At 38.5% G+C, this 1,153,433-nt stretch overlaps 3 protein-coding genes and 5 pseudogenes across 10 annotated transcripts; 6 read left to right on the plus strand and 2 right to left on the minus strand.

Annotated features, from left to right (window-relative positions):
* Positions 1 to 278: 278 nt before the first annotated feature.
* LOC139452219 (hydroxylysine kinase-like) lies at positions 279 to 185,042 on the plus strand. 5 transcript variants are annotated; one of them, XR_011652353.1, is made up of 7 exons: positions 20,134 to 20,201; positions 43,415 to 43,735; positions 90,962 to 91,081; positions 110,091 to 110,221; positions 159,029 to 159,203; positions 173,137 to 176,116; positions 184,710 to 185,042. XR_011652353.1 is itself a non-coding variant. In XM_071233608.1 (6 exons), exons 2-6 carry the CDS (start codon positions 43,438 to 43,440, stop codon positions 173,583 to 173,585), a joined length of 1,173 nt encoding a protein of 390 aa, XP_071089709.1. In that variant the 5' UTR covers positions 279 to 303; positions 43,415 to 43,437; the 3' UTR covers positions 173,586 to 176,418. The 5 variants fall into 5 exon arrangements, 3 of the variants coding, with proteins under 3 accessions (XP_071089709.1, XP_071089710.1, XP_071089707.1); XR_011652354.1 differs by lacking the exon at positions 184,710 to 185,042 and having other exon boundaries at positions 173,137 to 175,210; positions 176,017 to 176,418; XM_071233608.1 differs by lacking the exons at positions 20,134 to 20,201; positions 184,710 to 185,042 and adding an exon at positions 279 to 303 and having other exon boundaries at positions 173,137 to 176,418.
* On the minus strand, positions 28,813 to 33,557 carry LOC139451803 (uncharacterized; annotated as a pseudogene).
* On the plus strand, positions 131,494 to 133,566 carry LOC139452218 (uncharacterized; annotated as a pseudogene).
* Positions 185,043 to 256,778: 71,736 nt separating the features above from the next.
* Positions 256,779 to 262,022, plus strand: LOC139451804 (uncharacterized). The gene is made up of 4 exons (XM_071233105.1): positions 256,779 to 256,977; positions 261,088 to 261,270; positions 261,376 to 261,615; positions 261,700 to 262,022. The coding sequence occupies exons 1-4, from the start codon at positions 256,779 to 256,781 to the stop codon at positions 262,020 to 262,022; spliced, it is 945 nt and encodes a 314-aa protein (XP_071089206.1).
* A 3,618-nt stretch (positions 262,023 to 265,640) lies between these two features.
* Positions 265,641 to 773,834, plus strand: LOC139452190 (prominin-1-like). 4 transcript variants are annotated; one of them, XM_071233561.1, is made up of 26 exons: positions 265,641 to 265,914; positions 283,245 to 283,297; positions 288,057 to 288,262; positions 309,724 to 309,844; positions 316,884 to 316,950; positions 323,670 to 323,765; positions 362,268 to 362,455; positions 409,245 to 409,313; positions 428,011 to 428,074; positions 444,984 to 445,060; positions 460,243 to 460,325; positions 464,141 to 464,293; positions 466,857 to 466,989; positions 476,564 to 476,670; positions 490,491 to 490,581; positions 508,288 to 508,425; positions 526,216 to 526,281; positions 564,006 to 564,080; positions 584,008 to 584,061; positions 618,316 to 618,396; positions 671,546 to 671,614; positions 671,729 to 671,821; positions 693,053 to 693,177; positions 724,314 to 724,331; positions 755,819 to 755,851; positions 767,383 to 773,834. In XM_071233561.1, exons 1-26 carry the CDS (start codon positions 265,641 to 265,643, stop codon positions 767,411 to 767,413), a joined length of 2,565 nt encoding a protein of 854 aa, XP_071089662.1. In that variant the 3' UTR covers positions 767,414 to 773,834. The 4 variants fall into 4 exon arrangements, 3 of the variants coding, with proteins under 3 accessions (XP_071089662.1, XP_071089660.1, XP_071089661.1); XR_011652352.1 differs by lacking the exons at positions 265,641 to 265,914; positions 283,245 to 283,297; positions 288,057 to 288,262; ... (2 more) ...; positions 323,670 to 323,765; positions 767,383 to 773,834 and adding exons at positions 355,519 to 356,104; positions 729,789 to 729,898 and having other exon boundaries at positions 755,819 to 755,839; XM_071233559.1 differs by lacking the exons at positions 265,641 to 265,914; positions 283,245 to 283,297; positions 288,057 to 288,262; ... (1 more) ...; positions 316,884 to 316,950; positions 323,670 to 323,765 and adding an exon at positions 355,519 to 356,104.
* Positions 341,314 to 345,573, plus strand: LOC139452912 (uncharacterized; annotated as a pseudogene).
* LOC139452191 (nuclear apoptosis-inducing factor 1-like) lies at positions 508,432 to 509,603 on the plus strand (annotated as a pseudogene).
* LOC139452913 (uncharacterized) lies at positions 517,495 to 519,439 on the minus strand (annotated as a pseudogene).
* Positions 773,835 to 1,153,433: the final 379,599 nt, after the last annotated feature.

Consider the following 1,153,433-nt stretch of genomic DNA (forward strand, 5'->3'; position numbering starts at 1 on the left):
AACAATGTCGAATTTCAGATTTTTATTGATCCCCGGACAATTATGACTTCTGTAAAAGAGGTCGAGCTGCAAACTCCTACGACATGTTAACAAAAATAAACATTAGAACTAAAAATGCTTATAATCTCAATGCAAGTACCCCCAGTCCTCCATGGGACACACAACTTAAAAGTAAAATGTGAGAAATAGACCACGTGGAATAAAATCTACAGGTCAGCGGTGAAAGGTGTTAGCTTTCTGTAGAGATTGTTGATTCAAGGGAGAGAATCCATTGGCATTTGATTTTTCTTCGCAAGGTTCAGGGTAGGTGTAAAACGATGACGAATCTATTGCAGATGCAGAATTTGTAGAAAAGTTTCTTGGTTTTCACAAATAATTCATATTGGCATATTTTCAATATCTATAGGTATGTCCAGGTGAAATGACACGTATCCCAATTCACTTCTCTGACTGAGAAAATATATCTAGGTCACAAAGATCACATGCAAGAGGGAGAACCATTGGGCCGACCCAATTTACAGATTTCGCTTTCATTCGTGGCATAAGTTAAAAGTTGGTAGCGGAGACTATATTCATGTACCTGATATGTATATATGGTCACTGAAAAACGTAAAATATATATACATTTATTTTTGGGTGTAGATCTAGTTAAACAGTTAAAGTAATACAGGCAAATTGTGGGAAGGGGTGTGTGGCGCGGGTGGGGGGGAGGTGTGTGTGTGTGTGTGTGGGGGGGGGGGGGGGGGGGGGGGGGGTGTCAGGTAATTTTGATGCACCAATACTGTAAAAATAATGATTAGACATTTCATTATAATTTGGAGACATATGGGTGTCCCAGTCGTCTAAGGCACCACAATTCCCTTTGCAGAATTGTGTCCCCTGGGGCACACCAGAAACCTATGATCGTGGCTTTGAATCCTGGTTTGCCCTGATTATGTTTCTAGGTTGTTAGCACCATAGGCGGTGCACCCATAGGTTTCACGAAAATGGTAAATGTCTGAGCCCAGCATCACTTCAGGCTTTCCTCCCACAATTAGCTGACAAGCCATGATGTAACAGGAATACTGTTCTAAGCATAGTAACCCGTGTAGATCCGGGAAATAGCTCTTCAGCAACCCTTGCTTGCTGTAAAATGCGACTATGCTTGTTTGTAAGAGGTGACTAACGTGATCGGGTGGTCAGGCGCAGTGACGTGGTTGATGCATATCTTCATATGCCAATTGTGTGGATCTATGCTGATAATAACAATCACTGGATTGTCTGGTCCAGACACGATTATTTACAGACCGCCCTTATATAGCTGGAATATGGCTGAGTTAGGCGTTAAACTACAAACAAACAAAATCAGAGCAGCGTAAAACCCAACTCATTCACTCTCTCATTTATACTTTGTGTGATGTACAGTTTTCAGTCACGATGAACTGTAAATTCATATAAGACCCTTGAAGATCCGGGGTAGAACAGGTCTAAACGCAATACTGTATTAAACCTAAAAAATATCCCACTAATATAGAAAAAGCATATGTTCCAAATGTATATATTAATACATTGATATTGTTTATGGCTATATCCTCTTAGGGGGTTGAAGTAGTTGAGAATTATTGTCCTGTGGAAAGGGTATGTACAATCTCATTATAATCAGATCTTAGTTCTCGCTACCGCTAAACAAAGATCTGAGGACATCCCATTACGGGTCACGTCAGACCGACCTTGCGAGAAGTTTGACCGACCAATGGAATGACCAATCAGAAGGCAGCTTTCTCGTGTTTAACGCCACAAATTTCAAATTGGTGACTACGCTTCGAAACATATTTTGACAAATTCTCGATTACAAATTTGAAAACTGAACAAAAAAAACATTCTGGAATGGCTAATCGATGGTTTAGATTGTACGGATTCAGTCGTTAAACCCGTAACTATCGTTCAGAATACCCCATGTTAAAGTTTTCGAGATTGCATGATTAGAAATCACATTCCGACTGTCACTTTCATAATCGAGTAAACGACGCACTGATTGTTCGGATGAAAGGTTGTTCTGACGTGACCCTTAATGGGATGTCTTCAGATCTTTGTTAAGCGGTAGCGAGAACTAAGCTCTGATTTTAATGAGGTGAGGTGAAATGGGGTTTAACGTCGCGTCCAAGATTATTGCACTTATATAGCGACGTGCACGTACGTGTGTGTGTGTGTGTGTGTGTGTGTGTGTGTGTGTGTGGCTGCTTGTACTAGTCCGGACTGATGCCGATTTATAGTTCTAGCTCACTGAGACACCATGCCACAGTTTAACATGAATACCCCACTCAGACACAGTATACTGATTCCGAGCCGACCAGTTCTTGTTTTAGCCCCTTAATGCCGAGCGCCATACAGGGTAACAACAAATACGATCTTTTAATGTCTTTTGGTATGATGCGGCCGGGGATCGAACCCCGGACCTTCCGCTCTCCGGGCGAACGCTCGACCACTAGACCAAGGAGGCGGTCTTGATTTTAATGAGATTGGGGTATGTAAGACCACATCATTCAACATAGTTTTATCACCGCCACATTTTTAATTGTGGAATATGTGTTATTTTAACATTTGTCTACACTTGTCAAGACCATGCAGGTAGCAGAGGTACCATACAACCCCCCGGTCCCAAGTATGATTGCCTAACTGTGGTTGCTGGTGATCTGAAGCTCGTTTTTATGTTGTTATATAGAGTCATATCTTTTTATGTTTGATGTATTAGTTTTAAATACAACACAGTGATAATCTAGTTGTTTTACTGTCCTTTGTCAATAGATATTATATATTCTAAATGTATTTATTATCCCCCGCCCAACAAAGTTGGCAGGGGATATAGAAATGGGCTCCGTCCGTCCGTCACATTTCGTTTCCGGAGCATAACTCAGAAACCATTCAAGATTTTGTCATGAAACTTTGCAGGCCTGTCAAGTACATGCTGAACTGGTGCCTTTTGCTATTTAGAAATTTTAGAAATTTTTATTTTTTACGTTTTCATGGTAACAAGATGGACTTAGGTTCTGTGAGGGTAGGGTTCGTTTCCGGAGCATAACTCATAAACCGTTTAATATTTTTTCATCAAACATTGCAGGTCTGACAGGTACATGCTGAACGGGTGCCATTTGCTATTTAGAAATTTTAGAAATTTTTATTTTTTACGTTTACATGGCAACAAGATGCACTTAGGTTCCAAACTCTTCTTTTTTTTACAATTTCCATGACAAGTTCCACCTCGGTTAAAAAAGGTTAGGGTTTGTTTAGATTTAATTATGTCATAAATTCTGCAAGAGGGGCAGGAGATATAGCCACGCTAGTGGCAAACTCTTGTTATTATTGTTTCATTGCTATATGTCTGCAATATTGCTGGTGCGATGTAAAACTTAAACTCACTTGTTCAATCAATCATTAATGCATCGTTAGCATGGTGAGAACAGTATCAGGCATTAGGTGTCATTGTGTTTGAAGCTGTTATAACCCATTGTCATAATCAACTGATCAAATATTATCATGTTATTGTATTGTACATTTATATGCCGCACTTATCCAGGTCCTAATATCTGTTCAAATATGGGTTAAGGGCGGTCGGGTAGCCTTGTGGTTAAAGCGTTCACTTGTCACACCGAAGACCCGGGTTCGATTCCTGACATGGGTACAATGTGTGAAGCCCATTTCTGGTGTCCACCGCCGTGATATTGCTGAAATATTGCTTAAAGCGCTATAAAACCATATTCACTCACTCACTCAAATATGGGTTATTTGTTCCCCTGACCAGTGGATCCATAGGCATTCCAGTTATCATTCTCAACTTTTTGGGGAGCATACAACCCAAGTTGCCTGTTGGCGCTGTAGGGTTTTTACATCCACCTCACATATCGGGGACCCATTTCCCTGCTGGGTGAACAGAGGCACATTTGAAATAAGTCATTTGTCATTCGGGTGGCACCACATGTTCTGACACTTGTGTTTCCGGTGTATGAATGTATTTGTGTTTCCACCATCTTGTCATCTACCATTGAATGAGTGGGTTCTTTTGAGTGCACAGGATGTATGTACCATACACTTGTGGTAGTGACAACACTGTAAAGACCTGCAAATATTGCAAATACTGTCACTAACGGGATCTCAGTACCTGGCACTTTAGACCACTTGCCCACTCTGCCCCAGTATTTACAGCAGCATCTGTTTATACCAGACTTCTGTAGGACCAAAGTAAGTCAGTTTTGGACAGAGGTCTGGATTAGTGAGAATGTTATTATATTATTTTATTATGAATTTGTATTTCAAATATATAACTGCTTAATTCTGCTTAAACCATAAAAGATCATATAATTACCCAAATCATTGGATCACAGTGCAATCTATTTTCCTTCTCAGTTGCCTGAGGAGTGTACAGCCCAAACGACCTGTGAAGATCTGGGTTAGAATAGCAGCAACCCATGCTTGCTGTAAGAGTTGACTATGCTTGTCGTAAGAGGTGATTAACAGGATCGGGTGGTCAGGCTCGCTGACTAGGTTGATGCATTTCACCGTATCCCAATTACATGGATTGATGCTCATGATGTCAATCACTGGATTGCCTGGTCCAGACTTGATTATTTACAGACCGCCTTCATATAGCTAGAATATCGCTGTGTGCGGTGTTAAACAAAAAAAGCCTGCTACTTGATTTTCATTTTCTGCTGGAGATAATAAGAAATAGCAAACAGAGAAGAAAGCTGAGTAAGCTCTGCGGTTATCAGCTATTGTTTTCAAACAAAGCTTCAGAACGGTCAATGTCCTGATCCTTTAACTGCATCCTTCAGATCCATGTACATGCAGTCAGTCATGCATGTTCGTTTTATGCTTTTCTCGGCTGACAAGCTACCATCATGGATTTACCTTATTTTCTTCAAGCATTTTGAAATCACCCCCAATGGGCTAACAAACCTAGGTATGTCAGTTACCTCAACAATATTACCAAGCTCAAGTTCTATGAGCAGCTGCTCCTCTGCCTAGTCCCTATTGTCAATTGCTAACCTGTTGTTGTCCGTTAACACGTTTGAGGCCCCGATCAGTGTTTCATTGTCCAGAAACCATGCTGAACATCATCTAAGATATATGACCGGTCATTGTCAGTTTCATGAAGCAACATTTCACAGTTCTCAAGGATAAGGTCTGCTACTACCTTTTCACTTAAAAATCAATGATAAAATTGCGACAAATTTCCTTGCTGTCTGGCATGGACGTCCCCATTCTTGTGATGAGTTTGGCCTAGTCCACCCCGTTGTTTAGGATCCTGCCACTGCCGTTTAGCACTGTTGTCAGTCAGTTGTCGCTTAGTCACTAGACTGTCACTTGAACTGCTAAGGTATCCACTGGAAATCCCTCAATTTTTTTCTGGGTATGGTGTTCACCATGGCCACTTGCTTGCTAATCTGAACAGTCATCAGTCACGTACTGCATGTAGTGATTCACCTCATTGTTGTTCAGTTAATCTTTTACTCTGATTTCTTGTAAGATTTTTTTATATATGGTAGTCATTCAATGGTAGTTTCTGAGAACTCCTTTTCTGATATCAGTATTTGGCCATGGCCATTATGAACATCAAGAGGTATGATCCAGACGTAATCGTTGATTTTTCTTTCTTTAGGATTTTTTTTCTCACTTGCTGTATCATGCAACTGTGATTCTGATGATTGTGGAATGGTCCTGCAACTACGCATACTCTGCAATTCCTGTCGCAACCTTTGATTTCCTCTTCTAGGTTGAGTTTCTCAAGCTCCATTTCAGGTTTTACAGACTCATCTTTCATCCCTAAAACAGAAGTCCCCTGAGACGAGTCACCATCTTTTATCGTTGTACGTTGCATGCATAGTTCACCTATGCATTTTACACCTTGCTACTCTGTCGGTGTCACTGGTGATAAATCAACCATAATTATGTTGTTTTGATGATAGGTAGAATTACTTCCCTTGTCTATCGCTTACCCTTATTGAATAAGAGTTACTCCCCTTGTTCAGAGTGCACGGTATATGCTTATTTGCGTGAGAATAGGCAGCAGTCTTGCTAGCCCAACACTTCACGTAATCATCTTTACGATGTCATCATATAATCCAGACATTCCCCCTGAACGAAAATCAGCGGGGAGTAGGATCATCTTCCCAAGGCAAGGGAGTTAACTGACTAAAGAAGTCCAATTTCCACCCTTGCCGAACTAGGCTGGAATTATGGAGTTATGTTTTGGCTGGACTAATGAGTCTATGCATAGTCCCATTAATATCACGTAACAAATCAATATCAGGTTCGTAACTGCCATGAAGATTTCGGTTGATTGAAGGATTTGCAAAACGTGTGTCGTAAACTTAACACCAACAGAATTTTTCCAAATCTTCTCATGTTTTTCATCAAGGTGCTCACGTGATTTGATGAACTTCACGAGGTAAGATCTGTTTTATTACAATATAGATCTTGATTATCGATCAGATCATCTTCAATGGGCACCACCATTATGTTTGAAGCAAATGCAAGGGATATGAGAGCTGACATCTGATTGGTAAAGAGGAGCAACATAGAAGGGACATAACTTGTAATAGCTTTAGGTGGCGCTATGATCCAGCCCAGTTCGGCAAAGGTGAAAACTAGACTTTCACTGTCAGTAAACCCCCTTTCCTCGGGAAGATTGGCATTTTAGAAGCTCTTCAATTGTTGACGACAAGGAGTTTTTGTCGGGAAAAGTGACGGACGGTAAGTTATTCATGACAGCCCATCACTTGGGCTGGGACAAAGTTTACGATAGTGAACTCTTGAGATGTTCTGAAAGTGAATTGCAAAGGTTATAAATTGGAACGTAACCTTCATAGACTGAAGTTAGAGAAGAAAAAGGAATATAAAGTGATCGCACTTCTCATGAATTGAACAGTTCAAGCAATAATGTGACTTGAGACCAAGGGGAGCCAGTGGCAGAGCGTCAAGGACGGTAAGATGGTGGTGCCCTTGCATCAGATAAACTGAGAAACTGATTTTGAAGGGAATAAGGGAAGGTTTCAAGTTATTACTATTCAGGAATGTATCACTGTGACATCTTGTTTATTGAGGAATCATAGGTCGGCATACGAGTATAAGTTTTTAGCAGAAAAGCAAATTAAGGAAGATCTTGGTAGTTATGTATTAACAAAGGAAAAACATGACATTGTGACCCCACTTGATGTGATTCCAAAGTCCGAAGATAAACTACGACTCATTTGAGATAGGAGCCTTCGTTTAAATAGTGGAATGAACAGTTTCATGGAATATTGTGACTGTTCTTACATGAATATTAAACATGCAATTAAACATATTAGGAAAGGGAGTTTTTAGCAAAGGTTGACCTGAAAAGTGCATATACATGTGCAAATTCATTTCAGTAGTCACAAGTTTACAGGACTTTTATGGTTCTTCGGAAGGGACTCTGACTGCACTTATATGTATGACACCAAATTGCCTTTTGGTGCCTCCAAGAGTCCTCGTATTTTTCAGACTTGAGTAGTGCTGTTTGTTGCATTATGAAACAGCACTATAATTCCAACTGTCATTGCATATTTAGATGATTTCTTGATTATTTGTGACTCAGCTGAAGTCTGTGCAAAAGGACTTGTGAAATTGTTGGAAGTGCTTCGTTTTCTGGGATTGATTACAAAAAATGGAACAAGGTGGATGGTGCTAGCCAGAATATTGTTTTCTTAGGAATTGTGATTGATACCACAAAATGTGTGCTTTCCCTTCTTTCAGACAAAGTGAGAGATGTCAAACAAGTGCTGTTGGAATTCAAAAATAGGAAACACGCAACAAAAAAGCAGTTGGGAAGTTCAATTGGAAAGCTCAATTAGGAAAGTATGGTTATGAAAGGAGGAAGAACATTTTTTAGAAGAATTATCAATCTAAAAAATACTCTGTAGTCGAAGAAAGATATGGTACATTTGAATGATGACTTCCATGAAGATCTTTCCTACCTTCGTTCAATGGCATGATTCATCTTGACTCTAGACCCATTAGGACTTTACAATGATGCATGTCTAAAGGGTGGAGGTGCTCATTATGAGGGAGACTTTATGTATGTCAATTGGGACACAGATATGCCATCTGTGTGTGATCAGCACATTAACTGAAATGAAGCCTTGATTATTATATTATCAGTTATGAGATGGTGTCAGCACTTCACTGATAAGTGGTTTTTATCATTACCGATAACGTAAATGATAATTATCAAATATGCAGATGTCCAAATCTCCCTTCTTATGTATGTAAGATACGTGTTCTGGCATCTTGTAACTGTGTATTGCAAGCTGAATATATTCCAGGACATCAAAATGTTGTTGCCGATTCTATTTCAAGAATTCATGAATTCAGTTATTTTATTAGCGTCAGATTGGGACGAGCATGGCAAGTGACAGAGGAAGCTAAGAAGCTGGGTAGTTCGCATTTGTGATTTTATTAGCGTCAGATTGGGACGAGCATGGCAAGTGACAGAGGAGGCTAAGGAGCTGGGTTGTTCGATGTTATGTGATTTTATTAGCGTCAGATTGGGACGACCATGGCAAGTGACAGAGGAGGCTAAGGAGCTGGGTTGTTTGATATTATGTGATTTTATTAGCGTCAGATTGGGACGACCATGGCAAGGAGGCTAAGGAGCTCGGTTGTTCGATGTTTTATGATTTTATTAGCGTCAGATTGGGACGAGCATGGCAAGTGACAGAGGAGGCTAAGGAGCTCGGTTGTTCGATGTTATGTGATTTTATTAGCGTCAGATTGGGAGGAGCATGGCAAGTGACAGAGAAGGCTAAGGAGCTTGGTTGTTCGATGTTATGTGATTTTATTAGCGTCAGATTGGGACGAGCATGGCAAGTGACAGAGGAGGCTAAGGAGCTCGCTTCTTCGATGTTATGTGATTTTATTAGCGTCAGATTGGGAGGAGTATGGCAAGTGACAGAGAAGGCTAAGGAGCTTGGTTGTTCGATGTTATGTGATTTTATTAGCTTCAGATTGGGACGAGCATGGCATGTGACAGAGAAGGCTCAGGAGCTTGGTTGTTCGATGATATGTGATTTTATTAGCGTCAGATTGGGAGGAGCATGGCAAGTGACAGAGGAGGCTAAGGAGCTCGGGTGTCCGATGTTATGTGATTTTTTTAGCGTCAGATTGGGAGGAGCATGGCAAGTGACAGAGAAGGCTAAGGAGCTTGGTTGTTCGATGTTATGTGATTTTATTAGCGTCAGATTGGGAGGAGCATGGCAAGTGACAGAGAAGGCTAAGGAGCTCGGTTGTTCGATGTTATGTGATTTTATTAGCGTCAGATTGGGAGGAGCATGGCAAGTGACAGAGGAGGCTAAGAGGCCTGGTTGTTCGATGTTATGTGATTTTATTAGCGTCAGATTGGGACGAGCATGGCAAGTGACAGAGGAGGCTAAGGAGCTCGCTTGTTCGATGATATGTGATTTTATTAGTGTCAGATTGGGACGAGCATGGCAAGTGACAGAGGAGGCTAAGGAGCTTGGTTGTCCGATGTTATGTGATTTATTAGCGTCAGATTGGGAGGAGCATGGCAAGTGACAGAGAAGGCTAAGGAGCTTGCTTGTTCGATGTTATGTGATTTTATTAGCGTCAGATTGGGAGGAGCATGGCAAGTGACAGAGGAGGCTAAGGAGCTCGGTTGTCCGATGTTATGTGATTTTATTAGCGTCAGATTGGGAGGAGCATGGCAAGTGACAGAGAAGGCTAAGGAGCTTGGTTGTTCGATGTTATGTGATTTTATTAGCGTCAGATTGGGACGAGCATGGCAAGTGACAGAGAAGGCTAAGGAGCTCGGTTGTTCGATGTTATGTGATTTTATTAGCGTCAGATTGGGAGGAGCATGGCAAGTGACAGAGGAGGCTAAGAGGCCTGGTTGTTCGATGTTATGTGATTTTATTAGCGTCAGATTGGGACGAGCATGGCAAGTGACAGAGAAGGCTAAGGAGCTTGGTTGTTCGATGTTATGTGATTTTATTAGCGTCAGATTGGGACGAGCATGGCAAGTGACAGAGAAGGCTAAGGAGCTTGGTTGTTCGATGTTATGTGATTTTATTAGCGTCAGATTGGGACGAGCATGGCAAGTGACAGAGGAGGCTAAGAGGCCTGGTTGTTCGATGTTATGTGATTTTATTAGCGTCAGATTGGGACGAGCATGGCAAGTGACAGAGGAGGCTAAGAAGCCTGGTTGTTCGATGTTATGTGATTTTATTAGCGTCAGGTAGCCATATAAAAATAGTAGGCTATTATTCATCCATTTCTAAATCATGTTTCATTATGAAAGTGATCTGTGGAATAGCACATAATTCTTTTGTTGTTTTTGACCCAGCTACAAGCCAGCTACTCTTGTAACCCTGTGTATTATTTCTTTTGTTTATCTTTGTTTATACTTGTATGGCCTTTTTGATCCAATATTCTACCATGAATTTGGAAAATACTCAATTTTGATTGGTCAGAGATTATCAAAACACAATAAACCCCCTCTGATTGAACAGACGATTTGATGGCCGCATTACCACAAAAGCTATTATTTTTAGAACAGTTGTTCTTTTGCAGTCATTTTTGGTAGGCCTATTTAAATAATCACATGTACAATTATAGGTTACAAAATGCAAAAATGTGACTACTACAATACTCAAAAGATGTGTGGCAATACATTTTGTGCACAAAACACAATAGATATCTACAAAGCAAATTTATTTCAAGTTTTGAGGACAACAGAAAGCTTGCTATTTGGCGCTTTTATGTATACAAGTGTGACATCATGTCTTTTGCATCACAGTGATGGATATGACGTCATAATAGTTAGTGATGTGCGGTGTAGAACAAAACATTTGCAAGGCTTTCTTAGTTTTCTTTAGGGGTGCCCACCTCATGGTTATGAAGTTGCCATGCTTACATGCTTGTTGTGCAGTGGAACTAAATATATTTTTTAGCATAGTTTAACTTAAATGAAAACTAATCTAAATTTGAATGACTTACAGTTTAAAATGAACAAGAAACTAAACTTGATAACTTATTAAAAACTGTGGAAAATCTACAAGGAACTATGTGACAAAATGATGCATAAACTTGAAATGAAAGAAATTAAAAATCTAATGCTAATTCTAATGCTAATGCTAATTCTAATTCTAATTCTAATTCTAATTCTAATTCTAATTTCTAATGCTAATGCTAATGCTAATGCTAATGCTGATGCTATTGTTGACTGGCTGAGAGTATGTGTACCGTATGTCATCCCTGTGGTAGTCCAAAGCTAACTGACGCAACTGGCTGATTGATACCCGCTACCTCATTATACCTCTGCACAACCCTCGCATTTCACGTGCAGTCACAGCCATACGTTGGTGTGTTCTTGCGATGCGATCTGAATTCATCGGGTGCGTTTTGCAGAACACTTCTATATTTAAAACTGACATGTCTTCAAAATAGTTTATGACTGCACATGAAGCACGATCTATAGGCTCTGAGTGTGTTTTGGAGAACCTTTCTTATTAACCAACATGTCTTCAGAAGAATGCTTTCAGTGCCTGTCATATGTTCGAGTGAAGTATTATGCTTGAGCATATAGAGCACAATATTCAGTGTAAAGGCTGTTGTCGGTGATTCCGTAACTTCTGATCGACAACCCACTCAAAATACTGGACTCAGCTCATTAGTTCGCGTTGTTTAGTCATGGTAGAATGGAGATAAACGTACTGTGTTTTTAACATAAAGCTAGGTTACCCTTAGATTTGACCTTGCTAAATTTAACATTTGAAACCTCACACTGTTCCAAATTCAATTATAGCATGGTTAAATGTACAGGTAAGATAGCTCTTCATTGAAAACAGACCCATGACGATCCGGGTTAGAATAGATCTTTAGTAACCCATGCTTGCATCTTTCAAGAATATTTAACAATAATGCTATGGGATGGTCTTATGACAAAGGATGTATGGTACACCCTTAACAGTTTGCTTGTACAAAGTACAATATTTTCCATGATTACAGGCTGAATTTGAACCAAATTCACACCCAGGCATCATATTTCTGCAGGGCTCAAAGAAACTAGGTATTCTCTGAAAATGGTCAAAATTGGCTACCATGCTGTTATCAAGTATCTCCTCCAGCTGCTTTCCATGTGACATGACATCAACTTTAGGGGATGATGCTTCTTCCTTTGCACCTGTTAAGAGGTTGATAGCAGAGTTCAAAAGGGAAACAGAGAGCTTTGAAGATGATCCAAGATTAGGGAGACCACTAAGGAAAATGTTGATAAAGTACATGATATGATTTTTAGTGATGTCGTGATTCACTGTACACCGATGTATTGCCAGCAAACTTTGCATGATACGATATCTGATACACTTAATTTGGCATCAATTCACATTTAACTTCATCTTGATTGTCCATGTTGATCTTGCATCGATATCAATAAAGTATTTTCTTAATTCCTAATGGTCGTCTTTCGGATGCGAAACCCTTATTTTCTCTTACAGTATATGTTGATGGTTTTTAGTCAGTTGTCAGTTGTCCTTCTTGACCTTTATGAGCGAGTCTTTTCTCAGCCTAATGACTGGGCTTTTCTTGACAAAATGTTCTTTATGCAGTATCAAGATACGTAGTGAGGCTTCTATATAGAGAATACTACACTCATTCTCGCTAGATACCATTTTTACTAAACGAGTGAACCTTTTATGGTATCTGACCGAGCGAAAGCGAGGTCAGATATCATAGAAAGTTCACGAGTTTCGTAAAAATGGTATCTAACGAGAATGAGTGTGGTATTTTATTTATTACCCACGTTAAATATGTATGCAAGTGTAAATAAATATTTAACTCTACGGATATGTTCACTGTGTGGGTGAGCAGTGTTAGTGTATTCACCATGGCCGCTGTAACTCTACAGATATGTTCTCTGTGTGGGTGAGCAGTGTTAGTGTATTCACCATGGCCGCTGTAACTCTACGGACATGTTCTCTGTGTGGGTGAGCAGTGTTGTGTATTCACCATGGCCGCTGTAACTCTATGGATATGTTCTCTGTGTGGGTGAGCAGTGTTGTGTATTCACCATGGCCGCTGTAACTCTACAGATATGTTCTCTGTGTGGGTGAGCAGTGTTGTGTATTCACCATGGCTGCTGTAACTCTATGGATATGTTCTCTGTGTGGGTGAGCAGTGTTGTGTATTCACCATGGCTGCTGTAACTCTACAGATATGTTCTCTGTGTGGGTGAGCAGTGTTGTGTATTCACCACGGCCGCTGTAACTCTATGGATATGTTCTCTGTGTGGGTGAGCAGTGTTGTGTATTCACCATGGCTGCTGTAACTCTATGGATATGTTCTCTGTGTGGGTGAGCAGTTTGTGTATTCACCATGGCCGCTGTAACTCTACAGATATGTTCTCTGTGTGGGTGAGCAGTGTTGTGTATTCACCATGGCTGCTGTAACTCTACAGATATGTTCTCTGTGTGGGTGTGCAGTGTAATGTATTCACCATGGCTGCTGTAACTCTATGGATATGTTCACTGTGTGGGTGAGCAGTGTTGTGTATTCACCATGGCCGCTGTAACTCTACAGATATGTTCTCTGTGTGGGTGAGCAGTGTTGTGTATTCACCATGGCTGCTGTAACTCTATGGATATGTTCTCTGTGTGGGTGAGCAGTGTTGTGTATTCACCATGGCTGCTGTAACTCTATGGATATGTTCTCTGTGTGGGTGAGCAGTGTTGTGTATTCACCATGGCTGCTGTAACTCTATGGATATGTTCTCTGTGTGGGTGAGCAGTGTTGTGTATTCACCATGGCTGCTGTAACTCTATGGATATGTTCTCTGTGTGGGTGAGCAGTGTTGTGTATTCACCATGGCTGCTGTAACTCTATGGATATGTTCTCTGTGTGGGTGAGCAGTGTTGTGTATTCACCATGGCTGCTGTAACTCTATGGATATGTTCTCTGTGTGGGTGAGCAGTGTTGTGTATTCACCATGGCCGCTGTAACTCTATGGATATGTTCACTGTGTGGGTGAGCAGTGTTGTGTATTCACCATGGCCGCTGTAACTCTATGGATATGTTCTCTGTGTGGGTGAGCAGTGTTGTGTATTCACCATGGCTTCTGTAACTCTATGGATATGTTCTCTGTGTGGGTGAGCAGTGTTGTGTATTCACCATGGCCGCTGTAACTCTACAGATATGTTCTCTGTGTGGGTGAGCAGTGTTGTGTATTCACCACGGCCGCTGTAACTCTATGGATATGTTCTCTGTGTGGGTGAGCAGTGTTGTGTATTCACCATGGCTGCTGTAACTCTATGGATATGTTCTCTGTGTGGGTGAGCAGTTTGTGTATTCACCATGGCCGCTGTAACTCTACAGATATGTTCTCTGTGTGGGTGAGCAGTGTTGTGTATTCACCATGGCTGCTGTAACTCTACAGATATGTTCTCTGTGTGGGTGAGCAGTGTTGTGTATTCACCATGGCCGCTGTAACTCTATGGATATGTTCTCTGTGTGGGTGAGCAGTGTTGTGTATTCACCATGGCTGCTGTAACTCTACAGATATGTTCTCTGTGTGGGTGAGCAGTGTTAGTGTATTCACCATGGCCGCTGTAACTCTACAGATATGTTCACTGTGTGGGTGAGCAGTGTTGTGTATTCACCATGGCTGCTGTAACTCTACGGATATGTTCTCTGTGTGGGTGTGCAGTGTAATGTATTCACCATGGCCGCTGTAACTCTATGGATATGTTCACTGTGTGGGTGAGCAGTGTTGTGTATTCACCATGGCCGCTGTAACTCTATGGATATGTTCTCTGTGTGGGTGTGCAGTGTAATGTATTCACCATGGCCGCTGTAACTCTATGGATATGTTCTCTGTGTGGGTGAGCAGTGTTGTGTATTCACCATGGCTGCTGTAACTCTATGGATATGTTCTCTGTGTGGGTGAGCAGTGTTGTGTATTCACCATGGCTGCTGTAACTCTATGGATATGTTCTCTGTGTGGGTGAGCAGTGTTGTGTATTCACCATGGCCGCTGTAACTCTATGGATATGTTCTCTGTGTGGGTGAGCAGTGTTGTGTATTCACCATGGCCGCTGTAACTCTATGGATATGTTCTCTGTGTGGGTGTGCAGTGTAATGTATTCACCATGGCCGCTGTAACTCTATGGATATGTTCTCTGTGTGGGTGAGCAGTGTTGTGTATTCACCATGGCTGCTGTAACTCTATGGATATGTTCTCTGTGTGGGTGAGCAGTGTTGTGTATTCACCATGGCTGCTGTAACTCTATGGATATGTTCTCTGTGTGGGTGAGCAGTGTTGTGTATTCACCATGGCCGCTGTAACTCTATGGATATGTTCTCTGTGTGGGTGAGCAGTGTTGTGTATTCACCATGGCCGCTGTAACTCTATGGATATGTTCTCTGTGTGGGTGTGCAGTGTAATGTATTCACCATGGCCGCTGTAACTCTATGGATATGTTCTCTGTGTGGGTGAGCAGTGTTGTGTATTCACCATGGCTGCTGTAACTCTATGGATATGTTCTCTGTGTGGGTGAGCAGTGTTGTGTATTCACCATGGCTGCTGTAACTCTATGGATATGTTCTCTGTGTGGGTGAGCAGTGTTGTGTATTCACCATGGCCGCTGTAACTCTATGGATATGTTCTCTGTGTGGGTGAGCAGTGTTGTGTATTCACCATGGCTGCTGTAACTCTATGGATATGTTCTCTGTGTGGGTGAGCAGTGTTGTGTATTCACCATGGCTGCTGTAACTCTATGGATATGTTCTCTGTGTGGGTGAGCAGTGTTGTGTATTCACCATGGCTGCTGTAACTCTATGGATATGTTCTCTGTGTGGGTGAGCAGTGTTGTGTATTCACCATGGCTGCTGTAACTCTATGGATATGTTCTCTGTGTGGGTGAGCAGTGTTGTGTATTCACCACGGCCGCTGTAACTCTACGGATATGTTCTCTGTGTGGGTGAGCAGTGTTGTGTATTCACCATTGCCGCTGTAACTCTACGGATATGTTCTCTGTGTGGGTGAGCAGTGTTGTGTTTTCACCATGGCTGCTTTAACTCTACGGACATGTTCTCTGTGTGGGTGAGCAGTGTTGTGTATTCACCATGGCTGCTGTAACTCTATGGATATGTTCTCTGTGTGGGTGAGCAGTGTTGTGTATTCACCATGGCTGCTGTAACTCTATGGACATGTTCTCTGTGTGGGTGAGCAGTGTTGTGTATTCACCATGGCTGCTGTAACTCTATGGATATGTTCTCTGTGTGGGTGAGCAGTGTTGTGTATTCACCATGGCTGCTGTAACTCTATGGATATGTTCTCTGTGTGGGTGAGCAGTGTTGTGTATTCACCATGGCTGCTGTAACTCTATGGATATGTTCTCTGTGTGGGTGAGCAGTGTTGTGTATTCACCATGGCTGCTGTAACTCTATGGATATGTTCTCTGTGTGGGTGAGCAGTGTTGTGTATTCACCATGGCTGCTGTAACTCTATGGATATGTTCTCTGTGTGGGTGAGCAGTGTTGTGTATTCACCATGGCCGCTGTAACTCTATGGATGTGTTCTCTGTGTGGGTGAGCAGTGTTGTGTATTCACCATGGCTGCTGTAACTCTACAGATATGTTCTCTGTGTGGGTGAGCAGTGTTGTGTATTCACCATGGCCGCTGTAACTCTATGGATATGTTCTCTGTGTGGGTGAGCAGTGTTGTGTATTCACCATGGCTGCTGTAACTCTATGGATATGTTCTCTGTGTGGGTGAGCAGTGTTGTGTATTCACCATGGCTGCTGTAACTCTATGGATATGTTCTCTGTGTGGGTGAGCAGTGTTGTGTATTCACCATGGCCGCTGTAACTCAATGGATATGTTCTCTGTGTGGGTGAGCAGTGTTGTGTATTCACCATGGCCGCTGTAACTCTATGGATATGTTCTCTGTGTGGGTGAGCAGTGTTGTGTATTCACCATGGCTGCTGTAACTCTATGGATATGTTCTCTGTGTGGGTGAGCAGTGTTGTGTATTCACCATGGCTGCTGTAACTCTATGGATATGTTCTCTGTGTGGGTGAGCAGTGTTGTGTATTCACCACGGCCGCTGTAACTCTACGGATATGTTCTCTGTGTGGGTGAGCAGTGTTGTGTATTCACCATTGCCGCTGTAACTCTACGGATATGTTCTCTGTGTGGGTGAGCAGTGTTGTGTTTTCACCATGGCTGCTTTAACTCTACGGACATGTTCTCTGTGTGGGTGAGCAGTGTTGTGTATTCACCATGGCTGCTGTAACTCTATGGATATGTTCTCTGTGTGGGTGAGCAGTGTTGTGTATTCACCATGGCTGCTGTAACTCTATGGACATGTTCTCTGTGTGGGTGAGCAGTGTTGTGTATTCACCATGGCTGCTGTAACTCTATGGATATGTTCTCTGTGTGGGTGAGCAGTGTTGTGTATTCACCATGGCTGCTGTAACTCTATGGATATGTTCTCTGTGTGGGTGAGCAGTGTTGTGTATTCACCATGGCTGCTGTAACTCTATGGATATGTTCTCTGTGTGGGTGAGCAGTGTTGTGTATTCACCATGGCTGCTGTAACTCTATGGATATGTTCTCTGTGTGGGTGAGCAGTGTTGTGTATTCACCATGGCTGCTGTAACTCTATGGATATGTTCTCTGTGTGGGTGAGCAGTGTTGTGTATTCACCATGGCCGCTGTAACTCTATGGATGTGTTCTCTGTGTGGGTGAGCAGTGTTGTGTATTCACCATGGCTGCTGTAACTCTACAGATATGTTCTCTGTGTGGGTGAGCAGTGTTGTGTATTCACCATGGCCGCTGTAACTCTATGGATATGTTCTCTGTGTGGGTGAGCAGTGTTGTGTATTCACCATGGCTGCTGTAACTCTATGGATATGTTCTCTGTGTGGGTGAGCAGTGTTGTGTATTCACCATGGCTGCTGTAACTCTATGGATATGTTCTCTGTGTGGGTGAGCAGTGTTGTGTATTCACCATGGCCGCTGTAACTCAATGGATATGTTCTCTGTGTGGGTGAGCAGTGTTGTGTATTCACCATGGCCGCTGTAACTCTATGGATATGTTCTCTGTGTGGGTGAGCAGTGTTGTGTATTCACCATGGCTGCTGTAACTCTATGGATATGTTCTCTGTGTGGGTGAGCAGTGTTGTGTATTCACCATGGCTGCTGTAACTCTATGGATATGTTCACTGTGTGGGTGAGCAGTGTTGTGTATTCACCATGGCTGCTGTAACTCTATGGATATGTTCTCTGTGTGGGTGAGCAGTGTTGTGTATTCACCATGGCTGCTGTAACTCTACAGATATGTTCTCTGTGTGGGTGAGCAGTGTTGTGTATTCACCATGGCCGCTGTAACTCTATGGATATGTTCTCTGTGTGGGTGAGCAGTGTTGTGTATTCACCATGGCTGCTGTAACTCTATGGATATGTTCTCTGTGTGGGTGAGCAGTGTTGTGTATTCACCATGGCTGCTGTAACTCTATGGATATGTTCTCTGTGTGGGTGAGCAGTGTTGTGTATTCACCATGGCTGCTGTAACTCTACAGATATGTTCTCTGTGTGGGTGAGCAGTGTTGTGTATTCACCATGGCTGCTGTAACTCTATGGATATGTTCTCTGTGTGGGTGAGCAGTGTTGTGTATTCATCATGGCCACTGTAACTCTATGGATATGTTCTCTGTGTGGGTGAGCAGTGTTGTGTATTCACCATGGCTGCTGTAACTCTATGGATATGTTCTCTGTGTGGGTGAGCAGTGTTGTGTATTCACCATGGCTGCTGTAACTCTACAGATATGTTCTCTGTGTGGGTGAGCAGTGTTGTGTATTCACCATGGCCGCTGTAACTCTATGGATATGTTCTCTGTGTGGGTGAGCAGTGTTGTGTATTCACCATGGCTGCTGTAACTCTACAGATATGTTCTCTGTGTGGGTGAGCAGTGTTGTGTATTCACCATGGCTGCTGTAACTCTATGGATATGTTCTCTGTGTGGGTGAGCAGTGTTGTGTATTCACCATGGCCGCTGTAACTCTATGGATGTGTTCTCTGTGTGGGTGAGCAGTGTTGTGTTTTCACCATGGCTGCTGTTACTGTACTGTACATGTTCACTATATGACTGGGCAGGCTTTTTTGTTATCATAGTAACATTATTTGTCAAGGTTTCCAAGAACAAACACTCAGACTTACACAGTTGGCAACTGCTATCACTGCATGATCCGATTGTGTAAACAAACTGAGCACACTTGACATAGTACTTGTGTGAAGCAATAAATCTAGCAGTCAATTACATTGTTTATTGTGAGCAGTGTGTATCTAAGTCTAGATAATAATGTGTAACTTTATGAATGCAAGCAAGCGACACTCGCATAGTATGTGTTAATTTTATGCTCACATCATTGTCATAACTGACAGCATGGCTGTGTCTTACTGTGACAGAGGTATCCTATCAGTGCCAAATGGATAGAAGAACCAGCTCTATACATGGAACAAATGCTCTATGTACTCCAAATATGTGAGTTTTAAGTTCACATCCTGTTACAGTGACAATCCTAATGTGAACAGTAAGGCTGGGACGAGTCTAAATTTACTACCCGGGTACCCGACCCCCTATTACCCGACCCGATGTGGGTACCCACTGTAGGTCTGTCTCAAGCTGGGTACAAAATGTTCAGTTCAGAATTGTTTTACTGGAGCCCAGGCAAAAAGTATTTCGATATAGTATAAAACAATCTGATTGTGCATACACTGAAGTTTACTGAAGCTTTGTCTTTGCTCAAACATATAAATCAGAAGGAATGTGTGCATGGTCAGAAAGAAATGTGACCATTGACGACTTGTACTTTAAAGTGAAACCATGGAATTTTATTTTATTGTAATTAAACAATATGTCATTTGACTAACCACGGGCACGGGTAGTACTATTGACCCGGCCGACTCAAGTACCCAAGTACTCGAGTTACCCGTCCCAACCCTTGAACACAGACATATTCAACTTGAGTATAACAAGTTTGGTTATTGTCCATTAATCCTGACTTTAGTAAGTAGCTACTTTGTGACACAAATGTCAAACATACAACTGTGGTTTGTATATTAAGGTCAGGCTATATCCTGTCATGCTCTTTCTCATGTGACTGTTTCAACACCATACAACCTCAGTGGTAAGTCCTTTTGTTCCAGTTATATTACCACTGTATTCTTGTATTTTAGATGTCTTTGTCTACAGCAGATGATTTGTCTGCTCCTGACATGAACAACTAACTGATTACTGCTGCTTGACCAATGATGGAGATTTTGTTGTAGCCAAGTGTACTAAAGTACTATTGGAATAGAAATAGATTCACTTTGGTCTATTATTCAAGACACACTTACTTTCTGTTGTCGTTGACCAATATAGATGTCATGGTAAGAGAATCATGTTTAGTTCTCCATAGATGTCAAGATAAGAGAATCATGTTTGGTTCTATATATATATATATGTCATAAGAGAATCATGTTTAGTTCTCCATATATGTCATGATAAGAGAATCATGTTTAGTTCCCCATATATGTCATAAGAGAATCATGTTTAGTTCTCCATATATGTCATGATAAGAGAATCATGTTTAGTTCTCCATAGATGTCAGGATAAGAGAATCATGTTTAGTTCTCCATAGATGTCATGATAAGAGAAGTATGTTTAGTTCTCCATATATGTCATCATAAGAGAATCATGTTTAGTTCTCCATAGATGTCATGATAAGAGAATCATGTTTAGTTCCCCATATATGTCATCCTATGAGAACCATGTTTAGTTCTCCATATATGTCATCATAAGAGAATCATGTTTAGTTCTCCATAGATGTCATGATAAGAGAATTATGTTTAGTTCTCCATATATGTCATCATAAGAGAATCATGTTTAGTTCTCCATAGATGTCATGATAAGAGAATCATGTTTAGTTCTCCATATATGTCAGGATAAGAGAACCATGTTTAGTTCTCCATAGATGTCATGATAAGAGAATCATGTTTAGTTCTCCATATATGTCATCATAAAAGATCACGTTTAGCTCACCATTAATAGCATAATTTCAAGTGGAGTTATGACAGAAAGTAGACACTCTGATCGTCGCCTACCACTGCGTAACAGTCATTCATATACACACAGAATAGTTTCTGTACGACAAGCATAGTCACCTTTTACGGCAAGCATGAGTTGCTGAGAACCTATTCTACCCCGGATCTTCACGGGTCCACATTCCTCATGATAATCATCTTGTCCCTGTTAATATAACAAACATTACCAGTGATAATCGTCATGTCCCTTTAATAATACAGACATTACCAATGATAATCGTCATGTCCCTTTAAATTTTCAGACATTCCTCATGATAATCATCATGTCCCTTTAATAATACAGACATTCCTCATGATAATCGTCATGTCCCTTTAATAATACAGACATTCCTCATGATACTCGTCATGTCCCTTTAATAATACAGACATTCCTCATGATAATCGTCATGTCCCTGTTAATAATACAGACATTCCTCATGATAATCGTCATGTCCCTTTAATAATACAGACATTCCTCATGATAATCGTCATGTCCCTTTAATAATACAGACATTCCTCATGATACTCGTCATGTCCCTTTAATAATACACACATTCCTCATGATAATCGTCATGTCCCTGTTAATAATACAGACATTCCTCATGATAATCGTCATGTCCCTTTAATAATACACACATTCCTCATGATAATCGTCATGTCCCTGTTAATATTACATTCCCAATGATAATTGTCGTGTCTAAAATATTATTACAGACGTTCCTAATGATAATCGTCAGCAGAGCTTATTGAGTAAAGACATCCAGGGGCGCCTACTAATGAGGTATAATACATTGTTTTTGTTGTTTTTTAACCTTCATGTTGATCACTTCCAAGTCCATTTGTACATGTATTTGAAACCACCAAGCCTATGAAGGTGAGGTGCAGTGTATATGATAATATATCATTAATGGCATCTCTGAAAAATGCTCACAAAATTCCAATTTAGTTTATTCCAAATGCTTTAGTGTAATCTAAACCCACCATTCAGGCAGTTGTTACTGTACCAGTATCAATACATTAATTTACACACAGTAAGTTAGTCTTGGGGTTTTTTTTGCGTTCTTTACTTTTCACCTTTCTTGTTTTAAATAATTTATGACACTGATTTGTTTTACTCGTCCAAACTAAATATTCAAGTGAGCTTATCTTTCTGTCCATTGTTTGTCTGTCTGTCCATATATTGGAACATTTTACATTTTAGATATCTCCTTTATCAAAACCTGTCTTGAGCTTTCATCCCCGATTCCTCCTGTGTCCTCTCTGTGATGTGTTCACTGAGGTCTGAATTGATTTTAAACATAGAAACTTTTGCAACCAACTATGAATTTCAAATTTGCCCTCAGCCATTTCGGCATGTATAAGTATGAAATCTTATTTTTTGTAAATGACTTAATTTGTTGTATGCAGAAACATGGATTTCACTTTTTGCCATATTTTGATATTTAGCTCACCTTATTCAGGGATGTGAAATCTCTACGGAAACGCAGAAAATCATGATTTTTTAAACGGTAGTCCTCCGAAAAAATCATCTTCCGCGTAAAAATTTTATCAAAGATTAAAAGAAAACATTCTGAAAAATATTATCAAAAACCAGACAACCGTCGCGTATTGTCCTGTTTTCGGTCAGAGCTTTCAGCATCATAGGTTTTCGGACGAATTTCTATCACGAATACTTGCACTATGTAGGGTGTGGCGTCACACAGAAATTGTAAATACTAAGATGATGGCTTGTTTTTTAAGATAAAGGTGTATTTTATCCTAATAAGTGAATGAGATGTTTTACAGTTGTTCATGTGATTAGCAAGAAAACTATGAATGTTTCTTCAGCGTCCAAAAACCAATAACATGGGGATATATGTTGTATTAATGTCTTATGTTTGCAATTGAGTATTGTTTGTTTTTTTCAACAAAAGGTAAATAAGTACAAGGTAATTTTTTTCAATATGCTTCCACATGGGGAAAGGCTCAGACATTGCACACTTGTGACAGTTGTCCTTGTGTCTTTGGGATGGGGGGTGAAGTTTATGGCACTATTGCTCCCTGACCTGGCAGTTGCCAGGTGCTCAGAAGCTATGCCGATTTTTTAAAAGTTGTGATTTAACTTCGAAATTTTTCTGCATCTGCAATCTTTGTTTATTTGACTTATTGACTTTTGCCATTAACTTATTACATTTCTTGGTGTGAATGCTGTCCAAACTGCATGAAATTGCTTAAAACTTTTCCTCTTTTTTTTCAAACCTGATCACATCCCTGCTTATTGAAAGTCAAAATGTCTTTAGCTATTTGTAAGTTGCCTAATCTCCTTCTACGAAACTAATAGACCAATGAAGTTAAAACTTACATACTTGTGCAAATCAAAGATATATTTCCAACAGCTTTGAAACTGATTTTCAACATGGCCCCTGATACTGCAAATCTTATTTTCTTGTTAAGAAAAATGTTTATGCACCTTAAAAAATCACATTAAAATAAAATTGCCATCGACTTTTCAGAATCATGCATGATAATCACATGTGCAAACACTTTGCCATGATTACCCATGATGAAGCTGAAGTTGCATGAGCATCCTGGTCTCTTCTTGAAGTGTTTTTGCTGTGAAAAGCAACTTTGTTTATGGCCCATCCTCATAAATGAGAGGTTGCATGCAATTGGAATTCTTGAAACTGGAATTGCACAAAATGTTGCCCGGTGTATTGGTGTTCATCGTAACACCTCACATTCTCACTGGGGTAGGTATCAACAGACTGGCAACACCAGGGACACACTGTTCTTGACGTCCAGAAACGTCATGTCAGCATGATAATCATACCCACCTGCTGGTATGTTAAGCTGACACATATGTTCAACGTTCTGCATTCAGTGTTGGGAGAGTGATTAGGTGAGAAGGCATTATTGCATATCACAGGACCCGTTTAGTGGTCATCAATGGCTATTTGACTGGTGTGCAGGTTATCCATCCTCCCTTTCCTTCAGACATTTGGACGTCACATCACATTACAACCGGACAATGCATGCCCTCACATTGCACATGTGGTCGCAGACTTCATTTGACAAAAGAACAACCCCCACTCCCTTTGACCCGCTGTTTTGCCAGGTCTGTCATCCATCGAACGTGAGGGATGAATGAAACATTGTTTACGCGACTCCTCAACCAACCATTAACGTTGGTCCAGCTGCAACAGGTCTTGGTCCAGGTCTGGAATGACATCCCACAACCCTTCCTCAACAGTCTCTTGATGTCAGTGAACAGTTGTTGTCAAGCTTTTGTCACTGCTAATAGTGGTCTTACCCAACACTGACTTGTGAACTGACAGTTGACCCCACACCACTTTCAGCCTGAGAGGACATATGTACATGCTGTCATGATGAATTCATGTTCCATGGACATTGATATGTTGCTCTGTTGCAAAATCAGTCTTTCTTTGTGTTTATATATTTATTATTTACTATGGTAGTCAGTGATGCACAGGAACTTTTTTCTGCTAGTGTATTATGAAATTTGGCAGTTAGTGTAGTTAGTATTGTGGCATGTTCTGTTTTCAGGGTATTATGTTTTTCACCTCACTTGACATTTTGCATTATTTTCATCACAAAATTACATTTCCTTATATTGTTAGCAGACAATACTGGAGCCACGAAGCTGAAAATTCACATGCATTTTCCTACCAATGATAGCAATATATTCTAGGGGTTCAGTCAAATAAACATCCATTTTGAGAAAGCTATAATTCCTTCAAAAATCCTACCTCTACTACATCATAACAAATATTCTTGAAATTTGGTTAACATCACTCTAAAAATCACTATCCCCCATCCTAATCAGTTGTTAGGAATAACCTCATATTGTGCAAAATGTGCATGCGGGATATGCTTCACTTCTTTCTTTTGTGTGCTCACTTGAATTTTTTCAGGTACACATATTTGTGTTAAAATTCTGTACTTAAGTATCTTAGGCTACCAACTGAAGACAACTATATACATTGTTCTTTAACAGTGTATAATTCTTACGAAACTTCTACCTCTATTTCATCTCTGCCATAAATCCCATATTTTGGCTTCAGTCACACTAACTAAACTTTTCAGATTTTCAACAGATGTCCGCTTCACTGTCAATTACACACACACAACTAGTTGTTGCCAAGTAGCATCATAACCACCCAAGCCATGACGGAAGCAAAGGCAGCAACCTCACTTTTTTCCTGCGTGTGCTGAGTCAAAACCTATTGTAATAATAGTAAGTCACATTAATCTAAGATTATTCTAATAGTTTTCAAAATAATAACAGACAATAAGTACATATTAATAGCTCGTCACGATATGGCTGAAATATTGCCGATGTGACGTAAAGCAGTACCTCACTCACTCACTCACATATTAATAGCTGCTGGAGTGACGATCGTACGCACTTAAGTACAGCTGGTGCTTGTGTTTGTGAGGTCAGAATGGAGTCTCCATCTACTCCCAGGTGCAAGAAGTGTGGTCATTTCATGATCACGAGAGATCCTCATGATAACTGCACTAAGTGCAGAGGCACTTCCTGCAATGAAGACAAGAGCTAGAGAAGTGCGCCAACACATCTAAAAAGACCTTCACTAAGATAGCCAAGACATTGACCAAGTCTACGAGGCGCGAGGCCGCCAAGAAAAAGGTGGAAAACATCACAGTCAAGAAATTGGCTTCCACCCCAGCTTTTTCCACTCCAGTTGATCAACCATCTCCTGCACTCTCTATGAATGGTCTCCTGGTGTTGTAAAATTGGAATAGCCAGGAACATGTACCACACAAAAGAGTTTTGTGCACAACACTGACAAAACCACAAGGTCTCTGTACTTCCAGAACAGTTCTTAGGAAACTAAGGTATCAAACAATCATATCACAATGCCTTTTGTTAAATAAATATGGTTTTGAGTGAGCATAATACTAGCTAGTATTCAAACAGGGCTAAATACTAGTGAAGACAAGTACATCCTGATGAACCTAATGACCCCTGCGGGTTGACAGTAGAGAACACAAATTATTTCGGAAGCCAGCATAAATTGGTGAAAGACTTAGCATAAGCTCACATTGGGCTGACTTTAGAATTAGATTTAGGTAATATGGTAATAAAACATAATCATGGCATTAAGATATACTGGCATTTAGTCAAATATTTTGTTAAATAAAAGTTATGTGCATATTTTCCTCCCATTATTTCCATGATTCTACTGAAGAAATAATTAAGATCCTGAATGGTTTTTCATATATTGAGCAATGGTAAATGGACCCCACAAAGGTATCTATGATATCGATACAGACTGTGTTAAATATGCAGTTTGCAATTTCCTTCCTTCAGTCTGTGATATCTTTAATAGATATATAGATAATAAATCAGAATACTGAACAAGTACCAGGTGTTTTGACTTGTTTGCTCGCCAGTCAATACCGTGTGTGCTTCCAACTCAGGAATTCTTTCAGCCTCACAACAGCCATGGCCCTCCATTTAGAACAGGCCATTGGATACTTTGGACAAGACACTGATCAAATTTCACATCTGGTTTGCAGCATTACCTGCTCTGTCAACAGGTCGTGGATGGTGTCAGGAAGTCAGCTACAACAACTTTGTCGGCTGTCTCCTGTGCACCTGTTTTCTGTCTGTGCCTGGATATCACCCATGTCACCTTTGATAGGAATAATGCAGACAAAGTACACATGGGTAAACTGGTTTTCTTTTCATTGTCAAAACCAAAATCCTGTTTGAAGGCCAAAGGTTATAATTTCTTTTATCTTTGGACACAAGGATGAATAAGATCTGTCCCTATGTTCTATCAGGACATAAAAGGAATACCTGAAGATGACATATCCTTTCTTTCGAAGGGAGTGCAAAGACTTTACCAGCAAGACGAAGATTTCCAAAACACCCTATCCTTCTGTCTGAGGATAATGGAAGCTGATCAGCATGTGACATTGGAGCCTCCATGAGAGAACAATCCATATGAGATCAGGGCACTGGCAGCTTCACTGGAGTTGCACACCGACAGCTCTATCAAGGGCTGTGTTTCCACTTTCGCCAACTATTGCTTCCAAGATGTGTTGGTTGAAGATATTGATGATCTTTATAAACTGTGTCCTATTCATCAACCCCAGAAAATGTCAATAACATCTCCTCAAGCCACAATAATTTACTTGTAATCTACAGAGACACCACAGGATATGACTTTTATCTGAGAGAAAAAGCTTAGATAATGGTAAAGAAATATGTGCCGTGCATTCTGACATCAGTAAAGCATTTATTGAGGTTAGGCTCAAAATCATATTACCGTATTCGACGTAATAAGCGCCCACAGCGGTATTTGCTAATATATTGGCTAGTGAACAATCCCAATTAGCACCCCTTCTGATTGATCAATGTTCACAAGACTTATTTATTCGCGTACAATACTCACTCGTGTGTTATATGCACCCTTAATTATGGGCAATTAAATTCTAGAAAAATATATCTCACGTACTTAAACATTTCAGGCTGTCAGCATAAACCACCAAAAATTTATCTTTCAACTCTGTTTTTTTCACCAAAGTAATATTCTAATAAGATCCTCCTTTTTCTAATTTTGTGAGCGCCCTGGGCGCTTATTACATCAAATACGGTACATCAACTCATGTCATGCACAATTAAATGGTTAATTATTATCCCCCCCAGTTTGAAAAAGGGGGGATAAAGTGATCAGCATATACATCCGTCTGTCCGCCGTCTGTTTTCTGTTACCGGATCAGAAGTCCAAAAAATGTTAAATATTTCTTGTTGAAACTTGCTATATAAATCAGTCTGGTGGTGAACTGGTGCCTTTTGATGATTTGGGATTATTTATTGTTTTTATTATTTTTTTTTACTTGACAAGTTGGACTTATACTGAAAATAAGGGTAGAGCTCATTTCTGGAGCAGAACTCCATAACCGTTGAATATTTCTTGTTGAAACATGCAATATACATCAGTTTATGGGGAACTGGCGCCTTTCGATGATTTGGTATTTATATTTAAAAAAAACAGAAGCATTTTCCATGAGTACATGTTTGACTTGTACTGAAAATGAGGGTAGTGATCAAAATATCATGGAACTGTTCTGTGAGAACAATACCTTCCAAATGGCGTGCTGGTTTTCTTGGGGAATTAGTCAGCAAAGAGCCGGAGTCACAGGAGACTAATCACAATTTTATTTACAAGAGCAATTAACAATTTACAATATACTTAGAAAAATAGCTGAGGGTACCACAGAGAGTCGGTACAACCCTCTGCGCCAGCTTGGACCCTCGCAATTCACAACCCAACACAGGTATTCCAATATACTTGTAGCTTTACTTCTCAGTAATGGCCAAACAACATGTAAAGAGAAAACGAAACAAGCCAAGGGAGGTAACTCTCCCACTACCTAGGCAGTCTGCCGCTAAATATAAACAACGGTCGCCAACCACACTGGCGCAACCTCCTTTTTTCTTTGTAAACCATTACCTGATATGGGTTACTATTAAAGTCTCATACTGTCATAAACAATACCCAAAATAACTGGTCACAATACAACTTAAAACCTGATGTAAATATCCTTGACATCACGTGATATAAGCTGATACGACACCATAACTATAGCCTAAATGCGAAAAGGTATCCAGACACAGTTGATGGACAGAGCAACATAAACATGTTAGAAATCGGTTACATAGTCATTGAGGTGTGGTCGCCGTGCTCGGATTGACCTCCTTTGTGCACTGACTGGAGTTGAATACACGGTATCATCAGTGTCATCTGTATTCACAATGTCATTGTCACTAACATTTTCAAGCAAGGAGTCCTGATTATCCAGAGGAGGATGTTCTGGTGGGTTGACTAAAATGTCTTGGTCATGGTATGGTTCATTTAGCACTAGGGGAACGATGGGAAGGGTAGGTGGTTCAGTCCTTTGGGGAACAGTATCTATCTCACCATCCGAAGACTCATCGCACACATATTGCTGAGGAAGTCCACTTGACCGTTCATGTTGACATGGTAATCTGAAGCACTCTGATTTTTTTACTCTATATGACGTGCTTCGCAGTTGGGAACCCACAAACTTCTGAATGTTGCACCATTCACCATCGTTAACAACCACAAGGTATCGATCTCGTGACGGTGATTTATTACGATTGGCATGTAGATATACCAGGTCACCAATGCTGATGTTAGGGGTGGGCAGGCTAGGGATATGGGCTTTAGACATCTCACTGTGTAGATGATTGGTAGTTCGCTGGTGATGTTGGTCTAGGATCAATTTTCTGTCTCCGACGGGTATTTGGTGGTTGTTAAATTGATCTCTTTGTGTCCACATTTTCCTGGCGGATAACCCTCTGGATCTGATGCGAGAATTTAGTTGAGCAGTGGCTATAGCTAGGGTTATAGGTGTGACCGACCCCCCCAAAGGATCAATTTTTAACAATTCCAACTCCAGCTCTTGAAAAGCTCGCTCGGCTACGGGATTCTTGTTCTTGTTCTTTATTCGACCAATTTCAATGCAAAGTCGTTGACTTCGGAGAAGGTCATCTTGAACTAAGGCCTTAAACCCTGGAGCTGGGTCAGTTCTGATGACCGCCGGGGGTCCATCTAATGGTCTTATCTCAACACTTAGGCGAATCAAAGCCTCACGTAGGGTTCCCTTTTGCTCATTTTCAATGGCACATGTACAGGTGAAAGATGTGACACATTCTCTCAAAACAAGTATGCGTTGCCGTTCTCTTTTTATTACATCTGCAGCAAACGCGGCTCCAATGATCTCTGGGGGATCAGTAGATGACTGAGCCACAACTGTGTGGGGAACCTGTTGAAGAGATGTACAGTGATAACATCCGCTTGAAACTTTAGTTATTGCTTGATCCATGTCCAAAGCATAGAAGTAGCGGTTCACAACAAGTTTCAACTGGTGGGCAGAAGGATGATTTAACTGGATGTGCATTGCAGTCAACAATCCATCCAAGACTTGTCGTGGAATGACGATGCACTCTCTGATGGTAACAAGGGGCTCATTTCTTTGAATCACCAACACACCATCTTTGGCGATGGTCACAGACTGTAGATAACGTTTTACGTCTTTAACATCAGTTTGTTTCTTGGATGGGCGAGTGCCCTGTATGAGATGAGCATGTGTGCGTCTGAGATCAGAACACTCTGACTGGATGGCGAGCCATGCATTCCTGTTGGCGTATGGAAGTTTAGATTTCCCTGACATGATGTCCTGAACAGAAGTACCACGTACCGTACAGTCCTCAGTTTGACGAATGAATGAGCAAATCTGACACAGGCGCTCGTCACACTTGGATGCATTTCTACTGGCAAAATCAGATGGAATATTTGCAGAACCACTGAGATGGCGAACAGAGGCCTGGTATCTACTCACTGTCGACAAAAAGGTAGACACTCTTGGGCTTGCTGAAAACTCTCCTCGACACAACTTTTCATATGCTTGAACGCATGGTTTACTGTCAGTCAGGATACATGCTTGTAGGCTTGACTGTACTAGGTAAGGACTAAAGTGCTTGGTGGCAACAGCTATAGATAGTGCTTCTATTTTCACACGGTAGCCATGTCATTTGACGCTGGCGCAGTTTGGCACTGAAGAAACCAGCGAGAAGAGTACTGTTGTTCCTTGCAATGTAGAGAGTAGCACCTATGCCATGGTTTTTCACTGCTCCATCTGTAACGAGCCATAGCTGGTCATCCCTCCGAGGAAGAACAATGGTTTTATGTGAGGATAGTGCAGATTGAGCATTTCCAAAGGCACAGATAAGTACCTCTGACCAAACTATTCTCTCTGCTGAAGGACGTCCAGATTGAAGAGTGTCCAATGGACCCAATAGTCCAGCACAACCTGGTATTACCCGGGCTAACACTTTGTAGGTTCCAATAAACGACCTCAACCCTTGGCTGTAGATGGACGGGTGCAACTAGAGAGGGTGGAAATTCTGTGAGGACTTGCTTGAATTGAGCCATTTTTCCAAATCTATCCTAAGATGGTCACACTAGAAGGGCCGACAGTAGTCTTGGCAGCTGAAAGCTTTAATCAATTATATTGCAAGGCCTGTAGAACACGTCGCCAGTTGTTCAGAAGCTCGTCTACGGTATTACCTCCACAATATAAGTCATCTGCCAACTTGGCCACTGATCCTTCCTTGGGCAAGTGCCCAAGCACACGACACATCAATTCTTCTAAAGCAGTTTCAGAGCCCGGCATGCCCATGGCTGATCGGGCATAAACACGGACTCCACGGAAGGGAGTGGCCACACCACAATATTTCATTGATCCACGTGACAGGGGTATTTGGTAAAAAGCATTTGTCAAATCTGTGGATATGATGTACTTCCATGCAGCTATCTGGCGTAATGTAGAATCAACATCAGGCATGAGTGATGGTTGTGGTTTACTATACCGCCCCACATCTGTGAATGCTGTAACCAGACGAAATCCACCATTTGACTTCTTGACAAGGAAGGATGGATTTAAATATTCCACTGATATCCCCACATCTTCAGGCTTGACGAAGACACCAATGTTCTCAAGCTCATTGAATTTGTCTTGCAGCTCTACAAGTTTGTCACGTGAGTATTGTGGGACTCGTCCCTTGCGTTGAGTGGGTTGGACAGGACCCATGTTGACAACTGCCTTGAACGGGCCAGATTTGCCATTATATCCATGGACATGTGGATTAAACACATCATCGTACTCCTTTATGAGGGCGTGGAAACTGTTGCGAGTGTCTGGTGAGAACTGGTTATCTGGGTCAATGCGTACCTGTTCTGAACAATTGACCTTGCATGTAGTAGTGGACTGTCTGAGAGGAATGCTTTCTGATTGACTATCGACGATCTCGGTCTCAGAGTTTGGGATGGTGAATACTTGTTGAACTTGGCAAAAGTGCTCATGCTTCTTGAGGACAAGAGGCTCTTTGGTGTCATTAGGAATTCTAATCTTCCCTGAAACGCTGGACACTATATCTGGTGCTGGCCATTCTTTGTGGTCTTTGAATAAATCACCTGTTAGACGTGGTTCCACTGCGAATGTGTCATCTGAGTGGATCAGGTCATCCAGGAGTGATAACTCTATGAAATAGCCAGGCCAGATTGTTGTAGGGGACTTAGGCGCTCGTAAGACATGTGCACGTCTTACTGTATGATGTGACGAGTGGGTTTCTTGGTTGCCGTACTGGAAGGTGGTTCCATCTCCAAGTGTAATTTGGCGCTTAGCTGGGCGAACGGCAACATCATTTATTTCCATGAACGGTGTTCCTGCAAGCAATTCGACAGCAAGGTTCTCCACAACAAGGCCCTCGAAAATAAAATCCTTATTGTCACGGCTGAGAGTTACTCGTGTTTCACCAACAATATGGAGTGGGGATGAACCATCAGCCTGATGGGCAGATTGTGAACTTTTGGTGACTTCAATGCCGAGTCTCCTGGTAGTAGTCTGACTGATCATATTACCTGTAGCTCCACTGTCGAGGGTAAGACATATGACATTATGACCATAAAATGCGTTCATATATCGAGACTGACGTACACTGACTCTATTGACTGAAGCATTGTTTACACTTGAGGCAGTAACGGGAGGTGTTGATACTGTGTCTGTATGAGGGGACTGTCCATCTTCATCCTCTGACTCATCCAGGATGCTAGCTATTTGACGTGCCTTGGCCATGTATTTTCTGTCTTGATCAGGTAAGTATGAACATTCACTGAGAAAGTGATTGTCACTAGGACGACCAGCTGTGTGACAGAGGGGACACGTTTTTAAGGTTGACTGGTAACGACGTTTATTGGATGTCTGTTGTATGCGAGGTCTAAAATTAGATCTTTGACTGAAGTTGTTTGCTCTAGATGTAGCAGTCCTCATGACCTTGGCATCCTCAGATGAATGTATTTCATCTAACAGGGAATTGAGTGCCTGTGATATCTCAGGTTTAATTGACGCTAGAGTACGGGATCTCAGTTCCGTTCCATATCGTTGCTTCACCAGCTTGGGCAAATCAGGATGGATAAGGCGCAACCAAGTCAGGATAATAATGTTCTCTAACGTAGGTGTTAATTCCTCATCCTCGCCAATCGCCTCTCCATGATGAGTGATTCCACCATTTTGTCTGAGCAGATTATCTTCCACAAATGCAGACAGGCGCTGGTAAAGATCCTCTGGTCGCTCCTCAGGTTGGAGATGTATGTCACACAAATCAAGAAAATGTGCACCAGATGACTGGAAGCCGTAGTGTAGTCTGATAGTCTGCCAGATACTTGAAATCGAAACTGAACTTTTCACAATGGTGTTCCTGGCAATTACAGGACAATAATTGGCGATTTGGCCCAACATTAACTCGAGTGATGTTACCTTTTGCGCTGCTGTCTTGCGTTGAGCTCTAGCAACGTCTTCCCCATCATTTTCAAATCCTCGTAACGGGGTTGCACGTGTAAGTTTTCCCCACGTGGCGCCGTCAGCAAGAAATGTTGCAAAATTCGTGTCCCGTGATAACGTATATAGTAGGTTTTGTTTCCAATTCTCAAACGAATTAACAGTTTCATGTTTCGTGAGAGACCACTGTTTCGGTGCTCTGTGAGTGTTTGCCATGATGTTATGCTAGTAGGCCTACTTGAAATACCCGCGCTATCGTGGCAATGTTGACCAGGTAGATTGCACACTTATTCGTGTAGTAACTGCGAAAGTCAGGTTAATTGCCATGTTCAGAGATGCGGATGATCGTTTCCGCTGCCACCACGCCAGCTTGGACCCTCGCAATTCACAACCCAACACAGGTATTCCAATATACTTGTAGCTTTACTTCTCAGTAATGGCCAAACAACATGTGAAGAGAAAACGAAACAAGCCAAGGGAGGTAACTCTCCCACTACCTAGGCAGTCTGCCGCTAAACATAAACAACGGTCGCCAACCACACTGGTGCTGGGCTGTGGGAGAGAGGTCTGCTTGGTAAGAGAGTCAAACCCCTTCTCTCTCTGCCCTAACGAGAGGTATCTGTCTGTATTTAACAAAATAAGAACAATAAAAAGGAATGTGATTGGATGATACACGATTGGTTTTGTCCTATGCTAAATGGATGGCTAGACAGAGGGGAATACTAAATCCTGTTAATCCTGTTGGACTGGCACTAATCTTGTTGACATATTTACTGGATGCTTTGAAAGAGATTATGGTGACACTATAGACAAGCTTGTGTTGGGGCTAATCCTTAATGCCCTATAGACGAGCTTGTATGGGGGCTAATCCTTAATGAGTCTTATTCCTGAATGTTATTCTAATATAGGTGATGACAGATTTACTTAAATAAAATAGTTCAAGGGAATCTTTTATCTGGGAGATGGGATCTTGACACCTTAGGCTAGCATTTATCTAAAAGCGTCAAATTTATTAAACTATGTAGATGCAACTCTTGTCTTATTGAATAATATGTCCAGAAGATGCGTACCATTACCTTAGCCTAGCATCTATCTAAAAAGCTATAACTGAAACTACTGATATTTTATATATGCATTTTTACCTGATGATAAGTATTACTTGCTTAACTATAATTATATGAAATGATGTATAAATATTACATCATAATAACTCATAAAAGCACTTGATGTAGATCTAATTATTATAGGATAACTTAGTATAAATGGTATACCATGATAACTTCCCCTCCGTCTGAAAAAGTTTGGACCCCAAACGTGTAAAAATTAAAATAATGGATGGACAATGTATTAAGTTAAACTGGTAGTATAATAAATAAACATTTTTATAGAGTCTCTTTGATATAAGGAAACATAATGTAAAAGTTCTTTCTGCTGTCATCAGGGAATCTGGATGTGGAGCTGGCTTGTGTTGGCACTCTGTACTGGTGGTTTATGGGTGATGTAAGAGGCCTTGAGGTCCACATCCTGGTTTGAGGTTTAGTATATAGTTGGCTGTGTCCATGGAGATTTTACATGGAAACAAAGAAAAGAGAGTTAGAATGTTCAAATAATATGTCATATATAAATACTTCCTCCGTTTGTCTGTAATAACTAGAAAATAAAACAAATATGATAATTATGATGTAAAAGATCAGTACATAATTATTACTAAATGGTGTCATGACCAGGAAGAATGTATTGGCGGCAAATTACAAAAGTATATCATGAAAAAAAAAAAAAATTAATAAAATATCCTTCTATTTTTGGATACAATCATTAGACGCATTATATATACATATATGTGCATGTGCATATAACAAGTGCATTGATTTATTACACTAATAAGGTATACAAAAGGTGCTAGAACTTACGTATATCCTTTTTTTTAATTATTTGTTAATTTTCGTAACTATTTGGTTTGCGTTTTCTTTGTTTTGGTTCATTTCAGTTGTTAGGTTTGCTTTATTTCAATTTGGTTTGTTTCGCTTCGTTCATTTCGCTTCGATTTTCGTTCGGTTCAATGCGATACGGCTCGGTTTCATTCGGTTCGCTATTTAGTTTGATTTGCTTCGGTATGGTTTTGGTTCAATTCGCAGTATGGTTTGCTTTGGTTTGGTTCATTTCATTTCGATTTGCGATATGGTTCGGTTCAATGGGATAGTGTTTGGTTTATTTTGCTTCGGTATGGTTTGCTTCACTTCGGTACGGTACGGTTTCGGTTCGATTCGCAGTATGGTTTGCTTCGCTTCGGTACGGTTTCGGTTCGAATTCGCAGTATGGTTTGCTTCGCTTCGGTACGGTTTCGGTTTGCTTTGGTTTGAGTCATTTCGATTTGTTTTGGTTCACTTTGATTCGTTATGGTTTGGTTTGTGTCATTTCACTTCGCTTTTGAGATTGGTTGATCAGGTCAATGCTCAAAATTTGTTGTGATACAAATAACTCAGATGATCAGGCTGATGCCATTTGTTCTCAACTGGCGACCCATAGTGACTGGACACAAGTAAACATAACAAGATACAGCTAATAGCTGTTTAGTGATTTGCACCGTTTATTCAGGAGATTTTGTATTTTGGTCAAGAATATGTTCAATTAGCAGCTATCGACATATATAGGGATTTGATCCTGAAACGGTAGACTGCGTCTATAGTGTATGTTTGTAGCACGGTAGTAAAACGTGTTGATGTTTCCCCAGTCCCCATGTGGAAAAATACCCCTTTTGGATTTATAGATTGGTAGTTGAGCCGGATCATATGGAGGATTATCTTCTTTACAGGACCACTTAGAGAGATCCTTCCAGCTATCATCAAGGTAGCGCTGTATGAGGTGGGGAGGAACACTTTCAAAATAGCGTGTTTGGTAATCATGATCATCTTTATATGAGACCTTGACATAGCAGTCTCCTTGAATAATTTCAATGCCCATAACTCTCTTTATTGAATTATCTACTTGTCGTAGGTGTTTTGGACAAACCAGATATGGTTTGACGTCTAATTCTACGCATGGTTTGGTGTTCTCTTGCTGGACATTCCCTGACATTGAATTACCTGACAGAACATTGACTGATTTATTGTCTTGTGCTGATTCCTTTTGGTCGAAAAACTTATGATTCTTCAGTGAACGTTTTCGTCGTTTCCCTGACATACTTCTTTTGAGGTGAAATTCTCTCTGAATGGAGTCTGGAATGCTGCTGCCATACTCCCATGTGTTTCCTCTTTCTGGATCCTTCCATTTCACTCTGTAGTAGATTTTGCCATTTGCTCTCTTGGAACTAACAATTGAGTGGATGTCCTCTGGATTGAAAACCTGAGGGATATCCTTGGTTTGATTACCTGATGTTGGACTTGGAGGTTGTACCTGGCTGTCGTCAGGTTGTTTTCTGGATTTGGGCTGGTGATGCTTACTATTCACTCCTCTTTTCCCTTTGTTTACCTTTTCATTTACCTTGGTTGGAGCACTAGGACCTGGTGTGGCATGATTTTCCTTCATTGTCGCCGTGGGACTGGTAGGTTTTTCTGTTGTACTTGGAGGCAGGGTTTTTCTTCTTTGTTGTGGTCATTTGCTTCAAATTCTTGTTGTTTGAAGTACCTGTCTTTGTTTTGGAATTGACCTTCTTACCTTTCTGTTGTGGAGGTGATTGATCAGTAGCCTGGTAAGTTGAACTTGTTGATGGGGAATTGTTGCTGTCAAGCTGAGTATCATTGACTGGTTCCTCGTTGTCATTCATGACTCCTGAATCTATGTTACTTGTGTCATTGAGGTATGGTTCTGGAGGATACTGTGGACGATCAGCAGGATCAAAATATGGCTTCAGACGGTTGGCATGGACCAGTGGTTTGTGTATTTTGTTGTCAGCACTTTGGCGTAGTTTGTAGGTATAATTTGGACCTGTATGGATGATATAATAGGTACCATACCACTTTTTGGTTAATTTGTTGGAAAGGCCTTTTTCAACTTTTTGACAGTAAAGCCAAACTCTTTGACCTGGGGCAAATTCTGGTTCTTTAGCCTTTCTATTATATTGCTCTGAATACACCTCCTTAGCCCGAGCCTTGTTTTCAGCTGCGATTGTTCTAGTGATTTCAAGCTCCTCAAGCAAATTTGAAAGATAACTTTTGTTATTGTAGCCTAAATTCTCTTTTGGAATTAATGCTACATCTTGTGAAGCTCTCATTTCTCGGCCAAAAAGCATAACATATGGGGATTTTTGAGTTGATGAATTTTGGGCCATCCGATAAGCCATCATGATGCCAGGAATGAAACGGGGCCAATCATTTTGAGACTTGTTACAGTAGGCTCTTAGTGATTGATTGATATAAGAGTTGAGCCTTTCTACACAGCTGTTAGTTCAAGGATGGTATGGGCTGGTATGGGTAAATTTAATTGCCAAAAGTTCACAAATTGCTTTGATAAGTTTGGACATGAAGTTCTGACCTCTGTCTGAAATTAAGGTCCTTGGAGCACCATACCGACAAAATATTTCTCTAACGAGAACATCTGCTACTTCTTTGGCTTCTTGGGTCCGAAGTGGAAAGGCTTCACACCATCTGGATGATGCATCTGTGATGACCAAAATGTACTTGTACTTGTCTGGTGTTGTTGGCAGAGGACCGAGATTGTCAACGTGCCATCGGGTGAAGACCTCTTCTACAGGAAGTGGACGAAGTGGTGCCTTCTTGCCATGGTAGTGCCTCTTGGTCTGTTGACATACCTCACATGTCTGGACATAAGTAGCAATATCGCTGTACATTTTGGGCCAGTAGTACTTAGGTCTCATGGTGTTGTGCATTCTTTCTTTCTCATTGTGGCAACCGCCAAACTCTGAGTCATGATAGGATTGCAGGACTTGATTTCTGAGGGTTCTTGGGACTGCCAGCTGTTTAATGAATTTGTCCGCATGGCCTTTCTGTCTTTGTGGAACGAATCTGTATAGGATACCTTCATCAATTTCAAAAGTATTGGCTTCAATAAGAATCTTTTGACGATCCTTTTCATTTTGTGGAAGAACATCATCCTCTTTGTAGTCAAAGATTTGGATGAAATCTGGACAAATCCTTTGTAGGTGACGTAAATTTGGATGTTCTTTTATACTTACTTCAACCAATGTGTCTTGAGTAACATCAGCATTTGTAGCATGTAATGCTGCGACAACATTAACTGGTACTGACTGATAATCCTCTTCATATTCAAAGGTGACTGACCAATGTGTTGTCTGTGTGTCTGATTCTAAGTGATTGAGAATAGGTGTGCAAATATCCTCAGTCTGAGTTGTCTGTGTGACCTGTGTGGATGAATGGGTGTTTGGCAAGATTGTACTGCTAGTTGAATTGCTTTGCTGAGTTGAAGTTACTGAGAAAACTGTTTTCTCAGCATCTTCTTCTGTCTGATCATTACAGTTAATATTTTCCTCATATTCCCTACGTGAGAGAGCATCAGCATTCCCATTGGCTTTGCCCCTGCGGTGAACAATGTCAAAAGTGTAGGTAGAAAGTTCCAAAGACCATCGCCCTAACCTACCTGTGGCATCCTTGATGGATTTCAGCCATTTCAATGCTATATGATCAGTGTAGACTGTGAATTTGGAATTTGCAAGGTATGGACGAAAGGATCTAATGGCTTCAACTAGGGCTAAGCCTTCCTTTTCTGTAATGCTCCAGTTCTTTTCGCTGCCATGAAGAGCTCTACCACCAAAAGCTATTGGATGTTCATTATTTTTCTCATCTTTTTGACTCAAAACAAAACCTATGGTCATATCACTGGCATCAGTTGCAAGAAGAAATTCTTTGTCAAAATTTGGATACGCCAGAACAGGTGTATTACTCATAGCATGTTTGAGTGTGTTGAATGCCTGATCACACTCAAGTGACCATTGGAACTTTGGTTTCTTTCCTACTTCTGCCTCCAAATGCTTCTTTAGCAAGGCATTCAGTGGAAGCTCTATGTGAGCGTAATTTTGCATTGCATTTGGATGGCTTTAGTGTTAATTTTGCCAGTTTCAGATGGTAGAATGTTGGAGATGTTCTTCAAAGTTTTTGCTGTAAATTATCAAATCATCAATGTAAATCAGCGCAACCTTAAAAAGCAATTTTCTTAGCACTTTGCTCATGTGCGGTTGAAAACAAAGTGGTGAATTTGTCAAACCTTGTGGTAAACGTTTGAACTGATAAAGGCCTTGATGGGTGACGAAAGCAGTTTTATGCTTTGAATCTTCATGTAATGGCACTTGGAAGAAGCCATTAGCAAGGTCTAAAGTTGAGAAGATCTTAGCTTGGGCATTGGCGATGTGATCAACAACATCATCAAAAACAGGAAGAGGCCAAGACATTGGTAAAGTGACAGAATTCAACTTTCTGTAGTCACAAACAAATCTATATGAGCCATCACGTTTTTTGACTAGGATAATAGGAGCTGAATACATAGAAGTAGACTCCTCAATCAAATCATACTTCAGAAAATCATCTATAAGTTCTTCGGTGACTTTTTGGAGATGAGGAGATTGGCGATATGGTCTACTCTTAAAGGGTGGGTGGTTGCCAGTGTCAATGATATGTTGGTGCATGTCAGTCTTTCCTAAATCTGCAAGACTCGTTGAAAACATGTTTCTATTTTGTCCCCAAAATCTAAGTAGTCTGTGTCGTTGGTCTGGAGTCAGTTGTGTATTGGTCAAATCAAATCCTAACTCTTGTGCAATTTTAACATAATCCCTGGTGTCATTGTCTCTCTTCTCATTGTCAGTGTTAACGGTACTTATGAATGGTTGGTCAGAGTCAATTTCAAAAACAGAGTCTTTGTCAATGTAACTAACAACTGTACCCTTGTCAAGAACCTTTTCTTCTTGGGAGGGATTCATAAGCCTAAATGTAGCAGTTTTGCTTTTCACTTTGGAAAGAGTTCTACCACCTGCTACTTCAGAATGAGCAGTGAGGGAAGCAATGGGTTCAATGAGGATGAGGGAATCCTCTTTGGTCTCTGATAGTCTAACCTTGAAATGAATTTCATTCTGAGGGGGGATGTAAATCTGATCTATTGTTTTTGCTAATCCACTAATCTCTTGCACTGAATTGGCTATGAAATTGATATATTGCCTATCTGATGTGCTGTTGTTAAGTATCAAGGAATGACAGCTATAATCTAAGACTGCATCATTGTCATCAAGGAAGTTTTCACCTAGTATCACTGCCTCTGGAAGTGTAGGCAGAATATGGAATCTTTGAGAAAATTCCTGACCCTCAATGACAAAATCTAACACAACTGAACCTAACACTTTATGCAATTCGCCGCCAACACCTTTAACCTGTGGAAAGGGTGAGTTTCCAAGAGTAAGGTTTTCAAAAGCTGTGCTCAGAAAAGCAGACGAAATACAAGAAATGGATGCCCTTGTATCTACTAAACAATTTGTTGTTTTTGTGCCAAATTTTGCCTGAATTACACTGTTGGCAAGGGGCGTAACTAAAGACACTGTTGGAATTTCACTTTCAAAGTTACTTTCCATACCAGACTCCATATTTGCCATGACACCTATTAGTATGTACCATACTAAATTAAAGAAAGACAAGTAATCAACAATGTTGTACTTACAATATTTGAAGACTTTTTCTTCCTTTGTTGGTGTCTTTGCAGGAGTTGGTTGTCTTTAATCCAGTGTTGAGGTCAGAGGTAGATGCAGCTTGCTTGTTATTCCATCAGAAGATCACGGTTGGACATGTCCTCCAATGGGTTCTTGTAGCTGGTTGTAGTTAGTTCCTGGACTCTGTGGTTCCGAAAACGATGATTCTCCGCCAAATTATCATGGAACTGTTCTGTGAGAACAATACCTTCCAAATGGCGTGCTGGTTTTCTTGGGGAATTTGTCAGCAAAGAGACGGAGTCACAGGAGACCAATCACAATTTTATTTACAAGAACAATTTACAATATACTGAGGGTGCCACAGAGAGTCGGTACAACCCTCTGGGCTGTGGGAGAGAGGTCTGCTTGGTAAGAGAGTCAAACCCCTTCTCTCTCTGCCCTAACAAGAGGTATCTGTCTGTATTTAACAAAATTAGAACAATAAAAAGGAATGTGATTGGATGATACACGATTGGTTTTGTCCTATGCTAAATGGATGGCTAGACAGAGGGGAATACTAAATCCTGTTAATCCTGTTGGACTGGCACTAATCTTGTTGACATATTTACTGGATGCTTTGAAAGAGATTATGGTGACACTATAGACGAGATTGTGTTGGTGCTAATCCTTAATGCCCTATAGACGAGCTTGTATGGGGGCTAATCCTTAATGAGTCCTATTCCTGAATGTTATTCTAATATAGGTGATGACAGATTTACTTAAATAAAATAGTTCAAGGTAATCTTTAAATAATTAATTAATTAATTAAGGTAATCTTTTATCTGGGAGATGGGATCTTGACATCTTAGGCTAGCATTTATCTAAAAGCTTCAAATCTATTAAACTATGTAGACGTAACCCTTGTCTTATTGAATAGTATGTCTAGAAGATGCGCTCCCATTACCTTAGGCTAGCATCTATCTAAAAAGCTATAACTGAAACTACTGATATTTTATATATGCATTTTTACCTGATGATAAGTATTACTTGCTTAACTATAATTATATGAAATGATGTACAAATATTACATCATGATAACTCATAAAAGCACTTGATGTAGATCTAATTATTATAGGATAACTTAGTATAAATGGTATACCATGATAAAAAACTGCTGAATGTTTCTAGATGAAACTGGCTTTACAGATCAGTCTGATGGTGAACTTGGTCCTTTTGATGATTCAGAATTTTTATTTATTTATTCTTTTCATGGTTTCATGATGACAAGTTGGACTTTACTGAAAATTAGTGTAATGCTGGTATCTGGAGCAGAATTCCCACACCGACGAATGTTTCTAGATGAAACGTGCTATGTCAGATCAGTATAGTGGTAACGCTTGATGAATGGGGATTTTGAAAACTGCATTTTTGAATTGCACCAAACTGGGGGATATGTCATCTTATGATGTCTATTGATCTTATTGTAATGGTTTGAAACTTATTTTTTAACAGAAGTCAAATTTTTATAAACAGCATGCCACACGGCTGAGAGTTAGGGGCCCATATCTATTCAGTTATATTTATAAATGATATATGTGACAATGCTTTCAGTTAACAGTCACAATTTTGATAATGTTAGATTTCCCAACATTTCAGAAATAACACTCAAAATACTAATAACTAGTGAGTAACTCTTCAAATGATAAATATTTAGGGCTAAACTGGGATTTAAGTTTTCTTACTGTATGTAGGTAGAGGTAGTAATACCTGTAAGGACTGAGCTGGAATAGAATCTCTCAAAGGAAATGTGATCATGCAAACATAGATGCAAGAAGAATTGATACGATGTACTTCAAAAACTGAACAAAAAAAGTTCGGGATCATGAATATCTGGGGGATAGTTTTATAAAATTGTGTCCTCAGTCGACAAAGAAATATTCCCAAATATTCTTATCCCTAAATTTATTTATATATTTAGTGCCTGTTGCAAACATTGATCAAATGTAATAAGGAAGTGATATGATTTACTTTATTTGTTGTGTACATTGATAAATGTATAAGGAAGCGTTATGTTACAGTAACCTCATGTTACCAACCTCCTCACAAAGCTTATCCCAGTTGCTCCATGAGCCTGATACTTGCCCTTTTGTTATAAGATTTGCTCTTACCAACATTTGGCACTGAGAGCGATGGCAAAGTCAGTTTGAATTTCATTAAGAAGATATTTTAATGTCCAGATTTAGCATGTCAAAGTTGAAAGATTGTGAAATAAGACTAACTGTGCTCCAACTTCTATTTCAGATTGAAGTTTCAAAGTTGGAAAAATGGATTGTAAAGAGGCAACATCTGATGCTAATGATGAAAAATACACTACCTGTAGTGTCCAACAGCCCGGTGAAGTTATTCGCCCAGTGGTCTCCAAGGGAATGGTTGAAGAAATTATCCACAAAATGTATGGGCTTACAGTCACAGAAGTAAAAGAACTTGATAGTTATGATGATAGGAACTACTTCGTGAGAGTTGAGGAACAGCATTCTAATCCATTCATTCAAGAACTATACCCAGAGGGTTACCTCCTAAAAGTAATTAACAGCAAAGACTCCATGAATTCTCAAGGCCTTGGTATGTTGAAAATTGTTCAAATGATTAGTTCAAGACTTTTAAAATAATTGGTTCGAATGAGTCTGTCACAAATTTGACAGGCCTCACACAAGACACTGTGTGTGTTTGTTTTCGAATTCAATTTAGCTCTGTCCATTCTATAGTAACCTTGATTATCCAGTATATTATATATCCATTCTGTTGTGACTCATTCATCACCACCGCTTGCTTCACTATCACCATGATACTTTTTCACAAATTTTGTGCAGAATTTCTCTCAACCATGAACTCAACATCAAATCAAAATAACTCTTCTGAACAAGAGTTTGTCATTGATATAGATTCAAACTACAACGGAATGTCCAATATATATATTCAAGTAAAGGAGTTTAATGAAAATCAGAATAGTGACATAAATGAGCTTTCAGGTCAATCTCATTACAATCAGATCTTACCGGTAGTTCTCGCTGCCGCTAAACAAAGATCTGAGGACATCCCATTACGGGCCACGTCAGAAGGACCTTTCGAGAATTTTGACTGACAACTCAAACAACTTATCAGAAGTCGACATCAGCCAATATTAGAAAGCAGCTTTCGCAAGCTTTACGGCACTCTTTTCACTCTGGCGACTTCCATATCAGACTATGCTTGAAAAATATGTTGACACAGTTCTTGAATAAATTGTGAAACAGAACAAACGAACATTCCGGAATATCTAATATATGGTTGCGATTGTATGGCAGTGCTTCCAATGTACTGTGCATCGCCTGCTTTGTTCAAATGTTTATCCCACGGAAGCGTGAGACAGATGATAATTTTGACGGAATCAGTCGTACGGGCCATAACTGTCGTTCGGAATACCCCATGTTAACCACAAGACCAAGGGGTTTTAGGGGTTTGTTATATAGTAATTTTGAAATTTTGAGATTTGGAAAGAATGCCAAGAGTGGGTGGGGGACGAACTAAAGGAGCTGTGTGTGTTGGGGGCTTGTTAGATAAGGTAGTTTTGGTTTTATTATTTTATTTGGCGTTTAAATGCGACTAATTAGTCCTGTTTTAATTAGGTATAAACCTAAGGCTTTGAAATTTTCTAATTCATTTTGCGGATTTAGGATTGATTCTAGTGTAAGTCCGGTTTTAAGATTTAGGGGGGTCTGTAGTGTTGTTCGGTGTGTTTGGTAGTGTGTGCAGTAAATGAGTACGTGTTCTGGTGTTTCTTGTTGTTTGCAATGTGGGCAGTTTCCTGTTGTGTGTAGATTAGCTATTTTACGGTGATTATTTAGTTTGGTGTGGCCTATTTGTAGTTTATTAATTATTCTGTCGATTTTTTTGGATGGGTGTAGTATTTTGGGTTTATTTAGGTTTTTTTTGAGTACTTTCCTGATTTGGCTATTTATATTTTGCCTTTTTTGTTGATTTTTTGTTTAGTGAGATTTTTTATTTCTGATTTTGAGCTGGGTAAGTTTAAGCTTATTTCTGGGAGTTAAAGGGATAATTTTGCTGCTTTATCTGCCTTTTCATTTCCAAAGATTCCTACTTGGGCGGGGGTCCAAATGAACTCTATTTGTTTATCTGCCCTAGTTAAGTTGTTTGAGCCATTGAGTATTTGATTTATTAGTTTGGGGTGGTTTTTAGTGTTTTTAATTTTGAGGGCTTGTAGTCCACTGAGGGAGTCGGTTAGGATGAGGATTTTTTGGTGTTTTTTAGATTGCTGATTGTGTAGTGCTGAGACAACTAACAGGTCTCAAGATTAAGTATTCGGCTGGATGGCAGCTGCCATTTAATTACAAAACAGACAGTCGTCTAGACGGCTCACACGTAAGTGCGCCGACATGTGCCTAAGATTATAAAATGGACAATCTTTGGTAACATCTAATTTATTGTTGTCTCATGCCAGATCTGTGAATAATTCTGTTCATTGAACAATTGGAATTCAGGAAGTTATCAATAATTGTTTTACTTAACATAAGATAAGATAAGTTGTTTACAACATAATATTATGATGTCAGAACGTACTACAGTCAAAACCATATATTTTAAAATCAATTTAATGACAGACTATGATTTCCAAGTCCCGATTAGCAAATCAATGAGGTATCAGTTTCACCACATGTGCACAGACCACATACATTTATTGCCATGCTTCATTCATCACGAAGTAGATTTACATACATTTGTGAATAGCACTTAAACTGTGATAATGAATTTTACCATTGTCCATATTATATTATAGATATCAACCATAATATGGATTTCCGAATATATAAACGACTCCAACGTTGATATTTCAGACAAATCAAAGTCAGTTGTCTTTTAATGTTCAGGGGAAAAGGGTTTGAACATTTGTTTTCACCAAAGGACAATCAAATTAAGCCAAAAACACGAAAAATTCACATATATGCTTAGCGACTGTCATTATACAGCGAGGGGTGAAATTCATCTGCTCTAACTGCCTTCACAAAAACATTCCAGCCCTTAATTACCGAGGCAGCTGTGACGTAGTAGCATTACATTCGCTGTGTTTGCAGCATATAAGATTTGTAATCTGTGGAATGACTAAAGTAATATTACGGCTGAAATCTTACTTGCATGGTTGTTTTGATAGAAAACTTACGGTTTAAAAACACAATTGTTCTTATATAATGTTTTTAGGTTTGGTTTATAAATACAAGAGAAGATTTTTTATACATATAAAACTGGTCGAAAATACAGCCGAACAACAGAAAAAGAAAAATAGGAGTTGTGAATAGTGACAAAGTTTAATTACATCACCGTGTCAATAATTATTGATTGATTCCGTCAAACAACTGTCAAACCATTTATTTCCATGTACGTACATGTACACAGGAAGTCGGCGCTGTCGGAGGCTCCAGGTAAATAAACATCGTGGTTTTATGACGGGAGATCAGACGAACCGTGAACCAGGGGCATGCGACGTAATTACACCTAAAGGTGGTAGAACCAGGGTATTGTCTCTTGGACTGGCTAATTGACCATACGTATAATTGGTAAATATATTCATTTTGACACCCATGTTTCATGCGCATCCCGGCTCTTAAGCAGAATACAGACAAATGAGGCCCCGTGATCAGCGGAGCGTGAACAACATGGATGCTGCCTTTCGGCTGTACCCAACAGTCAAGCTGCTATCTCGGAACTGAATCCAATTGCAAGCGGAAACAAGATTACTTCCCTTACCCAAACATGATCGTTGCTCAGAAATGTTCAAATCTATCTTCAGTAAATCATAAAATAAATGCGAGCATGACATTTATGCGAAAAATGCGATCGTCAGTCCCTCTGATTATTTTAATATGTTTCATTTCATCATGATAAAAAAGTTAGTCACTTATAAGGTTACCAAGTTGAAAATGGAAACGATCGTTAACAAAAACTAACAAAATGTATTCTCTCATCACTCAGCCTAACAGTGATATAACTGCATATTAAACAATCAAGTACGCTAAAGTATTACACGTGCGGAGGACCAGGGGCACTTTGAGTTTGACAGGTGTCATCAACTGGTCAAGTAACATCACGGTTTGTATATTGAACAGTCTAGACTGGCGCCAACTAATCATGACGGCGTCTTCAGAACAGAACAGAACTTTATTTCTCCCTGGTTTAGGCTTACGTGGATAACGGAAAATTTTGTTTAAGTGATAGCACATTTGTAATTCAATCTTATATACTTTCCTTGATTGATTATATGGCTGCGGTCGTAGATCTGGATGTATCTAAATATGCTCAGTATATACACAGGGTTTATTGTTATACTATTAGGATTAATAGATACAATTGAGTATTTATACCCTTGATCATACTACTTTCACATTTTGATTTGTATGATTTGGGTTATGATTAAATTGACAAAATAAGAACTCATTCCGTGTATATGTGTATTATATGTTGTACCCCAATACGTAATTATATTGTGTATAAATAAGGACACTAGGTTAATTACTGTAATTGATTATTTGATAAACATATTCACATTTAGTTGCGTGATATGTCACAGAGGTAAAGCTAATTCATAACAACTAATTGTCCCATTTATTTGGCTTCTATCTTTTATATGAAACAAATGCTATAACATGGGTTGATAAACTTCATTGGCAATAGACGTAGCATATAATTGTCCGCATGAACAGTCTACTCTGTTCCAGATATGTTTATTCATTTTGTCAGCATTTAAATTGTTGCATTCCTTGCTCAATGATTCATTTGACGAAATCTTGTTCCCTGTTTTGAATTACCATCAGATAGTTCCAGAACAATTATAAAATTTCCAGCCCTATGTGTTGCGCATAATTCCGAGATAATTCGAAGTTCATATTCTTGTATGAAAACTTATCAAAATTCATTTATACCTAGTACTATTATCTACATATGTATATTAGTTCAAATTATAATAATGAGGCCCTCTATATTCTCGAAACGGTCTTTGTTCTACGACAACCGTAAGTCGGTATGGGAAAACAAAATATTTGTTTAATTGTTCAAAGTTCAAAGTCAATGTCATATGATTATAGACAAGGAAGATAAGAAATTAAATATAAAGAGTAGCCACTTTAAATGACAGAAATTCTTTTAGCTAAATTTGCTCATGATTTGGTCTTTTCGTGGTACATAGTGCCAAAATACTCTTAATTATTTACTTTCATGTCGTTACTAATCTCACATAAGGTCAAAAGTTGTACAACTTTTAACAGATATGATTATCACATGTTGTATCCAAACATTGCCAAACAAATCCAAACATTTCCAAACAAATCCAAACATTTCCAAACAAATCCAAGCTTGGAAATATGACCTTGCCAAATATTGGAATGGTGGTATTTCCAAGTTTTGGATTTTTTGGAATGGATGATATTTTGTCCAGTGAACGTTTTCTAGGTTGCAAGATTAGAAAACACATTCCGACTGACACTTTCATGATCTGGTAAGCGACGCTTTGATTGGTTGGATGAAAGGTCATTCTGACGTGACCCATAATGGATGTCCTCAGATCTTTGTTTAGTGGTAGCAAGATCTAAGATCTGATTGTAATGAGATTGCTTTCAGGTGGAACAGATATTTGTTAACTGGACTCAAAATGAAGCAGTATATTGGCACTAGATAGAAAAATGCACAATATTATTAAAAAATATCCCGATATTTTCAAACAAGCAGAGGTTAAGTTAACATAAAATTTGTAAATTTTCTTGATCTTACCTGAATTATGCTATTGAAAGTTGAATACAACTTTCATGATAGGAGTCTGATTAAATTGTTAAATTTTTGTGGAAATTTAATTCACATTTTGTTATCGGCAAACAACAGAACAATGTTTAATTACTGACCACTTCTGTAAATGTATTGTGCAAACATTAGACTGAATAAAAACTTAATTTTCGAGGTCATCATGTTAATTCATGTGTTTGTTTGTGCAACAGCTACATTCTTGTCAGCACTCCCATTCGTCAGTATAAATATATCTTAGATCTGTATTACATCGGCAGTTTCAGCTATTTATATTCCCTTGTCAATACTTACTACCATTTATTCAATTCTGCAGGTTCCCCGATGTTTTTGTGCCATTTTTTACTTCAAGTATTCATCTCTTGAGCATCCGATTAGTTTGACAATGCTATTTTTAGTCTGTCGGAAGTGTACATACACGGTCTGTGTTTTTCCATGTATATTAAAAGCAGGTCACACGGCCACTTCCTTCCTCTGTTTATCTTATGACTGTATTTTAACTCCCACCTTCCCTTCCCTTGAATAAGGGCTGAGTGTGTTGCTTAGGGGGGATTTACAGTCCTTTCCATATCAGTATAAAGGGAATGGACTATAGGTCCCCCCCTTCCCCTTCCTGAGTAGTGGTAGGACACCACAGCTGGGATGATCCAGGACAAAACAACATATCCCACGAGACTGGGTCGATGCTTTGGGTCCTACTACTGCTTCATGGTTCACGACCTCTGCACTGTCCATGACTGCTGCATCATTATGCAACAGAGTCAGCCCCCAAACACCAGTATATTTCCTTTAATAAATATTTACTTACTTGTATTACTGTGTTATGTAGTTGCGGCTCAAAATGTTAATCTAATGTGTCAAGTTATAAAATTTGCATGATACAATGAACAACATATAAATATTCACCAGTCCTAATTTCAAGTTTTTCTCGTTGAATAATTTCAATAAACAAACATTAAGATCCCATCTCGTAATGCTAGCAGAGACCTCAGTCATCTTCCTGAGACAAGAGAGTTAACTGACTATAAAAGTCCAGTTTCCACCCTTGCCGAACTAGGCTGGTATTATGGAGTTACATGAATTCCAGCCAAGTTCGGCAAGCATGGAAACTGGACTTTCAAAGTCTGAGTTAACTCCTTTGCCTCAGGAAGATGGACCTCAGCATCAGTTATTGCTATTTTAACATAAACAAAGTTTACACTTCTTTCATTTAACCTTCGCGAAAGTTGACGATCTTCTTTATCGAAGGGGGCGGTCGGGTTGCCTAGTGGTTAAAGCGTTCGCTCATCATGCCGAAGACCTGGGTTCGATTTCCGACATGGGCACATTGTGTGATGCCCATTTCTGGTGTCCCCCGCCGTGATATTGCTGGAATATTGCTAAAAGCAGCTTAAAACCATACTCACTCACTCACTCACTCTTTATCGAGGAGTGTTCATTTGTCATTTTTAGTATAACATAATGAGAGAAAACAAAATAAAGACCACAAAATCTGACAGCAATGTTTCAGAAAGCGCAAAGGTCACTGTATGTGATGTCACAGTCAGGGTATGTCTCTTTGTAATCCAACAGTAAATTTGGAATATTTGGTCAATCACACCTAGAATGAACACAATTCCCCACATAGTAGTATCAGTAACCATCACTCATATGAAATAACAATGTGACTTTGAAGATACATTGGGCATATTATTATCAAACCTTGCATGCTACTGTGCCCTGGAAACAATAGTATATGTCAACATGCCACCTGCAAGTTTCTCAATATCTTTTATTTGAAGTTTTGTTGATATAAGGATATTCTGTTACGTTTAATAGGAACATATTATACATATAAATGTGGGGTATGCTGATGATTTGTTTGTTCCACAATCAGAATTATGTCCTACACAATAGATGTCTTTTGATATATTGTCTATCAGCAATTATCAGCCTCCACAACAGGTGCGCGAAACCGGGCATAACAAAAAGTGTTTCAGGATAAGATGCATGCTTTGCAGAATATGAAAATTAACCCTTAGGCCCCTGTGCCCCTTGCTAAGCTGTTTCGTGAATCGAATGTTAACAGTATCGGAAATCCCGTTTAGGGTTCGCTTATTTCAGTTTCATTAGGGTACTGAGATATTTCCATTTATAGTTATCGATAAAAGTTTTATGTTTCTTTAAACCATGTTCCCCAGTTTGTCAACTGATTTGATCTTAGGTAGTAGTATAGGTAATGGGGATTCTGCCGCAACTCCACTGGAGCCGGATTTATATACCTATACCACCACTACAGAGGGAATTTTTTTGGCAAAAATGACTATGCGATTCAACAATAGTCATAAGATTGACTCCAGCTCACCAATACCTGGGGCCAATCAATGTTGTCATTAGTTCAGATGAGCCTAAATGGTAATGAAAATATTCTTTATTATTTTTATCAATAAAGCGATATTCAACATTTTAATTAAGTTCTTCGTTCATTTTACTAGGAGACCAGACTATATAACTACACCTTTCTTGTAAATTGATAAGAAACAATTGATAACCGTATTTGGTTGGTTTGACATCACTGATGTAATAAAAACCTTGTGGTAATTCTCTCCATTTAATAGCTTTTTCGATTGTTGGGTTGTAATTCTCCATTATTATATATTTATGTAAGCATTTGTCTAAATGTGATCTATCGATAGTAAGCAATCTCCAACCAGTTCTTTGGTTTTGGCACGGACTAATTGACGCGCTTGTTGCCTCCCCTGTTCTATGAACTTTTTTTTCCTCGTCTTCGCTAATACCACCGGTCTTATGAGATTTTGATCTAATCTCCTGCTTCATTACGTTGTATTTGGTGAGTTCTGACAACACTAAACGAAACTCCTCCTCGGATATCTTACAATCAGCCATTGCTGTCGAAATATGATCCTCAATGCTGTTCAACTTTGCTTCGGCGAGTATCTGAATCTTATCGTGTTTTAATGCTTTCTTTTGCAACCTACGAGAAATTAATTTTATCGTTATTCCTGCCAGTCCCGACACTCCAGTGGCTATTTCCATGCCGAGCACGATAGGTGCGGCGATTATAGTTGATAATAAACTAACACCTGCTACACCGAGTCCCATGCCAGCTGCTACAAGCGCGGTGTCAACTCCGTCCAGAGCATTCACGGCTCTGCGATACTTTTTATACAATCCAAGTCTAAACTCCCTCTCCTTCTCTATTCGATGTTTTATATCGCTTATTTGATGTAATCGAAATCCATCAACAGTATCCATCTTTTCAAATGCTTCATCGAGCGCTGGATATAAACCCATAGTGTATATTACGATCATATTATAGTCTTTAATTGGTCTTGCTTAAATGTTTTGAGAGTATACATCAACCTTATCAAATGTATATTATACAGAAAGAATATCTTAGAAAGAGAAATGCTGTCACTTTTAATAATTTGGACCACCTCAAGGGTTGCAACGGGTGATGCTCGAATATGAATAATACTGCAACGTCGATGCTCGTGTTTCTTTAGCCATTTAATCGATAGACCTGGTAATATTTCGAAGGCATCTTCAGGTGCATCTCCGAACAAGACTTCAATAATAAGCGTAGAAATATTAGGTATTGCACTCAAATTAACTTTAATATCATCAAATTCAGTAACCAAATTTAAACTAACATCTTTTAAGGCCGGACGACTATATAACATGACCTGGGTTTTCTGGCAGGGGAGAGAATAACACACTTCTTCGTTTTGATGGGATATAAGCCGCGAGTACGATGCCACTATTTATTATCTTAGTTAAATTATGTGCCTTACACATCATCACATACGGTGGGGTAATGACGATATTCAGTAGCCACTTGATGTTTGCTTCGACCATAGTCCATTTTTATCGTCGTTGCGAGTAAGATTGTATGAAGTGTTTTTAATGAGTCTACTAACGTCGACATCGTTCAAATCTTCTAGATTACCCGTGAATGTAACTTCTTTCCGCTTGTATACATTATCTTGTAAGTGTAAAGCGTATAACTTACCATAGGTACAGGGTTTATTGAATCCTTCTGTGTCTCCGAGATCGGAAAGAGCAATTGTATTACATTGTCTGAGCGTTCCAGGGCCTGATGAATCAACCATTATTTATAATATGGAGTGTTACACTTAAGTATCCTATATGTACAGGTTGGTGTTTTACATCTAATACAGAAATTTTAAGGTCTGAAATAATACCCCACTTTAATTTTTTATATTGTAATGTTGAGAAAGATTCCGTTCTACCGCTATTGTATTTTTCATTTTTCACTGGAATAGATCTGAGCAGAGTTGAAGGACTTTCGAGTTGAATATTATCCGTCGTGCTTATTTGATCAAGATGGATGCACAACGCTTTATAGGGAACTAAATCGGGTAATGTATCTCCATGTATTGTTATGTTGGTTTGTATATATCCGGGGAGTGTAAATCCAAGTGTAAATGATAAGTTATCATAAAAAGTTACACCTTTTTCTCCAGCGGTGAAATTCACTGTCCCATTCGACTCATTTTGTGTGATACTATTTCCATGAGGCTTAAAAATTTCATCATTGAGTGAGCATATACTGTAATACCCATCAGGTATAATAATGGATTTTTTTTCACTTGATATATATATCATGGAATTGTTCTAGGTGAACAATACCTTCCAAATGACGTGCTGGTTTTCTTGGGGAATTAGTCAGCAAAGAGCCAGAGTCACAGGAGACTAATCACAATTTTATTTACAAGAACAATTAACAATTTACAATTTATGCTTAGATAATAACTGAGGGTGCCACAGAGAGTCGGTACACACTCTGGGCTGTGGGAGAGAGGTCTGCTTTGTAAGAGAGTCAAACCCCTTCTCTGCTAGAACTTGGCTACAGTATGTATTTAATGAAAGTTTGAACAATAGAAAGGAATTTGATTGGTTGATACACGATTGGTTGTGTCCTATGCTAAATGGATGGCTAGACAGAGGGGAATACTAAATCCTGTTTATCCTGTTGGACTGGCACTAATCTTGTTGACATATTTACTGGATGCTTTGAAAGAGATTAGGGTGTCACTATAGATGAGCTTGTGTGGGAGCTAATCCTTAATGCCCTATAGACGAGCTTGTATGGGGGCTAATCCTTAATGCACTATAGACGAGCTTGTATGGGGGCTAATCCTTAATGAGTCTTAATTGAAGTAATGTTATTCTACTATACCCCGGTAGGTGATGACAGATATACTTAAATAAATATCCTTTGTCTGGGAGATGGGATCTTGATACCTTAGGCTAGCAACCATCTAAAAAGCTATAACTGAAACTACTGATATTTTATATATGCATTTTACCTGATGATGATTATTACTTGCTAAACTATAATTATATGAAATGGTGTATAAATATTACACCATGATAACTCATAAAAGCACTTGATGTAGATCTAATTATTATAAGATAACTTAGTATAAATGTTAACCATGATAACTTCCCCTCCGTCTGAAAAAGTTTGGACCCCAAACGTGTAAAAATAAAAATAATGAAGGCTTAGATGGACAATGTATAAAGTTAAACTGGTAGTAGTGAATAATAATTATTATAGAGTCTCTTTGATATAAGGAAAACATAATATAAAAATGCTGTCATCAGGGAATCTGGATGTGGAGCTGGCTTGTCTTGGCACTCTGTACTGGTGGTTTTATGGGTGATGTAGGAGGCCTTGAGTTCCACATCCTGGATTGGGGTTGTAAGATAGTAAGCTGTGTCCATGGAGGTTTTACATGGAAACAAAGAAAAGAGAGTTAGCGTGTTCAAATAATATGTCATATATAAATACTTCCTCAGTTTGTCTGTAATAACTAGAAAATAAAACAAATATGATAATTATGATGTAAAAGATCAGTACATAATTATTACTAAACGGTGTCATGGCCAGGAAGAATGTATTGGCGGCAAATTACAAAAGTATATCATGAGAAAAATAGTAATATCCTTCTATTTTTTTGGATACAATCATTAGACGAATTATATATACATATATGTGCATGTGCATATAACAAGTGCATCGATTTATTACACTAATACGGTATACAAAAGGTGTTAGAAAGGTGTATATCCTTTTTAGAATTCTTTGTTAGTTTTCGTAACTATTTGGTTTTTTTCGCTTTGATTTTCGTTCAGTTCAATGTGATAGGGTTTGGTTTATTTTGCTTCGGTACGGTTTGCTTCGCTTCGGTATGGTTTGCATTCGATTCGCAGTATGGTTTGCTTCGCTTCGGTACGGTTTGGGTTCGATTCGCAGTATGGTTTGCTTCGCTTCGGTGCGGTTTGGGTTTTGATTCGCAGTACGGTTTGCTTCGCTTCGGTGCGGTTTGGGTTTTGATTCGCAGTACGGTTTGCTTCGCTTCGGTGCGGTTTGGGTTTCGATTCGCAGTATGGTTTGCTTCGCTTCGGTGCGGTTTGGGTTTCGATTCGCAGTATGGTTTGGTTTGTGTCATTTCACTTCGCTTTTGAGATTGGTTGATCAGGTCAATGCTCAAAATTTGTTGTGATACAAATAACTCAGATGATCAGGCTGATGCCATTTGTTCTCAACTGGCGACCCATAGTGAAAGGACTGGACACAAGAAAACATAACAAGATACAGCTAATAGCTGTTTCGTGATTTGCACCGTTTATTCAGGAGATTTTGTATTTTGATCAAGAATATGTTCAATTGGCAGATATCGGCATATATAGGGAGTAGATCACCGTATGGTTGAGTGGTACCACATTCTGTGTAATTCAGATATGATTCACGGTAGAAAAAGGTGTTGATATTTCCAAAGTCTTTATGTGGAAAAATACCCCTTTTGGATTTATAAATTGGTGCTTCCTCTGGATCATATGGAGGATTATCTTCTAGACAGGACCACTTACGGAGATCCTTCCAGCTATCATCAAGGTAGCGCTGTATGAGGTGGGGAGGAACACTCTCAAAATAGCATGTGAATTGATCAGGATTTTCTTTATATGAGACCTTGACATAGCAGTCTCCTTGAATAATTTCAATGCCCAGAACTCTTTCTATTTTATGATCGACTTTTCGTAGGTGTTTTGGAAAAAATGGATATGGTTTGACATCTAATTCTATGCATGGTTTGGTGGACATGGTTTGCTGGACATTCCCTGACATTGAATTACCTGACAGAACATTGACTGATTTATTGTCTTGTGCTGAATCCTTTTTGTCGAAAAACTTATGATTCTTCAGTGGACGTTTTCGTCGTTTTCCTGACATACTTCTTTTGAGGTGAAATTCTCTCCTAATGGAGTCTGGAATGCTGCTGCCATACTCCCATGTGTTTCCTCTTTCTGGATCCTTCCATTTCACTCTGTAGTAGATTTTGCTATTTGCTCTCTTAGAACTAACAATTGAGTGGATGTCCTCTGGATTGAAAACCTGAGGGATATCCTTGGTTTGATTACCTGATGTTGGACTTGGAGGTTGTACCTGGCTGTCGTCGGGTTGTTTTCTGGATTTGGGCTGGTGATGCTTACTATTCACTCCTCTTTTCCCTTTGTTTACCTTTTCATTTACCTTGGTTGGAGCACTAGGACCTGGTGTGGCATGATATTCCTTCATTGTTGCCGTGGGACTGGTAGGTTTTTCTGTTGTACAGGGTTTTTCTTCTTTGTTGGGGTCTTTTGCTTCGGACTCTTGTTGCTGGAAGTACCTGCCTTTGTTTTGGAATTGACCTTCTTACCTTTCTGTTGTGGAGGTGATTGATCAGTAGCCTGGTTAGTTGAACTTGTTGATGGGGAATTGTTGCTGTCAGGCTGTGAATCACTGACTGGTTCCTCATTGTCATCCATGACTCCTGAATCTATGTTACTGGTGTCATTGAGGTATGGTTCTGGAGGATACTGTGGACGATCAGCAGGATCAAAATATGGCTTCAGACGGTTGGCATGGACCAGTGGTTTGTGTATTTTGTCGTCAGAACTTCGGCGTAGTTTGTAGGTATAATTTGGACCTGTATGGACGATATAATAGCTACCATACCACTTTTTGGTTAATTTGTTGGAAAGGCCTTTTTCAACTTTTTGACAGTAAAGCCAAACTCTTTGACCTGGGGCGAATTCTGGTTCTTTAGCCTTTCTATTATATTGTTCTGAATACACCTCCTTAGCCCGAACAGTGTTTTCAGCTGCGATTGTTCTAGTGATTTCAAGCTCCTCAAGCAAATTGGAAAGATAACTTTTGTTATTGTGGCCTAAATTTTCTTTTGGAATTAATGCTACATCTTGTGAAGCTCTCATTTCTCGGCCGAAAAGCATAACATATGGGGATTTTTGTGTTGATGAATTTGGAGCCATCCGATAGGCCATCATGATGCCAGGAATGAAATGGGGCCAATCATTTTGAGACTTGTTACAATAGGCTCTTAGTGACTGATTGATATAGGAATTGAGCCTTTCTACACAGCTGTTTGTTTGAGGATGGTATGGGCTGGTATGGGTAAATTTAATTGCCAAAAGTTCACAAATTGCTTTGATAAGTTTGGACATGAAGTTCTGACCTCTGTCTGAAATTAAGGTCCGTGGTGCGCCATACCGACAAAATATTTCTCTGACGAGAACATCTGCTACTTCTTTGGCTTCTTGGGTCCGAAGTGGAAAAGCTTCACACCATCTAGATGATGCATCTGTGATGACCAAAATGTACTTGTACTTATCTGGTGTTGTTGGCAGGGGACCGAGAATGTCAACGTGCCATCGGGTGAAGACCTCTTCTACAGGTAGTGGACGAAGTGGTGCCTTCTTGCCATGGTAGTGCCTCTTGGTCTGTTGACATACCTCACATGTCTGGACATAAGTGGCAATATCGCTGTACATTTTGGGCCAGTAGTACTTAGGTCTCATGGTGTTGTGCATCCTTTCTTTCCCATGGTGGCAACCGCCAAACTCTGAGTCATGATAGGATTGCAGGACTTGATTTCTGAGGGTTCTTGGGACTGCCAGCTGTTTAATGAACTTGTCTGCATGGCCTTTCTGTCTTTGTGGAACAAATCTGTATAGGATGCCTTCATCAATTTCAAAAGTATTGGCTTCAATAAGAATCTTTTGACGATCCTTTTCATTTTGTGGAAGGACATCATCCTCTTTGTAGTCAAAGATTTGGATGAAATCTGGACAAATCCTTTGTAGATGACGTAAATTTGGATGTTCTTTTATACTTACTTCAACCAATGTGTCTTGGGTAACATCAGCATTTGTAGCATGTAATGCTGCAACAACATTAACTGGTACTGACTGATAATCCTCTTCATATTCAAAGGTGACTGACCAATGTGTTGTCTGTGTGTCTGATTCTAAGTGATTGACAATAGGTGTGCAAATATCCTCAGTCTGAGTTGTCTGTGTGACCCGTGTGGATGAATGGGTGTTTGGCAAGATTGTGGTATTGCTAGTTGATTTGCTTTGCTGAGTTGAAGTTACTGAGAAGACTGTTTTCTCAGCATCTTCTTCTGTCTGATCATTACAGTTAATATTTTCCTCATATTCCCTACGTGAGAGAGCATCGGCATTCCCATTGGCTTTGCCGCTGTGATGAACAATGTCAAAAGTGTAGGTAGAAAGTTCCAAAGACCATCGCCCTAACCTACCTGTGGCATCCTTGATGGATTTCAGCCATTTCAATGCTATATGATCAGTGTAGACTGTGAATTTGGAATTTGCAAGGTATGGACGAAAGGATCTAATGGCTTCAACTAGAGCTAAGCCTTCCTTTTCTGTAATGCTCCAGTTCTTTTCGCTGCCATGAAGAGCTCTACCACCAAAAGCTATTGGATGTTCATTATTTTTCTCATCTTTTTGACTCAAAACAAAACCTATGCTCATATCACTGGCATCAGTTGCGAGAAGAAATTCTTTGTCAAAATTTGGATAAGCCAGAACAGGTGTATTACTCATAGCATGTTTGAGGGTGTTGAATGCCTGATCACACTCAAGTGACCATTGGAACTTTGGTTTCTTTCCTACTTCTGCCTCCGAATGCTTCTTTAGCAAGGCATTCAGTGGAAGCGCTATGTGAGCGTAATTTTTCACATACTTCCTGTAGAAGTTCGTGAGACCTAAGAAGGAGCGGATCTGCTTTTGTGATTTGGGCACTGGAAAGGTTCTAATTGCTTCAATCTTTTTGTCATCAACTTGAACACCTCCACATGATAAAACATGACCCAGAAAAGAAACTTTGTCCGTTGCAAAATTGCATTTGGATGGCTTTAGTGTCAATTTTGCCTGTTTCAGATAGTAAAATACTGCTCCAAATGTTGGAGATGCTCTTCAAAGTTTTTGCTGTAAATTATCAAATCATCAATGTAAATCAGCGCAACCTTAAAAAGCAATTTTCTTAGCACCTTGCTCATGAGCTGTTGAAAACAAAGTGGAGAATTTGTCAAACCTTGGGGTAAACGTTTGAACTGATAAAGGCCTTGATGGGTGACGAAAGCAGTTTTATGCTTTGAATCTTCATGTAATGGCACTTGGAAGAAGCCATTAGCAAGGTCTAAAGTAGAGAAGATCTTAGCTTGTGCATTGGCGATGTTATCAACAACATCATCAAAAACAGGAAGAGGCCATGACATTGGTAAAGTGACAGAATTCAACTTTCTGTAGTCACAAACAAATCTATATGAGCCATCGCGTTTCTTGACTAGGATAATGGGAGCTGAATACATAGAAGTAGACTCCTCGATTAAATCATACTTCAGGAAATCATCTATAAGCTCTTCAGTGACTTTTTGGAGATGAGGGGATTGGCGATATGGTCTACACTTAACGGGTGGGTGGTCGCCAGTGTCAATGATATGCTGGTGCATGTAAGTCTTTCCTAAATCTGCAAGACTCGTTGAAAACATGTCTCTATTTTGTCCCAAGAATCTAAGTAGTCTGTGTCGTTGGTCAGGAGTCAGTTGTGTATTGGTCAAATCAAATCCTAATTTTTGTGCAATTTTAACATAATCCCTGGTGTCATTGTCTCTGTTCTCATTGTCGGTGTTAACGGCACTGATGAATGGTTGGTCAGAGCCGATTTCAAAAACAGAGTCTTGGTCAATGTAACTAAATTTGCCTACAACTGTACCCTTGTCAAGAACTTTTTCTTCTTGGGAGGGATTCATAAGCCTAAATGTAGCAGTTTTGCATTTCACTTTGGAAAGAGTTCTACCACCTGCTACTTCAGAATGAGCAGTGAGGGAAGCAATGGGTTCAATGAGGATGAGGGAATCCGCTTTGACCTCTGATAGTCTAACCTTGAAATGAATTTCACTCTGAGGGGGGATGTAAATCTGATCTATTGTTTTTGCTAATCCACTAATCTCTTGCACTGAATTGGCTATGAAATTGATATATTGCCTATCTGAGGTGCTGTTGTTAAGTATCAAGGAATGACAGCTATAATCTAAGACTGCATCATTGTCATCAAGGAAGTTCTCACCTAGTATCACTGCTTCTGGTAGTGTAGGCAGAACATAGAATCTTTGAGAAAATTCCTGATCCTCAATGACAAAATCTAACACAACTGAACCTAACACTTTATGCAATTCGCCGCCAACACCTTTAACCTGTGGAAAGGGTGAGTTTCCAAGAGTAAGGTTTTCAAAAGCTGTGCTCAGAAAAGCAGACGAAATACAACAAATGGATGCCCCTGTATCTACTAAACAATTTGTTGTTTTTGTGCCAAATTTTGCCTGAATTACACTTTTGTCAAGGGGCGTAACTAAAGACACTGTTGGAATTTCACTTTCAAAGTTACTTTCCATACCAGACTCCATATTTGCCATGACACCTATTAGTATGTACCGTACTAAATTAAAGAAAGACAAGTAATCAACAATGTAGTACTTACAATATTTGAAGACTTTTTCTTTCGTTGTTGGTGTCTTTGCAGGAGTTGGTTGTCTTTAATCCAGTGTTGAGGTCAGAGGTAGATGCAGCTTGCTTGTTATTCCATCAGATGATCACGGTTGGACATGTCCTCCAATGGGTTCTTGTAGCTGGTTGTAGTTAGTTCCTGGACTCCGTGGTTCCGAAAACGATGATTCTCCGCCAAATTATCATGGAACTGTTCTAGGTGAACAATACCTTCCAAATGACGTGCTGGTTTTCTTGGGGAATTAGTCAGCAAAGAGCCAGAGTCACAGGAGACTAATCACAATTTTATTTACAAGAACAATTAACAATTTACAATTTATGCTTAGATAATAACTGAGGGTGCCACAGAGAGTCGGTACACACTCTGGGCTGTGGGAGAGAGGTCTGCTTTGTAAGAGAGTCAAACCCCTTCTCTGCTAGAACTTGGCTACAGTATGTATTTAATGAAAGTTTGAACAATAGAAAGGAATTTGATTGGTTGATACACGATTGGTTGTGTCCTATGCTAAATGGATGGCTAGACAGAGGGGAATACTAAATCCTGTTTATCCTGTTGGACTGGCACTAATCTTGTTGACATATTTACTGGATGCTTTGAAAGAGATTAGGGTGTCACTATAGATGAGCTTGTGTGGGAGCTAATCCTTAATGCCCTATAGACGAGCTTGTATGGGGGCTAATCCTTAATGCACTATAGACGAGCTTGTATGGGGGCTAATCCTTAATGAGTCTTAATTGAAGTAATGTTATTCTACTATACCCCGGTAGGTGATGACAGATATACTTAAATAAATATCCTTTGTCTGGGAGATGGGATCTTGATACCTTAGGCTAGCAACCATCTAAAAAGCTATAACTGAAACTACTGATATTTTATATATGCATTTTACCTGATGATGATTATTACTTGCTAAACTATAATTATATGAAATGGTGTATAAATATTACACCATGATAACTCATAAAAGCACTTGATGTAGATCTAATTATTATAAGATAACTTAGTATAAATGTTAACCATGATATATACATCTTATTATTTCTTCTCACAGCATTTATATTGGTCCACCTCGGGTAATACGTTACATCACATAGAGCGACTTCGAGCTGACCAGCCGAGTTATCGATAGTATGAAGCAGTTGAATAGACTGACCATTTGTTATTCCCGGGAGTGTAACATACATATTAAATATACAGTGATACTATATCATAACTTAAATATGAAATCAAGATACATTACTAATCAGTCGATTATAGTAACTGCCTCTGGTGCTGAATTTTTTGTTAAATTCCCTGATATCTTTGAAAAGTACAGGGTCACGGCAACTAGCGATAAAATGGTGCACGATTGGTTTCACAATCCGATGCAATTTTGGCAGAATCAGTTAAACTTTGCCATATGGTGTGCCACAACGGGATGTGGCGTATCTCTTTATTCTCCAGGATTTGAACTAAATAAGTCTGTTGTAACATTTCACGTGTACTATCAGATTAGATGTATACTTAAAGAAATTAATGCCCCATTACTGCAGGATCGAGCATGGAATTCCACAAATAATCCGTACAAAAGGTTCGCGTATGAGCGTATTTGTCAGGAATTTAATATTTCTACGAGTAAAGATTGGCGTATTAAAGGAGCAAACCATGGTCTAGGTGTTCCTTACACAGGGGAAATAACCGTCAAAGAAGAAAGCGATGATTTAGTTAAAGAAGTTAATAAAAAAGGTCCATTTAATGCGTTTATGTTGTTACAACTTTACTCAAGAATGTTTGATAATTTTAAAAAACACCATCATTGGTATCATGGCTGGGAACTTTCGAGTAATGATTGGAGAGGGGATATTATGAGTTTTAAGAGTGGTTTAATTTATATTATTACAAAATTTGTACAAATGAACGATACCGCAGACGCTTGGAATGAATTTCTTAATGATAAAACGGAAAATAATTTTACTAACCCAGGAGTTGTAAGATTTAATGAATCGATAAGAACTTATGTATGGGCAATTCTCGGTGCACAATCGCAAACACGAAAGGGAATAATCGGTTCTGGGACAGCGCTCGTTGCGCAAAAACAGTTTGTCACAAACGTGGAGGACGCCATTAATTCACCAGTTGACATACCATCGTCTATAAAGCGTTATCAAGATGTATTACAGTACGCTCAATCCAAAGTGGACTACGTTTATGCGCCGGGACATGTCTCCGAGTAATATGGAACTTAAGATCGGTCAAGTAATAGGTTATAATAATAAAATTGTTATGGCTACCGATCAACAAAAACCAGGTATAAACTCAGATATTAACGTTGAATTAATAACTCAAACAATCACAGGCGAAACGGGAATAGTCAAGCCACAGACATTATATGTTTCACAACCATCTACTGACGCACAAGTGTCACCGCATATTGCGGCTACAAATCAACAACATATCGATGAAAAAACAGCGCTTGTATTAGGTGGAGTCGCGGCTGGTTTACTCATGATTTGGATAAATAGTTCTTAGCGGATACGTACAACAGCCCTGCAATTGCTATGATCAGTGCCCACAAGTTTTGACTAAGCCAAGTGGTGGTCTTAGCTAATAAATTCAATAGCCAGGAAACTATACTCCCTATTATACCGGGAAGTGCGGCCGCGGCTTTCTCAGCGAGCTTTCCCAGTGCTGAACCTAATGCTTTTAAATGCTTTTTTATCCACTCTTTTATACCATCCGACGTAGGCGGTGATCCGCCGCTACCACCTGTACCACCTGTGTCACCGGTTAACGCAAGAGTCAAAGTCGATATAATAAATCCCAACGCGGTTAAAATACTGGCAATTGTTATTCTTTGTTCTCAGAACAATGTTTTAATTTTTTCGGCCAGTGTAGTGTCATCGTTGAGGACTTGATCGATAGTTTCTCGAATTCGACTGATTTGTGAACGAAGTGCCTTTCTATTAGTGGAAGCTGCTTCGAGGCGGGCCGATCTTTCGTCTTCTAAGTTACGCAATCTTTCCGCTATGCGACGTCTACTGAACTCATCGTCCGCCTGTTCAAGTTTTGTTTCTCTTAAGCTATATGCTTGTCGATTTCGGATAGCTTGGCTATATTATTGATGAGTTCTCCCCGTAGTGTTCGTAATGCCTTGTCAAGAGCTCGTAATTCCCTATCACTGAACTCCAAGGATGGTACCTGCACAGTGGAATTATCGTAGTAGGTACCCAAGATTTCTTCGAGTCCATCTGAGGCCACCTTCGAGGAAGCTTCCAAATTATCTTTATCTACGTTACTGAGTTTATTACTCACAGTCCTAAGAACCTTAGTAGTCTTCTCGGAAAGTTTTGCTCCTCGTGAGTAGTCCACAAAACCTAATTCATCACGAACAGTGCCGATGCCGTGTTTACCGACTATCATAGACAAGGCTAGGGGCTTACGAGTGCGAGAATTCATAAGATCAATATCCAGAGCGCCACGCAGTCGCAATATTCCTTTACTATCTATCTCAAACTTTGAATAGTCACGAACAATAGGACTAACATCTTTAAAGGTATCATAATAATCATTGACGGTTGATCGTAAAAGTTCATCGCTAAGATTCATGCCACTAAAGCTGGTTTCATCAGTACCCTCTTTGATTGGATTCGGGTTATCGAATTCATCTCGATCAAATTCAGTCATTTTTATATTAAACATATGGTTATATAATTTCACTATAAAAATGTCTTCTCAATACGGACGCAAGTTAAACCCACAACGTAGACTTCGAGATCCATTAGAGGTCAAAGCAATTCGTCAGTCTGTAACTATAACTATTAAGCCTAGTACCATCGATCAGAATCAAACACTTCTGGTTCGCTTTCCTAATCTCGGCGCACACGATGTGTTAGTTCCGGGAACTGTCCGACTAGCATTTACGATTATTTTGACTTCTACCGCCATTAACAGGGAGCCCGTTCAGAACATAGGTCGTGCTATCGTTAAGAAAATTGCGATTAAAATTAGCGATATTGAGGTTTTGAGTATCGACGATAGCGATGTATAATATTGTTACATGGATCTCTGGAGAACGGATAAAGAATGGGAAAACTTACAATACCAAGGTATTTGTAATCGGAACACATTGAGACTGCACGTAGATGCTACTAGTGGTGATAGTACCGTTGTAAAAGATCAGGCCGTTGCCGACGCATTAGGTAACCGATTCTATATTCCCCTAGACTTTGAATTACTAGATTCCCACATGCCCTTTTATCAAGCATCCCTAGGCGATAGGTTAGAATACGAACTCACTTTTAATGACTACGGCAGAGTAATCAAAACCGGTGGTGAAGATGCTAGCTATTCCATTGACAATATCTCGCTGGAGTACGATATCCCGAAGTAGCCAGACAAATTCGTAACCAGTATACAGGAAGTTTAGCCATTTTGTACGATCGCGTGCTGCGACACCGAAAGATCACGAGGGACAAAAAAGATACGAAGTGGAATATCAATCTAAACGTCCCCACGAGGTCGTTGAAGGGTATTTTAATGTTGTTCGAGGACCCCTCCGATGCATTTAAAAGAAATACCGAGAAGTTGTACAATCCCAAGATTACAAAAGTAGAATTGACTATCAAGGGTGTCCTAATCAACTATATAGCCAAGGAATGCTAGCGTATCACCAGTGGCATGAGATTATAAAAGTTCCTTCTATAAAACGAAGCCCAGAAGTTAACGCGGTCGTGAAAGATCTGTCTCTCGGGGGTGTATCGATAGGTGAATACCTCACCACGAAGTACTCGCTATGGCTCGACATGCGAAAAATGGACGATGACCAACTACACGGCAGTGGGAGGAGAATAGAAAAGGCTAGCGAGGGTATCACTATACAGATAACGAAGCTCCAGGAAACGGCTGGTAAATTAAACATATATTTGTACGTAATTATGGATGCGCAACTTAATATACAGAATGGACGATTCGTGCAAGCAATCTATTAATAATCTTTTATCTAAAGATCCGCACTGCGCCATCATATGCGGGCAAACGGGCTGCGGAAAAACAGCTTTTATTCTAGATATTTTACAAAGTCATTATAGGGACGTTTTCGATCATATTATTATTCTGTGTCATACTATAAGCGTTAATAAAACAAACCTATCGAGAGATCGGGTAATGAATGACGACGGGGAACACAGAGTCGATCCGGGCGATCGTTTACAAGACTGTTTACGAGTATGTCACGAGAAATACAAAGGAGAATCAACTCTTTTCGTAATAGACGTCTGCAGCTCGAGTAAAGAACTCGCAAAAAGAAAGATATGCTTTTGTATTTAGCATTCTCCGGACGGCATACTCAACATAGCGTTTGGGTACTTACTCAAAAATTCAACTCTGTCCTGAAAGATCTCAGAGAGCAGACCAAATGGGTAGCACTGTTTCATTGCAAAGATCGCGATTCATTCGAGGAATGTTTACCCGAAAATGATGTCATTTATACCAAGCTCGAACGAGATAAAGTCAGGAAACTGTTAGCGGCAACGAAGCACTGTAAGCTCGTATTAAAAACTGATCAACCAGCTGCTTATGCAATTGCTTAGCAAAATGTAGCAAAATGTGGCAACATTATAGCAAAATGTAGCAAAAATGTAGTAAAAATGTAGCAAAATTATAGCAAATGTAGCAAAATTATAGTAAAATTTAGATAAATTGAACATTAGCGGTTAATATGACATAATGTGGTTTGAAATCCTCATTCTTTCGCAACAGTTCATTATTACGGGATGTATTGGATATGTCATATTATGTTATGTCAGACTTAAATATCTCCTTAGGTATTACATTATGGAATGCGACGAACTCATCGAACAAATGCTCAAAGATGAGCCTGATCAACATGTAGATAAATCTTTAGATAAACATAGAGAAAGACTCGCGGCTTTGGTAGCCGGTGGAAAATGTTCCCAATATTTGAGGGAAAATTATACCATCGAAAAAATTGATAACATGACTAAAGAAGAAATTAGAAAACTGTACGCGCGTTACGAGTCTAGACTGGGAGCTACCATGACTAAAACGATAGGGACGGCTATATTACAACTATACACAGTCGTAGCTAGTACGTTTCTCCCTATCCCGGCAGAACATCGGATGTATTTATGCGAATCTCTAGAGAAAGATCCATTCATCGAACACGCTATAAGCTCAGTGAGCTGTGAGTTTTATCATAGATATGGAATGTTCTTAGCTCCACTCACCACAGCTTTAATAACGGCTAGGTATTGTCAATTTAAACATATGTGCCCACTTAATAATAATGGAGACTCAACAGGTGACACCACAACAGATTGTGAAAGAGGAAATAACTGCACAACCACAACAAATTGCGGAACAACGAGTGAATGAGGAACCACCACCAGCGACTGTGAATGAGGAAATACTAAAAGCCAGAGTGACAAAGAATCCTTTGAAAATCGCAGCTGGGAGAAAGGGTGGGCTCACGAGGAAAGCGAAATTAATAAATAATTCAAATATTAAAACATGGGCACTAGTAGGAGTTGCTGGTATAGCGACTGTATGATGGTTTTATAAGACAAGAGAAGAGAAAACGTCACCCCTGAAGCCACAACAACAAGTTCAATTAGAGGTTAGCCCCCATATAATGCTATAAGAAGCATCACTACGCCAGTTACAGACGGTAAAATGTTACTAAAGCCACACCTCCCAAGCTAGATTTTAATGGATATGATATCGGTATGATGATTCTGGATATTGGATTATCAATGGCAACAAAAGATATGCTCATCAAACAAGGGCTTATCCCGGAAGACATAATGAAGTAATTAATTAAACATTTGAATATTTTATATTATTAAACATGGCAACAATTGCGATGATGGTCGGTGGAGCTATTGTTGATGCTCTAGCTTTTTCGGGGAGTAATTTTTTATTTTCTAGTATGAGGGAATCAAACGCTAAAGAAGTTGAAGAGGAGCGTAAATGACATAACAAAGCTTTAGAACAACTCGAAAAAGCTCAGTCACAATGGGCCAGAAATAGGTCATTAAGATTAGACTTTATTCATGAAGAACTGCGTAAGGAAGGACATTCAATTCAAACGTTTAAGGATGTCGAATCTGCCATGCACGAATACTTCCTCGTTTATGGAAAAAAACATGACCCAATACCGACGAGACCAACAATGAGTCAGTTTTATACACCGTCAGAGGCTCAGAAAAACCGCGAGGTCATATTTGTGATAATCGGGATATCAGCTGTTGCAATTTTCAGCTATACAATAATTACGCATAAACCATGACCTAGTTAGAGCGACAGCTAATCTATAAATAGCGTTGGCTGACTGCCTCTCACTAGTGTAGATGTGATTTGCATTTAGACAAATGATATCATAGAGTATAAACCATGAATCAGTGCAGATTTACACTCATGGGGAAAAAAACTGACACTGTGTTGATATTTACTGCGGCATACACAATTATTACATCAGGCGCGGAAACATTAACTATACATGTTCTGTATGCGGGATAGGGGTCAAAGGTCATTATTGTTTATGTAAGAAACACGGTGCTGATAGGGTCAGGAACCAGATTATTTATGCTAGGAAGAGAGGTTACATCAATGAGAGAAATAGGTTGGGGAGAATACGTATTTAGATATATGAAAAACAACCAATTAGACATTTGACTCATTTTGCATATACCATTCAACCACAATTTTTTTTGTCAGAGAGTTGAAGGCTATGGCAAAGCAACATTGTCTACTAGGATATTCTCGAATGAGAAAAGCTGAATTGATCGATTTACTAGGTTTGGAAAACAACAAACCCCAGACTGTTAGAGAACTCAAAGCTCAAGCAAAAAACAGTGGGCTGAGAGGTTATTCTCGAATGAGAAAAGCTGAATTGATCGCTTTACTAGATAATAATGATGTTCAACATAATGATGATGATGATGATAAACAACAACAACAAGAATTCATATTTGTACCCACATACGCCAGTGTTGGTAAATATCTAAGAGGTTGGAAGATGGATAGTAATTCCAACATGGATGTTAACGATATTAAGCCCATCATATCGAGTAAAATTAATGAGGAGTTAGATGATTTACATAGTATAAAATGCCAGCTGACGATTAAAATGTTATTGAGTAAAAGTAGCGCAGACGATAGCACCGAATATACAGAACCATATTTCTGTAGCAAGAAGTTGTTACCGAATCCGATACTATAAACGCATCATTAGATACATCAATTCAGAGAATACAGGAACTTTAGAACGTTGGACTAATAGAGGTTCGGGTTGGGGTGTGGATAAAATCGATAGTTTATATTTAGATATAGCAAATTATATGCCCTTCAAAGGTGGATCTTATAAAGATTTACCCTCGTATTATAAGAAGAAAAAAGCCGTAATTAACGTAAAAAATAAATTCGATGACTGTTTAAAAATGATGATAAGATCTGCATTGTTCCCCGTAGATTCTAAAATTGCAAATAGACCTTCTAGCTATCCCCAAAACGATGGACTCAACTTCGATGGTATAGACGAACCTACACCAATATCAAAAATTGATAAGGTGGAAAAGCAAAATAATTTAGCTATAAATGTTTTCGGACATTCTAAAGGAATTGTTGTACACAGGATAAGCTCCGCTCAGGAACATATCCCCAGAATCAATTCATTTCTGATTGAAAAAGATGGAAAATATCATTATACATGGATAAAGAGTTTAAACATGCTATTATATGATCAAACAAAACATAAAGAAAAGAAATATTTCTTCGAAAGATGCCTACATGGGTACAGCAGACAAGATCTATTAGAAGCACATAAAGAAGACTGTAGAGGTGTTGGACAGACCACTATCAGGATCGATATGCCTAAAGAGGGAAAAAATATATTAAAATTTGAACATTATTGTAATCAAATGCCAGTACCGTACGTAATTTACGCTGACTTCGAAGCGCTTATCAAACCCATAAAAAATACTGAACGCAATACTGATAGTAGTTTTACGTACAATACTCAAGAACATATTCCTTGTGGGTTTGGATATATAGTTGTAAGGTATGATGGGAAAACAAACACGCCCATGATTTACAGAGGTCCCGATGCAGCGGGAAAGTTCCTAGAATACCTACAAAACGAAGAGATAAAAATCAGGAAAAAATTATCATGTAAGAAACCCATGTGTATGATAAGGGATAATTGGAGGGCCCATAAGAAGTCAACGAGTTGTCATGTTTGTAACAAACCCCTGAATGGGGATTCCGTAAGAGATCATTGCCACGTCACAGGTAATTATCGGGGATCCGCTCATAACGAGTGTAACTTGAAACTAAAAATGAATTCTCAAACAATACCCATCCCCGTTGTGTTTCACAACCTTAGGGGATACGATTTACATCTCATCATGCAAGCTATCTCAAAGACCGACGGCGGTTTAACATGCATTCCTAATAATATGGAATAATACATATCGTTCTCGTTGACTAAACCTATACATTATAGGGACAAGGATGGGAAATCTAGAATAAAGCAAAGTAATGGGCTTAGATTCATAGACTCCGTACAGTTTCTGTTATCTTCCCTGGACAATTTAGCTAATGCGAACAATCCCGATGACTTTGCGATAACAAATCAATATACCGATAAGATAACTCAACATTTGTTGCTGAGAAAAGGTGTATATCCTTATGAATATATGGATGATTGGTCAAGAATCCAGGAAACTAAATTACCACACCTTGAATCATTCTATAGTAACTTAACAGAATCTAAAATAACCGATGTCAATTATGAACATGCTCTGACGGTGTGGGATAAATTAGGTTGTAAGAATTTAGGCGATTATCACGATCTGTACTTAAAAACCGTTGTACTGTTACTCACCGATATATTCGAGATATTTAGAAAGACATGTTTAAAACAATACGTCTTGGATCCGGCATGGTACTATTCCAGTCCCTGACTATCGTGGGATGCATTGTTGAAGAAGACCGTCGTAGAACTAAAACTACTCACAGATTACGATATGCACTTGTTTATTGAGAAAGGATTAAGAGGGGGTATATCGATGGCAGCGAAAAGGTATTCTAAGGCTAATAATAAATTATATCCATAATATCAATGTGAATGATGCGAATAAAGGGTACATACTAGAAATTGACTTGGAATATCCAAGTTCGTTACATAAAGATCATAACAGTTATCCGCTAGCTCCCGAAAGATTAATGGTTAATAAAGATTGGATGTCGGAATATCAACGCTCCTTGATGGGTAATAGGAGGTTAGCTAACGTAGAAAAACTCGTACCAAATTTGATGGATAAGACAAAATATATAGTTCACTACAGAAATCTCCAGTTGTATCTATCGTTAGGTATGAAACTTAAGAAAATACACAGAGTTCTAAAGTTTGATCAAAGCCCTTGGGTGGAGCCCTATATAAGGTTGAACACAGATTTAAGAAAGATAGCTACCAGCGATTTCGAAAAGAATCCGTATAAGCTCATGAATAAGTCAGTATTTGGTAAAACTATGGAGAATCTAAGGAAGCGTGTTGATGTTAAATTAGTCAGATCTAATGAGGAAGAAAGACTCAGGAAACTTATAGCCAGTCCGGCTTTTAACAGAAGCAACATATTCGATAACCACTTAGCCGCGTTGCATATGCAGAAGAGTAATATAAAATTCAACAGACCGGTGTATGTCGGTATGAGTATTCTCGACTTGTCAAAACACTTAATGTATGACTTTTATTACAACGAACTTAAGAAGCAATACTGCGATAGATGCGAGGTGTTATATACCGACACAGATTCTTTGTTGATGGAAATACAAACCGAGGATGTGTATAAAGATATGGCAGATAAAATAGATATGTACGACACGAGCGATTACCCAAAAGATAATCCACTGCACAGTGTAGTAAATAAAAAGGTGTTAGGTAAGATGAAGGATGAATGTGCTGGGACCCCTATAGCGGAGTATGTCGCATTCAGACCAAAGATGTATTCTATAAAGAAGTCCGATAATGGAGAGATAAGAAAAGCTAAGGGCGTTAAGAAGTATGTTGTAAAAAAGCATATCAAACACGAACAGTATAAAGAATCATTATTCAACGGTAGAACGTTCAAACACGAGATGAACTCTTTAAGAAGTTACAATCATAGGATATATGGATTAAGAATGAACAAGACATCATTATCCCGGCCCCTTAGATACAAAGAGATGGATTGATAATGATTGGTGTAACTACCTATGCTTATGGTTATGGTGGTTATGGTTGGGAACTATGAACAACTCTTCTCGTACAAATGCCCTACCCGGTCCATCTTGAAGATAATAAAGAATAGGCTCTCCTTCTTTCATAACCAATCGACTAATGTTAAATGTCTTAAGGGACCATATGGGATCGGTTGCGCGACGTAGGCCTCCTTCGAGTTCACCGGGCTGGTATAAATATCTTACCCTTACTCTATCCGGAAGTTTTCGTTCTTTGCCTCTCCTCGGTGCTGAAGATTCGGAAGTCACGGATTTCATTTTAATAGCATCGGATGGTTTCTTCCCTATTAATCTCGTAACTTCATTATTCAGCGCTGATACAACGGCTGATAATTGTGTCACCCATTCGGTTGATCTCAATCGCTCGGATTTCATTTCGATCCCATACTGATAGCCAAACAAACGTTCCGCTGATGTCCTGTTAAATCTTTCGATGATAGCTTGACTGCGGTGGGCCTCTCTTTCACCATGCCTGATTTCGACATCGTGCTTTGTTAACAGTTTAGTTACTGATCCCATAAACTCGCAACCGGGTTCTACTTGAAATAGCTTAGGTCATTTTAGTGGCCCGCGTTTATATATGCAACTCAGTGCATTAGCTACTTCTGTTGAATGTTTCGAGGTTAATGGCTCAGCCTCTTTGTATCGACTAGCCACATCCACTACTGTTAAAGCGTATTTATACGTTTTGCGTCTTACCTTATCGTGGGGAAGAAACAAAAGGTCAGCCTGATGAACTTCATTCATTGTAAAAATATCAAACTTCTTCCTCGGTATATAACGAGGTGCCGGTAAATATATTTGCCACATCGCTTGATTCTTTAACCAATCCTTGGCCACATCTTTAGATACCTTAGCCGCGGTGGCTAATTTTTTTATTGCTACTACACCTTTCCAATATCCTCGTGGGCTATAGTAAATTTTATTCATTATTAATTAATATTGATGTTTCTTATAATACGACTCATGACTATCGTTGAATCGCATAGTCATTTTTGCATAAAAAATTCCCTCTGTAGTGGTGGTATAGGTATATAAATCCGGCTCCAGTGGAGTTGCGGCAGAACCCCCATTACCTATACTACTTAGGTTTTTATTACAATGTAGGCATCAGTGGGTTTTCTTAAAAAATCTGTGTGACCCAAAGGTTTGTTTATGTTTTGCAACCAACTTGAAGTTCTAAAAATTGTGAAATAATCGGCAGGTTGTCTTTGTAGTTATTCAAGGAGTACACTGTTATCAATAAATGAAATCTTTTAAAAATTAAACGCTGAATTATAGATCAATTCTGAAGGAACCAATGTACTTTACATTCCTGTTCAAGCAACTTTGCAGCAATGTTTAATTGACAGAATGATGATAGTGTGTGTTGCCACTTCTTTGAATGCAAATCTCCGTGCTAAATATACAGTTAAATGTTAATGACAAATTCTCTCCAAATCCAGGTTTTGACTTGATTTCTCCTCCTTCTCCCCCTTAACACAACAAAATACACTACTACAACATATTGGGATACTGTATGGTGCACTGACTGACCGCAGTGTATTCTTCAACACATATCCACATTATCATCAACATCGTCCGCATCACGAACATCAACAGCATCATGACCATCAACCCACTGTAATTTACATGAATATGCCAGCGCATACTCACCAGAGTATATTCCAAATACATACTCACACAACTGGAGTGTTCGAGATTTAAACTATGGATACCGATCCATATCACAACGTATTATTATGGCTCGCCAACACAACTTGCAAACAACGCATAACATCCTGATCATCATATGCTGTCCTTAATAGTCATCTTTGGCACTCTCACTCCTAGAGCGACCATGTCTTTTAACCATTCTATCAGGAATGCCTCTGTTGGCTGCCACTTTGGCTCCACCTGACCTCACACCATTTTATATCAGGTACGAGGCTTAAAGACTTCAATCAATAACTCCCTCAACTGAGTATAAGACATCGGTTTGTTTTTCAGCTCTAAATATATAGCAGTTACTGGTCTTGGTCAGATTTCTGAAAAGATAAGTTTCAGAATTAGTTTCTTCCTTTAATCGACATTTTTCCAAGAAACATTCGATACACTTCACTCAACACCTCTTTGTCCCAGTTCTACCAATAATTAACCAAGCTTCATCTCTGTATACATCGGTTTTGGACCTTTCTATAAATACAGTCATGTGAGAATTAAAAAAACCCAAATCACCATGCTTATTATAAGCAACTCAGCAGACCGCATAAAACCTGCGAATGCAAGCAAACACATAGACACAGTTCTCAAATTATATACATTTTTGGTTTTGCAATTTGCAGTCAAACATTCTTTCAAGTACTTCAACCGTAATAGGCTCTTTCTTCTTAACGGGTTTGACCAACTTCTGTTTGGCTGCCTCCAACAAATGTATCACCAATGTGTTGCTGGGGACATATGCATCTTTGTAAGTAGGCAGTAAACTACTTCCTTCACCTGTGAAACAAACTCTCTCCCAGGGCACATCTTTGGCCAAAAAGTAGCTGAATACCAAACAGGAACTATCAACGTAGCCCTTCCATGACAAATGCTTAAAGGGGCACTGATCTAAAGCAATTCCCCGGGACTGGTTGTTGCCTTTGTTATTGTTTTTTTCCCATGAGCACCCGGATGATATAGCAGAAACAAAGACTATTTCGCGACCTGTGCTGCGCAATTCGTAAGTGCATTTGTCACATTGATTGATAGTATAAGTGCATCACATCTATCAACAAAATAAAATACAGTTTTGGAAATGATAAGGAAAAGTAGGTATATATTCGTGGGTAGCATCGGTAATGGTGACGAAGTTTTGATAAGTCACTTGCTTGGTAATTGTGCGATTTTCGTTTGCACTATTTTGACTTGCAACACAAATTAAATATTTCTCTTGAGCATTGCTTATTTTATCGTGTTTATATTTTTTACAGTCAAAATGTGCAAAATTTTCACTTCGGAAAATTATTAAAAGCCTGAATATTCAGTTATTTTACAAATTGACTGAAAAATATGTCCATCTGTATTATTATGAGAATGAATTCCAAACATTTTTATATTTAATATCATCACCAAGAGACTGAAAATGTTACAATGAAAAGTACATTTCTATATTGTTTGGCTTCTAATCCTACATAATAATCTATTGTTATGTTTATAGGCCCTTTTGATCATCTTAATCAATTTTAGTCAATCTGTTAAACGGACAGATTTTTCACTCAAAATGACTGAAATATTTACACATTTTATAAATTGCCTGAGAGAATCACATTTTACAAACTGACTGTAATATATACACACTTACAAAGGAAAAGACTTGTGAAAACAACATCTATCGCGCATCGAAGAATTTCCCAACCAAGACGTAGAGGAACAGGAATGAATCTGTCCAATGCTACAGCAAATGAAGGAAAACAAAATGCAAATATCATAACTACAACCTACCAAATTTATGTGTATAATTTTAGGCAGCTTCCTTGTTCGAGGAATGTATCCGTGAATATCCACACAAAGGAACAATATCCCACATGTCTGCAGCTGTACAAAGAAACTTATTTGATGTCACGTGTCTCTGTAACAATCAAATATTTTAAAATAGATATATCGTTTCCGGATATTATAACCCGTGTTCATTTCTCAACTGATCACTTAGATTGTTTCAGGTGTTTCACATAGGTGTCATGTCTCAAAGGTCGGCTGAGAAAGCCCACGTGACAACTATTTTCATAACATCCATGGTTCCTAAAAAATCCATTGAGTTAGATAACAATGAGCAATCAATCAACATATTATCGGTTAACCCTTTGAACAAAGTATGTTGTTTTTACATCGGCACTTCACGCAAGGATATGAGTGTATTCCCTTTGTTTTAGTAAACCTAGACATGTAAACACTCACTTTTGACATATCCACTGTGCAAGATAACAGTGATTAATCAATGTATTTTCTGTTAATCCTTTGATGACTAGGAATGATCCGTTGATTTACAAAAAAGTAAATCAACTGATCATTCATCTCTTGCTGGGATGCCACGTGCATATTACCCGGTACATAACACACATTTCAGCTCACTTGAAACCTGGATTTAGATTGAATAATTACCCCAGACACAATGAATGCCAAATGGGAACCTTTGTCGGGTATTCTGAGCGGTGCTACCACTAATTATACCTGTAATAAATTCATTAACTGACCATCAAGTGAATGACAACAAATACACACAAGTTTAGGGTTATACCAGAAAACATGGCTGACAACAAGGGAGTAGTAATCATATTATCGACGCAATCCGAAATCCAAAAATGCTTTCACTGCATGGACACTCTTTTATTATTAAACTATAACAATCATATAACTATTTCCAAATGACGGCGTCAGATGAGCTTCTTTTTGTCTGTTTGTTTAGGCTGAAGAAATTAATTAACATGCGCCCTTTGTCGAAATCTTTATAGAGCACGATAAACCAATCAGTGTTCAAAAATGAGTTAAACAAATATTGCCTCCAAGTTTATTCAGTTGTCCTTGCAGACGGTAGCCCAGTCTCTTGTCAGGGAGAAAACTCTGCAGAACCATGTCCACTGCCTTTAATTCCCTCTGTGTAGAATTCAACGCAGCTTCTTCCACTGACCACTTCCCATGAGACTGTTCCTCACCAAACTATGCACAATACCCTCCTGATCTCCTCTTAGTTTCTACTTGTAGTACCTCTATTGAAGTACCTGTTGCTGCACTTGTGGCCAGCATTAGGGCTTTGTATTTTATTCTGTTGAAGCGGCTCAAGATAGCTTTTGATGCTGAATGAAAGACCTCACAACCATAGTCTATTTTTGATCTGAAAAGTGATTTGAAGAAGTCCAGCTGAGTGTCCCTTGAGGTGCCCCAAGATGTGCCTGAAATTGCCCGTAATACATTCAGATATTTTTTACATCTGTTTTCGACATATTCTATGTTTGCTCGAAGTGAAGTGTTGATCTAGGATCATCCCAAGAAATGTTGCAGAATTTTTTCATCCGATTGGTTTGCCTTTTTGGGAGAGACTTAAGGGGTATCATAGCATCTTTCCCCCTGTGTTTGAATAGAACTCTCACAGTTTTTTAACTTGAAAGGGTGAACCCCCATTTATATTGCACCATTGATCTATTCCGTCCAAGACTGACTGGAGTTTTTTTCAGATTTCTGAAATATCTCTGTGCTTTACCCATATTGCTCCATCATCAGTGAATTTTGAATTTTGGGTCGGAGAGTTCATAAAATCAAATACATGTAGATCACTGATCATGATTTTAAACAGAGTTGGGCTTACAATGCTGCCTTGTGGCATGCCCAGTGACATAGTATCAGATTGCTTGTTCCCTATTTTAACTGACAGCAACCTGTCTTGCAGGAAGCTAGCTGTCTATGAAGTTTGCCATGAATCCTTTTACTCCATTTTGTGCTAGTTTTGTGAGGAGTGCATCATGCCATACCATGTCGAAGGTTTGCTGAAGTCCAGATATACGGTAGCTAGGTATTGTCTGTTTAACTGAGCTTTTTTTATTTCATTTTCCTGTCTTAGTATATGATCTAGGCATGGGTGACCCTTCCTGAAGCCGCTTTGATCAGGTTTGATGTGGTTGCCAGTTTCAAGATGCTGCATGAGTCTTTTTGTAACCATGGCTTCCATTGCTTTGCACATGTTTGAAGTGAATGAGATTGGTCGACCATAAGATCTGCCATGACCCCTTTTTAGAATCGTCAATGAGTTGTCTTACTTTTGTCCTGGCTTTTGAAGGCTGATTTATCCCTTTTTGACCTATTGAGGCTTTCTTTCTCACTCTCCTTGCTTTTGTTATTTCCCTGTTCCACCATAGTACCGGAGTTTTGCTAGTTTTGTGGGGTTTTTTTTTAAGGGAATTGCTTTTTCAGCTGTCGGAATAATTGCTGAAGTGAGATTTCTGCAAAAAAGATCAGGATTATCTGAGGCAATTTCTGAGGATTTGAATGATATTCCTTCCTTCCTGAATTTAGGCCAATCAGCCTTTGCATAGTCCCATGTGTGCTGAATATTTGGCTGTTTCTCTAATTGTGGTGGGCTGCCTATGTCGGTGAATATAGGTAGGTGATCGCTCCCCAAAGTGTCATCAAGGACTTTCTATTGGCAATGTGAGGCGAGGTTGTTGGTGACAATTGTGAGGTCGCTTGAACTCCACATGTTGGGAGTGCCGTTGTTTAAAATTATGAGATTGTGGTCTTCAACCCATTTCTCTACAATTTTGCCATATTTGCATGAATCATTCCATAAAGGATTGTGGGCATTAAAGCCTATGGTATGCTTTAGCTATGCATAATTCATTGCCATTTGCCAGTTTTAAGGAGATTACTTGAGTTTAAGGGTTCCAACATTTCATTTGATATTTTTGAAAGTACAGTTGTCGAGGACAAGGATGATTAGTCCTCCTCCCTTGTTGCCAGGCATAAGTCTTTTTCTGCCTTTTTTATGATAAAGGAGCTTCAAGATGAGTTCAGCTGAAAATTGCAGATGTTCACACAACAGTGAATATCATCAACTCCGAGCTTTGTGAAAAACTTCAAGCTGTGTGAATTGTAACATTCAGACAAGAGGATATTCTCATATGCATCAGACTCTCCTCTCAATGTGCAAGGTAAAATTAAGACTGTTGTCTCATGTGGTGGTAGGTCTGTTGGTACTGAGTTTGTTGTTGTTTTCTAGGACTAGTTAACTTCTGTGGAAGGTTTATTCCTAATTTGGCTGCTATTTCAGAACCTCTTAGAAAGTTGACTCGTAAGAGCAATCAGTGGACATGGGGCAAAGAGCAGGAGAATTCTTCTGTCAGGTTGAAAAGTGAACCTGCTAGTGCACATGTTATATGGCATATTTCAGTACATCTGCCAAGACTAGGATTATTGTAATTGTTGATGCAGGACGGTTGGATTAGGGGCTATACTCACCCAGGAGCAGGGTGATGGTAGATTTAGGCCAGTGATCTCGCAGGACTCTTTCTGATACAGAGAGGCATTATTGTCAGACAGAGAAGGAAACTTTAGCAGTAGTTTGGGGTTGTGAAAGGTTAAAGTTGTAACTCTATGGGTCTAAGGTTCAGCTCATTACTGACCACAAACCACTACAGATTATCTAGTCACCAAAATCCGAGCACCAGCCAAAATAGAAAGATTTGTGCTGCAGCTACAACCATATGAATTCAACATGATCTATCAATCAGGGCCAACAAATGCAGCTGAAGCACTTTCAACACTCACCTAGACAATTAGAGAATAGAAGATAAATGTGGCAGAAGAATACATTAGGTTTGTCACTCAACATGCTGTACCCAAAGCTACGTCGGAGGTTGCGACGACGTTCATGCAATGTTTGGCCCTCACTCTATGAAGGTTCATACTCCAATGAACTCACACAAAGTGAAGGTCAATTCTTATAATTTTTTTATCACAATTTCTTACCTCAAAAGATGTAGGCCTAGATCTAAACACAATTTTATTTAGTACATGTGACTTCATGTTTACACTGACAGCCACTCAACAACCAGCTATATTGCGGAGTAAAATAGTTCCTCAAAAAGAGAGGTGACATGGGCGTATGGATGCACAACTTGCTCTCCAGAAACATCTTACGCAGCACAAGTGTTCAAATCATATCCTCATTAGATGAGAAAGGTCTGTAAAGAACTACCCCAGTAAGTCAGTCACAATGACAGCACGTCATAATACATTTACATCAATTACAAGACGTCAAAATGGCCGACACGATAAACGTGATGGGAGAGATTTCCGAAGTTGTTGATGAACCTTTGGCGGTTACATGTGTTAGTCATCATTGATCAACTGGCCGATCATTGAAAGGTGAATAAAGATGCGTCAAACAGACACAAAGGTAAATTCATAGATTGCTGGAGGCGGTCAATGTCAGCCTAGGCACGGATCGAGTCGATACTACGATAGTTTAGATGTGCATTTCTTCGTTTGTTCATTAGGATGGGCCGTAGCGAGGATATTTGTGAACAATCATGCAGTCACGCTCTCTGACATTTCTCAAAGTATACTGAAACGCTGAGACCAAGAATAAAGGTTCTAAATGATCAGAAAGAACGCTTATTCATGTTTTCGTGCTAGGGAATTCCCAGGGGTTTCCCCCGGAATGTGGAAGTAGTCCGTCAGTGTTTACGTCAGTTCAAGAACACAGCCTCTTGAAAAACTTATGAACTTCAAATTGTGTCGTTCATACACTTATGAACGTCAATTTCGCGGTCATGTGACCGACCTCTCGTCCAATGGAAAAGCCGTATATCGTGTAAACTTCAAATAAAAAAATTATAGAATGTTATCATAGCACTAAGGTTATCAATAACTTCCATATACCTAGGCGTACAAGTGTTGTGGCACTACGATCGCCTTGTGGAATGGGGTCCTGCACAACAAAGTTTACAATTACGTCACAATGGTGATCTCTTCACAGGCAAGTAATAAAACTGCAAACATGAACAAGAAATACTGGAAAAAAGAACTTCCCAAGTTTTTACTTGCATATAGAAGTATTAGAACAACGCCTCATGCCACAACAAACAAGACTCCTGCAGAAATGTTAATGAACAGAAGATTGAAGACTAAAATTCCAGATTCTAACATGTCAACTGAAGTAAAAGATAAAGAGGTAAGAGACAGAGAGAGTAAAATGACAATCACTCTGGTGATCAAGTGTTCGTAAAACAACAACCTACAAACAAGCTCTCCGCAACATTTGACCCTACACCTTACACAGTTATCGAGGAGGTTGGTAGTGCGATTACAGTCAAAAACAACGAACAAATTATGAGAAGAAATTCATCACTGACACTCTTAACACCAGTCAGGGAAAGTGAGATGTGTGATCAAGGGGAGGTAACTCCTGAAGTACCAGAGACTAATCATCAGGAACAGGCTCCAGTGAGAAGGTCAACAAGAGCAGTTGTGATTCCTAAGAAGTTCAAAGATTATAATCTGTATTAATTTAACTGTTAGGACACATAGCATCTATCATATATCTCAAAGACTTTAAAAGTGCTAATATTTACTATTTAGTGTTTCCAAGCTTTGAAGAGATGAACTTTAATGTGTTCAGGTTTACAGTTAATGTGTTGACTGTTATGATTTCAGTGAAGTGAACACTGACAGTGAAGTGTCAATGCAGAGACTTCAATAATCATCAGCATAAAGTGAAATATCACCATATTTCATGAACTCTAAAATCTATCCTTTCATCGAGGGTGATATCTGTTTTAGTGTTCTTAAAATCATTTAGTATCTATAGAGATAACTACACGAGTGTTTGTCAGATACCATTGATCTTACAACGAGTTGTTTCTAAACGTTTCAAAGCTCGTTAGATACGCTTTGTAACAACGAGTTGTAAGATTAATGGTATCTGACAGGCACGAGTGCAGTAATCTGTTTCTAAAACACCCTAAAATTGCAACTTTTTAGCATTGGATCTATGCATTTTGTCTATTCTCATGATCGCAGTAGCGCATTAATACATAACACCACAGTCAAAAGTGACGTCATCCTATTTACTGCTTACTATCCATAAATAATGTGACCCTACACAAACAGGTCTTCGCCATATCTGTGGATTATCAAGGCGATGATGATAATGCAAACTAGACAAAAACAAAGAACACGCTTGATGCCGTGTTAAAAGTTAACACCTCAAAGAAATTACCAAATATGTACAACAATGTTAACATCCGTATGACATCACTACCAGTGACCGACTTTTACAAAGTGGCGTGTTCACTGACAACAGTATGCGGGTTTTCCAGGGGAGGGTTTTCGTTGATTGAGGGATCGTATATACATAAATATGTCACGTAAGTAATCAGAAACATACTGACAATCTTCGTACTGTTATTGATTTGTCATGTTTTCCAATGTAACTAAGAGAATTAGTCAGAAATGCAGAAAACTACCATCGTCGTTGTGCGTGAATTAGTGTCAGTCATGGCGTCACACAGGATGAAAACTTTTACGGTTTCCGTTGAATTGAGTTTTTACAACATCATTGTAATGTACATATTTGAAATTCCATAGTTAGTGCAACGGTACTTTTCCCATGAATATTCTCAAACACGTGATCGAGCCAATGTATTCAACAATTAGTTGAAAGTACCTCTAAAAATGCTACACAGTGTAAAATCTGAAGTTTGCTTTGTTTACATATCAGCAAGTACAGTTTTCCGAGCACAGAGTTCGTTTCGCCACCTAATTTATTTCACATGATTTCATCTAGATAACTTGTATTGGTGACAAAGACCATTTGTCATTTCTTTCTAAAATGTTTTGAGGAATTCAGGGATGCATGTCTAGCAGTTGAGTTTGAAATGTACCTGATCGAATAGGAGTCTCATAAACGTCATTTTTAAACACAATCCAGTAAGGCAGAACGCACACTTCGGCGTTCGTGTATGCGTATTTTCCAAAACATTCTCAATGGTTCTAGGCTATCAGCGACATTTCAGAATTATTATTAATGATTTGATACCCGTCATTACTAATATGTTATTTTTCCACTTTAATTTTTCGAGTAAATATCCGATATTTAGATTTCTAAACACACAGTTAATAATGAATTGTGATTATGCGAGATTTACGATGTACCTAAATTTCAGAAGTCACTTACGTAAATTTGCTTGGCCTAAAATGACAGTAAATGATTAATAGAAGTGGGAATTCAAAACTGTGCTGTGAATTAGTTTGCGTGATGTATTTTCAATTTTATTCGACTTCGAAGTGAGTGTTGAAGAAAGGGGACATATGTGTCACTGTGGCATCTAGCGGGTTTACACTCTAAAAAACGATAACGCGTACGTTGACATAACAACAGTTAATGTAAATGATGATAATAAAAAACAAACTCACAGACGAGGACGAGTTTTGTTTCTTTTTCTTCCTCTTCTTCTTCCTCTTCTTCTTCTTCTTCTAATTATTATTATTAATAACACAGTCCTGTGGTTCAATACAGACGTAGGTGAATATTCGACTGAAGCACGAGCAGCTTATGAATGACTTACACTCAAGAAAGTAGTCCGTCATCATCTGATCTCAGGTCATCACCATGGATTAGCCAATCACGGGCCTGGAATTTGATCTCACACAAATGTTTGATACCAGTTATCTCAAATTGGTGTCTCACCCACATTTGTGTAAGAAATACTTGATACTATTACAAGCCAGAATGTAATAGTGTTACTCTGAAGAGGAAGGTCTTCAATGTTTGACTTTATTATAATTGAGTTTTTTGTGAATTCAGAAAATAATCCAATTGGATGGAAGTTATTTCACTTTAGTAATCTACAGCTTAGACAGTTTATGAAAATAATTAAATCTGATTAGTGTATACAGTATTAATCCTTTCAGAAGAAAAGGAGGGATGTTTTGTCTGAGTCACATATCCACCGATGCTGGGAAAGATTAGTTTACGATGCCCGAAAAGGCTGAAAATTGGCACAATTGAGAGATACCTGACAGGGTGCCAGATAATCATCTGTGAGCATTGGCCATGTTTTTGACATTCGGAAGACCCCGGTGGACACATCGTCAGAAAATAAATCTGAGTTATTATCTTGGGGTGACTGATGGTCCACACACCCTACGGTAATGGATCTGTGACACAACTTCCGGCAGCCTACCAGTGCGAGGGAATCGGACAAATTTTGCAGTGTGCAGGTGTGGTATGGTCATCGTGGGATAGCCGAAAGGTCATCTGCCAGGAATCGGTCAATACTCGGAATGTCCCTCTCCGGTTACCGGACGATTAAGCCAAGTTGTAAGGTGACCAACCGGAGTCCGGGCAAGCATTGAGCAGTCACCAAGCGGGTATCATTCATCGGACACCGGAAATATTGAGGTGCTTGTTCCGGAGTGTATATAATGGGCTGAATGGGATAAGCAGCGTAGACTGTCTTCAGGACGCCTGTCCCTCCACACACACTGAGACTGGCCTGGCTCTGTATGTAGTACGCTAGAGCCCGAAGCTCCCTTTGCCTTTCCACTCTTTATCTCTGAAGTTTCAGACTCCACAAATTTACAAAATCAACTGAAATGTGATACAGTTCTTGCAGCAATTTCGATGGTGAACACGAACTATGATAGGCCGGGTACTGAGCGGCCTCCTTTTATAGTGAGCAGGAAATGGGCGGTGTTCATCCAATCATCGTCCGGTGCCCATTCGATTTGGTTTACATCAGACGGGCGCTGTCCAGGTATCGGGAGATTACTGGCCGATTCCCGCCAGATGACCGGTCAGTCACTGGGCGGTATAAGCCTTCCATTTTTTCCAAAATCCTTCGGACACTCTGCAACCACGGGCCGATCATCTTTGGTTTCATGACTACTGCACCGATGTGTCACTGATGCAAAACCCACCGATGCCCCCACATCGTCCAGCGAACGTTGTATATGTGACTGAGGCATTAATGTAAAGATCGCTTGACACTGTGACTCGGTCATCTGGAGACGTCACTGATGACGTCACATGTGAGCACATGCTCGTGGCTTTTGAGGGTAAATGATCTGGCTGGCAAGACGTGTGTTTTAGGTTTATACAGTTTATGTAGTGTGTGCTTAAAATGCAGTGCTTCGATGCAGTCTAGTTGCTTTAGAAATTTCTAGGGGTGACTTTTGTGGTGTTGTGGGACAATCCCTATACAAATGCCATTATCTATGTGATTATCCGGAGACCTATGATTGTGACATTATGATTAGGCGTAAGATTCTTAAAACTTCATAAGGCAAATTGAAGTTGCATAAACAGAAAACTTACAACTGTTCTCGCATACAAATTGCTGACAAGGTCACTGTACCTGAAGGTTCGGAAAAGTTCATTGAATGTAGGCTAATGGGTCCCTTTTCTTCAGAGTATGGTTTGATTGAGCCAAATGACCAGTTACCCACTAGAGGCATTTTCGTGGCTAAAAGTTTAGTCAAGCCTAAAGATGACAAGGTCATAGTGTCAGTCTTAAACCTTAGTAATAAGGTAGTTTCTTTGAACAGTTCATCACTAATAGGTACTGTTAGTAGTGTCAGTCAGGTAGTTGAGTGTTGTGGAGATCAGCAGCAGAACTCTGTCAAAAAGGAGTTACCTCTTCATTTGCAGCCTTTGGTAGACAGTAGTTCTAATGAGCTTACCGCTGAGCAGAAACTAGCATTGACTCAGTTAGTGTAAGAGTATGAGGATGTTTTTGTAGGAGAAGATGGATCTTTAGGACAAACAAATGTGGTTACCCACACAATAGATACATCTGGGGCGATTCCCATCAAACTTCCAGCTAGAAGGGTACCTTTAAGTAGGAAACAAGTGATTGAAGAGGAAGTTGATAAGATGATAGCTCATGGTGTCATAGAGGCTAACGACAGTCCAGTCCAGTTTGTTTAGTGACCAAGAAAGATGGTTCCTGTAGATTTTGTGTTGACTTTAGGAAACTGAACTCTGTCAGTAAGAGGGATGCTCGTATTGATGAAACATTGGAAACTTTAGGGGGTGCTAAGTGGTTCAGCACTTTGGATTTAGCAAGCGGATATTGGCAGGTAAAGATGGATCCTAGAGATAAACACAAAACTGCTTTTGCTACACATGTAGGATTATACCATTTCAGTGTCATGCCTTTTGGGTTAACAAATGCACCGGCTACATTTGAAAGGCTTATGGATAGAGTGTTAGGAAAATTAAGGTTGAAGAAATGTCTTTGCTATCTGGATGACGTGATCATCTTTGGCCCAGATTTTAGTAGTGCATTGGGAAATCTAAAGATGGTATTTACGCAGTTACGGCTTGCAAATTTGAAACTCAAACCCAAGAAGTGTACACTCTTCCAAACTGAAGTTTCATATTTGGGACATATAGTTTCAGCAGAAGGGATAAGATGTAATCCTTAAAAAACTAGTTCTGTCAATACCTGGCCAAAACCTGAAAACCGAACAGAGGTCCGTAGCTTTCTAGGACTCGTTGGTTATTATCGACACTTTGTACCAAAGTTCTCGGAGATAGCTTTTCCTTTGAATAGATTAACACGGAAGGGTGTTCCTTTCATTTGGACTGAGGAATGTGATAGTGCTTTTTGTCAGTTGAAACAATGTTTATTAGATGCTCCAGTACTGGCATTTCCTCAGGATGAAGGTCTGTTTATAGTAGATACGGATGCTAGTGCATACGGTATGGGAGCTGTTCCCTCACAAGTGCAGAATGGGAAAGAAAACGTCTTAGCTTATGCTAGTAAAACTCTTGGTCCGGCACAAAGAAATTATTGCACCACCAAGCGAGAATTGTTAGCAGTAGTCACTTTTCTGAAATCATTTCGACACTACTTGTATGGTCGAAAATTCCTGATACGAACAGATCATGCTCCACTGATATGGTTGAAAAACTTCAAGGATCCTGAAGGAATTCTAGCAAGATGGTTAAGTATCATTGAGACATATAGTTTTGAAATCCAGTATCGAGCGGGCACTAAACATCAAAATGCTGATAGCTTATCACGTAAACCAGTTAGAAAGTGTGGGTTTGAGTAATGTTTGGAATGTGCTTCATGCTCTTCAAATGACTGTCATCAGTCATCAGTTAAAACTAGTACATGTCAGGTGTTACACACTGGGATGGTGGACAGTATTTCATAAAAATGATGGTTCCCACTCTCAGGTCATGGACTCCGCCAGAATTTCTCCACTTTCCGTTAGCGATAGTGCAACGGCTACCTGTAGTGATCGTTCCGCAGAAGGTGGGCATATCCCATCGCATACCTCTGTGGAAAACTCTGCTAGTGTTCCTAATTGGTTACCAATCTGGACGAGAGATGAGTTATTAGGACAGAAAGCTGACAAGGGTACAGGTCCAATTTTAGAGTTACTGAAAACGAGTACAGATAGACCCTCCAGAGCAGAAATAGTAGATTTGTCTGCAGAGGCTAAATGTCTTTGGGGTCAGTGGGATAGCCTAGTTATTGAAAATGGACTGTTGTACCGCAAAATAGAATCTGACTTCTTTGGTCCCCGGGTACAGTTGGTTGCTCCAGCCATGGTTAGGGATAACATATTTCAACATCTGCATAGTAATAGGTCAGCAGGTCATTTTGGCAGAGACAAAACACTGCAATCTATCAAGTCCAGGTTTTATTGGCCAGACATGTCAAAGGACATCAAATTGTGGTGTAAAGCGTGCCTATTTGCGCTAGATGCAAACCTGGTCCTGGGAAGGGCAAATCTCGATTGAGACAGTTTCAAGTTCGCTCTCCCGTTGAATGCATTGCCATCAATATTATGGGTCCTTTACCAATCAGTCGACAGGGCAATGAATATATTATGGTTGTTGGGGATTATTTCACAAAGTGGAAAGAGGCTTTTGCAATCCCAAACCATACTGCCATTACTGTTGCTGATAAGCTGGTCTCAGAAGTATTCTGTCGTATTGGCTGCCCTTTACAGGTGCATACCGATCAGGGAATGGAGTTTGAGTCCAATCTATTTGCAGAAATCTGTGCATTGTTGGGAATAGAGAAGACCAGAACTACACCGTACTGACCCGAATCTGATGGGATGATAGAAGGTTTTAATCGTACGCTTAAGCAAATGCTATCCATTTATGTCCAACAAGAACCTTTGGATTGGGATGATCACCTTCCATATCTTCTCATGGCATACCGTTGCAGCGAACTTAAAAGCACAAATTGTTCTCCAAATCTAATGATGTTAGGTCGTGAGATAAGGGTACCGATAGATGTCATGGTGGAGAATCCACCTGGAGTTCAGGTTTAACAATGTTCAGTTGCTTATGTCAAGTGGTTACAGGAAACCATGCAGAAAGTCTTCCAATTTTCCTCTGAATGGTTCCAGCTCAAAAACGGAATTATGAACAGGGCTTAAAGACTAGGTCTTTTGAAATTTGGGAGTTTGTCTGGCGGTGGTATCCACCAAAGGCAAATCAAAAGTTGGGATTAGGTTGGGATGGTCCTTATCTTGTAGTTAGTTACGTTTCAGACTTAACCTACCAAATTCAGAAAAGCAGTAGTAGTCGTATTGTCAATGTGCATGTGGATCATCTTAAACCTTTACAGGGTACTGATACACCCCAGAATTGGTTACATTCTGATAGGCCAAGGACAGAGTTATCTCTGTCTACTGAATCTGCTCCAGAGTCAACAGATGAATCTATTGTGCAGGAAGAGGGGGATGGTGTTGAGTGTAGTCTATCTCCATCACTAGTTAGAACTAGAGTAGGGAGGGCTGTAAAGCCATAGTGCTAGGAGATTTGTAACCGATTATCGCGTCCGATTTTAATAAGTTTCGTCGTTATGCTTCGTTATTTTCCAAAATAAATTATATCTCTTAATTTATGGTGTATTTGTTGTTTTTTGTAAGTTGGGTGTTGGTTTTAAGCATAAGAAATAAAAAGAATGTTTGTAGGGCGACATCGATTCCTTGGAAGTTATCTTCCACTTGTTTTAGGATGGACACATTCGAAGTCAATGTCAACCCAGAGGAGTTATTTATCTGTAAGAATGAAAGCATTGTTAAGAAAGCAGTATTTTGGGGACAAAATTGGGTAATTTTTATTTTAAGGGGGGAGGTATGTGGTAGTTGGGCTAAAAATAGATCGTTATTGATCGGGTAGTATGGCGGCAAGTTTAATTTTCATGTACGGTAAGGGTTGTAAATTATAGGGCTTTGTAGTGCTTCAGCAGGGCTGGTGGAAGTCTTTATCTTGTAGTCAATTAATCTATTTATTACTCACGTTTGGCAGTAAAATTCCATTGGAATTTCCTATGACGGTTGCGAGGTCCACATGTCTTCCTGCCGCAGCGTGTTTCCGGATCTAGGTGGCGCCGAGCACGCTATGTTAGGAATTATCATTTGACCAATGGGAAGTTTAGAAGATTGTATGACCCGTGACCTATGAATATGGTTAGCTCCGTGGGTATAAAAGGCTGATAAGTCCACAACACCTCCCCGGGATTAGTCCATGGATCTCTGTCGACATGACGATCACCTTCAACCCTCTACTTCATGTCGAGGCTCATCTTCCGGCTCATGTTCAGATCAACATTCTCTCAGTAGATCCTCATTGCAGTCTCCTTCTGCAGACATAGGGTCGCTCCTGCAGGCCATGACTTCTGCCCTACAGCACCATTCTGGTCTGCTGATAGTGCCTCCTCATGTAGTCTTTAAACAGGTTAGGTATCCACGCCTGACCGTCTACCTGCAGGATAAATGTGAGATATAGGATAAGTTTAAAAATTTGTAAATTCTTCAAAAAATTGTATATTTATATGCTTATCCTATCTCACACATTATGTGCCATCCCGACCATACCCACAGCACAGCTCCTCTGGCCTGTCAGCTCTAAGGAAGAGAATGATGTGGCAGGGATAGTCATGTGATCATATCATGTAGGTCCCTATACACAGGGTTATATGCCTGTGACCCATTTGTTTGGATGGTGACCATGGTAACACTGGGATTTGTTCGTGTGAATTGTGTTTTAGAAGCTTGAAACTTTGTTCAAGCCATTTCACAGAAAGCTCAAAAGAAGAAGGAAGAAATGCATAGTATTAAATAGGATAATTATATAAATATATAGTTTATTGTAAAGTTTACAAGATTGACTCTGGAACTTGGTGAGAAGCACTGAAGCACTTAATTCCATTATTTATTGTGAGCTTTTTTATGTAGGTCATTGTTTCCATCCATGTGCAGTGAACCTGACATGACAATATGCTCCAATATGTCCACATACAAATGAGTCATTTTATTAATGCAAGCAAGGGACACTTGCATAGCAAGTGGTCATGTGACCTAGTGATAGACATTGAGTTGGCACAAAGTAGCAATATTGCAATATTAGTCAATAGTGGGAAATGATTTATGACCATTTCACCTGATGAAGGTGTAAGCATATACTCCGAAACATTGTGTTCCTCATAATAAAGAAGTTGACATCCATATCTTCTCTTCCTTATGTGTAACACTTCTAAATGCCTTTCAAAGACCTGATATTATCAAATTACCGGTATCTAACGGCAATTACTTATAATTACATAATCATGATAAATCATTTTCCCCATGTTGACTTTCCTCATATATTGTTTTCCTCATAATAAAGAAGTTGACATCCATATATTCTCTTCCTTATGATAATATCAGTTTGCATACAAACACATTCAGCGTGTTTATTCAACAATCCCATATACACACCGTCTCTAACTGTTGTTAATACAACTGTAAAAACAGCGGGAATTGTATTCAGCTTCACTGGTTATCACATGTTAGGTCATGTGTGCAATATGCAAATGCTTACCAGTACTTCCGGCTCTCTACTCAAAGATGTTGATTGTTTTACCGTGTCAGCTGGCTTGACAATCTGGGTCATTTCAACTTTATTTTCAGAAAATAGTCAACTTCATTCAAAGAGAACAGATACAAATCATGTTTATGTAAGGAAATAGTTATTGGAACAGTTATTTAGGATGAAATACAGAGTTATATTGTCAAATGCTTGGCTGGCTATCGAACGCCGGTTGACATTGCCAGTGGAAGCTGAAAGTGAAACAACTGGAAAAAAATGTGAGATCTTCGACTCCGTGTATAAGACAACCCCCCTTCTTAACCCCCTCATTCTATGACGGTAATATGATAATATCAGTTTGCATACAAATAGTCATCCCTGCAAGTAATGACAAGTAGACATATTATTGTCCAGCAGCCCCATAGGTGCAAATGTCTTTAGATAATAATATTTGCAGTCAAATGTTTTCCCCTTACTCATGTTTCTCTTCCAGAAGCACAACATGCATTCATGAACTGTCTGTTAAAGAATGGCATTCAAACCCAGATGATAGTACTGAATATAAACAGAGAGGAACAGTCATTGGAAATCACTTCTCATACAGATGAACAAGGTAAGTTTATTGTGTATACAAAAGCTTCCATTATTATCTCAACTAAATGAAAAGTTCTTGTCTCTTTCTAATTTGTCTACTTATGCAAGAAGTGCTTATGTAAAAGGCACGCCTAACAGCAGAGTTTGGAGTATCATTTTGAACCTAATGCTGACTTGTGGCCCTTTGCATAGTATTTTATTTGGTATTGTGTGATTTAAGACTTGAATCAGCCAGCTGAAACACCCCTGTGAGAGCCTATGGTTTGGTTCATGCATTAGACATCGGATGAATGACATACATGTGATACCTCCTGATCTATCCGGGAGGCTCTCCGATTAGCATCCTTGATCACGGTCACCCGCCAGGGGGCCCGTTTGACCCAGATGGGCCTTTTTCTAGTAATCAACTGGTAATTAAATCCATATAATTAATGTAATAATGAAAAGGAAAACTTGGATAGTTGTAACAACTAGGTGCCTGAAGGGCATTTGAAATAAGTAACCAGCCGAGTACTTATCACTTCTTCTCAGCATGTTTTTTCCTGCATAATTTAATACAAATCTCGATACATATGACTGGCCCAGTTATACATGACTCTATTATGTTATCAGAATTTTCTGAAAATATGCTTTAATGTCAATATACCTCAAAGTTACGCTATTAGACTCTTTGAATAAAAACAAAGTATGACCAGCAAGCGCAGTCTTGTCTGCACAGAAATATCAACTCATCGAACTTTGTCAAATTTCACAAGAATGTATCATGTAGGGCTGCCTATCGATACAGATCATAGAGATCAATAACCGTTAACTAATTATCGATCAATTATCGATGAGTATCGAAGATGTATCTTTGAGCTATTACGCAAATTAAAATCCTAAAGAAATCAACAGATTTCACTCCACTGGTGAGTGGTGGCACATTTATTCAGGGATTACTTCGTGGACATTTGAGATACAATGTAGAGCAAAAACAGTTACTTTCTATCTTAAGCAATTAGCATTATTGACAATAATAAGTCTGTTTTGGTAAATCTTAACTTCATTTTATCACAATAGTTTATCAAGATAGACACAATTTTTGTATGGATAACAACTTCTTTAATACTGTAAAAGGCGACGTTTCGGTATAGATCCTTATACTGTTGTCAAGCAAGACTGAATGAGGGACATAGTGCAGAATATATATAGCAAGTGGATGATAACAATAGAGGATTAACAGTAACAACAAGGGCATACATGAGTGGGATAACATAGGTAGGTGTGACAACAAAGGGATTATGCTATCACAACACGATGGGCAGAAAACACATAGCTAGAAGCCAATAGGGGCATGAAGCCAATAAACAGGTGATTATTGGTTGATGAGTTCATAGTAGGCGGATGGGATGAAATAGCCTTGATCTCTGTTGATTGATGGCTTGTGGCGGCGAATATGGACTGCTTCTGATATACCGAAACGTCGCCTTTTACAGTATTAAAGAAGTTGTTATCCATACAAAAATTGTGTCTATCTTGTCATCAGTCAACTTCTAAGTAATGCCTATCAAACAACAATAGTTTATGTAAGGCATTATCGATGACACAATTGTCATATCGATAATCGTTAATATTGCTTCCCTTTGATGATAATTCTGATTATCGATCGTTCTTGCCAGCCCTAATATCATGTGATTATTTTTGATTGGCTAATGCTTAGCTACCATCCTAGATCGGCAGTCTGATTTGCACACAACGGTATTAGTCAACCTATGAGATTAATACATGTCTAGGTCAGAAAGGTTGAGCCACGAGGCACTTTCTTTCCCAAATCATAGAAAAACGTAATGGCACTTCCAAATATGGTATACATTTCTTGGAAATTGAATGACTCAAACATTTCTAGGAAATTCATGAAGTGAAATAGTCAGACTATGTAAAATAGATTATCACAGACAGAAAAAACCACTTTGTTTTCTTTAAATTAGGGGCAATGATGTTTCGTCAGATAAACACACTTGATACTTCTTAGGCATATTTTTACCAATATCTCACCAAGACTGCATCTACCTGGAAGATTGGTCATATTGAACACGTCGCTAAGCTACCGATCATTTGTTTTCAATATGTCTGCGTTTATCCGAGATGACCTTTTACCAAAAGTGATATGGGTAGATTGTCTATCTTTTTATTATTATTGCCCTATGTATCTTTCAAGGTCGAAACATGCATGGGTCAATAAACATACTTTGTGTGTACAGCTACATATTCCTGTAGGTCAATCAAGTTATTCTTTAAATTAACTGACATTATTAACTGACAATATGATTTTAAATCGATAAACAGTAATTATTATCCTTTTAAGAAAAATAAATAAATTTAATTTTAATTGTTATTCTCTCAAATTTTTTGTGTGTTCCATAAATGAAGGCCCAGAAAGCATGCTAACTGAGTATGGCTCAGGAGAACTGACCTTTGTGGTACTAAGCCATTGTAAATTGACAGATTGTGATGACTGTTTAACATTTTAATTTAAATGTTGCTATTTTATCATTCTCCATGTTAGAAGCAAATATCTTCCTGATATCGAAGGCTTTATGTCCCTGACACCCACTGACAATTTGTCACATGTATGGAATGATGACAGACTTGTGGAAAATATGATAAAATTAAGCTTAAAAAAATGAAAGTATTTTGTTCTCAGGTAATGGCTATTGGACAATATTGTGCGGGTGGGCCTCTTTTTTCTTTTTTTGTTGTTGTTCAAACTAGTTTGTAACCATGCAAATAAACAGCTGCATACCTGGAAATACAGTTGCGTACCTGGCAATTGGCCTCCCTACATAAATGTATTCCTAGAGGAGTAAAATACAGTAATTGAATACCGTGGACTACCAGTGCAAAATACACCCATACAATGGGCTTTGATTTTATTTCACGAGAAAATGTTATTGTGAGCACACAACATCGGAAGAAGCATCATGCAGTGTGCGAGCTCAGCCTATGTTACCGCTTATAGATGAAAACCAAGCCTCGCTTTCAGACAGGTTATAAATAGATTCAATGCTTAAGGTCCCATTGTGACGTCACAGCCCGTCACAGGAAGTGAAAAATCCTGGGCTCTACACCTACCTCATATAAACCTTTTATTACAAATCCTGTAAGAACATGTTATGTTTTCATATATTTCCCATTTCCACATATGTCAATTTATCAAAATAATACCAAAATATAACCCTTCCATGCACTGTAGAGGCTGTGAGAACATGTTTATTAAAGTCACGTGACCTCAAAATATTCTCTCACAGGGTAGAAGTCATTCACAAAAATATGGGTTCCATCTATCTTAAGGGGAGGAAGGGCCAATTCCTATGCAATCACTGATCAATAAGCTTCCCATATCCAACTTAAAATAGGAGGAGCTACAACTGTAAACATGTTTTTAATTGGATAAAAGACAGTCCCCAGTTTCCCCCTCGAAGTGACCAAGGAGTCCCACACAGAGCGGCCAGAAACATAAATAAATCTGGCACCTTACTGATAGCATCACATTCTAGTGATAGATATGTTACTTTAGGGCAGTTTAACAACGTTTGCTTTAATTTGTATTGACTGATATGTCATTGAGGGTCTAATTGAGGGTCTAGACCCCTGTTTGTCAGGGGTCTAAACTGATGGTTTACAGGTTGTGGTGTTTGACATTTGGTTCTTTCTGTCTTAAGCTGTCAGGACATAGTTTGTCAGTGAAATCACACTGAACAGACATTTGTGCTTAAACAGAACTTAAATCTCATGTATTGGTTTGTTAGTTTTAATTAGGAATAGTAACCCTTCACAGCGCTGGAAATAGTCAAGAGTTTTAGTCACGAAGACCTCTATCAGTAAAATGATTGGCTCAAACCTATCGTCTGCTGTAGCAGTATACTACTGTTACTGTTGTGGTTGACGATTACTTTTGGATTATACCTTGGCTGTTGCATTCTTATGCTAAATCATGGTTAAATTGTGTGTTTCAACTGTTATTTTCTTGGCACTCTCTTGGAATACCAGTCTCTTACTAACTATTTATCATGATGCAACTTCCAACTGACACCACTGGAGATTTGTCAAGAAAGGTATGAACATATTGAAATTCTGACACCTCTAAAACTAATGAATTTTCAAGTGGAAAATATCAAGAGTACATTTGTACCAATAAGGCTTGTGTATGCATTGATATTATGTAGAATAAAAACCGCTCGTAGAATTTTGCATCTTGTGAATGTATGTGCATTTATGCCATCCAAAAAGTCAGAAAGAAAATAGAAACAAAAGGTAGAATGATGGTATTCCTCCTGAGAGAAAATGTAAGATATCGTATAATTATGGTAGCCCATGTAGTCCCTGTCAGGTATGCATAAGGTTGGGAAAAGATTTTCAAAGATGGTCCTCATCATGAAATGAATAAACCTTATAATCCAGGTGAAAAGCATTAGTATTCAGTGAATATATTTCGTAACATGGAAAACTAATAAAAGAACAAAAACACAGTTGTTTTATTAGAAACCTCTGTTTATCCAGTTGACAGAGACTAGAGAGTGAATAGGCTAGGCCATCTGCAAGCAAATTGTGTTTACTGTTTGTAGCTCTTGAGAACGAGGCTTGGTTTTTACGGGATAAGATATCAGTTACAAAATTGAGGCTAAGCTCGCACACTGCATGTCAACAAATCCATACTGAAGTATGCAAGTTAGTCCTGTTATTACACCATCTAGCTGCAAAAGTCACATAAACTAAATCACCCATAGATAGGAGAGAATATGTGTGAACAATTGATGGCTATTTCCCGGCTTATTTCATGAGACAAATACATAGGTAACCTTAATCTCTGTGTATGAAACATTGTCCTGCATACAGTACACAATTTGTAAATCATCATGTCTAGTGATGTTTTATCGTAAATTTCATGTTTTCATTGACCAAATTTGCAGACAAGCACACAAACAGCTATTGCCGCCATGACCATAACAGGAGATGGTTAGTAAAGCATGTAAGGGGAGGCAACTGCACGCTTTTTTAAAATATTGTAGCATTTCCCAGCCAGGGTCCTGTGTTCGAGATGTAGATTTTTAATGGGAATAAAAACAGAATGTGAGGCGGACTTTATGATGATGTGGGCGATGCCTGGGGACCAAGACTTTTATTTTTTTAGCCTTAATAAACAAACAATGTAAAATGTTTACAAATTCCAACAATCATCATGAAGAAATCACCTTTTCTCAACTTCCTGTCAACTATAACCTATCCCTAAAGCTTCTTATTTCTATTCCTGCTCCTTCTCCCCCAAGTAAACTTTAAACAAACTATATTAATGAAAACCCTACATATATATATTCCCTTCTTTCTACATCCTAATCTCTCCCAACATAATTAACTACATAATAAAATATTTTAAAACTACCGGTAAATAAGAGAGGGACGTCTTGTTGGTCAAAAGTCTGTAAAATACTCTGCACTAGTAGAGTGGACTTGCATGTTGGGAAATCCAAACTTATAAACCACTGAATGTTGCAATACCCATTGGTCCCCTCTTTTCGTCGACAATACGATGATCATTCAGACTCATCGACAAGCTCAGTTGGCATATCCCTTGAGTCAACTGCGTTGGAGTGAGACATGCACTTGGGTCTTATAAAAGGGCCGGATTGGATGGCGGACCGGTTGGTCTCAGTCGCTCCCTCCCCGGGTCCGAATGTTGAGAAAAGGGAAACAATTTGGGTCTTCCCCTACATCCATTCCACTGGATCCCATGCTCACAGATTTAATATTGGTGTTGGATGATGATTTCTCCAAACTGTCCCTCACTCCAACCAACAGCGCCTCCAGGATTCTATTACCCAGTCTTCCTGATGCCCAAGAAAAACTCATCCAAATTTCGTCTTCAACAAGCGTAACCTGGAATGTCCTCCCGACTTTTAACAACGTTGAAACTACTCAGTACCAGAATCAATCAGTCTTGACCTCCAGGACGCTTATCTTCTTGTGTTCTTTTTCCAGGGTATCCACTACCAGGGGGCTGTCCTCCTTTTCGGCATTTCCATGTCCCCGTGGTCGTTTACCCAGATTATCAAGCCTACAACATCTTACATCAACGACTGCCTACTGAATCAGCAGGACACAGAAACCCTTCTACTTTATAGGGATTCGTCTACTTACACATTTGGGATGGATCGTCAACAAGCTCAAGCTCAAGTTGGAACTCCCTCTGTCATTCAAGCTCAAAATACAGGACCATCTGTTTCCTGCCCTTCACCCAGCTTGCACTCTGCGTCAGCTTAGGACCTGGCAGCCAGAGGCCGACTACAGCTATGTCTGTTTATCCGTCGGCAGAACCCATGGCCCCCCCATAGCGATACCAACTCACCTCGGCCCATGTCTTTGTTGGTGGACAGTGAGATGGAATGTCTGCGACAGTGTCTCCTTGACAGCGCTCAAGCTTTCCCTCCACCTGTTCGTCGACGCATCACAACAAGGCTGGGGGAGCGCATTTGGAGATTCATACTGCCTCCAGGTTGTGGTCAAACGATCAACTCCAATGACACGAAAACATTCTAGGATTAGAAGCACTCATCCTGGCCGTGTCTCATTGGCAGTCTTGTCTGGGCAAAGTACTCGCCATAGCCACAGACAACATCACAGTTGTCTGGTGTCTGCGCAACCAGGGGACTTCTCACTTGTCAGCCTTTTTGCTGAATTCATTCTCCACTTCCACAAAAAGTGTCACCTCAAGGGTAGTACCATAACTACATATCTGGTAGCCATCATTTCGGTGTTGGCAGTTCCTACAGATCGCAAAATGACTAAGATCCCAGAGCTGCAGTCACTTTCGCAGTCATTTTGTCTGGAGGATCAAAGTGCCAAATTTCGTCGCCCAGCTTGGAATTTCAATAGGGTATTGAAGTCTCTCCATTTGAACCAATCCAATCGGTATCCGGCTTCAATCTTATCCAAATCACAGTGTTTCTCTTGGTTTTAGCTACAGCAACTCAAGTCAGCTAATTACACGCCCTTGACGTCTCCCTTGTGTGATTCGAGCACAGAGCAGGTATGGCCCTGCCTGTAGCCAGCAACCCCCATAAGATTCGAGCTGTCGCCTCGACCAGTGCTCTCCATGGCAATTATTCAATCAAATCCATCATGGGGTGTTGCTTTTGGCGCTCGGATACTTTCTTTGCAAGTCATTATCTCTGAGACTTGGCTCTTGAGCATGTCATAGTTTCGTTCCACTGGTGGTAGCGCAGCAGGTTACTTAACCCAGACAATCTTGATTCTTACACCTCGGAACTGATCTGTGACCTCTCTGGTAGTAATTACCGCAGACTATTGGGTTTCAGTTTTCCACATATTCCAGCAACAGGAATCGGAATTTAGAACTTGGCCGATGCCTTTTCTACTTTTCCAGTCTCCATGACTGGATTTCACACCTCCTACTCTTCGTGTGGCTCTATCTGACAGGAAGGATGCTATCTGGTTACCCAGACTGGTTGGAAGGTCTATCCTATCCATAATTCTGTTTGAAAGGTATGTCCCTCTCCGTTCCATCTGATAAAGAGCGTTAAGGTAGCAATGGAGGATAAGATAAAAACAAATTGGATTCTTATCTTGCTTTACTATGTCTAAAGTGCCCTCCCATCGTTTTGCTACCTGCCTGTGAAGTTCTTTATTAGCAGTGATGTGGTTATACGTGACCTCTTCTGGTCACATGGTAGCTGTGAAAGGCAGGAGCCAAATAACTAGTAGTGGGTACAACAACTTCTGTACTCTGACCTATCACAGCTATGTCTCCTAAGTGAAAAAACACCAGTAGAAGCATTCAGGTAGTAATGCAGTATAAGTATCCAAAGGTAAAATAAATTCAGATTTTACTAATATTGCATTTCCTGTCTGAGAATGTTAAATTAATTGCATATATAAAGAATGGTTTTAAAAACAGACTGTGCTAATGAAGTGTTGTCTGAGATTTTGTTATGTCTGAAAAAAATAGCAAATTTCACCTCTTTTTTCATAGACAGCTAAAAGAATTATGCGATCATATTTTTTATCGGACAGATTTAGGTAAACTGTGATCAAACAAACTTCAACGGAATGATATATCAAGTGAATTGTATGCCTTTGTATAAAAATGCACATTTGACGCCAAAAATAGCTTGTCATCATGAAAGATGAAAATTTAATAATTCTTGCGAATCCTCTACCTCTATTACATCTTTGCCATAAATCCTGTATTATGGCTTTAATCATACTAACTAAAATGTTCAGATTTTCAACAGACTTCCTCTTCACTGTCAATTAAACAATTAGTTGTTCCCAATATAGCACAAAAGCAACCCAAGCTATGACATGCGTAATGGTGGGAAACCTCACTTCTTTCCTGTGTGTGCTAAAGTCAACACAAAAATGTTATAGCTGTAACTATCAAGCACTTGGTATAAGTCACATTTATTAAAGATTGTTCTATAAGTTTTCTTAAAATATAAGAAAATATTAAGTCTATATTAATACCTGCTAATTGTAGTGACAATCATACTCACGTAAGTATAAGGCTGGTTTGAGGTGTTTGTGAGGTTGCAATGGAGTCTCACACTTCTTTTGCTTGTAAGAAGTATGGCCATTTTAAGGTCACGGAAGATCCTCATAACTACTGCTGTGCTACTACCAGTGCTCCTCTCTATCTAAGAAGGCCTTCACCAAGCTCCCTGAAGCTTTGAACAAAACAAGAAGACGAGAAGCAGCCCAGCAGAAAGTCGATGTCATGTGGGCTATCTAGCCTCTGACTCTATCCCAGCGCTACCATTTACTCCGGCAAATGTATCATCTCCTCGTTCTCTATGGACTTCTCTAAAAAGTCTTCAAACAACAGAAGGAGATGATGGAGGCTATGTTTGAGTCACGCTTCTCAGCTATAACTAAGGACATGAAGATGATTAAGAAGAAGCAGACAGTATTGGCTAAGAGTCCTCCGGCCAAGAGACCGCATGGGGGATAACCATCTGTTTCTGCCACAGCCACAGCTGTACCGCCTACCCCAGCCGACCAGCCATACCACACCGACCAGCCGGGTAGAAGCTTTCAAGCTTTACCCTCCCATGATACATGGGCATCTAATATACATCTCAGCTTGGGTCTCGTCAGGGTACCTCAAGGCCAAACTCCCCAGCTATGACACTGTACAGTCACTGTACACGGACTCCAAGGTAACCCAGCAGACCGTTATGGTAGCGTTGCTTCAACTGTATGGTAGCCATCAACCGACAGTATCCAAGCAGACCATTCAGACCGCACGGGACCGTCCAACCGACCGACGGACCTTACTCATAGCGGAAGCATGGACACCAGCGGATGATGAACCGCACAAGGAACACGTTGAGTGTATGGATTATGACGAACATCAACCCCTTGCGGGAGTTACCCACGATCATTCTGAGGTGGAATCACACCTATATGAAGAGGTTAATCAGTCTGACGATTCACCCCAACAGGATTATACAGAAGGATACAGCTTTGTGGAATTCATTGAAGAATTGTATCATCCAACCACCAATGACCAAAAATTCACCAATAAGATATACGGAGGATGTCATGCTCCTATATCATCTCAACACATACACCAGACATTGCTGTGGCTGAGTTATGCAGACAGGGTGGTAGATCAGGTGTCTGTAAATCTACTCAAGCTCAGACATGATGACCAGCTACCCTTACCTCCATTGAAGCGGAAGTTCTAAAAAACACATGATTCCCCACTTCCGGATCATCAAGTTTTGGATGAAGACTTTTCAAAGCTAGTACGCAACCTTAATACTAATGTCACATTACCTTCACAGATCAAGGACCTGTCCATGTCATCCAGACATTCAATGGACATTGGCGCTTATATCAACTGGTTTGTCGCCAGAATCAGGCACAGCATTCCACCGTTGCAGGAATCTTATGAAAGCATATCTGGAGAGACAACTATGAATATTAGGACGGATCAAGTTGGACTCATTCACAGCCTGCTAGACACCATAGTCATAATGCAGGAAGACTTACTCTCCACCCAAGTCTGGATGTCTTCATAGCTACTCTGGTTTCACCGTCAAGAACTACTAGCACAGATACGTTAAAGAGCAGTTTCCAACCAAACGAAGAGGTTGATAATGTCACAACCAATATCTGCTCCCAAGACATTCAATGGCAAATTGGGACATGTCATAGACGAGGTCAGACAAAATACAACTGAATGATTTCAAGCATCAACTATCAACCTAGCTGCCAAGGCACATGGTGGGATCAGAATGACTTGTCATTTAAACAACCAGCTAAGAAGATGTTTGTCCACTCCAGGAAGGATTCATTCCAACCGAGTTGGGGGTACGACAAGCGTCTTCTCAAGAGTCTTTTCATCAGTCCAATTACAAGAAACGAGGATCCTATCGCCGGGGCAGATCCGGGGGCAGAGGTGAAAGCCGGTTCTGTCTTCCTTGCCACCCATTCTGCCATTATAGACCCTTTTATCATGGCTTCATGAAGATGATCATCAACTTACAGATCCTCAACAAGAAATTCCTGGTACCTCCTCCAAAGTTTCAGATGGAATCTGTACGTGGTCGACTTTGAGGAAAGGATTGGCTCATCAGCCTCGACCTACAAGACGTCTATCTTCATGTCCAGGAAATACCTGCGCTTCGCAGTTCAAGATCTTCCCTTTCGGGATATCAGTAGCCCCTTGGCTATTCACCAGGATTCCAGCGCCAGTCATCAGGTTTGCCCACCTCCAGCTAGTACGAATCCATGGCTACCTGGACAATTTCCTAGTGGCAGACCAAGAGAAAGCTCAACTGCATCAGAACATGATATACTCGGACCAACTAATGACCTACCTAGGCTTCCTCGTCAATCCTTCCAAGTCCGAGACTACTCTGGTTCAAGACATCATATGCATTGGAGCAAGATTCCAGCTAGACAGGTGATACCTATGCCCACCAGAGGATCTATTCAGCAAGACTATCAAGATGATTCAATCACTCTCCAAGTCAACCCAGCAAGTCGCTGTGGTGGTGCATGTGTCTTCTAGGCAACTCAACGTCTCTACAGGATATGACTCTTCAGAGGAAGGCTGATGCTACATTCTATACAGACATGGATCCACTCTATACAATCTCACGGCCTAGAGTTCCAGACTCAGTTACCTCCCAGATTACTACGAGACCTCCATTGGTGGAATCACAGAGACCATGTGATGAGCGGCATCCCTCTGACATAGTCGACGCCCGAACACCATCTATTCAAAGATGTGTCAGATTCGGGATGGGGAGCCCATATGGACGACCTCACAGTACAGGGGTTGTGGAACACAGAAGACAGAGACCGCACGATTGTTTGCCTTGGCAGACTCCTTCAGTTGCCGGATGGAAGCGAGTCATATACCTGGGAAACAAAATAGAGAGTACTTAACCTGACAATTGGTATCCATCACGGATAAGTCAGAAGGGGTCTGCACCTGCGGCTTTATTCTATGCAAGGGAATCCAAACCATTTGAACAGAAACCTGGATTTTCTTACAAGTCTGCAAGGAGTCATGTGACCAACCCTTTCTGTCCATACTGTAACAACAATAAACACTTCCTGAATATATGTCCAGGACTGAAGAAACTAACAGTGAACCAAGTACATCACTGGTTACATAAAGGCAAGTGATGTTGGAAATGTGGGCAAACACATCAGCCAGAGGTGTGCACACTCAAGAAAGCATGTCACATATGTAAGGAAGTGACTGTATTGCATGTGGCTATAGCAGACAGCAGACAGCAGACAGCCTCCAAAGTGTAATCTGTGAAAGTCAGTACAGGCAAAGTGTACACTGATCAACCCTCATATCCACCTGATATCATGCTAAAGGTGGTCAAAGTGTTGTTGAGAACTATGGTGTTACAATCAACCGTGCATAATGCTTCAGACAAAGCTGGGCAGTATGTTGCTGACCACAATCAACAAGGAGCAATTCAGGTGTAATGGACACTCAGCTGACCTGCAAATATCTCCTATTGGCAAACCTAACATCAGGTACACCATAAAGGGTGCCTTCACTTCACATTACTAGTGTATGTCCGAGTACACATATCCAGTTAGAGCCCTTTAAATGCGTTGGCCACATTTGCACAAGTTACCAATACCTAAAATTGATGGAGCTCAGCCAACCACCATTCTCATTGGATCGGACAATGCCCATCTCATACTTCCCATCAGTTTGGACCCATAAATGCTCCTATAGCGGTGTCTATCAAACTTGGTTGGTCCCTCCAGGGATTATCCAATGAATCTGGACCAGAGAACACCCACAGCACCAATAATTCAGATCTTGTTGTGAGCAATGAGCGATTGTGGTATATCAACACTTTGCCTTTCACCGAGAAACATGTGACAAGCTCCAAGCAAGATAAACAATTGAGACTCTAGAATCTGAAACTGTCAGGATAGATGTTGATGGTGTTAGTCTCCATGCAACCCCACTGTTACACACACAGGATGGAACCTTCTTCAAAAGACATCGACAAATGGTTATGCCTACACTCAGGAGTACTGAAAGGCGACTTAGAGATCGTCTGGATCTTTCCATAATCAACAATGACCAAATCAAGAAGCTCGTTGAGGCAGGCTATGTAAAGAAACTCACCTAGGAGGAAGTGGAGAAATCAGAAGAATCCTGGTACTTTCCTCACAACTGTTGATCGTTGAACACAACGGGAAGTTTCACCTAGTATTTATCTACTCCTTTGAGCACAACTGCCAAACTTGAACAAGCACCTTCTGCCTGGGCCAACAGTCAGATCATCACTGCTGAGGGTCTTTCTTCGTTTCCGCCAACATGTGGTTGCAATATCGGGAGACATAAAAGCCATGTTCCATCAAGTAAGACTGCTTTCTCGTGACAAACCTCTTCTGCGTTTCATTTGGCGAAACATGGAACATGATCGCACTCCAGATGTGTAAAAATGGCAAGTCCTACCATTCAGCACCACCTGCTTGTCATGTTGTGCCAGTTATGCTTTATGGAAACATGTCTCAGATCATAAATATGGCAATGTGGAAGTACTCAAATCTATAGAGAAGTCATTCTATACACAAAGAAAAACGTTAAGCGAACCCTGATCTATTTCATTATTTTTTGGTCCCAATATTTGTAACAGTCATGAAAGATATAATTACAGGAAGAATTATGTATTCTCGAGATGATGTAACCAGTCATGCATGACGAAAGCTCACATGCCATGCATGGTATGCCTGTGCAGCATGCAGCCCTCAAGTATCTCTAAAAGTAGTATATTTCTTAAGCTCGGTTTTAAACAGTTATTCCATAACATTGTGTGACCATGGCACAAAGGCGATTATCAAATGCCACAAGATGGCAAATAATTGGCATGCAGGAATGTATTGTAATGCCATTGTTCTGAATTTGGGGTATCATCACACTGTTTAAGGCGTTTATTCGAGAAACATACTCAGACCAGTGATGTACAGGACCGTGCCAGACCCGGAAGACCTCCTGTGGCGACACATCGCGAAGACAGGGACCTTCTTCGCCGAGAACCCGAACAAGTACTCGTCTTAAACAGCTGTGGTTGCCCAATCGTCTTTTCAGCACCAGAACCATCAGGAACTGACTGAAAGCAGCGGGAAAGAGGGCTAGATGAGTCATAAAGCGTCCCTTGTTGAGAGATCACCACAAAGCTGCTCATTTAGCATGGTGTATTGCACTACAGAACTGGAATCTGAGAACTTGGAGACAGATCCATTGGTCAGACGAAAGTCGCTTTCTGCTCCACGTCACTGATGGAAGAATGAGAGTTTGGAGGCACCGGAACATGGCCTACACCCCCAGGAACATTAAACCGACTGTTGCATCCGGCGGGTGCTCGGTAATGGTTTGGTGGTGTATCTCTCATGATTGCACGTTGGATTTGGACACCATAATGGGCAACTTAACAGGGGCTCAGTACATCTGGTATGTTTTGAGGCCAGTCGTCGTCCCTCATTTTTGACAACCAAACTCTTGCTACTCGACCTCAGTACATGGATGACAATGCCAGGCCTCATCGTTCGCATGCAGTCGTGGATTACATGAGGGCCAATGCAATAACGACTCTACCCTGGCCAGCAATGAGCCCAGATTTGAAACCCCTTGAACATGTTTGGGATATTCTGGGGCAGCGCATACAGGCATGAGATCATCCTTACAAGATTTACGCCAATCGGAAGCAGTATTGCATTAGGAGTGGTTGTTGTTGACCCAATAACAGATCCAACGTCTGACTGGAGGCATGAGACATAGGTTGGAATGCGTCATCCGGGCACGTGGCGGTTATACTGATCTGTTTCACGTGTCATGTCAAGTAGAGACTTTAAGGTACATTTTCACATGAAACATCAAACATAACTCGTTTACTTAATCCTGCAGCTCCATACCTTTTTTTAGGTATTGTCTAAGGTCAAAAACAGTACCTGTGTTACCATGATGTTTTTGTCAGTAAATTTCAATCACAACTCACCAATATCTTCTTTATTTGTTGTCAAATGTTTGTTCTATCCGATGACATTGGTATCGCCCAGCTCCTGTGGTCAGCCATGATTTTTGCCATTTGTCATGGTTCAGAAATAGGGGTGTGCTTAACCTTTTTCTTTGTGTATATGTTGACAACTGCTTGCATAGCCTACCAACACCACCAGAAGCCAAGGAACTTGTACGGAAAATGAGAGACTTGCTTGCACAAGGTGGTTTCAACATTAGGCATATTTCATCTCTTGTGGCAAACCTTCCGTCCGATGCTAGATCGGAAACTACAGAACTTTGGCTTACCTTCGGCCAGGGTGACTCACTAGAGTGAGCCCTTGGCTTGGGTTGGAACTGTGAATCTGATGCTCTCACCTACAAACACAGAACCGTAGAGTGTAACGAGATTACCATGTGAGTGATCTACAGGGTTCTTGCCAGTCAGTATGATCCCATCGGCTATTTGGCACCATTCCTTGCCAAAATCATAGTACAGAAACTGGAATGACCCTATAGAAAAGGGGAGATCAGTGGAAGATAGCGGACCTGGGAAAAGGAACTAGAAGAAATCCCAATGGTCACTGTACCAAGGTGTTACACATCCCATAGTGTAGATTCTGGAAGTGCAGACCGACAACTACACGTCTTTTGTGATGCTTCTGAAAGAGTGTATTGTTCAGTAGCATACATGTGTACAACAGACAAAGGAGTAAACATTTATGTCGGCTTCCTTGATGTGTTGTGCAAGGAATTAACTTTACCAATCCAGATAGTGATATTGTGGAGTGGCTCTACTACTGTATTTGCTTGGCTGAAGTCAAAATCATGCAGGTACAAGGTATTCATTGGAACAAGAGTGTCAGAAATCCAGAATGTTCCAGACATACAGAACTGGCGATATGTTGACACACAGAGAAATCCTGCCGATGACATTACTCGAGGCAAATTGCTTAGAGAACTCAGCAAGGAATCACAGTGGAATCACAGTGGAATCACAGTCCTTTGATGGGGCGGCCTTGCCTAAAAATGCTTAATCCTAGACTGCTGAATGGTATGAATGAATAGAGAACCATCTCGATCAACTAGTGCAAATAGAGTCATTCCCCCAGGAATTCACAGCACTAAAATCAGGTAAACGATTGCCTCCAGACAGCAGACTCCTCCAGCTTGTCCCTATTTACGATGCAGAATCAGATCTGATCAGAGTAGGAGGACACTTACAGAGAACCTAATCTCTAAATACAGGCATCAAAAATCCAATTCTTCTTGACCAACAACATTTTATAACAAAGTTGATTATCCGGGATCAAGATGAGAAGTTCTTACACTATGGGCTGGAGTGTATACTCGCAGAGATAAGACGCAGATTTTGGATATTGCGGGGACGAGAAGCGATGCGTCGCAATCTGCATCAGTGTGCCACATTTTACAAATGGCGCTCAAACCCGACTGACTTGCCACCACCATGTCTGCAACTTTTCAAACCACCATTCTTCTCAACGGGAGTTGATTGCTTTGGACTAATGCATGTGAAGGTCAGTTGTCACTCGGAGAAACGATTGGGTTTGATATTTAAATATATGACAACCCGTACAGTTCATTTAGACCTACACAGAAGCATGGACTCTGATGCATTCCTCATGGCATTTCGCCGCTTCGCTTCATTGAGGGGCAAACCTCACAAACTCATCTCAGACCAAGGTTCCAATTTCTGAGGGGCTAAAACAGAGTTGCAGGAGGCATGTGCAAGTATGGAACCTGACCTTGCTGCACAGCTGGCTAGCCATAAGGTCAGATTTGTGTTCAATCCTCCCCATGCACCACACTTGGGAGTTGTTTGGAAAAGAGAAATTAAATCTGTGAAATATGGTCTCCAAATGGCACTAGGAGAGCATACAGTGTAAGAACCTGTGTTTCGTACCATACTAGTGGAGGTGGCAGGGATTTTGAATTCTAAGCTGTTTGCCTAGGTTTTATCAGAAGTCAGAGATGTAGACCCAGTTTCACCAAACATCCTGCTGATTGGCTACCATGATGCTTCTCTTCCACAAGTCATCTATCCAGCCGATGAACTATTAAGCAGACGCAGATGGCATCACAGTCATGTTCTGGGTGACCACTTCTGGGTACACTTTATCAAATATTACCTTCCTGATCTGCAGCTGTGCACAAAGTGTCAGAAAGAAAGACGAAACACCAGACCAATCACAAGACTCATCCCACTACCTTAATGTGCTGATGATGATAATTGACTCTAGTTCCAGTGTGGAAAGACTTTCTTCAAAGTCTAATAACAAATTTAGTGCCTAAATTTTGGGGCGGCCATGTAAGAAAGCTTTTTGTGCCCAAATGTCTATTATTTTGTTTCCTTGTTTAGTTTCCCTTTTGTTATATTCGATTTTGTTTCTTTTACCATTTTCTAATTTCCATATGTACCAAAATGGCAGCCTCCAGCCAGGAGTTTTGACCATGTGCTTGACCAACAGAAATACAGTCTGTTGTGTTTAAGACTGCCTTGACATCCTATATCAATCACGAACTGCCATCCCTCATCCGTTCATCCAAGCACCGTGTTTTCAGCAACAGACCAGACCTTACATCCACAGATCTTCGCCTGGATAACCAAGTTATGGGACACACCACATCTGGATCTATTTGCCACCTGCCAAAACAACCAACGTTCGGTTAATGTCAGTCTGGTTCCCAACCCAAGATCACCAGATCGACGCACTATGGATGGATTGGACGAATCTATCTGCTTACGCATTCCCACTATGGTCTGTCCTAGACAAAAGTCATCCACAAGGTGGAGGAGACGGATTGTGTAATGATCCTCATAGCTCCAAAATGGCCCAGCAGGGAATGGTTCCCCAGACTACTAAGACGACTAATGGAGGAACCTATCCAGTTACCTCTTCGTCGAGATCTGCTGCCACAACCCAAGTCCAGCATTTTCCACGACAATCTACCCAGCCTACATCTAACTGCTTGGAAGTTATCACGCAGAAGATGCAGACATTCGGATACTCTGAGCTTGCCTCAGAAGCTGTGGCAAGATCATGGAGACATTCATCCTCCCTTGTATATGACAACAGATGGGATAGGTTCGTCCAGTTGAGAAGACGACAAGGGATTATAATTAATTCTATAACCATCCCTATGGTACAGGATTTTCTACTAGAACAAATTCTGACACGGGACAATAGAAGATCAGCCCTTTATTTTGTACTTGAACTTGACAGATTATCAATCGGAAACCATCCCATTCTAACAGACTAATGAGATCCTTTCTACCTGAAGATGTTCGAACACCTCGTATCTTTCCCAAGTGGAATCTATCTCTGGTACTATCGGCATTGTTAACGGAACCTAACAAGCCCATGGCTAAAGCTGGTAACCCTACTCCAAAGAGCCAGGAAAGCGTCTTTTCTTCTAGCCAGGCTACAGCAGCAAGAGTTTCAGAACTTCATGCCTCAGTCTATTCTAGTCTCACCCATGATCAACATTGGACCTCAATCACTCTAAGATCGCTCCCAGATTTCATAGCCAAGAATCAGTATTCCTGCCTTGGGGTCGACAATTGATCACCAAGACAGACTCTTATGTCCCATCAGAGCTCTCAAATTCTATCTCTCGGCTACAGACCCACATAGACGCCATCGAAGGAGACAATTCATATTCTGCAAGCCTCATTCCAACATCACCAAGGCTAAGATAGCAGGCTGGCTTAAGGGTACCGTTGCAGCCAGTTATACGCAGGCACAGAATTCCACTCTCCGTCTTGGATTCTGCCCAGCTCACGAAATCAGAGCCCTAGCCATGAGTCTCGCTTCATGGACATCCATTTCGGTTGAACAAGTAGTGTCTAGCTGTCAGTGGGCCTCACACCTTCACCAGCAAGACCTAGAGGGCGTATATTCCCTTGGGCCAATGGATGGGGGGGACAAACTATCATCCACAAAATAGGTTCCTCCTTCTATCGATAAAAAAGGGGGAGGAGGTGGCAAGAATCCGACACCAGAGGGTGAGTAAACCCATGATTATCCTGTCTATTAGGTGTAGGATGGATTAGAAGCACCTTGAGTATCAACGGCTTCTAGTACTAAGTGCAAATGACCGGAAGTGACGTCAGCACACAAAGTCAGCGTTCTAACCCACTCAGCCACAGAGACTTTCACAAAATGAAAGGGCGACAACTGGTAGTAGAGATGGCATACTTTGTGTACCCCTCACTGACATTGTGTGCTGGCTATTAGGTGCCTCACTCTGGCAGTGTGGGTTCGAATCCCACATGGGACTCGACCCAAAAAAGTACGAGAATCTGCACTTTACTCAGAAAGTGTTATCCCAAATATTACATTTGTTACATTTGACCACTTTCTAAATGGCATTGTGTGTTCAGAGATGAGCTTGTCTGAGCTATGTTCTGTTTTATTGATTTTAAATTGTATCTAAATATTAGTTGTTTTTATATGTTCAGGTGAACTCCGGAAACATCTGGTTGATCTTCGTACATTTGTACCTGGGCAAATAATACAGAACGTCCCCTACACCCCTCAATTATTGATGCAAGATGGAGTACTTATAGCAAGGATGGCATATGCTTTGAAGGTTTGTGCTTATGTATTTCTTAAACCCACATATAGTAATGTAACAATGTCATGGAAATCTATCTGTTAATATATTACTCCACTTTTGATATAGATTATAGAGATATATCTAACCTTATCTTGAAAACTGATTTTCATGATGTGTCAAGTGTATATTTTTATAGAATGACATATCTCATTGTCATTATCAAAAATTGAAGAGGATAATTAAACAGGATTCCTCTCTAAAGTCTTAGTATTGTTCCCCAAGCAATCAAGCTCCATGTACAAATAACGTGGCAGGTCATTTCTGCTTTCCTCCTCCACCTATTTAGTTCTCAGAAAGGTTGTGTTGGTTATGTTGGGTGAAATGGGGTTTAACAACTAATTCAAGATTGTTGCACTTATACAGCGACCTGTGTGCATGCACTGATGCCGATTTTATAATGCCAGCCCACTGAGATACCAGGCAGCAGGTTTAACATGAGTACCCCATTCAGACGCAGTATACTAACGCCAAGCCAACCAGTCCTTGTTGGCCCCTGAATTCCAAGTGCCAGGCAGGGTAAAAGCAAGTACCATCTTTTAAAGTTTTTTGGCATGACCATCCAGGGATTGAACCCACAACCTTTGACGCTCAGGGCAGGTGGCCCGGCAGTGATGGATGTCACTGGAGCTGATAGCTCCTTGTTGGCCAGCTCAGCTTTGGTTTCTGTTGCTAGACTTGCTTGTAGTACTTGAAGCTAAAGGTACTAAAGTACTGTCGAAAATGCTAGAAAACTGCTTTTCTGGCTTCATTTAATAAATACCAGTCATAGGACTATAAAAAGAGCACATATCAAAATAACGCGAATTGCCCTAAACTAATCTGTCCAAACCTGACCTATAACCTGAGGTAATTACCCAACACCTGTCCCGGCCGAGGTGATGACCTCACACAGTCCCGTGCATTCTCCCAGGTGCAGATGTCACCGAGTTGGGGGTTGTCTCAAAATATTGCTGTTATTGTACTTAATTGACATGCGTTGATGAGATAGCAATTTAGGATATGTACTGCATTATATTTGCTTGGAAACATGATGGACTAGTTAAGAGCTATGAAACGGGATAGGTATTGGAAGGTTGCGGTTTTGGAATCCAGAAGTATTTGTTCTACAGATGGTTTGGCAGCATTTATCTCCGCTGATGACGTATGTGAATCTGTACTTTTGAATGTTGTGTTATGTCTTGCCACGAAGCCTGTACATTTAGCCAAGATTGACACAACAGGGTTGAGCTCACAATGTCTGACTGGCATATGTAAGACAACGTAACCGTGTTGTGCCGCCAGCACATATGTCTTGTACATTAATACTGGTTTCTTATTCAGTGGAACTTTCGTTTCATATGGTCTGTAGTCGACCAATGTCATATATTCCTGTATGGTCGCCTTCAGACTACTCATGGTTTGGGCGACAGCATCTGATTCCCGGACATTATATTAACTGGCGTTATCCATGACAATCACACTGATGTTGTTTAAAATGGTCAATAGCTGAAGTTCCAACCAGTCTATGAACACATCACCTCCTATAATTTCCCTAATGAAAATCACCAGTTTTCTTTTTTGCCTCGAAAACATCCATCAATAAGCCCCATATCATGGGTTGCAGTGTGCAAAACAATGACACGATTACCTTTACCTGATGGTACCATGGGTGCTTTTTGTCCATCTGCCAATAGCCACATGTAGTCAGTGGAATGATTCACCAAAGTAAATTATCTGGACGCCCTGACTGTGATAGTTATGAATGGTTTGGAGATAATGTGACCTCATAGACAGGATGGAATATTTTCCCGTGAAAAGTGCTCGGTCATCGCCACGCGCAGTGTATCGAAATCCCGACTCTTGTAGTGCAAAAGTGCAGTTCGGAAAACATTAATTGTATTTTTAATTCCTCCCAAATTCTACTACAAGTCGGGGTTAGCTTCTGCTCATAAAGCTTGTACACTATCACCCTGTATCAAAGCTGTCTAATATCCATATTGCCCCACTTTTGTTTCTGAGACCACCCCTATAGTCCGGCAGAGAGGACAAAATCCAAGAATTGGGGGATAAAGTTTTTTTTATTGCTGGATTTGTTTAAGTACACATTCTAGGTTATGAAATTGACATTTGGGCATTTTAAAATATTCAAGATGGCTGCCAAGATGGCCGCTAACACATGAAAATATCTCTTCCATGCTAATTGTATGGAATAAGGGACTACTTTTGGTGCATATCACTATTGTTTTGCCTTCAACATATTAGAATATGTTATTCTTAATGAAATAGTTTCATTTGGAAATGTAATTAATCAAAATAATAGGCAATATTGTCTATGAAAACCCCCAAATCAGTATATATCGTTATATATACATTTGTTATTATATTATTCAGTGTCAACTGGGATGCTTGTGGATTTTCTAACGATTGTTAATGTTCTATAGTTACAAAATAAGATAAATTCCCACTGTATTTTGAAATCAAATTATAAAAAACAATAAAGATAAAAAAAAATAATAGTTACCTCAAAAGAGGTGCAAATAAAGCAAAACCTATTATATCTGTTATACACATGGTTATATTAAATTGTGTTAAATACTTTTAAGAAATTCATGCCAAAACAAACTGGACCAAAAAAGATTGGGCCAATTTTTTGGAAAAAAAGAATGGAACAATTAATGACTGGTCCCTTTCAATGGCTGCCTCCAAGCTTGAACTTGACATCTCAGCAGTGGGACCAATTGTGTAAGTATTTTTCACAGTTTTCTTCAATTCAATTTATCAAAGGTATATGAAATGATGTATGACTTCACAAAGAATTATATAAAGTGTGTTAAATGCAAGTAGAGCATCTGATTGTAGTACATATTGCTTTACACATAGTCATAATGAGTCGTCTGCTATTCAAGGGAGACAACTCTCATATTACTATATTTTGGGGAGCAGTCATTTTTTCGAAATGAAATGTAAGGTACATATTTTCTGTTGTCAAATGGGTCAGAAATGCACAAATTTTAAATTTATACTAATTTTTCCACTTTTACAGATGGACGTGTATATTTAGTAGCAATGAGTTGCTATTTTGAGTGGAAATATGGATGTAAGGGCAAGTCAGAGAAACTTTCTACTGCAGGACCTAAGAGAATACAGACTATTATCAGCTACAGCAAACACTATGCTGATGGAAAGCATTTAGAGCTACAAAGGAACTTGGACAATGATGATGAGTGGGCTTCTGAAGTAAGGATACGGATTGAAGGGGCTGTGAGTGATCTACATGCTGCCGATGCAATGTATCACGTTGACTGTCGTTGTAGATTTATGGGACAAAGGTGGGACCTTGATGAACCATACAAGAAACTTGTTGATTCTGTTGTGTCAGATGAAACACGTATTTGGAACTCAGTAGAGTTGCATAAACTATATGCAGACAATGGAGGTAGCAAAATGTGTCGAAAAACTTTGATTCAGAAACTAGCCCAGCAATTCAGTCGAGAACTCCTAGTGTTGTCCTCTCCTGGATATGCCAATGTTATTGCATTTCAAACGGCAGCTTCCTCTGTTCTACGATTGGCACAGGATGAAGATGATGATCTTCAAAATTCTATTACCAAGTTGTCAAAGCAGATTAAGCAGGAGACCAAACAAATTGCAACAGACAGAGGGCATTATAAAACACGACTCACATTATCAGATGCAGAGCAGGCAACTAGCAAAACCTTAATGGAACTCTTTGCCTCCTTATCATCAAACCTTGATCACACCCCTTCAGCTCTATTGATGGGTAATATGGTAACTGGAATCTTGAAGCACACCCCTACTGACTTACAGATTGGACTTGGCATGAAGTTGCGCCATTCCAAAGGTATGATCCAGTTAATGCACAACTTTCAAGTAGTTTGTTCCCATGTTGAAGTTCTCAGGTTCAAGAAATCAGCTGCCCACGCTGCTGCACATGCTTGTGAATTATCAGGGATCATCAATGGTGATACATGTTTCACTCAAGTTGTTGTTGACAACTTTGATGCAGATATTTCATCACAAAATGGAAAGCAATCAACACACTCCCTAGCAATGCTCGTAGCACAGACAGGAACAACTGACAATGGATCTGTTAACTCCTCTGACATCAAAGCTCTGATCACGCGAATTAGAAAGGAAGATATGGCAGTGCCTATTGATCATGAGCCTGTCATTACTCGCTATCATGGTCCTGAGAAGCCAGCAATGCCTGAAACTGCAAGACTGAAGTCACCACTGCTTTTGAAGGTATTGTGCCAACGTGTTGTGTCATCAAATGAAGCTAAGGAGAAGGATTTTCTCTTCTTAAAGGATGCAGTAACAACAGACGAGTGGCCAGAATTGAATGGATACAACACCCGATTCTCTCTGGAAAATGGTGGAACCTTGAAACCAAGCACCTCTGCTTCATACCAACCACTCATAGACATGACACCATCACACCCTGATACCATGATGACTTCCTTAGTTGAGGCTCAGCGTCTGACTCAATTGACAGGTCAAGAGATTACCGTATTCACCTGTGATCAACAACTTTACAGAGTTGCCCTTCATGTGATCATGTGGGTGTATCCAGACAGATTCTCAAATGTTGTTCTACGGCTAGGAGGTATGCACCTACTGATGAGCTTTGTAGGATCAGTAGGATCACTCATGGCAAATAGTGGTCTGGAAGAGGTAATGGGAAATGTGTTTGCTGGTGTGCCAAAGATGCTGTCAGGCAAGAAATTTCCACAGAAAGTCAGAGCTCTTCGTATGGTGGCAGAAGAGATTTTGAGAAGTGTGCTTGCACCTGGCAGTATCAGCAGTGGCAATCAACTTCAGCTTAAACTGCAAACTCTCTCTTCAGTAAGCAAGACCACAAAGCTGTGGGTTGACGTTCTCATCAAGCCTGTTTTCATTATGATGATGTATGTGAGGGCAGAGAGGGAAGGTGACTGGTCGTTGCACCTTGAAGTAGTTAAACAAATGATGCCGTACTTCTTTGCTGCAGGCCATACACATTATGCCAGATATGGTCTGTTCTATCTTAGGTCCACTGAAGCTATGCCCATCAAAATCCAAGAACACTTTCTTGCGGGTGATCATGTAATGAGACACATACCTGGCTACTGGAACGGTATCTGGAGTGACATGTGGATCGAAACAACATTTATGAGATATGGTCATGGGCAAGGGGGAATAATTGGAGTTACCCTGAGGCCTGAAATGCTAAAGACATGGGCATTAAGTCTCCACATTTGCACACAGTTAGAGGAAGATGTGTTAAAGATCAGTCAACGCAATGTGGAAACGCGACAGGAGAAACACAAAGAAGAAAACAAATCAAGAATAGACTCGGATGCCAAGGACAGGGAGAACATTCGACAGCAGCTTCAACTTTTCATTGATCCAATGAAGCCAGAAACTCATCCTGAAGATCTTGTGAACATCGTTTCCAGCAGGGTTTCTTCTTCTGCAGTTAACATTCACGATGCAGTATATATTGGAACAAAGCAGATGGAAAGCTTTGAGAGTGGATGGCCAAACAGCTTTCATGAAACAATTCCAAAAAAGATTGTTACAATGGATACAGCAAAGAAGCATATCAATATTGGATCAATTAAAGTTTTCGACACAAGTTTGATCTACTCTCGTGTTATTGGTCTGCAGGCCAGCTCTCGTGATGTTGACATTAAGCATGTATTTTCTCATGAATTGGCACCAGTTCCTACTTCCATGTTCAGCGATGCTGGAGAAATGAGAGTTTGCAAGGCAAAGTCCACGATGAAACGTATTTTACAAGTACCAGTATCTTCTCGTCAAACAGATAATCAGACAACAGCCTTGATTATTGATGGATCAGCATTGCTGTGGGTCATTCGCTGGCCAGAATGGGGAACAGTCCTAGTTTTTTTGCTAGGTTTCAAAGCTAACATTATATCAAAATTGAAAGTTGGAGATGTGTTCTTGGTATTTGACCGCTACAAGGAGTACAGCACTAAGGATGTCACAAGGCAGGGAAGAACAACAAATGCCAGCAGTAGAGTTCATCACATGAAGGTGTCAACAATCTTACCTCCCCAGAAGGTTACCCTCACAGTCAAAGAAAACAAACATGCGTTGATAAACTTGATTTCCCATGACTTCCTTAATGACGATGATCTGCTTCATGTTCACACCAAAGAACACAAACTTGTCATTACAGGAGAGAATAATGTCCCACATGAAGTGTTCAATGGCATCATATCCATCAGACATGACATTGCCACAACGCATGAAGAAGCTGACAACATAATTGTCCAACAAGCAATTAAAGTAGCATCAGATGGAATCCATCCAGTGACTGTTCTGTCAGATGATACCGACGTATTCCTCCTGCTGTTACATTTCTACTACTTACAGAATATCAAGGTGCATGTATTCATGGAGTCACCTGTTCAGGAGCGCACTGTCATTGACATTGGAGCTTCTGTTTCCAAAAACAAACCTATCGTTCTTGACCTACATGCAGCACATGCATTGAGTGGTTGTGATACAACAGCATCATGTTTTGGGATTGGTAAAGGAAAAGTGGTCAAGGCATTAAAGGACGGTCACTCTCTCTCACTTCTTGGAGATCCGACAGCAGGTTTACCCGCAATCACTTTACAAGCAACTCAATTCATTGCAATGTGCTATGGCAAACCAAACTGCACATCTATTACAGAAGCTCGCTTTGGGCAACCAAAACTGGAAGAGGCTGTACTCAAATTCCCAAGCTCTCAACTTTACCGCCAACAGATGAAGCCTTTTTGGAAAATGTGAAGCGGGCACATCTCCAAACCAGTGTGTGGAAGGCTGCGTTACAGCCAGACCCGCCTGCGATGGATCCAACCCAGTTTGGGTTCCATAGACATTACATCCAAGTGCCTTCTTCCAGTTACTGTACCTGAAAGTGTTGCACTAGCACCACAATATATTTTGAAACTTGTGAAGTGCACTTGTGGCAGTGATACACCGTGTAGGACAAATCGATGTGGTTGCAGTCACGCCCAGTTACCTTGCACAGTATTCTGCTCCTGTAGCTCCAGTGTCTGCTTCAACCCACTCACAAGCCGTGTTATTGATGATGAGGAAGAAACTTAAACTGATTGTATATATGTGAAGAAAACCTTGAGCCAATATTCATTTTTGAAAGTTCAGAATAATCAATTATCCTTAAAAAGAGTCCGTGCTTGTTGACTTTTATAATGTTTCAACAGGCATTTTGCCAGTTATCTTGCTTATTTAAGAATCAAATTATGTTTTAAATGATACCAGTTCATTTAGAATACCATATTCTAATTAGTTGAAAGTAAAATATTTGTGATTTGCTCCAAAAGTGGTATCATATTCCATACTATTAGCAAGGAAGCGATATTTTCATGTTTTGGCGGTCATCTTGTCGGCCATCTTGAATATTTCAAAATGCCCAAAGATGACAGAGTGTCATCAGTCAGTTTCATAATCTAGAGTACATCATTAAACAAATCCAGCAATAAAAAAAACTTTATCCCCTAATTCTGGGTTGGGGGAAAATATTCATTTCTCTGCCGGACTACTATACCTGTTTTGTTTTCTTATCATACCGTATGATGGTATGAATTGAAAACACCATAGCTTGGGCAGTTCGGTAAATCACCCTTTCTGAATTAATATGGTAAATGGTTTCCCTCTATCTCTCTAAAGTGTAAAGAACTTGTATGCATTTCCTAGTACAGATTCCATATCATGTACCTTGGTTATGGCTATGCAAGTGTAATGTAACATGCATCATGAAAGCAATGTTAACAAAAAAAACGAAGCGTCATTTTGTCATTTTAGAAGATGCACATCTAGAATTTTCTCAAAATGATTTTTATGTGTGGAGTAGATGTTTTATGAAGTCTACATTATTATCATTGTAACAGAGTCATGTGCACATATTTCTATAGCCCGTTTCAGACTGCCATCATTGGACTTAGAATAAATGTGAACTTCCAGTTTTCGTTCGAATTTGTCGCCTGTAAACTTGTCGATAGGACTCCTTGTGACTGAAAAACTTCAAACCACAGGTAGGGCGATCGGTAGTTACTCAATATTTCAATAACAACAGTCTGTTAAAATTATATCCCTTTTTAACAGGCAAGAAGCAGTTTTCTAGCATTTCTGACAGTACTTTAGACCTTTATGTCCCACAAAGCACAGTGCTTTTCCATGAGACATATTTCGATTGAGTGAGTGAGTATGGTTTTACACTGCTTTTAGCAACATTCAAGTAATGTCACGGCAGGGGACACCAAAATTGGCCGTTACACTATTTCTATTCAAGCTGGATTAAGTCATGGTAGGGGAATCCTCTGCAAACACTGGTGAAGGAATTGATGGAATTGCTCTTCACACTTCAAGTGATGCATAATCCGATGTTCATACCATAAGGTGTTTAAGCTATGGAGCAGTGGAATGTTGTAATCTCTTAACCAGCTCCTAGTGGATTTGTTTAGATTTTTGTCCACACCAAATACATCAGTTAGTTTCATATACAGGTCCAAATACATTTTAGAGTTTTGTCATCAATGTTTATAGACCAACAAGGTGAGAGACATAGCATATTGGACACTTTCTCAGTATTACATACAAATATTATGTATATGAATCACCATCGACTTTGATTAAGTACATCATTTCTTCTGTGTTTGAATCCAAGCAGGCCTCCATAACTGCATTTTTAGCTTCATTGTTGAGACTGCAATCGATCTCTACTTAGATAAGATGTCAGATACTATAACTACATTGCAGCAAATGAAATGAGCATTCCAATTGTGAAGTTCAAGGATTTGGAGACAGTCAACCATCGTATAATGGATAGAAGCACCTGCATAAATGGGTTTGACACAGGGGTCTATCTCAAGATACGCCACTCACTACGATGTTGGATTTTAAAGATGCAGGAGTATCTTCTCTCCATACAGGTGTGAAATTCGAACCATCTGCAACTCACCCAGATATGTCACCTACTTTTTCAGATCTGCTCATGGATCTCTGAGCCTGTCAAAAAGAATGTGTTCTCTCATCCTGTCATGGCACCAGTTCTGTTCAATCAGAAATTGCTGTGAATCACAGATGACATCCATCAAGACAATACAATTTCCAAATGTTGACAATAAACATGGCTGCATCAGCTGGCACAAAACCAACTGACAATCCTCATCGCTGCTCCGGGATTAGATTCTTTTCATCCTTCCCCTTATGGCCCCATTGATTCCATTGCTAATCAATGGGGGGAAAGCAGGCCCGTCACCAGAGGCAGAGGTTATCACTACATAATTGATGAATTACCCCAAGCCAATCCTATCAACCCTGCTTTGTCTATGTCCATTGACTATCAACCTACCATCAACTTGATGCCAACCCCGGTGTAAATCTGATATACTCTGGGAGTTCCCAGAATCTACCCCGGGGTATAACTATAATCTAAGAGCTCCAGAATCTACTCAAGCCCTGTTTGATTTAAACAATATTATCTCAGTCTATATCTCTTCTGGTCAATTGCTGTAACAATATTGTCATCTGATTAAGTTTACATAAATGCCTATTCAGTACACAATGAGTTTTAAAACATGCATATCCTGTTATTTAAATTGAGAAGACAAAGGTGGGAGCACCAGTTTTTCCAAACAGTAATCATAATTAAAGAAATTTGATATGTCAGAGGAGAATGTACATGAATGTCCAGTGACATTGAAATAATTCATTGAATCATTGGATATTGTTTTTTCAGAATAAAATTGCACTCATATTTTATGTTAGTTTTCACTATTTGTTATTGATGATAATATAATCAACAACAAAAGTTCCCGTGACACCAATATTTTAGTGTATTTTTCAAACAAGTAAAGTTTGATTTTCAATATTGTTGTACATGTATGAAATCAAGTCACAAAAATGCAGCTGCTACAGAAAAGCATGCATTCCATGCAAAAGTTGACTTTTATGCAAGCCCCATGCATTTCACTACCCAAGGATGGGTATAAAAACGTGCGTTAACGGGATTCCATATGCATTGTTTAGCATCGTGATGACAACAACCACTCAGAAAAACAAAAAAATTACGCAATGCCACGCCTATCCGAAAATGAGCATCTGTGAGCCATTGGTATGCATGAAGCAGGATCGAGTCAACGTGATGTTGCAAGACAATTTAACGTCCACAGAAACACCATTTGGTGTTTATGGCAATGTTGGCAACAGACAAATGCAGTCAGAGACCATCCTCGGAGTGGCAGGCCACGCGTAACCAATAATCTACAAGACAACTGGATTCGAACAACACACCTACGAAATCGATTCCAGCCAGCAACAGTGACTGCAAGAAGCATCCCTGGCCTTGGACGAATATCTACACAAACCGTACATTGTCACCTCAGATATGCGGGGATTGTCGCGAGAAGACCGTCCAGACGTCCCATTTTGACAGGAAACCACCATCAAGCACGTCTACAGTGGTGCAGACAGCGTCTACCGTGGACGGCCATACAATGGGGACAAGTTCTATTCACTGATGAGTCTCGTTTTCACCTCAGCCACGGATTCCAGTGTACCGACGTCGAGGTGAACGTTACGTCAATCATTGTGTCATGGAAGAAGATCTGTTTGGGGGCAGCAAGGTTATGGTATGGGGTGGGATTACAGCAAGACAGAGGACCCGTTTGATAGTGGTAGAGGGAAATCTCAATGGACAGTGCTAGGGCGACGAGATTATCGGCCCTGTTGTTCTGTCGTCATGGCCCAGGCATTACCTTTCAACATGACAATGCCCGGCCTCATATTGCTAGACTTGTTCAGGATTCTCTTCAACAAAACAATGTGAATGTCATCCCCTGCGCGACTCGCTCCCCTGATCTCTCACCAATCGAGCACATGTGGGATGAGATGGATTGGCGCCTTCGACGTCAACCACGTGTTCCACAGACACTCCATGAGTAGTATACACAATGATGGTTCTGGACCACTTCCACTGTAGCCCGCGTTATATCCCAAGGAAGAAGTTTGATATTTTTACAATGAATGAAGTTCATCAAGCTGACCTCTTGTTTCTTGCCCATGATAAGGTAAGACGCAAAACGTATTAATACACTTTAACTGTAGTGGATGTGGCTAGTCGCTACAAGGAGGCTGAGCCATTAACCTCAAAAGATTCAACAGAAGTAGCTAGTGCACAGAGTCGCATATATAAACGCAGACCACTAAAATGGCCTAAGCTATTTCAAGTAGATCCCGGTCGCGGGTTTATGGGATCAGTAACTAAACTGTTAACAAAGCACGATGTTGAAATCAGGCGTGGTGAAAAAGAGGCCCACCGCAGTCAAACTATTGTCGAAAGATTTAACCAGACATTAGCGGAACGTTTGTTTGGATATCAGTATAGGATTGAAATGAAATCGGAACGATTGAGATCAACCGAATGGGTGACAGGATTATCAGCTGTTGTATCAGCGCTGAATAATGAAGCAACGAGATGAATCGGGAAGAAACCATCCGATGCGATTAAAATGAAATCCGTGACTTCCGAATCTTCAGCGCCGCGGAGAGGCAAAGAAAAATAACTTCTATATCTATACCAGCCCGGTGAACTTGAAGGAGGCCAACGTCGTGCAACCAATCCAATTTGGTCCCTTAAGATATATAACATTAGTCGGTTGGTTATGAAAGAAGGAGAGCCTATCCTTTACTATCTTAAAGATGGACCGGGCAGGGCATTTGTACGAGAAGAGTGCTCATAGTTCCCAACGATACAGTATTACTACCATAACCATAAGCATAGGTAGTTACACCAATCATTATCAATCCATCTCTTTGTCTCTAAGGGGGATAATGATGTCTTGTTCATTCTTAATCCATATATCCTGTGATTGTAACTTCTTAAAGAGTTCATCTCGTGTTTGAATGTTCTACCATTGAATAATGTTTCTTTATATACTGTTCGTGTTTGATATGCTTTTTTACCACATACTTCTAAACACCCTTAGCTTTTCTTATCTCTCCATTATCGGGCTTCTTTATAGAATACATCTTAGGTCTTAATCCAACATACTCCGCTATAGGGGTCCCAGCACATTCATCCTTCATCTTACCTAACACCTTTTTATTTACTACACTGTGCAGTGGATTATCTTTTGGGTAATCGCTCGTGTCGTACATATCTATTTTTTCTGCCATATCTTTATACACATCCTCGGTTTGTATTTCCATCAACAAAGAATCTGTGTCGGTATATAACACCTCGCATCTATCGCCGTATTGCTTCTTAAGTTCGTTGTAATAAAAGTCATACGTTAAGTGTTTTGACAAGTCAAGAATACTCAAACCATAGTACACCGGTCTGTTGAATTTTATATCACTCTTCTGCATATGTAGTGCGGCTAAGTCGTTATCAAATATCTTGCTTCTGTTAAAAGACGGACTGGCTATAAGTTTCCTGAGTCTTTCTTCCTCATTAGATCTGACCAATTTAACATCAACACGCTTCCTTAGATTCTCCATTGTTGTACCAAATACTGAGTTATTCATGAGCTTATATAGATTCTTTTCGAAATCGCTGGTAGCTATCTTTCTTAAATCTGTGTTCAACCTTATGTAGGGCTCCATCCAAGGGCTTTAATCAAACTTTAGAACTCTGTGTATTTTCTTTAGTTTCATACCTAACGATAGATATAACTGGAGATTTCTGAAGTGAACTATATATTTTGTCTTATCCATCAAATTTGGTACGAGTTTATTCTACGTTAGCTAACCTACTATTACCCATCAAGGAGTGTTGATATTCCGACATCCAATCTTTATTCACCATTAATCTTTCAGGAGCTAGCGGATAAGTGTTATGATCTTTATGTAACGAATTTGGATATTCCAAGTCAACTTCTAGTATGTACCCTTTATCAGAATCTGAGGGAATATCATTCACTTCGATCTCATTCACATCGACCCACTCAAAACCACCCGTGGGTAAAGGTTGACTCATAGCCCATCCGTACAAATTGTTGGCGTCGAGATATAATATATGCGTGTCGGGTTTACTCGGATCGTATCCTTCCACTAATTTATGATTAGCCTTAGAATACCTTTTCACTACCATCGATATACCACCTCTTAATCCTTTCTCAATAAACAAGTGCATATCGTAATCTGTGAGTAATTTTAGTTCTACACCAGTCTTCTTCAACAATGCATCCCACGATAGTCCGGGACTGGAATAGTACCACTCCGGATCCAAGCCGTATTGTTTTGAACATGTCTTTCTAAATATCTCGAAAATATAGGCGAGTAAAAGTACATCGGTTTTTGAGTACAGATCGTGATAATCGCCTAAATTCTTACAACCTAATTTATCCTAGACCGTCAGAGCGTGTTCATAATCGGCATCGGTTATTTTAGATTCTGTTAAGTTACTATAGAATGATTCAAGGGGTGGTAATTTAGTTTCGTTGAATCTAGACCAATCATCCATATATTCGTAAGGTTGTATACACCTTTTCTCAACAACAAATGACGACACCGATCAGTATAATGATTTGTTATCGCAAAGTCATTGGGATTGTTCGCATTAGCTAAATTGTCCAGGGAAGATAACAGAAACTGTACGGAGTCTGTGAATCTAAGCCCATTACTTTGCTTTAATCTGGCTTTCCCATCCTTGTCCCTATAATGTATAGTTTTAGTCAACGAGAATGATATATATTTTTCCATATTATTAGGAATACACGTTAAACCGCCGTCAGTCTTTGAGATAGCTTGCATAATGAGATAAGAATCATATCCTTTAAGGTTATGAAACACAACGGGGATGGGTATTGTTTGAGAATTCATTTTTTGTTTCAAGTTACACGTTATGCGCGGCTCCCCCATAATTACCCATGACGTGGCAATGATCTCTTACAGAATCCCCATTCAGAGGTTTATTACAAACATGACAACTAGTCAACTTCTTATAGGCCCTCCAATCATCCCTCGTCATACACATGGGTTTCTTACGCGATAAATTTTATACTATTTAAATCATCTTACTCCTTGTTAATTCTGCTTGATACGATGGGCTAAACATCATTAACATCCATGTTGGAATTAATATCCATCTTCCAAACTCTTAGATATTTACCAACGCTGGCTGTGGGTACAAATTTTAACTCATCAAGTGGTTGATTATTTTTATCAACATCATCGGATTGATTATTATTATCTAGTAAAGCTATCAATTCAGCTTTTCTCATTCAAGAATAACCTCTCAGCCAACTGTTTTTCGCTTGAGCTTTGTTCTCTAACAGTCTGGGGTTTGTTGTATTCCAAACCGAGTAAATCAATCAATTCAGCAATTCTCAATCGAGAATATCCATGTAGACCACGTTGTTTTGCTAAAGCCTTCAACTCTCTGACAAAAACCATTGTGATTTAATGGTACATGCAAAATGAGTCAAATCTCTAAATGGTTGTTTTTCATATATCTACGTATTCTCCCCAACCTATTCCTCTCGTTGATGTAATATCTCTTCAAGGAAGTATTCGTTCATGGCAGATTCAACATCCTTAAATGTTTGAATTGAATGTCCTTGCTTACGCAGTCCATCATTAATAAAATCTAATCTTAATATCCTCTGTCTGGTCCATTGTGACTGGGCTGCTTCAAGTTGTTCTAATGCTTTATTATGTCGTTTATGCTTCTCTTCAACTTCTTCAGCGTTTGATTCCCTCAGAGCAGAAAATGAATAATTACTCCCCGAAAAAGCTCAAGCATTAACAATAGCTCCACCAACCATCATCGCAAATGTTGCCATATTTATATGAATATAAAATATTCAAATTTTCAATAATATAAAATATTCAAATGTTTAATTACTTCATTATGTCTTTTGGGATAAGTCCTTGTTTGATGAGCATATCTTTTGTTGCCATTGCCAATCCAATATCAAGAACCGTCATATCGATATCATAACCATTGAAATCTAGCTTGGGTGGTGTGGCTTTAGTAATCATTTTAGCCATACGGGCATAGCCAATGGCCAAGCCGCTGACCACCGCTGAATGATACGTTGGGTTTACCAACATTTTACCGTCTGTAACTGGAGTAGTCATGCTTTTTATAACATTATATGGGGGCTTACCTCTAATTGAATTTGTTGTTGTGTAATCGGGGGTGACGTTTTCTCTTCTCCTCACTAACACACACTTTTTACCAGCGGTGACTTTTCTGGGGTTCTTAGTCACTCTGGCTTGTGATTTCGCAATCGCTGGTATTTCCTCATTCACTTGTTGTGATTGTGTCTCCACAATCTGTTGTGGTGTCACTTGAGTCTCCATTATTAGTAAGTGGGCACTTATGTTTTTATTGACAATACCTAGTCGTTATTAAAGCGGTGGTTACTGGAGCTAAGAACATTCCGTATCTATGATAAAACTCACAGCTCACTGCGCTTATAGTGTGTTCGATGAATCGGTCTTTCTCGAGAGATTCGCATAAATACGGGCGATGTTCTGCCGGGATAGGAAGAAATGTATGAGCTCTGACTGTGTATAGTTGTAACATAGCCGAACCTATTGTTTTAGTCATGGTAGTCTAGACTCGTAACGCGCGTACAGTTTTTTAATTTCTTCATCGGTCATGTTATCAATTTTTTCGATGGTATAATTTTCCCCAAAATATTGGGAACATTTTCAACTGGCCACCAAAGCCGCGAGTCTTTCTCTATGTTTATCTAAAGATTTATCTGTATGTTCTTCTGCATGTTGATCTGGTTCTTTGAGCATTTGTTCGATGAGTTCATCACATTCCTTAATGTAATACCTAAGGAGATATTTAAGTCTACCATAATAAAATATGGCATATCCAATACAGCCCGTAATGATAAATTGTTGCGAAAGAATGAGGATTTCAAACCACATTATTACATAATAACCGGTAATGTTCAATTTATCGTATTTTGAGAGATTAACTTAACAAGTAACAGGAAAAGCTATTCAAACCTGTATGTACAAAGCTATACAAATGTAGTTTACAAATTGAAGCCAGATAAATGTGCATGAAGCCAGTTTAAAATACGAACAGGTATATAAAACATGGTCGACTCACCATGGTCGACTGGTATGTAAACAAGAAAGCATGGATGACTTCATTAATATTCAAAGCCTGGCTACTGATCTTGGATCGGCAAATGCGATTGGAGCAACGCCACGTGGTATTGCTGTTGGACAACGCCCCATCCCATGCTACTGTCAATATAACTAATGTGAAATGTCACTTTTTGCCACCAAACACCACATCGCACATTCAGCCACTAGATGCCGGGATTTTATTACAAGGTACACACGGTTATTATCTATCGTGAATATGTCCGATTTTCTATCATAAATCACATAATTTCGTTAATCCGACATACTCGTTAATCCGACACAATCATGTGCAACCAACGATGTCAGATTAACCAGACTTGACTGTATTTCCTATATTTTGGCTATATTTGCTATATTTTGGCTAAAATTTTGCTATTTTTGCTATATTTTTCCTTAGCAGTTGCTATAATTTTGCTTAGCAGTTGCTATAATTTTGCTCAGCAGTTGCTACATTTGCCATATTTTTGCTATATTTTTGCTTAGCAGTTGCTATTTTTGCTATATTTTTGCTATAATTTTGCTATTTTTGCTAAGCAATTGCATAAGCAGCTGGTTGATCGGTTTTTAATACAAGTTTACAATGCTTCGTTTCTGCTAACAGTTTTCTGACTTTATCTCGCTCAAGCTTGGTATAAATAACATCATTTTCACGTAGACATTCCTCAAATGAATCTCCGTCTTTGCAATGAAACAGGGCTACCCATTTAGTCTGCTCTCTAAGATCTTTCAGGACAGAGTTGTATTTTTGAGTAAGTACCCAAACGCTATGCTGAGTATGCCGTCCGGAGAATGCTAAATATGACAGCATATCTTTCTTTTTGTTAAGTTCTTTACTGGCACTGCAGTCGTCTATTATGAAAAGAGTTGATTTTCCTTTGTATTTTTCGTGACATACTCGTAAACAGTCTTGTAAACGATCGCCCGGATCAACTTTGTACACCCCGGGATCATTCATTACCCAATCTCTCGATAGGTACGTTTTATTAATGCTTATAGTCAGGCACAGAATAATAATATGGTCGGAAACGTCCCGATAATGACTTTGTAAAATATCTAGAATAAAAGCTGTTTTTCCGCAACCCATTTGCCCAAGGATGATAGCGCAGTGCGGTTCTTTAGGTAAAAGATTATTAATAGATCGCTTGCACAAATCTTCCATTCTGTATACAGTCAAGTCTCGTTAATCGACATGTCGGATTAACGAGTAAGTCGGATTAACGAAATTAAGTGATTTGTGATCGAAAATCGGACGTCTTCACGATAGATAATAACCGTGTGTACCTTGTAATAAAATCATTAAAAACGAAATATTAATATTGTTATGTTGTTTATTCATTCATTCCTTAATTTATAATTAATGACTTTGCAATAATAATAATAATTTTCCCATTTATACATAACAATAGAGACATTACTCACTGAATTTATCACATGATCAACGACACACGTTTCCTCCTGTAAATGCAAGTGCTACTGTCTTAACAACTTGCTTCATCTACTTAAAATAGTCTGTCAGTGTTTTCTGTTTCTAACATTTTGAAGGCACAGGTGTAATTTCATTTGCTGTTTCTTATAATAAAGCTTGAAATTCTTTATGATCCCGGCATCTAGTGGCTGAATGTGCGATGTGTTGTTTGGTGGCAAAAAGTGACATTTCACATTAGTTATGTCGACAGTAGCATGGGATGGGGCGTTGTCCAACAGCAATACCATGTGGCGTTGCTCCAATCGCATTTGCCGATCCAAGATCAGTAGCCAGGCTTTGAATATTAATGAAGTCATCCATGCTTTCTTGTTTACATACCAGTCGACCATGGTGAGTCGACCATGTTTTATATACCTGTTCGTATTTTAAACTGGCTTCATGCACATTTATCTGGCTTCAATTTGTAAACTACATTTGTATAGCTTTGTACATACAGGTTTGAATAGCTTTTCCTGTTAATTGCTAAGTTAATCTCTGCAGCCAGTGCGTGTCAAAACACGGGGTTGTGTACTCGCGGTCAGATGACCACGGAGTACGCTGATCACTGTGTCGGATTAACGAGACTGATTAATGAGTGATTTCGGCAATTCGTTGCAAATTAGGTGTGTCGGAGTCGGAGTGCGAGAATGTCGGATTAACGGGACTAAATAGCACTGAATCAATCGGTTCCCATCATTTGTGTCGGATTAACGAGTGTCGGATTAACGAGACTTGACTGTATTAAGTTGCGCGTCCATAATCACGTACAAATATCTGTTTAATTTACTAGCCGCTTCCTGGAGCCTCATTATCTGCATAGTAATACCCTCGCTAGCATTTTCTATTCTCCGCCCACTGCCGTGTAGTTGGTCATCGTGGTTTGCATGTCAAGCAATAGCGCATACTTCGTGGTAAGGAATTCAGCCAGCGATATATCCCCGAGAGCAGATCTTTCACGACCTCGTTAACTTCTGGGCTTCGTTTTATAGAAGGGAGTTTTTTAATCTCATCCCACTGTTGATATGCTCGCATGCCTTGACTATATAGTTGATTAGGCACGCCCTCAATAGTCAATTCTATTTTTGTAATCTTGGGATTGTAGAACTTCTCGGTAACTCTTGCAAATGCATCAGAGGGGTCCTCGAACAACATTAAAATACCCTTCAACGATCTAGCGGGAAGATTTAGGTTGATATTCCCCGTCGTATCTCTTTTGTTCCTGGTGATCTTTCGGTGTCAAGGCACGCGATCGTACAAAATGGCTAAACTTCCGGTATACTGGTTACGAATTTGTCTGGCTAATTCAGGATCTGTTATCATATCATACTCCAGTGAGATATTTTCAATTGAATAGCTAGTACCATCTTCAGCGGCTTTGATTACTCTGCTGTTGTCATTAAAAGTGAATTCTAACCTATCGCCTAGGGATGCTTGATAGAAGGGCATGTGACTATCAAGTAATTCAAAGTCTAGCGGAATATAGAATCGGTTAACTAATGCATCAGCAACAACCTTATCTCCTACGACGGTATTATCACCACTATCAGCATCCACACGCAGTCTCAATGTGTTCTGATTACAAATACCTTGGTAATGTAAGTTTTCCCGTTCTTTAGCCGTTCTCCAGAGATCCATGTAACAGAAATAAACATCGCTGTCATCAATACTCACTACTTCATAAACGGCTGATTATTATCGCGATTTTCTTAACAATCGCACCACCTATGTTCTGAACGAGCTCTCTGCTAGCGTTGGTAGAATTCAAACTAATTGTAAATGATAGTAGTGCAGTTCCTGGAACTAACACACCGTGTACGCAGAGATTAGGAAAGCGAACCAGAAGTGTTTGATTCTTATCAATGGTACTCGGGTTATTAGTTATAGTTACAGACTGGCGAATTGCCTTGACCCCTAATGGATCCCGAAGTCTACGTTGTGGGTTTAACTTGCGTCCGTATTGCGAAGACATTGTTATATTGAAATTATGTAACCTTATGTTTAATATAAAAATGGATGATTTTAATCTAGATAACTTTGATAATCTGTGTACAATCAAAGAGGGAACTGATGAAACCAGTTTTATGAATCTTAACGATGAACTTTTACAATCAACCGTAAATGATTATTACGATGCCTTAAAAGAAACTCCTATAGGTCGTGACTATTCAAAGTTTATGATAGATAGTAAAGGAATATTAAAACTGCGTGGCTCTCCGGATATTGATCTTATGAATTCTCGTACTCATAAGCCCCTAGCCTTGTCTACGATAGCCAGTAAACATGGCATCAACACTGTTCGTAATGAATTAGGTTTTGTGGACTACTCACGAGCAAAACTTCCAGCGAAGACTATTAAGGTTCTTCGGACTGTGCGTGCTGAACTCGGTAACATAGATAAAGATAATTTGGAAGAAAGCTCGAAGCTGGCCTCGGAAGGACTCGGAGAAATCTTGGATACCTACTACGATAATTCCACGTTACAGATACCATCCTCAGAGTTCAGTATTAGGGAATTACGAGGTCTTGACAAGGCAATGCAAACAATGCGGGGAGAACTCATCAATAATATAGCTAAGCTATCCGAACTCAACAAGCATATAGCTTATGAGAAAACAAAACTTGAACAGGTGGGCGATGAATTCAGTAGACGCCACGTTGCTGAAAGATTGCGTAACTTAGAAGACGAAAGATAGGCCCGCCCCGAAGCGGCTTCGAGTAATAGAAAGGCACTTCTTTCCAAAATCAGTCGAATTCGAGAAACTATTGATCAAGTCCTCAACGATGATACTACACTGGCCGATAACATTAAAACATTGTTCAGAGAACAGGCGATAACCATTGCCAATATTTTAACCTCATTAGGATTTATTATATCAACTTTGACTCTCACGTTAACCGGTGGAGATGGGCCACCAACACCACCTAGTGATAAGGATGGTGTAAAAGAGTGGATAAAAAAGCATTTATAAGCATAAGGAGAAGCACTGGGAAAGCTCGCTGGGAAAGCCGCATCTGCACTTCCCGGTATAATAGGGAGTATTGTTTCCTGGCTCTTGAATTTATTAGCAAAGACCACCACTTGACTTAGTCAAAACTTGTGGGCACTGATCGTAGCAATTGCCGGTGGTTGTACATATCCATTAAAGACTATTTATCCAAATCAGTTCATTAAGAACTATTTAACCAAATCATGAGTAAACCAGCCGCGACTCCACCTACAATAAGCCCTTTTTTTTCATCGATATGTTGTTGATTTTTAGCTTCAATATGTTGTGACACTTGTGGTTGTGTGTTAGAAGGAGCGTCAGTAGATATCTGTGGCTTGACTATTCCCATTTCCCCTGTGTTTGTTGTCGTTATTAATTCGGTATTAATATCTGAATTTATACCTGTTTTTCGTTGATTGGTAGCAATAAAAAATTTATTATTATAACAATCACTTGACCGATCTTAATTTCCATATTACTTGGAGACATGTATAGTCCCGGTGCATAAACGTAGTCTACTTTGGATTGAGCGTACTGTAATACATCTTGATAACGTTTTCTAGAAGATGGTATGTCAACTGGTGAATGGCAAACACCGGTACAAAACAGCGGTCCAGGGGCCGCTGCGGAATTTCCGTCCTTGTTGCTAGCTCCGTATGCTATTGTTTACATACAAAATGCCTTCGCGCTGTTGCGTACCGCAATGTGACAGTCGTTCTGACGGCCACGGTTTTCCTCAAGATCCGGATATTTGCATAAAATGGCGTGTGGCGATTAGAAGAGAGGATCCGGCATCCAAGAAATTATGGAAACCAAGTCCATACTCAGTGGTTTGTCGTAATCACTTCCTAGACAGCGACTACAAGCTATCGGACACCGGTAAGCGTCATTAGCAACGAAGTTAGTAACCGAATGAACGGACTGATGTTATTATTGTCCTGTACCTCAGAATCTGGTATTGGTGACCCACCAAATGCAATACAATATTCAGTAATTTTGATATGTACATCAATCATGAATATAGTGTATTAGTCACGGTATATTTTTTTTTATCTGGGTGCACAATATTGGGCTCACCCAAATATTGGCAGAAAAAAATATGCCGGTCGTCCTCTGTGCCACATTTTACTGAAATAAATATTTTTTGTCCTAATATTAATTATATGTATTGCGATGAATGACTTTCAGTCAATTCTTTTTTACGTGTTAAGTTAAAATTGACATAATTAGAATCTATTTAAATTATTCCCACCCTGAAGTTATGCCAGTCTTGAGTAGGCTTATAATATATGCAAAAAACTGTTGAATTTGATGTTCGATCTATTTAGGAGTAGACCAAATATAGTTCTATTACTATTATAGAGTTCTATACTATTAAATGAAGTTATCTTAATAATAATAGATGTTCTAGCTTAGATTTCATTCCCATAAATTTGTCCCAACTAAAATAAACACCTTTTTTAAAATTTTGCTCAATTTTTTTGAATAATTTGCTTTTGTCCTCATTGATAATATTTGTTCATGAATTTACCATGTTTATTGTTATTATGTGAACAATAACTAAATTCCTTATTCCGATAAAACCTTAACTGATGATATTTTGAAATAATTCTATATATTTTATTTTCAGGAAAGAAAAGACGACTGAAGAGGGGTGCAATACCAACAGTGTTCTCCTTTAAGAAAGTGAATGAACCAAGGAAACCTAGACACTATGTTATAGATGTGGAAGATGGGAAGTTAGGTTGAAATTTGTTCACCAGGATGCGATGAAATTATTTGTCAGTCAGATGCTGTTGATCATACAGAAGATGTGGCCATACAGTGCAGCTTGTTGTCGGAATCGAGCTCCAGATTCATCACATAACTGATAATGACAAAGCAGTTTTGTATTACACTGGTTTTGACAATTATGATCATTTTATATATTTCTTTCATGTACTTGGCCCCTCTGTCAATCATCTTTCATATCAGTGTTCTTTAATACCACCAGAAGATCAGCTTTTTATGACTTTGTTAAAATTCAGACAGGCAAGAGATGATTTTGACCTTTCCATGTTGTTTCATATCAGTGAAAGTACTGTATCAACATTAATTCTCACCTGGACAAACTTTTTGTACTTCCAACTGACTGAGCTAAACATATGGGCATCACATGACACCGTTCAAGATACAATGCCAGAAAATTTCAAGGAGCGCTTCCCATCAACAAGGGTCATTCTAGATGCAACTGAGACCCCGATTTGTAAGCCAGGCAATGTAGATTACCAGAGGGCCACTTTCTCAAGGTACAAGAACAGGAACACTCTGAAAACTATGATTGGTTGTTCTCCTCGAGGTCTTGTTACCTATGTCAGTGACAGTTATGGTGGATCAACAAGTGACAGGCAGATTATTGAGAGGTCACATTTGTGCAAGCCAGGTGTGTTTTGTGTATTATGGCGGACAGAGGCATTATGGTGCAGGACATATTTTCATCTTCAGATGTAAAAGTCAACACTCCAACAATGCTCAAAGGTCGAAGTCAGCTTGAACCCCAAGAGGTAGTCCACGACCGCAGAGTATCATCCAAGAGAATTCATATTGAGCGTGTTATTGGACTTGGCAAAACTTACAAAATTCTTAAGAGGGAGCTTCATCCATCAAAAGTTCCACTAGGCACTAGAATTGTTCGAATTTTCTATATGTTGTCAAACTTTCGCCCAAGCATTGTAAACCGACTTGCATGAATAAATGTCCATTCTAAACATACTTCACACATTCATGTATGTTTGTATGACCTAGTGTTGTCTGTTCATAGCATTGAAAGTACAACAGTTTACTGCTAGTAGACAGGTGTGATTGTCTACAGTGACTGTATGGTGGGTATTAGACACGGCTCACTGCTGTATGATTACTGTTTACTCTGTTTCTTAATGATCTTGTTCAACTAATACAATCCGGAAACTGCAAAGGTATGTTTGTGAATGCGTTAGTTGATAAAATTATCACATTGATGTTTGCTGATGGCATTTTGAATGCAAGTGACACTATTGTCAAATTGCAGAAATCAGATGTAGCAAGCTTTTGTGGCAAATAGGTTATGAATGTAAATTTAGATGAAACAATTATGATTGTATTTTGCAGAGGAGGACTTTTCAAACAAATCAAAAAAATAGTGGTTCAAAGGTGAAATACTTTAAATTGTATCTGCATACAAGTGCTTGTGGATATTTGACACCCCAAAGTCTTCATGGGGTTTGGTTAGAAATACATTAGCACAACAACCTGAAAACTGAGAGAGTGAAAAGCCATGAATATTTTGCTCACATTTATATATAATGGAAACATATCTTTAAGAGTTGTGTTTATTGTTGACAGAATGATTGTGCCAGTCATTGGTTATGGACCAGGTATGTGGGGTTATTCACAAGTTCAGACAGTTTAAAGTGTACACATGAGAACATTGTCTGTTAACACAAGTACAAATAAAGCGGTTGTTATAGTACAAGGATGTTTGTGGATTATGCACACAAAGTAAGCATATTTATGTAGAAATGTTTATAGATTGTGGATCAATATTTAGCGACAAACGTGTAACCGTACTTTGGGCTGAATTCTGAATACAAACTTGAACTTGAAAGTACAACTGGAATGTGTGAGAAATGTTCAAATATAACAACTTTATTGTGTTTTAACTATTGAAATGATGAATATATGTACATAACAGTGTACCCATGATATTACATAATGAAAAAATACCATTGAATGCCTCACATTTGTTTGTTGATCTGTGCTTAGGATCTCTCTCTCTTACCACTTTAACAATGAATGCAATAGTACAACACCATCACACGGTTGTCAGACAGACATTCAGTCAGTCATGTAATTTCATTGCAAAGGAGCTCCACCACATTCCCAAGGTCAGCGTTCGAAATAGATATCGGTCCGTATACCCATAGAAATCTCCAGTCTGAAAGCAAATAATTTCATTTTGCTAATTTCAGTATCTCATTTATTGAAAAGATTTCTCATGTATTTTTCACAGGATATGTATTATCAAACCTATGAAGCTGACCTATGCATTGGATTACTATTAATAAAAATATTTTGTGCAACCAGACCCTTGGAACAGAAGTCATGTAAGAAGGTATTTCTATTTTCAAAGTACTGCAATTATATCTTAGATTTAGAATGAAAATGTCACAGGTCATGTCAAACCCCAGAAATAAGAACATTAGACAATGCCCAAAATAACTTGAATGAGGGTTATTTTGCCAGGACTGTAGATTGTAAAAAAAACTTTACCCATGCAGTCTCATATGGTACTTGTGATACCTTAGCTGTGCTAGGAATCCTAACTAAAGCTTTCTTCTCATTTTTTTCACTCGAGATATTAATTAAAATATCAAAAGGTTAATATATACGGTACTATTTATTTTGATATATTTTTGTCTGATGCATTGAGTCAATGCATACACCATTGGCTTTGCCAGAGACTATATGCCGGTATATGGTCTTTGCTTTTGCATACATGTAGTCATTATAGCCCCAGTTCATGCTCTGTAGACGACTGACATAGCATAATGGATAAAATATATTTACGCATGCTTTATTTAAGATTTCACCAACATGCACGGGTTTTCATTCAATAAAATGAAATTTGCACACCCCTGACGTTTCGTTTATCGATAACAACAATTTTCATTTAGTTCGGATTTCCCGCGGTAATCTCGAGTCGTAGTGGAACAAAACAAAGACTGTTCGAAGATTCAAAGCAAACTGACACAGAATTGGCAAGTCTCTTGTACAATTACATACCTTTCAATCAAATCGATCTTCTTCCTGCGTGTAGTTGCTCCACGGCATCGCAGCTCTGTCTTCAGCTTCTCAACTGTCAAACCGCTGTAGTGCGACATGTTTACATTAGCAACACTTCCGGGACGGAAATTCCGACGTGCCACCTGGCGGATTAGTGTACCGGTGTTTGCCATTAATAGCATCCTCCACATTTGTGACAAACTGTTTTTGTGCATCGAGCGCCATCCCAGAACGGATTATTCCCGTTCGTGTTTGTGATTGTGCACCAAAAATTGCCCATACATAAGTTCTTATTGACTCATTAACTCTTACAACTCCTGTGTTAGTAAAATTATTTTCTGTTTTTTTCATAAAGAAATTCATTCCAAGCATTTCCATGGGGTTGCTCAACCTTTTCGACGGTGAAAGCAAACCACCCTTAAAGTTCATACGATTGTCTCTCCACTCGTTACTTGAGAGAGCAAAGCTCTGAAGAAGCCGACCTCTTTTCAGTAAATCATCGCTGACTTCTTTAACAGAGTGTGCACCAGCATACAGAATACCTAGACCATGTTAAACTCCACTCAGACGCCAATCTTTACTCAAAAAAACATTAAATTCCTGACAAATACGTTCGGATGCCCACCTAATTATTTGATGCATTCCATGCTTGATCCTGCGGTAATGGAGCACTAATTTCTTTAAGTTTACGTCTAATCTGATAGTACACGTGAAATGATAAAACAGACTTATTTAGTTCAAATCCTGGGGCATAAAGAGATACACCACATCCTGTTGTGGCACACCATATGGCAAAGTTTAACTGGTTCTGCCAAAATTGCATTGGATTGTAAAACCAATCGTGCACCATTTTATCGCTAGTTGCCGTGACTCTGTATTTTTCAAAGATATCAGGGAATTTAACAAAACACTTAACACCAGAGGCACTTACTAAAATCGACTGATTAGTAATATAAGTTGATTTCATATTTAAGTTATGATATAGTATCATTGTGTATTTAATATGTATGTCACACTCCCGGGAATAACAAATGGTCAATCTATTCAACTGCTTCATACTATCGATAACTCGACTGGACAACTTGAAGTCGCTCTATGTGATGTAATGTATTACCCGCGGTGGACCAATATAAATGATGTGAGAGAAAATAATTGGTTTTTAATAGGTGAAATAGGTATTGATCACACTCACATTGTTATACCTGATGGGTATTACAGCGTATGCTCACTCAATGATGAAATTTTTAAACCTTTGGGAGCTAGTCTCACGCAAAATGAGTCGAATGGGATGCTGAAATTAAGCGCTGGAGAAGAGAATTTACTTCTTGTCGCGATCTTAGCAGAAACACTTGGACTTGAAGGCAAAACGGGAATAATACCACCCAACGATATAGTGCATGGAATTAAATTACCCGATTTAGTTCCCTATAAAGGGTTGTGCATCCATCTTGATCAGATCAGTACAACGGATAATATTTAACTCGAAAGTCCTTCAACTCTACAAAGAGCTATTCCAGTCAAAGATGAAAAATATAATAGTGGTAGAACGGAATCTTTCTCATCATTACAATATAAAATTTTAAATTAGGGTATTATTTCAGACCTCAAAATTTCTGTATTAGATTTAAAACACCAACCTGTACATATAGGATACTTGAGTGTAACACCCCATATTATAAATAATGGTTGATTCATCAGGCCCTGGAACACTCAGACAATGTAATACAATTGCGCTTTCCGATCTCGGAGACACAGAAGGATTCGGTAAACCCTGTACCGATGGTAAGTTATATGCTTTACACTTACAAGATAATGTATACAAGCGGACTGAAGTTACATTCACAGGTAATCTTGGAGATTTAAGTGATGTCGACGTTAGTAGACTCAATAAAAACACTTCGTACAATCCTACTCGCAACGATGATAATAAATGGACTATGATCGAAGCAAAAATCGAGTGGCTACTGAATATCGTCATTACCCCGCCATATGTGATGACGGGTAAGTGACATAATTTAACTAAGATAATAAATAGTGTGATCATACTCGGGGCTTCCATCAAAACGAAAAAGTGTGTTAGTCTCTCCCCTGCCAGAAAACCCAGGTCATATGTTAATGAGTCGTCCGGCATCAAAAAATGTCTGTTTAAATTTGGTTACTGAATTCAATGATATTAAAGATAACTTGAGTGCAATTACTTGATCTTTCTACGCTTATTATTGAAGTCTTGTTTGAAGATGCACCAGAAGATGCCTTCGAAATATTACCAGGTCTATCAATTAAAAGGCTTAAGAAACACCACTGTCAACGTTGCAGTATTATTTATATGGGAGCATTACCCATTGCAACCCTTGAGGGGGTCCAAATTATTAAAAGTGACAGTATTTCTTTTACTAAGATATTCATGCCGTATAATATACATTTAATAAGGTTGATGTATACTCTCAAAACATTGAAGCAAGTCCAATTATTATATGATGTAATAATATACACTATGGGTTTATATCCGGCGCTCGATGAAGCATCTGAAAAGATGGATACTGTTGATGGATTTCGATTACATCAAATAAGCCACATAAAACATCAAATAGAGAAGGAGAGGGAGTTGAGACTTGGATTGTATAAAAAGTATCGCAGAGCTGTGAATGTTCTCGGCGGAGTTGACACCGTGCTTGTAACAGATGGCATGGGATTTGGTGTAGCCGGTGTTGGTTTATTATCAACTGTAATCGTCGCGCCTATTGTACTTGGCATGGAAATAGCGGCCGGAGTCTCAGGACTGGCAGGAATAGCAATAAAATTTATTTCTCGTAAGTTGCAAAAGAAAGCATTAAAAAATGATAATATTTGGATACTCGCATTAAGGATCATATTTCAACAGCACTGGAGTTTCGTTTAGTGTTGTCAGAACTAACCAAATACAACGCAATGAAGCAGGAGATTCGATCAAATTCTCGTAAGACCAGTGGTATTAGCGAAGACGAGAGAAAAAAGTTCATAGAACAGGGCAGACAACAAGCGAGTCAATTATTCCATGCCAAAACCAAAGAACTGGTTGGAGATTCAATATAGATTGTTTACTATCGTTGGATCACATTTAAATGAATGCTTACATTTGTAAAAATGTTGAATATCACTTTGTTCAAAATAATGGTATGTGTATGAGAAATAATAGAGAATATTTTCATTACAATTTATTATAGTCTCATGATGATTGTTGAATGGCATTATCATTTTGACATAACAAATTCCCTCTGTAGTGGTGGTATAGGTATATAAATCAGGCTCCAGTGGAAGTGGTCCAGAACCATCATTGTCTATACTGCTCCATGAACTTCAAAACATGCTCCAGCAGATATGGACAGATATCCCACAGGACTTTGTGCAACGCCTGGTCCATTCCATGAGACGAAGATGTGTTGCTTGCATCACAACCAGAGGTGGACACACACGCTATTGATTTGTAAATTGACATTTTGGCATGTTCATGTTTTTTTATGAAATAACATATTTTCTGAAGTCAGTATGGCAAATGAAACCATTTGAACACTTACTGGAGTATTTTATCTGTTGCAAAACCGAAATTCTTTCAGATTTGGTAAAAAACATAACTTTGCAATAAATCTTTTCAATTTCACAGGAGCTTTCAGTATATAAAAACTCTGACTAAGACAATGACAATTGATTCGTGAAATTTATTACACCTATCTGACGTTATTTAGAAGAGCTCCCAGAATCTACCCGGGTAAACTCTGAATGGGGGTAGATTTTGGCAGTTTAACTGTTAGCTTAAGCTGCCAAAATCTACCCCCTTTCAGAGTATACCCGGGGAGATTTGGGGGACTTCCCAGAATCTACCCCCCTTTCCCAGAATCTACACCCAGGGGGTATAATCTCCCAGTTCCCAAAATCTACACTGGTGTTGATAATGATAAATTGTTATCTAATGCAAAAATTGTAAATGTTGTTTTATACATGCAAAGAAGAAACAAGAGGCCCATAGGGCCTGTATCGCTCACCAGGATATTTATGCAATCATGACAAAATATACATTTGCATTGTACATGTATATAATACTGCAAATATTTTGTAATTTTGACTCTGTCAGAATTTAAAATGGGTGGAAGGCAAATCTGACAGCATGAACGTGTTCTTCTCTAGATACAAATGTGACATAAAGATTTAACCGTTCCCATGTTATGATCCAGGATCTAAGTTTCCAGAGGCAAGGCTGGACCCCAGGGCGAATCCTATTGGCATAAATGTATTATTCTCTTCATAACAAACAAATGTAAACAATGTATCTGTTTATTATAGGATGGGGATAATATCGGTTTGCATGTTATGGTCAGGGTTCTAACTCCTTTGGACGTGACAGACAGATGAACAGAAGGGCCAGTCCTGGTAGCATATGTGCATTCCTCTCATTATACTCAGCAATTGTACATATGGTTATACGGTGGGGATCTTAACTGTGTCCAAGTTGTAAACTCTTTCTGGCCACTCCCCCAGCCCCTGGAATGCTTCCAACCAAATATGATTGATATCTGTCTCTTAGTTCCAGAGAAGAAGTCGTTTATAGCAATAACGCCAAATAACTCCTGTTTCGCCCCTCCCCTCAGTCCTTTTGGGGATGATCAGCCCTTCCATTTGTACAATTTTGAATTTAGTCTCCGGAAAATGCTTTCAACCATATATGGTTGACACCTATCTCTTAGTTCCAGAGAAGAAGTCGTTTAAAGCAATAAAGCCAAATTACCCCTCTTAGGCCATGCCACTCAGCCCCACCATTTGTACAATTTTGAATCCTCACCAATGGAGAATGCTTCCAATCAAATATGTTAGATATCTATCTCTTAGTTCTAGAGAAGAAGTCGTTTAACGCAATAGCGCCAAATTACTCCTTTTTTGCCCCGCCCCTCAGCCCCTTTCGAGGTAATCAGCCCTTCCATTTGTACAGTTTTCGTCACCAGAAAATGCTTCCAACCATATATGGTTGACACCTATCTCTTAGTTCCAGAGAAGAAGTTGTTTAAAGCAATATAGCAAAATTACCCCTCCTTGGCCCAGCCCCACCATTTGTACAATTTTGAATCCTGACCAATGGAGAATGCTTCCAATCAAATATGGTTGATATCTATCTCTTAGTTCCAGAGAAGATGTCGTTTAGCCAAATTACCCCTATTTGGCCCCGCCCCTCAGCCCCACCATTTGTACAATATTGAATCCTGACCAATGGAGAATGCTTCGAATCAAATATGGTTGATATCTATCTCTTAGTTCCAGAGAAGATGTCGTTTAAAGCAGTATAGCCAAATTATCCCTATTCAGCCCCTTGGGGGGGTCAGCCCCACCACTTGTACAATTTTGAATCCCCACCACCATGGGATGCTTCCAGTCAAATTTCATTTCCAATTAGTGGTTCAGAAGAAGAAGTCATTGTTGAAGAAATTGTTGATGTATGGACGACGGACAGCACGGTACGGCATAAGCTCACCTTGGTCCATCGGACCAAGTAAGTACCTCTGTTTGGGGAGACATGTATCACAGTATCAAGAATATATTATTACTATAGAAGACATCGCATCTAATCTTTTGTCCATTTACATTCTTAGTCTTCTAAATATAGTCAGGTGGGTGTAATAAATACTGTGCTCCCACCTTTGCCTTTTCAATTTAAATAACAGGCTATGATTGTTTTAAAACTAATTAGATGTGTACTGAATAGGCATTTATGTAAACTTAATCAGATGACAATGTTGTTACAGCAGTTGACCAGGAGAGATCAAGACTGAGTTAGATGCTTCCCAAAAAAGAAAACTTCATGTACATTCATGTACATTCTCATCTCAAATGTGAGATTTCTTTAATTATGATTACTGTATGGAAAAACTGGTGCTCCCACCTTTGTCTTCTCAATTTAAATAATAGGAAATGAATGTCTTAAAAGTTAAAACTCATTGTGTACTAAATAGGCATTTATGTAATCTTAATCAGATGACAATGTTGTTACAGCAATTGACCAGAAGAGATCAATCAAGACTGAGTTACCCCGGGATAGATTCTGACAGGCCCCAGAATCTACTCAGGTATACTTTCGGGGGGGTATACTTTCAGACATTACAAGTGTGGTGACCACCCCATGGTCTAGCGGATATCGAGCATCTGCCCGGAGAACTGAAGGTTCGATCCCCAGCTGCATCATGCCAAAAGATGTTAAAAGATGGTACTTGTTTTTGCTCTGCCTGGTGCTCGATATTTAGGGTTTAAAACAAGGACTGGTGGGCTCTGAGTCAGTATACAGTGTCTGAATTGGGTATTCATGTCAAACTGCAGCATGATAGCTCATTGGGCTAGGTCTATATAAAATGGACATCAGTATGAACTAGCACACAAACACACATTAACGACATTAACGTCACACCAACCAGAAGGTTTTTACGTCCTACTATTGCATACTTGAGGTTGTTTGAAAAGAATAGGCCCAGCCTCTTCATCAGCATCTGGCACTTCTATCCAGACCTACTGGTCAGCGTTTCCACCAAGTTGGCAGCTGCAGACATTACCGTTCGAAATGTTGTAGACAAGGGAGATATTCGCGCACTGGTCAACTTGGATGGAGTGTGAGTTTTGACTCGTCTGTCTTCCTAGTTGCACATCTCTGTCTTGACAGATTGAGCAGCTATGTTAATGATTTTCTCTCAGTCAAACTTGACAAACTACAGCTACTTCTGAAAACGATCTTGATACAGCTGCTGTCCTTAGTAACCTAGGGTTTCTTGTTCATCCAACCAAGTCCGATTCAGCCTGTACAGGACAATGTTTTTAAATATCAACTGTCAGGAGATCTCAGTGATTTACCGCGCAATACACACCTGGACAGTCGGCTTGCATTGGTCATTGGCACTGATTGCCATGGACAACACCACAGTAGTAGTGATAGGGGGCCATGAAGTAACAACGTTTGTTGAAGGAGACATTACGTTTATTCAACATAGGCAGTCTCAAACAGATTTGAAGCACATCACATTCCTGGGAAACTATATGTCTTAGCCGACTGATTATCCTGAAAGAACAAAATCAAGAGTGGTCTCTACATCGCCAAGTCCTTATGTAAGAAACGACTTGGGACACTCCCCCCATCTTGACTTGTTCATGACGTGTCTCAACCACAAGCTTCCCGTATATTTCTGTCCAGTACCAGACACGCAAGCCCTCCTTGTGGATGCCCTGTCAGTGAGTTGGGAGGAGATGGTCGCTTAAACATTTTCTCCTTGGCCTATGCTGGATTCCTGAGAAATATGGAGGGCTTGGACTGTGTCGTCATCCTCACAGCTCTGGCTCAGCCAAACAGATTTGGTTTCCTAAACTGTTCCCACTTTTAATGGCAATGCCACTCCAGTTCAGATCTGCTCTGTCAGCCATGAGCGGACATATTCCTTGGAAAATCTCTGCCCACAAGTCTGGTGAAAACTATCACAGAGAAAATGCAGGCATCTGGTTTCTCCAAGGTTCCTCCAAGGTTCCTCCAATGCTGTGGCATGGTCTTGCCCTGCTCCTCCACCAACTACGACAACCTGATGCCCCAAGTTCAGACAGTGGCAGAGAGAAAGAAGTTAGGAGCACATGGATGTTACTATTCTCATGGTAGTAGATCTTTTGCTACATCACTTCCAGTAGGTTAATACTGGTTTTGCAGTGGAATATCTGGAGGTGATCTTTGATTCAGTAGAAGTCACAACAGAATAAGCAGTCATCAATGAAACTGGTAGTTAAGTAAAAGCAACTGAAAGTCATGTCATAGAAGGAAGTGATGTCAGGTTACCAGAAGTGGAAGGTCACCCCAAGAAATAAAAGTTAGGTCATCTGAACCAGAAGTGCTATTTCCCTCCAAACCCTCTGCTGTATTAATCATTCACCACACACAAGTGCGTATTATACACGAATAAATAAGTCTTGTGTACATTGATCAATCAGAAGGGGTGCTAATTGGGATTGTTCACTTGCCAATATATAAGCAAATATCGCCATGGGGGCTCATTGGAGCGGGGCGCTTATTACGTTGAATACGGTAATAGAGGTTGGGTATTCAAAGGAATTATCCAACAATAGCTATCAATGTGTATCATTCTTAAAATACTACCTCTATTACATCATAAAAAAGTCCCTCAAACCTCAGCAATCTATATGCACATGTACTGATTGGAAAGAAGTGACGTTTTCCTCTGTGTGCATAGATATTTTGCTTAATGTACAGTTTGCCTAACAATGATGGCTGACATCAGTTGAAAATCTAAGGATTTTTTTAGTGTAGAGTGCTCCAGAAATAGGAATATTGGATATGATGTAATAGAGGTAGTATATTTAAAGAAATTATACGTAATGATAACTATTGTTTGATTTTACAAACACATTGTTAGAAACCACATGTATGAAAGACTTGTAGACCATTCAAGAATTATTCTTGTTAGCTTGTACAGGCTTATTTAATATAACAATTAATCATTCAAGATTGACGTTTATTGTAGGGATTTTTAAGTTTCCCCTGCACACATCCTTAACATGTGCCTGCTCTGTTTTGTCTGTCCTTGGTTATATATTTTGTTAAATTAATAGCAGATGACTAGAAACATTGAGTGTTGACAATTGTTTTATGGAAACTGAATGGGCAGGAAGTTTAATTATCAAAATCAAAGGTTGTTGCCTTTGTTACTGTTTTTTCCCCGTGAGTACCCGAATGATACGCAACGCAACTGAGCGTGACAAGAGACTGGGCTACTGTCTGCAAGGACAGCTAAATAAACTTGGAGGCAATATTTGTTTTACTCATTTTTGAACACTGATTGGTTAACCGTGATCTATAAAGATTTCGACAAAGGGCGCATGTTAATTAATTTCTTCAGCCTAAAGACAAAAAGAACGGCGGAGCTCATCGGATGTCGTCATTTGGAAATACCCCTGATTGTTATAGTTCAATAATTAAAAAAAAGTATCCATGCAGTGGAAGCATTTTCGGATTTCGGATTGCGTCGATAATACGATTACTACTCCCTTGTTGTCATCCACGTTTTATGCTATAACCCTACACTTGTGTATTTGTCGTCATTCACTTGATGCTCAGTTAATGAATTTATTACAGGTATAATTAGTGGTAGCACCACTCAGATTACCTGACAAAGGTTCCCTTTTGGCATTTATTGTATCTGGGGTGATTATTCAATCTAAATTCAGGTTTGAAGTAGGTGAAATGTGTGTTACGTAATATACACGTGGCAGCCCAGCAAGAGATGAATGGTCAGTTGATTTACTTTTTTGTAAATCAACGGATCGTTTCTAGTCATCAAAGGATTAACAGAAAATACACTGATTGATTAATCACTGTTATCTTGCACAGTGAATATGTCAAAAGTGAGTGTTTACATGTCTAGGTTAACTAAAACAAAGGGAATACACTCATAACATACTTTGTTCAAAGGGTTAACCGATAAAAGTTGGATTGATTGCTGATTGTTATCTAACTCAATGGATTTTTTTAGGAACCGGGGACGTTATGAAAATAGTTGTCACGTGGGCTTTCTCAGCCACCTTTGAAACTTGACACCTATGTGAAACACTTGAAACAATCTAAGTGATCAGTTGAGAAACGAACAAGGGTTATGATATCCCGAAAGATATATATATATATTTTTAAATATTTGATTGCTACAGAGACACGCGACATGGAATAAGTGTCTTTGTACAGCTGCAGACGTGTGGGATATTTTTCCTTTGTGTGGATATTCACGGATACATTCTTCGAACAAGGAAGCTGCCTAAAATTATACACATAAATTTGGTAGGTTGTAATAATGATATTTGCATTTTGATTTCCTTCATTTTCCATAGCATTGGACAGATTCATCCTGTTCCTCTAATCTTGGTTGGGAAATTCTTCGATGCACGATAGACGTTGTTTTCACAAGTCTTTTCCTTTGTAAGTGTGTATATATTACAGTCAATTTGTAAAATGTGATTCTCTCAGGCAATTTATAAAATGTGTAAATATTTCAGTCATTTAGACTAAAAAATCTGTCCATTTCTTTAACAGATTGACTAAAATTGATTAAGACGACCAAAAAGGCCTAAAAACATCAAATAGATTATTATGTAGGATTAGAAGACAAACAATATAGAAATGTACTTTTCATCGTAACATTTTCAGTCCCTTGGTGATGATATTGAACATAAAAATGTTTGGAATTCGTTGTCATAATAATACAGATGGACATATTTTTCAGTCAATTTGTAAAATAATTGAATATTCAGGCATTTAATAAATTTCCTAAGTGAAAATTGTGCACATTTTGACTAAACATATAAACACGATAAGATAAGCAATGCTCAGGTGAGATATTTACTTTGTGTTGGGAGTCAAAATAGTGATAACGAAAATCGCACAATTACCAAGCAAGTGACTTACCAAAACTTCGTCACCATTACCGATGCTACCCACAAAGATACCTACATTTCCTTATTATTTCCAAAACTGTATTTCATTTTGTTGATCAATGTGACCATACGCCCTTATACTATCAATAAAAGTGACAAATGCGCTTACGAATTGCGCAGCACAGGTCGCGAACTAGTCTAGGTTTCTGCTATACCATCCAGGTACTCACAGGAAAAAACAATAACAAAGGCAACAACCAGTCCCGGGGAATTGCTTTAGATCAGTGCCCCTTTAATTATACATTCAAGCAAAACTGTGATTCCTAAACAATGAAATTAGGAGGAAATACATTCAAATGGATCTTCAATGGTATACTCAAAACATCCACAGAACAAAGTCATAACGGCCACATCCCATAGTCAAAATGGCCACAACAAAAAAGTCATAACAGCCACACAGAAAATAAAGAAGACAAACTCATGTATTGTGCCACATTAATTGTATTATATACATTGTATAACCCTTCATAACACCTATATAATAATATAATCCTAATTAAAAAATCCGAGACTAGTTTTGGCAACTAACTGAGCCTCAGCCTTAACCAGCCAGATGCCGAGTTTCTTTTCTGACACACATTTTCCTAAGATCTGAAAAGTGAAGGTTACACTGGATCTACCTCTGGCTGTAAAATTAAGAGGAGATGAAGAATATTAAATTTCCTATCTGATGGTGTAAATTTAACTGCAAGTATTAAGCTGGTTTGAAAAAAAGACACTGCTTAGTGTTGTCCGAGAATATATTCTCCGTTGAAAAACAGCAAAATTAACAGCTTTTTATTTACACCAATAACAGTACTGTGATGTTTTTCATTATTTAGCAGCTTTACAGAAACTGTGAGCGAACATAATTCTGCCTAATATCTGAACAACATAAATATATAACAAATGGAGTTATATGCTTATGTATAACAATAAACATTCAATGCCTGTTGTAAATGACTAAAACTGATTTTCCTCTATGATGTCAAAAGGTGACAGAGAGGGTACAAGGAAAAGGGGGTATAACTAGTTTATTGTAACTCAGGTCACTTGGTGAGAATTAGCTGTGGATTAGGACAATATATTTTTTGTGGTGTTTTGTTCACAGGGAACCAAACTATTCCAGCCCAATATTGATATTGAAACTGTATACATATAGGTTAAAAAACAACATAAGAAATGATAAAATCATACTTCATGAAAACAAGTAGTAGCGAAATGGATGGCCCCATCTAACCTATAAATAAGTCCTTAGATTCCAACATTCTCCTGATTGTGCAAGTGTAATTTGACTGATGTTGCACCATTATTAATGGATCACTAGCCTTTTCATCAAATGTAATGAATTACTAAAATAATGACACAATTCTATTTGACGTTATGGTTTTATGTCTTTGTCAACTTCGGAGAAAGACAACACTGGAATTTTGATTACCGGGTAATATATATTTCTCCTAATTTTCGTTCATCGTGTGGAAAATGTCAATTTGTAAAACCAAATTTGATACTTTTTCGACACAACATACACAACACAACTTTTACCATGTAAATAATGTCTTCAATAGATAAACAAGTAGATAGTTTACCGTGTATCTTATTTGGACTATTTTTGTGATCGTTTTGAATTTTGAGTTTTGGCTTTGGGTGTGGCTGAGTGTAGAAGTGAGATTCATGCCACCAAGGTGATTCACTGGTCAGAAGACACAGATCATCTGAAGTCCAAGATGGAATAATATAAGGGTGTGGCTGACCCTAACTATGATCAACTGTATTGATGGAGTTTTTTGTTAATCTGCCAACAATGTTGGAGTGCCTGAACTCCACTGGTGTAGAAGGCATTCTCCTGATGGTGTAAAAAGTCTTCCACGGCAAAATTAATGTCATTATCATTTGCATAATGTTTGACAGGCAGTTCTTTCTACAAGTTTGGTAAGAGATGGAAATCTGATGGTGAATAAGAATGATATTTAATGAGTTCAAAAGCCACAGATATAAATTCATTGCAATGCATTTCCTCTCCAGCTAATGGCACAAACATTGCCTTCTTCATCAGAGGAAACATTAGATGTTTAAAATGTTTTGATTGTTGTTTAGTCTCTTGCCCATGGTGGTGATCCCATGACTCATCTGTGGTTAAAAATCGCTGAACAAATTCAGTGTGTCTGATTCAAAACAATGTTATTCTCATGGGATATAACGGACCTATATTGTTTCTGATCAGGAGCTTTTGAACCCTCCATGCTGAAACCTTTGTCATGGCAAGTTCATTTCTCAGATTGTTCTCAATTCTCTTTTGTGAAATTCCCTTCTGTATTGGCTGTCAACTGGGTCAGCCCAAATTTTGAGAGATGATGAATATGGGAGTGTTTCTGATCAGGAGTCAGAAGCCTTGGAACCCAGGGTGCTGAAGCCTTTGCATGTCCAGTTCATTTCTCAGAATGTTCTCCCACATGAGAGATGCCTTCTGTATTGGCCATGTGGCGTGTCGCTGATCATCCATGATGATATCGTATATTTTGTCAACATTTTCCTTAGCAGTTATGATATGATAGTTATGGTAAGGGTGCTAGACAATGCGTAAAAACTCAAAAGATATACCAGTGATGTCCCTGTCAATCAAGTATATAGAACAGTTACTCGCTTACCTTGTGGCAATCAACTGCCTTGGCTGTTACAGCTGGGGCTACCACTGCGCCATTCCCACATTCCTTCTGTATTGACCATGTGATATGTGGTGAGATGTCGATCATCCATAAGCAGAACATTGCTACTGTGGATTGCAACAATTGAATGCCTTTATGCCTCTTCACAACGTAAAAGATGTCGTTTGATGACCAAAGAATTAGTCTGATGCATAGTTATGCTTGAAACTAGGTCAACACAATGGAGTGGCCAACCAAGGTCACAAGACCTCAACCCTATCGAACATGGATCACATACATGCTACTGAGAGTTTTCTTGTTGTTTTTTTATACTGAACAACAAAAGTTCCTGAGACATTGAATAAGATTTAATGCAAAGTTATGTTTTTTACCAAATCTGAAACAATTTCGGTTTGCAACAGATAAAAGACTCCTGTAAGTTTTCAAATGGTTTAATTTGCCATACTGATTTCAGAAAAAGACATGGAAGCATTCCAGGGGCTGGGGGCGGGGCCAGAAAGAGTTTACAACTTGGACACAGTTAAGATCCCCACCGTATAACCATATGTACAATTGCTGAGTATAATGAGAGGAATGCACATATGCTACCAGGACTGGCCCTTCTGTTCATCTGTCTGTCACGTCCAAAGGAGTTAGAACCTTGACCATAACATGCAAACCGATATTATCCCCATCCTATAATAAACAGATACATTGTTTACATTTGTTTGTTATGAAGAGAATAATACATTTATGCCAATAGGATTCGCCCTGGGGTCCAGCCTTGCCTCTGGAAACTTAGATCCTGGATCATAACATGGGAACAGTTAAATCTTTATGTCACATTTGTATCTAGAGAAGAACACGTTCATGCTGTCAGATTTGCCTTCCACCCATTTTAAATTCTGACAGAGTCAAAATTACAAAATATTTGCAGTATTATATACATGTACAATGCAAATGTATATTTTGTCATGATTGCATAAATATCCTGGTGAGCGATACAGGCCCTATGGGCCTCTTGTTTCTTCTTTGCATGTATAAAACAACATTTACAATTTTTGCATTAGATAACAATTTATCATTATCAACACCAGTGTAGATTTTGGGAACTGGGAGATTATACCCCCTGGGTGTAGATTCTGGGAAAGGGGGTTAGATTCTGGGAAGTCCCCAATATCTCCACGGGTATACTCTGAAAGGGGGTAGATTTTGACAGCTTAAGCTCACAGTGAAACTGCCTAAATCTACCCCCATTCAGAGTTTACCCGGGTAGATTCTGGGAGCTCTTCTAAATAACGTCAGATAGGTGTAATAAATTTCACGAATCAATTGTCATTGACTTAGTCAGAGTTTTTATATACTGAACAACAAAAGCTTCTGTGACATTGAAAAGATTTATTGCAAAGTTATGTTTTTTACCAAATCTGAAACAATTTTGGTTTGCAACAGATAAAAGACTCCTGTAAGTGTTCAAATGGTTCCATTTGCCATACTGACTTCAGAAAATATGTGATTTCATAAAAAAAATGTCAATTTACGAATCAATAGCATGTGTGTCCACCTCTGGTTGCAATGCAAGCAACACATCTTCGTCTCATGGAATGGACCAGGCGTCGCACAAAGTCCTGTGGGATATCTGTCCATATCTCCTGGAGTGCCTGTGGAACATATGGTTGACTTGGAACCTGATCCATCACATCCCACATGTGCTCGATTGGTGAGAGATCAGGGGAGTGAGCCGGTCAGGGGATGACATTCACTTTGTTTTGTTGAAGTGAATCCTGAAGAAGTCGAGCAATATGAGGCTGCGCATTGTCATGTTGAAAGGTAATGCCTGGGCCATGACGACGCAAAAACGGTAGAACAACAGGGCCGATGATCTCGTTGCGGTAGCGCTGTCCATTGAGATTTCCCTCTACCACTATCAAACTGGTCCTCTGTCTTGCTGTCCCTCCCCATACCATAACGCTGCCGCCCCCGAACCGATTTTCTTCCATGACACAATGATTGACGTTCACCTCGACGTCGGTACACTCGAATCCGTCCTTCACTGTGGCTGAGGTGAAAACGAGACCCGTCAGTGAATAGAACTTGTCCCTACTGCATGGCTGTCAAGCGTAGACGCTGTCTGCACCACTGTTGACGTGCTTGACGGTGGTTTCCTGTCAAAATGGGACGTCTGGACGGTCTTCTGGCGACAATCCCTGCACGTCTTAGTCGACGACATGCGGTTTGTGAAGATATTCGTCGAAGGCCAGGGATGCTTCTTGCAGTCACTGTTGCTGGCTGGAATCGATTTCGTAGGTGTCTCGTTCGAATCCAGTTGACTTGTCGATTATTGGTTACGCGTGGCCTGCCACTCCGAGGATGGTTTTTCTGACTGCATTTGTCTGTTGCCAACATTGCCAAAAACACCAAAAATTTCTATGGACGTTAAATTGTCTTGCAACATCATGTTGACTCGATCCTGCTTCAAGCATACCAATGGCTCACAGACAACCATTTTCGGACAGGCGTGGCATTTCGTAGTGTTGAATAAACAATGCATATGGAATCCCGTTAACGCACATGTTTATATACCCATTCTTGGATAGTGAAATGCATGGGGCTTGCATAAAAGTCAACTTTTGCATGGAATACATGCTTTACTGTAGCAGTTGTGTTTTTGTGACTTGATTCCATACATGTACTACAATATTGAAAACCAAACTTTACTTGTTTGAAAAATACACTAAGATATTGGTGTCACAGGAACTTTTGTTGTTGAGTATATGTTATGATTGTGTCAAGTGTCAGGTCATTTTGAAGGTTATTCACTCTTACAAATCCAGGGACGTGAGCAGGTTTTCCCCAAAAAAGAGGAAAATTCTGTAGCCTATAGTACATTGTCTGGGGCGTGTTACAAATTCATACATTTTCTTATTCTTATTCAAATTCATGTAGTTTCATATCATGATAAACGAAAACTGATAAATTTCTAATAGTTTCTGTACAATCACAAGTCTTTAATTTTCCAAATTTGTTACTGTTTGGGTTGCGGTTGAAATAGTTATTTAGATAATTTGCTCTTAAATCTTTATACACTGGACATACACATAAAAAGTGATATTCATCCTCAATACAATCAGTTTTACAAATCCTACAAAGTCCATGTTCTCTTGCAATACCTTCATATCTGCCTGTTTCAATATATAGATCATGTGAGCCACAACGAAATCGAGAAAGAGCTGTTCTAAACTTATGTAAATTTACACTTAATAGATAAGGTTCTCGTATAATATTAGTCTTAAATGTAGTGTAGTAATTTGCTTTTCTTGAACTGGACAAAGAACCTTGCCATTTTTGGATGTACATATCTCTTAAGGTCTGTGTCAAATGGCAGAAGAAATGCTGTGGCATATCTACATGTTGCTGTAACCAAATATATAACCATATCCACATTCGTATAACATGTTTTTAACTTTTGATGCCCAATTTTGTTTCCCATGGCTGTCATAGAGAAGCATCATATTATAACATTTTCTTGGGTATCTTGAAGATGGCATATTTAATAGCTTGACCCAGTATTTAATAACCTTTACATAACTATTGATATACATGGGAAACCGTCCGCATTCACCATATACCCTTGCATTTTCTGTGCTAGATTTTACACCCAAGAACTCTCAATAACATTCAAATGTTTTAGGCCCCAAATTTCTGATCCATACAATAGAATCGGGCTTATTTTTGTATCAAATATTTTAAAATAAACATCATATGTAATATTGTCCAGAACTCTAAGACTTTTTAATATGCCTACAAAAAATTTCTTGGCTTGCAATGTAATGTTATGTGCATTCCTTGACCAAGTTAATCTACTTGTAAAACACACGCCTAATTATAAGTATTTATAAACTGGAACAACTTCTACAGGCTTCCCTCTCTAGAGCCATTTTTCTTTTCTGGATATGTTACCACCATTTTTAAAAACTACAACTTTGGTTTTATCCATATTTACAGTAAGTTTTGACTCGTCACAATAACTCTCTAATACATGTATTTGCTTTTGCAAGCCAGGTATTGTGCTCGAGAACATGACTATATCATCAGCGAAAAGAAGCAGAAATAATTTAATAGTTTTGGGGTGTAGTTGTATTCCATCAGTGCAATTATTTTGGATTTGATATGCTAATTCATTTATGAAAAAGGAAAATAAGAAGGGACTCAATATACACCCTCGTCAGACACCCATGCTACAAAATTATCCGATATAGCGCCATTGTTCCAGACACACACCTTCACATTTTTAGATAGAGAGCACTATAACTTTCCAGTTTTGCTACTCAGCCCATGTCTTTGAAAGACTATAAGTTAACCCTTTTCACAGAGTCAAAAGCTTTTGCAAAATCTACGAATACAACATATAGCTTCCCTCGTTTCACTGATAGATATCGCTGTATTATAGAATTGTCAGTGGTGGAGTATCCCTTTCTAAAACCTGCTTGTGACTCACTTATTTTATCATAAGAATCCGCCCAGAAAACAAGTCTTTTATTAATAATTGAAGTAAATATTTTTCTGAATGTACTTAGGAGAGTTATGCCTCTATAATTATTAACATCGCTGGTTGCGCCCTGTTTGTGAAGAGGAACAATAATGCCAACTGTCCAATTGTCTGGAAAATATTATGTCTCTAAAAGGATATTAAAAAATTAGTTCCAAATATGGTATTAAAATATCTGAGGAATGTTTAAAAAACTCTGCTATCTCATTATCATTTCCAGATGCCTTATTATCTTTAAGGTTGGATATGCTGTCAATAATTTCCTCTTTAGATATTGGACATTCAAGAATATCAGCTGTAATACTGTCAACTTTATCTTCATTGAATTCCATGTCAAATAGATTGTTATCGTTATGGCTAAATGGAACTGAAAACAATTCCTGGAAATGCTCAAATTTAGGCTTGAATATCAATGTCATTTTTGCAATATCTATTTGGTTTAATTGCTTTTAGCGATGACCAAAATGTTTTAGAATTATCTATGCTTGATTCCAACAGTTTCTGTTTTTGTTCGAGATATTCTGTCTTTTTTTTCTTACAAAAATTGTTGTACTGATTTCTTACTCTATTATAGTCGGTTAGTGATCCTCTGTCCTTATTCTCTCTAAAGTTATTTAAACATCTACATCGTTTCTTTTTAAGAAGCTGGCATTCGCTATCAAACCATTGATGATCATATTTACAGCCCTTATTCATTTTCTTCATATCAGATGCAGCAATAATAACAGCTTCAGTAATATACCCAATACTTTCTTCAACGTTAACAAATGCTACATTTACAGCCTTCTCCAGTAAATCATGCGCATTCCCAGAAGTAAGGTTTATTCTAAACTGTTCAGGCTTCTCTTCAACCCACACAAATTTGAAGGAAGCATTGTTACGTGTATTGCGTGGCATAGGGTCACATACTAGAAGCTTATGTAAACTAGTCGTGACAGGAAGGTGTGATGACTCGACTCGAGACAGTATGTCAAAGCTATGGCACATATCAAACAGCTCGGATGGGGCAATAACATAATCCACCACACTCGCACCCTGGTTTCCTATAAAAGTAAAATCTCCCACCCCGGCGTCTGACCCACATCTTTCATTCATAATATGTATATTTAGAATACTCCATAAATCTAGTATTTCTTACCAAAGTTATTCAAAGATATATCCATAGAAAATCTTTTTAAGCTGAAATTGTCTAACAGAAATCCCCATACACTGTTATCATATCCCTCGAGATGTTCAAGGATATCATCTTCTACTAAATCAGATTCAGTGCCAGTTCTGGCACTCAAGTCTCCCCCAAATCATCAAATAAACATCATCACAATGTGCTAGTATATCAAGTAAGTCATTTTGATATATATGTGTGCCATTTTTGCATTGCCTCAAAGGGTTTGTGTACCAAGTAGTACTTTCAGGGTGAACATAAATACATGAATATAGCAAATCTTTTTTAAATACATATATGGTTTTATCTAACAGCATGAAAATGCCACTGTCGTAAACTTTAGATCATTTTACTAATATGGCAATACCACCAGAAAGTCTACCAAAGTTGGAAATATTTTCAGCTTCTTTGATCCATAGCTTGAATCCTGGAAATATCAAACTTATGTCTATATCTCTTTCATCCATGTTTCTGTTATGCCATTGAAGTCAAATGAAGTCAAATAATCGGTAAAGTCCTCATCAGTTAATTTAGAATTAAGTCCTGATACATTCCAGAAAACAAATGTTCTATTCTCAAATTTACAATCATCGATATCATCTGTCCTATCAACGTGAGGTTGTCCTACAATCTCGTCACACCCCTAGTGGGCTGCTGTCCTGTCCCAGGCCTTAGAGCAAGAACTCAGAAGTCGTGGTCCTCTATGTGATTGGGTGTCAAAAAGCCTGAGTTCAAGATTACTTGAATAATAATGGAATTTGACGAATCTTACTATACATGTTCTCTAAGTCCCTCCTTGGGGTTAAGGATGCATTAGCTTTAAGGCGATCTTCAGGTCAATTTTGAGATGAATAGAAATGGGGTTTATTGCACTTGTATAGCAGTGAGCATGCACACCTGTGTGGGTGGGTGCATGTGTGCATGCATGGGTGCAGTTTGAAATGAATACCCCATTCAGACACAGTACATCAACTCCAAGCCGACCAGTCGTTTTTTTAGCCCTTTAATGCCAAGCACCAGGCAAGGTAACAACAAGTACCATATTCTAACATCTTTTGGTATGACGCAGCCAGGTATCGAACCCCCAACCTTCCGCTCTCCAGGCAGACATTCTAGCCACTAGACCATCGAGGCAATACATCATATTAAATATGGTACAAATGTCATGAAATTTCAGATTAATTCATGAAAAATCATGGATTTTTGCAATAAGTAACATGAACTCACAGTGATGAGCTCAACACATATCACATGTTATGATTGTTTCAAATGACAAGGTTGTTTTGGAGGTCATACACATGAAATGGCTGGTAAATAGTTTCATTTCATTCAGGAAGTACTGTATTGTTAGTATGGTATGGACATTTCATATTTGTAACATAACCATAGTTTGCAACAAGTAATGCTCTCGCAAGTTTTTTGTTTGTTTGTTGTTTAAAGGGGCACTGATCTAACGCAATTCCCCGGGACTGGTTGTTGCCTTTGTTATTGTTTTTTCCCAGTGAGTACCCGGATGTATAGCAGAAATCTAGACTAGTTCGCGACCTCTGCTGCGCCATTCGTAAGCGCATTAGTCACTTTATGGGTAGTAATAAGGGCGTATGGTCACATTGATCAACAAAATGAAATACTGTTTTCGAGATAATAAGGAAATGTAGGAATCTTTGTGGGTAGCATCGGTAATGGTGACGAAGTTTTGATAAGTCACTTGCTTGGCAATTTTGCGATTTTCGTTTACACTATTTTGACTTGCAGCACAAAGTAAATATTTCACTTGAGCATTGTTTTTTTTATAGTATGTATATTTTTTTACTGTCAAAATGTGTAACATTTTCAAAATTATTAAACGTCTAAATATTCAGTTATTTTTCAAAGTGACTGAAAAAAACCATTTCCATCTGTATTATTATAATAACGAACTCCAAACATTTTGATGTTTAATATCATCACCAAGAGACTGAAAATGTTACGTTGAAAAGTACATGTCTATGTTGTTTGGCTTCTAATCCTACATAATAATCTGTTGTGATGTTTGTAGGCCCTTTGATCGTCTTAATCAATCTGGGCAGATTTTTTTAGTCAAAATGACTGAAATATTTGCACATTTTATAAATTGCCTTAGAGAATCACATTTTACAAACTGACGGTAATATATACACGCTTACAAAGGAAAAGACCTGTGAAAACAACGTCTATCGCGCATTGAAGAATTTCTCAACCAAGACGTAGAGAAACAAGAACGAATCGGTTCAAAAGAAGGAAAACAAAATGCAAATACTATAATTACAACCTACCAAAGTTATGTGTATAAATTTTAGGCAGCTTACTTGTTCGTGAATGTATCCATGAATATCCACACAAAGGAACAATATCCCACTCGTCTGCAGCTGTACAAAGAAACGTATTCGATGTCACGTGTCTCTGTGACAATCAAATATTTTAAAAGATATATATCGTTTCGGGATATTATAACCCGTGTTCGTTTCTCAACTGATCACTTGGATTGTTTCAGGTGTTTTACATAGGTGTCAAGTCTCAATGGTCGGCTGAGAAAGCCCACGTGACAACTATTTTCATAACGTCCACAGTTCCTAAAACATCCATTGAGTGAGAGATAACAATGATCAATCAATCAACGTATTATCAGTTAACCCTTTGAACAAAGTATGTTGTTTTTACATCGGCACTTCACGCCATGGTATGAGTGTATTCCCTTTGTTTTAGTAAACCTAGACATGTAAACACTCACTTTTGACATATCAACTGTGCAAGATAACAGTAATTAATCAATCAACGTATTTTCTGTTAATCCTTTGATGACTAGGAACGATCCGTTGATTTACAAAAAAAAGTAAATCAACTGATCATTCACCTCTTGCTGGTCTGCCACGTGCATATTACATAACACACATTTCACCTCACTTCAAACCTGGATTTAGATTGAATAATTACCCCAGACACAATAAATGCCAAATGGGAACCTTTGTCAGGTAATCTAAGTGGTGCTACCACTAATTGTACCTGTAATAAATTCATTAACTGAGCATCAAGTGATTGACGACAAATACACAAGTGTAGGGTTATACGAGAAAACGTGGATGACAACAAGGGAGTAGTAATCGTATTATTGACGCAATCCGAAATCCGAAAATGCTTTCACTGCAGGGATACTTTTTTTAGTATTAAACTATAACCATCTGGGGTATTTCCAAATGACGACATCCGATGAGCTCCGCCGTTCTTTTTCTCTGTTTGTTTAGGCTGAAGAAATTAATTAACATGCGCCCTTTGTCGAAATCTTTATAGATCACAGTTAACCAATCAGTGTTTATGAAAAAATGCATAAAACAAATATTGCCTCCAGCCTCCAAGTTTATTTAGCTGTCCTTGCAGACGGTAGCCCAGTCTTTGGTCACGCTCAGTTGCGTTACGTATCATCCGGGTACTCACGGTGGAAAAAACAATAACAAAGGCAACAACCAGTCCGGGGAATTGCGTTAGATCAGTGCCCCTTTAATGCTGCACACAGCAATATTCCAGCTATATGACAGCATTAATTCACAGGCAATGAAGCCATATATATAATAAGGATCATAAAGGTTGGACAAGCAGATTGGATACTAATTAAGATAGTTGAACAAGCTGATTGAACATTAATTCAAATTGCTTGATTAGCTCCTCATATGATCACTGTTGAGCAAAGGTTTATTATGGTAGATTTCTATGGCTTCTGAGCATTTTCTTTTTGTGAAGTCCTCATGTTTGGGAAAGAGGATTTGGACACCTGATGTTTGGTAGAGAAGATTTGGACGTGTTCAATCAACTTGATAACGGTGTAAGAATCTACATTGAAATATCACTAAATGCAATAAACCAGAAGTTGTTATCCATAAAGTTATATCTTTCCTTTTTTAATCAAAAACTTCTAGAATGCCAATCAAACAGTCAGAGAGAAGTAGACGTCACAAAACACTTGTGTATACACATTACCTTGGGCAGTTATTATTGGAACTTGATATACATGATCTCTCTCCAGTTCATGGTTGTTTGAAGGTTTCATGATTTCTTATTAAGATAATCAGTTGAAATGGTATACCATGCTAAACCATGCTAAAAAGTGGTCACTTTCATTTCTTACCATGGTCAATGGAAACCATGGTAGACCATGGTCCTTGAAGATTTTGCCATGGTCATCTTAGACAAATCCATGGAAGACCATGGTCATCTAAGACATTGCCATGGTAGACCATGGTCATCTTATACATATAAGGCCATTCTCTTTAAAAAATGTACTGCTTTGGCAACATTTTTCCCTAACCCCAAAGAAATGTTATTAAACCAGGATTGCTCATAACTTTGTCATTGAGACATAGGCTTTTCTCTTTCAAAAGTTGTAATTCATTTGGTCAACTGTCACCTGATGTGGCTCATGATACATTCAGAATGAAAAGTGTTTGAGGTTTAGAAAAAAAATGAGGAGAAGCTGCTTCTGTGTATACATGTAATGCTAACACTTTTCCAGTTTACAGTTAGAAACAGCTTTATCAACTAAACCATTACTGTTGTAGGAATTTGACCACAGCTTCTACAGAGATCGTGACATACTTTGGTCTATGACGAATGTCCCACTGTTGACAAGGTACACATTTAGTCTTCAAAATAAAGCTGAAAGAGACATCATCGAAGATGTAGTTTCTGCCTTCAACACAGAAGTAGTAAGCAAGTATGAGCAACTGCCAAAGGGTATGTATGTTAGTTCTGAAATAATTATATAGTCTTTTCATTGAAATGATATTGTTACACAGTGGAAGGCGACAATCACGTGTCTACCTTCTGTCCTTCTAACTCCACATGAAATCATACAATTAATGAGGAATAAACGTGATTCTTTTATGATGACATAGATGTGGAACTAAAAGTCATTCTCTTATGATGACATACATGGAGAACTAAACATGATTCTCTTATCACAACATCTATTGAGAACTAAACATGATTCTCTTATCATGACATATATGAAGAACTAAACATGATTCTCTTATCATGACATACCGTATTTTCTTGAGTATAGTGCGCACTTTTTTTCAAAAATACACAGCTGTGTAGAAGGGGGTGCGCATTATACACGAATTATGAGTTTAGATGTTTTTTCCCCCCCTTGGAAAGACATTACCGTGAGCACGAAACACCGGAAATGCCATGTCAACAAATCCATACTGAACTACGCAAAATAATCATGTAATTACACTGTCTGGCTATAAAAAGTGTTCTTTGTATATCTGGACTTATGTTTGTAACTTATTTCATTAATTTTATTCAAAATTCCTTATAATATTGTTTTTATTAATTTCGGCAAAATCGTGTGTGAAGTGATCGGAAGATCGCACAACTCACCGTTATTAACAGCAACCACGGTCAGAATACCGCTATTGACGCCTTGAAACGAACTTTAGTTGACAGAGAATGGATACATTTATCATAAATGACATACTTTGACTCGTTAAAAGTCATATTTGTTTTTGTTTGACGATTCTATGTCAACATGAAATTCTCGCGATCACGTGCGCGTGAGCCTTGACGGTGACTGGTCAGACTTGTTCCATGTAAAAAATAATACCCGGAAATAGCGATCAGCTGCTTCGCTTAGGGTTATTATTATTTTAAATATGTTTAGTAAAGGCTGCATATAATTAAGAAAATAATGGAATATATTATTCCTGATAAAAAAAATAGTTTCAGGTATAATTGTTGCCGATCCTTGCATTAAAAATCCTATAAAGTTATATCATTGGGTGTGTCTTGACCGAATCACCGGTTGATTCCAAGAAAACGTGTGTACAGCTGATTGCTGTTTCCGGCTTAGTTTATGAGAAAATACACAAGGTAATCTTAATCCCTAGATATAAAACAATGCCTAGCAGGACAATAAATACTATTTAAACGGTAAATAAACATGTCTGGTGATTTTTTATCTCAAATTTCGAATTTGTACTGACGAAGTTTCTCAGCACCCGCTCGTTTGCCGGACTTCGCTGAAAGGGTACGGTGTAAATTTTTTCTGCGCATAATATTCAAATTTCTTTTTTTCCAAAATATTGAACCCGCTAGAGGGGGGTGCGCATTATACATGGGTGCGCATTATACATGGGTGCGCATTATACTCAAGAAAATACGGTATATGAAGAACAAAACGTGATTTTCTTATCACATCTATGGAGAACTAAACGTGATTCTCTTATCATGACATCTATGGAGAACTAAACATGATTCTCCTATCATGACATCTATGGGGAACTAAACATGATTCTCTTACCATGACATATATGGAGAAATACACTTGATTCTCTAATGACATCTATGGAGAACTAAACATGATTCTCGTATCATGACATCTATGGAGAACTAAACATGATTCTCTTATCATGACATCTATTGAGAACTTAACATGATTCTCTTATGACATATATGAGTGAGTGAGTGAGTTTGGTTTAACGCCGCTTTTAACAGTATTCCAGTTATATCACGGCGTGTCAGCTTAATGTGGGAGGAAAGCCCGAAGTGATGCAGGTCTCAGACGTTTACCACTTCGGTGAAACCAACGAGCACGGGTATGGTGCTGACAAACCTAGAAACATAATTGGGCGAACCGGGATTCAAACCCACTATCATAGGTTTCTGGCGGGCCCAAGGGATGCAACTCTGCACAGCGAATCGCGGCGCCTTAGACGACTGGGCCACCCGTGCCCCCATGACATATATGAAGAACTAAACATGATTCTCTTATGACATATATGAAGAACTAAACATGATTCTCTTATCATGACATATATGAAGAACTAAACGTGATTTTCTTATCATGACATCTATGGGGAACTAAACATGATTCTCTTACCATGACATATATGGAGAAATACACTTGATTCTCTAATGACATCTATTGAGAACTAAACATGATTCTCTTATCATGACATATATGGAGAACTAAACATGATTCTCATATCATGACATATATGGAGAAATACACTTGATTCTCTTATGACATCTATGAAGAACTAAACATGATTCTCTTATCATGACATCTATTGAGAACTATACATGATTCTCTTATCATGACATCTATGGAGAACTAAACATGATTCTCTTACCATGGCATATATGGAGAACTAAACATGATTCTCTTATCATGACATCTATGGAGAACTACTCATGATTCTCTCATGACATCAATAAAGAACTAAACATGATTCTCTAATCATGAAATATATGAAGAACTAAACATGATTCTCTTATGACATCTATGGAGAACTAAACATGATTCTCTTATCACGACATCTATGGAGAACTAAACATGATTCTCTTATGACATATATGAAGAATGAATCCAGGTCTCATCCATGGTTACAAATCGGGCCAAAAAATCAACAGGATCTGCTTCAAAACGGCATAAATTGTCATGGGACGTTAGGAATCTGACACGTTTCTGATCCGCTGTCAAGAGCTTTGGCACCCATCTTGCAGAAACTTTTGTCATTCCCAACTCATTGGTGATAATGTGCTCAACCCTCTTATGAGAGATGTGCACAACACTGGCAATATGTTGAGTGGTCAATCGTCGATCAGCCATCACCATGTCATGCACCCGGGTAATGTTTTCCGGAATGGTTGCTGTTGAAGGCCTTCCTGGATGCGGGTCATCGTCAAGGCTCTCTCTGCCACGCTTGAATTCCGCAGCCCTCCTCTTTACACTGGAAAAGGAAGGGGCATCATCCCCTTAAGTGGTAACCATGTCAACATGTATCTGTGTTGGAGTTAGCCCTTTCAGTTGCAGGTACTTGATGACTGCCCTATAGCCAGTTTTGTCCATTTCTGGTGATTTCAATGGGTAGGTTCACAAGATGGTCTGGTACAAAGACAATAATAACACTACAGTTGCAGTTCTTATGTCTATGATTCATTAAATGATTGTACTTGTTGGTGGCAAAAGTTTGTTTCAGATATCCCACTTAGGCTTAGAACTTTTCAGCCAGCTCTTGTATATGGAGAACTAAACAGGATTCTCTTATCATGACATCTATGGAGAACTACACATGATTCTCTTATGACATCTATGGAGAACAACTCATGATTCTCTTATCATGACATCTATGGAGAACTAAACATGATTCTCTTATCATGACATCTATGGAGAACTAAACATGATTCTCTCATGGAATAGATGAAAATAAAGAAACTATGGTAGGTACATGATCACAAATGTTGGAATGAACCACTAACTACAGGAGCATGTACACACTTTACATTGATAAGAACCACCAAGATGGGTCCACGTAATATCTATAAAGACCATGAATATTGGTCAACGACAACGGAAAGTAAGTGTGTCTTGCTCCATTGAACGAAAAGCCTACACTGACTATTTTAATGCATCAAGCGTAGAAATCAAATGTAGCAAGTGCAACGAAAGCCACGATCTGTTTTCCATGGTGTTTGTAGGAATTGTTCATGTTACATGAACCGAAACCAATGCTCACACATTACATATTTCAGATGGTAATTTTTAGCTCACCTAATTGTTTGTGGGTCATTCGGTGTGCATTATATGTCATGCATAATAAATGTCTTCTCCTCATGAACCACTCATCTCATGAGGCTGAAATTTCACTTACTTGTTCCAACAAATGATGACATTCAAATTTTTTCAAAAGGTCTATTTGTGTCCATTACTTGGTCATTTTTGTACAACATGTCTTGAAAATTGGTACATGTGTAGTTAGTGGTGGGGTTCAATATATACTCCTCGAAAAAGTAGGGATCGTGAAATATATATGCTAAACCAGAAGTTGTTATCCATAAAGTTGACGTTATTATCACCAACCTCTAGAATGCCAATCAAACAGTTGATACCAAGTATTGGAACAAAGATAAGTGTCGATGCCCAAACATTATATGCAAGAACATATTAAATAGAACGTAATTAATTAGACATATATTATATTAGTTAATCAAATATCATTTAATTGAAGAAATTATTTTAGATTATCATTATTAGTACCTTACAAAAACTGTCCAAATTGTTCCCATTGCGAAATCAAAGAAACATTCTTGTCTAGACCTATATTTTGATTATTGTCCATTAAATTATGATTTCCTTTACATATATTGCATGTGCGTGCGTACGTGCATGCATGCATGTCATGTAAGTTATCAAATGACATGTTATACAACCTGATTACTATAAAAGTTCTGTTTCCAGAAGATTATGAATGTGTTATTTAAATTGGCAATATAGCAGTACAGAAAACACTGTGGTCATTCAGAAACAAAGTATAACAAAGTGATGGGTTAAACTAAGAACTCAAAAGAAAAAATATCAACGTTCAAATGTTGGTGGGTATATCCTGCTAGAACAGAGTACTACAACCAGCCACACTCATGTATGTAGTGAAATAAGCTTTAATGTTGACATTAAACCCCATTTCACCTCACCTTGTACCTGTGGTTAGTATGTAGACTAGTAGAGCTTATGACTGCCTGACTTTTTTGAAGCAGCCTCATGTAAATGAAAATGCCAGGCCTGTTTTTCAAATCTTTTTGAAACTATGTTGTGCTTGGATATCTTAGGTATACCATATCAAGTATGTCACCTCACATTGATGTATCATGTCATTGTCATGCTGAAGGGCACAGCAAGATGTTTCTTTACTGCAAACTATTACTGCAGGTCAATGAAGACTGGTACATGTCTTCCTTCAGATGGAACTGAGATTGGAATGGTCATTAATGACCTATGCATAAAATCAGGTCATGGTAAAGGTCATTCACAAAGCATGTTTGCAACTGCCACTAAAAGGCCTGCAGGTATTGTTTTAGCCTCGTGCATACATGTATTGTGTTTTGTTTTATGAACAGTCCATAACAGATGAGGTTTCATAACCAGACTAGCCGTCTACTGCAAGTTCAAATGACATTGACAAAACTTGCCTATTTTTCATTTGCATATAAGCAAGAAAGTTTCTTGTTAATGTGCCTAGTGCCATTGGACATTCTGTTTAAAAGTCACACTGCAAATGGCATATCTAAGACTGGAAGTTCCTAAGTTCCTAAGGCAGTTAGAGGCAAAGAACTTTCTGTTTTAAACCTGTTTGACATGTGTTTTCACAAACCAGAAGTGATGTCAATACATGAGAAGTACTTATGACTTATTCATTACGGTAGTATCATGGAACTGTTCTGGGTGAACAATACCTTCCAAATGACGTGCTGGTTTTCTTGGGGAATTAGTCAGCAAAGAGCCAGAGTCACAGGAGACTAATCACAATTTTATTTACAAGAACAATTAACAATTTACAATTTATGCTTAGATAATAACTGAGGGTGCCACAGAGAGTCGGTACACACTCTGGGCTGTGGGAGAGAGGTCTGCTTTGTAAGAGAGTCAAACCCCTTCTCTGCTAGAACTTGGCTACAGTATGTATTTAATGAAAGTTTGAACAATAGAAAGGAATGTGATTGGTTGATACACGATTGGTTGTGTCCTAAGCTAAATGGATGGCTAGACAGAGGGGAATACTAAATCCTGTTTATCCTGTTGGACTGGCACTAATCTTGTTGACATATTTACTGGATGCTTTGAAAGAGATTAGGGTGTCACTATAGATGAGCTTGTATGGGGGGGCTAATCCTTAATGCACTATAGACGAGCTTGTATGGGGGCTAATCCTTAATGAGTCTTAATTGAAGTAATGTTATTCTAATATACCCCGGTAGGTGATGACAGATATACTTAAATAAATATCCTTTGTCTGGGAGATGGGATCTTGATACCTTAGGCTAGCAGCCATCTAAAAAGCTATAACTGAAACTACTGATATTTTATATATGCATTTTACCTGATGATAATTATTACTTGCTAAACTATAATTATATGAAATGGTGTATAAATATTACACCATGATAACTCATAAAAGCACTTGATGTAGATCTAATTATTATAAGATAACTTAGTATAAATGTTGTACCATGATAACTTCCCCTCCGTCTGAAAAAGTTTGGACCCCAAACGTGTAAAAATTAAAATAATTATGGCTTAGATGGACAATGTATTAAGTTAAACTGGTAGTATAGTAAATAACAATTATTATAGCGTTTCTTTGATATAAGGAAACATGATATAAAAATGCTGTCATCAGGGAATCTGGATGTGGAGCTGGCTTGTCTTGGCACTCTGTACTGGTAGTTTTATGGGTAATGTAGGAGGCCTTGAGTTCCACATCCTGGATTGGGGTTGTAAGATAGTAGGCTGTGTCCATGGAGGTTTTACATGGAAACAAAGAAAAGAGAGTTAGCATGTTCAAATAATATGTCATATATAAATACTTCCTCAGTTTGTCTGTATTAACTAGAAAATAAAAAAAATATGATAATTATGATGTAAAAGATCAGTACATAATTATTACTAAACGGTGTCATGGCCAGGAAGAATGTATTGGCGGCAAATTGCAAAAGTATATCATGAGAAAAATAGTAATATCCTTCTATTTTTGGATACAATCATTAGACGAATTATATATACATATATGTGCATGTGCATATAACAAGTGCATTGATTTATTACACTAATAAGGTATACAAAAGGTGTTAGAACTTATGTATATCCTTTTTAGAATTATTTGTTAGTTTTCGTAACTATTTGGTTTGCCTTTTCTTTGATTTTTGTTCAGTACAATGCGATAGGGTTTGGTTTATTTTGCTTCGCTTCGGTATGGTTTGGGTTCGATTCGCAGTAAGGTTTGCTTCGCTTCGGTGCGGTTTGGGTTTCGATTCGCAGTATGGTTTGCTTCGCTTCGGTGCGGTTTGGGTTTCGATTCGCAGTACGGTTTGCTTCGCTTCGGTGCGGTTTGGGTTTCGATTCGCAGTAAGGTTTGCTTCGCTTCGGTGCGGTTTGGGTTTCGATTCGCAGTATGGTTTGGTTTGTGTCATTTCACTTCGCTTTTGAGATTGGTTGATCAGGTCAATGCTCAAAATTTGCTGTGATACAAATAACTCAGATGATCAGGCTGATGCCATTTGTTCTCAACTGGCAACCCATAGTGAAAAGACTGGACACAAGTAAACATAACAAGATACAGCGAATAGTTGTTTCGTGATTTGCACCGTTTATTCAGGAGATTTTGTATTTTGATCAAGAATATGTTCAATTGGCACTGTTCGGTATGTACGGCGAGTTGATCCTGGTATGGTCCATGGGGACTAATGTCTGTGAGTGAAATACGGTAGTAAAAGGTGTTGATGTTTCCAAAGTCTTCATGTGGAAAAATAACCCTTTTGGATTTATAAATTGGTGCTTCCTCTGGATCATATCGAGGATTATCTTCTAGACAGGACCAATTACGGAGATCCTCCCAGCTATCATCAAGGTAGCGCTGTATGAGGTGGGGAGGAACACTTTCAAAATAGCATGTGAAGTCAGTATCAGGAAATCCTTTATATAAGACCTTGACATAGCAGTCTCCTTGAATAATTTCAATGCCCAGAACTCTTTCTATTTTATGATCTATTTTTCGTAGGTGTTTTGGAAAAAACAGATATGGTTTGACATCTAATTCTATGCATGGTTTGGTGTTGACTTGCTGGACATTCCCTGACATTGAATTACCTGACAGAACATTGACTGATTTATTGTCTTGTGCTGTTTCCTTTTGGTCGAAAAACTTATGATTCTTCAGTGGACGTTTTCGTCGTTTTCCTGACATACTTCTTTTGAGGTGAAATTCTCTCCGAATGGAGTCTGGAATGCTGCTGCCATACTCCCATGTGTTTCCTCTTTCTGGATCCTTCCATTTTACTCTGTAGTACATTTTGCCATTTGCTCTCTTGGAACTAACAATTGAGTGGATGTCCTCTGGATTGAAGACTTGAGGGATATCCTTGGTTTGATTACCTGATGTTGGACTTGGAGGTTGTACCTGGCTGTCGTCGGGTTGTTTTCTGGATTTGGGCTGGTGATGCTTACTATTCACTCCTCTTTTCCCTTTGTTTACCTTTTCATTTACCTTGGTTGGAGCACTAGGACCTGGTGTGGCATGATTTTTCTTCATTGTTGCCGTGGGACTGGTAGGTTTTTCTGTTGTACTTGAAGCAGGGTTTTTCTTCTTTGTTGGGGTCTTTTGCTTCGGACTCTTGTTGCTGGAAGTACCTGCCTTTGTTTTGGAATTGACCTTCTTACCTTTCTGTTGTGGAGGTGATTGATCAGTAGCCTGGTAAGTTGAACTTGTTGATGGGGAATTGTTGCTGTCAGGCTGTGAATCACTGACTGGTTCCTCATTGTCATCCATGACTCCTGAATCTATGTTACTGGTGTCATTGAGGTATGGTTCTGGAGGATACTGTGGACGATCAGCAGGATCAAAATATGGCTTCAGACGGTTGGCATGGACCAGTGGTTTGTGTATTTTGTCGTCAGAACTTCGGCGTAGTTTGTAGGTATAATTTGGACCTGTATGGACGATATAATAGCTACCATACCACTTTTTGGTTAATTTGTTGGAAAGGCCTTTTTCAACTTTTTGACAGTAAAGCCAAACTCTTTGACCTGGGGCGAATTCTGGTTCTTTAGCCTTTCTATTATATTGTTCTGAATACACCTCCTTAGCCCGAGCAGTGTTTTCAGCTGCGATTGTTCTAGTGATTTCAAGCTCCTCAAGCAAATTGGAAAGATAACTTTTGTTATTGTGGCCTAAATTTTCTTTTGGAATTAATGCTACATCTTGTGGAGCTCTCATTTCTCGGCCGAAAAGCATAACATATGGGGATTTTTGAGTTGATGAATTTGGAGCCATCCGATAGGCCATCATGATGCCAGGAATGAAACGGGGCCAATCATTTTGAGACTTGTTACAATAGGCTCTTAGTGACTGATTGATATAGGAATTGAGCCTTTCTACACAGCTGTTTGTTTGAGGATGGTATGGGCTGGTATGGGTAAATTTAATTGCCAAAAGTTCACAAATTGCTTTGATAAGTTTGGACATGAAGTTCTGACCTCTGTCTGAAATTAAGGTCCGTGGTGCGCCATACCGACAAATTATTTCTCTGACGAGAACATCTGCTACTTCTTTGGCTTCTTGGGTCCGAAGTGGAAAAGCTTCACACCATCTAGATGATGCATCTGTGATGACCAAAATGTACTTGTACTTATCTGGTGTTGTTGGCAGGGGACCGAGAATGTCAACGTGCCATCGGGTGAAGACCTCTTCTACAGGTAGTGGACGAAGTGGTGCCTTCTTGCCATGGTAGTGCCTCTTGGTCTGTTGACATACCTCACATGTCTGGACATAAGTGGCAATATCGCTGTACATTTTGGGCCAGTAGTACTTAGGTCTCATGGTGTTGTGCATCCTTTCTTTCCCATGGTGGCAACCGCCAAACTCTGAGTCATGATAGGATTGCAGGACTTGATTTCTGAGGGTTCTTGGGACTGCCAGCTGTTTAATGAACTTGTCTGCATGGCCTTTCTGTCTTTGTGGAACGAATCTGTATAGGATGCCTTCATCAATTTCAAAAGTATTGGCTTCGATAAGAATCTTTTGACGATCCTTTTCATTTTGTGGAAGGACATCATCCTCTTTGTAGTCAAAGATTTGGATGAAATCTGGACAAATCCTTTGTAGGTGACGTAAATTTGGATGTTCTTTTACACTTACTTCAACCAATGCGTCTTGGGTAACATCAGCATTTGTAGCATGTAATGCTGCGACAACATTAACTGGTACTGACTGATAATCCTCTTCATATTCAAAGGTGACTGACCAATGTGTTGTCTGTGTGTCTGATTCTAAGTGATTGACAATAGGTGTGCAAATATCCTCAGTCTGAGTTGTCTGTGTGACTTGTGTGGATGAATGGATGTTTGGCAAGATTGTGGTACTGCTAGTTGATTTGCTTTTCTGAGTTGAAGTTACTGAGAAGACTGTTTTCTCAGCATCTTCTTCTGTCTGATCATTACAGTTAATATTTTCCTCATATTCCCTACGTGAGAGAGCATCGGCATTCCCATTGGCTTTGCCGCTGCGGTGAACAATGTCAAAAGTGTAGGTAGAAAGTTCCAAAGACCATCGCCCTAACCTACCTGTGGCATCCTTGATGGATTTCAGCCATTTCAATGCTATATGATCAGTGTAGACTGTGAATTTTGAATTTGCAAGGTATGGACGAAAGGATCTAATGGCTTCAACTAGAGCTAAGCCTTCCTTTTCTGTAATGCTCCAGTTCTTTTCGCTGCCATGAAGAGCTCTACCACCAAAAGCTATTGGATGTTCATTATTTTTCTCGTCTTTTTGACTCAAAACAAAACCTATGCTCATATCACTGGCATCAGTTGCGAGAAGAAATTCTTTGTCAAAATTTGGATAAGCCAGAACAGGTGTATTACTCATAGCATGTTTGAGGGTGTTGAATGCCTGATCACACTCAAGTGACCATTGGAACTTTGGTTTCTTTCCTACTTCTGCCTCCGAATGCTTCTTTAGCAAGGCATTCAGTGGAAGCGCTATGTGAGCGTAATTTTTCACATACTTCCTGTAGAAGTTTGTGAGACCTAAGAAGGAGCGGATCTGCTTTTGTGATTTGGGCACTGGAAAGGTTCTAATTGCTTCAATCTTTTTGTCATCAACTTGAACACCTCCACATGATAAAACATGACCCAGAAAAGAAACTTTGTCCGTTGCAAAATTGCATTTGGATGGCTTTAGTGTTAAATTTGCCTGTTTGAGATAGTAAAATACTTGCTCCAAATGTTGGAGATGCTCTTCAAAGTTTTTGCTGTAAATTATCAAATCATCAATGTAAATCAGCGCAACCTTAAAAAGCAATTTTCTTAGCACCTTGCTCATGAGCTGTTGAAAACAAAGTGGAGAATTTGTCAAACCTTGGGGTAAACGTTTGAACTGATAAAGGCCTTGATGGGTGACGAAAGCAGTTTTATGCTTTGAATCTTCATGTAATGGCACTTGGAAGAAGCCATTAGCAAGGTCTAAAGTTGAGAAGATCTTAGCTTGTGCATTGGCGATGTTATCAACAACATCATCAAAAACAGGAAGAGGCCATGACATTGGTAAAGTGACAGAATTCAACTTTCTGTAGTCACAAACAAATCTGTATGAGCCATCGCGTTTTTTGACTAGGATAATGGGAGCTGAATACATAGAAGTAGACTCCTCGATCAAATCATACTTCAGAAAATCATCTATAAGCTCTTCAGTGACTTTTTGGAGATGAGGGGATTGGCGATATGGTCTACACTTAACGGGTGGGTGGTCGCCAGTGTCAATGATATGCTGGTGCATGTCAGTCTTTCCTAAATCTGCAAGACTCGTTGAAAACATGTCTCTATTTTGTCCCAAGAATCTAAGTAGTCTGTGTCGTTGGTCAGGAGTCAGTTGTGTATTGGTCAAATCAAATCCTAATTTTTGTGCAATTTTAACATAATCCCTGGTGTCATTGTCTCTGTTCTCATTGTCGGTGTTAACGGTACTGATGAATGGTTGGTCAGAGCCGATTTCAAAAACAGAGTCTTGGTCAATGTAACTAAATTTGCCTACAACTGTACCCTTGTCAAGAACTTTTTCTTCTTGGGAGGGATTCATAAGCCTAAAGGTAGCAGTTTTGCTTTTCACTTTGGAAAGAGTTCTACCACCTGCTACTTCAGAATGAGCAGTGAGGGAAGCAATGGGTTCAATCAGGATGAGGGAATCCTCTTTGACCTCTGATAGTCTAACCTTGAAATGAATTTCACTCTGAGGGGGGATGTAAATCTGATCTATTGTTTTTGCTAATCCACTAATCTCTTGCACTGAATTGGCTATGAAATTGATATATTGCCTATCTGAGGTGCTGTTGTTAAGTATCAAGGAATGACAGCTATAATCTAAGACTGCATCATTGCCATCAAGGAAGTTCTCACCTAGTATCACTGCTTCTGGTAGTGTAGGCAGAACATAGAATCTTTGAGAAAATTCCTGATCCTCAATGACAAAATCTAACACAACTGAACCTAACACTTTATGCAATTCGCCGCCAACACCTTTAACCTGTGGAAAGGGTGAGTTTCCAAGAGTAAGGTTTTCAAAAGCTGTGCTCAGAAAAGCAGACGAAATACAAGAAATGGATGCCCCTGTATCTACTAAACAATTTGTTGTTTTTGTGCCAAATTTTGCCTGAATTACACTTTTGGCAAGGGGCGTAACTAAAGACACTGTTGGAATTTCACTTTCAAAGTTACTTTCCATACCAGACTCCATATTTGCCATGACACCTATTAGTATGTACCGTACTAAATTAAAGAAAGACAAGTAATCAACAATGTAGTACTTACAATATTTGAAGACTTTTTCTTTCGTTGTTGGTGTCTTTGCAGGAGTTGGTTGTCTTTAATCCAGTGTTGAGGTCAGAGGTAGATGCAGCTTGCTTGTTATTCCATCAGATGATCACGGTTGGACATGTCCTCCGATGGGTTCCTGTAGTTGGTTGTAGTTAGTTCCTGGACTCCGTGGTTCCGAAAACGATGATTCTCCGCCAAATTATCATGGAACTGTTCTGGGTGAACAATACCTTCCAAATGACGTGCTGGTTTTCTTGGGGAATTAGTCAGCAAAGAGCCAGAGTCACAGGAGACTAATCACAATTTTATTTACAAGAACAATTAACAATTTACAATTTATGCTTAGATAATAACTGAGGGTGCCACAGAGAGTCGGTACACACTCTGGGCTGTGGGAGAGAGGTCTGCTTTGTAAGAGAGTCAAACCCCTTCTCTGCTAGAACTTGGCTACAGTATGTATTTAATGAAAGTTTGAACAATAGAAAGGAATGTGATTGGTTGATACACGATTGGTTGTGTCCTAAGCTAAATGGATGGCTAGACAGAGGGGAATACTAAATCCTGTTTATCCTGTTGGACTGGCACTAATCTTGTTGACATATTTACTGGATGCTTTGAAAGAGATTAGGGTGTCACTATAGATGAGCTTGTATGGGGGGCTAATCCTTAATGCACTATAGACGAGCTTGTATGGGGGCTAATCCTTAATGAGTCTTAATTGAAGTAATGTTATTCTAATATACCCCGGTAGGTGATGACAGATATACTTAAATAAATATCCTTTGTCTGGGAGATGGGATCTTGATACCTTAGGCTAGCAGCCATCTAAAAAGCTATAACTGAAACTACTGATATTTTATATATGCATTTTACCTGATGATAATTATTACTTGCTAAACTATAATTATATGAAATGGTGTATAAATATTACACCATGATAACTCATAAAAGCACTTGATGTAGATCTAATTATTATAAGATAACTTAGTATAAATGTTGTACCATGATAGTAGAAACAGGCAAAAGACTTTCTGTTACAAGGTTGTACTGCATTGAGCATATGTTTTCCTGAACCAGAACTGGTGGTATTGAACCGGGAGTGCACAAAACTTAATTATCTAGGAAGCTAAGTTGTTCCCCATTAGGCATTAAACTAGAAGTGTTTGTTATTAATGTAGCTCAAGCCACAGCTTTTATGCCTTCAGGGAAAGGTGGGGATGGGGCTACTTCTGTAGTGCATGTAATATAAACACCATTCTAGTTCCCAAAGGTTGAATATTCATTTTCATTTGTCAACAGGTTACATCCATGGAGATCCAAATGAACAAAATATCCTTGTGACAAAAAGCCATGGAGGTGGAGACTATGAGATCAGTGGAATTTTGGACTTTTCTGATGTTGCAAACAGTTACTTAGTGCTGGATCTGGCAATGAATATTGCATACCTTATGATAGACTCTGAAGTTGTTGACCAGCTAGATACTCCAGGCTATATTTTAGCTGGCTATGAGAGTATACGGCAGCTCACTCCAGTAGAATGGGATGTCATCTTTGTATGTATAGCAGGAAGACTGGCACAGTCTCTTACTTTAGGAGCTCATGCTAACTATCTTGAACCAGAAAATATTTATGTTTTGACCACTTCGAAGAAAGGATGGCCTCTTTTGCAGAAGTTTTGGTCACAACCGAAGGACAGCATAATCACAAGGTGGAAAAAAATTATTGCTTCTTGCAAAGTCAATCAGTGACTAAATTACTATTTCAAAGTGTCAGGATGCCCCAGTCAAGTATCAAGAACATAATCATATTAATTGATTTGATATATGAAATTATATATTTACTGAGTTATTTTATGCCATATATTTCACATGTGTATTGCCACTTCTAAGAGGATGGATTGACAGATTTATGTTTATCACAATTCTTAATAATTGATTGGACACTTTTTTATGGACAAGCAGTTTTGGCATTGTTTATATCAACAATTTGTTGATAATTATTCTGTATGTCAAATATGACTGGGCCTATTTGAAACTTGCCAATTGGATGTTATGTTACATAACTAGCCTATGCACTGATTATATTAGCCATGTAGATTTGTTTGCTCTATGTTCTCTAGTTAGTGATAACACACCAGGGAAGAAAGTGCATTTTATTATTGCACCCATGTATATAGATTCACTCAAATTTGATTATTTTTCTTGTGATATAGTAAACTTGTCCTGGCTAGTACATTGTCTAATAACTGTCACATGCTACATGAATTTGAACCCTCACTTTATTTCTTCCGCTAAGTCTTTTCAGCTCTAATTTGGCATACATTTCTATTACATACCAAGCCAATACATTGCATAAGGGTAAACATATTGTGATGAACACAAGAAGTTGAAAGTAGGAGGTGGACTGCTCAATCACAACTTATGTCTATTTGATGAACACAAGAAGTTGAAAGTAGGAGGTGGTCTGCTCAATCACAACTTATGTCTATTTGATGAACACAAGAAGTTGAAAGTAGGAGGTGGACTGCTGTATCACATCTTATGTCTATTTGATGAACACAAGAAGTTGAAAGTAGAAGGTGGACTGCTCTATCACAACTTATGTCTATTTGATGAACACAAGAAGTTGAAAGTAGGAGGTGGACTGCTCAATCACAACTTATGTCTATTTGATGAAGACAAGAAGTTGAAAGTAGGAGGTGGACTGCTCTATCACAACTTATGTCTATTTGATGAACACAAGAAGTTGAAAGTAGGAGGTGGACTGCTCAATCACAACTTATGTCTATTTGATGAACACAAGAAGTTGAAAGTAGGAGGTGGACTGCTCAATCACAACTTATGTCTATTTGATGAACACAAGAAGTTGAAAGTAGAAGGTGGACTGCTCAATCACAACTTATGTCTATTTGATGAACACAAGAAGTTGAAAGTAGGAGGTGGACTGCTCAATCACAACTTATGAAAGTCATCAACTTTACATTTCCATTATGGCTTAAGATATTTCTTAAACTTCTTCTTATGTAAATACATTTCACTTGCTTCTGTTAGACTCTGGACTATCTGATCACTATAGGTGTCTTTATCATTATGTGCACATCCAACCTTGGGACAAGGATTAGGCCAGAGAAGATGTGAAACTGCATATGTATAGTCCTGGATAGATCCATCTTCTAGTGCTTTATCCCATGAATATTTTGTCATAATCTGTCGGAATTTTGTCACATGAAATTGTCCAGGGAACCGGATGGTGATCAGAGACGTTGAATGGATTATCCTCTCTTACACAAGCAGTAGCTACTAGTCCTTTAAGATCTCCTGAGATCATTATGTAATCGACAGCAGAGACTGGACCTCCACTATAAGCTTGAAAGGTAAATATCGGACCAACACAATTAGATTGCATGTTTACAGGAGACAAATTTGAACTGATCAGGAATTTTGACAGAATTCCATCACGAATGCTCAGAGCAGGATTGTACCTAGGTCCAAAGGCAGTGGCATTAAAATCTCCCATCACTATTACACTGCCTTTCAGGGAATATGCATCACAAATGTCTTTTAGATTATCCACACAAAAAGAATAAAGTTCTTCAGGGAGATTTGATGGAGGCAAGTAAACACAGAAGAGGTACAGGGTGTGATCCTGTTTAAAGGACAGTTCTATTGCAGAGATTCTATCACAGTCTAAGTTGATTTCTTTGGTAAAAGTTTTCATAGATGTCTCTTACAAAGTAACATTGTACCACCACTAGGAAAGCCTTGTCGAGTACAATGCTCTGGTTCTGCAGATACTTGGGCAAGATAGAAGTAGTCATTGTTAATAGTATCCATAAAACACAGATTATCTTCATGAAGCTGGTGATCAGCTATTGCACAGATATCCACAGTTATCATTTAGGCAATCATTCAAATAAGGAACACTGGACATAATGCCTTTTGCATTCCAATACATTAATGAAAGACAGTTATTGTCCACGGGCATTATCAACATAATTGTTTCTGAGTCGGGGAAATCATCTGATTGTTCTTTCTTAATAAATATATTTTCGGGCCAAAAGCCTTTGCTTTCAAGTGTATCTTTATCTTTAGCTAGGACATTTACCTGGGCTGATGCTGTCCTCTTCTCCTCATCATTAAAAATTCTCACGTAGGTAACAGTAACACCTTTCTTTTCCAGGTAACGCCTCACAGATTTTGCTGTGTTGTTCTTGTGTATTCCACCCATATAGAACCTTGCAGTCCTCACCTTGGCAGAAGCTGCACGGAGCTCTTCCTGTGTATGTTTTACCCTCTGTGTACATAACAGACTTCTCCACTCCTGTGTAACTGCATCTTAAACCCATTCAATTGTACAAACACTGCCTCCTATCCTGTATATATACTTGTCAACCATGCTCTGTACACCAACCCTCCTGGGTTGCACAAATCCCTTCCTTCATATTTTTTTGGCAAATACATTAAATGGCCTGGCGGGCCCGTGTGCGACATACGCTTGCAGTCGGAAAGCTCACGTAATATCCCCAACCTCAGTCAGTCAGACTAGTACTCTATACATCACTTGCTTGACAGCAGTGTTTGAACCTACGACGAAACGTCGCTCCTGTTGTAATAAAGAAGTTGTTCGTCCACATATTTTACCTTTACTCATTTTGGTATATATGAATTCTTAGAACTCTAACATTAAGTGAGTTATAGGTCACTACTGATTGACATTATTTCGCACCAAAGTTCACATTTTCTGACCAACCTCAGTTTTAATCCCTTGAGTGAGTGAGTATGGTTTTACGCCGCTTTTAGCAATATTCCAGCAATATCATGGTGGAGACACCAGAAATGAGCTTCAAACAGTACCCATGTAGGGAATCAAAACCGGGTCTTCGGCGTGGCTTTAATCCCTTGAAACAACGCAGTAAAAACAACATGACAGATTTTCACAGGGCGACGTCCCGGGAATACCTTGGCTGAAATGGTGTCGTCCCGAAGTGTCAAAAATCTAACAGTTCGGTGCTGGTCATAGGTTTGTCAGAGCCACCGATTTTGGACTTCCTTTGAAAGAACAAGGGCTTATTACTCTGTAGCCATGACATGTATATGTCTTGAATCACTTAACTGCCGTTATATATAAGATGCTAATCTCAATTGTTTGTCCCTTTTGTATTGTACAATGACTGCCTGAGGGATGTGCAACTATGTCACTGATTGATTAATGTTGTTTATGTTTATGACTTAATCCATGTCAGAAGACCTTGGCTATATAAGCCTTAGTCCAGAGATGAAAAGTAAGCGCAATCCGAGGCATTAAACGAACCAACAAAACACCAAACATAAGTAACTCGACAAACCCTACACAAAAAGCAAATAACCTCGCAGACCACTTCTCACCCATTAGTAGTAATAGTTACTTCACTGAAGAATTCCAAAAGCAAAAGAATTAAAAAATCAAAATAAATTCTTCAAATTACCCAAAGATGATAACCTAGAAATTAACCAACAATATACACTACTCCATGTACTAAATAATAGAAAAAAAAGGAACAGCCCCAGGACTAGACCTTACCCCATACCAAATATTTAAACAGCTACCCTAAAATCTTCTGGAATCACTACTTAAACTATACAATCTCATCTACCAAAACGGTCAGGTTCCTACTTCATGGAAAGAGGCATTGGTCATCCCAATACCAAAGCCGAACAAACCAGCAAACGAGGCAAACTATTACAGGCCAATCTCCCTAACCTCAAACTTATGTAAAATCATGAAGGCAATGATCAAAAATAGACTCCAACACTATCTAGACCAAAACAATATAATAAACCAAGATCAAAGTGGATTCACCCCAGGCCGATCAACTTTAGACAACCTCGCCCGATTAGAACAAGACATCAAAACGGGCCAACTAAACCGACAATACACAGTAGGCATATTTCTAGACTTCTCTAAAGCTTTCGATATGGTATGGCATAACGGGCTGATACAAAAACTAAAAAAGAGGGACTTAAAGGCCAAATAATAAACTATATCCAAGACTTCCTAACTGATCGCAAAAAAACCGTGGGTGTCGACCAAACGCTATCGGACCAGTGTCCCTTAGAAAATGGCACACCCCAAGGTAGTGTCATAGTTCCAAATTATATCATCGCGGACTGAGATAGACTTTTAGTACACAAATTATTGAGTAATATGCACAAAATATGTCGTTTAGTCTTATTTTATAAAGTCAAAATTGTTTGTGAAAAATAGAAGGAAATATGACATATTTTCTTCTATTTTTCATGGGGCGGTCGGGTAGCCTAGTGGTTAAAGCGTTCGCTCGTCACGCCAAAGACCCGGGTTCGATTCCCGAAATGGGTACAATTTGTGAAGCCCATTTCTGGTGTCCCCCGCCGTGATGTTGCTGGAATATTGCTAAAAGCGGCGTAAAACCATACTCACCACTCTATTTTTCATAAATAATTTTGACTTTATAAAAAAAAGACTAAACAACATATTTTGTATATATTACTCAATAATTTGTGTACTAAAAGTCTATCTCAGTCCGCGATGTTATACGCCGGCCTTCATTCATAAGTTTTGGTTGATAAGCATTATGTATTAAGCGTTAATACTACATACGTGTAGTTGATAAGCATTATGTATTAAGCGTTAATACTACATGCGTGTAGTTGATAAGCATTATGTATTAAGCGTTAATACTACATGCGTGTAGTTGATAAGCATTATGTGTTAAGCGTTAATACTACATGCGTGTAGTTGATAAGCATTATGTATTAAGCGTTAATACTACATGCGTGTAGTTGATAAGCATTATGTATTAAGCGTTAATACTACATGCGTGTAGTTGATAAGCATTATGTATTAAGCGTTAATACTACATGCGTGTAGTTGATAAACATTATGTATAATTAAGCGTTAAGACTACATGCATGTACCGTCCGAAGTCTATTTATTATCAGTCGGTGTTGATAGACGCCTGCATTCATTTCCAAGATTTAGTCTATAAGCGTTATGTGCTAAAGTACTCACGGAAATGAAAAAAACCTGTTTTTTCGACCTCAGATCTTAAATAAATGCAGTTAATATACAAAATATGTAAATATTCAAACAACTAAATTAGTACTAATTGGGCCGTGGCACAAATACAGCGTATCAAATGTTTTTATGCCTTTTTAAAAGTAAAAGTGTGTATAAATGTGAATAAAACAGACTATTGTGAAACAGGGCGTAACCAGGTGTAAGTAGATCAAGGTGACCTATGACACCTTGACGACAGGTGAGAACAGGTGCATAATGCCTATAGTCTGTTTCTGCTATGTCAATTTGGACTTGGTTTTATTTTTGAATGTTGAAAGTGCCGACAAATTACCTCCTGTAAAGTACATTTTGTATTGTTCACTGAGATCAAACTAGCAAATCCAGACTAGTTCTTTTCGAGTTGTTTTGGTATTTCGTATTTACAGCTATGTAACACTTTGTGTCGATTTTTAAATTGAGAAAAACAGGTTTTTTTCATTTCCGTGAGTACTTTAATCGTTAAGACTACAGGTCCGGCGAGTGAAATAAACATTACTCTATGATAAAGCTTATGTAATTTTAGTCACTTCTTCATACTCATGCCCTTCAAAACTGCGAGGTAATTTCTAAAATTCAGAAAGTCAGTACGTTAGATTAGCAACATTGTGTAGGTATTGTAAAGGTATTGTTTAAGTAAGTGATAATCGAAAATGCGACCATATCATGACCTAAGAGCATCGGTGGTATAAATAACGGCCTTTATTCAGGGTACCTCAGTGCGAAATAGCCAGAGGTTGAAGCGCTCGTTAAATCTCCCAACTATTGATTGGATACCTCAGGTGTGGCGCAAAATTCACGCCATCAGAGGCATCAAACGGCACCAAAAAAGCCCCAATACAAACAACTCAACTAACCCCACCCAAAAGGCCAACAACCTAGCCAAACACTTCTCAAAAGTTAGTAGCAACAGTAACTTCCGTAAGAAATTCCAAGATAAACTAAAAAAAAGAAACCAAATTCTCCGAAGAAAACAGACAAGACAACCTAGAAATAAACCAACCTTACACCATAGAACTAAATCACGTACTAAACAATATAAAATAAGGAACAGCCCCTGGCCTAGACCTCACCTCTTACCAAATAATCAAACACTTACCTACCAAACTACCCCAAACTTTACTTAAACTATACAACCTAGTCTACCTAAACGGACAGGTCCCATCCTCATGGAAGGAAGCTCTAGTAATCCCAATACATAAACCAAATAAACCAGCAGATCAGGCTAAGTCCTATAGGCCCATCTCCCTAACCTCAAATCTCTGCAAAATAATGGAACTTATGACTAAAAATAGGCTACAGCACTACCTAGACCAAAACAACATCATAAACCCCGACCAAAGCGGCTTCACTCCTAGCCGATCAACTCTCGATAACCTCGCCCGACTAGAACAGGATATAAAAACAGGACAACTAAACAAGCAATACACAATAGGCATATTCCTCGACTTCTCTAAAGCTTTCGACATGGTATGGCACCACGGGCTAATACAAAACTAACAAAAACAGGACTAAAAGGCCAAATAATAAACTTCATCCAAGATTTTCTAAACAATCGCAAAATAACCGTGGGTATAGACCATACGCTATCGGACCAGTGTCCCTTAGAAAATAGCACTCCCCAGGGCAGCATCCTCATCCCAACCCTCTTCAATATAAAGATAAACGATCTATTCGAGGGCTTATCCCCTAAACTAAACACTTCAAAATTCGCGGGGGACGGAGCCCTATGGATCCGCACTAAAAGCATTAAAACGGCAGAAAACTTAATCCAAAAATCTCTAAATAAAATACAACAATGGGCAGACAAATGGGGCTTCTCCCTTTACTCAGTTAAAACAACAGGAGTAGTATTCAAACATAAAAACATGAAACCTGCCTCCCCAATCCTCCAGCTAAACAACCAAACAATCAAATTCCAAAAACAAACCAAATTCTTAGGACTCATTTTCGATCAACACCTCACCTGGGAGGCTCACGTCCAAAACTTAAAAACTAGATGCAGCAAAGACCTTCACACACTAAGATGTCTCACCGGCTCTAGCTGGGGAGCCTCCAAAGATACCCTCCTCTCACTCTATACAGCACTTATTAGATCAAAACTAGACTACGGCTGCGCCATATACAATACCCTAAACAACTCTCTATCTAAAAAACTTGACTCAGTACAATACCAAGCCCTTACACTAATTACACGCACCCAACTTGGCACCTCCTACACCTCACTTCAGGCCCCCACAGGGGAAATGCCACTAAATCTACGCAGGGAACATCTAAGCCTTAATTTCTGGGCCGCGTCCGAAACAAACCCTCTCATCCAAAACTTAATTAACCAAAACATTAGCCCAAGAAACCAAGCTCTAGCTCGCAAACACCCCTTACTCACCCCAATATCCCAAAGAATAACTAACTACCTCAATGAACACCAAACTCAAAAGCTTAAACAAAACTGCAAAAAATCAAATATCTTCACCCCTGAACTCAAAATACCCAATATAGACACAACGCTAGCTAACCAAAAAAATAAACAAACCGACCCAAACATAGCTAAAACCACCACACTTGCATACATACACGAAAATTGGCCAAATTGGTGTCACATATACACGGACGGATCTTCAGACCTGATCTCCAACCACACAGGCTTCGGAGTCCATACCACACAACCAGTTAAATCCACACAATCTTACCGACTCCCTAACAACCAATCTATATTCTCGGCCGAACTTATGGGCATGGCCTCAGCCCTGCATAACCAACAATCTAAAAACAACAATAAAATCCTAATTCTCACCGACTCCCTTAGTGGACTACAAGCCCTCCAAAACAAAAATACCCCAAACCGACCTAAATTTATAAACCAAATACTTAAAAGCTCCAACGACCTAACAAAAGCAGGCAAACAAATAACCTTCTTGTGGATCCCCGCCCACGTAGGAATTTACGGCAACTAAAAACGCCGATAAAGCAGCTAAATTATCTCAAAAAATACCAGAAATAAGCCTAAACCTACCCATCTCAAAATCAGAAATTAAAAGTGTAAACAAACAAAAAATAACCAAAAAATGGCATAATCAATATCAAAACTCAAATAGCCAAATCAAAAAAGTACTCAGAAAACCACTAGCCAAACCTAAAATCCTACACCCCTCTAAAAAAATGACAGATTAATTACAAAACTCCAAACAGGACACACGAACCTAAATAACCACCTTAAAAAACTTAAAAGACACACCACAGAAAACTGCCCCCACTGCGAACAACCCGAAACCACAGAACACACACTCATCCACTGCACCCACTACTAAACACACAGAACCACACTACAAACCACCCTCAATCTAAATAAGGCTCCTACTCTAGATGAAATACTAAACCCTCAAAATAAACTAGAAAACTTCAAGGTCCTAGACGTATTCCTAATAAAAACAGATCTAATTAAGCGCATCTAAAAAGTCAATAATCTACCAATCCAAAATTCAATAAACATACAAACACCCACCTCACCCTTAGTTCCCTCCTCCACCCACTTCGGCATTTATTCCAAATAAAAAAAATCCAAAAATTCAATATAGGCAACCCATAAAAGCCCCCTCTTGGGTTGCTCACACCACTTTCGCCCCTTTCGGAAACACATTAAATGGCCTGGCCGGGCCCGTGTGCGAAATACGCATCAGTCGGAAAAGGCACGTTAAATCTCCAAAGTAAGTAAGTAAGTAAGGGGTACCTCACTGATGAGATACACGGAATAAAGACTGGCCTCTAATAGATGCTTCTCTTGGTTGTTTTAAGGTAAGATATGTTCACTTCATATATATATTGTATGTTCTTAAACTATATTCCTATTTTTCCTGTTTTCTATCGCATTCTGTGTTCTTAGTTGCTTTGAATATAATCAACATTTTAAATTAGGCATAAGTGATTAAGGTAACCAGTAAAGTTAATATTATAGTTAGGTTAGTTCAAGTAGCACAAGAAACAATCTAACAATATAACAATTAAAATAGTACAAAATATAATATAATAACGTTTAGACATTGGTTCAGCAGATTAAAATTACACATAATCGGGCTCGTGGAAGCAAAGTAATTTCTGTGCATCTGTTGTCAATTGTATATTTTATTGAATGTTTGCAATTTAAGTATATGTAAATGATTACTGTGTGTGTTTCAAATGATTCAAACTACCCTTGATGTAATTAATGTTTAAACAATGTACTTATTAAGCGAGGCAACTATACTGTACATGCAAAACCCGTGAGCGCACATAACACTTGTTGTTTTATTCAGTTGCTCATGTATTGCAATATTTTCAGTATTATTAAGCTCTATTTATGTCTACATTGTACGCATTCAATGACATACCGTCGGGCATAGGACTTTGGTTATTAACGGTAGTTTACATATAAAACACGCGGCCATATTATTTAATTAGCAGACTGAAATTTTATATTCTACCATGAATTTAAAATTTACTCGATTCTGATTGGTCAATCAGAGGCTATTAAATCACAATAAACCCCCTCTGATTCAAACAACTGGTTTGACGACCGCATGACCGCGCGCGCGGAATAACAGGATACACGGCTTTCCCTTTGGACGAAAGGTTGGATCACATGGTCTTTGAGAATTTTGCGTTAATGAATATGCTAGCAGTGTATAATATTACCTTATGGAAAAACTCACTGGTCTTCCAGCTTCCGGACACTTTAATGTTTTCGTTATAATTGGACATACGTGTACACAATTTCTTTTGTTAAATTATGCTGAGCATGTTGAGGATTTTAATTTAAAGTACATACGAAGTTGTAACAGCGGCAGAGAACACTACTTAGGGCTTTGTGTATGTAAATTACATAGCATTTTCAAACTCAAGTCATAATTTTTCTAGGGGCGGTCGGGTAGCCTTGTGGTTAAAGCGTTCGCTCGTCACGTCGAAGACCCGGGTTCGAATCCCGACATGGGTACAATGTGTGAAGCCCATTTCTGGTGTTCCCCGCCGTGATATTGCTGGAATATTGCTAAAAGCGGCGTAAAACCATACTCACTCACTCACTCACTCATAATTTTGCTAAATGCTGCTTGGATCATGAAAGAAGCATGACCACAGGACTACGAATGTGCGCATGTGCCTTGACCTTTTGATATTACGCCTGAGCACGGACAGAGTCGCGAGTGTCCCTTACAGTTTTCCATACATGTAATTACAAGCGTTAGTCATCACTGATCAATTGGCCGATCATTGAAAGGTGATTATAAATTTAGATGGGTCAGTAGATACTCGGCTATATTAATAGATTGTTGTAGACTGTCACTGTAGTCTAGACACGGATCGACTCGATATTAAGATAGTTTGGATGTGCTTTTCTTTGTATGGGTTAGAAATGAAATTTGTGGAACCCAGGCGAGCGCAAAACAACGGTTAGGGTCGAGCGAGCCTGCATGTTTGCTGTTTCATTGGCAACATCCCGCCTTACATTATTCTTTTGCCTTAAAGTTCCTAGAAATAGACATATCGCTAATATGTGTGTTCCTACTTTCTTTACTTGATTAAATAATTCACACGCGTAGCCCTACTGAAAACGCATGATGCATATGAACCCACCCTTCAACAGTTATTGTACACAAATGTCTTAAATAGCTCGATTGGAAAAAATAATATGTAAACAGTAAAATGCCTCCCACTCTAACTATTAATTTACTGCGGTCGGGGGGAAATGTACACAAATATACAGCTTGGATGGCTCTGAATAAGTGAGTGAGCTTGGCTTAACACCGCTTTGAACAGAATTTATATTTCAGATCAATAACGACGAAATCCACCATCACAGGTTTCTGGCACGCCCAAGGGACGCAACTGTACAGAGCGAATTTCGACGCCTCGGACGACTGAACCACGGGGGACTGTGTAGGTAATTGGCAGAAAAACGGGACTGCCTAAACGTCGGGCCGGGAAAACACTGTCCGGGCCAGCGGGTAATACTCAAAATGGATTGCAGGATAATCAAACGAAACGTGCATATCTAGGCAAATCTCAAATGTCCACAAACATACAGTTTTGCTCATTTAATTATTTTTTACGGCTACAAACCGAATGTCTTGACTCTGTGTTTTCTTTGATGAGAAGCTTCCTCACCGACCTTAGCATGCAGGGGTGTGATGTCCTGGAAATTACAGTGTTTTGACTACTTTTCTTTTATTATTTAACGTGTTGGCCCTCCCTGATTAACCTTTACTTATTCATGTTTAGCAAAAACAGGATGTTTTCTGGGAGTGGGTTTTCGCGAATGTCAAAGGGCTGACACGACACGTGTTAATAACTGTTAAAACATTTCTAAAGTTAATAAAAATACTTTACATATATAGACTAGAATTACATCTACCTATATACCACTTTATAATGTCTCAGATCGCGGTATTTAAAGAAAACACGGTGCTTAAAGTGAAGCCCTTTCCCTCCACATTCTCAAGATAATTGCTTGGCTTGTGTTCGGTCCGACTTTTCCCGGGCTGTCAAAATCAACTTTAAACTCACAGAAGTATCATCAAATGTGTTTTCATCTATAGACCAGTATTATATCTACCTATATATCACTTTATAGTGTCTCAGATCACGGTATAGAAAGCAAACACGGTGCTCAAAGTGAAGCCCTTTTTCCCTCTACATTCTCAATGTTCTTTAGCAGAAGTACTTCTTTGATAGGCATTTAGAAGTTGGAGTAGTAAGTAAGGATACGAATTTATGGATGAACAACTTCTTTATTACAATTATGAGCGACGTTCCGGTGTAGGATGTCTACTCTACTGCTTCCTACCTGTATAAATACTTGTCAACCATTCTCTTGATATCACTTAAAATTGTTTGATAACGATGTTAGAACCTACACCAAAACGTCGCCCATAATCGTAATAAAGAAGTTGTTCATCCATAAATTCTTATCCTTATTTTATCAGAAGTGTTTGGTCGGTATCTTCCCATTAGTTACACGTCCCATTTGTCACACACCTTAAAACAACATAGGTCATGGCTGAAGGCACCAACTGGTCTACCCTATGGTACCAAAGAATTAGAATGGAGTGATCCAAGAAAAGTAGAAAAAGTAATCTTGTACTTTATGTACTTATATAAAGATATATATAAAATACTGCAAAAAAGTAAACTTGGTACTTTATTTATGGGAAGATTATGCACACCAAGACAGATGTTATAAATATATTAATTAAAATTATTTATTAGCATTGGTAGTAGCACTGATTAATTGAATTGAATGGCTCTGAATAGTCACAGTTCATCACCATATAGTCATTGAAGCCCTCAGCACGTGGAACTTCAGGTGTTTCATCAATGGTGTCCAACCAGGTGTCTTGTACTTGTCCAAGAAGGACACCTCTGACCCTCTTCCTCATGTTGCTCACAAGGGTGGGGGTGGTCTGTGATATTCCGTACATTGTCTCCGACTGTTGTACATTTTCCTTTGGATGCTTTATAGATGCCTCTCCAGTGTTGGCTGTCGAGTGGTGCTCTTGTTGTACAAGTAACCTTAAAAAAGATCCTGTTGTTTGCCTCAATGCGATGTGAAATACTCTTCTATGGTTATGACCCAAGCTACTGAAACAAACCCTGTATACCCAGGTAACATAATTCAATAATTAGATTAAAACAGGAGTCCAGACCTGACTCTAGCTAAAACTCCAGCTTGGCAATCAGCATGTATACCTTGGTCTCTGTGGTAATGTTATGTACACCAGTTAGGACTGGTCCATTACTCGGTAGGCGTTTTCTTAATTAATCCCCTCCTGGCCTCCTCCCAAACTGTGTAACAACTGCGAATATAAAGGTGTGTGACAAATTGGACGTGTAACTAATGGGATATAACCGTTCTTCCGCCAGCCTTGCATAACAGTTCATTCCAATAAGACACGTACTTTCCCATGCACACCTACAACTACACTTTTCACGCTAACATTCTCAGAAATATTCAGATCCCATTGTTCAGCTTTGCCCTCACACGAAAATTCCAGTTTTCCACGCGACCACCAGCATACCGTTCAGACCACATAAAAAGATACTTATTTAATCTTAGGGACATTTTAGTAAAACGACAATACTGCCTGACAATACACACCCACTGTCTATCTATCGGAGGAATCCATCCCGTATCTCCATTAACAGCAACATTTGGAGCGTATTTATCCAACAGTAGAAATGTCACGATGACCCTAAATAGATGCCCCATAAGTCAAGACTGGCCAAACCATCGTATCATACAATTTGGAATAAGTAGTCTAGCTATGATGTCATATGCTTTATGACGTCAAAAGCATAATGTTGGCTGTCGCCTAGGACTACGTTTTACTTCTGCCTCTATTGTCACCGTTACATCAAAGGCATTATGACGCCACAAATACTACTGTTATGCGGCGCCTTGGACAACAACTCGTAAGATCAATGGTATCTGACAGGCACTAGTGTAGTAATCTCTATTTCCACACAGTGATTCGGTCGCTTGCTTCTGGGAATTCAAATAATATTTTCACCCTTTGACATTTGGTCATGTGACCCAAATTAGCCAATCACAACACAGAACACACTTTCTATAGGTTTACAATTAAGAATTGACCTTCACTTTGTGTGAGTTCATTGGAGTATGAACCTTCAGAGAGTGAGGGCCAAACTGTATGAACGTCGGAGCTTGCGACTCCAATGAACTCACACAAAGTGGAAGTCAATTCTTATAAAAAAAATATCACAGTTTCTTACTTCAAAGGATGTAGGCCAAGATCTAAACACAATTTTATTTAGTACGTGTGACTTCATGTTTACACTGACAGCCATACAACAACCAGCTATATCGCGGAATAAAATAGTTCCTCAAAAAGAGAGGTGACATGGGCGTATGGATGCACAACTTGCTCTTCAGAAACAACTTACGCAACACATGTGTTCAAATAATAACACCATTAGATGAGAAAGGTCTGTAATGAACCTGTGGCGGTTACATGTGATATTCATCATTGATCAACCGACCGATTATTGAAAGGTGATTAAAGATGCGTCAAACAGACACCAAGGTAAATTCGTAGATTGCTGGAGACGGTCACTGTCAGCCTAGACACAGATCGAGTCGACACTGACGATAGTTTGGATGTGCATTTTTTCGTTTGTTCATATTAGGATGGGCCGTAGCAAGGAAATACGTGAACAATCATGCAGTCAAGCTCTCTTACGTTTCTCAATGTATACTGAAATGCTGAGACCAAGATAAAAGGTTCTAAATGATCAGAAATAATGTTTATGTATGTTTTCGTGCTAGGGAAATCCCAGGGGTTTCCCCAGGAATGTGGAAGTAGTCCGTCAGTGTTTACGTCATTTCAAGAACACGGTCCCGTGAAAAACGTATGAACGTCATATTGTGTCGTTCATACACTTATGAACGTCAATTTCGCGGTCATGTGGCCGACCTCTCGTCCAATGTAAAAGAAGTATATCGTGTAAACTTCAAATTACAAAAATATTGTAAGTTAAAGTTTTCGATACACCTGAAGAGCCGTAAGCTGGGCCCCGTCTCTAATATCACAATATACGAGCCGGTACAGGCCAATGAGACGATGGCTGTGAACGCCTTCGAAATATTAGACGTACTCTATGTAAGGTAATTTTTCATTGGTCGGTATTTTTAGATGAAGCGCTACTCTTCTACAAAAGCCTCCACTGAGAAGCGTCACATAATCATATCAATATAAGAAAATAGAAATCATTTCAATACAAAAACAGAAATTATATGAACACCAAACTCACAATAGCTATGTTTACCCTACTCACACACAGGAGTCCCAAAGAGGGACAGGTCAGCCGAAATTGCTTAGGCAGAAGGCGACCTCTTAAACACTTAATGCAACAACAACGCGTCACATAGATATTCATGGAAATGAAATGCAGACTCACTGGCGAAGCTAGCTCTAGACAAAGCGGATATACAGCCTTTTCCCTTTAGTAAACTAGAGATAAAAAGCAAAATCAAAGCCTCCATAGCAGAAAGATGGCAAGCCCAATGGGACGCAAGTAAGATCGGCAGATGGCTATACAAAATTCAACCCAAGGTCCAACAGAAGCTGAACTCATACTCAAATGAAAGGGAAATTGAAATTGCTATCTCACGCCTCAGACTCGGTCACAAAAAGCACTATGACAAGGTTTGGTCATCTTGCAATCAGGCTGAAACCATTGCTCACGTGTTACTAGAATGTCAAAACCATGCCGCAGCCCGGGCTAGGTTAAAACAAGAATTGCAGTTAGATCCGCTATCTGTCATAGATCTCCTAAGGCCAAGAGATGCAATAGCGAAGGCCAAATTAACTCTATTTCTGAGAAATGGACAGCTACTCGAACGTATATAAACAGAGCAGCCAAGGATAAAAATGAAATCATATCAATATTAGAAAATAGAAATCATATTAATACAAAAAAAGAAATTATGTGAACACCAAACTCACAATAGATATGTGTACCCTACTCACACACAAAGAGGGACAGGTCAGCTGAAATTGCTTAGGAAGAAGGCGACCTCTAAAACACTTAATGCAACAACAACAACAGCGTCACAAACTTCTTTAACCCTCTGGATGACGAGTTTTTTTTCTGACGCACATTTTCCTGAGATCGGAGAAAAGAAGGTTGTGCGAGAATTGCGCTCACGCGACACTGGGTCTACCTCTGGCTATACAATTACGCAGAGGTGGAGAATATTAAATATCCTATTTGATGGTGTAAAGTCAGCTGCAAATATTAAACCGGTTTAAAAAAATACACTTCTAAGTGTTGTTCGAGAATTTATTCTGCGTTGAAAAACAGTAAATTTCTCCGCTTTTTATCGTACACTGATTAAAGTACTGTGCGACGATTTTTTTTATTTATTATCTTTATGTAAACTGGGAGCGAACAAAATACTGCCTAATATCTGAACGACATAACTATATATCAAATGGAGTTATATGCGTATGTATAACGACATATATTCAATGCCAAAAATAGCATGCCGTAAATGACGAAAACTGATTTTTCTCTATGACGTCAAAAGGCGACAGAGAGGTTACACACGTACAAAGAAAAGGAAGCATAACTCCGCTATGCTTAGCACTAGTTTATTGTAACTCAGGTCACTTGGTGAGAATAAGCTGTGGGGCAGGATAATATATTTTCGTGGTGTTTTGTTCACGAGGATCCAAACTATTCCAACACAAATATCGATAAAGAAACTGTATACGTTTAGTTATAAAAACAACAACATAAGAAATGATGAAATCGTACTTCATAAAAAGAGGTAATAGAGAAATGGATGGCCCTGTCTTACCTATAACTTAGTCCTCAGATTCCAACATTCTCCTGAATGTGTAAATGTAATTTGACTAATGTTACACCATTATTAATGGAGCACTAGCCTTATCATCGAATGTGATGAAATACCAAAAAATAACACCATTCTATTTGACGTCATGGCTGGTTTTATGTCTTTGATAACGTCGGCGAAAGACGACACTAGTATTTTGATTAATATATATCTCCCCTAATTTTATGTGTAAAACGGAATTTGACGCTTTTTCGACACAACATAAAATGACTGCTTTCACCAAGTAAATAATGTCTTGAATATGTAAACAATTAGATAGTTTACCGTGTATCTTAATTGGACAAGACACGCACCTGTTTGGCATCAATGTTCGTAATGAAAAACCCAAAAGAATATTTCAAAACAACCCAAATTATATTCAGTATTCGACATATATTTGTTCATTACTATGTTAATATTTCTCTTCATCTCATCTCAGTAAATTACACAATAAAAGATGCGAAGAAAGCTCTATTGGTATAGAATTATCAGGATAATCGTTTAAGGTTGAACCAACGGGGTACCTGGCATGGATTTTATTTTTATACATTTTACAATCCCTGGAGAAATAAAGTGAACAGTTTAACATCCTGTGATCACAATATTGAAAAAAGAATGAACCCATTGATTATATAATGCAAAACGAGAGGAATAATTCGGAAATTGTTTATGACTAACGCGCACCTGGCGAATCGTTAGATATCAGAGTTCTGTGCATTAAACGACATAAAAAACAATTCCAAGAACAAGACAATTCTTTCAGAAATGTGTGCATATATTTTAACGAAAAATATTATCCATTTTGTTAAAGTAATAAACTGATGTCCAAAAGAAACTTTACCAGTGTTTGAAATCACTCTTGCTCAAAAACAACAAAACATACATGCATGAAGTAAAGTGTATTGAGAAGATCAATATATCAACATAATCAACACTGAAAGTGACAATCATACCGCGACCGAGAATGACGTCAGAGCCCCCCAAAGTTGGGTGTGGTACAAAACTCGAGCTTTCAGAATCATGGACAATAGGCTGAGTACATAAACAATCGCTCACGTTTAATAACAAGTCATTAGTGGCGTGTGTGACAACCAAATTCCTCAATACACGCAAAAACTATTCAACGCACAGAAAAAGTCAGTCGTCTGATGAGGTCACGTGGGATTTGACGCCATTCTTCTTGGAGGGCCAAGATCAGTTCTTGCCTGTTGGCTTGAGTGTGTGGTCGTTGTCGAACACGACGATCCATCAAGTCCCAGAGGTGTTCTATGGGGGACATGTCGGGTGAGCGTGCAGGCCACGGCTGGACGTTGACGTTGTTGGCGGCGAGGAAGTGACAATTCTGACTGTATGGGCTCTAGCGTTGTCATGCTGATAAATGACACCACGTGGCTGCTAGCTGTTGGAGAAATGGTAGGACAACTGGACGAAGAATGTTATCCATGTAACGCTGAGCTGTCAAGTTTCCGTCAACGATGACCAGCGGTGTGCTCTCCTGCCCACAGATCCCTCCCCACACCATGACACTCCCTCCACCATATGGTACGACCTCCTGCACGCAACACGCCGCCGTTCGTTCACCCCTTCGGCGGTAAACACGTTGTCTTCCATCATCCCTAAACATACAGAATCGACTTTCGTCAGTGAAGACAACCCTCTGCCAGTCACGTCGTTGCCAACGTCGTACAGTCCGGGCCCATCTCAATCGCAGACGCCGATGTTGCGCTGTCAATAGCTGTCCTCTGTATGGTCTAAAAGCCCTGATTCCATGAGCCCTGAGTCTCCTGGCCACTGTCTGTCGACTAACCATGTGACCTAAGGCATTTGTCGCCGATGACGTCACTGTCAGGAAGCGATTTCGGAGGTGCAAGGTACGCAAGTACCGGTCATCATGGGGCGTGGTCACCCTGGGTCTGCCTGTTCTTGGCCTGTCGGCGTTGCATCAAGTTGGTAACGGCAACACGGGAGCAACCGAAGGTTCGTGCAATATGGGCGTGGGTGGCTCTCATCTGTACCATACCCAAGGCTCGTTCACGTTGTTCGACTGTGAGTCGTGGCATTTCTTTTGTGTTTTTTTATCACTGTGGATGTCTGACTTGCCGTTGCAATCGTTTTATACCCTTACCCGCACGTGTTTTTCACTTTTTCGCGTGTTATCTCGCAAACATGTAACAGACGATTAACATTTTCTGCATACACTATTGTTGTATTTAGGTTATGTGTTTTAGATAGACTTCGTCGAAAAAAAAATACTTTGTCTGATATTTATATTTTCAGTTGGTAAAGTTTCTTTTGGACGTCAGTGTTTTTTCAGTTTTAGTTACAAAATAAAATGAAACGGCTATTCATGGACATTGGTTATGTGAACTTATAATATTGACTATTACACATCCCAAGAAATACGTACATGCTGCAGTTACATTTACAATTCATCTTGTAACACTTGTCCAAAGGAAAGAAATATCGTATTCGACACTAAAAACCTATCAACTGTTATGTAAACAATGTTCAAACAAACAGGAGATTATCAAAGGTTCTTTCATACACGTTGTGGCCTATATTTACGTATGGTATCATTTTGAACATTGACAAATATTCAAAGTGAAATTAATTGCGTGAAAAAATGTATAAAAGATATGCAAAATCTACATCATAACTGAAACTGTAAACAACATGATACAATGATCATTTGCACTCTCATTCAAGGGCCTTCACCTCAAAGAAATTACCAAATATGTAGAACATTGTTGACCTATGACATCACTACCTGTGATCGCTTTTACAAAATGGCGTGTTCAATGTCAACAGTACGCAGGATTTTACGATGGGACTTTCGTTGATTCAGGGATCGTATATACATAAATGTGACATGTGGTAACTACAAACTGGCTGTTGAAATTGGGCGGTGGGGAGGAGTTGCTAGAGAGGATAGAGTATGTAAATATTGTTTTGATAATCTGAGTGTATCAATTGTGGAGGATGAAGTTCATTTTATTACATCTTGTTACTTGTATAACAAATTCAGAAATATGCTTTTGCCAAGTATTTGCACCAGTAATCTTTGTACTCTCGAAAAAATTGAGAAGGTTATGGCAGATAATTTTTGGTCAGAATCTTTAGCACTGTATATTGTTAAATGCACACAGGCAAGGCAGGTTTATCTCAAAGGTTAAAGTGAGACAACTTTATATATAGTTTACGAGTGCTGCACTTACTTTTGATGATTATAGTAGATCTTTTCTTAATGATTGTAATTGTTGTTTGTAATTTAAAATTGTTGTGACTTGATTATATACACATGTACTCTGGGCTGGAGGCCTTTATTAAAGAATAAAAGAGTCTTGAAGTCTTGAAATGTGACATGTAAGTAATCAGAAGCATTCTGACGATCTATGTACCGCTATTTCTTGTTATCATTTTCATTGAAACAAGCCGAAATAGTCAGAAATTCCGATAAATACCGTTGTCGTTGTGCGTGATTTTGCGTCAGTCATGGCGTCACACAGGACGATAGCTTTGACAATTTCTGTTGAAAATATCAAATTATTGCAATGTATCCATTTTAAATTCCCCAATTCTTCCTACGATTCTTTTCCCATGCATATTCTGAAAATGTTGAGCCAATATCTTGAACGAATAGACGAATGGATAGCTCAAAAAAGGGGAAAATGCTACACTGTGTAAAATCTGTATTTTGCTTGGTTTATATTTCAAACAAGTGCAGTTTTTCCAGCACAGCGTTCGTTTTCACACCTAACTTATTTTGATAGATTTCATCCAGCCACTTTGTATTGGTGACAAAGACCATTGGTCATTTGATTCTAAAATGTATGAGGAATTCAAGGATGTATGTATCGCAGCTCAGTTTTAAATATACGTGATGTTACAGGCGTCTCATAACCGGTGTACCTGAAACGTGATTTTGTAAATACTATCCAATATGGCGGAAAGTTCACTTCGGCGTTCGTGTTTGGGTATTTTCAAAAATATTCGAAACGATTCTAGGGTTATCGGAGACGTTTTGGAATGATCATTGGTGATTTGATAAAAGACAGATAGATACCCGTGATTACTAATATGCTATTTTTAAAATTTATTTCTCTGAGTAAATATCCAAAATTATTATTTCAAAACATGCTTTAAATAACGCAATGTGTCAACAATGGCGACATTTACTATGTACCTAATTTTCAGAGGTCATTTTCAGTAATTTTGCTTGGCCCCAAATTGCAAAGGATGATAATAGTACATGGGCCAGAGCACATATCGGTACCACCTGGGGTGGCAAAACCTAAGTGGTACTAACGTGTATATAGGGTCAATACAAGTACAAAATGATATGATAACCTTTCCGCAGAAGTAGCTTATTACTACATTTCCACATACCTCGGATTTCACACTTTGCACTATAGCGTCAGTTCTTAAACATAAGACACAAACTACTTTTATTTCAGATAGCAGCTGGAATTGATCTAAATCAGTGTAAGAAAGGCTGTAGGAATTTTGCAATGAATAAAAAATGGCAAATACATTATGTCCGTCTTCATTTCGTTGAATTTAATGTTTAATAATATGAAATAATGTATGATATCCCTTTCAGCTTCAGGTGCGCCTTCAATAAATGACAGGTAGATGTAAGAGTTTTTTGCAGCTGGCCAAGTCATAATGACAGGTAGATGTAAGAGTTTTTTTCAGCTGGCCAGGTCATAATGACCGGTAGATTGAAGATGCATGAAATATGTAAGTTATTTAAGTTATTACCATTGCAGATGTATTGCTTAGTTGCGCCGATGTTAATTTTGTTTTTGCAAATAGAATATTGTGCCACTTTGAAGATAGCAGTTTCTGCTTGTGCAGGTGGCAGAACTAGAATGAAACCATGATGGATTCAACACAAGATGGAAATACCACACAACCAAAGAAGCGAGCACACACAGACTGTCTCATCCATTGTTCTGATGATGACTCGTACTCCCTGGTGACACTGAAAGACCATGATTCTTGGAAGACTTTGCTCAGGGCTGCTGAGATCAGACAGCATGCCCCAGTTCTCGACTTGGCAAACAACCTTGATGAAGGTGAAGTGCCACAGATACAGTACAATCGGAAATGCCGTAGTATTTTTACAATGAAGAAGCTTCTGGACTCGATCCTTTCCAAAGGTGCCACTTCCAGCGGTGAATCAGCAGAGGGCACTTCCAGAAGATCAAGCAGAGGGGCACCAAGTACTTCTAGGGTGTATGACAAGGTCTGCATTTTCTGCCAGAAGTCAAGCAAGTATCTCAAAGGAGCAAAAACAAGGGAACCTCTTCTCCAATGTCTTGAGATGCGTGCAGATGAGACCGTTCGCAAAGCAGCAATAGATAAGGACGACGGCAGAATCCTTGCTTTGTTGAGCAGAGAACTTGTTGCTGCAGAGGGGCATTACCACAGGTCCTGCTATAGAGTGTTCACAAAGGTGGATTCCTCTGCTTGTCCCTACAAGAAGAGGACACAAGGTGATGAGGAAATGGAGTATGCAACAAGATGTCCATCCTGGGGTATTCACCACCTTAGACTGGGACAACATCGACCGTTGGGAAGAAACATTGAGCGGGGAAGGTACCTCACACAGGGCCAAGGGCATTGCTGTCCATGCCAAAGTGGCTGGGCCAATGCCACAGGGTACCCTGCCTGAAGTCAACAAGAAGTCCAAGAAGAGGAGCATTAGCCCTGCCCCTCTGATGCTGCCAGCATACAATTCTAGGAAGCGAGCAGGTCCACCAAAGACTGAGACTCTGGATGTTAACACTAGAGAAGCCCGCGGCGCCTAGGTGAAGAATCAAATTTGGCTCCTGACTCGCATAGCAGACCCCATGAGCCAGACAGTCAGCAGCTGGACCAGATTCAACATCCTGACCCGCAATGATCTCATTGTTGCTCAAGATACTGTGAGCTACCTGCCCACCATCAATGCTCCTGCAACAAACATGTCCACTGTGAATGAAGTTCTGGAGCAAACTCTTCACATCACGCAAGTCCTGCAGCTGAATGAGATTGTGTGTGTGTTCGACCAAGCACTCTATGCCAAGGCTGCAGAGATAGTGTGGAAACACGAAAAGTTCAAGAACATAATCATCAGGATGGGGGTCTTCCACACAATCTGCAACCTCCTCTCCATCATAGGGAAGAGATTTCAAGGCGTTCTCCCATGGTTGCATAACAACCATATCCACAATCCTCACCACCTAGACGAAACCCTGCAGAGGATTGTCGACTTCCGAAGTAATGTATGCCAAGCTTCACTCCTGAACCTACTTGAAGACCACTCCTGCAAGAGGATCTTGGAGCTGTTCCAATCTTACCTGAACTCCCTCAGAGAACACAGCCTCTCAGCCTTCTGGATGTCTTATGTAGACATGGTCGAAATCATGCTGGGCTTCAATCGGTCTTCTCGAGAGGGTGACTGGATGCTTCATGTGGCAGCCATCCGACAGATGATTCCCTGGTGCTTCTCCTATGACAAGCTCAACTATGCCCGCTTCCTGACCTACTACTATGCCACCATGTCTCGGCTGCCCATCGAACACCCTGAAGTCCACAAGCACTTCATGCAGGGCGGGTTTTCAGTTCAGATTGGTCGTCCAAACCCCTTCGGGCGTATCCCTGTTGATCAGACAATTGAGGATACCATCAACAAGGACACACAGACACCTGGAGGCACCAAAGGTTTCAGTCTGAAACCTGGCGCGTTTGCAAGACACTACCTGACATCAGAGTACCGGAGCACCTACCTGAAGCAGCTGAGGGGTATGGTCCATATAGGGCAAAATGACTGCCTGAGTCATCCTGATCTGCAGCTCCACGAGACGAAGCTGACATCCAATCCCTCGCTCAGCTGATTGAGGCGAGCTGGTTGAATCTTTTCAACACTGTCTGTCAGTGTCAGTCTTGTCAGTCTGTCGACTGCTACTGCTGCGCCGGAAAAAGTGGCCAAAGGCAGGATGCAAAAGAAGAACCTGAAAACTTTCTCAGACATCAGGAAGAAGTCACGCAGCAAAGGCCGTGCCAAAGAAGTGGTCCTGAAAGCTGACAGGAAATTATTTGGTCAGATGATCCTTGTAGCTGAGAGTTGAAAACTGCACATGTGTGTGGTACTGGCTCATCCTCTGGGGCCTCTGCCATGGGCCCTCGCCAACGGAGATGGGTCCCTCCGCAAGACGAACAAAGCAGCCCTGGCCAGGGAACTGGAGAAGACAGTTTCTCCAGCAGAAGATTTCCCAGATCCATCCGGTAATAGATGGAATGAGCCTCATCCAGAAGTTGAAAAGTAATGAGAAAACCTTCGAACAGCTGGCAGAATCAGCCTTGTCCCTTGTTCTGCATGAAGGCAAGAAGAGCCAACGCATCGATGTCGTCTTTGAAGTGTACAAGGAGACGTCCATTAAAGACGCAGAACGGTGTAACAGGGGGTCAGACACAGGAATCCAATTCAGAAACATTGCACCTGGTCACAATATTCAGCAATGGTGAAAGTTACTGAGCAGCTCGTCTAACAAGACAAGACTGATCAAGTTCCTGGTGGAAGAATGGAAGAAAGCAAGACAAAGAGAGAAACTCGAGAACAAGGTACTGTATGTTACCTGCGAAGACATCTGCTATAAGATGACCAAAGAAGAGTGGGAGGAGACTGGAGAGCTGAAGTCTTCTCAAGAAGAAGCCGACACCCGCCTCCTGCTCCATGCTCTGCATGCAGCGAAACATGGCTACAAGAGTGTAGTCATCACTGCTGATGATACTGATGTCTTGGTCTTGACCCTCGGCGTCAGCAACAGTATCACATGCCCAATATTCCAGAAATGTGGGACGAAGAGCCGCACAAGGTACATAGACATCCGGAAGCTACACCAGGAACTGGCAGATGATGTCTGTAATGCACTCGTCGGCATGCACGCGTTCACGGGCTGTGAAACAGTCAGTGACTTTGCTGGCCGGGGGAAGATGGCAACGTTGAAGAGGATTAAGTCAGACAAGACCTACCAGGACGCCTTCAGTGAACTTGGTCCTTCATGGGAGGTATCAACAGAATTGTTCCAGGGGCTGCAGGAGATCACCAGCCAAAAGTACTTGCCTTCTGCCCAGACAACCGAGGTGGACAGACTCAGACACCAACTCTTCTGTGCCAGACGAGGGGAAGTGGAGTCAAGCCAACTGACACCTTGTGAAGACTGCCTGTTCATGCATGCTCTCCGTGCCAACTACCAGGCTGCCATCTGGAGGAGATGTCTGCAGACCCAGCCCATTGTCCGAAGCCCCAAGGAGTGTGGTTGGACAACAGATGAGGATGGCAAGTTGACAATTCAGTGGATGCGTGGCTCACCTGCACCAGATGCCGTTCTCCAGCTGCTCTCCTGCAAATATGTCCGCTCATGCAAACTGCCAGATTGTTCTTGCCTCACCAATGGCTTGAAGTGCACAGACATGTGTAAGCTACAAACCTGCACCAACCAAGCCAAGGAAGATGAACCACAGTTAGAGCAATCAGATTTGTCAGACTCTGATGATGAGCTTGACGGTGATTAGGCCCAGTTACTCAACTATGGACACATATAATTCAACTTTCAAAGCCACTAGTGTTCTGATTGTGTGCCCAAGAGATTAATCATGGTCTCTATGATGTTTCTATTCCGTATGTACTCGTTTTAGTGTCAGAGTAAATTACATTAACAAAATACGTGTTTATGGCTGTTTTTCCTAGGGTATGCTGATTTAATGCGTTAAAACTACTAATAAGCTACCGATCTGCGATGGTTATCATATCAAAACATAAACTAGACATATATAGCATGTGAAAAATTGCAACTAGAATTTGCCACTCTGTGTGGTACCGATAAGTGAAATTTTCGGTCTTGGCTCATGGACTATGGGGAGCCGGGAACCAGCTTAGAAGAGCCGTTGAACGGCGAAAGATCTTGTGTGGATAAAGGAGTTTTGACAAGCACGAATATCTGGAATCTGTTTTTTTTTTCTATATTTAATACTTATAGACCTGATGAAATCATTTGTTTATAGATAGATAGAAATCACTTGTCGGGCCACGCCCACCGAGGCGCACTATTTTTATTACTGCAGAATGTCGGGGAATCCCAAAATTACAGTCGAGGGAATTCCCTTTCTGCTCACGTGTATCGTCATGCACAGGACATTTAGCGACTTTCATGCATATTCATTGTCCAAACTACCATTTGAAACCGAATGCCGAGAATGAATGAAACAGCAAAAGTGCAGGATCGCTCGCCTGTTTTTTTTTCCCGCTCGCCTCGGTTCAACTTTCATGTCTTCGGGTTTCATTTCTAACTAGCATTTTTTCCAACTGTGTCTTCCCGTTCTCAGGGAAGAAACGTTTGAATCTGATGGTAACTGACCATGCATTCTCCCGGACATATTTCTTCCGGTTCGTTACAGTCTGACTTGCAGTTCTTTTCGCCTCTTGCCTGAACCCTCTGGATGCTGAGGGTTTTTTCTGACGCATATCTTCCTGAGATCGGAAATGTGAAGGTAATGCGAGAATTGCGCTCACGCGGCACTGGATCTACCTCTGGCTATTAAATTACGCAGAGGTGGAGAATATTAAATTTCCTATTTGATGGTGTAAAGTTAACTGCAAATATTAAACCGGTTTTTAAAAAATACACTTCTAAGTGTTGTCCGAAAATTTATTCTGCGTTGAAAAACAGTAAATTTCTCCGCTTTTTATCGTACACCGATAAGAGTACGGTGCGACGATTTATTTTTTTTAGAAATTTTACGGAAACTGTGAACGAACAAAATACTGCCTAATATCTGAACGACATAACTATACTAGCCACATAAAGAAACTGTGCACGGAGAAAATATATTCTGGATTGAAATACAACACAGCAAGAACAAAATGATGCAGACGCTGTAGCAGCTGAATGATCGGACCATAAGAAAATGTCAACGGGACCTGAACAACATCTGTTACGATGACGTCAGAAGATCAAAATGGAGTAGGGGTCAAACGACAAAGTCACAAAGTCAATAACGGGTATGACCACCCTGTGCCTGAATCACAGCAGTGCATCGGCGACGCATGGAGTCCACCAAATGTGCATGGAAACTCTGGGGAATGGCCTGCCATATCCTCGTCAAATCCTGTGCCAAGTCACGGACGTTATCTGGAGGATGTGGAAGATGCTCTATTGGGGCGAGATCTGGAGAATTTGCAGGCAATGGCAGTAACATGACATTGTTATGGTGAAGGAAATCCATTGCGACCCTAGCCGTGTGAGGACGACCGTTGTCCTGTTGAAATGTCAATCCCGTTGCAGGAAAGGAATGACCACAGGCCTCAGAATCTGATCTCTGTAGCCAACACCGGTGAGATTGCCCTGAACAACCACCAAAGAGGTTCGGTGCCGTGCTGTTATCCCACCCCAAATCATCACAGAGCCACCTCCAAAACGATTCCTCTCCACAATACAGTTGCGTGCATAACGTTCTCCCAAACGCCGGTAGACACGTTGGCGCCCGTCACTGTGGGAATTGTTGAACCTCAGTTCATCTGTAAAGACAACATTTCTCCACCATATTCGAGGTTGGCGAACATGATTTCGACACCATTTTAGACGGTTGACTCGATGACGGTGTGTCAGGATGGGACGTATGGCAGGGCGTCGTGGTCGAATCCCGTACTGACGTAAACGATTCCTGACGGTGTTGGGATGGATACGGCGCAGTCCAGGAATTGTCTGGGACTTCGTTACTGCCGTTTGGAACCTGTGTCGGAGATGTGCAACTCGAATCCATCTGTCCTGTCTTGGCGTCGTTACTCGGGGACGTCCTGAACGTGGGTGGTCGGCAACGTCATTTGTGTTCTCACCAATGCCGATATCGTGTTACGATGGCATTGGAAATGTGTTGCCACCTGTTGTTGCCTCATTCCCGCGGCTTCATGACGCTGTGCAGCTGTCAATCTTGGCATGATTTGCTTCTGAAATGCTTGTGTCTGCGCCTGAGAAGTTTTGAATTTTTGAATGACCACAGATCATGCTTTCCAAAGTGGTAGCGAATTTTGAGTTGCACATGCTGTGTACAGCTGCACAGGATGCACGTGCAGTAACACATTGCACGTCCATAGGCCCCCATCAATGACCTCATATCGCATGGCACGTGCATGAGCGTTTGAATGTCTCCAATAATTGCTGTGTTCGAACCTATATTTCATATATGGACGGTGTGCCCTTATCTCTATATATTTTCCGTGCACAGTTTCTCTATGTGGCTAGTATATATAGCAAATGGAGTTATATGCGTATGTATAACGACATACATTCAATGCCAAAAATAGCATGCCGTAAATGACGAACAAAGAAAAGGGGCTATAACTGAGCTATGCTTAGCACTAGTTTATTGTAACTCGGGTCACTTGGTGAGATCCCCGTGGGGACCCGGGGAAGATAAACAAGAATGTGTCCTCAGCACCCAAATGCTGGTCGTAAAAGGCGACCAAAGTGGGCAGCCTTTTTGCCGTGGGCCGCGACCCTGTGTCGGCAGAGGAAGGGATTCTGGTGGTTGAGGGCGACGGAGCCGGTGTCAGAGAGTGGAATTTTCCCCCTAGCCTAATTTCCCCCGGAAAAAGGGCTATATAGCCAAATTTCCCCCCGGAAAGGGCCTCTTAAACCAAAGTCGTGTAAATCTTTTAAAATACCATGTTTCCATGTTGTATCATAAGCTTTTTCAAGATCGAAAAAGATAGATACAGCATGCTGGTTATTGACAATGGAATTTTTAATAAATGATTCTAAACGAACCAGATGGTCAATAGTACTGCGATTTTTGCGGAAACCACATTGACAAGTATTTGTCACAAAGTGACGAAATGTCCCCCGCCGCCTTATGCGATATGTGTTTTTTTTCCTAATATTTTATTCCTTTTGAATAAAATTATTTTCTGTGTTAGATACCTCCATGGAACTATTTGTCGTATCATTAGAAATAATTACCCAAATTCCTGCAAATCAAATCGGCTCATGGCTGCTCATATAGAGACATGTCTGTCATATTTGAATAACAACATGACACAGAAAAAAAAGAAAAAGGCAGAATTCTCTTATTGTTTTTCATAGGACACCTGGTGTCCCCCGCCGTGATATTGCTGAAAAAGGGCGTAAAACCATACTCATTCATTCATAGGACACAATAAACATCAAATTAGTTACAAAACCATAATCATACTCCAAAACAAGTTCATGCACACCAAACTGTTACATCTTCACCCACACCAGAAAGTGGTCTGTGAAGTATACTGGTACTTGGTCTGTAGGTTCCAAACAGGTGCTGTTTGTGAATATCAGATCTAACTGACCGCCCTGAATGTGAGTTCTTCTATGAGTTCCTTGAACTTGAGTTCCTTGATGAGCATGTCACACAGCTTAGTATGATTGTTCATATTGAAGTCTCAAGTCAAAACAGTAACATTATCTCTCCATGGAAGTTGACAAAGAGCTTCTTCCAGCAGATGGAGAAAGTTTCTCATTGCACCTGGGTCCAACTCCAAAAGCCAATATCATCAAACATGAAGGAATCCAGAAATTAGTTCTTGAGATATCGCAGCAACACTGTTTTCCATCTCGAATAACAGATTTCCCTGCTGTTATCTTGAAAATTAAGTTAAGGTCACCAAATCCGACTGGTGTCTGCGGTGTCTGTATATACATCATAGTTCCAAACATGAAGACAATCCAGCGATTAGTTCTTGAGATATCTGGCAACACCGTTTTCCAACCCCAAAAGCAGATTTGCCTGCTGTGACCTTGAAAATGGGGTCAAGGTCACCAAAACCGACTGGTGTCTGCGGAGTCTGTATATACACCATAGTTCCAAATATGAAGACAATCCAGTGTTTAGTTCTTGAGATATCGCGGCAACACCGTTTTCCAACTCCAAATGGGGTCAAGGTCACCAAAACGGACTGGTGTCTGCGGAGTCTGTATATACACCATAGTTCCAAATATGAAGACAATACAGCGATTAGTTCTTGAGATATCGCGGCAACAAACAGGTGGGACGTACGGACGGTCGTGAATACTATGTCCCCCGCTCCGCGCTTTCGCGCGGCGGGGGACAAATATTGGTAATAAGATTAATGGTTTCTAAAAACCATACTAGTCGGTTATTGACTATGCGTTCCATGGTTTTACAAACGCAGCTAGTTAACGAAATAGGTCGATAGTTAGGTATGATCCCGGCCAGGTTTTAGTATAGGAATAACGATGGCATTGTGCCACGAAGGAGGAAAGTGTCCTGATGTCCAAATATTATCAAAAATATTTAAAAGCGTTTCGAGACATGGATTGGGTGGGTAAATGTTTAAGGAGCTTTAAATGTATATTATCAGCCCCAGTTGCGGTATCATGAGCTTGCGCTAGGGCAGTATTGAGCTCATGTAGTGAAAATACTTCATTATAGTCTTCACCATTATCCGAATTAAAGTTAATAGTTTTCTTTTCTTATTGATATTTATATTTCTGAAATTTGGGATTATAATTGGGTGATGAAGAATGTTTTGCTAAAGTTTCACCAAACTTATTTGCGATGTCTACTTTGTCAGTTAGTAGACTATGATCATCTTTAAGATGATTAACACCAGAATGTGAACCTTTCCCTTTGATTTTTTGCACCATGTTCCACACCTTTGTCATAGGCGTACGGGAATTAATCTTTGATACAAAGTTCTTCAAAGACTGTCGCCGATTTTGTTTAAACGTACGTCGGGCCCTGGCACTATTTATCTTCACATTATTTAAATTATGAACTGTAGAATGACGGCGAAAGTATTTTTCAGCCTTTTTCCTACACTTCCTTGCCTGTTTGCAATCATCAGTTAACCATGGTTTACGAATATGTGGGTTAACAGAGGACTTAGGATTAGTTATATCAGCAATATTATTCAGTTTGTCCGTGAACAACTGAATAGGGTCAGGGACATTGATAACAATGTCAGATTTTAATTTGTCGGTACAAAGTGTTGAAATAATGGCCAATTGGCCTTAGTAAAATTCCACCTTGTCGCAGGTGGATCATCAGTTGGGTAAATAGCTGAAAGAATTGTGGGGAAATGGTCACTGCCACATAGGTCATCATGGCCACCCAATCAAATTCGTTATAAATGTTTGAATCTAAAGTTCATGTGGCGGGATGTAAATATGTGGCGGAACCATCATTAAAGATGCATAAATTATTATTTGAAATGAACTCTTCAAGAAGTTTCCCTTTAACATTAGAGTCTGTACTTCCCCACAGAGGGTTATGCCCATTCAGTTCGCCCATAATGATACATGGTTTAGGGAGTTGGTCAAACAAATTTTGAAGGTCAGACTGCTGAAAGGAGGAACGCCGCTTTTAACAGTATTCCAGTTTTATCATGGCGTGCCAGCCTGATGTGGGAGGAAAGCCCGAAGTGATGCAGGTCTTAGACGTTTCGTCGAAACCCACGAGCACGGGTATGGTGCTGACAAACCTAGAAACATAATTTGGGCGAACCGGGATTCGAACCCACAATCATAGGTTTCTGGCGTGCCTGTGTCAACCAGTTGAAGGTATTTCCTGGGAACATACAACTCGGATGAGGTTTGGAGTTCAAGCTGGTCTATTGCGCCAGAAACACAGGACAAAACTTTGTCCAGAAATTCTAAAATATAACTGTCTTCCACTGTTTTGCTGTTTGTTGATTCCAACACACCCTTAATCACTGCATTGTAGAAAATCACTGACGTGAAGTATTTGCTAGTATCCAGCAACAGTTCATAAATAAGTTCTCTGGCATGAATAACAAGTGGCAAGTCGGAATCGTCTATGTTTTCAACACTAAACTTGTTATACAGGATTCGTAAAAGCTTGTTTTCAATTGAGACACGTTTAACTCCAATTTCTCTGTCAAATAGGGCATGCAAGAAGTTCGCTTTTGCCATTGTGCTGTTTGATCAATGTTTGTTAAATGGTGCAGTAGGTTATGTTTTTTAATACTGCATTGAAAAATCTGAGGGATATAGGGGAAATTCTGATTCTGATTGACGGATAGTTGAGGAAGGTGGAAGATACAATGAAAATAATGTAAACACTATGTTCAAAGTAACACGGATAGCAACGGCTTGTAGAGTAGTATTGAGTGGAACAGGGCTACAGGAGGTTCTTCTATCCTGGTGAAGCAGGGCATTATCCATAGCCCTGTTCCACTCAATAATACTCTACAAGCCGTTGCTGTCCGTGTTACTTTGAACATAGTGTTTACATTATGTTCATTGTATCTTCCACCTTCCTCATATCTGTCAATCAGATCTTCAGACTTTGTACAATCAGCTCCCGAAGCCCTGTATCATCATGGGCGATTTGAACGGTCATAATCCCCTATGGGGAAACAATGATTTATGCATCTTCAATGATGGTAATACCACATATCTTCATCCCGCCACTGGCACATACTCTGCCCTTGACCTTTCACTGACAGATTCAACTATTTTAAATGAATTTGAATGGTCAGTCCATGATGACCTTTGTGGAAGCGACCATTTTCCAACGAGACTTACAACTATTAATCCGTCTGACGAACCACCGTCAACAAGGTGGAACTTTACAAAGACCAATTGGTCATTATTCCAAACACTTTGTTCTGAAAAACTAATACCCGAGAGTTTCAGGAATGTTCCTGATCCTATACAACTTTTTCAGATATATTGAATGCTACTGGAGACGAAAGCATTCCTAAGTCCTCTGCAAACCCTCATATAATAATTGTAAACAGGCTAGGAAAAATAGGAAGAAAGCTGAAAAATATTTCCGACGACATCCAACTGTCCACAATTTGAATAGCGTTAAAATCACAGGTGCTAAAGCGAGACGTACCTTTAAACAGAATAAACGTGAATCCTGGAGGAACTATGTTTCAAAAATTAATTCCCGCACACCTATGTCCAAGGTGTGGAACATGATTCAAAAGATTAAGGGCAAAGGATCCAAATCTGGAGTTCACCATCTCAAAGATGGTAATACACTTTTAACTACTAAATCCGAAATTGCCAACAAACTTGGTGACACTTTAGCAAACCATTCCTCATCATCAAACTATAATCCTCAATTTCAGAGGTTTAAAAAACAACAGGAAAAGAAAAAAGTCAATTTTAACTCTGATAATGGTGAGGACTATAACGAAACATTTTCACTCTATGAATTATATACTGCCCTAGGGAGCCGACAGCAGGAGCCGACAACATCCACTATCAGCTCCTGAAACACTTGTCCGATTCATGTTTGGAAATGTTACTTAGTATATTTGATGAAATATGGACAACCTGAAATTTCCCTTCTTCGTGGCACAATGCTATCATTATTCCTATTCCAAAGCCAGATACAGATCCATCCAACTACCGTCTAATGGCATTAACTAGCTGTGTTTGTAAAACCATGGAGCGAATGGTCAACAATCGATTAGTCTGGTACCTGGAGACCAATAACCTCCTGAGTGACATCCAGTGTGGTTTCCGAAAAAACAGAAGTTCCATTGACCATTTGGTGCGTTTAGAATCGTTTATTAAAATTTCCATTGTCAACAAACAACATACTGTATCAATCTTTTTCGATCTAGAGAAAGCATATGATACAACGTGGAAACATGGTATTTTAAAAGATTTGCATGAATTTGGATTGAGGGGCAGATTACCTCAGTTCATATCTCAATTTTTAAACAACAGACAATTTCAAGTACGTGTGGGATCTAACCTGTCTGATCGTTTCGATCAAGATCAGGGCGTCCCTCAAGGCAGCATACTATCAGTCACCCTTTTCAGCATCAAAATTAATAGTCTCACTAAAGTATTAAACAATAGCGTTGATGGTTCACTTTTTGTGGACGATTTCAACATTTCTTGTCGTGGTAAGAATATGAATACAATAGAAAGACAGCTACAGTTCTGTCTTAACAAAATTCAAAAATGGGCAAACGAAAACGGCTTCAAATTTTCTTAATCCAAAACAAACTGCATTCACTTTTGTCGCAAATACAAACCTCACAAGGATCCAGATTTATTTTTAGATGGTACTCCTATCAAGGTGGTAGAGGAGGCCAAATTCCTGGGCCTCATATTTGACCGTCATCTCACATTCTTACCACACATTAAATATCTCAAGGCAAAGTGCCTGAAGGCTCTCGACTTGTTAAAAGTCGTTTCAAATTCCGAGTGGCGAGGGGATCAGACCACCCTCCTTCACTTGTACAGATCGTTAATACGCTCCACACTAGACTATGGTTCCATTGTCTATGGTGGAGCCTGCAAAAGCAATTTAGAAAAATTGGACACTATACATCATCAAGGCCTAAGAGCTTTTAGGACCTCTCCCGTGGACAGTTTGCATGTTGAGGCAGATGAACCTTCACTCGAACTGCGCCGCATTAAACTTTCACTGCAATATATCACTAAATTGCACTCAAATAAATCTAATCCAGCATACAATTGTGTATTCCACCCTCAATATGAAAACCTGTTTCAAAATCTATCAAAACTGGTCCCACCACTTGGAATCAGAATTCAACCACACATCATTGCAGCGAAAATAGATTTAAATATCATATCACCTCACCATCTTCTGTCTTCCCCTCCCTGGCAGATGGTGAAGCCAGAAGTAGACCTCACTCTAACCAATCTAAAAAAGTACCAATCCTTTGGTATATCAACAATCATATAACCAATTACGCTCCAAATATAATTCTCACAGGTCCATTTTTACAGACGGGTCCAAGCATGGTGGCAAAGTTGCAAGTGCCACCATCATTGGATCCAGAACTGTCTCCTCAAGAATCCCAGATTTTAGTTCAATTTTTACTGCTGAGGCCAAAGCTATCCTAACAGCTTTGACCTATATTAAACAACAAAACCAATCTAAAAATTTCATCATCTTCTCTGATTCGTTATCTTGCCTTTAGGCACTTAAAAGTGTCTCACCATATCACCCTATTATCCTTGATATTTTAGAACTCTATAATGATCTTTCTACTGGCCAATGTGACATCGTCTTTTGCTGGTTACCAAGTCATGTAGGCATAACAGGTAACTCAAAAGCCGATGCTGCAGCTAAAGCAGCTCTTGACAAACCGTTATCTCCACTACTGATCCCGTACAGTGATTTCAAACCAACTATCAAATCTTATACTCGGGATCTCATGCAAAAGAGGTGGGATACCCAAGTAGGAAGCAATAAACTACACGAATTGAAACCAACAATCGGTCATACCTACTTGGGTTGTCAGTCAAGACATGACGAGGTCGTTTTACGACGATGTCGTATTGGCCACAGTCGGTTTACACACGAATATCTGCTTAAGACAGATGTATCCCTTGTGATGAAAAGTTCACCGTCAAGCATATATTGCTTGACTGTGTAGACTTTGCAATCGCAAGGGATTCACATTATCAAAGTGTAAATCTAAAAGATCTCTTTTCCCGTGTCAGCGGGCATCTCATCATCCATTACTTGAAAGAGAAATTGGTCGGTATAATAAATTTTAAATATGTATGTGAATAATTAAATGCTTGTTTTTAACTTTGGTGTGATGCTACTATTAACAGACATTATTGAAGGCTCTGTCCAGGAGGTTTAAGTACCGTAAAAATATTGCCCCCCTGTGTGACACTTAATCCTATCATAATCAATGTAACTATAATGAACCAGTGTTTTTAAGCCAACTCATTAATGAGTATTTTTTAATATTGGCTAGCATTGTGCACAACCACCAGTGGCTAAAGTGATGACGTAAATCCTGCTGGGGTATCACGCAGGAAGCAGAGGTACAGGGTCCCCATGATCACCAGCGAGGTGGCCTAGCTTTGGTAACTGGTGGCCTATAGCCCGTGTTTTAAAACTGTATATATCATATTGTTATGCTCGAATATGTTTCATGAATTGTTTCTAAATATAGCATGCTCAAATATGTTTTACAACTTGTTTTTAAACAAAACTTTGCATAAATGACAAAATTGTAAATATATTAACTTGGTCTCGTCGCTATATGGCTGCGATAATGACGATGCGACGATAAATTTTAACTCACTCACTTGGTGAGAATTAGCTGTGGGTAAGGATATTAAACACGTCCCATTTTAATTCTGGAAACCCAAAAGTCCAGAAACTCTACGGTCTTTGCCCAGTCTCCGTCAAAAGTATTTACAAAATTAAACATGCTGCTTTCATGGGAACATACCAAGGAAGAAAAAATGAGAAAAAAAATTGTTAAAAAACTCAATATTTACACTATGTCGCCCATGGGCGAGAATATTTTCCTTTACTTAAAACTCATGGTTTTGTTTCGCAAATACATACAGATGTTCTTACAAGAATCTTGACGCAAAATTAAACTCATTTTAACTTAATTCAACGATTTTATAGCGTTATTGAAATATTTCGCCCATGGGGAAAAAAAAGGTTTGGCCCATGGGTAATACTTGCAGCAAATTGTAATAATTTTGACGTAAATTGTTATAACAACGTAAATTGTAATAATATTTGACGTAAATTGTAATACGCACATTGTAATAAAAATTGACGTAAATTGTAATAATCTCTACTTTGCGGCAAAATGTAATAAATTCTTACGTAAATTGTAATAACCTCACTACCGTAGTGTCCAAGACGCCAATTGACTAGAAATGATCTTTTTCAGTTGAGCTTGCGTTTCACATGTACAATTCGAGAAATACTGTGTATGATGACACACGTACAAAACTGTTAAGTTAGGGATGGTTGGTATAGGCTTTATCGTATAATCGTCATTAAAGGGTGGTGTCAACATCGATAAATTTAAATGACTGAAAGATCCATCCTCGGGTTCAAAATGATGGGTTACACAACCGTATATTGGACAAATAACTTAATTGTGACATATTGTTTAATACTCTTATAAGGCTATTCAATATGTTTTTTGCATGACTTGATTCAACAGTACGTTGACCAGTTCGACACGACTGAACGAGTGATGAAAGGGTACAAACACAGGCTGGTCAACCACTGTGTCGATTTGCAGTGGAAACGCTATACGAGTTGATAAGGAGTACATGGTCCTTTTCTTGAAACAAACGAGGGAATTTAATCATATTTATACAATTCATTTTATTTTGACGAAGACTTCAAATACAACAAATGAGTTGACAGATCCCGTGCATACACAAATAACATCCGGTATCTTCGGATAACTCTTGTACAGTTTCAAAGCGATGGACCAGAGGAAGCAGAAGAAAACACAAACCCGAATGAGACATGCTCAAATCAGCATTTTTGTGGGACCTCTCACAAAGTAGTGTCATTCATCTTTCACTTGGAACTATATGTAGAAGTACAGTCATAGATCTGATACCAATGACATATAGAGGTCGTATTATTGACACACACACACACACACACACACATACATACATGCATAAACACACACAAACATACAAACCTATGTGTGTGTGTGTGTTTTTGTATGTATGTGTGTGTGTTGGTGTGATTATGTGTGTATGTGTGTATGTATGTGTGTGTGTATACTAATGGGGGCATAGTATCGGAGATAAATATACTTTGGTTTCTTAGTTAGTCACTATTCTTTTCATTGGAATGTTAAGAAGGTATGCTATAATTTCAAGATTTTATTACAGTGCTTGATGTTAGCTGGAATTATTTTCATCCTCTTAAACCCCCAGAGAAGATTATCCTGAGAGGTAATTTCTGTCCGTATATATGTCACAAATTAGTGATAACTTATGAAAAACGTAATTATCTTTACCGCATTATACGTGAGGTGCCAAATTTGGTATCAAGGTTGCTTGGCGCAATCCACCAACGATTGCCGAGTTTAATGATCTTAGAATACTCCTCGTATAAGGTCAAAGAGAATATTTACGTTAGTGACAAAACCCTTTTCATTATAGATTTTCCATCCTTTCAATTTTGATCAAAACAGATATATTTCAGCAATAATTGATTGCAACAAAATTATTATACATTCTGATGCTCTTTGAAACTCAACAAGACATGCCCGAAGATACCGGATATTATTTGTGTATGCTATGAATTATGATTTCGTGCCGTTATCATGATGGATTCTGTTTTTGTTGTTGGGGCAAGGAGTAATTATCGCAGCAAAAGTTGTCAGTAAGTTGTTGGTAGTTCTTCATGACATATGAAAGGAATCCAGATAGTTACATTTATTCATTTATTTCATTAAATATACTTCTTCCTCTGAAAGGAAATATATTATGTTATATTAATGATCCATATGTTAATCATACATTGCTACAAATATTGCATAAGTTAACATGGTTTGCATTTATTTATTAATATTTCTTTATTTGTGAGAAGTTCACAGAGATCGAGAATACACAATATCTAATAGTATATGCAATGTAGGTAAAGAATATCCACGCCCCTCTTTTGATATTAATAAAAACATTGTATATAATGTTATGTATTAAGTATTCTCCTTTCCCATGCATGGGAAATCTATGCTGCACTTGCTGACGACTGTTATTTTCTCCTTTGACATTGCACAGGAGATCTGTCACTCATTTGTTGTATTTGAATTCTTCGTCAAAATATAATGTATAAATACGATTGTATTGTCTCGTTTGTTTCAAGGAAACGGTCATGCGCTGCTTATCAAATTAAGTAAACCTCCAATGCAAATCGACATAATTTAAGGGTCCTGTTGCACAGAGCTCTCTTCGGTAACTCGTCACTCAATGTTATTGCAATGGACTCCTAGCTAAGCTGCTATTGGATGATAAATCAATTAACCTATTTGTCGATAAGACGTACCTAATGTAATCCATCATTCTTAACCCGAGGATGGATCTTTCAGTCATAAATTTCGATGTGTACATTTGCTAGAGCATCATTCTAACAATACAGACATGACACAAGCTGCAAGTAAAATAATTGAGTCCTTGTGGGTTCACATACCTACATGTACATCGCCCAGGACATTGTCATTATTTGCTTTACATCCTCCGAGCAACGTTAAAAAAATTGAAACTAGAATAATAATAAATTGATATTATGTATATGAACATGTATAAATCAGTTTGCACACAGACTACTGCAGAATGACATGTCATCCATTTGCTAGTTTATTTTAGTTTAAACATATTTTATTCACAGAACAAAATGAGAATTGTATTGGGGACAAGTTCTTGCAACTTAGTAAACCCCTCTCCGCATAAAATATGTACTAATATACAGTTGCAAAATAAATAAATTTGCTTCAGTCAGTAAAAGTTCGACTTTCCACATTTACACATCAATATATTTGTGTAAGTTTGTTACGTTATAATTATTCCATTGTGTATATTACTACCTACTTTACCAAATGAAATATGATTCCATTATGATGAAAATCGTCAATAGGATATATTACAATTAAGTACAAAACACACAGAGTATTTCTCAAATAAATAAGAAAACTAAATTCATTCTAGTAATTAATCCTCTTCTGGACAACCATAGAAATGAAATTCCAATGCGTTTAATTATACATATAATTATACAACAATGTACGATAACGACCTCAATCCCCCCCCCCCCCCCACACACACACACACACCCATACTTTAATGACGATTGTACGATAAACCCTTTACCAACCCTGACAAGGATAGGTTCTAGACAATTAACGCCTTTGACACTAAACGTATAAGGTTATTACAAATTATGTAAAGAGTTGTTACATTTTACCGCAAGTTGAGATTATTACAATTTACGTCAATTTTTATTACAATTTGCGTATTACAATTTACGTCAAATTTTATTACAATTTATGTTGTTATTACAATTTACGTCAAAATTATTACAATTTGCTACAAGTATTACAATTTACCTTTTTATTACAATTTACGTCGTAACAAGCTGGTTAGGTAAAGAGGGTTGCGTTTGTTGTAACAAGTGGAAATGCAGGTAATAAATACATTTTATCATTTAACAAAAGCATGTATCCATGACATAAGCTAATGACATAAAAACATGAATGTTATACCCTACAACACAATCCATTTCGGGCTAAGAGGTGTCAATGATCACTACAACATGTGTTGATGGAGACATCACGAATATCTTGAACTGTCCATTAGACAAGAAAAGAATAGGTCCGGTGAGAATCCTCGTGATTGTCGCGACGTAAGGCCCATAATGTGGTCTAATATTGGTGATCCCTCTCGGTGCCCTGTGGAGGTGTATAAGTTGTATGCCTGCACGCGTCCACTCGACTTGTCGAGATGACGATCCCTTTTACATCGGCACACACACTTTAGGTATGCTCAAACCTGGCGATCAGTTGTTTATCAGCTACATGTATCGTGATTGGGTATCGCTATCCGTACATGAAAAAAAAATTCGATGCAAACATCGAAACGATTCACAAATCACTCTGCCGCAAACACCTTGTGCAAAAGTTAAATGACAATAATGTCCCACCAAATCAAATAATGCAAATAACTGGACACAAAAACATCCACTCTGAACAATTACTGCCATATTAATCCTGACCAGCACAAGCAAATATCCGACATCATTTCACGAAACACTCCATCCCACACTGTGACATCCCAGCTTGTTGATGAAACTCCCGTCATGCAGAGCGGCCCCTCGCGTAATGTCCAAATCGACAGTAGACAACACAGTCAGCGATCTCAAATAATAAATGTTTCTGGTGGTGGTGTCAACACTATGTTTGCTGGCAACATTACTGGTGGAAACATAACGATTAATCTGGTTAAACTTTCAAGCCCGGTCCCAGTCAAAAGACGCCGGATTGTCATCGAAAGTGATGGTGACCCTGACAAATGCATCTACTCTGACCTCTTCTCCTCGAGACATATGTATACTATATATAATAAGTGAAGTTACACTTGAGATGTCAACAGATTACACAGAATCGTTGTTGTTACCGTTATCAAAGTTTCAATTATTCTGCAAAAGTGTGTTCAAGTATTTTATTTAAAATAATCCGAGGAACCTTTTTTCTCAGCGAAGGAATATGCCATAAAGGAGTTAAGAGATTGTTTATTTTGGTTTGCAGTAACTTCACACGGCTATGGAAAACATGTATCACTACGTACGATCTATACGACAGATTTCGACAAGTTGCTGATGTTAATGTTAATGCAATTATTCCTTGAAAGGGAAGCAAACATGTGAAAATGATAAATAGAATTCATCACTCGCGTTTTGTTTAATATGGGAAATATCAACCTCGTCCCGTTAATCGGTATTTGCCTCGCCAAAGGCTCGGCAAATACCGATTAAATAAGACTCGCTTGATATTTCCCATATTTAAAGTAACACTTACTTACTTATATCGGAGATTTAACGTGCGCTTTCCGACTGCAAGCGTATGTCGCACAGGCCATTTAATGTGTCTCCGAAAAGCGGAAAAGTGAATTTGTGCCACCCAGGAGGGGGGCTGTAGGGGTTGCTTATATAGTAATTTTGAAATTTTGAGTTTTGGAATGAATGCCAAGAGGGGGCGGAGGACGAACTAAGGGAGCTGTGTGTGTTGGGTGGTTGTTAGATAAGGTAGTTTTGGTTTTAATATTTTATTTGGTGTTTAAATGCGACTAATTGGTCCTGTTTTAATTAGGTATATGCCTAAGGCTTTGAATTTTTCTAATTTGTTTTGTGGATTCAGGATTGATTCTAGTGTAAGTGCGGTTTTAAGATTTAGGGTGGTCTGTAGTGTTGTTCGGTGTGTTTGGTAGTGTGTGCAGTAAATGAGTACGTGTTCTGGTGTTTCTTATTGTTTGCAATGACGGCAGTTTCCTGTTGTGTGTAGATTAGCTCTTTTACGGTGATTATTTAGTTTGGTGTGGCCTGTTTGTAGTTTAGTAATTATTCTGTCGATTTGTTTGGATGGGTGTAGTATTTTTGGTTTAGTTCGGCCGTGAATATGGATTGGTTGTTTGGGAGTCGGTAAGATTGGGTGTTTTTGGTTGGTTGTGCGATGTGGACTCCGAAACCTGTGTGTTTTGAGATCGGATCTGAGGACACCATATGTAACACCAATTTGGCCAATTTTCGTGTATGTATGCTAGTGTGGAGGTTTTAGCGATGTTAGGATCGGTCTGTTTATTTAGTGTATCGGCTAGTGTTTTGTCTATTTTTGGTATTTTAAGTTTTGGAGTGAAGATATTGGATGATTTATAGTTTTGTTTAAGATTTTTTATTTTGTGTTCATTTAGGTAATTGGTTATTCTTTGGGAAATTGGAGTAAGGAGTGGATTTTTCCAGGCTAGGGCTTGGTTTCTAGGGCTAATATTGTTTTTTGTTAAGTTTTCGATTAGAGGGTTTGATTGGGAGGCGGCCCAGAAGTTTAGGGTAAGTTGTTCCCTACGTAGTTTAGGTGGCATTTCTCCTGTTAAAGGCCTGGAGTGAGGTGGAGGAGGTGCCATGTTGAGTTCGTGTGATTAGTTTTAGGGCCTGATACTGGATTGAGTCTAGTTTTTTAATGAGAGAGTTGTTTAGGGTGTCGTAAATGGCACTGCCATAGTCTAGTTTGGATCTAATTAGTGATATATAGAGTGAAAGGAGGGTGGTTTTAGAGGCCCCCAAGTTGGAGCCGGTTAGGCATCTTAACGTGTTTAGGTCTTTGCTGCATCTGGTTTCTAGGTTTTTAATGTGAGCATCCCAGGTGAGATGTTCATCGAAGATTAATCCTAAGAATTTGGTTTGTTTTTTAAATTTGATTGCTTTGTGAAACCGCTTTGGTCTGGATTGATTATGTTGTTTTGTTCTAAGTAGTGTTGTAGCCTGTTTTTAGCCATTGATTCCATTACTTTGCATAAGTTAGAAGTTATGGAGATTGGTCTGTATGAATTAGCCTGGTCAGCTGGTCTATTGGGTTTTGGGATTGGTATGACCAGGGCTTGTTTCCAAGGTGATGACCTCTCCGTTTAGACATATGAGGTTATAGAGTTGTAGAAGAGTGTGGAGTAGTTTGGGTGGTAGTTGTTTAATTATCTGGTATGAAGTAAGGTCTAAGCCTAGGGCTGTGCCCTTTTTCCTATTTTGTAGGACGTGGAGTAGTTCTTCCTTTGTGTAATGGAGATTAATTTCTAGGTTATTATCTTTTGGCTCTTTGGTAAATTTGGTTTCTGATTTTAATTGTTCCTGGAATTTTTGGTTGAAATTGCTGTTGCTACTGACGGCCGAGAAGTGATTTGCTAGATTATTAGCTTTTTGAGTGGGGTTTGTTGAATTTTTTATGTTGGGAGTTTTTTTTAAGACGTTTAATGCCCCGAATGGCGTGGATTTTGCGCCAAACTGTTCTGGCGTCTGGATGATGGTTAATTTCTTCGCAAATTTTTTCCAGTCTCTAGTTTTAGCTGTTTTAACTAAGCTTTATACTTTGTGATTTAGTTCGTGTGCTATTTTTAGGTGTTTGAAGCCACGTTTGGCTTTATTGAATGCGGATTTGCGTTTACGTCTAGTTTGTTCTATCTCATCGTGCCACCAAGGAACCTAGGGTTTGCCTATGTTAGTTGTTTTAAAAGGAATGGAGTTTTTAGGTGCGTTTATTTAGTCAGTGAGGTTTTTACAGTAGATTTCGGGGTCATTACTTTCTAGGTCAGCTAGGTTAGCCTGGTTGCAAATTTCCTGAAATTTGTCCCTGTCGGCTTTGTTGTAGTGAAATTTAGGTTCCTGGTTTTGGGTTGGTGTTGGGATGTTTACGTCTCCTATTCCCCTGCTAACAGCTTCAGTAGCAGAGACATCTGGATGAGAAAGATGGTTGTTGTCTGGCTGTCAGTGTAAACATGAAGTCACACGTACTAAATCTAATTGTGTAAAGATCTACATGTAGTTCTACATCTTTGGAAGTAGAAAATGGTGATATAAAAAAGTAAGCTTCGGGACCAAATACTTTGGCCCTCAATCTATGAAAGTTCATACTCCAAAGCACTCACACAAAGTAAAAAATCACTTCTTAAGAGATGTATTTCACGGCTCCTTTCTGGTTTGTGTGGCGCTGACGTCAGTGTTATGGTCTTGTCTCTCTGGCATGGTGTCCAGACCTGAAGTGTTTTAATCTACCGCCATTCAATATATACCCCCCCACCCCCATCACCGCCCCCCCCCCCCCCCCCCCCCCCCCCCCCCACCACCACCAGGCAGTCAACAGACGACATTTTTCAGTATGACTTATGATCCAGTTCACCTCGGCTCTTGTCAAAACCCCACCCAATCTGTGGATGCTTTTGTAATGTGATGGGAATTTCCCTAGGAGTTGAACTGTAAAGATGTTGTACCTTCATAAATGTATTATTTACCCAAATTTTGATATTCACCATTTTGACTGTTTTATCAACCGACAACCATAACACTATAATAAAAAAAATAAAAAATTCTGGAGTATGAACAGGCTTTCATATCATACCAAGATTGTTCATATTGGACGCCGTGGCTCGGGTTGAGGTTTACAACATAAATAGTACGCAAGTCTAATTGAACAAACAACACACACAGGTCTATCCACCCACCTACCCGAAAGCATACACATGCAGGAGCACGGGTTCACATACAAACAGCTGAACTCACACAAGCCTAGTTTTTACAATGGCCATTGTCATCCCCGACACCTGGTTTTCCCATATATTTTATTCAACTGATGAGGTTTTACAATGACTGACTGATATTTTCTACACAAGGATTAGTTATTAACGCAGGACGTTACATTGATTAAACATTTCTTGTTTTCGGAATGTATACAAATCAATCAGGTGCACGGATCGTTGATTTAGCATGCACACTCTACCGTTAGGCTACGAAGCATTTTACATGTACTAGCTTTAAATGATATATTTTATGAACGTTTCATCTAATTGTTAAATATTTGCTTTGTGAAAAAAATTATCAAGTACTATGTGGATGGTTTATAGGTTCGATAAAACACCTCTCCTCGGGTAGGTTTAACGGCACTCGTGATTTTTCCCTTCCTATATTGCGTAGAATATCATTTGTTTTAGAAATATTTATTAACGAAGATCAGAAAGGTTTCATGGCTTGGCGATACATGTACATCGGGGAATTAACAAGCAGATATGTGATATTATGCAATGTATGGAAAATTATCAAATTCCTGTACAATATGCAGACGATATAACCTGGTCACTTGATGGTTTTGAACGAGGCCCCTAACGCTGTTTTGCATGCATTGACATGCTTCGCCAAATTTTCAGGTTTAAAATGACAGATAAGACATAATTGAAATGGATAGAATCAAAGAAAATATCGAAATTGAAACTCTACCCGAAATAGAATTTAGGTTGGAAAGAGGAATCTTTCGAATTATTGAGCATACCATTCTGTCTTGACCTGGATGATATGGCGGATATTAACAACGAAACAGGTTCAAGAAATGTGAAACGCTGATGACAATATGGTCAATGAGACACCTAACACTTTTTGGCGGAAATCCTATTCTTAATCACTTCTTCTGCCCAAACTTAACGTCCTATTATCATCTAATACTCCACCTCAAACATTAATTGATAGATTATGTGTCACAAATGATATGTGATACTAGATGGAAGGATTAAATTCCCTAAACTAAGAGAAATCATGCAGTCTCCAAAGATTTCGGTAATAAGACGAGCTTTAATAACCCATTCTAATTTTCTTTCTATTGTTCTTAAATACCGCTATAACAGGAACATATGCAATATATATTATCTAGAGTAAACAATAAGCTCTAAGAAGATTTACATATGTCTTGGTGGGCTTCCATGGACGACCTAGACAATATTTATATTCCAGCCGTTGGCATTCTTTCACAAAATGTCCGTTTAAATGATACCATACACGTGGGGAAGGAAACGGTTGTCTAACAATCATGGTCTACAAAAGGCATCAGATTTATTTATGATTTTATTGATGAAAAGGGACACTTTCTCTCATGTGTACATTTCACGGAGAAATACAACTTTATAATTAATCATCTTTGCTATATATATAAGGCTTACCCAGTCTTATTAAACAATGATTTCGGCAGCAGCGCTTCAGAAGCTGAAGAAACTTAGTTACCCAATTTTACAATTGCATTTATTCCTTTTGTTAAAAAAAAGGAAAGGACAAACAAATTACCAAGATTCAACACTTTCAAAAATGGGAATCCCTGCTTAGAAGTGAAATTTGTGAAGCAGATCGTAAACAAGATAATGTTACACTGTTTGTGTCTCATGTACATGTCAGTGGTATCAGCATGGAATATGACATAGAGATTACTACACGAGTGTCTGTCAGATACCATTTATCTTACAACTCGTTGTTTCAAAACGTATCTAACTCGCTTTCGCTCGTTAGATACGTTTTGAAACAACTCGTTGTAAGATAAATGGTATCTGACAGACACTCGTGTAGTAAACTGTTTCTTACATACCCTAAAATAGCACCAATTTAGGGTCAAATCGATGCGTATTTCGTCTATTCTCTTCTCTGCAGCGCATTAATACATAACACAACGTTATGAATGAATGACGTCACTCGGCCTACTGTTTACAGCTCATACCTAGTGTGACCCTCCACTAAAATGTTTCAGCTATATCTGTGCATAATCAAGGCCATAATGATAATGCAAACTAAATAACACCAAAGAATATTTATTAAACATTCTAAAACCCTGAAGTTGCAACGCAAATGTAGATGAATCTACGTCTCGCAAGTGAAACAAATATAAAAGTGTGACGTCATATTAGTCTCGTTCTGGACATGTGCTGGTGCCGCTCATTCAATGTGGATGGAGTCATCGTCATCGGAGGATTGTTTGGATTTCTTTGCACATGGAGGATCTGAACTTGTGTAAAAGTTAATGTTAAATGTGCCCCCATAGACTGGAGCCGAAAATATTGAGGAGAGTTTGTCATTGAGTGTAACCCGTGTGCTGGAATGTGACATTGCGGAGGTGACGTTCACTGTCGAAGGGGGACTACTCTTAGTCGCCTCAGCCTGCTTGTGTTCCCGCAGCCCGACACCGCCGCTAAGGATGTTACTGATGTTTCGGTGTTGTGAGGATGAAATGTGACTGTAGTTGTTGACACTCTGCATGTTACGATGACCTGAAATTTGCATAATATGCGTGGGAGGAATATTTTCATCAGAAAGTTTTTGGACAAGGAATTTTCTTGCTGAATGGTTAGTGAGTTTCCTGTTTTTGAAGCCGGCATTTTGGGACATTCGTCTCATGATAGAACTGAGTTTATTTACACCAACTGGCTGCCGCTTAAACCAGGGGAATATGCTTGATGGTTCCTTGGTATTGGTAGCAATATAGAAAGGTGTGTCTGGGCCGGTGTACCCTGCAGGACGCAAGCTTGAGTCCAGCTTGTAGATGGATACCGGGCAACGCTCATCATTTGTCGCCCAAGCTTTGGGGTGAATGTTTCGGAAAGCCAATGGATTATCCCCTTGACATGTTTTAGACTGCCTCTCTGTGAATTCAAGAAATTCCCTACCTAAGTGCAACATCGCCCCATTTCATGTCATTGTGGGGTTTGACACTACGGATCCCAAAATGAGTGGTGTTGTTCCACCACATGGTGTTTAGAATGGATTCAGGATCGTGAGGACCAAGTTGGTTGGTTTCATAGAGTTTGTTAATATCATCGTCAGTGAGGGATTCAGCTCGGCGAGGTAAGTTACCCATACCTTCACTCTTTAGAACTTTTTGTTTTGTTTTGATGACAGTGTTAAGCTTGTCGAATTCGCGATCATTAATCAGCGATGAACGGTAGTGCTTTGATTTAAGATGTCTGTCAAAACTTGACAACATTCCGCGAACTGTAGATGGTTCGTAATTGCTACCATCTTCCTTCCTGAGACTGATAAAAAATGTACATAAAATGTCACAAAGCTCTGCTGGTGGGATGGATTCGATAGGGCGTGTGTCGCCCTTTGCACTCATGAACCCCTGCAGACGTTTCATGTTGTACATTGTTTTACGAAGTGTGTTTTGGTTCTGATTGTCATGAACAAATTTGTCAATATCCGAATGATCATACAGTTGCTCAGGGGCTGGGGATGGATCTTTGTCTGTAGAATCATCATGTTCATGAGTGAAAAAGTCATCCTTCATCAGATCATCAATCAAATCACTAGGCAAATCGATCTCACCGTGGACAGGCACTGACGTTACCGTGTCAGGTAATTTGGCAAGCCGATACCTTGAAACTTGTCGCATCTCTCCAGTATAAGTGCGAATGTTGTACATCTTGTATGTCCCAAGGGGAGCCACAATGGATATAACCCGCCCTTTGTCTTTACCGTCGATCTTCACATAATCGTTTACACAGATACTCGTATTACTGATTGTTGCAGCCATTTTGAAGTCGTGACTACAGGCCTAGCGGCAGCAATTACAATATCAGACGATAAACGGTATAAGAAAAGAAAAATAGATAAATGTTTTTATTTATTCTATGTTTGTTTTATTGCATAAATACTTGCTTTCCATACAATCGCGAAAATAACAAGTAGGTAACAGGTAGGTATCAAGGGGCCTGGCATGAGTAACAGGTCTGCATTCGACTGAAGCACGAGAAACTTATCAATGAATTACTATAAGGAAAGTAGTCCGTCATCATCTGACCTCAGGTCATCACCATGGAGTAGCCAATCACGGGCCTGGAATTCGATCTCACACATATGTTTGATACCAGTTATCTCAAATGGGTTTCTCACCCACGGGTGTGTAAGAAATCATATTCTACCTACAAATTCGCTTCTTTATAAAATTGGCTAGGTTGACAGTGATAAAGAAACTATTTTCACCTAGTTTGGGAATGTCAAAAGGTACGCCCCATAAGGCCCAATTTTGAAAAACGGCTTCTCAATAAAGGGAATATAAACATTCTTATTTCAAAAGGAAACATTTTACTCGGGAATACTTTACAAAACAATAATCCTGTAAACACCATAATATTAGTGCCGAAAAAACTCATATTTGACAAAAGAATTCAACAAAAAATGCCAACTTTCAAGGAAACTAAGGGATCCTACTCAATACTAGTATCTAACAAAATATATTTGCAGCAATGTACGGCAACTATATGTACAATACTCGCAGCTGTAAGGTGAAAATGGAACAGAATAAAAGGTTTTGACAAAATAAATCTCAAATATTTATGATAAAAGTTATCAATTCCCGAATTGTTTTGAAGCCAATTGCTATATATCTGAAGCATGTGCCGGGCATATATGGCTTTAAGACGTCAATGGATGAAAATGGTATTCTGCATTCACGGGCGTACGATTGAAAAATACATTCATTCATTCATTCATTCATTCATCAATATGCTTGTTTACCAAACAAAATATCAATAGGTACATATAGTTTTCTACCAGATGCGATATGGAGGATGGTTAATGTTTTCGAAAGAAATTCGCGCGATATTTATGTGAGAATCACCAAGGATGGTAGAGTTGGTAGGAAGGGGCGAATTTGTTTTGAGAGAAAGGTTATATCATGGGAAGGGGAGCGAGGGGGGTTTGTACCGGAACAGATTATTTCGACACGAATATATTTCGTGACGACGGACGTTTTACACAACGTATATATGTTTGGAGATGTCTGTTTCTATGGATGTTCACAACTATTTCGCATACTTATATGTTTTTTAATAATCATGTTTATTGAGAAGTTACATTTTTCGTTCTCTGGAATGGTACTTGCAAAACGCATATGAAACAACAGTTATTAGGGGTGAGTGCACCACTATTCTCAAACCTATCCATCAGTCATAGTAATGGTATCTTCCAGTTTTAGTGAAAAGACAACAAATAAGGAATTAAGTTTGTGTTTTTATACATGTATTATATATTCTTTCTCCACTACAATTTTAAAACAATATTTCATTTGACATTTACTGAACTTCTGAAATTCAAGCAATGCACTATTGCACTAAAACAGTCGTCTTAACGCAATATTTTGAACAAATACACTGAACAAAAATCTCAGCACAAGTTCTAAGTTTATAGTTCTGCAGTTTTCATTCTTCAGCATCAGATGTCGACGGCATCCACGTGGTAAAGGACAGTCATCCTTCAGTCGGTTTTCTTCCTCCTTGTAGACAGCCTTCCTGGCTGGTTGGGCTGCTCGGAAATATATATTCCCCCTCCCAAGCGTTAGGTATAAAACCAGATGTACGCTTCGTGATACTGCTACATCTTATATTATTTTCCTCACACTCTTTCTTGGACAAATTATTTTTTTCGCTAAAACTGTTTTCGGTGGTATATGTCAAGGTCGAGTGGTCAATATGCCAGGGATCGGGGAATGATTGTAGGAAAGGTATCTATGGACGACCACCAGTATAATGACTTGCAGTCATTGTAGTATTACGAGCAGTATAAGATTTATACAATAAATATGAAAGTATTACAATCAGTTCTTCTAATTTACATTACAACGGGATAGAACAGGTCTTCAGCAACCCATGCTTGCCGTAACAGGCGACTATGCTTGACATGTGTAAGAGGCGACTAACGGAAAGGGGTGGTCAGACTCGATGCATTGTATCCCAATTGCGTGGATCAATGCTCATGATGTCAATCACTGGATTGTCTGGTCAAGACTCGATTATTTACAGATCGCCGTCATAATAGATGGAATATTGCACGGCGTTAAACAACAAACAAACAGAGAAATTTAACATGAACCTCACACTATTGTATGTTGTCATTTGTACATAAGCCTGCATGAATGTTCTGATGCAGGTTAAACCCATTGCTTTTTTCTGGGACTATCACATTTCCCTTTCTCATGCTCAACGGGAAACCACTACTAGCTATTCTTGGCGGCCCTGCTTTGTGTACATAATTTATAGACATCGATTCCATGTCATTTTACCTCTGGAATTCAAAGTAATCAATGCCCACCCCACCCCACCCCCACCCCCCAATTTAACCTCCACCCTCCCTGTTTCTTGTATGTCTGTCTGTCTGTCTGTCTGTCTCTCTCTCTCTCTCTCGAACACACACACACACACACACACACACACACACACACACACACACACACAGAGTCTGCCCAAACCTCTTTAGTTGCCTTTTCAATTCGTCGGACAGCAACTGAGCACGCATAACGTGTCAGTACCTTTTGATAATGTCTTTTGAAGCTTTAATCCGTTGTAATCACGCAACAAACTAAGACTGTGTTCAGACATAATGGCGAATACCACTATCTGCTTGTGCATATTGAATGCGACAGGGGAATTGTGGCTCGCCTGATTGTAATTTGGGCTTAACAAAACAGGTTTTATTTGGGACGGGTACAGTCAGTATGATGGTTGTGATATATGTTCTGTGCAAATAATGACTATTGTGTGTACTTGACCTTACACTGAAGTGTCCATTCTATATTGTTGTGGCTGTAGTAGCCTTTATCGTTACACATGTATTGATCCTACCTGTGTGACGCACGTACTCGTCCAATCAATGACATCAACACAATCACGTGACTTCACCTGTTAGACGTGTCGTGTTGAAGGTAAGGCATGTTGTAATGCTTTTAGTGGTAGAAAAATTTATGTTTAACTCATATGATGACTACAATATGTTTGTTGTCTTATATTATCAGTATAACTCGAGGACCAACCCTTTACTTTGCTGTTGGTTACTATGGTTAAAGTGTGATTTCACAGTGCGTGATCGACTGCCAGCGGGACATATTCAATCACTACTGTTATTTTATGACTGGCGCCTAAAACAAACAATTTCTGAAACGTAAATGGAGGATAGCTATGTAAGAAAATGATATTTTTTCAGGCGATTGATGTGTCAGCAGGCAGGATCATGTGTTCCCGTGTTGTTTTTATTCAGGTGAACACCTGACTTTGTATTTTTGTATGAGGGACAGGCTCACATTTTCACCAACACCTGGTATCGTCAATATTTGGTAGTGATTCATAAAATACATGTCTATGATATAGTCGGAATATTACTATGGACTCTGCTTTTATCAGAGATTTCTTATAATTATGTACATGTGTTTTCTTGCTTGTATTCATATCATTAAGTTGATGTACGCTCTGACAACCCTCGCCGAAGATGTGCCATGTATGGATATATGCTTCGCGTAAAATTTTTTAAACAAAACAGTTTCTTTGTAGATAACCACAAACAAAAACCCATCAAAACGTACATTTCGGTATGTTGTTGCAGATGTAAACTTGCGTTGATGTTGTTACTTTTTGACGCCCCCCTCTTCAATACATTTGTATTCCACAAAATACACGTTGTTTAATTATAACGAGAACTGGATATTCAAATTGTGAATATCTGTAACCCGACACGGGCTTAGGCGTGATTGTGGCCGTTTAAAAAACTCTAATGTTGCACTCCGTTGATATATGATCGACCCCCGCGAAGAGATTTGCCCATTTACTTTGTTTATCATGACAACGGTAGTCGCAGCAAGATAAAGACGTACTTTGTTGAGATCTGAAGGGTTCAGTGCGGACGGCTATAGTATTGCACGGAATCTTATCAAAAGTGCATTACGAAATCGTGAGAACTTCCAAGTTACCACAGTCAAGGGGTTAACAAATATGTCCTGGGTTTGTGAGGTATTACCTAAAGATATCCGGTTGTTCCACGAAGCTAACGTTTCAATTGCTACAATAGAGTGGCAGACGCTTCCTATTACCGTCGAGTCCACTCACTATTTCAACAACAACAACATTGAACTAGCTCAGTCTGAGCGCTCAAAAGGGTATTCTTCCATGCGGACCATATTCTGCGAACATATGTGGTGCCTTTACATGTTACTGATATTTTTTGTAGCACCCCTTTCTTGACAAATTACTCCCAGAGCCTGTAACAATGACACATCACCATTTAGCGGCGTTTTGATGGGTTTTGTTTGATTCAGATGCAATATATACATCAATAGTATATTTTCAAAAATATTAATTGTGTGCTGATTTGTTACAATTTGCTAACCTTTTTTGGTCCAGTGTATGTTAAATATGATTGTTTAGCTCAACAAAGGTAGAAACACGTAATTTAAGCACAACGTATTTTTTTATGTTTGTGGTGTAAAACATGTAAGATTTATAAGCTACAATGGCAATTTGTTTGGGTAGATTAATCTTGGACAGATTCAATCTTTGAATTTAATACATCTGGCAAATCTGAATTACCGAACAATATATATACTCAACAACAAAAGTTCCTGTGACACCAATATTTTAGTGGATTTTTCAAACAAGTAAAGTTTGATTTTCAATATTGTAGTACATGTATGGAATCAAGTCACAAAAACGCAGTTGCTACAGAAAAGCATGCATTCCATGCAAAAGTTGACTTTTATGCAAGCCCCATGCATTTCACTAGCCAAGAATGGATATAAAACCATGTGCGTTAACGGGATGCCATATGCATTATTTAGCATTGTGCTGACAACAACCACTCAGAAAAACAACAAAATTACGCAATTATTCAACATTACGAAACGCCATGCCTGTCCGAAAATGAGCGTTTGCGAGCCATTGGTATGCCTGAAGCAGGATCGAGTCAACGTGATGTTGCAAGACAATTTAACGTCCACAGAAACACCATTTGGTGTTTATGGCAACGTTGGCAACAGACGAATGCAGTCAGAGACCATCCTCGGAGTGGCAGGCCACGCGTAACCAATAATCGACAAGACAACTGGATTTAAACAACACACCTACGAAATCGATTCCAGCCAGCAACAGTGACTGCAAGAAGCATCCCTGGCCTTCGACGAATATCTTCACAAACCGTACATCGTCGCCTCAGATGTGCAGGGAGCGTCGCCAGAAGACCCGCCAGACGTCCCATTTTGACAGGAAACCACCGTAAAGCACGTCTACAGTGGTTCAGACAGCTTCACGCTTGACGGCCATGCAGTAGGGACAAGTTCTATTCACTGACGAGTCTCGTTTTCACCTCAGCCACTGCGAATAACGGATTCGAGTGTACCGACGTCGAGGTGAACGTTACGTCAATCATTGTGTCATGGAAGAAGATCGGTTCGGGGGCGACAGCGTTATGGTATGGGGTGGGGTTACAGCAAGACAGAGGACCCGTTTGATAGTGGTAGAGGGAAATCTCAATGGACAGCGCTACCGCGACGAGATCATCTGCCCTGTTGTTCTACTGTTTTTGCGTCGTCATGGCCCAGGCATTGCCTTTCAACATGATCACGCCCGGCCTCATATTGTTCGACTTGTTCAGGATTCTCTTCAACAAAACAACGTGAATGTCATCCCCTGGCCGGCTCGCTCCCCTAATCTCTCACCAATCGAGCACATGTGGGATGAGATGGATCGGCGCCTTCGACGTCAACTACGTGTTCCAAAGACACTCCAGGAACTTCGAAACATGCTCCAGTAGATATGGACAGATATCCCACAGGACTTTGTGCGACGCCTGGTCCATTCCATGAGATTAAGATGTGTTGCTTGCCACGCAACCACAGGTGGACACACACGCTATTGATTTGTAAATTGACATTTTGACATGTTCATGTTCACGTGTGTGTTTTTTTAATGAAATCACGCATTTTCAGAAGTCAGTATGGCAAATTAAACCATTTGAACACTTACGGGAGTCTTTTATCTGTTGCAAACCGAAATTGTTTCAGATTTGGTAAAAAATATAACTTTGCAATAAATCTTATTCAATGTCACACGAACTTTTGTTGTTCAGTATATGTACCTCATCATTAATTAAGCACCACCCACCTTTTTCGGGTATATACTTTATTTAAGACTGACTGGAGTGAATCAATGTGGGAAACACGACAAAAAGTAGTAATTGACAAACAAAACGCCACAAACTATGAAGCTGACACTAGCAATCAGTACCGATGTATTGGCGAAACACCCTAAAACAACGTTGAAAGACATCAGACAGCACCCAGCCCACACCACGAATCGAGCTATAACATTAGGCAGTGAAAATCGATGATTGTCAACCTAGAAATCACCACTGACTACCATCAGTATCTGGAGTGTCCACCCCTCTCACAGATGACATTCGCGAGACTGCCCATGCTGCTGATCAGACGTCTGATATTTATGATTTGGATCCTCTGCCATTCTTTGTACAGTGCCTGGGTCAGTTCCTTCAGATTCTGTTCAGGGCCTGGTCATTATATTTCGGAATTGGATTTCACATAATGAATACCATGTGCATTCTCAAAAACTCAAATGATTTGCTTGACTTTTTACAATCTTAGAAACGAACCATGTTTAGTTCCGTCAAAACTTTTGATTTTTCAACTTTCTATACCACTATCCCACATGACAAACTTGAGGGGAAAATTCATTCCTTCATCGGTTAAACCTTTGTTACAAAACGTGGTGACCATAGATACAGTAACATATCTACCAACAGAGGTTCAGGGCAATTTGTCAAAAATGAAAGCAAATGCCTCCTGAAGCATACTGAGAAAACAACATGTGAAATGCTGGACTTTCTCATTGATAAAAGTCTATATATAGGTTTGGGGAAAGACATTAAAGCAAGCAGTAGGTGTGCACCAAGAAGTTTAACTCAAGCTTTAGGTATATCTATGATCTGAAATCGTTCAATAACCATCATATAGCTCAGCCCCTTGCACTGATTTACGCACCTGAACTGGAGGTAAGTAAGGAGACAAGTGAGACTGCCTCAACTGTTTCATATTTCGATCTATGCATATATATAAACATAAATGCCAAACAGGTAAAGTCAGATTATTCATGTCCATTCAAATGCAATTATATAATATTCATGGCATATATTGTCCAATCATAATGTAGTATCTACTTCAGTAAATGCATTCACTATCATATCATAACAGGATATACTTGTACTAATGGAAAGGCAGTGAGACACGGCCAGATTGGCTGTCGACGCACGGGCCTCGGGACACACGGTTCCGGTGTCACGAAATATATTCGCCCCCAGAATAAAATCTCCCCCCGGCGAATTTATACCGGTACAGTTCCGCCCCTCTCGAAATAAACTCTCCCCCACCCTACGAAATAAAATCTCCCCCAGAATATTTCCTCCCCCAGTCGTTTTATAAATACTTGCCATGCAGTTCAATAGTTGATGTTACTTTGGGTTAGGTAATGTGGTAATCTATTTTTAGCTATTGATTCCATTACTTTGCATAAGTTTGAAGTTAGGGATATTGGTCTATATGAGTTAGCTTGATTAGCTGGTTTATTAGGTTTAGGGATTGGTATGACTAGGGCCTGTTTCCAGGGAGTAGGAATCTGTCCGTTTAGGTAGATGAGATTGTATAGTTTGAGTAGTGCCTGGAGTAGTTTTAGCCGGAGATTTTTGATTATTTGGTAAGAAGTTAGGTCAAATCCTGGGGCTGTGCCTTTTTTCCTTTTTTGGATTACGTAGAGGAGCTCCTCCATTGTGAAGGGTTGGTTTATTTCTAGATTGTTATTGTTTGGTTCTTTTGTGGGTTTGTTTTTTGTTATCCCCCGCCGCGCGAAAGCGCGAAGCGGGGGATATAGTATTCACGACCGTCCGTACGTCCGTCCGTCCGTCCGTACGTCCCACCTGTTTGTTGCCGCGATATCTCAAGAACTAAACACTGGATTGTCTTCATATTTGGAACAATGGTGTATATACAGACTCCACAGACACCAGTCGGTTTTGGTGACCTTGACCCCATTTTCAAGGTCACAGCAGGCATATCTGCTTTTGGAGTTGGAAAACGGTGTTGCCGCAATATCTCAAGAACTAATCTCTGGAATGTGTTCATATTTGGAACTATGGTGTATATACAGACTCCGCAGACACCAGTCGGTTTTGGTCACCTTGACCCCATTTTCAAGGTCACAGCAGGCATATCTGCTTTTGGAGTTGGAAAACGGTGTTGCCGCAATATCTCAAGAACTAATCTCTGGATTGTCTTCATATTTGGAACTATGGTGTATATACAGACTCCGCAGACACCAGTTGGTTTTAGTGACCTTGACCCCATTTTCAAGGTCACAGCAGGCATATCTGCTTTTGGAGTTGGAAAACGGTGTTGCCGCAATATCTCAAGAACTAATCTCTGGAATGTCTTCATATTTGGAAATATGGTGTATATACAGACTCCGCAGACACCAGTCGGTTTTGGTGACCTTGACCCCATTTTCAAGGTCACAGCAGGCATATCTGCTTTTGGAGTTGGAAAACGGTGTTGCCGCAATATCTCAAGAACTAATCTCTGGATTGTCTTCATATTTGGAACTATGGTGTATATACAGACTCCGCAGACACCAGTCAGTTTTGGTGACCTTAACCCCATTTTCAAGGTCACAGCAGGCAAATCTGCTTTTGGAGTTGGAAAACAGTGTTGCCGCGATATCTCAAGAACTAATCTCTGGATTGTCTTCATATTTGGTACTATGGTGTATATACAGACTCTGCAGACACCAGTCGGTTTTCGTGACCTTAAATTAATTTTCAAGGTAACATTAACTTAATTTTCAAGGTAACAGACTCCGCAGACACCAGTCGGTTTTGGTGACCTTGATCCCATTTTCAAGGTCACAGCAGACAAATCTGCTTTTAGAGTTGGAAAACGGTGTTGCCGCAATATCTCAAGAACTAAACACTGGATTGTCTTCATATTTGGAACTATGGTGTATATACAGACTCCGCAGACACCAGTCGGTTTTGGTCACCTTGATCCCATTTTCAAGGTCACAGCAGGCAAATCTGCTTTTGGAGTTAGAAAACAGTGTTGCCGCGATATCTCAAGAACTAATCGCTGGATTGTCTTCATATTTGGAACTATAGTGTATATACAGACACCGCATACACCTGTCAGATTTGGTGACCTTGACCCCATTTTCAAGGTCACAGCAGGCAAATCTGTTTTTGGAGTTGGAAAACGGTGTTGCCACAATATCTCAAGAACTAATCGCTGGATTGTCTTCATATTTGGTACTATGGTGTACAGGCGGGGGATATTTCGTCACTCTGTGACAAATACTTGTTTTAAGTTTATCTTGGAATTTTTGGCTGAAGTTGGTGTTACTGCTAACGGCTGAAAAGTGGTTGGCGAGATTATTTGATTTTTGGGCGGAGTTGGTTGAGTTGTTAATGTTAGGGTTTTTCTTTAAGACAAAGTAGATTTTATCAGCGCTGAATTAGATAGTTATGATGTTTGATGTTTAACAGAAACCTGCTTGCACCATGATATTCTAGCCACTGATATTACACTGATACCATTTTCATATCGTAGCCTGTATTAAGGAATATATTTTAGATCTAAAATCAGAGTATAACGGACAGCCTGAGCTGGAGGCGCGCGTGGATATATTGACAGTTTTTACGTAGTTAGTGATAAAACCGAATGTTTGCGAGGATTAATAAGATTTCTGTATTTGTTACATTAAGTCATTTCATTCAAATTTGTTTGGTATGATTATGTCTTATAATTATTTTAGGATGGAAGGTACAGTTACCAAATAAAATATGCTGAAATATCAATTCATTATGACCATATTTCATAATCTATTTTTTAAAGTAACCCTCCTTACATTAAAGATAACTATTTAAAGAATATAGTACTTAAAGACATTGAAACAAACCGAATAATCAGGGGGGGGGGGGGGGGGGGGGGGGAGACTGAGGGGGGCGCGAAACATATCCGCCCGGGGGAGATTTTATTTCAGAACAGATTTTCCGGGGGAGAATCTGTACCGCTATAAAATCTCCGGGGAGATAATTTGTACGGGGGAGAGTTTATACCGGCGTCATACCCAAAGGCGTTCTTGTTGTTATATTGTCTGGCATTAAGGGGCTAAAACAAGGACTGTTTGGCTAGGAGTCAGTATACTGTGTCTGAGTGGGGTATTCATTTAAAAGTGTATACTTTCTTTTGCCCATGAGTTTAGTAATATCAAATAAGTGGGGTAAGATTGAACACAGTTTTAATTGGCTTGCGCTTTCAACTCGTACCGGGTGCGAGTCTCATCACGCCGTAACTGAATAACGGACATAAATGTTACAACTTCATGTATATGTAGTAGGTACAGTTATCTAAATTCATTATTTTATTACAACTGGCTCTTATAAATTCTTCAATGACCTTGTAGAGAGAGGTGTTCAAATAGGCTTTGCCTGTTCACCTGTCCCATTCCTTTGGGGAAAATAACTGTCCGAAAAAAAGACTTTACACAGAAAATGGCAATGTCAAGGTCATAAGAACTCAATATTTGGTGTGTCCACAATTAGCCTCAAGTAATGCCTGACACTCCTGTCTATGGATGAAATGAGAGTACAGATCACAAGTTTGGGAATGTTAGCCTACTCACCCTGTACTACCTGTGCATACTGGTCATAGAGGTTCCATCTACGAACACTGCTGCGTGTATGTTGTCTAACATGGTCGTGTTAAAAGATCACGCCAGCATTGCTCTTCATAGGAACATGTGTCTGTAGTGTAGGATTTCATCCCAATAGCAATGGGTTGTTGCCTGATGCTTTGTTCGCTCTGTCCCTTGCACTTCCCGTGCACTTTATAAAGCTGCCAGCGTCAACTCTGTTGACCCTCAGGTACAACTCTGGCTCTCCCATAAATATGACGCAGCATAAATCACACAAAACCGTTTCACAAAACAGCCGTATCTCTTATATGCCAAAAGCTAAAGTTGCAACTGTAAGGCTACACAACATTGCCTCATGAAACTATTACTCGACATACTGTTATGTAACGTAACTGCATTGCCAATGTTTTAGATCGATTTATATAACGGTAAAATGTAATGTAATTGACAATCCATGTGCACGAAAAGCCAAGTTTGCAATATTCTTCAGATTGGCAGAAAACTGGTCAGCTTGACATGTTTGTACTCACAGTTGCTCAAGAAAAGAAATTCAATTACTAAGATTGTGGATGATGGACATCAATAGCATAAGTTTTGATGTAACCTGAGGACACGTTGGGTCCAAACCCCGAATACTGTTACAAAACTGTTGAGAATCAATCGACCAAACACAACCAAAACAATTTGCTGAGTAATGAAAGTTTGTTTGTGGTGAATCTGTGGCTGCACGTACAGCTTGTCAAACTACAAGGACATTGATATAGGAACGATTTACTGTTCATTCACACCAAAACCGTTGGCCAGTAGCATGCAAAGATTAACCCTACAACAGAAAGAGCCGGTTGTTGGTATGACAGATCTAGGAGCAACGCATGTTCACGTTGCAAGGAGTTTTGTTTGTGGACGAATGATAGTCACCAGGCACATGGCATGATCCAGGCAGACTCATACTTTACATGCGTATCCTCCATCTGAGGACCGATATTATCACTGTGACATCATCAGATGGGGCTGTTTTCAGTCGCCGTCGGTTCAATATTAGAGCTGACAGACTGCTACAAAACGTAACACTGACACTGCAACGCTTGTTGAACAGGAACTGGCAAAGAGTCCTGTTCACAGGAGAGAGCAGATTCAATTGTTTCCTGGCAGATTGAAGAATTTGTTTTAACCTCCGACAAGGAGATCATTGCTGCATTCAAGATGTCGAACCGTTTGAAGGTGTCAGCATCTGCATCCTAGTCAATGTGGCATCATTTGTCCCGCAATACGGCATCATTAGTCCTGTAATGCAGCATCTGTAGCTCTGTCAATGCGGCATCACTTGTTCCGCAATACGGCATCATTAGTCCTGTAATGCAGCATCTGTAGCTCTGTCAATGCGGCATCATTAGTCCTGTAATGCAGCATCTGTAGCTCTGTCAATGCGGCATCACTTGTCCCGCAATACGGCATCATTAGTCCTGTAATGCAGCATCTGTAGCACTGTCAATGCGGCATCACTTGTCCCGCAATGCGGCATCATTAGTCCTGTAATGCAGCATCTGTAGCTCTGTCAATGCGGCATCATTAGTCCTGTAATGCAGCATCTGTAGCTCTGTCAATGCGGCATCATTAGTCCTGTAATGCAGCATCTGTAGCTCTGTCAATGCGGCATCATTAATCCTGTAATACAGCATATGTCGCAGGTGATTTTGGAATGAAATATCACTTGACAGCATTACAATGACCAATCTCTCTACCCGTTTGTACAAGAATAGAACGGGACAGACCATGTTTCAACAAGATAACACAAGACCCCATACAACATCTTGCCTTTGTCAGCACAATCACCAGATTTACCACCTATAGAACTCTTGCGGGATAACCTTGACTATCAAATTAGTGGCCCAGGCCCTCTTAGAAGAATGGCGTTGAATCGCATATTTTGTGATCAGACGTATCACATCTTATTCTCAAGGTCGAGTTCAGGCGTGCATTGATTTCCATGTCGAGCATACACAATGATGACTGGCATTTGTGACATTCTGAAGGATTAAAGGGAGTTTCATGTGCTGATTTCAGTCTTGATGGTTGATTGAAAACTGAACAACTGACCCCATTCTCCAAACTCACAATACCTTCCTTTATTTTCTTCTTATTCATGGCACAATTTGTAATGATGAGGATACACAAGATAAATCTGATCCAGAGAATCAACACGATGCAAAGAAATTTTGTAGCGTACCTACCTATCGAAAATAGTAACTACTCTGTCATAAAGCGCAATGTGTTTCCCGGAAGATTAAACAAATTGTGTTTTGCATGTGGTACCTTCAGAATCAGGAATGAGAATATGGCATATTTCAGTTTAAACATTTATAAAATATGAAAGTAGAAAGCAAACATATTATGAAAACAAACTAGTAATATGTTTTCACAACAATGAAATCCTGAACATTTGTTATTGTTATCAAGAAACATTGGGTATAAAGTTGACACAATCATACTGGTATACATGATACCATTGACATTAATATATCTACAGTGATAAAGTTATTAATATTTTTCAGAATTAGTTTGTAGTAATAGCTCCAATGTTGTACTATTATTTTATAATCAAAGTGGATATGCACAGGGAGACATGCAGATATTGTTAAAATGGAAACCCACAATGTGAGTGGGTTTGTTATTTTAAATTGTGAACCATACTTCTCTATGTGTGTGGCCTCCCTAATGGTAATATGTTTACTCATGCAGCCTGACACGTTAATAATTCACACTGTCAAAAAGTGCTAACATCTCGCTTAATGGAAACTGGATCAACGTTTCCTGCATAGCAATCAGCCTGTTCCGGAAGCTCTCGACAGGCAGACCTCGCTACACGGAAATGGGTCAATTTTTTAGCATATCAATATGATTTAGGCCTGTCCCCATCCCCCTCGACAGTCATCCCGCTTCAAGGAAATTGCGCAACGTTTCACTGCAGAGAAATATTGTATGGGGGAAAAGGTCGTGGTTTTGGTCAAAATAACCTCATGCCAGTACGGTCTCAAAAGTCAAGACGACCACAAAAACGTCAAAAGTCAGTTGTGAAAACATGAATAAACTTTTATCCTAATTATGAAACCTTTCATTGTTTTTATTGTGACACAATAATTTAGTTTGCAGTCTTTATTTTACTGTGTGTCCATTTTGACTTTTTCGGGCTGTGGCCGTCATTACTTTTTTTCACTGCCGTTTTGGCTTTAAGTTGTGTCCGTTTTGACTTTTCCTTGGGCTATTTTGACTATGCTCTTTGAGGCTGTTCTAATATGAGGCCGTTTTGACCTGCACCAAAAGGTTGGAGAGTGCTCGATTGGTACCATGCCTTTCGCCTCCCAGCACCAGTAGGCGAGGAACGCAAGCGCTCTAGGGCATGCCGTGGACGTTATATATTTCATATACATGTACGCAAAGCATTAAACAAATATGTGAGACAAGACAAGTAGAGATTGCTGCAGAGCATCAATAGCTCCCCGCAATATAATGTTATGTGCAGAGGAAAGGAAGTGTAAGAGGAGAGAATTTGTGTTAAGTACAAATTGGTTGTTATTAATGTACTTATCTTTGGAAAGCCCAATAAAAGAAACAGTGTCTTTAATCCGAACAAGCAGTGAAAGACGGCCTGAGAGAGAGTCACTTGTAGGCGTGACTTCCTGTCGATGGTTTACAGATGTCTGCATGTTACACCAAAAAAAACGTCTCTACACACTTCCTTTGTGATTATATAAACAAATATACGTAGTTGACTGTTAGGTGCTTGTTATCGAACGATATAAAAAGTAGAAAAATACATTAAAGGAGTCAAATTTGGAGAGAAATGTACGAAATTGGAGCCAAATTTGGGGATTTTGGACAGCAATTTTCTCCTATGTGCATATTTTTCAGAAACCTAATTTCAGTATTTTCTTAAAGCTTATTCGTCGTAGTGTAACAACATATATATACTTTTTCGGGCACACGAACGCACACCTATGTGCCAGCGTGTTGAAACATATCTTCTTTCCTCAAACTGCTCGCAACTGGTAAACAAGTCGTCCCACAGCCCCGTTACGCATACGAGAGACGGCTCTCCGAACAAGCAGTGAAAGACGGCCTGAGAGAGAGTCACTTGTAGGCGTGACTGCCTGGTCAACATCCATAGATTACAGATGTCCATAAAAACAAACATAAGTAGTTATTGACTGTTGTAATGTAATGTCGAAAAATTTAAAATCAAAACAAACGAATAATTGGCGTCACTTTGGATGGTGTTTAAACATGGTAAAAACACCTCACTGTCGCAGTTTAATTAGCATCTCTATATGATTGTGTAAAACAATATTTGAAGCGGTCCGAAAGGCATGCATTAGGCACCTCTGTTTAAAATGTAAACATATGAACTTGGTCTCGTCGCCATATGGCTGAAATAATACCGATGTGTCGTTAAAAATTAACTCGCTCACTCTTATTTCAGAATACTTACTTACTTACTTTGGAGATTTAACGTGCGCTTTCCGACTGATGCGTATTTCGCACACGGGCCCGGCCAGGCCATTTAATGTGTTTCCGAAAGGGGCGAGGGTGGTCTGTGCAACCCAAGAGGGGGCTTTAGGGGTTGCTTATATAGAATTTGGGAATTTTGAGATTTGGAATAGATGCCGATGGGGTTGGGGAGGAGAACTAAGGGAGCTGGGTATGGTGGATGATTGTTTGTTTATGTGATTTTGATTTGGTAGGTTATTATGGTTTTAGATGCGTTTTATTAGTTCCGTTTTGATTAAGAATACGCCTAAGGCCTTGAAGTTTTCTAGTTTATTTTGTGGGTTTAGTATAGCTTCTAGAGTGAGAGCCTTGTTTAGATTGAGGGTGGTTTGTAATGCGGTTCGATGTGTTAGGTAGTGTGTGCAGTGGATGAGTGCGTGTTCTGGGGTTTCTGGTTGTTTGCAGTGTGGGCAGTTACCTGTAGTGTGTTTTTTAAATTTTTTTAGGTGGTTATTTAGGTTGGTGTGTCCTGTTTGGAGTTTATTGATTACTCTGTCGATTTTTTTTGATGGATGGAGAATTTTTGGTTTGGTTAGTGGTTTGCTGAGCACTCTTTTGATTTGGCTATTTGAGTTTAGATATAGGTTATGCCATTTTTTTGTGATTTTTTGTTTGTTTACACTTTTAATTTCTGATTTTGAGATGGGTAAGTTTAAGCTTATTTCTGGGATTTTGAGGGATAGTTTAGCTGCTTTATCGGCGTTTTCATTACCGTATATTCCTACGTGGGCGGGTATCCACAAGAAGGTTATTTGTTTGCCTGCCTTAGTTAGGTCGTTGGAGCTTTTAAGTATTTGATTTATTAATTTAGGTCGTTTTTTGGTATTTTTGTTTTGTAGGGCTTGTAGTCCACTTAGGGAGTCAGTAAGTATTAGGATTTTTTGGTGGTTTTTGGATTCTTGATTGTGGAGGGCTGAGGCCATGCCCATTAGTTCTGCCGTGAATATTGATTGGTTATTTGGGAGTCGGAAGGATTGTGTGGTTTTAGTTGGTTGTGTGGTATGGACTCCGAAACCCGTGTGTTTGGAGGTCGGATCTGAGGATCCGTCCGTGTAAATGTGACACCAATTTGGCCAATTTTTGTGTATGTATGCTACTGTGGTAGTTTTAGCTATGTTTGGGTCGGTTTGTTTATTTATTTGGCTAGCTAGTGTTGTGTCTATTTGGGGTATTTTAAGTTTAGGGGTGAAGATATTTGATTGTTTGCAGTTTTGTTTAAGATTTTTAATTTGGTGTTGATTTAGGTAGTTTGTTATTCTTTGGGATATTGGGGTAAGTAAGGGGTGTTTACGAGCTAGAGCTTGGTTTTTAGGGCTGATGTTTTGGTTTATTAAGTTTTGGATGAGAGGGTTTGATTGGGACGCGGCCCAGAAATTTAAGCTTAGCTGTTCCCTGCGTAGACTTAGTGGCATTTCTCCTGTTAAGGCCTGAAGTGAGGTGTAGGAGGTGCCATGTTGGGTGCGTGTAATGAGTTTGAGAGCCTGATATTGTATTGAGTCAAGTTTTTTAGATAGAGAGTTGTTTAGGGTGTTGTATATGGCGCAGCCGTAGTCTAGTTTTGATCTAATTAGGGATATGTAGAGAGAGAGGAGAGTATCTTTGGAGGCTCCCCAGTTAGAGCCAGTTAGGCATCTTAGGGTGTTTAGGTCTTTACTGCATTTAGTTGTTAGGTTTTGGATGTGAGCATCCCAGGTGAGATGTTCATCGAAAATAAGTCCTAAGAATTTGGTTTGTTTTTGAAATTTGATTGTTTGATTGTTTAGCTGGAGGATTGGGGAGGCAGGTTTCATGTTTTTATGTTTGAATACTATTTCTGTTGTTTTTTCTGAGTTAAGGGAGAAGCCCCATTTGTCAGCCCATTGTTGTATTTTATTAAGAGATTTTTGGAGTAGATTTTTGGCCATTTTCATGCTTTTAGTGCGGATCCAGATGGCTCCATCATCCGCGAATTTTGATGTGTTTACTTTAGGGGATAGACCCTCGAATAGATCGTTTATCATTATATTGAAGAGGGTGGGGCTGAGGATACTGCCCTGTGGAGTGCTATTTTCTAGGGGACATTGGTCCGATAGAGTTTGGTCTATACCCACGGTTATTTTACGATTGTTTAGGAAGTCCTGGATGTAGTTTATTATCTGACCTTTGAGTCCTATTTTTTTAAGTTTTTGTATTAGCCCATCGTGCCATACCATGTCGAAAGCTTTAGAGAAGTCTAAGAAGATGCCTGTGGTATATTGTTTATTTAGTTGTCCTGTCTTAATATCTTGTTCTAGTCGGGCGAGGTTATCTAGGGTTGAGCGGCCAGGAGTGAAACCGCTTTGATCTGGGTTTATGGTGTTATTTTGGGTTAAGTAATGTTGTAATCTATTTTTAGCCATTGATTCCATTACTTTACATAAGTTTGAAGTTAGGGATATTGGTCTGTATGAGTTAGCTTGATTAGCTGGTTTATTAGGTTTAGGGATTGGTATGACTAGGGCCTGTTTCCAGGGAGTAGGAACCTGTCCGTTTAGGTAGATGAGATTGTATAGTTTGAGTAGTGCCTGGAGTAGTTTTAGGGGGAGTTTTTTAATTATTTGGTAAGAGGTTAGGTCTAATCCTGGGGCTGTGCCCTTTTTCCTGTTTTGGATTACGTAGAGGAGCTCCTCCATTGTGTAGGGTTGATTTATTTCTAGATTGTTATTGTTTGGTTCTTTTGTGGGTTTGTTTTCTGTTTTAAGTTTATCTTGGAATTTTTGGCTGAAGTTGCTGTTACTGCTAACGGCCGAAAAGTGGTTGGCGAGATTATTTGCTTTTTGGGCGGGGTTGGTTGAGTTTTTAATGTTAGTTTTTTTTTATGTCGTTTTAAGCCTCTAATGGCGTGGATTTTGCGCCAGACCGTTCTGGCATCTGTACGGTTATTTATACCTTCGCAGAATTTTTTCCAGTCTCTACTTTTGGCTATTTGGACTAGTTTTTGAACCTGGTGGTTTAGTTCGTGGGCTATGTTTAAATATTTGTAGTCGCGTTTTGCTTTATTGAAGGCTGATTTACGTTTTCGTCTAGTCTGTTCTATTTCCTCATTCCACCATGGTACCGTCGGTTTGCCTGTCTTAGATGTTTTGAAGGGGATGGAGGTTTTGGCTGCGTTTATTATATAGTCTGTTAGGTTTTTACAATATGTTTCTGGATCATTATTTTCTATTTCGTTTAAGTTAGCTTCGTTGCAGATATCTTGGAATTGGTCCCAGTTAGCTTTATTGTAATGGAATTTTGGTTCTTGGTTTTCTGTTTGGATTGGTACGTTTGTATTTCCTATGGTTATGTTTATGGGGAAGTGGTCACTACCTAGCGGGACGTCGTACACTTCCCATTGAGTGCTTTGGGCTAGATCTGCGGTGCATATGGTTAGGTCGATAGCCGACATTTTTTGGTTTATCTTATCGTACCTCGTGGGTTGGTTGCTATTAAGGAGTACTATAAGGAGAATATAGTAGATTTATCGCTTATTTTGAGTAGTTTGTTTAGATCCTCAGGTTTGACTTTTTGTTCCGTCCAGTGGTAAATATTTATGATGTTTATGTTTCGGTTATTTAATGTGATCTTAATGCCGTTGGCTTCTAGGTTTGGCGTGTCTATTTTTATTTCTTCGTAATTTATATCTTCCCTGATAAATATGATTAGTCCTCCTGCGGCTCTTCTTGTTTTCGGTTTAGCTCTGTCAGTTCTAACTGAGTTGTAGTTAGGTAGTGTGAATTTCGATTTTTTTGAGAATTTGGTTTCCTGTATACAAGCAATGTGAGGGCCTTTATTTAGTTTAAATTTAGTTTTTAGTTCATGCCCGTGGGAGGTGAGTCCGTTGGCGTTCCACTGAAAAATATTTAGTCCTTCCATTATTGGTTTCGGGTGATTGGTGATTTAGTTTTTATTTTTTATTTTATTCGGTGAGTTCTTTTAGATGGAGGTTAAAGAGGAAGAAGGGAAGATCGGTTAATTTTAGATTGAAAGCTACTTTGTGGAAGGATTCCATACTAGCTTTTGGTGAGTTTTGACTATGCATGTATGCTAGGAGTAAGGTGAGGTTATTTAGGTTTGGGGTGTTGGCTGGTTGGGAAGTTTGGTTTGTTTTAGTTGGAGTAGTGTCTATTGTTTCCTCAGTAGTGGAGAAATCTTCGTCATGGGTTGGATTAGGTTTAGCTGGTTGAGTTTCCATGGGGGAGGCATGTGATGTGGAGGGTTGTGAAGGTGTTGGCGGGATGGGTGTAGCTGATGTTTTCTTAGTGTTTGTGTTTTGTTGTTGTGCTTGCTTGTGGGAGAGTGTTGTTGCCATATGGGCTGTAGGGTGCTTGGATGAGGGTCGTGTTGTGGTGGTCATTTTGAGGTTTGTTTTGCATGCGGGGGTTGATGTTTTGGCTATGTGAGATGTGGGAGGGTTCGTGGTTGGTTGAGTGGCTGCTTGTGTGTGTGAGGTGGGTGCGGTTTCTCGGAAGGGGTCCCAGACAGAGCTGTCGGTTATGGGTGTGGTGTTTGTTTGTGGGATGGTGTTTGGGTGTGGTGTAGGGAGGAGTGGTTTAGATGCAGGTGTAGCAAATTTTCGTGTTTGGATTTTAGCCGTTTCTATGTTTATGTGTTTGTTGGCCTGCTGGGTGAGTGTGTGTCTGTGTGGGCATTGGTTTGAAAGTGAGATGTGTTGGGTGGATTTGCAGTGGATGCACCAGGGTGTGCATGTGCCTGGGCAGTCTGTTTGTGCGCATTTTTTACATTTAGTTTTAGGGTATGTGCATCGGGAAGCAGTGTGGTTGTATTTGAGGCACTTTGAACATTGCTTAACCTGCTTTATATAGGGTTTGACTTCTAAGTTGGTGTGGGCTCCGAAGGATATGTGTTTGGGGGCTTCAGGGAATTTAGCGGTTTTTTTAAAGTTAATTATGACAATGGAGGTTGGGACCGTTTTTCCGTTTCTAGTTGAGGTTATTCTGCGCGTGCTGGTGATTAGGGGTTGAGGGTTTTGGTCTTGGTTTATGTTAGCTTCTAGAGAGTATAATTGTAAGTCCTCAGTTGTTTCCCTTGGGTTAACCCTAATTACGCCTCGTGTATATTGTTGCCAATTAGGTGTTTGTTTGATTACCGTGACGTGGAATATTGGAGTTATTTTATTTGCTGCGTTGTAAGATTCTCGGTTAGGAAAGATTATCTGGTATCCTTTGTTGGCTTTTTTAATATTGTTGTAATTTATTTTTTGTCTTTTGAACCAAAGTCCTATTTTGTCTGCCGAAAGTTCTAGTGAGAGAGTGGTGCCTGAGCCTGCTGAGAAGAAGTAGAGGGCGAATGTGGTGAGGAAGGCGGCCGGGGAGGGTGTTGGCGATGGAGGTGGAGTGGATGTGTCGAGTTTGCGTTTTTTTGTGTTTTGTGGTGGCGAGTTAGCTGGTTTGGTTGGGGTGGTGTATGTCGTGTTTTCGCCATACTCGGTCGGGACGATGTTTTCGAGTGACCTCCCAGAAGTGTTGTGCGCTTCCGCAGGCGTGGGTGAGTAAGGAGCTGGAATGTCTGCGAGTGTGGCGTTGCGGGTGTCAGTCATATTGTTTGGGTGTTGTGTTGGAGAGCGTGTGTTGTGGTGAGTGGTGGTGGAGTGTTTTGGGGAGGTGAGTTGGTTTGTTGTTTTTACTTGGTGAGTTGTGTTTAGGAGGCGGAGGAGGTTGCGGTGGTTATTTGTTGTTGGTTTTAGTAGGAGGGTTTGGGAAATGGATTATTTATTGAAGATTAAGTTTGATTCTGGAAGGCTGGGATAAGATGAGACAAGTGGAAAGCGGGGATTAAGAGATATTTAGTCGAAGGAGTGGAGGTATGTGAGTGGTGGGCGTGGGTGGTGAGTAGGAAAGAGCGAGCGTTGTGTTTAGGAGAAGGAGGGATTAGGTGTTTTTGTTTTTAGGAGTTGGGTCAAAGGGTGTGTTTGAGTGGTGGGCGTGGGTAGTGAGTAGAAATGAGTGCGAGCTGTGTTAGGGAGATTGGGTAGGATAAGGTGTTGGTTATTTAGTGTTGTTGTTTTTTAAGGATTTAGGGGTTTTATGATTAATTCGGTGAGAGTGATTTTAAGAGTATGTGAATAAGGATAACGTGATAATTACCGATGATGGAGTTTCCTTGGCTGGCTATCAGGCAATGCTCTGTGCTGGCTTGGGAAGTGTTGTTCGCTGGGAGTACAAACTGCAACTGATTGTCTGGCCAAGACTCGTTTATTTACAAACCGCTGTCCTGTAGCTGGAACACTGCTAGGTTCGGCGTTAAACAACAAACAAACAAACGGTGAGAATGATTGTAAGAGTATGTGAATAAGGCTGAAAGGATGACGTGATAATTACCGATGTTGGAGTTCTCCTTGGCTGGCTATCAGGCAATGCTCTGTGCTGGCTTGGGAGGTGTTGCTCGCTTGGGGTACAAACTGCAACTGTACCCCAAATGAATGAATTTCAGAATAGGTGCGTTAGTTTACTAACAAGAGAAAGGTTCGATCACGTGATACCCTGCACACCCGCAGTGGGGGGTGAAAATAAGGCGAGCATGGCCGAGTGAGCTCGGGGGTTATCGGCAATTGTTTGTCAATCTTGCTTCGCGAACGATCAACGTATCGGCACTTTTAATGACTGTCAGATCAATATTCCGGACAGAATATACATTAATTTGTGAGATGATGTCTTGGAACATGTATGACACGATAAACTTTCTTTATACACAAAATATACCCGAGCACAGGTGGACAGGAAATTATATAATCTGGTCCAAACGGCCTATCACGCACGCAGAATACACTACTATATAGAAAATACTATTGCATCGCACCTGTTTTACCTAATTGCCGAGACTACCTGTATATTCAGTGCAATTTGAGGTGGTCATAAATCCTACAGGTCCCTCACCGTACCTATACATCGCCCTTTGGCCCTGAAGGACTGGCCGTGTGTGCGCGCATACAATGTATATTTCCAAATACAATATACAATTCCAAATATTTATTTTTTTCATTACGAACACCATACCCCATAGATGCGGTAAAGTAAATATAAAATTGGATTTGCTTGTAGGTTTGTACCCCCCAACCTCCTCCCCACCAGGGATTGATTTATTTATACTTTATTAGGTCATTTATGCTAAAGCGATGTAAACCATTATATATGCCTATCAAAGACTTCGCAGAAACCGTGCTTGTATACATTTCGCTGGCTTCCTTTGGATATGGCTGACAGCCTACATGTTTGCGTAATATATGAAAACCTACATATACTGAAGGAATATGTTTTAGAATATATTTTACTACAATGGACAGCACACATGTGTGATTCGAGTTGCTAAGCGAAATCAGTACACGTCCCTGATATGCTGCCGATTGATGCGAGTAGTGATTCAACTTGGATTGGAATTGACACGTATTGAGGTTAACTAATCTGTATAAGCACCGGTTAAGTGTTCTTTCATAATGGGATTATCAGAGGATAGTAATTGACACAACTGTTACCAAGACTTATTTATTCATAAAAATATACAATGACAAAAATATCATGATAATATACATGTGTGTCTGTCTCAACAGTACAAGTCATCTTCTGGAATCATGACAGTTTTCGTTTTTTTGCTCAAGCATGTGCCTGTTGGAGACTTAAAAGGGATTAACTTTGGACCACTGCCGTGGTGTATTTACTGCACTAAATTTATCGTGAAAGAACGGAATAGCTTTCTGCAGAGATCCATCATTCATCGCTGACGTGATGACGCCAGGTCTTTGGGACCCTACCCACACATTGTCCATCTGGTAGAAGCAGTTGATGGCTGAGGTGTCGAATTGGTTGCCCGGTTCTTGGTGAATCTTCATCATGTTCAACGGCAAGGGCATTGGTGGTTATACCCGGAAAGCATGATATCTGCAGAATAAAAAAGACGTGTCGATTTCATCCAATTGATGAATACCTGTTTTTCAGTTATTTCGAATACATCGAATGCTGTGTGTATAGCTATTTGTAGACAATTTATGAAAATTTATGATATCTTTGAACGGTTGCATGTTTCACAAGTGTGGGTTTCATCTTTACTTCACAAGCCTCAGTAACCATTAGGGTAAGTCGAGTTTTTTCGGCATATGTTATATTCCCAAATCCCGTAGAATCAGTGACATCAACTATTATCAGTAGTATATTTGTTGTAGCATAACACGTCATCCGTCTGTGGTTACACGCATGCGCTTTTAAAATAAAGTTTGGTAGCGGAATAGAAATTGAACTAGTACGCTGCTACAGCTCCTTACTTACCCATAAATTGTGGAAAATACCACTACAGGATACACCGACGCGTGTGTAGTGACTGGAAAAACTTCGGATCCCCATCCAGTAGGTCCACGGAAAGAATGCACATATACATACATACTAAGGACGAAAACCTTTTCGTCAGCAGATCCATAACTTAAGTCTAGTGTGTGGATGAATAAACGGTTATGCTCACGCTTCAGTATGGAGCGCAATGAGGTTTATTGATTTAATACAAAACCACCCAGCTAAAGCAGACCTACCAACAGATACGATAATCATAAATACGACCCAATGTGAGCAGTCTATGTACATTGTAAAGAGCATCTCTTCTTCTCAGGGGAAGTATAATCATTGACACCTGTGTAATGTGAGTATATTCGATGGAGTTGACAATTCTAAATATGACGAATGAATTAACAATTGTTGAACAGTTGCATTAGTTTACATGACATCAACCACTACGTCGTGCATGGATATTTGTTCATAAAATAGTAATTGCTAAACATATATTCAATATGAAACAGCACGGACCTACTTGTGATGCAGGTGATTAAAACCGCTTAGTTGTGGGCATAGTCTGACCACCGACTGGCTCGAACAGGCTAATCCCCTTCTGATCGATCAATATACAACTGTACCGTGTTAAAATATGCACTCATCCATATTTATATTATTTCCGACATTGTCATGTTACTTAAAATACGTGATTAAATACGAAATGCTATACATTATCATTGCCTGTTTTCACTTGTGTTCATACACGAACATAATTTAATTTCGTCTGCTGTCAATACACCACCAGATAAAAAATATATAAGGGAGGGGGCAACAATTGGTGCGGGAATCGTATATAGGTCACGTTCAGGTCTCTCGAGGGGATACGTATAAATAGTAATCCTCCAGACTTTTACTTACTTACTTACTTACTTTGTAGATTTAACGTGCGCTTTCCGACTGATGCGTATTTCGCACACGGGCCCGACCAGGCCATTTAATGTGTTTCCGAAAGGGGCGAAAGTGGTGTGTGCAACCCAAGAGGGGGCTTTAGGGGTTGCTTATATAGAATTTGGGAATTTTGAGATTTGGAATAGATGCCGATGGGGTAAGGGAGGAGAACTAAGGGAGCTGGGTATGGTGGATTTTTGTGTGTTTATGTAATTTTGATTTGGTGGATTATAGTGTTTTTAGATGCGTTTTATTAGTTCCGTTTTGATTAAGAATACGCCTAAGGCCTTGAAGTTTTCTAGTTTATTTTGTGGGTTTAGTATTGCTTCTAGAGTGAGAGCCTGGTTTAGATTGAGGGTGGTTTGTAATGCGGTTCGATGTGTTAGGTAGTGTGTGCAGTAGATGAGTGCGTGTTCTGGGGTTTCTAGTTGTTTGCAGTGTGGGCAGTTACCTGTAGTATGTTTTTTTATTTTTTTTAGGTGGTTATTTAGGTTGGTGTGTCCTGTTTGGAGTTTAGTGATTACTCTGTCGATTTTTTTTGATGGATGGTGAATTTTTGGTTTGGTTAGTGGTTTGCTGAGTACTTTTTTGATTTGGCTATTTCCAGACTTTTACAAACGAAATATATTTTATACTGTTAGCACCTTCTTTGTTTTTAACGAGCCTATTATCAAATTTCTTGCAGCAAATACTATGCTATAGTTAATCACTGTCACTGTCCCTGTGTAATTGAGGCTGTAATTTGAGAACACGGTACCAGCACCAATTGCCTTCAGTTGTATATTGTCGTTTAACAACGCGCATTTTGATAGGCAGACTGTTGACACGTGAGCAGCCAAGCTCAGGTATTAACTGTTCGCTATCGTAAACATTGTCGTTGACAATACACACGGCTTCTCTCTATACCCATTATTTCGTTATAAGCGCTTTCATCATTGTAGTATTCTATGCTCATCACTTTATTATGAGGACAACAAAACGCGGGTCAGTCGTCTCGCCGGCGCCTCTTCAATTAGATCGCGTAATCACAAGATGCAAATTAGCATAACACCGGAAATCCTGTTATTACACGATTGAATATTCCATTCAATACTTTTCAGATATACGAATCGTACATCAATGAACGGATTTATTTCCAGAAACACCGCTGACGAACAGGTAGATGTGAGCTGATTGCTATTTCCGGCCTATAATTTACGAGAAAATACATGCTGTAATTTTATTATCTGCATATAAAACAATGCCAAGCAGAACAGAAAATATAGGATACTGCGCATAATATGATAATGATCGTGCATACACTAATCGACAACAAAAACACGTCAATGTGGCTGCTGCTCAGATAGGTGTCGTTTGGCGCAGCAAGAATAGAGCGGAACCGCAATCAGACGCATTTAATTTACGAGAAAATACATGCTGTAATTTTATTATCTGCATATAAAACAATGCCAAGCAGAACAGAAAATATAGGATACTGCGCATAATATGATAATGATCGTGCATACACTAATCGACAACAAAAACACGTCAATGTGGCTGCTGCTCAGATAGGTGTCGTTTGGCGCAGCAAGAATAGAGCGGAACCGCAATCAGACGCATTTATCATGATGACTAAGCGTTTCTCCACTGCCACAAAAGGCTAAAATGTATATCACATGATCGGACATTTTGATAGTTTTTCTTGTTATATCGCCGAGGAACAATTATCGCCGACCGTTATAGCGCGCACATGGTGGCATCTCATTTTAGTTTTGAGTCTTAGTTTTCATAAGAGGAGAGAAATATTTATCCGAAAACAATGATCAAAAGAACCCATGTGCGGAAATATTTTTCAAAACCCGCCATAATCACCTTGCTCAATACAACTTTAGAAAAGACACGTCTGTGGTGTCACGTGACTAATTCACGCGACAGTATCTGATTCCCTTTCAGTTCTGTTATCGCTTCCTATCTTCCTCAAAATACAATTCTGAAATCTATTTGAGGTACACATAGGGATAAGCAAGATCGAATTTGGGGAATATTGTCAGTTTGCAAAGAACAAAATGATAATAGCATTTCTTATTAATTTTGGTGAATTAAAATAATATTGAGCGCGATAACTGAAATATCCCCAAAATGTAATTTGTAAACTGGAACTGTGGGCGTGATCACGTGCTGTAAGGCGATGGCGAGAGCTGGTACAATAAGTCACCGGTAAAGTTTACACTGTTCCCTATCGTAGCACGGACAGACATCGTAACGCTATAACCGAAATCAACTGAATCTTATTCAAGAAAGCGCATATGCTCACAGTTTCACAAAAATTCAAGTTGTTGGTACATTCAACTTTCTAGCCTGCAGCCTCGGGTTTCGCGGTACTTGTCATAAACGGAACAAATTGCACTTACTAACATTTATGATTATTCGTGTTCTAAGTATGGTGATGTCAGACTTCAGTGATTTGTCCAAAGACAACACAAGTCAAATTCTGAATGTGTTATCATTAATACATATTCAAAGCATATTTCCTGAAAAGTAACTGAAAAGTTAGAACAAAATATTGAAAACTAATAAAATATCAGAGCGCGGGAAAATGTGCGGGCTACGTAACTTCCGTTACCTTAATAGTCGCCATGAATATGTAGATGAGCTAGTTCAGGTCGAGAGAGAGAAAGTTTATTTGGGAAACTGCCGGTCATATCGCTGTCCATTGACAGATAGGGGTAAGGCAGTAATAAAAAAATAAAAAGATACCAGAAGTAAGTATCAATGCGATAATGAGGTTACAGGCCGGCAAAGCCACATTTCGAAAATAGATAGCCCAAATTGATGTGGCTCTCGCGGCAATGGTTATGGTTGCGTGAGTGTATAATGTGGCTCTCGCAATGCTGTCAAAATATGCTTTGTGATTCTAACAGGTTACCGTATATAACAAAACAAGTCTTGTTTTCTCATTTTCTATTCAACAAGGATAACATATTCATCAAAACTTTACATTGATGAATATGAATAGCATATGAATATCATAATGCAGATGAAGGAGGTCGCCCACAAGGTCAGCATATTCCATCTCACTCAGGTGTGGGTTCAGGAGCTGGATCTTGAGGGACGCAATACGTGAATCGATTGCCTTGTACTTCTTTCTTCGTGAAGGTTCTGATCACTGGTGTGAGAGTCTCGGGACTGCAACCTCCTTGAGTGACTGCTCTCGCTGAAATAGCTTCACTACCTCGTAGATGTTCGGGTGGCACTTCTTGGCAAGTTTCTTTATCTTGTTGTGCAACACTTCCAGGTGATTGTTGGTACGGTGGCCTTGGTTTTCGAAATGGTTCCAAATCTCTGGCATGAAGGCCCCTCCTTGAACCCAACAGGTTGTCACGTACATGTAGTCCATGAAGGCAGTCACTTTAGGGCAAGCAGGAGAGTCAGCAATGGCATCAAGCCACACATCATCCACTTTGTCACGAGGTACTAGAGGGAGGGCAGCAGCTCTTGTCACCAGCTTCTTCACCTCCTCATCTTCCTTGTAGTCCAACACCAGACCTTCCATCTGCACCCTCCTCCAGATACATTGGGTGAAGTGAAAGTAACACCCTCTAACTAATGTCCCAGGAAATACCTCAGTCACGGCATTGTGAGCTGCACGTTCAAAGTCCAACTGAATTGTAAGTGGGGCAAACTCTAGACCTCCTCTACTAACAAAATCGCATAGGTACTGAAACATGTTGACATATAACTTTTGTTCGATTGGGCAACAAACAGTAAACTAATGGAAACATATGGCCAAACACCTCAGCATGTAAACAATAAATCTGATCAAACAACTTGGGACAGGCATAAAATGTACCATCACAAAATACAATGTCTGCAGTACACAAATGTTCAATGTCCTTGTCTGTAGTGAAGATGATGATGTCGTCACTAACACGGTGTAGGAACTGGTCGCCTCTCTCAGTCTGGGAGTACCGCGCTTAGTAATTTAAATGTGGGACACTCATATAAAGGTATCGGTAATCGGATTAATTAATTACCCGCTAGAATAGGCGAAATGCACTCAGCTGAAAATGTGGCTTTACCGGCAATAGCCATTTCTGAAATGTGGCTCTCCCGGCTAGACACCGATAATGACCCCTAACTTGCAGCAGACGGAACATTCCGAGGAAATTGAAATTGTTTACGGAGCGGGCACTTCCTGGTTACTGATTGTCATTAACAGACACCCGCTAAAAGGCGTGTCCCGCGTGAGCGACCGGAAATCACAAATGCCGCGATGCGATGAATGTCGCGGTACCACGAGGTCAGAGTATACACGGAATATTCCAGAAATAACATGAAAAAATGGCGATAACTGGTCGCTAGCTTCGACGTGTACACCTCTAAGTGTATCCAGTCCAGAATGACATGTTGACATGTTTTAACTGTTCGAAAATAGGGTATGTGAAAATAGGAAGACGGATGCCCCGATGCACACGCGACCCGCCAGTCACGACCTTTGGTGGATTGTTGTTGTCCCTCTCGGCAGTGGGTGATGACTGACTGATATAGAAGATTTAACGTGCGCTTTCCGACTACAGCGTATTTCGCACACGGGCCTGGCCGGACCATTTAGTGTATTCCGAGAAGGGTGAAAGTGGTGTGTGCAACCCAAGAGGGGGCTTTTAGGGGTTGCTTATATTGATTTTTTGAAATTTTTAAATTTGGAATAAATGCCGAGGTGGGTGGAGGAGGGAACTAAGGGAGCCGGGTGAGGTGGGTGTTTGTATGTTTATTGGATTTTGGATTGGTAGATTAATTAATTTTTAGATGCGCTTAATTAGGTCTGTTTTGATTAGGAATACGCCTAGGGCCTTGAAGTTTTCTAGTTTATTTTGAGGGTTTAGTATTTCATCTAGAGTAGGAACCTTATTTAGATTGAGGGTGGTCTGTAGTGTGGTTCTGTGTGTTTGATAGTGGGTGCAGTGAATGAGTGCGTGTTCTGTGGTTTCGGGTTGTTTGCAGTGGGGGCAGTTGCCTGTGGTGTGTCTTTTAAGTTGTTTTAGGTGGTTATTTAGGTTAGTGTGTCCTGTTTGGAGTTTTGTAATTAATCTGTCAATTTTTTTAGAGGGGTGTAGGATTTTAGGTTTGGCTAGTGGTTTTCTGAGCACTTTTTTGATTTGGCTATTTGAGTTTTGATATTGATTATGCCATTTTTTGGTTATTTTTTGTTTGTTTACACTTTTAATTTCTGATTTTGAGATGGGTAGGTTTAGGCTTATTTCTGGTATTTTGAGAGATAATTTAGCTGCTTTATCGGCGCTTTCGTTGCCGTAAATTCCTACGTGGGCGGGGATCCACAAGAAGGTTATTTGTTTGCCTGCTTTTGTTAGGTCGTTGGAGCTTTTAAGTATTTGGTTTATTAATTTAGGTCGTTTTTTGGTATTTTTGTTTTGGAGGGCTTGTAGTCCGCTAAGGGAGTCAGTGAGAATTAGGATTTTTTTTTTTTTTTTTTTTTTTTTTTTACATAGCGCTTTAATTACTGTCGCGGAGGTCGCGGGTGACAGCACAGCCACGGTGATTGAATTAATTAGTATCAAGCGCTTCACTGAGTACTGCGGACAGCACCCGTCTCGCGTACAAGAGACGGCAGAGCCGTCACGCGTACACGTTACGTCTGCGACTGTTAATTGGTCAGCACAAAGAAACCCCACGCAAGAAAACTGGGCCTGTCAGGCAAATCTTGATATATACCCACTATTAGTACCAATTAATAAAATCCTATATAGATAACACAACAAATGTCATTCTAAAGCATGCTTTTGCAGCAAATATCAATATTTCTGGTCAAAATGTTGGTTGGGTTAAATAAAGCAAACTTTTAAAATAGTAAACACAAAAAATGTAATGATTCCACTCTAAATATACTTCAGTTCAAATGTAAAAATTCACGAAATCATTAATGGATTCCCATTTATCTAGCTGCAGGTTAGGAACATACAGTTTGGTCACGTTATCTATAAATATTGAGAATTATCTTACATATTGTAAAAACAAAGGCCATAGGTCACTTTTCTCAATACTTCGTTTAAGTAATCACAAACTAAAAATTGAAAAAAATGTAGATATACAAAAACACCAACCCCATTTGCACAACGTCTCTGTGAAACATTTGATGTCTCAGAAGATGAACAACATTACGCACTGTCTTACATAATACAACCAAGAAAGAGAATCACAAATAATCCCCAATCATGATAAAGAATTTGGTACACTCTGTTTTTAACAGATTCTTAATAAGTTTACCAACAGTTATCCAGAAACAACTTCCAAGATCTGCTAACATATCAACAATTACAAACAAATTCCTTGTACATGTATGTACAACATTACCATAGTTTTGCTCAATTCTCATATTGTTTCCATATCATTATAAAACACTTTAAAAAAATTTTTTTTGTTATAATGTACCTCCTTTGAATGTTCCTGTGTTTTTTAATTGTCGTTTATTGTGCGTGTATTTTGTAGTTTATGATGTGTAATATTGCCACTGTTTCTTCATGGAATGTTCCGCAATACAAATCTCATCTAAAACATCTTTGTTGTATAATAGTTTCTTACAGTTGTTTACGGGGGCATGGTTGGCCCAGTCGCCGAAGGCGCTGCGATTCGCTATGCAGAGTTGTGTCCCTTGGGCACGCCAGAAACCTATGACAGTGTGTTTGAATCTCGGTTCGCCCCGATATTGTTGTCAGAACAAAACCCTTGCTCTTTGGTTTCACCAAAGTTGTGAACGTCTAAGACCTGCATCACTTCAGACTTTCCTCCCACATCAAGCTGACATGGAATTCTATTCAAGACGGCGTTAAACCCAACTACCTCTCACTCTTGTGTATGGTTCCGTTTGGTTAACTGGGTTTGTGTTGTGATTGCTTTCGGCTTAGATTAGAAATTTGTATAGAAGAATGTTACTATGTTCAACCCAAACATCGTGAAGATATCATGCAACCGTATTATCTTTTTGGAAAATAATTGCAAACTACAGACCAACCTGTTGATTTCCTATGTATCCAGAAGCAAAGAACATATAATTTTTTTTTGTCAAAGCAATAAACCATGCAGAAACGTAAACCGCCGCATGAAACGGTATGTAACATACATTACATACAGTGAAGTATTTAAAACTATGCACAGCAAGCGCCATACATGTGATTATGAAGACAACTAATAAAAAAATTCTAATATCAAACCCGTTGTTTTACATGTGTTGTTTATTGAAAAAAGTCATACTTTATAGAAGCCTGTTATTTAATCGTGTTGAACAATATGTTGCAATAGCAGTGAGAAAATTGAGTGCGCGTGACAGGCTTGGCCTAATTCCTTCCTGGGACGTTTCTCGATGGCTGCCTGAATAACATACAATACATTGCAAAGGTAATGCGCAAATGAGGGAGATAATCACTCACTCTCAGTGATACAGCTTGAACAAGATGCGATGTACAGCAATGCAAGGTCAGTGCGTGATTTATCACTTCTATACTACGCCTATAGCTAAAGGAGATAATCGCTCAATGCGCAATAGTTTATTCTTACAAAATATTGACCGGTTAACTTTAGCGAAATGGGATCATTTTTAGCTCTTTTAAAAACAAAATGAACAAATTTCATGGGTTATCAGCATTACGAAAAGTGACTAAGTCTCTGAATAGCAAGACGATTTTGAAGTATCTCTTATTGCTGGTAAAGATAAACATAAACATTTCACGCACATTTCACATGATTTGTATGTTTCGTTTCGGTAACTGTGTGTCTTGAAATTTCAAAGAAACCAACATGTCGACTTACATACTATAAAATTAACCTCTCCCGTATACTTCCCCGCCTTAAGGGCGGGGAAGAATAAAGTTTCTTTTAAAAGTTTGGTTCCATCTTTCCTGTCGCTGTGCAATAATTCAAGTCCTTAAAACAATACAAGTATGATTACGTATTTGGTTTTTTTATTATGTTTTTTTAAGTAAGGATAAAGGAAGCTTAATGAGCATTTCACATCTAAGTCAACAACTGTTTCATCACGTCATGCAGCGGTACAAGTGGAGTCCAAGAATACGACACAGTGACTTGCATGATATGGCATCTTGAAATTAAAGATTTGAAATGATAATTAATAGATAAGTGTTACATGCATACTGTCTATTATGACTTTGCTCCCGAAATACTCTGTATTGATAGGGATGGCAATACTGCGGTCGAGACCTTTTTTAGGATGACATTATTTTTTTCAAGCAGGTGGAGGTTTTTTTGTTTACACAAAATAGTGAGCTGTGGGTTAATTGCATGTCTATTCGTTGTTGGATATCACTGTATACATATGATGTATCAGATAAGGGGTGACAATTCTCAAACACCGTTAGTATTGCCTTGGTAGTCCGTAATAAACACATTTACAATGCCATCTACAATGGTGAAGGTTACATCAGTAATTATATAGTAAAAAATCTCTTAGAATAAGTAATATTGACCCATTGCATTCAGATTCTGCTCACAAGTTTGAAATTGTATTGACTATCAGCATCCAAAAGGAATAGTAAGATTCCATTAATTAATTAAGTGTAGGTAATAGTGGTAGAAGTATTATTACGCTTCTGGATGAGGTCGTATTACATATTTCTGCAAATTATGTTCAGAGACTTAGGATAATAACCATCAATGCATAGCAGTTAATATGTCAATATTACTTTCTTTTGGATATGGAAAAGGTTTTGCTTTATTTATTTCATACACAAGACTTACAGAGTTAACATTTGATATCATTATATTCTTTACCCAGTACTCGTCACGATATGGCTGAAATATTGCCGATGTGACGTAAAGCATTAACTCACTCACTCACTTTACCCAGTAACATGGCACATAGCATGATACATTAGATACATGTTATGACATCATCAGGATCAACATATGTTCATCAATTAGTATATATACATATTCAAATATACTTTAGTGAAACAAAACACTTTATGTCTTAACAATTGCTGTCTAATGTGAATATCGCTCTTCACGTTTGCTTTACAGTTACTCGACAAAGTTATTAAAAGGTTATTAATGAAGAAAAAACAATTCTACTCCGGATATGCCCATATGTTTTACCTGAAACTATATATCTATACTTTGATATCATAATAAAAAGTAAAAGTAAGTCACATGAAAAATGAAGTAACATTGTTCACCACTCCTCAATTTACGGTTTCCAGATAAAAAGGGTTTGAAATCAACACAAGTCCTCTTGCACCCTTCTGCTCCTCTGACTCAAAACTGAACCAAGTCACAAAACACTTGGGATGTGACACCATGTCTGAATATTCTTGTCTAGATATTTGTAATCCAGATTAGTGAATTTCTCCATTAGAAAAAGGCACGCCTGTTTCACAGCCACATAAAAATGTAGTGTGTTGTTGTCACAATACCCTATGACATAATACATAGTATTTTGTTGTCAGTTACACCCGAAAAACAATGCCGTGACATTAGGGGGCACGGTGATCTATCATCTCTTTTGTGCAATGTCATTGAATAAGCCAAGCAATGTTGAGAGTTTTGAATATTTTGTTAACTAAATATACCCTGGGCGGCACATTTTATAGAAAGCGCTAGTTTATGAAAGCACTTTTATTTTTAATATATACACATCAATAAAAGTTAAGCACTCCCTTACATTATGTATGATAATACACTACTATAATACTTAATGTTGATGGCAATACTAATTATGGTATTAATGTTGTTTTGTCCGAATAATGTGACCGTTCATGCGTGATTGTGACGTCCCATATCCCCGTGTTTTGCACGTGGATCATGCCCCCCTAGCACTCAGCAAAAAACGGTATGTTGGAAACTGATGTGTCATCGTCAAGTCTGAAAATGGCAAGAAGGAGATTATGTGAAGCACTAAGATGGAAAATCATTGGTATGCATGCCGCAGAGATATCTTTCAAGGCGATTGGACGTCAATTGGGTTACCATTACTCAGTAATCAGCCGACTAGAGCGAAAACACGCCCAAACCAATTCAGTAAAGTACCTGCCATGATGACCGAACGAGAGTGTGGAGGCACCAAGGTACAGCATACACCCCCGAGAACATTAAACCAACTGTTCCGTTTGGTGATGACTCCTTGATGATATAGGGTTGCATATTCCACGATTGCAAGCTAGACCTTGTGACTATACGGGGCAATCTCATTGTTGAACGTTACATCCTGGAAGTTCTGGAACCAGTTGTTGTTCCCCCATTTTGAAAACCATCTTCTGGTATCAAGACCCATGTTCATTTACGATAACGCTAGACCCCAGCGTTGAAGAGTTGTGACTGCATATTTGTCAATCAACTCTACCTTGGCCTACAATGAGTCCTGATCTTAACCCCCTAGAGCACATTTGGGACATTCTTGGGCGTAGAGTGCAGGCAATGGACCCTCTTCCACACAATCCGGATGAATTGACAGCAGCTTTGCATCATGAATGGGCGCTATTTCCCCTTGAGATGATCCGACGTCTGACTGGAGGGATGAGGAGAAGGATCGAGGCTGTCATCCGGGCACGCGGTGGCCCCGCCCGTTATTAAACTTTTTGACACGCGAATGTCATTAATGGACGTTAATACACATTCTTATTCATTATGTGCAATAATTTATCGTTGTTCCAGATTAGCGGTTCTATACTTATAGAAGGTGTTGTAGTAAAAACAGTACCGGTGTTTGGGTAACCATATCTCAATTAAAATTTCATTCTGGCTCAAAATTGTTTTGTTTTGTTTGTTCTCAGATGATTGCTCTTTACGAACATAATGTCTTCTCCAACTTTGTCCATTTTATCATGTTCGTGATTCTTATTTACTGTACAGAAAATGTCTGGGGGGTGCTTAACTTTTTTTATGTGTATATTTTTTTTCATTTGGTTTTCTTTCTTAATTCAAGGTGCTAAAATGAATTTGAATGGAAACTAATATACATACTAGTATATTATGTTTTCGATTAATTAATTTTCATTATTTTTGCAGAGGAATGTATTTTATTAGGTATGTTATATTGGCGCTAAACACATCCAAATGTCACCCCGAACTCTATCCTTAACCCCTGGATCCCCTTTACGATCAATCAACCCTTTACGATCATTAGGGTTAGGAACCATGCCTACCCGTAACCTTCGTAAGTGTCCGTCGCCTTTTCGGCCCTGTTCGTTTAGTTCCATAACGTCGAAGGCATGACTAGGTAAATTCGCACTTAGTTTCACAGCGTCGATGTAGCTCAGTCGGTCAGCTGTCGGGCTAACAACCCGAAGGTCGCGGATTCCGAAGATAGTCACACAAAATGGTCGCATGTCTTTGAGACACGTGACCGACTGCAGAGATCATCCTCACGAGAAGTATTCGTCACCACTCGCATGTTTCCGTGACCTACAATGGCACACGTTTGTCACGAATGGCACGAGAATTTGTGGTACTGTATTCTAAAAGTGCTCCCTCATGTTAAGGAACCCAATGCAGTAACTTCTGCCCTGCATCAACCGCTGCCTGCAACCACAGTTGCCAAGCAACCCATGTTACCAATACCGTGTCAGATACCCTGCAACTGCCGTTGCCAAGCATCCCCTGTTGCTATGCAGCTAGCGCTGCCAGTAAGGTACCATTGCCAAATATTGAGCGAGGGCAAATATTGTTGCCAAGTTGACCATCTGCTGTAAAGCAGAATGGATCAGTTGGTTTCTGTTGTAAAGCGGACAACCCTACAGATGATTGGGGTGTTGGACCACCTCGCCTGGACCAGGTCCAGGCCCTGACAATACTTACATGGGGGTCTTTAGTTTTATTACTTATGTGATAAAGATCCAATGATAGTCATGTGTCAAGATGCCATCATTTGTGTCATCATTTTTACTTATACACATTTGACCGTGCTTGGCATCCACATAAGATGTATGCCTTGCGGTAATTCTTGCCATTTGATAAATCTGGTGCGGCACATAAATGCCCCGTCAGCTTTCCCAAGTTCTTTTGCTTGATTGTAATCGTTCATTGTTATACACTTACAATTATCTAAATGGCAATTTTCCATTGTATTAAAGGAACATTAATATGAATTAATAATTAATAACATTTACTATAGCCCAAGGGGATACTGGACAGGTAAAGAAGCAATACAAAATCTAAAGATGTTGTCAAGGATTGGTTAAAGAAACATGCAATATGGCAAATATGCTTGCCACGATATATACCGAGGAATAAAATTCATACTTAATGAAGTTCATCAGGCTGACCTTTTGTTTCTTCCGCGTGATAAGGTAAGACGCAAAATATATAAATATGCTTTAACTGTAGTAGATGTAGCTAGTCAGTAAAGGAAGCTGAACCATTAACCTCAAAAGATTCAACTGAATATGCGGGTCGCATATATAAACGTAAACACTTAAAAAGTAGATCCTGGACGCGAGCTTATGGGATCAGTAACTAAACTAATAACAAAGCGCGGCGTTATAATCAGGCGTGGCAAAAGCGAGGCCCATCATAGCCAAGTTTTTGTTGAAAGATTTAACCAAACATTAGCAGAATGCTTGTTTGGACGTCACTATGCTCAGGATATGCTGATGACTGATAAAATATCAATGGAATGTGTAACTTGATTATTAGCCGTTGTATCAGCACTAAATAATGAAGTATTTGGTAAGAACTCATCCGATGCTATTTAAAGCAGATAGAGAAAGTATAACATATTTTGTACCAGCCTGGTGAACTCCGAGGGGGCCAACGCGGTGCAACTGATCCAGTTTGTTATCTTAAGATATATAACATTAGTCGATTGGTTATGAAAGAAGGTGAGCCTTGTTTATATTATCTTAAAGATGGGCAAGGTAGAGGTTTTGTGGGAGAAGAATTGCTCATAGTTCCAAGGATAAAGTATTACCTCCCTAAGTAGCCAGACGCATAGGTAGTTATACCATCCTTTTCAATCCAAATCTTTGTATCTAAGGGGGATAATGATGTCATATTCATTCTTAATCCATATATCCTGTGTTTATCACATCTAATAGTATGCATGTCACGTTTGAATGTCCTATCGGTGACTAATGCCGCATTATACTGTTCACGTTTTATATGCGTTTTTACAACATACTTCTTAACACCTTGAGCTTTTCTTATCTTGTCGTTGTCAGATTGCTTTATAGAATACATCTTCGGTCTTAATCCAACATACTCAGCAATAGGAGTTTAAGCACTCTCGTCCTTCCTCTTACCTAATACCTTTTATTTGATATGCTGTGCAATGGATTATCTTTTGGGTAATTGCTTGTATGATACATATCTATTTTCAGTGCCATATCTTTATACGCATCATTGCTTGTATTTCAATTTACAAAGTATCTGTATTGGTATATATAACACCTCGCATCTATCAGCATATTGTCTCTTAAGCTCATTGTAATAAAAGTCATACATTTAGTGTTTTTACAAGTCTAGAATATTCATACCAACGTATATTGGTTTGTTGAATTTTATATTATTCTTCCTCATATGTAATGCTGGGGAGTCATTATCAAATATCTTACGTCTATTAAAAGCTAGACTAACTCTTTCTTCCTCACGAGAATTAGCCAATTTAACATCAACACGCTTCATTAGATTCTCCATAGTTTTACCAAATACTGAGTTATTCATGAGCTTGTATAGGTTCTTTTCAAAATCTCTAGTAGCCATCTTTCTTAAATCTGTGTCTCAGCCTTATATAGGGCTCTATCGATTTCGTTTGCTCAAACTTAATAACTCTGTATTTTTTTCATAGTTTCATACCTAATGATATTATATAACTGGAGATTTCTATAGTGGACTACATCTTTTGTCTTATCCATCAGGGGTGGTCGGGTAGCCTAGTGGTTAAAGCGTTCGCTCGTCACGTCGAAGCCCATTGCTGGTGCCCCCCACTGTGATATTGCTGGAATATTGCTATAAGTCGGCGTAAAACCATACTCACTCACTCTTATCCATAAAATTGTTATCCATAAAATGAGTTTTTCTACATTAGCTAACTCAGTATTGCCCATCAAGTTATGTTGATATTCAAACATCCAATCTCTATTGACCATGATGAGTCTTTCAGGAGCTAGGGGATAACTATTTTAATGTTTATGCAAGTTTGTTGGGTATTCTATGTCAACTTCTCGTATCTACCCTTTATCAGAATCTTTGGGAATATTATTCACATCAACATTGTCTACCCACTCAAAACCACCTGAGGGTAAAGGTTGACTTACAGCCCATTCACACAAATTGTTGGCGTCGAGATATAATAGGTGTGTAGTAGGTTTACTCGAATCTGTTATCATGTCCTTCCACTAATTTATCATTGACCTTAGAATATCTTTTCGCTGTAATTGATATACCACCTCTTAATCTTTTCTCAATAAACAAGTGCTTCTCATAATCAGTACGTTGTTTTAGTTCTACACCAGTATGCTTGAACAATGCATCCGACGAGAGCCTGGGACTGGAATAGTATCCAGCTAGCACTGCCCGGCCCTGGTAGCATATTTAATTATAAGAAACGCTACCGTTGCTTGGCAACTGCCACACTGCCAAAAGCAGCTGCCGCTGCTGGCCTAAGGCAGCTACCACCGCCTGGCCCCAGATAGCATAAATGACAACTACCACTGCCTGGCCTAAGATAGCATAGATGACAACTACCGCTGCCTGGCCCCAGATAGCATAGATGACAACTACGGCTCCCTGGCCACAGATAGCATAGATGACAACTACCGCTGCCTGGCCCCAGATAGCATAGATGACAACTACCGCTGCCTGGCCCCAGATAGCATAGATGACAACTACCGCTGCCTGGCCCCAGATAGCATAGATGACAACTACCGCTGCCTGGCCCCAGATAGCCTAAATGACAACTACCACTACCTGGCCTAAGATAGCATAGATGACAACTATCGCTGCCTGGCCCCAGATATCATAGATGACAACTACCGCTCCCTGGCCCCAGATAGCATAGATGACAACTACCGCTGCCTGGCCCCAGATAGCATAGATGACAACTACCGCTGCCTGGCCCCAGATAGCATAGATGACAACTACCGCTGCCTGGCCCCAGATAGCATAGATGACAACTACCGCTCCCTGGCCCCAGATAGCATAGATGACAACTACCGCTGCCTGGCCCCAGATAACATAGATGACAACTACCGCTGCCTGGCCCCAGATAGCCTAAATGACAACTACCACTGCCTGGCCTAAGATAGCATAGATGACAACTACCGCTGCCTGGCTCCAGATAGCCTAAATGACAACTACCGCTGCCTGGCCCCAGAAAGCATAGATGACAACTACCGCTGCCTGGCCCCAGATAGCATAGATGACAACTACGGCTCCCTGGCCCCAGATAGCATAGATGACAACTACCGCTGCCTGGCCCCAGATAGCATAGATGACAACTACCGCTCCCTGGCCCCAGATAGCATAGATGACAACTACCGCTGCCTGGCCCCAGATAGCATAGATGACAACTACCGCTGCCTGGCCCCAGATAACATAGATGACAACTACTGCTGCCTGGCCCCAGATAGCCTAAATGACAACTACCACTACCTGGCCTAAGATAGCATAGATGACAACTATCGCTCCCTGGCCACAGATAGCATAGATGACAACTACCGCTGCCTGGCCCCAGATAGCATAGATGACAACTACCGCTGCCTGGCCCCAGATAGCCTAAATGACAACTACCGCTGCCTGGCCTAAGATGGAGTTTTTTGCTCTGACTTTAATTTATTGTCTTCCCTTCCTCTCCTGAAGCTGCTGCTTGGTGTTGCAACAAGTTTGCGACATGGAACTGGGGATAAACAGCATTGTCTGTTCCTTGATGCCCTTGAAGTTGTTGTGTTAGTGATCCCACATTCTCAAGAGATTCAACATCTGTAAATTCAGATTAAGAGACATTATCAACAGAGGTAGTGGAGGTGGAATGACTGGAACTGGTAGAGGGTTGAGGTGGCTCTGGGTCACCAGTAGCAGTAGAGCTATCATGACTAGAGCTGGTTGATGGATGAGCTGGTTTTAGTTGTCTTGCACCAGTGGAGGTGGCATGTCTGGAAGTGGAAGGAAACACATCATGATTGGAGCTCATAGAAGAATCTGTGTTTCAAAATCTTCATCAGCAAATACTTCAGTGTTATAAGGTCATATGCCAGTGTACTTGAAACCATTAACTGCAGAAAAGAATTCATAAGAAAACAAAAGTAAAGGGTTATGAATAGAGCTATGTGTATAGCGTGCTGCCCTGAAGTACCCGTCAGCCCAGTTTGAATTGAGCGCGCTTGACAACTCACGTGGCCTCGTTTCAAATAACCCGCGCTCGCTAGAGCGTGCGACCTGGTTTCATGAATACAGGGTGTGTGTTGAAAGTACAATCATACCACAATAGAGGGGTTGTGTCAACATGATATACGCCGGGTAATGTAGGGGGGGGGGGATGTACGTCTAGCTGGATCACATCCATCTTATACGGTCTACACGTTGTACATCATGAACGTTAGACAACCTGTATGGAAAAAAAGTATAGAAGAAATAGATAAGACTACACAATCAGCAAGCTAGCAGTGTCGTTTAATTACATTTAGCGTGCAAGAACGAGGTAGTCATGTCACCCTGCATTGACTATAACGCTGAAGGCAGCCGGATTTCGAATCACCCGCGCTGCGTACTATTGTGAACCATTTGTAAAGAATTATTAAGCCCTGTCCCGACTTGCATAGTTGATGTTTCAATGCTAGCTTTTCCATTTAACGCGATGACAAATAAGCCCTACGGTTTGAGTTTTAACCGTGTAACATGATGTGCACAGTTTTACTGTTTTACCATTTATATGTCTTGTACTTGATGTAAATGTACTGTGACTGACTTACTGAGGTAGTTTTAATGATGATACTATTTGAATACATGTGTCGGATGTTCCTGAAGAGCAAGTTGAGCATACATGCACTGATGTCACCTCTCTTTTTGATGAACAATTTTATTCCACGATACAGCTAATTGTTGTATGGCTGTCAGCGTCAACATAAATTAACTCATACGAAATAAAGTTGTGCATAGATCTAAGTCTACATCCTTCGAGGTAAAAAATAGTGATAATTCTCTTTTTAAAAGAATTGACTTTCACTTTGTGTGAGTTCACTGGAGTATGAACCTTCATAGTGTGAATAATTTCATCATAAGTGAGCTACAGAGCCTTGTCTACTGTGTAAAGTTTGTGGTCTGGTACTAATAAACTCACACGCAAAAGAAACGCAAGTCGAGTATGCAGTATACATGTTATGTATTTTCAACAGTAAAGAGAAGAAATACTAATAGGGCAAGATTGACCAAAATTTGACTGAAGACAGTTTATTGGATTAAAAGGCAGATGACATAATTGTTTTTTTCCAAATGTTAAGGACTTACACAGTTTCGGGTCAATACCCAAAATGTCAGTCAATACCTGGTGTGACCACCATTAGCATTGATCACTGCCACACATCTCCTGTACATTGAGTGGATCAGACGATTTGTGAAGGCCTTGGTAGCTCAGGCAACATGGGGATGAGCGTTGTCCTGCTGGAAAATGTGTTGTTGATGTTGTGCAAAAAATGGAACAACGTGGGGTCTGATCATTTGGTCGATATACCGCTGAGCAGTGACGCCGCGTCCCCGACCTTGACCAACATTCAGAAAGCACATGGGTCCAAGTCTCGCATTAAGTCCAATCCCTGCCCATATCATGATGCTAGGTCCACCCCATGGATCCCTTTCCACAACGTTTCTGTAAGCGAAACGATCATCCAACGCCGCCAAATTCTGACTCTTCCGTCTGCATGGGAGACACAAAAGCGACTTTCATCAGAGAAGATGACACACCTCCACTCACGATGACGCCAATTGTGATGACCATGTGCCCACTGAAGTCGTGCTTGTCGATGCCGTGGTTGGAGAACAGGACGACGTTCTTGTCGGCGACATCTGAGGTTGTTGGAACTGAGACGTCGGATCACAGTATCCTGGCTAATGTGTCGATTATGTGTTCCTATGGTCTGTCGAGCACTTTCACTTGCAGTTAGTAACGGATGTCGCTTGTGTTGACGGGTAATCTGCCGATCTTGTCGAGGTGTGGTGACCCTAGGACGACTGCTCCGAGGAAGGTCATCTGTGGTCTTTGTAGCATTGTATCGATGCAGGAGACGGTAAATTGTGGTTATGTTAACGTTGAAATGACGGGCAACATCTTGGACAGACTCTCCAGCTTCCAAACGTCTGATAGCCTGGTTTCTCTGAATTTGAGTTAGGCGTGGTATGGTTGACCAAGAAGTGGTAGATCCAAGAATCGGCCACAGTTTTATACCCACTACAGTTCGTGCATGTTCGATTTCGCGAGAAATGGGTGCATGATACCCACATATTCATTGAAATGTAGTGTTTTGGCGATTCGTTTTTTATGTTGCGTTTTTACTCGGGGCTTCCAAAATGCAAAACACCATCAGGCTTCACTACATGCTAAAACTCGTATCAATTTATGGTTCCGTGTTTGTTAGCTATTTGCTTAAAACCACTTGCGTTTCTTTTGCGTGTGAGTATACTTTGAAATGTCACATTTAAATTTGAAATATTGTGGCAGAATAGCCTGGATCACTTGCCACAATATTTCAGTTTGGGGAAATGGCAATATGAATAGCCACATATTTTGACAAATTATAAGAATGTTTTGTCTTGAACTGAATTATGAACATGATGCACTGCCATGTGGAGTGTCTATTCCACCCTTCAGCAGGCATCTTTAGTTTTAATGCTTATTGTGTATACATGGTAAATGTCTGTTTATCATGACATCTAAATGAGCCAATGTCTTTAATACTACCCTTTATCAGCTGACGAATGTCAACAAGTACACATCAATGATGTCCTTAATTGTGTTTGATATTGTTATGTTAATTATTACAGTAAGGTTTCACTGGGCCATTCATTATACTTTGGGATAATGAAAGATTCTGTAACATATGTGTTTACATCTCATAAATGATACAAGCAATGATGTCCTCTGGAAGTAGAATGTCATATGATCTTCTGTAAGTCATTATATGATCTTTAACCTTGAAGTTCAATTAAGCAGTAGAGCCTTACAGATTGATCTATTTTTTTCAGGATGCATCGCAGTTGAAATAGCACTGAAAGAAGGTAGTCATCTGCATGATGAAAACAACAAAGAAATCATTTGTGGTGCTGTTAACCTATGTATCACTGTTGACACCAGCTGCAAGTATGGACCCTGTCCTCGCACATATCCAGTCTCCTGACTCAGTAGGAAACTCTATTGATGACCATGGTAATATAACATGGGCTGACATTCCACAAGGAGAACCATATAAGGCTGATGCTGAATACAGTGATGGAGGAATGGGTCCACTATTTGACTTTTCCAGGAGTTTTATCAATACATGCCTTCAAAAGGGATTTCCTTACGGTAAGTCTTGTTTGAGATTTGATTTGCAGAATCAGGGAACATATTGATACGTGGAGTCTCTTTTTTCAGGGCCTTACCAGGACCTCAGTCGTTTTGCCAAGACTTAGCTGCAGGTCTCCAGAGCTCCAGATAAGCTTTTGGTGTTGTGGGTATTTTACCCATACATTTTAAAATCATTGGGTATCAGTAATTCTATCTGGGTATTCAAATTTCTGTTACCCACTAGTTTTTACACATGTGGGTATTTAAGTTAAATATTCAAAAACACTATTCATCTAGTCCCTGCAAACTGGTGTCGTGTGGGTTCGAGAGCTTTATAGGACTCAAAAGTACTACGATACTTCCACAAGAAAGTGTGAGGGCAAATGATCATGATGTGACTGTCATCGTGGAGTTTGGCAAGGTTGACGGAATGCCCGTTTATAATTTCAAAATAAGTTGCTGATTTGCTAATCGAATACGCAGGGTTACTTCACAATATTTTGATGATACGCACAAGTTTTATTTTTGTAGCGTATCTCTAATGTTCCTTGCGTATTTGATACGCTTGGATTATATTTTACTGCGTTTTTCTGCATTTCTGATGCGTATTTCACGCAGATACGCAGCTTATCTGGAGCTCTGGGTCTCTGTCAGATGATTTACAAGGTTCGGATAGACTGCAAAGGCATTGAACTAGGCCATCTGGCAGTTTTTTTGGTCATGCTTGAGCTATCAGTATGATCATGCAATCAGTGTCCTCTATTTTCCTCAGAACTCTGTCCAGGAGACACCTAGGGTGGAATGCGTAGGCAAACATTCCTTCCCAGCTCATGGATAGTGCATTGACCTTGATGGCTAATGGGTCTGGTACTGGGCTGACATACACAAGAAGCCTGTTTTTGGAGGCGAATAGATCGAGATATGGGAGATTATCCACTTGAATATCTACGGATGGAGGACCTTTGTTCTTCCAGGACAGGCAATCTGTAAGTGTGTGACGTGCTTCCATCCTGCAACTCATCGAGTCTGCCAAGGCAAACCAAATAAATTTGTAACTTACTTCAACAAAAGCTGAGAGTGAGACCTTGTGCCCCCTTGATGCAGTATGTATGCTACCACTGTGGTTTTGTCGATCGTGATCAGCACTGAAGAATGAAGTAGCCAAACTTGCCATATTTTGAAATAGCTTGAAATATCGCTCTATTTTCCAGACAGTTTAAATGCATCTTCCTGTCTTATGTAGACATTTCTCCTGTACTCTGACGTCATGCTAAGGAGCGTCCCTTCCTCCGACTGATGTGTCCATGTAAAAGTGATGTAGAGGGACGGGGAATATGAGAGGTATACCTGGCATGACATTGTTGTTCTAACAGCTGAGCTAGTGGGAGTTGAGTTAGTTCGTCTAAACCGAGCTCTTTAATTGTGTTCATCCTGCAGCCTGCCTCTTTTGGTTAGATCTTGGAGGGATGTAAGGCTGCCTGGCATCACATCCACCAATGATGGGATGATCGTGTACAGTTAAAGGGACACTGATCTACCTCATTTCCCTGGGTTTGGTTGTTGCCTTTGTTATTGTTTTTTCCCTGTGAGTACCAGAAATCTGTACTATTTTTGCGATAAACTAAATGAAATACTGGTTTGCCTTGGAAATAATAATGAGGTAATGAAGGTATATTTGGAAATGGCATCAGTTATGGTGACGAAGTTTTGATAGTCACTTGCTTGTATTGTTTGTTATTCGTTTACCATATTTTTACTTGTAACACAAACTAAATATATCACCTGAACATTGTTTATTTTTCATGAGTATATGTTATAGTCACTGTGTAAAATGTAAGAAATATATAATTTTCACTTAGGCAATGTAAAAAATGCCTAAATATTCAGTTATTGTACAAATTAACATGATGGATGGAGACAATTCTCAGAAAGTTTGGAAGCATTTCATGCAGTGGACCTGGTGTTTTTTGCGTTTGAAGACAGGTGCCCAAAAGACATTGTGAAAACTTTGAATCCAATATGGCTGCAACTAAAAAAGATATCCAAAATCGGCTATTAACATGTGATGTGTTATGTATGGAGACAATTATCAGAAAGTTTGAAAGCATTTCATGCAGTGGACTCGGAGTTGTTTGCGTTTGAAGACAGGCACCCCAAAAACACTGTGAAAACCTTGAATCCAATATGGCTGCCAAACCATGTGACCAATGTCCAAAGTCAAACAACAAAAAATAAGGTACATATGGCACACTAACTTCATGTAAACTATCAAAAATCGGCTATTAAAGTTTGATGTGTTATGTATGGAGACAATTATCAGAAAGTTTGAAAGGATTCCATGCAGTGGACTCAAAGTTGTTTGCCATGGAGACAGGTACCCCAAAGACACTGTGAAATCCTTGAATCCAATATGGCTTCCAAACCAGGGTGACCAATGACCAAAGTCAAAGAACAAAAAAATTACAAGCAGCTCACGCAGCAGATACATGCAAGCTTTCAAAGTAATTGGGTAAGCGGTTGCGGAGCAATAGGGCGGAATACATCTTCGAAAAATTCTTGTATTTTAGTTATCTGCCCTTAGCCTTTGGGCCTACGGCTTCGGGATTTTGGCGGAATCTAGTTTTCACCGGTTTTCACACACATACAAAATTTGAACCAAATCGAGCGAGTGGTTATTTTGCTAGCTCGGGTACAAAAATCGGCGGAATAATAATAATATTAAATCAAACGATTACCCTGGGGCTCTTCAGTCTTTCGGCTTTGTGACTCTTTAACAGGCTGTAACTTCTTCGTCAGTTGGGCTCCAGTCAACCAGATTAGCGTTCTGGCCCGGGTTACGGTCGCATTGCTGAGATAAACTGCTAAACCTGTTTCCGACCTCGTTCATATTCAAATCCTCAAAGGGTTTACCTGTGCCAACGCCGTCAAATGTAAGGAACCTCTTGTGAGACATCACCACTACTAAATTGACATGTGCCTAGGTGTCCCATGATGTTTTAACCAAATTCCAACTTCGACCCTGTTCGAATCCTCAAATGGTTTGCTTGTACCAATGCCATCAACTGTAAGGAACCGCTTGCGAGACATCACCACATGTGTCCAAGTGTCTTTTTAACCCATGTTAGACTTCGACCATGTTCGAATCCGCATATGGTTTGCTTGTACCAATGCCACCAAATGTAATGAACCGCTTTTGAGACATCACCTCATGTGTCCCAGTGTGTTCTTAACCCATGTTTGACTTCGACCATGTTCAAATCCCCAAATGGTTTAGTTGTACCAACGCCGTCAAATGTAATAAACAGCTTGTGAGACATCACCACATGTCCCAGTGTGTTCTTAACCCATGTTTGACTTCGACCATGTTCGAATCCACATATGGTTTGCTTGTACCAACTCCTTCAAAAGATAGTCACCGTTTGCAGGACATCACCGCTACAAAATTGGCGTGTTCCAGAGTTAACCAGAGTGTTCTAAACCCATTTACCACCCAGACAATGTTCGAATCCTGATAATCGGCTATTAAGACAAGCATGGGTTGCTGAAGACCAAATCTCACCCTCATCTTCAAGGGTAGTAGGGGGCACGGGTGACCCAGTCGTCTAAGGCGCCGCGATTCGCTGAGCAGAGTTGCGTCCCTTGGGCACGCCAGAAACCTATGATTGTGGGTTCGAATCACGGTTCGCTCCGATTACGTGTCTAGGTTTGACAGCACCATACCGGTGCTCGTGGGTTTCACCGAAGTGGTAAACGTCTGAGACCTGCATCACTTCGGGCCTTCCTCCCACATTAAGCTGACACGCCGTGATATAACTGGAATACTGTTAAAAGCGGCGTTAAACCCAACTCACTCACTCATGGGTAGTATACATACTGCAAAAGACACTTGACAGTGAAAGGGAGATATTCCTAGGTTTTCTGATCAATGTATTCGGTATTTTGTCAATACTACCACTAAGCAGTGTTACATTTAGCATGCAACCAAGAAAAAAAGATGAGGTACATGTGGCACACTAACTTCATGTAAACTTTCAATAGTTTCTGTGGAGAACCTTACAAGATATGATCTTTAAAGTAAAATGACGGTGAAAAAAAAGGATCAAATCAAAATCCAATATGGCCGCAACTAAAAAAGATATCAAAAATCGGCTGTTACAATTTGTTGTGTTCTGTATGGAGACAATTCAGTTTCTCAGAAAGTTTGGAAGCATTTCATGCAGTGGCCCTGTATTTTTTTGCGTTTGAAGACAGGTGCCCAAAAGACATTGTGAAAACTTTGAATCCAATATGTCCGCAACTAAAAAGATATCCAAAATCGGCTATTACAGTTTGATGTGTTATGTATGGAGACAATTATCAGAAAGTTTGAAAGCATTTCATGCAGTGGACTCAAAGTTGTTTGCGTTTGAAGACAGGTACTCAAAAAACACTGTGAAAACCTTGAATCCAATGTGGCTACCAAACCACGTGACCAATGACCAAAATCAAGAAAGAGAAATGAGGTACATATGGCACACTAACTTCATGTAAACTATCAATAGTTTCTGTGGAGAACCTTACAAGATATGATCTTGACTTAGCAAGTTTGCACTTCACATCATAGAGGATGGTCTTAACAGGCGGGTCAGAATGTGTCGTGTGGTATATTGCGCGGCTCTTCTCTTGTGGTTGTGACATGTTAGCATGAAACCCTTTATAACCAGGCACTTGCTGTTCTTCTGGCTTTTGTCTTGAGAGGTCATCTTGGGCCCTGGCCAGGGCATGAGTAGATGTGTCCAAAAGAATACTGTTGTTTTCTGTCTCTGCCCTGATGGGTGGCTCTCCACGCTTAACTGTTTTGTATGGATCATTATTACCCATACGGGCAGGAAGAACTCGTGTAATAACTTTTGGATATTTGCACATGTGCATTTTGGTGATTCTCGGTGTTCATTGGCTGGTTAAATGTCTACGCTATTTCATTGGCTGACACTGACTGCCGGATCTACTTTTGAGCTTTCACCTTTCATTCATGAATTATATGCTGATGTCGTTCTCGCAAATGCGTGACTTTGACTAGAACAATATACAGTATCTTTTTCCAAATAAAAACAAAGTACCAATATTGTATTACTTTAACATCTCTTTAATGCACAATCATTTAACAATCGATCAAATTTCCATGCACAACTTTGATACGTCTGCTTTGTTTGTAAACAAACATGGCTGCCCACTTGACACCGATAAAGGTCAGTGACCTGGTCAAAGTTGATGGCGATCTCACTGGACGTGTAATACAGATAGTTCAACCACTTAATACCTTCAATGTCTATGTGGTGAAGACTATGTTTGGCGAAATGCAAGTTCCCCGATTCCGAATGAGATTACTATCCGAAACTGTGTCAAATGCACCACCGTCACGTCCGTCCTTTGGCCTACCCCAAGCAGTCGTGGATGGCTTAATGAGTGATGACTTTTTCGATCCCCCCCCCCCCCCCCCCCCCCCCAAAACAATTCTACAAACTTTGCAATAAAGGAAATTCTACCATGAATTTGGAATTTACTCGATTCTGATTGGTCAATCTGAGGCTATTAAGTCACAATAAACCCTCTCTGATTGAAACAGCTGGTTTGACGGCCGCATCACCACGGAAGCTAATATTCATAGAATAGTACTTTTTTCAGTCATTGTCGGTAGGCATATTTAAATAATTATATCTACAATTACAGGTTACAAAATGCACAGATGCGGTTACTACAATATTCAAAGGATGTGTGGCAATACATTTCGTGCAGAAAAACACGACAGAAATCAACAAAGGGAATGTATTTACATTTTGGAGACAACAGAGAGCTTGGAATTTTGGCGCGTTTCTATATACGACTGTGACGTCATATCTTTTGCGTCACAATGAGCGATATGACGTCATAATGGTGACGCGCGATGTAGAGAGAAAGCCTTGCAAAGCTTGCTTTGTTTTCTTTAGGGATGCCCACCTCGTGTTAGCTTACCAAGTTGCCGTGCTTATATGCTTTCAATGTCTGTCATATGTTCGAGTGAAATATTACGGTGTAAACAAACTGCTTGAGTATATACAGCGCCATATTTTGTTCGGTGATTCCGTAATTCAGATCGATAACCCACTCAAAACACTGAACTCAATCAATGCCGCTTCACTCAGTATATTTGCTAACACCAAAGAGTTCGCGTTTGGTTTAGTCATGGTAGAATGGAGATTAACCGCGCTAAATTTAACATTTGAAACCTCACGCTGCGCGTTCAGTTCCAAATTCAATTTAGCGGGGTTAAATCTACAGGTAACCTAGCTCTACATTGAAAACACAGCATGTTTATCTCCTAATTGATATTGATGACTTTTTGGAAAGTAATGAAAATGAAAATACCAGGAAGAAAACAAAACTTGACATGAAGTTTGTTCACAGCTTTTTTTAGCAAAGTTTTCAAGAAACAAGGAAAGTTGAAGAAATCCCACCCAGTGAACTCAATATTCTCTTGTGCAGGTTTTTCATATCCACCAAAAAGTCGGATGGAACAGAATACAAACCATCGACATTAAAAGGGATAAAGGCCAGTGTTGAAGTGTCTGAAGAGACATGACTATAAACACTCGTTGTCAGACTCCGTGCATTTCATTAAACTTCGAGAAGTTTTAAAATCTAAACAAAAATCCCTGAAAAAGCAAGGTAAAGGCAACTTACCCCAGCGGGCCGATCCCGTGTCTTGAACTAAATAAACTCCGTGAATCTGGACAACTTGGCACAAGTACACCTGATGCAATCTTAAACACGTTATGGTGGAACAACACAATTTACTTTGGTCTGCGTTCTGCCACCCCTCACAGGCGCATGCAATGGGGCGATGTCATTCTAAAAAAAGATACTGAAAACAATGAGTATCTGCAGTATATTGAGAGACAATCGAAAACAGGTCAGGCTGAGGGGGCACGTGACGTTGCCCCTAAGGCATGGGCACAGCCTGGTGATTTGTGCTGTCTGGTAGCTGTCTATAAACAGTACCGTGATCTGAGACCCGCAAATTACTGTGATGATTATCACCCCTTTTACCTTGCAACCAACACACAATTTGGGGTCAAATCTGGAGACACATGGTTTAAACGCCAGCCTGTTGGTCGTAATAAATTGGGGTCCATAATGAAAAGGATGGCCGTCAGGGCAGGGTTGTCAGCTGACAAACGTTTAACAAATCACAGGGCAAGGAAAAGGATGATTCAAACTCTCTCTGACAATGGCGTTCCCGCACATCAGATCATTCAGTTGTCTGGTCACAAAAACATCCAGTCCATCAATCATTACTCCAAAATATATGAGCACCAGCATCACAATATTAACAACATCCTTGCACATTCCAGCACCTCAAACTCCACTGTAGCCATGAGAAATCCCCAGGTTCTTGAATCACATGTTGATAGATCTCACGACATGCCGCAAGCCCACCATGTGTCACTAAGTACATCACAACAGAACCGAGTTTCACATGACACGAAATGTGAAGCAGTTCACACACTTTTCCCTGGGCCGATCTATGGTGGGGTATTTAACATTACAATTTCCCCAAATGACACTGGGGCTACGGTCAGACAACCGAGTCACAAACGACGAAGAATTAACGTCATTCATTCCGATTCTGATTCCGATTAGTCCCAGGTTATCATACATCCAGATAGATTCTGCATAGAATCGATGATAGATGTAAACATCCTGCTCCCAGTTCAGCCATGCGCGCTTTGAAACTTCGGTCGAGATCTAGGTCAAACATCTCGCACTGCGACTGACTTGATTCTTCTTGTATGACATTCCCATCTGATTTCGTGACACACATGTTCTTTAACTACTGACTTTGTGACTTTGTTTAGCCAGTTTTCATTGTTGTTGAAGATGACAGTTTACAATACTGACATATTGAGCGAAATTCGTCGGTAACAGCATCGGTGCATTTCTCGGCACCTCTTGCTTCCGGGACTGTTTGCAACGGTCTGACCTAGCTTTGACTGTTTTGTAAATTTATTTGTCTCTGATAACTAAAAGTTTTATCAGTAACATGTATTATCAATTGTTATAAATTGTTGTTAAACAAAGTCGTGAGTTTGCAGTATTTAATGAGAATTCTCCAATTTTTTTTCTGGTACTACATAGCATATCGTTTGAATTTTACTTGGTAAGAGTGAAGCGGCTAGCAGTAAAAAGCCGCTTGTTTTCCTGCGGATGAATACATTGGAGATAGCCGGGTGGAGCTCGCTTAAATAGCAACACGATGCAGCACATTTTAAGAAACCAAATTCTCCAAAGAAAACAGACAAGACAACCTAGAAATAAACCAGCCTTACACCATAGAAGAACTAAATCATGTTCTAAACAATAGAAAAAAAGGAACAGCCCCTGGCCTAGACCTCACCTCTTACCAAATAATCAAACACTTACCTACCAAACTACTCCAAACTTTACTTAAACTATACAACCTAGTCTACCTAAACGGACAGGTCCCATCCCCATGGAAGGAAGCTCTAGTAATCCCAATACCTAAACCAAATAAACCACCAGACCAGGCTAACTCCTATAGCCCCATCTCCCTAACCTCAAATCTCTGCAAAATAATGGAACTTATGACTAAAAATAGGCTACAGCACTACCTAGACCAAAACAACATCATAAACCCTGACCAAAGTGGCTTCACTCCTGGCCGATCAACTCTCGATAACCTCGCCCGACTTGAACAGGATATAAAAACAACACAGCTAAACAAGCAATACACCATAGGCATATTCCTCGACTTCTCTAAAGCTTTCCATATGGTATGGCACCACGGGCTAATACAAAAACTTAAAAAAAATAGGACTAAAAGGCCAAATAATAAACTTCATCCAAGATTTCCTAAACAATCGCAAAATAAGCGTGGGTATAGACCATACGCTATCGGACCAGTGTCCCCTAGAAAATGGCACTCCCCAGGGCAGCATCCTCAGCCCAACCCTCTTCAATATAATGATAAACGATCTATTCGAGGGATTATCCCCTAAACTAAACACTTCAAAATTCGCGGATGACGGAGCCCTATGAATACGCACTAAAAGCATTAAAATGGCAGAAAACTTAATAAAAAAATCTCTAAATAAGATTTTGGGCAGACAAATGGGGCTTCTCCCTTAACTCAGATAAAACAACAGGAGTAGTATTCAAACATAAAAACATGAAACCTGCCTTCCCAATCCTCCAGCTAAACAACCAAACAATCAAATTCCAAAAACAAACCAAATTCTTAGGACTCATTTTCGATCAACACCTCACCTGGGAGGCTCACGTCCAAAACCTAAAAACTAGATGCAGCAAAGACCTTAACACACTAAGATGTCTCACCGGCTCTAACTGGGGAGCCTCCAAAGATACCCTCCTCTCACTCTATACAGCACTACTTAGATCAAAACTAGACTACGGCTGCGCCATATACAATACCCTAAACAACTCTCTATCTAAAAAACTTGACTCAATACAATACCAAGCCCTTAAACTAATTACACGCACCCAACATGGCACCTCCTACACCTCACTTTAGGCACTTACAGGGGAAATGCCACTAAATCTACGCAGGGAACATCTAAGCCTTAATTTCTGGGGCGCGTCCCAAACAAACCCTCTCATCCAAAACTTAATTAACCAAAACATTAGCCCAAGAAACCAAGCTCTAGCTCGCAAACACCCCTTACTCACCCCAATATCCCAAAGAATAACTAACTACCTCAATGAACACCAAACTCAAAATCTTAAACAAAACTGCAAAAAATCAAATATCTTCACCCCTAAACTCAAAATACCCAAAATAGACACAACGCTAGCAAACCAAATAAATAAACACACCGACCCAAACATAGCTAAAACCACCACACTCGCATACATATACGAAAATTGGCCAAATTGGTGTCACATATACACTGACGAATCTTCAGACCCGATCTCCAACCACACAGGCTTCGGAGTCCATACCACACAACCAGTTATATCCACACAATCTTACCGACTCCCTAACAACCAATCTATATTCACGGCCGAACTTATGGGCATGGCCTCAGCCCTACATAACCAAGAATCTAAAAACAACAATAAAATCCTAATTCTCACCGACTCCCTTAGTGGACTAAAAGCCCTCCAAAACAAAAATACCAAAAAACGACCTAAATTAATAAACCAAATACTTAAAAGCTCCAACGACCTAACAAAAGCAGGCAAACAAATAACCTTCTTGTGGATTCCCGCCCACGTAGGAATTTACGGCAACGAAAGCGCCGATAAAGCAGCTAAATTATCTCTCAAAATACCAGAGTGAGTGAGTGAGTTAATGTTTATAGTCACATCGGCAATATTTCAGCCATATCGTGACTAAATCAAGTTGGACATGAATCATATATAAATAAAGACAGTTAAATCTGTCGACGAAGGACAGTAAAAACACTAGACTATCACAGATGTAGATTTAAAACTAGCAGATCATCATAAAATTGGAACAATTCAAAACAGTACACAATAAAAAAAAGACTATAGATCACCAATAACCAAAGGTAGGTCACCATACTAGGTACCATGGGGACTTACGATACTTCTGCTACCTACATGGTAACCCAGCAGGATTTACACCATCGCTCTGGCTACTGGTGATTGTCAGTGATTTTTAGCCACATCAGTTAAAAACAACAAGAATTCTACGATTAAAAGCATGGAAAATGAAAAAATACTTTGAATGAAATGGGACTGACATACCAAAATACCAGAAATAAGCCTAAACCTACCCATCTCAAAATCAGAAATTAAAAGTGTAAACAAACAAAAAATAACCAAAAAAAAGGCATAATCAATATCAAAAACTCAAATAGCCAAATCAAAAAAGTGCTCACAAAACCGCTAGCCAAACCTAAAATCCTACACCCCTCAAAAAATTAAGCAACCCCTAAAAAGCCCCCTCTTGGGTTGCACACACCACTTTCACCCTTTTCGGAATACACTAAATGGTCTGGCCAGGCCCGTGTGCGAAATACGCTACAGTCGGAAAGCGCACGTTAAATCTTCTATATCAGTCAGTCAGTCAGTCAGCAGATTTTAACGAATTCAATTTCAAATTTGAGTATGGGTAATAATTAGAATAACCCACTCGATACGGGTGATTTTAGCGAGGACCTGAGAAGGTTAATTTCACGAGGGTTATCCTCTAAATCTTCTGCATTTCACTTCCAAGTTCCTTGAGAGAGGCAGAGAGATGAGGCCAGTTTTGCACTGGGAACTGGACCAGTTTCATGACTCTCCAACGGTTCCGAATCAAAAGATTCTGGTTGAACAAACATCATGTTAGTGTGGTGAGGTTGATCAGCACCAGTGGGTGTCACTCTTGAAGTCATCATTGTCTACAGCAGGTTTGCCTTCAGCAAGCTCGAAAGAACGATTCAATGAATGCTCTAGGTCAGTCGCTACCCAGAAATCCCGCAGCATAAGAACATCATTGTAGCTGATGCCCAAACCATCTTTGTGCAAAACATCAATGATCTCCCTACTTTTTGTCAGTCCATGTAGCATGACTGACATATTCGTCTCTAATGCAGTGTGTTTTCCGGTGATGTACGTTCTGATGACAGAAGCAATTGAACAGACAGTTGGACAATCATCAATGACAGCCATCTTTGAAAGCTTCATCCAGGTGATAAGCTTCAATAGAAGTTCACTCAGTTCCTTCTTTTCTCTCCAGTTCATGGATGTATGGAGGCCAGGGCACAGTCTTAATGCTTATGACTTGCTCCTTGAGTCGTGCTGCAACATTCATAGCTAGCTGATCATTGCTGACACCAAGTGAATATATTGCATCCTCAACATATGTTCCTCCTGCTGTGGTATCACAGACTAGTTCACTCTGATTCTTCTGATTGCGTTCATGAACTCCAATGCTTTCACCAAATTCTTTGATCAGAAGTTCTTTTAAGCAGCTTGATTTAACTTTTGCATTATGCCCAAAATTTGAGATGATGCGCTTGTAATCATTTAGGAGACTTTGTACGGTATGGAATTCATGATCTTTGGAAATTACTTGATGAACATGATTGAAGAAAATACTCTGTGCTTCTCGAAGGTTCACCTACTGAAGATGCTGACCACTTTCATCAGTGATATCCTCATGGTCACTGTGATACTTTCGCCAGCATCCACAATGATACCGTATATCAATTCCAAATGCTGTTTCAGAATCTGGGATAGAATCTATTAAAGTGTACAGACTGCTACAGAAAAGCATGCATTCCATGCAAAAGTTGACTTTTATGCAAGCCCCATCCATTTCACTACCCAAGAATGGGTATAAGAACATGTGAGTTAAGGGGATTCCATATGCATTGTTTAGCATCGTGCTGACAACAACCACTCAGAAAAACAACAAAATTATGCAATTATTCAACATTACTAAATGCCACGCCTGTCCGAAAAAGAGCGTCTGCAAGCCATTGAAGTTGCAAGACAATTGGACGGATTCAAGTGTACCGACGTAGAGGTGAACGTTACGTCAATCACTGTGTCATGGAAGAAGATCGGTTTGGGGGTGGCAGCGTTATGGTATGGGGTGGGATTACAGCGAGACAGAGGACCCGTTTGATAGTGGTAGAGGGAAATCTCAATGGACAGCGCTACCGCGGCAAGATCATTGGCCCTGTTGTTCTACTGTTTTTGCGTCGTCATGGCCCAGGCATTTCCTTTCAACATGACAATGCACGGCCTCATATGGCTCGACTTGTTCAGGATTCTCTTCAACAAAACAATGTGAATGTCATCCCCTGGCCGGCTCGCTCACCTGATCTCTCACCAATCGAGCACATGTAGGATGAGATGGATCGACGCCTTCGACGTCAACCACGTGTTCCACAGACATTCCAGGAATATCGAAATATGCTTCAGCAGATATGGACAGATATCCCACAGGACTTTGTGCGACGCCTGGTCCATTCTATGAGACTAAGAGGTGGACACACACGCTATTGATATGTAAATTGACATTTTGGCATGTTCATGTTCTTTTTATGAAATCACGCATTTTCTGAAGTCAGTATGGCAAATTAAACCATTTGAACACTTACAGGAGTCTTTTATCTGTTGCAAACCGAAATTGTTTCAGATTTGGTAAAAAACATAATTTTGCATTTAATCTTATTCAGTGTCGCAGGAACTTTTGTTGTTCAGTATATTTGGGGTTGGCCTCTTTCATGCACCGAAATGCAGCGTTCCTTGTTATGAAGGCAACCAATACTAGAACGGTTTTTTTTTGGTGCCTGTGGGACTAGATCATCTGAGTCTTCCACTCTGCACATGCTTTGTTAAGATTTTGACAAGCGGTTCTGAGATTGCAAGAGCTTGCTGCCACTGGAGTATGTCACATAACAAGAATTATGCATGTCTACTGGTCCACCAACATTTCCAAATTTTTCCAGTCCTTCCCATTTTGTGGCCTTTTCTTTCATGGTATTCCATTTAGCAGGAGTCATATTGTCAATATTGTCACCTTCAGCATACAGAAGAATGATTTTTGTTTCCGCTTTAATGGAGCACAATCATAACTTCTGCTCATTTAATGAATATGGAAGAGGAGGATCTACGGGATCACTATTACCACTACAAAAGCTTTATTTAGATCTATTACTACAATGCATTGACTAATAGGCACTTGATACTGAATCAAATATAGCTAAATGTTTTACTTGGCATCTGAAAATAATATATTCTTTGCAGAATTTATAATAACTACCTTAGCATTAAGTTATTTGCTTCAACATTCAAAATCAGTTTTAGGTTGTTGAGGTCAAACAGACAATTTTCCCCTCAATCCTTAGATATTGACCAATATCAAATTACACTGGCATTGGATGAAGATGACAGTTAGGTAGGGCATATACAACTATGTACATTAAAAATCATACCAAGATCATTACATTTCTTAAGGTATGACAATACTATACCCAACTGCTAAAGAAACGCATAACTCAAAGAAAAGCAAAATTAATGTTTAATACTTTAGCATGATCAATTTTGGTCGTTACTAATAGATTTGTTAAATTCAACAATATAGCTTTAATCCCCTACAAAAATATCTTTCTAGCTCATATAGTTTCCACGATATAACCCTTCAAACTTATCTGGCATGTATGTTTCTTTTGTAGTTGAGTATACCTTATATCCTACATTGTTGGCGACCATTTTGAATATTTACTATTTAGATGAATATGATCCCAAGGATAAAATGAACCATTCCAATAATTTTATCATGTTAGAATTAGTTAGATAAGACACCTCATTTGTTCTCGTAGCCCATCTAGTATTCGAGATATGATATGTTCTGTTTTTCAAGATGACAGCCGGCGGCCATCTTGGAATTCAAGGTCAGAATTGCTTCTAATGTGAAAAATAATGATTCCAATGGATTTGCCATGTTCAAATTAGTGGAATTACACCTTATGTGTCTGTGGCTGATATTCTTCCAGAGATAAACTATTTCATGCTATTCAAAATGGTGTCGACGGCCATTTTGAATTTTACTTTCTGGCAGAGTTAACCATCATTTTCCAGAGGGTCATGGGGGCTAAGTTTTTAGTTTAACGTGTCAGTTAAAAAATCCATCATAAAAAAAAGGTAGGAATAAAGTGGTCGCGGATTCCAGGGATATGACTCCACTGCTGTGTGTCCCCATACCAACAAAACATGTGCTCTTTTTGCATTTTGCACAAGTCTTACCCCATGCCGGACATTCTTTCTTTTGAAACTCATGCCTCTTTCCACAGAACTTACTAGGGCTGCAACGATACAGGAAGGTCACGATACGATACGCATCTCGATATTCTGGTCACGATACGTTACGTATCTCGATACGCAATGATAAAAAAACAACATTTTAAAGCATGTCAAGTTTGAACCTTTCATGATTTTGGAACAGTCAAAATTATTTTATAATAACAAGACTACTGAAGTTGTTCAGCTTCAAAGTGGAACTTTCTCTAACTTTCCTTAAAAACAATTCAAAGTTCCAACACCAGAAAATAATTAATGTGCTCCACCAGTGATACAACGTCAAAGAATTTTGATGCAATGGTCGAAGAAATTGTATCTGAATTTTTTGTTTTATCAGGAATAATAAATTCAATATCGTGTTACCTTAGTTGCAGCTTTTACTATATATATATTTAAAATTATAAGAACCACAAGTGTAGCATTTTGGTACTGGTGATTGCTGTTGCAGGATATTTTTACGTATGTAACAATTTGACCAGTCACCCTAGGGACTTCCCGTGCTACATGTATTTCGATTGCGAAAACGTTATGTTGACATATATTAGCCAAATTGCCACAAATATGACTTTTGACGAGTCAAAGTAGGGCCTTTTTTCATATATGTATCCATTCTCTAGCAACTAAAGTTCGTTTCAATGCGTCAAAAGCGGTAATCTGACCGTGGTTGCTGTATCTCTTCACACACGATTTCACCTAACTTAATGAAAACATTAAATGAAATTTTGAGTAAAATTAATAAAATATACTACAAACACAAGTCCAGATATATAATGAACATGTTTTAATAACAAGATAATATGATAATGGTATTGAATTGCGTACTTCAGTTCGGACTTGCAGACTTGTATTTCCATTGTTGTGTGCTTGCGGGGATCAGCTGATAATGTTTAATGAGATGGGGAAAAACATCTGTCGTTGTAAAACCTGAGCTTATTAAAAATGTAAGTACGTTTTTGGGAGCCATGCGTTACCGCGCGCTATAACCAAGTTTGCGGTTTATTGAAAGGCACAGTAGCGAGGAAACGCTGTACTTGAGATTTGCGTTCCATATCGTGGCGTATCGATAAATGGGCCCACGTTTATTGTATATCATATCGTGGGTCAAGTATCGCGATTCATCGGAATATCGGTGTATCGTTTCACCCTTAGAACTTACATTTGAGCAGTTCAGATGTTTTGATCTGTTGCTTAGCATTAGGTTTATGTGACTTGTTGGGTTTCCTTTGACTCACAAACTGAACATCTTCAGCTTGCGATAGTGATTTCAGACGTCTCGTCGCACTTTCATGTGACCTACAAATATCTATGCAGTCCTTTAAAGACAGTTTTGATGCTTGTAACAATCTCTTTCTTGTTGCATTATCGCCTTTGCCCATTACCATCCTGTCATGGGTCAATGACTCTGCTAAATCCCCATAGTTGCAACTGTTTGCAAGATTTCTTAATACTGCAACATAAGAATCAATGGACTCGGATTGTTCCTGGTCCCTTCTGTTGAAATTGTATCTTTCCCAAGTTTCATTTGTTTCCCCTATACAATAATTTTCAAGTTTTTCCAGTATTTTGTCCACCTTCTGTCTATCTGCTTCATTTTCAAATTCTAATCCATCTACAATGTCTAAGACATCTGGACCAATACATGTCAATAGGGTGGCCGATCGACATTCCTCACTATCAGTCCTAGTGCGAGAAGCAAGCTCATAATTTTCCCATATTCGTTTGAATTTCTTGAAATTTCTAGACAGATCACCTTTCAGATCTAATCTAGTAGGCAGTGGAATGTTAACTGGTATGTGAACAACTTGGGGTGCAGCCTGATTACCTTCTGCCATGATCAGTCAAAAACAGTAATCAAGCAATATGGCGTAATGGCTTTCCGTAGATTCAATTACACGCAGAATAGTATTCAGTCAGTTCAGATAGAAAACACCGTTGTTCTCATAGATCATACCAGAAACAGTTTAGATTACTGGTTGAAATCCCTTACAGTCAGAGTATATATCAAATTTCACAACGAAATATGACACAGTTCAGTAGATTTACCACGCAGTATCGGTATCACGAAAATAGGTGACATGCATCAGAAACGCACGCGGTCAGTCAGACAGGGAACAGAAACAGTCAGAATAGGGAATTTCAACACAGTTCAACGTTATGATAGCAATCTAAGTTTTACTTCTTACACCATGTTAAGTGTTTGATGCTACCAGACTTCATAACTACCAAGTTATGACAGATAGAAGTGGTTGGTCATTGGATTTACTTCTCAGCTTCCAGAACGCCATCAGACGACGTCATATATGCGTACTGTAAGGGAGGTAACTCTCAAGCCATCAATACGTAACACTTGGGACCATATATTTTTCTAATCCTGAAATCCAATTCATTCAAGTTTCATGGCAAATGAATTCTAAATTGGGTCAATGAACAAATATGACAAAAATCGGTCATGTGCTGTTTTAAAATGTTCAGAAAACATTTTTGACAGAAGTTTGACAATCCAAAACCATGTAGAGTGTTTCTTTTTCCAGATTTGATTGAAAAGATCCAGAATGGACATTTTGATATGGCTGAAGCACAAGGGGTGAGTATATAGTCCTGATTGAGTGAGTGGGTGAGTGAGTGAGTGGGTGGGTGGGTGAATGAGTGAGTGAGAGTGAGTGAATGGTCACTTTGAACAGTATTCAAGTATTGATAAGATGTCAGTCCTAACCACATTTGTGTGGTATATTTACGTTCGAGTGTACTGGAAGTGACCTCTGAACTTGACTACGTGAGCGGAAGCTGGGAGAGAGATGGGAAGCAGCGTGTTTACGAATGGCGGGGATTTGACATGAACTGTCAGTGGTGTGTTGAGTGAGAGATGGACTAACCAGGGCCAACAGTGGAAAGGGCCATAAAGGTAATTAACATTGGTAGCAGAGCGTGGTTGCGGGAAAACGGGACTAGCAATATGGCACATGGTTACAAGAATCCCCCGACTTTGACAAATGAGATGGAATATGAGACGTGGAAAAACGAACTTGAAATATGGTGTCACATGACCGAGGTTGTAGAGGAAAAACAGGCACTCGCAGTCTCACTGGGATCACTTACCGGACAAGAAAGTGCAAAAGCAATGGCAATTGATGTGAAAGACTTGAATTCCAAACGGGGTTTGAAAATTCTTGTCCAAGCACTTGATGAACTTTATAAGAGGGACACTGTTGATTTAGCATACACGGCATACAGGGATTTTGATAGTTTCATAAAGGCTTAAGAAATGACAATGTCAGAATTTATCATTGAAAATGAACGGCGATATACCCAGTGTAAGAAATATCAGATGGTTTTGCCAGATTCAGTACTCGCATTCAAGTTGCTTGATTCATCAGGATTGACTCAGAAAGAAAGACAGTTAGTTTTGACCAAAACTAACGATAGAAACTTTGAATCTATGAAATCAGCATTGAAGAGAATATTTGGTGATGTTAAAAGTCAGGATTCTGACGGCGCCATATACGTGAAACAGGAATCAGCATATTACACAAGAAATAGCCAGAGTGGTTATAGAGGACGTGAACAAGGGCAGAGATACTCGGGTCCAAGGTACAGGAATGAGCCACATGACAGATACAGTTCAGCTTACAGTGGTAATAGAAATGATGCGCATGAAAGGGGAACGAATCCAATTAACAGGTTTGGAAAGCGCAGCCGATGTGTAATTTGTCAGTCAACTTTCCATTGGGCTAAAGATTACCCTCACCAAGAGAAACCAAGAAACAATGAGGAAGTGAAAATGATAGAAACAGAAGAACAGACAGAGCAATGTAACTTGACACTGTTTACAAAGGAGCAAAGTACGGAGAACAAAATTCTACTAACAGAAGCATTGGGATGTGCAGTATTAGACACTGCCTGTACAAGTACAGTATGTGGACAACAATGGTGTGACCAATACATAGAGACACTCACTAGTCAGGAAAGGGGTGAAATTATTTCAAATCCTAGCAATAAGAGCTTTAGATTTGGAGATGGAGTGAAAGTTTTCTCATCATCCAATGTTATGCAATACCAGCAGTAATTGGTGACACTCGGTGCACTATAAACACAGAAGTTGTAGAATCGGACATTCCTCTTTTGCTTGGAAAACCATCACTGAAGAAAGCTGGATTAATTCTTGATTTACCAAATGACACAGCTATCATGTTTCATAAACCAGTGAACTTAGAACTGACATCAACTGGACATTATTGTATTGATCTAGTTGGACAAAGAGATTTTCCTGCTGAACAAACTTCAGATCGTGGCCTGGAGCAGTGTACAGTTGAACAGTTAGATTCAGAAGCACTCTTTATAAAAGAAAATATTGGTGAAAAGGATCAAAAGAAAGCGCTGGAGAAGCTTCACAAGCAGTTTGGACATGCCACAGCGGAAAGATTACAGAGGCTTATTCAAAATGCAGGGAATAAAGATCCCGACATCTTGAAGACACTAACTGAAATAGTTGAGAAATATGAAACATGTGAAAGGTATAGGAAACAACCAACTAAGCCAGAAGTTGGATTTCCTAAGGCTACAGATTTTAATGAGACAATGGAGGAGAATTCAACAATGCTGAAGTGAGAGACATGTGTGAGAATTTTAACATTGAAGTAAAGACCACAGCAGCTGAGAGTCCATGGAGCAATGGGTTGCTTGAACGCCACGATCAGACTTTGACAAATATCATGAGAAAGGTGAAATCTGAGAAGAACTGTGACTGGGAAATGACACTTAGTTGGGCATTAATTGCCAAGAACAGCCTCAGTAACATTTCTGGATACACCGCATACCAGTTGGTTTTTGGACGAAACCCAAATCTACCATCAGTTCTGACTGACAAGGCACCATCGCTTGAGGGTACCACAACAAGTGCAACTGTGGGAAAACATATTAATACAATGTTTGCATCAAGACAGGCTTTCACAGAAGCTGAATGTTCTGGAAGATTGAGAAGAGCCCTCAGAAAGCAGATTCGTCTGGTTGCTGGAAATTTTGAGACCGGTGACAAGGTTTACTTCAAGAGGTCAGATGATCCAAATTGAAGGGTCGAGGAACTGTAATAGGATAAGACGGTACTGTGGTTTTCGTGAGAAATGGAGGAATTGTTGTGAGGGTTCATAGAAGTAGAATAAGGCGTTGTGTAGAAAAAGAAATTCTTCAAAATAACAATGAACATAATGAGAGGCAAGTAGAACTAGGGGAAACTGTGTAAAGACATGATAGTGTCGAGGAAGACGGTGACCTAGAGATACAAACAAAAGGAACATTAGAACCACAGATAGGAGAAGTTTCTGATGAACTTACTTTACCTGTGAACAATCTACAGGAACGATTATCACAAATAAAGTCTGGGCAGACAATTTCATATGGTGACACCTTTATGTTGGAACTCAAAGAAGATTTGTCGGGTGGTGCGAAGCACACTGGTTGGTGAAACTTTGGCGATGGCCGATGGTATTGATACAGGAGTGTACCTATCAATGTTGTTTGGAGAACTGAGTGGTGAGAAATGAGAATGAGAATGGAAATAAGTGGGATCAAGGAGTTAGTGGAATCTGGACAGATAGGAGATGTGACATGGGTGGACACCAATAGCCAGTTGGCAGACTGTCTGACCAAAGAGGGCGCTTCACCTATGAAGTTACTACGGGTCCTTGAAGAAGGAACTCTGTGAAGATATTGTTATAAACTGCATCATCTTTTAACCTGTTTTTATGAAGATCTTAAAGAAGAAGAAAAAATATGTTTGTTGGAACAGTCTGCATCCTTCTTTTACATAAAACTATTTTATACAAATAAAAAATATTTTGAGGTTATATCATGTGAAGAAACTGTTCTTGGGATATACTGTACAGAGACTGGAAACTGTTCTTGGGATATACTGTACAGAGACTGGAAACTGTTCTTGGGATATATTGTACAGAGACTGGAAACTGTTCTTGGGATATACTGTACAGAGACTGGAAACTGTTCTTGGGATATACTTTACAGAGACTGGTTTTAAGAAATTTATGTTTACTTTTACCGAGAAAGTCTGAGGGAAGGCTTTACGTATTAGGGAAAGGGCCATAAAGGTAATTAACATTCAAGTTGTGGCAAGGCGTGGTGAAACCCACTTGTGTGTGCATGTATGGTACTGACAATACCTAGATACATAATCGGGGCGAACCAGGATTCGAACTAACGATCATAAGTTTCTGGCTTACGCAAGGGATGCAACTCTTCACAATGAAATGCTGCGCACCAGACGACTGGGCCTCCCATGCCCTCGTGTATTCATAAAAATTGTTAAGTCCAAGTCATATGGGCACTCCTAGCTCTGCTCCAATGTGAGGAAGAGGAATAACAACTGACTCAACATTTTAACCACTAGGTTACCCCATTGCTCCTCATGTTTTCTGAAATATTACTTGATACTTATGTCGCTCCTATTAATCAATTTCAGTTTGTCAATGAAGGTTCAATTAAGGCTTTGTACAAGACTACTCATCTTTATGTAGCCACTTTACTAATGTAGTATTCAGACTTTAATGAACCCTAAGGGTTTAATGAACCAGTTTGTTGATAAAGGTTTGGTACAACTTGGTCCACAATTACATATCCTTGGTGGTATTCATGAGGACTGTTTAGAGTCTGTTTAATTCATGATTGCTGAAGGATCTTAAATTTAACTCCACCTCTCAATTATTTGTACATATTACCATTGTTGAGGTAGTAAAATATTACCAATAGCTGGCTTCACTGATTTAAGATCATCTTCTTAGGCGGTACCCCTTGTAACTGGGCATCTCTGATCATGTGACATTGTCAGGCAAGTAACATTTGTGAGATTTGGGGACATTTAATGTCATCAGAGTGCAAGGTTTGTCACACGTTATGTATGTCTGCAACTGTAAACTGCACAAGACAAACATGTAAATTTACTGTTCAGTTTAGGGTCCAAACTTTTCACTTTGAGGGGCGACTTGCAAAGACTATTAGTTGTGCCATTGACAACAAAGCCACACCCAAATCCTTCAAACAGTACGCAGATCTAATTAAGCCTTTTGTGTTAATGCAAAAAATATTTGGCAAACAATATTGGCAGCAACTTTTAAGCATCTGTATGTTCACATTGTCAGTTGTTGACTACACATCCATATTGGGCTAAAGTTCTGTGGCACTATTTGTAAATGACATATTCTTATTGGTTTAGATTTCACAAATCTCACAACATATGAAGTTAACATTTTGATCAAAGGTGCCATTTCATTCTCCACCTGCCGTTAAACTGAGGGTCCTGTGTATTTATTTTTCATGTTTTTGTTTTCATTTGACAGGTAGCATTGGACTATTTAGGCTATGGGCTAGCCATTGTAGTTGGATTGCTATTTATTGTCATCTTCCCCTTAATTGGTTGCTGCTTCTGCTGTTGTCGCTGCTGTGGCAACTGTGGTGGAAAACGGATCCATAAAGATGACCCAAGCGCTTCATGTAAGAGGAAGATTTTTGGTGTTGTTCTTCTGCTGCTGGTGGTAATGACAAGGTCAGTTTTTCATAAGAAACAATTAAGACAGCGTTAAGACTTGGCACTGGGCCAATAGTTTTTGCAAAACTGCCCAATAGTTAAGGTATCATAAGGACCAGTTGAAATTTGCTGTTTGTTAAGGGTTTTGCTACTTCATTATATCATTATATAGACTAGTGGACTTTGGAGGCCCATAGGGCTTTATTAATAGCAGTGAAATGATGTCCCTTGTCCCTTGTTAAAATCAAAGATTTGTATAAAACCACCATGGAACTTGTTTATGAATAAACACTAGTTCAGTCCAAGAGCCATCAACTAGGCCATTGGGTGTCAAGGGTCTTTTGCAACATTTTAAAAAAAATATGCAAAGCCAGCTTTCAATCACTCTTTGTGACCGATGTTACCCTTACCATATTTATTACTATTATTACTCAGCCATTTTCTTCAAAATGTAATGAAATTTGGTTCATGATTAGTTTGTAGTTGGACTCAACTTAATACACTCTCTCAAAAAAGAAACGCAACCCCAGTCTGAAAATGTTAGAAAGCCCCAAAAAGAAAAATGTTGATTGTAAATACAGTTTTTCTGATATGCAGGGATACCATGTACACTGTTTATTAACGTAAGCGCCCAAACACATTAATTTTCGTGCACAAGGGCATTTTATTGTTACTTTTATCATAGTGAGCAAAATTTTCACGTGGCCCATGCCAAAAGCCTCATGCACGTGCAATTCATGGAAAGAGCAGTAGAAGTATGGGTTTATAAAAGCATGTGTTGATTAGCAATTCACTCTATCATTTTCACCGAAAGACAAGGTCGAATATGCCACGGTTGAGTGCTGCAGATCGAAATATCGCAATTTGTCGTATTGAGGCCGGACAAAGTTTTGGAAACGTTGCCTGGCACCTCAATATTCATAAAACAACGATTCCCTACTTTGGAGCCAATACACCCAGTGTCATGCAACTGAAGATCGCCCCAGAAGTGGTAGGCCAAGTGTTACCACACCACCTCAGGATCGATTCATCCGGGTCACCCACCTACGTAATCGGCTAGCCACACCTACCGTCACTGCAACATAGGTGCCAGGTTTGAGAAGAGTGTCCGCACAAACAATTAGGAACCGTCTACGAGAGGCCGGTCTACGTGCAAGAAGACCACTTATTGGACCTGTTTTACGCCACGAACATCGACGCCAACGACTCAGGTGGTGCACCAACGTTCGGATATGGACCCTCAGAAACTGGAGGCGCGTCTGGTTTAGTGACGAATCACGTTTTCGCTCACAACGCCGTGACAGAAGACAGCGTGACTATAGAAGAGGAAACTAACGTTTTGCCCCGAAATGTGTTCGGCCGGTCGACAGATTTGGTGGAGGGAGCGTCATGGTGTGGGGAGCCATGTCTTACAACCAAAGATCAGACTTGGTGATCATTTGTGGCAATAGCCCAGCGCTAAATCAATGACGTTTTACAGCCTCATCTTCTGCCGATTATCGACCAACAGAGGGAGCTCTATCAACACGACAACGCCCAGCCGCACACTGTTCATGCAACAGTGAATTTTCTCCAGAATTCTAACGTCAACATGTTACCATGGCCCTCCCGATCACCAGACATCAACCCAATTGAACATCTTTGGGATTATCTGGATTGACGAGTACGTGCACATACACCGCCGCCCGAGACGTTGGATGCACTAGCCGTTGCACTGCAGGAGGAGTGGAGAGCAATCCCTCAGGAAAGAATCCGGCGTCTAATCCGTTCTGTTCCAAGGAGGTGCAATGCTGTGATCGCAGCTCATGGCGCTCATACGAGGTACTGAGAAAGACGCCCCCTTGCGTCAAGTCAATCTTAGTGAGAGAACAGTCGAAGCCTGGACTTAAACTTGCATAACTGTACTGCCACCATGCCAAATTTCATGTTGTTGTCTTCAATAATAAATGTGTTATAATAACTTGAATATTGAGATAAACATCTTGAAAATATAGGGGTTGCGTTTCTTTTTTGAGAGAGTGTAATATATATTCAATTTTTAAACTTATCCTATTTCACACTATGCATGTCTCTTTCTTCAATCCTAATTGGAAAACATGCTTCAACAAAGGTTTCCAGCTTCTGAAAAGCAATTCACCCGAACATAACTCATATCACCATGGTCCCCCCCCGCCCAACAATCTGGGTCACATACATTCTGTATGCTAACTGACCCGCCCAGGCTCAACATGTTATTCCCCAGCCTGCTTATTCTCTTTCCAAGCTGTAAGGGCGTGTATGTGCTTACAGGTTAAACGACCTGATTTTTCTAATGTATTTACCTGCAAAATTTTCAGCTATCTTTCGGTGAATTTCCTCGTGAACGTACTATAATGGACCATGGATGATCAAGCAGTGTGTAGTCTCGCTTGCTTCACTTGCAGAATAGTGTTTTTGCTGTCCGAACCTGCCTTTGGATATGTCCGTTTGTAAAGTGCTTGCAACTAGATGGGATCCCTCCGAAAGTAATCGCTTTAACATTGGCCTCTGTCACCTTGCTTTCGATGAACCACGCCACGCCACGCCACGCCACATGGGCCACACCGTCTGTTAAAAACTCGAAGCTTATGTCATAAGAGAGTGTTAATACAATCCTGTCTCCCATTGGACCCCTCTACGGGCATTTTGGCTTCTCTTGATCACTAATCTGACTTGTCGACCTCGTATTCCAATGACGGTTATAATGAAGATCGGCAATCCTCCGAACAGGTTTGATCAACGAAACAGCATTCGACAGGAAAGCTCTACAGTGCATGTTTTGTAGTTGTATCAAGCTTCAGAGGTTAGGCATGGGCATTCCACAATTTAGAGAACCTCCCAGATTCATGCTTCAAAGAGTCTTCATTCATCATTGGACCCACACACTTCTAAGGTTTGTCGAACCTCTTGGGATCAGCGACATCTGCAGATTGACACGTATCAAGCACTTAATCTTCGCAGCCCTCTAAGTGGCGGCCATTTTAGTCGCCAATGCGACCTTATTTTATGATTGGCGCCCTAAATTGATCTACCAGTCGCCACATGGCTACCTTATCTTAAACCCAGTTGGCGACTATTTTGGAAATTTACGTAGATCCATGTTTTTCGTACATGTTGTCATCGCACGCCTAAAATAAAAATGGCACGGCTAAATCATGATCTTTGTGCCTCGATGGCACGCTTTGAAAATAGAAATTAATAATCTACCTTTGCCATATAAGGCATATTTAAATGATAAATATCAATCTCGTCAGCAATTACTTAAGTCTTTCAACACCTTAGGCCGGTTTTCCGGCCAAGAAGCATCGAGTCCCCAGACACCGTATGCCGGTTAACCGGCCAAGCAGTAGTCACGTCAAAATAGTATAGAGTCTATATATTTTTTGGGACCTACCTGTAATATCATTCATTTATTAAATCTGTCACATTTCACAATGTCTGAAATACGTATTCCATTTCAATTTATCATTTTTTATCGATAAATTAAAAAATGATTCACTATTTCCCGCGATGTTATTGAAAATAAAATTCTCGGACACACATTTCGACAACGGGTCCACATCGAACATGTCAAAGATGAAAATTAAAGACGTTTTCAACAAATCTTTAAATATATTATACAAAGTAATAAATAAAATCAACAAAAATATATCTAAAAGCAATCAAACTTACATCTAAGTTATTATTTCCATCTTTTCGTGCGATCGCGTGTAATGTAAGTCAAATGACATCTCGGCTTTCGTCGCCTTGAATTCTCGGCTCGGACACGATGTTTAATGTAAAAATATATGCATGAAAAATCTTTGTCACAGCTCGTAACCTAGCAGGATACATTCATGAAGTTCCATATTTTTTACATATATCGTGATCTCCTGCTTAAAACGTTAAGAATAACACGATTTAACACAAATCTTTCGCCAACTTCTGAAATTTATCAAACACGAGCTTGGTATCACAACTGTAATTTGATTGGCTGCCTTATGTCACGTGCTTAAAATTGACCTATCTTGAAACTTGTAGCAGATTTCTGCAAGAAAGCGTCATTAGAAATCAATTTTAATCCAATGATATGGCTTGTTATAACTACGGGAAAAAAAACCAGGCGATGTTACGAGCGTGTAGATGAAGGAATAAGCTTTCCAGCCATTCTTCAATGAACGTGTTATTCATACGAAGCCTCAAAAACGGGGGTATTTGTTCATGTTACTGACCGGACAGCTGCTGTTATCGGGAAATGGATGATGACAGAAAATATTTATAATTCTTTTTAAAATGATTTTCCAATTAGCGTAAACAATGAAAATAAAACAGAAATAGGTAAGTGGATTTTACTTCAGATGGGGCGCCTGTTATGATGGGAAGAAAGGGGGTGTGGCAGCTAAACTGAAACGTGATGTACCTCATGTTATAGCTATACCTTGTATTGAGCTAGATGTACAGTTGCATTGAGAAAGATGTACACTTCTGATGGACAGTCAGTGTTTGAGAAAGTAAACCAGTTTCAGTTGTCATTTGTGGCATTATTATTGGAAATTTAAGTGAGTTTTGGTAACGTAACGGTATTACGTGTTGTGTTGTGCAGTGAGATTAATCGCTTAATCTGAACAATATTGTTTCAGCTGTCTTTTGCAGCAATTTAACACCAAGATACTGAATCTTGAGTTAAACATGATATTAAAAGTCTGGAGAAAAACTTGCTTTTGCTGTTTTTTGTTGTAAATATTTGGCTCCTTGAAAAATACCCTTGGCTCCTAAAGATGTAGGTTTGGCTCCCATATATTTTACCTTAGGAGCCACCTGGCACCCCGGCAAAAAAACGAACTTAGAGGGCTGCTTCGACCAAGGTTCAGCCAACCTCTCTGGATCCTCGAAGTTTTGATGAATGTCTAAGGATTGGCAAACATCCCAAAAGCGACTTTCACAGGATTGGCATGATTCTAAGGACGTATGTTGCCTATGGTTTGTCAAACCTGCACCATAGGATACTCATCTTAAGATTGCCATCGGGAACTTGATCATCTACTCATCATTCCTCACCCAACGACATTTCGGAATCTTCTCTTGATTCTGAGGATGGACACTATGAGTTGATCATAGGGTAGATCATCTCATTTGGCTCCTTCTTCCTCCTCCATTTATCCGGACTCTCACTTACGGGATCGATCGCGTTCTTACGACTATTATTATCTGCACCGTGATTTATCTTGGAACCTGGCTTTGTTTCCTGCTTATGTTCATACTACTCACAATTGGGATCGCTATCCTTGGCAAGGATACTCTCATGATCCTTCCTTTCCGGACTACCGTTCTCAACCACTGTCGCTGCTCTACCACTGTCAGCAGATGTCCCTTGCCTAAAGACATGCCTGACGACTGCACCACAATGACTTTACAGCATTCTCCATCTTCAATTCCTACTTCGTTGAATCCTATCCATGTAACTACACAGTTTCAGTCGCTTTTTCAAGCGATAATGTCAGCGGTCTTCCCCAGATGACTCACCCACCAGATATTATGGCTACTACTCCGGAACATGCACCCTACCATGACATCGACAGCTACTTCGGTTTCGTTTCCCGAACCAGTACAGCATGAAGATCTTCTCGATTGCCATTCTTTACCCGCCTCTTCTTCCTGTAGCTTTTTGATACAGAGGATCAGACTATGGTTCTCAACAGGGTTGCAGATAAGCTCCAGCTCCAGAAAAGTACTTGTACTGAGACACTTTGCCGTCCTTGGTTGTACCTTCAGTAATATGACCGAATATTACCGTCTTGTGTGTCCGCCATGTGCATTGATGACTGCTGTGCAATAGGCACTTCAGCCCAAACTCTGAGGAACGCCTGACGCAGTTCAACTACAGTTATCTGCCTTGGTTGGACGTCATTCAGCCATCTTTGAATCTCGTCCCACAGGTGCTCAATGGGATATAAATCGGGACTGAGGGCAGGCCACTGCATTTTTCTGATGCCATTCTGCTGGAGGAAGTCTCTTGTTGCTCGCTCATTGTGGGCACGGGCGTTATCATGCTGAAACTCATGGTTGCGGTGACGTGCCAAATGAGGTATGACGTGTGGTCTCAAGACTTGATCAATGTACCAAGCTGCTGTGACACCATTGCCTCTCCCTGGACCCATGTTCTGGAAGACCACAGGGCCGACCCTCTGTGCAAGACCAATTCCACCCCACACCATGATGCTCGGACCACCCCACAAGTCTGTCTCAACAACATAAGCATCCGAATAACAATCCCCACGGTGTTGCAGGACTCTCTCTGCCATTTGCAGTAACGGCTCTTGTCTGAGAAGAGGACTCTTCTCCGGTGCTATGTTGCCCTCTGAGTACGGAAGACGACGACGACGTGGTGTCAGAATGGGTTCTCGGTGTGGCCTGTGACAGTGGAGGTGTCTTCTCGTCAATTGTCGACGTACAGTGTCTGCACTAATAAGTCCCTGGTGTGTCCCAATGGTCTGTCCAGCAGTTTCCGCAGCAGTAACAAGGCGATCTTAAAGATGCTGTCGCACAATCTGACGATCCTGACGTTGGGTGGTGACCCTTGGTCTTCCACTACGTGGTCGGTCATCTGTAGTGTTGATGGTCTGGTACCGTTACTGGAACCTGTATATGGTCCTTATGTGGACTTGAAATACATTGGCTACTTGCCAGGCGGTTTGTCCAGCTTGCATTTGTAAAAGGGCTTGGTTTCGCTGATTTCTTGTCAATCTTTGCATGTGGTAGCATGGCCAATGGCGATTCGCAGCTAGCCTGAGACTGCTGCCGCTGTCCGGCCCCCACGGTAGCATATTTAAACGCTACCATTGCTTGGCAACTACCATGCTGCTGGCCTAAGTCAGACTACCGCTGCCCAGCCCCAGGTAGCCGGCCAAAGCAGATCCCACTGCCTGGCCCCATTAGCAAAACCATTGTGTGACTACCGCCGCGGACCCGACTGTCAGCTACCGCTTGACAGGACGACTTCCGCCACCGGGCCCATATACGTGGCAATTGTTTGCCCCAACGTATGTTATTTTACGATTCCCCGGATGAAAAGTCGGGAAAGACAAGGTTCCCACTGAGAAGCAGGTAACCCTGGAATTTTCCCGCTGAAAAGCAGGTAGCCTTAAGCATGAGTATTAATTTGGAAGCAAGTTAATTTGTTACTAGCAGTGTAGCCCACAAGAACCCTGCCACAAAGCACCAGAGTGCTACCCCACACCCACGGCCACGCGATAAGCGGAGATAGCATTGTTGCCCAGCTTGCCTATGTACTGAAAAGAAACACTAACCTGTGGAGATAACATCCTTACTGGTGCAAAACAAGCGCCAGGGCATGCAATAAATTGTCCGTAAACACACACAGTCCTTTGTCACTGAGGTGGACACCCTCCCAGGCGTACCATGTCTTGTCTGATGCCAGGATCTGGGGATGTGGCACTATTGTACCACCGAGCTCTTTGACTCGGTTGGCCAGTCGGCGGTTGATATTCTTCCGCATCCCCTCAATCTTCAGTGGATCCCTGGCATCGTGCCAGTAGCGCCAGGGCAGCATTGAGGATACGATGATCTTGGTGTCAGGAAGCTGGAGTTGTATCCGAAGGATTGATGCCACCATGTCAAGGGAGAGTTGGCTGCCCTTGACCGAGCACAGGTCGTTGGAACCCAGGTGAATGATAAGGGCTCTGGGGCTGCGCTGTGTCGCCTTGATCTGTGCATCTAGAATGGTGTCCAGCTCCTTCCACCTCATCCCCCCTCGTGCCAGCCATAGCATCCTCGGTTGGTTCGGACTGGTGCCCTTCAGGAACAAGTACTGCCGTGCCCTGGCCATGTAGCTGGATCCCACCATCCAAACTCTAAACAATAAGAAGTGTAGTAAGTACCATGAAAGACTATTTGAATTAATTGTGCAACTTTAAATTTGTTGGTAAGCGTATGTAAGCATTGTAGCAATCTGATTTCCACCTGCCGTATTGTTGAATGAGGTGTTCTGGCACCCCGTTCATGGCTGCTGATGTGGCTGCCCCAATGCGGAAGGAGTGTGAAGGATAGCAAGCCATGTTTATGTTGCTGTGTGCTAAGGCCTTTTTCAGGAGTGCCTGGAATTGGTACCTTGTAACGGGGGAATGGTCGAAATGAACAAATGCATGTTGTGGGCCGGAGGGGCGTGCCTCCAGGTAGTGCTTGATGGCGACTACCGGACAGCGGATTACCTGGTATAGATGACATTGTAACTGTTGTCCCCATCCTGTACTGATCAGACTGAGTGTGGTAGATGGATTGAAAGCTGCCGGGGGTTGCCCGAGAAGCTTAAATTCTGGATGGTCCAGTTTGGACCAGCTCGCTAACCCTAAAGAAACCGAAGAAGGCTGTGCAGTAGACTGCCTTGAACAGCCTGGCTTCATATGCTGATGAGCATACGTGTGGCAGATTGTTGGTTACTACCTGCAGCAGATCTGCAGTGATCGGTTTTCTGGTGTCTGGTCGGCCCGCTGATTTGTGTAAGCCTGTTAAAATCTTGCCCACCAGGAAATGGTTTGTACAGTCGGTGCGCCCGTGGAATTTGTGCTGTGAAGACAGCGCTGCAATGTAAGTCTTGACTGTGTTAGGGGAGTGGTGAGTGACTGACAGATAAGCAATAAAGTTTACAACCTGATCCAGCGGGACTGGCCACGCCTCTTGTAGCTGGTGTGTGGACCGGAACTGGTGGAAGGCATTGATGCCTGTTTGGTAAGTGGCCCAGGTATTTGTAGACAGAGATTGTTGTAGGAGTCTGCCGGCTTCCTGCCTCAGATCAGCCATATGTTGCACGAGATAGGTGTGGGGTTTTGGTCCGCGGCTGGTGCTGCCTCTCGGAAGCGTTTGAGCTGAAACCTCGAGAGAGCATCGGCAATAGCGTTAGCAGTGGAACATACATACTTTGCCTTAAACATAATATTATATCAGAGGCACTGCAGGATTAGGCAACGGAGTAGGGTCATCACTCTGGGGGCCTTGGTAGACTGTTTGTTGATTATTGCTACGACGGCTTGGTTGTCGCAGTAAAAGAGGACCTTTTTGTTTGCGAGTTGCTTGCCCCAAAGTTGGATGGCCAGTGTGATGGGGAACAGCTCCAGGAGCGTCAAGTCCCGTGTAGTTCCATCCGCCACCCACTGGGTTGGCCATGCGCCGTTAAACCATTTGCCCTGCATGTAGGCCCCAAAGCCAGCACCACCCACTGCGTCTGAAAACAGCTGGAGGAAATCACCATCTACCCATAGTTGGTCCTGAAACACTGAAATGCTGTTATAACTCATAAGAAATGTTAACCACATTTGAAGGTCTTCCTTGACCCAGCTGGTAATCCTAATGTGGTAAAATGGTTGTTTACCTTTGCTAAGCAGATCGATTAGCCTTCGGCTGAATGCCCTTGCCATTGGTATAGCCCTGCACATAAAGTTAAGCTTGCCTTTGAGGGACTGAAGTGCCCTTTTTGTGACCTTTATGTTACCTGTTGACAGGATGTCTTGGATTTCCCTTGTCGCCTCCTTGTTCTTGGACTCTGGGATTCTGATCTGCATTGCATTGGTGTCGATTTCCAGCCCTAAAAATGTCAGTTTGGTCGTGGGGCCCACCGTCTTGTCGTGCGCAATAGTAACCCCAAGCTGTTCTAGTGTATTCACGCATCCGTTGAGGTTGTCTGAGCAGTGGCTGGTGCCTGCTGTGCCCCCTGTTAGGAAGTCATCCAGGTAATGCATGATCTGACACGTTGGAAGATGTGATTGCATGCACCATTGCAAGAAGGTAGCACAGAACTCACACAAAACTCAAGTTTCCGTTTCCGGAAAAGGTAATGTTAAATTTGATAAACTTTGACAAAAATTACCCAGATATTTAAACGACAACTTTTCATGCAATGTTACTTTGGGTGACGTTTCTTTTGCGGTTATGTATATAATGTACAAGCCACCATCTCACCAATTTTGTTACTAAAAAAAGCGCTACTAACATTGCTGACAAAGAACACCATCGATTGCCTGGGCAAGGCTACGACCACTCCAGGCTTCTATACTGAACAACAAAAGTTCCTGTGACATTGAATAAGATTTAATGCAAAGTTATGTTTCTTACCAAATCTGAAACAATTTCGGTTTGCAAGAGATAAAAGACTCCTGTAAGTGTTCAAATGGATTAATTTGCCATTCTGGGGATATCTGTCCATATCTGCTGGAGCATATTTCGAAGTTCCTGGAGTGTCTGTGGAACACGTGGTTGGCGTCAAAGACGCTGATCCATCTCATCCTACATGTGCTCGATTGGTGAGAGATCAGGTGAGCGAGCCTTCCAGGGGATGACATTCATGTTGTTTTGTTGAAGAGAATCCTGAACAAGTCGAGCAAATTGAGGCCGGGCGTTGTCATGTTGAAAGGTAATGCCTGGGCCATGATGACGCAAAAACAGTAGAACAACAGGGCTGATGATCTCGTCACGGTAGCGCTGTCCATTGAGATTTCCCTCTACCACTATCAAACGGGTCCTCTGTCTCGCTGTAATCCCACCCCATACCATGACGCTGCTGCCCCCAAACTGATCTTCTTCCATGACACAATGATTGACGTAATGTTCACCTCTACGTCGGTACACTCGAATCCGAATGGTGTTTCTGTGGACGTTAAATTGTCTTGCAACATCAGGTTGACTCGATCCTGCTTCAAGCATACTAATGGCTTGCAGTCACTTATTTTCGGACAGGCATGACTTTCATAATGTTGAATAATTGCGTAATTTTGTTGTTTTTCTGAGTGGTTGTTGTCAGCACGCTGCTAAACAATGCATATGGAAACGCGATAACGCACATGTTTTTATACCCATTCTTGGCTAGTGAAATGAATGGGGCTTGCATAAAAGTCAACTTTTGCATGGAATGCATGCTCTTCTGTAGCAGTTGCGTTTTTGTGACTTGATTCCATACATGTACTACAATATTGAAAACCAAACTTTACTTGTTTGAAAAATACACTAAAATATTGGTGTCACAGGAACTTTTGTTGTTGAGTATATTTGCCGATCTTTCTAGTTCCAATGAAATACAGTCTTCAACAATATTTTATCTTCAACACGAAATTGTTCAACAAGCCTCCTCACTTCCAGATGACCATCATGATACACACAATTCTTTGTCCTCGTGAATTCATGATCAGTTTAGATTTACAGGACACGTCCCCATCCATCGGGAGCCCAGACATTTCGCCGGTTCTTTTTCCTCGACCGCCATTATCAATGGAAGGTGCGCTGTTACAGCGTAACAGTTTCCCGCAATGTATGCTCCCTGGCTGTTGGAGCTCTCCTGTGCGCGAGTCAAATTTGTCGCTGTGTAAAGGTAAGCGAGACAAACCACACCGTTCGCTCTCGCAATCAGGAAAATTAGGTTTTGACCACTTGTGACACACCACAGTGTGAGTATTGGCAGTATATTTATGATAGTATGGTTAAGATTGTTTGTGTACAGTTTAATTGGGCTGTCATAGGATGATATGTCGGGAATTCGCTTTGACAAGCCTTGTAATGTGACTAAGTTTTCGCACGGTTTTTGAATATGCTGACGCATTCAATTTATGTGTATGATTTACCCTTATAATTTATTGTCGCATAAGGTTATATGTAAATGGATATTTCTTACATTGTTTAGGTGTGTCTTTAAAGTCTGTTTTAGGGCATTGTGGACTAAAAGTTGTTATTTTTGTTGAATAGCAAATTACGGTAATGATTTTAAAATGTGGACACTTTTTGTTAAACACATGATATTATATGCTAGCGACCAGGTTAAGTAATCATTTGTGTTTGTATTTCTTACAGCCTTTTACCCTTTATGAGAACCTCCATTTACAGAATAAACACCTTCAAATATGATGACACTTGTACCATCATTTCTTGAATGGAAGAGGTTGGGGGTTATCTGACTTGTAGCTCGCAAGGGTGATGCAAGTACAGTAAAAGGACTAGTATAAGACTGCTGCAAGCTGGTTAACAGGAAAATGCAACCACCACAGGGATTTGTGTATATCTACACTATGCAATAGGACAGGAACCCTCTTCAGGCAACAACAGGAGTTAGAAGCTGATTACAACATACAGTAATAACTACTGTGAGAAAATTCATCATGTCTGACATAGACAAAACAGAAGCAGAAAGGTCTGAGGAGTTTATGATTTTGAAGCAGATGGAAACTATTAAAAAAGAGGAACTCACTGGAACTTCATACAGATTAAGAACTCTAACAGAAAAAGGAAGTGGAATGTATAAGGAGACCAAGGATGCACACTGCGCTAAACTAGCTAAAGCCCAACAGGAACTTAAGGGAATTCTTAAAAGCTTGTAGTCAATACCAAGGCGACCTCAAGTCATTACGACTTACTGAACGGAGCTTGGCTCAAGTGCATACACATTACTGTGAACTGTCATCGGGATATATAGACTTCTTACGTCGTACAAACACTCTTGATAGCAACAATGACCTAGATCTACATCTGCAGAACTACCAGGTACTGAAAAGTGAAATTGAAATCACGGGCAAACTTTTAGATCATCACGTCGGGGAACTCATTGATTCATCATCCTATCATTCAAAGTCAATTATGCACACCAGCAAATCTGGGTTAAGCAACACCAGTTCGTCGCTTGCTAGGAAGCGTGCTAAGGCAGAGGCAGCACGTGCAAGGGCAGAATATGCTGTCAAGGAAGCAGAGATTCTTAAGCAGCGTGCACTTCTGGAGGAGCAGCAACAACTTGCTGCTGCTCATGCCTCTCGTAAGAAGGCAGACATGGATGCTGACCTCAAACTTCTCAAAGAACAGAAAGAAGTGGCTGGGGCTGAAGCAGAAGTAAGGGCCTTGCAGTTAGAGGAAGCTTCTCAGGGATCAAGCAGTCATCTCTCATTACCAGTTGAAGGTGCCAAGGATCGCAAAAGCGATTACGTAGCGAGGCACTCACAAAACCAAACGAATAACATATCTGTGCCTCGGCACAACTTCCAACAAGAAGCCAACAGGCATCTGACTTCACCTTCTCCGCCAAAGGCTCAACAGGGACCAGTTAATGTATTGCCGGACACTAATATTCCATGTGCAGAGGCAGATTTAGTGTACTCAGTGGCACATCAAGGAGATGGAATTGAGAACATTCATAGGGATGAGGGCAATAACATGTTTGTTGCTACTGAACTGTCACGCTTCCTGCTGAAGAAAGAGTTACTGCTCACAAGGCTTACAAGTTTTAACGATCGGCCTGAATCATATGCTATTTGGAAGTTAAGCTTTCTCAGGATCATTGCCGAACTGCAGGCTACAGACGTTGAAGAGTTCGACTTATTGGTGAAGTGGTTAGGCCCTGCATCCTCGAAATACGCCAACAGTTTGAGAGCTGCTAATGTGCAAAACCCTTCAAGAGGCCTTGAAAGAATATGGGCAAGGCTGGATGAAAGATATGGATGCCCAGAGATGGTTGAGGCTGCGCTGAAGAATAAACTGGCTGCTTTCCCAAGGTTGACTTACAAGAATAGTGAATTGTTATACGAGCTTTCAGATCTCCTCTCGGAAGTTGAATCCATCAAGGGTCAGGATGAATACAAGGCACTTCTATCTTATTTTGATTCCTCAGCTGGGGTGATACCAATTGTCAACAAACTGCCTTACGGTCTCCAGGAGAGATGGACATCTCATGCCACCAGATACAAAAGAACTAACAAAGTGTCGTTCCCCCCATTTTCAATTTTTGTGGATTTCGTAAGAGACATAAGCAAGGAGAAAAATGATCCAAGTTTTGCACATGAAACTTACACAGCTTCCCCTAGGAAAGTCCTGTTCAAAAACTGTTCTTGTGAAAGTTTATCCAGAGGGAAGACCTGATATGGCTACAAGAATGTACGCTATGTTTGATGATCAGAGCAATGCATCTTTAGTGAAGTCTGAATTCTTTACGATCATGGAGGCAGATGGTGAAGTAATCCCATACACACTATCATCTTGTGCTGGACGCAAAGATACTTCTGGCCGGAGGGCCAAAGGCTACATCGTAGAGTCATTTGATGGACATTCCAGGTTACAGCTTCCCACACTGATAGAATGTAATCAGATTCCGGATCACCGAGGTTGCAATGCACTATAATCACCTGAAGGACATTGCTAACTGCATACCCCCTCTGGACAATGACGCACAAATTCTCCTTCTGATTGGTAGGGACCTAATAGAGGCCCACCATGTTTTGGACCAACGGATTGGCCCAAACAAGACTCCCTATGGACAAAAACTCTCTCTTGGGTGGATGATTGTAGGTGAAACTTGCCTTGGCAAAGTTCATCAGCCCAAGCAAGTCACGGTAAATAAGACTTACATTCTGTCAGATGGACGCCCATCCATATTTAAGCCTTGTGACAATCACTTTCAAGTGAAGGAAGGCTGGTCATCAGGAAATGAGAAAAACAAGGTTATCTTCACAGCACATGAAAGAAATGGACAAAATGAGGACAAGCTATTTGTTACCACTCAAGAGGATGACAAATTAGGATTATCTGTGGAGGACAGAGAGTTCCTTAAAATCATGGATAATGAAATGGTCAAAACATCAGAAGGTAACTGGATTGCCCCACTTCCTTTCCGAAATGGCAGAAGGCGGCTCCCAAACAATAGGAGCCAAGCTTTGAATAGGGCCAAAACTCTAGATTGCTGCTTGAAACGAGAAACCATCAAAAGACAACAATTCCTGGAATTCATGCAGAGAATTCTAGACAATGATCATGCAGAGTTGGCTCCACCATTGACGGAAAATGAGGAACGTTGGTATTTACCTTTGTTTGGGGTTTACCACCCAAAGAAGCCGGACCAGTTAAGAGCAGTGTTCGACTCTTCAGCAAATCATGAGGGGACATCACTTAATGATGTGCTGCTGAAAGGACCAGACTTAGCAAACAGTCTTGTAGGTGTGCTTCTACGCTTTCGAAGAGAGTCGACAGCTGTAATGGCAGATATTCAGCAAATGTTCTATTGTTTCCTCGTAAAAGAGGAACACAGGAATTTCCTACGATTTCTATGGTATAAGGATAATGACATAAACCAAGAGTTGGTGGAATACAGGATGAAAGTTCATGTCTTTGGAAACAGCCCTTCACCAGCTGTTGCCACTTACGGACTGAGGAGATCTGCCAAAGGACAGGCTTCATTCTTGGCAAGGCAAAGGTTGCTCCTACGCATGGGCACACCATACCAAGGTTGGAACTTTGTGCTGCAGTACTTGCAGTTGAAATTGCCGATCTGGTTTGTGAACATCTCGGACTTCCTCTTGATGTTGTTCAGTATTACACAGACAGCAAGATAGTCCTAGGCTACATCTACAATCAAACAAGAAGGTTTTATGTATATGTATCTAACAGGATTGACCGTATCAGGAAATATTCTCAACCAGAACAATGGCATTATGTCCATTCGGATAAGTACCCGGCTGATATTGGTACCAGATCCATCCAAGTTGAATTCATCAAGTTGGCTCTCAGGTCCAACGCCAATTTCCCAAGATTCCTGTGCTCATACCATCATCCTTACTGATGAGGAAAACGACAAGGAACTGAGACCTGCACCTTCATCCATGAAGACAAAGGTATGCGACACTAATGGATCTTTGGACACACGCTACCTTTAAAATATTTCTTCATGGGAAAGTCTTGTACGCGCTTTCACTCTACTCAAGTGCATGACTCGCAAAATCCAAAACAAAGATCCATTGGGAATCAATTCGGACACCTTGAAAGAGACTGAACGCTTTCTAATGAAGACGGTACAGTTCAGAACCTTTTGAGCAGAGATTGACTGTCTGCTGGCAAATTCGCCCATCCCAAGGAATAGCACTATATTGAGCTTGGATCCAAAGCTGGATGAACATGGTATTCTGTGTGTTGGCGGACGCCTAAACAAAGCAGATTTTGATGCTCGCCTAAAAAACCTGACCATTATTCCTGGTGACTCTCAACTTGCGAGGCTCCTGGTGCGTCACCATCACTCAAGGGTCAACCATCAGGGTCGTACGTTCACAGAAGGAGCAGTTAAGTCGGCTGGTTTATGGATCACTGGAGCTAAGAGGGTGATCTCCTTGCTCATATACAAGTGTGTTTCATGTCGGAAGCTCCGTGGAAGACAACAATACCAGAAGATGGCTGATCTCCCTAGTGACCGTCTAATGCCAAGTCCTCCCTTCACTTACGTTGGATTAGACACCTTTGGACCATGGTTTGTTGTTACACGTCGCACTAGAGGGGGTCAGGCTAATAACAAGCGGTGGGCTGTTTTATTCACATGTCTTACCACAAGGGCTATCCATATCGAAGTTGTTGAAGAATTATCTTCTTCTTCATTCATCAACGCTCTCAGAAGATTCATTTCAATAAGGGGACCAGTGAAGGAACTGAGGTCGGATCGCGGAACAAACTTTGTTGGAGCAACAGATGCCCTCAAGATAAATGTTGTGAATGTTGAGGACAATTCTATCAAGCCTTTCCTAGATGATGAAAGGACCAAATGGATTTTCAATCCGCCACAATCCTCACACATGGGCAGCGTCTGGGAAAGGATGATAGGAGTCACACGAAGAATTCTGGACTCTATGTTGGCAGAAACCAGCCATAGGCATTTAACTCATGAAGTTCTATCGACATTCATGGCTGAAGTATCGGCGATTGTGAATGCGCGACCTATCGTCCCAATTTCCTCGGATCCTCAGTCGCCAGAAATTCTTACCCCTGCCATTCTCTTGACTCAGAAGACTAATCATGAAGTGGAACCAATGGAACTTTGTGACTCCAAGGACTTGCTTCGATCGCAATGGCAGAGAGTTCAATCCCTCGCAAATACGTTCTGGAATCGTTGGAGACAGGAATATCTCCACACTCTACAGCCAAGACGGAAGTGGTTTCAGGACCAGCGAAATGTGCTACAGGGTGATCTTGTTCTACTGAATGAGAAGAACAGTGCTAGAAGTGATTGGCCAATGGCAGTTGTCGAGAGAGCCTTCCCAAGCAGTGATGGGAAAGTACAAAAGGTTGAACTTCGAATAATGAGAGGAGGAAAGATTACGAGGTACATTCGTCCAGTTACAGAGTTGGTAACACTGCTATCTCCAAACTCTGAAACTTCATAAACTGTCCAGTTCAAGATGAACTCTCAAGTGCCAAAGTACTTTTTCATGTGTTATATTAGTTATATTAGATGTAGAATTGATTTATTAGATTTAGTTGCTAAACTTGAGGTGATATCTCGGTGAGATATCAGGCGGGGAGTGTGCTGTTACAGTGTAACAGTTTCCCGCAATGTATGCTCCCTGGCTGTTGGAGCTCTCCTGTGCGCGAGTCAAATTTGTCGTTGCGTAAAGGTAAGCGAGACAAACCACGCCGTTCGCTCTCGCAATCAGGAAAATTAGGTTTTGACCACTTGTGACACACCACAGTGTGAGTATTGGCAGTATATTTATGATAGTATGGTTAAGATTGTTTGTGTACAGTTTAATTGGGCTGTCATAGGATGATATGTCGGGAATTCGCTTTGACAAGCCTTGTAATGTGACTAAGTTTTCGCGCGGTTTTTGAATATGCTGACGCATTCAATTTATGTGTATGATTTACCCTTATAATTTATTGTCGCATAAGGTTATATGTAAATGGATATTTCTTACATTGTTTAGGTGTGTCTTTAAAGTCTGTTTTAGGGCATTGTGGACTAAAAGTTGTTATTTTTGTTGAATAGCAAATTACGGTAATGATTTTAAAATGTGGACACTTTTTGTTAAACACATGATATTATATGCTAGCGACCAGGTTAAGTAATCATTTGTGTTTGTATTTCTTACAGCCTTTTACCCTTTATGAGAACCTCCATTTACAGAATAAACACCTTCAAATATGATGACACTTGTACCATCATTTCTTGAATGGAAGAGGTTCGGGGTTATCTGACTTGTAGCTCGCAAGGGTGATGCAAGTACAGTGCTCCCGTGTGGAATTTTTTCGGCCCCGTGGCTATTGACCCTCCTCTCCAAGCTCATCGTCAAATTTCTACCTGCTTGCAGCATCATCTTCAAAGCGTACACAGATGATCTGAACTCTTCTACATCTCAATTTCATGCAGCATCTACTTCGCAACTTGGTTGGCTCATCAAAACAAAACAATCCCTGTCCAAAGTCTCCAGTACATCAGGGCTCTATTCCAAACACCCTTTGGCAAGATGTTCCTGTGCCAGTATCACATGGTTGAAGATACATATAGAATACTAAACGAGCTCTCGTGTAATAGCAATTTTATGAAACGAGTGAATAGTTGTGGTATCTTACGAGCAACAAGGTTGCTGGGGTCATCGAGTGTGCATAAGCTCCTCTCAGTGATCTATTATCTCCACACGCAATGCCGTTGAATATGCCAAGTGATGTTAAGAGCTTTCAATATTTGTTCTAGAAACGTGTTCCGAGAGTACATAAGCACGCATTTTGTTATTACACAATGTGTAATACAGCTGTATGTTTATTAAACGGGTGATCTCTTCAGGGGCAAGTAATGAAAGGCCTTGTTCCACTGGCACTCAGACAATCTCTCGCCTTTCGCCAGTGGCAACTCCTTGGTCCACAGGCTCTCACCAGGAGCGGTCAACTACACCTGTGACCAATTCCGCGCTTTCTCAAGCCACTTCGCCAGAACAACAATTGTCAGGTTCTAATCTTCCTGCCAAACCATCTATGGCCACACCTACAATGTTGGCTGATTCTGTGGACTGTTTGTGAAGTCTCCTTGCGGCTGTTTATCCTGACCCTACATGTCTTCGTTGACGCCTCAAACGTGGGATGGAGAGAACTACAGCCGGCAGAGCTGTGGTCTCACCAACAAAGCAGTGATCCTGGCGGTGTCACAATGGGCAACACTCCTTCAATAATCTAGTCTGATGATCTAGTAGGTCAACCTTTCCGTTTGGTACATAAACAAGATAGGCTCCACCAAGTTGACATTTCAACTGATTGTTTCACTCAACATTCTCCAACGTCAGAGCTGATTCCCTGTCCCGACCTGACCCGACAAACCATCTCCCACAGGATGGCATCTACATCCAATGATTTTCAAGTGGATCTGCCAGTTATATCCATACCCAGTTGTGGATCTCTTTGCAACTCGTTCTCCACACTCATCCAACTAGTAGACAGAAGCTTTTACTGTCTACCTCTCAGTCTCGATCTTCTACTTCATCCGCACTCCTAGTTGCTTCACCTTTTGCTCGACACTCTCAATCTGTGCGTTTGGCGCATTTACAAAAATCCCTTGTGAAGGGTTACTCTAGATGGGTAACCAATTCAATCTTTGATTCTCACTATTCATCAACCAAGTCCACAACTGGAAGGCCTTTGAGGCCTACTTTCACAAGTGTATTTCTTCAAACGCTACTGCTTCAAAACAACAGCCTGCTGATTATCTTTGCCATCACCATCGTCCCATAAGCTGAAAGGTTCTACCTTAGCTACATACTTGGCTGCGATTAATTCCGTTGTGCAACTACTACAGGTGCAAAGGTCTCCTTAGTGGCTACATTGCTATCCTTGATTCGGTCATACAAGTGGGCTCTCTGGTCTTCTCAAAATTTGTCCCTCAACCTGGGACCTGAACATCATATACTCTTCAAAAAAAGAAAATTGATGCCGTCTTTCAAAATTTAATAGAAAAACAGTGTTTGAAAATAGGACACAGAAACCATAAGTGACACAGTTTGAGGATCAACCTACACAATGTTCAAAACATTAATTGTGTTGCATAGACAGACACACGTACACAATAGGGTATATGTCAGTATCGGTTGTGACCACCACGTGCATCAATTACCGCTTGACACCGACGAACCAAAGATGCAGTCAAGTTGTGAATAACATGCTGTGGAATGCGCTGCCACTCATGCTGAAGTGCAACAAGAAGGGTCGGAAGTGTTTGGGGTGGTGGAGTCATTCTGCGCATACGTCGATCCAACTCGTCCCACAGATGCTCAATCGGGGACAAATCTGGTGACCGCGCTGGCCAAGGTAATGTCTGGATGTTGTTGCGCTGTAGAAAGTCCTGTCAAACACGTGCAATATGCGTTGTCAAGCATTGTCTTGCAGGAATTCCCCACCGTGAAATTTGAATTGAGGCTGTAGGATCATGTCTCTGTAACGCACGCCTGTCAGTGTACCTGCCACATGCACAAGAGGCGTCCTACCAACGTGATGAATTCTGGTCCTTACCATGACACTCCCGCCGCCAAATGGGATAACCTGCTGCACACAGTTCGGGGCGTAATGTTCACCCCGACGTCAGTAAACACCAATGCAGACGGTCTGCCAGATGACGTGGGGTCAATACATGACGTCAAACAGGACTTCGTGCAAAAAGTCCGGCCTACCTCAATCTGTTGCATACTGTTTGATCTGAAATTCTGCATAGCCCAGGGATCTGTGTGGTTGTAGACGTTGCTGTGGTAGTGCGTTCTCGTAGGTGTCACAGCGATGTCGATGTATTGATCTTGTGCTGGCGTCGTCACCCTTGGTCTCCCTGACCTTGGTCTGTCGTCAACTCTGTTGGTGTTGTTGTACCGGGTCCATAATGCGGAGATTGTCTGTCGGGATACGCCAAGGTGCCTGGCCACATCTTGCTGAGTTGCTCCAGCTTGTAATCTGCCAAGGCATTGTGACACTGTTTTCAGTCATGGCATTCTGTCACCGTATCTACTGTATGAACGCCCGTTGATGTGTTTTTTTATACCCCTTTAGCAGGGGTGCATGCATGCATAAATGCAGGGTCCTGTGCTGCAAGTTTTTACAGCAGGTTGCGTTTGGATGAATCTGGAAAATTGATCCCCAAACACTACGTTTATGTGGTTGGGATGTGTTTCCGCGAATTATGGAAACATCAATCTTCTGTTTGACTAATTCTAGTCACATTTCATTTAATGATTTTGGATATTTTGAGAAAAGTGGTTTCAACATTGCTAGGATTTTTTAAAATTTAGTTATTTTTGGAAAGACAATCAAATTAAGCTGAATGTTATACAGTTTGGTTACACTGGGTGCAGAAAAAAGTTATTTGTTCCACTTATACCGTGAGGGTTAACTATCCAGGGTATTTGTAGATGTCCGAACCCTCGGGTGTATTCTGATGCTGATGTAATAGAGGTTTATGTATTCGTAAGAATTATCAAACAATAATTATCATTCTTTAATTATTTACAATGATAACTTTTGTTTGATATTTCCATGTGTATTTGAAAAGTTATGTTTATAGAGCTTTGAGGAAAAGTTGATGTAGAGGGTGCTTCTGTTCTTGCAAATACCTCTAGTTATTAGTTGTCACATATCATATAGAACACATGTTAAAATGTACTTAGAACCTCACAGCTCTCTAAAGCAATTGGTAATTAGTTTGCACTTTGTTTTTGTTTCAGTGCTGGTATGGTGTGTGTGTTTGTTTCCAATGATCGTATGACAACAGCACTTAACAAGTTTGGTGATACAGCTGCAGATAACATTGATGACATTTCCACATTTCTTGACAACACAATTGAGGTAATTAACAAGAAGCCTGTACTTAGAGGTGATCTACTTACTGGTTTTAAGGTTTGTATATTTTAGGTCTAGGTTTTGATATGTAGCAACTGCATTGTGTGTCTTTTATTTACCACAATCATTAACAGTTAGATTGCTTTACTTCATATAATTTAAAGTGGCAGACAAGAGAGTCGTGTTTGAATGTGTTTAAACCCATTATCTCTGCAGAATACATATACATAACTCACCTGACTTTCAATCAATACACAATTTTTAACACTATTCAAGCCCCTCTCGAAATATAGAAACTTTTAACCAGAGCTCCAGATAACTTTTGAGCAATTGAGTTTTTACTCTAGGGTTTCTATTTTAATTACATTTGTCATTGGGTAACCAATATTTTGTCACTCATCTATTCTTGACTCTATTGGGTTTTATTTCCCCAAAATGAGTCAAGATTTTAAGATTTAAAACAAATATGAAATTATGCTTGTGTTTTAGAAAAAGGCCTCTTTCAACTGTATTTCAGTATACCAAGTAGACCAGTACCCTGTACACTAGCAGCATAAATGTTCTGTATTTATGTGGTAATTATATTGCATTAAAAGTTGTAGGCGCTGACAAGCAATTTAAAAAAAAAAATGTTCTGCCTAGCAACTCCAACCACGCCAACTGCATTATTTTAATCAGAAGGTGATTCATCTTATTACCCACTGATATTATAGTATAATCTAACTTAAAATAACAAAGTCCTTGCTTCGTACATTTACTTCAAAACTGTTGGAACACAACAAAACTATGCATTCCTCCTGCCCTAATACTGGACGCCATGAGGTAACTGAAACATTGTTTGAAGAGGCGTAAATCCCAAACTTACTTATGTTGTGGGGGTACTAAATTGTCAAAGCAACCCTTTCCCGATCAGTCAACACTTGAACATGTTGAGGAGGCAACTTTTCTCATTTTTCCTGGTTTTGGTTTGTAGTCAGCATTTCTCCTCCTTTTTCCTGCCATCCAGCACGTGAACAATCATATGCATCAATCTGGGAACTCAAAATTTGCTGTCACTTTGGAAAGCATGATCTGTGGTCATTCAAAAATTCAAAACTTCTCAGGCGCAGACACAAGCATATCACAAGCAAATCATGCCAAGATTGACAGCGGCACAGCGTCATGAAGCCATTGGAATGATCCGAGCGGGAATGAGGCAACAACAGGTGGCAACACATTTCCAATGCCATCATAACACGATGTCGGCATTGGTGAGGTGTTATCAGAACACAAATGATGTTGCCGACCACCCACGTTCAGGACGTCCCCGAGTAATGACGCCCCAGAGTAACGACGCCAAGACAGGACAGATGGATTCGAGTTACACATCTCCAACACAGGTTCCAAACGGCAGTAACGACGTCCCAGACAATTCCTGGACTGCGCAGTATCCATCCCAACACTGTCAGGAATCGTTTACGTCAGTACGGGATTCTACCATGAAGCCCTGCCATATGTCCCATCCTGACACACCGTCATCGAGTCAACCGTCTAAGATGGTGTCGAAATCATGTTCGCCAACCTCGAATATGGTGGAGAAATGTTGTCTTTACAGATGAATAGAGGTTCAACATTTCCCACAGTGACGGGCACCAATGTGTCTACCGGCGTTTGGAAGAACGTTATGCACGCAACTGTATTGTGGAGAGGAATCGTTTTGGAGGTGGCTCTGTGATGATTTGGGGTGGGATAACAGCACGGCACCGAACCCTTTTGGTGGTTGTTCAGGGCAATCTCGCCGGTGTTGGCTACAGAGATCAGATTCTGAGGCCTGTGGTCATTCCTTTCCTGCAACGTCATGGCCCGGGATTGACATTTCAACAGGACAACGGTCGTCCTCACACGGCTAGGGTCGCAATGGATTTCCTTCACCATAACAATGTCATGTTACTGCCATGGCCTGCAATTTCTCCAGATCTCTCCCCAATAGAGCATGTGTGGAATGAAATGGAGCGCCGTCTGCGTCGTCTTCCACATCCTCCAGATAACGTCTGTGACTTGGCACAGGATTTGAGGAGGATATGGCAGGCCATTCCCCAGCCCTTCCATGCCCATTTGGTGGACTCCATGCGTCGCCGATGCACTGCTGTGATTCAGGCACAGGGTGGTCATACCCGTTATTGACTTTGTGACTTTGTCGTATGACCCCCTACTCCATTTTGATCTTCTGACGTCATCGTAACAGATGTTGTTCAGGTCCCATGGGCATTTTCTTATGGTCCCATCATTCAGTTGCTACAGCGTCTGCATCATTTTGTTCTTGCTGTGTTGTATGTCAATCCAGAATATATTTTCTCCGTGCACAGTTTCTTTATGTGGCTAGTAAATTTATTCTAGAATAAATCGAATTGAACTACAAACCTGAGTATCATTTGAGTGAGCTCCATCACCCCCGGGACTAGAGAGTGGTAAAAGCAAATTACTTAGGTAGAAGGCTATCACAAACCCGACATCTAATGTGAAAGCAGCACCATTATGACATGCTTGGTGGCCCTTAATTCAGCGTGGCAATTGTTGGAGGACCGCAACATGACCAAAGTTCCAGTACTACAGACCCTCCGGAGCTCATTCAGGCTTGAGGATCAGAAGACCAAATTTTGAACTCCCGCTTGGGCTTTTAATGTGGCACTTTCAAGCCTCTCCACACAACATCGTTTTATAACCTCATCAAGAAGACAATCTTCCTCTTGGCACCAGCCACAGCAGAAAGAGTTAGCAAGTTACATGCACTTGATATCACACCTGTACGCTTTGAGTGTGGTACGCATAGAGGGGTTCACCTCAGGCTGTGTTGGGATTTTATAGCTAAGAATCAACTCCTATCTCCAGGATTGTGGATGCTGAAGAGGAGGAAGAACCCTGTGCACGCACAATGAGTTTTCATCCGCCGTTCCAAGACTGAGTGGCACCTGGAAATGGTTGTTTATTCCTACGACTACGACTGCGACTGAAGTCAGCCGTATCACCATATCTCTATTGTTACTCGCCATCATCCTTCAGGCATACAAGATATTCAACCTTGATCCCCTGAGCACAAACAATGCTCACGAGATCAGGGCAGGCACCTCTACCATAGCCGTGCATAGCAACTGTTCTATGAGACCAATCATGAAAGGATGTCTTTGGAGGTCCGACAAGGTCTTCTCAAGCCATTATCTGAGAGTCGTGCTCTAGAAGAAGTCGAAGGTGTTTTGGCTCTCTGGTTGTAGCCCAGCAGGTTACCAACCCCTGATGCCAACAATGAACTCCTCCTGGCCAGAGTCAGTCTTAACCGACTCGCATAGTGCTTACATAGTTGGGGGGATTATCAGACTATAAGCCTTGGCTTGGTAATTCAGTTTCTAGACTTTAGCACAGGCTAATTTCTTTTACTGTTTTTTACCTGGATGTCCTGAACTCTCATTATCTTGTGCATGGACAGGATTGAGCGAGAAGTACTGATCTGCGCAGATGAGGCACCATTGACCTTTGAGGACTACATGTGGAGGTATGCCATCCGCTGTACCGTCTGATACAGAGGTATTAAGGAGTAATGCAGGATAAGTTAAAAGATTAAGTAAAATCTCAATATTTTGTACTTTTGTGCACTTGTATCCTGCATTACTATGTCTGAGTACCCACATGTGGCAGACCTGTCTCACCGCTATATCTTTAGAGGAATTACGTGTGACAAGAAGTAATATGAAGATTCCGTGATGTCATCACTTCTGTTTGGTCATGTGGCAGCTGTGTAAGGGTCAGGCTTCAGACTAGATCGGAACAACTTTTTTCTTCAGCCTAGACTTTGCACAGCTTTGTTTATAGATAAGCAGTACATTCATTAATGAGTAATGCAGGAAAAGTATGCAAATGTAAGAAATATTTCGATTTTGCTTTTATAATAGTGGTTATTTTCAAAGCAGTAGCGTTGCAATTGGCAATAGCTGATGAATTAATTGCCAATAGTATTGGCAATATTTATGGGTTTTGTCAGCACTCTAGAAAGATTAGTTCAGATGCAAGTTTGACCCATACCATCATGATTATCATCAAAGATTTTGAAAATTTGTAAATGTCAATATGTATGTTCATGATTTGTTTGAATGAACAAATCTTCATATCCAGTGGACATATTTCCACAATTGCAATCATACTAATTTTCAACTGTGTGATATATTTTCAAAAAAGCTTTTTCTGGTAATCAAAAGAGTGGTCACAGATAAATAATAGTGTCTTTAAAATACATTTTTGCTCACCTTACTGAAAGTCATCGGTTTCAGCAGCATCTGTTTTGAAAAAAATGTTTTCGTTTTTTTTCTGATTGGCTGTTTAGCAAACAACCAGAAAACAACTGAAATTATTTAATTTTCTACAATGTTGTAAATTGTTTTTTTCATTGTTTTGTGTGGTCTTACTTGAAAAAAACCCCAAGAACTCTAAAACAGTCCCCGAAAAGACAACTGTTAAACAGTTCAGTTGATGTCATGTCACTGCATTGTTTTCTAATTGTTAGTAATTGTTTTGAAGTTGTCTTTCTCAGGTGGAAAGAAAAGTGAAAACAAACCTAATGGTGAAATTTCCAGCATTTTGTCTGCCCACCAATAGAGATGTAAATTATCTTTTTCGCCTAAAGAAAGACAACAATGATACAATTGAAATTATTATGTTTTCAGCATTCTAATCGTCTTTTATGGTTTGAAAGGAAATCCTAGAATGTAATGCTTAGCTTAGGCTAAAAGGACAATTAGAAATCAAGGTCAATTTCACATCTATGTTTTGACAATTAGAAACATGTTAGGAAACAATTTTTGTTCTTTTACTCAGAATCCACATGATGACACCTGAATTTTTCTAAGAGGTTTAAACCCAATTTCTTTTGTTTCAAAATGTAATTAAATTTTCTTTACATGTGAAGTTGGTGGGGCTCAGCATATTCATATTGTTCTTTTTTTTAAAATGTCGTAGATTTGTATCTTGATTTGACCTTTGCACATTGACCACACTGAAAGTTGAAACTTATCATCAACTATTTTGTTTCAAAATGTAATGGAATGTGGTGCATGTATACTAGCCACATAAAGAAACTGTGCACGGAGAAAATATATTCTGGATTGACATACAACACAGCAAGAACAAAATGATGCAGACGCTGTAGCAACTGAATGATGGGACCATAAGAAAATGCCCATGGGACCTGAACAACATCTGTTACGATGACGTCAGAAGATCAAAATGGAGTAGGGGGTCATACGACAAAGTCACAAAGTCAATAACGGGTATGACCACCCTGTGCCTGAATCACAGCAGTGCATCGGCGACGCATGGAGTCCACCAAATGGGCATGGAAGGGCTGGGGAATGGCCTGCCATATCCTCCTCAAATCCTGTGCCAAGTCACAGACGTTATCTGGAGGATGTGGAAGACGACGCAGACGGCGCTCCATTTCATTCCACACATGCTCTATTGGGGAGAGATCTGGAGAAATTGCAGGCCATGGCAGTAACATGACATTGTTATGGTGAAGGAAATCCATTGCGACCCTAGCCGTGTGAGGACGACCGTTGTCCTGTTGAAATGTCAATCCCGGGCCATGACGTTGCAGGAAAGGAATGACCACAGGCCTCAGAATCTGATCTCTGTAGCCAACACCGGCGAGATTGCCCTGAACAACCACCAAAAGGGTTCGGTGCCGTGCTGTTATCCCACCCCAAATCATCACAGAGCCACCTCCAAAACGATTCCTCTCCACAATACAGTTGCGTGCATAACGTTCTTCCAAACGCCGGTAGACACATTGGTGCCCGTCACTGTGGGAAATGTTGAACCTCTATTCATCTGTAAAGACAACATTTCTCCACCATATTCGAGGTTGGCGAACATGATTTCGACACCATCTTAGACGGTTGACTCGATGACGGTGTGTCAGGATGGGACATATGGCAGGGCTTCATGGTAGAATCCCGTACTGACGTAAACGATTCCTGACAGTGTTGGGATGGATACTGCGCAGTCCAGGAATTGTCTGGGACGTCGTTACTGCCGTTTGGAACCTGTGTTGGAGATGTGTAACTCGAATCCATCTGTCCTGTCTTGGCGTCGTTACTCTGGGGCGTCATTACTCGGGGACGTCCTGAACGTGGGTGGTCGGCAACATCATTTGTGTTCTGATAACACCTCACCAATGCCGACATCGTGTTATGATGGCATTGGAAATGTGTTGCCACCTGTTGTTGCCTCATTCCCGCTCGGATCATTCCAATGGCTTCATGACGCTGTGCCGCTGTCAATCTTGGCATGATTTGCTTGTGATATGCTTGTGTCTGCGCCTGAGAAGTTTTGAATTTTTGAATGACCACAGATCATGCTTTCCAAAGTGACAGCGAATTTTGAGTTGCACATGCTGTGTACAGCTGCACAGGATGCACGTGCAGTAACACACTGCAGGTCCATAGGCCCCCATCAGTGACATCATATTGCATGGCATGTGCATGAGCGTTTGAATGTCTCCAATAATTGCTGTGTTCAAACCTATATTTCATATATGGACGGTGGGCCCTTATATCTATATTTTCTCCGTGCACAGTTTCTTAATGTGGCTAGTATAGTTAGTAGTGGGGCACAAGACATACTTTTTTATTTTGAATTTTGACATTTATTTAAACTTTGCCTATTGACCATGCATTGTAATATTTTCTCAAAATCTATACTTGGCTCTGCAAACTCTTGTTGAAACACTAGTTTCAAGGTTTGAATCTGATATGGACAGGTAGATCATTTTTTGTGTGTAATAATGTAATGAAACATTTGATATATACCGTATGTGTAGTTGGTAGTGGGACTCAACATATATGTTCTGTCTTTAGACCACTTGGCCTAAAAGGTTTTCGTTTTTATCCATTAATGTTTTACATTTAAACTTGTTCTCAAGAATGGCTGGAAAGATTTTAGTGGCTGTCTTTGTTGAGAGTGTCAAATGGATGACATGATGTCTTGATAATGACCTTATACATGTTTTATGTTTTGATAGCAAGTTAAACATGTTGCGGGAGACAACTTCAACTTCACAAAAAAAGCCATCTTCCGTGACTTAGACAGTAAGTTTGGCATTTTTATGTGAATTCCTATGAAATTAAATCGAGCTTAATTGTGTTTTAAGAGCACCTTCATATCATCAGACTGAACTTCCCTTTATTAGCGCTTTATTACAAATACAAATTCTCTATTACTTCAGTGTTGGAAATTCTGTAATCATGTGTCATCACACCATAATAATCTTTAGATTTTCAACAGAATCCCCATTTACAGTGGAGTAAGATTCAGATTTTGAAAAATTTGAAATTGTTGTCATGGTGCTTCTTAGAAATCAATATTTGTGTATAATTCTAAGAAGATTACCTCTATTACATCATAGGCAATATTCCTGCAATTTGGCTAACATCACACTAAAAAATCCTAAAATTTTCAACAGACATCCTCTCAAATGTCAGCCATCCCAAGCAGTTTTTAGGCAAGTGGTACCTCATTTTAAAGCCTTTGCACATGGTGGGAAATGTCCCATCCAGTCAATGCAGATAGATTGGGGAGTTGGGAAAGATTACTTCCTGATGGAATAGGCGTATTGTTCTCAGAATTATACACATTGATAAGTACTGTTTGATAATTCCTTTGAATACCCTACCTCTATTACATCATTAACCATAATATACCTGAGGAACAGGTGGGATTTAGCACATAGTAATCCAGGATAGCTGACAGAAATGATGATATTAATATGTCGAAAATGCACAATACCTTGACATTTTCACTGTAAATATTGTGATATTTGGCGTCTTCATGACATGCGCAAAAAAATTTTGACTAAAAAGATTCAAATGTTGCACACTCATTAAAGAAGTGACGTTTTCCATCGTGTGCAAAGGCTTTTGACAAGGTACGGCTTGCCAAACAACTGGTTGGGATGGCTGACAGTGAAGCAATCTCCTAAAAATCAGATCTTTGTTCTCACTACTGCTCAACAAAGATCTGAGGACTTCCCGTCACGTCAGAATGATCTTTCAACTGATCAATCAGAGCGTTACTTACCAGATCATGAAAGTGACAGTGGGAATGTGTTTTTCAATCATGTAATCTCGAAAAAGGTTAACAAAGGGTATTCTGAATGACAGTTACAGCCTGGACGACTTAGTCCGTCAAGATCATCGCCTACCTCTTGCTTCAATGAGATAAACACGGAAGAGACGTTGCACAGCATGTTGGAAGTACTACCACACAATCACAACCTTATATACTGAACCGTAAAAGAAACGTCACCATTGATAGATGGATATGAGAAAGTTGATATAGAGTGGTAACATAGCTGATAGCGGTTGCTGAAGGCCATAGATACTTGAGCCCACACCCTGAGGAAAGCCTGATGCAGTTCAGCTGCAGTTGTTGGCCTTGGCCGGTCGTCATTCAGCCATCTTTGAATCTCGTCCCACTGGTGCTCAAACGATTTAAGTTGTGACTAAAGGCAGGCCACTGCATTTTTCTGATGCCATTCTGCTGGAGGAAGTCTCTTGTTGCTCGCTCATTGTGGGCACGGGCGTTATCATGCTGAAACTCATGGTTGCGGTGACGTGCCAAATGAGGTATGACGTGTGGTCTCAAGACTTGATCAATGTACCAAGCTGCTGCGACACCATTGCCTCTCCCTGGACCGATGTTCTGGAAGACCACAGGGCCGACCCTCTGTGCAAGACCAATTCCACCCAACACCATGATGCTCGGACCACCCCACGAGTCTCTCTCAACAACATAAGCATCCGAATAACGTTCATCCCGGCGACGACATGGTGTCAGAATGGGTTCTCGGTGTGGCCTGTGATAGTGGAGGTGTCTTCTCGTCAATTGTCGACGTACAGTGTCTGCACTAATGTGTCGCTGGTGTGTCCCCATGGTCTGTCGAGCAGTTTCCGCAGCAGTAACAAAGCGATCTTGAAGATGCTGTCGCACAATCTTGGTCCTCCACTAGGTGGTCGGTCATCTGTAGTGTTGGTGGTCTGGTACCGTTGCTGGAACCTGTATATGGTCCTTACATGGACTTTTATTGCATTGGCTACTTGCCAGGCAGTTTGTCCAGCTTGCAATCGTCCAAGAGCTGGTTTCGCTGATTTCTTGTCCATCTTGGCATGTGGAAGCAATTCTATAATGAATGAATGTTATCCGATCTGGGTGGACATTTATAGGGCAAGAAATGGGGTAACGCATGTGCATTTCAATATGCACGGAACTCATGTGCATCGGGTTACCATGGTCTTTGCTGTGATGCGTTTGGGCAGTCGGTTTTATTGTCATCTGCTTTGTTTTTTTATCATGAAATTTCATTTTTCCGGACAAAGTAATGTTAAATTTTAGAAACTTTGACAAAAATTCCCCAGATATTTAAACAACAATTTTTCATACAATGTTACTTCGGGTGACGTTTCTTTTGTGGTTCAGTATATTAGACATTCCAGAATGTTCTTTTGTCAATTTTTTATCAAGAACTTTATCAACATATTTTTCAAGCATAGTCTGAAATGGAAGTCCCCATTATTAATCTAGTGTCATAAAGCTTGAAAAAGCTACTTTCTGATTGGCAAATGTCGACTTTTCATTGGATATTCCAAATGTGCAAAAGGTTGTTCTAGCGTGACCCGCAATAGAATGTCTTCAGATCTTTATTTAGTGGTAGCGAGAACTAAGATCTGATTTTAATGAGATTGACAGTGATGAGGATAGCCAGATTTCAGGAATATTGGCCATGATATAATAGAGGTAGGGTATTAAAAGGAATTATAGGGTTCTTGGTATGTCTACTCATGTATGCTTACTGTACTTATGTATGCTTAGCTATATATTTTAATGTGTCTGTTCTGGGACATGAATGAATGAATGAATGAAGGTCAGCTATGTGACCACTCTATCAGCTATGTGACCACTCTATCAGCTATGTTGTCACTCTATCAGCTATGTTACCACTCTATCAGCTATGTGACCTCTCTATCAACTATGTTACCACTCTATCAGCTATGTTGTCACTCTATCAGCTATGTTGTCACTCTATCAACTATGTGACCACTCTATCAGCTATGTTACCACTCTATCAACTATGTTACAACTCTATCAGCTATGTTGTCACTCTATCAGCTATGTGACCACTCTATCAGCTATGTGACCACTCTATCAACTATGTGACCACTCTATCAGCTATGTGACCACTCAATCAGCTATGTTACCACTCTATCAGCTATGTTGTCACTCTATCAACTATGTGACCACTTTATCAGCTATGTTGTCACTCTATCAACTATGTGACCATTCTATCAGCTGTGTGACCACTCTATCAGCTATGTTGTCACTCTATCAGCTATGTTGTCACTCTATCAACTATGTGACCACTCTATCAGCTATGTTACCACTCTATCAGCTATGTTACCACTCTATCAGCTATGTTGTCACTCTATCAGCTATGTTACCACTCTATCAGCTATGTGACCACTCTATCAGCTATGTTGTCACACTATCAGCTATGTGACCACTCTATCAGCTATGTGACCACTCTATCGGCTATGTTGTCACTCTATCAGCTATGTTACCACTCTATCAGCTATGTTACCACTCTATCAGCTATGTGACCACTCTATCAGCTATGTTGTCACGCTATCAGCTATGTGACCACTCTATCAGCTATGTGACCACTCTATCGGCTATGTTGTCACTCTATCAGCTATGTTGTCACTCTGTCAACTATGTGACCACTCTATCAGCTATGTTACCACTCTATCAACTATGTTACAACTCTATCAGCTATGTTGTCACTCTATCAGCTATGTGACCACTCTATCAGCTATGTGACCACTCTATCAACTATGTGATCACTCTATCAGCTATGTGACCACTCTATCAGCTATGTTGTCACTCTATCAACTATGTGACCACTCTATCAGCTATGTTGTCACTCTATCAGCTATGTGACCACTCTATCAGCTATGTGACCACTCTATCAGCTATGTTGTCACTCTATCAGCTATGTTGTCACTCTATCAACTATGTGACCACTCTATCAGCTATGTTACCACTCTATCAGCTATGTTACCACTCTATCAGCTATGTTACCACTCTATCAACTATGTGACCACTCTATCAGCTATGTAAACACTCTCTTAGATATGTTATCTGCATTGAAGCTATGAAACCGCTCATTCAGCTATGTAACCACACTCAGCTATGTTACCACTCTATCAGCTATGTACCCCCTCTATCCGCTAAGTTGCCACTCTATCAGCTATGTTACCACTCTATCAGCTATGTACCCCCTCTATCCGCTAAGTTGCCACTCTATCAGCAATGTAACCACTCTATCAACTATGTACCCCCTCTATCCGCTAAGTTGCCACTCTATCAGCAATGTAACCACTCTATCAACTATGTACCCCCTCTATCCGCTAAGTTGCCACTCTATCAGCTATGTTACCACTCTATCAGCTATGTACCCCCTCTATCCGCTAAGTTGCCACTCTATCAGCTATGTTACCACTCTATCAGCTATGTACCCCCTCTATCCGCTAAGTTGCCACTCTATCAGCAATGTAACCACTCTATCAACTATGTACCCCCTCTATCCGCTAAGTTGCCACTCTATCAGCTATGTTACCACTCTATCAGCTATGTACCCCCTCTATCCGCTAAGTTGCCACTCTATCAGCAATGTAACCACTCTATCAGCTATGTACCCCCTCTATCCGCTAAGTTGCCACTCTATCAGCAATGTAACCACTCTATCAGCTATGTACCCCCTCTATCCGCTAAGTTGCCACTCTATCAGCTATGTTACCACTCTATCAGCTATGTACCCCCTCTATCCGCTAAGTTGCCACTCTATCAGCTATGTTACCACTCTATCAGCTATGTACCCCCTCTATCCGCTAAGTTGCCACTCTATCAGCAATGTTACCACTCTATCAGCTATGTACCCCCTCTATCCGCTAAGTTGCCACTCTATCAGCTATGTTACCACTCTATCAGCAATGTAACCACTCTATCAGCTATGTTACCACTCTATCAGCTATGTTACCACTCTATCAGCTATGTACCCCCTCTATCCGCTAAGTTGCCACTCTATCAGCTATGTTACCACTCTATCAGCAATGTAACCACTCTATCAGCTATGTTACCACTCTATCAGCTATGTTACCACTCTATCAGCAATGTAACCACTCTATCCGCTAAGTTGCCACTCTATCAGCAATGTAACCACTCTATCAGCTATGTTACCACTCTATCAGCAATGTAACCACTCTATCCGCTAAGTTGCCACTCTATCAGCAATGTAACCACTCTATCAGCTATGTTACCACTCTATCAGCTATGTTACCACTCTATCAGCAATGTAACCACTCTATCCGCTAAGTTACCACTCTATCAGCTATGTAACCACTCTATCAGCTATGTTACCACTCTATCAGCAATGTAACCACTCTATCAGCAATGTAACCACTCTATCAGCAATGTAACCACTCTATCCGCTAAGTTGCCACTCTATCCGCTAAGTTGCCACTCTATCAGCAAAATGAGTTGTTGTTGTTTGTTGCACTCAGCAATATTCCAGCCATATGACGGTGGTCTGTAAATAATCGAGTCTGGACCAGACAATCCAGTGATGGACATCATGAGCATTGCTCCACACATTTGACATCGATGACATGCATCAACCAAGTCAGCGAGCCTGACCACCAGATCCCGTTGGTCGCCTCTTACGACAAGCATAGTCACCTTTTTGTGGCAAGCATGGGTTGCTGAAGACCTATTCTCCCCTGTTCTTCGCGGGTCATCATCAAAATGAGGGGGATACTATGTCATCAGCAAAATGAGGGGATACCATGTAAATTAGTAAGGCATGCAACAATTGTGTCTAAATGGAACCCTGCCCTTCATGCTTATTATGTGGATAGTCTTCAAGAAAGGTTTTGAGTTTACATTTGTGTTATGAAACCTTTACTTCAGACACCAAACTTGAAAAACAAGCATATTTGAACTGTTATCTTACAATTGCATCTTAATATCATGATTCCATGTTAATATTGTTATGTCTTCATCATTTAAGTATGAGATATTATTTTATATTTAAACCTTGTTTTCCATGATTTGATTTTGGAAATGTTTCCTTACTCTGTTTGCAATCATTCTGAGTATAATTTTATCTGATGAAGTAGAATATGGTGTAGAATTTATATTTTTATTATTTGACAGTTGTGTACTTTATCTACCATTTGTACCAGAATGTGATCATAAACAACTTGAGGTGAATCTGAATTTGTAAAATGCTGACAAATCAGTTACTTTGAAGACAGTTCTTCTTTATCAAGTATGTCATAAACTATCAGTATCTAGCAACATTGTCAGTAACAATAGAAATAGTTCTGATTGTTTACATGGATTTGACTGGAATCATAGATATCAGGGAAAAAGGACTAAGTGGTCATTTTAATCATACAACAAAATATGAGATCATTCAAAACAGGTATCACTAAATGTTCTGAGTACTTAAAAGATTAAAAACAACAACCTTTGTAGCCATTCATATTGTTTTATCTTTAATTCAAAACAACTGGTCGAGCCAACCACACCCCTACAAATGTTATATCACTGAATCAAGAATAGCTTCAGGACCATTATTTCTTTCACTTTACATCATGATAAAGTTCAAATTGAACACTTTGATACAGAGGTGCACATCATGTCGCATCTAAAATAACTTGTTTTTCTTTATTCTTGTTTTCAATTAATACAGGTTTAGGACATCTTGTGGGTATACCAGTGCGAGAATCACTTGGTATCTCTGGAGGTGTCAATGCAGCTTTCAGTAGTGCCCTAGCTCTTCAAGGAGGTGAGTTCTTGAAAAGAAAATTATAAGACATTTCACTGTTCGGAATAAGACAGTAGATGCTTGGTTCATAATGAAAGGGACATTTTCTTATTTATGAAAAAGACAGCAGATGCTTTGCTGAGTAGATCGTATTCCAGTAAAAATGTTTTGTTGATTGATCCAAAGAGAGACCTTTCCAAAGATAAGGCAAGAATAGCTGAGGTTGAATAAATTCAGTGGTCACAAACAGTGACACCCTATCATCTAGCAGCTCTGGTTCTAATCTTACTGCCCTTAGGTTTAAGTTTAGTTGATGGGACATATGTTCCACATTGTCTCCATAGGGGTTAAAAGCTTTGGTAGAGTGGCATGAAAGTCATGCCTGCCCTCTGTATTTGTCCAGCAGTTTCTAGTAAAGAGGGAATTTTAGGCCCATCCCCAACACATTCAGTGTCCCAGAATTTGCATAACCTGATGATTCTTCAAGCATTGAGCACTTTTTAAAACTCTTTTTGAACTTATCACAGCCCAACTTATGTGAAGGCTTTTGATTGGCGCAGTTGCTGATATGGTCATTTGGTGAGGGTAGAGATGATGCCAGTCTTTGTTCTACAGGGGTGGTTGGAGAATCAAAGAGCACAAAACTTCAACCATCAAATCAGACAGTAAATCAACATATCAGCAACTCTACCTATCACAAATCAACTTAAACCTCATATATGGATCATGACATGGATTCAAATCTATAGATTAGTGTTATCTCTACTTATATGCCACTTCAAAGTGTCACAGATCGCGGTATGTAAAGAAAACAAGGTGCTCAAAGTGAAGCCTTGTTACCTCTTCATTCTCAACATAGTCGCAATCAAAAGTGTTTGGCTTGTGTTGGGTCCGACTTGGCCCGGGCTGTCCATGTCAACTTTAAACACACAGATGTATCATCAAATGTGTTTACATGTATAGGCTTGTATTATATCTACCTGTATATCGCTTTATAATGTCACAGTATATCGAATTTAAAGAAAACTGGTCCATTAAAGTCATGCACTTTTACTGTATTTTCTTACGAAAGCAATCTCTATCAGAAGTGTTTGGTCCGACTTGGCCCGGGCTGTCAAAATCAATTCAAACCTCACAGATGTAACATCAAATGGATTTACATGTATAGGCTAGTATAATATCTACCCATGTATCACTTTATAATGTCACAGATCGCGGTATTTAAAGAAAACAAGGTGCTCAAAGTGAAGCCCTGTTCTTTCTTTATTCTCAACATAGTCGCTATCAAAAGTGTTTGGTCCGACTTGGACTGGGCTGTCAAAATCAACTTAAACCTCACAGATGTATCATCAAATGTGTTTACATCTATAGATAAGTATTATATCTACCTGTATATCACTTTATAATGTCACAGTATATATCGAATTTAAAGAAAACTGGTCCATTAAAGTAATGCACTTGTATATTTTCTTACGAAAGCAATCTCTATCAGAAGTGTTTGGTCCGACTTGGCCCGGGCTGTCAAAATCAACTTAAACCTCAGAGATGTAACATCAAATATCTTAACTAGTATAATATATACCTATATACCACTTTATAGTGTCTCAAATGTATCATCAAATGTATTCGGAGTAAATCGCTTGAAAACCAGAAAGTTGGGCTGTGTGTCGCTGATCTAGGTAACATTTAAAAGAGGAATCGTTAAACGAAATAGGAATTGAAACGTATCAAATACTTCTAGCTATCGTGATACAAATTTCCATCTGTCGGCATAGCATTTACATTTATAGCATAGTACAATATCTAAGTAAATACCACATTATAATGTCACTGTTCATCGTATTTAAAGCAGACACGTTGGTTAAAGTAGACCTCTTCTCCACATACCCTCAACAGTCTCACATGTGTTCGGTCCGACTTGGCCCGGGGTGTCAACTTTAAACACACAGATGTATCATCAAATGTATTCACTTATAGATTAGTATTATATCTACCTATATACCACCTCATAGTGTCTCAGATCGCAGTATTTAAAGAACAAAAGGTGCTCATAGTGAAGGAAGCCCTTTTCCCTCTACATTCTTAACATAGTCTCAATCAGAAGTGTTTGGTCCGACTTGGCCCGTGCTGTCAAAATCAACTTAAACCTCACAGATGTATCTTCAAACGTGTTTGCATCTATAAACTAGTATTAAATCTACCTATATACCACTTGTCACAGTACATCACATTTAAAGTAAACTGGTCTGTTAAAGTCAAGCACTTTCATTCTTTATATTTTCTTAAGAAAATCTCTGTCAGAAGTGTTGGGTCCGACTTGGCCCGGGCTGTTAGAAAGAGCACGGATCAGGTCTGATGCCAGCTGTTTTTTACCTGCTGGTCGTAGATGTAGCCCATCATGTGAGATAAAGTCCTTTCACACTGTGCCGGTTGACATGAATTCAGGGTGTCCAACATAAGTTTGTCGATCAGCTTCAGAAAGGTGTTCTTGACCTTCATTTAGGGCGTACACCTTCTTGTTCAGGGCATCAAGGTTTGAAATGCCCTGGCCATTGCGCCACCGGTTTCGATCTCTCAGGGTGACTCCACAACTCTGTACAAACATAAATATCTTAGACATTATTTACACCCAAAACAGTACTCTTCCGGTCAAGTCAAAGAAATCGGATGAACCTATTATAATATATTGTCTTCTGACAACGTTATGAACTATGCGTGACGATCCATTGCAAAGTCACCTTAAGAGCCAGTAATTTACATGCAAATATTGGATTGTGTATGACAGGAGATATCACAAACTGGGATTTCGTTCCCTTAAAAGCCGAGCAGTTTGGTGAAGTGGTCCAAGACTTGTCTCGGCGTCATTGGTATGTAAGCCAGGTCATTGACATAGACAATGACGAACTGAAAACAATGTTAAAATAATGGTCACTTGAGATGTATCTTTTACTGAAACCCAAACGTAAGGTACGTTTTTGGAAATATGTTTTATCAGACAGTGTCAGTATCTACCATCAAAACCGGTTTCTATTATCATTGTGGTGAGTTTATTATGACTGAGTATTCATTACTAAGTGTGTGGAACAGTCCTTCCTTTAACTGATATGATATGAAGATTTCTCCTACCTTAAACCTCTCAATGTCCCAGAGGAGATCGGGAACGTCAGCCACTTTGGCTCCTGAAAGAGATCTCATTACTATGCCTTCTTTCCCCGTGTACTGTCCAAGATATTTAGGTGCGGTTGGGTAGCCAAGTGGTTAAAGCGTTCGCTCGTCACACCGAAGACGATTTCTGACGTGGGTACAATGTGTGAAGCCCATTTCTGGTGTCCCCCGCCCTGATATTGCTGGAATATTGCTAAAAGCGGCATACATCCATACTTACTCACTCCCTCACTCACTCCAAGATATTTGACCAAAGAGTCGCCAACAAGTACTGCAGTCATTGTCAGATCGTGATATTTGGAATAGGATGTCAGTGCGCTACCTCGTCACTTTTATAGGTTAGCTGGAGAAGGACATGTACACTTGGAGAAGGTTGGGGAGACACTTTGGATTTCAGGATACACTTCTCCCTCAACCCTGCTTAAAGCTTCTATTATCTATGTGTGTGTTTAGGAAAACAGGATTATCTGAGAGAGTTGAATCTGCCATACCGCGAGAATACATGCTGCATCTCTGAGCAGCCATTTCCGACAAAACTCGTACTGTGAAAGCACACTTCTCCTGAAAATGACTTGGACCACTCAGTATTATTGTCATGATGGGGTGAGTGAGTTAATATTTAACGTCACATCGGCAGTATTTCAGCCTTAAAGTGACGAGAAGTTATAGATTTATAATACTAAATATAGAGCTGTCAACAATGGACAGTACACTCACTAGAATATCACAGATTTGATTTTATAACTAGCTGAGAATATTAAAAGTTAATAAGTATTAGAGAACAACACAATATAAAAATGGGCTAGAGATCGTCAGTCACTGAAGGGTGATCACCATACTAGGGACCAGGGGACTTACAGTACCTTTGCTTCCTGCATGGACTCCGGCAGGATTTATATCAGCCTACAGTCACTGGCGATAATTGACCAGTTAAGCCTAAGATTAAAATTGTGGCAGTGTTGTATATTTATTTTCTGTATTTTATATATTTTTATACATATAATGTTTTGTAATGAAATGGTGTTTTAACCTTTAATTATGTTGAATTAAATTAAATAAACCTGTATGGCTGCTGTATTCTACAGCTCTGCATAACGACTTGTTCTCTGCGTGCAGTTTTCTTTTCTTTTAACTTCTACTGGTTGTGGGGTAGAGTAGGTAGCTTGGGTCGGTCCTTTGTTTAGTACAGCTCGCGCCTGATTGGCCTTGTTTCAAATACTAACACCCAGCATTTAACCAGCACACCAGCCACTACACCTTGCCATGCGGACAACAAATATCTGCTCTGTGTAGTATTTTCATCTGAGACCGTCCAAATAGGTTAGTAATGTTTCTGTACGTATTGTTATAATGTACTTGCATCTATTTGTGTAATCAGCTGTAGTGTTGCACAGTGTTAATACATATTTAGATAGGTCATTACATGTAGTCATATAATTGCAGCCATGTAAATGTTTTAACTAGGTTAGCACTGTATATCTTCACCTTTCCTAAATGTTTCATTTGAGAATGAATGAGCGAGTGGGTATGTATTTATGATGTATGTGTTTGCTTATGACGATGTTATTTATGTATAATGTAAAGCATTCATTGGTATGTTATGTGTAACACATAATTCATGTTTTCTATGGTAACCCGTTTTACCTAAGTAAGTATATTTGTCTTTGTATTAGATGCAGGCACCATAAGTCCTGTCAGTTGCGTTGGTGAGCGCAGTTCCCGCCCCAGTTTCACCTACAGGGTATGCTTGTATTTTCTTGTGTATTAATGAAATAAATTAATTGTATTTATCATATTATTACACATGTATAGGGATACAAATGTATATATAGTTATTGTAAGTTATAACACATCCTTCTATGTATTTGTTGAGAGCAAGAGTTCTATCTATTCCTATGATGTCGTCGGTGTGACGATGTGAATGAATATAATGTGATGTGCTCTTATATACCTGTGTTTGTGTATATTAACATACATATATATTTACGTGTATATATATCTTTACATTTAATATGTTTCAGGGCGTTTGTTTGTTCTGATAATAAATCCTCACGACAAATAACGACCTGTGTTATCCATGAACACCCCCGGAGTAGTATAGGTAATGATGGTTCTGCCGCAACCCCACTGGAGCTTGATTTATTTACCTATACCGCTACTACAGGTGGCATTTTTTATGCAAAAATGATTATGCGATTCAATGATAGTCATGAGATGTATTAAACTAAACATCAATATTAATTAATAATGAATAAAATTTACCATAGCCCACGAGGATATTGGAAAGGTATAGGAGCAATAAAAAAATTAGCCACCGCGGCTAAGGTATCTAAAGATGTAGCCAAGGATTGGTTAAAGAAACAAGCGATGTGGCAAATATACTTACCGGCACCGCGTTATATGCCGAGGAAGAAGTTTGATATTTTTACAACGAATGAAGTTCATCAGGCTGACCTCTTGTTTCTTCCCCACGATAAGGTAAGACGCAAAACGTATAAATACGCTTTAACAGTAGTGGATGTGGCTAGTCGATACAAAGAGGCTGAGCCATTAACCTCGAAAGATTCAACAGAAGTAGCTAATGCACTGAGTCGCATATATAAACGCGGACCGCTAAAATGGCCTAAGCTATTTCAAGTAGATCCTGGTCGCGAGTTTATGGGATCGATAACAAAACTGTTAACAAAGCACGATGTCAAAATCGTCCGTGGTGAAAGAGAGGCCCACCATAGTCAAGCTATCGTCGAAAGATTTAACCGGACATTAGCGGAACGTTTGTTTGGATATCAGTATGGGATCGAAATGATTTCGGAACGATTTAGATCAACAGAATGGGTGACACGATTATCAGCTGTTGTATCAGCGCTGAATAATGAAGTAACGAGATTAATAGGGAAGAAGCCATCCGATGCTATTAAAATGAAATCCGTGACTCCGAATCTTCAGCCCAGAGGAGAGGCAAAGAACGAAAACTTCCGGATAGAGTAAGGGTAAGATATTTATACCAGCCCGGTGAACTCGAGGGAGGACTACGTCGCGCAACCGATCCCATATGGTCCCTTAAGACGTATAACATTAGTCGATTGGTTACGAAAGAAAGAGAGCCTATTCTTTATTATCTTCAAGATGGACCAGGTAGGGCATTTGTACGAGAAGAGTTGTTCATAGTTCCCGACGGTACGGTATTACCACCATAACCATATGCGTAGGTAGTTACACCATCATTATCAATCCATCTCTTTGTATCTAAGGGGGATAATGATGTCTTGTTCATTCTTAATCCATATATCCTATGATTGTAGCTTCTTAAAGAGTTCATCTCGTGTTTGAACATTCTACCATTGAATAATGCTTCTTTATACTGTTCGTGTTTGATATGCTTTTTTACCACATACTTTTTAACACCCTTAGCTTTTCTTATCTCTCCATTATCAGACTTTTTTATAGAATACATCTTAGGTCTTAATCCTACATACTCCGCTATAGGGGTCCCAGCACATTCATCCTTCATCTTACCTAACACCTTTTTATTTACTACACTGTGACAAGTCGAGAATACTCATACCGACGTACACCGGTCTGTTGAATTTTATATTACTCTTCTGCATATGCAACGCGGCTAAGTCGTTATCGAATATCTTGCTTCTGTTAAAAGACGGACTGGCTATAAGTTTCCTGAGTCTTTCTTCCTCATTAGATCTGACTAATTTAACATCAACACGCTTCCTTAGATTCTCCATAGGTTTACCAAATACTGAGTTATTCATGAGCTTATATAGATTCTTTTCGAAATCGCTGGTAGCTATCTTTCTTAAATCTGTGTTCAACCTTATATAGGACTCCATCCAAGGACTTTGATCAAACTTTAGAACTCTGTGTATTTTCTTAAGTTTCATACCTAACGATAGATATAACTGGAGATTTCTGTAGTGAACTATATATTTTGTCTTATCCATCAAATTTGGTACGAGTTTTTCTACGTTAGCTAACCTACTATTACCCATCAAGGAGCGTTGATATTCCGACACCCAATCTTTATTAACCATTAATCTTTCGGGAGCTAGCGGATAACTGTTATGGTCTTTATGTAACGAACTTGGATATTCCAAGTCAACTTCTAGTATGTACCCTTCATTCGCATCATTCACATTGATATTATGGATATCATTCACATTGACATCATCGACCCACTCAAAACCACCCGTGGGTAAAGGTTGACTCATAGCCAATCCGTACAAATTGTTAGCGTCGAGATATAATATGTGCGTGTCGGGTTTACTCGGATCGTATCCTTCCACTAATTTATTATTAGCCTTAGAATACCTTTTCGCTGCCATCGATATACCCCCTCTTAATCCTTTCTCAATAAACAAGTGCATATCGTAATCTGTGAGTAGTTTTAGTTCTACGCCGGTCTTCTTCAACAATGCATCCCACGATAGTCCGGGACTGGAATAGTACCATGCCGGGTCCAAGCCGTTTTAAATTGTTTTAAACATGTCTTTCTAAATATCTCGAATATATCGGCGAGTAACAGTACATCGTTTTTTAAGTACAGATCGTGATAATCGCCTAAATTCTTACAACCTAATTTATCCCAGACCGTCAGAGCGTGTTCATAATCGGCATCTGTTATTTTAGATTCTGTTAAGTTAGTAAAGAATGATTCGAGGGGTGGTAATTCAGTTTCTTCGAATCTTGACCAATCATCCATATATTCGTAAGGATATACACCTTTTCTCAGCAACAAATGACGAGTTATCTTATCGGTATATTGATTTGTTATCGCAAAGTCATCGGGATTGTTCGCATTAGCTAAATTGTCCAGGGAAGATAACAGAATCTGTACGGAGTCTATGAATCTAAGCCCATTACTTTGCTTTATTCTAGATTTCCCATCCTTGTCCCTATAATGTATAGGTTTAGTCAACGAGAACGATATGTATTTTTCCATATTGTTGGGAATGCACGTTAAACTGCCGTCGGTCTTTGAGATAGCTTGCATAATGAGATGTGAATCGTATCCCCTAAGGTTATGAAACACAACTGGGATGGGTATTGTTTGAGAATTCATTTTTAGTTTCAAGTTACAATCGTTATGCGCGGTTCCCCGATTAATTACCCGTGACGTGGCAATGATCTCTTACGGAATCCCCATCCAGGGGTTTGTTACAAACATGACAACTTGATGACTTCTTATAGGCCCTCCAATCATCCCTCGTCATACACATGGGTTTCTTACGCGATAAATTTTCCCTGATTATTCTCTCTTCGTTTTGTAGATATACTAGGAACTTTCCCGCTGCATCGGGACCTCTGTAAATCACGGGAGTGTTTGTTTTCCCATCATACCTTACAACTATATATCCAAACCCACAAGGAATATGTTCTTGAGTCTTGTACATAAAACTACTATCTTGATTGCTATGGTTGGTATTTTCTATGGGTTTGATAAGCGCTTCGAAGTCGGCATAAATTACGTACGGTACTGGCATTTGATTACAGTAATGTTCAAATTTTAATATATTTTTTCCCTCTTTAGGCAAATCGATCCCAGATAGCGGTCAGTCCAACACCTTTACAGTCTTCTTTATGCGCTTCTAGTAGTTCTTGTCTGCTGTACCCATGTAGGCATCTTTCGCAGAAATATTTCTTTCTAGCATGTTTTGTTTGATCGTATAATAGCCTGTTTAAACTCTTTATCCACATGTAATGATATTTTCCATCTTTTTCGATCAGAAATGAATTGATTCTGGGGATATGTTCTGGAGCGGAGCTTATCCTGTGTACAACAATTCCTTTAGAATGTCCGAAAACATTTATAGCTAAATTATTTTGCTTTTCCACCTTATCAATTTGTGATATTGGTGTAGGTTCGTCTATACCATCGAAGTTGAGTCCATCGTTTTGGGGATAGCTAGAAGGTCTATTTGCAATTTTAGAATCTACGGGGAACAATGCAGATCTTATCATCATTTTTAAACAGTCATCGGATTTATTTTTTACGTTAATTATGGCTTTTTTCTTCTTATAATACGGGGGTAAATCTATATAAGAACCACCTTTGAAGGGCATATAATTTGCTATATCTAAATATAAACTATCGATTTTATCCACACCCCAACCCGAACCTCTATTAGTCCAGCATTCTAAAGTTTCCTGTATCCTCTGAATTGATGTATCTAATGATGCGTTTATAGTATCGGATTCGGTTATAACTTCTTGATTGCTACGGAAATATGGTTCGGTATATTAGGTGCTATCGTCTGCGTGACTTTAACTCAATAACATTTTAATCGTCAGCTGGTATTTTATACTATGTAAATCATCTAACTCCTCGTTAATTTTACTCGATATGATTGGCTTAATATCGTTAACATCCATGTTGGAATTAATATCCATCTTCCAACCTCTTAGATATTTACCAACACCGGCGGATATGGATACAAATATTAATTCTTGTTGTTTATTCTCAATATCATCATTATCATTATCATTATCATTATTATCAATATCTAGTAAAGCGATCAATTCAGCTCTTCTCATTCGAGAATAACCTCTGAGCCCCCTCTTTCTCGCTTGAGCTTTGAGTTCTCTAACAGTCTGGGGTTTGTTGTATTCCAAACCGAGTAAGGTAATCAATTCAGCTTTTCTCATTCGAGAATATCCATGTAGACCACGTTGCTTTGCCATAGTCTTCAACTCTCTGACAAAAACCATTGTGGTTGAATGGTATATGCAAAATGAGACAAATGTCTAATTGGTTGTTTTTCATATATTTAAATACGTATTCTCCCCAACCTATTCCTCTCATTGATGTAATCTCTCTTCCTAGCATAAATAATCTGGTTCCTGACCCTATCAGCACCGTGTTCCTTACATAAACAATAACGACCTTTGACCCCTATCCCGCATACAGAACATGTATAGTTTATGTTTCCGCGCCTTATGTAATAATTGTGTATGCCACAGTAAATTTCAACACAGCGTCGGTTACATAGAGTCTTACCCATGAGTGTAAATTTGCAATTATTCATGGTTTATACATCTATCATATCATTTGTCTAAATGCAAATCACATCTACACTGGTGAGATATTGATTAGGCAGTCAGCCAACGCTATTTATAGATTAGCTAACTAGGTCATGGTTTATGTATAGCCACAGCTGTCACTCTGACTTATGCGTAATTGTATAGCTGAAAATCAATACAGCAGTCAATCCCATAATCACAAATGTGACCTCGCTGTTCTTTTGAGCCTCTGACGGTGTATAAAACTGACTCATTGTTGGTCTCGGTATTGGGTCGAGTTTTTTCCCATAAACGAGGAAGTATTCGTGCATGGCAGATTCAACATCCTTAAAAGTTTAAATTGAATGTCCTTCCTTAAGCAGTTTTTCATGAATAAAGTCTAATCTCTTCATTCTCTGCCGCGTATATTGTGAGGGAGCTGCTTGGAGTTGTTCCATTGCTTCGTTATGTCGTTTACGCTCCTCTTCAACTTCTTTAGCGTTTGATTCCCTCATACTAGAAAATAAAAAATTACTCCCCAAAAAAGCTAGAGCATTAACAATAGCTCCACCGACCATCATCGCAATTGTTGCCATGGTTTATATGACTATAATATATTCAAATTTTTAATTACTTCATTATGTCTTCCGGGATAAGCCCTTGTTTGATGAGCATATCCTTCATTGCCATAGCCAATCCAATATCCAGAACCATCATACCGATGTCAAAACTATCAAAATCTAGCTTGGGAGGTGTGGCTTTAGTAATCATTTTAGCCATACGAGCATAGCCAATGGCCAAGCCGGTGACCACCCCTGAATGATACGTTGCGTTTACCAACATTTTACCGTCTGTAACTGGAGTAGTCATGCTTCTTATAGCATTATATGGGGGCTTACCTCTAATTGAACTTGTTGTTGCATTGGGGGTGACGTTTTCTCTTCTCCGGTCTTATAAAAGAACCATACAGCCGCTATACCAGCAACTCCTACTAGTGCCCATGTTTTAATCGGATTAATATTTGAATTATTTATTAATTTCGCCTTGCGTGCCAGTCCTCCCTTCCTCCCAGCTGCTATTTTCAAAGGATTCTTTGTCACTCTGTGTTGTTTTTGTGTTTGTGGTGCAATCGCTGGTTTCTCATTCACTAGTTGTTCTTCGTTCACATGTTGTTGCGTTTCCACAATCTGTTGTGCAGTTTCGTTCACAATCTGTGGTGTCACCTGTCACCATTTGAACTTCGTTCTTTATATTATTAAGTGGGCACGTATGTTTAAATTGACAATACCTAGCCATTATTAAAGCTGTGGTGAACGGAGCTAAGAACATTCCGTATCTATGATAAAACTCACAGCTCACTGCGCTTATAGCGTGTTCGATGAATGTGTCTTTCTCTAGAGATTTGCATAATACATGCGATGTTCTGCCGGGATAGGGAGAAACGTACTAGCTACGACTGTGTATAGTTGTAACATAGCCGACCCTATTGTTTTAGTCATGGTAGCTCCCAGTCTAGACTCGTAACGCACGTATTTTTTTTTAATTTCTTCGTCGGACATGTTATCAATTTTTTCGATGGTATAATTTTCTCCCCAATATTGGGAACATTTTCCACCGGCTACCAAAGCCGTGAGTCTTTCTCTATGTTTATCTAATGATTTATCTGCGTGTTGATCAGGCTCATCTTTGAGCATTTGTTCGATGAGTTAGTCGCATTCCATAATGTAATACCTAAGGAGATATTTAAGTCTAACGTTATATAGTATTGCATATCCAATACATCCCCTAATAATGAACTGTTGCGAAAGAATGATGATTTCGAACCACATTATGTCATATTAACCGCTAATGTTCAATTTGCTACATTTTGCTATAATTTTGCTACATTTTGCTACATTTCGCTACATTTTGCTAAGCAATTGCATAAGTAGCTGGTTGATCGGTTTTTAATACGAGTTTACAGTGCTTCGTTGCCGCTAACAGTTTTCTGACGTTATCTCGTTCGGGCTTGGTATAAATAACATCATTTTCGCGTAAACATTCCTCGAATGAATCTCGATCTTTGCAATGAAACAGGGCTACCCATTTGGTCTGCTCTCTGAGATCTTTCAGGACAGAGTTGTATTTTTGAGTAAGTACCCAAACGCTATGCTGAGTATGCCAACCGGAGAATGCTAAATACGAAAGCATATCTTTCTTTTTTGTGAGTTCTTTACTCGCGCTGCAGTTGTCTATTACGAAAAGAGTTGATTCTCCTTTGTATTTTTCGTGACATACTCAGAGACAGTCTCGTAAACGATCGCCTGGATCGACTCTGTGTATCCCGTCGTCATTCATTACCCAATCTCTTGATAAGTATGTTTTATTAACGCTTATAGTCGGACACAGAATAATAATATGATCGAAAACGTCCCTATAATGACTTTGTAAAATATCTAGAATAAAAGCTGTTTTTCCGCAGCCCGTTTGCCCGCATATGATAGCGCAGTGCGGATCTTTAGATAAAAGATTATTAATAGATTGCTTGCACGAATCTTCCATTCTGTATATTAAGTTGCGCATCCATAATCACGTACAAATATATGTTTAATTTACCACCCGTTTCCCGGAGCTTCGTTATCTGTATGGTGACACCCTCGCTAGCATTTTCTATTCTCCTCCCACTGCCGTGTAGTTGGTCATCGTCCGTTGTTCGCATGTCGAGCCATAGCGCGTACTTCGTGGTGAGGTATTCACCCATTGATACACTCCCGAGAGTCAGATCTTTCACGACCGTGTTAACTTCCGGGGAACGTTTTATAGAAGGAAGTTTTTTAATCTCATCCCACTGGTGATACGCTAGCATTCCTTGGCTATATAGTTGATTAGGAACGCCCTCGATAGTCAATTCTACTTTTGTAATCTTGGGATTGTAGAACTTCTCGGTATTTCTTTTAAACGCATCGGAGGGGTCCTCGAACAACATAAAAATACCCTTCAACGACCTCGTGGGGACGTTTAGATTGATATTCCACATCGTATCTTTTCTGTCCCTCGTGATCTTTCGGTGTCGCAGCACGCGATTGTACAAAATGGCTAAACTTCCTGTATAATGGTTACGAATTTGTCTGGCTAATTCGGGATCTGTTATCATATCGTACTCCAGCGAGATATTGTCAATGGAATAGCTAGTATCTTCACTGGATCTGATTGCTCTACCGTAGTCATTAAAAGTGAGTTCGTATTCTAACCTATCGCCTAGGGATGCTTGATAAAAGGGCATGTTGGAATCTAGTAATTCAAAGTCTAGGGGAACATAGAATCGGTTACCTAATGCGTCGGCAACGGTCTTATCTTCTTCGTCGGTATCATCACCATTTTCAGCGCCCACGCGCAGTCTCAATGTGTTCTTATTACAAATACCTTGGTACTGTAAGTTTTCCCGCTCATTATCCGTTCTCCAGAGATCCATGTAACAATAGTATACATCGCTATCGTCGATACTCGATACCGCTAATTTTAATGGCGATTTTCTTAACGATAGCACGACCTATGTTCTGAACAGGCTCCCTGTTAACGTCGGTAGAAGTCAGACTAATAGTAAATGCTAGTCGGACAGTTCCTGGAACTAACACATCGTGTACGTCGAGATTAGGAAAGCGAACCAGAAGCGTTTGATTCTGATCGATGGTACTAGGGTTATTAGTCTACGTTGTGGGTTTAACTTGCGTCCGTATTGCGAAGACATTGTTATATTGAAATTATATAACCATATGTTTAATATAAAAATGACTGATTTTGATCTAGATAACATAACTGATACTAGTACAATTGAAGAGGGTACTGATGAAACCAACTTTGGTGGCATGAATCTTATGGATGAACTTTTACAATCAACTGTTGATGATTATTACAATTGGTTTAAACATGATAGTCCGATTGGTCGTGACTATTCAATGTTTATGATAGATAGTGATGGGGTATTGCGACTGCGTGACTCTCCGCATATTAATCTTATTAATTCTCGTACTCGTAAGCCCCTAGCCTTGACTACGATATACAGTCGTGCCCCGCTTATACGGACTTCAGATATCCGGAAACCTCGGTTCCCGGACGATTTTCATTCATAACGAAATAATTACTATATAAATTTACCCGTATATCCGGAAATTCAGTTTCCGGAACCGGACGGTCATTTTCATACACAAAACACTGAAATGCACTGAAAATTGTCTCACTTATCCGGACAGTACACTTCCGCTGGTGGTAATATCTTTGATTCGTGAGAAGTCAATTAACCAGTGACACTGAGTTACGTTTGAGACGAGCTTGTTTATTGTACATGTACATGTTGAACTTCATTACGTATTACGAGAACATTACGAGGCATTGTTTTATATCTAGGGATTAAGATTACCTTGTGTATTTTCTCGTAAACTAAGCCGGAAACAGCAGTCAGCTGTACACATGTTTTCTTAGAATCGACCGGTGATTCGGTAAAGACACACCCAATGATATAACTTTATAGGATTTTTAATGCAAGGATCGACAACAATTGCATCTGAAACTATTTTTTTTTATCAGGAATAATATATTCCATTATTTTCTTAATTAAATGCAGCCTTTACTAAACATATTTAAAATAATAATAACCCTAAGCGAAGCAGCTGATCGCTATTCTCGGGTATTTTTTTTACATGGAACCAGTCTGACCAGTCACCGTCAAGGCTCACGCGCATGTGATCGCGTGATCGCGAGAATTTCATGTTGACATAGAATCGTCAAACAAAAACAAATATGACTTTTAACGAGTCAAAGTATGTCATCTATGATATATGTATCCATTCTCTGTCAACTAAAGTTCGTTTCAAGGCGTCAATAGCGGTATTCTGACCGTGGTTGCTGTTAATAACGGTGAGTTGTGCGATCTTCCGATCGCTTCACACACGATTTCGCCGAAATTAATAAAAACAATATGTATAAGGAATTTTGTCATGAGTTGCATAATTGAAGGGAAGTAACTCTTCCAGTAAGAAGCTGGTTTCAGTTATACGGAAATTCGTTTATACGGACGAATTGTGAAATGACGCTAGTGTCCGTATAAACGAGGCACGACTGTACACTAAACACGGCATCAACACTGTTTGTGATAAATTAGGTTTTGTGAACTACCAAGGAAAACTTCCCGCGAAGACTGCTAAGTTCTTAGGACTGCCGGAAGAACTCAATAATACAGATAATTTGGAGGCTTCCTCGATGGTGGTCTCGAATGGACTCGGAAAAATCTTAGATACCTATTACGATAATTCCACGGCCAGTGTACCATTCTCGGAGTTTAGTATTAGGGAATTACGAGGTCTTGACAAGGCAATGCGAACAATGGGGGAGAACTGATAAATAATATGGCCAAGCTATCCGAACTCGACAAACATATAGCTCAAGAGAAAACAAAACTTGAACAGGCGGGCGATGAGTTCAGTAGACGCCGCGTAGCGGAAAGATTGCGTAACTTAGAAGACGAAAGATCAGCCCGCCTCGAAGCAGCTTCCAGTAATAGAAAGGCACTTCGTTCGCAAATCAGTCGAATTCGAGAAACTATCGATCAAGTCCTCAACAATGACACTACACTGGCCGATAAAATTAAAACAGTGTTCAGAGAACAGGGAATAACCATTGCCAGTATTTTAACCGCGTTGGGATTTATTATATCGACTTTGACTCTCGCGTTAACCGGTGGTACAGGTGGTAGTACACCGCCTAGTGATAAAAACGGTATAAAAGAGTGGATAAAAAAGCATTTAAAAGCATTAGGTTCAGCACTGGGAAAGCTCGCTGAGAAAGCCGCGGCCACACTTCCCGGTATAATAGGGAGTGTTGTTTCCTGGCTATTGAATTTATTAGCTAAGACCACCACTTGGCTTAGTCATAACTTGTGGGGGCTGATGGTAGCAATCGCGGGGCTGTTGTACGTATTCGCTAAGAACTATTTAACCAAATCAGTTCGCTAACCAAATCATGAGTAAACCAGCCGCGACTCCACCTACTACAAGCGCTATTTTTTCATCGATATGTGGTTGATTTTTAGCCGCAATATGCGGTGGCACTTGTGCATTGACTATTCCCTTTTCGCCCGTGATCGTTTGTGTTATTAATTCGACATTCATATCTGAATTTATACCTGTTTTTTTTTTTGTATCGGTAGCGATAACAATTTTATCATGATAACCTATCACTTGACCGATCTTAAGTTCTATATTACTCGGAGACATGTATAATCCCGGCGCATAAACGAAGTCCACTTTGGATTGAGCGTACTGTAATACATCTTGAAAATGCTTTATAGACGATGGTATGTCAACTGGTGAATTAATGGCGTCCTCCACGTTTGAGAAAAACTGTTTTTGCGCATCGAGCGCCGTCCCAGAACCGATAATGGACGTTCGTGTTTGCGATTGTGCTCCGAGAATTGCCCATACATAAGTTCTTATTGATTCATTAACTCTTACAAATCTTGGGTTAGTAAAATTATTTTCCGTTTTATCATTAAGAAATTCATTCCAAGCGTTTGCAGTATCGTTCATTTGTATAAATTTTGTAACAGTATAAATTAAACCACTCTTAAAACTCATAATATCCCCTCTCCAATCGTTACTATAAAGTTCCCACCCTTTATACCAATCACCTGTTTTTAGATGATGATCATACATTCTTGCGTAAAGTTTGCTGGTACTCTCCAACTTACCAAAATTAACATGAAGTTTATTAAGTTCTTTATATACATAATCGCTTTCTTCTTTGATGGATTTTTTTTCCTCTGTGTAAGGAACACCTAGACCATGGTTTGCTCCTTTAATACGCCAATCTTTACTCGTAGAAACATTAAATTCCTGACAAATACGCTCATACGCGGACCTATCATAATTATTATTTGTGGAATTACACACTCGATCCTGCAGTAATGGAGCACTAATTTCTTTAAGTATACGTCTAATCTGATAGTACACGTGAAATGTTATAACAGACTTATTCAGTTCAAATCCTTGAGCATAAAGAGATACGCCACATCCCGTTGTGGCACACCATATGGCAAAGTTTAACTGATTCTGCCAAAATTGCATCGGATTGTGAAACCAATCGTGCACCATTTTATCGCTAGTTGCCGTGACCCTGTACTCTTCAAAGATATCGGGGAATTTAACGAAAAATTCAGCACCAGAGGCAGTTACTATAATCGATTGATTAGTAATGTATATCGATTTCATATTTAAGTTATGATATAGTATCATTGTATATTTAATATGTATGTTACACTCCCGGGAATAACAAATGGTCAGTCTATTGAACTGCTTCATACTATCGATAACTCTGATGGACAACTCGAAGTCGCCCTCTGTGACGTAACGCATTACCCACGATGGACCAATATAAGTGCTGCAAGAGGTAATAATGGGGTAAATTTATTAGGTGAACACTATGAAATTACTAGCGAAATTTTTATACCTGATGGGTATTACAGCATATGCTCACTCAATGATGAATTTTTTAAGCCTAATGGAGCTAGTCTCACACAAAATGAGTCGAATGGGACAGTGAAAATAGAAACTGGAGAATTTTTTTTATTTCTTTTCGGTGACTTATCAATTACACTTGGAATTACACCACTCCAAGAACATATAGAACTCAACATAACAATACATGGAGATACATTGCCCGATTTAGTTCCCTATGAAGAGTTGTGCATCCATCTTGATCAAATAAGCACGACGGATAATATTCAACTCGAAAATCCTTCAACTCTGCTCAGATCTGTTCCAGTGAAAAATGTAAAATACAATAGTGGCAGAACGGAATCTTTCTCGTTATTACAATATAAAAAATTGAAGCAGACCTCAAAGTTTCTGTATTAGATGTAAAACACCAATCTGTACATATAGGATACTTGAGTGTAACACTCCATATTATAAATAATGGTTGATTCATCAGGCCCTGGAACGCTCAGACAATGTAATACAATTGCGCTTTCCGATCTCAGTGACACAGAAGGATTCGGTAAACCCGGTACCAATGGTAAGTTATACGCTTTACACTTACACGATAATGTATACAAGCGGAAAGAAGTTTCATTCCCGGAATGTCGACGTTAGTAGACTCCTTATTATTCGCAACGGTGAGAATAAATGGACTATGGTCGAAGCAAACATCGAGTGGCTACTGAATATCGTCATTACCCCACCTTATGTGATGATGGGTAAGGGACATAATTTAGCTAAGATAATAAATAGTGGTATCGTACTCGCGGCCTATATCCCGTCAAAACGAAAAAGTGTGTTAGTCACTCCCCTGCCAGAAAACCCAGGTCATATGTTATATAGTCGTCCAGCAGTAAAAAATGTAAGTTTAAATTTGGTTGACACCGCGCTTGTAGCAACTGGCATGGGACTCGGTGTAGCTGGTGTCGGTTTACTATCAACTATAATCGCCGCGCCTATCGTGCTCGGCATGGAAATAGCCGCTGGAGTCTCGGGACTGGCAGGAATAGCGATAAAATTCATTTCTCGTAGGTTACAAAAGAAAGCATTAAAACACGATAGTATTCGGATACTTGCCGAAGCAAAGTTGAACAGCATTGAGGATCATATTTCGACAGCAATGGTCGATTGTAAGATATCCGAGGATGAGTTTCGTTTAGTGCTGTCGGAACTCACCAAATACAATGAAATGAAGCAGGAGATTCGATCAAAATCTCATAAGACCAGTGGTATTAGCGAGGATGAGAAAAAAAAGTGCATAGAACAGGGGAGGCAACAAGCACGTCAATTATTTTGTGCCAAAACCAAAGAACTGGTTGGAGATTAAAAATAGATTGCTTACTATCGTTTGATCACATTTAGACAAATGCTTACATAAATATATATAATAATGGAGATCAAAAAAGCAATTAAATGGAGAGAATTACCACAAGGTTTTTATTATATCAGTGATGTCAAACCAACCAAATACGGTTATCAATTGTTTCTTATCAATTTACAAGAAGAGTGTAGTTATATAGTCTGGTCTCCTAGTAAAATGAATGAAGAACTTAATAAAAATATTGAATATCGCTTTATTGATAAAAATAATGAAGAATATTTTTATTACCATTTAGGCTCATCTAAAGAAATGATTGGCCCCAGGTATTGGTGAGCTAGAGCCAATTTAACTTAATCTCATGACTATCATTGAATCGCATAATCATTTTGGCATAAAAAATGCCACCTGTAGTAGCGGTATAGGTAAATAAATCCAGCTCCAGTGGGGTTGCGGCAGAACCATCATTACCTATACTACTCCCGGTTACAAATGGAGCCCCCAGTGAGGATTTATCAGTGACGTTCCACCAACATTGGATAGAGGACGCACCTCAGATGTGATTCTACAGACCTGGGGCCACTTGCACAAAGCGATCTTAGCGCTAAGACTATTGTAAGCCTATGTTAAAGTATGGGAGTTACGTTCCTCTTAGCGCTAAGATCGCTTTGTGCAAGTGGGCCCAGGTCTACAGTGTGCAGTACACAGACAAGACCACATGAACTGTTGTTTGGTGTATAGACTTTGACTTCCTCTGCTGTCACAAGTGATTGACAAATCTGTAAATATTGATTTACGTAAAGGCCTATATAGTGGAGAAATGCATATGCCAGCTTGTTTTTTTCCATGTTAGGTTAGTTTAGTTTAGTTAAGTTCAGCTCAGCTCAGCTTTGTTAAGTTTAGTTAAGTTTAGTTTAGTTTAGCTCAGTTTATATTTTGCGGGTACCCGTTCAAGGATAACATCAGCGCTCATCCCAATAAACATGTATTAAGTTAATGTTTATATATTTCAACATGTTGGTGTGAATATGTGATTAACATTTGTACCTTTGGTTAGATTGTTTAATAAATTAATAGGTTGTTCATATATTTTTTAGTTTGAAAGATTTGTGTGAATCAATGATGATTGTGAATCCTTCCCCATTTGCTTAAAGCACCCCTTACCTAAAACAAACTAAAACCTTAAATGGTTAAGGCTATAAATCAATTAGCCGACAGTTAACTTAACATATTTAACCATTAAACACACTTGGTTACCCCATTGAACCAAGTATTCTTCCAGGTCCTATTTGGTTATACCATTGCCAAATACAGTTGTTACTTGTCATGTAGATAAAGTAGGATACATTTGCGTGTTCTTGTAAGTTTATGACGAACTAGACGAGCACTTCACTTTGGCACCTACCATTGCATAATCCCCCTCATACTTACCAGATAACCATTTACCATTGACCCATTGCAGCGTAGCGTACCAAAGATACTTAGTCATTGTTGGGGAATAGTACAATTATCAGGTTGCTCATGTTTGTTTGTTTTTTCTTCGTGTCTGCATTCACGCGTCCGTTACACATGTACACTGACATCCATGGCCGAAGAACGAGTAGTTGTCAGTATTTCTGTTGCATAACGTGCAAAGTTATTTGTCTATAGCCTCAATTTTTCCACGCAATTTTTTTCTGAATCGACATTTCTACCTTTCCCACACAAGACAATTCGTCTTCGTGGGTTCACCCATCTGCATATTTTTTTTGGGACTTTATTTACTTTGCTACTCGTGGTTCCTGTTCTCTGTGATCATGGAATTTAAGGAGGATGAATTGGAGCCTGTGGCTAATCTGTTCAGGAAGCTTGGTATGGAGCCCAAGGACCAATCACCTCAGGACCTGAAGGCATGGATCCAAGGAATGGCACAGCAAGCGGGGCCCTTGATAAAGGAAGAGCCAAGTCTATATGGACAGTCAGTGCCACCTCCAGGAGTGGAAGGCAAAGCCCAAGCTGTGGCTTATCACCAATTCCCAAAGTTACCTCTATTTAGTGGAGGAGACACAGGAAAGGATGCTCCTTTTGACCTCTGGACCTATGAAGTTGATTGTTTACTTCAGTCAAAGTGCTATACCACAGATGTTATAGATCAGGCTGTCCGCAGATCTCTCAAAGGGGAGGCTGCTAGAGTTGGGATGAGACATGGATCTACAGCTTCTACCAAGGATTTACTTTCGAAGCTCAAAGTATTTATGGCACAGTTAGGCGCAGGGAAACCCTCATGGCACAGTTCTATAGTGCAACCCAGACGGAGGATGAAGATGATGCTAGTTGGGCCTGCCGCCTGGAACACCTCCTATCACAGATCACTGAGCACCATACAATTCCCATGAAGGAACAGGATGAGATGCTTAGAAACATGTCCTGGAGTGTTCTGAAACCAACAATGAAGGCTATATCTGGACACAAGTTTGACTCACTAGCTAGTTTTGATGAGCTACAAATCTCCTTACGGGAATTGGAGTACGACATGAAGCGGGGACTATCCAAGTCGGAAACAAAGAAGTGCAATGTTTCAGCTAAAATGGCTATCCCAGTTGAACCAGTTTCAAAGAATGACCTTGAGACCCTGACATCCGCCATAGATCAATTACGAGTGGAAGTGTCTGACATCAGGAAACGACAGGACACAGCCCAGTTATATCAACACCAGATATTCAAAGCAAGGCAAGATATGTCTTTTGGGAGCCACAGAAGAGGGAAGGGCCATGCCCGGGAGTACCCACCTCACCCAGCTCCATCTGGTAACACCGTCCATACCAGAAACACTTATGCAGGAAATTAACAACGGGATGACTCCACGAGTGCTGCTTACCATTCTGGAAGCTATGGAGACAGAAGATTTCAAACAAAGTATGAGGATAGAAGAAGTTCATCCAGAGTTTACCCAAGCTATGCCAAGGATACATGCATCGGCCAAGGAAGGACTAAGTCTACTGGAGCCTATTCTACACCACCATATTGGGATCAGGAGGACTACCAAGAACCGATATGCTATAGATGTGGGTACCCTGGCCACATAGCATTGGGATGTAGGCCTTGATGGTGAATATGATCTAGAATTTTTTAATTGCTTTTACAAGCTCCACCATAAATGATGGAGCCATAATCTAATTTGGAGCGGATATGTGCTCTGTATAGTTGAAGGAGGGTTTTCTGATCTCCTCCCCACTTAGAATTTGAGACAATTTTCAGTAAATCCAGGGCCTTCAGACATTTATTCTTCAAATATTTAATGTGAGGCAGAAAAGTCAAATGGCGATCGAAAATTATACCCAGAAACTTAGCTTCTTTTACAACTTTAATAGGAGTTATATCTAAAATAAGTTCCGGATTTTTGTGCGGTTTATATTTCAAAAATGAATGCAGTTTGATTTAGATTTTGAGGATTTAAATCCATTTTCCAAAGACTATTTCTGGATTTTATTTAAATATAGCTGCAGTTGCCTTTCGATTGTATGCATGTTTTTGCCACGACAGGAAATATTAAAATCATCCACAAAAAGTGATCCATCAATTGAATCCTTCGATAAACTATTGATCTATATGCTGAATAATGTGACAGACAAAATACTGCCCTGTGGGACGCCCTTATCCTGATTAAAATGATCAGACCGGGTAGTACCCACACGGACTTGAAATTGTCTGTCTGTTAAAAAGTTGGATATAAACTGAGGCAAACAGCCTCGTAATCCAAAATCATGTAAATCTTTTAAAATACCGTGTTTCCATGCAGTGTCATATGCTTTTTCTAGATCGAAAAAGATAGACGCTGCATGTTGTTTATTTGTTATTGCATTTTTAACAAATGATTCTAAGCGAACCAAATGGTCGATGGTACTTCTGTTTTTCCGGAAACCACATTGTATATTAGTAATTAGATTATTGCATTCCAGGTACCAAACAAGACGATTGTTTATCATGTGTTCCATGGTTTTGCAAAGGCAGCTTGTCAATGATATTGACAATTTGATGGGTCCATATGATCTTGACTGGGCTTGGGTATCGGGAAAACTATAGCATCACGCCACGAAGGAGGGAACTTCCCTGAGGTCCAAATGACATAAAAAATATTCAATATTGTTTCTAAGGATGATTCTGGTAAGTGCTTCAGGAGTGGGTAATGTATGTTATCAGCTCCTGTAGCAGTATCGTGAGCTTGTCCAAGGGCAGTGTGAAGTTCATGAATAGAGAATAGTTCGTTATAATCTTCCCCATTATCTGAATTAAAATTAATAGGTTTCTTTTCTTGCTGTTTTTGATACTTTTGAAATTGAGGTACATAGTTAGATGAGGAAGAGTGTTTTGCCAAAGTTTCAGCAAGTTTATTAGCCATATCTGATTTATGAGTTAGTAGTTCGTCCCCATTTTTAAGATGGTGAATACTAGATTTAATGCCCTTACCTTTTGTGGACAGACCACTCAAATTCATTCAGCAGGCTGGAATCGGTAACAGACAAATCCAAAGAAGAGTATGTGATTGTACCAGGATGTAAATATGTTTTTGAATTATCGTTAAAAAGGCATAAAGTATTGTTGGAAATAAAATCCTCTAGGAGCTTGCCTTTACTCCTTGTATGATCACTACCCCAAAGTGGATTATGACCGTTCATGTCGCCCATTATAATACAGGGCTTAGGAAGCTGGTCATAGTGAGCTTGATAATCGGTTTGCTGAAGAGATGTAGATTGAGGAATGTAAAGAGAGCACAGAGTAAAAACAATGTGCATGGTGATACGAACTGCGATAGCTTGTAGAGGGGTAGAGAGGAACAGGGCTATGAATAACACCCTGCCTCACCAAGATTGAAGAACCTCCAGTGGCTTTAGCCCCTGGAGGTGAAAAGAAATGATAGGAATCGTATTGTCTAATGTTTAGTTGATCTGTAGTTTTAAAGTACGTTTCCTGCAAACAAAAGGCTGATGGCTTGAAATCTTGTGTTAATAGCTGTAAATCATTAAAATTGTTTTTTAGTCCTCTGCAATTCCATTGTATTATAGGGTTAGAACAGGTCATGATGGTTCTACAGGGGATCTTGATCGGGAGGGAGGTCAACTCCCATGGGCCGTTGGAGATGGAGTGACCTCAATCGCCAAAGGTTCAAACTGATTTTGAACCTTAACAGGTGTTGGCTGAGAAGAAGGCACCTCCAAGTGTTGGAGGGCCCTGGCCGTTTTTTTCAGTTTCTTTTTTCCCGTTTTAGTTAAATGTTTGTCTCTATGAATTTGAGATGATTCTGGTTCTGTTGTTTTTTATTCCACTAGCTCCGTCTGTGAAGCTGATGTTGCTTGTGTTGTTTCACTTGGAGATGTTTTAGCTGTAGTGTCTTGTAGCATCTGCTGATTACCAACCCAAGTGATGGTTGTTTGGCATCCTACAGATACTGTGGCAGTTTTGACAACAGGAGTGACAGTTACTGCTGCTGAGTATGATTTTGTTGAATTATTGGGAGATTGTGACTGAACTAGCTTCTTAGCATAAGGAAAAGAGATATTGTTGGTGTGTATAATGACGGGGGGATATAGCCATCAGTATGTCCGTCTGTCGGTCCGTCCGTCCGTCCGTCTGTAATCATTGTTTGTCCGGAGCATATTTCCTAAACCGTACAACTTAGCTTCTCAAAACTTGGTACACTTACCAATCAGGCTCAGTAGTAGTGGCCTTTTGCTATTTAGAGATTTTTAGAATTTTTTATTTTTGTCGTTTCCATGGAAATATGATGAACTTAGGAAATTTGAGGGTACTGCTCTTGTCCGGAGCATATTTCCTAAACCGTACAACCTAGCTTCCCAAAACTTGGTACACTTACCAATCAGGCTCAGTAGTAGTGCATTGTTAATATTTGAGATTGAAGGATAAAGTGTGGACAAAGTTTGGATGAGGCCAAGTGGTCCCCATCGCAATTTGCACATTTTATGGCATCAGTGCACTCACAGACAGTTCTGAGAGTACAGGTCTTGGCACCATGGCCAAAATGTTGACATTAATGACATCGGAGTGGGTTTGGTACATAAACTTTCACTCCGATATTAAAGTACCCAGCTTTGATAGATTTAGGAACTGTTGAAAGGGAAAAGGTAAAGAGATAGGTGTTTGTCTTGATGATGTTATTTTCCTGTTTTCTGGTGAAACGCTTGACAGCTGTAACACCTTGTTTGGTGAGTTCTCTCACAATCTCATCTTCACTCATGTCAGCTAAAAATCTGGCTCTGTCTCTCACAATGCCTAGACACAAGTTCAATGTCCTATGTGCTGAGACAGCAACCTCTACATTTGCAAACTGGCTGATGGACAAAAGTTTAGAGATTGCTGTTTCCTGCCACATTCCACAAGTATGGAGCCATTACGGAGGCGGGTAACATTTTCAACTGTACCACAACAACCATTGATGGCCTTAGAAATAGCAAATGGGTTCAATTTCAAAGGCTGATGATCAGAAGCCTTGATTACTATGAATCGAGCCCAGGAATCTAATTGCAGATCAGTTTCATCATCAGATGAGCTAGCAACTAGATGTTTACTTTTCGAACCAGATTGTTTTTTTGACATGATGAAAGGAAGTGGTTCTGCACCCCTGCTCCCCAACTGCCATCGAGTGTCAACAAGGATGGTACTTCATTGCATTGGATATCCAAAATGCCAAACACCGGGGCTACAGGGGTGTTACACTCCAGCAAATAAGACTTGAATAACTATATTTGTCTACTAAAGTTACTGTCAAGCTGGTTCTGCCAATAACAATAATTTAGAGACATACAGAATTCAGCGGTCAACATTACCAGATTGGCCCATGAGCCACCGCCTTCTGGCATAGGACTCTAGGCAATATATTTTACAACAGTTGTGTTATACATACCAAGCAATACATTTGTGAAAAGCAAAATACATGTAAATGTAAAAAAATAGAATTGTTACGCACAGGGCTTGCATGACCAACCGATTGATAGAACCAGGCCCATTCTACCACCCGTCTAGGTGAAGTTAGGGTCAAAGTAGTGTGTTGGGCAAAGGAACACAGTTCCAGGAACCAGTGCCCCCAACCACCAGACTCCCTTCCTCCACCGACGGGGCGCAACCCATGGCAAACAGGTTGCCCAATTCGGTCGCCTTTACGACCAGCAATGGGGTGCTGTGGACACATTCTGCCCCGGTTCCACACGGTTGAAGAGCTATAAGGGTTACACAGCACTCACCAGAGGGAGGTTGTTCTTCACGATCACGAGTGCCTTGTCGTGATGGTCAAAAGACACAGTCAATTAAAGGTCTCTATATATCCAGCAACTTTGTTTTACATTCGTGATGTTTAAGATGTTTTTAACCACCCAGGCCAAGTTGATCCGACAGATAGAATGATATGCAGGATGCAAAACGAGGTACTGCTCGTAAAAAACCCAAGTACAGTACAGAAACTGGAGTAAGTTGTGCAGGTTTACCTATCTAGGTTTTTCTGTATGCTTACACATCATCACGTCATACTGTATTTGATTATTTTTTTCTTATTCTAATACTGCTAATGTTTGTCGGTGCCTAGTGATAGTATGTTTTTATGGAATAGTATTTTTCATACCAATATTGATGATATGTTATGACTTCATTTCGTATTTGTGATGGACACGACACTATCATGGCTTACAAAAGTATACTGGAAGCATTTTACGACTGACATGTTAACGGAAGTTAAATAGACAATATTTTGGTACTGTTAAAGGGCCTAACTAATGCATAACTTATCGATGAAACGGTAGGCTATTAACTACCACTAAAAGCTCGGGACAGCTAATTAAGGACAAATGGTTGATTGATTACGCAACACCTACTTGATTGCAATTATACAAGGGGCAATTATGCAAGCTGAGTACAGGTGTAATTTGGATTAATTCCACACTTAACGTGCATATACGGACACTATGAGAAGGATTGATGAGACACTTGTACTTAAGCTAAAATGTAATTCAGTGTAATCGAATAATCAAATCAGAGTATTATAAGACGATGCCTGAACTGTGAAACCAAACATTAATGGTATCAACTCAAGTTTGGGTGCAGGAAGATTTTTTTTCTTGCAAAAACATGTACATGTGCTTAGTTAAGCTTAAGGAGTGAGTAAGTGAGTAAGTTTTGCTTAACGCCGCATCAGCAGCTTAGTTAAGGTACGAAGACCTAAGTGGTACCTCAGATGTAAGTACAAGTGCTTTTTGAGTAACAGTTCTGCGACTGATCTAATGTTCAACATTGAAATATAATATTAACATGTGTTAACCAGTAGTATGTTATGAATAATTCTCAATTGGAAATATTATGTGTTTGTTCTATGAGTACATGTGAATCATTTTGGTAAATGCATTCTCAACTCTCATAGGTAAATTCCTAATCACATTTTAGTTACCTTCTGAGATTATGATTTGCGTTCGGCAAAGAAAACCGCAATGTTGTGTTTCCGATAGACAAGGGTCTGCATCTGACGTTAGTATAAATATTGTGTAAAATGTCAAAACATAATTGTGAAAGTTTTATAACACATGTTTAAAATTCTCATTACAATAAATATGAACATATATGTGAGTCTTGAAATAATTTTGTTTTACATTTCTTACAAATTCAAAAAACGTTCGACTAAAGATCATAGCTTATGACGCCATATGAACATGCCAAAACTTCAACACACTTTACCTGTTGTTGGAATAGACAGTTTACGTAACAATTTATTCAGCAAAATAGCTACAAAACGTACACTACGAGATCAAACAAGGTACACAAGCTTATATTAATCTCATGAATGGGTAAGTCAAAAGCATTTACTCACTTAATTTGTGATTATGAATATAGTAATAACTAATAACTGCTGGTTGGGTAAAGAGGGTTGCGTTTGTTGTAACACAGGAAGTGGAATGGCATGTAGTAAATACATTGTACTAACAGTGTCACAATAAGAAGCCAACAACTTTTATGTTTTGCCCCGTCTACGCAACCTGCCGGTATCTAATTATTTGGAATAATCCTTTCCTGCGTTTCTTTTAATTAAAAACGACTAATTTCATATGAAGGGGTCTGTGATCTAAAAAGACAATTATTATGTTTTCATAGACACAGACACACTTGGTGTGGTCTGGTCTGGTCAGTAACTGACCACCTGCTGATGACAAATGTCAATATACCGGGTCAGTTAACTGACCATTACAATGATCGAAGGATGTGTGACGTCTACTATTCATCTAACAGTTGTATTCGTTTTCCACCAAAGATTTAAGATTGGGAGGCCTCTAAACGTGTAATGTTTTTTTAACAGAAGAATTCGATCTAAAGGTTACAGTTAAAATGACAAATACAACGTTCAATCACATTTATATCTATAAGGTTATGGTGAATTTTGGCCATGGCGAAACAACCACTACTTTGAGAGTGGATATTGAGCATATGTGAAAAAGGGCTTCACTTTGTATAGATATAAACACATCTGTGTGTTTAAAGTTGACTTTGACAGCCCAAGCCAAGTCGGACCCAACAGAAGCCAAACACTTTTGATATCGAGACTATATTGAGAATGAAGAGGTAACAGGGCTTCACTTTGAGCACCTTGTTTTCTTTAAATACCGCGATCTGTGACATTATAAAGTGATTTATAGGTAGATATTATACTAGCCTATACATGTAAATATATTTGATGTTACATCTGTGAGGTTTAAGTTGATTTTGACAGCCCTGGCCAAGTCGGACTGAACACTTCTGACAAAGATTTTTCTTAAAATACAGTAAAAGTGTTTGACTCCAACGGATCAGTTATCTTTCAATGCAATGTACTGTGACATGATAAAGTAGTATGTAGGTAGATATAATACTAGTCTATAGATGTAAACTCATTTGATGATACATCTGTGTGTTTCAAGTTGATTTGACAGCCCAAACACTTTTGATAGAGATTATGTTGAGAAGGTAGAGGGAAAAGGGCTTCACTTTGAGCACCTTGTTTTCTTTAAATACCGTGATCTGAGACACTATGAAGTGGTATATAGGTAAATATAAGACTAATCAATAGATGTGAATACATTTGAACACTTCTGACAGAGATTTTCTTAAGAAAATACAGTAAAAGTGTTTTGACTTTAACGGATCAGTTTTCTTTCACTGCGATGTACTGTGACATTATAAAGTGGTATATAGGTAGATATAATACCAATCAATAGATGTGAATACATTTGATGATACATCTGTATGTTTAAAGTTGATTTTGACAGCCCAGGCCAAGTCGGACCGAACACATGTGAGACTGTTGAGAGTATATGTGGAGAAGAGGTCTACTTTAACCAATGTGTCTGCTTTAAATACGATGAACAGTGACATTTTAAAGTGGTATTTACTTAGATATTGTACTATCCTATAAATGCAAACGCTATGCCCACAGATGGAAATTTGTATCACGATAGCAGAGACCATATAATAGAGAGAATATGGTCTCTGACGATAGCTAGCAGTATTTGATACGTTTCAATTCCTATTTCGTTTAACGATTCCTCTTTTACATGTCACCTAGATCAGCGACACACAGCTCCACTTTCTGTTTTTCATGCGATTTACTCCGAATCACCTAATAATGTTGCACGTTTTTGGTTGGTGATTGTTCATCAATGTCGTGTGTATGTTGCATCAATAAATTGTAGGCATGGCCGCCAATAATGGAGTAATTAGCCAATAAAACTTTGGCCCGGCCAGGGCCGACTTTTAGGCAATCCCTTAAAATGTAATGATTTTGGTATATGTGTAGTTGCATTTCTAGCAATCTTTTTAATTTTGACTTGTATTTGAATGTGCTCCTAAATTCTCTGAAATTGCATTTCTTCACACTGTAAACATCATCTCCACTGGAACCACTGAAACTGAAACTTCACATACTTGTTTCCTAATTTATGTATAGTGACACCAGAATCTTTTCAAGGTTTCAAATCTGATTTTCAATATGGCCACTACAGCAGTCATATTGAAAAGGCTATTTATGGCCATTTAATATGAACAAATATGTAATGAAATTTGGTAGTTATTCAGGTGAACTCTTGGATGTATGTTTCTCTTTATGATGACATCACATTTTGTTCAGATCATTGGGCTTTAGTTGTTAGTCTTCCGTATTTATGCAGAAAATATTTGAACATCAATGCAAACCGCAGCTTCTGTTAAATGGCTTTGTTGACGTTTCAAATTGTGACTACATATACAGATGAGATACACTGCCACTGCAATATTTTCATTCCATATGCAAATAATACTCACATGAGTAAGAGTTAGCATGCGATTGGAGCTTTTGTTTATGTTTTGAACTGTTGAGTACATAATAAGGTGAGCTACAGTGATGTGGCAATACTTTTACAAGCTGCAGTAACCATATCTCTATGCTGCTCAGTATAAATGATTTTGATATTGATATGTCACTTCACGGAGCTTCAAATTTGCATCGCACTGTACATATGCTTCAGCAAAGTTCATGCAGCGTGATCTAACAAGAAATGCAACATGATTCATTTTCTGAGACCATGCCTTCAAATATGAAGACGCATATTTTAGATCATGCAACAATATATTTACTTAGAGTTGGAAACTGGAATCCACCAATGCCCTCTGCGATGGCGGCCAAAAATCCATACACTTGATGATTCCAACCTGATAAGTACACAGAAAGCTGCTTGATCAAAAATATATGAATACGTTATAGAAGGCAAGTGTTCTAGGATGCGAATTGTGATGTAGATTTTAGGGATTACGATTCATGTACATTATGGCAGGGTTGTTAGTGCTGTATGTTCTGAATCAGGAGTCTATTTGGATAACACTATGAAACAGTAAGCAGAGAGACACTGCAGCTATACTTTTAGGTCACATTTCTTTTTTACTTGCTTTACGGATCTGCCGACTGTAAATTTTTTGTTGATAGTGGAAAAACAACTAGTTCAGAAACTGCTCTTTTGTTAAGTCTGCTGATAAGTTATAGCTCTTTGGTACTATGAGCACATTTATGATGACAATTAATAAAACAACCATGTATTGTTCTTGCTACTTACATGTTTTACTTTACTTATGTTTAATTTCGTTGGTATATGTGTGCTATGCGGCGGTTAGCAGCAGTTTGCCCATCACACATTGTTTACACTAAGTCATGACAAAGGTGCTGCTACGTACATATTTATGCAGGTCATGCTGGCCTAGCTTGTACCAGCTATTTAATTCCCTTCGCTAAATGCACTCTTAACTTTTACAGGTTATTGCTTAGACAACGGCTTGTGCCATCGACAGACACATCTGTCGTGTCTTAACTATTTGTTTTGACAGGAAGGAAGTTTGACAGGAGCATGCGCAGATACGCGTTTCCTCTCAGGAAGCTTACAAGCCTTCCTCCCACGCATGCGCAGTCCGTACATGTCCGCAGCATTGTTATCAGTTGTAAACAATGAAAAGCAGTTTTTAATCGAAGCCATCTTGCCTCCCCGGGCTTGTTACTTGAGTTGGAATTAGCGTAGTCGTGCTTCACAGTAATAATGCCACCTGTGAGACGAAAAATGACGCCCAAAGCACCTAGGAAGTCAGCCACTCCAGAGCGATCGGGTAACGCTGAATCTCATGTCGATTTCAGAATGCTGACACAGGAGAAATTCTTCACGTGGAGAATGTAAACTTCTCAGGGTCTTACACAGCATTCCAATCTTCAGCCCATGTTCATGCTTCAGGGAGGCCGGCTACAGTAAGAAGCAATGTCAGAAGAGATCAACGTCCATATCAGACATTCCCTTGGAACTGGTCACTGCCCCATATCTGCAGCTATATCAAACACACACTCAATATCAGGCCTGACCCGGCAAGAGTACCAGCAGTTTTATACTGACAATCTCCACCTTCTTCACAACCAACTGTCAGTGAGTGAAAACTTTCAGAAAGTGACATAAACACTCAAGTGTTCCTTCCGGACGTCCCACCTCATTCCAGTGTTAACTTGTCAGACATTATGACTGTGTTTCAGTCACTAAAACAGACAGTGGAAGACCTACAAACACAAGTTCAACGTCAGCAGAGTCCACAACTGTCACAACCTCAACTACCACAACAACCCCAATATAGGCCACAACCAAATTCCACAGTGCCTGAACATTTCTTCATGGATGCTCCGTCCGGTACTAGTCAAGGTTACGCCTTGTACACTGCCAGATTTGCCAAGGACAACCCCTTCGCAGTGGAGCCGGAAGGTAACCTCCCAGCAATACCACAACAAATCATGGATGGTACTACACCTGAGGTGGAAGTGGTCTCGGCTACACTTCGTCGCCAAATATGTGAAGGTAGAGACATTAACTTAGCTCTTCTTCTTATGCCAGATGATCTTTCAACTCCGTCCAAAACAATACATGTCGATAACATGGAGTTACTTCTTAAGGGGTCTAACAATGGTGATTCCAGATTGCGGCAGTCATTAACAATTGGCAACTTCATTTTTGCATTCGGCTGCTATAAGGACATCATGATAAGTCGCTGGCCGCAACGCAGGAAAGAAATGTACAAGTATCAGCGCACCATCATTGAAATGCATGCGCAATATCAAGATTTAACTTACTACCAGTACCACAAGCGTTTCTCGGCAAAGGCGGCAGCAAAACTGGAAAGTCAACTGGGGAAAAGTGGATGCCGAGTTATACAGGACAATATTCACTGGACGACAACTCAATGCCTGTCAACTTTGTCACGACGTCGGACATTCTACACAGTTCTGCTCACTGGTTTCTACCTCTCAAGCTACCAAAGCACAGCCATCACACAATGACGCCCAAGATCAACGGTGGCAGTCAGACAAAAGAGCAGATCGCCATGGACGAGCAATCATTATCCACCACGGCATTCCAATTTGTAATAATTATAATGCCGACAAGTGCATCCATGTCAGCTGCAAATACAGACTTCTGTGTTCATTTTGTCGTAAACCCCACTCTGCCCTGAAGTGCCGAAGTCTAGACACAGAAGAAAGTACCAGCAAAAGGAAAGATAAAACCTCTTCAAAAAAGAACTGACTAGGTGCAACTCCCTCCCCTGTATCCGTCCAACTCCTAGCTGCCTACCTGCTCATCCATCCAGACAACGAGTTTGTGACAAGACTAATAACAGGGCTGACAAACTGATTCTTTACGGGTATTCAAAACCCTCCTGCTCAGTCAAAATTCTGTAAGAATCTACTCTCTGCCAATAGAGATCCAAATGCTACTAATACTGTATAGGAATTTAATGCGACATGAAAATAATGCGAGCTCTTGATTTTAGACATAAATGCGCATTTTAAAAATGTGAGTGCCCATACCCTTTCCTAAATTATCATGCGCTGGATTTATGATCTATGTTATTTTAATTAATGTAACCTACGTAAATAAAAGCCTTACCTGAAAACGCTTCGTTTGTTTCAAATGACATTTAGAGCAGGAACTGTGAGTAGACAGAGATAAATAAAATAACTGTGCACATTAAATCCCCTGTCCATGTTTTTTCAGTGTGAGATTCCTTCCTTATTTTAATATTATTTAAGCTAATTGCCTGTATGTTTGATGGCCAAGCGCGAGAATGGTTTCCTTGCAGCTATCATTGTGTTAGTGTTGTTTTAGTTGACAGTCTGTCAGTACTAGTATAAACGTTGGGCCCTTTGATGCAAAGAAGTAGAAAACAGATCAGTGTATCAAATCTTCGATCAGGTGACAATCCTCGCACGCCTGTTGACCTGCAGATTAGTGTCATGAAACCCATTCATGTGCGTTGGCTCGTGTCTGCTCTTGACAAGCTTGTAAAGGACACTGATGGGATAATTCGTGGCTGGCGCCAATCTGCGCTGCTTGACAGGATACGAACTGACCACAACTCAACTTAACTTTGTGTAGGTGTCTTTGTTATTTGAAAAATTAATGCGCATAAAATTAATGCGACCTTCCGTCACTCGCATTTTCGCATTAATATTCTGCTCGCATTAATTTCCTGTTTTACAGTAACTTATTACAAACTGAGCTAAACAAGGGCTACCTCATTGGTCCTTTCACAGAAACCCCTTTTCCCTGTCATTGCATCAATCCCATAGGGATCGTCGAAGGCAAGTACTCTCGGAAACAACGCATGATTGTTGATTTATTATCACCGCATAACGACCGTGACAATCCAAGTTTAACCTCGCTCATCGACAAAGAACAGTACTCCCTGGTGTATGTCAAGCTGGATGACGCCATACAAATCATCAAACATCTTGGACGACACGCCTATCTGTGCAAAGCTGATATTGTGGATGCTTTCAAACTGAAACCCATACATCACTCTCTCTGGCATCTACATGGTATCCATTGAGACAATTGCTTGTACTACTTTACCAGACTGGTCTTTGGATGCAGATCCAGCCCTAAAATTTTTGACATGTTATCTCAAGCCATCTGTTGCATAGCAACTCCGGTGTACCTCATTCCTCATATTCTTCATCTTCTGGATGATTTTCTCACAATAGACGCAAATGATGACGATGGCAATGCAACCATGAGTAAATTGCGACATCTCTTCAATGATCTCAAGATTCCTTTGTCTCCAAGGAAAACAATTGGCCCTATGACATGTAGGTACTCTAAGTACCTGGGTATCATCCTAGACACTGACAAGATGGAAGCGCGACTCCCAGTTGATAAAGTAGCTCGAATCATTGCTATCGTCAATTCAGTCCAAGAGAGAAGAAAGGTCACCAAACGACAACTGTTGAGTGTATTAGGACATTTAAATTTCGCAATGCAGGTAATTAAACCTGGTAGAGAATTTGTTAGCTACCTGCTCAAGCTTGCGCATTCCGTCCCCCAACTACATCACCATGTCAGTCTTACCCAGGAGTGGAAACTAGACTTCTCGATGTGGCATTCATTTTTAACAGACTGGAATGGCAAATCATTCTTCTACGAAGACGAGATCGCAGCACCAGAGATAGAACTCTACACAGACGCTGCAGCATCCATCAGTTATGGTGCTTATTTTCAGGGTAAATGGTTCGCGCAGCAGTGGCCAACAGACTTGCTCGATGTCCTGAATGGTGACCTGTCAATAGCACTACTTGAACTGTATCCAATTGTCATGGCTGCTGCAATTTGGGGAAATCACTGGTCAAGGAAAACCATTAAGTACCACTGTGAACACACTAGCACTGTAGAGATCATCAATAAGTGTAGATCAAAATCACCTTTCATCATGAGACTTGTCAGGAAGCTTGTAATGACCGCTGCTTGTGGTAATTTCCATTTTGTTGCTGTGAATGTACCAGGTAAAGACAATTGCATAGCTGATTCTTTATCTCGCTTACAGATGGACAGATTCAAGAAGCTAGCTCCCATGGCAGACAGTGCGCCTACCCCATGTCTTCAAATCACAGCAATCCCCATTCCACCTGCTCAGATCTCAACAAACTCTGGTCACAAGCACTCTCAAAGAAAACGCAGGCGGTTTATAAATCAGGACTTCATACTTTCCTGACCTTCATGGCCATGTGTAGTGTACGCTGGTCACCTGCTGCTTTGCCTCCAATCACAGAACAAACCCTATTGTGTTTTGTAGCACACTGCTTCTACAAACTATATTATAAGTGTACAACAATCAAGAGTCATCTCGCGGCTGTGAGATTTGCTTATCTAAGACATGGAATTGAGAATCCATGGTTGGCTGGTAACACTCTGAGGCTAGAGACCATCATGAAAGCAATCAACGAATACAGAGTGTGCCGACAGCAGAGCGTTTACCTATATCTATTCATGTTTTGCGCAATTTGTGTTTCCAACTGGACAAGCGTTTGTTCAATCATTATACCAACATGTTATTGCAGGCTGTATTTAGTCAAGCTTTCTATGCCTTTTTGAGATGCGATGAATTCACTTGTGCCAAATATGTGTATCAAAAACATTTATTCATGAGTTCGATTACCTTTGACAAGAATTACGCCTGCTTTGATCTGTATCTCAAGCAGTCGAAGACTGATCAGCTTGGGAAAGGTGTGACAATTACTGTACTTGCAGTGCCCGGACCAACTTGTCCCGTCCAGGCAATGAAAGACTATGTTAACTTGTGCAATCAGTCTCAGGCACTTGCCTCGGATCCATTGTTTCTCACCGACTGTGGTATACATCTCCACCGTGACTATTTCATTCATAAACTACATCAGATCAGACTCTGGCGGCAGCAGGATATGACTATAAGAAATTCAATGGACATTCCTTTAGAATCGGAGCAGCCACTTCTGCAGCTGCATCTCATGTACCAGACCATGTGATTAAAGCCTTAGGACGCTGGAAATCAGACTGCTACGCTAGGTATATCAGAGTTGACAAGGGCTCCATAGCTTCAGCTCAGCGCAATATTGCTCATACTTAGCATGCTCAGTGGCAAATCTTATGGTTGATTCTTGCTTTGTCTGACCTTGTCAAACAATCTTCCTATGCAGTGTCACAATGGTGTCATGTTTTAGAGTAAGCCTTGGTGTTAACGTCCACTTCCACTTGTTGTTCAGGTATATACCTTACCATCCTGTACGTAATTACTTGGTATAATTTTCCTTATGGGGTATTCTCAGCCAGCTGTATCATTGTATTTTTTTTTTTCCACATCTGACTCTCAAATTGTGGCCTTACTATCCTCAGCTTGCTTGCATAGTTTCCCCCTAAAAGTTCAATAATCCACATCCAACTTGTATGCTACTTGTATCCTCATTTAATGCATCATTTTGTACTGTTATGTGTAGTCACTCGCTGTGCTCTGATGCACAGAAATATAGCCAGCGTTTGTTCCCAATGCTTGGGCATGATGCTCGATCATGTACACACTTAATCTTGTGCCAATGATTTGGCCGTCCAGCTTCGCTTCGTCATGTTAGTAATTGGAAGTGGTCAAATCGTTTCCAATGCTTGGCATAATTGATGCTCAATCATGGGCACCCTTAGTCATACCTGAGAATTCCCCATATGGCAAACTTATAATTTGTATTTTATCATAATAAATGTCATTATAAACTGATTGCACATTGTACCCAAAAAATATTTTCTAAACTAGGACCCACTGAAGTTGACATATATTTATATTATACATGGGAATAAAAATAAAGTATTCCTGCTTGTTTCAACAGGCTTCCAATCTTGAAAGCAACAGCAGGGTTGCAGGCTCTCCTTCCACATTAAAGCATTTTATTATACCCCCGTTTATGAAGTAAATCGGGGGGTATAAAGCGTTCCGTCCGTCCGTCCTCCCGTCCGAGCTTTTGTACGGCCGATAACTTTTTAACCATGCACCCTAGCTTCACCAAACTTGCTACACACATTTACCACAATGAGTACTTGTGCCTTTTGCTAGTTTGAAGATTCTGAACTTTTTAATTTTTGCCGTTTCCATGGAAACATTAAGAAACTTAAACTTTTAGGGTGGGTGTTTTGTACGACCTATATCTTTTTAACTATGCACCCTAGCTTCACTAAACTTTCTACACACATTAACAACAATGAGTACTTGTGCCTTTTGCTAGTTTGAAGATTCTGACTAGATTCAATTTTTGCCGTTTCCATGGAATCATGGTGAAACATAAATTTTGGGTAGAGTTTTTGTACGATCTATGTTTACAATATTATGTATCCTAGCTTCAGCAAACTTGCTACATTAACCGCTTGATTGTTTTTTATCTTTTATAAGATTCTGAAAGTTTTGTATTTTGCTGTTTTGATGGAAACATGATGGAATTTAGAAATTTTGATGACTGGTTTTGTATAGCTAATATATTTTCCAAAATTGTTTCCACACATGTAGATCATCATAAGTATCTGTGCTTTGTGATAGTTTGAATTTATGAATTCTTTACCATATCTGTTAAGGCTAGATGGAAATTATTAATTTATTGATTTTCTTATATGATATTGTTCCATTTTTTATGTGTTTTTTATATCAACAATTTTGGGTCCTTTTGATAATTCTTCTTATGTAACTCCTCAATCAAATTTTTATTCAAAGGTGTCCATGGCGATCTACTCCCTCGTAGTGAACACTGGTAACATGGGAGATGTGGGGGGGGGGGGGGGGGGGCAATTGTCACTGGAACTCAATCTTAGTTTTTAAAACATAGAAGTTAAAATCAGTTAGAAATATGTAATATTTCATTAATTAACAATTTATTTACATTAATTTACTATTTGTTGTTGACCAGCGGGGATAACGGGGGTATGTGAGCTTTGCTCACTTCTTTCTTGTTATACCTGCTGACCGGTAGTTAAACTGAAAGCTAATGAAGAATTGAATTGCTTTGTGTATATTTTCCCACCTACCGACTGGTATTTTCATGTAAAAAATATGTTAAGCAAGTTTAAAAAAAGTGTGGCCCTACAGTAGAGACTTTTCTAAATGGAGCAGTTAAAAAATGTCATAAAGTGCATGCTTAATATTGATAAATGAGATGGGTGTTTGTTCATTGTATTTCAGATTTGGACAATGCCACTACTCACTTGAGCTCAGTGTTAGACCAAATTCAGTATTTGAATGGCAGTGCAACACAACTGAAGACCGATCTTGCAGCAGTGAAAAGCCAAATAGACACAGCCTGTAGTGGTGGACCCTGTACTGGTGCTCCAGATACATCTGGCCTTAGGATGGGTTTTGACGAGAGTCAGGTAAGGCTAATGTTTAGCTCATCTGGCTTATTTTGTCACATGTCATCTGTTGCGTCGTCTATGTACTTTGTGGATGTTTGTTTGGGGGGTATTTTGGATATGGCTGCTAGGTAACCATCTTTGATTTTGAGATTAAATATCTGTTTCTCAAAATGATAATGAGGCAACATGATCCTGAAACTTTGTCTGATGGTCATCTTGTGTTGTACGAAATTTTACATTTATTTTATCTCTCACTATGCATTCGATCCTAAGTGGAAATGTGTTTGAAATTCCAGCTTCTGAAGTTAATTCGGCCGTACATTCCTCACATTGCCATGGTCACCTCTCAGATCCAGATCCCAACATGCTCAGATCATGTGTCTATCCCAGCCAACTCATTTCTCTTTCAAATCGCCACACAGTGGTGACATTGAAATCCATTTTTGTCTTTTTCAATGCAAATTGTTCTTCTTTTTCATCTTCTTGCCTGCATCGTCTATACCATGAGCCATGCGTTTTTTTCTTTGAGTGCTAACCTCAGTTTATTGGCCAGATCTTCACTTATATCCTTTTTTTGGTTAGTTTGTTTCTTCATCATGGACAAGCAGCCCTGATGGCGACCAGTATGTATGATGTGCCGACGTGTCTTTTCTCCTTCAGACCCTCACTCCAAGTGTTTGGATCGTTGTAGAATGTGCAGTATTTAAGAGCGCTGTCAGCTCACTGTCGGGACTGTGTATCAGATTGTTTATCCAACATTACAGAAAATACGACAAAGTCCAAGAAGACACCTGACAAGGAAGCTAGATCATCGGACCGATTCTCCTTGCCAGAGGGCCAGGATACTATGTATGAACCCTACCAGTTCTATATTTTCTCTGGTTGAGGATGGAGTTTCCGAACCCTTTCTCAATGAAGACACCTTGAGCGTCTGCACAAACCTACCATCGAAGTCAACTCTACCCATGACAGCTCTCAGACTCGGACGTTTGCTAAGTTGAGACCAACCTTATTACGTCATCTTAACTTCACGAGAACTCCCGGCTGCATCAAATCCTACCGAGGACCGTACTCTTGCTTCGTCATTCTCTATTATTGTTATGGAGCTTGTAATCCCAGAGAGTACACACACGATTGGTACCTTGCCCGATCTCACATGTTCTTTCTGTTGATCGAGATCTCCCATTCGACGCTCTTCTAAGGATCGATCTTCACAGGACCACCATACGCTGTCGTCTGACGACTTGTCTGACCAATGTTTGCGGACTTCCCGCACTCGAAAGGTATCGGAAGAGGGTTGTCATTCGTCATATGAGGATTGACACACAACAACTTGTCGATCAAATAATCATCTAGCATCTACAGTCACCTCAATCTTTCCGGAACAACCATCGTAGGATCAGCACCCCCAGATTGGGATCGGCAGTCAGAGGTTTGCCAAATTTGGGCCCGAAGAACCTTTCACTCTTGGCACAAAACATTGAGACCACTCACAGGATCATCAACCATCAAAGGTTTGTCGAATCTCGGAGATTTGACAGTCTTCAGATCGAACACCTTCAGGGGATCATCCTGCACCTGAACCTCGTCGAAACTCTGAGGTTGGACGAACATCACTGAACCTCTTCGGGAACACATACATGGAATGATACTGTAAATCTGGAAATTAATGCGTCTCCAAATTAATACCCCTAACCAAAAATGTGACTCAATATCAATGCGACTCCTCCAACCCCATCCCCAGTGGAATGATACGCATATTCTTACCTTAATCCAATCAACAATAAACAGGGTTTTCCTTTAAACAACACACAGTTTACCGGGTATATGTTTATTCTGTAGACTGGCATTAAGGAAGTTCAAAGGCAATAAAATAATTGAACCAACGACAGTTCACTGATTGCTATGCGGAGAACGTGTCAAGAAGCTTGACACAAGTGGGTAGAACTTGTGACCCCAGCAGTAATACCTCACCGGATGCCCATTGTGTAGATCCTATCCTAAGAATCACATTGTTATATACTTGTTACAAATGCTGCTCAATAAACCGTGTTTGTGTTTATTTTCAAGTTGGTATTTCCACTATCCAAAGTGTGCAGTGATCCCGTCTTATTGATAGTCATTTTGGAGACATAAATACGAAGTTAATTAATGTGAGAAAAGAACACTTGCATTTATTGCATTTATTTCAAGCTCGCATTAATTTCAAAATTTAAGTAAACAGACCTCTAAGGATGGACATACTTAGGTTCGTTGAACCTCCAAGGATCAGGAGGGCGGTCATGTAGCCTAGTGGTTAAAGCGTTTGCTCGTCATGCCGAAGACCCAGGTTCGATTCCCCACATGGGTACATGTGTGTGAAGCCCATTTCTGGTGTCCCCCACCGTGATATTGCTGGAATATTGCTAAAAGCGGCGTTAAACCATACTCACTCACTCACTCCAAGGATCAGGGATGTTCGATAGACTGATTCTCTCCTAAGACTCGACGAACCCCTATGGATTGAATTTGTCCTGTGGATCGTTACTCATCTTATGACAGATGATCAAGGAATCGTTCACCTACTCATCATGTTTCACGTAGAGACTATTCAGATTTGTCACGCTTGGGTTCAGAGGATGAACGCTACATTGATTCTCTTGGACATACATCCTATATGACTTCTTCTTCTACTCATCTAGATATCTGATTTTCACCAACGTTCGGATTATCCTTGGATTCCAACTTCAATCAACACTTATGCAAATAAATGAGAACGTTACCCACATTATGGAGATTCTTTTCCTTCATGGCATGGATACGACCAAACTTTTCGGCCAAGTCATTTTTCCTCTTCGCGCCAAGATGTTTCTCCCCATCAACTTTGGGATAAACCACACCTGTTGCCTACTTTTAGAAGATGTCCTACGCCTAAAGATAGGCATCATTCAACGTCGGCTATTAATTGTTTGGGTTCACCCCCTCCACCCTGATTCGATGACCTCCTGCTGTGACTGAACCATAGGTCCCGACAACATCAAAGGCTCTACCCCAAGTTATCCTATGTCGTTAAATCCTGGTAATCTTCCTGCCATCCCAGCACAACAGATCAGCTCTTTGTTACAAGCGAGAACAGTGGAATACCTCCTCAGTCAACAATCAAACTACCGACCTCGGTATCTCATTCCACGTAGACAGCTGCTACATCTTCTTTAGTGGATCCAACACCAGAAATAGTCACCGGATCACTATACCTCCCCGGCTTCATCCTCGGGGAGTTTTGACATAGCCAACCCAGTTACCCTTCTCATCCGGTTTGCAGATAAACTGCATCTTACCAAAAGAGTCTCGACAGAGGACACCCATTCTTTTTTTGTTTCCACTTCTGCCTCTTTTCCTAACATCACACTTCCTCCTAGGCAAGTCTTACAGGACATGGCCACCAACTCAGATAAAGCCTTTGATTCTTTTCACCGACTACGTGTTCCTATCCAGTCTCCAGGCTTTGTTTTGGCTGATGCAAGTACTCATGAATGAGCAACAGTTGCTCCTGAGTTGGACGGTGACATTGCAATTTCAGGTCCTAAGCATCTCTTTCCTTGCTCTTCGGTGAACGATAGGGATCTCATGCACCTCGACACTAGAGTTTGGAGGACACTTGATTTCCACCATTCTGTTGGCGACAGAAGAGCTCTCGTCTGGCCTTGGTTCATGCCTCTGTCATAGCGACTGATTTACAACACCCATTGTCTGAAGAACATTAAATTGCAAAGGCTCATTACCCTGGAGCCAAGACATCTATATGCCTTGAAACACCTCATTGCTGTTATTTATAAGATGCTCATCCTAATTGTTAATCCCCATTTTTGTGTACATCGACCGTCTGCCATCCTGAACAAGATGTGCAAGTATGTCACTGATGAATTACTGTTTATATATATATTTATATTTATTACTTACTAAAAATGTCAGGTGACCTTGGCTATATAACCCTTGGTCCAGAGAGAGGGAAGGAGAACAGAAAGGTCTTACCCTTAGCCTAGCTAGGGTTAGGCTGGGGGCTCTGGGGCACCTAGACAACAACCACTACCACTATGGGCTGACCTGGCACAAAGTGTCTTTTGTATGTATATATCTACATGTATAAAGTAAAACTGTATATACCGCAAGCCATCATCTCCAAGTTGTCACTTCCTACTGAGAACCGTACGTCGGCTCCTTGCATATACGAGTATGCAAATTATTCATTAATCAATGTCAGACCAACGCGTTGTTACGTCTTCCCCAGGAGAATCGTATATCACAAGTGCCGTAACCCTCATTCAATACAAGACAACAGATGTCTTAGATCTCTTGGCTCACCGTGCAGGTTCAATCATCACTCTTCGCGGACATGGTGTTTTGCAACATTGTTCTGGGATGACCAATTTAATAACCGGTTATATCAACAACCATTGTCTACAGCTTCGGAGGCCTCCGGGAGGTTGCACATAAAGTCGAGAGGGACACTTCTTTTCAAGTCACTGTTGTCTAACTCGTCTCCAGCAGAACAGAGAAAAGATCGAAATGACCGAAATGACCGACCTTCACTCCCTTTCATCCTTATCCCAAAGGCATTCTGAGTTATCATCTGCTCCCCTCGTGGCTGCGGTCGAGGACGCCAAAGTCAATGAGGAGGTAAATTGAACAGACGTAATGTCTCCTTCTTAGGACCCACTTGCTCTCCGAAGTCGGGAGACACAACCTCGAAATGACATCTAGACATCCAAGTGACTGGATTCTTCTGCCTCCAGGCAGATCTACAAGACATGTATTTACACGTGCCAATACTTCCAGAGCACCGCCCTTTACTTCGGTTCATGTTCCTAGACCAATGGCGTGTGCTCCCATTTGGCTATTTAGTTGCCTCACAAGACCCATTGTCAAGTTCCTACACATTTGAGGTATCACCAAATCATACATAGACAACTGCATTCAAGCCAATAAAGATTCAAACACTCTTCACTCTTTCCCCAACACCTCGTTTTCACACGACAATCATCAACACCAAAAATTCAGAAATGATTGCTACACAGAATCTTCAGTTCATAGGAGCCCTCTTCTACACACACTGTGGCAAGACATTCAGGATCGTTGGGAGAAAAGTCAACGCCTCATTCCATTGGCACTCAAACAGCCAATTCCTATGCGTCAATCGCAACAACTTATCGGGCTCCTGATGTCAGCATGAGAGCCATGAGAGGTCAACTTCATTCATTGCTTTTGCAAACCATACCTTCAGGACAATGATTGTCAGGTTCTATTCCCTCTACTGAACCACTTACATCCACATCTCCAATGGTGGCTAGTTCCATTGAATTTCTGCGAAGGAGTCTTCTTGCGGTCGTTCAGCCAGACCCTTCATCCCGTAGGTTATGGAGCTCATTGTCAGGAACTTCAAGTGGCAAGGCGGTGGCCAACACGAAGTTAGTTCCCAAGGCTCATCCAACACACAGAAGATTTTACCATCTACTTCTTCAACCTCACTCTGAGTTGCTCCATCCATCGCCAGGAATTTTCAATCTGTGCATCCGGCGCATATATAGCCAAGGGTTACGCTACATGAGTGGCCAAGACAATCGCTGATACTCACAGATCATCAACAAAAGCACTTTACGATTATAAATGGAAGGCTTTTGAGGCTTACTGTCATTTGCATGACATTTTACTCCTGCTATGGCCTCTCTGCAGAAAATTGCTGAATACCTTCATCATCTCCAATTGTCTCATAAGCTCAAGGTTTCCACCTGGGCTTCGTACCTGCATGCAATCAATTCCGTCTTTGCGACTACATCGGCGCAAAGATTTCTACAGTTGCTGAACTGTGATTGTTAATCAGGTCTAACAAGTTTGTGTGCCAGTCAGACCTGGGATCTTAACATCACATCGCTGTGTCCGGTACATGCCCTTCGCACCTACCTGGATGTGGTGAAACCTCTTCGACGATTACGGAAGAGACTATTCATTGGCTTTCCACAACAGCTGTTACGGAAGTATCACACACTACGATCTTGTTTTGGATTCGTTTGGTCATTCTTCGAGATTCTACTTTCGGTGGTCTACCTGCTCCAGTCGCATCCAACCCTTCCAAGACCTGCACTGTTGACTCTACTTTGGCTCTTTTCAGTATTTGCTCCTTGACTTCAGTTTTCGAGGGATTGATCAGAAGTCAAATATGAATACAAGTGACCATATTGGAAAATACGAAAAGTCATTCATCATGATGAGTTGTCAATATCTTCTCCCCAAAAACCTAAAATACGTTGGATCAATGAAGCTGAAACTTGCATGCTTCTTCCCACAATATAGCTGCTACAGAAGCCATAAGGAAAAAGCTATTTATTGGCCATTACACAGTGATGTTTGTTCAATACTGTAAATCGTAAAATTAATGCGTCTCCAAAAGAATACGACCACTGGTCCCTAGCCAAAAATGCGACTCAATATGAATGCGACACCCCCCTCCTCTCAAGCATCAGTGGATTTATATCTAAAGAAAACGTTATCTGTCATGTTTACAGGAAAATTCTCACAGAATCCAACCTTACATTTATCCAATCACACAATAAATAGCACCGCTTATTCGGGCGAAGTAGAGTACTTCCGCAAAACAGTACATGCCCGCTGGCTTGTGTCGACCTTTGACACAGTCCCAAAGAACAAAGACACTGTGTTGCGTGGCCGGCGTCTGTCTGGACATGCAGGTGTGATTAGAGATGACATAAGTGAGTAGAACTCTTGTCTTGACCCAAGCAGTGACAATTCACAGGATGTGATTAGTGTTTGAATGACATTGTTTATATACTTGTTACAAGTGCTGCTTAATAAACAGTGATGTGGAATACAAAGTTTGTCGTTTTCAGCGTATGTCTAAGTTTGTATTTCTGCTGTCCAAAATGTCTTATTGTTGATGGAATTTGTTGCATGTGTAGTTATTAGTGGGATTCAACGTATGTGTTTAGTTTTGTTAAACATTTTACATTTTTACCTTGATTTGATCTATGCACTTCAGCTTTTCTGTAATGGGAAACTTTTTATGGCCCTTACTCAGACATTTTTTTTAAAATGTCATGGAATTTTGAACTTGTGTAGTTATGGGGCTCAACACATGTTCTGTTTCCCTGATAGATTACACCTTTGACATTTATTGGCACTTCCTCTCAATGTAAACATCCTCTCCTTTGGAAAATATTAAACCAATGGAACAAATACTTCACACTAAACTTAATCTACACCATTGCTGAGACCTGAATTCGTTCAAGATGTTCTAATCTGATTTTCAACATGGCTGCTATAGTAGCCACATTGAAGAGTCTATGTTCATTGCTCTGACAAAATGTTATGGAATTGGTGCCTTTTCAGTTAATAGTGGGATTCAATACATACAGTAAAACATGTGTATTATAACTGTTATATAGATAACTGTTTCAAAAGTCCCAACTACTGTACTATAATTATGGTATCATGAAATAATCATGTGTTGAACGAATTATCGGCTAAAGCAAACTGATTTTTCACCCGAAAAAGACATAAAAATCAATATATTCTTTTGTGAGTAAAAACCTCAATTAGTGTCAGGGAACATGTCATAATCCTAATATCACTACTGAACAAAGACAGATGAATCTTCAGTGTTGGTCAGACATCCTGAAACTGCTCTGCAACTGTATCAGTTTCATTATTACTGTTGTTTATTTTTATGACTTAATCTGTATCAGATGGCCTTGGACATAAAAGAGTTGGTCCAGAGATTAAAACATATGAAGTCCTACCCTTAACCAACCTAGGGTTAGGCCAGGTACTGCGGAGCACCACAAGCCACCCAGTAGTATAGGTAATTCTGCCGCAACCCCCACTTGAGCCAGATTTATATACCTATACTGCTACTACAGATGGAATTTTTTATGTCAAAACGATAATGCGATTCAATGATCGTCATGATTCGTATTAAAAGAATCATCAATATTAATTAAAAATGAATAAAATTTACTATAGCCCACGAGGATATTGGAAAGGTATAGGAGCAATACAAAATTAGCCACTACGGCTAAGGTATCTAAAGATGTGGCCAAGGATTGGCTAAAGAAACAAGCGATGTGGCAAATATACTTACCAGCACCACGTTATATCCCGAGGAAGAAGTTTGATATTTGATATTGATAAATACGCTTTAACCGTAGTGGATGTGGCTAGTCGCTACAAGGAGGTTGAACCATTAACCTCAAGAGATTCAACAGAAGTAACTAATGCACTGAGTTGCATATATATATAAACGCGGACCACTAAAATGGCCTAAATTATTTCAAGTAAATCCTGGTCTCGAGTTTATGGGATCAGTAACTAAACTGTTAACAAAGCACGATGTCGAAATCAGCTAAGGTGAAAAAGAGGCCCACCGTAGTCAAGCTATTGTTGAAAGATTTAACCAGACATTAGCTGAACGTTTGTTTGGATATCAGTATGGGATTGAAATGAAATCAGAACGATTAAGATCAACCGAATGGGTGACACGATTATCAGCTGTTGTATCAGCGCTGAATAATGAAGTAACGAGATTAATCGGGAAGAAACCATCCGATGCGATTAAAATGAAATCTTTGACTTCGGAATCTTCAGCACCAAGGAGAGGCAAAGAACAAAAACTTCCGGATAGAGTAAGCGTAAGATATTTATACCAGCCCGGTGAACTCAAAAGGAGGCCAACGTCGCGCAACAGATCCGATTTGGTCCCTTAAGATATATAACATTAGTCGGTTGGTTATGAAAGAAGGAGAGCCTATTCTTTATTATCTTAAAGATGAACCAGGCAGGGCATTTGTACGAGAAGAGTTGCTCATAGTTCCTAACGATACAGTATTACCACCATAACCATAAGCATAAGTAGTTTTACCATCCGTATCAATCCATCTCTTTGTATCTAAGGGGGATAATGATGTCTTGTTCATTCTTAATCCATATATCCTGTGATTGACACTTCTTAATGTGTTCATCTCGTGTTTGAATGTTCTACCATTGAATAATGCTTCTTTATACTGTTCGTGTTTGATATGCTTTTTTACCACATACTTCTTAACACCCTTAGCTTTTCTTATCTCTCCATTATCAGACTTCTTTATAGAATACATCTTAGGTCTTAATCCGACATACTCCGCAGTAGGGGTGCCAGCGCATTCATCCTCACCTAACAGCTTTTTATTTACTACGCTGTGCAGTGCATTATCTTTTGGGTAATCGCTCGTGTCGTACATATCTATTTTTTCTGCCATATCTTTATACACATCCTCGGTTTGTATTTCCATCAACAAAGAATCTGTATCGGTATATAACACCTCACATCTATCGCCGTATTGCTTCTTAAGTTCATTGTAATAAAAGTCATACATTAAGTGTTTTGACAATTCAAGAATATTCATACCAACGTACACCGGTCTGTTGAATTTTATATTACTTTCTGCTTATGTAGTGCGGCTAAGTCGTTATCAAATATCTTGCTTCTGTTAAAAGCCGGACTGGCTATAAGTTTCCTGAGTCTTTCTTCCTCATTAGACCTGACTAATTTAACATCAACACGCTTCCTTAGATTCTCCATAGTTTTACCAAATACTGAGTTATTCATGAGCTTATATAGGTTCTTTTCGAAATCGCTGGTAGCCATCTGTCTTAAATCTGTGTTCAGCCTTATATAGGGCTCAATCCAAGGGCTTTGATCAAACTTTAGAACTCTGTGTATTTTCTTTAGTTTCATACCTAACGATAGATATAACTGGAGATTTCTGTAATGAACTATATATTTTGTCTTATCCATCAAATTTGGTACGTTAGCTCACCTAGTATTACCCATCAAGGAGTGTTGATATTCCGACATCCAATCTTTATTAACCATTAATCTTTCGGGAGCTAGCGGATAACTGTTATGGTCTTTATGTTACTCTGTTACCAAGTCAACTTCCAGTATGTACCCTTTATTCACATCAACCTTGTAAATATCATTCACATTGACCCACTCAAAACCACCCATGGGTAAAGGTTGACTCAAAGCCAATCCATACAAATTGTTGGCGTCGAGATATGATATGTGGGTATCGGGTTTACTCGGATCATATCCTTTCACTAATTTATTATTAGCCTTAGAATATCTTTTAGCCGCCATTGATATACACCCTCTTAATCCTTTCTCAATAAACAAGTTCATACCATAATCGGTGAGTAATTTTAGTTCTACACCGGTCTTCTTCAACAATGCATCCCACGATAGATCGGGACTGGAATAGTACCATGTCGGGTCCAAGCCATATTGTTTTAAACATGTCTTTCTAAATATCTCAAATATATCGGCGAGTAACAGTACATCGGTTTTTCAAGTGCAGACCATGATAATCACCTAAATTCTTACAACCTTATTTATCCCAGACCATCAGAGCGTGTTCGTGATCGGCATCGTTTTTTTTAGATTCTGTTAAGTTACTATAGAATGATTCAAGGGGTGGTAATTTAGTTTCATCAAATCTAGACCAATCATCCATATATTCGTAAAGATATACACCTTTTCTCAACAACAAATGATGAGTTAACCGATCAGTATATTGATTTGTTATTGCAAAGTCATCGGGATTGTTCGCATTAGCTAAATTGTCCAGGGAAGATAACAGAAACTGTACGGAGTCTATGAATCTAAGCCCATTACTTTGCTTTATTATGTTGAAACACCGAAGGCCGGTTATCCGGCCAAGAAGCATCGAGTCCCCAGACACCGCAGGCCGATTATCCGTCCAAGCCGTAGTCACGTCAAAATAGTTCTATATTTTTATGGACCTACCTGTAATATCATTCATTTATTAAATCTATCACATTTCACAATGTCTGAAATACATATTCCATTTCAATTTAACATTTTTTATCGTTAAATTAAAAAATTATTCACTATTTCCCGCGATGATATTGAAAATAAAATTCTCGGACACACATTTCGACAACGAGTCCACATCGAACACGTCAAAGAGGAAAATAAAGACGTTTTAAACAAATCTTTAAATATATTATACAAAGTAATATATAAAATCAACAAAAATATATCTAAAAGTAATCAAACTTACATCTAAGTTATTATTTCCATCTTTTCGTGCGATCGCGTGTAATGTAAGTCAAATGACATCTCGGCTTTCGTCGCCTTGAATTGTCGGCTTGGACACGATGTTTAATGCAAAAATATATGCATGAAAAATCTTTGTCACAGCTCGTAACCTAGCAAGATACATTCACGTATTCCATATTTTTAATATATATTGTGATTACCTGCTCAAAACGTTCAGAATAACACGATTTAACAAAATTCTTTCGCAAACTTCTGTAATTTATCGAACACGAGCTTGGTATCACAGCTGTAATTTGATTGGCTGCCTTAGGTCAAGTGCTCAAAATTGACCAATCACGAAACTTGTAGCAGATTTCAGCAAGAAAGCGTCATTAGAAACCAATTTTAATCCAATGAAATCGCTTGTTATAACTACGGAAAAAAACCAGTCGATGTTACGAGCGTGTAGATGAAGGAATAAGTTTTCCAGCGATGTGTCGTATGCCATTCTTCGACGAACGTGTTATTCATACAAAACCTCGAAAACGGGGGTATTTCTTCATTTTACTGAGCGGACAGTCGTCGTTATCGGAAAATGGGTGATGACAGAAACTATTTATAATTCTTTTTAAAATGATTTTCCACTAACGCAAACAATGAAAATTAAACAGAAATAGGTACGTGAATATTATAAAATCATATATTTGCCGAAAATCGTCAAGTTTTCGCTAACAAAGTGTTAGCGTACATTTTTTATTTACAACGAATTTAATTAAGTTGTAGATGCATCATTTTAAATAATATGAAAAACATAACTTTCATATTTATAAACCATAGGATCAGACCTTTCAAATGGTGTATAACATGTAGTAGCAAGTATATTTTACAAGAAGGTATTTTCTTTGATAAATGTTGGCTTCATCTATCACACAAGAGTCTCTGGGAACTCGGTGTCCCAGCAGTAAACACTTCTGGTTGACTGGTGTTGAAAGAGTTAAATGATCTAATTCCTCGTTAATTTTGCTAGATACGATGGGCTTAACATCATTAACATCCATGTTGTAATTAATATCTTCCTTCCAACCTCTTAGATATTTACCAACGCCGGCTGTGGGTACAAATCTTAACTCATCAACTGATTGATTTTTATTATCGCCTACTGATTTATTATTATCTAGTAAATCAATCAATTCAGCTTTTCTCATTCGAGAATAACCTCTAAGCCCACTTTTTTGTTGCTTGAGCTTTGAGTTCTATAACAGTCTGAGGTTTGTTGTATTCTAAACCGAGTAAATCAATCAATTCAGCTTTTCTCATTCCAGAATAACCATGTAGACCACGTTGTTTTGCCAAAGCCTTCAACTCTCTGACAAAAACCATTGTGATTTAATCGTATATACAAAATGAGTCAAATGTCTAAATGGTTATATTTCCATATCTAAATACGTAATCTCCCCAACCTATTCCTCTCGTTGATGTAATATCTCTTCCTGGCGTAAATAATCTGCTTCCTAACCCTATCAGCACCGTGACTCTTACATAAACAGTAGCTACCTTTGACCCCAATCCCACATACAGAACAAACGTAATTTTTATTTCCTTGCCTGATGTAATAAGAATGGTTACCTCAATATATACCAACGCATGGTTTCTGACATTGAATTGGCTCTCCCATGAGTTTATATCTGCACAGATTCATGGTTATACACCTGTCATTTCATTTGTCTAAAAGGCAAATCACATCTCCACTGGTGAGTCATAGCTGTCATCGCTATTTATAGATTAGCAGTCAGGGTTAATAGTTGATACGCAATAGATCATGGCTTATGCGTAGTAATTGTCAAGCTGAAAATTGCAACTACTGATAACCCAAACATTATAAACACTATCTCGTGGTCTTTCTGAGCCTCTGACGGTGTATAAAACTGACTTATTGTTGGCCTCGGTATTGGGTCAAGTTTCTTTCCATAAACAAGGAAGTATTCGTGCATGGCAGATTCAACATCCTTAAATGTTTGAATTGAATGCCCCTTACGCAGTTCATCATTAATAAAATCTTATCGCTAATATCCTATTTCGGGCCCATTGTGACTGGGCTGTTTCGAGTTGTTCTAATGCTTTATTATGTCTTTTCTGCTCCTCTCCTCTCATACTAGAAAATAAAAAAATTACTCCCCGAAAAAAAGCTAGAGCATTAACAATACCTCCATCGACCATCATCGCAATTGATGCCATGCTATGTTTATAAAATATTCAAATGTTTAATTACTTCATTATGTCTTCTGGGATAAGCCCTTGTTTGATGAGCATATCTTTTGTTGCCATTGCCAATCCAATATCAAGAATCATCATACCAATATCATAACCATTTAAATCTAGCTTGGGTGGTGTGGCTTTAGTAATCATTTTAGCTATACGGGCATAGCCAATGGCCAAGCCGCTGACCACCGCTGAATGATACGTTGCGTTCACCAACATTTTACTGTCTGTAACTGGAGTAGTCATGCTTTTATAACATTACATGAGGGCTCAACTCTAATTGAACAATCGCTTGTTGTGATTGTGCAGCTATAGCAACAACCCCTAGTACATAGGGAGCCCAAGTTTTAATCGGACTATGTCCAATATTGTGTATTAGTTTTGCCTTCCTCGCTAGCGCACCCTTCCTACCTGCTGCGACTTTTTGAGGAATCTTAGTCACTTATTGTTGTGGTTGTGCAATCGGGGCTTGTGGTGCAATCGCTTATGTTTCCTCGTTCACTTGTGGTGTTTTCACAATCGCTTGTTGTGCAATCAGGGTTTGTATCTGTCTCCATTATTAGTAAGTGGGCACGTATGTTTAAATTGACAATACCCAGCCGTTATTAAAGCGGTGGTCACCGGCCCTAAGATCATTCCCTATCTATCATAAAAGTCACAGCTTACTGCGCTTATAGCCTGTTAGATGAATGGGTCTTTCTCGAGAGATTCGCATAAATACGGGCGATGTTCTACCAGGATAGGAAGAAATGTACTAGCTACGACTGTGTATAGTTGTAACATAACCGAACCTATTGTTTTAGTCATGGTAGCTCCCAGTCTAGACTCGTAATGTGCGTACAGTTTTTTAATTTCTTCATCGGTCATGTTATCAACTTATTCAGTGGTATAATTTTCCACCAAATATTGGAAACATTTTCCACCAGCTACCAAAGCCTCGAGTCTTTCTCTATGATTTATAAAGATTTATCTACATGTTGATCTGCATGTTAATCAGGTTCTTTGAGCATTTGTTCAATAAGTTCATCGCATTCCATAATGTAATACCGGAGGAGATATTTAAGTTTAACATAATAAAATATGACATATCCAATACAGCCCGAAATAATAAGCTGGTGTGAAAGAATGAGGATTTCAAACCACATTATTACATATTAACCGCTAATGTTCAATTTATCGTATTTTTGCTATATTTTTGCTATATTTTTGCTATATTTGCTATTTTTGCTATATTTTTGCTCAGCAATTCCTATATTTGCTAAAATTTGCTATAATTTTGCTTAGCAGTTGCTATAATTTTGCTCACCTTACTGAGTTTACAGTGCTTCGTTTTTGCTGACACTTTTCTGACTTTATCTCGCTCGAGCTTGGTATAAATAACATCATTTTCGCGTAGACAATAATCACGTACAAATATATGTTTAATTTACCAGCCGCTTCGAAGAGATTTGTTATCTGTATAGTAACACCCTCACTGGCATTTTCTATTCTCCGCCCACTGCCTTGTTGTTGGTCATCCTATGTGGTTCGCATGTCGAGCCATAGCGCATACTTCGTGGTAAGGAATTCAGCCAGCGATACATCCCCGAGAGACTTTCATGACGGCGTTAACTTCTGGGCTTTGTCTTATAGAAGGGAGTTTTTTAATCTCATCCCACTTTTGAAATGCTCGCATGCCTTGAGTATATACTGTATGTCCTCTATTAAACGCTGGCCTCTAATAGAAGCCGGGTCAGTTGTTCAGTGCAAAAAATAGATGCCAGGCCTCTAATAGACGACAGGTCGATCAATTGATACAATTAATGATGCCTTTTTGGGACCTAAATTTGTGGTCATAGTGAAATGGTGGTATTAATAGACTCCAATAGACGCCGGGTCAAAGGCTTGTCCAAAATAAATAGAAGCCTGGGCGTCTAACAGAGGAATACGGTAGTTGATTAGGCATACCCTCGATAGTCAATTCTACTTTTGTAATCTTGGGGTTGTAGAACTTCTCGGTATCTCTTGCAAATGCTTCAGAGGGGTCCTCAAACAACATCAAAATACCCTTCAACGATCTCCCTGGGACGTTTAGATTGATATTCTACGTCGTATCTCTTTTGTTCCTGGTGATCTTTCGTTGTTGAAGCACGCGATCGTACAAAATAGCTAAACTTCCGGTGTACTGGTTAGGAATTTGTCTTGCTAATTAGGATCTGTTATCATATCATACTCCAGTGAGATATTGTCAATAGAATAGCTACCATCTTCAGTAGCTTTGATTACTCTGCTGTAGTCATTAAAAGTGAGTTCGTATTCTAACCCATAGCCTAGGTATGCTTGATAAAAGGGCATGTGAATATCTAGTAATTCAAAGTCTAGCAAAATATAGAATCGGTTAACTAATGCATCAGCAACAGCCTTATCGGTATTATCACCACTATCAAGCATCCACACGCGTGTTCTGATTGCAAATATCTTGGTACTGTAAGTTATCCCGTTCTTTAGCCGTTCGCCAGAGATCCATGTAACAGAAGTATACATCACTGTCATCAATACTCAAAACCTCATTACCACTAATTTTAATCGCGATTTTCTTAACAATCGCACGACCTTTGTTCTGAACGAGCTCTCTGCTAGCGTCGGTAGAATTCAAACTAATTGTAAATGATAGGCGGGCATCGTGTGTGCCGAGATTAGGAAAGCGAATCAGAAGTGGTTGATTCTGATCAATGGTACTCATGTTATTAGTTATAGTTACAGACTGGCGAAATGCTTTGACCCCTAATGGATCCCGAAGTCTACGTTGTGGGTTTAACTTGTATCCGTAATGCGAAGACATTGTTATATTGAAATTATGTAACCTTATGTTTAATATAAAAATGGATGATTTTAGTCTGAGATAACTTTGATAACCCGAGTACAATCGAAGAGGGTACTGATGAAACCAGCTTTATGAATCTTAATGATGAACTTTTGAAACCAGCCGTTAATGATTATTACAATGCCTTAAAAGAAACTCCAATAGGTCGTGACTATTCAAAGTTTACGATAGATAGTAAAGTGAGTGAGTTAAAATTTTAAGTCACATTGGCAATATTGCAGCCATATCGTGACTATCAATAGTTAATAGGTAATCATAATACATATATTGAAACTTATATAAAAACCTGTCAACGAAGGACAGTAAAGTAACTAGACTTATCACAGAAAAAGATATGAAACTAGTACGGAATCATAAAAGAGAATAACCATAGCTCCAGGTAAGCTTTTGGTGTTGTCGGTATTTTACCCATGCATTTTAAAATCATTGGGTATCAGTAATTCTATCTGGGTATTCAAATTTCTGTTACCCACCAATTTTTACACATGTGGGTATTTAAGTTAAATATTTAAAAACACTATTCATCTAGTCCCTGCAAACTGGTGTCGTGTGGGTTCGAGAGCTTTATAGGGCTCAAAAATACCATGATACTTCCACAAGAAAGTGTGATGGCAAATGATCATGATGTAACTGTCATCGTGGAGTTTGGCAAGGTTGACGGAATGCCCGTTTATAATTTCAAAATAAGTTGCTGATTTGCTAATCGAATACACAGGGTTACTTCACAATATTTTGATGATACGCGCAAGTTTTATTTTTGTAGCGTATCTGTAATGTTTGTTGCATATTTGATACGCTTGGATTTATTTTACTGCGTATTTCTGCGTATTTTACTGAGATGCGCAGCTTATCTGGAGCTCTGATAGCAATATACATAACAATACAAGATAAAAACGGGCTAGAGATCGTCAGCAACAGGTAGACCACCATACTGGGGACCATTGCAGTACCTTTGCTACCTGCATGGACATCATCCCTTCAGCAACTGGCGATTGTATGCAAAGTTAGCCACAAGTAAAAATACTAATATTCTACGTTTAAAATAGTAGTAGGCAGAAATATTCTTTGAATGACATGGACTTACGATATCCTATCAGGGGGACAATCATTTTACACTACGTCAACCCCCTTTGAGGATACGGCCAGCAACAAACTCAGAAATAATTTCATTTTACCAATTTTATAAAGTCATTCATTTTATACAATAAATATTATCAAAATTTATTGAACAATTCTATCTCTTTTAAAAACCCAATAACTAAATGAGAATTAATATTATAAAAAAGATCCTTGAGAGATGATGATTTGAAATATTTATCCCTTGTGATGGCAAAATCAATACAGTCAAGCAGGACATGCTTGACCGTGATTCTCTCATCACAAGGAATACAAAATGGAGGATCTTCACCTTTCAACAAATATTCATGAGTATATCTACTATGGCCAATACGACATCATTTTAAAATGGCCTCTTCAAATCTGGACTGACAACCCAAGTAGGTGTAACCAATATTTGGTTTAATTTCATGTAATTTATTGATACCTACATGGGTGTCCCACTTCTTTTGCATCAGATCATGGATGTAAGATGTAATTATAGGTTTATAATCACTGTATGGGATAAGAAGTGGTGTCACAGATTTGGTGAGTGCTGTTTTAGCAGCAGCATCGTCCATTGTGTTACCAGTGATACCATAATGGCTTGGTAACCAACAAAAGACGATGTCGTACTGGCCAGTAGCAAGATCATTATGTAGTTCTTTAATTTCACGCAAAAGTAGATGTTCACAAGATATATTTTTAATTGTCTGAAGACAAGAAAGTGAATCAGAAAAGATAATGAACCGTTTATGTTTAGATTGAGTATTTATATATTTTAGAGCAGTTAATATTGCCTGTGATTCTGCTGAGAAAATGGAACTGTCATTTGGTAATCTAGATGATGTGGTTCTGTATCCAATGACAGTGGTGCTGGCAACAGCGTCACCATCCTTGGATCCATCTGTAAATATGGACTTGTAAGTATTAAAGTGTTCCTTAATTCATTATATTGTTGTTGATAAATTAGTTGATTTGTTTCAGATTTTTTTTAATTTGGTTAATGTGAGATCGACCTCTGGCCTTACCATTTGCCAAGGAGGTGAAGAAAACAGTTGAAAGGGAGCTATATCTTGCAGTTTAATATTAGCGGCAGACATGGCAGACTGGATTCTGATTCCAAGTGGTGGAACAAGAGACGATTTTTTATTATAAATATCTTGGTCAAGAGGATTAAAGACGCAATTAAAAGCTGGATTTCACTGATTAGAATATGATTTAGTGACATATTGTAAAGATAATTTCAGACGGCGTTGTTTAAGAGAAGGTTCATCTGCTTCTACATACAGACTGTGAATTGGAGACGTCCTAAAGGCTCCAAGGCAAAGCCTCAGGCCCTGATGATGGATAGTATCCAGTTTTTTAAAGTTACTTTTGCAGGCTCCACCATAGACGATGGAGCCATAATCAAGTTTTGAACGGATCAATGACCTGTGCAAGTGTAAGAGGGTTGTTTGATCCCCTCCACACTTAGAATTAGAAACTACTTTCAACACATTGAGCGCCTTCAGGCATTTGGCATTTAGGTAATTAATATGCGGAAGGAAAGTTAAATGACTAACAAAAATAAGTCCGAAGAACTTTGCCTCTTTTACAACTTTGATAAGGGTGCCATCTAAAAATAGTTCAGGGTCCTTATGCGCCTATATTTTCTGCAGAAATGTATACAGTTAGTTTTTGATTTGGAAAATTTAAACCCGTTTTCAAGGGACCATTTATGAATTTTATTGAGACAGATTTGTAACTGCCTCTCTATTGTATGCATATTTTTTCAACGACAAGAAACATTAAAATCATCCACGAAAAGTGATCCATCTACTGAATCACTTAAAACCTTTCAAAGACTATTTATTTTTATACTAAATAAAATGACAGATGATCAGATAATGATCAGACAGGGTAGAACCCACGCGGACCTGAAATTGTCTGTCAGTTAAGAACTTGGATATAAATTCAGGCAAACGGGCTCTCAATCCAAAATCATGTAAATCCTTTAAAATTCCGTGTTTCCACGTTGTGTCATATGCTTTTTCTAAATCAAAAAAGATAGACACTGTATGCTGGTTATTTACAATTGCATTTTTGACAAATGATTCTAACCATGCTAAATGGTCAACAGTACTTCGATTCTTTCGTGAATATATGTAATTAAATTATTTGATTCCAAGTACCATGTTAATCTATTGTTGACCATGCGTTCCATGGTTTTGCAAACGCAACTGGTCAATGAAATTGGTCTATAATTTGAGGGATCACTGTGATCCTGTCCAGGTTTCGGTATGGGTATAACTTACCTGATGTCCATACGAGGGGTGTTCATTAAAGATTTCCCCTGACCCACTTCCGATGGACCTAGTGGAATGAAACTTGGCATAGGTATTAGTCTTTCTCCACATAGGAACCACCAAGAGTTACACACTTCTCCCATCGTTTTATGCAACTATGGAGACCTCGCTTGTAAAAGCCCTCATTTTGCGTCTCAAACCAGGACTTGACTTCAGAAATCAGTGTTTCATCATCTGTGAAACGTTTTCCCTTCAAAAATGACTTCATGGTTGGAAAGAGGTGGAAGTGAGATGGTGCAAGGTCAGGAGAGTAAGGAGGATGTGGAAGGATTTCATAGCCACAGGACCGTGCTTCTGTCTGGGCAACATGAGAGTTGTGTACTGGAGCATTGTCTTGCAGGAGACGGACACCCTTGGTCAGCATGTCACGCCTCTTAAGCTTGATAGCGTCCCGCAATTTCCGCAGCAGTGAAGCATAATAAGCTCCTGTAATTGTGGTACCCTTTGCCAAGAAATCCATCATCACTACTCGGTGCTGTTCCCAAAACACCGTGAGCATGACCTTGCCTGCAGAGGGTTGGACACGTGCCTTCTTTGGGGGTGGTGACTCCACATGCTTCCATTGCATTGACTGAACTTTAGTCTCAGGATCCATGTTTCATCCTGTGTGATAAGTCTGTCAAAAAAGTTTGCCTGGTTTTTTGGGCACATGTCCAAAAGATCCTTTGAGCAATTGACTCAGTCCTGCTTTTGGAAAGGTGTGAGCAACCTGGGAATCCATCGTGCAGACACCTTATGCATGTTCAAATTGTCATGGATGATTTTTTCCACAGACCCTACACTGATCTTGACATCTTGTGCAAACTGGCGAACAGTTATACGTCAAGCCAAAATGGCGGTCTCCACGTGATGGATAGTGTCCTCATCAATGGCTGAATGGGGGTGACCAGGAATGGCAGCTGTTTCCACAGATGTCCGACCACACTTGAACTGGCGATGCCAGTGTTTAACAACGTCATATGATGGGGCATCTTCCCCAAAAGTTGCTTTCATTTCATCGAAATTTTCTTTTTGTGTGCGACCTTTCAAATATAAAAACCTAATCACTGCTCGGTATTCTACTGGCTCCATTGTCACACCCTACTCGATCATAACACCTGTAGATTAATAGTTCGGTGCTGCAAATTCAAATATAACCCATAGATACATGTATCATTACACATGTGAAATTTCAACCAAATATGATAACCCTAAGTGGTTAAGGGGAAATCTTTAATGAACACCCCTCGTATATCATCAAAAGTTAACAAAAGGGTTTCCAAACACATTTCTGGTAAGTGCTTCAGGAGTTGATAGTGTACATTATCTGCTCCTGTAACAGTATCATGAGCTTGTCCAAGAGCTGTATGAAGTTCATGGATCGAAAATAATTCATTATAATCTTCCCCATTATCTGATTTAAAATTTATAGTTTTCTTTTCCTGCTGTTTTTTAAATTTTTGGAATTGAGGGACATAATTTGAGGAAGAAGAATGTTTTGCTGACGTTTCACTGAGTTTATTTGTAATATCAAATTTATTACTTAATAGGTCATCCCCATTCTTAAGAATGCGGATGCTACATTTAGAACCCTTACCTTTAATTTTCTGTATCATGTTCCATACCTTTGACATGGGCGTTCCTGAGTTTATTTTGGAAACATAATGTTGCCAAGATTGGCGTTTATTTTGTATAAACGTACGCCTGGCTTTAGCATTTAAGATTTTATATTTATTCAAATTATGGACCATGGGATGGCGATGGAAATAGTGTTCAGCCTTCGGATGTGTGGAATTGTAGAGGACTTAGGAATACATTCATCTGCTATTTTGTTTAATTCATCAGAAAATAATTGCACAGGATCAGTCGCGTCAATAAACAAATCAGGTTTTAATTTTTTGGATGCAAGAAATTCAAACAGAGGCCAGTTGTCCTTGGTGAAGTTCCATCTTGTTGAAAGAGGAACATCTGAAGGTAAGACAGGTTTTTAAATGGTTGGGAAATAATCACTGCCACAGAGGTCTTCGTGGACGGACCATTCAAATTTGTTTAATAAATCAGAATCTGTAACTACTAAATCCAGAGCATAGTAGGTACCTGTACCGGGATGTAGATATGACAATGTGTTTGAACAATCGTTATAGACACATAAGTCATTGTTGGAAATGAAATCTTCCAAAAGTTTCCCCTTATTATTAAGTTTGATGAGTGAGTCATGGTGGCTAAATTGGTGATCTCTCACGTGAATGTGAGGAAGAAGAACTCCTACCCCTACTGTCTGACGATGGAGTCACCTCCATGTCTAAAGCACTTAAGGAGTTGTTGAGAGACACTTCTGAAGAAGAAGAGTGCTGGGTGAAAGATTTCTATTTAACTTTTTTCTTTATTTTTTTGATAATGTTCGGTCCAGAACATCTGGTTCTTTAGGAGAAGTCTGAGACGTAGTCTGTGTCTCTGTCTGAACACTAATGGGTGGAGATGCGGATTGACTGTCAGATATTTTAATGTTAGTGAAAGACGCAGTTTCAACTGGTTGAAGAGAAGTGACCCATGTCAAATCGGTCTGACATTGAACAGATGATGAGGTTGTAATAGGCTTTGCCACAGCAGCAGAGTAATGCAGAGTTGAAGAAGATCTTGACTGATTGACAAGCTTCCTAGTATCTGCAAAAGATATGTTTTTTTCAAACTTCATTTTCAGAATTTGGGTTTTGGTCTGATAAATAGGGCAGGATTTGGAAGAGGCCATGTGTTGGCCATCACAGTTGGAGCACTTCAGGTCTAGACTACAGTCCGTATTCTCATGGTTGCCACCACAACGATGACAAACGATGGGGCGAGTACAAGTTTTGACAAACTTTTGACACTTGTATCATTGGAGCGGATTGGGGACATACACCTCCACTCCGATGTTGACATAACCAGCTTTAATCAAATTTGGAATCGATGGATGGTTAAAAGTGAACAGATATATGTTCGTTTGAACAATATTTGATTTTTCATCCTTTTGGGTGAAACACTTGACTTATTGAACTCTGATTTGAAGTTCTGAAACAATGTTGGCTTCTGACATATCCGACAGTGAATGTGTCCTGTCACGGACAATGCCACGACAAGAGTTCAGAGTCCGGTGAGCAGAAACAACGACCTTCACATTAGCAAACTGGGTAATTGATAATTAATTGATAGATTGCTGCTTTCTCACACATGCTACCAAAAGAGATCCACTGTGCACATGTGTCACGTTTTTTACATCCCCGCAATAGCCATGAACAGCTTTAGATATAGAGAAAGGGTTCAGTTTGATTGGTTCATGATCTGCAGCTTAAATCACAAGGAATCAAGCCCAGGAATCAACGTGTGTATCAGTCTCAGACGAACTTGTATCTAAATGTCTTCGTTTAGAACCAGAATGATTTTGAGCCATGATGAAAGAAAATGATTCAGCAGCCCTGCTCCCCACCCACCATGGAGTGTCAACAAGGACAGTGTGAAATTGCATCGGGTCTCAAGGATGCAAACACCAGGGATACAGGGCTGTTTTACGCCAGCGAATATAACACAAATAGCAATATTTGTATACCAAATTAAATGCCAGGCTGGTTCTGCCCATGACAAGAAAGCATTGGGTTGCTGTGAAACATTCTGCCCCGGTTCCACACGGTTGAAGAGCTATTAGCGTTACCCAGCACTCACCACGGGGAGGTTGCTCTTCACGAGTGCCTAGATAGTAAAGGAATATTGGTATTGATCTTATGAATTCTCGTACTCGTAAGCCCCTAGATTTGTCTACGATAGCCAGTAAACATGGCATCAACATTATTCGTAATGAATTAGGTTTTGTAGACTACTCACAAGAAAAATCTTTCTGCGAAGACTACTAAGGTTCTTAAGACTGTGCGTGCTGAACTCGGTGTCATAGATAAAGATAATTTGGAAGAAAGCTCGAGGCTGGCCTCAGACGGACTCTGAGAAATCTTGGATACTTACTACGATAATTCCACGTTACAGGTATCAGGCCTTGACAAGGCAATGCAAACAATGCGGGTAGAACTCATCAATAATATAGCCAAGCTATCTGAACTCGACAAGCATATAGCTTATGAGAAAACAAAACTTGAACAGGTGGGTGATGAATTCAGTAGACGCCGCGTTGCAGAAAGATTGCGTAACTTAGAAGACGAAAGATCAGCCCTCCTTGAAGTTGCTTCGAGTAATAGAAAGGCACTTCGTTCACAAATCAGTCCTATCGATCAAGTCCTCAACGATGATACCATACTGGCCGATAAAATTAATTTATTAGGTAAGACCGCCACTTGGCTTAGTCAAAACTTGTGGGCACTGATTGTAGCAATTGCTTGGCTGTTGTACTTATCTGTTAAAGACTATTTATCCAAATCAGTTCATTAAGAACTATTTATCCAAATCATGAGTAAACCAGCCGTGACTCCACCTACTATAAGCTCTGTTTTTTCATCGATATGTTGTTGATTTTTGTCTGTAATATGTGGTGGCACTTGTGGTTGTGCGTCTGTAGATGCGTCAGAAGATATCTGTGGCTTGACTATTCCTGTTTCGCCTGTGTTTGTTTGCGTTATTAATTCGGTATTAATATCCTAATTTATACCTGGTTTTTGTTGATCGGAAGCAAAAACAATTTTATTATTATAGCCGATCACTTGACCGATCTTAAGTTCCATATTACTCGGAGACATGTATAGTTCCGGCGCACAAACGTAAGTCTACTTTGGATTGAGCATACTGTAATACATCTTGATAACGCTTTATAGAAGATGGTATGTCAGCTGGTGAATTAATAGCATCCACCACATTTGCGACAAACTGTTTTTGCGCATCAAGTGCCACCCCAGAACCAATTATTCCCGTTCGTGTTTGCGTCTGTGCACCAAGAATTGCCTATACATAAGTTCTTATTGATTCATTAACTCTTACAACTCCTGGGCTATTAAAATCATTTTCTGTTTTATCATTGAGAAATTTATTCCAAGCGTTTGCGGTATCATTTAGTTGCACAAATTTTGTAACAATATAAGCTAAACCTATCTTAAAGCTCATAAGATCTCCCCACCAATCGTTACTCGAAAGTTCCCAGCCATGATTAAGATTATGCAATCTTACAAAAAGATTGTTTTTCTGTAACAACTTAAATGGATCGAATGGTTGATGAGTTTTTTAACTGAATCATCGCTTTTTTCTTTAACAGTTTTTTGTCCACTGAACGGAACACCTAGACCATGGTTAATTCCTTTAATACGCCAATCTTTACTCGTAGAAATATTAAATTCCGGACAAATACGCTCATACACGAACCTGTTGTACTCATTATTTGTGGAATTCCATTCTCGATCCTGCGGTAATGGGGCACTAATTTCTTTAGGTATACGTCTTATCTGATAGTATACGTGAAATAATAAAACAGACTTATTTAGTTCAAATCCTGGGGCATTAAGAGATACACCATATCCTATTGTGGCTCATCATATGGCAAAGTTTAACTGGTTCTGCCAAAATTGCATTGGATTGGGAACCAATCATGCACCATTTTATCGCTAGTTGCCGTGACCCTGTATTTTTCAAAGATATCAGGGAATTTAACAAAAATATTAGCGCCAGAGACCCTAACTTAAATCGACTGATTCGTAATGTAAGTTGAATTCATATTTGTGCAACCACAACAAAACACAAATATATAAGATAAATGATTTATTATACATGTATTGGCACAGAAACGGGGGGTGGCTAGGTCGCAGGCATGGAATGACTGGGTCGATGACCCTATGTTAGAAGAGAAGGAGGAACTATGTTATAAATGGATGTCCTGAGGTCATGCCGATCTGGACTGAGGGATCTGTCGGTCCTGGGGTCTCGTGACCTGGACTATCCCATGTTTTTGGTGTCCTGGGGTCATGCCGACCCGAACTGAGGGATGTGCCGGTCCTGGGGTCTCGTGACCGGGACTTTCCCGTGATATGGTGTCCTCCCCTATGAATTGGGGGCAGTGGAGGCCGACAAGTGTAATAAATGATAAGTCAAGGCGACAGAACCAGCCCCAAGGTGATGGTCGGGGATGGAGGGTGGCAACTTTGACAACCAGCATGAAAACAAGGCAGAGAATGAGGTAGAGACATGCACAGAATAAAGTAAATCATGATGCATGATGGGATATGTTTACCACGAATATGGGGTACGGCATGGAAAATGCAGTAAGGCAATGACATGCATTATGGTAGAATAAGGTATGGATGGCATAATGTTAAGAATATGTGTAGAGATCTGGACAGTAACATTGCAGTGAGAACATGCATGTAATATGTAGAGAGTACCTGTTATGGCTGCACAAACAAAAATACTAAATTTACATTTTGTGCAACCACAAAAAAACACAAATATATAAGATAAATGATTTATTATATTGGCACAGAAACGGGGGCTGGCTCGGTCGCAGGCATGGAATGACTGGGTCGATGACCCTTATCTTAGAAGAGGAGAAACCATGTTATACATGGATGTCCTGAGGTCATGCCGATCTGGACTGAGGGATCTGTCGGTCCTGGGGTCTCGTGACCCGGACTATCCCATGTTTTTGGTGTCCTGGGGTCATGCCGACCCGGACTTAGGGATGTGCCGGTCCTGAGGTCTCGTGACTGGGACTGTCCCGTGATATGGTGTCCTCTCCTATGAATTGGGGGCAGTAAAGCCAAATGAGGTTGAGAATCGACCAAGAGCCACCAAGAATAAGAAATATAAGTATGTTTTAATATATAAGGTACATGAAGACATAGCTTAAGTGAAATATGATCAGTTAGTATATCACATTATATGAGACTAGACAAAGCGTTGTGACTGTAAGCAAGCCATCCCTGATGGTGAACAAAGTATACACAGCCGTCACAAGTCTAACATAACATCATGAGCGTGGTTATAAGTATGTTTAAATATATACAGGTACATGAAGACATAGCATAAATGAAATATGATCCGTTAGTCTATCACATTATATGAGACTAGACAAAGCATTGTGACTGTAAGCAAGCCATCCCTGATGGTGAACAAAGTATACTCAGCCGTCACAAGTCTAACATAACATCATGAGCGTGGTTATAAGTATGTTTAAATATATACAGGTACATGAAGATGTAAGCATAAATGAAAATAATCAGTTAGTATATCACATTATATGAGACTAGACAAAGCGTTGTGACTGTAAGCAAGTCGTCCCTGATGGTGAACGAAGTATACACGTCTGCCACGATTGTAACACTACATCATGAGCATGGGGTTCAATTACTATGTTATACACATGGCTAGTTGTGCTCTTTGTAGGGCTATTTCAGGTGTCAGTATATGTAGCGATTGTAACAATCCGAGTTCCATCTGCCGAGTGTTTTAAACAGATGGTCCTCCACTTTAGCGCTAGCTGCGGATGTGGCGGCCCCGATCCGGAAAGAGTGGCCAGAGTAGTCAGTGGAGCGCAGACCTGCGTGTCTAAGTATTATGGTAAGCCAGGACAAGAACTGTGCCCTAGATACAGGACGTCCTGCAGCATCGACGAACAAAGCTTTAGCATAGACTTATAGGGGCAGACATAATTCTTAGTAGCGTGAATAGGTATGTCTATCCCATGTCTGAAAGGGTCTGTTTTAGATGCTTTTAGGTGTAAGATGAACCTTTGTCGATCCGTGTCTACTGAGATATTCCTTATGCACAAGTTCGTTTCTTGATCAAAATCAGTACTACACGTAAATTCTCCACAACGTAGGAATCCGAAGAAAGCCATAGAACACATACATTCCATAAGCATGTCGTGGTAAGGACCCAGAATATTAGCGCGTAATTGGCACACAAGTTTAGTGAGAAGGGAGAGGGTGATGGGCAGTCTCTTATTGCTGCTGTCAGGACCCTGCAGTTTTTTGTAGCCTCGCAGGAGAGTTTGTAATTAGTCATGGATCCTGAGGCAGAGCTGTCGAAAACACTGGGAACTCCTGCTTCAAGGAAGGCAAATCTAAGGCCTGCAAGATATGTTTTGACTGTCGCATATCTGAGGTGAAGATGGGACTGATGAAAGTTTGGGGTCAAATCCTTGACGAAGGCCCATATTGACAAACTCTGTGAACACTGAATCTGGATGCCTTGCTAGCTCATGAGCCATAACATTAACATCGATTGGGGTGAGAGTTGCGAGTCACTGGTGAGAAATGTTGAAGTTTGAGCAATGTTGTTGGCTGTTTCCCCTTACATTGAAGACACAAGTGAAGGAATGGGCAATTTGACTTTGAACAGCGAAACTCGTTAAAATTGTTACAAAGTTCACGACCCTGATGACGAACACATGGCCATCAGATGATGGGATATTCTTGGGTGTGTTTTGATTGTGGGGTTGTCTGTGGGCAGGATAATCTCAGTCGGCAACGTTTGGACAATTGTCAGTGGCATGAGCGACGCTGTGGCAGAGGGAACATGCTCAAGCCCGCAGTCCGGATGTGCAAATGCTTAACAATCTCAAATCTCGTTCCCCCCAATCAACTGGTGTACCTGCCTCTGCATAGGCTGCGATTCTACGAGGAAACATGACATGATAGTTGTAAAAAGCAGACCTATTGCTGTAAAGCTTGGCGAGATACATTAATTTTGTTGATGTTTATCCAGTTGTACTCTGAGGGTGTAATTTGAACCACACAGTATATTTCTATAAATGTCAAACGCCTCCATGAATTCCCTCAGGTTTAACTGCCGGTTGAGACGAGAGGAGGATGAACCATTGCGAGGTTCACCTATGTCTTGATCTTGAAGCAAGAGTGCAAGATTTATATATTCACCTTTTGGAATTTTCTTCACCAGACAAAAACTCGATGTAGATACGGTAGTGGTAAGGTTAACAGGTTGACTACCGGGCTGTGCCATTCGCTGAAGGCATGAATGCACTGAATCATGTCAAGGGACACTGGCGGAAGGGGAAGTCACATTTGTTGGTGCATTGCGCATGTCCATCACCCCAACAGTGGGAATGGTGTCGTAATTGGGATCACTGTCACATTCCCTGTCTGGGGCAGAAATCGTACTCCTGGTAACCGTATCCAACGATTGGGAAATGTTAGGTTGATCTTGAATCTGTGGGACACCAGTGTCTGGCTGTATCATGACCGTTTCCTGTGAGATTTGGTCTGGTGACGTCACGGTGGCTGACACTCGTCTCGTGTGGATTCCCCGTCTGTTATTCAAATTCTCCTGGTAGAGTTGGTAGATTGTTTTACGAGACCATGAGTTGGGCACGACCATTCCAAAGTCCGCGAACTTCTGCCGAAGTTGAGCAACTGTCAAATAAGGAGTTGTGTTGTCGAGTCGTGACCTGACCTGGCTGTGTTGGCAACATGGCGGCTGGGGTTAGAGGTTGAGGTCAAAGTTAAAGATTTGCCATGGCTACGCGTAATCTGACCGCTGGATGTTGCATCTGGCTGTTGATCCATAGTTCAAAGGTAGCACGGCGGCGTGGAAGAATTTAGGATGCAGGATGGCGCATTTTGTGCAAAGATTTTTTATGGAAGTTACGATGGTCTCTCAACTTTGACAACCAGCATGAAAACAAGGCAGAGAATGAGGTAGAGACATGCACAGAATAAAGTAAATCATGATGCATGATGGAATATGTTTACCACGAATATGGGGTACGGCAAGGTAAATGCAGTAAGGCAATGACATGCATTATGGTAGAATAAGGTATGGATGGCATAATGTGAAGAATATGTGTAGAGATCTGGACAGTAACATTGCAGTGAGTACATGTAATATGTAGAGAGTACCTGTTATGGCTGCACAAACAAATATATTAAATTTACATTATAAGTTGTGATATACAGTCATGCCCCGCTTATACGGACTTCAGATATCCGGAAACCTCGGTTCCCGGACGATTTTCATTCAAAACGAAATAATTACTATATAAACTTACCCGTATATCCAGAAATTCAGTTTCCGGAACCGGGCGGTCATTTTCATACACAAAACACTGAAATGCACACAAAATTGTCTCACTTATCTGGACAATACACTTCCGCTGGCGGTAATCCTTCCGCTGGTGGTAATCCTTTGATTGTGAGAAGTCAATTAACCAAGTGACACTGAGTTACGTTTGAGACGAGCTTGTTTATTGTACATGTAATCCCCTTCGATAAATATGGCGTCTGTGTAGGTCAGAGGTCAAAGTTGTGTAAGTATGGCCTGTCAACCAGCGAAATATAAGCGACACGCAGTTACAGCACGCGAAAAAAAGGGAAATTTGTCTGTTTAAAGAAAAACACCCGTCAGCAAGTTTAGAAACCAACAGTAAGCATTATGGCACTAATTTTGGACATACCATAGGAAAATCGACAATTGGTGACAGTTCAAACTTCCATTACAAACTTTTTGAAACGTGTATGAATAAAGATTGAGTTGATGTATCTGTTTGCTCTGTCATCTGTCATGAGTTGCATAATTGAAGGGAAGTGACTCTTCCAGTAAGAAGCTGGTTTCAGTTATACGGAAATTCGTTTATACGGATGAATTGTGAAATGATGCAAGTGTCCGTATAAGCGAGGCACAACTGTAGTATCTTTGTATATTTAATATGTATGTTACACTCCTGGGAATAACAAATGATCTGTCTATTCAACTGCTTCATACTATAGATAACTCGGCTGGTCAACTTGAAGTTGCTATCTGCGATGTAACATATTACCCGTGGTGGACCAATATAAGTGCTGCGAGAAGAAATAATCATGTTTATAAATAGAAAACAATACATTATACCTGATGGGTATTACAGCGTATGCTCATTCAATGATGAAATTTTTAAGCCTAATGAAGTTAGTCTCACACAAAATGAGTTGAATGGGATGCTGATTTTTAACGCTGGAGATGAAGTACTTCTTGCCGCTGAACAAAGCAGAAACACTTGGACTTAATATTGGAGGAGTAATAATATTATCACCCAACGAAACAGTGCAGGGAATTAAATTGCCCGATTTAGTTCCTTATAAAGAGTTGTGCATGCATCCATCTTGATCAGATCAGTACAACGGATAATACTGTAAACAGGGAATTTTTTGCGACCGTTTTATTATTGCGAGTTTTGCGAACGAGACACAATCGCAAAAATTAAAAACGCAAAAATAAGTATAAATAATACATACATACTTTATTCATAGCAACACGTCATCAAATGTTGATGAAATCATCAACCAGAACCACAAGTTACTCAATAAGTTAAAAACAAAAATGAATGCAGAATGGTCACACGATACATCACAAATGACAGTGTAAACAGACCAATTAGTGTCACTGTTACCTCACAGTAATCCTGCCTTCTTCCAACCTCGCTTGATTGCGTCAGTGTCCTTTGCAATTTTGTCCACACAGGAAACTTTCATTAAAATCCTTCTTATATAGTTTGCATTCAAACTCACAGTCGTGAGACTGAGTTGAGTCAATTATCGTATTTGATAATTGGTCACAATCCCTTCCGGTCAACTTTCCGGCCAACTCAGATTAACTAGCTTCGGAGAGAAGCTGTCTATTGTTTGGTAATAGAGGGGTCATCTCAACACGGCAACTTGCAAAAATATCTCATCGCAGTATTGTCTTTGGTGTGGTATTCCCAATATTTTAACGGCGCAGAAATAAAGCTGTTTACAGTATTCAACTCTGTTTAGAGCTATTCCAGTCAAAGATGAAAAATACAATAGCGGTAGAACGGAATCTTTCTAATCATTACAATATTAAAAAGTAAAGCGGGGTATTATTTCAGATCTCAAAATTTCTGTATTAGATGTAACACACCAACCTGTACATATAGGTTACTTGAGTGTAACACTCCATATTATAAATAATGGTTGATTCATTAGGCCCTGGATCGCATAACCTTAGACAATGTAATACAATTGCGCTTTCTGATCTTGGCGACACAGAAGGATTCGGTAAACCCGGTACCGATGGCAAGTTATACGCTTTACACTTACAAGATAATGTATACAAGCGGAAAGAAGTTACATTCACAGGTAATCTAGGAGACTTAAATGATGTCGACGTTAGTAGACTCAATAAAAACACTTCATACAATCTTACTCGCAACGATGATAATAAATGGACTATGGTCGAAGCAAAAATCGAGTGGCTACTGAACATCGTCATTACCCCACCATATGCGATGATGGGTAAGGCACATAATTTCACTAAGATAATAAATAGTGGAATCGTACTCGGGACTTATATCCCATCAAAACGAAAAAGTGTGTTAGTCTCTCCCCTGCCAGAAAACCCAGCTCATATGTTATTGAGTCATCCAGCAGTAAAGAAATGTTAGTTTAGATTTGGTTACTGAATTCAATTATATAAAATATAACTTGAATGCTATACCTGATCTTTCTACAATTATTATTGAAGTCTTGTTTGGAGATGCATCGGTAGATGCTTTTGAAATATTACCAGGTCTATCAATTAAGTGGCTTAAGAAACACAAGCGTCGACGTTGCAGTATTATTATCCCCCGCCATGAAGTGGAAGGGGGATATAGGAATGGGTGCCGTCTGTCCGTCCTTCTGTCCTTCCGTCACATTTCGTTTCCGGAGCAGATCTTGAAAACAGTACCATATTTCTTCACCAAACTTGGCACATAGATAGATCTAGTGGTGAACTGGTGCCTTTTGATAGTTTGGGATTTTAAAAAAAGTTATTTTTCGAGTTTCCATGGCAACAACTTTGATTTAGACTGAAAATGGCGGTAGTCCTCGTTTCTGGAGCAGATCTTGAAAACCGTACCATATTTCTTCACCCAACTTGGCACATAGATAGATCTAGTGGTGATCTGGTGCCTTCTGATAGTTTGGGATTTTTAAAAAAGTTATTTTTCGAGTTTCCATGGCAACAACTTTGATTTAGACTGAAAATGGCAGTAGTCCTCGTTTCCAGAGCAGATCTTGAAAACAGTACCATATTTCTGCGTCATACTTGGCACTTCGATAAATCTAGTGGTGAACTGGTGCCTTTTGATAGTTTGGGATTTTAAATTTTTTTATTTTTTCGAGTTTTCATGGCACCGACTTTGATTTAGACTGAAACTGGCAGAGTCCTCGTTTCCGGAGCAGATCTTGATAACCGTACCATATTTCTTCATCATACTTGGCACATAGATAGGTCTAGTGGTGAACTGGTGCCTTTTGATAGTTTGGCATTTTTAAAAACAATATTTTTTTAATTTCCATGGCAACGACTTTGATTTAGACTGAAAATGGAGGTAGTCCTCGTTTCCGGAGCAGATCTTGAAAAACGTATTATATTTCTTTACAAAAAGGCCTAGTGAACATAGTTCACAGGCGCTAATGCATTTCACACCCCTTACATGTCATATTGGCAGGGGATGTGAGTATTTCATGCTTGTTTATATGGGAGTATCACCCGTTGCAACTTGAGGGGGTCCAAGTTAATAAAGGTGATAGCATTTCTCATCTAAGATATTTATGCTGTATAATATACATTTAATAAGGTTGATGTATACTCTCAAAACATTGAAGCAAGACCAATTAAAGACTATCATATGATATGATAATATACACTATGGGTTTATATCCGGTGCTCGATGAAGCATCTGAAAAGATGGATACTGTTGATGGATTTCAATTACATCAAATATGCGACATAAAACATCGAATAAAGAAGGAGAGGGAGTTGAGACTTGGATTGTATAAAAAGTATCGCAGAGCTGTGAATGCTCTCGACAGAGTTGACACTGCGCTTGTAACAGCTGACATGGGACTCGGTGTAGCCGGTGTTGGTTTATTATCAACTATAATTGCTACGCCTATCGTACTTGGCATGGAAGTAGCCGCCGGAGTCTCAGGACTGGCAGGAATACCGTATTTTCTTGAGTATAGTGCCCACCCGTGTATAATGGCCACCCTCTAGCGGGTTCAATATTTTGGAAAAAAAGAAATTTGAATATTATGTGCAGAAATTTTTACACCTGAGCGAAGTCCGGCAAACGAACAGGTGATGACAAACTTTGTCAGTACAAATTCGAAATTTGAGATAAAAAACACCAGACATGTTGATTTACCGTTTACATTGTATTTTTTGTTCAGCTAGGCATTGTTTTATATCCAGGGATTAAGATTACCTTGTGTATTTTCTCGTAAACTAAGCCGGACACAGCAATCAGCTGTACACACGTTTTCTTGGAATCTACCGGTGATTCAGTCAAGACACACCCAATGATATAACTTTACAGTATTTTAATGCAAGGATTGGCAAAAGTTGTATCTGAAACTATTTTTTTATCAGGAATAATATATTCCAATTTATTGTTAATTTAGATGCAGCTTTTACTAAACATATTTAAAATGATAAGAACCCAAAGCGAAGCAGCTGATCGTTATTGCCCGAATTTTTTTTTTGGAACCAGTCTGACCAGTCACCGTCAAGGGTCCCGTGCACGTGATCACGTGATCGCGAGAATAACGTGTTACCATAGAATCGTCCAACAAAAACAAATATGGCTTTTAACGAATCAAAGTATGGCATTTATGATATATGTATCCATTCTCTGTCAACTAAAGTTCGTTTCAAGGCGTCAATAGCGGTAATCTGACCGTGGTTGCTGTTAATAACGGTGAGTTGTGTGATCTTCCAATCGCTTCACACACGATTTCGTCGAAATTAATTAAAACAATATTAAAAGGAATTTTGAATAAAATTAATGAAATAAGTTACAAACATAAGTCCAGATATGCAAAGAACACTTTTTATAGCCAGACAGTGTAATAACATGAATAATTTGCGGACTTCAGTATGGATTTGTTGACATGGTATTTCCGGTGTTACGTGCTCACGATAATGTCTTTCCATGGGGAAAAAACATCAAAACTCATTAATTCGTGTATAATGCGCACCCCCTTCTACACAGCTGTGTTTTTTGGAAAAGAAGTGCACACTATACTCAAGAAAATACGGTAGCGATAAAATTTATTTCTCGTAAGTTGCAAAAGAAAGCATTAAAACATGATAATATTCGGATACTCGCCGAAGCAAAGTTGTACAGCATTAAGGATCATATTTCAACAGCACTGGCTGATTGTAAGATATCCGAGGAGGAGTTTCGTTTAGTGTTGTCAGAACTCACCAAATACAAAACAATGAAGCAGGAGATTTGTTCAAATTATCGTAAGACCAGTGGTATGAGGGAAGACGAAAAAAAAAGTTCATAGAACAAGGGAGACAACAAGCTCGTCAATTATTCCATATCAAAACCAAGGGACTGGTTGGACATTAAAAATAGATTGTTTCCTATCGTTGTATCACATTTAAATGAATGCCTACGTAAGTATATAATAATGGAGAATTGCAAGCCAATCAAATGGCCAGAATTACCACAGGGTATATATTATATTAGTGATGTCAAACCAACCAAATACGGTCATCAATTGTTTCTTTCAAATTTCGAAAAAGAGTATATAGTCTGGTCTCCTAGTAATATGAATGAAGAACCTAGTAAAAATGTTGAATATCACTTTGTTCAAAATAATGGTATGTGTATGAGTAAAAATAATAGAGAATATTTTCATTACAATATAGTTTAATCTCATGACGATCATTGAATCACATCATCGTTTTGACATAAACAATTCCATCTGTAGTAGCAGTATAGGTATATAAATCTGGCTCCAGTGGGGGTTGCGGCAGAATCACCATTACCTATACTACTCATCCACTCGATGTTCTCACTTTCTAATGAGCCCCATACACTGACCCCTTGCATATACAGGAACATGCAGTTAATCATAATCAATGTTATATGTGTCTATAACCCATGCAGCATGCACTTACCGGTAGTTAGTTTGGTGGAGCTGTCTTATGTGAAAGGCTTCTTAGTCTGTCCTTTCCTAAACCTGTTGCAGCAATGTGTATGGTTCCACAATACAGTAGGAAGTGCCAGTCTGTTGTTAAAAGCATTTGCTAACACAGCATTAGAAACTGGCACTTAGTAGTCCTTGCCAAACTGCTTAAGGTATCATAAGGACTAGTAGAAATTTCGTCCTCTCTGACGGTTTGTCTATATGTTGTCATTATAAGGACTAGTGGACTAAATCTGTTATTTTCTATTACCACCTGGAAGGCCAGTCATCAACTCAAGGCACAAAAATGACAAAACTGGTGAAACAATAAGAACATCTCAGAACTAGATCTTGAACAAGTCCTCCGATGCTGTCCTAGTTACCGATTTGGCACAACTTTTGTCTGATTGAACATTTAATTCCAAAGGCTACTTTAGCCATGACATGTATATGTCTAGAATCACCATCACTACCACTTTATGCTGACCTGGCACATAGTGCTTCTTGTAGAAATCTAGTTGTGTGGTAAAGACTTGTATTTCTCGCCTTCCAAGGAACATGCTCAGTCCCAGCAAAGTCATGTATATTCACCATGTTGTATATATTTGTTAGGTTCTTTTATATATATATATATATATATGTTTGATGTTCATGTTGATAAATCTGTGTATATTGTACTAGTCATCTCTTGTTCTACCTGGCAAAACTACCCCCTTTTGTCAGAACATGATGGTACTATGGTACATGTAATAGTAATTTCATTCAACGTAATAGTGGAGTAGTTTTTCCTACTTTAGTAAACTGAACACCAAGTAGCATGAGTAGGTTCAAGCTGGTCAAAGAAAATGAAGCTATTTAGTTTTATCTTGAAATTATTATGACAAGACATTTTATTTGATTGTTTTTTAACGCCACACTCAGCAATATTCCAGCTATATGGTGCCGGTCTGTAAATACTTGAGTCTGGACTAGACAATCCAGTTATTGACATCATGAGCATTGTTCTATGCAGTTGAGATACGATGACATGCATCAACCATATCAGTGAGTCTGACAACCCGATCCCAGGCCTCTTACAAGCATGGGTTGCTGAAGATAAACTCCAACCTGCATTTGATATTACCATAATAACTTGAGTTATATACTGGTAATCATCTAGTCAGCATATATGCTGTAAATTGTGTACGTATTTAACAGTATTTAGTTTCATAGAATGATGTCTGGATATACCTCACAGCAGGTTTAGGTTGTGTTACCACTGAAGTCAGTGATGAAATATAGTATCACATTCAACATGTAGACCAAGCCAAGGACTGTCACATATTTTTAAATGTATACTCATAATCATTAATACAATCATTTTCAAAAGATATATACAATATGTACACTTTATTTATGTGATCAACAGATAACCTAACATGAAATTAATACATCTTGTGAACATATAGTTCTTAAAAATAGCACAATACCACACGGTTGTCAGTGTCCTTTTCTGTTTGTCATAACCATCTGATTGTTAATGAAGTGGTAAGTGCATATTCATTTCTTCTATTTTTTTTATCAAAAACACTTTTATTTTCAAAACATGTATATATGAGAATTCATATATTTTTGTATGTGCAGAGACATTAATATTCCTGCATGCAATTCTATTAGCTTCCCTGCTAATTCCACAATTAATATTATGCTTTATGTATGTTGCTATTTTTATTTGTCAAAATTCCATTTTCTATTCCTGTACATTCCAAATTTACATAATACTTATGTTTGCCATTTCTGAATACTTTCCAATTCCATTTTCATTTCCTGTATGTTCGAAATTTTTGGAAAACTTTACATGCGTTTGCACCCTTTTTATTATTGCTTTGTATCTATGTATTTCACGCATATATAACCTGTAGATTCTCATCACTGCCTTGTGTTTTAAATGTACTAAACATCATATTTCATATTTTTAGTTTTGCTGTTATAAACAATCCCATAATTCTCTCTGTATTTCATGCATGGGCAGTCATGCGGAAGTGATTTTCTTTTCATCAACCACTTCAGTACGTGTTAATGAATCAAAGTACTTGACAGATACAAATATGGCATCCAAATCTTCTGCCTCACCTCGAGGTGCCAAGAAAGGCAGCAAAAGGTCTGCACATACAACTTCGACCTCTAACCAAGACAGTTATGGCAGCCAACCAAATTCGAGTTTTGACTTTGCCACAACTATGTTCGTCACCCTACCTCACTGCTGCCGATTGGAGAAGGAAATTAGCCGACCTAGGCTTTCGAATTCCATCTTCATGGGTTAGGAAGGCTCTGTTACAAATATATCAAAAGAACGTGTTACAACTCACAACCAGCTCGTCTACAGTGACGTCATCAACATCAGCTCAAACCAGTGCCTTAACTGAGACAAGACAGCAAAGCAACCTTGTCCCAGTTACTTCTGATGACATTACATTGGCTACATCCACATCCACATCATGGCCATCTACAGAAGAAAGTGCTTTACCAGTTCTGAATGACGTAATTTTGACAAGAGACACTGCTGCCAGCCTAGACATGCACACAGGTCATGTTACCACAGAATTTCCACCACTGCGACGTGAAGTTAGAGAGCTGAAAGACATCGTGTTGATGTGTGGATGCACATGAAACTACGGTCATGGCGGTGCTCTTTGACGGATTCTGCCACTATGAGTACCATAAGATGTGTGCTGCTAGAGTTGCAGCGCATGCAGCCCGAGGTCAACCTGTTGACTGGGGCAAGCGAGATCGGGATATCTATAGTTTGTGTACTGCTGGCAAGCGCTGCAGGACCTGTTCTATTTGTGATAGTGTGACACATGATGCTCGAATGTGCCCAATTTGTCTCATGAACAAAGTTGTGGATATTCTGGCTGACGTCCTATGCAACAAGGTCTAACAGCATGGACAGACAGGACACAAAACACAGATGACTCTAGGGGGAGATTACGAGTTCAATTAGATGGCCAAGAGGTGTGTAACAACTTCAATGAGGATGGCTGCACTAGAGTGAGATGTCAGTACCTTCATGTCTGCTTGACATGCCTATCTTCAAGCCATTCCAACAGAGGGGTAAGAATGCTTCCCAATGACTTCCAGAGCCTCCTGTGATGCCTTGCATGACTGATATGGAGCCTCTCATTCGTAGTGGACGACTCATTCCCATAAATGTGGACATTCTTGAGCAAGAACTGACTTTTCATCCTTACCACCAGTTCTGCGACTACCTTATCAACAGAGTTCGCTATGGCTTTCATCCCTAAATGTCCACAGTCAGTACCTGACACTACAGTTGAATGTAAGAACAATTTAAGTGCCCGATCCGAACCGCAAGTTGTCATGGAAGCAGTTTTGAAAGAAGTGGCCTCTGATTATGTGATAGGACCTTTTGCAACCCCACCTTATGAAACCTACAGGATAAGTCCATTAGGCGTGGCAGAAGGCAAATACAGTCATAATAAACGACTCATACTTGAGTTATCGGCTCTCCATGATATACCAGATATAGACAGCATCAGTGACTTGATTGACAAGGAATATTGCTCCCTCTCTTATGCATCAATCAATGATGCTATTGCAGAGATCGTCAGGGTCAGAGTGTCTGCCAAGATGTGTAAAGCTGACATTAAGGGCCCTTTCAAGTAAGTACCTATTAATTAAGTTTTGGCCTTTCTTTGGGTTTAAGTGGGAAGCACCTAGCGCCTAGCTTTTTGTTGCTGTTCCAGTCCGAAAATCTTCAACACTTTATCTCAGGCCATCTGTTGGATCCTTGAACACAATTACAACATACAGTTCACACTCCACCTGTTGGACGACTTCCTTACAATTGACCACTGAAATTACCCAGCAGAACTTACCTTGGCAACCCTCACCTTGGCAACCCTCAAGCAGGTTTTTGAAGAGCTCAGCATTCCCCTATCACCACTTAAGACTATTGGCCAGAACTAGAATACCTCGGCATCATATTGAACTTTGACACAATGACAGCCAGACTGCCTGCCGACAAAGTGCTGCGCATTGGTTCATTATTGTCAACTTTTCCAAGTCGGAAGAAAGTCACCAAAAGGGAGCTACTGTGACTCCTAGGACATTTGAATTAAGCTGGCAGAGTGATTCTTCCAGGTTGTTCTTTCATTTGGTACCTGATCGAGCTATCAAAATCTGTGACAAAGCTGCATCACCATATATCCCTTTCCAAAGACTGTAGCCTAGACCTCAACATGTGGTTCTTGTTCATTCACAACTGAATGGGGTATCATTCTTCCATGACATGTCCAATTCAGCAATTGACATGGAACTTTATACTGACACTGCAGCTTGTATAGAATTTGGGGGTTACTGTAAAGGACAGTGGTTTCGTGAGAAATGATCAGCCGATCTGTCTCTCGGACTAACTAGCAAACATTCTATTCCTTCATGGAACTCTACCCCATTGTAATCGCAGCCTACCAGTGGGGACACCTTTGGGCATGGAAGCGCATCATGTTTCACTGTGACAACCAAGCAACTGTGTGTATATTAGGAAGGGTCGATCAAAGTGCCACCATATAATGGCGCTGATGCCTAAATTAACCTGGTTAGCTGCTAAAGGAAATTACATCATACTTGCTCAACATATACTTGGGATGTATAATAACATTGCCAATGCTCTTTCTCGTTCACAGATGGACCGATTCAGAGCACTGGCACCAGATGCAGCATCGAGCCCCACACCTTGCCCCCCAGCCTCTCCGGTGATGTGGTACTAAACAAGCATCTTGACACCCTGTGTCTGCCATCGCACAGCATACCAGATCCATGGGTTTGCAGTGCTACTTTAACTTTCTCATTCAGGACCACATGTTGAATACCACAAGTGCGCCACATCTCCCACCAGTGTTGGAATATCTTTCGTATATGTCATACTTTCTCGCATATTGTTTTGGCATCCCTCATCTTCGATACGATACAGTGAAAACTTTCTTGGCAGGCATTTTCGATTTTCATACATGGAGAAGGGAATTGCTACTTTTTTTCGATGACATGCAAGCAGGTGGTTCTAAAAGGCTCCAAACATTTGAGGCTACAACTACAAGAAGATTCAATCACCACCACAGAAGAAGAGAATGTCCATCACCTATACTATACTGACATAAACGGTAGCACAGCTGCGGCAAGGAATATTCGGCCCATTTAATGATTTAGTGATGGACAGTGTTTTTTGGTTTCCTCAGATGTGGGGAGTATACTGTAACCACAACTTTGACTCGTCTGTGCACATAGGCCAAAGAGACCTTTACATGGACACTGAGAGGAACAGATGTGTACTTACTTGTAAATAAAGGCTTCTAAGACAGATCCTTTCTGGCTAGGAGTTGTGGTCTCCATCTATTATACCAAGAAAGTGTTCTGTCCTCACCAAAATCTGTGTTGACTTGTTGGTGTAAGGTGCCAGTGTGGAGCACTTGACCAGGATCCTCTGTTTACCAACTCGGACTTGCATCCTATATCTAGAACTACCTTTTTGTCCTGGCTAAACATTGTCCTTGATAGAGCTGGACTCACCTCCAGTCAGTACTCAGGACACTCCTTTCGGATTGACACTGCCACTACTGCTGCTCATGTGATAATAGAGAACCACTTAATCAAGACTCTGGGTTGCTGGAGCTCAGATTGCTTCACTAGATACATTCGGACACCAGAAACTGTTATCCAACAAGCTCAAAGGTCCCTGTGCCAGATGTAACTGACAAGGCAGGTTGTTCGATCCCACATTCAAATGCATGGTGTATACGGATATTGTGGTGGTCATAGACTGTGTTAATTTATGTGGGAAATCCAGAATACCTACTAGACGTATAGGACTACCCATCCTTGTGTGTGATCTGCATCACTTAGTCAGTCACATTTAATTCAATGCTTTTCTTGTGACAGATTTCACCCAAAAAATTAGTTTATTATACATTGTGTGAAGTCGCTTAATGAACCCAGTGGTGACGATTGTTATATCACTCCATGACATGCTTTTCTATACTTCTATGACTTCACAACCCATTAGCCATCGGGTCACATGTCAAGAGGAGACTCGTGCTTCATGTTTTGAGACAGATATTATGTAAGAAATTATAGTGTCGTCGTATAATAACCTAGTGCTCCTCACATGTCATACCAGATGGATCCACATCAAGTCCAGGTGATGATCTGGATATCCAGCATGTAGTGAGGGACCATACCTGTAACCCGCTATGTCTTTTGACACAGCAGATGTGACTGTGTGCATTTATTGCCAATGAACATTCACTAATTTCACAAGCAAGAACTTACTCTGTGCAGTCACTTTCTTGAGCTCTATTCACCACTCTGACTTTATCTCCATCTTGCATTGACCTCGGTGATTACCAATCCTGCTTATTTCTGAAGAATCATGCTGTAACCTTGGTGCAATGTTTTTTATACCTTTATCTGTTGTATGTTTTTGTTACATAATTACTATCCAGTCACTGTTATTTCACTTGTGCTGTAGTTTTGCTTCCCATTATGCACGTTGTGAGATGTCTCATGTGCATCATGTATTACTATCGTCAACATGTATCTGGTAGTTACTTCTTCTGGTTTTGTGGTCATTTACGACAATGCTGCTGTCTGTTACTCAATTTTTTCAGGTTTCTTTTCATGTTGCAAAATATTATCATGGGGACTTCTTCCCTTTATTGAACTCTCCTGCCTTGTTTTATACCAGTGGTATCCTTACCTCCAAGCAGCCAATTCTCACATCCATTTGTATATATTTGTGAGGCATCTGTCTATACACAATGTGATGTATTACATTCTATTTTCTGTCTGCAGTGTCATGTATTACATTCTTCATTCTATCTGCAGTGTAGACATTCTGTAGGTATGGTTTCCTCACACCTGGTTGTACGGCTTGTTTTCATGCATAATAATGTCATTATACCTATAATAATATCTTATTATCACCTGACTATTATTTGGGGGCTCTCAGTTGTTCCAACCTCACTTTGGCCCCCAATTCACCGACATAATCCTGCTGGCTTCGATTCTTCACCCTTGGATATTGGGTTAGATTCTTCACCCATAGGTGACCCGTGCTGATTAAGTAATAATTATGTTAAGTATTAGAGTTATGACGATTAATCGTTATGTATTCAAATCACGATCTCTAGGTATCCGATATGATATATCGATATGGTTTCTATGTATCGATACAATAACGATACATTTCATTGAATAAATTAATCTGTTCTGAAACAAAATATTTACTCGTAATACAACCGGAAACGCTGTCTCGTGGACGCCGCCATGTTTGAGTTTGCTATGCAAGGTTTAATCTTGTCTAGTCTCGCTAGTTAAAATGGCGGCTCTTGGCGAGGCAAGCGATGTGTCAGAGTTTATAAAGCCTCCGGCATCGTTTAAAAGTGCTGTGTGGAAGCATTTCCTTCTGTCGAGAGACAAAACAAAGGTGTCGTGCATGATTTGCAATACCATTTCAACATATAATGGCAACATGTTCAAATTCACAAGAGGTCAAAACCTGATCCTCAAACTTCCAACTCGTCGTCGAAGAATTCTGCTTGTGAGGATATCATGAACATGTTTCGTCGTAAAGAGAAACTGCCTCCTAATAGTGAACGATCTAAGGCTATCACTATAAGGCTCTTGCTCAGTTTATTGTCAAAGATCTCCAGCCATTTTCAATCGTTGAAAGTGAAGGATTTGTGAATTTAATTGAAACTCTGGAGCCGAGGTACAAACTTCCAAACAGAAAAACTTTATCAAAGAAAACAATTCCAGAAATGTATGAGGAGACAAAGCAAGAAGTCATAGATAAACTCAGATAAAAGCAGTTTCGTTAACCACTGATGGGTGGACCAGCCAATCCACTGAGGGATACATTACAATCACAAGCCAACACAGTGAACTTTTGCAATCATTACTGAATATTTCTAGTAACAGTATTGTCAGTTGTGACACTTTGAGTGTTCTAAAGTTCAAGTTCTGTAAACTGAGGGTATAAAAATTGAGTTTCAGTTCCTCCACATGTCCATTCCAAACTGTTCGATATAAGCTTGATTATATTTCTTGCTCAGGGACAAGCAAACTCAGCATAAATAGAAAATATGCTGATTTCAGTGTGATGAAAATTATTTGTGTTTTACCCAATCATGGTTTAATGGCCAAGAAATATTTATTTTCATATGTGTGCCAAATTACACTGTGTGCCAAATTGATTTTTATTTTGTATTTTCCTAATTAAAAGTTTCAAATAAAAAGTTTTTGAGATCTTTCTTTCATCTAACTTCTTGAATTTAAGAACAAAATTACATGGATTACACAAAACAAAACTGCAGAATTTAGTTTAAAGTTTTTATTTTCTTAAAAACAGGCATGTTCAGCAGTAAATTGTGTATCGTGATACATATGGAATCGAAATGAATCGTAAAGCAAATATCGCGATACGTATCGTAATGGTTTCAATGTGCATCGTCACAACTCTATTAAGTATTGCTATTATTGCTTATTCAGATTGTTTATTTGTCGGATAAATATGTATTTAAGTGCAAATACATGACAACTTTCTTTCGTCAACAAACCAATGTGAAACCGGTTGCAAATCTAGTTGCTCATGAATATTGATATATGCCCAAATATGGGCATTGCTTACATTTCTATGCATACGCAAAGACACTATGTTCCTGCAATTGCGTGTGCAAATATGACAGCACCTACGCACAAGATTCTTTTTTAAAGAATTTCTTCAAATTATGGCTATTGAAGCAGATAGTTGTTAGTATAAAAGACGACTGTAAGAAAACTATAAAACTCAATTTTAGCGCCGCGCTAAGTCTCTGACCAATGCTCGGTCACTTCCACCGACGGGGTCTGACTGTGCAATCAAAATGGTTCGGTTCCCTTGATCTATCAGCTGAATTTATATCATGTCCGTACCATGTTGGAAGAGGAAGATCAGAGTGTTCGCCAAAGACGTTTTTGGTAACTGTTTGACCCTATGGTGAAGATGTGGAAATCAACGAACTCAAGTATGCATGCATTCAGTGACGGCTTCGAACGAAGGGCAAGGTCACCATCGAAATTAGAAAAGACAACCGTGATGTACTCACAGCCTTTCATGCTAGAGATCAATTTGGGATGTTTTGGGCCACAAAAACAGAAGTCAGGCACACTTCCATGAATTTGAGTTTTTGAATGATTTGTATCAGAACTGTTCACTTAGAGCGATCTGGTTGTGCAATCGTGTATGTTCATTCATGAACAAACATCTTCAATGTCACAAAATACGTTTTGAAGGGGACACTGATGGCACAACCGGAGAATCCAACGTAAGCCTAGATTTCTGTCCAGATAGTTTAAACTGACTTCTTTTCACCACACTTAACCGTGTATATTAGATAAAATTGAAAGTCGTGAAAGTGGTCGGGTACGTCACACCAATATGGACCCTCAATTTATTGGTAGTCGTACATTGCAAATGGATATAGCTCGATTATATGTCTGTAGCCACTCTACACATAACTAATATAGAATGCAAAGCGAATTTGATGCAGGTGACTATCTTGTTTGGTTCAATGATGTTTTTCTAGCTTTCATGAGATCTTTTAGTTCTGTCTTGAAGTTGCGAAAGTGAATTATGTCTTGCGATTTTTTTTATCAATGAAAAAAGTAGTACCGGTGTGACAAAGGTTACGGTTATCCAATCAAAAAGAATAAAATGAGGTCAACCTTGTATGCCACAGGTGATGTACGGATTTAGTATCTAACCACCTGTATCTTCACCGGGTGGGTAATGACACCCAATACTTCCATCATATCTCAATGACAACAAAGACAACCCGAACACATTGGGTAATTTCAGATAGTGGCATTTAATGGATGAATCTTCCTGACCAGACACTGAAACACATTGGGTAATTTCAGATAGTGGCATTTAATAGATGAATCTTCCCGACCAGACACCAGTAAACAAATTGAATAATACCTGTACGTTGAACGGAAAGTGCAAGGGGTCATTTTGAAAAGTCACATGCCATTACACAGTCAATAATGGGTGTGGCCACCCTGGCTCCTGAAGCACACTTCACATCGAGCTCTCATTGACCTGACAGGTGTCCGTAATGTTGCCAGAGGCATTGCCTCCCATGCTTGCTGAACAAATTCCACGAGCTGATGCAGGTTTGCAAGTGGAAGATGGTTCTCGCGAACAAGTCGTCCCAAAATGTCCCAAACATGCTTATTGAGGGGAAGGTCAGGGGAATATGCTGGCTACTGCATTCTCTGAATGCCTCTGAGAAAGTCAGTGACAACACATGCACAATGTGGCCTGGCATTATCTTCCTAAAAAATGGCATTGGTTCCAATGGCGTTGAGAGACGTAAAGACAAAGGGCCCAACAACCTCATCCCTGTTTTGGATACCGGTCAGATTGCCATGAATATGATAAAGGAGGGTTCTGTGATGCAAACTGATGCCCCCACACCATGACTCACCCTCCGCCAAACCTGTCACGTTCACAGACCGTCACATCATGGAAACGTTCACCTCGCCTTCTGAACACACGGATACAGCCATCTTGACACTGCAAACTGAATCGAGACTCATCCGAAAACAATACCTGTGACCAGTCCTGAGGATTCCAACGAAGATGGGCACGACACGATGCAAGACAGGCTGCTATGTGGTGTTGAAGAAGCATAGGAGGCTAACAGCACGATGTCCTGAAGCCATGCAATCGGACGTCCACGGTCAACAGCACTTTGGGATCTTCTCACCATGACGTCTCCGAAACATTGAACATTGACCAATTTCTGCTGCCTCAGCTCCTAAACCCTTGTGTGCAGTGGCTGCATAAGAATCATGTTGCGCACATGGATGGTTTTGTTTGGGTGGCAGGCACCATCATGTGACAATGGACATGTTTTTATTTGATAACATTTCTCTGTCACGTTTCTCTCTTATTTTGACTGTCTCCAAAACGCAACAAATTTTGGTTCCTACATGTCTTCAACTGCATACCTTACCACTGCAGTGTTGACTCTTGGACTGCATGACTGCCATGGAATGAAACCCAAAGACAAAAAGTCCTGAAGAAATGTTACCTGAATATGTAGGGAATACAAGGGAACACTTTAACCACTCAGCTATCCCACCGCCCTAATAGGGTTAATAAACTTAATGGTAAATTTTGAGGGTAAAATTTTCAAGTACGTTCCCAATTTATATCACTGATTTTTATGATCCAATTTTTTTTTTTTTTCAGCTACCAGACTTCAACACTGAGAAATCTCGACTAGATGGACTTCAGAACCTGACCATGACAATACTGAAGGTAAATAGCTGTGCATTACATATGTAATTATTAAACTGATCCTATCTCACACTTTGCATTTCTTCTTCTTCGATCCTATGTGGAAACATGCTTGAACCATGTTTCCAGCTTCTAAAATAAAAACATTTACCCGAATACACCTCAGCATCTCCATGGTTACATCCAGCAGCCAGGCCAATCACGTGCCCTGTGCACGTCAAGCCATTCTCTTTCTCATTGCCACTGTGTGTTAACGTGTTTGACATGTAAGAGTTGTTTTGTCCTGTTGCCAAGTTCTGTGATTAAATACACAGTCTACAAACAGCGGCCGGCATTCAAAGAATGCCGATGCACATATTCAACATCGGACCCTCAACTTCTTTTGTTGTTATTGTCGCGGGCAGTGTTTGTTTAACTCATGTTGTGCAGAGTGCCATGCTTTGCCAAATTCTGCCTTGCACATCTATACACAAAGAAAAAAGGTTAAGCACACCCCTATTTCTGAACAATGACAAATGGCAAAAAGCATATGGCATTGGATGACTGACCACAGGAGCTGGGTGATACCATTGTCATCGGATAGAACAAACATATGACAACAAATAAAGAAGATATTGGTGAGTTGTGATTGAAATTTACTAACAAAAACACAATGGTAACACAGGTACTGTTTTTAACCTTAGACAATACCTAAAAAAAAGTATGGAGCTGCAGGATTAAGTAAACGAGTTAGGTTTGATGTTTCATGTTAAAATGTTCCTTAAAGTCTCTACATGACATGACACGTGAAACAGATCAGTAGCGGGTATAACCATCACGTGCCTGGTTGACGCATTCCACCCTGCGTGTCATGCCTTCAGTCAGACGTTGGATCTGTTGATGGGTCAACAGCAACCACTCCTGATGCAATGCTGCTTCCAATTGGCGTAAATCTTGTACAGGAGGATCTCATGCCTGTATGCGCTGCCCCAGAATATCCCAAACATGTTCAAGGGGTTTCAAATATCATGGGATAACATTTATACTAAGTTATCCTATAATAATTAGATCCACATCAAGTGCTTTTATGAGTTATCATGGTGTAATATTTATACATCATTTCATATAATTATAGTTTAGCAAGTAATATTTATCATCAGGTAAAATATATATATAAAATATCAGTAGTTTCAGTTATAGCTTTTTAGATAGATGCTAGCCTAAGGTAATGGGAGCGCATCTAGACATACTATTCAATACGACAGTGTTACGTCTACATAGTTTAATAGATTAGAAGCTTTTAGATAAATGCTAGCCTAAGGTATCAAGATCCCATCTCCCAGACAAAGGATATTTATTTAAGTATATCTGTCATCACCTACCGGGGTGTATTAGAATAACATTACTTCAATTAAGACTCATTAAGGATTAGCCCCCATACAAGCTCGTCTATAGTGCATTAAGGATTAGCCCCCATACAAGCTCATCTATAGTGACACCCTAATCTCTTTCAAAGCATCCAGTAAATATGTCAACAAGATTAGTGCCAGTCCAACAGGATTAACAGGATTTAGTATTCCCCTCTGTCCAGCCATCCATTTAGCATAGGACACAACCAATCGTGTATCAACCAATCACATTCCTTTCTATTGTTCAAACTTTCATTAAATACATACTGTAGCCAAGTTCTAGCAGAGAAGGGGTTTGACTCTCTTACCAAGCAGACCTCTCTCCCACAGCCCAGAGTGTGTACCGACTCTCTGTGGCACCCTCAGTTATTATCTAAGCATAAATTGTAAATTGTTAATTGTTCTTGTAAATAAAATTGTGATTAGTCTCCTGTGACTCTGGCTCTTTGCTGACTAATTCCCCAAGAAAACCAGCACGTCATTTGGAAGGTATTGTTCACCCAGAACAGTTCCATGATAAATATCTGGGCTCATTGCTGGCCAGGGTAGAGTCGTTATTGTATTGGCCCTCATGTAATCCATGACTGCATGCGAACGATGAGGCCTAGCATTGTTGTCAAGTAGCAAGAGGGTGGTTGTCAAAATGAAGAACAATGACTGCATGGCCTCAAAACGTCCCGGATGTACTGAGCCCCTTTTAAGTTACCCCTTATGGTGACAAAATCCAGCCTGCAATCATGAGAGATACACCCCCATACCATTACTGAGCCCTTGCCGTATGCAACAGTTGGTTTAATGTTCCTGGGGATGTAGGCTGTGTTCTGGTGCCTCCAAACTCTCTTCTTCCATCAGTGTCGTGGAGCAGAAAGTGACTTTCGTCTGACCAATGGATCCGTCTACAAATTCGCAGATTCAAGTTCTGTCGCGCAATACACCATGCTAAACAAGCAGATTTGTGGTGATCACTCAACAAGGGATGCTTTATAACTCGTCTAGCCCACATTCCTGTTGTTTTCAGCCGGTTCTTGACGGTTCTGGTGCTGAAACAACGATTGGGCAACCACACCTGTTTCGGACGAGTACTTGTTAAAAAGGGTTCCGTGTCTTCGCAATGAGATGTCACAGGAGGTCTTCCCAATCTGGCACTGTCCTGTACATCACCGGTCTGAGCATGTATCTCGACTAAACAGCTTACGACAGCGAGATGATACCCCTAATTCCGACCAATGGCATTACAACACATTCCTGCGTTATGCATGCCAATTATTTGCCATCTTCTTGCGTTTGATAATCGCCTTCGTGCCATGGTCACTAGGGCTGCACGGTATTACCGGTATACCGGTATACTGCAATATGTAAATGAAACAATTACATATTGCGATACGTTTGTTATGTACCGGTATAATGACAATGATTTTGTGTTTTCAAATTTAACTTGCTTAGGCCTAATTATTATTACTCTTTCAACACTGTAGGCCCGTATACCGGCCAAGAAGCATCAAGTCCCCAGACACCGTAGGTAGACCGGCCAAGCCGTAGTCACATCAAAATAGTATATAATTTTTTAAACCTGCCAGTCATATCATTCATTTATTAAATCTATCGCATATTCACATTGTCTGAAATACGTATTCCATTTCAATTTATAATTTTTTGTCAATAGATTAAGAAATTATTCACTATTTCCAGTAATGTTATTGAAAATAAAATTCTCAGACAAACACTTTGAGAACGGGTCCACATCGAACATGTCAAAGAGCAAAATAAAGACATTTTAGGCAAATCTTTAAATATAGTATACAAATTAATAAATTAAATCAACAAAAATATTTCTAAAAGTTGTCAAACTTACAGCTAAGTTATTATTTCCATCTTTTCGTGTGATCGCTTGTAATGTAAATCAAATGACATCTCGTCATTCGTCGCCTCAAATTCTCAGCCCGGACAAGATGTTTTAATGCCAAAATATATGCATGAAAAATCTTTGTCACAGCTCGTAATGTAGCAGGATACATCCACGAAGCCCCTTATTTTTAATATCAATGGCGATTTCCTGCTTAAGATATTCCTAAATCTTTCGTCAAAATCTGAAATTCATACCACTGTAATATGATTCGCTGCTTAGGTCACGTGCTCAAATTTGACCAATCACGAACCATGTAGCAAATTTCGGCAAGAAAGCGTCAATAGAAACCAATTTTTATCCAATGAAATAGCTTGTTATAACTATGAAAGACTCCTCAAAAGACTCCAGGCAATGTTACGAGCGTGTAGATGAAAGAATAAGCTTTCTAGGGATGTGTCATATGCCAGTCTTCGACGAACGAGTTATTCATATGAAGCCTCGAAAACAGGGGTATTTCTTCATGTTACTGAGCGAACAGGCGCTGTTATCGGGAAATGGGGGGTGATGACAGATACTATTTATGATTCTTTTGAAAATGCTTTTCCAATTACTTAAACAAAAAAATTATTAAAAAAATAGGTACCGTATTCGACGTAGTAAGCGCCCAGGGTGCTCTCAAAATTAGAAACAGGGGCTCTTATTAGAAGATTATATTAGTAAAAAAAACAGAGTTAAAGATAAATTTCATGGTTTATGCTGACAGCTTGAAATGTTTATGTACGACAGATATATTTTTCCAGAATTTAATTGCCCATAATTAAGTGTGCATATAACACATGAGTGCATATTGTACGCGAATAAATAAGTCTTGTGTACATTGATCAATCGGAAGAGGTGCTACTTAGGATTGTTCACTGGCCAATATATTAGCAAATATCGCTGTGGGCGCTTATTAGAGCGGGGCGCTTATTATGTCGAATACGGTAAGTGTATTTTATTAAATCTTATATTTGCCGAAAATCGTCAAATTTTCGCTTCCTTGGTCCTTAATCTGGACGTTATGAATGTGTTAGCTTACATCTATTTATTTACAATGAACATAATTAAGTTGTAAATGCATTATTTAAATAATGTGATAAACATAACTTTCATATTTATAAACAATAGGATCAGACCTTTCAAATGGTGTATAACATACAGTAGCAAAGATGTTTTACCAGCAGATATTTTCTTTGATAAATGTTGGCTTCATCTATCACACAAGAGTCTCTGGGAACTCGGTGTCACAGCAGAAAACGCTTCTGGTTGACTGATGTTGAAAGAGTTAAAACAACTGATATTGTCCATCTTTTTACCTGCGATGTCATTGTGATGAAAGCGCGCGAACAGCTCTTGATAAGCTAACATTATCACAAACACTGGACCCATATGATACATAAATACCTCAAACATTTCTTCCTGAACCTATGAGCTAAACGCATCCATGATATCACTGAGTCTAGAGCAATGATACCATTAATTATTTACTGCATGTTGGACTTTACCATTATGGTGCCTTAAACAGCTATTCTTGAGTCAAATAGCACAGCCAGTCAGACACAAATACAATTGTGAGGTTTGTCTGAACGTTCTGGTTTTTCCCTTCTTTTTTTATCCCCCCGACATATAATGACGGGGGGATATAGCCATCAGTATGTCAGTCCGTCAGTCCGTCTGTCTGTCTGTCTGTCTGTCTGTAATCATTGTTTGTCCGGAGCATATTTCCTAAACCGTACAACCTAGCTTCACAAAACTTGGTACACTTACCAATCAGACTCAGTAGAAGTGCCTTTTGCTATTTAGAGATTTTTAGAACTTTATATTTTTGTCGTTTCCATGGAAATATTATGAACTTAGGAAATTTGAGGGTAGTGCTCTTGTCCGGAGCATATCTCCCGAACCATACAACATAGCTTCTCAAAAGTTTTTATGCCTATCAAGCAGGTTATGTAGTGGTGCCGTTGCTATTAACAGATTTTTTCTTTTTTTTTCTTTTTTCAATTTTAATTGAAAATCGATGAACTTAGGGTAATGTCCTCGTCTGGAGCATATATTCTAAACCATGTGACAGAGATTCACCAAACTTTATGCACATATCAATCATGTTCACTAGTAGTGCAGTTTGTTATTTATAGATTTTAATCTTTTTAATTTGTAGCCCCTGACATATAATTCTAAGGTGTACTATTTACCGATATCATATACTATATATGATGTGAGCTACATAACCTAGTACATTCTCTTTATGCCTTTGTGTCATCAGGCTACTACAGAGTTATTCATATGCGAATCTGTGAAGTTATTGTTATTACAATTTCATGAGATCATCAGAAAGTGAGCTACATGAACCAATATTTAATAACCTTCATTATATTTCTAGTTTTGTCATCAAGGAAAAAGATTTCCTTGCCAATCTAAATACATTTGAAGGTACACACAGTTTACCGACATGCCACGTCGGGGGGATATGTCTTCTTCGGATGACTCTTGTTTTATTTTGAATAAAGCTAAACATTGTATCATTGCACTGTGATTCAATTTGGAGGTAAAAGAATCTTAAACAGTGGACAGAACTCAGTAAATTTTCTTCCACAATATATTGCAGTACGTATTGCAATACAGAGGAATGTATCGCAGTATATCGCAATACAAAATTTGGGGCAATACACAGCCCTAATGGTCACAAAATGTCATGGAATAACTGTTTAAAACCTAGCTTAAGAAAGCAATTTTAACGTTTAGAGATACTCAAGGGTACCATGCATGGCACGTGAGCTTTCGTCACGTATGACTGATTACATCATCTTGAGAAAACATAATTCTTCCAGTAATTATATCTTTCATGACTGTTACAAATATTGGGACCAAACAATAATAAAATATATTAGGATGTGCTTAACTTTTTCTTTGTGGATATCTTCAGTGATGTCGCCAATCATCCAAGATGCTTTCTATCACAGCTTCCTCACGGATGGTATTTCCAATTCCGACCTTTCGGACGCTCCACGATCTATTGACTGATCCTGCTTTCTTTTACGCTCCTGTTCAAGCAACCAAATAGTGCTCCTTCTTTTAAGATATTACGCTTGGAATCTATGTGTTCTGTTCCTACAGCTGATCGTGCTACTGACCGTGCCTCAACTACCTCCTGGGACGATCCTGATCATTATGCTCAGGTTTGTAGGAACAAGATGACGCAGGATCGACGATCGGATTCTAATGACCAGGTTTGTCATTCTAGATCAGGCCACTGCTCTCGCTCTCCCACTCTGCTACAAACATTTGCACCGTTCCTACGGTCGGTGCTCCCCTGAACGACGAACATCCTCTAGGGCGATCATCGAGACTCATGATCCTGTTCCACTTTGTATGACTACTCCTCGGCTCTCTTACCCACAGGAAGCTCTACCTATGGCAGGGATTAGTCCTCCACTGTCACTTATGTGACGACAACCCTCGACCCTCTTCTAAACCTAAGGATCTTATTCAGTTCACAGATCACCGGATCGCATTCCCACCAGGTCGGCTCCTTGGGAACCTTGTCCACATATTCTCCCCACGAGTTGGGATCACCATGATCAACAGCATAGTACAGAACCCTCGTTCAACTCAATTACTATGGTCTTTCTTCAGCATTCGGGCATCTCTTTGACCTCTCAGCCTACAGATAGGGCTCAAGTTCTGGTTACCTCCCGGTTGGCCCCTCCCTCCCAGGTTGGGTGGTTTGATTTCTGTGTCAGGTGACCCTACTCTACTAGATCCAACAGCTGACAGTCAACACCCACCTGGTGGGCTTAACCAACACTTGTCGCCATCCTCCTTGATCGAACCAGCAGACCCTGAATCAGTCCTTCATTGCACCACTGACAAGTTATAGCTACATCGTATGACTTCAGCTGCGGATCAATTCACAGGGTTCGCAGTACCATCAGCTAGCTTATCCATTATCCAGCTCCCACCTAGAAAAGTATTATTGGACATCAACTCTAACCTGGATACGGCCTTTGCATCATTCCGTTGCTACGTAATTGACTCGCTACACCCTTGAAGATACCGACACTCATTGAATGTCAGACATGGTGACTTCCCCAGAGTTTGACAGCGATGTATATACACTTTCACAGAAGTGCTCAGTTTCATCCTTCCTGGTTGAAGATCGAGACGTCAAACACTTTGATACCAAGGTACACCATACACTACCACTCATGTCTATGATTCTGTCAGCAACAGATGCTCTCTTCTCCCCTTCTTTCTACACTCACTCTCACAAGGATGCCTTCATTCGAGGAGTGGTGCTCCTTATGCAAGAAAAGCTCATTTCACCATTCTGGTTCCATATAACAGCTCTTCGTCACTGGAATGATCCTTGGTCCCTGTTTGCAGATGCAATCCGGCAGGTTGATCAAGATGTACAGAGAGACTCTAGCCTCCAAGTCAATGTGGATCTTTAGCAACACCCGAAGTGACAATTGGAAGATCAGGATCAGAAAGAGTGGAACTATCCACACTTTTCCCTGCCAAATGTGATCTTCGAGATTTTCACTCCTCTCGGCCTATTCCCTCTCGCGGATGCACTTGAGTATGAACGGGAAAGCGAGGTTTGAGGTTACAGACATGCCTGTTGGCGGAAAACTGGGGCTATTTGCAGGCAATTGGAGTATCCTAGCAGACCCCTTTATGACTCAGTTACTACAGCAAGGATATCTACTACCACTGACCTCTCCACCACCTACAACATTCCAGGCTCTCCAGAGAGCGTATCCGGCAACCAACTACCAACGCTTATGGATGCTGTAGGTACATTGTTGGTAAAAGACGCCATTGAATGTCTCGGCCCACTTCCCATGAACCCAGGGTTTTCTTCACCCATTGTCCTTGTCCCCAAAAAGGACAGTTGAAAATTCCTGCTCATTTTCAACATAAAGGTATTCAACGTGACGTACTTAGAAGTTCCGCCGCATTTTCGCATGACATTGATCTTGCTCCTTTGCATGCTCATTCATCCCGTCGATTTTATGATCAGTCTCGATCTCCAAGATGCTTATCTGCATGTTCCCATCCACTGTTTTATTTTACCCGTTGAAGGGGCTCCTGTTGGAATTTCCTTGGCCTGGTGGCTTTTCACCCGTCTTACCTGGCTTGTTACATAATTCATACATGTTTGCGGGATTGTGTTCGATTCTTTTCTCACAAACAACCGCTCCGACTCCATCAATGGCAACAACTCCTGTTTGAGGTCAACTGGGTCTGTGACCACTCCAATCCTTCCCTAAGCTGATCTCCGTAATAGTCAGTTGACCACAAGCGGAAAAGAGGCTTAGTTTAGATTTTCGTTCCCTCATTATCCGGTATACCTTAAACCTTTTCTATTGCATTCCAATGACCCAGGAACGAATGCCAGCACTGTGTCTGGAATTGCTCACCTGTAAATCAGCATTAGAAACTAACAGTTTTAGACCACTAGTCCTTATAATGATAACATATACTATATATATGAACAGTAGACACCTTACACTTAGGCAGAAAACTCACATTGTTTCATCAATGCCTTTGTCATCAAGGAACGGAAGCCTATGGCCTATGAACATTGTCAAATTGGCAATATGGACGAAACACCGTTGAACTTCGATATGCCAGGCTCCAGAACAGTTGACCACAAGGGTGCCAAGACCATATCCGTGAAGACAACGGGGAACGGGAAATAACATTTTACTGTTTTTTTAACTTGTTTGGCTGATGGGACGAAACTAAAACCCATGGTTGTGTTCAAGAGAAAGACAATGCCAAAAGACAAGTTTCCGGCTGGAGTTGTTGTCGCGGTACACCCCAAAGGATGGATGGATGAAGACTTAGTTAACCGAAATAATAATAACTTTTTCTATATGATTAGAACGTTTTTCATCTTATATTATTGAATATCTGCGAGTAGGGGGCACGTCTTGCAGTCCGACTTCGCAGTGTTTTTTGCCTTGCACTTCCTGGTTAGGCTCATCTTTTTCAGCAATTTTCTTTCGTATTTCAATTGTCAAGTTAACACCTCGGCTTATCTACGGGGTCGGCTTATCTGCGGTCATATGGTAGCAAAACCCTTACAAAGGGCAAATTTCTACTAGTTCTTATGATACCTTAACTATTGGGCAGTTTGGCAAGGACTATAGGACTAGTGCCAATTTCTAACGCTGTAAATGCACAACAGGCAGATGCTCCTCATCCAGGTGTAGCTGCGCCAAGAACATCATGGGATTTTCCCTTGGATGCAGTTGTCCTATGTCATGCCTAAACAGAAACAACTTACATAATTTTCCAGAAGAGATGGAGTCTGACCGTGACTAGAGGTGACATTGTTTCACAGCCTTGACTCTGTGATGTAATTTTTAATACTTCATAATGCTACAAGTATTCACATGTTTGTTTCTTCAATCAAATGATAAACTAGTGAAATGCTTAGACAAAAGTGCAGAATATCAACAATTGTGAGTAGTATCATTTGTTCTATTGTTGGGGATCATGCAGTTTACCACAGAAGTCAGTGAATAAGGTACATCATTGAAAAGACAATGTAAAAAGCTTTCATATGATATATTACATGACCATGTTGAAGAACTATATTAGATCCTGATTTTGAAAACAGGTCAAAATGGTGGCCATCTTGAAATTCAAGATGGCCACCGTAAATGTTCACAGGAAAACTTGAAACATCATTTTTCTTTATGAGTTTACTATTTGGTGTTTTTAAGAATTGTTGCAATTATCCCACTTATCCACTACAACAACATAATCTACCACCATATCTCAATAAGCAATTTTCGTCAAAATTGTTTTTTGGGGGGTGGGGTAACAATGTATACAATATCTCAGCCCCTATGTAACATATTTTCATTTTGTTTTCTGTATAGGATAGTACAATGGTTCAGGCAGATTAATACCCAGTTATAGTGGTTTTATTGTCACAATTCAATGGAATTAGTGTTTTATCTACTCACACGAAAATGAAGTAAAAAAACATTATTTTTATCAATGTTTCCATTGAGAATTAGAATAACAGTTAAATGAAACAAAATGTTTGCCAAATACAGATAACCGAACATATTAACTAATCAAAGACATAATTTGGATAGTTTAATGACTAAATAAAAATGTTACAGCCAATTTTGTCAAATTATGCATTTTTTTTTCAATTTATGCAATTTGGTCCCCTTGAAAATTCATGCTCACACTTGCAAGCCTACTAGCCAATGAAAATTGTGTACACATACCTCCTTTATGCAATAGAAAAGGTTTAAGGTATATAGGAAAATGTGGGAACGAAAATATTGTTTTTCACCCCTGGCCAACTGACTATAACACTCCATCTGCACCCTCACCTTTGGTGTCTAATCGCATTGAACGTTTGCGGCGGGGTCTCTTTGGGGCCATTTATCTTGTCCCTCCATCTGTTTGTTGCTGCTTCAACCAGAGTTTGGGGAGCGCACTTTCAAGATCTTCAAGTGGCAGAGCGGTGACAATTGTTACCTCCACATCAACAATCTGGAATATATGGCAGTCATTCCAGCAGCCTCGCATTGGTTAGAACTCCTACGCTCCTCCTCCCTCATGACAACGACAACACTGTAGTTGTGTGGTACATCAACAGAATGGGATCCACAAAATTGATGTCCTACCTCTCGCTATTTCTCGAGTTCTTTCAACTCATGGACTCCCTCAACATCCATATCTGTTCTCGGCATATTCCAGGGATCTCCAACGACAAAGCAGACTCCCTGTCCCGACCTGATAGACCATCACTGATTGACTCTCCACCCAACACCGTTCCAATGGATTTGCCAACTTTATCGGGCCCCAGAAGAAGACCTCATCGCCACCCGCTTCAACACTCATATCCCCGATCCACTGGCTTGGGATCACGATGTGTTTTCATGGGAATGTCTCAACGCATACACTTTTCCGCCAACATGGATTGTCCTCCGGGTCCTGCAGAAAGTAGCAGCCACCAGTCACCTGTCGGTGACTTTGGATGTGTGCTATTGACCAACGTGCAATTGGTTTCCCACCTTGCTAAGGCGAGCTGACGAACGATGGAATAGTTCGCTCACTCCGCGACAACCTAATCCTTCAGCCTCACACTTGAGAGATCCACCATAGCCACCTACCTCGTGGCTATTAACTCTGTCATTGCTACGACTTCAGAGGCAAAGGTTTCCATGATACAATCCCCCATCCACTCCTACAAACAAGCAGGCCAAGTCGCCCGTTTGGGTCACCTTTGTAGGACCTGAATGTTATTCTTCAACATCTGGTTTCCTGTGATTATGAGCCACTGGCTGAGGACTTTGATCTGTCACACTGAAAACCATAATCCTGTTAGCTCTGGTTACTGCAGCCCGCATTTGCAAAATTCATACTTTGGATGTCAACAGCGTCCAGTTTAAGAGATCCGGAAGTATTGAGGTGTTTCTTGGCCTTTGTTCCTGGCCATTCCGATCGGTTATTTATGATTACCCTGCTTTCGTCTATCTTGGGATCGAATGACCAAGAAGACTTCTCAGTTCGAGCACTTCAACTGAATCTGGATATGTTTCGCCAGCACAGACGCTCTTGGAAGAGACTTTTCACCCCGCTGCCAATTTCACCTACATCGGAAATTTCTCGTACTATGCTTTCTTTCTGGCTTTAGACCTGTCGAGATCCGGGGTAGTATAGGTCTTCAGCAACCCATGCTTGCTGTAACAGGCAACTAACGGGATCGGGTGGTGAGGCTCGCTGACGTGGTTGATGCATGTCATCGATCCAAATTGCGTGAATGGATCTTCATGATTGAAATCACTGGAATGTCTGGTTCAGACTCAATTATTTACAGACTGCCGTCATATAGCTGATATTTTGTTGAGTGCGGCGTAAAACAACAAACAAAACCAAAAACCTTCTGGCTTCACTTCATCATCTTTTGGGTGTATACCTTCTCTGGGCTGCCTGCAATAACTACGTCCAACCCTCACAAGACTCAAGCGGATGCTTCTACCTTGGCTCTACACAGTAGCTGCAACCTCTCTACGATCATGAAAGGGTGCTTCTGGAAGTCTGATACAGTTTCCGCCTCTCAACCTTCAAGACATCTCATTCTCGGACATCCAAGTGCTCCACAAGTTCGGTACGTTGGTGTAGGCACAACAATTGTCTTTCCACAGTTCATTCAGTTAAACTGTATACACACGTAATCCTTGTGTGTTTATGATTGTATTTACAGAATAAATCATTGAACATTTACTTTGGACTCATGTGTCTTTTGATTGTTCAGGTTTTCCCAGTTTAGCTCACCTGAAGAGACTCACACATGTAATGCCCACCCAACCATCCCCACATCTCAATTCCTCTTGCCTGATAGCTCTGCAAAAGAGAATGAGTTGGCAGAGGTATCCATGTGGTCACCTCAAGCAGGCTTGCTGTGTACGGGAGCATGTGATTGGCCTGCCTGCTGGATGTAACCATGGTAATGCTGGGGTGTGTTCGGGTAAATGTTTATATTTTAGAAGCTGGAAACATGGTTCAAGAACCTTTCCACATAGGATCATAGAGTAAAAGGACATGCAAAGTGTGAGAGATAAGTACAGTGATCCCTCGCCACAATGCTACCTTCGGGGTCCAAATGATTAATGAGCGTTATAGATGATCAGCGGTTTAACGAAGGTCAAATCGTAGTTGGTAGATGACCGACAAAACAGTAAACATGCTCTGCCTACCTAACACGATCTACGTTGCACGTTTCAGAGTTTCAAAAAAGATTAGAATAGAAGTTATTTATGATTCATAGTGTAAAAAATATTTATCGAGTATTAATATGCGCTTTAAAAAACCCACATCGTATCCATAAAGCGAATTCAGGGGAATAAACAGATATAACGAACTTGGACAATAAAAGTATGAAATTTGATATAAAACATCATTAGACAAGATGAGTTATCATTTAAAATGTATTTCCTGCTTTCCAAAGCATTGTTATATATGCAGAGATTAAGATTACTGTGTTTATTTTTATCCTCCCGGCATATAATGCGGGGGGATATAGCGATCAGCCAGTCTGTCTGTCCGTCTGACCATCTGTCCGTCTGTAATCATTTCCTTTTCCGGGGCAGAATTCGAAAACCATTCAGTGTATTTGATCGAAACTTGGCAAATCTATCAGGCACATACTGAAGTGGTGCCTTTTGATATTTTGGGATTTTTCTAATTTTTATTTTTTTCAATTTTTATGGAATGAAGTTGGACATAGACTCAATTGGGGATGGGGTTCGTTTCCGGGGCAGAATTCGAAAACCATTCAGTGTATTTGATCGAAACTTGGCAAATCTATCAGGCACATACTGAAGTGGTGCCTTTTGATATTTTGGGATTTTTCTAATTTTTATTTTCTTACATTTTTATGGAATGAAGTTGGACATAGACTCAATTGGGGATGGGGTTCGTTTCCGGGGCAGAATTCAAAAACCATTCAGTGTATTTGATCGAAACTTGGCAAATCTATCAGGCACATACTGAAGTGGTGCCTTTTGATATTTTGGGATTTTTCTAATTTTTATTTTCTTACATTTTTATGGAATAAAGTTGGACATAGACTCAATTGGGGATGGGGTTCGTTTCCAGGGCAGAATTCGAAAACCATTCAGTGTATTTGATCGAAACTTGGCAAATCTATCAGGCACATACTGAAGTGGTTGCCTTTTGATATTTTGGGATTTTTCTAATTTTTATTTTCTTACATTTTTATGGAATGAAGTTGGACATAGACTCAATTGGGGATGGGGTTCGTTTCCGGGGCAGAATTCAAAAACCATTCAGTGTATTTGATCGAAACTTGGCAAATCTATCAGGCACATACTGAAGTGGTGCCTTTTGATATTTTGGGATTTTTCTAATTTTTATTTTCTTACATTTTTATGGAATAAAGTTGGACATAGACTCAATTGGGGATGGGGTTCGTTTCCGGGGCAGAATTCGAAAACCATTCAGTGTATTTGATCGAAACTTGGCAAATCTATCAGGCACATGCTGAAGTGGTGCCTTTTGATATTTTGGGATTTTTCTAATTTTTATTTTCTTACATTTTTATGGAATGAAGTTGGACATAGACTCAATTGGGGATGGGGTTCGTTTCCGGGGCAGAATTCGAAAACCATTCAGTGTATTTGATCGAAACTTGGCAAATCTATCAGGCACATACTGATGTGGTGCCTTTTGATATTTTGGGATTTTTCTAATTTTTATTTTCTTACATTTTTATGGAATGAAGTTGGACATAGACTCAATTGGGAATGGGGTTCGTTTCCAGGGCAGAATTCGAAAACCATTCAGTGTATTTGATCGAAACTTGGCAAATCTATCAGGCACATACTGAAGTGGTGCCTTTTGATATTTTGGGATTTTTCTAATTTTTATTTTCTTACATTTTTATGGAATGAAGTTGGACATAGACTCAATTGGGGATGGGGTTCGTTTCCGGGGCAGAATTCAAAAACCATTCAGTGTATTTGATCGAAACTTGGCAAAGCTATCAGGCACATACTGATGTGGTGCCTTTTGATATTTTGGGATTTTTCTAATTTTTATTTTCTTACATTTTTATGGAATGAAGTTGGACATAGACTCAATTGGGAATGGGGTTCGTTTCCGGGGCAGAATTCGAAAACCATTCAGTGTATTTGATCGAAACTTGGCAAATCTATCAGGCACATACTGAAGTGGTGCCTTTTGATATTTTGGGATTTTTCTAATTTTTATTTTCTTACATTTTTATGGAATGAAGTTGGACATAGACTCAATTGGGAATGGGGTTCGTTTCCGGGGCAGAATTCGAAAACCATTCAGTGTATTTGATCGAAACTTGGCAAATCTATCAGGCACATACTGAAGTGGTGCCTTTTGATATTTTGGGATTTTTCTCATTTTTATTTTTTTCAATTTTTATGGAATGAAGTTCGAAAACCATTCAGTAGGTTAAACAATGTATGCTTCTAAAAGAACATTCAACTGTTGACTCATTACATACAGAATTGCACATTTACTAGTGGTTACTTTACAGACAGCTGCCGGGGGGATAATGTCATCCTTCTGATGACTCTTGTCTCATAAACTAAGCCGGAAATAGCAATCAGCTTAGCAAATGTTTCCTCCCAATCTGGTTCCTGTAAATAATGGTGAGTTGTGCGATCTAGCCTACCTATCACTTCACATACGATTTCGCCAAAATTATTTTAAACATTATTATAATTATTGAATGAAATTTTGAATAAAAATTAATAAAATATATAGCAAACATTAGTCCAGATAAACAATGAACAATTTTTTTATTACTAGATATTATAATAATAGGATTAAATTGCATACTTCAGTTTGGATTTGTTGACTGGTATTTCCGGTGTCACGTGATTGCGGTGATCAGCTGATAATGTTTTCTGAGATGGGGGAAAACAACGTGTCATTGGAAAACTTGAGTTTATTGAAAATGTTAGTAAATTTTGGGAGCCATACATTACCTCGCGCTATAACCGAGTTAGTGATATATCGAAGAGCGCAATAACGAGGGACCACTGTATATGAATATACAATTCATACTAAAATTTCCAATTCTCTGCAAACAAAGAAATCAAAAAGTGATTTCATATTTAGATTTTATGTATCATATAAATAATCAACAGATAGTAATTAATTGTTCAAAATTGGATAACATCATTGTCATTGACCCAGGTTCCATATGGCACACATGGAACAGTAGAATTTCAAGGTGAAGGTCATCTGTTCTCCATATCTTTGCATGGCCACCATTAGAGCCCAAAACTGACTGGTATTGTCATCCTTTGGAAGCAATCAGATCTCGAATTGTGGCCTGGGGAATGTTCACCCACTCTGCCTGCAGTGCTTGTGGTTGTAGCTGACATGCTTGTAGTCCAGTACATCCCTTAAATGTTCGATTAGGTTTAAATCTGGAGACCTGGAGGGCCATGGCAGTATCTACATGATGTGATTCAAACTACCACCACCAAAACTGTCTGTCCACTTCCTGTATGCAGTGTCATGCATACGGGTCCCCACAATGCCAACAAACACGTCTACCATCCGAAGCAAAACATAAAACATGACTCATCACTAAACCAAACTCAACTCCATCGAAGTTGTAGCCATATTCTGTGACCTTGACATCATGGATGTCGCAGCCGATAATGCAGGTCTGTCAAAACATGTCTGATAATGTAATCTTGTAATGTCTTGTAGCCTGGTGCTTCATGGAAATTTCTTGCAACAGCTGAAGATGATTCTCCTGTTTGCAGTAGGCCCTTGGTATTGTTACGTTGGGCTTCAGTTGGTCGTGGCATGTTTTCGCAGTTCAATCCCTGTAAGATTAAAATGGCATGCAAATGAAAATCCAATGCTTTTATTGTCCAACAAGTGATGCTGTACTTGCATGTCATTTGGGTGTGTTTCGGTGCCAGACTCTCACATGGTTGTGCTTTTGCAATCTTTCACCAAATTTTTGCAATACCTCATTGTTTCTTCACAAATCAATCATTTTTCATACATGAATCCCCAATTCATTTTAGGCATTAATTTTGTATGGATGTTGGCAACACCCTGTCAGATATGATTTTACTATTTTTGCGTGTGTTTTTTTGCAGAGTATTTATATAACAGTCCATTCTGAAGAGATTACATTTTCTGATCCCAAGTAATATAGTCAAATATTGGGATGCATATTTCTGCAATAATGATAACCAGATATTTGTGAGTCTGGTGATTCATAAATGTTTGAAGATTGAGAAATCCCTGAGTTGTAACACAATATCTGCTAAACATTTACGATGGTTTGATCAAAATTCTTATATTATAGGAAATTTGTGTTGTTGATAGGGGTATTATAATGCTCTACTATGTACTGCTACTTATTAGTTGCCTTTAAATAAGTACACTGTTCCTCAATTTTAGTAACTTTATTCAAAGGTTAGATACAATGCAGACAAGCAACAGATCAATGGCATGTTACTTTGTAAATTGTAATATATTTAAAAGGGGGGTTTACCAACATTAAGCTATGAAAAGAATTCTATAAGTGTCATAAATTTGAGCTTTGTATCCAGAAGTGATCATTTCATGTTTTAAGAACAATTAGATAACTGGGGGTTGGGGGAGACTATGATATTTTTTTGAAAGAAAATAAAATGTTCCAGAAAATGCTTGAGAAACAGTTTGTTCCTGAAAACAAATATTGTTCACTGGATGGCATGAAAAGAAATGTGTTGTGGTTCTGAAAAATATTGTTCATCTACTTCTGAGTAAAATATGTATGGTTGAAAGCACTGACTGCAAAAAATCTAGATTTGACAAAAGATACAGCCCCAGTAGGTGTCACTGCTGCCACTCTGCTTGTACAGGTGGGGAGAAAAGTTAAACAAGGAGAGAGAAACTATCAGGGGTAATCTGGTTAGAGTGCTTAATTTGGATTTAATATTACTTGACTGGTTTCTTCCACTTTATGTGTATTTTGCCAAAATACCTTCACAAGGACCATACCGTACCATATTGAACATCCTAAGAGTGTCAGAAGGTCATTTGTTACGCCAACAAGCCATTGGAGGAGTCACTTTTTTAGGGCTTCATTGGTGAACAGTACTAGATGCCATAGATGTTGCTCATGCAATCAGAATTGTATGTTTTCATTTCTGTTATCCTAGGATGTCCAGACAATGGCAGAACAAGTTAAGGGCTATGCTAAGAAGCAGAAGTTGACATGACCGAACTATAGCTGACATTTTTTGCCACCTCAGTTGATGTTGATAGTGCAAGCCTCAATGCAAAGGGAGTTTCTCTCAAACCCCCCTTCCATTCATCACACCTGCAACCCCAAGGGGTCTCAGGTGATGAATCCTGTTCCAATCATAGCCTCCACAATTACTGCTACACTCAAGTGTGCTTAACAGGCCGTAGGGCGGTTTAACAGTTGGGCAAGTCCCTCTATGCTACTTCTCACTTATTATAGCCTGACCGGACCTAGTTTTCTCTCACCCACCTCGAACCACCACATGTATTCCCAGTCCTTGGGAGGCAGAGAACTCTTATCAGCTTTGAAAACTTGGACCCCAATGAAATGCAAGCCTTACCTCTGTTGACTACAAAATGTTGATGGCCTTATCCAATTTCATTGAAGATTGATGAAAGTTTGTTTGGAAAACTTGATTCACCCCTCATTAGGGATATGCACTTTTTCAAAGTGGTAAGGAGTTCGAAGGAGATTGTGTTTTTCTCCCTCTGCAAGGTATATTTCTTTTTAAGTTGAGACTGTTCACTGGTGTTATCCTAAATATGTCAAACAAAAAGGAATTTCAAGTATACAAGGAACATGAACTGACTTGTGTAATACAATTTGAAAATCCAAAATATTTTTTACTCGTATTTCTTTCAGGCAAAAGCTGAATTTGATTCTGTTCCTGAGCGTGTGCAAAATGAAACCACCTCTACAGTTGCAAGTAAGTTATAAACACAATTACATATATTTATAAGCTGAAACTTAACATGCTTGTTCCCACAAAGAACTATTTGAGACTGACTTTCAATATCACATTGGAGAATCAATCCTCCCTTTCTCTCTGTATCTCAGTGTATCTGGTTCCTACATTTGGAACTACTGTTCTCAGAAAAGTGGAAGATGAGCTCATGTGTGTCATACAACATGTCTGATGAGCAAATTGCCAGGTATTTGCCACTCTCCTACCCAGAGTTTCATGCGGCCGGCAGCCAGCCAGCATAGTACCTCTGCCACAGGCCAGCGCTATGTGATGATTTGTCACATCTTTAACAGTCCATTCAAGATATTGAATAAGCTTTTCACCCATTTCTTGTTTGACAAATCTACACATTTTCATAAACAAATGTCAAAGAATGGTTACGGTTCATAAAGAAAGTATCCTGATATGTGAAAAATCTTCTTGTTTTTGTGTAGTTATCCTTTGTTTACACTGGTTGTACGGCTCCAAGTGCTGTCATCGAAGCCCAACGGAGAGCTAGCGATACGGTCACTTTGATGAATAATTATATATTGTCATGAAATTCACTGTTGCAGTTGTAGTAGCATGTATAATTATGCAAAACAATATGTTAAGCGCCCCCAAATACTTGCATTAGTCCGTTCTATACTGATTTATGAAAAAGCGCGTTTGTTTACAAACAAGAGAAAAGTCCAGTCACATGATATGCAAATGAGCCTGTGGCAGTGGTGTTATGCTGAGTCACCACTGCGCCGGAGTGTGGGTATTTGCATGTTTGCTATATATTTATCTGTTGGGTTTATCATCTTTGTCTCATGTTTAGTTCTTACATTGCATGAATTACACTGGGCATGCACGACTCTGACATCTAGGTGGCGTTTTCTGTAAATATGTCTTAAACTTTAATTATAACCAATCATAGCCTTTCATAGTCTCTTGTGTACAATATATATATCTTTGAAAGGGACCCAAAATCTGTTTATCCCTCTCGGCACAATCGAAATAACAACTTTATTTCTATAAAAATGTCCTTTTCTCTATTACAAATTCTGGCAAATAGAGATGATTGTTTCATTTGTCAGATTGTGGCAGGAAGATAATAACCATACCTATTGATTATTGTGTCAAGGAGTGTAAAGAATTCGGCTAAATCCTAATACAAATAATTGAACAATCCAAATAAAGCTGTATTGTTTTGGACATTTATAGTGTTCAACATGTAACTTTGTATGTTTAAAGATAACAGTCATAATTGAATTTTATAGCATAGTTGTATTTTCGATAATGTATGTAACCAGTCAGGAATAATCTTAACATTAATTATGGGGAGGTTATGTCTTATTACGGAAGAGAGGTTATTCCTTGTACCAGATTAGAAAACCGAAACATACATAGCCATAAGAAAATGAGACAGATGTCATATGCAACACATAGATTTACCGACATGTTACCTTAAAAAGCACACTTGGGGTATACCCCTGTTGGAATTGTGGTAGTTGGGCTAAAAATAGTTTGTAATTTATTGGGTAGTATGGCGGTAAGTTTAATTTCCATGTATATTAAGGGTTGTAAATTATATGGCTTTGCAGTGCTTCAGCAGGGCTGGTGGAAGTCGTTATCTTGTAGTCAATTTATCCATTTATTACTCACCTTTGGCAGTAAAATTCCATTGGAATTTCCTATGACGGTTGCGAGGTCCACATGTCTTCCTGCTGTAGCGTGTTTCCGGATCTTTAGGTGTTGCCGAACACGCTATGTTAAGAATTATCATTTGACCAATGGGAAGCTTAGAAGATTGTATGACCCCGTGACCTATGAATATGGTTAGCTCCGTGGGTATAAAAGCCTGATACGACTGAGATCAGTCGTCTGAAGTTTCGGGTATCCCGACAAGTAAGTCCACTGCAGCCACTACGGGGAACATCCCTCTAGGCGATAAGGTTTTCTTTACCACTAGTTTTAAGTGTAGGTTTATTATGTGGTAGTCGGGTGGGGGAAAATTAGTTGTAGGAAAAATATGTAGAAATAAGGATTTAGGTAGTTTGGAAAGTAAGAAATAAGTTAAAATGTAGGTTTTGTAAGGTATTTATTATCCCCCGCCACAAAGTGGAAGGGGGATATAGGAATAGGTCCCGTCCGTCCTTCCGTCCGTCCGTAATAATTTCATTTCCGGAGCAGATCTTGAAAACCGTACCATATTTCTTCACCAAACTTGGCACATAGATAGATCTAGTGGTGAACTGGTGCCTTTTGATAGTTTGGGATTTAAAAAAAAAATGTTTTTCAAGTTTCCATGGCAACGACTTTGATTTAGACTGAAAATGGCGGTAGTCCTCGTTTCCAGAGCAGATCTTGAAAACCGTACCATATTTCTTCACCAAATTTGGCACATAGATAGATCTAGTGGTGACCTGGTGCCTTTTGATAGTTTGGGATTATTAAAAAAATGATTTTTCGTGTTACCATGGCAACGACTTTGATTTAGACTGAAAATGGCGGTAGTCCTCGTTTCCGGAGCAGATCTTGAAAACCATACCATATTTCTTCACCAAACTTGGCATATAGATAGATCTAGTGGTGAACTGGTGCCTTTTGATAGTTTGAGATGTTCAAAAAAAGTTGATTTCGAGTTTCCATGGCAACGACTTTGATTTAGACTGAAAATGGCAGTAGTCCTCGTTTCTGGAGCAGATCTTGAAAACCGTACCATATTTCTTCACCAAACTTGGCACATATATAGATCTAGTGGTGAACTGGTGCCTTTTGATAGTTTGAGATTTTAAAAAAAAATGTTTTTCAAGTTTCCATGGCAACGACTTTGATTTAGACTGAAAATGGCGGTAGTCCTCGTTTCCAGAGCAGATCTTGAAAACCGTACCATATTTCTTCACCAAATTTGGCACATAGATAGATCTAGTGGTGACCTGGTGCCTTTTGATAGTTTGGGATTATTAAAAAAATGATTTTTCGTGTTACCATGGCAACGACTTTGATTTAGACTGAAAATGGCGGTAGTCCTCGTTTCCGGAGCAGATCTTGAAAACCATACCATATTTCTTCACCAAACTTGGCATATAGATAGATCTAGTGGTGAACTGGTGCCTTTTGATAGTTTGAGATGTTCAAAAAAAGTTGATTTCGAGTTTCCATGGCAACGACTTTGATTTAGACTGAAAATGGCAGTAGTCCTCGTTTCTGGAGCAGATCTTGAAAACCATACCATATTTCTTCACCAAACTTGGCACATATATAGATCTAGTGGTGAACTGGTGCCTTTTGATAGTTTGAGATTTTAAAAAAAGTTATTTTTCGAGTTTCCATGGCAACGACTTTGATTTAGACTGAAAATGGCGATAGTCCTCGTTTCCGGAGCAATTCTTGAAAACTGTACCATATTTCTTCACCAAACTTGGCACATAGATAGATCTAGTGGTGAACTGGTGCCTTTTGATAGTTTGAGATTTTAAAAAAAGTTATTTTTCGAGTTTCCATGGCAACGACTTTGATTTAGACTGAAAATGGCGATAGTCCTCGTTTCCGGAGCAATTCTTGAAAACTGTACCATATTTCTTCACCAAACTTGGCACATAGATAGATCTAGTGGTGAACTGATGCCTTTTGATAGTTTGGGATTTAAAAAAAATAAATGTTTTTTTTGGGTTTCCATGGCAACGACTTTGATTTAGACTGAAATAGAGGTAGTCCTCGTTTCCGGAGCAGATCTTGAAAACCGTACCATATTTCTTCACCAAATTTGGCACATAGATAGATCTAGTGGTGAACTGGTGCCTTTTGATAGTATGGGATTTTAAAAAAAAAAGTTATTTTTCGAGTTTCCATGGCAACGACTTTGATTTAGACTGAAAATGGCGGTAGTCCTTGTTTCTGGAGCAGATCTTGAAAACCATACCATATTTCTTCACCAAACATGGCACATAGATAGATCTAGTGGTGACCTGGTGCCTTTTGATAGTTTGGGATTATTAAAAAAATGATTTTTCGTGTTTCCATGGCAACGACTTTGATTTAGACTGAAAATGGCGGTAGTCCTCGTTTCCGGAGCAGATCTTGAAAACCATACCATATTTCTTCACCAAACTTGGCACATAGATAGATCTAGTGGTGAACTGGTGCCTTTTGATAGTTTGAGATGTTAAAAAAAAGTTGATTTCGAGTTTCCATGGCAACGACTTTGATTTAGACTGAAAATGGCAGTAGTCCTCGTTTCTGGAGCAGATCTTGAAAACCATTCCATATTTCTTCACCAAACTTGGCACATAGATAGATCTAGTGGTGAACTGGTGCCTTTTGATAGTTTGGGATTTAAAAAACAAGTTGTTTTTCGAGTTTCCATGGCAACGACTTTGATTTAGACTCAAAATGGCGGTAGTCCTCGTTTCCGGAGCAGATCTTGAAAACCGTACCATATTTCTTCACCAAACTTGGAACATAGATAGATCTAGTGGTGAACTGGTGCCTTTTGATAGTTTGGGATTTAAAAAAAAGTTATTTTTCGAGTTTCCATGGCAACGACTTTGATTTAGACTCAAAATGGCAGTAGTCCTCGATCTTGAAAAATGTACTATATTTCTTCACTAAAAGGCTCAGTGAACATAGTTCACAGGAGCTAATGCATTGCACACACCCGACATGTCATATTGGCGGGAGATGTTAGTATTTCATGCTTGTTTAGTATAGTTATTGGATTAGTGGTGTGGGGGAGAAGTAGGTATAGGAGAAAATAGGATAAATTAGGCAGTTAAGGATAAGGAAATTTAGGCCAACAGTAAAGGTTTAATTGTGTGTGAGTGGTTTCTTTTTGTATTTTTCTGATTTATTGTTAATTTGTACATTTTGTTAGGTTTAATAAATCATCTAATTATGATTTTGTCTTAGTTTTGTTTTGGCAAAGTTGACAACCTGACAAGCCATAGAACCTCAAGAGAGTACATTGTTCATGACTGATCACAGTAGAACACAACGCAAAGTCCGAAATTATATGAACAGGGTTCAAACTTAGTACTCTCCGATTGCAATCTTGTCACTGGGCAGCCCGCCAGAGGGCACCTATTACAGAATGTATGGAATGCATATGCGTGTGATCAATGAGATACAAATGCTAAACCTTTGTCACATACTTTACATGTGCTTGTGAAGATCAGAATGTGTTGGTATGTGTCAAATCCAAGTTTGGTTCTAAAACCTTAAAGGGCAAGTTCACACTGAAATGAACCTTTTTTTCTTGTACTTTTTCCACATTAAAAGTGTTAACATAGAAGTGTCATAGACAAAAATATAAAAACATAATATTTAATTAACATATTTTTTGCACTAAAACGATTTATATTTTTCACATTTACCAAGTGTTCTATTTCCATAACAAAAACACCATGGCTTATGTCCCTTGCAATATGACGTCATTGGTGCCAATTGATAAACATTATGACGTCATCATGCTTTGTTAGAGCCGCTTCACGTGGTGTAGGTACAGTTTTGTGATTCTAGCATCTCAGATGCCAGCCAGAATTGTGTTATGCTGAGTCACCACTGCGCCGGAGTGTGTCGTAGACCATGTTGTTTTACCGCAAACTGGTCCTTGATATCTTTTGCGTTGAGAATAGACAAAAGTTGAATTGGCACCAATTACGTCATAATCTAAGGGGGATAACTCAGGCCTATTTCGCTCGTAAAACGAAGGCCTCATAACGGCATATCACTTTCACACTATTGTGAGCTTCCTACTTTCACTGTGAAAAAAAATGAGTGAATATTTTCAAACACAGATACTAACTAATTCTAAAATTGCGTTTTGTTTAGAAAAAGAAAGAAAGTGATTTTTGCGTGTACACTTCCCCTTTAATCACAATGAGTGCAGTTCGATGTCAGGCGTTGATGAGCTGATTGTGGGTGTTGTTATTGTTACAGTTACTATTATGCTACTGTAATAAATTTAGTGGATCCATCAGAGAATGGATGGCAACACACATCTTGAAATGAGGACAAAACAGAGCTATTGGTCATCTGCTCAAAAGCCTTGCAACTTTGCTTTCTTCTCCCCGACATGTCATCATGGATCCTATCTACAGTTTGGATAAGCATATCATGGCTATATGCAAATGTACATATTGTAATATTCACAACATTGGACAAATCAGGAGATATGTCAACACAAGAACTCTTCACTGTCAACTATACAACAATGAGCCAAAATCGCTTTCATGCGTAAAGGCGGGAAAATCCTCACTTCTTTCCAAACATCCATCATCTAGTGACAGATAATTAGGGACGTGGTACGGAGTACTGCTGATGTAATATGAGATAGTATTCTTAGAATTATTAACATTGGTAACTATTGTTTGATAATCTCACGAATCTTCTACCTCTATTACATCATTGCCAGAATATACAAGAGGGAAGGCAGGTTCTGCCTCTAGTACACTTCCTGTATTGATGATGGAAATTCCCACAAACCTCCTGTAATTCCATCATATAAATATGCTTCAAATCCCCAAGACTTGACATCCATTGAATCATTAGAAAATCGTGCAGTGGAATAATTAGTCAATATGCAATACCTTCTCTAGAACTATCGTTATATTGCTGATATTCCTTTAAGTGAGTATCCTTGTACTCTCTTGGATATCATTATGTTTAATTTTTGTGCCATTTCCAGTCTTTTACTACCAGTATTGATGTCTGGTTTAAATGACGTCATTTCAGTCCTAACAGACACCACGCACCCTTTTTTTTCCCAAAGAAGGGAAGAAGACTATTGCCTGGTAATTGCCTGCGCAGCAACAACAGTTCCTAGAGAGTAGATCCCCTAAAGATCAGGCTGTATGCCACGTAAATAAAAGCTAGTAAAGGTGTTCTACGATCCCCATTGACAGCCATCTTCTCGAGGCAAGAGAGTTAACTGACTATAAAAGTCCAGTTTCCACCCTTACCGAACTATGCTGGTATTATGGAGTTACATTTTGGCTGGACTAATGAGTCTATGCATAGTCCAATCAAAATCATGCACCGAAATCAAAATCCGGTGTGTAAACTGTCGTGCAGATTTCGGTCGATTGCAGGATTTCCAAAGCATGAGAACCGCCAACTCATTGTCAGCAGATATTTTCCAAATCTCTTCATGTTTTTAATCAAGGTGCTCATGTGATTTGATGCATTTCGCGATGTAAGACCTGTTTTATCACAATATATACTCACACGCAAAAGAAACGCAAGTCGAATATGCAGTATACATGTTATTTATTTTCAACAGTAAAGACAAGAAATACTTATAGGGCAAGATTAATTTGACTGAAGACAGTTTAATGGATTAAAAGGCAGATGACATAATTGTTTTTTTCAAATGTTAAGGGCTTACACAGTTTCGGGTCAATACCCAAAATGTCAGTCAATACCTGGTGTGACCACCATTAACATTGATCACTGCCACACATCTCCTGTACATTGAGTGGATCAGACGATTTGTGAGTGAGTGAGTGAGTTGGGTTTAACGCCGCTTTTAACATTATTCCAGTTATATCACGGCGTGTCAGCTTAATGTGGGAGGAAAGCCCGAAGTGATGCAGGTCTCAGACGTTTACCACTTCGGTGAAACCCACGAGCACGGGTATGGTGCTGACAAACCTAGAAACATAATTGCGGCGAACCGGGATTCGAACCCACAATCATAGGTTTCTGGCGTGCCCAAGGGACACAACTCTGCACAGCGAATCGCGGCGCCTTAGACGACTGGGCCACCCATGCCCCCAGACGATTTGTGAAGGCCTTAGGGATCCTCCTGCACACATCCGGAGCAGCTGTGCGTAGTTCATCGACAGTTGTAGGGACTGGGCGCTCATTGTGCAGACACCTTTGAACCTCATCCCACAAGTGTTTGATGGGGTTCAGATCAGGGCTGAGGTCTGGCCACGGTAGAACATGGATGTTGTGTTGTTGCAGAAAGGCCATGGTAGCTCTGGCAACATGGGGACGAGCGTTGTCCTGCTGGAAAATGTGTTGTTGATGTTGTGCAAAAAATGGAAGAACGTGGGGTCTGATCACTTGGTCGATATACCGCTGAGCAGTGACGCCGTGTTCCCGACCTTGACCAACATTCAGAAAGCACATGGGTTAAAGTCTCGCATTAAGTCCAATCCCTGTCCATATCATGACGCTAGGTCCACCCCATGAATCCCTTTCCACAATGTTTCTGTCAGCGAAACGATCACCTCGCCGCCGCCAAATTCTGACTCTTCTGTCTGCATGGGAGACACAAAAGCGACTTTCATCAGAGAAGATGACACGCCTCCACTAACGATGACGCCAATTGTGATGACCCTGTGCCCACTGAAGTCGTTCTTGTCTATGCGGTGGTTGGAGAACAGGACGGCGTGCTGGTCGGCTACATCTGAGGTTGTTGGAACTGAGACGTCGATGACATTGACCCGGCTAATGTGTCGATTATGTGTTCCTATGGTCTGTCGAACACTTTCACTTGCAGTTAGGAACGGATGTCGCTGGTGTTGACGGGTAATCTGCCGATCTTGTAGAGGTGTGGTGACCCTAGGACGACCGCTCCAAGGAAGGTCATCTGTGGTCTTTGTAGCATTGTAGCGATGTAGGAGACGGTAAATTGTGGTTATGTTAACGTTGAAATGACGGGAAACATCTTGGACAGACTATTCAGCTTCCAAACGTCTGATAGCCTGGTTTCTCTGAATTTGAGTTAGGCGTGGCATTGTTGACCAAGGAGTGGTAGATCCAAGATTCGGCCACAGTTTTATACCCAATACAGTTCGTGACAGTTCGTGTATTTTTGATCTCGCAAAAAAATGGGTGCATGATACCCACATATTCATTGAAATGGTGCGTTTTTACTCGGGGCTTCCAAAATGCAACCAAAAATATTGATAACACCATCAGTCTTCACTACATGCTAAAACTCGTATCAATTTATGGTTCCGTGTTTGTTACATATTTGCTTAAAACCACTTGCGTTTCTTTTGCATGTGAGTATAGATCTAGATTATCAATCAGATCTTCCTGACCGGGTGCCAACGCAAGTGATACCAGAGGTGGAATCTGATTGGTCCATAGGAGAGGCGTAGAAGGGACATAATAGCCACTGGTGGCGCTACGATCGAGCCCAGTAATCCCAGCCTACTTCGGCAAGTGTGGCAACTTGACTTTTAAAGTCAGTTAACTCTCTTGCCTTGGGAAGATGCCCTGAACAAACTACTGTAGATTCTTGGATCGATGAGCTTGATGAATATTCAGAGACTAAGTTGAGTGGACCTTTAAATAAAGAGATGAGCATTGCACAGGCTTTGTACAGATTGGAGTGAGTGAGTGAGTATGGTTTTACGCCGCTTTTAGCAATATTCCAGCAATATCACGGCGGGGGACACCAGAAATGGCACACATTGTACCCATGTTGGGAATCGAACCCGGGTCTTCGGCGTGACGAGCGAACGCTTTAACCACTAGGCTACCCGACTGCCCCTGTACAGATTGGAAGCAAGCAGGGACACACCATCCTTACAGTCAAAGCAGTTAGATAGAAATGCCTTACACTATGTAGAGTTTATTAAAAACTTCAAAATTCCTATACATATGAAACCCAATCTTACGGATGATCTCAGAATGGCACAGTTGAAAATGCATTTGAGCAGTGAAGCTGAACGATCAATCTCAGGTTTAGGATCAAGAGGGCTAATGTACGCAACAGCTTTAAAAACTCTGAAAGAGCAGTTTGGACATTTAAGCAGGATCCCTAGAACATTTATTGAGCACCTTTCCTAAGGGGAGAAGATACGAACAAATGATTGTAACAGTTTGCGTGACTTTTCTGTTGATGTCATAAACTGTTTTGCAACTCTGAAAAGGATCAACTACCTTTGTGATGTCAACACTGTAGAGACATTGCGACAAATCATTTTATGCCTTCCTGACTACTTAATCTTGAGGTTGAAATCTTCGGTCACTGAGATTACAGAAAAGGGGTGCATTCTGGACAGAAATCAGCAGTTTTCCTTACAAGATCGAAAAATCCGAGTTTGATCCAGATTTTGGAGACCTTGAAAGAAGCCCAAGATTTGACACAAGAAATAACAGATCAGAATCCATAAACAAGTGAGGCATTTATGCTGCAATGTTCTTATTGATGGTGGAGCTGGAACAACGATTGTTTGCAGTTTTCCAAGGCCCTTGGGTTACAAGGCAAGAGAGAGCGCATTGAGCTGTTGGTTGTCGGTGGCAAGCAAGTAACTCAGAAGAACAGTCGGCGTTTCAACTTTTGGATATCACCAATTAAGGACGATCAAGAATTTCATATCAAAGCTTAAGAAATTGATGAAACTGTTTGTAGCGTTGGTCCACTGAATCGAGAATGGATTTCATCATTCAAACATCTTGAAGGTCTGGAATGTTCATACAAGGAAGGTCCTATTGATGTGGTGTTTGGTGTTCAATATAGTCAAGTTCGTGCTGAACAGGAAGTTAGAGAAGGGAAGCTTACAAGACTTGGTTGGTGTGTGATTGGAAGCAAAAGAGTCAAGAAATCTCATCAACTTTGTTCAGAAGATTGACATGGAAAAAATGTATGATCTTGAATCTATTGGAATTCAAACTCCAAATTGGTCTTGTCCCAAAACCGTGATGTCATTGGATGACAGAATAGCAATGGAACTTCTAAAATCAACATGCCAGAAAGAAGATGATCGTTTTATCATCAGTTTACCATGGAAAAGAGATGAGAGAGAACTGCCTGGCAGTGACCAGATGGTAGAGAAGAGACTGATGATTTTGGAGAGAAATCTACTGAAAAATCCAAGGAAAGCTGAACTGTATTGTAAGGCTATGCGATAGTATGTAACTAATGGCAGTAATGGGTGGTCAGAAGAAATACAAGAGGAGAAACTGATGTGACCTATTATCTACCGCACCATGGAGTTTACAAACGAGAAAAGGTGAGCACTCAGCTCAGAGTGGTCTCTGATCCAGCATCATCTTGTCAAGGGTTGTCGCTGAATTCCTTCTATACAAGGTCCCATCCCTACTTGGAAATCTCTTTTCAACACTATTGAGATTCTGAAAGGAACTGGTGGCTTTCGTTGGAGACATCTCAAAGATGTATCCACAAATATGTCTGCTTGACAGTGACACTCAGGTACACAGATATTTATGGAAGAATTTGGACATTTCAAAGGAGCCTACCATTTATCGGATAATGAGAGTTACTTTTGGGGATAAATCGTCACCAGACATGGTGAACTGTGTTATGTTGAAGATGGCCAATGAACATCAAGAGAAAAACCCCAATGCTGACTGATACATGGACGACATTCGACGCTTCTGATGAAAAGGCTACCAACTTGATGTCAAACTTGGATAAAATTTTATCTTCTGTGAGTTTCAAGATAAAATGTGAGGTGAGGTGAAATGGGGTTTAACGTCGCGTCCAAGATTATTGCACTTATATAGCGACGTGCATGCACGTGTATGTGTGTGTGTGGCTGCTTGTACTAGTCCGGACTGATGCCGATTTATAGTGCTAGCTCACTGAGATACCATGCCGCAGTTTAACATGAATACCCCACTCAGACACAGTATACTGACTCCGAGCCGACCAGTCCTTGTTTTAGCCCCTTAATGCCGAGCGCCAGACAGGGTAACAACAAGTACAATCTTTTAACGTCTTTTTGTATGACGCGGCCCGGAATCGAACCCTGGACCTTCCGCTCTCCGGGCGGACGCTCTACCACAAGACCACGGAGGCGGTCCTTCAAGATAAAAGAATGGATCTCATCAACAGATAAATTATGACATCAGGTGAAAAGGGATACATAACTTCAGTCTTTAAATCTACCAGATTCCAGTAAGGAGGTGCACGAAAGTGTAAAAACTCAAAGAATGTTGTGGAACTTTTACAGTGACACTTTTCACTTTAGAGTGAAATAAATAATTCTGGAAGAGTTTACAAGAAGGACAGTTCTTTCCCAGTTAGCCCAGTTATACGATCCCCTTGGACTGGCAGCAGTTGTTTCAGTCCTCTCAAGATTTGGTTGGGATGACAGATTACCTCTAGACTTATGTCAACTATGGAAAGAGATTTTCAGAGACTTGGCAAATCTGAATGATGTTCATTACAACCGTTGTCTGTAGCCAGAGAATGCATGTGGTTCATCTGAGCTGCATGTCTTTGCTGATGCCAGTAATAAGGCTTATGGATCTTGTGCATACCTTCTATGGCATACAGCAGATGCTCCCAGCGTGAGATTAGTGGTAGCCAAAGCAAGAGTTGCACCACTTCGTCAATCAACAATTCCTCGCCTTGAACTCATGGCAGCTTTGATCGCTTCAAGACTAGCAAGAACAATTACCAGCAGTCTTAGGTATGACCCTGAAGTATTTCTTTGGTCCGATTCTGGAATTGTTCTTCACTGTTTGCAGTCTGAGTCTACAACATTAAAACTCTTTGTGGGAGTAAGAGTTGCAGAAATACATTCAGAATGGCCTGTGAAATTGTGGAAATATGTTCCAACCATGCTAAACCCAGCTGATGATTTGAGCAGGGATGTCAAGGTGGGAAAAATTAAGGAAAGTTGGTTCAATGGTCCGGAATTGCTAAAGAGCCCAAGTCACAATTTTGGAGAAGATTTATAAGAGAGTATGTCCCTACACTGATGCACAGTGTGAAATGGCATACAAATTTTAAGACCAGACAGCTGAGAGTGGGTGATATTGTTCTACTCATTGACTACAACTTGCCACGAGGACAGTGGCAACTTGCCCGAGGTGTTGACATTTACCCTGGAGGTGATGGTGTTGTGCGAAACATTGCAGTTAAAACTCAACATGGACAGTACAAGATATCCGTGCAGAAGTGCATTGTTGTGCTTGAAAAAAAAAAAAATGCGCCTGTCATTTGGTATATTTGGGGTGCATTTTCATAGTTTAGCATAAGAAATGTGTTATTATTATTTCAAATTGAAGTGTTTGGTGGCCAGCCATACAATAATGAAAGGAAATGTTTTTAGAGTATTTAATCTTCCATTTGGTAGAGTCTAATTTTTGAAGGGGCATTTTGTAAGTCCATGTGAGAGAATGCCTTTAATTTCCTTAGATAATGTGGAATGCAGATAACCACAAATGTATGTTTGAAGCATCATTTATTAGTTCTGAGTTTTGTTTATAACAGAATATTCCCTTTGTAAAGCTAGCACCGCCAGGTGCACTTGCCAACTTAAATCAAATTACATCAATAAAGGGATATGAGAAGACATCCTCTGCTGTCATTGTCCATTCAAAACAATTGTCATAACTGCGTTTCGGGGTTAATTGAACCCTACTTCAGTCACCTATAATATTGTCATTCCGTCCTGTTGTGGGCAAGGGGAGACATGCTGCCACCACTTGCCTGGTCAGCGAATGGTCAAGGAAGTCATGGAGTAATTGATCTATCAACTCTTGCTCCAAACTATCGCTCTCAGCATTCATGTACCGGCCCTTGCACTCACCAGGAATACACACAACTCATAGGTTATACTCATATACTTTTAATAACGCTCCAGCCCATCTTCAAATACAACTTCTACATAAGACAGGCTAGACTTGTCATGGACATCGAGTCCCCAGACGCCGTAGGCTGGTAGACCGGCCAAGCCGTAGTCTCGTCAAAATAGTATATGATTTTATAAACCTTCATGTCCTATCATTTATTTATTAAGTCTATCACATTTCACAATGTCTAAAATACGTATTCCATTTCAATTAATCATTTTTTTATCGATATATAGCAATATTTGGTTGGAAGCATCCCTAGAAGGTGGGGATTCGAAATTGTACAAATGGTGGGGCTGACCACAAGGAGCTGATGGGCGGGGCCAAATAGGGGTAATTTGGCTATTTTACTTTAAACGTCCCCTTCTCTGGAACTAAGAGATAGATATCAACCATGTTGGGTTGGAAGCATTCTCTGGTGGTGAGGATTCAAAATTGTACAAATGGAGGGGATGACAACCCCCAAGGGGCTGAGGGGCAGGGCCAAATAGGGGTAATTTGGCGGTATTGCTTTAAGCAACTTCTTCTCTGGAACTAAGAGATCAATATCAACCATATTTGGTTGGAAGCATTCTCCGTTGGTGAGAATTCAAAATTGTACAAATGGAGGGGCTGACCCCCCAAGGGGCTGAGCGGCGGGGCCAAATAGGAGTAATTTGGGGTTATTGTTTTAAACAACTTCTTCTGTGGAACTAAGAGATAGTTATCAACCATATTTGGTTGGAAGCATTGTCCAATGGTGGGGATTCCAATTGGAGAAATGGAGGGTCTGAGCCCTACCCCTACATCCGCGGACTAAGGGGCTGGGCTAAAGAGAGTTTATAACTTAGACACAGTTAAGATCCCCACTGTATAACCATATGTACAATTGAGAGTATAATGAGAGGAATGCACATATGCTACCAGGACTGGCCCTTCTATTCATCTGTTCGGCAATCCCAAAGAAGTTAGAACCTTGACCATAACATGTAAACTGATATTATCCACACCCTAAAATGAAGAGATACATTGTATACATTTGTTTGTTTTGAAGAGAATAATACCTTTAATATGATTTATCCTGGATCATAACATGGAAACGGTTCAGATCTTTATGCTACATTTGTATCTAGAGAAATACATGTTCATGCTGAATGCAAATGTATATTTTGTCATGATTGCATTAATATCCTGGTGAGAGATACAGGCCCTATGAGCCTCTTGTTTAGTTTCCACCTTTGTTATTTACTTACTTTTATTGTTTTTACAGATACATATATGTGATCTCTGCTTCATAACATTTATTCACTTGATAAAGGAGTAAGTATATACTCCGAAACGTTGTGTTCCTCAAAATAAAGACACCAGCGAAGATCCGGGTTAGAATAGGGCTTCAGCAGCCCATGCCTGCCGTGAAAGGCAACTTTGCTTGTCGTTAGTGGTGACAAATGGGATCAGGATCTGACTTGGTTGATGCATGTCATCGTATCCCAAATGCTCATGATGTTAGTCACTGGATTGTCTGATCCAAACTTGATTATTTACAGACAGCCATCATTTAACTGGAATATTGCTGAGTGTGGTATTAACTCTTTCAACACCAGTCAACCAGAAGCGTTTACTGCTGTGACGCTGAGTTCCAAGTGACTCTTGTGTGATAGATGAAGCAACCATTTATCAAAGAAAATATCTGCTTGAAAAACATCTTTGCAACTACTTGTTATACACCATTTGAAAGGTCTGATCCTATTGTTTATAGATATGAAAGTTATATTTTTCACATTATTTAAATAAGGCATTTACATCTTAATTACGCCCTTATGCTGTCAATAAAAGTGACAAATGTGCTTACGACTGGTGCGGCACAGATCGCGAACTAGTCTAGATTTCTGCCTTATCATCCGGGTACTCAGGGGGGGAAAAACAATAGCAAAGGCAACAACCAGTCCCAGGGAATTACTTTTGATCAGTGGCCCTGTAAACATTGTGTACAAGACAAAAATTTGAGGCGACGAAAGCTGAGATGTCATTTGACTAACATTACACACGATCGAACGAAAAGATGGAATTAATAACTTAGATGTATTGTACGTTTGACAACTTTTAGATAAATTTTTGTTGATTTTATTTACCGCTTTGTATATTATATTTAAAGATTTGCTTGAAACGTCTTTATTTTGCTCTTTGACATGTTCGATGTGGACCCGTTGTCGAAGTGTGTGTCAAAGAATTTTATTTTCAGTAACATTGCGGGAAATAGTAAATAATTTTTAACCGATTGATAAAAAATGATAAATTGAAATGGAATACGTATCTCAGACATTAGGAAATGTGATAGATTTAATAAATGAATGGTATGACAGGTAGGTTCTTTTTTAATATAAGCTATTTTGACGTGACTACGGCATGAACGGTTAACCGGCCTACGGTGTTGAAAGAGTTAAAAAAGCAAACAAATCATTGTAAAGAAGTTGACATCCATTAATTCTCTGAGATAATATGTTAAATCTTTTTGTACATACTTAACAAGTCACACACTTGCCATTTTGTTTGTATAGACATATACCACTGCCTCCAAATTAGCTGGAACTGAATATTAATTTTTCATTGAGATTGATTTTGGAAAATTAGAATGATGGAGGCATTGCAGCATTTATTTTTGAATTGTAAACCTTTTCCTGCATTTTTATGCAATTTAACCAAATTCAGTAATAACGTTTATGGGATATTTTGCATGGTGTACTGTTGTATGAAATGTGCACCACACAGCTTGATACTGAGCAGGGCACACTCTAAAACTTACATGATATCTCTGTTATCCATATTTCACAGTGACGTTATATCAGTATTAGCTTCTGTTGTTCACTTGTTTAGTACCCGTATTATTAAATCAAGGACATAACTGCAGGGCAGCAACTGCATGAGAATGTATGCAGGGTTTCACCTTGACTTACAGAACTGGGGGTGGAGGGGACCCCCAGTAATTACTTTTAAGGTTCTTTGCGATATATGTGGCAATATGAGGGACCTGTAAATTAATGAAATGGTGTAGTGTACTGTATGTTTAGATAATTACTTTTGAGCCTGTAATGAATCAATGATCATGTGGACAGTGGTCATGATTGATGGTTGAAATAACAAACACAACTGCTCTTGATGTGCTGTTCTCTACATTTGTGCGTACATCATGCACATTTGTGTGTTGCGTAAAACCCTGATCTTTGTATTCCTGAAGCAATTCATTTTCTGTAAAATATTAACATCGGCCAGCAGCTTTGTGAAATATCATTCCTATTAAATGGAATCACTATACATATATATATGTACTATTAGACTCCAATATCTTTATCATTTTCAGCTCTCAAGACACAGGTGGACAAATATTCAGAATCAGTTGATCCCATGATAAAAATGACCACAAACTTGAAGTCACAGGTAGGCATTGTTCTTAACAAATCCATACACAGTTAACAGTGCTGTATTTACTAAGCTGCTGCCATTGCCATACTTGTTTTGAAACCACATGAAATTTTACACTGATGCGCCTGGTCATGATTTAAAATGAGTTCATTTTTTACAGAGTTATTGCCTTTGTACCATGCTTTTCAACTTAAATTGGTCTCGTCAGTTTTTTTTGTTTTTTTTTACAGTTTACGGCCCTTGATCCATTTTATTTTACTTGGTGTAAAGTGTGTGCAATGAGGACATGTTTTCTCAGAAACTACCTAAGTTAGCTTATCTAGGAGATATCAAGGTCCAAGTGCCTGCCTCTTCTTAAAGCTATGAAGCCTATAAAGGACTATAAAGGACTTTTTTATCGTTAATATTCGCTCCTTTTTGAAGAAATAAAATTCCAATGTGCCTCATGGCGGGGGATAGTGATAACACTTTTTTCTTGTTAGTTGTGGGAAATTGTTTTGACACATTGAACAGTCAAGCGAAGGTCAGGCTTATGTTTGAAGTATTTTATGCATTATTAGTGGTTATATTGTTTCACTACTTATATGTATGACAAGTGATGACAAGCTTATGTCAGTGGTACTGTGACCAACTTTCAATGAAGAGCATATGCTATGTTTTCGTTGTTACTTTTATTCTATCAAGGCCCATCATATTTGGTTTATATGTTTGTCACCCCTTGTTATTTAAATGCTTTTCACAGATATTTAAGGTGAAATACTCAAGGTCATGAACTGAAAAATGTATTATGTCAGTGAAAACTCAACATGTTCCCTCTAGTAGCATGAAATGGGTTGGACATGGAATTTCTAGGATTTGAGTGACCTCCATTGAAGGTAGAGTAAAATGGTCCTTTTGGTCATTATAAAAATTGGTCCTTTTTATGGTAAGTTGAGTAAGTCTCAGAAAATGACAATTTTGGATGGAATTTGATCACTAAATAGATTCATTTATCTATGTAAACAAGATTAATCACCTTTAATGTAATTTAATCATGTTATAACTTCTTGAAATAATTCCAAATACAGTAAACTGTCTTGTCAGTGGACTGTGACATCACTTTGAGCTTGCACTTTTTCCTGTAAAATAAAAATTGTTGTGACCAATTTCAAAATTTTGAACTTATCTTGCATTACTCCTTACTGCATTTACTGCTTGTTCTTGACACAGAAAGAGCTGTGTAAGGTCTTGCTGAAGAAGCAGTTGTTCCAACTGGTTGAGTGGCTAACCATATCACATAGCTCGTCACTGATCAGCACAATACTGACGTCACCTGTTTGAGGTGTCAGCAATAATGCATTGAATCCTTTGCATGTTGTTGTTATTGTTTCTTGTGATTTATATTCTGCTTACGGTTTTTGTCTTCATATATATCTTTTGATTTCAAACATAGCATTAATATATAACGCTTGGTGGTGGCATTTGCCACAGTAATTATCAGGCTCTTTTTGTTCCGATTAGCTGATGTTACCGTTATTAAAGTGATGTTTTTTTGCGTTTTTTGCATAAGTTTATTCAGAAACCCATGTGGCTGGGATTGAGATTATAGCATACATAATTGGGTGGGAAGGTATTTTGATTACACTCAGCTATCATTGCAAAAACATGCCACATTGTAACAAGTGCACGGATCTGAGTGTGAGTTGGACCCTCATCACTTGTGTCTCAGTTGAACTACCCTGTGCTCCTAGGCTACTAAGTGTAGAGATTGTCTGCCACTTTCCCCTACAGCTTTCTCGAAATACCCAGCTGTCCCGGAAACACAGATTAAAGAAGATGTCAGCTCCATCCGAGCCTACTAGACCCCCACCAGCCATGACCATCTCTCGCTCAGGCGGGAACCCTCCAGCGACCACTACACTACATATGTCTTTGTCAGGGATAACATCCTCCATATCATCGCCTGTACAGATCATGCCCTCCATCGTTGATATGATGCTGATGCTGATATCTTTCTTCCCTTCAGCGTTGATTTACTCTGCCTCATCCTCTTAGGTGACGCCTGGCGTGGTGCCGACGACCCTGAATCTTCCCTCTCACATGCTATCTACAGCTCCAGTGGTGCCAGCGCTTCAGTCACCTACAGGACATGCAGCACCTGCCCAGACGCTTATGGTGCCTTACCATCCATGATTTATCTGATGCAGACGATGATCTAGCAGGTGATGGCTCCGTTTCAAGCTCCTCTGGCGCCTTTCGCTTCTACGACGCTCTTGGAGCCTCCGGTGCCAGTGGCGCCTATTGCCTCAGTGATGCTCCCGGCACCTCCGACGGCACCTCCTGTGGATCTCAGTGGCGCCTCTACAGTTCACTCTTCCCTATCATGTGCCTCTGTCTCTCCTGGTTCTTCATCAAGGCATAGCGGAAGCAGGTTGTCCCGTTCCAGATGCTGCTCCCGGAGCCGCGCTCTGGTTCCGTGCTCTAGAGACTACCACTCTGACTCGTCCGAGGACTCTTTCGTCCCTGCATATGATGGCTTTTTCTTGGATAAGTATTTCAGTATCGTCCTTAACCAGGTTCCTGATTGTTTAATGGATTGCTCTGTCTCCAGGACCTGACGTGGATAAAAAGGACACTGTAGGGTCAATCCCAAGTCCATCCCTCCGGATCCGTTGATCAAAGATATGATCACAGCATTAGATGAGGATTTCTCTAAGTTTACTTACTCCCTCCTTCAAGGCGCCCAAGTACAGGGAATTGGCACCAGATGACGGGGTCCAACCGCTCTACGACTATCCGTGTACCGGACACCAGAAAACGTCAGTTATGTTTGGTCACGCTAACTTTATTTGTTGTATATTTTTGCTGGAATATGATATGACATGATGTTGTTTAAAGATGAGATGTTTGAGATTAAATAAAATAGGACTATCAAAAAGGCTCACTACAAAATGGTTTCCAATCAATGTGTAAATACTTGTTTTCTGAAAGGAGATAAGCAAGATGAGATCTCAATTAATAAAGGATTAAAATATTTCTGAATAAAGATCAAGGTAATTTAATTGAAGCCATATAAAATGCGAAGTATATATAAACTCCGAAATTCAATATAGAATCATTCTTCACTATGAGACCTCTAAGTGTTCAGAGTATGTGTCAGGAGATACCTTCGTCAGCAGTAGATCTCTTGTGATGTCTGTGATGAATGGGCACACAGATATTGTACTGACATATCAGACGGCTTCGTCTGTTCTAAATGTAGCAATCAGCCCATTTACGAGAGCACTATCATAGAAACATCTCAAGTTGCTGAAGCCATCACTTTTGATATGGCTTTAGATAGCACAACAGTAGAGGTCTCTGCAACTGAAACTGTGCCAGACATATCCCAGTTCCCTTTGAAGATGTTGAAGATGCAGAAGAAAGGTATAAAATAATAGTATTTTGAATTTAAACATCGATTTAAACATCAATTAACAAATGTATGACCATATTTAGAATACAATAAATAATAATATTTCTGAATGAATAATGAAATTTCTCTCTAATTGACCAGTGGCTGTTTTCGCGGGCTGACGTTTTCTCTATAACCCGATACAAGTGGTGGAATCTGATTGGTCAATAGGAGAGGCATAGAAGGGACACAATTCATAATAACCACTGGTGGCACTATGATCAAGCCCAGAAATTCCAGCCAAGTTCAGCAAGGTGGAAACAGACGTCTACCCCCTACACAACAGCAGATCCTTCTCTCAAACATCCACATGTTGCTGGCAAAAGAAGCCATAGAGATTGTCCACTCCCCGTCCCTAACACCAGGCTTCTATTCGTCAACATTGAATCCTTGTCCCTGAGAATGACTCACAATGATCTAAAAACTGGCCACCTTCAACAAGCGCCACCTGGAGCATCCACCATATTTCAGGATGTTCACACTTAGGCTGTTCAGGTCAAAGATCCAGGACAACTACTCAATGATCAGCCTAGATATCCAGGATGCCTACCTGCATGTGCCGATCCATCCAAGCGACAAGGAAATTCCTCTGTTTCATCTCAAATGGAATTCATTATCAATGGGTGGTGTTCCCATTTGGAATTTTCTTGGCCCCTTGGCTATTGGCAAACATCACCAAGCTGATAGACACTTCCCTCCATCTGAGGAATGTCAAATTCAATCCTAACATCAACAACTGCCTTCTGAACTATCAGGACATGGCCACACAAGGCCTCCTCCATCACCTGGGATGGATCATCAATGAGTGCAAATCAGAGCTCACACCTTCGTTCAACCTCCAATTCATAGGCAGCCTCTTCCAGATCAACCAAGACCTCCTCTCTGTACCAAGGACTACCACCTACTCCCAGCAACCTTGTACCCTTCGCAAGTGGCAGGCGCTTCTGGGTCAACTCACATCAGCGCAATACTTGACCTCCAGAGGAAGGCTTGAACGTCATAGATGGCGTTTCCCTGACAGAGCCCACGACCTCATTACTCCCGTACGTTGACCCCTCTGTTCAAGGCTGGGGAGCACATGTGGAGGGCCAGGTCACCTCGGAGCTGTCTTCTGCTGCTCAGCGCCAACACATTCCAGGTCACCGCAACATCCTTGCTGGCACCCTCTCCAGACCAGACAAGGTGGCTCCCACAAAGTGGAAACTCCACCCAGATGCTTTCAATCTTGTCTGTCGACACCTAGACTAACCCAACATGGATAACTTTGCCACCAGCCAAAACTTCCAGGTTTGAACCTTCATATCTCCGGTACCGGATCCGCAAGCCTGGGCGGTTGACGCCCTCAGCATCCCCTGGGAAGGATTAAAAGTGTACGCTTTTCCGCCTCCAGTACTACTTCTCAGGGTCCTTCAAAAGATCAGGTTGACCTGGAGCCTCACTCTGACTTTGATAGTGCCTTGGTGGCATGTGAGGGGCTGGTTCAAGGATCTCAAGATGTCCGCCATCAACCCGGTAGAACTGCCAGATTGACCAACCAGGTGATCCACCCTTACAGCAACCAGGCCCAACCTGTCTCCAGACAGGTTACATTTTCATGCCTGGGTCATCTACAAAGAGCCCTCAGCGCTAAGGGATACTCGGCAAGGGAGTCGAAGGCAATCATCTTGCTGCACCGGCTTTCTACCAGGGACCTCTATGACGACAAGTGGCTCCTTTGAGAGTTTCTGAAAAGGCGAAACACCAGGATCCCACCTCCGCGTCACCCCAATTCAAGGCCAAATTCCTTTTTTTCTGTGCCACTAGTGTCATCTAAAGGGCAGCCCAATCACGACCTACCTTGTGGCCCTTAACTCAGTCTTGGCTGTTCTGGAAGATCGAAAGATGACCAAGTTTCCAGAACTCTGGATTCCGGATGTTATGCTCTTTTCGTCCAGGAGACCAGGAGGCCAAGTTCAGTTCCCCGGCGTTTGATCTGAACGTGGTGCTTACCCTGCTGAGAGGCGAGCTCTTTGCGCCACTCCACTTGGCATATTACTACAACCTTACCAAGAAGACGGTCTTCCCCTTGGATCTGGCTACAGCGGAAAGTTTGAGCGAACTACATGATTTGGGTCATCACCCATGTTAGATTAGAGCGCAGAGCACATGGATCCTTTCATCTCTGGCTGTGCTGTGACTTCATTGCCAATAACTCCCAGAAGAGCTGGACAGATCCTTCACCATCTCTACCCTCTCTTTGATAGTGGGTGTTGATAGTGGGGGTTGAACAGGAACTTCTACAATGTCCAGTGAGTGTGTTGTGATGTTTCATTCGAGGCTCCAAGGATCCTCGAGTACAATGAGGCCACCTTTTCATCCGGTATCTTTGACATCGCGGGTGGAAGTCAACCGCAACACAATCGCCCTATGGTCTCGAGCCATCAGTCTTCTGGCTAATGAGGTCGCTGACCTGGACCCTCTTAGAGCCAACAACCTGCATGAGATCCGGGTGGTCACCTCTACCACAGCCCTTCACAGCAACTGCTCCATCTTGGAAGACGAGGAAGGTGTCCACAGCTTTGTCCCTTTGGTGGTTGCCCAACAAAGCAATGATACCTGGACATCACGCATACATTTTCGCTGTAAGTGATTGGTTGGAGTCTGAGTCTATGGAGTCATGCAGGATAATTTTTAAAAATCCAGTAAAATCTAGATAATTTTTATATTCATATACTTATCCTGCATTACTTTGTGGCCCACATGTCAGAGCTGCTTCTCCCGTGATGTCTTCAGATGCCCTGTTTTTGGCAGTTATGTGATGATACGTGATATCATTGCTTCTGTGGTCACATGAGAGCTGTGTGATAGGGTTAGCCACACAACCAGTCGGAACAACTTCCTCATCAGCAAGACCTCACACAGCTCTCTCTTAAAAGAACAAGCAGTAAATGCATTAAGGAGTAATGCAGGATAAGCATACAAATATAAAAAATATCTAGATTTTTCTAGATTCATATTGCTCATTTATAATATTTTCATTATACCTTGTGAATCACCTAGTGTTACAGTCTATTAAAGGCACAAAAATACCACTGTCAGTGGTGTAACAAATCATTAATACCTGACATAAAAGTAATCACCCTTTGAAAATTGAGAGGAAACTGATTTGTCCCTTCTCCTGGTCACCTCCTGTGCATGAGGCAAAGCAGCAGACAACATGAAAAGCAGACAGCAGATCAGTTGAGAAGAATTTGTAAGCTTGACATGCACCATATTTTTTTCTGTTGTCATTTATGTAACATTGTTATCTATCATATGTGCACTGATTCAACAGATTTTGTTTGTTAGTTGCATAGAGATAGTTTACTTGTTTTCTACACGCTTCTTTGCAGAGGGAGTAGTTGTTAGTATAAAATGCAACAGTATTCACTTTTTTCATTGATTTCCTTTTTGAATAATCTGTGCACTGGATTCACAAGGATTTTAAGTCATGAGTAAAGTTGGTAAACAGGATCAATGTTGATAATGACCCTCATAAGGCCATTCTTCTGTTTGAACTGAATCAACCTCCTGTGTTTTAAAGAGCAAAAACCCTTGTTTTCAACATGAAGTAATTTAGCATGTGATTGGCTGGAATTGAGGGTCAAGATCATTAAACAGTAAGTACATATAACTCTTTGTTGATAAAGTAACTATTGACCTTTTTCACACTATCACCATCTTCAATAAAAAATGAGTCTTGGAGAGCATAGCTCCATGCGGAATGAGTCGCATCAGCTGATATGGAGCAGAGAGCATGTGATGAGGACTTTGTGTCCCCGCATTTCACTGAAAGACATAATAAGCTTTTAATGCACTGGAATTCACATTTTGCTGTCAGGACCCCGGAAATGAATCGAAAGGTGCATTTGGACAGACATAATTCCGAAAATGTTTTATCAAAACCTTGTTGGCATATGTATACAATGTGACAGTGCACGTTTTGCCATGACTCCAGTTGACATAAGACACTTTTTCTGCTGTGATTTTCATCCAAACATATTACGATGAAAATAACTTTCAAAATAACTAGTATGTCAAAATAAATATATAAAATATATAAAAGGAAGCTACTTATACAATTATCCTGAATAGTATGGAAATAACTTGATCAGATATGGGTACAGATAAAATAAAATAACAAACGATAAAAAGGAATATACTTCAATTGGTAAACAAACCAACATAAAATAAAAGTAATGATACTAATTATGTTGTTGGAATGAGACAAAATATAAAAAAAAATGATCAGTAAATATCAATCCCTGTAAAAAAAATAAAATTTGTGTCATTGTAATATGATTTCAGTTATAAAATGTTTGAGATATCTCTCAAAAAGTTCAGCATGCTTAGAACATATCCTTTGTGTTCATGTTGTTTACATTGTTCATATATTACCAAAATCTATTAATATTATCTGCCAGCAAACATGTAAATGGTGTTTTATATTACCTGGGTCTATAAACATACCAACCTCAAATTGTACCTCAAAAATGGAATATAATATAATCTTGGAGAATTATTAATGTTCCCACAATCTGTCCTGTCAGTAATAAAATATAAAGTGACATACCATCCCCAAACATTGCTATTTTTCCTATGTTTCCAAAACATAACAATACACTAAGAAAACACTATTATTCTAATTTGAACAACCTGTAAACAAAATAATTAAAATTGATTCTCATATCTAGAACAGGCAAATATAATGTGTGTTGGTTCAAATATGATCCTGATTCATCTTATGGTTGAATATTAGTGAGTGCCTGATATGCAGCTATCTAAAATCATCCGGATTCCTCCTATTTAACAATCCATAAACATTTGAACAATCTTGAAGGTATCAATTGATCTGATATGTCTTAAAGTCAAACAGTATATTCACAACACAACATATGCATAAATTTACTGACATTGTGTACTACAGTTCTTTATATCAATGTCACACAGAAATTCACTCTTGTTTACATGAAAAAGGTTTTGATATTTGTATTATGTATTTAATCATGATATAGTTTGTTTAGTCTGAAGATGCTGAAAACATGCTTTCGCTGAAGTGAAATAAGTAACATTATTAAAATTAGGAACTTAAATATTATGCTTTGTCACGCTGAGAGTCAGTCTGCTTCATTGGCACTATGGTTTTCTGTGTAAGGTATGAAGATCTAAAAGAAAATATGAATAAGACTTGTACCGGTATTTGTTTTGTCAAATAAAATGTTTATCTTAGCTTGTGGTTTACAAAAGTTGATACTTTGATATTAACTTTTGAGAGATCACAAGATGACATAAATACATGCTATCATGGTTATTTGACAAGGAAGACAAGTTTCCTCCATGTATTTTTATTTTTTCATTTCTCAAAATATTATGAAAATGATCACACCACTTAACTTGATTTAAAAAAAACCCTACAGTTCTAATGATTGTTAACAATAGCCAAATATTACATCATAACAATATGTTATTGCCCACTCACATAGTAATCTCAACTACCATCCAATGAGTGAGTGAGTATGCTTTTATGCCGCTTTTAGCAATATTCCAGCAATATCAGGGCGGGTACTACCATCCAAAATATGAATTAATATGATTAATAATCAAGAAAACATTACATGGTATTTGCTTGCACAAAAGAAATTATTTTGTTTTAAAAGTTTCAAAACATGTTAGTGTACATAAAACCAGATGGATTTCACAATTAAACAAACAAACAAACGGAATAAATGAGTTATGATTGTAATACCCATGGGGGTCTCCTCCCATTAGTAAGACAGCCCAGTTGTGAGACACCTTAAAACAACAATGTCATACCTGGTTGCACATGTTAATCAGGTAATTAACCCCTATCATGAAAAAATGGACTTGTCTTATTATAGATAAAAGAAATGACTCAAGATGCTTTATACCCTCTTTTACTTTATTTCATTCAATATTTTAATTCATCCATCCCTTAAATCCATTGTTTTAACATATTCGCCACTTAGAGTTCAGTTAAAGTTAATATCATAGACACAACCTTAATCCATCTTCAGAAGTTTGCCAACAGCATCCAAGAACTGGAGTAGTGTCTTGACACCCTGGGATAGCTGATCCTTCAGTCTGTAAAGTTGACTGTCAATCTCCTTGTACACACGCTTTCTTGCTAGTGGGGGGGGCGGTCGGGTAGCCTTGTGGTTAAAGCGTTCGCTGGTCATGCCGAAGACCCGGGTTCGATTCCCGACATGGGTACAATGTGTAAAGCCCATTTCTGGTGTCACCCGCCGTGATATTGCTGGAATATTGCTAAAAACGGCGTAAAACCAAACTCACTCACTCACTCACTCATTTCTGATGATGGTCCCACAGTATAAGAGGGAATCTGGCTTCATAATCCACCCAGTTTGTGACTATGTAGTCGTTGAATTATGGGAATTACACAATAAATTTTTGTTTTGTTTTCAATAATCTCAATCTCTGTTTATGAATTTGAAATATCTTTATAGACTGTTAAAGATTTATCTGTTTCTGTATGTTACATAAAGACCACACGTAGAGTGAACATATACTGGCCATTAATAAGTTGGGGTTTTGTTCATTTCAAGACATTATTATTTTGGTACAGAAAAGTAAGTATTATTTTGGTAAAAATATTGTTTACAAAATTGTAGATAAAAGAGTATTTCACCTTAGATATTTCGACACTCTTAATGTAATGATTCAGTTGAAATAGTAAGCCTCATGATATCTAATCTGTCAACATTGACAACTTAAATAACTACTGTTCACAATCACAGCAGCACTGGTAGATCTAGAGATCTAATATTTTATTGGAATGTATTTGAGTCATTACAGTTTACATCAAATACACAACTAATGCAAAATTCTGATTGGTTTATGATTGGAAATTCTTAATAGGTTTTACAATAAGATCAATAAATATTTCAAGTGGTTTCTGACATCTATCTACACATGGTCAAAGGTCAATATTTTCTACTTGACAAAAACCCAGCTGCCTTCAAATACAACTCGCAAAGTTATTCAGACTCATTGACTAAAACATATAAATAAATAGTTTGGGTTAATGGTGTGTAAACAATGAATTATTAGTTCCCCGGGTCCGAAGGCATCCCTAGGTAGTGGGGATTCAAAATTGTACAAATGGAGGTGCTGACCTCCCCAGGGGCGGGGCCAAATAGGGGTAATTTGGCTATATTGCTTTAAACAACTTCTTCTCTAGAACTATGTTATAGATATCAACCATATTTGGTTGGAAGCATTCTCCGGTGGTGAGGGTTCAAAATCAACAAATGTTGGGGCTGACCCCTCCAGGGGCTGAGGGGCGGGCCAAATAGGGGTAATTTGGCGGTATTGCTTTAAACGACTTCTTCTCTGGAACTAAGAGATAGATATCAACCATATTTGGTTGGAAGCATTCTCCGGGGGTAAGGATTCAAAATTGTACAAATGGTGGGTCTGACCGAGCTGAGGGGCGGGACCAAATAGGAGCAATTTGGGGTTATTGTTTTAAACGACTTCTCTGGAACTAAGAGATAGTTATCAACCATATTTGGTTGGAAGCATTGTCCAATGGTGGGGATTCCAATTGGAGAAATGGAGGGTCTGAGCCCTACCCCTACATCCGCGGACTAAGGGGCTGGGCTAAAGAGAGTTTATAACTTAGACACAGTTAAGATCCCCACCGTATAACCATATGTACAATTGAGAGTATAATGAGAGGAATGCACATATGCTACCAGGACTGGCCCTTCTTTTCATCTGTCCGACACTCCTAAAGGAGTTAGAACCTTCACCATAACATGCACACCGATATTATCCACACCCAATAATGAAGAGATACATTGTATACATTTGTTTGTTATGAAGAGAATAATACCTTTAATCTTCAGATCTTTATGCTGCATTTGTATCTAGAGAAATACCTGTTCATGCTGTCAGATTTGCCATCCACCCATTTTAAATGCTGACAGTCAAAATTACGAAATATTTGCAGTATTATATACATGTACAGTGCAAATGTATATTTTGTCATGATTGCGTAAATATCCAGGTGAGCGATTCAGGCCCTATGGGCCTCTTGTTATTTACACGAATCCTGTTGGATTTGTATTAAGTCTGTGTTCAGCTATTATAAACTGCACTGGGAGTTACCAGGATGTTTGAAATTGATATCACATCAAAACAGCCAGACTCACTTGATAAATTTGTATCCGTAAGGAGGCCAGATAATAGTAGAATATTTTGTCAATGATAAGAACAAGAATAATGTTCAATACTTACGATAAATGTTGGAATGGTCAAATTGTCACAGTTTATCCCAATCGCGTGCCTGTTGACATCACCATATGTATCATGTGCTATCCAGCCTCGCTTTGAAGAAGAGAATTGTGAAAAAGGTCAATTGGCATAGGATTTTTTGTTTCAAACTGTACTATGTTGGACTTTTGTTTTCTCCAATGGAAGTTATGTCATTGACCTGGATGTTATTGGTTTGTTTTTAACGTAGCTGGAGGCATGTGACTTTGTTTTTAACGTAGCTGGAGGCATGTGACTTTGTTTTTAACGTAGCTGGAGGCATGTGACTTTGTTTTACTTCACTGGGCATGTGTTTTACTGAACCAGAAGTGGTGCCATAAAATTAGAGCTAAACTGGAAACTATAAGCTAGAGGCATACGACTAATTTCTTCTGCATTTGACAACATTAGGGATCAAAGATGAAAAAAGTTAGATATTGTTGAGGTCAGCTGTCACGTGATTTGGTAAAGCCAAAATAGTATTAATGCATGTGCCACGGGTCTAATCCTATTATTCTCCCCTGCCATTTGCCCCCGGGTCAATTCCCCCCTCCACCAAAAAGAACATTGGAAAAGTAAGGTAAACATTTTCACATGTTCATATTTGATATGTTAATAATGTAACAATTGATGCTTTATCAATGATACCTGATTTCATAATTTAATATTTCACACTTTTTTCTAGACTTCATATTTTAAAACGACAGATTATGAACAATTGCCCTCAAGAAATCTAAAATGTGCACATACTCAAAATCTTCTTCAACATGGGCAAACCATTTGGAGGAGTCTCACAAGAATTTCCTGTTGGGAGGGGCAGTTTGACCAGAAATCATCTGCACCATCGGCACTTCGTTGAGGGCCTTCTGAATGACACCAATGAAGGTCCAGATATTTGAGTGACAAGCCTGGACATTTGACTGCATTGTTTATTCTTGGTAGGACTAACTGGACCATTTTTTTGTATGGGATAATTATTAGTACGGAGTGAGAAGCCTGTGCATTGCTATATACTGGTCCTAATCCAATTTCAGCCTATAATTTGTTTGTTGTTTGTAGTAAACCATGTTAATTTATACTAATGAGAAGCCAATGCCTTATCTACTGGTCCATATCCAATCCAAGACTATTCACAAGTAAATTAATTTCAAGGTAGACACAATTTGTGACACTTGCTTGACAAAGGGGTATAAGGATCTATAGCTAAACATTGCCTTTACAGTATATATAGAAGTTAATCCATAAATTACGTCTACTTTATCTTCCATCAACTTCTAAGTATGCCTATCAAACAAATTAATTTCAGCCTATTATTGGTTTGTTGTTTTTAGTAAACCCTTCCTTTGTGGTTCTTTTGGGTGGAGGGGGGAAATGACCAAGGGGGAATTGACCCGTTGGGGGTGGGGAGGGTGGTGGGGAGGGGATAGACCTGATGCCATGTTCAGGGTTTACTCTAGGAATTTTCTGACATTGGTCCTTTATGTGAAAATAAAGGTACACCCACACTTGCCCATACAGCACAATGTTAAAATGCCTCATTTTATTTTTTTATTTGTGGGCCTTTTTTCTGATTTAGGGGCTAAAAACATAAGGCCCCCCCCCCCCCCCCACACACACACACACACACATTCACCTATCCCTTCATGTTTCACATGTTTTGGGGATTTCATGAAAAGGTAAAGATGCCTGTGCTTTTTTACTTGTAATGCAAATGTAGCCGGGTGTGGTGTCATGTGTCCAGCCACTGGGCTGCTAGTCAAAACATGAGGCAGTTCTTGAAGATGATGATGATATTTATTCTTTGGTAGTAGATGGTGGGAGGGAAGCTGTAAACAAGAGTCCTCCCTCCATAAAGAGTTCATGCAGAATATGTTATAATTTAATTTAAGCCAAAAGGAAACAGATTAATTTATAGGGATATGTTGGGGAGCACATGGTTGAAGACCATGTGCTCAATTAATGTAACACAAAAGGTGTGAGCTGGCAAACATTTAGATATAACAAATTAAATAATAATGCAATGAAATATATTTTACTTTAATGAAAAGCTATGATACCCTTTCTATGAATATAATTGTTTCTAAAGCAGGATGGAAAGAGATAAGAATATTGAAATGTTTCTCACCTGTTAACAAGAGTCCTCCCTCCATAAAGAGTTCATGCAGAATGCATGAGGAGGGCAGGTGAGAAAGGAAGTTAAAGAAGTGGACCAAAGGGCCAATCAAAAGAAAGGTAGCATCTGACAGGTATTTAAAGGAAGTCAAGATGCTTCAGTCACATAAAGTGGTGGACATATCTAAAAATAGATAGGGGGAAGTCCAGGTGAAGCTGGAGAAATTACAGAGGCTGCAAAAGGGTATCAGGTTGGTGTTAGTTGGCTGACATTCAACTGCAGACAAGGACAACATATAATGAACATATAATGAACACAGAATGAAGTGATGGTGATAATAGATGAACATGTATGTATATATGTATAGAATGAATCTAAGGGGGGTATAATAATTGGGTGGTACTTATGTGGCTATAACTCATTCAGAGTTAGCACCACCACCCGGCTACACAAACACCTGTCTGGTTTGATAAGGCAGACTGGCGTTTAATTCCAAAATATATAGAGGTTATGACGCAAGTATATTTGGGGATGGTAAATATCCTGCATTAGGAATAAACATTGTATTTAGCGAGCCAATGTAGTTCCAACTTATATCTGTTTCTTATATAGTGGCGAAGCAACATATACGCAAAGCAACAATTGTTTTTACTTGCATTTTGTGGCAATCCATCGTTCTGTCCGCTTGAGTAACTGCCCTTTGTCAGGGAAAAAAGGAAGCTACTTTAACCCTAATCTATGAGACGTCAAGGCCACGTTGAGACGTTGTTGACAGTCGGCCTGTCCTGTCATAATGTTAAGAAGTGCAATCAGATGTACACACAGCGACAAAACGAAACAAGGTAACAATTCAAACATATTTTGGACAAATCCAACTATTTTAATTTGTGGAAAAGGTTTCAAGCCGCAGAGGTCGACAAGCACAGATATGGCTACTGATCCCGCTTGGCTAGGCCTAGTGCCCTCGCAAAATTGTTTCGAAATTCATATCTCCAAAGTTGCCAAAGCCTATAAAATGCCTTAGCCTCATCACAGTTAGACACTGATTTTCAGTATATTAGACTGTCCTTTTGATAATGATAGCAATTATCCCTGTAGTTTATCCAGATTCCCGATGGTTAATTCTGACTCTATTGCTGAATGACAAGGGCGACGCCATGTTTGTTTATAAACACGGAAAGTAGTCCCTACTTGACCTTTGATATTTGCACCCCCTTCCGCCTATGACCCCAACGGATATCGTTTTTATCTGTTGGCTTTATCCTGCCGAGAAGCCTACCCATTATATGATAAAATTTTACATCAGATATACCTTCATTTTCTCTCAATTTTTTTAAGGCCCTTGGTTCTTTTGATTTGAATTCCATGCGGTCACAGATTGAGAGCTACACTGGAGATGTTGCAGTGTATGACAGATACAGGTAAATATTATGGTTATTTATCTATCTCTTTCATGTTCTGAATGCACGATTTAAAGATTAAGCTTTAATTTTGTTATTCTTAATAGCAGAATGTTGATAGATATGAATAAGGTCGACAAATACTGCCAATATGGCAAGGAGTCAGCAGCTTTGAAGTTTGTAATAAGGTTTCTTATTAGTTTATTTACAGATTTTTTTGTTGGTGGATGAAAAAACCCAATCCAAAACACTTTCCAAATTCTTTTGTCTTTTGTGAAAACAATTAGTTGGTTGGTATCGAACTGTGACAACAGAAACTGGAATTACCACTCTTGGGAAGAAGAGCATATCCAATAACCTCCCGTGTCTCGGTATAAAAAATGTTATGGTTGGGGTTCACTTCCCTGTGGGACAGATAAAAAATAGACACAGTATACTGACTCCGAGCTGACAGTCATTATTTTAGCCCCTAGATGCCCAGCGCCAGACGGGAACAACAAGTACCATTTATTAACGTCTTTTGGTATGTCACGGCAAGGGTTCAAACCCAGTACCGGTACCTTCCGCTCTCTGGTTTTGTGATGAAATGATGGGTGAGAGCTGTGGCGGGGGGTTCAAAAGAATTGATTTTCTGCAACCAAAATGATATTATTCAACCAAAAGTGCATATTACTTTTTCACTGAGGCATAGGACTGTCTGTTTAAGTGACCATTGTTTATCTTCAGTTGCATTTATAATATTCTTCACACAATAACATCAAGAGAGCAAAATAAATTATAACTTAAGTATTGAATTGATTTTATAATGGCAATAGCAATGGTTATGTCATACCATTGAACGTTATTCATTAACATGCACCATACCATACAATAATTTTCTATTAAGACTTTTGTTAATTATCCTCCGCCCCAACGAAGTTGGCGGGGGATATTGAAATGGGTTCCGTCCCTGTGCGTCGGTGCATCCGTGTGTGCATGTGTCCCAAAATCGGTTCCGGAGCATAACTCAGAAACCGTTAAATATTTCTCTATGAAACTTTGCATGTCTATCAGACTCATGAACTGGTGCCTTTTGCTATTTAGGAATGTTAGAAATTTTTATTTTTTACGTTTCCATGGCAACAAATTGGACTTAGGTTCTATAAGGGTGGTGTTCATTTCCAGAGCATAACTCAAAAACTGTTAAATACTTTCTTACAAAACTTTGCATGTCTACCAGGCACATACTGAACTGGTGCCTTTTGCTATTTAGGAATTTTACAAATTTTCATTCTTTATGTTTCCATGATAACAAGTTGGACTTAGGTTCTATAAGGGTGGTGTTTGTTTCCGGAGCGTAACTCAAAAACCGTTAAATACTTTCTTACAAAACATTTTTTACTTAGTGATAAGTGTCTTCAATGGGGACAAGTTTTTTCAAAATCTACTGATGTTATATGAATGAAACTTTGCAAGCTTATCTAAGACAATCTTAACATATCAAGAGTTCGAAAATTGGTGCCATGATTTATTTATTCCAGCGAAGGGACCTTTCATTCGTATTAATTTCTAATCTGAACAGATTTTCTAAAATTTTCAGATAACATATGAAGCTATCCTTGTGCTTATGACTTCTTAAGGCTTTATGGGATGCCAAGTTCTGTCCCTTCAGCACATCTGAAATCTATGATCGTCGGGTTCAAACCCACATCACTCTGATTTTCTTTCTAGGTTTCTCAGCACCATACCCGTGCTCATGGATTGCATCACATTAAGGTTACAACAAGGTGGTATAACGGGAATATTGTTCAAAGAGGTGTTAAACCAAACTCACTCATTCCGGGAGGATAGTGATGATGCTGTTTTCTTGTTTAAAGATTGGGTTTAACTTGCTAACATGGCAATGCATACATATTCTGTTAATAATCAGGTGTATTTTCTCCAAATTTGAGTTTATTTGAAATTAATTCAACCTTGAATACTTGGGTAATTCACAATCATATTCCATTTCTCTTACATGCCCCAACATAATTATGTGACAGTCATCCAATAGGATTAGCACAAAATTTGATATTGCAATATTTCATCGTGTTAACCTATTTTATCTCTTCTTGGTCCTAATTGTTTTTTTGGATTCTCATAATTCTTATCATAAATAATAATTAATAATAATCTTTCTGCTCTATCAGCTGGTAATTCAGGCGGATACTATTCCCCCTGCAAGAAATTTCATCTTCAGTCATTCTTGAGAGCTGTGGTGGGGGTCTACTAGAACCCCAAATTGCATTTATTTTCTTTATTTTCTCCAACCGAAAGTGATATTATTCAACCAAGAGTCTGAGTGCATATTACTTTCTTATCAAAGCCCCACCCTGACTATAAATAGCCTGCAAGGTGGCAGTGTTTCAGTTTCTTTCAGTTCAATCCGAAATTGACATATATTTGAGTAGTTTATATCCAAGCTCTACACTTTATATTGAAGTCTTGTTTGGGGATGAACCAGTAGATGCCCTTGGCATCTTACCAGGTTTAAGTCTTAATTGGCTTGAAAACATGAACGTCAACATTATAGTATTTTTATACAGTCAGGAAGAGTGCACTTTTATTTTAAAAGCCTTGAAGGGTCCGAGTTATAGCCAGGATCATTTCGCTTACTAAGATATTTATGCCATATAATATACATCTGATGAGGTTGATGTATAGTCTCAAGACATTGTCAATCAATCATTTAAAGACTTGTATGATATAATATTTTTTATTTTCGGTTAATATCTGATGAAGCATCTGAAAAGATGGATACTGTTGATGGATTTCGATTACATAAAATAAGTGAAATAAAACATCAAATAGAGAAAGAACGTGATTCTAGAATTGGATCATATAAAAAGTACCGCAGAGCTGTGAATGCTCTTGACAGAGTTGACACTACACTTATAGCAGCTAGCATGGGGCTTGGTGCGGCTGTTGTTGGTTTATTATCAACTATAATCGCTTCACGTATCGTACTTGGTATGGAAATAGCAGATGGAACTCTGGACTGGGAGGAATAGCTCTTAAATTTATTCTCATAAGATGCAAAAGAAAGCACTAAAACATGATAGTATTTGTGTGTAGGCTGGAGCAAAGTTAAATAGCCTTAGAGGATCATACCTCAACAGCACTTGCTGATTACAAGATATCTGATGAGTTTTGTTTCGTGTTGTCAGAACTCACCATTGGCACCATACATGACAAACTAATGATCCTCATCACATAATTCGCATAAACTTAAGACCCCCATAGAAGCATTGTCAGGGTCTTTGCCTGGTCCAGTGGGAGTTGCGGCGGTACCCCCATACTACTACAATAGCATAGAACTGGCCTAGGTTACATAGGTCCTGCCCCTGTCGCAAAGTATGTGCACATTTTGTGTCATGAACAATTTATTGTTGGGACAGGCATGAAAACAATTTTTGATATATTTCATTGCTAAATGGTGTTTTCAGACTGCGGTAATAAAAAAAACCTGAGAATTTTAAGTTTTTTTCTACTTTCTTCATTTCTATAAACCAATTTAAAAAATGAATAATGAAACACCTTATGATGCTTAGCTTGATTATGATTGATTACCTGACTGGAAATGTGTGTTACCCACATTTTTCAAGTTGATGGATAACACGACCCACTGAATGTCTTTGCCAACTCATCAGCAGAAGGGGAAAAGTCTAAAAACTGAGTGGACACACAATTATTGGTGTGGGGTCAGCAGTCTCTGTCTCTGTGTCTCAAAAGGTGGTATGTTTGCCACAACATACTTCCAGTTGAGCCTTTGTTCGTCTTGTGGATGGTTGTAGGTATATGTGATGACTGTTTTTCAGGTGGTATGCAGGAATTGGTCTGACTTCAGTCATACTGCTCATAGTGTTACTCTTATTCCTTGGCCTAACTTGTGGTGTATGTGGCAGCAGTGCATCCAACCTTCCCACAGAACGAGGTTGTCTCTCTAATTGTGGAGGAAATCTGCTAATGGGGTAAGCAAGAAAACCTTTTTATTAACATTTTGGTGTAATAATATACGTAATATTTTGCCTGATTCAAGGTGGGCACCTGTTGTAGAGAATAAGTACTGCCTTAAAAAAAACCTATTACAAACAAATATTTTGTGAATTTCAAATATGTTTCCTGATTCTAAATTAGATGTTAAAAGGGCACTAATCTCTGGCTTCTTCTTGGCTTTCTAACACCACCCGCTAGGGCTCACTTGCTGCCATGCTCGCTGACCGTGACAAGAGACTGGGCTACAGTCTGCAAGGACAGCTAAATAAACTTGGAGGCAATATTTGTTTGACCCATTTTTGAACACTGATTGATTACCCGTGATCTATGAAGATTTCGACAAAGGGCGCATGTTAATTAATTTTTTCATCCTAAACAAACAGAAAAAAAGAACGATGGAAGCTCATCAGATGTTGTTATTTGGAAATACCCCTGATGGTTATAGTTTAATAATTAAAAAAATAGAATCCATGCAGTGAAAACATTTTCAGATTTTGGATTGCGAGGATAATACGATTGTTATCTCTTGTTGTCATCCATGTTTCCTGGTATAACAGCGTTAGAAATTGGTACTAGTCCTGTAGTCCTTGCCAAACTGCCCAATACCGGGTAGTTGAGGTATCATAAGGACTAGTAAAAATTTATCATTTCTTAGGGCTTTGCTACATGTTATCATTGTAAGGACTAGTGGACTGAACATGTTAGTTTCTACTGCTGTATAATCATACACCTGTGTATTTTTTGTCATTCACTTGATGCTCAGTTAATGAATTCATTACAGGTATAATTAGTGGTAGTACCACTCAGATTACCTGACAAAGTTCCCATTTGGCATTTCTTGTGTCTAGGGTAATTATCTAATCTGAATCCAGGTTTGAAGTGAGGTGAAATGTGTGTATATGCACGTGGCAACCTAGCAAGAGGAGTGATCAGTTGATTTACTTTTTTGCGAATCAACGGATCATTCCTCGCCATCAAAGGATCAACAGAAATTATATTGATTGATTAATCACTGTTATTTTGCACAGTGGATATGTCAAAAGTAAGTGTTTGTATGCGTAGGTTTACGAAGGCAGGAGTACACTCATATGGGCATGAAGTGCCAATGTAAAAACAACATACTTTGTTGAAAAGATTAACCAATAATACATACAGGTAATGCGTTGATTGATTGCTCATTGTTATCTAACTCAATGAATATATTTCAAGAACTGTGGACATCATGAAAATAGTTATCACGTATGGTATTTTAGCTGACCAATGAGACTTGACACCTATGTGAAACACCTGAAACAAACTAAGTGATCAGTTGAGAAACGAACACGGGTTATAATATCCCGAAACTATATATATATCTTAAAATATTAGATTGTTACAAAGACACGTGACATCAAACAGGTTTCAAACTCCTTGCCGCCTGATACCTCCGATGAATCAGAATGGTGGTCATGCGCTCTCCTCGAAGGTTAACGACTTCTACTTTGGTGTGTAGCTCTTACTCTAGAAGCTAGACGCTGCCCTCGGTGCAAGCCCTTGTGATGAAATGCCCGTAGGATGAGACGGGATTGTGGCTTGAGCTGGCACCAACCCGTGCGTGTGCAGGCGTTGCTGGGACTGTCACTGTGGAGGCCATTGACACTTGAAAAATAGACAGGTGCAATACGCACAATCGAGTCAAAAGCCGTAGTAAGCGAATGTAAATGAACGTCAGCAGTCATGAGAACCATCGCAAACGCTCCACAAGATGACAAAGGTTGAGTGGTGATAACTGGGGAATGGTGTCTGGAAGCGTCATGTGACTCGCAACATGATGGGACTGCTGTAGAATATTTTTGTGCGTGACTTGTCTATAAATGGAGAAACTTGGCTGAGAGAGGGGCGAGCAAAAATTGCATATAAGATTTGGAGTGCATACTTGAATTCAGTCCAAGTAACATAGTTGAGGATCTTTAGTAGATTTTTGCCATGACAATAAGTGCATCGCGCAAGCATACTTAAAAGTGTATTTAAAGTATACTAGTACAAACCGATGATAAACACAAAGTTTTTAATCAGCTACATTTTAAAATGCGAAAATTCAAATGTGAAACTCTAATGAAACTAAAGGTATTTAAACACACATAAGAAAATATTAATACCAAGCCAAGAATTGTAAACAATAATGACTACCTCACAAGGAGGTAAATAAAATAATGCAAATTCAAATGGAGGAAACAAGCAGGAATGTGAATTGGTTGTGACGTCATGATCTGTCGCATTACAGTGGGTCCTGCAAAGGTGAACTAGAGATGGAAACAGCTCTTTTTTTCTCGCCCAGGAACATTGTGAGGCGCTGTCTTCTTTGTCGTAAGGAGTAATGCATGATAAGTAGAACTTTAATTTGTATCTTACATGTGTAAACAAAGCACAGATCGTACATAACCAGTCAGGAAAAAGATAGTCCAAGGTAGCTTTCATGACTTCACTTGCTGCAGCACATACAAACAGATGCCACAGTTATGAACACATTCCAAAGTATTTCTTGTCTATTGTCCTCAGGTCTGTTGGCTTAATCTTCATGTTTTCCTGGCTGTTGATGCTGCTAACAACCCTAACCTTCACAATAGGAGCACCATTAGAGCGATTTGTGTGTCAGCCTCTTTCGGATCCTGAGCTTACCATCTTCACCAAGGTTTGTGTACAGTTACAAAACTTTATGTTGCTGAAGGGCAGTAATAATGGGCTATAATATTTCATGATATTGATAATAATTATTATCTCTGGCCATGAAGTTACGAGTGTTATTGTAAATATATTTCTTTTGTATGTTCTGCTGCCACCAGCAGTATGTACAAAACTGTATCTCGCTTAATTCACACAAAGATCACATACTAGTTTAAATCCATATACCTATACCACATGTCCACCTGACAACACTCTTCATGGCTCTAGCATCAACAGAAAAGATACAAATAGGGGTTAATCGTATATTTATGAGACACTTCTTTTAGTATTTTTACTGCATGAGAGTAATAACAAACAACTGAAACTCAAAGAATAAAAACAATGTGCAACAAACAATGTTGATACATATAGCCAACTTAGTGTGTTCTATGCATATGACTGCTGTCTGAGTGACGTGATGTTTTTCAGATTTCCTGTATGTTTGTGATGAAAAAGTTGATATCTTTATATTGCCTAACATACTGACTATCCAAAAACGTACTGGTTATGATTAATGACCACAACTGTAGATTCAAACAGCCCTTGCACTCATACAATTTTAATGGTAGCCGACTCCATATCTTGTAATGATGCGCACACACTCTAGATTTCTATAGTCCGCTCCTACAGACATAATCCACTAGGATTATGCAGTACTGTCTCTCGGCCACAACTGAAAGCAGTAATCTCTAGCATGGCGGGAAAATCGAACACGTAGTTCTCCAGAGAACAAGAGACAGACGTCATGGGGTATGCTACTAAATCTAGAAGTATCTATTGAAAAAAGCTTTCCAGACAACAAGCTCCATAACTCCAGCTTTGACAAAAAGACAGCAAACGGGGCTTATTTGTACCTGAGACGCTTCTTTCAGTATCTTTACAGTATGAATGTTAAGATGTAACTGAAAGGCAAGCGGCTTTAGTTTTCACATGCACCCAAGAACAAAACATGTGCACCAAACACTATTGATATGTAATACCAAGTGTGAATGTTTTCTATAAAGAACAGTTGAAAGTAAGAGTTGAAAAGTAAGTTTCTGAAGACATTGAAGCGGTGTAAAATCTCTTTGTCTTACCACAAAGTGACATTTTCAAACCATGTCAGATCACAGTTTGGTGTGTGTAGGACATATGGAAATCAAACATAGGAGTTGGGGATGTGACATTTTCAAACCATGTCAGATCACAGTTTGGTGTGTGTAGGACATATGGAAATCAAACATAGGAGTTGGGGATGTGACATTTTCAAACCATGTCAGATCACAGTTTGGTGTGTGTAGGACATATTGAAATCAAACATAGGAGTTGGGGATGTGACATTTTCAAACCATGTCAGATCACAGTTTGGTGTGTGTAGGACATATGGAAATCAAACATAGGAGTTGGGGATGTGACATTTTCAAACCATGTCAGATCACAGTTTGGTGTGTGTAGGACATATGGAAATCAAACATAGGAGTTGGGGATGTGACATTTTCAAACCATGTCAGATCACAGTTTGGTGTGTGTAGGACATATTGAAATCAAACATAGGAGTTAGGGATGTGACATTTTCAAACCATGTTAGATCACAGTTTGGTGTGTGTAGGACATATGGAAATCAAACATAGGAGTAGGGGATGTGACATTTTCAAACCATGTCAGATCACAGTTTGGTGTGTGTAGGACATATGGAAATCAAACATAGGAGTTGGGGATGTGACATTTTCAAACCATGTTAGATCACATTTTGGTGTGTGTAGGATGTTTGGAAATCAAACATAGGAGTTGTGGATGCGACATTTTCAAACCAAGTTAGATCACAATTTGGTGTGTGTAGGACATATGGAAATCAAATACGTAGGAGTTGCAAATGCATTTGATTATCTATTTGGATATGAAATTACTAAAAAGTGCCAAGTCTGACAGTTATTGGATGATCTGCTGAGGAACAATAGGTTGTTAAAAGATGTTGTTATACATGAGTTATGTTTTATTTTGTCTCTCCGTAGTCTCCAAAGCTATGTGGCTACAATTAGACATGACAATCAACAATCAAAGTCGAGTTACAGGTGTTTAAAATACAGTGTATTTGAGATCAAGAAACACTGAACAGATTCTAGAAACAGAGCAAGCAAGAACATATTTTTGACCCTAGAGCGGATCAGTAATACACAGCAGAGGTCGCATTGTCATTGTCTCAATAGTTGAAAGGATAAGTGTTCTGGGTTTGCCAGGACCCGGGCTATTGGTTGCATTGCTATGATATTTTCACATATGACCAAGAACAGAGATTCTTCAGCAACCAAAGCAACATATGATAGAGGTTCTTCAAGTCCTTTACCTGAAAAACACTGGAATAATAAAAAATAATGAATATAGCTGCGAGCAATGATGTCGGGCACCATCATTTCTTATACTACAATTCAAAGTCATTTAGTTCCAGCCTACTTTACTCCACTTTATAAATACACTGCACATGAGTACGATATAGTGTAATTAATCATTTGATTTTTCACTGATCCATTTTGACGAATGAGTATGATATAGTGTAATTAATCATTTGATATTTCACTGGTCCATTTTGACAAATGAGTATGATATAGTGTAATTAATCATTTGATATTTCACTGGTCCATTTTGACGAATGAGTATGATATAGTGTAATTAATCATTTGATATTTCACTGGTCCATTTTGACGAATGAGTATGATATAGTGTAATTAATCATTTGATATTTCACTGGTCCATTTTGACGAATGAGTATGATATAGTGTAATTAATCATTTGATATTTCACTGGTCCATTTTGACGAATGAGTATGATATAGTGTAATTAATCATTTGATATTTCACTGGTCCATTTTGACGAAATTGGTGTGTGCCAGAACATCTTTGGGTGTTCTTAACCCATTTCAGTCCTCGTCCATTGCTGTCAAAAGTAAGGCACTGCTTGCGGTATATCGCCGCTACATAATTGACGTGTGCAGGTTTGTCCCTGTGTGCTAAACCCATTTCCGGGGTAGAATAGGTCTTCAGCAACCCATGCTTTCTGTAAAAGACGACTAATGGGATCTGGTGGTCAGGCTCCCTGACTTGGTTGAGGCATGTCATCCTATCCCAATTGTGTGGAACAATGCTCATGATGTTAATCACTTGATTGTCTGGACGAGACTGGATTATTTACAGACTGCGGTCATATAGCTGGAATATTGCTGTGGCGTTAAACAACAAACAAACAAATCAGACCTCAACCAACAAGTTTGAATTCTGGAAGGGTTTACTTGTACCAACGTCGTCAAAGTTACGCACTTATGTCCCAGGATGTTCTAAACCCATTTCCGACCTTGACCATGTTCAAATCCTCATATGGTTTGCTTTTAACAATGTTGTCAAAAGTAAGGTACCGTAGCTATTAGTAATTGGGAAATGAAGAACCAAGTCAGCGAGCCTGACAACACAATCCCGTTAGTAGCCTCTTACAACAAGCATAGTCAACATGGGTTGCTGAAGACTAATTCTAACCCTGATCTTCAAGCATAGTATACATTATGCTCATAATGCCGAAGACATGTGCAACAAGACTGGCTATTGCTGTTGGGTCTCTGGAGAGCCAGTGAATTGGGGTAAATTGTATATTTCTGGGGTGCTTCCTTCAGTATTTGTACTCAAATCTGGTTTCTGAGTATATCAAATATAACCACCAAGCAGTGTTACTTTTAGATTGCAACAAAGTACTAAAAATTAGGTCCATATTACACAATAACTTGATATAAACTTTCAATACTTTCAGTTCATTTTGTGGATTCAAGAGATTATGTATTTGAAGACATTTGAAAAACACTCTGTGAAAACCTTAATTCAATATTGCTGCCAAACAACGTGAAAAACACATAAAGCAGCAGACACATGCACAGTTCGAAAGTAATCAGACAAGCAGTTGCAGAGCAATAAGGCAAAATTACTCTTCAAAAATTACTTGTCTTTTACTTATCTGCCCTTTGTCATTGGGCATACGGCCTTAGGATTTTGTCATAAACTAGAGCTCAACGGTCTATACATACTGTAAATCTGGAAATTATTGCGTCTCCAAATTAATACGACTGCTGACCCTGAGCCAAAAGTGCAACTCAATATCAATGCGACTCCCACCACCCCATCCCCGGTGGAATGATACATATCCTTATCTTAATCCAACCTTACCTTAATCCAATCAAACAGCAAATAGCACCGCTTATTAGCACTGAATAGAGCACTTCTGTCAGAACAATAAACAGTATTTTCCAAAAAGCAACACAATGTTTATATGTTCAGGGTTAGAAATTAACAGTTTTTGTCCACAAGTCCTTATAATGATAACATATAGCAAAATCCTTAAAATGGGCCAATTTCTTCAGTCCTTAGGATATCTTTACTATTTGGTAAGGACTAGAGGACTAGCACCAGTTTCTAACGCTGATATTACTCTGTTGACTGGCATTAAGAAAGTTGAAAGACAATAAAATAATTGAACCAACAACAATTCACTGATGGGTTTGCGGAGAATGTGTCAACAAGTTTGACACAGGTGGGTAGAACACTTGACCCCAGCAGTGATAACTCACAGGAGAATACGAATACGAATGCAACTCCGAGGAAGACATAAACGAAAGAACTCTCTCAACCCCCCCAAAAAATCTTTAAACGCAGGCCTCAGCAAATGTCAAACAACAAACTAAACAACTTAACCATCCTTCTCGCATACATGCTAAAGGAAATAAACCCAAACGCTAGCACTAAAGCTTTCTACACCGTAGCAAATAAGCTTAAACTGACAACCCTTACCTACGAATTCTTCAGCATAGGCCTTGAATTAGTTAGCCCTACCTCAACCAAGTAAAAACCCCTAGCCTAAATCAAACCTAACCTCCAAACACTAAAAGCCCAAATAATGGAAGGCCTAAACATATTTCAGTGGAATGCCAATGGACTTAATTCCCACGGCCACGAACTAAAAGCAAAATTTAAACAAGATAAGGGTCCGCACATTGCCTGCATCCAAGAAACCAAATTCTCAAAAAAATCTAAATTTACTCTACCAAACTACACCTCAGTTAGAACAGACCGAGCCAAACCTAAAACTGCTAGAGCCGCAGGAGGATTAATAATACTAATCAGAGAAGACATTAACTATGAAGAAATCAAAATAAACACACCAAACCTAGAAGCAAACGGCATCCAAATAACTCTCAAAAACCAAAAAATAAACATCATTAACATAAACCACTGGGCAGAACAAAAAATTCAAGCTGAGGACCTAAACAAATTACTCCAAATAAGCAATAAATCAACTATATTCCTAGGAGACTTTAACGCTCACCACCCCACCTGGAGCATAGATGAAAAAATAGATAATCATGGCAAACTAATCTCTGAATGGATAGAAACAAATAACCTTGTACTCCTAAACAATGACCAACCAACTAGATACGATAAGAAAAATCATAAAATGTCGGCTATCGACCTAACCATATGCACCCCAGATCTGGCCCAAAGTACTCAATGGGAAGTTCACGACGCCCCACTAGGTAGTGACCACTTCCCTATAAACATTACCATAGGCAATACAAACGTTCCTACCCAAACAGAAAACCTAGAACCAAAATTCAACTATATCCAAGCTAACTGGGACAAATTTCAGGATATCTGCAACCAAGCCAACCTAACCAAACTAGAAAATAAGGACCCAGAAATCTACTGCAAAAACCTAACAGACTACATAATCAACGCAGCCAAAGCATCAATACCTTATAAAACAAATAACGTAGGCAAACCCTTGGTACCATGGTGGAACGAGGAAATAGAACAAACTAGACACAAACGTAAAACAGCCTTCAATAGAGCCAAACGCGACCATAACCATATAATGGTAGCTCACGAACTAAACCACAAGGTCCAAAAACTAGTCAAAATAGCTAAAACTAAAGATTGGAAATTATTTTGTGAAGGAGTAAATAATCGCACAGATGCCAGAACAGTCTGGCGAAAAATCCACGCCATTAGAGGCTTAAAACGTCACAAAAAACCACCCAACATAAACAATTCAACCAACCCTACCGAAAAGGCAAATAACCTAGCAAACCACTTCTCGGCCATAAGCAGCAACAATAACTTCAGCGAAAAATTCCAGCAAAAACTTAAAGCAGAAGCCAAACCTACTAAAGAACCAAATAATGATAACCTCGAAATAAACCAACCTTACTCAATGGAAGAACTCCAGTACATACTCCAAAATAGGAAAAAGGGAACTGCCCCAGGACTAGACCTAACATCCTACCAAATAATCAAAAAACTCCCCCCCAACCTACTCCAAGCACTACTTAAACTATATAACCTTATCTATCAAAACGGACAGGTACCTACTCCCTGGAAACAGGCACTAGTCATCCCTATCATTAAACCCGATAAACCAACTAACCAGGCAAATTCTTATAGACCAATATCCCTAACCTCAAACCTATGTAAAGTAATGGAATCTGTGGCCAAAAATAGACTACAACACTACTTAACTCAAAATAACATCATAAACACAGATCAAAGCGGTTTCACTCCTGGCCGCTCAACCTTAGATAATCTCGCCCGACTAGAACAGGACATCAAGACAGGACAACTCAACAAACAATACACAACAGGCATCTTTCTGGATTTCTCCAAAACATTTGACATGGTTTGGCACAACGGGCTAATACATAAACTTAAAAAAATAGGACGAAAAGGACAAATAATAAACTACATTCAGGACTTTCTAAACGAACGTAAAATAACAGTGGGGATAGACCATACTCTATCGGACCAGTGTCCCCTAGAAAATGGCACTCCCCAGGGCAGTATCCTCAGCCCCACACTATTTAATATAATGATAAACGATCTCTTCGAGGGCCTATCCCCTAAAATAAACACATCCAAATTAGCGGATGATGGAGCCCTCTGGATCCGCACTAAAAGCATTAAAATGGCCCAAAATTTACTCCAAAAATCTCTTAATAAAATACAACAATGGGCTGACAAATGGGGCTTCTCCCTTAACTCAGAAAAAAACACAGGAATAGTATTCAAACATAAAAACATGAAACCCGCCTCCCCAATCCTCCAGCTAAACAACCAAACAATCAAATTTCAAAAACAAACCAAATTCTTAGGACTTATTTTCGATGAACATCTCACCTGGGATGCTCACATCCAAAACCTAACAACTAAATGCAGTAAAGACCTAAACACCCTAAGATGCCTAACTGGCTCAAACTGGGGAGCCTCCAAAGATACCCTCCTCTCACTCTACATATCACTAATTAGATCAAAACTAGACTTTGGCTGCGCCATATACAACACCCTAAACAACTCTCTCTCTAAAAAACTTGACTCAATACAATATCAGGCTCTCAAAGTAATTACACGCACCCAACATGGCACCTCCTACACTTCACTTCAGGCCTTAACAGGAGAAATGCCACTAAGTCTATGCAGGGAACAGCTAAGCTTAAATTTCTGGGCCACGTCCCAATCAAACCCTCTAATCCAAAACTTAATAAACCAAAATATCAGCCGCAAAAACCAAGCTCTAGCTCGTAAACACCCCTTACTTAACCCAATATCCCAAAGAATAACAAACTACCTAAATGAACACCAAATTAAAATCTGAAACAAAACTGCAAACAATCAAATATCTTCACCCCTAAACTTAAAATACCCAAAATAGACACAACACTAGCTGGCCAAATAAATAAACAAACTGACCCAAACATAGCTAAAACCACCACACTAGCATACATACACGAAAATTGGCCAAATTGGTGTCACATTTACACGGACGGATCTTCAGATCAGACCTCCAAACACACTGGTTTCGGAGTCCATACCACACAACCAACTAAAACCACACAATCCTTCCAACTCCCAAACAACCAATCAATATTCACGGCAGAACTAATGGGCATGGCCTCAGCCCTCCATAGTCAAGAATCCAAAAACCACAATAAAATCCAAATACTTACCGCTCCTTAAGTGGACTGCAAGCCCTCCAAAACAAAAATACCAAAAAACGACCTAAATTAATAAATCTAATACTTAAAAGCTCCAACGACCTAACTAATGCAGGCAAACAAATAACCTTCTTGTGGATACCCGCCCATGTAGGAATATACGGTAATGAAAACGCCGATAAGGCAGCCAAACTATCCCTCAAAATCCCAGAAATAAGCTTAAACTTACCCATCTTAAAATCAGAAATTAAAAGCGTAAATAAGCAAAAAATCACCAAAAAATGGCATAACCTATATCTAAACTCAAATAGCCAAATAAAAAAAGTACTCAGCAAACCACTAACCAAACCAAAAATTCTCCATCCATCAAAAACAATCGACAGAGTAATCACTAAACTCCAAACAGGACACACCAACCTAAATAACCACTTAAAAAAAATAGAAAAACATACTACAGGTAACTGCCCACACTGCAAACAACTAGAAACCCCAGAACACGCACTCATCTACTGCACACACTACCTGACACATCGAACCGCATTACAAACCACCCTCAATCTAAACAAGGCTCTCACTCTAGAAGCAATACTAAACCCACAAAATAAACTAGAAAACTTCAAGGCCTTAGGCGTATTCTTAATCAAAACGAAACTAATAAAACGCATCTAAAAACACTATAATCCACCAAATCAAAATTACATAAACACACAAACATCCACCATACCCAGCTCCCTTAGTTCTCCTCCCCTACCCCATCGGCATCTATTCCAAATCTCAAAATTCCCAAATTCTATATAAGCAACCCCTAAAGCCTCTCTTGGGTTGCACACACCACTTTCGCCCCTTTCGGAAACACATTAAATGGCCTGGCCAGGCCCGTGTGTGAAATACGCATCAGTCGGAAAGCGCACGTTAAATCTCCAAAGTAAGTAAGTTAGTAACTCACAGGATGCCCATTGTGTAGTTCTTATTCTTAGAATGACATTGTTATATACTTGTTACAACTGCCACTCAATAGGCTGTGTTTGTGTTTATATTCAAGTTGGTATTTCTGCTATCCAATGTGTGCAGTGAAGCCGTCTTATAGTCATTTTGGAGACAAAAATGCGAAGTTAATTAATGCGAGCAAAGACCATTCACATTTTCGCATTTAATTCACGCTGGCGTTAATTTCAAGATTTACAGGGTACAAAATTTGGACAAAATCGAGCCAGTGCATGAAACTGAGCTTTTCGATAGTTTGGTACTGAACATAACAATTTCGCCATTCAATAGCTCGGACCAACTATATAAAATATTTTCAACACTTCGGCCAAGAACGATTTAGTGCTGGATGCTTATAAAGATTACTTTCAGTTTGAGCTAAATGTTGGCCAGGTGTTTAGTATTTTAAAATCTAAAAGCTTTGAGGGAATGGCATGGATGGAACTGCTTCTGTTAATATCAGAACTGTGTATTCTGTACCAACCAGGACAGATGAGCAACTTGGCCCTGTAGTGATTATAATTGATGGAGATATTATGATTTTGACTTTTATATTTTTCAGCTGTTTGATGAGATGCACCTTCTTGGAGGAAGTGACAATGGCTCTTTCCTTGGACAAATGCTATTTCAAGATCCGTCCATTGATCTTACAGTTGCAAGTATTTTGAAGTAAGTTGAAGATACAGCTTGAAATATGTATAAGATAAGCTATATAAAACTAGTATTGTGTTGAAAATGCCATTTTTAGTTCCGAAGTTTAATACTTTGTAACGCTTTTATGACATATGACATATGACATAGAATACTGAAATACATAAAAAATACACAGGATCATTCTTACAAGTGTTTGATGAACCTGCACCTGCTTCTTTGTCTGTAAAAATCGACTAAGTAATTCTTTACCCAAATCACTTGATTTTATTTTGATGGAATTTTGTGTTTGAGTTTGTTCAAGGCATCAAAACTGCAGTTTCAATATATTAGTCAGGTAGCCATCTTTAATCTGAAAATAGAACTTGCAAAAGCTTCTTCCCCAAAACCTAATGGGTTAGAAGTCTGAAAGTTTATTTGGTGAGATGGTCATTATATGTAGTTTTAATTGAGTGATCATGATCAGAAAGTAAATGTGACTGCCAGCATATGTTGATGTAAGCCATCATAAACATTTCTTCAGAAACAGCTGGAACAGTTAAGCTAAATCTTCACCTTTTGAAACCTCTGTGGTGCAATATGAAATATGGTGCACTACTAAAACTATATAGCAATATGTAACAAATATTTAGTACAACTAAAAGATTGCTGATGCGATGTAAAACTTATATTTATAATGACAATAACGACACTACAACAGATAAAGAACAACATTTATTAGTTTGGGGCATATGGGGATTCTCAGTATTTACATATATAAATGAACATGAAAATAGTATATGGATACCATGAAAAGTCCCTAAATAGGAGACACACACTCAAAACTTATTTGAGGGGAAAGAGACTTGGCGGAGTATGTGAATGTGGACAGTAGAGATTATACCTGATCGCCAGGCCGTACCTCTGCCAAGTAATCCAAGTAGGAGTTGCGCACCTCATTACTTGCTCCCGAGCGCCAGGAGTACTTGGCAGAGTAGACAAGTGATGAAGAATCAGATAGTTTGACGTTGGTCTATCAAAAAGAAATCTGTATGAATTTAAAAAAAAAATAATTGACACTGAAAATATCAAGCACTTAACCAAAGAGTATTCAAAGAATGACAAATCCTAGATATTTTTTATATTTGTATACTTATCCTGCATTACTCCTTAATGCATATTACTGCTTGTTCTTGACAAAGAGCTGTGTGAAGATCTTTGCTTGAAGAAGTTGTTCCAACAAGCTGAGACGCCAACCCTTTCACACAGCTCCAAGATGACCAGGGGAAGTGATGTCATGGATTCTCACATTACTCTGGAATCCCGAACATCAGAAGGCATCATGGTTAGGCAGCTCTGCGACGGGCGGGTCTCTTTAGACCGAATAATGCAGGATAAGTATACAAATATAAAAAATATCAAGGATTTTACTAGATTTTTTACTTATCCTGCATTACTCCTTAATGCATCTTTATCTGATGGAATTGGTAGAGGGTATACCTTCAGATGTGGCTTTGTAGGCCGGGAGAATGATTGCTAGCAGCCAGATGGCGATCATGTTGTGGCTGACTTCCGCCCGCGAGGTTGCAGATTCTTGTACAAAGAGGCGGTTTCATTGTCTACGGCGTTCCTTTGAATGATGGATGTAACAACGGAGCGCTCTTACCGGGCACAGAAGCAGCTCTTCTTCATCTTCCACGCCCACAATCAAAGATAGGGTAGGGATGAGAAACGATTTATCGGGCTGTCATGGGAGCTAGTTCTTTGCAATGAAGTCCCAACACTGTGCAAGCACACCATACGCAAAGTTGATGGGTGACGTCCAGGGGCTGTAGCTCACTGATACTGACTGCTGTAGGAGCGCAAGGAGGAAGACCGTCTCTTTCATCAGATGGTAGAACGCCGCTGCATCAAGGGACTCGAAGGGCGGGTCTCTCAGCAAGGTGAGAATGACATTCAAATCCCAAGCTGGTTTCGCCTTCTGGTCTTCCAACCTGAATGAGCGAGCAGATCCTGTAGTTCCATGATTCACATCATGTGCTGATCTTCCAGAACTGCCAGGATGGAGTTGAGTGCCACAAGGTAGGTTGTATTGGCACTACCTTTGAGTCTACGCTTGTGGTGATGATAGAGCAGGAATTCAGCCAGGAATTGAGGTGATGCAGGAAATGGAAAGCCAGGTGTGTCTGAGGTCCTGCTTCCAATGAGCTGGGGCCAAGATAAGCGCCTCCAATTCTATGTTGTTGATGCACTATAGGCACTGATCGGTGGACCACAGCCCCAAGGCGACCTGTCCCTCTAGATGCGTGCACCATCCCTGCAGGGAGGCGTTTACAAATAGGCGTAAGGTCGTAAGCCCTGTCAAGGAGACGCCGCCTGATGTAGGAAGCCAGGGACATCTGAAAAAGGGCGCAGTTGAAGCCTTCCTCTGTATGTCCTATGCTGAGGTTAGGAGGCCCAGGAGGACTTGCCACAGACTCAGAGTGCGTGGCTGGTGGAGGGCTGGAACCAGGTGTCATTGTATGCGCTCCCACTGGTCCCTGGGTACAGAGAGGAGGTCGAGGTTTGTCTATTAAAGACCCCATACGAACTGAAGGCAGAATGAAGGCATCAACTCTGACTTCTTGAGGTTGATGTAACTGGTATAGGAGACAGGGGGTGAAGTCGCTGTGGCGAAGTAGAGTGACCGTGTCCCAATGATTCAAGTGTCAGTCGTCGATGTAGGCCTCAAACTGAATGTCCCGGAGATGTAGATATGAGGCTATCGGCTTGGAAAGCTGTGTGAACAGCCACGGGGCCGAGGAAATTGGTGGACTGCCCGTCGGTAATGGACTCTCAGGAAGATGAAGCATAGGAATTTCCGGTCGTCGGTATGGATTGGGACATGTAGATATGCGTCCCCGATATGCGGGCTGATGAGCACATCGTGTGCCTGGATCCGAGTTTGCAGCCGCCTGAGTGTGGTCCTTTTGTGGGGGACAAGGAAGATGGGTGAGTAGAAGCCCTGTGTTATGGCTGGGGCATGTACAACATCCTTGGCCTCCTTGGCCAGCAGCAACGAGATGTTCTGCCATAGCAGCTCCTGTTGAGTAAGGAGGTAGGCGTCCGCTGTGTGGGAGGCAGGTCATCTAAAAGCGTCAGCTTGTGCCCCTGCCTGATGTTGTTGGTGACGTATGGATCCCCCAGGATCTCCCAATTTTTCCAGAATCAAGCCAGTGTCCCACATACTGGAGAGTCGACATCTGGGACGGTTGGGGGTGGAAGGTCCTTGCGGTCACCACTTCCTCCCTTGGAGTGGCCGCCGTGGGACTGGTACGAGCACGAGGACTTGCCTTTGCCTCGCCTCTACCACAAAAGGTTGAGGTGGAGCCCCGCCCCCGGGGTGTTGCGTCACGGCTGGTAGGAGCCAGACTGGGATGACTTAAAGAGGCTGACTATGCTACCCTAGCCAGGGCCTTGATAGCAATCTCGTCTCAAGCGAAGCCTGAAACTCGGGAGTGGGTTTTAAATGGGTCAGAGGAAGACCAGGGTTGACAAAAAGAGGTCCCTCTTGAATTCTGGGTCCCTATCTGACAGAGCAAGTTAGCCAAGGCGCCGTGTGGTTGTGAGTTCAATCAGAGCGACTTGCATATGGGACCGCATATGCTCGACCAGTCTTTGGAGATAGGATAAGATGGTGGTAAGGTGGTCTATCCGGTGGGGATTATCCTCCGACAGGTCCTGGAGAGTGGCTCTGCAGCTCGACGCCATAAGTGGCTTGAGAAAATGATGAATCTCAGTTTCCATATAAGTGAGAATGTTGTCTGAAACTCATACCCAGGTGGGACAGTTGGACACGGTCATGCGGTGAAGATCCTCGTCTAACTCATGGGTGCAGTCCGCAATCTGGAGAGAGTTTATCAGATAATGGCTCCATCTGTAGCATGGGACTCTAAAGGACGAAGTCAGTGAGAGCTTGCTAAAGTCCTCGTCATGGGCCAAGATCATGTCCTTGATCAAAAGATCCGGTGGGAGGGAGGCAGGGTCCGATCTAATGGCGGTCTTACTATTGATCTCTAGGCCAGGGGAAGGAGCGACTGCCTCAAGTCTGTCCACCAACCAGTCTGCTACCTGGTCTAGCCCAAGGTGGGACTCGCCGTCAGTGGGAGTGTCATTATAACATGGGACGAAGTCACCCTCTGAGGAGTGCAAGCAGTAACCACTAGAGTGTCTGTGGACAGGAGAGCGGCTCCTAGAAGCTTACAAAGGAAAAACAGGTTTGCAGCAGTACATGTATGTGCATACAGGTGACATAAAGTCTTTTGGTGTTGGTGACAGGATAAAATACATCTGACAACAGTAATCATGTATACAGGGACTTTTCTTTTCCCTCCACCCAGAAGACTGAGACATATGGAACATGATATGGACCTATACTGACTGGATGTTCAGATACCCATGAAATAATCAAGGATGTTAGATGCAAGGCTGGTGATGATCAGCATTTATTTTGAATTTTTGTACATCACATTGACTGATGGACAAAAACATGTTGACTACAGTTCACAATGGTTTGTGTTCCTTAAGGGACATGCATGAGCGTCACTCACATAACTGAGCATACTGCAACAAACCCGGAAAGTCCTGCCAGAATAATTATACATTATTTCATTGGTGAGAACCCATAAAAAAAAATGCATAAGGTAGGATCTTTTCCATGTACTTTTCTCTAACAGAACAGAACTGCAAGAATTGTCATTGTGCCCTATTCCTTATTCAAAAGATAACATTCTCTTATAAATATATGTCAAACTCACCAGTTTAAGTGCCACCCTGGTTCTTGTGATTAAACAAACACAAATTTCATGTACTGTTGCAAGAAATTAATGATTCATATTCATATTACAATTATATTTTAGAATTGTTTTGTTTGGAAACAAACCACTTAATGCACAAGAATAATGTCCATATGAGTTTAATATGTACATGTTAAGGATCTTATCTATTTATTTCTTATTCATGGAGTACTAAAATTAAATAATGACACCAGGTAGTTACTAATTCATATAATTGATTTTCAGGAGGAAAGATTATACTTGTTAAATTTATAAAAGTTACAGTAAATCCTATCTCACGCTATGCATTTCATCCTTCTTCTTCAGATCCATGTGTGGAAACGTCCCCAATCAAAGTTTCCAGCTTCTAAGCTCCTTTCGCCCACACACCCCTTGCATCACCATGACGACCAACTCTTACAATCAGGTGACACCAGAATCTCGTGCAGCCTGCTGTACATGATTTGGTCACCTGACACCCTTTGCCTCATCATTCTCTTTCTTGGAGCTGACAGGCTAGAGTAACTGGGATGCGGGGTCGGATGGGCGGGCATAGATTGTGTGAGATAGGACAAGTATACTATTATAAATATTTAATTAACTGTAAAATTTAGAAAGTTTTAAATTTATCATACCTCACTCTATGAATATATCCCATGGTTGGATGGTGGGTCGCAGATTACCCTAGCCTGTATTCATCTTATAACAGTTAGATGTACATGAGGAAGCTGTTGCTGAACATGCTTCAACCATAAGATTGTCACACATTTGCGTCTGTACACAATGACTCGTGATTTTATGGGTGGATCACCGCACTTGAGTGAGAATACCCCTTTATGATACAATTACTCAACGTCATGCCATTGGGTATAACATATGCTGTGTGTCTTCGCATAGGACATCAATCAATCAATCTTTATTTCAAGTACTGAAAAGGGCTTAGGCCTATGGTACATATGCAAATGTGACGGATTTGGTACAAGGAAACCCTTTGAGGATTTGAACATGGACGTTTGTGCACAGTGTAACTTGGAGCCCGCCATTGCTGCTTTGCAGCTATATTTAAAGTTTATTTCTATTCTTTATTTTTTTCTATGTGTTGAATTTCAGATTGTAAAACTTCCTTTTCATTGTCAGTCTTCCTGTACTCACTGCCGAACTCGATCTGATGTCTTGTTTAATATTGCAGTTAAAGTGAATCTTGTTACCTTTTCTAGACCAGGCATAATCTTTCTCATCCTTCAATGTTTAAAGTTGTTGCAAGGTGATTTCCACATTGAAACCCAGAGCGTATCCCAGAAATCAATATGTACACAACTAAAATCTGAAGTCAGTAAATGACCACCACTGGACAAAATATCATCCATACCAAAAAATCCAAAACTTGGAAATACCACCATTCCAATTGGAAATATGACCATTCCAATATTTGGAAAGGTCATATTTCCAAGCTTGGATTTGTTTGGATTTGTTTGGAAATGTTTGGATACAACATGTCATAATCATATCTGTTAAAAGTTGTACAACTTTTGACCTTATGTGAGATTAGTAATGGCATGAAAGTAAATGATTAAGAGTATTTTGGCACTATGTACCACGAAAAGACCAAATCATGAGCAAATTTAACTAAAAGAATTTCTGTCATATAAAGTGGCTACTCTTTATATTTAATTTCTTATCTTCCTTGTCTATAATCATATGACATTGACTTTGAACTTTTAACAATTAAACAAATATTTTGTTTTCCCATACCTACTTACGGTTGTCGTAGAACAAAGACCGTTTCGAGAATAGCGGGCCTCATTATTATAATTTGAACTAATATACATATGTACATAATAGTACTAGGTATAAATGAATTTTGATAAGTGTTTGTACAAGAATATGAACTTCGAATTATCTCGGAATTATGCGCAACACATAGGGCTGAAAATTTTATAATTGTTCTGGAACTATCTGACGGTAATTCAAAACAGGGAACAAGATTTCGTCAAATGAATCCTTGAGCCAGAAATGCAATGATTTAAATGCTGACAAAATGAATAAACATATCTGGAAGGAGTAGACTGTTCATGTGTACAATTATATGCTACGTCTATTGCCAATGAAGTTTATCACCCCATGTTATAGCATTTGTTTCATATAAAAGATAGAAACCAAATAAATGGGACAATTAGTTGTTATGAATTAGCTTTACCTCTGTGACATATCACACAACTAAATGTGAATATGTTTATCAAATAATCAATTACAGTAATTAACCTAGTGTCCTTATTTATACACAATTTAATTACGTATTGGGGTACAATATATAATACACATATACACGGAATGATTTCTTATTTTGTCAATTTAATCATAACCCAAATCATACAAATCAAAGTGTGAAAGTAGTGACTAACTTTATGATCAAGGGTATAAATACTCAATTGTATCTATTAATCTTAATAGTATAACAATAAACCCTGTGTATATACTGAGCATATTTAGATACATCCGGATCTACGACCGCAGCCATATAATCAATCAAGGAAAGTATATTAGATTGAATTATAAATGTGCTATCACTTAAACAAAATTTTCCATTATCCATGTAAGCCTAAACCTGGGAGAAATAAAGTTCTGTTCTGTTCTGAAGACGCCGTCATGATTAGTTGGCGCCGGTCTAGACTGTCCAGTCAACGTGAATATACAAACCGTGATGTTACTTGACCAGTTGATGACACCTGTCAAACTCAAAGTGCCCCTGGTCCTCCACCCACCATGTGTAATACTTTAGTGTACTTGATTGTTTAATTTGCAGTTATATCACTGTCAGGCTGAGTGATGAGAGAATACATTTTGTTGTTTTTGTTAACGATCGTTTCCATTTTCAACGTGGTAACCTTATAAGTGACTAACTTTTTTATCATGATGAAATGAAACATATTAAAATAATCAGAGGGACTGACGATCGCATTTTTCGCATAAATGTCATGCTCGCATTAATTTCATGATTTACTGAAGATAGATTTGAACATTTCTGAGCAACGATCATGTTTGGGTAAGGGAAGTAATCTTGTCTCCGCTTGCAATTGAATTCAGTTCCGAGATCGCAGCTTGACTGTTCGGTACGTCCGAAAGGCGGCATCCATGTTGTTCACGCTCCGCTGATCACGGGGCCTCATTTGTCTGTATTCTGCTTATGAGCCGGGATGCGCATGAAACACGGGTGTCAAAACGAATATATTTACCAATTATACGTACGGTCAATTAGCCAGTCCAAGAGACAATACCCTGGTTCTACCACCTTTAGGTGTAATTACGTCGCATGCCCCTGGTTCACGGTTCGCCTGATCTCCCGCGATAAAACCACGATGTTTATTTACATCAAGCCTCCGACAGCGCCGACTTCCTGTGTACATGTACGTACATGGCAATAAATGGTTTGACAGTTGTTTGACGGAATCAATCAATAATTATTGACACAGTGATGTAATTAAAATTTGTCACTATTCACAACTCCTATTTTTATTTTTCTATTGTTCAGCTGTATTTTCAACCAGTTCTATATGTATAAAAAATCTTCTCTTGTATTTATAAACCAAACCTAAAAACATTATATAAGAACAATTGTGTTTTAAAACCGTACGTTTTCTATTAAAACAACCATGCAAGTAAGATTTCAGACGTAATACTACTTTAGTCACTCCACAAATTACACATCTTATATGCTGCAATCGCAGCGAATGTAATGCTACTACGTCATAGCTGCCTCGGTAATTAAGGGCTGGAATGTTTTTGTGAGGGCAGTTAGAGCAGACGAATTTCCCCCCTCGCTGTATAATGACGGTCGCTAACCGTATGTGTATTTTTACTGTTTTTGGCTTGATTTGATTGTCCTTTGGTGAAAACAAATGTTCAATTGTGAAAGCAAACCCTTTTCCCCTGAACGTTAAAAGACAACTGACTTTGTTTTTGTCTGAAATATCATCGTTTGGAGTCGTTTATATATTCGGAAATCCATATTATGGTCAATATTTATAATATAATATGGACAATGGTAAAATTCATTATCACAGTTTAAGTGCTATTCACAAATGTATGTAAATCTACTTCGTGATGAAATAAGCATGGCAATAAATGTATGCATCTGATTCTTCATTTGTTCTGTATTCTGTGACGAGAATGAGTTTCGTTAATGATGATCACTCTCACAGATTTTTTGATAAGAGGATAGGACTTTAACTGGAGAATAGTTATGAAAAATATACTAGCCACTTAAAGAAACTGTGCACGGAGAAAATATAGATATAAGGGCACACCGTCCACATATGAAATATAGGTTTGAACACAGCAATTATTGGAGACATTCAAACGCCCATGCACGTGCCATGCAATATGACGTCACTGATGGGGGCCTATGGACGTGCAATGTGTTACTGCACGTGCATCCTGTGCAGCTGTACACAGCATGTGCAACTCAAAATTCGCTGTCACTGTGGAAAGCATGATCTGTGGTCATTCAAAAATTTAAAACTTCTCAGGCGCAGACACAAGCATATCACAAGCAAATCATGCCAAGATTGACAGCTGCACAGCGTCATGAAGCCACCGGAATGATCCGAGCGGGAATGAGGCAACAACAGGTGGCAACACATTTCCAATGCCATCGTAACACGATATCGGTATTGGTGAGGCGTTATGAGAACACAAATGACGTTGCCGACCACGCACGTTCAGGAGGTCCCCGAGTAACGACGCCAAGACAGGACTGATGGATTCGAGTTACACATCTCTGACACAGGTTCCAAACGGCAGTAACGACGTCCCAGACAATTCCTGGACTGCGCCGTATCCATCCCAACACTGTCAGGAATCGTTTACGTCAGTACGGGATTCTACCACGACGCCCTGCCATACGTCCCATCCTGACACACCGTCATCGCGTCAACCGTCTAATATGGTGGAGAAATGTCTTTACAGCTGAATCGAGGTTCAACATTTCCCACAGTGACGGGCGCCAACGTGTCTACCGACGTTTGGGAGAACGTTATGCACGCAACTGTATTGTGGAGAGGAATCGTTTTGGAGGTGGCTCTGTGATGATTTGGGGTGGGATAACAGCACGGCACCGAACCCCTTTGGTGGTTGTTCAGGGCAATCTTAACGGTGTTGGCTACAGAGATCAGATTTTGAGGCCTGTGGTCATTCCTTTCCTGCAACGTCATGGCCCGGGATTGACATTTCAACAGGACAACGCTCGTCCTCACACGGCTAGGGTCGCAATGGATTTCCTTCACCATAACAATGTCATGTTACTGCCATGGCCTGCAAATTCTCCAGATCTCTCCCCAATAGACCATGTGTGGGATGAAATGGAGCGCCGTCTGCGTCGTCTTCCACATCCTCCAGATAACGTCTGTGACTTGGCACAGGATTTGAGGAGGATATGGCAGGCCATTGCCCAGGCCTTCCATGCCCATTTGGTGGACTCCACGCGTCGCCGATGCACTGCTGTGATTGACACACAGGGTGGTCATACCCATTATTGACTTTGTGACTTTGTCGTATGACCCCCTACTCCATTTTGATTTTCTGACGTCATCGTAACAGATTTTGTTCAAGTCCCGTTGACATTTTCTAATAGTCCGATCATTCAGCTGCTACAGCATCTGCATTATTTTGTTCTTGCTGTGTTGTATTTCAATCCAGATTATATTTTCTCTGTGCACAGATTCTTTATGTGGCTAGTATATATATATAAGTATAGGCGGTCTGTGCACATGTGGTGAAACTGATACCTCATTGATTTGCTAATCGGGACTTGGAAATCATAGTCTGTCCTTAAACTGATTTTAAAATATATGGTTTTGACTGTAGTACGTCCTGACATCATAATATTATGTTGTAAACAACTTATCTTATCTTATGTTAAGTAAAACAATTATTGATAACTTCCTGAATTCCAATTGTTCAATGAACAGAATTATTCACAGATCTGGCGTGAGACAACAATAAATTAGATGTTACCAAAGATTCTCCATTTTATGATCTTAGGCACATGTTGGCGCACTTACATGTGAGCCGTCTAGATGACTGTCTGTTTTGTAATTAAATGGCAGCTGCCATCCAGCCGAATACTTAATCTTGAGACCTATTAGTTGTCTCATAATTAACCAAAACATTAGCCCAAGAAACCAAACTCTAGCTTACTCACCCCAATATCCCAAAGAATAACTAACTACCTCAATGAACACCAAACTCAAAATCTTAAACAAAACTGCAAAAAATCAAATATCTTCACCACTAAACTCAAAATACCCAAAATAGACACAACGCTAGCTAACCAAATAATTAAACAAACGGACCCAAACATAGCTAAAACCACCACACTTGCATACATACACGAAAATTGGCCAAATGGGTGTCACATATACACTGACGGATCTTCAGACCCGATCTCCAACCACACAGGCTTCGGAGTCCATACCACACAACCAGTTATATCCACACAATCTTACCGACTCCCTAACAACCAATCTATATTCACGGCAGAACTAATGGGCATGGCCTCAGCCCTGCATAAACAAAAATCTAAAAACAACAATAAAATCCTAATTCTCACCAACTCCCTTAGTGGACTACAAGCCCGCAAAAACAAAAATACCAAAAAACGACCTAAATTAATAAACCAAATACTTAAAAGCTCCAACGACCTAACGAAAGCAGGCAAACAAATAACCTTCTTGTGGATCCCCGCCCACGTAGGAATTTATGGCAACGAAAGCGCCGACAAAGCAGCTAAATTATCTCTCAAAATACCAGAAATAAGCCTAAACCTACCCATCTCAAAATCAGAAATTAAAAGTGTAAACAAACAAAAAATAACCAAAAAATGGCATAATCAATATCAAAACTCAAATAGCCAAATCAAAAAATGCTCAGAAAACCACTAGCCAAACCTAAAATCCTACACCCCTCTAAAAAAATTGACAGATTAATTACAAAACTGCAAACAGGACACACGAACCTAAATAACCACCTAAAAAAACTTCAAAGACACACCACAGGAAACTGCCCCCACTGCGAACAACCCGAAACCATAGAACACACACTCATCCACTGCACCCACTACCAAACACACAGAACCACACTTCAAACCACCCTCAATCTAAATAAGGTTCCTACTCTAGATGAAATACTAAACCCTCAAAATAAACTAGAAAACTTCAAGGCCCTTGGCGGATTCCTAATCAAAACAGACCTAATTAAGCGCATCTAAAAACTAATTAATCTACCAATCCAAAATCCAATAAACATACAAACACCCACCTCACCTGGCTCCCTTAGTTCCCTCCTCCACTCCCTCTTGGGTTGCACACACCACTTTCACCCTTTTCGGAATACACTAAATGGTCCGCCCAGGCCCGTGTGCGAAACACGCTGCAGTCGGAAAGCGCACGTTAAATCTTCTATATCAGTTAGTAGTAGTCTCAGCCTTACACAATCAGCAATCTAAAAAAACAACAAAAAATCCTCATCCTAACCGACTCCCTCAGCGGAGTACAAGCCCTCAAAAATAAAAACACTAAAAACCACTCCAAACTAATAAATCAAATACTCAATGGCTCAAACAACTTAACTAGGGCAGGTAAATAAATAGAGTTCATTTGGACCCCCGCCCATGTAGGAATCTTTGGAAATGAAAAGGCAGATAAAGCAGCAAAATTGTCCCTTTAACTCCCAGAAATAAGCTTAAACTTACCCAGCTCAAAATCAGAAATCAAAAGTCTCACTGAACAAAAAATCAACAAAAAATGGCAAAATATACCAAAACTTAAATAGCCAAATCAGGAAAGTACTAAAAAAACACCTAAATAAACCAAAAATACTACACCCATCCAAAAAATTCGACAGAATAATTACTAAACTACAAACAGGAAACACCAGAACACGTACTCATTCACTGCACACACTACCAAACAACACTACAGACCACCCTAAATCTTTAAACCGGACTTACACTAGAATCAATCCTAAATCCACAAAATAAATTAGAAAAAATCAAAGCCTTAGGTTTATACCTAATTAGTCGCATTTAAACCCCAAATAAAATAATAAAACCAAAACAACCTTATCTAACAACCACCCAACACACACAGCTCCCTTAGTTCGCCCCCCACCCACTCTTGGCATTCTTTCCAAATCTCAAAATTTCAAAATTACTTTATAAGCAACCCCTAAAGCCACTAATTCATAGTCAAATTACTGATAAAACATATTTTAACTTGTTCCTTCTAACCATATTTCCAAACAATTCCATACCATTCCAAACCATTCCAAGTCATTGCAAACATTTCCAGTGTTGGAAATATGTTTGGAAATGTTGCCATTCCAATTTTGGATTTTCTAAATGGATGACGGCAGTCTGTAGATAATGCAGCCTGGACCAGACAATTCAGTGTGGTGTTAAACAACAAAGAAACAAACAAATCATGTTTTAAAATTTTTTAAAATTTGTTTTCTTTCCATGGACACAATTTGGACTTAGTCTCGAACAAGTAGCATTTGTTTCCAACCACAACTCTGCCTGAAACCATTATCTTTCAAGGCTATAATTTGCTGGTATTTTTCGACGCACATTTACAGAAACAACTTGAACTAATGTATCAAAGAAAAAGAGAGGGGAGGTATATGTTTTTGAGTAAAAACACAGTCTAGTCTGAAATTTGAGTAATATTTAATGTGACTTACGTGCTGCTGAATCGTGTTGATTCCATGTTCAGCAAATATTAGTTTCATATCAAATGCACACCATTACATTACATATGAAGGGCACCCAAACTTTAATGTGATTGAGACAACTCCCTAAAGATTTGATACAACTGTGACATGCAACGTGTATGAGTTCGTAACTTAGAGTCTATGGTAACTGATCCTTGATGAAAGTTGAACAAAGGTTATTGCGATTGAGACTCCCCTGGCAATCATGTATACCATATTCATCAACTACAGATCAGAACAATCACTCCAAACATTAAAACTTGCTGTTTATTGTTTCAGAGACTGCAAGTCAGGTAAAGCTGCATACTCAGCCTTCAGACTGGACAATTTCAAAGACTTCAATATCACAGCTCTGGTTGATTACAAGAGTGTAAGTGTACTGATGGTCCATGTTTATATATAAAGAAGCATATATTATGCATGTTATAAAATGTAAGACTTAATTCAACAATCATAATTCTTACGAATCCTCTACCACATAATTGCCATAAATCCCATATTTCGAGTTTCGATAGAGCTCCTCTCCACTGTCAACTACACATGATTAGTTGTTCTCCTAACAGCACATACCGCTCTCTTGTGTGCAAGGCAGGAAGACATCTCTTCTTTCCAGTGTGTGCCGGAGTACATATCTCCTTCACATGACCATCTCTACCACCGGTTGTAGTTACACTTACAGTAGTATAGATGATAGGGATCCTGGCCCACTTCGACTGGAGCCAGATTTATATACCTATACTGCTACTACAGAGGGAATTTTTATGCAAAAATAATGATGTGCACAAACAATCGTCATGATCTGTATTAAAAGAATCATCAATATTAATTAATAATGGATCAAATTTAATATAGCCCACGAGGATATTGGAAAGGTGTAGGAGCAATAAAACAATTAGCCACCGCGGCTAAGGTATCTAAAGATGTGGCCAAGGATTGGCTAAAGAAACAAGCGATGTGGCGAATATACTTACCAGCCCCGCATTATATCTCGAGGAAGAAGTTTGATATTTTTACAAGGAATGAAGTTCATCAGGGTGACCTCTTGTTTCTTCCCCATGATAAGGTAAGACGCAAAACATATAAATCTGCTTTAACCGTAGTGGATGTGGCTAGTCGCTACAAGGAGGCTGAACCATTAACCTTGAAAGATTCAACAGAAGTAGTTAATGCACAGAGTCACATATATAAATGCGGCACACTAAAATGGCCTAAGTTATTTCAAGTGGATCCTAGTCGCGAGTTTATGGGATCAGTAACTAAACTGTTAACAAAGCACGAAGTCGAAATCAGGCGTGGTGAAAAAGAGGCCCACCATAGTCAAGCTATCGTTGAAAGATTTAACCGTACATTAGCGGAACGTTGGCTATCAGTATGGGATTGAAATGAAATCGGAACAATTGAGATCAACCGAATGGGTGACACGATTATCAGCTGTTGTATCAGCGCTGAATAATTAAGTAACAAGATTAATCGGGAAGAAACCATCCGATGCGATTAAAATGTGAGTTCAGAATCTTCAGCACCGAGGAGAGGCAAAGAACAAAAACATCCGGATAGAGTAAGCGTAAGATATTTATACCAGCCCGGTGAACTCGAAGGAGGCCTATGTCGTGCAACCGATCCAATTTGGTCTCTTAAGATATATAACATTAGTCGGTTGGTTATGAAAGTAGGAGAGCCCATTCTTTATTATCTGAAAGATGGACCGAGCAGGGCATTTGTATGAGAAGAGTTGCTCATAGTTCCCAATGATACCGTATTACCACCATAACCATAAGCATAGGTAGTTACACCATCCTTATCAATCCATCTCTTTGTATCTAAGGGGGATAATGATGTCTTGTGCATTCTAATCCATATATCCTGTGATTGACACTTCTTAAAGAGTTCATATTCTTTTTTACCACATACTTCTTAACACCCTTAGCTTTTCTTATCTCTCCATTATCAGACTTCTTTATAGAATACTAAGATTTAGGTCTTAATCTGACATGCTCCGCTATAGGAGTCCCAGCACATTCATCCTTCATTTACCTAACACCTTTTTATTTACTACACTGTGCAGTGGATTATCTTTTGGGTAATCGCTTGTGTCGTACAGATCTATTTTTTCTGCCGTATCTTTATACACATCCTCGGTTTGTATTTCCATCAACAAAGAATCTGTGTCGGTATATAACACCTCGCATCTATCGCCGTATTGCTTCTTAAGTTCGTTGTAATAAAAGTCATACATTAAGTGTTTTGACAAGTCGAGAATACTCATACCAACATACACCGGTCTGTTGAATTTTATATTACTCTTCTGCATATGTAGTGTGGCTAAGTCGTTATCGAATATCTTGCTTCTGTTAAAAGCCGGACTGGCTATAAGTTTCCTTAGTCTTTCTTCCTCATTAGATCTGACTAATTTAACATCAACACGCTTCCGTAGATTCTCCATAGTTTTACCAAATACTGAGTTATTCATGAGCTTATATAGATTCTTTTCGAAATCGCTGGTAGCTATCTTTCGTAAATCTGTGTTCAGCCTTATGTAGGGCTCCATCCAAGGGCTTTGATCAAACTTTAGAACTCTGTGTATTTTCTTTAGTTTCATACCTAACGATAGATATAACTGGAGATTTCTGTAGTGAACTATATAATTTGTCTTATCCATCAAATTTGGTACGAGTTTTTCTACGTTAGCTAACCTAGTATTACCCATCAAGGAGTGTTGATATTCCGACATCCAATCTTTATTAACCATTAATATTTAGGGAGCTAGCAGATAACTGTTAACTTTGTGTAACTCTGTTGGATATTCCAAGTCAACTTCTAGTATGTACCCTTTATTCACATCGACCTCATGGATATAATTCACATCGATATCATTCACATCGATCCACTCAAAACCACCTGTGGGTAAAGGTTGACTCATAGCCCATCCGTACAAATTATTGGCGTCGAGATATGATATATGCATGTCGTGTTTACTCGGATCATATCTTTCCACTAATTTATTATTAGCCTTAAAATACATTTTCGCTACCATCGATATACCACCTCTTAATCCTTTCTCAATAAACAAGTGCATATCGTAATCTGTGAGTAATTTTAGTTCTACACTGGTCTTCTTCAACAATGCATCCCACGATAGTCCAGGACTGGAATAGTACAATGCCGGGTCCAAGCCGTATTGTTTTTAAACATGTCTTTCTTAATATCTTGAATATATCGGCGAGTAACTGTACATCGGTTTTTAAGTACAGATCGTGATAATCACCTAAATTCTTACAACCTAATTTATCCCACACCGTCAGAGCGTGTTCATAATCGGCATCAGTTATTTTAGATTCTGTTAAGTTACTATAGAATGATTCAAGGGGTGGTAATTTAGTTTTGTCGAATCTAGACCAATCATCCATATATTCGTAAGGATATACACCTTTTCTCAGCAACAAATGCCGTGTTAACTGATCAGTATATTGATTTGTTATGGCAAAGTCATCGGAATTGTTCGCATTAGCTAAATTGTCCAGGGAAGATAACAGAAACAGAGTCTATGAATCTAAGCCCATTACTTTGCTTTATTCTGGCTTTCCCATCCTTGTCCGTATAATGTATAGTTTTAGTCAACGAGAATGATATATTGTTAGGAATACACGTTAAGCCACCGTCGGTCTTTGAGATAGCTTGCATAATGAGATGAGAATCATATCCTCTAAGGTTATGAAACACAACGGGGATGGGTATTGTTTGAGAATTCATTTTTAGTTTCAAGTTACTATCATGGTTAACATTTATACTAAGTTATTTTATAATAATTAGATCTACATCAAGTGCTTTTATGAGTTATCATGGTGTAATATTTATACACCATTTCATATAATTATAGTTTAGCAAGTAATAATTATCATCAGGTAAAATGCATATATAAAATATCAGTAGTTTCAGTTATAGCTTTTTAGATGGTTGCTAGCCTAAGGTATCAAGATCCCATCTCCCAGACAAAGGATATTTATTTAAGTATATCTGTCATCACCTACCGGGGTATATTAGAATAACATTACTTCAATGAAGACTCATTAAGGATTAGCCCCCATACAAGCTCGTCTATAGTGCGTTAAGGATTAGCCCCCATACAAGCTCGTCTATAGGGCATTAAGGATTAGCCCCACACAAGCTCATCTATAGTGACACCCTAATCTCTTTCAAGCATCCAGTAAATATGTCAACAAAATTAGTGCCAGTCCAACAGGATTAACAGGATTTAGTATTCCCCTCTGTCCAGCCATCCATTTAGCATAGGACACAACCAATCGTGTATCAACCAATCACATTCCTTTCTATTGTTCAAACTTTCATTAAATACATACTGTAGCCAAGTTCTAGGAGAGAAGGGGTTTGACTCTCTTACCAAGCAGACCTCTCTCCCACAGCCCAGAGTGTGTACCGACTCTCTGTGGCACCCTCAGTTATCTAAGCATATATTGTAAATTGTTAATTGTTCTTGTAAATAAAATTGTGATTAGTCTCCTGTGACTCTGGCTCTTTGCTGACTAATTCCCCAAGAAAACCAGCACGTCATTTGGAAGGTATTGTTCACCTAGAACAGTTCCATGATAATTTGGCGGAGAATCATCGTTTTCGGAACCACGGAGTCCAGGAACTAACTACAACCAACTACAAGAACCCATTGGAGGACATGTCCAACCGTGATCATCTGATGGAATAACAAGCAAGCTGCATCTACCTCTGACCTCAACACTGGATTAAAGACAACCAACTCCTCCAAAGACACCAACAAAGGAAGAAAAAGTCTTCAAATATTGTAAGTACTACATTGTTGATTACTTGTCTTCCTTTAATTTAGTACGGTACATACTAATAGGTGTCATGGCAAATATGGAGTCTGGTATGGAAAGTAACTTCGAAAGTGAAATTCCAACAGTGTCTTTAGTTACGCCCCTTGCCAAAAGTGTAATTCAGGCAAAATTTGGCACAAAAACAACAAATTGTTTAGTAGATACAGGGGCATCCATTTCTTGTATTTCGTCTGCTTTTCTGAGCACAGCTTTTGAAAACCTTACTCTTGGAAACTCACCCTTTCCACAGGTTAAAGGTGTTGGCGGCGAATTGCACAAAGTGTTAGGTTCAGTTGTGTTAGATTTTGTCATTGAGGATCAGGAATTTTCTCAAAGATTCCATATTCTGCCTACACTTCCAGAGGCAGTGATACTAGGTGAAAACTTCCTTGATGACAATGATGCAGTCTTAGATTATAGCTGTCATTCCTTGATACTTAACAACAGCACCTCAGATAGGCAATATATCAATTTCCTAGCCAATTCAGTACAAGAGATTAGAGGATTAGCAAAAACAATAGATCAAATTTACATCCCCCCTCAGAGTGAAATTCATTTCAAGGTCAGACTATCAGAGACCAAAGAGGATTCCCTCATCCTCATTGAACCCATTGCTTCCCTCACTGCTCATACTGAAGTAGCAGGTGGTAGAACTCTTTCCAAAGTGAAAAGCAAAACTGCTACATTTAGGCTTATGAATCCCTCCCAAGAAGAAAAAGTTCTTGACAAGGGAACAGTTGTAGGCAAATTTAGTTACATTGACCAAGACTCTGTTTATGCAATCGACTGTGACCAACCATTCATCAGTACCGTTAACACTGACAATGAGAAGAGAGACAATGACACCAGGGATTATGTTAAAATTGCACAAGAATTAGGATTTGGTTTGACCAATACACAACTGACTCCAGACCAACGACACAGACTACTTAGATTCTTGGGACTAAATAGAGACATGTTTTCAACGAGTCTTGCAGATTTAGGAAAGACTGACATGCACCAACATATCATTGACACTGGCGACCACCCACCCGTTAAGAGTAGACCATATCGCCAATCTCCTCATCTCCAAAAAGTCACTGAAGAACTTATAGATGATTTTCTGAAGTATGATTTAATCGAGGAGTCTACTTCTATGTATTCAGCTCCCATTATCCTAGTCAAGAAACGCGATGGCTCATATAGATTTGTTTGTGACTACAGAAAGTTGAATTCTGTCACTTTACCAATGTCATGGCCTCTTCCTGTTTTTGATGATGTTGTTGATAACATCGCCAATACACGAGCTAAGATCTTCTCTACTTTAGACCTTGCTAATGGCTTCTTCCAAGTGCCATTACATGAAGATTCAAAGCATAAAACTGCTTTCGTCACCCATCAAGGCCTTTATCAGTTCAAACGTTTACCCCAAGGTTTGACAAATTCTCCACTTTGTTTTCAACAGCTCATGAGCAAGGTGCTAAGAAAATTGCTTTTTAAGGTTGCGCTGATTTACATTGATGATTTGATAATTTACAGCAAAAACTTTGAAGAGCATCTCCAACATTTGGAGCAAGTATTTTACTATCTGAAACAGGCAAAATTGACACTAAAGCCATCCAAATGCAATTTTGCAACGGACAAAGTTTCTTTTCTGGGTCATGTTTTATCATGTGGAGGTGTTCAAGTTGATGACAAAAAGATTGAAGCAATTAGAACCTTTCCAGTGCCCAAATCACAAAAGCAGATCCGCTCCTTCTTAGGTCTCACGAACTTCTACAGGAAGTATGTGAAAAATTACGCTCACATAGCGCTTCCACTGAATGCCTTGCTAAAGAAGCATTCAGAGGCAGAAGTAGGAAAGAAACCAAAGTTCCAATGGTCACTTGAGTGTGATCAGGCATTCAACACCCTCAAACATGCTATGAGTAATACACCTGTTCTGGCGTATCCAAATTTTGACAAAGAATTTCTTCTTGCAACTGATGCCAGTGATATGAGCATAGGTTTTGTTTTGAGTCAAAAAGACGAGAAAAATAATGAACATCCAATAGCTTTTGGTGGTAGAGCTCTTCATGGCAGCGAAAAGAACTGGAGCATTACAGAAAAGGAAGGCTTAGCTCTAGTTGAAGCCATTAGATCCTTTCGTCCATACCTTGCAAATTCCAAATTCACAGTCTACACTGATCATATAGCATTGAAATGGCTGAAATCCATCAAGGATGCCACAGGTAGGTTAGGGCGATGGTCTTTGGAACTTTCTACCTACACTTTTGACATTGTTCACCGCAGCGGCAAAGCCAATGGGAATGCCGATGCTCTCTCACGTAGGGAATATGAGGAAAATATTAACTGTAATGATCAGACAGAAGAAGATGCTGAGAAAACAGTCTTCTCAGTAACTTCAACTCAGCAAAGCAAATCAACTAGCAGTACCACAATCTTGCCAAACACCAATTTATCCACACAAGTCACACAGACAACTCAAACTGAGGATATTTGCACACCTATTGTCAATCACTTAGAATCAGACACACAGACAACACATTGGTCAGTCACCTTTGAATATGAAGAGGATTATCAGTCAGTACCAGTTAATGTTGTCGCAGCATTACATGCTACAAATGCTGATGTTACCCAAGACACATTGGTTGAAGTAAGTATAAAAGAACATCCAAATTTACGTCACCTACAAAGGATTTGTCCAGATTTCATCCAAATCTTTGACTACAAAGAGGATGATGTCCTTCCACTAAATGAAAAGGATCGTCAAAAGATTCTTATCGAAGCCAATACTTTTGAAATTGATGAAGGCATCCTATACAGATTCGTTCCACAAAGACAGAAAGGCCATGCAGACAAGTTCATTAAACAGCTGGCAGTCCCAAGAACCCTCAGAAATCAAGTCCTGCAATCCTATCATGACTCAGAGTTTGGCGGTTGCCACCATGGGAAAGAAAGGATGCACAACACCATGAGACCTAAGTACTACTGGCCCAAAATGTACAGCGATATTGCTACTTATGTCCAGACATGTGAGGTATGTCAACAGACCAAGAGGCACTACCATGGCAAGAAGGCACCACTTCGTCCACTACCTGTAGAAGAGGTCTTCACCCGATGGCACGTTGACATTCTCGGTCCCCTGCCAACAACACCAGATAAGTACAAGTACATTTTGGTCATCACAGATGCATCATCTAGATGGTGTGAAGCTTTTCCACTTCGGACCCAAGAAGCCAAAGAAGTAGCAGATGTTCTCGTTAGAGAAATATTTTGTCGGTATGGCGCACCACGGACCTTAATTTCAGACAGAGGTCAGAACTTCATGTCCAAACTCATCAAAGCAATTTGTGAACTTTTGGCAATTAAATTTACCCATACCAGCCCATACCATCCTCAAACAAACAGCTGTGTAGAAAGGCTCAATTCATATATCAATCAGTCACTAAGAGCCTATTGTAACAAGTCTCAAAATGATTGGCCCCGTTTTATTCCTGGCATCATGATGGCCTATCGGATGGCTCCAAATTCATCAACTCAAAAATCCCCATATGTTATGCTTTTCGGACGAGAAATGAGAGCTCCACAAGATGTAGCATTAATTCCAAAAGAAAATTTAGGCCACAATAACAAAAGTTATCTTTCCAATTTGCTTGAGGAGCTTGAAATCACTAGAACAATCGCAGCTGAAAACACTGCTCGGGCTAAGGAGGTGTATTCAGAACAATATAATAGAAAGGCTAAAGAACCAGAATTCGCCCCAGGTCAAAGAGTTTGGCTTTACTGTCAAAAAGTTGAAAAAGGTCTTTCCAACAAATTAACCAGAAAGTGGTATGGTAGCTATTATATCGTCCATACAGGTCCAAATTATACCTACAAACTACGCCGAAGTTCTGACGACAAAATACACAAACCACTGGTCCATGCCAACCGTCTGAAGCCATATTTTGATCCTGCTGATCGTCCACAGTATCCTCCAGAACCATACCTCAATGACACCAGTAACATAGATTCAGGAGTCATGGATGACAATGAGGAACCAGTCAGTGATTCACAGCCTGACAGCAACAATTCCCCATCAACAAGTTCAACTAACCAGGCTACTGATCAATCACCTCCACAACAGAAAGGTAAGAAGGTCAATTCCAAAACAAAGGCAGGTACTTCCAGCAACAAGAGTCCGAAGCAAAAGACCCCAACAAAGAAGAAAAACCCTGTTCCAAGTACAACAGAAAAACCTACCAGTCCCACGGCAACAATGAAGGAAAATCATGCCACACCAGGTCCTAGTGCTCCAACCAAGGTAAATGAAAAGGTAAACAAAGGGAAAAGAGGAGTGAATAGTAAGCATCACCAGCCCGAATCCAGAAAACAACCCGACGACAGCCAGGTACAACCTCCAAGTCCAACATCAGGTAATCAAACCAAGGATATCCCTCAGGTTTTCAATCCAGAGGACATCCACTCAATTGTTAGTTCTAAGAGAGCAAATAGCAAAATCTACTACAGAGTGAAATGGAAGGATCCAGAAAGAGGAAACACATGGGAGTATTGCAGCAGCATTCCAGACTCCATTAGGAGAGAATTTCACCTCAAAAGAAGTATGTCAGGAAAACGACGAAAACGTCCACTGAAGAATCATAAGTTTTTCGACAAAAAGGATTCAGCACAAGACAATAAATCAGTCAATGTTCTGTCAGGTAATTCAATGTCAGGGAATGTCCAGCAAACCATGTCCACCAAACCATGCATAGAATTAGATGTCAAACCATATCCGTTTTTTCCAAAACACCTACGAAAAGTCGATCATAAAATAGAAAGAGTTCTGGGCATTGAAATTATTCAAGGAGACTGCTATGTCAAGGTCTCATATAAAGAAAATCCTGATCAATTCACATGCTATTTTGAAAGTGTTCCTCCCCACCTCATACAGCGCTACCTTGATGATAGCTGGAAGGATCTCCGTAAGTGGTCCTGTCTAGAAGATAATCCTCCATATGATCCAGAGGAAGCACCAATTTATAAATCCAAAAGGGGTATTTTTCCACATAAAGACTTTGGAAATATCAACACCTTTTTCTACCGTGAATCATATCTGAATTACACAGAATGTGGTACCACTCAACCATACGGTGATCTACTCCCTATATATGCCGATATCTGCCAATTGAACATATTCTTGATCAAAATACAAAATCTCCTGAACAAACGGTGCAAATCACGAAACAGCTATTAGCTGTATCTTGTTATGTTTTCTTGTGTCCAGTCCTTTCACTATGGGTCGCCAGTTGAGAACAAATGGCATCAGCCTGATCATCTGAGTTATTTGTATCACAACAAATTTTGAGCATTGACCTGATCAACCAATCTCAAAAGCAAAGTGAAATGACACAAAGCAAACCATACGGCGAATCGAAACACAAACCGCACCGAAGCGAAGCAAACCGTACTGCGAATCGAAACCCAAACCGCACCGAAGCGAAGCAAACCGTACTGCGAATCGAAACCCAAACCGCACCGAAGCGAAGCAAACCGTACTGCGAATCGAAACCCAAACCGCACCGAAGCGAAGCAAACCGTACTGCGAATCGAAACCCAAACCGCACCGAAGCGAAGAAAACCATACTGCGAATCAAACCCAAACCGTACTGAAGCGAAGCAAACCGTACTGCGAATCGAAACCCAAACCGCACCGAAGCGAAGCAAACCGTACTGCGAATCAAAACCCAAACCGCACCGAAGCGAAGCAAACCGTACTGCGAATCAAAACCCAAACTGCACCGAAGCGAAGAAAACCATACTGCGAATCAAACCCAAACCGTACTGAAGCGAAGCAAACCGTACCGAAGCGCAACAAACCGTACCAAAACAAAATAAACCAAACCCTATCGCATTGAACCGAACGAAAATCAAAACGAAACAAACCAAATTGAATTAAAGCAAACTTAACAACCGAAATGAACCAAAACAAAGAAAAGGCAAACCAAATAGTTACGAAAACTAACAAAGAATTCTAAAAAGGATATACACCTTTCTAACACCTTTTGTATACCGTATTTGTGTAATAAATCAATACACTTGTTATATGCACATGCACATATATGTATATATAATTCGTCTAATGATTGTATCCAAAAAAATAGAAGGATATTACTATTTTTCTCATGATATACTTTTGTAATTTGCCGCCAATACATTCTTCCTGGCCATGACACCGTTTAGTAATAATTATGTACTGATCTTTTACATCATAATTATCATATTTGTTTTATTTTCTAGTTATTACAGACAAACTGAGGAAGTATTTATATATGACATATTATTTGAACATGCTAACTCTCTTTTCTTTGTTTCCATGTAATACCTCCATGGACACAGCTTACTATCTTACAACCCCAATCCAGGATGTGGAACTCAAGGCCTCCTACATCACCCATAAAACCACCAGTACAGAGTGCCAAGACAAGCCAGCTCCACATCCAGATTCCCTGATGACAGCATTTTTATATTATGTTTTCCTTATATCAAAGAGACTCTATGATAATTATTATTCACTACTACCAGTTTAACTTTATACATTGTCCATCTAAGCCTTCATTATTTTTATTTTTACACGTTTGGGGTCCAAACTTTTTCAGACGGAGGGGAAGTTATCATGGTTAACATTTATACTAAGTTATTTTATAATAATTAGATCTACATCAAGTGCTTTTATGAGTTATCATGGTGTAATATTTATACACCATTTCATATAATTATAGTTTAGCAAGTAATAATTATCATCAGGTAAAATGCATATATAAAATATCAGTAGTTTCAGTTATAGCTTTTTAGATGGTTGCTAGCCTAAGGTATCAAGATCCCATCTCCCAGACAAAGGATATTTATTTAAGTATATCTGTCATCACCTACCGGGGTATATTAGAATAACATTACTTCAATGAAGACTCATTAAGGATTAGCCCCCATACAAGCTCGTCTATAGTGCGTTAAGGATTAGCCCCCATACAAGCTCGTCTATAGGGCATTAAGGATTAGCCCCACACAAGCTCATCTATAGTGACACCCTAATCTCTTTCAAGCATCCAGTAAATATGTCAACAAAATTAGTGCCAGTCCAACAGGATTAACAGGATTTAGTATTCCCCTCTGTCCAGCCATCCATTTAGCATAGGACACAACCAATCGTGTATCAACCAATCACATTCCTTTCTATTGTTCAAACTTTCATTAAATACATACTGTAGCCAAGTTCTAGGAGAGAAGGGGTTTGACTCTCTTACCAAGCAGACCTCTCTCCCACAGCCCAGAGTGTGTACCGACTCTCTGTGGCACCCTCAGTTATCTAAGCATATATTGTAAATTGTTAATTGTTCTTGTAAATAAAATTGTGATTAGTCTCCTGTGACTCTGGCTCTTTGCTGACTAATTCCCCAAGAAAACCAGCACGTCATTTGGAAGGTATTGTTCACCTAGAACAGTTCCATGATATTACACTCACTATGCGCGGCTCACCGATAATTACCCGTGACATGGCAATGATCTCTTACGGAATCCCCATTCAGGGGTTTAACTCGTTGACTTCTTATAGGCCCTCCAATCATGCCTCGTCATACACATGGGTTTCCTACACGATAAATTTTCCCTGATTATTCTCTCTTTGTTTTGTAGGTATTCTAGGAACTTTCCCGCTGCATCGGGACCTCTTTAAATCACAGGCAGATTTGTTTTCCCATCATACCTTACAACTATATATCCAAACCCACAAGGAATATGTTCTTGAGTTTTGTTGTTGAGACATGTGGCGAATAAATCTAGGTTTGGAGTATCCCATAGGTGGGTTATCCACTTGAATACTTCGGGATGTAGTGAGCGTTCCGTGGGTACTATCTTGTTTTTCGGTATATGTCTTGCTTCGATCCTGCATTCTCACTGAGTCTACCAAGGCATATGAACGTGTAACCTCCTTCAATAAAGGTTGAGACTTTGTGCCCCCTTGGTGCTGTATGTAAGGGACCACGGTCGAGTTGTCTGTAGCGATCTTTACTGACGAGTCTTGTAGACGATCTTGCCATGCTTCTAAGGCTTGATATATCGCTCTCATTTCTAGACAATTGATGTGTAATTCCTTTTCTTGGGAGGACAATTTTCCCTGTAACATCGTCCATACGGGCACCCCAAACCTCTCCTGATACATCTGTGTAGAGTTGATGTGGGGGGAGGGGGGGGGTATTTGAGTGGAATACCTGGCATGACATTTTGACGAGTCAGCCACCAATGAAGTTCTGAGATTCGAACTTGTGGAGGTTGGATTAAGGCTTCCAGCTCTAGGTCTTTGGTGGTATTTATCCAATTCTGCATGGGCCGTAATTGTAGTCTGCCTCTGTAGGTTAGGTCTTGGATAGATGTGAGCGTGCCGAGGCAAGACATCCACCAGCGTCTCGATTTGATGGGCTGATCGAGTGTGCTTGTTATCATGTGCTCTACTCTTGCATATATCTGTCCTCTGCAGGTGCTACTATGCCCTTGATGAGTAGAAATCTTGCACCTATGTAGGTGATGTCCTGTGTGGGTACTAGCTCTGATTTTTTATTGTGAACCAGGAATCCTAAGTGTGTTAGTAGTTGAATGAGGCACACTGTATTTGATCTGATTTGCGATTTGTCCTGATAGGCCGATAGGAAATCGGCTTTATATCCATGTAGCCTTATGAGCTTTATATGGGTGAATCCGATGATGGGATTGGTGATCCTGGTGAATAACCATGGGGCGATGGATATGCCGAATGGGAGTACCCTGAACTGGTATCTCTGACCGTTGACTGCAAAGGAGAGGTAACGACGATGACTTGGATGGATAGGGACGTGAAGATAGGCTTCTTGGAGGTCTATGCTTATCATCCAATCTGCTTGTCTTAAGGCTTTCTTCAACTTCTTGATAAATTCCATCTGAAAACTGGGTGTTTTTTCCAGATAATCTTTGTTCAGGACTTTTAGGTCTATGACTAATCGCATCTCTGAAGAATTCTTCTTCGGTACCAGGAATACTTGGGAGTAGAATACATGAGTGGTGTCTGACTCCTTTAAGATGCTGATAGCTCCTTTTGCAAATAGTTTTTGTATGGCCACTTATGCTGCAATTAACTTCGGTCCTGACAGCTGGAATCGGGTCCGGTAGGGTGGATGACTAGTCTTGGTCGTTTTGAGAAGTGAAGTTTGTATCCTCTTCTTACTTCTTCGAGCAGCCATGAGTCGTGTGTGATGGTCTTCCAGTTGTCTGCGTACTGCATAAGACGACCTCCGACTGGTCCCGTGATCGGATGAATGCTGAACTGTGAGACCAGCTAGTTCGACTGGATTCGATGTGGTTTTATCTTTGATCTTCTGTGGTTCTAAATTGTTGTCCATTGGGCAGGCGATGTTGGTAGGATCTGAAGGGGTCTGCAGGTTTCTGGTTGAGTCATTTCCGGCGGTATCCCCTTCGGAGACTGCTTCTGCCTCTGCTTCGTCCTCTCTGCAAAGTGGTATGATCATCTTTGGAGTTCCTATACTTGGGTTGAAACGATCTGTCCTTCCATGTAGAGGCTCGAAAAGAATCCCGGCCAGGATTCACATGACGGGATCTAGGATTCTGTTGTTGATGCTGAATATCTGCAGGCCGTCTCTGTATCCTGGATGCCAATGAGATCGTGGATTCTTGAAACTTCTGGCTAGTTGACGATGCAATGGCTTCCTTCACTGACTTCAGTCTTCCGTTGAATATCTGTGACGCTGTAATAGGCTGTGACAGCATGGATCTTCTTAATGGCTCTGGAATCATATGATGAACTTGCTGTAGTAGATGTTTTCTTTGCATGAGCAGGAACTGTGCTGACATCCAAACTTGTGCTGATTGAAGATCTTCCTTCATCTTCAGTATGTGGTCCAGTGAGCTGTGAATGAATTCGGTCTGCTGTAGTGTCATCTCAGTGGGGGTGTCTAAGGGTAGACCTTCGCTCTGGTTGTTCAGGGGTATGACGTGGCGAACTCCAGCTGCAATCCAGTTAATGTATGAACTGATATTAATCATCTGTTTGTTGACAAACCCAGTCTAACATTATGTGCTGATGAAGCGTTCAATGAATATGGAGAGTATGGAATTCTTCAGTCTTACTGACAGGTTCTTCATACCCAGCACTTACTAACAAGGGTTTAACGGGTGTTTTATCCTTCTTATCTGGTTTTAAGGCGGGCATTAGATTATAAAGTTCTGCAATGATATCTTTAATGGAATAATTATTTGGTCTATAATTATCCTCTGTAGTAGAGTCCCCATTGCATGAAGAACCAGTGTTAGCTATAGATCCGCACCCCCTACTCAGGCTGCGCTGGGAGTGCGTCATATGGCCTACGGTAGCGTAATCCCGGTCGTCTGCTGTATGTGGGTGTTCTGCCACATTCAGCCTTAGATCTCTTTTGAATCTCGTGATCAATCCCTGTTTGGCCATGCTGGGGTTGTGTGACGGATTCTTTTAGATATGAGATTTCCTGAGACATTGATTGCATACATTTGTGAATCATAACAGACATTGAATTTGTTATTTTCTCCGTGAACTCCTTAACTATATTGGGAGAGTGGGATGAGCTACGAGATCTCTTCTCCTCATGGGGGGAGACGTCGTCCCCACGCGACACTCGCTTGTTACCCACGTGATTATCTTTTGTAGTCACAGCGGACTTAATCACTTTTTTACATGAAGCAGAAGAATATTTAGCTGATGCTCTAGTACTCTTTTTGTAATCAGGATTGTTGAGCCATGCCTTGGAAACTTCTCCTTCGACAAAGGTTCGCAATAACTGCATCTTGATTTGTGCGTGCAATTGCTTTTCTTGCATGATAGTCATCTAGGGTGAGGGTCACCAGGGATTTGATGTTGCCCACAGCCTGAACAGACGGTGTCTGTTTTTGAGATGAAGATCTCATCCCACAACACGTTCTCTAACTAGTTACTTACTAGATCTTTCAGCCTTCTTATACCCCTGTTCTCTGCTTGTAGAACTGCTCAATGCTTGTCTTTAGTGAAGCTTGAGAAGATCTAGTGTGCTTGTAAGTGTGGAACAGCAATCACGTGTACAGATGTATGCAACAAAATATTTCCTTGTTGTCATCTAGACACAGGAAAGAAGTGTAAAGATTCCCGCCTTGCGCATGCGCAGTGGCGCCCCTGGCGAGGGATAGGGTTTCCCTCACAACTATTAGATATGTTGGCAGTGAAGAGGACGTCTGTTGAAAATTTATATAAAAAATTTTAGTGTGGTTCTCAGCATAAACAGGAATTTATGGCAATGATGTAATAGAGGTAGGGTATTCACAAGAATTAAATAAAATTCTAAAAATCTCTAAATAGCAAAAGGCACTTCTACTGAGCCTGATTGTTAAGTGTACCAAGTTTTGGGAAGCTAGGTTGTACGGTTTAGGAAATATGCTTCGGACAAGAGCACTACCCTCAAATTTCCTAAGTTCATCATATTTCCATGGAAACAACAAAAATAAAAAATTCTAAAAATCTCTAAATAGCAAAAGGCACTACTACTGAGCCTGATTGGGAAGTGTACCAAGGTTTGTGAAGGTTTAAGAAATATGCTCCGGACGAACAATGATTACAGACGGACAGACGGGACGGAAAGACGGACAGACAGACGGACATACTGATGGCTATATCCCCCTGCCATTATACATCGGGGGGATAAAAAGGGGGCGCTTATAGAGTCCTGGTGTAAAAGTAATGACAAATCATCATTGACCATTTGACATTGAATGGTAACTGCAAAATTTAAATATGAACCTGACATTTTTGGTTACAATGCGTCCCCAAAGACAAACTAATGTAATACTTTGGGTATGTTAGATATGTTGGTATTTTGTGATGTATATATACGTTCTGTCACAATAGTATGTTATAAATGTACCTGTGTAAAACTTGCTGATTTGTTGTTTCTGATGTTATACATGGTTAACTTTTTAAAAAACGTCTTGGGGTTCTGCAGCATGTCATCTATGTACATGCTGATGTCATCTTGATAGGCTCAGATATACTTGATCAAACTTGAGCCAGCAAATGGCATCTTAGTTGGAGCTGGGTAGACATCCAAACTTGTGCAGAGAGAGATCTGCCTCCATCCATTGGATGCTCTCCAAGGTGGAATGAGCAAAGCAAACATGATCAAGTGTCATTGTCAGTGGCGTTTTGCTGGGAGACCCTGCATGATTCTTGGAGAGGGGTAAGAACATGACAGACCCCTGCAGCACTTAGAAAGGGGAAACACCACTATCAACAAATCACATCAACTTGACTTTGTCTACCAGATTTCAACTTGACACAAACCTTGGGACTTGTAAGGGACGTCTATGAGCCCAACAATTTGCAGCACATCATATCTGACCATTGGATACTCAAGGTTGTTTGCGTGGGATACAAGTTGCACTTTCACCAGCATAAGGCACATGCATCCAGACCCATGGATTGTCGTTTCCGTGTGGAAGGGACCAAGTTGGTGGCTGAGAACTTAGCCATTCAGACCTTACTTGAGAAAAAAGCAATTCATGCACGGCCAACTCGGCAACTGGCAGAGGTTTTTGTTCTCAGGTATTCCAAGTGCCAAAAAAAGAACACTTTGGAAATGTATGATCATCACCTCTTAAACTGAATTCACTTCTTGCAAACAGAAGCCATCGTCGGAGACGCCATCTTAATCCAACAACATGTCTAGCTTCTTACCACTTTTGTAAATAAGTTTAATTTATTAGAACTTCTGCAAACAAATTACTCATTAATAAGGTATGTAATAATATATATATAACAGTGACGCATGACCACATTTCTGACATAATGTTCACTTTTCAGAACTTATAAAAATGTGAATCAGGAAACTCTGTATCCATGGGGTAAGACAACTTAAAAAAAATGGAATCAAAAAGAACAGTTTTGGCATACAAGAAAACTTGACTTTAGATTACTGTTCGAGGCAACTAACTGGATTGGGTGGTCAAGGCTTGCTGACTAAGTTGATGATTGTCATCTTATCCCAGTTGTGTAAATTGATGCTCATAATGCCAATCAGTTGTTATAATCAGATTATTTACAGTTCAGATACAGATTCTTCACTCATCTTGATGTATCAAGAACAGATCTGAAGGAAAACATATGTTGATACCAGTTATTATCACAGCAATCCAGCTAAATTAAACAATGTGTTTGCTATTTGCAGAGTTTGGACATAGATGGACAACTTAATGGAATCAATGTGGACCTGTCCAGTCTCACCATACTCACACCAGATATGCAGACACAACTTAAGGATTTCTCCTCGGTGGTCTCTGGAATTGATTTTACAAAGTTTGATATGGTATGTCACTATGATAATGAGCATACTTACTTTAAAAGTGCACTTTCCGACATATGCGTATTTTGTGCACATGCCCGCAAGGCCATTTAGTGATGTGTTTGAGCAGTGTCCGAAAGGTAAGGCACCCTGGAGGGGCTTTATGGTCGCTTAACTAATTTTGGCGGAAATTTGGAAACATGCCATGCTAATAAGGTGGTGGAGCTAAAGGAGTTTGTGAGATTGTGCGTTTTTATAGATTTATGATTTATGCTTTATTGGTAGCTTGTTTGTTGTGTTTTTTGTAGTTTTTTGTTTGTTTGTTTTTTGTTTAAGTGTGGCCGAGTAGGCCTGTTTTGATTAGATAAATGCTTAGTATTTATAGGTTTGTAAGTCATTTAAGGGGTTTAGTAGAGTTGCTAGTGTCATTTGGTTGTTTAGGAGATAAACCTACTGTGTTTTGAAATTTGATGTAGTCCCACTGTAGAATAGATACGTCTTTATTTTAATTTTGAACCGCGCACTTTAGTTCTAGAACTCCTAGTTAACTCCTAACCAACCGTTAAATATTTAACCACACGTTAGTTAACCAGTCGTTAAATTACTGTTGCAGGATCAATAGATAACCATTAGGTTAAATTTAACATCTTGGTTTAAGCACCGATTAGGTTAAATATTATCCCAGAATTCCTAGCGTTAGTACTTCTGTCACTGTGTCAAATCGTATAATGGCGGAAACAGCGTCAATGACTGAGGAAACTCCAAGGAAAATAAGAAAGAAAAGAAAAAGGAATTTTTCTGTGGATGAAGAAAATATCATCCAGTCATTGGTGGAGAGTAATTCACAAATACTTCATGAAAAACTGAGCAGTGAAGTTACCAATAAGAAAAAGTCTGCTAGTTTGATGGCTATCACCAAGGCAGTGAACATGAAGGGCGTAGCGCTTCGATCTGTTGATGAGGTGAAGGAGAAATGGAGCGAAATGGAGAGAAAACTTCACGGACAACAGGCTGCAACAGAGGAAGACCGGAGGGGACCCCAACAATCCGAACCGAGTCAGGCTACTTTTCGAATTATTGAGATAATGCAAAATTCAGCAAGTTTCAGCGGGATATCAAGGGGCTTAGAATCAGAAATTCTTCCAAGTAAGTGCTTTCATAGTAACATATTTTATAAAAGCTGACAATATGTGCTGAAATAAGTGTATATCTATGGTATTTTACGAAGCCGCCTACTCACTTTCAAACGTTTGAAAGTCGTCTGTTTATGTTGACACGGAATATCCCTTTTCTATATTTAGAAATGACCTCAAACTTTTTCGAAAGAATGTGTTTGTCTTCCACCTCTTCAATATCTGAAGAATGCAGCCAACATTGTATGAACTTTTACTATTCACGATGCTGTAAACTGGAGAAATGAATATAAGATTGTTGAAAACCTCCATCAGGCGACGGAATCTGGCGCAATTTCTCTTCTGTAGTGTCAACATCGAGCCCAAAGCCTGTTGATTTAGCAAGAGCCGATATCTGCTGTAACAGTGAATACGTAAAGTAATGCTATTCCAAAACTGACTTGTTCACGTTTATATTTCACAAATTCATCTGTAAACAAAGATAATTTATGAGCACGCTTCCGCTCCTCCATATGTAGAGGTCAAGGTCAGTAAGGTAAATTATTGTGAAGCAGTAGTAAAATGATTTTAATGAAAATAGAATAAAATGAATAATTCAGTTACACACATTAAGACGAAACGAATAGTCAGAGACATAAAGACACAGTCAAGATAATTTCAGTCTCCTGAATTTGCAATGAAGTGAATATTCTGTTGATGTTAGTCAACACATTAATAGCCAATAACATTCATAGTATATTGTCTTTCTCTGAATCATAAATGATTAAAACAAGAGTAGATAAGTTTTCTTAAGCCATAATCCCTAATAGAAACACGTACAAAACCATAAATATTTATATTGATAATTATTTATTCCTCCAGGTTGTGCTGAACTTTCATCAGTGGCTGATCCTGGGCTGCCAACTAGTGCCACAGATCCTACTTCAGCAGCTACTACCTCAACCCCAACATCACAAAATCCTGAAGTCAGGTTGGTTGGTTGGTTTGTTGTTTAACACCGCACTCAGCAAAATTACAGCTATATGACGGCGGTCTGTAAATAATCGAGTCTGGACCAGACAATCCAGTGATTGATATCATGAGCATCAATCCACACAATTGAGATCGATGACATGCATCAACCAAGTCAGCGAGCCTGACCACCCGATCCCGTTAGTCGCCTTTTACAACAAGCATAGTCACCTTTTACAGCAAGCATGGATTGCTGAAGACCTATTATACCCCGTTCTGAAGTCAGGGACTCCCAGGAAACAGAGCACAGTGAAGCAGCACCAAGAAACTTAAGCTACAAATTCAACTCCTTGAGCAAATACTGCAACGTGATGATATTGACAATTTCAATCCATCTCAACTGTTACTTTCTATGATGCAATAAACCTGCAGTTTCATTATCACTATATTTAATTCTTGTGTCCTCTATGTGTAGTTTTTTAGCTGGAGAAGAACGTATTGGCAATATGATCTCTAATGCCTCGTCCATCATGCCTTCCGCCATGTGTCCACTGTTGGCTGTTCATCTGGGTTGTCGTTGTCATCTTGTAATGACTCATTCAGTAATATGGATACATTGTGGAGGACAGCACAGGCAAGGACAATCTGACACCCACGGCGTGGACTCATCCTTATCTGTTGAATAAACAAGAAATGTTTGTGTCAAATACATAAATACAGAATGTCACATTAAAATCTACATTTTAGAAGCAACTTGTTTGCTTCTTTGAATTATCAATATTACTAATAATTGGGTACATTAGTTAGGATTCTTGTAATATTATTTGTTTGTGCTATGTGATCAATGTAAAACGTGAAGCATTGGAACACACAACACCATGACTCCAAACCTTAAAGTGATGAAAAAAATCAAGATTAGATGTAGAAAAGTAAAACATTGGTCAAATTAAGTACACAAATATACTATGCATATTTACCTCAGAATGAAGTACGTGAAACCGTCTTTTCCATCGACCAAATGTTCTTTTTATTTTAACTCTTGTAGCACACAAGCTGTCATTGCATCTCTGCTGAACATTGCCTTGTGGGGGTATGGGGTTTGGAGGAAAGGCCTGCAAGGATATCCACTGTCGCTCAATAGAAAGCCATCTGATATTGAAGTGTGCGATCTCTCTAAGTATTCACACAAAGTGGAAGTTCTAAATATGTGGCTATCATGAGTTGATCCCGGCCATTCAGCACACACATTCGTAAATTTACCTACAAATTAGACAATTAATTTTTTTTAAAAGCAATCTTCGTAATGGATTAATTGAACTTCTATTATAGGCATATATATTATATATTACAAACTTCTTTCAGCTATATTTTCAGCTTAGAGCTGAAAAGAACTTTAAAAACATCCCTTGTTCGCTGACTAGAATATCTCATTTGTATTAAGAGCAATGAGAGCATTATGCAAACCTTTCATTATTTATTTAATTCCAAATCTTTTTAATGCAGAATTTTATACTGTGGTATCCTTTCCGAATTTTGTAAGCTGGTTCATCTTTGGTCGGTGCCTGAATACATATGTGAGTACCATCAATGCAACCTAGGACACTGGGAAAACCACAAGCACCAAGGGCGAAAAAATCCATCTTGAACCTGACGTATGTAGCATTCATGTGTTGGCCATTTTATGAATTTGTTCTTTCTTTTAACAAAGGTCACATCAGTCACATCTACTATGACACGTGAAACTGTACTTTTGTCCACCCCCATCGTATCACCAATCACTTGAAGGAAACTACCATGTGTAAAAACGGAAAGCTATCATCAGTTGTTGATCAACGTTAAGAGCATGGCTACGTTGTGTAGGGCACTCCAAATCTTCCCTCAGTATATTGGCGATGTAGTTGATAGATTCCCGCCAAAATCTGTACCTATCACGAAGTTCACTGTCTGTGTAGTTCATTAATGCAAAATTAACAGCTCAGAATCGCTTCTTTTGCCTCGCATTAACCTCTGGAACCATGAAAGCTGCGCTAGGCCTAACCATGAACGCCATTTTGTTTCAAAGATAACCAAGGTGTTAAGTATTTAACGGAGGTCGGGAGGTGTGTTAACTTTAACGGGTGTTTAACCAGTCGATAAAGATAACCATGCTTTGGGAAACAACATAACCATTTGGTTAATTTCAACGGAGAGTTAACACTGACTTAACGGCTGGTTAACAGTTAACAGGATTTTAAACAACCGGGCCCTGACTGGAATGTTAATCCCAAATGTTTATGATTTTGTACTTCTTTTATAACAATTCATTTCTTTTAAGACTAGGTTTTGCACTTTGGCAGAGTTTACGTGAGAATTAAATAGTTTGTTTTCTCGGGGTTAAATTTTATTTGCTATTCATCTGCCCAATTGGTAATTTTCTCTAAATCGGCATTAATATTATATGTAGTAGTGTCTGGATCTTCTTCATTTATCATATAATGGGTAGGTTTCTCGGCAAGATAAAGCCAACGGATAAAAACGATATCCGTTGGGGTCATATGCGGATAGAGATGCAAATATCAAAGGTCAAGTAGGACTACTTTCCGTGTTTATAAACAAACATGGCGTCGCCCTCGTCATTCGGCGATCGAGTCAGAATTAACCATCGGGAATCTGGATAAACTACAGGGATAATTGCTATCATTATCAAAAGAACAGTCTAATATACTGAAAATCAGTGTCTATCTGTGACGTAGCTAAGGCATTTTATAAGTTTTGGCAACTTTGGAGATATAAATTTCGAAATAATTTTGCGAGGGCACGAGGCCTAGCCAAGCGGGATCAGTAGCCATATCTGTGCTTGTAGAGTACTAGACCTCGTCTTGAAACCTTCTCCACAAATTAAAATAGTTGGATTTTGCTGAAATATGTTTGAATTGTTACCTTGTTTCGTTTTGACGCTGTGTGTACATCTGACTACATTTCTTAATGTTATGACAGGACAGACCGACTGTCAACAACGTCTGACCGTGGCCTTGACGTCTCATAGACTAGGGTTAGAGTAGCTTCCCTTTGACAAAGAGCAGTTACTCTAGCGGACAGACCGATGGGTTGCCACGAAAGGCTGTTAAAAACAACTGTTGTTTAGCGTATATGTTGTTTCGCCACTGTACAAAGAACAGATTTCAGTTGGAACTATATTGGCCACTGTCATTGTCCGACTGACACATCACTTACCCTGTGACATAATAAATATTAATGCGCGCATTCCAGGAAAACTCGCAATGTTGCAGTTATGTTTGTGAGACAGGGAACGCGATTTTAAAGCACGGAATTAAAGAATGGCATTATATGATAAAGAGGTTATCACGCTTGTGTGTTAAGGGATGGTAAATATCCTGTATTAGGAATAAACACTATGTATTTGTATCCCCAAACACACTCGCGTGATAACCTCTATTTACATATACAGACGTACCATCCACAAACAGTCAAATATTAATATCAATGCCATCAACGATATCATTAATGTATACAAGGAATAGCAGTGGCCCCAAAACTGACCCCTGTGGGACTCCAGCCATTACAGGTTTCAAGTTAGATTTGCTATCTTGAATAACAACTCTCTATAGTCTGTCTTCATGGTAACTATTAAAGCATTTTATTCCACAAGCTTTAAGTTTACACAAAATACCCTTATGCCATAACTTATGGAAAACTTCTTTACCATTATCAAGTGTTTTTGCTATATGATCCTAAAGATACGTTAACTGAAAAGTAATTTCATCACCAGGCATAAATCCTGATTGCAAATTAATGACAATATTGTTATCTCTAAAGAAATTAAATACAGTCATGCCTCATTATTCCGACACTCGTTAATCCGACAGTCGGCTTTATCCGACACAAATGATGGGAACCAATTAAATCAGTGCTATTTAGACTCGTTAATCCAATATTCTCGCACTCTGACTCTGACACACCTAATTTGCAACGAATTACCGAAATCACTCATTAATCAGTCTCATTAATCCGACACAGTGAACAGCGTACTCCGTGGTCATCTGCCCACGAGTACACAGTCTGTGTCTTGATGCGAGACGAGTCGGCTGGTAGCTGCATATTACAACGGCTGCAGAAATAAACTTGCTTAACAATAAACAATTAATGCTTTAAATAAACAGGATTAATCACATGCTCAATCTTATTAAAATAAGATACAAGTTCTAGCTATCGCCGAGGACATCCCATTAGAGGTCACATCAGAACAACCTTTCACGAACTATGACCGACCAATGAAATGACTACCAGGAAGTCAACTTTAGCCACTAAGAAAACAGCTTTCTAAGCTTTGCGGTACCAGTTTCAAACTGGTGGCTTCCATTGCAGACTATGCTTTAGTATTTTGAATAAGTCATACAGTCAGTAACAGTTGTTTTGAGTTAAGCTTTAAGGTTGCATGATTAGAAAACATATTCTGCAAACAATGTAACATAACAATGTGAATATTTCATTTTTCATTTTTTTGTTACGTGTCTGTATAATAATCTATCGCGTAGTTGTCCGATTTTTTATCACAAACGTTGATACTACTTAATTTTGTTTACTCGTTAATCAGACATAAACATATGCAACCAACCATGTCGGTTTAACGGGACTTGACTGTTCATATTAAAATACATATTTTTCAAATACTTTTGCTAAGCAACATATAAGAGCAACTAGTCTGTAATTTGAACATTCGTTCACACTGCCCTTTTAATGAATAGGTATGACTGAAGCCTCTTTCCATATGAATGGAAAAACAGAGGTACTTAAAGTCAAATTGTAAAATTTGGTAAGAGGATCAAATATGGAAAGTGCCATGAATTTTGAAAGTTTATTACTAATCCCATCAGGCCCTGTAGCTTTTGTTGTGTCAACTGATGATAGGACATCCTGGACCTCATTTCTAGTCAAATTTGTGTCAGTTAAAAAATTATTACCCTGTCACGTGTGCAATATGCAAATGCTTACAAGTGCTTCCGGCTCTCTACTCACGGATGTTGATTGTTTTACCGTGTCAGCTGGTTTGACAATCTGCATCAAGGCGAGGGTCATTTCAACTTTATTTGCAGAAATTATTAAACTTTATTCAAGGAAAAGAGATATAAATCATGTTTATGTATGGAAATAGTTATTGGAACAGTTATTTAGGACGAAATGCGAAGTTTTATTGTAAAATGCTGGGCTGGCTATCAGACGCCGGTTGACATCGCCAGTGGAAAAAAATGTGAGATCTTCGACTCCGTGTATAAGACGACCCCCTTTCTTAACCCCCTCATTTTAGGTTAGAAAAACTCGCCTTATACACAGCGATATACGGTACTAAGTCCAAGGACTGGTAGCTGTTTATCTGGGATATCTACATTTTATTGCTCAACGAAGAAATCAGTAAGTACGTCAACAATTGATTCAACATCATCATATATTATACGAGAGCTGGCTGAAAAGTTCTAAGCCTAACTGTGAAAGACCGGTACCAAGTCAATGGTTTTCATTTATTTCTCCACATAGTCCCCTTCCATGTTTACACACTTTTGCCAGCGATGCTGCAAGGCCTGGATGCCTGTCAAGAAGAAATGTTCTTCAGCCACCCTAAAAAAGTCATTCACAGCGGAAATGACGTCATCATTACTAGGAAAATGGCGACTGGCTAGTTCCTTTTTCATTTTGGGAAACAGGTGGAAGTCTGACGGGACCAAATCGGGTGAATAAGGGGGCCAGTCAATGAGTTCGAAGCCACAATCATGGATCGCTGACATGGCAACCACCAATTTGTGAACAGGAGCATTGTCTTGGTGGAACAGGACTCCTCTAGTGAGCATTCCCCGTCGCTTAGCTTTGATAGCTCCACGCAACTGTCTCAGTAGGTCAGCATAATGTCGTCCGTTGATAGTCTGGCCTTTTTCAAGATAGTCAATCAGAAGAATACCCTTGGAATCCCAAAAGACTGAAGCCATCACCTTTCCAGCAGAAGGAACCGACTTGGCTTTTTGGGGGGCTGGTGATTCCGGAGGCTTCCATTGTTTGACTGAATTTTGGTGTCTGGTTGAAAGTGATGAATCCAGGTCTCATCCATGGTTACACATCGAGTCAAAAAATCATCGGGACCTGCTTCAAAACAGCATAAATTGTCACGGGACGTCAGGAATCTGACACGTTTCTGATCCGCTGTCAAGAGCTTTGACACCCATCTTGCAGAAACTTTTGCCATTCCCAACTCGTTGGTGATAATGTGCTCAAGCCTCTCATGAGAGATGCCCACAACACTGGCAATATGTCGAGTGGTCAATCGTCGATCGACCATCACCATGTCATACATGTAATGTTTTAAGGAATGGTTGCTGTTGAAGGCCTTCCTGGATGCGGGTCATCGTCAAGGCTCTCTCTGCCACGCTTGAATTCAGCAGCCCACTTCTTTACAGTGGAAAAGGAAGGGGCATCATCCCCTAAAGTGGAGACCATATCAGCATGTATCTGTGTTGAAGTTAGCCCTTTCAGTTGCAGGTACTTGATGACTGCCCTATAGCCAGTTTTGTCCATTTCTGGTGATTTCAATGGGTAGGTTCACAAGATGGTCTGGTACAAAGACAATAATAACACTACAGTTGCAGTTCTTATGTCTATGATTCATTAAATGATTGTACTTGTTGGTGGTAAAAGTTTGTTTCAATCCGATTGAGATATCCCACTTAGGCTTAGAACCTTTCAGCCAGCCCTCGTATCTCTATAATAAATTGGAGGAAAAGTACTGCTTTTGTTTTGATTTGTTTTTAAATAGGATTTAACTAAGCGCCACCAGGTTTTAGAATTGCAACTATCATTGATTTGTTTATCAATCTTTGAGGAATAATCCTTCTTTGCCTTTCGTAACTCCAAAGTGACTTTATTCCTTAATAATCTATAATTAATCCAGTCTTTATCTAAGTTTCTCTTCTTAGCCCTCTTAGCGATTTCTCTTACGAATGAGTCTACAGTGTACGTTAGCTATTTATCCAAGGGGGATCTTATAAGTGCCTGCTGCTCCAGGTGTGCTTGCTGAAAGGAGTTCTTCCTGCATCCTTTTGCCCTTGAATACAAAATATGTAGGTATAGAACTACCAGAGGCATTGCCGCATCCTATAACAGTTGTAGTACTTGATCTTGATGTTGTCACTGCAGCTGGAGTACTCTGACTCGATGTGACTACTGATGGTGGGTTATGATTCTCCACAAGTCCCTTTTCATCAACATTATAAATTTGATGAGGGCATGTCTTCAGGTTGTACTTATCCATGATGTGTCCAAGCTCATAAAGATAATGAGTGACGGTCATTGGGGTTGTTCATCCTTTGACTTCTTTCCAAGGTGAATGGCTAGGTCTGTGGCAATAGTAGTAACCTCAGGCCTAGTATAGCCATACTCAAAATTTGCCATGGCATCAATATGTTTGTGCAGCAAACCAATACAAACAATGGAATATAATATCATAATTTATTTACATTGGAGACAATGGGGGGGCTACCTAGGTTGCTGGTGCTAGTGGGGCGTAAACCCGAGTGATAGGAATAGAGAAAGAGTACCCCGAGGATCGTGGATCCTGGGTTGATAACTTGTTAGTGGGTCGTCAACCAGAGTATTGTTGTGGATTAATCTGGGATCTAGGATCCCAGTATTAGTAAAGATGTACCCTTTGAGGTCGTGAAGCCTCGGGTGTTAGGTTAGGGAGAGGTATATGGTATGACTTGGGGGATACAGACGCCCAAAGAGAGGTTGTGTAGCAACCGAGTGCCCCCAATAATACATTTGACATTGAAACAAGTCCCTGTTCTTCTATGGACAATAGTGGTTCTCTACCAGTGGTGGTGCATTCAATAGAATCCCACTAATCCTGTCATAAAGTGTAGCAAATGGAACAGCAAAGGTAGTGGCAGCTTTCCCAATTGCTATTCCATCCAATACATCATTATGTGCCTTGTCTTGGGCTGCAGACAAATATTGCTATTGTGGCCTCTTCTAGATGTTTCACCATTGGTCAAAACCTGTTTAAATGAAGCTTTATTTTTAATATCATCAAAACTACAGAGAAAGAAGTTCTTAAAAAGCATTAAGTTTTCAATAAGAAATGACCCTTACTTGTTTGCATAGTTTTAAATTTTGACGAGGAAATCATGTGTCTGGTCATGTGACATTTACACCAAGTTCGAAAGGTGTGCCATCAATTTATGAGTAAATTTATTACCATTGACATTTTATTGGAGCTGATAAAGTTACATTAGTGATCTAGGGTTAAAAAGGAGTTGTTTGCTGAATATGAGCTATAACTTACATTTGGTAACTTGACATGTCCAAGCAAATGAAAGCGGTGTTGTAAGAAGATCAGAGCTGCTGGTACCGTAATTTCTCGTTACATATCACAAGAATTATCATTCTAAATGGCCAATCAAAGTTACCTGTTGATCAAACTTGTGTGACTTGACGATATAGCTGGAATATTTCTGAGCGGGACGTTAAACAACAAAACAAACAAAACCACTTCTCAAACTTCGCTTCTTTATTATTTTGTCCGAATTTGTATTTCCATCCTCAGAATCCTAGAGAACACAGTCCTCGGGTAATTCGAAGTTCAGATTTATACAGAAGAGCTTGGTCTCTGAGAGTTAAAAACACTACCCGATCATAGTGGAGTGCTGTATTAGTAAAAGCAACTGAATAACAGTCAAAAATACATAGCAGACACCCGGTAGTTTCTCTGCGCATGATGCTTCAATCCAATGTATATCACAGCATCATAAAACATTTAGGACAAGCAAAAATATATAATCTGTTGAGGGCACTTTCAAATGTTTGTCGCCACTGAGGCGCTCCATCTACATAAACTAATTTTGTTTGGAGATGTTGATAAAGACAGTACAAACATTTGTTAATATTTCACCTTGGGTCACAGATTTACTCATAGTTAGATTTTTATTTGGAACTTAATAAATTGTGCCTTTTTTACACATTTTAACCATACTTAAGTACTTAGTCATGTCAGAAGTTAAGAACTTGCAAAGAAACAAAGCTGATGTATCGTGGCATATGTATCGTTGAGAAATAAGTACACACTGAAATGGCATATTTAATCAAATATTTGTAAATTTAATAAATTTAGACGAGGTACAAGTTACAGTCTACTAGCAACTCAATAAAATTTTATAACTGAGCTAATTTTCATTTAAGTCGTTCAAGTATACACTTTCTCATTGTGTTACTTTTGTGCTTTTCATTGTACCTGGTCTCCTTCTTTTACCTCCTTAGGTCATTTTAGTCTTGTTGTTCTTAATTATTGACTTATAATGATATCAATCCTTAACAAATGTGCTAAGTTCTTTAAAAAAAGCTCTGAAATGTACATCTGCACTTGATAGTTAGTAGCTTGTGTCATCTACCGCTTAATTGCCATATATATATGATATTTATAAAACAACTTTGTACATGGGCCGATGGCTTACAAAACAGAAATAAACTTACTACAAAGCTGGTCATTCATAAGAACATATCCAAAAGTGTTCACAACTGTATTTCTAAATTATCCATAACTTAAAACTTTGCGATTTCCAGGATTACCATACCACATGCTTTGAATGCAAAGACAATATAAATACTTTCCTGTTCCAAAAGTTATTTGTGCAGCAAAGTATCATGTTCTGACTAAAGGGGGGTAGCTTATATTTTGCCAGGTAGAACAACAGATGACAAGTACAATACAGATTTATTTACATGAACATCATATATATAAGTAGCTAACAAATATATACAACAGTGGTGAGCTTACATAGACTTCCCAGGGACCGAGCATGTTCCTAGGAAGGCGAGAGCAAGTCTATAGACACTTCTTCCGGACCTTACTTACTTACTTATGTTGGAGATTTTACGTGTGCTTTCTGACTGCAAGCGTATGTCGCACACAGGTCGCCAGGCCATTTAGTGTAGTTTGCAAAAAGAGGAGGTGCAACCCAGGAGCGGGGTTTGGGGGTTGCTTATATAATAAGTTTGAGTTTTTGAGATTTGGAATGGATGCTAAGGGGAGGAGTGAACTAAGGGAACTGTGTGTGATGGATGGTTGTTGGTTTATGTAGTATCTATTTTATAAGTATATTCCTAATTTTAGATGCGGTTAATTAGGTCTGTTTTAATTAGAAATACGCCCAGGGCTTTGAAGTTTTGTGAGTTATTTAGTGGGTTTAGGATTGACTCTAGAGTCAGTCCCGTATTTGGGTTTAGAGTGGTTTGTAGTGTTGTTCTATGTATTTGTAGTGTGTGCAGGGGATGAGTGCTTGTTCTGGGGTTTCTTGTTGGGTGCAGTGTGGGTATGTTCCTGTTGCGTGTAGTTTGGCTATTTTTCGGTGATTGTCTAATTTGGTATGTCCAGTCTGTAGCTTAGTTATGATTCTGTCAATTTTTTGGGATGGGTGTAGTATTTTTGGTTTGGTAAGGGGCTTTTTGATGATTTTCCTAACTTGACAGTTTGAATTTTGATAGTTTGTTTGCCAATTTTTGGAGATCTTTTGTTTAGCGATGCTTTTGATTTCTGATTTGGAGAGTGGAAGGTTTAGGCTTTTGTCTGGGAGTTTTAGGGACAATTTGGCTGCTTTATCTGCATGTTCGTTGCCGAAGATTCCTACATATGCGGGTATATAGGTACATTCTATTTGTTTGCCTGCCTTTGTTAGTTCGTTTCAGCTTTTTAGTATTTGATTTATTAGTTTGGGGCAGTTTTTAGTGATTTTATTTTTGAGTGACTGGAGTGCACTGAGGGAGTCAGTGAGGATAAGGATTTTTTGGTGTTTATTTTTTATTGTTGGTTGTGCAGGGCTGAGGCCATGCCCATAAATTCGGCTGTAAATATGGATTGGTTGTTTGGGAGTTGGTAGGATTAGGTTTGTTTAGTTGGTTGTGCGATGTGGACCCCGAAACCTGTGTGTTTGGAGATCGGATCTGAAGATCCGTCTGTGTATATGTGGCACCAATTTGGCCATTTCTTGTGTATGTATGCTAGTGTGGTGGTTTTAGCGATGTTGGGGTCGGTTTGTTTCTATTTTCGGTGTTTGAAGTTTTGGGGTGAAGATATTGGAAGGTTTTGTGTTTTATCTAAGAGTATTTAGTTTGTGTTCATTTAGATAGTTTGTTATACTTTGTGATATTGGGGTGAATAGTGGTTTTTTTCAGGCTTGTATTTTTTGGCTTATGTTGTTTTTTAACATGTTTTGGATTAGGTTTGATTGGGACGCAGCCCAGAAGTTTAGGGTTAGTTGTTCCCTACGTTGTTCTCCTGTTAAGGCCTGGAATGAGGTGCTAGAGGTGCCATGTTGAGTTCGGGTGATTAGTTTTAAGGCCTGACACTGGATTGAGTCTAGTTTCTTATTTAGAGAGTTGTTTAAGGTGTTGTATATGGTGCTGCCGTAGTCTAATTTGGATCGAATTTGTGATATGTATAGTGATAGTAGGGTATTTTTAGAGGCTCCCCAGTTAGAGCCTGTGAGGAAGGTGAGAGCAAGTCTATAGACACTTACTTACTTACTTACTTACTTTTTATTTACTTACTTACTTACTTTGGGAATTTAAGGTGCGCTTTCCGACATATGTGTATTTCGTGCACGGGCGCATTGGCAGCTTGTTTGTTGTACATTTTTAAATGTGGCCAAGTAGGCCTATTTTGATTAGATATATGCCTAGTGCTTTAAAGGTTTGTAAGTCATTTGGGGGGTTTAGTACCGTTGCTAGTGTCATTTGATTGTTGCAATTAAGTGTGGATTGGAGTGTTGTTTTGTGTTGCTGGTAATGTGTGCAATATAGTATTACGTGTTCAGGCGTTTCCTTTAAGTTGCAGTGGGGGCATTTACCGGTTTGGTGTTTTTTAATTTGGTGCAGGTAGGAGTTAAACTTAGTGTGGCCTGTTTGTAGTTTAGTTATTACTCTGTCAATTTTTTGGGTTTTATGATGGATTTTTGTTTTTTTTAGTGGCTTTTGTAGCAGGTATTTTAGTTTACAATCAGATTTCTGATAGTTATTTTGCCACTTTTGGAAGATGCTTACTTCTCCTAATTTTAGTTCTGATTTGGCTGCTTTGTCTGCGTGTTCGTTGCTAAACACTCCAACGTGGGCAGGGATCCAAACTATTTCTATGTCTTTACCTAGTTTACGTAGATTGTTGGCGCTTTTAATTATCTGTTGTATTAGTTTTGGGCGCTTTTTGTGTTTTAGTTTTTTATGGCCTGGAGCCCACTTAATGCGTCTGAAAGGATTAGGGTTTTTCGGTGTCTATTTATTTGATCGCTGTGCAGGGCTGTTACTATCCCCATTAATTCGGGTGTGAAAATTGATTGATTATTTGGGGGCCTATATGATTGTGTTTCTTTTAGGGGTTTGTTGATATGGATGCTGAATCCTGTGCGTTTTGAGCCCGGGTCAAAGGACACCAATTTTGCCTTTTTTTTGTGAATGTATGCTAATGTGATGGTTTTAGCGGTATTTGGATCAGTTTCTTTATTTAGTCTGGTGGAGAGAGATATGTCGATTTTTGGGGTTTGGAGTTTGGGTGTGAAGGTGTTATTTGGGGCTGTGTTTAACTGTAAATTATTTAGGGTGTGTATTTAGGTAATTTATTATGCGTTGAGAGATTGGTGTTAATTAAGGGTTTTTGCAAGCTGGAGCTTGGAGTCTGGGGCTTATGTTACTTTTAAGGATCTGTTGGATTTGTTGGTTTTGTTGGTTTGAGGCCTAGTAATTTATTGTTAGATGTTCTCGGCGTAGATCCAGGGGTATTTCGCCTGTTAGTGCCTGTAGCAATATGTGCGCCGTGCCATGCTGAGTGCGTGTGATTATCTTGAGAGCTTGATATTGAATTGAGTTTAGTTTATCCCTTAATGAGGAGTTTAAGGTGTTGTATATTTGGCATCCATAGTCTATTTTTGATCTAATTAGTGATTTGTAAAGTGACAGTAGGTTCTCCTTGGAGGCCCCTCAGTTGGAACCTGTTAGACAGCGGAGTGATTGACCTATATTTATACTAACTTATATGTGGTATACTATGGGTTTGGGTAAGTTGACCAATCACAGCAAGGTTAGGTTCTGTGGACCAACCATATAAGGGATTAACATTTATGTGAATGTTATTATAAGGTTTGGAACTATATGGAACCTTAAGATGTGATAAGAATTGAACGTCAGTTTGGATGGGTTCATTGAAGTGTGAACGATTTAAAAGCGCTTGTTCAACTGTGTGAACCTCCGAGCTTGCGACCCATCCAAATTGCCGTTCAATTCTTATAATTTCATACTTTGTAGTTTACTGGTCTGGCTGAATAATATCGTTACATTGTTTGCTTAAATTTGAAGTCCTCTGGTTTTGCCGAAGAACATTGCAACAATGTTATTTTGTCGGTATTTGCCGGCTCTCGGTCATATACGTTTCCCCACTCATACTCAGTTACGTAAAAACAAATAGTTCTTCGAATATATACAACATAATCTAGAAATATGTCAACATAATTTCATTCTCTGAACAAATTTACAAACAATATTTGGGATAAATCAAATCTTAAAAATAGGTTACAGGAAATTGAACAAAAATATAAACATGACCTCGATGCACCGAGGCAAGGTCAACCTTCAAGCGCGGATTTATATATGACGTCACATAAGTTTGTAAAGAGGTGTATTTCGAGTCGAACGGGAGCATGAGGATGAAATTTATACTTACTGCTGTTGTAAATGACGTTTATGGAGCAGTTATGGAAAACACCCCAACGCGTGAACCCTCTCATGGCACTAGCACATTGGGAATATCACCGATTTATGAATGTGTTGCTTGTTTTTGGATAATAGCAAACCAATTTGGACGATGCGGAATGGACTGGTGGGGATTGAACCAAGTGCTCTGTAACTTGTGTGTTGTGTTAATTGTCAACGTCAGGGTGTATTATATTTGGAGTTTTGGATTTGTCGTGTGTGCTGTAATACTTTGCTTAGCTGGTGTTTCTGGTCACCTGAGATGGACCTACTGTATGACCTGGTGCCAGCTTCATTACTGTGCCCCGTCACTCCTCATGTGCCGCCGCTTCTCGGCCTAGAATGCACGTAGAAGGTCGGCCAACTCAGAAACCGGAATAGTAGATTTCTAATTCCGTCTACGGATATTTTCTCGTCTCCGATGACCAATCGATAAAACAGGTAGGCAAGTTTTTGGGGGTTTTAAATTTAAGTTTGTTTCCTTACCTTTTTATGTTTTCTCAAAATCTTAGATTTTTTCCCCGATGCGATAGTAAATCAGCGGCCACATCTGAGCAGGGTATGAAATTGTTTTCATTGGTGCTAGATTCCTGTCATTTCCGAAAACAAGGCATCAAAGTCAGTATCGCACAATAAATCAATTTCATTCACCTCAGTAATTTTACAGAATTAATTTTCTTCACTTACGTTATTAGTATTGAAAGATAGCCATTCCATATCCAAATCACCACAAGGACAATCCATTTTGTTTCATGTAGCAGTTAGACGACATCAATCACCAGAACCAAAGCATTTATTTATCTATAAGTCAGATGAAGACCAGGCAAAAATACTTAATTAATTTTATTGCTGATAAATGCAGGTATTAAAAAGAAAATAGAAAAAAGTTAGAGAGTTAATCGTAAACACCGATCGACAATTCACGGAAACCCCGGAAAGTAGTTCCGGCAAAAGTTCACACTATCAATTTCACAAACAATTGATCACATCGTGTGAACTTTTTTAGTCCGTTAACAGGTCTGTGAACTTTAAATATCAGATCACGTGACTACCCATTCAGCCAATCAGCATGAAAGAAACAGTGTAAACTTCAAAGTATCAAATTATTGTCCTTTGACTCTAACTAGCGGGCAGGTGACATCTATTGTTTTAGATGATTAGCACTAGGTACTTAGGGTGCTGTCTAGACTTATTGAATACAGATTTAATTAAGTGGTGGAGACAATGTTATTTTAGGGTTATGTTTATATAGTTGGCTTATGGGGATTAAGGTTTGTTTACATTGATACTTAGACACCCAAATTAAGTCTTAGTTTACATGCCATTTAGATTAACATTATTTCAGTAGAGATAATTATTGAATGTTTTCATCATAACTGGATGCCTGAGTTTAGTTTAAGCGTCAGTTTAGGCATGACAACAAATTATTATCATTTCTGTAAGAACATCCAATTCGGGTGTCTATCAACATATGGTAACATAATATCTACTGTGGCTCAGTTCGACTGCAAGTTCTCCCATGCCTGTCTGATCTCCACAGGGTATTGGCAGTACTCACTGGGTCCACATCAGAGTTCTTTTTCTTGCTTTGAGTTTTACAAATTTTCTGTATCTTGTATCCTGGTTTTCCAAGCTGGGCATCTATAATGAAAGACTACAAGACAATTTACAACCAATAAATGGAACAGAAAGATAAAGATCACAAATATTTATTCATTGATTTCTATTATAAACCGAACAGTTATACATTGGGAATGGAAGTGACTGAGAGAAGCAGAATCTGAAAGCATATATGTTTAGAAGGCTTTGGAAGCTTGAGTTCGGCATGTTTGAATGCAGGCAACTTGAGAGACAGTCATACCTGTACTTTAATGAGGTGTGTTATGTCATTGAAATTAGCTAATGTGATTGGCTTTATAGTTCGTCATGAGGGGGATTTAAGTCTGTGTCTGTGTTTCAGCTCAGCAATGATACTGTTGGAACAAACTTGAGTCTTTTGGCTGAAGACTTAAGGAATGTCGGTCAGGTAATGTATGATTCTATTTGTAATAGTTTTCTGAAAAGTCTATAGGACTAAACAGTACATAAAATATACACAGGACATACAGTGCCTCCAGCCATTAATTGGCTTTTCCTACACTAGAAATTGTACACATATAGGATACATTGAGAGAGAGAGAGAATATTGTTTATTAAAGTGTCACATGTTATATACACTTTGTGATAAGATATATACAAAACAGTAAAATATAACATCCGGCCAAATATGACCTACGAGACACTATAAAACATATCAATCATAAAACTATTCAGTTGAAACAGAATAAAAAGATGTTGCACACGGACACATACCTACGTGAAGCTACTTTTCAGCCACACGGAGGCGCGTACTCATACTAAACATACACCGCACATATACATACATCCATAGACACATATACATAAATACATACCTCATGATGCAGGCGCGGAGCACGGCCGTGAGTGGTTTCAGTGAGGAGCGCACCAGTATGCCAGGATACAGGGCAACTGACTTCGAAAGTCCTAAGTTAAACAGTGCATTATAATAGTATTTGTCAATATATGGTTGAGATTCAATAAATTCTGCCCTGCTTTTCCTGACTAACCTTTCTACCATCATCCTTCTGGTAAATCTTGCATACAAAGAGCATCAGTAATATTGTGGACTTGTTGGTGCCCAAAAGATATTAAAAAAAGTATCACTAGTTCGCTACCAATTAATGGCAGACCATCCCCTGTCTCATCTGGTGAGTATTTTCACTAAACCCCAAACAGATTGGAATAGAATTATTCATTAGCATTACTCAGAGGTCCTTGCTTCACCAGTATACTGGTGTACTTTGATTACACATCCAATAATGAAATACTATCTGAATTTCTGAGTTACAGAAGTTCATACAATGTTTGTATTCCAAATGTATGTATGAAAATGTTTATATCAAAATGCCCTTCTTGTAATTTACTATTCATAATTCATTTGAATGAAATACAGATCTATGATTGTATCCAAATTATTTGTACCCTTACAGTTAATGAACTCACCATTTTGTTTCCACCAGGATTTAATTATGTATGAATGTCCCAATCGCACATGTTTGGTTATTACAAATAATAGGTACCTGGATGATTTATTCTAAAACAACGCTATGCCATTTCAAACTTCTTCAGATAAGTGTAACAAGTAAGTATGTACTGTTGTCAAATATTTTTTGGGTGGGGGGGCAGGATTTACATGTATCTATTATATCCCGACCCATGTCCCTTGTGTGTACTCATAATTATAGACCAGCAAATTTGCTATTGAACCAGATTATTATGCTCATACGCAAAACAAACACGATCAATTTTACACAACAGATGAAAATTGTTCAGTGTATTATAAATTCACGTACTGTTGTCAAGCCATGCAGCTATATCAAAATTAAAAATTTCCATGTGGCTTTAGTTGATTCATTAAAACAAATTTCACGCACAGATACAACCTCATTGTTCAAATCTGCCATCTGCCATCAATTACCGGCAATATCCACCTGAAAGCATAGAAAAAGCTTATGAAGCCGTCATTATTGGCAAAGGGCTCAAAAGTGCAGTGAGACAGTTTTCCATGCCCTATTCGTCTCTTCGCGATTGATTTTGTTAAATGTGTGAGATCGGGCACTAAATGCGTTATTATCCCAAGAGGAGGAACAAAGCTTTGTATCTCATGTAGAAATGATGTCTACTCTTGGGTATGGGTATTCTCGTTCAGAAGTCACAGCCTTAGCTACTGATCTTGTGGTTGGCTTTGGGAAGAAACCAAAAGATGACAAGCCTCTTTCACTTCAGTGGTTTTACTGTTTTCTTTAGAGATGGACAGAGCTTAGAGTGCAGAAGCCCTGCTATTTTGAGATCATGAGAACAAAAGCCACATCAGAAAAGACGATAATTCATTATGTAATGATAATTGATGAATTGGGAAAGATCCTGGACAAGTACAACCCAAAAGGCAGACCTCAGTTTGTTTGTAACATTGACAAGAAAGGGATAGTTCAGAGCCACATTCCTCCCCATGTAGTTTTCACACGTTCTGAAGTCCAGGTTGCTGTCACAATGTCCAGGTCCAACACAACGACTGTATGGAAGCACAACTGGGTTAGCAGTACCTCCCTACTTCATGTTTAAGGGTCAGCGAATGAGGGATGAACTTTTGACAGGATGTACTCCCAGTACTTCACGCACTGTCAGTGAAACATGTGGGTCTAAGATAGAGATCTTTCAGAAATGTCTTGAGAATCACTTCAGCAAGTACTATGTTGAGACTACTATCATGGAACTGTTCTGGGTGAACAATACCTTCCCAATGACGTGCTGGTTTTCTTGGGGAATTAATCAGCAAAGAGCCGGAGTCACAGGAGACTAATCCCAATTTTATTTACAAGAACAATTAACAATTTACAATATACTTAGATAATAACTGAGGGTGCCACAGAGAGTCGGTACACACTCTGGGCTGGGGGAGAGAGGTCTGCTTGGTAAAAGAGTCAAACCCCTTCTCTGCCTAAAACCTTACTTACTTACTTACGTTTGGAGATTTAACGTGCGCTTTCCGACTGGAGCGTATTTCGCACACGGGCCCGGTCGGGCCATTTAGCGTGGTTTTGAAGGGAAAATAAAGGTGTTGCAACCAGAGGGGGGTTTTAGTGGTTGCTTATATAAGTTTTGGAGATTTTGAAATTTGGAATACATGCCTAGGGGTGTGGTAGTGTACTAAGGGAGTGTGTTGGTGTGTGTTTGTTTGTTTATGTGGTGTGGTTGAGTGTTTTTAGATGCGGATCATTAGATTGGTTTAAGTTAAGTATACGCCTAGTGCTTTAAATTTTTCTATATTGTTATGTGGATTTAGGATTGATTCTAGGGTTATGGCTTTATCTAGTTTTAGATTTGTTTGGAGTGTTGCTCGGTGGGTTTGGTAATGCGTGCAGTGTAAGAGTGCATGTTCTATTGTTTCCAGGTGTGGGCAGTGTGGGCATTTCCCGGTTGCGTGTTTTTTTATTTTTAGGAGTTGACTGTTTAGTTTGGTGTGACCTGTTTGGAGTTTGGTGATTATTCTATCGATTTTCTTGGATGGATGGAGGATTTTAGGTTTGGTTAGAGGTTTTTTGAGGATTTTGATTATCTGTGTGTTTGTTTTTAGGTATGTCTTGTGCCATTTTTGGGTGATTTTACGTTTGTTAATGCTTTTGATCTCTGCTTTAGATATTGGTAGATTAAGGCTTATTTCAGGAATTTTGAGGGATTTTTTGGCGGCTTGATCGGCGTTTTCGTTTCCATATATTCCTATGTGGGCTGGGATCCAGATAAATGCTATTTGTTTGCCTGCCTCTGTTAAGTTATTTGCGCTTTTGAGTATTTGGTTAATGAGTTTAGGGCGGTTTTTGGTGTTTTTATTTTGGAGGGCCTGTAGTCCACTTAGTGAGTCTGTGAGTATTAGGATTTTTTTATGTTTTTTAGCATGTTGGTTATGGAGGGTGGATGCTGTGCCCATTAACTCTGCAGTGAAGATGGATTGGTTTTTTGGGAGTCGATAAGATTGTGTGTTCCTATTTGGTTGTGCTATGTGGACTCCGAAACCTGTGCGATTTGTGATCGGATCGGAAGATCCGTCTGTGTAGATGTGGCACCAATTTGGCCAGTTTTCGTGTATGTAAGCTAGTTTGGTGGATTTAGCTATGTTTGGATCGGTTTGTTTGTTTATTGAGTTTGCCAGAGATGTGTCTATTTTGGGGATTTTTAGTTTTTGGGTAAATATATTTGATGGTTTGCAGTTTTGTTGGAGGTTATCTATTTGGTTTTCATTTAGGTAGTTGAAAATTCGTTGAGATATTGGAGTAAGTAAAGGGTGCTTCCTAGTTAGAGCCTGGTTACGAGGGCGGATATTTTCGTTTAGGAGGTTTTGGATTAGAGGGTTTGATTGGGACGAGGCCCAGAAATTAAGGGTTAAGTGTTGCCTACGTAGGTTTAGTGGCATTTCTCCTTTTAAGGCCTGAAGTGAAGTGAGAGAGGTGCCATGTTGGGAACGTATGACTATTTTAAGAGCTTGGTATTGGATCGAGTCTAGTTTTTTGGTTAGGTTATTGCTAAGCGTATCATAGATCGCACATCCGTAATCTAATTTAGACCTAATTAGTGATGTGTAGAGAGAGAGTAGAGTATCTTTGGAGGCCCCCCAGTTGGAGCCGGTGAGGCTTCTTAGTGCGTTTAGATCTTTGCTGGATTTAGTTGTTAAGTTTTTAATGTGGGCCTCCCATGTTAGGTGTTCATCGAAGATTAGCCTTAGGAATTTGGTTTGTTTTTGGAACTTAATTGGTTTATTGTTTAATTTAAGATTTGGGGTGGCGTGTTTCATTTTTCGGTGTTTGAAGACTATTCCTGTAGTTTTTTCAGAGTTTAGGGAGAAGCCCCACTTGTCTGCCCATTGCTGTATTTTATTTAGGGATTTTTGGAGTAGATTTTGGGAAGTTGACATACTTTTTGTGCGGATCCAGAGGGCTCCGTCATCTGCAAATTTGGATGTTTTAATTTTAGGGGATAGGGCCTCGAAGAGGTCATTGATCATTATGTTAAAGAGTGTTGGGCTAAGAATGCTGCCCTGGGGAGTGCCGTTTTCTAGGGGACACTGGTCCGATAGAACCTGGTCTATACCCACTGTGATTTTTCGGTTATTTAGGAAGTCCTGGATGTAGTTAACGATTTGTCCTTTTAGTCCTATTTTTTTAAGTTTTTGAATTAGCCCGTTGTGCCAAACCATGTCGAATGCTTTTGAGAAGTCCAAGAAGATGCCTGTAGTATATTGTTTGTTGAGTTGTCCTGTTTTGATCTCCTGTTCTAACCGGGCGAGATTGTCTAGAGTTGAGCGGCCAGGAGTGAACCCGCTTTGGTCTGTATTTATGGTGTTGTTTAGAGTTAGGTAGTGTTGTAATCTATTTTTGGTCATAGATTCCATTACTTTACATAAGTTTGAGGTCAGAGATATTGGCCTGTAAGAGTTAGCTTGGTTTGTAGGTTTGTCGGGTTTAGGGATAGGGATAACTAGAGCCTGTTTCCAAGAGGTTGGTACCTGGCCGTTTAGGTAGATTAGATTATAGAATTTGAGTAGTGACTTCAGTAACTTGGGAGGGAGTTTTTTGATTATTTGGTAGGATGTTAGGTCTAGTCCTGGGGCTGTTCCCTTTTTCCTGTTTTGGAGTACATAGTTTAGTTCTTCTATTGTGAAGGGTTGGTTTATTTCTAGGTTATCGTTTAATTCTTTGGTAGGTTTGGATTCTGTTTTGAGTTTTGTTTGGAATTTATCACTGAAGTTTTTGTTACTGCTGATGGTCGAAAAGTGTTTAGCTAGGTTATTTGCTTTTTCGCTGGGGTTGGTTGAGTTATTAGGAGTTTTTTTGTGTCTTTTTAGGCCTCTAATGGCATGAATTTTGCGCCAGACTGTCCTGGCATCTGTGCGGTTATTTAATCCCTCGCAAAAAATTTTCCAGTCCCTGGTTTTGGCTATTTTGACTAGGTTTTGGACCTCATGGTTTAGTTTGTGGGCTATAGGTATGTAGTTATGGTCGCGTTTGGCTTTATTGAAGGTTTTTTTACGTTTTTGTCTGGTTTGTTCTATTTCCTCGTTCCACCAGGGTACTGAGGGTTTGCCTGATTTGTTTGCTTTTCTAAAGGGTATTGAGTTTTTAGCTGAGGTGATTATGTATTCTGTTAGGTTTTTGAAGAAGGTTTCTGGGTCATTATGTTCTATCTCGTTTAGATTGGCTTGTTTGCAGATATTTTGGAATTTATCCCAGTTAGCCTGGTTATAGTTAAATTTGGGTTCTGAGTTTTCGGGTTGGTCGGGGACGTTAGTATTTCCTATGGCTATGTTTATTGGGAAGTGGTCACTTCCTAGTGGGGCGTCGTGAACTTCCCATTGAGTGCTTTGGGCTAAGTCTGAGGTGCATATACTTAGGTCGATAGCCAACATGTCTCTATTGCTTTTATCATATCTGGTTGGTTGGTTATTGTTAAGTAATACGAAATCGTTGGCCTCTATCCATTCAGAGATTATTTTACCGTGATTATCTATTTTTTCCCCCGTTTCCCAGGAGGGGTGGTGGGCATTAAAGTCTCCTAGGAAAATTGTTGACTTTTTGCCTATTTGTTGAAGTATGTTTAGATCCTCTGCTTGGATTTTTTGTTGATGCCAGTGGTAGATATTTATGATGTTTATTTTTTTTTTGTTTAGGGTGATTTGAATACCGTTGGTTTCTAGGTTTGGGGTGTTTATTTTGATCTCTTCATAGTTTAAGTCTTCTCTAATTAGTATGGCTAAGCCTCCTGATGCTCTAGTGGTTTTGGTTTTAGGACGATCTGTTCTGACTATGTTATAGTTGGCTAAGTTAAATTTTGATTTATTTGAGAATTTAGTTTCTTGGATGCATGCTACATGCGGTCCTTTGTTTAATCTAAATTTTGCTTTTAGTTCGTGGCTGTGCGAGTTAAGCCCGCCAGCATTCCACTGAAAAATATTTAGTCCTGCCATTATTTGGGTTTTTAGTGTTTGGAGATTGGTTGTTTTATGGGATTATTTTATATGTCTGAGATAATTAGTTGGTAACCTGTATTGAAGTCTTTATAGTTTTGGGTGGTGAGTTTGAGTTTGAATGCTACTTTATGCAGGGCTTTAGTGCTAGCATCTGGATTTATTTGTTTTAGCATGTAAGCTAGAACGAGAGTAACACTATTTAGCGTGTTTTTGGGGAGAGTTTGGGGTTTACGTTGTAGTTTTTTGGTTCTTTTAGGTGCTGAGCGTGTTATTTCGTTTATGTCATCCTCGGTTTCTACTTCGTAATAGTCTGAGTTATTGTTGTTTAGTTCCTCACTCTCCATGGGGGTTGGTAGCGTGTCTGGTTGTGTTTGCGTGTGCGTGCTGGGCGTGTCTGTGTCTTGGCTGCTGATTGGATTTTCGGGTTTTGCCTGCACGGGTGTGGTTGTTGTTGCCCTGTAGGCTGAGTGGTGGAAGGTTGGGTGGTGGCGGGTGTAATGCGGTTTGTTTTGCGTGCAGGTGTGGATGTTGTGAGAGGGTTGGGGGTGGTGAAGGTTTGGGGGTGGTGTGGGTAGTGGGTGTGGGTGGTGATTGCTGGGTGTACTTCCTGGAGGATACCATCCCATGCGGAGTTTAGATGTCGGGGAATGTTTGGTTGCGGTGTGGGTATGAGTGGTTGTTTCGTATGCTGTGTTAGTTTCCTTGTTTGGTGTTTGGCCGTATCTATATCAATGTGTCTGTTGGCCTGTTGTGTTAGAGTGTGCCTGTGTGGGCATTTGTTAGAGAGTGAGGAGTGGTTTGTTGTTTTACAGTGTATGCACCATGGTGCGCAAATCCCTGGGCATTCTGTTTGGGCGCATTTCCTGCATTTGGTTTTTTAAAAATTACATCCGTTTGCTGTATGGTTGTATTGAAGGCAGTTAGAGCATTGTTTTACCTGTTTAATATAAGGTTTTACTTCTAGTTTTGTTGATGCGCCGAAAGAGATGAATTTTGGGGCTTCAGGATATTTAGCAGTTTTTTGAAAGTTGACGATAACGATAGGGGTGTTTGAGGTCTTTCCGTTCCTATTTGAAGTTATCCTCCTAGTGCTAGTGATTTTGGGTTGAGGGAAGGTGCCTGTGTTATCGTTTGCTTCGTTAGCGTACATTATTAAGTCATCTTCTGTTTCTCTAGGGTTAACCCTAATTACACCTCTGGTGTAGAGCTGCCAGTTTGGAGTTTGATGTGTGACTGTAAATTGGAAGATTTGCGTTATCTTTTTGGCTGCGTTTAGGGATTGTAGGTTGGGGAAGATTATCTGGAATCCTTTATTTACTTCTTTGATTTTATCGAAATGGATTTTTTGTTTTTTGAACCAAATGCCTACTTTATTAGCTGTGAGAACTTTATTTAGGGTGTTTATGGGGCCGGCGGCGCAAAAGTACAGAGCGAAGGTGACTATGGATGCTGGGAAGGTGGGTGATGCGGGTGTAGTGTTGGAAGTGTCCAGCTTCCGTTTCTTAGGGTTCGTAATGGGTGCAGGCGATTCGGCAGGTTTGGGAGGTGAAGCTGCTGGAGTTTCTGTGCCGTAATCGTGAGGTATGAGGGTGTTGGGTGTCCGGTCGGAAGTGTTGTGTGCTTCGGCCGGTGTAGGAGTGTCGGGTTGGTGGATGTCTGCCTGGATGATAACACGTGCGTCGGACATATTGTTGTAGATGAGGTTGGGTGGAAGGAGTGAGTGAGATTTGGTGAGTAGAGTTTAGAGGTGTTGAGTAGAGTTTAGAGGTGTTGAGTGTGGGTGTTTGGAGGAGGGTGCTTTGGCAGGTGAGAGGAGGTTTGGTGAGCTGTGTTTAGATGTATTAGCGGATGGGTTTAACCTGGCTACAGTATGTATTTAACAAAAAATTGAACAATAAAAAGGAATAGGATTGGTTGATACACGATTGGTTGTGCCCTATGCTAAATGGATGGCTAGACAGAGGGGAATACTAAATCCTGTTTATCCTGTTGGACTGGCACTAATCTTGTTGACATATTTACTGGATGCTTTGAAAGAGATTAGGGTGTCACTATAGATGAGCTTGTGTGGGGGCTAATCCTTAATGCCCTATAGACGAGCGTGTATGGGGGCTAATCCTTAATGCACTATAGACGAGCTTGTATGGGGGCTAATCCGTAACGAGTCTTAATTGAAGTAATGTTATTCTAATATACCCCGGTAGGTGATGACAAATATACTTAAATAAATATCCTTTGTCTGGGAGATGGGATCTTGATACCTTAGGCTAGCATTTATCTAAAAGCTTCAAATCAATTAAACTATGTAGATGTAACCCTTGTCTTATTGAATAGTATGTCTAGAAGATGCGCTCCCATTACCTTAGGCTAGCAACCATCTAAAAAGCTTTAACTGATAACTTCCCCTCTAAATAACTAAATAAACAATATACCACAGGCATCTTCTTAGACTTCTCTAAAGCTTTCGACATGGTATGGCACGATGGGCTAATACAAAAACTTTAAAAAATAGGACTCAAAGGTCAGATAATAAACTACATCCAGGACTTCCTAAACAATCGTAAAATGACCGTGGGTACAGACCAAACTCTATCGGACCAATGTCCCCTAGAAAATGGCACTCCACAGGGCAGTATCCTCAGCCCCACCCTCTTCAATATAATGATAAACGATCTATTCGAGGGTCTATCCCCTAAAGTAAACACATCAAAATTCGCGGATGATGGAGCCATCTGGATCCGCACTAAAAGCATGAAAATGGCCAAAAATCTACTCCAAAAATCTCTTAATAAAATACAACAATGGGCTGACAAATGGGGCTTCTCCCTTAACTCAGAAAAAACAACAGGAATAGTATTCAAACATAAAAACATGAAACCCGCCTCCCCAATCCTCCAGCTAAACAATCAAACAATCAAATTTCAAAAACAAACCAAATTCTTAGGACTTAATTTCGATGAACATCTCACCTGGGATGCTCATATCCAAAACCTAACAACTAAATGCAGTAAAGACCTAAACACCCTAAGATGCCTAACTGGCTCTAACTGGGGAGCCTCCAAAGATACTCTCCTCTCTCTGTACATATCCCTAATTAGATCAAAACTAGACTACGGCTGCGCCATATACAACACCCTAAACAACTCTCTATCTAAAAAACTTGACTCAATACAATATCAGGCTCTCAAACTAATTACACGCACCCAACATGGCACCTCCTACACCTCACTTCAGGCCTTAACAGGAGAAATGCCACTAAGTCTACGCAGAGAACAGCTAAGCTTAAATTTCTGGGCCGCGTCCCAATCAAACCCTCTCATCCAAAACTTAATAAACAAAAACATCACCCCTAAAAACCAAGCTCTAGCTCGAAAACACCCCTTACTTACCCCAATATCCCAAAGAATAACAAACTACCTAAATGAACACCAAATTAAAAATCTTAAACAAAACTGCAAACAATCAAATATCTTCACCCCTAAACTTAAAATACCCCAAATAGACACAACACTAGCTAGTCAAATAAATAAACAAACTGACCCAAACATAGCTAAAACTACTACACTTGCATACATACACAAAAATTGGCCAAATTGGTGTCACATTTACACGGACGGATCCTCAGATCCGACCTCCAAACACACGGGTTTCGGAGTCCATACCACACAACCAACTAAAACCACACAATCCTTCCGACTCCCAAATAACCAATCAATATTCACGGCAGAACTAATGGGCATGGCCTCAGCCCTCCACAATCAAGAATCCAAAAACCACCAAAAAATCCTAATACTTACTGATTCCCTAAGTGGACTACAAGCCCTCCAAAACAAAAATACCAAAAACCGACCTAAATTAATAAATCAAATACTTAAAAGCTCCAACGACCTAACTAAGGCAGGCAAACAAATAACCTTCTTGTGGATACCCGCCCACGTAGGAATATACGGTAATGAAAACGCTGATAAAGCAGCTAAACTATCCCTCAAAATCCCAGAAATAAGCTTAAACTTACCCATCTCAAAATCAGAAATTAAAAGTGTAAACAAACAAAAAATCACAAAAAAATGGCATAACCTATATCTAAACTCAAATAGCCAAATCAAAAGAGTGCTCAGCAAACCACTAACCAAACCAAAAATTCTCCATCCATCAAAAAAAATCGACAGAGTAATCACTAAACTCCAAACAGGACACACCAACCTAAATAACCACCTAAAAAAATTTAAAAAACACACTACAGGTAACTGCCCACACTGCAAACAACTAGAAACCCCAGAACACGCACTCATCCACTGCACACACTACCTAACACATCGAACCGCATTACAAACCACCCTCAATCTAAACAAGGCTCTCACTCTAGAAGCAATACTAAACCCACAAAATAAACTAGAAAACTTCAAGGCCTCAGGCGTATTCTTAATCAAAACGGAACTAATAAAACGCATCTAAAACCATAATAACCTACCAAATCAAAATCACATAAACAAACAATCACCATACCCAGCTCCCTTAGTTCTCCTCCCCAACCCCATCGGCATCTATTCCAAATCTCAAAATTCCCAAATTCTATATAAGCAACCCCTAAAGCCCCCTCTTGGGTTGCACAGACCACCCTCGCCCCTTTCGGAAACACATTAAATGGCCTGGCCAGGCCCGTGTGCGAAATACGCATCAGTCGGAAAGCGCACGTTAAATCTCCAAAGTAAGTAAGTAAGTAAGTCAGAGGTGGATGCAGCTTGCTTGTTATTCCATCAGATGATCACGGTTGGACATGTCCTCCAATGGGTTCTTGTAGCTGGTTGTAGTTAGTTCCTGGACTCCGTGGTTCCGAAAACGATGATTCTCCGCCAAATTATCATGGAACTGTTCTGGGTGAACAATACCTTCCAATTGACGTGCTGGTTTTCTTGGGGAATTAGTCAGCAAAGAGCCAGACTCACAAGAGACTAATCACAATGTTATTTTCAAGAACAATTAACAATTTACAATATACTTAGAAAATAACTAAGGGTGCCTCAGTAAGTAAGTAAGTAAGTAAGTAAGTAAGTACTTCCCCTCCGTCTGACGTTCGTTCGTAGAAGCCTCTCTACAGGGTTGGGGTGCTCATTTACAGGACCAGACAGCTTCAGGGCTGTGGTCCAACGTACAGCACACATCACACATCAACAACCTTGATGGAGGCGCTCATCCAAGCAATGTCATGTTGGCAGGAACGTCTCTGAAATACCTAGCTAACTCGCCATCTCCACTGACAACAGCATTGTGGTTTGGTGCCTGCTCAACCATGGGATGACACACTCTTGCTCACAAAGATTTCTAGTCCAGCATATCCCCGGGTGTTGGAACGTTCCCACAGTTGCTTTATCCAGACCAGACATGGTGGCACCCACAAGTGTTTCAACTGGTGCATCAGCATTTCGGTCAAGCCAACATTGATTTCTTTGACACGCATCAGAACTACCAACTACGAACGTATGTCTCTCCGATACCGGAATCCACAGGCATTGGCAGTAGACACAATCAGCATCCTCTTGGAAGAGCAAACGCTTTTCCGCCTACTGTACTCCTTCCCGGGGTGATAGAAGGAAAAGAACAACCAAGAGCCTTGCTCTGATTTTGGTCGCACCCTGGTTGAGGGCCTTTCGAGCCTCTCCACACAGCAAGGGTGAGTGAGTTACATGCACTTGATATCACACCTGTATGCTTTGAGTGTGGTACGCATAGAGGGGTTCACCTCGGGCTGTTGGGATTTTATAGCTAAGAATCAACTCCTGGGACATCCCAACCGGTCCTTCACCATTCCACCTTTCTCCAGGATTGTTGGTGCTTAAGAGGAGGAAGAACTCCTTCATTTATGATATTTTAAACACTGATAGAGAATAAGAAATTGTATGTGCCATCAAACTACTGAAGAATAACAAGGCATTATCAATGAATACATTAAATCTTCAGTGCCAACTCTTTTACCCTTGTGTACCAGACCATGTAATCTTATAGTTGCTGCTGTGCTGTGATGCCAAACAATCCTTAAATGGTATTATTCGCCCAATCTGCAAAGGTGAAGGAAGTACAGATGACCCTGGAAATTTCCAGCCAATATGTTTTATAAGCTGCCCAGCAAAATTGTTAACCACAGTTTTTATTAAGAACTGAGGTAAACAGTTTAAATGATTATGTTGAAAATAATAATTTTCTGTCCAAATCACAAGTGGGTTTTAGGCATGGCTATTCCACAAGTGATTATGATTTTTGCAATTGTGATTCCCTTCTATCCCAGCAGCTTATTCTTACCGACACTTGGTTCTGAGGATATTAGGAGTTGTGATTCCCTCCTATCCCAGCAACTTATTCATACCACACCTTGGGTCAAGGGATATTTGGGGTTGTGATTCCCTTCTATTCCAGTGGGTTATTCTTACCACCACTTGGCTCTGGGGATATTAGGGGTTGTGATTCCCTTCTATCCCAGCAGCTTACCTACCACACCTTGGTTCTGGGGATATCGGCGGTTGTGATTCCATTCTATCCCTGCAGCTTATTCTTACCACACCTTGGTTCTAGGGATATTGGGTTGTGATTCCCTTCTATCCCAGCAGCTTACCTACCACACCTTGGTTCTGGGGATATCGGCGGTTGTGATTCCATTCTATCCCTGCAGCTTATTCTTACCACACCTTGGTTCTAGGGATATTGGGTTGTGATTCCCTTCTATCCCAGCAGCTTACCTACCACACCTTGGTTCTGGGGATATCGGCGGTTGTGATTCCATTCTATCCCTGCAGCTTATTCTTACCACACCTTGGTTCTAGGGATATTGGGTTGTGATTCCCTTCTATCCCAGCAGGTTACCTACCACACCTTGGTTCTGGGGATATCAGCGGTTGTGATTCCCTTCTATCCCTGCAGCTTATTCTTACCACACCTTGGTTCTAGGGATATTGGGTTGTGATTCCCTTCTATCCCAGCAGGTTACCTACCACACCTTGGTTCTGGGGATATCAGCGGTTGTGATTCCCTTCTATCCCTGCAGCTTATTCTTACCACACCTTGGTTCTAGGGATATTGGGTTGTGATTCCCTTCTATCCCAGCAGGTTACCTACCACACCTTGGTTCTGGGGATATCGGCGGTTGTGATTCCCTTCTATCCCTGCAGCTTATTCTTACCCTACCTTGGTTCTATGGATATCAGGGGTTGTGATTCCCTTCTATCCCAGCAGCTTATTCTCACCACTCCTTTGTTCTGGGGATATCAGGGATTAACCTTTAGCCTGCAGAATTGTTTTCACACTTATTACCCCTGCCTCCAGGATTAATTTTAGCATAAGGCACTCTAAAGAGAATCTGTCATTTCAATGGTCGGTGCTTCATTAAACAAGAGACACATGAACCAATGTTTTGCACATTAATACCTGATAGAAAATTGTACATTATCCTATAAAACTATCCTGACATTTTCAAACATACAGAGGTTATAGTCCAGTGGATTATGGCATATTATCAAACAATTGTACACTTTGTGGTAAAAGCATGAATTTGGCGTTAATATACATCATACCAATACGTTTAAATTTAGATATAGTGCCATCATTAACTTGACCTTTGGTGACCTTGGTGGCCATCTTGAAAAATGGCCGACAATCTGACAAATATCTGATATCTTGGTAACTAAGATAGCTGGAGCCATTATATTGGAGTGTAAATAAATGTGTTTTATCTCCAAGAAAGTGGAAAACCTCGTTGAGTGTATGAACCCTTGATAATTGGAAATATTCCTGATGATATGGCATCAACGCGTATGGCAGACAACTCTCCTATCGGTCACTGTAGAAGTATAACCCATTCAAGATAAGCATATTGGAAGTGTTCGTTAAATTGTCTCTGCTGTTGTCTGGGCGCGCACAGTAAGGGTTAAAAATACCTAATACTCATATCTCAAGACGAATACGTTTTCCATTGCAACTTATTGGTTACATGTACATGTACTAGCAACATCCATCACATTTGCACAGTGCAGTACAGCTTAACCCTCATGGTGCCTGGACGTCAGTCAGCCTGCATACCGCTCAGTGCCGCACTGTGCTGACGTCGCGGTTACAAAAACGTATACATTGTATCAAAAGTGTTGCAACGTCTTTATTTCTTCACACAGTGTTACCAAATTGTATAACATGCAACTCGAGTTGATTGTCTTTCCAACAGTATCTAAAGTCACCAAATCCAAAAGATCTATGCACTGCCCAGCCATCGATAAAAGTGCTGGTATTATAAGATTCCTAATTTTCCACATTAATCGTAATATGGACGCACCCGAATATGGCAAGCAAAGTCAAGTAAGCGCCCTTGTTTGAAATCTAAATTACCAATAATCCATATCAGTGGCAAGTACATGTCCTAACAGTGATAGACATATGATATTTATGTTGAAGTACACATTCACTGAGAATTTTCCGTGAGTTATATTTACCGATAAAACATCCCGATGAAATTGTGCGTGTTTTTGACGTCAAAACAAAATTGACGGAAGTGGTCGTAATTAATTCATACGCAGACTGTTTCAAAGATTATGTCACAAAACGAATGACAGTTTGGAATGTATATCTTGAAGAAATCCCGGTTACGTCCATGTATGTTTCAGTGACCGTGCTCTTTTATTAGTTATAAAAACAACTTCCGGGTAACTGACATCGTACATTTTCAAAGGACAAAATGTGAAAGATCGCTAAACAGCCCTGACAATACTCAAATTGACATCGCTCAATATCGGGCATCATTATTATTTCTTAATAATTAACAAGATTATACTAACGTTGCACCACCCAAGAGTAAGTACATGTAAATTCAATCAAAATTGTTGAAACGTTTTCATGGGCAGCAAATCTATTCAACAAAACTATTTTCGATCACTCGCAACTCGGGCGCCATATGTCATTGTTTCACTATGGCCACCAGAAAACATATATCCTCGCATCAGCTCGTATTTCGCACTTGACTGCCTAACTTTGACCTTTGCTCAAAATATACTTGTATGGTCAGTCCATGAAATACCACTTTTTCTTTCATTTATTCATTTGATTTATAAATACGACTTTAGAAGTGTATTTACACCTAGCCAGGTATATATGTACATGTACATTAAAGGACATACGTGATAGTTTATTTCCACTAGTTTCCCATTCCATCCCATTCTACTAAAGGAAAAGTTTGAAATAGATAATGATCGTAGGTCAATGAAAGTAATGGAATTATTTATCATAAAAGGAAAAATATATTCATGGTATTGAACTTCGAAAATTTAACCAGCAAAATCTTTAATAAAAATGGTTTATTATGTCATTCCTTTTTTTCCCCTTAATTTTGGCCTTGCTAAACTACAGCTTGGAGGGAAGATATACAAATTAAAATGGTGAAAAAAACCCACAAGAATGCATTGATTTTGCTCTTAGACAAACATTTATTTTAAAAAAATATCTATTTCATACTTAGGATACAAAACAAAGTAGAATCTAATTACTACTATGTCACTGGTCGAAGTATTTGGTAATTTAGATAATGCAAAGTGAAAAAAAGACATAAATATAACTATATAAAACATCAAAACGAAATCACATTTACACTGAAAACTTTTTGTCTTTCAGAAATTGATTATCTATATATTGTGAGTAGATCTAGTTACTTTTACTATTTATGTTATAAATTGAACCATTCGAGATTCCAATAGATGAAGCTAAAATGTTAAAAATCTAGGTTTAATATTGGATCCATTTTGACAGCTTTCTCACTGTACTCAACTAAATGCACATTATATTTTTGGAATATCAAGCATTCAAACAGATATGAAAAGCACATGTCAACATACCAAAATTAGAAAACTGCACCAAATATTCTAACACTGTTCGATATGCGGTCTCATTCACTCGGTCGCCGTAGACATTTTCCAATTGTGATCTACTAGATATGCTTTCCATGACATTCAAAGAGAATATTGTTATTTGGAAAATGAAACCATGTGTATCCATTATACTACCACAACATTAGATCAGCTGTTTCATGTGACGTCATCCACGTCACAACACGCGAGGTCAAATCACGCGCACCTGTCCAGACGACAAATTCACAGCGGCGGGAAATCACCGACCGTCTATTAGCCTATTTGAATAAAATTGCAGATTGTAACGAGATAAAATTAATTTTAATCATTGCTGACATTTCCGATGACATATCAAATAAGAGTTGAAGACTTGCAATAGATTATCATACGTTAATCGAGAGTACCGTGTACATAAATAATTTGTAAATCTAATATTAATTTTTGATCTAATACCCATGGCAGAATGTTTGAAAACGAGCTATAATATATTCCATTTTCTGAAGAGATTAGTAATGTGTATTTGATGATATATATGCATACACAATTGGTTATCAATTATCTTCAACAATCACAGCATGTACCATGTACATTAGACACATGGAAAATACTATTTCAGCAAACCAATCACAGCGCCATTATCACAGTTTCAATGAAAGGAAAAACAAATCGAAATCTAACTTTACAACACATCGTATCCATAAGCGGTTAACCCAAATGCAAAAATGTTTTAAGAGTTGTTGAAATTATATAAGCTTGATTAATGCTGCTTTCACGCACTTGCAGTTTGCCCGACAACCTTTTGTGCAGCCACATCGCTGTAGTTCTCTTCACACTTTGCTGGCCTGTGGGAGGCTGCTCCACATGACTTCCCATGTTCCTCCATCAGTTCTTGTCCAACCCCATCCTTCTGGTCGTGGTATGTCAACCACTGGTCTAAGAGCCTGGCTCCAACAATGCCCAGCCTGGTAAGCTGCTCTTCTCACATGCTGTAGAAGGGTAGATTGTGTTGGTTAAATGTTGTTCACATCTCTTCCTTTGTGTGCAAAGAGATCCACTCTTGCCTCGTTCACATGACTCTTCAAGCTGGCTTTGTCATATAGTAGAACAAAACATCTCTCTACAGTGTCCATAGACTTATCGACATCAGTCAATTGTGGTTGGTTCATTAGTGCAGCAAACTCTGCAGTGACCTCAGGGTACATGTTCCAGGTATCCCGCGCTGTTTTCTTTCCCCTTCCAGTGATGCAGGAGACAGTGTTGCATCCTGTCAAGGCATGGAACATGGGAAGTGAGAGACTCTTGCTTGGTCCAATTTCTAAAGCGATGTCATGTGCAGGAATAAGCCGGAAGTGTTTGCCTGTGCCAAAGGCCACCCACAAAGCCGTTAGTAGCATTCGTAGCTGTGCAAACACATGTACGGCAAGCACAACAACATTACTGTCCACTGTACGGATGAGAATCTTGTACTGTTTAGCTGCATCAGCGACATGGACCATAATTCGGCTGTCTGCTTCCTCATGTGTGCAAGGTGCTAGTCCTTTTGTTGTTCAGACAACATCCTCGTGCAGTGTGCTAATGACTTGCTTGTCGGTTTGGATAGTGATGGCTTCTGTGCTGAGAAACACAAATAGTTCTTTCTTATTGTCAGAAAGTTTCAAGAAGTGTCCCCAGTTTTTTGGGATTGGATTGTTAGACTGTACTTGACGGCTCACATACTCCTTTACCTCTCTTGTCTCTTGTTTGTTCCTTCAAAGAGTCTGACCTGTATTCATCCCACACAATATCTGATCGTTGGCACTTGTGAAGCTGTGACGTCAGGTATGGTAGAAAGACATCCTGAGAATACTCTTTGAAAGTCTTTGTTGAACCTGGCTTCAACATGTAAACTATTGCTGGCCCATCTATCACTACAACCTCTGTAGCTGTATTTTTTTCATCTTGCTCCAGCAAAACATCCTCCAGGCATTGAACTATGTCAGATTTAGTACCAAGCCTTAGTTTGCCCCTGTCTGAAAGTGATGGTGGGCATACCTGATTCTCATGAGAAAAGAAATCATGAAGATTCCCATCATGCACTTGACAAGCGACATAAAGTCTTGAAAAGAGATTTCTGTCAAATTTCAGCGCTGAAACAAATTCCTGAGCTTTAGTTTTCTGTCGTTTCACTGGTGTACTAAAGAGACGAAGATTGTTCTTTTTTATTGGGTCGTATGTAGGTTTTGACCGGTTTATAGGTTCTACAAGCCGCTCTTTCACAAATGTGTTTGTATTGTTCACATCCAAGCTTTTCAAGCCTATACAAGTAGTCATTAACAGATTTATCAGCAATGTCCTGTGTATCAAGTACAAGAAGGTCGCAACTAGTTTCAAGGAATGGATTACCATACTCTTCAATAACAGATTTCAGTGAAGTGACATCTCCAATGAAAGCCTTTTGCACACCTGGACGTTGTTCATGATGGGGCATGTCAGGTTTCTTCTGTGCATCATCCAATGACACTTCAAAGTTATTGATGAGACGTTCCATCTCAGGTCCACTGACCATCCGTCTCTGGATAGCAGCTGGATTCTCAGTCAGCCCAACAGCTCCACCATCATCTTTTACCACAGCATGATTCTGCTCATGTACTTGATCAATAGCAATTCTTGAGTAAGAATGAGTTGTCGTGTTCACTGTGAACTGTCCATTCAAGAACTGAGCATGGACATTGGGGTGCAGCTTTGACAAGGTCACCATGTCTCGGGGGTGGACTGATATCCATCATGCATAGTGGTAGTGGTCAAGAGAGAAAAACCAAGGAACCAGCTTTGTCAGGGAATCGACATACAGATGGAAGTTGCCAGTATGAATAGATCGCACAAACACAAGCATGGTGAGTAGTAGTTCAAGGACCATGAACCAAAACTTGAAGGTCGGATGACACTCCTGTTGAGCAATACACCAGTCTTCAAGACACTTCGTCTCAATGTTGGGTTCAACAGATTCCATATACGCCTGATATGCCTGTTGCAGGGATGGCACAAGCTGTCACCTGGTGCACCCTTCTTGTGCGTGTGATGTGAGCTGCCTTCAAGTATGAATCTACTGTGCCAGCTGTGGCAATCTCTGCCCGAGCCAGTTCCTACCCATCCACTGCCGTCGAGAAGATTTCCTAAAGCCCTTAGTGCAGTCAACCAACGAATGCCTCATCATTGCTACTGTCAGGGCGTCTTCCTGGAACAGTGACAGTAAGAAGGACTTTGTAGCTGGTGTATCAGTTTGATTCTCTTGACTTGCATGGAAAGCTGCCCATGATATGTTAGTGGAATCCATTCCTTTTTGTACTGCATTACTAACGTGTTCAAGCCACGTGTACTCTAATTGTATAGCTGGAGACATTAGATCACAAGCAGACTGCACTGGTCCAACAGTCTCGGGAACAGAGCAAGAGAACTTCACATCGGACAAAGGTTGAACTTGGGTGTAAGAAGCTGGCAATCTGGGTAGCCTCTTCCTTGACTGACTGGTGGTTACATAATCGTTGCCACTGGTTTCTTCAAGGCTGCTTACAGGGTCAAGCACCATCTGGTCAGCGTTGTCAAAGTGCTGGAATACTGAGATCCATGTCCCATTGAATGAACTCTTCGCAGTAGTAGCACTTGTTTGATGATTGATGTTATCCACAGCAGATGTTGTAAACACACCAATTTTCAAGTCTGGTGGACAAACTGTGTTCAATTGTTCATAACATTTACAAGTCTTGGTGCCAATATCAGTTGAAATCTCAAGAACTCGGTCATAGGACACTGACGGTCCTAGGTCAAAGAGTTTTTCAACCAGTTCACGCTTGCGTGTCTTGTTGTGAAGGAGGATCCCAAGATACACGGGCAAAGGAGGCTCCCGAGACTTTTGGCGTATTGGTTGCATTTCCTTTGGATTGTGTCTTGTATCGTTAAACAGTAGTAACTGACACATGCTGAGTAGTGCTTGATTCTGTGGTACAACCGACTGTTCTGTAATACTCGCTCCACACAGAACCATGGCTACAAGAGTGAGTAAAGCAGAAGGAACCGCTTCAACTTGACAGTCTTCAGGAAAAATTGCCATCAAACGATGTTCATGCATTGAACAGTTCTTTCCGCACGATTCTTGCTGCCTGAGAAAGTACAAATGCATTGTCATCAACATCAATGTCAATGGCCTTCCGCAAAGCTGTACCAACATCATCGTTGGATACAAGGAGAATGTCTCTTACCTCTTTGAAGGCCTGCAACTCAGGAAAATTAGCAAGAATGCAATGTTTCAGCCTTGTAGAATGTATTGATGGAATTTCCACACCAAGTTGTGAAAGTCTGTCACTGTACAGCTGAACTAAATTGGAGAGTTTAAATACAGGAGATGTGTTCAGTGATTCTCTGTCAGTAAGTGCATCTTCAACAAATGCTACAATTTCTGCAAATGCTCTGGCATAAATGGCCTCTGTCTTTTTACCCTCACAGTTCTCGTTTTGTTCTGATGTTTTAAGTTTGGCTGCTTTATTATACAGGCCAATCAAACACGTAGAGTGGTACTTTGCCTCACTAGCAACAAGGTCTCCAGACGATACCTTTGCTAAGATACGATCATCAAGCAGCTTTGTTGCACATCTTCAAACTCTCTCACTGATCATTTTGGTCATTGCTTCATGCAGTGGATCAGATGTATTAGACGGTTCCTCACAGAATAAACACACATTATCCATGGTTCTGTTGCCGTTGGTACCGCTCACCACATGCTTTCTTAATTACCACTAACATCAGTGCATGGGGGTTATGTACTGCTCCTCTTCTGAGCTTGTTTTAATTTGGACTTGCTGTATGAAAGCTTGCAGTTATTGTGAAATTTAGCTGAATGTCGCATCAATATATTTTTTACACCATCCCCTTCATTTAGCCTTGAGATTTCAAGAGTTTGGGGGAGCAATCCAGCATTATCAAATGCCATCAGATCATCTGCAAGATTGATGTAACCTGCACCAACGTCACTGCGTTTAGAATTACATGGGCAAGAAAGCTTCTCAGTTTTGTCTTCTTGACAAATAACACACTTTAACCTGTCGGTTCCTATAACGACAGGAACAGGCTGTGTCATAGGCCTCATCAACTTTACTTTAGAGGACATATTTGGATACATCATCCAAACAGTTAGCATTTATACCATCTCTAAATCATTATGTGTCAATATGTGCAGTCTAAATGACTGTAGCTTGCATGTATGTTTTCTGTGGACTCTTGGGTACCTAATAGGTGTGTTCAGACATCATAGATGAACGATTTAGCTGTTATCAGTCCACAAATATGTTGTGTTTGTGTCTGCAACATGTGAAATGGACGCCATTTTGTAAAATGGCCACCAAGGTCACCAGAGGTCACATATGATATGGCACTATATCTAAATTTTATTATACTGAGGTGGTTAACATGATATGCGTGCTAAATTTCATGCTTTTACCACAATGTGCAAGATTTTGTCTCTATCTGCTGTACCATTAAGACAAAAGCGAACATAAAATTTCTAAATTTTGTTGATATTACCTGAATTATGTTATTGGAGATGGTTTGCGTTTCATGCTAGGAACCTTTTTATATCGTTAAATATGTGCAAACTGATTTCAGTAATCATATCTCCAATATCTTAATTTTAACGAGTAAATTCGATTTTTTAACAGTGCGATTGTAAATTATATCTTTCAACACCTCAGGCCGGTTTTCCGGCCAAGAAGCATCGAGTCCCCAGACAGTTGTAGTCACGTCGAAATAGTATATATTTTTATGGACCTACCTGTAATATCATTCATTTATTAAATCTATCACATTTCCCAATGTCTAAAATACGTCTTCCGTTTCAATTTAGCATTTTTTATCGATAAATTGAAAAATTATTCACTATTTCCCATGATGTTATTGAAAATAAAATTCTCGGACACACATTTCGACAACGGGTCCACATCGAACATGTCAAAGAGCAAAATAAAGACGTTTTAAACAAATCTTTAAATATATTATACAAAGTAATAAATAAAATCAACAAAAATATATCTAAAAATAATCAAACTTACATCTAAGTTATTATGTCCATCTTTTCGTGCGATCGCATGTAATGTAAATCAAGTGACATCTCGGCTTTCGTCGCCTTGAATTCTCGGCTCGGACACGATGTTTAATGCAAAAATATATGCATGAAAAATCTTTGTCACAGCTCGTAACCTAGCACAATACATTCACGGAGTTCCATATTTTTAATATATATCGTGATTTCCTGCTTAAAACGTTCAGAATAACACGATTAAACAAAAATCTGTCGCCAACTGCTGAAATTTATCAAACACGAGCTTGGTATCACAGCTGTAATTTGATTGGCTGCCTTAGGTCACGTGCTCAAAATTGACCAATCACGAAACTTGTAGCAGATTTCAGCAAGAAAGCGTCATTAGAAACCAATTTTAATCCAATGAAATCACTTGTTATAACTATGGAAAAAAAACAGGCGATGTTATGAGCGTGTAGATGAAGGAATAAGCTTTCCAGCGATGTGTCATATGCCATGCTTCGACGAACGTGTTATTCATACGAAGCCTCTAAAACGGGGGTATTTCTTCATGTTACTGAGCGGACAGCCGCTGTTATCGGGAAATTGGTGATGACAGAAACTATTTATAATTCTTTGTAAAATGATTTTCCAATTACATAAACAATGAAAATAAAACAGAAATAGGTAAGTGGATTTTATGAAATCTTATATTTGCCGAAAATCGTCAAGTTTTCGCTTCCTTGGTCCTTAATCTGGATGTTAACAACGTGTTAGCTTACATTTTTTATTTACAGCGAACTTAATTAAGTTGTAAATGCATTATTTTAAAAAATGTGAAAAAGATAACTTTCATATTTATAAAACGTAGGATCAGACCTTTCAAATGGTGTATAACATGTAGTAGCAAATATATTTTACAAGCAGATATTTTCTCTGATAAATGTTGGCTTTACTATCACACAAGAGTCTCTGGGAACTCGGTGTCCCAGCAGTTAACACTTCTGGTTGACTGGTGTTGAAAGAGTTATTAATCATTTCAGTAAATTTATCATCCAAATGTTAAACAGAAAAAAAATAATTAATTTTCAAGGTCATCATGTCAGTTGCTGAAATACGAACATTCTGGTTAATCTTACGTGTCATGTTATAAAACTGGCAGGAAACAATTAATGACTCATAAATATTCCCCAATCCTTATTTCAAGTGTTTTGGTTGAATATTTATGATATATAAAAGAACAAATACTGTGCTAGCAGACGTACAATAACTAAACATGGCACGCTTTGCTCGACCTCAGCATAACTTATTGCTATTAAAATATCAACAAAGTTTACCTTGCCTCCATAAATATGCCTTGGCGAAAATTGACAGTCTTTTCAATCGATGAATGTTTCCTTTGTCATTTTCTGTTTAATATGACGAGAGAGAAACAAAAATAAAGATCATGAATTCTGACAGCAATATTTTGGTAAGTGCAAAGGTCACTGGATGTGATATCACAGACAGGGGTAGTCTGCTGATAATCTTTCGTAAGAAACAATTACTGTAAATTTTGAAATATATCACCTGTCAAATACAGAATAAATACAATGAAATAATTTGTAATTAGTCTGGAAGGACTTTCAAGGTTTGTTGCAGTATGCTCAGGTGTGTGACAGTGTCACTCATGCATGTCTCTAAAAACATGAACCAACGGCTTGCCCTCATATCGCCTACACCCCATATGGCCTACAATAATTATAATGGTCAGTTGTACCACCCCTATCATATCAGTGGGTATTACACAACTGGCTATACATGCTTTGATTGATGACTTACTTATCTTCTTCTTTGATCAACCAAACATGTTTTGATTGTATAAATATGACTTACTCATCTTCTTCTTTGATCACCTTAGCTGTTTATTTTGTTTACGTTAGCAAGACCTGCTCATCTCATCTTATTCTTTTTCGGAATGTTGTATATAAACCTCTGCAAGTTTCACACTAAGCAGATGAAAAATGAAAAAGCAGACTCACTAGCGAAGCTAGCTCTAGACAAAGCGGATACACAGCCTATTCCCTTTAGTAAACTAGAGATAAAATGCAAAATCAAAGCCTCCATAGCAGAAAGATGGCAAGCCCAATGGGACGCAAGTAAGATCGGCAGATGGCTATACAAAATTCAACCCAAGGTCCAACAAAAGCCAAACTCATACTCAAATGAAAGGAAAATTGAAATTGCTATCTCACGCCTCAGACTCGGTCACAAAAAGCACTATGGCAAGGTTTGTTCATCTTGCAATCAACCTGAATCCATTGCTCACATGTTACTCGAATGTCAAGACCATGCCCTGGCCCGGGCTAGGTTAAAACAAGAATTGCAGTTAGATCCGCTATCTGTCATAGATCTCCTAAAGCCTAGTGATGCAATAGTGAAGGCCAGACTAACTCTATTTCTGAGAGATGGACAGCTACTCGAAACGTATATAAACAGAGCAGCCAAGGATAAAAATGGAAATCATATCAATACAAAGACAGAAATTCTATGAAAATCAAAACTGGCAATATATTTGTGTACCCTACTCACACACACGAGTCCCAAAGAGGGACAGGTCAGCCGAAATTGCTTAGGCAGAAGGCGACCTCTTAAAGCCCCACCCTGACTGTAAATAGCCCGCAAGGTGGCGGTGTTTCATTTTCGAACAATGACTGACAATGTAAACACAACCGAGTGTCGGGAGTCGTTTTTTGAAAACCATACGGGCACAAGATCACCATTGACCGTCAAACTTCGTATCAACTTGAATGACAAACCATGGATACAACAAATGGCTCCATATCAAGATATAAGTCAATAAATTTTCTGTAGTTTTATCCTAAAAAATCGAATCGATCGTGTTTGGCGTCTGCATCGATCACAGTGGGCGGAGCTTATTTACGTTTGCGCTATAAATAGCAAAGCACATGGTCATGTGTACATGTGGCACATTTAATGCATTTGTGGTCAAAGTGTATTGTGTTGTATATTTTTACGGCAGAACAGCAGCAGAACATCAGTTTCAGTTAATGTAACAGTAACGATACTTAAATACGAAATTGACGACGCGATTCTTTCAGTTCAATCCAAAAATTACAGATATTTGTTTAGTTTTGGTCATTTGCATTCAACAGTTAGATTTGTGCCACACAATAATCTGTATATATTCATAAAACGTAAATTATTACAGAGATTTTTCAACTAGTTTTTAGGAAGGGGCCTAATTTGAAGCACCAGAAGTTGCGCCAATATTTCTCAGCTTGACTACAATAGATGAATATGTTATGTGTATCAACATAACAATGCACATAAGCAACTGGTAAATAAGTAACTGAATATACTTGATGTTTTGGCCTACAGAAGGCGTATCCGGATAATATTGTACTTACGATAAACGAAAACTCCAATACACATATTCCAAGACAACTTTAATTATGAATTTCCTTTCCTTTCACAGAATTTTCACACACAAAACTGAGTTTGATCATTAGATCCACACTTGTCCCATGTATTTTTTGTTCGGGGTATTTGGATACACTTCGCGCACAAGTTTTAAAATACAATCTGGGATCCCTTTCCCGTTTTGTCAACACCAAACCTTCATTTGCTGCAACGTATAATTCCGTTTCTTCAAGTCCAAGTATCTACGATCTCTCCAAACACTTCGTTTATTTAGCTCAGTCCAGAAACACTGTTCGAATCGACGAATTTCTGCAACATGGTGGCCGCACCATTCCCTAACTGCGATTGTCTGTGCCGTGTCACGCATGGTTGACAAAAGAAGTGTGAACATACATATTCGGCTTCATCTGGTTCCACAATGAAATCTCGCTGTGACACTGATTCACTACTCCCAAGAATCGGCACTGAATTTGTCAAAGTTTCTGTTGCACTTGCAAGGGCGGGAAGAGAGGCGCCATCTTGTCGATTCGAGTTGTGAATCGGAATGAAGTCAACTTGAATTGGAACTTTCTCCACGATAAAGTCACCAATGTCACAATCGAAATGACCAAAGGCTTTCTGATTATCTCGAACAACTCGTCATCAAATTAGGATTTACATGAAAATGTTTTGTTGCTCATATTGAAGACAAGCGAAATTGCAAAGTTCTTGTCAGTTGTAAGCAGCAACTCGATGCACTCATGGGGCGTGGTTGCTAGGAGATCGCGAGGTCAGAAAGGGGAAAACAAAACGTTTTATAAAGTAATAAAAGAAATCCGCAGTGCAATCCCAAAGTACCATGTACAGGATATTTTTGAATAATAATATTCACGAAAAAAAATATTTTCTAAAAGTGCAAATTAATTTATTAATTCATCCCAAGGTCGTAACCCTGATCACGTGGTGGGTATTTGGAAGGAATCTTGTGATGAAGCCGTGAATGAGGCCGTGTGTATAACATTGTTGAATTCAACTGACCAGGAAGGTTGTTGAGGCACATAATGACAGATGCTCATCATGGATGGAGAAAATAATGTATCTGAGAGAAACATTGTTGCTTTGAGCTTCGCGACAAAACATGTGTTCATGCCGAAGTAGTTTACAAGAGAGGATGATCTGTGCAGCCAGCGACCTGAATAAGCTTGATGAAAATAATGTTGAAATCCATTTTCTCGCACATGACAGAATTAATGTGAACAAATATTTATTTAAACATCGTTTCGAAGTCTGTAAGTCTCTCCGTATTTTAATATTCTTATTTCCATTGCGACGTGAAATAATATAATGTTTTCGTGTCTTAATGTTGCTGACACTGTGGAAAATTGCGCACCGATCTATTAAAAGAAATACTACTAGCTCAACTTTATAAAAGAACCAGATCAACTTTATCTTTGTTCCGTTGTTTATTAAAAATTCGCTTCTGAAGCAAAGCAAATCGATCTACATAATAAACAAATTCATAGCCTAGATTCTAGTACCAAGTGTTTAAACTTTTTTTTTAAATGTCATAAAATAACTTACACAATTATTGAAAGACATTTTTTGATAAGTAATATATATTTTATCTCGTCCAGCCGCTCTCTGGTTAGTTTAGGCTTGAGGGGAGAAACACATACAAAAAATATGGATGCCCTTATGCAAATGACACTTGGCATGCCAATCAAGAGGGATCTGGGTCACTGGGACCCGCCAAGTTTCACGGATCGAGTTACTTCGGCACGAACAGCTTCATCGGACAAGTGTGACTTTGCCAAAATACATTGCTACTGGGCAATGAAAAAATGTCACGGAAACGACAAAAAACTACTTTGATCATGTGAAAATATTTTTGACCATTACCAGGGTTTTTTACACGATCGTTGTCATCCAGATTCCTGATGAAGGCAAAACGAACACAACGAAGAAAAACACTGTTGAAATCACCGATTACCGTGTATATGTGAGAAATGCTATTTATAAACTGCAGATATACCGTACACCACAGGATAACGTTTGGTGCCGTGACACATATTATTTTTTATTTTTGTTCAATTACACTGTTCATATTCATCACGACAAACGTATTAATTCGTTGTTGTTGGGAGATCTAGAAAAGCTCAGAACAAGAACGTCTATAATTTCTGTGTTGGACTGCGTTGGATATATCGTGGACATTCCGCGGTATCATTTTATGAAGATGTGAAGACGACATGGCAGGTAGGTTTTGAAACCAAAGACCTACGCGTTTGTTGAAAAGTCTTGGAATCGTTTGATAGATATTTATTACCATTAAAACTTACGTCCTTGTTGTCAAACGGCCCACGTGGGTGGGTGTTTACATGACGTCACCCGTTTATGCAATAACCAATGAAATGTGTGTGTTATCATGACGTCATATTGACCTGTCAGATCACTCGTATAAGCTCCGCCCACTAGAGTGCGGTAGTTCCTACTGCAGATGGGGCTTTAAACACTTAACAACAACACACTCAGCGTCAAAATGGCAAATCTTCAGAGAGCTGAGTTTGTTACTATACAGAGAGGCGCTCAACAAGTGCTTCATGCTGGATACCGATACAGACTGAATGTCAAGCATCAACTTGCAGTTCACTGGAAGTGTGTCATTCCTGGCTGCAATGGAAGATGTAGCAATATTGGCAACCACATCGCATCCACTACTCTGCACACTCATCCTCCTGTTGAGAATGCAGAACACATCAGAATGATAGCCAGAATGAAGGAACTTGTCAAGACTGACATCACTCCTGTGCAGCAGATCTACAATGCTGAACTCGACCAAGCTGACGAAGACACAGCAGTCACCATGCCTTCCTTTGCCAGTGTACAAGCCGCCTTGTACAGACATAGAGCCAAGTCGGTTCCACCAGTACCTGAATCCAGAGCCAATGTCAGCCTGGAAGATCCATGGAGAAAGACAGAAGATGGCAGAGACTTCCTGTGCGTAGATGACAGTGTTAGATGACTGACTACTGATGTTTGCAACCACTGAGATGTTGGAAATACTGAGTGAAGCTGACATCATGTTTATGGATGGTACTTTCTTTCTTTGCCCTAGCTTGTGGTTGCAGGTGTACATTATTTATTGTCTGGTGGATGGCAAAATGTATCCTGTGGCATTTTCACTGCTCCCAAACAAGACCAAGCAGACTTATGTTAGATTATTTAGATTGTTGAAAGACATTGTTGGTGCAAGGACTGGTGTAGAACTCTCCCCAGATGTGATCCAGATAGACTTTGAATCGTCTGTCATCAGTGCTGTCAGTGAGATCCTCCCTGATCCTCAGTTTGGGGGTGTATTTTCCAATATGCCCAAGCTTTGTGGCGTCAAGTTGCTGACAGAGGTCTTTTGCGAGAGTACATGAACAATCCTGCAGTACAGAGCCACGTCCAACGAGCTGCAACTTTGCCACTACTGCCACTGGATCAAGTCCAAGATGCTTGGATTGAAGTTAATGGAGCAGAGTCCAGATGGTGAACAGATTTCCACCTTCAATGACTACGTAACAAGTGCCTGGGTAGAAGACACCGCCAGATTTCCCTATAATACCAGGAACCAGCACGAGAACTCTGACCTCGCTCCAACAACCACCTGGAGGGATTTCACAATGGACTAAAGAAGAGAATGCCCCAGTCACATCCCAATATCTACCAGTTCATAAAAAAATCAAGAAGATTGAGACAGCTGATAAACGTTCTAGATGGCAGACAGGTCTTGTTGGTGCTGTTATTACCTTGCACGTATTGACAGAGACAGAGATGCCCGACTTGAGAGACTGAAGCTACACCTCGCAACTGGCGAAAAACTGTGATGCAGTTTCTAGATGTAGTTGGACACTTGGTGAAATTACAGTAATTGTTATGTGACTGATGAATTACCGGTAGTGTATCACTTATGTGACTGATCATGATGATGATGATGATGATGATATTGATGTATGTTGAATATATGACCTTATTAATGTATAAATCATCAGTGCAAGAGTTTTTTTTCTTTAGTTGTTGAAATATATGAAGCATTCCTCATTAGTGGAAGAGTTCACTTTTCTAAAGGTATAACAGCATTTATGTGATGTGCAGTCAACCCTAAATTTGTTTTGATAAGGGCATATGCAAAAATGGGGTGTAGGCGATATGAGGTCAGGCCTTGTGAACTGTGGTCAACAGGTTTTTCGTCTACCAGTCAATGTGATGTAAAAAAATTCAAAATAAATGCAGATCATCACCAGCCTTGGATCTAACATGATCTGTGAAAAGTTTCTGAACATCTAGTCCGTATAGGTCCATATCATGTTCCATATGTCACAGTCTTCTGGGTGGAGGGAAAAGAAAAGTCCCTGTATACATGATTACCGTTGTCAGATGTATTTTATCCTGTCAGCCACACCACAAGACTTTATGTCACCTTATGTGGTTTATTTTGCGCATACATGTACTGCTGCAAACCTGTTTTTCCCTTGTATGCAATCACAGTATCACCCTTACATCAGTTGGTGTGTCACACATTTCTCGGTTGGTGTGTATAGGTGTGTATAAAAGTGCCCAAGGCCTCATGAAAGAAGAATTGCAAAATAAAAGTTGTATTTGCAATTAAAAATACCCTATTTGTCACTCCTTGAATACTCTCTTTGGTTAAGTGCTTGAAATATACAGTGTCATAAATCATTTTTTTTAAAATTTTCTTTGACAGACCAACATAAAAAAATCTGACAAATTAGATAGAATAATAACTTTAAAAGCCCTCATTTCTGAGGTGTCCATATTTTTCATATATTTTTTTCTACTTATAGGACAAAACATAAGCCGTCTATGTTTGGCTACGTAAGCAAATAACTCCTTTCAAAATTTGAAAAGGAATATATTCTACTGACTAGAATTATTTTTTTACACCGACATTTGACTAGGTCCAATTGAAATGTGATTTTTGTACCTTAAATTTCTTGTGAGTTTGTACCCAAACCGGTATGTGATTTTGTACCCTAAACATTAAACATTACTTGTAGTGAGTTAATTTATTATCACTTTCCTATCAAAACAATGTAATTAACTTAGGGTTGACCAATTTAACTGTCCTCTTCTTCAGTGACAAGATGTCACTTTCCTATCAAAACCAAACAATCAATTGTGGACTGACTTTATTCATGTACAGTTAGTCATGAATATTATGAACTTGATGAAATGTCTTATAACGTTCTGCTCATTGTCTGCAATAAACATGAAAAAATAAATATTATTATATAGAATTAGTTCCGTTTACTTGGGAACAAAATCATCAAGTATTTTGGGGACAATTTTGTTTTTTGTACAAAAACACATAGACCCTACTACATTCATCCGGTTGCCCTGCACCTAGTTTCATCTGTTCTGAAGACTGGGGAGGGGGTGAATGTTTTTGAAAACATCCTTAATATTCTAAATTGTCCTTCTTGCAATGACAGACCGAATCGTAGTTGGCCGCCATTACGCTAGATTTACGATTCAAGCGAGAAAAATACCTGTCGCGAAAACAGGTGACATCCGCGATTTTCGCGCCAAAAAGACTGGGAAATTCCATCGAATGACATGTGAAACATGTGTAGATCTCGTTTCCATATTTAGAACGAGATTACACACGAGAAAGGAAGTAGAAAGAGCAATTTTGTAAACACGGTCGCGCCGCCCGATTTATTGGGCAGCCGTGTGTGGGGCTTGGACAGGAGCCGCCCGATTTTTCGGGCAGCGGGTACTGAGACACGGTTTATGCTGCCCGATAAATCGGGCAGTCGGGGCGAAAGGGTTAATATCAGCCCTACCCTGACTATCCGTCAACGCGAGATCAACATTGATATTAGGATCGACAGATGGAATGAGATCGACCCTGTTCACACTCACTTTCTGAGTCACCGATAGAGACTCACACGGGCCAGCAATATCCAGACAAGTCACTTCCTTCTTTACATCCAGTGTCGAACCCTGTTATTAGTATGGCTCCTCCAATATCACATCCCCTATTGACATCACAGGAACAGAGTGATTTATCTGAACAAATCAGATCTCTTCTTCAATCCCTTCGACAGTCTTACAAGGCACTGAACAGTCGAGGACAGATACAGCACTCGCTACCACAACGTCACCAGGAATAGAGATAAGGGATAATACTTCTACTCCATCCGATGCTACTCCTGAAAGTCAGACTTCACCTCCGTCATCTATGGGCAGTTTCGCCTAATCCTCACCTGGATCGCAGACACCCTCCATCTACCTCGTAGTACTTCAAAGGGCAACATCAACTCAGGTTTCGCGATGACATCTAACCCTGCTTCTCCCATTACCTTACCACCACTGGCGATCATGTTGGACTTATATCAGGCATTCGGGGCCTTCCGCAGACAAAAGGACAAGTTTTAGATGCCGAGATTCAATATAGCTGATACAGGAACTCATGGGGTGACTAATCAACCCGCGACTCCAGAACTAGATGGAAACATCACACCTATTGCCCCAAAGCACACATCGGTTACATCTCTTTTAGATGATAAGGAGTTAGCTCATCTGGATTTTACTATTAGGTGGACCCTACCATTACTATCCATTATTCTATCAGGCATAGAAGCTATAGGCATGTCAGTTCATCACGCTAAGACTTTGGACGAAGTTTATATCAGAGGGACTGTCAACTTGATCCAGAGCAAGTTCCAGGATATGATGGAGCTAATTACTGATCAGATGGAAACATTTACTGCCATGAGACGTCGGGAACTACTTTACTACTGTCCATGGGAAGAACACCACAAAGTTACATTCCGTCAGATGCCTTGGTCATCTCCCAACTTTTTGACAACAGGATCCAGGGGGTTGCCCAGGAAGTTACTAAAGAAATGCATCTCCAGGTGTCAGTTGATCTCTTACGCCTACAGAGACTCTGGAGACTCGCCTGAGCACAGATTGCGTCATAATTCTGATAGCCCCAGGGTGTCCCAACAGAGTGTGGTTTCAAAGACTGATTTCACTTCTCATAGAAGAGCCTCTTAAACTGCCAGAACGTCACGATCTCCTCGGCCAACCCAAATCGGACATATTTTACGGCAACCTGACAAATCTCCATCTTCACGCCTGGAAACTATCGCGACAAAGATACAAGTTTCCAGGTTTTCAAAATCAGCGTCAGAAGCGGTTGCTAGCTCATGGAGACCAGCTTCCTCAGCTATCTATAATGTCAGATGGAGAAAGTTCTGCCAGTGGCTAATAGAAAGAGGTTTGCATAACAATTATAACAATACCTATAGTGGCTGATTTTCTTCTTCACCTGAGAAATGAGAAAGGGTTCAGACATGGTACAATTGAAGGTTATAGATCAGCATTAGCCTCAGTTCTACAACGTGATGGTTTATCCATAGGATCTCACACAGTATTAAATCGACTCATGAAATCGTTTTCACTGGAAGACATAAAAATCCCACGCATTTTCCCTAAATGGAATTTATCCATTGTTCTGTCTGCACTGATGGAAGCTCCATATGAATCAATCACAGAGGCTACACTTTTAACAGTTTCTAAAATGACTGCCTTCCTCTTAGCGTTAGCTACAGCTGCTACAGTGTCTGAGCTTCACGCAATTGATATCGCATCTATTACGCATTCACAAGACTGGAGCACAATATCTTTCAGATCACTACCAGAATTTTTATCGCCAAAATCCAGGCATCAGCGTTTGGGCCTCTAGGACATAGACAACACTCTATCCCATCCTTGAGTAAAACAGTGGATCATCCAGATAGACTATTATGCCCCATCAGAGCTCTGGGCTACTATATTTCAGCTACTCAGAACCACAGGAAGAAAAGAAAACGGCTCTTTATCTCTTGCAAGCCTTCGTCAGAAAAGGACATTACTAAGGCAACTGGCCGGATGGCTTAAGAACACTATATCTGATAGTTATCGTCAAGCCCAGCTTTCTACACCAAAATGGGGAAGTTGCAAGGCTCATGAAATCCGTACACTGGCGACAAGTCTGGCCTCATGGAATTCAGTTTCCATCGAACAAGTGGTATCAGGCTGTCAATGGAGATCCCACATAACGTTTACTCATTTACTCATTTACTAATTTCTACCTACGAGACGTACAACACGAACTAGAGGGACTATACTCCCTGGGGCCCTTGATGGCGGCCCAGGCTATAGTCACTCAGTAGCCTATCCACCCCCTGTTCTGTTGTAGTAAGGGGTGGTGGGTGGGGGTGGGGTTGGTACCGGTGGGAGTGTGAAGATCCCCAAAAGTACCTCAAATTAAGGTAAGTTAGCCTTTACAATATGTCAACTAGGTTGGACAGATCATTGGCTAACATCTGGGATAATAGATCATAAGATGATAGGGTTATTACACTGTTAGTTGCTCGGCGTAACATGTATAACTACCGGAGGTGTCGTTGTGGAAGACTTCAGAACCGGAATTACATAAAGGGTATGTTTTATCACCAATATATGTGAAGTCATAATGACTCAAATGATGTCACAGGAGATTGAACCAAAAGTGTCGTCATAGATGTTCTCAGAACCGGAAGTGACGTCAGAAAGGTCATCAAAACCGGAGAGAAACATAAAAAATGTGGTCATATTTCACCAAAACAGGTAACAATTATGAGATCATAAAACGGGAAGGACGCCACAAGTGCCAAGTCTTCTGCAGGTTTGCCAAGGGTGAAATCAGGAAGTCTGGCATTGGTTCATACCCCGTTGCGCCTATGTTTTCCCTTACTTCAATGCTGCCAATTATCCAGTAGTACTAGATGACAGATCCCACCTGTCGCTCTGGTAAATACTGGCTATGATGTAAAAGAGGTAGGATATTCATAGGAATTATCAAACAATAGTTATCATTGTGTATAATTCTAAGAATACTACCTCTAAACATCAGGAAATAGTCCCTCCCACCTCCCAAATATATCTTACATCTAGTCGATGAAGGTTATTGGAAAGAAGTGATGTTTTCCCACCTTGCGCATGCGCAGATCGATGCAGTTTGACAAGGGATAGGGTTTACCTCAAAACTGGGGGATAATTGGCAGTGAAGAGGACGTCTATCAAAAAATCTAAAGATTTTATAGTGTGATTATTGCCAAAATGGGAATTTGTGTCTACGATGTAATAGAGGTAGTATTCTTAGAATTATACACAATGATAACTATTGTTTGATATATGTTTATCATGTCAATAATAAATGGTACTTCTTAGGGGTGAAATGATACAGCAAGGTCACGATATGATACATGTCGTGATACGCATATTCACGTCAAATCGAGTGGAAACTTCTGGAATTAAATACTTCAGTGCAGGTTGATGAATCTTCATGCATCATTGTACTACAAGTTCTTCCTCACTGTAAAAAAAACAAACAAAATATTCAAATAAGATTAGCTTTACTCTTGTTTGTCAGTGAAAGTTACGAAGTCAGTGAAAACAGAATATGTGAGTGACTAATATCAGTAATCTGTCTGGACTCAGAGAACCACAACTATTCAACAACCATCGACTTGAACTTATAATTTTTTCAGTTCATTTCAAACTCTTGAATCAACAAACAGCATAACTACAACTTTCAACATAAACAAACTTCACTAATTTGAATGACGGGTTGAAAATGTCCTTAACATGTTGCAAGCTAAATCATAGCTTCATGGTTTTATTTCAGAAAAATATGCATGTCAACATAGTCTGACTTGAAGCTGTCACTTTGTCCCCTGCTGTGGAGAAAACCCATTCAGGGGCACAGATGTTACAGGGATACACAAATACAACTTTGCCATGGTAGACAGCAGTGAAAATCTAGATTCATTCCTGCACTGCTCTGACACATAACAGTTAACTTGTTCTTCAACCCTTGTGAAAAGCGACTTTTCAGATTTCAAAACTGAGGTTGTGAACACATCATGAAACAAATCTTCATGGCTGTGCTGGTTGTTGAAGTAGAAGCAGTGGGCTCTGGTTCTGTTGATGTTCCTCCTTTGGTGGCAAATCTGTCACATCATCTGCAGGCAGATCACTGACATCAGGTAGCAGAGGTAGGATGAGCTCCTGCTCACCGTCACCCTCATCACAGACAGGCTCAAATTTTACTGCAGGCTGAAAGGTAAATCAAGAAATGGAGAGACTATAGATCATGAAATGATTCAAATGATGCAATAAAATACAATAAAGAATATTATCAAATGCAAATTCATCATGTTCATTGGTCAGTTGTGACAATTGGCAGCAGCATTTTGATTCATGTTTTATGCTTCCTTGTTCCCTCCCCTGCATCACTAGATTCACCGCTATCCAACCATGCTGCTAGATGATGTTGCATAACGTGCAACTTCATGTTCGTAGCATTGCTGTTATGTCGCAAGATTGTGGGGCAAAACATGCAAGCAGTGTGCTTATAGTCTACTTTTCTCTATTTATTAATATAATAGACATGAAGTGAAGAAGAATTTCAACACTTCACTTCTGAATTTCGCTGAAGAACATTCAATTTCACTGGCGGGATATTGTTTAACATCAGTCGCCATGCTGACAGACTTAACGGAAGTACATACAATGTTTTTGGCAACAAGCACGTTTATGACTGGCTGAGAGTTACTTTGTGATGAATCAGCATGCTTGTTACAGTTTCAAAATGAAAAGCTAGCTGTATTTTGGTAGTGTCTGACTTTGTGTATTTAACTCAACACTAATTACAATTTTCATTATATTTAACTGACAAAAACACTGGGAAGTCATTAAACACGTTGAGTGAGTAATTTACTTTAGCAGTGTATCGCCTTCTCTCAATACAGACAAAAGCGTAATGTGTGTATCTTATTTAGACATTTGGCAATATGCACCGCTATATTGTTTCACCCCTAGTATTTCATATCTGAGGTTATTTTATACAGACAATAGTCGTTACATCAAATTTAAAAGAAGCACATACTAATTAACAACATATGGATAATCTGTTGACATATAAACCCCCCCAGCTATGTCTTTTGTCCCTGTGAATGAATACATTTAACCATTTATAGGTCCAATTCATTGTCATCCACTTTTGTTAAGAAATGTGACTTTGACATGATAACGCAAGAAGTGTTTACTAAAGTCAGATAAATATTAGTACATATTATCTTTATGACAGCAAATTAAGGTACGTGTAAAGGTTTTTAGTTGCCTTCAGTGGATTTGTCTTTATTAAGACATGTTGGTATGGCATGTTTGTAAGAACATGCAACTGTGTTTCCAACTAGAAATAATCAAACCTGTGATTGGCTAAAAGGTGCATAAGGTTTATTAATCTTGAAGTGCATATAACATTCTTATTTAGATACTAGCTTTTGAGTTGGAAGACATGTAATTTTCTGTTATAAGTCCAGAAATACTATATATAATTCTTCAATTATGTAAAAGACATATGTTTTCCCCAAACCAGAAGTGAAGTCATTAAATCAGAAGTGCCTTTATCTTTCTTTGGATGGTATCTTGAGGCTTTAGACTTTCATTTTTATGGTTGTTTTGCATTGGATTTGTGTTTTCCCCAACCTGAAGTGATGTTTTTGAAACTGGAAATGCATATAACTGTCTTACTAATTTTGCCAGAAGTGATATCATTTTAATGAAAGTGCTTTTAACTTTCTTATTTAGGATGCCTGAGGCATGTAGAACTTTCTGGTTTATAATCATATTGCAGTGAATTTGGCATGTGTTTTTGAAATCTGAATTAAACTGAAAGTGATATCATTTAAGCAAAGATTTGTTGCAATGTGTGTGAAGTGATAAGCATATCAATTCTGTGTTTTCAGACAAACTTGTCAAGTGCTGCAGATACTCTTGACAGTATTGCAAATGGCTCTTTCCATGACACCAATAATGCAAAGGTAAGACCATCTTTACATGTACGGCTGTTTTTTGTTTGAGGATCTACTCTTAGCTCCCAAATTGGTCTTAGCTGCCCATGATTGTCTTGGGGGGACGTTAATGGAATTATGTGATCAAGGCCTAGGCTTGCTGACTTGAGATTGTATCCCAATTGCATAGATCAGTGCTCATGATGTCATTCAATGGATTGTCTGGTCCAGACTCAATTATTTACAGTGCAGTAAGCAACAAACAAATAAACCAACAAATAGAAATCTCTGCATGGATTTGGTTCAGATTTGGTTCCAATGTGTTTAAGGTTTGTTTGCAGACCCCAGATGATTTGTGGTGACTTCTGAATATATTTTTAAGGGCATTGGAAATGTTTGAATCAGTTGCTGTTTGTTAAAGCTCTCAATGCTTATGTTGAACTCATTCGACACTAGCTGTGCATCTGATGTTGAATCCATTCGACAGGTGAATAGCATAAGGACACCCCCAAACAAAACTCGAAATATCTATCTCAAAAAGTAATTTAAAAAGTTACAGCCAAACAATGCTCTGTGACATCATCGAGTGAGCATAAGCTACTCCGAGGGATCTATCATCTCTACATGCAATGTCATTAATATGCTGAGTGATGTTGAGAGTTTTTAATATTTGTTTATTAAATATAGCCTGCGGCAGCGCATTTTTTATTTCTTTTTTTCGTAATTCAAGTGGCTAAACTGATGATAAATGGGAACTTATATGCATATATTATTTTTTCGATTCATTAATTTTCATTAGTATGCACAGGAATGCAGTTTATTAGGTAATCAGAGCTCCAGATAAGCTGTGTATCTGCGTGAAATACGCATCAGAAATGCAGAAATGCGCAGTAAAATATAATCCAAGCATATCAAATACGCAACGAACATTACAGATACGCTACAAAAATAAAACTTGTGCGTATCATCAAAATATTGTGAAGTAACCTCTGTATTCGATTAGCAAATCAGCAACTTATTTAGAAATTATAAACGGGCATTCTGTCAACCTTGCCAAACTCCACGATGACAGTTACATCATGATCATTTGCCATCACACTTTCTTGTGGAAGTATCGTGGTATTTTTTAGTCCTATAAAGCTCTCGAACCCACACGACACCAGTTTGGAGGGACTAGATGAATAGTGTTTTTAAATATTTAACTTTACCCACATCTGTAAAAACTAGTTGGTAACAGAAATTTGAATACGCAGATAGAATTACTGATACCCAATGATTTTAAAATGCATTGGTAAAATACCCACATCTGTAAAAACTAGTTGGTAACAGAAATTTGAATACGCAGATAGAATTACTGATACCCAATGATTTTAAAATGCATTGGTAAAATACCCACAACACCAAAAGCTTATCTGGAGCTCTGGGTAATATTATGTTGACGCTCAACACATCCAAATGTCGCAGGTGTTAGGGTAGGGTACCCCGAACTCAATCCTTAGCCCTTGGATCCCGTTTACCATCAATCACCCCTTTACGATCATGAGGGTTGGTACCCGTTTAGGGGCTATTGTTGATTCTATAGCTGCTCCTAATATTCTTCACACAAAATCGTTGAGAGAAAAATAGAGGATGAAATGGTTTTGTGTAAAATATTTTGGCTATTGGAAACGGTCCTGGAACATTCACACAAGCCACTTTCACACGCTACATTTATTCAGTACTGATTTAAAAGCAAAAGCAAAAGACTTGTTCCTATGTGTAAGTGGGGGAGCTGTTGCTAAATACTCTAGACGTCAGCTACAGAAGGAAATGAGGGGTGGCAGGAAACACAAGGGCATTAAAAGGAGAAGTGAATAAATAAAGACATGTTATTGTTTTAATTCAAACGCTTTTGTTTCTTTCTTGGCATAGGTGGATCATCCACAGTTACCCTGGCTACTGCTGCACCTCTCTTCTGAGAGATATAATCTTTGCAGAGAATGTTCATCAGGATAGTTTTTCTGTATCTCAGAACTGTACTCTTCAAACATGTCTCTTTAAGACTGCATCACTATTGTCATTTAGTCCTTTACTTCTAATTGTATCAGACACTTTCCTTTTCAGTTCCCAAATACCAACAGGGAACAACTTGTTGACCGGATAGTTGAGCTGACTTGGTGTTTATTCCAAAGTCACCTTCTCTTGTAGGCCGAGATATATATTGCCATTTGTGCACAGGCTGTGTGCCAGGGATGTAATAAAATGCTCTTGAAAAATTAAGTTGTTTTACGTTTGTTACTCCAGAATATTTTTTTTATATACCTACCTAACTTTTTGGGAAAAATGTCCAGTAAAAAAAATTATGAGACACATTTTTTTCTTTCTTTGATAAATTGGCCTACCTCACTTTTGAAATGAGTTTGAAGCCTGTAAACCAAGAAATAAAAAATGTGTCGCCTAATGAAATAAACAGAAAAAATGTAGGTCAATAAAGACAACAACATAATTTCAGAAGGCAATGAAGGTTCTTAAAAAAGGAACCAATATGAAAATCAACTGATACTCATTGTATCAGATAAAGAAACTTTATTGAAGTTTAGTGTCATAAATGTCAAAAAGTTCAAATTATTTTTTCAGAAATATTTTGAGCATAAGTGCTGTTGGAAACATGAGTAGTATAGGTAATAGGGGTTCTGGACCACTTCCACTGGAGCTGGATTTATTTACCTATACTGCTACTACAGGTGGCATTTTTTATGCCAAAATGATTATGCGATTCAACGATAGTCATGAGTTGTATTAAACGAAACATCAATATCAATTAATAATGAATAAAATTTACTATAGCCCACGAGGATATTGGAAAGGTATAGGAGCAATAAAAAAATTAGCCACCGCGGCTAAGGTATCTAAAGATGTGGCCAAGGATTGGTTAAAGAAACAAGCGTTGTGGCAAATATATTTACCGGCACCGCATTATATACCGAGGAAGAAGTTTGATATTTTTACAACGAATGAAGTTCATCAGGCTGACCTCTTGTTTCTTCCCCACGATAAGGTAAAACGCAAAACGTATAAATACGCTTTAACAGTAGTGGATGTGGCTAGTCGATACAAAGAGGCAGAGCCATTAACCTCGAAAGATTCAACAGAGGTAGCTAATGCACTGAGTCGCATATATAAACGCGGACCACTAAAATGGCCAAAGCTATTTCAAGTAGATCCCGGTCGCGAGTTTATGGGATCGATAACAAAACTGTTAACAAAGCACAATGTCGAAATCGTCCGTGGTGAAAGAGAGGCCCACCGCAGTCAAGATATCGTCGAAAGATTTAACAGGACATTAGCGGAACGTTTGTTTGGCTATCAGTATGGGATCGAAATGAAATCCGAGCGATTGAGATCAACCGAATGGGTGACACGATTATCAGCTGTTGTATCAGCGCTGAATAATGAAGTAACGAGATTAATAGGGAAGAAAACATCCGATGCGATTAAAATGAAATCCGTGACTTCCGAATCTTCAGCACCGAGGAAAGGCAAAGAACAAAAACTTCCGGATAGAGTAAGGGTAAGATATTTATACCAGCCCAGTGAACTCGAGGGAGGCCTACGTTGCGCAACCGATCCCATATGGTCCCTTAAGACGTATAACATTAGTCGATTGGTTACGAAAGAAGGAGAGCCTATTCTTTATTATCTTCAAGATGGACCGGGTAGGGCATTTGTACGAGAAGAATTGTTCATAGTTCCCGACGGTACGGTATTACCACCATAACCATAAGCATAGGTAGTTACACCATCCTTATCAATCCATCTCTTTGTATCTAAGGGGGATAATGATGTCTTGTTCATTCTTAATCCATATATCCTATAATCGTAACTTCTTAAAGAGTTCATCTCGTGTTTGAACGTTCTACTGTTGAATAATGCTTCTTTATACTGTTCGTGTTTAATATGCTTTTTTACCACATACTTCTTAACACCCTTAGCTTTTCTTATCTCCCCATTATCGGACTTCTTTATAGAATACATCTTAGGTCTTAATCTTACATACTCCGCTATAGGGGTCCCAGCACATTCATCCTTCATCTTACCTAACACCTTTTTATTTACTACGCTGTGCATTGGATTATCTTTAGGGTAATCGCTCGTGTCGTACATATCTATTTTTTCTGCCATATCTTTATACACATCCTCGGTTTGTATTTCCATCAACAAAGAATCTGTGTCGGTATATAACACCTCGCATCTATCGCCGTATTGCTTCTTAAGTTCGTTGTAATAAAAGTCATACATTAAGTGTTTTGACAAGTCGAGAATACTCATACCGACGTACACCGGTCTGTTGAATTTTATATTACTTTTCTGCATATGCAACGCGGCTAAGTCGTTATCGAATATCTTGCTTCTGTTAAAAGCCGGACTGGCTATAAGTTTCCTTAGTCTTTCTTCCTCATTAGATCTGACTAATTTAACATCAACAAGTTATTCATGAGCTTATACAGATTCTTTTCGAAATCGCTGGTAGCTATCTTTCTTAAATCTGTGTTCAGCCTTATATAGGGCTCCATCCAAGGGCTTTGATCAAACTTTAGAACTCTGTGTATTTTCTTTAGTTTCATACCTAACGATAGATATAACTGGAGATTTCTGTAGTGAACTATATAATTTGTCTTATCCATCAAATTTGGTACGAGTTTTTCTACGTTAGCTAACCTACTATTACCCATCAAGGAGCGTTGATATTCCGACATCCAATCTTTATTAACCATTAATCTTTCGGGAGCTAGCGGATAACTGTTATGGTCTTTATGTAACGAACTTGGATATTCTAGGTCAACTTCTAGTATGTACCCTTTATTCACATCATTCAACTTGACATCACTGACCCTCTCAAAACCACCCGTGGGTAAAGGTTGACTCATAGCCCATCCGTACAAATTGTTAGCGTCGAGATATAATATATGCGTGTCGGGTTTACTCAGATCGTATCCTTCCACTAATTTATTATTAGCCTTAGAATACCTTTTTGCCGCCATCGATATACCACCTCTTAATCCTTTCTCAATAAACAAGTGCATATCGTAATCTGTGAGTAGTTTTAGTTCTACGCCGGTCTTCTTCAACAATGCATCCCACGATAGTCCGGGACTGGAATAGTACCATGCCGGGTCCAAGCCGTATTGTTTTAAACATGTCTTTCTAAATATTTCAAATATATCGGCGATTAACAGTACATCGTTTTATAAGTACAGATCGTGATAATCGCCTGAATTCTTACAACCTAATTATCCCAGACCGTCAGAGCGTGTTCATAATCGGCATCTGTTATTTTAGATTCTGTTAAGTTACTATAGAATGATTCGAGGGGTGGTAATTCAGTTTCTTCGAATCTAGACCAATCATCCATATATTCGTAAGGATATACACCTTTTCTCAGCAGCAAATGACGAGTTATCTTATCGGTATATTGATTTGTTATCGCGAAGTCATCGGGATTGTTCGCATTAGCTAAATTGTCCAGGGAAGATAACAGAAACTGTACGGAGTCTATGAATCTAAGCCCATTACTTTGCTTTATTCTATATTTCCCATCCTTGTCCCTATAATGTATAGGTTTAGTCAAAGAGAACGATATGTATTTTTCCATATTGTTAGGAATGCACGTTAAACCGCCGTCGGTCTTTGAGATAGCTTGCATGATGAGATGTGAATCGTATCCCCTAAGGTTATGAAACACAACGGGGATGGGTATTGTTTGAGCATTCATTTTTAGTTTCAAGTTACACTCGTTATGAGCGGCTCCCCGATAATTACCCGTGACGTGGCAATGATCTCTTACGGAATCCCCATCCAGGGGTTTATTACAAACGTGACAACTCGTTGACTTCTTATGGGCCCTCCAATCATCTATCGTCATACGCATGGGTTTCTTACACGATAATTTTTCCCTGATTATTCTCTCTTCGTTTTGTAGATATTCTAGGAACTTTCCCGCTGCATCGGGACCTCTGTAAATCACGGGAGTGTTTGTTTTCCCATCATACCTTACAACTATATATCCAAACCCACAAGGAATATGTTCTTGAGTTTTGTACGTAAAACTATCTTGATTGCTACGGCTGGTATTTTCTATGGTTTTGATAAGCGCTTCGAAGTCGGCGTAAATTACGTACGGTACTGGCATTTGATTACAATAATGTTCAAATTTTAATATATTTTTTCCCTCTTTAGGCATATCGATCCTGATAGCGGTCTGTCCAACACCTCTGCAGTCTTCTTTATGCTCTTCTAATAGATCTTTTCTGCTGTACCAGTGTAGGCATCTTTCACAGAAATATTTCTTTCCCTTATATTTAGTTTGGTCGTATAATAGCCTGTTTAAACTCTTTATCCACGTATAATGATATTTTCCATCTTTTTCAATCAGAAATGAATTGATTCTGGGGATATGTTCCGGAGCGGAGCTTATCCTGTGTACAACAATTCCTTTGGAATGTCCGAAAACATTTATAGCTAAATTATTTTGCTTTTCCACCTTATCAATTTGTGATATTGGTGTAGGTTCGTCTATACCATCGAAGTTGAGTCCATCGTTTTGGGGATAGCTAGAAGGTCTATCAGGATGCTTGTCTACGGGGAACAATGCAGATCTTATCATCATTCTTAAACAGTCATCGGATTTATTTTTTACGTTAATTATGGCTTTTTTTCTTCTTATAATACGGGGGTAAATCTATATAAGATCCACCTTTGAAGGGCATATAATTTGCTATATCTAAATATAAACTATCGATTTTATCCACACCCCAACCTGAACCTCTATTAGTCCAACGTTCTAAAGTTTCCTGTATCCTCTGAATTGATGTATCTAATGATGCGTTTATAGTATCGGATTCGGTTATAACTTCTTGATTGCTACGGAAATATGGTTCGGTATATTCGGTGCTATCGTCTGTTACTTTTACTCAATAACATTTTAATTGTCAGCTGGTATTTTAAACTATGTTAATCATCCAATTCCTCGTTAATTTTACTCGATATGATGGGCTTAATATCGTTAACATCCATGTTGGAATTAATATCCATCTTCCAACCTCTTAGATATTTACCAACGCCGGCGGATATGGGTACAAATATTAATTCCTGTTGTTTATCATCATTATTATCATCATCATTATCATCTAGTAAAGCAATCAATTCAGCTCTTCTCATTCGAGAATAACCTCTGAGCCCACTGTTTCTCGCTCGAGCTTTAAGTTCTCTAACAGTTTGGGGTTTGTTGTATTCCAAACCGAGTAAGGTAATCAATTCAGCTTTTCTCATTCGAGAATATCCACGTAGACCACGTTGCTTTGCCATAGCTTTTAACTCTCTGACAAAAACCATTGTGGTTGAATGGTATATGCAAAATGAGTCAAATGTCTAATTGGTTGTTTTTCATATATTTAAATACGTATTCTCCCCAACCTATTCCTCTCATTGATGTAATCTCTTTTGCTAGCATAAATAATCTGGTTACTGACCCTATCAGCACCGTGTTCCCTATGTAAACAGTAATGTCCTTTGACCCCTATCCCGCATACAGAACACGTATAGTTTATGTTTCCGCGCCTGATGTAATAATTGTGTATGCCGCAGTAAATTTCAACACAGCGTGGGTTACATAGAGTCTTCTTACCCATGAGTGTAAATTTGCAATTATTCATGGTTATACATCTATCATATCATTTGTCTAAATGCAAATCACATCTACACTATTGATTAGGCTATTTATAGATTAGCTAACTAGGTCATGGTTTATGCATAGCCACAGCTGTGGTTATTTATGAGTAGTCATATAGCTGAAAATCAATACAGCAGTCAATCCCATAATCACAAATGTGACCTCGCGGTTCTTTTGTTCCTCTGACGGTGTATAAAACTGACTCATTGTTGGTCTCGGTATTGGGTCGAGTTTTTTTCCATAAACGAGGAAGTATTCGTGCATGGCAGATTCGACATCCTTAAACGTTTGAATTGAATGTCCTTCCTTAACTCTTTCATCACTGGCTGCCCCAGAGTTATGTCCCTTGAAACCCTGCAGTCCCTGACACTGACAAGGCCTGTACACTGGCCTCCCTGGCAGTATTATTGGAAAATCACACCATCATTTTTGATGCACTTTTTCTACCAGAAACTTGCTTTTAATATACATTGATCATATACCATTGTAAAGAGGATTAAGTATACTTTAATATTCTTTGTTGTTATTGTCTCTAACCTTTGTCATTATCTAATTACAGGTGTTTACAAGTGAAATAAAACTTGAAAACACTGAAAAAATGAAAACAGACAATGAATTTTGGCTCAAATTGTATTAAAAATCACAAAACTAAATCACAGATACAAGGTAAACATAACACAGTGGTCTTGTCATCTTGGACGGCACAGGTAATCGCAGGTGTTACAGGTAAATTCTCTTCATGCACATCTGTAAACAAATAAACAAGTTTACAACTCTTGGTACTGACTTTGTTTTCTATACTGATGTCACATATTACTTATGATACACCTACAGCCTCTTAGGTAAACTCGTTAACACAGGTAAACTTGTTAACGCAGGTAAACTCGTTAACACAGGTAAAAACAAATATTTGATTTATTTTGTTCTTTTTCAGGATTTGAAACAAAAATTAAGTATTTAAGTTTTTAAAAAGTAATTTATCACATTACATGAACATTGAACCACAGCTACTATAAGAATGACATCACAGGGAAGATATCACAGATTGATCTGAAGAGGGAAAGATTGTAAAAGGACAGAAAGATCGTAAATTCAAGTTCTGCAAATATAAAAGTTGTGATAACATATTTACAATACACTGCTATTTACAACTGCATAATAAATTAAATCAGTACTTTATTAAATCAATCAATAAATAAATAATTTATACAGTTACTAAAATTTAAATTAAGCTGTAAAAAACAAGAGAACAAACATGATTATAGAAATAAATTTTATTCAAATTGAGCGAAATATAAGGACATACGACAAACCGGCAAACTACAATTCGGATTGCGATCAGAAAAATAAATTAAAAAAAAAGAAACAAATACGTCATGCCACTCACCTTTGTTGTTGTTGTGATCGCTCGTTCACGTGTAGGCTGCATTCTCATTCGTCGCACTGATAATCTGTTCAAACACAGAATCATTGTAAAACAGTTGGAAAAAATCAATAGCATGACTCTTCACTCACCGTACGTGTCAATATATATATATTCTTGAGTCCGGTCGCCTCTTCAAAATCCCTCATGTCTCCACTGTTGTGATCCCTCTGCCACTCCCATTCTTGAAAGTTGGCGGGGGGGACACCTCGTCGAAACCGTCAAAATCTTCACCAAAATATTCGCGAAATTCCCTCTCCCCTTCGCTTAAATTATTCAATTCAAACACATTATTATTCCCGATAGAGTCGTTGTTAATCATCTGATCGCTATCCGAATCGTAGTTGGCCGCCATTACGCTTGATTTACGATTCAAGCGAGAAAAATACCTGTCGCGAAAACAGGTGACATCCGCGATTTTCGCGCCAAAAAGACGGGGAAATTCCATAGAATGACGTGTCAATCACGTGTAGATCTCGTTTCCATATTTAGAACGAGATTACACACGAGAAAGGAAGTAGAAAGAGCGATTTTGTAAACACGCTCGCGCCGCCCGATTTATCGGGCAGCCGGGTGTGGGGCTTGGACTGTTCTCGCCCGATTTTTCGGGCAGCCGGGTACTGGGACACGGTTTATGCTGCCCGATAAATCGGGCAGTCGGGGCGAAAGGGTTAAGCAGTTTTTCATGAATAAAGTCTAATCTCTTCATTCTCTGCCGCGTATATTGTGACTGGGCTGCTTGGAGTTGTTCCATTGCTTCGTTATGTCGTTTACGCTCCTCTTCAACTTCTTTAGCGTTTGATTCCCTCATACTAGAAAATAAAAAATTACTCCCCGAAAAAGCTAGAGCATTAACAATAGCTCCACCGACCATCATCGCAATTGTTTCCATCTTCAATAATATAAAATATTCAAATGTTTAATTACTTCATTATGTCTTCCGGGATAAGCCCTTGTTTGATGAGCATATCCTTCGTTGCCATAGCCAATCCAATATCCAGACCCATCATACCGATGTCAAAACCATTAAAATCTAGCTTGGGAGGTGTGGCTTTAGTAATCATTTTAGCCATACGAGCATAGCCAATGACCAAGCCGGTGACCACCCCTGAATGATACGTTGCGTTTACCAACATTTTACCGTCTGTAACTGGAGTAGTCATGCTTCTTATAGCATTATATGGGGGTTAACCTCTAACTGAACTTGTTGTTGTATCGGGGGTGACGTTTTCTCTTCTCCGGTCTTATAAAAGAACCATACAGCCGCTATACCAGCAACTCCTACTAGTGCCCATGTTTTAATCGGATTAATATTTGAATTATTCACTTTGCGCGCCAGTCCTCCCTTCCTCCCAGCTGCTATTTTCAAAGGATTCTTTGTCACTCTGGGTTGTTTCTCATTCACATGTGGTGCAATCACATGTTGTGTTTTTCATTCACATCCTCATTCACTTGTTTTTCCGCAATCTGTTGTGGTTGTGCAGTTATTTCCTCTTTCACAATCTGTTGCAGTGTCATCTGTTGAGTCTCCATTATTATTAAGTGGGCACGTATGTTTAACTTGACAATACCTAGCCGTTATTAAAGCTGTGGTGAACGGAGCTAAAAACATTCCGTATCTATGATAAAACTCACAGCTCACTGAGCTTATAGCGTGTTCGATGAATGGGTCTTTCTCTAGAGATTCGCATAAATACATGCGATGTTCTGCCGGGATAGGAAGAAACGTACTAGCTATGACTGTGTATAGTTGTAACATAGCCGACCCTATCGTATTAGTCATGGTAGCTCCCAGTCTAGACTATGTAATACCTAAGGAGATATTTAAGTCTAACATAATATAATATGGCATATCCAATACAACCCGTAATAATGAACCGTTGCAAAAGAATGATGATTTCGAACCACATTTTATGTCATATTAACCACTTATGTTCAATTTGCTACATTTTGCTACATTTTGCTACATTTTGCTAAGCAATTGCATAAGCAGCTGGTTGATCGGTTTTTAATACGAGTTTACAGTGCTTTGTTGCCACTAACAGTTTTCTGACTTTATCTCGTTCGCGTAAACATTCCTCAAATGAATCTCGATCTTTGCAATGAAACAGTGCTACCCATTTGGTCTGCTCTCTGAGATCTTTCAGGACAGAGTTGTATTTTTGAGTAAGTACCCAAATGCTATGTTGAGTATGCCGTCCGGAGAATGCTAAATACGAAAGCATATCTTTCTTTTTTGTGAGTTCTTTACTCGCGCTGCAGTTGTCTATTACGAAAAGGGTTGATTCTCCTTTGTATGTTTCATGACATACTCGTAAACAGTCTTGTAAACGATCGCCCGGATTGACTCTGTGTACCCCGTCGTCATTCATTACCCAATCTCTCGATGGGTATGTTTTATTAACGCTTATAGCCGGGCACAGAATAATAATATGATCGAAAAAGTCCCGATAATGACTTTCTAAAATATCTAGAATAAAAGCTGTTTTTCCGCAGCCCGTTTGCCCGCATATGATAGCGCAGTGCGGATCTTTAGGTAAAAGATTATTAATAGATTGCTTGCACGAATCTCCCATTTTGTATATTAAGTTGTGCATCCATAATCACGTACAAATATATGTTTATTTTACCAGCCGCTTCCTGGAGCTTCGTTATCTGTATAGTGACACCCTCGCTAGCATTTTCTATTCTCCTCCCACTGCCGTGTAGTTGGTCATCGTCCGTTGTTCACATGTCGAGCCATAGCGCGTACTTCGAGGTGAGGTATTCACCCATCGATACACTCCCGAGAGACAGATCTTTCACGACCGCGTTAACTTCTGGGGAACGTTTTATAGAAGGAAGTTTTTTAATCTCATCCCACTGGTGATACGCTTGCGTTCCTTGGCTATATAGTTGATTAGGAATGCCCTCGATAGTCAATTCTACTTTTGTAATCTTGGGATTGTAGAACTTCTCGGTATTTCTTTTAAATGCATCGGAGGGGTCCTTGAACAACATTAAAATACCCTTCAACGACCTCGTGGGAACGTTTAGATTGATATTCCACATCGAATCTTTTTTTTCCCTTGTGATCTTTCGGTGTCGCAGCACGCGATTGTACAAAATGGCTAAACTTCCGGTATACTGGTTACGAATTTGTCTGGCTAATTCGGGATCCGTTATCATATCGTACTCCAGCGAGATATTGTCAATGGAATAGCTAGCATCTTCAGCAGCTCTGATTACTCTACCGTAGTCATTAAAAGTGAGTTCGTATTCTAACTTGTCGCCTAGGGATGCTTGATAAAAGGGCATGTGGGAATCTAGTAATTCAAAGTCTAGGGGAACATAAAATCGGTTACCTAATGCGTCGGCAACGGCCTTATCTTCTTCGTCGGTATCATCACCATTTTCAGCGCCCACGCGCAGTCTCAATGTGTTCTTATTACAAATACCTTGGTACTGTAAGTTTTCCCGCTCTTTATCCGTTCTCCAGAGATCCATGTAACAATAGTATACATCGCTATCGTCGATACTCAAAACCTCATTACCGCTAATTTTAATGGCAATTTTCTTAATGATAGCACGACCTATGTTCTGAACGGGCTCCCTGTTAACATTGGTAGAAGTCAAACTAATCGTAAATGCTAGTCGGACAGTTCCCGGAACTAACACATCGTGTGCGCCGAGATTAGGAAAGCGACCAGAAGCGTTTGATTCTGATCGATGGTACTAGGGTTATTAGTTATAGTTACAGACTGATGAATTGCCTTGACCCCTATGGATCTCGAAGTCTACGTTGTGGGTTTAACTTGCGTCCGTATTGCGAAGACATTGTTATATTGAAAACATGTACCCTATGTTTAATATAAAAATGACTTGATCTAAGTACCTTAGATGATCCGAATCCAATCGAAGAGGGTACTGATGAAACCAGGTTTAGTAGTCTTAACGATGAACTTTTACAATCAAACGTCAATGATTATTACGATGCCTCAAAAGAAGATAAAAATTATGTTACCCCAATAGGTCGTGACCATTCAAAGTTTATGATAGATGGTAAAGGAATATTGCGAATAAACACGGCACCGTGTTTGTTCGTGATAAATTAGGTTTTGTGGACTACGGACGAGCAAAACTTCCCGGGAAGACTACTAAGGTTCTTCGAACCGTGCGTGATGAACTCGGTAATACAGATAATTTGGAAACAGCCTCGATGGTGGTTTTGAACAGACTCAGAAAAATCTTGGATAACTACTACGATAATTCTACGTTACAGGTACCACCATCCTTGGAGTTTAGTATTAGGGATTTACGAGGTCTTGACAAGGCAATGCAAACAATGCGGGGAGAACTCATCAATAATACAGTCAAGCTATCCGAATTCAACAAGCATATAGCTTATGAGAAAACAAAACTTGAACAGGCGGGTGATGAATTCAGTAGACGTCGCGTTGCAGAAAGACTGCGTAACTTAGAATACGAAAGATTGGCCCGCATTGAGGCTGCTTCCAGTAATAGAAAGGCACTTCGTTCGCAAATCAGTCGAATTCGAGAAGCTATCGATCAAGTCCTCAACAATAACACTACACTCGCCGATAAAATTCAAACATTGTTCAGAGAACAGGGAATAACAATTGCCAGTATTTTAACCGCGTTGGGATTTATTATATCGACTTTGACTCTCGCGTTAACAGGTGGCACAGGTGGTACAGGTGGTGGCGGATCACTGCCTAGTGATAAAAACGGTATAAAAGAGTGGATAAAAAAGCATTTAAAAGCATTAGGTTCAGCACTGGGAAAGCTCGCTGAAAAAGCCGCGGCCGCACTTCCCGGTATAATAGGGAGTGTTGTTTCCTGGCTATTGAATTTATTAGCTAAGACCACCACTTGGCTTAGTCAAAACATGTGGGGGCTGATCGTAGCAATTGCAGGGCTGTTGTACGTATTCGCTACGATCTATTTAACCAAATCAGTTCGCTAAGAACTATTTAACCAAATCAGTTCATTAAGAACTATTTAACGAAATCATGAGTAAACCAGCCGCGACTCCACCAGCTACAAGCGCTGTTTTTTCATCGCAATATTTTTAGCTGCAATAGGCGGTGACACTTGTGCGTCAGAAGATGGTTGAGCGATAGTTGGTGTTTGTGGCTTGACTATTCCCGTTTCGCCCGTGATCGTTTGCGTTATTAATTCGACGTTAATATCTGAATTTATACCTGGTTTTTGTTGATCGGTAGTGATAACAATTTTATTATTATAACCTATCACATGACCGATCTTAAGTTCCACATTACTCGGAGACATGTATAGTCTCGGCGCATAAACGAAGTCCACTCTGGATTGAGCGGACTGTAATACATCTTGAAAACGCTTTATAGACGATGGTATGTCAACTGGTGAATTAATGGCGTCCTCCACGTTTTGCGACAAACTGTTTTTGCACATCGAACGCCGTCCCAGTACCGATAATGGACGTTCGTGTTTGCGATTGTGCACCGAGAATTGCCCATACATAAGTTCTTATCGATTCATTAACTCTTTCAAATCCTTGGTTAGTAAAATCATTTTCTGTTTTATCATTAAGAAATTCAATCCAAGCGTCTGTTGTATCGTTTGGATGCACAAACTTTGTTATAATATAAGGAATGCCACTCTCAAAGTTCATACGATTTGCTCTAAACTGTTTCTCCGAGAGAGCAAAGCTTGAAGGGATCACACCCTCTTTAATTAAATAATCGCTTTTATCTTTAATAGTTCTTTGTCCAGATTACGGAATACCTAGACCATGGCTAGGTCCTTTAATGTGCCAATCTTTACTCGTAGAAACATTAAATTCATTTCAAATACGTTCGAAGGCCCTCTTATTATAATGATTATTTGCGTGATTCCATGCTGGATCCAGCGGTAATGGAGCACTAATTTCTTTAAGTATACGTCTAATCTGATAGTACACGTGAAATAATATAACAGACTTATATAGTTTAAATCCTGGGGCATTAACAGATACGCCACATCCCGTTGTGGCACACCATACGGCAAAGTTTAACTGATTCTGCCAAAATTGCATCGGATTGTGAAACCAATCGTGCACCATTTTATCGCTAGTTGCCGTGAAACTGTATTTTTTAAAGATATCGTGGAATTTAACGGTAAACTTAGCACCAGAGGCAGTTACTATAATCGATTGAATAGTAATGTAAGTTGATTTCATATTTAAGTTATGATATAGTATCATTGTATATTTAATATGTATGTTACACTCCCGGGAATAACAAATGGTCAGTCTATTGAACTGCTACATACTATCGATAACTCGGATGGACACCTCGAAGTCGCCCTATGCGATATAACGTATTACCCGCTGTGGACCAATAGAAGTGCTGTGAGAGGTAATAATAAGATATGGATATCAAGTGAAAAAAACCTCATTATTATACCTGATGGGTATTACAGCGTACGGTCACTCAGTGATGAATTTTTTAAGCCTAATGGAGCTAGTCTCACACAAAATGAATCGAATGGGATGTTGAAATTTGAACATGGAGAAAAAAGAGTAACTTTTTACGAGGACTTAGCAGTTACATTTGGATTTGCACGGTTAGTAGTATTACTACCCAAAAAAATAGTGCCCGATACAGTTCTGCCCGATTTAGCTCCCTATAAAGAGTTGTGCATCCATCTTGATCAAATAAGCACGACGGATAATATTCAACTAGAAAGTCCTTCAACTCTGCTCAGATCTGTTCCAGTGAAAAATGAAAAATATAATAGCGGTAGAACGGAATCTTTCTCAACATTACAATATAAAGAATTGAAGCGGCGTATTATTTCAGACCTCAAAATTTCTATATTAGATGTAAAACACCAACCTGTACATATAGGATACTTAAGTGTGACACTCCATATTATAAATAATGGTTGATTCCATATTTAAGTTATGATATAGTATCATTGTATAATTGATATGTATGTTACACTCCCGGGAAAAACAAATGGTCAGTCTATTCAACTGCTTCGTACTATCGATAACTCAGCTGGTCAGCTCGAAGTCGCCATCTGTGACGTAACGTATTACCCGCTGTGGACCAATATAAATGCTGCGAGAGGTAATAATAAGATATGGATATTAGATGAAAAAAATCTAATTGAAAAAATCATTATTATACCTGATGGGTATTACAGCGTATACTCACTCAATGATGAAATTTTTAAGCCTAATGGAATTAGTCTAACACAATATGAGTCGAATGGGATGTTGAGATTCGACACTGGAGAAAAAGGTGTACGGATTGTAGGGAACTTATCAGCTACACTTGGATTTACACACGGAATTTTGGCAATATTCAAGTCAACATTTGATGGAGAGACATTGTCCGATTTAGTTCCCTATAAAGAGTTTTGCATCCATCTTGATCAAATAAGCACGACAAATAATATTCAACTAGAAAGTCCTTCAACTCTGCTCAGATCTATTCCAGTGAAAAATGAAAAATACAATAGTGGCAGAACGGAATCTTTCTCAACATTACAATATAAAAAATTAAAGCGGGGTATTATTTCAGACCTCAAAATTTCTGTATTAGATGTAAAACACCAACCTGTACATATAGGATACTTAAGTGTAACACTCCATATTATAAATAATCGTTGATGCATCAGGCCCTGGAACGCTCAGACAATGTAATACAATTGCGCTTTCCGATCTCGGAGACACAGAAGGATTCGATAAACCAGTTACCAATGGTAAGTTATACGCTTTACACTTACACGATAATGTATAGAAGTTACATTCCCGGAAAATCTAGAAGATTTAAGCGATGTCGACGTTAGTAGATTCCTTAAAAACACTCCGTACAATATTATTCTCAACGGTGAGAATAAATGGACTATGGTCGAAGCAAACATCGAGTGGCTACTGAATATCGTCATTACCCCACCTTATGTGATGATGGGTAAGGGACATAATTTAACTAAGATAATAAATAGTGGTATCGTACTCGCGGCCTATATCCCATCAAAACGAAAAAGTGTGTTAGTCACTCCCCTGCCAGAAAAACCAGGTCATATGTTATATAGTCGTCCGGCCTTACAAAATGTTAGATTAAATTTGGTTGCTGAATTCGATGATATTAAAGTTAACTTGAGTGCAATACCTAATATTTCTACGCTTATTATTGAAGTCTTGTTCGGAGATGTAACGGTAGATGCCTTCGAAATATTACCAGGTCTATCGATTAAATGGCTCAAGAAACACGAGCGTCAACGTTGCAGTATTATTCATGTCGAAGCATCACCCGTTGCAACCCTCGAGGGGGTTCAAATTATTAAAAGTGGTAGTATTTCTCTTTCTAAGATATTCTTGCCGTATAATATACATTTGATAAGGTTGATGTATACTCTCAAAACATTTAAGCAAGACCAATTAAAGACTATTATATATTCGTAATATACACTATGAGTTTATATCCAGCTCTCGTTGAAGCAATTGAAAAGATGGAAACTGTTGACATATAAGCGACATAAAACATTGAATGGAGAAGGATAGGGAGTTGAGACTTGGATTGTATAAAAAGTATCGCAGAGCCGTGAATGCTCTGGATGGAGTTGACACCGCTCTTGTAGCAGCTGGCATGGGACTCGGTGTAGCTGGTGTCGGTTTACTATCAACTATAATCGCCGCGCTCGGCATGGAAATAGCCGCCGGAGTCTCGGGACTGGCAGGAATAGCGATAAAATTCATTTCTCGTAGGTTACAAAAGAAAGCATTAAAACAAGATAGTATTCATTAACTCTTTCAAATCCTGGGTTAGTAAAATTATTTTCCGTTTTATCATTAAGAAATTCAATCCAAGCGTCTGTTGTATCGTTTGGATGCACAAACTTTGTTATCATATAAGGAATGCCACTCTCAAAGTTCATATGATTTGCTCTAAATTGTTTCTCCGAGAGAGCAAAGCTTGAAGGGATCACACCAATTAAAGACTATTATATATTCGTAATATACACTATGAGTTTATATCCAGCGCTCGATGAAGCAATTGAAAAGATGGAAACTGTTGATGGATTTCGATTACATCAAATAAGCCACATAAAACATCGAATAGAGAAGGATAGGGAGTTGAGACTTGGATTGTATAAAAAGTATCGCAGAGCCGTGAATGCTCTGGATGGAGTTGACACCGCTCTTGTAGCAGCTGGCATGGGACTCGGTGTAGCTGGTGTCGGTTTACTATCAACTATAATCGCCGCGCTCGGCATGGAAATAGCCGCCGGAGTCTCGGGACTGGCAGGAATAGCGATAAAATTCATTTCTCGTAGGTTACAAAAGAAAGCATTAAAACAAGATAGTATTCATTAACTCTTTCAAATCCTGGGTTAGTAAAATTATTTTCCGTTTTATCATTAAGAAATTCAATCCAAGCGTCTGTTGTATCGTTTGGATGCACAAACTTTGTTATCATATAAGGAATGCCACTCTCAAAGTTCATATGATTTGCTCTAAATTGTTTCTCCGAGAGAGCAAAGCTTGAAGGGATCACACCAATTAAAGACTATTATATATTCGTAATATACACTATGAGTTTATATCCAGCGCTCGATGAAGCAATTGAAAAGATGGAAACTGTTGATGGATTTCGATTACATCAAATAAGCCACATAAAACATCGAATAGAGAAGGATAGGGAGTTGAGACTTGGATTGTATAAAAAGTATCGCAGAGCCGTGAATGCTCTGGATGGAGTTGACACCGCTCTTGTAGCAGCTGGCATGGGACTCGGTGTAGCTGGTGTCGGTTTACTATCAACTATAATCGCCGCGCCTATCGTGCTCGGCATAGAAATAGCCGCCGGAGTCTCGGGACTGGCAGGAATAGCGATAAAATTCATTTCTCGTAGGTTACAAAAGAAAGCATTAAAACACGATAGTATTCGGATACTCGCCGAAGCAAAGTTGAACAGCATTGAGGATCATATTTCGACAGCAATGGTCGATTGTAAGATATCCGAGGATGAGTTTCGTTTAGCGCAGGAGATTCGATCAAAATCTTGTAAGACCAGTGGTATTAGCGAAGACGAGAAAAAAAAGTTCATAGAACAGGGGAGGCAACAAGCACGTCAATTATTCCGTGCCAAAACCAAAGAACTGGTTGGAGATTAAAAATAGATTGCTTACTATCGTTTGATCACATTTAGACAAATGCTTACATAAATATATATGATAATGGAGATCGAAAAAACTATTGAATGGAGAGAATTACCACAAGGTTTTTATTATATCAGTGATGTCAAACCAACCAAATACGGTTATCAATTGTTTCTTATCAATTTACAAGAAGAGTGTAGTTATATAGTCTGGTCTCTTAGTAAAATGAACGAAGAACTTAATAAAAATGTTGAATATCGCTTTATTGATAAAAATAATGAAGAATATTTTTATTACCATTTAGGCTCATCTAAAGCCATGATTGGCCCCAGGTATGGGTGAGCTAGAGCCAATTTAACTTAATCTCATGACTATCGTTGAATCGCATAATCATTTTGGCATAAAAAATGCCCCCTGTAGTAGCAGTATAGGTAAATAAATCCAGCTCCAGTGGAAGTGATCCAGAACCCCTATTACCTATACTACTACATGCATTGGTGGCTCTCTGTGTTGACATTCAGAACTACATGTCTAAGTAAGCTTCAGAGCTGTGGCACTGTTGTTGTTGATTTTCTAAACATCCAAGGTGCTAATGTGGCTAATACAGTAGCTAGAAATGTTTCTGCAATTATCAGTTATGTCTGTTGCCTGTCCATGGTCATTGTTTACTTAATATGGGTTTTTTATATTTCCAGAATAACCTGGTTGGATCCAGTAACAGCCTCCAGAGTTCTGTAAGCAATATCCCAGTAAGTTATAATATTTTTAACTCGCATCGACCACTACTTCAACTTCAAGCAAACATCTCTCATTTTTGCTAAGTGTATTTATTGTATGATGCCTTATTGGAACTTCCAGGCAGGTAAATGCTTCTTTGCCACTTTGGCAAATGACCTGTTCAACGGAAGTACATGACAAAAGACTGGTGGCCAGAGTTCTGATCTCATGTACTGAATATGAGCCCCGAATGGGAGGAGCTTGAAGCTATAGAAGCTGGTTTACAGGCTGACGTTGCTTGGCAGGAGTGCTGCTGTGTTGTGTCAGGCAATAAATTCTTACTTTTTTATGCCAATTGTATAAATGGCGGGTGCTTAGTACTAGTAGGTCAGGATATGCTTACCCTTTTCGCAAACACCTGGTGTCATCACTGATTTCAGTGGTCCATTCATATAATTTTCACACTTGCTCACCCAAGTGGAATCTGTTTCCCCAGAAAATCTTAGCTGTTTTTTCTGTTGCATTGACAATTTATATTTTGTAATGTCCCGGTCGGAGTTGGATATAAAGAGTCTTTTCTGCCAACGTTGATAGGGGTTTGCAGCAACCAGGTAGTATTTAAGTGCATGGATAGGACATAATAAGTGGTCTGGAAGATCTACCGTAGGTCCAAATGCAGGAATAGTGTAATCACAATGGCCTAAAGGTCCCATAGATAGCAGTGAACTGTTTTGGGGATACAAAGTCTGGCGGAGATTGATTTCCAGTCCTTCTCATGGGTAAGACTTTAGTAGTCCAAGGTGTGTAATTTGGAAACCCGACCCGCAGTTGCTATGGCTACAGAACAGCAGCTTTCTATGCCTTCAGTCAGTTAGAGGAGCCAATAGAACTACATATATATTCTATTTCGGAAATATCCTGGGAGTGCGAATGCCTTCCAGAAGAAAAGATCTCCTGAGCCCGTTCAAAATAGGGTGGTTGCTGATGATCAATCTGTCTTGTTGAAGAACAGTGTAAGGAGCAGATCTATCCCTCAATCATGCCATGACGGAATTTATTATCCTCTCAGAGAGAAAATTGGGAACCATGGGGATAGTGAAGAAGAAGGTCTCTGCGCAGTTGCAGTGGGAGAGGATCTTCCATCAGAAGTGACAAGAGTCTGGGAAACCATGGTCAACTGGGCCAGATTGGTGCGATCAGAATGATGATACATTCTGTTTTTTCTGTTACGGATCACTTTTTCCAGGAGTGCCATGATGGGAAAGGCATAGGTGAAGATGCCGGTCCAATACATTGACAGGGCATCTAGTATGAATGCCTTTGGTCCAGGATTAGGCTGGCGTAAGTGGAAAGCTGATGATTGAGGCAAGTCGTAAACAAATCCAAATGTGGTGTGTCCCACATCGCTGTGATCCATTGGAAGACATCCATTCCTTGGACATGATCCTGCCTTTCTGGGAGAGAGTCACGACTAGGGTGTTCAAGTTGCCTGGAAAATGCCTGGAAGAGTATTGCTAGAGTCTGCCAAGGCAAATAGCCAAGAAGTTTCTGTCATCAGGGAATGGTACTTGGTTCCTCCCTGTTTCTGATAGTGTGGTGTGTTGGCTCGAACTGATGAGTTGTGGATTAGATCCTTCCAGGACAGAAGTGCATAAAAATTACTTTTATCTTACAGCAATTGATGTGAAGAGGCAGATGATGGGCTGGTGGTAAGTGAGGGGAGTGCCCTATATTACGACATTAATAGTTCACCAGTGAAGGCCCTGACGTCAGTTGGTTGGTAAGGACACTCGGGTGTTGATAGAAAGATCTTGTATATGGCATTGATCCAGGATTGTAGAGGGCGTATCTACAGCCAGCCCTTGTAAGTCATATCCTGTGATGAGATCAACCTGCTGAGAAGGGACATCCACCATCTGATCGAAGGACCGGGATGAGATACTGGCTTTTTTATCATTAGTAGCATGGAGGTATCGATCATCCAGAGGGCAGAGATATCCCATGGTCGGAAGGAAGCGGGTGCCTATGTAAATGATGTCCTGAGTAAGAGTCAGAGAAACCCTGATGTGTCAGAAAATGTTTGGGCGTTTTGAATATGCTGAGATTTGTCCTGATTGGCCACTACAAAATTGTACTAGTATCTGTGGAAGTGCATGTTATCCTGGTAAAGAACCAAGGGGCAATCAAGATCCTGAACCGAAGTACCCGGAACTTGTAGCAGTGGCCATTGACTGTAAACTGGAGATATCTCTGGAATGAAGGAAGAAACAGCATGTGGAGGAACGCAGCTTGGACGCCGATCCTGAAGAGCCAATAGGCTTGACATAGTGTTGACTGTAGTTATTTCGGCCAGATTACATCTGATATTTTGGTGGAGGATCAAGAAGGAATTGTTCAGGACCATTGGGTCTATTATCCTCATGTCGAGAATGTGTATCCATATCTTGGAGTTCCCGAATGGCCTGCTTGACTAATAGGGTTTTGATAGCAAGTGGGGCAGCCACCAACTTAGCTCCTTTCAGAGGGAATCTGTTGCCCCTGGGTCTGGATACAAGTTGATGCCTGGGATTCGAAATGAAGCTTGTATCTGTGGTTGACAACGTGTAGGATTTAGTAGTCAGATGTATTAAGTCTCCAGTTGTCGGTGAAGAGGGACAGACGTCCCCCCACTGGACCGGGAGTAGGTATACTCTTCAAAAACAGAAACGCAATACAGATATTTTGGGCCATAAAATCAAAATAAAAAGTCAAGAGGTGCAAAATGAAAAGGTTTAATATGTTATAGAGTCTGTTTCAAATTTCTCGGATCAAAATGATCTCAACAAGGACATGGAAATAGTGAATCTGGAAACATGTACCATTTTGGGGAAAAAAGGCCATGGAGCTGCATGCACTGCACATGCAGCAGCACTAAGAACAGTACAGTCAAGTCTCGTTAATCCGACACTCATTAATCCGACAATCAGCCTTATCCGACACAAATGATGGAAGATTTAATCAGTGCTATTTAGACCTGTTAATCTGACAGTCTCGCACTTCGACTCCCACACACCTAATTTGCAAAGAATTGCAGAAAACACTCATTAATCAGTCTCGTTAATCCGAAACAGTGATCAGCCTACTCCGTGGTCATCTGCCCGCGAGACACAGCCCCGTGTTTTGATGCAAGACGAGTTGGTGAGTAGCTGCATATTTCAATGGCTGAGGACTACTGCTGAGGACATCCCATTACAGGTCATCTCAGAATGAACTTTGACCGACCAATGAAATTACTAACAGGAAGTCGACATTAGCCACCAAGAAAGCAGCTTTCTTAAGCATTGCGGCACTAGTTTCAAATTAGCGACTTCCATTCCAGACTATGCTTTAGAAAGTAGTTTTGAATCAGTCATACAGTCTGTAACAGTAGTTTTGTGAATATTTCATTTTTCCTTTTCCTATGTGTTTGTATCGTTTTCTATTGTGTTGTCCAAATTTTGATTAGGAACGTTGAAAGTACCTAATTTTGTTTATCCAACATACTGGTTAATCCGACATGACTTGACTTGACTGTATTAAAGTGCACGGTTTTTGATTGCCTGGCATCTGCTGGCATCGAACAGTGACAGTTCAACAACATACCAAGATTAACAGAATTGCAAATAAACAATGTCATAGGCCGCTTGCAAGCAGGGGAATCCCGATCAGCTGTAGCTAGGGTTTTCAATGTAGCGCCCAGCACCATCACAAGGCTATGGGATCGGTTTCAACAGCATGGGTCAACACGTGATCGGCCAAGTCAGGACGACAAAGAGTAACCACTCACGCCCAAGATCGTTACATCCAACTGCATTGGTGTCGTCAACACAGATATGTCCTATTCAGCGACAAATCAAGATTTTTCCTCCTACGACGGGATGGAAGAGCACGGGTCTACAGACATTGGGGAGAACGTAACGCCGGAAACTGCGTACAGGAAGTGGGCAGGTTTGGTGGGGGTAGCGGTATGATGTGAGCAGCTATCTCTCATCATGGCAGGACAGGTCGGTCCATATCCAGGCCAATCTTACGCCTCAACGATAAATCAACTAAATTGCCTCCCGATTGCAGCCGACAGCAACTGTGTATTCCAGCAGGACAACACTCAACCGCATACAGCACATATCACAACAGCCTGTCTACACAACAATGTTCTCCTCTGGTCCTCCAGATCCCTGGATTTGAACCCGATAGAGCACCTGTGGGATGAATTGGATTGACAGCTACGCTGACGTCAACCACAACCCCAGATGTTGCAGCAGTTGGCTTTTGCATTGCAGGCCAAGTAGGCTACCATTCCCCAGGATGTGATTTGCATTAGCGTCTCTTCCATGGACAAGAGATGTCAGGCCGCTATTGATTCCAACGGGGGACATTCGCGTTATTGATTGTAGCTGACCTTCACCTTGGACCGAGTGTTCTCTCCACAACATTTTGGCTCAATACCTTGTATGGTTCCTCATATAAATGTATTTTCCTACCTCACACATATCTGGCTGTGGCTTAATCACCGTTGCTTGGATTCAGACAAACAAAAGGAGTCAGGCTGTTGTTGGGAGCGGTCAGGTCTCCAAAAAGCTTGAGACAGTTCCTTGCCCGACAGGATTAATATATCTTTCTTGGAGGTTCACAGAAGGAAACATCCCAGGAGTGCTTACGTAGTCGCTTAGCCAAGTACGATGAACTATGGGCCTTCACTACTAAGTTGATGGTAGACCTGAAAGCGCTTGGTCTATGATTGTCCTAAACGGTCGTTGAAAAGTTTTGGGGCAATAATGGATTGTGTTATCATCATCTTTTGGGCCTGAGACAAGTCGGCCCTACAACGGACTTGTGATAGTAGTTGTTGCCGTTACATCCACAGAGGTTGGGAAGGAAGTCTAAACTTGCATCAAAAGGAACTCCTCTTGCATGCACACAACATCAATAGAAGCTAACAATTTCAGTCCACTATGATATAATGATAACATACAAAATCTTAAAATGGCCTACCGTATTCGACGTAATAAGCGCCCTGCTCTAATAAGCGCCCATGGCGGTGTTTGCTAATATATTGGCAAGTGAACATCCCAATAAGCGCCCCCTTCCGATTGACCAATGTACAAAAAAACTTACTTATTCTGACTGTAGAACTTGTATCAGTTGGGCAACTAATCTTGGTGAACCTAAGCAGTGTAGCTGACACAGTATCTTGAGGCCTCCTGCGATTTCTGAATGTTGATATTCTGGATCGGTGATGACACAAGTGATCACACCGCCATGCTTTATGAAACACGAAAGAGTCTTGCTCAGTTCCCGGGGCAAATGTCCCACCACACACGCACCATTAACAACACACACCGCAAATTTATCGGATGGGTTATCAGGTTCTCTTTTGGTTGATAATACTTCTCCTTCATTGGGCTGCCATATATCACGATAAACATGAAATCCTCTAACCGAGCTGTCAAACTTGTAAATATCGGCCATGCTTGTTTTATTGATAGTAACGACTGCGCAGGACAGGTAATAAATATTAGTCACATGATTACTATATTGACCAATCATGCTTCATTACACATTTACTAGGTGCAAAATCGTGGTAAGTGTAACGGTCACTTTGCAAGCATGAATGACGATCTGTCATCACACAAAGGGAAGAGACTTTGCTCTTATGACATTTCATTCAAATTAAAAGTGATACAGTTTGCTGAAAAGTCTAACATTACATTGACAGCAAAACATTTTGGGGTCGATAGAAAGCTTGTGCGAGAATGGCTAAAACAGAAGCCAAAGACAAAGCCAAACGCAAACGTCGATCTGGGGCTCGGCGAAAAATAGATTTCCCTGACATTGAAAATAAGGTACTAACATGGATGAGAGATCATCGCAGTAAAGGCACACGTGTTACAGGGAAAGCATTAAAGTAAGAGGCATTACGTTTGCACAGGGATGGTGGAAACCAATCGTTTAAAGCAAGTTGCGGATGGTTGAGATCTTTCATGAAGAGAAATAAAATCAGTTTCCGTAGAGCAACACATGTTGGTAAAAAAAGTGAAGCTATACTGAGTGACAAGATGATGTCATTTCTTCGCTACATCATATACATGAGGAGGCGTCAGTCTTACCCGCTCTCTGCAATCGCAAACATGGATGAAACCCCGGTGTGGGTCGATATGCCTGGCAGTTCAACTTTGGAGGAAATAGGATCTAAAACCATTACCATGACAAGCACAGGACATGAAAAAACTAGACTAACTGTTTGTTTGGCTGCATATGCGGATGGTACTAAAATGCCCCAACTTGTCCTGTTGAAAGGTGTTCGTCCCATCAAAGACGTCCCTGTTGGTGTAGTCGTCATGATGACACCCAAAGCTTGGGCCAACGAGGCTGTAATGCAATTTTGGTTGCACCGTATTTGGCGACAAAATGTTCAAACTTGTAGGCTTCTTGTCTGAGATTCTTTCTCAGCACATCGTACCCCCGCCATAAAGAAATCCTTGTCACGTGATTACAACAGCGATTTTCCTATAATCCCCGGTGGGTGCACAAGCTGCATCCAACCGTGCGATGTGTCGTGGAACAAGCCTACAGAGACCAGTACAATGACTGGCTCTTCAATGCCAAGCCTGTTTTGACGAAGGGAAACAACAGGAAGCCCCCAGAAAAAACCTTGGTCCTTAAATGGATCAAGCAGGCGTGGAGTTCTGTGTCTCCAGACACAGTCCGGAAATCATTTCTTAAATGTAGAATCAGCAACTCCTTGGATGGGGCCGAGGATGCCATTCTCTTCGCAGACGACTCAGACTCCGATGACCCATTTGATGGATTTGATGAGCCGACACCTGGGGAGCTTGAAGCCAATCAACAAAAGCAGGATAATCTACGCATGGAGTTGGACGCCGTAAATGAATGGAGTGACCCTGAGGATGCGCACAAAGATGTCGAAAGCAGAGACGAGTACCAGTCTCCAGATTCCCCATGTCACTGAAACCTCTATCCTTGAGCAGTTAAAAAAAGAATTCAAGTGACAGATTGATGGGACGTTAATTCATAATCCCAGAATGACTGTGTTCGTTATTTCCAGTTTCAGAAGTTTTCTTGTTTCGTGTTGTCAGGATGCCTGACTTGGTAGATGCATGTCATCATATCCCAGTAGCGTAGATCAATGCTCGTGAATGTCATTGGATTGTCTGGTCCAGACTCGATTATTTACAGACCGCCGTCATATTGCTGGAACATTGCTGAGTGCAGCGTAAAACAACAAAGATAAGGCAGTATTTCTTCTGTGTGTGCAGATGAAAGCAGTGTCATAGTGACTGATTTACGACATCCATTGTCTGAAGAACATTTGATTGCAAAGGCTCATTACCCTGGAGCCATGACATCTATATGCCTTGAAACACTTAATTGCTGTTATTTATTAGATGCTAATCCTATTTGTTAATCCCCATTTTTGTGTACATCGACCAGGATGTTCTGCCATCCTGAACAGGATGTGCAAGTATGTCACTGATGATTTACTGTTTACATTTATATTTATTACTTACTAAATGTCAGGTGACCTTGGCTATATAAGCCTTGGTCCAAAGAGGAGAGGAGGAGAAAAGAAAGGTCTTACCCTTAGCCTAGCTAGGGTTAGGCTGGGTGCTCCGGGGCACCTAGACACCAACCACTACAACCATGTGCTGACCTGGCACATAGTGTCTTTTGTATGTATATATCAACATGTATAAAGTATAACTGTATGTACCACAAGCCATCATCAGCAGGTTGTCACTTCTTACAGGAACCATACGTCGACCCCTTGCATATACGAGTATGCAAATTGTTCATTAATCAACGTCGGACTGACACGCGTTGATAGCAGCATCATTGTTGTTTCATAAAGTTATACAGTTTTCTGAGTTCAGTGTTGTTGTTTTTTGTTTATCAAACATCTCGGCTTGTCAATCAGCTGTTAATGTATTCAATGCCCTCAGTTTTGAGGTGTTTGTTGATTGGATAGACAGGCGTGGGAATTTTCACTTTAAGCCAATCAGTGAAGAGAACGTCATCAGGTCTCTGCAGAGATTATCAAGTACCAACTTAAATGTCTGTTCCGTTCTGATAAAGATGAAATGTCTATCTTCCCCTGATTGATAATGAAAGTGAACGACTAATGTACAAAAGAAATAAATACACATTTGTGTCTTGTTTCCAAATGTGACCAGGTGATTCAAGCGGAGATGGCACAGGTGAGGTGTCGCTGACACAGTCGGTCAAATTGTGCATTCGCGGTGTCAGACAGCTTTTAATTTTCAAATAACATGTGAAAGGATATTCATAATCAAACACACAATAACATCTGTTTTTGAAAATCACAAACACAAAGCGCATGTTTATATTATATTTTTCAAATTTACCTGCTGATTACCGGTACTTCCTGTACTTCCGAACAATGGCGCCGATGATTTATTTTAAGCATCGTAAAATGTGGCGCTGCGTTATCACAAATATGCTCATTTTTAAGTTAATACGTACAAGAATGCACATGGTTCGCCAAACCATGAATTTTGCGATCTTTCAATTCTTTTTTTTAACCAAAATTTCATTCTAATAAGCGCCCCCCTTTTCTAATTTTGAGAGCGCCCTGGGCGCTTATTACGTCGAATATGGTATATCTCCTGGTCCTGATGGTACCTTAACAATTGGGCAGTTTGGCAAGGACTATAGGACTAGTGCCAATTTCTACTGTTTTTCGTATTTGTTTGCTGAGTCGTCTAGTCCATAGAGGTATCATGGAACTGTTCTGGGTGAACAATACCTTCCAATTGACGTGCTGGTTTTCTTGGGGAATTAGTCAGCAAAGAGCCAGAGTCACAAGAGACTAATAACAATTTTATTTACAAGAACAATTAACAATTTACAATATACTTAGAAAATAACTAAGGGTGCCTCAGAGAGTCGGTACAACACTCTGGGCTGTGGGAGAGAGGTCTGCTTGGTAAGAGAGTCAAACCCCTTCTCTGCTAAAAACCTTCTTTCTTTCTTTTATTGGAGATTTAACGTGCGCTTTCCGACTGCAAGCGTATGTCGCACACGGGCCCGGCCAGGCCATTTAATGTGTTTCCAAAAAGGGGAAAAGTGAGTTTGTGCAACCCAGGAAGGGGCTTTAGGGGTTACTTATATAGTAATTTTGAAATTTTGAGATTTGGAAAGAATGCCAAGAGTGGGTGGGGGACGAACTAAGGGAGCTGTGTGTGTTGGGTGGTTATCAAATAAGGTAGTTTTGGTTTTAATATTTTATTTGGGGTTTAAATGCGACTAATTAGTCCTGTTTTTATTAGGTATATGCCTAAGGCTTTGAATTTTTCTAATTTATTTTGTGGATTTAGGATTGATTCTAGTGTAAGTCCGGTTTTAAGATTTAGGGTGGTCTGTAGTGTTGTTCGGTGTGTTTGGTAGTGTGTGCAGTGAATGAGTACGTGTTCTGGTGTTTCTTGTTGTTTGCAATGTGGGCAGTTTCCTGTTGTGTGTAGTTTAGCTATTTTACGGTGATTATTTAGTTTGGTGTGGCCTGTTTGTAGTTTGGTAATTATTCTGTCGATTTTTTTGGATGGGTGTAGTATTTTGGGTTTATTTAGGGTTTTTTTGAGTACTTTCCTGATTTGGTTATTTGAGTTTTGGTATATATTTTGCCATTTTTTGTTAATTTTTTGTTTAGTGACACTTTTGATTTCTGATTTTGAGCTGGGTAAGTTTAAGCTTATTTCTGGGAGTTTAAGGGATAATTTTGCTGCTTTATCTGCCTTTTCATTTCCAAAGATTCCTACGTGGGCGGGGATCCAAATGAACTCTATTTGTTTACCTACCTTAGTTAAGTTGTTTGAGCTATTGAGTATTTGATTTATTAGTTTGGGGCGGTTTTAGTGTTTTTATTTTTGAGGGCTTGTAGTCCACTGAGAGAGTCGGTTAGGATGAGGATTCTAAAAACCTGCCTACAGTATGTATTTAACAGAAATTTGAACAATAAAAAGGAATGTGATTGGATGATACACGATTGGTTGTGTCCTAAGCTAAATGGATGGCTAGACAGAGGGGAATACTAAATCCTGTTTATCCTGTTGGACTGGCACTAATCTTGTTGACATATTTACTGGATGCTTTGAAAGAGATTAGGGTGTCACTATAGATGAGCTTGTGTGGGGGCTAATCCTTAATGAGTCTTAATTGAAGTAATGTTATTCTAATATACCCTGGTAGGTGATGACAGATATACTTAAATAAAATAGTTCCAGGTAATCTATAAGACTATGTAGACATATCCTTTGTCTGGGAGATGGGATCTTGACACCTTAGGCTAGCATTTATCTAAAAGCTTCAAATCAATCAACTATGTAGACGTAACACTTGTTTTATTGAATAGTATGTCTAGAAGATGTGCTCCCATTACCTTAGGCTAGCAACTATCTAAAAAGCTATAACTGAAACTACTGATATTTTATATATGCATTTTACCTGATGATAATTATTACTTGCTAAACTATAATTATATGAAATGATGTATTAATATTACACCATGATAACTCATAAAAGCACTTGATGTAGATCTGATTATTATAAGATAACTCAGTATAAATGTTATACCATGATAACTTCCCCTCCGTCTGAAAAAGTTTGGACCCCAAACGTGTAAAATAAAAATAATTAAGGCTTAGATGGACAATGTATAAAGTTAAACTGGTAGTAGTGAATAATAATTATTAAAGAGTCTCTTTGGTATAACGAAACATGATGTAAATGATCTTTCTGCTGTCATCAGGGAATCAGGATGTGGAGCTGGCTTGTCTTGGCACTCTGTACTAGTGGTTTTATGGGTGATGTAGGAGGCCTTGAGTTCCACATCCTGGATTGGGGTTTAGGATAGTTGGCTGGGTCCATGGAGATTTTACATGGAAACAAAGAAAAGAGAGTTAGCATGTTCAAATAATATGTCATAAATAATTACTTCCTCCGTTTGTCTCTAATAACTAGAAAATAAAAAAATGTGATAATTATGATGTTAAAGATCAGTACATAATTATTACTAAATGGTGTCATGACCAGGATGAATGTATTGGTGGCAAAAAAGTGTATCATGGAAAAAATATCCTATTTTTGGATACTATCATTAGATGCTTTATAGATATATGTGCGTGTGCATATAACAAGTGCAGTGACTAATTACACTAATAAGGTATACAATTACTAAAGTGTTAGAAGTTATGTATATCCTTTTTAGAATTATTTGTTAGTTTTCATAACTTTTTGGTTTGCCTTTATTCTTTTTTTTCTTTTTTTTGTTCATCTCAATTGTTAAGTTTGGTTTATTTCAATTTGGTTTGTTTCACTTCGCTTCGTTTCGTTTCATTTCGCTTCGATTTTCGTTTGGTTCAATTCGGTTCAATGCGATACGGTTCGGTTTGCTATATAGTTTGATTTGCTTCGGTACGATTCGCAGTATGGGTTGCTTTGGTTTGGTTCATTTCATTTCATTTCAATTCGCGATACGGTTCGGTTTCGTTTCGGTTTGATTCGCTTTTAGTTTTCATTTCGATTTGCGATAAGGTTTTCTTGTCTTCTTTCTTCAGGTTTAACCTGTCGATGTTTCCCAAGTCCCCATGTGGAAAAATAACCCTTTTGGATTTATAGATTGGTAGTTGAGTCGGATCATATGGACAACTGTCTACTTTAACGGGCCACTTAGAAAGATCCTTCCAGCTATCATCAAGGTAGCACTGTATGAGGTGGGGAGGAACACTTTCAAAATAGCATGTTTGGTAATCATGATGATCATCTCCATATGAGACCTTGACATAGCAGTCTCTTTGAATAATTTCAATGCCCATAACTCTTTCTATTTCATGATCTACTTTTCGTAGGTGTTTTGGAAAAAACGGATATGGTTCGACGTCTAATTCTATGCATGGTTTGGTGTTCTCTTGCTGGACATTCCCTGACATTGAATTACCTGACAGAACATTGACTGATTTATTATCTTGTGCTGATTCCTTTTGGTCAAAAAACTTATGATTCTTCAGTGGACGTTTTCGTCGTTTTCCTGACATACTTCTTTTGAGGTGAAATTCTCTCCTAATGGAGTCTGGAATGCTGCTGCCATACTCCCATGTGTTTCCTCTTTCTGGATCCTTCCATTTCACTCTGTAGTAGATTTTGCTATTTGCTCTCTTAGAACTAACAATTGAGTGGATGTCCTCTGGATTGAAAACCTGAGGGATATCCTTGGTTTGATTACCTGATGTTGGACTTGGAGGTTGTACCTGGCTGTCGTCGGGTTGTTTTCTGGATTCGGGCTGGTGATGCTTACTATTCACTCCTCTTTTCCCTTTGTTTACCTTTTCATTTACCTTGGTTGGAGCACTAGGACCTGGTGTGGCATGATTTTCCTTCATTGTTGCCGTGGGACTGGTAGGTTTTTCTGTTGTACTTGAAGCAGGGTTTTTCTTCTTTGTTGGGGTCTTTTGCTTTGGACTCTTGTTGCTGGAAGTACCTGCCTTTGTTTTGGAATTGACCTTGTTAGCTTTCTGTTGTGGAGGGGATTGATCAGCCGCTTGGTAAGTTGAAATTGTTGATAGGGAATTGTTGCCGTCAAGCTGTGAATCATTGACTGGTTCCTCATTGTCATCCATGACTCCTGCATCTATGTTACTGGTGTCATTGAGGTATGGTTCTGGAGGATACTGTGGATGATCAGCAGGATCAAAATATGGCTTTAGACGGTTGGCATGGACCAGTGGTTTGTGTATTTTGTTGTCAGAACTTCGGCGTAGTTTGTAGGTATAATTTGGACCTGTATGGATGATATAATAGCTACCATACCACTTTTTGGTTAATTTGTTGGAAAGGCCTTTTTCAACTTTTTGACAATAAAGCCAAACTCTTTGACCTGGGGTGAATTCTGGTTCTTTTGCCTTTCTATTATATTGTTCTGAATACACCTCCTTAGCCCGAGCAGTGTTTTCAGCTGCGATTGTTCTAGTGATTTCAAGCTCCTCAAGCAAATTGGAAAGATAACTTTTGTTATTGTGGCCTAAATTTTCTTTTGGAATTAATGCTACATCTTGTGGAGCTCTCATTTCTCGGCCAAAAAGCATAACATATGGGGATTTTTGTGTTGATGAATTTGGGGCCATCCGATAGGCCATCATGATGCCAGGAATAAAACGGGGCCAATCATTTTGAGACTTGTTACAATAGGCTCTTAGTGACTGATTGATATAGGAATTGAGCCTTTCTACACAGCTGTTTGTTTGAGGATGGTATGGGCTGGTATGGGTAAATTTAATTGCCAAAAGTTCACAAATTGCTTTGATAAGTTTGGACATGAAGTTCTGACCTCTGTCTGAAATTAAGGTCCTTGGTGCGCCATACCGACAAAATATTTCTCTGACGAGAACATCTGCTACTTCTTTGGCTTCTTGGGTCCGAAGTGGAAAGGCTTCACACCATCTAGATGGTGCATCTGTGATGACCAAAATGTACTTGTACTTATCTGGTGTTGTTGGCAGGGGACCGAGAATGTCAACGTGCCATCGGGTGAAGACCTCTTCTACAGGTAGTGGACGAAGTGGTGCCTTCTTGCCATGGTAGTGCCTCTTGGTCTGTTGACATACACTACTGCCTAAAAGTTCATTCCCCTAACACGGGTGTGCAACGGGTGTGCAGCGCGTGTGCAACCCGTTGCACACACGTGTGCAACACGGGACCGGGTTCCAGTTGAAGTTGACAAAATTATCAAATGAATAGTGAGATAAAACAAAACAGTGAGATGTGAAATTTGAGTTAATGAGCGGCCATTGAGCTGTGTTCACCAGACCGTAAATACAAGGTCGGCCCATCTTAATTAGTGTTCGGTTGTTAGACTTTTATGGCATGAACCATTCCACTAGGGTCCCGCCATTGTGGCTAGCCGACAGTAGAACAGTAGTGAATTTAGATGCGAGTTTATTGCTAGGGGAACCACCGTGTTGACACGATTGTCGCGGGTTGGTAAATGTTCGCCATTAATAAAATGATTGTTTGTGGATTGAGAACATATTCATTTGCCCACACGAGTCATTCCATTTGATTGCAAATATAACGTTTTTCGTTCGCCAAATTTATGCTTTAGACAGTACAATTATGATATAGCCGTCACCACTACTAATGTCTCATTATTTCACATAGGAATATGTCCCATTTCCCCACACCCCACTTTCTGTTTTGTATTTTGAAAGAATAAATAAAAGAAGGTTTTGTGTGGGACACTTTTAAACTAACTATAAGAGGATGTTGTAAATGAATATGAACAGCCATGCTGTCTGACTGTTGATAGAATTTGAGATCTTCACAATCACCGGGTGTGACCATGTAGACAGAATCTCGTTAGGGTTTGTGATTTTTACATTTGCCCAATGACCATAGTGAATATTGCTGGGGATACCAAACGTAACAGTTTATTATTAGAGGTTGTGAGTGAGTACCTATACCACGTAGATAGGATATATTTAGGATTTTAATCCTTCTTTGAGAGGCATTTAGAAGTTGGAGTACTACGTTAGGATAGATTTATGGGTGACTTTAATCCTTTCTTTCTCTGTGGGTAATCCTTTCACGTTGATTGGAGGAAGTCACTCAACCAGGTCATGATAGGTCGTGAGTTTACTCACTAACTACTGTGAGCGTTTTTGGCATAACATCTTTTCTTGTATAAACATAGAAACGATGCTCACTCACTCACTGTTAATCTTCTGCAGTTTGCTGGCAAAGTGGGGATAAACCTCAGTGTCAAAGACGATCAAACTTAGTTCGAATCCTTGTTTATATGTGACATCTCCCAAATGGGAACATGTTCATAAACTTGGCAAGTGATGATGAATTTTAATATTAATATTATTATAGTTTATGAAATTGTTAATAAAACTTTAATAAAATTGTGCTTCACTCTCACGAAAAATATATTGTCTGTGAGTAAATTTATATGTCACGTTTCATCGGCATTTTTCAGTGATATTGGGACTACATGAAACATGGCTAGTTTTACATTTCTGATACAAGTGCTTGACTGACTGAGTAGTTCATGATCAATTAGATATGTTTAAATCAGTCAAGTTTGCAACAATAGATGAATAAGTTGATACATTTGGACCACAGTTACCGATTAACAACTTAAGACATAGAGACAGGGAGGAGATATTTAACCAAACCTATGGTCCTGTTGAGACAGTTGACAGTTAGAACGTTGGATTAAATGACAGTAACTAATTTGAACATTCCCCAGTAATATCATAAAATACATCATAACTCATAACAGTCCGAGAAACATCTTCCAGCCATATACTAGTATTGAAGCGACAATCGCTTTTGACAGTTTAAAAATAAACTCACATTAAGGTGCTTGGCAAGTCAAAACTGACCTCCCTGAATATGTTTTTTAGGTTTGACAGCAACTATGCTTGTGGATTTCAGAGATAGACATGATTTGTTAGCTAGATGTTATTACAATAAGCGAAAATGTCTTAAAAGTCCACAGTTTGCTTAATAGTACAAAAAGTGGGAAGGCACGGCGTCGGCTGGCGAGCATGTGTGGCTAGAAGTCTAGCGGCGGTATCCTTCTAGTAGTCTCTTGGTCAGCTTCTCATCCTGGGGGTTGGGATTCTGGTAGAGAGTCTTGGCAAGGAGGGCGGCAGTATTGGCGACGAAGTGGTTTGAGGTCGGTACGCCACTACTCTGGAAGAAGTGGTACAAGTCTGTGTAGTTGTGATGTCGTACTCGATGTCCTGTCCCCCCTTCTTGTGCACCATGACGAAAGGGACTCCTTGTTTGACGTAGAGATGTTCCTTTGGGGTGTTGATCTGGTCAACCTTGAGATCCGACCGGGCCTTGTAGTGGTTGATCGGAATGTCTGACTTTTCCACTAGTTATTAAAGTTCTTTGGTATGACCTCTTTTATCCCTGCTGACATTATCCTAATGTTCAATTTCAGTCTGCCTCACCAAGCGTAAGAAAGCATTGTACATGTTCTGATAAACCACACTGATGCAATTGAGCAAATGAATATTTGCTGTTGGCAAATATCTATTTTCTATATATATATTTGTGGATATGAAGCATTCTAGTTAACTGGGCAGACAGAATTGTATTTATTTCCAGGCCATCCTGATCGTCGTTTACTACTATAAGGTGTATGTTTTGAGGCAAGATCAAAGGCGCCGCACAGCATTTGTTAGATAACAGACGGGGTCGTCCGTTTCGCTTTAAACAACCACCCCACCCTGTCTGTAGGAGTTATATAATTGGTGCGCAAATAACTGTGTCAAGTCCACTGCCGGGCTGATGCGGTGTCAGTGTCAGCGATCAACATGAATGCTCAAATTATAGACTTGTAGCACTCACAAGTTGCTCAGCCAAAATATTTGAAAAGTGTATATTCAATTCTCTGATAACAGCAAATATAACCTTAGAAATAGATTCAACATACCAACAATCAAATGTAGAACACAGACCTATGCTTAATAATAATTTTTTCTGGATATGATCAACCTGCGGAACCCACTATCCGATGAAGTAACTAATGCTCGCTCATTAAAAGAAATCAAATCATTAATTAATCGTTCTGATGCAATTACTAATACAAATTTTGACTTCAAATATTTTCATAGATCATGCCAAATTGTCCACTGTCGCCTTAGGCTCGGATGCAGTGACTTAAACGCTGATAAGTTTAGATGACATGTATCAGACATACCAGACTGCACTCGTGGATATCACCTTGAAGATGCAATTCACTTTTTCTATAACTGTCAAAAAATACGATAATATCAGAAACACTGTGTATTTCTACACACATGGGTATGGTCTAAAAATGATATTACGTGGCAGTAGTTTATCAGTTCTACAAACATGACTCTTCTTAAATCAGTTCACGACATCATTGTCAAAAGCAAAAGAATTGAGTAGCTTTATTTTATGCATGTAGTAAATGAAAACTGCATTACCTTATTTCACAGACACCACTTGCTTCAGTGTATTGGCTTCGTGTATTTCATTTGTGCATTTTGAATGTTTATGTTCATCACTCTCTTATATATATCCAGCTGTTGTTAAGTTGTTACCTGGAGAGGTATTACATAAGCAAGTTTTGCTTGTTTACCGATCCAGATTTCTTTTGAAATAAAAATACGTTTAAGGCAACACGGCTAACCCTAAAACACATGATTGTAAACTATTCAAAAAGGGGCACTAATCTCTGGCTTCTTCACGGGTGTCGGACTCAAACTCAAACTCATTTATTCTTAGAATAACATGACATACAATTATCTACAATTTTTATTATGTACAATTTAACAAAAATAATAAAAATAGGATACGTGGATACTAATACAAATTACCAATTGTACACATTGTTAAGGAATTTAGATAGGCCTTTTAGATTTCTTACACTGTTAGTGGTCATAATTTTCTTAAATGTTTGGAAACTTAAGATATTGCTTATTTAAGAGTTCATATCGCCATTGGTGAAAAGCTTCACATTGAAATAAATAATGCAATTCATCTCCCACAGCGATAGATTCACAGAGTGGACACTGGCTGTCTTCCCTGGGAATGTTCAGCCACCGACCTGTTTCAACTGGTAATCCTTGGTTAGAAAGTTATGACTTTAATTTTGAGAGCAGTAGATATTTCGATTCTTCGGGTAATACGACTTTTGGATTTCCACTTGGGCTTTCTAGCTGCCGTGAGTCAATTTGCTCGTTAACGCAACTGAGCGTGACAAGAGACTGGGCTACCAGTCTGCAAGGACAGCTAAATAAGCTTACGCATTTTTGAAAACTGATTGGTTACCCGTGATCTATGAAGATTTCAACAAAGGGCGCATGGTAATTAATTTCTTCAGCCTAAACAAACAGACAAATAACGGCGAAAGCTCATCGGATGTCGTTATTTTGAAATACCCCTGATGGTTACAGTTTAATAATAAAAAAGTATCCATGAATGAAAGCATTTGCGGATTTCGGATTGCGTGGATGATACAATTACTACTCCCTTGTTGTCATCCACATTTTCTGGTATAACCCTACACTTGTGTATTTGTCGTAATTCACTTGCTGCTCAGTTAATGAATTTATAACATGTATACTTAGTTGTAGCACCACTCAGATTATAAAGGTTCAAATTTGGTCTTTCTTGTACCTGGGGTAATTATTCAATCTAAATCCAGGTTTGAAGTGAGGTGGAATGTGAGTTATGTGATATGCACGTGGCAGCCCAGCAAGAGATGTATGGTCAGTTGCTTTACTTTTTTTGTAAATCAACTGATCATTCCCAGACATCAAAGGATCAACAGGAAATACGTTGATTGATTAATTACTGTTATCTTGCAGAGTGGATATGTCAAAAGTAAGTGTTTACATGTGAAGGTAGGTTTACTAAACCCAGGCAATACACTCATATCATGGCGTGAAGTACAGATGTAAAAACAACATACTTTGTTCAAAGGGTAACCGATAATACACTGACTGATTGTTCATTGTTCAACTTGGCACCTATGTGAAACAATTGAAACAAACTAGGTGATCAGTTAAGAAACAAACACGGGTTATAATATTCGATACATTTAAATAACGTTTAAAAACGATATATTTAAATATTTTAATATATTTCATATATATTCCAAATATTGTTTCCAAATAATTATTATTAAAGTATTTGATTCTCACATAGACATTTGACATCGAATAAGTATTTTTGTACAGTTGCAGACGCAATGGATATTGTTCCTTTATGTTGATATTCCCGGATACATTATAACTTTGTTAGGTTGTAATAATGATATTTGCATTTTGTTTTCATTCATTCGCTGCAGCTTTGAACAGAATCATTCTTGTTCCTTTTGGTTTGGTTGGGAAGTTTTTCGATGCGCGATAGACGTTGTTTTCGCAAGTATTTTCTTTTGTAAGCGTGTGTATGTTACAGTCAATGTGTAAAATATGATTCACTCAGGCAATTTATTAAATATCTAAATATTTCAGTCATTTTACAAATTGACTGAATAGTCCAATCATTTATTTAACCGACTGACTAAAAATGATAAAGACGAGCAAAAAGAGCTTATACATATCACAATATATTAATTAAGCTAACAAAAGAAGCCAAACAATACAGAACTGTACTTGGTGATGATATTAAACATAAACAAATATTTGGAATTCGTTATCATATTAATAAAGATGGACATATTTTTCAGTTAATTTGTAAAATAAACTGAATATTTAGGCGTTTAATAAATTTCCTTAGTGAAATCTGTTTACATTTTGAATGTAAACATATACACACGGTAAAATAAGCAATGTTCAGATGAAATATTTACTTTGTTTTGCAAGTCAAAATAGTGTACACAAAGATCGCACAATTACCATGCAAGTGACTTACCAAAACTGCATCACCATTACCGATGCTCCCCACAAATATACCTACATTTCCAAAACTGTATTTCATTTTTGTTGATCAATGTGACCATACGTCCTTCTACTTTCAATAAAAATGCGCTTACGAATGGCGAGCACAGGTCGCGAACAAGTCTAGATTTCTGCTATATCATCCGGGTACTCACTGGGAAAATACAGTAATGCACAGGTAACAACTACTCCCGCGGAATTGCTTTAGAACAGTGCTCTTTTGTACGTTGAAATACTATATATTGTGAATGCCAAAATGATGTATCAAGGATCAAGTAGAAGATACATTGACCGCAGCGCTGGGAGTTTATTCAACAGACCCGTGAAAATAACACTGCTGTATCTTATTATTTATTTTAGATGACGCGGTCAAAGCTCACTTCTCCTGGAGGCCATTATCGAACGGCCAGCTAAAACACAACCCCGCGCTTACGTCTACAGGTCTCTTCCTGTAGAACGGTAATTAGTATTCTCTCCCTCAAGTGTATCCTCAATTATATAACCCACCCTCATCAATTACATGCTGCTCTTTTCCAGCCTCACGGCTATGGAGCTGAGATAAAGAGTCCAAGTCATCATAAAGTAATTAGGGTCCGATAAAAACAATGCGCCGCCAAACCTCATACATATTATCACTGAAAGTCGTACTACAGACGGTTAATGTCAAATCACAATAAAATCATTCCAATTGCAATAACATGTTCCAGGACCATGTATTCTCTTAACACCATCGGATTTAGAAGCAATGGTCGTATAAAAAAAGACAGATCTATTTAAACACAACAGTATTCATGTTATTCCCACAAAATCACATAAAGAAAGGAGACATTAGCAAATACATATGTATTAACATTTTTCGTCAGGATAACAAAATTTTCTCTCCTTGTTACCACCCTCAGGTTCAGCTTAAGACGGGTCCTCCTTTGGTCAAAAGTTTGTTCCCCCTCTAATGAGTGTGTCACGCGTTGCACACGAGTGGCGGACGGGGTGCACACCCGTGTGCAATGCGTTGCACAGGGGTATCACACACGTGACCAACCCGATGCACACTGGTTGCGTAACGCGTTGCCCATGCGTGTAAGGGGAATGAACTTCTAGGCAGTAGTGTACCTCACATGTCTGGACATAAGTAGCAATATCGCTGTACATTTTGGGCCAGTAGTACTTAGGTCTCATGGTGTACGTTGTGCATCCTTTCTTTCCCATGGTGGCAACCGCCAAACTCGGAGTCATGATAGGATTGCAGGACTTGATTTCTGAGGGTTCTTGGGACTGCCAGCTGTTTAATGAACTTGTCTGCATGGCCTTTCTGTCTTTGTGGAACAAATCTGTGTAGGATGCCTTCATCAATTTCAAAAGTATTGGCTTCAATAAGAATCTTTTGACGATCCTTTTCATTTTGTGGAAGGACGTCATCCTCTTTGTAGTCAAGGATTTGGATGAAATCTGGACAAATCCTTTGTAGGTGACGTAAATTTGGATGTTCTTTTATACTTACTTCAACCAATGCGTCTTGGGTAACATCAGCATTTGTAGCATGTAATGCTGCGACAACATTAACTGGTACTGACTGATAATCCTCTTCATATTCAAAGGTGACAGACCAATGTGTTGTCTGTGTGTCTGATTCTAAGTGATTGACAATAGGTGTGCAAATATCCTCAGTCTGAGTTGTCTGTGTGACCTGTGTGGATGAATGGGTGTTTGGCAATATTGTGGTACTGCTAGTTGATTTGCTTTGATGAGTTGAAGTTACGGAGAAGACTGTTTTCTCAGCATCTTCTTCTGTCTGATCATTACAGTTAATATTTTCCTCATATTCCCTACGTGAGAGTGCATCGGCATTCCCATTGGCTTTGCCGCTGCGATGAACAATGTCAAAAATGTAGGTAGAAAGTCCATCGCCCTAACCTACCTGTGGCATCCTTGATGGATTTCAGCCATTTCAATGCTATATGATCAGTGTAGACTGTGAATTTGGAATTTGCAAGGTATGGACGAAAGGATCTAATGGCTTCAACTAGAGCTAAGCCTTCCTTTTCTGTAATGCTCCAGTTCTTTTCGCTGCCATGAAGAGCTCTACCACCAAAAGCTATTGGATGTTCATTATTTTCTCGTCTTTTGACTCAAAACAAAACCTATGCTCATATCACTGGCATCAGTTGCAAGAAGGAATTCTTTGTCAAAATTTGGATACGCCAGAACAGGTGTATTACTCATAGCATGTTTGAGTGTGTTGAATGCCTGATCACACTCAAGTGCCCATTGGAACTTTGGTTTCTTTCCTACTTCTGCCTCCGAATGCTTCTTTAGCAAGGCATTCAGTGGAAGCGCTATGTGAGCGTAATTTTTCACATACTTCCTGTAGAAGTTCGTGAGACCTAAGAAGGAGCGGATCTGCTTTTGTGATTTGGGCACTGGAAAGGTTCTAATTGCTTCAATCTTTTTGTCATCAACTTGAACACCTCCACATGATAAAACATGACCCAGAAAAGAAACTTTGTCCGTTGCAAAATTGCATTTGGATGGTTTTAGTGTTAATTTTGCCTGTTTGAGATAGTAGAATACTTGTTCCAAATGTTGGAGATGCTCTTCAAAGTTTTTGCTGTAAATTATCAAATCATCAATGTAAATCAGCGCAACCTTAAAAAGCAATTTTCTTAGCACCTTGCTCATGAGCTGTTGAAAACAAAGTGGAGAATTTGTCAAACCTTGGGGTAAACGTTTGAACTGGGTGACGAAAGCAGTTTTATGCTTTGAATCTTCATGTAATGGCACTTGGAAGAAGCCATTAGCAAGGTCTAAAGTAGAGAAGATCTTAGCTTGTGCATTGGCAATGTTATCAACAACATCATCAAAAACAGGAAGGTCATGACATTGGTAAAGTGACAGAATTCAACTTTCTGTAGTCACAAACAAATCTATATGAGCCATCGCGTTTCTTGACTAGGATAATGGGAGCTGAATACATAGAAGTAGACTCCTCTATAAGTTCTTCAGTGACTTTTTGGAGATGAGGAGATTGGCGATATGGTCTACGCTTAACGGGTGGGTGGTCACCAGTGTCAATGATATGTTGGTGCATGTCAGTCTTTCCTAAATCTGCAAGACTCGTTGAAAACATGTTTCTATTTTGTCCCAAAAATCTAAGTAGTCTGTGTCGTTGGTCTGGAGTCAGTTGTGTATTGGTCAAATCAAATCCTAATTCTTGTGCAATTTTAACATAATCCCTGGTGTCATTGTCTCTCTTCTCATTGTCGGTGTTAACGGTACTGATGAATGGTTGGTCACAGTCGATTTCAAAAACAGAGTCTTTGTCAGTGTAACTAAATTTGCCTACAACTGTGCCCTTGTCAAGAACCTTTTCTTCTTGTGAGGGATTCATAAGCCTAAATGTAGCAGTTTTGCTTTTTGATTTAGAAAGGGTTCTACCGCCTGCTACTTCAGAATGAGCAGTGAGGGAAGCATTGGGTTCAATCAGGATGAGGGAATCCTCTTTGACCTCTGATAGTCTAACCTTGAAATGAATTTCACTGTGAGGTGGGATGTAAATCTGATCTATTGTTTTTGCTAATCCACTAATCTCTTGCACTGAATTGGCTATGAAATTGATATGTTGCCTATCTGAGGTGCTGTTGTTAAGTATCAAGGAATGACAGCTATAATCTAAGACTGCATCATTGTCATCAAGGAAGTTTTCACCTAGTATCACTGCCTCTGGAAGTGTAGGCAGAATATGGAATCTTTGAGAAAATTCCTGATCCTCAATGACAAAATCTAACACAACTGAACCTAACACTTTATGCAATTCGCCGCCAACACCTTTAACCTGTGGAAAGGGTGAGTTTCCAAGAGTAAGGTTTTCAAAAGCTGTGCTCAGAAAAGCAGACGAAATACAACAAATGGATGCCCCTGTATCTACTAAACAATTTGTTGTTTTTGTGCCAAATTTTGCCTGAATTACACTGTTGGCAAGGGGCGTAACTAAAGACACTGTTGGAATTTCACTTTCAAAGTTACTTTCCATACCATACTCCATATTTGCCATGACACCTATTAGTATGTACCGTACTAAATTAAAGAAAGACAAGTAATCAACAATGTAGTACTTACAATATTTGAAGACTTTTTCTTCCTTTGTTGGTGTCTTTGGAGGAGTTGGTTGTCTTTAATCCAGTGTTGAGGTCAGAGGTGGTATAATGGAGGTGGTCAGAGGTGGTATAATGGAAGAACTAAATATTTTTCAGTGGAACGCCAACGGACTCACCTCCCATGGCCATGAACTAAAAACTAAATTTAAACTAAATAAAGGCCCTCACATTGCTTGTATACAGGAAACCAAATTCTCAAAAAAATCGAAATTCACACTACCTAACTACAACTCAGTTAGAACTGACAGAGCTAAACCGAAAACAAGAAGAGCCGCAGGAGGACTAATCATATTTATCAGGGAAGATATAATTACGAAGAAATAAAAATAGACACGCCAAACCTAGAAGCCAACGGCATTAAAATCACATTAAATAACCGAAACATAAACATCATAAAAATTTTCCACTGGGCGGAACAAAAAGTCCAACCTGAGGATCTAAACAAACTACTCAAAATAAGCGATAAATCTACTATATTCCTAGGAGACTTTAACGCTCACCATCCTACATGGAGCATAGATGATAAAATAGATAATCATGGCAAATTAATCTCCGAATGGATAGAAACAAACGACCTAGTACTCCTTAATAGCAACCAACCCACGAGGTACGATAAGATAAACCAAAAAATGTCGGCTGTCGACCTAACCATATGCACCGCAGATCTAGCCCAAAGCACTCAATGGGAAGTGCACGACGTCCCGCTAGGTAGTGACCACTTCCCCATAAACATAACCATAGGAAATACAAACGTACCAATCCAAACAGAAAACCAAGAACCAAAATTCCATTACAATAAAGCTAACTGGGACCAATTCCAAGATATCTGCAACGAAATAGAAAATAAGGATCCAGAAACCTATTGTAAAAACCTAACAGACTATATAATAAACGCAGCCAAAACCTCCATCCCATTCAAAACATCTAAGACAGGCAAACCGACGGTACCATGGTGGAATGAGGAAATAGAACAGACTAGACGAAAACGTAAATCAGCCTTCAATAAAGCAAAACGCGACTACAAATATTTAAACATAGCCCACGAACTAAACCACCAGGTTAAAAAACTAGTCCAAATAGCCAAAAGTAGAGACTGGAAAAAATTCTGCGAAGGTATAAATAACCGTACAGATGCCAGAACGGTCTGGCGCAAAATCCACGCCATTAGAGGCTTAAAACGACATAAAAAAAAGCCTAACATTAACAACTCAACCAACCCCGCCCAAAAAGCAAATAATCTCGCCAACCACTTTTCAGCCGTTAGCAGTAACAGCAACTTCAGCCAAAAATTCCAAGATAAACTTAAAACAGAAAACAAACCCACAAAAGAACCAAACAATAACAATCTAGAAATAAATCAACCCTACACAATGGAGGAGCTCCTCTATGTAATCCAAAACAGGAAAAAGGGCACAGCTCCAGGATTAGACCTAACCTCTTACCAAATAATTAAAAAACTCCCCCTAAAACTACTCCAGGCACTACTCAAACTATACAATCTCATCTACCTAAACGGACAGGTTCCTACTCCCTGGAAACAGGCCCTAGTCATACCAATCCCTAAACCTAATAAACCAGCTAATCAAGCTAACTCATATAGACAAATATCCCTAACTTCAAACTTATGTAAAGTAATGGAATCAATGGCTAAAAATAGATTACAACATTACTTAACCCAAAATAACACCATAAACCCAGATCAAAGCGGTTTCACTCCTGGCCGCTCAACTCTAGATAACCTCGCCCGACTAGAACAAGATATTAAGACTGGACAACTAAATAAACAATATACCACAGGCATCTTCTTAGACTTCTCTAAAGCTTTCGACATGGTATGGCACGATGGGCTAATACAAAAACTTTAAAAAATAGGACTCAAAGGTCAGATAAGAAACTACATCCAGGACTTCCTAAACAATCATAAAATAACCGTGGGTATAGACCAAACTCTATCGAACCAATGTCCCCTAGAAAAGGGCACTCCACAGGGCAGTATCCTCAGCCCCACCCTCTTCAATATAATGATAAACAATCTATTCGAGGGTCTATCCCCTAAAGTAAACACATCAAAATTCGCGGATGATGGAGCCATCTGGATCCGCACTAAAAGCATGAAAATGGCCAAAAATCTACTCCAAAAATCTCTTAATAAAATACAACAATGGGCTGACAAATGGGGCTTCTCCCTTAACTCAGAAAAAACAACAGGAATAGTATTCAAACATAAAAACATGAAACCCGCCTCCCCAATCCTCCAGCTAAACAATCAAATTTCAAAAACAAACCAAATTTTTAGGACTTATTTTCGATGAACATCTCACCTGGGATGCTCACATCCAAAACCTAACAACTAAATGCAGTAAAGACCTAAACACCCTAAGATGCCTAACTGGCTCTAACTGGGGAGCCTCCAAAGATACTCTCCTCTCTCTCTACATATCCCTAATTAGATCAAAACTAGACTACGGCTGCGCCATATACAACACCCTAAACAACTCTCTATCTAAAAAACTTGACTCAATACAATATCAGGCTCTCAAACTCATTACACGCACCCAACATGGCACCTCCTACACCTCACTTCAGGCCTTAAAGGGGCACTGATCTAACGCCATTCCCCGGACTGGTTGTTGCCTTTGTTATTGTTTTTTCCCCCCTGAGTACCCGGATGATACGCAACGCAACTGAGCGTGACCAGAGACTGGGCTACCGTCTGCAAGGACAGCTAAATAAACTTGGAGGCTGGAGGCAATATTTGTTTTACGCATTTTTGCATAAACACTGATTGGTTAACTGTGATCTATAAAGATTCGACAAAGGGCGCATGTTAAATAATTTCTTCAGCCTAAACAAACAGACAAAAAGAACGGCGGAGCTCATCGGAAGTCGTCATTTGGAAATACCCCAGATGGTTATAGTTTGATACTAAAAAAAGTATCCATGCAGTGAAAGCATTTTCAGATTTCGGATTGCGTCGATAATACGATTACTACTACCTTGTTGTCATTCACGTTTTCTCGTATAACCCTACACTTGTGTATTTGTCGTCATTCACTTGATGCTCAGTTAATGAATTTATTACAGGTACAATTAGTGGTAGCACCACTTAGATTACCTTACAAAGGTTCTTATTTGGCATTTATTGTGTCTGGGGTAATTATTCAATCTAAATCCAGGTTTGAAGTGAGGTTATGTAATATGCACGTGGCAGCCCAGCAAGAGATGAATGATCAGTTGATTTACTTTTTTTTGTAAATCAACGGATCGTTCCTAGTCATCAAAGGATTAACAGAAAATACGTTGATTGATTAATCACTGTTATCTTGCACAGTGGATATGTCAAAAGTGAGTGTTTACATGTCTAGGTTTACTAAAACAAAGGGAATACACTCATATCATGGCGTGAAGTGCCGATGTAAAAACAACATACAATTTGTTCAAAGGGTTAACTGATAATACACTGATTGGTTGCTCATTGTTATCAAACTCAAAGGATTTTTTAGGAACCGTCGACGTAATGAAAATAGTTGTCACGTGGCCTTTCTCAGCCGACCATTGAGACTTGACACCTGAAACGATATATATCTTTTAGAATATTTGATAGTTACAGAGACACGTGACATCGAATAAGTTATTTTGTATAGCTGCAGACGAGTGGGATATTATTCCTTTGTGAGGATATTCACGGATACATTCCTCGAATAAGGAAGCTGCCTATTTATACACATAAATTTGGTAAGTTGTAATTATGGTATTTGCATTTTGTTTTCCTTCATTTGAACCGATTCGTTCTTGTTTTTCTACGTCTTGGTTGGGAAATTTTTCAATGCGCGATAGACGTTGTTTTCACAGGTCATTTCCTTTGTAAGCGTGTATAGATTACCGTCAATTTGTAAAATGTGATTCTCTCAGGCAATTTTTAAAATGTGTAAATATTTCAGTCATTTTGACTAAAAAATCTGTCCAGATTGATTAAGACGATCAAAAGGGCCTACAAACATCACAACAGATTATTATGTAGGATTAGAAGCCAAACAACATAGAAATGTACTTTTCAACGTAACATTTTCAGTCTCTTGGTGATGACATTAAACATCAAAATGTTTGGAATTCGTTATCATAATGATACAGATGGAAATGTTTTTCAGTCACTATGTAAAATAACTGAATATTTAGACGTTTAATAAATATGTTACACATTTTGACAGTAAAAAAATATACACACTATAAAAAAAGCAATGCTCAGGTGAAATATTTACTTTGTGTTGCAAGTCAAAATAGTGTAAACGAAAATCGCAAAATTACCAAGCTAGTGACTTATCAAAATTTCGTCACCATTACCGATGCTACCCACAAAGATGCCTACATTTCCTTATTATCTCGAAAACTGTATTTCATTTTGTTGATCAATGTGACCATTCGCTCTTATTACTACCGGTATCCATAAAAGTGACTAATGCGCTTACGAATGGCGCAACAGAGGTCGCGAGCTAGTCTAGATTTCTGCTCTACATCCGGGTACTCACTGGGAAAAAACAATAACAAAGGCAACAACCAGTCCCGGGGAATTGTGTTAGATCAGTGCCCCTTTAACAGGAGAAATGCCACTAAGTCTACGCAGGGAACAGCTAAGCTTAAATTTCTGGGCCGCGTCCCAATCAAACCCTCTCATCCAAAACTTAATAAACCAAAACATCAGCCCTAAAAACCAAGCTCTAGCTCGTAAACACCCCTTACTTACCCCAATATCCCAAAGAATAACAAACTACCTAAATGAACACCAAATTAAAAATCTTAAACAAAACTGCAAACAATCAAATATCTTCACCCCTAAACTTAAAATACCCAAAATAGACACAACACTAGCTAGCCAAATAAATAAACAAACCGGCCCAAACATAGCTAAAACTACCACACTAGCATACATACACAAAAATTGGCCAAATTGGTGTCACATTTACACGGACGGATCCTCGGAACCGACCTCCAAACACACGAGTTTCGGAGTCCATACCACACAACCAACTAAAACCACACAATCCTTCTGACTCCCAAATAACCAATCAATATTCACGGCAGAACTAATGGGCATGGCCTCAGCCCTCCACAATCAAGAATCCAAAAACCACCAAAAAATCCTAATACTTACTGACTCCCTAAGTGGACTACAAGCCCTACAAAACAAAAATACCAAAAACCGACCTAAATTAATAAATCAAATACTTAAAAGCTCCAACGACCTAACTAAGGCAGGCAAACAAATAACCTTCTTGTGGATACCCGCCCATGTAGGAATATACGGTAATGAAAACGCCGATAAAGCAGCTAAACTATCCCTCAAAATCCCAGAAATAAGCTTAAACTTACCCATCACAAAATCAGAAATTAAAAGTGTAAACAAACAAAAAATCACAAAAAAATGGCATAACCTATATCTAAACTCAAATAGCCAAATCAAAAGAGTGCTCAGCAAACCACTAACCAAACCAAAAATTCTCCATCCATCAAAAAAAATCGACAGAGTAATCACTAAACTCCAAACAGGACACACCAACCTAAATAACCACCTAAAAAAAATTAAAAAACACACTACAGGTAACTGCCCACACTGCAAACAACCATAAAACCCCAGAACACGCACTCATCCACTGCACACACTACCTAACACATCGAACCGCATTACAAACCACCCTCAATCTAAACAAGGCTCTCACTCTAGAAGCAATACTAAACCCACAAAATAAACTAGAAAACTTCAAGCCCTTAGGCGTATTCTTAATCAAAACGGAACTAATAAAACGCATCTAAAACCATAATAACCTACCAAATCAAAATCACATAAACAAACAATCATCCACCATACCCAGCTCCCTTAGTTCTCCTCCCCAACCCCATCGGCATCTATTCCAAATCTCAAAATTCCCAAATTCTATATAAGCAACCCCTAAAGCCCCCTCTTGGGTTGCACAGACCACCCTCGCCCCTTTCGGAAACACATTAAATGGCCTGGCCGGGCCCGTGTGCGAAATACGCATCAGTCGGAAAGCGCACATTAAATCTCCAAAGTAAGTAAGTAAGTAAGTCAGAGGTGGATGCAGCTTGCTTGTTATTCCATCAGATGATCACGGTTGGACATGTCCTCCAATGGGTTCTTGTAGCTGGTTGTAGTTAGTTCCTGGACTCCGTGGTTCCGAAAACCATGATTCTCCGCCAAATTATCATGGAACTGTTCTGGGTGAACAATACCTTCCAATTGACGTGCTGGTTTTCTCGGGGAATTAGTCAGCAAAGAGCCAGAGTCACAAGAGACTAATCACAATGTTATTTACAAGAACAATTAACAATTTACAATATACTTAGAAAATAACTAAGGGTGCCTCAGAGAGTCGGTACAACACTCTGGGCTGTGGGAGAAAGGTCTGCTTGGTAAGAGAGTCAAACCCCTTCTCTGCTTAAAACCTGCCTACAGTATGTATTTAACAGAAATTTGAACAATAAAAAGGAATGTGATTGGTTGATACACGATTGGTTGTGTCCTAAGCTAAATGGATGGCTAGACAGAGGGGAATACTAAATCCTGTTTATCCTGTTGGACTGGCACTAATCTTGTTGACATATTTACTGGATGCTTTGAAAGAGATTAGGGTGTCACTATAGATGAGCTTGTGTGGGGGCTAATCCTTAATGAGTCTTAATTGAAGTAATGTTATTCTAATATACCCTGGTAGGTGATGACAGATATACTTAAATAAAATAGTTCCAGGTAATCTATAAGACTATGTAGACATATCCTTTGTCTGGGAGATGGGATCTTGACACCTTAGGCTAGCATTTATCTAAAAGCTTCAAATCAATCAACTATGTAGACGTAACACTTGTTTTATTGAATAGTATGTCTAGAAGATGTGCTCCCATTACCTTAGGCTAGCAACTATCTAAAAAGCTATAACTGAAACTACTGATATTTTATATATGCATTTTACCTGATGATAATTATTACTTGCTAAACTATAATTATATGAAATGATGTATTAATATTACACCATGATAACTCATAAAAGCACTTGATGTAGATCTAATTATTATAAGATAACTCAGTATAAATGTTATACCATGATAGAGGGTTGAAAGTCAGGAATAATATGGTAAATGGCATCTAACACATCTAGAAAGGAAAGTTAAACCTGTAGTCCCTAAGATGGTACCTGTCAGCCTGGAAATAATCCTACCCATAGTTCTGATCAGAATCTGATCTAAATGTATAGAGGGAAGGGGGTTTCCTGACAGGAACCAAGTGGTTGTTGTGATTCTAGATAATAACTGGGATCCACAAATTCCCCATATGGGTCGTCCTATTAACAGTGACTCGAAGACTGTCATGAAAACCAGTGGGCCATAGGGCCCATACAATCATGTTGATCAACTTCGAACACGCACTGGTTATCACTGCTAACTGTAAAGGGAGCCAGACGGTGATGAAATGATTCCCTGCGTTGGTCACATGGTTATGCTGAAGATCGAATTACACTTACAGTGTGGGTGCCCATGCTGTTATCATATGGTGGTCAAGATGACCCCATAACCACATACCCCATGCAGTCTGAGCGGGAGCCGGGGTGGAGGCTAATAGGAACCCATGCAGGAATCTAAACCATGAATTTTGCTTCCACATCACTGTAAGGCAAGCCTAGCTTGGTGTAGACAGCATCTGAAGATTCAACTGGAACAGTATACTGTTCACAGATGAGCCTAGGTTTCATTTGTACAACTCTTATGGTAATGTAGAGTCTAGAGGACTCCAGGAGAAAATTTCAGCAAAGTTTGAAGGTGGAAGTGTAATGGTATGAGCTTGGCATCACAACTCAAGGGAGAACACAAATAATCATTGTTGATGGGATCCCAAGATGACGGTGTTCCAGATCAAGTTCCTCCCATTTGTGCAAATGCCGGGACATATCATTATGTTGCAGCAGGATAGTGCCCTCCCACTCATTGAACATGTTGTAACAAAAGTCTTGAAGCACGATAACATTGCTGTACTGCCATGGCAGGCTGTTTCTCCAGACCTCTCCCCCATAGAACATATCGGGGATGAGTTGGAAAGATTCCTAGAACAGGATCAGAACCAGCCGGTAGTGTTAACTTAGTTGAACCAATCTTTGATTGACATTTAGAACAAGGCTGTTTTCAATCATCTGGTCTCTCCTACATGCCACTGTTGCCTTGCCCTTATCAATCAATGACACCCGATAATGAAATTAATTGATTTGTTGTCTCTCCTGTTGCCAGGTATGGTTTTTGACAATGAAGAGTTATGATGAAACATTAACAAGTCGAATGACCAAATATGTGACATTTACACCACTTAATATTATGAAGCCCAGTTACTGAGCTCCCTTTTATTTTCACTGTACTGGTGAATGTGGTAGACATGAGTTATTTATTGATAATCATAACAGATGTATTAAGTGTAAATAATGGCCAGATATAGGTTTCCGAAGCAGTGCTATATATATTTGTTAATGAAGTCTTTGGATCAGGTTAATTGCTAAACTTGGGCTACACATGTTATAACATAACTATTTTGTTATGGTTTCTGTTATGTTTGGATTGGCCAGAAAGTTTTTGATGACGTTCTATTTTGTCATTAGAATTTTGTTTCTTCAGAAATTAAAAGAGGATCGTATTCTGCAGGATTGGTACAGAATGGTATGTCAATCTAGTAAGTTGGTAATTTATAAGGAGAGTCCTTCCTGGATCTTAATAAGGAATGTGGTAAATGGGATTGTATTGACAATATGTCAAGGTGTGGTGTATGTGGGAGGGACTGAGAGGACACTGGAAAAAAGAATATAAAAGCACATCTCTGAGGAAGGTTTGTCCCTCTGGTGTCTAATGTAATAACATCCTCATTGATAACATCTTTGTAATATTATAAGGGTAACGCTATTTTTCAGGGCATTATCATTTGCAGAAGCCTGAGGTCTTCCATTAACTGCCCGACGAAGGAGGGCAGTTGAAAAGACCGAGGGCTTCTGCAAAGGATAATGCCCTGAAAAATAGAGTTACCGTTATTATAGCTAAAATGGATGGAATTTGTTATCAAATAAAAAGAAACAACAGTATCGATTTTGAAGCATTGACTGCAATCAACATGAGTGTCACTGATCCACTTTTACAAATATGGAAACGTCATTGAACAATCCAGATGACATCACTATTGAACGTGACTTCACCTATCCCTATCCTATGACGTCACCTAACAATGGGCGAGATAATGGCCCGTCGTCATGCAATATGAGGGCATTATCAAGTTACAGTGGCCCGCTCATTTTTTATAACATGCGGGCGGTTTAATGATAATTCTATCCATTTTAGCTATAATTAGGGGTAAGACAATAAGGCAATGAGTGGGCTTCTCTGTGGACTCCCAATTGTGCTCCCCTTCTTGCTGATTTGTTTTTTTTATGCATATGAATTGGAATTTATGTGAAGATTGGCAAATCAAAACAAGGCAATTTGGTCAAGAATTGTATAGATCACGTCAAACTTGTAGGAATTGAACTGATGGATTCAGCAGGACCATGTGATGAAGGACATTCCACTTGTCTTCCCAGCACCCAAACATCATCTCTTCTTTATGCTTTTAACTGATGTGTAGCTCACAGCCTGACAACCCAAGGGCAATGGAATACTTACAAGATGGAACTTCTTATCATCTGTTGAGAGGTGAAGGCAACCGACTTTGCCTTTCAAGGCTTGGAAGCACCCCCTGTTCTTATTTTCAATCCTTGTAGCCATGGACAACACCATGGTTGCAACCTACATCAGACACCAGATCAGGAACCAGATCAGGAACCAATTCAACATCATGTCAGACAGCCTTTTCAGATATATTCTCCTGGATAACTGGATTTGTTTGCAACATGTCTCAACATCAAGGGTCTCGTCTTTGTCAGTCACGTACCGGGCCCACAAGCTCTTCAAGTGGACGGAAGTGGACCATGGTCTCCTGACACATGGAGGAACCTTTCATAAAATATTTGTAATTCCGATCATTCCCTTCAGTACTCAGTAGATCTTGAAGTAAATGGAAATTACCGATATGGCCATAGTCTGCCAGCCATGCAAGGGTGGCAGCTTATAACTTCTTTAGAGGTGATGTTTGAGAAATTATTGTTTTATTATTTATCTTTGTTGTAAAAGGTCTTGAAAATGTAATTGTCAGGCCCTGAAAATCATTTAATTTTAGTGCTATATATCTGTATGAAAGAATTAGTGTGTTCTTAGCTATAATAAGGCATAAAACACTCATTTATAATTTTATATTTCATATAATTTTCTTGTTTTCCTTTATTAAAGTGAACTAGAGACATAGAGAGATATTTTACAGTGTCTTGATATCACTGACTTCCACTGTTTAATGGTAAACATGAGTGAGCTAAAATTTAATGTCGCATCAGCATATATTCAGCCAAATAGTGACGATTTTTGGGGGTAAAAAATCATAACTCGTGACCTTTCTGTCTTTTACTGTATAGACGGTATTGTAAGTGTTTGGTTTTTTTTGTTGATTCTTTGTAAATTTGAATCTTAATATGCCATATTTATGCAATAAGTGATATGTGTTAAATACGTTAAAAATGTTTCTTTGATGCAGACAACCATCAGCAATGTTACACAAAACTTGAACAACACCCAGGAGTATCTACAGAACAATGGTTCAGAGGCAGTCAAATCTGTAAGTAAAACATATCCATACAAGAAAACATTTGAGTCTTTGAAAGGCATTTAGAAGTGATACACATGAGGAAGATGATGTGTATCATCACCTGATGAGTAAGCATATACTCCAAAACGTGTTCCTCATAAAATAGAAGTTGACATCCATAAATTCTCTTCCTTAAGAAACACATCTTGACAACTGTGCTATTACCACCCTTACAGATCCTTGTGTATGCAGTTTTCGATCACAAAAGGACTATTGCTGTGCCCTGACATTGGATAAATAAATTTGGAACCTAACATGACTTTTTATTGATGTTTTGCACAAATCTTGATTGATTTTTCCCTTGAAATAACAAAGCGATCAGCCAATCATCTTGAAAGTGAGTCATTGGATTTCGATCTGATCATTGGCTGACCATCAGTGATCTCCCTTGAGCAACTATGGTGCATTTGGAGGGCTACAAATTTTACACCTACATCCTATTGCTGTCGTGATACATAAAATGATTGATTTTACAAATATATATACAAGTTACATACTGGTCGCAAGGTTGCAAGACATAGGATGTATGTATTGGCAAGACAAACAGAATAATATGTTGACGCACCCAGTTTATCAATGGTAGAGATACATGGGACCTATGTCCATCATAAATAATGAGAATGGAAGTGTGTTTGGCAGCTTGACTTTTGAGAAAATGCCAGGGATTTGGTCGGGCCTCACACTGAAGCACGTGTTGCAAATGTTGTCTCCTGAGGCAAGAGATTTAGTTTTAAATATTGAACAATAGTTATCGATATAATTCCAAGAATACTACCCCTATTACATCATTGCCATAAATCCTGTATTTTGGTTGCAGTGACACCAAACTAAGACTTTCAAGGTTTCACCTGAGGTCCTCTTCACTGTCATCTATATAACATTAGTTGTCCCCAAAATAGCACCAGCAGCTCACAGCTCTTACGTGTGTAAGGCAAGAAAACCTTCACTTCTTTCCCAATAAACATCAGTCAACTAGAGGCAGACACGTGGGGAGGTGGGAGGTAGTACTTCTGATGTAATAGAAGTAGTATTCTTAGGATTATAAACAATGGTAACTATTATTCCATAATTCTTACGAATCATCTATCTCTATTACATCATTGCCAGAATATATCAGGGGGAAAAGGCGGGTTCTGTCTCCCTGTATAGTTGACAGCAGTACCCAATAATCCTTGTGCTTCAATCGTATAACTGATCCAGATCCCCGAGAAATGTAATGTTGAATTATTCCAGAGGACTTGAAAATCGTGTAGTGAAATCATCAGACCATATGTGATACTTTCGCTAGAACTACTGTTATATTGCTGATATTTCAGTTATGAGTATCCCTATACCTGGATATCATGACTTGGTATGATTCTTACATCAGTTTTAAGGTCTTAACTACATTTATTTAACATCACTTCCGGTCTTAATGACCTCATTTCTTTTATGACGTCATTTTGGATTATGAAGACGTCATTAACCTTTAGCCTGCTGAATTATTTTCACACTTCTTACCCCTGCCTGCTGGATTAATTTTAGCATAAGGCGCTCTATAGAGGGTGGGTGATTTCAAACAGTCGGTGCCTCATTAAACAAGGGCCAATTGAAGAAATATTTTGCACATTTATTCCTGATAGAAAACTACACAATTCTATATAAAAATATCCTGGTGTTTTCAATCATACCAAGGTTAAGAACAAAGCGAACACAAAATTTGTAAATTTTCTTGAACTTACCTGAATTGCGTAGTAGTATAGGTAATGGGGGTTCTGGACCACTTCCACTGGAGCCAGATTCATATACCTATACTGCTACTACAGATGGAATTTTTTTATGCCAAAATGATTATGCGATTTAATGATAGTCATGAGATTAAGTTAAATTGGCTCTAGCTCACCAATACCTGGGGCCAATCATTGCTTTAGATGAGTCTAAATGGTAATAAAAATATTCTTCATTATTTTTATCGATAAAGCGATATTCAACATTTTTATTAAGTTCTTCGTTCATTTTACTAGGAGACCAGACTATATAACTACACTCTTTTTGTAAATTGATAAGAAACAATTGATTACCGTATTTGGTTGGTTTGACATCACTGATATAATAAAAACCTTGTGGTAATTCTCTCCATTTAATAGTTTTTTCCATTATTATATATTTATGTAAGCATTTGTCTAAATGTAATCACACGATAGTAAGCAATTTATTTTTAATCTCCAACCAGTTCTTTGGTTTTGGCACGGAATAATTGACGCGCTTGTTGCCTCCCCTGTTCTATGAACTTTTTTTTCTCGTCTTCGCTAATACCATTGGTCTTACGAGATTTTGATCGAATCTCCTGCTTCATTTCGTTGTATTTGGTGAGTTCCGACAGCACTAAACGAAACTCATCCTCGGATATCTTACAATCGACCATTGCTGTCGAAATATGATCCTCAATGCTGTTCAACTTTGCTTCGGCGAGTATCCGAATACTATCGTGTTTTAATGCTTTCTTTTGCAACCTACGAGAAATGAATTTTATCGCTATTCCTGCCAGTCCCGAGACTCCGGCGGTTATTTCCATGCCGAGCACGATAGGCGTTGCGATTATAGTTGATAGTAAACCGACACCGGCTACACCGAGTCCCATGCCAGCTACTACAAGAGCTGTGTCAAATGTATATTATACGGTAAGAATATCTTAGTAAGAGAAATTCTGTCACTTTTAATAATTTGAACCCCCTCGAGGGTTGTAACGGGTGATGCTCCGACATGAATAATACTGCAACGTTGACGCTCGTGTTTCTTGAGCCATTTAATCGATAGACCTGGTAATATTTCGAAGGCATCTACCGGTGCATCTCCGAACAAGACTTCAATAATAAGCGTAGAAATATTAGGTATTGCACTCAAGTTCTGTTTAATATCATCGAATTCTGTAGTCAAATTTAAACTAACATTTTGGATTGCCGGACGACTATATAACATATGACCTGGTTTTTCTGGCAGGGGAGAGACTAACACACTTTTTCGTTTTGACGGGATATAGGCTTCGAGTACGATGCCACTATTTATTATCTTAGTTAAATTATGTCCCTTACCCATCATCGCATAAGGTGGGGTAATGGCAATATTCAGCACCCACTTGATGTTTGCTTCGACCATAGTCCATTTATTCTCACTGTTGTAAATAATATTGTACGGAGTGGTTTTAAGGAGTCTACTAACGTCGACATCGCTTAAATCTTCTAGATTACCCGTGAATGTGACTTCTTTCCGCTTGTATACATTATCGTGTAAGTGTAAAGCGTATAACTTACCATTGGTACCGGGTTTACCAAATCCTTCTGTGTCTCCGAGATCGGAACGCGCAATTGTATTACATTGTCTTATCGTTCCAGGGCCTGATGCATCAACCATTATTAATAATATGGAGTGTTACACTTAAGTATCCTATATGTACAGGTTGGTGTTTTACATCTAATACAGAAATTTTGAGGTCTGAAATAATACCCCGCTTTAATTTTTTATATTGTAATGTTGAAAAAGATTCCGTTCTACCGCTATTGTATTTTTCATCTTTCACTGGAACACTTCTGAGTAGAGTTGAAGGACTTTCTTGTTGAATATTATCCGTTGTACTGATTTGATCAAGATGGATGCACAGCTCTTTATAGGGAACTAAATCAGGTAAATAGAGTCCCTGATCTGATGTCTTGATTACTGTTATTTCTCCTCCCCATCCAAGTGTGTATGCTAAGTTACTGTAAAGCTTTACATCCTTTTTTCCAGCGTTTAAAATCAGTAACCCATTTGACTCATTTTGTGTTAGACTAATTCCATTAGGCTTAAAAAATTCATCATTGAGTGAGCATACGCTGTAATACCCATCAGGTATAATGTATTTTTGACCATTTATTTCTGTCTCATTATTATAACCTCTCGTAGCATTTATATTGGTCCACCGTTGGTAATACGTTACATCGCATAGAGCGACTTCGAGTTGTCCATCCGAGTTATCGATAGTTTGAAGCAGTTCAATAGACTGGCCATTTGTTATTCCCGGGAGTGTAACATATATATTAAATATACAATGATACTATATCATAACTTAAATATGAAATCGAGATACATTACTAATCAATCGATTATAGTAACTGCCTCTGGTGCTGAATTTTTCGTTAAATTCCCTGATATCTTTGAAAAATACAGTTTCACGGCAACTAACGATAAAATGGTGAACGATTGGTTTCACAATCCGATGCAATTTTGGCAGAATCAGTTAAGCTTTGCCGTATGGTGTGCCACAACGGGATGTGGCGTATCTGTTAATGCCCCAGGATTTAAACTATATAAGTCTGTTATATTATTTCACGTGTACTATCAGATTAGACGTATACTTAAAGAAATTAATGCTCCATTACCACTGGATCCAGCATGGAATCACGCAAATAATATTTATGATAAGAGGGCCTTCGAACGTATTTGTAATGAATTTAATGTTTCTACGAGTAAAGATTGGTGCATTAAAGGACCTAGCCATGGTCTAGGTATTCCGTACACTGGACAAAGAACTATTAAAGATAAAAGCGATTATTTAATTAAAGAGGGTGTGATCCCTTCAAGCTTTGCTCTCTCGGTTAAACAGTTTAGAGCAGATCGTATGAACTTTGAGAGTGGCATTCTTTATATTATAACAAAGTTTGTGCATCCAAACGATACAACAGACGCTTGGAATGAATTTCTTAATGATAAAACGGAAAATAATTTTACTAACCCAGGATTTGAAAGAGTTAATGAAACGATAAGAACTTATGTATGGGCAATTCTCGGTGCACAATCGCAAACACGAACGTCCATTATCGGTACTAGGACGGCGTTCGATGCGCAAAAACAGTTTGTCTCAAACGTGGAGGACGCCATTAATTCACCAGTTGACATACCATCGTCTATAAAGCGTTTTCAAGATGCATTACAGTACGCTCAATCCAAAGTGGACTTTGTTTATGCACCGGGACTATACATGTCTCCGAGTAATATGGAACTTAAGATCGGTCAAGTGATCGGTTATAATAATAAAATTGTTATCGCTACCGATCAACAAAAACCAGGTATAAATTCAGATATGAATGTCGAATTAATAACGCAAACGATCACGGGTGAAAAGGGAATAGTCAAGCCACAAACACCAACTATCGCTCAACCATCTACTGACGCACAAGTGTCAGCGCATATTGCTTCTAAAAATCAACAACATATCGATGAAAAAACAGCGCTTGTAGTGGGTGGAGTCTCGGTTGGTTTACTCATGATTTGGTTAAATAGTTCTTAGCGAATACGTACAACAACCCTGCAATTGCTACGATCAACCCCCACAAGTTTTGACTAAGCCAAGTGGTGGTCTTAGCTAATAAATTCAATAGCCAGGAAACAACACTCCCTATTATACCGGGAAGTGCGGCCGCGGCTTTCTCAGCTAGCTTTCCCAGTGCTGAACCTAATTCTTTTAAATGCTTTTTTATCCACTCTTTTATACCATTTTTATCGTTAGGCGGTGTACTACCACCTGCACTACCACCTGTTAATGAGAGAGTCAAAGTCGATATAATAAATCCCAACGGGGTTAAAATACTAGCAATTGTTATTCCCTGTTCTCTGAACAATGTTGTAATTTTATCGGCCAGTGTAGTATCATCGTTGAGGACTTGATCGATAGTTTCTCGAATACGACTGATTTGCGAACGAAGTGCCTTTCTATTACTGGAAGCTGCTTCGAGGCGGGCCAATCTTTCCTCTTCTAGGTTACGCAATCTTTCAGCAAGGCGGCGTCTACTGAATTCATCGCCCGCCTGTTCGAGTTTTGTTTTCTCTTGAGCTATATGTTTGTCGATTTCGGATAGCTTGGCTGTATTATTGATGAGTTCTCCCCCGCATAGTTTGCATTGCCTTGTCAAGACCTCGTAATTCCCTAATACTGAACTCTGAATGTGGTACCTGTAACGTTGAATTATCGTAGTAGGTATCTAAGATTTCTCCGAGTCCGTTCGAGGCCACCATCAAGGCTGCTTCCAAATCATCTGTATTAACGAGTTCTTTCCTCATAGTCTGAAGAGCCTTAGTAGTCTTCGCGGGAAGTTTTGCTCGTCCGTATTCTACAAAACCTAATTTATCACGAACAGTGCCGATACCGTGTTTATTGGCTATCGTAGACAAAGCTAGGGGCTTACGAGTACGAGAATGCATAAGATCAATATCCGGAGCGCCACTCAGTCGCAATATTCCTTTACTATCTATCGTAAACTTTGAATAGTCACGGCCTATTGGGTTAACATAATTTTTATCTTCTTTTAAGGCATCGTAATAATCATTGACAGTTGATTGTAAAAGTTCATCGTTAAGATTCGTGCCACCAAAGTCAGTATCTTCGATTGGGTTATCAAAGTCATCAAAGGTACTTAGATCAAAGTCATTATGTTCAAAATTAGTCATTTTTATATTAAACATAGGGTACATGTTTTCAATATAACAATGTCTTCGCAATACGGACGCAAGTTAAACCCACAACGTAGACTTCGAGATCCATTGGGGGTCAAGGCAATTCGTCAGTCTGTTACTATAACTAATAGAGCGGGAAAACTTACAGTACCAAGGTATTTGTAATAAGAACACATTGAGACTGCGCGTAGATGCTTCTAGTGGTGATGGTACTGTCGAAGAAGATCAGGCCGTTGCCGACGCATTAGGTAACAGATTCTATATTCCCCTAGACTTTGAATTACTAGATTCCCACATGCCTTTTTATCAAGCATCCCTAGGCGATAGGTTAGAATACGAACTCACTTTTAACGACTACGGTAGAGTAATCAGAGCTGCTGAAGAAGCTAGCTATTCCATTGACAATATCTCGCTGGAGTACGATATGATAACGGATCCCGAATTAGCCAGACAAATTCGTAACCAGTATTCGGGAAGTTTAGCCATTTTGTACGATCGAGTGCTGCGACATCGAAAGATCACGAGGGACAAAAAAGATACGATGTGGAATATCAATCTAAACGTCCCCACGAGGTCGTTGAAGGGTATTTTAATGTTGTTCGAGGACCCCTCCGATGCGTTTAAAAGAAATACCGAGAAGTTCTACAATCCCAAGATTACGAAAGTAGAATTGACTATCGAGGGCGTTCCTAATCAACTATATAGTCAAGGAATGCTAGCGTATCACCAGTGGGATGAGATTAAAAAACTTCCTTCTATAAAACGTTCTCCGGAAGTAAACGCGGTCGTGAAAGATCTGTCTTTCGGGAGTGTATCGATGGGTGAATACCTAACCAGGAAGTACGCGCTATGGCTCGACATGCGAACAACGGACGATGACCAATTACACAGCAGTGGGAGGAGAATAGAAAATGCTAGCGAGGGTGTCACCATACAGATAACGAAGCTCCAGGAAGCGGCTGGTAAATTAAACATATATTTGTACGTGATTATGGATGCACAACTTAATATACAAAATGGGAGATTCGTGCAAGCAATCTATTGATAATCTTTTACCTAAAGATCCGCACTGCGCTATCATATGCGGGCAAACAGGCTGCGGAAAAACAGCCTTTATTCTAGATATTTTAGAAAGTCATTATTGGGACGTTTTCGATCATATTATTATTCTGTGCCCGACTATAAGCGTTAATAAAACATACCTATCGAGTGATTGGGTAATGAATGACGACGGGGTACACAGAGTCGATCCGGGCGATCGTTTACAAGACTGTCTCCGAGTATATCACGAAAAATACAAAGGAGAATCAACCCTTTTCGTAATAGACGACTGCAGCGCGAGTAAAGAATTAACAAAAAAGAAAGATATGCTTTCGTATTTAGCATTCTCCGGAAGGCATACTCAACATAGCGTTTGGGTACTTACTCAAAAATACAACTCTGTCCTGAAAGATCTCAGAGAGCAGACCAAATGGGTAGCGCTGTTTCATTGCAAAGACCGAGATTCATTCGAGGAATGTTTACGGGAAAATGACGTCATTTATACCAAGGGTGAACGTGACAAAGTCAGAAAAGTGTTAGCAGCAACGAAGCACTGTAAACTCGTATTAAAAACCGATCAACCAGCTGCTTATGCAATTGCTTAGCAAAATGTAGCAAAATTGTAGCAAATATAGCAAAATGTAGCAAAATGTAGCAAATTGAACATTAGCGGTTAATATTACATAAAATGTGGTTCGAAATCCTCATTCTTTCGCAACAGTTCATTATTACGGGATGTATTGGATATGTCATATTCCGTTATGTTAGACTTAAATATCTCCTTAGGTATTACATTATGGAATGCGACGAACTCATCGAACAAATGCTCAAAGAATCTGATGTTGATCAACATACACATCAACATGCAGATAAACATAGAGAAAGACTCGCGGCTTTGGTAGCCGGTGGAAAATGTTCCCAATATTTGGGAGAAAATTATACCATCGAAAAAATTGATAACATGACCGATGAAGAAATTAAAAAACTGTACGCGCGTTACGAGTCTAGACTGGGAGCTACCATGAACTAAAACTATAGGGTCGTCTATATTACAACTATACACAGTCGTAGCTAGTACGTTTCTCCCCATCCCGGCAGAACATCGCATGTATTTATGCGAATCTCTAGAGAAAGACCCATTCATTGAACACGCTATAAGCTCAGTGAGCTGTGAGTTTTATCATAGATTTGGAATGTTCTTAGCTCCGTTCACCACAGCTTTAATAACGGCTAGGTATTGTCAATTTAAACATACGTGCCCACTTAATAATATAAAGAACGAAGTTCAAATAAATAATGGAGACACAACAGATTGCGCAACCACAACAGATTGCGGAAAGGGAACCACAAGTGAATGAGGATGTGAATGAGGATGCACCACAAGTGAATGAGAAAATACTAAAACCCAGAGTTACTAAGAACCCCCCGAAAATAGCTGCAGGAAGAAAGGGAGGGCTGGCGCGCAAAGCAAAATTAATAAATAATTCAAATCTGATTAAAACATGGACACTAGTAGGAGTTGCTGGTATAGCGGCTGTATGGTTCTTTTATAAGACCGGAGAAGAGAAAACGTCATCCCCGCCGCAACAACAAGTTCAATTAGAGGTTAGTCCTCATATAATGCTATAAGAAGCATGACTACTCCAGTTACAGACGGTAAAATGTTGGTAAACGCGACGTATCATTCAGCGGTGGTCACCGGCTTGGCCATTGGCTATGCCCGTATGGCTAAAATGATTACTAAAGCCACACCTCCCAAGCTAGATTTTAATGGATTTGATATAGGTATGATGGTTCTGGATATTGGATTAGCAATGGCAACGAAGGATATGCTCATCAAACAAGGACTTATCCCGGAAGACATAATGAAGTAATTAAACATTTGAATATTTTATATTCATATACTATGGCATCAATTGCGATGATGGTCGGTGGAGCTGTTGTTAATGCTCTAGCTTTTTCGGGGAGTAATTATTTATTTTCCAGTATGAGGGAATCAAACGCTAAAGAAGTTGAAGAGGAGCGTAAACGACATATTAAAGCATTAGAACAATACCAAGCAGCCCAGTTACAATATACGCAGCAGAGAATGAAGAGATTAGACTTTATTCATGAAAAACTGATTAAGGAAGGACATTCAATTCAAACGTTTAAGGATGTTGAATCCGCCATGCACGAATACTTCCTCGTTTATGGGAAAAAACTCGACCCAATACCTAGACCAACAATGAGTCAGTTTTATACACCGTCAGAGGCTCAGAAAGACCGAGAGGTCGCATTTGTTATTATGGGGTTATCTGCTGTATTGATTTTCAGCTATACAATAGTGTAGATGTGATTTGCATTTAGACAAATAATATGATAGATGTATATACCATGAATAACTGCAAGGTTACACTCATGGGGAAGACGACTCTATGTAACAGACGCTGTGTTGAAATTTACTGTGGTATACACAATTATTACATCTAGCGTGGACACATAAACTATACGTGTTCTGAATGCGGGATAGGGGTCAAAGGTCGTTATTGTTTATGTAAGAAACACGGTGCTGATAGGGTCAGGAATCAGATTATTTATGCTAGGAAGAGAGATTACATCAATGAGAGGAATAGGTTGGGGAGAATACGTATTTAGATATATGAAAACAACCAATTAGACATTTGTTTCATTTTGCATATACCATTCAACCACTATGGTTTTTGTCAGAGAGTTGAAGGCATTGGCAAAGCAACGTGGTCTACGTGGATATTCTCGTATGAGAAAAGCTGAATTGATTGCCTTACTCGGTTTGGAATACAACAAACCCCAGACTGTTAGAGAACTCAAAGCTCGAGCGAGAAACAGTGGGCTGAGAGGTTATTCTCGAATGAGAAGAGCTGAATTGATCGCTTTACTAGATAATAATAATGATGATAATGATGATAATGATGATGATAATAATAATGTTGATCAACAACAACAAGAATTAATATTTGTACCCACATCCGCCGGCGTTGGTAAATATCTAAGAGGTTGGAAGATGGATATTAATTCCAACATGGATGTTAACGATATTAAGCCCATCATATCGAGTAAAATTAACGAGGAATTAGATGATTTACAAAGTATAAAATACCAGCTGACGATTAAAATGACATTGAGTAAAAGTAACGCAGACGATAGCGTCGAATATACCGAACCATATTTCCGTAGCAATCAAGAAGTTATAACCGAATCCGATACTATAAACGCATCATTAGATACATCAATTCAGAGGATACAGGAAACTTTAGAAAGCTGGACTAATAGAGGTTCGGGTTGGGGTGTGGATAAAATCGATAGTTTATATTTAGATATAGCAAATCATATGCCCTTCAAAGGTGGTTCTTATATAGATTTACCCCCGTATTATAAGAAGAAAAAAGCCATAATTAACGTAAAAAATAAATCCGATGATTGTTTAAGAATGATGATAAGATCTGCATTGTTCCCCGTAGATTCTAAAATTGCAAATAGACCTTCTAGCTATCCCCAAAACGATGGACTCAACTTCGATGGTATAGACGAACCTACACCAATATCACAAATTGATAAGGTGGAAAAGCAAAATAATTTAGCTATAAATGTTTTCGGACATTCTAAAGGAATTGTTGTACACAGGATAAGCTCCGCTCCGGAACATATTCCCAGAATCAATTCATTTCTGATCGAAAAAGATGGAAAATATCATTATACGTGGATAAAGAGTTTAAACAGGGTGCTATACAATCAAACAAAACATAAGGAAAAGGAATATTTCTGCGAAAGATGCCTGCATGGGTACAGCAGACAAGATCTATTAGAAGCGCATAAAGAAGACTGTAGAGGTGTTGGACAGAATGCTATCAGGATCGATATGCCTAAAGAGGGAAAAAATATATTAAAATTTGAACATTATTGTAATCAAATGCCAGTACCGTACGTAATTTACGCCGACTTCGAAGCGCTTATCAAACCCATAGAAAATACCAACCATAGTAGTTTTACGTACAAAACTCAAGAACATATTCCTTGTGGGTTTGGATATATAGTTGTAAGGTATGATGGGAAAACAAACACTCCCGTGATTTACAGAGGTCCCGATGCAGCTGGAAAGTTCCTAGAATATCTACAAAATGAAGAGAGAATAATCAGGGAAAATTTATCATGTAAGAAACCCATGCGTATGACGATAGATGATTGGAGGGCCCACAAGAAGTCAACGAGTTGTCACGTTTGTAATAAACCCCTGGATGGGGATTCCGTAAGAGATCATTGTCACGTCACGGGTAATTATCGGGGAGCCGCTCATAACGAGTGTAACTTGAAACTAAAAATGAATGCTCAAACAATACCCATCCCCGTTGTGTTTCATAACCTTAGGGGATACGATTCACATCTCATTATGCAAGCTATCTCAAAGACCGACGGCGGTTTAACGTGCATTCCTAACAATATGGAAAAATACATTTCGTTCTCGTTGACTAAACCTATACATTATAGGGACAAGGATGGGAAATCTAGAATAAAACAAAGTAATGGGCTTAGATTCATAGACTCCGTACAGTTTCTGTTATCTTCCCTGGACAATTTAGCTAAAGCGAACAATCCCGATGACTTCGCGATAACAAATCAATATACCGATAAGATAACTCGTCATTTGTTGCTGAGAAAAGGTGTATATCCTTACGAATATATGGATGATTGGTCTAGATTCGAAGAAACTGAATTACCACCCCTCGAATCATTCTATAGTAACTTAACAGAATCTAGAATAACAGATGCCGATTATGAACACGCTCTGACGGTCTGGGATAAATTAGGTTGTAAGAATTTAGGCGATTATCACGATCTGTACTTAAAAACCGATGTACTGTTACTCGCCGATATATTCGAGATATTTAGAAAGACGTGTTTAAAACAATACGGCTTGGACCCGGCATGGTACTATTCCAGTCCCGGACTATCGTGGGATGCATTGTTGAAGAAGACCGGCGTAGAACTAAAATTACTCACAGATTACGATATGCACTTGTTTATTGAGAAAGGATTAAGAGGGGGTATATCCATGGCAGCGAAAAGGTATTCCAAGGCTAATAATAAATTAGTGGAAGGATACGATCCGAGTAAACCCGACACGCATATATTATATCTCGACGCTAACAATTTGTACGGATGGGCTATGAGTCAACCTTTACCCACGGGTGGTTTTGAGTGGGTCGATAATATCAATAATAATAATGATGAGAATAAAGGGTACATACTAGAAGTTGACTTGGAATATCCGAGTTCCTTACATAAAGACCATAACAGTTATCCGCTAGCTCCCGAAAGATTAATGGTTAATAAAGATTGGATGTCGGAATATCAACGGTCCTTGATGGGTAATAGTAGGTTAACTAACGTAGAAAAACTCGTACCAAATTTGATGGATAAGACAAAATATATAGTTCACTACAGAAATCTCCAGTTGTATCTATCGTTAGGTATGAAACTAAAGAAAATACACAGAGTTCTAAAGTTTGATCAAAGCCCTTGGATGGAGCCCTACATAAGGCTGAACACAGATTTAAGAAAGATAGCTACCAGCGATTTCGAAAAGAATCTATATAAGCTCATGAATAACTCAGTATTCGGTAAAACTATGGAGAATCTAAGGAAGCGTGTTGATGTTAAATTAGTCAGATCTAATGAGGAAGAAAGACTCAGGAAACTTATAGCCAGTCCGGCTTTTAATAGAAGCAAGATATTCGATAACGACTTAGCTGCGTTGCATATGCAGAAGAGTAATATAAAATTCAACAGACCGGTGTACGTCGGTATGAGTATTCTCGACTTGTCAAAACACTTAATGTATGACTTTTATTACAACGAATTTAAGAAGCAATACGGCGATAGATGCGAAGTGTTATATACCGACACAGATTCTTTGTTGATGGAAATACAAACCGAGGATGTGTATAAAGATATGGCAGAAAAAATATGACACTAGCGATTACCCTAAAGATAATCCAATGCACAGCGTAGTAAATAAAAAGGTGTTAGGTAAGATGAAGGATGAATGTGCTGGGACCCCTATAGCGGAGTATGTAGGATTAAGACCTAAGATGTATTCTATAAAGAAGTCCGATAATGGAGAGATAAGAAAAGCCAAGGGTGTTAAGAAGTATGTTGTAAAAAAGCATATCAAACACGAACAGTATAAAGAATCATTATTCAACGGTAGAACGTTCAAACACGAGATGAACTCTTTTGAGAAGTTACGATCATAGGATATATGGATTAAGAATGAACAAGACATCATTATCCCCCTTAGATACAAAGAGATGGATTGATAATGATGGTGTAACTACCTATGCTTATGGTTATGGTGGTAATACCGTACCGTCGGGAACTATGAACAACTCTTCTCGTACAAGTGCCCTACCCGGTCCATCTTGAAGATAATAAAGAATAGGCTCTCCTTCTTTCGTAACCAATCGACTAATGTTATACGTCTTAAGGGACCATATGGGATCGGTTGCGCGACGTAGGCCTCCCTCGAGTTCACCTGCCTGGTATAAATATCTTACCCTTACTCTATCCGAAAGTTTTCGTTCTTTGCCTCTCCTCGGTGCTGAAGATTCGGAAGTCACGGATTTCATTTTAATCGCTTCGGATGGTTTCTTCCCTATTAATCTCGTTACTTCATTATTCAGCGCTGATACAATGGCTGATAATCGTGTCACCCATTCGGTTGATCTCAATCGCTCGGATTTCATTTCCATCCCATACTGATAGCCAAACAAACGTTCTGCTAGAGTCCGGTTAAATCTTTCAACAATGGCTTGACTGCGGTGGGCCTCTCTTTCACCACGGACGATTTTGACTTTGTGCTTTGTTAACAGTTTTGTTACCGATCCCATAAGCTCTCGACCGGGATCTACTTGAAATATCTCAGCCCATTTTAGCGGTCCGCGTTTATATATGCGGCTCAGTGCATTAGCTACTTCTGTTGAATCTTTCGAGGTTAATGGCTCAGCCTCTTTGTATCGACTAGCCACATCCACTACTGTTAAAGCGTACTTATACGTTTTGCGTTTTACCTTATCGTGAGGAAGAAACAAGAGGTCAGCCTGATGAACTTCATTCGTCGTAAAAATATCAAACTTCTTCCTCGGTATATAACGCGGTGCCGGTAAATATATTTGCCACAATGCTTGTTTCTTTAACCAATCCTTAGCCACATCTTTAGATACCTTAGCCGCGGTGGCTAATTTTTTTATTGCTCCTACACCTTTCCAATATCCTCGTGGGCTATAGTAAATTTTATTCATTATTAATTAATATTGATGTTTTGTTTAATACAACTCATGACTATCGTTGAATCGCATAGTCATTTACACATAAAAAATGCTACCTGTAGTAGCAGTATAGGTATATAAATCCGGCTTCAGTGGAAGTGGTCCAGAACCCCCATTACCTATACTACTTTCGTTATTGAAGGTGGTTTGCATTTCATGCTAGTAACCTTTTAATATCGTAACATTGGTGCAAATTGATTTCAATAATCATATCTTCGATATCTTAATTTTAATTGAGTAAAAATTCGTGTTTTATAATCCGCATATATCTGCGCGATGGTAAATTATGAACCATTTCAGTGAATTTATTATCTAAACGTTAAACAGAAAAATAACTTAATTTTCGAGGTCATCATGTCGGTTTTAGAAATACGAATATTCGGGTTAATCTGACGTGTCATGTTATAAACTTTCCAATTTTCAAGCGTTTTGGTTGAATATTTACGATATACAAAAATAAACAACCCGTGTCATGATGCTAGCAGACGTCCTAAAATCAAACATGGCGCGCTTGGCCCTACCTCCGCATAACTTATTGCTATTTTAATATCAACAAAGTTTACATTGCCTTTATAAATATAACTTGGCGAAAGTTGACGATCTTCTCAATCGAAGAATGTTTTATTTGTCATATTCCAATAAATATGACGAGAGAAAAATGAAAATAAAGATTGTGACAGCACTATTTCAATAAGTGCAAAGGTCACCGGATGTGACGTCACAGACGGGTAGTCTGCTGATAAGCTTTCGAAACAAAACAATTACAGTAAATTTTGAAATAGTTCGCCTATCACATACAGCAAAAATATAAGTCGATACACAGTATCAGTAATCACCACTAACATGAAATAAAAATGTGACTTTGACGATATAATTCGCGTATTAGTTAATCCGTTTGACCTTGCATGCTCCCGTGACCCGGAAACGGTAGACGATAAATCAACATGCCACATGCAAGTTTCTCGGTATCTTTTATTTGAACTTCTGTTGATATTTAAGAATCACCATTCAATGGTGTGAATATAAATGGGACATGATTCATATTTCTGCGATGTACACGCTGATAAGTTTCACTACAACAAGTGTATCCCACGTAATACGTCTATGGATATCGTCGATCAGCAGGATCACCCTCAACAACAGGTGCGCGAAAATGGGCTTGACAAAACGTGTTTCAAAATAACATCCCCGCGTTGCTGAATATGAAAGGGTATATATCAGCAATAAAATGCTACGTACATATTTTCGGTGCTAGTTCCACATTACATTTAGGATAGTTTTCCTTTCGGGAATACATTCATAGATTCTAGCATGATTTTAGAACAGTTTCACGAAGGATTTCTAATTTATTCCAAAAATATGAAGACCACCATGATTGCGTATTGATGATAGATTTGTAATTGTTTAATTATTTACAGCTGTTTACAGGTTTTAAAATTTTAAGTTATTTTCAATAGTTATTTTTCCCACAATGATGGTGTGTGGGGACAGTAAATATTAGTCTTTGCATCAGCACAGTGTAACTGATCAAACTTCAATTATTATCTTTAGTTTAAACATATTTATTCAACAATTATTATCTTGCACTCTGAAAATCAACTATGTGAATAAGTAACTCTCTGATGTCATTATTTTAATTTTAGTATTCCATTAATAATGAATAAATCAGATCCTTAACATATACATACTAAACTCATACAGACATTAATCTTGTGCATTATGTGGTTTGTTTCCAAAAAAAACAATTCTGAAATATAATTTAATAGGAATTAATTTAATTTAATTACAGTAACAGTACATGACATTTTTGTTTGTTTAATCACAAGAACCATGGTGGCACATGAGCTGGTAAATTTGCCATAGGTTTCTTAGAAAATGCTATCTCAGTCTTCTGGTTGGAATGAAAAGAAACATGCCTCTGTACACGTTTACCCTTGCCAGATGTATTTTTTCCAGTCAGCCAATCCATTACTTTTGTTCACCTTATGTGGTCTATTTTATACATACAGATGCTGCTTCCAACCTGTTTTTTCTTTGTATGCAATCACAGTATCACAACTTCCTCAGCTGGTGTGTATTAAAGTTCCCCTGTCATCATGAAAAAAGAATTATAAACGAAAGTCATATTTTCATTCAAAAACATATCTGTCTTTCCTTGAATACTAGGCTCTTTGTCAAAGTGCCAGAAATGTCAGTGTCATAAAAAAATGAAAAAAATATTTACATAAGGACTTTTCTTAGATACACCTAGATCTAAGTCAAACCATGTGACTAGTTAGGTAGAATTATAACCTTATAAACCCTCATTTCTGAGGTGTCCATATATTTCACATTTTTAGGACTAAACGTGATCCGTGTAGATCTGTCGGTTTTGTTATGTAAAACAAATTCTTGTCTCAAAAAATGAGAAAAGGAATCATTAAGATGAAATTTTTTTATCCCATTGATTCACGAAAATCAGTTGAAATGTGCAGTAGTGACTTTTGTACCCAAAATTTCTAGTAATTTGTTACCCTAATGGGTATGTGATTTTTGTAGATCTACCTAGAATTATTTCAAAGATATACATTAATTTGGTGTCTTAAACTTAACATAATATCACTTTCCTATCAAAACAATTCATTCTAACTTAGGTTTAACCAACTTAACTGGCCTCTCCTTCAGTGACAAGACGTCAATTTTCTCTCAAAACTAAACAATCAATTTCAAGGATCACAGTCATAATCATATTTGGAACTTGATGAAATATTTTATTATGTGTTCTGTTCATCTACATGAAAACATAAATATAATTATAGATCTATTGTCTTATTTTCTTAGGTACAAATTCACAAAGTATTTTGGGTACAATTTAATTTGTTTTGGGTACAAAATCACATATATATATATATTTACACTACCTCGTTGTGAACCAAAATTTTATCGGTTCAGAGGACGGGAGGTTCTCAGAAAGTTTTCAACAACATCTTTAATATTTAAATTGTTCTTTTTGTAATGTTAGACCAATAACAATATTATGTTATTATTATGGCATATCAATACGTTGTATCGCTCGACGTTGCGTTGGTTTTTAGAAAATATTTTAAAATTAAAATCATCGAGCGTGAAATCCATTACGGTTTCGGATTTAGACTTACACATTCGATGGCGACAATCACGAAGAAATATGAAACAAATAGGAGTGAAGACTGCTCTCCAGATCAATAAATAGTAAATAGTTGACGAAAAATAGTAAATATGGATTTTCTTTTCAATGTGAATCTATTTCGGAATTTCTTTATGATAGCTTACCAACTTTTGCATATTTTGCTTCCATGTGTCACATGCGGTACGTGCTTCCGGTTTCAGAAATGATAGCTAAAATTGCAAGTATTTTGATTATTTCTCGTAAAATGCATTATTTTGCTATTGAATGGTTTACCTAGAATGTATATCAGTTCAGATTTTGCGTATCATCCAATGTTTGTCATTTTTCACAGTGTTTGTTGACTTTGTTCAACTCAACAAATCGCGAGTTAGGCCACACCCAAATGTATCACTAACGTTTGTCGGCTTGTAAATGTGACGGAAAGTTTATCAAACGAAATCATTTGCAAACTCTTTAAAATTGAAATTCTTTTTACAAAGATTTATACATACATGTCAATAATTCTAGAAAATTAAGTTAGATGTAACAAAATGATTGTAATAGTCTCACGGGATAACTATGCATGTGGAGTTGTTTGTTTAACGCCGTTGCCATGATCGTACAAGTTCCATCCAATCGATGATGTTATGATTCAGATTGTTTTTGTTTACAAATATAATAAAACAACTGATTTTAAATGTTACTTTTTATATCAAAATTAAATTTGCATCTGAATATTTAAATTTATATTATTTTTTTAGAAATGGGCCAAATGAACATCTATCATGCATCTATTAAGCAATCAGTTACTCAGTTGCAATATACATACCGCTCATCATACTTTGAAATAAGAGATTTACCCATATTATTCTGCCCCTATAACATGTGTCCCACCATTGAGCGCTTTTGAGTCATCACAGGTGTTAATTCATTCATCCATCATTTCTTACAGAATTCTGATACTCATGCTCTTAAAATAGTAGTAAATTACAGAGATTTGTCCCAACAAACAACAAATCATACAAGCTACCCCACAAAATGTGTATGATGCATAAATAGATCTAAATCATAGTTTTATCTTCTTGTTTTAGTAACATAATATTTATTTTAATGTTGACAAATTATTTCCCATACAAACCCACACACTACCCTACTGTATCTAAGTATCCTGATTTTTATTCAACAGTACTTCAAGACACCTGTAGTATTAAGTATATTTTGTAGATATTATTATCATCTAGCAAATATGAATGTAGAAAGTTTATCATCAAATCTTCTGATGGTTAAATAAATGCAAATTGAACCCCACAGTCATTCCATGTAGATAAATGGATTTATTTGTGTTATTTGTTTTAGAATATAACAGATTATACTTACATATGTTACAGTCAGTGTCTATAATCAGGCCCAATATGTATTTTGACTAAAAATTTCAGCCAATATGCATATTGACTGATTCACTCAAGCAAGGTATATATTCTTTCTTAAATTTTCATTAATTTATTATTGCCTGAAAAATAGGACTGGATTTTAGACAGACTGGCTGAAATGAATTAGACTGTATAATTTAATCTCCTCAATTTCATTTGGATCTATTTTGATCTTATGAAGATCAAAGTAACTTATGTAAGAAATTAAAAATGTTTTCACAATGAATTGATTGATTCTCCAAACCTGAAAGAATACCAGAGTCCTTTTTTTATGTTACTTATCTTTATTGGCATAATATTCAGTTCAGAAACAGATGACTGCTAAAAAGTCATGCATGTGTAATCAAATACTAGTACACATGCACAAGTGTGCCAAGATATTAAATAAAATAAGAGTCATTGTGCAATGCAGATATCTTTTGGTGTGAAGAGAAAAAAGAATAACATTAATAATTTGTTTATGTTGGAATTTGAAACATCAGATTAGAACAAGGAAACATTAAAAGAAAGGCCTAATGAAGTTAAGAATCAGTTTTAACTGTGTCACAATCATATGATTATTGTCAATGCAAACTGGATGTAGACACTGCATTGTTAATACAATCAACATTATAGAGATTGACAATTAGTATGAATATATTGTTTTATTTTATAAAAATTGTAGTTGGTACAAATACTCTTGAATATGTATTTTAACTGAAATATATAGGGTCCTCTGTGTCTGAAATCTTTCTTTCTACTTTGTAAAATTCAAAAAAGGCCAAAATAATATATATCTTTCATTGATCATATTGAAATATATACAAAATTCATACATAAAATCCTTTTCTACAACATGCACCAATTAACCCTTAAATATCAAAACAGATTTCAGTTATTTCCATTTCTTTTATTTTGAACATTGTATCATGATATCTAGTTGATGACGTAATTTTACAGTGCCTGTTACTCTTACAATTTCTTGAGAACATTTCCCATTGCTCTCTGTTATATATCTGACAAATACTTACATGTGTTGCTGTCAATATTCACAACATTGAGGCAACGGGCAACGTTGCATGAGACCTTCACATTTCGCGTACCGTATCGCCTCACAGCTCGCATACCGTATCGCCTCACAGCTGTACTTACTGAAATGCATGCATATGATGTAGCCTGCTCGGCGATGCTACAACATAGATATAGGAGGAACGTATACAAAATCTACTTAATTTTTAAAAGTGTGATATTCATACATCAAGGGCAACACTTTAGTACCGATTGCAAAACGTCAACAAAGCGACCTGGGATGAACGATCAGCTGATCTCACCGCATCGCTTCGAACGCCTATTTAGGGGTTAACTATACAATATAATCAGTCGTGGTCATCCCTGATGTATCATTAACATTAAATCAAAGAACATTTGTTTCCGGACATGGCAATAGATAAATAATTTTTTAGGCGAAAAGATATACTGTCCACACACAAGCGTGACCGTTGCCGACAGAGGTGAAGGTTATACTAGTTAACTGTCTATAGGCGTCATAGTAACGTGTAGTGCTCGTATCGCGCATACCACATGCGCCGTCAGTTTAAGGTTGGACCGTCCGGGTCAGCGCACCTAACGGGTTAGTGAAGGGAAGATAAATTGAAAAAGATCGCCCATTAGTTACACCGAAAGTTGCTAATTTCTAGAAATAAAGGAACATGAGTGTTTTCCTATCGTCAGCAAACAAAACATTATGATCGAATAGGAAAAATGATGAAATTATAAAGAAAATACATGTATCAGACTGCATGCCGCTCAACGTGAAGTGAAGTCAACAATGGCCGTTTCTGGTAGTTGTGTGCCGAGAAGTTTGGCCGAAACTTTTTTAACTCGCGATATTTTCTTTTTGAGGTAAATAAATGACTTAACGTTTTGATAATGAGCAAGCTGAGCATTTATGCATGTCATATGTAATTTAAATGTTACGCAAAGCCTTCTTGGTAAATAAATATGGCGAGTTATATTTTGGGGTGTTATGCTATTCATAACAGACATCAGACATCAGATTCGACATCAGATGCACGGGGATGGACACCTCTGTCGAAGGGGTTCGACGTTAGCGTGCAGAGCTTTAAAGACATCACTTCCGGTATATATGACGCCTCTTCCTGTCTCATTTCTCTTCCGAATGTGACGTCACTTCCAATCACCCACTTAACTTCACTGCTGTGTGTGCACTAGTCAAAATAGTACAAGAAGGCTTATTCACCCTATGAAGCTGAAGGTGAATTTCCTCGCACCCCCCCCCCCCCCCCCCCCTTTTTTTTGTGTGTGTGTAGGAGGGAGGACAGACTACTGGTTCCTAATAGTCTGCGCAGTAGGTAACAATCCGGCCTAATAAGAAGATATCCTTTAGATAGGGCTGAATGTCACGCAAGTAAAGGGAAGTGAAGGTGTTGTGTGATTCCCACAGCTCAAAACTAAAATAAAAAAGCTCTAATTTTGTGGGCCAATCATAAGCCCAGGAGGGTTGTAGTGTCCTGGGCCTGACATTATATCCTGAGTATCCAATTAGTGACAGGCCATCGGGATTCCTTGGCGAGCATGGAGCTAACCACTCAACACCATGATCTTCGTACTGACGGCCATCCCGTAAACAACTACTACCAGAATCGTGGATGCCGTTAGAAGACGGGCAGATGGGCACCACAGGGATCTACCTACCCGTCTGGAGCCCGACTTTTTTTTTATGGGACTCCCCCAGCTGCCTCCCACTCTCATTCAGACACTGAATCTCAGTATGACTACATGGAGTAAGTAACTCAACCCCCATGGGAGTTTGGAACACCTTTATCCTTCGTGCACCTACAAGATACATTATACCAGTTTATGTCTTATCTGACTCCCCGCATGGACCAGTTCAGTCCATCGTTGATGCCAGAATATGCCGGGTGCCGCACCCCTGTGTCATCCCACTTTCCTCAGACACTTCCATGGCCGAGCTATGGACAGGGAATTGTCAACTGCGCTTCTCATAACCTCCACAGAAAGAAGAGGATGTTTTATCAAACCCATGAGCCACTGATACCGGAGAAACGGGCACTGAATGAAGACTTCTTAAAGCTGGTCAAGAGCCAACAGCCAACTGTCAAACTCTTCCGTTCTTATTGCCTTGGACAACACAACAGTCATGGCCTACATACAGAAGCAAGTCGAAACCCAAGTCCACCTCGCTGATGATGGAGACCTCACATTTATTCGACTTGGCCGACTCATTACCTTGCTGGATGGAACCGATACATAAACCAGGGAAATTGAACATCCTCGCAGACAGCCTGTCCAGACACGGCAGGATCATATCGATCCTGGATCACGTTGACATGGGAAAAGCCACACGTAGTTCTTTTTGCGACTTGTCTGAACCAACGACTTCCAGTCTACATCATCCCAATTCCGAATCCAAACATCTTCCCGACGCAAGAGAGTTAACTGACTTTAAATGTCCCTTCTATGTCTCTCCTATGGACCAATCAGATTCCACCTCTCGTATCACTTGCATTGGCTTCAAACAAAACTGTGGCGCCCTGTCAAGTCGATCTTATCGATAATCAAGATCTATATACATATATGTATTGTGATAAAATGAGTCTTACATCGCAAAGAGCATCAAATTATGTGAGCACCTTAATTAAAAACATGAAAAGATATAGAAAACATCTGTTGACGGCTAGTTAGCGGTGCACATGCTTTGCAAATCCTCCAATCCACCAAAATCTGCATGAAAGTTTATGAACCGGATTTCGATTTCAGAGAGCAATTTTGATTGGACTAGTCCAGCCAAAATAAAACTCCATAATACCAGCCTAGTTCGGTAAGTTTGGAAACTGGACTTTTATAGTCAGTTAACTCACTTGCCTCGGGAAGATGGAATCCAAAGGACTTACACACCAATGCTCTGTCCGTGGATTGGACCAATCTCTTTGCGTACGCCTTCCCTCCATGGGTCGCTCCTCGACAGGGTGATACAGAAGATAGAATTGACAGTGTCCCAATAGACCCAGATCCTACCTCTTGTACGAGAACATTTCCAGCCTCCATCTCACCACCTGTAAGCTATCAGGCAAAGAATGTGGGCCCCCGATTCTCTAAATCTGCCTCTGCAGCGGTGGCTATATCGTGGAGACAGTCTTCCTCTCACCTTTACGACAACAGATAGACTAAATTATTCCAGTGACAACGATGATTGGGACTAGAAAAAGTCAACGTCACCATCACCATGGCTGCCGACTTCTTCCTACATCTCCATCAGGATAACCATATTCATCACGGAACCATCGAGGGATATCTCTCTACTATTCATTCCATTCTTCAACATGGCGGCTTATCTATCAGCAACCATCGGCTTATGTGCTCGTTTTTCCTGGAAGATGTTCATATTCCTCGTCTATGAATCCCGTGCAGTCGTGCTGGAGCCAGGTGGAGTCGAAAAGCTCTGAGGCGTCTTCTATGCTGATGTGGCATTCTTAATGGTAGAACCGTGCAGCGATCCATTGGGGTAGGCGGACCGCTGATGGGATATGGATGGCTAAGATGAATGGGTCTCATTTGGAGGTAGGGAGAGTGTTGTTCTGGAGGTAAAAGGTTGAATGGCTTCTGCCCCAAATGGTCCCCACGTACAGCCTCTTAGCTTGGGGTTTCTTCTGTGTCTGGTTGGAACCAAGTCTTTTCAGCCCTTCTGCCTCCAGTGATAGACCCGAAAGACGAGATTCAAAAAGTAAAAAGCTGCTCCAGCATGGTGATCGGAAACGTAGGCTGCTCTGGCATAACAGATGGTGGACATGGTGGAGGGATCAGCTTGTCGGACTGTGACATGATGTCGTCCACCTTCTTCTTGGCTGCATCTTTCTTCTTGGCTTTGGTGAGCTGGGAGAATGCCTTCTTGGAGAGTTGGAGACAAAGATTGCAACAATCATCTTCTGTTCTGCATTTCCATCACTCGTGATGAGGGTCGCCGGAAATCATGAACTTGCACACTTGTGACAGGATGATTGGTGGGGAAAGGACGCCATCATGAAGGGTTGTTAGGGAAATAAACAAACACAATCACAACCAAATACTCACATGGATCGAGCCCAGTAACCAACCCATACTAATTTACTTATATAGTGTAATAAAATACTGAAAGTATAGCTGTGTAAGTGACCACAGCTAAGTCTTAGAGAGATCGTCTACTAGCACACACAGGAAAGAAGTGAAGGTTTTCGTGCTGCTGGTGCTATTTTCAGGACAACAAATGTTGTATAGTTGACAGTGAAGAGGACCCCAGTTGAAAATCTGAAAATTTTAGTACAGTGTGACTGCAGCCAAAATACAGGATTTATGGCAGTGATGTAATAGAGGTAGGGGATTTGTAATATTTATTCCTCTGTTCACTCAGCAGTGAATGGGTACAAGGTAGATGGGCCATAAAGACAGCATGGGTTGTATATTCCCCAGAGAGCTATGAATGAAAGTCAAGCGCACATTGATCCATTGACTAGTGTAATAATGTGAGGCTTTGAGTTTGAGCATGCTTTCTGGTGTGTATTTGGCCGATTATAAATGTTCATGTTATTATTATTATTTGTAGTAGTTAAGTTGCGACCTGAGAATGAAAATCCAATGAAATGCTTTGAGCATGCTTTAGGGTGTTTATTTGGCCAATTTGAAATGTGTGTAGTAGCAGTAGCAGCTGCAGCAGCAAAACTGAACATATATCTTCCTTTTTATCCCCCTGACATGTAATGTTGACTTGTATGTCTTGGTATTTTTATTTTCATTGATTTCCATGGAAACAATTTGGACTTGGTGTCAAAAGTGGGGAGGGGGGCACAACTTGAAAACTGTGAAAGACTTTTCATCCAAACTTGGTACATGTGTTAACCAAGGGTTAAAGTGGTGCCTTTTGCTATTTAGGATTTTTCCAAATTTGATTTTTCCCAAGTTAGACTTTGCTGAACTGGAGAAAGGTGTCATTTTCAACATTTTTCATCCACACTTGGTACATGTCTTAAAGCTCTGCACGTTAACGTCGAACCCATTCGACAAAGGTGTCACTTCCTGTGCATCTATTGTCAAACCCATTCGACGGGCGAATGGCATAATGACACCCCAAAATAATACTCGCCATATCTATTTACCAAGAGGGCTTTGCGTAACATTTAAATTACGTATGACATGCATAAATGCTCAGCTTGCTCAATATCAAAACTTTCAGTCATTTATTTACCTCAAAAAGAAAATATCGTGAGTTAAAAAAGTTTCAGCCAAACTTATCGGCACACAACAACCAGAAACGGCCTTTGTTTTATATAGTACTGTGTAGTTTTCTGTCAGGAATAAATGTGCCAAATATTTCTTCAATTGGCCCTTGTTTAATGAGGCACCAACCCTCTTTAGAGCGCCTTATGCTAAAATTAAACCAGCAGGCAGGGGTAAGAAGTGTGAAAATAATTCAGTAGGCTAAGGGTTAATCAACCCTTGAAGATCCAGGGTAGAATAGTTCTTCAGCAACCCATGCTTCCCGTAAAAGGTGACTATGCTTGTCGGAAGAGGCAATTAAGGTATCGGGTGGTCAGACTCGCTGACTTGGTTGATGCATATGATCTTTTCCAGATTGCGTAGATTGCTGCTCATGATGTCAATCACTGGATTGTCTGATCCAGACTTAATTATTTACACACCGCTTTCATATCACTGAAATATTTCTCAGTGCAGCTTTAAACAGCAAACAAACATGTCTTAATCAGTGGCTGAAGTGATACCTTTTGCTATTTAGGAATTTAAAAACAAAAATAATTTCCTGCTTCCAAAGTTTGACTTTAAATCTGTTCATATTTGGATTTTTTTAAATTTACACTTTTGGCAGGGAATATTGAAACGGGTTCCATCTGTCCGTCCAGGCATCCGTGTGTGCGTGCGTCCTGAAATCGTTTCCGGAGCATAACTCAGAAACCGTTGAATATTTCTCTGCAAAACTTTGCATGTCTATCAGACTCATGCTGAACTGGTGCCTTTTGCTATTTAGGAATTTTAGTATGTTTTATTTTTACGTTTACATGGCAACAAGTTGGACTTAGGTTCTGTAAAAGTGGTGTTTGTTTCCAGAGTTCTGTAAAAGTGTGTTTGTTTCCAGAGTGTAACTCAAAAACCGTTAAATACTTTCTTACAAAACTTTGCATGTCTACCAGGCACATACATGTGCATGTCTACCAGAAGTTGGACTTAAGATTTGTTATGATTTTAGACATTATGAAGTTTGACTTTGATAAGATCTTCACATTTTTACCAGGCCCTTGTTGGGTCACTGATCTCTGGCAGTTCACTGTGACTGGCATTTGCCCCTTTGTTGTTTCCCCTGGGTACCCAGGTAATAACCCAGAAATCTCAAGTATTTTCGACCACTGCTGCGCCGACTGTAAGCGCATTTGTTGCTTTTATTGATAGTACTTTGACGTAGAGTGATCCCTCGCTACAACACTACCTTCAGGGTCAAAATAATTGATGAGTATTATAGATTATCAGCGGTTTAAAGAAGTATCATGGAACTGTTCTGGGTGAACAATACCTTCCAAATGACGTGCTGGTTTTCTTGGGGAATTAGTCAGCAAAGAGCCAGAGTCACAATTTTATTTACAAGAACAATTAACAATTTACAATTCATGCTTAGATAATAACTGAGGGTGCCACAGAGAGTCGGTACACACTCTGGGCTGTGGGAGAGAGGTCTGCTTTGTAAGAGAGTCAAACCCCTTCTCTGCTAGAACTTGGCTACAGTATGTATTTAATGAAAGTTTGAACAATAGAAAGAAATGTGATTGGTTGATACACGATTGGTTGTGTCCTATGCTAAATGGATGGCTGGACAGAGGGGAATACTAAATCCTGTTAATCCTGTTGGACTGGCACTAATCTTGTTGACATATTTACTGGATGCTTTGAAAGAGATTAGGGTGTCACTATAGATGAGCTTGTGTGTGGGCTAATCATTAATGCATTTTAGACGAGCTTGTATGGGGGCTAATCCTTAATGAGGCTTAATTGAAGTAATGTTATTCTACTATACCCCGGTAGGTGATGACAGATATACTTCAATAAATATCCTTTGTCTGGGAGATGGGATCTTGATACCTTAGGCTAGCAACCATCTAAAAAGCTATAACTGAAACTACTGATATTTTATATATGCATTTTACCTGATGATAATTATTACTTGCTCAACTATAATTATATGAAATGGTGTATAAATATTACACCATGATAACTCATAAAAGCACTTGATATAGATCTAATTATTATAAGATATTATACCATGATAACTTCCCCTCTGTCTGAAAAAGTTTGGACCCCAAACGTGTAAAATAAAAATAATTAAGGCTTAGATGGACAATGTATAAAGTTAACTGGTAGTAGTGAATGATAATTATTATAGAGTCTCTTTGGTATAACGAAACATGATGTAAATGATCTTTCTGCTGTCATCAGGGAATCAGGATGTGGAGCTGGCTTGTCTTGGCACTTTGTACTTGTGGTTTTATCGGTGATGTATGAGGCCTTGAGTTCCACATCCTGGATTGGGGTTTGAGGATAGTTGGCTGTGTCCATTAGAGGTTTTACATGGAAACAAAGAAAAGAGAGTTAGCCTGTTAAAAAAATTATGTCATATATAAATACTTCATCCGTTTGTCTGTAATAGAAAATAAAACAAATATGATAATTATGATGTAAAAGATCAGTACATAATTATTACTAATTGGTGTCATGACCAGGACGAATGTATTGGCGGCAAATTACAAAAGTATGTCATGAAAAAATTAGTAATATCCTTCTACTTTTGGATACAATCATTAGACGCATTATATATACATATATGTGCATGTGCATATAACAAGTGCATTGATTTATTACATTAATACGGTATACAAAAAGTGTTAGAACTTATCTATATTCTTTTTAGAATTATTTGTTAGTTTTCGTAACTATTTGGTTTGCCTTTTCTTTGATTTTGGTTCAATGCGATAGGGTTTGGTTTATTTTGCTTCGGTACGGTTTGCTTCGCTTCGGTATGGTTTCGGTTCGATTTGCAGTATGGTTTTCTTCGCTTCGGTACGGTTTCGGTTCGATTTGCAGTATGGTTTGCTTCGCTTTGGTATGGTTTCGGTTCGATTCGCAGTATGGTTTGCTTCGCTTCGGTACGGTTTCGGTTCGATTTGCAGTATGGTTTGCTTCGCTTCGGTACGGTTTTGGTTCGATTCGCAGTATGGTTTGCTTCGCTTCGGTACGGTTTCGGTTTGATTCGCAGTATGGTTTGCTTTGTGTCATTTCACTTCGCTTTTGAGATTGGTTGATCAGGTCAATGCTCAAAGTTTGTTGTGATACAAATAACTCAGATGATCAGGCTGATGCCATTTGTTCTCAACTGGCGACCCATAGTGAAAAGACTGGACACAAGTAAACATAACAAGATACAGCTAATAGCTGTTTAGTGATTTGCACCGTTTATTTAGGAGATTTTGTATTTTGCACAAGAATATTTTCAACTGGCATTCACAGACATATATACATAGTTGATCCTGAAATGGTTGATCGCGTCTATAGTGTATGTTTGTAGCACGGTAGTAAAACCTGTCGATGTCTTCCAAGTCTTCATGTGGAAAAATAACCCTTTTGGATTTATAGATTGGTAGTTGAGCTGGATCATATGGACAACTATCTACATTAACGGGCCAATCAGAAAGATCCTTCCAGCTATCATCAAGGTAGCTCTGTATGAGGTGGGGAGGAACATTTTCAAAATAGTGTGTAAGGTAATGATTAGTTTTGTTGTTGATATGTAAGGTCTTGACATAGCAATCTCCTTGAATAATTTCAATGCCCATAACTTTCGTTATTCCATTATCTACTTTTCGTTGGTGTTTTGGAAAAAGCGGATATGGTTTGACGTCTAATTCTATGCATGGTTTGGTTTTCTCTTGCTGGACATTCTCTGACATTGAATTACCTGACAGAACATTGACTGATTTATTGTCTTGTGCTGATTCCTTTTGGTCAAAAAACTTATGATTTTTCAGTGGACGTTTTCGTCGTTTTCCTGACATGCTTCTTTTGAGGTGAAATTCTCTCCGAATGGAGTCTGGAATGCTGCTGCCATACTCCCATGTGTTTCCTCTTTCCTGATCCTTCCATTTCACTCTGTAGTAGATTTTGCCATTTGCTCTCTTAGAACTAACAATTGAGTGGATGTCCTCTGGATTGAAAACCTGAGGGATATCCTTGGTTTGATTACCTGATGTTGGACTTGGAGGTTGTACCTGGCTGTCGTCGGGTTGTTTTCTGGATTTGGGCTGGTGATGCTTACTATTCACTCCTCTTTTCCCTTTGTTTACCTTTTCATTTACCTTGGTTGGAGCACTAGGACCTGGTGTGGCATGATTTTCCTTCATTGTTGCCGTGGGACTGGTAGGTTTTTCTGTTGTACTTGAAGTTGAAGCAGGGTTTTTCTTCTTTGTTGGGGTCTTTTGCTTCGGACTCTTGTTGCTGGAAGTACCTGCCTTTGTTTTGGAATTGACCTTCTTACCTTTCTGTTGTGGAGGTGATTGATCAGTAGCCTGGTAAGTTGAACTTGTTGATGGGGAATTGTTGCTGTCAGGCTGTGAATCACTGACTGGTTCCTCATTGTCATCCATGACTCCTGAATCTATGTTACTGGTGTCATTGAGGTATGGTTCTGGAGGATACTGTGGACGATCAGCAGGATCAAAATATGGCTTCAGACGGTTGGCATGGACCAGTGGTTTGTGTATTTTGTCGTCAGAACTTCGGCGTAGTTTGTAGGTATAATTTGGACCTGTATGGACGATATAATAGCTACCATACCACTTTTTGGTTAATTTGTTGGAAAGGCCTTTTTCAACTTTTTGACAGTAAAGCCAAACTCTTTGACCTGGGGCGAATTCTGGTTCTTTAGCCTTTCTATTATATTGTTCTGAATACACCTCCTTAGCCCGAGCAGTGTTTTCAGCTGCAATTGTTCTAGTGATTTCCAGCTCCTCAAGTAAATTTGAAAGATAGCTTTTGTTATTGTGGCCTAAATTTTCTTTTGGAATTAATGCTACATCTTGTGGAGCTCTCATTTCTCGACCAAAAAGCATAACATATGGGGATTTTTGAGTTGATGAATTTGGAGCCATCCGATAGGCCATCATGATGCCAGGAATAAAACGGGGCCAATCATTTTGAGACTTGTTACAATAGGCTCTTAGTGACTGATTGATATAGGAATTGAGCCTTTCTACACAGCTGTTTGTTTGAGGATGGTATGGGCTGGTATGGGTAAATTTAATTGCCAAAAGTTCACAAATTGCTTTGATAAGTTTGGACATGAAGTTCTGACCTCTGTCTGAAATTAAGGTCCGTGGTGCGCCATACCGACAAAATATTTCTCTGACGAGAACATCTGCTACTTCTTTGGCTTCTTGGGTCCGAAGTGGAAAAGCTTCACACCATCTAGATGATGCATCTGTGATGACCAAAATGTACTTGTACTTATCTGGTGTTGTTGGCAGGGGACCGAGAATGTCAACGTGCCATCGGGTGAAGACCTCTTCTACAGGTAGTGGACGAAGTGGTGCCTTCTTAGCATGGTAGTGCCTCTTGGTCTGTTGACATACCTCACATGTCTGGACATAAGTGGCAATATCGCTGTACATTTTGGGCCAGTAGTACTTAGGTCTCATGGTGTTGTGCATCCTTTCTTTCCCATGGTGGCAACCGCCAAACTCTGAGTCATGATAGGATTGCAGGACTTGATTTCTGAGGGTTCTTGGGACTGCCAGCTGTTTAATGAACTTGTCTGCATGGCCTTTCTGTCTTTGTGGAACGAATCTGTATAGGATGCCTTCATCAATTTCAAAAGTATTGGCTTCTATAAGAATCTTTTGACGATCCTTTTCATTTTGTGGAAGGACATCATCCTCTTTGTAGTCAAAGATTTGGATGAAATCTGGACAAATCCTTTGTAGGTGACGTAAATTTGGATGTTCTTTTATACTTACTTCAACCAATGCGTCTTGGGTAACATCAGCATTTGTAGCATGTAATGCTGCGACAACATTAACTGGTACTGACTGATAATCCTCTTCATATTCAAAGGTGACTGACCAATGTGTTGTCTGTGTGTCTGATTCTAAGTGATTGACAATAGGTGTGCAAATATCCTCAGTCCGAGTTGTCTGTGTGACTTGTGTGGATGAATGGGTGTTTGGCAAGATTGTGGTACTGCTAGTTGATTTGCTTTGCTGAGTTGAAGTTACTGAGAAGACTGTTTTCTCAGCATCTTCTTCTGTCTGATCATTACAGTTAATATTTTCCTCATATTCCCTACGTGAGAGAGCATCGGCATTCCCATTGGCTTTGCCGCTGCGGTGAACGATGTCAAAAGTGTAGGTAGAAAGTTCCAAAGACCATCGCCCTAACCTACCTGTGGCATCCTTGATGGACTTCAGCCATTTCAATGCTATATGATCAGTGTAGACTGTGAATTTGGAATTTGCAAGGTATGGACGAAAGGATCTAATGGCTTCAACTAGAGCTAAGCCTTCCTTTTCTGTAATGCTCCAGTTCTTTTCGCTGCCATGAAGAGCTCTACCACCATAAGCTATTGGATGTTCATTATTTTTCTCGTCTTTTTGACTCAAAACAAAACCTATGCTCATATCACTGGCATCAGTTGCGAGAAGAAATTCTTTGTCAAAATTTGGATACGCCAGAACAGGTGTATTACTCATAGCATGTTTGAGGGTGTTGAATGCCTGATCACACTCAAGTGACCATTGGAACTTTGGTTTCTTTCCTACTTCTACCTCTGAATGCTTCTTTAGCAAGGCATTCAGTGGAAGCGCTATGTGAGCGTAATTTTTCACATACTTCCTGTAGAAGTTCGTGAGACCTAAGAAGGAGCGGATCTGCTTTTGTGATTTGGGCACTGGAAAGGTTCTAATTGCTTCAATCTTTTTGTCATCAACTTGAACACCTCCACATGATAAAACATGACCCAGAAAAGAAACTTTGTCCGTTGCAAAATTGCATTTGGATGGCTTTAGTGTCAATTTTGCCTGTTTCAGATAGTAAAATACTTGCTCCAAATGTTGGAGATGCTCTTCAAAGTTTTTGCTGTAAATTATCAAATCATCAATGTAGATCAGCGCAACCTTAAAAAGCAATTTTCTTAGCACTTTGCTCATGAGCTGTTGAAAACAAAGTGGAGAATTTGTCAAACCTTGGGGCGAACGTTTGAATTGATAAAGGCCTTGATGGGTGACGAAAGCAGTTTTATGCTTTGAATCTTCATGTAATGGCACTTGGAAGAAGCCATTAGCAAGGTCTAAAGTTGAGAAGATCTTAGCTTGTGCATTGGCGATGTTATCAACAACATCATCAAAAACAGGAAGAGGCCATGACATTGGTAAAGTGACAGAATTCAACTTTCTGTAGTCACAAACAAATCTATATGAGCCATCGCGTTTCTTGACTAGGATAATGGGAGCTGAATACATAGAAGTAGACTCCTCGATTAAATCATACTTCAGAAAATCATCTATAAGTTCTTCAGTGACTTTTTGGAGATGAGGAGATTGGCGATATGGTCTACTCTTAACGGGTGGGTGGTCGCCAGTGTCAATGATATGTTGGTGCATGTCAGTCTTTCCTAAATCTGCAAGACTCGTTGAAAACATGTCTCTATTTTGTCCCAAGAATCTAAGTAGTCTGTGTCGTTGGTCTGGAGTCAGTTGTGTATTGGTCAAATCAAATCCTAATTCTTGTGCAATTTTAACATAATCCCTGGTGTCATTGTCTCTCTTCTCATTGTCGGTGTTAACGGTACTGATGAATGGTTGGTCAGAGCCAATTTCAAAAACAGAGTCTTTGTCAATGTAACTAAATTTGCCTACAACTGTACCCTTGTCAAGAACTTTTTCTTCTTGGGAGGGATTCATAAGCCTAAAGGTAGCAGTTTTGCTTTTCACTTTGGAAAGAGTTCTACCACCTGCTACTTCAGAATGAGCAGTGAGGGAAGCAATGGGTTCAATCAGGATGAGGGAATCCTCTTTGACCTCTGATAGTCTAACTTTGAAATGAATTTCACTCTGAGGGGGGATGTAAATCTGATCTATTGTTTTTGCTAATCCACTAATCTCTTGCACTGAATTGGCTATGAAATTGATATATTGCCTATCTGAGGTGCTGTTGTTAAGTATCAAGGAATGACAGCTATAATCTAAGACTGCATCATTGTCATCAAGGAAGTTCTCACCTAGTATCACTGCTTCTGGTAGTGTAGGCAGAACATAGAATCTTTGAGAAAATTCCTGATCCTTAATGACAAAATCTAACACAACTGAACCTAACACTTTGTGCAATTCGCCGCCAACACCTTTAACCTGTGGAAAGGGTGAGTTTCCAAGAGTAAGGTTTTCAAAAGTTGTGCTCAGAAAAGCAGACGAAATACAACAAATGGATGCCCCTGTATCTACTAAACAATTTGTTGTTTTTGTGCCAAATTTTGCCTGAATTACACTGTTGGCAAGGGGCGTAACTAAAGACACTGTTGGAATTTCACTTTCAAAGTTACTTTCCATACCAGACTCCATATTTGCCATGACACCTATTAGTATGTACCGTACTAAATTAAAGAAAGACAAGTAATCAACAATGTAGTACTTACAATATTTGAAGACTTTTTCTTTCGTTGTTGGTGTCTTTGCAGGAGTTGGTTGTCTTTAATCCAGTGTTGAGGTCAGAGGTAGATGCAGCTTGCTTGTTATTCCATCAGATGATCACGGTTGGACATGTCCTCCAATGGGTTCTTGTAGCTGGTTGTAGTTAGTTCCTGGACTCTGTGGTTCCGAAAACGATGATTCTCCGCCAAATTATCATGGAACTGTTCTGGGTGAACAATACCTTCCAAATGACGTGCTGGTTTTCTTGGGGAATTAGTCAGCAAAGAGCCAGAGTCACAGGAGACTAATCACAATTTTATTTACAAGAACAATTAACAATTTACAATTTATGCTTAGACAATAACTGAGGGTGCCGCAGAGAGTCGGTACACACTCTGGGCTGTGGGAGAGAGGTCTGCCTTGTAAGAGAGTCAAACCCCTTCTCTGCTAGAACTTGGCTACAGTATGTATTTAATGAAAGTTTGAACAATAGAAAGGAATTTGATTGGTTGATACACGATTGGTTGTGTCCTATGCTAAATGGATGGCTAGACAGAGGGGAATACTAAATCCTGTTTATCCTGTTGGACTGGCACTAATCTTGTTGACATATTTACTGGATGCTTTGAAAGAGATTAGGGTGTCACTATAGATGAGCTTGTGTGGGGGCTAATCCTTAATGCCCTATAGACGAGCTTGTATGGGGGCTAATCCTTAATGCACTATAGATGAGCTTGTATGGGGCTAATCCTTAATGAGTCTTAAATGAAGTAATGTTATTCTAATATAGCCCGGTAGGTGATGACAGATATACTTAAATAAATATCCTTTGTCTGGGAGATGGAATCTTGATACCTTAGGCTAGCATTTATCTAAAAGCTTCAAATCAATTAAACTATGTAGACGTAACTCTAGAAGATGCGCTCCCATTACCTTAGGCTAGCAACCATCTAAAAAGCTATAACTGAAGCTACTGATATTTTATATATGCATTTTACCTAATGATAATTATTACTTGCTAAACTATAATTATATGAAATGATGAATAAATATTACACCATGATAACTCATAAAAGCACTTGATGTAGATCTAATTATTATAAGATAACTTAGTATAAATGTTAACCATGATAAAACCTTGGGGCAAACGTTTAAATTGATAAAGGCCTTGATGGGTGACGAAAGCAGTTTTATGCTTTGAATCTTCATGTAATGGCACTTGGAAGAAGCCATTAGCAAGGTCTAAAGTTGAGAAGATCTTAGCTTGTGCATTGGCGATGTTATCAACAACATCATCAAAAACCGGAAGAGGCCATGACATTGGTAAAGTGACAGAATTCAACTTTCTGTAGTCACAAACAAAACTAAATGAGCTATCACATTTCTTGACTAGGATAATGGGAGCTGAATACATAGAAGTAGACTCCTCGATCAAATCATACTTCAGGAAATCATCTATAAGCTCTTCAGTGACTTTTTGGAGATGAGGGGATTGGCGATATGGTCTACACTTAACGGGTGGGTGGTCGCCAGTGTCAATGATATGCTGGTGCATGTCAGTCTTTCCTAAATCTGCAAGACTCGTTGAAAACATGTCTCTATTTTGTCCCAAGAATCTAAGTAGTCTGTGTCGTTGGTCTGGAGTCAGTTGTGTATTGGTCAAATCAAATCCTAATTCTTGTGCAATTTTAACATAATCCCTGGTGTCATTGTCTCTCTTCTCGTTGTCGGTGTTAACGGTACTGATGAATGGTTGGTCAGAGCCGATTTCAAAAACAGAGTCTTTGTCAATGTAACTAAATTTGCCTACAACTGTACCCTTGTCAAGAACTTTTTCTTCTTGGGAGGGATTCATAAGCCTAAATGTAGCAGTTTTGCTTTTCACTTTGGAAAGAGTTCTACCACCTGCTACTTCAGAATGAGCAGTGAGGGAAGCAATGGGTTCAATGAGGATGAGGGAATCCTCTTTGGTCTTTGATAGTCTGACCTTGAAATGAATTTCACTCTGAGGGGGGATGTAAATCTGATCTATTGTTTTTGCTAATCCACTAATCTCTTGCACTGAATTAGCTATGAAATTGATATATTGCCTATCTGAGGTGCTGTTGTTAAGTATCAAGGAATGACAGCTATAATCTAAGACTGCATCATTGTCATCAAGGAAGTTTTCACCTAGTATCACTGCTTCTGGTAGTGTAGGCAGAACATAGAATCTTTGAGAAAATTCCTGATCCTCAATGACAAAATCTAACACAACTGAACCTAACACTTTATGCAATTCGCCGCCAACACCTTTAACCTGTGGAAAGGGTGAGTTTCCAAGAGTAAGGTTTTCAAAAGCTGTGCTCAGAAAAGCAGACGAAATACAACAAATGGATGCCCCTGTATCTACTAAACAATTTGTTGTTTTTGTGCCAAATTTTGCCTGAATTACACTTTTGGCAAGGGGCGTAACTAAAGACACTGTTGGAATTTCACTTTCGAAGTCACTTTCCATACCAGACTCCATATTTGCCATGACACCTATTAGTATGTACCGTACTAAATTAAAGGAAGACAAGTAATCAACAATGTAGTACTTACAATATTTGAAGACTTTTTCTTCCTTTGTTGGTGTCTTTGGAGGAGTTGGTTGTCTTTAATCCAGTGTTGAGGTCAGAGGTAGATGCAGCTTGCTTGTTATTCCATCAGATGATCACGGTTGGACATGTCCTCCAATGGGTTCTTGTAGCTGGTTGTAGTTAGTTCCTGGACTCCGTGGTTCCGAAAACGATGATTCTCCCCCAAATTATCATGGAACTGTTCTGGGTGAACAATACCTTCCAAATGACGTGCTGGTTTTCTTGGGGAATTAGTCAGCAAAGAGCCAGAGTCACAGGAGACTAATCACAATTTATTTACAAGAACAATTAACAATTTACAATTTATGCTTAGATAATAACTGAGGGTGCCACAGAGAGTCGGTACACACTCTGGGCTGTGGGAGAGAGGTCTGCTTTGTGAGAGTCAAACCCCTTCTCTGCTAGAACTTGGCTACAGTATGTATTTAATGAAAGTTTGAACAATAGAAAGAAATGTGATTGGTTGATACACGATTGGTTGTGTCCTATGCTAAATGGATGGCTGGACAGAGGGGAATACTAAATCCTGTTAATCCTATTGGACTGGCACTAATCTTGTTGACATATTTACTGGATGCTTTGAAAGAGATTAGGGTGTCACTATAGATGAGCTTGTGTGTGGGCTAATCATTAATGCACTATAGACGAGCTTGTATGGGGGCTAATCCTTAATGAGGCTTAATTGAAGTAATGTTATTCTAATATACCCCGGTAGGTGATGACAGATATAATTAAATAAATATCCTTTGTCTGGGAGATGGGATCTTGATACCTTAGGCTAGCAACCATCTAAAAAGCTATAACTGAAACTACTGATATTTTATATATGCATTTTACCTGATGATAATTATTACTTGCTAAACTATAATTATATGAAATGGTGTATAAATATTACACCATGATAACTCATAAAAGCACTTGATGTAGATCTAATTATTATAAGATAAGTTAGTATAAATGTTATACCATGATAGAAGGTTGAGTCGTAGGTGGTAGATGACCTACAAAACAGTACACATGCTCTGCCTACCTAACACGATCTACGTTGCACGTTTCAGAAGTTACTTATGATTCATAGTGTAAAAAAAGAATTGATCGAGTATTAATCTGCGCTTTAAAAAAACCCAACACATTATATCCCTTCAGGTGAGTAGCAGGTAGATCAATAACAAACTTAGTCAATAAAAGTATGAAATTTGATATAAAACATCATTAGACATGATGATTTACTATTTAAATGTATTTCCTGCTCTCATTGTTTTATATGCAGAGATTAAGATTACCGTGTGTATTTTCTCGTAAACTAAGCCGGAAACGCACTCAGCTGTGCACATGTTTCCTCGTGATTCAGTTGAAACTTACCCAGTGATACCACTTTAAAGAAATCTGATGCAATGGTCGGAAGAAATTGTATCTGAAATTATTAGAAACTCCAAGGATGGTCTCTGACTGCCTTTGTCTGTTGCCAACGTTGCCATAAACACCAAATGGTGTTTTTTTGGACGTTAAATTGTCTTGCAACATCACGTTGACTCGATCATGTTTCAAGCATACCAATGGTTCGCAGACGCTCATTTTCGGACAGGCGTGGCATTTCGTAATATTGAATAATTGTGTAATTTTGTTGTTTTTCTGAGTGGTTGTTGTCAGCACGATGCTAAACAATGCATATGGAATCCCGTTAAGCACATGTTTTTATACCCATTCTTGGGTAGTGAAATGCATGGGGCTTGCATAAAAGTCAACTTTTGCATGGAATGCATGCTTTTCTGTTGCATTTGTGTTTTTGTGACTAGATTCCATACATGTACTACAATATTGAAAACCAAACTTCACTTGTTTGAAAAATACACTAAAATATTGGTGTCACAGGAACTTTTGTTGTTGAGTATATTTTGATTGTGAAAACGTTATGTTGACATTTGATAGTCAAACTGCCTCAAATATGACTTTTAGCGAGTCATGGTACGGCATTTATGATATGTGTATCCATTCTCTTGCAACAAAAGTAATCTGACCGTGGTTGCTGTAAATAACGGTGAGTTGTGCAATCTACTGATCACTTCGCCTACGATTTCGCTGAAATTATTGCAAACATTATTATAATTGTTGAATGAAATTTGGAATATAATTGAAAAAATAAATTGCAAACATTAGTCCACATAAACAATGGAAATTTGGTTTATTACCAGATATTATAATAATAGGATCAGATTGCATAGTTCAGTTCGGATTTGTTGACTGGTATTTCCGGTGTTACGTGAGATGGGGGAAAACATTGCGTCATTGGAAAACTTGGGTCTATTGGAAATGCGAGTAAATTTTGGGAGCCTTGCTTTCACGCATGCTATAACCAAGTTAGCACTATATTGAAGGGCACATTAACGAGGGAACACTGTATTGTCACATTGATAAAAGAAAATGAAATACAGTTTTTTCTTGGAATTGATAAGGAAATGTTGGAATCTTTTGGGGTCGCATCAGTAATGGTCACGAAATTTTGAAATTATCACGATGCATTTCTTCCTACTTTTGATCCTTGTGTGAAAACATCCGAAAACAAAGTTTCCAGCATCTTTAATTGACTTCACTAAAACACCATCACAACAAAAATCAGACACTACAATCCCATGCACTGTGACCAAGAGGGTTTGATCACCTGACACCCTTTCTCTTCACCACCTTATGGAGATTTGCTTTGATAGTTGAGAAGAAAAAATGTTTGATGGGAGGGCTCTCTTTAACACGTCACCATAACGTCATGGGAAAAGACCAAATTAACCAGCCAAACTTTGCTGTGATTGTCATGGTGTTTGTAAACACAGTAACCAATGAATGTTCTTCTTGTGCTCACTTATCAATTGAGACTTTTGCTAATTACATGTGTATATGCCAGAAACGTAACATTGATTGGGATCCAAATCACAGGATGCTGAACCATAGCCATCTGTTAACAAGAAGCCCAAGCATGTAACTTCAGAAGGTGCTGTCCATTTAAGTGTCAAGTCTACCGTCAAGCAACCAACGACACCTACCATCACGCCCCTGCTGGTTGAGGATGATGTTTCTTTAGGATGAAGTTCCTACCCAAAACTTTACCATCGACTTGTTCATATCTATATATCAGTGGCAAAGTCCCTGGCTCCTACATCAGAAAGGCGCACTGTTTTGTCAGCAAATGACATGTACCTGCCTACAATACTATGTAAGACTTCTATCTCATCTGGCCTTCTTTGACCTTCAGCTGATGATTGTCCATCATCACCGTCACATTATAGCACAGTTTGACCTGAAGATGTCATCTCCTCGAGTTCTACCGTGCCTCTCCATGGTCCACCAATTCTATCGACCTCAGCTGATCTTCATGTATGATCCCTACATCACAGTCAGGAAACAAGAAGAGTAGAGAACATTCTCTACCCGCAAATGAGGATCAGCCTCGCCATCGACAAGGGAAGAATCGCCGGTCCAGTGTGCATCGTTCCAAGGATTGTTAGATGGAGGGTTGACACTCGCAGGATCGACAATCCAAGGGTTAACATACCAGAGACAGACACTCCAAGAATCAATATTCTACCATTGCAGGGGTTGACCCCCTGAGGATCAACTATCTACAGTTCACCTTCTTACCAAGAAAAAGTCTCAAGGGGATTGACGTCGCACCTTTGATTACTATTTCAACTCTACGGATCATGTCACTTGAAAGCTTCACCTGGTCAACACAGGATCATCGATACCAGTCTTACACGGACTATAGATCAATTCTATCTGACTAACGCTTTGGAATGTTGACCCAACTACATCTCCAGTGGACACACGTTTGGATCATCGATCACCCAGTAAATCGCCTTCCCCGTCACCTGCTTCTCCGCCAGGTCACCCCCTCCCCACCCCCTGGAAGCTTCAGTGTACCAGAGTGACTCTGGACTTTGATTCCCTTCTACAGTCCTTGACTGTGTCCCTTTAACAGCATTCTTGATAGTTGACTTTACCCCCTTGGGACTCCTTGACTACGGTGGATCCAGCTATGGTACTTCCTTAGATCGCGGACACTTATCAACCAACCTCATAGTGCCTCCAGTACTCAGGGGCTTTGTGGTATCAACAGACCTCTCTATGAGTGAGTGAGTGAGTATGGTTTTACGCCGCTTTTAGCAATATTCCAGCAATATCACGGCGGGACCTCTCTATGAAGTTGGACCTGACCTTCTCAGCTTTACGATGTCTCCTCACAAACTTTAACATTACAGAGACTGGAATTCATGGGATGTCTGACATCACCGCCTCTCTGGAGTTTGACAGAGACAATGCGACTCTTGAACCCAATCGCTCTTCTAATACTCACTCTAACATGTGCTACTCAACTACTGCCCTTGGGATAATCACCATCAAGTACTCTTATATCAGATGCCATGGTCTATTTGCAAATAGCATACAGGAGGAAGTCACGAAGGATGTCACGAAAGAAACTCAGCTTCAAGTTTCATTTGACATTTTCTGGTGTCCCCCGCCGTGATATTGCTGGAATATTGCTAAAAGCGGCGTAAAACCAAACTCACTCACTCACTCACTCATTTGACATTTGCATATGAAGCAACATGAAGAGGAGTAGGGCAGGGATCGTAGAAGTCCACAGTTTAATCCCTCTCATTGGGATCTTTGCAGCATCATCAGTGCATGGTTGAGGTCTTTGCATGGCAGTCAACAGGGGCTCCAAGTCGTCAGGAACTCCAAGTGACTCACCTTAACTACTGGTCGACTGGGCACTTCCGCTTTTCCGTTATAACCAGTTCCAAGTACCTGCCAATTGGATTTTACTGGACAATCATCATTCAACTGCAGGACTCCTCCAATCACATCCACATAGCTCCAAAGGGTGTATCTGGCCAGCCAGTTGATGACGTTGCAAGAAACAATAGGTATATTAATCTCCAAACAGGCATCTAATCGCTGATATTTCTGGTCCGGAAGAAAGTCAGCATGATTTTTCTGCATGATCTTCTACATGAAATCATTCCACGCTCTGTATCTTGAAGAACTAGCCCATTTTCCCATGTTTTTGTCGTGTTTCTCTGTTTGATCATTTGACGAAGGGATGACATGGTCTTCATTACCAATGGAAGCTTCTCACATTTGGAATTTCTTCAGCCCTGTGGCGTTTTTACCGTATTACCAAGCCCATCACAAAGTTCCTGCACATCTGAGAGATCTTCAAGTTGTACATAGAAGATTATACTTAAGCTCACGCCCACTACAACATCCTTAAAGAGAAGATTGACTTCATGCAGAGATTGTTTCATCAAGTCAGATGGCTCGTCAACTCTGAGAAATTGGAGACGACGTCCACTCTTCAAATGCAGTACATTTGAGCTCTCTTCGATAGTGACTTGGGGAAGATGTTTGTCCCCCCGGACAGATGCTTGAAGATATAACATTTACTCCTACGACAGTGGCAGAAACTACTTGGTCTTCTGATGTCGGCACAAGCCCTCACCCAGAGGGGCCAACTACAACTCCAGCCGCTTCAGTGTTTCCTGAAGCCCTATCTACTGCTGAATCACATTTGTCTCCCGATGTCACTGCTCCATCATCTGGAGACTCAATATCTGCTCATTGACGCATGAACTGTGGTTTGGGGAGTTCACCTTCAGAATCTTGCAGAGTGCTGGTCAACAGTTGAAACGAACCTCCACATCAACAACCATGAGTTCAAGGTGGTTCTCATTGGGCAGAAGTTCTCTGGACATTGCATCTCATGATCCAATGATCCAGTCCAACAACATCTCAGTTGTTTGCTTTGTCAGCAGGATGGGCTCCACCAAGTCAGCATCCCTTCTGTCTTTATCAATGGAATTCCACCAGTTAGTTGGGTCTCTGGGATTTCAAGTCCAATTCAAGTAAAATACAGTGGTCCCTCGCTACAACGCTACCAATGGGGTCCAAATAATTGGTGGGCGTTATAGACGATGAGCCGTTTAACCGAGGCCGAGGCGGGGAAGCGCGCTCGGCAAATCTCAAATCATCAATATGTGTTTATCTCACGTCACGTCAAAATAGTATATATTTTTATGGACCTAGATCTACCTGTAATATCATTCATTTAATAAATCTGTCACATTTCACAATGTCTGAAATACGTATTCCATTTCAATTTATCATTTTTTATCTATAAATTAAAAAATTATTCACTATTTCCCGCGATGTTATTGAAAATAAAATTCTCGGACACACATTTCGACAACGGGTCAGCATCGAACATGTCAAAGAGCAAAATAAAGCCGTTTTAAGAAAATCTTTAAATATATTATACAAAGTGATAAATAAAATCAACAAAAATATATCTAAAAGTAATCAAACTTACATCTAAGTTATTATTTCCAGCGTTTCGTGCGATCGCTTGTAATGTAAGTCAAATAACATCTCAGCTTTTGTCGCCTTGAATTCTCGGCTCGGACACAACGTTTAATGCTAAAATATATGCATGAAAAATCTTTGTCACAGCTCGTAACCTAGCACGATACATTCACGAAGTTCCATATTTTTAATATATATCGTGATTTCCTGCTTAAAACATTCAGAATAACACGATTTAACAAAAAATCTTTCGCCAACTTCTGAAATTTATCAAACACAAACTTGGTATCACAGCTTTAATTTGATTGGCTGCCTGAGGTCACGTGCTCAAAATTGACCAATCACGAAGCTTGTAGCAGATTTCGGCAAGAAAGCGTCATTAGAAACAAATTTTAATCCAATGAAATCGCTTGTTATAACTACGGAAAAAAAACAGGCGATGTTACGAAAGCGCGATTACGAAATGAATGACCGCCGTGTTGTGACAGCAACTACATGGGTGTGACAGTGTCGCCTCAAATTGGATTGCCCACTAATTAAGAATATAAATTTCGCTTGTGGTTCTCTTTTATTGCATGCATGCGCTTCTAAGATCAAAGGATGTATAGTGTGAAAAGTTAACTAGTTGAACAATCGTATTTCCGGGACTTGCCGCGGATATTTTCAAACAGATTATTAGAACTCCATTCAGCGATAAATGGTTGATTATGCAATGAGAAGCGTTATGTGCAAATGAACAACGAACAACAATACAATTATGTCTGTGTAAAACTCTCAGTATTAAAAGTGTACATAAATTTTGGGAGCCATGCGATACCGCGCGTAGTAACCGAGGTAGCGCTTTATCGAAGAGCACAATAGCGAGGGATCACTGTACCCCCCAAAAATATTCAAAACCCAATTACTTTCAATTAACTTGCATACAGAAACGCATGCATAAAATGAAAAACTGAAATGTATACAAACAGCTCACGTAAATACCCAATGAAGCTTTTTCAGCATGCGTACAAAGGAGCTAATTTCTGAAACACAAATACGAGCTAATTTGCTTTCCGAGTCAAGCCTATATATTTAGAACAGTTATATAAAACATTATTTCATTTTTAAACCTTAAAATGTTCACTAGTTTGGAGAAAAACCCAATAGATTGATGTATAGATGTGTGAAAAAATATTGGTTACCCATTAAAAATGTGATAACCCAATTAAAATAGAAACTTAATTGCTCAAAAAGTTATCTGGAGCTCTGACAAAGTGGTAGCGGGCTCTTTATCACATCAAGGTCGACCATCCCTATAGGTGTCCATATCCGATGATTTTCAAGTGAATTTGCAACCTTTACCCTTGCCCAAATGTTGACCTCTTTGCCACGTGGTTCAACACTCAGTGGCACAGATTCATCTCCTCCATCCCACAACTGGAGGTTTAGGAGCATGACGCTGTGGCCATATCGTGGCCTACACATTTTCCCCATAAGGCCTTTTACCTCAGAGCCACAACTATTGCAGCCACAAGACCTTACCAGCATAAAAACACCATCCGCTTCCTTTGGGAAGGGACCTTCTGCTTCAGCCTCACTCAAGCCTGCTTGCACCTGTCGCCAGAAACCCCTATCTTTGAATCTGGGTCATCTCCAGAAGTCCCTAGTAGCCAAGGGGTACTTATAATAAGAAGAGCAGCTAAGACCATCACTGAAGCTCATCGTACCTCCACTAAGGCTCTATATGATCATAAATGGAAGGCCTTTGAGGGAAATTGCCTCATCGTGGATATTGCCTTGTCTACCACTGCTTCACCACCTCAAGTTGCATCTCCAGTCTACCAGGAAGCTCAAGGCTCCACGTTAGCTATGTATCAAGCAGCTAATAATTCAGTCATCGCTACCATGACTGGCATGAAGCTATTTATCGTTGTGGAACTCCAGGCCCTCATCCATTCTTACAAACTCGCTGACCAATCATCCAGATTTCACCCACCTACCAGACCTGAATGTCATTCTTCACCACTTGATGTTGGCAGACAATGAGCAGCTGGATGAAAACAATTTAGAACATGTCACCCTGAACTTTTCCTTCTGGATCTCGCAACTGCTGCTAGGGGTCAGCACTTTACGTCAACAGAGTTTGTTTTAAGGGTCGTCATAAAGGCAAGGTTCATCTCAGTCTCATCTTCATTGGTAAGAATCAGCTTCTAGCTCAACCAGACACATTGTTCATGATCTCATCCCTGGCTTCCATCCTAAACCCATAGGATCGTGTAGATAACCCGTTACGCTTGGTTAGAGCACTCCACATCTGCCTTCAGTCATTATCTACACTCCGCTGATCACGGAAGAGGCTCTTCATTCCTTTGTCTTCAGTGGCCAATTCAGAAGTCTCCTGTACCTCGGTCTCCTCCTTGTTACATGCAATGAACCTCTACAGCTTTGCCAGCTTGCCTCCTCCGTCCGAAAAGGGGTGTCGCCCCCACGATGGCACTACACAGCAGCTGCACCCTCAACACCATCATGGAGGGATGTTACAGTCTTCGCTTATCTATGTGACATTTCCATTACCAATGTCCAAGGCTTCCACCAATTTTGTCCGCTGGTCCTTTCACAACTAACGACAGCTCATCAACGCAGACAGTTGATATGCTTACTTGCTACCACAGAATCGTACTTTGTATCCAGTACATGCTTAATAAATTATTGACAGCCACTCCTTCATTTATTATTAATACACTTTGGGTTCATTCGATTAACGACAACCCATAACTGTCAACACAGTGACATCATACTGGAGGTATTCTTTCGGCTCGAGGATACGGTCGGTGGAACGTTAAGAATTACATTCCACCAGTGACAGAAGATATTTTTACGTTGTGTCACTGCTATGTATTAATATACATTGCATTTAGGTATCCTCAATGCAATATTTGAAGCTATACAAGGCAGATATATGCCATTATGCTACAGGAAGTACACTGGACAAAATATCATCCTTTCCAAACAATCCAAAACTTGGAAATACCACCATTCCAAATGGAAATACGACTATTCCAAAATTTGTCAAGGTCAAATTTCCAAGCTTGGATTTGTTTGGATTTTTGGGGATTTGTTTGGATATGTTTGGATACAACATGTCATAATCATATCTGTTAAACGTTGTACAACATAATTAAGAGTTTTTTGGCACTGTTTAACACGAAAAGACCAAATCATGGCACCGGTAATCATCTTTTGACTTTCTAAGTAATCAACAAGGATCACACCCTTTGCATCCCAGAATACATTGGCCATAACTTTCTTCACTGATCTTGAAGACCTGCATTTCTTTGGTGCCGGAGAAGTGGAATGATGCAATTCCATGGATTGACGTGTTGACTCGGGATCATTGTGGTAGACCCATGTTTCATCGCCTGTTACTATTCTCTTTTTGAATTTGACAAAAATCCTCTTGAATTAGCTCTAATCTGGCAATGTCAGTTCTTTTTTCCTTAAGATCAGAATTTAGAAACTTTGGCACCCAACGAGCAGATATCTTCATCTGTAAATGTTCATGAATAATAGTTTCAGTGGATCCATGTCTTAGACCTGTGTCTTGAACTAGGGTCATCATCAATGCTTGTTCTCCCAGGCTTAAAGGGGCACTGATCTAACGCAATTCCCCGGGACTGGTTGTTGCCTTTGTTATTGTTTTTTCCCAGTGAGTACCCGGATGTATAGCAGAAATCTAGACTAGTTCGCGACCTCTGCTGCGCCTTTCGTAAGCGCATTAGTCACGTTTATGGATACCGGTAGTAATAAGGGCGTATGGTCACATTGATCAACAAAATGAAATACAGTTTTTGAGATAATAAGGAAATGTAGGTATCTTTGGGGGTAGCATCTGTAATGGTGACGAAGTTTTGATAAGTCACTTGCTTGGTAATTTTGCGATTTTCGTTTACACTATTTTTACTTGCAACACGAAGTAAATATTTCACCTAAGCATTGCTTTTTTATAGTGTGTATATTTTTTTACTGTCAAAATGTGTAACATATTTATTAAACGTCTAAATATTTTACAAAGTGACTGAAAAACATTTCGTTGAAAAGGACATGTCTATGTTGTTTGGCTTCTAATCCTACATAATAATCTGTTGTGATGTTTGTAGGCCCTTTTGTTCGTCTTAATCAATCTGGATAGATTTCTTAGTCAAAATGGCTGAAATATTTACACATTTTATAAATTGCCTGAGAGAATCAAATTTTACAAATTGACGGTAATATATACACGCTTATAAAGGAAAAGACCGGAGAAAACAACGTCTATCGCGCATTGAAGAATTTCCCAACCAAGACATAGAGAAACAAGAACGAATCGGTTCAAATGAAGGAAAACAAAATGCAAATACCATAATTACAACCCACCAAATTTATGTGTATAAATTTTAGGCAGCTTCCTTGTTCGAGGAATGTATCCGTGAATATCCACACAAAGGAACAATATCCCACTCGTCTGCAGCTGTACAAAGAAACTTATTCGATGTCACGTGTCTCTGTAACAATCAAATATTTTAAAAAATATATATCGTTTCGGGATATTATAACCGTGTTCGTTTCTCAACTGATCACTTGGATTGTTTCAGGTGTTTCACATAGGTGTCAAGTCTTCAAGGGTCGGCTGAGAAAGCCCACGTGACAACTATTTTCATAACGTCCACGGTTCCATTGAGTGACAGATAACAATGATCAATCAATCAACGTATTATCAGTTATCCCTTTGAACAATGTATGTTGTTTTAACATCGGCACTTCACGCCATGATATGAGTGTATTCCCTTTGTTTTAGTAAACCTAGACATGTAAACACTCACTTTTGACATATCCACTGTGCAGGCTAACAGTGATTAATCAATCAACGTATATTCTGTTAATCCTTTGATGACCAGGAACGATCCGTTGATATACAAAAAAAGTAAATGAACTGATCATTCATCTCTTGCTTGGCTGCCACATGCATATTACATAACACACATTTCACCTCACTTCCAACCTGGATTTAGATTGAATAATTACCCCAGACACAATAAATGCCAAATGGGAACCTTTGTCAGGTAATCTAAGTGGTGCTACCACTAATTGTACCTGTAATAAATTCATTAACTGAGCATCAAGTGAATGACGACAAATACACAAGTGTAGGGTTAGACGAGAAAACGTGGATGACAACAAGGGAGTAGTAATCGTATTATCGACGCAATCCAAAACCCGAAAATTCTTTCACTGCATGGATACTTTTTTTAGTATTAAACTATAACCATCTGGGGTATTTCTAAATGACGACATCCGATGAGCTCCGCCGTTCTTTTTGTCTCTTTGTTTAGGCCGAAGAAATTAATTAACATGCGCCCTTTGTCGAAATCTTTATAGATCACAGTTAACCAATCAGTGTTTATGCAAAAATGCGTAAAAAAAATATTGCCTCCATCCTCCAAGTTCATTTAGCTGTCCTTGCAGACGGTAGCCCAGTCTCTGGTCACGCTCAGTTGCGTTGCGTATCATCCGGGTACTCACGGGGAAAAAAACAATAACAAAGGCAGCAACCAGTCCGGGGAATTGCGTTAGATCAGTGCCCCTTTAAACATAACTGCCCAGAGTATAACAATGGAATAGATAGGGCACTTATCCCCATGCACTTGTGACATGCAGTCATGAATTTCTTGGTGAGTACTTTTCTCTAAAGTCAAATCTTGATGACGGTACACATTCTTTTCCGTTTCTGTGTCCATTTGAACCCCTTTCACATTCAAATGACTCTCACTAATATACAAATGGCCTCAACAGACCAAATACATTGCAATGAACTACTCAAAGAAGGAGCAAGAAGAAGCTCTGAAACGTTGTGACAAAGAAGAAAGAAGTTTATATGCATAAAAAGTGTCAAGTATTCATGTTCTCCCAACTTCTAAATGCCTATCAAAGACTTCAGGCCTCAGACATACCCTCAGTCCTCCACAGGTACAATACTTGGAGGTACTTCTCACCAAATTAGCAGAGGCAATCGATTCACATCTTACCAAGGGAGCAGTAGACGTTATACCTCCGGATGTCCTCCAGGGTTCTATTCTCTGATTTACTTGGTACCAAGACATATTTAACCGAAAAATACAGACTGATCTACAACGTGAAGACTTTCAACATGTATTATCTACAAAGCTGGATAGTAATTTTCAGGATGCTTCATCGACTTCAATTGCGACAGATGATAAGGCAAGCCGACTGTCTAGCAAGCATAGATATGCAAGACGCAAATCTGCACATCCTTATCCATCCGTTTTCTCTTCAACGAATATCACTACCAGTGGGCAGTCCTGCCATTTGGCATTTCCATGGCCCCATGGCTATAGACATGGATAACCAAACCAATAGTGACCATGACCTTCACAACAGAGGACTTCATTGTGCCTTTTCAGGCATTCGGGCATTTGGGCATTCAGGCACATCCACAGACTGATCTACTCAGATGGCATTTGTACTTCACACTGAAATTATTAACCCAACTAGGATGGCTCATCAATTATCAGAATCTGATCTTCAATCAACTCGGATCTCAAGTTTTGTCTTATCCAAAGGTTCCAAACCCCTATCCTGGACTGTAGAAATCTCGGACTTCAACTACCACCTCGTCTCTTGAAATACCTTCATTTGAGGACAATCAAGTTGAATGTCTGCAGAGAAAGTTTTCCTCCAAACTTGATACATTAAGGGCTGACAGTCTCACCAGACGGGGTTACTCAGCCAGAGCTGCTGCAGCTGTCTCCCTAGGTCATCGTAAATCTTATAAGAAATCTATATGATGACAAATGGATACGGTCGTAAAAATGCTCTATGTGTGAAAATTCCTATTTGACATTTCCGTTAACACTTTAAGTCAAGTCATCTTTTCCGTATAAATGGCCATGAGGCCAACAGTACAACATGTGTAAAATATGGGACAATATAATGATACGGCGCCACTAACCTGATTCTAATTTTTTTCACAATACATTCATATTATTTCTTATTTCAAAGACTTTATCGAGGGAAATACAGAGCTTAAGTAACTTATCACAATCAACCATGTTCAACAAGTTGATAAATTTGTACATATTTGGTTGATAATAATAATAAGTTGGAAGATATTTAACACGTAAATGGTTATAAGCTTGACATACCAACACGACATGGAGTTCATCTTCAACTTGTGCGTTACAAGAATGACAAGATGTATCTGGTGTTTGGTACTTTCTATAAGAATTTACACTGAAACCATGAATGTTACAACGTTACTTTATCAGACATCTCCGTAAACCTGCATTATTGATAAATAAGTATTTCTCGGGATTGTAGTCATGTTTAATCATTGAGTAGAATTATAAATATCTTGATATGGATATTTTATGGCTCCACTCTTGGAAATATACATCTTTACATCGTTGCTGAAATAATTCTAAGAAGTAGTTTCTGTTATCAATTGACTGGCCTATCCACACATAAGCAAAACCATATTTGCAAAGCAGTTTCCGTACTTTCGAGACCCAGTTTTCATCACCCGATAGTCTAATCTTTTTAACATTTCATAACACTTCTTGGTGTATCTGTGTGTTGGTTGATGGAGAAGCCTGATCCAAAATGCAAGTAATGTGACATTTGCAAATAAACATAGCGGATAACGCCCGCACTCAGCTAAAACAGAGCCAATTTGTAAAACATTTTTACAAAAGTTTGTGTGGACTTTTTCAATAGATTTTCGGAGCTCCCAACACCCTAGTTCTGCGCCATATAACAAAATTGGCTTAATTTTACCGTCAAATAGTTTGAAGGCAGCATTAACCGGTAGGTTTTTAAATCTGTACATAAAGCGTTTGATTGGGAATACTGCTTTTTCAGCCTGTTGGGATAATGTCTCACACGCTTTCGTAAACATGTTCCTGCAAGAGAAGACAATAACTAGATATTAATAATATGACGTTACTTCTATTTTTTCCCCATTTATAAACCATTTCTCATATTTAGATAAGGTCCCACCTTTTTTTTAAACTACAATTTTATTTTTAATCCCCCATTTCTCACAGTAGGTGCTTAAAATATCTATTTTCTTTTGAAGATTTAAAAACAGTATCTGCAAATATTGCTACATCATCTGCGAAAAGCAGTATAGACAATGCTTTAAGAGATTCATCTATTAATATGCCACTGTTATCGGATGTTAATATATCATTTACAAGTTCATCAATGTACATTATAAAAAGTACTGGTGACAATATGCACCCCTGTCGCACTCCACATGCTGTATTAAATACATCAGTCATGGTTTGCTTATTGTACCTTACAGATGCTTTTACATTCTGATATGTGCCATTTAGCAAATTATACACTTTTCCATGGATACCTCTTTGTAATAACAAATATATCAATTTATTCCTGTCAACAGAGTCAAATGCTTTATGGAAGTAAAAAAATATGCAGTAAAATTTACCCCTCTTCTATCTTATATACTTATGAATTACTGAATGTAAGATAAAGGCTTGATCACTGGTGGAAAAACCTTCCCTAAAGCCTGCCTGTGCTTCAGAAATAAGATCTTGTGTATCTATCCAGAACTTATTTCTATCATTTATGATAGTTAAAAACCCTTTACTGATAATGTCAAGTATTGCTATTCCTCTATAGTTTCCTGGGTCAGTGTTAGCTCCTGTCTTATAAAGAGGTACTAATAACCTTACATTCAAAGATGATGGAAATGATCTGGTTTCTTGAGGGCTGACAATCTCACCAGACGGGGTTACTCAGCCAGAGCTGCTGAAGCTGACTCCCTAGGTCATCGTAAATCTTATCAGAAATCTATATGATGACAAATGGATCTGGTCGTAAAAATGCTCTATGTGTGAAAATTCCTATTTGACATTTCCGTTAACACTTTAAAAACCCAACAAATTCTTTAAAAAAAGTTTTTTAATATAGCTTGTTTGCCATTGTAAAAATATTCTCCTTTTCTCCTTTTCCGTGAGACATCATAAGTCTTCAAATACTTCATCTTGACTGCCCTAGTATTCACTGGTGGCAGCCTTTTTGTATAATTTATGTGCCATAAACACAGTCATTTCATGGAATTCTCGTGCATCAGTACTTCCGATTTCAGTTGCGTATTGGGCTCTGCATTCTATCCATTTCTGTCTTAATTACATGTTTTTACATTATCAGTAATCAGATATCAAGATTTGTTTCATGCTTTCCTTTTTCATCGTATTCTTTTGTGTATTTCAGATTTTGTTTATTTGTATTGCAATAGTATGTCTTAGTTTCGCTGTTGTTCTTGTTGCACATTAACAACACACAGTAACATCACAGATAAACACACCCAAACATTTGTTCCTGCTGACTGGAACTTTTCACTACAGGGTCGGAACAATTTCACTGGAATTTTATGCGTTTAATCCTGATATTTTTTCCGAGGAGGATCTAAAACATGCCTACAATAGACAAGTTTATTCATATCTCCACCGTTGAAGATTTTGATCTTAGCTTAGATCGTGATCTTAAACCAAAGATGTCTTACAATTGCACTTAAACTGGTTTGTTCAAGTGGAATAAGACTTAGATATGGTGAGTTACAGTTGATTGTAAGTGCTTAAGGTTGATTGTAAGTAAGGTGGATTTGTACTAGTTGGCCTAGGTTCTTTGTCAATCTGTGAAATGAAATAACAACTTGATCTACATCTTAACTTTAAAACATCTTTATATATATTTAAGATATTATCGTAAGAGATGATACATACATTTCAAAGGTATGTTTGAGATTTCTTGTGAAATACAACAACACTTTGTTCAATGCTGTATTTGCTTTTCAAGTCTAGATATGACCCTATTTTCAAGTATCGCATATTACTTTTCATTTTCCAAACCAATGGTATTTTGGTACTCCACCTATACTTTCAGATGTATTCAGCAGTCAAATAATGTACCATATTCATATAAGTTGTTTTTTCATTCTGAGTATCATTTACAGGAAGCAAAGAATTTTGCTAATCGGTTAACAGCCATAGTGGATTCCTTTGTTGAAGATGCACGTTATGGGGTGAGTATTTTAAATAGAATCATGCATTTAGAGAAAATCGTATCAGGTTCCCGAAATTGCATCCACCTGATTTGGTTTTTTTATATTGATGCCCTGTTCCTTTGGCCTTTGCAGTTGGAGAATGAGATTGGAAGATGCACACCTATCTACAACATCTATGCTTCAATGTTGGTTAATGGATTTTGTCGGTACACACTGGATGCATTGGTATGTACTTACGTAACTACAATCATCTCTTATTAAGTTGCAATTAAAGGGGATGACTTTTTCATGCAACAATTAACAAGTCATATGATCACTTGGATACACAGTCTCTGGATAAATTAAAAAATGAAAAACAGATTTTATGCTTCATAATTGTACACAATTGGCAATTCATTCAGTGATAACATTCATGGCCAAGTTAACAAAAAGAATTCATAATTACTAACCTATTCACTTTCAGTCCATGGTATGTTATGACAAGCTTCATTGAGCATGAATTTTCCCCTTCCTGGCACTTGAAATTATACACCCCATCAAAAGTATCGCACCACCAAATTTCACATTTGATTGCAAGTTCATTTTCAATGTAGTGATTTTCAAATGATTCACTGTGTTGACACATCATCTGCCAGATAAATTCCTAAGCATACTGGTTCCAGAAAATCAAAGATGGCAAGACATTGGCATGCACCAAACTGGCATATCATATTATGCAATAGCCATTGGTTGAACATTAATCATACTATATCAGTGGACTCAATAGAAAACACACATTGACTGGACCTGTTAGGGAGTTGCTGAGTTCAGGATGTCTATGAAATGACAGATCGCCAAATGTCTTGGTAAGTGAAAGTACAGTCCTTGCCATGAGTTGATCTGATGACCTGAGGGGACATTAAAACAGGTTATTTTGTACAAGATCAGACAGATATGCTGGAGCGGAGTTGTTGAATGCTTTGAACATTAAAACTAGTTTCTTATAGTTCATTCTTTGACGACTGAAAGCCAGTGAAATGTCTTGAGAACATACAATGAGAAATGTATGTGCTGATCAGTCCAACTCATTCCTGGCAGTTACCATGCTTATACTGCCTCTATTTCTCTACTCTTAAAGTCCTTGTAGAATTATACTGTCCTCTGTTTATCCCCAATAACAGTCCTTGTAGACGGCGAAACCGCATTATCGGTGGTTCGAGAAGGGAGCTAACTCTGTTTGCCTAATCGAACGTTCGACGTGGGCCCACATTCGAAACTTAACGCACTTGTTGTTGAGAATATGTACTACGTAAACAAACCCGCATTACGAACTGCTATTTTGTCTATTTAAAATAAGTATTATGACTTATAATTGGATTAAAATGTACGAATGCGATGGCAATACAGCAGAACTCACTTCTCCAAACATCGCCAAACTAGGTCGTGGGGTCATTAATATTCATGAGTTATTCCTTTTATGGAACCAGTTCTCGGAAACGTTTGAGGCTTGTATCATGTCAGAGATCAGTTCAAGTGTAGACATATTTTCAGGCTTATATCGCCACCAACACTTATGATTAGATTGATGTGTTATACTGGAAAAAGTAGAAAGAGTGGTATTGCCTCTGTAAATTTAATTTGAAGTAAATCTTGCTTTGTAACTGTTTTTATAAAACTAGTGTGGTCAGCTATGATGACGCTATTCAAACTTCAAAGACTTTTGTGATTTTAGTGGAATTAACGTCACATGAAATGATTTATAAAGATATTTCCCATCAATATTACAAAATAAGAATAATATATAATGTCACATACCCATGCCCACTAGCCTAAATGACTTCGTCAACCCAATGAAACCCAGCGATTTACAATTGTGGGCCCACCTGTTTCGATCACTATAAGACGGGAACAATGTGGGCCCACATTTTAGAAAATGGTTATAAGTAAGCCAAGCTAATGAAGCTTAGCGATTTTTTAATGTGGTCCCTCCTGTTGCAATCACTATGACGGAAGAACGTCTACCCACTAGGCGATATACAAATGTGGGCCCACTTGTTTCGATCGCCATCTATGACAGGAACAATGTGGGCCCACATTTGAGAAAATGATTATCAATATTTAAGTAGAATTTCGCGATGAATAAATGTGGTCCCTCCTGTTGCAATCAATATGACGGAAGAACGTCTGCCCACATTTAGGAATTGATTGTCAGAACTAACGAAACGACCTAACGAAGCTAGGCGAAATACAAATGTGGGGCCACTTGTTTCGATCACCATAGATGACGGGAAAAATGTTGGCCCACATTTTAGAAAATGGTTATCAGCACTAAACCAATCTTAGAAGATGTACGGATGGAAACATAAATATATAATGCATTCAAACATTTAATTAAGAATACGTTTTACCTTAGGGATAAGCTGGGCATTTAATAGCTGGACAAACAACGTACAGCGTGCGTGACGCCATTTCTTGCAAATACGAAAACAACGGAGATCGCTCCTGTTTGAAATTAGAGTGACCTCCCTTTCCCAACATGAACCACTGATAATGCGGTTTCGCCTTGTAGACTTATACTGCCTCTATTTATCTACACTTAAAGTCCTTGTAGACTTATACTGTCCTCTGTTTATCTACACTTAAAGTCCTTGTAGAATTATACCGTCCTCTTTTTATCCCCAATAACAGTCCTGGTAGACTTATACTGTCCTCTGTTTATCCCCAATTACTGTCCTTGTAGACTTATATTGTCCTCTTTTTATCCCCAATTAAAGAACTTGAAGACTTATACTGTCTTCTGCTTTTTTTCTTTGCAAATGCTCATTTTCCCTATTATTCATAAAATCAATATCTTATTTGGAATTGAGTTACACTTATTGCTTTTGTTTCACTTTCCACCTTCTCCTCACACATCTCTTTTCTTATTATCAAAAAATCTTGGTGATGCGAAACTTTTGTCAAGGTATATTAATAAAAGGAAAACACCACCTCATTGTGAACAAGAAGTGAACACAGCTGTAGATCCAACATGATAAAAAGCACACTTGTCCATTTTAGTTGCTTTAGCTTAATTCACCTCAGTCAGAGACTATGGAGAGTCACCTGTTCAACAACTGCATATACACATATCCTTGCCATGGTCAAAATCATAAAACAAATAATTGCAAAATTTTCTTGAACTGTGGAAAATGAAAAGCATTATTGATTTATATTTTTATTTTAAGTTTATTCAACTGTAGTAGATTATTGTTCATTTTCCCAGTTAAAGCAAATTAAAAACACATCATTACAGAAAAATAATTTACTGCACCATAATCCAATGATGAAAAACATGCATACTGATATGTGTCCTTGGAATATCAGGCACATAGCTGCCAACACTTACAATTTCTGAAAAAAATAATATTTTTCCTGCACACCTGTTTATAAACATACAGCTGTAGTACACACTGTGTAATACCAAAACGCGTGCCTATGTACTCTCGGAACAAGTTTCATGAACAAATATTGAAAGCTCTCAACATCCCTCGGCTTATTCAACAACATTGTGTGTGGAGATGATAGATCACTAAGAGGAGCTTAAGCACACTCGATGACCCCAGAAACCTTGTTGCTAGGCTGATGTCACACGGCATTGTTTCACCGATGGATCTTGCAACATAATTCCACAAATTACGTCATCGGCCATTGTGACATGATTGTAAACTTTCAGGTGCAAGGCCCCGTTCCACAAGGTGATCGTACAATAGAGCAACGCCAGTCGTAAGTCTAAGTAAAAGTATGTGAGTTGCGATAACCTTAGCGCTACAATAAATTTGTGGAACGAACACCTGAATTCTAAAGGTGGACCGTTGTATGGTATTAAATTCATACGTTTCAACTTTTGACATGTTTTAAGTATCATTCTGTCAAACTCAATTGGATTATTCCGTGGATCATGTAGGTGTCAGCCTATTCACACTCAAAAGTATTATTCTAAAAACGTTGTTTATATAGCAACTGAGAAAATAAAATACTAAACTAGCTCCTGTGTAGGACAAATTTTATGAAACTCGTGAATGGTTGTGGTATCTGACTCGCTTCCCTTGTCAGATACCAGAACTGTTCACTCATTTAATAAAATTGGTGTTACACGGGAGCTCGTTTAGTATCCTATATGTCTGTTATCAGTATTCCTCTAACAACAAGAACATAAATAGAGAATACCACACTCATTCTCGTTAGGTGCCATTTTCATGAAACACCTGGAACTTAATTAAGTGCCACCCATATTTATATCAATGAGTCAACCTTGTTGCAACCTACCAGAAATTCCTTTTACATACGTGTGTCTAGTGTTGTTCACTGCTTAAAAGGGACACTAATCACAGAGAAAACATGAGTTTGAAGCATACTGATGAATTTTATTTTCAAATGGTGACATTTTAGAAAAATACGTAATTTGCACCTAAAACAAAGTGAAAATTACTTTTGTCACACAGCGGTCACGGAAATGGTTGCATCAAATTTGAATCAGTGCAATCCTGGAATAATGTCTAAAGAAGCCCCAAACACAGTTTATGTCAATATTTGGTGTATCCTCCTTGTGCACGAGTGACATCGGCCAAACGCTTCCTCATTCCCTTAATCAAACATTGAACTTGGCGTTGAGGTATTCTAGGCCACTCCTCATGCAAAGCAGCATTGTGTTGACATAAATTTTGGACAGGTGGGTCTCTTTCTCGAACTTGACGGCCTAAAATGTCCCAGAGATGCTCTATGGGATTGAGATCAGGACTTCGTGCTGGCCAAGGAAATGTCTCAATCACATTCTGACGTAAACATTCGCGGACAGCACGTGATCTGTGAGGTCGGGCGTTGTCATCCATGAATATCGGTCTTGTGGCCAATGGATGGTTATCAAAATGGGGAATAACTGCCGTCTCCATGTCCAAGATGTCATGCTGATATCGAGGTCCGTTAAGAGTGCCATGCACACTGATCAAGTCCAGAGGAAGATACACAACCCCACGCCATTACGGAGCCACCACCAAAAGGAATTGTTTCAAGGATGTTACGTTCGGCCATGGCTGTATTCGGCTGCCTACAGACACTTGTACGCCCGTCCACCATGAGCAAAAGGAACCAGCTTTCATCAGAAAAATGATCTCTCCTCCATGATCGAATGTTCCAGTTCTGATGTTGAGTTGACCACGCCAAACGAGCTCGTCTGTGTTCCTGTGTTAACAGTGGACGTTTGATTGGTCTTCTGGCTCTATACCCCGCTGCCTTCAAACGATTTCGGACGGTTCTGGTTGAAATTGCTCGGCCACCTAGCCACTGTGATCTTAAAACGGTAGCGTTGTCAAACGGAAGTCGCCTAACAAGGCTTAATAACGCTGCATCTTCCCGCCTGGAAGTCTTTCGAGGCTGACCTGGCCGTGGTCTAACCTTAACTTCATTTTTTGCATGGTATTTTTGCACTAATCTTGCAATTACGGAATGGTGACGTCCAAGTTGCCGTCCAATTTCCCTAAAAGACAATCCTGCATTATTCATTCCAATAACCTGCCATCTTAATGCTTCTGGCAGTCTACAGCGTGGCATGATGGTGTTATACAACGATCAGACAGTCTTTGTCAAGAAATGTGTACCTTTCAAGGTGTGCAAAGGTAAAAACCCATACTTGATTTCAGAAAATTCAAAGGTATTGTGCTTCACATGCAGTGCATGCAACAACAATTGCGTTGATCGTGGCATTGTCAGTGGGATGGTGTGGGGGAAAGGGCCATATTGTCTAATAAATAATCGTTGTTTGCTTATTTTCGGTATTCATAATTCTGTGTCATATTTAGTTAGGTGGCACTTAATTAAGTTCCAGGTGTATATATCTAAGTGTAAATTAGGAGATAAACCTGCTTGGTTTTGAAATTTGATGTAGTCCCTCTGTAGAATAGATACATCTTTTTCCAAATTATAATAAAGAGGTATCTATTCTACAGTGGGACTACATCAAATTTCAAAACACAGTAGGTTTATCTCCATTCTACCATGACGGCAACAACGCTTTGAAAACGGCGCTCTCTTGCAACGAGTAACAACACAGGCACACAGGTCCACAATCTTAGAACATTCCAAAAAGTGGTCAAAGGTAGTTATATATGTAACAATTGTTACTTAAGTTCAAGATTAAAAACACCATAGTTGTGAGTAGTTCAAAATAAGTGTTCAAAACACATAGTTTTTCAAAAGATGTTGACAAATAACACTCCAAACAGGTGTTTTAATTTCTACCAACTTGTTGTACACTGTTGTACACTGTGGGCTCACTGACAATTCTTTGAAGTTGCGAGAGAGGTTATTTCTTGGAAATCAAACATGCCATCATTTCTATTGTAGGGATGACAGGTTGTAGAAAAAGGTTTTAAAATGCTAAACGAATATATTTATACAACAAACTTTTTGAATTAAAATTCTATTATACATTTAACATTTGTAAGTGTTATAAGTTAGTAAGCAATTTACCCCCAGTTAACAATAATAACATCAAAATAAATGCCTCTCCACCCCGAACTTGGATGTGGCAGAACTTGACCTACATCACGGTAATACCCCCATTCCACAGAGAATTTTGGTTCATCGGTCACTCATCAGAAGCAAAGTTTTTTACTTCCGGTAACCCACCGAAGAGTATCGTATCACACTCCGATGAATCCCATTTGTGTTTGTCGACAATCAGGTCAGTGTCCGACGTGTCGGGCATGATCCGATGAGGCGAAATCGTCCGATGGAAGAAACTAAGCTCAGAGCTTAGTTCGCCATCGTACGCCATTTCCAGTCGCAAATCGGGTCAGTGTCGGATGAATGTCGAGTCAGTCCGGTGTGTGTCAGAATCGTGTTGTGCAACTATCGAACGTGTCTAGCCGACGTCTGACGGCAACCTGATGAGTGTCCGATAATTAACAGTCATCTGACGCTCATCTGATTGCAATCTGCGGTCTGCCCTATGCGCCTGATAGCCGCCCATCACCAATTCGATTCTCATCGGAGCCATCGTTGTGACATCGGAGGGTAATCGCTCATTAACTCAACTGCCATCTGACACATACCGTACTACGAAAGGAGGGTCAGCCGACACTCACTTCACAGATTTTCATCGGACACTACAGCACGAAGATCCTGAAGATGGCTCCAAGAAAGAACAGATAGGCCTATTCAGACCCCAATCACTGCTCAGCAACACGGCTCTCCCTGCAACTTGTTGCATAGTTTGTTGCTTGAGCATAAAAACACAGCCCAGGGCCATGTCTAGTACTGTCAAGAGGGGAAGCCCGCTTTTATACTTGACTGCCGATTTTGGCGACAAATCCGACCAGTATTGGGTCACTGTCCAATTACCCTATGAATAGTAACCGATGTGTCAGATTGGTGTCGGGAGAGTGTTCGAAGTGTCAGATTAGTGTCCGCTCACCCTCGAATTACAATCTGAGCGCAATCGGATCAATCGGACGCCGACGATGAAAATGGCGGACAGACATCGGGCCTCTACCAGTCTTTCATCCGATTACCCTGATCAGTGTTGGATCTCTATTGGATTTTAGGGAAAACGGGGACCCAAAAAAGAGAATGTCGGGTTAATTTTCATCGGAACTCATCGGAACGCTGAATTTTATGCAAATTTGGGATCAGATGGGCTTCAGATCAGGTACCGATGGTCAGTGGAATGGGGGTATTACTCACACCTTGCAGCTGTCAATGGCTGACAATCTTGTGTTTACATTCTCCATTGCTCTGTTAGCAAGATGACAACCCCGATCTATGATGTGGTTCAACAGTAACCTCTAGATTTACAGGGAATGATCGAGCCTGCTGGTACAATATGATTACCAATAGAACTGAGTATTTTAGCCTGCAGATGAGCCGGACATTTTTTAAAATAGGTAGGGCCCATCTCAGAATCTGCATGATGTGACCTGTCAATTTCAAGATTTCATGGATTCCAAAGCCTGAGTGTGAATGGAATGAGACATTTGTGGCCCAGACATAGTGGGTTGTGTATGAATTTCTTAATTGTGCATGTTCTGAAATGAATTTCATCCAGTTTGACTTCAATGATGTAGGGACATCGTTTTCGTGGATTTTCGAATGGATATGCATGGCTGGATTATATAATGCTTGCAGTAGCTCTATGCATAACTAATATAGAATGCAAAGCGAATTTAATGCGTGTGACGAACTTGTTAGGTTTAAAAAAGTGAGGTAAATGTCTCTCACTTTCATGAGATTCCTTTTGTTCTGCTTTGTGGCTGAGAAAGCGAATGACGTCTCATTATTTTTTAATGAATGAAAACAGTAGTTCCTGTGAGATCATGGTTATCCAATCAAAACAAATAAAACGAGGTCAACCTTGTACGGCACATGTGTGACGACCGGATTTAGTATCTTACCACCTGTAACTTCACCACGTGGGTTATAATGTCACATAGTTGGTAATATTTGGAGTTATTCTGCTGTGTGCCTTACAAAACATATTGCACTTAGAGGGCACATCGTAGAAAGTGGTAACTTTTCAGCACAGCACTGTCTGTGCTCATCACCATGCCAGTATTGTCAGCCTTGACTGATCATTCAGCTCAATGCAAAATAAAGACCTATCTAAGATCCACAATGACAGACTCAAGGGAATGTCTTCTCTAGCACTGCTTCAGGTGCACAGAGACATTCCTGTGAGCATTGAGAGAGTCATCAAAGTGTTTTTTTGTATGAAAGAGGCCTTTACTTCATTTAACATGACGATAGGCAATGGAGTATTGTCATGTCATGAAATGAAAACTTGTCAAGATGTGACTTCCCAAGTTATCGCCTCCATGGTCTAGTGAATAGAGTGTCTGCCCAGAGAGTAAAAGGTCATGGGTTCAATCCCCTTAATAATAATAATAAAGCTATTTGTATAGCGCAAAATCCACATCACTAAGGGACATCACTAAGGGACATGCTCAATGCGCAAATTTAGCATGTGTACATATATACAACAGAGAGAGGACAGTAAGATAGTAAAAATTTACACATTCAGTGGTAGCAATCAAAAAGGTATGTTTTGAGTCTAGACTTAAACGCAGTGATACTAGGTGCACCTTTGTGGCTGAAGGGAAGGGAGTTCCATAGAGAGGCACCAGCATGAGAGAAGGATCGAGCACCGAAGGACTTTAGTCTGTATTTTGGTACAAACTGGAGAACTTAGTCAAGAGGGAGAATTTTAAAATAAATCATCGCAGCCAATGTAGTGGCATGAGGGACAGCACATGTGGGACTTTCGCTGTTCGACATGGTCTTGTTTATCTGAACTGAGTGTGTCCTGTCTGTCAGGTACAATGAACACCATGCCAGCTGGACAGTGCTGTTCCAACCAGAGTCATTTTCCAAATGATATAACAACCTTGCATTGTCTATGGTATCAAACACCGCTGACAGATGAAGGTCTAACATAGCACTATCTACAGAGTTGACGATTGTCTTTATGTTGTTCAGTACAGAGTTCAGAGCCGTCTTAGTAATGTGCGAGACTCTGTATGATGACTGATACTTGTCCATCAAGTCAGATTGTGCCTTAACGGCTTTTTCTAGAATCTTGGATAAATTGGATACTGAACAGTATTTGCTCAATATTTGAGCATCAAGAGAAGGCTTCTTTATCAGTGGCTTGACTACAGCCTTCTTGAAACAAGCCGGTACAGAACCTGTTGACAAACTTTAGTTGACAATCTTCTTGATCACAGGAAGTACCACATCCAATATTCCTATTAGGGATTTTGAAGATATTGGGTCTAAAGAGCACGACTCCCGCTTTGATGGAGTGATGAGTTTCTTTAAATCAAATTCTGTGACTGGTATGAATGAATTAACTTTGGTTCCTCTGAATTCTGTTAAAGAAATGTCATCACCTGCTGATCCCAGACCCTGATCTTTCAAATCTTTTCAGAGAAATACAAGCTGAAGTTGTTAGCAAGAGTAATATCAGTGCCATGTTACCACTTGGCATCAGTTTACTTGCCAAGAAGATTGTTGAGAGTGGGTTTTCGGATTAGCCACATTAGTGTTAATTTCCTTGTTTATGTAATCTGATCTAGCCTTTCTGATACATTTGTTTACTTCATTACAAGAAGAGCTGTACAACTGGGGGTGAACTTCAAAGCTTGCGCCAGCTGGATACAGCAGACAAGATCTATTAGAAGCGCATAAAGAAGACTGCAGAGGTGTTGGACAGAATGCTATCAGGATTGATATGCCTAAAGAGGGGAAAAATATGTTAAAATTTGAACATTATTGTAATCAAATGCCAGTACCGTATGTAATTTACACTGACTTCGAAGCACTTATCAAACCTATAGAAAAAACAGTCCGAAGCAATCAAGATAGTTTTACGTACAAAACTCAAGAACATATTCCTTGTGGGTTTGGATATATAGTTGTAAGGTATTATGGGAAAACAAACCCGCCCGTGATTTACAGAGGTCCCGATGCAGTGGGAAAGTTCCTAGAATATCTACAAAACAAAGAGAGAACAATCAGGGAAACTTTATTGCGTAAGAAACCCATGTATATGACGATAGATGATTGGAGGGCCTATAAGAAGTCAACGAGTTGTCACGTTTGTAATAAACCCCTGGATGGGGATTCCGTAAGAGATCATTGCCATGTCACGGGTAATTATTGGGGAGCCGCGCATAACGAGTGTAACTTGAAGCTAAAAATGAATTCTCAAACAATACCCATCCCCGTTGTGTTTCACAACCTTAGAGGATATGATTCACATCTCATTATACAAGCTATCTCAAGATCGACAGCGGCTTAACGTGTATTCCTAATAATATGGAAAAATACATATCATTCTCGTTGACTAAAACTATACATTGTACTGACAAGGATGGGAAAGCTAGTATAAAGCAAAGTAATGAGCTTAGATTCATAGACTCCGTACAGTTTGTGTTATCTTCCCTGGACAATTTAGCATATATTATATCTCGACGACAATAATTTATACGGATGGGCTATGAGTCAACCTTTACCCACAGGTGGTTTTGAGTGGATCGATGATATCGAAGTGAATGACATCCCCTCAGATTCCGATAAAGGGTACATACTAGAAGTTGACTTGGAATATCCAAATTCATTGCACAAAGATCATAACAGTTATCCACCAGCTCCTGAAAGATTAATGGTTAATAAAGATTGGATGTCGGAATATCAACACTCCTTGGGGTAATACTAGGTTAGCTAACGTAAAAAAAAACTCGTACCAAATTTAATGGATAAGACAAAATATATAGTTCACTACAGAAATCTCCAGTTATATCTATCGTGAGGTATGAAACTAAAGAAAATACACAGAGTTCTAAAGTTTGATCAAAGCCCTTGGATGGAGCCCTATATAAGGCTGAACACAGATATAAGAAAGATAGCTACCAGCGATTTTGAAAAGAATCTATATAAGCTCATGAATAACTCAGAATTTGGTAAAACTATGGAGAATCTAAGGAAGCGTGTTGATGTTAAATTAGCAAGATATTTGATAACGACTTAGCCGTACTACATATGCAGAAGAGTAATATAAAATTCAACAGGCCGGTGTACGTTTGTATGAGTATTCTTGACTTGTCAAAACACTTAATGTATGACTTTTATTACAACGAATTTAAGAAGCAATACGGTGATAGATGTGAGGTGTTATATACCGACACAGATTCTTTGTTGATGGAAATACAAACCGAGGATGTGTTTAAAGATATGGCAGAAAAAATAGATATGTACGACACGAGCGATTACCCAAAAGATAATCCACTGCACAGTGTAGTAAATAAAAAGATGTTAGGTAAGATGAAGGATGAATGTGCTGGGACCCCTATTGCGGAGTATCTCAGATTAAGACCTAAGATGTATTATATAAAGAAGTCCGATAATGGGGAGATACGAAAAGCTAAGAGCATATCAAACACGAACAGTATAAAGAAGCATTATTCAATGGTAGAACATTCAAACACGAGATGAATTCTTTAAGAAGTTACAATCACAGGATATATGGATTAAGAATGAACAAGACATCATTATCCCCCTTAGATACAAAGAGATGGATTGATAAGGATGGTGTAACTACCTACGCTTATGGTTATGGTGGTAATACTGTATCGTTGGGAACTATGAGCAACTCTTCTTGTCCATATTTAAGATAATAAAGAATAGGCTCTCCTTCTTTCATAACCAATCGACTAATGTTATATGTCTTAAGAGACCAAATCGGATCGGTTGAGCGACGTAGGCCTCCTTCGAGTTCACCGGGCTGGTATAAATATCTTACGCTTACTCTATCCGGAAGTTCTTGTTCTTTGCCTCTCCTCGGTGCGGAAGATTCGGAAGTCACAGATTTCAATTTAATCACATCGGAGGGTTTCTTCCCGATTAATCTCGTTACTTCATTATTCAGCTCTGATACAACAGCTGATAATCGTGTCACCCATTCGGTTGATCTTAATTGTTCTGATTTCATTTCGATCCCATACTGATATCCAAACAAACGTTCAGCTAATGTCCGGTTAAATCTTTCAACGATAGCTTGACTACGCTGGGCCTCTTTTTCACCATGCCTGATTTCGACATCGTGCTTTGTTAACAGTTTAGTTAATGATCCCATAAACCAGGATCTCCTTGAAATAGCTTAGGCCATTTTAGTGGTCCGCATTTATATATGCGACTAAGTGCATTATCTACTTCTGTTGAATCTTTCGAGGTTAATGGCTCAGCCTCTTTGTGTCGACTAGCCACATCCACTACTGTTAAAGCGTATTTATATGTTTTGCGTCTTACCTTATCATGGGGAAGAAACAAGAGGTCAGCCTGATGAACTTCATTCGTTGTAAAAATATCAAACTTCTTCCTCGGTATATAACACAGTGCTGGTAAGTATATTTGCCACATCGCTTGTTTCTTTAGCCAATCCTTGGCCACATCTTTAGATACCTTAGCCGTAGTGGCTAATTTTTGTATTGCTCCTATACCTTTCCAATATCCTCGTGGGCTATAGTAAATTTTATTCATTATTAATTAATATTGAAGTTTCTTTTAATACGACTCATGATGATCGTTGAATCGCATCAGCGTTTTTGCATAAAAAATTCCATCTGTAGTAGCGGTATAGGTATATAAATCTGGCTCCAGTGGAAGTGGTCTAGAATCACCATTACCTATACTACTAATGCTCATGATATCAATCACTGGATGTTCTGGTCCAGACTCGATTATTTACAGACGGAATAAAGCCGGAATATTGCTGAGTGCAGCGTTAAACAAGCAAACATGATTACCCTTACCAGATGTATTTTTCCCTGTCAGCCACACCCCATGACTTTGTCAGCTAATGTGGTTTATTTTGTGCATAAATGTACTGCTGCAAACCTTTTTCCCTTTTATGGAATCAATAAAAAAACCATTTCCCATTCCTTGAATACTCTTTGGTTAGTGCTTTGATCTTTCAGTGTGATAAAAAGAAATTTTCAGATTTCAAATAAAGGATTTTTTCTTTGACAGACAGACCATCTGACTAGTTAGATAGAATTACAACTACAAAAGCCCTCATTCTGAGGTGTCAATATTTTTTGAAACAAATTCTACTTTTACTACAAAACATGTATGTTGTCTACCTGTTTAGTTACGTAAACAAATATTCATTTTATGTTGTGAAAAGAAATCCTACTGTCAAGGAATCTTTTTTATATCCAGTCATCCCACGAAATCCAGTTGAAATGTAGTGATTTTTGTACCTAAAATGTCTTGTGAGTTTGTACCCAAACTGGTAGATCTTTGTGGTTTTGTATCCAGAATGATTTTGTACAAGTTTTAAATATACACACTACTTTAAGTATCTAAATGTTAATTTCCTACCACTTTCCTATAAAAACAATACAATTAACAATGTAACTGGCCTCTTCTGTGACTAGATGTCACTTTCCTATCAAAACCAAACAATCAATTTGAGTTTTGCCAATGTGGACTGACTTCACTCAAGGATCATGTACAGTATTATGAACTTGATGGGCGAGAAAAATAATTCTTGCCCTCTTTCCCTGCAGCCATCATTGTCAGAAAATCATTAAAAACATCAATGAGCATGGAATACATTGGATTATGCACTGGCGGTATTGACAAACAACTATGAAACATAGGAGTGAAGACTGCTACTCAGGTCAATAAATAGTAAAAACGTGACGATAAATGGTAAATTATGTTATTTCTTTTGAATTTGGATCTATTTCGGAATTTTCTAGATGGTAATTTACCAACTTATAAAAAAAATATTATGATTGAATGTGAAAAATGATAAAAGTACGAGGACAATATCGGACTGCATGCCGCTGAACATGAAATTCCCAAAGTCAACAAGGGCTCTTTCTGGTAGTTTTGTGCTGAGACATTTGGCCATATTTTCTCAAATCATGATGGGTTCCTTTTTAAGATAAAAAAACTACTGTGAATTTATGCATTTCGCACGTAACCAAAATGATACACAAAGCCTACTCGATTAAACAGTTATTGTGAGTTTCATTTGGGGGTGTTCTTTTGAATATGCGCCACTGGTAGATCTTGGAGAAAAGGTGTGTAGAGCTTTTTATTTCCAGCTTAGTTTACAGGAAAAATACACTAGGTAATCTTAATCTTTGCATAGAAAACAAGCCTAGCGGAACAGGAAAGATAACTGAAATGGTAAATCATCATGTCTAGTGATGTTTTATAGCAATTTTCACATTTTCATTGACCAAGTTTGTTATTGATTTCTTTTCCCCTAGAGCGAGCTGATATAGTTTTTGACTGCGCTTAGATGAATACTCGAAATATCAGTGTAATTACACTTGAGGGGAAGCAAAGGCAATTAACTCTCAGGTTTCAAGCATTGCTTAAGAGTGTAACTAGACCATGGAAGACCTCAGATAAGAGCATCTGCACATGTGTTGTGCATCTTGACCGCTGCCAAGAGAAAAGCAGCAGGGTATCCCAATGTAGCAATTACACTCATGGATGTGGCAGTAATCGTTCATGATAACCTACTGCTAATGCCTGACCCTCCCTATGTGGTCTCTGATTATGGCAATGATGTGTTAGAGGTAGTATTCTAAGAATTATTATCAATGAAAACTGTTGTTTTGATATTTAGTGGTTATGCCAATGAAAACTGTGATAGTGGTTTCCAATCGTATATATGATGAAGTCATGAAATTAGTGCTTTACCAAATTAATTCTAGTGTTGACTCGTGGCCTAAAAGTCATCATGAAATGAATCACAGTTGACCTCCATTAGACGTGGAAACACTAATCAGCAAATGATAACACGTAGGCTTAGAATTACATATGGTGATTGCAGTTTGATTGAATATTAACACAAAATCCAGCTGTCTGACATGTGATGTAAGCAGCGTTATGTATACTCCACCGTCCACGACTGCTGAACTGAACATGTTGACTATGTGGGTGAGCAGTGTTTACCTTTGAATTATAAGATTAGTGGACAGTTATCAAGAAGAAAGACAGCATCATAAACAGTTGGCAACTGTCATAACTGTTTGATGAACCACACGTGATACTCAACATGATGAGAAGCACCAAGTCTACCAATCAATTCCATTAATTATTGTTAGTTCTGTGTACGTCATGTGTTTCAGCCTACTAAACTCGCTGCCATGTAATACCAATTTTATGAAAGTTGTGAATAGTTGTGGTATCTGATGAGCAAAAGCGAGTCAGATACCAGAACTATTCACAAGTTTCATAAAATTGGTATTACAACAGGAGCGAGTTAAGTTTCTTATTTATTTCTTGCCATTTATAACTTGTTTAGAATTTCACTGTTATGTGTGATCAGGCAGACATCTACGGGATCCACAGCATAATTAAGTTTAACAGAATAATACTTCAAACATGCAAGTGTGGTGGCATGTGGTCCTGCACAGTGCTCAGGTCTCAAATCAGTTGAAGTTAAGCAACGTTGGTCAGGTGATGGGTGATTGTGTTTCAGCAGCTTGGTTCCAGAGAGTTTATAGTACTTTGGTCATGCCCTATACACTGAATCACACTTAAAACAAAGTTACATGAACATTAGTCATTTTAGGAGGTCACCAATAGTGGATGATATCCTTCATTACTGAGATAATTTACAGATAACCTCCAATAGTTCAACCTCCATTAGTTGAATAATTTACTTAAGGATTGACTGTGTATTTTTTTCGGTTCATTGAGGTATGAATCGAAAAACCGATGTGCAAACTGTATGAATCCGCATAGCTATGCGGATTCATACAGTTTGCACATCGGTTTTTCGATTCATACCTCAATGAACCGAAAAAGATACACAGTCAATGCTTATAATTAAATTAGACAACGTTAAACATGTTTTATCTACAATAGTTTAACCCCAAACAGTTGCATATATCAAAACAGACAAAAATGACGGCATTGATGAACATTCCAGGTGTAGGAATACATACAGTGGCGTGACATGAATCAGGTGATCGTTTAATTTATGCACATAACTTGACACGCCTACACAGTCAGTAGCCAATCAACGGAGAGTGGGATTAAAACAATGTTCATTTGACCTGTCAATTAAGGCAAGAGGAGAAAAGACTTGCAACAGTCAGACTGTAACGAACCGGAAGAAATATGTCTGAGAGAAGGCGGCTGTTTCAAATAACATGGTCATTTACTGCGTGATTCAAACATTACTTCTCTGATTATGGTAAAACAGTTGGAGAAATGCTAGTTAGAAATGAAACGCGAAGACATGAAAGTTGAACCGAGGCGAGCGGGAAAAAAAACTGGCGAGCGAGCCTGCACGTTTGCTGTTTCATTCACTCTCGGCCTTCGGTTTCAAAGGGTAGATTGGACAATGAATATGCATGAAAGTCGCTAAATGTCCTGTGCATGACGATACACGTGAGCAGAGAGGGAATTCCCTCGACTGTAATATTGGGATTCCCCGACATTCCGCAGTAATAAAAGTAGTGCGCAGCGGTGGGTGTGGCTTAATTTTTTACATTCATTGGGAAATGAATGCAATAACACGTGACCAATTCAGCTAATCAGAATGCAGGAATTTCCATGAACACAACGAAAATTTAATTATAGTACATTAGTAACGCACAAGCTCTGCGTTTTCAGTCAACAGGGTCAGCCCATGCAGGTGGTAAGTTCGTTTCAGGAGAGACAAACTGACAGTCTACGTATATTATAAGACAAAGACAACAAAACAAATGATTTCACAAATATCCATGCTGAACACAAATTCAAAATTTAAAAGAAAATGTTGTGCCGTCACCAAGTTTCATTGTGAAATCGCGTCTGTCACGTGTGTAGGGAGCCTGTTCGCCTTTTGATGGGCCCAGCGTCAGTCTTGTCAAAAGTTGGTTGCCTGGCGGATTAAAGGTTGCGGCGTCAATAACAGGGGGACCAGTTACAGAAGCACTGGGACGTCTTGATTTTCTCTGCACGATTGAGTCTACTGTATCCGCCATTTCCTTGGATGTCCTCTGATAAAAGAAAAGCTTATTTTGCTTGATTATATCACATAAACATTTAATTTTGCAATATATGAAAATGCAACTTTTATTTCCTTGTCATATTAGTTTTAGGAGTACAACAGGGGCTTGTAAGGCAAAAAATAGCAGCTCCAAGATATATATAGTATACTGACACTGGGTGTGACCACTGAATATATAGAAATATTATTTGGGATTCGAACTCCGGCCATGTTGATCCGAAGTCTGGCGATTGCCAAAATGCATTATCGCATTCTCTAACATCCACGGTAATGTTGCAATTATACTAGCCACATTAAGAAACTGTGCACAGAGAAAATATAGATATAAGGGCACACCGTCCACATATGAAATACAGGTTTGAACACAGCAATTATTGGAGACATTCAAACGCTCATGCACGTGCCATACGATATGACGTCATTGATGGGGGCCTATGGGCGTGCAATGTGTTAACTGCACGTGCATCCTGTGCAGCTGTACACAGCATGTGCAACTCAAAATTCGCTGTCACTTTGGAAAGCATGATCTGTGGTCATTCAAAAATTCAAAACTTCTCCGGCGCAGACACAAGCATATCACAAGCAAATCATGCCAAGATTGACAGCTGCACAGCGTCATGAAGTCATTGGAATGATCCGAGCGGGAATGAGGCAACAACAGGTGGCAACACATTTCCAATGCCATCGTAACACGATATCGGCATTGGTGAGGCGTTATCAGAACACAAATGACATTGCCGACCACCCACGTTCAGGACGTCCCCGATTAACGACGCCAAGACAGGACAGATGGATTCAAGTTACACATCTCTGACACAGGTTCCAAACGGCAGTATCGACGTCCCAGACAATTCCTGGACTGCGCCGTATCCATCCCAACACTGTCAGGAATCGTTTGATGCCATTGCTTGACATCAACAACTGTAACTGTGAATTTGAACCACTGCGTAGGTTTCTGTGTTCATCTCCTGCCCTAAGAGCAAAGTTCAACCCGATTAAATAGACGAGGGTGTCCAAGAGCTTCTGTGGTGTATGTTCTCCGAGTATACCTCTTTCCCAAAGTACATCTTCTTGCTGTTCAGTGATGACATCCGCTTGTTGTTTTTCAACCCCTATCCCGTTTTGAGCTAGTAATTTCATCTTTGCATCAAGAACGGATCGCATACCGGTGTAACAAGATGACTCAAAGAAATTGACGACAAACCCCATTCCTTCTTAAGTAATACTGAAGACACAATATCGTATAGAGTGTTGCCGCGGTACTGTTCACGCTTTTGGTTTTGAATCTCCGACAGAAATAACATCAATGTACTGTTCAGATCATTTTCGTTTTCAGCTAACGACACTATTAGTCCAGGAGCCAGGGGTCATTTATCTGCATGAAATGAGAGAGTCTTTCATTGGTATTTCTGAAAGGGGTATCCCATGAGGTATCCAAAACAGAACTGCTTGAATGGCACAGCCGGGGCATTTAGCCAGAATTAACCCGTTTCTCTCATTTTGCCGGTATGGACTATCTGGCGAAAAAGTGGGGTAGGGCAACTTCAAAATTGAAATGTGCTCTTATTAATGGACCTATAAAAGAGATCTAGGTGTCAAAATGAACATCGTGATAACCTCCATTGGATCCAATCATGGAATTTGCAAATTGACCATTTTACAGGTCAGTAGGGGGTCAAAGGTCACGTGACGACCCTTGAGCTAAAAATTCCGCTTTTTTTCTTATCCAAGCCCAGTTTAGTAGGAAAGACAGATATTTTTATTAAGTGAATACGTTTTATTAGATAAGATGCTAGGTAAGTTTTTAAAACCATTTTTGAAGCAATATCTTGAGGTTAGGCTAGCCCACAGCACTGTAGATAATGTGCATTTTCAGCTCTCAGCCCAGATATGTCTCAAAAGTTACGATTTTCACCACCAGATGGCACTTCCATATGAATCCACATATTCAGTGGAAATGTAGCCAAGTTATTTTGAATACAGGATGATATTATGATAAACTGCGAAGTAGGCCTATGGTAATCTTTTCTTGGGTAACCAAGGGTTTAAGGGTCAAGGGTCCAACAAGGGTGCTAAAGTCTGATAGTATGCAAACAAATTGCATCCACTTGTAATGAATTTATGCAAGCAATGAACAAATATGACCTACATAACTAGGGCAACTTGAAAGACCATATATGGTCTTCTGCCCTAAATAAAAGATCAAGAACCATGATAGATCAGGTTAATCTTGGTACACCCAAATTACCCATTTGCCATCTCTAATGCCACCATATGAGGATCTGATATTCCGGTATTAAGACTTATTTACCAGACAATAAGTCATTACTATAAAACCGCAGTGACATGCAGTTATCATGTTGTTGACTTCAATGATACTATTCGTCATCAGACTCCTCTTCATCTGAAGAAAGACTTGGGGTCAGCGTACCGTCATCTTCATCCTCATCATTCAATTCCAAATCATCCACCGACAAGTTTCGAGGCACCTGAGGGCACTCAAACCACACCATAGCCAACCTGTTATTGTCATCCAAGCTGTATCATGCAACTGGACAGGAATGCTTCCTCTTCACACCAAATGGTAGACAGGTAGAGAGGATAACAGTTAACGACCTCGGGTGTACCCATGAGGAAGCCAACACGAGGCTGGTGTTTTACGCAAACTTTGTTGCTGCCTCTGAGGAGATGCCAGGAGTGGTAGTCCGCAGCATCGATACGGATGTATTCATTCTTCTGCTATACCACGCAAAATATATATATGCGAGGTTGTGGATGGATGCAGGAGTGAATTCGAAGAATCCTCGGCGCCTCATTGACATTGCCTGGCTGAGAACCTCACTCCTGTTGTATGTGAAGCACTGCCCAGCTTCCATGCCTTCACAGGCTGCGACTTCACTGCAGCATTCAGGAGGAAGGCGAAGTCGAAACCATATGAAATTTTGGTGAAGAATGAAAGATTTGTTCAGGCATTATCCATGCTAGGAATGTCAGATACGATTGATGTGGATGTTGCGGCCACACTCGAGCAGTTCTTGAAGAAAAACTAAAGCAAACCAACCATGTGGCATTTATCTGGAAGAATGCATGCAGTGCAGAGCCAGTAGGATTTGGTCCCATCGGGCATGGTTGGAAAGTGGATGACAATAACAGGTTGGCTATGGTGTGGTTTGAGTGCCCTCAGGTGCCTCGAAACTTGTCGGTGGATGATTTGGACTTGAATGATGAAGATGAAGATGACGGTACGCTGACCCCAAGCCTTTCTTCAGATGAAGAGGAGTCTGATGACGAATAGTATCATTGAAGTCAACAACATGATAACTGCATGTCACTGCGGTTTTATAGTGATGACTTATTGTCTGGTAAATAAGTTTTAATACCGGAATATCAGATCCTCACATGGTGGCATTAGAGATGGCAAATGGGTAATTTGGGTGTACCGAGATTAACCTGATCTATCATGGTTCTTGATCCTTTATTTAGGGCAGAAGACCATATATGGTCTTCCAAGTTGCCCTAGTTATGTAGGCCATATTTGGTCATTGCTTGCATAAATTCATTACAAGTGGATGCAATTTGTTTGCATACTATCAGACTTTAGTACCCTTGTTGGACAGTTGGACTGTTGGCAGTTTTCAATATTTGTTCGTGAAAACTGTTTTGGGTATTGCACAATGTGTAATACAGCTGTATATGTTTATTAAACGAGATATCTCTCCACAGGCAAGTAATATAGTGTAACATGTTGAGAGAAAAAATGTGCGCCATTATTAATGCAGACATTAATTTCTTTGCCGACATTGTGCAAGCAAGCAACATTCTTAAGTGCTGTTATTATGAGACTGTAAGTTCTTACAAACAATTGCTTCAAGTTTTGTCTCATTTTGTAATTTGTTCTTATTTTTGTTTGATATTTGCAGAATGGATTCTGGTTTTCCATTGGTTGGTGTGTGTTTTTCTTTTTGCCAAGCGTAATCTTTGCTGTGAAGCTGGCTAAGTACTACAGAAAGATGGAAATGTTGGACAGCTTTGACAACCCTTTACCGTGAGTATTTGTTCTATGCATGTTAATTGTCCAGTACATCCATGTAAGAAGAATTTGGTTATCAACTGTCAAAAGGTCGAGGTCACCAGAGGTTTCATAAGACCCAGATCTTGATATTTACAAGAATACAAAGCATCTTCCAAAGACTTAAAATGAATTAAGATATGTCTCTTTTTCTGTTCATATCAAATGCAAAGAAATGTTACTGTCAAATTCATTCATTCTTTAAAGGTTTTAAAGGTTTGTAAGTATATAATAGGACTGCATGTGAATATACTTTCAAATTAGCTTGACTCATGGAAGTTTCTGGTTTGAAGTTATACAGCAGCAGTCGTGGGTTTTCAAAGGCAGATCTAGGATTTTAAAAAAAGAGGGGTCTGCACACTACACCCAAGTCACAAAGAACAGAAACATATGATAGCGACACAAGTTAGGTATCTACAAAAGAGAGGAGGTATGCACCCCCACCCACACATGCTCTGATCATATTAAAATGGAAGTTTTCAAATGGCCGGGTATACACAGAGACAAGTCTTTGAAAGGCATTTAGAAGTGGTACACATAAGAAAGAGAATTCATAGATGTCAACTTCTTTATTATGAGGAACACAACGTTTCGGAGTATATGCTTACTCCTTCATCAGGTGAAAGAATGCTATGAGCCAGAAAGCATATATATATGTACACGTAAGAACACCAAAAATAATAAGATAACTAAAGATGGAAACTTAACAAGGGAAGGCTACAGATAATTGGCACTGATAGGTGATTAGCAATAGACAATGTGGAAGCCAACACTTTACAGGATGTGTTCTGAAATAGCGTATTTCAGGTCTACCCCTACCAAGGCCCTGTCGCACTCAACAGATTTTCTGCATCATCAAGAACAAAGCCAACATGGATGTCACCTTTTCTAGTGATAAGTCCATCAAGACCCATCTACAAGCCAATGGCAGTGGCACAAGCAGTGTAAGTCCCAACCCCCAAGGATGTATGTACCAGATCCCCTGCAACTGTGGCCACTAGTACATCAGAGAAACCCTCAGAACCCTCAACACCAGACTCAAAGAATATCAGGCCTCTGTCAACAAACAACACCTGAAATACTCTATTTCAGAACACATCCTCAAGAACCAAGACCATAACATCATGTGGGAAGCCACCAAAGAACAACAGCTGTCAACAAAGAAAACTACAAGAAGCTATTGACATCAGGAGAAACCAGCCAGCCATGAACCGTGACCAGGGAACCCATCTACCTTGTGCTTGGGACTTATTGCTTTGATCTTTGTCGGTGCCTATTATCTAGCTGGCTTCCATGCATTTACCCTTTGCTATTTCTATTCGTTTATCTATCAGTGCTGATTACCCCCAGCCTCCTGTTTGCCCTTTGTTCCACTGCCATTAACTGTCAGTGATATTTAGTCCTGGCTTTCAGTTGTCCATAACTATCACTGTTAATTACTGTAAAGTGTTGGCTTCCACATTGTCTATTGCTAATCACCTATCAGCGCCAATTATCTGTAGCCTTCCCTTGTTAAGTTTCCATCTTTAGTTATCTTATTATTTTTGGTGTTCTTACGTGTACATATATATATGCTTTCTGGCTCATAGCATTCTTTCACCTGATGAAGGAGTAAGCATATACTCCGAAACATTGTGTTCCTCATAATAAAGAAGTTGACATCTATGACGTCTCTTCCTTATACACAGAGAGATTAATATATTAAACACAGAGGTCTATTCAATTTGTAAGTACAAGTCATTTTAAATTCCACCAAGCAAATCACAGTTGATCCAATATCTTTATATATTTATTCAAATGCTACAGAATACACAATAATGCTGACATATTAAAAACAGAACAAAGGTAACATTTGGTCCAATTCACTTTTTATTCATAGGATTAAGAGCCAGATCATATTAAGCCAATCACATCATATCATTTATTCAATTCTGAAGAGCATATCTGAAAACTCAGTTTTCTGATTCTGCACCAAGGTGACATTTCAAGAAAATCCATTGTCATACTTCTATTGGTTACTTTTTATTTTTAACTTTATAGTTTTATAACTTTTAACAAAACATGATCTATAATTAGGGATGAATGTACCCAGGGATTTAAGTCTAGTCCCAACAATTACAAATGCGCATACACAGGTCCATAAAGAAGTTAAATGGATGTAAGTCATCTGTAGTTTGGTGTATTAGTTAATATCATACAGACATCTCAAAAACATTATTGTGAAATATGTGTCTTATCTTAATTTACCAAGAGCTCTAAATGTCATTTCATCATGAGGAAGTGAATATTGTTTGAATACGCCACTGTAAACAATATTTCAGTAAATTACACATCTGACAGTTTGATGTGGGAGGAAAGACAGAAGTGATGTTAGGTTTAATCACTTCAGTGAAACCCACAAGCATTTGTATGGTACTGATAAACCTAAATACATAATCTGGAGGAATCAAGGATTTGAACCCATGACCTAAGGTTTCTGGCACACCTAAGGGACACAACTCGTCAAAGCATGTTGCTGTAGCTGAGACTGTTGCCGTGTTGGACCAAATGTGTTCTCATTGATTTGAAATAGAAATGCAGAGAGATTGATTCTTGCTGTAAATATCTCATATTAAAAAAATATAATTTTAGATGGAGTGACAGTGTGACATATTTTGACCTTTAAAATGTTGCATTGTCGCCCTTAGATTAAAAACAAAATATCATTATTCAAATGCAACAAATGATCAGAATGTTGGCGTTGTCACACTTTGGTTATTATTGATACTTTTTTGCTTGATTATGTAAGGGTGACAGGGCAACAACGTCACTTCTAGGATTTCATACACATGGGCTCTATTGGTAGAAATATTCTGTGGCTTCTATTCCAGGCCAAAATATAACTTTGCTGATGATGGAACCCCCAGGGACAGCAACATATCAGCTGTGATTTGCAAATGCATCACGTATAACACAAATAGCAAAATCCTGTCTGAAACTGGTCATTTAAGTGTGGCATCAGACAAAACATGCAAAATACATTCAAAACAGTAGGCATAATCTTACTTATCAACCTGCGAAAAAAAGAAAACAATTTACTTTCTCCTGAAGGAGGCTGTGAACTATTATTTGGGAATCATCTTGGAACCTCTCATAAGTTTACAAAACACCTCAATGATGACGACTATAAAACATTAGACAGACAGACATTTTATCCAATATCAAGTTAATGGCCCAAAATACATTCAGTGCATAGGTTTTATTGGGCACAATTGACATAGTTTCTGCAAATGATTTAATTATTCTTTTTATTGGTTAAATCTTATGTGATAGGTTGGTATAGTTGTCCATAAATTGTTTTTGATTTCAATTACTTTAATATGTAGTTTCATGTTAATGTTATGAATTTTGAAGGATGAGGTATGATAAGGATTATTTCTGGCCTAACAGAAATAGATAATTTTAAAATTAAGAATCTGGTGTGTTTATATGACCAACAACTTGCCTTTTTGTTCTTTCTGTCACTTGCACATTTTGCACTTATATATGTTACAGTTAATGCCTGTTGTTACGTGTCGATGCCCAAATTCTAACACTATGTTAACGCAGAAATCTGTATGTAAGAGAGCTAAGGGTGAAACCAACCAACCAACATGTGGCATACAATTAATAAATGTATTACAAAAGTTCACTAGGTTTACAAATCAATACAAATTATTACACAGCAGCTGCAGTACACAATAGAGTGAATTGTTTGATAGGCATTACTTAGAGGTTGACGGTTGACAAAGTAAGCACAGTTTATGGATAACAACTTCTCACTGTTAAAAAGCAACGTTTCGGTATAGATCCTTATACCGTTGTCAAACAAGACTGAATGAAAAACATGGAACAGAATATACCGTATTGAACGTAATAAGTACCGATCTCAAAATTAGAAAGATGGGGCTCTTATTAGAATATTATTTTGGTTAAAAAAAAACCAGAGTTTAAAGATCATGGTTTATGCTGACAGCCTGAAATGTTTATTTTCAACAGATATATATATCTATTTATATATATATATTTCCAGAATTTAACTGCCCTTAATTAAGGCTGCATAAAACACAAGAGTGCGTATTATACACAAATGAATGAGTCATGTGTACATTAATCAATTGGAAAGGGTGCTAATTTGGATTGTTCACAAGCCAATATACATGTATTAGCAAATATTGCCGCTTATTAGTGCTTATTGAGTTGAATACTGTATATAGTAGGTGAAGGATTAACAGTAGAGGTTTAACAGAAACAACAATTGCATACATGAGTGGGATAAGATGAGTAGGTAAAGTAATGACAATAGTAGGATAATACTGTAACAACATGATGGACAGAGAACACATAAATTGTGTAAATAGAGTGGTTAAACGATATTCAATGATAGTATACTGAACTGCAAAAGAAACATCACCATGGATAGATATATGAGAAACCTTATTTGTCCAAACATACTTTGAGACATATTAAAAAGATGAAACTTGGCAAAACTGATCATCAAGGATGAAATTAAAGTGTCAAATGAACACAACACTAGTCTCTGAGAAAATGGCATCACAAGTCAGTATCTCGTGTATCCGCCATGTGCATTGATGACTGTAGTGCAACGTCGATACATGGAATGGATGAGGCGGTTGATGAAGACCATAGGCACTTGAGCCCACACTCTGAGGAATGCCTGACGCAGTTCAGCTGCAGTTGTCGGCCTTGGTCAGACGTCATTCAGCCTTCTTTGAATCTCATCCCACAGGTGCTTAATGGGATTTTAATCGGGACTGAGGGCAGGCCGCTGCACGGTTCTGATGCCATTCTGCTGGAGGAAGTCTCTTATTGCTCTCGCAGTGTGGACACGGGATTTATCAATCACATGAGGTATGGTGTGTGGTCTCAAGACTTGATCAATGTACCTGTGACACCTGTGACACAATTGCCTCTCTATGGACCAATGTTCTGGAAGACCACAGGGCAAACCCTCTGTGCAAGACCAATTCCACCCCACACCATTATGCTCGGACCACCCTATGAGTCTCTCTCCAAATAACGCTCCCCACAACGTCGCCAGACACTCTCTCTGCCAACTGCTGTTGAGATAACAGCCCTCGTCTGAGAAGAGGACTCTTCTCCACTGCAGGTGACACCAATGCTGGTGCTATGTTGTCTACTGAAGACGGCCCCGGCGATGACGTGGTGTCAGAATGGGTCCTTGGTGTGGCCTGTGACAGTGGAGGTGTCTGCTCGTCAATCGTTAACGCACGGTGTCCGCTCTAATGTGTCGCTGGTGTGTCCCCATTGTCTGTTGAGCAGTGTCCGCAGCAGTAACAAAGCGATCTTGAAGATGCTGTCGCACAATCTAATGATCCCGACATCGGGTGGGTGACCCTTGGTCTTCCACTAGGTGGTCGGTCATCTGTTGTGTTGGTGGTCTGGTACTGTTGCTTGAGCCTGTATATGGTCCTTACATGGACTTGAAATGCATTGGCTACTTGCTGGGCTGTTTGTCCACCTTGCAATCGTCCAAGGGCTTTTTGTCACTGATTTCTTGTCAATCTTGGCATGTGGTAGCAATTCAATAAAGAATGAATGTTATCCGATCTGGGTGGATTTTTATAGGGCAAGAAATGTGCTTGTGCACATGTGCATTTAAATTTGCACGGAACTCACGGATTACCAATCGACAGCTCCCCTTCCATGATGGACTCGTACAGAAAGATAATAACGACAAACTCCGGACCACTGCCTCCAACCATCCACCTCAAGTCAAGAAAGGAATTGTCTCAACCCTAGCGAGACGAGCTCACAACATCTACTGAACTAAGCCACCTCAACATTTCTGGTGTTCCCAGCCGAGATATTGCTGGAATATTGCTAAAAGCGGCGTAAAACCATACTCACTCACTCACTCACTAAGCCACCTCAAACAAGTATTTACACAGTATAACCTCTATCCTGAGAAACTAGTACAACAGACCATAAAGAACATCACCAAGAAATCTCAGAAATCCCCACGTCAACAGTCTGCACCCTTTGTAATCAGCCTCCCCTACTTTGGAACAGTTAGCCACAAAATCCAGAGACTCTTAAGGAAACAGGCCAAATTGATGTAGTTTTCAAGAGAAGTCATACCATTCAGAACACAATTAAAACCACAGGGAAACCACCATCCAGACACAAGCTAGAACCATCAGGAGCAGTGTACCACATTCCATGCAATTTGGACAAGCTTACACAGGAGACACATCTAGGCCCCTCAAAACCCGAATAAAAGAACATCAAAGCTCAGTCTCCAAAGTCACAACCCTTGCCACCAACCTCAAAGACTTCAAGATCAGGAAACTACAAGAAGCCATGAACATCAAAAGACTCCAGTCGTCAATCAATCGTGACCAAGGCTATTACATACCACTTTCACAACTTTCACAACTTTTCATGCAATGTTACTTGGGGTGACTTTTCTTTTGCGGTTCAGTATATATATAATAAAATGATAGTAATAAGAGGGCAGTGATCACTATCAAACACAAAAATACATCACTTGCTTGATACAGTGTTAGAACCTACACCGAAACGTCGCTCTTAATTGTAATAAAGAAGTTGTTCATCCATAAATTCTTATCTTCACAAAAATATTGTGGTATATATAATGTAACTATTTAATCAAATAATTTATAGCTACATGTGAAGTTCAATTACAAAACTATCAGGTGTCTTCTCTTTGTCATTCCGAAAAGACTTCCATTACCCTTGTCAGCCTATTCCTTTTCGAAACGTAAAAACTCCATGTTGGATAGTGTTGCAAAATCACGATTCTTTTCGCATCAGTCGTGATGCCTGTCACATCACATGACTGATTAACTCAGGCAATGTACACATTGAATGAAATTTTCAGTCTTTATACATGTTGTCTGATTATAGACATTGACTGTAATATATAAACCATGACCAAATACATAAGTGTAGATAAAATTATTGAAATTTGTTTTGTTTGTATTCAGCATGCAATTGGTCATAAACTTCCTCATGTTGGAATATCTGTATTTAAAGCCCTTATTTGTACCTTACCTCAACATCGAGGTTGTGGAGTAGCCTAGTGGTTACAGCATTCATTCGTCACATCCAAGACTAGAGTTAAATTTTCCATAAAGGCATTATGTTAGAGCCTATTCTCACTGTCCTCACCATGATCCTGCTAGGATCGATGCACTAAAAGTGTCAAGAAGTGTTGAAAATATGCAACGATTGAAGGTTTTAAAGAAGTACTTCTTTAACATCCACCTCACTTCCAGATGTAATCTAGAGCATCTCTCTCAAACTGAAGGATATGTACTGCTTCATCCCTCGTTGTACAATTATCCTAATTTGGTTTCCTCTAAAAGTTTCCAGTCATTCTTTCCTGAATATCCTTCCCAAATATCCTTTCCCGAATGGTTATTCACAAGGATTATGGCTCAACTTCTCTCAGTCCAGAATCATGTGCACTTTGACATTCTCTGCTGACAGATTGAGCTAATACTGAATCAGTTTACATTTTCTGCCCAATTAGCCTTTGCAAGAATAATCTATTTAAATGTCTCTAAAAGATGAGCACAGAATTTCTGTCAAATTTTGCACATTTTTGCCATGGTACATGCTTGTTCCCAATGATCACACTTAAATTTATTCATGAGGTTCAATCCAGCAGTCCTATTGAAAATACTGAAATATTGAAATTATTTAAATATTACCTATTTTTGGCATTTAACATTCTATTACATTTGGATTTGTATATTTAGAAAGTATTGTTACTCGACACATAAGTCCATTTTTAATCAATATCCTTTTGTCTTGTTTTGATCGTTTTGAGATATTTTCTCATTGAAAGTTAACATGACATATGTTTATCTTGATGTGTGGACTCGTCAAAACTAAAACAGAAGAAAATATGATCATTGCATTGGTGGTATCATGGTATGTGGTAAAGCGGACTCTAAAGGAGGTAAATGGAAGTTGTAAGTATCAGTGGGACACATGATTTCGCCGAAATTAATGTATGCATTAAATTTTGAATAAAATTGGTAAAAGAGACTACAAACATGTGTATTATGCAGGAGAGAAATATATTTCAAGAATTTAATTCTCCATAATTAAGGGTGCATATAACACACGAGTAGGTATTATACACGAATAAATAAGTTTTGTGTACATTGATCAATCAGAAGGTCGCTTACTGGGATTGTTCTCTTGCCAGAACATTAGCAAGTATTTCGCCATGGGCACCTTATTAGAGAGGGGCATTTATTTTGTCAAATACGGTATTAAAAAAAAGCGGCTTTTCATGACTCAACCCATGACTTGTCTGGGATTTCTCATTTATCCATTCAAATCAGTGCTTACACCTGCCTAGGACATTGTTTACGTAGAGACCTACTTCCTGCTTCCCCTCGGTGCTCCTGATGACAGACAAGGAATTGACTCACCATAAAAATTTCACCGTCATAAAGCTGCAACTTTTGTGTAGATACTTAAGATGAATATTTCTTGAAACAGAATTACACAGACAATTAAGCCAGTTTTTCCTTGTGTATAACTACATATAACTTTCTATCTGATGAGCACAGTACCTTTGATGACTTTCAAGAATATTTCTGAAAATTCCTTAACAGTCCTTAACATACCTCACCCTTTTCATTAGGTATGTTTACAGTGTTTCCAATTTGTTTGGTTTTGGTGCCCATTAACAAAAGATTTTTTCAACAGTTTTTAAAAATGTATATCATATAAAGCTTCTTTTTAAGGACAGGAAATATAACTTTTCAATGTTTAACTTGTTCAATAAATCTTGAGCATAGTGATGGTGAAAATTTATATCAGACAATTCAAAACAAATGTATGATGCGAATGTTAGACAACATTAATCAGATAATATTTTATGTTGTGGCGTGTACCACTCCCCTTAGCCAGAGCATGCGCAGCCAATGAATTATCACAAAGGTCGTGTCAAGCTTGATTATTTTTAGACCACTGGATTGTAGCTAACCCAATGCTGATCATGTGGCTTAAAAACTAATAACACAAACCAACATGTAAAAGGTCGTTCACTCATGAAATGAATAATGTCATGAAAGTATGATATGGAGACTTCATATCAATAACACCACACAAGTTTGCATAAGTAACACTTTCATGCATATGGTGCAGATTTTGACAAATTGAAATTAGCCAATGTTTGTATAAAACTGATGTCCACAGTAACATGTGCAACAACATTTGTCAAAGCAGGTGAAATACATTGTGCGAAAATTATAGATGTTTTCTTCACAACCCTTCCAACATGAAAAGTAGCCTATCAAAGTATAGGAAGCTTATATCATGGAACTGTTCTAGGTGAACAATACCTTCCAAATGACGTGCTGGTTTTCTTGGGGAATTAGTCAGCAAAGAGCCAGAGTCACAGGAGACTAATCACAATTTTATTTACAAGAACAATTAACAATTTACAATATACTTAGAAATAACTGAGGGTGCCACAGAGAGTCGGTACACACTCTGGGCTGTGGGAGAGAGGTCTGCTTGGTAAGAGAGTCAAACCCCTTCTCTGCTAGAACTTGGCTACAGTATGTATTTAATGAAAGTTTGAACAATAGAAAGGAATGTGATTGGTTGATACACGATTGGTTGTGTCCTAAGCTAAATGGATGGCTAGACAGAGGGGAATACTAAATCCTGTTTATCCTGTTGGACTGGCACTAATCTTGTTGACGTATTTACTGGATGCTTTGAAAGAGATTAGGGTGTCACTATAGATGAGCTTGTATGGGGGCTAATCCTTAATGCACTATAGACGAGCTTGTATGGGGGCTAATCCTTAATGAGTCTTAATTGAAGTAATGTTATTCTAATATACCCCGGTAGGTGATGACAGATAAACTTAAATAAATATCCTTTGTCTGGGAGATGGGATCTTGATACCTTAGGCTAGCAGCCATCTAAAAAGCTATAACTGAAACTACTGATATTTTATATATGCATTTTACCTGATGATAATTATTACTTGCTAAACTATAATTATATGAAATGGTGTATAAATATTACACCATGATAACTCATAAAAGCACTTGATGTAGATCTAATTATTATAAGATAACTTAGTATAAATGTTGTACCATGATACTTATATAATGGGTTCTGCTGCTGAACTAACCCACAAGGTACTGTTCATCTACTAGGAGTTTCATATCATTTGTTGATATGAACCAACAAGAAACTAAGAAACCCCCAAGCCTTGGATGTTTTAGTTTATCCATGCCCCCCCCCCCCAAAGAAAATATTCTGCCAAACATCGCCAGTCAAAAGAGGAAGTATTTTTGGAAACTTACTGTTTGAACACTGAATTAATCTGGACAGTGTCAACAACACATGTCCTCTGTGTAAACAGCATCTCAGGCTCAAAGTGCCGTGGAGAATCATGTCAGTATACATGACTACCTTTAGCAGTTGCTAAACCTTCTAATGCGCCTTTTTGGCGACACAGGATGGTTGGGCTGATGGGACGTCATTCCAGAATTAGACCAAGGCCTGTTACACCTGCAACAATATCACCAAATGGTTTGGAAGTTGGCGTAAACAAAGTGTGACATCCACATGGGCTTGAAGGAAGATGTGAGGAGGATAACTTTGTCAGAGTACCATACACCTGTATGATTGATGAGTACCAGATGGGTCCTGTGATGTGCAGTGATGCCTCCCTACAATATTATGTTCCCACCACCAAATACAGAATGTTAAGCATTTACACAACATGTCATCTTTCGTCAATATAAATTGTCCCTTACTGCTGTCAAGATGAAACTTGGACTCATCTGTGAAGAGGACTAATCTCCTGTTACTGAACCATAGCTGTTGTCTTGCCCATGTCATGCATACACTTCGAGAATGTAGCTGCAAAATTGGACGTGCAGCCGGACCTCCCGGTCATATGTTATGCTCTCAAAATCGATTCCTCAGTCATTGCACTAATCACAGGTGAGAGTATCTGTTGGCTGTCATAGTTTTTACAGGTGAACCAGATTGATGTGATTGTCTTGGCAATGTGACTTTATTTATGAATGTCAAAAATGTTCTCAGTCCATGGGATTGCCAGTCAGTACAACCCAGAGTGGCTGTATGGTATCTTGTTTGTGCAATTTCGGTTTCAAGCATACCATTTGCATGTGTTTGAATGTACAGTAAATGTGTGAGTTTGACAACCCGTCATCGTCTCCTCGATCAATCGTTTTCTTTGGACTTGGACTCTCAACGTCATCCCTATCGACACTTATCTTGACGTTCTGGATACGACAGGGACATTGAGTGGGATCAACATCCATCTCCATCAAAGCAATACCAGCCTTTGCAATACTATCCTTACCCAACACCTGATCGATATGGGGATCATCGATATTTGCCCTTCCCCGAATACCCCTCGTTGCTGGATTACTATCGCTATGCTGCTACTCCCCATTGACATTGATGTGAGGATCGACGTTGACCTTCCTCTTATTCACGTTCAGTGTCCACTACTGATGAGCATTCAGACCAGCAATTGCCTGACAAGTCGCACTCCCCGGTTGTGATGCCTCCCTCTCAACTTCCTGTGATGGAAGTACGGCTCCTCCAACGACTAACCCCTTACCAACTTGATGGGATCACAGAGATCAGACCGTGTTCTCTACTTCGTGGATCTCACTTGCAGTCCTTATCAGCGGCCTTACAGCAACGCACCGAACACTCGACTCACCACCTAGGGATGCGACAATCACGACTACATCGCAGACATCTACAGATAGGATTGACACCACACCTACACTATACCCACTATAGTGGTCTGTATTAAAATTAAGTTGGATTGGACATTCAGTGATTGACATCATGAGCATCAATCTACATCTTTGGATACGATGACCTGCTCCAACCATGTGAGCAAGCTGGACTGCCTGATTCTGTTCATCTTGTCCTTCAAACATAGTCAACTCTTGTGACAAGCTGGAGATACTGCGGACCTATTCCCCCCGGGATCTTCATGGATCAGGTCCACACACCCGCCAGCCATGGATCATCTAATGGTGCTCACGAAGAGAAATCACCATTACAGGTTACGTGGATCGAGACAAAAAAGCCACTCCGTGTGTTTCCCTTCACTTCTCCAGAAGGCAGAGTCAGGAACACATGCACACCTTCGTCAGGTTTGAATTGTCAGACAGACAACATTATCCTGAGGGTCAATATCAAAAAGCTTCCAAGAGGTTATACACTCTCTCAGCCTGAGATTCAAGTTTGGTACATATTATATCTACTGCTCCTGGTATACATGGATTATGATTGTACCAGATTCGTCAACCTTTCATTAGTTTCATCTTCGACATACGAGGATGTGTTCTAGCAACTTGCTACTGCACCAGTTTTGTCCCATTTTCTACAAGGAACCAACTGCCTATACACTGTTATTCTTCGGAACTGACAATGTGTGTGGAGCTCTTGAACACGTATTCGACAAGACAGCAATGTTTCCTGTTCCTGCATAAGGGTGATTTACATATCACATGTCAAGATTCCCTGTTGGAAAACCGAGATGCTGGGACAGACTGACCTCAAGCAAGCCGTGCAGTGCATTTACTGTAGTATTTCGATGACTACACATCGTCTAGATACAGGGGATGGAATCTGATCAACCGCGTAGGACAAATCATCCCTCACTTATTCACGATGGAGTTGGTGAATATAGACAATGATTCGACATATGCTCCCAATGTTCTCTAAGTCCCTTCAAGGCACAATCTCTGGTACTGCCGCACTTCCACATGGTCCCGATTACCTGACTTCATGTGATCATTCAACCAGAGAATTATATAGTCAACCTCGATATACAAGAAACAGCTTTGACTTCAAATTCCCAGTCAACTACTTCGGACAAGCCCATGGTTTTAGCAGTAAGTGCTATGGACTCATTTAAATTATTACATCCAAATACTGACACAGTTAGTACTCTACGACCATCAGTTGGATGTTATCTATAATCGACTTCTCGGGCATAGTTTGACCTGACGACGTTGTTTCACCACGTCCTGTCTCCTTTCTTCAGGTTTCACCGGTTTTATCCACCACTGCTATTATCGACTCTTCCCGTACTATTTCTACATCATCATCAGATCGACAATTGTTGGGTGCAATAGAATGGACCCTCCAAATAAACAATCTCGTCGTAGGGTACATCAACAGGAAGGGATTCACCAAGTCAGCCTCCCTGCTAGCCCTGATGATGGATTTCTTTCAGCTGATTGATGCTTTTGCAATCAACGACCGAGCTCGACACAACATGATAGCAGACTCACTGTCCTGTCTGGATCGATCATCCTCAAAAGAATGGCGTATACATCTGACGATCTTCAAGGGGATTTGCCGCCTCTACCATCGCCCAGAGATGGACTTATTGGCCACCAGGTTTAACTCACAACTTCCCCGATTCATGCCTCCGATTCCGGATCAAGAGTCGTTGGAGTACGATGCATTGGCCATATCGTGGGAGAATATGCCTTTCCATGAAAAGCTCTTCTACCATGGTTGATTCAGAACATGGTTGCCACAACTCACCTACGCTCGATTTTGATCTTGCCTTACTGGCCAGCCTACAGCTGGTTCAGCGTGTTGGTAGAGCTTGCAAAGGGAAGTCATCATCCACTTCCCTTTGGAAAAGATCTTCTCCTACAACCTCACCCCAGCCTACTGCATCCATCGCTGGACACCCTACATCTATGTGTCTGGCTCATCTCCAGAAGTCCTTAGTCGCAAAAGGGTTCTCAAGGCAAGTAGTGAAGCCCATTACTGAGGCTGATCGTACTTCGACAAAGCTTTGAACGACCATAAATGGAAAGCCCTCTAAGGATACTGGTACGTGAGGTCTATCACCTCTCTTACTACTGCTACCCCTCAGTCTTCAGCATCTTCGCTCCACCAGTAAGCTTAAGGGTTCAACATTATCTCCATATCTAGCAGCTCTAAATCAATGGTCATCGTTATCTCAACGGGTGTGAAGACTGCTTTAGCCCCAGAACTTCAAGCTCTTCTCCGCTCCTATAAATTTGCCCACCAGTCGTCCACCCAAATGGGATTTAAACATTACCCTTCAAAACTTGACGTCAGCAGAATACAAGCTGCTGGAAGAGAAAGACTTTAAGCAAAAACAGTCTTCCTTCTAGCTTTGGCTACTGCTGCGAGGGTCAGCGAGATACACACCTTGGATGTCAGCAGGAGTCGAGTCAAGAAACACAGCCATTGGAAGGTCCAGATGGGTCTGTAATAGGACTTCATCGCCAAGAACCATCTCCTGGGGCAACCCGACAGGCTTTTCACCATCCCATCATTGGCCTCTATTCTACATTCCAGGGATCGCGAGGACATCTCACCATGTCCAGTCAGACCCTTACACATCTCCCTGCAGGTGTCATCAACATTTCGATGATCCTGGAAGAGATTGTCCATCCCCATCTCCCAGGTGGTTGCCTCAGAGGTTTCCCGTACAACAGTCTCCTCTTCGCTATGATTTACAATCCTCCGTGCCTACAACTTTGCCGGATTGCCTCCACCTCAGACATCGAATCCTCAGGAGATGAGAGATGAGAGCTGTCGCCGCCACAATGGCTCTGCATAGTAATTGCTCCCTCAGCACTATCATGGCAGGATGTTTCTGGAAGTCTGACACAGTCTTCGCCTCACACTACTTACGAGATATCTCCGTAACTCATGTCCAAGGGCTTCACTACCTCGGTCAGCTCGTTCTGACTCAACAATTAACGACAGCCTGTCTACGCAGATAAGATGCGAGTACCACTAATGTAGTCGAGTATATCGTATTGTGTTCCCCGATATTGATCTTATGAATTCTCGTACTCGTAAGCCCCTAGCCTAGCCTACGATAGCCGCTAAACACGGCATCAGCACTGTTCGTGATGAATTAGGTTTTGTAGACTACTCACGAGGAGAAAAACTTTCCGCGAAGACTACTAAGGTTCTTAAGACTGTGCGTACTGAACTCGGTTACATAGATAATTTGGAAGAAAGCTCGAAGGTGGCCTCGGACGGACTAGGAGAAATCTTGGATCCGAATCCGATACTTTAAACGCATCATTAGATACATCAATTCAGAGGATACAGGAAACTTTAGAACGCTGGACTAATAGAGGTTCGGGTTGGGGTGTGGATAAAATCGATAGTTTATATTTAGATATAGCAAATTATATGCCCTTCAAAGGTGGTTCTTATATAGATTTACCCCCGTATTATAAGAAGAAAAAAGCCATAATTAACGTAAAAAATAAATCTGATGATTGTTTAAGAATGATGATAAGATCTGCATTGTTCCCCGTAGATTCTAAAATTGCAAATAGACCTTCTAGCTATCCCCAAAACGATGGACTCAACTTCGATGGTATAGACAAACATACACCAATATCACAAATTGATAAGGTGGAAAAGCAAAATAATTTAGCTATAAATGTTTTCGGACATTCTAAAGGAATTGTTGTACACAGGGTAAGCTCCGCTCCGGAACATATCCCCAGAATCAGTTCATTTCTGATCGAAAAAGATGGAAAATATCATTATATGTGGATAAAGAGTTTAAACAGGCTATTATACGATCAAACAAAACATGCTAGAAAAAAATATTTCTGTGAAAGATGCCTACATGGGTACAGCAGACAAGATCTACTAGAAGCGCATAAAGAAGACTGTAGAGGTGTTGGACAGACCGTTATCAGGATCGATATGCCTAAAGAGGGAAAAAATATATTAAAATTTGAACATTATTGTAATCAAATGCCAGTACCGTACGTAATTTATGCCGACTTCGAAGCGCTTATCAAACTCATAGAAAATACCAACCATAGCAATCAAGATAGTAGTTTTACGTACAAGACTCAAGAACATATTCCTTGTGGGTTTGGATATATAGTTGTAAGGTATGATGGGAAAACAAACACTCCCGTGATTTACAGAGGTCCCGATGCAGCGGAAAAGTTCCTAGAATATCTACAAAACGAAGAGAGAATAATCAGGGAAAATTTATCGCGTAAGAAACCCATGTGTATGACGAGGGATGATTGGAGGGCGTATAAGAAGTCATCGAGTTGTCATGTTTGTAACAAACCCCTGGATGGGGATTCCGTAAGAGATCATTGCCACGTCACAGGTAATTAATCGGGGAACGGCGCATAACGATTGTAACTTGAAACTAAAAATGAATTCTCAAACAATACCCATCCCAGTTGTGTTTCATAACCTTAGGGGATACGATTCACATCTCATTATGCATGCTATCTCAAAGACCGACAGCGGTTTAACGTGCATTCCTAACAATATGGAAAAATACATATCGTTCTCGTTGACTAAACCTATACATTATAGGGACAAGGATGGGAAATCTAGAATAAAGCAAAGTAATGGGCTTAGATTCATAGACTCCGTACAGTTTCTGTTATCTTCCCTGGACAATTTAGCTAATGCGAACAATCCCGATGACTTCGCGATAACAAATAAATATACCGATAAGATAACTCGTCATTTGTTGCTGAGAAAAGGTGTATATCCTTACGAATATATGGATGATTGGTCTAGATTCGAAGAAACTGAATTACCACCCCTCGAATCATTCTGTAGTAACTTAACAGAATCTAGAATAACAGATGCCGATTATAAACACGCTCTGATGGTCTGGGATAAATTAGGTTGTAAGAATTTAGGCGATTATCACAATCTGTACTTAAAAACCGATGTACTGTTACTCGCCGATATATTCGAGATATTTAGAAAGACATGTTTAAAACAATACGGCTTGGACCCGGCATGGTACTATTCCAGTCCCGGACTATCGTGGGATGCATTGTTGAAGAAGACCGGCGTAGAACTAAAACTACTCACAGATTACGATATGCACTTGTTTATTGAGAAAGGATTAAGAGGGGGTATATCGATGGCAGTGAAAAGGTATTCTAAGGCTAATAATAAATAAGTGGAAGGATACGATCCGAGTAAACCCGACACGCACATATTATATCTCGACGCTAACAATTTGTACGGATGGGCTATGAGTCAACCTTTACCCACGGGTGGTTTTGAGTGGGTCGATGATATCCATAATAATGATGAGAATAAAGGGTACATACTAGAAGTTGACTTGGAATATCCGAGTTCCTTACATAAAGACCATAACAGTTATCCGCTAGCTCCCGAAAGATTAATGGTTAATAAAGACTGGATGTCGGAATATCAACGTTCATTGATGGGTAATAGTAGGTTAGCTAACGTAGAAAAAAAAGTACCAAATTTGATGGATAAGACAAAATATATAGTTCACTACAGAAATCTCCAGTTGTATCTATCGTTAGGTATGAAACTTAAGAAAATACACAGAGTTCTAAAGTTCGATCAAAGCCCTTGGATGGAGCCCTATATAAGGCTGAATTAGTCTCACACAAAATGAGTCGAATGGGATACTGATTTTAAGCGTTGGAGAAGAGGGTGTAATGCTTTACGAGAACTTAGCAATTACACTTGGATTTGAAAGCGGAATGATAGCAATGGCACCCAACGAAACATGGAGATACATTACCCCATTTAGTTCCCTATAAAGAGTTGTGCATCCATCTTGATCAAATAAGCACGACGGATAATATTCAACTAGAAAGTCCTTCAACTCTGCTCAGATCTGTTCCAGTGAAAGATGAAAAATATAATAGCGGTAGAACGGACTCTTTCTCATCATTACAATATAAAAAATTGAAGCGTGGTATTATTTCAGACCTCAAAATTTCTGTATTAGATGTAAAACACCAACCTGTACATATAGGATACTTGAGTGTAACACTCCATATTATAAATAATGGTTGATTCATCAGACCCTGGAACGCTCCGACAATGTAATACAATTGCGCTTTCCAATCTCGGAGACACAGAAGGATTCGGTAGACCCGGTACCGATGGTAAGTTATACGCTTTACACTTACAAGATAATGTATATAAGGGGAAAGAAATTACGTTCACAGGTAATCTAGAAGATTTAAGCGATGTCGACATGGTTAGTAGACTTAAAAAAAACACTTTGTACAATCTTACTCACAACGATAAAAATAAATGGACTATGGTCGTAGCAAACATCGAGTGGCTACTGAATATCGTCATTATGTGTGATGATGGGTAAAGCACATAATTTAACTAAGATAATAAATAGTGGGATCATACTCGCGGCTTATATCCTATCAAAACGAAAGAGTGTGTTAGTCTCTCCCCTGTCTGAAAACCCAGGTCATATGTTATATAGTCATCCAGCAGTAAAAAATGTTAGTTTAAATTTGGTTACTGAATTCAATGATATTAAACAGAACTTGTGTGCAATACCTAATCTTTCTATGCTTATTATTGAAGTCTTGTTCGGAGATGTACCGGTAGATGCCTTCGAAATATTACCAGGACTCTAGATTAAATGGCAAAAGAAACACGAGCGTCAACGTTGCAGTATTATTCATATTGGAGCTTCACCTGTTGCAACCCTTGAGGGGGTACAAATTATTAAGAGTGACAGCATTTCTCTTACTAAGATATTCTTGCCGTATAATATTCATTTAATAAGGTTGATGTATACTCTCAAAACATTTAAGCAAGATCAATTAAAGACTATTATATGACCGTAATATACACTATGAGTTTATATCCGGCGCTCGATGAAAAGATGGAAACTGTTGATGAATTTCGATTACATCAAATAAGCGACATAAAACATCGAATAGAAAAGGAGAGGGAGTTTAGACTTGGATTGTATAAAAAGTATGGCAGAGCCGTGAATGCTCTGGACGGAGTTGACACCGCGCTTGTGACAGCTGGCATGGGACTCGGTGTAGCAGGTGTTGGTTTATTATCAACTATAATCGCCGCGCCTATCTTACTTGGTATGGAAATAGCTGCCGGAGTCTCAGGACTGGCAGGAATAACGGGGAGTTTCGTTTAGTGCTGTCGGAACTCACCAAATACAACGCAATGAAGCAGGAGATTCGATCAAATTCTCGTAAGACCAGTGGTATTAGCGAAGACGAGAAAAAAAAGTTTATAGAACAAGGGAGGCAACAAGTGCGTCAATTATTCCTTGCCAAAACCAAAGAACTGGTTGGAGATTAAAAATGGATTGCTTACTATCATTAGATCACATTTAGACAAATGCTTACATAAATTTATAATAATGGAGAATTACAAAGCAAAAAAAGAAGAACTTGAAAAAGCTATCAAAACATTTATGTTCGGGGACAAAATTATCAAATGGAAAGAATTACCACAAGGTATATATTATATCAGTGATGTCAAACCAACCAAATACGATCATCAATTACCAAGAAGAGTATATAGTCTGGTCTACTTGTAAAATGAACAAAGAACTTAGTAAAAATGTTGGGTATCTCATCATAGTTTTTGTACTAATGGAAGCATCTATTGACTCCAGGTGGCAGTGAGCTAGAGCCAATTTAACTTAATCTCATGATTATCATTGAATCGCATCATCATTTTTGCCTAAAAAATGCCACCTGTAGTGGTGGTATAGGTATATCATGGAACTGTTCTGGGTGAACAATACCTTCCAAATGACGTGCTGGTTTTCTTGGGGAATTAGTCAGCAAAGAGCCAGAGTCACAGGAGACTAATCACAATTTTATTTACAAGAACAATTAACAATTTACAATTTATGCTTAGATAATAACTGAGGGTGCCACAGAGAGTCGGTACACACTCTGGGCTGTGGGAGAGAGGTCTGCTTGGTAAGAGAGTCAAACCCCTTCTCTGCTAGAACTTGGCTACAGTATGTATTTAATGAAAGTTTGAACAATAGAAAGGAATGTGATAAATAGCTAAATAGGGATCTGAGGAACATTCCATTTCGGGTCACGTCAGAACAACCTTTCATCCGACCAATCAAAGCGATGCTTACCAGATCATGATAGTGACAGTCGGAATACATTAACACAGGGTATTCCAAATGACTGATTCCATCAAAATTATGGTTGATACACGATTGGTTGTGTCCTATGCTAAATGGATGGCTGGACAGAGGGGAATACTAAATCCTGTTTATCCTGTTGGACTGGCACTAATCTTGTTGACATATTTACTGGATGCTTTGAAAGAGATTAGGGTGTCACTATAGATGAGCTTGTGTGGGGCTAATCCTTAATGCCCTATAGACGAGCTTGTATGGGGGCTAATCCTTAATGCACTATAGACGAGCTTGTATGGGGCTAATCCTTAATGAGTCTTAATTGAAGTAATGTTATTCTAATATACCCCGGTAGGTGATGACAGATATAATTAAATAAATATCCTTTGTCTGGGAGATGGGATCTTGATACCTTAGGCTAGCAACCATCTAAAAAGCTATAACTGAAACTACTGATATTTTATATATGCATTTTACCTGATGATAATTATTACTTGCTAAACTATAATTATATGAAATGGTGTATAAATATTACACCATGATAACTCATAAAAGCACTTGATGTAGATCTAATTATTATAAGATAACTTAGTATAAATGTTAACCATGATAACTTCCCCTCCGTCTGAAAAAGTTTGGACCCCAAACGTGTAAAAATAAAAATAATGAAGGCTTAGATGGACAATGTATAAAGTTAAACTGGTAGTAGTGAATAATAATTATTATAGAGTCTCTTTGATATAAGGAAAACATAATATAAAAATGCTGTCATCAGGGAATCTGGATGTGGAGCTGGCTTGTCTTGGCACTCTGTACTGGTGGTTTTATGGGTGATGTAGGAGGCCTTGAGTTCCACATCCTGGATTGGGGTTGTAAGATAGTAAGCTGTGTCCATGGAGGTTTTACATGGAAACAAAGAAAAGAGAGTTAGCATGTTCAAATAATATGTCATATATAAATACTTCCTCAGTTTGTCTGTAATAACTAGAAAATAAAACAAATATGATAATTATGATGTAAAAGATCAGTACATAATTATTACTAAACAGTGTCATGGCCAGGAAGAATGTATTGGCGGCAAATTACAAAAGTATATCATGAGAAAAATAGTAATATCCTCCTATTTTTGGATACAATCATTAGACGAATCATATATACATATATGTGCATGTGCATATAACAAGTGCATCGATTTATTACACTAATACGGTATACAAAAGGTGTTAGAAAGGTGTATATCCTTTTTAGAATTCTTTGTTAGTTTTCGTAACTATTTGGTTTGCCTTTTCTTTGTTTTGGTTAATTTCGGTTGTTAAGTTTGCTTTATTTCAATTTGGTTTGTTTCTCTTTGATTTTCGTTCGGTTCAATGTGATAGGGTTTGGTTTATTTTGCTTCGGTACGGTTTGCTTCGCTTCGGTACGGTTTGGGTTTTCGATTCGCAGTATGGTTTGCTTCGCTTCGGTGCGGTTTGGGTTTCGATTCGCAGTACGGTTTGCTTCACTTCGGTGCGGTTTGGGTTTCAATTCGCAGTACGGTTTGCTTCGCTTCAGTGCGGTTTGGGTTTCGATTCGCAGTAAGTTTGCTTCGCTTCGGTGCGGTTTGGGTTTCGATTCGCAGTACGGTTTGCTTCGCTTCAGTGCGGTTTGGGTTTCGATTCGCAGTATGGTTTGCTTCGCTTCGGTGCGGTTTGGGTTTCGATTCGCAGTATGGTTTGCTTCGCTTCGGTGCGGTTTGGGTTTCGATTCGCAGTATGGTTTGCTTTGTGTCATTTCACTTCGCTTTTGAGATTGGTTGATCAGGTCAATGCTCCAAATTTGTTGTGATACAAATAACTCAGATGATCAGGCTGATGCCATTTGTTCTCAACTGGCGACCCATAGTGAAAGGACTGGACACAAGAAAACATAACAAGATACATCTAATAGCTGTATCGTGATTTGCACCGTTTATTCAGGAGATTTTGTATTTTGATCAAGAATATGTTCAATTGGCAGCTGTCGGTATATATGGGGAGTAGATCACCGTATGGTTGAGTGGTACCACAATTTATGTAATTCGAATATGATTCACGGTAGAAAAAGGTGTTGATATTTCCAAAGTCTTTATGTGGAAAAATACCCCTTTTGGATTTATAAATTGGTGCTGCCTCTGGATCATATGGAGGATTATCTTTTAGACAGCACCACTTACAGAGATCCTTCCAGCTATCATCAAGGTAGCGCTGTATGAGGTGGGGAGGAACACTTTCAAAATAGCATGTGAATTGATCAGGATTTTCTTTATATGAGACCTTGACATAGCAGTCTCCTTGAATAATTTCAATGCCCAGAACTCTTTCTATTTTATGATTTACTTTTCGTAGGTGTTTTGGAAAAAACAGATATGGTTTGACATCTAATTCTATGCATGGTTTGGTGTTGTCTTGCTTGACATTTCCTGACATTGTATTCCCTGACAGAACATTGACTGATTTATTGTCTTGTGCTGATTCCTTTTGGTCGAAAAACTTATGATTCTTCAGTGGACGTTTTCGTCGTTTTCCTGACATACTTCTTTTGAGGTGAAATTCTCTCCGAATGGAGTCTGGAATGCTGCTGCCATACTCCCATGTGTTTCCTCTTTCTGGATCCTTCCATTTTACTCTGTAGTAGATTTTGCCATTTGCTCTCTTGGAACTAACAATTGAGTGGATGTCCTCTGGATTGAAGACCTGAGGGATATCCTTGGTTTGATTACCTGATGTTGGACTTGGAGGTTGTACCTGGCTGTCGTCAGTTTGTTTTCTGGATTTGGGCTGGTGATGCTTACTATTCACTCCTCTTTTCCCTTTGTTTACCTTTTCATTTACCTTGGTTGGAGCACTAGGACCTGGGTTGGCATGATTTTCCTTCATTGTTGCCGTGGGACTGGTAGGTTTTTCTGTTGTACTTGAAGCAGGGTTTTTCTTCTTTGTTGGGGTCTTTTGCTTTGGACTCTTGTTGCTGGAAGTACCTGCCTTTGTTTTGGAATTGACCTTCTTACCTTTCTGTTGTGGAGGTGACTGAGCAGTAGCCTGGTAAGTTGAACTTGTTGATGGGGAATTGTTGCTGTCAGGCTGTGAATCACTGACTGGTTCCTCATTGTCATCCATGACTCCTGAATCTATGTTACTGGTGTCATTGAGGTATGGTTCTGGAGGATACTGTGGACGATCAGCAGGATCAAAATATGGCTTCAGACGGTTGGCATGGATCAGTGGTTTGTGTATTTTGTCGTCAGAACTTCGGAGTAGTTTGTAGGTATAATTTGGACCTGTATGGACGATGTAATAGCTACCATACCACTTTTTGGTTAATTTGTTGGAAAGGCCTTTTTCAACTTTTTGACAGTAAAGCCAAACTCTTTGACCTGGGGCGAATTCTGGTTCTTTAGCCTTTCTATTATATTGTTCTGAATACACCTCCTTAGCCCGAGCAGTGTTTTCAGCTGCGATTGTTCTAGTGATTTCAAGCTCCTCAAGCAAGTTGGAAAGATAACTTTTGTTATTGTGGCCTAAATTTTCTTTTGGAATTAATGCTACATCTTGTGGAGCTCTCATTTCTCGGCCGAAAAGCATAACATATGGGGATTTTTGAGTTGATGAATTTGGAGCCATCCGATAGGCCATCATGATGCCAGGAATGAAACGGGGCCAATCATTTTGAGACTTGTTACAATAGGCTCTTAGTGACTGATTGATATAGGAATTGAGCCTTTCTACACAGCTGTTTGTTTGAGGATGGTATGGGCTGGTATGGGTAAATTTAATTGCCAAAAGCTCACAAATTGCTTTGATAAGTTTGGACATGAAGTTCTGACCTCTGTCTGAAATTAAGGTCCGTGGTGCGCCATACCGACAAAATATTTCTCTGACGAGAACATCTGCTACTTCTTTGGTCCGAAGTGGAAAAGCTTCACACCATCTAGATGATGCATCTGTGATAACCAAAATGTACTTGTACTTATCTGGTGTTGTTGGCAGGGGACCGAGAATGTCAACGTGCCATCGGGTGAAGACCTCTTCTACAGGTAGTGGACGAAGTGGTGCCTTCTTGCCATGGTAGTGCCTCTTGGTCTGTTGACATACCTCACATGTCTGGACATAAGTGGCAATATCGCTGTACATTTTGGGCCAGTAGTACTTAGGTCTCATGGTGTTGTGCATCCTTTCTTTCCCATGGTGGCAACCGCCAAACTCTGAGTCATGATAGGATTGCAGGACTTGATTTCTGAGGGTTCTTGGGACTGCCAGCTGTTTAATGAACTTGTCTGCATGGCCTTTCTGTCTTTGTGGAACGAATCTGTATAGGATGCCTTCATCAATTTCAAAAGTATTGGCTTCGATAAGAATCTTTTGACGATCCTTTTCATTTTGTGGAAGGACATCATCCTCTTTGTAGTCAAAGATTTGGATGAAATCTGGACAAATCCTTTGTAGGTGACGTAAATTTGGATGTTCTTTTATACTTACTTCAACCAATGCGTCTTGGGTAACATCAGCATTTGTAGCATGTAATGCTGCGACAACATTAACTGGTACTGACTGATAATCCTCTTCATATTCAAAGGTGACTGACCAATGTGTGTCTGATTCTAAGTAATTGACAATAGGTGTGCAAATATTTTCAGTCTGAGTTGTCTGTGTGACTTGTGTGGATGAATGGGTGTTTTGCAAGATTGTGGTACTGCTAGTTGATTTGCTTTGCTGAGTTGAAGTTACTGAGAAGACTGTTTTCTCAGCATCTTCTTCTGTCTGATCATTACAGTTAATATTTTCCTCATATTCCCTACGTGAGAGAGCATCGGCATTCCCATTGGCTTTGCCGCTGCGGTGAACAATGTCAAAAGTGTAGGTAGAAAGTTCCAAAGACCATCGCCCTAACCTACCTGTGGCATCCTTGATTGATTTCAGCCATTTCAATGCTATATGATCAGTGTAGACTGTGAATTTGGAATTTGCAAGGTATGGACGAAAGGATCTAATGGCTTCAACTAGAGCTAAGCCTTCCTTTTCTGTAATGCTCCAGTTCTTTTCGCTGCCATGTAGAGCTCTACCACCAAAAGCTATTGGATGTTCATTATTTTTCTCATCTTTTTGACTCAAAACAAAACCTATGCTCATATCACTGGCATCAGTTGCGAGAAGAAATTCTTTGTCAAAATTTGGATAAGCCAGAACAGGTGTATTACTCATAGCATGTTTGAGTGTGTTGAATGCCTGATCACACTCAAGTGACCATTGGAACTTTGGTTTCTTTCCTACTTCTGCCTCTGAATGCTTCTTTAGCAAGGCATTCAGTGGAAGCGCTATGTGAGCGTAATTTTTCACATACTTCCTGTAGAAGTTCGTGAGACCTAAGAAGGAGCGGATCTGCTTTTGTGATTTGGGCACTGGAAAGGTTCTAATTGCTTCAATCTTTTTGTCATCAACTTGAACACCTCCACATGATAAAACATGACCCAGAAAAGAAACTTTGTCCGTTGCAAAATTGCATTTGGATGGCTTTAGTGTCAATTTTGCCTGTTTCAGATGGTAAAATACTTGCTCCAAATGTTGGAGATGCTCTTCAAAGTTTTTGCTGTAAATTATCAAATCATCAATGTAGATCAGCGCAACCTTAAAAAGCAATTTTCTTAGCACTTTGCTCATGAGCTGTTGAAAACAAAGTGGAGAATTTGTCAAACCTTGGGGCAAACGTTTGAATTGATAAAGGCCTTGATGGGTGACGAAAGCAGTTTTATGCTTTGAATCTTCATGTAATGGCACTTGGAAGAAGCCATTAGCAAGGTCTAAAGTTGAGAAGATCTTAGCTTGTGCATTGGCTATGTTATCAACAACATCATCAAAAACTGGAAGAGGCCATGACATTGGTAAAGTGGCAGAATTCAACTTTCTGTAGTCACAAACAAATCTAAATGAGCTATCACGTTTCTTGACTAGGATAATGGGAGCTGAATACATAGAAGTAGACTCCTCGATCAAATCATACTTCAGGAAATCATCTATAAGCTCTTCAGTGACTTTTTGGAGATGAGGGGATTGGCGATATGGTCTACACTTAACGGGTGGGTGGTCGCCAGTGTCAATGATATGCTGGTGCATGTCAGTCTTTCCTAAATCTGCAAGACTCGTTGAAAACATGTCTCTATTTTGTCCCAAGAATCTAAGTAGTCTGTGTCGTTGGTCTGGAGTCAGTTGTGTATTGGTCAAATCAAATCCTAATTCTTGTGCAATTTTAACATAATCCCTGGTGTCATTGTCTCTCTTCTCATTGTCGGTGTTAACGGTACTGATGAATGGTTGGTCAGAGCCGATTTCAAAAACAGAGTCTTTGTCAATGTAACTAAATTTGCCAACAACTGTACCCTTGTCAAGAACTTTTTCTTCTTGGGAGGGATTCATAAGCCTAAAGGTAGCAGTTTTGCTTTTCACTTTGGAAAGAGTTCTACCACCTGCTACTTCAGAATGAGCAGTGAGGGAAGCAATGGGTTCAATCAGGATGAGGGAATCCTCTGTGACCTCTGATAGTCTAACCTTGAAATGAATTTCACTCTGAGGGGGGATGTAAATCTGATCTATTGTTTTTGCTAATCCACTAATCTCTTGCACTGAATTGGCTATGAAATTGATATATTGCCTATCTGAGGTGCTGTTGTTAAGTATCAAGGAATGACAGCTATAATCTAAGACTGCATCATTGTCATCAAGGAAGTTCTCACCTAGTATCACTGCTTCTGGTAGTGTAGGCAGAACATAGAATCTTTGAGAAAATTCCTGATCCTCAATGACAAAATCTAACACAACTGAACCTAACACTTTATGCAATTCGCCGCCAACACCTTTAACCTGTGGAAAGGGTGAGTTTCCAAGAGTAAGGTTTTCAAAAGCTGTGCTCAGAAAAGAAGACGAAATACAAGAAATGGATGCCCCTGTATCTACTAAACAATTTGTTGTTTTTGTGCCAAATTTTGCCTGAATTACACTGTTGGCAAGGGGCGTAACTAAAGACACTGTTGGAATTTCACTCTCGAAGTTACTTTCCATACCAGACTCCATATTTGCCATGACACCTATTAGTATGTACCGTACTAAATTAAAGGAAGACAAGTAATCAACAATGTAGTACTTACAATATTTGAAGACTTTTTCTTCCTTTGTTGGTGTCTTTGGAGGAGTTGGTTGTCTTTAATCCAGTGTTGAGGTCAGAGGTAGATGCAGCTTGCTTGTTATTCCATCAGATGATCACGGTTGGACATGTCCTCCAATGGGTTCTTGTAGTTGGTTGTAGTTAGTTCCTGGACTCCGTGGTTCCGAAAACGATGATTCTCCGCCAAATTATCATGGAACTGTTCTGGGTGAACAATATCTTCCAAATAACGTGCTGGTTTTCTTGGGGAATTAGTCAGCAAAGAGCCAGAGTCACAGGAGACTAATCACAATTTTATTTACAAGAACAATTAACAATTTACAATTTATGCTTAGATAATAACTGAGGGTGCCACAGAGAGTCGGTACACACTCTGGGCTGTGGGAGAGAGGTCTGCTTGGTAAGAGAGTCAAACCCCTTCTCTGCTAGAACTTGGCTACAGTATGTATTTAATGAAAGTTTGAACAATAGAAAGGAATGTGATTGGTTGATACACGATTGGTTGTGTCCTATGCTAAATGGATGGCTGGACAGAGGGGAATACTAAATCCTGTTTATCCTGTTGGACTGGCACTAATCTTGTTGACATATTTACTGGATGCTTTGAAAGAGATTAGGGTGTCACTATAGATGAGCTTGTGTGGGGCTAATCCTTAATGCCCTATAGACGAGCTTGTATGGGGGCTAATCCTTAATGCACTATAGACGAGCTTGTATGGGGCTAATCCTTAATGAGTCTTAATTGAAGTAATGTTATTCTAATATACCCCGGTAGGTGATGACAGATTTAATTAAATAAATATCCTTTGTCTGGGAGATGGGATCTTGATACCTTAGGCTAGCAACCATCTAAAAAGCTATAACTGAAACACAGACCACCCTCGCCCCTTTCGGAAACACATTAAATGGCCTGGCCGGGCCCGTGTGCGAAATACGCATCAGTCGGAAAGCGCACGTTAAATCTCCAAAGTAAGTAAGTAAGTAACTACTGATATTTTATATATGCATTTTACCTGATGATAATTATTACTTGCTAAACTATAATTATATGAAATGGTGTATAAATATTACACCATGATAACTCATAAAAGCACTTGATGTAGATCTAATTATTATAAGATAACTTAGTATAAATGTTAACCATGATAGGTATATAAATCCGGCTCCAGTGGAAGTGAGCCAGAATCACCATTACCTATACTACTCACCTTATGTGGTCTATTTTATACATACAGGTACTGCTTCCAACCTGTTTTTCCTTTGTATGCAATCACAGTATCACAACTTCCTCAGCTGGTGTGTTTAAAAGTCCCCCTGTCATCATGAAGAAAGAATTATAAAGATATCTGTCTTTCCTTGAATACTCTTTGTCTAAGTGCCAGAAATGTCAGTGTCATAAAGAAGATTTAAAAAAAGATTTTCATAAGGACTTTTCTTAGATAGACCTAAGTCAAACCATGTGACAAGTTAGGTAGAATTACAACTTTATAAGCCCTCATTTCTGAGGTGTCGATATTTTTCACATTTTTACATATTTTTAGGATAAAGCGTGATCCGCATAGATCTGCCTGTTTTGTTATGTAAAACAAATTTTTGTCTTAAAGTGAAAAAAGGAATCATTCAGACGAATTTTTTTTATCCCATTGAATCACGAAAACCAGTTGAAATGTACAGTGGTGACTTTTGTACCCAAAATTTCTAGTGATTTGGTACCCTAATGGGTATGTGATTTTGTAGATCTACCTAGAATTATTTCAAAGATATACATTAATTTTGGTGTCTTAAACTTAACATAATATCACTTTCCTATCAAAACAATACATTCTAACTTAGGTTTAACCAACTTAACTGGCCTTTTCTTCAGTGACAAGACGTCAATTTCTCTCAAAACTAAACAATCAATTTCAAGGATCACAAGTCATCATCATATTATGAACTTGATGAAATATTGTATTATGTGTTCTGTTAGTCTACATGAAATATATACATAAATATAATTATAGATCTATTGTCTTATTTTCTTAGGTACAAATTCACAAAGTATTTTGGGTACAATTTAATTTGTTTTGGGTACAAAATCACATATCTGTATATATTTACACTACATCGTCGTGTACCAAAATTTTCAACAACATCTTTAATATTTTAAATTGTTCTTTTTTTGTAATGTTAGACCAATAACAATATTATGTTGTTATTATTATGGCATATCAATACGTTATATCGCTCTCCGTTGCGTCTGTTTTCAAAAAATATTTTAAAATTATAATCATCGAGCGTGAAGTCCATTACGGTTTCGGATTTAGACTTACACATTTGATGGCGACAATCATGAACAAATATGAAACAAATAGGAGTGAAGACTCTCCAGATCAATAAATAGTAAATAGTTGACGAAAAATAGTAAATATGGATTTTCTTTTCAATGTGAATCTATTTCGGAATTTCTTTATAATAGCTTACCAACTTTTGCATATTTTGCTTCCATGTGTCACATGCGGTACGTGCTTCTGGTTTCAGAAATGATAGCTAAAATTGCAAGTATTTTGATTATTTCTCGTACACTGCGTTATTTTGCTATTGAATGGTTTACCTAGAATCTGTATCAGTTCAGATTTTGCGTATCATCCAATATTTGTCATTTTTCGCAGTGTTTGTTGACTTTGTTCAACTCAACAAATCGCGAGTTAGGCCACGCCCAAACGTATCACTGACGTTTGTCGGCTTGTCAATGTGTCCGAAAGTTTATCAAACGAAATCATTTGCAAACTCTTTAAAAAAAATATTTTTTTTACAAAGATTTATACATACGTGTCAATAATTCTAGAAAATAAAGTTAGATGTAACAAAATGATTGTAATAGTCTAACGGGATAACTATGCATGTGGAGTTGTTTGTTTACCGCCGTTGCCATGATCGTACAAGTTCCATCCAATCAATGATGTTACGATTCAGATTGTTTTTGTTTACAATTAGTTACACCGAAAGTTGCTTATTTTTAGAAATTAAGGAGTATGAGTGTTTTCTTTTCGACCGCAAACAAAAATTTATGATCGAATAGAAAAAAGATGATATTATGAAGAAAATATTGGACTGCATGCCGCTCAGCGTGAAGTGCCAAAAGTCAACAATGGCCGTTTCTGGTAGTTGTGTGCCAAGAAGTTTGGCCAAAACGTTTTTAACTCGCGATATTTTCTTTTTGAGGTAAATAAATGACTGAATTTTTTTTTATATTGAGCAAGCTAAGCATTTATGCATGTCATATGAAATTAAATGTTACGCAAAGCCTTCTTGGTAAATAGATATGGCGAGTTTTATTTTGGGGTGTCGTTATGCTATTCGCCTGTCGAATGGTTCGACATTAGATGCACGGGAAATGACACCTCTGTCGAATGGGTTCGACGTTAGCGTGCAGAGCTTTAATCAAGCTTATATAATTTCAACAACTCTTAAAACATTGCCAATAGACTGAAATGTTAGCACAATTTTTTATGTTAAAAGTTAATTATTTACATTTAAATATATATATTGTTTTGAAACTAGTGTCTATTTCATTTATTTAATTATATTACCACCTCTTAACACCTGACACTTAAAAATTGGAAAGCCAAATGTATAGACAAAGATAAAACTCTATGGAAAAATGTGTCGCTGTAATGAGAAAGACGTTAGCTGAATGTGAACATTCGCTGATGCAAGTCAGTCATTTAAATCACTCACTGTGCATGACACCATCTGTATTACCAACTGTAATTCATACTACACAATTCTGTTATCCATGAATTTTGTAATGTTGGTTTGTCATGTTTTCACACATAACATTGTCCGATGGGGAACAAGTCATCTTTGCAGGTTATGGAAAGGGGGTAAGTGTTGATGAATGAGTATATGTGTCATATATTGAAAATGAGTAGTACAAACACCTACAACTGTTTTGTTTCAGGTCCAAAACTATACACAGGTATGTTATACACTTACAAATCTTTACTATCTATAAGTATACTGAACAACAAAAGTTCCTGTGACATAGAACAAGATTTAATGCAAAGTTATGTTTTTTACTAAATCTGAAACAATTTCGGTTTGCAACAGGTAAAAGACTCCTGTAAGTGTTCAAATGGTTTAATTTGCCACACTGACTTCAGAAAATGCGTGATTTCATTAAAAAACACATGAACATGTCAAAATGTCAATTTACAAATCAATAGCGTGTGTGTCCACCTCTGGTTGCGTGGCAAGCAACACATCTTCATCTCATGGAATGGACCAGGCGTCGCACAAAGTCCTTTGGGATATCTGTCCATATCTGCTTGAGCATGTTTCGAAGTTCCTGGAATGTCTGTGGAACACATGGTTGATGTCGAAGGCGCCGATCCATCTCATCCCACATGTGCTCGAGATGAGGGGAGCGAGCCGGGCAGGGGATGACATTCACGTTGTTTTGTTGAAGAGAATCCTGAACAAGTCGGGCAATATGAGGCCTGGCGTTGTCATGTTGAAAGGTAATGCCTGGGCCATGACGACGCAAAAACGGTAGAACAACAGGGCCGATGATCAGTTGCGGTAGCGCTGTCCATTGAGATTTCCCTCTACCACTATCAAACGGGTCCCCCGTCTTGCTGACCCCATACCTTAATGCTGCTGCCCCCGAATCATGACACAATGATTGACGTAACGTTCACCTCGACGTCAGTACACTCGAATCCATCCATCGCTGTGGCGGAGGTGAAAACGAGACTCGTCAGTGAATAGAACTTGTCCCCACTGCATGGCCATCCAGCTTAGACGCTGTCTGTACCACTGTAGACGTGCTTGACCGTGGTTTCCTATCGAAATGGGACGTCTGGCGGGTCTTCTGGATACAATCTCTGCACATCTGAGGTGATGACGTAAGGTCCGTGAAGATATTCATCAAAGGCCAGGGATGCTTCTTGCAGTCACTGTTGCTGGCTGGAATCGATTTTGTAGGTGTGTTGTTCGAACCCAGTTGTCTTGTCGATTATTGGTTACGCGTGGCCTGCCACTTCGAGGATGGTCTCTGACTGCATTCGTCTATTGCCAACGTTGCCATAAACACCAAATGGTGTTTCTGTGGACAATAAATTGTCTTGCAACATCACGTTGACTTGATCCTGCTTCAAGCATACCAATTGCTTGCAGACACTCATTTCGTAATGTTGAATAATTGCGTAATTTTGTTGTTTTTCTGAGTGGTTGTCAGCACAATGCTAAACAATGCATATGGAATCCCATTAATGCACATGTTTTTATACCCATTCTTGGGTAGTGAAATGCATGGGGCTTGCATAAAAGTCAACTTTTGCATGGAATGCATGCTTTTCTGTAGCAGTTATGTTTTTGTGACTAGATTCCATACATGTACTACAATATTGAAAACCAAACTTTACTTGTTTGAAAAATACACTAAAATATTGGCGTCACAGGAACTTTTGTTGTTGAGTGTGTAAAGTACACTGTAAAAATATTTTGTTCCCTTTTAGCTCATATGACTGAAAGTCAAGTGAGCCTCAGTCAGGCTGTTTTTGTCTGGTACCGGGACACCTAGCTATATCAAGACCTGCTCCTTGAACATGCTCTGATTTCTGTCAAATGTTTTTCCTCTGATTGTAAACATCATCTGATATCCAATAAAGAAGAAACTTCACATGCTTGCTCCTACCAATAATTTCACCTGAATTTGTACAATAGTTTTTTTGTTAGTATTATTAGTATGGCCTGCACAATCGCCTCATAGCCAAAATATTGAATATACTATAATTCTTACATAACAAATCTTCTGTTATATCATAGCCAGAAATCCTGTATTTTGGTCATTATCTTACTATAAAATGTTCAAATTTTCAATAGTATCTTGCTACCCACATTTCATGTGCTTGTGTCAACTACAAAATTTGTAATAGCATGTTAGCTTGTTGTCGTACTGTAATTCTATCTTCAATTTAACATGTTCTCATAAAACTAGATAGTTCTTATCGTGGATACTTAGTTGCTAGATGGCATCTCCTTCGTCAGCTTGTAAGAAGAGTGGACACTGAGATCGCTGTAGACCATCACTCGTCCTGGGAGAAGTGCTGATCTAAGTACAGACAATGCCAGGTGCTCCCAGTGTACATCCCTTTCACAATAGTTTTTTTAGCCTGGACGAAAGGAAGGAAGCGGCTAAGAAGACGGTGGAGGCATGCTCATGGCTATTAAGTAAAGAACTCCATCCTGAGACTCAGTAAGACAATCCTAGACCTAGATTATGACGGACAGCAGCATGGGCACCGCACAGTAATGCCGGCTTGCTGAAGTTGGAAGACTGGACTCAGAACTTTTATCCACTGCAGGCCGAGGAGGGGGAAAATCTTGTATTGTCACCAGGTGACATGCAGTGAGTGAATGCATTGGGTTTTCTGCTGCTTTTAAGAGTATTCCAGTCATATCAAGGCATGTCAGTTTCATGTGGGAGGAAGCCAGAAGTGATGCAGGTCTCAAATATTTACCCCTTTGGAGAAAACCAATAGCAGGTGAATAGTGGACACAAACCTAGAAACATAATCAGGGTGGGCTGGGATTAAAAACCACATTCATAGGTTTTGGGTGTGCTCAAGGGATGCAACTATAGACAGCAAATGACCCCTGGTGACATGAAACAGAGATCACTTGAGGACTCACAGTCGTCAGTCACTGCATGGCTAAGCAAGGAATAGTGTGGTCCCAGAACAGTTACCCACAATGGACAACAGGCCACCATAGTCATTGCAGTTACACATCCTGGGTGTGTCGACTTGATTGAGGTCCCAATCGTACCCTTGACTATTATGTGCCTAACGGGATCAAGTCAGCGCAATACTCCTAACCTGGACATAGTTTCCAGCTTGGACACAGCTCACAGGTCACACCTACTAACCAAGACTGGACTCAGACCAAAGGGATGAAGAGAACATAGATTCCAATTCATCTTCAACTTACACTAAATCATCACTGTACGGTTTTCACTACGGTGATACTAAGTGCATGTTCACAGTTGATCATCCAAGTCGTCTGGATTCTGTTGTGCACAAGCTTACATTACAGCCTCCCTGTGACACTCTATTACCTAAGTCATGATAGATTGGTTGGTTGGTTGGTTGGTTTGTTGTTTAACGCCGCACTCAGCAATATTCCAGCTATATGTCAGCGGTTTGTAAATAATCGAGTCTGGACCAGACAATCCAGTGATTAAGATCATGAGCATCGATCCACGCAATTGGAATCGATGAAATGCATCAACCAAGTCAGCGAGCCTGACCACCCGATCCCATTGATCGCCTTTTAGGACAAGCATAGTCACCTTTTACAGAAAGCATGGGTTGCTGAAGACCTATTCTACCCCTGAATCTTCACGGGTCAAGTCATGATAGAAGACGACCCTCACAGGGAACACGTGGATCTTCTTGAATACATGGACTCTCAGTATCCACATGGCTCCTGCCCAGGGGTCTCCTTCCCCCTACAGACTCCAATCAGGATTATGCGTAATGACATTTTTCCATTCAATATGCTTCAGACAATTTTCCAAAACTTCAGCATGACGACTGACTTCCTCTACTCAGAAAGTTAAAATTTGTATCAAACACATGACTCACTATTCCGGGTTGCAACAATATGAGGACATTGTAAGAATTGTCCAAACAGAAGTGGGCTATGGAGTCCCTGTTTGAAACACGCTCAGACCACACACCCTGTCAAGAAGATGTAAAGGGGATATCAAAGGACGAGTCTGGTCTATTGTTAACCACTAACAAAACTGCACAGAACATGCGACGGTGCACACAGCATGGCCTCAACAAGCAGTAACCATGCCTTACCCAGCCAAGGTTCTTGACCGCCAATCTCTATGCGCTACTCAAAACCATCACTCTATGCATCCTGGCTACCTTATGGACAGACTCTGCTGGTCACACGTCACGGGACCCTGTTCCAGATTCTACGAGTAGCACGTCATATTCATTATCGACAAGGGAACTCCACAGAATTCACGAAAGCCTCCGGGTTCTGCCACCATAACCAATAAGCATGCAGAACTCATCGTAGGTGGTTTATTGAAGTCAACCTACCTATCTAAGTACCGTTAGCAACACCATGACATTGCCATATCCACATGCTAACCTCATACCAGTGTTTTGGTTCCATTAGACATTGAATCGCATAAGAACCACATGGATCCCATAGACCTTAACAGCATCACTTGTCACCATACCTTTTTTACCTGTGACCCTGTGTTTCGGAGTCGGATATTTGGGTATAGTATTATTCAAATGCATATATTTCCCATGATGGGATTGTCAAGCTGGCCATTTCTTTGCTGAATTATTTTAATTATTGAAGGACAGGATGCCCCTCCTATTCTGAACTCGTGTTCAGCGCATGAGATCCCAGCTTTGGCTTCAAGTCTAGTGCCATGGGCTTGTTTCCGTTGTAGGATGCCAGTGAGCTTTTCACAACACCTTCACTCACCTCTACTTTAGTCAGATGTTCATGGTATATATCCATTACTGTTCAGGCATCATAGATGACCCCATATAGACCGGTAGTGACGTCATATTGGCATAAAGAGAACTGGAAATGTCAGATGGGGTCACATACTTTAAAATGGTAGGGAAATGGTCACTTCCTCAGAGGTCATCTTGGACCGACCATTCAAAGACATACCTGAGTCTGTAATTGACAAATCTTTAGAAAAGTAAATACTTGGAAATCAAAGATGAATATATTTTTCGGGATGAAGTTTGAACTACACATGGAACTAACATTTTTGCTTCTTGGATTGAGGTGTTATTTGTATGTGTAGTTTTTAAGTTTTTCGATTCCTGAAGAAAATGTGGATATGATGTGGACGATGTGCTCACCACTGCAGATGGTGCATGTGCACTCTGAGCTCTCATGAACACCACAGCGGAAGCATGCTGCATTGTTATGGCAAACCTTGGTACCATGTCCAAACTTTTGGCATTAGTAACAACGGAATGGATAAGGTATGTAGACCTCCACTCTGATGTTGAAGTATAGTAAATGTCTTAATATATTTTATTGTATTGGTTTTCCTGGTTGTTTCATATTGTTTCTTTAAACAAACCGCTTGACATCAGTGACTTTCAGCTCAGCTGTGATTTCCTCTTCACTCATGTCAGGTAGACATCGAGCATAGTCTCTGATAATTCCCTGAGCAGAGTTCAGTGTCCTATGCACCGAGACAACAAGCTTGGTGTTAACAAACTGCAAAAACAGAATGTTAACTGATTGTTGACGCCATGCACACTCCACAAGGATTGAGTCGCCTTGAAGGTATGTGACATTCTTTACACCTCCGCAGACACCTTGGATGGCCTTAGAGATCGCTAAAGGTTTAAATTGTAGTGTGTGGTTTTTTCAGCAAGAGCAATGATAACAAATCCTGGCCATACATCTTCATCAGATGACAAAGCATCAACACGTCGATGTTTGTAGTGTTTTGCTGAACCAGAAGAATTGTTCTGAGACATGGTTAGAATAACACCATTCAGCACGCTGCTCCCCACCCACCTTCAAGTATCAACAGGGACAGTAACACAGGGGAAGCCAGCCTGCAACACCAGGGCTACATGGGTGTAGAAATAGAGACATGAATAGCTGCTGTTACTAAATGAATAAATATCTATATTTGAAAGAAATTGCTGTAATATTTTTCAAACTATGTTGTCTATGAACAGGGCATGGTTCTAACACCTATCTAGGTGAAATAAGGATAGAAGTGGTGTGTTATGCAAAAGGAACATCAGTTCCAGTCTCCACTGTGTCCTCAACCACCAAATTACCATCCCCCACTGACATGGGCGCAACCCACCACAAATTGGTTGCCCAATTTTGTCACCTCTTATGACAAGCAATGGGGAGCTGTCGACACATTCTACCCCGGTGTAAGGTGCCAAAATCTATCTCCCTTCAGAGTATACCCGGGAAGATTCTGGGACTGCCCCAGGGTAGATTTTGGGGACTTCCCAGAATCAACCCCCCTTTCTCAGAATCTACCCTCAGGGGGTATAATCTGGGAGTTCCCAGAATCTACCCTGGGGTGTAGTCTGGGAGCTCCTCCCTGCAGCCCTGTTCGATTTAAACATTTTTATTTCATGAATGTACATGAACTTTTCTTTTGGGGGATGCGTCTAACTCAGTCTTGATCTCTCCTGGTCAATTGCTGTAAAAACACTGCCATCTGATTAAATTCCTATTCAGTACACATCTAATTAGTTTTAAAACATGCATATCCTGTTGTTTAAATTGAGAAGACAAAGATAGGAGCACCATTTTTTCCAAACACTAATCATAATTAAAGAAATCTCACATGTGAGATGAGAATGTGACTCATTTGAATAGGTTATACACATGTATACTCACACTCAAAAGAAACGCAAGTGGTTTTTAAGCAAATAGGTAACAAACATGGAACCATAAATTGATACGAGTTTTAGCATGTAGTGAAGCCTGATGGTGTTATCAATATTTTTGGTTGCATTTTGGAAGCCCTGAGTAAAAACGCAGCACAAAAAACGAATCGCCAAAATGCACCATTTCAATGAATATGTGGGTATCATGCACCCATTTCTCGCGAAATCGAAAATACACGAACTGTATAAGTGGGTATAAAACTGTGGCCGATTCTTGGACCTACCACTCCTTGGTCAACAATGCCACGCCTAACTCAAATTCAGAGAAACCAGGCTATCGGATTTTTGGAAGCAGGAGAGTCATTTCAACGTTAACATAACCACAATTTACCGTCTCCTGCGTCGATACAATGCTACACAGACCACAGATGACCTTCATTGGAGCAGTCGTCCTAGGGTCACCACACCTCGACAAAATCGTCAGATTACCCGTCAACACCAGCGACATCCATTCCTAACTGCAAGTGAAAGTGCTCGACAGACCATAGGAACACATAATCGACACATTAACCGGAACACCGACGTCTCTGTTCCAACAACCTCAGATGTAGCCGACCAGCACGTCGTCCTGTTCTCCAACCACGGCATCAAGCACGACTTCAGTGGGGATAGGGTCATCGCAATTGGCATCATCGTGAGTGGAGGCGTGTCATTTTCTATGATGAAAGTCGCTTTTGTGTCTCCCATGCAGGCGGAAGAGTCAGAATTTGGCGGCGTCGAGGTGATCGTTTCGCTGCCAGAAACGTTGTGGAAAGGGATCCATGGGGTGGACCTAGCATCATGATATGGGCAGGGATTTGACTTACTGCGAGACTTGGACCCATGTGCTTTCTGAATGTTGGTCAAGGTGGGGGACACGGCGTCAATGCTCAGCGGTATATTGACCAAGTGATCAGACCCCACGTTGTTCCATTTCTTGCGCAACATCAACAACACATTTTCCAGCAGGACAATGCTCGTCTCCATGTTGCCAGAGCTACCATTGCCTTTCTGCAACAACACAACATCCGTGTTCTACCGTGGCCAGCCCTAAGTCCTGATCTGAACCCCATTGAACACTTGAGGGATGAGGTTCAAAGGCGTCTGCACAATGTGCGCCCAGTCCCTACAACTGCCGATGAACTACACACAGCTGCTCTGGATGTGTGCAGGAGGATCCCTAGGGCCTTCACAAATCGTCTGATCCACTCAATGTACAGGAGATGTGTGGCAGTGATCAATGCTAATGGTTATCACACCAGGTATTGACTGACATTTTGGGTATTGACCCGAAACTTTAACCCCCTTAACATTTGAAAAAAACAATTATGTCATCTGCCTTTTAATCCATTAAACTGTCTTCAGTCAAATTTTTGTCAATATTGCCCTATTAGTATTTCTTGTCTTTACTGTTGAAAATAAATAACATGTATACTGCATACTCGACTTGCGTTTCTTTTGCGTGTGAATATATATATATATATATATAATGGCAAAGGTACAAATTTTATCCACTTTGAATTATGGATGATCAAGTTTATGACGACGTCTTGAGGTACCTGACTAAATCTGACCACAGCTATCCAGAGGAGATCTATAAGCTCAAGGGTGATTTTCGTACCAATGCCAAGTCCAAGTTCAGACAAGTTGCCAAGCCTTACACAGCACAGAATGGAACCTTGTTCAACTACGCCAAGGAAGTGTTGCCACAACGAAGATTTAAGGGAGTACTGGAGGCCTGTCATGTCAACCCCACCACTTGTGGTCACTTCGCTACAGAGAGGAGCTATCAGAAAATTGCAGCAAAGTTTTACTGGAAAGGTAATTTCTTTCAGAAATGTGTCGCTACATTGTTGCTGTCACCAATCACTTCTCCAAGTGGACTGAAGCAGATGTGTATCCTGATAAGTCTGCAGATTCTGTGGCTGACTTCCTACACAAGACCGTGTGCAGACTTGGCTTCTTTGACATTTTGATCAAGGTAGAGAATTCATCAACACTATAATTGACAATCTTATGACCAAGCTGGAAACTGAGCACAGAGTCAGTTCACCATACCATCCTCAGACCAATGGACAACGAGAGCGAGACAACAGGACCCTTTAGAATGTCCTCTCAAAGCTTGTCAACAACTGTGGAGACAACTGGGATGTTTTTATACCTGGAGTTCTGTTTGCCCACCATACATCTGTACATGCATCAACCAAGATGACTCCATTTGAATGCATGTACATCAAAAAGGCAAAACTACCAATGGACATTAAGGACTCTCCAACACCAAAAGAAGATGTGATCAGTGACGATTTTCTCCAAGCCATGCAGAACCTGTGACAAAACATCACATCAAAAGTCAGCAACAACATTACAAAGGCCAAGAAGATTCAGAAGGAACAACATGACAAGCTACACAACAGTCATCATGAGTTGGAGCTAGGGACAAGAGTCTACCTGAAGAATTCACGCTGACTCAACAGAATTGGAGCTAAGCTTGATCCAAGGTTCCTTGGATCATATGAAGTTCATCAAGTGCTTGGCAAGGGACGTGTTAAGTTGAAGAGTTTGAAGAGTGGCCAAGTGCTTCGCAACGCATACCATGGATCAAATTTGATAAGACACACTCCACATGACATCTTCCCCACCAACCACACCAGTCCTACTACTCGCTCCAGCTACACCAGGCCTACCACCAGATCTACCAAGACTACCAGTTAAACAAGTCCTAGCTGCCGCACCAGCCACACCAGATCAAAAAGCTCTGTCAGCCCTAATAGATAGTGTTAAAGGTTACACATTTTAAAATTTCATATAGTTGAAAACCTTAGAATAGCATTCACTGTTAATCCCAAATATGGTTGGTCAGCACAACCTAATTTTTTTTATACCCTCGCGTCACATTTTTCCGTGGTATTAAGAAAAGCATTACGATAAACCAACCCGCTGACTTCGACAAGCAATAAATGTGAAATAAATCGTTAGAACACTCACCTTTACACCATTTAATTACAAGGAAACATAATTTTGTCCACAAATGCCTCCGTATCGGCTGCTGTACAATAGCGGCCATTTTTACACAACATATAGTGACGTCATATGTTTCCGTGGTAAAGTTCATACGGGTGGTTAGCACATGCCACAATGTCAAAGTTCTTTGGAATCGAAAGTAATGTTCCCAAGGCACTTCCAAACGTAACAAAATTCAGATAACACTGTACTTAATTATGAAATATGAAATAACTGTCACTTGAACACAAATTTTCAGATTATTTACAGTTTATGATTATGACCATCACAAATTTCGTTATTCTTCTTGGTGTCTGCAAGGTAGACCATGACACAGACAGAAAAACACATCATGTCGTCGAAGAAAGGAGATGTCACAACAGTATTTTAAATGCACTCAGTGTTCACAATTCCCATGCATGCACTGTCCCCACTTGGTGAAAACAACATGTGGACATCACCTCAGTTCATCTGGCTGAAACTTTCCGCATACACAACACTTTTCGGCATCATCATTGATAGATTCTGAATCTGCGTGATCATCGCTTGAGATAAGGAGCTTATCAATCCCAGATGGTCCAGGCTGTTGGGATGACATACTGTCCTGCTTATCCTTGCTAGTAGATTTGGTAGTTGGTTTAGTTGTCTTTGGCTTCACAGTTGATTTTGATGCCTTGCTTCCTCCGTTTGTTGACTGTTTGGACTGGTTGATGTAAGCCGTGACTTGACATGATATATCTGGTTCCGTAATTGCTTGTCCACCAACGATCTTATGGATAGAACGTCTTGGCTTCGATTTCTTAATGGTAATGACAGGAAGATGATCTTCAAAAAATCTTGAATCTGAGGGCTGTTCAACGATGTCAGAACATGTAACTGAAATTTCTGATGCTTTTTCCAACTGTTGATCGGCAAACGTAGATGGCTTCAGGAATGACTTGTCAATTGCCGTTGGGTCAAATGGATAAATACCACATTTCCTGAAAGCACTGTGAAAGGTACTGGCAGACAGAGAAATCTCGTATGCCTTACAGGCCAAAGAACAGACGCTATATCGGTTAACTGTTCCAGAATTTGATCGCTGCCATTTCCTACATTCTGAACTGAAAATCTTGGTGAAAGGCCCAAAGCACCCAACATCCATCGGCTGGAGAACATGGCTTGTGTGAGGTGGTAGAACAAACAGGATTATCCCCTGGTCAACAGCGTAATCTATCAGATGAGGGGTGATGTGAAACCAGTGGCCGTCATATAGCAGCATAGAGTTTTCTTGTCACCTCCGACTTTGGCATACTTCACAAAATGGTCTGTGGACCATCCTGTCTCACTAACAGTTCCACAAGTTCCAACTGTCGAACCATCTAAGAGGTCATCGCGCATGCGTGAACCTGGGAAAATGAAAAAAGGTGGAATCTTCTAACCCAATGCATTGCCGCATCCCAAAACAGTAACTGTAGAGGATTTCTCTGGGCAGATTTCAATTGGAAGTTCGTCTGCAGATCCAACGATTTGCAGTGAAGAATGTGTGAGATTAATTCCCTTCTCATCGACGTTGTAGATCAGCTCTGGGCTTGACTTTAGGTCATACTTGTCAAGGACTGCTTCAAGTTGAGAAAAATACTTGTTAATGCTATCCTCAGATGTGGCAGGGCTCGTAAATGAGACAATCCCCTTGGTCGTCGCAACTTCAGTTCAGGCAATCTTCCCATCAACCAAAAAAAACCACTGCAGTGATAGTGATTTGGAATCATTTCTACGTTTCTTGAGATTTATGGAATAGTCAGTTCCAAGACAGATAACCTGCGCCCTGGTATATCCATACCCTACTGAGGCCATAAGCTTTATGTGGTCGACAAGGCGTGCTTCTTCTTCTTGGGAAAATAATGGGCCTGGTCCAGAGGACAAACATTCTGGGGAAGTAATGCCTTTAGTTCTGTCCCTCAGAGTCTGGTCAGGCACAGAGTACTTCCTGGCTGCTTTGTAGACAGAAGAACCTCGTTCAACTACTTCCAGATAGGCTTCTTTCAGTTGTGTTGGACTGTAAGGCCTGTACTGTCGTTTACGTCTCGCAGGATTATCCTACAAACCACGATAAACGATAAGATATGGCCCTATTCAGCTTCCATAGTTTTAAAAATTGAGGGGGTATTCCCCTTAGTAGTCACGTGATACACATTACTGTTTACATCAGCTAGCAGACGAACTTCTCTTGCTGAACTTACAAGTTGAATATTTTTTACGATCTCATTTTTTATGATGGTACAAAAAGTGCATTACGTGCAGAAGGTTAGTTTTAGTTAGTTTGTCGTAATATAAAGCTGTACTTACGCAAATAGATGCAATTCTGAACATTTTTCGCTCGGAGCTGTTACGATCGAGTTGTCAATGTAAACAATTGCTAGGGGGCGCAAATCCGTGCGAGGTGCGCGAGAAATGACGTCATAAAAAAATACCATGGATTGGTGAGTACCACGGATTGATGTGTCGGCAGGATACCCCCGACAAAATGACAAAATTTTTTTTTTAATTTTCACTTTTTTTATGAAATTTTCAAACCCTTACGTCCGTCTGAAAACTTTGTCCGCGCGATTTCTCTTAAACTATTCAGTGAATTCATCTCAAACTTAGTACATATAATCTGTCATATGAAGGGGTGCAGTCCAAAGAAAGAAAATTGTTGTTATTACTTTTCCATTTTTTTATGAATTTTTCAAACCCAAAGTTGGCTAACCCTATCCTAGCTATTTAATTTGTAACTACTGACACACGGTTCTGGGCTGGAAGAGCGAAACCTAGCCATAAACAACTCTAAAATCTCTTCGCTTTCGTGAAGCTACAGTAAGACTGGTCAAGCTACAGTAAACACGGGATATTGCTACACCGGGAGTCTCAAATTACAAGAAAAACACAGAAATGCGTATACCGTAATTACAGTAGTAATTTATTAGATGCTGAAGTATAGTATAGTTGCACAAAAGTACTTTACATTTAACGAATTTAAAAACTCTAATACTTTAATATTCATAGATGTACATCATAATTTCTGCAAAAACAACAATAACTTACATCTTAAAATATAATGGTAAATACATTCTATATTCTATACATTCTACAGCCATTTTGGACATAGATAAATAAGTTGCACTCTTTATATATATATGTACCATCAAATACATACTGTATGTATTCTTAAGAAACGGCTCTCCTCTAAACCCATCGGTATCATAACCCATATCAACTAAGAAACTAATTGTTTGTTCAATTAAGAAACTGATCATCTCTTCTCCTGTGTTTAAACATCCAACTGTATTATTTTTTTATGAAACGACTCTCTAGTATATCTCCTCTCCTCTCCTTTCCTCTGTTTGAACAGCACGGGCGCTAATCTAAACTACGGTAATCCGGTGTTTTTATGGCAATTACTCATTTCTCGCCTTCGTAGGACAAATACCCCAACTTGGGTTTTCGCTTTACTGATACTAGGGAAAATTGGATTTTCGGTAACCCGGCACGACGCCCTGACACACTAGGCGGGTCGGGGGTACTAGTGAGCCACGCTCACTTTTGCACTTGTTTATTGTCAACTTAGCCTAACCAATGGTATAACACATAAACATGTAGCTTAGTATAAATATCAGTCCAGAATATGTGTACCGTGAGCGAAATATGCTTTATGTCAGAAAGCGCACGTAAAATCCCAAAACTCTCTCTCTCTCAAGTGTCTACACTTCACAAGAAGCACTACAAGTAGAATCAGGAGACACTCCCACTGAAACTAAGAAGAGAGCAGGGGACGAACATCAAACCCTTTGGTGAATAAATATGGCAAGAAAAAAACACCCAAGATGAAGCCCCACCTCACTTAAGCTTTATATTCGTATTTGATCTCATCTGAAGTCCCAATTGTGATGACATTCAGCCACCAGAAAATCACTACAAAGGGTTATGCACTCCCTGAACTTTAAAAACTCCCAAAGCTGTCACTTCTTTAACATCAGAAGTCTCAAAGAGAGAAAGAAATCCCAACCCTACTGTGATCAGTAGGTATCACTAAAATTCAAACTACCTGGGACAGCTGGGCCCATATATACGCTGATGTATCTAAGAATTCTATCAACAACACTGCTGGTTACAGGGTCCAAAATCCATAGCTCCAAACCCCAAGCGCATTTGTTCGGCCTGCCTGAGTGAGTGAGTGAGTATGGTTTTACGCCGCTTTTAGCAATATTCCAGCAATATCACGGCGGGGGACACCAGAAATGGGCTTCACACATTGTACCGAATGCTTTATCCTCTAGGCAACCCGACCGCCCCCGGCCTGCCTGACCGCCAGTCAGTATTCACTGCTGAATTGGAGGCAATTTATCATGCACTCAAACTCATAACAGAACTACTGGAAGCGAAGATGGTCATACAATCAGATTCCCTGAGAGCACTACAAGGGATCAGCAAAACAGTCACAACAGTCAATAATATTCTTTACGAATATATACTGAACCGCAAAAGAAACATCACCCAAGTAACATTGCATAAAAAGTTGTCATTATTGTCAAAGTTTTAAAATGTAACATTACGTTGTCTGGACAAAATGAAATTTGATGATAAAAAAACAAAGCAGATGACAATAAAAAGGAATGCTCAAATACATCACGGCAACGGCCGTGGTAACCCCATTCACATGAGTTCTGTGCAAATTGAAATGCACATGTGTTCCTCCATTTCTTGCCCCATAAAACTCCACCCAGATTGGAAAACATTCATTCGTTATTGAATTGCTACCACATGCCAAGATAGACAAGAAATCAGCGACACCAAGCCCTTGGATGATTTCAAGGTGGACAAACCACCCGGCAAGTAGCCAATGCATTTCAAGTCCATGTAAGGACCATATACAGGCTCCAGCAACGATACCAGACCACCAAAACTACATATGACCGACCACATAGTGGAAGACCAAATATCACCACCCGATGTCAGGATCATCAGTATATATAACTATCTGGCCAAGGGATACAGATGGATCTGTGTTGGATCCCTGCATAGCCCAAAAGTAGCAAGCCCTATGAGAAGAGAGTAAGATTGGCAAATGGCTATACCAATCAATACTTTATTCAGTATGAAAGCCATAGGTCCAATTACAAATAACAGTTTACAAGTATAGTAGTGGCAAAATACATAATTGTAAACATTGTTTAACAAATACTTTATTCTTTCAAACGCATGATAAATATACAGGCATAGTGATTTTATTTGTTCTGTATCATTTGTAGCAATTATCTTTTTAAAATTATGCATATTTACATTATTAAACATGTCTTCGTAGATATCTAATTCTGATAGCATCAAAAGTAGCACATACAAGTTTCTTATGCATATATCAAGTTTTTGCCACCTACCTTCATTATTTCTCAACCATAATAGTCCCCCTTCAAACTTCACTAACATATTTGAAGATTTAATTTGTAGTTGCATAAAGATACTTTTCTGGTTCTAACAAACTTTTATATTCTCTGTACAGGTTATATCTTGAACAGTTATTAATAGTAGATATCCAATTTTGATGAAACATATTAATAGCACAATCTTATATTAACATACTTATTAAACCTTTTTTTATCTCCTAACTGTTTGTGACAGTCAAACAAATCCAAAAACCATGAGAAAATAGCAGATATGTAATGTTTGAAGCCCAATTTTCCCTATACTTTCAAATCTATTGATCCTTCAAATTTCAGAGGCGTACAAAAGAATCAGGCTAGTCTGATAATCAAATAACTTAAAAAACACTTTTGGGGCTGAATAATAGATATTTGTTGTAATAGGTAACTCAAATAAAGCTATTGTGTCATGTAGAGCTAGATCAGCAACATGTTTACTTATGCTAAACTTACAAGTGAAGACTAATACTATATATGTCTTTAATATTAACAACCTCTAAAACTTGTCCTCTATAATTCCACACCTCTTGACCTGATACGTTTCCTCCTCTTCTAAAAACAACATTTGATTTGTGCAAGTTAACAGTAATTCCCCACTTATCTGCATATGAATCTAGAATAATTCCTGCGAATCCTTAACCTCTATTAAATCATAGCCATAAATCCCACACTATTACTTTATCTTCAGATTTTCAACAGAAGTCCTCTTCACTGTCAACTACACACAACTAGTTCTTCCCCTAATAGCACATGTAGCTCTTCAGCTGTTCTGTGCAAAAAGGCAAGAAAAATGTCACTTCTTTCCTGTGTGTGCTAGATTCAACACAGTTTTATTAATTTCTTCAGAAATATTATTACGATCTGGCTGAATTATGCAAGTACACTAAGGTTTGTTTTTTGTGTATTTCTCACGATGGTATCCTCCTCTCCCTGCTGACATGCCAGAAGTGTGGCCAGATCATGATAACTGCAGATCTACATAACTTCTGTTGGAAGTGTAGAGAGACTTCATGTTTGGCAGAGATGAGATGTGACTGTTCTCCTCATCCAAGTCCTTCTTCATCAAGTTAGACGCCTCAAGGTGAAGATGAAGCGTTTCTTCCCTGACCAAGAGGGGTTAAGCAATCATCAAGCCTAGGTCATCAACGAAGTCCACCACACCCAGGCATCCCGGCGTCATGACATGCCATCGTAAGACTCTTTTCGGAACTCAGACTCTGATCGCTGCAGATCTGACCGAAGAGGTTTCAAGTCCGGAGGTCACAGGTATAGAAGATGACTTGTTTCTGCCCCTTCCAAGCGTCACAGATCCTACCAAACTGGGTTAATCTACGGATTACGATACACAACTTCGACCATTCAACATAAAGCCATCGCAGGGTCTGGTGGGAGGGCGTCTTTGTCATATGCGGAAAATTGGATGCACATTACAACCAACCACTGCATTTTATACATTATCCATCATGGGTACAAGCTACATTTCCTCAAGCACCCTCGACTTGTATCCCATCCAGAGAGACACAGGTTTCACTTGAAAGGTGCCAAACTGGACGCAGGCGACCTTGCCATCAAGACCCTCCTCACCAAACGGGCCATTCGGAGATTGTGGGATACCAACAAAACTCAGGGGTTCAACTCCCCGGTAATTTTAGTACCGAAAGGAGGATTCCACAGAGATGAGATTGATAATAGGCCTCAAAACTCTCAACAAGAAGTACTTGGTCCTGCCTCCAAGATTTCAGATGGAATCAGTCCGAAAACTACGTTCATCACTCAGAAAAGGAGATTGGGTCATCAGCCTCGACCTTCAGGATGCATATCTCCATGTGCCAATCCACCGCATGTCTTCGCTGTCAACAACCGTCGGTACAAGTTCCAGGTCCAAACATTCGCCATATCAGTAGCCCCTTGGTTATTCACCAGAATAACGGCGCCAGTCATCAAATTAGCCCATTTACGGATGGTACGACTTTATGGATACCTAGACGATTTCCTGGCCGCTAATCAGGAACACAACCAGCTGTGTCAGGATGTTGGTTGGTTGGTTGTTTAAGGCCGCACTCAGCATTATTTCAGCTATTTGACGGCGGTAGATAATCGAGTCTGGACCAGACAATCCAGTGATTGATATCATGAGCATCGATCCATGCAATTGGGATCGATAACATGCATCAACCAAGTCAGCGAGCCTGACCACCCGATCCCGTTAGTCACCTTTTACGACAAGCATAGTCGCATTTTACGGCAAGCATGGTTTGCTGAAGACCTATTCTACCCTGGAATCTTCACGGGTCGTGTCAGGATGTGACTTTCCTAACCCAACTCATGTATCATCTTGGGTTCCTTATCCATCCGACCAAGTCAGAGATTTATCTGGTACAAAACATAGCCTACTTTGGGGCCAGATTTCTTCTTCGTACAGGACATCTTTGTCCCCCGGGGTACCAGTTCAACAAGTCCAAAGCCATGATCAACTCAGTCTGAGACCAACCTACCAGACCAATCAGATGATGGATGTCTCTCATGGGAACGCTGTCCTCTCTACAAGATATGACTCACAGAGGACGATTACAATTACCCATGCTACAGAATTGGATCAACTCCCTATGATCTCAGACCCTGGATACATAGGTGCTCATTCCTCTCCACCTGAGCCTAGACCTAATCTGTTGGACTCGACAAGATCATGTAATGACAGGGATTCCTCTCACACTATCAGCTCCCGACCACCATCTATTCACAGACGCATCGGATTCAGGTTGGGGAGCTATACACCTCGTCATAAATATCGCACACCCACTTCTTTTCACTCAGTAAAACTGGATCTTCAACCTCATAAAAATGGTGCTTAGAAAAGCACATTAAACTGTTTATATGGCCTCATGTGAGCGTTCAGTCAGAAAATTGACAACACAAGACCGAATTTGAACACTAATTGAGAGTTTAATTGTAGCAAACTAAAGTTCACTAAAATCACCGTGAAATAAGTATGGCTGCCGGTGTCGTTACAACAGACACACAACACAGTTCACATTTCATTAATGTCGAACACTCTAGTGAGGTCCACAATGACTGGCTAAAGGGGCATTCACACGGTACAACTAGTTGTATACAACTTGTTGTATGCAATTAGTTGCACAAACTGAAGTTGTATACAACTCGGCATTCACACGGCGGCGAGTTGCATACAACTCGGGTCTCGCGAGATCTCTGACAAAAAGCCTTAGCTGTCAATGTTCCACCAATTAGACGATAAAATCCAAATGTAAAACAAATAGTTGTCCACACATGAGTGATACATTAATAAAAATATAACGTGACGAATTTCCTTCAGGTGTACATTTACTTTAATTTAAGAAATGAAGGGCATGTTTTATTTAACCTATCTTTATAAATTTGCCACAATGAATATTTCACAATTCTTCAAAGGAAATATGTATATGCTGCAGTGTGGTACATTCACAAAGCATCTTATAGGAAGAATAACACGATGAATGTGATCAATTTCTGTGATAAAAAAACAGCTGATTATTATGAGTTTCATAAAATCTATGGCATTTTAGATTATATTCGTAACAGTGCTTCATACATGTACCCATTTTGCAGCAGTGCAATATTTTACTGGGTGAAAAGATATTGAAGAGATATTCAAATTATAATTGAAGATTGAAACAGTAAACTACTTCATGAACTGAATGCGTTGTGTACTAGTTCACCCGCACCTCAAAGGAAATAACAAATATGTACAACGATGTTGATGTTGACGTATACTAATATGACATCACTACCGGTAACCTCCTGTCATAACGTAGCGAGTTCACTGATAGCAGTACGAGGAATGTTTGGAGCAGGTTTTACCGTGATGCTGGGATCCCATACATACATAAATGAGTCATGTAAGTTAAGTAATCAGAATCAATCTGAAATCAACAAGTTCTGTTTGTTTTTATGTTTCCATTCTCGCCTTGATACTATGTGGAAAGGCAGACCAATACCGTCATCAGTGTGCGTGATTTTGCGTCAATAGCATGGCGTCATGTGGAACGATTTCTGTTGACTTTTCCAAAAAAGTATCTAGACTCTAATCATTTATTCCTCAATTTTTGCAAGGATTGCATATTCGTAATAATCCGAGCTAATGTAGGCAACAAATTGACGACTAAATCTCTCGGAATAGTAGAAAATGTTAAGTAAAACTAGAAGTTTGCTTTGTTTACATTTTTTTCAATGAGAAGAGCACAGGGTTTGGTTTCACTCTTGAATATTGCGGTTGATTTCATTTGGACCGTTTGTATTGGTGACTTAGACAAAATGTCATTTGATTCATAATGGTATGATGAATTCAGGGATGTATGTATCGTAGCTGAGTGTGAAATACATGTGATGTGATAGGCATCTCGTCAAATGCGAAAAGAACCGTGATTTTCCAACGCTAACAACATGGTTTTTGTTTCGAAAACGAATATAGGATTATTGGAGTCTTTTTGGAATGATGATCGGTGTTTTAACAAAGAGCAGAAACCCAATGTTTTTTGTAAATGAAATCTCATGTAGCTATACCTTATTTAAATAAATAAATCACATTTAGAACAGTGAATTGGTAAAATGCGAAAATGGCAATATTTTCGCTGTACACTATTTTCAGATGTCAGATGTCGTTAGTGATACATATGCTATGCCTAACATAGTCATGTTCCTAATAGATAATTCCCCTCAGAATCTAAAACTTTGATATTTATTTGTGTGTATGATGTATTTAAGTTTTAGAAACGTATATGGACCTAATCTCACCTTGGTCTACACTACAGTATACAATCACATAGCCTGTCGTTTCAAATAACACTATAAACAGCTTAACCTGGAGAATTAGACCGATGCAAATGTCAAAATATATAATTTGGGACAGTGGTACCTACTTTTCATAGGTCCTTTATTCAGTGGTGACACTTAGGATACCGAAAAGCAGAACTTACCGACGTGAATCGGAGTCGCCATTTTTGTTTACAAATTGACGTGTAAATGTCACGTGATTTTCATACGCGTTTTGATTGGCTGCGTACGTACAACTTGTCGCATGAAAATAGAGCATGTCCTATTCCGTACAACACACGTCCAACAAGTTGCATGCGTCAAAAGTTGGACCAACTTGCCCGTTCACACGATGCAATGTGTTGCATGCAACAAATTGTATACAACTAGTTGTACCGTGTGAATGCCCCTTAACTCAGTATCTGGTGTAACCACCTCGCACTTGGATAACATGTTCTACACGCCGTCTCATGCTGGTCACCAGACGTCTGAATCTCTGTTGGGGGATCTGCTGCCACTCATCAGGCCTTGTGTTGGAGATGCTGAACAACAGCTCGAGCATGATGTGGTCTGGCATTATCGTCCATGAAGACTGGACATGTGGCGAGAGCATGGTTATCGAAATGAGGCACAACAGCACTGTCCAGGATCAAGTTCTGGTACCTCTGTCCATTCAGTGTTCCGGGAACTGTGATGAGGTCAAGTTTACAATCGTAGGAACAACACGCCCACACCATGATGGATCCACCCCCAAATGGAACATCAGCTTGAATGTTCCTCTGATCATATGCTGTGCCTCTCTGCCTCCAAACTCGTACCCTCCCATCTGTGTGATGCAGCAAAAATCTGCTTCCATCGGATCAGTGGATCCTTCTCCATGACCCCAGGTTCCAGCGAGCACGTGCTTGGCACCAGGCTAAACGGACATGTCGGTGCTGATTTGTGAAGAGTGGACGTCTGATTGGCCGTCTTGCTCTCAATCCTGCAGAATTTAGGCGACGTCTGATGGTGCTGATGGACACTCTGTTGTATGGATGCCATCCATGTCGCAGCTGTGTACAAGTAGACTTTGGGCTTCGTCTGGCTTGGCGTACGAGAGCACGATCTTCCCTGTCATTGGTTTTTCTGGGACGTTTTCAGACCTTGGTGCATTCTTCACTTCACCAGAAGCAGTATTAGCCTGCTGATGACAGTGTGATTCAAGTTTAGTTGTGCTCCAATAGCACAACATGACATACCAGTCTGGTGCATACCAATAATTTGCCATCTTTGGTTCAGAGGCACTGGACGCTTGGGCATTTCACTGTTTGGTCAAAATAAAGCTTAATTTATGCCTAAAACCAAATTTTAGCTGTGTCTGCCAACATAACATATGCCAAATAGACTGCATACTGCATTTTTAGCAAACCGACTCCTGGTTCAAGCATGCTTAAGGCATGCATGCACATGCAGCTCAGAACAGGGTGTGTTTGTAATATTATGTTCACAGATGGTGTAGTATATGAAATATGTACTTGTAGTTAAAAAAAAATGAAAATTATATTTTCTACTTTTACTTAAAATGTGTGGTGCGCTATTTATGATGAGGTGTATATATCAGGAAGTACACCCACCTACCTCCCCAATTCATCTGCCTCCAGTGGAGAGGTTTCGGAAGGAAGTGACATTTTTCCCACCTTTTTGCACAGAAAAGCTGAAGAGCTACATGTGCTATTAGGGAACAACCAGTTGTGTGTAGTTGACAGTGAAAAGGGCTTCTGTTGAAAATCTGAAGATTTAGTAATAGTGTGTCTGCAGCCAAAATACAGGCTATAATGTAATAGAGGTAGAATTATTAACAATGATAACTATTGTTTGATATTGATCTAACACTGTAAACCACATGTAGTATCAGAAACAGTAATTACATCATCAGCAAATAACAACATTAATCCTTCTACTAAATCTGGAAAGAGTTGAATCCCATGAGTTCCATGTGCCATGACATGTGTAGCTAATTCATTTATAAATAATGAAAATAGCTTAGAGCTCAGCATACATCCTTGTCTTAAACCAAATGGACATAACTGATCAGTATACACTTTGTAATGCCCTCAGCATTTTACCACTTACGGCAAGCCATAAGAAGACAAAATGCAATTAAATACTGAAAATTGGACACCCTTTTTGTTTGACATCATGACAAGCTTTATATCTTAGTTGACATTGAAGAAAGAAGACTTTGTTCTGTTGATTTATATATATCTCATCTAATTTTCATTCATAGTAGGAAAAAAAATTATTTCTAAAATATATAATGATTATTGTACCATGTAAAAAGTGTCTTGAATAGATAACAAAATTAGATATTTTTATTGTGTACCTTAATTGGAGACAACACAGACCCGATATTTACGTAAATTCAGTGCTCAATTTTGAAAAATGACATGCATTAATTATTATGTGGTTATTTCTTCTAATCTCATCTCAGAATTACACAATGTAAGATGCAAAGAAAGTTCCTTTTGTACAGAATTATCAGGATAATTGTATTAGGTTCAACCAGCTTGGTACATGGTGCATTTTTTTCTTATTTCTTTTACACCTCTTTAAGAAATATAGTAAACAGTAAACAGTAAAATATCCTGTAATCACAACAGATCAAAAAGATTAAGACAATTGATAATATAATACAAAACAAGAGAAGTAAATCATTTGTGACTAACACGTACCTGGTGAATTGTAACACATCAGTGTTCTGTCAATTAATGACCAAAGACAATTCCTTCTCTAAATGTTGGCATATAAATATTATCCATTTTTAAAAATGTATATTCAGTTAATCTGACAATCTGCGTATTGTAATTTGTATTTATGTTCCATTATAGTCAAGAGAATTACCGGTAGTCAGAAATTTATAATAATACCATTGTCATTGTGCATGATTTTAGCATCAAGCAAGTACTGTACATTACAGATTTCTAAACACCACGTTTGTTTTCGCGGCTGATTTATTTCGACTGATTTCATAACCGGCACACGCGAAATGTGATTCAGTAAACACTATCCAAAATTCATTTTGGCATTTGTGTTAACTTATTTTCTTAAACATCCTAAACACTTCTATAGTCCTCGATACTTGAAATAGAATCATGAAATATCTTGATGATTAATTAATGAAGAAAGCTGCATGTGTGCTATTACTTATAAAGTGAAAACCAACCATTCCACACAAAAGGAATAATACTTACAGCAATGACAAAAAATTGCAAAGTGCACTTTTCAAGAAATGTCCATACTCTTAGCATTAAACATGTCCAAACTCGGTGATGTTTATCGCTAAGAAAATGGAAAATTTCTTGAAAAGGGCACCTTGCAATTTTTTATGACCATGACATTTCACAGAGAACAAATTGTTTTATGCACCTGAATGAAGCATTCTACAGCAAGACTATACTGACCAATCAGCCATGTTTTTCAGTCTCAGTGCCATAATATCCATTCCTCCTTGATGCAAGATATGCACTTGTTAATAGATCTGAAAGTTCCTTAATGAGGAATATTGGTTATGTCACAAAATTCTAGATGGGACCAGTACAAAAGCTCAGTCTACAGTCACCAGTTCAAGTTTCTAATGACTGTTCGCTCAAATTACTGTGCCAATCATCAAATATGATCACATCAGTATTGTACATCAATATGGATATATTGACCTTCCTGGCAACCGATCAGGACAAGCACAACTTTCCTGATCCAAATAGTTTCTCATCATATTTCCTGGTGCATCCAACCAAATCAGCAATCAAGCCAGGACATTTATATCAGCCCCACATTCCAACTTCATGAGTATTCTATGTCCTCCTGATATCCAAGCATTCCTTTTGTATTTCCAGCACCTGAACAACACCTGTTTACGGACACCTCTAATTTTGGGGAAAATTTATATATGTTGAACCGCAAAAGAAACGTCACTGTGGATAGATATATGAGAAACCTTATTTGTTCAAACACTGTAAACATACTTTGAGACATATTAAAAAGATGAAACTTGGCCAAACTTATCATCAAGGTTGAAATTAAAGTATTAAATGTTCTTAAAGTGAAACACAACACTAGTCTCTGAGAAAATGGCATCACAAGTCAGTGTCTCGTGTATCCGCCATGTGCATTGATGACTGTCGTGCAACGTCGATACATGGAATGGATGAAGCAGTTGATGAAGACCATAGGCACTTGAGCCCACACTCTGAGAAATGCCTGACACAGTTCAGCTGCAGTTGTCGGCCTTCGTCAGATGTCATTCAGCCTTCTTTGAATCTCATCCCACAGGTGCTTAATGGGATTTTAATCGGGACTGAGGGCAGGCCGCTGCACGGTTCTGATGCCATTCTGCTGGAGGAAGTCTCTTGTTGCCTTCGCAGTGTGGACACGGGCATTATCATTCTGAAACTCGTGGTTGGGGCGACGGGCCAAATGAGGTTGTGTGTGTTTTCTCAAGACTTGATCAATGTACCAAGCTGCTGTGACACCATTGCCTCTCCCTAGACCGATGTTCCGGAAGACCACAGGGCCTACCCTCTGTGCAAGACCAATTCCACCCCACACCTTGATGCTCGAACTACCCCAAGAGTCTCTCTCAACAACACAAGCATCGAAATAACGTTCCCCACGACGGTGTCGCCAGACTCTCTCTTTGTCATCTGCTGTTGAGATACAGTAATGGCTGTCGTGGCGCAAATGCTGGTGCTGTGTTGCCCACTGAAGACGGTCCCTGCGATGACGTGGTGTCAGAATGGGTCCTCTGTGTGGCCTGTGACAGTGAAGGTGTCTCCTCGTCAATCTTTGATGCACGATGTCCGCACTAATGTGTGTCCCGATGGTCTGCCGAACAGTTTCCTCAGCAGTAGCAAAGCGATCTTGAAGATGCTGTTGCACATTCTGACGATCCTGACATCGGGTGGTGACCCTTGGTCACCACTACGTGGTCGGTCATATGTAGTGTTGGTGGTCTGGCACTGTTGCTGGAGCCTGTATATGGTCCTTACGTGGACTTGAAATGCATTGACTACTTGCCGGGCCGTTTGTCCAGCTTGCAATCGTCCAAGGGCTTGGTGTGGCTGATTTCTTGTCAATCTTGGCATGTGGTAGCAATTCAATAACGAATGAATGTTACCCGCTCTGGATGGAGTTTTATAGAGCAAGAAATTGGGGAACGCATATGCATTTCAATTTTCATGGAACTCATGTGCATCGGGTTACCACGGCCATTGCCGTCGTGTGTTTGGGCATTCGGTTTTATTGTCATCTGCTTTCTTTATTTATCATCAAATTTCAGTTTTCCAGACAAGGTAATGTTAAATTTTAGAAACTTTGACAAAAATTACCCAGATATTTCAATGACCACTGTTCATGCAATGTTACTTGAGGAGATGTTTCGTTTGCAGTTCAGTATATTTAGAAATGTAATGGGTTGATTGGCTGAAGGGGATTTGTATGGGCGTCTGACATATTACCTACCTTTATAGTCATTTATTGTAGAACCTCATGACCAAGCAGGCTTATTGACTCGGAAGATGTCATTCCTTTTTCCAGCCTTTAGTCAGCTCCCACTTCTTGTATCAATACCATTTATAATCTTTATTCTATTGTTTTGCTGGGATAACTGTAATGTTAGATGTATATGTTATGAGTTGTGGAGAAATAGAGTAGAAATTGAATAGGTTTGGGGGGGGGGGGATATTTCTTCACAGGAGTTATGTTTGAGGGATGGATATAATATAAAATTTAGGAGCTGGTTTTAGTAGTATTACTTAGGCAGGGAATGTGAGAAAAGTGTGGAGGTGTTTTTTTTATTAAGTTCATTACGATTTGCTCCTTGTTTCTGTTTAATAATAAACTTTGTATTCAACTTCATTCCGTTTTGCTTTGTTTCTGTAAATAGAGGGGTAACCCAGCCAGGCGCCTTAAGGAACATGGAGGCAAAGAATAATGCAAAGGGAGAGTAGATCGCAATGCAAAGCACTGCAGTAAAACATCTGATCTTTGCCAATAATCTACAGTAAACTACAGTTAAAACAAACTCAAAAGGACCACTAATTTTAGTATATTATGTTCGTTAGTTCGTTATAAACATAGTTTACTGTATATTGTACCGGTATATTGTTCTACTATCACTGGGTGCCAATTAGAGGGCACCTATTTCATTATAATGCACTTAATGGTTTAATGTGCAAGACTACATGTTTGTTTGCCTTGGACGATTCAAGCTGCTGTAGGGTGTAAGCTTGTCATATACCGGCGAAGCTCAACATCTTAACAGATAGCTTATCCAGGCGTAGAGGATAGTAGCTACAGAATGGTCTCTCCACCCGGAGATATTCCATTTGATAATATAGGTGTGCAACACACCTTGCGTGGACTTGTTCTCCACATGTTTCAACAACTGGATTCCAGTGTACAACAGTCTGGTACTGGACCCCCAAGCACCCCAAATAGACGCTTTGTCCATTGTTTGGATGGGAACATGCTGTCTTGATCCCTCTTCCCATGAGGTATGGGTAGCAGGATACTATTACTCTGCAACTTATTATGGATAGTTGACTGTGAAGAGGACTTCTGCTGAAAATCTGTAGATTGTATGATATAATGACAGCCTTGATTCTGGTAGATTCCTTTAGGTAGTATTCTTTGAATTATTAACAATGATAAAGTATTGTTTGATTAATGGCCATTAATTTATTCAGCAATTTTCGTTCGAAATATTGTGAAATTTGGTATATTTGTAGATAATGGTTGGACTCAACACGTTCCAATTTTTCAAAAGATTTTCAATTGTTACCTAGATTTGACTTTTACATTTTTATCATGCTCTTGGAGTCTTTGTCCCCCCTTCAGGGTCATCATGCTGCATAATTCTGCAGGTATCGAAGTGACCATGTATTCTCTATTGATTAAAATGGACAGAATAATCCGCCACTCTGTCATCAAGTATCTCCACCTGAAAGTGCTAACTCTTAACAGTGATCCATGACATGATGTCAACTTTGAGGGATGATGCTCCTCCATCCTTTGCAATCTTGAGAAGTGGGCATTGGAGTTCCTGAAATGCTCCATGTTTATCATCTATCATGAGATTGTACATCGTTTTGAAGCAAATCCAGCTGAATTTGTTTATCGATTTGTAGCCATGGATAAGCCTTGGGTTCACCATTGTCATCAAGAGACTAAAAAACAGTCAAAGCAGTGAACACACCTAATATCTACTTCAAAGAAGGCAAAGTTTGTTTCATCTGCTAGCAAGGTGATGGCTTCGTATTTCTCGAATTCCAAAGAGAATCCTTCAGGTGGACCATTAATGGCCAATATTTAGCTGCTATGTTTAGACTACTGCATGAGAATATCAAGGCTAAATATTGTGAAAAAGTCATTATATCAGTATGTCTTCATGAGGGCTTGTTTGTCTTTATTCCTTCTTGATTCATCAGCGTTTTTTCTGGTCTGCCCTTTGTCTAGCCTGCCATGCCTGCGAATTTTGAATTTTTTGTTTACCATGTATGTCTGCGCTGGTAGACTGTTTCCTGAACTCTAATTTGCTGCCATGTGGGAGATGTTATAAAGCCGCCTGATTGAATGTTGAAAATCATGTGATGATAGTGACCCTTTCTGTGCACTGGTAGAACGGTGCCTACAGAAAGAAATATTAACCCACCAGCCGATAGGATCTTGGGGTCATGCTGACCTTGGCTGTGGGGCAACAAAATGTAAGCTGGGACATAGGCATGTTATGCAAGTATTTGAAAACGGATTAAACCTTAATCCAATCTAAAGGTGTATTGTTCCACGAGTACCATATACCTATGCACAAGCCTAATGTCACCATGGCTGCATGACTATGGTTTTAAACTCATTGAACATCTTGCATATTGACCAATTTTGGCTCCGTATTTTGGATGGAGGACTTAATACACTTCCAGGAAGAAGCTTTGTACACCAGTGTGATCCAGGCACCCCACCATTATTGGCAGAAGTATATGGACTTGGGAGGGGATTATGTTCACAAATTGTTAGCAACCAACTCCATCAATGCATTCCATAATAGTTTTTCAGCCAGCTCTTGTACCATCTTCTCAGAACCACTGGATCAGCTAAGATGAACTTCATGTGCTTGCTCCATTTTTCAATATGGACATTAAAACGGCCATATTGCAAAACCTATTCATGGCCATTATGACATCATTTGTGTTCAAAATGAAAATTTGTTAATGTTTCTTTATTAATGTGACTATGTATTGGCCTTATTTTGACCTTTGTGTTTTGACCATTACCATAAATTATATCAAAATTCATATTGGACTCTGGAAACATCTTCTCTTCTGTAATGCAAGACTGGGGAGGATGAACTTTTTTCTATTGAAGACAACATAGCTTGTCCATATCTATAAAATTTAAGTGTTAGCTTTTAGTCCACAGGTCTAACTATTTGAATATCAACGCTAAAAGCAAACACCTCTTCTTAAGTGGACGTTTATGTTGCCATTTTAAACTATAGATCTGTTGCTAGCGATCTATAGTCTGTAGTCATATTGTGTTGTTGATTGCTAGTATATTTTTACATGCTCTCATTGTGAACTAGCTTTACATCATTCTGTGATATTCTAGTTATTATACTGTCCTTTGATGACAGCATTTTATTTAGTTATATATGCATGTTGTTATGAAAAAATTGTCTTGTCATGATATAGCTGAAATATTGCTGATGTGACATTACATTTTAACTCACTCACTCACTCTAAACAATCACACATAATTAGTTTTTCCCAAGTAGCATCGTAACCAACCAAGCTATGACATATGCAATAGCGGGAACCTCACACCTATTGTAATAGTAGTAACTATTTAGCACTTGGTAGTAAGTCAATCTAAGTTTATTCTAATAGTTTTCTAAAATAACAGACAATAAGTAGATATTGATAGCTGCTTCTGGAGTGACGATCACACGCAGATGAGCATAACTGGAGCTTGGTGTTTATGAGGTCAAAATGGAGTTTCCATCTACTCCCGTGTGCAAGAAGTGTGGCCGTTTCATGGTCACGAGAGATCTAATGTTAACTGCGTGAAGTGCAGTGGGAACATCTTGCACCGAGGACAAGAGATGTGAGAGGTGCGCCAACACATCTAAGAATACCTTCATAAAGATAGCCTAGGCTTTGACAAAGGCTGAGAGGCACGAGGCAGCCATGAAGAAGGTGGAGGTCATCATATCCGAGAAATTGGCTTCCACCCCAGCTTCTCCCACGCCAGTTGATCAACCATCTCCTGCACTCTCTATGAGTCTGATTCAACAACTCTTCAAAGAACAGCAGGAGATGATGAAGAGTATGTTTGTGGCTAGGCTCTCATCCCTGGACAAAGAAATGGAGAATATGAAAAAAATAATTCCCCGGTCACAAGACAGGAAGCTTCCAGTCAAATCAAGACATAGACGACCAGCCAGCTGAGCCGCAAGGCCAGCCGTCCAACCAGCCGGGTATAAGACAATAGGCTTTTACCTACTGTGAATTTATACCAAACGGGCACCGCAAGATATCCATGGACCAGCCGTCCACGGCAACCCAGCCTACTAGCCAGCCGACCGTTAAGACACCGTACGGTAGCCACATGGACTCCATGAGCCGTTCATGTCAACCCAGCCGACCAGTAGGACACTGTACAGCTACAGCACAGACTCCATGCCAACCGTCCAGCTATTCGGCTTACCGTATGATCTCCATCAACCGGCGGCCACCCAGCCTACCAGCCAGCCGACCGTTAAGGCACCGTATAGTCGCCGACCGATCAACCGTACAGCCAGCCAACCAGTAGGACACTGTACAGCTACAGCACGGACTCGATGCCGACCGTCCGGCCGTTCGGCTTACCGTATGATCTCCATGCTGACCGTCCTGCCATTTGGCTTACCGTATGATCTCCATCAACCGGCGGCTCCCAAGCCAGTGGCAAATCTTCGCTAGGGTCCCAGCAGGGTACCGTAAGGCCATCCTCCCCAGCTAAGACCCTGTTAGGACTCCACGACAACCCAGCCGACCGTCCACCCTTGATTATTCTGTCTGTTAGGTGTAGGATGGATTATGGATTAGAAGCACATTGAGTATCAACTGCCACCTGGTGGATCATAGTTGACAATGTAACTGGAAGTGACGTCCGCTGAGGAAATAGCAGTACAAGGTCCTTCTAATCAGGAAATGATGTTTTTGGTAGAACCTTGACCTTGAGAGACGTCATTACCTAGTAAGTGGAAAGTGACAAACCGGAAGTGACGTGAGCACTGGTATTAGTGTAAAAAATCCAAATTTATCCAGAAATGAGCAGAAATAGATTAGAAATGACATCAGTATTACGAACAAGATCAGCAAATATAACGGTAATTCTAGTGAAGGTATCACATATTTGACTGATTCTTGATACATTTCTGATTTTCAAGTCCTCAGGAGGAATTTCAGAGGAAATTATCTCAAGTAGGATCAGAATCAGTAAATAATGGTTTCCAGAAGAGGATTACTGTCAATTACACAGGGAGTTACTAGGGGCAGATCCCGCCAGGTGCCTCTGGTATATTCTGGCAGAGATGTAATACAGGTAGAGATTTCGTAAGAAAACTACCTCTATTACATCCGAAGTACTCGCACCCACCTCCCCAATTCATCTACCTCTAGTAGTTGGGGAGATGGATGGGAGTACTTCGGATGTAATAGAGGTATCTCTAGAAGTTAGATATGGGACCCGTGAAGATCCGGGGTAGATCTGCAGCAACCAATGCTCGCCGTAAAAGGCGAATATGCTTGACGTAAGAGGCAACTAAGGGGATCGGGTGGTCAGACTCGCTGACTTGGTTGATGCATGTCATCGATCCCGATTGCGTTGATCGATGCTCATGATATCAATCACTGGATTGTCTGGTCCACACTCGATAATTTACAGACCGCCGTCATATAGCTGGAATATTGCTGAGTGCGGCGTTAAACAACAAACCAAACCAAACCAAACCAAGTTAGATATGGGAAAAAAGTGAGGTTCCCACCATTGCATAAGTCATAGCTTGGGTGGTTACGATGCTACTTGGGAAAAATTAATTGTGTGTGATTGACAGTGACGAGAACGCTTGTTGAAAATCTGAAAATTTAAGATAGTGTGACTGAAGCCAAAATACAGGATTTATGACAGAGATGTAATAGAGGTAGTATTCTTAGAGTTATTAACAATGATATGGATTGTTTGATGTTCATTTGTTTTGCAAAATTTTTAATTTTTACCTTGATTTCACCATTGCAATTCTTGCAAGATCCATTTCCTTGTTTTGTAAACATCACGTTCTCAGTAACCTCTACATATACAGGTGAACTATAGTGCCATGTCCAGTTTTGGAGTAGATGTGACACATTTAGGGACCTACCATTTGATATTCTGGGTGGGGGCCTGGGATTATTTTTGTCGAGATTAGATATGTTTTCATCTGCTGCTGCAGAACCAAATATATTTTTTTATTTCGAACTATGAGCCTCAATTTATAAAGAATTAAATATTTTGCAACAATGTAATTTTTGTGGCAGGCAATTTCTTTATTTTTCATACATTCTGAAAAAGTTGGGTTTTCAAGCATTTGGGGCAATTTATTTTTTTCCAATAAAATCCCAGCCCCTCTCCAGAATATCAAGTGGTCAGTCCCTAATTAAAAATGGATATTGTGTGTGTTTTTTCTTACTCATTCCTTCTTTCAGTGTTTCTGACACAGATGGACCAATGTTTGGCAAGTATGTCATTTATTTGCCCTAGTCTGTAAGACTTGATCAATGCTTATTAATGTTACTACTAATGATGACACCTTGATTTTTGCCACAGCAGCCATATTTATAAATCTTTTTCTGGCCATTATGTTCAAAATGTAATGAAATTTGGTATATGAAGTTGGAAAAGTAGATTTTAAGTGAACTTAATTATGTCAGGGCATGTTGTCTGGTGGTCCATCCAGTTGTCCATCCATTGTTTCACCAAAGTGGTAAATGTCCAGGACCTTCATCAGTTTGGGCTTTCCTCCCAGTTAAGCTGACACGCTGTGATATAACTGGAATACTTTTAAAAGAGGCATTAATACTGAAGAACAGTGATGCTGAAATGATCTTAGCTAGCTATGGAATTATCATCAGATGTTCATGCAGAGAGGTATTGTATTGGAGTAAAGATCTGGTTTTTAATGAGATTAGACATTTTAAACATGGCCCTCATGGCAATCATATTTAAAAACGAGATCGGCAAACTAATTCTTTATCTGAGTTGAAGTTAGGTATATGTGCATTTCGTTGTGGGGCCCAACCAGGGGTCCGGAAAATTTAAAATCCCAATCGGACATTTGCATTTAGGCCACGCCCCCTTCAAATAGCGTATTTTAGTACGACTATTCACACACATTACAAGTTTACGTATTCATAATATGATGAATTATGAATTGTTTCAATTTAAATTGTTTAATTCACCGGACAATTAATAACAAATAATATCATTTTAGATTTACGAGGAAAACATACGTTTGTTTCTGTTATAATAACGATCTGTTAACGTAGTGAACGGTCTAATTAATATTCATGAGTTATATTCATGAGTCTGCTCATGTGTACGCGTTGTAACATTTGGATCGAGACTATTATCCCATATTTGATTATCACGTGACCTCACGCCGCCCAACATAATGTTTCTTTTTCTTGTGTTATTGCAAATTTCCACCTTGCTTTCAACAACTCTACATAAGTGCAATAATTTTGAATGAGACGTTTGAGACCCCATTTCACTTCACTTTACCTTACTTTCAATTTTTACATGTCAGTTGCATAATATAGTTGGTGCCAGCAGTGAAAATGCTGTCATGGGTAATAAAAGTCAAAGGAGGTACAAAATTGCAAAATTAGAGAAATATTTGACAAGTATGTCAATCACATGTAAAGTCAAAGCCAGAACACTCACTCATTTATCCATCAGGCATGTGATAGACCTCTTAGACCTTGTGACCTGATCTTGTTCAAAGTGTTTTTTTATTTGAAACTTGTGATTTTGGTTTTGATATTTTTCAAGGCATGTTTTTTGTCATGGCCAGCTTGTCAGACATCTGGTGATGTTTTCCCCTGACTGTGCTGGACAAATCAATGAAGCTGAAATTTCACATGCTTGTTCCCACCCAGTATTTTTTAAGGGTTCAAATCTCATTTTCCATGTGGCTGTTGTGGCTATCTATGGTCACAGCAGCTATATTAAAAAAACCTATAGATAGCCATCACTTTGCCATTCTTTTTCAAAATGGAATAAAATTTGGTAGATGTGTAGTTAATAGTGGAGCTCAATACATATGTTTAGTTTTTTGGCGATATTTTATGTTTCACCCTGATTTGACTGGGTTGTTTTTTTACACTTTACCATGCTCCTATATTCTAGTAAAATTAATTTCCTGCTTTTTATCGTATACAAATAAAAGTACTGTGCGAAGGTTTATTTTTATTCAGCAGCTTTACAGAACTGTGAGTGAACAAAATACTGCCTAATATCTAAACGACATAAATGTATATCAAACAGATTTATATGCTTATGTTAAACGTTATACATTCAATACAAAATATAGCCTGCAAGGACAAAATATTTCGAGGTGTTTTGTTCAAGGAACCAAACTATTCTAACACAAATTTCGATATTGAGACTGTGTATGTTTAGGTATAAAAAATCCTGAAAGAAATTATGAAATATTAATTAGTATAAAAGGAAGTAATAGTGAAATGGATGCCCCCATCTAACCTATAAATTCATCTTTAGATTCCAACATTCTCCTGATTGTGCAAGTGTAATTCACTTATGTTGCACTATTATTGAACATTAGCCTTTTCATCAAATGTAATGAATTACTAAAGAAATTATGCCATTCTATTTGACGTCATTGCTAGTTTTATGTCTTTGACAACGTCGGAGAAAGACGACATTGGTATTTTGAATAATATATATCTCCCCTAATTTTCGTTCATGGTATGGAATATCTTGATGTGTAAAACGGAATTTGACACTTTTTTGACACAACATAAAATAACTGCTTTTACCATGTAAATACTGTCTTGAATAGACGAACAATTAGATAGTTTATCATGCATCTAAATTGGACAAGACACGGAATTGTTTGCCGTCAATTTTACATAATCATAAAACCCTAAAGAATATTTGTTCATTATTATGTGATTATTTAGTTCCTTATATATATAAGGTTTGACCAATGGGGTACATGTCACATTTCATATAATTTATACTTTTTACAGTTCTTTGAGAAATAAAGTAAACAGTTTAATGTCACAATATGAACCAATTGATTATGTAATACAAAACGAGAGGAATGGTTCATAAATTGTTTGTGACTAGACAATTCCAAGACCAAGACAATTCTTCTGAATAGGTATGCATTTATTTTAACGAAAAATATTATCCATTTTGTTGAAGTGATATCTTCAGTTTTATTTTTAAAATAAACCTGTTTACATGAAATTACAATATTGACTATTACACTCCAAAGAAATATGTACATGTTGTAGTTACATTTGATCTTTTAACTCCTGTCTAAAGGAAAGAAATATCGAATACGACACTATAGACGTATCAATTTCTTATGTAAAGAATGTTCAAACAAACATTTTCTGGCATAGATCAATGTACATCATATCTAACAATGCAAAATATCAATATCAAGAGCAGAACTTGATGGAATCTTTACAACAATACACATTTGTTATAATCATCCATATTGTCATGAACTGAAACAGATTTTTCTATGCTTTGGACAGTGATAAGGCTGCATTATTGACTTCAGAGGCTTGCCATCACTGTATGTCTATCAAACGTATCACTTTTCTGACACCAAATGTTCAAATTTTACTGCAGATGTAAATGATTGTTATGGACAGTTAGTCTTTGTGCTTCGAGAGACAGTTTCATCCTTCGTTCAGTCTTGTCACATACCTAGTGAAAAACATGAAGACTTAAGAAATGTTGACAGCATTCTCATGTTTACAGCAGACATGACAGTTGGGCTCAAACTGGTTGCGTTATCAGAGTTGATCCCGCTCCAGGATTTGCCAAAGCATGGTGTATGTTTGGAACTAGGCTCCTCCAAAACGTTACTAGAATCCTGTGGCTGAAAAGGCCATTGAAGAGCTCAGCCTGGAGTGTCTTTATTTGAACCCAGAGGGCCTCACTATTGCAACTGCAAACTTGCATTCAAGGATCAGAAAAGGTGGACTTTCTGCTTGAGAAGTGCTTCTCAAAGGGATCAAGCAGTGGGTGAAAATCTCCCGGTGATTGATAGACAACTCATTCTCAAGCAGTTACTTCATCAACAACTTAACCATTCCTCAAGCAGCAAATGAAAGATTCATGGCAGTCTTCTTATCGACTCATGTGATGTATCTGTGGGTGATTTGGACTACTTAAAGGGGCACTGATCTAAAGCAATTCTCCCGGACTGGTTGTTGCCTTTGTTATTGTTTTTTCCCTTGAGTACCCGGATGATATAGCAGAAACGTACACTAGTTCGCGACCTGTTCTGCGCAATTCGTAAGCGCATTTGTCACTTTTATTGATAGTACATGTATAAGGGCGTATGGTCACATTGATTCAACAAAATGAAATACGGTGTTGGAAATGATAAGGAAATGTAGCTACGAGTATCTTTGTGGGTAGCATCGGTAATGGTGACAAAGTTTGATATGTCACTTGCTTGGTAATTGTGCGATTTTCGTTAACACTATTTCGACTTGCAACACAAATTAGTAAAAAAGTCAATATCTCTCCTGAGCATTGCTTATTTTATCGTGTTTATATTTTTACAGTCAAAATGTGCAAAATTTTCACTTAGGAAATTTATTAAACACCTGAATATTCAGTTATTTTACAAATTTACTGAAAAATATGTCCATCTGTATAATTATGACAACGAATTCCAAACATTTTTATGTTTAATATCATCACCAAGAGACTGAAAATGTTACGATTTAAAGTACATTTCTATTTTGTTTGTTTTCTAGTCCTACATAATAATCTATTGTGATGTTTTCAGGCCCTTTTGATCGTCTTTATCAATTTTAGTCAATCTGTTAAAGAAATGGACAGTTTTTCAGTCAAAATGACTGAAATATTTACACATTTTATAAATTGCCTGAGAGAATCACATTTTACAAATTGACTAATATATACACGCTTACAAAGGAAAAGACTTGTTAAAACAACGTCTATCGCGCATTGAAGAATTTCCCAACCAAGACGTAGAGGAACAAGAATGAATCTCCAATGCTACAGCAAATGAAGGAAAACAAAATGCAAATATCATAATTACAACCAACCAAATTTATGTGTATAATTTTAGGCAGCTTCCTTGTTCGAGGAATGTATCTGTGAATATCCACACAAAGGAACAATATCCCACACGTCTGCAGCTGTACAAAGAAACTTATTCGATGTCACGTGTCTCTGTAACAATCAAATATTTTAAAATATATATATCGTTTCGGGATATTATAACCCATGTTCGTTTCTCAACTGATCACTTAGATTGTTTCAGGTTTTTCACATAGCTGTCAACAATAAATGCCATATTGGAACCTTTGTCCGGTATTCTGAGTGGTGCTACCACTAATTATACCTGTAATAAATTCATTAACTGAGCATCAAGTGAATGGCGACATGCAAATACACAAGTGTAAGGTTATACCAGAAAACGTGGATGACAACAAGGGAGTAGCAATCGTATTATCGACGCAATTCGAAATCCGAAAATGCTTTCACTGCATGGATACTTTTTTTTATTATTAAACTATAACAATCGGGTATTTCCAAATGACGACATCTGATGAGCTCTGCCATTCTTTTCGTCTGTTTGTTTAGGCTGAAGAAATTAATTAACACGTGCCCTTGTCGAAATCTTTTTAGACCGCGGTCAACCAATCAGTGTTCAAAAATGAGTAAAACAAATATTGCCTCCAAGTTTTTTGGCTGTCCTTGCAGATGGTAGCCCAGTCTCTTGTCACGCTCAGTTGCGTTGCGTATCATCCGGGTACTCACGGGGAAAAAACAATAACAACGAGTCCCGGGGAAAGTCTGACAAAGATAAGACTCATGTACAAGATATGTACATGGTTACAGCGGTTTCGATGAAGGCATCTAAATTCAGAAATTCACCCAATAACAGTTAAGATCCAACGTCTGCAATGTCCGAACAACAGACTGTTACCAGGTTAACCCAACTTTTCTTGATAGGCAGGGGGTCAGGCTCGGTAACTTGGTTGATGCATGTCATCGATCCCTAATTCATGGATCGATGCCCATGAAGTCAATCACTGGATTGTCTGGTCCAGACTCAATGATATGCAGACCGCCATCATATAGCTAGAATATTGCTGAGAGCGGCATTAGACAACAAACAAACAAACAAACAAAACCAAGAATGAAATCAGAGGTCTTCTGAAAGTGACAATATTGCAGTCATCATACCAGATATCCCTAGCTTGATTCCTTCAGGCACAGATGCACCAGAGCAAGAAACTTCTTATGGCGAGGCTGGACACCCTTCAGGCACAGTACAATGCAAGCAGCGTTATCCTAGGTACATCTTAGCGTACCCTGGTACCCCAAACAACCTGTCACAGGAGGGTTGAATGGGATATGGCAATAAAAACTTGACCTTTAACTAATATGACTTAGGCCATAATAAATTAATTACTGGACTATCATCTGCCTTTTTTTTCTAAAAGTAGGGGAGGGAAGCTTTTTATTTTTTATTTTCTATTAAAGTCATCAAGTTGAAGCAATAGATGTATGAAATAACAAAGATAGTAAATAAACATTGATTTCAACAGTAGCAGTCGGATGTATCTGTGTCATACCGGGGTACATATTTTTGTTTTCCATGCCACAACTTGTACTCGTGCATTTATGAATTTAACCTCAACTGACGTTAACTTGTCAAGTTCCCCACAAGCAAACTTGGTAAAGTTTGTTTTTTATTGAGTTATGTTACCAGCTGTCTTATATTAGTCAGTTTCCTTTAATTGTTATCTATGTAATTGATTACATCATTATTACTTTCCCAGGTTAGAGGAAGAGGACGCTTTCATGCCATCACAATCCTTGTTCGTTTCAGTTTTAGTCAGGGAATGTTATGTATTACAATCCATCTTTTTGTACTTCCTTCTGACCATAAAGAAACTGCATGGTGTTATAAGATCGATGTTGTTCACTGGTGCTCTACAAAGGCTTAAATAGCCATGATCAAATGACAAGGATTAATTCTTAAATATGAATTATTGTTATAATTAAGAAAGTTTTTTGCATACTCTCCACTGCAGCTATATTCAAATTTAAACATTACTCAGACATTTCTGCATGTATCATCGTGAAATTTGATATGCAGCAAGAATGAGCAATGTGGAATAACATAATATATTTTTAACAGTTTCAATTTTTGATCAAACAGTGACCTTTGACCTTTGCTCACTCATATTTGTCTACATTTTCGACATCTACTCTCAAACTGCAAGGCCTACGGAGCTGAAACTTATATGAATTCCAGCTATGGGGTCTGAAAAGACATATGAGATACCTATGTCACCGTCATCTGTTGTCTGGGTCTATAAACGTTTTTATATTTACAACTTATATCTTCAAAATAGCTTGGTGGATTAAGCAGAAAATGTATGTGGATTTTTGTTACTGTAAAGGGGTTCAGATTGTTTAAGGCATCAAAATTGCAATTTTTCAATAATATAATGGCTTAATTCCGTGTAGCTATCTTTGATTTTAAAAATTATAAGAAATCTTCTCAAAAACCTGATGCCTGAAACTTCAAGGGTAAGATACCTCATATAATATTTAGTTTGTTCAAGGCACCTTGACCTGAAATCAAATTCACAGGCTTGTTTGCATAAATGATCCCATCCCAATTTCTTCAATAGGATCTGATTAAATTTTCAATTGCTATTTCAAAATGGTATTTATGGTCACTACTCGGACAGTTTTGTTCAAGATGTAATGCAAGTTTGTACAAAGTAGTTTGGAGTAGTGCGCAGCATATATTTTACTGGCAAAAATAAGGGAACTAATGAAATGATAGTGAAGATGTATTGATGATAAGCATACAGAGAACAATGCCTGAGAACATCCCACAGATGCTCTGTTGGGTACAGGTCAGGGACATCGGTGACCACATGGGCATGATGTGGTCTGGTATTGTCATCTGGGAGTTCAAACTTCCTGCTGATAATTCTAGTAAAACACAATTTCATCAACATATGTCCATTCAGAATAATAATATCAGTTCGCATGCCATGTCTAATACCACCACACACCATGACACTACAGACCCCATATGGGTCAACATCGCCAACAACGTTTACTGTCATTTGTAAATCGGAAGCCCAATGTTAGCCATCTATGGTATGGTGATAGGGTTATACCCTTCACATAATGCCTTGCAATTTTCAGACGGGCTGCATAGAGACGGTTCATAATTCTTACGAAATCCCTACCTCTATTACATCTCTGCCATATATCCTGGATTTTGGCTTCAATCACACTAACAGCCAGTCGACCGAGAGGACAGCCCAGCACGTCTACCATTACCCACGGATCACAGGCCACATGGCGGCAGATTATACCGGAATCATGAACACCTGATGACGACGATCCCCACGGGGTAGACGCGGAGTTCTATGATTATCCAACCTCCCCTACAGGAGCTACCCAAGGTCACTCAGAGCAGAGACAGAGAGATTTGAGGATCAGGCTAATAACTCACCCCATCGTGACTACACCTAAGGTTACACCTTTGTGGAATTAATTGAAGAACACTACCATCTTATACCTGTTCTGCAGCCGCCTGTGACAGAAAATTTGCTACCCCAGATGCCGGAATTATGGGGGATGTCATGCTCCTACATCATCTCAACACATTCATCAGGCATTACTTTGGCCCAATTACGCTTGTAAGGTTGTTGACCAGTTGGCTGATAGTTTCTTCGCGATTTAAGGATCTGACATCGGTTTCCAGATATTCTATGGATATTGGAGCTTATATTAATCGGTTTGTCGCAGTAATCAGACACATCACTCCACCTTTTCAACCATCCTATGAAGGAATAACGGCAGACACGCCCATGACTATTTGGACTATTTGGACTCATACATAGCCTCCTAGATTCGATTGTGAGGATGCAAGAAGACTTACTCTCCTCCCAAGTCTGGACTTCTAAGGCTCTCTCCTAAGGCTACAGGGTCAACAACTTTTTACCCCAGATCCGATCCAGAGCCGTGTCCAACCAAACCAAGAGGTTCATGATATCAGCTACCACAACAGTCAATGGAAATTGGGACACTTGATAGACGAAGTTAAACAAGACACTGCAGGACGATTCCAAACTTGAACTATCAACTTAGCTGCTAAAGCTCATAATTCATCCCATTCACAGAAGCATCCCTTGGACTACAAATCATCATCCAAACAGCCTCCTGAGAAGAAGTTCCCTCTGGGAAGGATTCATACCAAATGGGGCGGATGTACGACAAACAACAACCTTCCCAGGAATCTTTTCGCCAACCATGTAACAAGAAACGTGGATATAATAACTGTGGAACACCCTGAGGCTGAGGCGAATGCAAGTTCTGACCCCCTGCGATGTTATAGACCCTTTTGACCGGGTTATATCTATGGACTGCGATATATGCAGTTTTTCAACATAATGCAGATTCTGGGACCAGCGGGAGGGCGCATTCTGTCATACGCATTAAATTGAAAGGAAGTTACGTTGGACCACTTGATTTTAGTCGTCGTGGCTCATGGGTACAAGCTACATTTCAGGAAACACCCAATCCTGAAGACAAACGCTGTGGGATGCAGATTTCACCCAGTCGGAGCCAAGTTAGCAGCTGCAGATTTGGCTGTCAGGAAGCTACTAAAGATGCGAGCTATTTGGAGACTAACAGAGACCAACAACACCAAGGGTTTTTACTCTCCGGTCTCTCTGGATCCTCAACAAGAGATATCTGGTACCTCCACCAATATTCCAGGTGGAGTCCATACGGAAGATAAGGTCAAAGTTGAAGAAAGGAGACTGGCTTATCAGCCTAGACCTACAAGATGCTTATCTTCACGTCCCTATACACCCATCCTCACGGAAGTATCTACGCCTCACAATCAATGGCCGACGCTACAAATTCGAAGTCCTACCATTCAGGATAGCAATAGCCCCTTGACTATTCACCAGGATTACAGCACCAGTCATCAAATTCGCTCACATCCAGTTAGTTCAAATCCATGGTTACCTGGACGATTTCCTAGCGGCAGACCAAGAAAAACCTCAACTACATCAAAACATGATATTCTTGGTCCAACTTATGACCTACCTAGGCTTCCTAGTCAATCCTCCCAAGTCCAAGACTACTCCAGTTCAAGACATCATATACATCGGAGCAAGATTCCACTTACACAGAGGAAATCTATGCCCACCAGAGAATCGATTCAACAAGACTATCAAGATGATAGTCTAATAGAGGTGGAAGTTTAACAATTATCGTACAATAGTTATCTTTGTTAATAGTTATAAGAATACTACCTCTATTACATCCAAAGTACTCCTACCCACTTCCCCATTTCATCTACCTTAGTAGTAAATGAGGGGGAAAAAAGTGATATTATGACTTGGGTAGTTACAAGACTACATGGCGACAGCTAATTGTGTGATTGACCGTGAAGAGGACGTCAGCTGAAAATCGGAAAATTTTTGTTAGTGTGATTTAAGCCAAAATACAGGATTTATAGCAGAGGTGTAATGGAGGTAGTATTCTTAGAATTATTAACAATGATTACTATTGTTCGATAACTGTAGATGTTGAAATTCTCCTTCCTGTTGTTGTGCAGAAGACTCATTTGATGACAGAAGCAGATTTTAATCTATTGCATAGTGGAATTAGTATAATGAGACAATCTTGTCTTGGTGTCTTTTTTATGGACCTGCCAAGCCCAGGTCTCACTGCAACCCCACCAGTTTTGGGGCACTTGTCTCACACTTGAGAAATTACATTTTTTCATTTGCCAAATATTCGGCCAACTTTGGATTTTGACGTCCTCCCCCCTCCCCTCCCCCCTGGGATCCCACTCACCGTACCCACAATTTGCCATTTTGTCTGTTCCTCGAGATACTGTCTCGGAGGCATTTTTAAGAGTTTGCTCAGCTTAATTGCATTGTGATTGTAAGTTCCCATATAGGCACACATACATGTACTTTGACTTCTGTGTGCATTTGCATCAGTGCTGTTCATGTATGATGTGAAATTTTGTTGTGATTAGATGTTGCGTTCAAATGCAATTCCTCAGTATCATGAATGAACACCTCAACGACAGCTACACCTAAATCATTAGTTCCTTTACTTTTTGTCAGTAGTATATACTCCAGGGTTTTTTGTGTGTTATCTTATATTTTGACTGTTGCATTTTAACCACATTGAATGTTAAAACTTCTTATGGATGTATCACTTATAGATTTGGTGAGTAATAGTGCATTAATGATAATGATTTTAATTATATTAATATATTTTTATATACATAAGTTTAAGGTAATAATTTACCATATATGTTGATGAATTTACGTTTTAAGCAGAGAAAAGCACAAAAAATGCATATGTTGGTGAAATAGGCATCCAAAATATACACTTATCAAACATTCAATTAGCTTTCTAAAATAGTCATATAATGACCAAGTCATGTTAATAAGTTCTTACTTTTACACCAAATAGTAAGGGAGATATTGGCCAAAAAGGAACTGTACTCAATATGAGCTGATGCACAGTCTACGGTACTCCACTGATTCGAAGCATATGTACTAGCGGATATGGAGCAGCAGATAAAGCACTGTACTCATTGAGTTGTACTTTCTGTCTTATTATCAGATGGATGTTCAGTGGTACAAGTGTTATCACTGTAAAAGTGCTGACAGTACTGCTCAACTTCATGCTGTACAGCATCCCATTGGGTGTACCGGTAGCTGTAACTGAAAAAATATCTTGATACAAAATCCCAAAACCCCCCTGAATATCAAATGGTTGGTCACTAAATGGCTCTGTGACTGCGTGTTGTACACCAACGACGGTCTGCTCCTTCATCAATTATTTACAGAAAGCCATCATATAGCTGGAATATTGCTGAGTGCAGCAGAGCCAGAAGCAAATCAATCCAAAGAAAAGTAATTTTATTGATAATTGTCATTTGTTTGTTTCCCAGGAACAAAGTTGGTCATGCTGACAGATGGTAGGAGAACAAGAAGATTGTCCCTGACCATTTGGAAGATTACCGATGACTACAGTACATACCGTCCAAGAAATATTGTCATATTTGTGTCCGATCAGGTGCCATTTTTTGAAAGACACTGAATAATTAATAGTGATTCACATCATAAATTATGTTTTGTACCGTTAGAAATAAAGTAATGAAGTATTGTGATCATTCTTTCTGTCTTAAATTTAAAGCAAGAATCATTTTGATTCTTACAAAGACAAAAACTATATTATATCTGAGATAGAAATCCTGTATTTAAGTAATCATTAGACTATAAAATCGACAGATTTTAAACACAGGGCTCCTTCACTCTCAACTATTCATCATCAGTAAAAGTATCTTGTAATCCATGCCTCATGCGCATGTGTGAGGTAGAAAAATCTCACTTCTATTCTGTGTGTGCTAGCGTCAAGAACTACCGGGTAAACATTTTCCTGAGCTGTCATAGCACATTAGTTTGGAAGTTGTCATACCATAGTTGTATCTTCAATGTAACATATTCTAATAAGACTAGATAGTTATTATCCTACGCTACACATGAAGAGGATTAATATATATTTACCTTATACACATTGTTACTATGTGCTAACATGTTGTGGGCCTCAGATGGTGTCTCCTTTGTCAGATGTGTGGACAATTTAAGATCACTGCAAAGCTTCACTTGTCCTGCTGGATATGCTGATCTAAGTACTGTCACCATCACACATGCAGGCTGAAAAAGCTTCCCCCTGAGGTCTTGAGGGGGAGCAAGTGTCATGGCCAGGTGAAATGTAGCAGAGAGACACCATGGTAGATAATGTCACCACGGCTTAAGAACCATATCATGTCCATGTCAAGTCTCCTTATAGTTGTTGCTTTGTTTTCATTCAATCAACACATTCCCAATATTGGGACTTACAGAACTGGTTTCTGAGAGGGATATATCAAGTCTTCCCACCTTTTTTGGGTATTCAGACAGATCCTGGTCAGTGTGATACATTGTCTTCGTGATAGCATTGTTAAATGCAGGAAGAATCACTCACTATATGTAAATGTTGAGCATATTAACTTGGTTACAGTCCTTATGTTCGGCAGCCCACAGAGTCTCAACCAGTGATAATTTTTGTCCAAAATCTACATTGAGGCATACAGGTCTTCTCTCACCTCAGTTCTCCAACACAATGGACTACCTATAGGAGATCATCCCATCCTCAACGGACTCTTGTCTCTTTCTTTTGGAGGATGTCAAGACTCCATGGACATTCCAAAAATGGATCCTGTCATTTTGCTCTTTTAGAAGAACTGTATGAACCTTTGCAATAAGTTACATTGTTGCAATAGACCATGGAAACAGCATTCTACCTGCCATGAACACAGCAGCTGGAGTATCAGAGCTCCATGCTCTTCTAGTCTCAGCCCTCACACATGCAGAGGACTGGAATTCAAAGTTCACACCTCTGGGACCTCACAGACATAACACGATCCATGGACTCAAAGAGGCCTGGAATTGCCTGAGTGACATCTCTGTCCTGGTCGTGTGCTTCAATTTCACTTAAAATTTGTATTTAGTTTTCTTGTCTCAAAATGCAGTAGACTGTTCTCCAGAGTATTACTAGTTGTCAGAGGCCATAGGTCCTTATGGTATATTCTGACTATGATGTAATTGAGGTTTTGAATTCATAAGAATTATTAAACAATAGTTTATCATTGTTAATAATTCAGAGAATGCTAACTCTATAACATCAGGAGTAATCCCACGGATCTCAGCATCAAGATGTAAGATTTTTTATTTTTTGCCTCCTGCATCCTCAGATGTTTAGGAAGGGAGATACTTTTTGTATCTCAACTGGACATGGATAGTTGACAGTGAATGGGACTTTTGAAAATCTGAATATTTTATAGACAGCTGAAATACAGGATTTATAGCTATGATGTATTTGAGGTAGTATTCTCTGCTATTAACAATGAAACAATGATATTGTTTGATGTTTCTTGCTTGAATGATTTTCCTGTTGATTTGAGAACATGTTGAGTTTACTAAGAAAGAATCAGTGGTCCATGTAACATAATAATTTGGGATATTATTTTCCCTCAAACTGACTCTTTAATTTAACATTGGAACACAACACCTTTGTGTTGGTGTTTCAAATTAGCACACACAAAATAAAAAGAGTACCTTTCAAATCAGAATCACATGTTTTTCTATTTTTGTCATCAGAAGCACCTGTCATGCAAACTTCACATAGTTTTTCTTTTTCCCTTGATGTCTTAATGTCAAAACCAAAGATTACGTATACTCTTTAAAAAAGGAAATGCGAAGTCAGATTTGTGTGAGGTAGGAAAATACATTTATACGAGGAACCGTACAAGGTAATGAGCCAAAATGTTGTGGAGAGAACACTTGGTGATTGCAGTTATCTCAGTTATCGGTACATAGGAAAACTCCAAGGTGAAGGTCAGCTACCGTCAATAACGCGTATGTCCCCCGTTGGAATCGATAGCGGCCTGACATTTCCTGCCCATGGAAGAGTGAGTGAGTATGGTTTTACGCGGCTTTTAGCAATATTCAAGCAATATCACGGCGGGGGACACCAGAAATGGGCTTCACACATTGTACCCATGTCGGGAATCGAACCCTGGTCTTCGGTGTGACGAGCGAACGCTTTAACCATTAGGCTACTTGACCGCCCCGCCCATTGAAGAAACGAGTATGCATCACATTCAAGGGAATGGTAGCCCACTCGGCCTTCAACGCAAAAACAAACTGCTGCAACGTCCCATCTTCCAGAGGAAAGGGAGTTAACTGACTATAGAAGCCCAGTTTCAACCCTTGCCAAACGTGGCTGGTATTATGGAGTTACATTTTGGCTGGACAAACGAGTCTATGCATAGTCCAGTCAAAATCGCACATCGAAATGGAAATCCAGTTAGTAAACTATCATGCAGATTTCAGTTGATTGCAGGATTTGCAAAGCATGTGCACCGCCAACTCGTTGTCAACTGATATTTTCCAAGTCTTTCCATGTTTTTAATCAAGGGGCTCACGTGATTTGATGCACTTCGCGATATAAGACCCGTGTTATCACAATATAGATCTTGATTATCGATCAGATCGTCTTGACTTGGCGCCACCATTTTGTGTGAAACAAATGCAAGTGATACGAGAGGTGGAATCTGATTGGTCCATAGGAGAGGCTAAAAAGGGACATAACTCATAATAACCACTACGCTACACTACGATCAAGCCCAGGAATTTAATCCTAGTTCGGCAAGGTTTGAAACTGGACTTTTACCATCAGTTAACTCCCTTGCCTCGGGAAGATGCAAAGTTGTGGTTGATGTCGGCATAGCAGTGTAACCAATTCATCCCACAGATGCTCTATCGAGTTCAAATCCAGGGAGGGTAAGGGGAGAATATTAACATTGTTGTTGTGTAGACAGGCTCTTCTGATCCGTGCTGTATGCACTCGATCGTTGTCCTGTTGGAATACACTGTTACCGTTGGCTGCAATTGGGAGGAAGTGTGGTAGGAGAATTTTGTTGATGTATCGTTGAGGCGTAAGATTGCCCTGGATATGGACCAAACCTGTCCTGCCATGATGAGAGATAGCCGCCAACATCATAACGCTACCCGAACCATACCTGTCCACTCCCAGTATGCAGTTTCTGGCAGAACGTTCTCTCCGATGTCTGTAGACCCATGCTCTTCCATCCCCTCGACGGATGAGAAATCTTGATTTATCGCTGAACCAGACATCTCTCCATCGCTGTTGAGGCCATACCCTGTGTTGTTGATGATGTTGTCGACTCAATATGACGAGTCTAACAGGACACCTTGCTCATAGACCTGTTGCTCTTAAACAGTTTTGTACAGTCTGGTCGGAGATTCCGCGCAGTCTGGGTATTTGAGATGCGGTTAAGGTTGTTGTGGTCGTCCTTTCACGTTGGTGGCGCAGTCGGATGTAGCGATTTTGGGCGGGGATGGTTACTCTTGGTCGTCCCGGATTGGCCGATCACATGTTTACCCATGCTGTTAAAACTGATGCCAAAGCCTTGTAATGGTGCTGGGCGCTACATTGAAAATCCTGGCTACAGCTGATCGGTATTCCCCAGCCTGCAAGCAGCCTATGACATTTTTTCTTTGCACTTCTGTTAAACTTGGCATGTTGTTGAACTGTCACTGTTCGATTGACGCAGATGCCAGGCAATCAAAAACTGTGCACTTTAATTCTGTTCTTAGTGCCGCTGCACGTGCACTGTGTGCAGCTCCATGGCCCTTTTGTTTATGTACTGTTTGTGTGTTTTTCCGAATCATACATAATTCTGACTAATGGTTTGCATGTCCATTTTGTGATCATTTTGATGCGGGAAATTTGTCACTGATACTCTGACACATTAGACCTCTTCATTTTCACCTCTAATTTTGTTTTTATGGCCAAAAATATCCGTATTGCACTTCTTTTTTTGAAGAGCATATTACAGACATGACTGCTCCCCTTCGTCTTGTGTTTTGAGTGTTACTTTTGGCATATCTTTACTCTATAGTTTGCTTGCAAAGAGTTGTTTCTTTTCTATTAGATAGCTTTTGTTATAGTTTTATGAGTATTTCATTATTTTCAAACAGTGTTATTTCATAAAGTAGATAGTGAGTATTGTGTTAAATGTTTAATGTACACATTGAGTAGGCCCCAACGTCTGCTTTGACAAAGTCAGTGTGAGATTATATTTTGCGTCTTGGCTGATGTCAATCCTTCTGTTAGCACAGAACTAAAAACTCTTCTTCTAAAGCTGTTGAACATACTTTTGTCATTTTCACATAACATGTTCTTCAGGTCACTGACTACAACAGAGTTATATTAAGCTTATAAAACAGTAATTGATATCAATTAATGTACATTTTTAGTAATTGCATGGCATAATTCAAAATATTTTCAAATTAAATATAGATACTCAACAACAAAAGTTCCTGTGACACCAATATTTTAGTGTATTTTTCAAACAAGAAAAGTTTGGTTTTCAATATTGTAGTACATGTATGGAATCAAGTCACAAAAATGCAACTGCTACAGAAAAGCATGCATTCCTTTCAAAAGTTGACTTTTATGCAAGCCCCATGCATTTCACTACCCAAGAATGGGTATAAAAACATGTGCTTTAACAGGATTCCATATGCTTTGTTTGGCATCGTGCTGACAACAACCACCCCGAAAAACAACAAAATTACGCAATTATTCAACATTACGAAATGCCACGCCTGTCCGAAAATGAGCGTCTGCGAGCCATTGGTATGCACGAAGCAGGATGGAGTCAAAGTGATGTTGCAAGACAATTTAACGTCCACAAGAACACCATTTGGTGTTTATGGCATCGTTGGCAACAGACGAATGCAGTCAGAGACCATCCTCGGAGTGGCAGGCCATGTGTAATCAATAATCGACAGACAACTGGATCCGAACAACACCCAAAATCGATTCCAGCCAGCAACAGTGACTGCAAGAAGCATCCCTGGCCTTCGATGAATATTGTCACAAACCGTACATCGTCGCCTCAGATGTGCAGGGATTGTCGCCAGAAGACCCGCCAGACGTCCCATTTTGACAGGAAACCACGGTCAAGCACGTCTACAGTGGTGCAGACAGCGTCTACGCTGGACGGACATGCAGTGAGGGCAAGTTCTATTCACTGACGAGTCTCATTTTCACCTCAGCCAAAGCGATGGACGGATTCGAGTGTACCGACGTCAAGGTGAACACTACGTCAATCATTGTGTCATGGAAGAAGATCGGTTCGGGGGCGGCAGTGTTATGGTATGGGGATGGGATTACAGCAAGACAGAGGACCCGTTTGATAGTGGTAGAGGGAAATCTCAATGGACAGCGCTACCGCGATGAGATCATCGGCCCTGTTGTTCTACCGTTTTCGCGTCGTCATAGCCCAGGCATTATATTTCAATATGACAACGCTCGGCCACTATTGCTCGACTTGTTCAGGATTCTCTTCAACAAAACAATGTGAATGTCATTCCCTGGCCGGCTCGCTCCCCTGATCTCTCACCAATCGAGCACATGTGGGATGAGATGGATCGGCGCCTTCGACGTCAACCATGTGTTCCACAGACACTCCAGGAACATCGAAACATGCTCCAGCAGATATGGACGGATATCCCAAAGGACTTTGTGCGACGCCTGGTCCATTCCATGAGATGAAGATGTGTTGCTTGCATCGCAACCAGAGGTGGACACACACGCTACTGATTTGTAAATCGACATTTTGGCGTGTTCATGGTTTTTTTTTATGAAATCACGCATTTTCTGAAGTCAATATCGCAAATTAAACCATTTGAACACTTACAGGAGTCTTTTATCTGTTGCAAACCGAAATTGTTTCAGATTTGGTAAAAAAAACATAACTTTGCATTCAATCTTTTGTTGTTCAGTATATATCCTACACTGGTTTTGGTCATTTTGATTATCACACAAGAAAGTGTTATACTCTTTCTCTCTGTAGAGGTGTCCATATTGACTTTGTAGGCAAACTGGGATGTAGCCAAATGAGGCTGAATTCTGTGGAATAATGGATTAATTACATATTTTAAGATTGTGTCCCACAGTGTTTGGTGTTACCAGCTTACTTGTAATATTATGAAGACATTAAAATGGTAAGTTGCAAAATATACACTCTTACAAATATATAGAGAAATTGCGCAAAATCCCTGGTGATACATTTATGTATTTATGCAAGTAGGCATCATGTCAACAATTTTGTTTCAATTAATAAACTACATTGAAAGGATTTCATTTGTGTTTACATTTTTGATCCAACCGAATGTATCAATCAAAATTAGTACCAGAAAGGTGAAATGTCATGTTTCAACATATCAGATGATTTTGACAGACTCGGGCTGGTGAAAATGCACGATTTCTCAAGAATTTTGTGACTTCTTAAAATTCAAAATTTAAGGCCAAAAATAAACTCTTGGACATATCTGGAACATGCACAAACAATGTGGGGAAAAAGTCCGATTTTGACCGACCCGGGGCTGGTGAATATGCACGACTTCCCAAGAATGTGTTAACTTCTTACAATTCAAAATTTTAGGCCCAAAATAGACTCTTGGACATCTGTTGGAACCTCCACAAACGATATGGGGGAGAAAAGTCCGACTTTGACCATCCCAGAGCTGGTGAAAATGCACAAGTTTTCAAGATTTTTTTCATCTCTTCAAATTCAAAATTTGAGACTCAAAATAGACTCTTAGTCATCTGTTAAGATTGCGCAAACGATATGTAGAATACAAAAAATGTCCGATTTTGATGATTTTGACTGACTCGAGCTGTTGAAAATGCACGATCTCTCAAGAATTTGTTTACTTCTTAAATTTCTAAATTTTAGGCCCCAAATAGACTCTTGGACACCTGTGGAGCCTGCACAAACGATATGGGGGAGAAAAGTCCGTTTTTGACCGACCCGGTGCTGATGAATATGCACGACTTCCCAAGAATGTGTTAACTTCTTAAAATTCAAAATTTGAGACTCAAAATAGACTCTTGGACATCTGTGAAGATTGCGAAAACGATATGGAGAATACCAAAATTGTCCGATTTTGACCAACTCGGGCTGTTGAAAATGCACGATTTCTCAAGAATGTTTTAACTTCTTAAAATTCAAAATTTAAGACTCCAAATAGACTCTTGGACATCTGTGGAGCCTGGGCAAACGATATAGGGGAAAAACATACGATTTTCACCACCCTGGAGCTGGTGAAAATACACGATTTTTTAAAGAATTTCTTCACCTCCAGAAATTCAAAATTTTAGGACAAAAATACACTCTTTGACATCTACAGAGCCTCCACAAACGATATAGAAAAAGTCCGATTTTGACCATCCCGGGGCTGGTGAATATGCACGATTTTTTAAGAATTTGTTGACTTCTTAAAATTCAAAATCTTAGTCCCAAAATAGACTCTTTGACATCTACAGAGCCTCCACAAACGATATGGAAAAAGTCCAATTTTGACCATCCCGGGGCTGGTGAATATGCATGATTTCCCAAGAATGTGTTAACTTCTTAAAATTCAAATTTTTAGCCCCAAAAAATAGACTCTTAGACATCTGTGGAGCCAGCACAAACGATATAGGGGAGAAAAGTCTGTTTTTGACCACACCGGGGCTGATGAATATGTACGATTTCTAAAAAATGTGTTAACTTCTTAAAATTCAAAATTTTAGGCCCAAAATAGACTCTTGGACATCTGTTGGAGCCTGCACAAACGATATGGGGGGTGGGGAGTCCGATTTTGACCACCCTGGGGCTGGTGAATATGCATAATTTCCCAAGAATGTGTTAACTTCTTAAAATTCAAATTTTTAGCCCCAAAAAATAGACTCTTAGACATCTGTGGAGCCAGCACAAACGATATAGGGGAGAAAAGTCCGTTTTTGACCACACCGGGGCTGATGAATATGTACGATTTCTAAAAAATGTGTTAACTTCTTAAAATTCAAAATTTTAGGCCCAAAATAGACTCTTCGACATCTGTTGGAGCCTGCACAAACGATATGGGGGGTGGGGAGTCCGATTTTGACCACCCTGGGGCTGGTGAAAATGCACGACTTCCCAAGAAAGTGTTAACTTCTTAAAATTCAAAATTTTAGGCCCAAAATAGACTCTTGGACATCTGTTGGAACCTCCACAAACGATATGGGGGAGAAAAGTCCGACTTTGACCATCCCGGAGCTGGTGAAAATGCATGAGTTTTCAAGATTTTGTTCACCTCTTCAAATTCAAAATCGGAGACTCAAAATAGACTCTTAGACATCTGTTAAGATTGCGCAAACGATATGTAGAATACAAAAAATGTCCTATTTTGATGATTTTGACCGACTCTGGCTGTTGAAAATGCACGATTTCTCAAGAATGTTTTGACTTCTTAAAATTCAAACTTTTAGACTCCAACTAGACTCTTGGACATCTGTGGAGCCTGGCAAACGATATAGGGGGAAAAAGTCCGATTTTGACCACCCTGGGGCTGGTGAAAATACACGATTTTTTAAGAATTTCTTCACCTCCAGAAATTCAAGAATTTAGGACAAAAATAGACTCTTGGACATCTACGGAGTCTCCACAAACATTATGGAAAAATTTCGATTTTGACCATCCAGCTGGTGAAAATTCACGATTTTTTAAGAATTTGTTGACTTCTTCAAATTCAAAATATTTGTCCCAAAATAGACTCTTGGACATCTGTGGAGCCTGCACAAACGATATAGGGGGGAAAAGTCCGTTTTTGGCCGACTAGGTGCTGGTGAATATGCACAACTTCCCAAGAATGTGTTAACTTCTTAAAATTCATAATTTTAGGCCCAAAATAGACTTTTGGACATCTCTTGGAACCTGCACAAACGATATGGGGGAGAAAAGTCCGACTTTGGCCATCCCGGAGCTGGTGAAAATGCACGAGTTTTCAAGATTTTTTTCACCTCTTCAAATTCAAAATTTGAGACTCAAAATAGACTCTTAGACCTCTGTCAGGATTGCGCAAACGTTATGTAGAATACAAAAATTGTCCGATTTTGATGATTTTGACTGACTTGGGCTGTTGAAAATGCACGATTTCTCAAGAATTTGTTGACTTCTTCAAATTTCTAAATTTTAGGCCCCAAATAGACTCTTGGACACCTGTGGAGCCTGCACAAACGATATGGGGGAGAAAAGTCCGTTTTTGACCGACCCGGTGCTGATGAATATGCACGACTTCCCAAGAATGAGTTAACTTCTTAAAATTCAAAATTTGAGACTCAAAATAGACTCTTGGACATCTGTGAAGATTGAGCAAACGATATGTAGAATACCGAAAATGTTTGATTTTAATGATTCTCAACGACTCGTACTGGTGAAAATGCACGAATTTTCAAGGATTTGTTCACCTCTTCAAATTCAAAATATTAGGCCCAAAATAGACTCTTGGACATGTGTGGAGCCTGCACAAACGATATGGGGGGAAAAAGTCCGATTTTGACCACCCCGGGGCTGGTGAATATGCACGATTTCTCAAAAATGTGTAAACTTCTTAAAATTCAAAATTTTAGGCCCAACATAGACTCTTGGACATCTGTTGAATTCTGCACAAATTATATGGGGAGAAAAGTCCGATTTTGACCATCCCGGAGCTGGTGAAAATGCACGAGTTTTCAAGATTTTTTTCACCTCTTCAAATTCAAAATTTGAGACTCAAAATAGACTCTTGGACATCTGTGAAGATTGCGCAAACGATATGTAAAATACCAAAAATGTTCAATTTTGATGATTCTGACCGACTCGGGCTGTTGAAAATGCACAAGTTTTAAAAAATTTGTTCACCTCTTCAAATTCAAAATATTCGGCCCAAAATAGACTCTTGGACATCTGCGGAGGATGCACAAACGGTAGGGGGGAAATAAGTCCGATTTTGACCGACCTGGTGCTGGTGATATACACGATTTCCCAAGAATGTGTTCACTTCTTAAAATTCAAATTTTTAGCCCCAAAATAGACTCTTGGACATCTGTTGGAGCCTGCACAAACGATATGGGGGAGAAAAGTCCAACTTTGACCATTCCGGAGCTGGTGAAAATGCACGATTTTTTAAAGAATTTCTTCACCTCCAGAAATTCAAAATTTTAGGACAAAAATAGACTCTTTGACGTCTACAGAGCCTCCATAAACGATATGGAAAAAATCCCATTTTGACCACCCGGGGGCTGGTGAAAATGAACGATTTTTTAAGAATTTGTTCAACCCCAGAGATTCAAAATTTAGGCCCAAAATAGACTCTTAGACATATCTGGAACATGCACAAACGATGTGGGGGAAAAAAGTCCGATTTTGACCGACCCGGGGCTGGTGAATATGCACGACTTCCCAAGAATTTGTGACTTCTTAAAATTCAAAATTTTAGGCCCAAAATAGGCTCTTGGACATCTGTTGGAGCCTGCACAAACGATATGGGGGAGAAAAGTCCAACTTTGACCATTCCGGAGCTGGTGAAAATGCACGATTATTTAAAGAATTTGTTCACCTCCAGAAATTGAAAATTTTAGGACAAAAATAGACTCTTTGACATCTACGAAGCCTCCACAAACGATATGTGGGGGAAAAGTCCGATTTTGACCGACCCGGGGCTGGTGAAAATGCACGATTTTTTAAGAATTTGTTGACTTCTTAAAATTCAAAATTTTAGCCCCAAAATAGACTCTTTGACATCTGTAGGAACCTCCACAAACGATATCTGGGAGAAAAGTCCGACTTTGACCATCCCCGAGCTGGTGAAAATGCACGATTTTTTAAATATTTGTTGACTTCTTAAAATTCAAAATTTTAGCCCCAAAATAGACTCTTTGACATCTGTGGAGCATGCACAAACGATATGTGGGGGAAAAGTCCGATTTTGACCACCCTGGGGCTGATGAAAATGCACGATTTCTGAAGAATTTGTTCAACTCCAGAAATTCAAAATATTAGGCCCAAAATAGACTCTTGGACATCTGTGGAGCATGCACAAACGATATGGAAAATACCAAAAATGTTCAATTTTGATGATTCTGACCGACTCGGGCTGTTGAAAATGCACAAGTTTTAAAAAATTTGTTCACCTCTTCAAATTCAAAATATTCGGCCCAAAATAGACTCTTGGACATCTGCGGAGGATGCACAAACGGTAGGGGGGAAATAAGTCCGATTTTGACCGACCTGGTGCTGGTGATATACACGATTTCCCAAGAATGTGTTAACTTCTTAAAATTCAAATTTTTAGCCCCAAAATAGACTCTTGGACATCTGTTGGAGCCTGCACAAACGATATGGGGGAGAAAAGTCCAACTTTGACCATTCCGGAGCTGGTGAAAATGCACGATTTTTTAAAGAATTTCTTCACCTCCAGAAATTCAAAATTTTAGGACAAAAATAGACTCTTTGACGTCTACAGAGCCTCCATAAACGATATGGAAAAAGTCCCATTTTGACCACCCGGGGGCTGGTGAAAATGAACGATTTTTTAAGAATTTGTTCAACCCCAGAGATTCAAAATTTAGGCCCAAAATAGACTCTTAGACATATCTGGAACATGCACAAACGATGTGGGGGAAAAAAGTCCGATTTTGACCGACCCGGGGCTGGTGAATATGCACGACTTCCCAAGAATTTGTGACTTCTTAAAATTCAAAATTTTAGGCCCAAAATAGACTCTTAGACATCTGTTGGAGCCTGCACAAACGATATGGGGGAGAAAAGTCCAACTTTGACCATTCCGGAGCTGGTGAAAATGCACGATTATTTAAAGAATTTGTTCACCTCCAGAAATTGAAAATTTTAGGACAAAAATAGACTCTTTGACATCTACGAAGCCTCCACAAACGATATGTGGGGGAAAAGTCCGATTTTGACCGACCCGGGGCTGGTGAAAATGCACGATTTTTTAAGAATTTGTTGACTTCTTAAAATTCAAAATTTTAGCCCCAAAATAGACTCTTTGACATCTGTTGGAACCTCCACAAACGATATCTGGGAGAAAAGTTCGACTTTGACCATCCCCGAGCTGGTGAAAATGCATGATTTTTTAAGAATTTGTTGACTTCTTAAAATTCAAAATTTTAGCCCCAAAATAGACTCTTTGACATCTGTGGAGCATGCACAAACGATATGTGGGGGAAAAGTCCGATTTTGACCACCCTGGGGCTGATGAAAATGCACGATTTCTGAAGAATTTGTTCAACTCCAGAAATTCAAAATATTAGGCCCAAAATAGACTCTTGGACATCTGTGGAGCATGCACAAACGATATGGAGAATACCAAAAATGTCCGATTTTGACCGACTCGGGCTGTTGAAAATGCACGATTTCTCAAGAATGTTTTAACTTCTTAAAATTCAAAATTTAAGACTCCAAATAGACTCTTGGACATCTGTGGAGCCTGGGCAAACGATATAGGGGAAAAACATACGATTTTGACCACCCTGGGGCTGGTGAAAATACACGATTTTTTAAAGAATTTCTTCACCTCCAGAAATTCAAAATTTTAGGACAAAAATAGACTCTTTGACATCTACAGAGCCTCCACAAACGATATGGAAAAAGTCCGATTTTGACCATCCCGGGGCTGGTGAATATGCACGATTTTTTAAGAATTTGTTGACTTCTTAAAATTCAATATCTTAGTCCCAAAATAGACTCTTTGACATCTACAGAGCCTCCACAAACGATATGGAAAAAGTCCAATTTTGACCATCCCGGGGCTGGTGAATATCCATGATTTCCCAAGAATGTGTTAACTTCTTAAAATTCAAATTTTTAGCCCCAAAATAGACTCTTAGACATCTGTGGAGCCAGCACAAACGATATTGGGGAGAAAAGTCCGTTTTTGACCACACCGGGGCTGATGAATATGTACGATTTCTAAAAAATGTGTTAACTTCTTAAAATTCAAAATTTTAGGCCCAAAATAGACTCTTGGACATCTGTTGGAGCCTGCACAAACGATATGTGGGGGAAAAGTCCGATTTTGACCACCCTGGGGCTGGTGAAAATGCACGATTTCTCAAGAATTTGTTCAACTCCAGAAATTCAAAATATTAGGCCATAAATAGACTCTTGGACATCTGTGGAGCATGCACAAACGATATAGGGGGGAAAAGTCCGTTTTTGACCGACCCGGTGCTGGTGAATATGCACGACTTCCCAAGAATGTGTTAACTTCTTAAAATTCATAATTTTAGACCTAAAATAGACTTTAGGACATCTGTTGGAACCTGCACAAACGATATGTGGAGAGAAAAAGTCCGTATTTGACCATCCTGGAGTTGGTGAAAATGCACGAGTTTTCAAGATTTTTTTCACCTCTTCAATTTCAAAATTTGAGACTCAAAATAGACTCTTAGACCTCTGTCAGGATTGCGCAAACGTTATGTAGAATACAAAAATTGTCCGATTTTGATGATTTTGACTGACTTGGGCTGTTGAAAATGCACGATTTCTCAAGAATTTGTTGACTTCTTCAAATTTCTAAATTTTAGGCCCCAAATAGACTCTTGGACACCTGTGGAGCCTGCACAAACGATATGGGGGAGAAAAGTCCGTTTTTGACCGACCCGGTGCTGGTGAATATGCACGACTTCCCAAGAATGTGTTAACTTCTTAAAATTCAAAATTTGAGACTCAAAATAGACTCTTGGACATCTGTGAAGATTGCGCAAACGATATGTAGAATACCGAAAATGTTTGATTTTAATGATTCTCAACGACTCGTACTGGTGAAAATGCACGAATTTTCAAGGATTTGTTCACCTCTTCAAATTCAAAATATTAGGCCCAAAATAGACTCTTGGACATGTGTGGAGCCTGCACAAACGATATGGGGGGAAAAAGTCCGATTTTGACCACCCCGGGGCTGGTGAATATACACGATTTCTCAAAAATGTGTAAACTTCTTAAAATTCAAAATTTTAGGCCCAACATAGACTCTTGGACATCTGTTGAATTCTGCACAAATTATATGGGGAGAAAAGTCAGATTTTGACCATCCCGGAGCTGGTGAAAATGCACGAGTTTTCAAGATTTTTTTCACCTCTTCAAATTCAAAATTTGAGACTCAAAATAGACTCTTGGACATCTGTGAAGATTGCGCAAACGATATGTAAACTACCAAAAATGTTCAATTTTGATGATTCTGACCGACTCGGGCTGTTGAAAATGCACAAGTTTTAAAACATTTGTTCACCTCTTCAAATTCAAAATATTCGGCCCAAAATAGACTCTTGGACATCTGCGGAGGATGCACAAAAGGTATGGGGGAAATAAGTCCGATTTTGACCGACCTGGTGCTGGTGATATACACGATTTCCCAAGAATGTGTTAACTTCTTAAAATTCAAATTTTTAGCCCCAAAATAGACTCTTGGACATCTGTTGGAGCCTGCACAAACGATATGGGGGAGAAAAGTCCAACTTTGACCATTCCGGAGCTGGTGAAAATGCACGATTTTTTAAAGAATTTCTTCACCTCCAGAAATTCAAAATTTAAGGACAAAAATAGACTCTTTGACATCTACAGAGCCTCCATAAACGATATGGAAAAAGTCCCATTTTGACCACCCGGGGGCTGGTGAAAATGCACGATTTCTCAAGAATTTGTTCAACCCCAGAGATTCAAAATTTAGGCCCAAAATAGACTCTTAGACATATCTGGAACATGCACAAACGATGTGGGGGAAATAAGTCCGATTTTGACCGACCCGGGGCTGGTGAATATGCACGACTTCCCAAGAATTTGTAACTTCTTAAAATTCAAAATTTTAGGCCCAAAATAGACTCTTGGACAATTGTTGGAGCCTGCACAAACGATATGGGGGAGAAAAGTCCAACTTTGACCATTCCGGAGCTGGTGAAAATGCACGAATTTTAAAGAATTTGTTCACCTCCAGAAATTCAAAATTTTAGGACAAAAATAGACTCTTTGACATCTACAGAGCCTCCACAAACGATATGGAAAAAGTCCGATTTTGACCATCCCGGGGCTGGTGAATATGCACGATTTTTTAAGAATTTGTTGACTTCTTAAAATTCAATATCTTAGTCCCAAAATAGACTCTTTGACATCTACAGAGCCTCCACAAACGATATGGAAAAAGTCCGATTTTGACCATCCCGGGGCTGGTGAATATGCACGATTTTTTAAGAATTTGTTGACTTCTTAAAATTCAATATCTTAGTCCCAAAATAGAATCTTTGACATCTACAGAGCCTCCACAAACGATATGGAAAAAGTCCAATTTTGACCATCCCGGGGCTGGTGAATATGCATGATTTCCCAAGAATGTGTTAACTTCTTAAAATTCAAATTTTTAGCCCCAAAATAGACTCTTAGACATCTGTGGAGCCAGCACAAACGATATTGGGGAGAAAAGTCTGTTTTTGACAACACCAGGGCTGATGAATATGTACGATTTCTAAAAAATGTGTTAACTTCTTAAAATTCAAAATTTTAGGCCCAAAATAGACTCTTGGACATCTGTTGGAGCCTGCACAAACGATATGTGGGGGAAAAGTCCGATTTTGACCACCCTGGGGCTGGTGAAAATGCACGATTTCTCAAGAATTTGTTCAACTCCAGAAATTCAAAATATTAGGCCATAAATAGACTCTTGGACATCTGTGGAGCCTGCACAAACGATATAGGGGGGAAAAGTCCGTTTTTGACCGACCCGGTGCTGGTGAATATGCACGACTTCCCAAGAATGTGTTAACTTCTTAAAATTCATAATTTTAGGCCTAAAAAAGACTTTTGGACATCTGTTGGAACCTGCACAAACGATATGTGGAGAGAAAAAGTCCGACTTTGACCATCCTGGAGTTGGTGAAAATGCACGAGTTTTCAAGATTTTTTTCACCTCTTCAAATTCAAAATTTGAGACTCAAAATAGACTCTTAGACCTCTGTCAGGATTGCGCAAACGTTATGTAGAATACAAAAATTGTCCGATTTTGATGATTTTGACTGACTTGGGCTGTTGAAAATGCACGATTTCTCAAGAATTTGTTCAACTCCAGAAATTCAAAATATTAGGCCATAAATAGACTCTTGGACACCTGTGGAGCCTGCACAAACGATATAGGGGGGAAAAGTCCGTTTTTGACCGACCCGGTGCTGGTGAATATGCACGACTTCCCAAGAATGTGTTAACTTCTTAAAATTCATAATTTTAGGCCTAAAATAGACTTTTGGACATCTGTTGGAACCTGCACAAACGATATGTGGAGAGAAAAAGTCCGACTTTGACCATCCTGGAGTTGGTGAAAATGCACGAGTTTTCAAGATTTTTTTCACCTCTTCAAATTCAAAATTAGAGACTCAAAATAGACTCTTGGACATCTGTGGAGCCTGGGCAAACGATATGTAGAATACCGAAAATGTTTGATTTTAATGATTCTCAACGACTCGGGCTGGTAAAAATGCACGAATTTTAAAGAATTTGTTCACCTCCAGAAATTCAAAATTTTAGGACAAAAATAGACTCTTTGACATCTACAGAGCCTCCACAAACGATATGGAAAAAGTCCGATTTTGACCATCCCGGGGCTGGTGAATATGCACGATTTTTTAAGAATTTGTTGACTTCTTAAAATTCAATATCTTAGTCCCAAAATAGACTCTTTGACATCTACAGAGCCTCCACAAACGATATGGAAAAAGTCCAATTTTGACCATCCCGGGGCTGGTGAATATGCATGATTTCCCAAGAATGTGTTAACTTCTTAAAATTCAAATTTTTAGCCCCAAAATAGACTCTTAGACATCTGTTGGAGCCAGCACAAACGATATTGGGGAGAAAAGTCCGTTTTTGACCACACCAGGGCTGATGAATATGTACGATTTCTAAAAAATGTGTTAACTTCTTAAAATTCAAAATTTTAGGCCCAAAATAGACTCTTGGACATCTGTTGGAGCCTGCACAAACGATATGTGGGGGAAAAGTCCGATTTTGACCACCCTGGGGCTGGTGAAAATGCACGATTTCTCAAGAATTTGTTCAACTCCAGAAATTCAAAATATTAGGCCATAAATAGACTCTTGGACATCTGTGGAGCATGCACAAACGATATAGGGGGGAAAAGTCCGTTTTTGACCGACCCGGTGCTGGTGAATATGCACGACTTCCCAAGAATGTGTTAACTTCTTAAAATTCATAATTTTAGGCCTAAAATAGACTTTTGGACATCTGTTGGAACCTGCACAAACGATATGTGGAGAGAAAAAGTCCGACTTTGACCATCCTGGAGTTGGTGAAAATGCACGAGTTTTCAAGATTTTTTTCACCTCTTCAAATTCAAAATTTGAGACTCAAAATAGACTCTTAGACCTCTGTCAGGATTGCGCAAACGTTATGTAGAATACAAAAATTGTCCGATTTTGATGATTTTGACTGACTTGGGCTGTTGAAAATGCACGATTTCTCAAGAATTTGTTCAACTCCAGAAATTCAAAATATTAGGCCATAAATAGACTCTTGGACACCTGTGGAGCCTGCACAAACGATATAGGGGGGAAAAGTCCGTTTTTGACCGACCCGGTGCTGGTGAATATGCACGACTTCCCAAGAATGTGTTAACTTCTTAAAATTCAAATTTTGAGACTCGAAATAGACTCTTGGACATCTGTGAAGATTGCGCAAACGATATGTAGAATACAAAAATTGTCCGATTTTGATGATTTTGACTGACTTGGGCTGTTAAAAATGCACGATTTCTCATGAATTTGTTGACTTCTTCAAGTTTCTAAATTTTAGGCCCCAAATAGACTCTTGGACACCTGTGGAGCCTGCACAAACGATATGGGGGAGAAAAGTCCGTTTTTGACCGACCCGGTGCTGGTGAATATGCACGACTTCCCAAGAATGTGTTAACTTCTTAAAATTCAAATTTTGAGACTCGAAATAGACTCTTGGACATCTGTGAAGATTGCGCAAACGATATGTAGAATACCGAAAATGTTTGATTTTAATGATTCTCAACGACTCGTACTGGTGAAAATGCACGAATTTTCAAGGATTTGTTCACCTCTTCAAATTCAAAATATTAGGCCCAAAATAGACTCTTGGACATGTGTGGAGCCTGCACAAACGATATGGGGGGAAAAAGTCCGATTTTGACCACCCCGGGGCTGGTGAATATGCACGATTTCTCAAAAATGTGTAAACTTCTTAAAATTCAAAATTTTAGGCCCAACATAGACTCTTGGACATCTGTTGAATTCTGCACAAATTATATGGGGAGAAAAGTCAGATTTTGACCATCCCGGAGCTGGTGAAAATGCACGAGTTTTCAAGATTTTTTTCACCTCTTCAAATTCAAAATTTGAGACTCAAAATAGACTCTTGGACATCTGTGAAGATTGCGCAAACGATATGTAAAATACCAAAAATGTTCAATTTTGATGATTCTGACCGACTCGGGCTGTTGAAAATGCACAAGTTTTAAAAAATTTGTTCACCTCTTCAAATTCAAAATATTCGGCCCAAAAAAGACTCTTGGACATCTGCGGAGGATGCACAAACGGTATGGGGGAAATAAGTCCGATTTTGACCGACCTGGTGCTGGTGATATACACGATTTCCCAAGAATGTGTTAACTTCTTAAAATTCAAATTTTTAGCCCCAAAATAGACTCTTGGACATCTGTTGGAGCCTGCACAAACGATATGGGGGAGAAAAGTCCAACTTTGACCATTCCGGAGCTGGTGAAAATGCACGATTTTTTAAAGAATTTCTTCACCTCCAGAAATTCAAAATTTAAGGACAAAAATAGACTCTTTGACATCTACAGAGCCTCCATAAACGATATGGAAAAAGTCCCATTTTGACCACCCGGGGGCTGGTGAAAATGCACGATTTCTCAAGAATTTGTTCAACCCCAGAGATTCAAAATTTAGGCCCAAAATAGACTCTTAGACATATCTGGAACCTCCACAAACGATGTGGGGGAAAAAAGTCCGATTTTGACCGACCCGGGGCTGGTGAATATGCACGACTTCCCAAGAATTTGTGACTTCTTAAAATTCAAAATTTTAGGCCCAAAATAGACTCTTGGACAATTGTTGGAGCCTGCACAAACGATATGGGGGAGAAAAGTCCAACTTTGACCATTCCGGAGCTGGTGAAAATGCACGAATTTTAAAGAATTTGTTCACCTCCAGAAATTCAAAATTTTAGGACAAAAATAGACTCTTTGACATCTACAGAGCCTCCACAAACGATATGGAAAAAGTCCGATTTTGACCATCCCGGGGCTGGTGAATATGCACGATTTTTTAAGAATTTGTTGACTTCTTAAAATTCAATATCTTAGTCCCAAAATAGACTCTTTGACATCTACAGAGCCTCCACAAACGATATGGAAAAAGTCCAATTTTGACCATCCCGGGGCTGGTGAATATGCATGATTTCCCAAGAATGTGTTAACTTCTTAAAATTCAAATTTTTAGCCCCAAAATAGACTCTTAGACATCTGTGGAGGCAGCACAAACGATACTGGGGAGAAAAGTCCGTATTTGACCACACCAGGGCTGATGCATATGTACGATTTCTAAAAAATGTGTTAACTTCTTAAAATTCAAAATTTTAGGCCCAAAATAGACTCTTGGACATCTGTTGGAGCCTGCACAAACGATATGTGGGGGAAAAGTCCGATTTTGACCACCCTGGGGCTGGTGAAAATGCACGATTTCTCAAGAATTTGTTCAACTCCAGAAATTCAAAATATTAGGCCATAAATAGACTCTTGGACATCTGTGGAGCATGCACAAACGATATAGGGGGGAAAAGTCCGTTTTTGACCGACCCGGTGCTGGTGAATATGCACGACTTCCCAAGAATGTGTTAACTTCTTAAAATTCATAATTTTAGGCCTAAAAAAGACTTTTGGACATCTGTTGGAACCTGCACAAACGATATGTGGAGAGAAAAAGTCCGACTTTGACCATCCTGGAGTTGGTGAATATGCACGATTTTTTAAGAATTTGTTGACTTCTTAAAATTGAATATCTTAGTCCCAAAATAGACTCTTTGACATCTACAGAGCCTCCACAAACGATATGGAAAAAGTCCAATTTTGACCATCCCGGGGCTGGTGAATATGCATCATTTCCCAAGAATGTGTTAACTTCTTAAAATTCAAATTTTTAGCCCCAAAATAGACTCTTAGACATCTGTGGAGGCAGCACAAACGATACTGGGGAGAAAAGTCCGTATTTGACCACACCAGGGCTGATGAATATGTACGATTTCTAAAAAATGTGTTAACTTCTTAAAATTCAAAATTTTAGGCCCAAAATAGACTCTTGGACATCTGTTGGAGCCTGCACAAACGATATGTGGGGGAAAAGTCCGATTTTGACCACCCTGGGGCTGGTGAAAATGCACGATTTCTCAAGAATTTGTTCAACTCCAGAAATTCAAAATATTAGGCCATAAATAGACTCTTGGACATCTGTGGAGCATGCACAAACGATATAGGGGGGAAAAGTCCGTTTTTGACCGACCCGGTGCTGGTGAATATGCACGACTTCCCAAGAATGTGTTAACTTCTTAAAATTCATAATTTTAGGCCTAAAAAAGACTTTTGGACATCTGTTGGAACCTGCACAAACGATATGTGGAGAGAAAAAGTCCGACTTTGACCATCCTGGAGTTGGTGAAAATGCACGAGTTTTCAAGATTTTTTTCACCTCTTCAAATTCAAAATTTGAGACTCAAAATAGACTCTTAGACCTCTGTCAGGATTGCGCAAACGTTATGTAGAATACAAAAATTGTCCGATTTTGATGATTTTGACTGACTTGGGCTGTTGAAAATGCACGATTTCTCAAGAATTTGTTCAACTCAAGAAATTCAAAATATTAGGCCATAAATAGACTCTTGGACATCTGTGGAGCATGCACAAACGATATAGGGGGGAAAAGTCCGTTTTTGACCGACCCGGTGCTGGTGAATATGCACGACTTCCCAAGAATGTGTTAACTTCTTAAAATTCAAAATTTGAGACTCAAAATAGACTCTTGGACATCTGTGAAGATTGCTCAAACGATATGTAGAATACCGAAAATGTTTGATTTTAATGATTCTCAACGACTCGTACTGGTGAAAATGCACGAATTTTCAAGGATTTGTTCACCTCTTCAAATTCAAAATATTAGGCCCAAAATAGACTCTTGGACATCTGTGGAGCCTGCACAAACGATATGGGGGGAAAAAGTCCGATTTTGACCACCCCGGGGCTGGTGAATATGCACGATTTCTCAAAAATGTGTAAACTTCTTAAAATTTAAAATTTTAGGCCCAACATAGACTCTTGGACATCTGTTGAATTCTGCACAAATTATATGGGGAGAAAAGTCCGATTTTGACCATCCCGGAGCTGGTGAAAATGCACGAGTTTTCAAGATTTTTTTCACCTCTTCAAATTCAAAATTTGAGACTCAAAATAGACTCTTGGACATCTGTGAAGATTGCGCAAACGATATGTAAAATACCAAAAATGTTCAATTTTGATGATTCTGACCGACTCGGGCTGTTGAAAATGCACAAGTTTTAAAAAATTTGTTCACCTCTTCAAATTCAAAATATTCGGCCCAAAATAGACTCTTGGACATCTGCGGAGGATGCACAAACGGTATGGGGGAAATAAGTCCGATTTTGACCGACCTGGTGCTGGTGATATACACGATTTCCCAAGAATGTGTTAACTTCTTAAAATTCAAATTTTTAGCCCCAAAATAGACTCTTGGACATCTGTTGGAGCCTGCACAAACGATATGGGGGAGAAAAGTCCAACTTTGACCATTCCGGAGCTGGTGAAAATGCACGATTTTTTAAAGAATTTCTTCACCTCCAGAAATTCAAAATTTTAGGACAAAAATAGACTCTTTGACATCTACAGAGCCTCCACAAACGATATGGAAAAAGTCCGATTTTGACCATCCCGGGGCTGGTGAATATGCACGATTTTTTAAGAATTTGTTGACTTCTTAAAATTCAATATCTTAGTCCCAAAATAGACTCTTTGACATCTACAGAGCCTCCACAAACGATATGGAAAAAGTCCAATTTTGACCATCCCGGGGCTGGTGAATATCCATGATTTCCCAAGAATGTGTTAACTTCTTAAAATTCAAATTTTTAGCCCCAAAATAGACTCTTAGACATCTGTGGAGCCAGCACAAACGATATTGGGGAGAAAAGTCCGTTTTTGACCACACCAGGGCTGATGAATATGTACGATTTCTAAAAAATGTGTTAACTTCTTAAAATTCAAAATTTTAGGCCCAAGATAGACTCTTGGACATCTGTTGGAGCCTGCACAAGCGATATGTGGGGGAAAAGTCCGATTTTGACCACCCTGGGGCTGGTGAAAATGCACGATTTCTCAAGAATTTGTTCAACTCCAGAAATTCAAAATATTAGGCCATAAATAGACTCTTGGACATCTGTGGAGCATGCACAAACGATATAGGGGGGAAAAGTCCGTTTTTGACCGACCCGGTGCTGGTGAATATGCACGACTTCCCAAGAATGTGTTAACTTCTTAAAATTCATAATTTTAGACCTAAAAAAGACTTTTGGACATCTGTTGGAACCTGCACAAACGATATGTGGAGAGAAAAAGTCCGACTTTGACCATCCTGGAGTTGGTGAAAATGCACGAGTTTTCAAGATTTTTTTCACCTCTTCAAATTCAAAATTTGAGACTCAAAATAGACTCTTAGACCTCTGTCAGGATTGCGCAAACGTTATGTAGAATACAAAAATTGTCCGATGTTGATGATTTTGACTGACTTGGGCTGTTGAAAATGCACGATTTCTCAAGAATTTGTTCAACTCCAGAAATTCAAAATATTAGGCCATAAATAGACTCTTGGACATCTGTGGAGCATGCACAAACGATATAGGGGGGAAAAGTCCGTTTTTGACCGACCCGGTGCTGGTGAATATGCATGACTTCCCAAGAATGTGTTAACTTCTTAAAATTCATAATTTTAGGCCTAAAATAGACTTTTGGACATCTGTTGGAACCTGCACAAACGATATGTGGAGAGAAAAAGTCCGGCTTTGACCATCCTGGAGCTGGTGAAAATGCACGAGTTTTCAAGATTTTTTTCACCTCTTCAAATTCAAAATTAGAGACTCAAAATAGACTCTTGGACATCTGTGAAGATTGAGCAAACGATATGTAGAATACCGAAAATGTTTGATTTTAATGATTCTCAACGACTCGGGCTGGTGAAAATGCACGAATTTTAAAGAATTTGTTCACCTCCAGAAATTCAAAATTTTAGGACAAAAATAGACTCTTTGACATCTACAGAGCCTCCACAAACGATATGGAAAAAGTCCGATTTTGACCATCCCGGGGCTGGTGAATATGCACGATTTTTTAAGAATTTGTTGACTTCTTAAAATTCAATATCTTAGTCCCAAAATAGAATCTTTGACATCTACAGAGCCTCCACAAACGATATGGAAAAAGTCCAATTTTGACCATCCCGGGGCTGGTGAATATGCATGATTTCCCAAGAATGTGTTAACTTCTTAAAATTCAAATTTTTAGCCCCAAAATAGACTCTTAGACATCTGTGGAGCCAGCACAAACGATATTGGGGAGAAAAGACCGTTTTTGACCACACCAGGGCTGATGAATATGTACGATTTCTAAAAAATGTGTTAACTTCTTAAAATTCAAAATTTTAGGCCCAAAATAGACTCTTGGACATCTGTTGGAGCCTGCACAAACGATATGTGGGGGAAAAGTCCGATTTTGACCATCCTGGGGCTGGTGAAAATGCACGATTTCTCAAGAATTTGTTCAACTCCAGAAATTCAAAATATTAGGCCATAAATAGACTTTTGGACATCTGTGGAGCATGCACAAACGATATAGGGGGGAAAAGTCCGTTTTTGACCGACCTGGTGCTGGTGATATACACGATTTCCCAAGAATGTGTTAACTTCTTAAAATTCATAATTTGAGACTCAAAATAGACTCTTGGACATCTGTGAAGATTGAGCAAACGATATGTAAAATACCAAAAATGTTCAATTTTGATGATTCTGACCGACTCGGGCTGTTGAAAATGCACAAGTTTTAAAAAATTTGTTTACCTCTTCAAATTCAAAATATTCGGCCCAAAATAGACTCTTGGACATCTGCGGAGGATGCACAAACGGTATGGGGGAAATAAGTCCGATTTTGACCGACCTGGTGCTGGTGATATACACGATTTCCCAAGAATGTGTTAACTTCTTAAAATTCAAATTTTTAGCCCCAAAATAGACTCTTGGACATCTGTTGGAGCCTGCACAAACGATATGGGGGAGAAAAGTCCAACTTTGACCATTCCGGAGCTGGTGAAAATGCACGATTTTTTAAAGAATTTCTTCACCTCCAGAAATTCAAAATTTTAGGACAAAAATAGACTCTTTGACATCTACAGAGCCTCCATAAACGATATGGAAAAAGTCCCATTTTGACCACCCGGGGGCTGGTGAAAATGCACGATTTCTCAAGAATTTGTTCAACCCCAGAGATTCAAAATTTAGGCCCAAAATAGACTCTTAGACATATCTGGAACCTCCACAAACGATGTGGGGGGAAAAAGTCCGATTTTGACCGACCCGGGGCTGGTGAATATGCACGACTTCCCAAGAATTTGTGACTTCTTAAAATTCAAAATTTTAGGCCCAAAATAGACTCTTGGACAATTGTTGGAGCCTGCACAAACGATATGGGGGAGAAAAGTCCAACTTTGACCATTCCGGAGCTGGTGAAAATGCACGATTATTTAAGAATTTGTTCACCTCCAGAAATTCAAAATTTTAGGACAAAAATAGACTCTTTGACATCTACGAAGCCTCCACAAACGATATGTGGGGGAAAAGTCCGATTTTGACCATCCCGGGGCTGGTGAAAATGCACGAATTTTAAAGAATTTGTTCACCTCCAGAAATTCAAAATTTTAGGACAAAAATAGACTCTTTGACATCTACAGAGCCTCCACAAACGATATGGAAAAAGTCCGATTTTGACCATCCCGGGGCTGGTGAATATGCACGATTTTTTAAGAATTTGTTGACTTCTTAAAATTCAATATCTTAGTCCCAAAATAGACTCTTTGACATCTACGAAGCCTCCACAAACGATATGTGGGGGAAAAGTCCGATTTTGACCATCCCGGGGCTGGTGAAAATGCACGATTTTTTAAGAATTTGTTGACTTCTTAAAATTCAAAATTTTAGCCCCAAAATAGACTCTTTGACATCTGTTGGAACCTCCACAAACGATATCTGGGAGAAAAGTCCGACTTTGACCATCTCGGGGCTGGTGAAAATGCACGATTTTTTAAGAATTTGTTGACTTCTTAAAATTCAAAATTTTAGCCCCAAAATAGACTCTTTGACATCTGTGGAGCATGCACAAACGATATGTGGGGGAAAAGTCCGATTTTGACCACCCTGGGGCTGATGAAAATGCACGATTTCTGAAGAATTTGTTCAACTCCAGAAATTCAAAATATTAGGCCCAAAATAGACTCTTGGACATCTGTGGAGCATGCACAAACGATATGGAGAATACCAAAAATGTCCGATTTTGACCGACTCGGGCTGTTGAAAATGCACGATTTCTCAAGAATGTTTTAACTTCTTAAAATTCAAAATTTAAGACTCCAAATAGACTCTTGGACATCTGTGGAGCCTGGGCAAACGATATAGGGGAAAAACATACGATTTTGACCATCCCTGGGGCTGGTGAAAATACACGATTTTTTAAAGAATTTGTTCACCTCCAGAAATTCAAAATTTTAGGACAAAAATAGACTCTTTGACATCTACAGAGCCTCCACAAACGATATGGAAAAAGTCCGATTTTGACCATCCCGGGGCTGGTGAATATGCACGATTTTTTAAGAATTTGTTGACTTCTTAAAATTCAATATTTTAGTCCCAAAATAGACTCTTTGACATCTACAGAGCCTCCACAAACGATATGGAAAAAGTCCAATTTTGACCATCCCGGGGCTGGTGAATATGCATGATTTCCCAAGAATGTGTTAACTTCTTAAAATTCAAATTTTTAGCCCCAAAATAGACTCTTAGACATCTGTGGAGCCAGCACAAACGATATTGGGGAGAAAAGTCCGTTTTTGACCACACCAGGGCTGATGAATGTGTACGATTTCTAAAAAATGTATTAACTTCTTAAAATTCAAAATTTTAGGCCCAAAATAGACTCTTGGACATCTGTTGGAGCCTGCACAAACGATATGTGGGGGAAAAGTCCGATTTTGACCACCCTGGGGCTGGTGAAAATGCACGATTTCTCAAGAATTTGTTCAACTCCAGAAATTCAAAATATTAGGCCATAAATAGACTCTTGGACATCTGTGGAGCATGCACAAACGATATAGGGGGGAAAAGTCCGTTTTTGACCGACCCGGTGCTGGTGAATATGCACGACTTCCCAAGAATGTGTTAACTTCTTAAAATTCATAATTTTAGGCCTAAAATAGACTTTTGGACATCTGTTGGAACCTGCACAAACGATATGTGGAGAGAAAAAGTCCGACTTTGACCATCCTGGAGTTGGTGAAAATGCACGAGTTTTCAAGATTTTTTTCACCTCTTCAAATTCAAAATTAGAGACTCAAAATAGACTCTTGGACATCTGTGAAGATTGAGCAAACGATATATAGAATACCGAAAATGTTTGATTTTAATGATTCTCAACGACTCGGGCTGTTGAAAATGCACGAATTTTAAAGAATTTGTTCACCTCCAGAAATTCAAAATTTTAGGACAAAAATAGACTCTTTGACATCTACAGAGCCTCCACAAACGATATGGAAAAAGTCCGATTTTGACCATCCCAGGGCTGGTGAATATGCACGATTTTTTAAGAATTTGTTGACTTCTTAAAATTCAATATCTTAGTCCCAAAATAGACTCTTTGACATCTACAGAGCCTCCACAAACGATATGGAAAAAGTCCAATTTTGACCATCCCGGGGCTGGTGAATATCCATGATTTCCCAAGAATGTGTTAACTTCTTAAAATTCAAATTTTTAGCCCCAAAATAGACTCTTAGACATCTGTGGAGCCAGCACAAACGATATTGGGGAGAAAAGTCCGTTTTTGACCACACCGGGGCTGATGAATATGTACGATTTCTAAAAAATGTGTTAACTTCTTAAAATTCAAAATTTTAGGCCCAAAATAGACTCTTGGACATCTGTTGGAGCCTGCACAAACGATATGTGGGGGAAAAGTCCGATTTTGACCACCCTGGGGCTGGTGAAAATGCACGATTTCTCAAGAATTTGTTCAACTCCAGAAATTCAAAATATTAGGCCATAAATAGACTCTTGGACATCTGTGGAGCATGCACAAACGATATAGGGGGGAAAAGTCCGTTTTTGACCGACCCGGTGCTGGTGAATATGCACGACTTCCCAAGAATGTGTTAACTTCTTAAAATTCATAATTTTAGGCCTAAAATAGACTTTTGGACATCTGTTGGAACCTGCACAAACGATATGTGGAGAGAAAAAGTCCGACTTTGACCATCCTGGAGTTGGTGAAAATGCACGAGTTTTCAAGATTTTTTTCACCTCTTCAAATTCAAAATTAGAGACTCAAAATAGACTCTTGGACATCTGTGAAGATTGAGCAAACGATATATAGAATACCGAAAATGTTTGATTTTAATGATTCTCAACGACTCGGGCTGTTGAAAATGCACGAATTTTAAAGAATTTGTTCACCTCCAGAAATTCAAAATTTTAGGACAAAAATAGACTCTTTGACATCTACAGAGCCTCCACAAACGATATGGAAAAAGTCCGATTTTGACCATCCCAGGGCTGGTGAATATGCACGATTTTTTAAGAATTTGTTGACTTCTTAAAATTCAATATCTTAGTCCCAAAATAGACTCTTTGACATCTACAGAGCCTCCACAAACGATATGGAAAAAGTCCAATTTTGACCATCCCGGGGCTGGTGAATATCCATGATTTCCCAAGAATGTGTTAACTTCTTAAAATTCAAATTTTTAGCCCCAAAATAGACTCTTAGACATCTGTGGAGCCAGCACAAACGATATTGGGGAGAAAAGTCCGTTTTTGACCACACCAGGGCTGATGAATATGTACGATTTCTAAAAAATGTGTTAACTTCTTAAAATTCAAAATTTTAGGCCCAAAATAGACTCTTGGACATCTGTTGGAGCCTGCACAAACGATATGTGGGGGAAAAGTCCGATTTTGACCACCCTGGGGCTGGTGAAAATGCACGATTTCTCAAGAATTTGTTCAACTCCAGAAATTCAAAATATTAGGCCATAAATAGACTCTTGGACATCTGTGGAGCATGCACAAACGATATAGGGGGGAAAAGTCCGTTTTTGACCGACCCGGTGCTTGTGAATATGCACGACTTCCCAAGAATGTGTTAACTTCTTAAAATTCATAATTTTAGGCCTAAAATAGACTTTTGGACATCTGTTGGAACCTGCACAAACGATATGTGGAGAGAAAAAGTCCGACTTTGACCATCCTGGAGCTGGTGAAAATGCACGAGTTTTCAAGATTTTTTTCACCTCTTCAAATTCAAAATTAGAGACTCAAAATAGACTCTTGGACATCTGTGAAGATTGAGCAAACGATATATAGAATACCGAAAATGTTTGATTTTAATGATTCTCAACGACTCGGGCTGGTGAAAATGCACGAATTTTAAAAAATTTGTTCACCTCCAGAAATTCAAAATTTTAGGACAAAAATAGACTCTTTGACATCTACAGAGCCTCCACAAACGATATGGAAAAAGTCCGATTTTGACCATCCCAGGGCTGGTGAATATGCACGATTTTTTAAGAATTTGTTGACTTCTTAAAATTCAATATCTTAGTCCCAAAATAGACTCTTTGACATCTACAGAGCCTCCACAAACGATATGGAAAAAGTCCAATTTTTTGACCATCCCAGGGCTGGTGAATATCCATGATTTCCCAAGAATGTGTTAACTTCTTAAAATTCAAATTTTTAGCCCCAAAATAGACTCTTAGACATCTGTGGAGCCAGCACAAACGATATTGGGGAGAAAAGTCCGTTTTTGACCACACCGGGGCTGATGAATATGTACGATTTCTAAAAAATGTGTTAACTTCTTAAAATTCAAAATTTTAGACCTAAAATAGACTTTTGGACATCTGTTGGAACCTGCACAAACAATATGTGGAGAGAAAAAGTCCGTATTTGACCATCCTGGAGTTGGTGAAAATGCACGATTTCTTAAGAATTTGTTCAACTCCAGAAATTCAAAATATTAGGCCATAAATAGACTCTTGGACATCTGTGGAGCATGCACAAACGATATTGGGGAGAAAAATCCGTTTTTGACCGACCCGGTGCTGGTGAATATGCACGACTTCCCAAGAATGTGTTAACTTCTTAAAATTCATAATTTTAGACCTAAAATAGACTTTTGGACATCTGTTGGAACCTGCACAAACAATATGTGGAGAGAAAAAGTCCGTATTTGACCATCCTGGAGTTGGTGAAAATGCACGATTTCTCAAGAATTTGTTCAACTCCAGAAATTCAAAATATTAGGCCATAAATAGACTCTTGGACATCTGTGGAGCATGCACAAACGATATAGGGGGGAAAAGTCCGTTTTTGACCGACCCGGTGCTGGTGAATATGCACGACTTCCCAAGAATGTGTTAACTTCTTAAAATTCATAATTTTAGACCTAAAATAGACTTTTGGACATCTGTTGGAACCTGCACAAACGATATGTGGAGAGAAAAAGTCCGTATTTGACCATCCTGGAGTTGGTGAAAATGCACGAGTTTTCAAGATTTTTTTCACCTCTTCAATTTCAAAATTTGAGACTCAAAATAGACTCTTAGACCTCTGTCAGGATTGCGCAAACGTTATGTAGAATACAAAAATTGTCCGATTTTGATGATTTTGACTGACTTGGGCTGTTGAAAATGCACGATTTCTCAAGAATTTGTTGACTTCTTCAAACTTCTAAATTTTAGGCCCCAAATAGACTCTTGGACACCTGTGGAGCCTGCACAAACGATATGGGGGAGAAAAGTCCGTTTTTGACCGACCCGGTGCTGATGAATATGCACCACTTCCCAAGAATGTGTTAACTTCTTAAAATTCAAAATTTGAGACTCAAAATAGACTCTTGGACATCTGTGAAGATTGCGCAAACGATATGTAGAATACCGAAAATGTTTGATTTTAATGATTCTCAACGACTCGTACTGGTGAAAATGCACGAATTTTCAAGGATTTGTTCACCTCTTCAAATTCAAAATATTAGGCCCAAAATAGACTCTTGGACACCTGTGGAGCATGCACAAACGATATGGGTGAGAAAAGTCCGTTTTTGACCGACCCGGTGCTGGTGAATATGCACGATTTCTCAAGAATTTGTTGACTTCTTAAAATTCAAAATGTTAGACTCCAAATAGACACTTGGACATCTGTGGAGCCTGCACAAACGATATGGGGAAAAAAGTCCGATTTTGACCACCCCAGGGCTGATGAATATGCACGATTTCTCAAAAATGTGTAAACTTCTTAAAATTCAAAATTTTAGGCCCAACATAGACTCTTGGACATCTGTTGAATTCTGCACAAACCATATTGGGGAGAAAAGTCCGACTTTGACCATCTTGGAGCTGGTGAAAATGCACGAGTTTTCAAGATTTTTTTCACCTCTTCAAAAACAAAATTTGAGACTCAAAATAGACACTTGGACATCTGTGAAGATTGCGCAAACGATATGTAATATACCAAAAATGTTCGAATTCGATGATTTTGACCGACTCGGGCTGGTGAATATGCACGACTTCCCAAGAATGTGTTCACCTCTTCAAATTCAAAATATTAGGCCCAAACTATACTCTTGGACACCTGTGGAGCATGCACAAACGATATGGGGGAGAAAAGTCCGTTTTTGACCGACCCGGTGCTGATGAATATGCACGATTTCTCAAAAATGTGTAAACTTCTTAAAATTCAAAATGTTAGGCCCAAAATAGACTCTTGGACATCTGTTGAATTCTGCACAAACCATATTGGGGAGAAAAGTCCGACTTTGACCATCCTGGAGCTGGTGAAAAATGCACGAGTTTTCAAGATTTTTTTCACCTCTTCAAAAACAAAATTTTAGTCTCAAAATAGACTCTTGGACATCTGTGAAGATTGCGCAAACGATATGTAAAATACCAAAAATGTTCAATTTTGATGATTCTGACCGACTCGGGCTGTTGAAAATGCACAAGTTTTAAAAAATTTGTTCACCTCTTCAAATTCAAAATATTCGGCCCAAAATAGACTCTTGGACATCTGTGGAGCATGCACAAACGATATGGGGGAAAAAAGTCCTATTTTGACCGACCCGGTGCTGATGAATATACACGATTTTTTAAAGAATATCTTCACCTCCAGAAATTCAAAGTTTTAGGACAAAAATAGACTCTTTGACATCTTCGGAGCCTCCATAAACGATATGGAAAAAATTCGATTTTGACCCCCCGGGGGCTGGTGAAAATGCACGATTTCTCAAGAATTTGATCAACTTCAGAAATTCTAAACTTTAGGCCCAAAATAGACTCTTGGACATCTGCGGAGCATGCACAAACGATATGGGGGAAAAAAGTCCGATTTTGACCACCCCGGGGCAAACGATATATAGAATACCAAAAATGTCAGAATTTGATGATTTTGACCGACTCGGGCTGGTGAAAATGCACAACTTCCCAAGAATGTGTTCACCTCTTCAAATTCAAAATATTAGGCCCAAAATAGACTCTTGGACACCTGTGGAGCATGCACAAACGATATGGGGGAGAAAAGTCCGTTTTTGACCGACCCGGTGCTGGTGAATATGCACGATTTCTCAAGAATTTGTTGACTTCTTAAAATTCAAAAATTTAGACTCCAAATGGACACTTGGACATCTGTGGAGCCTGCACAAACGATATGGGGGGAAAAAGTCCGTTTTTGACCATCCCGGTGCTGGTGAATATGCACGATTTCTCAAAAATGTGTAAACTTCTTAAAATTCAAAATGTTAGGCCCAAAATAGACTCTTGGACATCTGTTGAATTCTGCACAAACCATATTGGGGAGAAAAGTCCGACTTTGACCATCCCGGAGCTGGTGAAAAATGCACGAGTTTTCAAGATTTTTTTCACCTCTTCAAAAACAAAATTTTAGTCTCAAAATAGACTCTTGGACATCTGTGAAGATTGATCAAACGATATATATAATACCAAAAATGTTCGAATTTGATGATTTTGACCGACTCGGGCTGGTGAATATGCACGACTTCCCAAGAATGTGTTCACCTCTTCAAATTCAAAATATTAGGCCCAAACTATACTCTTGGACACCTGTGGAGCCTGCACAAACGATATGGGGGAGAAAAGTCCTATTTTGACCGACCCGGTGCTGGTGAATATGCACGATTTCTCAAGAATTTGTTGACTTCTTAAAATTCAAAATTTTAGACTCCAAATAGACACTTGGACATCTGTGGAGCCTGCACAAACGATATGGGGGAAAAAAGTCCGATTTTGACCACCCCGGGGCTGATGAATATGCACGATTTCTCAAAAATGTGTAAACTTCTTAAAATTCAAAATTTTAGGCCCAACATAGACTCTTGGACATCTGTTGAATTCTGCACAACCATATTGGGGAGAAAAGTCCGACTTTGACCATCCTAGAGCTGGTGAAAATGCACGAGTTTTCAAGATTTTTTCACCTCTTCAAATTAAAAATTTGAGACTCAAAATAGACTCTTGGACATCTGTCAAGATTGCGCAAACGATATGTAAAATACCAAAAATGTTCAATTTTGATGATTCTGACCGACTTGGGCTGATGAAAAAAGAACCAGTTTTAAAAAATTTGTTCACCTCTTCAAATTCAAAATATTCGGCCCAAAATAGACTCTTGGACATCTGCGGAGCATGCACAAACGATATGGGGAAAAAAGTCCTATTTTGACCGACCCGGTGCTGATGAATATACACGATTTTTTAAAGAATTTCTTCACCTCCAGAAATTCAAAGTTTTAGGACAAAAATAGACTCTTTGACATCTTCGGAGCCTCCATAAACGATATGGAAAAAATTCGATTTTGACCACCCAGGGGCTGGTGAAAATGCACGATTTCTCAAGAATTTGATCAACTTCAGAAATTCAAAAGTTTAGGCCCAAAATAGACTCTTGGACATCTGCGGAGCATGCACAAACGATATGGGGGAAAAAAGTCCGATTTTGACCACCCCGGGGCAAACGATATATAGAATACAAAAAATGTCAGAATTTGATGATTTTGACCGACTCGGGCTGGTGAATATGCACGACTTCCCAAGAATGTGTTCACCTCTTCAAATTCAAAATATTAGGCCCAAAATAGACTCTTGGACACCTGTGGAGCATGCAAAAACGATATGGGGGAGAAAAGTCCGTTTTTGACCGACCCGGTGCTGGTGAATATGCACGATTTCTCAAGAATTTGTTGACTTCTTAAAATTCAAAATGTTAGACTCCAAATGGACACTTGGACATCTGTGGAGCCTGCACAAACGATATGGGGGAAAAAAGTCCGATTTTGACCACCCCGGGGCTGGTGAATATGCACGATTTCTCAAAAATGTGTAAACTTCTTAAAATTCAAAATGTTAGGCCCAAAATAGACTCTTGGACATCTGTTGAATTCTGCACAAACTATATGGGGGAGAAAAGTCCGACTTTGACCATCCCGGAGCTGGTGAAAAATGCACGAGTTTTCAAGATTTTTTTCACCTCTTCAAAAACAAAATTTGAGACTCAAAATAGACTCTTGGACATCTGTGAAGATTGAGCAAACGATATATATAATACCAAAAATGTTCGAATTCGATGATTTTGACCGACTCGGGCTGGTGAATATGCACGACTTCCCAAGAATGTGTTCACCTCTTCAAATTCAAAATATTAGGCCCAAACTATACTCTTGGACACCTGTGGAGCCTGCACAAACGATATGGGGGAGAAAAGTCCTATTTTGACCGACCCGGGGCTGGTGAATATGCACGATTTCTCAAGAATTTGTTGACTTCTTAAAATTCAAAAATTTAGACTCCAAATAGACACTTGGACATCTGTGGAGCCTGCACAAACGATATGGGGGAAAAAAGTCCGATTTTGACCACCCCGGGGCTGATGAATATGCACGATTTCTCAAAAATGTGTAAACTTCTTAAAATTCAAAATTTTAGGCCCAAAATAGACTCTTGGACATCTGTTGAATTCTGCACAAACCATATTGGGGAGAAAAGTCCGACTTTGACCATCCTGGAGCTGGTGAAAATGCACAAGTTTTCAAGATTTTTTTCACCTCTACAAATTCAAAATTAGAGACTCAAAATAGACTCTTGGACATCTGTGAAGATTGCGCAAACGATATGTAAAATACCAAAAATGTTCAATTTTGATGATTCTGACCGACTTGGGCTGATGAAAAAAGAACCAGTTTTAAAAAATTTGTTCACCTCTTCAAATTCAAAATATTCGGCCCAAAATAGACTCTTGGACATCTGCGGAGCATGCACAAACGATATGGGGGAAAAAAGTCCTATTTTGACCGACCCGGTGCTGATGAATATACACGATTTTTTAAAGAATTTCTTCACCTCCAGAAATTCAAAGTTTTAGGACAAAAATAGACTCTTTGACATCTTCGGAGCCTCCATAAACGATATGGAAAAAATTCGATTTTGACCCCCCGGGGGCTGGTGAAAATGCACGATTTCTCAAGAATTTGATCAACTTCAGAAATTCAAAACTTTAGGCCCAAAATAGACTCTTGGACATCTGCAGAGCATGCACAAACGATATGGGGGAAAAAAGTCCTATTTTGACCGACCCGGTGCTGATGAATATACACGATTTTTTAAAGAATTTCTTCACCTCCAGAAATTCAAAGTTTTAGGACAAAAATAGACTCTTTGACATCTTCGGAGCCTCCATAAACGATGTGGAAAAAATTCGATTTTGACCACCCGGGGGCTGGTGAAAATGCACGATTTCTCAAGAATTTGATCAACTTCAGAAATTCAAAAGTTTAGGCCCAAAATAGACTCTTGGACATCTGCGGAGCATGCACAAACGATATGGGGGAAAAAAGTCCGATTTTGACCACCCCGGGGCAAACGATATACAGAATACCAAAAATGTCAGAATTTGATGATTTTGACCGACTCGGGCTGGTGAATATGCACGACTTCCCAAGAATGTGTTCACCTCTTCAAATTCAAAATATTAGGCCCAAAATAGACTCTTGGACACCTGTGGAGCATGCACAAACGATATGGGGGAGAAAAGTCCGTTTTTGACCGACCCGGTGCTGGTGAATATGCACGATTTCTCAAGAATTTGTTGACTTCTTAAAATTCAAAATGTTAGACTCCAAATGGACACTTGGACATCTGTGGAGCCTGCACAAACGATATGGGGGAAAAAAGTCCGATTTTGACCACCCCGGGGCTGGTGAATATGCACGATTTCTCAAAAATGTGTAAACTTCTTAAAATTCAAAATGTTAGGCCCAAAATAGACTCTTGGACATCTGTTGAATTCTGCACAAACCATATTGGGGAGAAAAGTCCGACTTTGACCATCCCGGAGCTGGTGAAAAATGCACGAGTTTTCAAGATTTTTTTCACCTCTTCAAAAACAAAATTTTAGTCTCAAAATAGACTCTTGGACATCTGTGAAGATTGAGCAAACGATATATATAATACCAAAAATGTTCGAATTCGATGATTTTGACCGACTTGGGCTGGTGAATATGCACGAGTTTTCAAGAATTTGTTCACCTCTTCAAATTCAAAATATTAGGCCCAAAATAGACTCTTGTACACCTGTGGAGCCTGCAGAAACCATATGAGGGAGAATAGTCCTATTTTGACCGACCCGGTGCTGGTGAATATGCACGAGTTTTCAAGATTTTTTTCACCTCTTCAAATTCAAAATTTGATACTCAAAATAGACTCTTGGACATCTGTGAAGATTGCGCAAACGATATGTAAAATACCAAAAATGTTCGATTTTGATGATTCTGACCGACTCGGGCTGGTGAAAATGTAGGAGTTTTCAAGAATTTGTTCACCTCTTCCAATTCAAAATATTAGGCCCAAAATAGACTCTTGGACATCTGTTGGAGCCTGCACAAACGATATGGGGGAAAAAAGTCCGACTTTGACCACCCCGGGGCTGGTGAAAATGCACGACTTCCCAAGATTTTTTTCATCTCTTCAAATTCAAAATTTGAGACTCAAAATAGATTCTTGGACATCTGTGAAGATTGCGTAAACGATATGGAGAATACAAAAAATGTCCGTTTTTGATGATTTTGACCGACTCGGGCTGTTGAAAATGCACAATTTCTCAAGAATTTGTCGACTTCTTAAAATTCAAAATTTTAGACTCCAAATAGACTCTTGGACATCTGTGGAGCCTGGGCAAACGAGATAGGGGAAAAACGTCCGTTTTTGACCACCCCGGGGCTGGTGAAAATGCAAGATTTCTCAAGAATTTGTTCAACTCCAGAAATTCAAAATTTTAGGCAAAAAATAGCCTGCACAAACGATATTTGGGGAAAAAATCCGATTTTGACCACCCCGGAGCTGGTGAAAATGCACGATTTCTCAAGAATTTGTTCAACACCAGAAATTCAAAATTTTAGGCCAAAAATAGACCGACCCGGGGCTGGTGAATATGCACGACTTCCCATGAATGTGTTAACCTCTTCAAATTCAAAATATTAGGCCCAAACTAGACTCTTGGACACCTGTGGAGCCTGCACAAACGATATGGGGGAGAAAAGTCCGTTTTTGACCATCCCGGTGCTGGTAAATATGCACGATTTCTAAAAAATGTGTTAACTTCTTAAAATTCAAAATTTTAGGCCCAACATAGACTCTTGGACATCTGTTGAATTCTGCACAAACCATATTGGGGAGAAAAGTCCGACTTTGACCATCCTGGAGCTGGTGAAAATGCACAAGTTTTCAAGATTTTTTCACCTCTTCAAATTCAAAATTTGAGACTCAAAATAGACTCTTGGACATCTGTGAAGATTGCGCAAACGATATGTAAAATACCAAAAATGTTCGATTTTGATGATTCTGACCGACTCGGGCTGGTGAAAATGCACGAGTTTTCAAGAATTTGTTCACCTCTTCAAATTCAAAATATTCGGCCCAAAATAGACTCTTGGACATCTGCGGAGCATGCACAAACGATATGGGGAAAAAAGTCCTATTTTGACCGACCCGGTGCTGGTGAATATACATGATTTCCCAAGAATGTGTTAACTTCTTAAAATTCACATTTTTTAGCCCCTAAATAGACTCTTGGACATCTGTTGGAGCCTGCACAAACGATATGGGGGAGAAAAGTCCGACTTTGACCACCCCGGGCTGGTGAAAATGCAGGAGTTTTCACAATTTTGACCGACCCGGTGCTGATGAATATACACGATTTTTTAAAGAATTTCTTCACCTCCAGAAATTCAAAGTTTTAGGACAAAAATAGACTCTTTGACATCTACGGAGCCTCCATAAACGATATGGAAAAAGTCCGATTTTGACCACACGGGGCTGGTGAAAATGCACGATTTCTCAAGAATTTGATTAACTTCAGAAATTCAAAATTTTAGGCCAAAAATAGACTCTTGGACATCTGTGGAGCATGCACAAACGATATTGGTGAAAAAGGTCCGTTTTTGACCACCCTGGGGCTGGTGAAAATACATGATTTCTCAAGAATTTGTTCAACTCCAGAAATTCAAAATTTTAGGCAAAAAATAGCCTGCACGAACGATATTTAGGGAAAAAATGCGATTTTGACCACCCCGGAGCTGGTGAAAATGTACGATATCTCAAGAATTTGTTCAACTCCAGAAATTCAAAATTTTAGGCCAAATATAGACCAACCCGGGGCTGGTGAACATGCACGACTTCCCAAGAATATGTTAACTTCTTAAAATTCAAAATTTTAGGCCCAAAATAGACTCTTGGACATCTGTTGGAACCTGCACAAACGATATGGGGGAGAAAAGTCCGTTTTTGACCGACCCGGTGCTGGTGAATATGCACGATTTCTCAAAAATGTGTAAACTTCTTAAAATTCAAAATATTAGGCCCAAACTAGACTCTTGGACACCTGTGGAGCATGCACAAACGATATGGGGGAGAAAAGTCCGTTTTTGATCGACCCGGTGCCGGTGAATATGCACCATTTCTCAAAAATGTGTAAACTTCTTAAAATTCAAAATATTAGGCCCAAACTAGACTCTTGGACACCTGTGGAGCCTGCACAAACGATATGGGGGAGAAAAGTCCGTTTTTGACCGACCCAGTGCTGGTGAATATGCACGATTTCCCAAGAATGTGTTAACTTCTTAAAATTCAAAATTTGTAGGCCCAAAATAGACTCTTGGACATCTGTTGGAGCCTGCACAAACGATATGTGGGAAAAAAGGTCCGATTTTGACCACCCCGGGGCTGGTGAAAATGCAAGATTTCCCAAGAATTTGTTCAACTCCAGAAATTCAAAATTTTAGGCAAAAAATAGCCTGCACAAAAGATATGTGGGGTAAAAATCCGATTTTGACCACCCCGGAGCTGGTGAAAATGCACGATTTCTCAAGAATTTGTTCAACTCCAGAAATTGAAAATTTTAGGCAAAAAATAGCCTGCACAAAAGATATGTGGGGAAAAAATCCGATTTTGACCACCCCGGAGCTGGTGAAAATGCACGATTTCTCAAGAATTTGTTCAACTCCAGAAATTCAAAATTTTAGGCCAAAAATAGACCGACCCGGAGCTGGTGAATATGCACGACTTCCCAAGAATGTGTTAACCTCTTCAAATTCAAAATATTAGGCCCAAAATAGACTCTTGGAAATCTGTTGGAGCCTGCACAAACGATATGGGGAAAAAAGTCCGACTTTGACCATCCCGGGGCTGGTGAAAATGCACGACTTCCCAAGATTTTTTTCATCTCTTCAAATTCAAAATTAGAGACTCAAAATAGACTCTTGGACATCTGTGAAGATTGCGTTAACGATATGGAGAATACAAAAAATGTCCGTTTTTGATGATTTTGACCGACTCGGGCTGTTAAAATGCACAATTTCTCAAGAATTTGTCGACTTCTTAAAATTCAAAATTTTAGACTCCAAATAGACTCTTGGACATCTGTGGAGCCTGGGCAAACGAGATAGGGGAAAAACGTCCGTTTTTGACCACCCCGGGGCTGGTGAAAATGCATGATTTCTCAAGAATTTGTTCAACTCCAGAAATTCAAAATTTTAGGCGAAAAAACAGCCTGCACAAACGATATTTGGGGAAAAAATCCGATTTTGACCACCCCGGAGCTGGTGAAAATGCACGATTTCTCAAGAATTTGTTCAACTCCAGAAATTCAAAATTTTAGGCCAAAAATAGACCGACCCGGAGCTGGTGAATATGCACGACTTCCCAAGAATGTTAACTTCTTAAAATTCAAAATTTTAGGCCCAAAATAGACTCTTGGACATCTGTTGGAACCTACACAAACGATATGGGGGAGAAAATCTCCGACTTTGACCATCCCAAAGCTGGTGAAAATGCACGAATTTTCAAGATTTTTTTCACCACTTCAAATACAAAATTTGAGTCTCGAAATAGACTCTTGGACATCTGTGAAGATTGCGCAAACGATATGTAGAATACCAAAAATGTTCGATTTTGATGATTTTGACAGACTCGGGCTGGTGAAAATGTAGGAGTTTTAAAAAATTTGTTCACCTCTTCAAATTCAAAATATTAGGCCCAAAATAGACTCTTGGACATCTGTTGGAGCCTGCACAAACGATATGGGGGAAAAAAGTCCGACTTTGACCATCCCGGGGCTGGTGAAAATGCACGACTTCCCAAGATTTTTTTCATCTCTTCAAATTCAAAATTTGAGACTCAAAATAGACTCTTGGACATCTGTGAAGATTGCGTAAACGATATGGAGAATACAAAAAATGTCCGTTTTTGATGATTTTGACCGACTCGGGCTGTTGAAAATGCACAATTTCTCAAGAATTTGTCGACTTCTTAAAATTCAAAATTTTAGACTCCAAATAGACTCTTGGACATCTGTGGAGCCTGGGCAAACGAGATAGGGGAAAAACGTCCGTTTTTGACCACCCCGGGGCTGGTGAAAATGCAAGATTTCTCAAGAATTTGTTCAACTCCAGAAATTCAAAATTTTAGGCGAAAAAACAGCCTGCACAAACGATATGTGGGGAAAAAATCCGATTTTGACCACCCCGGAGCTGGTGAAAATGCACGATTTCTCAAGAATTTGTTCAACACCAGAAATTCAAAATTTTAGGCCGAAAATAGACCGACCCGGGGATGGTGAATATGCACGACTTCCCAAGAATGTGTTAACCTCTTCAAATTCAAAATATTAGGCCCAAACTAGACTCTTGGACACCTGTGGAGCCTGCACAAACGATATGGGGGAGAAAAGTCCGTTTTTGACCATCCCGGTGCTGGTAAATATGCACGATTTCTCAAAAATGTGTAAACTTCTTAAAATTCAAAATTTTAGGCCCAACATAGACTCTTGGACATCTGTTGAATTCTGCACAAACCATATTGGGGAGAAAAGTCCGACTTTGACCATCCTGGAGCTGGTGAAAATGCACAAGTTTTCAAGATTTTTTTCACCTCTTCAAATTCAAAATTTGATACTCAAAATAGACTCTTGGACATCTGTGAAGATTGCGCAAACGATACGTAAAATACCAAAAATGTTCGATTTTGATGATTCTGACAGACTCGGGCTGGTGAAAATGCACGAGTTTTCAAGAATTTGTTCACCTCTTCAAATTCAAAATATTCGGCCCAAAATAGACTCTTGGACATCTGCGGAGCATGCACAAACGATATGGGGAAAAAAGTCCTATTTTGACCGACCCGGTGCTGATGAATATACATGATTTCCCAAGAATGTGTTAACTTCTTAAAATTCAAATTTTTTAGCCCCTAAATAGACTCTTGGACATCTGTTGGAGCCTGCACAAACGATATGGGGGAGAAAAGTCCGACTTTGACCACCCCGGGCTGGTGAAAATGCAGGAGTTTTCACAATTTTGACCGACCCGGTGCTGATGAATATACACGATTTTTTAAAGAATTTCTTCACCTCCAGAAATTCAAAGTTTTAGGACAAAAATAGACTCTTTGACATCTACGGAGCCTCCATAAACGATATGGAAAAAGTCCGATTTTGACCACACGGGGGCTGGTGAAAATGCACGATTTCTCAAGAATTTGATTAACTTCAGAAATTCAAAATTTTAGGCCAAAAATAGACTCTTAGACATCTGTGGAGCATGCACAAACGATATTGGTGAAAAAGGTCCGTTTTTGACCACCCTGGGGCTGGTGAAAATACATGATTTCTCAAGAATTTGTTCAACTCCAGAAATTCAAAATTTTAGGCAAAAAATAGCCTGCACGAACGATATTTGGGGAAAAAATCCGATTTTGACCACCCCGGAGCTGGTGAAAATGTACGATATCTCAAGAATTTGTTCAACTCCAGAAATTCAAAATTTTAGGCAAAATATAGACCAACCCGGGCCTGGTGAATATGCACGACTTCCCAAGAATATGTTAACTTCTTAAAATTCAAAATTTTAGGCCCAAAATAGACTCTTGGACATCTGTTGGAACCTGAACAAACGATATGGTGGAGAAAAGTCCGTTTTTGACCGACCCGGTGCTGGTGAATATGCACGATTTCTTAAGAATTTGTTGACGTCTTAAAATTCAAAATTTTAGACTCCAAATAGACACTTGGACATCTGTGGAGCCTGCACAAACGATATGGGGAAAAAAAAGTCCAATTTTGACCACCCCGGGGCTGATGAATATGCACGATTTCTCAAAAATGTGTAAACTTCTTAAAATTCAAAATATTAGGCCCAAACTAGACTCTTGGACACCTGTGGAGCCTGCACAAACGATATGGGGGAGAAAAGTCCGTTTTTGACCGACCCGGTGCTGGTGAATATGCACGATTTCCCAAGAATGTGTTAACTTCTTAAAATTCAAAATTTGTAGGCCCAAAATAGACTCTTGGACATCTGTTGGAGCCTGCACAAACGGTATGTGGGAAAAAAGGTCTGATTTTGACTACCCCGGGGCTGGTGAAAATGCAAGATTTCCCAAGAATTTGTTCAACTCCAGAAATTCAAAATTTTAGGCAAAAAATAGCCTGCACAAAAGATATGTGGGGAAAAAATCGGATTTTGACCACCCCGGAGCTGGTGAAAATGCACGATTTCTCAAGAATTTGTTCAACTCCAGAAATTGAAAATTTTAGGCCAAAAATAGACCGACCCGGAGCTGGTGAATATGCACGACTTCCCAAGAATGTTAACTTCTTAAAATTCAAAATTTTAGGCCCAAAATAGACTCTTGGACATCTGTTGGAACCTACACAAACGATATGGGGGAGAAAATCTCCGACTTTGACCATCTCAAAGCTGGTGAAAATGCACGAGTTTTCAAGATTTTTTTCACCACTTCAAATACAAAATTTGAGTCTCGAAATAGACTCTTGGACATCTGTGAAGATTGCGCAAACGATATGTAGAATACCAAAAATGTTCGATTTTGATGATTTTGACAGACTCGGGCTGGTGAATATGCGCGACTTCCCAAGAATGTGTTAACTTCTGAAAATTCAACATTTAAGGCCCAAAATCTGTTGGATATGGTCGACCCTTATGAAAACAATTGACGCAATTGCATAAAAAAAATCATTACTTGAGGCCGAACTATACACTACTGCCTAGAAGTTCATTCCCCTTACACGCATGGGCAACGCGTTACGCAACCAGTGTGCATCGGGTTGGTCACGCGTGTGATACCCGTGTGCAACGCGTTGCACACGGGTGTGCACCCCGTCCGCCACTCGTGTGCAACGCGTGACACACTCATTAGAGGGGGAACAAACTTTTGACCAAAGGAGGACCCGTCTTAAGCTGAACCTGGAGGTGGTAACAAGGAGAGAAAATTTTGTTATCCTGACGAAAAATGATAATACACATGTATTTCCTAATGTCTCCTTTCTTTATGTGATTTTGTGGGAATAACATGAATACTGTTGTGATTAAATAGATCTGTTTTGTTTTATACGACCATTGCTTCTAAACCCGATGGTGTTAAGAGAATACATGGTCCTGGAACATGTTATTGCAATTGAAATGCTTTTATTGTGATTTGACATTAACCGTCTGTAGTACGACTTTCAGTGATAATATGTATGAGGTTTGGCGGCGCATTGTTTTTATTGGACCCTAATTACTTTATGATGACTTGGACTCTTTATCACAGCTCCATAGCCGTGAGGCTGGAAAAGAGCAGCATGTAATTAATGAGGATGGGTTATATCATTGAGGATACACTTGAGGGAGAGAATACTAATTACCGTACTACAGGAGAGACCTGTAGACGTAAGCGCGGGGTTGTGTTTTAGCTGGCCGTTCGATAATGGCCGCCAGGAGAAGTGAGCTTTGACTGCGTCATCTAAAATAAATAATAAGATACAGCAGTGTTATTTTCACGGTCTGTTGAATAAACTCCCAGTGCAACGGTCAATGTATCTTCTATTTGATCCTTGATACATCATTTTGGCATTCACAATATATAGTATTTCAACGTACAAAAGAGCACTGATCTAAAGCAATTCCGCGGGAGTAGTTGTTACCTATGCATTACTGTATTTTCCCAGTGAGTACCCGGATGATATAGCAGAAATCTAGACTTGTTCGCGACCTGTGCTCGCCATTCGTAAGCGCATTTTTATTGAAAGTAGAAGGACGTATGGTCACACTGATCAACAAAATGAAATACAGTTTTTGAAATGTAGGTATATTTGTGGGGAGCATCGGTAATGGTGATGCAGTTTTGATAAGTCACTTGCGTGGTAATTGTGCGATCTTCGTGTACACTATTTTGACTTGCAACACAAAGTAAATATTTCATCTGAACATTGCTTATTTTACCGTGTGTATATGTTTACATTCAAAATGTAAACAGATTTCACTAAGGAAATGTATTAAACGCCTAAATATTCAGTTTATTTTACAAATTAACTGAAAAATATGTCCATCTTTATAATGAATATGATAACGAATTCCAAATATTTGTTTATGTTCTGTATTGTTTGGCTTCTTTTCTTAGCATAATTAATATATTGTGTTGTGTTTAAGCTCTTTTGGTCGTCTTTATCTTTTTAGTCAGTCGGTTAAATAAATGAATGGATTAATGTCAATTTGTAAAATGACTGAAATATTTAGATATTTAATAAATTGCCTGAGTGAATCATATTTTACACATTGACTGGAACATACACACGCTTACAAAAGAAAATACTTGTGAAAACAACGTCTATCGCGCATCGAAAAACTTCCCAACCAAACGGAAAGGAACAAGAATGATTCTGTTCAAAGCTGCAACGAATGAATGAAAACAAAATGCAAATATCATTATTACAACCTACCAAAGTTATAATGTATCCGGGAATATCAACATAAAGGAACACTATCCATTGCGTCTGCAGCTGTACAAAAAATACTTATTCGATGTCAAATGTCTATGTGAGAATCAAATACTTTAATAATAATTATTTGGAAACAATATTTGGAATATATATGAAATATATTAAAATATTTAAATATATCGTTTTTAAATGTTATTTAAATGTATCGAATATTATAACCCGTGTTTGTTTCTTAACTGATCACATAGTTTGTTTCAGTTGTTTCACATAGGTGCCAAGTTAGCTGAGAAAGCCCACGTGACAACTATTTTTATAATGTCCACGGTTCTTAAAAACATACATTGAGTTAGATAACAATGAACAACCAGTCAGTGTATTATCGGTTACCCTTTGAACAAAGTATGTTGTTTTTACATCTGTACTTCACGCCATGATATGAGTGTATTCCCTAGGTTTAGTAACCCTACCTTCACATGTAAACACTTACTTTTGACATATCCACTGTGCAAGATAACAGTAATTAATCAATCAAAGCATTTCCTGTTGATCCTTTGATGTCTGGGAATGATCAGTTGATTTACAAAAAAAAGTAAAGCAACTGATCATACATCTCTTGCTGGGCTGCCACGTGCATAACTCACATTCCACCTCACTTCAACCTGGATTTAGATTAAATAATTACCCCAGGTACAAGAAAGACCAAATTTGAACCTTTATCCGGTAATCTGAGTGGTGCTACAACTAAGTATACATGTTATAAATTCATTAACTGAGCAGCAAATGAATTACGACAAATACAGAAGTGTAGGGTTATACCAGAAAATGTGGATGACAATAAGGGAGTAGTAATTGTATCATCCACGCAATCCGAAATCCGCAAATGCTTTCACTCAGGGATACTTTTTTATTATCAAACTGTAACAATCAGGGGTATTTCCAAATAACGACATCCGATGAGCTTTCGCCGTTATTTGTCTGTTTGTTTATGCTGAAGAAATTAATTACCATGTGCCCTTTGTTGAAATCTTCATAGCTCACGGGTAACCAATCAGTTTTCAAAAATGCGTAAGTTTATTTAGCTGTCCTTGCATCCTGGTAGCCCAGTCTCTTGTCACGCTCGGTTGCGTTAACGAGCAAATTGGCTCACGGCAGCTAGTAAGCCCAAGCGGAAATCCAAAGGTCGTTTTACCTGAAGAATCAACCTTCATTTGCGAAATATCTACTGCTCTCAAAATCAATATTTCTCCCAATACTAAAATTCAGAACTTTCTAACCAAGGATTACCAGTTGAAACTGGTCGATGGCTGAACATTCCCAGGGAAGACAGCCAGTGTCCACTCTGTGATTCTATCGCTGTGGGAGATGAATTGCATTATTCATTCCGATGTAAAGCTTTACACCAACGGCGATATGAACTCTTAAATAAGCAATATCTTAAGTTTCCAAACATTTAAGAAAATTATGACAACTAACAGTGTAAGAAATCTAAAAGGCCTATCTAAATTCCTTAACAATGTGTACAATACAATTGGTAAATTGTATTAGTATCCACGTATCCTTTTTTTATTATTTTTATTAAATTGTACATAATGAAAATTATGACAACTAACAGTGTAAGAAATCTAAAAGGCCTATCTAAATTCCTTAACAATGTGTACAATACAATTGGTAAATTGTATTAGTATCCACGTATCCTTTTTTTATTATTTTTATTAAATTGTACATAATGAAAATTGTAGATAATTGTATGTCATGTTATTCTAAGAATAAATGAGTTTGAGTTTGAGTCCGACACCCGAGAAGAAGCCAGAGATTAGTGCTCCTTTTTGAATAGTTTACAATCATGTGTTTTAGGGTTAGCTGTGTTGGCTTAAACGTATTTTTATTTCAAAAGAAATCTGGATCGGTAAACAAGCAAAACTTGCTTATGTAATACCTCTCCAGGTAACAACTTAACAACAGCTGGATATATATATATATATATATATATATATATATATATATATAAGAGAGTGATGAACATAAACATACAAAATGCACAAATGAAATACACGAAGCCAATACACTGAAGCAAGTGGTGTCTGTGAAATAAGGTAATGCAGTTTTCCTTACTACATGCATAAAATTAAGCCACTCAAACCTTTTGCTTTTGACAACGATGTCATGAACTGATTTAAGAAGAGTCATGTTTGTAGAACTGCTTAACTACTGCCATGTAATATCATGTTTAGACCATACCCATGTGTGTAGAAATACACAGTATTTCTGATATTATCGTATTTTTTAACAGTTATAGAAAAAGTGAATTGCATCTTCAAGGTGATATCCACAAGTGCAGTCTGGTATGTCTGATACATGTCGTCTAAACTTATCAGCGTTTAAGTCACTGCAGCCGAGCCTAAGGCGACAGTGGACAATTTAGCATGATCTATGAAAATATTTGAAGTCAAAATTATTAATAATTGCATCAGAACGATTAATTAAGGATTTGATTTCTTTTAATGAGCGAGCATTAGTTACTTCATCGGATAGAGGGTTCCGCAGGTTGATCATATCCAGAAGAAATGATAATAAGCATAGGTCTGTGTTCTACATTTGATTGTTTGTATGTTGAATCTTTTTCTAAGGTTATATTTGCTGTTATCAGAGAAATGAATATACACTTTTCAAATATTTTGGCTAAGCAACTTGTGAGTGCTACAGGTCTGTGATTTGAGCATTCATGTTCATCGCTGACACTGACACCGGCAGTGGACTTGACACAGTTATTTGCGCACCGATTATATAACTCCTACAGACAGGTGGGGTGGTTGTTCAAAGCGAAACGGACGACCCCGTCTGTTATCTAATAAATGCTGTGCGGCGCCTTTGATCTTGCCTCCAACCATACACCTTATAGTAGTAAACGACGATCAGGATGGCCTGGAAATAAACACAATTCTGTCTGCCCAGTGTATCCACAATTAACTAGAATGCTTCATATCTACAAATATATATATATAGAAAATTGCATCAGTGTGGTTTATCATGTACAATGCTTTCTTACGCTTGGTGAGGCAGACTGAAATTGAACATTAGGATAACGTCAGCAGGGATAAAAGAGGTCATACCAAAGAACTTTATTTACTAGTGGAAAAATCAGACATTCCGATCAACCACTACAAGCCCCAGCCGGATCTCAAGGTTGACCAGATCAACACCCCAAAGGAATATCTCTACGCCAAACAAGGAGTCCCTTTCGTCATGGTGTACAAGAAGGGGGGACAGGACATCGAGTAAGACATCACAAACTACATAGACTTGTACCACTTCTTACAGAGTAGTGGCGTACCGACCTCAAACCACTTCGTCACCAATACCGCCGCCCTCCTTGCCAAGAGTCTCTACCAGAATCCCGACCCCCAGGATGACAAGCTGACCAAGAGACTACTACAAGGATTTTTAAAAATTTTTTTTTGGGGGGGTGGGGGGTTGGTGTTTGCACTTCTTTATTTAATCATTACGCTTTTTTACCCTAATAGTATAAGTGCTTCCCCGTGTGCGAGATAGGCTAAAGTCGGAAAGCGCACGTTAAATCTCCGAGGTACCTATCTACCATAACTTCATTTGCTGTTCTGGTCATACATAAATATATGTAAGTTACGTACATGGGGAGGCTAGATTATTTACAGCTTACAGCAATATAGAGCAAATCAGCGATTCGAACTTTTTCACATGCATGACTTTTACGCCATGAGAACTATTTTCAAAAGTATAAATCTCAGAATCAAAATATTTGGTGTGTGGATGCATTCTTACATGGTCAACCCTCATGAAAACAATTGCCGCAATTGCAAAAATAATCATGACTTGAGGCCGAACTATAAATACATCAGCGATTCGACCTTTTTCAAATGCATGACTTTTACGCCATCAAGGCTATTCTCAAAAGTATTAATCTCAGAATCAAAATATTTGGTGTGTGGATGCATTCTTACATGGTCAACCCTCATGAAAAGAATTGGCGCAATTCCATCAAAAATCATGACTTGAGGCCGAACTATAAATACATCAGCAATTCGACCTTTTTCACATGCATGACTTTTACGCCATTAGAGCTATCCTCAAAAGTATTAATCTCAGAATCAAATTATTTGGTGTGTGGATGCATTCTTAGATGGTCGACCCTCATAAAAATAAAATGGCGCAATTCCATCAAAAATCATGACTTGAGGCCGAACTATAAATACATCAGCGATTCGACCTTTTTCACATGCATGACTTTTACGCCATTAGAGCTATTCTCAAAAGTATTAATCTCAGAATCAAAATATTTGGTGTGTGGATGCATTCTTACATGGTCAACCCTCATGAAAAAAAGTGGCGCAATTCCATCAAAAATCATGACTTGAGGCCGAACTATAAATACATCAGCAATTCGAACTTTTTCACATGCATGACTTTTACGCCATGAGAACTATTTTCAAAAGTATTAATCTCAGAATCAAAATATTTGGTGTGTGGATGCATTCTTACATGGTCGATCCTCATGAAAAAAATTGGCGCAATTCCATCAAAAATCATGACTTGAGGCCGAACTATAAATACATCAGCAATTTGATCTTTTTCACATGCATGACTTTTACGCCATGAGAACTATTTTCAAAAGTATTAATCTCAGAATCAAAATATTTGGTGTGTGGATGCATTCTTACATGGTCAACCCTCATGAAAAAAAGTGGCGCAATTCCATCAAAAATCATGACTTGAGGCCAAACTATAAATACATCAGCAATTCGAACTTTTTCACATGCATGACTTTTACGCCATGAGAACTATTCTCAAAAGTATTAATCTCAGAATCAAACTATTTGGTGTGTGGATGCATTCTTACATGGTCAACCCTCATGAAAAAATTGGCGCAATTCCATCAAAAATCATGACTTGAGGCCGAACTATAAATACATCAGCAATTCGAACTTTTTCACATGCATAAATTTTAGGCCATTAGAGCTATTCTCACGAGTATTAATCTCAGAATCAAAATATTTGATGTGTGGATGCATTCTTACATGGTCAACCCTCATGAAAAAAATTGGCGCAATTCCATCAAAAATCATGACTTGAGGCCGAACTATAAATACATCAGCAATTCGAACTTTTTCACATGCATGACTTTTACGCCATGAGAACTATTCTCAAAAGTATTAATCTCAGAATCAAACTATTTGATGTGTGGGTGCATTCTTACATGGTCAACCCTCATGAAAAAAATTGGCGCAATTCCATCAAAAATCATGACTTGAGGCCGAACTATAAATACATCAGCAATTCGATCTTTTTCACATGCATGACTTTTACGCCATGAGAACTATTTTCAAAAGTATTAATCTCAGAATCAAAATATTTGGTGTGTGGATGCATTCTTACATGGTCGACCCTCATGAAAAAAGTGGCGCAATTCCATCAAAAATCATGACTTGAGGCCGAACTATAAATACATCAGCAATTCGACCTTTTTCACATGCATGACTTTTACGCCATGAGAACTATTTTCAAAAGTATTAATCTCAGAATCAAAATATTTGGTGTGTGGATGTATTCTTACATGGTCGACCCTCATGAAAAAAATTGGCGCAATTCCATCGAAAATCATGACTTGAGGCCGAACTATAAATACATGAGGAATTCGACCTTTTTCACATGCATGACTTTTACGCCGTTAGAGCTATTCTCAAAAGTATTAATCTCAGAATCAAAATATTTGGTGTTTGGATGCATTCTTACATGGTCAACCCTCATGAAATTTTTTTGGCGCAATTCCATCAAAAATCATGACTTGAGGCCGAACTATAAATACATCAGCAATTCGACCTTTTTCACATGCATGACTTTTACGCCATGAGAACTATTTTCAAAAGTATTAATCTCAGAATCAAAATATTTGGTGTGTGGATGCATTCTTACATGGTCCCCCCTTATGAAAAAAATTGGCGCAATTCCATCAAAAATCATGACTTGAGGCCGAACTATAAATACATCAGCAATTCGACCTTTTTCACATGCATGACTTTTACGCCATGAGAACTATTTTCAAAAGTATTAATTTCAGAATCAAAATATTTGGTGTGTGGATGCATTCTTACATGGTCAACCCTCATGAAAAAAATTGGCGCAATTCCATCAAAAATCATGACTTGAGGCCGAACTATAAATACATCAGCGATTCGACCTTTTTCACATGCATGACTTTTACGCCATTAGAGCTATTCTCAAAAGTATTAATCTCAGAATCAAAATATTTGGTGTGTGGATGCATTCTTACATGGTCAACCCTCATGAAAAAAATTGGCGCAATTCCATCAAAAATCATGACTTGAGGCCGAACTATAAATACATCAGGAATTCGAACTTTTTCACATGCATGACTTTTACGCCATTAGAGCTATTCTCAAAAGTATTAATCTCAGAATCAAAATATTTGATGTGTGGATGCATTCTTACATGGTCCCCCCTTATGAAAAAATTGGCGCAATTCCATCAAAAATCATGACTTGAGGCCGAACTATAAATACATCAGCGATTCGAACTTTTTCACATGCATGACTTTTACGCCATGAGAACTATTTTCAAAAGTATTAATCTCAGAATCAAAATATTTGGTGTGTGGATGCATTCTTACATGGTCAACCCTCATGAAAAAAAGTGGCGCAATTCCATCAAAAATCATGACTTGAGGCCGAACTATAAATACATCAGCGATTCGACCTTTTTCACATGCATGACTTTTACGCCATGAGAACTATTTTCAAAAGTATTAATCTCAGAATCAAAATATTTGGTGTGTGGATGCATTCTTACATGGTCGACCCTCATGAAAACAATTGCTGCAATTGCAAAAATAATCATGACTTGAGGCCGAACTATAAATACATCAGCGATTCGACCTTTTTCAAATGCATGACTTTTACGCCATCAAGGCTATTCTCAAAAGTATTAATCTCAGAATCAAAATATTTGGTGTGTGGATGCATTCTTACATGGTCGACCCTCATGAAAAGAATTGGCGCAATTCCATCAAAAATTCATGACTTGAGGCCGAACTATAAATACATCAGCAATTCGAACTTTTTCACATGCATGACTTTTACGCCATGAGAACTATTCTCAAAAGTATTAATCTCAGAATCAAAATATTTGATGTGTGGGTGCATTCTTACATGGTCAACCCTCATGAAAAAAATGGCGCAATTCCATCAAAAATCATGACTTGAGGCCGAACTATAAATACATCAGCGATTCGACCTTTTTCACATGCATGACTTTTACGCCATGAGAACTATTCTCAAAAGTATTAATCTCAGAATCAAAATATTTGATGTGTGGATGCATTCTTACATGGTCAACCCTGATGAAAATAATTTGGCGCAATTCCATCAAAAATCATGACTTGAGGCCGAACTATAAATACATCAGCAATTCGACCTTTTTCACATGCATGACTTTTACGCCATCGGGGCTATCCTCAAAAGTATTTATCTCAGAATCAAAATATTTGGTGTGTGGATCCATTCTTACATGGTCGACCCTCATAAAAAAAAAATTGCGCAATTCCATCAAAAATAATGACTTGAGGCCGAACTATAAATACATCAGCGATTCGACCTTTTTCACATGCATGACTTTTACGCCATTAGAGCTATTCTCAAAAGTATTAATCTCAGAATCAAAATATTTGGTGTGTGGATGCATTCTTACATGGTCAACCCTCATGAAAAAAATTGGCGCAATTCCATTAAAAATCATGACTTGAGGCCGAACTATAAATACATCAGCAATTCGAACTTTTTCACATGTATAAATTTTAGGCCATTAGAGCTATTCTCAAAAGTATTAATCTCAGAATCAAAATATTTGATGTGTGGATGCATTCTTACATGGTCCCCCCTTATGAAAAAAAGTGGCGCAATTCCATCAAAAATCATGACTTGAGGCCGAACTATAAATACATCAGCGATTCGAACTTTTTCACATGCATGACTTTTACGCCATGAGAAGTATTTTCAAAAGCATTAATCTCAGAATCAAAATATTTGGTGTGTGGATGCATTCTTACATGGTCAACCCTCATGAAAAAAAGTGGCGCAATTCCATCAAAAATCATGACTTGAGGCCGAACTATAAATACATCAGCAATTCGATCTTTTTCACATGCATGACTTTTACGCCATGAGAACTATTTTCAAAAGTATTAATCTCAGAATCAAAATATTTGGTGTGTGGATGCATTCTTACATGGTCGACCCTCATGAAAAAATTGGCGCAATTCCATCAAAAATCATGACTTGAGGCCGAACTATAAATACATCAGCAATTCGACCTTTTTCACATGCATGACTTTTACGCCATGAGAACTATTTTCAAAAGTATTAATTTCAGAATCAAAATATTTGGTGTGTGGATGCATTCTTACATGGTCAACCCTCATGAAAAAAATTGGCGCAATTCCATCAAAAATCATGACTTGAGGCCGAACTATAAATACATCAGCGATTCGACCTTTTTCACATGCATGACTTTTACGCCATTAGAGCTATTCTCAAAAGTATTAATCTCAGAATCAAAATATTTGGTGTGTGGATGCATTCTTACATGGTCAACCCTCATGAAAAAATTTGGCGCAATTCCATCAAAAATCATGACTTGAGGCCGAACTATAAATACATCAGCAATTCGAACTTTTTCACATGCATGACTTTTACGCCATTAGAGCTATTCTCAAAAGTATTAATCTCAGAATCAAAATATTTGATGTGTGGATGCATTCTTACATGGTCCCCCCTTATGAAAAAAATTGGCGCAATTCCATCAAAAATCATGACTTGAGGCCGAACTATAAATACATCAGCGATTCGAACTTTTTCACATACATGACTTTTACGCCATGAGAACTATTTTCAAAAGTATTAATCTCAGAATCAAAATATTTGGTGTGTGGATGCATTCTTACATGGTCAACCCTCTTGAAAAAAATTGGCGCAATTCCATCAAAAATCATGACTTGAGGCCGAACTATAAATACATCAGCGATTCGACCTTTTTCACATGCATGACTTTTACGCCATGAGAACTATTTTCAAAAGTATTAATCTCAGAATCAAAATATTTGGTGTGTGGATGCATTCTTACATGGTCGACCCTCATGAAAACAATTGCCGCAATTGCAAAAATAATCATGACTTGAGGCCGAACTATAAATACATCAGCGATTCGACCTTTTTCAAATGCATGACTTTTACGCCATCAAGGCTATTCTCAAAAGTATTAATCTCAGAATCAAAATATTTGGTGTGTGGATGCATTCTTACATGGTCGACCCTCATGAAAAGAATTGGCGCAATTCCATCAAAAATCATGACTTGAGGCCGAACTATAAATACATCAGCAATTCGACCTTTTTCACATGCATGACTTTTACGCCATTAGAGCTATCCTCAAAAGTATTAATCTCAGAATCAAAATATTTGGTGTGTGGATGCATTCTTACATGGTCGACCCTCATAAAAAAAAAATGGCGCAATTCCATCAAAAATCATGACTTGAGGCCGAACTATAAATACATCAGCGTTTCGAACTTTTTCACATGCATGACTTTTACGCCATTAGAGCTATTCTCAAAAGTATTAATCTCAGAATCAAAATATTTGGAGTGTGGATGCATTCTTACATGGTCAACCCTCATGAAAAAAATTGGCGCAATTCCATCAAAAATCATGACTTGAGGCCGAACTATAAATACATCAGCAATTCGACCTTTTTCACATGCATGACTTTTACGCCATTAGAGCTATCCTCAAAAGTATTAATCTCAGAATCAAAATATTTGGTGTGTGGGTGCATTCTTACATGGTCAACCCTCATGAAAAAATTTGGCGCAATTCCATCAAAAATCATGACTTGAGGCCGAACTATAAATACATCAGCAATTCGACCTTTTTCACATGCATGACTTTTACGCCATGAGAACTATTTTCAAAAGTATTAATCTCAGAATCAAAATATTTGGTGTGTGGATGCATTCTTACATGATCGATCCTCATGAAAACAATTGGCGCAATTCCATCAAAAATCATGACTTGAGGCCGAACTATAAATACATCAGCAATTCGATCTTTTTCACATGCATGACTTTTACGCCATGAGAACTATTTTCAAAAATATTAATCTCAGAATCAAACCATTTGGTGTGTGGATGCATTCTTACATGGTCAACCCTCATGAAAAAAATTGGCGCAATTCCATCAAAAATCATGACTTGAGGCCGAACTATAAATACATCAGCAATTCGAACTTTTTCACATGCATGACTTTTACGCCATGAGAACTATTCTCAAAAGTATTAATCTCAGAATCAAAATATTTGATGTGTGGGTGCATTCTTACATGGTCAACCCTCTTGAAAAAAATGGCGCAATTCCATCAAAAATCATGACTTGAGGCCGAACTATAAATACATCAGCGATTCGACCTTTTTCACATGCATGACTTTTACGCCATGAGAACTATTCTCAAAAGTATTAATCTCAGAATCAAAATATTTGATGTGTGGGTGCATTCTTACATGGTCAACCCTCATGAAAAAAATTTGGCGCAATTCCATCAAAAATCATGACTTGAGGCCGAACTATAAATACATCAGCAATTCGACCTTTTTCACATGCATGACTTTTACGCCATCGGGGCTATCCTCAAAAGTATTAATCTCAGAATCAAAATATTTGGTGTGTGGATGCATTCTTAGATGGTCGACCCTCATAAAAAAAAATTTGCGCAATTCCATCAAAAATCATGACTTGAGGCCGAACTATAAATACATCAGCAATTCGACCTTTTTCACATGCATGACTTTTACGCCATTAGAGCTATCCTCAAAAGTATTAATCTCAGAATCAAAATATTTGGTGTGTGGGTGCATTCTTACATGGTCAACCCTCATGAAAACAATTGGCGCAATTCCATCAAAAATCATGACTTGAGGCCGAACTATAAATACATCAGCAATTCGATCTTTTTCACATGCATGACTTTTACGCCATGAGAACTATTTTCAAAAATATTAATCTCAGAATCAAACCATTTGGTGTGTGGATGCATTCTTACATGGTCAACCCTCATGAAAAAAATTGGCGCAATTCCATCAAAAATCATGACTTGAGGCCGAACTATAAATACATCAGCAATTCGAACTTTTTCACATGCATGACTTTTACGCCATGAGAACTATTCTCAAAAGTATTAATCTCAGAATCAAAATATTTGATGTGTGGGTGCATTCTTACATGGTCAACCCTCTTGAAAAAAATGGCGCAATTCCATCAAAAATCATGACTTGAGGCCGAACTATAAATACATCAGCGATTCGACCTTTTTCACATGCATGACTTTTACGCCATGAGAACTATTCTCAAAAGTATTAATCTCAGAATCAAAATATTTGATGTGTGGGTGCATTCTTACATGGTCAACCCTCATGAAAAAAATTTGGCGCAATTCCATCAAAAATCATGACTTGAGGCCGAACTATAAATACATCAGCAATTCGACCTTTTTCACATGCATGACTTTTACGCCATCGGGGCTATCCTCAAAAGTATTAATCTCAGAATCAAAATATTTGGTGTGTGGATGCATTCTTGGATGGTCGACCCTCATAAAAAAAAAATTGCGCAATTCCATCAAAAATCATGACTTGAGGCCGAACTATAAATACATCAGCAATTCGACCTTTTTCACATGCATGACTTTTACGCCATTAGAGCTATCCTCAAAAGTATTAATCTCAGAATCAAAATATTTGGTGTGTGGGTGCATTCTTACATGGTCAACCCTCATGAAAAAATTTGGCGCAATTCCATCAAAAATCATGACTTGAGGCCGAACTATAAATACATCAGCAATTCGACCTTTTTCACATGCATGACTTTTACGCCATGAGAGCTATTTTCAAAAGTATTAATCTCAGAATCAAACCATTTGGTGTGTGGATGCATTCTTACATGGTCAACCCTCATGAAAAAAATTGGCGCAATTCCATCAAAAATCATGACTTGAGGCCGAACTATAAATACATCAGCAATTCGAACTTTTTCACATGCATGACTTTTACGCCATGAGAACTATTCTCAAAAGTATTATTCTCAGAATCAAAATATTTGATGTGTGGGTGCATTCCTACATGGTCAACCCTCTTGAAAAAAATGGCGCAATTCCATCAAAAATCATGACTTGAGGCCGAACTATAAATACATCAGCGATTCGAACTTTTTCACATGCATGACTTTTACGCCATGAGAACTATTCTCAAAAGTATTAATCTCAGAATCAAAATATTTGATGTGTGGGTGCATTCTTACATGGTCAACCCTGATGAAAAAAATTTGGCGCAATTCCATCAAAAATCATGACTTGAGGCCGAACTATAAATACATCAGCAATTCGACCTTTTTCACATGCATGACTTTTACGCCATCGGGGCTATCCTCAAAAGTATTAATCTCAGAATCAAAATATTTGGTGTGTGGATGCATTCTTACATGGTCAACCCTCATGAAAAAAATTGGCGCAATTCCATCAAAAATCATGACTTGAGGCCGAACTATAAATACATCAGGAATTCGACATTTTTCACATGTATGACTTTTACGCCATTAGAGCTTTCCTCAAAAGTATTAATCTCAGAATCAAAATATTTGGTGTGTGGGTGCATTCTTACATGGTCAACCCTCATGAAAAAATTTGGCGCAATTCCATCAAAAATCATGACTTGAGGCCGAACTATAAATACATCAGCAATTCGAACTTTTTCACATGCATGACTTTTACGCCATGAGAGCTATTCTCAAAAGTATTAATCTCAGAATCAAAATATTTGGTGTGTGGATGCATTCTTACATGGTCGATCCTCATGAAAAAAATTGGCGCAATTCCATCAAAAATCATGACTTGAGGCCGAACTATAAATACATCAGCAATTCGATCTTTTTCACATGCATGACTTTTACGCCATGAGAACTATTTTCAAAAGTATTAATCTCAGAATCAAACCATTTGGTGTGTGGATGCATTCTTACATGGTCAACCCTCATGAAAAAAATTGGCGCAATTCCATCAAAAATCATGACTTGAGGCCGAACTATAAATACATCAGCAATTTGATCTTTTTCACATGCATGACTTTTACGCCATGAGAACTATTTTCAAAAGTATTAATCTCAGAATCAAAATATTTGGTGTGTGGATGCATTCTTACATGGTCAACCCTCATGAAAAAAAGTGGCGCAATTCCATCAAAAATCATGACTTGAGGCCGAACTATAAATACATCAGCGATTCGACCTTTTTCACACGCATGACTTTTACGCCATTAGAGCTATTTTCAAAAGTATTAATCTCAGAATCAAAATATTTGGTGTGTGGATGCATTCTTACATGGTCGACCCTCATGAAAACAATTGGCGCAATTCCATCAAAAATCATGACTTGAGGCCGAACTATAAATACATCATCGATTCGACCTTTTTCACACGCATGACTTTTTTGCCATTAGAGCTATTCTCAAAAGTATTAATCTCAGAATCAAACCATTTGGTGTGTGGATGCATTCTTACATGGTCAACCCTCATGAAAAAAAGTGGCGCAATTCCATCAAAAATCATGACTTGAGGCCGAACTATAAATACATCAGCAATTTGATCTTTTTCACATGCATGACTTTTACGCCATGAGAACTATTTTCAAAAGTATTAATCTCAGAATCAAAATATTTGGTGTGTGGATGCATTCTTACATGGTCAACCCTCATGAAAAAAAGTGGCGCAATTCCATCAAAAATCATGACTTGAGGCCGAACTATAAATACATCAGCGATTCGAACTTTTTCACATGCGTGACTTTTACGCCATGAGAACTATTCTCAAAAGTATTAATCTCAGAATCAAAATATTTGATGTGTGGGTGCATTCTTACATGGTCAACCCTCATGAAAAAAAATTGGCGCAATTCCATCAAAAATCATGACTTGAGGCCGAACTATAAATACATCAGGAATTCGACCTTTTTCACATGCATGACTTTTACGCCATCGGGGCTATCCTCAAAAGTATTAATCTCAGAATCAAAATATTTGGTGTGTGGATGCATTCTTAGATGGTCGACCCTCATAAAAAAAAAATTGCGCAATTCCATCAAAAATAATGACTTGAGGCCGAACTATAAATACATCAGCGTTTCGACCTTTTTCACATGCATGACTTTTACGCCATTAGAGCTATTCTCAAAAGTATTAATCTCAGAATCAAAATATTTGGTGTGTGGATGCATTCTTACATGGTCAACCCTCATGAAAAAAATTGGCGCAATTCCATCGAAAATCATGACTTGAGGCCGAACTATAAATACATCAGCAATTCGAACTTTTTCACATGCATAAATTTTAGGCCATTAGAGCTATTCTCAAAAGTATTAATCTCAGAATCAAAATATTTGATGTGTGGATGCATTCTTACATGGTCCCCCCTTATGAAAAAAATTGGCGCAATTCCATCAAAAATCATGACTTGAGGCCGAACTATAAATACATCAGCGATTCGAACTTTTTCACATGCATGACTTTTACGCCATGAGAACTATTTTCAAAAGTATTAATCTCAGAATCAAAATATTTGGTGTGTGGATGCATTCTTACATGGTCAACCCTCATGAAAAAAATTGGCTCAATTCCATCAAAAATCATGACTTGAGGCCGAACTATAAATACATCAGCAATTTGATCTTTTTCACATGCATGACTTTTACGCCATGAGAACTATTTTCAAAAGTATTAATCTCAGAATCAAAATATTTGATGTGTGGATGCATTCTTACATGGTCAACCCTCATGAAAAAAAGTGGCGCAATTCCATCAAAAATCATGACTTGAGGCCGAACTATAAATACATCAGCAATTCGAACTTTTTCACATGCATGACTTTTACGCCATGAGAACTATTTTCAAAAGTATTAATTTCAGAATCAAAATATTTGGTGTGTGGATGCATTCTTACATGGTCAACCCTCATGAAAAAAATTGGCGCAATTCCATCAAAATTCATGACTTGCGGCCGAACTATAAATACATCAGCGATTCGACCTTTTTCACATGCATGACTTTTACGCCATTAGAGCTATTCTCAAAAGTATTAATCTCAGAATCAAAATATTTGGTGTGTGGATGTATTCTTACATGGTCGACCCTCATGAAAAAATTTGGCGCAATTCCATCAAAAATCATGACTCGAGGCCGAACTATAAATACATCAGGAATTCGAACTTTTTCACATGCATGACTTTTACGCCATTAGAGCTATTCTCAAAAGTATTAATCTCAGAATCAAACTATTTGGTGTGTGGATGCATTCTTACATGGTCAACCCTCATGAAAAAAATTGGCGCAATTCCATCAAAAATCATGACTTGAGGCCGAACTATAAATACATCAGCAATTCGAACTTTTTCACATGCATGACTTTTACGCCATGAGAATTATTTTCAAAAGTATTAATCTCAGAATCAAACTATTTGGTGTGTGGATGCATTCTTACATGGTCAACCCTCATGAAAAAAATTGGCGCAATTCCATAAAAAATCATGACTTGAGGCCAAACTATAAATACATCAGCAATTCGAACTTTTTCACATGCATGACTTTTACGCCATTAGAGCTATTCTCAAAAGTATTAATCTCAGAATCAAACCATTTGGTGTGAGGATGCATTCTTACATGGTCAACCCTCATGAAAAAAATTGGCGCAATTCCATCAAAAATCATGACTTGAGGCCGAACTATAAATACATCAGCAATTCGAACTTTTTCACATGCATGACTTTTACGCCATGAGAACTATTTTCAAAAGTATTAATCTCAGAATCAAAATAATTGGTGTGTGGATGCATTCTTACATGGTCCCCCCTTATGAAAAAAATTGGCGCAATTCCATCAAAAATCATGACTTGAGGCCGAACTATAAATACATCAGCAATTCGAACTTTTTCACATGCATGACTTTTACGCCATTAGAGCTATTCTCAAAAGTATTAATGTCAGAATCAAAATATTTGATGTGTGGGTGCATTCTTACATGGTCAACCCTGATGAAAAAATGTGGCGCAATTCCATCAAAAATCATGACTTGAGGCCGAACTATAAATACATCAGCAATTCGACCTTTTTCACATGCATGACTTTTACGCCATTAGAGCTATTCTCAAAAGTATTAATCTCAGAATCAAACTATTTGGTGTGTGGATGCATTCTTACATGGTCAACCCTCATGAAAAAATTTGGCGCAATTCCATCAAAAATCATGACTTGAGGCCGAACTATAAATACATCAGCGATTCGAACTTTTTCACATGCATGACTTTTACGCCATTAGAGCTATTCTCAAAAGTATTAATCTCAGAATCAAAATATTTGGTGTGTGGATGCATTCTTACATGGTCAACCCTCATGAAAAAAAATGGCGCAATTCCATCAAAAATCATGACTTGAGGCCGAACTATAAATACATCAGCAATTCGAACTTTTTCACATGCATGACTTTTACGCCATTAGAGCTATTCTCAAAAGTATTAATCTCAGAATCAAAATATTTGGTGTGTGGATGCATTCTTACATGGTCCCCCCTTATGAAAAAAATTGGCGCAATTTCATCAAAAATCATGACTTGAGGCCGAACTATAAATACATCAGCAATTCGAACTTTTTCACATGCATGACTTTTACGCCATGAGAACTATTTTCAAAAGTACTAATCTCAGAATCAAAATATTTGATGTGTGGATGCATTCTTACATGTTCGACCCTCATGAAAAGAATTGGCGCAATTCCATCAAAAATCATGACTTGAGGCCGAACTATAAATACATCAGCAATTCGAACTTTTTCACATGCATGACTTTTACGCCATGAGAACTATTTTCAAAAGTATTAATCTCAGAATCAAAATATTTGGTGTGTGGATGCATTCTTACATGGTCAACCCTCATGAAAAAAATTTGGCGCAATTCCATAAAAAATCATGACTTGAGGCCGAACTATAAATACATCAGGAATTCGACCTTTTTCACATGCATGACTTTTACGCCATTAGAGCTATTCTCAAAAGTATTAATCTCAGAATCAAAATATTTGATGTGTGGATGCATTCTTACATGGTCAACCCTCATGAAAAAAAGTGGCGCAATTCCATCAAAAATCATGACTTGAGGCCGAACTATAAATACATCAGCGATTCGACCTTTTTCACATGCATGACTTTTACGCCATTAGAGCTATTCTCAAAAGTATTAATCTCAGAATCAAACCATTTGGTGTGTGGATGCATTCTTACATGGTCAACCCTCATGAAAAAATTTGGCGCAATTCCTTCAAAAATCATGACTTGAGGCCGAACTATAAATACATCAGGAATTCGACCTTTTTCACATGCATGACTTTTACGCCATGAGAACTATTTTCAAAAGTATTAATCTCAGAATCAAACTATTTGGTGTGTGGATGCATTCTTACGTGGTCAACCCTCATGAAAAAAAGTGGCGCAATTCCATCAAAAATCATGACTTGAGGCCGAACTATAAATACATCAGCGATTCGAACTTTTTCACATGCATGACTTTTACGCCATTAGAGCTATTCTCAAAAGTATTAATGTCAGAATCAAAATATTTGATGTGTGGGTGCATTCTTACATGGTCAACCCTCATGAAAAAATTTGGCGCAATTCCATCAAAAATCATGACTTGAGGCCGAACTATAAATACATCAGCAATTTGACCTTTTTCACATGCATGACTTTTACGCCATTAGAGCTATTCTCAAAAGTATTAATCTCAGAATCAAACTATTTGGTGTGTGGATGCATTCTTACATGGTCAACCCTCATGAAAAAAATTGGCGCAATTCCATCAAAAATCATGACTTGAGGCCGAACTATAAATACATCAGCAATTTGACCTTTTTCACATGCATGACTTTTACGCCATTAGAGCTATTCTCAAAAGTATTAATCTCAGAATCAAACTATTTGGTGTGTGGATGCATTCTTACATGGTCAACCATCATGAAAAAATTTGGCGCAATTCCATCAAAATCATGACTTGAGGCCGAACTATAAATACATCAGCAATTCGAACTTTTTCACATGCATGACTTTTACGCCATGAGAACTATTTTCAAAAGTATTAATCTCAGAATCAAAATATTTGGTGTGTGGATGCATTCTTACATGGTCAACCCTCATGAAAAAAATTGGCGCAATTCCATCAAAAATCATGACTTGAGGCCGAACTATAAATACATCAGCAATTTGACCTTTTTCACATGCATGACTTTTACGCCATTAGAGCTATTCTCAAAAGTATTAATCTCAGAATCAAACTATTTGGTGTGTGGATGCATTCTTACATGGTCAACCATCATGAAAAAATTTGGCGCAATTCCATCAAAATCATGACTTGAGGCCGAACTATAAATACATCAGCAATTCGAACTTTTTCACATGCATGACTTTTACGCCATTAGAGCTATTCTCAAAAGTATTAATCTCAGAATCAAAATATTTGGTGTGTGGATGCATTCTTACATGGTCAACCCTCATGAAAAAAAGTGGCGCAATTCCATCAAAAATCATGACTTGAGGCCGAACTATAAATACATCAGCAATTCGACCTTTTTCACATGCATGACTTTTACGCCATGAGAACTATTTTCAAAAGTATTAATCTCAGAATCAAAATATTTGATGTGTGGATGCATTCTTACATGGTCGACCCTCATGAAAAAAATTGGCGCAATTCCATCAAAAATCATGACTTGAGGCCGAACTATAAATACATCAGCAATTCGAACTTTTTCACATGCATGACTTTTACGCCATGAGAACTATTTTCAAAAGTATTAATCTCAGAATCAAAATATTTGGTGTGTGGATGCATTCTTACATGGTCAACCCTCATGAAAAAAATTTGGCGCAATTCCATCAAAAATCATGACTTGAGGCCGAACTATAAATACATCAGGAATTCGACCTTTTTCACATGTATGACTTTTACGCCATTAGAGCTATTCTCAAAAGTATTAATCTCAGAATCAAAATATTTGGTGTGTGGGTGCATTCTTACATGGTCGACCCTCATGAAAAAATGTGGCGCAATTCCATCAAAAATCATGACTTGAGGCCGAACTATAAATACATCAGCGATTCGACCTTTTTCACATGCATGACTTTTACGCCATTAGAGCTATTCTCAAAAGTATTAATCTCAGAATCAAACTATTTGGTGTGTGGGTGCATTCTTACATGGTCAACCCTCATGAAAAAAATTGGCGCAATTCCATCAAAAATCATGACTTGAGGCCGAACTATAAATACATCAGGAATTCGACATTTTTCACATGTATGACTTTTACGCCATTAGAGCTATTCTCAAAAGTATTAATCTCAGAATCAAAATATTTGATGTGTGGATGCATTCTTACATGGCCCCCCCCCCTTATGAAGAAAATTGGCATAATTCCATCAAAAATCATGACTTGAGGCCGAACTATAAATACATCAGCGATTCGAACTTTTTCACATGCATGACTTTTACGCCATGAGAACTATTTTCAAAAGTATTAATCTCAGAATCAAAATATTTGGTGTGTGGATGCATTCTTACATGGTCAACCCTCATGAAAAAAATTTGGCGCAATTCCATCAAAAATCATGACTTGAGGCCGAACTATAAATACATCAGGAATTCGACCTTTTTCACATGTATGACTTTTACGCCATTAGAGCTATTCTCAAAAGTATTAATCTCAGAATCAAAATATTTGGTGTGTGGGTGCATTCTTACATGGTCAACCCTCATGAAAAAATGTGGCGCAATTCCATCAAAAATCATGACTTGAGGCCGAACTATAAATACATCAGCGATTCGACCTTTTTCACATGCATGACTTTTACGCCATTAGAGCTATTCTCAAAAGTATTAATCTCAGAATCAAACTATTTGGTGTGTGGGTGCATTCTTACATGGTCAACCCTCATGAAAAAAATTGGCGCAATTCCATCAAAAATCATGACTTGAGGCCGAACTATAAATACATCAGGAATTCGACATTTTTCACATGCATGACTTTTACGCCATTAGAGCTATTCTCAAAAGTATTAATCTCAGAATCAAAATATTTGATGTGTGGATGCATTCTTACATGGCCCCCCCCTTATGAAAAAAATTGGCATAATTCCTTCAAAAATCATGACTTGAGGCCGAACTATAAATACATCAGCGATTCGAACTTTTTCACATGCATGACTTTTACGCCATGAGAACTATTTTCAAAAGTATTAATCTCAGAATCAAACTATTTGGTGTGTGGATGCATTCTTACATGGTCAACCCTCATGAAAAAAAGTGGCGCAATTCCATCAAAAATCATGACTTGAGGCCGAACTATAAATACATCAGCGATTCGACCTTTTTCACATGCATGACTTTTACGCCATTAGAGCTATTCTCAAAAGTATTAATCTCAGAATCAAACCATTTGGTGTGAGGATGCATTCTTACATGGTCAACCCTCATGAAAAAATTTGGCGCAATTCCTTCAAAAATCATGACTTGAGGCCGAACTATAAATACATCAGGATTTCGACCTTTTTCACATGCATGACTTTTACGCCATGAGAACTATTTTCAAAAGTATTAAACTCAGAATCAAAATATTTGGTGTGTGGATGCATTCTTACATGGTCAACCCTCTTTAAAAAAATGGCGCAATTCCATCAAAAATCATCACTTGAGGCCGAACTATAAATACATCAGCGATTCGAACTTTTTCACATGCATGACTTTTACGCCATGAGAACTATTTTCAAAAGTATTAATCTCAGAATCAAACTATTTGGTGTGTGGATGCATTCTTACGTGGTCAACCCTCATGAAAAAAAGTGGCGCAATTCCATCAAAAATCATGACTTGAGGCCGAACTATAAATACATCAGCGATTCGACCTTTTTCACATGCATGACTTTTACGCCATTAGAGCTATTCTCAAAAGTATTAATCTCAGAATCAAACTATTTGGTGTGTGGATGCATTCTTACATGGTCAACCCTCATGAAAAAAATTGGCGCAATTCCATCAAAAATCATGACTTGAGGCCGAACTATAAATACATCAGCAATTCGACCTTTTTCACATGCATGACTTTTACGCCATGAGAACTATTCTCTAAAGTATTAATCTCAGAATCAAAATATTTGGTGTGTGGATGCATTCTTACATGGTCAACCCTCATGAAAAAAATTGGCGCAATTCCATCAAAAATCATGACTTGAGGCCGAACTATAAATACATCAGCAATTCGAACTTTTTCACATGCATGACTTTTACGCCATGAGAGCTATTTTCAAAAGTATTAATCTCAGAATCAAACCATTTGGTGTGTGGATGCATTCTTACATGGTCAACCCTCATGAAAAAAATTGGCGCAATTCCATCAAAAATCATGACTTGAGGCCGAACTATAAATACATCAGCAATTCGAACTTTTTCACATGCATGACTTTTACGCCATGAGAACTATTCTCAAAAGTATTATTCTCAGAATCAAAATATTTGATGTGTGGGTGCATTCTTACATGGTCAACCCTCTTGAAAAAAATGGCGCAATTCCATCAAAAATCATGACTTGAGGCCGAACTATAAATACATCAGCGATTCGAACTTTTTCACATGCATGACTTTTACGCCATGAGAACTATTTTCAAAAGTATTAATCTCAGAATCAAAATATTTGGTGTGTGGATGTATTCTTACATGGTCGACCCTCATGAAAAAAATTGGCGCAATTCCATCAAAAATCATGACTTGAGGCCGAACTATAAATACATCATCGATTCGACCTTTTTCACATGCATGACTTTTACGCCATTAGAGCTATTCTCAAAAGTATTAATCTCAGAATCAAACTATTTGGTGTGTGGATGCATTCTTACATGGTCAACCCTCATGAAATTTTTTTTGGCGCAATTCCATCAAAAATCATGACTTGAGGCCGAACTATAAATACATCAGCAATTCGACCTTTTTCACATGCATGACTTTTACGCCATTAGAACTATTTTCAAAAGTATTAATCTCAGAATCAAAATAATTGGTGTGTGGATGCATTCTTACATGGTCCCCCCTCATGAAAAAAAATGGCGCAATTCCATCAAAAATCATGACTTGAGGCCGAACTATAAATACATCAGCAATTCGACCTTTTTCACATGCATGACTTTTACGCCATTAGAGCTATTCTCAAAAGTATTAATCTCAGAATCAAACTATTTGGTGTGTGGATGCATTCTTACATGGTCAACCCTCATGAAAAAATTTGGCGCAATTCCATCAAAAATCATGACTTGAGGCCGAACTATAAATACATCAGCGATTCGAACTTTTTCACATGCATGACTTTTACGCCATTAGAGCTATTCTCAAAAGTATTAATCTCAGAATCAAAATATTTGGTGTGTGGATGCATTCTTACATGGTCAACCCTGATGAAAAAATGTGGCGCAATTCCATCAAAAATCATGACTTGAGGCCGAACTATAAATACATCAGCAATTCGACCTTTTTCACATGCATGACTTTTACGCCATTAGAGCTATTCTCAAAAGTATTAATCTCAGAATCAAACTATTTGGTGTGTGGATGCATTCTTACATGGTCAACCCTCATGAAAAAATTTGGCGCAATTCCATCAAAAATCATGACTTGAGGCCGAACTATAAATACATCAGCGATTCGACCTTTTTCACATGCATGACTTTTACGCCATTAGAGCTATTCTCAAAAGTATTAATCTCAGAATCAAAATATTTGGTGTGTGGATGCATTCTTATATGGTCAACCCTCATGAAAAAATTTGGCGCAAATCCATCAAAAATCATGACTTGAGGCCGAACTATAAATACATCAGCGATTCGACCTTTTTCACATGCATGACTTTTACGCCATTAGAACTATTCTCAAAAGTATTAATCTCAGAATCAAACCATTTGGTGTGTGGATGCATTCTTACATGGTCAACCCTCATAAAAAAATTGGCGCAATTCCATCAAAAAATCATGACTTGAGGCCGAACTATAAATACATCAGGAATTCGAACTTTTTCACATGCATGACTTTTACGCCATGAGAAGTATTTTCAAAAGTATTTATCTCAGAATCAAAATATTTGGTGTGTGGATGCATTCTTACATGGTCAACCCTCATGAAAAAATTTGGCGCAATTCCATCAAAAATCATGACTTGAGGCCGAACTATAAATACATCAGGAATTCGAACTTTTTCACATGCATGACTTTTACGCCATGAGAACTATTTTCAAAAGTATTAATCTCAGAATCAAAATATTTGGTGTGTGGATGCATTCTTACATGGTCAACCCTCATGAAAAAACGTGGCGCAATTCCATCAAAAATCATGACTTGAGGCCGAACTATAAATACATCAGCAATTCGAACTTTTTCACATGCATGACTTTTACGCCATGAGAACTATTTTCAAAAGTATTAATCTCAGAATCAAAATATTTGGTGTGTGGATGTATTCTTACATGGTCGACCCTCATAAAAAAAATTGGCGCAATTCCATCAAAAATCATGACTTGAGGCCGAACTATAAATACATCAGCGATTCGACATTTTTCACATGCATGACTATTACGCCATTAGAGCTATTCTCAAAAGTATAGATCTCAGAATCAAAATATTTGGTGTATGGATGCATTCTTACATGGTCAACCCTCATGAAAAAATTTGGCGCAATTCCATCAAAAATCATGACTTGAGGCCGAACTATAAATACATCAGCGATTCGACCTTTTTCACATGCATGACTTTTACGCCATTAGAACTATTCTCAAAAGTATTAATCTCAGAATCAAACTGTTTGGTGTGTGGGTGCATTCTTACATGGTCGACCCTCATGAAAAAAATTGGCGCAATTCCATCAAAAATCATGACTTGAGGCCGAACTATAAATACATCAGCGATTCGACCTTTTTCACATGCATGACTTTTACGCCATTAGAGCTATTCTCAAAAGTATTAATCTCAGAATCAAACTATTTGGTGTGTGGATGCATTCTTACATGGTCAACCCTCATGAAAAAATTTGGCGCAATTCCATCAAAAATCATGACTTGAGGCCGAACTATAAATACATCAACGATTTGACCTTTTCACATGCATGACTTTTACGCCATGAGAAGTATTTTCAAAAGTATTAATCTCAGAATCAAAATATTTGGTGTGTGGATGCATTCTTACATGGTCAACCCTCATGAAATTTTTTTTGGCGCAATTCCATCAAAAATCATGACTTGAGGCCGAACTATAAATACATCAGCAATTCGACCTTTTTCACATGCATGACTTTTACGCCATTAGAACTATTTTCAAAAGTATTAATCTCAGAATCAAAATAATTGGTGTGTGGATGCATTCTTACATGGTCCCCCCTCATGAAAAAAATTGGCGCAATTCCATCAAAAATCATGACTTGAGGCCGAACTATAAATACATCAGCAATTCGACCTTTTTCACATGCATGACTTTTACGCCATTAGAGCTATTCTCAAAAGTATTAATCTCAGAATCAAACTATTTGGTGTGTGGATGCATTCTTACATGGTCAACCCTCATGAAAAAATTTGGCGCAATTCCATCAAAAATCATGACTTGAGGCCGAACTATAAATACATCAGCGATTCGAACTTTTTCACATGCATGACTTTTACGCCATTAGAGCTATTCTCAAAAGTATTAATCTCAGAATCAAAATATTTGGTGTGTGGATGCATTCTTACATGGTCAACCCTGATGAAAAAATGTGGCGCAATTCCATCAAAAATCATGACTTGAGGCCGAACTATAAATACATCAGCAATTCGACCTTTTTCACATGCATGACTTTTACGCCATTAGAGCTATTCTCAAAAGTATTAATCTCAGAATCAAACTATTTGGTGTGTGGATGCATTCTTACATGGTCAACCCTCATGAAAAAAAGTGGCGCAATTCCATCAAAAATCATGACTTGAGGCCGAACTATAAATACATCAGCGATTCGACCTTTTTCACATGCATGACTTTTACGCCATTAGAGCTATTCTCAAAAGTATTAATCTCAGAATCAAAATATTTGGTGTGTGGATGCATTCTTATATGGTCAACCCTCATGAAAAAATTTGGCGCAAATCCATCAAAAATCATGACTTGAGGCCGAACTATAAATACATCAGCGATTCGACCTTTTTCACATGCATGACTTTTACGCCATTAGAACTATTCTCAAAAGTATTAATCTCAGAATCAAACCATTTGGTGTGTGGATGCATTCTTACATGGTCAACCCTCATAAAAAAATTGGCGCAATTCCATCAAAAAATCATGACTTGAGGCCGAACTATAAATACATCAGGAATTCGAACTTTTTCACATGCATGACTTTTACGCCATGAGAAGTATTTTCAAAAGTATTTATCTCAGAATCAAAATATTTGGTGTGTGGATGCATTCTTACATGGTCAACCCTCATGAAAAAATTTGGCGCAATTCCATCAAAAATCATGACTTGAGGCCGAACTATAAATACATCAGGAATTCGAACTTTTTCACATGCATGACTTTTACGCCATGAGAACTATTTTCAAAAGTATTAATCTCAGAATCAAAATATTTGGTGTGTGGATGCATTCTTACATGGTCAACCCTCATGAAAAAACGTGGCGCAATTCCATCAAAAATCATGACTTGAGGCCGAACTATAAATACATCAGCAATTCGAACTTTTTCACATGCATGACTTTTACGCCATGAGAACTATTTTCAAAAGTATTAATCTCAGAATCAAAATATTTGATGTGTGGATGTATTCTTACATGGTCGACCCTCATAAAAAAAATTGGCGCAATTCCATCAAAAATCATGACTTGAGGCCGAACTATAAATACATCAGCGATTCGACATTTTTCACATGCATGACTATTACGCCATTAGAGCTATTCTCAAAAGTATAGATCTCAGAATCAAAATATTTGGTGTATGGATGCATTCTTACATGGTCAACCCTCATGAAAAAATTTGGCGCAATTCCATCAAAAATCATGACTTGAGGCCGAACTATAAATACATCAGCGATTCGACCTTTTTCACATGCATGACTTTTACGCCATTAGAACTATTCTCAAAAGTATTAATCTCAGAATCAAACTATTTGGTGTGTGGGTGCATTCTTACATGGTCGACCCTCATGAAAAAATTTGGCGCAATTCCATCAAAAATCATGACTTGAGGCCGAACTATAAATACATCAGCGATTCGACCTTTTTCACATGCATGACTTTTACGCCATTAGAGCTATTCTCAAAAGTATTAATCTCAGAATCAAACTATTTGGTGTGTAGATGCATTCTTACATGGTCAACCCTCATGAAAAAATTTGGCGCAATTCCATCAAAAATCATGACTTGAGGCCGAACTATAAATACATCAACGATTTGACCTTTTCACATGCATGACTTTTACGCCATGAGAAGTATTTTCAAAAGTATTAATCTCAGAATCAAAATATTTGGTGTGTGGATGCATTCTTACATGGTCAACCCTCATGAAAAAAATTGGCGCAATTCCATCAAAAATCATGACTTGAGGCCGAACTATAAATACATCAGCAATTCGAACTTTTTCAAATGCATGACTTTTACGCTATGAGAACTATTTTGAAAAGTATTAATCTTAGAATCAAAATATTTGGTGTGTGAATGCATTCTTACATGGTCAACCATCATGAAAAAAATTGGCGCAATTCCATCAAAAATCATGACTTGAGGCCGAATTATAAATACATCAGCAATTCGAACTTTTTCACATGCATGACTTTTACGCCATGAGAACTATTTTCAAAAGTATTAATCTCAGAATCAAAATATTTGGTGTGTGGATGCATTCTTACATGGTCAACCCTCATGAAAAAAATTGGCGCAATTCCATCAAAAATCATGACTTGAGGCCGAATTATAAATACATCAGCGATTTGACCTTTTCACATGCATGACTTTTACGCCATGAGAAGTATTTTCAAAAGTATTAATCTCAGAATCAAAATATTTGGTGTGTGGATGCATTCTTACATGGTCAACCCTCATGAAAAAAATTGGCGCAATTCCATCAAAAATCATGACTTGAGGCCGAACTATAAATACATCAGCAATTCGAACTTTTTCACATGCATGACTTTTACGCTATGAGAACTATTTTCAAAAGTATTAATCTCAGAATCAAAATATTTGGTGTGTGGATGCATTCTTACATGGTCAACCATCATGAAAAAAATTAGCGCAATTCCATCAAAAATCATGACTTGAGGCCGAACTATAAATACATCAGCAATTCGACCTTTTTCACATGCATGACTTTTACGCCATGAGAACTATTTTCAAAAGTATTAATCTCAGAATCAAAATATTTGGAGTGTGGATGCATTCTTACATGGTCAACCCTCATGAAAAAAATTGGCGCAATTCCATCGAAAATCATGACTTGAGGCCGAACTATAAATACATCAGCAATTCGACCTTTTTCACATGCATGACTTTTACGCCATTAGAGCTATTCTCAAAAGTATTAATCTCAGAATCAAACTATTTGGTGTGTGGGTGCATTCTTACATGGTCAACCCTGATGAAAAAATGTGGCGCAATTCCATCAAAAATCATGACTTGAGGCCGAACTATAAATACATCAGCAATTCGACCTTTTTCACATGCATGACTTTTACGCCATTAGAGCTATTCTCAAAAGTATTAATCTCAGAATCAAACTATTTGGTGTGTGGATGCATTCTTACATGGTCAACCCTCATGAAAAAATTTGGCGCAATTCCATCAAAAATCATGACTTGAGGCCGAACTATAAATACATCAGGAATTCGAACTTTTTCACATGCATGACTTTTAAGCCATTAGAGCTATTCTCAAAAGCATTAATCTCAGAATCAAACCATTTGGTGTGTGGATGCATTCTTACATGGTCAACCCTCATGAAAAAAATTGGCGCAATTCCATCAAAAATCATGACTTGAGGCCGAACTATAAATACATCAGCAATTCGACCTTTTTCACATGCATGACTTTTACGCCATGAGAACTATTTTCAAAAGTATTAATCTCAGAATCAAAATATTTGATGTGTGGATGTATTCTTACATGGTCAACCCTCATGAAAAAAATTGGCGCAATTCCATAAAAAATCATGACTTGAGGCCGAACTATAAATACATCAGCGATTCGAACTTTTTCACATGCATGACTATTACGCCATTAGAGCTATTCTCAAAAGTATAAATCTCAGAATCAAAATATTTTATGTGTGGATGCATTCTTACATGGTCAACCATCATGAAAAAAAGTGGCGCAATTCCATCAAAAATCATGACTTGAGGCCGAACTATAAATACATCAGCGATTCGACCTTTTTCACATGCATGACTTTTACGCCATGAGAACTATTTTCAAAAGTATTAATCTCAGAATCAAAATATTTGGTGTGTGGATGCATTCTTACATGGTCAACCCTCATGAAAAAAATTGGCGCAATTCCATCAAAAATCATGACTTGAGGCCGAACTATAAATACATCAGCAATTCGAACTTTTTCACATGAATGACTTTTACGCCATGAGAACTATTTTCAAAAGTATTAATCTCAGAATCAAAATATTTGGTGTGTGGATGCATTCTTACATGGTCGACCCTCATGAAAAAAATTGGCGCAATTCCATCGAAAATCATGACTTGAGGCCGAACTATAAATACATCAGCAATTCGACCTTTTTCACATGCATGACTTTTACGCCATTAGAGCTATTCTCAAAAGTATTAATCTCAGAATCAAAATATTTGGTGTGTGGGTGCATTCTTACATGGTTGACCCTCATGAAAAAATGTGGCGCAATTCCATCAAAAATCATGACTTGAGGCCGAACTATAAATACATCAGCAATTCGACCTTTTTCACATGCATGACTTTTACGCCATTAGAGCTATTCTCAAAAGTATTAATCTCAGAATCAAACTATTTGGTGTGTGGATGCATTCTTACATGGTCAACCCTCATGAAAAAATTTGGCGCAATTCCATCAAAAATCATGACTTGAGGCCGAACTATAAATACATCAGGAATTCGAACTTTTTCACATGCATGACTTTTAAGCCATTAGAGCTATTCTCAAAAGTATTAATCTCAGAATCAAACCATTTGGTGTGTGGATGCATTCTTACATGGTCAACCCTCATGAAAAAAATTGGCGCAATTCCATCAAAAATCATGACTTGAGGCCGAACTATAAATACATCAGCAATTCGAACTTTTTCACATGCATGACTTTTACGCCATGAGAACTATTTTCAAAAGTATTAATCTCAGAATCAAAATATTTGATGTGTGGATGTATTCTTACATGGTCAACCCTCATGAAAAAAATTGGCGCAATTCCATAAAAAATCATGACTTGAGGCCGAACTATAAATACATCAGCGATTCGAACTTTTTCACATGCATGACTATTACGCCATTAGAGCTATTCTCAAAAGTATAAATCTCAGAATCAAAACATTTTATGTGTGGATGCATTCTTACATGGTCAACCATCATGAAAAAAAGTGGCGCAATTCCATCAAAAATCATGACTTGAGGCCGAACTATAAATACATCAGCGATTCGACCTTTTTCACATGCATGACTTTTACGCCATGAGAACTATTTTCAAAAGTATTAATCTCAGAATCAAAATATTTGGTGTGTGGATGCATTCTTACATGGTCAACCCTCATGAAAAAAATTGGCGCAATTCCATCAAAAATCATGACTTGAGGCCGAACTATAAATACATCAGCAATTCGAACTTTTTCACATGAATGACTTTTACGCCATGAGAACTATTTTCAAAAGTATTAATCTCAGAATCAAAATATTTGATGTGTGGATGTATTCTTACATGGTCGACCCTCATGAAAAAAATTGGCGCAATTCCATCAAAAATCATGACTTGAGGCCGAACTATAAATACATCAGCGATTCGACATTTTTCACATGCATGACTTTTACGCCATTAGAGCTATTCTCAAAAGTATTAATCTCAGAATCAAAATACTTAGTGTGTGGATGCATTCTTACATGGTTGACCCTCATGAAAAAATTTGGCGCAATTCCATCAAAAATCATGACTTGAGGCCGAACTATAAATACATCAGCGATTCGACCTTTTTCACATGCATGACTTTTACGCCATTAGAGCTATTCTCAAAAGTATTAATCTCAGAATCAAACTATTTGGTGTGTGGATGCATTCTTACATGGTCGACCCTCATGAAAAAATTTGGCGCAATTCCATCAAAAATCATGACTTGAGGCCGAACTATAAATACATCAGCGATTCGACCTTTTTCACATGCATGACTTTTACGCCATTAGAGCTATTTTCAAAAGTATTAATCTCAGAATCAAAATATTTGGTGTGTGGATGCATTCTTACATGGTCGACCCTCATGAAAAAATTTGGCGCAATTCCATCAAAAATCATGACTTGAGGCCGAACTATAAATACATCAGCGATTTGACCTTTTTCACATGCATGACTTTTACGCCATTAGAGCTATTCTCAAAAGTATTAATCTCAGAATCAAAATATTTGGTGTGTGGGTGCATTCTTCCATGGTCAACCCAGATGAAAAAATTTGGCGCAATTCCATCAAAAATCATGACTTGAGGCCGAACTATAAATACATCAGCGATTCGACCTTTTTCACATGCATGACTTTTACGCCATTAGAGCTATTCTCAAAAGTATTAATCTCAGAATCAAACTATTTAGTGTGTGGATGCATTCTTACATGGTCAACCCTCATGAAGAAATTTGGCGCAATTCCATAAAAAATCATGACTTGAGGCCGAACTATAAATACATCAGGAATTCGACATTTTTCACATGCATGACTTTTACGCCATTAGAGCTATTCTCAAAAGTATTAATCTCAGAATCAAACCATTTGGTGTGTGGATGCATTCTTACATGGTCAACCCTCATGAAAAAAATTGGCGCAATTCCATCAAAAATCATGACTTGAGGCCGAACTATAAATACATCAGCGATTCGAACTTTTTCACATGCATGACTATTACGCCATTAGAGCTATTCTCAAAAGTATAAATCTCAGAATCAAAATATTTTATGTGTGGATGCATTCTTACATGGTCAACCATCATGAAAAAAAGTGGCGCAATTCCATCAAAAATCATGACTTGAGGCCGAACTATAAATACATCAGCGATTCGACCTTTTTCACATGCATGACTTTTACGCCATGAGAACTATTTTCAAAAGTATTAATCTCAGAATCAAAATATTTGGTGTGTGGATGCATTCTTACATGGTCAACCCTCATGAAAAAAATTGGCGCAATTCCATCAAAAATCATGACTTGAGGCCGAACTATAAATACATCAGCGATTCGACCTTTTTCACATGCATGACTTTTACGCCATTAGAGCTATTTTCAAAAGTATTAATCTCAGAATCAAAATATTTGGTGTGTGGATGCATTCTTACATGGTCGACCCTCATGAAAAAATTTGGCGCAATTCCATCAAAAATCATGACTTGAGGCCGAACTATAAATACATCAGCGATTTGACCTTTTTCACATGCATGACTTTTACGCCATTAGAGCTATTCTCAAAAGTATTAATCTCAGAATCAAAATATTTGGTGTGTGGGTGCATTCTTACATGGTCAACCCAGATGAAAAAATTTGGCGCAATTCCATCAAAAATCATGACTTGAGGCCGAACTATAAATACATCAGCGATTCGACCTTTTTCACATGCATGACTTTTACGCCATTAGAGCTATTCTCAAAAGTATTAATCTCAGAATCAAAATATTTAGTGTGTGGATGCATTCTTACATGGTCAACCCTCATGAAGAAATTTGGCGCAATTCCATAAAAAATCATGACTTGAGGCCGAACTATAAATACATCAGGAATTCGACCTTTTTCACATGCATGACTTTTACGCCATTAGAGCTATTCTCAAAAGTATTAATCTCAGAATCAAACCATTTGGTGTGTGGATGCATTCTTACATGGTCAACCCTCATGAAAAAAATTGGCGCAATTCCATCAAAAATCATGACTTGAGGCCGAACTATAAATACATCAGCGATTCGAACTTTTTCACATGCATGACTATTACGCCATTAGAGCTATTCTCAAAAGTATAAATCTCAGAATCAAAATATTTTATGTGTGGATGCATTCTTACATGGTCAACCATCATGAAAAAAAGTGGCGCAATTCCATCAAAAATCATGACTTGAGGCCGAACTATAAATACATCAGCGATTCGACCTTTTTCACATGCATGACTTTTACGCCATGAGAACTATTTTCAAAAGTATTAATCTCAGAATCAAAATATTTGGTGTGTGGATGCATTCTTACATGGTCAACCCTCATGAAAAAAATTGGCGCAATTCCATCAAAAATCATGACTTGAGGCCGAACTATAAATACATCAGCAATTCGAACTTTTTCACATGCATGACTTTTACGCCATGAGAACTATTTTCAAAAGTATTAATCTCAGAATCAAAATATTTGATGTGTGGATGTATTCTTACATTGTCAACCCTCATGAAAAAAATTGGCGCAATTCCATCAAAAATCATGACTTGAGGCCGAACTATAAATACATCAGCGATTCGACATTTTTCACATGCATGACTATTACGCCATTAGAGCTATTCTCAAAAGTATAGATCTCAGAATGAAAATACTTAGTGTTAGGATGCATTCTTACATGGTCAACCCTCATGAAAAAATTTGGCGCAATTCCATCAAAAATCATGACTTGAGGCCGAACTATAAATACATCAGCGATTCGACCTTTTTCACATGCATGACTTTTACGCCATTAGAGCTATTCTCAAAAGTATTAATCTCAGAATCAAAATATTTGGTGTGTGGATGCATTCTTACATGGTCAACCCTCATGAAAAAATTTGGCGCAATTCCATAAAAAATCATGACTTGAGGCCGAACTATAAATACATCAGCGATTTGACCTTTTCATATGCAAGACTTTTACGCCATGAGAAGTATTTTCAAAAGTATTAATCTCAGAATCAAAATATTTGGTGTGTGGATGCATTCTTACATGGTCAACCCTCATGAAAAAAATTGGCGCAATTCCATCAAAAATCATGACTTGAGGCCGAACTATAAATACATCAGCAATTCGAACTTTTTCAAATGCTTGACTTTTACGCTATGAGACCTATTTTCAAAAGTATTAATCTTAGAATCAAAATATTTGGTGTGTGGATGCATTCTTACATGGTCAACCATCATGAAAAAAATTGGCGCAATTCCATCAAAAATCATGACTTGAGGCCGAACTATAAATACATCAGCAATTCGAACTTTTTCACATGCATGACTTTTACGCCATGAGAACTATTTTCAAAAGTATTAATCTCAGAATCAAAATATTTGGTGTGTGGATGCATTCTTACATGGTCAACCCTCATGAAAAAAAGTGGCGCAATTCCATCAAAAATCATGACTTGAGGCCGAACTATAAATACATCAGCGATTCGACCTTTTTCACATGCATGACTTTTACGCCATTAGAGCTATTCTCAAAAGTATTAATCTCAGAATCAAACTATATGGTGTGTGGATGCATTCTTACATGGTCAACCCTCATGAAAAAATTTGGCGCAATTCCATAAAAAATCATGACTTGAGGCCGAACTATAAATACATCAGGAATTCGAACTTTTTCACATGCATGACTTTTACGCCATGAGAACTATTTTCAAAAGTATTAATCTCAGAATCAAAATATTTGGTGTGTGGATGCATTCTTACATGGTCAACCCTCATGAAAAAAATTGGCGCAATTCCATCAAAAATCATGACTTGAGGCCGAACTATAAATACATCAGGAATTCGACCTTTTTCACATGCATGACTTTTACGCCATTAGAGCTATTCTCAAAAGTATTAACCTCAGAATCAAAATATTTGATGTGTGGGTGCATTCTTACATGGTCAACCCTCATGAAAAAAAGTGGCGCAATTCCATCAAAAATCATGACTTGAGGCCGAACTATAAATACATCAGCGATTCGACCTTTTTCACATGCATGACTTTTACGCCATTAGAGCTATTCTCAAAAGTATTAATCTCAGAATCAAACTATTTGGTGTGTGGATGCATTCTTACATGGTCAACCCTCATGAAAAAATTTGGCGCAATTCCATCAAAAATCATGACTTGAGGCCGAACTATAAATACATCAGCAATTCGACCTTTTTCACATGCATGACTTTTACGCCATTAGAGCTATTCTCAAAAGTATTAATCTCAGAATCAAAATATTTGGTGTGTGGGTGCATTCTTACATGGTCAACCATCATGAAAAAAAAATGGCGCAATTCCATCAAAAATCATGACTTGAGGCCGAACTATAAATACATCAGCAATTTGACCTTTTTCACATGCATGACTTTTACGCCATGAGAACTATTTTCAAAAGTATTAATCTCAGAATCAAAATATTTGGTGTGTGGATGCATTCTTACATGGTCAACCCTCACGAAAAAATTTGGCGCAATTCCATCAAAAAATCATGACTTGAGGCCGAACTATAAATACATCAGCAATTCGAACTTTTTCACATGCATGACTTTTACGCCATGAGAACTATTTTCAAAAGTATTAATCTCAGAATCAAAATATTTGATGTGTGGATGCATTCTTACATGGTCAACCCTCATGAAAAAATTTGGCGCAATTCCATCAAAAATCTTGACTTGAGGCCGAACTATAAATACATCAGCAATTCGACCTTTTTCACATGCATGACTTTTACGCCATTAGAGCTATTCTCAAAAGTATTAATCTCAGAATCAAACTATTTGGTGTGTGGATGCATTCTTACATGGTCAACCATCATGAAAAAAAGTGGCGCAATTCCATCAAAAATCATGACTTGAGGCCGAACTATAAATACATCAGGAATTCGACCTTTTTCACATGCATGACTTTTACGCCATTAGAGCTATTCTCAAAAGTATTAATCTCAGAATCAAAATATTTGATGTGTGGGTGCATTCTTACATGGTCAACCCTCACGAAAAAAATTGGCGCAATTCCATCAAAAATCATGACTTGAGGCCGAACTATAAATACATCAGCGATTCGACCTTTTTCACATGCATGACTTTTACGCCATTAGAGCTATTCTCAAAAGTATTAATCTCAGAATCAAACTATTTGGTGTGTGGATGCATTCTTACATGGTCAACCCTCATGAAAAAATTTGGCGCAATTCCATCAAAAATCATGACTTGAGGCCGAACTATAAATACATCAGGAATTCGAACTTTTTCACATGCATGACTTTTACGCCATTAGAGCTATTCTCAAAAGTATTAATCTCAGAATCAAAATATTTGGTGTGTGGGTGCATTCTTACATGGTCAACCATCATGAAAAAAAAATGGCGCAATTCCATCAAAAATCATGACTTGAGGCCGAACTATAAATACATCAGCAATTTGACCTTTTTCACATGCATGACTTTTACGCCATGAGAACTATTTTCAAAAGTATTAATCTCAGAATCAAAATATTTGGTGTGTGGATGCATTCTTACATGGTCGACCCTCATGAAAAAAATTGGCGCAATTCCATCAAAAATCATGACTTGAGGCCGAACTATAAATACATCAGCGATTCGACCTTTTTCACATGCATGACTTTTACGCCTTTAGAGCTATTCTCAAAAGTATTAATCTCAGAATCAAAATATTTGATGTGTGGGTGCATTCTTACATGGTCAACCATCATGAAAAAAAGTGGCGCAATTCCATCAAAAATCATGACTTGAGGCCGAACTATAAATACATCAGCGATTTGACCTTTTTCACATGCATGACTTTTACGCCATGAGAACTATTCTCAAAAGTATTAATCTCAGAATCAAACTATTTGGTGTGTGGATCCATTCTTACAAGGTCGACCCTCATGAAAAAATTTGGCGCAATTCCATCAAAAATCATGACTTGAGGCCGAACTATAAATACATCAGGAATTCGACCTTTTTCACATGCATGACTTTTACGCCATTAGAGCTATTCTCAAAAGTATTAATCTCAGAATCAAAATATTTGATGTGTGGGTGCATTCTTACATGGTCAACCATCATGAAAAAATTTGGCGCAATTCCATCAAAAATCATGACTTGAGGCCGAACTATAAATACATCAGCAATTCGAACTTTTTCACATGCATGACTTTTACGCCATTAGAGCTATTCTCAAAAGTATTAATCTCAGAATCAAAATATTTGGTGTGTGGATGCATTCTTACATGGTCAACCCTCATGAAAAAATTTGGCGCAATTCCATCAAAAATCATGACTTGAGGCCGAACTATAAATACATCAGCGATTCGACCTTTTTCACATGCATGACTTTTACGCCATTAGAGCTATTCTCAAAAGTATTAATCTCAGAATCAAAATATTTGATGTGTGGGTGCATTCTTACATGGTCAACCATCATCACAAAAAGTGGCGAGATTCCATCAAAAATCATGACTTGAGGCCGAACTATAAATACATCAGCAATTCGACCTTTTTTACATGCATGACTTTTACGCCATGAGAACTATTTTCAAATGTATTAATCTCAGAATCAAAATATTTAGTGTGTGGATGCATTCTTACATGGTCAACCCTCATGAAAAAAAGTGGCGCAATTCCATCAAAAATCATGACTTGAGGCCGAACTATAAATACATCAGCAATTCGAACTTTTTCACATGCATGACTTTTACGCCATTAGAGCTATTCTCAAAAGTATTAATCTCAGAATCAAAATATTTGGTGTGTGGGTGCATTCTTACATGGTCAACCATCATGAAAAAAAATGGCACAATGCCTTCAAAAATCATGACTTGAGGCCGAACTATAAATACATCAGCAATTTGACCTTTTTCACATGCATGACTTTTACGCCATGAGAACTATTTTCAAAAGTATTAATCTCAGAATCAAAATATTTGGTGTGTGGATGCATTCTTACATGGTCGACCCTCATGAAAAAAATTGGCGCAATTCCATCAAAAATCATGACTTGAGGCCGAACTATAAATACATCAGCAATTCGAACTTTTTCACATGCATGACTTTTACGCCATTAGAGCTATTCTCAAAAGTATTAATCTCAGAATCAAAATATTTGGTGTGTGGATGCATTCTTACATGGTCAACCCTCATGAAAAAATTTGGTGCAATTCCATCAAAAATCATGACTTGAGGCCGAACTATAAATACATCAGCGATTCGACCTTTTTCACATGCATGACTTTTACGCCATTAGAGCTATTCTCAAAAGTATTAATCTCAGAATCAAAATATTTGATGTGTGGGTGCATTCTTACATGGTCAACCATCATGAAAAAAAGTGGCGCAATTCCATCAAAAATCATGACTTGAGGCCGAACTATAAATACATCAGCGATTTGACCTTTTTCACATGCATGACTTTTACGCCATGAGAACTATTCTCAAAAGTATTAATCTCAGAATCAAACTATTTGGTGTGTGGATCCATTCTTACATGGTCGACCCTCATGAAAAAATTTGGCGCAATTCCATCAAAAATCATGACTTGAGGCCGAACTATAAATACATCAGGAATTCGACCTTTTTCACATGCATGACTTTTACGCCATTAGAGCTATTCTCAAAAGTATTAATCTCAGAATCAAAATATTTGGTGTGTGGATGCATTCTTACATGGTCAACCATCATGAAAAAAAATGGCACAATGCCTTCAAAAATCATGACTTGAGGCCGAACTATAAATACATCAGCAATTTGACCTTTTTCACATGCATGACTTTTACGCCATGAGAACTATTTTCAAAAGTATTAATCTCAGAATCAAAATATTTGGTGTGTGGATGCATTCTTACATGGTCGACCCTCATGAAAAAAATTGGCGCAATTCCATCAAAAATCATAACTTGAGGCCGAACTATAAATACATCAGCGATTCGACCTTTTTCACATGCATGACTTTTACGCCTTTAGAGCTATTCTCAAAAGTATTAATCTCAGAATCAAAATATTTGATGTGTGGGTGCATTCTTACATGGTCAACCATCATGAAAAAAAGTGGCGCAATTCCATCAAAAATCATGACTTGAGGCCGAACTATAAATACATCAGCGATTCGACCTTTTTCACATGCATGACTTTTACGCCATGAGAACTATTCTCAAAAGTATTAATCTCAGAATCAAAATATTTGGTGTGTGGATGCATTCTTACATGGTCAACCCTCATGAAAAAAATTGGCGCAATTCCATCAAAAATCATGACTTGAGGCCGAACTATAAATACATCAGCAATTCGAACTTTTTCACATGCATGACTTTTACGCCATGAGAACTATTTTCAAAAGTATTAATCTCAGAATCAAAATATTTGGTGTGTGGATGCATTCTTACATGGTCAACCCTCATGAAAAAATTTGGCGCAATTCCATCAAAAATCATGACTTGAGGCCGAATTATAAATACATCAGCGATTCGACATTTTTCACATGCATGACTTTTACGCCATTAGAGCTATTCTCAAAAGTATTAATCTCAGAATCAAACTATTTGGTGTGTGGATGCATTCTTACATGGTCAACCCTCATGAAAAAAATTGGCGCAATTCCATCAAAAATCATGACTTGAGGCCGAACTATAAATACATCAGCAATTCGAACTTTTTCACATGCATGACTTTTACGCCATTAGAGCTATTCTCAAAAGTATTAATCTCAGAATCAAAATAATTGGTGTGTGGGTGCATTCTTACATGGTCGACCCTCATGAAAAAAAGTGGCGCAATTCCATCAAAAATCATGACTTGAGGCCGAACTATAAATACATCAGCGATTCGACCTTTTTCACATGCATGACTTTAATGCCATTAGAGCTATTCTCAAAAGTATTAATCTCAGAATCAAACTATTTAGTGTGTGGATGCATTCTTACATGGTCAACCCTCATGAAAAAATTTGGCGCAATTCCATCAAAAATCATGACTTGAGGCCGAACTATAAATACATCAGCGATTCGAACTTTTTCACATGCATGACTATTACGCCATTAGAGCTATTTTCAAAAGTATTAATCTCAGAATCAAACTATTTGGTGTGTGGATGCATTCTTACATGGTCAACCCTCATGAAAAAAATTGGCGCAATCCCTTCAAAAATCATGACTTGAGGCCGAACTATAAATACATCAGCAATTCGACCTTTTTCACATGCATGACTTTTACGCCATTAGAGCTATTCTCAAAAGTATTAATCTCAGAATCAAACTATTTGGTGTGTAGATGCATTCTTACATGGTCAACCCTCATAAAAAAATTTGGCGTAATTCCATCAAAAATCATGACTTGAGGCCGAACTATAAATACATCAGCAATTCGAACTTTTTCACATGCATGACTTTTACGCCATTAGAGCTATTCTCAAAAGTATTAATCTCAGAATCAAAATATTTGATGTGTGGGTGCATTCTTACATGGTCAACCATCATCACAAAAAAAGTGGCGCAATTCCATCAAAAATCATGACTTGAGGCCGAACTATAAATACATCAGGAATTCGAACTTTTTCACATGCATGACTTTTACGCCATGAGAAGTATTTTCAAAAGTATTAATCTCAGAATCAAACTATTTGGTGTGTGGATGCATTCTTACATGGTCAACCCTCATAAAAAAATTTGTCGCAATTCCATCAAAAATCATGACTTGAGGCCGAACTATAAATACAGCAGCAATTCGAACTTTTTCACATGCATGACTTTTACGCCATGAGAACTATTTTCAAAAGTATTAATCTCAGAATCAAAATATTTGGTGTGTGGATGCATTCTTACATGGTCAACCCTCATGAAAAAATTTGGCGCAATTCCATCAAAAATCATGACTTGAGGCCGAACTATAAATACATCAGCGATTCGACATTTTTCACATGCATGACTTTTACGCCATTAGAGCTATTCTCAAAAGTATTAATCTCAGAATCAAAATATTTGGTGTGTGGATGCATTCTTACATGGTCAACCCTCATGAAAAAAATTGGCGCAATTCCATCAAAAATCATGACTTGAGGCCGAACTATAAATACATCAGGAATTCGACCTTTTTCACATGCATGACTTTTACGCCATTAGAGCTATTCTCAAAAGTATTAATCTCAGAATCAAAATATTTGATGTGTGGGTGCATTCTTACATGGTCAACCATCATCAAAAAATTTGGCGCAATTCCATCAAAAATCATGACTTGAGGCCGAACTATAAATACATCAGCGATTCGACATTTTTCACATGCATGACTTTTACGCCATTAGAGCTATTCTCAAAAGTATTAATCTCAGAATCAAAATATTTGGTGTGTGGATGCATTCTTACATGGTCAACCCTCATGAAAAAAATTGGCGCAATTCCATCAAAAATCATGACTTGAGGCCGAACTATAAATACATCAGGAATTCGACCTTTTTCACATGCATGACTTTTACGCCATTAGAGCTATTCTCAAAAGTATTAATCTCAGAATCAAAATATTTGATGTGTGGGTGCATTCTTACATGGTCAACCATCATGAAAAAAAGTGGCGCAATTCCATCAAAAATCATGACTTGAGGCCGAACTATAAATACATCAGGAATTCGACCTTTTTCACATGCATGACTTTTACGCCATTAGAGCTATTCTCAAAAGTATTAATCTCAGAATCAAACTATTTGGTGTGTAGATGCATTCTTACATGGTCAACCCTCATAAAAAAATTTGGCGTAATTCCATCAAAAATCATGACTTGAGGCCGAACTATAAATACATCAGCAATTCGAACTTTTTCACATGCATGACTTTTACGCCATTAGAGCTATTCTCAAAAGTATTAATCTCAGAATCAAAATATTTGATGTGTGGGTGCATTCTTACATGGTCAACCATCATCACAAAAAAAGTGGCGCAATTCCATCAAAAATCATGACTTGAGGCCGAACTATAAATACATCAGGAATTCGAACTTTTTCACATGCATGACTTTTACGCCATGAGAAGTATTTTCAAAAGTATTAATCTCAGAATCAAACTATTTGGTGTGTGGATGCATTCTTACATGGTCAACCCTCATAAAAAAATTTGTCGCAATTCCATCAAAAATCATGACTTGAGGCCGAACTATAAATACAGCAGCAATTCGAACTTTTTCACATGCATGACTTTTACGCCATGAGAACTATTTTCAAAAGTATTAATCTCAGAATCAAAATATTTGGTGTGTGGATGCATTCTTACATGGTCAACCCTCATGAAAAAATTTGGCGCAATTCCATCAAAAATCATGACTTGAGGCCGAACTATAAATACATCAGCGATTCGACATTTTTCACATGCATGACTTTTACGCCATTAGAGCTATTCTCAAAAGTATTAATCTCAGAATCAAAATATTTGGTGTGTGGATGCATTCTTACATGGTCAACCCTCATGAAAAAAATTGGCGCAATTCCATCAAAAATCATGACTTGAGGCCGAACTATAAATACATCAGGAATTCGACCTTTTTCACATGCATGACTTTTACGCCATTAGAGCTATTCTCAAAAGTATTAATCTCAGAATCAAAATATTTGATGTGTGGGTGCATTCTTACATGGTCAACCATCATCAAAAAATTTGGCGCAATTCCATCAAAAATCATGACTTGAGGCCGAACTATAAATACATCAGCGATTCGACATTTTTCACATGCATGACTTTTACGCCATTAGAGCTATTCTCAAAAGTATTAATCTCAGAATCAAAATATTTGGTGTGTGGATGCATTCTTACATGGTCAACCCTCATGAAAAAAATTGGCGCAATTCCATCAAAAATCATGACTTGAGGCCGAACTATAAATACATCAGGAATTCGACCTTTTTCACATGCATGACTTTTACGCCATTAGAGCTATTCTCAAAAGTATTAATCTCAGAATCAAAATATTTGATGTGTGGGTGCATTCTTACATGGTCAACCATCATGAAAAAAAGTGGCGCAATTCCATCAAAAATCATGACTTGAGGCCGAACTATAAATACATCAGCAATTCGAACTTTTTCACATGCATGACTTTTACGCCATTAGAGCTATTCTCAAAAGTATTAATCTCAGAATCAAAATATTTGGTGTGTGGATGCATTCTTACATGGTCAACCCTCATGAAAAAATTTGGCGCAATTCCATCAAAAATCATGACTTGAGGCCGAACTATAAATACATCAGCGATTCGACCTTTTTCACATGCATGACTTTTACGCCATTAGAGCTATTCTCAAAAGTATTAATCTCAGAATCAAAATATTTGATGTGTGGGTGCATTCTTACATGGTCAACCATCATCAAAAAAAGTGGCGCAATTCCATCAAAAATCATGACTTGAGGCCGAACTATAAATACATCAGCAATTCGACCTTTTTTACATGCATGACTTTTACGCCATGAGAACTATTTTCAAATGTATTAATCTCAGAATCAAAATATTTGGTGTGTGGATGCATTCTTACATGGTCAACCCTCATGAAAAAAATTGGCGCAATTCCATCAAAAATCATGACTTGAGGCCGAACTATAAATACATCAGCAATTCGAACTTTTTCACATGCATGACTTTTACGCCATGAGAACTATTTTCAAAAGTATTAATCTCAGAATCAAAATATTTGGTGTGTGGATCCATTCTTACATGGTCGACCCTCATGAAAAAAATTGGCGCAATTCCATCAAAAATCATGACTTGAGGCCGAACTATAAATACATCAGCAATTCGAACTTTTTCACATGCATGACTTTTACGCCATGAGAACTATTTTCAAAAGTATTAATCTCAGAATCAAAATATTTTGTGTGTGGATGCATTCTTACATGGTCAACCCTCATGAAAAAATTTGGCGCAATTCCATAAAAAATCATGACTTGAGGCCGAACTATAAATACATCAGCGATTCGACATTTTTCACATGCATGACTTTTACGCCATTAGAGCTATTCTCAAAAGTATTAATCTCAGAATCAAACTATTTGGTGTGTGGATGCATTCTTACATGGTCAACCCTCATGAAAAAAAGTGGCGCAATTCCATGAAAAATCATGACTTGAGGCCGAACTATAAATACATCAGGAATTCGAACTTTTTCACATGCATGACTTTTACGCCATTAGAGCTATTCTCAAAAGTATTAATCTCAGAATCAAAATATTTGGTGTGTGGGTGCATTCTTACATGGTCGACCCTCATGAAAAAAAGTGGCGCAATTCCATCAAAAATCATGACTTGAGGCCGAACTATAAATACATCAGCGATTCGACCTTTTTCACATGCATGACTTTAATGCCATTAGAGCTATTCTCAAAAGTATTAATCTCAGAATCAAACTATTTAGTGTGTGGATGCATTCTTACATGGTCAACCCTCATGAAAAAATTTGGCGCAATTCCATCAAAAATCATGACTTGAGGCCGAACTATAAATACATCAGCGATTCGAACTTTTTCACATGCATGACTATTACGCCATTAGAGCTATTTTCAAAAGTATTAATCTCAGAATCAAACTATTTGGTGTGTGGATGCATTCTTACATGGTCAACCCTCATGAAAAAATTTGGCGCAATTCCTTCAAAAATCATGACTTGAGGCCGAACTATAAATACATCAGCAATTCGACCTTTTTCACATGCATGACTTTTACGCCATTAGAGCTATTCTCAAAAGTATTAATCTCAGAATCAAACTATTTGGTGTGTAGATGCATTCTTACATGGTCAACCCTCATGAAAAAATTTGGCGTAATTCCATCAAAAATCATGACTTGAGGCCGAACTATAAATACATCAGCAATTCGAACTTTTTCACATGCATGACTTTTACGCCATTAGAGCTATTCTCAAAAGTATTAATCTCAGAATCAAAATATTTGATGTGTGGGTGCATTCTTACATGGTCAACCATCATCACAAAAAGTGGCGCAATTCCATCAAAAATCATGACTTGAGGCCGAAGTATAAATACATCAGCAATTCGACCTTTTTTACATGCATGACTTTTACGCCATGAGAACTATTTTCAAAAGTATTAATCTCAGAATCAAAATATTTAGTGTGTGGATGCATTCTTACGTGGTCAACCGTCATGAAAAAATTTGGCGCAATTCCATCAAAAATCATGACTTGAGGCCGAACTATAAATACATCAGCAATTCGAACTTTTTCACATGCATGACTTTTACGCCATTAGAGCTATTTTCAAAAGTATTAATCTCAGAATCAAACTATTTGGTGTGTGGATGCATTCTTACATGGTCAACCCTCATAAAAAAATTTGGCGCAATTCCATCAAAAATCATGACTTGAGGCCGAACTATAAATACATCAGCAATTCGAACTTTTTCACATGCATGACTTTTACGCCTTTAGAGCTATTCTCAAAAGTATTAATCTCAGAATCAAAATATTTGATGTGTGGGTGCATTCTTACATGGTCAACCATCATGAAAAAAAGTGGCGCAATTCCATCAAAAATCATGACTTGAGGCCGAACTATAAATACATCAGCGATTTGACCTTTTTCACATGCATGACTTTTACGCCATGAGAACTATTTTCAAAAGTATTAATCTCAGAATCAAAATATTTGGTGTGTGGATGCATTCTTACATGGTCAACCCTCATGAAAAAAAGTGGCGCAATTCCATCAAAAATCATGACTTGATGCCGAACTATAAATACATCAGCAATTCGAACTTTTTCACATGCATGACTTTTACGCCATGAGAACTATTTTCAAAAGTATTAATCTCAGAATCAAAATATTTGGTGTGTGGATCCATTCTTACATGGTCGACCCTCATGAAAAAAATTGGCGCAATTCCATCAAAAATCATGACTTGAGGCCGAACTATAAATACATCAGGAATTCGACCTTTTTCACATGCATGACTTTTACGCCATGAGAACTATTTTCAAAAGTATTAATCTCAGAATCAAAATATTTAGTGTGTGGATGCATTCTTACATGGTCAACCGTCATGAAAAAATTTGGCGCAATTCCATCAAAAATCATGACTTGAGGCCGAACTATAAATACATCAGCAATTCGAACTTTTTCACATGCATGACTTTTACGCCATTAGAGCTATTCTCAAAAGTATTAATCTCAGAATCAAAATATTTGGTGTGTGGGTGCATTCTTACATGGTCAACCATCATGAAAAAAAATGGCGCAATTCCATCAAAAATCATGACTTGAGGCCGAACTATAAATACATCAGCAATTTGACCTTTTTCACATGCATGACTTTTACGCCATGAGAACTATTTTCAAAAGTATTAATCTCAGAATCAAAATATTTGGTGTGTGGATGCATTCTTACATGGTCAAACCTCATGAAAAAATTTGGCGCAATTCCATCAAAAATCATGACTTGAGGCCGAACTATAAATACATCAGCAATTCGAACTTTTTCACATGCATGACTTTTACGCCATGAGAACTATTTTCAAAAGTATTAATCTCAGAATCAAAATATTTGGTGTGTGGATGCATTCTTACATGGTCGACCCTCATGAAAAAAATTGGCGCAATTCCATCAAAAATCATGACTTGAGGCCGAACTATAAATACATCAGCGATTCGACATTTTTCACATGCATGACTTTTACGCCATTAGAGCTATTCTCAAAAGTATTAATCTCAGAATCAAACTATTTGGTGTGTGGATGCATTCTTACATGGTCAACCGTCATGAAAAAATTTGGCGCAATTCCATCAAAAATCATGACTTGAGGCCGAACTATAAATACATCAGCAATTCGAACTTTTTCACATGCATGACTTTTACGCCATTAGAGCTATTTTCAAAAGTATTAATCTCAGAATCAAACTATTTGGTGTGTGGATGCATTCTTACATGGTCGACCCTCATGAAAAAGTTTGTCGCAATTCCATCAAAAATCATGACTTGAGGCCGAACTATAAATACATCAGCAATTCGACCTTTTTCACATGCATGACTTTTACGCCTTTAGAGCTATTCTCAAAAGTATTAATCTCAGAATCAAAATATTTGATGTGTGGGTGCATTCTTACATGGTCAACCATCATCAAAAAAAGTGGCGCAATTCCATCAAAAATCATGACTTGAGGCCGAACTATAAATACATCAGCGATTTGACCTTTTTCACATGCATGACTTTTACGCCATTAGAGCTATTTTCAAAAGTATTAATCTCAGAATCAAAATATTTGGTGTGTGGATGCATTCTTACATGGTCAACCCTCATGAAAAAAATTGGCGCAATTCCATCAAAAATCATGACTTGAGGCCGAACTATAAATACATCAGCAATTCGAACTTTTTCACATGCATGACTTTTACGCCATGAGAACTATTTTCAAAAGTATTAATCTCAGAATCAAAATATTTGGTGTGTGGATGCATTCTTACATGGTCAACCCTCATGAAAAAAATTGGCGCAATTCCATCAAAAATCATGACTTGAGGCCGAACTATAAATACATCAGCAATTCGAACTTTTTCACATGCATGACTTTTACGCCATGAGAACTATTTTCAAAAGTATTAATCTCAGAATCAAAATATTTGGTGTGTGGATGCATTCTTACATGGTCAACCCTCATGAAAAAATGTGGCGCAATTCCATCTAAAATCATGACTTGAGGCCGAACTATAAATACATCAGCGATTTGACCTTTTTCACATGCATGACTTTTACGCCATTAGAGCTATTCTCAAAAGTATTAATCTCAGAATCAAACTATTTGGTGTGTGGATGTATGCTTACATGGTCAACCCTCATGAAAAAAAGTGGCGCAATTCCATCAAAAATCATGACTTGAGGCCGAACTATAAATACATCAGGAATTCGAACTTTTTCACATGCATGACTTTTACGCCATTAGAGCTATTCTCAAAAGTATTAATCTCAGAATCAAAATATTTGGTGTGTGGGTGCATTCTTACATGGTCAACCCTCATGAAAAAAAGTGGTGCAATTCCATCAAAAATCATGACTTGAGGCCGAACTATAAATACATCAGGAATTCGACCTTTTTCACATGCATGACTTTTACGCCATTAGAGCTATTCTCAAAAGTATTAATCTCAGAATCAAAATATTTGATGTGTGGGTGCATTCTTACATGGTCAACCATCATGAAAAAAAGTGGCGCAATTCCATCAAAAATCATGACTTGAGGCCGAACTATAAATACATCAGGAATTCGAACTTTTTCACATGCATGACTTTTACGCCATTAGAGCTATTCTCAAAAGTATTAATCTCAGAATCAAAATATTTGGTGTGTGGATGCATTCTTACATGGTCAACCCTCATGATAAAAAGTGGCGCAATTCCATCAAAAATCATGACTTGAGGCCGAACTATAAATACATCAGCGATTCGACATTTTTCACATGCATGACTTTTACGCCATTAGAGCTATTCTCAAAAGTATTAATCTCAGAATCAAAATATTTGGTGTGTGGATGCATTCTTACATGGTCAACCCTCATGAAAAAATGTGGCGCAATTCCATCTAAAATCATGACTTGAGGCCGAACTATAAATACATCAGCGATTTGACCTTTTTCACATGCATGACTTTTACGCCATTAGAGCTATTCTCAAAAGTATTAATCTCAGAATCAAACTATTTGGTGTGTGGATGCATGCTTACATGGTCAACCCTCATGAAAAAAAGTGGCGCAATTCCATCAAAAATCATGACTTGAGGCCGAACTATAAATACATCAGGAATTCGAACTTTTTCACATGCATGACTTTTACGCCATTAGAGCTATTCTCAAAAGTATTAATCTCAGAATCAAAATATTTGGTGTGTGGGTGCATTCTTACATGGTCAACCCTCATGAAAAAATTTGGCGCAATTCCATCAAAAATCATGACTTGAGGCCGAACTATAAAAACATCAGCAATTCGAACTTTTTCACATGCATGACTTTTACGCCATGAGAACTATTTTCAAAAGTATTAATCTCAGAATCAAAATATTTGGTGTGTGGATGCATTCTTACATGGTCAACCCTCATGAAAAAATTTGGCGCAATTCCATCAAAAATCATGACTTGAGGCCGAACTATAAATACATCAGCGATTCGACCTTTTTCACATGCATGACTTTTACGCCATTAGAGCTATTCTCAAAAGTATTAATCTCAGAATCAAACTATTTGGTGTGTGGATGCATTCTTACATGGTCAACCCTCATGAAAAAATTAGTCGCAATTCCATCAAAAATCATGACTTGAGGCCGAACTATAAATACATCAGGAATTCGACCTTTTTCACATGCATGACTTTTACGCCATTAGAGCTATTTTCAAAAGTATTAATCTCAGAATCAAACTATTTGGTGTGTGGATGCATTCTTACATGGTCAACCCTCATGAAAAAATTTGGCGCAATTCCATCAAAAATCATGACTTGAGGCCGAACTATAAATACATCAGCGATTCGACCTTTTTCACATGCATGACTTTTACGCCATTAGAGCTATTCTCAAAAGTATTAATCTCAGAATCAAACTATTTAGTGTGTGGATGCATTCTTACATGGTCAACCCTCATGAAAAAATTAGTCGCAATTCCATCAAAAATCATGACTTGAGGCCGAACTATAAATACATCAGGAATTCGACCTTTTTCACATGCATGACTTTTACGCCATTAGAGCTATTCTCAAAAGTATTAATCTCAGAATCAAACTATTTGGTGTGTGGATGCATTCTTACATGGTCAACCCTCATGAAAAAATTTTGCGCAATTCCATCAAAAATCATGACTTGAGGCCGAACTATAAATACATCAGCGATTCGACCTTTTTCACATGCATGACTTTTACGCCATTAGAGCTATTCTCAAAAGTATTAATCTCAGAATCAAAATATTTGATGTGTGGGTGCATTCTTACATGGTCAACCATCATGAAAAAAATTGGCGCAATTCCATCAAAAATCATGACTTGAGGCCGAACTATAAATACATCAGCGATTTGACCTTTTTCACATGCATGACTTTTACGCCATGAGAACTATTTTCAAAAGCATTAATCTCAGAATCAAAATATTTGGTGTGTGGATGCATTCTTACATGGTCAACCCTCATGAAAAAAATTGGCGCAATTCCATCAAAAACCATGACTTGAGGCCGAACTATAAATACATCAGCAATTCGAACTTTTTCACATTCATGACTTTTACGCCATTAGAGCTATTCTCAAAAGTATTAATCTCAGAATCAAACTATTTGGTGTGTGGATGCATTCTTACATGGTCGACCATCATTAAAAAAATTGGCGCAATTCCATCAAAAATCATGACTTGAGGCCGAACTATAAATACATCAGGAATTCGAACTTTTTCACATGCATGACTTTTACGCCATTATAGCTATTTTCAAAAGTATTAATCTCAGAATCAAACTATTTAGTGTGTGGATGCATTCTTACATGGTCAACCCTCATGAAAAAATTTGGCGCAATTCCATCAAAAATCATGACTTGAGGCCGAACTATAAATACATCAGCAATTCGAACTTTTTCACATGCATGACTTTTACGCCATTAGAGCTATTCTCAAAAGTATTAATCTCAGAATCAAAATATTTGATGTGTGGGTGCATTCTTACATGGTCAACCCTCATGAAAAAAATTGGCGCAATTCCATCAAAAATCATGACTTGAGGCCGAACTATAAATACATCAGCGATTTGATATTTTTCACATGCATGACTTTTACGCCATGAGAACTATTTTCAAAAGTATTAATCTCAGAATCAAAATATTTGGTGTGTGGATGCATTCTTACATGGTCAACCCTCATGAAAAAAATTGGCGCAATTCCATCAAAAATCATGACTTGAGGCCGAACTATAAATACATCAGCAATTCGAACTTTTTCACATGCATGACTTTTACGCTATGAGAACTATTTTCAAAAGTATTAATCTCAGAATCAAAATATTTGGTGTGTGGATGCATTCTTACATGGTCAACCCTCATGAAAAAAATTGGCGCAATTCCATCAAAAATCATGACTTGAGGCCGAACTATAAATACATCAGCGATTCGACCTTTTTCACATGCATGACTTTTACGCCATTAGAGCTATTCTCAAAAGTATTAATCTCAGAATCAAACTATTTAGTGTGTGGATGCATTCTTACATGGTCAACCCTCATGAAAAAATTTGGCGCAATTCCATCAAAAATCATGACTTGAGGCCGAACTATAAATACATCAGGAATTCGAACTTTTTCACACGCATGACTTTTACGCCATTAGAGCTATTCTCAAAAGTATTAATCTCAGAATCAAAATATTTGATGTGTGGGTGCATTCTTACATGGTCAACCATCATCAAAAAAAGTGGCGCAATTCCATCAAAAATCATGACTTGAGGCCGAACTATAAATACATCAGCGATTTGACCTTTTTCACATGCATGACTTTTACGCCATTATAGCTATTCTCAAAAGTATTAGTCTCAGAATCAAACTATTTGGTGTGTGGATGCATTCTAACATGGTCAATCCTCATGAAAAAATTTGGCGCAATTCCATCAAAAATCATGACTTGAGGCCGAACTATAAATACATCAGGAATTCGACCTTTTTCACACGCATGACTTTTACGCCATTAGAGCTATTCTCAAAAGTATTAATCTCAGAATCAAAATATTTGATGTGTGGGTGCATTCTTACATGGTCAACCATCATGAAAAAAAGTGGCGCAATTCCATCAAAAATCATGACTTGAGGCCGAACTATAAATACATCAGCGATTTGATATTTTTCACATGCATGACTTTTACGCCATGAGAACTATTTTCAAAAGTATTAATCTCAGAATCAAAATATTTGGTGTGTGGATGCATTCTTACATGGTCAACCCTCATGAAAAAAATTGGCGCAATTCCATCAAAAATCATGACTTGAGGCCGAACTATAAATACATCAGGAATTCGACCTTTTTCACATGCATGACTTTTACGCCATGAGAACTATTTTCAAAAGTATTAATCTCAGAATCAAAATATTTGGTGTGTGGATGCATTCTTACATGGTCAACCCTCATAAAAAAAATTGGCGCAATTCCATCAAAAATCATGACTTGAGGCCGAACTATAAATACATCAGCAATTCGAACTTTTTCACACGCATGACTTTTACGCTATGAGAACTATTTTCAAAAGTATTAATCTCAGAATCAAAATATTTGGTGTGTGGATGCATTCTTACATGGTCAACCCTCATGAAAAAAATTGGCGCAATTCCATCAAAAATCATGACTTGAGGCCGAACTATAAATACATCAGGAATTCGAACTTTTTCACACGCATGACTTTTACGCCATTAGAGCTATTCTCAAAAGTATTAATCTCAGAATCAAAATATTTGATGTGTGGGTGCATTCTTACATGGTCAACCATCATCAAAAAAAGTGGCGCAATTCCATCAAAAATCATGACTTGAGGCCGAACTATAAATACATCAGCGATTTGACCTTTTTCACATGCATGACTTTTACGCCATTATAGCTATTCTCAAAAGTATTAATCTCAGAATCAAACTATTTGGTGTGTGGATGCATTCTAACATGGTCAACCCTCATGAAAAAATTTGGCGCAATTTCATCAAAAATCATGACTTGAGGCCGAACTATAAATACATCAGGAATTCGACCTTTTTCACACGCATGACTTTTACGCCATTAGAGCTATTCTCAAAAGTATTAATCTCAGAATCAAAATATTTGATGTGTGGGTGCATTCTTACATGGTCAACCATCATGAAAAAAAGTGGCGCAATTCCATCAAAAATCATGACTTGAGGCCGAACTATAAATACATCAGCGATTTGATATTTTTCACATGCATGACTTTTACGCCATGAGAACTATTTTCAAAAGTATTAATCTCAGAATCAAAATATTTGGTGTGTGGATGCATTCTTACATGGTCAACCCTCATGAAAAAAATTGGCGCAATTCCATCAATAATCATGACTTGAGGCCGAACTATAAATACATCAGCAATTCGAACTTTTTCACATGCATGACTTTTACGCCATGAGAACTATTTTCAAAAGTATTAATCTCAGAATCAAAATATTTGGTGTGTGGATGCATTCTTACATGGTCAACCCTCATGAAAAAAATTGGCGCAATTCCATCAAAAATCATGACTTGAGGCCGAACTATAAATACATCAGCGATTCGACCTTTTTCACATGCATGACTTTTACGCCATGAGAACTATTTTCAAAAGTATTAATCTCAGAATCAAACTATTTGTTGTGTGGGTGCATTCTTACATGGTCAACCCTCATGAAAAAATTTGGCGCAATTCCATCAAAAATCATGACTTGAGGCCGAACTATAAATACATCAGCAATTCGAACTTTTTCACATGCATGACTTTTACGCCATTAGAGCTATTCTCAAAAGTATTAATCTCAGAATCAAAATATTTGGTGTGTCGGTGCATTCTTACATGGTCAACCCTCATGAAAAAAAGTGGCGCAATTCCATCAAAAAATCATGACTTGAGGCCGAACTATAAATACATCAGCGATTCGACCTTTTTCACATGCATGACTTTTACGCCATTAGAGCTATTCTCAAAAGTATTAATCTCAGAATCAAAATATTTGATGTGTGGGTGCATTCTTACATGGTCAACCATCATGAAAAAAATTGGCGCAATTCCATCAAAAATCATGACTTGAGGCCGAACTATAAATACATCAGCGATTTGACCTTTTTCACATGCATGACTTTTACGCCATGAGAACTATTTTCAAAAGTATTAATCTCAGAATCAAAATATTTGGTGTGTGGATGCATTCTTACATGGTTGACCCTCATGAAAAAAATTGGCGCAATTCCATCAAAAATCATGACTTGAGGCCGAACTATAAATACATCAGCAATTCGACCTTTTTCACATGCATGACTTTTACGCCATTAGAGCTATTCTCAAAAGTATTAATCTCAGAATCAAACTATTTGGTGTGTGGGTGCATTCTTACATGGTCAACCCTCATGAAAAAATTTGGCGCAATTCCATCAAAAATCATGACTTGAGGCCGAACTATAAATACATCAGCGATTCGACCTTTTTCACATGCATGACTTTTACGCCATTAGAGCTATTCTCAAAAGTATTAATCTCAGAATCAAACTATTTAGTGTGTGGATGCATTCTTACATGGTCAACCCTCATGAAAAAATTAAACGCAATTCCATCAAAAATCATGACTTGAGGCCGAACTATAAATACATCAGCAATTCGAACTTTTTCACATGCATGACTTTTACGCCATTAGAGCTATTCTCAAAAGTATTAATCTCAGAATCAAAATATTTGGTGTGTGGATGCATTCTTACATGGTCAACCCTCATGAAAAAATGTTGTGCAATTCCATCAAAAATCATGACTTGAGGCCGAACTATAAATACATCAGCGATTCGACCTTTTTCACATGCATGACTTTTACACCATTAGAGCTATTCTCAAAAGTATTAATCTCAGAATCAAAATATTTGATGTGTGGGTGCATTCTTACATGGTCAACCCTCATGAAAAAAATTGGCGCAATTCCATCAAAAATCATGACTTGAGGCCGAACTATAAATACATCAGCGATTCGACCTTTTTCACATGCATGACTTTTACGCCATGAGAACTATTTTCAAAAGTATTAATCTCAGAATCAAAATATTTGGTGTGTGGATGCATTCTTACATGGTCAACCCTCATGAAAAAAATTGGCGCAATTCCATCAAAAACCATGACTTGAGGCCGAACTATAAATACATCAGCGATTCGACCTTTTTCACATGCATGACTTTTACGCCATGAGAACTATTTTCAAAAGTATTAATCTCAGAAGCAAAATATTTGGTGTGTGGATGCATTCCTACATGGTCGACCCTCATGAAAAAATTTGGCGCAATTCCATCAAAAATCATGACTTGAGGCCGAACTATAAATACATCAGCGATTCGACCTTTTTCACATGCATGACTTTTACGCCATTAGAGCTATTCTCAAAAGTATTAATCTCAGAATCAAACTATTTGGTGTGTGGATGCATTCTTACATGGTCAACCCTCATGAAAAAATTAGTCGCAATTCCATCAAAAATCATGACTTGAGGCCGAACTATAAATACATCAGCAATTCGACCTTTTTCACATGCATGACTTTTACGCCATTAGAGCTATTTTCAAAAGTATTAATCTCAGAATCAAACTATTTGGTGTGTGGATGCATTCTTACATGGTCAACCCTCATGAAAAAATTTGGCGCAATTCCATCAAAAATCATGACTTGAGGCCGAACTATAAATACATCAGGAATTCGACCTTTTTCACATGCATGACTTTTACGCCATTATAGCTATTCTCAAAAGTATTAATCTCAGAATCAAAATATTTGGTGTGTGGATGCATTCTTACATGGTCAACCCTCATGAAAAAATGTTGCGCAATTCCATCAAAAATCATGACTTGAGGCCGAACTATAAATACATCAGCGATTCGACCTTTTTCACATGCATGACTTTTACACCATTAGAGCTATTCTCAAAAGTATTAATCTCAGAATCAAAATATTTGATGTGTGGGTGCATTCTTACATGGTCAACCATCATGAAAAAAATTGGCGCAATTCCATCAAAAATCATGACTTGAGGCCGAACTATAAATACATCAGCGATTTGACCTTTTTCACATGCATAACTTTTACGCCATGAGAACTATTTTCAAAAGTATTAATCTCAGAATCAAAATATTTGGTGTGTGGATGCATTCTTACATGGTCAACCCTCATGAAAAAAATTGGCGCAATTCCATCAAAAACCATGACTTGAGGCCGAACTATAAATACATCAGGAATTCGACCTTTTTCACATGCATGACTTTTACGCCATGAGAACTATTTTCAAAAGTATTAATCTCAGAATCAAAATATTTGGTGTGTGGATGCATTCCTACATGGTCAACCCTCATGAAAAAATTTGGCGCAATTCCATCAAAAATCATGACTTGAGGCCGAACTATAAATACATCAGCGATTCGACCTTTTTCACATGCATGACTTTTACGCCATTAGAGCTATTCTCAAAAGTATTAATCTCAGAATCAAAATATTTGGTGTGTGGATGCATTCTTACATGGTCAACCCTCATGAAAAAATGTTGCGCAATTCCATCAAAAATCATGACTTGAGGCCGAACTATAAATACATCAGCGATTCGACCTTTTTCACATGCATGACTTTTACACCATTAGAGCTATTCTCAAAAGTATTAATCTCAGATTCAAAATATTTGATGTGTGGGTGCATTCTTACATGGTCAACCCTCATGAAAAAATTTGGCGTAATTCCATCAAAAATCATGACTTGAGGCCGAACTATAAATACATCAGCGATTTGACCTTTTTCACATGCATGACTTTTACGCCATGAGAACTATTTTCAAAAGTATTAGTCTCAGAATCAAAATATTTGGTGTGTGGATGCATTCCTACATGGTCGACCCTCATGAAAAAATTTGGCGCAATTCCATCAAACATCATGACTTGAGGCCGAACTATAAATACATCAGCGATTCGACCTTTTTCACATGCATGACTTTTACGCCATTAGAGCTATTCTCAAAAGTATTAATCTCAGAATAAAAATATTTGGTGTGTGGATGCATTCTTACATGGTCAACCCTCATGAAAAAATTAGTCGCAATTCCATCAAAAATCATGACTTGAGGCCGAACTATAAATACATCAGGAATTCGACCTTTTTCACATGCATGACTTTTACGCCATTAGAGCTATTTTCAAAAGTATTAATCTCAGAATCAAACTATTTGGTGTGTGGATGCATTCTTACATGGTCAACCATCATGAAAAAATTTGGCGCAATTCCATCAAAAATCATGACTTGAGGCCGAACTATAAATACATCAGCGATTCGACCTTTTTCACACGCATGACTTTTACGCCATTAGAGCTATTCTCAAAAGTATTAATCTCAGAATCAAACTATTTAGTGTGCGGATGCATTCTTACATGGTCAACCCTCATGAAAAAATTAGTCGCAATTCCATCAAAAATCATAACTTGAGGCCGAACTATAAATACATCAGGAATTCGACCTTTTTCACATGCATGACTTTTACGCCATTAGAGCTATTCTCAAAAGTATTAATCTCAGAATCAAAATATTTGGTGTGTGGATGCATTCTTACATGGTCAACCCTCATGAAAAAATTTTGCGCAATTCCATCAAAAATCATGACTTGAGGCCGAACTATAAATACATCAGCGATTCGACCTTTTTCACATGCATGACTTTTACGCCATGAGAACTATTTTCAAAAGTATTAATCTCAGAATCAAAATATTTGGTGTGTGGATGCATTCTTACATGGTCAACCATCATGAAAAAAATTGGCGCAATTCCATCAAAAACCATGACTTGAGGCCGAACTATAAATACATCAGGAATTCGACCTTTTTCACATGCATGACTTTTACGCTATGAGAACTATTTTCAAAAGTATTAATCTCAGAATCAAAATATTTGGTGTGTGGATGCATTCCTACATGGTCGACCCTCATGAAAAAATGTTGCGCAATTCCATCAAAAATCATGACTTGAGGCCGAACTATAAATACATCAGCGATTCGACCTTTTTCACATGCATGACTTTTACGCCATTAGAGCTATTCTCAAAAGTATTAATCTCAGAATCAAACTATTTGGTGTGTGGATGCATTCTTACATGGTCGACCCTCATGAAAAAATTGGCGCAATTCCTTCAAAAATCATGACTTGAGGCCGAACTATAAATACATCAGGAATTCGAACTTTTTCACATGCATGACTTTTACGCCATTAGAGCTATTCTCAAAAGTATTAATCTCAGAATCAAAATATTTGATGTGTGGGTGCATTCTTACATGGTCAACCCTCATGAAAAAAATTGGCGCAATTCCATCAAAAATCATGACTTGAGGCCGAACTATAAATACATCAGCGATTTGATATTTTTCACATGCATGACTTTTACGCCATGAGAACTATTCTCAAAAGTATTAATCTCAGAATCAAAATATTTGGTGTGTGGATGCATTCTTACATGGTCAACCCTCATGAAAAAAATTGGCGCAATTCCATCAAAAATCATGACTTGAGGCCGAACTATAAATACATCAGGAATTCGAACTTTTTCACATGCATGACTTTTACGCTATGAGAACTATTTTCAAAAGTATTAATCTCAGAATCAAAATATTTGGTGTGTGGATGCATTCTTACATGGTCAACCCTCATGAAAAAAATTTGGCGCAATTCCATCAAAAATCATGACTTGAGGCCGAACTATAAATACATCAGCGATTCGACCTTTTTCACATGCATGACTTTTACGCCATTAGAGCTATTCTCAAAAGTATTAATCTCAGAATCAAACTATTTGGTGTGTGGATGCATTCTTACATGGTCAACCCTCATGAAAAAATTTGGCGCAATTCCATCAAAAATCATGACTTGAGGCCGAACTATAAATACATCAGGAATTCGAACTTTTTCACACGCATGACTTTTACGCCATTAGAGCTATTCTCAAAAGTATTAATCTCAGAATCAAAATATTTGATGTGTGGGTGCATTCTTACATGGTCAACCATCATCACAAAAAGTGGCGCAATTCCATCAAAAATCATGACTTAAGGCCGAACTATAAATACATCAGCGATTTGACCTTTTTCACATGCATGACTTTTACGCCATTATAGCTATTCTCAAAAGTATTAATCTCAGAATCAAAATATTTGGTGTGTGGATGCATTCTAACATGGTCAACCCTCATGAAAAAATTTGGCGCAATTCCATCAAAAATCATGACTTGAGGCCGAACTATAAATACATCAGCGATTTGATATTTTTCACATGCATGACTTTTACGCCATGAGAACTATTTTCAAAAGTATTAATCTCAGAATCAAAATATTTGGTGTGTGGATGCATTCTTACATGGTCAACCCTCATGAAAAAAATTGGCGCAATTCCATCAAAAATCATGACTTGAGGCCGAACTATAAATACATCAGCAATTCGACCTTTTTCACATGCATGACTTTTACGCCATGAGAACTATTTTCAAAAGTACTAATCTCAGAATCAAAATATTTGGTGTGTGGATGCATTCTTACATGGTCAACCCTCATGAAAAAAATTGGCGCAATTCCATCAAAAATCATGACTTGAGGCCGAACTATAAATACATCAGCGATTCGACCTTTTTCACATGCATGACTTTTACGCCATGAGAACTATTTTCAAAAGTATTAATCTCAGAATCAAAATATTTGGTGTGTGGATGCATTCTTACATGGTTGACCCTCATGAAAAAAATTGGCGCAATTCCATCAAAAATCATGACTTGAGGCCGAACTATAAATACATCAGCAATTCGAACTTTTTCACATGCATGACTTTTACGCTATGAGAACTATTTTCAAAAGTATTAATCTCAGAATCAAAATATTTGGTGTGTGGATGCATTCTTACATGGTCAACCCTCATGAAAAAAATTGGCGCAATTCCATCAAAAATCATGACTTGAGGCCGAACTATAAATACATCAGCGATTCGACCTTTTTCACATGCATGACTTTTACGCCATTAGAGCTATTCTCAAAAGTATTAATCTCAGAATCAAACTATTTGGTGTGTGGATGCATTCTTACATGGTCAACCCTCATGAAAAAATTTGGCGCAATTCCATCAAAAATCATGACTTGAGGCCGAACTATAAATACATCAGGAATTCGAACTTTTTCACACGCATGACTTTTACGCCATTAGAGCTATTCTCAAAAGTATTAATCTCAGAATCAAAATATTTGATGTGTGGGTGCATTCTTACATGGTCAACCATCATGAAAAAAAGTGGCGCAATTCCATCAAAAATCATGACTTGAGGCCGAACTATAAATACATCAGCGATTTGACCTATTTCACATGCATGACTTTTACGCCATTATAGCTATTCTCAAAAGTATTAATCTCAGAATCAAAATATTTGGTGTGTGGATGCATTCTAACATGGTCAACCCTCATGAAAAAATTTGGCGCAATTCCATCAAAAATCATGACTTGAGGCCGAACTATAAATACATCAGGAATTCGACCTTTTTCACACGCATGACTTTTACGCCATTAGAGCTATTCTCAAAAGTATTAATCTCAGAATCAAAATATTTGGTGTGTGGGTGCATTCTTACATGGTCAACCATCATCAAAAAAAGTGGCGCAATTCCATCAAAAATCATGACTTGAGGCCGAAATATAAATACATCAGCAATTCGACCTTTTTCACATGCATGACTTTTACGCCATGAGAACTATTTTCAAAAGTACTAATCTCAGAATCAAAATATTTGGTGTGTGGATGCATTCTTACATGGTCAACCCTCATGAAAAAAATTGGCGCAATTCCATCAAAAATCATGACTTGAGGCCGAACTATAAATACATCAGCGATTCGACCTTTTTCACATGCATGACTTTTACGCCATGAGAACTATTTTCAAAAGTATTAATCTCAGAATCAAAATATTTGGTGTGTGGATGCATTCTTACATGGTCAACCCTCATGAAAAAAATTGGCGCAATTCCATCAAAAATCATGACTTGAGGCCGAACTATAAATACATCAGCAATTCGAACTTTTTCACATGCATGACTTTTACGCTATGAGAACTATTTTCAAAAGTATTAATCTCAGAATCAAAATATTTGGTGTGTGGATGCATTCTTACATGGTCAACCCTCATGAAAAAAATTGGCGCAATTCCATCAAAAATCATGACTTGAGGCCGAACTATAAATACATCAGCGATTTGACCTTTTTCACATGCATGACTTTTACGCCATTAGAGCTATTCTCAAAAGTATTAATCTCAGAATCAAACTATTTGGTGTGTGGATGCATTCTTACATGGTCAACCCTCATGAAAAAATTTGGCGCAATTCCATCAAAAATCATGACTTGAGGCCGAACTATAAATACATCAGGAATTCGAACTTTTTCACACGCATGACTTTTACGCCATTAGAGCTATTCTCAAAAGTATTAATCTCAGAATCAAAATATTTGATGTGTGGGTGCATTCTTACATGGTCAACCATCATGAAAAAAAGTGGCGCAATTCCATCAAAAATCATGACTTGAGGCCGAACTATAAATACATCAGTGATTTGACCTATTTCACATGCATGACTTTTACGCCATTATAGCTATTCTCAAAAGTATTAATCTCAGAATCAAAATATTTGGTGTGTGGATGCATTCTAACATGGTCAACCCTCATGAAAAAATTTGGCGCAATTCCATCAAAAATCATGACTTGAGGCCGAACTATAAATACATCAGGAATTCGACCTTTTTCACACGCATGACTTTTACGCCATTAGAGCTATTCTCAAAAGTATTAATCTCAGAATCAAAATATTTGGTGTGTGGGTGCATTCTTACATGGTCAACCATCATCAAAAAAATTGGCGCAATTCCATCAAAAAATCATGACTTGAGGCCGAACTATAAATACATCAGCGATTTGATATTTTTCACATGCATGACTTTTACGCCATGAGAACTATTTTCAAAAGTATTAATCTCAGAATCAAAATATTTGGTGTGTGGATGCATTCTTACATGGTCAACCCTCATGAAAAAAATTGGCGCAATTCCATCAAAAAATCATGACTTGAGGCCGAACTATAAATACATCAGCAATTCGACCTTTTTCACATGCATGACTTTTACGCCATGAGAACTATTTTCAAAAGTATTAATCTCAGAATCAAAATATTTGGTGTGTGGATGCATTCTTACATGGTCAACCCTCATAAAAAAAATTGGCGCAATTCCATCAAAAATCATGACTTGAGGCCGAACTATAAATACATCATCGATTCGACCTTTTTCACATGCATGACTTTTACGCCATGAGAACTATTTTCAAAAGTATTAATCTCAGAATCAAAATATTTGGTGTGTGGATGCATTCTTACATGGTTGACCCTCATGAAAAAAATTGGCGCAATTCCATCAAAAATCATGACTTGAGGCCGAACTATAAATACATCAGCGATTCGACCTTTTTCACATGCATGCCTTTTACGCCATTAGAGCTATTCTCAAAAGTATTAATCTCAGAATCAAACTATTTGGTGTGTGGATGCATTCTTACATGGTCAACCCTCATGAAAAAATTTGGCGCAATTCCATCAAAAATCATGACTTGAGGCCGAACTATAAATACATCAGGAATTCGAACTTTTTCACACGCATGACTTTTACGCCATTAGAGCTATTCTCAAAAGTATTAATCTCAGAATCAAAATATTTGATGTGTGGGTGCATTCTTACATGGTCAACCATCATAAAAAAAAGTGGCGCAATTCCATCAAAAATCATGACTTGAGGCCGAACTATAAATACATCAGCGATTTGACCTATTTCACATGCATGACTTTTACGCCATTATAGCTATTCTCAAAAGTATTAATCTCAGAATCAAAATATTTGGTGTGTGGATGCATTCTAACATGGTCAACCCTCATGAAAAAATTTGGCGCAATTCCATCAAAAATCATGACTTGAGGCCGAACTATAAATACATCAGGAATTCGACCTTTTTCACACGCATGACTTTTACGCCATTAGAGCTATTCTCAAAAGTATTAATCTCAGAATCAAAATATTTGATGTGTGGGTGCATTCTTACATGGTCAACCATCATCAAAAAAAGTGGCGCAATTCCATCAAAAATCATGACTTGAGGCCGAACTATAAATACATCAGCAATTCGACCTTTTTCACATGCATGACTTTTACGCCATGAGAACTATTTTCAAAAGTATTAATCTCAGAATCAAAATATTTGGTGTGTGGATGCATTCTTACATGGTCGACCCTCATGAAAAAAATTGGCGCAATTCCATCAAAAATCATGACTTGAGGCCGAACTATAAATACATCAGCGATTCGACCTTTTTCACATGCATGACTTTTACGCCATGAGAACTATTTTCAAAAGTATTAATCTCAGAATCAAAATATTTGGTGTGTGGATGCATTCTTACATGGTTGACCCTCATGAAAAAAATTGGCGCAATTCCATCAAAAATCATGACTTGAGGCCGAACTATAAATACATCAGCGATTCGACCTTTTTCACATGCATGCCTTTTACGCCATTAGAGCTATTCTCAAAAGTATTAATCTCAGAATCAAACTATTTGGTGTGTGGATGCATTCTTACATGGTCAACCCTCATGAAAAAATTTGGCGCAATTCCATCAAAAATCATGACTTGAGGCCGAACTATAAATACATCAGGAATTCGAACTTTTTCACACGCATGACTTTTACGCCATTAGAGCTATTCTCAAAAGTATTAATCTCAGAATCAAAATATTTGATGTGTGGGTGCATTCTTACATGGTCAACCATCATAAAAAAAAGTGGCGCAATTCCATCAAAAATCATGACTTGAGGCCGAACTATAAATACATCAGCGATTTGACCTATTTCACATGCATGACTTTTACGCCATTATAGCTATTCTCAAAAGTATTAATCTCAGAATCAAAATATTTGGTGTGTGGATGCATTCTAACATGGTCAACCCTCATGAAAAAATTTGGCGCAATTCCATCAAAAATCATGACTTGAGGCCGAACTATAAATACATCAGGAATTCGACCTTTTTCACACGCATGACTTTTACGCCATTAGAGCTATTCTCAAAAGTATTAATCTCAGAATCAAAATATTTGATGTGTGGGTGCATTCTTACATGGTCAACCATCATCAAAAAAAGTGGCGCAATTCCATCAAAAATCATGACTTGAGGCCGAACTATAAATACATCAGCAATTCGACCTTTTTCACATGCATGACTTTTACGCCATGAGAACTATTTTCAAAAGTATTAATCTCAGAATCAAAATATTTGGTGTGTGGATGCATTCTTACATGGTCGACCCTCATGAAAAAAATTGGCGCAATTCCATCAAAAATCATGACTTGAGGCCGAACTATAAATACATCAGCGATTCGACCTTTTTCACATGCATGACTTTTACGCCATGAGAACTATTCTAAAAAGTATTAATCTCAGAATCAAAATATTTGGTGTGTGGGTGCATTCTTACATGGTCAACCCTCATGAAAAAAAGTGGCGCAATTCCATCAAAAATCATGACTTGAGGCCGAACTATAAATACATCAGCAATTCGACCTTTTTCACATGCATGACTTTTACGCCATTAGAGCTATTCTCAAAAGTATTAATCTCATAATCAAACTATTTAGTGTGTGGATGCATTCTTACATGGTCAACCCTCATGAAAAAATTAGTCGCAATTCCATCAAAAATCATGACTTGAGGCCGAACTATAAATACATCAGCAATTCGACCTTTTTCACATGCATGACTTTTACGCCATTAGAGCTATTCTCAAAAGTATTAATCTCAGAATAAAAATATTTGGTGTGTGGGTGCATTCTTACATGGTCAACCATCATGAAAAAAATTGGCGCAATTCCATCAAAAATCATGACATGAGGCCGAACTATAAATACATCAGCGATTTGACCTTTTTCACATGCATGACTTTTACGCCATGAGAACTATTTTCAAAAGTATTAATCTCAGAATCAAAATATTTGGTGTGTGGATGCATTCTTACATGGTCAACCCTCATGAAAACAATTGGCGCAATTCCATCAAAAATCATGACTTGAGGCCGAACTATAAATACATCAGCAATTCGACCTTTTTCACATGCATGACTTTTACGCCATGAGAACTATTTTCAAAAGTATTAATCTCAGAATCAAAATATTTGGTGTGTGGATGCATTCTTACATGGTCAACCCTCATGAAAAAAATTGGCGCAATTCCATCAAAAATCATGACTTGAGGCCGAACTATAAATACATCAGCGATTCGACCTTTTTCACATGCATGACTTTTACGCCATGAGAACTATTTTCAAAAGTATTAATCTCAGAATCAAAATATTTGATGTGTGGGTGCATTCTTACATGGTCAACCATCATAAAAAAAAGTGGCGCAATTCCATCAAAAATCATGACTTGAGGCCGAACTATAAATACATCAGCGATTTGACCTTTTTCACATGCATGACTTTTACGCCATGAGAACTATTTTCAAAAGTATTAATCTCAGAATCAAAATATTTGGTGTGTGGATGCATTCTTACATGGTCAACCCTCATGAAAAAAATTGGCGCAATTCCATCAAAAATCATGACTTGAGGCCGAACTATAAATACATCAGCGATTTGACCCTTTTCACATGCATGACTTTTACGCCATGAGAACTATTTTCAAAAGTATTAATCTCAGAATCAAAATATTTGGTGTGTGGATGCATTCCTACATGGTCAACCCTCATGAAAAAAATTGGCGCAATTCCATCAAAAATCATGACTTGAGGCCGAACTATAAATACATCAGCGATTCGACCTTTATCACATGCATGACTTTTACGCCATTAGAGCTATTCTCAAAAGTATTAATCTCAGAATCAAAATATTTGGTGTGTGGATGCATTCTTACATGGTCGACCCTCATGAAAAAATTTGGGGCAATTCCATCAAAAATCATGACTTGAGGCCGAACTATAAATACATCAGGAATTCGACCTTTTTCACATGCATGACTTTTACGCCATTAGAGCTATTTTCAAAAGTATTAATCTCAGAATCAAACTATTTTGTGTGTGGATGCATTCTTACATGGTCAACCCTCATAAAAAAATTTGGCGCAATTCCATCAAAAATCATGACTTGAGGCCGAACTATAAATACATCAGGAATTCGAACTTTTTCACATGCATGACTTTTACGCCATTAGAGCTATTCTCAAAAGTATTAATCTCAGAATCAAAATATTTGATGTGTGGATGCATTCTTACATGGTCAACCAGCATGAAAAAAAGTGGCGCAATTCCATCAAAAATCATGACTTGAGGCCGAACTATAAATACATCAGCGATTTGATATTTTTCACATGCATGACTTTTACGCCATGAGAACTATTTTCAAAAGTATTAATCTCAGAATCAAAATATTTGGTGTGTGGATGCATTCTGACATGGTCGACCCTCATGAAAAAAAGTGGCGCAATTCCATCAAAAATCATGACTTGAGGCCGAACTATAAATACATCAGGAATTCGACCTTTTTCACATGCATGACTTTTACGCCATTAGAGCTATTTTCAAAAGTATTAATCTCAGAATCAAAATATTTGGTGTGTGGATGCATTCCTACATGGTCGACCCTCATGAAAAAATTTGGCGCAATTCCATCAAAAATCATGACTTGAGGCCGAACTATAAATACATCAGCGATTCGAACTTTTTCACATGCATGACTTTTACGCCATTAGAGCTATTCTCAAAAGTATTAATCTCAGAATCAAACTATTTGGTGTGTGGATGCATTCTTACATGGTCGACCCTCATGAAAAAATTTGGCGCAATTCCATCAAAAATCATGACTTGAGGCCGAACTATAAATACATCAGGAATTCGACCTTTTTCACATGCATGACTTTTACGCCATTAGAGCTATTCTCAAAAGTATTAATCTCAGAATCAAACTATTTGGTGTGTGGATGCATTCTTACATGGTCGACCCTCATGAAAAAATTTGGCGCAATTCCATCAAAAATCATGACTTGAGGCCAAACTATAAATACATCAGCGATTTGATATTTTTCACATGCATGACTTTTACGCCATGAGAACTATTTTCAAAAGTATTAATCTCAGAATCAAAATATTTGGTGTGTGGATGCATTCTTACATGGTCAACCCTCATGAAAAAAATTGGCGCAATTCCATCAAAAATCATGACTTGAGGCCGAACTATAAATACATCAGCAATTCGAACTTTTTCACATGCATGACTTTTACGCTATGAGAACTATTTTCAAAAGTATTAATCTCAGAATCAAAATATTTGGTGTGTGGATGCATTCTTACATGGTCAACCCTCATGAAAAAAATTGGCGCAATTCCATCAAAAATCATGACTTGAGGCCGAACTATAAATACATCAGCAATTCGACCTTTTTCACATGCATGACTTTTACGCCATTAGAGCTATTCTCAAAAGTATTAATCTCAGAATCAAACTATTTGGTGTGTGGATGCATTCTTACATGGTCGACCCTCATGAAAAAATTTGGCGCAATTCCATCAAAAATCATGACTTGAGGCCGAACTATAAATACATCAGGAATTCGACCTTTTTCACATGCATGACTTTTACGCCATTAGAGCTATTCTCAAAAGTATTAATCTCAGAATCAAACTATTTGGTGTGTGGATGCATTCTTACATGGTCGACCCTCATGAAAAAATTTGGCGCAATTCCATCAAAAATCATGACTTGAGGCCAAACTATAAATACATCAGCGATTTGATATTTTTCACATGCATGACTTTTACGCCATGAGAACTATTTTCAAAAGTATTAATCTCAGAATCAAAATATTTGGTGTGTGGATGCATTCTTACATGGTCAACCCTCATGAAAAAAATTGGCGCAATTCCATCAAAAATCATGACTTGAGGCCGAACTATAAATACATCAGCAATTCGAACTTTTTCACATGCATGACTTTTACGCTATGAGAACTATTTTCAAAAGTATTAATCTCAGAATCAAAATATTTGGTGTGTGGATGCATTCTTACATGGTCAACCCTCATGAAAAAAATTGGCGCAATTCCATCAAAAATCATGACTTGAGGCCGAACTATAAATACATCAGCAATTCGACCTTTTTCACATGCATGACTTTTACGCCATGAGAACTATTTTCAAAAGTATTAATCTCAGAATAAAAATATTTGGTGTGTGGATGCATTCTTACATGGTCGACCCTCATGAAAAAAATTGGCGCAATTCCATCAAAAATCATGACTTGAGGCCGAACTATAAATACATCAGCGATTCGACCTTTTTCACATGCATGACTTTTACGCCATGAGAACTATTCTCAAAAGTATTAATCTCAGAATCAAAATATTTGGTGTGTGGGTGCATTCTTACATGGTCAACCCTCATGAAAAAAAGTGGCGCAATTCCATCAAAAATCATGACTTGAGGCCGAACTATAAATACATCAGCAATTCGACCTTTTTCACATGCATGACTTTTACGCCATTAGAGCTATTCTCAAAAGTATTAATCTCATAATCAAACTATTTAGTGTGTGGATGCATTCTTACATGGTCAACCCTCATGAAAAAATTAGTCGCAATTCCATCAAAAATCATGACTTGAGGCCGAACTATAAAAACATCAGCAATTCGACCTTTTTCACATGCATGACTTTTACGCCATTAGAGCTATTCTCAAAAGTATTAATCTCAGAATAAAAATATTTGGTGTGTGGGTGCATTCTTACATGGTCAACCATCATGAAAAAAATTGGCGCAATTCCATCAAAAATCATGACATGAGGCCGAACTATAAATACATCAGCGATTTGACCTTTTTCACATGCATGACTTTTACGCCATGAGAACTATTTTCAAAAGTATTAATCTCAGAATCAAAATATTTGGTGTGTGGATGCATTCTTACATGGTCAACCCTCATGAAAACAATTGGCGCAATTCCATCAAAAATCATGACTTGAGGCCGAACTATAAATACATCAGCAATTCGACCTTTTTCACATGCATGACTTTTACGCCATGAGAACTATTTTCAAAAGTATTAATCTCAGAATCAAAATATTTGGTGTGTGGATGCATTCTTACATGGTCAACCCTCATGAAAAAAATTGGCGCAATTCCATCAAAAATCATGACTTGAGGCCGAACTATAAATACATCAGCGATTCGACCTTTTTCACATGCATGACTTTTACGCCATGAGAACTATTTTCAAAAGTATTAATCTCAGAATCAAAATATTTGATGTGTGGGTGCATTCTTACATGGTCAACCATCATAAAAAAAAGTGGCGCAATTCCATCAAAAATCATGACTTGAGGCCGAACTATAAATACATCAGCGATTTGACCTTTTTCACATGCATGACTTTTACGCTATGAGAACTATTTTCAAAAGTATTAATCTCAGAATCAAACTATTTGGTGTGTGGATGCATTCTTACATGGTCAACCCTCATGAAAAAAATTGGCGCAATTCCATCAAAAATCATGACTTGAGGCCGAACTATAAATACATCAGCGATTTGACCTTTTTCACATGCATGACTTTTACGCCATGAGAACTATTTTCAAAAGTATTAATCTCAGAATCAAAATATTTGGTGTGTGGATGCATTCCTACATGGTCAACCCTCATGAAAAAAAGTGGCGCAATTCCATCAAAAATCATGACTTGAGGCCGAACTATAAATACATCAGCGATTCGACCTTTATCACATGCATGACTTTTACGCCATTAGAGCTATTCTCAAAAGTATTAATCTCAGAATCAAACTATTTGGTGTGTGGATGCATTCTTACATGGTCGACCCTCATGAAAAAATTTGGGGCAATTCCATCAAAAATCATGACTTGAGGCCGAACTATAAATACATCAGGAATTCGACCTTTTTCACATGCATGACTTTTACGCCATTAGAGCTATTTTCAAAAGTATTAATCTCAGAATCAAACTATTTTGTGTGTGGATGCATTCTTACATGGTCAACCCTCATGAAAAAATTTGGCGCAATTCCATCAAAAATCATGACTTGAGGCCGAACTATAAATACATCAGGAATTCGAACTTTTTCACATGCATGACTTTTACGCCATTAGAGCTATTCTCAAAAGTATTAATCTCAGAATCAAAATATTTGATGTGTGGATGCATTCTTACATGGTCAACCATCATGAAAAAAATTGGCGCAATTCCATCAAAAATCATGACTTGAGGCCGAACTATAAATACATCAGCGATTTGATATTTTTCACATGCATGACTTTTACGCCATGAGAACTATTTTCAAAAGTATTAATCTCAGAATCAAAATATTTGGTGTGTGGATGCATTCTGACATGGTCGACCCTCATGAAAAAAAGTGGCGCAATTCCATCAAAAATCATGACTTGAGGCCGAACTATAAATACATCAGGAATTCGACCTTTTTCACATGCATGACTTTTACGCCATTAGAGCTATTTTCAAAAGTATTAATCTCAGAATCAAAATATTTGGTGTGTGGATGCATTCCTACATGGTCGACCCTCATGAAAAAAATTGGCGCAATTCCATCAAAAATCATGACTTGAGGCCGAACTATAAATACATCAGCGATTCGAACTTTTTCACATGCATGACTTTTACGCCATTAGAGCTATTCTCAAAAGTATTAATCTCAGAATCAAACTATTTGGTGTGTGGATGCATTCTTACATGGTCGACCCTCATGAAAAAAGTTGGCGCAATTCCATCAAAAATCATGACTTGAGGCCGAACTATAAATACATCAGGAATTCGACCTTTTTCACATGCATGACTTTTACGCCATTAGAGCTATTCTCAAAAGTATTAATCTCAGAATCAAACTATTTGGTGTGTGGATGCATTCTTACATGGTCGACCCTCATGAAAAAATTTGGCGCAATTCCATCAAAAATCATGACTTGAGGCCAAACTATAAATACATCAGCGATTTGATATTTTTCACATGCATGACTTTTACGCCATGAGAACTATTTTCAAAAGTATTAATCTCAGAATCAAAATATTTGGTGTGTGGATGCATTCTTACATGGTCAACCCTCATGAAAAAAATTGGCGCAATTCCATCAAAAATCATGACTTGAGGCCGAACTATAAATACATCAGCAATTCGAACTTTTTCACATGCATGACTTTTACGCTATGAGAACTATTTTCAAAAGTATTAATCTCAGAATCAAAATATTTGGTGTGTGGATGCATTCTTACATGGTCAACCCTCATGAAAAAATTTGGCGCAATTCCATAAAAAATCATGACTTGAGGCCGAACTATAAATACATCAGCAATTCGACCTTTTTCACATGCATGACTTTTACGCCATTAGAGCTATTCTCAAAAGTATTAATCTCAGAATCAAAATATTTGGTGTGTGGATGCATTCTGACATGGTCGACCCTCATGAAAAAAAGTGGCGCAATTCCATCAAAAATCATGACTTGAGGCCGAACTATAAATACATCAGGAATTCGACCTTTTTCACATGCATGACTTTTACGCCATTAGAGCTATTTTCAAAAGTATTAATCTCAGAATCAAAATATTTGGTGTGTGGATGCATTCCTACATGGTCGACCCTCATGAAAAAATTTGGCGCAATTCCATCAAAAATCATGACTTGAGGCCGAACTATAAATACATCAGCGATTCGAACTTTTTCACATGCATGACTTTTACGCCATTAGAGCTATTCTCAAAAGTATTAATCTCAGAATCAAACTATTTGGTGTGTGGATGCATTCTTACATGGTCGACCCTCATGAAAAAAGTTGGCGCAATTCCATCAAAAATCATGACTTGAGGCCGAACTATAAATACATCAGGAATTCGACCTTTTTCACATGCATGACTTTTACGCCATTAGAGCTATTCTCAAAAGTATTAATCTCAGAATCAAACTATTTGGTGTGTGGATGCATTCTTACATGGTCGACCCTCATGAAAAAAGTTGGCGCAATTCCATCAAAAATCATGACTTGAGGCCGAACTATAAATACATCAGGAATTCGACCTTTTTCACATGCATGACTTTTACGCCATTAGAGCTATTCTCAAAAGTATTAATCTCAGAATCAAACTATTTGGTGTGTGGATGCATTCTTACATGGTCGACCCTCATGAAAAAATTTGGCGCAATTCCATCAAAAATCATGACTTGAGGCCAAACTATAAATACATCAGCGATTTGATATTTTTCACATGCATGACTTTTACGCCATGAGAACTATTTTCAAAAGTATTAATCTCAGAATCAAAATATTTGGTGTGTGGATGCATTCTTACATGGTCAACCCTCATGAAAAAAATTGGCGCAATTCCATCAAAAATCATGACTTGAGGCCGAACTATAAATACATCAGCAATTCGAACTTTTTCACATGCATGACTTTTACGCTATGAGAACTATTTTCAAAAGTATTAATCTCAGAATCAAAATATTTGGTGTGTGGATGCATTCTTACATGGTCAACCCTCATGAAAAAATTTGGCGCAATTCCATAAAAAATCATGACTTGAGGCCGAACTATAAATACATCAGCAATTCGACCTTTTTCACATGCATGACTTTTACGCCATTAGAGCTATTCTCAAAAGTATTAATCTCAGAATCAAAATATTTGGTGTGTGGATGCATTCTTACATGGTCGACCCTCATGAAAAAATTTGGGGCAATTCCATCAAAAATCATGACTTGAGGCCGAACTATAAATACATCAGGAATTCGACCTTTTTCACATGCATGACTTTTACGCCATTAGAGCTATTTTCAAAAGTATTAATCTCAGAATCAAACTATTTTGTGTGTGGATGCATTCTTACATGGTCAACCCTCATGAAAAAATTTGGCGCAATTCCATCAAAAATCATGACTTGAGGCCGAACTATAAATACATCAGGAATTCGAACTTTTTCAAATGCATGACTTTTACGCCATTAGAGCTATTCTCAAAAGTATTAATCTCAGAATCAAAATATTTGATGTGTGGATGCATTCTTACATGGTCAACCATCATGAAAAAAATTGGTGCAATTCCATCAAAAATCATGACTTGAGGCCGAACTATAAATACATCAGCGATTTGATATTTTTCACATGCATGACTTTTACGCCATGAGAACTATTTTCAAAAGTATTAATCTCAGAATCAAAATATTTGGTGTGTGGATGCATTCTGACATGGTCGACCCTCATGAAAAAAAGTGGCGCAATTCCATCAAAAATCATGACTTGAGGCCGAACTATAAATACATCAGCGATTCGAACTTTTTCACATGCATGACTTTTACGCCATTAGAGCTATTCTCAAAAGTATTAATCTCAGAATCAAACTATTTGGTGTGTGGATGCATTCTTACATGGTCGACCCTCATGAAAAAAGTTGGCGCAATTCCATCAAAAATCATGACTTGAGGCCGAACTATAAATACATCAGGAATTCGACCTTTTTCACATGCATGACTTTTACGCCATTAGAGCTATTCTCAAAAGTATTAATCTCAGAATCAAACTATTTGGTGTGTGGATGCATTCTTACATGGTCGACCCTCATGAAAAAATTTGGCGCAATTCCATCAAAAATCATGACTTGAGGCCAAACTATAAATACATCAGCGATTTGATATTTTTCACATGCATGACTTTTACGCCATGAGAACTATTTTCAAAAGTATTAATCTCAGAATCAAAATATTTGGTGTGTGGATGCATTCTTACATGGTCAACCCTCATGAAAAAAATTGGCGCAATTCCATCAAAAATCATGACTTGAGGCCGAACTATAAATACATCAGCAATTCGAACTTTTTCACATGCATGACTTTTACGCTATGAGAACTATTTTCAAAAGTATTAATCTCAGAATCAAAATATTTGGTGTGTGGATGCATTCTTACATGGTCAACCCTCATGAAAAAATTTGGCGCAATTCCATAAAAAATCATGACTTGAGGCCGAACTATAAATACATCAGCAATTCGACCTTTTTCACATGCATGACTTTTACGCCATTAGAGCTATTCTCAAAAGTATTAATCTCAGAATCAAAATATTTGGTGTGTGGATGCATTCTTACATGGTCGACCCTCATGAAAAAATTTGGCGCAATTCCATCAAAAATCATGACTTGAGGCCGAACTATAAATACATCAGGAATTCGACCTTTTTCACATGCATGACTTTTACGCCATTAGAGCTATTTTCAAAAGTATTAATCTCAGAATCAAACTATTTTGTGTGTGGATGCATTCTTACATGGTCAACCCTCATGAAAAAATTTGGCGCAATTCCATCAAAAATCATGACTTGAGGCCGAACTATAAATACATCAGGAATTCGAACTTTTTCACATGCATGACTTTTACGCCATTAGAGCTATTCTCAAAAGTATTAATCTCAGAATCAAAATATTTGATGTGTGGATGCATTCTTACATGGTCAACCATCATGAAAAAAATTGGCGCAATTCCATCAAAAATCATGACTTGAGGCCGAACTATAAATACATCAGCGATTTGATATTTTTCACATGCATGACTTTTACGCCATGAGAACTATTTTCAAAAGTATTAATCTCAGAATCAAAATATTTGGTGTGTGGATGCATTCTGACATGGTCGACCCTCATGAAAAAAAGTGGCGCAATTCCATCAAAAATCATGACTTGAGGCCGAACTATAAATACATCAGGAATTCGACCTTTTTCACATGCATGACTTTTACGCCATTAGAGCTATTTTCAAAAGTATTAATCTCAGAATCAAAATATTTGGTGTGTGGATGCATTCCTACATGGTCGACCCTCATGAAAAAATTTGGCGCAATTCCATCAAAAATCATGACTTGAGGCCGAACTATAAATACATCAGCGATTCGAACTTTTTCACATGCATGACTTTTACGCCATTAGAGCTATTCTCAAAAGTATTAATCTCAGAATCAAACTATTTGGTGTGTGGATGCATTCTTACATGGTCGACCCTCATGAAAAAAGTTGGCGCAATTCCATCAAAAATCATGACTTGAGGCCGAACTATAAATACATCAGCAATTCGACCTTTTTCACATGCATGACTTTTACGCCATTAGAGCTATTCTCAAAAGTATTAATCTCAGAATCAAACTATTTGGTGTGTGGATGCATTCTTACATGGTCGACCCTCATGAAAAAATTTGGCGCAATTCCATCTAAAATCATGACTTGAGGCCAAACTATAAATACATCAGCGATTTGATATTTTTCACATGCATGACTTTTACGCCATGAGAACTATTTTCAAAAGTATTAATCTCAGAATCAAAATATTTGGTGTGTGGATGCATTCTTACATGGTCAACCCTCATGAAAAAAATTGGCGCAATTCCATCAAAAATCATGACTTGAGGCCGAACTATAAATACATCAGCAATTCGAACTTTTTCACATGCATGACTTTTACGCTATGAGAACTATTTTCAAAAGTATTAATCTCAGAATCAAAATATTTGGTGTGTGGATGCATTCTTACATGGTCAACCCTCATGAAAAAATTTGGCGCAATTCCATAAAAAATCATGACTTGAGGCCGAACTATAAATACATCAGCAATTCGACCTTTTTCACATGCATGACTTTTACGCCATTAGAGCTATTCTCAAAAGTATTAATCTCAGAATCAAACTATTTGGTGTGTGGATGCATTCTTACATGGTCAACCTTCATGAAAAAATTTGGCGCAATTCCATCAAAAATCATGACTTGAGGCCGAACTATAAATACATCAGGAATTCGACCTTTTTCACATGCATGACTTTTACGCCATTAGAGCTATTCTCAAAAGTATTAATCTCAGAATCAAAATATTTGATGTGTGGGTGCATTCTTACATGGTCAACCATCATCAAAAAAAGTGGCGCAATTCCATCAAAAATCATGACTTGAGGCCGAACTATAAATACATCAGCGATTCGACCTTTTTCACATGCATGACTTTTACGCCATTATAGCTATTCTCAAAAGTATTAATCTCAGAATCAAACTATTTGGTGTGTGGATGCATTCTAACATGGTCGACCCTCATGAAAAAATTTGGCGCAATTCCATCAAAAATCATGACTTGAGGCCGAACTATAAATACATCAGCAATTCGACCTTTTTCACATGCATGACTTTTACGCCATTAGAGCTATTCTCAAAAGTATTAATCTCAGAATCAAACTATTTAGTGTGTGGATGCATTCTTACATGGTCAACCCTCATGAAAAAATTAGTCGCAATTCCATCAAAAATCATGACTTGAGGCCGAACTATAAATACATCAGCAATTCGACCTTTTTCACATGCATGACTTTTACGCCATTAGAGCTATTCTCAAAAGTATTAATCTCAGAATCAAAATATTTGGTGTGTGGGTGCATTCTTACATGGTCAACCATCATGAAAAAAAGTGGCGCAATTCCATCAAAAATCATGACATGAGGCCGAACTATAAATACATCAGCGATTTGACCTTTTTCACATGCATGACTTTTACGCCATGAGAACTATTTTCAAAAGTATTAATCTCAGAATCAAAATATTTGGTGTGTGGATGCATTGTTACATGGTCAACCCTCATGAAAAAAATTGGCGCAATTCCATCAAAAATCATGACTTGAGGCCGAACTATAAATACATAAGCGATTCGACCTTTTTCACATGCATGACTTTTACGCCATGAGAACTATTTTCAAAAGTATTAATCTCAGAATCAAAATATTTGGTGTGTGGATGCATTCTTACATGGTTGACCCTCATGAAAAAAAGTGGCGCAATTCCATCAAAAATCATGACTTGAGGCCGAACTATAAATACATCAGCAATTCGACCTTTTTCACATGCATGACTTTTACGCCATTAGAGCTATTCTCAAAAGTATTAATCTCAGAATCAAAATATTTGGTGTGTGGGTGCATTCTTACATGGTCAACCATCATGAAAAAAAGTGGCGCAATTCCATCAAAAATCATGACATGAGGCCGAACTATAAATACATCAGCGATTTGACCTTTTTCACATGCATGACTTTTACGCCATGAGAACTATTTTCAAAAGTATTAATCTCAGAATCAAAATATTTGGTGTGTGGATGCATTGTTACATGGTCAACCCTCATGAAAAAAATTGGCGCAATTCCATCAAAAATCATGACTTGAGGCCGAACTATAAATACATAAGCGATTCGACCTTTTTCACATGCATGACTTTTACGCCATGAGAACTATTTTCAAAAGTATTAATCTCAGAATCAAAATATTTGGTGTGTGGATGCATTCTTACATGGTTGACCCTCATGAAAAAAAGTGGCGCAATTCCATCAAAAATCATGACTTGAGGCCGAACTATAAATACATCAGCAATTCGACCTTTTTCACATGCATGACTTTTACGCCATTAGAGCTATTCTCAAAAGTATTAATCTCAGAATCAAAATATTTGATGTGTGTATGCATTCTTACATGGTCAACCCTCATGATAAAAATTGGCGCAATTCCATCAAAAATCATGACTTGAGGCCGAACTATAAATACATCAGCAATTCGACCTTTTTCACATGCATGACTTTTACGCCATGAGAACTATTTACAAAAGTATTAATCTCAGAATCAAAATATTTGATGTGTGGATGCATTCTTACATGGTCAACCCTCATGAAAAAAATTGGCGCAATTCCATCAAAAATCATGACTTGAGGCCGAACTATAAATACATCAGCAATTCGACCTTTTTCACATGCATGACTTTTACGCCATGAGAACTATTTTCAAAAGTATTAATCTCAGAATCAAAATATTTGGTGTGTGGATGCATTCTTACATGGTCGACCCTCATGAAAAAAATTGGCGCAATTCCATCAAAAATCATGACTTGAGGCCGAACTATAAATACATCAGCAATTCGACCTTTTTCACATGCATGACTTTTACGCCATTAGAGCTATTCTCAAAAGTATTAATCTCAGAATCAAACTATTTAGTGTGTGGATGCATTCTTACATGGTCAATCCTCATGAAAAAATTTGGCGCAATTCCATCAAAAATCATGACTTGAGGCCGAACTATAAATACATCAGGAATTCGACCTTTTTCACATGCATGACTTTTACGCCATTAGAGCTATTCTCAAAAGTATTAATCTCAGAATCAAAATATTTGGTGTGTGGGTGCATTCTTACATGGTCAACCATCATGAAAAAAAATGGCGCAATTCCATCAAAAATCATGACTTGAGGCCGAACTATAAATATATCAGCGATTTGACCTTTTTCACATGCATGACTTTTACGCCTTTAGAGCTATTTTCAAAAGTATTAATCTCAGAATCAAACTATTTGGTGTGTGGATGCATTCTTACATGGTCAACCCTCATGAAAAAAATTGGCGCAATTCCATCAAAAATCATGACTTGAGGCCGAACTATAAATACATCAGCGATTTGACCTTTTTCACATGCATGACTTTTACGCCATTAGAGCTATTCTCAAAAGTATTAATCTCAGAATCAAAATATTTGGTGTGTGGATGCATTCTTACATGGTCAACCCTCATGAAAAAAAGTGGCGCAATTCCATCAAAAATCATGACTTGAGGCCGAACTATAAATACATCAGGAATTCGACCTTTTTCACATGCATGACTTTTACGCCATTAGAGCTATTCTCAAAAGTATTAATCTCAGAATCAAAATATTTGGTGTGTGGATGCATTCTTACATGGACGACCCTCATGAAAAAAATTGGCGCAATTCCATCAAAAATCATGACTTGAGGCCGAACTATAAATACATCAGGAATTCGACCTTTTTCACATGCATGACTTTTACGCCATTAGAGCTATTCTCAAAAGTATTAATCTCAGAATCAAAATATTTGATGTGTGGGTGAATTCTTACATGGTCAACCATCATGAAAAAAAGTGGCGCAATTCCATCAAAAATCATGACTTGAGGCCGAACTATAAATACATCAGTGATTTGATATTTTTCACATGCATGACTTTTACGCCATGAGAACTATTTTCAAAAGTATTAATCTCAGAATCTAAATGTTTGGTGTGTGGGTGCATTCTTACATGGTCAACCATCATCAAAAAATTTGGCGCAATTCCATCAAAAATCATGACTTGAGGCCGAACTATAAATACATCAGCAATTCGACCTTTTTCACATGCATGACTTTTACGCCATGAGAACTATTTTCAAAAGTATTAATCTCAGAATCAAAATATTTGGTGTGTGGATGCATTCTAACATGGTCGACCCTCATGAAAAAATTTGGCATAATTCCATCAAAAATCATGACTTGAGGCCGAACTATAAATACATCAGCAATTCGACCTTTTTCACATGCATGACTTTTACGCCATTAGAGCTATTCTCAAAAGTATTAATCTCAGAATCAAACTATTTGGTGTGTGGATGCATTCTTACATGGTCAACCCTCATGAAAAAAAGTGGCGCAATTCCATCAAAAATCATGACTTGAGGCCGAACTATAAATACATCAGGAATTCGACCTTTTTCACATGCATGACTTTTACGCCATTAGAGCTATTTTCAAAAGTATTAATCTCAGAATCAAAATATTTGATGTGTGGGTGCATTCTTACATGGTCAACCATCTTGAAAAAAGTGGCGCAATTCCATCAAAAATCATGACTTGAGGCCGAACTATAAATACATCAGCGATTTGACCTTTTTCACATGCATGACTCTTACGCCATTAGAGTTATTCTCAAAAGTATTAATCTCAGAATCAAACTATTTGGTGTGTGGGTGCATTCTTACATGGTCAACCCTCATGAAAAAAAGTGGCGCAATTCCATCAAAAATCATGACTTGAGGCCGAACTATAAATACATCAGGAATTCGACCTTTTTCACATGCATGACTTTTACGCCATTAGAGCTATTCTCAAAAGTATTAATCTCAGAATCAAAATATTTGATGTGTGGGTGCATTCTTACATGGTCAACCATCATCAAAAAAATTGGCGCAATTCCATCAAAAATCATGACTTGAGGCCGAACTATAAATACATCAGCAATTCGAACTTTTTCACATGCATGACTTTTACGCCATGAGAACTATTTTCAAAAGTATTAATCTCAGAATCAAAATATTTGAAGTGTGGATGCATTCTAACATGGTCGACCCTCATGAAAAAAATTGGCGCAATTCCATCAAAAATCATGACTTGAGGCCGAACTATAAATACATCAGCAATTCGACCTTTTTCACATGCATGACTTTTACGCCATTAGAGCTATTCTCAAAAGTATTAATCTCAGAATCAAACTATTTCGTGTGTGGGTGCATTCTAACATGGTCGACCCTCATGAAAAAAATTGGCGCAATTCCATCAAAAATCATGACTTGAGGCCGAACTATAAATACATCAGGAATTCGACCTTTTTCACATGCATGACTTTTACGCCATTAGAGCTATTCTCAAAAGTATTAATCTCAGAATCAAAATATTTGATGTGTGGGTGCATTCTTACATGGTCAACCATCATCAAAAAAATTGGCGCAATTCCATCAAAAATCATGACTTGAGGCCGAACTATAAATACATCAGCAATTCGAACTTTTTCACATGCATGACTTTTACGCCATGAGAACTATTTTCAAAAGTATTAATCTCAGAATCAAAATATTTGATGTGTGGATGCATTCTAACATGGTCGACCCTCATGAAAAAAATTGGCGCAATTCCATCAAAAATCATGACTTGAGGCCGAACTATAAATACATCAGCAATTCGAACTTTTTCACATGCATGACTTTTACGCCATTAGAGCTATTCTCAAAAGTATTAATCTCAGAATCAAAATATTTGGTGTGTGGGTGCATTCTTACATGGTCAACCCTCATGAAAAAAAGTGGCGCAATTCCATCAAAAATCATGACTTGAGGCCGAACTATAAATACATCAGCGATTCGACCTTTTTCACATGCATGACTTTTACGCCATTAGAGCTATTCTCAAAAGTATTAATCTCAGAATCAAAATATTTGATGTGTGGGTGCATTCTTACATGGTCAACCATCATGAAAAAAAGTGGCGCAATTCCATCAAAAATCATGACTTGAGGCCGAACTATAAATACATCAGCAATTCGACCTTTTTCACATGCATGACTTTTACGCCATTAGAGCTATTCTCAAAAGTATTAATCTCAGAATCAAACTATTTGGTGTGTGGATGCATTCTTACATGGTCAACCCTCATGAAAAAAAGTGGCGCAATTCCATCAAAAATCATGACTTGAGGCCGAACTATAAATACATCAGGAATTCGACCTTTTTCACATGCATGACTTTTACGCCATTAGAGCTATTCTCAAAAGTATTAATCTCAGAATCAAAATATTTGATGTGTGGGTGCATTCTTACATGGTCAACCATCATCAAAAAAATTGGCGCAATTCCATCAAAAATCATGACTTGAGGCCGAACTATAAATACATCAGCAATTCGAACTTTTTCACATGCATGACTTTTACGCCATGAGAACTATTTTCAAAAGTATTAATCTCAGAATCAAAATATTTGATGTGTGGATGCATTCTAACATGGTCGACCCTCATGAAAAAAATTGGCGCAATTCCATCAAAAATCATGACTTGAGGCCGAACTATAAATACATCAGCAATTCGAACTTTTTCACATGCATGACTTTTACGCCATTAGAGCTATTCTCAAAAGTATTAATCTCAGAATCAAAATATTTGGTGTGTGGGTGCATTCTTACATGGTCAACCCTCATGAAAAAAAGTGGCGCAATTCCATCAAAAATCATGACTTGAGGCCGAACTATAAATACATCAGGAATTCGACCTTTTTCACATGCATGACTTTTACGCCATTAGAGCTATTCTCAAAAGTATTAATCTCAGAATCAAAATATTTGATGTGTGGGTGCATTCTTACATGGTCAACCATCATGAAAAAAAGTGGCGCAATTCCATCAAAAATCATGACTTGAGGCCGAACTATAAATACATCAGCAATTCGACCTTTTTCACATGCATGACTTTTACGCCATTAGAGCTATTCTCAAAAGTATTAATCTCAGAATCAAAATATTTGATGTGTGGGTGAATTCTTACATGGTCAACCATCATGAAAAAAAGTGGCGCAATTCCATCAAAAATCATGACTTGAGGCCGAACTATAAATACATCAGTGATTTGATATTTTTCACATGCATGACTTTTACGCCATGAGAACTATTTTCAAAAGTATTAATCTCAGAATCTAAATATTTGGTGTGTGGGTGCATTCTTACATGGTCAACCATCATCAAAAAAAGTGGCGCAATTCCATCAAAAATCATGACTTGAGGCCGAACTATAAATACATCAGCAATTCGACCTTTTTCACATGCATGACTTTTACGCCATTAGAGCTATTCTCAAAAGTATTAATCTCAGAATCAAAATATTTGATGTGTGGGTGAATTCTTACATGGTCAACCATCATGAAAAAAAGTGGCGCAATTCCATCAAAAATCATGACTTGAGGCCGAACTATAAATACATCAGTGATTTGATATTTTTCACATGCATGACTTTTACGCCATTAGAGCTATTCTCAAAAGTATTAATCTCAGAATCAAAATATTTGGTGTGTGGATGCATTCTTACATGGTCAACCCTCATGAAAAAATTTGGCATAATTCCATCAAAAATCATGACTTGAGGCCGAACTATAAATACATCAGCGATTCGACCTTTTTCACATGCATGACTTTTACGCCATTAGAGTTATTCTCAAAAGTATTAATCTCAGAATCAAAATATTTGATGTGTGGGTGCATTCTTACATGGTCAACCATCTTGAAAAAAGTGGCGCAATTCCATCAAAAATCATGACTTGAGGCCGAACTATAAATACATCAGCAATTCGAACTTTTTCACATGCATGACTTTTACGCCATTAGAGCTATTCTCAAAAGTATTAATCTCAGAATCAAAATATTTGGCGTGTGGGTGCATTCTTACATGGTCAACCCTCATGAAAAAAATTGGCGCAATTCCATCAAAAATCATGACTTGAGGCCGAACTATAAATACATCAGCGATTCGACCTTTTTCACATGCATGACTTTTACGCCATTAGAGCTATTCTCAAAAGTATTAATCTCAGAATCAAAATATTTGATGTGTGGGTGCATTCTTACATGGTCAACCATCATGAAAAAAAGTGGCGCAATTCCATCAAAAATCATGACTTGAGGCCGAACTATAAATACATCAGCAATTCGACCTTTTTCACATGCATGACTTTTACGCCATTAGAGCTATTCTCAAAAGTATTAATCTCAGAATCAAAATATTTGATGTGTGGGTGAATTCTTACATGGTCAACCATCATGAAAAAAAGTGGCGCAATTCCATCAAAAATCATGACTTGAGGCCGAACTATAAATACATCAGTGATTTGATATTTTTCACATGCATGACTTTTACGCCATGAGAACTATTTTCAAAAGTATTAATCTCAGAATCTAAATATTTGGTGTGTGGATGCATTCTTACATGGTCAACCATCATCAAAAAAAGTGGTGCAATTCCATCAAAAATCATGACTTGAGGCCGAACTATAAATACATCAGGAATTCGACCTTTTTCACATGCATGACTTTTACGCCATTAGAGCTATTCTCAAAAGTATTAATCTCAGAATCAAAATATTTGATGTGTGGGTGAATTCTTACATGGTCAACCATCATGAAAAAAAGTGGCGCAATTCCATCAAAAATCATGACTTGAGGCCGAACTATAAATACATCAGTGATTTGATATTTTTCACATGCATGACTTTTACGCCATGAGAACTATTTTCAAAAGTATTAATCTCAGAATCTAAATGTTTGGTGTGTGGGTGCATTCTTACATGGTCAACCATCATCAAAAAATTTGGCATAATTCCATCAAAAATCATGACTTGAGGCCGAACTATAAATACATCAGCAATTCGACCTTTTTCACATGCATGACTTTTACGCCATGAGAACTATTTTCAAAAGTATTAATCTCAGAATCAAAATATTTGGTGTGTGGATGCATTCTAACATGGTCGACCCTCATGAAAAAATTTGGCATAATTCCATCAAAAATCATGACTTGAGGCCGAACTATAAATACATCAGCAATTCGACCTTTTTCACATGCATGACTTTTACGCCATTAGAGCTATTCTCAAAAGTATTAATCTCAGAATCAAACTATTTGGTGTGTGGATGCATTCTTACATGGTCAACCCTCATGAAAAAAAGTGGCGCAATTCCATCAAAAATCATGACTTGAGGCCGAACTATAAATACATCAGGAATTCGACCTTTTTCACATGCATGACTTTTACGCCATTAGAGCTATTTTCAAAAGTATTAATCTCAGAATCAAAATATTTGATGTGTGGGTGCATTCTTACATGGTCAACCATCTTGAAAAAAGTGGCGCAATTCCATCAAAAATCATGACTTGAGGCCGAACTATAAATACATCAGCGATTTGACCTTTTTCACATGCATGACTCTTACGCCATTAGAGCTATTCTCAAAAGTATTAATCTCAGAATCAAACTATTTGGTGTGTGGGTGCATTCTTACATGGTCAACCCTCATGAAAAAAAGTGGCGCAATTCCATCAAAAATCATGACTTGAGGCCGAACTATAAATACATCAGGAATTCGACCTTTTTCACATGCATGACTTTTACGCCATTAGAGCTATTCTCAAAAGTATTAATCTCAGAATCAAAATATTTGATGTGTGGGTGCATTCTTACATGGTCAACCATCATCAAAAAAATTGGCGCAATTCCATCAAAAATCATGACATGAGGCCGAACTATAAATACATCAGCAATTCGAACTTTTTCACATGCATGACTTTTACGCCATGAGAACTATTTTCAAAAGTATTAATCTCAGAATCAAAATATTTGAAGTGTGGATGCATTCTAACATGGTCGACCCTCATGAAAAAAATTGGCGCAATTCCATCAAAAATCATGACTTGAGGCCGAACTATAAATACATCAGCAATTCGACCTTTTTCACATGCATGACTTTTACGCCATTAGAGCTATTCTCAAAAGTATTAATCTCAGAATCAAACTATTTCGTGTGTGGGTGCATTCTTACATGGTCAACCCTCATGAAAAAAAGTGGCGCAATTCCATCAAAAATCATGACTTGAGGCCGAACTATAAATACATCAGGAATTCGACCTTTTTCACATGCATGACTTTTACGCCATTAGAGCTATTCTCAAAAGTATTAATCTCAGAATCAAAATATTTGATGTGTGGGTGCATTCTTACATGGTCAACCATCATCAAAAAAATTGGCGCAATTCCATCAAAAATCATGACTTGAGGCCGAACTATAAATACATCAGCAATTCGAACTTTTTCACATGCATGACTTTTACGCCATGAGAACTATTTTCAAAAATATTAATCTCAGAATCAAAATATTTGATGTGTGGATGCATTCTAACATGGTCGACCCTCATGAAAAAAATTGGCGCAATTCCATCAAAAATCATGACTTGAGGCCGAACTATAAATACATCAGCAATTCGAACTTTTTCACATGCATGACTTTTACGCCATTAGAGCTATTCTCAAAAGTATTAATCTCAGAATCAAAATATTTGGTGTGTGGGTGCATTCTTACATGGTCAACCCTCATGAAAAAAAGTGGCGCAATTCCATCAAAAATCATGACTTGAGGCCGAACTATAAATACATCAGCGATTCGACCTTTTTCACATGCATGACTTTTACGCCATTAGAGCTATTCTCAAAAGTATTAATCTCAGAATCAAAATATTTGATGTGTGGGTGCATTCTTACATGGTCAACCATCATGAAAAAAAGTGGCGCAATTCCATCAAAAATCATGACTTGAGGCCGAACTATAAATACATCAGCAATTCGACCTTTTTCACATGCATGACTTTTACGCCATTAGAGCTATTCTCAAAAGTATTAATCTCAGAATCAAACTATTTGGTGTGTGGATGCATTCTTACATGGTCAACCCTCATGAAAAAAAGTGGCGCAATTCCATCAAAAATCATGACTTGAGGCCGAACTATAAATACATCAGGAATTCGACCTTTTTCACATGCATGACTTTTACGCCATTAGAGCTATTCTCAAAAGTATTAATCTCAGAATCAAAATATTTGATGTGTGGGTGCATTCTTACATGGTCAACCATCTTGAAAAAAGTGGCGCAATTCCATCAAAAATCATGACTTGAGGCCGAACTATAAATACATCAGCGATTTGACCTTTTTCACATGCATGACTCTTACGCCATTAGAGCTATTCTCAAAAGTATTAATCTCAGAATCAAACTATTTGGTGTGTGGGTGCATTCTTACATGGTCAACCCTCATGAAAAAAAGTGGCGCAATTCCATCAAAAATCATGACTTGAGGCCGAACTATAAATACATCAGGAATTCGACCTTTTTCACATGCATGACTTTTACGCCATTAGAGCTATTCTCAAAAGTATTAATCTCAGAATCAAAATATTTGGTGTGTGGGTGCATTCTTACATGGTCAACCATCATCAAAAAAATTGGCGCAATTCCATCAAAAATCATGACTTGAGGCCGAACTATAAATACATCAGCAATTCGAACTTTTTCACATGCATGACTTTTACGCCATGAGAACTATTTTCAAAAGTATTAATCTCAGAATCAAAATATTTGAAGTGTGGATGCATTCTAACATGGTCGACCCTCATGAAAAAAATTGGCGCAATTCCATCAAAAATCATGACTTGAGGCCGAACTATAAATACATCAGCAATTCGACCTTTTTCACATGCATGACTTTTACGCCATTAGAGCTATTCTCAAAAGTATTAATCTCAGAATCAAACTATTTGGTGTGTGGGTGCATTCTTACATGGTCAACCCTCATGAAAAAAAGTGGCGCAATTCCATCAAAAATCATGACTTGAGGCCGAACTATAAATACATCAGGAATTCGACCTTTTTCACATGCATGACTTTTACGCCATTAGAGCTATTCTCAAAAGTATTAATCTCAGAATCAAAATATTTGATGTGTGGGTGCATTCTTACATGGTCAACCATCATCAAAAAAATTGGCGCAATTCCATCAAAAATCATGACTTGAGGCCGAACTATAAATACATCAGCAATTCGAACTTTTTCACATGCATGACTTTTACGCCATGAGAACTATTTTCAAAAGTATTAATCTCAGAATCAAAATATTTGATGTGTGGATGCATTCTAACATGGTCGACCCTCATGAAAAAAATTGGCGCAATTCCATCAAAAATCATGACTTGAGGCCGAACTATAAATACATCAGCAATTCGAACTTTTTCACATGCATGACTTTTACGCCATTAGAGCTATTCTCAAAAGTATTAATCTCAGAATCAAAATATTTGGTGTGTGGGTGCATTCTTACATGGTCAACCCTCATGAAAAAAAGTGGCGCAATTCCATCAAAAATCATGACTTGAGGCCGAACTATAAATACATCAGGAATTCGACCTTTTTCACATGCATGACTTTTACGCCATTAGAGCTATTCTCAAAAGTATTAATCTCAGAATCAAAATATTTGATGTGTGGGTGCATTCTTACATGGTCAACCATCATGAAAAAAAGTGGCGCAATTCCATCAAAAATCATGACTTGAGGCCGAACTATAAATACATCAGCAATTCGACCTTTTTCACATGCATGACTTTTACGCCATTAGAGCTATTCTCAAAAGTATTAATCTCAGAATCAAAATATTTGATGTGTGGGTGAATTCTTACATGGTCAACCATCATGAAAAAAAGTGGCGCAATTCCATCAAAAATCATGACTTGAGGCCGAACTATAAATACATCAGTGATTTGATATTTTTCACATGCATGACTTTTACGCCATGAGAACTATTTTCAAAAGTATTAATCTCAGAATCTAAATATTTGATGTGTGGGTGCATTCTTACATGGTCAACCATCTTGAAAAAAGTGGCGCAATTCCATCAAAAATCATGACTTGAGGCCGAACTATAAATACATCAGCGATTTGACCTTTTTCACATGCATGACTCTTACGCCATTAGAGCTATTCTCAAAAGTATTAATCTCAGAATCAAACTATTTGGTGTGTGGGTGCATTCTTACATGGTCAACCCTCATGAAAAAAAGTGGCGCAATTCCATCAAAAATCATGACTTGAGGCCGAACTATAAATACATCAGGAATTCGACCTTTTTCACATGCATGACTTTTACGCCATTAGAGCTATTCTCAAAAGTATTAATCTCAGAATCAAAATATTTGATGTGTGGGTGCATTCTTACATGGTCAACCATCATCAAAAAAATTGGCGCAATTCCATCAAAAATCATGACATGAGGCCGAACTATAAATACATCAGCAATTCGAACTTTTTCACATGCATGACTTTTACGCCATGAGAACTATTTTCAAAAGTATTAATCTCAGAATCAAAATATTTGAAGTGTGGATGCATTCTAACATGGTCGACCCTCATGAAAAAAATTGGCGCAATTCCATCAAAAATCATGACTTGAGGCCGAACTATAAATACATCAGCAATTCGACCTTTTTCACATGCATGACTTTTACGCCATTAGAGCTATTCTCAAAAGTATTAATCTCAGAATCAAACTATTTCGTGTGTGGGTGCATTCTTACATGGTCAACCCTCATGAAAAAAAGTGGCGCAATTCCATCAAAAATCATGACTTGAGGCCGAACTATAAATACATCAGGAATTCGACCTTTTTCACATGCATGACTTTTACGCCATTAGAGCTATTCTCAAAAGTATTAATCTCAGAATCAAAATATTTGATGTGTGGGTGCATTCTTACATGGTCAACCATCATCAAAAAAATTGGCGCAATTCCATCAAAAATCATGACTTGAGGCCGAACTATAAATACATCAGCAATTCGAACTTTTTCACATGCATGACTTTTACGCCATGAGAACTATTTTCAAAAATATTAATCTCAGAATCAAAATATTTGATGTGTGGATGCATTCTAACATGGTCGACCCTCATGAAAAAAATTGGCGCAATTCCATCAAAAATCATGACTTGAGGCCGAACTATAAATACATCAGCAATTCGAACTTTTTCACATGCATGACTTTTACGCCATTAGAGCTATTCTCAAAAGTATTAATCTCAGAATCAAAATATTTGGTGTGTGGGTGCATTCTTACATGGTCAACCCTCATGAAAAAAAGTGGCGCAATTCCATCAAAAATCATGACTTGAGGCCGAACTATAAATACATCAGCGATTCGACCTTTTTCACATGCATGACTTTTACGCCATTAGAGCTATTCTCAAAAGTATTAATCTCAGAATCAAAATATTTGATGTGTGGGTGCATTCTTACATGGTCAACCATCATGAAAAAAAGTGGCGCAATTCCATCAAAAATCATGACTTGAGGCCGAACTATAAATACATCAGCAATTCGACCTTTTTCACATGCATGACTTTTACGCCATTAGAGCTATTCTCAAAAGTATTAATCTCAGAATCAAACTATTTGGTGTGTGGATGCATTCTTACATGGTCAACCCTCATGAAAAAAAGTGGCGCAATTCCATCAAAAATCATGACTTGAGGCCGAACTATAAATACATCAGGAATTCGACCTTTTTCACATGCATGACTTTTACGCCATTAGAGCTATTCTCAAAAGTATTAATCTCAGAATCAAAATATTTGATGTGTGGGTGCATTCTTACATGGTCAACCATCTTGAAAAAAGTGGCGCAATTCCATCAAAAATCATGACTTGAGGCCGAACTATAAATACATCAGCGATTTGACCTTTTTCACATGCATGACTCTTACGCCATTAGAGCTATTCTCAAAAGTATTAATCTCAGAATCAAACTATTTGGTGTGTGGGTGCATTCTTACATGGTCAACCCTCATGAAAAAAAGTGGCGCAATTCCATCAAAAATCATGACTTGAGGCCGAACTATAAATACATCAGGAATTCGACCTTTTTCACATGCATGACTTTTACGCCATTAGAGCTATTCTCAAAAGTATTAATCTCAGAATCAAAATATTTGGTGTGTGGGTGCATTCTTACATGGTCAACCATCATCAAAAAAATTGGCGCAATTCCATCAAAAATCATGACTTGAGGCCGAACTATAAATACATCAGCAATTCGAACTTTTTCACATGCATGACTTTTACGCCATGAGAACTATTTTCAAAAGTATTAATCTCAGAATCAAAATATTTGAAGTGTGGATGCATTCTAACATGGTCGACCCTCATGAAAAAAATTGGCGCAATTCCATCAAAAATCATGACTTGAGGCCGAACTATAAATACATCAGCAATTCGACCTTTTTCACATGCATGACTTTTACGCCATTAGAGCTATTCTCAAAAGTATTAATCTCAGAATCAAACTATTTGGTGTGTGGGTGCATTCTTACATGGTCAACCCTCATGAAAAAAAGTGGCGCAATTCCATCAAAAATCATGACTTGAGGCCGAACTATAAATACATCAGGAATTCGAACTTTTTCACATGCATGACTTTTACGCCATTAGAGCTATTCTCAAAAGTATTAATCTCAGAATCAAAATATTTGATGTGTGGGTGCATTCTTACATGGTCAACCATCATCAAAAAAATTGGCGCAATTCCATCAAAAATCATGACTTGAGGCCGAACTATAAATACATCAGCAATTCGAACTTTTTCACATGCATGACTTTTACGCCATGAGAACTATTTTCAAAAGTATTAATCTCAGAATCAAAATATTTGATGTGTGGATGCATTCTAACATGGTCGACCCTCATGAAAAAAATTGGCGCAATTCCATCAAAAATCATGACTTGAGGCCGAACTATAAATACATCAGCAATTCGAACTTTTTCACATGCATGACTTTTACGCCATTAGAGCTATTCTCAAAAGTATTAATCTCAGAATCAAAATATTTGGTGTGTGGGTGCATTCTTACATGGTCAACCCTCATGAAAAAAAGTGGCGCAATTCCATCAAAAATCATGACTTGAGGCCGAACTATAAATACATCAGGAATTCGACCTTTTTCACATGCATGACTTTTACGCCATTAGAGCTATTCTCAAAAGTATTAATCTCAGAATCAAAATATTTGATGTGTGGGTGCATTCTTACATGGTCAACCATCATGAAAAAAAGTGGCGCAATTCCATCAAAAATCATGACTTGAGGCCGAACTATAAATACATCAGCAATTCGACCTTTTTCACATGCATGACTTTTACGCCATTAGAGCTATTCTCAAAAGTATTAATCTCAGAATCAAAATATTTGATGTGTGGGTGAATTCTTACATGGTCAACCATCATGAAAAAAAGTGGCGCAATTCCATCAAAAATCATGACTTGAGGCCGAACTATAAATACATCAGTGATTTGATATTTTTCACATGCATGACTTTTACGCCATGAGAACTATTTTCAAAAGTATTAATCTCAGAATCTAAATATTTGGTGTGTGGGTGCATTCTTACATGGTCAACCATCATCAAAAAAAGTGGCGCAATTCCATCAAAAATCATGACTTGAGGCCGAACTATAAATACATCAGGAATTCGACCTTTTTCACATGCATGACTTTTACGCCATTAGAGCTATTCTCAAAAGTATTAATCTCAGAATCAAAATATTTGATGTGTGGGTGAATTCTTACATGGTCAACCATCATGAAAAAAAGTGGCGCAATTCCATCAAAAATCATGACTTGAGGCCGAACTATAAATACATCAGTGATTTGATATTTTTCACATGCATGACTTTTACGCCATGAGAACTATTTTCAAAAGTATTAATCTCAGAATCAAAATATTTGGTGTGTGGATGCATTCTTACATGGTCAACCCTCATGAAAAAATTTGGCATAATTCCATCAAAAATCATGACTTGAGGCCGAACTATAAATACATCAGCGATTCGACCTTTTTCACATGCATGACTTTTACGCCATTAGAGTTATTCTCAAAAGTATTAATCTCAGAATCAAAATATTTGATGTGTGGGTGCATTCTTACATGGTCAACCATCTTGAAAAAAGTGGCGCAATTCCATCAAAAATCATGACTTGAGGCCGAACTATAAATACATCAGCAATTCGAACTTTTTCACATGCATGACTTTTACGCCATTAGAGCTATTCTCAAAAGTATTAATCTCAGAATCAAAATATTTGGCGTGTGGGTGCATTCTTACATGGTCAACCCTCATGAAAAAAATTGGCGCAATTCCATCAAAAATCATGACTTGAGGCCGAACTATAAATACATCAGCGATTCGACCTTTTTCACATGCATGACTTTTACGCCATTAGAGCTATTCTCAAAAGTATTAATCTCAGAATCAAACTATTTGATGTGTGGGTGCATTCTTACATGGTCAACCATCATGAAAAAAAGTGGCGCAATTCCATCAAAAATCATGACTTGAGGCCGAACTATAAATACATCAGCAATTCGACCTTTTTCACATGCATGACTTTTACGCCATTAGAGCTATTCTCAAAAGTATTAATCTCAGAATCAAAATATTTGATGTGTGGGTGCATTCTTACATGGTCAACCATCATCAAAAAAAGTGGCGCAATTCCATCAAAAATCATGACTTGAGGCCGAACTATAAATACATCAGCAATTCGAACTTTTTCACATGCATGACTTTTACGCCATGAGAACTATTTTCAAAAGTATTAATCTCAGAATCAAAATATTTGATGTGTGGATGCATTCTAACATGGTCGACCCTCATGAAAAAAATTGGCGCAATTCCATCAAAAATCATGACTTGAGGCCGAACTATAAATACATCAGCAATTCGAACTTTTTCACATGCATGACTTTTACGCCATTAGAGCTATTCTCAAAAGTATTAATCTCAGAATCAAAATATTTGGTGTGTGGGTGCATTCTTACATGGTCAACCCTCATGAAAAAAAGTGGCGCAATTCCATCAAAAATCATGACTTGAGGCCGAACTATAAATACATCAGGAATTCGACCTTTTTCACATGCATGACTTTTACGCCATTAGAGCTATTCTCAAAAGTATTAATCTCAGAATCAAAATATTTGATGTGTGGGTGCATTCTTACATGGTCAACCATCATGAAAAAAAGTGGCGCAATTCCATCAAAAATCATGACTTGAGGCCGAACTATAAATACATCAGCAATTCGACCTTTTTCACATGCATGACTTTTACGCCATTAGAGCTATTCTCAAAAGTATTAATCTCAGAATCAAAATATTTGATGTGTGGGTGAATTCTTACATGGTCAACCATCATGAAAAAAAGTGGCGCAATTCCATCAAAAATCATGACTTGAGGCCGAACTATAAATACATCAGTGATTTGATATTTTTCACATGCATGACTTTTACGCCATGAGAACTATTTTCAAAAGTATTAATCTCAGAATCTAAATATTTGGTGTGTGGGTGCATTCTTACATGGTCAACCATCATCAAAAAAAGTGGCGCAATTCCATCAAAAATCATGACTTGAGGCCGAACTATAAATACATCAGCAATTCGACCTTTTTCACATGCATGACTTTTACGCCATTAGAGCTATTCTCAAAAGTATTAATCTCAGAATCAAAATATTTGATGTGTGGGTGAATTCTTACATGGTCAACCATCATGAAAAAAAGTGGCGCAATTCCATCAAAAATCATGACTTGAGGCCGAACTATAAATACATCAGTGATTTGATATTTTTCACATGCATGACTTTTACGCCATGAGAACTATTTTCAAAAGTATTAATCTCAGAATCAAAATATTTGGTGTGTGGATGCATTCTTACATGGTCAACCCTCATGAAAAAATTTGGCATAATTCCATCAAAAATCATGACTAGAGGCCGAACTATAAATACATCAGCGATTCGACCTTTTTCACATGCATGACTTTTACGCCATTAGAGTTATTCTCAAAAGTATTAATCTCAGAATCAAAATATTTGATGTGTGGGTGCATTCTTACATGGTCAACCATCTTGAAAAAAGTGGCGCAATTCCATCAAAAATCATGACTTGAGGCCGAACTATAAATACATCAGCAATTCGAACTTTTTCACATGCATGACTTTTACGCCATTAGAGCTATTCTCAAAAGTATTAATCTCAGAATCAAAATATTTGGCGTGTGGGTGCATTCTTACATGGTCAACCCTCATGAAAAAAATTGGCGCAATTCCATCAAAAATCATGACTTGAGGCCGAACTATAAATACATCAGCGATTCGACCTTTTTCACATGCATGACTTTTACGCCATTAGAGCTATTCTCAAAAGTATTAATCTCAGAATCAAAATATTTGATGTGTGGGTGCATTCTTACATGGTCAACCATCATGAAAAAAAGTGGCGCAATTCCATCAAAAATCATGACTTGAGGCCGAACTATAAATACATCAGCAATTCGACCTTTTTCACATGCATGACTTTTACGCCATTAGAGCTATTCTCAAAAGTATTAATCTCAGAATCAAAATATTTGATGTGTGGGTGAATTCTTACATGGTCAACCATCATGAAAAAAAGTGGCGCAATTCCATCAAAAATCATGACTTGAGGCCGAACTATAAATACATCAGTGATTTGATATTTTTCACATGCATGACTTTTACGCCATGAGAACTATTTTCAAAAGTATTAATCTCAGAATCTAAATATTTGGTGTGTGGATGCATTCTTACATGGTCAACCATCATCAAAAAAAGTGGTGCAATTCCATCAAAAATCATGACTTGAGGCCGAACTATAAATACATCAGCAATTCGACCTTTTTCACATGCATGACTTTTACGCCATTAGAGCTATTCTCAAAAGTATTAATCTCAGAATCAAAATATTTGATGTGTGGGTGAATTCTTACATGGTCAACCATCATGAAAAAAAGTGGCGCAATTCCATCAAAAATCATGACTTGAGGCCGAACTATAAATACATCAGTGATTTGATATTTTTCACATGCATGACTTTTACGCCATGAGAACTATTTTCAAAAGTATTAATCTCAGAATCAAAATATTTGGTGTGTGGATGCATTCTTACATGGTCAACCCTCATGAAAAAATTTGGCATAATTCCATCAAAAATCATGACTTGAGGCCGAACTATAAATACATCAGGAATTCGACCTTTTTCACACGCATGACTTTTACGCCATTAGAGTTATTCTCAAAAGTATTAATCTCAGAATCAAAATATTTGATGTGTGGGTGCATTCTTACATGGTCAACCATCTTGAAAAAAGTGGCGCAATTCCATCAAAAATCAAAAATCATGACTTGAGGCCGAACTATAAATACATCAGCGATTTGACCTTTTTCACATGCATGACTTTTACGCCATTAGAGCTATTCTCAAAAGTATTAATCTCAGAATCAAACTATTTGGTGTGTGGATGCATTCTTACATGGTCAACCCTCATGAAAAAAAGTGGCGCAATTCCATCAAAAATCATGACTTGAGGCCGAACTATAAATACATCAGGAATTCGACCTTTTTCACATGCATGACTTTTACGCCATTAGAGCTATTCTCAAAAGTATTAATCTCAGAATCAAAATATTTGATGTGTGGGTGCATTCTTACATGGTCAACCATCATCACAAAAAGTGGCGCAATTCCATCAAAAATCATGACTTGAGGCCGAACTATAAATACATCAGCAATTCGAACTTTTTCACATGCATGACTTTTACGCCATGAGAACTATTTTCAAAAGTATTAATCTCAGAATCAAAATATTTGATGTGTGGATGCATTCTAACATGGTCGACCCTCATGAAAAAAATTGGCGCAATTCCATCAAAAATCATGACTTGAGGCCGAACTATAAATACATCAGCAATTCGAACTTTTTCACATGCATGACTTTTACGCCATTAGAGCTATTCTCAAAAGTATTAATCTCAGAATCAAAATATTTGGTGTGTGGGTGCATTCTTACATGGTCAACCATCATGAAAAAAAGTGGCGCAATTCCATCAAAAATCATGACTTGAGGCCGAACTATAAATACATCAGCGATTCGACCTTTTTCACATGCATGACTTTTACGCCATTAGAGCTATTCTCAAAAGTATTAATCTCAGAATCAAAATATTTGATGTGTGGGTGCATTCTTACATGGTCAACCATCATGAAAAAATTTGGCGCAATTCCATCAAAAATCATGACTTGAGGCCGAACTATAAATACATCAGCGATTTGACCTTTTTCACATGCATGACTTTTACGCTATGAGAACTATTTTCAAAAGTATTAATCTCAGAATCAAAATATTTGGTGTATGGATGCATTCTTACATGGTCAACCCTCATGAAAAAAATTGGCGCAATTCCATCAAAAATCATGACTTGAGGCCGAACTATAAATACATCAGCAATTCGACCTTTTTCACATGCATGACTTTTACGCCATGAGAACTATTTTCAAAAGTATTAATCTCAGAATCAAAATATTTGGTGTGTGGATGCATTCTTACATGGTCAACCCTCATGAAAAAAATTGGCGCAATTCCATCAAAAATCATGACTTGAGGCCGAACTATAAATACATCAGCGATTCGACCTTTTTCACATGCATGACTTTTACGCCATGAGAACTATTTTCAAAAGTATTAATCTCAGAATCAAAATATTTGGTGTGTGGATGCATTGTTACATGGTTGACCCTCATGAAAAAAAGTGGCGCAATTCCATCAAAAATCATGACTTGAGGCCGAACTATAAATACATCAGCAATTCGAACTTTTTCACATGCATGACTTTTACGCCATTAGAGCTATTCTCAAAAGTATTAATCTCAGAATCAAAATATTTGGTGTGTAGGTGCATTCTTACATGGTCAACCCTCATGAAAAAAAATGGCGCAATTCCATCAAAAATCATGACTTGAGGCCGAACTATAAATACATCAGCGATTCGACCTATTTCACATGCATGACTTTTACGCCATTAGAGCTATTCTCAAAAGTATTAATCTCAGAATCAAACTATTTAGTGTGTGGATGCATTCTTACATGGTCAACCCTCATGAAAAAATTAGTCGCAATTCCATCAAAAATCATGACTTGAGGCCGAACTATAAATACATCAGCAATTCGACCTTTTTCACATGCATGACTTTTACGCCATTAGAGCTATTCTCAAAAGTATTAATCTCAGAATCAAAATATTTGGTGTGTGGATGCATTCTTACATGGTCAACCATCATGAAAAAAAGTGGCGCAATTCCATCAAAAATCATGACTTGAGGCCGAACTATAAATACATCAGCAATTCGACCTTTTTCACATGCATGACTTTTACGCCATGAGAACTATTTTCAAAAGTATTAATCTCAGAATCAAAATATTTGGTGTGTGGATGCATTCCTACATGGTCAACCCTCATGAAAAAAATTGGCGCAATTCCATCAAAAATCATGACTTGAGTCCGAACTATAAATACATCAGCGATTCGACCTTTTTCACATGCATGACTTTTACGCCATGAGAACTATTTTCAAAAGTATTAATCTCAGAATCAAAATATTTGGTGTGTGGATGCATTCTTACATGGTCGACCCTCATGAAAAAAATTGGCGCAATTCCATCAAAAATCATGACTTGAGGCCGAACTATAAATACATCAGCAATTCGACCTTTTTCACATGCATGACTTTTACGCCATTAGAGCTATTCTCAAAAGTATTAATCTCAGAATCAAAATATTTGGTGTGTGGGTGCATTCTTACATGGTCAACCCTCATGAAAAAAAATGGCGCAATTCCATCAAAAATCATGACTTGAGGCCGAACTATAAATACATCAGCGATTTGACCTTTTTCACATGCATGACTTTTACGCCATTATAGCTATTCTCAAAAGTATTAATCTCAGAATCAAAATATTTGGTGTGTGGATGCATTCTAACATGGTCAACCCTCATGAAAAAATTTGGCGCAATTCCATCAAAAATCATGACTTGAGGCCGAACTATAAATACATCAGGAATTCGACCTTTTTCACACGCATGACTTTTACGCCATTAGAGCTATTCTCAAAAGTATTAATCTCAGAATCAAAATATTTGATGTGTGGGTGCATTCTTACATGGTCAACCATCATCAAAAAAAGTGGCGCAATTCCATCAAAAATCATGACTTGAGGCCGAACTATAAATACATCAGCGATTTGATATTTTTCACATGCATGACTTTTACGCCATGAGAACTATTTTCAAAAGTATTAATCTCAGAATCAAAATATTTGGTGTGTGGATGCATTCTTACATGGTCAACCCTCATGAAAAAAATTGGCGCAATTCCATCAAAAATCATGACTTGAGGCCGAACTATAAATACATCAGCAATTCGACCTTTTTCACATGCATGACTTTTACGCCATGAGAACTATTTTCAAAAGTATTAATCTCAGAATCAAAATATTTGGTGTGTGGATGCATTCTTACATGGTCAACCCTCATGAAAAAAATTGGCGCAATTCCATCAAAAATCATGACTTGAGGCCGAACTATAAATACATCAGCGATTCGACCTTTTTCACATGCATGACTTTTACGCCATGAGAACTATTTTCAAAAGTATTAATCTCAGAATCAAAATATTTGGTGTGTGGATGCATTGTTACATGGTTGACCCTCATGAAAAAAAGTGGCGCAATTCCATCAAAAATCATGACTTGAGGCCGAACTATAAATACATCAGCAATTCGACCTTTTTCACATGCATGACTTTTACGCCATTAGAGCTATTCTCAAAAGTATTAATCTCAGAATCAAAATATTTGGTGTGTGGGTGCATTCTTACATGGTCAACCCTCATGAAAAAAAATGGCGCAATTCCATCAAAAATCATGACTTGAGGCCGAACTATAAATACATCAGCGATTCGACCTTTTTCACATGCATGACTTTTACGCCATTAGAGCTATTCTCAAAAGTATTAATCTCATAATCAAACTATTTAGTGTGTGGATGCATTCTTACATGGTCAACCCTCATGAAAAAATTAGTCGCAATTCCATCAAAAAAAATCATGACTTGAGGCCGAACTATAAATACATCAGCAATTCGACCTTTTTCACATGCATGACTTTTACGCCATTAGAGCTATTCTCAAAAGTATTAATCTCAGAATCAAAATATTTGGTGTGTGGGTGCATTCTTACATGGTCAACCATCATGAAAAAAAGTGGCGCAATTCCATCAAAAATCATGACATGAGGCCGAACTATAAATACATCAGCGATTCGACCTTTTTCACATGCATGACTTTTACGCCATGAGAACTATTTTCAAAAGTATTAATCTCAGAATCAAAATATTTGGTGTGTGGATGCATTCTTACATGGTCAACCCTCATGAAAAAAATTGGCGCAATTCCATCAAAAATCATGACTTGAGGCCGAACTATAAATACATCAGCGATTCGACCTTTTTCACATGCATGACTTTTACGCCATGAGAACTATTTTCAAAAGTATTAATCTCAGAATCAAAATATTTGGTGTGTGGATGCATTCTTACATGGTTGACCCTCATGAAAAAAATTGGCGCAATTCCATCAAAAATCATGACTTGAGGCCGAACTATAAATACATCAGCAATTCGACCTTTTTCACATGCATGACTTTTACGCCATTAGAGCTATTCTCAAAAGTATTAATCTCAGAATCAAACTATTTGGTGTGTGGATGCATTCTTACATGGTCAACCCTCATGAAAAAATTAGTCGCAATTCCATCAAAAATCATGACTTGAGGCCGAACTATATATACATCAGGAATTCGAACTTTTTCACATGCATGACTTTTACGCCATTAGAGCTATTCTCAAAAGTATTAATCTCAGAATCAAACTATTTGGTGTGTGGATGCATTCTTCCATGGTCAACCCTCATGAAAAAAATTGGCGCAATTCCATCAAAAATCATGACTTGAGGCCAAACTATAAATACATCAGCAATTCGACCTTTTTCACATGCATGACTTTTACGCCATGAGAACTATTTTCAAAAGTATTAATCTCAGAATCAAAATATTTGGTGTGTGGATGCATTCTTACATGGTCAACCCTCATGAAAAAAATTGGCGCAATTCCATCAAAAATCATGACTTGAGGCCGAACTATAAATACATCAGCGATTCGACCTTTTTCACATGCATGACTTTTACGCCATGAGAACTATTTTCAAAAGTATTAATCTCAGAATCAAAATATTTGGTGTGTGGATGCATTCTTACATGGTCAACCCTCATGAAAAAAATTGGCGCAATTCCATCAAAAATCATGACTTGAGGCCGAACTATAAATACATCAGCAATTCGACCTTTTTCACATGCATGACTTTTACGCCATGAGAACTATTTTCAAAAGTATTAATCTCAGAATCAAAATATTTGGTGTGTGGATGCATTCTTACATGGTCAACCCTCATGAAAAAAATTGGCGCAATTCCATCAAAAATCATGACTTGAGGCCGAACTATAAATACATCAGCGATTCGACCTTTTTCACATGCATGACTTTTACGCCATGAGAACTATTTTCAAAAGTATTAATCTCAGAATCAAAATATTTGGTGTGTGGATGCATTGTTACATGGTTGACCCTCATGAAAAAAAGTGGCGCAATTCCATCAAAAATCATGACTTGAGGCCGAACTATAAATACATCAGCAATTCGAACTTTTTCACATGCATGACTTTTACGCCATTAGAGCTATTCTCAAAAGTATTAATCTCAGAATCAAAATATTTGGTGTGTGGGTGCATTCTTACATGGTCAACCCTCATGAAAAAAAATGGCGCAATTCCATCAAAAATCATGACTTGAGGCCGAACTATAAATACATCAGCGATTCGACCTTTTTCACATGCATGACTTTTACGCCATTAGAGCTATTCTCAAAAGTATTAATCTCATAATCAAACTATTTAGTGTGTGGATGCATTCTTACATGGTCAACCCTCATGAAAAAATTAGTCGCAATTCCATCAAAAAAAATCATGACTTGAGGCCGAACTATAAATACATCAGCAATTCGACCTTTTTCACATGCATGACTTTTACGCCATTAGAGCTATTCTCAAAAGTATTAATCTCAGAATCAAAATATTTGGTGTGTGGGTGCATTCTTACATGGTCAACCATCATGAAAAAAAGTGGCGCAATTCCATCAAAAATCATGACATGAGGCCGAACTATAAATACATCAGCGATTCGACCTTTTTCACATGCATGACTTTTACGCCATGAGAACTATTTTCAAAAGTATTAATCTCAGAATCAAAATATTTGGTGTGTGGATGCATTCTTACATGGTCAACCCTCATGAAAAAAATTGGCGCAATTCCATCAAAAATCATGACTTGAGGCCGAACTATAAATACATCAGCGATTCGACCTTTTTCACATGCATGACTTTTACGCCATGAGAACTATTTTCAAAAGTATTAATCTCAGAATCAAAATATTTGGTGTGTGGATGCATTCTTACATGGTTGACCCTCATGAAAAAAAGTGGCGCAATTCCATCAAAAATCATGACTTGAGGCCGAACTATAAATACATCAGCAATTCGACCTTTTTCACATGCATGACTTTTACGCCATTAGAGCTATTCTCAAAAGTATTAATCTCAGAAGCAAACTATTTGGTGTGTGGATGCATTCTTACATGGTCAACCCTCATGAAAAAATTAGTCGCAATTCCATCAAAAATCATGACTTGAGGCCGAACTATATATACATCAGGAATTCGAACTTTTTCACATGCATGACTTTTACGCCATTAGAGCTATTCTCAAAAGTATTAATCTCAGAATCAAAATATTTGGTGTGTGGATGCATTCTTCCATGGTCAACCCTCATGAAAAAAATTGGCGCAATTCCATCAAAAATCATGACTTGAGGCCAAACTATAAATACATCAGCAATTCGACCTTTTTCACATGCATGACTTTTACGCCATGAGAACTATTTTCAAAAGTATTAATCTCAGAATCAAAATATTTGGTGTGTGGATGCATTCTTACATGGTCAACCCTCATGAAAAAAATTGGCGCAATTCCATCAAAAATCATGACTTGAGGCCGAACTATAAATACATCAGCGATTCGACCTTTTTCACATGCATGACTTTTACGCCATGAGAACTATTTTCAAAAGTATTAATCTCAGAATCAAAATATTTGGTGTGTGGATGCATTCTTACATGGTCGACCCTCATGAAAAAAATTGGCGCAATTCCATCAAAAATCATGACTTGAGGCCGAACTATAAATACATCAGCAATTCGACCTTTTTCAAATGCATGACTTTTACGCCATTAGAGCTATTCTCAAAAGTATTAATCTCAGAATCAAAATATTTGGTGTGTGGGTGCATTCTTACATGGTCAACCCTCATGAAAAAAAATGGCGCAATTCCATCAAAAATCATGACTTGAGGCCGAACTATAAATACATCAGCGATTTGACCTTTTTCACATGCATGACTTTTACGCCATTATAGCTATTCTCAAAAGTATTAATCTCAGAATCAAACTATTTGGTGTGTGGATGCATTCTAACATGGTCAACCCTCATGTAAAAATTTGGCGCAATTCCATCAAAAATCATGACTTGAGGCCGAACTATAAATACATCAGCGATTTGATATTTTTCACATGCATGACTTTTACGCCATGAGAACTATTTTCAAAAGTATTAATCTCAGAATCAAAATATTTGGTGTGTGGATGCATTCTTACATGGTCAACCCTCATGAAAAAAATTGGCGCAATTCCATCAAAAATCATGACTTGAGGCCGAACTATAAATACATCAGCGATTCGACCTTTTTCACATGCATGACTTTTACGCCATGAGAACTATTTTCAAAAGTATTAATCTCAGAATCAAAATATTTGGTGTGTGGATGCATTCTTACATGGTCAACCCTCATGAAAAAAATTGGCGCAATTCCATCAAAAATCATGACTTGAGGCCGAACTATAAATACATCAGCGATTCGACCTTTTTCACATGCATGACTTTTACGCCATTAGAACTATTTTCAAAAGTATTAATCTCAGAATCAAAATATTTGGTGTGTGGATGCATTGTTACATGGTTGACCCTCATGAAAAAAATTGGCGCAATTCCATCAAAAATCATGACTTGAGGCCGAACTATAAATACATCAGCAATTCGAACTTTTTCACATGCATGACTTTTACGCCATTAGAGCTATTCTCAAAAGTATTAATCTCAGAATCAAAATATTTGGTGTGTGGGTGCATTCTTACATGGTCAACCCTCATGAAAAAAATTGGCGCAATTCCATCAAAAATCATGACTTGAGGCCGAACTATAAATACATCAGCGATTCGACCTTTTTCACATGCATGACTTTTACGCCATTAGAGCTATTCTCAAAAGTATTAATCTCATAATCAAACTATTTAGTGTGTGGATGCATTCTTACATGGTCAACCCTCATGAAAAAATTAGTCGCAATTCCATCAAAAATCATGACTTGAGGCCGAACTATAAATACATCAGCAATTCGACCTGTTTCACATGCATGACTTTTACGCCATTAGAGCTATTCTCAAAAGTATTAATCTCAGAATCAAAATATTTGGTGTGTGGGTGCATTCTTACATGGTCAACCATCATGAAAAAAAGTGGCGCAATTCCATCAAAAATCATGACTTGAGGCCGAACTATAAATACATCAGCGATTTGACCTTTTTCACATGCATGACTTTTACGCCATGAGAACTATTTTCAAAAGTATTAATCTCAGAATCAAAATATTTGGTGTGTGGATGCATTCTTACATGGTCAACCCTCATGAAAAAAATTGGCGCAATTCCATCAAAAATCATGACTTGAGGCCGAACTATAAATACATCAGCAATTCGAACTTTTTCACATGCATGACTTTTACGCCATTAGAGCTATTCTCAAAAGTATTAATCTCAGAATCAAAATATTTGGTGTGTGGGTGCATTCTTACATGGTCAACCCTCATGAAAAAAATTGGCGCAATTCCATCAAAAATCATGACTTGAGGCCGAACTATAAATACATCAGCGATTCGACCTTTTTCACATGCATGACTTTTACGCCATTAGAGCTATTCTCAAAAGTATTAATCTCATAATCAAACTATTTAGTGTGTGGATGCATTCTTACATGGTCAACCCTCATGAAAAAATTAGTCGCAATTCCATCAAAAATCATGACTTGAGGCCGAACTATAAATACATCAGCAATTCGACCTGTTTCACATGCATGACTTTTACGCCATTAGAGCTATTCTCAAAAGTATTAATCTCAGAATCAAAATATTTGGTGTGTGGGTGCATTCTTACATGGTCAACCATCATGAAAAAAAGTGGCGCAATTCCATCAAAAATCATGACTTGAGGCCGAACTATAAATACATCAGCGATTTGACCTTTTTCACATGCATGACTTTTACGCCATGAGAACTATTTTCAAAAGTATTAATCTCAGAATCAAAATATTTGGTGTGTGGATGCATTCTTACATGGTCAACCCTCATGAAAAAAATTGGCGCAATTCCATCAAAAATCATGACTTGAGGCCGAACTATAAATACATCAGCGATTCGACCTTTTTCACATGCATGACTTTTACGCCATGAGAACTATTTTCAAAAGTATTAATCTCAGAATCAAAATATTTGGTGTGTGGATGCATTCTTACATGGTTGACCCTCATGAAAAAAATTGGCGCAATTCCATCAAAAATCATGACTTGAGGCCGAACTATAAATACATCAGCAATTCGACCTTTTTCACATGCATGACTTTTACGCCATTAGAGCTATTCTCAAAAGTATTAATCTCAGAATCAAAATATTTGGTGTGTGGATGCATTCTTACATGGTCAACCCTCATGAAAAAATTAGTCGCAATTCCATCAAAAATCATGACTTGAGGCCGAACTATATATACATCAGGAATTCGAACTTTTTCACATGCATGACTTTTACGCCATTAGAGCTATTCTCAAAAGTATTAATCTCAGAATCAAACTATTTGGTGTGTGGATGCATTCTTACATGGTCAACCCTCATGAAAAAATGTTGCGCAATTCCATCAAAAATCATGACTTGAGGCCGAACTATAAATACATCAGCGATTCGACCTTTTTCACATGCATGACTTTTACACCATTAGAGCTATTCTCAAAAGTATTAATCTCAGAATCAAAATATTTGATGTGTGGGTGCATTCTTACATGGTCAACCATCATAAAAAAAATTGGCGCAATTCCATCAAAAATCATGACTTGAGGCCGAACTATAAATACATCAGCGATTTGACCTTTTTCACATGCATGACTTTTACGCCATGAGAACTATTTTCAAAAGTATTAATCTCAGAATCAAAATATTTGGTGTGTGGATGCATTCTTACATGGTCAACCCTCATGAAAAAAATTGGCGCAATTCCATCAAAAACCATGACTTGAGGCCGAACTATAAATACATCAGCGATTTGACCTTTTTCACATGCATGACTTTTACGCCATGAGAACTATTTTCAAAAGTATTAATCTCAGAATCAAAATATTTGGTGTGTGGATGCATTTCTACATGGTCAACCCTCATGAAAAAATTTGGCGCAATTCCGTCAAAAATCATGACTTGAGGCCGAACTATAAATACATCAGCGATTCGACCTTTATCACATGCATGACTTTTACGCCATTAGAGCTATTCTCAAAAGTATTAATCTCAGAATCAAAATATTTGGTGTGTGGATGCATTCTTACATGGTCAACCCTCATGAAAAAAATTGGCGCAATTCCATCAAAAATCATGACTTGAGGCCGAACTATAAATACATCAGCGATTCGACCTTTTTCACATGCATGACTTTTACGCCATGAGAACTATTTTCAAAAGTATTAATCTCAGAATCAAAATATTTGGTGTGTGGATGCATTCTTACATGGTCGACCCTCATGAAAAAAATTGGCGCAATTCCATCAAAAATCATGACTTGAGGCCGAACTATAAATACATCAGCAATTCGACCTTTTTCAAATGCATGACTTTTACGCCATTAGAGCTATTCTCAAAAGTATTAATCTCAGAATCAAAATATTTGGTGTGTGGGTGCATTCTTACATGGTCAACCCTCATGAAAAAAAATGGCGCAATTCCATCAAAAATCATGACTTGAGGCCGAACTATAAATACATCAGCGATTTGACCTTTTTCACATGCATGACTTTTACGCCATTATAGCTATTCTCAAAAGTATTAATCTCAGAATCAAACTATTTGGTGTGTGGATGCATTCTAACATGGTCAACCCTCATGAAAAAATTTGGCGCAATTCCATCAAAAATCATGACTTGAGGCCGAACTATAAATACATCAGCAATTCGACCTTTTTCACACGCATGACTTTTACGCCATTAGAGCTATTCTCAAAAGTATTAATCTCATAATCAAACTATTTAGTGTGTGGATGCATTCTTACATGGTCAACCCTCATGAAAAAATTAGTCGCAATTCCATCAAAAATCATGACTTGAGGCCGAACTATAAATACATCAGCAATTCGACCTTTTTCACATGCATGACTTTTACGCCATTAGAGCTATTCTCAAAAGTATTAATCTCAGAATCAAAATATTTGATGTGTGGGTGCATTCTTACATGGTCAACCATCATAAAAAAAATTGGCGCAATTCCATCAAAAATCATGACTTGAGGCCGAACTATAAATACATCAGCGATTTGACCTTTTTCACATGCATGACTTTTACGCCATGAGAACTATTTTCAAAAGTATTAATCTCAGAATCAAAATATTTGGTGTGTGGATGCATTCTTACATGGTCAACCCTCATGAAAAAAATTGGCGCAATTCCATCAAAAACCATGACTTGAGGCCGAACTATAAATACATCAGCGATTTGACCTTTTTCACATGCATGACTTTTACGCCATGAGAACTATTTTCAAAAGTATTAATCTCAGAATCAAAATATTTGGTGTGTGGATGCATTTCTACATGGTCAACCCTCATGAAAAAATTTGGCGCAATTCCGTCAAAAATCATGACTTGAGGCCGAACTATAAATACATCAGCGATTCGACCTTTATCACATGCATGACTTTTACGCCATTAGAGCTATTCTCAAAAGTATTAATCTCAGAATCAAAATATTTGGTGTGTGGATGCATTCTTACATGGTCAACCCTCATGAAAAAAATTGGCGCAATTCCATCAAAAATCATGACTTGAGGCCGAACTATAAATACATCAGCGATTCGACCTTTTTCACATGCATGACTTTTACGCCATGAGAACTATTTTCAAAAGTATTAATCTCAGAATCAAAATATTTGGTGTGTGGATGCATTCTTACATGGTCGACCCTCATGAAAAAAAATTGGCGCAATTCCATCAAAAATCATGACTTGAGGCCGAACTATAAATACATCAGCAATTCGACCTTTTTCAAATGCATGACTTTTACGCCATTAGAGCTATTCTCAAAAGTATTAATCTCAGAATCAAAATATTTGGTGTGTGGGTGCATTCTTACATGGTCAACCCTCATGAAAAAAAATGGCGCAATTCCATCAAAAATCATGACTTGAGGCCGAACTATAAATACATCAGCGATTTGACCTTTTTCACATGCATGACTTTTACGCCATTATAGCTATTCTCAAAAGTATTAATCTCAGAATCAAACTATTTGGTGTGTGGATGCATTCTAACATGGTCAACCCTCATGAAAAAATTTGGCGCAATTCCATCAAAAATCATGACTTGAGGCCGAACTATAAATACATCAGCAATTCGACCTTTTTCACACGCATGACTTTTACGCCATTAGAGCTATTCTCAAAAGTATTAATCTCATAATCAAACTATTTAGTGTGTGGATGCATTCTTACATGGTCAACCCTCATGAAAAAATTAGTCGCAATTCCATCAAAAATCATGACTTGAGGCCGAACTATAAATACATCAGCAATTCGACCTTTTTCACATGCATGACTTTTACGCCATTAGAGCTATTCTCAAAAGTATTAATCTCAGAATCAAAATATTTGGTGTGTGGGTGCATTCTTACATGGTCAACCATCATGAAAAAAAGTGGCGCAATTCCATCAAAAATCATGACATGAGGCCGAACTATAAATACATCAGCGATTTGACCTTTTTCACATGCATGACTTTTACGCCATTAGAACTATTTTCTAAAGTATTAATCTCAGAATCAAAATATTTGGTGTGTGGATGCATTCTTACATGGTCAACCCTCATGAAAAAAATTGGCACAATTCCATCAAAAATCATGACTTGAGGCCGAACTATAAATACATCAGCAATTCGACCTTTTTCACATGCATGACTTTTACGCCATTAGAGCTATTTTCAAAAGTATTAATCTCAGAATCAAACTATTTGGTGTGTGGATGCATTCTTACATGGTCAACCCTCATGAAAAAATGTTGCGCAATTCCATCAAAAATCATGACTTGAGGCCGAACTATAAATACATCAGCGATTCGACCTTTTTCACATGCATGACTTTTACACCATTAGAGCTATTCTCAAAAGTATTAATCTCAGAATCAAAATATTTGGTGTGTGGGTGCATTCTTACATGGTCAACCATCATAAAAAAAATTGGCGCAATTCCATCAAAAATCATGACTTGAGGCCGAACTATAAATACATCAGCGATTTGACCTTTTTCACATGCATGACTTTTACGCCATTAGAGCTATTCTCAAAAGTATTAATCTCATAATCAAACTATTTAGTGTGTGGATGCATTCTTACATGGTCAACCCTCATGAAAAAATTAGTCGCAATTCCATCAAAAATCATGACTTGAGGCCGAACTATAAATACATCAGCAATTCGACCTTTTTCACATGCATGACTTTTACGCCATTAGAGCTATTCTCAAAAGTATTAATCTCAGAATCAAAATATTTGGTGTGTGGGTGCATTCTTACATGGTCAACCATCATGAAAAAAAGTGGCGCAATTCCATCAAAAATCATGACATGAGGCCGAACTATAAATACATCAGCGATTTGACCTTTTTCACATGCATGACTTTTACGCCATGAGAACTATTTTCAAAAGTATTAATCTCAGAATCAAAATATTTGGTGTGTGGATGCATTCTTACATGGTCAACCCTCATGAAAAAAATTGGCACAATTCCATCAAAAATCATGACTTGAGGCCGCACTATAAATACATCAGCAATTCGACCTTTTTCACATGCATGACTTTTACGCCATGAGAACTATTTTCAAAAGTATTAATCTCAGAATCAAAATATTTGGTGTGTGGATGCATTCTTACATGGTCAACCCTCATGAAAAAAATTGGCACAATTCCATCAAAAATCATGACTTGAGGCCGAACTATAAATACATCAGCAATTCGACCTTTTTCACATGCATGACTTTTACGCCATGAGAACTATTTTCAAAAGTATTAATCTCAGAATCAAAATATTTGGTGTGTGGATGCATTCTTACATGGTCAACCCTCATGAAAAAAATTGGCGCAATTCCATCAAAAATCATGACTTGAGGCCGAACTATAAATACATCAGCGATTCGACCTTTTTCACATGCATGACTTTTACGCCATGAAAACTATTTTCAAAAGTATTAATCTCAGAATCAAAATATTTGGTGTGTGGATGCATTCTTACATGGTTGACCCTCATGAAAAAAATTGGCGCAATTCCATCAAAAATCATGACTTGAGGCCGAACTATAAATACATCAGCAATTCGACCTTTTTCACATGCATGACTTTTACGCCATTAGAGCTATTCTCAAAAGTATTAATCTCAGAAGCAAACTATTTGGTGTGTGGATGCATTCTTACATGGTCAACCCTCATGAAAAAATTAGTCGCAATTCCATCAAAAATCATGACTTGAGGCCGAACTATAAATACATCAGGAATTCGACCTTTATCACATGCATGACTTTTACGCCATTAGAGCTATTCTCAAAAGTATTAATCTCAGAATCAAAATATTTGGTGTGTGGATGCATTCTTACATGGTCGACCCTCATGAAAAAATTTGGGGCAATTCCATCAAAAATCATGACTTGAGGCCGAACTATAAATACATCAGGAATTCGACCTTTTTCACATGCATGACTTTTACGCCATTAGAGCTATTTTCAAAAGTATTAATCTCAGAATCAAACTATTTGGTGTGTGGATGCATTCTTACATGGTCAACCCTCATGAAAAAATGTTGCGCAATTCCATCAAAAATCATGACTTGAGGCCGAACTATAAATACATCAGCGATTCGACCTTTTTCACATGCATGACTTTTACACCATTAGAGCTATTCTCAAAAGTATTAATCTCAGAATCAAAATATTTGGTGTGTGGGTGCATTCTTACATGGTCAACCATCATAAAAAAAATTGGCGCAATTCCATCAAAAATCATGACTTGAGGCCGAACTATAAATACATCAGCGATTTGACCTTTTTCACATGCATGACTTTTACGCCATTAGAGCTATTCTCAAAAGTATTAATCTCATAATCAAACTATTTAGTGTGTGGATGCATTCTTACATGGTCAACCCTCATGAAAAAATTAGTCGCAATTCCATCAAAAATCATGACTTGAGGCCGAACTATAAATACATCAGCAATTCGACCTTTTTCACATGCATGACTTTTACGCCATTAGAGCTATTCTCAAAAGTATTAATCTCAGAAGCAAACTATTTGGTGTGTGGGTGCATTCTTACATGGTCAACCATCATAAAAAAAATTGGCGCAATTCCATCAAAAATCATGACTTGAGGCCGAACTATAAATACATCAGCGATTTGACCTTTTTCACATGCATGACTTTTACGCCATTAGAGCTATTCTCAAAAGTATTAATCTCATAATCAAACTATTTAGTGTGTGGATGCATTCTTACATGGTCAACCCTCATGAAAAAATTAGTCGCAATTCCATCAAAAATCATGACTTGAGGCCGAACTATAAATACATCAGCAATTCGACCTTTTTCACATGCATGACTTTTACGCCATTAGAGCTATTCTCAAAAGTATTAATCTCAGAATCAAAATATTTGGTGTGTGGGTGCATTCTTACATGGTCAACCATCATGAAAAAAAGTGGCGCAATTCCATCAAAAATCATGACATGAGGCCGAACTATAAATACATCAGCGATTTGACCTTTTTCACATGCATGACTTTTACGCCATGAGAACTATTTTCAAAAGTATTAATCTCAGAATCAAAATATTTGGTGTGTGGATGCATTCTTACATGGTCAACCCTCATGAAAAAAATTGGCACAATTCCATCAAAAATCATGACTTGAGGCCGCACTATAAATACATCAGCAATTCGACCTTTTTCACATGCATGACTTTTACGCCATGAGAACTATTTTCAAAAGTATTAATCTCAGAATCAAAATATTTGGTGTGTGGATGCATTCTTACATGGTCAACCCTCATGAAAAAAATTGGCACAATTCCATCAAAAATCATGACTTGAGGCCGAACTATAAATACATCAGCAATTCGACCTTTTTCACATGCATGACTTTTACGCCATGAGAACTATTTTCAAAAGTATTAATCTCAGAATCAAAATATTTGGTGTGTGGATGCATTCTTACATGGTCAACCCTCATGAAAAAAATTGGCGCAATTCCATCAAAAATCATGACTTGAGGCCGAACTATAAATACATCAGCGATTCGACCTTTTTCACATGCATGACTTTTACGCCATGAAAACTATTTTCAAAAGTATTAATCTCAGAATCAAAATATTTGGTGTGTGGATGCATTCTTACATGGTTGACCCTCATGAAAAAAATTGGCGCAATTCCATCAAAAATCATGACTTGAGGCCGAACTATAAATACATCAGCAATTCGACCTTTTTCACATGCATGACTTTTACGCCATTAGAGCTATTCTCAAAAGTATTAATCTCAGAAGCAAACTATTAGGTGTGTGGATGCATTCTTACATGGTCAACCCTCATGAAAAAATTAGTCGCAATTCCATCAAAAATCATGACTTGAGGCCGAACTATAAATACATCAGGAATTCGACCTTTATCACATGCATGACTTTTACGCCATTAGAGCTATTCTCAAAAGTATTAATCTCAGAATCAAAATATTTGGTGTGTGGATGCATTCTTACATGGTCGACCCTCATGAAAAAATTTGGGGCAATTCCATCAAAAATCATGACTTGAGGCCGAACTATAAATACATCAGGAATTCGACCTTTTTCACATGCATGACTTTTACGCCATTAGAGCTATTTTCAAAAGTATTAATCTCAGAATCAAACTATTTGGTGTGTGGATGCATTCTTACATGGTCAACCCTCATGAAAAAATGTTGCGCAATTCCATCAAAAATCATGACTTGAGGCCGAACTATAAATACATCAGCGATTCGACCTTTTTCACATGCATGACTTTTACACCATTAGAGCTATTCTCAAAAGTATTAATCTCAGAATCAAAATATTTGGTGTGTGGGTGCATTCTTACATGGTCAACCATCATAAAAAAAATTGGCGCAATTCCATCAAAAATCATGACTTGAGGCCGAACTATAAATACATCAGCGATTTGACCTTTTTCACATGCATGACTTTTACGCCATTAGAGCTATTCTCAAAAGTATTAATCTCATAATCAAACTATTTAGTGTGTGGATGCATTCTTACATGGTCAACCCTCATGAAAAAATTAGTCGCAATTCCATCAAAAATCATGACTTGAGGCCGAACTATAAATACATCAGCAATTCGACCTTTTTCACATGCATGACTTTTACGCCATTAGAGCTATTCTCAAAAGTATTAATCTCAGAATCAAAATATTTGGTGTGTGGGTGCATTCTTACATGGTCAACCATCATGAAAAAAAGTGGCGCAATTCCATCAAAAATCATGACATGAGGCCGAACTATAAATACATCAGCGATTTGACCTTTTTCACATGCATGACTTTTACGCCATTAGAACTATTTTCTAAAGTATTAATCTCAGAATCAAAATATTTGGTGTGTGGATGCATTCTTACATGGTCAACCCTCATGAAAAAAATTGGCACAATTCCATCAAAAATCATGACTTGAGGCCGAACTATAAATACATCAGGAATTCGACCTTTTTCACATGCATGACTTTTACGCCATTAGAGCTATTTTCAAAAGTATTAATCTCAGAATCAAACTATTTGGTGTGTGGATGCATTCTTACATGGTCAACCCTCATGAAAAAATGTTGCGCAATTCCATCAAAAATCATGACTTGAGGCCGAACTATAAATACATCAGCGATTCGACCTTTTTCACATGCATGACTTTTACACCATTAGAGCTATTCTCAAAAGTATTAATCTCAGAATCAAAATATTTGGTGTGTGGGTGCATTCTTACATGGTCAACCATCATAAAAAAAATTGGCGCAATTCCATCAAAAATCATGACTTGAGGCCGAACTATAAATACATCAGCGATTTGACCTTTTTCACATGCATGACTTTTACGCCATTAGAGCTATTCTCAAAAGTATTAATCTCAGAATCAAACTATTTAGTGTGTGGATGCATTCTTACATGGTCAACCCTCATGAAAAAATTAGTCGCAATTCCATCAAAAATCATGACTTGAGGCCGAACTATAAATACATCAGCAATTCGACCTTTTTCACATGCATGACTTTTACGCCATTAGAGCTATTCTCAAAAGTATTAATCTCAGAATCAAAATATTTGGTGTGTGGGTGCATTCTTACATGGTCAACCATCATGAAAAAAAGTGGCGCAATTCCATCAAAAATCATGACATGAGGCCGAACTATAAATACATCAGCGATTTGACCTTTTTCACATGCATGACTTTTACGCCATGAGAACTATTTTCAAAAGTATTAATCTCAGAATCAAAATATTTGGTGTGTGGATGCATTCTTACATGGTCAACCCTCATGAAAAAAATTGGCACAATTCCATCAAAAATCATGACTTGAGGCCGAACTATAAATACATCAGCAATTCGACCTTTTTCACATGCATGACTTTTACGCCATGAGAACTATTTTCAAAAGTATTAATCTCAGAATCAAAATATTTGGTGTGTGGATGCATTCTTACATGGTCAACCCTCATGAAAAAAATTGGCGCAATTCCATCAAAAATCATGACTTGAGGCCGAACTATAAATACATCAGCGATTCGACCTTTTTCACATGCATGACTTTTACGCCATGAGAACTATTTTCAAAAGTATTAATCTCAGAATCAAAATATTTGGTGTGTGGATGCATTCTTACATGGTTGACCCTCATGAAAAAAATTGGCGCAATTCCATCAAAAATCATGACTTGAGGCCGAACTATAAATACATCAGCAATTCGACCTTTTTCACATGCATGACTTTTACGCCATTAGAGCTATTCTCAAAAGTATTAATCTCAGAATCAAACTATTTGGTGTGTGGATGCATTCTTACATGGTCAACCCTCATGAAAAAATTAGTCGCAATTCCATCAAAAATCATGACTTGAGGCCGAACTATAAATACATCAGGAATTCGACCTTTTTCACATGCATGACTTTTACGCCATTAGAGCTATTTTCAAAAGTATTAATCTCAGAATCAAACTATTCGGTGTGTGGATGCATTCTTACATGGTCAACCCTCATGAAAAAATGTTGCGCAATTCCATCAAAAATCATGACTTGAGGCCGAACTATAAATACATCAGCGATTCGACCTTTTTCACATGCATGACTTTTACACCATTAGAGCTATTCTCAAAAGTATTAATCTCAGAATCAAAATATTTGATGTGTGGGTGCATTCTTACATGGTCAACCATCATAAAAAAATTGGCGCAATTCCATCAAAAATCATGACTTGAGGCCGAACTATAAATACATCAGCGATTTGACCTTTTTCACATGCATGACTTTTACGCCATTAGAGCTATTCTCAAAAGTATTAATCTCATAATCAAACTATTTAGTGTGTGGATGCATTCTTACATGGTCAACCCTCATGAAAAAATTAGTCGCAATTCCATCAAAAATCATGACTTGAGGCCGAACTATAAATACATCAGCAATTCGACCTTTTTCACATGCATGACTTTTACGCCATTAGAGCTATTCTCAAAAGTATTAATCTCAGAATCAAAATATTTGGTGTGTGGGTGCATTCTTACATGGTCAACCATCATGAAAAAAAGTGGCGCAATTCCATCAAAAATCATGACATGAGGCCGAACTATAAATACATCAGCGATTTGACCTTTTTCACATGCATGACTTTTACGCCATGAGAACTATTTTCAAAAGTATTAATCTCAGAATCAAAATATTTGGCGTGTGGATGCATTCTTACATGGTCAACCCTCATGAAAAAAATTTGGCGCAATTCCATCAAAAATCATGACTTGAGGCCGAACTATAAATACATCAGCAATTCGACCTTTTTCACATGCATGACTTTTACGCCATGAGAACTATTTTCAAAAGTATTAATCTCAGAATCAAAATATTTGGTGTGTGGATGCATTCTTACATGGTTGACCCTCATGAAAAAAATTGGCGCAATTCCATCAAAAATCATGACTTGAGGCCGAACTATAAATACATCAGCGATTCGACCTTTTTCACATGCATGACTTTTACGCCATGAGAACTATTTTCAAAAGTATTAATCTCAGAATCAAAATATTTGGTGTGTGGATGCATTCTTACATGGTTGACCCTCATGAAGAAAATTGGCGCAATTCCATCAAAAATCATGACTTGAGGCCGAACTATAAATACATCAGCAATTCGACCTTTTTCACATGCATGACTTTTACGCCATTAGAGCTATTCTCAAAAGTATTAATCTCAGAAGCAAACTATTTGGTGTGTGGATGCATTCTTACATGGTCAACCCTCATGAAAAAATTAGTCGCAATTCCATCAAAAATCATGACTTGAGGCCGAACTATAAATACATCAGGAATTCGAACTTTTTCAAATGCATGACTTTTACGCCATTAGAGCTATTCTCAAAAGTATTAATCTCAGAATCAAACTATTTGGTGTGTGGATGCATTCTTACATGGTCAACCCTCATGAAAAAATGTTGCGCAATTCCATCAAAAATCATGACTTGAGGCCGAACTATAAATACATCAGCGATTCGACCTTTTTCACATGCATGACTTTTACACCATTAGAGCTATTCTCAAAAGTATTAATCTCAGAATCAAAATATTTGATGTGTGGGTGCATTCTTACATGGTCAACCATCATAAAAAAAATTGGCGCAATTCCATCAAAAATCATGACTTGAGGCCGAACTATAAATACATCAACGATTTGACCTTTTTCACATGCATGACTTTTACGCCATGAGAACTATTTTCAAAAGTATTAATCTCAGAATCAAAATATTTGGTGTGTGTATGCATTCTTACATGGTCAACCCTCATGAAAAAAATTGGCGCAATTCCATCAAAAACCATGACTTGAGGCCGAACTATAAATACATCAGCGATTTGACCTTTTTCACATGCATGACTTTTACGCCATGAGAACTATTTTCAAAAGTATTAATCTCAGAATCAAACTATTTGGTGTGTGGATGCATTCTTACATGGTCAACCCTCATGAAAAAATTTGGCGCAATTCCATCAAAAATCATGACTTGAGGCCGAACTATAAATACATCAGCGATTCGACCTTTATCACATGCATGACTTTTACGCCATTACAGCTATTCTCAAAAGTATTAATCTCAGAATCAAACTATTTGGTGTGTGGATGCATTCTTACATGGTCAACCCTCATGAAAAAATTTGGGGCAATTCCATCAAAAATCATGACTTGAGGCCGAACTATAAATACATCAGGAATTCGACCTTTTTCACATGCATGACTTTTACGCCATTAGAGCTATTTTCAAAAGTATTAATCTCAGAATCAAACTATTAGGTGTGTGGATGCATTCTTACATGGTCAACCCTCATGAAAAAATTTGGCGCAATTCCATCAAAAATCATGACTTGAGGCCGAACTATAAATACATCAGGAATTCGAACTTTTTCACATGCATGACTTTTACGCCATTAGAGCTATTCTCAAAAGTATTAATCTCAGAATCAAAATATTTGGTGTGTGGATGCATTCTGACATGGTCGACCCTCATGAAGAAAAGTGGCGCAATTCCATCAAAAATCATGACTTGAGGCCGAACTATAAATACATCAGGAATTCGACCTTTTTCACATGCATGACTTTTACGCCATTAGAGCTATTTTCAAAAGTATTAATCTCAGAATCAAAATATTTGGTGTGTGGATGCATTCCTACATGGTCGACCCTCATGAAAAAATTTGGCGCAATTTCATCAAAAATCATGACTTGAGGCCGAACTATAAATACATCAGCAATTCGAACTTTTTCACATGCATGACTTTTACGCCATTAGAGCTATTCTCAAAAGTATTAATCTCAGAATCAAACTATTTAGTGTGTGGATGCATTCTTACATGGTCGACCCTCATGAAAAAATTTGGCGCAATTCCATCAAAAATCATGACTTGAGGCCGAACTATAAATACATCAGGAATTCGACCTTTTTCACATGCATGACTTTTACGCCATTAGAGCTATTCTCAAAAGTATTAATCTCAGAATCAAACTATTTGGTGTGTGGATGCATTCTTACATGGTCAACCCTCATGAAAAAATTTGGCGCAATTCCATCAAAAATCATGACTTGAGGCCGAACTATAAATACATCAGGAATTCGAACTTTTTCACATGCATGACTTTTACGCCATTAGAGCTATTCTCAAAAGTATTAATCTCAGAATCAAAATATTTGATGTGTGGATGCATTCTTACATGGTCAACCATCATGAAAAAAAGTGGCGCAATTCCATCAAAAATCATGACTTGAGGCCGAACTATAAATACATCAGCGATTTGATATTTTTCACATGCATGACTTTTACGCCATGAGAACTATTTTCAAAAGTATTAATCTCAGAATCAAAATATTTGGTGTGTGGATGCATTCTGACATGGTCGACCCTCATGAAGAAAAGTGGCGCAATTCCATCAAAAATCATGACTTGAGGCCGAACTATAAATACATCAGGAATTCGACCTTTTTCACATGCATGACTTTTACGCCATTAGAGCTATTTTCAAAAGTATTAATCTCAGAATCAAAATATTTGGTGTGTGGATGCATTCCTACATGGTCGACCCTCATGAAAAAATTTGGCGCATTTTCATCAAAAATCATGACTTGAGGCCGAACTATAAATACATCAGCAATTCGACCTTTTTCACATGCATGACTTTTACGCCATTAGAGCTATTCTCAAAAGTATTAATCTCAGAATCAAACTATTTAGTGTGTGGATGCATTCTTACATGGTCGACCCTCATGAAAAAATTTGGCGCAATTCCATCAAAAATCATGACTTGAGGCCGAACTATAAATACATCAGGAATTCGACCTTTTTCACATGCATGACTTTTACGCCATTAGAGCTATTCTCAAAAGTATTAATCTCAGAATCAAACTATTTGGTGTGTGGATGCATTCTTACATGGTCAACCCTCATGAAAAAATTTGGCGCAATTCCATCAAAAATCATGACTTGAGGCCAAACTATAAATACATCAGCGATTTGATATTTTTCACATGCATGACTTTTACGCCATGAGAACTATTCTCAAAAGTATTAATCTCAGAATCAAAATATTTGGTGTGTGGATGCATTCTTACATGGTCAACCCTCATGAAAAAGATTTGGCGCAATTCCATCAAAAATCATGACTTGAGGCCGAACTATAAATACATCAGCAATTCGACCTTTTTCACATGCATGACTTTTACGCTATGAGAACTATTTTCAAAAGTATTAATCTCAGAATCAAAATATTTGGTGTGTGGATGCATTCTTACATGGTCAACCCTCATGAAAAAATTTGGCGCAATTCCATCAAAAATCATGACTTGAGGCCGAACTATAAATACATCAGCGATTCGACCTTTTTCACATGCATGACTTTTACGCCATTAGAGCTATTCTCAAAAGTATTAATCTCAGAATCAAACTATTTGGTGTGTGGATGCATTCTTACATGGTCAACCTTCATGAAAAAATTTGGCGCAATTCCATCAAAAATCATGACTTGAGGCCGAACTATAAATACATCAGGAATTCGACTTTTTTCACATGCATGACTTTTACGCCATTAGAGCTATTCTCAAAAGTATTAATCTCAGAATCAAAATATTTGATGTGTGGGTGCATTCTTACATGGTCAACAATCTTGAAAAAAGTGGCGCAATTCCATCAAAAATCATGACTTGAGGCCGAACTATAAATACATCAGCGATTTGACCTTTTTCACATGCATGACTTTTACGCCATTATAGCTATTCTCAAAAGTATTAATCTCAGAATCAAACTATTTGGTGTGTGGATGCATTCTTACATGGTCAACCTTCATGAAAAAATTTGGCGCAATTCCATCAAAAATCATGACTTGAGGCCGAACTATAAATACATCAGCGATTCGACCTTTTTCACATGCATGACTTTTACGCCATTAGAGCTATTCTCAAAAGTATTAATCTCAGAATCAAACTATTTAGTGTGTGGATGCATTCTTACATGGTCAACCCTCATGAAAAAAATTTGGCGCAATTCCATCAAAAATCATGACTTGAGGCCGAACTATAAATACATCAGCAATTCGACCTTTTTCACATGCATGACTTTTACGCTATGAGAACTATTTTCAAAAGTATTAATCTCAGAATCAAAATATTTGGTGTGTGGATGCATTCTTACATGGTCAACCCTCATGAAAAAATTTGGCGCAATTCCATCAAAAATCATGACTTGAGGCCGAACTATAAATACATCAGCAATTCGACCTTTTTCACATGCATGACTTTTACGCCATTAGAGCTATTCTCAAAAGTATTAATCTCAGAAGCAAACTATTTGGTGTGTGGATGCATTCTTACATGGTCAACCCTCATGAAAAAATTAGTCGCAATTCCATCAAAAATCATGACTTGAGGCCGAACTATAAATACATCAGGAATTCGAACTTTTTCAAATGCATGACTTTTACGCCATTAGAGCTATTCTCAAAAGTATTAATCTCAGAATCAAACTATTTGGTGTGTGGATGCATTCTTACATGGTCAACCCTCATGAAAAAATGTTGCGCAATTCCATCAAAAATCATGACTTGAGGCCGAACTATAAATACATCAGCGATTCGACCTTTTTCACATGCATGACTTTTACACCATTAGAGCTATTCTCAAAAGTATTAATCTCAGAATCAAAATATTTGATGTGTGGGTGCATTCTTACATGGTCAACCATCATAAAAAAAATTGGCGCAATTCCATCAAAAATCATGACTTGAGGCCGAACTATAAATACATCAACGATTTGACCTTTTTCACATGCATGACTTTTACGCCATGAGAACTATTTTCAAAAGTATTAATCTCAGAATCAAAATATTTGGTGTGTGTATGCATTCTTACATGGTCAACCCTCATGAAAAAAATTGGCGCAATTCCATCAAAAACCATGACTTGAGGCCGAACTATAAATACATCAGCGATTTGACCTTTTTCACATGCATGACTTTTACGCCATGAGAACTATTTTCAAAAGTATTAATCTCAGAATCAAACTATTTGGTGTGTGGATGCATTCTTACATGGTCAACCCTCATGAAAAAATTTGGCGCAATTCCATCAAAAATCATGACTTGAGGCCGAACTATAAATACATCAGCGATTCGACCTTTATCACATGCATGACTTTTACGCCATTACAGCTATTCTCAAAAGTATTAATCTCAGAATCAAACTATTTGGTGTGTGGATGCATTCTTACATGGTCAACCCTCATGAAAAAATTTGGGGCAATTCCATCAAAAATCATGACTTGAGGCCGAACTATAAATACATCAGGAATTCGACCTTTTTCACATGCATGACTTTTACGCCATTAGAGCTATTTTCAAAAGTATTAATCTCAGAATCAAACTATTAGGTGTGTGGATGCATTCTTACATGGTCAACCCTCATGAAAAAATTTGGCGCAATTCCATCAAAAATCATGACTTGAGGCCGAACTATAAATACATCAGGAATTCGAACTTTTTCACATGCATGACTTTTACGCCATTAGAGCTATTCTCAAAAGTATTAATCTCAGAATCAAAATATTTGGTGTGTGGATGCATTCTGACATGGTCGACCCTCATGAAGAAAAGTGGCGCAATTCCATCAAAAATCATGACTTGAGGCCGAACTATAAATACATCAGGAATTCGACCTTTTTCACATGCATGACTTTTACGCCATTAGAGCTATTTTCAAAAGTATTAATCTCAGAATCAAAATATTTGGTGTGTGGATGCATTCCTACATGGTCGACCCTCATGAAAAAATTTGGCGCAATTTCATCAAAAATCATGACTTGAGGCCGAACTATAAATACATCAGCAATTCGAACTTTTTCACATGCATGACTTTTACGCCATTAGAGCTATTCTCAAAAGTATTAATCTCAGAATCAAACTATTTAGTGTGTGGATGCATTCTTACATGGTCGACCCTCATGAAAAAATTTGGCGCAATTCCATCAAAAATCATGACTTGAGGCCGAACTATAAATACATCAGGAATTCGACCTTTTTCACATGCATGACTTTTACGCCATTAGAGCTATTCTCAAAAGTATTAATCTCAGAATCAAACTATTTGGTGTGTGGATGCATTCTTACATGGTCAACCCTCATGAAAAAATTAGTCACAATTCCATCAAAAATCATGACTTGAGGCCGAACTATAAATACATCAGGAATTCGACCTTTTTCACATGCATGACTTTTACGCCATTAGAGCTATTTTCAAAAGTATTAATCTCAGAATCAAACTATTAGGTGTGTGGATGCATTCTTACATGGTCAACCCTCATGAAAAAATTTGGCGCAATTCCATCAAAAATCATGACTTGAGGCCGAACTATAAATACATCAGGAATTCGAACTTTTTCACATGCATGACTTTTACGCCATTAGAGCTATTCTCAAAAGTATTAATCTCAGAATCAAAATATTTGATGTGTGGATGCATTCTTACATGGTCAACCATCATGAAAAAAAGTGGCGCAATTCCATCAAAAATCATGACTTGAGGCCGAACTATAAATACATCAGCGATTTGATATTTTTCACATGCATGACTTTTACGCCATGAGAACTATTTTCAAAAGTATTAATCTCAGAATCAAAATATTTGGTGTGTGGATGCATTCTGACATGGTCGACCCTCATGAAGAAAAGTGGCGCAATTCCATCAAAAATCATGACTTGAGGCCGAACTATAAATACATCAGGAATTCGACCTTTTTCACATGCATGACTTTTACGCCATTAGAGCTATTTTCAAAAGTATTAATCTCAGAATCAAAATATTTGGTGTGTGGATGCATTCCTACATGGTCGACCCTCATGAAAAAATTTGGCGCAATTTCATCAAAAATCATGACTTGAGGCCGAACTATAAATACATCAGCAATTCGACCTTTTTCACATGCATGACTTTTACGCCATTAGAGCTATTCTCAAAAGTATTAATCTCAGAATCAAACTATTTAGTGTGTGGATGCATTCTTACATGGTCGACCCTCATGAAAAAATTTGGCGCAATTCCATCAAAAATCATGACTTGAGGCCGAACTATAAATACATCAGGAATTCGACCTTTTTCACATGCATGACTTTTACGCCATTAGAGCTATTCTCAAAAGTATTAATCTCAGAATCAAACTATTTGGTGTGTGGATGCATTCTTACATGGTCAACCCTCATGAAAAAATGTGGCGCAATTCCATCAAAAATCATGACTTGAGGCCAAACTATAAATACATCAGCGATTTGATATTTTTCACATGCATGACTTTTACGCCATGAGAACTATTCTCAAAAGTATTAATCTCAGAATCAAAATATTTGGTGTGTGGATGCATTCTTACATGGTCAACCCTCATGAAAAAAATTTGGCGCAATTCCATCAAAAATCATGACTTGAGGCCGAACTATAAATACATCAGCAATTCGACCTTTTTCACATGCATGACTTTTACGCTATGAGAACTATTTTCAAAAGTATTAATCTCAGAATCAAAATATTTGGTGTGTGGATGCATTCTTACATGGTCAACCCTCATGAAAAAATTTGGCGCAATTCCATCAAAAATCATGACTTGAGGCCGAACTATAAATACATCAGCGATTCGACCTTTTTCACATGCATGACTTTTACGCCATTAGAGCTATTCTCAAAAGTATTAATCTCAGAATCAAACTATTTGGTGTGTGGATGCATTCTTACATGGTCAACCTTCATGAAAAAATTTGGCGCAATTCCATCAAAAATCATGACTTGAGGCCGAACTATAAATACATCAGGAATTCGACTTTTTTCACATGCATGACTTTTACGCCATTAGAGCTATTCTCAAAAGTATTAATCTCAGAATCAAAATATTTGATGTGTGGGTGCATTCTTACATGGTCAACAATCTTGAAAAAAGTGGCGCAATTCCATCAAAAATCATGACTTGAGGCCGAACTATAAATACATCAGCGATTTGACCTTTTTCACATGCATGACTTTTACGCCATTATAGCTATTCTCAAAAGTATTAATCTCAGAATCAAACTATTTGGTGTGTGGATGCATTCTTACATGGTCAACCTTCATGAAAAAATTTGGCGCAATTCCATCAAAAATCATGACTTGAGGCCGAACTATAAATACATCAGCGATTCGACCTTTTTCACATGCATGACTTTTACGCCATTAGAGCTATTCTCAAAAGTATTAATCTCAGAATCAAACTATTTAGTGTGTGGATGCATTCTTACATGGTCAACCCTCATGAAAAAATTAGTCGCAATTCCATCAAAAATCATGACTTGAGGCCGAACTATAAATACATCAGCAATTCGACCTTTTTCACATGCATGACTTTTACGCCATTAGAGCTATTCTCAAAAGTATTAATCTCAGAATCAAAATATTTGATGTGTGGGTGCATTCTTACATGGTCAACCATCATAAAAAAAAGTGGCGCAATTCCATCAAAAATCATGACATGAGGCCGAACTATAAATACATCAGCGATTTGACCTTTTTCACATGCATGACTTTTACGCCATGAGAACTATTTTCAAAAGTATTAATCTCAGAATCAAAATATTTGGTGTGTGGATGCATTCTTACATGGTCAACCCTCATGAAAAAAATTGGCGCAATTCCATCAAAAATCATGACTTGAGGCCGAACTATAAATACATCAGCGATTCGACCTTTTTCACATGCATGACTTTTACGCCATGAGAACTATTTTCAAAAGTATTAATCTCAGAATCAAACTATTTGGTGTGTGGATGCATTCTTACATGGTTGACCCTCATGAAAAAATTAGTTGCAATTCCATCAAAAATCATGACTTGAGGCCGAACTATAAATACATCAGCAATTCGACCTTTTTCACATGCATGACTTTTACGCCATTAGAGCTATTCTCAAAAGTATTAATCTCAGAATCAAAATATTTGATGTGTGGATGCATTCTTACATTGTCAACCCTCATGAAAAAAATTGGCGCAATTCCATCAAAAATCATGACTTGAGGCCGAACTATAAATACATCAGCAATTCGACCTTTTTCACATGCATGACTTTTACGCCATGAGAACTATTTACAAAAGTATTAATCTCAGAATCAAAATATTTGATGTGTGGATGCATTCTTACATGGTCAACCATCATGAAAAAAAGTGGCGCAATTCCATCAAAAATCATGACTTGAGGCCGAACTATAAATACATCAGCAATTCGACCTTTTTCACATGCATGACTTTTACGCCATGAGAACTATTTTCAAAAGTATTAATCTCAGAATCAAAATATTTGGTGTGTGGATGCATTCTTACATGGTCGACCCTCATGAAAAAAATTGGCGCAATTCCATCAAAAATCATGACTTGAGGCCGAACTATAAATACATCAGCAATTCGACCTTTTTCACATGCATGACTTTTACGCCATTAGAGCTATTCTCAAAAGTATTAATCTCAGAATCAAACTATTTAGTGTGTGGATGCATTCTTACATTGTCAATCCTCATGAAAAAATTTGGCGCAATTCCATCAAAAATCATGACTTGAGGCCGAACTATAAATACATCAGGAATTCGACCTTTTTCACATGCATGACTTTTACGCCATTACAGCTATTCTCAAAAGTATTAATCTCAGAATCAAAATATTTGGTGTGTGGGTGCATTCTTACATGGTCAACCATCATGAAAAAAAATGGCGCAATTCCATCAAAAATCATGACTTGAGGCCGAACTATAAATACATCAGCGATTTGACCTTTTTCACATGCATGACTTTTACGCCTTTAGAGCTATTTTCAAAAGTATTAATCTCAGAATCAAAATATTTGGTGTGTGGATGCATTCTTACATGGTCAACCCTCATGAAAAAAATTGGCGCAATTCCATCAAAAATCATGACTTGAGGCCGAACTATAAATACATCAGCGATTTGACCTTTTTCACATGCATGACTTTTACGCCATTAGAGCTATTCTCAAAAGTATTAATCTCAGAATCAAAATATTTGGTGTGTGGATGCATTCTTACATGGTCAACCCTCATGAAAAAATTTGGCGCAATTCCATCAAAAATCATGACTTGAGGCCGAACTATAAATACATCAGGAATTCGACCTTTTTCACATGCATGACTTTTACGCCATTAGAGCTATTCTCAAAAGTATTAATCTCAGAATCAAACTATTTGGTGTGTGGATGCATTCTTACATGGTCGACCCTCATGAAAAAAATTGGCGCAATTCCATCAAAAATCATGACTTGAGGCCGAACTATAAATACATCAGCAATTCGACCTTTTTCACATGCATGACTTTTACGCCATTAGAGCTATTCTCAAAAGTATTAATCTCAGAATCAAAATATTTGATGTGTGGGTGAATTCTTACATGGTCAACCATCATGAAAAAAAGTGGCGCAATTCCATCAAAAATCATGACTTGAGGCCGAACTATAAATACATCAGTGATTTGATATTTTTCACATGTATGACTTTTACGCCATGAGAACTATTTTCAAAAGTATTAATCTCAGAATCTAAATGTTTGGTGTGTGGGTGCATTCTTACATGGTCAACCATCATCAAAAAATTTGGCGCAATTCCATCAAAAATCATGACTTGAGGCCGAACTATAAATACATCAGCAATTCGACCTTTTTCACATGCATGACTTTTACGCCATGAGAACTATTTTCAAAAGTATTAATCTCAGAATCAAAATATTTGGTGTGTGGATGCATTCTTACATGGTCAACCCTCATGAAAAAATTTGGCATAATTCCATCAAAAATCATGACTTGAGGCCGAACTATAAATACATCAGCAATTCGACCTTTTTCACATGCATGACTTTTACGCCATTAGAGCTATTCTCAAAAGTATTAATCTCAGAATCAAACTATTTGGTGTGTGGATGCATTCTTACATGGTCAACCCTCATGAAAAAAAGTGGCGCAATTCCATCAAAAATCATGACTTGAGGCCGAACTATAAATACATCAGGAATTCGACCTTTTTCACACGCATGACTTTTACGCCATTAGAGCTATTCTCAAAAGTATTAATCTCAGAATCAAAATATTTGATGTGTGGGTGCATTCTTACATGGTCAACCATCTTGAAAAAAGTGGCGCAATTCCATGAAAAATCATGACTTGAGGCCGAACTATAAATACATCAGCGATTTGACCTTTTTCACATGCATGACTCTTACGCCATTACAGCTATTCTCAAAAGTATTAATCTCAGAATCAAACTATTTGGTGTGTGGGTGCATTCTTACATGGTCAACCCTCATGAAAAAAAGTGGCGCAATTCCATCAAAAATCATGACTTGAGGCCGAACGATAAATACATCAGGAATTCGACCTTTTTCACATGCATGACTTTTACGCCATTAGAGCTATTCTCAAAAGTATTAATCTCAGAATCAAAATATTTGATGTGTGGGTGCATTCTTACATGGTCAACCATCATCAAAAAAATTGGCGCAATTCCATCAAAAATCATGACTTGAGGCCGAACTATAAATACATCAGCAATTCGAACTTTTTCACATGCATGACTTTTACGCCATGAGAACTATTTTCAAAAGTATTAATCTCAGAATCAAAATATTTGATGTGTGGATGCATTCTAACATGGTCGACCCTCATGAAAAAAATTGGCGCAATTCCATCAAAAATCATGACTTGAGGCCGAACTATAAATACATCAGCAATTCGAACTTTTTCACATGCATGACTTTTACGCCATTAGAGCTATTCTCAAAAGTATTAATCTCAGAATCAAACTATTTGGTGTGTGGGTGCATTCTTACATGGTCAACCCTCATGAAAAAAAGTGGCGCAATTCCATCAAAAATCATGACTTGAGGCCGAACTATAAATACATCAGCGATTCGACCTTTTTCACATGCATGACTTTTACGCCATTAGAGCTATTCTCAAAAGTATTAATCTCAGAATCAAAATATTTGATGTGTGGGTGCATTCTTACATGGTCAACCATCATCAAAAAAATTGGCGCAATTCCATCAAAAATCATGACTTGAGGCCGAACTATAAATACATCAGCAATTCGAACTTTTTCACATGCATGACTTTTACGCCATGAGAACTATTTTCAAAAGTATTAATCTCAGAATCAAAATATTTGATGTGTGGATGCATTCTAACATGGTCGACCCTCATGAAAAAAATTGGCGCAATTCCATCAAAAATCATGACTTGAGGCCGAACTATATATACATCAGCAATTCGAACTTTTTCACATGCATGACTTTTACGCCATTAGAGCTATTCTCAAAAGTATTAATCTCAGAATCAAACTATTTGGTGTGTGGGTGCATTCTTACATGGTCAACCCTCATGAAAAAAAGTGGCGCAATTCCATCAAAAATCATGACTTGAGGCCGAACTATAAATACATCAGCAATTCGAACTTTTTCACATGCATGACTTTTACGCCATGAGAACTATTTTCAAAAGTATTAATCTCAGAATCAAAATATTTGATGTGTGGATGCATTCTAACATGGTCGACCCTCATGAAAAAAATTGGCGCAATTCCATCAAAAATCATGACTTGAGGCCGAACTATAAATACATCAGCAATTCGAACTTTTTCACATGCATGACTTTTACGCCATTAGAGCTATTCTCAAAAGTATTAATCTCAGAATCAAACTATTTGGTGTGTGGGTGCATTCTTACATGGTCAACCCTCATGAAAAAAAGTGGCGCAATTCCATCAAAAATCATGACTTGAGGCCGAACTATAAATACATCAGCGATTCGACCTTTTTCACATGCATGACTTTTACGCCATTAGAGCTATTCTCAAAAGTATTAATCTCAGAATCAAAATATTTGATGTGTGGGTGCATTCTTACATGGTCAACCATCATCAAAAAAATTGGCGCAATTCCATCAAAAATCATGACTTGAGGCCGAACTATAAATACATCAGCAATTCGAACTTTTTCACATGCATGACTTTTACGCCATGAGAACTATTTTCAAAAGTATTAATCTCAGAATCAAAATATTTGATGTGTGGATGCATTCTAACATGGTCGACCCTCATGAAAAAAATTGGCGCAATTCCATCAAAAATCATGACTTGAGGCCGAACTATATATACATCAGCAATTCGAACTTTTTCACATGCATGACTTTTACGCCATTAGAGCTATTCTCAAAAGTATTAATCTCAGAATCAAACTATTTGGTGTGTGGGTGCATTCTTACATGGTCAACCCTCATGAAAAAAAGTGGCGCAATTCCATCAAAAATCATGACTTGAGGCCGAACTATAAATACATCAGCGATTCGACCTTTTTCACATGCATGACTTTTACGCCATTAGAGCTATTCTCAAAAGTATTAATCTCAGAATCAAAATATTTGATGTGTGGGTGCATTCTTACATGGTCAACCATCATCAAAAAAATTGGCGCAATTCCATCAAAAATCATGACTTGAGGCCGAACTATAAATACATCAGCAATTCGAACTTTTTCACATGCATGACTTTTACGCCATGAGAACTATTTTCAAAAGTATTAATCTCAGAATCAAAATATTTGATGTGTGGATGCATTCTAACATGGTCGACCCTCATGAAAAAAATTGGCGCAATTCCATCAAAAATCATGACTTGAGGCCGAACTATAAATACATCAGCAATTCGACCTTTTTCACATGCATGACTTTTACGCCATTAGAGCTATTCTCAAAAGTATTAATCTCAGAATCAAAATATTTGGTGTGTGGGTGCATTCTTACATGGTCAACCCTCATGAAAAAAAGTGGCGCAATTCCATCAAAAATCATGACTTGAGGCCGAACTATAAATACATCAGCGATTCGACCTTTTTCACATGCATGACTTTTACGCCATTAGAGCTATTCTCAAAAGTATTAATCTCAGAATCAAACTATTTGATGTGTGGGTGCATTCTTACATGGTCAACCATCATGAAAAAAAGTGGCGCAATTCCATCAAAAATCATGACTTGAGGCCGAACTATAAATACATCAGCAATTCGACCTTTTTCACATGCATGACTTTTACGCCATTAGAGCTATTCTCAAAAGTATTAATCTCAGAATCAAAATATTTGATGTGTGGGTGAATTCTTACATGCTCAACCATCATGAAAAAAAGTGGCGCAATTCCATCAAAAATCATGACTTGAGGCCGAACTATAAATACATCAGTAATTTGATATTTTTCACATGCATGACTTTAACGCCATGAGAACTATTTTCAAAAGTATTAATCTCAGAATCTAAATATTTGGTGTGTGGGTGCATTCTTACATGGTCAACCATCATCAAAAAAAGTGGCGCAATTCCATCAAAAATCATGACTTGAGGCCGAACTATAAATACATCAGCAATTCGACCTTTTTCACATGCATGACTTTTACGCCATTAGAGCTATTCTCAAAAGTATTAATCTCAGAATCAAAATATTTGATGTGTGGGTGAATTCTTACATGGTCAACCATCATGAAAAAAAGTGGCGCAATTCCATCAAAAATCATGACTTGAGGCCGAACTATAAATACATCAGTGATTTGATATTTTTCACATGCATGACTTTTACGCCATGAGAACTATTTTCAAAAGTATTAATCTCAGAATCAAAATATTTGGTGTGTGGATGCATTCTTACATGGTCAACCCTCATGAAAAAATTTGGCATAATTCCATCAAAAATCATGACTTGAGGCCGAACTATAAATACATCAGCGATTCGACCTTTTTCACATGCATGACTTTTACGCCATTAGAGCTATTCTCAAAAGTATTAATCTCAGAATCAAAATATTTGATGTGTGGGTGCATTCTTACATGGTCAACCATCATCAAAAAAATTGGCGCAATTCCATCAAAAATCATGACTTGAGGCCGAACTATAAATACATCAGCAATTCGAACTTTTTCACATGCATGACTTTTACGCCATGAGAACTATTTTCAAAAGTATTAATCTCAGAATCAAAATATTTGATGTGTGGATGCATTCTAACATGGTCGACCCTCATGAAAAAAATTGGCGCAATTCCATCAAAAATCATGACTTGAGGCCGAACTATAAATACATCAGCGATTTGACCTTTTTCACATGCATGACTCTTACGCCATTAGAGCTATTCTCAAAAGTATTAATCTCAGAATCAAACTATTTGGTGTGTGGGTGCATTCTTACATGGTCAACCCTCATGAAAAAAAGTGGCGCAATTCCATCAAAAATCATGACTTGAGGCCGAACTATAAATACATCAGGAATTCGACCTTTTTCACATGCATGACTTTTACGCCATTAGAGCTATTCTCAAAAGTATTAATCTCAGAATCAAAATATTTGATGTGTGGGTGCATTCTTACATGGTCAACCATCATCAAAAAAATTGGCGCAATTCCATCAAAAATCATGACTTGAGGCCGAACTATAAATACATCAGCAATTCGACCTTTTTCACATGCATGACTTTTACGCCATGAGAACTATTTTCAAAAGTATTAATCTCAGAATCAAAATATTTGATGTGTGGATGCATTCTAACATGGTCGACCCTCATGAAAAAAATTGGCGCAATTCCATCAAAAATCATGACTTGAGGCCGAACTATAAATACATCAGCAATTCGAACTTTTTCACATGCATGACTTTTACGCCATTAGAGCTATTCTCAAAAGTATTAATCTCAGAATCAAACTATTTGGTGTGTGGGTGCATTCTTACATGGTCAACCCTCATGAAAAAAAGTGGCGCAATTCCATCAAAAATCATGACTTGAGGCCGAACTATAAATACATCAGCGATTCGACCTTTTTCACATGCATGACTTTTACGCCATTAGAGCTATTCTCAAAAGTATTAATCTCAGAATCAAAATATTTGGTGTGTGGATGCATTCTTACATGGTCAACCCTCATGAAAAAAAGTGGCGCAATTCCATCAAAAATCATGACTTGAGGCCGAACTATAAATACATCAGCAATTCGACCTTTTTCACATGCATGACTTTTACGCCATTAGAGCTATTCTCAAAAGTATTAATCTCAGAATCAAAATATTTGATGTGTGGGTGAATCCTTACATGGTCAACCATCATGAAAAAAAGTGGCGCAATTCCATCAAAAATCATGACTTGAGGCCGAACTATAAATACATCAGTGATTTGATATTTTTCACATGCATGACTTTTACGCCATGAGAACTATTTTCAAAAGTATTAATCTCAGAATCTAAATATTTGGTGTGTGGGTGCATTCTTACATGGTCAACCATCATGAAAAAAAGTGGCGCAATTCCATCAAAAATCATGACTTGAGGCCGAACTATAAATACATCAGCAATTCGACCTTTTTCACATGCATGACTTTTACGCCATTAGAGCTATTCTCAAAAGTATTAATCTCAGAATCAAAATATTTGATGAGTGGGTGAATTCTTACATGGTCAACCATCATGAAAAAAAGTGGCGCAATTCCATCAAAAATCATGACTTGAGGCCGAACTATAAATACATCAGTGATTTGATATTTTTCACATGCATGACTTTTACGCCATTAGAGCTATTCTCAAAAGTATTAATCTCAGAATCAAACTATTTGGTGTGTGGGTGCATTCTTACATGGTCAACCCTCATGAAAAAAAGTGGCGCAATTCCATCAAAAAATCATGACTTGAGGCCGAACTATAAATACATCAGGAATTCGACCTTTTTCACATGCATGACTTTTACGCCATTAGAGCTATTCTCAAAAGTATTAATCTCAGAATCAAAATATTTGATGTGTGGGTGCATTCTTACATGGTCAACCATCATGAAAAAAAGTGGCGCAATTCCATCAAAAATCATGACTTGAGGCCGAACTATAAATACATCAGCAATTCGACCTTTTTCACATGCATGACTTTTACGCCATGAGAACTATTTTCAAAAGTATTAATCTCAGAATCAAAATATTTGATGTGTGGATGCATTCTAACATGGTCGACCCTCATGAAAAAAATTGGCGCAATTCCATCAAAAATCATGACTTGAGGCCGAACTATAAATACATCAGCAATTCGAACTTTTTCACATGCATGACTTTTACGCCATTAGAGCTATTCTCAAAAGTATTAATCTCAGAATCAAAATATTTGATGTGTGGGTGCATTCTTACATGGTCAACCATCATGAAAAAAAGTGGCGCAATTCCATCAAAAATCATGACTTGAGGCCGAACTATAAATACATCAGCGATTCGACCTTTTTCACATGCATGACTTTTACGCCATTAGAGCTATTCTCAAAAGTATTAATCTCAGAATCAAAATATTTGATGTGTGGGTGCATTCTTACATGGTCAACCCTCATGAAAAAATTTGGCGCAATTCCATCAAAAATCATGACTTGAGGCCGAACTATAAATACATCAGCGATTTGACCTTTTTCACATGCATGACTTTTACGCCATGAGAACTATTTTCAAAAGTATTAATCTCAGAATCTAAATATTTGGTGTGTGGGTGCATTCTTACATGGTCAACCATCATGAAAAAAAGTGGCGCAATTCCATCAAAAATCATGACTTGAGGCCGAACTATAAATACATCAGCAATTCGACCTTTTTCACATGCATGACTTTTACGCCATTAGAGCTATTCTCAAAAGTATTAATCTCAGAATCAAAATATTTGATGTGTGGGTGAATTCTTACATGGTCAACCATCATGAAAAAAAGTGGCGCAATTCCATCAAAAATCATGACTTGAGGCCGAACTATAAATACATCAGTGATTTGATATTTTTCACATGCATGACTTTTACGCCATGAGAACTATTTTCAAAAGTATTAATCTCAGAATCAAAATATTTGGTGTGTGGATGCATTCTTACATGGTCAACCCTCATGAACAAATTTGGCATAATTCCATCAAAAATCATGACTTGAGGCCGAACTATAAATACATCAGCGATTCGACCTTTTTCACATGCATGACTTTCACGCCATGAGAACTATTCTCAAAAGTATTTATCTCAGAATCAAAATATTTGGTGTGTGGATGCATTCTTACATGGTCAACCCTCATGAAAAAATTTGGCGCAATTCCATCAAAAATCATGACTTGAGGCCGAACTATAAATACATCAGGAATTCGACCTTTTTCACACGCATGACTTTTACGCCATTAGAGTTATTCTCAAAAGTATTAATCTCAGAATGAAAATATTTGATGTATGGGTGCATTCTTACATGGTCAACCATCTTGAAAAAAGTGGCGCAATTCCATGAAAAATCATGACTTGAGGCCGAACTATAAATACATCAGCGATTTGACCTTTTTCACATGCATGACTTTTACGCCATTAGAGCTATTCTCAAAAGTATTAATCTCAGAATCAAACTATTTGGTGTGTGGGTGCATTCTTACATGGTCAACCCTCATGAAAAAAAGTGGCGCAATTCCATCAAAAATCATGACTTGAGGCCGAACTATAAATACATCAGGAATTCGACCTTTTTCACATGCATGACTTTTACGCCATTAGAGCTATTCTCAAAAGTATTAATCTCAGAATCAAAATATTTGATGTGTGGGTGCATTCTTACATGGTCAACCATCATGAAAAAAAGTGGCGCAATTCCATCAAAAATCATGACTTGAGGCCGAACTATAAATACATCAGCAATTCGACCTTTTTCACATGCATGACTTTTACGCCATGAGAACTATTTTCAAAAGTATTAATCTCAGAATCAAAATATTTGGTGTGTGGATGCATTCTTACATGGTCAACCCTCATGAAAAAAATTGGCGCAATTCCATCAAAAATCATGACTTGAGGCCGAACTATAAATACATCAGCAATTCGACCTTTTTCACATGCATGACTTTTACGCCATTAGAGCTATTCTCAAAAGTATTAATCTCAGAATCAAAATATTTGGTGTGTGGGTGCATTCTTACATGGTCAACCCTCATGAAAAAAAATGGCGCAATTCCATCAAAAATCATGACTTGAGGCCGAACTATAAATACATCAGCGATTCGACCTTTTTCACATGCATGACTTTTACGCCATTAGAGTTATTCTTAAAAGTATTAATCTCAGAATCAAACTATTTGGTGTGTGGATGCATTCTTACATGGTCAACCATCATGAAAAAATTTGGCGCAATTCCATCAAAAATCATGACTCGAGGCCGAACTATAAATACATCAGGAATTCGACCTTTTTCACATGCATGACTTTTACGCCATTAGAGCTATTCTCAAAAGTATTAATCTCAGAATCAAAATATTTGGTGTGTGGGTGCATTCTTACATGGTCAACCCTCATGAAAAAAAGTGGCGCAATTCCATCAAAAATCATGACTTGAGGCCGAACTATAAATACATCAGGAATTCGACCTTTTTCACATGCATGACTTTTACGCCATTAGAGCTATTCTCAAAAGTATTAATCTCAGAATCAAAATATTTGGTGTGTGGGTGCATTCTTACATGGTCAACCCTCATGAAAAAAAGTGGCGCAATTCCATCAAAAATCATGACTTGAGGCCGAACTATAAATACATCAGGAATTCGACCTTTTTCACACGCATGACTTTTACGCCATTAGAGTTATTCTCAAAAGTATTAATCTCAGAATCAAAATATTTGGTGTGTGGGTGCATTCTTACATGGTCAACCATCATGAAAAAATTAGTCGCAATTCCATCAAAAATCATGACTTGAGGCCGAACTATAAATACATCAGGAATTCGACCTTTTTCACATGCATGACTTTTACGCCATTAGAGCTATTCTCAAAAGTATTAATCTCAGAATCAAACTATTTGATGTGTGGATGCATTCTTACATGGTCAACCATCATGAAAAAATTTGGCGCAATTCCATCAAAAATCATGACTTGAGGCCGAACTATAAATACATCAGGAATTCGACCTTTTTCACATGCATGACTTTTACGCCATTAGAGCTATTCTCAAAAGTATTAATGTCATAATCAAAATATTTGGTGTGTGGGTGCATTCTTACATGGTCAACCCTCATGAAAAAAAGTGGCGCAATTCCATCAAAAATCATGACTTGAGGCCGAACTATAAATACATCAGGAATTCGACCTTTTTCACATGCATGACTTTTACGCCATTAGAGCTATTCTCAAAAGTATTAATCTCAGAATCAAAATATTTGGTGTGTGGGTGCATTCTTACATGGTCAACCCTCATGAAAAAAAGTGGCGCAATTCCATCAAAAATCATGACTTGAGGCCGAACTATAAATACATCAGGAATTCGACCTTTTTCACACGCATGACTTTTACGCCATTAGAGCTATTCTCAAAAGTATTAATCTCAGAATCAAAATATTTGATGTGTGGGTGCATTCTTACATGGTCAACCATCTTGAAAAAAGTGGCGCAATTCCATCAAAAATCATGACTTGAGGCCGAACTATAAATACATCAGCGATTTGACCTTTTTCACATGCATGACTTTTACGCCATTAGAGCTATTCTCAAAAGTATTAATCTCAGAATCAAACTATTTGGTGTGTGGGTGCATTCTTACATGGTCAACCCTCATGAAAAAAAGTGGCGCAATTCCATCAAAAATCATGACTTGAGGCCGAACTATAAATACATCAGGAATTCGACCTTTTTCACATGCATGACTTTTACGCCATTAGAGCTATTCTCAAAAGTATTAATCTCAGAATCAAAATATTTGATGTGTGGGTGCATTCTTACATGGTCAACCATCATCACAAAAAGTGGCGCAATTCCATCAAAAATCATGACTTGAGGCCGAACTATAAATACATCAGCAATTCGACCTTTTTCACATGCATGACTTTTACGCCATGAGAACTATTTTCAAAAGTATTAATCTCAGAATCAAAATATTTGATGTGTGGATGCATTCTAACATGGTCGACCCTCATGAAAAAAATTGGAGCAATTCCATCAAAAATCATGACTTGAGGCCGAACTATAAATACATCAGCAATTCGACCTTTTTCACATGCATGACTTTTACGCCATTAGAGCTATTCTCAAAAGTATTAATCTCAGAATCAAAATATTTGGTGTGTGGGTGCATTCTTACATGGTCAACCCTCATGAAAAAAAGTGGCGCAATTCCATCAAAAATCATGACTTGAGGCCGAACTATAAATACATCAGCGATTCGACCTTTTTCACATGCATGACTTTTACGCCATTAGAGCTATTCTCAAAAGTATTAATCTCAGAATCAAAATATTTGATGTGTGGGTGCATTCTTACATGGTCAACCATCATGAAAAAATTTGGCGCAATTCCATCAAAAATCATGACTTGAGGCCGAACTATAAATACATCAGCGATTTGACCTTTTTCACATGCATGACTTTTACGCCATGAGAACTATTTTCAAAAGTATTAATCTCAGAATCAAAATATTTGGTGTATGGATGCATTCTTACATGGTCAACCCTCATGAAAAAAATTGGAGCAATTCCATCAAAAATCATGACTTGAGGCCGAACTATAAATACATCAGCAATTCGACCTTTTTCACATGCATGACTTTTACGCCATGAGAACTATTTTCAAAAGTATTAATCTCAGAATCAAAATATTTGGTGTGTGGATGCATTCTTACATGGTCAACCCTCATGAAAAAATTTGGCGCAATTCCATCAAAAATCATGACTTGAGGCCGAACTATAAATACATCAGCGATTCGACCTTTTTCACATGCATGACTTTTACGCCATGAGAACTATTTTCAAAAGTATTAATCTCAGAATCAAAATATTTGGTGTGTGGATGCATTCTTACATGGTCAACCCTCATGAAAAAAATTGGCGCAATTCCATCAAAAATCATGACTTGAGGCCGAACTATAAATACATCAGCAATTCGACCTTTTTCACATGCATGACTTTTACGCCATTAGAGCTATTCTCAAAAGTATTAATCTCAGAATCAAAATATTTGGTGTGTGGGTGCATTCTTACATGGTCAACCCTCATGAAAAAAAATGGCGCAATTCCATCAAAAATCATGACTTGAGGCCGAACTATAAATACATCAGCGATTTGACCTTTTTCACATGCATGACTTTTACGCCATTAGAGCTATTCTCAAAAGTATTAATCTCAGAATCAAACTATTTGGTGTGTGGATGCATTCTTACATGGTCAACCATCATGAAAAAATTTGGCGCAATTCCATCAAAAATCATGACTTGAGGCCGAACTATAAATACATCAGGAATTCGACCTTTTTCACATGCATGACTTTTACGCCATTAGAGCTATTCTCAAAAGTATTAATCTCAGAATCAAAATATTTGGTGTGTGGGTGCATTCTTACATGGTCAACCATCATGAAAAAAAGTGGCGCAATTCCATCAAAAATCATGACTTGAGGCCGAACTATAAATACATCAGCGATTCGACCTTTTTCACATGCATGACTTTTACGCCATTAGAGCTATTCTCAAAAGTATTAATCTCAGAATCAAACTATTTGGTGTGTGGATGCATTCTTACATGGTCAACCCTCATGAAAAAATTTGGCGCAATTCCATCAAAAATCATGACTTGAGGCCGAACTATAAATACATCAGCGATTCGACCTTTTTCACATGCATGACTTTTACGCCATGAGAACTATTTTCAAAAGTATTAATCTCAGAATCAAAATATTTGGTGTGTGGATGCATTCTTACATGGTCAACCCTCATGAAAAAAATTGGCGCAATTCCATCAAAAATCATGACTTGAGGCCGAACTATAAATACATCAGCAATTCGACCTTTTTCACATGCATGACTTTTACGCCATTAGAGCTATTCTCAAAAGTATTAATCTCAGAATCAAAATATTTGGTGTGTGGGTGCATTCTTACATGGTCAACCCTCATGAAAAAAAATGGCGCAATTCCATCAAAAATCATGACTTGAGGCCGAACTATAAATACATCAGCGATTTGACCTTTTTCACATGCATGACTTTTACGCCATTAGAGCTATTCTCAAAAGTATTAATCTCAGAATCAAACTATTTGGTGTGTGGATGCATTCTTACATGGTCAACCATCATGAAAAAATTTGGCGCAATTCCATCAAAAATCATGACTTGAGGCCGAACTATAAATACATCAGGAATTCGACCTTTTTCACATGCATGACTTTTACGCCATTAGAGCTATTCTCAAAAGTATTAATCTCAGAATCAAAATATTTGGTGTGTGGGTGCATTCTTACATGGTCAACCATCATGAAAAAAAGTGGCGCAATTCCATCAAAAATCATGACTTGAGGCCGAACTATAAATACATCAGCGATTCGACCTTTTTCACATGCATGACTTTTACGCCATTAGAGCTATTCTCAAAAGTATTAATCTCAGAATCAAACTATTTGGTGTGTGGATGCATTCTTACATGGTCAACCCTCATGAAAAAATTTGGCGCAATTCCATCAAAAATCATGACTTGAGGCCGAACTATAAATACATCAGGAATTCGACCTTTTTCACATGCATGACTTTTACGCCATTAGAGCTATTCTCAAAAGTATTAATCTCAGAATCAAACTATTTAGTGTGTGGATGCATTCTTACATGGTCAACACTCATGAAAAAAAGTGGCGCAATTCCATCAAAAATCATGACTTGAGGCCGAACTATAAATACATCAGCGATTTGACCTTTTTCACATGCATGACTTTTACGCCATTAGAGCTATTCTCAAAAGTATTAATCTCAGAATCAAACTATTTGGTGTGTGGGTGCATTCTTACATGGTCGACCCTCATGAAAAAAATTGGCGCAATTCCATCAAAAATCATGACTTGAGGCCGAACTATAAATACATCAGGAATTCGACCTTTTTCACATGCATGACTTTTACGCCATTAGAGCTATTCTCAAAAGTATTAATCTCAGAATCAAAATATTTGATGTTTGAGTGCATTCTTACATGGTCAACCATCATCAAAAAAAGTGGCGCAATTCCATCAAAAATCATGACTTGAGGCCGAACTATAAATACATCAGCAATTCGACCTTTTTCACATGCATGACTTTTACGCCATGAGAACTATTTTCAAAAGTATTAATCTCAGAATCAAAATATTTGATGTGTGGATGCATTCTAACATGGTCGACCCTCATGAAAAAAATTGGAGCAATTCCATCAAAAATCATGACTTGAGGCCGAACTATAAATACATCAGCAATTCGAACTTTTTCACATGCATGACTTTTACGCCATTAGAGCTATTCTCAAAAGTATTAATCTCAGAATCAAAATATTTGGTGTGTGGGTGCATTCTTACATGGTCAACCCTCATGAAAAAAAGTGGCGCAATTCCATCAAAAATCATGACTTGAGGCCGAACTATAAATACATCAGGAATTCGACCTTTTTCACATGCATGACTTTTACGCCATTAGAGCTATTCTCAAAAGTATTAATCTCAGAATCAAAATATTTGGTGTGTGGGTGCATTCTTACATGGTCAACCCTCATGAAAAAAAGTGGCGCAATTCCATCAAAAATCATGACTTGAGGCCGAACTATAAATACATCAGGAATTCGACCTTTTTCACATGCATGACTTTTACGCCATTAGAGCTATTCTCAAAAGTATTAATCTCAGAATCAAAATATTTGGTGTGTGGGTGCATTCTTACATGGTCAACCCTCATGAAAAAAAGTGGCGCAATTCCATCAAAAATCATGACTTGAGGCCGAACTATAAATACATCAGGAATTCGACCTTTTTCACACGCATGACTTTTACACCATTAGAGTTATTCTCAAAAGTATTAATCTCAGAATCAAAATATTTGATGTGTGGGTGCATTCTTACATGGTCAACCATCTTGAAAAAAGTGGCGCAATTCCATCAAAAATCATGACTTGAGGCCGAACTATAAATACATCAGCGATTTGACCTTTTTCACATGCATGACTTTTACGCCATTAGAGCTATTCTCAAAAGTATTAATCTCAGAATCAAACTATTTGGTGTGTGGGTGCATTCTTACATGGTCAACCCTCATGAAAAAAAGTGGCGCAATTCCATCAAAAATCATGACTTGAGGCCGAACTATAAATACATCAGGAATTCGACCTTTTTCACATGCATGACTTTTACGCCATTAGAGCTATTCTCAAAAGTATTAATCTCAGAATCAAAATATTTGATGTGTGGGTGCATTCTTACATGGTCAACCATCATCACAAAAAGTGGCGCAATTCCATCAAAAATCATGACTTGAGGCCGAACTATAAATACATCAGCAATTCGACCTTTTTCACATGCATGACTTTTACGCCATGAGAACTATTTTCAAAAGTATTAATCTCAGAATCAAAATATTTGATGTGTGGATGCATTCTAACATGGTCGACCCTCATGAAAAAAATTGGAGCAATTCCATCAAAAATCATGACTTGAGGCCGAACTATAAATACATCAGCAATTCGAACTTTTTCACATGCATGACTTTTACGCCATTAGAGCTATTCTCAAAAGTATTAATCTCAGAATCAAAATATTTGGTGTGTGGGTGCATTCTTACATGGTCAACCATCATGAAAAAATTAGTCGCAATTCCATCAAAAATCATGACTTGAGGCCGAACTATAAATACATCAGGAATTCGACCTTTTTCACATGCATGACTTTTACGCCATTAGAGCTATTCTCAAAAGTATTAATCTCAGAATCAAACTATTTGATGTGTGGATGCATTCTTACATGGTCAACCATCATGAAAAAATTTGGCGCAATTCCATCAAAAATCATGACTTGAGGCCGAACTATAAATACATCAGGAATTCGACCTTTTTCACATGCATGACTTTTACGCCATTAGAGCTATTCTCAAAAGTATTAATCTCAGAATCAAAATATTTGGTGTGTGGGTGCATTCTTACATGGTCAACCCTCATGAAAAAAAGTGGCGCAATTCCATCAAAAATCATGACTTGAGGCCGAACTATAAATACATCAGCAATTCGACCTTTTTCACATGCATGACTTTTACGCCATTAGAGCTATTCTCAAAAGTATTAATCTCAGAATCAAAATATTTGGTGTGTGGGTGCATTCTTACATGGTCAACCCTCATGAAAAAAAGTGGCGCAATTCCATCAAAAATCATGACTTGAGGCCGAACTATAAATACATCAGGAATTCGACCTTTTTCACACGCATGACTTTTACGCCATTAGAGCTATTCTCAAAAGTATTAATCTCAGAATCAAAATATTTGATGTGTGGGTGCATTCTTACATGGTCAACCATCTTGAAAAAAGTGGCGCAATTCCATCAAAAATCATGACTTGAGGCCGAACTATAAATACATCAGCGATTTGACCTTTTTCACATGCATGACTTTTACGCCATTAGAGCTATTCTCAAAAGTATTAATCTCAGAATCAAACTATTTGGTGTGTGGGTGCATTCTTACATGGTCAACCCTCATGAAAAAAAGTGGCGCAATTCCATCAAAAATCATGACTTGAGGCCGAACTATAAATACATCAGGAATTCGACCTTTTTCACATGCATGACTTTTACGCCATTAGAGCTATTCTCAAAAGTATTAATCTCAGAATCAAAATATTTGATGTGTGGGTGCATTCTTACATGGTCAACCATCATCACAAAAAGTGGCGCAATTCCATCAAAAATCATGACTTGAGGCCGAACTATAAATACATCAGCAATTCGACCTTTTTCACATGCATGACTTTTACGCCATGAGAACTATTTTCAAACGTATTAATCTCAGAATCAAAATATTTGATGTGTGGATGCATTCTAACATGGTCGACCCTCATGAAAAAAATTGGAGCAATTCCATCAAAAATCATGACTTGAGGCCGAACTATAAATACATCAGCAATTCGACCTTTTTCACATGCATGACTTTTACGCCATTAGAGCTATTCTCAAAAGTATTAATCTCAGAATCAAAATATTTGGTGTGTGGGTGCATTCTTACATGGTCAACCATCATGAAAAAAAGTGGCGCAATTCCATCAAAAATCATGACTTGAGGCCGAACTATAAATACATCAGCGATTCGACCTTTTTCACATGCATGACTTTTACGCCATTAGAGCTATTCTCAAAAGTATTAATCTCAGAATCAAAATATTTGATGTGTGGGTGCATTCTTACATGGTCAACCATCATGAAAAAATTTGGCGCAATTCCATCAAAAATCATGACTTGAGGCCGAACTATAAATACATCAGCGATTTGACCTTTTTCACATGCATGACTTTTACGCCATGAGAACTATTTTCAAAAGTATTAATCTCAGAATCAAAATATTTGGTGTATGGATGCATTCTTACATGGTCAACCCTCATGAAAAAAATTGGCGCAATTCCATCAAAAATCATGACTTGAGGCCGAACTATAAATACATCAGCAATTCGACCTTTTTCACATGCATGACTTTTACGCCATGAGAACTATTTTCAAAAGTATTAATCTCAGAATCAAAATATTTGGTGTGTGGATGCATTCTTACATGGTCAACCCTCATGAAAAAAATTGGCGCAATTCCATCAAAAATCATGACTTGAGGCCGAACTATAAATACATCAGCGATTCGACCTTTTTCACATGCATGACTTTTACGCCATGAGAACTATTTTCAAAAGTATTAATCTCAGAATCAAAATATTTGGTGTGTGGATGCATTCTTACATGGTCAACCCTCATGAAAAAAATTGGCGCAATTCCATCAAAAATCATGACTTGAGGCCGAACTATAAATACATCAGCAATTCGACCTTTTTCACATGCATGACTTTTACGCCATTAGAGCTATTCTCAAAAGTATTAATCTCAGAATCAAAATATTTGGTGTGTGGGTGCATTCTTACATGGTCAACCCTCATGAAAAAAAATGGCGCAATTCCATCAAAAATCATGACTTGAGGCCGAACTATAAATACATCAGCGATTTGACCTTTTTCACATGCATGACTTTTACGCCATTAGAGCTATTCTCAAAAGTATTAATCTCAGAATCAAAATATTTGGTGTGTGGATGCATTCTTACATGGTCGACCCTCATGAAAAAATTTGGCGCAATTCCATCAAAAATCATGACTTGAGGCCGAACTATAAATACATCAGGAATTCGACCTTTTTCACATGCATGACTTTTACGCCATTAGAGCTATTCTCAAAAGTATTAATCTCAGAATCAAAATATTTGGTGTGTGGGTGCATTCTTACATGGTCAACCATCATGAAAAAAAGTGGCGCAATTCCATCAAAAATCATGACTTGAGGCCGAACTATAAATACATCAGCGATTCGACCTTTTTCACATGCATGACTTTTACGCCATTAGAGCTATTCTCAAAAGTATTAATCTCAGAATCAAACAATTTGGTGTGTGGATGCATTCTTACATGGTCAACCCTCATGAAAAAATTTGGCGCAATTCCATCAAAAATCATGACTTGAGGCCGAACTATAAATACATCAGGAATTCGACCTTTTTCACATGCATGACTTTTACGCCATTAGAGCTATTCTCAAAAGTATTAATCTCAGAATCAAACTATTTAGTGTGTGGATGCATTCTTACATGGTCAACCCTCATGAAAAAAAGTGGCGCAATTCCATCAAAAATCATGACTTGAGGCCGAACTATAAATACATCAGCGATTTGACCTTTTTCACATGCATGACTTTTACGCCATTAGAGCTATTCTCAAAAGTATTAATCTCAGAATCAAACTATTTGGTGTGTGGGTGCATTCTTACATGGTCGACCCTCATGAAAAAAATTGGCGCAATTCCATCAAAAATCATGACTTGAGGCCGAACTATAAATACATCAGGAATTCGAACTTTTTCACATGCATGACTTTTACGCCATTAGAGCTATTCTCAAAAGTATTAATCTCAGAATCAAAATATTTGATGTGTGAGTGCATTCTTACATGGTCAACCATCATCAAAAAAAGTGGCGCAATTCCATCAAAAATCATGACTTGAGGCCGAACTATAAATACATCAGCAATTCGAACTTTTTCACATGCATGACTTTTACGCCATGAGAACTATTTTCAAAAGTATTAATCTCAGAATCAAAATATTTGATGTGTGGATGCATTCTAACATGGTCAACCCTCATGAAAAAAATTGGCGCAATTCCATCAAAAATCATGACTTGAGGCCGAACTATAAATACATCAGGAATTCGAACTTTTTCACATGCATGACTTTTACGCCATTAGAGCTATTCTCAAAAGTATTAATCTCAGAATCAAACTATTTGATGTGTGGGTGCATTCTTACATGGTCAACCATCATGAAAAAAAGTGGCGCAATTCCATCAAAAATCATGACATGAGGCCGAACTATAAATACATCAGCGATTTGACCTTTTTCACATGCATGACTTTTACGCCATGAGAACTATTTTCAAAAGTATTAATCTCAGAATCAAAATATTTGGTGTGTGGATGCATTCTTACATGGTCAACCCTCATGAAAAAAAGTGGCGCAATTCCATCAAAAATCATGACTTGAGGCCGAACTATAAATACATCAGCGATTCGACCTTTTTCACATGCATGACTTTTACGCCATGAGAACTATTTTCAAAAGTATTAATCTCAGAATCAAAATATTTGGTGTATGGATGCATTCTTACATGGTCAACCATCATGAAAAAAATTGGCGCAATTCCATCAAAAATCATGACTTGAGGCCGAACTATAAATACATCAGCAATTCGAACTTTTTCACATGCATGACTTTTACGCCATTAGAGCTATTCTCAAAAGTATTAATCTCAGAATCAAAATATTTGGTGTGTGGGTGCATTCTTACATGGTCAACCCTCATCAAAAAAAGTGGCGCAATTCCATCAAAAATCATGACTTGAGGCCGAACTATAAATACATCAGCGATTTGACCTTTTTCACATGCATGACTTTTACGCCATTAGAGCTATTCTCAAAAGTATTAATCTCAGAATCAAACTATTTGGTGTGTGGATGCATTCTTACATGGTCAACCCTCATCAAAAAATTTGGCGCAATTCCATCAAAAATCATGACTTGAGGCCGAACTATAAATACATCAGGAATTCGACCTTTTTCACATGCATGACTTTTACGCCATTAGAGCTATTCTCAAAAGTATTAATCTCAGAATCAAAATATTTGATGTGTGGGTGAATTCTTACATGGTCAACCATCATGAAAAAAAGTGGCGCAATTCCATCAAAAATCATGACTTGAGGCCGAACTATAAATACATCAGTGATTTGATATTTTTCACATGCATGACTTTTACGCCATGAGAACTATTTTCAAAAGTATTAATCTCAGAATCAAAATATTTGGTGTGTGGATGCATTCTTACATGGTCAACCCTCATGAAAAAATTTGGCGCAATTCCATCAAAAATCATGACTTGAGGCCGAACTATAAATACATCAGGAATTCGACCTTTTTCACACGCATGACTTTTACGCCATTAGAGCTATTCTCAAAAGTATTAATCTCAGAATCAAAATATTTGATGTGTGGGTGCATTCTTACATGGTCAACCATCTTGAAAAAAGTGGCGCAATTCCATCAAAAATCATGACTTGAGGCCGAACTATAAATACATCAGCGATTTGACCTTTTTCACATGCATGACTTTTACGCCATTAGAGCTATTCTCAAAAGTATTAATCTCAGAATCAAACTATTTGGTGTGTGGGTGCATTCTTACATGGTCAACCCTCATGAAAAAAAGTGGCGCAATTCCATCAAAAATCATGACTTGAGGCCGAACTATAAATACATCAGCGATTTGACCTTTTTCACATGCATGACTTTTACGCCATTAGAGCTATTCTCAAAAGTATTAATCTCAGAATCAAAATATTTGATGTGTGAGTGCATTCTTACATGGTCAACCATCTTGAAAAAAGTGGCGCAATTCCATCAAAAATCATGACTTGAGGCCGAACTATAAATACATCAGCGATTTGACCTTTTTCACATGCATGACTTTTACGCCATTAGAGCTATTCTCAAAAGTATTAATCTCAGAATCAAACTATTTGGCGTGTGGGTGCATTCTTACATGGTCAACCCTCATGAAAAAAAGTGGCGCAATTCCATCAAAAATCATGACTTGAGGCCGAACTATAAATACATCAGGAATTCGACCTTTTTCACATGCATGACTTTTACGCCATTAGAGCTATTCTCAAAAGTATTAATCTCAGAATCAAAATATTTGATGTGTGGGTGCATTCTTACATGGTCAACCATCATCACAAAAAGTGGCGCAATTCCATCAAAAATCATGACTTGAGGCCGAACTATAAATACATCAGCAATTCGACCTTTTTCACATGCATGACTTTTACGCCATGAGAACTATTTTCAAAAGTATTAATCTCAGAATCAAAATATTTGATGTGTGGATGCATTCTAACATGGTCGACCCTCATGAAAAAAATTGGCGCAATTCCATCAAAAATCATGACTTGAGGCCGAACTATAAATACATCAGCAATTCGAACTTTTTCACATGCATGACTTTTACGCCATTAGAGCTATTCTCAAAAGTATTAATCTCAGAATCAAAATATTTGGTGTGTGGGTGCATTCTTACATGGTCAACCCTCATGAAAAAAAGTGGCGCAATTCCATCAAAAATCATGACTTGAGGCCGAACTATAAATACATCAGCGATTTGACCTTTTTCACATGCATGACTTTTACGCCATTAGAGCTATTCTCAAAAGTATTAATCTCAGAATCAAAATATTTGATGTGTGGCTGCATTCTTACATGGTCAACCATCATGAAAAAAAGTGGCGCAATTCCATCAAAAATCATGACTTGAGGCCGAACTATAAATACATCAGGAATTCGACCTTTTTCACATGCATGACTTTTACGCCATTAGAGCTATTCTCAAAAGTATTAATCTCAGAATCAAAATATTTGATGTGTGGGTGAATTCTTACATGGTCAACCATCATGAAAAAAAGTGGCGCAATTCCATCAAAAATCATGACTTGAGGCCGAATTATAAATACATCAGTGATTTGATATTTTTCACATGCATGACTTTTACGCCATGAGAACTATTTTCAAAAGTATTAATCTCAGAATCTAAATATTTGGTGTGTGGGTGCATTCTTACATGGTCAACCATCATGAAAAAAAGTGGCGCAATTCCATCAAAAATCATGACTTGAGGCCGAACTATAAATACATCAGCAATTCGAACTTTTTCACATGCATGACTTTTACGCCATGAGAACTATTTTCAAAAGTATTAATCTCAGAATCAAAATATTTGGTGTGTGGATGCATTCTTACATGGTCAACCCTCATGAAAAAATTTGGCATAATTCCATCAAAAATCATGACTTGAGGCCGAACTATAAATACATCAGCGATTCGACCTTTTTCACATGCATGACTTTTACGCCATTAGTGCTATTCTCAAAAGTATTAATCTCAGAATCAAACTATTTGGTGTGTGGATGCATTCTTACATGGTCAACCCTCATGAAAAAATTTGGCGCAATTCCATCAAAAATCATGACTTGAGGCCGAACTATAAATACATCAGGAATTCGACCTTTTTCACATGCATGACTTTTACGCCATTAGAGCTATTCTCAAAAGTATTAATCTCAGAATCAAAATATTTGATGTGTGGGTGCATTCTTACATGGTCAACAATCTTGAAAAAAGTGGCGCAATTCCATCAAAAATCATGACTTGAGGCCGAACTATAAATACATCAGCGATTTGACCTTTTTCACATGCATGACTTTTACGCCATTAGAGCTATTCTCAAAAGTATTAATCTCAGAATCAAACTATTTGGTGTGTGGATGCATTCTTACATGGTCAACCCTCATCAAAAAATTTGGCGCAATTCCATCAAAAATCATGACTTGAGGCCGAACTATAAATACATCAGGAATTCGACCTTTTTCACATGCATGACTTTTACGCCATTAGAGCTATTCTCAAAAGTATTAATCTCAGAATCAAACTATTTGGTGTGTGGATGCATTCTTACATGGTCAACCCTCATGAAAAAAATTGGCGCAATTCCATCAAAAATCATGACTTGAGGCCGAACTATAAATACATCAGGAATTCGACCTTTTTCACATGCATGACTTTTACGCCATTAGAGCTATTCTCAAAAGTATTAATCTCAGAATCAAAATATTTGATGTGTGGGTGAATTCTTACATGGTCAACCATCATGAAAAAAAGTGGCGCAATTCCATCAAAAATCATGACTTGAGGCCGAACTATAAATACATCAGTGATTTGATATTTTTCACATGCATGACTTTTACGCCATGAGAACTATTTTCAAAAGTATTAATCTCAGAATCAAAATATTTGGTGTGTGGATGCATTCTTACATGGTCAACCCTCATGAAAAAATTTGGCGCAATTCCATCAAAAATCATGACTTGAGGCCGAACTATAAATACATCAGGAATTCGACCTTTTTCACACGCATGACTTTTACGCCATTAGAGCTATTCTCAAAAGTATTAATCTCAGAATCAAAATATTTGATGTGTGGGTGCATTCTTACATGGTCAACCATCTTGAAAAAAGTGGCGCAATTCCATCAAAAATCATGACTTGAGGCCGAACTATAAATACATCAGCGATTTGACCTTTTTCACATGCATGACTTTTACGCCATTAGAGCTATTCTCAAAAGTATTAATCTCAGAATCAAACTATTTGGTGTGTGGATGCATTCTTACATGGTCAACCCTCATGAAAAAAAGTGGCGCAATTCCATCAAAAATCATGACTTGAGGCCGAACTATAAATACATCAGCGATTTGACCTTTTTCACATGCATGACTTTTACGCCATTAGAGCTATTCTCAAAAGTATTAATCTCAGAATCAAAATATTTGATGTGTGAGTGCATTCTTACATGGTCAACCATCTTGAAAAAAGTGGCGCAATTCCATCAAAAATCATGACTTGAGGCCGAACTATAAATACATCAGCGATTTGACCTTTTTCACATGCATGACTTTTACGCCATTAGAGCTATTCTCAAAAGTATTAATCTCAGAATCAAACTATTTGGCGTGTGGGTGCATTCTTACATGGTCAACCCTCATGAAAAAAAGTGGCGCAATTCCATCAAAAATCATGACTTGAGGCCGAACTATAAATACATCAGGAATTCGACCTTTTTCACATGCATGACTTTTACGCCATTAGAGCTATTCTCAAAAGTATTAATCTCAGAATCAAAATATTTGATGTGTGGGTGCATTCTTACATGGTCAACCATCATCACAAAAAGTGGCGCAATTCCATCAAAAATCATGACTTGAGGCCGAACTATAAATACATCAGCAATTCGACCTTTTTCACATGCATGACTTTTACGCCATGAGAACTATTTTCAAAAGTATTAATCTCAGAATCAAAATATTTGATGTGTGGATGCATTCTAACATGGTCGACCCTCATGAAAAAAATTGGCGCAATTCCATCAAAAATCATGACTTGAGGCCGAACTATAAATACATCAGCAATTCGAACTTTTTCACATACATGACTTTTACGCCATTAGAGCTATTCTCAAAAGTATTAATCTCAGAATCAAAATATTTGGTGTGTGGGTGCATTCTTACATGGTCAACCCTCATGAAAAAAAGTGGCGCAATTCCATCAAAAATCATGACTTGAGGCCGAACTATAAATACATCAGCGATTTGACCTTTTTCACATGCATGACTTTTACGCCATTAGAGCTATTCTCAAAAGTATTAATCTCAGAATCAAACTATTTGGTGTGTGGGTGCATTCTTACATGGTCAACCCTCATGAAAAAAATTGGCGCAATTCCATCAAAAATCATGACTTGAGGCCGAACTATAAATACATCAGGAATTCGACCTTTTTCACATGCATGACTTTTACGCCATTAGAGCTATTCTCAAAAGTATTAATCTCAGAATCAAAATATTTGATGTGTGGATGCATTCTTACATGGTCAACCATCATCAAAAAAAGTGGCGCAATTCCATCAAAAATCATGACTTGAGGCCGAACTATAAATACATCAGCGATTTGACCTTTTTCACATGCATGACTTTTACGCCATTAGAGCTATTCTCAAAAGTATTAATCTCAGAATCAAACTATTTGGCGTGTGGGTGCATTCTTACATGGTCAACCATCTTGAAAAAAGTGGCGCAATTCCATCAAAAATCATGACTTGAGGCCGAACTATAAATACATCAGCGATTTGACCTTTTTCACATGCATGACTTTTACGCCATTAGAGCTATTCTCAAAAGTATTAATCTCAGAATCAAACTATTTGGCGTGTGGGTGCATTCTTACATGGTCAACCCTCATGAAAAAAAGTGGCGCAATTCCATCAAAAATCATGACTTGAGGCCGAACTATAAATACATCAGCGATTCGACCTTTTTCACATGCATGACTTTTACGCCATTAGAGCTATTCTCAAAAGTATTAATCTCAGAATCAAAATATTTGATGTGTGGGTGCATTCTTACATGGTCAACCATCATCACAAAAAGTGGCGCAATTCCATCAAAAATCATGACTTGAGGCCGAACTATAAATACATCAGCAATTCGACCTTTTTCACATGCATGACTTTTACGCCATGAGAACTATTTTCAAAAGTATTAATCTCAGAATCAAAATATTTGATGTGTGGATGCATTCTAACATGGTCAACCCTCATGAAAAAAATTGGCGCAATTCCATCAAAAATCATGACTTGAGGCCGAACTATAAATACATCAGCAATTCGAACTTTTTCACATGCATGACTTTTACGCCATTAGAGCTATTCTCAAAAGTATTAATCTCAGAATCAAAATATTTGGTGTGTGGGTGCATTCTTACATGGTCAACCCTCATGAAAAAAAGTGGCGCAATTCCATCAAAAATCATGACTTGAGGCCGAACTATAAATACATCAGCGATTTGACCTTTTTCACATGCATGACTTTTACGCCATTAGAGCTATTCTCAAAAGTATTAATCTCAGAATCAAAATATTTGATGTGTGGGTGCATTCTTACATGGTCAACCATCATGAAAAAAAGTGGCGCAATTCCATCAAAAATCATGACTTGAGGCCGAACTATAAATACATCAGGAATTCGACCTTTTTCACATGCATGACTTTTACGCCATTAGAGCTATTCTCAAAAGTATTAATCTCAGAATCAAAATATTTGATGTGTGGGTGAATTCTTACATGGTCAACCATCATGAAAAAAAGTGGCGCAATTCCATCAAAAATCATGACTTGAGGCCGAACTATAAATACATCAGTGATTTGATATTTTTCACATGCATGACTTTTACGCCATGAGAACTATTTTCAAAAGTATTAATCTCAGAATCTAAATATTTGATGTGTGGGTGCATTCTTACATGGTCAACCATCATCAAAAAAATTGGCGCAATTCCATCAAAAATCATGACTTGAGGCCGAACTATAAATACATCAGCAATTCGAACTTTTTCACATGCATGACTTTTACGCCATGAGAACTATTTTCAAAAGTATTAATCTCAGAATCAAAATATTTGGTGTGTGGATGCATTCTTACATGGTCAACCCTCATGAAAAAATTTGGCATAATTCCATCAAAAATCATGACTTGAGGCCGAACTATAAATACATCAGCGATTCGACCTTTTTGACATGCATGACTTTTACGCCATTACAGCTATTCTCAAAAGTATTAATCTCAGAATCAAACTATTTGGTGTGTGGATGCATTCTTACATGGTCAAACCTCATGAAAATATTTGGCGCAATTCCATCAAAAATCATGACTTGAGGCCGAACTATAAATACATCAGGAATTCGACCTTTTTCACATGCATGACTTTTACGCCATTAGAGCTATTCTCAAAAGTATTATTCTCAGAATCAAAATATTTGATGTGTGGGTGCATTCTTACATGGTCAACAATCTTGAAAAAAGTGGCGCAATTCCATCAAAAATCATGACTTGAGGCCGAACTATAAATACATCAGCGATTTGACCTTTTTCACATGCATGACTTTTACGCCATTAGAGCTATTCTCAAAAGTATTAATCTCAGAATCAAACTATTTGGTGTGTGGGTGCATTCTTACATGGTCAACCCTCATGAAAAAAAGTGGCGCAATTCCATCAAAAATCATGACTTGAGGCCGAACTATAAATACATCAGCAATTCGACCTTTTTCACATGCATGACTTTTACGCCATGAAAACTATTTTCAAAAGTATTAATCTCAGAATCAAAATATTTGATGTGTGGATGCATTCTAACATGGTCGACCCTCATGAAAAAAATTGGCGCAATTCCATCAAAAATCATGACTTGAGGCCGAACTATAAATACATCAGCAATTCGAACTTTTTCACATGCATGACTTTTACGCCATTAGAGCTATTCTCAAAAGTATTAATCTCAGAATCAAAATATTTGGTGTGTGGGTGCATTCTTACATGGTCAACCCTCATGAAAAAAAGTGGCGCAATTCCATCAAAAATCATGACTTGAGGCCGAACTATAAATACATCAGCGATTTGACCTTTTTCACATGCATGACTTTTACGCCATTAGAGCTATTCTCAAAAGTATTAATCTCAGAATCAAAATATTTGATGTGTGGGTGCATTCTTACATGGTCAACCATCATGAAAAAAAGTGGCGCAATTCCATCAAAAATCATGACTTGAGGCCGAACTATAAATACATCAGCGATTCGACCTTTTTCACATGCATGACTTTTACGCCATTAGAGCTATTCTCAAAAGTATTAATCTCAGAATCAAAATATTTGATGTGTGGGTGAATTCTTACATGGTCAACCATCATGAAAAAAAGTGGCGCAATTCCATCAAAAATCATGACTTGAGGCCGAACTATAAATACATCAGTGATTTGATATTTTTCACATGCATGACTTTTACGCCATGAGAACTATTTTCAAAAGTATTAATCTCAGAATCTAAATATTTGATGTGTGGGTGCATTCTTACATGGTCAACCATCATCAAAAAAAGTGGCGCAATTCCATCAAAAATCATGACTTGAGGCCGAACTATAAATACATCAGCAATTCGAACTTTTTCACATGCATGACTTTTACGCCATGAGAACTATTTTCAAAAGTATTAATCTCAGAATCAAAATATTTGGTGTGTGGATGCATTCTTACATGGTCAACCCTCATGAAAAAATTTGGCATAATTCCATCAAAAATCATGACTTGAGGCCGAACTATAAATACATCAGCGATTCGACCTTTTTCACATGCATGACTTTTACGCCATTAGAGCTATTCTCAAAAGTATTAATCTCAGAATCAAACTATTTGGTGTGTGGATGCATTCTTACATGGTCAACCCTCATGAAAAAATTTGGCGCAATTCCATCAAAAATCATGACTTGAGGCCGAACTATAAATACATCAGGAATTCGACCTTTTTCACACGCATGACTTTTACGCCATTAGAGCTATTCTCAAAAGTATTAATCTCAGAATCAAAATATTTGATGTGTGGATGCATTCTTACATGGTCAACCATCATCAAAAAAAGTGGCGCAATTCCATCAAAAATCATGACTTGAGGCCGAACTATAAATACATCAGCGATTTGACCTTTTTCACATGCATGACTTTTACGCCATTAGAGCTATTCTCAAAAGTATTAATCTCAGAATCAAACTATTTGGCGTGTGGGTGCATTCTTACATGGTCAACCATCTTGAAAAAAGTGGCGCAATTCCATCAAAAATCATGACTTGAGGCCGAACTATAAATACATCAGCGATTTGACCTTTTTCACATGCATGACTTTTACGCCATTAGAGCTATTCTCAAAAGTATTAATCTCAGAATCAAACTATTTGGCGTGTGGGTGCATTCTTACATGGTCAACCCTCATGAAAAAAAGTGGCGCAATTCCATCAAAAATCATGACTTGAGGCCGAACTATAAATACATCAGCGATTCGACCTTTTTCACATGCATGACTTTTACGCCATTAGAGCTATTCTCAAAAGTATTAATCTCAGAATCAAAATATTTGATGTGTGGGTGCATTCTTACATGGTCAACCATCATCACAAAAAGTGGCGCAATTCCATCAAAAATCATGACTTGAGGCCGAACTATAAATACATCAGCAATTCGACCTTTTTCACATGCATGACTTTTACGCCATGAGAACTATTTTCAAAAGTATTAATCTCAGAATCAAAATATTTGATGTGTGGATGCATTCTAACATGGTCAACCCTCATGAAAAAAATTGGCGCAATTCCATCAAAAATCATGACTTGAGGCCGAACTATAAATACATCAGCAATTCGAACTTTTTCACATGCATGACTTTTACGCCATTAGAGCTATTCTCAAAAGTATTAATCTCAGAATCAAAATATTTGGTGTGTGGGTGCATTCTTACATGGTCAACCCTCATGAAAAAAAGTGGCGCAATTCCATCAAAAATCATGACTTGAGGCCGAACTATAAATACATCAGCGATTTGACCTTTTTCACATGCATGACTTTTACGCCATTAGAGCTATTCTCAAAAGTATTAATCTCAGAATCAAAATATTTGATGTGTGGGTGCATTCTTACATGGTCAACCATCATGAAAAAAAGTGGCGCAATTCCATCAAAAATCATGACTTGAGGCCGAACTATAAATACATCAGGAATTCGACCTTTTTCACATGCATGACTTTTACGCCATTAGAGCTATTCTCAAAAGTATTAATCTCAGAATCAAAATATTTGATGTGTGGGTGAATTCTTACATGGTCAACCATCATGAAAAAAAGTGGCGCAATTCCATCAAAAATCATGACTTGAGGCCGAACTATAAATACATCAGTGATTTGATATTTTTCACATGCATGACTTTTACGCCATGAGAACTATTTTCAAAAGTATTAATCTCAGAATCTAAATATTTGATGTGTGGGTGCATTCTTACATGGTCAACCATCATCAAAAAAATTGGCGCAATTCCATCAAAAATCATGACTTGAGGCCGAACTATAAATACATCAGCAATTCGAACTTTTTCACATGCATGACTTTTACGCCATGAGAACTATTTTCAAAAGTATTAATCTCAGAATCAAAATATTTGGTGTGTGGATGCATTCTTACATGGTCAACCCTCATGAAAAAATTTGGCATAATTCCATCAAAAATCATGACTTGAGGCCGAACTATAAATACATCAGCGATTCGACCTTTTTGACATGCATGACTTTTACGCCATTACAGCTATTCTCAAAAGTATTAATCTCAGAATCAAACTATTTGGTGTGTGGATGCATTCTTACATGGTCAAACCTCATGAAAATATTTGGCGCAATTCCATCAAAAATCATGACTTGAGGCCGAACTATAAATACATCAGGAATTCGACCTTTTTCACATGCATGACTTTTACGCCATTAGAGCTATTCTCAAAAGTATTATTCTCAGAATCAAAATATTTGATGTGTGGGTGCATTCTTACATGGTCAACAATCTTGAAAAAAGTGGCGCAATTCCATCAAAAATCATGACTTGAGGCCGAACTATAAATACATCAGCGATTTGACCTTTTTCACATGCATGACTTTTACGCCATTAGAGCTATTCTCAAAAGTATTAATCTCAGAATCAAACTATTTGGTGTGTGGGTGCATTCTTACATGGTCAACCCTCATGAAAAAAAGTGGCGCAATTCCATCAAAAATCATGACTTGAGGCCGAACTATAAATACATCAGCAATTCGACCTTTTTCACATGCATGACTTTTACGCCATGAAAACTATTTTCAAAAGTATTAATCTCAGAATCAAAATATTTGATGTGTGGATGCATTCTAACATGGTCGACCCTCATGAAAAAAATTGGCGCAATTCCATCAAAAATCATGACTTGAGGCCGAACTATAAATACATCAGCAATTCGAACTTTTTCACATGCATGACTTTTACGCCATTAGAGCTATTCTCAAAAGTATTAATCTCAGAATCAAAATATTTGGTGTGTGGGTGCATTCTTACATGGTCAACCCTCATGAAAAAAAGTGGCGCAATTCCATCAAAAATCATGACTTGAGGCCGAACTATAAATACATCAGCGATTTGACCTTTTTCACATGCATGACTTTTACGCCATTAGAGCTATTCTCAAAAGTATTAATCTCAGAATCAAAATATTTGATGTGTGGGTGCATTCTTACATGGTCAACCATCATGAAAAAAAGTGGCGCAATTCCATCAAAAATCATGACTTGAGGCCGAACTATAAATACATCAGCGATTCGACCTTTTTCACATGCATGACTTTTACGCCATTAGAGCTATTCTCAAAAGTATTAATCTCAGAATCAAAATATTTGATGTGTGGGTGAATTCTTACATGGTCAACCATCATGAAAAAAAGTGGCGCAATTCCATCAAAAATCATGACTTGAGGCCGAACTATAAATACATCAGTGATTTGATATTTTTCACATGCATGACTTTTACGCCATGAGAACTATTTTCAAAAGTATTAATCTCAGAATCTAAATATTTGATGTGTGGGTGCATTCTTACATGGTCAACCATCATCAAAAAAAGTGGCGCAATTCCATCAAAAATCATGACTTGAGGCCGAACTATAAATACATCAGCAATTCGAACTTTTTCACATGCATGACTTTTACGCCATGAGAACTATTTTCAAAAGTATTAATCTCAGAATCAAAATATTTGGTGTGTGGATGCATTCTTACATGGTCAACCCTCATAAAAAAATTTGGCATAATTCCATCAAAAATCATGACTTGAGGCCGAACTATAAATACATCAGCGATTCGACCTTTTTCACATGCATGACTTTTACGCCATTAGAGCTATTCTCAAAAGTATTAATCTCAGAATCAAACTATTTGGTGTGTGGATGCATTCTTACATGGTCAACCCTCATGAAAAAATTTGGCGCAATTCCATCAAAAATCATGACTTGAGGCCGAACTATAAATACATCAGGAATTCGACCTTTTTCACACGCATGACTTTTACGCCATTAGAGCTATTCTCAAAAGTATTAATCTCAGAATCAAAATATTTGATGTGTGGGTGCATTCTTACATGGTCAACAATCTTGAAAAAAGTGGCGCAATTCCATCAAAAATCATGACTTGAGGCCGAACTATAAATACATCAGCGATTTGACCTTTTTCACATGCATGACTTTTACGCCATTAGAGCTATTCTCAAAAGTATTAATCTCAGAATCAAACTATTTGGTGTGTGGGTGCATTCTTACATGGTCAACCCTCATGAAACAAATTGGCGCAATTCCATCAAAAATCATGACTTGAGGCCGAACTATAAATACATCAGGAATTCGACCTTTTTCACATGCATGACTTTTACGCCATTAGAGCTATTCTCAAAAGTATTAATCTCAGAATCAAAATATTTGATGTGTGGGTGCATTCTTACATGGTCAACCATCATCAAAAAAAGTGGCGCAATTCCATCAAAAATCATGACTTGAGGCCGAACTATAAATACATCAGCAATTCGAACTTTTTCACATGCATGACTTTTACGCCATGAGAACTATTTTCAAAAGTATTAATCTCAGAATCAAAATATTTGATGTGTGGATGCATTCTAACATGGTCGACCCTCATGAAAAAAATTGGCGCAATTCCATCAAAAATCATGACTTGAGGCCGAACTATAAATACATCAGCGATTCGACCTTTTTCACATGCATGACTTTTACGCCATTAGAGCTATTCTCAAAAGTATTAATCTCAGAATCAAAATATTTGATGTGTGGATGCATTCTTACATGGTCAACCCTTATGAAAAAATTTGGCATAATTCCATCAAAAATCATGACTTGAGGCCGAACTATAAATACATCAGCGATTCGACCTTTTTCACATGCATGACTTTTACGCCATTAGAGCTATTCTCAAAAGTATTAATCTCAGAATCAAACTATTTGGTGTGTGGATGCATTCTTACATGGTCAACCCTCATGAAAAAATTTGGCGCAATTCCATCAAAAATCATGACTTGAGGCCGAACTATAAATACATCAGGAATTCGACCTTTTTCACACGCATGACTTTTACGCCATTAGAGCTATTCTCAAAAGTATTAATCTCAGAATCAAAATATTTGATGTGTGGGTGCATTCTTACATGGTCAACAATCTTGAAAAAATTGGCGCAATTCCATCAAAAATCATGACTTGAGGCCGAACTATAAATACATCAGCGATTTGACCTTTTTCACATGCATGACTTTTACGCCATTAGAGCTATTCTCAAAAGTATTAATCTCAGAATCAAACTATTTGGTGTGTGGGTGCATTCTTACATGGTCAACCCTCATGAAAAAAATTGGCGCAATTCCATCAAAAATCATGACTTGAGGCCGAACTATAAATACATCAGGAATTCGACCTTTTTCACATGCATGACTTTTACGCCATTAGAGCTATTCTCAAAAGTATTAATCTCAGAATCAAAATATTTGGTGTGTGGATGCATTCTTACATGGTCAACCATCATCAAAAAAAGTGGCGCAATTCCATCAAAAATCATGACTTGAGGCCGAACTATAAATACATCAGCAATTCGAACTTTTTCACATGCATGACTTTTACGCCATGAGAACTATTTTCAAAAGTATTAATCTCAGAATCAAAATATTTGATGTGTGGATGCATTCTAACATGGTCGACCCTCATGAAAAAAATTGGCGCAATTCCATCAAAACTCATGACTTGAGGCCGAACTATAAATACATCAGCGATTCGACCTTTTTCACATGCATGACTTTTACGCCATTAGAGCTATTCTCAAAAGTATTAATCTCAGAATCAAAATATTTGATGTGTGGGTGCATTCTTACATGGTCAACCATCATGAAAAAAAGTGGCGCAATTCCATCAAAAATCATGACTTGAGGCCGAACTATAAATACATCAGCGATTTGACCTTTTTCACATGCATGACTTTTACGCCATGAGAACTATTTTCAAAAGCATTAATCTCAGAATCAAAATATTTGGTGTGTGGGTGCATTCTTACATGGTCAACTCTCATGAAAAAAATTGGCGCAATTCCATCAAAAATCATGACTTGAGTCCGAACTATAAATACATCAGCGATTTGACCTTTTTCACATGCATGACTTTTACGCCATTAGAGCTATTCTCAAAAGTATTAATCTCAGAATCAAACTATTTGGTGTGTGGATGCATTCTTACATGGTCAACCCTCATGAAAAAATTTGGCGCAATTCCATCAAAAATCATGACTTGAGGCCGAACTATAAATACATCAGGAATTCGACCTTTTTCACATGCATGACTTTTACGCCATTAGAGCTATTCTCAAAAGTATTAATCTCAGAATCAAACTATTTGGTGTGTGGATGCATTCTTACATGGTCAACCCTCATGAAAAAAAGTGGCGCAATTCCATCAAAAATCATGACTTGAGGCCGAACTATAAATACATCAGGAATTCGACCTTTTTCACATGCATGACTTTTACGCCATTAGAGCTATTCTCAAAAGTATTAATCTCAGAATCAAAATATTTGATGTGTGGGTGAATTCTTACATGGTCAACCATCATGAAAAAAAGTGGCGCAATTCCATCAAAAATCATGACTTGAGGCCGAACTATAAATACATCAGTGATTTGATATTTTTCACATGCATGACTTTTACGCCATGAGAACTATTTTCAAAAGTATTAATCTCAGAATCTAAATATTTGGTGTGTGGGTGCATTCTTACATGGTCAACCATCATCAAAAAAAATGGCGCAATTCCATCAAAATTCATGACTTGAGGCCGAACTATAAATACATCAGCAATTCGACCTTTTTCACATGCATGACTTTTACGCCATGAGAACTATTTTCAAAAGTATTAATCTCAGAATCAAAATATTTGGTGTGTGGATGCATTCTTACATGGTCAACCCTCATAAAAAAATTTGGCATAATTCCATCAAAAATCATGACTTGAGGCCGAACTATAAATACATCAGCGATTTGACCTTTTTCACATGCATGACTTTTACGCCATTAGAGCTATTCTCAAAAGTATTAATCTCAGAATCAAAATATTTGGTGTGTGGATGCATTCTTACATGGTCAACCCTCATGAAAAAATTTGGCGCAATTCCATCAAAAGTCATGACTTGAGGCCGAACTATAAATACATCAGCGATTTGACCTTTTTCACATGCATGACTTTTACGCCATTAGAGCTATTCTCAAAAGTATTAATCTCAGAATCAAACTATTTGGTGTGTGGGTGCATTCTTACATGGTCAACCCTCATGAAAAAATTTGGCGCAATTCCATCAAAAATCATGACTTGAGGCCGAACTATAAATACATCAGGAATTCGACCTTTTTCACATGCATGACTTTTACGCCATTAGAGCTATTCTCAAAAGTATTAATCTCAGAATCAAAATATTTGATGTGTGGGTGCATTCTTACATGGTCAACCATCATCAAAAAAAGTGGCGCAATTCCATCAAAAATCATGACTTGAGGCCGAACTATAAATACATCAGCAATTCGAACTTTTTCACATGCATGACTTTTACGCCATGAGAACTATTTTCAAAAGTATTAATCTCAGAATCAAAATATTTGATGTGTGGATGCATTCTAACATGGTCGACCCTCATGAAAAAAATTGGCGCAATTCCATCAAAAATCATGACTTGAGGCCGAACTATAAATACATCAGCGATTCGACCTTTTTCACATGCATGACTTTTACGCCATGAGAGCTATTCTCAAAAGTATTAATCTCAGAATCAAACTATTTGGTGTGTGGATGCATTCTTACATGGTCAACCCTCATGAAAAAATTTGGCGCAATTCCATCAAAAATCATGACTTGAGGCCGAACTATAAATACATCAGGAATTCGACCTTTTTCACACGCATGACTTTTACGCCATTAGAGCTATTCTCAAAAGTATTAATCTCAGAATCAAAATATTTGATGTGTGGGTGCATTCTTACATGGTCAACAATCTTGAGAAAAGTGGCGCAATTCCATCAAAAATCATGACTTGAGGCCGAACTATAAATACATCAGCGATTTGACCTTTTTCACATGCATGACTTTTACGCCATTAGAGCTATTCTCAAAAGTATTAATCTCAGAATCAAACTATTTGGTGTGTGGGTGCATTCTTACATGGTCAACCCTCATGAAAAAAAGTGGCGCAATTCCATCAAAAATCATGACTTGAGGCCGAACTATAAATACATCAGGAATTCGACCTTTTTCACATGCATGACTTTTACGCCATTAGAGCTATTCTCAAAAGTATTAATCTCAGAATCAAAATATTTGATGTGTGGGTGCATTCTTACATGGTCAACCATCATCACAAAAAGTGGCGCAATTCCATCAAAAATCATGACTTGAGGCCGAACTATAAATACATCAGCAATTCGAACTTTTTCACATGCATGACTTTTACGCCATGAGAACTATTTTCAAAAGTATTAATCTCAGAATCAAAATATTTGATGTGTGGATGCATTCTAACATGGTGGACCCTCATGAAAAAAATTGGCGCAATTCCATCAAAACTCATGACTTGAGGCCGAACTATAAATACATCAGCGATTCGACCTTTTTCACATGCATGACTTTTACGCCATTAGAGCTATTCTCAAAAGTATTAATCTCAGAATCAAAATATTTGATGTGTGGGTGCATTCTTACATGGTCAACCATCATGACAAAAAGTGGCGCAATTCCATCAAAAATCATGACTTGAGGCCGAACTATAAATACATCAGCGATTTGACCTTTTTCACATGCATGACTTTTACGCCATGAGAACTATTTTCAAAAGCATTAATCTCAGAATCAAAATATTTGGTGTGTGGATGCATTCTTACATGGTCAACTCTCATGAAAAAAATTGGCGCAATTCCATCAAAAATCATGACTTGAGGCCGAACTATAAATACATCAGCGATTCGACCTTTTTCACATGCATGACTTTTACGCCATGAGAACTATTTTCAAAAGTATTAATCTCAGAATCAAAATATTTGGTGTGTGGATGCATTCTTACATGGTCAACCATCATGAAAAAAATTGGCGCAATTCCATCAAAAATCATGACTTGAGGCCGAACTATAAATACATCAGCAATTCGAACTTTTTCACATGCATGACTTTTACGCCATTAGAGCTATTCTCAAAAGTATTAATCTCAGAATCAAAATATTTGGTGTGTGGGTGCATTCTTACATGGTCAACCCTCATGAAAAAAAGTGGCGCAATTCCATCAAAAATCATGACTTGAGGCCGAACTATAAATACATCAGCGATTTGACCTTTTTCACATGCATGACTTTTACGCCATTAGAGCTATTCTCAAAAGTATTAATCTCAGAATCAAACTATTTGGTGTGTGGATGCATTCTTACATGGTCAACCCTCATGAAAAAATTTGGCGCAATTCCATCAAAAATCATGACTTGAGGCCGAACTATAAATACATCAGGAATTCGACCTTTTTCACATGCATGACTTTTACGCCATTAGAGCTATTCTCAAAAGTATTAATCTCAGAATCAAACTATTTGGTGTGTGGAAGCATTCTTACATGGTCAACCCTCATGAAAAAAATTGGCGCAATTCCATCAAAAATCATGACTTGAGGCCGAACTATAAATACATCAGGAATTCGACCTTTTTCACATGCATGACTTTTACGCCATTAGAGCTATTCTCAAAAGTATTAATCTCAGAATCAAAATATTTGATGTGTGGGTGAATTCTTACATGGTCAACCATCATGAAAAAAAGTGGCGCAATTCCATCAAAAATCATGACTTGAGGCCGAACTATAAATACATCAGTGATTTGATATTTTTCACATGCATGACTTTTACGCCATGAGAACTATTTTCAAAAGTATTAATCTCAGAATCTAAATATTTGGTGTGTGGGTGCATTCTTACATGGTCAACCATCATCAAAAAAAATGGCGCAATTCCATCAAAAATTCATGACTTGAGGCCGAACTATAAATACATCAGCAATTCGACCTTTTTCACATGCATGACTTTTACGCCATGAGAACTATTTTCAAAAGTATTAATCTCAGAATCAAAATATTTGGTGTGTGGATGCATTCTTACATGGTCAACCCTCATAAAAAAATTGGCATAATTCCATCAAAAATCATGACTTGAGGCCGAACTATAAATACATCAGCGATTTGACCTTTTTCACATGCATGACTTTTACGCCATTAGAGCTATTCTCAAAAGTATTAATCTCAGAATCAAAATATTTGGTGTGTGGATGCATTCTTACATGGTCAACCCTCATGAAAAAATTTGGCGCAATTCCATCAAAAATCATGACTTGAGGCCGAACTATAAATACATCAGGAATTCGACCTTTTTCACACGCATGACTTTTACGCCATTAGAGCTATTCTCAAAAGTATTAATCTCAGAATCAAAATATTTGATGTGTGGATGCATTCTTACATGGTCAACCCTTATGAAAAAATTTGGCATAATTCCATCAAAAATCATGACTTGAGGCCGAACTATAAATACATCAGCGATTCGACCTTTTTCACATGCATGACTTTTACGCCATTAGAGCTATTCTCAAAAGTATTAATCTCAGAATCAAACTATTTGGTGTGTGGATGCATTCTTACATGGTCAACCCTCATGAAAAAATTTGGCGCAATTCCATCAAAAATCATGACTTGAGGCCGAACTATAAATACATCAGGAATTCGACCTTTTTCACACGCATGACTTTTACGCCATTAGAGCTATTCTCAAAAGTATTAATCTCAGAATCAAAATATTTGATGTGTGGGTGCATTCTTACATGGTCAACAATCTTGAAAAAAGTGGCGCAATTCCATCAAAAATCATGACTTGAGGCCGAACTATAAATACATCAGCGATTTGACCTTTTTCACATGCATGACTTTTACGCCATTAGAGCTATTCTCAAAAGTATTAATCTCAGAATCAAACTATTTGGTGTGTGGGTGCATTCTTACATGGTCAACCCTCATGAAAAAAATTGGCGCAATTCCATAAAAAATCATGACTTGAGGCCGAACTATAAATACATCAGCAATTCGACCTTTTTCACATGCATGACTTTTACGCCATTAGAGCTATTCTCAAAAGTATTAATCTCAGAATCAAAATATTTGATGTGTGGGTGCATTCTTACATGGTCAACCATCATCAAAAAAAGTGGCGCAATTCCATCAAAAATCATGACTTGAGGCCGAACTATAAATACATCAGCAATTCGAACTTTTTCACATGCATGACTTTTACGCCATGAGAACTATTTTCAAAAGTATTAATCTCAGAATCAAAATATTTGGTGTGTGGATGCATTCTAACATGGTCGACCCTCATGAAAAAAATTGGCGCAATTCCATCAAAAATCATGACTTGAGGCCGAACTATAAATACATCAGCGATTCGACCTTTTTCACATGCATGACTTTTACGCCATGAGAGCTATTCTCAAAAGTATTAATCTCAGAATCAAAATATTTGATGTGTGGGTGCATTCTTACATGGTCAACCATCATCACAAAAAGTGGCGCAATTCCCTCAAAAATCATGACTTGAGGCCGAACTATAAATACATCAGCGATTTGACCTTTTTCACATGAATGACTTTTACGCCATGAGAACTATTTTCAAAAGCATTAATCTCAGAATCAAAATATTTGGTGTGTGGATGCATTCTTACATGGTCAACTCTCATAAAAAAAAGTGGCGCAATTCCATCAAAAATCATGACTTGAGGCCGAACTATAAATACATCAGCAATTCGACCTTTTTCACATGCATGACTTTTACGCCATGAGAACTATTCTCAAAAGTATTAATCTCAGAATCAAAATATTTGGTGTGTGGATGCATTCTTACATGGTCGACCCTCATGAAAAAAAGTGGCGCAATTCCATCAAAAATCATGACTTGAGGCCGAACTATAAATACATCAGCGATTCGACCTTTTTCACATGCATGACTTTTACGCCATGAGAACTATTTTCAAAAGTATTAATCTCAGAATCAAAATATTTGGTGTGTGGATGCATTCTTACATGGTCAACCATCATGAAAAAAATTGGCGCAATTCCATCAAAAATCATGACTTGAGGCCGAACTATAAATACATCAGCAATTCGAACTTTTTCACATGCATGACTTTTACGCCATTAGAGCTATTCTCAAAAGTATTAATCTCAGAATCAAAATATTTGGTGTGTGGGTGCATTCTTACATGGTCAACCCTCATGAAAAAAAGTGGCGCAATTCCATCAAAAATCATGACTTGAGGCCGAACTATAAATACATCAGCGATTTGACCTTTTTCACATGCATGACTTTTACGCCATTAGAGCTATTCTCAAAAGTATTAATCTCAGAATCAAACTATTTGGTGTGTGGATGCATTCTTACATGGTCAACCCTCATGAAAAAATTTGGCGCAATTCCATCAAAAATCATGACTTGAGGCCGAACTATAAATACATCAGGAATTCGACCTTTTTCACATGCATGACTTTTACGCCATTAGAGCTATTCTCAAAAGTATTAATCTCAGAATCAAAATATTTGATGTGTGGGTGAATTCTTACATGGTCAACCATCATGAAAAAAAGTGGCGCAATTCCATCAAAAATCATGACTTGAGGCCGAACTATAAATACATCAGTGATTTGATATTTTTCACATGCATGACTTTTACGCCATGAGAACTATTTTCAAAAGTATTAATCTCAGAATCTAAATATTTGGTGTGTGGGTGCATTCTTACATGGTCAACCATCATCAAAAAAAATGGCGCAATTCTATCAAAATTCATGACTTGAGGCCGAACTATAAATACATCAGCAATTCGACCTTTTTCACATGCATGACTTTTACGCCATGAGAACTATTTTCAAAAGTATTAATCTCAGAATCAAAATATTTGGTGTGTGGATGCATTCTTACATGGTCAACCCTCATAAAAAAATTTGGCATAATTCCATCAAAAATCATGACTTGAGGCCGAACTATAAATACATCAGCGATTTGACCTTTTTCACATGCATGACTTTTACGCCATTAGAGCTATTCTCAAAAGTATTAATCTCAGAATCAAACTATTTGGTGTGTGGATGCATTCTTACATGGTCAACCCTCATGAAAAAATTTGGCGCAATTCCATCAAAAATCATGACTTGAGGCCGAACTATAAATACATCAGGAATTCGACCTTTTTCACATGCATGACTTTTACGCCATTAGAGCTATTCTCAAAAGTATTAATCTCAGAATCAAAATATTTGATGTGTGAGTGCATTCTTACATGGTCAACCCTCATGAAAAAAAGTGGCGCAATTCCATCAAAAATCATGACTTGAGGCCGAACTATAAATACATCAGCGATTTGACCTTTTTCACATGCATGACTTTTACGCCATTAGAGCTATTCTCAAAAGTATTAATCTCAGAATCAAACTATTTGGTGTGTGGATGCATTCTTACATGGTCAACCCTCATGAAAAAAAGTGGCGCAATTCCATCAAAAATCATGACTTGAGGCCGAACTATAAATACATCAGGAATTCGACCTTTTTCACATGCATGACTTTTACGCCATTAGAGCTATTCTCAAAAGTATTAATCTCAGAATCAAAATATTTGATGTGTGGGTGAATTCTTACATGGTCAACCATCATGAAAAAAAGTGGCGCAATTCCATCAAAAATCATGACTTGAGGCCGAACTATAAATACATCAGCGATTTGACCTTTTTCACATGCATGACTTTTACGCCATTAGAGCTATTCTCAAAAGTATTAATCTCAGAATCAAACTATTTGGTGTGTGGGTGCATTCTTACATGGTCGACCCTCATGAAAAAAAGTGGCGCAATTCCATCAAAAATCATGACTTGAGGCCGAACTATAAATACATCAGCGATTTGACCTTTTTCACATGCATGACTTTTACGCCATTAGAGCTATTCTCAAAAGTATTAATCTCAGAATCAAACTATTTGGTGTGTGGATGCATTCTTACATGGTCAACCCTCATGAAAAAATTTGGCGCAATTCCATCAAAAATCATGACTTGAGGCCGAACTATAAATACATCAGGAATTCGACCTTTTTCACATGCATGACTTTTACGCCATTAGAGCTATTCTCAAAAGTATTAATCTCAGAATCAAACTATTTGGTGTGTGGATGCATTCTTACATGGTCAACCCTCATGAAAAAAATTGGCGCAATTCCATCAAAAATCATGACTTGAGGCCGAACTATAAATACATCAGGAATTCGACCTTTTTCACATGCATGACTTTTACGCCATTAGAGCTATTCTCAAAAGTATTAATCTCAGAATCAAAATATTTGATGTGTGGGTGAATTCTTACATGGTCAACCATCATGAAAAAAAGTGGCGCAATTCCATCAAAAATCATGACTTGAGGCCGAACTATAAATACATCAGTGATTTGACATTTTTCACATGCATGACTTTTACGCCATGAGAACTATTTTCAAAAGTATTAATCTCAGAATCTAAATATTTGGTGTGTGGGTGCATTCTTACATGGTCAACCATCATCAAAAAAAATGGCACAATTCTATCAAAATTCATGACTTGAGGCCGAACTATAAATACATCAGCAATTCGACCTTTTTCACATGCATGACTTTTACGCCATGAGAACTATTTTCAAAAGTATTAATCTCAGAATCAAAATATTTGGTGTGTGGATGCATTCTTACATGGTCAACCCTCATAAAAAAATTTGGCATAATTCCATCAAAAATCATGACTTGAGGCCGAACTATAAATACATCAGGAATTCGACCTTTTTCACACGCATGACTTTTACGCCATTAGAGCTATTCTCAAAAGTATTAATCTCAGAATCAAAATATTTGATGTGTGGGTGCATTCTTACATGGTCAACCATCTTGAAAAAAGTGGCGCAATTCCATCAAAAATCATGACTTGAGGCCGAACTATAAATACATCAGCGATTTGACCTTTTTCACATGCATGACTTTTACGCCATTAGAGCTATTCTCAAAAGTATTAATCTCAGAATCAAACTATTTGGTGTGTGGGTGCATTCTTACATGGTCAACCCTCATGAAAAAAAGTGGCGCAATTCCATCAAAAATCATGACTTGAGGCCGAACTATAAATACATCAGCGATTTGACCTTTTTCACATGCATGACTTTTACGCCATTAGAGCTATTCTCAAAAGTATTAATCTCAGAATCAAAATATTTGATGTGTGAGTGCATTCTTACATGGTCAACCATCTTGAAAAAAGTGGCGCAATTCCATCAAAAATCATGACTTGAGGCCGAACTATAAATACATCAGCGATTTGACCTTTTTCACATGCATGACTTTTACGCCATTAGAGCTATTCTCAAAAGTATTAATCTCAGAATCAAACTATTTGGCGTGTGTGTGCATTCTTACATGGTCAACCCTCATGAAAAAAAGTGGCGCAATTCCATCAAAAATCATGACTTGAGGCCGAACTATAAATACATCAGGAATTCGACCTTTTTCACATGCATGACTTTTACGCCATTAGAGCTATTCTCAAAAGTATTAATCTCAGAATCAAAATATTTGATGTGTGGGTGCATTCTTACATGGTCAACCATCATCACAAAAAGTGGCGCAATTCCATCAAAAATCATGACTTGAGGCCGAACTATAAATACATCAGCAATTCGACCTTTTTCACATGCATGACTTTTACGCCATTAGAGCTATTCTCAAAAGTATTAATCTCAGAATCAAAATATTTGGTGTGTGGATGCATTCTTACATGGTCAACCATCATGAAAAAAAGTGGCGCAATTCCATCAAAAATCATGACTTGAGGCCGAACTATAAATACATCAGCAATTCGACCTTTTTCACATGCATGACTTTTACGCCATGATAACTATTTTCAAAAGTATTAATCTCAGAATCTAAATATTTGGTGTGTGGGTGCATTCTTACATGGTCAACCATCATAAAAAAAAATGGCGCAATTCTATCAAAATTCATGACTTAAGGCCGAACTATAAATACATCAGCAATTCGACCTTTTTCACATGCATGACTTTTACGCCATGAGAACTATTTTCAAAAGTATTAATCTCAGAATCAAAATATTTGATGTGTGAGTGCATTCTTACATGGTCAACCATCTTGAAAAAAGTGGCGCAATTCCATCAAAAATCATGACTTGAGGCCGAACTATAAATACATCAGCGATTTGACCTTTTTCACATGCATGACTTTTACGCCATTAGAGCTATTCTCAAAAGTATTAATCTCAGAATCAAACTATTTGGTGTGTGGATGCATTCATACATGGTCAACCCTCATGAAAAAAATTGGCGCAATTCCATCAAAAATCATGACTTGAGGCCGAACTATAAATACATCAGCAATTCGACCTTTTTCACATGCATGACTTTTACGCCATTAGAGCTATTCTCAAAAGTATTAATCTCAGAATCAAAATATTTGATGTGTGGGTGAATTCTTACATGGTCAACCATCATGAAAAAAAGTGGCGCAATTCCATCAAAAATCATGACTTGAGGCCGAACTATAAATACATCAGTGATTTGATATTTTTCACATGCATGACTTTTACGCCATGAGAACTATTTTCAAAAGTATTAATCTCAGAATCTAAATATTTGGTGTGTGGGTGCATTCTTACATGGTCAACCATCATAAAAAAAAATGGCGCAATTCTATCAAAATTCATGACTTAAGGCCGAACTATAAATACATCAGCGATTTGACCTTTTTCACATGCATGACTTTTACGCCATTAGAGCTATTCTCAAAAGTATTAATCTCAGAATCAAAATATTTGATGTGTGAGTGCATTCTTACATGGTCAACCATCTTGAAAAAAGTGGCGCAATTCCATCAAAAATCATGACTTGAGGCCGAACTATAAATACATCAGCGATTTGACCTTTTTCACATGCATGACTTTTACGCCATTAGAGCTATTCTCAAAAGTATTAATCTCAGAATCAAACTATTTGGCGTGTGTGTGCATTCTTACATGGTCAACCCTCATGAAAAAAAGTGGCGCAATTCCATCAAAAATCATGACTTGAGGCCGAACTATAAATACATCAGGAATTCGACCTTTTTCACATGCATGACTTTTACGCCATTAGAGCTATTCTCAAAAGTATTAATCTCAGAATCAAAATATTTGATGTGTGGATGCATTCTTACATGGTCAACCATCATCACAAAAAGTGGCGCAATTCCATCAAAAATCATGACTTGAGGCCGAACTATAAATACATCAGCAATTCGACCTTTTTCACATGCATGACTTTTACGCCATTAGAGCTATTCTCAAAAGTATTAATCTCAGAATCAAAATATTTGGTGTGTGGATGCATTCTTACATGGTCAACCATCATGAAAAAAAGTGGCGCAATTCCATCAAAAATCATGACTTGAGGCCGAACTATAAATACATCAGCAATTCGACCTTTTTCACATGCATGACTTTTACGCCATGATAACTATTTTCAAAAGTATTAATCTCAGAATCAAAATATTTGGTGTGTGGATGCATTCTTACATGGTCAACCCTCATAAAAAAAATTGGCATAATTCCATCAAAAATCATGACTTGAGGCCGAACTATAAATACATCAGCGATTTGACCTTTTTCACATGCATGACTTTTACGCCATTAGAGCTATTCTCAAAAGTATTAATCTCAGAATCAAAATATTTGGTGTGTGGATGCATTCTTACATGGTCAACCCTCATGAAGAAATTTGGCGCAATTCCATCAAAAATCATGACTTGAGGCCGAACTATAAATACATCAGGAATTCGACCTTTTTCACACGCATGACTTTTACGCCATTAGAGCTATTCTCAAAAGTATTAATCTCAGAATCAAAATATTTGATGTGTGGGTGCATTCTTACATGGTCAACCATCTTGAAAAAAGTTGGCGCAATTCCATCAAAAATCATGACTTGAGGCCGAACTATAAATACATCAGCGATTTGACCTTTTTCACATGCATGACTTTTACGCCATTAGAGCTATTCTCAAAAGTATTAATCTCAGAATCAAACTATTTGGTGTGTGGGTGCATTCTTACATGGTCGACCCTCATGAAAAAAAGTGGCGCAATTCCATCAAAAATCATGACTTGAGGCCGAACTATAAATACATCAGCGATTTGACCTTTTTCACATGCATGACTTTTACGCCATTAGAGCTATTCTCAAAAGTATTAATCTCAGAATCAAAATATTTGGTGTGTGGATGCATTCTTACATGGTCAACCCTCATGAAAAAATTTGGCGCAATTCCATCAAAAATCATGACTTGAGGCCGAACTATAAATACATCAGGAATTCGACCTTTTTCACATGCATGACTTTTACGCCATTAGAGCTATTCTCAAAAGTATTAATCTCAGAATCAAACTATTTGGTGTGTGGATGCATTCATACATGGTCAACCCTCATGAAAAAAATTGGCGCAATTCCATCAAAAATCATGACTTGAGGCCGAACTATAAATACATCAGCAATTCGACCTTTTTCACATGCATGACTTTTACGCCATTAGAGCTATTCTCAAAAGTATTAATCTCAGAATCAAAATATTTGATGTGTGGGTGAATTCTTACATGGTCAACCATCATGAAAAAAAGTGGCGCAATTCCATCAAAAATCATGACTTGAGGCCGAACTATAAATACATCAGTGATTTGATATTTTTCACATGCATGACTTTTACGCCATGAGAACTATTTTCAAAAGTATTAATCTCAGAATCTAAATATTTGGTGTGTGGGTGCATTCTTACATGGTCAACCATCATAAAAAAAATGGCGCAATTCTATCAAAATTCATGACTTAAGGCCGAACTATAAATACATCAGCAATTCGACCTTTTTCACATGCATGACTTTTACGCCATGAGAACTATTTTCAAAAGTATTAATCTCAGAATCAAAATATTTGGTGTGTGGATGCATTCTTACATGGTCAACCCTCATAAAAAAATTTGGCATAATTCCATCAAAAATCATGACTTGAGGCCGAACTATAAATACATCAGGAATTCGACCTTTTTCACACGCATGACTTTTACGCCATTAGAGCTATTCTCAAAAGTATTAATCTCAGAATCAAAATATTTGATGTGTGGGTGCATTCTTACATGGTCAACCATCTTGAAAAAAGTGGCGCAATTCCATCAAAAATCATGACTTGAGGCCGAACTATAAATACATCAGCGATTTGACCTTTTTCACATGCATGACTTTTACGCCATTAGAGCTATTCTCAAAAGTATTAATCTCAGAATCAAACTATTTGGTGTGTGGGTGCATTCTTACATGGTCGACCCTCATGAAAAAAAGTGGCGCAATTCCATCAAAAATCATGACTTGAGGCCGAACTATAAATACATCAGCGATTTGACCTTTTTCACATGCATGACTTTTACGCCATTAGAGCTATTCTCAAAAGTATTAATCTCAGAATCAAAATATTTGATGTGTGAGTGCATTCTTACATGGTCAACCATCTTGAAAAAAGTGGCGCAATTCCATCAAAAATCATGACTTGAGGCCGAACTATAAATACATCAGCGATTTGACCTTTTTCACATGCATGACTTTTACGCCATTAGAGCTATTCTCAAAAGTATTAATCTCAGAATCAAACTATTTGGCGTGTGGGTGCATTCTTACATGGTCAACCCTCATGAAAAAAAGTGGCGCAATTCCATCAAAAATCATGACTTGAGGCCGAACTATAAATACATCAGGAATTCGACCTTTTTCACATGCATGACTTTTACGCCATTAGAGCTATTCTCAAAAGTATTAATCTCAGAATCAAAATATTTGATGTGTGGGTGCATTCTTACATGGTCAACCATCATCACAAAAAGTGGCGCAATTCCATCAAAAATCATGACTTGAGGCCGAACTATAAATACATCAGCAATTCGAACTTTTTCACATGCATGACTTTTACGCCATTAGAGCTATTCTCAAAAGTATTAATCTCAGAATCAAAATATTTGGTGTGTGGATGCATTCTTACATGGTCAACCATCATGAAAAAAAGTGGCGCAATTCCATCAAAAATCATGACTTGAGGCCGAACTATAAATACATCAGCGATTTGACCTTTTTCACATGCATGACTTTTACGCCATTAGAGCTATTCTCAAAAGTATTAATCTCAGAATCAAAATATTTGATGTGTGAGTGCATTCTTAAATGGTCAACCATCTTGAAAAAAGTGGCGCAATTCCATCAAAAATCATGACTTGAGGCCGAACTATAAATACATCAGCGATTTGACCTTTTTCACATGCATGACTTTTACGCCATTAGAGCTATTCTCAAAAGTATTAATCTCAGAATCAAACTATTTGGTGTGTGGGTGCATTCTTACATGGTCAACCCTCATGAAAAAAAGTGGCGCAATTCCATCAAAAATCATGACTTGAGGCCGAACTATAAATACATCAGGAATTCGACCTTTTTCACATGCATGACTTTTACGCCATTAGAGCTATTCTCAAAAGTATTAATCTCAGAATCAAAATATTTGATGTGTGGGTGCATTCTTACATGGTCAACCATCATCACAAAAAGTGGCGCAATTCCATCAAAAATCATGACTTGAGGCCGAACTATAAATACATCAGCAATTCGAACTTTTTCACATGCATGACTTTTACGCCATGAGAACTATTTTCAAAAGTATTAATCTCAGAATCAAAATATTTGATGTGTGGATGCATTCTAACATGGTCGACCCTCATGAAAAAAATTGGCGCAATTCCATCAAAAATCATGACTTGAGGCCGAACTATAAATACATCAGCAATTCGACCTTTTTCACATGCATGACTTTTACGCCATTAGAGCTATTCTCAAAAGTATTAATCTCAGAATCAAAATATTTGGTGTGTGGGTGCATTCTTACATGGTCAACCCTCATGAAAAAAAGTGGCGCAATTCCATCAAAAATCATGACTTGAGGCCGAACTATAAATACATCAGCGATTTGACCTTTTTCACATGCATGACTTTTACGCCATTAGAGCTATTCTCAAAAGTATTAATCTCAGAATCAAAATATTTGATGTGTGGGTGCATTCTTACATGGTCAACCATCATGAAAAAAAGTGGCGCAATTCCATCAAAAATCATGACTTGAGGCCGAACTATAAATACATCAGGAATTCGACCTTTTTCACATGCATGACTTTTACGCTATTAGAGCTATTCTCAAAAGTATTAATCTCAGAATCAAAATATTTGATGTGTGAGTGCATTCTTACATGGTCAACCATCTTGAAAAAAGTGGCGCAATTCCATCAAAAATCATGACTTGAGGCCGAACTATAAATACATCAGCGATTTGACCTTTTTCACATGCATGACTTTTACGCCATTAGAGCTATTCTCAAAAGTATTAATCTCAGAATCAAACTATTTGGCGTGTGGGTGCATTCTTACATGGTCAACCCTCATGAAAAAAAGTGGCGCAATTCCATCCAAAATCATGACTTGAGGCCGAACTATAAATACATCAGGAATTCGACCTTTTCACATGCATGACTTTTACGCCATTAGAGCTATTCTCAAAAGTATTAATCTCAGAATCAAAATATTTGATGTGTGGGTGCATTCTTACATGGTCAACCATCATCACAAAAAGTGGCGCAATTCCATCAAAAATCATGACTTGAGGCCGAACTATAAATACATCAGCAATTCGAACTTTTTCACATGCATGACTTTTACGCCATTAGAGCTATTCTCAAAAGTATTAATCTCAGAATCAAAATATTTGGTGTGTGGATGCATTCTTACATGGTCAACCCTCATGAAAAAAAATGGCGCAATTCCATCAAAAATCATGACTTGAGGCCGAACTATAAATACATCAGGAATTCGACCTTTTTCACATGCATGACTTTTACGCCATTAGAGCTATTCTCAAAAGTATTAATCTCAGAATCAAAATATTTGATGTGTGAGTGCATTCTTACATGGTCAACCATCTTGAAAAAAGTGGCGCAATTCCATCAAAAATCATGACTTGAGGCCGAACTATAAATACATCAGCGATTTGACCTTTTTCACATGCATGACTTTTACGCCATTAGAGCTATTCTCAAAAGTATTAATCTCAGAATCAAACTATTTGGTGTGTGGATGCATTCTCACATGGTCGACCCTCATGAAAAAACGTGGCGCAATTCCATCAAAAATCATGACTTGAGGCCGAACTATATATACATCAGCAATTCGACCTTTTTCACATGCATGACTTTTACGCCATTAGAGCTATTCTCAAAAGTATTAATCTCAGAATCAAAATATTTGGTGTGTGGGTGCATTCTTACATGGTCAACCATCATGAAAATATTTGGCGCAATTCCATCAAAAATCATGACTTGAGGCCAAACTATAAATACATCAGCGATTCGACCTTTTTCACATGCATGACTTTTACGCCATTAGAGCTATTCTCAAAAGTATTAATCTCAGAATCAAACTATTTGGTGTGTGGATGCATTCTTACATGGTCGACCCTCATGAAAATATTCGGCGCAATTCCATCAAAAATCATGACTTGAGGCCGAACTATAAATACATCAGCGATTCTACCTTTTTCACACGCATGACTTTTACGCCATTAGAGCTATTCTCAAAAGTATTAATCTCAGAATCAAAATATTTGGTGTGTGGATGCATTCTTACATGGTCAACCCTCATGAAAAAATTTGGCGCAATTCCATCAAAAATCATGACTTGAGGCCGAACTATAAATACATCAGCAATTCGACATTTTTCACATGCATGACTTTTACGCCATTAGAGCTATTCTCAAAAGTATTAATCTCAGAATCAAAATATTTGGTGTGTGGATGCATTCTTACATGGTCAACCTTCATGAAAAAAATTGGCGCAATTCCATCAAAAATCATGACTTGAGGCCGAACTATAAATACATCATCGATTCGACCTTTTTCACACGCATGACTTTTACGCCATTAGAGCTATTCTCAAAAGTATTAATCTCAGAATCAAAATATTTGGTGTGTGGATGCATTCTTACATGGTGGACCCTCATGAAAAAAATTGGCGCAATTCCTTCAAAAATCATGACTTGAGGCCGAACTATAAATACATCAGCAATTCGACCTTTTTCACATGCATGACTTTTACGCCATTAGAGCTATTCTCAAAAGTATTAATCTCAGAATCAAAATATTTGGTGTGTGGGTGCATTCTTACATGGTCGACCCTCATGAAAAAACGTGGCGCAATTCCATCAAAAATCATGACTTGAGGCCGAACTATATATACATCAGCGATTCGACCTTTTTCACATGCATGACTTTTACGCCATTAGAGCTATTCTCAAAAGTATTAATCTCAGAATCAAAATATTTGGTGTGTGGGTGCATTCTTACATGGTGGACCCTCATGAAAAAAAGTGGCGCAATTCCATCAAAAATCATGACTTGAGGCCGAACTATAAATACATCAGCAATTCGACCTTTTTCACATGCATGACTTTTACGCAATGAGAATTATTCTCAAAAGTATTAATCTCAGAATCAAAATATTTGGTGTGTGGATGCATTCTTACATGGTCAACCCTCATGAAGGAAATTGGCGCAATTCCATCAAAAATCATGACTTGAGGCCGAACTATAAATACGTCAGCGATTCGACCTTTTTCACATGCATGACTTTTACGCCATTAGAGCTATTCTCAAAAGTATTAATCTCAGAATCAAAATATTTGATGTGTGGGTGCATTCTTACATGGTCGACCCTCATGAAAAAAATTGGCGCAATTCCATCAAAAATCATGACTTGAGGCCGAACTATATATACATCAGCAATTCGACCTTTTTCACATGCATGACTTTTACGCCATGGGAATTATTCTCAAAAGTATTAATCTCAGAATCAAAATATTTGGTGTGTGGATGCATTCTTACATGGTCAACCCTCATGAAAAAAAGTGGCGCAATTCCATCAAAAATCATGACTTGAGGCCGAACTATAAATACATCAGCGATTCGACCTTTTTCACATGCATGACTTTTACGCCATTAGAGCTATTCTCAAAAGTATTAATCTCAGAATCAAAATATTTGGTGTGTGGATGCATTCTTACATGGTCGACCCTCATGAAAAAAATTGGCGCAATTCCATCAAAAATCATGACTTGAGGCCGAACTATAAATACATCAGCGATTCGACCTTTTTTACACATGCATGACTTTTACGCCATTAGAGCTATTCTCAAAAGTATTAATCTCAGAATCAAAATATTTGGTGTGTGGATGCATTCTCACATGGTCGACCCTCATGAAAAAACGTGGCGCAATTCCATCAAAAATCATGACTTGAGGCGGAACTATATATACATCCGCAATTCGACCTTTTTCACATGCATGACTTTTACGCCATGGGAATTATTCTCAAAAGTATTAATCTCAGAATCAAAATATTTGGTGTGTGGATGCATTCTTACATGGTCGACCCTCATGAAAATATTTGGCGCAATTCCATCAAAAATCATGACTTGAGGCCGAACTATAAATACATCATCGATTCGACCTTTTTCACATGCATGACTTTTACGCCATTAGAGCTATTCTCAAAAGTATTAATCTCAGAATCAAAATATTCGGTGTGTTGGTGCATTCTTACATGGTCAACCCTCATGAAAAAAATTGGCGCAATTCCATCCAAAATCATGATTTGAGGCCAAACTATAAATACATCAGCGATTCGACCTTTTTCACATGCATGACTTTTACGCCACTAGAGCTATTCTCAAAAGTATTAATCTCAGAATCAAAATATTTGGTGTGTGGGTGCATTCTTACATGGTCGACCCTCATGAAAAAAATTGGCGCAATTCCATCAAAAATCATGACTTGAGGCCGAACTATATATACATCAGCAATTCGACCTTTTTCACATGCATGACTTTTACGCCATGGGAATTATTCTCAAAAGTATTAATCTCAGAATCAAAATATTTGGTGTGTGGATGCATTCTTACATGGTCAACCCTCATGAAAAAAATTGGTGCAATTCCATCAAAAATCATGACTTGAGGCCGAACTATAAATACATCAGCAATTCGACCTTTTTCACATGCATGACTTTTACGCCATGAGAATTATTCTCAAAAGTATTAATCTCAGAATCAAAATATTTGGTGTGTGGATGCATTCTTACATGGTCGACCCTCATGAAAAAAGTGGCGCAATTCCATCAAAAATCATGACTTGAGGTCGAACTATAAATACATCAGCGATTCGACCTTTTTCACATGCATGACTTTTACGCCATTAGAGCTATTCTCAAAAATATTAATCTCAGAATCAAAATATTTGGTGTGTGGATGCATTCTTACATGGCCAACCCTCATGAAAAAAAGTGGCGCAATTCCATCAAAAATCATGACTTGAGGCCGAACTATAAATACATCAGCGATTCGACCTTTTTCACATGCATGACTTTTACGCCATTAGAGCTATTCTCAAAAGTATTAATCTCAGAATCAAAATATTTGGTGTGTGGATGCATTCTTACATGGTGGACCCTCATGAAAAAAATTGGCGCAATTCCTTCAAAAATCATGACTTGAGGCCGAACTATAAATACATCAGCAATTCGACCTTTTTCACATGCATGACTTTTACGCCATTAGAGCTATTCTCAAAAGTATTAATCTCAGAATCAAAATATTTGGTGTGTGGGTGCATTCTTACATGGTCGACCCTCATGAAAAAACGTGGCGCAATTCCATCAAAAATCATGACTTGAGGCCGAACTATATATACATCAGCGATTCGACCTTTTTCACATGCATGACTTTTACGCCATTAGAGCTATTCTCAAAAGTATTAATCTCAGAATCAAAATATTTGGTGTGTGGGTGCATTCTTACATGGTGGACCCTCATGAAAAAAAGTGGCGCAATTCCATCAAAAATCATGACTTGAGGCCGAACTATAAATACATCAGCAATTCGACCTTTTTCACATGCATGACTTTTACGCAATGAGAATTATTCTCAAAAGTATTAATCTCAGAATCAAAATATTTGGTGTGTGGATGCATTCTTACATGGTCAACCCTCATGAAGGACATTGGCGCAATTCCATCAAAAATCATGACTTGAGGCCGAACTATAAATACGTCAGCGATTCGACCTTTTTCACATGCATGACTTTTACGCCATTAGAGCTATTCTCAAAAGTATTAATCTCAGAATCAAAATATTTGATGTGTGGGTGCATTCTTACATGGTCGACCCTCATGAAAAAAATTGGCGCAATTCCATCAAAAATCATGACTTGAGGCCGAACTATATATACATCAGCAATTCGACCTTTTTCACATGCATGACTTTTACGCCATGGGAATTATTCTCAAAAGTATTAATCTCAGAATCAAAATATTTGGTGTGTGGATGCATTCTTACATGGTCAACCCTCATGAAAAAAAGTGGCGCAATTCCATCAAAAATCATGACTTGAGGCCGAACTATAAATACATCAGCGATTCGACCTTTTTCACATGCATGACTTTTACGCCATTAGAGCTATTCTCAAAAGTATTAATCTCAGAATCAAAATATTTGGTGTGTGGATGCATTCTTACATGGTCGACCCTCATGAAAAAATTTGGCGCAATTCCATCAAAAATCATGACTTGAGGCCGAACTATAAATACATCAGCAATTCGAATTTTTTTACACATGCATGACTTTTACGCCATTAGAGCTATTCTCAAAAGTATTAATCTCAGAATCAAAATATTTGGTGTGTGGATGCATTCTCACATGGTCGACCCTCATGAAAAAACGTGGCGCAATTCCATCAAAAATCATGACTTGAGGCGGAACTATATATACATCCGCAATTCGACCTTTTTCACATGCATGACTTTTACGCCATGGGAATTATTCTCAAAAGTATTAATCTCAGAATCAAAATATTTGGTGTGTGGATGCATTCTTACATGGTCGACCCTCATGAAAATATTTGGCGCAATTCCATCAAAAATCATGACTTGAGGCCGAACTATAAATACATCATCGATTCGACCTTTTTCACATGCATGACTTTTACGCCATTAGAGCTATTCTCAAAAGTATTAATCTCAGAATCAAAATATTCGGTGTGTTGGTGCATTCTTACATGGTCAACCCTCATGAAAAAAATTGGCGCAATTCCATCCAAAATCATGATTTGAGGCCAAACTATAAATACATCAGCGATTCGACCTTTTTCACATGCATGACTTTTACGCCACTAGAGCTATTCTCAAAAGTATTAATCTCAGAATCAAAATATTTGGTGTGTGGATGCATTCTTACATGGTCAACCCTCATGAAAAAAATTGGTGCAATTCCATCAAAAATCATGACTTGAGGCCGAACTATAAATACATCAGCAATTCGACCTTTTTCACATGCATGACTTTTACGCCATGAGAATTATTCTCAAAAGTATTAATCTCAGAATCAAAATATTTGGTGTGTGGATGCATTCTTACATGGTCGACCCTCATGAAAAAAATGGCGCAATTCCATCAAAAATCATGACTTGAGGTCGAACTATAAATACATCAGCGATTCGACCTTTTTCACATGCATGACTTTTACGCCATTAGAGCTATTCTCAAAAATATTAATCTCAGAATCAAAATATTTGGTGTGTGGATGCATTCTTACATGGCCAACCCTCATGAAAAAAAGTGGCGCAATTCCATCAAAAATCATGACTTGAGGCCGAACTATAAATACATCAGCGATTCGACCTTTTTTACACATGCATGACTTTTACGCCATTAGAGCTATTCTCAAAAGTATTAATCTCAGAATCAAAATATTTGGTGTGTGGATGCATTCTCACATGGTCGACCCTCATGAAAAAACGTGGCGCAATTCCATCAAAAATCATGACTTGAGGCCGAACTATATATACATCAGCAATTCGACCTTTTTCACACGCATGACTTTTACGCCATTAGAGCTATTCTCAAAAGTATTAATCTCAGAATCAAAATATTTGGTGTGTGGGTGCATTCTTACATGGTCGACCCTCATGAAAATATTTGGCGCAATTCCATCAAAAATCATGACTTGAGGCCGAACTATAAATACATCATCGATTCGACCTTTTTCACACGCATGACTTTTACGCCATTAGAGCTATTCTCAAAAGTATTAATCTCAGAATCAAAATATTCGGTGTGTTGGTGCATTCTTACATGGTCAACCCTCATGAAAAAAATTGGCGCAATTCCATCCAAAATCATGATTTGAGGCCGAACTATAAATACATCAGCGATTCGACCTTTTTCACATGCATGACTTTTACGCCATTAGAGCTATTCTCAAAAATATTAATCTCAGAATCAAAATATTTGGTGTGTGGATGCATTCTGACATGGTCGACCCTCATGAAAAAAAGTGGCGCAATTCCATCAAAAATCATGACTTGAGGCCAAACTATAAATACATCAGCGATTCGACCTTTTTCACACGCATGACTTTTACGCCATTAGAGCTATTCTCAAAAATATTAATCTCAGAATCAAAATATTTGGTGTGTGGATGCATTCTTACATGGCCAACCCTCATGAAAAAAAGTGGCGCAATTCCATCAAAAATCATGACTTGAGGCCGAACTATAAATACATCAGCGATTCGACCTTTTTTACACATGCATGACTTTTACGCCATTAGAGCTATTCTCAAAAGTATTAATCTCAGAATCAAAATATTTGATGTGTGGGTGCATTCTTACATGGTCAACCCTCATGAAAATATTTGGCGCAATTCCATCAAAAATCATGACTTGAGGCCGAACTATAAATACATCATCGATTCGACCTTTTTCACACGCATGACTTTTACGCCATTAGAGCTATTCTCAAAAGTATTAATCTCAGAATCAAAATATTTGGTGTGTTGGTGCATTCTTACATGGTCGACCCTCATGAAAAAAATTGGCGCAATTCCATCAAAAATCAGGACTTGAGGCCGAACTATATATACATCAGCAATTCGACCTTTTTCACATGCATGACTTTTACGCCATGGGAATTATTCTCAAAAGTATTAATCTCAGAATCAAAATATTTGGTGTGTGGATGCATTCTTACATGGTCAACCCTCATGAAAAAAATTGGTGCAATTCCATCAAAAATCATGACTTGAGGCCGAACTATAAATACATCAGCAATTCGACCTTTTTCACATGCATGACTTTTACGCCATGAGAATTATTCTCAAAAGTATTAATCTCAGAATCAAAATATTTGGTGTGTGGATGCATTCTTACATGGTCGACCCTCATGAAAAAATTAGCGCAATTCCATCAAAAATCATGACTTGAGGCCGAACTATAAATACGTCAGCGATTCGACCTTTTTCACATGCATGACTTTTACGCCATTAGAGCTATTCTCAAAAGTATTAATCTCAGAATCAAAATATTTGGTGTGTGGGTGCATTCTTACATGGTCAACCCTCATGAAGAAAATTGGCGCAATTCCATCAAAAATCATGACTTGAGGTCGAACTATAAATACATCATCGATTCGACCTTTTTCACACGCATGACTTTTACGCCATTAGAGCTATTCTCAAAAGTATTAATCTCAGAATCAAAATATTTGGTGTGTGGATGCATTCTTACATGGTCGACCCTCATGAAGAAAATTGGCGCAATTCCATCAAAAATCATGACTTGAGGCCGAACTATAAATACATCAGCGATTCGACCTTTTTTACACATGCATGACTTTTACGCCATTAGAGCTATTCTCAAAAGTATTAATCTCAGAATCAAAATATTTGGTGTGTGGATGCATTCTCACATGGTCGACCCTCATGAAAAACGTGGCGCAATTCCATCAAAAATCATGACTTGAGGCCGAACTATATATACATCAGCAATTCGACCTTTTTCACACGCATGACTTTTACGCCATTAGAGCTATTCTCAAAAGTATTAATCTCAGAATCAAAATATTTGGTGTGTGGGTGCATTCTTACATGGTCGACCCTCATGAAAATATTTGGCGCAATTCCATCAAAAATCATGACTTGAGGCCGAACTATAAATACATCATCGATTCGACCTTTTTCACACGCATGACTTTTACGCCATTAGAGCTATTCTCAAAAGTATTAATCTCAGAATCAAAATATTCGGTGTGTTGGTGCATTCTTACATGGTCGACCCTCATGAAAAAAATTGGCGCAATTCCATCAAAAATCAGGACTTGAGGCCGAACTATATATACATCAGCAATTCGACCTTTTTCACATGCATGACTTTTACGCCATGGGAATTATTCTCAAAAGTATTAATCTCAGAATCAAAATATTTGGTGTGTGGATGCATTCTTACATGGTCAACCCTCATGAAAAAAATTGGTGCAATTCCATCAAAAATCATGACTTGAGGCCGAACTATAAATACATCAGCAATTCGAACTTTTTCACATGCATGACTTTTACGCCATGAGAATTATTCTCAAAAGTATTAATCTCAGAATCAAAATATTTGGTGTGTGGATGCATTCTTACATGGTCGACCCTCATGAAAAAATTAGCGCAATTCCATCAAAAATCATGACTTGAGGCCGAACTATAAATACGTCAGCGATTCGACCTTTTTCACATGCATGACTTTTACGCCATTAGAGCTATTCTCAAAAGTATTAATCTCAGAATCAAAATATTTGGTGTGTGGATGCATTCTTACATGGTCGACCCTCATGAAGAAAATTGGCGCAATTCCATCAAAAATCATGACTTGAGGCCGAACTATAAATACATCAGCGATTCGAACTTTTTCACATGCATGACTTTTACGCCATTAGAGCTATTCTCAAAAGTATTAATCTCAGAATCAAAATATTTGGTGTGTGGATGCATTCTTACATGGTCGACCCTCATGAAGAAAATTGGCGCAATTCCATCCAAAATCACGACTTGAGGCCGAACTATAAATACATCAGCAATTCGACCTTTTTCACACGCATGACTTTTACGCCATTAGAGCTATTCTCAAAAGTATTAATCTCAGAATCAAAATATTTGGTGTGTGGGTGCATTCTTACATGGTCAACCCTCATGAAGAAAATTGGCGCAATTCCATCCAAAATCATGACTTGAGGTCGAACTATAAATACATCATCGATTCGACCTTTTTCACACGCATGACTTTTACGCCATTAGAGCTATTCTCAAAAGTATTAATCTCAGAATCAAAATATTTGGTGTGTGGATGCATTCTTACATGGTCGACCCTCATGAAGAAAATTGGCGCAATTCCATAAAAAATCATGACTTGAGGCCGAACTATAAATACATCAGCGATTCGAACTTTTTCACATGCATGACTTTTACGCCATTAGAGCTATTCTCAAAAGTATTAATCTCAGAATCAAAATATTTGGTGTGTGGGTGCATTCTTACATGGTCGACCCTCATGAAAATATTTGGCGCAATTCCATCAAAAATCATGACTTGAGGCCGAACTATAAATACATCATCGATTCGACCTTTTTCACATGCATGACTTTTACGCCATTAGATTTATTCTCAAAAGTATCAATCTCAGAATCAAAATATTTGGTGTGTGGATGCATTCTTACATGGTCGACCCTCATGAAAATATTTGGCGCAATTCCATCAAAAATCATGACTTGAGGCCGAACTATAAATACATCAGCGATTCGACCTTTTTCACACGCATGACTTTTACGCCATTAGAGCTATTCTCAAAAGTATTAATCTCAGAATCAAAATATTCGGTGTGTGGATGCATTCTTACATGGTCGACCCTCATGAAAAAAATTGGCGCAATTCCATAAAAAATCACGACTTGAGGCCGAACTATAAATATATCAGCAATTCGACCTTTTTCACACGCATGACTTTTACGCCATTAGAGCTATTCTCAAAAGTATTAATCTCAGAATCAAAATATTTGGTGTGTGGGTGCATTCTTACATGGTCGACCCTCATGAAGAAAAGTGGCGCAATTCCATCAAAAATCATGACTTGAGGTCGAACTATAAATACATCATCGATTCGACCTTTTTCACACGCATGACTTTTACGCCATTAGAGCTATTCTCAAAAGTATTAATCTCAGAATCAAAATATTTGGTGTGTGGATGCATTCTCACATGGTCGACCCTCATGAAAAAACGTGGCGCAATTCCATAAAAAATCACGACTTGAGGCCGAACTATAAATACATCAGCAATTCGACCTTTTTCACACGCATGACTTTTACGCCATTAGAGCTATTCTCAAAAGTATTAATCTCAGAATCAAAATATTTGGTGTGTGGGTGCATTCTTACATGGTCGACCCTCATGAAGAAAAGTGGCGCAATTCCATCAAAAATCATGACTTGAGGTCGAACTATAAATACATCATCGATTCGACCTTTTTCACACGCATGACTTTTACGCCATTAGAGCTATTCTCAAAAGTATTAATCTCAGAATCAAAATATTTGGTGTGTGGATGCATTCTCACATGGTCGACCCTCATGAAAAAACGTGGCGCAATTCCATCAAAAATCATGACTTGAGGCCGAACTATATATACATCAGCAATTCGACCTTTTTCACATGCATGACTTTTACGCCATGGGAATTATTCTCAAAAGTATTAATCTCAGAATCAAAATATTTGGTGTGTGGGTGCATTCTTACATGGTCGACCCTCATGAAAATATTTGGCGCAATTCCATCAAAAATCATGACTTGAGGCCGAACTATAAATACATCATCGATTCGACCTTTTTGCACACGCATGACTTTTACGCCATTAGAGCTATTCTCAAAAGTATTAATCTCAGAATCAAAATATTTGGTGTGTTGGTGCATTCTTACATGGTCAACCCTCATGAAAAAAATTGGCGCAATTCCATCCAAAATCATGATTTGAGGCCGAACTATAAATACATCAGCGATTCGACCTTTTTCACATGCATGACTTTTACGCCATTAGAGCTATTCTCAAAAGTATTAATCTCAGAATCAAAATATTTGGTGTGTGGGTGCATTCTTACATGGTCGACCCTCATGAAAAAAATTGGCGCAATTCCATCAAAAATCAGGACTTGAGGCCGAACTATATATACATCAGCAATTCGACCTTTTTCACATGCATGACTTTTACGCCATGGGAATTATTCTCAAAAGTATTAATCTCAGAATCAAAATATTTGGTGTGTGGATGCATTCTTACATGGTCAACCCTCATGAAAAAAATTGGTGCAATTCCATCAAAAATCATGACTTGAGGCCGAACTATAAATACATCAGCAATTCGACCTTTTTCACACGCATGACTTTTACGCCATGAGAATTATTCTCAAAAGTATTAATCTCAGAATCAAAATATTTGGTGTGTGGATGCATTCTTACATGGTCGACCCTCATGAAAAAATTGGCGCAATTCCATCAAAAATTATGACTTGAGGCCGAACTATAAATACGTCAGCGATTCGAACTTTTTCACATGCATGACTTTTACGCCATTAGAGCTATTCTCAAAAGTATTAATCTCAGAATCAAAATATTTGGTGTGTTGGTGCATTCTTACATGGTCAACCCTCATGAAAACAATTGGCGCAATTCCATCCAAAATCATGATTTGAGGCCGAACTATAAATACATCAGCGATTCGACCTTTTTCACATGCATGACTTTTACGCCATTAGAGCTATTCTCAAAAATATTAATCTCAGAATCAAAATATTTGGTGTGTGGATGCATTCTTACATGGTCAACCCTCATGAAAAAAAGTGGCGCAATTCCATCAAAAATCATGACTTGAGGCCGAACTATAAATACATCAGCGATTCGACCTTTTTTACACATGCATGACTTTTACGCCATTAGAGCTATTCTCAAAAGTATTAATCTCAGAATCAAAATATTTGGTGTGTGGATGCATTCTCACATGGTCGACCCTCATGAAAAAACATGGCGCAATTCCATCAAAAATCATGACTTGAGGCCGAACTATATATACATCAGCAATTCGACCTTTTTCACATGCATGACTTTTACGCCATTAGAGCTATTCTCAAAAGTATTAATCTCAGAATCAAAATATTTGGTGTGTGGATGCATTCTTACATGGTCGACCCTCATGAAAATATTTGGCGCAATTCCATCAAAAATCATGACTTGAGGCCGAACTATAAATACATCATCGATTCGACCTTTTTCACATGCATGACTTTTACGCCATTAGAGCTATTCTCAAAAGTATTAATCTCAGAATCAAAATATTTGGTGTGTTGGTGCATTCTTACATGGTCAACCCTCATGAAAAAAATTGGCGCAATTCCATCCAAAATCATGATTTGAGGCCGAACTATAAATACATCAGCGATTCGACCTTTTTCACATGCATGACTTTTACGCCATTAGAGCTATTCTCAAAAATATTAATCTCAGAATCAAAATATTTGGTGTGTGGATGCATTCTTACATGGCCAACCCTCATGAAAAAAAGTGGCGCAATTCCATCAAAAATCATGACTTGAGGCCGAACTATAAATACATCAGCGATTCGACCTTTTTTACACATGCGTGACTTTTACGCCATTAGAGCTATTCTCAAAAGTATTAATCTCAGAATCAAAATATTTGGTGTGTGGATGCATTCTCACATGGTCGACCCTCATGAAAAAACGTGGCGCAATTCCATCAAAAATCATGACTTGAGGCCGAACTATATATACATCAGCAATTCGACCTTTTTCACATGCATGACTTTTACGCCATTAGAGCTATTCTCAAAAGTATTAATCTCAGAATCAAAATATTTGGTGTGTGGGTGCATTCTTACATGGTCGACCCTCATGAAAATATTTGGCGCAATTCCATCAAAAATCATGACTTGAGGCCGAACTATAAATACATCATCGATTCGACCTTTTTCACACGCATGACTTTTACGCCATTAGAGCTATTCTCAAAAGTATTAATCTCAGAATCAAAATATTCGGTGTGTTGGTGCATTCTTACATGATCAACCCTCATGAAAAAAATTGGCGCAATTCCATCCAAAATCATGATTTGAGGCCGAACTATAAATACATCAGCGATTCGACCTTTTTCACATGCATGACTTTTACGCCATTAGAGCTATTCTCAAAAATATTAATCTCAGAATCAAAATATTTGGTGTGTGGATGCATTCTTACATGGCCAACCCTCATGAAAAAAAGTGGCGCAATTCCATCAAAAATCATGACTTGAGGCCGAACTATAAATACATCAGCGATTCGACCTTTTTTACACATGCATGACTTTTACGCCATTAGAGCTATTCTCAAAAGTATTAATCTCAGAATCAAAATATTTGGTGTGTGGATGCATTCTCACATGGTCGACCCTCATGAAAAAACGTGGCGCAATTCCATCCAAAATCATGACTTGAGGCCGAACTATATATACATCAGCAATTCGACCTTTTTCACATGCATGACTTTTACGCCATTAGAGCTATTCTCAAAAGTATTAATCTCAGAATCAAAATATTTGGTGTGTGGGTGCATTCTTACATGGTCGACCCTCATGAAAATATTTGGCGCAATTCCATCAAAAATCATGACTTGAGGCCGAACTATAAATACATCATCGATTCGACCTTTTTCACACGCATGACTTTTACGCCATTAGAGCTATTCTCAAAAGTATTAATCTCAGAATCAAAATATTCGGTGTGTTGGTGCATTCTTACATGGTCGACCCTCATGAAAAAAATTGGCGCAATTCCATCCAAAATCATGATTTGAGGCCGAACTATAAATACATCAGCGATTCGACCTTTTTCACATGCATGACTTTTACGCCATTAGAGCTATTCTCAAAAGTATTAATCTCAGAATCAAAATATTTGGTGTGTGGGTGCATTCTTACATGGTCGACCCTCATGAAAAAAATTGGCGCAATTCCATCAAAAATCATGACTTGAGGCCGAACTATATATACATCAGCAATTCGACCTTTTTCACATGCATGACTTTTACGCCATGGGAATTATTCTCAAAAGTATTAATCTCAGAATCAAAATATTTGGTGTGTGGATGCATTCTTACATGGTCAACCCTCATGAAAAAAATTGGTGCAATTCCATCAAAAATCATGACTTGAGGCCGAACTATAAATACATCAGCAATTCGACCTTTTTCACATGCATGACTTTTACGCCATGAGAATTATTCTCAAAAGTATTAATCTCAGAATCAAAATATTTGGTGTGTGGATGCATTCTTACATGGTCGACCCTCATGAAAAAATTAGCGCAATTCCATCAAAAATCATGACTTGAGGCCGAACTATAAATACATCAGCGATTCGACCTTTTTCACATGCATGACTTTTACGCCATTAGAGCTATTCTCAAAAGTATTAATCTCAGAATCAAAATATTTGGTGTGTGGATGCATTCTTACATGGTCGACCCTCATGAAGAAAATTGGCGCAATTCCATCAAAAATCATGACTTGAGGCCGAACTATAAATACATCAGCGATTCCAACTTTTTCACATGCATGACTTTTACGCCATTAGAGCTATTCTCAAAAGTATTAATCTCAGAATCAAAATATTTGGTGTGTGGATGCATTCTTACATGGTCGACCATCATGAAAAAAATTGGCGCAATTCCATCAAAAATCATGACTTGAGGCCGAACTATAAATACATCATCGATTCGACCTTTTTCACATGCATGACTTTTACGCCATTAGAGCTATTCTCAAAAGTATTAATCTCAGAATCAAAATATTCGGTGTGTTGGTGCATTCTTACATGGTCGACCCTCATGAAAAAAATTGGCGCAATTCCATCCAAAATCATGATTTGAGGCCGAACTATAAATACATCAGCGATTCGACCTTTTTCACATGCATGACTTTTACGCCATTAGAGCTATTCTCAAAAGTATTAATCTCAGAATCAAAATATTTGGTGTGTGGGTGCATTCTTACATGGTCGACCCTCATGAAAAAAATTGGCGCAATTCCATCAAAAATCATGACTTGAGGCCGAACTATATATACATCAGCAATTCGACCTTTTTCACATGCATGACTTTTACGCCATGGGAATTATTCTCAAAAGTATTAATCTCAGAATCAAAATATTTGGTGTGTGGATGCATTCTTACATGGTCAACCCTCATGAAAAAAATTGGTGCAATTCCATCAAAAATCATGACTTGAGGCCGAACTATAAATACATCAGCAATTCGACCTTTTTCACATGCATGACTTTTACGCCATGAGAATTATTCTCAAAAGTATTAATCTCAGAATCAAAATATTTGGTGTGTGGATGCATTCTTACATGGTCGACCCTCATGAAAAAATTAGCGCAATTCCATCAAAAATCATGACTTGAGGCCGAACTATAAATACATCAGCGATTCGACCTTTTTCACATGCATGACTTTTACGCCATTAGAGCTATTCTCAAAAGTATTAATCTCAGAATCAAAATATTTGGTGTGTGGATGCATTCTTACATGGTCGACCCTCATGAAGAAAATTGGCGCAATTCCATCAAAAATCATGACTTGAGGCCGAACTATAAATACATCAGCGATTCCAACTTTTTCACATGCATGACTTTTACGCCATTAGAGCTATTCTCAAAAGTATTAATCTCAGAATCAAAATATATGGTGTGTGGATGCATTCTTACATGGTCGACCCTCATGAAAAAAATTGGCGCAATTCCATAAAAAATCACGACTTGAGGCCGAACTATAAATACATCAGCAATTCGACCTTTTTCACACGCATGACTTTTACGCCATTAGAGCTATTCTCAAAAGTATTAATCTCAGAATCAAAATATTTGGTGTGTGGGTGCATTCTTACATGGTCGACCCTCATGAAAAAAATTGGCGCAATTACATAAAAAATCATGACTTGAGGCCGAACTATATATACATCAGCAATTCGACCTTTTTCACATGCATGACTTTTACGCCATGGGAATTATTCTCAAAAGTATTAATCTCAGAATCAAAATATTTGGTGTGTGGATGCATTCTTACATGGTCAACCCTCATGAAAAAAATTGGTGCAATTCCATCAAAAATCATGACTTGAGGCCGAACTATAAATACATCAGCAATTCGACCTTTTTCACATGCATGACTTTTACGCCATGAGAATTATTCTCAAAAGTATTAATCTCAGAATCAAAATATTTGGTGTGTGGATGCATTCTTACATGGTCGACCCTCATGAAAAAATTAGCGCAATTCCATCAAAAATCATGACTTGAGGCCGAACTATAAATACATCAGCGATTCGACCTTTTTCACATGCATGACTTTTACGCCATTAGAGCTATTCTCAAAAGTATTAATCTCAGAATCAAAATATTTGGTGTGTGGATGCATTCTTACATGGTCGACCCTCATGAAGAAAATTGGCGCAATTCCATCAAAAATCATGACTTGAGGCCGAACTATAAATACATCAGCGATTCCAACTTTTTCACATGCATGACTTTTACGCCATTAGAGCTATTCTCAAAAGTATTAATCTCAGAATCAAAATATTTGGTGTGTGGATGCATTCTTACATGGTCGACCCTCATGAAAAAAATTGGCGCAATTCCATAAAAAATCACGACTTGAGGCCGAACTATAAATACATCAGCAATTCGACCTTTTTCACACGCATGACTTTTACGCCATTAGAGCTATTCTCAAAAGTATTAATCTCAGAATCAAAATATTTGGTGTGTGGGTGCATTCTTACATGGTCGACCCTCATGAGGAAAAGTGGCGCAATTCCATCAAAAATCATGACTTGAGGTCGAACTATAAATACATCATCAATTCGACCTTTTTCACACGCATGACTTTTACGCCATTAGAGCTATTCTCAAAAGTATTAATCTCAGAATCAAAATATTTGGTGTGTGGATGCATTCTTACATGGTCGACCCTCATGAAGAAAATTGGCGCAATTCCATCAAAAATCATGACTTGAGGCCGAACTATAAATACATCAGCGATTCGAACTTTTTCACATGCATGACTTTTACGCCATTAGAGCTATTCTCAAAAGTATTAATCTCAGAATCAAAATATTCGGTGTGTTGGTGCATTCTTACATGGTTGACCCTCATGAAAAAAATTGGCGCAATTCCATCCAAAATCATGATTTGAGGCCGAACTATAAATACATCAGCGATTCGACCTTTTTCACATGCATGACTTTTACGCCATTAGAGCTATTCTCAAAAGTATTAATCTCAGAATCAAAATATTTGGTGTGTGGGTGCATTCTTACATGGTCGACCCTCATGAAAAAAATTGGCGCAATTCCATCAAAAATCATGACTTGAGGCCGAACTATATATACATCAGCAATTCGACCTTTTTCACATGCATGACTTTTACGCCATGGGAATTATTCTCAAAAGTATTAATCTCAGAATCAAAATATTTGGTGTGTGGATGCATTCTTACATGGTCAACCCTCATGAAAAAAATTGGTGCAATTCCATCAAAAATCATGACTTGAGGCCGAACTATAAATACATCAGCAATTCGACCTTTTTCACATGCATGACTTTTACGCCATGAGAATTATTCTCAAAAGTATTAATCTCAGAATCAAAATATTTGGTGTGTGGATGCATTCTTACATGGTCGACCCTCATGAAAAAATTAGCGCAATTCCATCAAAAATCATGACTTGAGGCCGAACTATAAATACATCAGCGATTCGACCTTTTTCACATGCATGACTTTTACGCCATTAGAGCTATTCTCAAAAGTATTAATCTCAGAATCAAAATATTTGGTGTGTGGATGCATTCTTACATGGTCGACCCTCATGAAGAAAATTGGCGCAATTCCATCAAAAATCATGACTTGAGGCCGAACTATAAATACATCAGCGATTCCAACTTTTTCACATGCATGACTTTTACGCCATTAGAGCTATTCTCAAAAGTATTAATCTCAGAATCAAAATATATGGTGTGTGGATGCATTCTTACATGGTCGACCCTCATGAAAAAAATTGGCGCAATTCCATAAAAAATCACGACTTGAGGCCGAACTATAAATACATCAGCAATTCGACCTTTTTCACACGCATGACTTTTACGCCATTAGAGCTATTCTCAAAAGTATTAATCTCAGAATCAAAATATTTGGTGTGTGGGTGCATTCTTACATGGTCGACCCTCATGAAAAAAATTGGCGCAATTACATAAAAAATCATGACTTGAGGCCGAACTATATATACATCAGCAATTCGACCTTTTTCACATGCATGACTTTTACGCCATGGGAATTATTCTCAAAAGTATTAATCTCAGAATCAAAATATTTGGTGTGTGGATGCATTCTTACATGGTCAACCCTCATGAAAAAAATTGGTGCAATTCCATCAAAAATCATGACTTGAGGCCGAACTATAAATACATCAGCAATTCGAACTTTTTCACATGCCTGACTTTTACGCCATGAGAATTATTCTCAAAAGTATTAATCTCAGAATCAAAATATTTGGTGTGTGGATGCATTCTTACATGGTCGACCCTCATGAAAAAATTAGCGCAATTCCATCAAAAATCATGACTTGAGGCCGAACTATAAATACATCAGCGATTCGACCTTTTTCACATGCATGACTTTTACGCCATTAGAGCTATTCTCAAAAGTATTAATCTCAGAATCAAAATATTTGGTGTGTGGATGCATTCTTACATGGTCGACCCTCATGAAGAAAATTGGCGCAATTCCATCAAAAATCATGACTTGAGGCCGAACTATAAATACATCAGCGATTCCAACTTTTTCACATGCATGACTTTTACGCCATTAGAGCTATTCTCAAAAGTAGTAATCTCAGAATCAAAATATTTGGTGTGTGGGTGCATTCTTACATGGTCGACCCTCATGAAGAAAAGTGGCGCAATTCCATCAAAAATCATGACTTGAGGTCGAACTATAAATACATCATCGATTCGACCTTTTTCACACGCATGACTTTTACGCCATTAGAGCTATTCTCAAAAGTATTAATCTCAGAATCAAAATATTTGGTGTGTGGATGCATTCTTACATGGTCGACCCTCATGAAGAAAATTGGCGCAATTCCATCAAAAATCATGACTTGAGGCCGAACTATAAATACATCAGCGATTCGAACTTTTTCACATGCATGACTTTTACGCCATTAGAGCTATTCTCAAAAGTATTAATCTCAGAATCAAAATATTTGGTGTGTGGGTGCATTCTTACATGGTCAACCCTCATGAAAATATTTGGCGCAATTCCATGAAAAATCATGACTTGAGGCCGAACTATAAATACATCAGCGATTCGACCTTTTTCACATGCATGACTTTTACGCCATTAGAGCTATTCTCAAAAGTATCAATCTCAGAATCAAAATATTTGGTGTGTGGATGCATTCTGACATGGTCGACCCTCATGAAAAAAAGTGGCGCAATTCCATCAAAAATCATGACTTGAGGCCGAACTATAAATACATCAGCGATTCGACCTTTTTCACACGCATGACTTTTACGCCATTAGAGCTATTCTCAAAAGTATTAATCTCAGAATCAAAATATTCGGTGTGTGGATGCATTCTTACATGGTCGACCCTCATGAAAAAAATTGGCGCAATTCCATAAAAAATCACGACTTGAGGCCGAACTATAAATACATCAGCAATTCGACCTTTTTCACATGCATGACTTTTACGCCATTAGAGCTATTCTCAAAAGTATTAATCTCAGAATCAAAATATTTGGTGTGTGGGTGCATTCTTACATGGTCGACCCTCATGAAGAAAAGTGGCGCAATTCCATCAAAAATCATGACTTGAGGTCGAACTATAAATACATCATCGATTCGACCTTTTTCACACGCATGACTTTTACGCCATTAGAGCTATTCTCAAAAGTATTAATCTCAGAATCAAAATATTTGGTGTGTGGATGCATTCTCACATGGTCGACACTCATGAAAAAAATTGGCGCAATTCCATCAAAAATCATGACTTGAGGCGGAACTATATATACATCAGCAATTCGACCTTTTTCACATGCATGACTTTTACGCAATGGGAATTATTCTCAAAAGTATTAATCTCAGAATCAAAATATTTGGTGTGTGGGTGCATTCTTACATGGTCGACCCTCATGAAAATATTTGGCGCAATTCCATCAAAAATCATGACTTGAGGCCGAACTATAAATACATCATCGATTCGACCTTTTTCACACGCATGACTTTTACGCCATTAGAGCTATTCTCAAAAGTATTAATCTCAGAATCAAAATATTCGGTGTGTTGGTGCATTCTTACATGGTCAACCCTCATGAAAAAAATTGGCGCAATTCCATCCAAAATCATGATTTGAGGCCGAACTATAAATACATCAGCAATTCGACCTTTTTCACATGCATGACTTTTACGCCATTAGAGCTATTCTCAAAAGTATTAATCTCAGAATCAAAATATTTGGTGTGTGGATGCATTCTTACATGGTCAACCCTCATGAAAAAAATTGGCACAATTACATCAAAAATCATGACTTGAGGCCGAACTATAAATACATCATCGATTCGACCTTTTTCACATGCCTGACTTTTACGCCATTAGAGCTATTCTCAAAAGTATTAATCTCAGAATCAAAATATTTAATGTGTGGGTGCATTCTTACATGGTCGACCCTCATGAAAAAAATTGGCGCAATTCCATCAAAAATCATGACTTAAGGCCGAACTATATATACATCAGCAATTCGACCTTTTTCACATGCATGACTTTTACGCCATGAGAATTATTCTCAAAAGTATTAATCTCAGAATCAAAATATTTGGTGTGTGGATGCATTCTTACATGGTCGACCCTCATGAAAAAAGTGGCGCAATTCCATCAAAAATCATGACTTGAGGCCGAACTATAAATACATCAGCGATTCGACCTTTTTCACATGCATGACTTTTACGCCATTAGAGCTATTCTCAAAAGTATTAATCTCAGAATCAAAATATTTGGTGTGTGGATGCATTCTTACATGGTCAACCCTCATGAAAAAAAGTGGCGCAATTCCATCAAAAATCATGACTTGAGGCCGAACTATAAATACATCAGCGATTCGACCTTTTTCACATGCATGACTTTTACGCCATTAGAGCTATTCTCAAAAGTATTAATCTCAGAATCAAAATATTTGGTGTGTTGGTGCATTCTTACATGGTCGACCCTCATGAAAAAACGTGGCGCAATTCCATCAAAAATCATGACTTGAGGCCGAACTATATATACATCAGCGATTCGACCTTTTTCACATGCATGACTTTTACGCCATTAGAGCTATTCTCAAAAGTATTAATCTCAGAATCAAAATATTTGGTGTGTGGATGCATTCTTACATGGTCGACCCTCATGAAAAAAATTGGCGCAATTCCATCAAAAATCATGACTTGAGGCCGAACTATAAATACATCAGCAATTCGACCTTTTTCACATGCATGACTTTTACGCCATTAGAGCTATTCTCAAAAGTATTAATCTCAGAATCAAAATATTTGGTGTGTGGATGCATTCTTACATGGTGGACCCTCATGAAAAAAAGTGGCGCAATTCCATCAAAAATCATGACTTGAGGCCGAACTATAAATACATCAGCGATTCGACCTTTTTCACATGCATGACTTTTACGCCATTAGAGCTATTCTCAAAAGTATTAATCTCAGAATCAAAATATTTGGTGTGTGGATGCATTCTTACATGGTCGACCCTCATGAAAAAAATTGGCGCAATTCCATCAAAAATCATGACTTGAGGCCGAACTATAAATACATCAGCAATTCGACCTTTTTCACATGCATGACTTTTACGCCATTAGAGCTATTCTCAAAAGTATTAATCTCAGAATCAAACTATTAGGTGTGTTGGTGCATTCTTACATGGTCAACCCTCATGAAAAAACGTGGCGCAATTCCATCAAAAATCATGACTTGAGGCCGAACTATAAATACATCAGCAATTCGACCTTTTTCACATGCATGACTTTTACGCCATTAGAGCTATTCTCAAAAGTATTAATCTCAGAATCAAAATATTTGGTGTGTGGATGCATTCTTACATGGTCGACCCTCATGAAAATATTTGGCGCAATTCCATCAAAAATCATGACTTGAGGCCGAACTATAAATACATCAGCGATTCTACCTTTTTCACATGCATGACTTTTACGCCATTAGAGCTATTCTCAAAAGTATTAATCTCAGAATCAAAATATTTGGTGTGTGGATGCATTCTTACATGGTCGAAACTCATGAAAAAATTTGGCGCAATTCCATCAAAAATCATGACTTGAGGCCGAACTATAAATACATCAGCAATTCGACCTTTTTCACATGCATGACTTTTACGCCATTAGAGCTATTCTCAAAAGTATTAATCTCAGAATCAAAATATTTGGTGTGTGGATGCATTCTTACATGGTCAACCCTCATCAAAAAAATTGGCGCAATTACATCAAAAATCATGACTTGAGGCCGAACTATAAATACATCATCGATTCGACCTTTTTCACATGCATGACTTTTACGCCATTAGAGCTATTCTCAAAAGTATTAATCTCAGAATCAAAATATTTGGTGTGTGGGTGCATTCTTACATGGTCGACCCTCATGAAAAAAATTGGCGCAATTCCATCAAAAATCATGACTTGAGGCCGAACTATATATACATCAGCAATTCGACCTTTTTCACATGCATGACTTTTACGCCATGAGAATTATTCTCAAAAGTATTAATCTCAGAATCAAAATATTTGGTGTGTGGATGCATTCTTACATGGTCAACCCTCATGAAAAAAGTGGCGCAATTCCATCAAAAATCATGACTTGAGGCCGAACTATAAATACATCAGCGATTCGACCTTTTTCACATGCATGACTTTTACGCCATTAGAGCTATTCTCAAAAGTATTAATCTCAGAATCAAAATATTTGGTGTGTGGATGCATTCTTACATGGTCAACCCTCATGAAAAAAAGTGGCGCAATTCCATCAAAAATCATGACTTGAGGCCGAACTATAAATACATCATCGATTCGACCTTTTTCACACGCATGACTTTTACGCCATTAGAGCTATTCTCAAAAGTATTAATCTCAGAATCAAAATATTTGGTGTGTGGATGCATTCTTACATGGTCGACCCTCATGAAAAAAATTGGCGCAATTCCATCAAAAATCATGACTTGAGGCCGAACTATAAATACATCAGCAATTCGACCTTTTTCACATGCATGACTTTTACGCCATTAGAGCTATTCTCAAAAGTATTAATCTCAGAATCAAAATATTTGGTGTGTTGGTGCATTCTTACATGGTCGACCCTCATGAAAAAACGTGGCGCAATTCCATCAAAAATCATGACTTGAGGCCGAACTATATATACATCAGCGATTCGACCTTTTTCACATGCATGACTTTTACGCCATTAGAGCTATTCTCAAAAGTATTAATCTCAGAATCAAAATATTTGGTGTGTGGATGCATTCTTACATGGTCAACCCTCATGAAAAAAATTGGCGCAATTCCATCAAAAATCATGACTTGAGGCCGAACTATAAATACATCAGCAATTCGACCTTTTTCACATGCATGACTTTTACGCCATTAGAGCTATTCTCAAAAGTATTAATCTCAGAATCAAAATATTTGGTGTGTTGGTGCATTCTTACATGGTCGACCCTCATGAAAAAACGTGGCGCAATTCCATCAAAAATCATGACTTGAGGCCGAACTATATATACATCAGCGATTCGACCTTTTTCACATGGATGACTTTTACGCCATTAGAGCTATTCTCAAAAGTATTAATCTCAGAATCAAAATATTTGGTGTGTGGATGCATTCTTACATGGTCAACCCTCATGAAAAAAATTGGCGCAATTCCATCAAAAATCATGACTTGAGGCCGAACTATAAATACATCAGCAATTCGACCTTTTTCACATGCATGACTTTTACGCCATGAGAATTATTCTCAAAAGTATTAATCTCAGAATCAAAATATTTGGTGTGTGGATGCATTCTTACATGGACAACCCTCATGAAAAAAATTGGCGCAATTCCATCAAAAATCATGACTTGAGGCCGAACTATAAATACATCAGCGATTCGACCTTTTTCACATGCATGACTTTTACGCCATTAGAGCTATTCTCAAAAGTATTAATCTTAAAATCAAAATATTTGGTGTGTGGGTGCATTCTTACATGGTCGACCCTCATGAAAAAAATTGGCGCAATTCCATCAAAAATCATGACTTGAGGCCGAACTATATATACATCAGCAATTCGACCTTTTTCACATGCATGACTTTTACGCCATGAGAATTATTCTCAAAAGTATTAATCTCAGAATCAAAATATTTGGTGTGTGGATGCATTCTTACATGGTCGACCCTCATGAAAAAAAGTGGCGCAATTCCATCAAAAATCATGACTTGAGGCCGAACTATAAATACGTCAGCGATTCGAACTTTTTCACATGCATGACTTTTACGCCATTAGAGCTATTCTCAAAAGTATTAATCTCAGAATCAAGATATTTGGTGTGTGGGTGCATTCTTACATGGTGGACCCTCATGAAAAAAATTGGCGCAATTCCATAAAAAATCATGACTTGAGGCCGAACTATATATACATCAGCAATTCGACCTTTTTCACATGCATGACTTTTACGCCATTAGAGCTATTCTCAAAAGTATTAATCTCAGAATCAAAATATTTGGTGTGTGGATGCATTCTTACATGGTCGACCCTCATGAAGAAATTTGGCACAATTCCATCAAAAATCATGACTTGAGGCCGAACTATAAATACGTCAGCGATTCGAACTTTTTCACATGCATGACTTTTACGCCATTAGAGCTATTCTCAAAAGTATTAATCTCAGAATCAAAATATTTGGTGTGTGGATGCATTCTTACATGGTCGACCCTCATGAAAAAAAGTGGCGCAATTCCATCAAAAATCATGACTTGAGGCCGAACTATAAATACATCAGCAATTCGACCTTTTTCACATGCATGACTTTTACGCCATTAGAGCTATTCTCAAAAGTATTAATCTCAGAATCAAAATATTTGGTGTGTGGATGCATTCTTACATGGTCGACCCTCATGAAAAAACGTGGCGCAATTCCATCAAAAATCATGACTTGAGGCCGAACTATAAATACATCAGCAATTCGACCTTTTTCACATGCATGACTTTTACGCCATTAGAGCTATTATCAAAAGTATTAATCTCAGAATCAAAATATTTGGTGTGTGGGTGCATTCTTACATGGTCAACCCTCATGAAAAATTTTGGCCCAATTCCATCAAAAATCATGACTTGAGGCCGAACTATAAATACATCAGCAATTCGACCTTTTTCACATGCATGACTTTTACGCCATTAGAGCTATTCTCAAAAGTATTAATCTCAGAATCAAAATATTTGGTGTGTGGGTGCATTCTTACATGGTCGACCCTCATGAAAAAAATTGGCGCAATTCCATCAAAAATCATGACTTGAGGCCGAACTATATATACATCAGCGATTTGACCTTTTTCACATGCATGACTTTTACGCCATTAGAGATATTCTCAAAAGTATTAATCTCAGAATCAAAATATTTGGTGTGCGGGTGCATTCTTACATGGTCGACCCTCATGAAAAAAGTGGCGCAATTCCATCAAAAATCATGACTTGAGGCCGAACTATAAATACATCAGCAATTCGACCTTTTTCACATGCATGACTTTTACGCCATTAGAGCTATTCTCAAAAGTATTAATCTCAGAATCAAAATATTTGGTGTGTGGATGCATTCTTACATGGTGGACCCTCATGAAAAAAATTGGCGCAATTCCATCAAAAATCATGACTTGAGGCCGAACTATAAATACATCAGCGATTCGAACTTTTTCACACGCATGACTTTTACGCCATTAGAGCTATTCTCAAAAGTATTAATCTCAGAATCAAAATATTTGGTGTGTGGGTGCATTCTTACATGGTCGACCCTCATGAAAAAAATTGGCGCAATTCCATCAAAAATCATGACTTGAGGCCGAACTATAAATACATCAGCGATTCGAACTTTTTCACACGCATGACTTTTACGCCATTAGAGCTATTCTCAAAAGTATTAATCTCAGAATCAAAATATTTGGTGTGTGGGTGCATTCTTACATGGTCGACCCTCATGAAAAAAATTGGCGCAATTCCATCAAAAATCATGACTTGAGGCCGAACTATAAATACATCAGCAATTCGACCTTTTTCACATGCATGACTTTTACGCCATGAGAATTATTCTCAAATGTAATAATCTCAGAATCAAAATATTTGGTGTGTGGATGCATTCTTACATGGTCAACCCTCATGAAAAAAAGTGGCGCAATTCCATCAAAAATCATGACTTTAGGCCGAACTATAAATACATCATCGATTCGACCTTTTTCACACGCATGACTTTTACGCCATTAGAGCTATTCTCAAAAGTATTAATCTCAGAATCAAAATATTTGGTGTGTGGATGCATTCTTACATGGTCAACCCTCATGAAAAAATTTAGCGCAATTCCATCAAAAATCATGACTTGAGGCCGAACTATAAATACATCAGCGATTCGACCTTTTTCACATGCATGACTTTTACGCCATTAGAGCTATTCTCAAAAGTATTAATCTCAGAATCAAAATATTTGGTGTGTGGATGCATTCTTACATGGTCGACCCTCATGAAAAAATTAGCACAATTCCATCAAAAATCATGACTTGAGGCCGAACTATAAATACGTCAGCGATTCGACCTTTTTCACATGCATGACTTTTACGCCATTAGAGCTATTCTCAAAAGTATTAATCTCAGAATCAAAATATTTGGTGTGTGGATGCATTCTTACATGGTCGACCCTCATGAAGAAAATTGGCGCAATTCCATCAAAAATCATGACTTGAGGCCGAACTATAAATACATCAGCGATTCCAACTTTTTCACATGCATGACTTTTACGCCATTAGAGCTATTCTCAAAAGTATTAATCTCAGAATCAAAATATTTGGTGTGTGGATGCATTCTTACATGGTCAACCCTCATGAAGAAAAGTGGCGCAATTCCATCAAAAATCATGACTTGAGGTCGAACTATAAATACATCATCGATTCGACCTTTTTCACACGCATGACTTTTACGCCATTAGAGCTATTCTCAAAAGTATTAATCTCAGAATCAAAATATTTGGTGTGTGGATGCATTCTTACATGGTCGACCCTCATGAAGATAATTGGCGCAATTCCATAAAAAATCATGACTTGAGGCTGAACTATAAATACATCAGCGATTCGACCTTTTTCACATGCATGACTTTTACGCCATTAGAGCTATTCTCAAAAATATTAATCTCAGAATCAAAATATTTGGTGTGTGGATGCATTCTTACATGGACAACCCTCATGAAAAAAAGTGGCGCAATTCCATCAAAAATCATGACTTGAGGCCGAACTATAAATACGTCAGCGATTCGACCTTTTTCACATGCATGACTTTTACGCCATTAGAGCTATTATCAAAAGTATTAATCTCAGAATCAAAATATTTGGTGTGTGGGTGCATTCTTACATGGTCGACCCTCATGAAAAAAATTGGCGCAATTCCATCAAAAATCATGACTTGAGGCCGAACTATAAATACATCATCGATTCGAACTTTTTCACATGCATGACTTTTACGCCTTTAGAGCTATTCTCAAAAGTATTAATCTCAGAATCAAAATATTTGGTGTGTGGATGCATTCTTACATGGTCGACCCTTATGAAAAAAATTGGCGCAATTCCATCAAAAATCATGACTTGAGGCCGAACTATAAATACATCAGCGATTCGACCTTTTTCACATGCATGACTTTTACGCCATTAGAGCTATTCTCAAAAATATTAATCTCAGAATCAAAATATTTGGTGTGTGGATGCATTCTTACATGGTCGACCCTCATGAAAAAAAGTGGCGCAATTCCATCAAAAATCATGACTTGAGGCCGAACTATAAATACATCAGCGATTCGACCTTTTTCACATGCATGACTTTTACGCCATTAGAGCTATTCTCAAAAATATTAATCTCAGAATCAAAATATTTGGTGTGTGGATGCATTCTTACATGGACAACCCTCATGAAAAAAAGTGGCGCAATTCCATCAAAAATCATGACTTGAGGCCGAACTATAAATACGTCAGCGATTCGACCTTTTTCACATGCATGACTTTTACGCCATTAGAGCTATTATCAAAAGTATTAATCTCAGAATCAAAATATTTGGTGTGTGGGTGCATTCTTACATGGTCGACCCTCATGAAAAAAATTGGCGCAATTCCATCAAAAATCATGACTTGAGGCCGAACTATAAATACATCATCGATTCGAACTTTTTCACATGCATGACTTTTACGCCTTTAGAGCTATTCTCAAAAGTATTAATCTCAGAATCAAAATATTTGGTGTGTGGATGCATTCTTACATGGTCGACCCTTATGAAAAAAATTGGCGCAATTCCATCAAAAATCATGACTTGAGGCCGAACTATAAATACATCAGCAATTCGACCTTTTTCACATGCATGACTTTTACGCCATTAGAGCTATTCTCAAAAGTATTAATCTCAGAATCAAAATATTTGGTGTGTGGATGCATTCGTACATGGTCAACCCTCATGAAAAATTTTGGCGCAATTCCATCAAAAATCATGACTTGAGGCCGAACTATAAATACATCAGCAATTCGACCTTTTTCACATGCATGACTTTTACGCCATTAGAGCTATTCTCAAAAGTATTAATCTCAGAATCAAAATATTTGGTGTGTGGGTGAATTCTTACATGGTCGACCCTCATGAAAAAAATTGGCGCAATTCCATCAACAATCATGACTTGAGGCCGAACTATATATACATCATCGATTTGACCTTTTTCACATGCATGACTTTTACGCCATTAGAGCTATTCTCAAAAGTATTAATCTCAGAATCAAAATATTTGGTGTGTGGGTGCATTCTTACATGGTCGACCCTCATGAGAAAAAGTGGCGCAATTCCATCAAAAATCATGACTTGAGGCCGAACTATAAATACATCAGCAATTCGACCTTTTTCACATGCATGACTTTTACGCCATGAGAATTATTCTCAAAAGTATTATTCTCAGAATCAAAATATTTGATGTGTGGATGCATTCTTACATGGTCAACCCTCATCAAAAATTTTGGCGCAATTCCATCAAAAATCATGACTTGAGGCCGAACTATAAATACATCAGCAATTCGACCTTTTTCACATGCATGACTTTTACGCCATTAGAGCTATTCTCAAAAGTATTAATCTCAGAATCAAAATATTTGGTGTGTGGGTGCATTCTTACATGGTCAACCCTCATGAAAAAAATTGGCGCAATTCCATCAAAAATCATGACTTGAGGCCGAACTATATATACATCAGCGATTTGACCTTTTTCACATGCATGACTTTTACGCCATTAGAGCTATTCTCAAAAGTATTAATCTCAGAATCAAAATATTTGGTGTGTGGGTGCATTCTTACATGGTCGACCCTCATGAGAAAAAGTGGCGCAATTCCATCAAAAATCATGACTTGAGGCCGAACTATATATACATCAGCAATTCGACCTTTTTCACATGCATGACTTTTACGCCATGAGAATTATTCTCAAAAGTATTAATCTCAGAATCAAAATATTTGGTGTGTGGATGCATTCTTACATGGTCAACCCTCATGAAAAAAAGTGGCGCAATTCCATCAAAAATCATGACTTGAGGCCGAACTATAAATACGTCAGCGATTCGACCTTTTTCACATGCATGACTTTTACGCCATTAGAGCTATTCTCAAAAGTATTAATCTCAAAATCAAAATATTTGGTGTGTGGATGCATTCTTACATGGTCGACACTCATGAAAAAAATTGGCGCAATTCCATCAAAAATCATGACTTGAGGCCGAACTATAAATACATCAGCGATTCGACCTTTTTCACACGCATGACTTTTACGCCATTAGAGCTATTCTCAAAAGTATTAATCTCAGAATCAAAATATTTGGTGTGTGGATGCATTCTTACATGGTCAACCCTCATGAAAAATTTTGGCGCAATTCCATCAAAAATCATGACTTGAGGCCGAACTATAAATACATCAGCAATTCGACCTTTTTCACATGCATGACTTTTACGCCATGAGAATTATTCTCAAAAGTATTAATCTCAGAATCAAAATATTTGGTGTGTGGATGCATTCTTACATGGTCGACCCTCATGAAAAAAAGTGGCGCAATTCCATCAAAAATCATGACTTGAGGCCGAACTATAAATACGTCAGCGATTCGACCTTTTTCACATGCATGACTTTTACGCCATTAGAGCTATTCTCAAAAGTATTAATCTCAAAATCAAAATATTTGGTGTGTGGATGCATTCTTACATGGTCGACCCTCATGAAAAAAAGTGGCGCAATTCCATCAAAAATCATGACTTGAGGCCGAACTATAAATACATCATCGATTCGACCTTTTTCACATGCATGACTTTTACGCCATTAGAGCTATTCTCAAAAGTATTAATCTCAGAATCAAAATATTTGGTGTGTGGATGCATTCTTACATGGACAACCCTCATGAAAAAAATTGGCGCAATTCCATCAAAAATCATGACTTGAGGCCGAACTATAAATACATCATCGATTCGACCTTTTTCACATGCATGACTTTTACGCCATTAGAGCTATTCTCAAAAGTATTAATCTCAGAATCAAAATATTTGGTGTGTGGATGCATTCTTACATGGTCAACCCTCATGAAAAATTTTGGCGCAATTCCATCAAAAATCATGACTTGAGGCCGAACTATAAATACATCAGCAATTCGACCTTTTTCACATGCATGACTTTTACGCCATTAGAGCTATTCTCAAAAGTATTAATCTCAGAATCAAAATATTTGGTGTGTGGGTGCATTCTTACATGGTCGACCCTCATGAAAAAAATTGGCGCAATTCCATCAAAAATCAAGACTTGAGGCCGAACTATATATACATCAGCGATTTGACCTTTTTCACATGCATGACTTTTACGCCATTAGAGCTATTCTCAAAAGTATTAATCTCAGAATCAAAATATTTGGTGTGTGGGTGCATTCTTACATGGTCGACCCTCATGAAAAAATTTGGCGCAATTCCATCAAAAATCATGACTTGAGGCCGAACTATAAATACATCAGCGATTTGACCTTTTTCACATGCATGACTTTTACGCCATGAGAACTATTTTCAAAAGTATTAATCTCAGAATCAAAATATTTGGTGTGTGGATGCATTCTTACATGGACAACCGTCATGAAAAAAAGTGGCGCAATTCCATCAAAAATCATGACTTGAGGCCGAACTATATATACATCAGCGATTTGACCTTTTTCACATGCATGACTTTTACGCCATTAGAGCTATTCTCAAAAGTATTAATCTCAGAATCAAAATATTTGGTGTGTGGGTGCATTCTTACATGGTCGACCCTCATGAGAAAAAGTGGCGCAATTCCATCAAAAATCATGACTTGAGGCCGAACTATATATACATCAGCAATTCGACCTTTTTCACATGCATGACTTTTACGCCATGAGAATTATTCTCAAAAGTATTAATCTCAGAATCAAAATATTTGGTGTGTGGATGCATTCTTACATGGTCGACCCTCATGAAAAAAAGTGGCGCAATTCCATCAAAAATCATGACTTGAGGCCGAACTATAAATACGTCAGCGATTCGACCTTTTTCACATGCATGACTTTTACGCCATTAGAGCTATTCTCAAAAGTATTAATCTCAAAATCAAAATATTTGGTGTGTGGATGCATTCTTACATGGTCGACCCTCATGAAAAAATTTGGCGCAATTCCATCAAAAATCATGACTTGAGGCCGAACTATAAATACATCATCGATTCGACCTTTTTCACATGCATGACTTTTACGCCATTAGAGCTATTCTCAAAAGTATTAATCTCAGAATCAAAATATTTGGTGTGTGGATGCATTCTTACATGGACAACCGTCATGAAAAAAAGTGGCGCAATTCCATCAAAAATCATGACTTGAGGCCGAACTATAAATACATCATCGATTCGACCTTTTTCACACGCATGACTTTTACGCCATTAGAGCTATTCTCAAAAGTATTAATCTCAGAATCAAAATATTTGGTGTGTGGATGCATTCTTACATGGTCAACCCTCATGAAAAATTTTGGCGCAATTCCATCAAAAATCATGACTTGAGGCCGAACTATAAATACATCAGCAATTCGACCTTTTTCACATGCATGACTTTTACGCCATGAGAATTATTCTCAAAAGTATTAATCTCAGAATCAAAATATTTGGTGTGTGGATGCATTCTTACATGGTCGACCCTCATGAAAAAAAGTGGCGCAATTCCATCAAAAATCATGACTTGAGGCCGAACTATAAATACGTCAGCGATTCGACCTTTTTCACATGCATGACTTTTACGCCATTAGAGCTATTCTCAAAAGTATTAATCTCAAAATCAAAATATTTGGTGTGTGGATGCATTCTTACATGGTCGACCCTCATGAAAAAAAGTGGCGCAATTCCATCAAAAATCATGACTTGAGGCCGAACTATAAATACATCATCGATTCGACCTTTTTCACATGCATGACTTTTACGCCATTAGAGCTATTCTCAAAAGTATTAATCTCAGAATCAAAATATTTGGTGTGTGGATGCATTCTTACATGGACAACCCTCATGAAAAAATTTGGCGCAATTCCATCAAAAATCATGACTTGAGGCCGAACTATAAATACATCAGCGATTCGACCTTTTTCACACGCATGACTTTTACGCCATTAGAGCTATTCTCAAAAGTATTAATCTCAGAATCAAAATATTTGGTGTGTGGATGCATTCTTACATGGTCAACCCTCATGAAAAATTTTGGCGCAATTCCATCAAAAATCATGACTTGAGGCCGAACTATAAATACATCAGCAATTCGACCTTTTTCACATGCATGACTTTTACGCCATTAGAGCTATTCTCAAAAGTATTAATCTCAGAATCAAAATATTTGGTGTGTGGGTGCATTCTTACATGGTCGACCCTCATGAAAAAAATTGGCGCAATTCCATCAAAAATCAAGACTTGAGGCCGAACTATATATACATCAGCGATTTGACCTTTTTCACATGCATGACTTTTACGCCATTAGAGCTATTCTCAAAAGTATTAATCTCAGAATCAAAATATTTGGTGTGTGGGTGCATTCTTACATGGTCGACCCTCATGAGAAAAAGTGGCGCAATTCCATCAAAAATCATGACTTGAGGCCGAACTATATATACATCAGCAATTCGACCTTTTTCACATGCATGACTTTTACGCCATGAGAATTATTCTCAAAAGTATTAATCTCAGAATCAAAATATTTGGTGTGTGGATGCATTCTTACATGGTCGACCCTCATGAAAAAAAGTGGCGCAATTCCATCAAAAATCATGACTTGAGGCCGAACTATAAATACGTCAGCGATTCGACCTTTTTCACATGCATGACTTTTACGCCATTAGAGCTATTCTCAAAAGTATTAATCTCAAAATCAAAATATTTGGTGTGTGGATGCATTCTTACATGGTCGACCCTCATGAAAAAAAGTGGCGCAATTCCATCAAAAATCATGACTTGAGGCCGAACTATAAATACATCATCGATTCGACCTTTTTCACATGCATGACTTTTACGCCATTAGAGCTATTCTCAAAAGTATTAATCTCAGAATCAAAATATTTGGTGTGTGGATGCATTCTTACATGGACAACCGTCATGAAAAAAAGTGGCGCAATTCCATCAAAAATCATGACTTGAGGCCGAACTATAAATACATCAGCGATTCGACCTTTTTCACATGCATGACTTTTACGCCATTAGAGCTATTCTCAAAAGTATTAATCTCAGAATCAAAATATTTGGTGTGTGGATGCATTCTTACATGGTCAACCCTCATGAAAAATTTTGGCGCAATTCCATCAAAAATCATGACTTGAGGCCGAACTATAAATACATCAGCAATTCGACCTTTTTCACATGCATGACTTTTACGCCATTAGAGCTATTCTCAAAAGTATTAATCTCAGAATCAAAATATTTGGTGTGTGGGTGCATTCTTACACGGTCGACCCTCATGAAAAAAATTGGCGCAATTCCATCAAAAATCATGACTTGAGGCCGAACTATATATACATCAGCGATTTGACCTTTTTCACATGCATGACTTTTACGCCATTAGAGCTATTCTCAAAAGTATTAATCTCAGAATCAAAATATTTGGTGTGTGGGTGCATTCTTACATGGTCGACCCTCATGAGAAAAAGTGGCGCAATTCCATCAAAAATCATGACTTGAGGCCGAACTATAAATACATCAGCAATTCGACCTTTTTCACATGCATGACTTTTACGCCATGAGAATTATTCTCAAAAGTATTAATCTCAGAATCAAAATATTTGGTGTGTGGATGCATTCCTACATGGTCGACCCTCATGAAAAAAAGTGGCGCAATTCCATCAAAAATCATGACTTGAGGCCGAACTATAAATACGTCAGCGATTCGACCTTTTTCACATGCATGACTTTTACGCCATTAGAGCTATTCTCAAAAGTATTAATCTCAAAATCAAAATATTTGGTGTGTGGATGCATTCTTACATGGTCGACCCTCATGAAAAAAATTGGCGCAATTCCATCAAAAATCATGACTTGAGGCCGAACTATAAATACATCATCGATTCGACCTTTTTCACATGCATGACTTTTACGCCATTAGAGCTATTCTCAAAAGTATTAATCTCAGAATCAAAATATTTGGTGTGTGGATGCATTCTTACATGGACAACCCTCATGAAAAAAAGTGGCGCAATTCCATCAAAAATGATGATTTGAGGCCGAACTATAAATACATCAGCGATTCGACCTTTTTCACATGCATGACTTTTACGCCATTAGAGCTATTCTCAAAAGTATTAATCTCAGAATCAAAATATTTGGTGTGTGGATGCATTCTTACATGGTCAACCCTCATGAAAAATTTTGGCGCAATTCCATCAAAAATCATGACTTGAGGCCGAACTATAAATACATCAGCAATTCGACCTTTTTCACATGCATGACTTTTACGCCATTAGAGCTATTCTCAAAAGTATTAATCTCAGAATCAAAATATTTGGTGTGTGGGTGCATTCTTACATGGTCGACCCTCATGAAAAAAATTGGCGCAATTCCATCAAAAATCATGACTTGAGGCCGAACTATATATACATCAGCGATTTGACCTTTTTCACATGCATGACTTTTACGCCATTAGAGCTATTCTCAAAAGTATTAATCTCAGAATCAAAATATTTGGTGTGTGGGTGCATTCTTACATGGTCGACCCTCATGAGAAAAAGTGGCGCAATTCCATCAAAAATCATGACTTGAGGCCGAACTATAAATACATCAGCGATTCGATCTTTTTCACATGCATGACTTTTACGCCATGAGAGCTATTCTCAAAAGTATTAATCTCAGAATCAAAATATTTGGTGTGTGGATGCATTCTTACATGGTCGACCCTCATGAAAAAAAGTGGCGCAATTCCATCAAAAATCATGACTTGAGGCCGAACTATAAATACGTCAGCGATTCGACCTTTTTCACATGCATGACTTTTACGCCATTAGAGCTATTCTCAAAAGTATTAATCTCAGAATCAAAATATTTGGTGTGTGGATGCATTCTTACATGGTCGACCCTCATGAAAAAAAGTGGCGCAATTCCATCAAAAATCATGACTTGAGGCCGAACTATAAATACATCATCGATTCGACCTTTTTCACATGCATGACTTTTACGCCATTAGAGCTATTCTCAAAAGTATTAATCTCAGAATCAAAATATTTGGTGTGTGGATGCATTCTTACATGGACAACCCTCATGAAAAAATTTGGCGCAATTCCATCAAAAATCATGACTTGAGGCCGAACTATAAATACATCAGCGATTCGACCTTTTTCACACGCATGACTTTTACGCCATTAGAGCTATTCTCAAAAGTATTAATCTCAGAATCAAAATATTTGGTGTGTGGATGCATTCTTACATGGTCAACCCTCATGAAAAATTTTGGCGCAATTCCATCAAAAATCATGACTTGAGGCCGAACTATAAATACATCAGCAATTCGACCTTTTTCACATGCATGACTTTTACGCCATTAGAGCTATTCTCAAAAGTATTAATCTCAGAATCAAAATATTTGGTGTGTGGGTGCATTCTTACATGGTCGACCCTCATGAAAAAAAGTGGCGCAATTCCATCAAAAATCATGACTTGAGGCCGAACTATATATACATCAGCGATTTGACCTTTTTCACATGCATGACTTTTACGCCATTAGAGATATTCTCAAAAGTATTAATCTCAGAATCAAACTATTTGGTGTGTGGGTGCATTCTTACATGGTCGACCCTCATGAGAAAAAGTGGCGCAATTCCATCAAAAATCATGACTTGAGGCCGAACTATAAATACATCAGCAATTCGACCTTTTTCACATGCATGACTTTTACGCCATGAGAATTATTCTCAAAAGTATTAATCTCAGAATCAAAATATTTGGTGTGTGGATGCATTCTTACATGGTCGACCCTCATGAAAAAAAGTGGCGCAATTCCATCAAAAATCATGACTTGAGGCCGAACTATAAATACGTCAGCGATTCGACCTTTTTCACATGCATGACTTTTACGCCATTAGAGCTATTCTCAAAAGTATTAATCTCAAAATCAAAATATTTGGTGTGTGGATGCATTCTTACATGGTCGACCCTCATGAAAAAAATTGGCGCAATTCCATCAAAAATCATGACTTGAGGCCGAACTATAAATACATCATCGATTCGACCTTTTTCACATGCATGACTTTTACGCCATTAGAGCTATTCTCAAAAGTATTAATCTCAGAATCAAAATATTTGGTGTGTGGATGCATTCTTACATGGACAACCCTCATGAAAAAAAGTGGCGCAATTCCATCAAAAATCATGACTTGAGGCCGAACTATAAATACATCAGCAATTCGACCTTTTTCACATGCATGACTTTTACGCCATTAGAGCTATTCTCAAAAGTATTAATCTCAGAATCAAAATATTTAGTGTGTGGGTGGATTCTTACATGGTCGACCCTCATGAAAAAAATTGGCGCAATTCCATCAAAAATCATGACTTGAGGCCAAACTATATATACATCAGCGATTCGACCTTTTTCACATGCATGACTTTTACGCCATTAGAGCTATTCTCAAAAGTATTAATCTCAGAATCAAAATATTTGGTGTGTGGGTGCATTCTTACATGGTCGACCCTCATGAGAAAAAGTGGCGCAATTCCATCAAAAATCATGACTTGAGGCCGAACTATAAATACATCAGCAATTCGACCTTTTTCACATGCATGACTTTTACGCCATGAGAATTATTCTCAAAAGTATTAATCTCAGAATCAAAATATTTGGTGTGTGGATGCATTCTTACATGGTCGACCCTCATGAAAAAACGTGGCGCAATTCCATCAAAAATCATGACTTGAGGCCGAACTATATATACATCAGCGATTCGACCTTTTTCACATGCATGACTTTTACGCCATTAGAGCTATTCTCAAAAATATTAATCTCAGAATCAAAATATTTGGTGTGTGGGTGCATTCTTACATGGTCGACCCTCATGAAAAAAAGTGGCGCAATTCCATCAAAAATCATGACTTGAGGCCGAACTATAAATACATCAGCAATTCGACCTTTTTCACATGCATGACTTTTAAGCCATGAGAATTATTCTCAAAAGTATTAATCTCAGAATCAAAATATTTGGTGTGTGGATGCATTCTTACATGGTCAACCCTCATGAAAAAATTTGGCACAATTCCATCAAAAATCATGACTTGAGGCCGAACTATAAATACGTCAGCGATTCGACCTTTTTCACATGCATGACTTTTACGCCATTAGAGCTATTCTCAAAAGTATTAATCTCAGAATCAAAATATTTGGTGTGTGGGTGCATTCTTACATGGTCAACCCTCATGAAAAAAAGTGGCGCAATTCCATCAAAAATCATGACTTGAGGCCGAACTATATATACATCAGCAATTCGACCTTTTTCACATGCATGACTTTTACGCCATTAGAGCTATTCTCAAAAGTATTAATCTCAGAATCAAAATATTTGGTGTGTGGATGCATTCTTACATGGTCAACCCTCATGAAGAAAAGTGGCGCAATTCCATCAAAAATCATGACTTGAGGCCGAACTATAAATACATCATCGATTCGACCTTTTTCACATGCATGACTTTTAAGCCATTAGAGCTATTCTCAAAAGTAGTAATCTCAGAATCAAAATATTTGGTGTGTGGATGCATTCTTACATGGTCGACCCTCATGAAAAAAATTGGCGCAATTCCATCAAAAATCATGACTTGAGGCCGAACTATAAATACGTCAGCGATTCGACCTTTTTAACATGCATGACTTTTACGCCATTAGAGCTATTCTCAAAAGTATTAATCTCAAAATCAAAATATTTGGTGTGTGGATGCATTCTTACATGGTCGACCCTCATGAAAAAAAGTGGCGCAATTCCATCAAAAATCATGACTTGAGGCCGAACTATAAATATATCATCGATTCGACCTTTTTCACATGCATGACTTTTACGCCATTAGAGCTATTCTCAAAAGTATTAATCTCAGAATCAAAATATTTGGTGTGTGGATGCATTCTTACATGGTCGACCCTCATGAAAAAAATTGGCGCAATTCCATCAAAAATCATGACTTGAGGCCGAACTATAAATACATCAGCAATTCGACCTTTTTCACATGCATGACTTTTACGCCATTAGAGCTATTCTCAAAAGTATTAATCTCAGAATCAAAATATTTGGTGTGTGGGTGCATTCTTACATGGTCGACCCTCGTGAAAAAAATTGGCGCAATTCCATCAAAAATCATGACTTGAGGCCGAACTATAAATACATCAGCATTCGACCTTTTTCACATGCATGACTTTTACGCCATGAGAATTATTCTCAAAAGTATTAATCTCAGAATCAAAATATTTGGTGTGTGGATGCATTCTTACATGGTCAACCCTCATGAAAAAACGTGGCGCAATTCCATCAAAAATCATGACTTGAGGCCGAACTATATATACATCAGCGATTCGACCTTTTTCACATGCATGACTTTTACGCCATTAGAGCTATTCTCAAAAATATTAATCTCAGAATCAAAATATTTGGTGTGTGGGTGCATTCTTACATGGTCGACCCTCATGAAAAAAAGTGGCGCAATTCCATCAAAAATCATGACTTGAGGCCGAACTATATATACATCAGCAATTCGACCTTTTTCACATGCATGACTTTTAAGCCATTAGAGCTATTCTCAAAAGTATTAATCTCAGAATCAAAATATTTGGTGTGTGGATGCATTCTTACATGGTCAACCCTCATGAAGAAATTTGGCGCAATTCCATCAAAAATCATGACTTGAGGCCGAACTATAAATACATCAGCGATTCGAACTTTTTCACATGCATGACTTTTACGCCATTAGAGCTATTCTCAAAAGTATTAATCTCAGAATCAAAATATTTGGTGTGTTGGTGCATTCTTACATGGTCGACCCTCATGAAAAAAATTGGCGCAATTCCATAAAAAATCATGACTTGAGGCCGAACTATAAATACGTCAGCGATTCGACCTTTTTAACATGCATGACTTTTACGCCATTAGAGCTATTCTCAAAAGTATTAATCTCAAAATCAAAATATTTGGTGTGTGGATGCATTCTTACATGGTCGACCCTCATGAAAAAAAGTGGCGCAATTCCATCAAAAATCATGACTTGAGGCCGAACTATAAATATATCATCGATTCGACCTTTTTCACATGCATGACTTTTACGCCATTAGAGCTATTCTCAAAAGTATTAATCTCAGAATCAAAATATTTGGTGTGTGGATGCATTCTTACATGGTCAACCCTCATGAAAAAAAGTGGCGCAATTCCATCAAAAATCATGACTTGAGGCCGAACTATAAATACATCAGCAATTCGACCTTTTTCACATGCATGACTTTTACGCCATTAGAGCTATTCTCAAAAGTATTAATCTCAGAATCAAAATATTTGGTGTGTGGGTGCATTCTTACATGGTCGACCCTCGTGAAAAAAATTGGCGCAATTCCATCAAAAATCATGACTTGAGGCCGAACTATAAATACATCAGCAATTCGACCTTTTTCACATGCATGACTTTTACGCCATGAGAATTATTCTCAAAAGTATTAATCTCAGAATCAAAATATTTGGTGTGTGGATGCATTCTTACATGGTCAACCCTCATGAAAAAACGTGGCGCAATTCCATCAAAAATCATGACTTGAGGCCGAACTATATATACATCAGCGATTCGACCTTTTTCACATGCATGACTTTTACGCCATTAGAGCTATTCTCAAAAATATTAATCTCAGAATCAAAATATTTGGTGTGTGGGTGCATTCTTACATGGTCGACCCTCATGAAAAAAAGTGGCGCAATTCCATCAAAAATCATGAATTGAGGCCGAACTATATATACATCAGCAATTCGACCTTTTTCACATGCATGACTTTTACGCCATTAGAGCTATTCTCAAAAGTATTAATCTCAGAATCAAAATATTTGGTGTGTGGATGCATTCTTACATGGTCAACCCTCATGAAGAAATTTGGCGCAATTCCATCAAAAATCATGACTTGAGGCCGAACTATAAATACATCAGCGATTCGAACTTTTTCACATGCATGACTTTTACGCCATTAGAGCTATTCTCAAAAGTATTAATCTCAGAATCAAAATATTTGGTGTGTTGGTGCATTCTTACATGGTCGACCCTCATGAAAAAAATTGGCGCAATTCCATCAAAAATCATGATTTGAGGCCGAACTATAAATACATCAGCGATTCGACCTTTTTCACATGCATGACTTTTACGCCATTAGAGCTATTCTCAAAAATATTAATCTCAGAATCAAAATATTTGGTGTGTGGATGCATTCTTACATGGAAAACCCTCATGAAAAAAATTGGCGCAATTCCATCAAAAATCATGACTTGAGGCCGAACTATAAATACATCAGCAATTCGACCTTTTTCACACGCATGACTTTTACGCCATTAGAGCTATTCTCAAAAGTAGTAATCTCAGAATCAAAATATTTGGTGTGTGGATGCATTCTTACATGGTCGACCCTCATGAAAAAAAGTGGCGCAATTCCATCAAAAATCATGACTTGAGGCCGAACTATAAATACGTCAGCGATTCGACCTTTTTCACATGCATGACTTTTACGCCATGAGAATTATTCTCAAAAGTATTAATCTCAAAATCAAAATATTTGGTGTGTGGATGCATTCTTACATGGTCAACCCTCATGAAAAAAAGTGGCGCAATTCCATCAAAAATCATGACTTGAGGCCGAACTATAAATACATCATCGATTCGACCTTTTTCACATGCATGACTTTTAAGCCATTAGAGCTATTCTCAAAAGTATTAATCTCAGAATCAAAATATTTGGTGTGTGGATGCATTCTTACATGGACAACCCTCATGAAAAAAGTGGCGCAATTCCATCAAAAATCATGACTTGAGGCCGAACTATAAATACATCAGCGATTCGACCTTTTTCACATGCATGACTTTTACGCCATTAGAGCTATTCTCAAAAGTATTAATCTCAGAATCAAAATATTTGGTGTGTGGATGCATTCTTACATGGTCAACTCTCATGAAAAATTTTGGCGCAATTCCATCAAAAATCATGACTTGAGGCCGAACTATAAATACATCAGCAAATCGACCTTTTTCACATGCATGACTTTTACGCCATTAGAGCTATTCTCAAAAGTATTAATCTCAGAATCAAAATATTTGGTGTGTGGGTGCATTCTTACATGGTCGACCCTCATGAAAAAAATTGGCGCAATTCCATCAAAAATCATGACTTGAGGCCGAACTATAAATACATCATCGATTCGACCTTTTTCACATGCATGACTTTTAAGCCATTAGAGCTATTCTCAAAAGTATTAATCTCAGAATCAAAATATTTGGTGTGTGGATGCATTCTTACATGGTCGACCCTCATGAAAAAAAGTGGCGCAATTCCATCAAAAATCATGACTTGAGGCCGAACTATAAATACGTCAGCGATTCGACCTTTTTCACATGCATGACTTTAACGCCATTAGAGCTATTCTCAAAAGTATTAATCTCAAAATCAAAATATTTGGTGTGTGGATGCATTCTTACATGGTCGACCCTCATGAAAAAAAGTGGCGCAATTCCATCAAAAATCATGACTTGAGGCCGAACTATAAATACATCATCGATTCGACCTTTTTCACATGCATGACTTTTAAGCCATTAGAGCTCTTCTCAAAAGTATTAATCTCAGAATCAAAATATTTGGTGTGTGGATGCATTCTTACATGGACAACCCTCATGAAAAAAGTGGCGCAATTCCATCAAAAATCATGACTTGAGGCCGAACTATAAATACATCAGCGATTCGACCTTTTTCACATGCATGACTTTTACGCCATTAGAGCTATTCTCAAAAATATTAATCTCAAAATCAAAATATTTGGTGTGTGGGTGCATTCTTACATGGTCGACCCTCATGAAAAAATGTGGCGCAATTCCATCAAAAATCATGACTTGAGGCCGAACTATATATACATCAGCGATTCGACCTTTTTAACATGCATGACTTTTACGCCATTAGAGCTATTCTCAAAAATATTAATCTCAGAATCAAAATATTTGGTGTGTGGGTGCATTCTTACATGGTCAACCCTCATGAAAAAAAGTGGCGCAATTCCATCAAAAATCATGACTTGAGGCCGAACTATAAATACATCAGCAATTCGACCTTTTTCACATGCATGACTTTTACGCCATGAGAATTATTCTCAAAAGTATTAATCTCAGAATCAAAATATTTGGTGTGTGGATGCATTCTTACATGGTCAACCCTCATGAAAAAATTTGGCACAATTCCATCAAAAATCATGACTTGAGGCCGAACTATATATACATCAGCAATTCGACCTTATTCACATGCATGACTTTTACGCCATTAGAGCTATTCTCAAAAGTATTAATCTCAGAATCAAAATATTTGGTGTGTGGATGCATTCTTACATGGTCAACCCTCATGAAGAAATTTGGCGCAATTCCATCCAAAATCATGACTTGAGGCCGAACTATAAATACATCAGCGATTCGAACTTTTTCACATGCATGACTTTTACGCCATTAGAGCTATTCTCAAAAGTATTAATCTCAGAATCAAAATATTTGGTGTGTTGGTGCATTCTTACATGGTCGACCCTCATGAAAAAAAGTGGCGCAATTCCATCAAAAATCATGATTTGAGGCCGAACTATAAATACATCAGCGATTCGACCTTTTTCACATGCATGACTTTTACGCCATTAGAGCTATTCTCAAAAATATTAATCTCAGAATCAAAATATTTGGTGTGTGGATGCATTCTTACATGGACAACCCTCATGAAAAAAATTGGCGCAATTCCATCAACAATCATGACTTGAGGCCGAACTATAAATACATCAGCGATTCGACCTTTTTCACATGCATGACTTTTACGCCATTAGTGCTATTCTAAAAAATATTAATCTCAGAATCAAAATATTTGGTGTGTGGATGCATTCTTACATGGTCGACCCTTATGAAAAAAAGTGGCGCAATTCCATCAAAAATCATGACTTGAGGCCGAACTATAAATACATCAGCGATTCGACCTTTTTCGCATGCATGACTTTTACGCCATTAGAGCTATTCTCAAAAATAGTAATCTCAGAATCAAAATATTTGGTGTGTGGATGCATTCTTACATGGACAACCCTCATGAAAAAAAGTGGCGCAATTCCATCAAAAATCATGACTTGTGGCCGAATTATAAATACATCAGCAAATCGACCTTTTTCACATGCATGACTTTTACGCCATTAGAGCTATTCTCAAAAGTATTAATCTCAGAATCAAAATATTTGGTGTGTGGGTGCATTCTTACATGGTCGACCCTCATGAAAAAAAGTGGCGCAATTCCATCAAAAATCATGACTTGAGGCCGAACTATATATACATCAGCGATTTGACCTTTTTCACATGTATGACTTTTACGCCATTAGAGCTATTCTCAAAAGTATTAATCTCAGAATCAAAATATTTGGTGTGTTGGTGCATTCTTACATGGTCGACCCTCATGAGAAAAAGTGGCGCAATTCCATCAAAAATCATGACTTGAGGCCGAACTATAAATACATCAGCAATTCGACCTTTTTCACATGCATGACTTTTACGCCATGAGAATTATTCTCAAAAGTATTAATCTCAGAATCAAAATATTTGGTGTGTGGATGCATTCTTACATGGTCGACCCTCATGAAAAAAATTGGCGCAATTCCATCAAAAATCATGATTTGAGGCCGAACTATAAATACATCAGCGATTCGACCTTTTTCACATGCATGACTTTTACGCCATTAGAGCTATTCTCAAAAATATTAATCTCAGAATCAAAATATTTGGTGTGTGGATGCATTCTTACATGGACAACCCTCATGAAAAAAAGTGGCGCAATTCCATCAAAAATCATGACTTGAGGCCGAACTATAAATACATCAGCGATTCGACCTTTTTCACACGCATGACTTTTACGCCATTAGAGCTATTCTCAAAAGTATTAATCTCAGAATCAAAATATTTGGTGTGTGGATGCATTCTCACATGGTCAACACTCATGAAAAAACGTGGCGCAATTCCATCAAAAATCATGACTTGAAGCCGAACTATATATACATCAGCAATTCGACCTTTTTCACATGCATGACTTTTACGCCATTAGAGCTATTCTCAAAAGTATTAATCTCAGAATCAAAATATTTGGTGTGTGGGTGCATTCTTACATGGTCGACCCTCATGAAAATATTTGGCGCAATTCCATCAAAAATCATGACTTGAGGCCGAACTATAAATACATCAGCGATTCGACCTTTTTCACATGCATGACTTTTACGCCATTAGAGCTATTCTCAAAAGTATTAATCTCAGAATCAAAATATGTGGTGTGTGGATGCATTCTTACATGGTCAACCCTCATGAAAAAAATTGGCGCAATTCCATCAACAATCATGACTTGAGGCCGAACTATAAATACATCAGCGATTCGACCTTTTTCACATGCATGACTTTTACGCCATTAGTGCTATTCTAAAAAATATTAATCTCAGAATCAAAATATTTGGTGTGTGGATGCATTCTTACATGGTCGACCCTTATGAAAAAAATTGGCGCAATTCCATCAAAAATCATGACTTGAGGCCGAACTATAAATACATCAGCGATTCGACCTTTTTCGCATGCATGACTTTTACGCCATTAGAGCTATTCTCAAAAATAGTAATCTCAGAATCAAAATATTTGGTGTGTGGATGCATTCTTACATGGACAACCCTCATGAAAAAAAGTGGCGCAATTCCATCAAAAATCATGACTTGTGGCCGAATTATAAATACATCACCGATTCGACCTTTTTCACATGCATGACTTTTACGCCATTAGAGCTATTCTCAAAAGTATTAATCTCAGAATCAAAATATTTGGTGTGTGGATGCATTCTTACATGGTCAACCCTCATGAAAATTTTTGGCGCAATTCCATCAAAAATCATGACTTGAGGCCGAACTATAAATACATCAGCAATTCGACCTTTTTCACATGCATGACTTTTACGCCATTAGAGCTATTCTCAAAAGTATTAATCTCAGAATCAAAATATGTGGTGTGTGGATGCATTCTTACATGGTCAACCCTCATGAAAAAAATTGGCGCAATTCCATCAACAATCATGACTTGAGGCCGAACTATAAATACATCAGCGATTCGACCTTTTTCACATGCATGATTTTTACGCCATTAGAGCTATTCTCAAAAATATTAATCTCAGAATCAAAATATTTGGTGTGTGGATGCATTCTTACATGGACAACCCTCATGAAAAAAAGTGGCGCAATTCCATCAAAAATCATGACTTGAGGCCGAACTATAAATACGTCAGCGATTCGACCTTTTTCACATGCATGACTTTTACGCCATTAGAGCTATTATCAAAAGTATTAATCTCAGAATCAAAATATTTGGTGTGTGGATGCATTCTTACATGGTCGACCCTCATGAAAAAAAGTGGCGCAATTCCATCAAAAATCATGACTTGAGGCCGAACTATAAATACATCAGCGATTCGACCTTTTTCACACGCATGACTTTTACGCCATTAGAGATATTCTCAAAAGTATTAATCTCAGAATCAAAATATTTGGTGTGTGGATGCATTCTTACATGGTCGGCCCTCATGAAAAAAATTGGCGCAATTCCATCAAAAATCATGACTTGAGGCCGAACTATAAATACATCAGCGATTCGACCTTTTTCACATGCATGACTTTTACGCCATTAGAGCTATTCTCAAAAATATTAATCTCAGAATCAAAATATTTTGTGTGTGGATGCATTCTTACATGGACAACCCTCATGAAAAAAAGTGGCGCAATTCCATCAAAAATCATGACTTGAGGCCGAACTATAAATACATCAGCGATTCGACCTTTTTCACACGCATGACTTTTACGCCATTAGAGATATTCTCAAAAGTATTAATCTCAGAATCAAAATATTTGGTGTGTGGATGCATTCTTACATGGTCGACCCTCATGAAAAAAAATGGCGCAATTCCATCAAAAATCATGACTTGAGGCCGAACTATAAATACATCAGCGATTCGACCTTTTTCACATGCATGACTTTTACGCCATTAGAGCTATTCTCAAAAATATTAATCTCAGAATCAAAATATTTGGTGTGTGGATGCATTCTTACATGGTCAACCCTCATGAAAAAAAGTGGCGCAATTCCATCAAAAATCATGATTTGAGGCCGAACTATAAATACATCAGCAATTCGACCTTTTTCACATGCATGACTTTTACGCCATTAGAGCTATTCTCAAAAGTATTAATCTCAGAATCAAAATATTTGGTGTGTGGATGCATTCTTACATGGTCGACCCTCATGAAAAAAAGTGGCGCAATTCCATCAAAAATCATGACTTGAGGCCGAACTATAAATACATCAGCGATTCGACCTTTTTCACACGCATGACTTTTACGCCATTAGAGATATTCTCAAAAGTATTAATCTCAGAATCAAAATATTTGGTGTGTGGATGCATTCTTACATGGTCGACCCTCATGAAAAAAATTGGCGCAATTCCATCAAAAATCATGACTTGAGGCCGAACTATAAATACATCAGCGATTCGACCTTTTTCACATGCATGACTTTTACGCCATTAGAGCTATTCTCAAAAGTATTAATCTCAGAATCAAAATATTTTGTGTGTGGATGCATTCTTACATGGACAACCCTCATGAAAAAAAGTGGCGCAATTCCATCAAAAATCATGACTTGAGGCCGAACTATAAATACATCAGCGATTCGACCTTTTTCACATGCATGACTTTTACGCCATTAGAGATATTCTCAAAAGTATTAATCTCAGAATCAAAATATTTGGTGTGTGGATGCATTCTTACATGGTCGACCCTCATGAAAAAAATTGGCGCAATTCCATCAAAAATCATGACTTGAGGCCGAACTATAAATACATCAGCGATTCGACCTTTTTCACATGCATGACTTTTACGCCATTAGAGCTATTCTCAAAAATATTAATCTCAGAATCAAAATATTTGGTGTGTGGATGCATTCTTACATGGTCAACCCTCATGAAAAAAAGTGGCGCAATTCCATCAAAAATCATGACTTGAGGCCGAACTATAAATACATCAGCAATTCGACCTTTTTCACATGCATGACTTTTACGCCATGAGAATTATTCTCAAAAGTATTAATCTCAGAATCAAAATGTTTGGTGTGTGGATGCATTCTTACATGGTCAACCCTCATGAAAAAAAGTGGCGCAATTCCATCAAAAATCATGACTTGAGGCCGAACTATAAATACGTCAGCGATTCGACCTTTTTCACATGCATGACTTTTACGCCATTAGAGCTATTCTCAAAAGTATTAATCTCAAAATCAAAATATTTGGTGTGGGTGCATTCTTACATGGTCGACCCTCATGAAAAAAAGTGGCGCAATTCCATCAAAAATAATGACTTGAGGCCGAACTATAAATACATCATCGATTCGACCTTTTTCACATGCATGACTTTTACGCCATTAGAGCTATTCTCAAAAGTATTAATCTCAAAATCAAAATATTTGGTGTGGGTGCATTCTTACATGGTCGCCCCTCATGAAAAAAAGTGGCGCAATTCCATCAAAAATCATGACTTGAGGCCGAACTATAAATACATCAGCAATTCGACCTTTTTCACATGCATGACTTTTACGCCATTAGAGCTATTCTCAAAAGTATTAATCTCAGAATCAAAATATTTTGTGTGTGGATGCATTCTTACATGGTCGACCCTCATGAAAAAAAGTGGCGCAATTCCATCAAAAATCATGACTTGAGGCCGAACTATAAATACATCAGCGATTCGACCTTTTTCACATGCATGACTTTTACGCCATTAGAGATATTCTCAAAAGTATTAATCTCAGAATCAAAATATTTGGTGTGTGGATGCATTCTTACATGGTCGACCCTCATGAAAAAAATTGGCGCAATTCCATCAAAAATCATGACTTGAGGCCGAACTATAAATACATCAGCGATTCGACCTTTTTCACATGCATGACTTTTACGCCATTAGAGCTATTCTCAAAAATATTAATCTCAGAATCAAAATATTTTGTGTGTGGATGCATTCTTACATGGACAACCCTCATGAAAAAAAGTGGCGCAATTCCATCAAAAATCATGACTTGAGGCCGAACTATAAATACATCAGCGATTCGACCTTTTTCACATGCATGACTTTTACGCCATTAGAGCTATTCTCAAAAATATTAATCTCAGAATCAAAATATTTTGTGTGTGGATGCATTCTTACATGGTCAACCCTCATGAAAAAAAGTGGCGCAATTCCATCAAAAATCATGACTTGAGGCCGAACTATAAATACATCAGCAATTCGACCTTTTTCACATGCATGACTTTTACGCCATGAGAATTATTCTCAAAAGTATTAATCTCAGAATCAAAATATTTGGTGTGTGGATGCATTCTTACATGGTCGACCCTCATGAAAAAAAGTGGCGCAATTCCATCAAAAATCATGACTTGAGGCCGAACTATAAATACATCAGCGATTCGACCTTTTTCACATGCATGACTTTTACGCCATTAGAGCTATTCTCAAAAGTATTAATCTCAGAATCAAAATATTTGGTGTGTGGATGCATTCTTACATGGTCAACCCTCATGAAAAAAAGTGGCGCAATTCCATCAAAAATCATGACTTGAGGCCGAACTATAAATACATCAGCAATTCGACCTTTTTCACATGCATGACTTTTACGCCATTAGAGCTATTCTCAAAAGTATTAATCTCAGAATCAAAATATTTGGTGTGTGGATGCATTCTTACATGGTCGACCCTCATGAAAAAAAGTGGCGCAATTCCATCAAAAATCATGACTTGAGGCCGAACTATAAATACATCAGCGATTCGACCTTTTTCACACGCATGACTTTTACGCCATTAGAGATATTCTCAAAAGTATTAATCTCAGAATCAAAATATTTGGTGTGTGGATGCATTCTTACATGGTCGACCCTCATGAAAAAAATTGGCGCAATTCCATCAAAAATCATGACTTGAGGCCGAACTATAAATACATCAGCGATTCGACCTTTTTCATATGCATGACTTTTACGCCATTAGAGCTATTCTCAAAAATATTAATCTCAGAATCAAAATATTTTGTGTGTGGATGCATTCTTACATGGACAACCCTCATGAAAAAAAGTGGCGCAATTCCATCAAAAATCATGACTTGAGGCCGAACTATAAATACATCAGCGATTCGACCTTTTTCACATGCATGACTTTTACGCCATTAGAGATATTCTCAAAAGTATTAATCTCAGAATCAAAATATTTGGTGTGTGGATGCATTCTTACATGGTCGACCCTCATGAAAAAAATTGGCGCAATTCCATCAAAAATCATGACTTGAGGCCGAACTATAAATACATCAGCGATTCGACCTTTTTCACATGCATGACTTTTACGCCATTAGAGCTATTCTCAAAAATATTAATCTCAGAATCAAAATATTTGGTGTGTGGATGCATTCTTACATGGTCAACCCTCATGAAAAAAAGTGGCGCAATTCCATCAAAAATCATGACTTGAGGCCGAACTATAAATACATCAGCAATTCGACCTTTTTCACATGCATGACTTTTACGCCATGAGAATTATTCTCAAAAGTATTAATCTCAGAATCAAAATATTTGGTGTGTGGATGCATTCTTACATGGTCAACCCTCATGAAAAAAAGTGGCGCAATTCCATCAAAAATCATGACTTGAGGCCGAACTATAAATACGTCAGCGATTCGACCTTTTTCACATGCATGACTTTTACGCCATTAGAGCTATTCTCAAAAGTATTAATCTCAAAATCAAAATATTTGGTGTGGGTGCATTCTTACATGGTCGACCCTCATGAAAAAAAGTGGCGCAATTCCATCAAAAATCATGACTTGAGGCCGAACTATAAATACATCAGCGATTCGACCTTTTTCACATGCATGACTTTTACGCCATTAGAGCTATTCTCAAAAGTATTAATCTCAAAATCAAAATATTTGGTGTGGGTGCATTCTTACATGGTCGCCCCTCATGAAAAAAAGTGGCGCAATTCCATCAAAAATCATGACTTGAGGCCGAACTATAAATACATCAGCAATTCGACCTTTTTCACATGCATGACTTTTACGCCATTAGAGCTATTCTCAAAAGTATTAATCTCAGAATCAAAATATTTTGTGTGTGGATGCATTCTTACATGGTCAACCCTCATGAAAAAAAGTGGCGCAATTCCATCAAAAATCATGACTTGAGGCCGAACTATAAATACATCAGCGATTCGACCTTTTTCACATGCATGACTTTTACGCCATTAGAGATATTCTCAAAAGTATTAATCTCAGAATCAAAATATTTGGTGTGTGGATGCATTCTTACATGGTCGACCCTCATGAAAAAAATTGGCGCAATTCCATAAAAAATCATGACTTGAGGCCGAACTATAAATACATCAGCGATTCGACCTTTTTCACATGCATGACTTTTACGCCATTAGAGCTATTCTCAAAAATATTAATCTCAGAATCAAAATATTTTGTGTGTGGATGCATTCTTACATGGACAACCCTCATGAAAAAAAGTGGCGCAATTCCATCAAAAATCATGACTTGAGGCCGAACTATAAATACATCAGCGATTCGACCTTTTTCACATGCATGACTTTTACGCCATTAGAGCTATTCTCAAAAATATTAATCTCAGAATCAAAATATTTGGTGTGTGGATGCATTCTTACATGGTCAACCCTCATGAAAAAAAGTGGCGCAATTCCATCAAAAATCATGACTTGAGGCCGAACTATAAATACATCAGCAATTCGACCTTTTTCACATGCATGACTTTTACGCCATGAGAATTATTCTCAAAAGTATTAATCTCAGAATCAAAATATTTGGTGTGTGGATGCATTCTTACATGGTCAACCCTCATGAAAAAAAGTGGCGCAATTCCATCAAAAATCATGACTTGAGGCCGAACTATAAATACATCAGCGATTCGACCTTTTTCACATGCATGACTTTTACGCCATTAGAGCTATTCTCAAAAGTATTAATCTCAAAATCAAAATATTTGGTGTGGGTGCATTCTTACATGGTCGACCCTCATGAAAAAAAGTGGCGCAATTCCATCAAAAATCATGACTTGAGGCCGAACTATAAATACATCAGCAATTCGACCTTTTTCACATGCATGACTTTTACGCCATTAGAGCTATTCTCAAAAGTATTAATCTCAGAATCAAAATATTTGGTGTGTGGATGCATTCTTACATGGTCGACCCTCATGAAAAAAAGTGGCGCAATTCCATCAAAAATCATGACTTGAGGCCGAACTATAAATACATCAGCGATTCGACCTTTTTCACACGCATGACTTTTACGCCATTAGAGATATTCTCAAAAGTATTAATCTCAGAATCAAAATATTTGGTGTGTGGATGCATTCTTACATGGTCGACCCTCATGAAAAAAGTTGGCGCAATTCCATCAAAAATCATGACTTGAGGCCGAACTATAAATACATCAGCGATTCGACCTTTTTCACATGCATGACTTTTACGCCATTAGAGCTATTCTCAAAAATATTAATCTCAGAATCAAAATATTTGGTGTGTGGATGCATTCTTACATGGTCGACCCTCATGAAAAAAAGTGGCGCAATTCCATCAAAAATCATGACTTGAGGCCGAACTATAAATACATCAGCGATTCGACCTTTTTCACACGCATGACTTTTACGCCATTAGAGATATTCTCAAAAGTATTAATCTCAGAATCAAAATATTTGGTGTGTGGATGCATTCTTACATGGTCGACCCTCATGAAAAAAGTTGGCGCAATTCCATCAAAAATCATGACTTGAGGCCGAACTATAAATACATCAGCGATTCGACCTTTTTCACATGCATGACTTTTACGCCATTAGAGCTATTCTCAAAAATATTAATCTCAGAATCAAAATATTTTGTGTGTGGATGCATTCTTACATGGACAACCCTCATGAAAAAAAGTGGCGCAATTCCATCAAAAATCATGACTTGAGGCCGAACTATAAATACATCAGCGATTCGACCTTTTTCACACGCATGACTTTTACGCCATTAGAGATATTCTCAAAAGTATTAATCTCAGAATCAAAATATTTGGTGTGTGGATGCATTCTTACATGGTCGACCCTCATGAAAAAAATTGGCGCAATTCCATCAAAAATCATGACTTGAGGCCGAACTATAAATACATCAGCGATTCGACCTTTTTCACATGCATGACTTTTACGCCATTAGAGCTATTCTCAAAAATATTAATCTCAGAATCAAAATATTTGGTGTGTGGATGCATTCTTACATGGTCAACCCTCATGAAAAAAAGTGGCGCAATTCCATCAAAAATCATGACTTGAGGCCGAACTATAAATACATCAGCAATTCGACCTTTTTCACATGCATGACTTTTACGCCATGAGAATTATTCTCAAAAGTATTAATCTCAGAATCAAAATATTTGGTGTGTGGATGCATTCTTACATGGTCAACCCTCATGAAAAAAAGTGGCGCAATTCCATCAAAAATCATGACTTGAGGCCGAACTATAAATACGTCAGCGATTCGACCTTTTTCACATGCATGACTTTTACGCCATTAGAGCTATTCTCAAAAGTATTAATCTCAAAATCAAAATATTTGGTGTGGGTGCATTCTTACATGGTCGACCCTCATGAAAAAAAGTGGCGCAATTCCATCAAAAATCATGACTTGAGGCCGAACTATAAATATATCATCGATTCGACCTTTTTCACATGCATGACTTTTACGCCATTAGAGCTATTCTCAAAAGTATTAATCTCAAAATCAAAATATTTGGTGTGGGTGCATTCTTACATGGCCAACCCTCATGAAAAAAATTGGCGCAATTCCATCAAAAATCATGACTTGAGGCCGAACTATAAATACATCAGCAATTCGACCTTTTTCACATGCATGACTTTTACGCCATTAGAGCTATTCTCAAAAGTATTAATCTCAGAATCAAAATATTTGGTGTGTGGGTGCATTCTTACATGGTGGACCCTCATGAAAAAAAGTGGCGCAATTCCATCAAAAATCATGACTTGAGGCCGAACTATAAATACATCAGCAATTCGACCTTTTTCACATGCATGACTTTTACGCCATTAGAGCTATTCTCAAAAGTATTAATCTCAGAATCAAAATATTTTGTGTGTGGATGCATTCTTACATGGTCGACCCTCATGAAAAAAAGTGGCGCAATTCCATCAACAATCATGACTTGAGGCCGAACTATAAATACATCAGCGATTCGACCTTTTTCACATGCATGACTTTTACGCCATTAGAGATATTCTCAAAAGTATTAATCTCAGAATCAAAATATTTGGTGTGTGGATGCATTCTTACATGGTCGACCCTCATGAAAAAAATTGGCGCAATTCCATCAAAAATCATGACTTGAGGCCGAACTATAAATACATCAGCGATTCGACCTTTTTCACATGGATGACTTTTACGCCATTAGAGCTATTCTCAAAAATATTAATCTCAGAATCAAAATATTTTGTGTGTGGATGCATTCTTACATGGACAACCCTCATGAAAAAAAGTGGCGCAATTCCATCAAAAATCATGACTTGAGGCCGAACTATAAATACATCAGCGATTCGACCTTTTTCACATGCATGACTTTTACGCCATTAGAGCTATTCTCAAAAATATTAATCTCAGAATCAAAATATTTGGTGTGTGGATGCATTCTTACATGGTCAACCCTCATGAAAAAAAGTGGCGCAATTCCATCAAAAATCATGACTTGAGGCCGAACTATAAATACATCAGCAATTCGACCTTTTTCACATGCATGACTTTTACGCCATGAGAATTATTCTCAAAAGTATTAATCTCAGAATCAAAATATTTGGTGTGTGGATGCATTCTTACATGGTCGACCCTCATGAAAAAAAGTGGCGCAATTCCATCAAAAATCATGACTTGAGGCCGAACTATAAATACATCAGCGATTCGACCTTTTTCACATGCATGACTTTTACGCCATGGGAATTATTCTCAAAAGTATTAATCTCAGAATCAAAATATTTGGTGTGTGGATGCATTCTTACATGGTCGACCCTCATGAAAAAAAGTGGCGCAATTCCATCAAAAATCATGACTTGAGGCCGAACTATAAATACATCAGCAATTCGACCTTTTTCACATGCATGACTTTTACGCCATTAGAGCTATTCTCAAAAGTATTAATCTCAGAATCAAAATATTTGGTGTGTGGATGCATTCTTACATGGACAACCCTCATGAAAAAAATTGGCGCAATTCCATCAAAAATCATGACTTGAGGCCGAACTATAAATACATCAGCAATTCGACCTTTTTCACATGCATGACTTTTACGCCATTAGAGCTATTCTCAAAAGTAGTAATCTCAGAATCAAAATATTTGGTGTGTGGGTGCATTCTTACATGGTCGACCCTCATGAAAAAAATTGGTGCAATTCCATCAAAAATCATGACTTGAGGCCGAACTATAAATACATCAGCAATTCGACCTTTTTCACATGCATGACTTTTACGCCATGAGAATTATTCTCAAAAGTATTAATCTCAGAATCAAAATATTTGGTGTGTGGATGCATTCTTACATGGTCGACCCTCATGAAAAAACGTGGCGCAATTCCATCAAAAATCATGACTTGAGGCCGAACTATATATACATCAGCGATTCGACCTTTTTCACATGCATGACTTTTACGCCATTAGAGCTATTCTCAAAAGTATTAATCTCAGAATCAAAATATTTGGTGTGTGGGTGCATTCTTACATGGTCGACCCTCATGAAAAAAATTGGCGCAATTCCATCAAAAATCATGACTTGAGGCCGAACTATAAATACATCAGCAATTCGACCTTTTTCACATGCATGACTTTTACGCCATGAGAATTATTCTCAAAAGTATTAATCTCAGAATCAAAATATTTGGTGTGTGGATGCATTCTTACATGGTCGACCCTCATGAAAAAACGTGGCGCAATTCCATCAAAAATCATGACTTGAGGCCGAACTATATATACATCAGCGATTCGACCTTTTTCACATGCATGACTTTTACGCCATTAGAGCTATTCTCAAAAGTATTAATCTCAGAATCAAAATATTTGATGTGTGGGTGCATTCTTACATGGTCGACCCTCATGAAAAAAAGTGGCGCAATTCCATCAAAAATCATGACTTGAGGCCGAACTATAAATACATCAGCAATTCGACCTTTTTCACATGCATGACTTTTACGCCATGAGAATTATTCTCAAAAGTATTAATCTCAGAATCAAAATATTTGGTGTGTGGATGCATTCTTACATGGTCGACCCTCATGAAAAAAAGTGGCGCAATTCCATCAAAAATCATGACTTGAGGCCGAACTATAAATACATCAGCGATTCGACCTTTTTCACATGCATGACTTTTACGCCATTAGAGCTATTCTCAAAAGTATTAATCTCAGAATCAAAATATTTGGTGTGTGGGTGCATTCTTACATGGTCGACCCTCATGAAAAAACTTGGCGCAATTCCATAAAAAATCATGACTTGAGGCCGAACTATATATACATCAGCAATTCGACCTTTTTCACATGCATGACTTTTACGCCATTAGAGCTATTCTCAAAAGTATTAATCTCAGAATCAAAATATTTGGTGTGTGGATGCATTCTTACATGGTCAACCCTCATGAAGAAATTTGGCGCAATTCCATCAAAAATCATGACTTGAGGCCGAACTATAAATACATCAGCGATTCGAACTTTTTCACATGCATGACTTTTACGCCATTAGAGCTATTCTCAAAAGTATTAATCTCAGAATCAAAATATTTGGTGTGTTGGTGCATTCTTACATGGTCGACCCTCATGAAAAAAATTGGCGCAATTCCATCCAAAATCATGATTTGAGGCCGAACTATAAATACATCAGCGATTCGACCTTTTTCACATGCATGACTTTTACGCCATTAGAGCTATTCTCAAAAGTATTAATCTCAGAATCAAAATATTTGGTGTGTGGATGCATTTTCAAATGGTCGACCCTCATGAAAAAACGTGGCGCAATTCCATCAAAAATCATGACTTGAGGCCGAACTATATATACATCAGCAATTCGACCTTTTTCACATGCATGACTTTTACGCCATTAGAGCTATTCTCAAAAGTATTAATCTCAGAATCAAAATATTTGGTGTGTGGATGCATTCTTACATGGTCAACCCTCATGAAAAAACGTGGCGCAATTCCATCAAAAATCATGACTTGAGGCCGAACTATATATACATCAGCGATTCGACCTTTTTCACATGCATGACTTTTACGCCATTAGAGCTATTCTCAAAAGTATTAATCTCAGAATCAAAATATTTGATGTGTGGGTGCATTCTTACATGGTCGACCCTCATGAAAAAAAGTGGCGCAATTCCATCAAAAATCATGACTTGAGGCCGAACTATAAATACATCAGCAATTCGACCTTTTTCACATGCATGACTTTTACGCCATGAGAATTATTCTCAAAAGTATTAATCTCAGAATCAAAATATTTGGTGTGTGGATGCATTCTTACATGGTCGACCCTCATGAAAAAAAGTGGCGCAATTCCATCAAAAATCATGACTTGAGGCCGAACTATAAATACATCAGCGATTCGACCTTTTTCACATGCATGACTTTTACGCCATTAGAGCTATTCTCAAAAGTATTAATCTCAGAATCAAAATATTTGGTGTGTGGGTGCATTCATACATGGTCGACCCTCATGAAAAAACTTGGCGCAATTCCATAAAAAATCATGACTTGAGGCCGAACTATATATACATCAGCAATTCGACCTTTTTCACATGCATGACTTTTACGCCATTAGAGCTATTCTCAAAAGTATTAATCTCAGAATCAAAATATTTGGTGTGTGGATGCATTCTTACATGGTCAACCCTCATGAAGAAATTTGGCGCAATTCCATCAAAAATCATGACTTGAGGCCGAACTATAAATACATCAGCGATTCGAACTTTTTCACATGCATGACTTTTACGCCATTAGAGCTATTCTCAAAAGTATTAATCTCAGAATCAAAATATTTGGTGTGTTGGTGCATTCTTACATGGTCGACCCTCATGAAAAAAATTGGCGCAATTCCATCCAAAATCATGATTTGAGGCCGAACTATAAATACATCAGCGATTCGACCTTTTTCACATGCATGACTTTTACGCCATTAGAGCTATTCTCAAAAGTATTAATCTCAGAATCAAAATATTTGGTGTGTGGATGCATTTTCAAATGGTCGACACTCATGAAAAAACGTGGCGCAATTCCATCAAAAATCATGACTTGAGGCCGAACTATATATACATCAGCAATTCGACCTTTTTCACATGCATGACTTTTACGCCATTAGAGCTATTCTCAAAAGTATTAATCTCAGAATCAAAATATTTGGTGTGTGGGTGCATTCTTACATGGTCGACCCTCATGAAAATATTTGGCGCAATTCCATCAAAAATCATGACTTGAGGCCGAACTATAAATACATCAGCAATTCGACCTTTTTCACATGCATGACTTTTACGCCATGAGAATTATTCTCAAAAGTATTAATCTCAGAATCAAAATATTTGGTGTGTGGATGCATTCTTACATGGTCGACCCTCATGAAAAAACGTGGCGCAATTCCATCAAAAATCATGACTTGAGGCCGAACTATATATACATCAGCGATTCGACCTTTTTCACATGCATGACTTTTACGCCATTAGAGCTATTCTCAAAAGTATTAATCTCAGAATCAAAATATTTGATGTGTGGGTGCATTCTTACATGGTCGACCCTCATGAAAAAAAGTGGCGCAATTCCATCAAAAATCATGACTTGAGGCCGAACTATAAATACATCAGCAATTCGACCTTTTTCACATGCATGACTTTTACGCCATGAGAATTATTCTCAAAAGTATTAATCTCAGAATCAAAATATTTGGTGTGTGGATGCATTCTTACATGGTCGACCCTCATGAAAAAAAGTGGCGCAATTCCATCAAAAATCATGACTTGAGGCCGAACTATAAATACATCAGCGATTCGACCTTTTTCACATGCATGACTTTTACGCCATTAGAGCTATTCTCAAAAGTATTAATCTCAGAATCAAAATATTTGGTGTGTGGGTGCATTCTTACATGGTCGACCCTCATGAAAAAACTTGGCGCAATTCCATAAAAAATCATGACTTGAGGCCGAACTATATATACATCAGCGATTCGACCTTTTTCACATGCATGACTTTTACGCCATTAGAGCTATTCTCAAAAGTATTAATCTCAGAATCAAAATATTTGGTGTGTGGATGCATTCTTACATGGTCAACCCTCATGAAGAAATTTGGCGCAATTCCATCAAAAATCATGACTTGAGGCCGACCTATAAATACATCAGCGATTCGAACTTTTTCACATGCATGACTTTTACGCCATTAGAGCTATTCTCAAAAGTATTAATCTCAGAATCAAAATATTTGGTGTGTTGGTGCATTCTTACATGGTCGACCCTCATGAAAAAAATTGGCGCAATTCCATAAAAAATCATGACTTGAGGCCAAACTATAAATACATCAGCAATTCGACCTTTTTCACATGCATGACTTTTACGCCATTAGAGCTATTCTCAAAAGTATTAATCTCAGAATCAAAATATTTGGTGTGTGGATGCATTCTTACATGGTCAACCCTCATGAAAAAACGTGGCGCAATTCCATCAAAAATCATGACTTGAGGCCGAACTATATATACATCAGCGATTCGACCTTTTTCACATGCATGACTTTTACGCCATGAGAATTATTCTCAAAAGTATTAATCTCAGAATCAAAATATTTGGTGTGTGGATGCATTCTTACATGGTCGACCCTCATGAAAAAAAGTGGCGCAATTCCATCAAAAATCATGACTTGAGGCCGAACTATAAATACATCAGCAATTCGACCTTTTTCACATGCATGACTTTTACGCCATGAGAATTATTCTCAAAAGTATTAATCTCAGAATCAAAATATTTGGTGTGTGGGTGCATTCTTACATGGTCGACCCTCATGAAAATATTTGGCGCAATTCCATCAAAAATCATGACTTGAGGCCGAACTATAAATACATCAGCAATTCGACCTTTTTCACATGCATGACTTTTACGCCATGAGAATTATTCTCAAAAGTATTAATCTCAGAATCAAAATATTTGGTGTGTGGATGCATTCTTACATGGTCGACCCTCATGAAAAAACGTGGCGCAATTCCATCAAAAATCATGACTTGAGGCCGAACTATATATACATCAGCGATTCGACCTTTTTCACATGCATGACTTTTACGCCATTAGAGCTATTCTCAAAAGTATTAATCTCAGAATCAAAATATTTGATGTGTGGGTGCATTCTTACATGGTCGACCCTCATGAAAAAAAGTGGCGCAATTCCATCAAAAATCATGACTTGAGGCCGAACTATAAATACATCAGCAATTCGACCTTTTTCACATGCATGACTTTTACGCCATGAGAATTATTCTCAAAAGTATTAATCTCAGAATCAAAATATTTGGTGTGTGGATGCATTCTTACATGGTCAACCCTCATGAAAAAAAGTGGCGCAATTCCATCAAAAATCATGACTTGAGGCCGAACTATAAATACATCAGCGATTCGACCTTTTTCACATGCATGACTTTTACGCCATTAGAGCTATTCTCAAAAGTATTAATCTCAGAATCAAAATATTTGGTGTGTGGGTGCATTCTTACATGGTCGACCCTCATGAAAAAACTTGGCGCAATTCCATAAAAAATCATGACTTGAGGCCGAACTATATATACATCAGCGATTCGACCTTTTTCACATGCATGACTTTTACGCCATTAGAGCTATTCTCAAAAGTATTAATCTCAGAATCAAAATATTTGGTGTGTGGATGCATTCTTACATGGTCAACCCTCATGAAGAAATTTGGCGCAATTCCATCAAAAATCATGACTTGAGGCCGAACTATAAATACATCAGCGATTCGAACTTTTTCACATGCATGACTTTTACGCCATTAGAGCTATTCTCAAAAGTATTAATCTCAGAATCAAAATATTTGGTGTGTTGGTGCATTCTTACATGGTCGACCCTCATGAAAAAAATTGGCGCAATTCCATAAAAAATCATGACTTGAGGCCAAACTATAAATACATCAGCAATTCGACCTTTTTCACATGCATGACTTTTACGCCATTAGAGCTATTCTCAAAAGTATTAATCTCAGAATCAAAATATTTGGTGTGTGGATGCATTCTTACATGGTCAACCCTCATGAAAAAACGTGGCGCAATTCCATCAAAAATCATGACTTGAGGCCGAACTATATATACATCAGCGATTCGACCTTTTTCACATGCATGACTTTTACGCCATTAGAGCTATTCTCAAAAGTATTAATTTCAGAATCAAAATATTTGATGTGTGGGTGCATTCTTACATGGTCGACCCTCATGAAAAAAAGTGGCGCAATTCCATCAAAAATCATGACTTGAGGCCGAACTATAAATACATCAGCAATTCGACCTTTTTCACATGCATGACTTTTACGCCATGAGAATTATTCTCAAAAGTATTAATCTCAGAATCAAAATATTTGGTGTGTGGATGCATTCTTACATGGTCAACCCTCATGAAAAAAAGTGGCGCAATTCCATCAAAAATCATGACTTGAGGCCGAACTATAAATACATCAGCGATTCGACCTTTTTCACATGCATGACTTTTACGCCATTAGAGCTATTCTCAAAAGTATTAATCTCAGAATCAAAATATTTGGTGTGTGGGTGCATTCATACATGGTCGACCCTCATGAAAAAACTTGGCGCAATTCCATCAAAAATCATGACTTGAGGCCGAACTATATATACATCAGCAATTCGACCTTTTTCACATGCATGACTTTTACGCCATTAGAGCTATTCTCAAAAGTATTAATCTCAGAATCAAAATATTTGGTGTGTGGATGCATTCTTACATGGTCAACCCTCATGAAGAAATTTGGCGCAATTCCATCAAAAATCATGACTTGAGGCCGAACTATAAATACATCAGCGATTCGAACTTTTTCACATGCATGACTTTTACGCCATTAGAGCTATTCTCAAAAGTATTAATCTCAGAATCAAAATATTTGGTGTGTTGGTGCATTCTTACATGGTCGACCCTCATGAAAAAAATTGGCGCAATTCCATCCAAAATCATGATTTGAGGCCGAACTATAAATACATCAGCGATTCGACCTTTTTCACATGCATGACTTTTACGCCATTAGAGCTATTCTCAAAAGTATTAATCTCAGAATCAAAATATTTGGTGTGTGGATGCATTCTTACATGGTCGACACTCATGAAAAAACGTGGCGCAATTCCATCAAAAATCATGACTTGAGGCCGAACTATATATACATCAGCAATTCGACCTTTTTCACATGCATGACTTTTACGCCATTAGAGCTATTCTCAAAAGTATTAATCTCAGAATCAAAATATTTGGTGTGTGGGTGCATTCTTACATGGTCGACCCTCATGAAAATATTTGGCGCAATTCCATCAAAAATCATGACTTGAGGCCGAACTATAAATACATCAGCAATTCGACCTTTTTCACATGCATGACTTTTACGCCATGAGAATTATTCTCAAAAGTATTAATCTCAGAATCAAAATATTTGGTGTGTGGATGCATTCTTACATGGTCGACCCTCATGAAAAAACGTGGCGCAATTCCATCAAAAATCATGACTTGAGGCCGAACTATATATACATCAGCGATTCGACCTTTTTCACATGCATGACTTTTACGCCATTAGAGCTATTCTCAAAAGTATTAATCTCAGAATCAAAATATTTGATGTGTGGGTGCATTCTTACATGGTCGACCCTCATGAAAAAAAGTGGCGCAATTCCATCAAAAATCATGACTTGAGGCCGAACTATAAATACATCAGCAATTCGACCTTTTTCACATGCATGACTTTTACGCCATGAGAATTATTCTCAAAAGTATTAATCTCAGAATCAAAATATTTGGTGTGTGGATGCATTCTTACATGGTCGACCCTCATGAAAAAAAGTGGCGCAATTCCATCAAAAATCATGACTTGAGGCCGAACTATAAATACATCAGCAATTCGACCTTTTTCACATGCATGACTTTTACGCCATGAGAATTATTCTCAAAAGTATTAATCTCAGAATCAAAATATTTGGTGTGTGGATGCATTCTTACATGGTCGACCCTCATGAAAAAAAGTGGCGCAATTCCATCAAAAATCATGACTTGAGGCCGAACTATAAATACATCAGCAATTCGACCTTTTTCACATGCATGACTTTTACGCCATGAGAATTATTCTCAAAAGTATTAATCTCAGAATCAAAATATTTGGTGTGTGGGTGCATTCTTACATGGTCGACCCTCATGAAAATATTTGGCGCAATTCCATCAAAAATCATGACTTGAGGCCGAACTATAAATACATCAGCAATTCGACCTTTTTCACATGCATGACTTTTACGCCATGAGAATTATTCTCAAAAGTATTAATCTCAGAATCAAAATATTTGGTGTGTGGATGCATTCTTACATGGTCGACCCTCATGAAAAAACGTGGCGCAATTCCATCAAAAATCATGACTTGAGGCCGAACTATATATACATCAGCGATTCGACCTTTTTCACATGCATGACTTTTACGCCATTAGAGCTATTCTCAAAAGTATTAATCTCAGAATCAAAATATTTGATGTGTGGGTGCATTCTTACATGGTCGACCCTCATGAAAAAAAGTGGCGCAATTCCATCAAAAATCATGACTTGAGGCCGAACTATAAATACATCAGCAATTCGACCTTTTTCACATGCATGACTTTTACGCCATGAGAATTATTCTCAAAAGTATTAATCTCAGAATCAAAATATTTGGTGTGTGGATGCATTCTTACATGGTCAACCCTCATGAAAAAAAGTGGCGCAATTCCATCAAAAATCATGACTTGAGGCCGAACTATAAATACATCAGCGATTCGACCTTTTTCACATGCATGACTTTTACGCCATTAGAGCTATTCTCAAAAGTATTAATCTCAGAATCAAAATATTTGGTGTGTGGGTGCATTCTTACATGGTCGACCCTCATGAAAAAACTTGGCGCAATTCCATAAAAAATCATGACTTGAGGCCGAACTATATATACATCAGCGATTCGACCTTTTTCACATGCATGACTTTTACGCCATTAGAGCTATTCTCAAAAGTATTAATCTCAGAATCAAAATATTTGGTGTGTGGATGCATTCTTACATGGTCAACCCTCATGAAGAAATTTGGCGCAATTCCATCAAAAATCATGACTTGAGGCCGAACTATAAATACATCAGCGATTCGAACTTTTTCACATGCATGACTTTTACGCCATTAGAGCTATTCTCAAAAGTATTAATCTCAGAATCAAAATATTTGGTGTGTTGGTGCATTCTTACATGGTCGACCCTCATGAAAAAAATTGGCGCAATTCCATAAAAAATCATGACTTGAGGCCAAACTATAAATACATCAGCAATTCGACCTTTTTCACATGCATGACTTTTACGCCATTAGAGCTATTCTCAAAAGTATTAATCTCAGAATCAAAATATTTGGTGTGTGGATGCATTCTTACATGGTCAACCCTCATGAAAAAACGTGGCGCAATTCCATCAAAAATCATGACTTGAGGCCGAACTATATATACATCAGCGATTCGACCTTTTTCACATGCATGACTTTTACGCCATTAGAGCTATTCTCAAAAGTATTAATTTCAGAATCAAAATATTTGATGTGTGGGTGCATTCTTACATGGTCGACCCTCATGAAAAAAAGTGGCGCAATTCCATCAAAAATCATGACTTGAGGCCGAACTATAAATACATCAGCAATTCGACCTTTTTCACATGCATGACTTTTACGCCATGAGAATTATTCTCAAAAGTATTAATCTCAGAATCAAAATATTTGGTGTGTGGATGCATTCTTACATGGTCAACCCTCATGAAAAAAAGTGGCGCAATTCCATCAAAAATCATGACTTGAGGCCGAACTATAAATACATCAGCGATTCGACCTTTTTCACATGCATGACTTTTACGCCATTAGAGCTATTCTCAAAAGTATTAATCTCAGAATCAAAATATTTGGTGTGTGGGTGCATTCATACATGGTCGACCCTCATGAAAAAACTTGGCGCAATTCCATCAAAAATCATGACTTGAGGCCGAACTATATATACATCAGCAATTCGACCTTTTTCACATGCATGACTTTTACGCCATTAGAGCTATTCTCAAAAGTATTAATCTCAGAATCAAAATATTTGGTGTGTGGATGCATTCTTACATGGTCAACCCTCATGAAGAAATTTGGCGCAATTCCATCAAAAATCATGACTTGAGGCCGAACTATAAATACATCAGCGATTCGAACTTTTTCACATGCATGACTTTTACGCCATTAGAGCTATTCTCAAAAGTATTAATCTCAGAATCAAAATATTTGGTGTGTTGGTGCATTCTTACATGGTCGACCCTCATGAAAAAAATTGGCGCAATTCCATCCAAAATCATGATTTGAGGCCGAACTATAAATACATCAGCGATTCGACCTTTTTCACATGCATGACTTTTACGCCATTAGAGCTATTCTCAAAAGTATTAATCTCAGAATCAAAATATTTGGTGTGTGGATGCATTCTTACATGGTCGACACTCATGAAAAAACGTGGCGCAATTCCATCAAAAATCATGACTTGAGGCCGAACTATATATACATCAGCAATTCGACCTTTTTCACATGCATGACTTTTACGCCATTAGAGCTATTCTCAAAAGTATTAATCTCAGAATCAAAATATTTGGTGTGTGGGTGCATTCTTACATGGTCGACCCTCATGAAAATATTTGGCGCAATTCCATCAAAAATCATGACTTGAGGCCGAACTATAAATACATCAGCAATTCGACCTTTTTCACATGCATGACTTTTACGCCATGAGAATTATTCTCAAAAGTATTAATCTCAGAATCAAAATATTTGGTGTGTGGATGCATTCTTACATGGTCGACCCTCATGAAAAAACGTGGCGCAATTCCATCAAAAATCATGACTTGAGGCCGAACTATATATACATCAGCGATTCGACCTTTTTCACATGCATGACTTTTACGCCATTAGAGCTATTCTCAAAAGTATTAATCTCAGAATCAAAATATTTGATGTGTGGGTGCATTCTTACATGGTCGACCCTCATGAAAAAAAGTGGCGCAATTCCATCAAAAATCATGACTTGAGGCCGAACTATAAATACATCAGCAATTCGACCTTTTTCACATGCATGACTTTTACGCCATGAGAATTATTCTCAAAAGTATTAATCTCAGAATCAAAATATTTGGTGTGTGGATGCATTCTTACATGGTCGACCCTCATGAAAAAAAGTGGCGCAATTCCATCAAAAATCATGACTTGAGGCCGAACTATAAATACATCAGCGATTCGACCTTTTTCACATGCATGACTTTTACGCCATTAGAGCTATTCTCAAAAGTATTAATCTCAGAATCAAAATATTTGGTGTGTGGGTGCATTCTTACATGGTCGACCCTCATGAAAAGACTTGGCGCAATTCCATAAAAAATCATGACTTGAGGCCGAACTATATATACATCAGCAATTCGACCTTTTTCACATGCATGACTTTTACGCCATTAGAGCTATTCTCAAAAGTATTAATCTCAGAATCAAAATATTTGGTGTGTGGATGCATTCTTACATGGTCAACCCTCATGAAGAAATTTGGCGCAATTCCATCAAAAATCATGACTTGAGGCCGAACTATAAATACATCAGCGATTCGAACTTTTTCACATGCATGACTTTTACGCCATTAGAGCTATTCTCAAAAGTATTAATCTCAGAATCAAAATATTTGGTGTGTTGGTGCATTCTTACATGGTCGACCCTCATGAAAAAAAATGGCGCAATTCCATAAAAAATCATGACTTGAGGCCAAACTATAAATACATCAGCAATTCGACCTTTTTCACATGCATGACTTTTACGCCATTAGAGCTATTCTCAAAAGTATTAATCTCAGAATCAAAATATTTGGTGTGTGGATGCATTTTCAAATGGTCGACACTCATGAAAAAACGTGGCGCAATTCCATCCAAAATCATGACTTGAGGCCGAACTATATATACATCAGCAATTCGACCTTTTTCACATGCATGACTTTTACGCCATTAGAGCTATTCTCAAAAGTATTAATCTCAGAATCAAAATATTTGGTGTGTGGGTGCATTCTTACATGGTCGACCCTCATGAAAATATTTGGCGCAATTCCATCAAAAATCATGACTTGAGGCCGAATTATAAATACATCAGCAATTCGACCTTTTTCACATGCATGACTTTTACGCCATGAGAATTATTCTCAAAAGTATTAATCTCAGAATCAAAATATTTGGTGTGTGGATGCATTCTTACATGGTCAACCCTCATGAAAAAACGTGGCGCAATTCCATCAAAAATCATGACTTGAGGCCGAACTATATATACATCAGCGATTCGACCTTTTTCACATGCATGACTTTTACGCCATTAGAGCTATTCTCAAAAGTATTAATCTCAGAATCAAAATATTTGATGTGTGGGTGCATTCTTACATGGTCGACCCTCATGAAAAAAAGTGGCGCAATTCCATCAAAAATCATGACTTGAGGCCGAACTATATATACATCAGCGATTCGACCTTTTTCACATGCATGACTTTTACGCCATTAGAGCTATTCTCAAAAGTATTAATCTCAGAATCAAAATATTTGATGTGTGGGTGCATTCTTACATGGTCGACCCTCATGAAAAAAGTGGCGCAGTTCCATCAAAAATCATGACTTGAGGCCGAACTATAAATACATCAGCAATTCGACCTTTTTCACATGCATGACTTTTACGCCATGAGAATTATTCTCAAAAGTATTAATCTCAGAATCAAAATATTTGGTGTGTGGATGCATTCTTACATGGTCGACCCTCATGAAAAAAAGTGGCGCAATTCCATCAAAAATCATGACTTGAGGCCGAACTATAAATACATCAGCGATTCGACCTTTTTCACATGCATGACTTTTACGCCATTAGAGCTATTCTCAAAAGTATTAATCTCAGAATCAAAATATTTGGTGTGTGGGTGCATTCTTACATGGTCGACCCTCATGAAAAAACTTGGCGCAATTCCATAAAAAATCATGACTTGAGGCCGAACTATATATACATCAGCAATTCGACCTTTTTCACATGCATGACTTTTACGCCATTAGAGCTATTCTCAAAAGTATTAATCTCAGAATCAAAATATTTGGTGTGTGGATGCATTTTTACATGGTCAACCCTCATGAAGAAATTTGGCGCAATTCCATCAAAAATCATGACTTGAGGCCGAACTATAAATACATCAGCGATTCGAACTTTTTCACATGCATGACTTTTACGCCATTAGAGCTATTCTCAAAAGTATTAATCTCAGAATCAAAATATTTGGTGTGTTGGTGCATTCTTACATGGTCGACCCTCATGAAAAAAATTGGCGCAATTCCATAAAAAATCATGACTTGAGGCCAAACTATAAATACATCAGCAATTCGACCTTTTTCACATGCATGACTTTTACGCCATTAGAGCTATTCTCAAAAGTATTAATCTCAGAATCAAAATATTTGGTGTGTGGATGCATTCTTACATGGTCGACCCTCATGAAAAAATTGGCGCAATTCCATCCAAAATCATGATTTGAGGCCGAACTATAAATACATCAGCGATTCGACCTTTTTCACATGCATGACTTTTACGCCATTAGAGCTATTCTCAAAAGTATTAATCTCAGAATCAAAATATTTGGTGTGTGGATGCATTTTCAAATGTTCGACACTCATGAAAAAACGTGGCGCAATTCCATCAAAAATCATGACTTGAGGCCGAACTATATATACATCAGCAATTCGACCTTTTTCACATGCATGACTTTTACGCCATTAGAGCTATTCTCAAAAGTATTAATCTCAGAATCAAAATATTTGGTGTGTGGGTGCATTCTTACATGGTCGACCCTCATGAAAATATTTGGCGCAATTCCATCAAAAATCATGACTTGAGGCCGAACTATAAATACATCAGCAATTCGACCTTTTTCACATGCATGACTTTTACGCCATGAGAATTATTCTCAAAAGTATTAATCTCAGAATCAAAATATTTGGTGTGTGGATGCATTCTTACATGGTCGACCCTCATGAAAAAACGTGGCGCAATTCCATCAAAAATCATGACTTGAGGCCGAACTATATATACATCAGCGATTCGACCTTTTTCACATGCATGACTTTTACGCCATTAGAGCTATTCTCAAAAGTATTAATCTCAGAATCAAAATATTTGATGTGTGGGTGCATTCTTACATGGTCGACCCTCATGAAAAAAAGTGGCGCAATTCCATCAAAAATCATGATTTGAGGCCGAACTATAAATACATCAGCAATTCGACCTTTTTCACATGCATGACTTTTACGCCATGAGAATTATTCTCAAAAGTATTAATCTCAGAATCAAAATATTTGGTGTGTGGATGCATTCTTACATGGTCAACCCTCATGAAGAAATTTGGCGCAATTCCATCAAAAATCATGACTTGAGGCCGAACTATAAATACATCAGCGATTCGACCTTTTTCACATGCATGACTTTTACGCCATTAGAGCTATTCTCAAAAGTATTAATCTCAGAATCAAAATATTTGGTGTGTGGGTGCATTCTTACATGGTCGACCCTCATGAAAAAACTTGGCGCAATTCCATCAAAAATCATGACTTGAGGCCGAACTATATATACATCAGCAATTCGACCTTTTTCACATGCATGACTTTTACGCCATTAGAGCTATTCTCAAAAGTATTAATCTCAGAATCAAAATATTTGGTGTGTGGATGCATTCTTACATGGTCAACCCTCATGAAGAAATTTGGCGCAATTCCATCAAAAATCATGACTTGAGGCCGAACTATAAATACATCAGCGATTCGACCTTTTTCACACGCATGACTTTTACGCCATTAGAGCTATTCTCAAAAGTATTAATCTCAGAATCAAAATATTTAGTGTGTGGGTGCATTCTTACATGGTCGACCCTCATGAAAAAACTTGGCGCAATTCCATAAAAAATCATGACTTGAGGCCGAACTATATATACATCAGCAATTCGACCTTTTTCACATGCATGACTTTTACGCCATTAGAGCTATTCTCAAAAGTATTAATCTCAGAATCAAAATATTTGGTGTGTGGATGCATTCTTACATGGTCAACCCTCATGAAGAAATTTGGCGCAATTCCATCAAAAATCATGACTTGAGGCCGAACTATAAATACATCAGCGATTCGAACTTTTTCACATGCATGACTTTTACGCCATTAGAGCTATTCTCAAAAGTATTAATCTCAGAATCAAAATATTTGGTGTGTTGGTGCATTCTTACATGGTCGACCCTCATGAAAAAAAATGTCGCAATTCCATAAAAAATCATGACTTGAGGCCAAACTATAAATACATCAGCAATTCGACCTTTTTCACATGCATGACTTTTACGCCATTAGAGCTATTCTCAAAAGTATTAATCTCAGAATCAAAATATTTGGTGTGTGGATGCATTCTTACATGGTCGACCCTCATGAAAAAATTGGCGCAATTCCATCCAAAATCATGATTTGAGGCCGAACTATAAATACATCAGCGATTCGACCTTTTTCACATGCATGACTTTTACGCCATTAGAGCTATTCTCAAAAGTATTAATCTCAGAATCAAAATATTTGGTGTGTGGATGCATTTTCAAATGGTCGACACTCATGAAAAAACGTGGCGCAATTCCATCAAAAATCATGACTTGAGGCCGAACTATATATACATCAGCAATTCGACCTTTTTCACATGCATGACTTTTACGCCATTAGAGCTATTCTCAAAAGTATTAATCTCAGAATCAAAATATTTGGTGTGTGGGTGCATTCTTACATGGTCGACCCTCATGAAAATATTTGGCGCAATTCCATCAAAAATCATGACTTGAGGCCGAACTATAAATACATCAGCAATTCGACCTTTTTCACATGCATGACTTTTACGCCATGAGAATTATTCTCAAAAGTATTAATCTCAGAATCAAAATATTTGGTGTGTGGATGCATTCTTACATGGTCAACCCTCATGAAAAAACGTGGCGCAATTCCATCAAAAATCATGACTTGAGGCCGAACTATATATACATCAGCGATTCGACCTTTTTCACATGCATGACTTTTACGCCATTAGAGCTATTCTCAAAAGTATTATTCTCAGAATCAAAATATTTGATGTGTGGGTGCATTCTTACATGGTCGACCCTCATGAAAAAAAGTGGCGCAATTCCATCAAAAATCATGACTTGAGGCCGAACTATATATACATCAGCGATTCGACCTTTTTCACATGCATGACTTTTACGCCATTAGAGCTATTCTCAAAAGTATTAATCTCAGAATCAAAATATTTGATGTGTGGGTGCATTCTTACATGGTCGACCCTCATGAAAAAAGTGGCGCAGTTCCATCAAAAATCATGACTTGAGGCCGAACTATAAATACATCAGCAATTCGACCTTTTTCACATGCATGACTTTTACGCCATGAGAATTATTCTCAAAAGTATTAATCTCAGAATCAAAATATTTGGTGTGTGGATGCATTCTTACATGGTCGACCCTCATGAAAAAAAGTGGCGCAATTCCATCAAAAATCATGACTTGAGGCCGAACTATAAATACATCAGCGATTCGACCTTTTTCACATGCATGACTTTTACGCCATTAGAGCTATTCTCAAAAGTATTAATCTCAGAATCAAAATATTTGGTGTGTGGGTGCATTCTTACATGGTCGACCCTCATGAAAAAACTTGGCGCAATTCCATAAAAAATCATGACTTGAGGCCGAACTATATATACATCAGCAATTCGACCTTTTTCACATGCATGACTTTTACGCCATTAGAGCTATTCTCAAAAGTATTAATCTCAGAATCAAAATATTTGGTGTGTGGATGCATTTTTACATGGTCAACCCTCATGAAGAAATTTGGCGCAATTCCATCAAAAATCATGACTTGAGGCCGAACTATAAATACATCAGCGATTCGAACTTTTTCACATGCATGACTTTTACGCCATTAGAGCTATTCTCAAAAGTATTAATCTCAGAATCAAAATATTTGGTGTGTTGGTGCATTCTTACATGGTCGACCCTCATGAAAAAAATTGGCGCAATTCCATAAAAAATCATGACTTGAGGCCAAACTATAAATACATCAGCAATTCGACCTTTTTCACATGCATGACTTTTACGCCATTAGAGCTATTCTCAAAAGTATTAATCTCAGAATCAAAATATTTGGTGTGTGGATGCATTCTTACATGGTCGACCCTCATGAAAAAATTGGCGCAATTCCATCCAAAATCATGATTTGAGGCCGAACTATAAATACATCAGCGATTCGACCTTTTTCACATGCATGACTTTTACGCCATTAGAGCTATTCTCAAAAGTATTAATCTCAGAATCAAAATATTTGGTGTGTGGATGCATTTTCAAATGTTCGACACTCATGAAAAAACGTGGCGCAATTCCATCAAAAATCATGACTTGAGGCCGAACTATATATACATCAGCAATTCGACCTTTTTCACATGCATGACTTTTACGCCATTAGAGCTATTCTCAAAAGTATTAATCTCAGAATCAAAATATTTGGTGTGTGGGTGCATTCTTACATGGTCGACCCTCATGAAAATATTTGGCGCAATTCCATCAAAAATCATGACTTGAGGCCGAACTATAAATACATCAGCAATTCGACCTTTTTCACATGCATGACTTTTACGCCATGAGAATTATTCTCAAAAGTATTAATCTCAGAATCAAAATATTTGGTGTGTGGATGCATTCTTACATGGTCGACCCTCATGAAAAAACGTGGCGCAATTCCATCAAAAATCATGACTTGAGGCCGAACTATATATACATCAGCGATTCGACCTTTTTCACATGCATGACTTTTACGCCATTAGAGCTATTCTCAAAAGTATTAATCTCAGAATAAAAATATTTGATGTGTGGGTGCATTCTTACATGGTCGACCCTCATGAAAAAAAGTGGCGCAATTCCATCAAAAATCATGATTTGAGGCCGAACTATAAATACATCAGCAATTCGACCTTTTTCACATGCATGACTTTTACGCCATGAGAATTATTCTCAAAAGTATTAATCTCAGAATCAAAATATTTGGTGTGTGGATGCATTCTTACATGGTCAACCCTCATGAAAAAAAGTGGCGCAATTCCATCAAAAATCATGACTTGAGGCCGAACTATAAATACATCAGCGATTCGACCTTTTTCACATGCATGACTTTTACGCCATTAGAGCTATTCTCAAAAGTATTAATCTCAGAATCAAAATATTTGGTGTGTGGGTGCATTCTTACATGGTCGACCCTCATGAAAAAACTTGGCGCAATTCCATAAAAAATCATGACTTGAGGCCGAACTATATATACATCAGCAATTCGACCTTTTTCACATGCATGACTTTTACGCCATTAGAGCTATTCTCAAAAGTATTAATCTCAGAATCAAAATATTTGGTGTGTGGATGCATTCTTACATGGTCAACCCTCATGAAGAAATTTGGCGCAATTCCATCAAAAATCATGACTTGAGGCCGAACTATAAATACATCAGCGATTCGACCTTTTTCACATGCATGACTTTTACGCCATTAGAGCTATTCTCAAAAGTATTAATCTCAGAATCAAAATATTTGGTGTGTTGGTGCATTCTTACATGGTCGACCCTCATGAAAAAAATTGGCGCAATTCTATCCAAAATCATGATTTGAGGCCGAACTATAAATACATCAGCGATTCGACCTTTTTCACATGCATGACTTTTACGCCATTAGAGCTATTCTCAAAAGTATTAATCTCAGAATCAAAATATTTGGTGTGTGGGTGCATTCTTACATGGTCGACCCTCATGAAAATATTTGGCGCAATTCCATCAAAAATCATGACTTGAGGCCGAACTATAAATACATCAGCGATTCGACCTTTTTCACATGCATGACTTTTACGCCATTAGAGCTATTCTCAAAAGTATTAATCTCAGAATTAAAATATTTGGTGTGTGGATCCATTCTTACATGGTCGACCCTCATGAAAAAAAGTGGCGCAATTCCATCAAAAATCATGACTTGAGGCCGAACTATAAATACATCAGCGATTCGACCTTTTTCACATGCATGACTTTTACGCCATGAGAATTATTCTCAAAAGTATTAATCTCAGAATCAAAATATTTGGTGTGTGGATGCATTCTTACATGGTCAACCCTCATGAAAAAAAGTGGCGCAATTCCATCAAAAATCATGACTTGAGGCCGAACTATAAATACATCAGCGATTCGACCTTTTTCACATGCATGACTTTTACGCCATTAGAGCTATTCTCAAAAGTATTAATCTCAGAATCAAAATATTTGGTGTGTGGGTGCATTCTTACATGGTCGACCCTCATGAAAAAACTTGGCGCAATTCCATAAAAAATCATGACTTGAGGCCGAACTATATATACATCAGCAATTCGACCTTTTTCACATGCATGACTTTTACGCCATTAGAGCTATTCTCAAAAGTATTAATCTCAGAATCAAAATATTTGGTGTGTGGATGCATTCTTACATGGTCAACCCTCATGAAGAAATTTGGCGCAATTCCATCAAAAATCATGACTTGAGGCCGAACTATAAATACATCAGCGATTCGAACTTTTTCACATGCATGACTTTTACGCCATTAGAGCTATTCTCAAAAGTATTAATCTCAGAATCAAAATATTTGGTGTGTGGATGCATTCTTACATGGTCGACCCTCATGAAAAAAATTGGCGCAATTCTATCCAAAATCATGATTTGAGGCCGAACTATAAATACATCAGCGATTCGACCTTTTTCACATGCATGACTTTTACGCCATTAGAGCTATTCTCAAAAGTATTAATCTCAGAATCAAAATATTTGGTGTGTGGATGCATTTTCAAATGGTCGACACTCATGAAAAAACGTGGCGCAATTCCATCAAAAATCATGACTTGAGGCCGAACTATATATACATCAGCAATTCGACCTTTTTCACATGCATGACTTTTACGCCATTAGAGCTATTCTCAAAAGTATTAATCTCAGAATCAAAATATTTGGTGTGTGGGTGCATTCTTACATGGTCGACCCTCATGAAAATATTTGGTGCAATTCCATCAAAAATCATGACTTGAGGCCGAACTATAAATACATCAGCGATTCGACCTTTTTCACATGCATGACTTTTACGCCATTAGAGCTATTCTCAAAAGTATTAATCTCAGAATTAAAATATTTGGTGTGTGAATCCATTCTTACATGGTCGACCCTCATGAAAAAAAGTGGCGCAATTCCATCAAAAATCATGACTTGAGGCCGAACTATAAATACATCAGCGATTCGACCTTTTTCACATGCATGACTTTTACGCCATTAGAGCTATTCTCAAAAGTATTAATCTCAGAATCAAAATATTTGGTGTGTGGATGCATTCTTACATGGTCGACCCTCATGAAAAAAAGTGGCGCAATTCCATCAAAAATCATGACTTGAGGCCGAACTATAAATACATCATCGATTCGAAATTTTTCACATGCATGACTTTTACGCCTTTAGAGCTATTCTCAAAAGTATTAATCTCAGAATCAAAATATTTGGTGTGTGGATGCATTCTTACATGGTCGACCCTCATGAAAAAAATTGGCGCAATTCCATCAAAAATCATGACTTGAGGCCGAACTATAAATACATCAGCAATTCGACCTTTTTCACATGCATGACTTTTACGCCATTAGAGCTATTCTCAAAAGTATTAATCTCAGAATCAAAATATTTGGTGTGTGGATGCATTCTTACATGGTCGACCCTCATGAAAAAAGTGGCGCAATTCCATCAAAAATCATGACTTGAGGCCGAACTATAAATACGTCAGCGATTCGACCTTTTTCAAATGCATGACTTTTACGCCATTAGAGCTATTCTCAAAAGTATTAATCTCAGAATCAAAATATTTGGTGTGTGGATGCATTCTTACATGGTCGACCCTCATGAAAAAAAATGGCGCAATTCCATCAAAAATCATGACTTGAGGCCGAACTATAAATACATCATCGATTCGACCTTTTTCACATGCATGACTTTTACGCCATGAGAATTATTCTCAAATGTATTAATCTCAGAATCAAAATATTTGGTGTGTGGATGCATTCTTACATGGTCAACCCTCATGAAAAAAATTGGCGCAATTCCATCAAAAATCATGACTTGAGGCCGAACTATAAATACATCATCGATTCGACCTTTTTCACACGCATGACTTTTACGCCATTAGAGCTATTCTCAAAAGTATTAATCTCAGAATCAAAATATTTGGTGTGTGGATGCATTCTTACATGGTCAACCCTCATGAAAAAAATTGGCGCAATTCCATCCAAAATCATAATTTGAGGCCGAACTATAAATACATCAGCGATTCGAACTTTTTCACATGCATGACTTTTACGCCATTAGAGCTATTCTCAAAAATATTAATCTCAGAATCAAAATATTTGGTGTGTGGATGCATTCTTACATGGACAACCCTCATGAAAAAACGTGGCGCAATTCCATCAAAAATCATGACTTGAGGCCGAACTATAAATACATCAGCGATTCGAACTTTTTCACATGCATGACTTTTACGCCATTAGAGCTATTCTCAAAAATATTAATCTCAGAATCAAAATATTTGGTGTGTAGATGCATTCTTACATGGACAACCCTCATGAAAAAAAGTGGCGCAATTCCATCAAAAATCATGACTTGAGGCCGAACTATAAATACATCAGCAATTCGACCTTTTTCACATGCATGACTTTTACGCCATTAGAGCTATTCTCAAAAGTATTAATCTCAGAATCAAAATATTTGGTGTGTGGGTGCATTCTTACATGGTGGACCCTCATGAAAAAAATTGGCGCAATTCCATCAAAAATCATGACTTGAGGCCGAACTATAAATACATCAGCAATTCGACCTTTTTCACATGCATGACTTTTACGCCATGAGAATTATTCTCAAAAGTATTAATCTCAGAATCAAAATATTTGGTGTGTGGATGCATTCTTACATGGTCGACCCTCATGAAAAAAAGTGGCGCAATTCCATCAAAAATCATGACTTGAGGCCGAACTATAAATACATCAGCGATTCGACCTTTTTCACATGCATGACTTTTACGCCATTAGAGCTATTCTCAAAAGTATTAATCTCAGAATCAAAATATTTGGTGTGTGGATGCATTCTCACATGGTCGACACTCATGAAAAAACGTGGCGCAATTCCATCAAAAAATCATGACTTGAGGCCGAACTATATATACATCAGCAATTCGACCTTTTTCACATGCATGACTTTTACGCCATTAGAGCTATTCTCAAAAGTATTAATCTCAGAATCAAAATATTTGGTGTGTGGGTGCATTCTTACATGGTCGACCCTCATGAAAATATTTGGCGCAATTCCATCAAAAATCATGACTTGAGGCCGAACTATAAATACATCAGCGATTCGACCTTTTTCACATGCATGACTTTTACGCCATTAGAGCTATTCTCAAAAATATTAATCTCAAAATCAAAATATTTGGTGTGTGGATGCATTCTTACATGGTCGACCCTCATGAAAAAATTTGGCGCAATTCCATCAAAAATCATGACTTGAGGCCGAACTATAAATACATCAGCAATTCGACCTTTTTCACATGCATGACTTTTACGCCATTAGAGCTATTCTCAAAAGTATTAATCTCAGAATCAAAATATTTGGTGTGTGGGTGCATTCTTACATGGTCAACCCTCATGAAAATAATTGGCGCAATTCCATCAAAAATCATGACTTGAGGCCGAACTATAAATACATCAGCGATTCGAACTTTTTCACATGCATGACTTTTACGCCATTAGAGCTATTCTCAAAAGTATTAATCTCAGAATCAAAATATTTGGTGTGTTGGTGCATTCTTACATGGTCGACCCTCATGAAAAAAATTGGCGCAATTCTATCCAAAATCATGTTTTGAGGCCGAACTATAAATACATCAGCGATTCGACCTTTTTCACATGCATGACTTTTACGCCATTAGAGCTATTCTCAAAAGTATTAATCTCAGAATCAAAATATTTGGTGTGTGGGTGCATTCTTACATGGTCGACCCTCATGAAAATATTTGGCGCAATTCCATCAAAAATCATGACTTGAGGCCGAACTATAAATACATCAGCGATTCGACCTTTTTCACATGCATGACTTTTACGCCATTAGAGCTATTCTCAAAAGTATTAATCTCAGAATCAAAATATTTGGTGTGTGGGTGCATTCTTACATGGTCGACCCTCATGAAAAAATTTGGCGCAATTCCATCAAAAATCATGACTTGAGGCCGAACTATAAATACATCAGCAATTCGACCTTTTTCACATGCATGACTTTTACGCCATTAGAGCTATTCTCAAAAGTATTAATCTCAGAATCAAAATATTTGGTGTGTGGGTGCATTCTTACATGGTCGACCCTCATGAAAATATTTGGCGCAATTCCATCAAAAATCATGACTTGAGGCCGAACTATAAATACATCAGCGATTCGACCTTTTTCACATGCATGACTTTTACGCCATTAGAGCTATTCTCAAAAGTATTAATCTCAGAATCAAAATATTTGGTGTGTTGGTGCATTCTTACATGGTCGACCCTCATGAAAAAAATTGGCGCAATTCCATCCAAAATCATGATTTCAGGCCGAACTATAAATACATCAGCAATTCGACCTTTTTCACATGCATGACTTTTACGCCATTAGAGCTATTCTCAAAAATATTAATCTCAGAATCAAAATATTTGGTGTGTGGATGCATTCTTACATGGACAACCCTCATGAAAATAATTGGCGCAATTCCATCAAAAATCATGACTTGAGGCCGAACTATAAATACATCAGCGATTCGACCTTTTTCACATGCATGACTTTTACGCCATTAGAGCTATTCTCAAAAATATTAATCTCAGAATCAAAATATTTGGTGTGTAGATGCATTCTTACATGGACAACCCTCATGAAAAAAAGTGGCGCAATTCCATCAAAAATCATGACTTGAGGCCGAACTATAAATACATCAGCAATTCGACCTTTTTCACATGCATGACTTTTACGCCATTAGAGCTATTCTCAAAAGTATTAATCTCAGAATCAAAATATTTGGTGTGTGGGTGCATTCTTACATGGTGGACCCTCATGAAAAAACGTGGCGCAATTCCATCAAAAATGATGACTTGAGGCCGAACTATAAATACATCAGCAATTCGACCTTTTTCACATGCATGACTTTTACGCCATGAGAATTATTCTCAAAAGTATTAATCTCAGAATCAAAATATTTGGTGTGTGGATGCATTCTTACATGGTCAACCCTCATGAAAAAAAGTGGCGCAATTCCATCAAAAATCATGACTTGAGGCCGAACTATAAATACATCAGCGATTCGAACTTTTTCACATGCATGACTTTTACGCCATTAGAGCTATTCTCAAAAATATTAATCTCAGAATCAAAATATTTGGTGTGTAGATACATTCTTACATGGACAACCCTCATGAAAAAAAGTGGCGCAATTCCATCAAAAATCATGACTTGAGGCCGAACTATAAATACATCAGCAATTCGACCTTTTTCACATGCATGACTTTTACGCCATTAGAGCTATTCTCAAAAGTATTAATCTCAGAATCAAAATATTTGGTGTGTTGGTGCATTCTTACATGGTCGACCCTCATGAAAATATTTGGCGCAATTCCATCAAAAATCATGACTTGAGGCCGAACTATAAATACATCAGCGATTCGACCTTTTTCACATGCATGACTTTTACGCCATTAGAGCTATTCTCAAAAGTATTAATCTCAGAATCAAAATATTTGGTGTGTTGGTGCATTCTTACATGGTCGACCCTCATGAAAAAAATTGGCGCAATTCTATCCAAAATCATGTTTTGAGGCCGAACTATAAATACATCATCGATTCGACCTTTTTCACATGCATGACTTTTACGCCATGAGAATTATTCTCAAATGTATTAAGCTCAGAATCAAAATATTTGGTGTGTGGATGCATTCTTACATGGTCAACCCTCATGAAAAAAAATGGCGCAATTCCATCAAAAATCATGACTTGAGGCCGAACTATAAATACATCATCGATTCGACCTTTTTCACATGCATGACTTTTACGCCATTAGAGCTATTCTCAAAAGTATTAATCTCAGAATCAAAATATTTGGTGTGTGGATGCATTCTTACATGGTCAACCCTCATGAAAAAAATTGGCGCAATTCCATCCAAAATCATGATTTGAGGCCGAACTATAAATACATCAGCGATTCGACCTTTTTCACATGCATGACTTTTACGCCATTAGAGCTATTCTCAAAAATATTAATCTCAGAATCAAAATATTTGGTGTGTGGATGCATTCTTACATGGACAACCCTCATGAAAAAAATTGGCGCAATTCCATCAAAAATCATGACTTGAGGCCGAACTATAAATACATCAGCGATTCGACCTTTTTCACATGCATGACTTTTACGCCATTAGAGCTATTCTCAAAAATATTAATCTCAGAATCAAAATATTTGGTGTGTAGATGCATTCTTACATGGACAACCCTCTTGAAAAAAAGTGGCGCAATTCCATCAAAAATCATGACTTGAGGCCGAACTATAAATACATCAGCAATTCGACCTTTTTCACATGCATGACTTTTACGCCATTAGAGCTATTCTCAAAAGTATTAATCTCAGAATCAAAATATTTGGTGTGTGGGTGCATTCTTACATGGTGGACCCTCATGAAAAAACGTGGCGCAATTCCATCAAAAATCATGACTTGAGGCCGAACTATAAATACATCAGCAATTCGACCTTTTTCACATGCATGACTTTTACGCCATGAGAATTATTCTCAAAAGTATTAATCTCAGAATCAAAATATTTGGTGAGTGGATGCATTCTTACATGGTCAACCCTCATGAAAAAAAGTGGCGCAATTCCATCAAAAATCATGACTTGAGGCCGAACTATAAATACATCAGCGATTCGAACTTTTTCACATGCATGACTTTTACGCCATTAGAGCTATTCTCAAAAATATTAATCTCAGAATCAAAATATTTGGTGTGTGGGTGCATTCTTACATGGTGGACCCTCATGAAAAAACGTGGCGCAATTCCATCAAAAATCATGACTTGAGGCCGAACTATAAATGCATCAGCAATTCGACCTTTTTCACATGCATGACTTTTACGCCATGAGAATTATTCTCAAAAGTATTAATCTCAGAATCAAAATATTTGGTGTGTGGATGCATTCTTACATGGTCAACCCTCATGAAAAAAAGTGGCGCAATTCCATCAAAAATCATGACTTGAGGCCGAACTATAAATACATCAGCGATTCGAACTTTTTCACATGCATGACTTTTACGCCATTAGAGCTATTCTCAAAAATATTAATCTCAGAATCAAAATATTTGGTGTGTAGATACATTCTTACATGGACAACCCTCATGAAAAAAAGTGGCGCAATTCCATCAAAAATCATGACTTGAGGCCGAACTATAAATACATCAGCAATTCGACCTTTTTCACATGCATGACTTTTACGCCATTAGAGCTATTCTCAAAAGTATTAATCTCAGAATCAAAATATTTGGTGTGTGGATGCATTCTTACATGGTCGACCCTCATGAAAATATTTGGCGCAATTCCATCAAAAATCATGACTTGAGGCCGAACTATAAATACATCAGCGATTCGACCTTTTTCACATGCATGACTTTTACGCCATTAGAGCTATTCTCAAAAGTATTAATCTCAGAATCAAAATATTTGGTGTGTTGGTGCATTCTTACATGGTCGACCCTCATGAAAAAAATTGGCGCAATTCTATCCAAAATCATGTTTTGAGGCCGAACTATAAATACATCATCGATTCGACCTTTTTCACATGCATGACTTTTACGCCATGAGAATTATTCTCAAATGTATTAATCTCAGAATCAAAATATTTGGTGTGTGGATGCATTCTTACATGGTCAACCCTCATGAAAAAAAATGGCGCAATTCCATCAAAAATCATGACTTGAGGCCGAACTATAAATACATCATCGATTCGACCTTTTTCACATGCATGACTTTTACGCCATTAGAGCTATTCTCAAAAGTATTAATCTCAGAATCAAAATATTTGGTGTGTGGATGCATTCTTACATGGTCAACCCTCATGAAAAAAATTGGCGCAATTCCATCCAAAATCATGATTTGAGGCCGAACTATAAATACATCAGCGATTCGACCTTTTTCACATGCATGACTTTTACGCCATTAGAGCTATTCTCAAAAATATTAATCTCAGAATCAAAATATTTGGTGTGTGGATGCATTCTTACATGGACAACCCTCATGAAAAAAATTGGCGCAATTCCATCAAAAATCATGACTTGAGGCCGAACTATAAATACATCAGCGATTCGACCTTTTTCACATGCATGACTTTTACGCCATTAGAGCTATTCTCAAAAATATTAATCTCAGAATCAAAATATTTGGTGTGTAGATGCATTCTTACATGGACAACCCTCATGAAAAAAAGTGGCGCAATTCCATCAAAAATCATGACTTGAGGCCGAACTATAAATACATCAGCAATTCGACCTTTTTCACATGCATGACTTTTACGCCATTAGAGCTATTCTCAAAAGTATTAATCTCAGAATCAAAATATTTGGTGTGTGGGTGCATTCTTACATGGTGGACCCTCATGAAAAAACGTGGCGCAATTCCATCAAAAATCATGACTTGAGGCCGAACTATAAATACATCAGCAATTCGACCTTTTTCACATGCATGACTTTTACGCCATGAGAATTATTCTCAAAAGTATTAATCTCAGAATCAAAATATTTGGTGTGTGGATGCATTCTTACATGGTCGACCCTCATGAAAAAAAGTGGCGCAATTCCATCAAAAATCATGACTTGAGGCCGAACTATAAATACGTCAGCGATTCGACCTTTTTCACATGCATGACTTTTACGCCATTAGAGCTATTCTCAAAAGTATTAATCTCAGAATCAAAATATTTGGTGTGTGGGTGTATTTTTACATGGTCGACCCTCATGAAAAAATTTGGCGCAATTCCATAAAAAATCATGACTTGAGGCCGAACTATAAATACATCAGCAATTCGACCTTTTTCACATGCATGACTTTTACGCCATTAGAGCTATTCTCAAAAGTATTAATCTCAGAATCAAAATATTTGGTGTGTGGATGCATTCTTACATGGTCAACCCTCATGAAGAAATTTGGCGCAATTCCATCAAAAATCATGACTTGAGGCCGAACTATAAATACATCAGCGATTCGACCTTTTTCACATGCATGACTTTTACGCCATTAGAGCTATTCTCAAAAGTATTAATCTCAGAATCAAAATATTTGGTGTGTGGATGCATTCGTACATGGTCGACCCTCATGAAAAAAAGTGGCGCAATTCCATCAAAAATCATGACTTGAGGCCGAACTATAAATACATCAGCAATTCGACCTTTTTCACATGCATGACTTTTACGCCATTAGAGCTATTCTCAAAAGTATTAATCTCAGACTCAAAATATTTGGTGTGTGGATGCATTCTTACATGGTCGACCCTCATGAAAAAAAGTGGCGCAATTCCATCAAAAATCATGATTTGAGGCCGAACTATAAATACATCAGCGATTCGACCTTTTTCACATGCATGACTTTTACGCCATTAGAGCTATTCTCAAAAATATTAATCTCAGAATCAAAATATTTGGTGTGTGGATGCATTCTTACATGGACAACCCTCATGAAAAAAATTGGCGCAATTCCATCAAAAATCATGACTTGAGGCCGAACTATAAATACATCAGCGATTCGAACTTTTTCACATGCATGACTTTTACGCCATTAGAGCTATTCTCAAAAATATTAATCTCAGAATCAAAATATTTGGTGTGTAGATGCATTCTTACATGGACAACCCTCATGAAAAAAAGTGGCGCAATTCCATCAAAAATCATGACTTGAGGCCGAACTATAAATACATCAGCAATTCGACCTTTTTCACATGCATGACTTTTACGCCATTAGAGCTATTCTCAAAAGTATTAATCTCAGAATCAAAATATTTGGTGTGTGGGTGCATTCTTACATGGTGGACCCTCATGAAAAAACGTAGCGCAATTCCATCAAAAATCATGACTTGAGGCCGAACTATAAATACATCAGCAATTCGACCTTTTTCACATGCATGACTTTTACGCCATGAGAATTATTCTCAAAAGTATTAATCTCAGAATCAAAATATTTGGTGTGTGGATGCATTCTTACATGGTCAACCCTCATGAAAAAAAGTGGCGCAATTCCATCAAAAATCATGACTTGAGGCCGAACTATAAATACGTCAGCGATTCGACCTTTTTCACATGCATGACTTTTACGCCATTAGAGCTATTCTCAAAAGTATTAATCTCAGAATCAAAATATTTGGTGTGTGGGTGCATTTTTACATGGTCGACCCTCATGAAAAAATTTGGCGCAATTCCATAAAAAATCATGACTTGAGGCCGAACTATAAATACATCAGCAATTCGACCTTTTTCACATGCATGACTTTTACGCCATTAGAGCTATTCTCAAAAGTATTAATCTCAGAATCAAAATATTTGGTGTGTGGATGCATTCTTACATGGTCAACCCTCATGAAGAAATTTGGCGCAATTCCATCAAAAATCATGACTTGAGGCCGAACTATAAATACATCAGCGATTCGAACTTTTTCACATGCATGACTTTTACGCCATTAGAGCTATTCTCAAAAGTATTAATCTCAGAATCAAAATATTTGGTGTGTTGGTGCATTCTTACATGGTCGACCCTCATGAAAAAACTTGGCGCAATTCCATCAAAAATCATGACTTGAGGCCGAACTATAAATACATCAGCGATTCGACCTTTTTCACATGCATGACTTTTACGCCATTAGAGCTATTCTCAAAAATATTAATCTCAGAATCAAAATATTTGGTGTGTAGATGCATTCTTACATGGACAACCCTCATGAAAAAAAGTGGCGCAATTCCATCAAAAATCATGACTTGAGGCCGAACTATAAATACATCAGCAATTCGACCTTTTTCACATGCATGACTTTTACGCCATTAGAGCTATTCTCAAAAGTATTAATCTCAGAATCAAAATATTTGGTGTGTGGGTGCATTCTTACATGGTGGACCCTCATGAAAAAACGTGGCGCAATTCCATCAAAAATCATGACTTGAGGCCGAACTATAAATACATCAGCAATTCGACCTTTTTCACATGCATGACTTTTACGCCATGAGAATTATTCTCAAAAGTATTAATCTCAGAATCAAAATATTTGGTGTGTGGATGCATTCTTACATGGTCGACCCTCATGAAAAAAAGTGGCGCAATTCCATCAAAAATCATGACTTGAGGCCGAACTATAAATACGTCAGCGATTCGACCTTTTTCACATGCATGACTTTTACGCCATTAGAGCTATTCTCAAAAGTATTAATCTCAGAATCAAAATATTTGGTGTGTGGGTGTATTTTTACATGGTCGACCCTCATGAAAAAATTTGGCGCAATTCCATAAAAAATCATGACTTGAGGCCGAACTATAAATACATCAGCAATTCGACCTTTTTCACATGCATGACTTTTACGCCATTAGAGCTATTCTCAAAAGTATTAATCTCAGAATCAAAATATTTGGTGTGTGGATGCATTCTTACATGGTCAACCCTCATGAAGAAATTTGGCGCAATTCCATCAAAAATCATGACTTGAGGCCGAACTATAAATACATCAGCGATTCGACCTTTTTCACATGCATGACTTTTACGCCATTAGAGCTATTCTCAAAAGTATTAATCTCAGAATCAAAATATTTGGTGTGTGGATGCATTCGTACATGGTCGACCCTCATGAAAAAAAGTGGCGCAATTCCATCAAAAATCATGACTTGAGGCCGAACTATAAATACATCAGCAATTCGACCTTTTTCACATGCATGACTTTTACGCCATTAGAGCTATTCTCAAAAGTATTAATCTCAGACTCAAAATATTTGGTGTGTGGATGCATTCTTACATGGTCGACCCTCATGAAAAAAAGTGGCGCAATTCCATCAAAAATCATGATTTGAGGCCGAACTATAAATACATCAGCGATTCGACCTTTTTCACATGCATGACTTTTACGCCATTAGAGCTATTCTCAAAAATATTAATCTCAGAATCAAAATATTTGGTGTGTGGATGCATTCTTACATGGACAACCCTCATGAAAAAAATTGGCGCAATTCCATCAAAAATCATGACTTGAGGCCGAACTATAAATACATCAGCGATTCGAACTTTTTCACATGCATGACTTTTACGCCATTAGAGCTATTCTCAAAAATATTAATCTCAGAATCAAAATATTTGGTGTGTAGATGCATTCTTACATGGACAACCCTCATGAAAAAAAGTGGCGCAATTCCATCAAAAATCATGACTTGAGGCCGAACTATAAATACATCAGCAATTCGACCTTTTTCACATGCATGACTTTTACGCCATTAGAGCTATTCTCAAAAGTATTAATCTCAGAATCAAAATATTTGGTGTGTGGGTGCATTCTTACATGGTGGACCCTCATGAAAAAACGTAGCGCAATTCCATCAAAAATCATGACTTGAGGCCGAACTATAAATACATCAGCAATTCGACCTTTTTCACATGCATGACTTTTACGCCATGAGAATTATTCTCAAAAGTATTAATCTCAGAATCAAAATATTTGGTGTGTGGATGCATTCTTACATGGTCAACCCTCATGAAAAAAAGTGGCGCAATTCCATCAAAAATCATGACTTGAGGCCGAACTATAAATACGTCAGCGATTCGACCTTTTTCACATGCATGACTTTTACGCCATTAGAGCTATTCTCAAAAGTATTAATCTCAGAATCAAAATATTTGGTGTGTGGGTGCATTTTTACATGGTCGACCCTCATGAAAAAATTTGGCGCAATTCCATAAAAAATCATGACTTGAGGCCGAACTATAAATACATCAGCAATTCGACCTTTTTCACATGCATGACTTTTACGCCATTAGAGCTATTCTCAAAAGTATTAATCTCAGAATCAAAATATTTGGTGTGTGGATGCATTCTTACATGGTCAACCCTCATGAAGAAATTTGGCGCAATTCCATCAAAAATCATGACTTGAGGCCGAACTATAAATACATCAGCGATTCGAACTTTTTCACATGCATGACTTTTACGCCATTAGAGCTATTCTCAAAAGTATTAATCTCAGAATCAAAATATTTGGTGTGTTGGTGCATTCTTACATGGTCGACCCTCATGAAAAAAATTGGCGCAATTCCATCAAAAATCATGATTTGAGGCCGAACTATAAATACATCAGCGATTCGACCTTTTTCACATGCATGACTTTTACGCCATTAGAGCTATTCTCAAAAGTATTAATCTCAGAATCAAAATATTTGGTGTGTGGATGCATTCTTACATGGTCAACCCTCATGAAGAAATTTGGCGCAATTCCATCAAAAATCATGACTTGAGGCCGAACTATAAATACATCAGCGATTCGACCTTTTTCACATGCATGACTTTTACGCCATTAGAGCTATTCTCAAAAGTATTAATCTCAGAATCAAAATATTTGGTGTGTGGATGCATTCGTACATGGTCGACCCTCATGAAAAAAAGTGGCGCAATTCCATCAAAAATCATGACTTGAGGCCGAACTATAAATACATCAGCAATTCGACCTTTTTCACATGCATGACTTTTACGCCATTAGAGCTATTCTCAAAAGTATTAATCTCAGAATCAAAATATTTGGTGTGTTGGTGCATTCTTACATGGTCGACCCTCATGAAAGTGGCGCAATTCCATCAAAAATCATGATTTGAGGCCGAACTATAAATACATCAGCGATTCGACCTTTTTCACATGCATGACTTTTACGCCATTAGAGCTATTCTCAAAAATATTAATCTCAGAATCAAAATATTTGGTGTGTGGATGCATTCTTACATGGACAACCCTCATGAAAAAAAGTGGCGCAATTCCATAAAAAATCATGACTTGAGGCCGAACTATAAATACATCAGCGATTCGACCTTTTTCACATGCATGACTTTTACGCCATTAGAGCTATTCTCAAAAGTATTAATCTCAGAATCAAAATATTTGGTGTGTGGATGCATTCTCACATGGTCGACTTTCATGAAAAAACGTGGCGCAATTCCATCAAAAATCATGACTTGAGGCCGAACTATATATACATCAGCAATTCGATCTTTTTCACATGCATGACTTTTACGCCATTAGAGCTATTCTCAAAAGTATTAATCTCAGAATCAAAATATTTGGTGTGTGGGTGCATTCTTACATGGTCGACCCTCATGAAAATATTTGGCGCAATTCCATAAAAAATCATGACTTGAGGCCGAACTATAAATACATCAGCGATTCGACCTTTTTCACATGCATGACTTTTACGCCATTAGAGCTATTCTCAAAAGTATTAATCTCAGAATCAAAATATTTGGTGTGTTGGTGCATTCTTACATGGTCGACCCTCATGAAAAAAATTGGCGCAATTCCATCAAAAATCATGATTTGAGGCCGAACTATAAATACATCAGCGATTCGACCTTTTTCACATGCATGACTTTTACGCCATTAGAGCTATTCTCAAAAATATTAATCTCAGAATCAAAATATTTGGTGTGTGGATGCATTCTTACATGGACAACCCTCATGAAAAAAAGTGGCGCAATTCCATAAAAAATCATGACTTGAGGCCGAACTATAAATACATCAGCGATTCGACCTTTTTCACATGCATGACTTTTACGCCATTAGAGCTATTCTCAAAAGTATTAATCTCAGAATCAAAATATTTGGTGTGTGGATGCATTCTCACATGGTCGACTTTCATGAAAAAACGTGGCGCAATTCCATCAAAAATCATGACTTGAGGCCGAACTATATATACATCAGCAATTCGATCTTTTTCACATGCATGACTTTTACGCCATTAGAGCTATTCTCAAAAGTATTAATCTCAGAATCAAAATATTTGGTGTGTGGGTGCATTCTTACATGGTCGACCCTCATGAAAATATTTGGCGCAATTCCATAAAAAATCATGACTTGAGGCCGAACTATAAATACATCAGCGATTCGACCTTTTTCACATGCATGACTTTTACGCCATTAGAGCTATTCTCAAAAGTATTAATCTCAGAATCAAAATATTTGGTGTGTGGATGCATTCTTACATGGTCGACCCTCATGAAAACAATTGGCGCAATTCCATCAAAAATCATGACTTGAGGCCGAACTATAAATACATCAGCAATTCGACCTTTTTCACATGCATGACTTTTACGCCATTAGAGCTATTCTCAAAAGTATTAATCTCAGAATCAAAATATTTGGTGTGTGGGTGCATTCTTACATGGTCGACTCTCATGAAAAAATTTGGCGCAATTCCATAAAAAATCATGACTCGAAGCCGAACTATAAATACATCAGCAATTCGACCTTTTTCACATGCATGACTTTTACGCCATTAGAGCTATTCTCAAAAGTATTAATCTCAGAATCAAAATATTTGGTGTGTGGATGCATTCTTACATGGTCAACCCTCATGATGAAATTTGGCGCAATTCCATCAAAAATCATGACTTGAGGCCGAACTATATATACATCAGCAATTCGACCTTTTTCACATGCATGACTTTTACGCCATTAAAGCTATTCTCAAAAGTATTAATCTCAGAATCAAAATATTTGGTGTGTGGATGCATTCTTACATGGTCAACCCTCATGAAAACAATTGGCGCAATTCCATCAAAAATCATGACTTGAGGCCAAACTATAAATACATCAGCAATTCGACCTTTTTCACATGCATGACTTTTACGCCATGAGAATTATTCTCAAAAGTATTAATCTCAGAATCAAAATATTTGGTGTGTGGATGCATTCTTACATGGTCGACCCTCATGAAAAAATTGGCGCAATTCCATCAAAAATTATGACTTGAGGCCGAACTATAAATACATCAGCGATTCGACCTTTTTCACATGCATGACTTTTACGCCATTAGAGCTATTCTCAAAAGTATTAATCTCAAAATCAAAATATTTGGTGTGTGGATGCATTCTTACATGGTCGACCCTCATGAAAACAATTGGCGCAATTCCATCCAAAATCATGACTTGAGGCCAAACTATAAATACATCAGCGATTCGACCTTTTTCACATGCATGACTTTTACGCCATTAGAGCTATTCTCAAAAGTATTAATCTCAGAATCAAAATATTTGGTGTGTGGATGCATTCTTACATGGTCGACCCTCATGAAAAAAATTGGCGCAATTCCATCAAAAATCATGACTTGAGGCCGAACTATAAATACATCATCGATTCGACCTTTTTCACATGCATGACTTTTACGCCATTAGAGCTATTCTCAAAAGTATTAATCTCAGAATCAAAATATTTGGTGTGTGGATGCATTCTTACATGGTCAACCCTCATGAAAAAAATTGGCGCAATTCCATCAAAAATCATGATTTGAGGCCAAACTATAAATACATCAGCGATTCGACCTTTTTCACATGCATGACTTTTACGCCATTAGAGCTATTCTCAAAAATATTAATCTCAGAATCAAAATATTTGGTGTGTGGATGCATTCTTACATGGTCAACCCTCATGATGAAATTTGGCGCAATTCCATCAAAAATCATGACTTGAGGCCGAACTATATATACATCAGCAATTCGACCTTTTTCACATGCATGACTTTTACGCCATTAGAGCTATTCTCAAAAATATTAATCTCAGAATCAAAATATTTGGTGTGTGGATGCATTCTTACATGGTCAACCCTCATGATGAAATTTGGCGCAATTCCATCAAAAATCATGACTTGAGGCCGAACTATATATACATCAGCAATTCGACCTTTTTCACATGCATGACTTTTACGCCATTAGAGCTATTCTCAAAAGTATTAATCTCAGAATCAAAATATTTGGTGTGTGGATGCATTCTTACATGGTCAACCCTCATTATGAAATTTGGCGCAATTCCATCAAAAATCATGACTTGAGGCCGAACTATATATACATCAGCAATTCGACCTTTTTCACATGCATGACTTTTACGCCATTAAAGCTATTCTCAAAAGTATTAATCTCAGAATCAAAATATTTGGTGTGTGGATGCATTCTTACATGGTCAACCCTCATGAAAAAAATTGGCGCAATTCCATCAAAAATCATGACTTGAGGCCAAACTATAAATACATCAGCAATTCGACCTTTTTCACATGCATGACTTTTACGCCATGAGAATTATTCTCAAAAGTATTAATCTCAGAATCAAAATATTTGGTGTGTGGATGCATTCTTACATGGTCGACCCTCATGAAAAAATTGGCGCAATTCCATCAAAAATTATGACTTGAGGCCGAACTATAAATACATCAGCGATTCGACCTTTTTCACATGCATGACTTTTACGCCATTAGAGCTATTCTCAAAAGTATTAATCTCAGAATCAAAATATTTGGTGTGTGGATGCATTCTTACATGGTCGACCCTCATGAAAAAAATTGGCGCAATTCCATCAAAAATCATGACTTGAGGCCAAACTATAAATACATCAGCGATTCGAACTTTTTCACATGCATGACTTTTACGCCATTAGAGCTATTCTCAAAAGTATTAATTTCAGAATCAAAATATTTGGTGTGTGGATGCATTCTTACATGGTCGACCCTCATGAAAAAAATTGGCGCAATTCCATCAAAAATTATGACTTGAGGCCAAACTATAAATACATCAGCAATTCGACATTTTTCACATGCATGACTTTTACGCCATGAGAATTATTCTCAAGAGTATTAATCTCAGAATCAAAATATTTGGTGTGTGGATGCATTCTTACATGGTCGACCCTCATGAAAAAAATTGGCGCAATTCCATCAAAAATCATGACTTGAGGCCAAACTATAAATACATCAGCGATTCGACCTTTTTCACATGCATGACTTTTACGCCATTAGAGCTATTCTCAAAAGTATTAATCTCAGAATCAAAATATTTGGTGTGTGGATGCATTCTTACATGGTCAACCCTCATGATGAAATTTGGCGCAATTCCATCAAAAATCATGACTTGAGGCCGAACTATATATACATCAGCAATTCGACCTTTTTCACATGCATGACTTTTACGCCATTAAAGATATTCTCAAAAGTATTAATCTCAGAATCAAAATATTTGGTGTGTGGATGCATTCTTACATGGTCAACCCTCATGAAAACAATTGGCGCAATTCCATCAAAAATCATGACTTGAGGCCAAACTATAAATACATCAGCAATTCGACCTTTTTCACATGCATGACTTTTACGCCATGAGAATTATTCTCAAAAGTATTAATCTCAGAATCAAAATATTTGGTGTGTGGGTGCATTCTTACATGGTCGACCCTCATGAAAAAATTGGCGCAATTCCATCAAAAATTATGACTTGAGGCCGAACTATAAATACATCAGCGATTCGACCTTTTTCACATGCATGACTTTTACGCCATTAGAGCTATTCTCAAAAGTATTAATCTCAGAATCAAAATATTTTGTGTGTGGATACATTCTTACATGGTCAACCCTCATGAAAAAAATTGGCGCAATTCCATCAAAAATCATGACTTGAGGCCAAACTATAAATACATCAGCGATTCGAACTTTTTCACATGCATGACTTTTACGCCATTAGAGCTATTCTCAAAAGTATTAATCTCAGAATCAAAATATTTGGTGTGTGGATGCATTCTTACATGGTCGACCCTCATGAAAAAAATTGGCGCAATTCCATCAAAAATCATGACTTGAGGCCAAACTATAAATACATCAGCAATTCGACCTTTTTCACATGCATGACTTTTACGCCATGAGAATTATTCTCAAGAGTATTAATCTCAGAATCAAAATATTTGGTGTGTGGATGCATTCTTACATGGTCGACCCTCATGAAAAAAATGGCGCAATTCCATCAAAAATCATGACTTGAGGCCGAACTATAAATACATCAGCGATTCGACCTTTTTCACATGCATGACTTTTACGCCATTAGAGCTATTCTCAAAAGTATTAATCTCAGAATCAAAATATTTGGTGTGTGGATGCATTCTTACATGGTCGACCCTCATGAAACAAATTGGCGCAATTCCATCAAAAATCATGACTTGAGGCCAAACTATAAATACATCAGCGATTCGAACTTTTTCACATGCATGACTTTTACGCCATTAGAGCTATTCTCAAAAGTATTAGTCTCAGAATTAAAATATTTGGTGTGTGGATGCATTCTTACATTGTCAACCCTCATGAAAAAATTTGGCGCAATTCCATCAAAAATCATGACTTGAGGCCGAACTATAAATACATCAGCAATTCGACCTTTTTCACACGCATGACTTTTACGCCATTAGAGCTATTCTCAAAAGTATTAATCTCAGAATCAAAATATTTGGTGTGTGGATGCATTTTTACATGGTCGACCCTCATGAAAAAAAATGGCGCAATTCCATCAAAAATCATGACTTGAGGCCGAACTATAAATACATCTGCAATTCGACCTTTTTCACATGCATGACTTTTACGCCATTAGAGCTATTCTCAAAAGTATTAATCTCAGAATCAAAATATTTGGTGTGTGGATGCATTTTTACATGGTCGACCCTCATGAAAAAAATTGGCGCAACGCCATCAAAAATCATGACTTAAGGCCAAACTATAAATACATCAGCAATTCGACCTTTTTCACATGCATGACTTTTACGCCATTAGAGCTATTCTCAAAAGTATTAATCTCAGAATCAAAATATTTGGTGTGTGGATGCATTCTTACATGGTCAACCCTCATGAAAAGAATTGGCGCAATTCCATCAAAAATCATGACTTGAGGCCGAACTATAAATACATCATCGATTCGACCTTTTTCACATGCATGACTTTTACGCCATTAGAGCTATTCTCAAAAGTATTAATCTCAGAATCAAAATATTTGGTGTGTGGATGCATTCTTACATGGTCAACCCTCATGAAAAAAATTGGCGCAATTCCATCAAAAATCATGACTTGAGGCCGAACTATAAATACATCAGCGATTCGACCTTTTTCACATGCATGAATTTTACGCCATTAGATTTATTCTCAAAAGTATTAATCTCAGAATCAAAATATTTGGTGTGTGGATGCATTCTTACATGGTCGACCCTCATGAAAAAAATTGGCGCAATTCCATCAAAAATCATGACTTGAGGCCGAACTATAAATACATCAGCGATTCGACCTTTTTCACATGCATGAATTTTACGCCATTAGATTTATTCTCAAAAGTATTAATCTCAGAATCAAAATATTTGGTGTGTGGATGCATTCTTACATGGTCGACCCTCATGAAAAAAATTGGCGCAATTCCATCAAAAATCAAGACTTGAGGCCGAACTATAAATACATCATCGATTCGACCTTTTTCACACGCATGACTTTTACGCCATTAGAGCTATTCTCAAAAGTATTAATCTCAGAATCAAAATGTTTGGTGTGTGGATGCATTCTTACATGGTCGACCCTCATGAAAAAAATTGGCACAATTCCATCAAAAATCATGACTTGAGGCCGAACTATAAATACATCATCGATTCGACCTTTTTCACATGCATGACTTTTACGCCATTAGAGCTATTCTCAAAAGTATTAATCTCAGAATCAAAATATTTGGTGTGTTGGTGCATTCTTACATGGTCGACCCTCATGAAAACAATTGGCGCAATTCCATCAAAAATCATGACTTGAGGCCGAACTATAAATACATCAGCAATTCGACCTTTTTCACATGCATGACTTTTACGCCATTAGAGCTATTCTCAAAAGTATTAATCTCAGAATCAAAATATTTGGTGTGTGGATGCATTCTTACATGGTCGACCCTCATGAAAAAAATTGGCGCAATTCCATCAAAAATCATGACTTGAGGCCGAACTATAAATACATCAACAATTCGACCTTTTTCACATGCATGACTTTTACGCCATTAGAGCTATTCTCAAAAGTATTAATCTCAGAATCAAAATATTTGGTGTGTGGATGCATTCTTACATGGTCAACCCTCATGAAAAAATGTGGCGCAATTCCATCAAAAATCATGACTTGAGGCCGAACTATAAATACATCAACAATTCGACCTTTTTCACATGCATGACTTTTACGCCATTAGAGCTATTCTCAAAAGTATTAATCTCAGAATCAAAATATTTGGTGTGTGGATGCATTCTTACATGGTCAACCCTCATGAAAAAATTTGGCGCAATTCCATCAAAAATCATGACTTGAGGCCGAACTATAAATACATCAACAATTCGACCTTTTTCACATGCATGACTTTTACGCCATTAGAGCTATTCTCAAAAGTATTAATCTCAGAATCAAAATATTTGGTGTGTGGATGCATTCTTACATGGTCGACCCTCATGAAAAAAATTGGCGCAATTCCATCAAAAATCATGACTTGAGGCCGAACTATAAATACATCAGCAATTCGACCTTTTTCACATGCATGACTTTTACGCCATTAGAGCTATTCTCAAAAGTATTAATCTCAGAATCAAAATATTTAGTGTGTGGATGCATTCTTACATGGTCGACCCTCATGAAAAAAATTGGCGCAATTCCATCAAAAATCATGACTTGATGCCGAACTATAAATACATCATCGATTCGACCTTTTTCACATGCATGACTTTTACGCCATTAGAGCTATTCTCAAAAGTATTAATCTCAGAATCAAAATATTTGGTGTGTGGATGCATTCTTACATGGTCGACCCTCATGAAAAAAATTGGCGCAATTCCATCAAAAATCATGACTTGAGGCCGAACTATAAATACATCAGCAATTCGACCTTTTTCACATGCATGACTTTTACGCCATGAGAAGTATTCTCAAAAGTATTAATCTCAGAATCAAAATATTTGGTGTGTGGATGCATTCTTACATGGTCGACCCTCATGAAAAAAAGTGGAGCAATTCCATCAAAAATCATGACTTGAGGCCAAACTATAAATACATCAGCAATTCGACCTTTTTCACATGCATGACTTTCACGCCATTAGAGCTATTCTCAAAAGTATTAATCTCAGAATCAAAATATTTGGTATGTGGATGCATTCTTATATGGTCGACCCTCATGAAAAAAATTGGCGCAATTCCATCAAAAATCATGACTTGAGGCCAAACTATAAATACATCAGCAATTCGACCTTTTTCACATGCATGACTTTTACGCCATTAGAGCTATTCTCAAAAGTATTAATCTCAGAATCAAAATATTTGGTGTGTGGATGCATTCTTACATGGTCAACCCTCATGAAAAAATTTGGCGCAATTCCATCAAAAATCATGACTTGAGGCCGAACTATAAATACATCAGCAATTCGACCTTTTTCACATGCATGACTTTTACGCCATTAGAGCTATTCTCAAAAGTATTAATCTCAGAATCAAAATATTTGGTGTGTGGATGCATTCTTACATGGTCGACCCTCATGAAAAAAATTGGCGCAATTCCATCAAAAATCATGACTTGAGGCCGAACTATAAATACATCATCGATTCGACCTTTTTCACACGCATGACTTTTACGCCATTAGAGCTATTCTCAAAAGTATTAATCTCAGAATCAAAATATTTGGTGTGTGGATGCATTCTTACATGGTCGACCCTCATGAAAAAAATTGGCGCAATTCCATCAAAAATCAAGACTTGAGGCCGAACTATAAATACATCAGCAATTCGACCTTTTTCACATGCATGACTTTTACGCCATTAGAGCTATTCTCAAAAGTATTAATCTCAGAATCAAAATATTTGGTGTGTGGATGCATTCTTACATGGTCGACCCTCATGAAAAAAATTGGCGCAATTCCATCAAAAATCATGACCTGAGGCCGAACTATAAATACATCATCGATTCGACCTTTTTCACATGCATGACTTTTACGCCATTAGAGCTATTCTCAAAAGTATTAATCTCAGAATCAAAATATTTGGTGTGTGGATGCATTCTTACATGGTCGACCCTCATGAAAAAAAGTGGCGCAATTCCATCAAAAATCATGACTTGAGGCCGAACTATAAATACATCAGCAATTCGACCTTTTTCACATGCATGACTTTTACGCCATTAGAGCTATTCTCAAAAGTATTAATCTCAGAATCAAAATATTTGGTGTGTGGATGCATTCTTACATTGTCAACCCTCATGAAAAAAATTGGCGCAATTCCATCAAAAATCATGACTTGAGGCCAAACTATAAATACATCAGCAATTCGACCTTTTTCACATGCATGACTTTTACGCCATTAGAGCTATTCTCAAAAGTATAAATCTCAGAATCAAAATATTTGGTGTGTGGATGCATTCTTACATGGTCGACCCTCATGAAAAAAATTGGCGCAATTCCATCAAAAATCATGACTTGAGGCCAAACTATAAATACATCAGCGATTCGACCTTTTTCACATGCATGACTTTTACGCCATTAGAGCTATTCTCAAAAGTATTAATCTCAGAATCAAAATATTTGGTGTGTGGATGCATTCTTACATGGTCGACCCTCATGAAAAAAATTGGCGCAATTCCATCAAAAATCATGACTTGAGACCAAACTATAAATACATCATCGATTCGACCTTTTTCACACGCATGACTTTTACGCCATTAGAGCTATTCTCAAAAGTATTAATCTCAGAATCAAAATATTTGGTGTGTGGATGCATTCTTACATGGTCGACCCTCATGAAAAAATTTGGCGCAATTCCATCAAAAATTATGACTTGAGGCCGAACTATAAATACATCAGCAATTCGACCTTTTTCACATGCATGACTTTTACGCCATTAGAGCTATTCTCAAAAGTATTAATCTCAGAATCAAAATATTTGGTGTGTGGATGCATTCTTACATGGTCGACCCTCATGAAAAAAATTTGGCGCAATTCCATCAAAAATCATGACTTGAGGCCGAACTATAAATACATCAGCAATTCGACCTTTTTCACATGCATGACTTTTACGCCATTAGAGCTATTCTCAAAAGTATTAATCTCAGAATCAAAATATTTGGTGTGTGGATGCATTCTTACATGGTCGACCCTCATGAAAAAAATTGGCGCAATTCCATCAAAAATCATGACTTGAGGCCAAACTATAAATACATCAGCAATTCGACCTTTTTCACATGCATGACTTTTACGCCATTAGAGCTATTCTCAAAAGTATTAATCTCAGAATCAAAATATTTGGTGTGTGGATGCATTCTTACATGGTCAACCCTCATGAAAAAAATTGGCGCAATTCCATCAAAAATCATGACTTGAGGCCGAACTATAAATACATCATCGATTCGACCTTTTTCACACGCATGACTTTTACGCCATTAGAGCTATTCTCAAAAGTATTAATCTCAGAATCAAAATATTTGGTGTGTGGATGCATTCTTACATGGTCGACCCTCATGAAAACAATTGGCGCAATTCCATCAAAAATCATGACTTGAGGCCGAACTATAAATACATCAGCAATTCGACCTTTTTCACACGCATGAATTTTACGCCATTAGAGCTATTCTCAAAAGTATTAATCTCAGAATCAAAATATTTGGTGTGTGGATGCATTCTTACATGGTCGACCCTCATGAAAAAAATTGGCGCAATTCCATCAAAAATCATGACTTGAGGCCAAACTATAAATACATCAGCGATTCGACCTTTTTCACATGCATGACTTTTACGCCATTAGAGCTATTCTCAAAAGTATTAATCTCAGAATCAAAATATTTGGTGTGTGGATGCATTCTTACGTGGTCAACCCTCATGAAAAAATTTGGCGCAATTCCATCAAAAATCATGACTTGAGGCCGAACTATAAATACATCAGCAATTCGACCTTTTTCACATGCATGACTTTTACGCCATTAGAGCTATTCTCAAAAGTATTAATCTCAGAATCAAAATATTTGGTGTGTGGATGCATTCTTACATGGTCGACCCTCATGAAAAAAAGTGGCGCAATTCCATCAAAAATCATGACTTGAGGCCGAACTATAAATACATCATCGATTCGACCTTTTTCACACGCATGACTTTTACGCCATTAGAGCTATTCTCAAAAGTATTAATCTCAGAATCAAAATATTTGGTGTGTGGATGCATTCTTACATGGTCGACCCTCATGAAAACAATTGGCGCAATTCCATCAAAAATCATGACTTGAGGCCAAACTATAAATACATCAGCAATTCGACCTTTTTCACATGCATGACTTTTACGCCATTAGAGCTATTCTCAAAAGTATTAATCTCAGAATCAAAATATTTGGTGTGTGGATGCATTGTTACATGCTCAACCCTCATGAAAAAAATTGGCGCAATTCCATCAAAAATCATGACTTGAGGCCGAACTATAAATACATCATCGATTCGACCTTTTTCACACGCATGACTTTTACGCCATTAGAGCTATTCTCAAAAGTATTAATCTCAGAATCAAAATATTTGGTGTGGATGCATTCTTACATGGTCGACCCTCATGAAAAAATGTGGCGCAATTCCATCAAAAATCATGACTTGAGGCCGAACTATAAATACATCAACAATTCGACCTTTTTCACATGCATGACTTTTACGCCATTAGAGCTATTCTCAAAAGTATTAATCTCAGAATCAAAATATTTGGTGTGTGGATGCATTCTTACATGCTCAACCCTCATGAAAAAAATTGGCGCAATTCCATCAAAAATCATGACTTGAGGCCGAACTATAAATACATCATCGATTCGACCTTTTTCACACGCATGACTTTTACGCCATTAGAGCTATTCTCAAAAGTATTAATCTCAGAATCAAAATATTTGGTGTGGATGCATTCTTACATGGTCGACCCTCATGAAAAAATGTGGCGCAATTCCATCAAAAATCATGACTTGAGGCCGAACTATAAATACATCAACAATTCGACCTTTTTCACATGCATGACTTTTACGCCATTAGAGCTATTCTCAAAAGTATTAATCTCAGAATCAAAATATTTGGTGTGTGGATGCATTCTTACATGGTCGACCCTCATGAAAAAAAGTAGCGCAATTCCATCAAAAATCATGACTTGAGGCCGAACTATAAATACATCAGCGATTCGACCTTTTTCACATGCATGACTTTTACGCCATTAGAGCTATTCTCAAAAGTATTAATCTCAGAATCAAAATATTTGGTGTGTGGATGCATTCTTACATGGTCGACCCTCATGAAAAAAAGTGGCGCAATTCCATCAAAAATCATGACTTGAGGCCGAACTATAAATACATCATCGATTCGACCTTTTTCACACGCATGACTTTTACGCCATTAGAGCTATTCTCAAAAGTATTAATCTCAGAATCAAAATATTTGGTGTGTGGATGCATTCTTACATGGTCGACCCTCATGAAAACAATTGGCGCAATTCCATCAAAAATCATGACTTGAGGCCAAACTATAAATACATCAGCAATTCGACCTTTTTCACATGCATGACTTTTACGCCATTAGAGCTATTCTCAAAAGTATTAATCTCAGAATCAAAATATTTGGTGTGTGGATGCATTCTTACATGCTCAACCCTCATGAAAAAAATTGGCGCAATTCCATCAAAAATCATGACTTGAGGCCGAACTATAAATACATCATCGATTCGACCTTTTTCACACGCATGACTTTTACGCCATTAGAGCTATTCTCAAAAGTATTAATCTCAGAATCAAAATATTTGGTGTGTGGATGCATTCTTACATGGTCGACCCTCATGAAAACAATTGGCGCAATTCCATCAAAAATCATGACTTGAGGCCGAACTATAAATACATCAGCAATTCGACCTTTTTCACACGCATGAATTTTACGCCATTAGAGCTATTCTCAAAAGTATTAATCTCAGAATCAAAATATTTGGTGTGTGGATGCATTCTTACATGGTCGACCCTCATGAAAAAAATTGGCGCAATTCCATCAAAAATCATGACTTGAGGCCAAACTATAAATACATCAGCGATTCGACCTTTTTCACATGCATGACTTTTACGCCATTAGAGCTATTCTCAAAAGTATTAATCTCAGAATCAAAATATTTGGTGTGTGGATGCATTCTTACATGGTCAACCCTCATGAAAAAATTTGGCGCAATTCCATCAAAAATCATGACTTGAGGCCGAACTATAAATACATCAGCAATTCGACCTTTTTCACATGCATGACTTTTACGCCATTAGAGCTATTCTCAAAAGTATTAATCTCAGAATCAAAATATTTGGTGTGTGGATGCATTCTTACATGGTCGACCCTCATGAAAAAAAGTGGCGCAATTCCATCAAAAATCATGACTTGAGGCCGAACTATAAATACATCATCGATTCGACCTTTTTCACACGCATGACTTTTACGCTATTAGAGCTATTCTCAAAAGTATTAATCTCAGAATCAAAATATTTGGTGTGTGGATGCATTCTTACATGGTCGACCCTCATGAAAACAATTGGCGCAATTCCATCAAAAATCATGACTTGAGGCCAAACTATAAATACATCAGCAATTCGACCTTTTTCACATGCATGACTTTTACGCCATTAGAGCTATTCTCAAAAGTATTAATCTCAGAATCAAAATATTTGGTGTGTGGATGCATTCTTACATGCTCAACCCTCATGAAAAAAATTGGCGCAATTCCATCAAAAATCATGACTTGAGGCCGAACTATAAATACATCATCGATTCGACCTTTTTCACACGCATGACTTTTACGCCATTAGAGCTATTCTCAAAAGTATTAATCTCAGAATCAAAATATTTGGTGTGGATGCATTCTTACATGGTCGACCCTCATGAAAAAATGTGGCGCAATTCCATCAAAAATCATGACTTGAGGCCGAACTATAAATACATCAACAATTCGACCTTTTTCACATGCATGACTTTTACGCCATTAGAGCTATTCTCAAAAGTATTAATCTCAGAATCAAAATATTTGGTGTGTGGATGCATTCTTACATGGTCGACCCTCATGAAAAAAAGTAGCGCAATTCCATCAAAAATCATGACTTGAGGCCGAACTATAAATACATCAGCGATTCGACCTTTTTCACATGCATGACTTTTACGCCATTAGAGCTATTCTCAAAAGTATTAATCTCAGAATCAAAATATTTGGTGTGTGGATGCATTCTTACATGGTCGACCCTCATGAAAAAAAGTGGCGCAATTCCATCAAAAATCATGACTTGAGGCCGAACTATAAATACATCATCGATTCGACCTTTTTCACACGCATGACTTTTACGCCATTAGAGCTATTCTCAAAAGTATTAATCTCAGAATCAAAATATTTGGTGTGTGGATGCATTCTTACATGGTCGACCCTCATGAAAACAATTGGCGCAATTCCATCAAAAATCATGACTTGAGGCCAAACTATAAATACATCAGCAATTCGACCTTTTTCACATGCATGACTTTTACGCCATTAGAGCTATTCTCAAAAGTATTAATCTCAGAATCAAAATATTTGGTGTGTGGATGCATTCTTACATGCTCAACCCTCATGAAAAAAATTGGCGCAATTCCATCAAAAATCATGACTTGAGGCCGAACTATAAATACATCATCGATTCGACCTTTTTCACACGCATGACTTTTACGCCATTAGAGCTATTCTCAAAAGTATTAATCTCAGAATCAAAATATTTGGTGTGTGGATGCATTCTTACATGGTCGACCCTCATGAAAAAAATTGGCGCAATTCCATTAAAAATCATGACTTGAGGCCGAACTATAAATACATCAGCAATTCGACCTTTTTCACATGCATGACTTTTACGCCATTAGAGCTATTCTCAAAAGTATTAATCTCAGAATCAAAATATTTGGTGTGTGGATGCATTCTTACATGGTCGACCCTCATGAAAAAAAGTGGCGCAATTCCATCAAAAATCATGACTTGAGGCCGAACTATAAATACATCAGCGATTCGACCTTTTTCACATGCATGAATTTTACGCCATTAGATTTATTCTCAAAAGTATTAATCTCAGAATCAAAATATTTGGTGTGTGGATGCATTCTTACATGGTCGACCCTCATGAAAACAATTGGCGCAATTCCATCAAAAATCATGACTTGAGGCCGAACTATAAATACATCAGCGATTCGACCTTTTTCACACGCATGACTTTTACGCCATTAGAGCTATTCTCAAAAGTATTAATCTCAGAATCAAAATGTTTGGTGTGTGGATGCATTCTTACATGGTCGACCCTCATGAAAAAAAGTGGCGCGATTCCATAAAAAATCATGACTTGAGGCCGAACTATAAATACATCATCGATTCGACCTTTTTCACATGCATGACTTTTACGCCATTAGAGCTATTCTCAAAAGTATTAATCTCAGAATCAAAATATTTGGTGTGTTGGTGCATTCTTACATGGTCGACCCTCATGAAAAAAAGTGGCGCAATTCCATCAAAAATCATGACTTGAGGCCGAACTATAAATACATCAGCAATTCGACCTTTTTCACATGCATGACTTTTACGCCATGAGAATTATTCTCAAAAGTATTAATCTCAGAATCAAAATATTTGGTGTGTGGATGCATTCTTACATGGTCGACCCTCATGAAAACAATTGGCGCAATTCCATCAAAAATCATGACTTGAGGCCGAACTATAAATACATCAGCGATTCGACCTTTTTCACATGCATGACTTTTACGCCATTAGAGCTATTCTCAAAAGTATTAATCTCAGAATCAAAATATTTGGTGTGTGGATGCATTCTTACATGGTCGACCCTCATGAAAAAAATTGGCGCAATTCCATCAAAAATCATGACTTGAGGCCGAACTATAAATACATCAGCAATTCGACCTTTTTCACATGCATGACTTTTACGCCATGAGAATTATTCTCAAAAGTATTAATCTCAGAATCAAAATACATGGTCGACCCTCATGAAAAAAATTGGCGCAATTCCATCAAAAATCATGACTTGAGGCCAAACTATAAATACATCAGCGATTCGACCTTTTTCACATGCATGACTTTTACGCCATTAGAGCTATTCTCAAAAGTATTAATCTCAGAATCAAAATATTTGGTGTGTGGATGCATTCTTACATGGTCGACCCTCATGAAAAAAAGTGGCGCAATTCCATCAAAAATCATGACTTGAGGCCGAACTATAAATACATCATCGATTCGACCTTTTTCACACGCATGACTTTTACGCCATTAGAGCTATTCTCAAAAGTATTAATCTCAGAATCAAAATATTTGGTGTGTGGATGCATTCTTACATGGTCGACCCTCATGAAAACAATTGGCGCAATTCCATCAAAAATCATGACTTGAGGCCAAACTATAAATACATCAGCAATTCGACCTTTTTCACATGCATGACTTTTACGCCATTAGAGCTATTCTCAAAAGTATTAATCTCAGAATCAAAATATTTGGTGTGTGGATGCATTCTTACATGCTCAACCCTCATGAAAAAAATTGGCGCAATTCCATCAAAAATCATGACTTGAGGCCGAACTATAAATACATCATCGATTCGACCTTTTTCACACGCATGACTTTTACGCCATTAGAGCTATTCTCAAAAGTATTAATCTCAGAATCAAAATATTTGGTGTGTGGATGCATTCTTACATGGTCGACCCTCATGAAAAAAATTGGCGCAATTCCATTAAAAATCATGACTTGAGGCCGAACTATAAATACATCAGCAATTCGACCTTTTTCACATGCATGACTTTTACGCCATTAGAGCTATTCTCAAAAGTATTAATCTCAGAATCAAAATATTTGGTGTGTGGATGCATTCTTACATGGTCGACCCTCATGAAAAAAAGTGGCGCAATTCCATCAAAAATCATGACTTGAGGCCGAACTATAAATACATCAGCGATTCGACCTTTTTCACATGCATGAATTTTACGCCATTAGATTTATTCTCAAAAGTATTAATCTCAGAATCAAAATATTTGGTGTGTGGATGCATTCTTACATGGTCGACCCTCATGAAAACAATTGGCGCAATTCCATCAAAAATCATGACTTGAGGCCGAACTATAAATACATCAGCGATTCGACCTTTTTCACACGCATGACTTTTACGCCATTAGAGCTATTCTCAAAAGTATTAATCTCAGAATCAAAATGTTTGGTGTGTGGATGCATTCTTACATGGTCGACCCTCATGAAAAAAAGTGGCGCGATTCCATAAAAAATCATGACTTGAGGCCGAACTATAAATACATCATCGATTCGACCTTTTTCACATGCATGACTTTTACGCCATTAGAGCTATTCTCAAAAGTATTAATCTCAGAATCAAAATATTTGGTGTGTTGGTGCATTCTTACATGGTCGACCCTCATGAAAAAAAGTGGCGCAATTCCATCAAAAATCATGACTTGAGGCCGAACTATAAATACATCAGCAATTCGACCTTTTTCACATGCATGACTTTTACGCCATGAGAATTATTCTCAAAAGTATTAATCTCAGAATCAAAATATTTGGTGTGTGGATGCATTCTTACATGGTCGACCCTCATGAAAACAATTGGCGCAATTCCATCAAAAATCATGACTTGAGGCCGAACTATAAATACATCAGCGATTCGACCTTTTTCACATGCATGACTTTTACGCCATTAGAGCTATTCTCAAAAGTATTAATCTCAGAATCAAAATATTTGGTGTGTGGATGCATTCTTACATGGTCGACCCTCATGAAAAAAATTGGCGCAATTCCATCAAAAATCATGACTTGAGGCCGAACTATAAATACATCAGCAATTCGACCTTTTTCACATGCATGACTTTTACGCCATGAGAATTATTCTCAAAAGTATTAATCTCAGAATCAAAATACATGGTCGACCCTCATGAAAAAAATTGGCGCAATTCCATCAAAAATCATGACTTGAGGCCAAACTATAAATACATCAGCGATTTGACCTTTTTCACATGCATGACTTTTACGCCATTAGAGCTATTCTCAAAAGTATTAATCTCAGAATCAAAATATTTGGTGTGTGGATGCATTCTTACATGCTCAACCCTCATGAAAAAAAGTGGCGCAATTCCATCAAAAATCATGACTTGAGGCCGAACTATAAATACATCAGCAATTCGACCTTTTTCACATGCATGACTTTTACGCCATTAGAGCTATTCTCAAAAGTATTAATCTCAGAATCAAAAAATTTGGTGTGTGGATGCATTCTTACATAGTCGACCCTCATGAAAAAAATTGGCGCAATTCCATCAAAAATCATGACTTGAGGCCGAACTATAAATACATCATCGATTCGACCTTTTTCACATGCATGACTTTTACGCCATTAGAGCTATTCTCAAAAGTATTAATCTCAGAATCAAAATATTTGGTGTGTGGATGCATTCTTACATGGTCGACCCTCATGAAAAAAATTGGCGCAATTCCATCAAAAATCATGACTTGAGGCCGAACTATAAATACATCAGCAATTCGACCTTTTTCACATGCATGACTTTTACGCCATTAGAGCTATTCTCAAAAGTATTAATCTCAGAATCAAAATATTTGGTGTGTGGATGCATTCTTACATGGTCGACCCCCATGAAAAAAATTGGCGCAATTCCATCAAAAATCATGACTTGAGGCCGAACTATAAATACATCAACAATTCGACCTTTTTCACATGCATGACTTTTACGCCATTAGAGCTATTCTCAAAAGTATTAATCTCAGAATCAAAATATTTGGTGTGTGGATGCATTCTTACATGGTCGACCCTCATGAAAAAATTTGGCGCAATTCCATCAAAAATCATGACTTGAGGCCGAACTATAAATACATCAACAATTCGACCTTTTCACATGCATGACTTTTACGCCATTAGAGCTATTCTCAAAAGTATTAATCTCAGAATCAAAATATTTGGTGTGTGGATGCATTCTTACATGGTCGACCCTCATGAAAAAAAGTGGCGCAATTCCATCAAAAATCATGACTTGAGGCCGAACTATAAATACATCATCGATTCGACCTTTTTCACACGCATGACTTTTACGCCATTAGAGCTATTCTCAAAAGTATTAATCTCAGAATCAAAATATTTGGTGTGTGGATGCATTCTTACATGGTCGACCCTCATAAAAAAAATTGGCGCAATTCCATCAAAAATCATGACTTGAGGCCGAACTATAAATACATCATCGATTCGACCTTTTTCACACGCATGACTTTTACGCCATTAGAGCTATTCTCAAAAGTATTAATCTCAGAATCAAAATATTTGGTGTGTGGATGCATTCTTACATGGTCGACCCTCATGAAAACAATTGGCGCAATTCCATCAAAAATCATGACTTGAGGCCGAACTATAAATACATCAGCAATTCGACCTTTTTCACATGCATGACTTTTACGCCATTAGAGCTATTCTCAAAAGTATTAATCTCAGAATCAAAATATTTGGTGTGTGGATGCATTCTTACATGCTCAACCCTCATGAAAAAAATTGGCGCAATTCCATCAAAAATCATGACTTGAGGCCGAACTATAAATACATCATCGATTCGACCTTTTTCACACGCATGACTTTTACGCCATTAGAGCTATTCTCAAAAGTATTAATCTCAGAATCAAAATATTTGGTGTGTGGATGCATTCTTACATGGTCGACCCTCATGAAAAAAATTGGCGCAATTCCATCAAAAATCATGACTTGAGGCCGAACTATAAATACATCAGCAATTCGACCTTTTTCACATGCATGACTTTTACGCCATTAGAGCTATTCTCAAAAGTATTAATCTCAGAATCAAAATATTTGGTGTGTGGATGCATTCTTACATGCTCAACCCTCATGAAAACAATTGGCGCAATTCCATCAAAAATCATGACTTGAGGCCGAACTATAAATACATCATCGATTCGACCTTTTTCACACGCATGACTTTTACGCCATTAGAGCTATTCTCAAAAGTATTAATCTCAGAATCAAAATATTTGGTGTGTGGATGCATTCTTACATGGTCGACCCTCATGAAAAAAATTGGCGCAACTCCATTAAAAATCATGACTTGAGGCCGAACTATAAATACATCAGCAATTCGACCTTTTTCACATGCATGACTTTTACGCCATTAGAGCTATTCTCAAAAGTATTAATCTCAGAATCAAAATATTTGGTGTGTGGATGCATTCTTACATGGTCGACCCTCATGAAAAAAAGTGGCGCAATTCCATCAAAAATCATGACTTGAGGCCGAACTATAAATACATCAGCGATTCGACCTTTTTCACATGCATGAATTTTACGCCATTAGATTTATTCTCAAAAGTATTAATCTCAGAATCAAAATATTTGGTGTGTGGATGCATTCTTACATGGTCGACCCTCATGAAAACAATTGGCGCAATTCCATCAAAAATCATGACTTGAGGCCGAACTATAAATACATCATCGATTCGACCTTTTTCACACGCATGACTTTTACGCCATTAGAGCTATTCTCAAAAGTATTAATCTCAGAATCAAAATATTTGGTGTGTGGATGCATTCTTACATGGTCGACCCTCATGAAAAAAATTGGCGCAATTCCGTTAAAAATCATGACTTGAGGCCGAACTATAAATACATCAGCAATTCGACCTTTTTCACATGCATGACTTTTACGCCATTAGAGCTATTCTCAAAAGTATTAATCTCAGAATCAAAATATTTGGTGTGTGGATGCATTCTTACATGGTCGACCCTCATGAAAAAAAGTGGCGGAATTCCATCAAAAATCATGACTTGAGGCCGAACTATAAATACATCAGCGATTCGACCTTTTTCACATGCATGAATTTTACGCCATTAGATTTATTCTCAAAAGTATTAATCTCAGAATCAAAATATTTGGTGTGTGGATGCATTCTTACATGGTCGACCCTCATGAAAACAATTGGCGCAATTCCATCAAAAATCATGACTTGAGGCCGAACTATAAATACATCAGCGATTCGACCTTTTTCACACGCATGACTTTTACGCCATTAGAGCTATTCTCAAAAGTATTAATCTCAGAATCAAAATGTTTGGTGTGTGGATGCATTCTTACATGGTCGACCCTCATGAAAAAAAGTGGCGCGATTCCATCAAAAATCATGACTTGAGGCCGAACTATAAATACATCATCGATTCGACCTTTTTCACATGCATGACTTTTACGCCATTAGAGCTATTCTTAAAAGTATTAATCTCAGAATCAAAATATTTGGTGTGTTGGTGCATTCTTACATGGTCGACCCTCATGAAAAAAAGTGGCGCAATTCCATCAAAAATCATGACTTGAGGCCGAACTATAAATACATCAGCAATTCGACCTTTTTCACATGCATGACTTTTACGCCATGAGAATTATTCTCAAAAGTATTAATCTCAGAATCAAAATATTTGGTGTGTGGATGCATTCTTACATGGTCGACCCTCATGAAAAGAATTGGCGCAATTCCATCAAAAATCATGACTTGAGGCCGAACTATAAATACATCAGCGATTCGACCTTTTTCACATGCATGACTTTTACGCCATTAGAGCTATTCTCAAAAGTATTAATCTCAGAATCAAAATATTTGGTGTGTGGATGCATTCTTACATGGTCGACCCTCATGAAAAAAATTGGCGCAATTCCATCAAAAATCATGACTTGAGGCCAAACTATAAATACATCAGCAATTCGACCTTTTTCACATGCATGACTTTTACGCCATGAGAATTATTCTCAAAAGTATTAATCTCAGAATCAAAATACATGGTCGACCCTCATGAAAAAAATTGGCGCAATTCCATCAAAAATCATGACTTGAGGCCAAACTATAAATACATCAGCGATTCGACCTTTTTCACATGCATGACTTTTACGCCATTAGAGCTATTCTCAAAAGTATTAATCTCAGAATCAAAATATTTGGTGTGTGGATGCATTCTTACATGCTCAACCCTCATGAAAAAATTTGGCGCAATTCCATCAAAAATCATGACTTGAGGCCGAACTATAAATACATCAACAATTCGACCTTTTTCACATGCATGACTTTTACGCCATTAGAGCTATTCTCAAAAGTATTAATCTCAGAATCAAAATATTTGGTGTGTGGATGCATTCTTACATGGTCGACCCTGATGAAAAAAATTGGCGCAATTCCATCAAAAATCATGACTTGAGGCCGAACTATAAATACATCAGCAATTCGACCTTTTTCACATGCATGACTTTTACGCCATTAGAGCTATTCTCAAAAGTATTAATCTCAGAATCAAAATATTTGGTGTGTGGATGCATTCTTACATGGTCGACCCTCATGAAAAAAAGTGGCGCAATTCCATCAAAAATCATGACTTGAGGCCGAACTATAAATACATCATCGATTCGACCTTTTTCACACGCATGACTTTTACGCCATTAGAGCTATTCTCAAAAGTATTAATCTCAGAATCAAAATATTTGGTGTGTGGATGCATTCTTACATGGTCGACCCTCATGAAAAAAATTGGCGCAATTCCATCAAAAATCATGACTTCAGGCCGAACTATAAATACATCATCGATTCGACCTTTTTCACACGCATGACTTTTACGCCATTAGAGCTATTCTCAAAAGTATTAATCTCAGAATCAAAATATTTGGTGTGTGGATGCATTCTTACATGGTCGACCCTCATGAAAACAATTGGCGCAATTCCATCAAAAATCATGACTTGAGGCCGAACTATAAATACATCAGCAATTCGACCTTTTTCACATGCATGACTTTTACGCCATTAGAGCTATTCTCAAAAGTATTAATCTCAGAATCAAAATATTTGGTGTGTGGATGCATTCTTACATGCTCAACCCTCATGAAAAAAATTGGCGCAATTCCATCAAAAATCATGACTTGAGGCCGAACTATAAATACATCATCGATTCGACCTTTTTCACACGCATGACTTTTACGCCATTAGAGCTATTCTCAAAAGTATTAATCTCAGAATCAAAATATTTGGTGTGTGGATGCATTCTTACATGGTCAACCCTCATGAAAAAAATTGGCGCAATTCCATTAAAAATCATGACTTGAGGCCGAACTATAAATACATCAGCAATTCGACCTTTTTCACATGCATGACTTTTACGCCATTAGAGCTATTCTCAAAAGTATTAATCTCAGAATCAAAATATTTGGTGTGTGGATGCATTCTTACATGGTCGACCCTCATGAAAAAAAGTGGCGCAATTCCATCAAAAATCATGACTTGAGGCCGAACTATAAATACATCAGCAATTCGACCTTTTTCACATGCATGAATTTTACGCCATTAGATTTATTCTCAAAAGTATTAATCTCAGAATCAAAATATTTGGTGTGTGGATGCATTCTTACATGGTCGACCCTCATGAAAACAATTGGCGCAATTCCATCAAAAATCATGACTTGAGGCCGAACTATAAATACATCAGCGATTCGACCTTTTTCACACGCATGACTTTTACGCCATTAGAGCTATTCTCAAAAGTATTAATCTCAGAATCAAAATATTTGGTGTGTGGATGCATTCTTACATGGTCGACCCTCATGAAAAAATTTGGCGCAATTCCATCAAAAATCATGACTTGAGGCCGAACTATAAATACATCAACAATTCGACCTTTTCACATGCATGACTTTTACGCCATTAGAGCTATTCTCAAAAGTATTAATCTCAGAATCAAAATATTTGGTGTGTGGATGCATTCTTACATGGTCGACCCTCATGAAAAAAAGTGGCGCAATTCCATCAAAAATCATGACTTGAGGCCGAACTATAAATACATCATCGATTCGACCTTTTTCACACGCATGACTTTTACGCCATTAGAGCTATTCTCAAAAGTATTAATCTCAGAATCAAAATATTTGGTGTGTGGATGCATTCTTACATGGTCGACCCTCATGAAAACAATTGGCGCAATTCCATCAAAAATCATGACTTGAGGCCGAACTATAAATACATCATCGATTCGACCTTTTTCACACGCATGACTTTTACGCCATTAGAGCTATTCTCAAAAGTATTAATCTCAGAATCAAAATATTTGGTGTGTGGATGCATTCTTACATGGTCGACCCTCATGAAAAAAAGTGGCGCAATTCCATCAAAAATCATGACTTGAGGCCGAACTATAAATACATCAGCGATTCGACCTTTTTCACATGCATGAATTTTACGCCATTAGATTTATTCTCAAAAGTATTAATCTCAGAATCAAAATATTTGGTGTGTGGATGCATTCTTACATGGTCGACCCTCATGAAAACAATTGGCGCAATTCCATAAAAAATCATGACTTGAGGCCGAACTATAAATACATCATCGATTCGACCTTTTTCACACGCATGACTTTTACGCCATTAGAGCTATTCTCAAAAGTATTAATCTCAGAATCAAAATATTTGGTGTGTGGATGCATTCTTACATGGTCGACCCTCATGAAAAAAATTGGCGCAATTCCGTTAAAAATCATGACTTGAGGCCGAACTATAAATACATCAGCAATTCGACCTTTTTCACATGCATGACTTTTACGCCATTAGAGCTATTCTCAAAAGTATTAATCTCAGAATCAAAATATTTGGTGTGTGGATGCATTCTTACATGGTCGACCCTCATGAAAAAAAGTGGCGCAATTCCATCAAAAATCATGACTTGAGGCCGAACTATAAATACATCAGCGATTCGACCTTTTTCACATGCATGAATTTTACGCCATTAGATTTATTCTCAAAAGTATTAATCTCAGAATCAAAATATTTGGTGTGTGGATGCATTCTTACATGGTCGACCCTCATGAAAACAATTGGCGCAATTCCATCAAAAATCATGACTTGAGGCCGAACTATAAATACATCAGCGATTCGACCTTTTTCACACGCATGACTTTTACGCCATTAGAGCTATTCTCAAAAGTATTAATCTCAGAATCAAAATGTTTGGTGTGTGGATGCATTCTTACATGGTCGACCCTCATGAAAAAAAGTGGCGCGATTCCATCAAAAATCATGACTTGAGGCCGAACTATAAATACATCATCTATTCGACCTTTTTCACATGCATGACTTTTACGCCATTAGAGCTATTCTCAAAAGTATTAATCTCAGAATCAAAATATTTGGTGTGTTGGTGCATTCTTACATGGTCGACCCTCATGAAAAAAAGTGGCGCAATTCCATCAAAAATCATGACTTGAGGCCGAACTATAAATACATCAGCAATTCGACCTTTTTCACATGCATGACTTTTACGCCATGAGAATTATTCTCAAAAGTATTAATCTCAGAATCAAAATATTTGGTGTGTGGATGCATTCTTACATGGTCGACCCTCATGAAAAGAATTGGCGCAATTCCATCAAAAATCATGACTTGAGGCCGAACTATAAATACATCAGCGATTCGACCTTTTTCACATGCATGACTTTTACGCCATTAGAGCTATTCTCAAAAGTATTAATCTCAGAATCAAAATATTTGGTGTGTGGATGCATTCTTACATGGTCGACCCTCATGAAAAAAATTGGCGCAATTCCATCAAAAATCATGACTTGAGGCCAAACTATAAATACATCAGCAATTCGACCTTTTTCACATGCATGACTTTTACGCCATGAGAATTATTCTCAAAAGTATTAATCTCAGAATCAAAATACATGGTCGACCCTCATGAAAAAAATTGGCGCAATTCCATCAAAAATCATGACTTGAGGCCAAACTATAAATACATCAGCGATTCGACCTTTTTCACATGCATGACTTTTACGCCATTAGAGCTATTCTCAAAAGTATTAATCTCAGAATCAAAATATTTGGTGTGTGGATGCATTCTTACATGCTCAACCCTCATGAAAAAATTTGGCGCAATTCCATCAAAAATCATGACTTTAGGCCGAACTATAAATACATCAACAATTCGACCTTTTTCACATGCATGACTTTTACGCCATTAGAGCTATTCTCAAAAGTATTAATCTCAGAATCAAAATATTTGGTGTGTGGATGCATTCTTACATGGTCGACCCTGATGAAAAAAATTGGCGCAATTCCATCAAAAATCATGACTTGAGGCCAAACTATAAATACATCAGCAATTCGACCTTTTTCACATGCATGACTTTTACGCCATTAGAGCTATTCTCAAAAGTATTAATCTCAGAATCAAAATATTTGGTGTGTGGATGCATTCTTACATGGTCGACCCTCATGAAAAAAAGTGGCGCAATTCCATCAAAAATCATGACTTGAGGCCGAACTATAAATACATCATCGATTCGACCTTTTTCACACGCATGACTTTTACGCCATTAGAGCTATTCTCAAAAGTATTAATCTCAGAATCAAAATATTTGGTGTGTGGATGCATTCTTACATGGTCGACCCTCATGAAAAAAATTGGCGCAATTCCATCAAAAATCATGACTTCAGGCCGAACTATAAATACATCATCGATTCGACCTTTTTCACACGCATGACTTTTACGCCATTAGAGCTATTCTCAAAAGTATTAATCTCAGAATCAAAATATTTGGTGTGTGGATGCATTCTTACATGGTCGACCCTCATGAAAACAATTGGCGCAATTCCATCAAAAATCATGACTTGAGGCCGAACTATAAATACATCAGCAATTCGACCTTTTTCACATGCATGACTTTTACGCCATTAGAGCTATTCTCAAAAGTATTAATCTCAGAATCAAAATATTTGGTGTGTGGATGCATTCTTACATGCTCAACCCTCATGAAAAAAATTGGCGCAATTCCATCAAAAATCATGACTTGAGGCCGAACTATAAATACATCATCGATTCGACCTTTTTCACACGCATGACTTTTACGCCATTAGAGCTATTCTCAAAAGTATTAATCTCAGAATCAAAATATTTGGTGTGTGGATGCATTCTTACATGGTCAACCCTCATGAAAAAAATTGGCGCAATTCCATTAAAAATCATGACTTTAGGCCGAACTATAAATACATCAGCAATTCGACCTTTTTCACATGCATGACTTTTACGCCATTAGAGCTATTCTCAAAAGTATTAATCTCAGAATCAAAATATTTGGTGTGTGGATGCATTCTTACATGGTCGACCCTCATGAAAAAAAGTGGCGCAATTCCATCAAAAATCATGACTTGAGGCCGAACTATAAATACATCAGCAATTCGACCTTTTTCACATGCATGAATTTTACGCCATTAGATTTATTCTCAAAAGTATTAATCTCAGAATCAAAATATTTGGTGTGTGGATGCATTCTTACATGGTCGACCCTCATGAAATTAATTGGCGCAATTCCATCAAAAATCATGACTTGAGGCCGAACTATAAATACATCAGCGATTCGACCTTTTTCACACGCATGACTTTTACGCCATTAGAGCTATTCTCAAAAGTATTAATCTCAGAATCAAAATGTTTGGTGTGTGGATGCATTCTTACATGGTCGACCCTCATGAAAAAAAGTGGCGCAATTCCATCAAAAATCATGACTTGAGGCCGAACTATAAATACATCATCGATTCGACCTTTTTCACATGCATGACTTTTACGCCATTAGAGCTATTCTCAAAAGTATTAATCTCAGAATCAAAATATTTGGTGTGTGGATGCATTCTTACATGGTCGACCCTCATGAAAAAAATTGGCGCAATTCCATCAAAAATCATGACTTGAGGCCGAACTATAAATACATCATCGATTCGACCTTTTTCACACGCATGACTTTTACGCCATTAGAGCTATTCTCAAAAGTATTAATCTCAGAATCAAAATATTTGGTGTGTGGATGCATTCTTACATGGTCGACCCTCATGAAAAAAATTGGCGCAATTCCATCAAAAATCATGACTTGAGGCCGAACTATAAATACATCAGCAATTCGACCTTTTTCACATGCATGACTTTTACGCCATTAGAGCTATTCTCAAAAGTATTAATCTCAGAATCAAAATATTTGGTGTGTGGATGCATTCTTACATGGTCGACCCTCATGAAAAAAATTGGCGCAATTCCATCAAAAATCATGACTTGAGGCCGAACTATAAATACATCAACAATTCGACCTTTTTCACATGCATGACTTTTACGCCATTAGAGCTATTCTCAAAAGTATTAATCTCAGAATCAAAATATTTAGTGTGTGGATGCATTCTTACATGGTCGACCCTCATGAAAAAAATTGGCGCAATTCCATCAAAAATCATGACTTGAGGCCGAACTATAAATACATCAACAATTCGACCTTTTCACATGCATGACTTTTACGCCATTAGAGCTATTCTCAAAAGTATTAATCTCAGAATCAAAATATTTGGTGTGTGGATGCATTCTTACATGGTCAACCCTCATGAAAAAATTTGGCGCAATTCCATCAAAAATCATGACTTGAGGCCGAACTATAAATACATCAACGATTCGACCTTTTTCACATGCATGACTTTTACGCCATTAGAGCTATTCTCAAAAGTATTAATCTCAGAATCAAAATATTTGGTGTGTGGATGCATTCTTACATGGTCGACCCTGATGAAAAAAATTGGCGCAATTCCATCAAAAATCATGACTTGAGGCCGAACTATAAATACATCAGCAATTCGACCTTTTTCACATGCATGACTTTTACGCCATTAGAGCTATTCTCAAAAGTATTAATCTCAGAATCAAAATATTTGGTGTGTGGATGCATTCTTACATGGTCGACCCTCATGAAAAAAAGTGGCGCAATTCCATCAAAAATCATGACTTGAGGCCGAACTATAAATACATCATCGATTCGACCTTTTTCACATGCATGACTTTTACGCCATTAGAGCTATTCTCAAAAGTATTAATCTCAGAATCAAAATATTTGGTGTGTGGATGCATTCTTACATGGTCAACCCTCATGAAAAAAATTGGCGCAATTCCATCAAAAATCATGACTTGAGGCCGAACTATAAATACATCATCGATTCGACCTTTTTCACACGCATGACTTTTACGCCATTAGAGCTATTCTCAAAAGTATTAATCTCAGAATCAAAATATTTGGTGTGTGGATGCATTCTTACATGGTCAACCCTCATGAAAACAATTGGCGCAATTCCATCAAAAATCATGACTTGAGGCCGAACTATAAATACATCAGCAATTCGACCTTTTTCACATGCATGACTTTTACGCCATTAGAGCTATTCTCAAAAGTATTAATCTCAGAATCAAAATATTTGGTGTGTGGATGCATTCTTACATGCTCAACCCTCATGAAAAAAATTGGCGCAATTCCATCAAAAATCATGACTTGAGGCCGAACTATAAATACATCATCGATTCGACCTTTTTCACACGCATGACTTTTACGCCATTAGAGCTATTCTCAAAAGTATTAATCTCAGAATCAAAATATTTGGTGTGTGGATGCATTCTTACATGGTCAACCCTCATGAAAACAATTGGCGCAATTCCATTAAAAATCATGACTTGAGGCCGAACTATAAATACATCAGCAATTCGACCTTTTTCACATGCATGACTTTTACGCCATTAGAGCTATTCTCAAAAGTATTAATCTCAGAATCAAAATATTTAGTGTGTGGATGCATTCTTACATGGTCGACCCTCATGAAAAAAAGTGGCGCAATTCCATCAAAAATCATGACTTGAGGCCGAACTATAAATACATCAGCGATTCGACCTTTTTCACATGCATGAATTTTACGCCATTAGATTTATTCTCAAAAGTATTAATCTCAGAATCAAAATATTTGGTGTGTGGATGCATTCTTACATGGTCGACCCTCATGAAAACAATTGGCGCAATTCCATCAAAAATCATGACTTGAGGCCGAACTATAAATACATCAGCGATTCGACCTTTTTCACACGCATGACTTTTACGCCATTAGAGCTATTCTCAAAAGTATTAATCTCAGAATCAAAATGTTTGGTGTGTGGATGCATTCTTACATGGTCGACCCTCATGAAAAAAAGTGGTGCGATTCCATCAAAAATCATGACTTGAGGCCGAACTATAAATACATCATCGATTCGACCTTTTTCACATGCATGACTTTTACGCCATTAGAGCTATTCTCAAAAGTATTAATCTCAGAATCAAAATATTTGGTGTGTGGATGCATTCTTACATGGTCGACCCTCATGAAAAAAAGTGGCGCAATTCCATCAAAAATCATGACTTGAGGCCGAACTATAAATACATCATCGATTCGACCTTTTTCACACGCATGACTTTTACGCCATTAGAGCTATTCTCAAAAGTATTAATCTCAGAATCAAAATATTTGGTGTGTGGATGCATTCTTACATGGTCGACCCTCATGAAAAAAATTGGCGCAATTCCATCAAAAATCATGACTTGAGGCCGAACTATAAATACATCAGCAATTCGACCTTTTTCACATGCATGACTTTTACGCCATTAGAGCTATTCTCAAAAGTATTAATCTCAGAATCAAAATATTTGGTGTGTGGATGCATTCTTACATGGTCGACCCTCATGAAAAAATTTGGCGCAATTCCATCAAAAATCATGACTTGAGGCCGAACTATAAATACATCAACAATTCGACCTTTTCACATGCATGACTTTTACGCCATTAGAGCTATTCTCAAAAGTATTAATCTCAGAATCAAAATATTTGGTGTGTGGATGCATTCTTACATGGTCAACCCTCATGAAAAAATTTGGCGCAATTCCATCAAAAATCATGACTTGAGGCCGAACTATAAATACATCAACAATTCGACCTTTTTCACATGCATGACTTTTACGCCATTAGAGCTATTCTCAAAAGTATTAATCTCAGAATCAAAATATTTGGTGTGTGGATGCATTCTTACATGGTCGACCCTGATGAAAAAAATTGGCGCAATTCCATCAAAAATCATGACTTGAGGCCGAACTATAAATACATCATCAATTCGACCTTTTTCACATGCATGACTTTTACGCCATTAGAGCTATTCTCAAAAGTATTAATCTCAGAATCAAAATATTTGGTGTGTGGATGCATTCTTACATGGTCGACCCTCATGAAAAAAAGTGGCGCAATTCCATCAAAAATCATGACTTGAGGCCGAACTATAAATACATCATCGATTCGACCTTTTTCACACGCATGACTTTTACGCCATTAGAGCTATTCTCAAAAGTATTAATCTCAGAATCAAAATATTTGGTGTGTGGATGCATTCTTACATGGTCGACCCTCATGAAAAAAATTGGCGCAATTCCATCAAAAATCATGACTTGAGGCCGAACTATAAATACATCATCGATTCGACCTTTTTCACATGCATGACTTTTACGCCATTAGAGCTATTCTCAAAAGTATTAATCTCAGAATCAAAATATTTGGTGTGTGGATGCATTCTTACATGGTCGACCCTCATGAAAACAATTGGCGCAATTCCATCAAAAATCATGACTTGAGGCCGAACTATAAATACATCAGCAATTCGACCTTTTTCACATGCATGACTTTTACGCCATTAGAGCTATTCTCAAAAGTATTAATCTCAGAATCAAAATATTTGGTGTGTGGATGCATTCTTACATGGTCGACCCTCATGAAAACAATTGGCGCAATTCCATTAAAAATCATGACTTGAGGCCGAACTATAAATACATCATCGATTCGACCTTTTTCACATGCATGACTTTTACGCCATTAGAGCTATTCTCAAAAGTATTAATCTCAGAATCAAAATATTTGGTGTGTGGATGCATTCTTACATGGTCGACCCTCATGAAAAAAAGTGGCGCAATTCCATCAAAAATCATGACTTGAGGCCGAACTATAAATACATCATCGATTCGACCTTTTTCACACGCATGACTTTTACGCCATTAGAGCTATTCTCAAAAGTATTAATCTCAGAATCAAAATATTTGGTGTGTGGATGCATTCTTACATGGTCGACCCTCATGAAAAAAATTGGCGCAATTCCATCAAAAATCATGACTTGAGGCCGAACTATAAATACATCAGCAATTCGACCTTTTTCACATGCATGACTTTTACGCCATTAGAGCTATTCTCAAAAGTATTAATCTCAGAATCAAAATATTTGGTGTGTGGATGCATTCTTACATGGTCGACCCTCATGAAAACATTTGGCGCAATTCCATCAAAAATCATGACTTGAGGCCGAACTATAAATACATCAACAATTCGACCTTTTCACATGCATGACTTTTACGCCATTAGAGCTATTCTCAAAAGTATTAATCTCAGAATCAAAATATTTGGTGTGTGGATGCATTCTTACATGGTCAACCCTCATGAAAAAAATTGGCGCAATTCCATCAAAAATCATGACTTGAGGCCGAACTATAAATACATCAACAATTCGACCTTTTTCACATGCATGACTTTTACGCCATTAGAGCTATTCTCAAAAGTATTAATCTCAGAATCAAAATATTTGGTGTGTGGATGCATTCTTACATGGTCGACCCTCATGAAAAAAAGTGGCGCGATTCCATCAAAAATCATGACTTGAGGCCGAACTATAAATACATCATCGATTCGACCTTTTTCACATGCATGACTTTTACGCCATTAGAGCTATTCTCAAAAGTATTAATCTCAGAATCAAAATATTTGGTGTGTGGATGCATTCTTACATGGTCGACCCTCATGAAAACAATTGGCGCAATTCCATCAAAAATCATGACTTGAGGCCGAACTATAAATACATCAGCAATTCGACCTTTTTCACATGCATGACTTTTACGCCATTAGAGCTATTCTCAAAAGTATTAATCTCAGAATCAAAATATTTGGTGTGTGGATGCATTCTTACATGGTCGACCCTCATGAAAACAATTGGCGCAATTCCATCAAAAATCATGACTTGAGGCCGAACTATAAATACATCATCGATTCGACCTTTTTCACACGCATGACTTTTACGCCATTAGAGCTATTCTCAAAAGTATTAATCTCAGAATCAAAATATTTGGTGTGTGGATGCATTCTTACATGGTCGACCCTCATGAAAAAAATTGGCGCAATTCCATCAAAAATCATGACTTGAGGCCGAACTATAAATACATCAGCAATTCGACCTTTTTCACATGCATGACTTTTACGCCATTAGAGCTATTCTCAAAAGTATTAATCTCAGAATCAAAATATTTGGTGTGTGGATGCATTCTTACATGGTCGACCCTCATGAAGAAATTTGGCGCAATTCCATCAAAAATCATGACTTGAGGCCGAACTATAAATACATCAACAATTCGACCTTTTCACATGCATGACTTTTACGCCATTAGAGCTATTCTCAAAAGTATTAATCTCAGAATCAAAATATTTGGTGTGTGGATGCATTCTTACATGGTCAACCCTCATGAAAAAATTTGGCGCAATTCCATCAAAAATCATGACTTGAGGCCGAACTATAAATACATCAACAATTCGACCTTTTTCACATGCATGACTTTTACGCCATTAGAGCTATTCTCAAAAGTATTAATCTCAGAATCAAAATATTTGGTGTGTGGATGCATTCTTACATGGTCGACCCTGATGAAAAAAATTGGCGCAATTCCATCAAAAATCATGACTTGAGGCCGAACTATAAATACATCAGCAATTCGACCTTTTTCACATGCATGACTTTTACGCCATTAGAGCTATTCTCAAAAGTATTAATCTCAGAATCAAAATATTTGGTGTGTGGATGCATTCTTACATGGTCGACCCTCATGAAAAAAAGTGGCGCAATTCCATCAAAAATCATGACTTGAGGCCGAACTATAAATACATCATCGATTCGACCTTTTTCACACGCATGACTTTTACGCCATTAGAGCTATTTTCAAAAGTATTAATCTCAGAATCAAAATATTTGGTGTGTGGATGCATTCTTACATGGTCGACCCTGATGAAAAAAATTGGCGCAATTCCATCAAAAATCATGACTTGAGGCCGAACTATAAATACATCAGCAATTCGACCTTTTTCACATGCATGACTTTTACGCCATTAGAGCTATTCTCAAAAGTATTAATCTCAGAATCAAAATATTTGGTGTGTGGATGCATTCTTACATGGTCGACCCTCATGAAAAAAAGTGGCGCAATTCCATCAAAAATCATGACTTGAGGCCGAACTATAAATACATCATCGATTCGACCTTTTTCACATGCATGACTTTTACGCCATTAGAGCTATTCTCAAAAGTATTAATCTCAGAATCAAAATATTTGGTGTGTGGATGCATTCTTACATGGTCAACCCTCATGAAAAAAATTGGCGCAATTCCATTAAAAATCATGACTTGAGGCCGAACTATAAATACATCAGCAATTCGACCTTTTTCACATGCATGACTTTTACGCCATTAGAGCTATTCTCAAAAGTATTAATCTCAGAATCAAAATATTTAGTGTGTGGATGCATTCTTACATGGTCGACCCTCATGAAAAAAAGTGGCGCAATTCCATCAAAAATCATGACTTGAGGCCGAACTATAAATACATCAGCGATTCGACCTTTTTCACATGCATGAATTTTACGCCATTAGATTTATTCTCAAAAGTATTAATCTCAGAATCAAAATATTTGGTGTGTGGATGCATTCTTACATGGTCGACCCTCATGAAAACAATTGGCGCAATTCCATCAAAAATCATGACTTGAGGCCGAACTATAAATACATCAGCGATTCGACCTTTTTCACACGCATGACTTTTACGCCATTAGAGCTATTCTCAAAAGTATTAATCTCAGAATCAAAATGTTTGGTGTGTGGATGCATTCTTACATGGTCGACCCTCATGAAAAAAAGTGGCGCGATTCCATCAAAAATCATGACTTGAGGCCGAACTATAAATACATCATCGATTCGACCTTTTTCACATGCATGACTTTTACGCCATTAGAGCTATTCTCAAAAGTATTAATCTCAGAATCAAAATATTTGGTGTGTGGATGCATTCTTACATGGTCGACCCTCATGAAAAAAAGTGGCGCAATTCCATCAAAAATCATGACTTGAGGCCGAACTATAAATACATCATCGATTCGACCTTTTTCACACGCATGACTTTTACGCCATTAGAGCTATTCTCAAAAGTATTAATCTCAGAATCAAAATATTTGGTGTGTGGATGCATTCTTACATGGTCGACCCTCATGAAAAAAATTGGCGCAATTCCATCAAAAATCATGACTTGAGGCCGAACTATAAATACATCAGCAATTCGACCTTTTTCACATGCATGACTTTTACGCCATTAGAGCTATTCTCAAAAGTATTAATCTCAGAATCAAAATATTTGGTGTGTGGATGCATTCTTACATGGTCGACCCTCATGAAAAAATTTGGCGCAATTCCATCAAAAATCATGACTTGAGGCCGAACTATAAATACATCAACAATTCGACCTTTTCACATGCATGACTTTTACGCCATTAGAGCTATTCTCAAAAGTATTAATCTCAGAATCAAAATATTTGGTGTGTGGATGCATTCTTACATGGTCGACCCTGATGAAAAAAATTGGCGCAATTCCATCAAAAATCATGACTTGAGGCCGAACTATAAATACATCAACAATTCGACCTTTTTCACATGCATGACTTTTACGCCATTAGAGCTATTCTCAAAAGTATTAATCTCAGAATCAAAATATTTGGTGTGTGGATGCATTCTTACATGGTCGACCCTGATGAAAAAAATTGGCGCAATTCCATCAAAAATCATGACTTGAGGCCGAACTATAAATACATCAGCAATTCGACCTTTTTCACATGCATGACTTTTACGCCATTAGAGCTATTCTCAAAAGTATTAATCTCAGAATCAAAATATTTGGTGTGTGGATGCATTCTTACATGGTCGACCCTCATGAAAAAAAGTGGCGCAATTCCATCAAAAATCATGACTTGAGGCCGAACTATAAATACATCATCGATTCGACCTTTTTCAGCACGCATGACTTTTACGCCATTAGAGCTATTTTCAAAAGTATTAATCTCAGAATCAAAATATTTGGTGTGTGGATGCATTCTTACATGGTCGACCCTCATGAAAAAAATTGGCGCAATTCCATCAAAAATCATGACTTGAGGCCGAACTATAAATACATCATCGATTCGACCTTTTTCACATGCATGACTTTTACGCCATTAGAGCTATTCTCAAAAGTATTAATCTCAGAATCAAAATATTGGTGTGTGGATGCATTCTTACATGGTCGACCCTCATGAAAAAAATTGGCGCAATTCCATCAAAAATCATGACTTGAGGCCGAACTATAAATACATCAGCAATTCGACCTTTTCACATGCATGACTTTTACGCCATTAGAGCTATTCTCAAAAGTATTAATCTCAGAATCAAAATATTTGGTGTGTGGATGCATTCTTACATGCTCAACCCTCATGAAAAAAATTGGCGCAATTCCATCAAAAATCATGACTTGAGGCCGAACTATAAATACATCATCGATTCGACCTTTTTCACACGCATGACTTTTACGCCATTAGAGCTATTCTCAAAAGTATTAATCTCAGAATCAAAATATTTGGTGTGTGGATGCATTCTTACATGGTCGACCCTCATGAAAAAAATTGGCGCAATTCCATTAAAAATCATGACTTGAGGCCGAACTATAAATACATCAGCAATTCGACCTTTTTCACATGCATGACTTTTACGCCATTAGAGCTATTCTCAAAAGTATTAATCTCAGAATCAAAATATTTGGTGTGTGGATGCATTCTTACATGGTCGACCCTGATGAAAAAAAGTGGCGCAATTCCATCAAAAATCATGACTTGAGGCCGAACTATCAATACAATCAGCGATTCGACCTTTTTCACATGCATGAATTTTACGCCATTAGATTTATTCTCAAAAGTATTAATCTCAGAATCAAAATATTTGGTGTGTGGATGCATTCTTACATGGTCGACCCTCATGAAAACAATTGGCGCAATTCCATCAAAAATCATGACTTGAGGCCGAACTATAAATACATCAGCGATTCGACCTTTTTCACACGCATGACTTTTACGCCATTAGAGCTATTCTCAAAAGTATTAATCTCAGAATCAAAATGTTTGGTGTGTGGATGCATTCTTACATGGTCGACCCTCATGAAAAAAAGTGGCGCGATTCCATCAAAAATCATGACTTGAGACCGAACTATAAATACATCATCGATTCGACCTTTTTCACATGCATGACTTTTACGCCATTAGAGCTATTCTCAAAAGTATTAATCTCAGAATCAAAATATTTGGTGTGTGGATGCATTCTTACATGGTCGACCCTCATGAAAAAAATTGGCGCAATTCCATCAAAAATCATGACTTGAGGCCGAACTATAAATACATCAGCAATTCGACCTTTTTCACATGCATGACTTTTACGCCATTAGAGCTATTCTCAAAAGTATTAATCTCAGAATCAAAATATTTGGTGTGTGGATGCATTCTTACATGGTCGACCCTCATGAAAAAAATTGGCGCAATTCCATCAAAAATCATGACTTGAGGCCAAACTATAAATACATCAACAATTCGACCTTTTTCACATGCATGACTTTTACGCCATTAGAGCTATTCTCAAAAGTATTAATCTCAGAATCAAAATATTTGGTGTGTGGATGCATTCTTACATGGTCGACCCTCATGAAAAAAATTGGCGCAATTCCATCAAAAATCATGACTTGAGGCCGAACTATAAATACATCAACAATTCGACCTTTTTCACATGCATGACTTTTACGCCATTAGAGCTATTCTCAAAAGTATTAATCTCAGAATCAAAATATTTGGTGTGTGGATGCATTCTTACATGGTCAACCCTCATGAAAAAATTTGGCGCAATTCCATCAAAAATCATGACTTGAGGCCGAACTATAAATACATCAACAATTCGACCTTTTTCACATGCATGACTTTTACGCCATTAGAGCTATTCTCAAAAGTATTAATCTCAGAATCAAAATATTTGGTGTGTGGATGCATTCTTACATGGTCGACCCTGATGAAAAAAATTGGCGCAATTCCATCAAAAATCATGACTTGAGGCCGAACTATAAATACATCAGCAATTCGACCTTTTTCACATGCATGACTTTTACGCCATTAGAGCTATTCTCAAAAGTATTAATCTCAGAATCAAAATATTTGGTGTGTGGATGCATTCTTACATGGTCGACCCTCATGAAAAAAAGTGGCGCAATTCCATCAAAAATCATGACTTGAGGCCGAACTATAAATACATCATCGATTCGACCTTTTTCACACACATGACTTTTACGCCATTAGAGCTATTCTCAAAAGTATTAATCTCAGAATCAAAATATTTGGTGTGTGGATGCATTCTTACATGGTCGACCCTCATGAAAAAAATTGGCGCAATTCCATCAAAAATCATGACTTGAGGCCGAACTATAAATACATCAGCAATTCGACCTTTTTCACATGCATGACTTTTACGCCATTAGAGCTATTCTCAAAAGTATTAATCTCAGAATCAAAATATTTGGTGTGTGGATGCATTCTTACATGGTCGACCCTCATGAAACAAATTGGCGCAATTCCATCTAAAATCATGACTTGAGGCCAAACTATAAATACATCATCGATTCGACCTTTTTCACATGCATGACTTTTACGCCATTAGAGCTATTCTCAAAAGTATTAATCTCAGAATCAAAATATTTGGTGTGTGGATGCATTCTTACATGGTCGACCCTCATGAAAATATTTGGCGCAATTCCATCAAAAATCATGACTTGAGGCCGAACTATAAATACATCAACAATTCGACCTTTTTCACATGCATGACTTTTACGCCATTAGAGCTATTCTCAAAAGTATTAATCTCAGAATCAAAATATTTGGTGTGTGGATGCATTCTTACATGCTCAACCCTCATGAAAAAAATTGGCGCAATTCCATCAAAAATCATGACTTGAGGCCGAACTATAAATACATCATCGATTCGACCTTTTTCACATGCATGACTTTTACGCCATTAGAGCTATTCTCAAAAGTATTAATCTCAGAATCAAAATATTTGGTGTGTGGATGCATTCTTACATGGTCGACCCTCATGAAAAAAAGTGGCGCAATTCCATCAAAAATCATGACTTGAGGCCGTACTATAAATACATCATCGATTCGACCTTTTTCACATGCATGACTTTTACGCCATTAGAGCTATTCTCAAAAGTATTAATCTCAGAATCAAAATATTTGGTGTGTGGATGCATTCTTACATGGTCGACCCTCATGAAAACAATTGGCGCAATTCCATCAAAAATCATGACTTGAGGCCGAACTATAAATACATCAGCAATTCGACCTTTTTCACATGCATGACTTTTACGCCATTAGAGCTATTCTCAAAAGTATTAATCTCAGAATCAAAATATTTGGTGTGTGGATGCATTCTTACATGGTCGACCCTCATGAAAATATTTGGCGCAATTCCATCAAAAATCATGACTTGAGGCCGAACTATAAATACATCAACAATTCGACCTTTTTCACATGCATGACTTTTACGCCATTAGAGCTATTCTCAAAAGTATTAATCTCAGAATCAAAATATTTGGTGTGTGGATGCATTCTTACATGCTCAACCCTCATGAAAAAAATTGGCGCAATTCCATCAAAAATCATGACTTGAGGCCGAACTATAAATACATCATCGATTCGACCTTTTTCACACGCATGACTTTTACGCCATTAGAGCTATTCTCAAAAGTATTAATCTCAGAATCAAAATATTTGGTGTGTGGATGCATTCTTACATGGTCGACCCTCATGAAAAAAAGTGGCGCAATTCCATCAAAAATCATGACTTGAGGCCGTACTATAAATACATCATCGATTCGACCTTTTTCACATGCATGACTTTTACGCCATTAGAGCTATTCTCAAAAGTATTAATCTCAGAATCAAAATATTTGGTGTGTGGATGCATTCTTACATGGTCGACCCTCATGAAAACAATTGGCGCAATTCCATCAAAAATCATGACTTGAGGCCGAACTATAAATACATCAGCAATTCGACCTTTTTCACATGCATGACTTTTACGCCATTAGAGCTATTCTCAAAAGTATTAATCTCAGAATCAAAATATTTGGTGTGTGGATGCATTCTTACATGCTCAACCCTCATGAAAAAAATTGGCGCAATTCCATCAAAAATCATGACTTGAGGCCGAACTATAAATACATCATCGATTCGACCTTTTTCACACGCATGACCTTTACGCCATTAGAGCTATTCTCAAAAGTATTAATCTCAGAATCAAAATATTTGGTGTGTGGATGCATTCTTACATGGTCGACCCTCATGAAAAAAATTGGCGCAATTCCATTAAAAATCATGACTTGAGGCCGAACTATAAATACATCAGCAATTCGACCTTTTTCACATGCATGACTTTTACGCCATTAGAGCTATTCTCAAAAGTATTAATCTCAGAATCAAAATATTTGGTGTGTGGATGCATTCTTACATGGTCGACCCTCATGAAAAAAATTGGCGCAATTCCATCAAAAATCATGACTTGAGGCCGAACTATAAATACATCAGCGATTCGACCTTTTTCACATGCATGAATTTTACGCCATTAGATTTATTCTCAAAAGTATTAATCTCAGAATCAAAATATTTGGTGTGTGGATGCATTCTTACATGGTCGACCCTCATGAAAAAAATTGGCGCAATTCCATCTAAAATCATGACTTGAGGCCGAACTATAAATACATCATCGATTCGACCTTTTTCACACGCATGACTTTTACGCCATTAGAGCTATTCTCAAAAGTATTCATCTCAGAATCAAAATGTTTGGTGTGTGGATGCATTCTTACATGGTCGACCCTCATGAAAAAAAGTGGCGCAATTCCATCAAAAATCATGACTTGAGGCCGAACTATAAATACATCATCGATTCGACCTTTTTCACATGCATGACTTTTACGCCATTAGAGCTATTCTCAAAAGTATTAATCTCAATTCAAAATATTTGGTGTGTGGATGCATTCTTACATGGTCGACCCTCATGAAAACAATTGGCGCAATTCCATCAAAAATCATGACTTGAGGCCGAACTATAAATACATCAGCAATTCGACCTTTTTCACATGCATGACTTTTACGCCATTAGAGCTATTCTCAAAAGTATTAATCTCAGAATCAAAATATTTGGTGTGTGGATGCATTCTTACATGGTCGACCCTCATGAAAATATTTGGCGCAATTCCATCAAAAATCATGACTTGAGGCCGAACTATAAATACATCAACAATTCGACCTTTTTCACATGCATGACTTTTACGCCATTAGAGCTATTCTCAAAAGTATTAATCTCAGAATCAAAATATTTGGTGTGTGGATGCATTCTTACATGCTCAACCCTCATGAAAAAAATTGGCGCAATTCCATCAAAAATCATGACTTGAGGCCGAACTATAAATACATCATCGATTCGACCTTTTTCACACGCATGACTTTTACGCCATTAGAGCTATTCTCAAAAGTATTAATCTCAGAATCAAAATATTTGGTGTGTGGATGCATTCTTACATGGTCGACCCTCATGAAAAAAAGTGGCGCAATTCCATCAAAAATCATGACTTGAGGCCGTACTATAAATACATCATCGATTCGACCTTTTTCACATGCATGACTTTTACGCCATTAGAGCTATTCTCAAAAGTATTAATCTCAGAATCAAAATATTTGGTGTGTGGATGCATTCTTACATGGTCGACCCTCATGAAAACAATTGGCGCAATTCCATCAAAAATCATGACTTGAGGCCGAACTATAAATACATCAGCAATTCGACCTTTTTCACATGCATGACTTTTACGCCATTAGAGCTATTCTCAAAAGTATTAATCTCAGAATCAAAATATTTGGTGTGTGGATGCATTCTTACATGCTCAACCCTCATGAAAAAAATTGGCGCAATTCCATCAAAAATCATGACTTGAGGCCGAACTATAAATACATCATCGATTCGACCTTTTTCACACGCATGACCTTTACGCCATTAGAGCTATTCTCAAAAGTATTAATCTCAGAATCAAAATATTTGGTGTGTGGATGCATTCTTACATGGTCGACCCTCATGAAAAAAATTGGCGCAATTCCATTAAAAATCATGACTTGAGGCCGAACTATAAATACATCAGCAATTCGACCTTTTTCACATGCATGACTTTTACGCCATTAGAGCTATTCTCAAAAGTATTAATCTCAGAATCAAAATATTTGGTGTGTGGATGCATTCTTACATGGTCGACCCTCATGAAAAAAATTGGCGCAATTCCATCAAAAATCATGACTTGAGGCCGAACTATAAATACATCAGCGATTCGACCTTTTTCACATGCATGAATTTTACGCCATTAGATTTATTCTCAAAAGTATTAATCTCAGAATCAAAATATTTGGTGTGTGGATGCATTCTTACATGGTCGACCCTCATGAAAAAAATTGGCGCAATTCCATCTAAAATCATGACTTGAGGCCGAACTATAAATACATCATCGATTCGACCTTTTTCACACGCATGACTTTTACGCCATTAGAGCTATTCTCAAAAGTATTCATCTCAGAATCAAAATGTTTGGTGTGTGGATGCATTCTTACATGGTCGACCCTCATGAAAAAAAGTGGCGCAATTCCATCAAAAATCATGACTTGAGGCCGAACTATAAATACATCATCGATTCGACCTTTTTCACATGCATGACTTTTACGCCATTAGAGCTATTCTCAAAAGTATTAATCTCAGAATCAAAATATTTGGTGTGTGGATGCATTCTTACATGGTCGACCCTCATGAAAAAAATTGGCGCAATTCCATCAAAAATCATGACTTGAGGCCGAACTATAAATACATCAGCAATTCGACCTTTTTCACATGCATGACTTTTACGCCATGAGAATTATTCTCAAAAGTATTAATCTCAGAATCAAAATATTTGGTGTGTGGATGCATTCTTACATGGTCGACCCTCATGAAAAAAATTGGCGCAATTCCATCAAAAATCATGACTTGAGGCCGAACTATAAATACATCAGCGATTCGACCTTTTTCACATGCATGAATTTTACGCCATTAGATTTATTCTCAAAAGTATTAATCTCAGAATCAAAATATTTGGTGTGTGGATGCATTCTTACATGGTCGACCCTCATGAAAAAAATTGGCGCAATTCCATCTAAAATCATGACTTGAGGCCGAACTATAAATACATCATCGATTCGACCTTTTTCACACGCATGACTTTTACGCCATTAGAGCTATTCTCAAAAGTATTCATCTCAGAATCAAAATGTTTGGTGTGTGGATGCATTCTTACATGGTCGACCCTCATGAAAAAAAGTGGCGCAATTCCATCAAAAATCATGACTTGAGGCCGAACTATAAATACATCATCGATTCGACCTTTTTCACATGCATGACTTTTACGCCATTAGAGCTATTCTCAAAAGTATTAATCTCAATTCAAAATATTTGGTGTGTGGATGCATTCTTACATGGTCGACCCTCATGAAAACAATTGGCGCAATTCCATCAAAAATCATGACTTGAGGCCGAACTATAAATACATCAGCAATTCGACCTTTTTCACATGCATGACTTTTACGCCATTAGAGCTATTCTCAAAAGTATTAATCTCAGAATCAAAATATTTGGTGTGTGGATGCATTCTTACATGGTCGACCCTCATGAAAATATTTGGCGCAATTCCATCAAAAATCATGACTTGAGGCCGTACTATAAATACATCATCGATTCGACCTTTTTCACATGCATGACTTTTACGCCATTAGAGCTATTCTCAAAAGTATTAATCTCAGAATCAAAATATTTGGTGTGTGGATGCATTCTTACATGGTCGACCCTCATGAATACAATTGGCGCAATTCCATCAAAAATCATGACTTGAGGCCGAACTATAAATACATCAGCAATTCGACCTTTTTCACATGCATGACTTTTACGCCATTAGAGCTATTCTCAAAAGTATTAATCTCAGAATCAAAATATTTGGTGTGTGGATGCATTCTTACATGCTCAACCCTCATGAAAAAAATTGGCGCAATTCCATCAAAAATCATGACTTGAGGCCGAACTATAAATACATCATCGATTCGACCTTTTTCACACGCATGACCTTTACGCCATTAGAGCTATTCTCAAAAGTATTAATCTCAGAATCAAAATATTTGGTGTGTGGATGCATTCTTACATGGTCGACCCTCATGAAAAAAATTGGCGCAATTCCATTAAAAATCATGACTTGAGGCCGAACTATAAATACATCAGCAATTCGACCTTTTTCACATGCATGACTTTTACGCCATTAGAGCTATTCTCAAAAGTATTAATCTCAGAATCAAAATATTTGGTGTGTGGATGCATTCTTACATGGTCGACCCTCATGAAAAAAATTGGCGCAATTCCATCAAAAATCATGACTTGAGGCCGAACTATAAATACATCAGCGATTCGACCTTTTTCACATGCATGAATTTTACGCCATTAGATTTATTCTCAAAAGTATTAATCTCAGAATCAAAATATTTGGTGTGTGGATGCATTCTTACATGGTCGACCCTCATGAAAAAAATTGGCGCAATTCCATCTAAAATCATGACTTGAGGCCGAACTATAAATACATCATCGATTCGACCTTTTTCACACGCATGACTTTTACGCCATTAGAGCTATTCTCAAAAGTATTCATCTCAGAATCAAAATGTTTGGTGTGTGGATGCATTCTTACATGGTCGACCCTCATGAAAATAAGTGGCGCAATTCCATCAAAAATCATGACTTGAGGCCGAACTATAAATACATCATCGATTCGACCTTTTTCACATGCATGACTTTTACGCCATTAGAGCTATTCTCAAAAGTATTAATCTCAGAATCAAAATATTTGGTGTGTGGATGCATTCTTACATGGTCGACCCTCATGAAAAAAATTGGCGCAATTCCATCAAAAATCATGACTTGAGGCCGAACTATAAATACATCAGCAATTCGACCTTTTTCACATGCATGACTTTTACGCCATGAGAATTATTCTCAAAAGTATTAATCTCAGAATCAAAATATTTGGTGTGTGGATGCATTCTTACATGGTCGACCCTCATGAAAAAAAGTGGCGCAATTCCATCAAAAATCATGACTTGAGGCCGAACTATAAATACATCAGCAATTCGACCTTTTTCACATGCATGACTTTTACGCCATTAGAGCTATTCTCAAAAGTATTAATCTCAGAATCAAAATATTTGGTGTGTGGATGCATTCTTACATGGTCGACCCTCATGAAAAAAAGTGGCGCAATTCCATCAAAAATCATGACTTGAGGCCGAACTATAAATACATCATCGATTCGACCTTTTTCACACACATGACTTTTACGCCATTAGAGCTATTCTCAAAAGTATTAATCTCAGAATCAAAATATTTGGTGTGTGGATGCATTCTTACATGGTCGACCCTCATGAAAAAAATTGGCGCAATTCCATCAAAAATCATGACTTGAGGCCGAACTATAAATACATCAGCAATTCGACCTTTTTCACATGCATGACTTTTACGCCATTAGAGCTATTCTCAAAAGTATTAATCTCAGAATCAAAATATTTGGTGTGTGGATGCATTCTTACATGGTCGACCCTCATGAAACAAATTGGCGCAATTCCATCTAAAATCATGACTTGAGGCCAAACTATAAATACATCATCGATTCGACCTTTTTCACATGCATGACTTTTACGCCATTAGAGCTATTCTCAAAAGTATTAATCTCAGAATCAAAATATTTGGTGTGTGGATGCATTCTTACATGGTCGACCCTCATGAAAATATTTGGCGCAATTCCATCAAAAATCATGACTTGAGGCCGAACTATAAATACATCAACAATTCGACCTTTTTCACATGCATGACTTTTACGCCATTAGAGCTATTCTCAAAAGTATTAATCTCAGAATCAAAATATTTGGTGTGTGGATGCATTCTTACATGCTCAACCCTCATGAAAAAAATTGGCGCAATTCCATCAAAAATCATGACTTGAGGCCGAACTATAAATACATCATCGATTCGACCTTTTTCACACGCATGACTTTTACGCCATTAGAGCTATTCTCAAAAGTATTAATCTCAGAATCAAAATATTTGGTGTGTGGATGCATTCTTACATGGTCGACCCTCATGAAAAAAAGTGGCGCAATTCCATCAAAAATCATGACTTGAGGCCGTACTATAAATACATCATCGATTCGACCTTTTTCACATGCATGACTTTTACGCCATTAGAGCTATTCTCAAAAGTATTAATCTCAGAATCAAAATATTTGGTGTGTGGATGCATTCTTACATGGTCGACCCTCATGAAAACAATTGGCGCAATTCCATCAAAAATCATGACTTGAGGCCGAACTATAAATACATCAGCAATTCGACCTTTTTCACATGCATGACTTTTACGCCATTAGAGCTATTCTCAAAAGTATTAATCTCAGAATCAAAATATTTGGTGTGTGGATGCATTCTTACATGGTCGACCCTCATGAAAATATTTGGCGCAATTCCATCAAAAATCATGACTTGAGGCCGAACTATAAATACATCAACAATTCGACCTTTTTCACATGCATGACTTTTACGCCATTAGAGCTATTCTCAAAAGTATTAATCTCAGAATCAAAATATTTGGTGTGTGGATGCATTCTTACATGCTCAACCCTCATGAAAAAAATTGGCGCAATTCCATCAAAAATCATGACTTGAGGCCGAACTATAAATACATCATCGATTCGACCTTTTTCACACGCATGACTTTTACGCCATTAGAGCTATTCTCAAAAGTATTAATCTCAGAATCAAAATATTTGGTGTGTGGATGCATTCTTACATGGTCGACCCTCATGAAAAAAAGTGGCGCAATTCCATCAAAAATCATGACTTGAGGCCGTACTATAAATACATCATCGATTCGACCTTTTTCACATGCATGACTTTTACGCCATTAGAGCTATTCTCAAAAGTATTAATCTCAGAATCAAAATATTTGGTGTGTGGATGCATTCTTACATGGTCGACCCTCATGAAAACAATTGGCGCAATTCCATCAAAAATCATGACTTGAGGCCGAACTATAAATACATCAGCAATTCGACCTTTTTCACATGCATGACTTTTACGCCATTAGAGCTATTCTCAAAAGTATTAATCTCAGAATCAAAATATTTGGTGTGTGGATGCATTCTTACATGCTCAACCCTCATGAAAAAAATTGGCGCAATTCCATCAAAAATCATGACTTGAGGCCGAACTATAAATACATCATCGATTCGACCTTTTTCACACGCATGACCTTTACGCCATTAGAGCTATTCTCAAAAGTATTAATCTCAGAATCAAAATATTTGGTGTGTGGATGCATTCTTACATGGTCGACCCTCATGAAAAAAATTGGCGCAATTCCATTAAAAATCATGACTTGAGGCCGAACTATAAATACATCAGCAATTCGACCTTTTTCACATGCATGCCTTTTACGCCATTAGAGCTATTCTCAAAAGTATTAATCTCAGAATCAAAATATTTGGTGTGTGGATGCATTCTTACATGGTCGACCCTCATGAAAAAAATTGGCGCAATTCCATCAAAAATCATGACTTGAGGCCGAACTATAAATACATCAGCGATTCGACCTTTTTCACATGCATGAATTTTACGCCATTAGATTTATTCTCAAAAGTATTAATCTCAGAATCAAAATATTTGGTGTGTGGATGCATTCTTACATGGTCGACCCTCATGAAAAAAATTGGCGCAATTCCATCTAAAATCATGACTTGAGGCCGAACTATAAATACATCATCGATTCGACCTTTTTCACACGCATGACTTTTACGCCATTAGAGCTATTCTCAAAAGTATTCATCTCAGAATCAAAATGTTTGGTGTGTGGATGCATTCTTACATGGTCGACCCTCATGAAAACAATTGGCGCAATTCCATCAAAAATCATGACTTGAGGCCGAACTATAAATACATCATCGATTCGACCTTTTTCACATGCATGACTTTTACGCCATTAGAGCTATTCTCAAAAGTATTAATCTCAGAATCAAAATATTTGGTGTGTGGATGCATTCTTACATGGTCGACCCTCATGAAAAAAATTGGCGCAATTCCATCAAAAATCATGACTTGAGGCCGAACTATAAATACATCAGCAATTCGACCTTTTTCACATGCATGACTTTTACGCCATGAGAATTATTCTCAAAAGTATTAATCTCAGAATCAAAATATTTGGTGTGTGGATGCATTCTTACATGGTCGACCCTCATGAAAAAAAGTGGCGCAATTCCATCAAAAATCATGACTTGAGGCCAAACTATAAATACATCAGCGATTCGACCTTTTTCACATGCATGACTTTTACGCCATTAGAGCTATTCTCAAAAGTATTAATCTCAGAATCAAAATATTTGGTGTGTGGATGCATTCTTACATGGTCGACCCTCATGAAAACAATTGGCGCAATTCCATCAAAAATCATGACTTGAGGCCGAACTATAAATACATCAGCAATTCGACCTTTTTCACATGCATGACTTTTACGCCATTAGAGCTATTCTCAAAAGTATTAATCTCAGAATCAAAATATTTGGTGTGTGGATGCATTCTTACATGCTCAACCCTCATGAAAAAAATTGGCGCAATTCCATCAAAAATCATGACTTGAGGCCGAACTATAAATACATCATCGATTCGACCTTTTTCACACGCATGACTTTTACGCCATTAGAGCTATTCTCAAAAGTATTAATCTCAGAATCAAAATATTTGGTGTGTGGATGCATTCTTACATGGTCAACCCTCATGAAAAAAATTGGCGCAATTCCATTAAAAATCATGACTTGAGGCCGAACTATAAATACATCAGCAATTCGACCTTTTTCACATGCATGACTTTTACGCCATTAGAGCTATTCTCAAAAGTATTAATCTCAGAATCAAAATATTTGGTGTGTGGATGCATTCTTACATGGTCGACCCTCATGAAAAAAAGTGGCGCAATTCCATCAAAAATCATGACTTGAGTCCGAACTATAAATACATCAGCGATTCGACCTTTTTCACATGCATGAATTTTACGCCATTAGATTTATTCTCAAAAGTATTAATCTCAGAATCAAAATATTTGGTGTGTGGATGCATTCTTACATGGTCGACCCTCATGAAAACAATTGGCGCAATTCCATCAAAAATCATGACTTGAGGCCGAACTATAAATACATCATCGATTCGACCTTTTTCACACGCATGACTTTTACGCCATTAGAGCTATTTTCAAAAGTATTAATCTCAGAATCAAAATATTTGGTGTGTGGATGCATTCTTACATGGTCGACCCTCATGAAAAAAATTGGCGCAATTCCATCAAAAATCATGACTTGAGGCCGAACTATAAATACATCATCGATTCGACCTTTTTCACACGCATGACTTTTTTGCCATTAGAGCTATTCTCAAAAGTATTAATCTCAGAATCAAAATATTTGGTGTGTGGATGCATTCTTACATGGTCGACCCTCATGAAAAAAATTGGCGCAATTCCATCAAAAATCATGACTTGAGGCCGAACTATAAATACATCAGCAATTCGACCTTTTTCTCATGCATGACTTTTACGCCATTAGAGCTATTCTCAAAAGTATTAATCTCAGAATCAAAATATTTGGTGTGTGGATGCATTCTTACATGGTCGACCCTGATGAAAAAAATTGGCGCAATTCCATCAAAAATCATGACTTGAGGCCGAACTATAAATACATCAGCAATTCGACCTTTTTCACATGCATGACTTTTACGCCATTAGAGCTATTCTCAAAAGTATTAATCTCAGAATCAAAATATTTGGTGTGTGGATGCATTCTTACATGGTCGACCCTCATGAAAAAAAGTGGCGCAATTCCATCAAAAATCATGACTTGAGGCCGAACTATAAATACATCATCGATTCGACCTTTTTCACACGCATGACTTTTACGCCATTAGAGCTATTCTCAAAAGTATTAATCTCAGAATCAAAATATTTGGTGTGTGGATGCATTCTTACATGGTCGACCCTGATGAAAAAAATTGGCGCAATTCCATCAAAAATCATGACTTGAGGCCGAACTATAAATACATCAGCAATTCGACCTTTTTCACATGCATGACTTTTACGCCATTAGAGCTATTCTCAAAAGTATTAATCTCAGAATCAAAATATTTGGTGTGTGGATGCATTCTTACATGGTCGACCCTGATGAAAAAAATTGGCGCAATTCCATCAAAAATCATGACTTGAGGCCGAACTATAAATACATCAGCAATTCGACCTTTTTCACATGCATGACTTTTACGCCATTAGAGCTATTCTCAAAAGTATTAATCTCAGAATCAAAATATTTGGTGTGTGGATGCATTCTTACATGGTCAACCCTCATGAAAAAATTTGGCGCAATTCCATCAAAAATCATGACTTGAGGCCGAACTATAAATACATCAACAATTCGACCTTTTTCACACGCATGACTTTTACGCCATTAGAGCTATTCTCAAAAGTATTAATCTCAAAATCAAAATATTTGGTGTGTGGATGCATTCTTACATGGTCGACCCTGATGAAAAAAATTGGCGCAATTCCATCAAAAATCATGACTTGAGGCCGAACTATAAATACATCAGCAATTCGACCTTTTTCACACGCATGACTTTTACGCCATTAGAGCTATTCTCAAAAGTATTAATCTCAGAATCAAAATATTTGGTGTGTGGATGCATTCTTACATGGTCGACCCTCATGAAAAAAAGTGGCGCAATTCCATCAAAAATCATGACTTGAGGCCGAACTATAAATACATCATCGATTCGACCTTTTTCACACGCATGACTTTTACGCCATTAGAGCTATTTTCAAAAGTATTAATCTCAGAATCAAAATATTTGGTGTGTGGATGCATTCTTACATGGTCGACCCTCATGAAAAAAAGTGGCGCAATTCCATCAAAAATCATGACTTGAGGCCGAACTATAAATACATCATCGATTCGACCTTTTTCACATGCATGACTTTTACGCCATTAGAGCTATTCTCAAAAGTATTAATCTCAGAATCAAAATATTTGGTGTGTGGATGCATTCTTACATGGTCGACCCTCATGAAAACAATTGGCGCAATTCCATCAAAAATCATGACTTGAGGCCGAACTATAAATACATCAGCAATTCGACCTTTTTCACATGCATGACTTTTACGCCATTAGAGCTATTCTCAAAAGTATTAATCTCAGAATCAAAATATTTGGTGTGTGGATGCATTCTTACATGCTCAACCCTCATGAAAAAAATTGGCGCAATTCCATCAAAAATCATGACTTGAGGCCGAACTATAAATACATCATCGATTCGACCTTTTTCACACGCATGACTTTTACGCCATTAGAGCTATTCTCAAAAGTATTAATCTCAGAATCAAAATATTTGGTGCGTGGATGCATTCTTACATGGTCGACCCTCATGAAAAAAATTGGAGCAATTCCATTAAAAATCATGACTTGAGGCCGAACTATAAATACATCAGCAATTCGACCTTTTTCACATGCATGACTTTTACGCCATTAGAGCTATTCTCAAAAGTATTAATCTCAGAATCAAAATATTTGGTGTGTGGATGCATTCTTACATGGTCGACCCTCATGAAAAAAAGTGGCGCAATTCCATCAAAAATCATGACTTGAGGCCGAACTATAAATACATCATCGATTCGACCTTTTTCACATGCATGAATTTTACGCCATTAGATTTATTCTCAAAAGTATTAATCTCAGAATCAAAATATTTGGTGTGTGGATGCATTCTTACATGGTCGACCCTCATGAAAACAATTGGTGCAATTCCATCAAAAATCATGACTTGAGGCCGAACTATAAATACATCAGCGATTCGACCTTTTTCACACGCATGACTTTTACGCCATTAGAGCTATTCTCAAAAGTATTAATCTCAGAATCAAAATGTTTGGTGTGTGGATGCATTCTTACATGGTCGACCCTCATGAAAAAAAGTGGCGCGATTCCATCAAAAATTATGACTTGAGACCGAACTATAAATACATCATCGATTCGACCTTTTTCACATGCATGACTTTTACGCCATTAGAGCTATTCTCAAAAGTATTAATCTCAGAATCAAAATATTTGGTGTGTGGATGCATTCTTACATGGTCGACCCTCATGAAAAAAATTAGCGCAATTCCATCAAAAATCATGACTTGAGGCCGAACTATAAATACATCAGCAATTCGACCTTTTTCACATGCATGACTTTTACGCCATTAGAGCTATTCTCAAAAGTATTAATCTCAGAATCAAAATATTTGGTGTGTGGATGCATTCTTACATGGTCGACCCTCATGAAAAAAATTGGCGCAATTCCATCAAAAATCATGACTTGAGGCCGAACTATAAATACATCAACAATTCGACCTTTTTCACATGCATGACTTTTACGCCATTAGAGCTATTCTCAAAAGTATTAATCTCAGAATCAAAATATTTGGTGTGTGGATGCATTCTTACATGGTCGACCCTGATGAAAAAAATTGGCGCAATTCCATCAAAAATCATGACTTGAGGCCGAACTATAAATACATCAGCAATTCGACCTTTTTCACATGCATGACTTTTACGCCATTAGAGCTATTCTCAAAAGTATTAATCTCAGAATCAAAATATTTGGTGTGTGGATGCATTCTTACATGGTCGACCCTCATGAAAAAAAGTGGCGCAATTCCATCAAAAATCATGACTTGAGGCCGAAGTATAAATACATCATCGATTCGACCTTTTTCACATGCATGACTTTTACGCCATTAGAGCTATTCTCAAAAGTATTAATCTCAGAATCAAAATATTTGGTGTGTGGATGCATTCTTACATGGTCGACCCTCATGAAAAAAAGTGGCGCAATTCCATCAAAAATCATGACTTGAGGCCGAACTATAAATACATCAGCAATTCGACCTTTTTCACATGCATGACTTTTACGCCATTAGAGCTATTCTCAAAAGTATTAATCTCAGAATCAAAATATTTGGTGTGTGGATGCATTCTTACATGGTCGACCCTCATGAAAAAAAGTGGCGCGATTCCATCAAAAATCATGACTTGAGGCCGAACTATAAATACATCATCGATTCGACCTTTTTCACATGCATGACTTTTACGCCATTAGAGCTATTCTCAAAAGTATTAATCTCAGAATCAAAATATTTGGTGTGTGGATGCATTCTTACATGGTCGACCCTCATGAAAAAAATTGGCGCAATTCCATCAAAAATCATGACTTGAGGCCAAACTATAAATACATTAGCAATTTGATTTTTTTCACATGCATGACTTTTACGCCATTAGAGCTATTCTCAAAAGTATTAATCTCAGAATCAAAATATTTGGTGTGTGGATGCATTCTTACATGGTCGACCCTCATGAAACAAATTGGCGCAATTCCATCAAAAATCATGACTTGAGGCCAAACTATAAATACATCATCGATTCGACCTTTTTCACATGCATGACTTTTACGCCATTAGAGCTATTCTCAAAAGTATTAATCTCAGAATCAAAATATTTGGTGTGTGGATGCATTCTTACATGGTCGACCCTCATGAAAATATTTGGCGCAATTCCATCAAAAATCATGACTTGAGGCCGAACTATAAATACATCAACAATTCGACCTTTTTCACATGCATGACTTTTACGCCATTAGAGCTATTCTCAAAAGTATTAATCTCAGAATCAAAATATTTGGTGTGTGGATGCATTCTTACATGCTCAACCCTCATGAAAAAATTTGGCGCAATTCCATCAAAAATCATGACTTGAGGCCGAACTATAAATACATCATCGATTCGACCTTTTTCACACGCATGACTTTTACGCCATTAGAGCTATTCTCAAAAGTATTAATCTCAGAATCAAAATATTTGGTGTGTGGATGCATTCTTACATGGTCGACCCTCATGAAAAAAAGTGGCGCAATTCCATCAAAAATCATGACTTGAGGCCGTACTATAAATACATCATCGATTCGACCTTTTCACATGCATGACTTTTACGCCATTAGAGCTATTCTCAAAAGTATTAATCTCAGAATCAAAATATTTGGTGTGTGGATGCATTCTTACATGGTCGACCCTCATGAAAACAATTGGCGCAATTCCATCAAAAATCATGACTTGAGGCCGAACTATAAATACATCAGCAATTCGACCTTTTTCACATGCATGACTTTTACGCCATTAGAGCTATTCTCAAAAGTATTAATCTCAGAATCAAAATATTTGGTGTGTGGATGCATTCTTACATGCTCAACCCTCATGAAAAAAATTGGCGCAATTCCATCAAAAATCATGACTTGAGGCCGAACTATAAATACATCATCGATTCGACCTTTTTCACACGCATGACTTTTACGCCATTAGAGCTATTCTCAAAAGTATTAATCTCAGAATCAAAATATTTGGTGTGTTGATGCATTCTTACATGGTCGACCCTCATGAAAACAATTGGCGCAATTCCATCAAAAATCATGACTTGAGGCCGAACTATAAATACATCAGCAATTCGACCTTTTTCACATGCATGACTTTTACGCCATTAGAGCTATTCTCAAAAGTATTTAATCTCAGAATCAAAATATTTGGTGTGTGGATGCATTCTTACATGGTCGACCCTCATGAAAAAAATTGGCGCAATTCCATCAAAAATCATGACTTGAGGCCGAACTATAAATACATCAGCGATTCGACCTTTTTCACATGCATGAATTTTACGCCATTAGATTTATTCTCAAAAGTATTAATCTCAGAATCAAAATATTTGGTGTGTGGATGCATTCTTACATGGTCGACCCTCATGAAAAAAATTGGCGCAATTCCATCAAAAATCATGACTTGAGGCCGAACTATAAATACATCATCGATTCGACCTTTTTCACACGCATGACTTTTACGCCATTAGAGCTATTCTCAAAAGTATTCATCTCAGAATCAAAATGTTTGGTGTGTGGATGCATTCTTACATGGTCGACCCTCATGAAAAAAAGTGGCGCAATTCCATCAAAAATCATGACTTGAGGCCGAACTATAAATACATCATCGATTCGACCTTTTTCACATGCATGACTTTTACGCCATTAGAGCTATTCTCAAAAGTATTAATCTCAGAATCAAAATATTTGGTGTGTGGATGCATTCTTACATGGTCGACCCTCATGAAAAAAAGTGGCGCAATTCCATCAAAAATCATGACTTGAGGCCGAACTATAAATACATCATCGATTCGACCTTTTTCACATGAATGACTTTTACGCCATGAGAATTATTCTCAAAAGTATTAATCTCAGAATCAAAATATTTGGTGTGTGGATGCATTCTTACATGGTCGACCCTCATGAAAAAAAGTGGCGCAATTCCATCAAAAATCATGACTTGAGGCCAAACTATAAATACATCAGCGATTCGACCTTTTTCACATGCATGACTTTTACGCCATTAGAGCTATTCTCAAAAGTATTAATCTCAGAATCAAAATATTTGGTGTGTGGATGCATTCTTACATGGTCGACCCTCATGAAAAAAATTGGCGCAATTCCATTAAAAATCATGACTTGAGGCCGAACTATAAATACATCAGCAATTCGACCTTTTTCACATGCATGACTTTTACGCCATTAGAGCTATTCTCAAAAGTATTAATCTCAGAATCAAAATATTTGGTGTGTGGATGCATTCTTACATGGTCGACCCTCATGAAAAAAAGTGGCGCAATTCCATCAAAAATCATGACTTGAGGCCGAACTATAAATACATCAGCGATTCGACCTTTTTCACATGCATGAATTTTACGCCATTAGATTTATTCTCAAAAGTATTAATCTCAGAATCAAAATATTTGGTGTGTGGATGCATTCTTACATGGTCGACCCTCATGAAAACAATTGGCGCAATTCCATCAAAAATCATGACTTGAGGCCGAACTATAAATACATCAGCGATTCGACCTTTTTCACACGCATGACTTTTACGCCATTAGAGCTATTCTCAAAAGTATTAATCTCAGAATCAAAATGTTTGGTGTGTGGATGCATTCTTACATGGTCGACCCTCATGAAAAAAAGTGGCGCGATTCCATCAAAAATCATGACTTGAGGCCGAACTATAAATACATCATCGATTCGACCTTTTTCACATGCATGACTTTCACGCCATTAGAGCTATTCTCAAAAGTATTAATCTCAGAATAAAAATATTTGGTGTGTGGATGCATTCTTACATGGTCGACCCTCATGAAAAAAATTGGCGCAATTCCATCAAAAATCATGACTTGAGGCCGAACTATAAATACATCAGCAATTCGACCTTTTTCACATGCATGACTTTTACGCCATTAGAGCTATTCTCAAAAGTATTAATCTCAGAATCAAAATATTTGGTGTGTGGATGCATTCTTACATGGTCGACCCTCATGAAAAAAATTGGCGCAATTCCATCAAAAATCATGACTTGAGGCCGAACTCTAAATACATCAACAATTCGACCTTTTTCACATGCATGACTTTTACGCCATTAGAGCTATTCTCAAAAGTATTAATCTCAGAATCAAAATATTTGGTGTGTGGATGCATTCTTACATGGTCGACCCTCATGAAAAAATTTGGCGCAATTCCATCAAAAATCATGACTTGAGGCCGAACTATAAATACATCAACAATTCGACCTTTTTCACATGCATGACTTTTACGCCATTAGAGCTATTCTCAAAAGTATTAATCTCAGAATCAAAATATTTGGTGTGTGGATGCATTCTTACATGGTCAACCCTCATGAAAAAATTTGGCGCAATTCCATCAAAAATCATGACTTGAGGCCGAACTATAAATACATCAACAATTCGACCTTTTTCACATGCATGACTTTTACGCCATTAGAGCTATTCTCAAAAGTATTAATCTCAGAATCAAAATATTTGGTGTGTGGATGCATTCTTACATGGTCGACCCTGATGAAACAAATTGGCGCAATTCCATCAAAAATCATGACTTGAGGCCGAACTATAAATACATCAGCAATTCGACCTTTTTCACATGCATGACTTTTACGCCATTAGAGCTATTCTCAAAAGTATTAATCTCAGAATCAAAATATTTGGTGTGTGGATGCATTCTTACATGGTCGACCCTCATGAAAAAAAGTGGCGCAATTCCATCAAAAATCATGACTTGAGGCCGAACTATAAATACATCACCGATTCGACCTTTTTCACACGCATGACTTTTACGCCATTAGAGCTATTCTCAAAAGTATTAATCTCAGAATCAAAATATTTGGTGTGTGGATGCATTCTTACATGGTCGACCCTCATGAAAAAAAGTGGCGCAATTCCATCAAAAATCATGACTTGAGGCCGAACTATAAATACATCATCGATTCGACCTTTTTCACATGAATGACTTTTACGCCATGAGAATTATTCTCAAAAGTATTAATCTCAGAATCAAAATATTTGGTGTGTGGATGCATTCTTACATGGTCGACCCTCATGAAAAAAAGTGGCGCAATTCCATCAAAAATCATGACTTGAGGCCAAACTATAAATACATCAGCGATTCGACCTTTTTCACATGCATGACTTTTACGCCATTAGAGCTATTCTCAAAAGTATTAATCTCAGAATCAAAATATTTGGTGTGTGGATGCATTCTTACATGGTCGACCCTCATGAAAAAAATTGGCGCAATTCCATTAAAAATCATGACTTGAGGCCGAACTATAAATACATCAGCAATTCGACCTTTTTCACATGCATGACTTTTACGCCATTAGAGCTATTCTCAAAAGTATTAATCTCAGAATCAAAATATTTGGTGTGTGGATGCATTCTTACATGGTCGACCCTCATGAAAAAAAGTGGCGCAATTCCATCAAAAATCATGACTTGAGGCCGAACTATAAATACATCAGCGATTCGACCTTTTTCACATGCATGAATTTTACGCCATTAGATTTATTCTCAAAAGTATTAATCTCAGAATCAAAATATTTGGTGTGTGGATGCATTCTTACATGGTCGACCCTCATGAAAACAATTGGCGCAATTCCATCAAAAATCATGACTTGAGGCCGAACTATAAATACATCAGCGATTCGACCTTTTTCACACGCATGACTTTTACGCCATTAGAGCTATTCTCAAAAGTATTAATCTCAGAATCAAAATGTTTGGTGTGTGGATGCATTCTTACATGGTCAACCCTCATGAAAAAAAGTGGCGCGATTCCATCAAAAATCATGACTTGAGGCCGAACTATAAATACATCATCGATTCGACCTTTTTCACATGCATGACTTTTACGCCATTAGAGCTATTCTCAAAAGTATTAATCTCAGAATCAAAATATTTGGTGTGTGGATGCATTCTTACATGGTCGACCCTGATGAAAAAAATTGGCGCAATTCCATCAAAAATCATGACTTGAGGCCGAACTATAAATACATCAGCAATTCGACCTTTTTCACATGCATGACTTTTACGCCATTAGAGCTATTCTCAAAAGTATTAATCTCAGAATCAAAATATTTGGTGTGTGGATGCATTCTTACATGGTCGACCCTCATGAAAAAAATTGGCGCAATTCCATCAAAAATCATGACTTGAGGCCGAACTCTAAATACATCAACAATTCGACCTTTTTCACATGCATGACTTTTACGCCATTAGAGCTATTCTCAAAAGTATTAATCTCAGAATCAAAATATTTGGCGTGTGGATGCATTCTTACATGGTCGACCCTCATGAAAAAATTTGGCGCAATTCCATCAAAAATCATGACTTGAGGCCGAACTATAAATACATCAACAATTCGACCTTTTTCACATGCATGACTTTTACGCCATTAGAGCTATTCTCAAAAGTATTAATCTCAGAATCAAAATATTTGGTGTGTGGATGCATTCTTACATGGTCAACCCTCATGAAAAAATTTGGCGCAATTCCATCAAAAATCATGACTTGAGGCCGAACTATAAATACATCAACAATTCGACCTTTTTCACATGCATGACTTTTACGCCATTAGAGCTATTCTCAAAAGTATTAATCTCAGAATCAAAATATTTGGTGTGTGGATGCATTCTTACATGGTCGACCCTGATGAAACAAATTGGCGCAATTCCATCAAAAATCATGACTTGAGGCCGAACTATAAATACATCAGCAATTCGACCTTTTTCACATGCATGACTTTTACGCCATTAGAGCTATTCTCAAAAGTATTAATCTCAGAATCAAAATATTTGGTGTGTGGATGCATTCTTACATGGTCGACCCTCATGAAAAAAAGTGGCGCAATTCCATCAAAAATCATGACTTGAGGCCGAACTATAAATACATCACCGATTCGACCTTTTTCACACGCATGACTTTTACGCCATTAGAGCTATTCTCAAAAGTATTAATCTCAGAATCAAAATATTTGGTGTGTGGATGCATTCTTACATGGTCGACCCTCATGAAAAAAATTGGCGCAATTCCATCAAAAATCATGACTTGAGGCCGAACTATAAATACATCAGCAATTCGACCTTTTTCACATGCATGACTTTTACGCCATTAGAGCTATTCTCAAAAGTATTAATCTCAGAATCAAAATATTTGGTGTGTGGATGCATTCTTACATGGTCGACCCTCATGAAAAAAATTGGCGCAATTCCATCAAAAATCATGACTTGAGGCCAAACTATAAATACATCAGCAATTCGACCTTTTTCACACGCATGACTTTTACGCCATTAGAGCTATTCTCAAAAGTATTAATCTCAGAATCAAAATATTTGGTGTGTGGATGCATTCTTACATGGTCGACCCTCATGAAACAAATTGGCGCAATTCCATCAAAAATCATGACTTGAGGCCAAACTATAAATACATCATCGATTCGACCTTTTTCACATGCATGACTTTTACGCCATTAGAGCTATTCTCAAAAGTATTAATCTCAGAATCAAAATATTTGGTGTGTGGATGCATTCTTACATGGTCGACCCTCATGAAAATATTTGGCGCAATTCCATCAAAAATCATGACTTGAGGCCGAACTATAAATACATCAACAATTCGACCTTTTTCACATGCATGACTTTTACGCCATTAGAGCTATTCTCAAAAGTATTAATCTCAGAATCAAAATATTTGGTGTGTGGATGCATTCTTACATGCTCAACCCTCATGAAAAAAATTGGCGCAATTCCATCAAAAATCATGACTTGAGGCCGAACTATAAATACATCATCGATTCGACCTTTTTCACACGCATGACTTTTACGCCATTAGAGCTATTCTCAAAAGTATTAATCTCAGAATCAAAATATTTGGTGTGTGGATGCATTCTTACATGGTCGACCCTCATGAAAAAAAGTGGCGCAATTCCATCAAAAATCATGACTTGAGGCCGTACTATAAATACATCATCGATTCGACCTTTTTCACATGCATGACTTTTACGCCATTAGAGCTATTCTCAAAAGTATTAATCTCAGAATCAAAATATTTGGTGTGTGGATGCATTCTTACATGGTCGACCCTCATGAAAATAATTGGCGCAATTCCATCAAAAATCATGACTTGAGGCCGAACTATAAATACATCAGCAATTCGACCTTTTTCACATGCATGACTTTTACGCCATTAGAGCTATTCTCAAAAGTATTAATCTCAGAATCAAAATATTTGGTGTGTGGATGCATTCTTACATGCTCAACCCTCATGAAAAAAATTGGCGCAATTCCATCAAAAATCATGACTTGAGGCCGAACTATAAATACATCATCGATTCGACCTTTTTCACATGCATGACTTTTACGCCATTAGAGCTATTCTCAAAAGTATTAATCTCAGAATCAAAATATTTGGTGTGTGGATGCATTCTTACATGGTCGACCCTCATGAAAAAAATTGGCGCAATTCCATCAAAAATCATGACTTGAGGCCGAACTATAAATACATCAGCAATTCGACCTTTTTCACATGCATGACTTTTACGCCATTAGAGCTATTCTCAAAAGTATTAATCTCAGAATCAAAATATTTGGTGTGTGGATGCATTCTTACATGGTCGACCCTCATGAAAAAAATTGGCGCAATTCCATCAAAAATCATGACTTGAGGCCGAACTATAAATACATCAGCGATTCGACCTTTTTCACATGCATGAATTTTACGCCATTAGATTTATTCTCAAAAGTATTAATCTCAGAATCAAAATATTTGGTGTGTGGATGCATTCTTACATGGTCGACCCTCATGAAACAAATTGGCGCAATTCCATCAAAAATCATGACTTGAGGCCGAACTATAAATACATCATCGATTCGACCTTTTTCACACGCATGACTTTTACGCCATTAGAGCTATTCTCAAAAGTATTCATCTCAGAATCAAAATGTTTGGTGTGTGGATGCATTCTTACATGGTCGACCCTCATGAAAAAAAGTGGCGCAATTCCATCAAAAATCATGACTTGAGGCCGAACTATAAATACATCATCGATTCGACCTTTTTCACACGCATGACTTTTACGCCATTAGAGCTATTCTCAAAAGTATTAATCTCAGAATCAAAATATTTGGTGTGTGGATGCATTCTTACATGGTCGACCCTCATGAAAAAAATTGGCGCAATTCCATTAAAAATCATGACTTGAGGCCAAACTATAAATACATCATCGATTCGACCTTTTTCACATGCATGAATTTTACGCCATTAGAGCTATTCTCAAAAGTATTAATCTCAGAATCAAAATATTTGGTGTGTGGATGCATTCTTACATGGTCGACCCTCATGAAAAAAATTGGCGCAATTCCATCAAAAATCATGACTTGAGGCCGAACTATAAATACATCAGCGATTCGACCTTTTTCACATGCATGAATTTTACGCCATTAGAGCTATTCTCAAAAGTATTAATCTCAGAATCAAAATATTTGGTGTGTGGATGCATTCTTACATGGTCGACCCTCATGAAAAAAATTGGCGCAATTCCATAAAAAATCATGACTTGAGGCCGAACTATAAATACATCATCGATTCGACCTTTTTCACATGCATGACTTTTACGCCATTAGAGCTATTCTCAAAAGTATTAATCTCAGAATCAAAATATTTGGTGTGTGGATGCATTCTTACATGGTCGACCCTCATGAAAAAAATTGGCGCAATTCCATCAAAAATCATGACTTGAGGCCGAACTATAAATACATCAGCGATTCGACCTTTTTCACATGCATGACTTTTACGCCATTAGAGCTATTCTCAAAAGTATTAATCTCAGAATCAAAATATTTGGTGTGTGGATGCATTCTTACATGGTCAACCCTCATGAAAAAATTGGCGCAATTCCATCAAAAATTATGACTTGAGGCCGAACTATAAATACATCAGCAATTCGACCTTTCTCACATGCATGACTTTTACGCCATTAGAGCTATTCTCAAAAGTATTAATCTCAGAATCAAAATATTTGGTGTGTGGATGCATTCTTACATGGTCGACCCTCATGAAAAAATTGGCGCAATTCCATCAAAAATTATGACTTGAGGCCGAACTATAAATACATCAGCAATTCGACCTTTCTCACATGCATGACTTTTACGCCATTAGAGCTATTCTCAAAAGTATTAATCTCAGAATCAAAATATTTGGTGTGTGGATGCATTCTTACATGGTCGACCCTCATGAAAAAAATTGGCGCAATTCCATCAAAAATCATGACTTGAGGCCGAACTATAAATACATCATCGATTCGACCTTTTTCACATGCATGACTTTTACGCCATTAGAGCTATTCTCAAAAGTATTAATCTCAGAATCAAAATATTTGGTGTGTGGATGCATTCTTACATGGTCGACCCTCATGAAAAAAATTGGCGCAATTCCATCAAAAATCATGACTTGAGGCCGAACTATAAATACATCAGCAATTCGACCTTTTTCACATGCATGACTTTTACGCCATTAGAGCTATTCTCAAAAGTATTAATCTCAGAATCAAAATATTTGGTGTGTGGATGCATTCTTACATGGTCGACCCTCATGAAAAAAATTGGCGCAATTCCATCAAAAATCATGACGAGGCCGAACTATAAATACATCAGCAATTCGACCTTTTTCACATGCATGACTTTTACGCCATTAGAGCTATTCTCAAAAGTATTAATCTCAGAATCAAAATATTTGGTGTGTGGATGCATTCTTACATGGTCGACCCTCATGAAAAAATTTGGCGCAATTCCATCAAAAATTATGACTTGAGGCCGAACTATAAATACATCAGCAATTCGACCTTTTTCACATGCATGACTTTTACGCCATTAGAGCTATTCTCAAAAGTATTAATCTCAGAATCAAAATATTTGGTGTGTGGATGCATTCTTACATGGTCGACCCTCATGAAAAACATTGGCGCAATTCCATCAAAAATCATGACTTGAGGCCAAACTATAAATACATCAGCGATTCGACCTTTTTCACATGCATGACTTTTACGCCATTAGAGCTATTCTCAAAAGTATTAATCTCAGAATCAAAATATTTGGTGTGTGGATGCATTCTTACATGGTCGACCCTCATGAAAACAATTGGCGCAATTCCATAAAAAATTATGACTTGAGGCCGAACTATAAATACATCAGCAATTCGACCTTTTTCACATGCATGACTTTTACGCCATTAGAGCTATTCTCAAAAGTATTAATCTCAGAAACAAAATATATGGTGTGTGGATGCATTCTTACATGATCGACCCTCATGAAAAAATTTGGCGCAATTCCATCAAAAATTATGACTTGAGGCCGAACTATAAATACATCAGCAATTCGACCTTTCTCACATGCATGACTTTTACGCCATTAGAGCTATTCTCAAAAGTATTAATCTCAGAATCAAAATATTTGGTGTGTGGATGCATTCTTACATGGTCGACCCTCATGAAAAAAATTGGCGCAATTCCATCAAAAATCATGACTTGAGGCCGAACTATAAATACATCATCGATTCGACCTTTTTCACATGCATGACTTTTACGCCATTAGAGCTATTCTCAAAAGTATTAATCTCAGAATCAAAATATTTGGTGTGTGGATGCATTCTTACATGGTCGACCCTCATGAAAAAAATTGGCGCAATTCCATCAAAAATCATGACTTGAGGCCGAACTATAAATACATCAGCAATTCGACCTTTTTCACATGCATGACTTTTACGCCATTAGAGCTATTCTCAAAAGTATTAATCTCAGAATCAAAATATTTGGTGTGTGGATGCATTCTTACATGGTCGACCCTCATGAAAACAATTGGCGCAATTCCATCAAAAATCATGACGAGGCCGAACTATAAATACATCAGCAATTCGACCTTTTTCACATGCATGACTTTTACGCCATTAGAGCTATTCTCAAAAGTATTAATCTCAGAATCAAAATATTTGGTGTGTGGATGCATTCTTACATGGTCAACCCTCATGAAAAAATTTGGCGCAATTCCATCAAAAATTATGACTTGAGGCCGAACTATAAATACATCAGCAATTCGACCTTTTTCACATGCATGACTTTTACGCCATTAGAGCTATTCTCAAAAGTATTAATCTCAGAATCAAAATATTTGGTGTGTGGATGCATTCTTACATGGTCGACCCTCATGAAAAAAATTGGCGCAATTCCATTAAAAATCATGACTTGAGGCCAAACTATAAATACATCATCGATTCGACCTTTTTCACATGCATGACTTTTACGCCATTAGAGCTATTCTCAAAAGTATTAATCTCAGAATCAAAATATTTGGTGTGTGGATGCATTCTTACATGGTCGACCCTCATGAAAAAAATTGGCGCAATTCCATCAAAAATCATGACTTGAGGCCGAACTATAAATACATCAGCGATTCGACCTTTTTCACATGCATGAATTTTACGCCATTAGAGCTATTCTCAAAAGTATTAATCTCAGAATCAAAATATTTGGTGTGTGGATGCATTCTTACATGGTCGACCCTCATGAAAAAAATTGGCGCAATTCCATCAAAAATCATGACTTGAGGCCGAACTATAAATACATCATCGATTCGACCTTTTTCACATGCATGAATTTTACGCCATTAGAGCTATTCTCAAAAGTATTAATCTCAGAATCAAAATATTTGGTGTGTGGATGCATTCTTACATGGTCGACCCTCATGAAAAAAATTGGCGCAATTCCATCAAAAATCATGACTTGAGGCCGAACTATAAATACATCATCGATTCGACCTTTTTCACATGCATGACTTTTACGCCATTAGAGCTATTCTCAAAAGTATTAATCTCAGAATCAAAATATTTGGTGTGTGGATGCATTCTTACATGGTCGACCCTCATGAAAAAAATTGGCGCAATTCCATCAAAAATCATGACTTGAGGCCGAACTATAAATACATCAGCGATTCGACCTTTTTCACATGCATGACTTTTACGCCATTAGAGCTATTCTCAAAAGTATTAATCTCAGAATCAAAATATTTGGTGTGTGGATGCATTCTTACATGGTCAACCCTCATGAAAAAATTGGCGCAATTCCATCAAAAATTATGACTTGAGGCCGAACTATAAATACATCAGCAATTCGACCTTTCTCACATGCATGACTTTTACGCCATTAGAGCTATTCTCAAAAGTATTAATCTCAGAATCAAAATATTTGGTGTGTGGATGCATTCTTACATGGTCGACCCTCATGAAAAAATTGGCGCAATTCCATCAAAAATTATGACTTGAGGCCGAACTATAAATACATCAGCAATTCGACCTTTCTCACATGCATGACTTTTACGCCATTAGAGCTATTCTCAAAAGTATTAATCTCAGAATCAAAATATTTGGTGTGTGGATGCATTCTTACATGGTCGACCCTCATGAAAAAAATTGGCGCAATTCCATCAAAAATCATGACTTGAGGCCGAACTATAAATACATCATCGATTCGACCTTTTTCACATGCATGACTTTTACGCCATTAGAGCTATTCTCAAAAGTATTAATCTCAGAATCAAAATATTTGGTGTGTGGATGCATTCTTACATGGTCGACCCTCATGAAAAAAATTGGCGCAATTCCATCAAAAATCATGACTTGAGGCCGAACTATAAATACATCAGCAATTCGACCTTTTTCACATGCATGACTTTTACGCCATTAGAGCTATTCTCAAAAGTATTAATCTCAGAATCAAAATATTTGGTGTGTGGATGCATTCTTACATGGTCGACCCTCATGAAAAAAATTGGCGCAATTCCATCAAAAATCATGACGAGGCCGAACTATAAATACATCAGCAATTCGAACTTTTTCACATGCATGACTTTTACGCCATTAGAGCTATTCTCAAAAGTATTAATCTCAGAATCAAAATATTTGGTGTGTGGATGCATTCTTACATGGTCAACCCTCATGAAAAAATTTGGCGCAATTCCATCAAAAATTATGACTTGAGGCCGAACTATAAATACATCAGCAATTCGACCTTTTTCACATGCATGACTTTTACGCCATTAGAGCTATTCTCAAAAGTATTAATCTCAGAATCAAAATATTTGGTGTGTGGATGCATTCTTACATGGTCGACCCTCATGAAAAACATTGGCGCAATTCCATCAAAAATCATGACTTGAGGCCAAACTATAAATACATCAGCGATTCGACCTTTTTCACATGCATGACTTTTACGCCATTAGAGCTATTCTCAAAAGTATTAATCTCAGAATCAAAATATTTGGTGTGTGGATGCATTCTTACATGGTCGACCCTCATGAAAACAATTGGCGCAATTCCATCAAAAATTATGACTTGAGGCCGAACTATAAATACATCAGCAATTCGACCTTTTTCACATGCATGACTTTTACGCCATTAGAGCTATTCTCAAAAGTATTAATCTCAGAAACAAAATATATGGTGTGTGGATGCATTCTTACATGATCGACCCTCATGAAAAAATTTGGCGCAATTCCATCAAAAATTATGACTTGAGGCCGAACTATAAATACATCAGCAATTCGACCTTTCTCACATGCATGACTTTTACGCCATTAGAGCTATTCTCAAAAGTATTAATCTCAGAATCAAAATATTTGGTGTGTGGATGCATTCTTACATGGTCGACCCTCATGAAAAAAATTGGCGCAATTCCATCAAAAATCATGACTTGAGGCCGAACTATAAATACATCATCGATTCGACCTTTTTCACATGCATGACTTTTACGCCATTAGAGCTATTCTCAAAAGTATTAATCTCAGAATCAAAATATTTGGTGTGTGGATGCATTCTTACATGGTCGACCCTCATGAAAAAAATTGGCGCAATTCCATCAAAAATCATGACTTGAGGCCGAACTATAAATACATCAGCAATTCGACCTTTTTCACATGCATGACTTTTACGCCATTAGAGCTATTCTCAAAAGTATTAATCTCAGAATCAAAATATTTGGTGTGTGGATGCATTCTTACATGGTCGACCCTCATGAAAACAATTGGCGCAATTCCATCAAAAATCATGACTTGAGGCCGAACTATAAATACATCAGCAATTCGACCTTTTTCACATGCATGACTTTTACGCCATTAGAGCTATTCTCAAAAGTATTAATCTCAGAATCAAAATATTTGGTGTGTGGATGCATTCTTACATGGTCAACCCTCATGAAAAAAATTGGCGCAATTCCATCAAAAATTATGACTTGAGGCCGAACTATAAATACATCAGCAATTCGACCTTTTTCACATGCATGACTTTTACGCCATTAGAGCTATTCTCAAAAGTATTAATCTCAGAATCAAAATATTTGGTGTGTGGATGCATTCTTACATGTTCGACCCTCATGAAAAAAATTGGCGCAATTCCATTAAAAATCATGACTTGAGGCCAAACTATAAATACATCATCGATTCGACCTTTTTCACATGCATGAATTTTACGCCATTAGAGCTATTCTCAAAAGTATTAATCTCAGAATCAAAATATTTGGTGTGTGGATGCATTCTTACATGGTCGACCCTCATGAAAAAAATTGGCGCAATTCCATCAAAAATCATGACTTGAGGCCGAACTATAAATACATCAGCGATTCGACCTTTTTCACATGCATGAATTTTACGCCATTAGAGCTATTCTCAAAAGTATTAATCTCAGAATCAAAATATTTGGTGTGTGGATGCATTCTTACATGGTCGACCCTCATGAAAAAAATTGGCGCAATTCCATCAAAAATCATGACTTGAGGCCGAACTATAAATACATCATCGATTCGACCTTTTTCACATGCATGACTTTTACGCCATTAGAGCTATTCTCAAAAGTATTAATCTCAGAATCAAAATATTTGGTGTGTGGATGCATTCTTACATGGTCGACCCTCATGAAAAAATTGGCGCAATTCCATCAAAAATTATGACTTGAGGCCGAACTATAAATACATCAGCAATTCGACCTTTCTCACATGCATGACTTTTACGCCATTAGAGCTATTCTCAAAAGTATTAATCTCAGAATCAAAATATTTGGTGTGTGGATGCATTCTTACATGGTCGACCCTCATGAAAAAAATTGGCGCAATTCCATCAAAAATCATGACTTGAGGCCGAACTATAAATACATCATCGATTCGACCTTTTTCACATGCATGACTTTTACGCCATTAGAGCTATTCTCAAAAGTATTAATCTCAGAATCAAAATATTTGGTGTGTGGATGCATTCTTACATGGTCGACCCTCATGAAAAAAATTGGCGCAATTCCATCAAAAATCATGACTTGAGGCCGAACTATAAATACATCAGCAATTCGACCTTTTTCACATGCATGACTTTTACGCCATTAGAGCTATTCTCAAAAGTATTAATCTCAGAATCAAAATATTTGGTGTGTGGATGCATTCTTACATGGTCGACCCTCATGAAAAAAATTGGCGCAATTCCATCAAAAATCATGACGAGGCCGAACTATAAATACATCAGCAATTCGAACTTTTTCACATGCATGACTTTTACGCCATTAGAGCTATTCTCAAAAGTATTAATCTCAGAATCAAAATATTTGGTGTGTGGATGCATTCTTACATGGTCAACCCTCATGAAAAAATTTGGCGCAATTCCATCAAAAATTATGACTTGAGGCCGAACTATAAATACATCAGCAATTCGACCTTTTTCACATGCATGACTTTTACGCCATTAGAGCTATTCTCAAAAGTATTAATCTCAGAATCAAAATATTTGGTGTGTGGATGCATTCTTACATGGTCGACCCTCATGAAAAACATTGGCGCAATTCCATCAAAAATCATGACTTGAGGCCAAACTATAAATACATCAGCGATTCGACCTTTTTCACATGCATGACTTTTACGCCATTAGAGCTATTCTCAAAAGTATTAATCTCAGAATCAAAATATTTGGTGTGTGGATGCATTCTTACATGGTCGACCCTCATGAAAACAATTGGCGCAATTCCATCAAAAATTATGACTTGAGGCCGAACTATAAATACATCAGCAATTCGACCTTTTTCACATGCATGACTTTTACGCCATTAGAGCTATTCTCAAAAGTATTAATCTCAGAAACAAAATATATGGTGTGTGGATGCATTCTTACATGATCGACCCTCATGAAAAAATTTGGCGCAATTCCATCAAAAATTATGACTTGAGGCCGAACTATAAATACATCAGCAATTCGACCTTTCTCACATGCATGACTTTTACGCCATTAGAGCTATTCTCAAAAGTATTAATCTCAGAATCAAAATATTTGGTGTGTGGATGCATTCTTACATGGTCGACCCTCATGAAAAAAATTGGCGCAATTCCATCAAAAATCATGACTTGAGGCCGAACTATAAATACATCATCGATTCGACCTTTTTCACATGCATGACTTTTACGCCATTAGAGCTATTCTCAAAAGTATTAATCTCAGAATCAAAATATTTGGTGTGTGGATGCATTCTTACATGGTCAACCCTCATGAAAAAAATTGGCGCAATTCCATCAAAAATTATGACTTGAGGCCGAACTATAAATACATCAGCAATTCGACCTTTTTCACATGCATGACTTTTACGCCATTAGAGCTATTCTCAAAAGTATTAATCTCAGAATCAAAATATTTGGTGTGTGGATGCATTCTTACATGGTCGACCCTCATGAAAAAAATTGGCGCAATTCCATTAAAAATCATGACTTGAGGCCAAACTATAAATACATCATCGATTCGACCTTTTTCACATGCATGAATTTTACGCCATTAGAGCTATTCTCAAAAGTATTAATCTCAGAATCAAAATATTTGGTGTGTGGATGCATTCTTACATGGTCGACCCTCATGAAAAAAATTGGCGCAATTCCATCAAAAATCATGACTTGAGGCCGAACTATAAATACATCAGCGATTCGACCTTTTTCACATGCATGAATTTTACGCCATTAGAGCTATTCTCAAAAGTATTAATCTCAGAATCAAAATATTTGGTGTGTGGATGCATTCTTACATGGTCGACCCTCATGAAAAAAATTGGCGCAATTCCATCAAAAATCATGACTTGAGGCCGAACTATAAATACATCATCGATTCGACCTTTTTCACATGCATGACTTTTACGCCATTAGAGCTATTCTCAAAAGTATTAATCTCAGAATCAAAATATTTGGTGTGTGGATGCATTCTTACATGGTCGACCCTCATGAAAAAAATTGGCGCAATTCCATCAAAAATCATGACTTGAGGCCGAACTATAAATACATCAGCGATTCGACCTTTTTCACATGCATGACTTTTACGCCATTAGAGCTATTCTCAAAAGTATTAATCTCAGAATCAAAATATTTGGTGTGTGGATGCATTCTTACATGGTCAACCCTCATGAAAAAATTGGCGCAATTCCATCAAAAATTATGACTTGAGGCCGAACTATAAATACATCAGCAATTCGACCTTTCTCACATGCATGACTTTTACGCCATTAGAGCTATTCTCAAAAGTATTAATCTCAGAATCAAAATATTTGGTGTGTGGATGCATTCTTACATGGTCGACCCTCATGAAAAAATTGGCGCAATTCCATCAAAAATTATGACTTGAGGCCGAACTATAAATACATCAGCAATTCGACCTTTCTCACATGCATGACTTTTACGCCATTAGAGCTATTCTCAAAAGTATTAATCTCAGAATCAAACTATTTGGTGTGTGGATGCATTCTTACATGGTCGACCCTCATGAAAAAAATTGGCGCAATTCCATCAAAAATCATGACTTGAGGCCGAACTATAAATACATCATCGATTCGACCTTTTTCACATGCATGACTTTTACGCCATTAGAGCTATTCTCAAAAGTATTAATCTCAGAATCAAAATATTTGGTGTGTGGATGCATTCTTACATGGTCGACCCTCATGAAAAAAATTGGCGCAATTCCATCAAAAATCATGACTTGAGGCCGAACTATAAATACATCAGCAATTCGACCTTTTTCACATGCATGACTTTTACGCCATTAGAGCTATTCTCAAAAGTATTAATCTCAGAATCAAAATATTTGGTGTGTGGATGCATTCTTACATGGTCGACCCTCATGAAAAAAATTGGCGCAATTCCATCAAAAATCATGACGAGGCCGAACTATAAATACATCAGCAATTCGACCTTTTTCACATGCATGACTTTTACGCCATTAGAGCTATTCTCAAAAGTATTAATCTCAGAATCAAAATATTTGGTGTGTGGATGCATTCTTACATGGTCGACCCTCATGAAAAAATTTGGCGCAATTCCATCAAAAATTATGACTTGAGGCCGAACTATAAATACATCAGCAATTCGACCTTTTTCACATGCATGACTTTTACGCCATTAGAGCTATTCTCAAAAGTATTAATCTCAGAATCAAAATATTTGGTGTGTGGATGCATTCTTACATGGTCGACCCTCATGAAAAACATTGGCGCAATTCCATCAAAAATCATGACTTGAGGCCAAACTATAAATACATCAGCGATTCGACCTTTTTCACATGCATGACTTTTACGCCATTAGAGCTATTCTCAAAAGTATTAATCTCAGAATCAAAATATTTGGTGTGTGGATGCATTCTTACATGGTCGACCCTCATGAAAACAATTGGCGCAATTCCATAAAAAATTATGACTTGAGGCCGAACTATAAATACATCAGCAATTCGACCTTTTTCACATGCATGACTTTTACGCCATTAGAGCTATTCTCAAAAGTATTAATCTCAGAATCAAAATATTTGGTGTGTGGATGCATTCTTACATGGTCGACCCTCATGAAGAAAAGTGGCGCAATTCCATCAAAAATCATGACTTGAGGCCGAACTATAAATACATCATCGATTCGACCTTTTTCACATGCATGACTTTTACGCCATTAGAGCTATTCTCAAAAGTATTAATCTCAGAATCAAAATATTTGGTGTGTGGATGCATTCTTACATGGTCGACCCTCATGAAAACAATTGGCGCAATTCCATCAAAAATCATGACTTGAGGCCGAACTATAAATACATCAGCAATTCGACCTTTTTTACATGCATGACTTTTACGCCATTAGAGCTATTCTCAAAAGTATTAATGTCAGAATCAAAATATTTGGTGTGTGGATGCATTCTTACATGGTCGACCCTCATGAAAAACATTGGCGCAATTCCATCAAAAATCATGACTTGAGGCCGAACTATAAATACATCAGCAATTCGACCTTTTTCACATGCATGACTTTTACGCCATTAGAGCTATTCTCAAAAGTATTAATCTCAGAATCAAAATATTTGGTGTGTGGATGCATTCTTACATGGTCGACCCTCATGAAAAAAATTGGCGCAATTCCATCAAAAATCATGACGAGGCCGAACTATAAATACATCAGCAATTCGACCTTTTTCACATGCATGACTTTTACGCCATTAGAGCTATTCTCAAAAGTATTAATCTCAGAATCAAAATATTTGGTGTGTGGATGCATTCTTACATGGTCAACCCTCATGAAAAAATTTGGCGCAATTCCATCAAAAATTATGACTTGAGGCCGAACTATAAATACATCAGCAATTCGACCTTTTTCACATGCATGACTTTTACGCCATTAGAGCTATTCTCAAAAGTATTAATCTCAGAATCAAAATATTTGGTGTGTGGATGCATTCTTACATGGTCGACCCTCATGAAAAACATTGGCGCAATTCCATCAAAAATCATGACTTGAGGCCAAACTATAAATACATCAGCGATTCGACCTTTTTCACATGCATGACTTTTACGCCATTAGAGCTATTCTCAAAAGTATTAATCTCAGAATCAAAATATTTGGTGTGTGGATGCATTCTTACATGGTCGACCCTCATGAAAACAATTGGCGCAATTCCATAAAAAATTATGACTTGAGGCCGAACTATAAATACATCAGCAATTCGACCTTTTTCACATGCATGACTTTTACGCCATTAGAGCTATTCTCAAAAGTATTAATCTCAGAATCAAAATATTTGGTGTGTGGATGCATTCTTACATGGTCGACCCTCATGAAGAAAAGTGGCCCAATTCCATCAAAAATCATGACTTGAGGCCGAACTATAAATACATCATCGATTCGACCTTTTTCACATGCATGACTTTTACGCCATTAGAGCTATTCTCAAAAGTATTAATCTCAGAATCAAAATATTTGGTGTGTGGATGCATTCTTACATGGTCGACCCTCATGAAAACAATTGGCGCAATTCCATCAAAAATCATGACTTGAGGCCGAACTATAAATACATCAGCAATTCGACCTTTTTTACATGCATGACTTTTACGCCATTAGAGCTATTCTCAAAAGTATTAATGTCAGAATCAAAATATTTGGTGTGTGGATGCATTCTTACATGGTCGACCCTCATGAAAAACATTGGCGCAATTCCATCAAAAATCATGACTTGAGGCCGAACTATAAATACATCATCGATTCGACCTTTTTCACACGCATGACTTTTACGCCATTAGAGCTATTCTCAAAAGTATTAATCTCAGAATCAAAATATTTGGTGTGTGGATGCATTCTTACATGGTCAACCCTCATGAAAAAATTGGCGCAATTCCATCAAAAATTATGACTTGAGGCCGAACTATAAATACATCAGCAATTCGACCTTTCTCACATGCATGACTTTTACGCCATTAGAGCTATTCTCAAAAGTATTAATCTCAGAATCAAAATATTTGGTGTGTGGATGCATTCTTACATGGTCGACCCTCATGAAAAAAATTGGCGCAATTCCATCAAAAATCATGACTTGAGGCCGAACTATAAATACATCATCGATTCGACCTTTTTCACATGCATGACTTTTACGCCATTAGAGCTATTCTCAAAAGTATTAATCTCAGAATCAAAATATTTGGTGTGTGGATGCATTCTTACATGGTCGACCCTCATGAAAAAAATTGGCGCAATTCCATCAAAAATCATGACTTGAGGCCGAACTATGAATACATCAGCGATTCGACCTTTTTCACATGCATGACTTTTACGCCATTAGAGCTATTCTCAAAAGTATTAATCTCAGAATCAAAATATTTGGTGTGTGGATGCATTCTTACATGGTCGACCCTCATGAAAACAATTGGCGCAATTCCATCAAAAATCATGACTTGAGGCCGAACTATAAATACATCATCGATTCGACCTTTTTCACATGCATGACTTTTACGCCATTAGAGCTATTCTCAAAAGTATTAATCTCAGAATCAAAATATTTGGTGTGTGGATGCATTCTTACATGGTCGACCCTCATGAAAACAATTGGCGCAATTCCATCAAAAATCATGACTTGAGGCCGAACTATAAATACATCAGCAATTCGACCTTTTTCACATGCATGACTTTTACGCCATTAGAGCTATTCTCAAAAGTATTAATGTCAGAATCAAAATATTTGGTGTGTGGATGCATTCTTACATGGTCGACCCTCATGAAAAACATTGGCGCAATTCCATCAAAAATCATGACTTGAGGCCGAACTATAAATACATCATCGATTCGACCTTTTTCACACGCATGACTTTTACGCCATTAGAGCTATTCTCAAAAGTATTAATCTCAGAATCAAAATATTTGGTGTGTGGATGCATTCTTACATGGTCAACCCTCATGAAAAAATTGGCGCAATTCCATCAAAAATTATGACTTGAGGCCGAACTATAAATACATCAGCAATTCGACCTTTCTCACATGCATGACTTTTACGCCATTAGAGCTATTCTCAAAAGTATTAATCTCAGAATCAAAATATTTGGTGTGTGGATGCATTCTTACATGGTCGACCCTCATGAAAAAAATTGGCGCAATTCCATCAAAAATCATGACTTGAGGCCGAACTATAAATACATCATCGATTCGACCTTTTTCACATGCATGACTTTTACGCCATTAGAGCTATTCTCAAAAGTATTAATCTCAGAATCAAAATATTTGGTGTGTGGATGCATTCTTACATGGTCGACCCTCATGAAAAAAATTGGCGCAATTCCATCAAAAATCATGACTTGAGGCCGAACTATGAATACATCAGCGATTCGACCTTTTTCACATGCATGACTTTTACGCCATTAGAGCTATTCTCAAAAGTATTAATCTCAGAATCAAAATATTTGGTGTGTGGATGCATTCTTACATGGTCGACCCTCATGAAAACAATTGGCGCAATTCCATCAAAAATCATGACTTGAGGCCGAACTATAAATACATCAGCAATTCGACCTTTTTCACATGCATGACTTTTACGCCATTAGAGCTATTCTCAAAAGTATTAATCTCAGAATCAAAATATTTGGTGTGTGGATGCATTCTTACATGGTCAACCCTCATGAAAACAATTGGCGCAATTCCGTCAAAAATCATGACTTGAGGCCAAACTATGAATACTTCAGCGATTCGACCTTTTTCACATGCATGACTTTTACGCCATTAGAGCTATTCTCAAAAGTATTAATCTCAGAATCAAAATATTTGGTGTGTGGATGCATTCTTACATGGTCGACCCTCATGAAAAAAATTGGCGCAATTCCATCAAAAATCATGACTTGAGGCCGAACTATAAATACATCATCGATTCGACCTTTTTCACATGCATGA

Source organism: Haliotis cracherodii, unplaced genomic scaffold (genome assembly GCF_022045235.1).
Source record: "Haliotis cracherodii isolate W230 unplaced genomic scaffold, xgHalCrac1.p SCAF_9, whole genome shotgun sequence".
Classification (NCBI taxonomy): domain Eukaryota; kingdom Metazoa; phylum Mollusca; class Gastropoda; order Lepetellida; family Haliotidae; genus Haliotis; species Haliotis cracherodii.

Coding starts and splice junctions, on each gene's coding strand:
- LOC139452190 (XM_071233561.1), top strand. CDS start 265,641: ATGATGAAAACAACAAAGAAATCATTTGTGGTGCTGTTAACCTATGTA. Junction 316,951..323,669: donor CATCTTCCGTGACTTAGACA/GTAAGTTTGGCA, acceptor CAATTAATACAG/GTTTAGGACATCTTGTGGGT. Junction 445,061..460,242: donor CCACAAACTTGAAGTCACAG/GTAGGCATTGTT, acceptor AATTTTTTTAAG/GCCCTTGGTTCTTTTGATTT.
- LOC139452219 (XM_071233608.1), top strand. CDS start 43,438: ATGGATTGTAAAGAGGCAACATCTGATGCTAATGATGAAAAATACACT. Junction 43,736..90,961: donor CATGAATTCTCAAGGCCTTG/GTATGTTGAAAA, acceptor TTTCTCTTCCAG/AAGCACAACATGCATTCATG. Junction 110,222..159,028: donor GGATGGCATATGCTTTGAAG/GTTTGTGCTTAT, acceptor TTACTGTTGTAG/GAATTTGACCACAGCTTCTA.
- LOC139451804 (XM_071233105.1), top strand. CDS start 256,779: ATGAGTCCTGATCTTAACCCCCTAGAGCACATTTGGGACATTCTTGGG. Junction 261,271..261,375: donor CCGCTGCCTGGCCCCAGATA/GCATAGATGACA, acceptor GCCTGGCCCCAG/ATATCATAGATGACAACTAC. Junction 261,616..261,699: donor CATAGATGACAACTACCGCT/GCCTGGCCCCAG, acceptor GCCTGGCTCCAG/ATAGCCTAAATGACAACTAC.